This window comes from Xenia sp. Carnegie-2017, unplaced genomic scaffold (assembly GCF_021976095.1).
Source record: "Xenia sp. Carnegie-2017 unplaced genomic scaffold, XeniaSp_v1 HiC_scaffold_13, whole genome shotgun sequence".
NCBI lineage: Eukaryota > Metazoa > Cnidaria > Anthozoa > Malacalcyonacea > Xeniidae > Xenia > Xenia sp. Carnegie-2017.
Genome location: NW_025813436.1, coordinates 5,939,262 through 7,020,023, shown reverse-complemented (window position 1 = coordinate 7,020,023; position 1,080,762 = coordinate 5,939,262). Strand labels below are relative to the sequence as shown.

Below are 1,080,762 nucleotides of genomic sequence, written 5' to 3'. Positions count from 1 at the left end.
AAATGTAGACATAAAGGTAGACATAAAGGTAGACATAAAGGCATAAAGGTAGGCATAAAGGTGGACATAAAGGTAGACATAAAGGTAGACATAAAGGTAGTCATAAGGGTAGACATAAAGGTAAACATAAAGGTAGACTTGAAGGTAAACATTGATTTTCACATTTTTTCACACAAAAAATATAATTCATGCATTTTCACAAATTGTCACTTTTTTTTCACATAAAGACTAAACTTCATGCATTTTCAGAATGGTACGCATAAACATAGACGTAGACATAAAGAAGACAGAAAGATTGATATAAACGATTCTACATTTTCATACAAAGACTAGAATTCACGCATTTTTACACATTTTTAAACATTTTCACACAAAAAACATAATTTATGCATTTTAACAAATTTTCACACTTTTTCACGCTAAGACAATAATTCATTAATTTTCACAAATTTTACAAAAAGACTATAATTCACGCATTTTCATACATTTTCTCACTTTTTCACTGAAGAAAGAAAAGAAAAAATTCTTTTGTTTTCTCCAAACCTCTGGAGAAAAGGCATTGCTTCGTTTTACTAACCAATGTCGTTAGTTAAGTTAAAACCAGGCTTAATTCCTTTTGTCTTTCTCTGCATATATTTTCATGCAATCAATGAATTTAATCCCTTTTTATCATGGTTTGAACAAAATTGACGTCAAAACAAATGAACTAATAAATTAATTCATGTGATATATGAAAGTTATCAGAATAAAAACTACTGTCTTTCACTTCGATAAACCTATTTGACAGAACTATTCGTCTGCTGAAGGTTGTCCGTGACAGTCAAAGACAGCCTTTAAGAAATACAAGTACCTGCTGCAAAATTCACCTTGAAACCAGATGGTACAAATATTTGAGCAGTTTAGAATAGCAAAAGACTAAGAGAACAACGAAGGCTGTAATGCGAGTAATACCACAAGAACTCTTATCAATGGAAAAGACGAGCAACTGAAGACATGACACATGACACGGCCAACAAAGTTCAAAGATCTTTTACCTATGTTTGAAAGCACCGGATTAAATAAAGAAACATCGTTGAACCTATAAAGATAGTCTACGATCGATGAATTAACATGTATAACCCAATTGTGATTGGCATTCGCGATACAGCATACTCAAAGCATCGTTAAGAATCCTATTTGTTCAAATGAATGATAAATTTTGTTGGTTTCTTGGTATTTCTATGTTTCGATCTTCGACCACAAAGTTGTCGTCAAGATACAGGTATATATTGAAGTGAAAACACGGAACTGCCAAAATTTTCCCACTATTCTTGACATCAATGATTGGACCTTCATCAATACATGTTCGGAAACTATTTTAATTTTGCATTTATCGTTATCATTCACATAAGGTGATGATTTTGCATTTTGCCTATTTCTAAGAACTGGCCAATGTTAGAAATAGCAATTTCGATCTTTTAGCCTTTGTGACCGAAGAATATAATATTGTAGATAACTTGTATGTCTCCTTAAAGCGCGATCTCCATAATTGCTTGCTATGGTATTAATTCAACAGTTGTTGTTGCAGTTTAGTAGACATGTCGGGCTCACTGACAGTGAAAAAAAGAACCCTAACAGTGGTATGTGCTTATAATTTTTTGTTTCCATCAAACAAATAACTTCTTCTGTAATTTTTTTCATACAAGGAACGATGTGATGTTTTTTTTATGTCATAATCTTAACTTGTTTTATAGATGTTTCGTTTATATGAGGAGGATGCTGATGAGAAGACGAGGAAGATGCAGATGAAGAGACGAGGAGTTCAAATGTATTACCTCAAATATTTATTATAGAATATACAAGATATTGCAACATGGAGGCAGAATGTTGCAAAATCTTCAAACTCGATGGTCTTTTATAAACCTTCCTACCTTACCGTAATGATGGAGGGACGAGTAGGAAGCTGATGGAGGCACGAGGAGAATTCTGATGGAGAGACGAGGGGATGCTGATGGAGGCACGAGTAGGATGTTGATGGAGGCACGAGGAGGATGTTGATGGAGGCACGAGGAGGATAGTGATGGAGAGACGAGAAGGATGCTGATGGAGACATGACGAGGATGCTGATGGAGGCACGAGGATGATGCTGATGGAGGCACAAGGAGGATGCTGATGGAGAGACGTGGAGGATGCTGATTGATGCACGAGTAGGATGTTGATGGACATGAGGGGGATGCTGATGGAGAGACGAGTAGGATGCTGATTGAGGCACGAGGACGATGCTGATGGGGGGACGAGGAGGACTTTGATGAGAGACGAGGTCTTTGATGGAGAGACGAAGAGGATCTGATGGAGAATTAGGAGGAATGGATGGAGGCAATGATGAGATTGTTGATGGAGGGATCAGTAGGGATCTGGATGGAGGTAATGAGGAGGGATGCTGGATTTAGGAATGGATGGATGGAGATAATGAGGGAGAATGGATGGAGGTAATGGAGAAAGGATGAGGTGGATAAAGGGGAATGCGGATGGAGGTAATGGAATGCTGGATGGAGGGGGATGGATGGAGGTAATGGATGTTGGATGGAGGTAATGAGGGAGGATGGATGGATGGATGGAATGAGGAATGGATGAGAGGATAAAGGATAGAGTGCACAAGGATGATGGAGGATCTGGATGGAGGTGAACAAGCAGGATGCTGATGGAGATACAGGGGATGCTACGGAGAGACGAGTAGGATTTTGATTGAAGCAATGAGGAAGATTTTGATGGGGGGAACGAGGAGGATGCTGATGGAGGCAATGAGGAGGATGCTGATTTAGGCACAAGGAGGATGCTGATGGAGAAATGGAGGATGTTGGATGGAGGGATAAATGGATGGAAGTAATGAGGGATGATGATGGAGGCATGAGGGAGGAGCTGATGGAGGGGTAATGAGGATCTGATGTGGATGGAGTAATGGGATTCATTGAATTTCAGGCATGGATTTAAAAGGCAGATGTTTGGAATGTAAAAGAAATATAGATATGGAAGTAATCGAATATGGAAAGAAATGGAATTTTGAATTGCAAAGACTATAGTTCACGAATTTTCACCAAAAGACTAAAGTTCACAAATTTTCATGTAAAAGACTATAGTTCACGAATTTTTACCAAAAGACTATAGTTCATGAATTTTCATGCAAAAGTCTTTTGCTTTTCACACACTTTTACGCAAAAGATTATGGTCTTTGCATTTTTACACACTTTTTACACAAAAGACTATAGTCTTTGCATTTTTACACACTTTTACGCAAAAGACTATAGTCTTTTGCATTTTTACACACTTTTATGCAAAAGACTATAGTCTTTGCATTTTTACACTTTTTTATGATAAAGACTATAGTCTTTGCATTTTTACACACTTTCACGCAAAAGATTATAGTCTTTGCATTTTTACACACTTAAACTCAAAAGACTATAGTCTTTGCATTTTTACACACTTTTACGCAAAAGATTATAGTCTTTGCATTTTTACACTTTTTTACGCAAAAGACTATAGTCTTTGCATTTTTACACACTTTTACGTTAAAGACTATAGTCTTTGCATTTTAAATGATCTCTTTTACGCAAAGACTATAGTCTTTGCATTTTTACACACTTTACTTCTGGAAAAGACTATAGTTTTTGCATTTTTACACTTTTATGCAAAAGACTAGTCTTTTTGCATTTTATTATCTCTTTAACGCAAAAGACTATAGTCTTTGCATTTTATTACCCTTTACGCAAAAGACTATAGTCTTTGCATTTTTATTACTTTTACGCAAAAGACTATAGTCTTTATTTTTATTATTCTTTTTATGCAAAGACTTTCATAGTTTTGCATTTTACATCCCTTTACGAAAGACTATAGTCTTTGCATTTTTTAAACTTTAACTGCAAGACTATAGTCTTTGCATTTTTACATCCTTTTTACGCAAAAGACTAGTTCTGCATTTTTTCATTATTCATCACGCAAAGACTATAGTCTTTGTGATTTTTAAACTTTTACAAACGATATAGTCTTTGCATTTTTACACTCTTTTATGCAAAAGACTATAGTCTTTTGCATTTTATTATCTTTACGCAAAGACTTAATTGCATTTTTACACTTTTTTTACACAGAATATTATAGTCTTTGCATTTTTACACACTTAAACTCAAAAGACTATAGTCTTTGCATTTTTACACATTTTTACGCAAAAGACTATAGTCTTTGTGATTACATCTCTTTACGCAAAAGACTATAGTCTTTGCATTTTATTATCTTTATGCAAAAAGACTATAGTCTTTGCATTTTTTACAATCTTTACGCGAAAGACTATAGTCTTTGCATTTTTACACTTTTTTACACAAAAGACTATAGTCTTTGCATTTCTACACACTTTTACGCAAAAGACTATAGTCTTTGTATTTTTACACTTTTTTACACAGAATATTATAGTCTTTGCATTTTTACAAACTTTAACTCAAAAGACTATAGTCTTTGCATTTTTACACTTTTTTTACGCAAAAGACTAGTCTTTGCATTTTTTACACACCTTTACGCGAAAGACTATAGTCTTTGCATTTTTACACTTTTTTACACAAAAGACTATAGTCTTTCCATTTTTACACACTTTTACGCAAAAGACTATAGTCTTTGTATTTTTACACTTTTTTTACACAAAGATTATAGTCTTTGCATTTTTACAAACTTTAACTCAAAAGACTATAGTCTTTGCATTTTTACACTTTTTTTACGCAAAAGACTAGTCTTTGCATTTTTTCACACTATCACGCAAAGACTATAGTTTTTGCATTTTTAAACTTTTTTACACAAACGACTAGAATCTTCGCATTTTTACACACTTTTACGCAAAAGACTATAGTCTTTGCATTTTTACACACTTTTACGCAAAAGACTATAGTCTTTGCATTTTTACAAACTTTTACGCCAAAGACTGTAGTCTTTGCATTTTTACACTTTTTTTACACAAAATATTATAGTCTTTGCATTTTTACACACTTAAACTCAAAAGACGATAGTCTTTGCATTTTTACACACTTTTATGCAAAAGAATATAATCTTTGCATTTTTAAACACTTTTACGCAAAAGACTATAGTGTTTGCATTTTTACACTTTTTATGAAAAAGACTATAGTCTTTGCATTTTTACACTTTTTTATGATAAAGACTATAGTCTTTGCATTTTTACACACTATTACGCAAAAGACTATAATCTTTGCATTTTTACACACTTTTACAAAAAAAGACTATAGTCTTTGCATTTTTACACACTTTACGCAAAAGACTATAGTCTTTTGCATTTTACACACTTTATGCAAAAAGACTATAGTCTTTGCATTTTACACACTTTTACGCAAAAGACTATAGTCTTTGCATTTTTATTAACACTTTTATAAAAGACTATAGTCTTTGCATTTTACACTTTTACGCAAAAGACTATAGTCTTTGCATTTTACACACTTTTACGCAAAAGACTATAGTCTTTGATTTTTTACACACTTTTACAAAAAAGACTATAGTCTTTGCATTTTATTATCTCTTTTATGCAAAAGACTATAGTCTTTGCATTACACTTTTACGCAAAAGACTATAGTCTTTGCATTTTACACTTTTTATGAAAAAAGACTATAGTCTTTGCATTTTTATTACACTTTTACGCAAAAGACTATAGTCTGCATTTTTACACACTTTACGCAAAAGACTATAGTCTTTGCATTTTACACACTTTACGCAAAAGACTATATCTTTATTTTTATCTTTTACGCAAAAGACTATAGTCTTTGATTTTACACACTTTTACGCAAAAAGACTATAGTCTTTGCATTTTACACACTTTTACGTAAAAGACTATAGTTTTTGCATTTTACACACTCTTTTATGCAAAAAGACTATAGTCTTTGCATTTTACACTTTTTTATAAAAGACTATAGTCTTTTGATTTTTATTAATTTTACGCAAAAGACTATAGTCTTTGCATTTTTACACTTAAACGCAAAAGACTATAGTCTTTGCATTTTTATCTTTTATGCAAAAGACTATAGTCTTTGTTTTTAACACTTTACGCAAAAGACTATAGTCTTTGCATTTTTACAAACTTTTACTCAAAAGACTATAGTCTTTGCATTTTTATTACTTTTTATTTAAAAGACTATAGTCTTTGCATTTTTACACACTATTACGCAAAGACTATAGTTTTGCATTTTTAAACTTTTTTTACAAAAAGACTATAGTCTTGCATTTTACACACTTTTACGCAAAAGACTATAGTCTTTGCATTTTTATTATTTTTTACGCAAAAGACTATAGCCTTTGCATTTTACACTTTTTTTACACAAAGACTATAGTCTTTGCATTTTTACACTTACAAAAAGACTATAGTCTTTGCATTTTTATTACACTTTTACAAAAAGACTATAGTCTTTGATTTTTATACACTTTTATGCAAAAGACTATAGTCTTTTGCATTTTTACACACTTTTTATGCAAAAAGACTATAGTCTTTGCATTTTTATTAACACTTTTACGCAAAAGACTATAGTCTTTGCATTTTTACATCTTTTACGCAAAAAGACTATAGTCTTTCTATATTTATCTCTTTACGCAAAGACTATAGTCTTTGTATTTTTACACTTTTTTACACAAAAGACTATAGTCTTGTGATTTTTTATTACACTTTACTCAAAAGACTATAGTCTTTGATTTTACACTTTTTATGCAAAAAGACTAGTCTTTGCATTTTACACACTTTACGAAAGACTATAGTCTTTGCATTTTACACTTTTTACAAAAAGACTATAGTCTTGCATTTTACACACTTTTACGCAAAAGACTATAGTCTTTGCATTTTACACACTTTTTTACAAAAGACTATAGTCTTTGCATTTTTACACACTTTTACGCAAAAGACTATAGTCTTGCATTTTTACACACTTTTAAGCAAAAGACTATAGTCTTTGCATTTTTTCATTACTTCACGCAAAAGACTATAGTCTTTTGCATTTTAAACTTTTACACAAAGACTATAGTCTTTGCATTTTATTACTTACAAAGACTATAGTCTTTGCATTTTTTTAATACACTTTATTTTAGCAAAAGACTATAGTCTTGCATTTTACAACTTTTACGCAAAAGACTATAGTCTTTGCATTTTACATCTTTTTACGCAAAAGACTATAGTCTTTGCATTTTACACCTTTAAACGCAAAAGATAGTCTTTGCATTTTTATTACACTTTTATGCAAAAGACTATAGTCTTTGCATTTTACACACTTTTACGCAAAGACTATAGTCTTTGATTTTTACATCTCTTTTATGCAAAAGACTATAGTCTTTGCATTTTAACACTTTTTATGAAAAGACTATAGTCTTTGCATTTTTATTACACTTTTACGCAAAAGACTATATCTTCTTTGTTATTTTATTTTATGCAAAAAGACTATAGTCTTGTGATTTTATTACACTTTACGCAAAAGACTATAGTCTTTGTGATTTACACTTTTACGCAAAAGACTATAGTCTTTGTGATTTTTAAATTATCTCTTTATGAAAAAAAAGACTATAGTCTTTGCATTTTTACACATCTTTTATGCAAAAGACTATAGTCTTTGCATTTTACATCACTTTTTATGATAAAGACTATAGTCTCTTTGCATTTTTATTACACTTTTATGCAAAAGACTATAGTCTTTGCATTTTACACACTTAACTAAAAGACTATAGTCTTTGCATTTTATTACACTTTTATGCAAAAGACTATAGTCTTTGCATTTTACACACTTTTACGCAAAAGACTATAGTGTTTTGTGATTTTATTACTTTTACGCAAAAGACTATAGTCTTTGCATTTTACATCTTTACGCAAAAGACTATAGTCTTTGCATTTTTATTATCTACTTTACGCAAAAAGACTAGTCTTTGCATTTTATACACCTTTTACGCAAAAGACTATAGTCTTTGCATTTTTACACTTTTTTACGCAAAAGACTATAGTTTTGCATTTTTACACTTTTATGCAAAAGACTATATATTTTTGCATTTTTACACACTTTTATGCAAAAGACTATAATCTTTACATTTTTACGCACTTCTTTGCAAAAGACCATAGTCATTGCATTTTTACACACTTTTACGCAAAAGACTATAGTCTTGCATTTTTACACACTTTTATGCAAAAGACTATAGTCTTTGCATTTTACACACTTTTTTATAAAAGACTATAGTCTTTGCATTTTTACACACTTTTTTGCAAAAGACTATAGTCTTTGCATTTTACACACTTTACAAAAGACTATAGTCTTTGCATTTTTACACTTTTTTATGCAAAAGACTATAGTCTTTGTATTTTTACACTTTTTTACGCAAAAGACTATTGTCTTTGCATTTTTACACTTTTTTATGCAAAAGACTATATCTTGTATTTTACACTTTTACGCAAAGACTATAGTCTTTGCATTTTACACACTTTTACGCAAAAGACTATAGTCTTTGCATTTTTACACACCTTTACGCAAAAGACTATAGTCTTTGCATTTTTACACACTTTTACGCAAAAGACTATAGTCTTTGCATTTTTACACTCTTTTACGCAAAAGACTATAGTCTTTGCATTTTTACACTTTTTTACGCAAAAGACTATATCTTTGCATTTTTAGACTTTTTTACGCAAAAGACTATAGTCTTTCAATTTTTACAACTTTTTACGCAAAAGACTATAGTCTTTGCATTTTTACACTTTTTTACGCAAAAGACTATAGTCTTTGAATTATTACAACTTTTTACGCAAAAGACTATAGTCTTTGTGATTTTACACACTTTATGCAAAAGACTATAGTCTTTGCATTTTACACACTTTTACGCAAAGACTATAGTCTTTGATTTTTATTACATCTTTATGCAAAAGACTATAGTCTTTGCATTTTACACACTTTTACATAAAAAGACTATAGTCTTTGATTTTACACTTTACATCAAAAAGACTATAGTCTTTGCATTTTTTTACACACTTTTATGCAAAGACTATAGTCTTTGATTTTACACACTTACATAAAAGACTATAGTCTTTGCATTTTACACTCTTTACACAAAAGACTATAGTCTTTATGTTTTACACTTTTATGCAAAAGACTATAGTCTCTTTGCATTTTTACACACTTTTCCAATAAAAGACTATAGTCTTTGCATTTTACACATTTTATGCAAAGACTATAGTCTTTGCATTTTTACACACTTTTACGCAAAAGACTATAGTCTTTGCATTTTTACACACTTTTTTGCAAAAGACTATAGTCTTTGCATTTTTACACACTTTTATGCAAAAGACTATAGTCTTTGCATTTTTTTACACTTTTACGCAAAAGACTATAGTCTTTGCATTTTCACACCCTTTTTTAAAAAGACTATAGTCTTTGCATTTTTACACACTTTTACGCAAAAGACTATAGTATTTGCATTTTTACACACTTTTACACAAAAGACTATAGTTTTGCAGTTTTACACACTTTTATGCAACAGACTATAGTCTTTGCATTTTTACTTACTTTTACGCAAAAGACTATAGTCTTTGCATTTTTACACACTTTTTTGCAAAAGACAATAGTCTTTGCATTTTCACACACTTTTACTCAAAAGACTATAGTCTTTGCATTTTTACACACTTTTACGCAAAAGACTATAGTCTTTGCATTTTACACACTTTTATGCAAAAGACTATAGTCTTTGATTTACACACTTTTACACAAAAAGACTATAGTCTTTGCATTTTTACACTTTTTTAATAAAAGACTATAGTCTTTGCTTTTTACCAACTCTTTTATGCAAAAGACTATAGTCTTTGCATTTTTACACACATTTTTGCAAAAGACTATAGTCTTGTGCATTTTATTACATTTTACGCAAAAGACTATAGTCTTTGCATTTTTACACACTTTTTACGCAAAAGACTATAGTCTTTGCATTTTATTACACTTTACGCAAAGACTATAGTCTTTGCATTTTACACACTTTTGCTGCAAAAAGACTAAGATATTTTGCATTTTTATTAATATCTCTTTTATTACTTTAAAAAGACTATAGTCTTTGCATTTTATTACACACTTTTAATAAAAAGACTATAGTCTTTGCCATTTTTACACACTTTTACGCGAAAAAGACTATAGGATTTTGCATTTTTACACACTTTTCACAAAAAGACAAGAGTCTTTGCATTTTTATTACACTTTTATGCAAAAAGACTATAGTCTTTGCATTTTACATCTTTTTACAAAAGACTATCATTTTGCATTTTTACACACTTTTATGCAAAAGACTATAGTCTTTGCCTTTTTACACACTTTTACGCAAAAGACTATAGTCTGCATTTTTACACTTTTTACGCAAAGACTATAGTCTTTGTGATTTTTACACTTTTTTACGCAAAAGACTATAGTTCTTTGCATTTTTACACTTTTTATGCAAAAGACTATAGTCTTTGCATTTTACACTTTTACGCAAAGACTATAGTCTTTGCATTTTTATTCACTTTACGCAAAAAGACTATAGTCTTTGCATTTTTTATCATCTTTTATGCAAAAGACTATAGTCTTTTGCATTTTATTATCTTTTACGCAAAAGACTATGTCTTTGTGATTTTTACACTTTCACGCAAAAGACTATAGTCTTTAGATTTTTACACACTTTTACACAAAAGACAAGAGTATTTGCATTTTTACACACTTTTACACAAAAGACTATAGTCTTTGCATTTTTACACACTTTTACACAAAAGACAAGAGTCTTTGCATTTTTACACACTTTTACGCAAAAGACTATAGTCTTTGCATTTTTACACTTTTTTATGCAAGACTATAGTCTTTGCATTTTGAAATTTGTTTACGCAAAAGACTAAAGTCTTTGCTTTTTTACACTTTTTTATGCAAAAGACTATAGTCTTTGCATTTTACACACTTTTATGCAAAAAGACAAGAGCATTTGCATTTTTACACTTTACATGAAAAAGACTATAGTCTTTATTTTCATTACACAAAAGACAAAGAGTCTTTGTTTTTATATTACGAATTTTATGCAAAAGACTATAGTCTTTGAATTTTTACACTTTTTATGCAAAAGACTATAGTCTTTGATTTTATCTTTTATGCAAAAGACTATAGTCTTTTGCATTTTTACACATTTTCACGCAAAAGACTATAGTCTTTACATTTTACACTTTTATGCAAAAGACTATAGTTCACGCATTTTCACACAATTTTTTTCATGCAAAAGACTATAGTCTCATACAATTTTCATGCAAAGACTATAGTTCACGAATTTTCATGCAAAGACTATAGTTCATGAATTTTCATGCAAAAGACTATAGTTCACGAATTTTCATGCAAAAGACTATAGTTCACGAATTTTCATGCAAAGACTATAGTTCACGAATTTCATGCAAAAGACTATATTTCACGAATTTTCATGAAAAGACTATAGTTCACGAATTTTCATGCAAAAGACTATAATTCACGAATTTTCATGCAAAAGACTATAGTTCATGCATTTTCACTAAAAGACTATAATTTACCCATTTTCATGCAAAAGACTATTATATTTCACGTATTTTCACCAAACGACTATCGTTCACGAATTTTCATGCAAAAGACTATAGTTCACGTATTTTCACCAAAAGACTATAGTTCACGAATTTTCATGTAAAAGACTATAGTTCACGTATTTTCACCAAAAGACTATAGTTCACGAATTTTCATGTAAAAGACCATAATTCACGCATTTTCACCAAAAGACTATAATTCACGAATTTTCATGCAAAAGACTATAGTTCACGAATTTTCACCAAAAGACTATAGTTCACGAATTTTCATGCAAAAGACTATAGTTCACGAATTTTTATGTAAAAGACTATGGTTCACGAATTTTCATGTAAAAGATTATAGTCCACGCATTTTCACTAAAAGACTATAGTTCACGAATTTTCGACATTCAGTAGTCAGAGAGGATACAATATACGCAAAATTCCAAATGTAGATGAACCCCAGAAGGAAAAAGCCCAGCTTGCTGGAGTGATGTCAAGAACATATGTGTCTGAGACGTTTTCAACGAAGTGGTCGAACGGTATATCACCCAAGCCAGCTAAGATGTTCAATATTAGTTTAAGGAAGAAACTTCCCAACGCCAGTAATGATAGTATGACCGAGCTCGCTTTAGTATTACGCATATTTCTGCAATGGCAAAAGTATATTTCTTGTGATTAGTTGATTATGTTCTGTAAAAACTAATGGCGCAATACCCTTGAATCATCATGTGACTTCCTACGCAAACAAAGAGTGAGATAATTTGGCAATATCGACAGTTTCGAGTCATTTCAACTACCATATTAAGCCCAACCACATAAAACCTGCAGTCAACACATAGAAAATGGTGTGTGGAATAACTGGAATTCTAGGCTTAGGTAGTGTTTGGCTCAGTATCTAATGAATAACTAGGTGGATATGATAAAGAAATCCTGTAAGTTTTAAAGTCTGTTAAGAAAAAATACAGACAATACTCAAAAAAATGAACATTGAATGTTTATTTATTACAAGGTGTCATACATCTGGTTATATATACTATAATTTTTTATGATATTTCTACATACATATGCAATGATATTAATCAGCGGTCTCACTTTTAATCATGTTGTTCAAGTCATACATCATCAGTTAATACGAGAGCAAAGATTTTCATGTATCAAATTTTCTTTTGTCAAATTTTCATTTGTCAAAAAGTTTATATCAAATTTAGGATTTACATTGAGGTGTACGATCGTTTACGGTTGCGATAAATCTGCAATGAAATACGTACAACAAATGCGACAGCTGTAATTATGAGCAATGCAAGAGAAAACTTTGAACTTGTTAGAGAACTGTCAAAATTTTTCACAAGACTAGCTGTTAGTGCCCACAGTACTACAGGCCAGTCGGTGTAGGTGAAGTTCAAGACGCTCTGCAACTTGCTGAAGTTCTCCACAGAAAACCAAATCAGCAACTCCACCAATAAAATCGCAAGAACAATATTGCACGACAATGATAAATCTACGTTGCATTTATAATGCATTACAATAGCAACGTTCAATAATGACGCAATAGTTACCCAAGTTGCATTCATCATTGCTCCTAAAAAGTAACACAGGTCAAATCATCATAAAAGAGATAGAACATTGAACGTAATTTGTTTCTTAAAAAGAGAGAAATAGTCAAATGAAAGAGCTTCTTTTCTCTTTAGCACTATTAGTGAGCGTAATTTACATAAATTGATAGACTCACCATTTTCTGCAAGAATGCGAATGGCCCAAGCATCTTTACTGAATCGTACTTCGATTTCTTTTTTATGCGATTGATAGTTGACATAAACGACGGTTAGTACTGCATATAATCCGAGTGAGTACAAGATAATCGCAGCACAACTCAACCATACTTTTAGGTATGCAAAGAAGAACAACCAAGCAATGTTAAATGCATCGCTCAAGATACAAAAGAGAAAGAATTTCGTGGTGTAGATGGCAGGAAAATCGCGAAACAACGTTGACAAGGCATGGATAATGTATGCACCATTTAGTGTGTATATGATACCCCAGATTGAGAAAGCCCAACCAGCAGGTGTGATTTCAAGATAAAATATCTCGGAGACGTTACGATTGCTCCTTGGAAATGGATCTTTACCAGCTCCGCTCAAATAATTCAAGATTAACTTTACTATGAAGACAATAAGTGCGACAATGCCACTGGCGATGTTCAATCTTGAGGCTTGAGCCATTCTTGCGTTGGTTTTGCGTTGAGAAATGACGTTCTTTATGTACGCATGGTTGAATGCGCTGATGTTTTATACTCTCGGCCAAGCGTGTTACATAATACTGTATGTATGTATCATAAACGCTCGTGATCTTGCGCGTGAATAAAGTGCTTGCTCATGAAAAGAAAATATTGCTTCATCATTTACATATGGTCAACAATTATATCATCCAAACAAAAAACTTGAGGTTCAGTCGTTGTTTTTTTTACGGATATGAACACGACACAGATGCAGTATATTCAAATGTTCGCGAGGCATTTATGTGTCAGGCCTGGCCAAGAATGTCAAGAAATGTTTATCAACTCTTTCGTAACTTCCCGTGATGACAAGCGCGTGACTTTGTCCTGTCACCATACAAGGACGCGTGAGTTGGGTTGAAAACACGAGGATACTGTGTGTGCATATGTTTTGCACATTAATAGATAATGACACTGCACGACTAAACATATCAGCGTTATATGAAACCTCTCTTACGTCAAAGTTTTCCTTTGTCAATATTTCGTTACGTTGTTTTATATTTTTTTGGCGGAGGCTTTTGATAAGTCTTGATAAGTCTTCTTTTCCCTTTTGGAATTAAAGCAATATAGTTCCTTCACATTGTTATCCTCTCACTAAGCCTTTTTGGTAAAGGACACTTTGGGCCTATATTATTTTTAAAATCCGTAGCAGTAATATCGCCTATAGCAATAATATTATGATCCATAGAACCGCAGATGCATTGGTATTAGGTCCATATGAGGAATCGTATCTCGCGTTACTCATACAATAAAAATAAACAATATTAGACATTAGTACATAAGGATACTTGTAACTGACAAATTTGATACAAATGTGTTCGTGGACTGACGTAATAATAATCAATTCTTACCTAAAGGTCTCAGACATGGCTAACTTTTTTCTTCTTGTTTTTGATAAATTTTAAAATAAAACTCAGTATTAAGGGAAAACCGGCAAACTGTCGGTAAAGATTTTCGTTTGATGCCCAATACTTGATCAACTTGTCTATTTTTACAAGAAATCTTTACAAAAATGACTCTTACATTAAATATATTTACAAAATGATTTGGTGGTAGCATGCATCCTTGGAAAAATTGTTGTTTTTTGCAAATACCAAATGTGCCAAGTGTACCGCAATTTACGTAAAACGTAGCTTCCAACCGAGTACCAACATGCTGCCATACAGTTCGCCTTTTTCTTTTAATTCATAACGTGCGTTCTGAGATTTGCGATTGTGATGCGTAAATGGAGTTGTTACACATCGAGCTTTTATTTAAGCATTTCGATTTTTAATGTTTAGTAACGTTTTCTACTTTTTAACGTTATATTTCAATAATTCGTGAAAGAGAAACCCCTGATTTCTTCCTTCCAAGGACGCCAGGGCCAAGGTGGCTGGGGAAGGTAGAATCCCCAGTCCCCACAACAATTTCATCCAAAAGGTTGTTTAATTATTACGGTAAGGTTCGAAGGCTTATAAAAGACCATCGAGTTTGAAGATTTTTCAACATTTTGCCCGTATGTTGCAATATCTTGTATATTCTATAATAAATATTTGAGGTAATACTTTTGAACTCCTCGTCTCTTCATCTGCATCTTCCTCGTCTTCCCATCAGCATCCTCCTCATATAAACGAAACATCTATGAAACAAGTTAAGATTATGACATGAAAAAACATCACATCGTCCCTTGTATGAAAAAAAACTGAAGAAGAATTTATTTGTTTGATGGAAAGAAAAAATTATAAGCACATACCACTGTTAGGGTTCTTCTTTTTTCACTGTCAGTGAGCCTGACATGTCTACTAAACTGCAACAACAATTGTTGAATTAATACCATAGCAAGCAATTATGGAGATCGTGCTTTAAGGAGACATACAAGTTATCTACAATATTATATTCTTCGGTCACAAAGGCTAAAGGATCGAAATTGCTATTTCTAACATTAGCCAGCTGTTAGAAATAGGAAATATACAAAATGTAAAATTAAAGTAGTTTCTTGACATGTATTGATAGAGGTCGAATCATTGATGTCAAGAATAGTGGGAAAATTTTGGCAGTTCTGTGTTTTCACTTCAATATATACCTGGATCTTGACGACAACTTTGTGGTCAAAGAGCGAAACATAGAAATACCAAGAAACCAACGAAATTGATCATTCTTTTGAACAAATAGGATTCTTTACGATGCTTTGAATATGCTGTATCGTGAATGCCCATCACAATTGGGTTGGTTATACATGTTAATTCATCGATCGTAGACTATCTTTATGTGTTCAAAGATGTTTCTGTATTTAATCTGGTGCTTTCAAACATAGGTAAAATATCTTTGAACTTTGTTGGCCGTGTCATGTGTCATATAACTCAATGGACATAAAGTTGAACTTATATAAAGTCTTGATATAACTCAATGGATATAAAGTTCAACTTATATAAAGTCTTGATATAACTCAATGGACATAAACTTGAACTTATATAAAGTCTTGATATAACTCAATGGATATAAAGTTGAACTTATATAAAGTCTTGATATAACTCAATGGACATAAAGTTGAACTTATATAAAGTCTTGATATAACTCAATGGACATAAAGTTGACTTATATAAAGTCTTGATATAATTCAATGGACATAAAGTTGAACTTATATAAAGTCTTGATATAACTCAATGGACATAAAGTTGACTTATATAAAGTCTTGATATAACTCAATGGATATAAAGTTGAACTTACATAAAGTCTTGATATAACTCAATGGACATAAAGTTGAACTTACATAAAGTCTTGATATAACTCAATGGACATAAAGTTGAACTTATATAAAGTCTTGATATAACTCAATGGACATAAAGTTGACTTATATAAAGTCTTGATATAACTCAATGGATATAAAGTTGAACTTACATAAAGTCTTGATATAACTCAATGGACATAAAGTTGAACTTACATAAAGTCTTGATATAACTCAATGGACATAAAGTTGAACTTATATAAAGTCTTGATACAACTCAATGGACATAAAGTTGACTTATATAAAGTCTTGATATAACTCAATGGATATAAAGTTGAACTTACATAAAGTCTTGATATAACTCAATGGACATAAAGTTGAACTTACATAAAGTCTTGATATAACTCAATGGACATAAAGTTGAACTTATATAAAGTCTTGATATAACTCAATGGACATAAAGTTGACTTATATAAAGTCTTGATATAACTCAATGGATATAAAGTTGAACTTACATAAAGTCTTGATATAACTCAATGGACATAAAGTTGAACTTACATAAAGTCTTGATAAAACTCAATGGACATAAAGTTGAACTTATATAAAGTCTTGATATAACTCAATGGACAAAACACGACACACAATTTCCATTAAGTATTTCAAGCCATTTACGAATATTCGTACAATTCACGTCAGTTAGGATATAATCTATGATATCCACGACATTCCACATTAACCATAATGTAATTCCCAACATTCATAACATAATCCATGATACCAACAATCTTTCCATAATTTCGTAAGTGCACAATAGTCATTAAACATTTAAAATAGACGACAAATTTCTTTGAAGCAAACATGTTTCGGCAGACTTTATGCCATCTTCAGTGTGATGTGAATCAATAGGATGTTTACATTTACTTCGCACTGAAGATGGCGTAAAGCATGGCGAAACATGTTTGCTTTGAAGAAATTTGTCATCTATTTTAAATGTTTAATACCAACTATGCCAATTTCAACCAAGCTTTTATCTAGATATTCCAAAACGTTTAAGAAAGGAAGAAATAATGCAACATTGTAAAACAATTAACCAAAACATTTGCAATGTGAAATAATACAATAAAATTAAGCTTTCTAAAGTCTGTCAAAATAAGAAAACAGGTTCGGGACATTTTGATCACAAAAAGGTTTGAAAGTAAACAGAAGCAGCAAATAATTATTTAGGCAATCACATGTAATGTTGCCAATTTCTTACAAATTGTCAGGTAAATTACTTATTACCACACTACATATGGTAAGCAAGCAGATAATTTTATTTTAAAGATATCAACTATATAAAAACATGCTTAATGTCGATTGAAATACCTTGGATCCTGTACTACATTTAAACTTCTATTTGAATGAAGTAAATAGTGAATACAAGGTTTTAGAGATGAATATGAAGTGACAATGTATACAATTTATTTCTACCTACACTTACATATTAATTTAACCTAACTCCAAAGTTTCCAGAAGTTTTCTTAGCTATTCTTGCAGCATCCCGTTCTTCCTTCCTCTTCTGTTGTTCCAAAGCTCTTCTCTCTCTCTCAGCTTGTCTAGTTTCCTTCAAGACATTTTGTGTTTCCCATTCTATCTCATCATCTCCTACCTCTTCCCAAGCATCACAATCCTCAGTCCAAGTTCCCAATTCAGTCTAATTAATAAATAAAACACCAATAGCATTTTGCTATGATAATATTACATATTCTTTTGAAAGAGATACACACCCCAGGAATTGCTGTTGATGAGTCAAACTTCAACCTGTCTGATGACTGCTTCACTGATATGTTTTCTTCTGGAGAGCTTCTTTTCAGTCTTATCTGCACCATCAACCAATAAACACACATACAAACCATACTGCGTTTAGTAATGGAGAAGTCTCGAGAAAAAAATATTTTCAAAATGAATAAACCTTTTTAGGTTTCTGAAATATGGGCTGCATGTCACCAAACAAATCAACTTCGTTTTCTTTTTGTTCTTGTTGTGCATCCTTGCCATTTACAGCCTCTACTTTGACACTCACAAGTTCATTATCATTTTTACCCCAGTCATCCCAAGATGTTAAATCGTCATCCTAAATAAAATAACATTAGAAATTGTCATTGTAGTACTTTAATTATTCAAAAAAAAACAGCATTAAACATATAGCCAGCGACCAACTTTGCTTGGAGTCATATATGGTTGTTTTGAAACGCTTCTCGTGCTATTTTCATTGTTTAGTTGCTTTCTTCCACAAATACAACGCTGTATGAACTTAATAAACGCAAAAATCCAGGAGAAAAGCGTTGAAATTTTCATTGTCGTTCAGCCATATTTATATTTCATTAAATTTGAATATTGAGCATTCGTACTTCCATTGAAAGAAAGATTTTTCAAAAAATTCATTTCACATAGCTCTTCGTTTAGTTTCGCGTCTTATCAAAAAGAAAGTACAGAATAATTGTAATACTTGAAAAAATACAATGCCTTAAAAACTAAAATACGTGTTTGATTATCAAAAGATCACAGTGACAGTATAAAACTCTGTAGGCTATCAAGTACATTTTAGTTTTTACCAACACGAAACAGGTAGTGGTGCAGTGGAGCTATCCACTTACCAAGTTCAATTTGCAACAATTTCTGTAAAAATGACAATTCAAATCAGAATTCATAACTTTGGAAGAAACACACACTAACTTTTTTAATAACTGTACATTTTTAAGCTTTTCACCAAGTTTGGAGTAAAATGCACCATAAAACTTATTCTTTTCGAAAATTTTTTTTCATTTTAAGGGTAGAAGCCAAGCATGGTCAAAAGTATTTTATTGTAACCGCAGTAACTCAAATGACCAAAAATTATTTATAGGGCTGTTCATAAGTCAACAATTCATAGGTGTGAGTAATTTACAGAAAACAATTGGGCAAAAGAAAACTTAACATGGCATAACATTCATGTAAGAAAATATGAAGCACGCCCTCAACTATAATTAACTTTCATATGGGGATTTAAGCTACGAAATGTGTATTGTTATTTATGCAGAACAATTTATCTACGTATTTGGCAATCAAGATTAATTGTAAGTCAACCACTTATCTTGAATGAGGATTTTATAAGTCAACTGTAATTAACTTCATCAATTTGATTGCCAATTCTCATTGCGGGCATGTTAAAAGTTATAAGCTATTTGTCAACTGACTCATAACTTACAACACAAAAGATAACACGGTAGAGCATATCCTCCCTTTACAATACAACTCATGAAACACAACATTTCCTTTAATTAATACTGAAAAGAAGGCATTCCAAAGATTTATTAATTCCTTTCTAGTACCACCAATAATGGGAGCTGGAAAAGTCTTTAATCAAACAAACCAAAACCCATATCATCATCACTCTCTTCTTCTTCCTCCTCTTCTTTCTTCTCCTCAGTTTTTGTTTCCTCTGTAGCATTATCACCACTAGCAGCAACTGGAGCAGCAGACACAAATGCAGATGGATCAGCCAAGTAAGCTTTCAATTGCTCCACTTCTGGGAAGGTAATATCTGTCTCCAAAGCAACTGCAAGCACATTCTATAAAATATAGAATAGAAAATTATACAATTGATACACACATCTTCAAAACGTTACTTCACTAATCAACAATTTACAAAGCTGCAATTCATCTCTTTCAATAGGGTGTTTGCATGTGACGTCAAAGCGGCCATATTGGAGGCCTATATCAAAGTACTGATGCTCAACAAAGCATGAAATTAACATAAATTCCTTTCACTATATGGGATTTTCCTCCAACATGACGACCGATGCAAACACTATACATTGTAATATCAAGAGCTGACACATATTTTAAGACCTTACAACTTTTTTGGCTCAATCAATTTAGAAATGAAAAAAAAATGCAATTATTAACAATACTTTTTGTGATTTTTTTCTTCAAAATTAAATAAAAATACCATAGCTTCCACAAACTATCACCTAATCTACTAACCTTAAATCCATTTACAATTGAATGAGGCACAGATGCAACTGTTGGATAACCAATAGCCAAGGAGACACTAGCTACATTGGCAATACCCTGGACAAAAATATTAATTTCTTGGTTCAAAAATATTAATATAAAGACTAAAGTTCAGTAAAAAAAAGAGCTGTTTTCCATTACCTCCATGAATTTTGCCATCAAATCATCTTCAGTTATGTCAAGCACATCAGGTGAAAAAACACTACCAGCTTCATACACTAAAGACAAAATGATAATGATACATAAGATATCCCTTATAACTTTCTACAATATTTACAAAAACTATTCATGAGCAACAAAAGCAAATTACCTTGTTCAATTTGCAAGCCATAAGAAAATGGAAAGATCTTCAACATCTGTAATAAAGTTGCTTCAGATGCTCCAACTTTTTCATCTTTGTGAATGAGATGAACCTCACTCTGAAGGATTAACAACAGTTAACTATTTAAACAACTTTGTTTCATATGAAATGTTGAAATTTGTATCTGAACTCAAATGCTTATTTCATATTGTAATGACTACATGAAACAGTAAAAGAAAACACTACCAAAATTTCAATTGTCCCCCTAGTGATCTTGGTGGGAATGGCCAATGCTTGAAAGAAAGATGTCTTCTCAGGCCCAAGTCCAGTGTTAACTGCTGAAATTTTAACATCAATGGGTGCAATTGCACCAGCTTTAGCAGGAGCTGCCACTTTGTTGCTTTTGATAACATCCCGAACCTCATTCAAATCCTCTTTGGTGAACACAAAGCCAACATTCCCTTTAATGTGAGGGAGAAGCCTAAAAACAACAAGCTTTAGATTGATTATTAATACATGATAAACATCATTCACAACAATTTAGATAAAAGAAGACAGGACATTTCCATATCACACAAATATCTTACTTTTCAAGATGTGGATTATTTTCAAGATGGCCACGGATTGCCTTTCTCATCATTGTGTTTTTACCCATAAGCAATTCCGCCTTTCCACGTAGAGAAATTCGTATTTTCTGCATTTGTTTAGAGCCAACATTATCTGCCCCAACAATAAATACTTTAGGATATTCATCAAGACATTGCTATATAAAAATTGACAAAATTTGCCTGTTGGAAATTGTTGGTCATATACTTTTGGTGGAGAGGATAAAGACACACTAAATGTGAAAAAATTTATTCAATTGTTGTAACCATTGGCTATATTAGTTCAAAATGATCCCTTTCACTTCATTTAAGGTATATTCAAAATGTGACTTCACTATTTCTCAAAGTGCCCAAGGCTCTCTATGTTAACTTACAATTATCTTGGTGAAATAGTTAGACTTCCATGTCGTCTTATCTTCCCTGACCATTTTGGATTAGTAAAGGATTGCGTATAAAACGTTTAAAGAATCACTGAAGGAAAGAAATAAGCCCGCCATTACATATTATATATTTTCATTAAAAGATAACTGCATGAAGACTTTTAGTGAAAGAATGTCAAAAAAACCCCACTAAGAATAAAATAAAATGTTTCACAGCGCCATATAAAGTGAAATTAGGCAATAAACTCTTTTTCGAGGTGCAAAATTATAATGGTCCCTTACTTCAAGACAACGTGGAAACAAGAGAATATACGAATATTTTATATACCCAAAATGCATTACGATCCGCCATTAGAACCCAGTCGCCCAGTTCCTCAAACATACAGCATTTTCATTCCTGATCATTCCTTTCTTTTCAGGGATACTTGTGTTTTTTCTTGAGGAAACAGTTCATGTTTAAGAAGTTTTGTGCTACGGTTTAATCACAAACAACACAAATAAGTGTCGGTGCGTGATTGTTGAGCACCAACTACAACCGTCCTCCCCCCTCATGACACTAGAGTAGGAAAAGCTAAAACAATATGCTATATAAAAGAATCTTTTCTTTCAGTTTCTTCGTGGATTGTGGGCGATGACATTTCTGCAAAAGCTACAAGAAAATACATGAAAGTTTTCAACAACCATGAACAAACTTCTACCATTAATTTTTGTCTAGTGTGCACTGTTTACAAAACAAATTGCAGACAATATAGAATGACTTTTAAATGTGGTCTATTTAAACGCTTCCGTCCAATTATACTAATGTACACTAATGAAAGAATATTATTTGCTTCTGAACCACTTGAGCAAATAAGTTTTTTACAATTTGCGACCATAATGCCTTTACCAGACGATATTACCTTTTAGGGGGGCACAGCCAAATCCTTTCACACCAATAATATGCAACAAATTGCATAAAAATACGTAATAAATTATTACTCGGTATGAGAAAAATGTCGACAAAAGAGTAAAACGAAAGACAAGTTAAATGAACAACTCATTAAAGCAATACAAAACAGGATTACTCCCATTTCATTGAAACACTACCATCATCAAAACGCACAATGTAAAACTTCCATTCAATGTTCATTTTTATTCAGAATTTACACGAAGGCAATTTTCCATTTGCGTGTATTCACAACTAAATTATATAATATGCTCAATTTGTGCTTTCTTTCACCTAATTATCATTTCTATATGTAATAAGCGTTTATCTTCACTGAAACCAGAAAAGGTTATCCATAAAGATCATAAATAATTGACTTTCATGTCGTCCGAGACGCCACATCAGACAAGCTGTAGATTTGTTTTGTATGAATGAAAATTATCTTTCCGTCAGAATATTGTGCAAAAAATATTGGTTTTTCTTTCACACTACGATCCCACTAAGTGGAAGTGATAATGCACCATTTAACTATTCGTATAGGTTATTTACTTCCAGACTTGAATCTAAGACCTTAGCTGCAGCACTTTTAGATGGAGGCTCTTCTCCGCCCATACATAGTCCTATAAGTTGTAAAAGTTATCTCATCTTCGAAATGACACAGCAGGTCGGAGACATAATCTGAATCAGTCGCCTGTAACGCATCGTTCGTGGAGATAAGGTTGCAGTTCTCAAAATTTGCATACGCATCGGGAAGCAAACGTTCTTTGGGTTTTGAAGTTTTATTACGAATCTCCATCATGCGTAATACAAGCAGGTTTAAGAATGAAGAAGCGATAGTCAAACCGAGAAAAATAAACATCATCGAAAGACTGATATAAAACACACTGAACCTATCGTTGTCACTTTCTTGTAAGGCGACAAAATCACCAAAACCAATAGTTGTCACCGTGATAAAACAGTAATAAAATGATTCAAAGTACGACCAGTTTTCGTAATAACTAAATAGCGCAGCACCAAAAGACACGGTCAAGGCAAGACTAACTAAGCCCACGACAGCCAAGCCGTTTGTGCTTATTTCATGTTTCTTTTTGAGTTTACTCATGACTAAACGGTAAATGTACTTTACAAGGGCATTAAATCTTTCTCCAATCGACTGAAGTGATGTGATGGCCAAAGGTACTCCTATTGTTGCGTAGATTATACAAAATAACTTTCCTAAATTAGTCTTTGGCACAGTATGACCATAGCCTAAAGTTAGGAAAAAAAAGATTAAGTGCTTGATAAGAAGAGGAATGTGCGAAGATTATCATTGACGAAAAAGTGGAGAGACATTAACATAACAAAACTGGAAACATAGCAACACTGAACAAACACTTAAAGGTACATGCAGTCAAATTGCGTCATGGTGAAAATGACACGCAAGGGAACTTAGCAATCTTGTCATGCAACTAAACAATCAAAAATATTTTTTGGGAAACTGTTTTAGTAGTTATCTCTACAAATTAAAGGACGACATTGTGATGGCGTTCTCAGCATGAGAAATTCTTTCTATTTCTTAGCCAAGATGGTTTTGCGAGAAAGTAGTAATATGTTACTATTGATTGTCTAATCTAGTATAAATAATTCATGCTAGTATAGTGTAATTTGTGTCTCAACGTACTCACGCTGTAAATTAAGATTTCTATTCTTCTAGACTTTTCTTATGTATACCGAACTGTTTTAGAGGAGAATGACCACACATATTATGCATGCTTTATGGTCTTCCCACACATTTATTAACTTTTCTTTTTGTTTGCAAATGCTTCCACACAAACATTTTACATAAACATGCTCAAGAGCTATGTTAACAATGTCCTTTAGGGCATCAGACTTAGCTAGGAGTTTTCCTTATTGAAACTGTACTTAATCATTCCAACAAAAACGTAGAATTAACATCGTGGAGACTGATGCATTCCACAACAATAAAATTATATAATTCCTCCATTTATCGTTACCTAAAACCATATATCTTATATAATTTGTTTAAACAACGTAATTTTTGGTCAACAAACGCGACATTTGGCCGTTTAAGAACAACACACTTATATTGACGTTCGCACTTAAACATGAAATAGAAATTGTTGAGTCGTTACAGTCAGTACGTTCACAGTCCCAATCTATGAAAATAACGTTCGATTCCTTTCCTGTACGTTGAGTTCCTTTCAATGCTCTTTCCAACGAAGAATAACAAAGCAAATCAGAACAAAGTACATGTCGCTAGTGCTAGACTGTATACATAAAATATTATGAAATCATATCTTCCTTATATTTACCTGAATCAATGGAAACATGTCGAGCATAAAACCAATTTCATTCAAAGATAAACAAACATTGATTTTATTATAAGGCATTTCTGTCCTTATCATGCAATATTGCATTAAAGAATTTCTCCGTGAATTTCGTCATCGTTCAAAACAATGATACTTAATTTAAGCAAAGCTTACCTATTGTAGTGATAACAGTTGTCGCAAAGTAAACTGAACCGGCAAAACTCCACGATTCCACGTTAACTTTTGTCGCCTTTTGACTTTGCATAAACTCTGCCCATTTCCCGAAATCTTCAGCAGTCACATTATACTTGCTTCGAAATTCAACAATATCTTTCTCCATTTTCACTCGTCTCTTTTGATACTCATCATACTCCAAGGCACTGAAGACAGCGGCCCCAACAAGTAAATAACTTATTGAACATATAATCAACAGCAATGTCCGAGTTCCATTCGCAGTAACACAAAACTTAACCATTACCTTATATCACAATCCCACATAATATAAACGTGATAATGAAACTCGTTGAAATGAGCACTAAGAACTTTATTATGTTATCTCATGTGTCATATGTACGCCGCCGTTGTTGCTTTTAAAAAGTCAAATATGCGACTCAAAACTACGTAGCGGGAGGCTGCATGAAGCTGTGTTGTGATTGGCTGGCTTCAACACGATAGGTTATGCAGCAATTAATGATCGTCATAGCATTTATTTTTCGATATATCATCGATTCGTGCAAAATTTACACGACAGCTGCATACATAAGGACATGAACACAAAAATTATCATAAAAAAAGGATAATTGCACAGGACACAAGTAAAATACAAACACACAAAAAACGGACTAAATTGTTTCAAGGTGTACGTTGCCGTCACGATGGAGTGTGCTCTATCTCTTTCTATATGTAATTAGAGTGTAAGGCATTTCATTATGTGATTGTTGACGTGGCCATTTACTTTGCATAACCTGTCTGAGAATGTTTTAAAAGAACGATTATCTCAAACTATCGCAAAAAGACATTTTTTTCTTCTCACAGGCTACTTTAGTATAACAGGTCACAAGTTTCAGTCCAACCTGCTGAATTGCGCATTTTAATGCGTGCAAAAATGACTCATTGTGCATTATGATTGTTAACACTATTTTAGCTTTGATAAAGTAGCTAACGTGACAATTGACAACTGCACGATTCTTTAAAATTTTCACGTAGTACATATGATAAGCACATTTGTTTTAAATAGTCTACGTGATAATTTGAGAAAATTACATTAAAAATAAATTACAAAGGAATTGCATACAATGTCTATTGTAAGCAATATGAAAACCATGGCAAACTCGAAATGCTACTAATGAAATTGGCGGGACAATATCAATTTTCTCAGAATAAATGAGATATACATTTTCTCAAATGACAGCACAACTTAAAAATTTATGAAGTTTAAGTTTTTGGCATTGATGTAACATGTTTAGCGACGTATAGCTAAACACTTGGGAAACACCAGGAGAAACCTCCAAAACAAAAGCAAGACAAGTTGCAAGAAGACATAATATATGACCTGCAATGCAATAAATAATCATTGCTAAACGTAGAACTGACATATACTTTGTGTAATACTTGATGCAACTTGTCTCGCAAAAAACTTTGACCGCTGCGATGTATCAAGAAAAAGCAAACGGCGTAACAGCACGTTTATGGATGCACATATTATCTTTTGCAGAACTATTGAAATTTTTCCGGGTTAACATTTAGAAAAACTGATAGAGAAACTAGCAAAAGAGAAATCGCAAATTTACAGTTATCATTGAAGATAAAAGTCAGTTAAATATAATAACGTTTATGAAGTATGTTCAAGCTTATCCATATGTATTCTCTTGCGTACTTTGTCTTGTAGTTCAACATATTGCCTAAAAAATGAGTGGTTTTATCACCACGATATTATCAATATTGACACAATTATAACCAGACATAGTGAGATGTATAACATCATAAGTAAATACGCCAATGAATAACACAAAAATTTCTAATTAAAAGAGCATTTTTAAACTTGACAAGCATCTTACAACATCACGCATGTGTACACTTACTTCTCCGAATGGAAAAGTTTACGAACATGCTATAGAGATAAAATCTTTGAGTTTTTTTTATGAATAAACCTACGTCTTAGCGACGACATTCTGATAGCTATACATGCACCTTTATGAAGTTTCTAAAATATCTTAGAAATTTAAGGCTACGAAATATACGTCTTAACATTATGAAGAAAATATTTATAATTAATTTCTTTATATTTAAACACAGTGCAGGAATAACGTATTGCCCCGAGAGCCATTCATGAGATAATCCTGCCTCATGAAAGGCCAATCACATAGCAATATTTGTTATGACGTCATTATTATTATTACACCACAAATAAAGCCGTTTGCAGTTATGGGGGAGAAACCTAACCAAAATTTTGCTTATTTCCTAACAATTTCATTCCAAATCTTTCTGTTTTGTGAATACAATAATTCTGGACTTTCAAAAAAAAATTCATGTAAAAAACACTTGATAATGCAATACATTTAAATTAAACGCATTGTAAAGTTGTCCATGGGCATTAAAAGTTAATGATATTATGATGTATAGCAATGAAAACAAAGTGTTTCCTTGTAGCTATTCAAAATCGTAAAATTCTTGACTTTTCAACAGGTTAGTAAAAACTTTAAGATTTCGATTTAACGAGATTCACTAAGAATTAGATTTTTCAATAAAATTTACTATGAATCATCACAGAAGTGAGTGTTTTTATAGCTAAATACCATTTTTTTTTGATCACAAACACCAACAACAATGTTCTGTGATAAGAAATTATGACCTCCAACCGGCTCGCAATCAAACATAACAACGACATAAACGAGAATGATGCAAAAAATAGTATTCCATACATTTATATTCATATATCTATAGCTACGTGCGCTTTATTGCATCCATCCTAAACCACCCGTTAGCTTCACAGTAGGATAAATGGAATATGAAAGGCCACTACTTTAAGTAAAGTTTTAGCAGGTTCCTGTCATATCACGTAAATATGGAGGTCAGGATAGGTCTAAAAACGTTTTGACAGGTAAAATGCGTGCGCATCCATCGAGCTATGCTGAAACGCAATAAGAGAAGTATAAGGAGCACTTACCGTCTCAGATCGAAAGCTTTCATTTTTAATTCTTTATTTTTCATTTCAATTTTCCTCGCACTTTTCCAAACCTCTTCATCGATCATGGGGTCAACATGACCACGTAGAAAAATCCCAGACCAAACACTCTGATGTAAAGAAAATGATAAAAAATCAGAAAAAAAGCACTAAAGTAGTATTTCTTCGCTTCAATATAGTTAAGAAGTAGCATGAAAAATCGTTACTTTTCCATTTCAAACATTTACAACATAAAAACCCCATTAAAAATACATACTAAAGTTTGGCAGGCAGATGAAGGTTTAAGTACTGAAGGGTTTTCTTCGTATACTGGATTCAAATATGGCGTTAAAACATCTGGATGATTCAAATGATTCCTAAAGAGAGAAAGCATACATTTTTTATCGTTGATTACAGGCATATGCACTTCACTTGTATGCACTCAATGGCATACAGTTCTTTATGAACGATTACAGAATGGTAAACGTGTATTGAAGATTAGTTATGACAGCATACAAATGACAATGCAATCATTGACAAGAAGATCATTCTGCCATGGCTAATGACAATATGACATGAATAAATCAATGAATGATTAAGGACTACCATACACTTCTCTATGACTGATTAAATGAGATCTCTGCTTTTGAGTACAGAAAATCATTCAACTCTGCAATTGATTATAGAATAGCATACACTTGCTGATTATTGAAATGTAGTAAAAAAGACTGTTTTATTGGCAAAACTAAATATTATGTTGATCGAAATGTTTACCGAAACCCTGGCTTTTTTCCTGACAGAAGAGACTGCACATTGTTTTTTTTTTACAAATAACCAATGGTAAACGATTCCATACGTATCTACTGAACACAAGATAAAAGCCGTGATCTAAATCCAAATTCAAATCCTAATCCATTGAATTATTTACATACAACACAAAGAAAGTGTTGTATGTAAATAATTGTTTCAATAAATATTATTGGTTTACCACAAACTGATTGTCTTTAAGCGAACTTTATGTTTTTCTCTCTCTTGTTCACAATTACCCAAGAAAGTCCCTAAATCATTATATAAAACAATGTGTAACAGGCAAAGGAGCAAACGCCATTTGACATGTTTTGCCAGAACATTTTGTATTAAGAGCTTGTTAGGACATCAATGTGATTATGTTTATTCATACCAAAGTTGGAGCTGTATGCATTTTCAAAGATAACCTGAAGGAACTTATCATTGAATTCAAAGGAACATTGGTACTGCAGCATGACCTAAATGACAATAAAAGAATCACTTTGAGAATATAAACAAGATACCTCACTATGATAACTGCTACTGTAAAGATCAAATGACCAACCACACTAGTTTAAATAGAGATACCTCACTATGACAAATACTACGATAAAAGATCAACTGATGAATTACACTACTCTAAGTAGAGATGGGTACCTCACTATGATAACTGCTACTGTAAACGACCAACTCACCAATCACACTAGTTTAAATAGAGATACCTCGCTATGGCAAGTGCTACTGTAAAAGACCAACAGATCAAGCTTCTTTTAGGCCAATCAAATGTTTCAACTTTCAGTTAGTTCAAAAATAGTGGTGGAGGAATTGAAAGTTACATTCATATCAATAATGGTAACACGACAACCATACAATAATGTCGTATTACGTTCAGGAAAATCACGCAATATATCGACCGTCTAGTTACTTTAAATAAATAAATAATTTAAAACCTGATGAACTGCATCGAGAAACATGAGGAATGTTGGTGCTTGTCCGTTATAGCGAGCACTTGATGTCCCCAGTTTAATACAACGATCTTTGAAAGGGTGCCCTGATGTTATCCATTCACGAACAATTAAACTTTCAAATCTAAGAATGAAGATTTCCTTACAGGCAAATGATTTCACGTTATGCAATGTCAGGCCTTTGTTCGAGAACTTTTGTTTGTGGGCAAAAAACACTAAATGGTTGTAGCAAAAGATGTGGTTTTTCCACATAATATTTGTGAAAACCACATAAAAACGATGCATAAACCTCTACGTATTAGATCACATTGTTTCTATAACCTCACCCTTGAATGGTCCGACAGCGAGGATCGAGCAAAACTTGCGCAAATGAACTGACGATAAGAGTTGTATCCTTACCACTGCCGCCATGAACAAGAACAGTTGAGCCTGAAGATAAACAATATTATTGCAATTACACAACTTATTAATCTTTAATCTGATGGCAAAATTTTAACTTCAAGGACAGCCTAGAGAATAGGGCTCAGGATTCATAAAGTTCTAACAATTCCTTTCCCTTACAGATCATTTTAAATGTTCGAGCCTCAGTCATCTATTTGTAAAGAATACTATCATTTTGTTTTATATTACCTTTTTGCAAGTTCCCAGCTACGACATTACCAGCATTTATGATGAGTTCAAGTTGTTTGAACCAGCCACAAGCCTCTAGACGCGTCAACCAAGTGCTCATCGAACATTGACGATCCTTACAAGCTGAAAATATAAAGATGAAGTGAGTCATTGTCAAAAAGGAAGAAAACAGATAGAGAATACATTCAAAAAAAAAGAGTATGAACATATGAACACTATATTGTTGAACAGGAGGTAAACAGTGTTGATCAACAAAAACTGAAGAATTTTAAAAACGATTTATGTGACAGTTAAAGCACGAAAGGTTGGTGGCACCAGGAAGCAGTTGACTCAACAGCCCACCCTGCCAATCACGTGAATGTATGTAATCAAGGTTATATAAATATTTAGCATTATGTTAAATAATGAGCTAAGTTAGATTCTTACCCTCTACGTATTTACGAAACATGTCCGTGAACTCTTTATGCCTTGCTAGATTCCCATATGCTTTTGTCCATTGTTGATAATGTGAATCAGGTTCAATACCATAACCTAGGCATGTGTAGAACATTCCTTATAAAAGTACCAAAAACAGCATGTAATTTTGAAATTATAACTTGCCTTTACTTCGACTGTTGTAAATTGCTGACATATTCCTTGTGTCAAATATTAAACCTTTTGTTCCGGTGCTCAGAGTTTCATTTAACAGTTTCTCGTCATCCTTACATCGTCTGGTTGTTATCCCAGTCGCAGGTTGTGCACTTCTCAATAATGAACTCTAGCATAAAGAAAAGATGAGATTTCTCTAGCAAATCAAGAAATGTAAAAATAATGGCATTATGTGAGCACTATCAAATAACAGCAAACAATATTGTACATTAAGTATTTCCAAAAAGATGCACTTGACATATTCTCAAAACCTCCAAACAAAAACAATCCTCTCTTACCATTTTTGTTTTGAAAAAATAGCAAAGAACAGGAAAGCGTCCATGTTGGCGAAATGAAGCCGACTTCTTGAGGATGTCATCGGAGATTTTCCTTGGTACAATTACCATTGAAGGATATGTATTGCACACCTCATATGAGTTAAAAATAATGTAAGTACATAAATTTATATGCTACACAGATATAAGAGAGAAAAGAGTACTGAAAAGTAGAAAGGAATGTAGAAAAATGAATAGAAAACTAAGAGTTAAAATAACAGATAATCTGTAAATAAAGCTAAGAAATGGAAAGAGAAAAACGTCATTAAAACAAATGTGGGCTGAATACATAATACATGTTTACATGTTACTTAACCTCTTTGAAACAGTGCAGGGTTAACAAGAGGTTATTTTTAAGTGTAAACGTTTGGAAGTTAGGTTTTGGCTCTTTGTACCTGATAATGACTGTTAACATTTGAAATTCTCCATTGTTCTGTATCTTGATACATGCTCAAGAAAAAAGTCTCAATACCAAACCGGTCCCAACCATTCTCAGTGGCGGCCTCAGTGGCATTTGCTTGATGGTAGAAAGGATATGTAACACTAAGAGTGTCTACAAATAAATAATGAAACTTGAAAAAATATTTGTTTCTTCACTGAAATCTTACTTGATACTCAAGTTTATTTCAGGATTCATATCAATTCAAAAACAAAAAATATACAGTTTTAAAAATTGCCACATCCTCACATTGTTGTTCAAAAAATATACAGATCTATAAACTCCCACCAGATATTTTTGCTTGTCCATTTTTGAAACATTGACAATATGAGTTCAAGCATGAGCTTAACACAGAATGAATCTGATAAAACTTTCACGCTTCAGAAAAAAGTTTCTTTGCATTGCTATTTAGCTGTGTTGCAGTCTATTGGCTCAAATTATTAACAGATGCTTACCAACAATTGATAATGGTTCAATAGATGCCTGCACCTTCTGAGCAAGCTCCATATTTGGGAAGATAAGCTGGAAGCGATTGAAATCTTTGCAAGTTATGCTAAGGACTGCACCCTGATCTGATAACCTCTTATCAACATTTTCGATGTTACGATGTAAAAGCTACATTATAAATTAAGAAATTAGATATGAGCACGATCGAAAAACTCATCAATTCTTTGAACATCCTTAGCATCTTCAATAACACCTCAATTCACAAACAACTGTGGATAACAAAAAAGAAATACCCACTGACAAGTGACAAGCTACAGTTGATTTCAGTTGGGTAAATTAATATTGGAAGACAATTCATACTTATAGTGATTGAAAATAATTTAATAGCAATATCATTATATACAAGATATCCATCTCACCATAAGTTCCTCAGAAGCTTGTATACGAGACGAGAACATTAAATGATGACCTGTGATACATAACGTACCATCTAACCGTGAATATCCAGGTCGAACCAATGTAACCTTGTGTACGACGGGAACTTTAATGAACTCAGCAAATTCCATCTAAATTTCGCCTTTGTAAATTTTTGAAAACTAACTTGGAAATTTGCTACTTTTCTCGGCTGAAAGCGTGAAAAACCCGAAAAACCTCAAACTTATTCCAATTTGTATTTGTTTCGTTCTCCATATTGAACTCACGCAATTTGTGCGTGAGGCACGCGCGTGGAATTACCTTATATACTTGATGGTGATGTTACGTATCATTTTCTCGTTCAATATTTTCGTCTTTATGTACCATCAAATTACCCGAAAAATATACTATTTTCTCCCAAACAATTCATGATACTGGCGAATTTGACGTGTATTGCGTTTTTCTAAAATAACTGCTAAAAGCTATCGACAATTGGATACAGTAGTTTTTAAAAGACATAAATTCAAGATGGCGTCCAGAAAATCGGCGTCACAAGCAACCCAAATATATCAGAGATTTCTGCAAATTTGCGAACAATGGCCAATAGACACGAGCAGGCAAGGGCGAGACCTCGGTTCTCACATAAAAGAGAACTTAAAAACACAATTTCAAGACCGAAAAATCGAGGTACAAAGCGTATTTTGAGAGAAACCACCTCCTCCATGACGAAGGAAGCAGTTGTATGATGTATCTTCTGCAACCATGTCATGTACACACTAACTAATATTGTATTTAGGAAAAAGAAGCATCAAGAATGCTAGATAGTTTAATAAAAATAAGCTCTAATTATTACAAGGAAAAGGTAATCTTTTTTCTCCTAAAAATTCAAAATGAGACGAATTACATTTAACAAACAAAATGGATTTTTTTGACAGTATCCAAGACGTTGCGAGATAGCGTTTACACAAGAAGCTCAAAAATCAGGCGCATATGACTTCATTCTTAGCACAGGTAAATAATATATCTTTATCATTTGATATTTTTAGTCTGAATCTCGTAACATCAACCTTTGCTTCATTACAACAGAAACAGCAAAAATATTCTTACACGTTTTTTTTGACAGATTTTCAAAAGCAAGTAAAAGAAAAACGACCTGGATTTTTTGCCAGATTGGCTGGAAAGAAGGAATGATCAACAAACATGAAGCTTGTCTCAGTCTCCATTTTGGCGAATCTTTGATAGTTTGTTTCCTTTTTCAATTTTTCCTTAATAGCATTGTAAAAGTAAATGTATTACGGCAATATATCTAGCGGGAGACTACAAAAGAAATAGTTTTCTTAAGTATCTTATAATTTTAAAAGACCTTTGTAAATGTAACTTGCTGAAACGTTCTGTAATGTGTTGACGTGAAGATATATTCAGCAGTACCAATTACGCATGCGTGATAGGTTTTCTCATATACCTTTCCCAGATAATTTTTTTGTTGTGTGGCATTTCATATAACATCGCTAACTTATTGATAAAAAATTAAACTAAAATAAATGGTTTGAACCCGGGAGTATCGTTATGGACTGTTTTGACTCTGAAGATGACTACCGCTAAGGTTGTCTAAACGTCAGTCAAAATCAACAAAAACAGTCCTTCTCAGGACTATACCAACCTGAACGATCTACATTTACAAACATGTGAAAATTAAACTGTTGAAGAGGAAAAAAGACCTTCAAACGTCAATGTAATTTATATAAGTTTGAATGGGTGAATATTATAATCATCGTGACGAATTATTTTTTATTGTCCTTAACTTGGCTTTTTGCCATTACAACAATACACTTTTTCCTTATCAATAAAGCGGAGGGAATTCTAGACACGCCATACACATTTTCGTGTAATGAAACGAGAATGTTCTGTTACGTTATTGAAAACAACACTTTATAATTCACAAACATTAGGAGTCGATTAGTCAACAGCAAAAATAATGTAGCTATGTTTGTCAATAAAGAAAAAGAATGGCTCGACAACTGTTCAAAGACTTTTCGCATTGTACCGTTCAGGCAAACGTATTTTCTACGATATCTTAACAGTAATATAATCGTAGGATGAAATTGATTACGAATAATTATTAACTGCGCTGTTGTATTGAATTTGCATTTTGTCATAACGAGACGTTAAACAAGTAATTTCCAATTTTCCATGTTCGCAACCAAATAATAGACCCTTCTGGTTAAAGAACGAAAGTTAAGCTTAATGAATATACTGTTTGCAAATGTTGTTCTTTATAACGTTGTTCTTTCTTTCTAAAAAATGACCATGGCTTGTGGCGTTGTTAAAGAGCAAAAGGTTTAGTTGATTGTTAAATATCCCACGCCTTTTTTTTTGGTAAACAACTCTCAAGACATCTCGAATCACAATAGTCCAGGAAATGAGTTTTTCTTTCAAATACGAAGAAAGCATTCGGAAACGAAAAACTCGTTTCTCTCCCACGCTTAAAATCAACTTCTTTTACACGAACGTCAAGAGGCCAATACCGAGTTTGCGCAAACGTCGATATAAGTACGTTTAAAAAGGCTGGTCGATCATTGTTCCTCATTTTCAATGATAAACATGGCAAGGTGTTTCTTGTTGGTTCTGCTGTATGCAGGTTTTGTCCTGGCTAATTTTAACTTGGATTCAGGTATTTGTGACAAAGATTTAAGCAATTTAAAAGGAATGTATCTCCTTACTACAAATTTTCGGTATAATTTACAAAAATTGATAAAGCTGCAAGTCAGTTCTGTATTGACATCCGGCATGGTTGAAATATCAAATTGTAACTAACCCTATCTTGCCGGAAGAAATTTTAACAACTTTCTTTGAAGATTGAACCATGAAATAAATTGTTTACATTTTAGTTTTAATGGTTTCAAAAGCTAAATACCAATTGTGTTTTATTTTGCCCTCAGATGAACAACTTTCATATGACAATTTTTTGCACGAAGTCAAAAAGAGATCAATTCAAACACCAAGAAAGACATTCACTCGCTTGAAGTCCTCATTTGCACGCTTTGCTAGCAAGAAAAGACGACGTAGACCAGGCGTACGAGGTCCTAAAGGTAACACAGAAATTTTGTAATACCATTGACATTAATGAAAATTAATATGAACATAACACAAAATGTTAAAAATATACTTACCATTTTCTGAGTGCACACGAAGAGGTTTAAAAGAACGTAAGAGTAGGTGGGCACCAAGAGTTTTTAATGAATATTTGTCTCACCAAACAAACTTAATAAATCACAAGTACAGGAATGATGTTATTCCGGTCATTTATGTTCAATGCTACGCAACCAAATACTTAGTGGAAAAATGTGCATTACCCATAGTTAGAACAATCGCGTGAATTTCGTAAACATTACATAGTTTATTGTTAGTATTGGTTCTGGAAAACTTTCTTTTTAGAATAACCTATATTTCCTTTCACCTTTAGGTTCATCGAAAATTGATCTTGTGTTCGTGTTGGATAAGTCAGGGAGCATTGGAAGCTCTAACTTTAATCTGGAGAAACGTTTCGTGAAAGCACTTGTTGAATATTACCCAATCTTCCCCTCCAAAACACGCGTTGCAATAGTGACTTACTCCACTGCAGTTCATCTTGAGTTCAATTTCAATCGTCATCCATATAAGAGATGCTTGAGACCAGCTGTAGGAAAGATACGGTAGGAAACATAAACAACCTAGGGTAGCCTATAACATCCCGTGAATTAAGTTTGTCCAAGCATTTACATCAAAAAGCAAGCAATAACTGGGTGAATTTGCATTGACATTTTAATAAACGGTTATCATTCTATGGAAAGTCTGTCTTAAAATTAATTTCTTTTAATAGCTACACTGCTGGATGGACTGCCACGGGTAAAGCTCTGGACTACGTACGGACAAATCTTATCTTTAATCCGACCGCTGGAGCAAGGACTGGTGCCAAGAAGTTGATCTTCATTTTAACGGACGGACGGTCGAACCGTGGAGTAAGACCATCAATACCGGCAGGATTGTTGAAAAGAGCTGGCGTGACAATTTTTGCGTTTGGAATAACGCGAAGTATTCGCGAGGCAGAGCTAAAATCAATAGCTTCATCAAAGAAACACGTGTTCCATATCGCCAATTATAAAGCTTTAAATCGAGTTACGAAATTAATTAACGTTGGTAAGTTATTAGCTATAACCATAGCATCTTCAGGTTACCGATATCTCTAAGGTAAAGCAATTCTTTAGAGAAAATATTTGTCATTTCCTAAAAATGATAAATGCATGAAAAAGTTGAGTGAGAAAAGATACACTTTTCAACAACGCCATTTTCATACAAATTCCATTACCTTTCAGATATTTCACGAAAATGTAGAAATGGGAGAATAGTTTACGACGAATGTGGCAGAAAATGCCGCTGTGTGAACGGTAAACTTATGTCCTGTTGTCGTCAACGTAAAGAATTTACAGACATGAGTTACAGTGAACGCGTCCGTTATATCAACACTGTTAAGATTGCTTCAACAAACCCAGCTTATAAAACGCAATATGAGAGCCTTCTCACACTGCATAGAACAATATTCTCTACACCAATACATGACAGAGATTACTTTCTTCCTTGGCATCGATGGTTCATCCTTCAATATGAAAATTTGCTACGTCAGATAGATTGCCGCATCACTGTGCCTTACTGGGACTGGAGTCTGGTCGGGGGGAGCCCTTTTACTAGTTCTGTTTGGAGCGCTGGCCCGGGTGGATTGGGAGGAAATGGAGTACCAGGGGGGAGTTGTGTTAACACAGGACCATTTCGTAGTCAAGTGTGGTCGCTTCCAGGTTCTAATGGTTGTTTGAGGAGAAATTTTGCAGGCACAGCTCCTGATGAGATCGCTGTTCAGAATCTTTTGTCAACAAGTTCTTCAAACTTCGTGGATTTTGAATATATGTTACGAGTGCAATTTCATGATTTGGTACATTGTATCATCGATGGTACAATGTGTACAAGAAACTCGGCCTATGCTCCTGAGTTTTTTCTGCATCATGGTTTTATTGATAAGATATGGTGGGATTGGCAAAAACAAAGCAATGCTCACAAATTCAATACATACTTCTTAACTCAACAAGGCCTGATGACTGCAACACCACTTCGCTCTCGAGACATGCTCGACCTCAACAGACAACCTGGTTGTGTGTGTGCTGAATATGTGGATCCAAATAAATGGGAATATAGATCCATTAAAGGTTTGACTCACTATTGTTTATGTAAATGTTAACCATACATTCTGTGACACTAGTGATTTAGTAAGCAATCACAATCCTTTAATGCCATAGTTTGGGATTGAAAAAGTTTATTACCGAAATTCTTTTTATGTAGCTATGTCTGTCAAGGAACGACAGAAAATACCTCGTTTACGTCTGCCCCGGTTATCAAGGAAAGCGGCAAAACTTTTTAGAACAAAACTCTCAGTATTAAAACGCATTGGCATACTACGCAGAAAACTTCAACCAATCAAGATTATTAACAAGAGCAGTTTAAAAGGAGCTAGTGCCAAACATGGTTTTGTATTGCGACGACCAGGTAATACACGATATGTCATACGTGTAGATTATAGCATAGTGGGGATCAATGTAGCACTGACACTTACAATCATAAATCAAAACTTACCATGTTCGCTAATGACGCAAAAGAAACCATTATTGACGAGAAACTCTGCACACCTATTCACCTTTATTTTTTCAGGAACTCGTAAAGGCAAAAGATCCTCCGGCTTTTTAGAAGAGCAAGGACAGCCTTGATTAAACCTTGGATGAAACAAAACAGCTCTTTAACCACTTCTTTGTAGCATAAAGTAGTCAATAGTGTGATAAATAAGAAAAAAAGTCGATTAAAAAGTGTTCAAGATTGAATTCTTAGTAAAACTAAAGTCACAACTGTAATTGAATAAATTATAATTATTTTGAATAGTTAACATAAATTAGAATATGTTTAATTTTTGAGTTTTTGAGTACGTGCAGCAAGCAATTGTTTTCCTCCAATTATTTCTATTTCCGAGTAAATTGAAAACATCCGTCTTAAAAATGTCAAACTTTCCTGGGAATTATGGTCAACAAGGTTATAACTCTGGCCCTTATGGTAGGATTTAAAAGTTTTTACCGTTTTCTACGTTAAATCTTTTATAACATACACTTACATTTGAATTGCTTTGTATTTGAGAGGCTTACTTCATTGCAAATGTTGCTTAGGTCAAAATTTTCAAGCAAGGCCAGGCTACCAAGGTATGCATGGATATCACGTACCACCTGGGCAGCCACAAAATCCTGGTTACGGACAGGGTTACCCTGGACAACAACCCATTACATTCTGCAAGTATGGGAGGTTATCCCTCAGCACCACCACATGGCATTGCTCCACCACCTGGGGCAGACCCCACTTTATGGAACTGGTTTATCACAGTTGATAATGATAAGTCTGGACAAATTACATCTAATGAGTTGAAACAAGCATTAGTGAATGGCAATTGGACACACTTCAATGATGAGACTTGTCGCTTGATGATTAGTATGTAGTTTTGTTTAACTTGCATTATGAAACAAAAATTACAAATAACATTATAACCTTTCTGTAATGTCTGTCAAGGTATGTTTGACAAAGACCAATCAGGAACAATTAATTTCCAAGAATTCTGCAATCTTTGGACTTATATCCAACAATGGAAAGGAGTTTTTGATCGTTATGATATGGACCATTCTGGTGCTATAGAGACACATGAACTTCAAACTGCTCTCAATGATATGGGCTACAGACTCTCACCAATTTTTACCAATATCTTGATTACACGGTACGATAAAACACTTACTGTGTTTGCCAAGTAAAAGTGTTGTGAATGCACCATCATTTTTACTGTAGAACAATTTCATTATTTAGGTTTGATACAGTTGCCCGTCGCAGTATGAAGTTAGACAGCTTTATTCAATGTTGTGTGATGCTTCGACTTCTCACCGATGCATTCCGTTTGCGAGACACTAACTTAACTGGGATTATTAATGTCAGCTATGAAGACTTCATGTGCATGGTTATTGAAAATAAGTCTTGAAAATCGATTACATGTGAGAACACTTTTTGTGACATCTTTGATGAACAATGAGTGTGACCAAGTGTAATGTGAAAGCAAGATTCACACTCCACATTAGAGTATCGATTTCGTGTTGTATGTACTTGTTGTTCTACAATAAAATATTTCTAAATTATTTCATTGATGTGACATACAAAGAAAACTATAACAGTGAATAAGGTTATTTACATAAATGTGCAATAGAGTAAGATTCAATAAACAGTGCTGATTTGTTCTTCACAATTTAATGATACAGTAATTGTGAGGATATCCGAAGCTCGTATTAATGCTTCAGGATATACTCCCATTGGCGTCTCTAAATTTGAAACTTGAAAGGTCGTCGTCTCGATATCCGATGAACGTAGGGTGGCGTTGATTTCTGTTTTTTCGTACATCCGTAAAGAGCAAGGTTTGTTGGCTACAGCAAACAATGCACGGAGATAACGCTCACGCAGAAGAGCACGGTTTTTTTGTATTTCTTGCAAATCCTCAGCATTTCCCCCGCCAGCATCCGTATTTCGATTATCTGAGTCTGGCACATTGTGTAGTAGGGCAGTACTATCCACTACATAATTTGAAAGTATTACGGTGATTCCTCAATTTTAAGAATTGAGTGTAATCAAAGTTTGATAAAAATCACGTACCTTGTAAGCTCATGTCAAATATGTGTTAATTCGCTGCACTCCTCTGATAAAATATACTCAAAACCTTGTTTTTCAAGAAAAAATTGAGTTATCCAATAAATGAAAATGAAATTTATAATTCACGTTACTCTTAAATGGAAACACATGCACGTTCCACAATCCAAAATGGCGGAAAAAAACGAAATAGAAGGCAAACTCGTTAGTTTGCCTTTAGCTCGAATTAAAACGATAATGAAAAGTTCTCCCGAGTCAATCACCGCTGGACAAGAATCCATATTCACAGTTGCGAGAGCTACGGTAAGTCGGTTTAAATATATAACATTTTATTCCCATTATAAGTTCTTGGACTTAGGTCTGTAAAACTTCTTTTAAAACAGGAACTGTTCATTGCATATCTTGCAAAAGAAGCTCAAAAAATGGAGGGAAAAAAACCCGAAGTTACTTATAAATCACTAGGTATGAGCATCTTAATATATCGCTAGTTGGCTGAGTGCAATAAATAAACGAAATTATTTTCCTTGTTTTGCCAGCTGAAGCTGTTGCTGAACAAGATAGTTTGGATTTCCTAGCTGGTTGGTTTAAAATATTGGTAGAGTCTCTCGTTAATGCTTGAAGAAAAAGCAATAAAATGATTTTGTTCTTTGTTAAGACATCATTCCACCGAAAGTCTTGGCCAAGGACTATCTGGCTGCCTTAAAAAGCAAACAAGGAAAAAATGCCAAAAGAATTGAAATTGATTAAATGTTGGATGCATTCAATGTGGATAGAATCCTCAAGAACTTTCAAACTGATCTTGCTTTGGTTGGTGTTTGTTGGACCAAAAAAATTACTGTGTAAATGTGGCATTTTTATACAATAATGCAGACGGACATTCAAGAAATATTTCTCATTGAGAATGGTTATTTTAAAACTTATTTTTTCAAATGAAAGGTGACATGTTGGCAGAAATGACAACATGCATATTTAGCCTGGTCTACAATCTCTTACATATCTTCATCATTCAAGTTTAAATCATCCAGCATTTCATCGAGGCTCACTTCTGGCACATCTTCAGCATTTGATGTCACGCCATATTTGTGCTTATCTAAAAAGAGAATTTAAAGTGGCCATGAATAAAAGATACAAACTTTGTGAATGATAAAGTTTCAACTTCCTTGAGGCCCATTTTTTCATAGAAAAGTGACTCTAATATTATACTAAAGCCTTTAAATACCAATTAAATTACCTTTGTAAATATTAACGTTATGACGATATACTTGATCCTCCTCTAAATCTTCTAAGAAATCATCAAACTCTCTATGAAATGAAACAATAAAAACCATACATGTTCTCTGAAAATCCCAAACCAAGGAAACAAAGAACTACAAAGTATCAAATTGAAAAAAAAAAACTAAAGTTGGGTGGACTTGAGCTGAGCCCAATATATCCAATTAAACAATTAATCTGCATGAAACGGAACAACATGCAATGACCGCTTCACCAAAATAAAAATTATAAAATGCACAAAAAACTTTAAATAAAATTGCTAAACAGAATTGACAGAGAGCACATTATTGCTTATAAGCAGGTGACTTAAACTGGCTTGTCTGCATTAAACAAAAAGGAAGTTTACTTTTCAATGCTTTCAGGATTCTCTCCCACAATATCTTTCTCTAATGTTTTCAACTTCCACTTTCTTGCCTTCTTTCTTTCTTTCTTATCACCATAAATCTTCTTCACCAAAATCTAATGTTAATTAAAATTTTACAAGCTTCATCAAATAAAGACAACATTTGGAGTATTCTCATTCACTATTGTATAATTTTAAAAGTATGTAACAAATATTCAAATAGATTTAATGAACTAATACTCCCATTTAATGCTGACTGCATGGTTTCCTAGGGTGCTTTTGACGATTAGAAATAACAATGTACAAAATGAAGTAAACGTTCTTACCACGTCCGGTAATTTATCTGGAGTGAACTTGTTTAAATTGACATCATTTATGTTTGATGTAGTGAAATCAATTCTGAAAGACATGAATGCTAGTGTTGTTATATAAATAAAAAGTGGAGATTTTCTGTAGTTGTAGTAGTGAAAAAAACACATAGTAGTAGTAGTGAAACTTGTAGTAGTAGTGAAAAAATGGATTTTACCCAAGGACTAAATCTCCGACTTTTAAAAGATTACCCAAGTGGCTACGACAATGATACTGGTTGTCACTGAGTCCAATGTCAGACGTTCTTGTCACCCAAACATCCGCAAGACAATACTAATCAAAACAACGTACATAAAAGATAAAAGGGTGTAGTTGAGGTATAGATGGTGAGGAGTTGAACATCTAACCTGTGAAATAACAGAGGAGTTGTGTGTTGAGTGATCAACTGGTTCACATTGTAGAACCATAAATTCTGCCAATTGTTTATAACTTAATAAGCTTTGAAATGGTGTTCGCCAGTACACATTTGTTGATATTTCAGCAGCTAGGAATGAAAATTAAATTGTATAGCTACTAGCTAGGGATTCTTGCAGCTCCATAAATTTGACATATAACATTAGATACTGACATATGCAATGGAAATTACTAGTAAAATAAATTAAAATTATATCCAAAGATTTAAAACCATGATGTTTACAAGGTAGGTATTTAATGAAGTGAATGCCGATCAATTACTATAATGATGATGTGCTAATGATGTATGACACAATCATGTTAAATTAAAAACAATGAAGAAGAAATCTCTTACTTTTGAGTGTTGTTGGATCAAGAACTCGAATGGCTGTTGTAACACGGGTACATATTACAAGTTGTCTATAAATACAAACAACCATAGGATGTGGAATTATTTTAATGAAAACCATGGGATGTGAAATTATTTTAATGACAAACATATGTGGAATTAGTTCAATGACCATCTATTATAATGACAAAGTTATATTAGTTACCCAATAGTCCCTAAGGATCGTGCAAGTTTTATAGGAAGACAAACAACATCATCCTAAAGTACAAAACAGGAAAACAAGCTCATTCAATAAATCACAACATTTGCCATAAAACTTGTTTCTGGATATTTGTAAAAATTACCTTACAAACAGGAATAAGTTCAACAGAATGTGTATTGGTATAGTTATAGCTGCTTGTGTGAACATCATGAGAGATGAGTCTTTGAGAAAGTTTGTTCCTAAATGATGATTTATAAACAACACATCAACACGACATTTCAAGATAATGAAGCCATTTTTTATTGGTGTATTTAGCAAGGTTTCAATAAATATATGCTAAGACAGAAAAAATTTATGCGGTACCTGCAAGGTACAACTGATTGTAGAAATGAAACAAACTTCTTGGCATCTTGTGGTGTCGCAAAAAAGAAATCCAGACCATCTACAAAAATTTACAATCAATAACTGAATGAATCTAGTTTGCACGATCAATAAAGATGATACACATTACATTTTTACACATCATCTTAAACTTCCAAATCATAAAATACATATCTCATAAAATGATTAATATAAATTTATCAGCAATAGTAAAGCTACATGCTAGCCTAATTTTAGTACAAAAATTGCTACCATGATGTCTTAACTGACCTGATTGTTGTTTTACTCTCAACGTATTTTGATGAGCTTGATGCTTTATGATGACTTGTTCCAAATAAAAAAATGTCTTCTTATGACTTGTCTGCAATATGACAATATAAAATAATGTTAAGAAGCCTTCTCAAGTCAACTTTCTTGAGGATATTACAGTTTCTCTTACTTTCTGCCTTATTTGAACAAGAGCTTTCCAGTAATCCTTTGCTTCTCGTCGATGACAATCTCCACACATTTGACTTTGAACAACATACTCAACAACAAAGACTTGTTGTAATATTGTTGCATTCAAAACCTAAAGACAACAAAAGTATTTAAATTTATCATCAGAGTTCAAAAATGTCACATAATGAAATTGAAAGATTTTAGTGGCTGGGTATTAATTCAACTTGTGTAAATGTATGAATATAGCATAATATAAAAGTAAAATTAGACATAGTCTATCTGAACCTTTTGAAAAATTTCAAAAAATAAATTGTGTAAATCAAACATTAGTACCTCTTTCTGAATTGTCAATTTAACTTTAATTCTTTTTGAATGAGGCTCAGTCCATACAAATCCAGCATCAATGAGTCGAACCTGAGGGCAAATTGGAAATGCAATACTTGAAATGTTTTACACATATCTACAGACATTCAATGAACATTGTAAAAGCAACATGTTTATCGTGAGGGGTGCAATGTCACAAGTCATGAAAAAGGAGTACAGATTTGTGTTAACTGTTTTATCAGCAATAAGTATTGTAAAGCAAGCGAAGTGCATGGTGATGGAAATAAATCATTGCAATTTTATCCATAAATGGTATATCACCATTAAAAATGAACATTTGTCATTCACTCGTACCGTTGAAAGACCTTTCAGTTTCTTAAGACATAGAGCCAATAGATCTCGTGATTCCAAAGCACAGCTAACCCAAGTGTTGGGAGGCTGAAGATACCTTTTAAGGAAAGAATCAAAGTTTGCTATCATTGTAATATATGACTTCCCAGCTCTTCCTTGGTGGGCTTACCTTTCACAAGCTTTACAGAAGTTTAAATGAACCTGTTTTGGTATTCCCTCTGTTATATCAACCTGGTTACGAAGACAGGCCACACACATGTTTGATGGATTAGGTTGTGTGATTGTGCCACATTGACAACACAAGCTTAAAAGCAAATTATACATTCAAGACACTTTTCTTTGTTTCGAATGACATTAAAGAGTAAACTAAACACAGGTTATTACATGTAAAATTATTCGTAACATTCTTTAACTTTATGGTCGTAAAAATATAAACATGAGAAATGCCTTTTTGAAAATTACTTTTTTTTGAGACGCTCATAGGACTTAATTTGGCGCAAACATATTCAAATATTAAATACTTACATTGTGCGTGGACCAGTTGCAAGAAAATCAACATATTCCATGGCAAATGTTGAAACTCCAAAGTATAAAATTAGTTTAATTACCAGTACCTTGCATCATGGCTTGCATTTCAAATTTTAACTTCCAACATGGCAGCATACTATCGGGTATTATTACCCTGTATTTTTATCCGACAACCTTAAATGTTCTGGAAAACTAGGGGAAAAACTGTGTATTTAGGACTAATGTGGGTATTCAATGGAAGAATCCCGAACTACACAAAAAACTCATGAAAACATGAATTGATATTGGACTACAAAAACTTTTTTTGTTCATTTAGGAAAGCAGTTCTTTTCGAATTTCGTACTATTTCGGAACTAAAAAGTCCGGGTGGTATTAAATTCCGGTTGTTGCGTTTTCTGGTAAACTCAAACAGTTCGATACATTTACAACCATTCGTCTTGGAAAGAAACATGCCTCCGACAATAACAAACAGGTATAATATTCAATTTACAAACATATGAAATGTTTAAAAGTAAAAAATTTTCAAAAATACAATATTTGTATTTCAACGTTTCAGGGAATTAAAAAATAAAGCAACTGGTATTGATATCATTGTACCAGAATATCAAGTTATTCCAGGAAAGATTGTCAATACAGTATTGTATCACATTATTGTCATAACTCGATTGTTCTACTTTAAAACAAGACAACACAAAGAATCTGATTTGGTGCAGTTTGCTGTATGTTGGTTTTAATTGCTTTTAAAATCTTTACTAACATATCTTATGAAATTTATATATTGTCACTGTAAGTTTAGCAAAGTTTGTTGGAAGTGTTTGACATAGAATGCTTATGTGTGCTATTTATATAATCTTTGGAGGGAAATTTATCATAGCTTGTAATTTAGTATTGAAGTATTGTAATGTGAGCACATCACTCAAAGAGTAAGTTATTTTTGAAAGATTAATTATTAAAATATTGGTCTCCTTATAGGTTGCTAAGAGGTATGAGGATGTGGAGGAGCTACACTCTAAATTGGTTGCAAAATTTCCAAGTGTAAATTTTCAACCTTTACCAAAACTTTCTCTTATTATAACTGAAAAAACCCTGAATGAACGCAAAAAGTTCTTGGAAGAATTGCTTGGTCTTGTGGCTAAGACACCAAAACTCTGCTCAAGTTCTCCAGTCTTGAGTTTTCTTGATGTAAACAAGATTACTATAAAACAGAATAAGCTTCAAAAACCAGAAATGACAGAAAAACCAACGGTTTGCACTCCATTGACAAAGTGAAAAATTTTAGGCATATAAGAATAAAAATCTTAATATGTATTCGTTTCTGTTGCAGGAGACTGCAGAAGTGTCTTTGGAAGATAAGGAAATAGATCGCGATATCTTTGGTGTTACAGAACTAGAAGAGTCAGATGAAGATGATATGTCAAGCAGTGATGATACAAAAATTGAGGATGTAAAACAACCAAATGATCCACTTTCCAAAACTGAAAAATTTCACATGAGCATAGAGTCATCAGTAGTTGATGATGAAAAAGCTGACATTTTTATAAAATCTAGTGGAAAGTTTTCATTTGGTAACCATGAAGAAAAAGAGACAGATATTAGTGATTTGTTTATTCCCGAAGAAGCCAAGAAATTTGATAAAGTTGATCTCTTTCTCAGTGATGATGAACCAGATTTATTCAAGTATGACATAGTCTTTAATTTTAGATTGCTGTTGATATAAAAAAAACAGATGAAATAACAATTGATATAAACGACACAAGTATCTCATGAGTATACCAGTGTTACCACTTGCTCTTAAATATCACTTCCACCCACCATTCCTTAATTTTGCTCACAATGCCATGAGGACCAGTGTTACCACTTGCTTAAATATCACTTCCACCCAACATTCCTTAATTTTGCTCACAATGCATTTTTTACATTCCTAGAATTGAAGATGATCTAAACTTATTGTTGAATGTTTCTACAAAGCATAAATCTAAATCAGATTTCAAATCGCACCCTGCACCAAAACCAGATCTCAAATCGCACCCTGCACCCAAACCAAATCTCAAGCCTCGACTTACACCCAAACCAAATCTCAAGCCTCGACTTACACCCAAACCAGATCTCAAGCCTCGACCTACTTCCAGACCAGATCTTAAACCTCGTCCTACTCCCAAACCAAGGTTTGTGGGTTCAGATGCTGATGTAGACTTCTTGGCCCAGTCAGATAAATCAGCCAAACCAGTCAAGTCAAATAAGTCAACAGATGATGTGGATAAATTGTCAAAAGCTACAGATGAAAGAAACAAGTCTGAGTTAGAAGGAACTCGACCAAAACCAAAACCTAGAACAAGATCTAAGAATGTTGACATTCAGGTGAAAACTGACCAGAATACAACAGATGGTTCTAAATCGAAAATATCAGAGTAAGCAAACAATTTGTATTTAGCGGTGATATTTTTAGCATGCCTCTTTTAAACTAAAGCCTTTTTTCCAACGACATCATCCATAAAATACCGTTTCCTTAAATTCATCAGTTTAGTGGTACTCTTTTTCGTTGTACCGTGGTACCCATTCTTCTAAGTACCCATTTTGTACCGTGGTACCCATTCTTCTAAGTACCCATTTTGTACCGTGGTACCCATTCTTCTAAGGTACCCATTTTGTACCGTGGTTGCATTCTTGTAACGTGGTAGCATTCTTGTACTGTGGGACCCTTCTTGTACCTTTGAACCATTCTTGTGCGGTTTGTACTCAACTTACCAAATTTACATTTTAGATCGAAATCCGAGACACTGGATGATATATTTGGAAAACCTTCAACAAAGGATTTTTTAAGTGGTTTAGATGACGACGATGATGATTTATTTAAATCGTTGGACGACTCAGAAGATATCACAAAATATATTAAGAAAAACATTGCGCTAAACGATGATGTCAACTTGTTCTCATGACGCAAGGAAGCTAGGAGAATGACAAATAATTGAGTATAGATTTGGACTCGTGCGATTTGGAAATTGTATTTGTTTGTAGACGAATTTATGAAAAAATGTAATTGAATACTGAAATTAGAGAATATTTTTTTACACTGAGTGTGTTTTGTCGTTTCTCAGACATCTCGATGGTAATTATTTCTTATTTATTTAAAGCCAAATCAACACAAATTTTTTCCAACGCCTCGTTCCGATCTCTTATTTTCACTCGCAAAACTCACGATCACCTACAACAGGAGGAATTTAAACAGTCTCACATTATCCATTAGTTCCAGTAATCCTTTAGTACGTTATAACAATAAGAAAAAGTATTTTAATGATAATCGTAATATCGGATGAACAAATGTCACAAAAAGCAAACATCGTGAAATACAACTAAGTCTCCTACAAAGCTGGGGGTAATCACAGATGTTAGCTTGCTGGCGTTAATTACTGTTTTATTGATGCCTAGCGATGGAGTGTTATGAAAAACATTTAACACATTTTCATTTAGGCATTTAAAACAGACGACTGGTCATAAAATATCTGTTTAATTTAAGGTAATTAAGAGCGTTTCAGGCTGGAATGAAAAAGAAACCATCCAGTTCTTTCCTATGTACTGCACTAAAAGAACCAACTCAAAGTAAAAATGAAAAAGCATAGTAATGTAACATACCAGTCTGCTTGTTCATTTTAACTATCATCATTACAAGTACTCAAAACGAACTACCACATGTGACATATGATCATTGAAGGAATGTCGACAATGATGGAAAAAAAACTCAAATAGCGACATTGCACGAAATTAACACGTGTTTACAAAACCCAAAGCTCGGTAACTCAACATCTATTGGACGACTAGATGACACAAGAGGATAAAAGATTACCCTTCAAACTGATATTAACCGGACATTTCTAAAAACGTGTTGACGTCACGTTTTTAAGGTTCAAACAAGTGAAACCTTTGGTGCAGTTTGAGAGAAGACAATGACAAGGTATCAATGGTATGTCTCGTTCATGTTGGAATTATCGGCTTTCATACGCAGTTGACAGCAGTTTCATCAATTCTCAAGGAATGTAAACGATTCTCGCCATAATTACACCCGCCGTGGATAAATAGAGATTTTCTTTCACAAAGGGTTGCGTGCGTTCCATTTATTGAGAGATCCCGGCGTTTACAGTTTTTACCAATCGTTCAAGTCTATCTTCCTCATAGTCATAGACACAAGTTGAAAGTAAGTTCTCGCTGTTTATTTAGATCTATTGTGGACATTATTTAAACTCTGGTGTTATCTCAAAGCTATAAACACATCATGTCAGCTGGAGGCAATGTAGCTACTTTACTAACACAACCGATATGTTCGGATGACAATGCAGACTTAGGGAATGTCTTGACAAGAAAAGGAATCGCTAAGGATACAAAAATGATATCCCTACATAAGGCTTTCAAAGGCCTGCCTTCAACATATGAAAACAATCGAGTGTTTCAGGGACGAAAGGCGCAGATAAAGACACCGACAGATGCACGTATAAATAGCACCTCCGAATTTCATAAAGCAGAACTACCGCCGATTTGTCAGAGAAATCAGAGGAATAACGAACAACAAACCAGACCGTTAACCCCTTTGATACTGAATTCAACATCATCAAAGCAATGCAATCTTCCAAAAAAGTACCGACTGATCAATCTTGATCTGGTGCCTTTAGTTGAAATTGGAAATGGAGTTGGTAACGTTATGATAAATCGAAGACCTTCCACGTCCATGACTGACAGCAGTTATTCCGGAATTTCAAGGAGTTCAAGAAATTCAAAAGTAAAAAATTGCAACGAGAGGCAGATTATAGACAATGGCTTTAGACCGAAGGGATTAAAAGAGAAATGCTTGACAAATACTAACTTGACAGCACAAAACAGGAATTTAATAACAGAAAAAAATGTAGATAAAAAAATCGATAGCGGAAGAAATAGTCTACAAAAGAGAACGCTACCGTTAGAAAGTGATAGCAAAACTACACAGAACATCACGTGCAACTTGGAAAATATTTCAAGACCATTGGAGAGGTCTGTTGTGAGAAGAGGTAGCCTGGAGTCTTCTGATGAAACAGACAGTGAGGAGGAAAGTCTTAATGATAGTAAAAACATTATGATTCTTCATTGGTTGCAAACGGTGGAAAAATCAAAAGACATTTCTTCACAAGGTGATTTATTACCTTGTATTACTGAAGGAAAATTAGCTTAATGCTCAATACATACACCTCCCTATAGTAATGGGCTAAAGTTAATTGCGCAAGGTGATTACGACACGAGAGCGTCATTAAAATTGGCAAATTATTTTATTTTCCAGCAATGACATTCCGTCCAAGTGTAACGCATGAAAGATAAAATATAAATATAAAAAACACGGACAGTGTTTGATTGCGTTATAATGAAATTGCTATTATATTTAAAATAAAGTGTCCTGTTTCTGTTCTCACATCTCAATGGCGTGAAATGACCTTGTATATTTTCTAAGTGTTTGCCTTGTCATGCCTGGATGGTATGTGGCAATATGCAGCGGGGGACGGAAGTTCAAAGTCTTCAATCCCGCCAGAACATTCAAGAGTTGATTAAAATATAGGAGTAGCTGCGTCATACGACGAGTAACTGTCAGATGATAACGAAAAACTCATGTCATAGGGCACGAATTTCGTGCATGAAATGTTGCTTTAATATATGATTTACGTCATTTAAAAATATTTACAAAAAATGCGTCTGGAGTAATGACTAATAACACGATACAAAAATCATCAATATGTCTACTTTCCATTGTCGTTAGTATTACCACCAACAAAGTCGTGATGTATAACATGACTTGTCAACATATCTCTTTTCTATCGTAAATTTCGTCTCATATTGTACACGTATGAGAAGATCAATATTCTGACATCTTTTGTGTTTTTAATATTTCACTAAAACTCATGACAACTGACACGAGTTTTAATCATTGGTTTTAATGGTATTAATTTGTCCTGATCAATCAAAGGCTGCTATTGTTGAAAGACGCTAACGCATGCGCGCATAAAACAGAACGACGTACTTTGCCCTCGAACATCTGGATGGGTAATTTTACGCTAATGGTGAAGTAGTCGGTGACAATTGACGAATCAATTTTGACATTATTTTATTTGGTTACGTTTAATTTTATTAAAAAGAACGAATATCTTGCTTTTAAACGTTATTTATTCCAAATGTTGTTACCTGGGGCCGGTTGCACTAAGCCTGGATATAGCGTTATCTATTGTTGGTAACTTTTTTGAACGATAAACTTGTGAAAAAAGTGTTAATTGATATTCTATTAGCAATAATAAATGTATTTCTAGAACCAACATTGTATTCTATTGTTTGTTCATTTCAAATCGTACATTTCCTCCTCAAAAGCACATTAGAAGCGCTAAAATATTGCTATCCAGACTAATCCAGTAGACAACTCTATTTGGCCTTTGTGCAACCGATCCCTGGATTGTAACTTGCTTTTGAATTGAAAAAATTCATTTGAAACGTTCAATAAATGCTTAAAAATTTCACCATCTAACTTGATTTTTATTGATTTTCTTATCTTATCAAAAATTCTGCATATGTGTGTAGAAGCTTCGATTTCAATTCAGTTTTCAAAAGCAAATTGAAGACTACAGTAAAATGACTAAAAACTCTAAAATAACATAAAAATGACATTACTTCCCCATGCTATATTTCATTGAAACCTTAAAGTTTACCAATCAGTGACTGTCACAAGCCAATCTTTTTGTGATTTATTCAAAACATTTTCAATCGCGTTAATGCAATTCTCGCCTGCACAACCTTTGCATTGATCGATGGATTCTTGCCTCAACCATTCACAATAATCTGGCTTGGGATCAGGAGATTTAATTAACCAATCACTTGCATTCGTCTCATGTCCATCACCAAACTCCTGCTGCTCAACAACTTTATGAGACGTAACTGACTTTATCAGCCAATCAGAATCAAGCTTCTTAGGCTTTGTCCCAGCATCAACTGTGACACCCTTCAGTGTAGCACTTCCTTGTAACCAGGATTCCTCATCGGACTTCTTGCCAATATTACAATTTTGAAATGAGATGCCTACATCATTGATTTTTTTATCTTCAATAATGGAGCTTTGACTTTTATTTGATTTTACAAGCCAATCATTAATATCCCCAGAAGGAAGATCAATGATGACTTGTGGATTATCTAACACACCTTTAGATTCCTCCACGTTTGTTGGTTTTAACAACCACTCAGCACTTGGAGAAGTTTTATTTTGCTCAAAGAATTTGTTCACTTCAGTGATTTTCTTTTCAGTGGGCTATAGATGACAATTTGAGAAATTTAGACAAAACAAACACCATTAAATCATAATGATTAAAATTCATTTACAACAAATGTAATTCTGAAATTATGCCTACTAAATTGAGTGAGTTTACAATAAGAAACGCTAGAATGAAGTGTCTGAGATCTGTATAGCTGACAGAGAAGTTGAAAATCAACATAAAACTACCTGAGAACTATCACAATAAAGCCATTCTTCATGTTTTGAAGTTTTAAGCTCTTCAAATGTTTTCCACTGAAAAACAGAAACACCATCAGCGACATTAGTTTCCAAATTCTTGCACTTTACTAACCATTCATTCAATGGAAAACTTTCTATGTATTCAAAACTTCTGTGAAGGCTATTCTTCTCAGAATGACAACACTTTCTTGGCAACAGCTTCTTTTCTCCTGTTACTGCTACACTTTGAGAAGACGTGCAATGTTTACTTGCTTCAACAGTACCATACATCCTCAATGCCGCAGCTAGTGCAAAGTTATCAGCAACAAAGCATATTTTAAAGGCATCATCCATTAGCAATGATTCCGGACCAAGATTTGCAAGAAAATCCTCAACATGATGAAGCACTTCTACATTTTTATCATCAGTAGAACTCTGCAAAATCTCGTCAAAAACTTGCAACTTTGACTGCAAAGTGGAAATTTTATCAAGATAACCTTGAATGATCTTTTCTCGCATCTGAGCGTGAATCTCAACTTGCTCCAACAGCCACACCTCTCGGTTGCGGAGCAAATCCAAATGAATCCCTATATCATCCCTAATCTGGTTTTTAGCAATCAAAACATTTTTACAAAACAATTTCTTCTGAGATTTGGCCAGACTAAGAGCAGTGTTGGTTGATTCTATAACCTGTTGCAGTCTCTCGGTGATATTTGATTCCATTTTGATGTCATCCATTGTGAAACCTTTGTGAGATGCGGTTTACATTTCAGTATTAAATTAAATGCTATCATTGCTATGCGAAGAATATCAACTTGAACTAGATTTTAAAACATTCCCGTCTTTCATATAAGTAAAAAAACAGAAGTAATTCAACGACATCATCAAACTATTCTCTATTCAAATGGTTATGAAAAAACTTCTTTTCTGTTCAAGATTCTTTACAGGTTATAGTAAACACCGGTATACAAGTGATGTTATGTAATTAAAAATTTAAATTTCATGAGGCAGCCAAGTAAAACCCAAGCCGCAAATATTTTTCATTTTTTTCAGCAGCTTGTAAAACATTAAATGCCCCAAAATATTTCAACATAAACACATGCACTAGCACAATTCATAACCTCTAGCAATAAAAACGACCGTTGTCTAGAATGGACACACAAAGCAACTTATGAACCAGACTTAAACAGTCATATACAGATTATAAATACTTACATCGGTGATGTGTGAAACTTTAGGGGCATAAAACCGAAAATTTCAGCATAATAAGCGAGGACTTGAGTACATGGATGATAAAATATCTTACCTTCGCAACTCCACAAGGAATATGATCATACCAAGGCACCCCACACCAATTTATTTGATAGGACGACTGGAATGACTCCACAATGGCGGATAACAATGCGGCCGACGGGTATGATGAAATTAATTTTGTCTTAGGGGAGGGGAATGGTGGGATTATGGGTGGCATGATCGGATCTGGGTCAGTGATCTGGGTCGGATAAAACAACTCTTCTGATTGGTTGGAATTTATAATAATCATAAATGGCATAAGACTAGTTATATTTATTTAATACTAGGAGTTACTATCGCAAGGGAAGTGCTGCCCCTCTACCAAGTAAGGTAAAACAGTTTGGAAACTGCTATTGCGTGTTTTCCATCATTTATCATCTGCCATAAACAATACAATAATGAATGGTAAAAATAAAAATACAGCAAGAAACCACTCGTATACTTTGTCATTGCATAAAGACAAGCTAATTGTGTCATCTTTTATTTTCAAATTGTCATATAAATCAATTTATAGAAGTAGATGCAAGAAATAACACTGTATGTATGTATAATTATGCTAATTTCAAAATGGAATAATTGGATGAACAGTTTCAAAGCTCATTTTACAAAATTTGCATATTGTCATTTAGAACTCGCCAATAACAATTAAATCATGTTAACTGGAGCTTAAATGAAATTTCAGAATTTCATTCACTTAATACCAACAGCACAAGATCAACACATCCATCAATACAAATCGCTATATGGTGTCATATATGTATCTCTTAAGTCTCCTGTGCTTCTTTGTTAGTATATCATGTGTTTTCACCTGATTCATGTTACTCAGTTGTTTTAGCGAGGAATCACTTTTATACAATACAAACTTGAATGGTACAGTCGCTGCAGTCATTATTCATAGCATTTCCATTATTGAAATAAATCAAGTATTTTGAAAGTCTGTTCTTAATTCTTCAATTAATAACCCAGATGTAGAAATCTACAAAAAAGATAATATTTAAAACTGTTGCATTATCATAAAAGGGGAATATGAGAAGGCAATGTAATAAGCCTGAAAAATAACTTACCTTTATCGTATTTGCTGATGATCTTATTTACATACATTATACATACAGTGATTATGGCCATGAAATTGATTTATAGGACTGATTATTATATTAAATAAAGTAGCTGTAAATTTGTTCATTAAAAGCACTGCTATAAGAAGTCAAGCTAAACTATCTAAGCGGTTTTCCTCTTCAATCCTGTATTGTAAATTGGCTGATGATTTCACTTTTAATCGCTCGTAAGTCATTGGTTCAATGACACAAGATTATACATTCATTTTGACTCTGAAGATGACTACCGCTAAGGTTGTCGAAACGTCAGTCAACAACAAAAACAGTCCGTCTCAGGACTATACGTAACAGTGCAACTCTATTTAATTCAAATATATATAATGTACATTTATTTCATGTAGCACGTTTTGAAAGCATTATTTATACGTTGTTTATTTAATCGCTTTCATAAATATGTATTTCTAGGTGAAAGTGTTTCAAAAGCGCTCAAATACTGGCAAATCGCATCGACAAAATATCTATAACAAATTCAAAAAACATACAAATGAATGTAGTATAAAGTAAAATACCTTTCAGCATTTAAATCCATCAAATGGTTGCCCCAAAGTCCACACAAATACAAGGGAAAATAAACGCAAATATCAATGTATTGAAGAAATTGTGTTGTTTCTCATTTGTTGACCAGAAAATAGTCGTATGTCACTCGTATGTACTGTATGTTACTCGTATGTACTTTATGTTACTGTATGTACTCGTAAATCACTGTATGTACTGTATGTTACTCGTGTATGTACTCGTGTGGTGTTTTAGTCACGATCATTGAGTTCTATAATAACTGGAGCGGCTAAGTGGACTGGGAACTGTTGTAAAAAACATGGCGGCCAACGGACGTATTTCCGCTGAAATGATCGCTTTGCAGAAAAATAATATTCTCGACCTCCCCCTGGTGTCTATAGTAAATTATAAAGAATTTTTCAAAAACAAACACGATATCACAGTATATGGATATCGTTAGTTCCATATTCTGTGACGATATTTTTTTTGGCATTTCTTTTATAATGCCAACACTTCAATCGTTCAATTGTTGGATGTCGTAGTTTCCACAAAAAGGAACATATCGCTTCTCACAGGTGAGATAGTTGCTTGTTTTGTTAGTCCGTCAACGATTGAAAAGCAATTATACATGCACTTGAAAAGCCATAAAATACATATTAAAGATCGTATTTTTTAAGACTGACTTGAACGCCAAATATACTGATGTTTTCCTGTTTATAAAACTCTGTATACTTGTACAATTCTTATAAAATTCTGTATACTTTTCTGTCATTTGTTAATGCATGAAATCGTAAATTTACCCATCTATTTGCAAAATAGTTTCCCTAAAGCAAAAGACACTGCACACATTTTGCTCTGTATCAAAATGTGATCTGGTATCAAAAGAAATGATCAGCCCTAACGGTACCCATGATTTGGAGCAGAGCTTGTTATGTTCTATTTGCTGACAACATGCAGGAAGATCAAGGAGTAAAGATGACTGGAAGATGTTATTGATTGTGGTCAAATTCTATGGATGGAGACAATGGATTCACTAAGGATGCCTTGAATGCTTTGAAGTTAAAGTTCATGATCCAAAGAAAGATGGCAAGAAGGTTGTGTGTGTTTTGATGCTTAATGAAATGTCAATTCACAAACATGTAAAATGGAAGGCCATAAAGTTTGTGTCTATGTAAACATTTGTACTGAGATTGATGATGACTCGATGCAGATGTGAAGCTTCAAACTGTATAAGCCATTGGGTTTTATGTAACTTAATGTTTAAATCATGTCATATCTTTGTCAAAATATTTTAGTTGAGTGTTGTTTGAATGTTACTAATATCTAATGCACTATACTGAAGCATTAAAGATTCAGTGATGAAACCTTTAAAGTTACTGTACTGTATATTTCTTATATATTTCTTATATTTCTTCAAGAAAAATTTGAGCTTATTTACCTATTAGAGTACAGAATGGAGATTTATCATATGCATTATTGCTGCTTTTTAAAGAAAAGTTTTCACTTTTCAAAGCTTTTCAACAAATTTTTGCTTCTTATTTCTTATCATGAGATTGATGATATAGAGGTAATATAATCCAATAACTTTCTAATTTCTAAAAGCTTTTAAGCTTCTAGCATAAAAGTACACTATAGGAATGTAATTCATTTGGTTATATTGCCTTGCTATGACATATCTACTTGCACTTCATCATTCTTGTATGAACAAAACACCAGATGTGGATACTCAGAGAACAAAATGCACTACCAACTGCTTATGAAATTTATTATTGAGGTGAAGACTGTGTTAATCATTCAAATTATAGTGCACTTATATTGCAAATATAGGAAAAACAAAACAAAGTGAAAAGAAAGGTAGAAGTATTAAAACTACAAATGAATTATAAACACCATTGGAAGCATAAGTGTTTTGATGATTATTTGTATTTTGCCCAATTCATATATCAATACAACAAAATCAAAATGTGCTACAACTTCACAAGTATTTGATGCAGTTGCACTTCAGAACATCACAAAAAGGTTACTTAAAGTAATTTCTACACAATATTGTTTGTTTTTATTTACCAAACCTATGCAGACTTGAGTCTTTTTGAAATTTCATATGAAACTCAATTACAGAAAATCCGTAAATATCCAGAGATTTAATATTTACTTTTTTAAAGAAACAAGTAAAAATCTTACAATTGTGGCGAAAAAAGCCATTGCCTTTCCACGAAAAGAAGCAAAATAGCAATGATAACAAATAAGCTAACTTCTCTCTCGTGAACCGTGGAGATGAACTATGATATGCTTTTTTGTATAGACTAAAGAGTTTAATCGATCAAACATGTTTGACGCTGGTAAGAAAACGACGCACATCTGCATTCATACATGTGTAGCCGATATATAGGTCTTTCGTCGATAGTTATAAATGCATCCTCGTAGCAGCAGATAACTGACAACCACAGTTGACTCGCTGTTATGAATTTAAGGTTTTTACCTTGATTTGCAACAAAAAATTGCTTGCCGAATCCCAAATACACACATACATTTTCCTCACTCTTGCCTCAGGAGGGAGTGGGAAATTGTGAAATTTTCGGAAAAGCGGTCAATTTCGGTAAATCTCAGCGGCAACGGACGAAATCCGCCATGTTTTTTACAACATCAGATATCTAAGGCCGCGCTTGAGATAGCCGCTCCAGTTATTATAGAACTCAATGGTCACGATCGTTTAATCATAGCATTCCAATTTCTATCCAATCGGCATGCACAAACGACGCACAGTTCACCTTATATGGAGGTGAGTGCTTCAATGCTCAATCGATTCTCGTCAGTCATACGTTTTCATCATAAAATTAAAAGATAAATTCCTTGCCATTTTGAATGAAAACATTTTTTTGATTCTTTTAAATGTCTTGATTGTTTTGATTCTTTTGAGTCTTTAAAATGCTTTTTGATTAAAAGTATGATACGTTGTTTACTCAACCGAACAATCGTCCGCATGTTTACAAACGTAGAAACGGACTATATTATAAAACTGTAGTTTTGTTTCCATTATTTCCTTTATAACATTTTGATAGAACCTTTTTTCCGATGATTCTGTGCGACTGCGATAAAATGATGTATAGTTATCGCAAAGAGCAAACGTTTCATCATATTCATAATTCATATTTCATGGTTGAACTCGCACCATGCGTTTAAATTATTTTGACGTTTTGTTAAATCCACACCGATATTTCAAGTAATAATAAAAGCTCGAACGAAAATAAATACATGCTTACACTATATTTTGCTCACCGTCTGACCATAGAGCGCAAGATAAAAATGTGAACCGAGCTGGCTAAATACGGCACGGTGAATCGATTTCATGTGTTTTCGCCAAACGAGATATGTGTAATTGATGTCGGTAATCACTCGACTTTGGTATCTACTGTATAACGTTGTTTAGGCCGCATATCTATTCGGATTCCAGACATTTAAAATCAAAGAGAAACTGACAGGAGTTCCGAAAGGTTCTACCTTATTGTGATTGTTCTTCCCCCCTCATTCCGTAAAAATCCCCCCCGGAAATGTTAACAGACAGACAGACAGACACAAATCGAGATTTTACCTCTATATAGGTCGAGTAGGGGAATGGGCCGAGACATGTCAAGATTAGTGTGCTGCCACGCTGATGCGTGGCAGCAATAAAATATATAATAACACAATGGTATAATTTAATTTGACAACATAAAATTTACTGAAAAATATAATTTTTTAAATTGATTGCATCCCAACATCATTTGATGCAATTGATATTTGTTCTTCTTGGGCAGAAATCATCCAACTTTTGATTACTGGTACTAGCAAGCCACCAATTAGAATTTGTGTAGGATGATACATGAGCAGCGGTATAGAAATGATGGATAGAAAAGGATAACCAGCATAAATGATCTTTAACATGGGAATACCAAGGGTTAATGATTTATGTGTTGAGCAAAACATGATTGCAACCGTTTCCGCAGGTGTGAAATCAAGATAGGACATTTGAGATAGATTGAATGTAAGGTAGAGCAAAAGTAATTGCAGGAAAACAATAATTATTGCCAATTTTATCAGACTTTGTCCATCGATGTCCAATGAAGATTGACTGAAGGTGTCGCAAAACGTGGTATAAATAACAAGCAATAGAGTGCAGCTACTTATAGTTCCAAAAGGAGGTTTATTTTTTTCTAACCAATCTTTAATGTACATACGAAACCATTGACCAATCATGAGAGGTATAACAACTGTCAATGAGAGTTGAATGAACACGCTTGAAAATGGTACTGTAGATGATGAACCAATTATTACGTACAACAGAAACGGAGTAACTGCAATTCCAAGAAAACTTCCAAATGCAGAGTTGAAAATGGCAGCTGCGTCATTTCCGCCAACTGCCTTCGTCAAGATAACTGCTGAAGATACTGGAGGAGGCATACAGCCTACAACTTGTAAACCTTGAATCAACCAATGATTCAGCGCCGTGCGGCTTAAAATCGACGCAAGTATATTAATGATTATTGGCACAAATAACAATGTAAAACATTGTACAAAAGAATGTAACTTAACACGTGTCATTGCTTTAGTCAATTCTTCACTGCGGAGAGAAAGCCCGCTATTGAAAAATATCAACGAAACTGCAAAGTATTTGACTGAATACTCAGGTTTAAGCAATCCACCTTTTCCTCCAAGCGAAGGATTCCATTTAGCCACCATTATGGACAAAACAATACCAATCAAAAACCAATGTTTTCTCAAACTTGAAATCTCCATATTTGAAAATAACATAAGCAGCCAAGTCACTGAACTACACTGAACCAAGCCTTAATAATTTTTCATTGGGTACCCGCTGACCATAATCCAATGAGTACAATTATTTGAGCCAGTGAGTGAGTTCACTTTTAATCTTTTAATCAATTAGGACGATGACAAAAAAGCATCAAACATAATTGAATTTGCACTCATTCGACTGTGTACACCGCGCTGCTTAGAAATCCATTCTGATTAGAATGATCAGCACCAATGAAGTACAGTTCTTGCAAGGCTCCTAAAAAACTTTATTTGGCGATAAACTACATTTGAAAGATCATGAACAGATCCATAAGGGATGCAGAGCCTCAAAGGGCGGGCATTCCTCCTTGACCTCAGTTATTTCAAAAGCTGTAAATTATAATGTTATGGTATTACAAGACTTTGGCAAATTATGTACATTCTCTGAATGAAATCCTGGATCTGCTCTAAGATGCTAATTACAGACTATGCTATACAATATTTACAAATAATTTTATAAATAGAAATATATAACAATCTTTTCTCCAATTGGGCTTAACATAAAAATAAACTCAATTTAAGGCGTGAATCTTCTTTATCGCGGCGCCAACGACAAATACCGAGTTGAAAAATTGCTCATTTGAAATCGAGTACACGCTTTTTTCCATTTACATTGGGTACACCAAAGGTGTCTGTTGTCAATACCATACACTTTTCTGCATTTCTTCATATTATCCCTACGTCTTCTCTTCCCACCGCCAATGTCCTTTTTATCTGTCCATTTTAATTGATCTGGTTTCATTTCAACAAGCGCCGTTGTTTCGTAAGGATTGCAGAAGAACAAGGGCGGAGGTTGACTTGAAGGTGTTGTGGGGGATGTTAAGCATGTAGGTTGAAGACCTGGTCGAACGTTGTGTGAGGAGGAGAGAGGAGGGCTCTTGTTGCTTTCACTGAAATTCAAGAAAAAAATATAAATATTTGTCCATGTTAGAACCAAGCAAATAGTACTATAAAGTATTCATTTACAATAAAAGGTCGATAGGGTCAAGTGATAAACTCAAAAACAACGAAATTTACTTTGAAACAAAAAACGACATGAACCTTTGTTCAATCAGGCAATATATTTGCCAATGACATTTGATTTTGCATACCTGTTGTTTGGCCAACTGTCTGTCCTTTCATTTGACGAGTGGCCATTCTTTGACGTTTCAACACATAAAGCCTTTTTGTTCAGTCGCAAAACGCTTGACCTTGTCGGAGTCGTATGAAACTTCCCTTTTTGTTCACCTGTCTCGCCAAAACAGGCCACGTTCTGTGTATAGCGAAGACAATGCTTACAATAACACGACTGCTCATTATTATAGCGCAGTATTTGTTTCTGCCGTTCTAAAGGAGTGTTCGCGAAAAAATTCAATAATTCTGCTTCGTGTGTCGACGACATCTTATCTACGCCTTCCTTCTCAATTTTAATTTCACCGGGTTGCTTCGGTGGAAACCCTAAGGGAAAATCAGTGGGGGATTTTGGCCACGGATGCGAAGGCAAGCTGTAGAAACCGAGCCAAATGATATCCTTTTCATTGACACAACCTCTTGTATAATCAGGAAAGACGACGTTGTAACTGCTTTCATTTTTCTTGTCTTCAATCCATGCACAATAAAACGAATCGTCGTCTTTCTTCGCATATAGGTAAGGAAGATAAGGAGAGATCACTAGATTTCGACTTATCTCCATCACAAACAATCACGACTAAAAATAGAGAAGAGGAATAATTTACAAAAGAAACAACTAGTTAAAATCTTCATCTCCGTAAAAACAGGTGATCGTATTGACAAAACTAATGAACTTATTCAAATGATTACATTTCGCTTCCAAATTTAGCTGAAAGCATATTTTACAGCTGGTTGACATGCGTGACACCAAGCACATAATAATGACCAGCTTTTAGTTTCATTTTTTTTAAAAATCTATAGAACGTGCTGTTACTCTTTTCTAAAGAAAAACGTGTTTTTGCTATCTCTCATTTAAAAGCATATTTTTCGTAAAATAATCTCACTCGGAGGAAAACTTTTCCTTCTAGAAAAGTATAAGAGACTAATTCAGCTTAGAAAGGCGCTGCAATCTTCAAGTATATTAATAAAAGCTATATCGGTATCACTGTCACATAGCATTAAATAAAGCTTATAGTAGCTACTCTAGTACTTAATACAATCCATGTCCAACGCCTAGCACTTAAATTTCGAAAAACGTTTGCATACCGTAAAGTAATATATTATAGATACAACATATTTGAATGACTATAATATGGCATTTAAAAAACCTCGCAATTGATCGTGCAATGCTGGCTAATTTGTATTTCGTAAACGTCGCGTGACAATAAACGTACAAATGAGAAAGTGATGAAAGTCGAAACAAAGCAACAATATTGATTAAAAGTAGTGAGAAAAGTATACATGTCCAAAAAATAATGAAGAGAATGATTTGCGTCCACTGTATCTCAGAGTATATCTTCAAGCCTTTCGATAGGGACAGAAGAGTAAAATCTAAAGGAAGAAAAAATGTATAGTTTCAATACCTGGCAAGATGTTTATTCAATTTGCTGAAATTTTCAAAGACGCACAGATTATTTTGCAATCAGCGTATTTTTGCCGTCTATATATCTCATTACGGCAGAGCATGACCACATCGAAGTAAATACATTGAAGTGATCATCTCCGCCTACTAAAACAGTACGATACCCCCAAGCGTGAAGACGGAAATACGACAGTAAAACTGGACTCATTATCATCAATCCGCTATGGATTTTTGTAGTAAGTGTTATTCGTTCACAGATATTTTGTTGTCATTTCTCGACTCATAGTTCACTTTCCTCAACATATTTTAACTTTTCACTTTACTCAATTGGTTAAATCTCTCATCAACTTTCCTTCGTCTCACGTTGTTCTTATTTATGTTCCAGCATTTTTCATATTCTCGCTTACCTCCACCACATAAAACCTCTCATCTCTTCATTCCATGATTACAATGAATGACATCTCTTACGAAGACTTTTCTTTTTACCTCATTATGATTCACAACACTTTTAAAATGTTCATTCACATCGTGACATTTTAACAATGCAGGCCGACAGAGTCCGGTATTGTAAACCGCCAACCAAGGTTTTTATGCGTCTTAAATTCGAATCATTATTGCCTCGAACATCTTGTCTATTGACGTCATAATGACGTCATTACATTACAAGCGTGATAGAAATAGGATTTTAATAATTTGAGGAATGTTGTTTACAGGTTGTTGGCTTTTCTAGTGCTGGATGACGAAGGACAAGTTCAAAACGTGCATGTTGTCAGTGTGCTTTACATTAATCATTCACAGGTACGGGATGCAGTAATAAAATTCCGACCAATAATTATCGTAAATATGTCTTCTCGAAGGAAATTAGCACAGAACGGAACCCGAAGCCAAGTGATAAGGCTGTAAACGTTTAAAAAATCGTATTACAATTATAGACAACGGGTCCGGAAATCGGTGACATGAAGCTAGGCAACAAACCCGGCTATATTTGCGCCAAGTGATGGGGGCACAACATTGCCAACGGGTGTACTTACGTACACGACTGAATCCTTACAATATCAAGAAAGATGCCGAAAATCAAGAAATTGAAATCAAAAATTGGGCAGTTGCATGTAAAGTATACGACTAGAAGGACTTAGATTTATCTCTTCAAATTAAAAAATTTACCCCTTAAAAAACACCACCCACACAATGTAAGAAGATAAAATTAACAATGTTCATATCATATATACTTTTTAAGGTTTTCGCATTTTAATCAACAAACGTCGTATCTTTGGAACATATTTATACTTCATTATAAAAAACTTTCGTATGTAACATTCGCGAAAAATACACACGTTAAAGGACATCAATTATGATACATTCCATTTTATAAATTTAACAACAAAAAACACACACACACTTAGAGTTATATCTTTATAAGGTAACTCTATCCCATCACAACAAGAACGACCAGAAATAGAAGCACACATTGTATTTGTGACAAGAAATAACAATGTTAAAAAACATAAAGAGCTAGGGGGAACTCTTTGGGATCGGTGCATGACAGACACAAGGAGAGGGGGAACTCCTTGGGATCGGTGCATAACAGACACAAGGAGAGAGGGAACTCTTTGGGATCGGTGTATAGTAGACACAGAACGAAGGTGAATTCCTGTGATCAGTTTTAGTAAACAGTTCACTGGTACAATCGTCTGTACAAATATCAAAACCAATAAACTTGCAAATATTTCGACGACACAGTAAGACAGTCCAAGTTCTCCAACAATTTGTGCCTATGTTTTTTTCGATACGACATTAAAATGAATACGTATGTCATGTTTTTAGTGTGAAACCATAACAACGACCACTTATTCATGCTCATTCCTATTTTACACTCTAAACGGGACAATGCATGGCATCATGGCCCGTGATGTACATCATGGAAGGATCAGTTTTATCATTCGTAGCGAAACGACTACAAGCTTTCTTCCATTTACATTGTGTGCACCAAATGTCTCTGTTTTCAATACCATACACCTTTCGACATTTCTTATTTTCAGAACGTTTTTTTGGTCGTGACTCGACTCTGAAACTCTTAGGAACGGCATTCACGCGAGTGTCTGGGCACGTTGAAATATGAAACGCTTCACCGTATTTTTGATAAATTTGGGCTAAATAAGGGCTTATATGCTCAAATTTTTCATTTTTGACGAAGTATTCCGGAGAGGCCTTTCTTTTCCTCGTTATCGTTTCTTCTTTTAATGGAGGCGATCTCTTGATGGCTATGAAAGATTTAAGACAATGATTTATTGGCGAATCGACGAAATCCATGCTCTACTAATCCGAATCATTAGTGGATTTCTAACAGCCTAATCCACAATGGCACATTGAAAATGTTTGATATATTCAAATTAACAAAACAATAATTGCTCTTTCTTCCAATAAAGGATATATTATTTCACTTCAAAATAACACTCAGATATTATTTTCTCATACCATAACAGTAAACAATGGACAAAAACAACAAACATCTCAGGAAGAGGTTCTTTCTCTAACTGCGTGCATGCTTCACTTGACTAATTTTGTACACTCACAGATGTCTTGATGTTTGTAAACTATGCACGCACAATACATTGTGAGAAGGAATGTTTTACTTAAGATGTAGTGAAGAAATCGCAACGAATAATTCTCTCATATCTTGAACTGCATATTGATTGTTGCATGCACGCGACTTGTGTAGGGAAAGTTCAAATTTCATACCAAACACAACGTTGACAGAACAAAGTCTATGCACCCTAAGAAATTTGCAAATGACTGCAATCCAAGAGAAGAAAGACATTGATGATAACGTCAATATTACTGTGAACAATCGTCACAAAACAAAAGACACACTAACACTTTGTCAGGGAACAGGGAATAGGTAGTAATAACGAATGGCCTGAATGTATTAAACTTGATAATACAAATGTGTCTTTGCCCATATGAGCTCTTTTAAATTTTGCACACATTGCAAACGTAACTGCCATGAGAGAAAGGATACCAATATTAATCATAAAGAAATAATGTCCTTAAGTTACCTGAAGGACCATGATCTGTTTCAACATCATTACGATTCTCCTGTTTCTTAACCACCAAGTCTTTCTTGCTTTTGTCCACATGACAAATTCTTAAAACACTCAATCTATAATTACAAATAAATGTACGTGAATTGAGTTTATAAACAAAAAACAAAAATCTCAAGTAACGAAAGAAAGATACACAGATTTGAGCATAATATTTACTCTTCGTTATATGGATCAACAGAAGTGCTTGACAACAAATCTTATTAACGAGAAAGAGAGAGAAAAAGAAAGCTGTATTACAATAACATGGATGTAGCAACAGCGACACATGGCTGTATGGGGGAACGGGTGTTCACAATGTAAAACCATGTGATTTATATAAACAAAACAAAGGCAAGGAGCGCCATATAAATAGTATTTCATACAATGCTTTTTTGTACATGTAAGGTTTGCGATAAAATCAATGCAAAAGGAGTTTGAAAAGATCTTAATATGCAACTTGTATTTATTCATTAACAAAAAAATCAACTAAGAAATACACGACTTGACGATTTTTACGGTTTAGTTCACCTTAATGGAAACACAGAAAGTTATGCATAAGCCAAAAATTATTGTCGATTTTATCATATGGACGGTGATATACAAGAATTCTATGAATGGCTAAGAGAAAGACTACAATTTGAGAGGCAAGTGACTAGACGGATTTACGCGATTCCTGCATAAAAATATGTTTAACATGCATCATAGAAAATAGCGTTGATTGACTCTTATAGATTTAGACACATGAAGATTCGCATATGAATGACAAAAACTCAGAACGTGACTCACAAGGTAATAAACATCTTTACCTTTTTGATTCGCAGAGAGATTATCCGGTAATATACGTGGAGTGTCGTGTTTTATGGATTTTTTTAAAAAAATGGCACTGTCGATCTTTGATACGTCCGTCTTTCTCGTATGATCGACAACACAACGTAAATCATTCGCTTTTTCATTCACCGTGTTGAAATGAGTTTCTGCTCGGTAACTTGCCGTATGGGTATTTCCTATCGTTTTTATAAGACCGGGACAACTGTCTGAAATGCTTTTTCCTGTTGCATGATCCTGTGTCGTAGCAGAATCAACTTCGTTAAGATGTCCAGCAATATTAACGATAGGTCGCGTGGGCCAGCTTGACGGAGGCAGTCCCCAAAATCCCAGCCATGTTATATTTCTTTCAGGCACCTTCTCACAAGAGCCATCAGTGAAATGCACCATAAATCGTCCATCGGGAAGTTTAGTCTCGACGGAACCCGAGTGAAACGTGCCGTCTTGCTGCCGTTTCGCGTAAACAGCACGGCTTAGAACCAACAAGGACGGTTGGACGGTGCGCTCGTTCACATTGCACGTCATACTTGACAAGTCACTTGCCTTACTGGTCTGTAATTAATGGAAAAGCATTTTACTCTTAGTAGGTACTGCATTTGCAATTCGAGCTAAAATAGGAACGCTCCACCTTTATGTAATCAGTGAAAACGTGAAAAGCTTTATACTCGTGCGGCCAAACTAACACGCGCAAGATAGTACGTTATAAAATCAATAATGCAATGCTGAAGAATGGAACTTTTAGTAGGTGATAGAAAGTAAGTGCCAACAAAGATGAAAAACATATTGAAAATTTAGACTTTCATCTATTGATAATTATATTAAATAACTTACGCTTATGGACTGAACCTTGACAAAAGAATATTGAACGATCAGTGAAATGTCGAATTGGCAAATTTTGCAGTTTCGTTGTGCTCGCGTAGTACCACTTTAGTCTTCTACAAGCTCCTTTCGTGAGGAAAGAGAATGATCGACGTTCAAGCACACAAAGACGACGCTCAGTTTCACAAACAACTCGAGCACAGACCTACTGAAGCGATTTTCTTACGTCAATGCACACTCAAGTGACAAAAATAACCACAGTTCACACATTGAATCAATATTACACACAGACAATGTGGATAAAGCATCGACTTATGTGAAAACCACCAACCTTGGAATATGTTAGTATTGTAAATATCTTAACTTTATATTATCAGATATAGTACTGGTAAGCCACATATTGACGGCAAAGTCTACGAGTAAAATCTCAATGAACATATGTTTGTTTTTTCAGTGCTTCGGCAAAGCTGTCGACACTGCGGGGGCGACCGAAACTTCGATGCGGTCTGTACTGCCGGTCAACACCGGCTTATGTTCGGCAAATTAGGCATTTCACCGAATTCTCACGATAAAGCTAGTAAAATTATTTAATTACGAAATCATTCCTCAATGAATGCAGCAGGATTGTAAAATAATCGCACAAGATATTGTAACATTCAATGTTTTATATTTAAAAAGATCAAATAGCAATTTTATGCATAATTCACGCTGTTCAACGTCTGTCAATCGTAGGTGCGCTTATGACATGAGCATATTGCCCTCGCCAATTCTGGTATTTTCTTATGATACACAAAAATATAATGCTGCCCCTGGTTTTCAGTGTTGTGAAACTTTGCTGAAACATGCAAGCCTTTGAAACTATAAAAAAAACACTGAAAATAAAATAGAACTTTTGTTGCCGATTTTCATCCAAACTCAGTAGGATGGATATCACGAGACTCAAAATCCCTTGAATAAATCGATCATTGACTAAACTTTGTACCTAAATGTGAAACTTGTTGTTATGGCGTTAATTCTATCATTACACATGCTGTGCATCACAAGTTCAACCGTAAATGATCCGAAAAAGAAATTCCTCGCATAGGAATGAGATCACGGGACTGCTTATCAATTGTCACTTGCAATAAACAACACAATATGTAATCCGATCAAAAGTACCTTGCAGCAAATGCCGACATAAAAATGCGACCTTCACTGCACTTGAAATGCAAACAACTATTAGTTACAAAAATATTCTTGTCTCCACAATCATAGGTTACATATAGATACTGCTCGTTAAGATGCTGCTCGTGGTCTTTAATAAATGCTGTGATTTCATCGAATGTTCAAAATACGGCAGAACATGGAAGAAACATGTTGGAACAACAATTCGTGTATTTCCGAATAAAATTGTACGAGTGTAAAAAAATCATTGACTAGTATCTCAGTAATGTGCATGGCAAGAAACTGGTCAAAACAAAAATTGCTCTACAATGCTCTCTATTTCTTAGGATATTCATGTTCTCTATTTCCTAGGATATTCATGTTCTCTATTTCCTAGGATATTCATGTTCTCTGTTTCCTAGGATATTCATGTTCTCTATTTCCTAGGATATTCATGTTCTCTATTTCTTAAGATATTCATGTTCTCTATTTCCTAGGATATTCATGTTCTCTATTTCTTAGGATATTCATGTTCTCTATTTCTTAAGATATTCATGCTCTCTATTTCCTAAGATATTTATGCTCTCTACTTCCTACGGTATTCATGTTCTCTATTTCCAAGGATATTCATGTTCATTATTTCCAAGGATATTCATGTTCTCTATTTCTTAAGATATTCATGTTCTCTGTTTCCTAAGATATTTATGCTCTCTATTTCCTAAGGTACTCATGTTCTCTATTTCCAAGGATATTCATGTTCAATGTTTCCTAAGATATTCATACTCTCTATTTCTAAGGATATTCATGTTGAATGTTTCCTAAGATATCCACGCTCTCTGTTTCATAAGGTATTCATGTTCTCTATTTCCTAGGATATTCATGTTCAATGTTTCCTAAGATATTCATACTCTCTATTTCTAAGGATATTCATGTTGAATGTTTCCTAAGATATCCACGCTCTCTGTTTCATAAGGTATTCATGTTCTCTATTTCCTAGGATATTCATGTTCTCTATTTCCTAAGATATTCATGTTCTCTATTTCTTAAGATATTCATGCTCTCTATTTCCTAGGATATTCATGTTCAATGTTTCCTAAGATATCCATGTTCAATGTTTCCTAAGATATCCACGCTCTCTGTTTCATGAGGTATTCATGTTCTCTGTTTCCTAGGATATTCATGTTCTCTTTTTCTTAAGATATTCATGCTCTCTATTTCCTAGGATATTCATGTTCTCTTTTTCTTAAGATATTCATGTTCTCTATTTCCTAGGATATTCATGTTCTCTATTTCCTAAGATATTTATGTTCTCTATTTTATAAGACATTCAGGTGTTTCCAAGATATTTATGCTTGCTAAATCGGTAGCGTTTTGTGAGATAAAAACCACAAGAGGTAACCAAAATAATAGTTGAAATAACAAGAGCACAATCGACGTCGCAGAGTAAAAAATAATCACGTCAAGCTATGTTGTACAGAGATCTAGTGTTTCAAAGCAATTCCTGATAATATCTATAAGTTTAAAATTTCTTTTGATGACTGTTGTAACGAAACGTGACCTTTTTCACTGGCATTAAATTATCAGCATTATACTATACCCTTTAAACAAGAATGATAATGAACACAAGTTCCGTCTTGTGAATCAAATTTATGGAGTTACAAAATAGGATGTAACGATTGGCAAATGATTGTCTAGGTGAAATAGGGATCCGAGATTTTTGATATTTAGAAACACAATTTTCGAGAAATTCGTATATATACTTGATATTTAATTTAGCAAATTTAAAAATATGAATATAGGGAATGATTTTCTGTAAATTTTGAGAAACTAAAAAAACAGCATTGTCAGATCGACTTTCTAAAATTTTACAGTGTATGTATGTATTTGTAAAATATTTTTTTTTTCCATAACATTACAGCAGAAACGTATGAAGAAACCAGCACAAAAAAGTATTTACGTAACTATTAAAATGCTTCATTTAAGTGAAAGGAAAATTTTCTGTGCTCACAAGAAATTTAGTTTTTATTAGAACTTAATACACAAACGTTCCCATTTTTTGATTTATACAAATATCTTCACTCGAAGCAACGCAAAGCATTACTTTGCTGAAAACTCAATCTTTAACAGCAAAGTAATCGTGCACGTCACGCGCGACACACGATCACACGTGTTTTTACACGACTACACGTGTTTTTTCACGATTGCCATTTTCATGGAGGAAGAAACAGAGAGTATACAGTGAACGTTCACACGCAACTTAATGCAATTATTTACACACACAGCAATGACGTTAAAAATTCGTGCGCGATAACTTTATTGCAAACAAGATTATAAAGTGTTTTAAGTATTAAACCTACTGCATGCTTTTTTCCATCGACACTGTGTGCACCATAATTTCTTGTTATTAATACCATAAACCTTACGGCATTTACGAGTCTGTTCTCGTTTAGGACGTTTCCGCGAAACTACTTCGTCGAATGACTCTGTGTTCTCAAGGGAACTGGATGAAATAGTAGAAAGAGTCTCAGTAAATAATGACTCGGAAGGCTTTACATCCAATGATTCTTTGCTCTCTTCAGGGGTGGTTGGGGGCGAGAGTAGTGACACGTTGATATCAAAAGAGTCCTCCAATGGATTCCAATCCCCTGGGTTCCACGCAGTCAAAAGATTTGGACTTGAATATATAAAAGAATTACTAAATATAAATATGCAAGTCTGTGAAAAACAAAAATAAACTCAACAACAAAAACAAACGAAAAGCAATGAATACGCTAATGTATTTCTCTGAATGATAATTTTATGATAATTACGGGGGGAAAGATGGCTAAATACCTCGTGAAATCTGGGAATGTGTCCAATGCTAAATCTGAATCATCAAACAACTTTAGAAAATCTTTATCGAACTAAACGTGAAATATTCAAACATCAGTATCGCAAAATTGTTATAATATTTAATTTGGCAAGCATACTCACTGGCTACACTACAAACTAGCAATTGACACAAACGTACCAGATTGGTGTAATTTGTTGGTGTAGTGACGTCATTAAGTAGTGTTGTTGAGCTCACAGAGCTAATATTATCTTGACCATTGTCCTCAACTTGATAAGTTTTTGCACGAGTTTTCATGCTCGCGAGTGATTTCAACAGTTTTTCATGCAGCAAAGCATCTTCTAAGACAGAGAATTGAAAAAGAAATATTAACTATTTCGGAGAAATTAAAGCTTCATGTAATTAATCATTAAGTAAATATATACAGTATATAATCAATGTAACGCATAGTGAAATACCAAATAAAGAATATGAAATACAAAATTTGAAACTGAATTAGAACGAAAATTTGAATAGGCATGCGAAGAAAAATAGCTAGATTTTTGCAATGGATAACACGAAATGTTCGCAAAGACAGCAGTCTTATATCTTTCAAACAAACACAGCGATAATGTAATTCTTGACCCTCTCGTCATTAAAACAAACACACTTCTCTAAACATACGAATTATTCATAGAACAGATGAAGCAAACAACCACAAATAAAGACACAAATTAAAATTCGCCAATGCTTCGTATAATAATGTAAGCAAATCCGACGGCGGAAGTTCTACGAGACATTTCTCTGCCGACAAGAAAAGAATTCATGTATAAATATATCAAAAACAATCTCAATAAAATACTAGAAACCGAGTAACAATCGCTGTTAAAATCAAAACATACCCTAGCCAAAAAAGAGATCCACGTACTCCACAGAAAACGATAAAACAGATACAATATCCCTGGCAGAATTTCACGACGTTCGAACACACGCAAGTTCGCGTGCAAAGTTCAATATAATTTTGCATGTGCAAATGAATGTGTGTTAATCACTATGCATATAATGTTGCGTAATTAAACGTAATGAGCATAAGTCACGGTATAAATACGCAATATTGGATGAATATACAGCTGAAGAAAATACAAAATGCATAGCAATGCGATTTTTTGAACGTTTTTGGGTTTAGAATTTGATGACGAGAAAAACAATCAAAATTTCGTTGAAATAAAATGACAAAGAGAATGGAGTGACGCTTCGTTGCATAAGAACGTGATCTTAGAAGTGACGAGAAGAACATGTGCAAAGTGTGTGTCAATCACGTTACTGTCATTAAATGCCGGAGGGTTGGTAAATTTCCGAGCAATGGTAGCTTTCCAGCTCATGGCAAACATCGTCGTATATCTTTTTATGAAAAAAACAATTTAATCTTTTTAGATGTCTAGTAACGTTCACCACAAGCTTTCGCGTATAGGATTATGAAAAGTTTCCAGCGTTTGAAAGATACCAAAGTTGTGCTGCTCCCTCATGAGGTAAGATTACGTGCATCGTAAAAAAGGCATGATATGCCTTTGTAAGATGAGTCTACGTCTTTTTTTACGCCTTTTCACGACATTTTAGACGGCACGTCGTGTTTTCTAATTTTCCTTTATTATTAAGGCAAACAAGTTCTCGTGTGAAAAAAAAAAATAACACGGAATATTTCTTACGTACTTTTCACAAACTCCCCGTTTTGTGCTTTTTTTTAATCTGTAAGAAATCAAAAAACTATTGAAATATTGACTTTAGTAAAAGCATAAATAAATGGATGAAAATATTTAAGCGCACAAACCTCATTTAAAAAAAAATCTTCAAAGGAGAAAATTTTCATACGTGATATCAATGATAGATAAATACGCCATATTTATCCACGCCAGTGCATGGAGTCAGTTTTTGACAACAGTCCATTGAATTAATCTAATATTTTTACTGAAGGATTTATAATACATTCTCTACTGCGTTGTTGAAGACAATGTACAAACAACCTTTCAATGAAATACTTAAATATATATCAATTTTAAATATTTAGATTTTTTCATACTGTTTTATCATTTATTATTAACAAAATAAACCATATCAAATTTTCTCTACTGTCGACAACTTTACTATCGATATAATGTTTCGAAGATTACACGACCTGTGATGATTGGGTAGTATTAATAAGATTTTACGCAACTCAGCAAAAAGATATCTCACACCTTATTGGTTGCTTGTCTCACCCTCCACCACTGATGACGATTGCTCATAAGATTCAAAATCCTCCACATTGCTCAGCGGAGTTCTCCAATATGTAAATGAGCTAAATTGATCTGACGCCACGAGGCTTGTAGCCTCAAGGTAATGAGGAAAGATTTGATCAACGAGATGTTGTAACTCAGTATAGCTATAAGACAGAGGAAACCTTTAATGTTGCCCGTCATCACATCATTCGAGTTTTCTAATCAAAACTGGTCAAGACTAAGACTACTGAATTTACTAAAGTCTTAAACTGCTTCATTCAATCTATCAGCGTCTCTCGTAAATTACCTCAGTTTTTGCTGTTGGCACAAGAAATCGTTTAACTCAACCAAGAAAATTTAATAGAGGTGGAAATAAAACAAATTAAAAATAACAAAAATGTACTTACGACGATTGAAAAGCGTTGGTGAATTCATTCTTCACTTCACCCTAAACAATGTCAGATTTTCCTTAGAACTAGTGCATTTTTTAAAGTTAAAACTAAAGCACAACTAAACGACTTACCTTATGATTTACCGTGAAGATTCTTTGAAGAGGAATACCAACAGCACGATACGACAAAACATCCTAAATTCAAACAATGAAAAATCTCACTTGTAATCTTCCGCTTTAGATTTAATTTACATAAAAATTATATTATCAAGAAACAGTTTTAACTTGATCGCAACTAAACAGAAGCCACCTCCTCCCCCTCCCCTTAATACATTCAGAATTGAACACAGAAGATTATAAGAAAATCCTAACCAGGAGGGATTCGTCTCTGTTTCGAAAATCTCTTATGCTCTGTGTGTTAGTACTTGGTGCAAGAACTCTCACGCACTTTTCAAGATATAAACTTTACATGTTTGAAATAAATTGCTTAACTGAAAATTGTTTAACTTACGTTCATTCTATTGCCAAAGCCAGCAAAAAAAGGCTCTCTAGTGGATGGAAACAGTTTACGAATATTCCTAAGACATGGTATCTTAAAATCTTGAGGTCTTTTCTCTATTACCTCTCTGTGGAAAAAGCAAGAGACAATTACGGTTTATTGACATAATGATGAACAGAGATAAAAGGATTTATAACCTGTGAAAAGCTTTGATCAAAGAACTTGGAGACAAAAAGAGTGGACCATTGGGTAAACTAAGATTCTCCTGTACAACATTTTTCAAATGCTGTCGCGTTAATTCAGCCTAAATTTTGAGAGAAAAGTGGCACGCTCAATATTTTAATGAACAACTATACATTTCCACGAATTAAACAACACACAGCATCGAGAGTTCCGGAAAACCTGACCAGTGAGATGAAGTGTTTATTAACGTACCTGGCCAATGGGACGCGCCGATAAATACATAAACTTATAACCGTTCTTTTGAATGAAACTGAAAAGCTTTGCCTAAAAGACAAAAACCCTTCAATGTCGTTGTTCTTGTTCTATTTAAACAGTAAAACAATCAACCAATCAATCAACCAATCAATCCACCAATCAACCCACCAATCAACCAATCAATCCACCAATCAACTAATCAATCCACCAATCAACCAATCAGTTTTATACACGCACTTACCACACCAGACTGCGCCCAATAGCTTGCCGGTAAAATATGTCCCAAAACATCAGACCTGTATGATTGGAATGCAATGGCCAAATAAATCATGCATTAACAAAAAGGGCATCATTGAAAAGGCAAGAAAGTAATTCTCAAACTTCATTCCTCACTTCGTTATAGTACCATCAATGTCCGAGATAATTATCTTGTCTTTATAATCATAGAGAAAAATTGATGCCGTGCATTTCGCCGTGCCCTGCACGATGAAACAAAAAATATTATTCTCGTTTACTTTCGTCAACATACTAAAACATGAAGACATGAAGTATATACCTGATATTTGGTTGTCACAGAAAACGTCACTTCGTTAGCTCCGTCTTTAAGATTTAAACTCGCCTAGGAAATAGTACAATGTCGTTTCAATGATCATTCCATTCTGCAGCTATTGATTATCTTTTCTTACTTATATAACTCACCAGCTGTTCTGAGGAGAGCTCTAACACTTTTTTATAAGTCTCTGTTGCCGTAGTTTCTAAATTTAAATCTGTTTCTCCACCACTCTCCAATTGGTCATGTGACGAAAGTTCTACAGCTTCCGTGTGTGAAATATTTTCGGTTTCAGCTATCTTATTGTCTCTGCTATATACATTTCTTTCGGATTCTTCATCTGTACTGTCGTTCTTAACACACAATGAAAACGATCTTTCAACTCCACTCATCAAATTAAACCTAATCCTTGATTATTGCTAATTGCATAAATTGTATCAATTTTACGGTAGAACTTTTATGTAGTATAGTAGACAGTGATGTAATTTTCTCGATAATGAGGAAGGTAGGGGAGGGAAGGCAACTGAAGGGGAAGGGAAGTGAAGGGGAGGGAAAATACTCATAAATATACGTCATGTTATATTCCACTAAAATGATTTAAAAGAAACCTTAATACGTCATAACATGCATACGTATGAATATTTCTGTCCTCCCAACAACTGCATAGCTGATAACAACAATGATTGTATTGCGTTGAATGTCACATAAATATTATATAGATGATAATCTCTAACTTATAATATAACAAAAATATAACAATGAAATTGCTAAGTTTCCCCCCGTGCTACGTTAAATTAAAAACAACTTGAATATAATAAGCTTACATGTTCCGGAGGGGAGCGCCACGAAAACCACGAAGAATATCCCCGTCGTTTGGTTTTCTTTGGCATATGTTCCTTCTCAAGAGAGTCGATGCAAATCTGTGGACGAAACATCAATAAGCAAGACTTTTGTACTTAAATTGAAGGTTTTGTTTACAATAAAAACTATGGATGCAGATCACTAAGCCATAAACTTGATCATCCGAGTATAATATACCTTTACTTTATATTTTGTTAATCTTTCGTATGGTAAATGTGAAGGTGTTAAGGTATTGCTGATAATTGCCTGACCGCAGGTTATCAGAGTTTAAGACTAGAATTCATCTATACCGTTATACAATCGTGCAAACAAAAGCTAAACGATTAATCGGAGCTTGAGAAGTTCTCTCTCACTGTCGATTTTCCATACCTTTGGTAAACGTCGTTGGTACACAATTGAACTTATCAATAACGGAACAGCAACACTGGCATTGTAATATCTACAGAAAAAGTTCTTTCAAGACGATGTATTCCTGAATATTCAAAAAATACTCATCTACCTGTCATTGATACGTATTACAAGTTTAGGATTGGAAAGAATTTGTGTTGGTTCTTTTGAAAAGTCTTCAAAACTTACAAAAGATGCCATAAAACGTTCTAAAAGGAAAACAACAAATTGGAAATGACGAAAGCAACAAGAACTTTTCAATGGAAAACAAGTTGTTCATGCGATGAAGATAAATACATATTTGAGAATGAGATCTTATCTACACAGACACATGTTATCTTTGTATAGCTAGTATAAAGTAGTATAAAGACTGTTCTCGTTCGCTGTTGTTCATTCATCACTACCTATACTGACACACGTTATCTTGGTTTATATTTTAGATAGTATAAAGACTGTTCTCATTCTCTGTTGTTCATTCATCACTACCTACACTGACACACGTTATCTTGGTTTATATTTTAGATAGTATAAAGACTGTTCTCATTCTCTGTTGTTCATTCATCACTACCTACACACTGACACACGTTATCTTAGTTTATATTTTAGGTAGTATAAAGACTGTTCTCATTCTCTGTTGTTCATTCATCACTACCTATACTGACACACGTTATCTTAGTTTATATTTTAGGTAGTGTAAAGACTGTTCTCATTCTCTGTTGTTCATTCATCACTACCTATACTGACACACGTTATCTTAGTTTATATTTTAGGTAGTGTAAAGACTGTTCTCATTCTCTGTTGTTCATTCATCACTACCTATACTGACACACGTTATCTTAGTTTATATTTTAGGTAGTGTAAAGACTGTTCTCGTTCTCTGTTGTTCATTCATCACTACCTATACTGACACACGTTATCTTAGTTTATATTTTAGGTAGTGTAAAGACTGTTCTCGTTCTCTGTTGTTCATTCATCACTACCTATACTGACACACGTTATCTTAGTTTATATTTTAGGTAGTGTAAAGACTGTTCTCATTCTCTGTTGTTCATTCATCACTACCTATACTGACACACGTTATCTTAGTTTATATTTTAGGTAGTGTAAAGACTGTTCTCATTCTCTGTTGTTCATTCATCACTACCTATACTGACACACGTTATCTTAGTTTATATTTTAGGTAATATAAAGACTGTTCTCATTCTCTGTTGTTCATTCAACACTACCTATACTGACACACGTTATCTTAGTTTATATTTTAGGTAGTATAAAGACTGTTCTCATTCTCTGTTGTTCATTCATCACTACCTATACTGACACAAGTTATCTTAGCTTTATATTTTAGATAGTGTAAAGACTGTTCTCGTTCTTTTTTGTTCATTCATCACTATATACACAGCCTTCACTACCTTTTTAATTGTTCATACATATTTGTCGCTTATTCAAACGCATTAACTCACCAAGAGAAACTTTTCCTCGTTTCAATTCACCACACAAAGAAAAAGCAATGTTCGTGTATTCACTATCCTCGCTCTTCTCATCACAAGGTGAGGTTGATGAGCCAACACCAGAGTCAGCATCACTTTTACAACCATCCATGTCACTCTTGACATCCTCCATAGTATTGCTTTTAATGGGAGATTCCAGTTCGGAAGATTTTTCAAGACGAGTGCAGAGTTCTGAGTCACTCTTTATGTTATCAATGGTGGAATTAATATTTTTAAACATAGTCATATTATGAACTTTATCCATTTGAGCCAGATGCGTGTCGCTTTTCGAAGTTGGAAGCGATCTATTTTTGTTCGTCTTTCTTCTATGTGTATGCGAACTTTTTTTCTCGCGGTGTCTGTTCGAAAAGGATAGATATTATTTGAAATGCATGAAATTTGAATAATGTAAGTAATATATGTTTTCGAACTTTTTAAAAAGGTGGCCAGCACTCACCTTGTGTTTCGTTGAAGATAACGACTAGTTATTTCCTCGTCAGCACTTAATAAATCTTGTAAATAAATTCCATGATGTTGATCCTAAATGAAGAAATTCCAGAGATTTTCAAAGCAGCTAAATCACAATGTGTACAGATGTGTAAACTTACACAGACCTGGTACTTCTTGTGTGGCAGTTTCCCTTGAACTTTTTTCACTTCTTTCTTCAGTTCTTGCAGGAAAGAAAAAATGGCATTATATTTATTTTAGCAAGCATATCAGTGTTACAGATTGATAGTTACCGGGAATTGACTTTCTCTCCCATGGCAAGTCATTCAAGCCCTAAGAACATACCAGCATAAGGTCGTAAAAAAAACTTTATAATGACATAGTTCATTTGCATAACTTTCATCAGCAGAAAATAAAGCATATAAATCATGCTAGTCAATAAATCAAACAATGAATCAAAAAAATTAAACAATAATAGTAATAGATAACAGAAAATCTACTAAATCCTACCTCTGGCAATCGACCCCAGTTCCATGTTGCCTTAAAATTTGTCTCTTGGTGTTCAGCATTGTAATCAACTTCTGTGTCACTTGAATATCTTGGTGTGTACAATACACCTTCATTTTTTGACGGACTACATATAAATAAAACTTTCATTTTGCTGCTATGGTATAAATCTTTTATATTTCAATAAGAAAATGCAATACAAATACCTTTGATTTTTTGGTGTGTTGATGGGGGTATCATGGTCAGACAATGGATAAAAATCATCCAATGCTTGATGAAAATGCTTAAATTGACAAGAAGCAATTAGTTTAGTTGTAAAACATGTCATTGCTCATATACAAAGGCTTCTCCATACTGGTTTTAATTTCTTGTTGGGAATAGCAATAACTTTAGACCTATTCATAAAAGTGGATTCGCTGTGATTCTGTAAAATAGAGACAATAATCATATTCAAAAGTTGTAGCAAGGAAACATATTTACAACAAACAAACAATACCTTGTTAATGTTGTTCACAATATCAACATTATCATTATCATGATCACAATCAATTTGTGGTTCTTCATTATCTTTGTCCTGAGATAATATGGTATCCTTAAAATTCTCCTGCTCCTCATTTTCCTTTAAGAAAAAAGTTCAACTGAAATCTATATCTTCCAATCATTTGCTAAAATAAAGCTTTGCAAACCTTTATTTGTTTCTTCATTTTTGCTAACCCATCACTAATGAGACTATCTGTGTCCGGAATGGGGGATGTACAGAGATATTGGGGGACATCCTCAGCTTCACATGTCTTAACAAAGAAAGCCTCACCACCATCTCCCAGTTTCATGTGTAAATCCATAACAGGTTCATCATTAATACTGATGTCAACCTTAATAATACCTTTTACTTTTAGTCAAAGTATATTTTATCGATTTAGTAATAATAAAGCACTTTACAATAGGTTAACTTTTCCTCTAAAGAGAGTTATCAAACTATCAAAAGACGAAATAGCAACATTAAACTTTTGATAATGTTGAAAAGCATCATGGACGTCAATAATTAAGACCTCATGGTAATTTTCAAGGTAAGATTTATACAAATACATAATACATAAAGACAAGTAGATAAAACAAAATTTTACAAAGCATTATGTTATCACAACTTACAACTTTTTCTCGGCTGCGAAGAACACCAAGTTTTCCAAAACGAACATGAAAAGGAGATCCAACAAAAGAACCGTCCGATTGTCGTACGACAATTACGTCAATTGCACCAGTTAACGTTGCAGAATTTATTTCGCTGTAATAACCGCGAATTCCGTTCACAAGACGTCCAAAATAATTCATAGTTACTTCGTTACAAGAATGTAAAATTTAAGCTTTTATTCAAGATATAAAGCAAGTCCAGTCCCAGCATCGAACATCTTCAAAACGCAAAACTTGGGGTAGCCATGTTCGTTTTCATCTATAGAACACGTGAATAACATGCAGACAGGGCATGATCATGAAATGGTGCCAGCATGGCACATTAAGAATAAGATACCGCTAAAACACAAGCAAATTTGATAAGGGTATAAGAATATAAGGCCATTCAATGGGTAAGAATAGGACATCATTATCAATTTCCATGACTTAAACACAACAGCATTTTTTCTGACAAACAATGCTAAACAGTTAAGTTTTGTCAATCCCCAAAATGCATAGATGTATGAAATTAATGGTGAAAACTTCTGTGAGTGAAAAACATTCGAAAAAAAAGTTTACTGATCACATATAAATTGTCAATTTTATCCTCATTGATGAATAAAATCATACAAATAATGGCCAAGATCAAACTCAAGTTGCCTAGCAATGGTTTTTATGAACTCTAAGGAGACCATGCATTTGAATTTAGGTGAATCAAGGACATCATTTGATGAAATTTTGGTAAGAAAACACAGAGTTACAAGAGAGGAAAGCTGTGTTAATATAACTGCAGAGATTGGAACTTTCTCATCCACTATACTATAGAATATTGCCATTAGACGATCCAAGATGAATGGATGAGGACCTAACAAATTTAATCAAACATTACAATTCAAAATCAATAATCATTCAATGACAGGTTGATTTTTGCTAAAGTACCTTTTAAATGACAACTCTTTTTTACAAATGTTTTTGCCGCCACTTTAGCTTGCTTTGTAAGTTTTCTTCCAGTCTTACAGAAAAACTGTCTATCTGTTTTAGCAGGATTGTATGATGCAAGATAAGAAGCAATAAGTAGATACTTAGAATAATATGGCAGCTCAACAGATGAACAACTAGAAAGACCTTGAAGAACATACAGAAAATACAATAGTAAAAGACACAAAAAAACTAGAAAACTGAATGACTGCTATCATACCTTTGACACCGTAACTGCCATCTTGGATTTGTTCCCATTGTACACTAGATACTTCATGCAGAAAAACAGTACTCATGGCTTTTCTGAAGCATGGTTCTATATTCCTCCAAAGCTTTCTTACATCTGAGTGGTTGGCTTCTCCATGGACAATTGGTTCACAATATTTTGGGAAATTTAGTTGAGCCTAAAGAAGCATAAAGACCTTCAATGTCCATATTCATCATCAAAATTTAAAATGGTATAAACATGTCCAATACCAAATGCCGTAGTTCCTTCAGATCTCGGCAGACATTATAAAACACACTCAACAGTAATTTGCAATAGTTATGATAAAATTCTTTGGGATGATCATCTGGAGCATCCAATGTCATAATTTCTAGAAGTTCTTTCTTGGAATAGTCGGGAAAATGAACCTTGTAAGGTTCTCGTAAGCCAGTTCCTTGACGAAACTTGTCAAAAATAATCTCGCTGATGAATACAACTGATATTTTGCATCTTGTCAATTCCTTGAGTCGCATAAATGCTGGCAAAAGGTTCTCATCTATGTCATGAAGCCTCTCACATCTATCCATTACAATGAAGAATGTCTTGTTGCCAAACTTTTCAAACGTCATTAGTTTCTTGACAACATGCACAAAGTCATTGATATTGTCACATTTTAAAGAGTCTTTACATTTGTCTTTTTGGAAAGATTGAATTGTGCAAATAACTTTCTCAAACATTAGTCGTGAAGTAAAAGATTCAACGCAGTTGACCACTACATATTGTAACTACAATAAAATGATAAATTGTAGATAAACTTTAGGAAGGTTAACAAGTGTAAGAAGTAATAACAATTACATTGTTAAATTCTAGAAGAGGGCTCAACTTGGTTCAAAGTGCCTTGCTAGAACTATAGGAAGTTTAAAAATGGCAAATCTTACGCGCAATTCTTCAAATATAGTTTCTAGGACAAAGTTCTTTCCCGTTGCTGTATGACCATAGATAAATATACTTGGATAGGCGCGAAAGTCTTGAATATTGAACAGATTGTACAACGTTGTAATTTGCTTTGTTCTGTGTAAAACCTTACTTTCTATACGAGCTTTTATCTCTTCGTTTGATTCCATCGCAAAATCAGCCACTTGCTAGTATTTAGAATTCGATATACTACAAAAACTTTAACATTTTACAACAAATATCATCGTCCATTGGAGTATTGCTGCCCCTGGCTGGTGAGGTACGAGACGAGGTCATAGAATAGATTCGTATATATTCTGTGACGAGATCTTCTCGGGTCTTTAGTCTTCTGCCGACGGCCGACCGTCTGGAGGTGAGCGAGAGAGAGTGGGACGAACGAAGTAGCTGCCTAATTTAGCTTTCACAGGTGACTTAACAAGAAATTCTTTTCCTTTGCTACCTGTCACGCACGAAGAAATGAAATTGTTAGTTGGAATCGTATCGAGTATTTTGGTGTTAATAGTTGCAATAATCTTGGGATTCCGCAGTCTCACAAATTTCCATTCATCTTTGGTAGTCAAGGATGAGTGGTGGGGAAAATCTATAGATGCACCTTTACACTTACCAAATATTAGTGATATAAAAATTGAAAGAATGCCGTCAATAAGTTTCGGAGAAGACGCACTTGAAGACTTGAAGCAGCGTATAAGAAACACAAGATATTTTCACTCCTTGGAAAATGCTAACTGGCAATATGGTAGTAACATTGCCGATTTGAAAGAATTTGTCAAGTGAGTAAGATGATCATGAAAAACGTGACCTCATGCATTAGGCTAATTGTTTTTTTTATATAAGTTATTGGCTTGAGGAATATCATTGGAAAGATCATGAAGAAGCATTGAATACACTCAATCATTATCATGCAACTATTGATGGCATCAAAATCCACTATGTCCATGAGAAATCTATCAAGAATACTGGTCAATTGGTTCCAATTATGCTACTACATGGCTGGCCTGGTTCATTCTATGAGTACATAAAAGTGATAAAGATTCTCATGACAAATGCAAATAGTGATTTAGCTTTGGATATCATTTGTCCGTCACTTCCTGGTTTTATTTTTTCAGAAGCACCCCACAAGCCTGGACTTGACCTGCTGCAAATATCAATCCTTTTTAAAAAGCTTATGGCTCGTCTTAACTACACTAGTTACTATATTCAAGGTGGAGACTGGGGTACAGTTATCGCTAGATTGTTAGCAAACATTGATTCAAGGTAATATTATTCATCAATATTGAAGTGTTTGGCAAAGAAATGTTTTATAGACTTAGTTTACAAAATATTCATTATAGTCATGTCAAAGGCATTCATCTAAACTCATATCTATCATGGCCTCCATATGGTCCTTTTTCACTGTTCTCAGCACAAGTCTTTCCTACGTGGAGTCTTGGTAATGACGGCAGCAAGTTTCTTCCACTGACCAAACTATTCCTTAAAATGGTGTGGGAAATTGGATACTTCTATCTTCAAGGTGGATGAAAAATAAACTGATCTGAAACAAATTAAATTCCCTTTGTCATTACTTCTTGTCCTTCAACTCAACCTAAAAATGTATCTTCCGAAATTAGAGAAATTAGTGGTGTAGAAAATTTCAATATTTCACAAGTTTCTCTTAATCACACTGTTTTCTTCCCAGCCACAAAGCCAGAAAGCATTGCAGTTGCAATTAATGATTCTCCTGTTGGTCTTGCAAACTACATTCTTGAGAAATTCTTCACTTGGTCAGGATGTCAATCAGACAAAAACATGACGTGTTTGGAGTCAAGATTTAACAAAGATGAAATCATCACAAACATTATGCTATACTGGTTCACTGGGAGTATGCCTTCTGCAATGCGAATATACCATGAAAATAAATTTTCGCATTTTGTGTATGTAAACCAAACTCTTAAGGTGTATTCTTGGTGTATTCTTCCAATATTTTGTCCTGCAATTGTAATTTCATTGTTTTGCAGACTACCTGTAATTGTTCCTACAGCTGTTATCAATTTTGCTGAAGACATTTTTGTATCACCACCTACTTGGGCTAAAAATACATTCCCAAACATCGTTCAACTCACTGATTTTCCTCGAGGAGGTCATTTTGGTGCTTTACAAGAGCCAGAAGTCTTTGCTGACGACATTTGGACATTCATAAAAAAAGTTGAAACAAACAAAAACGAAAAAAAAATGAAATGATTATACATTAGAGTATGCACATCACTGCAAGATATCGTATTTGTAAATGAATTTCAAATATTGAAATTCTATGATTGGGGAACAAGTATTTGTGTGATATTGGCTCTCCTTTATGAATTTCTATTGAAATCAAATGTGATTACATTACATGACATATCACTATATAAATATGACCCCTCCCCCTTCTTATCAATCTTCAAGCATCCCTCTTTAATTAAGAATTACAAAACTCTATATGGCAATTTAGTATACATATAAAAGACATTTTAGTACAATATTACTACAAATGCACACAATTTATGTACATTTTATAATATTTGTCGCAAATTTATTGCAACATTCAAGGACTATAATATTGGAAACTAAGTTTCTTAACACCTTAAATGAATGCAGTTGTTACTTAAGTATTTTTACCATCGATTTTATCGCGCAGTTACTACTTTGTAACCGAGTTGTTGCTCAGTGTAACATCAAATTAAGACTGGGGACAAGTTGTAGGTTGGAGTTGGATAGTGGTGTTGCATTTCAGATGAAAGAACACAACGATCACATAAAATCTTTCAATTGAACTTTCCTCTGATTATGGTTTTACTTTAATCACCCATTCAGCATGAGGATTGAGCCTTGAAAGCTGTAGTAGATTGGTTTCCATGTCCAAGCATCTTTCCCCTAAAACACGACATTTTAATCTGAGAAAGTACTTGTTATTCCATGAAGAGGATCTTCGAGAATAATTGTACTGTTGTGATCCCTAGAATGAAATGTATCCCTTAACGTACCTATATTACCACCAACTTCATGGAGGAAATAGTTGCCCTTAGTACAGCAGTTGTCCCTATCATCAATGTTCTCATTTTCTTGATTCTTGGGTGTCCTTGTTACTTTGTTTTTGCTACTTGCTTCACAAAATTTCTCGACGACATCTTTAGCTGTAGTATTCTTGCAAAGTTGAATGGCCATGCCTGATTTGTTTAACAATGGTGCTTTCACACGAATGATATGGTTCTCGTACTTATAAAAAAATAAGAATTGTGGACTTTTCCATCAAATACAAACACCATAAAAGTCCAGTGGTAGTGGTGGGGGTGCGTCCCTAACTATAAATAGTGAAGAATGAAGAGCAGGGGGGTGTGAACAGTTTTTATGAACTACAATTAACATTCTGATGAATTTACATACAAAACACACCTCAATTCTGTCCAAATCTTCCAGAGACATGGATTTTTTTATAAGTTTAAGTTGATTGGCTGTAAGATCCCCTGCTCCTCGCTTACCTTTCCGTTTTTTCACCTGTAAGTAAGTGACATAGAAAAGTGTGAACTAATTAGTTTTCAGAAAATCAATAAGGATGCTTTGTGCTTAAGAGTATCTACACAATTACTTTACAACAGTAAGAACAAATGTTATATGAATCACTTTCAAATGCTATTATAACAGTCGAAAGTGAATAGAAAGTTTCTATAAAACTGTACGTGTATGGGAAGTGTGAATAAAATGAGACATTTCACATCAAAAATTTAAGGAGAAATACCCAGTCCTGCCATGAGCTACTTCTTGCCAACAGTAAAAACAATACTTATCAATAAACTATTCCCACAATATGCAATTTTCTCTTTCTCAAAACATACCTTAATCTCCTTAGACTTGACAGATAAATCCTTCTCGTACAAATAACGAACTTGTTGTACCATAAACGATGGAACCTTATAAAAAAAGACAGGAGAAGTAAAAAAAGAATAGAGAAATAATACGACGGCTTCGGCAAAACCATTGACAACATACCGTCCAAAGTATGACGTGATATTTAATTAGCATTCTGACAATGTTTATGGTGCCCTTAGCCAACTCAACTTCTCTTATAGAGGCACTGGATTTCTTGCCATTGTTTAAAAATAAATTTGGCGCCATGATCATCGCGACATTGTTTAAATCCATCTTGTTCTGTTTGTGGTTTGCAACAATGTTACACAAGAATACTAACAAAAGCTGAAAGAAAAAGTATTTAGTAATGATGACTTCAATTAGCAGAGTGATGACTTCAATTACTATTTGTCAAAACTTAGATTGTCAAAAATTATGATATTTTACGAAAAAGTTTTAAAAAATTGAAATTATAATTTCGTTACAAGCTTATGAATACATTGGATTTGGTTTATTTCATTTACATTTTTTGATCATCCGAACGCATTATTTCGAGAAAAGAGAACAAATTTGAATGGTAGCCACTCTTGCCACCCACTTTTGGCAATATCAAATAGCTGGTTCAAAATTAACATGTCTATCGACCGACCGTAGAGAAAAATCGATCCATAAAGAAAGTAATGAAATAGTAACAAATTAGGATATCGCAATAGGTTATAGGGAGTAAAAGAGTTTACAATAAACTTATTCTTGAGGTGTCGCGATGGGTTCTAGGGAGTAAAAGAGTTTACAATAAACTTACGCTTGGGGTATCGCGATGGGTTATAGGGAGTAAAAAAGTTTACAAACAACTCAACCTCAAGTATCGCGATAGGTTGTAGTAAATAAAAAAGTTTACAAACAACTTACCCTCAAGGTATCGCGATGTGTTATTGGGAGTAAAAGAACCAAAAGATTCAACGCCTGAAGTTGTTGAACTTGGTCTGGAATTTCTACAAAAGTATTTAAAAGTGAATATAAACAACACAAAAAATTTAAAGTCGTTGACTACATCTTTATACAAATACTAGACTATAGTGAAACAATCACAGTTCCCTCCCTCGTACAAAAGCCATTAAAACAAAACAAAAAAAGAGTGTGCAAACCTTCAACTGATGCAAATGTCGGTTGGTATTCATACGTGAGAAGAGGAAACGGCAGCTCTCTAAAAACAGCAAAATTACACAGAAAAAAAAGGCAAATGTGATTTATCCTAACATTATACAGAGCTAACCACATCAATAAGATATACGTAAAAAAACAGTAGATGCGAAGTGAACATTCAACAAATCAGAAAAGATTTCTCCAAGTAGCTATAATTTTTGAGCTTTAAAAGGAAGTGAACAACCAATCGTACCTGAGAAATTGCTTTAGTAGCGCCGCAACATCATGAGGTTTGCGTTTACTCCATGAAAAACACTTGTCCATGTATGTCTCTTCTAACTCTTCGCGCATGCACTTAAAATAAACAGACGAATATGAGAAAGTTGAATACAGAGTACCTTAACATCAGTTCGTGACGTGTCAGGCAATTTTCAATAGTCAAAATTAATGAACAACAGTAACAAAATACACACTGACCCGTACTCTAGCAGCCGAACCAGGCACGCGAAGAATACCTTCCTCTTTAACTCCTAATCTCGAAAGCAATGATAATCCAATTAAAAATAAAAAAAACAACTTCGATTTATCATACGTCACGTACCGCTATTTTCTAAAAAACCAATCATCTACAATGAAAGGAAAAATTGGTTGAACACAACAGTGAAATGTCATTAAGAATACGTATTTGGAAGATGTTCAATATATCAAGAATAGAGTGTGCTCCTCGAGTTCTTTCCCACTTATGAAGACATGACATAAGTCCATTGGATATTCAACAAAATTTCACATGAACTATCAGTATTGTTGTATAAAAATAGTAATAAAAAGCCATAAATACCTGTTCTAAAATAACAGGAGTGTTGTATCTCGGGTTTTCACCACGATCACGCTGTACAAGTAGTAATAAAGGAACACCAAATACACCATATTCTGAAAATATTCATACAATAATTCTTGAAACACAAGACATTATATCAAATGACATTCATGCATAAGCCAGTAAATAACGATGGTCTTATGATGGTGATCTGCTATAGTGTATTTTCTCATACAAGAAAGTCGACTGATGATACAAAATATCACTTCATATACAAACCTTTCGTTTTTCTTTTCGTTTGTTTACGTCGACGAAAGACCATATTGTATTGCTCAAAGAGCGCAGTCAACTCGATGAGAGCAAGAGATCGCACTTTCTCCATGTCTTTAGGGGATAAATCTTCAATACGTGTTATTCCATATTCATCACGTGATAATTTGAAATTCTATAAGTACACGGTACAATATCCAAATAAGATACAGATCTAACTTGGAGAAACCAACATCTGTAAAACCACGTGATCATTAGGTGAAGTCAAGTTTGAAACTTGTACGTAAAGCATGGGAGCTGGTTGGTTACTGAGCGTTACGTAAATGACAGCAATCATTTTGAAATAGGTTTTTTCACAAACCAATAGAGAATGAAAAACATGCAAACAAACCGGAAGTTTAGGGAACTTTGGTGGTCCTTCGTAATCTGTGCTCTTTTGAACATCCTACAGTGGATTGTCATAATGTCAATTATACGCAATAATCGATGTAATGATATACATAGCTGATAGCTTGTAGAAAAAATAAAAAACTTACAACTGCCGGCTTTTCATGGTGTATCGTCAACTCCTTGCACAAATCTTCCCCGTTGTCATTGCTGAATTCACCCGTATCTGATGTATTATTCATTTCTTGCTTTGACAGTGTGGTTTTTGATGTGTATTTTGTCAATAATGGATCCTTTTTTGACAAAACATGATGATTATCAAAAATTGATAGTTCATTCATCTTTGTTGTTGGCAATGATATCTCGGATGATGTTGGACTGTTATTGTTGACAGCTGTTATGTAAAATAAAGATCCAGCAAATTGACGATTTTTCTCATGGCTTGGTGACCCTACAGGTGAACTACCTGAAAAAAAAAAGGATGATTATACAACAGCAAATGAAGAAATGTAAAAATGTTTATCATGGAGAAAAGTAAACCCTACCATGACTTAATCTGCCTGTCAATTGAAGTGAATTTTCCATTGTTCGACGTCTTAATATTGGAGACTTATTTCCTTGAGACAACTGAACAGGACGACTAACAGGTTTTGAAGATACATTAGTACCTGAAGTTATCCCCCTGACACGATCAGAAAATGACTTAGCATAGTTTAGATTATCCTGAGATTTTGAAGTAGAATTGTCTGAATAACTCAATTCCTGCAAAGCAAAATTAATCCAGTAAAATTCTTACTATCATTTAAGCTAGAATAGAGAAAACTATATCAAAAGATCCAACACTGAATTGAATTTTTTTATGAGCATGAAATTTGACCATTTAATCTTCATCGTCTCTCCTATGAAGTATACTCTTGATGTACACTATGTAATACACACTGGACAACATTTACCTCTGAACAAAAAAGTGGAAGACCTTCGCTATAGGAATGTCGACTACGTATATTTTTTTTCTTAGTGCCTGTCTCTGATGTCATATCTGGCCGTTGCTTTGAATTATGGGTATTAATACTGCGAATATCAGGCACTGCAAGGCGTTGTGGACCTTCTGATGTTTCCTGCAAACTCAGTCTCTCCTTGGTGTTGGCATTAAGTTTGTTGATACGTCTTTTCACAGCTTCAGCTTGCTTCCTTGTTAATGATGATGTCATATTCTTGAAATCAAAGTCATCTGCATTTATTTCATTGCTTTCTAATGGTGAATATAAATACAATAAAAATTGATAGAATTCAAACTGAATATTCTCTAAATAAAAGAAAAGTTTAATATGACCTTACTTCGATAATTTTTCACCATGTCATTAAATCCTGCTTCTTGTAACCATTGAACATCTTGCTCCACATCTAAAAATCCAAAATTAATATGTACAACATTTGATGAGCTCTAGGCTAAACAATTGTATGCATATATTTAAATACCATTTACTGAATCTTCATCATCCTCAACTGCATCATTTACTTGGGGTTGAATTGATTCATATTCCTGCCAGAACATGTCAAGATGACGCATTCTTTGCATCTGACTATCCATGTTTCTAATGGGCTTCTCCATCATGGAAAATGTTTCTTCCAGCAGATCAAACTACAACATCTTGAAATATGTGTTTGAATTTCAAAGATATCAACGAACTTATCGTGAACACCATAAAATCATATCAAAATTCATATATATTTAAACATTAATATTCATTTAAACAGCATTCGTTTTGTTTTGTTCTACAGTATCAAAAGCCTGACTGCTTCATTCAGGCATGCACAAATTACTCTCTGTTGAAAGACGCGGTTTATAATGGCAAGCAAACATTGTTGAAGACGTCAACGAGCCTTAGATAATGTACAGAGCCGTAGGGTACAACACTTAACGTGCTAGTAAACCTTCATTTCACGTCTTCGTTCTTTTAAAATATTGAAGTGTTGTTAATACGTCAATTAAAAGTGATCATATCAACAAAATCTTTACAATTCATCGATACTTCTAGAGTATTCTTTTTAACGCATAAATGATAAACGCAAGTGAGAGATTTCACGGTAGACTAACTTAACAATTGATCATTCTTCTGTCACAATTAACCATTTCACTCTGAGACATAACGACAATATACTATATACTACAATTTTATTTGTAAATCATGTTTTTTTTCAGTAAAGATACTTACATGAAAGTGAAGGTAATTCAATCGGATAACTGTTCTGTTTTGACTGAACTGACATCGTGTAACATATTTGACTAGAAATTTCAATCCCAAACACACATGAAATGTTTCAAACTACAAACAACATCAGAAGTATATTACATTCCTGGTTTAGTCATTCATATTCCAAAAGAAAGAACAGCTAAATTTCCAAAAGTTATCTAAAAGGCAACCTTTCTCGACGTATCAATTACTCACGGTTTATAATGTAAATAATGCCGAAAAAAATGACCGGTAAATTTTGTCATCCTGAATGCCTCCGATGAGCCCCACGACTAAACTAATGTCAAAAAATGAGAAAAATAACCAAAAAATAGTTACCGTATGAATATCCAAAATATCTCTTCAATAACCTAGGACTAGTTAGACGAGATTTATGGTTAGTTTAGATGTATAGTTGAAGGCCAAGTTTTTTGGCTTAGGAAATTGACTATTTACGAATTAAATAAGTAGTCGTGAGAGCAAAGACTGCTAAGTTGACTAATTCCTCGTAAAAAAACGAAGAGTCGTCCATTTGTTTTCTACACACCCGGTATATCTTTTTTCAATTGCAAAAAGTATTTGCGATGCGGACAATGGTTGGCTGTATGCAAACATTTCAGTTCGTATGTATCAATGCAAACTTATTATGTGAATCCCTTATACTGATGAGCGATGACGTCTATAGCTGTATTAAAAGTTGTATGTTTGGCAATTGTCTTTATCCTAAGATTTCCTCATTTTTCTCATGTGGCTAATATTTCAGTTGCAGTGAACAATATTAAATTATACACTAAACAAGAACAAACATAAATGAGAAATTTCTGCATTTCTGCAATTTCTGCAAGCACTTCTTTGAATCTTTTTCAATGGTTGCTCATTGATAAGTGATAAAAATATTATTGATTACAAACAAGTTGAATGCATTCTTTCACATACTTATAAAATTTAAATACGTCCATAAATGAATTATAGATTGGAGCTGCAGCGACTCGAATTACGTTTGGCTTACGTTCGTCCACCTGTTAAGAGAAAAAAATCGCCAGAAAATGAAACACGGTTTCGTACCCAAAAAGGCAAAAATTTCAGTTAGTGTGTGCAAACACTGAGATTAAAATCTTTGAAAAAGAAAGCGAAAATCATTTTTACGTTTGCAAAAGCCTTCTTAGTAAGTTCTTACCACAACCCCTCTCCTTTTTAGTTCAAGAAAGATTTGTTGAGTGTCATATGGGAACATAATGGACAATTGAGCACCACGTTCACAAGGATTTTTCGGTGTTATAATTTGAAAATATTGTGCAGCAGACGTTGAGTTAACCTTATCTTCCTCAATTATACTCATTAACAAATACTCCATGTATCCTAAAAAAATGACACATTGATGATCGATGATGTAATATTTCTTTTATATTGTAGACTCTTTTTGTACGCTATTACGTCATAAATTTATAGAGATTCATGTAATATCATTTAATATTTATTCGTGTTTTTGTTGATTGAATATTGGGAATAAACAATTCTGTTTTCGATAAATATTCACTTTCAAATAGATAACATACTAAGTACAGTATATCTTGATACTTTTTCGTTTGGTGTTTACATCTCTTTCAATAATTTTCAATTAAAAATACTGTCAATTTTTTATTACCTGTCAAAAGTTGAGATTTTTTACGAAGACTTTTCATCGTCGCTTTAGTATGAAGCTAAAAATACAGAATGCGATGCCTTCGGTATTAGCAAGCACTTGCATTGTTGACAGAAACACACTGTCAGCGATATGGTGGTTTACCTCCAAAGCTGAGAGCAATGACACTGTTTGTAATACAGGAGGATTCGAAATTTGAAAGCCAGCTGCACCAGTTCGAGGAAGAAACTCTACACAAAGATACGTTGTAATAGAAAGATTTCTAAATAAAGTTCTCCTGTAAAACTCACTGTGATCCATTTGAAATCTTGATTCCTTTTCGTGACCCCACCAACCTTCCAATCTAAGAAAAAAAATAATAAAAAAATGAAAGCTGTTCCTCGAATCAAATATCGAATCAAATATCGAATATGGTAATCGTTTAGAAATAGGTTTTACATATCTATGCAAATTAGGCTTTAATGATCCAAAGATGTCAATTTGTCTTTACTAAATAAGGTCCTTTTAGGCTTTTATAATCATGCATTTCACTCATAAGCTGTAAACACTAAACAGAAATATATTCAACACACGCACAAACGAGCAGGTCTAGAAAAAATATGCGAACGAGTAAAGTTTTGGTGGTACACTATTAGCTTTTCAACAAGGAATAATCATCAGTATGTGTCTAGAAGTTCAGTAAACGAGTGAAAAAAAAACTAGTACGTTGTGTGAAGAAAGAATGTTGATTGACTGGCGGACATTTATTAGTTGCACGAAGTCATTACGTCAAGATCATGAGAATGCACAGATAGAATTCTTGCATTTCTAAATGTCTTGAACTGTTATATAAAATCTACCTTGGTAAATCAAAATTTTTCGCATGCCTTTCATGAATAAATACAGCTGACAAAGCGCCAGGTCCAGAATTCAAATACTAAAAAATCAATTTTACGTGACGTGAGAATACAAAGTAAGATGTATGGATTTATGAGACACAATATTTCTTACTTTATATGAGCACCAACATGCAAAATCTACTCCCCAATCATGCAGCGACAACTCTACATTACCAACAGCGTGTGCCAAATCAAAACCAACAATGCAACCCTTACGAAAAGGAAATACGTTGGTTCATGTTGTCATTTCGAAATGTACATACTAAAGTACATAGTTAACTGGTTCTTTGTTATGTACATTATTGTTTTCAGTAATTAATACAGGTTCTTTGTAAATTACATATACTTTTTTAATCTACATATACATATTGATTTTTTGCTAATGAATATATTTGTTCCTTAAATAATAGTAATACTTGTTATTTATAATACACCACAACATCACTCTGTTCAACAAGTAATTTTTACCTTTTTATGACCAGCTTCTGTGATACATTTCATATCAAATAGTTGCCCAGTATAATACTGGAGACCTAAAATAAACCACACAACATTAGCCATGAAAGTAAGTACATATGAAAAGCATACATAATCAAGCTACCTCCAAACCAAATCAATGCTATACTTTCTCCTTCTTCCTCAATTGTTTTAATAATATCCTCAGTTCGTAGGAACGTTTCACCCTTTAATAAGAAAATACAAGTCTTCTTATCTCATCATTTGAGTTTCAATAACATTCAATCTCACTTGTCGAGAATTAACTTCCACCAATGATGTGGCAGGGTCATACCCATGCAATTTCAAATGAGATTCAAGTGCAAACTGCAACACAAACAATGCAACATAATTATAGCATTGCATTGATGAATAATTAAGAAAATCATGACTTGGGAGTTAATTAAGACCTGGGAAAACCACTCTACATAAATGTTTAGAAGACTGAAACATGTACAAAAAAATTATACATAATCTGAGGGAAAGCTCTTTCCTTCAACGAGAATCTTGTGTCTATTCACGGTAGGGCGGTAAAATGGAACCTTTAAAAGAGAAAATTCAGATGTGATAAAAACCAATAAAAAATGTGTATTTAAATAAATACACATCCTACCAATAGTAAATGAATGTTCACTGTTAATCCATTCATTGCAACTACTTCAAGCTCTTTAGCACCTGCAAAAATCACATCAGAACTCAAAAACAGATAAGAACTGTCATTATTCAATTGAGTGAATCGACACCATTCAAGGCCATTTTAACTTCAATGTCCATCAAGAAAAACCCTGAAACCTACCAACAATTTGAGCACAAAGTCCATTAACAAATTCGTCAATAATCCACCATGGTTTGTCATCAACATTTACATGACCACAAACTCCTCTAAACAAAAAATCACTACCAGTGCTAAAACACTAAATTATGCATGGCAACAACAACCAAGAGTGGGGCAAGTAGGGCCTCTGAGGACAATTTAAAAAATTCAAAATGATACTGCAAGAATATTGGGTGGGGGTTTTGTCCCCAGCCTTTAGTCAAAGTTAATACAATCTTTGGTTTGATTTGACACATACTTTGTAGCCCATTTTTCTAGTTCTTTATTGACATATTCTTTGGTAGATTTTGGCTGGAGACCAAGAGAATGACCACAAAGATAAACACATGTCTCCTGAAGGTCCACTAATTTTGAATCAACTGCAAAAACGTATCAATTACAACTTAATCAAAACCAAGTTTTGGGATGTTAACATTTCAGAAAAACTTACACTCACCAAATGGAATATCGGAATTCTTTGGAATAAGAAAGTGATTTCGAAATTCTTTCAACGGATCGCATTCATCCATATACTTGGCAAAATCTTCTCGTAGTATATTCAAACGACATGTTTCGCTACATTTCAGTAACTCTAAAGTGGGTGCATACATCTTTGTTAGTGGCTGAGATAACCAATCCTTAATTATAATAATCATAAAAAATTACAACTGTTCGTACTAATGGCTCGGGCCAGTGGTTCTGGCCCAGATACGGGCTAGTGGTTTTGAAGTACCATTGATATAATGATATTCTTTGATATTCTCAAATTCAAGTGCAGAATCTAACTGGAATACCTAAAAGGCAGTAGGTGCTGCCTGTGTGATTGAGGAGAGGGGCTCATATTGATATATGGACGAGATGCAGTACCAAGTTCCTTTGAAATGCATTGTTTTCAACAGAATAGAAAATACACATGTCAATATGAACCCCCCTCCTCGCAATTATCAATCTTCCTACGCCCATTGTATTGTCGTTGGGCAGCAGCTAAAAGTTCATGAGAATAGATTGGCGAAAGATAAAAGTTTATGTATCTAACCATATATATACATATGTAATAACATAATAATCATAAAATACATACGCAATTAATTGTTTATAGTTGTAAAACAAAGCAATTGAGCATTATAAAATCGTGAGAAAACTGTGTCATGTCGCGAGACAGTGAGAAATGTGCATAAAACTTGTGACATACGGTGAAATCGTTAGAATCAGAGTTGGTAGGTCTATTTACATGTAAATTACCGCATCGAAACAGAAAGAAAAAAAATCAAGTAAAATTGAAAGCCTGTAATAGATTTGTGTTATAAAAAAGTTTCTCAAAATGGTAAAAATATGTTTCAAATTGCTATTTTGTTGAAAATCGTACTCGAAACGCATCAGTATCAAGTATGTTATGTAAACACGTAAACAGACGAATCAGTTGAGTAGTCAAAAACTGAATATGATGAACTTTTCTCATAACTTTCATGGTGGAAGTCTTGTTAAGAATTTTTTCAAACTTACTTTAGTTAGTGAATATACTCCGGACAGATTCAACATATATTCTGATTTCACCGTTTACACGAATTATAAAGGGAAATGAAAAGACAGGAGAATAGATAATACACAGAAACGATGTTGATAGAAGGAATCAAATGACAGTAAAAAGGCATGAATTTGCGTTATAAATGTATTAAAGTAATATAGGTAGGCATTTTAGTAGATAATGCATCTTCCAGAATTTTAGATTGTTGTATTCTATGCATGGAAATCAAAGGTAGATTCAACAAAGAGCATATGGAGTTTTTAGTTACTGGCATAAAAACATAGCTGTTTATTTTCATCCATGACATTTTTGACAAAATCCATTTGTGCAAACTTTTAGCAGCACGGAAGAGAACACGAGCTTCAAATACCAGAAAAAAAGGTCGTAAAAATGCGTTATAAGACTTTTAAAATTCATTTCGTAATGCATTTCAAATTTCGCCAGCAGTAAGTAAAAAGAACCTTCATCCTGGCTAAACGCAACCCCATAAACTCAACCCGCATTGGTTGGTTACATGTAAACTCGATGGAGACACTATTGAACCAAACAAAGAACGACACAAATCAACTGAGAGAATAAATACAAATTTGCAAATATTTATTCACATTAGCACACAGTGCTAAAAAACATAATTAGATAGTGCAATTTACTTTAAAATTCCGAATGAATCAATTTCCCATGTCGGAAAACAGTAATTAAAAGAATTACATACATTACTAACTTCTCATAGAGATTACTTCATTTCATATTTAAGAATTGCTGTTCTTTTGATATATTACCCCCATAAAACTGTTCTTGGTTTAAAATCATCAAAATACGTTGATGATTTTACGTTGATTGCTATTTACAGTATTAAAGAAACGCAATTTACAACCGATTATAAAACATATGAACGCTGAAATTGGAGAATAGGAAAAATTCAGTAGTGCAAGACATAAAATACCAACATCGTGACACTAAGAATCCCCTAATTTCCCTTCTAGTTTCATAAACGCCAATCTTCGAACATAAGCGTTTCCATGAAGGCAAGTCAATGCATCTTATTCAAAATTTTAGTCGCCAATGTATTGGCATCTGTTTCGTTAGGAAACATCCTCATAACTTCCTGAATAAGATTTTCATGTTTGGGAAACAACGCCTGAAGACTATTGTACATTTGCAGTCTATTGTACATTTGTGCTCTATTTTCTTCTCTTTCTGGATGATAATATTTACAACGATTACCATACGTGCATCTACGACCGTAAGGACATACTCTTCGATGAAATGCCGTTCCCTTTTGTAGAAACTCATCTAATGTGGGTCCATGGCGACCAAGAGGATCATCTGGTGGCATAAACATGTCATTTACAAAAGAATACATTAAGAGTCTCCGTTCTATGACATCCCGCCATTTTGGATTCTCGGCAGCAAGATCTTTAAAATTATCATTGGAAACAATGATGCCGTCCGTACGATCCGCAAGCCTGACAATAAAACGATCATCATAGCAGACAATACGCCTCCCATTAACCTTTCTCGATGGCGTGAACGTCAGACAATTTTTATCCTCGAGTTGTTTAAGGATTTGTTGATCCATAATTGGATTATCCATCTTTGCCGATTCCTTTCTCCAAGAGGGCACGAAAACGGTGATCTGAGTATGACCACGTTGACGGAACCAATTGACACACAGTAAAATACCACGACATGAAAATACTTTGTTGTTACCATGACTAAATTGAGAAAATTAGCGTTCGTTAACATCGGATGACGACAAACATTAACGTATTGAAATAATTTCAAAAAAATGTAAGTCGAGTGTGTGGCAACGAAATAATGAATATTTTTATGCGACAACAATTAAAAGGAGTGCGCACAGTTGATTTCCTTCCCTAACTTAAACATAAAATCTGCTTTAGAGATATAGAAATTACATCGACCCAGTCCCACAAACGTTTGATGACGAATATAAGGTTGTGAGCACTTAGATCATACGTCAGTGACATAAGTTATCGACCCATCAAAGTTTAATAATAAGATAAAACAATATTACGCCTAGATACGTCTATGATGAACATTTAGCATAGGAATATCAAAACTTTGTGAATCAACAAATGTTTTAATGTAAAAGGTATTTCGCAAAGCTAAACTCCGTGTCACTGAGTTCGCAGACAAGTAAATGCAGATGTTTAAAAGTTAATCAAGGCCACGTGACAGGATGCTTAACTCGAACGAGGAAATCATAAGACGAGTCGATGTGTAGGTCAATTTCTTTATCTCAAGCAGGAAGTTCAAACAGCGTTAAACAATACATACGCACATGTCAATATTTATTCATATGAAAATAGCACAGTTTCAACTGACGCTGTTAAAAGAATATCTGGAAATGATTTTTGATCATTTACAGCTACAACTGAAGGATTTTAGTCAAATGAAAGTTACAATATATAGTTAGAATAAAGGTTAGGATTTGAAAGTTTGTAAGACAAAGAACACAATACTTCTTTGAGCTACAGGAAACGCAATAGAAATAGAAAGCAATAAAGACAAATCCTCACAACAATTTATATGAAATGGGAACACATATATTCCAAGAGAAGTGAACTTAATCAGTAAAATACCACACAAGGTGACTGTGCAAATAATTTAAAACAACTTGTAAACATGAAACTCACCTCATAGCAACATTACTGCCATCAATAACAACATGACGTAAATTACTTTGTGGTAGTTGCTGACATCTAGAGGCAACCTGATCCACTAATTGATCAACATGTTGGTTATCATAAGAACCATTCATCAAATTAGGAAGTGATGCAGTAATGCAACTGTTATCCCTAGTACTTTGAGACATGGTTAAACCTCTCGAAATTATGTTTGATGAACTGGGATTATTAAGTGAGGGGGATGTACTTTGAGGAATGAAGCTGGGGGTGGTTCTTGGTGTTGGAGAAATTCGATGAACAGAATCAACTTGGGCTGGAAAACCTTCCAAACTATGAGGATACACATTTAATCCATCAATAGTTGGATTATAAGGTTGGTTAGCATAATGTTGTAGAGTGTTGGCTGTAGATGTTCGTCGTACAGCACTTCGGCAATTCACGCCAGTATCATTATGATACAAGTGATTGTTCATATAAACTTGTGGTTGAACTTGTCGTGGTACAGGTCTACAGGGTGGTTCAGCTGTCCTTGTGCTTGCCCCGGACACATTGATGAGTTCATTTAAAAATGTGTTCTTATCACTATCATGTCCTAAGTTTTCAAACACCATATTTATCTGACTTTGTTCATAGCCAAGTTTGAGAGCAAAATCTTCAAGAGCTCGGTTTTTATCAGATTTAAATGTTTTAACTTCAGTTGGTTGAGTTTGAGAGTTAGCACGGTGGTTTAAAATGAGATTCTCTAATCTGGATACTGCCAAGATTGTCACTTCAATTGTATCACCCGAAATGATAGCTTTATTGGGTGTTGGAAACTCAACATACACTCCATATTCAGATTCCAGTTGAATATGTTCCTTGCTTTGAGGTGCAAAGATATTTACTAGAGAAGCTGGTATTGCAATTTCCTGACGTTTTTCTGGATTGGTTAAAGCTTTAACATAGCTCTAAAATAAATAACATAATTATAAAGGAGGCAAAGCAAAAAAGGAATTTTTCGCCTCAACTATGCAGTTAAATTCATGAAATTACAGGATTGACTCATCTATCTTTCCCAATGAATGTTTAATACACAAATGAAGGCCCTAGTAAAGAAGTACTAGCCAACAGACCAACCATATGTCACATATCAATCTTATGGGTGAACTTTATTCCAGAGGTCGTGTCTGGAACAATTTCTTTCATAAAAATAAGCGCTTAAGTATGCGAGTTATGACTTCCTTCCACAATACGAAGACCACAGATCATTCGCAATAATAGCATGTATATAGAAACTGAGTATTTTTTTCGATTGTTTTGTACCAAAGTCGATTTTCCAATATTAAATAAGACAAAATCTTTGAAATATTTCACAGAATACTTAAATAATACAATGCACCGTTTTAACAGCCACAATGCCGACAGGTTTCGTTGCAATATGAAAACATAAATTTGGCACAAATTCAAGTTTGCCAAATTTATCCATCAACTTTGTGACTGATTTCGTAATCTTTTATGCTTAACAGTCTTGGAAAACGGCTAAACTAAACAAACCAAAGCTTGCTGTTTTGCAGAGAAACGTATATCACATTTTGCCCAACACTTGTCGGTCTCAGTTTACTTTTATATATTAAAGGTTTCTGTCATGAACCATAAAATTAAGATTCATTCTCACAAAAATATGGTACATACCCTAGCCTTGTCTACATGTTCTCCTAACAAAGTAATCCAGATTTTATTCCCGGTACCATTTGCCAAGGAAAGGTTGACATTAAATCTTTCTTGGATGATTAATCTAAACTTCTCAACAATATCGCGTTTTTCTTGTTCAATCACAAACTCCATTTTGTATCGCGTAGTGAGAATATATGTATTTATCTATGATCTGTAGCGAGCATTTCACGCCACAGCAACTACTACAAGATATAAAATTGTTTTAAAACTGAAGAGGAAGACGTGTTCGAGCTGTTTATAATGTATGAAACGGGAAGTTGTTTAGCATTTTACCAGTGGGGGTGGGGAGAAATAAAATAATTAGTTGTATTTGGTTAAAAACTAAATAAACCTTCATAACATTGAAATGACATGAGCACAGAATTATTTACTTTCAGATAATAATTTGTAAGAGCAAGTTACATTTCATATATAGAAACTATTTTAAAACAATCTGTTCGCAGCCCTCTCCTCCCTAAAAACATTTGTATGACGTAGGCATTTACGTAAGCGTTTAAAATCATGATTTAAATCAGACACGCGCTTTTTTGAGAGGGCACGTCAAATTATGACAAATGTAGTCTGTTGCCTACAAATAAACGCTTTTTCAAATTAGTTGAAATTCTGCTAAATCAGAATAATTTTTAGCAACAAATTTTTCATCAAGGAAAGAGGATGACATTTTTTTATTTTCGTTTTGTTTAAAAGAGTTCAATTCTCGGTAATACACAAAAAGAAAATTATAAAGAAACATTGTGAAATTATAACTATACAAATGATAATAACGACTTAAAATAATAAGAATCTAATTGCTCAGTATTTTTGAATTCCTTCAGAAAAGGCAATATTCCAAAATTATAACTTCAGGTCAGCAGGACATATTAGTGCTAAAGGTTTTTAGTTTTCTTTGATCAAAGTCATATCCCATTGATTAAGATGAAAATATGCAATGTCATCTATAACTGCAACTATATATTTGGCTATCATAACCATTATCTATACCCACATTATATTCATGTCTCATTATGTTGGTTGATTTCCTTCCCATTTTTGGATTCTACAAATGCATATTATATGCTCTGAGACCAGTTTGATATTGACGTATATATAGCCATGGCGTAAAAATAGGCTTGTCCACAAATCTTATTTCTAATATAATAGATCATACTTTATCTGGTATACATACGGAGTGAAGATGATGGTTAAATCGTGGTCATCGTGTAATTAAAAACGTTCTTTTCACTTTTTATTTGTAATTTAAAAACAATTGTGTTTAATTAACTATTTAACTTATTTCGTTGCCCAACAATTGCATATTTTTAGTAACAATTGTAAAAAGTAGCAACTAAACTATTGATTGCGTGTAAGCCATGGTGATATTTCAATACGAATCAATAATATAAAACACAAAACTTTAAGAAAGTGAATGAATAAACAGCAAAATACATTGAATGATGCATAAGAAAGCCATAAATACGTTTTGCATTTGAGAAATGTTCTATGCCAGTTCTAAATAGCAAAGAATTGAAGACACAACAAATTTTGGCCAGCAGCGCTGTATAATAATATTATTAAGCGATCCACAAGAAACCTATAATATGTTTCTCAGATATGTGTTTAATCTGTACGAGTTTCTCAAAAAGGGTGTGTCGAAGTACTTTCACGACTTTAACAAGGAAACGTCTGGAAAAATAATTTCAAACAGTCTGAAAGATATGTTCACCAGAAACTATCTAGTACATTCTCGGCAAAGATAGAACACAAATGAATCGTCGTCCGCCATTTTGCATCGCCATCATTACTATGACAACAAGAGTGTATGACCTTATATGGTGTCCACTGACTACTCATAATGCTTCCATTACGTAATGATGTAGGAGCAGTTCACTGTGTAGGAGTGTATAGAAATGATGTAAGTTTTATCGGCACCTCCCCAAAAAAAACAACGTTATATCCGAATACAATATTTGAAAAATAATAATTGACAAACTTCAACATGTGTCGTTTAATAAATAATTGATCGCTGTGCTACAACTAATATTGTTTTTATTTTAAAATCTGACTTTTTAAGAGAGGTTTGAGCACTAAATTCATATTTACTCTAAGAACAATCGATCAAAGCAACTTTCATGTTTATCCACGTTAGGTACACGTTTCTAAATCATTTACATCTTGCATTTCAGTGGTGTTAGAATTCTTACTAGTAAGACTTTCATGAGATACGTTGAATGATGTTGTGTAAGGACCAGAACTCTAATTCCTAACTTTATTGCCAGAGCCCTCAACATTGGAAGTGTATTGAAGGTTTTGCCAATTGGCAGACTTTACCTGGTCGTGTTTATTTGCCTCAGTAGAGAGCGCACGACGTTGGCATTTAGATGATTCAATCACATAACCCTTCACTGGTGTAATTAAGTTCCGTGGAGCCTTTCCTGTTGTTTTCTTACAAATGGATGGTCGATTGGTTACATACATAGACATTGTCCAACGTTCTTTCTTTTGTTTGAAAGCAGATTGTATCTAAGGGAAAAAATTTTGCCTCAACTGATTATTTGGCCTTCGTGTCAATTAACACATTCTGAGTATCGAAAAATTATAAATATAAACGCTCACTGAAATATTCTGTCATAGAGTCAGATTTAAGTTGAAGTAGCTTTATTTTCACACCGTCCGGCATTTAATTTTTTAACATTTTCCTTGGGAGACGTAATGTTAAGCAAGGCAAAAAAAGAATGTATAGCTTCCTCAATTGACAAAACTGATGTAGTAACTACTTTGTCGTTTTTCAGAAAAGATTGCATCTCTCTAGGCTAAATGATTACCAATTCACAATAATCTTAGTTGCTTACCTCACTGCTTCTCAACACATAAAACAAAAATATGAAAAATCCCTATATAATTTAAAAAATGATATTGCTTATCTGAACAGATTGCTTTAAGACTTCAATGAACCTTACCTGAAATGTGTTCAGAATGGTAAAGATGTACTCCACAGCTAGGGAATGTTTGATGATCACTAGGACCCCAAATACCCAAGTGAATCCAAGAATGGGAGATATATATAGACAAGCTTTTAGTGACTTTCTAAACATGAAACGTCGAGTTAATATGAAAATATCTTTAAATTTATATAATATTTACTAAAGTAATCTTTAAATCTTTTATTAAAGTGTAATACAACTAACTACTGCCTAAAAGACTTCGAAAGGTCCGTGAATTACCTGAACTGTACAGAAATTTTAACTGTATGTTTCTTATTCATACGGTACATTTCGCGCAGTACTAAAGACGCCATGATAATGTTGATCTGAACAAATAAAGAAAACAGGAAAGTGACAAGAAAAAGTAAAATCGATTCGTTAGCGACCGTAACATTGAATGAAAAAGGAAAACGGCATTATAATGTAAAGATGAATGAAAGTTTTATGGCAATCAGTGATGCACAACTTACCAAACATATGAGCAAAGCAGGAGCAATGAAAAACCAAATGAAATTGTTTTCATATGAAATCCAACAACTGCAAAAATATCTAATATGTAACTGGACAGTTATTTATGTTATTCGTGAAGAAATATTTAAAGCAGTTTCATATTAAAAAAAACAACAAACAAAAACATAGTCATAACGTACAAGTTGCCATCGGAGAGGTAGCCATAAATACCAAATGAAGCTTCCGCAGAAATGAGTGAAGATATAACAACGATTAACGGTGTTACTATTGAAAGTTTAGAATAAACAAATGAAGATCGTATATCGTAAGACTCGCCATAGAAAAATTTGTACGGAAAAAAATATTTATTTGAACTAACGTACCCCAGGAGAAGATGTAGTAAAATTTGACCTTGCTTTTGTCGTTGAAGACTTTAACGATCATAAGATAAAGATGATATCCTTCAAAAAACATCCAACAAAAGGTAACAAGGTAGAAATAATGAATGAGAGATGCCACGATGAGACAAAAGATCTGAAAATGACAAAACAATTTATAGTAACATAATACGTGAAAGCAATTACTGAAAAGAAAGGGGTTAAGAAAGAGGTAAGGGAGAGGTAGGGAAAAGGAGGGATGGGGAAGGGAAGGTAAAGTAGAAAAAGGCAAAGGAGAGGGAAAATAAAGGAGGGAAGGGTTAGGGAGAGGGAAGGGAGAGGAGGGAAGGCTAAGGGAGAGGGAATATGAAGGAGGGAAAGGTAAGGGAGAGGGAAAAATAAATGAGGGAAGGGTTAGGGAGAGGAAAGGTCAAGGAAAGAAGGGTAAGGGAGAGAGAAGGTAGAGGTGGAAAAAGTAAAGGAGAGGGAAAGTAGAGGTGGAAAAAGTAAGGGAGAGAAAAGGTAAAGGAGGGAAGAATAAGGAAAAGACAAAGAAGAGGGAAAGTAAAGGAAGGAAGAGTAAGTCGAGGTAACATGGAATACGTCCTCAATACACAATTATTGTACGAGTATATTTACTCAATGGTAAATATAAACTATGCAAATAAGTTGTCTATCCAATAGAAACAGTAGGCAGAAGAAGTTATTTATACAAAAAAACTATAGAAACAAGGGTGAATCCTTTCGTCGCACAATACATTTCTACACGTTCACGTGGAAATATATCATTTATATGAGAACGTTGTAAAGCAGAGCAAAACAAAAATTGTATGATGAAAAAAAACTAATAAGAAATGTTACTCGAATGCTTATTCTAACGCGACTTCTTTTTCTGAAAACATAGTGTTATACACATTGTACTTTCGTTTGTATTATGTTTACTTCATTGCCTAGAAATGATTTAGGTTGTTTCTGAACCTCTGCTGATAATCACATGATATACAAACCTCGTTGCCGTTCGAGCTAATTCCTACGATAAAGAAAGTCTGAGCGAGAGCCAAGGAGAACGCCAGGTTTATGTGAAGATGTGATTGCTCAGATTTCAATCCGATAAGTATAACATAACTCAAGACAGTCAACACATCTCCAAGCAAGGAGAAAGTCAAACCAACGTATGTGATGATTGTGAGGGCTTTGCGGTGTTTGGATTGTACCTATGTTGATGTTTAGGAGTAAAATTAGTAAGCGAATTTATCACTAGAAAGAGAGAGAGAGAGAGAGTGGTTGAATGAGAATTGGGTGCAATGAGTTGATGCTGTGTTGCAAACGGTTGTACTTTGGTTTTGTCTTTATTGAAAATTTTTTGTGTGCAATGTTCATTTATTGTCCAGGTAAATTCCTAATAAAATATTTTGCGAGCGATGATCGATGGTGACCTCGTTTAAACATCAATACCCTTACCATTTTGTCATCGTTGTTTTTACTATTACGTCAAAATATCTCATGTGATTTGCACGTGCACTTTAGTTGAGTTATTAAAATAAAAAATGACATAACATCTTTCCCCCAGAAAAAGGAAATTTTTAAATTGATACGCTTACCATTTCGTCATCTTCGTTTTTTACGATTACACCAAAGCTTGTCATGTGATTGCACGTGCATTCGGTCGAATCATTCGAATAAGAAATGACGTAACATCCTTCCGTTGAGAAAGACGTGTCACTAGACGTATTAAGGAAGGCACAAAATGGTTTCTTTGTATGTTTTTCTGTATGTAGTTTATAACTGATGTTAAATGTCACCGTTGGTTTAGGCACCAATTTGGCTGATATTATGTTTGATTTCAACATCTGATCTGTGAAGTTCGCTGAGCTTTTAATAGACAAATAAATATTATTTTACCAGATCTCTTTAAAAAAAGTTTTAAATCGATAAAGCGCTAGCAAAGAATTAAATTCTAATTATAGCTAAATTAGCTTATAATTAAATTGTAATTATGGTTAAACTGGCAAACATTAAATAATCAAAGTTGAAATCGAAAATAGGAAATTCGTCGTTGGCTACTATAAATAAAAACAAACGTTGAAGTGCAAATGCAAATGTAAGAAAAAATTCATGAAATATGTCTGGAGACTGATTGAGCTATCCAAAACAAATAAGGTTAGGTTGGTACAAATTTCCTTTGTACTAACATCGACTATTCAAGCATGAAAATAATCGACTCTATTTAGACATTCTTCACTGTTAACATTATATTAGCAATAGATGTTCCGGACATCTTCGTATAGAGTATAGTGTACAAACAGCATAGAGATAAAAACAGTTTTGAGATAAAAAAAAGATTCAAGTAAAAAAATTATCTAAATAAATAACAACTATCGTTCTATCTATAACTACGTATTACCTCGATTGATTGCCAAAATTATGATACAGAACGCCAACAAAAAAGGGAGCAACAGTGTCAAACAAGCTCAATGGAATACTTATAGAATCCATAAGATTTTCATGTTGCATTCCGTTCAGCTCCACATTAGGAAAGTTGAAAAATTTTTCTTTTATTGACACGTTTGACGACAAGTGCACAATGGAAACAACTAAATAAAGTCAATATAATACATAAGTAAACAAAGTATAAGTTTATTAATTCATTACGAGGTTCTATCATCATAAAACAAAGATTATATTTTATCATATACGTTTCACGATGTGATCGCTAAACACATTTTATCTTATTTTGTCATTAGAGGAGTAAAAATTGCTCTCGTTCTATCACTTCTCTGTTTTCCATTCGTTATCACTACCTACACTGAAACACGTTATCTTATTATATATTTTTGGTAGTGTAAAGATTGTTCTCATTTTCTGTTCTTCATTCATCACTACCTACACTGACTCACGTTATCTTAGTTTATATTTTAGGTAGTGTAAAAACTATTCATGTCCTCTGTTCTTCATTCATCACTACCTACACCGACACACGTTATCTTAGTTAATATTTTTGGTAGTGTAAAGACTGTTCTCATTCTCTGTTCTTCATTCATCACTACCTACACTGACACATGTGTTATCTTAGTTTATATTTTACGTAGAGTGTATAACGACTTTTCTCATTTTCTATTGTTTATTCATCACTACCTTTACAATGACTAACGTTAATCTTTATAGTTTAAGTAAGATTTAAAACAAACACATTACCAAATTCTTTTTCATTTCTTGTCATAGATCTGTGAGGAAAACTTTGGTTTGCAACAGAAATTAACTCTACCAGTTTGTCTTCAAATATGGTGGGAAGGTGCAATATTAATTCTGCATCCAACGGGTTTTCTCGAAGAAATTCGTTGACTAAACTCGAAATCATCTGCAAGAGCAAGACAATATGCATATTTTAAAAAACTTTTGATTAAGGCAAGCCTACAGTTTTTGCTTTTTGAATATACCTCAAATGCTTTAGGACGGCTTAAAGTAATGTTTTTCAAATCTTTCTTCAAGTAGTTGAGCTAAGACAAAGAATCATTATAAATTCGTGAACGTGGTATGAATACTAGAAAACATCAAGTAGTTGAGCTAAGACAAAGAATCATTATAAATTCGTCAAACGTTGTATGAATACTAGAAAACATCAACATCCATAAACGCAATTAGAAATTATAAAGTAAAAAATGGTCAAAAATGTCACTGTAAAAATCGTTCTAGCATCGGTCTAAATTATGAGCCTAAAGTGAGTAGTTTTACTAAGAATCATAATTATATAACATAAACATGAGAGGAAAAGTAATAAAGATATAGAGTTGACCCACCTACCTTCTCACGTGGAGAGCGTGTCTCTAAAAAGTTGAATGCAAAATAAACATTTTACATGCATGATGAAAACATTTTACATGCATGATGAAAACATGTTACATGCATGATGAAAACATGTTACATGCACGATAAAAACATTTTACATGCATGATTAAAACATGTTACATGCACGATAAAAACATTTTACATGCATGATGAAAACATGTTACATGCACGATGAAAACATTTTAAATGCATGATGAAAACATGTTACATGCACGATGAAAACATTTTACATGCATGATGAAAACATGTTACATGCACGATGAAAACATTTTAAATGCATGATGAAAACATGTTACATGCACGATGAAAACATTTTACATGCATGATGAAAACATGTTACATGCACGATGAAAACATGTTACATGCATGATGAAAACATGTTGCATGCATGATGAAAACATTTTACATGCATGATGAAAACATTTTACATGCATGATGAAAACATGTTACATGCACGATGAAAACATTTTACATGCATGATGAAAACATGTTGCATGCATGATGAAAACATGTTACATGCACGATGAAAACATTTTAAATGCATGATGAAAACATGTTACATGCACGATGAAAACATTTTACATGCATGATGAAAACATGTTACATGCATGATAAAACATGTTACATGCATGATGAAACATGTTACATGCACGATGAAAACATTTTACATGCATGATGAAAACATTTTACATGCATGATGAAAACATGTTACATGCATGATGAAAACATTTTACATGCACGATGAAAACATGTTACATGCACGATGAAAACATTTTACATGCATGATGAAAACATTTTACATGCATGATGAAAACATGTTACATGCATGATGAAAACACGATGTTTTACATGCATGATGAAAACATTTTACATGCATGATGAAAACATGATGAAACATGTTACATGCACGATGAAAACATTTACATGCATGATGAAAACATTTTACATGCATGATGAAAACATTTTACATGCATGATGAAAACATGTTACATGCATGATGAAAACATTTTACATGCATGATGAAAACATGTTACATGCATGAACTCATTAAATGAATACTTTGGGCTCCATTGTAACCTGTATACAATAGCAGAAAGAAGGCCTTTTCATCTTTTCAATCCTATGGTCGATACATCGTAGAGATGTGGTTATTATCATATCTTTAAATATGTAATTAAATAATACCTTTGGTTGTGAGGGTTGATAAAGTTGTAGACGGTTTTACTTTGCTTGTCGCTACAACAAAGATGAAATTTAACAAAAAATTAGACGTAAATAATATTCTACTTTAAAAAATCCTTGTCTGGTCACCTTTACTTGTAGCTAAAGTTGATAAATTCATTAAACTTTTTATTTCACTTGCTATGGTAGGAGTTATGATTGTACTTGTTCCAAAACTTTTTGATGACGATGAATAAGTTGACGATGGAGAAAAATCTAAAAAAGAATGATCTAAAACATTTACGTCTTACATCATATATTCATGAAAACATGTTACATGCATGATGAAAACATGTTACATGCACGATAAAAACATTTTACATGCATGATGAAAACATGTTACATGCACGATGAAAACATTTTACATGCATGATGAAAACATGTTACATGCACGATGAAAACATTTTAAATGCATGATGAAAACATGTTACATGCACGATGAAAAAATTTTAAATGCATGATGAAAACATGTTACATGCACGATGAAAACATTTTAAATGCATGATGAAAACATGTTACATGCATGATGAAAACATTTTAAATGCATGATGAAAACATGTTACATGCACGATGAAAACATTTTACATGCATGATGAAAACATGTTACATGCATGATGAAAACATGTTACATGCATGATGAAAACATGTTACATGCACGATGAAAACATTTTACATGATGAAAAACATTTTACATGCATGATGAAAACATGTTACATGCATGATGAAAACATTTTACATGCATGATGAAAACATGTTACATGCACGATGAAAACATTTTACATGCATGATGAAAACATTTTACATGCATGATGAAAACATGTTACATGCATGATGAAAACATGTTACATGCACGATGAAAACATTTTACATGCATGATGAAAACATTTTACATGCATGATGAAAACATGTTACATGCATGATGAAAACATGTTACATGCACGATGAAAACATTTTACATGCATGATGAAAACATGTTACATGCATGATGAAAACATGTTGCATGCATGATGAAAACATGTTACATGCACGATGAAAACATTTTACATGCATGATGAAAACATTTTACATGCATGATGAAAACATGCATTTTACATGCATGATGAAAACATGTTACATGCACGATGAAAACATTTTACATGCATGATGAAAACATTTTACATGCATGATGAAAACATGTTACATGCATGATGAAAACATGTTACATGCACGATGAAAACATTTTACATGCATGATGAAAACATTTTACATGCATGATGAAAACATGTTACATGCATGATGAAAACATGTTACATGCACGATGAAAACATTTTACATGCATGATGAAAACATTTTACATGCATGATGAAAACATTTTACATGCATGATGAAAACATTTTACATGCATAATGAAAACATTTTACATGCATGATGAAAACATGTTACATGCATGAACTCGTTAAATGAATACTTTGGGCTCCATTGTAACCTGTATACAATAGCAGAAAGAAGGCCTTTTCATCTTTTCAATCCTATGGTCGATACATCGTAGAGATGTGGTTATTATCATATCTTTAAATATGTAATTAAATAATACCTTTGGTTGTGAGGGTTGATAAAGTTGTAGACGGTTTTACTTTGCTTGTCGCTACAACAAAGATGAAATTTAACAAAAAATTAGACGTAAATAATATTCTACTTTAAAAAATCCTTGTCTGGTCACCTTTACTTGTAGCTAAAGTTGATAAATTCATTAAACTTTTTATTTCACTTGCTATGGTAGGAGTTATGATTGTACTTGTTCCAAAACTTTTTGATGACGATGAATAAGTTGACGATGGAGAAAAATCTAAAAAAGAATGATCTAAAACATTTACGTCTTACATCATATATTCATGAAAACATGTTACATGCATGATGAAAACATGTTACATGCACGATAAAACATTTTACATGCATGATGAAAACATGTTACATGCACGATGAAAACATTTTACATGCATGATGAAACATGTTACATGCACGATGAAAACATTTTAAATGCATGATGAAAACATGTTACATGCACGATGAAAATTTTAAATGCATGATGAAAACATGTTACATGCACGATGAAAACATTTTAAATGCATGATGAAAACATGTTACATGCATGATGAAAACATTTTACATGCATGATGAAAACATGTTGCATGCATGATAAAAACATTTTACATGCATGATGAAAACATGTTACATGCACGATGAAAAACATTTTACATGCATGATGAAAACATGTTACATGCACGATGAAAACATTTTAAATGCATGATGAAAACATGTTACATGCACGATGAAAAAATTTTAAATGCATGATGAAAACATGTTACATGCATGATGAAAACATTTTACATGCATGATGAAAACATTTTAAATGCATGATGAAAACATGTTACATGCACGATGAAAACATTTTAAATGCATGATGAAAACATGTTACATGCACGATGAAAACATTTTAAATGCATGATGAAAACATGTTACATGCACGATGAAAACATTTTAAATGCATGAAAACATTTTACATGCACGATGAAAACATTTTACATGCACGATAAAAACATTTTACATGCATCATGAAAACATGTTACATGCATGAACTCGTTAAATGAATACTTTGGGCTCCATTGTAACCTGTATACAATAGCAGAAAGAAGGCCTTTTCATCTTTTCAATCCTATGGTCGATACATCGTAGAGATGTGGTTATTATCATATCTTTAAATATGTAATTAAATAATACCTTTGGTTGTGAGGGTTGATAAAGTTGTAGACGGTTTTACTTTGCTTGTCGCTACAACAAAGATGAAATTCAACAAAAAATTAGACGTAAATAAAATTCTACTTTAAAAATCCTTGTCTGGTCACCTTTACTTGTAGCTAAAGTTGATAAATTCATTGAACTTTTTATTTCAGTTGCTGTGGTAGGAGTTATGATTGTACTTGTTCCAAAACTTTTTGATGACGGTGAATAAGTTGACGATGGAGAAAAATCTAAAAAAGAATGATCTAAAACATTTACGTCTTCAACATAATCATTTTAGAAATGTAATGCCACAAAAAGATATAGAAGTAGCAATAGATTGAAAGTGTACTCGAACTTTAGCAATTTAAATACTAGTAATAAAAAAATGCAAAAACGACTATAATAATTTTTTTCAATATAAATTTTGCTTTCAAAGCAAATTTTCATATTTGAAAGGAGTTGCTTGCATTTATAAAGTTGCTTGCATTTATAAAGTTGCTTGCATTTATTGGGGTTAAGGAAGTAATTTTTCCTCCCATTGCTGCGTGCTTGAGTTTTACAACTGTATCAGTTTTAAATCTCTATTAGTGATCGCTCGTTTCCACACTTTTAACTGTAGATCTCAGTCATTGTGTCATTGAACATTTGAAGTCTACAACATTTCCAGCGACGAATCTGTAACAACTCCTTAATGGAGTAATGTTAAGATACAATATAAGTCAGAAACGTTATCTGCTTCTTATTTCTTTTTTATTTTCAAGAAATAATAATGTCATCCGAAGTTTACCAGTCCCTTTCGTTAATGCTTTTTGCCAAGAATCAAGACTTTTCAGATCAATTCTTCAAGTGCATTCTTTTTTAAGGCCACTGGGCTGTGCATTACAATATGGTTTTTCCGCGATATCTTCTTCTTTCAATGAAGAGCAACTTTTACCGATGTTCTTCGTCCTGCCAACTGATTTCCCCGATACAGAACTGTTGTACGTTTCACTCATTAAACTTTATTGTAGTTTAAGAACTTTTAGGTTTCCATATAGATCTATCTGACTTTGTCGATGTCCTCTCTCTGCGCTTAATATATATAGTTTACACCTTTTATCCCTGTTAGACATTACATAGTGACGTATGCCCAAACTAACACAACTTTCCATAATTTATCATCGGTAATACTTCCATTTTTCGTGGTATGTTATCGTATCACCATGCAAGTTTGGGAAGTCACATGTTTCTTTATCTGTGTATTGCCAACGACAATTAAGAAACATATACGGCACCATGCATTATCGATAGTTATACCAGCTGTATATTACCTGAAACAAAATATGAACGGTTCATTAACAGTTTTGAGGACCTCTGTTTTAAAAGTTGTTTATAATGTATGTTTCAAAAACATAAAGATGAGCTGTTTTTGACCAGTTGATGCGTTTATTTAACGATTTAGAGAGAAATCATGAACCAACATTGAAATAAATATCATAATTATCACTTTCTATAAAACACGGTAGTAAAACATGAATAAGTTTTTCGTGGTACGAGCAAGCAAATTTTTGTTTTGAGTAAGCACATCTTATACATTGAATTGTCAAATCAAGTGAAGGGGTGAAAAGTTGGTTAAAACAACATTTTCAGATCCAATACATCAACGAAACGAACAAAATTGTATTTTAAACATATTTTAAAATGCATATGGTTTTCCTACCTTAATTTAACGCCATTCGCGAGGTACAACTTCAGGTTTTATATAGTGCAATAATACAATGTAGCTCCTTAGCACAATTTTTGATAATTCATTTGTGTGATCTTTTCAAGTCATAACAATCCTCATTTTATCGTCAACATACACTTAAACATTGTTGCATAAATATGCAATATTACAATTGCTACAAAAAAATTGATCTTTGTAGCTGATATAGTATAATTCTTTGTGACAAATGTTCATAAAACACATCTTTCTTTCTCTCGACAAACGATATATTATCACGATAAAATTTTTAAGATATATTTTGTGTTGGGAGCATCTGCAAAATCCAAGCAAAAACATAAAAAAGACACCGAATATCATGATACATAAGTTCACGAATACATGAAATAAGAATAATAAAAAAAGGCTACCATGCAAATGGCATTTTTATAGAGTGAAATAACTCGTAAAAGTATAAAACAATTATAAGCTTGCAATGAAAAATATTTCGTAAGTTGAAAAACTTTAAAAACATCTCATCAGGATGGTTCGCCACCTGCATAAAATTTTTTAAATACTTATTAAATTTGGTTCTAGAACAAAAATAAATTTTATGGAATTTGTGGCAAAGTATTCGTGGCCTTAGCAGTAGTAGAACTTACCATCAAGTGATTCATGAATGACAAACCTATAGTGAAAAACGCGCATTCCATGGCATGGCTCGATTAGAAATGTCGCATTTCTGCAATGAAACATCGCACACGAACCATAGTTCGTATTGTGACTTTCCTGCTGAGATTTGTTTGGGAAAAATTTGTAAATACAACTGCACGCATTGGTTTGCGCACTAGATAATTTGCAAGTTTGGTTGTATCCTGCCGCGTGGTCGCTCAAAGTCCCATTGAACTTGTTGCAACAATTTGAGAACTTTTCCTTGATTTTTCTGAGGTTTTTAAACCTACAAACAACAGTTAATCATTTCAGTTTCTACTCTATGCATCGCAATTTCTTGTTCTTGTTGTTTAAATATCACAAACGTTATTTAAAATTTAAACACATTTTTTGTGCAAACTGAATAAGCAAAATAAAATACTTACATGGTTGACATGAACAATCGTGTACAAAAGAAAAACACGATAAAACAAAAAAGACATTCATCTTCGTCATCGTTTTTTCCCTTAAAGTGTGTTACATCCATCTGCATCTTCCTGCATGCGTGTGAAGCATTACTCTCACGATTTACATATCTATAGCCTAAAATATGTCAGAACAACTCACATTAAGTTCAGACATTCATCAAGCAAGCAAATAACATTAAGAATTAATATTAATAGCCATCTGTCTCACGCTATGAATAGAAAATATTTTTATCACCTAATATATTATGTAGTGAAATGCTTTAACTTTCTTTAACTATTGTTTTTCTTCTTTTGTATGTAGCTGTACAAAAAGAAGGTGAGCATTGCGTTGTGTGTGGTACTCTTCTCTACAATGATTCAATGCAAGCACATGCAAGTTATTGCTTTAAGTGTATTCTGTTTTTAATTTATAAGGATGTATCGTTGCTATAGAGTGTTAAAGAGGTTGCTATAGAGGTTAAAAGATATGACGAATGCAACGACAACATTTATAAATAAAATTGATCAGGGAAAAAAATGGTGTTCAAGAATTAATACTTACACTTCGCTCAATGATTCAGTGAATTTGACGCAAAGTATGCTTTTTTGACATTTCCTCCACGATTCAAAAAAACTGAGGACGAACTACCCAACAAAGTAATACAAGATGTCGCTATATAAATATTGCATTTATGTTGAGTAAAAAAGTCAACACACACGCAAACAGTAATTAAAGATCAATTTAACTTCATTAGAGATGATGCTTTTAATTCTTACCTTCAAATCTAAAGTGAAGACCAGATAATTCTATTCAGGCGAGTTATTCTCTTGAAAATTACAGCCATGACATACCATTTATAATGTGAAGCATATGTTAAATGTATAGAATTCTATCTCATGAAGTTCGACTTAACTATCTTGACAAGTCTGCACGAACAAATTGCAACTCAAATACTTGCTATCACTATACTACAAAGTATAGAAATTTTTTGAGAAATTTCTATTATAAAAGGTACGAAAATTTTAGGTTATTTTCAATTGAAAATCACCCAAATTTTCTTTATCCGCATATGCAACCGTAACATACAATAAAATGAATAATTAATCAACATTTATAAGGAAAGGCAACCATATATATACACATTATTTATAACCGTACATCCTGTGTCCCAATTGCAGGAGTCACCATTTTACTATGGTGATTGCCGGGAGGGCACATTGTAATACACTTTGTACATTATTTATAATACGTACATTGTGTATTATTCAATGCATGAGCACAGCAGTTGTCGTGAAATATCTGATAAGTTTGCTTTTACGTTTTTTGTGGCTTTATTCATGCCATTAATATAACCATTACTACATCAAACAGGTCGTAGACATTGACAACGCAGCACGCACTTAATATTTGCAGCTTCTGACAAGCTAATTCTCCTTAATATTGCGAGCACATACGCAGAAGTATGTGATCGTGAAAATGACTTTTGCTTTTTGTTCCTTAAATTATATTTACTTTCTGTTTTTTTGGTCAGGATGTTTTCTTTGCGCCCTAAGGTATTCATGCTCTCTATTTCCTAAGATATTCATGCTCTCTTCTTCCTAAGATATTCATGTTCTCTATATCCTAAGGTATTCATGTTCTCTTTTTCCTAAGATATTTATGTTCTCTATTTTCTAAGGTATTCATGTTTGTCTGTTTCTTAAGATATTCATCTTCTCTATTTTCTAGTGTGGAGCAAATGTTAAATGTATAGAATTCTATCTAATGAAGTTTCACTTAACAATCTTGACAAGTCTGCATAAACAAATGGCAAACTCAAATATTTGCTTTCGCTATACTACAAAGTAAAGAAATTTTATGAGAAATCTCTTTTTCCTAAGATATTCATGTTCTCTATTTCCTAAGGTATTCATGTTCTCTTTTTCCTAAGAAATTCGTGTTCTCTGTTTTCTAAGATATTTATGTTTTCTGTATCATAAGATCTTCATGTTCTCTGTTTCATAAAATATTCATGTTTTCTATTTTCTGAGAAATTCATGTTCGCTGTTTCCTAAGATATTTATGTTTTCTGTTTCCTAAGGTATTCATGCTCAATGTTTCCAAAGACATTTATGTTTTCTGTATCATAAGATATTCATGTTTTCTATTTTCTAAGAAATTTATGTTCTCTGTTTTCTAAGATATTCATGTTTTCTGTATCATAAGATATTCATATTGTTTGTATCATAAGATATTCATTTTTTCTATTTCCTAAGAAATTTATGTTCTCTGTTTTCTAAGATATTTATGTTTTCTGTATCATAAGATGTTCGTGTTTTCTATTTTCTAAGAAATTTATGTTCTCTGTTTTCTAAGATATTTATGTTTTCTGTATCATAAGTTATTCATATTGTTTGTATCATAAGATATTCATGTTTTCTATTTCCTAAGAAATTTATGTTCTCTGTTTTCTAAGACATTTATGTTTTCTGTATCATAAGATATTCATGTTTTCTATTTTCTAAGAAATTTATGTTCTCTGTTTTCTAAGATATTTATGTTTTCTGTATCATAAGATATACATATTGTTTGTATCATAAGATATTCATGTTTTCTATTTCCTAAGAAATTCATGTTCTCTGTTTCCTAAGATATTTATGTTTTCTGTTTCCTAAGATATTCATGCTCAATGTTTCCAAAGAAATTCATGTTCTCTGTTTTCTAAGATATTCATGTTTTGTATTTCCTAAGAAATTTATGTTCTCTATTTTCTAAGATATTTATGTTTTCTGTATCATAAGATATTCATGTTTTCTATTTCCTAAGATATTTATGTTTTCTGCGTATCTATATCTACGACGTGTAAAATAGCGTTTCCGTCTGAGAAACAGATGTTTTAATTTGATCATGTTTTAAATATTTTGTCTTAGTGATTTGATTTAAACAAATACATAAACAAGTCATAGATGATACCTTCATTTAAAAAACTGGTCGTTTTCCAATCTTTACTTGTGGTCAAAGACAATAAAGTTGTCGCTATGGTAATAATAAAATTTGATGAGAATTTAGATGTTGATAAAATTTTACTCAAAAATCGTTGTTTGTTCACCTTTAATTGTAGCTAAAGTTGACGAATCCTTGGAACGTTTTATTTCTGTGGTTATGGTAGGAGTTCTCGTTCTTGTTGACTGAAAAGTTTTTGATGACGGTGATAGAGTTGACGATGGAAAAGAATCTGGAAAAGAAATATAAATTTTTGTTAACGAAAGTTTTCCATATTCTCTCCCCCATATTGCAGCAGCTCTGTAATACAGATATCAAAAAAGACAAAGATAAATAAAATACATAAGAACAGCAGCTAACTCCAAATAACGTAAGCATTTTGATTTAACGTTTCAACTTTATTTAAAAATCATCAGGAATGATTTTATTACATGTATGTGCAGTACCAAAGCAGGTTCCTTAAAGCTTCTGGAGCAATTTATTTTGCAACTTATTAGCTACATTAAAACTTCACATTGGCAGAACTGTCCTTTCATCTCATGATGAAAGTTCTTATGTGGTGAGCCCACTTACAACTTTAAAATTTGCAAAACTTTTCTTTCGGAAATACACGACTGACGCAAACTTTTCTTTCTGAAAAACACGACTGACGCACTTTTCTTATTTAAGGTTCGAAGGAAATCGTTATTAATCACAACGATGATAACATTGAAAAATTCGCTTTCGGATTTGAAGAAGAATGAACTCTCTGTTCGTCGTCGGAAAAATCATCATATCAAAAAATCATTTTTAAAAACCTTATATTATGTTAACAAACATCGTTTCACTGGGCAACAACAAGTACTGCTGGATCTTTTCCTCAGAAACTCAGATTAAAACTTTCAAATTAAGAACTCATTCGCTAAATTTGAAACTACAGTAAAATACGGGTTATCAATAAATTTTGCGCATGTACACAATTTTGATGTCTCTGTTGTCCTTCTATTTTAGTTAAATTCACCCGTGAAATAAGGAAAACAACGCCATATATATAGTTATGGAAAGATTTGCACTTTAAATCAATGTGCAATATGTGTGTGTTCGTTCAATCTATGGTGCTTATATCAGTTTGAAACTAAAAAAACGACCGCATAGCGTTGATAGCAACACGAAAAATACATAATTAATTAAACCAATTAAAGCCAATCCACTCTTTGAGTTAAACTGAGTTGAACCTTTATGACAAGAACACCATTTCAATACGTCCAGCCGTCTTGCTAATGCTGAAAAATTTACAAGCACAAAAACAAAATAGTTATAAGAAAGAATTGATTATACAGTAAAAATAAGAAAATAATGAAACTGATACTTGCCAACGTGCAAATAGCTATAGCTATGCTACATGTCATGTATCACTTTTATTGTCGTTATAATTTGTATATGCATGAAAAGCAAATACTCAACAGAATATTTAGCAGAACATTTTAGAGATATTTTCAAATATATATGATACTATACTGCAGTAATAAAATAGTTTTCTAAAAAGAGTTTCTACCTGTACACCTTTTGAAGGCCGATACGGTTGCCGATCTGCTTTTGCAATGGTCTTCACAAAATTTTTCAGAACGTTCATAATTATTAAAGTTCCCTTTTGCAAATTTACAGCATACTCTGGCTCTGCCATGATCACAATCTTAAAAAAACCATAGAAACACAACTGCTATGAAAAAGAATTAATCATAGTAAATATAAATAAATGCAGAAACAAGAAAATTTAATTAACTATTGTCATCATGCATAGTTATTTTGCAAGTCATGTATCAGTTTCACTGTCAACTGGACAATGGTAATATACAAATATTGCAATCATTCAAAAGACCCACCTTCGTCTTCCGTCCAACCTCTGAAAGTAGCACAGCATTGTTGGATATTTACATCACCGTTATCTTAAACATAAGTATAGAGATAGAATCTTTGCAAGAAAGAAATTAATACAGTTAATGTAAATAAAAGCAAAACATAATTAAACAAGTATTTGTAATACTGCATAGTTATGCTTCATGTCATGTATCAATTTTGTCTTTACTGGACAGTGATAATATAAAAAAATGCAATCTGGTGATGTATAATTTTCTGCAACATTATTCGTATAGTAGAAATAAACAATTAATTATAGTAAATATATATAAACAACGCTGCATTTTTATAAGAAACAACGAACTGTCATGCATGCATAGCTATATTTCATGTCAACTATCCGTTACTCCGTGCATGTAATATTAAATACAGAAATGTCAATCCTACTGGAATTAATGCTTATCAACTACTGAACTTTTCTGTACTTTAAAAATCGAGAAATTTTCAACAAACTTTTTCTACCTGCACATATTTCTGCATCTTTGAAAAAAACAGACAAAACAAACAGAAGATACACCAAAAAATTCATGATAAAGCTTCGACAAAACAGCGTCAATCAACAGTCACTATATAAATTTAAAAAGGCCAGTATCAAGAGGAGAATGAACAATTAATATCAGTTGTAAATGTAGCATGTATAACATAAAAATAAAACTGCATCAAAAGTGCTAAAACTTTCTTTTGTGACATGTTTGTACGTGAAATTAAAGTCTGTACGTGAATTAGGAGACTTTTCATTTACTATAGCTACAAATTAAACTTTCGTGTCATCAGTACTTAGCTACATGTGAAAATATGCTACTTTAAACAACTTTACATAAAATGACAAGTATTAGCTAGAATACGGATAAAATAGCACGCAAAATATATTAAAATATTACCGTAGCAATACTCATGACCTAAGTGGCATTAGGAGTAAATCATTAAGTGTTTGACAGATGCATGGAATATTGTATGGATGTTGTCTTAAAGGAACCCTTTTATGACTTGGATATTGCACGCATTAATAAAAATCCTCGGAAGTGATGAACTCATTGTAGCTTCTTTTCGTTAAAACGAAAAAATAATTCAAAAGAAACACGTTTTCAATAAAGAGAATAATCGAAGTAAAATACTTACGCAAACTAATATGTATAGATATAGGAAAAGAAAGATAAAAGAAAAATATTCTTATCTTCTTCAAAATTTTGACTTTCTTTGCAACAGTCATGCACATCTGGAGTGTTTATGCGTACATGAAGCCACTTACATAGTTTCATCAAACTTTCATGACGTTAAAATATTTACCATATATAGAAAGCCACCTGGTTAATTGACACATTTAGATATTATTCTTATCAAGTGTTATTTAGTCGATCACGACATCTACTTTAGACTTTTCTCGAAGCAAAAAAAGCAAAAAACTAAAAAAGAGCATAAGAGAACATATAGGGATTTTGCATGTATTTTCAATTTAAAAAGAATCAATATAAACAAGAAAAAATTTGAGTAATTTTTATTCATGGCGTTTTTACCTTACGCTCACCTTACGCTTACGTACGCCAGAAAAAATTTTGACGATTGCTATGAATATAAGCAAAGTACATGCATGAAAAGTGTGAATATAAGTAAGAATATTAATCAGGGAAAAACGCTCAACGAATACTTCAATCCAGTCAAAAATAAAGGAGGATTGCTTTATTGTTTAAAATATACGATGTCGATAGTAGAAAAAATGCCAAGTGTTAATGTAATGAGCTTTCCCATTAATTGACTTCAAAATATAAAAGACGCAAATCACATTAATATTGATGCAAAAAAATGAAAAAAAACAAACACACTAGCTCTAACTGTTGCCACTTGGCAATTTGTGTCAATTCAACTCTATGCTTTTCATCGAAAACAATGATCATATTCTTACCTTTAAAACAAGAAAGAAAACCAGATAGTTAAATAAAGAAAAAATATTCACTTGGCCCAAAAAAACGTGAAACGCTGCATGAAACTGGATCTTGATAAAACGTAAAATTGAAGAATGTAAAATGAGCAACGTTGATGTTATAAATGTATAACGTCTGTATATGAAAAGCAATAAAAAATACAAATAAAAACGTACCTTTCATATGGAATATGTGATGAAAAACATAAGAAACAGAAACAGAATAAAAGCCACTGGATGCCAATAAATAACGACAGCCATCATGTAATGATCAATTATCATTAACTATATATTTATCATTTTGTTAACATCTTGTACTTCAAACAAACATAAACTAATAAACATTTTCCTTCTTTCACGAAAGCCTGATCTTATGTGCAAATGGACAGAAAAATACAATAGTAAGAAATTTTTAAGGGCAGTAAAAATGGTCAAAACTTTTTTATGATAAAAACCATGATTTAGTTCGTTTCTTGAGGCAAACGTTTATTATAATTGATGATCTAGTAGCTGTATGTTTTCGTAATGCAATCCCTAAGTACTCGTGTTGTCTAAGAAATTCGTGTTTTATACATGTTTTCTTTTACCTAAAATATTTATGTTCTCTACTTCCTAAGATATCCATGTTCAGTGTTTCCTAAGATATTCAGGTTCTCCGTTTTCAAAGATATTCATGTTTTTTGCTTCATATTATATTCATGTTCTCTGTTTCCTAAGATATTCATGTTCTCTGTTTTCTAAGATATTCATGTTCTCTGTTTTCTAAGATATTCATGTTCTCTATTTCCTAAGATATTCAAGTTCTCTGTTACCTAAAATATTTATGTTCTCTACTTCCTAAGATATTCATTTTCAGTGTTTCCTAAGATATTCAGGTTCTCCGTTTTCAAAGATATTCATGTTTTTTGATTCATACTATATTCATGTTCTCTGTTTCCTAAGATATTCATGTTCTCTGTTTCCTAAGATATTCATGTTCTCTGTTTTTAAGATATTCATGTTCTCTGTTTTCTAAGATATTCATGTTCTCTATTTCCTAAGATATTCAAGTTCTCTGTTACCTAAAATATTTATGTTCTCTACTTCCTAAGATATTCATGTTCAGTGTTTCCTAAGATATTCAGGTTCTCCGTTTTCAAAGATATTCATGTTTTTTGCTTCATACTATATTCATGTTCTCTGTTTCCTAAGATATTCATGTTCTCTGTTTCCTAAGATATTCATGTTCTCTGTTTCCTAAGATATTCATGTTCTCTGTTTTCTAAGATATTCATGTTCTCTGTTTTCTAAGATATTCATGTTCTCTATTTCCTAAGATATTCAAGTTCTCTGTTACCTAAAATATTTATGTTCTCTACTTCCTAAGATATTCATGTTCAGTGTTTCCTAAGATATTCAGGTTCTCCGTTTTCAAAGATATTCATGTTTTTTGCTTCATACTATATTCATGTTCTCTGTTTCCTAAGATATTCATGTTCTCTGTTTCCTAAGATATTCATGTTCTCTGTTTTCTAAGATATTCATGTTCTCTATTTCCTAAGATATTCATGTTCTCTGTTTCCTAAGATATTCATGTTCTCTATTTCTTAAGATATTCATGTTTTCTGTTTCCTAAGATATTCAGGTTCTCTGTTTTTTTTAAGGTATTCGTTTTCTACGTTTCTTAAGTTAGTGGATTTCTCTAGACTACAACCTGCACGTAAGATACTTATAACTACTGCAATAATTGCAGGCACGTGACAAATGTCTTCGCGAACGCATTGTCCATCCAGTGTAAAGTTGGATTGACGACTAATTAATCACAGTAGATGCACGCAAGTAGATTTTTTTACAAAAAATTTAGCTTTCTTTGCAAGTAAAGAGCAAATTAATCAATATATGGGAAAGCTGTCAATGACATCTTAGTCAAATAAACCCGCTCTTTCAGTTCTAAAATTCACCTCATTATTACGGAAGACAGAATGTATAGATTATAGTTTATAATCTTTTGCTGCACACGTTTCCAGAGTTTAGGAGTGACGTGTGCTCCGATGACGTATTTTTTGATCTAAGGTTTTAGCTACATGTAGTTGACACAAGCTAATCATTAAATCGGAATTTACAAAGGAGACATGAGGTTAGTGAGAAACATCATTCTAAATTTATTTCTTTAATCTTACCGATAGCAAGACTTGGCGAGTAAACAGAAAAACCAGAATGATTTCCAGTTTGACATATGAAAGGTCTACGAGCCAAACAAGACGTAAGAGTCAAGACACCGTAACCATTGATCACCACACAACGATTTAAGAGAAGATTTTTTGTAACAAAGCTCTTCGTCTTTGAAATCGCAAATGTTGAATCACTTCCATCACTAAATACCCACAAATTAATGTACTTAAGTCCAGTCCAATAAGAGCGATCTTTGTCAGGCATTGTTTTAATCATCTCTTCAACATCTTCCTGACTTGAGAAACTAGCAAGATCACCAGTAGTATGGGACTGTCGACAGTACATTCTCGCACTCCATCGTATCTTTATGTCTCTGTAGGTGTGATAGCGATCACCTATGAGGAGATGAAATTATAACACCTGGCAAGTATCAACTTTGCCGACAACTGAACACAAAACATGAATTTAATCGTAGATATTTTAGTATACTTTACTTCATAAGACAAAGAAGAGAAATGTTTTTAGAGCTATGAAGACTTTTTTCAGTCAAACGAAGTTAAACAGATAAAGAATACTAAGACAACGTCCACTGTTCTTGTTATCTCAATCCATTTGTTTGTTGAGTCCTCGATATCGCATATAATGTTATATCCACCCATTGAGTGTTCTCCACTTGATTATTTTCATCACCGAGTATTTGCCATTTGAGTATAATCACTATATCAACCATGGTGAAATATTTATGGACCTTAATCTACTGTTTCTTACACTTGAGCTCAATCAACATAATACTGTTGTTTAGAATTATAATATTGCTGAATGGTAATTAGGCCAGCCAAAAATTTTATTTAGGTCAAACTGTCCTTCAAAAATGCTTGCTAGAAAAAGAATCCGGCTAAACTGTTTAATTTAATTAGATGACCCAGTACATTACGATGAAATTGACACGAGTCACACGACCCAAGGCAACCTGCTGTACAAGTGAAACACTCCAAGAACGCTGCTATATTAATTAGGTACTACTAGCACATAGGTGTTAAAGTCACATGACCATTCTTTCTTGCTGTATAAGTGTAAATTGCATTACAAGTTTGAAATCCTGTTAAACACAAGACCTCGGTGTACTTCTGGCACATATGAGATTAAGCAGTAAGCAGTAGAACTTTACAAATACATTTCAGTAGGCTGTACTTTTACAAAACTTACTTGTCACAAGTTTGCTCCGAACAAGCATCAAAATAATGATTTTTTCTAAAACATTTGTTCGTTTTAGACTGGAAACGATAGACCTTTCAAAGAAAAAACGAGTAAATAATAGTAAATAGGACAAAGAAATGCGTCCAAAAGAAAACCGAACAAAGTTTTTGAAAACCTCACACGATCTATTAAATGAAAACGAAAACAGGCATAGAGCGATTGCAGCTCATTTCATGTTATATAATGTCATTAACAACGATTGAAAGCGCATACGCAACAGATAAGATAAATTAAGACAGATGTTTTCAATGACAAAACATAAATCATCTTTTAGAAACGTTTACCAGATAAAATGCGAGAAACATTGCTTTCTAATAGGGTTAAAACGTTAAACATTGAGACGAGAGCTTTACATACTAGCCAATCACCAAATACATGTTAGAGAATGGCCATCAAAAATATTTTCACTTTGCAAGAATATATAAGGGAATATTATATTTTCGAATTTACTGAAATGCTGTCAAGGATAATCAGAAGCTTCATTCAACAAGATAGTTTACGAGAGTGAAAGACTTAGTAATTTTCGTGTTTTCCCATCTTAATGAGATACAAAAAAATGAGCTATTAAGGTGATGACACATATAGTGAATGAAAAAGACCTCACCGTACAAATTGTGAGTAGTACATATCCAACGTCCAGTACATGGTTAACACTTCACTCAAACATAACCGTCACCAGAATAGCATGTGCTAGTTGTATCATTAAATATTTAAATAAAGGCGATATGTATCGGGAACCCTTTTAAGTTGTCGGCAAATGAAAAATTTATCATAATTTTTAAAAATGTTGCTATGCTTTTGTACAATTTACATATATATTAACAGAGATGAATGCTCGATAGGATTTCAACAAAAGAAATAATCTTTAAGTATATTGTGCAAGTCTTCCACCGCTGTATCATTTCCCATACAATATTGTGACATAAAGTTAAAAGAGATTTTACCTAATTCATAAAAGTCAACCACGTCTATCTTTAATTAAATACGATTGTAAAAAATATCAATTAAACAGTTTGAAAAGCTCACAATTAGACAATAAAAAATAACTTACATTTTTGGGAAAAGCATTGGCGGAATTTGATAAATTCTAGGGCTAGGAGTCAGCTCGGGGCTGAGCATCAACATCTTCAGGCGAATCAAGAGCATGCCTCTTCCCCCCTGAATCGCAATTGCAGCATTTTGAAGGCATTTTGTTGGAGTGTGTTGAAAATGCTAAGCACAAAACCGTGCAATGCAGACAGTGAATATGAAGAAAATGCTAAACATAAAACCGTGCTATTCAGACTGTGAAGATGAAGAGTTATTTAATCTTTGGCAATTATCGATGGCAGCGCAAAGCGAAACATTTTTAAAACATCGCATTCAATTCATGAATATATTCACTTTTGAAAATAGTCAAAATACTATCTAAAACAAAAACTTTTCCGAGTAAATTTTAATATTTGGAAATGCATTACTAACAGCATTAAGGTGATTTTAGCTATTTTCAATTAAGCCACTATAAATCATTTTGACGTCGAACATGCTCCTAAATGACGGCATAAGTGCGCTAATGCAACGTTTTTGTGGCAATTCACACGCAATTCTGCATGTCTTCCAAATAAGGAGATGTAAAGTCTGATAAAATTGAAAATTATAAGTTTATGCAGTCAATTATCAAACAACCAGTGTGCGAATTAACGGTGTGCAATGTGCAATTTGCACATCGTTTTAGCTAAAATGAAAACGATTGCACATCACTTTTTCAAACGATGTGCAAAAATTAACGGTTCTAACGAAAAACACTGTCGTAAATCATATGAATTTGTTCACGTTTAAAAATATTAATTTAGCAATTAGCGCTGTGTAATAAGTAACGTAATATCGATTTGATTATACCTCTAAAGAAACACTTTTGTAAAAAAAATTGCACATCGTTTTTTCTGAACTAATTCGCACACTGCAAACAACCAACTTAATATGAATTTTTGTTCAAGTAACAGGGAGGCAGAAGATGGATAATTGAGGGGGAACGCATTTATATTGCACAATCATTATCGCAATTGTTTCAAGTGAAACTAATCAAGTAGAACATCCTTATAAGAATATTGCCTCCCCTCCCCACCTTCTCAATATTCAATTTTCTGCAGCTGCCAATTCCATAAAAATGCCAAACGGCTGAGAAATGTCAGGGGTAGCAGTTCAGTCTTTGTTGTAAATGCTCTGATTAATGTCAACATAACATTGTTGAGAAAATAAAACAACAAACAGATTTTTTCAAAACTTCTTTCTCACATTTTTCAAGTAAAAACATTGTCTTGGCAATTAGTGATCGGAGATGATTCAACCAATTTCACACAAAGGAACTTATTATGAAAACCATGTAACTACCTTTATTTTTATATCTGTAATTTTTCCTGTAGCAATGCAAGGGCAGTTTCTAGCACCATAACTCTTGCATTTAACTTTGAATTCAAAACAACCAATTCTTCAATGCGATCATTTTTGTATTTTGCATCTTCTTCAAGTGATTTTAATTGCTTTGCTTGCATTCTCATAGTATCAACAATTTCTTGGTCTTTATTTACTTCATACAAACATGTCTTGGTTCTTGAATCATTCTGATAATCATTTGCGATAGTGTAATGATATTTTGAATCTTGTGTGAAGACCGGATCACTTGCTTTTGCATTTTTGGCATGTCTTGTGAATGATTCTAAACTGTTGTTGATCGTTTGATCAATAACTGAATTAGGACAAACATTTTCTTTCATCATAAGACTAGTATTTTCACCATGTTCAGAGGAAGGTTTGCTCTTGGGAGATTCTAAGCTTTCACCAAGCTTCTGGAAAGGTTTTGGGACATGCTTCAAATGCTTTGATTCATTGGTGTCAATATCTGTTTTGGCAACAAGTCTTTCCATTTTTTCAAATCCCTTGCAATTCCCAGAGAATCCTCCAGGACTCCTTTCTACCTGAACTAAAATGTGTTTGTCAGGTTTGATGTCATCAGATTTATGAAAGCCACAAGGTTTATTATATTTCATACCTGTAACAATAATGATTTTCTTTCATCTATTGCTCTGATACTTAGTTCTAACCTCACAAATCAGTTCACCAATTTAACCATCATTCATTGATTTTAAAAAGTAAAAACAACTAAAAACATTGAGAAATTCAAACCTGCACTTGCTAGTTGCAAGTTTCTTCTTCTTTTTGGTTTTAAGTCATCATTCTTCTTTCGACAAATCACAATAACTGTCGTGAGTAGTTGCAGCTTGCGTTCCGCAAATCCGACAGAGAAAAACTGCTCTTTATTTAAAGGCAGTTTGGTGTTGAATTCATCCCGAATTATTTTATAAACAATAGACATAAAGTTTTTATCGCTTTTTGCAAGCAGTTCGTAGTCTTTGGCGAATAAATATTGTGTCAATTCGTTAGAAAACTCCGTCAAGATGAAGTGCAAAATAGGTAGGAAAGCAGAAGGTCTACCGATACTCAAACCCTCAATATCTAAAGTATTTTTATAGTTTATTTGCCTCAATTCCAAATGAAGTTTCCTGAGATTGTTCTTTAAGTCTCCAGTGGTCATTTTTACCTTTATAACGAGATATTTTGATTTTAACTAAAATAATTTTTAATTCTCAAAAATTTTCCGCCATTTTTCAAATACTGTACTCGTGGCAAGCCGCAAAAAACCGTAGTTTGTCGACCAATCAAATCTCATGGTGGCGGTACAATATGTAAATAGTTTCTTTATTGCATAAAAGTAAGTGTTTAATATAATCATCCAATAATCATTTTTTTATGGAAATATTATTCATGAACCATTTCAACGATGAAAAAACGTTAAACACTTTAAATACCAGAGAAAAAAATAATGGAACGTAATGTTAGAAATAAGAATAACAATGATGAAAAGGAGCAATTTAAAAAAAAGTGTGACTGTCATAAACCGAAGGGTCTCCATCATTTTAAATGCGTTCCACAACACTTGCAATTCAATAAATACGTACTCGAAGGCTACCGTATGAATCTCAGCACATGGGAGTGTATAAAGAGTTTGTTTTATTGGCACAACGAAACATTCAATATCTATTCGCATGGTGGGTGGCACATTATGTACGGAGAACTGCTTGTTATTAATTTTTAGGCCAGGAACGTGTTAGAAGTCGCTAATTTATTGCAAATTGCTACTCACAAAACGACACAAAAACCAACAAAATTTTCCATATTCATCAAAGACTCAGAAACCAAAGACAATTAAAATTTAATCTAAGATTTAATTCAATTTACGATTTTTTGTTTAAACACGTAAGAGATATTTATTATTTCTTCTTTCGTTACAGGTCTTGCTGCCTTAACTTTGTTGCTGATTAGTCCATATGTTTACAGTAAAGTTGCAATGTTACAATCTGATCCATATTTGTACCCAATTCACCATGTCACATGCATATCATGTTTCCTGCTTAGTGCTGTCTACCATCTTATGATGTGTCACAAGGGTGGACAGAAGGCTTACACTTGCTTCATCTTGCTCGATTATGTTGGTATATGGCTTGTCACTGCTTTATGTTGTATAACATTTGTGAAAGCAACATTCTTTTGTTTTCATCTTCTCCAATGGCCTTTTGTAGTCGCATATTTAACCATGACAATTGTCAGTTTTGTTTTAATAACAAAAGGATCCGATGCAAAATCCAGATTGAAGCCTCTCATAATGTTAGGAATGATTCGGTTATTCTGCTTGTATCCAATTCGATTGTTAATGGTATTTTTAGGGTATAAGACAGGCCCATTGACGACGCTTTATTACATGCTAGCCAATGAAATGGTTGGTCTAGTTGGGGCTCTTTTAAATGTGTCTCGTTTACCAGAAAAATACATTCAAGGGCGTTTTGACTACTGTTTTAACAGCCACAACATTATGCATCTAATAGTTTTGATTGCACCACCTATTTTGCATCTTGCTACCATTTTGGATTTGGAATGGATGCTGGAAACTGAGTGCGCACTTTGAACACGTTCAAAATTTTTGTAACTCAGCTATTAGATAAAACTTATATTGCTTAAAATCATTGTATACATATAGACTAACTTTTCTATTCATTATTCTGTAAAAAAATATTCTCATACAATTTGATATTTTTATGAATCATCTTCACTGTAGTCTGGTTTGATTTTCTTCCACCGAAACTGTCTCTTTCCACGATATTTCATTGGCAGCTTTATTCCTCTTTTTATTCTTTTTATGGAAAACATCGCAACGTTTTTACCGCAATCTCCCTGGTTACCATGATTTTCGCGTAAATCAATGTTGTCGCGCACAACTGTCGCTCCAATGTAAGCCCCAGCAATAATATTAGCCATTTCTTTGCAAACACTGTATTGCAGAAAAAATCATCAATGTGCGTCTCGCTTTAGCTGAATCGCGATGTTCTTTTGGCCTGCATTTTAGAACTTTTTTTTCCTTTTAATCTAAGCAGCCTTGCGGTCGTATTTACATCACGTACGATATTCGATATTCAATGTAAAAAACATTTAAGCCATGACGCACAAATAAGATTCGCAAATTTCGCATAAAACGAAAATTATCGTGTTATCTGCAAACTTAAACGTGGACAGCAACAACACGGCTCAAACCCGTCGTAAATTTTGTCAAGGTTCGTGTTACTGTGAAATAATTGAACCATTTATTTTATTTTAAAATGATATTTGATGAGTGTCAGTGCGCTGAATGGTGAGTCATACTATGACGTATATATGGCATTTACCAAAGGTCCAGAAAAATACTGTTTTATCAGTGGGTCGTTCAGTACAAGTGGTTAGTGAGAACCAGTTTGTAAAAAGGATTAATAGTTGTAAAGTATTACGATTAAAAAAACTATATGTTTTTTTAATTAAATATTTTAGCAGAGACAGACCTAAATAGGAAGTCATTTTTGAGGTTCTTAACTCAACTCTCTCACTTGATTCTACTCCAATTCCTTTCATCTTTATTCGTTATTTGTTTGTTCAACATTTTGGTTTTAGAGCACGACTTTGATTGATGCACTTTTCATGTTTCTCATTTGTCATGTTTCAAATGTGAAAGATATCGCTTCTTTCCCTACAAAATGCGAAAAACTTCAAACCCAGGCCAACCTTCAAATCCTACAAGGTAGATACATATAATTGCAATGACTGATATAAATTGATACAGGATAAACTAAATACTTGAAAACAAGCAAAGAGCTTTAGCAACGTTAAATTTTTCTAAGGAAGACATTGTTTGACCGTACAACCCGGAATAGCAAAGCAAATTTTTGCTTGCACTCAACAAAATTTCAATATCTTTTGAAGTTTGTAAAAAAACTTTAATTTGAAAAGTAAAGCTGGCCAGCGTTGCTTTATTTTTGCTCTCCACCATTTTCGATATTTTCGCTCAAAGCCTCAAAGGTACAGTGAGCTTTTCATAAAGAGAAAACAGCTCAAGAAAAAGACATGCCTTGTCTCTTCTAGCAATATTTCTATATCCTGTAGGTTTTCACTCAAAATTATTTAATATTTTGCTCTGAAAAGCGAAACGAAGTCAGTCGAAGGAAGTCCTCGTTGTAAAGATATTGACTTAAACATATGAGTTAAACTTTATTAGAGCTTTACGATGAGCTAAAGATCATCGCCGTAACCCTAGTAGTTTAGGAGTAGCACTGCGCATGCGCAAGCCAATTTCAGTGAGTGCGGTGAATGTAGTGACTCACTGAAAGCTATCATTTAAGTTCCTTTCAGAACTTTTTCTTGAAAAAAAATAGCAGTTCACGAATGAAAAACGTCTTTCTTTTCAAATCACAAATAGGTTAAGTAGTATCTGAATAAATAATGTGACATATTTTTTGATATTTTAAAAAAATTTCCTCACATTTGCAAAGATTTTGCAATTGTAGATGCACAAATGCTTTTCGAAAGTCATCTAATGTGGTTAACATCACTTCTTTATTTTTTCGCCGACCATGAACAATATAAACCTTGGACACCATGAATGGTTGTAAATATTCTAATCAGTGAACTGAACCTTCCTTGGTTTGCGAGACATTTAATCAATAATATCTCTGCGTGCGAGATATTGTGTTAACTTATGCATGTGTTAACTTACAAAAACAACATGCAAATCGTAAGTAAAGTTTTAATAATAGTAAGTCTCAGTTCATTTAACCATAGAAGAATTGGTTAAATTTTTCTCTTTATTTTTTAAATTGTTACGAATGATATTAGAAGACACTATTGGGTTGCGTCACTCAGCCCGCGTAGTTGTTCCAAGGTGAATAGTAGTTTGTGCAACATTGAGATGGACATTGAGTTGCGCATTGAGATTGACAAGTTGGTGGACAGTATACATCAACAGCTGGAGGTTGAGGAATCGTTGGAGGCGAAAAAGTTGTTGACGGTAGAGGAGTGGTTGGGAATGGAGTTGTTGTAAGAGGTGAGGAAGTGGTTGATGTGCAGCAGGTTGTCGGACATGTTGGGTCACAAGATGAAGGATTGCATTCACTGGGACAGGATTCAGAAGGAGCTGACGATGAAAACCGATTTAAAATATTTTTAGTTTTGATTTGTGTTAAAGCATTTTTATGGTTGATTCTGATTATAAATCGTTTATTATTAACATCATTTGTTACGTTTTTGTTAAGTTTAATAATTTTAATAATTAGATAAAAAAAGACAAATTCAGCTCAACACTACCACACAGAAAGAAAAATACAAATACAATACATGAGAATGTGGAATGTAAAATCTCCATCATACCTGCACAATGTTCTCCATTAAAGAAATGACCAGGAATACAGACACAAATTCCGTAAACGCATTTTGAATTCGAAGGACAGTCTGAACAGCCAGTAGCTGGATGAACAAGAAGATTAAGTATTAAGTTCCTTAATTTTAATATATAAATAAACCTTTTAACATTCCATGTAAATTGACTGAAGATGACGGTTCTTGCCCAATAAATGTGAATATAAAAGCTACGCAGCCTTAGGTTAGTGATATCTTTAGGATGTTATTCATCATGAAATGCTGGGAATTGTATTTTCTAAAGTTGCCTCAATTTTCATACATAAATTCCTGAAACTCTAATCCAAATCAAACCGTTAAGCCATCGATTGGTTGTCGGGTAATTTGATTTAGGAACCTGTTAAGCTGCTACGTAACACAGAATGAAAACGTGAGAGCAGAAGGCATTTCAAAGGGTTTTGGCGCGTACATGTAAGTCTCTGGCGATAAAGATAAAAAAAGACAAAAAATACTTAAGTTGAACGAGTATATTTTTCATTTCTTTCGCCATGGTGCTGTGAAGGTTATGGCTGAGATAAAGTGAACAGCTTAGGAGGATAAATTCAATAATATAAATCCTAAAATGTATCCAAGATCAAGATCGTGAACCCAAACTATCCATGATAAAACAAGTTAGGACCCATCCGTTCCAACGTGGAAACAAAATGACTTACACATATAAATTTTGCCGCCGTTAATGTTAACCGAGATTCACACACATTGGTTTGTTTTAAATTTAGTGTGCTACTACATCAATTGGATTGTGAAAGAAATGATACGCAATTTTGAAATATTGCATGCGAAAACAACACAAGCATAATAAACATTCATGACATTGACACTTGTACATTGGTAACCATCAGCAATTTAATTAACATACATGACATTAACTTTTGTACATTGATATCCATAAGCAATTTAATTAACATACATGACATTACCTTTTGTACATTGATATCCATCACCATTGTAACCAGCACGACATTCACATTTTCCATTATTACAAAGAGCCGAGAGATCACAGCGATCGCAATCATCCACTGTTGATAAAGAAAGATAACACAAATACTTCATGTTACTTGTGTCATGATTAAAATCCCAAATCGTATTTTATAGAAGTTTTTTTGTGCAAATACAAACTGCATCTATAAGTGTCCAATACCTTGACAGTTGATACCATGAAAATGACCAACACAGGTACATTTATATCCATCAACAACCTCAGTGCATAAACCACCATTCAAACAAGGACTAGGATGACAATAGCTTTTGGCATTCTCCGAACATAACTTGCCTGTAAATTGCTTCGGACACTGACAAAGAAAGCCTACAGTTGCAATGGGAACACATACCGCAGAATTTTGACACGGGTTGGGGTTGCACTTGTTTGGTTGTGACTCGATATTGGTGGTAGGAGTAGGTGTTGGTGTTACTAAATAATAGAAAAATATATACAAACTGGAGGACTATACCTTTGTTTCCGTATGTCCTAACATATAGACCTTTACAAGCAGTCTTTGCAACCTACCTTGACATGTTGGACCCATAAAGCCATCAGCACAAATACATTGGAATTCAGACGCACGATCTTGACAAACACCTCCATTGTAGCAAGGATTAGGATGACAGTGACTAGCAACTGAACAATCAAAAAAATGAAATCCATACGAACGTCAATGATGCATGTTCACACGATTCTTTTATGCACTAAGATAATTGATAACTCATAATCCTGATTTGCTCAGCCATTTCGCTAAAATACAACTTTCATGTAAACTAAAGATTCGAGTAAAAAACAACTTTCATGTAAACTAAAGATTCGAGTAAAAAACAACTTTCATGTAAACTAAAGATTCGAGCAAAATACAACTTTCATGTAAACTAAAGATTCGAGTAAAATACAACTTTCATGTAAACTAAAGATTCGAGTAAAATACAACTTTCATGTAAACTAAAGATTCGAGTAAAAAACAACTTTCATGTAAACTAAAGATTCGAGTAAAAAACAACTTTCATGTAAACTAAAGATTCGAGTAAAATACAACTTTCATGTAAACTAAAGATTCGAGTAAAATAGCAAAAGACAAAGCTTAAAGCAATATTTCGACTTTCAAGATGATGTTTCTTGTAGTGCGTTTTGTCATTTATTTTTTCGAATTGTCGGCTGAAGAAGGGTTTTTTTTAGAACTTTCATGTACATCATAAAAGAAATGTTAAACTTTTCAACCTTCGCAGAAAAATCCGTTGCCTTGGTACCCTTTGATACATTCACATTTTCCATTGCTGCACGTGGCATACTCGTGACATGAGTTACAAACAGGTTGTGCTTCCACTAGAACGGGAGAAAATCATGGTAATAATATTTTCAGTAAAAGATCAGCGATCAAGACTATTTTTGTCTCGTCAAAACAAAAAGATTAAAAAGATTAAAAAGATAAATTTTTATCAACCTACCCTCACAATGTGTTCCTGAGAAATCATGAGGACATTGACATTTATATTCACCATAATCACCATAATCAAGAGGAAAACATGTGCCACCATTTTCACACGGATTGTCACTACATGGCGTGTGAATATGTACTAAAAATGACAAAAAACGGTACTTTATTAAAATACAACAAAAACATGTAAAACAAAAAGTGCTTCATAATTCTTACCATCACAATGTCTTCCTTTCCAGCGCTCTGTGCAGTGGCAAACATATCGGTCGACATCTTCAACACAAGTTCCTCCATTGTGGCAAGGATCCAAATCACATGGCGAGATCTTTTCTGTAAGTATTTATAACTCCCAATCATTTTAATAATCAACATAAATGAAGCGAGCAACAGGAAACAGGTATATCATTCGTGAATATAGCTATTTTACATCACGTTTGATGATTCTCACCTTCACAAGTTACCCCGCGATATCTATGATTGCACTTGCATATAAATTGTCCACCCTTGATTCTGTTACATGTTCCTCCGTTTTCACAAGGGTTCTTTAAGCATATGTCAAAATCTAAAAATAAAATAGCATCACATATAGATCACGATAACATGTTATTATGAAACTCTGACGTAGTATTACCTCGGCAATCGTGGCCAATATAGCCATGTGCACATTTACACTCGTATCCAGTCTCTCCATTGGTACATTGTCCTCCGTTCATACATGGATTTTTACCACAGTAATTATCAACTAGGAAAGACAACCACGTGCAACATAGAACAATGAAAGAAATGAAAACACCTAACATTCGGTTATAGATAGGTTACCTTCGCAGTAAACACCATTGAAATCCACTGGGCATTCACATTGATAGCTCTCCCCAGTCTCCACGCAAGTCCCACCATTTCTGCATGGATTAGGTAAGCACTTACTGAGCTCTTCAAAAGAAATATAAAAAAATGATATTTCTTTGGCCTCTGGAAATACTATAGTGAAAGTATTCTATTTTGATGAAATGCGGACCTTACGTCCCAGATCATTTAATGGTGTCAGAAACTTGAAACGAACGACTTTTGATTTGATCAGTACATGAAAAAATGAAAAACCTCATATCTTATAATTTTGATAAGGACACACATAAAAAAGTAGGAAGACGTATTGCTAAATAGAAACATATACTGATAAGCAGACAGACCTTCACAGTTATACCCTGTGTATCCACTGATACATGTGCATTTATAATTGTCTCCTTCATCATAACAATTTCCGCCGTTTTTACAAGGATTAGGAACGCACTGGTTTTGTTCTGTGGAAAGGAAAAGATTAAGTTCATATAAAGAAACGTCTTCGTAAAGAGAAACATGTATTCTTACAATATCAAATGCTCAAAAAACATATCAAAAATATGAAAACATTTTGACAAACGTATTGAGAAAACATCACACTCACCCACACGCATATTCTATAGTCAACCTATTCTATCTTCTTTATCACCGAGAGTCTTTACCTTCACAATTTGGTCCTTTGAAGCCAGCTGGACAAGAACATTCGTATCTTTTCGAAAATGCAGTGCAACTACCTCCATTCTGACATGGATTGGGGAAACACTTGGCTTGCGCGAAAACTATAGAACATACGATAAAAATTGAGGGCAAAATATTGTGACCTAATTTTTAATTATAAATTAAAGAAATAATTTGACTACATAATGTTTAATGTGCTCATGACATGTTTTCAGAAATGCTATGCCATGCAATTCAATGCTGAATGATTTTTTCTGAAATTGAAACAATCACATAAAAACAATTTTTCCATATAGACAAGGTTTTACTCAATTAAAGACAGTCTTAATGCTTGCTTACATCATTTTAAAAATTGCTGCAGAATGATTTACTTAGACAAAACCGTATCCTTGAAAAGTGGGATCAAATAAATAGGTCGTAAAGAGTTTTTTCTCAAAATTGAGCAAACACTTTATCATTGAGCAAACAAAATTGTTTGAACCTTTTCTATGTCCAAAATGATGGATTATGGGATGATTTGGATACACAACATATGGATAAGGAAAATAACCAGCCATGTTAAATTGTGGTGACGAAAATGCCGGCAAATCTCCTTGTAAAGGTCCACCAACAAGTTGAGCGGGTAAAGAAATCGGGGGAGCTCTACCCTGGAACAGAGGGACAGTCTCCTGCTGCATCATGCGGATATTGTTCACGCCAGGAAAAAGAAAATGTCTACCTTGAAGTGGTTTTATTCCTGGCAGCGGTCGCAATGAAGTTTGTCGAATTAGATGTGTGTTGGGTTGTAAAGAGGGATTCAAAGATTGACCGTTGGACTTAGAAAGAGCCGTTAAGAACGTTTTGAATGGTACAGATCCATATATATGAATGGGCTTAAACGTCGATGAATGAAGCATAGCGAGGCGAGAACGAGCTGTAGACGATGCAGTTTTCAAACGAAGCGGCTTCAAATTATGAAGTGCAAAATTTGCTCCATTATTAACCACTCCATTATTCATAGTTCGTTTCAGCAAAATATCACTTGAATTATGTGAGGTATTTTTTGCACCATTTCGCACAACGGATTCATTTATGAAAACTGGACGAAAATCCAACTTGTCTTTAAATGGAACTGTCTTTTTCACGAGGTCACGATGAGATAATATCGACGTAAAATTCTTACCGAATCTTACTTGTTTACTCCATACAGTGGATAGAATAACACAAGTTATAAAAATTGTGATGGTCATTGGGTCAGATAACGGTTACTAAATAGCTATAAAATCTTCACATCAAATCTTCAATTTCATCGCCCAACTAAAGAAAAAAAAATATGTCATATTCAATCGACTTTCTGTGCTATCGTTTTGTAAAAATTCCAATGGACTGGATGCGATTTTCTTCGCTGGTAAAAACAATAAAGTCGCTTTACACGAAAGAAATTGCGTTACAAAATAAAACTGGAATGCTAAAGGCCACCTGTAATTTATGAATGCAACCAGTAAAATAAACATACATATGTGAATTTTTTAGCTCAAATTTTAACATAAATATGTCATGTTTATACAACAAATAATTATCGAATTTGCCAACTAACCTAACATTTTAAAAAAGAAATACCTCCGACAGAATATACTTTGAAATAATTTTTTTATAAATTGGTACGTAATACATTTAATCATTCTAATTTTATTCATGTAAATATAGAATAGCTACAGTTTAAGATAGTTTATAGATCTGAAAAGCATGTTATGGGTGATCTTATTAAAGTCATAAGGATAATAATGATAATTTCAAACAACAAAATCAGAGTTTTGGATGTATGATAAAAAGAGTGAGCCAAAACTTCTCACGACAATGTAAATATGATTAAGTTTTATTAGAGCTCTCTTTTAACTAATTACTGTCGTTTAAAGTGAACAAATTATCTTATTTGACATGCATATTGTGTATATTTGAATTAATTGTCCCAATAAAATTTTAGCGTTTTTATTTAATAAGCGAAGATCGTTTCATGGAAGATTTCTACATTATCAAGGTTTGTGCATGAGTGTCAGAGCTTTCTTTGTGAATATACAACCTGTTCATTTAATGTAACACATTTTGTCATAACCAAGTGGACATAAAAGCTGTCGGTGCCATAACCGCTGCTCATTTGACTGGAGATTCACTTTCCATAGTTCACATACGTATTTCACTCCAACGTTCTAATGAATTGTCACCCAACTCCTAGCATATAGGGACAATATTTAAAGCAAATATATTTAATGTTAGTTTCATGCACTGAATGTAAACAGAAGTTATTCATAACATTTAAACACAATGAAATGTAGGCACATGGTATACAAACCTATTGTGAGAATAAGTCCGACCAAAAAATTATGTAAAATCATTATCACATTATTACCTTAATAAAACGTATTACTTTCACAATGTCGGCCTATGTAAACCTTTGGACATGCGCAGTTGTAAGTATTCCCGACCACTACACATTTACCATTGTTGGCGCAAGGATTTGGATGACATAGAATAACTAAACGTAAAAAAACATGAAAGTGCGTGAGCATCACAAATTTTAACTGCCTAAGGTATCGAGATCAAACCTTCGCAATTCCTTCCAGCAAAACCTTTTAGGCATGCGCACTTGTAGCCAGTAGTAATATCAATACAGGTTCCGCCATTGGTACATGGGGACAGTCTACATTCACTGATAACTGTTAATAGATAATGCTCGTTTTTTAAGTAAAGCATTACACACCTGATGAAATTCAAAGAACAACACACACCTTCACACAGTTTGCAGTAAAGTAACATACACGTCATTAAATTCAACAACAACACACACCTTCACACAGTTTGCAGTAAAGTAATATACACGTCATTAAATTCAACAACAACACACACCTTCACACAGTTTGCAGTAAAGTAATATACACGTCATTAAAATCAACAACAACACACACCTTCACACAGTTTGCAGTAAAGTAATATACACGTCATTAAATTCAACAACAACACACACCTTCACACAGTTTGCAGTAAAGTAATATACACGTCATTAAAATCAACAACAACACACACCTTCACACAGCTCGCCTTTGAATCCTAAAGCACATGAACATTCACGAGTCTTCTTGTCTCTGTCAATACATGTTGCACCGTTCTTGCAGGGGTTAGGGTAACAAACAGCTTTCTCTGAAACAAACAAGACATTGGCAAGGATAATGATGACAAATCAGCCAGATTTCTCTTACTTTGACAGCGGTCGCCTTTGTAGCCCAATTTACAAGTGCAATGATGCCCATCATCCATTTCGGTACAGATCCCATCATTTTCACATGGATTTGGATCACAAAAATTTTTTACTGAAATAAAAACATACAAATAAAGTAACAACAAATGTCATCTGTCTGACGTCGCTGCATAAAAATAGGTATTATTCCAAAAATAAATAAAAAAAATACCTACATTCACATGCTTTGCCTTTAAATCCTACAGCGCATGTGCAAGAGAATCCCCCTTTACCAAGTTCCGTACACGAGCCAGCATTCTTACAAGGGTTTTCCCAGCAAGCACGTTTAACTAAAAAGAGTCCAGAAATTCAACGACGTTCATTCTTAATGTGTCTAAACGTGTAAGACATCATTCTATAAAACAAGGTCCTTTAAACAACCTGTCTCGAAAAAGCTAAAAAGCCCAAAGTTTACATTAAATCGTAAATAAAACCAATCCAAAGTCAAGATCTCCCGCGTAAACACGATGGACGACAGTCCTTTCTTTCACACTACAAATTACTCAGTAAAAAGTCTATGAACAGTGCAACTTACATTGACAATGTTGTCCAAGGTACGGCAGAGGACAATCACAATAGAATCCATGTTTTGTCCTCATACAAACACCACCATGATAACATATATGATGTAGACATACGCCTGAAGTTAAACGTATGAAGATAAGATGTAGTCAACATGAGACTATTTATATACATATTTGATAAGATATTTATTAGATATATCCTATTTTGAATGGGAAAACTCAGACACAGATACTTGATGCAAAATGCTGCATATTCTTTTACAACTCAGTAAGTTTCGTGTCTAAAGAAACATGAGGTAATAAATTATTATTGAATGGCACTTAAACAAGTTGCAAAAGATTTGCAGCATTTTGAGGATTTATTCACACAAACACACAAAATAAAATGTATAAAAAATAACAAAGTGCTGAAAATCAAATTAGATAGAGCAATATAACTTTAAATTATAGTTGAACAATATTTTGATATAATTCACTACACAGTGTTTCACGTCCAACGACGAGCGTCGTTGTTCAACTACAATTTAAAGTTATATGTGTATTCATTAAATGATTGTTATTTATTTTACATATATATTTACATATGTATTATACAAGATCACAGATCATTGAACAACCTCTATATAAGATAGGATTTTCTACAAAAACAAGAGGCTGGAATCCTGTAGATTGCACCATCTGGTATGGTAAAGGATAAACAAATTGACGTTTGGTATTGCTCAGTGTTTTCCTGCTGACATCATTTTGTTTAAAAAAGTTTTTACGCGTACGTTGCTGCGAAATAGTTTCTCCAAGAAGACTCTCGTTTTTAACATTGTTTTTGCTTGATATACTTGGAATTAAATGTTTTCTTTTAAGCCCAATGAATGCATTGTCAAAATTCTCGTTTAATTTTACATCAGTCTCCACTTGACCGTCTCCTATCTTGAGAGAATCTGGTTTGGACTTTAACTTACGAATTGCAAATACTTCGTCAGTAAAAATAACAAAGGCAACTATAATGGTAAAAGCACAGCTTGGAAAGACCATGACTTACATTATGGTGTAATTCTGTAAATACGATGTTATGATAACATGGAATAAGAGCAATTGAAGATAAAATTCAAAATTTACGAAATCAATGTAGCGTACAATTAAACACCTGTATCACCGCAAGTGAAGAAATAAAACAAATAATAGAGTGCTAAAGAAGAAGAAGATACAACTAAGACCAATTCTTCAAACAATGACAAAAACTAACTACACTAGAAAATTTGACCTCATGTTCTCATATATTAAGCTGGTTGATTAAATTAAAACCAACCTCTATCAAAACAGCAGCAAGCACATGTGAAACAACTGTCATAGAAATACTAATTTTATTACCATCATTTCCTTTAATCCTTAAACATTTCTTGTAACATACTGGTTATACTTTATTTATAACAATTTTAAAATAAGTTTATTTGCATTCATGTGTGTCCTTTCTTCATCACACGCTCTGATGAGCATTTATCATAACAGCAACTGGTTGTTACATAAAGAATGGCGATTAAAACATATCAAATTTTGAATGGCGATTAAAACATATCAAATTTTGGGTGGTAATTGAAACATATCATAAAATATGCGAAAAGTTAACATTTCATTAAAATTAGCATTTGGCGCGTCGTAAACAATATCCGGGAAAAAGTCGACCAGAAATGACAATTGAGGAAACCTAAGAAATGTTTGGAATGCATTCACGGATATTTTGGATGTCATTTTTTTTGGTTTTCAAACCAACCGAAGGATCGAAAGGCAACAGCAATAAAGATTTCATAAAAGCAACATTTATAGGAAGAAACAATTTTAGAAATTTAAGTGGAACAAAAAAAGACAACGTCAATCCAGGCAATTTTAGAAATCAACGACATAAGATTATGAATAGGACAAAACAACTTACATTCCCTGTACTAAAGAGTGAAGGTAACTCAACCATAAATAAAAACTTGAACGATAATAAGATTACACAAATGAAAGTGTTGAATGCTGTAAAATCAAGGAAGAGACAAAATGTACTTGTTGGTTATTCAAAATACCAAAGATCGATTCGCATCGACGAAAGTGGGAAGTTACAAAGACACGAAGTGGGACCTGAAGAGTACGTAACACCAGAAGGGAAAACAGAAATATTCAGTTACGATAAACCAATAAAAATAGATCGTCTAACTCAAAGAAAGATGATCTCTTTAGGACATATGGTCCCTTTATCTCTTGTGTCTGAAACAAATGCCAAAACAATATCTTCCATACCCACGGCATTTACGGATAAAAGTTCACTCTCTTCTTCAAAGACATCGAGAAGATACTCTTTTTATAACCAGGTAATTATGTTCAATGAAGGAAACGCAACTTAGTTACCGATGTACATCAATCGTTAATTTTACTTAACTTAAGTAGCAAAAGGTGTAGCAGTATATAACCATAATAAAGAATGAAATTTACAGAACCTTTAACTCGTTCAGGTCCCAGTCATGCTACACAAACCATATCAACTTCCTCAATTAGTGCCAGTCCCTCCACCAGCACCAGTTTTTCTACCAATACCAGTAGCACAAAGGGTAACGTATGCTGGCACGAGTCCTATAACCTCAGGTAGGCTTGTTTCTAATCAAAATGTTATTGCTTTGAAACTCCATAAACAGCACAAGAATCAAAGAACAAGACATCAAAACCTTAAGTGACACAACTTTTCCTTTCTTTTCAGTTCCTGTACAATTAACCGAATGTGACATTAATCCATGTCAAAATGGCGCTTCCTGTTTCTTAGTGGACAACATAGAATCTTACAAATGTCATTGTCGTACAGGTTTTAAAGGGAGACATTGTGAAGGTAAACTCAACAAGACAAGCGATAGTTGAAGTGTTTTATTCAATAGTGTAGGTTTGGTCGTGCTGTTGAAATTTCACGACCATTAAATTTCACGAATAAATGTGTGATTTTCGTGAAAAGAGAACGGAGAATGTCCATTCTACTATAACGAAAAGCTAGAATAAAAATGTACGATAAGAATGTTGGAAATGCAAAATGAAAAGCTTTCCTTTTTAGACGCAAGCAAATGTTATCCAAATCCTTGTGAGAATCTAGGTGACTGTACCGTTGTGCCTAATGGTTATGAATGCAGTTGTAGAAGAGGATTCAGGGGATCACGATGTGAGAGTAAGGGATGATTTGTACATTACTGAGTCAAAAGATCTAGTCTTTATGATTAAGTAAAAAGCAACAACAATCAGCTGTTCATGTTCAATACAACGTCATTGATATTATTGAGACGTTGTTCGCATTTTTAGTGCGTGATGAATGTGAGCCAAATCCGTGTAGAAATGGAGGAAGTTGCAGTTCAGTTGATAATAAATATTATTGTAGTTGTATCTTTGGTTACATCGGAAAGAATTGCCAAGGTAAAAATATTTCATTACGCAATCAATGCACAGTGAGAAAAATGCACTACAATAACGTTTGTAGTAACCTTATCATTACCTCACCTGTTTTATCCAGTTCAGTCCAAGTGCTTTCCCCTCAATCCATGTCGTCACGGGGGCACATGTCATGAAGATGTTGCAAGGTATATTTGTACCTGTTCGCGGGGATGGTCAGGATTGAGCTGTGAAAGTAAGGAAAACATATCAAATAGCAAAGGAATTTTTCGATTATTCAACTAACATTTAGGAGAGAGAATAAGATAAAACTCAAAACTAACGTTGAATTATACATACCTAAACTTAAAAATGCGCCCACAGACAGACAACGGTCTTAATATTTCACAGTATGAACGAAAAGTTTCATTTTGTTGATGAGAAAACAGTAGAGTTAGATCAAGGAAAAATGAAATAGATTGTTCTATTCATGAAGTTTTGTCAATTTCTCAAAACAACTAGTACCATCCTATCTTTCTACGACTGGAGATGGACCGATATATGTCCTCTAAAAAGTGTATGGACAAAAGCAGATGATGAAGATAGCAAGAATATCCACAGGGGAAAAAGTTCTAATTAGACGAAAATTATATATAACTAAAGAAAATACCTAGTATGGACAAAAGCAGATGATGAAGATAACAAGAATATCCACAGGGGAAAAAAGTTCTAATTAGACGAAAATTATATAAACCTAAAGAAAATACCAATATTCTTTCTTTTGCATCGTAATGTACATAGATTAAATAAAACATTTATATAGGTTAAATAAATCATAGAATGCTTTTATATTCCAAAATAACTGCTTCGTTTGACATTCGCAAAACGCGCACAGCTTTTGAACGTCAACAACATGTTTTCTCGACCGTTGAAACAGCATTTTTCAAAAGAACAGGTACCAAATCAGCTTTACAATGATAACAAAAGAAAACATTGATAACAAAACGTGTCCAAATTTGATGAAAACAATATTCTCGTCCATGAAAGTTTAAACAAAACTCGACAAAAGAAAGCCTGCCTGCTTATTTTTTTCTTCGTTTCCAAGAAAGAGCGTTTACAAAAAGGTGAAGAAGACATGCCATATGTAAAATTGGGGTGAGAGAACATAAAAATTCTTAAACACCAATTATATAGTTTATTATTATAAGAGGCGAAATATGACGAAAAATGGTGTGTTATTGATAGTGGCTACTTATTGTGTTTATCTCTCTTTTCATTTGAACCACAACGCTGTAACTGGTGCATTAAATAAGGATAGCTTAGCGCCAAAATTTACAAAAGATTTCAACACGAAACTATTAAATGAAAACAAAGCTAGGTCGAAACAGGAACAGAGTTCTAAAGAAGGTTTAACAAAGATTTCAATGAACAAAACAAACACAAAAACAAAAGAGACGATTTTAGCAGAAGATTACTTAAATAACATGAGGTCACCGCAGCTGATGAAGACAACATTAGAAAGAAACATAGGAAGGAAAACGGAGAGTAAGACCTACGCTGACAACACTAAAACAAAGACCACAAGCTCACAAACGAAACATGAAGAATCGACAATTGCAGGATCCAAACCTGAATCCAAATTGCTGGATGAAAACAAAATTTCACTCGTGCAAACCAATGATCATGACAAGCCGTCAAAAGTTACCGAAGGGATGAAAGGTGGAAAGCCAGTATTAAAAGGTTTGGTTGACGACCAATTATCTACAGTTGAAAATTCTAACAAAGGTACAAGTGCATCATATGTGTCAGATCGTGATCTAAATGTACTTCCAAAGATAGGCGGACACGCAAAAATAAGCATGTTTAACCAACTACCACCAAAAATTCAACCTCTCTTTATACATAAACCTCGCCTTCGCAACACAGGTAAATAAACGGCTTCAGTTAAACAAATAATTGCGTAACTCCATTCAATATTATTTATCATAAATTATGAAATAGCAGAGAATTCAAATCCTTGTACGACGACGAATCCTTGCAAAAACAACGCTGTTTGCAGCACCGTTGAACATCGTCCATTGTGCATATGTAAACCAGGATTTCGTGGCAAATTTTGCGAATGTAAGTAAACCTAAATTTGTATTTTTGTTGCCAATGATTTTGAAGCAATAGAGGATAGTACAGGTACGAACGTCTGTGTTTGCAAAGAATCTTATGAACTAAATACTCCTTATAAACACCAATATATGAAATATCCCCTCCTCCCCACATTGATCCTTACATATCATATATCCTCCTCCCCACATTGATCCTTACATATAAAATATCCTCCTCCCCACATTGATCCTTACATATCATAAATCCTCCTCACATTGATCCTTATATAAAATATCCTCTACATTGATCCTTACATATAAAATATCCTCTTCCCCACATTGATCCTTACATATCATATATCCTCCTCCCCACATTGATCCTTATATATAAAATATCCTCCTCCCCACATTGATCCTTACATATCATATATCCTCCTCCACACATTGATCCTTATATATAAAATATCCTCTCTTCACATTGATCCTTACATATAAAATATCCTCTCCCCATATTGATCCTCACATATGAAATATCCACCATGTTAACCCCCCCCCCCTTATGTTTTATAAAGTGATAAACAAGTGCTATCCCAACCCGTGTCACAATTATGGATCGTGTAGCGAAATGGAGAGCGATTTTCAATGTTCCTGTAAGCATGGTTTTCGTGGAAAGAGATGCGAAAGTAAGACATTCAAGTATGATCTCTTCTGTTTTGAGACTCAACTAACCAAACGTGATATAATAAACACGACAAAAGATGCATTTAAGCCTTTTTCTTGAACATATATTTTATAAGATCTGTTTTACATGCAGTTGCCAACAAATGTGAGCCTAACCCGTGTTTAAATGGGGCGACCTGTTCAGAGATTGAAGACGACTACATATGTACATGTCGACAAGGATTTATGGGTCATAGTTGTGAAAGTAAGAAATAAAAATCTTAATATTCGATTCTTCTTCGTCGTGATCATTTTATCTGAAATAATGGCCTCCAAAATCCGTGCAGAAAAGCCTCATTCTCATTTTTTAAATTCAAGTTGAGTCAAAATGCAATCCCATCAACCCTTGCAAAAACGGAGGCACATGTAGAGAGGAGCATGATATGTACAATTGTTTATGCAGAGATGAATTTCGAGGAAAAAACTGCGAAGGTAATAGATAAAAACGCAAAAGCAATGTATACTTATTTAGTCAACTTAAGCTCGCTTTTACACAATATCTTTTCACCGATTCCGTGTCGAAATGGCAGCTTTCGAACAGGAAACTATACAAGTAAGTATGCATGAGGTTGGAGAAAAAGCAAGAGTGCAAGCTAGCAAATTGATCTCATTAAAGAAGCCGTACATACAGTCATATAAAAAGAAATTACAATAAAAAAAATTTTTGAAGTGGAAAGCTTAGAAAATGCGCTACGAGGCCAATTAAAATCGAGTAAAAATTTATCTTTAAGAAAAAGTCAACACATGGGAAAACAATGTTCGACCATCTTTATGTGAGTCAGTCAATCCTTGTATGTTTGGAGGAAAATGTACGCCAGTCAGTAACTATGACTACACCTGCACATGCCTGCCGGGACGAAGGAGGAAGTAACTGTGAAGGTAAGATAACAGGAAAATTTCAATCCCATTAAGAAACGTATTATGCTGGACATTAAAAACAACAGCAAAACTACAATCCACGACTGTCCCAATACATACATACATGCACTGCATTATTCACCAGTTACACAAATTTGATTTATCTTGTCCTTAGAGGATCTAAGTCAAACAAAAGCCTTGAGCAGTTGTAGTCATTGTCATGCATATGCAAGGTGTCTTAATGGTCATTGCGTTTGTAAACGTGGATATATTGGCAACGGTCACAGTTGTGAGCCTGGTAAAGACATATTGAGATAATAAATAACAATATATTTAAAGATAGTGTCAATGGTATTTTCGGATTACTACTTTTGTTTTTCATAGCTCAACAATTTTGCCATCCAAACCCTTGTTTCAACGGAGGCACTTGTCATCAATCAACCAATCAGAAGCGAACATTCAATAGCGGGAAACAATGGTGGTGTGAGTGTATGACTGGTTACATGGGACCAAATTGTCGAGGTAGCAGTCATATAAATTGACAATCTCGTATTTAATACATTATAACAACGTATCATAAATAAACACAGAGTTTGAATATCAATAGTTAGAAAGAAAGAAAGATCTCTCGTTTAGAAATGGATTTTTGTCTAATGCGACTATGTAAAAATGGAGGAACCTGCTTGAGTGAAAACAAACAAAGAAAATGTATCTGTCCACCGGGATACCGTGGAAAATATTGTCAAGGTAAAATACAATAGCAAAATTGGGATCAGATTACTCTTTAAAGCAACCTTTCCAACAGATTACTCTTTAAAGCAACCTTTCCAACTTTCTCATTAAGAAATTAGAGAGAGCAGTTTGTACATGACGATCATTATATGCTGATAAAATGGGTTATTTCATGAATTAAAAAATATGACAGTATTTCAAACTTGATTCAATATCTTTAGAGAAGAGCATTTGTTATATTAATCCGTGTAAGAATGGCGGGACATGTAAAGAGGGTAAAGATTTTGCTCAATGTCAATGTCGAGATGAATACGAAGGAGAACACTGTGAACGTAAGTAGTTATCTATGTTGTTAAAACAATCGTTTTTTTCAATAACATACATCTTGTGTCTTTTCACACATTCCAAATGTGCTCGATGTGACCAACTTGCTGACTGTGTTAAAGGAAAATGTATTTGTAAATCTGGGTATACAGGTAGTGGCGTGATTTGTCGCAAGGATATACCCAGCGAGTGAAACTATATATGTATTCATTTACACCACAATAAAATTCTTCAACAACGTGATCCGCAACCGCAACCATCTTTCAAAGATCTATAAGACTCATGTCAGAAATAACATGCTAAACAGTCACTATTTTGCTAACTTAAGTTTTCCTTGAATTTCTCAGGTAATCTACAAACAGCCTCAGCTGAACCATCACCTGTTACTGGTCTACCACCACCACCACTACCACCACGACAAACAACAACACTACCACCACTACCAACAACAACAACAACACTTCCACCACCACCATCACCATCACCATCAACACCATCACCATCACCACCACCACCACCCGTACATGGGTTTTGTTATTCAAACCCGTGCTCCAGTGGTTCCACTTGCCTCGAGTCCCTGGATTCATACTTCTGTCAATGTCCTGAATATCGTTACGGAAGAAAGTGCGATCAAACCCCAGAGACGCTAGGTAAGTGTGTGTTATTAAACAACAACGCACAGTAAAATACTTCTCATCGATGTTTGAAAGAAATTTAAGAAAAGACTCAGTTAAACACGACTGGATAGCGTTATCAATTGGATAGCAAATTTTTTCAAACGGTTAAAAACTTCTCAAAAAGGAAGAATATAAGGTTTGAACTGAGTAATCACTGAAATAAAATATTGCTTCTAAGATTATTTGTTGTAAAGAAAATATACACACCTAAGAAAAAAAAATCATATGACATTGAACCGTAAAGTTCTGATAAACTTTAGTTGCTTTTATATTCGGAATAAAAAACTTGATGATCTACTGTCTTTTAAAACGACAACACTTTATGCCGACATCAACAGCAAAATAATATATACGCATGCTCTAGTTACTAGAAGTCGCTATGATTCGTCAAATTCAGCACATAAATAAAATTTAAAAATCCTAACCTTTTTTATACAGGAGTTTCCATTGTTGGTGCGACCAAAAACCGATCACCGATTGGCCAATGGAATGGTAAGTAACCACGTATCCATACGTATCCATCAATGTCCACATAAGTTAATTTTTCATCAGAGCCTGGAGGTAAAATGTCAAAGCTATCCATTAAAAGAATCACTTATAAATACTTTAAATTATATTAAACATTTTTTGCGTAAAGCTAGCTGTTTATAAGCCCAAAAAGGAATTAAAAGGAAATAACAAATGGAATCGACATTCCATGATAGGAAAACGATAAATTTGCTGAAACAGTAGAAAAAAAACTTAAGTGTGCCACAACACACAATAGTAAAGACTCTTTATGAAAATGTTTACAGAAAAATTTGAAGTCAACGATAATAGAATCTATTGTTATTGCGTTATTGTTTAGACAACAATGTTGGCATGCAATATGAAAGCCTGGGTTGTTGGGCAGATACAGAACAATGGAGAAATCCAAGCATGCGAGCCATCCAATCTATGGAAGGTTTTCATCCTTCTCTTAATGACGACTACAAGAGAAGGATCTATCCCATAATGAAATGCGCGAATGCAGCAAGCGCTTATGGATACAAGATATTTGCCATACAAAATGGCGGACAATGTTTTGCCGACCCTTATGCAGGATTGACATACACAACATATGGACCTTCAACTCAATGTCGTTATGGAATAGGTGCTTCACTGGCCAACGATGTCTATAGACTGCCTTAATTTAACTCAATGTCGTTATGGAGTGGGTGCTTCACTGGCCAACGATGTCTACAGACTGCCTTAATTTAACTCAATGTCGTTATGCAGTGGGTGCTTCACTGGCCAACGATGTCTACAGACTGCCTTAATTTTAACTCAATGTCGTTATGGAGTGGGTGCTTCACTAGTCAACGATGTCTACAGACAGCCTTAATTTTATTTTCTTGTGTGATTTTCACTAAATTAACAATTTCTTTAATGTTGGAGACTTTGTTTTCCTAAATAATCAATCATCTTAAATGAGTTTTTTGTCTGAAAGAATTATTTCTCGATCTCTATTATTTTTAACTAAAACAAGGTGAAAAACAGATGTTCCTTGCAATTTGCAGTTTTTAATCGCGTATATATGGTAGATTTAATGCTGTAGAAGTGGGGTGGACGCTCGGGGAGGAGCCCCCTTCTATCTTTAAAATGAGTAATTTTTCATAATTTCACGGCTTCAGCTTCGTCAAGAGAGCCCCCCATCTGATAAATTTATTTCTACAGCACTGGGTAGATTATGTGTCTGTAGACTAATCTTAACTTTACAATTTCGATACTGTAAACCGTCACATAAATACTCGATAATTTTTTCGTTGGCTGGAGTGTACTGGAGACATATACCTGACGAAAATGAAAAGTGGAAGTCTTTAAAGTCCCCAGGAAAATACTAAGTCTGTATCGCATAATAAAAAAACATGGCGGCACCTTCGTTACTCTATGATTGGTTCACCGGGGGCACCTTCCGTTACTCTATGATTGGTTCACCGGGGGGGGGACAAGCAAATCAAAGCCTGCTGAATAATTTCAAACGCTGTTTGTAGACAACAAACTTAGTAGAAACTACCTATATCATCAAAACCATTTTATCTGAAGCTTTAAATTGACTTAGAATAATCTCACTATATCTGAATATGAAAATATTATTAGAAAGGCAAGCACTTGCATGCTTGATAACGGGTCATGCTTGTCGCATGAGTTAATCCACGAACGATAAAAGAAGAGAAAGATATTTGAACGAAGTATCTATGTTTTAACCTAATGACCATTAAATAATACAATAATGAAACACCTAACTTTCACAGTTGTTTCCTTTATACTATGTTTAACGTTAGTAGCCGCTAATCCACGAAAGAGCAGGAAGCAACAGGAAAAGGAAGCAACGAACAATGGTAACAAAAAACGATACACAGTAAAACAAGAGAAAGATAGACAAGAAATAACTAAAGTTCCAAGATATGTAACATCAAAGAAAAGAAATCGTCATAAAGTTTATAAAAAGTTTAACATGATTGCTGTTCCAACTTTCGCTCTTGAAAACAGTGCAACAAGACAAGGAGCAGTTCAACAGCTGTTGTTGCCTGCAAGTACATCACAATTCGCACAAAACACGTTGGCCACAAATCCCGAGCTGATGTCGGACTTTAGTACACAGAACACATTGGGAAAACAGGTATGTCGACCATGAATAAAAAAGGTGATTTCAAAAAATGTACGAAGGAAGGTAGTTATGAATGAATAAAACATAAATTGCGTTCGTATATCAACGCATTGAATGTGTAAAAAACTGACTTCTCTTTAGTTCATAACACAACAAAGTTCTTCAGAACAAGAAGCAGCAGAAGTCCCCCAAACACTGCGACCTCAATACGTTCAATATCAAACATCAACAGGTACATCAAACGAAGACACGACTATACAGGATAACGGAGCAACACAAAGTTCTCCACTATATGTCAACACAGCCAATGAACTTGATGCAGGCTCACAGGGTATTCAGATGTTCTCACAATCTAGTGGTGATAATGGAGTAAAAGATGAGACGAAGAGCCTCAATAATGGGCTGCTACCAGAGAGTACACAGAGTAAACAACAGGCTGAAGGCATTTCATCGCAAGAAGTAAAAATAGTGAATTTAGGCGATGAGGAGAAGACAGGCAGCTTTCAAAAAGGTAAAAACAAATCATCAAAAAAACTGACCATGTTTTGAACCCAGCACAAGTAGTTTTAATTGTGAATGATTTTTCAATAGCTGGACTCACGTCGTACATATGTAGTTCAGGTAAGATTTTCATGCTTAATTTGGTGCAAGTTGTAACACGCTCGACATTCTCGTTAAGATAACGCGTGTGGAGGTTGCCCTTCAGGAGCAAACTGCATCAACGGACAATGTCAGATTGAGGAGCAAGATTCCCAGGTTGAAGGTTTAACAACAGGTAGAAGAAAATTTCTTATGCAATCAAACAAATAAACAAAAACCAAATGATAATATGTAAGATTAGAAAAAACAAATGTTAACTCTTCAAACTTAAAGAAATTGAAGTAAAATAGCAGTAGTGGAAAATTAAGAATAACATCATCACTGCATATTCCAACTGAAACAGGAAAGGTACAAGGGAATAAGCCAACAACTATTGATGATATACGCAACTTGGAAACACAAGAAATTGCGTCCCTTATTAAGGAGGCAGACGCACCATCCACATCAGTTCCTCACAGTCCTTACACGTCCCATGACCAATCATCAAGCAAAGCACAAGTAAACACAAATAAAGCAACAGTAAGGCAGGAAAAACCAGTGAAACAACCTCAATACACAGGCGGAGATTTTAAGGAGTTGCGGGAGTTTGCACGTATGTACAAAATGTACCAATTTATTCGCAAAATGGAAGAAAGAGTTAATGATCCAGATTGCGCACCAGTTTGCCGCAAAACATGCAAAAAATTTTGTCCCGTAAAATGTTGTCATGGTCCGAAGGTCAACAATAGCGTCGTTTCAAGCTTGATGCATATCGCCCATAAAATCCAAAGTACTGAGGCCGAGAGTAGAAGCACAAAAGAATTAACAGGGAAAAAGGCCAACACAGAAGATAGTGATAGAAATAAGACTGACAATGAATCAAAGGAAAAGAAACATATTTTAACAAGGATTGTCAAAAACAATAAATTAATAAAACCACGAAGATAGAACAATGAATCTTTACAGTTTTATAAAACGATCGACAAACGCCTCCAGAGTTGTTCGACAGCGCAACTTGCATTATGTGTAAATATTTAAATACAATATAAAAATTATACAACTGACTTACATGTTACATTATGGATGTAATACAGTATAAAAACTATACAACTGGTTCAGGTATGTGTCTTTAGTAAGAAGAACATAACGACAATGGCCTTGATAAGAAAAATATTATCATGAAATAAATATGAGTCTTTCTACGGCTGAAAACCTTCCATCTAATTGTGATAAATCAAGAAAAAAAAATTGTCGTTGTTTGTTTTCGTTCAAAATGGCGAGTGAAAAGGGTCTAGGATGAAAATTGTTGCACAAACATGGGATAAATGGATAAATACTACTTATGTCAGTTTAAATGATGTAAAGTGTTTTGCATACAGACAACAAATCAATTTCAATGGTTAAATACGACCATTCAGATAGAACTTTCCACACGTTCCAGATAAAATCGTGAAAAAAAGCTTGCAATTGTTGTAAATTAGAAGTATGATATCTTTCTTTAACTTGCCAATATTTTGTCCATAGAAACCAACGGAGCGAGAGAAAATTAACTGATTACTGCTTGTTATAGTTGTGTATTTACGCTATGGAGCGATTCAAAAATTCAATGAAGTCTGAAAATAATCGCTATCTCGTATTCTTAGAGCACGTCATTTACAGTGATTTATAATATATTAGCTTGTCTATTACATGGAACGCGATGCCTCTCAGCTAAAAATAAGGTTTCATAAAGATATATATCGTGAAGCATTCATTACAAATATCTACTTTGAAAGTTAGAAGACTAAGTTCCTTAAATACGCAATTTTAACACACATGTATTATGCAAGTATGCATCACAGTTGATATCTAAAATCACGAATGAATGTCACCACCATGAAAACGACCAAACTTGTAATTATTTGAAAAAACATATCTATCACTTAAATTATGAACTATATAAAATAGTCTCCACGATAACACTAAGTTTTTCAAAATAATCGATTCTATTACGAAACTAAAAAACATTTTGGCAAGAAATTAGACCATAAATATTTCTGAAATAACTCTTGTTTACCCGCAGCGCTGACATCATAAATGGAGCATGTCGACGAAATGAGGATTAGATCATCGAAAGGGAAGGAATACGGACCTATGTATAATGTCCTCCTTCAAAATGAAGGAATTAATAAAAAAAATATGAAGAAGTTTTAAGACAGATGTACGATCGAATATGACACAAGATTGAAACAAAATGCCAAAGACCAAAAATATAAGATGTTGTATGAAAAAATACAATAAAATCGAAAGGAGATGTCACTATTAATGGCGTCTCCGTCATTCCAAAGACTGGATAATTTAAGTATTCGTATACTGCTAGTATTGATTTGCATATTATGCGGGAAATCAGGAACAGGAATACCAACGGATCATGACTTTAAACATCAGAAAAATACATCATGGACTAAACGATTAAAGGAAAAATATCCAAGGTCAGCTCAATACGGGAATGTTTTTCTACCGCGATTTTATGAAAGACACAGTGTAGCTCCAAGACTGAACATGTTAGCACAATATCGTATGCCAATAGCAACAAGACGAATATCACACGCGGAACCATTTATCCATTTTTCTGGATTGCCAAGGACTTATGTTCCAGTACTGACAAGTATTCCATCTTTACAGTATCCAGTAATTCAAGCTAATAGATATGTTCTGCCTGCGTATTCCCTGAAAATACCTGCACAAACGACAGCAACACGTCTGTCTACAGTGCCACAAATAAACGAAGATTTAGGTGAACAGTACAATGAGAAATACACCACATTACCGCCAAATTTAAGCCAAAACATGCTGCAACAAAATGAATTACTCGTGCCTCGAAAAACGGAGAGCAAGAACGTCGATGTTGGTGACGAGTTCGACAACTTTTTGCAAAGTTTAGGTGATGAAAACATTCTCATATTTTTAGTGAGCTTGGCTAAAAGAAAGGAGTCACATCAAAAGTATCTCTCTCCCCTCAAAGTAAACAATTTATCTAAAGGAATGAAAACTTTACTTGCCTAGCTCTCTTCATTTGATAAGCATATAGTACATATATAACGGAAAATATATCACCATTGCAATATGGTGATAGCATGGAGAGCACATTGTTATACTCTGAGTACACCACATGAGTATATACATATATATACTCATATGTACATTGAGTGTACACCACATGAGTATATACATATATATACTCATATGTACATTGAGTGTACACCACATGAGTATATACATATATATACTCATATGTACATTGAGTGTACACCACATGAGTATATACATATATATACTCATATGTACATTGAGTATACACCACATGAGTATATACATATATATACTCGCGTGGTAAGAATATCCATCGAGATAACATTTAACAATCTCTCGTCTTCATTACCTTTACATAGATGGTCCTTGTTCCCAGAATCCTTGTAGAAATGGCGCAAAATGTCGCATAACATCAGATGGAACATCGTATCGTTGTATCTGCAAGAGAGGATATAAAGGGAAGACATGTGAAGGTAGAGGACATAAATGGATAACTTCAATAATACATTATTTGTTGTTTATCTGTGTTATGCTTGTATTCTGCACAGAAAAAAACGGGTGCTTTCCCAACCCGTGTCAAAATAACGGAGAATGTACGCTGACAAATGACGGATTTGAGTGCTCGTGTTCTAAAGGGTTCAAGGGAATGAAATGCGAACGTAAGTGAACAGCATCCCCCCCCCCTACTACCAACACTATCATCACCTACCACCTACACACACTCCATTACCAACACCACCACAAGTACCACCACCAATAAAATGAAATAAAACAAGCCTTATATTTTATTTTTTAGAAAAGAACACATGCGAACCCAACCCGTGCCAGCATGGTGGGGTATGCACAGAACTAAATAATGGTGCCTTTGAATGTACATGCAAGAAAGGAGACTTTGGCGACAGATGTCAAGGTAAAATTGAGTCAGTCGACACTAAAAATCCTCAGCCGTAATACCATAACTTTAGATTTAGGTAAAGGACTTCGTACATTAATGACCACGAGATGCAATGACATGACTTTAGTTTTCGATATTTTCAGTTAGCAAACAAGCATGCGATCCTAACCCTTGCCGAAATGGCGGCCACTGTACTTCAATGGATAATGGTGATTATCAATGTCACTGTACCGAAGGATACAAAGGGACGTTGTGTGATGGTAAGTAAAGGAAATGAATATTAACGGTGTAGATATACTAGAGATATTAAAATATGATAATTTAATGATACTGTGAACAGAACTAGATAACAAGTGTTTAACGAGCCCGTGTAAAAATGGAGGGTCGTGTATTAAAGCTATGACAAGCTTGGGATACGAATGCGCATGTGCAAGAGAATTCAAAGGAACAAATTGCGAAGGTAAGGAGGGAGCCAGTTGATCAAACATTATCTATGGTAATAGATTACATGTAAAAATGCGAAGTTGTACAGAAATACCAGGTGGACTTGAATCACTGACAACAAGTAAGATCAATTTTGATGACGCGTATTTTTTATGGTTGATTCCTTATGTTTTTTTATTTTTTAGTACGTCACCAATCCATCCATGTGTATTTATAGATGATGCAATATTATGATCTTGTAGAACGTGCCGGTTGCGACATAAATACGTGCCAAAATGGAGGAACGTGTTATGAGACCGAGTTTGGCGTTCGATGTATTTGTCAGAATGGTTACTTGGGAGATAAGTGTCAAAGTAAGACCAGATTTACAAAGCCAAATAGATATGATTTAAGGAAGAACCAGGGCCGTTCATAGATATTAAGGAGTCTGGGGCACAATCAAACTTCGGGAACCTTTCTCTGCGACACATGTACACAATTTACAACGTTCCACTGTCTTTACTTGCTTCCTTTTTTCATTTGATGGTCTTATAAAGCCGGAGGCCCGCGGAAAATTACCGCCTCTCCTCTTTGAGCGCATCTGAGGATGAGAAATATTGACAATGTTTGAAATTGTGCTTGAAATGCTTACGTTGAATAACATAACCATACAAATTACGTTTATCATGTGACGTTTCTCTAAAGAGAAATTTTTCTCGTATAGTTCGCAAACTCTGTGAGCCTGACACATGTCAAAACGAGGGGAAATGTATAGAACATGCCAGAGGATATCGCTGCGTTTGTCCAGAAGGATACAAGGGGAAAATATGTGATGGTAAAGGATCAATATATAGAAACAAAAGGATGCAGCAGTGAATAGAGTGGTGTAGAGCCAGTTGTCATAAAATTAATAGACCTATTCACTTTAAAGTTTAGAAATTTTTCAAGCAAGGTTGAAAGCATGATTTATCTACTTGATCTATTGATTGTTCAGTTCAAATTGTAAATAATGAAACAATCAAAACAATTTGTATCCAGTAGGAATCACTATCCAGGTTTTCAACAGCCATCTACTATGATTGTATGGTAACATCTCCCCTATTCCTTTCTAGAAATTGACCGATGTCGTCCGAACCCATGTCAACATGGCGGGCAGTGTAAGCAATCCGACAGCAGTTACTTCTGCAAATGTTCCACACAATATCAAGGCCAAAACTGTGAAAGTAATCAAAATGCAAAGTTTAACGAATAAAGCATCCTTTATGTTGCCTAATTTGCACGAAACTTTTCATTTCCTAGTTACCAATCCCTGCAAAAGCCGTCCATGTAAAAATGGTGGGAAGTGCTCCAGCAGCTTAAATGGTCAGCGGTTTTATTGTGAGTGCCCCAATGCTTTCTTCGGTACCACGTGTCAAGGTAAGCGATCGCGTTTCACTTTATAAGTTTTTTTCATCACATTTCTCGTTATGACAGATCAACTAAACAAGCTTTTTCCAACTTGTCCACTTTTGTTTTCTTGTTTCTTTTTTACAAAAGGCACAGTCACAATATTTTAAATAAGTTTATCAAGACACACTTAACACAGGGTAATAGATAACTAAACGGTAATTCGATTTCTTAAGAGCGGAATGCTTGCGTACCGAACCCTTGTGAAAATGAAGGAGTTTGTCGAAACACTGGTTCCGACTTTTCCTGTGAATGTCAAAATGGATTTCAAGGAAAAACTTGTGCAGGTAAAAGTACAACAGCGAGAGATATTCATGTCATTAACTTATCATTACAAGAAACGATTCAATGCACTTTTCAGAAAAAGATCCATGCGATAGTAAACCATGTTTAAACAACGGTGTCTGTTTGAGAACTAGCATCAATGACTACACATGTTCTTGCGGTGATGGATATAAAGGAAAATCCTGTGAAGGTACATGGATATAAAAACGAAACAAAAATGATATGTCGACAAAATGACACACAAACACCAACAAATAAACGGTTTTGTTCTTTAACAGTCAAACGTTACTGCTTTTCAAACCCGTGTTTTAACGGAGGTATATGTGAGGAGACTGGAGATGACTTTATATGTTCTTGTGTACAAGGCTTTCGTGGACCAACATGTCAAGGTGAGTAGTAGACGAGCAAGGTTTGAAATATACAATCAAAGAAATAGCGGTAGTTGTTTATGTTGATGTCTAATCATAGAACGTGATCAATGTTTTCCCAATCCATGCCAAAACTCTGGACGTTGTGTCATCATGGAGCAAAGAGGGAATAACAAAGCTTTTGTCTGCGAATGTCCACGTGGTTTCCATGGTGATACGTGCGAAGGTAAGCAACAAAGAAAGGATGTGACCGTTCGAGCATTAGGTGAGATATTCCCTCGATGATCAATTAAAAATCTCCACACTTAAAGTAATGCTAAGAGTCACGATGCAAGAACGTTAAAATCTATATCTTTTCAGCACTTACTTACTTAAGGTAAAATCAAGCACTGATTGCTTTCACGTGATGTAATCACAGCTCAGTTTTCCCATGTACTTTCTATAAACATAGGAAAGAATCCGTGTGAGCCTAACCCGTGCGCCAACCAAGGAAAATGCACAAAGATCAATGGTGGCTTTACTTGTGAATGCCAACCAGGTTATAAAGGAGACAGATGCTATGGTAAGGAAAAAAACATAAAATAAAAGGCTTCAATGAACTGTTATTATCAATCTTGTACTGTACATGCCTCATCATTTTCGACAGAGATCGACAAGTGCAACCCAAATCCTTGCCAACATGAAGGTACCTGTGATGAAGTTATAGGAGGCTTGGGATATGCTTGTAAATGTCCCAGTGGATACAATGGACAAGATTGTGAACGTAAGCACTGCTAAATCATTACCATTAAATTCCAGTATCGTGTACCGTACTCTCATTCAATAGTTTTATCGTTCATCTAAGAGATAGATTTAAAAGTCAACCAATGAATGCCTCGTTTCTTACGAACGTAAGACACTTTTCAAAATGATAATGATCTTTGAAATTCTATTGAACCAGAGAAAGATTACTGTCATCCTAACCCATGTGATCATGATGGTCAATGTTTACCCATGAGTAACAATGTTGGTTACAGATGTAAATGTACCGCGCAATACATGGGTCAGCGGTGTACGGGTAAGATGTCTCTAAATATACCCATCGATTCCAGTTACTACAGACATTTGAAAACTTGTTTTGGACATAAGTTTCATAGCGAAGCCAAATGTACACACAACCTTCTTACTCAATTCAGCCCGATAACAATATCTTTCGGAAATATCCTTTCACTCCTAGATCCCAATCCATGCGAACCTAATCCGTGTCTTCATAACAGTCAGTGTTTGATGTTACTCGGCTTTGGAAAGAACTACGAGTGTAACTGCTCGTTAGGATGGTACGGAGATGCATGTGAAAGTAAGTACTTAAAACAGTGATCAATCTTTATCACGATTTAAAGAAGGCATACTAAATGAAGTCAATTGTTTTAAAAAGAACGCGACATGTGTAAACCAAACCCATGTCAGTATGGGACAAAATGCGTTGGGATTGGACAAGATAGTTACAGCTGCATCAAGTCATTATGCAAGCCTAATCCTTGCCAGAACTACGGCAAGTGCATCGATATTAATCAAAACGACTTTCAATGCGTATGCCCATCCGAATATGGCGGGAAAACATGCAATGGTAAGACATGAAAGAATAAATTGTTGAACTTTTTTAGTGGTTTGAAAAGTCATCTTGTTAAAAAGACCGTATAGTTTCAAACGACGATTCCTAACTTCCGAATCGGTTGAAAAACATGTTTTCAGTTCTTTAGCTGCTTCAAGAACTAATGAAAACTTAAAACTCTATCAACAGACAACAATAGTGACCTTCATGACATGATGAGTAAGAACAAGCAAGCTTCAATAAATCAACACACGATGACAACGAACGACGATTCATCTGCAACTAACGTTGATGCATTGCAAAAGCTGATAGAGGAAGCTTTAGTAGCGTACAAACTAAAACACGAGAAAAAACAAACTAATGAAGATAAGGTTAAAATGATCTCAAACAGTGTATTTACCAAAGAAACAACTAAACCAATGACAAGACTTCATGATGACTATACGGAGAACAACGAAGAACGTACGATTAATCCCTACAACAAACGGAAAACCTCGACAGAAAACCGACAAAAATATAAAGATGATATAAAATCGAACGAAGAAATAATCAACTTGCTTCAGACGGCAGGTGAAGTCATTTTTAATAAATTAAAAACTATAACAAAGCAGAAAAATATTGATGAGAACAGTCAAATAGGATGGAAGAACGACGCTTTAATAAATGGCAATAAACTGAACACAAAAGATGACTTAACTGAAAACGCACCAACTCACAAGAAAAACGCACTAACTGATAAGAAAACGTTTACAGGACTGACAGGAACAAAAAATGACCTAGAAAACGGAAATATACAATTATCGAATTCACTGATGAACTACATACAACGAAACTCGCACTCAAACATCATTAAGTCAATCAATCGAATGGGAGAAATTACAGACGATAATTCACGACAAAAGACAATGAAAGATAATCAAATAAAATACAGTTCAGGAATAGATGACAACAACTTACTGAACGATTTAATGAGAGACACAAACTCCAACATAGACAAAATAGATCAGAAAACTGTTGATCAAAAGGAAAATGCTTTAACTAAAAGTGTAAACTCAGCAGGGAATGTGGTGATGAATATAAATAGTGAAGGTAACGGAATGACAACCCCCTTATCACAATTGAGACATTTAGAAAGTGAGATGAGCATAGAGTTGACGTAATTGAGATAATTTACAAATTTAATCAGAGATAGAACATTTTCTGTAGCTCCTCGAAGACCTTTACCATTGTCAAAGATTCCTATTGTGTCACAATATGCCATACAATCACCAGGCCTAACACGAAGTGTGCAGCAATCGAGGCAAAGTTTCAGTCCAATACTCACGGGCAAACCACCGCACATTCCAATGTCACGTAAGAGCTTTAATTTATACTATGAAGAGGAAAGTTGAAAGTTCTAGCCTGCAGTTGCAACATAATTATTCATTAATATCATTAACTATACATCTGTAGTATGTATAGCAGCCCACTATGAATTCAAATTGACTTTTTCAAATTCTATTGTCTTATTACAGTAATTGCAAAATGTTCTCCAAATTTATGTCAAAATGGTGGAGTTTGTGTACATGAGCCGGGAAGACCAATACGATGTCAATGTCCAGCAAAATACACGGGTGATACATGTGAAATTGATAAGTGTAAAAACAACCCGTGTAAAAATAGCGGTACTTGTTTATCCATCGAAAGAGAGCCGGGTTTTGTTTGCAAATGTAAAGATGGACTAACTGGACCATTTTGTTCTCGTGAGTAGAGATATATCGAGAGACTTGCTAACACTAACAAAATCAAATGAAGATATGATCTTCGCACTTTGCTGGACAATTTAAGCAATTGTCTCATGAACCTGAAAAATTCCGGTGACTCAACGGGATCCCAGCAAAGTGCGAAGATCATATCTTCATTTAATTTCAAACACCGCACTGCGTAAAACATTCTTTCACTAACAAAATCGTCATAGCATATAAGTAGCATTTTATCGTCTTTCTTTTGTTTTTCTCTAGACAAACCCTGCGAGCCTAACCCTTGTCTTAATAATGGCGAATGTGTGATGTTTTATAGTATACATCTTTGCAAGTGCAAGCATGGATTCACAGGAAAATTATGCGAAGGTAATGAACGGTGTTCTGCAGATATATATAAATACAATATGATAGCTATGGATAAAGATGCATAGATATAGATACCTCTTGGGAGTAACAGAGTGGCTTAGGGATATTGATTGATTGCTGTGATTCGCGAAAGAAGAAGTTTAAGATTGAGCACCAATAATAAAGCATGGTTAGAAATCTGTTCCATTTAAAGGAACGTGAAACTTGAATGACAAAAAGTTTTTACAACAGTCACATCGTGCAAAATAGAAAACTATAACGGTTACAACAACATTTCCCAACAAATTCAAAGACAACAAAAAGACACAAATGGAAATGTGAACGACTTGCAACCAATGAATATACAAAATGCACTGGTCATATACTACAGCACTGTGTCTTAGTTTTTCAAACAATACCGACGCAGCAAGATAAATAATTTCTAGGATTAAGCATTGAATGAAAGGATCTCAAAAGAAAGATAAATAAACCATTAAAATAAATATGTTGTAAGAAAAACTTCCGTTGAATCTTTAGTATCCACCTATGGTCAAAATATAGAGCAGACAGCAACACCAAAACCACAAACATCCCTTCTTTTGAAGACGAGTAAAGGTAAACAGATAATAAAGATAACGTGACAAAACCAATCTTCACATGACTATCGAATCTGTTTCTCACAATTTGTAAAAAATTATTATTTTTAGCGGTATCAGCATGTCGTCCTAACCCTTGTAAAAACAACGCTCCCTGTTTTGTGACTTTCGATGGCGAGTTTGAGTGTATTTGTTCCAATGACTTCTCGGGTCCACGTTGTGAAGGTATAGCAATATCAGTGCTTTTACCATACACACTCGGTCTATATATGTCAGAGTGATCCTATTGTAGATTTCACAACTCTAAAATTATTTTCATTGTTTACAGCCCATGGGAAATACACATACTCATCTGCAAGCAAATTCTTTCCAGCACCAAACGGTAAAATGATACGCCTAGATGTTACATGAATTGTTCTCAATCATAGGGCAACCTAGGGCAGAACGTAGGGCAGAACAACCTAAGGCAGAACAACCTAGGGCAGAACAACCTAGGGCAGAACAGAACAACCTAGGGCAGAACAACCTAGGCAGAACAACCTAGGGCAGAACAACCTAGGGCAGAACAACCTAAGGCAGAACAACCTAGGGCAGAACAACCTAGGCAGAACAACCTAGGGCAGAACAACCTAGGCAGAACAACCTAGGGCAACTTTCAACACCAAATTCAATGTGCATCCACATGGAACACAGGAGATACTAGGGCAACATCTAACACCAAATCAAGTGTACATTCACATGAGATACGATAGTAAATTGTAGCTTGAGTCCAGATATCTCCATGAATATATTTTCAGAGGAATGCAAGCACTGTGACAAGAATGCTCGATGTGTTAATGGACACTGCATATGTAAGAACAAATTTGTTGGAGATGGATTGGAGTGTTGGAGTAAGTTCAGACGATACATTGAACTGATAAAGAACTTATCATGATTACTGTACTTTCAAAATTCAACTTAATTCCAATATCTTTAGAACGCACTCTGAAAGACGAAAAGTGGACATGTCAAAAAAGCCCATGTAAAAATGGCGGGACCTGTAAGAGAGGTATTTCTCGTTGCATCTGCCGGCTTGGTTACTCGGGAGATTACTGTCAAGGTAAACTGATTTTTGCAATTAGCTCAAACTACCAGCCACACTGCATCATACATGGATATTTCAATAAAATATCCTTCAACTCTTATTTGAAGAAGACAATTTTAAGAAACATTAGGTGGTAGAGCCTAAAGTTATATCTGCCCATCCTATACGTGAAAATAGTCGACACATTTCATTATAGCGTTATTATAATCATATTTATAAAAGTTCAAGCTCATCTACTTGTCTTTTAAGAGTCCAGTCTTCCAGTTGTACATTTAACGTTTGATCGACTGGAAGATGAAACTAAAGTTCCAGACACGAGTGGTAATGATAATGACGCGTACATTAGTAATGGCTTTGAAATTCTCCCAAGACAAGGAAAATGCGCAGGCGCTGGAAATGTCCAAAGTAAGTGGTTAGTTAAGACAGTGCAACGAGCGTTAGGAATGGAAAATTGTAGAAAGTAAATGCTTGATGGAAAAACTCGTAGAAAAAGAATTTGATCGAGAAAAACTCATAAATGTAACATTATATGACATATATATTACACAAATGGTGACAAATCCTCTTCAATACCATTGTGCCTTTGTAGCTACATCATCACGTTGTTGTTAGGAAAGAATCAATAAACATAAAATCGTTAAAAACAAAGACAATGTTCATTTTAGATGGAGATATCCAGTTTGATGGAGAGAATTTTAAGAATATACCTAGACGAGCTATAACAATAGCAATTTGGATCAAACTTGTAACAGCTTTAGGAATTCAATCGATATTTGACACAATCGGTTCACATTCAAAGCACAAAGATGGTCAATATCATTTTGAAATCGACAACGGTCGATTGAGATGGTTTCATCGCGATGAGAACCGAGATACCGTGTTCAGCGTTGTCACAGATGAAGTAGCTGTTCGCGAAGGGAACTGGAACCTAATTGTGGGATCATACAGTATGGACAAGAACAGAGCAAGAGTAAGTTATAATTATTAAGCCTTGCTAAAGGAGTGAGGCGAGTAAAGTTTCATCAAGCATTTGTGTTGGATTCCTTCATTAAGAAAGAGAGAATTTATTTACAGTACTTGATACAAGGAAGATTTATAGAAGCTTTACAAAAACTTCTAAAATACTTTTCCTAGATTTACGTCAATGGAGACAAGGTTAAGGAGGAGACAGGCCATAACAAGTCACTGTCAGGAGATTGGGGCTATAAAGCAGGAATAGGTAAGATAAATGCATGTTGGAAACACATATAAAGCTCCCATTTGTTGAGTAGTTTAACTTGCTAATATCGAAATAATGTCATAAACAACAGCGACATTGCCTACAGAACAAGATTACGTAACAAGAGATATCATTACTCCCATGAAAAACGACAAAATGAACGGACAACTTTACTTGACCGACCGTGACAAACTCGCATACATTTTGTCGCAAACAAAGAAAAACAACAATGTTTTGAAACGAGAATTTCTGGACAACAACAACGAGTTTATTGAACAAATTTTGAACAAAGACAAAGAAAACCTAAGTGCTAAAAACATCGACGAACGTAAGTTTAAGCAAAGCAAAAGCAGTTTTGAACTTAAACATGATAAAGATAACATGTTCAGAGAGAAAGATGAAAACGCTGCGTGCATTTTAACTCATCTATAATACTTGAATTTTACCCAATAGTGGAATAGACAAAAAACATACATCAAAAATCACCATTTGTGTTAAAAACATTTTATATGGCTCGTTATTGCTCTTAAACTCTACGCAACTTTTTAGGCAAACATGAACACCCATATGGCGCAAGACGTTTAATGGGATTGGTGGACGAATTTTCGATCTTCCCTTCTGAGTTATCAAGATTGCAAATTCTTGTTCTCATGAAGCACTGTAAAATTTACTATCGTAAGTACAAAACAAAAGATCTTTCTTAACAATGCTCACAACTGAACAATAGTGAAACAAAAAATTTCTTTCAAAACAACTAACGCATGTAAGAAAATTTTGTTAACAGATCAAAATAAGCTCAAAGCTTCTGCAAAAGAGAGTTTTTCGAAAATCAAACAAAACAAGGTGTCTCAAAAGCAGTATGGTGTTCCAGCATACCGACAATCATACCACAATGCTCACTACGCAACACCAAATACTCCTTTAAAGCCCGTCAACCCAAAAATATACCTTTGACTAACTACTACGAATCTAATTACGGTTATCAAAGAGCAAAGGAATACGAAAACTCTGCGGGCTTCCTAAACTCTGCGGGTTACCTAAACTCTGCAGGCCACTCGAACTCTGCGGGTTACCCAAACTCTGCGGGATACCCAAACTCTGCGGGCTACCTAACTCTGCAGGCTACTCGAACTCTGCTGGCTACCAAAACTCTGCAAGATACCCAAACTCTGCGGGCTACCAAAACTCTGCAAGATACCCAAACTCTGCAAGATACCCAAACTCTGCGGGCTACCAAAACTCTGCAAGATACCAAAACTCTGCGAGATACCCAAATTCTGCAGGGTATCCAAACTCTGCGGGGTATCTAAGCTCTGCGAGATACCCCAATTTTGCGGGGAATCCAAACTCTGCGGGGTATCCAAACTCTGCGAGATACCCAAATTCTGCGGGGTATCCAAACTCTGCGGGTATCCAAACTCTGCGAGATACCCAAACTCTGCAGGGTATCCAAACTCTGCGGGGTATCCAAACTCTGCGAGATACCCAAACTCTGCGGGGTATCCAAACTATGCGCGATACCCAAACTCTGCGGGATACCCAAATTCTGCGGGCTATCCAAGCTCTGCGGGCTACAATGCATTCTGGACACAACAAACTCTACCAGTGTCCTCAAATCAACCAGCTTTACCTCAAACATATGCACCTGTTCAAAAAACCAGCTCATACATAGGAAATAAAGAAAATTTAGACTTTTACCAATATAACCCTGCATTTTACCAAAGACCGCAGCAGGATAACACAGGCTTTAAAAAACAATCAACCAAACTATATCCTATGGCATCACAGTGGTCTGGATTGAGAGGAGATGAAAGAAGTTACTCGGAAAGCGAAACTCGTAACATCAACAAATATCCTATACACGTCCCTGACAGAACTCAAGACTACAATGGATACGCCAAAATGCAAAACGCCAACACGAGAAGTTATTATTCAAGCAATAATTTATGGGAAGTAAACCAAGCTCAACAACCTAGTAATCGTCAAGGTTACACAAGATCCAGCGTCAATCCATCAGCTCCATGGGATACTTCATATAATAGTCAGTCGTACCAGCTTACCCCAGAAATTACAGCCCCACAAGATGACAGACATTCTAACATTCCAAAAATATCTGTGTATAATCAATATGGATCTATAGCAGCCGCCAGTGGACTGAGTGACGGTCAACAGACACAGCCATACAACCAAGACTCTCAACCGGAAGGAATGAAAAGCAACGTTGCACAACCAGATTACAAAAGCAGGCAACAAACACAATCAGTTGGTTATTACAACATGAATGTTATGACGCCAGATAATGATGTCATAAACACACCACATACCTACGATTTACAAAGTCGTCGATATCAAAATGGATTTAATACAGAACTCCAAGCAAGACAAAGTATGCCGAGGATGTCCATTACACAGCAATATGACACATATAATACCGCATCAGGATACATACCTAGTTACGCGAGCACAAATATTTATTCATTGCGTGGAAATGTACCACGTCCTTCAGTACCGCAGAGAGATCAAATATCACGTGCTATGAAGAAGAAGAGTAAGAAAACAAGTAGTCAAAACTCGCGCGCAAAACAAGTTTTGATTCAAGGACCTTCACAAAAACAATATAAGCTTTCCAAAGTAAACAAACTTGATGAAAACGGGCAATACCCTTCGGATGTTAAAAGATACACAATGCTCGCTAGAAAACGGGTAACGAGGAAAAAATTAAGATACCTCAAAACTCAAACTCATTTTCCTCAAATTATAAAGGTTTTAAACAACCTGCATACGTGAGCAACAGAAACCGCGGGTCAACGAGATTACAAACGCCTTTAACGTTGACATCCGGGGAAAGCTACGACAGGTGGTCAGCAGTCATGCAAGAACAAACGCCTTCAGTACAAATGAGTTCTGCAATGGCTAAAAATAAGGTACATGAGACGGTATAGTATGACGCAACTACTATGACGTCAAAAAAGGTAGATGCGACGGTATAGTATGACGCAACGACTATGACGTCACAATAACCCAAAAAATATCTGAAGTATAAATATAACGAAGAAGATACACCACACATAGCATTAACAAAACACTAACGGAATTTTTCTATGGGGAATATAATACATAAGAAAAACAAATAGAACTAACCATTATTAATGTTTCAAAGAAATATTAAGTGGCAAGGAAAAACATATTGTTACAAGAACAGACAAAACATAATCTGTAACATTTTAAAAGGATTTTTTACCCTTACTATGTAAGAAAAGATGTAAACGAAACAGTTTCCTTTAACCTGTTTAGCTTAGATAGACTAACAAATCAAATAATATTTTGATACATGTTTGTAAAATATAGCAATAGGTTCAATGGTTGATTGAAACTTTACAGAAAGAGACTTTTCTAAGATTAATAACATGTAACATTAAAATAGAATTAAAAATAAGGGACATACATAATAATGCCAAAAAGTACCACTAATTAAAGCAATTTTTGGGTCAGGAGTGACTTGCAATTCAATCTGTCGCAATTTTTGCTACCTCTCGAACAAAAACACCAAACAAAAAAAAGTTTCAAAGACAACAAAAAATAAATTTACACAAACTTTGGACAAACATATTTCACATCAACAATAACAAAGTACAAAAACAACCTGATTACTGAAACAAAGGAATTCACCATTGACCTGAAATACCAACACAAGACATGACAAAAGACAAGCAAACCATTTTGATAACTGGTAAGCAACATTTCACTCATATTTCAATTAAGTAGATGACTGAAATACAAGAAGAACTATATTAGAGAGCCTTAATCATGAAACAACTAATAAACACAACAAGCTATTCGATTGCAGTAATATCAAGTATAACTCACTTACTAGCTCTGAGATATTTTGAAAGGTTTGCAGGCTCAATGATTTTATTGCTAATGTATACTTTCTAGTCTTTTATTCAGGTACACCCACCACCACCAACAAATGTAGCAATGAAAAATGTTCAACAAAGACCAACTGAAACATACAAAACAGAAAACAGCATGAATATTGCTCAAAAAACAGTAAAAAACCTCAGGTTAGTCAGCTCTGGGTTTAAATTAAGAAATAGAAAGAGTTTAGGAAGGGACAGAAAAAGTGTTCTCCTCCGGAACAGTTCCAAATTCCTCACAGACAATAAATGCCTTACAAAAACATGTGCATATGAAATCTAGAGTTCCAGATTTATTCGGAGGCACCCATCATCAAAACACCAATCCTCTTCAAGCAACTGCAAACAACCTAGCTACCTTGGATTCCAGAACTTACAAGCGGGCAAGAATCACCCAAAAGAACTGAGATTACCAAAAAGCAAGAGGGTATGTGCAGCAAAAATGTTTAACTCACAACTCACATTTAAATTTATGCTGAAAATAAAATCCTAATAACATAAAATCGACCTTCTTTTTTTGGTACAACGAAGCCTGGAAAAATGGACTGTGCTCCTTTACTTAATAACATACCAACAGAATCTCATCATTTATCAAGTTTCATTAGGTCTACCTTGAACGAACTGCTGATGTTGGGAATAGCCAAAGGAAATCCAAAAATCTCATGGAAACGAAGCTGGCACCGTTCACGTCATGTGACCATTGACAATAATTTTTAAAACGAATTTTTCCAAGGGAAACAAAGCAATTTAATACATTTCATATACAAAAAGAAAACTTGAATGCGAAAATTTTCCACTACCTCAGGGTAAATTTTCAGGAGCATAATGTAATTTATCGTTTTCTGGAAGTTATATAAACGTTCATATTTTACAATGTAAAATTTAGTGTGAAATAAATGATAAAATAAGCTATAAACATACCTTACTCGTCATATTTATAATTTCCAGAGCTGAAGTTGTTTTACCACTTTCGATAAACAAAATTCCAATAACAAAGGTGTTGTCAGTAATATTTTCGTAATACTTTCTCGCCAATTTGAAATTTTGAAACCTTTTTAAAACCCATTTTGAAAGCCCGCCACGTTTTTTACCAAACGTTTTCCCATACACCAAAATAGCTTCAATGCTCATCGGATACGCATCGGATTGAACTCCAAAAATTAGCACCATCTGTTTCTTACATTTCAGATTTTATTTGAGATTTTAAACTTACCACAAATGCTCGTTCCAACACCACTTCCGAATATACTTAACGCTTCCCGTTTAAGCACCACACCTATTCACATATGTTCTTGTTTAGTGACATCCTCGTTGACACTGTATACTGTTGTTAACTTTTCAGATTTTTAGGCAATAAAAATATTTTGGGTGAACCGTCAGTAAAAAATTATTTAAGAACGCGCTCTTGGTTTAGCAACACCAGTTTTCTTCCGTTGTGGAAGAAAACGTCCAGACCGTATTGCACTTTTTCTTGGATTTGACAAAAGCATACAGAAGATTGACATGCACAAAACGTCGTAAGGTGAAGCTTCATTTTATTGCTCACACTAATTTTTTTGCCTGTAATAATATTTCTCGTATTAAACAAGTAGGTGTGAATTAAGTTGGTCGAACTTAACTCACACTTTACGGTACGATGACCTTGACAATAGACGAATGATGCCGTCTCTCCCTGTTGGAAAAATCGGAATTCTCTTCTGTCACCTGATACAACTCAATGTCATAAGGAATTTGAGCATCAAACTTCACGATTTGATGCTGATTGGGTGATCGTCTAAAACAAAAGTCACGTGATCTTTTTACAAACTGTGTGCATCAAAAAGATCTGTATAATATAAACTTTTGCGAAGCGTTAATACCTAAACACTGCGAAATATAATCCGGCAATTGTTTGGATTTCAAAGGTATAACAAGTTATTGACTTATAAAATTGACAACTTTTATTGCAAGAACGCCTTGCTTTAAAACCTGAAACTAATGTTAAAGGATAAACAAGATATGGGAGAACACTTTCCGCTAAATAACTACACGTTTCAAGTGCAAGTACGGTAGAACTCTAAGAATTCTGTAAACAAAACTTTTTACAGAATTTTACACCTTACCTTGTCAACCTGTCCCATAAAGACTGCAACCATTTTGCGAAGTTGAAATCATACGCTATACCTTAATAATAAAGAACACTAGCATTATACAAAAAGGCCAAAACTGCTTTCAAGTTTCAACTGCAGATTAAATGAATTCGCTGTAGTACACGACATAAGTCTTCACTGTAATACAAAATCCTAATAATTTTTTGAAGCCGTGATTTTACCCCAGACACGCGTGTGTAGTCAATCAATTATTACTCCGCGAGAGAACCTCGAAACACAAAATACGCGTGTCTGGGGTAAAATCTCGCGTGTCTGGCGTAAGATATGGCATCAATTATTTGCTTGAGGTAGCGTTCCATGTATTTTAGTTCAATGGTGTTCACCAAACTTTCGGGTAGTACAACGCATGCGCATCAAAAGTGCTTGCAAAAACACCGCAAGCCATAATGAAATGACTGCTTATATATAGAGAAACAACACCATCATCCTTACAGTAACGAAAACGATTTATTCTTTTAAATTTCTCCTGAACCAGGTGGCTGGCCTGCAAAGGCTGGCTGCCCCCATTCCTATGAAGAAATGTGTAAAATGTAAATACGTACATACCTTTAGTAACACCAGGATTAGTCTGACCGATATATATATAAATAATTAATGCAGCAGAAATATTAGCCAAAGCATAACCCCAATGGATTAAAAACATTATTAAAACGCTTGCTACAGCCTACAAAATATAAAGATCAAAAAGATCAACAAGAGATTTCAAAGAAGACAAGTTACATGGCATATGGTGTAAATTTACTTACTCCCGCCAGCGAGATCCATCTATTTGCAAGTTGAGAATAATCTGTAATTCTTTTTTGTTCAATTTCAACGGTAAAATGAGATTTGGGATAACATAATTTACGTTTAACATTACCTGAAGGGAAAAAATCACGAAATGAACCACCATTTAAATTTTTACAGTGAATACAAAGAACATACCACCATTTTTCTCCTCAGCAACAGAAACTTTGCTGTACAACTCTGTTTCTTCTTTATCATGAAGCTCGCAATAATTATCATCTGTATACATTTCTCCCTCGTTTTTATGTTCTTGATGATTCCTATCATCATCAGCAATTTTCTGACTGTTGTTATGTCTGACAAAGCCTAGATTATTGTCCTTTAAATTATCCTTATCTTTATCTAAATAACCTAAGTTTGTTCCCACATTATCAACATTTGTTCCTTTGTATCTAGCATAAATCCCCTTATTTTCCTCTAGAGTACTCTTCCTATCAAGAATCTCATTGTCATAAATGTCACATTTTTCTGTACCATCCAACAAAGCATTATCACCACTCGTTCCATAATCTTTTGCATTCTTACCATCCGTCATGTCAGTCTTTGAAACTAAATGCGATTCTTCCGTCTTGTCCTTCTTGGATGAATTTTCAATAAGAAGACCTTCTTCCAAGAGTTTTCGTCGTTTATGCAGCTCTTTACACATAATAAGTTTGAAGTAGGCATAGTTGACAGCTGCGTATGTCATGAGAAAGGGCATGGTAACGACTGGTGCGAGAGAGTTTACATTGCCAATTAAAATTAGAATGATGGCGATGAAACCCACAAACAGAGAGGCAACATATGGTTCCTGGTTTGCACCACGCTAAACAGAGAAAAAATTAAACCTCAATGTAAATAATCATTATAATGAACAAGGGACTCGATAAAGAAACACGTCATCACTCGTTCGACCAAGAACAGAAACAAGTCAAATGCACAAAGTTTTCTTTACAAAATATGAATGACAATTCACCCCTTTTCCAAGAGCTTTGATGAGAGGAATGACATTATCTCTTCCAATACACTGTATAATCCTTGGTGCTGCGTACTGTGCCCCAAGACAAGAAGATAGAGAAGAAATGTAAAGACCAAAGAGAAATAAAACACCAACAAAAGCAACCTAAAATAGCAGAGAGAAAACAGTAAAAAACTAAGGAGTAAAAACAGGAAAAAAACAAACAGGATTGAAATGGACAAACCTTTGATGCGATCATGTAATCATTGAGCAAAGCCTCTCGTGTACACACGGCACCCAGAAGTAACGCAAACAACATATATAGAATACCGCTGTCCACATAAAAATGACAACACAGAGAGTTTGATAAGTTATAAATTATCCGAAGATGTTGAACAATATACATTATAAAATGCACTGATCTGCTCTCGAGTTCTCCCAAAGGTCTCCTCGGTTTGCATAAGCCCGTGCAAACACAGTATACATCTGTTATTTCTTAAATGTTCAACATATACAATGAGGCCACTTTATCGCCTCCATAAAAACAAGTAATTTTTCAATGTAGTTTAGAGTAAAATAAAACTCATTAGTATGTTATTTTAAATTTAGGATATAGTGTGATTATAATGCAAAATTATTTCTTAATCTTTTGCGAATTCATAATGAATGCAAATTCATTCTCTCCATCATTTGAATATGGAATTTACGAAAGGTCACACTTTCAACAACAGCTAAACTTTAACTCATTCTGTATAGAAAGACTGGGTACAATATCCGCTCAATTATATTCATACTAATACATTTACCTGACACCAAGAGCAGCTAATGTTCCGGTGGGAATATTTTCCCCAGGATTCTTCAAGTCACCGCTCATGTTAATTCCAGCCATTATGCCGGTGGCCGTCGAGAAAAAAACGCCAAAAATGCTGAAAAACGTTTGATCAGCGGAGAACTTTGGATTTATATTATTCATCATGTTGCCTTCTTTATAACCAGTAAAACCATTGGCTAAATAAATGAAACAATATAGATCTAAGGTCGAACCAAATGAAAACATAACACCCTTATACATGTGTGTAAATTTACCTATATCAGTATGAGCAAAAGTACCAATGACAAAATCCAACACAGAAATTGCCAGCACGGCAAGAAGCAAGAGTTGTAGTTTCACAACCCATTTCACCCCAGTTAAAATAATTGTAAGTATCACGAGAGTCGCAATAAGAGCTATGGTCCTTGCAGCCCAGTGGTTATCCCAGTGGGTCGTCTGAGCCAAGGATTCGCCAAAACCAGATGAAAAGAGGGATATACTGGCAGCCTAAACGAAGAAAATTAACAGGGAATATAAGAGCAATGAAAATTTCTTGTTGCTAAAAAGTCATTTTTCAAACACGTAACAGTGGCTCATTTTGTATGAGAACGATTGTTAAAGGGGAACATCGGGAAGACGAGAGGCTTAAAGGCAAGATATAAGTCTCTCTCAAAAACTTTTAAAAATCATGTATAAATACAAAAGATACAGACCTGGCCAAAACAATAGAGTATGGCAACAGTCGCCCCAATTCTCGCACCAAGAATGTGTGTAAGAACAAAGTAGATTCCTCCACTTTCAATATGATCAATATGATCAATAATCCCAATAGAAGATAACACAGGCACCAATGAAATCAATAAAGTCAGAAAGACAATGAACATTGTCAATGCAATGCCAGCATTACCCTAAAGAGAAATATGAAAAATTCAATTTTTTAACACCCGAATGACTTTCTCTATATCCATATTAATCAATTGATATCCTTATGCTTGGGCATGTTCAAATATCGTAATCGTGAAGGCATTTTTTATGAGAAAAGAAAGCTAAATCATAATTACCACTGTCCATCCAGTGCGAAGAAATATAACAACACCAAAAATATTCAACATACAAGACGTGAACACACCTTAACAAATAAAGTTTCAATAAAATGTGCGTTGATAAAATATTTATCTGATAAAAAAAAAAACATGAAATGGTCGTTTTCCTTACCATCCCATGTTCCAAAAAGTACAGGTTCCGTCACGAAAAAGTTTGCTTTCCACCATGGTTTCTGTTCACTCAAATCACCCTTAACGTTACAAACAATTTTATTGACATAAAAAAGAGAAGAAATGAGCCGTAGCGACTTTTCTCACTGAGTGCTAGACCGACTACAAATTTCAAAAGAATTGAACAATGGTAATGCTTTAATATTTACAGAGGGGGAGTAAATCTTCATGCGGACTATGCTACTGGATGAGTATTTGACGAAGAATTTGTGTTTAGTAAAGGAAAAGTTGTTTTTTTTTATCAGAAAAATGTCATTCAAAATTGAAGGGTCCTTAAAGTACTAGCTTTTTTATTTTCTTGTTCGTCTTCTTCTTCTTCTAGAGACAACAATTTCGAACACGTTCAACTTAGTTCGTTTTTCTTCTTCTAGAGACAACAATTTCGAACACGTTCAACTTAGTTCGTCTTCTTCTTCTTCTAGAGACAACAATTCGAAAATTTCAGTTTAGTTCGTCTTTTTCATATCTTCAATCTCAAGAGTCTTGTTTCTTCGGAATTTGTTTTATATTATACTTTTTTAAATTGTCGGCTGGTCATGGTTTTTTCGTTTTCTTCGCGGTTAATCGCTGTTATTATCTTTATCCTTTTTCTCATTGCCATTCTTTCATTTCTCTTTCTTGTACATAAAAAGGCCTTTTTTTGTTTGGGCGTGAATAAGGAAACAACTCTGAAGTTAGCAAATTCAAGTAATATAGCAGTATGTTTTCCTTAACATCTCTTTCTACCGTTTCCTATTTTTCAATATGAAACCTTAAGAGACTTTCTCTTTCTTCCACACTATTGAAGCGTTTTTCTCCGATAAGGTTTTTTCCACACTAAGTTGTGGCAATGAATAAATAATGTACAGTGTTAAACGTTAATAAATAATAAAGCGTCGCGAACGGAATAAAGAAATCGAGAATGGAATATAGAAATCTGTGATATGCCAATAGTAACTAACACAACAGTTTCAATTAGCTATGTAAAGGTGCTTAGAGTTCTGTGAATTCTGTCATTACTATACATAAGCAGACATATGGCAGTCAAAACAATTATTATCACACATCTTTAAGCATTATCTTAAAGACCTTAAAGCACATAATACCAGTAATATTATTGGCAACTCAACACAACACCATTACCTAATGGAAATTTTGTTATGACAAATTCATCCAAGACTTTGCCGAGGTGACAAATCCTGAATATTCCATCGCAAAAGCGTATTTGTCATGGTGAATAACAACTATGACCAAATAAAAAATTCAATGCAAATTACGTTCTAGAGGTTAAACATATTGTAAACAATTTTACTTTTTCATAAATGCTGAAACAAAACAAAATAGTCATTCTAAAAATACAAAATGAAGTACACCATAAAAACACATCGCGACAAGAGGGATTTTCTGTGCCACAGTCTGATGTGTAGATGAATCATAAATCTTTCAAGTGCAACATACTATTTAAATTGAGCCGATCAATCAAACTGACACAGAGAATGAATCGTCTGAATCCTAAAAATATGCCACTATTCACAAATTTTCTTTGCAACTGAAACGTTCAATTAACATTAAATTTTACTAAATCGACGATTAACCACGATAAATCATCCTACCTCTTCATCGAATATCTCTCGGACGTGTTTTGTATGATTTTGTTCGTTGCCGTTTTCGTTCTTCGTCGTACGATTAACGTACAGCATCGAGTGTTCAACGTTGTCTGCCAAACCGAAGCGAGACCAGTCCACATTCTCTGCTTGTGCACTTCCATTGTTATCAGACATCGTAAATACTGTACAACGGCTTTACGCCATTCTTCAATACGAATGATTGCATCGCGTTGTCCAGATTTATACATAATTCATTTCATTAGAGAACGATAAAATATATATATATAGAACTTAGCATTTCCTTCCGCCATATTGTCTGATCACGTACAGGAAAATGTATGTGACGTTTTTATACAACGCAAATCGTTCAAAAAAGCTGTCGTCGCATTATTTTTTTTTGCAATCTATCAAAGATAACTACACGAGCTACTTCTTGTTGAAACTATTTACAACTTACAAATAATGGAGAGATTCAGAAATCACGCAAATTATCACAACTATTGGCCTTTAGAGAATCAATAAATAATTAGAGACTTAGCTATCTATTTCAAATATATTTTTCGTTCACTTCAGTATTTTATAATGTAAAACAATCTCCCCACTATTTTTCCAAAGATAATGCTTTACTGTCCTTAAATCCATCGTAGGGTCTAGAAGCTGCAAAATTACAGTAAGAAGATTAGTAAAAATTAAAAACAGAGCAGAGCAAAACATTCGTTAATACAGACTCGTCTACAGTGAGAGAGACGTTTGAGCCGATCATATTGTGACTTTCCAAAAAGGGGAAAAAACTTAATGTTTAAAACCTGAATGGGGAAAAAACCTCCCAAATAAGAAACTAGCTTGCTGTTCATCAATTAAAATGCAAGTAAAATAATTGCTATAAAATAATTGCAATATAAAATAGGAATTCGTCTTTCTTTTGTATCGCCAAACCCAATAAATTTTTTTATCACAAAATTTCAACCCACCTGATCATTGCAATACAATTCAATTTTTGAATGTGCAATCTGGGACATATCTTCACTGTCTACAGTGCTTGGTTCTCGTTCGTTACCAGGAGTACTGTTGCCACCATCCGTTCCGATAAATTTCTCGTAAACATGTTCCATAACTTTCTTCATTTGAATCATGTCACTCGCACACAGACGGTCTCTGTGCCAAAAAATTATTTCATTATTATAAAATACTGTACTGTGCTGCGATGAAAAAGTTTACCTCTTCTGCGATTTCAAACTTGACGAATGTGGCAACAAAAAAAAAGCGAGTTTGTTTGACTTTGGGTTTATTTTCTTCATCGAAAATGAAAAAATATATATTTCAGGTTCTCATTTAAGTCATGTTGACCAAGTAGTTCACATGACAGTTAATTTTACCTTGACAACGACGTCATAAATCCAGGGGGGTGTAATCTCTGATAGCAAACATTGTTCAGTCTCCCCTGATGCATCAACAGCAAGAAAACGTAGCAATGTTCTTCCCGTACCAAAACTTTCACTCATAATAACAGGCGTATGAATGGGAATGCTGAAGCAACCATTACCGGGAATTATTTGCTGAAAAAACATAGTTACTTGTTCAAACGAGTAAAATAAGCACGAACTACAAGACGTTTTGCTAATTGAGGTTCACAAAGACAAAAACATCGGAAATAATACTTGTAACGATTACAGCATTGTTTGTATCGACATTATTTGCATTATTCAAGTCTACTTCACTGGTTTTACATGAAAGAAATATAAAAGATCAAACAAGGACAGTGAATGAAGAATGTGAAATAATAATTGACATAATCACAAGTATAAGGAAAAGAGTTAAGTATAAGATGCTGAAAGAAGAACAAAAGAAGGTTTTAAATATACTTACAGCAGGCGGTTCCACGTTAATGTCTACATCGCTAGCACTCGCGTCAGCTTCTTTCACTGAAAAAAACACCACATCAATAACATTCATACATGAACGTGAAATTTTATCTCATGTAGTAAAACAGGAACATAAAAAATCCTAGTATTTAGTCTCTATTCTAATAAATTAAACTTGACCAGTGCCCCTTCAGACAGGACGGGATTGTAATTGTATTATCTACGTTACATAACGTCCAAGAAATGGTATTTTTTTTTCTGGCTGGATAAAGTGCCAGAGATAAGCTGCAGTAATTTCTTAAAACAGGAAGATCGAAATTCCTGAGTACTTATTCGATGATTGGAAATCCACGTGGACAGGATAAAGGCATTTGTTCAATGTGAACAGATTGCTAAAAGCATTTAGAGAAAAGGAAAGAAAATGACAAAATAGTAAATTGTCGTATGCACGACGGGGCGTAATCCTAAAATTAGCACATTAATCCTAAAGTGGAAAGATGTCGGACAGCATTGTTAATACAATGGTCACTCTTTTCATGCGTTTTATATCAAAGAACTTAAATTAAATGCGAATAGTTTTATAGATGTAGCTTTGCGATACATTACAGTACAAACAAATGTGAATGATTGGAAAAAAATATAAAATAAACTATTGTTATCCTCTGTGTCATGTCACGACGAAAAACTTTTAAAATTAAATCCAAAAATTAGAGCAACGAATAGGGGAGGAAGCTTGGTTAATATCTATATGGCAAAACCTCGCCCCTGTAAAGGATTAAAAAGATAAGCATTAAGCTGTAAAAGGTAAGAAAATATTACATTGCAATGAATTTTGATAATGAATCAGAAATTAAAAACAAAAAATTGTGCCCAAACAAAGTATATATATTTATAAATATGAGTTTCAAAAGTAAAGATAGATACAACAAGTGTTCTATAACACGTATGATTGGTAAAAAGTTACGAGGAAGTCAAAAATGACGTCACTGTTACAAAGGCGTCACTGGTAAAAAATCAGATGATAAGCACATGCTTCCACAGGCGTTGTATGGAAGTTGATGATTGTTAAAACAGAGAGCTTAAATTGAATCGTGATTTATCAAACTTTCTTTAAACACATATTATAATTGCAAAATACGTCCTTGCAAAAAGTAAATATTATATTAAAACCACGGATTAGAGTAAATTAGATAAATGATAGGAAACAGATCTTCACCACATACTATTTAGCCTAAAGGGAACTTCTTTTGCTAAAGCGAACTTCTCTCGCCAAATTGTCTGCCGTGAAATCACTTAAAGATTAGAATCAACAACCCACAAAGTCCTCATGTACTAATTCTATGTTCTAGCAATCCTCGTCTTTAAATACTATGAGAAAAAGTGAATTTCTATAACCAATTTTAGATTCTTCTTTAAAACATATGATTCTAGACAGTGTAAACGTCAGTACGAAAGTAGTCCTTTTTTCCTCCTACAATGTAAATATTTTTACTGCAAAAATTTGCATGGTATGAGTAAACTTCGCCAACGGTAAATAAATCGAATCCAAATCGATAAATTTAAACTTTCAATGGAAAACTAAACAATGAGAATCGCATGAGCAACACATCGAAAGTGCATGACAAAGATAGATGTCTGGACATCTTCAGTCGCAGCAAATATTTACAACCAAAGGAGTGGGTTGTGTAGGAGCGTCACCCATAAATCATTGCACGAATAACTTGTGGATAATGAGGAACTTCTAAATTTTGGTTGTTTCAGATGATGTGAAGACTTTGCTTTCATCATTCACTATGCTTGTATTGAGACACGCTATCAGTAAATATTTTAGATAGTGTAAACATCGTTTTCGTTCTCTGTTGTTCGTTCATCACTATCTACACTGACACATGTTACCTTATTTTATATTTTAAGTAATGTAAAGACTGTTCTCGTTCTCTATTGTTCATTCATCACCACCTACACTGACACACGTTATCTTGTTTATATTTTTCGTAGTGTAAAAACTGTTCTCGTTCCCTGTTGTTTATTCATCACAATCTATACTGAGAAGGGTTATTTTAGTTAATATTTTAGGTAGTGTAAAGACTGTTCTCGTTCACTGTTGTTTATTCATCACAATCTACACTGACAAGGGTCATTTTAGTTCATATTTTAGGTAGTGTAAAGACTGTTCTCGTTCCCTGTTGTTTATTCATCACAATCTACACTGACAAGGGTTATCTCAAGGTTTATCACTCGATGAATGTAATCAAAGTTCATCACACTCTATTTGTTCATTGTTATTACGTACACAGACACAAGTGCTATTGAGGGCTATCTATACTGTACCGCTGTGAAACACAAAATGTTCTAGAAATTTTGAAACGATTTGTTACTTTAGCCGGGCATAAAAAGCTAAACAATTCATAAAACTTCTTACTCGACTTCTAATTAAGTGCTTATTAATTGACACAAGCTTCCTAATGCTACTTTGTACAATATATGCATGTTAAACTCTATTAGATGATGATAGTGTCATGGTGATGATGTGAAGAAATTCACCAGATGATACATGCTGATAAAAACATATTACTCGATCGATCCATGAGGCCATAACAAACCATATATAGTTATATATATTTCAAATTGTTCGAATTTCCAAAAATTGTTAACGCGTCATTCAATCCCTGCCAAACGGAATCATTTAATCATCCTGCAGACCTTATCATTTCATTTTGCATGTCATTTAACCAGTAAGCATTTAGTATTAACCAAACAGGATATCGAACGTTCATAGAGATCTCATTTTACACCTATGTTCACGCCCATAGGATCAATCGACACATCACTTTACGCAGACTGCAACAAATCATTGATGGTAAACACCGCCTACAAGTTTCCCGTTTTGCATAGATAAAAGATCAGCAGAGCGGAGGAATTTCAGTAGAACGAAAAACATCAAAAAAGGAGGGTCAAAGCACTGAAAGGAAAGATTCGTGAAAAAGTTTTTCAAGGACGAAAGATACAATGAACAAGATTTTAAATAGCATTGTATTTCTAATGGCCATTGTGGTAAAAATGATGGAGTCATCTGGTGAAAACACTGCAAAATTTCCCATAAAAAATCAGGTATTTCTTGATCATTTTCACAATGAAAAATATAATGTAGGTTTCATTACATCTAGAAAAGCACTTGTCGACGCATGCAGTTAAGTGCGCCAACAGTCTGAAGGTCTCGAAACCAAAAATCTGTTATATGATCTCATCGTCCAAATCATTGAGAGAACATATAAAAAATGGTAGAATAACAAAGTGGCCAGATTATAAAAGTCGTATCACTTGTCTAATTCATGGTATTACTTATTAATGAGTCTCGAATGGATTACATCCTTGAAAAGTGCGATTACTATTTATATCTTGCTTGAAAAGCAGGATATTTAAATCCTCGGAAAATGCTATTTTTCAATCAAACGAAGAGAATGTCATTCATGAATATGTTGACATTTCACTTCTTTATACTTGAAAATAATAAAGCAATCGACCATTCTTTTGAAACATCTAAGTATATCCAACGTTTTACTAGAATGTTTATTAATTTGTACAATACAGGTCAAGTGTGTATTAATGAAAAAGTGACGATGCCAGACGATTACGTGTTGATAACATTAATATTTGTGATGATTGCAATTCATATAGCTTCTTGGTTTATGTGATATTGATGACACAAATATCGCTTGGTGTGAATGGAAACGGTTTATGAAAGAAAGCTATGATCACCAGAAACAACGAAAGACAAAAGAAGAGCTTGCTGGCCTGGGTTGGGTAGACCGTGTGAGGATTTACGAAATCGAAACGTCCGCGATATTGAAATGAAAAAGCAAGATGACGATTATCCAGTGACAGGAAAAGGCGAAAGCTGGAAAACTGATGTGGATAAAAGCCATCAACAAAAACCTCCATTTAATAAGCTTGACTGGAAAAAAGCCAACACTAAATTGCATTCCAAAGACATCATCGGAAGTGAAAATAGAGATCTTATCAAAGGTACAACGAAATGTCCACCAGGAATGCTGAACTGTCAACGATCCAAAAATAGAAGATTGAAAGATATGGCTGAGATCAAACGTGCAATGAAATGTCGTCCAGGAATGGTGAATTGTCGAAGACGCAAGAATGGTAAAAGAGGATTGAAAGGTATAACTAAACAAAAACACTGTCCACAAGGATGGATATTCTGCGTTTACAAAAACAACATTTAAACGGTTAACTGTAAAAATACACCTCATTCATACATAGTTATAGTCTTAGGTTCTATGCATATCATCTGGATATAAGTATTTAATAATATTATTTAAAGCAACAATAAAGAAGTCTAAAAAAAGGTCATGTTGCACTCTTCGTCGAATATTATTGAATTATAAACAAGTTCTATGCAAGATTGATGCGCATATTACTCGATATCATTTTGATATTTTATAATCAGTTATGTTTATTTATTAACTTTTATAACAAGTTGGAATGTTATTAGAAAAGATTGTAAAAGGTACAACCACCAGTGCCAAATATACGAGCATTTCCTTTGCTCGGTAAATCAGATGGCAATTTTGTTTTTCAACGTTTGTTTTTATTAAGAACGTTCAAAAAACTTTTGAAACATGACTTCACAGAGCAAAGACTTATATGAAATACGAATAACTGGCTGCGCAAGCGAAACGTATATGAGTGAGATTGAGATTTAAATTCGTACAGCTCATGCTAACTTTAAATTAATAACCACAAAACTTTGAAAATTATATGTTATAAAAATAGGGATCAAAGGATAGTGGAAAGTTTAAAAAAAACCACCGCTTTTTAACTCGTAAGTTGTATCAACCATAAAATGCTTCGTATATTTATTTCATTTCTCCATTAACACCCATTTAATTTTGATTCTTGATTCATGCCTATGTTTGTGGCGGAAAGCCAAAGCCATACGACTTTTTTTCAAATCAAAGGAAACATTGTATACTATCATATTTACTCACTTTATTTGAGAATAAATTTCATATTTCAGTCTTACCTGAGTGACATTCTTTATCGGCGACCTCCGGCAGGCAATGAGTTTCGGGCCAAAACTCAAACAAAGCTTGTAACAACAACATACCGTAATTTACTGCAACAATAATACACACAACAATCAAGTAGTTATAACAATGTTATACCATTACACTGCATGTGAATAGATCTCTTATTCATAACATCACAAAAAATCTACGTATGTATAAAATGACCGTCAAATTTTCAGATATTTCAACAATAAAACAAGGACACGTTATACAATTGAGGTGTGCTCTCAATGAAATACAAAGTTTGGGAGCAAAAAGCGTTCATAACGATATGAAATTTCTAGTAGAGATGTATAAACTAAGTACACTCAAGAAAAAAAGTTTTCTGAAATAAGACACGCGAGGGAATAAACGAAAATCCATAACGTTCAACGACTGACACAGATGGCAATGATTTTTTAAAAAACGCACATTTTTGCTGGTAAGAGAACTTATATTTAAAGTCGTTCAAAATTGTTCTTGCGCACAAAAATCAATACGGACTGTGATGCACAAGTACTATGAGATCTTTTAGAGATGTTAAGCTTTTTTGATTATGACGCGCGCGTCTTATATCAGGAGAGCCTTTTTCGTGAGCATGTAAATGAAACCATGTTTCCATGACGCGCGCGTCTTATAATAGGAGAGCCTTTTCCGTGAGCATGTAAATGAACCCATGTTTCCATGACGCGCGCGTCTTACATTAAAGAGCCTTTTCCGTGGGCATGTAAATGAACCCACGTTTCCATAAATCCTGTAAAAGGATTGCGAAAAAAATAATAAAACGAAAAATAATAAAAATGAAGCCTTACCATAATTCGTGATGTTCAAAGCAGCTATAAGTTTGACAAAAAAAAAGAAGATTGCTTTTTTTTCATTTTACTATTTTTAATGTATCATCACACACTTACGTTTTCCATCTATAACCTTTGGTGTTACGTCAGAGACATCGCAGGAAGAGAGCCAAGCGCTAAAACAATCGCTTTCCTCAAGATGGATCATTAAAAGCTGTCAATTTCAAGAAACAAAATGAGAACCTTGGCAGTTTAAATTATTTTAGAATTAAGTTTTCAGTCGGACTAACAAATTGAACATACAACAAACAATAAAAGTGAGCAAAACATACAAACCCCAATCTTTATATCAACTGTAAACCAATGTGGGACAAATATCTTCTCAAATCTTTTTTGTATTTCTGTATCAAAATCAACAAATCCCAAGGTCTCTTTAAGACAAACCTACAGATAATATTAATTAGCGCCAGACAAAGTTGTTGAAAAAAAATCAGGAAAGCGCACATCACTGAACCTTTAAAACATCCCAAAGTTTGACAAGGCCATTGGAATCTTTCGTCAATATGTGTCGCCGGTCGTTTAAGACGTGAAAATTTGTAATACTTGCCGCACCTTAATAGAAAAAAGTCAAGATGGATCCTTCAACACTAATAAATACATCAAACATTCTTGACACACACACCTTTGATGACATCAATAGGTTGCTCACACGAAGGACTGGGCTCTACTTCGTCGAAGCGTATTGTCCCGTTACTATTTTTTGTTACTATTGGCTAAGAGGAAAACGAAAAAAAATGATGTTCAAAAAAATTACCCGGCAATGCTAATATGCAGTTATTGATTTACCCATTGTTTGAAATCAGAATCAGAAGTTGATACCCACATTGTTCGTTCATCAGCAGAAAGTTCCATCTGGATGTAAGAAAATGAAAAGTGTTCAGGGGAAGTAACAGCACAGATCTTTCTAACTGGAGAAGAAGAAAAGATAACTCACTGCCAATACAGGTGCTTCCTCAATAAATAACAAGGTAGAACAGTCATCTTCTCTTATACCAGTCAGGATCACTCTCTGATCTCTTCCACTGGAGTAAAACCTTGTAAAGCCTTCATTAGGTAAAACAGTCCATACTCCTTGTTCATGTACCCTAAATGTTGCAATACAGCGTTGCTGCCCAAGTGACCACAAACGAACTGTACCATCTGAACTACCAGAGAGACACTGTAAAATCAGTACACAAAGTAAAATGTAGGAAAATGTAGGAAAAATTTTAGTGGTGTAGACATTAACCTGTGTGCCTTCAGCATTGAGTAGGACACTTTTCACATTGTCCATATGACCACGTAACTTCATCATTTTTTCACATGTTCTAGGATCCCAGACACGTAATGCCTACATTGAAACAATGTTAACTTAACAAAGTCAATTTCGAAAGTAATATCACACTGTGTTTGAATACCTTTTCCGTAGATCCTGAGATAAGAACAGTTCCAGCATTATTCATTGCAAGACTATAAATAGAGTCTTTCTGACCACTTAAAGAAGATGCTATAAAAAAGAAAAGCATCATCTCCATAAAACAAAACAAGATTTGTAACCTTGTGCTAATGAACAAAACACTGTTTGCTCTTTGAGCTCACTTGTCACAGTGTTGTTTGTTGCAGTCAGAGCTGTTAGAGTGTTTACATCCCAAAGATAAATCTGTTTGTCCAAACCGCCTGATGCTACAAGCTCTTTGTCCCTAGCATATGCCAAAGCTTTGACATAATCCTTATGTGTTCGTAGTGTTGACATACAGAACCCTTTTACAGCATCCCATACCTTGACTGTAGCATCAGATGAAGCGGAGATTACTAAAATGAATAGATAAAATTACTTGAAACAAACATGCTGTTAAATATGCTGTTTTTTCTTGACATTACATAAAACATTATCTATCAAGAAAGATTGTGCTCTTATATTACATGTCTTTCCATTGCGACACAGCACAATGTCGTTCACCCAATCATTGTGGTGTTCTAACGAAGACACATAGTGCTTGGCCTACAAATAGAATTCATAAATCAGTAAATGTAATATTATAGATATTGACTGAAGGAGCGCAGCCGTTGAACTGATAAATATATAATTGAACAATTGCTGGGTTTTTTTTGCATGTAATATTAACTTTTCGAACATACAATTGAACGCCGTTTCACATATTTAACTCAACTATCAATGAAAGCTCACCGAGTTTCGAGATTCAACATTCCAGCACCGAATAACCGAATCTCTTCCCGCAGTAAACAATCTTCCAGTGGCCCTGTCCAGTTGAAGGGCATTTACACCACCACGATGCTGCGTTTCTACTTCATCTCTGATTACAAACGAAACAGTTTTCTTTCTTTTAGCTGTGTTTTGGACGGGACGAGTGCCCGCCATCTTGGTATTTTGGAGCAATGTAACCGCGTCTTAAAGGATGAAGCCGTGCCACCGTGCCTTCTCTTCAATGTTCTTCACGCGATACGCACGTAATTTCTCTTTTTTAGGATTCACACTTTTCACACACGATAGGTATTTCAATACACGATATACAATATTTTCACACACGACAAATACTTCGAACACACGTTACACACTTTTCACACCACGCACACATTTTTTACAGAAATACAAATCAAATACATTTTTCAATTTCATTTTTTTATCGAAAATAGTTCTTTATTCACAATATTGTACAATTATATCATCACCAAGTTTGTTGGTATGTTTGTTCAACATATACTGTCGACAAAATTGTTTTTCGCATTGGAACATTAAGTCACCAAAAATGACCAATAATAGAATTCCATATTTGGTCAATAAACTTGTATTCCATGGCTAGTGTTTATTCTGAATAAACACTTCCAAATAAAGTTCACTGACGAATCTCTTGCTGTCCATAAGCATGAGTCGGGTGTCTACTTGTGCGAGTACCTTCCTGTCCCTAAGAAATATTCAGGAGCATGGTCCTTCGTAGTCACGTCACAAGCGGCTCGGGTTTTACCAGTTCCAAACTTGCTTGACCACGTAACTCAACATTTGCTGACGTGATCGTCTCGACACCACTCCCTTGTGTCGCGTTCCCTCCTTCCTCAATTTCAGACCCATCTTGAGGACCCGAATTACCTGCCACGAAGCGAATGCATTTCTTTTTTCTCCTGTCAAAAAATGAATTCATTATTTCTTGATTACAAACAAATGATTGAAATTTTGATTAAAATCATTATTATAATTCAAAACATGTAATTGCCATTGCTTTCCTCCCCACCTACGCTCTGAACCAACAACGCACAGCACCAGTAAGTTTCATAGGGCAAACCTTTTTTGCCACAGATTATTACAAAGCCAACGTTCAAATAACAATGAAAATCAAATATATTATAAAAAACAAAACAATTAATTGCCACTAACCGATAGCCACTTGAATAAACAACAATATATAGGTAAATAATGAATTAGAATGTAAAAATACCTGCAAGGTTTGCACCATTCCTGTTGTCGATCTAAGCCATACCTCGCGCGACACTTCTTCGGGTTATTCACTTCTACAAGAAAAATGGAAAAAATTATAATCAGGAAAACATGCTAGAACAAAACAAGAAGCCAAGGTAGTAAAACATGTTTTCTGAAATTAGTTTCGTGCCCTCTCCCCCATATAAAACATAACTTTATGCCAAAGGTTGAAAAAAAGTATACTTCTCAAATAAGAAAGAAAACCAAACACAGCATATATATGCATTGCAACATATGCAGGTATTAATGTAGTATAATTTTGAGTTTCACAATCATTACCTGAACTGTCACCTTGTGATTTGTCGCGTTTTCTCTTCTTCTTTCGACCTTGTTGAGCGTAATTCTCGCGAGCACTCCACCCGGGATACAACTGCATGTGCAAGGCACGTTCACGCCTCGCCTGATCGTAATATTTTGCTTGTTCTGTACGATCTAACTGATGCCACTGCAGGATAGAAGAAATAGAGCACATGTCAACACTCGTATTTTTGATGTGCCGAAATCATCAAAGGGATATAAGATAATAAGTAAATCCTTTAGTATGCCACTTATTACACGATAATTTGATGTTACGCTCGTTAACGTAAACAGAATCAAATGAACATTAAAAATAACTTTACACTTCATCGTATGAAAAACAAGGGACGGTTTTTTTATAACAGTCGGTACGTTTTGACTTGATCTTCAATGTGCCGATTTTTCAAAAGGAAAACTCGTACAAACTTAGCTATAGTGCATTGCGATGTCACGAGAAATTGATTGCAAAAATAATATAATATCGATCCTACGTCACTCTAATGTTATATTAACACAAACTCTTGTTATTTAATATCCACTATTTCGATAATCTTTCGATATTTCATTGCTATTTCAATAAAATTGAAAATTACTCACTGAAGAAACTATAAACTGAATACTAACATGAGAAAGAGGTTTCTATAAAGCAGGAAGAGAACGGTGTAATACATGAGAATAGAAAACATTCACAAAATCATCATGCTTTCCTTTCAACCAATCACGCGTCTTATAAAAAGGTCAAACACGTCGGCAGAATAGAGATTCCATTTTAAAGAGATGTACAGATCATTTATACGCATGCGTGCTATGTCTGACGTCTTTGCAGTCAATCACGGCAAATTTTCCCATACAACTAAGACAAGTATAGGAAAAGTGCTTAAAGATATCATATAGAAAGAGATGTATCGGAGACATAACGCTTCATGCTCAAAATTAAAACAAAACAGCCAGAACTTATGATACTAATCCCTTAAACATCACAATTTCATTCAAAGGAAAGCTAATATAGACAATATGCAATGTCCCAAGATACTTTACTATAATTTTTTTCTCAAAGGTCATGAATATATTTGCCTGGAACCTCTTTTTACTAGAGGTTACATCATTAATAGTTTGTAAAATTAATGAAATAACTCAGAATAGGTGTAGCGAGTTGCTGTAGTACAATGATTATGAATGCAACACTTTAAGAATGTCTGCAGGTCAAGTTACTGAGCAAAATCTTCTCAACGAAAGAGATGTAGCATTTTCCTGAGACTTACCCTTTTGCCGAGAATCTGGTTAATGGCCGCACTCTCCTTAAGGGTACATTCTGAAATCACCTTACTACGCATCTCCTTCATATACAACATAAATGCATTCAGTGGCTTCTTCACATGTACCTTCTTAAGGGTGTTCCCATTCTCATGACCAATGGTCCCTTGGCTACAAAATCAAGTGAGTAAAACATCTCACTGAAAATTTTTTACAACACATTGTTTTCTAATTCATAAAATCATTACTCTAGTAATGAATACAGAAAATACATGCAAAAAATCACAGAACAACAATACTAGCAAAGCCTTAGCTAAAAAATAGATATTTTTAAGTACCTATGACCTGCCATTGGGGTCTGACATATCACTGATGTTTTCATTGGAGGGGCAACCATATGGGCATGTCTTTGCTCATCTGTAATGATTCCAGGTGGACGATGCAAGGATGCATCCACACTGCTCACTGGTATGCCATTGGGATAATGTGGCGGGTGATACTGTGGCCCAGGGTACATAAGATGCGCCCTGGTTGGGTGCCTGGAAGCAGAAAATAAAATAAATGTCGAAAAGTTAAATGTGCTAATGTTAATAGAACATACCATATTCTTCCACTGTAGTAGGGATTTTCATGTGTAGCATACGGTGAGTGTGGCCCAGTCATAATTGGTCGAAATATCTCACTTGATTGTGGCCCCCCAGACAGATTGGATGCAAACGTCTGAAAAATTGGTCGACCATCTCGTTTGCCCTGAAATATATGAGTAAAACACTGAATTCTGTGATAAAATTGTTTGACTGCAAACCATGGAATAACCAGTAATTCTATTATAAAAATTTTTCAACTAAACGAAGACATTTGTGCTGTATACTATGACTGTACAAAAGATGTAAATTCAGCATATATTTTACTTCTTTCCTTAACGTAGAAATGCACAAAAAGGACAATCATCAGCAATTATTTTTTACATTTTTATTTACATTTGATTATTTTATGCCATGTATCAAATTTACGACAATTTAGTTTGTTTCAAGTTCAACTGGTGTCAACAAAATGTAACTAATAAAAGCAAACCTATAAGATATTATGATTTGGCTAAGTTCAAGGCAATAGTTTTGTCATATGTCAATATAGAACAATAGGCTAGAGTGTATTTTTGCTGTACTGTAAGTACTGTAAATTACACATGAAAATACCGTGGAAAATTGCATAAATACAACGCAAAAGGTACTGTGGCAAGGTCTCTCAACAAAAAGCCATTTTGAAGGTTGGCGGAAATTAACACACAAAACACCATTATAGGAGAAATACTTGGCTGATTTCCACTAGAAATGTGGCACGCAAAAACAAACTTAAATTTCACATTAATAACAAGAAATTAAAAAAAAACAATGTCATCCAACGAATGACGAATTCAAGTCAAAACGTTGAACGCTGATCGAAATCGAAAATATACAATCAAATATTCTTCAAACTGCGCTTTAAATTAGACAACAACTTGTTGGCAAATCCAATCTATGGATCTTCGAGAAAATAATATTCCACAAAATGGCATATTTTAAGTCAAAATCTTACGAATCTCGCGAGATTGCAAACAATTCTAATTACACTTTACATCACGATATTTTCAAACAAGATTCATTATGTTGTTTGAAAGTAAACCTACAAACAAGGGGTCTATCTTTACACACATGCAAACCAGACATTATCAATGAACTACTGCCGACAACTAAAAAGGAATATACACAAAAAGCCGCACAAGGGGGCAACCTTCGACCTTTTGTATTTAGCTTTTTGGATACCGCCACTGGAATTACACAAAAAAATCACAAACAGTACCAGTGTCATTACTGCTCGCATACAACCAAGAAAAATCGCCTAGGTGAAGGCAAGTTAATGTCATATAAAATAAACCATTTACCATACATGCGATTCAATTCTCTTTTCAATTCATTAACCGCCGGTTTATTAAATAGCGTCCCAAATCATTGCAGCACTCGCCAGGACTTCTTAGGCCCTTTGAAGTCATGCTCTTGCCGAAATACGAGAGCCAGACTTACAGACGAACGCATTTCACAGCTCTATGCTCACAAAAGCGTGATTTCCACAAAGATCTGTTCAAAATCGTATAATTTACCTCAGATTCATGGCGTTCAGCGTCTTTTTTAATAAGGTCTGTTTTTATGTCATTGACTAAGTCGACATTCGTTTCGTTCACAGCATTCTCGTCTTCATATTCATTCGCGAACTTCTTTACTTCGTCATCAGCGCCATATTCTTCCGTCGTTGTATTTCTCATTTGAGGCATAATGCCTCGACAATACACCGTCAAAATACTCCCTTTTGGTCGCGTTAAACTTCACGAAATAATCTAACGATACAATTCAATCTCTCTCCAATACGTCTCGCACTATTATGTTATTTATTGCATCTTGCCGACTTTGTCTTTGATACGCCGCCTTCGATATATCAAAGGAAGCCGCTGCATTTGATTGACGGATTTTAATCACCTGATTATAGCATAGAAACCAATAGTATAACGCTGTCGTAAGGTAATTAATCGCGCACGGGTAATTATGGTAATTATACATTTGCGCCGCAAAGCAGAGCTGGATTTTGCCTTAGAAGTCGCAGGTCAAAAATTTCCATCCAAAATGATTTAAAATATATACAAGGGGAAACTTTGCATTTCAATGGCGGGGAAGCTGAGGCACACCAACCAATACGGGACAATTTTCTTGCCTTCTTTACAACACAGTTGAGTGACGGTGCATTTCAAGTTTTTATTGGTTAATCTGGAAGCAAACACAAATGAAAATTGAATTATAATTGGATGATAGCACACCAATCACCTTCGCGTGGGCATATTTAAAATTACGTTTCCATCACGCAGGAACAATAAACGACTGAGTGCGTGGTTGGAATGCTCATTTTGTTATTTGGATGACCGTACGTCCAACAGGTCTTACCGTCAACGTCTAAGTACCATTTGGACCATACCATTACCAACACTTTTTGTTAAATGCATAAAATTATTTATGATTACTTTAATTCAAAGAGTTGTGACATGAGTACACTCAATCTGACAGACAAACAGTTTTCGGTCCTTAAATTTAAAGTATAAACGGAAACGTTGAAGTAAAATTGACCTCTACTTTTGCAAGTTTCTAAGTGATATATATATTCTTTAATGGCATGTTGTGGCTCACTATAGAGTAAATAAAATACCATAACCAGGAGTATCATGTGACCACATGTTGCCGACATGCTCTTTCAAATTTCAATCAACTTATTAATTAAATTGATTAACTTATTAATCATAAATCAGAACAATAGAGAGCTTGCAATAAAGATGTAAAATGTTTCAAAGATGACACTTCTCTCGCAAAAGAATAAGACCAAACAATGCTTGGTAAACGTGACCTTCTTCCATAGAAAAAACGAGGAAAGAAACTTGTATCTCAAAATGTAGAATAGAAGAATGAAGATTAGAACGAGAACAGTCTCTATTGCGTGGTAAGAAGTGGCTTCAGTTAGTTAAAGACCGAACCATCGACAAACCAAACCTGCAAAAGACCGAACCACCGAAAGAACCAAACTTGCAAAAGACCGAACCATCGACATTCGACAAACCAAACCTGCAAAAAACCGAACCACCGAAAAACCAAACCTGCCAAAGACCGAACCACGGAAAAACCAAACTCACTGAGAATTGATCAAACCCACTGAAAAGTTAAGATTGGCTCCGATGTCTACAATAGTTTGACTTCTTGGAAGAGATAAATTATGTTTCACCAACTTCATGTTTTATCATCGACTTTCAAAAGTATTTTAATCTACTTACTTAATCATAAAGACCAAGATCTCTAACTCCTTCGATTCTTTTCCAACTTAAGCACTCCTCGTTATCAAAGTAATATACGATTGAACAGTGGTCTATAATGTATTTATCTTAACAAGTGTAAATACTCTTCTTATTTTCTATAGTCTATTCACTTACAGCGTGCAAAGTTAATTAATGTACTTTATCAAATACAGTCTGCTATTGCTTTCTGTTTGCCAAGGATAAATATTTTATATAAAGAAAAAAAAACAACTTTTCGTTCTAAGTTTTGCCATAATTCGTGAATTACAATGGCGAAAATCTACCATTAAAAAAGACGGTTGTATCTCATATACACATATACGCACTCATGTATGTCATTTTATGATGTGCCAGTACGTTGCCTCTTTCAAAATGTAACAAAACCAAAAAGTTTAGTGAACAGCCATATAAATGACAAAACTAATCGCACCAATTATGATCAGACATATGACTGCCATAATGATTTTATTTTGCACAATTCTAGAAAAATAAAAAATTTATGAAACTAAAAAAGAACTATATAAAATAGAAGTTTACCTACGTAAATGTTTGTCTATGAAAAAAAGTCCTGAAACTGACGCTTGCTATTGCAAATGAAAGTACATTCAACTTTTTTTTTGCCTATTCTGACTATTTACCTCCTCATCATTCCAGTTAAAATTCTTGAACTTTTTCCAAGATTTTGATCCGTGTTTCGAAGCTAGGATATGATGAAAAACATTTAAGCAAAATGGCATTTTCATTTATTTTATAATTTAAACAATAAATTGTATATAGGATTTATGTATTTAGTTGGCAATAGGATTTAATTTATGATAAACTAGTTTGAAATGCAGTTAGATAAATTCTGATAGTTAGGAGAATTTTGCTCACCCTTTCTCGAGTTCTCATCATCACTTCACGATCTCTCTGCAAATTATCCATTATGACTGTGCCCATCTCCTCTGTTTCAATACACATTCTATAGCCATCATCAAGTTGGTTTGAGCTTCTCTCCAATCGCTCTGTATTATTCAATAACCGAGTTCTCTGAAATATCAAAAAGATAAATCAAATAAAGAATTTTCAAGCAACTAAGCTCTTCTTTCATACACAGACTGGGAGTCCTACCTGATCCTCAGAACTGGATGTAAAATCCGAATTTAACAACTCGTTTCTGTCAGCTTCATAGTCACCAAATTTTACTTGGGCTTTTTTCTACATAATGCAAAAATTGATAATCTTAAGAAACTACAGTTACATACAATTACTTCTCAGGCCTTAGAGCTGGTTTTACTGGGAGATACACAATTTTTTGCAAGGTCTCCCCCAATCTACCAATAAATAAAAACATTTTATGCAAAACAAATTTATGAAAATATAAAGAATTGAATAGAAATCATATGACATTTTTCATTTTATCCTTTAGTGGTTTGAAATCGAACATTTTCTCCACAAAATGAATGTGCATAAAGCCACAGACTCATAAATAATTAAACATATATCTTCATACCATATAAAATACCGTAAATGCTCACTTGAACACTGCTCCTGCTTAAGTGATGCACTCAGAATGGGAAGAAATATTGAGTTATTAAACTTTATAATTTACATCAATCTCATCCTGCAAATCTGTGACATTATTTATGTTAAGTTATATTATATAATATCATGTAAATAGATTTTGTCTACTTGTTATTTTCTTGGGGCAATAAAGTTATTTTCTTTAGTAAAAAAATGATTAATATATGCCATACATGCATTAGTGCCACATTCAAAAATCAGAATGATTAAATAAGCACTGTGGAGCTAAAGCGAGCATTTGCGGTACACTAAGAATAATAATAAAAATTTTATACTATGATAAAACATTCATTTTTCAAACTTTTCCAATTGAAGTCTGTTGTTTTTTTGGGGGTTTTGGAGTTATCATGTCAAAATCCCCAAATTGGCTTTTTTCACTTCTAACATAAGCATTAAATATTTGAAGCAAGTGTAATAAGAAACAATTCTACCAATATAACGGTGAATAAACACACAAATATACATTTACCAGTTCCTGCTCAAGTTTTTGGACCTCTTTTTCATATGTTTTCACACGATTGCATAATTTTGTCTTATCAGGAGCTGGCTGTTCACGAGCCTCCAAGTCCATTTGCTCCAACTAATCAAGTAATGTGACACAAATAAACCAGCATATATCAATAATATATGTCATAATTATTTGATGTCAAGAACTTATTTATTTCAATGCTTCCTTCTGTTTGGCAAAGGTCCTTATGATTGGCAAAAGCAGTAAGACAATCAAATCCACATTTATGAAACGTTGAAATAAACAAATAAATAGTTTATACATAAATAGTTTTGAGTTTTTCCAAAAAAGATAATTTGAATGTTGTTGTCATTTTAATATGTCAATATATTTTCTTACTAATTCCTTGACTTCATCAAATAGTTTCTCAACGTTCTTGACTTCATTTTTCTTACTCCCTTAACGAGATAGCACATAAAGGACACTCTTTAGTATTAATTCCATACAGTTATATCTACTTCAATAAATTTACACATCGACAACGACGACGACAAATTAGTAAAATAAAAATTGCTTTTAGATTTTCACCTGATTCTAGGCTAGGAATACGGCCAATTTTTGATGTAATTTCGGCTGTTAACGTGCCAAAAGTATGTTCGTAACTTCCAAAGAGATCGCCCATATTTCTTAACAGTTAAATATGCCAGAAGTTAAAGAAATAGACGACAAAACACAATTCAAAACCTTCCCTATTGATAACACCATTTTGATAACAGTTAAATCCGAAAATGACGCAATAATTTGTACAAATCCAACCTGATCCAACACGAATTCGAATCACATCATTCCAATCCAATCCATCCAATTCCATTCGAAAATTGAGGACTAGGTGCGAGGTGATAGACGTCCATCAGCAAGCTCCAAACGTCATCTGATAGTAACTTTTAAGTTTATTACTGTGGTAATTTCTTACCCAGATCAGAAGAATAAACATTTGAATCGGAATTATGGATCCTTGACATTTCTAATGTTTGATTCCTGCAGATCAACTCACTAAAATGTTTCGTTTCGAACAAAGCAATATAGAATGTTAACAAATATATGGTGAACGAAAATCAAATGCATCGTGGTCTTTGTCAAATAACAAACTCGGACTGACAATTCACAATTAAAACTTCTCATCTATTAGTGCAAAAATTTCACAAAATTTATGTAATAACCTGTATGAAAGTTGTATGTCACGTTGTACCTTAACTCATTGGACATGAAGAACGCACACAAGAATATTGGTCAACGTCATGCCAAGTGACTATCGTATTTAAAGGATATTTTATTTTATTCCTGTGTTTCAGCTAAGCTGATCCTAACATTAAAGAGATAACAATATTTACATACGAAATTTCTCGCCATTGTACGATTTTATCGAAATCTCTAGAAATCGGCTACTTATGTACAAAATTTGATATTTTCTATACGACATAACTCTTCACTAAGTATATAAACGCAACACATCAGTATTGATCCGTATTTATAGTGAGATTCGTTAGCTTGTTGTTATCCATGGAATTTCATCCAATTCAGCAACTGAAATAAGGCGAAAAGGTGTTAGTATATTAAATGTACATCTAGATTGCAATGAGTTGCAAACGGTTATAAAATAATTAATATAAACAATATAAATATTATATTATATTAATTATTAATATTAATATTATATTAATATTATATTATTAATATGAATTCGTTAATCACAATTCATATAAACATTTAGTAAGATCTTTTGAAAGGCAAACAATATTGAAACAAAATTTACATGCGCATGCAGACAAAGCGCTTATGGTAGAACACTCCAATATTTGAAATTCACAGAGAAATTTTGTTCTAGAAACCACAAACTTACTCAGAAATTTTCAAGTCGCCAGGAGGCTTTCCACGTCTTCCATGCTTTTGCCATTTCTGATACTCTTTTAATTTCCGTACTCCACGTTTCTGATCGGGTTTCTTAATAGGATCACTTAAACTTTTTTCATGCTTTCCTTCAAGCAATTCCTCCTTGGAAGAGGACCTATCACAGGCAGAATTTGATTTGCCAAGAGGCTTCACATGAGAGGTAGTCCCCTCATTTAATTCATGTCTTAATATAACGTTTTCAATTTTCCGAGATTCTTCATTATCCTCTATAATCCCTTCTTTCTTCACATTCTCATTGACAGTACACGCAGCTTGTCCACAACCATCCTCTACATGTAGAACATCCTCACTTGGCGTTCCATCAACTGTAGAGTTGTTCATCAAGATCTCGATACTTGTAGTAAACAAACGAGATCTACCAACCGATTGAAGAGACGACTTTTCCATTAAATTTTCACCTGGAGAAGAAGAAGAAGATTGAAAAATAGATCATACTTATGTAAAACAGAAAAATTAAAAGTAGCAGACCAATCAATTTTATCCAAATTTAGTTTTCAAATCTTTCCGTAGATAAAATAGATGAACAAATAGACACGAAACAAAAAATATACAGCAATGGCAACATCTCTGTAGCACACAAACCTGTTGAAACATTGACAACACTATCAGGTGTAAAATTCCAGATGTCCTCTTTCTTGACAGACACTGGCGATTTGGCTCTAGTAGTCAAAATGCAACTATCACTTTTTGACATCTCCGTTTTCGACATGACTTTCTTCACTTCATGAGGAGGAAGATTGCCTCTTACTTCTCCCCATGCTTCCTCAGTTGAACTCACCATAAAATCTTGACTGGAGTGAAAAGCTGAACTAAAATCGCTCGTGGAACTGTCAAGAGATTCCCTGTCCCTTGGTTGGAGAAGTGAGCTATCAATTCCTCTTGGAGATGTAAGCGAGATTTCTGACACAATGCTTTTGTCAAAGGTGTCTTCCTCAAGGGAGTTTGCCAGGCCACTCTCGAACGTTGCCCATTTCTTAGAAAGTGGTTGAAGAGCAGATCCATTTTCTTCGCCAAGAACCTCTAAAACAGAGTCAGCATTGCTCAAGCGAGTATCGGAAACATGGAAATTGCTATATTCATCAGCGTCCAATATATCACAGAAATTTGTGGTCCTCGTGAGCTTTCCCAGACCCAAACCATTGTCGACCTCATTAAAATCTTCAAAATCCTCGAGACTATGAGTGGCATTAGAATGGGAAAAGTCTTTGCCACGACCATCACGTTTTATACTCCCACTAAAGGTGCGCAGTGGATGTCTGTGAGCATGTGAAATGGGACCTTTATTCACAATCCATTCAGCAGACATGCTCAGCATTTGTCTCAACGATAAATTTTCATTTCTTTCATTTACAGTCCCATTATGGTTTCTGTTGCAATAAAGTGCTTGGGAAGATATCTGTTTATTTTGAAAGTCATCTTGAAAATGAGTGTGATCAATGTCTTCATTTTGGATATGACTTTCATTGGGATTATTTAAGTCCAACTCCAAGATCAATTGATCACGCTCTGCCTGCAATGTAGCAACTGTTGCCTCTAGATTCATAATTTGCCACTCCATAAGTGAGACATGCTTGTCTTTCTCTGCCAAAGTTAGTTCTAAACAGCGCACCTATAAATGTAAGAAATTCACATTCTGCAGAGTATGATACATAGAAAAGTTTTTGCAGAGCTTTTTTCATCTGACATGGCAGCTTATCCTAGATTAGCCAAAACTATGATGGAGTGTTGAGAATTGTGAATATCCATGAGGAAAAGTAGGCTTACCTTTGATGTCAAATCTTGTATTCTTGCCTCAGCACTTTCAGCATCAATTGCACACTTGAGTACAGCCACAGAAAAATTACCTCTCTTTTCTTCATGAGACAAATGAAAAACCCCATTTAATTGATTGATATAACAATAAATTTTCAACAAACTCATAAATATTGATATGAATGAACATTCCTGTGGTGTTCGGAGATGAACTATAATATTAGCACATGATTTGAAAATGAAAGTGAAATATAAGACGAAGAACATGTGTTTTATTATATTGCTAATGCTTTCTTTGAAATATTTTCCATTATAAGTAATGATAAATAAACATTCCTGATAGTTACATCGTATCTGGAGGTGAACTAGAAGATTAGTCTTTGATATAAAAATGAAATTTGAAATATATGACCAAGGACATGTGTATAATTATATTGCTAATACTTTCTTCAAAATTATTTGCAAATATATTATATGCATACCTGGAGAAGCCACTTTGTTAGACATCAACTCTATGTTGGCATTTCTCAACAGATTCATTTCTTCTTCACGCTTAGCAAGTTCCTGGTTATGTTTCTTTTTCTCTTCAATAAGTTCCTCTTTGGCTTTCATTCTACTCTGGTTTACTTGTTCACAATATGCTTGAAGTTGCTCAATTTTCCCTTTAAAGTGCTCAAGTGATTCCATTACCTCCTCAACTTGCTCATCAGAGAAAATTTCCAACTCTCTAGGACCATCATGTTCCCCCTCTTTCAATGCCATTACTTATACCAGCCAAATGTTAGTCAAACAGCAGCATCAACATTAAACTTGCTCTACAATTCAACTGTCAATACAAATGGGCCATTTCTTTAACTTACCCAAAAACATGTTGTTTAACAATTAGTAAACATTTTACCTTAAAGATTTAGTACATTTGAGAAATATTTGCAGAATTTTAAATAACAACACGTAGGTCTTATTGCAGTAACGTTATACCTAAGCATAAACATATGGTCAAAACCATTAAATCTTCGTTAGCAGCAAATAGTTTGTTGCACTTTAAACCTAAATACATTTTTTTCCTTTAGTGGGAATCAACAACACGATCATATAGAGAAACTCAACAACAATCATTTTTTACATATATCTGTATTCCACCGAATATCGAGTCCTAGCTCGGAAAATAACAACATATGTTTGGCACACAAATATACCACTTGAGAATGTTTCGTTTTCTATTTTACCAAACGAATTAAAGCAAGTTCAGCATTAGCAATTTACTTTTGCTATGAGGCTTCAAGAACGTAGCAATCAATACAATTTACTTTCATACTTCTGGCTTATCAGATCACGAATTCTTAACAGCGAAGCTGCAACGTATGCAGTAGTTGTGAATGTAAAATGGCATTTTCTCTACGCAAAATCAACAGGCCAAAACATGTGCTTAGAAATGACAACCAAAAAAAAAGTAACTTGCTTACCTAGGAACAAAATTTTCCCTTCTTTAATTATGCATTACCGACAATTTTTTACAAAATTTTACAACAAACTCATTTGACATCTCCATCTTTGTAACTCCTACTGAAAGACCATTGAGATAACCGTCAGATTTTAGATAAAATTGACGGAACTTCCGAGAAATCGCGAAGAAAATGTCGGATTGCATTCAAAAAGATTAACTTTACACAAACAAGCAAAATTTACCATTCTAGATGGCTTATTCTTCGTTCAACGATTACAAAATACGGGAATGGAGTTTATAAAAACTTGTGAAAATGCTATTCGTCTTTTGACTTGTCTTGGTTAGTTATATCTCCATCATGGTCATCCAGTCTGATAGCACAATTTCTTGGAAACCATCCTTTTTGAGGGTCTTTTGCTGAAAAATAGGAAATAGTGTTAGAATAACATAAAAATTCAGTTTTAAGAGCCACTTCGTAATGCATATCCAGGTCAAAGTAGCCAAACGTTATAGGAAACAAATAACAAGCTCAGACAACATCACAGGTTGGTAAATGGGGGAGAGGGGGGGGGGGCACAAATGTGAGACTAAAATACATGAGTAATGCACATGCAGCAAATGAGCCCCCCTGGTTACATGCCTGTATCAGAGCACTGATGGTCGGAATCTTGGAGTTCAAAAACTCTATTTACAGATCTTAAAATTTCAGGAGAAGAAATGCATTAAAACAGCAACTTCAAAGTTGAAAACAAAATTTGTTTGATTGTAAACTATTTAGTAGTGTTCAAAAGCAGGAGATGTCACAGACGTAATCAGGTAATTCTGTAATTAGAGGGAAAGAGAGAATAAAGAATGAGTAACTAATGATTAAGATTTACCTAAATTCTTTTTCTCGTTTTCCACTTTCATAGCATAGAGCCAATGTCTAAAAAATGAAAACCTGATTAAATTTATGTATGAAGTTGTCAAGAAGATTGTTGATCGTCAGCGCTTGGTTTATCTTTTTATTCTTATCATACCAGAGTGTACCTATATGACGATAGTGTTGTTTTAAAGAAAAGTATTTTAATGGACATTTTATAAGCTAAATATCAGTAACTTATTCACTACAATACAATATGACAAACATACTTTCTCCAGCGTGTTACCACAAGAATTTCATCTTTTTCAAAACGTAATCGTCCTTCCACAGAACAAGGGAAAGTAAGGCAAGTTTTTAAACCATTTCGCCAACCACAGAAACTGCCATTAAAAGTCACAGTGCTTTTAAACTCCACCTTAAAAAATAGCTTCATCTTTATAAAGAATGAAAATCATGAAATTGATGCCATGAATTAGCTATGGTTGTTCTAGAGCTCTAGACATAAATAAATAAAGCAAACAAATAAACAAAAAAGAAAGAAAGAAAGGAATAAAGGAAGTAGGGATCAAATAAGCAATTTTTCAAATTAAAGTGTGAGTGTATTTATTGAAAAAATTAGATGGCTACTTTACATGTAATGCTTAAAATGCACTCTTAAGAACTTAAGAACTTACTCTATAAGAACTTACTGAATAATGTCTTTTAACTTGTTTTTGCCTCAATTGCTCAACCTATAAAGTAAGACAGAGAACACAAAACAAATTATTTTCATGTTTTAAGATTCAACAAAAAAAATGCATGTCATGGTTGAATATTTACAGTGAGAGAATACTGATTACAACTCTCCACCACTGGCCAGTGTATTCCATCACCAATATAATCACCATTGAAATGAAGCACCTAAGCAATTTATAATAAAGCAAGATTAAAAAACAATTATCTCCAGTTGATAGAAACCATCCAAAATTCTGCTAAAATCTCTCCAATACTTTATCTCACTTGCTTGATATTCTCCCAACGACCAAGATTATATGGGTAGATAAACTTTACATCATTCTTGGACCGGTGTGCTGCCTAAAAATGCAAGCATTATGATTAAGTGCTACATAAAAGAACTTTAAAAAACATTGATGTACAACGTGGATTATTCCTTAACTTCCCAAGCTTTTTGTCATTAGATTTTGGATTATTTTGTTGTTGTTGCCATTTGGCAACAGTGGGAAAGAAAGGGTTAAGATCTTGAGATGAGTCAAGAATTTGACCTTTTCAACAATCCATGCCTCTATTGCTGATTCATTGCGAACAATATCTTTAATCTATAAGTAAAGGAATAATAATCATTTATATTCAAATAAATGAGTAAGAAAGTCGATTCTATTCAATAAAAACCTGATAAAATAACAGCAAGGCAACTGCAATTGTAACACCAATATCCAAGCCAATGCAAAATACTATACCAAGTAGATGATAAAATTCAAATGGAACTAATTGCGCATACAAAAATCGTCTATAGGCCATTGGATTCACCTACAAAGAATAAGCCTTTTGTTAAAATTTCTGTCAATCAGAAATCTTTGCCTGTACAACTTATGCATATCATAAACAAATTACAGAGAATTGGTCATTAAATAATGTAATACTTACCATAGTAAAGACATAATAAATACAACCAATCAAAGGTACTGCAGCATACGAGCAACCAATAACAACAAAGAATAGAAATAATGTAAATCGCTTGTGATTTTTGTGTCCAACACAGTTATTTATCCAAGGACAATGATGATCCATTTTCATGACACATCTAGTACATAGCATAAGTATTAGTTTTGTTTGTTTGCCACAGAATTTTGTGGTGAATTACTCATTAATGGATAGTGAAGTCTGATGGTGACTGGTGAGGGAATTGACAAAGGAAAAAAACATGTTTTTATAAAAGTGTAGGGAATCCAAGAGGTAATCAATAATGTTTAACATGTAAAGCACACACCTGTTACATTGCCTACAATGATGAGACCTTGGAGCTTTGTATCCCTCGCATATCTGACAGAATTGCATAAATTTTTCGTCCGTAGTCTTTTCCTAGACGCAAATTAGATTCATTGAATTTTACAATCTAAATTCCCAAAAGCCTCTTGAAATATGATAAGGTATGATTCGACTCACCGGTTTCCATCGTAATGGAACATATCCAGGGCCAATCCGAGAAGCTTTAATAAAATTATACAATATACAGACGAGGAAGACAACTAGTAAAGCAATATTTATCAGTCCTGCAACATTTAATGGACTCCACCAAACCAAAGATGAGTATACGCTTGCAATGAAGAGAGTAAATATAATTGTTAGTGCCGTAAGAGGACCCCAGTGAAGTAAACGACCTAAAGCCATAAATACCAACAACTTAAAAGAGTATTGTGAACCATTATCCGAAATTCAACTTATCTTTTCTGATTTCTCGTATTAATAATAAGTATTGGTTTCCATCAGCTGCAAATATTTATGACGTCATTAAATATTTACTATCGATTGCTAATGATTGTTATCGATTGTTATCGATTGCAAAATTTTGATATTCATGATGTATTCTGCATTCTTTACAAAGCATGCAGAAGATTCAAATGGCTCCTGCATTTCTTTCTTTTTATTGAAACTTGTGAAATTATTCATGCACTAATTCACAGTTCACAAATATTAGAGAAAAGGATTTCCAGACGACTTTGACATCAACAAGTTGCGTTGGGTTTGTTCATCCAGTGCTGAAACTCCTTTCTGCTTTTTACTTGTTTGATCCGTCACGATTGTCACCTGAAAATGGGAAAAAACACAGTTGAATATAGCATTAAAATAAGTATTTGTTAAAACTGTATGCATTTTTCGATGTTGGAAGATTTTAAAAAAAAACCAGTTAAAATTACTCGTTTTACCTTGTTAAATACACCACGACCAAAATAATCAGCAACAACTGAAAATCCATCATTTGCTCTTTCAAGCTAAAACATAGAAAGAAAAACTCTCAGCTGATATTAAAAAAAAACAACAATAAGACTCCAGTGAGCAAACCTGATTGTGGAACTGATCATGAAGATCTTTCATTTCTTCTTGAGCACGAATTATATCAAGGACTTTTCTTAAAATAACGTTTAACATAAAAATATAGATTTCAAAAACTTAACTTGTACATGTTTACTAAGGCATAGCATGTTTGAAGGTAGGCATAAAGTCAAAAAATCTTTATACCTATTTTCTGGAGCACATATTGGGCATTCATCATCTTTTTCAGCGTAGCCTTCGAAACAACTGCATGAAAACAACACCATAGCGGGGTAATATCAGTGAAACACAGATGTACAGAGGAGGCCAACATAAACATTTTAACTTACGCAGTATGAAAAGAGTGTTGACAAAAGAAATGGATTACAGGTAACTCAAGAGGTCTGGAACATAGACTGCATTTTGCAGATTGAAATATTATGGCACTACAAAAACAAGAAAAAATGACGTTACTGTAATTCAAACAAAAGTCCATTTTCGACCACATTAATGCTGAAGGCATTGCATACAGAGAGATACGGTCAATATTCGCACGAAAAAGCTTTATTCTGCTGCCACCTTGTTTTTAATTCTTTAATCTGATTTCGCATTTTTTCTGTTTCTTCTCTATATTGACGTATGAGCCTTTCGTCCTATGGAAGAAAAGTATGATTGGAAAATACAATGAATATACAGTCAAATTCACAGCCAATCACGTCGCAAGCCTGGGTTGGCTACGTCGCCAAAATAAGAAAAGAAAATTTATGATTGGATTGATTTCCATAGTTGTCATAATAAAATTCTAACGTAAATTTTCTAGGACAAACCTCTGCTATTTGTTCGTCTTCTTGTTGAAGACGTTTGATGATATAATCCTGAATAAAAGATGATAATGACCATTAAAATATCATGTTACGAAATCACCTAAAGTCACCCATCTCCCTCTACGTATGAGAGGAAAATTTGAAGACTTCAAATACACACAATGTACGTAACAACCTTAACAACTGAAAGTGTTGCAGTGGAACTATGAGCAAGAGTCTGAAGCACAAGTAAAGGTGGCAGTAAATTATGACGATCAATGTCTATAAAAGTTTGTTAAGAAAGCTAAGTAAAAAATGGACAACCAAGGGACTCCGACGTTTGGAGACGAACAGGTGAAAACGATTTTTTAGCAAGCCTGGAGGTGACAAGAACTGAACAAGAACTTAACTTTTTCACATACTAAAACACTCAACTACTGTAAAACTTTACAAAGGATACAATTTAACACTTCCATTATATATTTTCGACAGTCGTTCTCTTTACTGGCGAAATAAGACAGAGCTTGAACCCATAAATTCGAGTCTTGCGAACTAAACAGAAAGAATTGATAAAATTTTCGTTAATCTTTTACCGAACACATATGTATAAAAATCAACCGAAAGTTAGAAACAACTCTAGACAAACATGCCAAAATGAGCTATGTCTTACAATTTTAGCTTTGTCCCAAATGTTTTTTTATTAAGTGGGTATATATGGTCTGCACACGTTATGTCGTTGCAAATATGTAGAAATACGATTCATCATTAGCACAAAATGACTCCTACCCATATTTTCGACATGTCTCCATAACATTAACATGTTCATCGTGCTCCATATGATAACGTAGGATTTGATGGAACCTAATGGATAGCAATGTGCATAAGTACATCAACGTGTGTGAGAATTATAGAAATAATAGACATAGAATGCTAAATGATGCACAAACACACACACTCACATCCCTACTGATAATTAACTGTATGAAGTCAACATTTTGATTACTTACAACTTTGATTTTTCGTAGAGGAGTAGAATTCCAGCTTTGAAGTTATGCATTTGAGAAAGAACCATAGCGTGGTCGTTATCAATTTCGTACTTTCCCTAAATAAAAGTTTGTTTAATTATTATTCATTATGCCATGAAACAATTCCATATAAATGAAGAGGAAACTGTCTGGTATAATTAGTTCAACTACAAGAAACGAATTAGTAATCACTGGTGATTCAAAAATAGAGCATAGTTTCTTTCAGATATTAGAAGACAAACGCTAACAGATCCCCGACAAAATAAGAAGTTGAATGGTTTATTTTCGTATCGAATAAGGCTTAGCTATAGATGTAATATAAAATATGTTCACGCTGGTGTTTGGTTGTCCGGGTGTCCATACAAAGCCGGGACAACATCAGAGCCGTTGCTCAATGAGTATGCATGGGCAATGTCTATTTGATTTGCTGTTGCAACAGCTTTATGAGTTGTGACAATTGAAGAAAGGTTAGTTGTGACAATTGAAGAAAGGTTTACAGAAAAACTAAAGGTTGACGCAGAAAGTAGCTACTCCAGCTTACCTCGAAATTTTGCAACAGGCTTAGAGCTTTTGCCTCCGGTTCAACTTGATCCTAGCAATGATTCAAATTTTGAATATAATTTAAAATAAGCAAAGAGGTATAAGAATATAATAATTCAACTTATTATTGCTAAGCCAGAAAGCCTAGAGCTTAATTAATAAAGAAACTTGATCGACATGTTTCAAGCAAGCACATATATAGTCAAGGATAATATGATGTAATGCAGAACATCAACAAAGCTACTATATTTGCCATATATATTAACGAAAAATAAAATATTTAGTGATGAAAGTTTACCATTTTCGTTTTACAATGTTTTGCTTTGTTTAAGTAAAGCTCCAACAAAGTCATGCATACCATGGTCGATGATTTTTTGCGTACCTAAAAACAATTTGAATTTATTGAAGTGAGTTTTAGGGAGTGTGGCTCTGTTTCGACTGTGAAAATGGAGAGTGGGGTTTGGCAATGGAGTGGAGTTCTATTTCGACTAGCATCATGAAAGCTTTATAGTCTTGAATTAATTAATTGGTTCAAAGTTAAATGAGACAATGTATTGTGAGCAGGTAATCCTTGTTTGTTGTTTGAACCTTGCAGTATCCTTGGATGTTCTAGTTTCTTTTATGAGAAATTCTTGTAAAGAAAAAAGATAAATTTTCAAAACAAAAATCACGTTTTCGGTCCATGCCTCCCCATACCCCGAGAGAGTTGAGCACTAGAGCGTGGCATCTTAATGTTTCGGTTGGAGATTTCAGCTCCTCCAGGCTTTTCTACTTTTTGATGTAAATAGCAAGCCTCCGCCCATCAGACCCCGAGATCGCACAAATGCGCAGATGAGTTGGTCGTTACCACGACTATGAACTTGGACAGTGGTCAAATTGATGCTCAAATATGCAACTAATTGAGCCAGTTACACCAAAAGCAATGCAAGTTCACCCACAATTGGTTCTTGCCATGACTATGAACTCGATCATTGATTGAGAGGACTGTGAATGCACGAGCGTACTGCGCATGCTTTCTCAAACAAATTGCGACTAGTCGAGCTATTTACTCCAAATATGGTACAAGTAGCATATTGGTACATGTGACAGTTTTTAGCTTACCCTCGTCATGTGCTCCAGAAACTCAATAAGTTTGTTCTTTTTATGGACAAAAATGTGAATGAAGGTTTCCGGCTCAGCCCGTTCAACTCTTCTCGTATTTCCTACATGTAAAATGTATATATAAATACAGGATGGAAAAAGTTCGTGACTCACAATAGCCAATTGTACGGTGAAATTCTTCGAAAAGAGAAACCTGTTTGTGTTTGACCTCTATACAAGAGAATATTTCAGCAAAATTTCATTCACCATACATAACATACCTGCCAACTCTTCATCTTTTAGAAGGGGACCTAAAAACAGCATTGACAGCGTATTTCAAATTCAATTGCAACAATATGAAAGCTTACTGGTCGTACCGTATTTGTATACTAAGAAAAGCAGATCTTATGAAAACGAGCAAACACGCTTTTTGATAAAAATTGAATGCACGCGTTGGGTCAATGAATAAGATCATATAGATGTAGAGTAAAAGTCTTGTAACTTGATATAAAGTGTTGTGGATGGATGGTCAATGTTGGGTAACTTTGAATAAGATCGTGTAGAAAACATGATAAGATTTTTTCAAAATTCTGCTCTTCAAAAGCTTTCTAAAGAAGGTAATCTTTTTATTTGAATTAAAATTTAAAATTTAGTATTTCCACTTAACATTTCTATTTCTACAACTTGACAATGCAGCGAGCGCATTTGAATGACAAAATCATGCGCATGATGCAACTAAAAGAAAGAGATCATACTTTCACTTGATCGATAGTCAGTACAAAGCAACTTCAATAACTCCGTTGTTTTATCTGGTTCAGCTTCCATCAGTGTTTTACCATATTTCTTTAAATTATCTTTTGCCTTGAAAATGACGTAAAAGATGATGCCAAATGTATTACAACCTCGAAAATACATAGGGATGAACGAATGACTTATCACTTACGTCTTGAAAATTCAGTTTTCCTATATAGTTCAGTGCTTTCTGATATTTCTTCGTATCCTCCAACTGTATCTTGAGATACCAGTCGTTGTGTTCATACTTTTCCGCCAGATACAACGCATGATTAAAATATGCTGCTTGTCGACAAACCTACATCAAATTAAGGTGAATGCAGTAAATAAAACGTTGTTTCTTTCCACAAGCCGTTCATTACAACGACCCTTCACTAGTTAGTAGATGTTAATCGTCCAAATTAGTAAGTAATCCTGCTGGTTTTTATTGGTATCTAAAAATGACCACTGTTAAAGAATTTTCAACATCAGATCATCATCACAACACCATTACCTACTTTCCTCCTCGGGAGTCGAATTTAGGCAATCTACAAATACCCCATAATCTGCAGGGACATTCTCCGCCATTTTTAATTATTTAATAACATCATAGAGCAAATGGACTGTAGAGTGGCCCGTCAGCCAGCCCGTCAATTTAGTCCTGCAATGCAAAATTCTCAATGCCTTACTGACTGTAAAAACAATACATTTGACATTCGTAAAGAAATGAATAACGATTACGTTTTGAAATTCACATTGCACGGAACTAGAGCTTGCTGGCTGGCTAGGCTATATTGTCAAATAGCAAGCTTGGCGTCTCACTTTAATAGCTGTTTCCACATCGAAATTAAATTCTTTGTCAGTCTACGAATAAAAACGAAAATGACAAATTTTTCTAACGGTTCGTCTACAAATTTACTGTCAACGAAAAAATCTTGTCATTTATTTCAACTTGCCATAATGAACTCGTCCAACTTGGACACATCTTTGAGTTTTGTGTAACAATTGAGTAGAAGGGTTGTGTGATCAGCATTTGCGAGATTTTTTTCGTGCAGAGCCTATAAGTAAAAACAAAAGAGCTATCACACAAAAAATATAAAACTTGTAAATGATCTTAATTTACAAAATCTACAGCACCTGAAGATACGCAGTGAGGTTGTGAATTCGCTGAGCGTCTAAAAACTGAAATCAAAAGGCAAAGCACTGCATGAGTGGTAAAGAAATTGTTAAGAACATGCTTTCTTTTGTTGGCTATCCTGCAATCAGTCAAAAAGAACATGCTGTCTTGTAATCTGCAATGAAAAAGTGTTTGCTGTCCTGTAATCTGCCAAAGAGAAACGTAAACCAGAGATAAATGCACGCTGTCTATAAACTGCACTAAAGAAGTGCGTGCTATCAATTTACCAACCAGTAAAAAGCATTTGCCTATAGAAATATTTATACCTTTCTAATGACGTAAGACGGTTCAAGATATCCAATAGTCTTTATATACTGTTTTATTGCACCATCATGGTCGCCCTTACTGGAATGGTACACATCACAATTATAAAAACAAAAACCTTTAACACAGAAAAGCAAAAATGTTTTGCTTAAAAGCAAAGCAAAATTAATTTATATCAACGCTTACCTATATAAATGGTCTCCATATTGGGTAAAGATAGCAATCAAACCATCTGAATACTGAAGACTTCGAGCTAAACTAATTCAAAATGACATTTTGATTATTGACGAATTGTTAGCCAACTATTTTGCCGTTAGGCGAAATAGTTAACAATCTCACACATTTAACTGTGGCACTCTGAGGACTGGTATACAACATTAAACTATGGCACTTTGACGACTGGTACACAATATTTAACTATGGAACTTTGAGGACTGGTACACAACATTAAACTATGGCACTTTGACGACTGGTACACAATATTTAACTATGGCACTTTGAGGACTGGTACACAACATTAAACTATGGCACTTTGACGACTGGTACACAATATTTAACTATGGCACTCTGAGGACTGGTACACAACATTAAACTATGGCACTTTGACGACTGGTACACAATATTTAACTATGGCACTTTGAGGACTGGTACACAATATCAAACTATGGCACTCTGAGGACTGGTACACAACATTAAACTATGGCACTTTGAAGACTGGTACACAATATCAAACTATGGCACTTTGAGGACTGGTACACAATATTTAACTATGGCACTTTGAGGACTGGTACACAATATCAAACTATGGCACTCTGAGGACTGGTACACAACATTAAACTATGGCACTTTGAAGACTGGTACACAATATCAAACTATGGCACTTTGAGGACTGGTACACAATATTTAACTATGGTACTCTGAGGACTGTTATACAACATTAAACTATGTCACTTTGAGGACTGGTACACAATATTTAACTATGGTACTTTGAGGACTGGTACACAATATCACTTATGGTACTTCAAGGACTGGTACACAATATTTAACTATGGCACTTTGAGGACTGGTACACAATATTTAACTATGGTACTTTGAGGACTGGTACACAATATTTAATTATGGTACTTCAAGGACTGGTACACAATATTTAACTATGGTACTTTGAGGACTGGTACACAATATTTAACTATGGTACTTTGAGGACTGGTACACAATATTTAAACTATGGCACTTTGAGGACTGGTACACAACATTTAACTATGGTACTTCAAGGACTGGTACACAACATTAAACTATGGCACTTTGAGGACTGGTACACAATATTTAACTATGGTACTTTGAGGACTGGTACACATTTAACTTATGGTACTTCAAGGACTGGTACACAATATTTAACTATGGTACTTTGAGGACTGGTACACAATATTTAACTATGGCACTTCAAGGACTGGTACACAATATTTAACTATGGTACTTTGAGGACTGGTGCACAATATTTAACTTTGGTACTTCAAGGACTGGTACACAATATATAACTATGGTACTTTGAGGACTGGTACACAATATATAACTATGGTACTGTGAGGACTGGTACACAATATTAAACTACGATACTTTGAGGACTGAAACCAATGACTGAAACGCAGTATTGAAATACGCTACTTTGTGGTCTGGGATACTAGGATGGGATGCTAAACACGGGATGCTGAGATGAAAATTTTGCTTGCTTAATGAAATTACTTACTCGATAGCAACAGCGTAAAGATTTTTTTTGAATAGGATTTCCAACTTTGTCTGCGTGTCTTTTTCTTGAAACTGATAAATCTAAAAGTTAAAATTTCCTCTCAATACATGAAAAAGTCAACAGCCGATCCTTCTAAAATTTTCTCAATCTCTTTTTTCCAAATATATTCATCAAACAAGGCCCATCTCTTTTATGTTTTTTATAATTTGCAGAAATGTAATCTTGTCAACAACAGAATACAAAATGATCATCGCAATTGACGCTTAGACGAAAAAAGAAACTAACAAAATTTCATTTTTTTAAAAAAAAGCATCATTACACCTACAGTGTTGTCTGATGTAAGGACATAAAGACATCCCCATTCGCTTAAAACATCAAAGACACTGGGAAGAGGACCAGAAAATGCTGAAACAGAAATAGACAATAGTTTTAATTTCTGCGTAACACAAAACTGATGATCAATTATTTTGTCCTTAATTATTTATGAAATAATACATGAGTTTCATTGTACGTAAAGTTCCCCCATTTAACGGTAACGGTACGTTTCATTGTACGTAAAGTTCCCCCATTTAACGGTAACGGTACAAATTCATCCATCAGAGTTATGGCAATTACTAAAGGGAAAACTGGCAAATTATTCATAAGTTTAATCGCAAGCACGCTTTAAAGTGGAAACGATAAAAAAGTTCTGTCTTTTGCCACTGAAAGTCACGATAGAACTGTGAAGGTTATGCAGTGCCGTGGTATTTAGAGTCGTTCATACCAATACTGCAGTGAGCTCACTATACATATATATGAAAATATTCTGCTTGCCCCACCAATGAGGTAGAAAGCAAATTAAAAAGTAATGAACAATGGATTTAATGACAAAACATACCAATAAATTTGTTTTGAATGTCGTATATTGTGACCAAACTCATGGGACGTGTAGAACTTTGTCTAAAGGCAATAAGGACACATATTTGGTAATAAAATTGTAGACGCAAATAATCGATTGTATTTTGATAAAAAAAATGTTATTTAAAATGACATAAATTAGATACCCACCCAGGTATTGTTCTCATATCATTGCTGACAACGACCAAATAACCACGATGCCAAGAAATCAACGATTTTTCACCTTTAAAACAAGTGACAACGTTACCAATGACATTACTTATGAGAACCACATGACTAACAAACCTTCAAATGGCAACACAGCTCCTCGACAGTCCGGTTGATAAAAGTACAAAGCCTATGGATATATGAGTGACCTAGCATTAATAACAGAACATTGTAAATTTTGCAAGAACTACTTATAAGTGTTCATTCAGTTAAAGAACACTTAATTAATTCCTGAAAAAATAGTCCTCCATTCAAGGTTAGAAATACCTAATGACCTGGCTAGATGGGTTGTAGAGAAACTATGAGAAATACAGGAACTTTAACAAGAGTTATAAAAATGGTAATAATATATATGTTGGTGAATGTAGATCATCCAGGTTAGTAGAGTCCTGAGAAAGACTGTTGTTGTTGATGTTGAATGATGTTTCGACATCCTTAGTGGTAGTCATCTTCAAAGTCAAGCAAGGAGTAAACATAAGGTTATCCCTATTTGTTATCTGGTTCTACATCATCATATTGTGAGAACAGGAAAGGTGTGGGTGTACAAGAATCAGATAACAAATACAGCTAACCTGATGTTTACTCCTCACTTGACTCTGAAGATGAGTACCGCTAAGGATGTCGAAACGTCATTCAACATCAACAACAACAGTCCTTCTCAGGACTCTACTAATCTGGATGATCTACATCCACAAACATGTAACAATACTCTCGGGTTATACAGACCTCTTTCCTTGCAACAACAAAAACAAATTGACTCTCTTGAGACATATCTGATAAAACTGAACATCGTGGATTACAACCATGCATGTCTAAAACTTCCTGCAAAAAAAACAAACAAAGCTTCCTATGAATCTCACTTGCCTCAGTATAAATGATTTAAAATGAGCCCAGTAAAAATATTTCTTGCTTACAAAAACAATATAGAATTTGCCAACTATTTCCAACAAAAGCATGGGTAATTATATAAATATATCCTGAACTAAAAACAAACTCAAAGCTTGTTTTGACCAACAATTAAGCATGGTCGTGCATTCTCAATTTATTTCACATACTCTTTGATCTTTTGCCGAAGTGTTGTATGAGATAACTGAGTCAACTGTAGTGACAAACAATATGATATGGCTTTTCACTTGCTTGTATGACAGACCTTGGAAACAATCAAAAATGGTTAACCAGGACCTAGGTATTAAAGCATAACATTTATTTCCTGACGTAGTCACACATACTTGTTATAGGAAGGTTGTCTTGATGAATGACATGTGATTTACTATGTCTATTAAGGAATGAAATCAAATAAACACCAAGCAATTCAAGCAAATGAATAATTGAAAGAAACATAAATCATACCTATCTTTTGTAACATCACCTTTGTATACAACAACACTCCCATCTTCAAAACCCACAGCCATTTGAGTAAGATTTTCATACACAGACAAACATGTCACCTGTTGAAAGATATTAAGATGATAATTCTTACAGTTATATTACACAATCATCAAGTTAATATTTTGCTTACTGCCACAGGCTTGTTCCCAGGAAGAGCTCTTGTGATTCTCATGCATAAAGGATTTCCTAACTTGTCTGTCTAATAATTAAAAAGACAAAAAGAGATTTGTCAACAAATATGTCTATGATTAAAACTAAAATTTATGAACAATCACCTTATCTAAATTCCAAACTTTGATTAGAGGATTAATGCCAACTTCATCTTCCTGTTAAAGAAGTTCCAACAAGCTGAAATCTTGGTGTACAGTAATGATAAAATGATACGATTCATTCTATTCCAAAGATGGTGTAAACTTTGTAAAATATCAAACCAGCAATGGATAAAAGTCAATGGTAGAACACAACGGGAATAGAGTAAAAACATTACAAACATACCCCAATAGAGACAAGTATATTGTATTGCCTAAGTTGGCATAGGTGCGACACTCGAATTTCAAATGCTTTGATACTTGTGATGTTTAAATTACGATCCAGAAAGTATATATTTCCTTCGATATCTGATTAACAAAATTATTGGAATATCTTAATAATTATAAGAGCAAAACATTGTTGGTCAATTTAATATGAGAACTTAAAGCAAATAAGAAATAATTACCTCCAGCAATAAGCTGCCCACGGCCACTTGTTGTTGCAACTATATTTACGTCCTGTGGAATAGAAATACATTTCTCAATGAAGTACAGCTAAAATGACAAATGCTCAATCAGTTTAACTTTTAAGTGGAGTATAATTTAGAGTGCAATAGTGCATCTTTAAATTGTTTATTAAGTTATAGCGATTGGAATGACACAAGTGTACAATATGTATCAAAGACCACCACAGACATGCTACAAAATACAACATAATGCAATTATAAAAACTATAAACAATAGAACTTAAAAACTCAGTTTATTACACGACCTTCAATAAATTCCAAGGTTGTTTTGTTTCAACATTTTTAGCGACGTCTTTCTCGAAGAAATTGAAACGTCGCCACTGCAATTCAACAATTAAAAACATCTTTAACAAGAACCAAGCAACATATGAACACAACAAATTATACATAAATACATCTCTTCGAGCTTCTCACCTGCAACATCGCCATATTGTCGTCATTACCAGCATGTAACCACTCTTCCCTTTCAATCCTTCCAGTTCAATATTTGAAAAATTGAAACTGAAAATATTTTAGACAACTAACTCAAGTTACTTCGAACGGTATCAAAAAAATTTGAAAAAAAAAATAAACCTTTTTTAACTCTACTCTATAGTTGAATCACACATCTGACATCCACGATCCAAATTTTTCAAACAAAGAAAATGCTGAACATCAACAACATGATTAATTTTAAACATGTTGTACACAGATAAGAACTTATTGAAGCAACTGCATTTGCATGTTTGTGGAGGTTTTTTGATTTTTCAATTTAATTTGGACGTAATTAAGAATAGCACATTCTTAATCAAGTTAAATTTTCTACTATAATTAAATGATGAAACTTCCAATACGTCCACACAAACCAAGTCTTGTTAAGAAGCTAAATGGTTAACTATACAAATCACATACACTATTACACAAGTATATTTTGCACAGTTGACATCAACAACAATCATATTAATTCAAGTCCATACAATGAAACACAAGAAGAAAGCAATTCATGGAGCTTGGACACCCACAAGCTTCTTGCCCTAAAAATAAAAAAATAATGAGAATTCATACAAAGGAGTATTTTATAAAATCTCATCAAAACATTAAAAAAATAGCTACATGAATAATTATGCATAACAAAAGGGGTTTGGCTTCAAAACATTTCGGACAACAAAACATTTCATTTCCTTTCAGATAATATGTATAGTGACAACAAATTTATATTCATGAAGTTTTAAACCAATATAGACATTTCAAGGCAATAAACAAAGTCACCTACAAGATTTATTTCCTAATCTTAATGTTCACCAACCTTAGACTTGATTTCATCTTCTTGTCGCTTCTCATAATGGCCAAAATCATCAAAAATAGAAGTCTGGTTCTTGTAAGAATGAATTATCTTGACAACCTGAATTCCTTTGTCGACTGGAACTTCCTGAGTATCACGTGAATTTGTCACTGGCTTATTATCATTATTTTCCAAACGAATATGCCTCAATGCATTGTTAGGTACATCCTTAACATAATGCCACTTTACTGCAAACTTTCCTTTCCACTTTTCTTGAGACCAAATGCCAGTTTCAATGTCGTACTCAACTTCAGATTTCATTTCAGCAATTCCACAAAAATGGCCACTACCATTCACACTGAACAACAAGTACATGGGACCTCTCTTTTGTTGTTCTTTAAATGCATCATTCAACCTCCTATTACCATGTTCAGTACTTGTCCAAACGCTGTATTTTATCGAACGGTGAATATCATCTTCACTGTAACTCTTAATGATAAAAAAACGAACATCCTTCAACCGTAAATTTATTTCCTTTGGATTATATTCATTGGCAGACTTAAGTCTAGCAAGAACTGGGACTACAGGCTGATTGGGAGCGGAAATGTTAGACAATCCAGTATTTCCACCACCAGACCGGTTTTTTTGTTGACCTTGTCGTGCTCCACCTTTAGCAACAGACTTTACAGAAGTGTTTGTACCATTCCATGAAGAAGAATCCCGATTTGCTACTGGAGCAGAGGGCTTCACCTTAGGAGCAGGAGGCTTCGGTTTGGCTGGTTGGCTAGCAATTGCTGCCCATGATTTTGGCTTTTGAAGTCCACTACTAGATTGTGGAGAAGTGTTTGATTCCCCATTATGAGCACTTTCACCATTTATTTTCGCTTCATCAACTTGCAAAGTTAGTGCACTCAGAGTCCGTTCAACTCCTCTATTCTCTGCAACAGTCTCTTGTCCACTATTTTCAAGAGCTGCTGTTGGTTGATGATAAAAGTCCCCAAGAATTGATGCAGATGAACCTTGCGGTTGTCCACCCCAAGAGAGATCTGTGGTGTTGCCAGGGAAAAACAATGCTTGCGGATTTAAATATGCAATGTTATTAGGCAGGCCTGTGTTTTGTAAATGATCTAATCCATTCAAATAACCATTTGCTATCCCTGGATTAGTCTGCATCATTTGATCAGGAACTGCAGAAAAAGCACCATTCGAGTTGTGAAATAAAGAAGTCCCATTGGTTGACCATGTGTCACCCATACCAGTACCAATGTACTGAAAAGGCATGGATGATAAAGCTGAGTTCGCAGATGATGGTGCATAAAATGTTGGTAAGTAAGTTTCTGACACAGGGTTACTGGGATTTGGTTGTTCACCGTGATTTCCAGTGTTCTTTAATTTATAAATAGTTTATCAAACATCCATAAAACATTCAGGAAGAGAAAGTCATCAGCCAAGGTCACGATGATATTAATGGTAAAGGAAAAAAAGAAAAGCAATTTAGACAGGGCATTATTAAAAAAAATACAAAAGTTTAAATTGACACTGCGACGCTTACTCAATATGTAATTGTGTGAATAAAGAATCAATGAGTAAAACCGTGTTGTGTTGTGTACCTGATCATCATTTGCTCGCAAATACTGTTCAAAATTGCCATCAGATACCATTCCTGAATCAGATTCGTGCCCTGTTTAGTGCGAAGAAAAAGCATATCGTAATCAAATTTCATCGAAATACATTATAGAGCGTTTTGTCTTTTCAATATCCTGCTCGCGCAGTGTTGGAAATTTTACAAATACAGCTTATATTTATATAAACAAATTTGGTATATCTTTGTTACCTTTGCCGGGGCCATCCTTATGACGCTAAAATCCAACAAAAAGAGATATACACGATTGAGAATAATATAATGGGGAAATCATAAAACATATTCGCTTGTAATGAGCTTTCGTATTCCTTGTATAAAAATGGCAAACATTGACCAAAATTTTGCCTTACCTGATCAGCTTGAGTGGACATTACAGGCATCCAGAGAGTTTTAAACTTAGGAGAACACAAATTAGAGTAAATCTTCTGAAGAGTGTACGTGTTAGTACGGTTATTTATGAGAATATATAATCGAAATGAATAGGTTTTTACGACGCCCGATTTCCATGTGTGTTCGAGATTGCGTGTTAGCAGCATTCCGGACTTGACGTGACGTCATTCACGTCAATCATGTGTTCACAGGTACGATAAACAGGTAATGATTGGTTCACATCACAAGGACATTGGGCAATCAAAATGCATGGCACATTTTTATAAAAAGAGGCACAGAAAAGCTAGTTCTGACCAGAGGGGTTCCGACTCTTGTACTGGTCGACTAATACTTAAATGTAAGTCGGGGAGGGGGGGGGGAGGATAGCATATTTTGTCGACCAAGTAAAATTCGATCCGGCTAAAATTGTGAGCTTTCCTATTAAACAAGGAGCCAGCAAAAGTCGGTCCTAGAACATAGAATCCCCTCCGTTTTTTGAGATGTGCACCACTGCACACATGACCATTTTTTACGCACGGATGAAATTCATTGTCTTTAACAACGACACAGAAAATTTGGATAGTATTATTCTATGATTATGGTTGCAAAAAATACTAAGTCTTTCGTGTCTAACAAAAAATATATGTAAATCTCTGTTCCTATTCACTATCGTCGGTTTCTTTCTCAAACGGTTCTTGCTCATTTTCGTACATATGGTCAACTTCAGGTTGAGACTCTGAACAATATTCAGGATATTCATCCAGTTGCATATCAGCCAGTCGTCCAATTTCCGCAACCTGAATATAAATAAATACCTAAATACACATCTTATATTGAATTTTTTTATTCAAAAGGTAAAGTCGAAATCAGTTAGCGGACGGTTATCTATTTTAATGATGAAAAACAAATGTCAGAGGCAGGATACTAGGGATGTTATGGGATATGGGTGGAGTCCTTTTTCGTTGCATTTCTACTAAACCAAGATATCTTGCTCCAATATCGTTAAATCCATCGAAAACAGCAGTGTAAAGACAAAGTGACGCACAAGGCAGAATAAGCACATTTCATCAAGTTATTGATGAAAATTGACTGAAAAATAAGTTTTGAAACACATCCTAACTTTAGATACATATTAATAGAATCTTTATTTAAAAAGCTCTACTTTAAAAGCTCCATAAACGTAAATGTTTAAGAAAAACATTGACACAAGTGTTCATAAATACAAAAATAGTTATTTCATCAATGTACCTCATGTTGTACTTTTTGAGTCTTAAGGTCGAATGTCTTCAGTTCGTTGTAACAATTCTGAATGATAATCTCAATTTTTGCAACGTCACGTTCCCCCATGTCTGCTCGTTCGTCCATCTCACGCAACTGATCTTCCAAAAACTGGAGAATAGAGAGAGTGATTTTATAAAACTGCTAACCTCGAATGTGTGATTATGGAGCCATGAAAACAGACTGAAATTTCTCGTGCATTCTGACAAAGATTAAGAATGTTTGATTTTAGCCAGTTTGAAGCATAGGCCATCTGGGACAAGAATTAGAACTACTCATTGAAAAGATTAGGATGGTAATGATCTCTCGTCATTTGAAAGTGAGTTTACTATAAAAAATTAAGAATTATATGGAAAACCTTTAACTTCTCTTCTGTAAGCTCCTCTCGTTCGGCAGCATCATTATCCCGATCCTCCAGAGTCCGTATCTCCACAGCCATGTCGTTCACCTTTGACTTGAGTGCAGTTACACGCTCTTCTGCAATACGAATACGCTCATCCGTACGTTGAACCTCTTCTTCCAGGACAGCTTGCTTCCTTTCCCCGTCCACAAGGACATTGTGTGCCTCGTTTTTCAGCCTTTTCGCTGTCTCACATTGCTGGCGAGAAAATGATTTATTAAATGAAAGTGAAACGTCAATAAACTAAATTTCTGGAGATCATGGAATACTCATGGAGAAATTCATTCTACGTATGTTCCATGAAGAAAAAGCTTAAACTAAACGATTTATATTTGATACCAGGTGGCTCAGTCATTTTTTTACAATTTTGCCTGGATAATTTACATGAAAATTTACTATTCTCCAACAAGCATTTTCTCTTATTTCTTAAAAGACAAGTACCTCCTCTAGCGTTGCAAGCACTTCATCTCGTTCTAGTTCAGTAATTTCAAACTCTTGTCTCAGTTCATCGTCGCCGCCATGCCTACCCTCAGCATGATTTAACTTTGCTTTCGATATTTCAATCCGTTCATTCACTTTATCCAAATCATCTTTCACCAAGACCAAACGTCTTTTGTGAGCAAGTACCTCGTTACGAGTCTTCTCTAACCGTTCCACTGCCTGCAGTAAGTCATTTTTCGCCTGTATTTCCTTCTCTTCAGCAAGATCAATCTCTTCTTTAAACTTTGATAAACGATCCTTTACTCGTTGTAGAGAGACAGCCATTATCAAAGAATCTTAAAGGGAAATGTACGTAAGTTGGTTGATGGCGAGAAAAAAATTATGAAGATTTTGCTTTTTTGAAAACAGCAATATGTCCATAACATGATTTTAATCAAAACCCATTTTTAAAAAGACGTGCATTTTTATCTACCGCTTAACAAGTTTCATTTGGCGGTAACACCTCCGATTAAGATATGTCCTATAATTCATTCGTCAGGATAGATTCTTTAACTTTGTACGTCATGGATATTACATAAATTTTTTAAACTCAAAAAAAATTACCTTTATTTCAAGCAAAAGTTTTGATCGCTTTCGACAGAAGCCACGATAATGAAACACCACAGCAACAGTACACCGCAAATGACACCTACACTTGTTTTTCTAGCAAAAGATATCTAAGTAGAAAATCTGAACTGCGCAGGGGACCACAAACTGCGAGGAGTTCTCATGCTGAAAAAAGCAACACATATTTTATCTCAAGTGGATTGAAAAGTAGAGGAGTATTTGTACGTGTTTCACTTGAAGAAATATTTTTTAAGTGCTTCAGAGGTGAATTTCGTTAGTTGCTGAGCATGACAGAGGAATAATATTTTCGTCATTGATCTCAAATGATAGACGTTCACTCAAGATCATTAACAAAATTTTTAACACTCATTTTGGGCGCATCTGTCGCACAATATGCAAATCATGTCGACGAAATTTCAGCAAATATATGGTTGATTGAATTGGCGATTTAGTTGAGAGAATAAGAAAACATATTTCTGATAAAAAAATTTTGAAATTTCATCAATACAAAGTAACAGATAAGAGTGAAAGTACAAGATGGACAAATGACAGAAGGGAAACATCTGGATGCCAATTAAAAGAAACAATCTTGTTGACAGAATTATCATTTGGTATCAAATTACATGTGAAAGACTAGTTACAGACATAAGTATTTATTTTGTGCGGAAATCTATGACATTCACATATGATGGAAGTTCTCTTTACAAAAATAGATTGTGAAGTTTAGACATAAAATTTGCCCTTCAGATCCATCTCTCCAACTTTTAACATCAATATCCTTGATTTTGGAAGAAACCATTGATATAAAAGTCCATGCTTATTTCTTTATTGGTAAATGTTCACCAAAACTGTTATCTCAAACCTCATAAGGAGTTTTATTCCTTCCATCGATGGCCACATTCACAGCATTTATAAAATGTTGTCATGGGTTCATCTGCAGATCGTGTTTGCATCTGCATGAAGTAAGCTCGATCATGTTCACATTTTGGACAACGCTCTGCAAATAAAATAGCAAGGTAGACCAGTTTGATGCATGCATATGTAAGAGTTTAATATTGAGAACACATGCAAAGATTGAACGTAACCTTGTGTAGAATCAACATTTTCCCATGCTGCCTTTCCACCAAGAACATCATCTACTTCTTTTAATTTAGGATACATTTTACTGCCAACCTGTATCAAACCGACACAATAGTATGTTTTCATACATTTACATCCTTTTTTAAATACTAGCATGGAGCAGACCTTGACTACTCTTACCTTTTTCTTGATATTATAAACATATGGACACGTGGGGCAGGAAAATCTATACAACGTTACACCAGTTGCTTCCTCAACAGACAGTACATTTGAACAAGTAGGACAAAACAGCAACATCTTTCTCCAACTCACAAGTTAACTTCGTATGTTATATCTCAAAAAAATTCAACTCAATAGGCACTGTCCTTCCCCAGATATTTTCCACATAGAAATAGATATCTCTCGTGAATCGTTCAGTCGTAGCAAGCACATTAGGCTACAACATTACTCCATTCTTTGCAAATTTGTAGGATTGATGTGCGGGCACCGATCAGCGGTCAAGCAGTGTTTCCACAACAACTTTTTTACATTTCTTTGATTTCGCTAAATTTCTTCACTTTAAAATAGATGTAATTTCCTAGACATTTCCTAGATGCCTAGATTTACCAGATGTATTTGACTGTGGTATTTACCATTGTAATACAAGTACTTTATGAAATGTTGACTCCTAAATAAGGATAGACAAAAATGTATACGGAAAGATAAACTCAAAGAAGACTCGAAGGCTCGAAGCACCGAGTCGAAAGCTCAATAAAATCATTTTAAACAATCCGGAGAAACTTTTATTTTTATACATTAAATATGCCTGGATTACCAATCTTTAAACTTAGAAAGATAAACATAAATGCAGACATAAAGGTAGACAGTCATAAAACGATAGACACAAAAGTACACACAAAGGTAGACTAAAAGGCAGACATAAAGGCAAACACAAAGGTAGATATCAACGTAGACCAAAAGGTTAACAAAAAAGGTAGAGACAAACATTGATCAAAAAGTAGACAAAAACGGTAGACACAAAAGTAGATAAAAACGTAGACATAAAGGTAGACGCAAAGGTAAACCAACAGCAAAAGGTACACAAACAAGGCAGAGACGATGGTAGACAAAAAGATAGACCTAAAAGGTAGACCAAAAGGTAGACATAACTACAATTATCCCATTGCAACAACACACCTCTATAAAATATCAATTGTTAAGATACATTAGCTTCATCAATAACATCTTTTGACTGAACGATCGTCCAATTCGAACAAACTTTGTCCTGCTAAAGTGCTACATCAATCCTAAAGCCTATTTCAAATTAAACTGATTTTGTACTTGTATGTGCAAGTGGTCCATTATTCATTAATGTCTAAAATAATAACTATCTTGATATTAAGAAAATGGGGAAAAGTTTAAGTTAAAACCATGGAAAATCAAGAAAGATCTTCTGGTCAAAATAACCGTCTCTTAAGTGTTGCTCTGATTTTCGTTCTTCTGAGTCGCGTACATTTTGTTTAAACGATTAAAATTTGTCTTGAGTGTGGGTGCAGGGATGCAATATACGATCACAATACCCGTCACTGCAGCTATTGTCGTCATAAATTTACCCAGGGCGCTTTTCGGCACTGCATCACCGTAGCCCACGGCGCACATTGTAATTACAGTGAAATACATAACTTCGGGAATGTTTGAAAATTGAGGATTATCCACGTCACTTTCGACGTAGTATAAGATACTGGAAAAAAATACGATATGCATAAACATAAGAACGAACCATACAGGAAAGTCTGCTGCACTTGATAGGAGCGAACCCAAAAGGATTCGAAAGGAAGTACTATATCGATTTGCTTTAAATAGCCTAAAAACACGCAAAAATCTTATTATGTCAAGTTGTGGGGCCAGCGACTTGCCACCAAAAACTTGTTCAAGAACTTGGATATAATAAGGCAATATTGTGATAATGTCAATAAATCCCATTAATGATGCGATGTACGAGGTTAACTTTGGTTCACAAATGATGTGAATGACGTAGTCCAGAGTGAACCATATCACAAATACAGTATCTAACACGAACCACGTGACATTTTTCCATCCCATGAATCCCTCGGAATTTGAAGCAACTTTCGTTTCCAGGCATAAGATGAGCAGCCAAACAAATACAAGAAAGAGGTTGAACTTTGCAAACATGTTGGCAAACCTTGTCTGGGGATATTCGAGAAAGTTCCAAATACAATTTCTCACTGAATTATCAATTGTGACGGTCTTATTTTCGGAATGAGCGACGGAAGAGTTCTCATGGCTGTACATTGCAATGTCAAAAAAATTGATTTCCTCTAGAAAAACATCCAGTGGGATATCTTCGGGACGCGAGAGTATTTTAGCTTGGTAGAAAAACAATATGGCGTTGAACACATTCTTGTTCCGTTTTGGAAATTTCAATTCGTCTTTTCGTGCATCATAAAAATGTTTCCTGCGTTGGGGCGAACCGAGTAAGGAATCTGGGTAACGGCCTAAAGTGTTTTCGTATGTTTGAAATCGTTCACCACCAACATTGATCGTAATACGTCTTTCGGTGGAAGGCAATGCTGGACTCATAAGATTCTTCATGGTCACGCTGGTCGACGAGCGCCTGCAGGAAAATGCAACAGCGGTCGCGGAGTTCACAGCGTAATTCATAACGGAGGAATATGGACAAAATTAACGCCAAAGATCCAATGACAGGTGTTTTTTAAAAAACAGCAGTGAGCACTTTAAGTGTAGATTGTTAATGGAACCACGTACACTGAGGTTTTAAGGTTCACAAAAACAGGAAACTCTTTTCTCTTTGTTTTGAGGAACTTTCCTTGATGCACGATCAAAGCTGTTGAAAAACAGAAAAACTTTAATAAAAATACTGTATATTGCGCAGTGAGTTGAATGATTGTTGTGACAGTCATGACGTGCGTTTGAAGTGAACTAACATCAACGCTATTATAAATGATTCATTAAAATAAGTATCAAGCGCATCTGTTGCTGACAATTTCACAGCAACAAGCACAAGACGATTAGTGTGAAATCGACAAAAGAATGACTTCCAACCTAACTATATGCGCAATCTATAACACCTTAAAGGAAATTCATGATGTTCTATTGCTAAAGATATCATGTGTTTTCAAATGAACAAAGTTATCAGTTCATCAACAAAAAATAAAATGATGATGTGACAACAGTGCCCGAACACTACTGCAGTTCTAGACTATTTTCCTAACGTTAGAAGTCATGATCCATACCATGTTTAATTTCTATACACATACAGAGCATAACACGTTAATATAGTTTCAAACTTCGCTGAAAAAGTTTAATGTCGAAAAGTTTAATAACAAAACGTCGAAACTTCCCTATCTTTACTAGATATATAACGGTTAAAACAAATAAGAATATTACTAAAGTTCTCAGTTTAAAGTAAGTAAAAATTTAGGCCACTGTCCAGTTTTCATGAACAGAAAATTTATACATTTTCTTCGCAATTTTAGATCAGCTAAATGTTCAAAACTAGATAGGTCAAACTACACAAGCTTTGTATTACATAAAAAAGACAAATGACGGAGATACAGAAGTCGTCGAAATTTGTTTTCCAGTCAATAATTTACAATAGTGCTACCTTACCAAGGCTTTACACCATGCATACATAAATTTACCGCGTTCTAAACTCTTTGCGCTCCTTTTTGTGTCGTCTTCACCTTAATTTTTCTTTTAATATGAAATAAACGTTAACTTGATTGCTTTTGGCGAATATTTAAAATTATAACCAAGCATTACGCCGTTCAGGTCAGTAATCCTCCATCGCATATGTGACGAAGAACTGCCGTTTATTCATAAAATTTATTGGCTATAAACGCAGGTGGTTTGAACGTAATATATTTAGCCAATAACACACGTTTGAATTTAGTTGTCTAACAATATACACCAGATAATCGCATTAAACATTTTTATCATTTAAATGATTCATAGAATAAAATGCAAGTCCTTTTTCACACAGAGAAGCAAAAACGTATATAGTATCAAAAACTAAAAAGAAAAATACAAGTTTGTGAGGTATAAGACGAGCCGATGCTATTCCCGACTGCAATATTTCACAATTGTTTACAATTTTACCGCTTTGGTACAAAATACATCCAATACATGTGTATGACATTAGGAATGATACGATGCAGTTCTCATACCTAAATCAGTGGAATGGCCTCTCTAAGTTGTCTTCAACTGCCTTGTTCCGTTTTTGATCGCGTCGACAGGTGCCATCTGTCCACAAGCTGTTCAAAGAAAGAGAGAGACGCGAAGTTAACATCAAGGTACACTCGTCTTTCAAGAACAATGTTTTTTGTTTTGACTACATAAAATTACAACGATCTTTCTTTCATTATTCACATACCACAATTTAACGAATAGGAGACTGTCGCTGATTAACAATCTCATGCTAGTCGAGTAAGAATGGAATCAACACAATAGTTTATATAACTGATAAAGCAAACAAAGAATGGACAATGAATTCTCTCTAGGAAAAGCAGTATTGAAACCAGGCAACTATAGTATAAATAAAAATTAATGGTTTATTTCATGTTTTCACCTAAACAAGACAATTGAATCGGTAGTTTATTTATCATTTTCTTGGATATCTAGGACGATAGAACTGACAAAAGTTTTGTAATTTTGCCCGAACTTGATTTCTAGACACAATTTAGGAAGGACTAATAGAGCAATGTAGAGTTAAGTTAGATTTCCTGAAAACTTGTCCTTTATATTAATTTACAACAGATTTTATATACATTCTCCTTTCTAACTATTAATTACATGGAACGTTCTCTGTCATGCACAGTTTCCCTTTTGATGCATCTCTATACACACTAGTTGAAATGAAAAATCGTGAATATTTTTCATCTGACTTAACATACAAGCACATGTTACTTGTACTGTAATACAACTGGTATCAAACGTTAATTATTAATACCTTCTAACTTATTGTTCGGTCTTGAATAAGAGTTTTATTTTTATCATATAGATACATAAACCATACGATAAAGACATGAAGCCAGGGTGGTTTAAACAAGTTATGCTAATCACAATTACGACTTACACAATTACGAGTGGATCAAGGCACGACACATACTGGGGAGAAAAAGGTTTGTTTTTTGTGTTGTCATATAAGATTAGAAGATTCTATATTTCATAGTGATACTACTAAACACTGCACAAAAAGAAAGTTCTTCCCCAAGGTAAATTATATATTAGGGCTGCACATAAATGGATCCCAATTGCAATCGCCAAGTTCTGATACGACAATCTGGGTAATCTTTAAGCTGCTTAACACAGATGACGTTTCCCAACGAATAATGTAGCTGAATAGCGAGATACTACTTTTCTATATTCATTTGAAAATTGGGTGTTTTTGAGCGCAAAAGACGATACCAAATTTTTCAAACCACAAATGACCCCATTCTTCAGATGGCAATTAGATAAATAGCTTAAATATAAGTAGAGCTGTGTTCACTTATCCGGGATTCATTCATTTAGAATTTATAACAATATATCTCGGCAGGAAATAATTTCTTTTTGTGTTGTATTTACACAGTGGTAAAAAATTACGAACTACACAACCGTATTCTTCTATAGCACCGAAGGGTTGTATCCCTTGCCCAAAAAACAGAGAAGGATTATTCGATACGCCAATATGTGGAACGAACAAAGTTGCTTACAAAAACCACTGCTATTTACGGTTAAGAAATTGTATCGCTAAATTACTCCGAAAACCTTTCGTCCAAGCCTCGAGAAAACCAGCTCTTTGTGGGTAAGAATTTTAAATATTTTCAACTGAATTATATTTCAAGTTCAACTAGCTCGATTTTAATTACCTAAACTGACTTTCCACATCATGCATGTTTATTTGATTTTGCTCTTGGCTAGATCAAATTATAGTGATATCTCGTGAGTATTTTACTTTGCCTATTGGTATAAAATACCCGACTCGACGAGACATTGGAATTTCTAATTTTGTTGAGTAAAATATACCAATTCCTGTACTCAATCATGGTAATGTCTCAACAACACCACGTCATACTAATTTTTATTTAAGTTTGAGAATGCAGATGTTTGACACGTGAAAACAACACCACGTCATACTAATTTTATTTAAGTTTGAGAATGCAGATGTTTGACACGTGGAAGACAAGCTGGATGTGATGAAGTTGGTCAAATAGAAGACAAATGATGGCGTCCAACAAATATAGAAAAAAATTTTCAGTTTCCTTACCTATGATGAAAGCGAGAAGATATCTTTAAATTCTCCAGAATATTGACTTCTTCATGCATGATATATTTTTACTAAGAAAAAAGAGAAAATTCTTTAGGGTTTATTCAGTATTCGATATGGTCCACCCACCTAATGGTCGCTTGCAACAAGACGTTTGGATTGAGTGTCCTATATGTACAATTGTGATCATATAATAAACGTGTTTCAGCAAACATGAGAAAGAAGACAATAGTAAAAAAAACCTAAAATGGAGTCGATAGAGTGTTAGCCATAAATGACACACATATAGAATGATGACACCTTCGTCTATGAGTTCAATTTCTGTAAATAAATTCAGCATTATCTTTGAATTCTAACTTCAGATATATTTTCAAAAGCTTAACCATACTGTCACATAAGGTAAAGAGACAATCCATACTGCGGTAGTTGTGTTCACATAAGGTAAAGAGACACTCCATACTGCCATAGTTGTGTTCACATAAGGTAAAGAGACACTCCATACGGCGGTAGTTGTGTTCACATAAGGTAAAGAAACATTCTATACTGCGGTAATTGTGATCACATAAGGTAAAGAGACACTCCATACTGCGGTAGTTGTGTTCACATAAGGTAAAGAGACACTCCATACTGTCATAGTTGTGGTCACATAAGGTAAAGAGACACCTCATACTGTCATAGTTGTGTTTACTCAAGGAGAGAAGATACCGCTTACCTTTTTAAGGGCGTCCATCCGAGGGAATGAATTATTCATGGCATTACAACTGTCTTCCCCTGATGGGTGGAAATCTATTCATTTCACATCCGTTTTTCCATAACCTTATCTTGTTAACTTGGCACGAAATCTAGGAGACACTAATCTAAATTCTCGTGAAATTTTCAACGCTGCTAGAACGCAATATCACTGCTTCTGTTCTACATTTACAAAAATAATTGTCATCTTTTCACCAACTAAAATTATAAATATATCAAAAAATTCATCCACAACACGATGTTGAACACAAAGGGAGGAAATCTTATACATTTAAATGGTAATGACATTATGATTTAATTTATTATGTTTGTTTGAAAAAGTTTTCACGTGCAGTTCAAGATTTTTTTGTTTAGTTTCTTGCCCATAGATTACAAAAACCGTCAAATTACGAAGCGCGGTGGAATCATAATCTGTGGGCAAAAAAACAAAACAAAACGAAAACATCTTTCGTCTACATAGTATGTTTATAAGGTCTACAATTTACTGCAATGTTGAGAAGACATTTCAAAAATATGTTTGTCATTGACTACGTAAAACACCCATTATCACATGTAGTTCAATTTATACATGTCAATGATTTCTGTTTTCCTTACTCCACCTTTAAAGCTGGCTTTAATAACGTGCACTATCTATATTCATCATCACCCTAAACATCGCGTATGTCCGACACTTTCTCGACACTTCCCGAATCTTCAACGATGTCCATTTTCGAAGAATGCATATTAACACTGTTGGAAATCTCAGGTTCGTTTTCCATTGACATGGGAAGAATGGTGTGTGGACTGGGAGCGAGAATGATGGGCATCGATGAAAGTGGGGTTTGTGCAACATCGGATAAAGATCCCTTTTGCGTGGGTGATGAATTCCGACTACCAGCTAACGAAGGAAGAGGAGGTTGTAGCACCACGCATACATGAGAGGGAGATTCATCGCTATTTTTCAAGAGAGGTGAGCTTGCACGTGGCATGATGATGCTAGAAGGATCTGCACAAGAGTAATAAACATGGTTGAACAATTAGAACCTTAAATGATAAAACAATGCCCACTTGTTCATAGAAGTAAAACTTCTAAATTAGAATTATGCATAATGCGCAAATTGAATTAACACATAATTTCACAAAAGTAAATTATGGATGGGCAATACACTTTAACAAGTTAACCTTAGATGGCCTACACATTCTCAATCTAACAAGCTAACCTTGTATTGTCTGTACATTCTCGATGTCGTCCGACACAACGTCCTCCACACTTTTCGCAGGACTTGCTTGGATTAATTCTTCTCCGTCAGAAGGCTTCCGTCGTAGATTAGAAGTCGTTGGAGAATGTCCATGAGTTCTGTTGAGGAACAAATCTCGCTTCAAATTTGGCAGAAAACAATCAATTCGTTCCCAGGTCACTTGCCACAGCGCAGTATAGTTACGGTCAGCGGTTGTTACACTCGACTCGGAATCGTCGGTGTGGAAAATACCAGCGGTCGACATCACCAAAAGCATATTTTTAAGAGACTCGGGAATTGCTTCAGACTGCGGAAAAGACGTAAATTAGTAAATTACACGAAAAAAAAACAACAAAACAATGCATCTACTATGTATAGAACTGAATTTAACTCAGCTTCTTTTACGGTAGATATCTTCTTTTCACAAACCTTTATAAAACTTACCAAAATATCACTTTCGTCCGCATTCATATACTTGTCCATGAAATCGAGAATTGTCAGCCATAAGGCAGTAAATGTCGAGAGTGTCAACAAAATATTCAAATGTTGCAAGAAAACCTGAAAGTAAAAACAAGTTTTTCCAGGTGATTAATGAGATGCTTACTATTAAAATACATTACATGCCATTTGATAAAAAATCCAACCAATCACCTTGCTCAATAATGTTGCTGCTCGCATTCTTGTCTCCTCCAAGCCAATAGCATCGCTTTGATTGTTCACATTGAGTAGTTTGGAGAGCATTGGAAATAACACCTAAAGAATGAAGAGATGCATATTGACTCTTTTTAATCTGGTTTTATAAAACTGAATGACGCTATGTATGGAGCATAGAGATTCTTTGGAATAAACACAATGATTTTAAACTGTAAACTCTAATAAAGTACACTCTAAACTCATAGGTGACTATAATAAAGTACATAAACATAACACCCAACGAAAAGCAAAATCCAAACTCTACACAATTCTATACTTATAAAGTTCACGCTCACTCTCATTTACTTCTAAAGACACCATTGACATCAGTAAGTGTCACAAAACATTTATGGTATGTGATACTTAATATTTCACCACACAATAAATGTACCTCGTTACCCTGATGTATTCACCAGTGATTGCAAATGAACATTAAATAACAAACCTTATTGAAACATCCTTCCCACTCCAAAGCACCTAACGTGTGTAGATCGGGAATCAGTAATGCTCTCTGGAGATAAGTCAACGCAGACATGCGCACTTCTCGTCTGACGTCACAGCAAAGTTGCGCAATCCCTTGAAGGAGTGGGCACCAACACTTCGTCCATAGCAAACATGCTTCAAGAACATCATCACCCTGATTTGCACGAGTGGTCTTTTCAGGGAAATATTTGGATGCATAGGTATGTAATGAATAGATAAGTTCTATTAATTGCAATGACATAGCGTCATATGTTTGATTTATTGTCTCATATCTTTCCACTTCATCTTCGCTGACGCACGAATTTTGTGACTTAATACCTTTGCCGCGGTTTTTACTGCCACTACCTGTCACTTTTTTCTGCTTCCCATTAGCTCGTTTAGTTTGTTTCGACGAACTACCTCGACGTTCTTCAGTCGCAACACGTTCCACAATTCTTTTCCCAAGTCCACCGTCGACAAGGGCTTCGCCAAAAACACGCACAGCGTGAACACAACGTATAAAGTTTTCGTTTGAAACATGTTTGCCTTCCCGCAATATGAATGCCAAACTCTGACATGATTTCACAAAGGAGCGACTGTCATGTTTACCTAAAGTCTCGTTCATAGTTAAATTATATTGATTTTTTGAGGACACTTCAGTACCATCTTTGCCTATCAATAGCCACGAGTCACCATTATTGATATTTGCTACACTCTCGCTACTAGTGGACAAAACTTTACTTGTATTTCCATCAGAAGTTTCGCTCTCCTTCAACTCCTCTTCGACTCCCTCGTTGTTCACAGCAACAAAAGATGAAGAGGGACCTGGGGTGATTGTCGGTGGGCATACTCCAGCCCCAACACACTCCAACAACGTAAATATTGTTGTCCAATCATCGGCTGTTCGAATGCTTGCAGCGTTAGTTCGAAGTAACTCGTGTAGGCCGTATGAAATATGACGTCCGCATGCCTGAAGTAATGTCAGCGGCATCATAAGTAAGACGCGCAGCGCCCCAAGTACTTGGCAAGAGATGTCTTCCTTACGTAAAAGACGGACTGCCAAACGTAAAAGACCAACAACTGCTCTCTCCAGGATGAAACTAAGAAAAAAGTAGCACTGTGAATCATGAACAAAGCAATCAAAGAAGATAATCATATTTTATCGAAACAACTATATATCGTGCAGTTCTCACCTGTATTTGGTCGTATTTATAATTATACTGGAGAGATGGTCCCGTACATTCACCCAAAGTAGTGAAACACGATCTCTAAAATGATACAAGAATTGCAAAATGTTTTTATGATGGAAGTTTCAAACACATTAAAGACATGAATCACAAGCAAACTTGCCGCACAAAATTTATTGATATATACATATAAGTTGAAAATTTACCTATTCTGCAAAGTCAAACTGACTAACTGTTCAAGGAAAAAAACATTCGAATCTTCGTCAAACACAGAGTTCATGTTGTCTCGTTTCTCGGGTCCTTGTGATGCATATATCAAAGCCTTAAAAAGCACAAAAAACCATTCTTAGAATTCGGAAACACAAAATTAACGAACTCCTTTATTTCGTGTGAAATACAATAAATGGTTATCAGCAAAAATCAACTGTACCTTTACTAGTTCATGCAATGAATCAGAGCGAAGAAATTTGCTTTCGACAATAAGTAACTCGGGACGACACTCCTAAACAATATTACATAATGTAAGAAAAGAATTAGAAAGATAAAACACAAACCAAAGTCATATTTTATTATAGTGTAATAACCTTGATACAAGCAATTGCCTTCTCCTCTGTTTCTTTGTGTTCACTGCTTTGATTTTTGCCGTTTGATTGTTCAGAGTTCATTTGAAACAATTGATAAAATGATGAGAAAATAGATGAATCTTGCCTTGAGGAGAAAAATACTTGCATTCAACGATTAACCCCAACAGTCACAACTAATTGTATTACATAAGTAGTGTATTGCTTCTAGTGGTAGAAAAACATTTCACCTTGCTACTGGCAGCTCCTCCCGTATTAAACATATCTTTCCACTTTGATCAACAAAATCTTCAACCTCCACCATTGACGCAGGCAACATTTTGGCTCTGAATAACTGTAATATACATTCCAAGATGTTTTTCCAGCCTTCACGCAGAATATCACCATGACGATACGCGAGAGAAAACATGGTACGAGCAGCAAGCTGAGCCTTCAGATTCATACCAAAGGAAAGCAGAAGATTTTCTCCAGCCTATTGTATTTGAAATAAAAAGAAATAGTTTCATAAACAGTTAATAACAGGAAGCCCTAAAAGGAAAGAACATGATATAATTTATACCTCCGGGGCATTCAGAAGCGTCGTAAATTTACAGAGTGATATCACAAGATTATCAAAGACATCACAGAAGCAAAAGTGTGCTGATATCAGTGCACATTTCCTAGAATGAATTCAAAAATCTATCATGAGAAATAAGAAGCAAACAAACATGGCTGGCACATTGTAAAAGTAAAGAAAATTCAAGCAATACGAAGATCACAAGCATGGCTGGCACATTGCAAAAGTAAAGGAAATTTAAGCAATAAGAAGAACACAAACCTGAAACCATTGATTGCTTTTTGTACGACACTTTTCTCGAGACAGTTATCATAAACTGAGGAAAGTGCAGCAACTGTTGGTCCCCAGGTTATTGAAAATAAATCTTGATCAAATGTACTGCCAGATACAAGCAAATATTTCCCCTCTGGTTTCGCACTTCGACGTAGTAAAACCTAGGAAATATGGAAGATAGAATCACAATCGCGATGGACAATTTCCAAAATCCAAAAAAAAACATACTTTCCAATCATAGTCTTCCTTGATTCGACCAGATCGTTCAGAAGGCATTACAATTTCTTCATTCCTTATAACAGAATTAAAGACAGCAAAAATATTTTACACAACCGAAGTTTTAAGATGTTTTCATGCATGCACGATGAAATGTAACAAGAAAATTCAAAACACCTTATGGCTTGATAAATTTCATCCAACAATTCAGCAGGATAGTCTCCTTTACCATTGCAACGTCTTAAATTCTTCTTAAACTCCTGAACACAAACAAATTTCGAATAATTAAAATTTCAATCTGTTTCCATGATTTACGATATGATGAAAAACATAAAAACATCTGTTCCTAAGCAAAAAAGTAAGTGTTCATTACCTCAGCAATCATTGGTTTCTGTTGTTTCATATTGGCATTATGTTGATCAACGTTCAACATAATTATGGCGTAAGCAAGAGTAAATGCTGCATCAGCATTAGCAAATACATCAGAATGTGACGCCTGAAACAGAGAAGTAAGTTTATCTTGAAGTCATGGTCATACGCTTATATCACAATAATAAATTAAACTTTATTAAATTTAGACAACTCTGTCAGTTATTCCAATTTCGAGACAAAAGTATCTTTATTCTGCCAGATAGCTTTGTATAGTCTACGTTGTTATACGAAAATATGAATGAAATCCTCAACAACTCAAACAATCTTCACGTAATTCAATATAAAATACTCCATTTTACATAACAATCAATGCACGTACATAATAGCCTTCACTGAATTGCTCTAAAATGTGCTGAATAACTGGAGCTTCGCCAGGTAGACGGAATGTCTCGAGAAAACTTCGTAAAGCCTCGTCAATTCTGAGTTCGGTAAACTGAAAAGAGCTGATAAAACAGGAAAACTTCAGAAAACAAAATATTTACCAAAAACATTATCTGCAATCATCACCTTACCATACAAACGCCTCCAGAACCTTTTTGTTCTTTTTATCCCCAATGTAGTCACCGATTGCTTTTTTATCTAATCTAATATTTTCTCGAAGATGATTGGCTAATTGAACCGGATCAATTGGTCTTGTGAGAAAGCCGTGTTCCTGGAGAAACTCGATACCTTTCTTGGCTTTAGTATTAAACTGCTCCGAACCAGTTTGTAGAAGCTGTAACAAATAGAAAATTCATGATCGGCTGTTGTACGCTGTTATAAAGGTTTGTTCACATGAGAGATTTTTTTAGGCATTTTGTTTTATTTGTTTCAAAAGTTGATCGAGCCTTGAAAAAAAGTAAACAACACATCAACGGTGGATAAAAATATTTTCATATCGCTTCTTCATATTATTCAAGAGAAAAAGCTTCAAAGATTTTCATTCTCTCACTAATCATAGATTGTATCGTTGCAAGAAAACTAAATAAAATCTTCCTAGCCCCAAATCTTTCTGGTTGATTGCGAATACTGGCAGAAATATTCAATATTTACAGTAGTATAGCATATATACGAACCATCAACTAACTAATATACTGTTTTACGAATGTACTAAGAGAAAAATTTGCTCTTTATAAAACATAAGTCTATGATGAAACAAATCCCTTGTGTTAACGAACTCAAAACAAATGACTTTCTCAAATATACCTTTTTCTTCTTCTTAAGTTTTTGAAGATCATCTGGAGTAGGAATGGACGATGCAAACATTACAGCAAGAGCAGAGGAGTGCGATAGATTGTCATCAAGACCCATGTTATCACCATCCGTACCAAAGGCGGTGGTTATGGGGTCCATACTACACCCAATCTTCATCTTTTTTGCCATAAGAAAACCAGAGGAAGGCGGTGGCGTGGGTGAGAAGGGGGGAGTGTCACTGTTTTCATCCGTACCAGAGTCGTCATCACCTATGTTTGAAAATACGCAAATGTTAGGTGAAAAGATTATCGAGCTGCTATGTTGATAGATTAGTTTAGATATACGTACCTGCTTTGCTGCTTGTCTTAGATTTTATAGATTTCGGTGATGAATGTAGGGGTAATGTAGGATAACAATGAGCCTCGATGACGTTTACAACTTGTAGTAAAGCGTCAAGGGCGGGAACATTCACTGTAGTCAGACTACCTGCTGGAAATGCATTCTGAAATACCATAAAGTAAAGTTAGATCGTAGCCATAGAAACCACTCTTTTTTGCAAATAATTTTTTCTTCAACAAACAACCTGATAAATGTTGATAGAAACACATTCATGACTAACTTTTCTTATAAAAAATCCCGCTTTTATCGCATTTGGTTTAAAAATATCAACGTCAATAAAGGAAATATGAAAAATCACCTTAGATAGAGATTTACAGAGATCTTCAAATATATTATCGCAGTAAAGATCACAATCAAAGTTGACATAAAGTTCGGAGACGAGGTTAGGAATGTGAAATAGTTGATTGATATTGTCCAAGATTAATTCTCTCTTCTCATATGGTAAATTTTGATGATCAAGCGATAGAACTTCCAACAAACGTGTGAAATAAGACTAGATTAAAAAATTGAATGCATCCATGTTGGTAACGACGAATCAATTAAAGTAAATGAATACAATCCTAACACTACATAAAGTATAAGCTAATGTAACGTGTGTCACTGTTCGTGGTGATGATTCAATACCATACCAAAACAGTCCTAACAGTAGCTAAAGTATTAACTAAATCAAGATAAGGTAAAGTGTTTCAGTGAAAAAAGATGACGAAAAAAGACATGCACCACTAACTAAGATTAGTGTGTCCAAGTGTAAGCATGTCCCCAGGTTAAGCTAAATTAAATAATTTCTAAAGTTACCTCAAGTTGTAATTTTAAATGTCCTCTCAATGCTTCAAACAATAAGAAACATACTCTCAAAGCCATTGCAAATAATGAATGAACCTCGCATTGTAAAAGCTGAAATAAAAGAAGAATTTGTAAAGGAAATGAACAATACGATCTAAGCAGGTCAGGTCAGAAGAAAAAAAATATTTAATGTCCTTACCATGAAGACATTCTTACACAACTCATCAGAAGCCAAGTTCATAAGTGATGGAAACACGCCAATATGTGCTGCGCCTGACTCCAGAGCAACTGTCAGTAGAGATAGACCAATATGGACCATAGTTTCTGAGTTATGTCTGAGAAAAAAATTTAAAATATTTGAGCATCTATAATTTTTGTCACTAGCTAAATGTATATTGATCAAAGAACGCATCTTTGTATAAAAACTTAAGTTCAACTACCCCAAAAAAACAGTCTACGTTTTTCAACAAGAATCAAACCAATGCCTGGTGACAGTCGGTTAAGTCACTATAGAAAATAGATGTTTTTACACTTTGCAGACATAGCATACTTTTTGAAAAGATGGTTAACAAACTGTTAATGTCAGAGTTTAATATTGGAAGTCTAAAAATGACCTGTTGTGATTTGTGATGTGAAATTAAACTATGTTTGGACGTGGTTTTGATTACTGTTGAGTATTACAGGTACAGTGAAGATCATATGACTACAGCATATGATAATACCAATTAGACATGGTTTTGATTACTGTTGAGTACTACAGGTACAGTGAAGATCATATGACTACAGCATATGATGATACTGATTAGACATGGTTTTGATTACTGTTGAGTACTACAGGTACAGTGAAGATCATATGACTACAGCATATGATAATAATGATTGGACATGGTTTTGATTACTGTTGAGTACTACATGCACAGTGAAGATCATATGACTACAGCATATGATAATATATACCTGTCGAAAGGATTCACTAAAGAAATGAGAAATCGCAGCAATTCACGTACACAGGGAAGACCATACGGCACAAGAGGACCATGTTCTGTTATGACAAAACAAAATAAGCATAAAATGAACATCATATGAAAATATCCTTAGCAAAAACAAGCATTTCACCACCTTCTTTATGTACATCTGGAGGAGTAAATCTCACGCCTTTCGAGCTGATATATTCTTCGCGTGTTGCTATCGTCTGTGTATCATTACTTTCGTTTACTGGTTCTTCCTGATCTATAGTTTCACTGGATGTAGCATGCTCTAGTGGACACTCCTCTTCTGTAGCAACATCGCTAGCACATCGTTCCTGACGAGGAAATAAAAAAATACACAATAAAAATGATAAAACAACTTCAAGGAATAGCGACAATAGTTATCGTAGTCGAAAGTAACTTGTGCTGCATGTATAACTTCGTGAAGTGGTACATTTCTTGCTCAAGTCAAACCTTATCGTCTTCATTTCCTATTTCTCCTTCCAGTGGATCTGTCATGACGTGAGAGGCAACCGAATCACATGTCGGAGTTGATGCATCATCTTTAATAGGTTTCGAACGGTCATGGCCTTCTTTATCCCTAACATTCATAAAAAAGAGTCACTTTAAGATGTTTAAGCATCAGTAAGCATGGCGTCATAGCTTTCTGTATCCCTAACATTCATACAAAAGAGTCAGCTTTAAGATGTTTATGTATCAGTAAGCATGGCGTCATAACTTTCTGTATCCCTAACATTCAAACAAAAGAGTCAGCTTTAAGATGTTTATGTATCAGTAAGCATAGCTTACATACTTTTCAAGGTCATTGGGAGTATTTGAAACATTTAAGTCAAGGGTCATTTCTTCACGAGGTGGAGTTACTTTTTCAGATGATGGCGGTATGTTGCTTTCAGGAAGAGTTAATTCCTTGACGCGTTTGGTAGTAGAAATATCATTGGTTTGTGCTGATGGAGATTCTACAGTCTGATTGGTGGAAGCTGTTGAGCTAGAATCTGATGTCGGTATATCAACGGCAGGCGAGGATACTACATTAGCTCGTTTTGGTCGTGGCGATCTCTTGGTACGTTTTGATATCCCCCCTGAACGCTTAAATACCTTCAAAAAGAAAAAAAAATTAAATTTTTTTTATTGCTACAAAACAGCGCTTAAACATAACTTAAACAGACATTACAAGTCATATGTATCAACGATCAAATAAAGTAACAATTCAAGTGATCAAAAAATTCTCACTCTTCTAATATTTGGTAAATTGTTTCCCGATTTCTCTTCTTCTTCTTTCAACTGGGGCAGCCTATAGCAGAGGTCAAAAATAAAATAATAAGGCAACTGACGCGCTTATACAGAATTGAAAGTGGTTTAAGAGCTGCTGGAACTACCATTTTGAAAGGGAGCTAAATTATTAATATCACTCAATTGCAAAAAGCGATACAACCCAAAAATTGACTTTTGTTTCATTAACCTTCAAAGAAAATGTAGAGCATTTTTCAGAAATAATGCATCTCACGTAAATTTAATTGAGACAAAGGATTGATAATCTGAAAGCATAAATATGCATGGCACCTTTGCACTAAAAATGAAGCAACCACGATATTATGAAGCTTAAGCAATTTTACCTTGAAGCCAATAGTTGCACCATATCCATTAATGTTTGCTCTGCTGTCTTTCTCAACAGTTCTATAAAAAAACAGCATTGTCAATGAAAGATCACAACACATATATACCACTCATTACCATCATCCAGACAAACATATATACCACTCACTACCATCATCCAGACAAACATATATACCACTCACTACCATCATACAGACAAACATATATACCACTCATTACCATCACACAGACAAACATACATACCACTCACTACCATCATCCAGACAAACATATATACCACTCACTACCATCATCCAGACAAACATATATACCACACACTACCATCATACAGACAAACATATATACCACTCATTACCATCACACAGACAAACATATATACCACACACTACCATCATCCAGACAAACATATATACCACTCAATACCATCACACAGACAAACATATATACCACACACTACCATCATACAGACAAACATATATACCACTCATTACCATCACACAGACAAACATATATACCACTCATTACCATCACACAGACAAACATACATACCACTCACTACCATCACACAGACAAACATATATACCACTCACTACCATCTCAAGACAAACATCTACACCCCATAATACCATCACACAGACAAACATATATACCACACACTACAATCACACAGACAAACATCTATACCCCATAATACCATCACACAGACAAACATATATACCACTCACTACCATCTCAAGACAAACATCTATACCCCATATTACCATCACACAGACAAACATATATACCACTCACTACCATCACACAGACAAACATGCATACCACTCATTACCATCACATAGACAAACATATATACCACACACTACCATCATCCAGACAAACATACATACCACTCACTACCATCACACAGACAAACATATATACCACTCACTACCATCTCAAGACAAACATCTATACCCCATAATACCATCACACAGACAAACATCTATACCCCATAATACCATCACACAGACAAACATATATACCACACACTACCATCATACAAACATATATACCACTCATTACCATCACACAGACAAACATACATACCACTCACTACCATCATCCAGAAAAACATACATACCACTCACTACCATCACACAGACAAACATATATACCACTCACTACCATCTCAAGACAAACATCTATACCCCATAATACCATCACACAGACAAACATATATACCACACACTACCATCACACAGACACACATGTATACCCCATAATACCATCACACAGACAAACATATATACCACTCACTACCATCATACAGACACACATGTATACCCCATAATACCATCATACAGACAAACATACATACCACTTACTACCATCATACAGACAAACATACATACCACTCACTACCATCATCCAGACAAACATATATACCACTCACTACCATCATACAGACAAACATACATACCACTAACTACTATCACACAGACAAACATGCATACCACTCACTACCATCATACAGACAAACATATATACCACTCACTACCATCATACAGACAAACATACATACCACTAACTACTATCACACAGACATGCATGCATCCACTCACTACCATCATACAGACAAACATATATACCACTCACTACCATCATACAGACAAACATACATACCACTAACTACTATCACACAGACAAACATGCATACCACTCACTACCATCGTACAGATAAACATATATACCACTCACTACCATCTCAAGACAAACATATATACCACTCACTACCATCACACAGACAAACATATATACCATTCACTACCATGATACAGACAAACATGCATACCACTCACTACCATCGTACAGATAAACATATATAATTCACTACAATCACACAGACAAACATACATATCACTTACGACCATCACACAGATAAACATATATACTTTTCACTACTATCACATAGACAAACAGCACATGACACTATTTTATGTTATAGTTAAGAACAAGTTAGCAAATATTCCAGATCTACTGCGTGTATCTTTAATACCATAGTCTGAGCCAGCATTCTAATTAAAAATCTTTGACTAGCAAAAAGACAGTCATATAATGGAGTCCTATTTACATATTATCAAGTTTTTGCAAAGGAGTATTTTGTCTGGGGCTTATGTTTTATATTACTTTTAACAGTAATGCTCATAAGTATAATTTCTATCCTATGAAAAGAAAGGAGCAAGTAAATATCTGGTAGTTAGAAATCAAGTAAAATGTAAAATGCTTTTATCTATTTTTTTTGGTAGGACATGTTTGATACATGATTGTAATAAAAATACTTTGTTACATTAAGTATTTTCATATTTCTCCATCGTAAAAATACCATACATACCACTCAGTCTGAGTTCAAAGCAAATCCTGAAGCAAGATTGCATTATTTCACACACAGACTCATTAGTGAGATGTGCTCCAACAGGTGTAAGTAAAAGTGTTCGCAAAACTTGTAAGATCTTCATCAATACCACTTCATCACTGCTAGGATCAGTTCCAACAAATCGTGCATGTGTCACTGCATCTGCAAGACTTTCAATACCTGAAGGCGTACTATCTGAGGTCGGATCTATAAAAGGCAAATTTGAAACTCAAGTGAGAAAACCTGTTATTTAAATTGCAACAACTAAAAAGACAAAGACAAAGTCTAATCTCATAGAGAAATTTCAGAATAGACTATTTACTAACAAACCTGAAGATTGGTTCAATTTTTTAATGCCAATTTTGCACTGAAAATTTGCCATTATATTACAAAACAATTATCATATGACTACAATTAACTGTTGTGAAAATATGTTTCACTCAAACAGGCATGACCTTAGTTTGAAAGAATAAGATTTTAGACATTTTAATTGGAAATGTCAGGAATGTTTCTCCATGCAATCATTAAACAAAAGATCCTACCAATAAGTCCATAACACAAGAATTTGTTGACTGCTGATAAGGCAAAGCCTGTTATTGGTCCTGTAGTATCTTCCGATCTAATGACATCAAGAAATGGTCCCAAAATGGCAATGACATCAACATCTTGAAGATCTAAACATCATGTGTTAAGAAGTTTCAGGTAAACATTTTCCTTGTTAATGTTAATCCATCTACTTGCTTCACCTTTGACATTGCCGAGGAGTTCTTTTAACTGTGAAAAACTGTGGAGCAATGGATCTTGCTCTTCGTCCTACATATTCAATAAAATGTGCCATGAATGCTGTTTTTACACAATACAAGCAATCCATTGAAATTTCACCATGTTTATCAAGTAAAATGCTGTGGGTGACATTGAAAATGAACATGAGTTGCTTCTCAATTACTATGCAAATACAGGCACAAGAGATGAAATATTTCTCTCACATCTCTTACCAGAGATAAATATTCTTATATTACAATCATTAAAAATACTTGGCCATCATTAATGCTGGAATAGCAACAAGTGAAAACCAAGTTTAACTTCAGACAAAACCATGTTGCTTCATACTTCAATTGACCTTTTTAGAGGTCATAGGACTAAAATCATCAAAAATCCATATGATTTATATTTAATATGTGAAACCTTAAACATGATATTTTCAACGCGTTGACTTAACATACATGGATATATTCTCATGCCAATAACTAACATGAATAACAAAATGATTTGTCCTAGTGACGAGAATTTAAACTATACGTATACAAACCAATCTAATATTAATATTTACAAATAGAATGAGCTAAGACAAAAAACATATATTGTTCGTTTTTCGATATTAAATGACCAACATTACTTTGAAATATATCTTTAATTGAAATAATGAATTACCTGATGGCTATGTGACGACCAGCGAGCATTTCTTCGCATTGCCGACACCACAAGAGACATTTCACCTTGTACAATATTGATTCCATTTCTAGACTGTTCCTGGCTCATTTTATAAAGCTACAGTAACTGGAAGTAACCTTCTTACTCCTAAAAACTATATCAAGCTATCCAAGTTCAACCTTTTTCCCCACCACAACCTGAAATATTTCATTTTTTGTAGCAATATTTTGAAGAAACATGCAAATTACAAACTTTGACCAGCTTTTCTCAGTCGACGTCATGTATATGTAATGAGCATGCGCGCGTGTGACACGCGTCACACACACGCAAGACAAGCACCTGAACTCTGAACCATAAAACCATTCATTAAACTTGGACATATGTTACGAAATTGTCCCAAAAACTTCATTAATCTGAGTAGACATACATTGCAAATACGGCTGAATCGTTTTTATTTATTTTAAAAATTATAAAACACTGCATCTCCAACTGTTAACATCTGTTTTCAGGTGTTGATATTTTTTTATTGGGATAACAACATGAATTAAAAAAAACACTCATGTATTGCACGAAGGATAATCTTCGAAAGTCGGAGATTGAAACAGTTTCCGAGTTTGCCTCCTTTTGATGGACGTTTCTTCCCGTATACTCGCCTTGACACTGATATTGTAATTGTATTGTTCGCTCAATTCTAAGAGATCGGAACTGTGATTGGATCATGTTGTTTGATTCAAAGTTGTGATTTTATCTCAAAAATTATTCCTCCTAACGTATCTAAGTGAGAAGTAAAATTAAAAAATTAATGGATGACGTGTACAGTATTTAAAACACTGATTTAAAATCATCACATAATTCAACACGAAGAACTCTATTGAACCTGGACCACTTGCCTAAAATACTTTTGCTTGAAATAAGTCTTTAAGAAGTTTTCGATAGATTTTGACGCATTTTGACATTTCTGACAGTAGACAAAATAACGAAATAGCTCACATAAAACAGAGTGCTATTTGCGTTCAATACAACGACAAATCCACATCCTGTTTTATCTAAAGATAAACTCATATCTCCAAAAACATGATTTAGGCGTTTGTATGTTCTATTTCAAAACTAATCTGGTTAAAATCACTCAACTAATTTATTAACTATCTAAAACCTGTTTTTCTCTAACTGAGGTGCTTAAATGACTTGTTTACAAATTGTAAATTCCTTTTTCTTTAAGAACCAATCAAATAGTAGAAACAAAAAATAGCCATCCAATCATAGTAAGGCCAAAAAGTTAATGTGCCCTGTACACACCCCCAGCGCTAAATGGTTCAAATAACAAGTGATCATAACAAGCATGCGATTTTACACAAAAGTAGAGGATAATATAGAAGATAGTTTGTACTTAGTTGCATCTGATTGAAAAACGACAGTTTTATGTGTTGTTAAACGTTGACCTCTTTCGATTAAATGCGAAAAACAGGTAAAAAAAATGAACTTTAGCGGACCTCTAATGACCGGCTCCAATCGATACTTCTCCACCGGCGAACAAGTTTGGAGAACATCTCCAGAGAAATTATGGATAAGAATGAATGAAGATAAAATGGACAGAATGCCTGGAAAAATAAACGACGACTATTGTAAACATAAACACAATGTTTTCGTTGATTTTGGCAACCGGCATTCAAGTTATAAAAGCGTGCAGAAAATCACTCCTCAATATGAGACAGAAGCTTGTTTACCAGAACAACCAAGAATTGCGCTCCATGAAGGCATACCTACGAACAATTCGCCGTATATTCATTCAAAGCCCCAGAATGAAGACAGATGTGAAAGTTATTCCGAAACCGTCCCTCTTACTATCGACATATCCAACTATACGTATGTAGTAACCACTAATGTACTAAATTTTATTCCTCGGAAATTCATTGCCAAAGAGTACCATTGCAATGAGCAATAGACAATAGTTTGAAGTATTTAGAATCCGTAATTTGTTACATTCTGCAACATTCCGTGAGAAAATAACATGATTCAATTCTCACGGTAAACGTACAAAATTTTAGTTCAGGAGAAAAATACAATTGGTATGTTAGTCATATTGCTAAATATTGTTGTACAAGTTCTATATGACATAAAAAGCAGGTTGTTTACGTTGCCTTACATCATACATTTTTAAGAGCAGTATGATGTCTAGTCTCCTGTTTCTTTTCCTTGCAGGAATGGACAAAATGAAGTGGGTGATACCGAAGAAGAAATGGCCGCAGCAGTTCTAACATCTATGTCTTTATCGCCAGCCTTAAGAGGTTTCCATCGGGAACGAGGTGAGGGGGAACTTTATACTTGTGAAATTCCAAATAAGCAAGATTATGCGAGAAAAACGTTTTCAAAACATACAATGAGCTGCATTTCTAGTTATATTTTACCTATCAAAACCGACCTGGCAGCGACCCTAAAATTGAAAACTTTTACTTGACAGTCAGCAAACGCCACTTGGCATTTTGGCAAGATATATTCTCTAACAATACTGCCCCCATTGACCTTATCAAAGTTTTTTTTACTACATTCTTGATTTATTTCCATTTTACTCGCGACATTACATCAAAATACTTTTCGTTACTTTGTACACAAGAGTTAATTTATTTAACTTGTACTTTGTCCTTGTTGTTCACGCAGAATAAAAGCAATGGGCTTTAAAATCTTCAAAAAGCTTATGCAAACACACGGATGTAATAAACTAGAAAATATACTGATACAAAGAGCCAGAAGTGAGCGCAGCTAGTTAGCAATAAAGATGAAATAGTTTGCTACTAAATTTAGAGACCTGTGCACTCTTTCAATCATTGAACTTTTTGGCAAATGCTCCGATACTTTTTGTAAACAACAGTGTTTACAGACAGCAGATCATATCATAAAAAGTCCTCACAATCTATCTTGCAAAGTAGCTCGAAAACGTAAATATGCGCCTACTCAATGAAATCCCACACCTTATATTCCTAACACTTTATTTTGTTTGAAAAAGAAAGGAAAGAAAGCCTTGTTTTTGCATTGATATCTTACTGGAATTTTGCCAAATACTTCAATAGAGATTTGACGTCATTTATAAGAGGAGAAAATACAATAGCGTAGGCTGTCTTGTGACACCAAAAAAATGTATTGCAGTAGTGTGGACAGACGTACTGCCTGAAAGAACACAGAGATGTTCGAATGAGAATGCCATCATTGCTAGGTCGGAAAGCTAACGTGTGAACCAATCTTCCATCGTTATTTTCTGGTAAAATGCAACTAATCTATCCCGAGAATTTGAACGAATTTCTCTTCTTCCTGTTTTGAAGAACAAACTATTTGAATTAAGCGACGACTTTCTTTCATAATTTTTCACGCTTAAACATGTAATGTTAACGTTTGACGACATTTCTAGATGAAATATTTGAAAATGCGATGCCAATCAAAAGTGGCGACGAACCTCTTACGCCATACGAGGAAAATAAACAGAACAAGGTTCAAGTGAGGCGAAGCAAGGTAAAAGAAGAAAGGTTGCATGGGAAGTATTTATGATCGAAAGGGAATATGACGTGTGCTTTGTTACATTCTAGCACTCGAGTACTTTATTCCAATGTAAATGGCCAAAATGTAAGAAGATATTATCGTCTTCCTCTGCCATTACTCGACATGTTCGATGTACTCATTTGGGGTATGTAAAATTATCTATTACGTTGAAAGATATAAAATACTACATAGAACTTTTAAATTGACATCATACATGAATTGCACTTAATAATCATGTTAGGCCCAAACACAACAACGACGAAGCCAACAGTGATGGGGAAGAGGAATTTTACTTCATTGAAGTGGAAGCTAGTGAAGACGTCCCAACTGAGCAGTCCTCAGAAGAGTTATCACACGTTACGCGCATAACGTCGCGACGCTGTCGATCATACAGTGATCCCTCTGTACCAACAGAGCCCCCTGTGTCCTCGACCTCACAGCGTCACCTTGACGATAACTTTATATGGCCACTCCGTCATTCCGAGGGGAGACGCGGGAAACTAAGACGACATTACAACCTGAAGAAATCTAGGGGGGATGGCAAGAAATGCAGGAAAGTATTTGGAATGGAAAACAAACACCTCTGGTGTACACAATGTAGATGGAAAAAAGCTTGCGTGAAATTTGTGGACTGAGGTCACATGAAGAAGAATCTTATTCCAATCCTTATCATAGGTTATGACGTCATAAGTTATGGCGTATGTCCTATCAAGACGTCAAATCATATAACCGTAATAAGTTTACCAAGAGAGGCTTAAGTTGCCAACATTTTGCTACTTCAAAAGTAGCCAAAAGGTACGCTTTTGATGTAAAGATGAAAAACTGCTGTAACATAGAAAACCGATGACAAGTTACACGGACATATATCAAACTATGTTGAATATTTCAAGACTAATTCCTGAACATATTCAGTGATTTGGTTACTTTCCCAGTAACGGTTGAAGCGAGATAGAAATATATTGTATAATAATAAAGCCACGGTTCACACTTGAGGGGAAATCATAAGAAATATAAACGATTTTTACGTTCATAGACCTACACGATTGTGTAACATGTGACCATCGAGTAAATCACAACTAAATTCTTTGTACTCTATGCGTTCCCCGATATCAAGAGACCACCACCAAATTCTTTCACGCTTGACGCAAACAGAAATCATTGATTCTAACGACTTTTAAGACAAGTGTGAACCAGGCTTAAAGAAAGACATTTATAGGTAGTACACGAAACGTTTTATCTTAGTTAAGAATAACTATGTTCTTCACGTTGATATTCTTTGAACAATAATAGCAAAACTTATTTTGATCATTATGAAGGAACATACGCTTCATGATTTTCATGCCTAGAATTTTCCATTAATGTGTAATGTAGGTAGAAAAGACTTTCAGCGATTCACAATCAATCTATTTACTCTAATGAAAATATTTTCCTTGACAAAGTAATCAATGATGATATTATTCTTGAAATTGCTTGTAATAAAATAGTTGATGGAGTTCTCTTTGACCATTTGTTCAAATAGACCTGACATAACTTTGGAAAGTGTGAAAAACTTTGACAAACACAACGTTTTGTCCAATTTACCTTTTTTTTTATAAGTAATTTTTGATATTGGAATTCACACTCGTATACTTAATGCTAAATATCTCTATATAGCAAACAATTTCGGTCGTGCTCAATCTATTTTGTTTAAACTCACAAACCTTTACGAAATCATAACTCGTCTTCAGCTTCTCTTTTGTATATATGTTGATGTTTTGCCATAATTCGCAGCAATTGTTGAAGTTGAAGCCACCATTGTTTCTTCGGAAGACGATGACTAAAAAAAACAGGAAATATCATTCCACCATTTATCTGTTGTTTAAATCCCCGAACAATTGTAACAAACATGATTGGTGCAGTTTTCGGTCATTTCGATTAACCGTTACATTTATACCACAAAATAAATAAATTTTATTTTCCATGCATTTTCTTTGTAATTTTGCAAGACCTTGCGACAATTTAGTTAAAAAAAGAATTCGATAAGCCCACAATGAAGTAATTCAGTAGTGTATCATAGTAATTGGCAAGATGGAGATGATAGTACTAACGGAAAATCAGTGTCTTCTTTCAAATCCTTCAATGATATGAATGTGTACTGTTTCTTCTGTAAACCGATAAGACAGGCCGTGTTATGACCCTGAGCATCAACGTCGCCTAAATTGAAATCAAACAGGTTAAAAAAGCAAAAGTACTGAATGTTGACAAAATGGGTTGTTGAATGAAAACTTTATTCACCGGTCGCGGTAAGATTTTCTTTGATCTTTGTCAATATGAATTCAATGGCGAATGTTGCAAGACGAATCCCCAGCATTCTATCAAAAGGCGACGGCGCTCCTCCCTACAAATACAGACATAAACATTGATAGTGAATCTTCCTCGCTTGAATGAGATCAGAGAGAATATAATGTGGTGTGAAGTGAGGTTTATAGGAACATCCAACAAATTCTTTAGTTCATTCATGTTCACAAGAAACCATAATAATCACCTGTTGTATGTGGCCAAGAACACAATTTCTGGCGGTGAACATTTTCTTACTTTCTGCTTGATACAACGATGTAAGAAAATCCGTTCCAAAGTAATCACTGCTCTTTTCATTTCTGCAAAAATAAACGAAAAGTAGGAAAGAAAGTAAAACCTTTGATCTTATGTTGAAGTGTTTGTTTCTAAGAAATTTCGAGTCTTACGCTGACAGGAAATGTCATTGCCGGCGGAGGAAAAATAATCAAGTTTCGTCAAGGTTATAAAATATTTTAAGGTACACTTCGATAAATTTATACCGGAGGATAATGCCGCGTTTAACACCGGAATAAGTAATTTTGTTCGCCAAATGTTTGCAGTCCTCCTAAACAAACAAGAAAATTACAAAGACATTTTATTCGGCATAAAAATTATTGTAATTATTCTCACCAAGATTGACTCAATGGAGCTCGGCTCTTCGTAAATATAGGCAGCATCAGCTCCACTCGCAAGCCCACCAAGTGTAGCTAGGTATCCACAATAACCCCCCATTGTTTCGATGACAAAAACACGCTTAGTGGCACTGCTAGCTGATTGTTTCAGTTGATCCACACTCTACAATATCAAATGGAGAGGTAAATTAAAAGAATGTATTTAATGTAATCTAGAAACTCTCCATATTATCGCCGAAACTCGTGGTTGGCAAATCTTACTCTTATTTATTCATTAATACTATTACCATCTTCATAGAAAAATGAGAGCAAATATCTCTAGGCTAAGATCACTCCATACCTCGACGATCACATTGAGTGCAGTGTCAGCACCAAGACTAAACTCGGTCCCAGGAATGTTGTTACTTATTGTAGCGGGAATAACAACAATGGGAATACGGAAAGACTGAAATCTTTCACGATTATCCATTAACTCGATACCACTTTGATATGCCTAGGTATGAAAAAATAGTGCTAAATTCATAACCATGAATCAAAAAGCAGTTTTCTACTGAACCTGTCAAGAATGCAACGTAGTCAAGTGCCACTTAAAAAGACCCTAAGGAAAAGACTAGAGGGAAAGATCCTAGGGAAAAGACCTAGGGAAAAGACCCTAGGGAAACGACCCTATGGAAAAGACCCTCGGGAAACGATCCTAGGGAAAAGATCCTAGGGAAAAGACACTAAAGAAAAGAAGAAGAGAACCAAGCGAGAAAGTATTTGAACAACGTGAGACGTCGGAAAGGATTATGCGTTGAAGAAAAGACGGTGGAACATGCTGAGAAACCGATAACATTAAAGAAATAATAGAAAGGTGGATATTGAATTGGTAAGATTTTATTACCGACGGTAAAGCCGTCTTTTATATGCGTAGATAATGGAATGTATAAAGTTTTAATACCGCTATTCCATCCATCCCATGAAAATAAATAAGAAAGAAAAAATTAGCTTTTCCTTGGGTCATTTCCTCGTGGATTTTTTCCTTAGGGTCTTTTCTTTAACCTATTATTTTTATTTCTAATTTATTGTCGTAATGGATTATAAAAAGTCTTATGTTGGGATACTATGTTTATAATAAGCATTACTGAAAATATATTTCCATTATAAAATACTTTGGAGCAAATCCTATTGGGAGCATTTTAGTCCTAAATTATCTTTTGAATTTTCAACCACCAGCGTTGTTAAAAAAGTCTTTTGAATTTAAAATGAGCCTCCATAATCTATTTTGACCTACCCTACATCCGCCACTGGTATATATATTTTCATAAATCGATTGCATAAAAAACTTAAACAGATTGGTTGGCCGCCTATGATGTTTTTCTATCTTCTCTGTTTGTCTATGCATGCACAATATTACAATATTTAACTAGTAAAATACCTCAAATCCACCAATGATAATTAAGCCCTGTATACGATGTTGTCTCAATTTTCTTGCAACAAGTTCAATACCCAAATCACTAGGTAAAGTTCTAAAATCACAAAAAACAAATCACCCAAATGGAATTTAATAGCGGAAGGTGCTAGGATCTCGGGGGTGGTGGTTCAAGGATCACAGGGTCACAGCTACGCCCCTGCAAAAACAGAGAAGTATATGCTTACCGTTTTGTTCCAAGTTTTGATCCTCCCAAACTATCCCAATCGGTCACGTCTTGCCAAGAAATTATTTTTACCTAAAGGATGAGAAAAGACTAATTATCAAAAAAGTGGCAACAAAAAGATTGACATAGTCACAAGAGGAGAAAAAAACGAAGGATTTTAAACGTGAAGGACGAAGCCACGAATATTCACATACAAGAACTCAAGCAAGTCAGTAAATGAAGACTAAAGTATACAAGTTCCACGAGCTTCACACGTGAGAACTTGAGCACGTGAGTATATGAATTATGAAGACACAGGTTGCACAAGAAAAAGGAAACATACACGATCATTTACGAGGCCATCAAAACCATCTTTAATTCCCATCATTGTGTGTCCTTCATATTGTGCGAGCCTGACAGCTGCACGGCCAGCGGAGTTGATACCACCAGCAGGTGCTCCAACATTGATCAGACCTAACGTATAACCCTATGAAATATACGATGTAAACAATGTTATACCAATTAATAACAAACTACATCATCACATACAATGTTCATTACTTCACATTTGCCAGAAAGAGAACAATGACTGTCCACTGGGGGAGCAACCAATCGCAACTTACGAAACACTTTCAATGTGCTCTGAAACGAACTGAAACATAAAAATATAGAGAATTGATGCCGATGAACTTGTTGTTGACATTACGTCATATGCAGTGATGACATCATTACTTACCTGCCTCGCAAAGTAGCTGCCTCGTCAAATCGTTTTTCTTTCATCACTTTTTGAATTCTAGACGTCTATATAATTTATAAGTTGCATCCAACTTAGATTGTCTGTATTCACTTAAAGGCCAGTTTAAACATCTCTTCACATTGGCGAAGTTTTTTTAATTACTTGACGTCAATAAGTTGTTTTTCATTCACTGAAAAAATAGCTAAACATATCCTTTTGGAAAAATTAAAGTTGTTCAGCTAAAAAATATAACAGCAGGATGAAAAATGGCGGAGGAATGGTGGAGGGAGCGAACTTAAACGAGATGAACGTGGAGGAACGGGTTGTGCCGTTGTTTGCATATCAACTTACTTTCTCTACACATTCCATGAGTGGTTTCTTCACGATCTGATTGCCATCAATACAAATGACACATGGAGGAGAATGCTCATCAGCATCTAGGACAGCAAGTGTTGCTTCAGCACCCATACGTGAAGCCTGGTGAAAAATAAACAACAAATATTCACAAAAACAATAGTTTCTAAAAAGACTACACAGAGAGTGGTTATGTCGAAATACTTAATTGATAATGTAGAACTTAAAAATTCTCACCAAGACGCGATCAAAGGCGGATGGAACGCCGCCTCGTTGGACGTGACCAAGAACAGTGGTTCGTGTGTCGTATTGTAGACGTTGCTTAATCAACTAAAAATGATATCGACATCTTTGTACATGATGATGATAAAGATGTACCATATAAAATTGAACGTTTTTAACAGCAATTGTAAAAACAAACCTCAGTAACTTGTTGTGCTGAAATCTCGTTTCCGTGAACATCTCTCGCACCTTCGGCAACAATGATTATGTTTAATCGTTTACCTGCCTCGCGGGTCTAAAATATCACCAATAAAACTCAAACATAAAGCATTTTATGTTGCAAAATTCAATTTCAACTAACTCCTTTGAGAAAATTACAAAATTCATCTTCCCAACCATCTTTAACTGGATCCTCTGGGAGAAAAACCTGTTAAAGAGCAAACAGAAGATTGTTAATGTAATGATGTAATAAAGTCAAGTTAATTGTGGTCATGAAGGACAGCAAATTGCACTGCTCAATTTTATTAAAGTAGAGCCTAATGGTTAGTTTTTAGATACCCAATCTGCTCCAGCACCAAGACCACTAATCAGGGCCAGATATCTAAAATGTATTGAATGACAATCTTTCAGTTCAACAGCATGCTAATTAAGTCAGAATGCAATATTTCAAAGATGACTTTATGCAACATTGCATTTCAATAAAAAATATAGGGAGGGATATTTCTATGATGTCAACTTTGGCAACATTTTTACAAATTGTGAAGAGTCCTTTAATTGGCAATAAGTATCTTCTTACCCACAATGACGTCCCATAACTTCCAACACAAATGCCCTTTGATGACTAAAAATAAAAACTCAGTTAAAAATTAGTTAATATGTCAATATAATACTGTCTCCTAACAATAGTTGACATTTTACCTTGATGCTGTTGTACTTATTGCATCAACTGCCTCAATAATTCTATGTAATGCTGAATCAGCACCTATAGTCATGTCCGTACCACAGAAATCATTGTCAATAGAGCCAACCTAAAAAGTTAAAAAACCACAAACTTGTTCTTAGTACAAAATGTACAATTTTATGTACAAATGATCCACTTGCTCACCATTCCAACAATGTTCAGAAAGCCACATGCTTGAGCGCTGCTTTCAGAGATTTTTCCTAAAATATTTGACATGTTGCTCAAAACATACAATGAAAACATCCAAACACTTATATATTACCGATACCTTCTTCCAACAATTCAGTGACAAAATCTTTCCATTCTTGACGAAAAATATTAGCTCCAGTCAAGCTGCCATCACCTCCAATTACAATCTATAAAAATAGGTTCTTAGCATGCACATGCGGAAAGCTAATGAAAATGCATTAACATACCACATATGTGATCATAAAATGAAGTGGATCAATGAGCACATTTTATACAATACAATACAAACAATGTCATAAACATCAAATTTAGTTATTCTGTGAGCAGATATCCCCCAAAAAAACTTCAGTAGTCAATTTTCAACAATAATCATCGATAAATTAACAATGAAATACCAAATTAGAAATTCCACGAGTTATCATGTTATATGCTGCTTTTTTTCTCCCCTCCTGCGTACGAAACTCCTTGGAACGAGCACTTCCTATGACAGTACCTCCCTTTAAAGCATCAAACATGAAGTATCAGAAAAACTTAACAGGGAATGCACAAGTACGATGGCAGTGTTCCACCTTATTGATAATTCCAGATACAGCTTGCCATGTTAGTTCTTTAATAAAATCTCCACCACTCAACATGCCTTCATAACCCTGGCAACAAGGATAGGATTTATACAATTCAGGGATGGATCTAGGATGATTGTTTAGTAGGGTGAATATTTAACTGAGAAGGTAAAGTGAATACTCATATTTAGCTCAGCCCATCTTATTTCTTATGAACTGCCTCCCAATTAGCATTCTAGTTTCACTCTTGATTCTGGGTGTGCCTTGTTAGACAGAGGCAACAAAGATGGATAATTGGGAGAAATATATACATATTGCAGAATCTGTAATCACAATTCATTTTATTAAAATCTAATAAAGCAGAGCATGCAGAAAATGAATATATTCCTGCTCAATCATCAATCATCCGTTGCCCCTCATGCCTGACATTTTTTGTTAAATTGGTACCTTAACTGAAAGACATTTTTGGAAGTGTGCTTCATTGTTTAATACCAATTATATTCAATTAAACTAAGAGAAAATAATGTAGAGCTGTGAGAGTATTGGCTTACCTCCCATACAGCATAAACTTTTGCTCCATAGTAAAGTCCCATTCTGGCCACGGCACGTATAGCTGGATTCATTCCTACATGCATCGTGAACTTAACTTGTTGGTGAAAATTGAATATAGGTAAAATAATTAAGCTTCACCATACCTTGTGCATCTCCTCCACTGGTAAGAACAGCAATGCTTTGTCGAAATTCACTTCCAATTATCGTCGAAGGCTTCAATCGGGAGCCTCGTTTTTTGGAACCATCAACCTGATGATCTTCAAAAAATTCTTCGGTGCTGTCATCTCTACGTCTTTTATTAGCACTTGTTGTATTTTCTATTGCACTGCCAGTAAATCTAGCCGGCACAAAGCGCTTATAGAGCGCAGAGAATATGTTGAACAAATAATGCAAGCCTGCTAACATTGCCACAGCTGATGCAAAGCTTCCCTCCCAGGAAAGATAAAATCAACGTTTAACTGAAGCAACTAGTATGTTATAATTCGTGGTGCATATGCACGTAGCGTTAGGGAAAAAACGAAGAACAATTCCGCACTAGAACGTTGTTTGTAAAAATTTCCGTAAGAAAAAAAAACACACTGAAAAAACATACATAAAAATATTTAGAGCCGGTGGAGTAGAATGTGACTTTCTGCACACTTCTATGTGGTTTATCTATCGGAAATTAAAATTAAGGAAATACCAGGAAAATAAAGTCACTAATGGCACTACTTAAGATCTCGAGAAATTTTTCTTTCCTAGTATTAAGGAATACGAAATTAGGAAAAATATCGTTCTTTCATTCATGATACACCAAATGTCACTAATACATAGAGATGAACGAGGAGGAATATTTATCTGCTTTAGAGAAAGCTAAAGACCTTTTTCTTGAAAAATGTAACGGTATGTTCAAATGCAAGTTATTTGTCATTGTATATTCTATATTAAAAGGACAATATAGTACAGGAGCAAATGGGAAAGTTTATACTATATGTACATTATAACGTTCTTTAGCTGTGAAAAAACTGAAAGAGGAGAATGAAAAAATTGCCACAAAATACAGACAGCTGGAAACTGTAAAGAATGACCTTCTGATTGAAAATGAAAGGTTTCTGCGTTGTTTGTTTTATTCGTATTTAAATTTCAATATTTATTTAAAAACATTACATGCTTTTTCATTTCTTGTACGACACTATGCAGACTGCTTGAGAGGTCAAAAAAAGCTGTTGAAAATCTCGATAAAGCTACAGAAGAGATAAAAAGGCAATTTTTTCAGAATAAAATATTTTTCACATGTTCAGGATATCACTGATACATAATTTACAAATCATAATGTAGATTAACTGAAAAACTAAGAACAACAAAGAGATTTGTTAAGTTCTATCTAACAGAGCAGCTGAAGAGAATGAAAGGTAAATATTCAGTCTGTTTAAATGTTGATGTGTTATGCATGTAACTTTTATTCTTAATCTTTAAGAAATCGAAATGAAGGGAAAGTACAATTTGGACAGTTTTTCCTATCTTGTTGGGGATATTGGAATGTGAGTTTATTGTTTGCAAGCTACATTTTGTTGAGAAAAGTTTAAAATTTGGACATTTTTCATCTTCTACAGGAGTTTTTGTGATGCAATAATGAATGAAAGCAACAATAATCACAATGAGACATGCAACAAGCAAACTTTCAGGAAGTTAACCTGTGATAAAGAAACAAAATTACTGTACAATAACAATGCTGATGTGGATAAGACAACATTTGAAGGAATGAAAAATAACTCAAATGATGAATGGGATAAAATAACTATCGAAAATCAGACAACATTCAACAAAAACTTAGAAACAAAAACTTCAAAGACTCCAAAAGATCCAGATGTAACCTTTTACGATCCCCTGAGTTCCCCATCTCAATCAAACACACAGCGTGAGCCTTATAAAAAGACATCAGGGCAAAGGACTTTAACAAAGAATGAAATAGTCAGTCATAACCAAAATACTAGCTCCATCTCAAATCTCAGCTTGAACATATCTTCACCAATTGGTCCACCATCCAAGACCAGTACACCTCAACACTGCTTAATATCACCCCTCAATTCACCACCATCCTCTCCGTCAATATTAAGGCAGTTAGATAATGAAGGAACGGAATGCAAACTCTCAACTTCGTCACCAGACCATTTATCACAACAAACCCATTCCCCTTCAACAAATTTTACAAATGTGATTTCAACTGCAACTCATTGTATGACTAAAGCAGATGTTGTACCTTTGATGTCATCTGATGAGAGAATAGCCAAGAGAAAGCGAAACGACTCTCTATTCGGTTCGTTACTGACTTCATGTCATTTGGAAACATCAACTAATGAAACGGGGAATTCTAAATCGATTGAATCAAAAACGAAGCAATTGAAAATGGAAGTCACTGAAAATGTGAGGGAAATACGAGCGAGAACCAGGGTCGTACCGAGCGGGTTGATTTTAAAGAGTGTCCATCCATTGGGTGGGTGACACTCTACCCTTTCCCCATATTTTGTAAAGTGGTCGTTAAATTTATACAAGATAGGTTGTCGTCGGTTTATTGAACAAAAACAGTGAATGATTATTAATTTGTTAGTGAAATAATTAAAAAACACACCACAAATCTGAATGCCCTCGGTATGCCTTTGGCAAGAAGTGTTTTCTCATTGATATCAAATGAAGATCATATAGCATCGTTCTTTTAGCGTCCGATTGTAAATAGTTCGTTGGAGGTTATTGTCGTGGATGAAATCGACTTCCTTGAACCCACGGACGTAACAGAAAAGGCTAGCATTTGTTCTGCGACCGAGAAAAAGACAAGTTTCAACTCAAGTAGTCTTCTCTTCCCATCACCACAGCCAAATCCCAGTCCAGGTAGATATAGCTGACTTAAATACGTAGACTTCTGATTTCTTCGCCACAGTTTAATCCCAATCCAGGTAAAGGTGGCTGGATTAAATGGTTTTCCGTTTACTTCGCCGTATAATCTCAGTCTGAGCAGAAATAAGCTAAATTAAGCGGTTTTGTATTCATATTAAAACAGTTAAACCTAATCTGGGATAAACCATAATTTAGGTTGAGATAAGCATGAATGTTGTGATGAAAGATTTCGTTTGCTCTTTTATTTTAACACATTCGTTCAAACTTTTTATGTTTTTATGATTATTTAATTGTTGTATCTTTCTTCTGTCGTAAAACCCAATTCAGTAGCGACTATTGACATTTGTAATGAAGATGATGAAGAACGAAATGAAATAACTGAGGTATTGTAGCCGAATTTGATTTCATAAAAGACAAAACAAGTTTCCGATCGCCAGGGTTTTTATACTTCTCTTTTTTTTCTATCTTGAAAAAGCCGAAGATTGCTTTGAATTTTAATCTTGGTTTGAGTGAAAACGTAGAGACGAATGCCCTGAAAAGGTGATATAGAGTATAATTCACTATCGAAATTCATCAAATGAGATTCAGTCTACAAGTTTGCCATTTTCCTCATTGTACTATAGTGGATCAAATGCGAATGTTGCACAATTCAAACATAAAGAAGTTGTAAGAGGTAAAGATAAGAGAGCGAAGCTGAATGGTTACTTCTGCGAAGATTGTGAGAAGGTAATTGTAATATTGATAGATATGTTAACGATAAAATACATCGCATATTGCCTCCATTTTATCTTACAGTACTACGGTAGTCTGAAGTTGAGTGAATCAGAGATGCAGGAGAGACTAAACGCCTGCTCAAGACATCGTGCTCGCTTCTCCCCGGGACCAAGCACGCCCGAACATTTTTGGGATGTTGACTTCATGAATACCCACGAATATGTGGAGCGAGGTTTCATGAGGACTGGTGCAGACCTTCCGCCTGAGAAACGACAACTTAACAGTCGCAGATTAAAGTTGGGAAAGCAGCACTAGACAATAAAATAGATAATTTGCAGAGATTTACAATCAGCCGTTCCAAAGTTTACACAAAGTTTGATGATGGTCATATTTTACGACAGAATAATCTCCATACTCCTTCGTAAGCAAAATATGTCTTTCCTCGGTTGAACGTGGGACATTCATGTATCCGTCACAGTACAACACCTGACTGATATTCCCTGAAAATGTCTTTGCGCATGTCCATACATCTATGTTAACGCCTTCCGCATCTCTAGCTTGCAAGCCAAGTTTTTCCATATCAATAGGTATATACCAATGATTTGTTTCGTAATGAATCGCTTTCGGTTTAAAAAATGTCTCACGTGATTCAAGGGCTTCCTTGAAACGTAGGACTTCCTCCGGAGTAATGCAAATATCAATGTCATGTTCCCAGGCCATGGGCATTGTGTGGCCGCGCTGAATAGCTAGCATATCACCCAAAGTAAGCCACCAAGATTCGATGTTCTCGTCAGCCGCGAATGATGCAAATTTTCTCAACTTTGCGCACATTGCCTTTGTGACGCTTGGGTGTTGCGCACACCATAATCCATTGAAAGATAAATAGAGTAAAACAGTTGTAGCTACCATGATTATAGTGAAGACAGCCAAAAGTAACTGAGGAACTTTCCTTTGACAGCTGTGCATGGCCAAAAAAACAATTCCTACGGATATAATTATCACAATATTGAAGCCATGAGCATCAAATCCGTACTTCCCATGAAGCCAGCGATGCACGAGGAGCGGAATGCCAATCAAAAACAAGAAAAGCAAAATAACTGCTGCAAGAGTTAAAATGATAAACTTCTTCCCTTTCATCATTTTTGAAATAACTATAATTAAAAAACGGAGTTGACTTTTTCATTTAATAATAGAATTTTCATATAACAACGCCAATTTTTTCCCAATGTGATAAGTTCTTAGTGGCCCGCTTTCGCAGGCTTGTGAAATTGAAGGACTGGGGAGAGCAAAGTTGATTTGTGATAAAAACATATTCTTCAAAAATCGTCATGTCTTATATATTACTTTCATAAGCAAGGAATGTAGAAGGATTGCCAAGCGGAATGTGTAAGGAACACTTAAAAAAAGTAAAAATATTGTAAAAAATATTGTCAGAAGTGGGATTCGAACCCACGCCCACATTCGTGGACTAGAACGCCCGTTGTTACCCAGCAAATGCTGGAAGGTGTCTACCTTGAGTCTAGCGCCTTAGACCGCTCGGCCATCCTGACAACTGAAGGTATGAGGCAATCTATTCGTATATATTTTATCATCTGACTCTCACGAACCGTAATTCTCTCAAACGATCAAAGTGTTCCTAATGGTCATTCCGGTGTTAAACAAAATGGACAAATAGAAGGATCAAGTTGCTATAAAGCACAATAAGTACTTTCGCCTGAAAGAATTTTGTAAATTATCTTAGAAGTCTAAGACTGTGGTATAATTACGCAGCAAACGGTCGAAACAAAAGTCCAAACAAAATTGTTGTATTCATGAAGACTTTTTTGCTCTCGAATACACTCATCGTCGGATATTTTTAGCGTCTCCGAGAAAAATTACATAATTAACTCGAGATTTTACGTTGGCAATAATTGCCTTTAACATTGAAATGAACGAGGCCACGAAGTTTTATTTGCGATGCAAGGAGCTCCATATTAAAAATAAAAATTTGAAAACATCATACCGTGTTATATTCAAGAAAAGTGAGGACAATTTCCATCAACCAAACGCCAGCAATCACGTTTGTGTAATCCAGTTATATCCACAATGGAGTTACTACTTGCTCCGTCAATTACATCTCTCCAAGTCTTTCACAATTCGCTTTTTCTCTTGGATTTTGATTAAGACCTTAAAAAGTGGGAAAGGTAGGTTGTGTAACTAGTAACCACTGCTAGTAAGTTAAGCGGGAAGCCGTGACGTATTCAAACGTGCGTTGCAAGGTAATGGTATAAACTGAGGCCCAAACTTATAAAATAGATAATCCGGATAAAAACTGCCTGCACAGTACATATGACGAAAGATTATGTTTATCATTTATCATAACCCAACAGCCAAAATTACTCAAAAGTCAAAATAGGAAGAGTTAATCAAATTAAATAATTCATACAAACATTCTTTTCTAATTAATAACTTTTATTATAGAGAACAATAAATATGATACACAACTCATGATATTATGTGAACACTGTCAGATTTCAATCACGAAGACCAGTACTCAACGCAGACCTGCGTGGGTCAGTGTACAGTTGGAGTCAACATGGGAGATGTTACATACTTTGGAACCAGATATAAGTTGGTCTGTTTTTCATTTTATTAGGTTAAATGTCATGACATGTGACTGTTACTACCATTGTAATTAATACTATTCAGGTCAGTAAGAGTACTCCAACAAACGAAGGAACAATTACAACTGGAAGCAGCATTTGCTTGGTTGTCAACTCTTGGTGGAGCTCATTCTGCACTTGGCAACTATTTTCATAAAAATGTAATTTGACACCATCCTATTCTGAACTGAAATGTTATTAGAAAATAATTTCAATCTTTTATTTTTGTATAGGCTAAGGTTGCATGTGAACTATCAATGAAACAGTTATATATCGCAACAAAGATTGGGAGTCCTATACTGGCAACACATTGTAAACTTTACTTTGCTATGAGTTTAATGCAGCAAGGACAGTATAAAAGGGCATCGAAGATTATCAGGTGCAATTATCAATTACATAATGTTTGGTTATATATGACAATTTTACTTTTGTATGTAGTTCAGTTTGGAGAAACATAATGAATGATAAAGGACTACAAGAAAAAAAGGTAAACAGCATTGGTTTTACATGTGTCAAACAAAATGCAACAAGTCTTCTCTTGTGAAACAAGATACATGGTCTTATGCCAACATTTTTTTAGCTCATCAACTGCTACAAGGCATCCAAAGTGAGATTAAAACATTTACAAATTAACAAACACAGAATAAGACATGGAGATTATGGAAAAGGTAACATAAAAGGATAATGTACTGAATAATGTTCATCACAAACAGCAAGTTCAATTATTTACATTGACATACGACAGCTTATTCATCGACATACATGTATGATGTCATTTCAGTCACCAAACCTATAACCACAGTTTTCATAGTTTTTCATAGATTAAAACATTCACTACATCCTATTGGCTAGCTTGAAATCAGGAACCTGGTACTTTTTAGTAGGCAAAAATTTGCCAGAAGAGAGATGTTACAATTTTAATCATTTTTTAGATTGACGTAGATGTACTTAATAAAGTGGAGAGAGACAAAAAATGAAACAGTCCCTAACATGAGGAAGAATATATAACAAATGAGGATTGTCCAACCTAGAAATTGTGTTGTCTGAACAGCACCTGACATGCTTGAACGTTTCATGAAATAAAACATGGAATAAAAGAACACAAATAGGCCAGTTGACCTGGAAAAAAAGCAAAAAATATTATTAATGGAGAAGTACTTACTTCAGTATGTTTTGCAAAATTTGAATGACTGAAATTTTTATTGTGCTCTTATTGAAATAAAGAAATGTATAATTAGTCAACACAAACATTGATCTTTCCAAACCTATGATCCGCTATGCACATATATTTTGTTGACTTATGGATATGACATGTTTAACATACCCTGAACTGAACACAGATCTCCACCACCATCGATAATCTTCACTAGAGAGTTGGAAGTATGTAAGTGCAATAGAGATACATGCAGTAACACTAAGCAGGATAAGGAAGACAATCAATAATATGCCATAAAGAGTGTAGTGATCATGACCCCAGATAGTTGAGAATATGTAATACAGTTCCACCGAGATAGCACTGCAAATATAGAAAAAATACACATAAAACCTTTTAAGTTAGATGGTAAACAAGTTGGACTATAAAGAATTCAAAAAACTTACAGATTAAATGAAATGAAATCATTATTGTACAAATAAGTTTTTTTGTATCATCATTACCTGAATGGCAAGAACCCTCCAACAATCATGTGAACAAAATGTGAACGATACCTTAAAACGAAAAAAGCTTTCCATATAATTGCATGTATCAAACAAGCTAATGCTTCGTCACTCGAAGCTAGCTTGTGTCTATAATATAACTTTTTACCTATTGATAGTATGGAAGAATTGTCATTACACAAACTCTAAACACATAGACAGGTTTTAAAATTCTTACCACACTGGCTGGGGTATTTCCCTAGGGATGTTTTTTGTACGACAAGGTGCTCCAAATGGTGATGACCAATTTTTACCAAATATTCCACCAATAACTGTCAAGGGGAATCCAACTACAAAAAGGGGGAATGACAACTTACTTATTTAAATGGTGGTAAGTAATCAAAGGACACAATTCGAAAACATACCTATTAACCAAATAAGCATAAGTAGTACTATTGTTGTAAATGGTAATGCTTGAGTAGAATTATTGTACCATGCTACAGAGTTCATGATGCTCCAGATGACAAAGAATGGAACTAGATTTTATATAATAATAAACACTCAATTGTAAACAACACATAGTTTGAACCACCAGTGCAAAAAGATTATCACCAGTGCAAAACTTAAAGTATATTAAATACACTATTAATACTATACTAAAGTAGTGGAGTTTCACCAATATATGTATTAGATGTTGACAGTTACTACCTGCAAACAAGGTTGCTGTGAGCACAATATTCCAAGCCCAGTTAATGCCTCCTATTTTCTTATACATGGAACTTGCAACATAACCAGATACACCTAACAATAAACACAAACTGATGATGTTTATTGAGCATAATTTAAATAACTCATCACATAAGCATGTATTTAGAATCATTTGATATCAACGAATGCAACTGGCAAAATAAAACAACTTACAACAAGTGAGAGCATATATTAGAACAGAAGCTGTATTCATTGAACCATGTCTAGGCGAGTAAAATTCAATAATAAAACATTTACACTATATAATTAAGAGAAGCAATTAATGACAGTAATATTGTGAAGTACCTATGAACACTAAACATGCCAAATATTGCCATCAAGATGATACCAAAACATATCGTAAGAAACTGAGATCCATTACCTAACAAATTACAAAAATTTAATGAACATATATAAGGTATAATTGGAACAGCGAGAATATTGATACTAGAAAATTTTTTAGCAAAAAATAATTTCAATAAAGTGAGACAGATCAATTATAAAAAGATGTTATTGTACAAGAAATCAATAACAAGTAGCATCTTTCTAACTTACCCAAAATTGCACAAAGCCAACTTTTATAATTTGGAAACCTAAATACGTCTGTATTTATAATCTTCCAACCATAATCATCTTGCTCTATAAAGATATCACAATGAAACCATTCAAAATTTCCAAGTATCCTAATCCATTTACAACTAAGTAATGTACAATCTTCTAGTAAACATGGATACCACAATAGGGCACCATGGTATCCATAGAGAATGAATTCACTCTTCGTGCTGTACAATAACCCAAAGCAAATAAAACTGCTAAGAATCAATTCGAACACGGAATTTATTTACCATTTGATGAGTTCAAACAAAGTCGTATATTTCTATTGCAAATTAAGCAAGTAAAGCTTAATTAAAAACCTTGTCCTCCTTCAAGATCATTTTCATCAACATTATAACGAGCAAAATCATTCTTCAACACTCGCATCTGCAATGAACAATTTTTGCAAAACTTCAAAATACTTAAATAGGAATAGCAAAATGACATCCAAAAAATCTCTCACCAAAATAATGATGACAAAACCAATAAGAAGAAACACAAGAACCGCTGAATTAATAATTGACAACCAATGAATCTAAAATGGATCAAAACCATTCAAACTTCATCAAGACAGCATTAATGTTTTAGGAATAAGAAACTATCACCTCTAGACTCTGTGGAAAAAAGTCCCCATCTGTATTCCTAACTCTTTTTGTCTCCCTAAACAATTAAGTTAATAATCAATGTTGCATCTATAAATGCAATAAACTATGAACAACATTTCACATACTTTGTTTTAACAAACTCAACACCATAAGTAAATTGTACATTTTTCATTTCTCCAGTTTCAGGTAGGTCAACTGGTGCTCCAGTGGATACATTTGCAGATATTATCTGATATCACAAAAAAAAACACACCTCTTTTATTATATTTTGGAGATTATGATAAATAAAATAGGGAAGACCATACTTGATTGCCATTATATGTAATAATGAAATGCAAATGAGTGAATAGTTGAACACTCTGGGTGTGAGGCAAAAGATGACCTTCACTGAAATGACCAATAAATCCATGAAGGCGGATGTCATCTTAAATGAAAAAAAATTATTTAGATCAAATTTTGAACCATAAATAATGGTCACAACATTAATCAATTTACCTAAAACAAATTCAAAATAATAGTGATCTTCAATAGCATTTCGTAATTGCCGAAGATCAGCAGATGAAAGTCGTCTCGAGCAAACTTGCTTGTTTGAAAAAGATTCTAGAGAAGTGAAAGAAAACAGTGTGCATACATAGGGTATTTTAGAAAAATTGTTAATTTCTTGATTTTACTTTTGAAATGGATTTCATAAATAGATTCTGCCATCCTGTCTCCTTTAAGAACTTCACCAAGTGTCAAACTTCTCTGCTCAATCTAAGAGTAAATATATATTAAATGTAAGTGTTTTGAAACAATTCAACACCACAAGACAACATAAACTGACCTTTTCTGGAGCACAAACAGGCAACGAATAGTAGTGATACGTTTCGTGAGGGTTGAAATAAGGACCAACTTTATTAACATACAGAAGAATCTATAAACGAGAAGACATGTTGCAATTTTTGATTAAATAACTTCTTTGAATGCAAAGAAAAACAATTTTTGTGACTCAATAGATATTTGATGCCCATTTGACGATAGTTAATATTATCTGTTCGTTTAACTTGCGTGCTAACGTACTTCACAGCTGAACGTGAAGTGTTTAGAATATTATCTATTTCAAAACATAGAACACGTTTGTAATAAATAAGAGTGTATTTGGACACCTTTTTGCCATCTTCAATGTTTCCAGCATACACTGTGTTTATAAGAAAGACCAAAATGAAACAAGTTCCCGTTGAACTTAATTTAACTTTCATCGTGTCGGCAGCCATTTTGCACGAAGTAACTGCAAGAAAGACTGAGTGACGTGTTGGTGACGTGTCAACCGTCAACGTCCAACTTTGAAAAACTATGTGCGCTGGTGGAACAAGGCACAAAGAAATATAAAACAAGAAACAAGGCACAAAGACATATATTTAGCGTGTGCAGCCCCTTCAAACTGTTAGGTAGACTACTCCAGTCGAGCAATATTCACTGGATAGTTGGGAAAAATAGATCAATGAAGATTGAAAACGGCCTCTAAAAAAATATGATAGTAAGTACGCTTGTAACAAGCACGTATTTAGTGGCGTAGCTGGCCAGCAAATATGGTCCTGTTATTAAATTTCTCTGGGCTGCCTCACTGCAAAAACAATTGATTTTTGTTGAGATGAATAAAGAGAAATATGTCCTGAAATTGACATAACATGACCAAAAGTTTGGGTGTGGCAACGTCATTGACGGTATGGTATAAAATGAATTAACTATTATAGAAACTCTCTGTATATATTTCCCCTTCCAAAAAGATGTGCACTAACTATTTTTCAATACAATTTTTCCTATCTGAAATTATACTTATATTAATATTATTAAATAACAGGAATTCTAAATACAAAAATATATTGGCCTGTACAGTTATTCAATAATTGAAAAGTCCACAATAATTTATACAGCGCACATTTTCACATAAAGAAAATTGGTAGGAATGGAAACACAATAACTTTTGATTTGATCCAGTGTCAGTAATTTGCGACCATAAACTGTTCTCCGTCATCACATCAGACACATATCCAGCTATCTGTAAGGATATCGACTCATATCAGAAAGTGTCATGTACGTGCATGGTAAAGCTGACATAAATGTCATATATGATAGTATCCAAAAAAGCCTTCTTCTAGCTAGCTAGGTGAAGGTTCTTTTTTATATTAATACGAATAGCAGTCAAACTAAACTACTTATGACCGAATTTCCCTGGAAGAAGATACAAAGGACTGTAGTCTATAGGTTGATATACGTAGCTATATTCCACTGACCTTTGTTCTTGAGAAGACAATGGAAGTCTTGAGATTGCCTGGGGGGAATGGACGCCGATAATACTCATGATGAGCGACAAATCAGCGTCACCGTAACTAGAAAATGATAAAAAAAAATAAATCAAGTTGTTTTTTAAAAAGATGAATAACATGAGTAATATGATGCACTGCTACCTAAATGTGTTTACAAGATCCCTCATGGTGACGTATTTATGAGTGAGTAAAAACTCGGACACCACCTATAACAATAAATACGTTTCTCTATAACAACTATACAGCCTAACAAGTAGCTACTTTCCCTGGAAACGACAACACAATTAAAAAGTAATAAATAAATTTTTAGTAAACAAATGACGTAAAAAATACCTTACTACGAAGATACAATTCCTTAAGTTTGTCCTCAAGATGCATCAAGCACTAAAACAATAAAGACAATAAAGAAAATTTAATGAGAAAACTCCTGTAGTGTCATTCATTCCGTTGCTTAACGAAACACAATGGAGAAAATGACATACAAAACTGGCTGGCATGTTCAGTTCCCATAAATCACAGAATGAACAAAGGAAATCATGAACGAGAGTTGAACGTTCCGCTTTCTTCGAACGAAGTCCGTTAGATTGACTCCTGAAAGGAAAAATGAGGTTATTACATCATTAAATTAAATCGTTATCTTATCGAGCGATGAATATGTTCTTTGACTTTCTGAGCAAGTAACAACACCTATTGTTACTTGCTCAATATATCAATTCATCCTGAGACAATAGAAAACTATCTTTACCCAACACTTCGTCTTTGTCTAGGTAAAGTTTTTATAGTACATTCCCTAGAAATGAAATAAAATAAACAATCTGTAATTTTGGACATTATCAGACAGGTCACACAATATACAACAACACAAAAACAACTTATCATTCCACGTACCATTTGTCAACATCACCAGAAATAATGACAGATTCAGATATAGGACTGTCTACAACTGGTTGCTAAAAATTTAAAAACACACGAGTTACACTACCATTTAGTTGGTACAAACATGTTACGAGATGACGCACACTGACCTCTAAAGATATTTGTAAGCTTTTCTTCGCCTGTTCATCTGTTAAACGATCAGTACCATGAAGAACGAAGTCTGGAACATACTGATCACAATATCTGATGAAAGAAAAAAACAATGATGCATAAAAGTAAGAAAATACTTCTACCATCTGATCAAGTTAACTTACCCAGCCATAAGAGAACGTCCAAAACTAAATAATTGACAATCTTGCGAGCTGCAATTGTCAAAAAAATAAAGTTTGTAAAAATTTCAACTCATTTCTAATACAGCAATAGCATTTTGGCTAAAATTTCTAGAATTCATTATAACATTAAGCCACGCACTTTTTGTTTAATAAGTCATTTTCTGTGATGTCTTTATCAAGTCTAAAAAGCAATCATAAACGTTGAAAAAACCCCAGGTGATAAAATAAAATTGTTCAAATCTAATTGTAATTCGCTCAAAACTAATTCTCGTGATACGTGTCAACCTTGCTCGTACCTAGTGTCCGGCAGTGACAGCATAAACGCATCGGGTTCGTTTAAACACTCCTCATTCACGTTGTCCATTGTGTGAGAGCATTGTTCATTTAATCCAGAGTCGATTGATACACTACTCATGGATCCTTTTTCTACTTCATAAGAATGTATTGAACCGCTAAAATAACCGTCTGAGTTTATGGTGGTCGTAGACGCACAACGTTCATTTTTTGATAAAACGTTGTCAATAACCTTACAAGAGCAGCTCTTTATTTTACCACAATTTTTGCATAAACACGCTTTGGTGTTGTCAGCGAGAACCTTTGTTTCTTTGATAAAATGTAAGCTATTAAGCTGCCCATTACAAAGAGGACAAAAAGGATATGTGTTGAAAAATAAGTCTGTGATCTTCTGTTGGTCCATTGACACAATCGTCCCATCGTTGTCAACGTAAAGTTTCCTAGAAGCTCGAACATAATCCGACGTTTTCTTTGAGCTACATGCTCGATATAAATTACAACCAGAACCAATGTCCTCTTCTGACATCTTCCTTGAGAAGTATCGTCCATTTAAGCTACGAGTGTTCTTGTTGTAAAAAGATGTTTTCAAAAAGTTGTTCCAAAGTTCATGTTCTTTATTGTCCCTATGCATTACGTCATGTTCTTTATTGTCCCAATGCATTACGTCATTACATGCACAAATGTTTGCGTTGGTTTCACATGTTATATTATCGATGCTAGATTGACAGTTAGATTCATTTACAGTATCTTTCCGTAGTTTTTCATCTGAATGATTATGACTAACAGTCAATGTTAGATCTTCTTCATTTTCTTCTGTCGCTTTATGCTTTAAACAATCATGGCAATTTTTCAAACATTTTTCCCAACTTTCACAGTCCACGACGTGGCTCATCTCCAAATCAAACGATGAAGAATTCCTGTTTACGAAATTGCTCACACTATTCTTCATGTTTGGCAAAAAATCTTTTTCATCTTTCAAAACTTTAGAAATATTTATACCATTAGAATGAGAGTTCTCTTTTTCACTTTTCTCACTAATCCCAGGGTTGGCTTCATCATTAAAATTCTCGGATTTTTGAGCGTTGGTGTTAGCATCACAATTTTCCAAATCAGAATGCCGTTGTCCGGCTACGTTGCCTTGGCGGACCTCGGTCTTGACCAATTCAACAGAGCTTTCTAAATCCGTAGAACATATGCCAGAGTCTTCACCACATGAGTCAATATAATCTGCATTACAGTTGTTCGTAGAAGGCTTCCCACAATCAGAGACATTTTCACCGAAACATTTTTTATGGCAAGCTAACTTAGCATCCCGCCAAAAGCTTTTTGAGTTTTGAGATAGTGGTTCAGTACAGTTTCTTTGATTTCCTTCCCTCTCTTTTGAAGATAATGAACGCTCCATTATTGGCTCCTGAGATTTTTCATTAATCTCAGCGCACTTCGCTGGAATATCTTTCTCAATGTCCTTTGAGCTACTTGCTTTTTCTGAACTTTCTAGATACGGTGAAAGACCGCAAGGAGATTGCTCCAAAGGTTTCTCGAACACCTCGCTACAGCGAATGAAGTAAGAAAGAACATGCAAGATAATTGTAACAACGTCGTGATCTTCCCCAATGATAACAGTTCTCGTCATTTTTGTTGGCTCACCACAGGCACCATAAAGTTCGCTAGGAAAGGAATATTAAAGTTTATAAAAAATAAAAAGAAAATAGGCAACTAAATTTTACTGCTCTAAAAAACAATAATCTGTCTTAGATTCATAAAAACCAATTATAAGCTGTGGTGTAGCGGTTGAGGATGGAGTCTTTGGTGCAGAAGACCAGCGTTGTTTGTTACGATGAATTGACTGAAGTACTGACTGGAGTCCTGACCTCGTTTTTACATCAACTCTTGTTTTCAAAAACATTACAATAAAAAAACTGATGAAAATTGTTACCTCAACTGAGCCCACAGTGGATTGTACGGATGAGATTCACTAAGGATGTTGAGCTGAAAGAATAAAAATTAAAAGATAAATGAAGAATACTAAGATTGATCATAATCATATAACTTACAGTGTTAGAGGAATGTTTATCAAGATATGCTCTTCTTGCTACGTCACATGATGGCGTGACAGTTGTTACCCAAGCCACGTGATATGTCAGCACAGCAGTCAACAGGGAACCAAAGAAACTATATTTGTTGTAAAATAAAGACAAAATGAACGTTTTTGAACTATGTAGCTGGACTCAAAACTAAAGTCAGCAACGTGTCCACTTACTAGTTCGTCTGCTTCGTATTGTATGTTTGAATAACGTTGACAATTTGAGGGACAAGATCTTCACAGATTGTATTACATTGCTCTGGTTGCGACAGCATTGTCAACCATACTGGATTCTGATGGTAAAATGAGGGATTAGATGGAGGAAGAAAACATGACATGGCATATTTTGCAAATTCATGTCCCTATTACAATTCATCCCCTGCGATCCACTGTATCCATATAAGTTTCTGTGGGAGCCATTAGCTTTCTTTTGCTACTTACTTTAATTCGTGGTGCGTAATAAAGATCTAGGATGTTTGCAGCAAACGTATTGGCAGCCTTAACAAAGATTGAAAATCATATTTAGATACGCAATATGTCCAAAACGTGTGCTCATTATGCAAGAACGATAAGTCAAGTTCATAAAGACAAAAAATTGAAAATGGCAGCCGGCTCCCCCTGCTCGGCTGACCATGGTTATATAAGGAACATGGTCCGACAGTTTAGGACAACCTTTGATGTCGCTGTAATAGGACAACACATGCACAGTTTTAATGATGAATTGAGAATAGCTTACACAAATAAAAAGTCTTACATGCAACATCCTTTCTTGAAAACATTTTCCTGTCATTTGTACTGACGATAATAACACTTTCTCCACCATTCGTTTTAACCGATGAATGTGAGACTCAAAAAGAGCGAAATGAGAGAAAACGAAGTTTCTGAACAATCTACAAAATAAACATTCCTTGGCTATCGCATAATCAATGAAATTAGTTCATATTTTTCGTATATGTTCAGCAATTGGTGTAATATAATGCAAAATCGTGCTTTATTTATCAGTCGTTAAATGTCGAAGCCTAAATCTTGTAAACAGCTTCAAATCTACGATTACATCTAAACTAAAACTTAACGTAAAGGAACTTTTTAAAGTCAATCATTGTACTACGTATATAATTAATCAAATGATAAGTTAAAGTCAGTTTAAACTAGTCAAAATGCCTTGATAGCGTTATAAACAAATGCTTGCGTAGTAAGCTTACCACCAACACCAAATGATATCCATATAATATCTAATGATATCCATATAATACCTAATGATATCCATATCATACTTAATGATATCTATATAATACCTAATGATGTGCATATAATACCTAATGATATACACAAAATACATAACAATATCCATATAATACCAAATGATAATCATATAATACCTACTGATATCCATATAATACCTAATGATATCCATAAAATACCTAATGATATCCATATAATACCTGTTATTATCATTAGAAGAACCATTGTTCTCCCAAAGTGAGAAGAGAACACCAATACCAATCTTAGGTCGTCTTCGTAGTCGCATTGATATCTACAGTTTACAATGAAGATATTTAAATAGATCCTGATGATGGAATGTTTGATAATATTTCAGTGGTGAAATTAAAACGCATTTTTACTTTGTTTGACTTCTAGAAAACGTAGGTTATTAAAAAAATATGAGACCCACGACACTTAAATTGAAGATTAATTTACCGTTCATCAAAAGGAGTAGCCAACAAGCTATCTCCTTATCGATTATTTATTTACAAACAAAAAAAAACAGAGAAGAAATTTCACCTCTTCATTAAAATAATCATTTCTCTTCATGCAGCCATAATCCATTCTTGTCACCTGACTTCGCCACCAACGTCGTTGGTAACTACTTGATGCCGCCCGCGGGAATGTCAGTGATCGACCAGCGCCTTCTGAACGATGAAATCACATAAGGACTTTAAGATTTTAAAATACTTATATGATAGCGTTCTAAACATGATGTGGTGTTTTGCTATCTGCAATTATTACAAGATGAACACAATTTCTAGCTTCTTATTCCGAGCAGTCATAAAACTAGAGCTTCTGCTGATATTTGTTTAGTTTCAAGATCCTGTAAAAAGCTATCGTCTACAACGTTAAATAACTACGTAATTTTCAACTTATCTTCATTGGTTGCTATCGCACAATTTAACCACACAAGCATCTGACCATAAAGTGTCACGTTATTTACGAAATTCTTTTCATGAATATTCTTACAAAACCAGCGGTTTTAAAATGATGCCCAAAGAAACAAATAAGAATGTTTACCTGACATGGAGCCTGAAAATCCTTCAGCAATGTTTTGTAGTTTAAACGACTGTCGTGCCATCATCATATTGCATGAGACTGGAAGCGAGTTGCCATACCCTGAGCTTTCTTCATTATCTAGAGCATACATCATGACAACATAAGCTAACAATATGTAAAAGAATGGTTATTTATTTTCTGTTATTACCTGAGCTTGTGATGGGTGATGTTACTGACGAGACACTTGATACAGACTCACTGAACCTGACACTTGAGCTCAGTTCAGATGAAGAATTGGAGTGATGTGAAGAATGACTAAGACTGAAGAGTGACAAGTTTTGAATGATTCACAAGATTCATCAATACTCAAAAATAAGATACTTTACCTGCCATTGTGAGCACGTGGAGGTTTTAATGCAAACACTTTGGTCAGCAGCAATTGTGGCGGTGTTCTTCATAACAAGATTTATAACATACAATGACTAAATCTGAAGGTGCAAATGGTTTGCATTTAAGATACTTGCCTACCTTATAGAATGAGCCTTGACAGTTGGTCCTTTGTATGTCATTTCAACAGATCCAAATATCATTTCCCCAATCAGTTGTGAATCAGAGCTAATTCGCTTTCGTGGCAATTGACTTCCCTCTTTATTCTGATTAAAAAGAAAGTGCTTGATGATGTAAAAATCTTGTGACATTCATCGTCATAAGAGCTATTGCTTCAAAAATTAAAAACTTCAAAATTCAAATATATACCTGTGATTTTTCATCCTGGACAACTGTCTTGGAGTCAAATAAAACCAACTTATCTCCTCTCTTATCATGGTCTTTGTAAACCAAAAGACGAATCTGAGATTGTTCAAGGCATGGTAACCCCCTGGGAGGATCAAAATTCACATAGACCCTCATTTTTTAAAGTATTTAGAAAAAATATGACAATATTTTTTGTTAACTATTCGATATTGCTTCAGTTCTATGCATCACCACACAGCTAGTAGTGTGTGTAGGTACAATGAATGGCACGATAGTTCTCTCATGATCACAACACAAGATAGTCAGCATTTTGACTTTTGTTCTGATGCAATGCAAAGCAATGAAAGTCCACAACTCCTGTAATCACATGGAATTCTGCACTTCATAAAAGCACATGACACAGTAGTGATTGTGGCAGAACAAATATTGATATGATGAATAGTCAATCTAGTTGTACCGAAACTTTGTGTAAAAGATGTGCCAAAATAACCAACTAACAGTGGATCATTTAATAGAATCAACTTCAAAGAGAACGATCACATTGTATAAGTTAAAGTGAACGTAAACGGCTGAACGCCTGTGGTGCAATGCAATGCCAAGTCAGCTGAGAAAGGTATTTTATCACTCAGCTATTTTACCATGTAAACAAAACAAATTGTGACAAGTCGTTACACCTGTGATGAAGTTTATTCTATAAGTTTATGGCATCGATGTAAAGTAGGGGAAAAACTTTTACAGTTGAAACTAACGGATTATTCTCAGTTTGCATTCTATTGAGTCATCCAGATTCCATCTCAGGTATGGGTGGTAAGCAGATAGAAACGTTCAAGAATGTCAATAGAATATAATCAGTAACATCGATGCATGTCGAATGAAAAGAAACACAAGTACAACAGACCTTTCTTCAAATTGAAAATTCTCCAGCCAATTGTAATCATCACTACAAAAACAACAAACCCATACATACGCACGAAAGTTAAACATCGTGTAAAACGTAACAAATACATTCAAAATGCAGACATATAATGTAAATGACACTGCTCCTTCTTACCTGTCTGTGATAAGAGCTTTTTTCTGCTGTTTCTTTTGTCCAAAACGAAAAATCCGTGAGAACATTGTCTCTACCGCTACGTCTACATGACCTAGAGTTAGCCATTACAACCTAGCATGTTGTCACGTGTGACTAATACTATGATATGATTGGTTGAGAATGAACGCGGGAAAAAAATTAAGTTAAAGTCCAATTACAACGTTGATCAATATCATACGCTTATCTTAGGTTTTTTACGTCCTATTGCAGGTCGTATGGCCTTATGTCCAAATTATCAATGATATACCTTTAATTTTCAAACATTTTCTGACTTAGAAAGTACATAAAATATTGTTGTTGATCAGTTGATGTATTTGGTTATGTGATAATTTGTGAGGCGATATTCTCGACCAATCATATCGCAGAAGTATGACAACAATGCGACAAAGAAAGTTTTCGTTTATACGGTAAGTGTGTCTCATGACTGTCTTGTGATGCGGAAATTCCACAAGTAGCGATTATTTTTGAGTTTCCTCAATATTGAAATTCTTTCAGCTTAAATCAATTCGGTACAAAAACAAAATATTTTGCCATAGCAATTCAGAAGTATCGAATTCAACCACTCCAAAACAGTAATTGCAACATTTGACTGTGCTACTATGGCCACTATCTTATGTTGTCTCTAAATTTTGAGGAAATAGAAGCGCGTACGCAGTGCGCACTACTGACTTTTTCTAATTGGTCTTGCTAGTTGGCTTGCCAAATGTCTTCCATCAGTTCCATGTATGGATATGATTTACTCAAGGGTGCAAAAGAGAAACAATTCTTTTTTTTTTCATAGTTTAGATATTTTTTCGTATCAGTGAAAATACATAAGAATCCTAATTAATAGTTATCTCATATAATGTCTTGTCTTCGCCACGCAATAAAATATCGAAAGTAAAATCTTGACTTTATAGCCAAAATTTGCATTTGTTTTCGTTTTATTGTTATTGAAAGATTTATAGTTACGAAAATGCAACAGGCTAACGATATCTTCGAAATCTTGGTTTTGAGGCATCCCGTCTATTTATCTGAGCATGTTGCCTCATGTCACTTCTCTGATTTGGATTACGCAATATCCACATCGTCTCGAACGTTCGAAAGTACTTCTCGCACGATCCTTCAACAAATATTTCCGTAGGAGCACGCTCTGGTTTGTCGATTTCCGACGCGATACGGATGGAGCCGATAGAGACGGGGTAGTCGAACTCAAATGCAATCCATTGCATTCCTGGGGGAGCTTGACCGTTAGATACCCAAATAGTTTCTGGGTTGTTATCGAATGCATTACTAGGATTGTAGCCTAAATAAAAGAACGATACAGGATGATTTCTAGTTAACAACATAGTGCTTTGAACTAACGTTCTAATTTGGGATAACAAATAAAATAAACAGTTAATACACAACACTAGGCTACTAGCCTGGACCAAAGTAGCTGCTGGCATAGGCTTTAGTTGGATTTTCCACAAGATTTTTGTTACTCGATGATGAAGTAAACATTTGGATACTGGACACAGTCCACACAAGATGAACGTCGGCAGCATTACGTAATCTCCAGAATGGATAGCTTCCATTAGTGTACGGACACTTGTCGTCACAAAAACCAGTAGGAGAATCACATTCGTGTTGACCTGGCGATAAAAATTAATAGTTTAGAGATGATAGAAGCTGTACGAATTAAGGCATTTTAGTTTAGGCTGTCTTTTGAAGAATGACTGTGGGTCGATCATAAGTTGTTCATAATAGACAAACCTTCTGATAGTTCTTTACAAAGAGCAATTCTTTGATCTCGATACTTGGGGTCTGTGTGCCATTCCCAACTCTCACAGTAGCCAAGTTTAAAAGGTCGACTCCAAGGTGGAATGACGAGATGAGCGTAAATCTTGTGATCTCTTGATAAACCAAACTCTTTCAATTTCTCAAAAGGAATAAACGCTTCTTTATTCTCGCTACCCATGAAGAAAGCGTTACTAGCAAGAGCAGTAAGTAACAACACTATAGGTTGTAACAACGAGAGGAGCGGAGCCATCTTTAATGCCTAGCAGGTCAAACTTTGAATGAGTATCAGAGCAAAGTTGGCAGAATTTATGCACCTGATGATAAGAAATTGATGACTTGGATTCATCCACGTCACACAAGCATTTTAGTACCAAGCGACCAAGTTTCTTTTCAAAGGAATTTGCATCGTGTTCAATGGAAACAATGCGAACAACATCTATTGTCTTTCTTACTAACAAAATGCGCTCGGCAACGATTTATTCATTTGTAGATGTGTCGAGTATCGTTCTCATTCGTTATATTTGCAATGTATTATGTTGCACTTTATACGTATCTTTTGATCATCAACATGAATAGAACTGGAGCGTTATTTCATTTTGCAATGGAAATTAAGGTGCATTGCCAGCTAGGTTCAGTTTTTCTGTAGTTCTCTAAAATACGCTAAATTTACTTCTTAAAACTTTTTTTTTAATTTTAACAATTTCAATGAAAAATATTTTAAAGTATTAATTTAAATTTATAAACAGTATTATTTAAATCTCCGAAAAATATTCACGTTCTTTACATTGCAGGTTTCGGAAAGAAATTTACATGGAAAAAGACCATACAATATTACTTTTAAAAGTGATAATGAATATTCCTGTATACTTTGTTTACATCTGCTGACCAAAATCTATTAGAAGTACAAAAATGCAATCATCTGTTGCACTTGTATGTTTGCCATTATTATTAATAAACATGTATATGGCCACAAATCAAATGTTTTCAAAAATATTCTGATAGTTTGAGCTGCACCTGTTATTGCATTTTCTTTCTGGAGATGTAAAATAAATCTCGAATGAAAATCTTATATATTAGTGAGTTGATGATCATCCCATCGGAATAGTCGACGATGAGTTAACAATCGAATAATTCTCAACGGGGCATCTTGTTTCTCTTAGATCCTCACTGGATATCAGGGATGCAAAAATTGACGGATTCTTAATTACATCATCAGAAATTGGCTCAAACACAGAACTGATTTGCCTAACCACCTTCCTCTTTAAACGGCGTACCTGAACTTTGAGATGACTCAGAGATCGTATGGCCCAAGAAAACAATATGTCACGCATGTCTATGGAACATTAAAGAGAATAATGTTTTCTTGAAAAAGCAAGAAGCCAACCATTTTTTTCATGTTTGTTACATTTTCAAGTTTTCCTTTGCTGGCTAACTTTCATTTGTTGTATTTGTTTGAATCAAGATAGTTCAAAAATGCGTTAATTGGCTTCCTTCCTTTTTCTGGTACACATCTTACACGTCATACAAATCAAATCTCTAGGGTCACAGAAGAAAGATGTATCTTTTTATGAATTGACTGTCTTTGAGATTCGTTCTCTAATCGAGTTATTTAACAGAAAGTGAATTTTTTTGATGTTGGCAGAGAAACGCTTATTTTTTTAATTTGATGTCGACAAAGCAATTTCAGGATCGTGACTAAAACACCACACGAGTACATACGAGTACATACGAGTACATACGAGTACATACGAGTACATACAAGTACATACGACTGACATACGAGTACATACGAGTGACATACGACTATATAGGGTTAGGGTTAGGGTTAGGGTTAGATATATATATATAACCCTAACCCTAACCCTATATAGTCGTATGTCACTCGTATGTACTTGTATGTCAGTCGTATGTACTTGTATGTACTCGTATGTTACTCGTATGTACTCGTGTGGTGTTTTAGTCACGATCCAATTTCAGTCCTTAAAAACGTTGATTTTACTTATTTTAGCAGCGAGCGTTTAAATTCCTCCATATTTTATGGAGTTCACAAAGTTTAATGCTGGTAAACCGGGTAACACAAACAAATAGTGCAGATGTGAATGATCATAAAGACTGGAACACAAATATCGTTTCTTATTCCCATTCCCATCTTTATAATTAGGAAATAGTAATGTTTAGTTCATCACTGTCATCAAATCATTATTCACATAAAACGAATTTTTCGCATTTTTGCTCAAGAAAACACAGGGCTTGCCCATTGATCTTTTTCGGTAATACTGGAGTATTAAGGCGCCAAGCTTGGAAAAATGAAAACGAATGTTATCAAAACAAATGTCTTTGAAATTTCAGCTATTAATAGAATATGCATTTTGTACGAATCATTGTTTCCAGTTTTGTATCAGACTTTATATTGTGTCAGTTGATTTGCCACAATATTTACCATAAAATGCTAAGAGAGACTATCGAGCCAGGCAGCCAATTTGCGGTTCGTGCTTCCATTCTTCTTCATGCAAATTCATTATCATAAGAAATAATTAAACAAATCAAGCATTTAAATGATAATAAAACATTTTTGTCGACACAATCATGTATTTTATAGGTTTTGTCTTGTTATAAAACAGACGACTTGCTTCATGGAGTCTCACAGCAATGGAATTAAGCCAGCTTTCGTACATTTTCACAGCGGAAGAAATATTTTAAGCTACATTAACTACGGCATCACAACATCACTATAACATGGAGGTATTTATTGACGTATTTGTTATTGACAACCTCAGATTTCATAGTTACGTTAAATATTCTTCAATGTTAATGCAAAGTATTTGCACGAACGAACATTGTTACCATGAACTTAAAGTCATGATGAATAGCTGCTTCCAAAAGTTGTGTGATATATTTTGCGAGTGTAGAATAATGAAAGCGAAAGTCTGGAAGATGAACTATCATCGTTCCGGCTTCAATGGCAACAAGAGTTACAGCAGAACAGATGTACATCATCACAAAATATAACATCAAGATCAGCTGCTAGTTCTACGGAAGAGGAAAGCCTAGAAAACAGGGTACATAACGTAACCATGACGTAATGACAATGGCTAGGGGCAAGCTATCATACCCAATTATGGAGAGTGGGCCTGAGTGGCATAGCTAGCACTTTTATTTAGTACAAGACAAATTTTTTGAGTTAACTTGTCTTTCTTTATTGTACTTTAAACAGTTTAATCATGATGCTAACCATAGTAAGAAACTGCAGAAATTTGGGCATTTATTCATTTGACAAAATCTCTGAAAGTTTACCTTGCAACTCACAAGCTTGTGCTATTTTGTCATTTATTTTAATAGATCTTGAAAACTTATAGGAATGCATTTTCACTTCTAAGATATTCAATTTTCCTGTTTACCATTGCATGTAGGCCAAGATGCTTTTCCTTAATGGAGTTGCATTGGAGAGAGAAAGAAAGCTTCCTGAAGGTAGTAAACATTGATATTTAAAATGCAATGTGCGTTTCAAACAACTCTGCACTTGATTTTTATTCAAGCTATTAGGTATTACCGCCAAGCTATCCAGCTTGTCCCTGATATTGAATCAAGGATATCGGAGTTTATTGAGGAGGAAGACAATGGTAAGGATCACATTTACTGAAAGTTTGCATGTTGTCACTAAATTGTACTTACTAAATTGTACTTACTAAATGGTAAATCAATACTCTTCTACTTTATAATGTAATTATCTTATGTATATCTGGTGTAGGTTCATCACAACAGGATGAACTCATGCGAGAGTTGAATGAAAACAAAGATGAGACACTTGAAGAGACTGGGTTCAACTTGTGTTTGTACAGGTGTCTTTAATATATGCGTTATGCAAAAAAAGAACCTGAAAAAATAAAGCATTTTTTTGTCAGGTCAAAAGAGTTGGAAGATGTTGTGAAGGAATTTGACAAAATGAGAGTGACTGGAATTTGTGAACCAAAATTCCCTAGTTCTGTATGAAGATCTGTTTCATTTAATCATTGTTGAGCATAATGATATTAAGCATGAATTTATCCTATTTGATGTTATAGCAAACCCACATTTCAGCTTTGCCTGCAGAGTTATTGATGTATATTTTCAAATGGGTTGTTTCCGTCCATCTAGATCTTAGATCTTTGGAAAAGCTTTCCCAGGTAATGGTCACATAACTTTACACATCCATAGTCAGTTTATTTTTTTTCCCACTTTTTCTGCATTTTTCGATTATCTTTCTGCTTTTCTTTTCATTTGTTAGGTGTGCAAGGGGTTTTATGCTTTGGCACGAGATCCTGAAATCTGGCGTTTGTCTTGTGTTAGGTTGTAATACTCGCGTGCAAAAGAACGATGGTCGCTCCGAAAGTAATACTTGTGATTTTCTTAGGATATGGGGTGTAAATCTTGGATCAGTAATTTCGTGGAATGGATCATGGAGAGAGATGTTCCTGAAGAGAGCCCATTTATCGTATAATGGTACCAGCATTATTATAGTTAGAATCTTATAGTCAATCTGGCAAATTTAAATGGAACTGTATATGATTCAATATTTAGGAGTTTACATCAGTAGGATCAGCTATACTCGACCAAGTGAGCCAACATTTGAACAACAATACACACCTTATCAGCTTATCATTTATTACCGTTATCTCAGGTTTTTTACTGATGGTAAGTTCTTAGAATTGTCATGTAAGCCGGCGTTTTCTTCTGGGAAACTAACGTAACGTTGCAATGATCTTATCATGTGTTCCGTAGGAACTGTTTTGTTTCTAACTAGCTCTGATGAACCTCAAGTTTCCGTCTCCAAACTGTTATTGAGGCCAGATGGAAATAACGTGTGGAATGGAAACTATAGATTGGTTGGAAACAAAGTAAGATGATCCGGGAACGCCGCTATCTTTAACGATATGACTTATACTGAAGAAAAGCAATATTATGCAATTCTTTTTCAGATGTTTCCACCCGCGAGATTTTTGGATTTGATCTACTTATACGTAATCGTCAGTATTGACGATCACTTCCACGAAAAACTTCTCGCTTTCCAATTGCTGAATCGATCGCCTTTTCATCTACTTTAGGTTCTGTTGTTGATTCAGAAAGTCGATAGCTATGGTCAAAGCTCGTCACGGAGAAGAGGAAAAAGACAAGTTCAACCGGGAGGGATTGAGCGGGTCTTTCATATGGTATGTTTCCAAGATTGACGTTACCTGTTTGGATCGAAGATAATATATTTTGGAGTGTTTTCTTTCAAAGGAGATGGAGCTACAAAACACGAAAAAAAGACGTAACAGTAAACTATCCTGGGTTCAGTACACATGTCAGACATTCTGCAGGTATTTACAACCCCTCATTGTCAAGTATCCTAACCTGTTGGTGTTGATGTTTACTGGCGTTTTGACAACCTTAGCTGTAGTCATCTTCAGAGACATAAAAGGTTGTCGAAACGTCAGTCAACACCAGCAACAACTTTCCTTCTCAACACTCCACTGACCTGGACGATCTGTGATGTAACAATACTCCCGGGTTTCAACCACTCACATGTCCCAATCTTATGTTGAATGACGTCACATGTCCTAAGTTTAATGACGTAGACATTTTTTCATTTATGTGTAGAATCAGTGGCAGTACGACTACATCTCATTTTGACTTGAACAACGAGCAGTTTTGTCCTTTTTACTTCTCACGTGTCAAGAGCTATGAATCTTCCGTTTGTCCACTCTTCTAATACATAGATGACAATTTCCTTGGCGAAATCACGTCCGTTTAATTTGTGCCAGAGGAATGCATGTTATTTATAGATAAAGTTCTTCTACTCAAACTATCATTAGGCAATATACCATATACATTCTTGTGTTAACATTAATGTTTTTGCTTTTGTTTTACCTATGTTCTATGTTGGACGTATATGCAATTTATTTTCCTAGGGTAGAAATGATAATATCAGTTAAAAAGCAATATACAATTCATAACTGAAAATGAATATGGACAATATATTTTGTGTATGAACGAATATAATATGTATAATACAATATGTATAAAAATTGGTTAAACACGCGCTTTGGTCTTTCCCAAGATACCACACTCCATTGGAGGATAAAAAATTATTCTGGAATTCTAACCACACGAATTGTTTATCATTAAACACACAAGAATGCACAAACCAAAATCACAGACATGTGTGTTTTCCTCACGCCTTTATTCACGCATTTTACCCAATCACGTCGCAGCATCTTCGGAAGTAGCCGAGCTTGGACGTGACTGAACTCTCTCATCCAGAATACTTTTAATTTCATCTACAATACTCGGTTTAATTGAGTTCTTCGGCATTAATCTTAGATCCAAAATATTCTTGTTTTCTCGCAAGACATCAAGCAACAATAGAGCACCTTCGTCTTCGATACGGTTAGCTTCAAGATCCACAGAACGTAAGCTCGTACAATGTTGGAATCCCTGAGCAAGTACCGCTAAATCTTCGTTAGTAATTTTATTATAGTCCAAACTCAAAGAGCGAAGTTTTTTGTTACTTTTCAATGCTTTTCCAAACGCAACCCAACCATCATTAGTAATATTATTGGCACTTATGTTCAAATCTGTGATATTACCGCTATCAAGCAATCGCGCTATTTGTCTAGCGCCTTCATTGGCGAGCCCACAGTCACCTACGTCGAGCGTCGACAGGGATGAAATCTTGTTTTCAAGAATAGCATCAACTATTAACGTAACCCCTTTATCACCCAATGGGTTGCCATGGAGTCTACGAAAGACAACAAGCTTTAAAAATTTCACTTCTAGCACATTTGATACACAATATTGTGGAATTGCACTAACAAATCATTGTTCTGGGTTATAACTTCCTAAGTAAAAGCTCGTGATGAAAAACCATCAAAGAAGTTTGCCTTGGACGACCCTCACATGCAAAACAATCCTTTGCTGTACTTACAGTAAGATCTTGATGGCCCGGTTATCCCTTATAACATCAGCAATATGGCGGGCACCCTCTTCTCCGATGTTATTAACATTAAGATTTAACATCTAAAAACATCAAAAAAAACTTCATCAAAACTAGATCGTGGAGTTGTTGATCATTACATGGTTGAATGTATGTGAAAGAGGGTTAAAAAATATATCTATATATCCCACTCAATGAAATACTACCTTGATAGAAGAACAGGACTTTAAAACATCCGTCAACTGTTCTATTCCATCATTACCCAGTGAGACATTGCGTAAAGTCAGCGAAGCAACATCAGGATTCTTTTCAACTATCTTGGCCACTTCTTCCACCTTTACAGTTTCAACACATACATAATTAACAATTTTTCACTGATCTTCGTAAAATGATGAACTGCTTTTAAATGATGAACTGCTTGTAAAAATAGTTAGGAGGTTTTAATTGCAAGTGTTTGTGAGAACGACAAAAGAAAACACTTCTCATCTACGACTAACGGCAGAAAAAAAAACGATGCTGATAAAAACATCTCCTAACCTGATGATAATTCATTGCGACATTCGCAAGTTCTAAATCATTCTCGTTGTTACTGTTAATCAATTCTTTTATTGAACCGTCATGTTTCACACTAGGCTTTAATCCCACCGTCTTCAAAGCCCGCTCCGTTATGGCTTCCTCATTTTTATGGAAATGAAAGTCGTTTCCAGGGTTCAGGTCATGATTCAAGTCTATTGACAGACAAATAGAACTAATAAATATTCTATAATAACTCAGGCGGCCGTTGTGAATTGTTCAAAAACGAGGTAACAATTAGGCGTAATTTATGATAAAAAAATTCAATAACATTTATAATTAAAAAAACAGGAAATCTTATACCTTTGTGTATATTGGTGAGCTCAGTCTCATTTAATGAAGCATTACTACCATTGGCATCGTTGATGGATAATAGCATTGCAGCAGAGTGCTCTGTCGTACCATTCTCATGTTCCTGCTTGTTGTCATTTGATTCAAATCCATTCTTATCTTCATTACTATTCATATACTTCTCTACAGAACTTTCTCGTTGATCATGACCTTCTTTCAAATTGTTATTGCTACTAGTTTCTTCCGCCTTCAAAATGTCTTCTTCAGTATCATCATCTTCCTTCATGTCTCCCACGCCAATAGGTCTTCCCACCTTTACGTTTTCCTCTCCGCTAGACTTATGTTCATCCAGAACATCTTCTCTATTCTGACCTTCTTTCTTCATGGTGTCCTCTCCAATCGGTCCTCCATTCCTTTGGACATCTTCCCTCGACTCTCCTTTCTTCATGTTGCCCTCTTCAGTTGTTTTTTCTTTTATAACGTTTTCCTCACTTTGAGTTCCTGCATTCAAGTTCCCCTTTTCATTATGTTCCTCTTCCGTCAGGGCATTGTCTATGGTATGACTTTTCTCGCCCGCGTCTTTCTGTCTACTACGTTCAACTTCCTTTAAAACGACTTCTCCATCAAGACCTTCTTCTTTCAAGTTCTCTTTTTCAGTAAAATCTGCTAAATGCAGTTTGTCTACTGGTCTTCTGTCCACAGTTACTGGGATTTGACATAAAAATATCATAGATATGCAGTAAAACATCATAAAATTGTATTTTTTAATTATAAAATGAAAAGTCTTTCATACAGCAATCCCTGGTTTGTAGAACAGTATGCTAAACTCTACTTTGTAATGCTTTACATTATTATATTACAACATAAATCTTGCCCAGTTTCATCTTAACGATTATTATCAGTGCTTTCAAATTTAAACTCACCGTCTTTATCACGGTCATGTTCTCCCAAGCCATTATTTCCCTCGTCAATAACATCTCCAGCATACACTTTCACATCTTTGTTGAACGAAACTGTCTTCTTTGGTCGGCTATCATCATCAAGTATGCTGTCCAAAGTCTAGTGTATACAATCAGAATTAGTAAGAAAAACCATAGAGTCATTTATTGCATTAAAACACCATTCATACTTAAAGCCATTTCTTGTTGTTATCATGAAGTGTATCATAAAGATGAAAAAATACTTAATATATTTTGGTCATTTTCCCACATAATTATACCTTGAATCCGTCGTATAGTTTAATTAATCAAATAAAATCAGTAATAAACTTTTTATGACTGGAGGTGGTAATATACGATTCCTTATTAATATTTATTTTAAGATTTAATTTCAACATATATACATGCACTGTAAAGATCGCCTAATGTCCTTTAAGATCCGTTTTCAAACTATCTAATAAAAATTCAAATTGATCACACACGATATGGATAGCTTTCTTTATTATACATATTCCAAGTAACACATCATGTATCGTATCTATACCTTATTGCTACCCCTTAAAATACCACTGCCAGCAGATCCAGGTCGTTTCTCACCACCATTGTTTCTCCTCATTGATCCCACGATATCCCGTTCAACAGCATCTTCATTTGACCCCTGGAGGACCTTGTTGTCTATCTTAGAATCAGAGCTACTATTGGATTCATTCTCAACAATATTCGGATTTTTCTCATCAGAATCATTGCTGATACTAGAGAAAGAATTTGAGTTGGAATCATTGTCCGACTCGCTTTCAAAGTTTGGTGTTCCTTCTTTTTCTAAGACCGACGTCTTTTCTTCGTTGACATTGGATTTGTCGTCGAGTTTATCCTCATTCTCTGATTCATGCTTTGAGTTTGACGCACCAAAAACATCGCGCTGAAAATTGAATTTCTCACGAGTTTCATCAGGTATTTGTTGTTCTCCACTTTGATCATTTTCCAAAACCTCAACTTCGTTCGACGAAGGTTTTTTAGACTCTTTAATTTTTATAGAATCAAGCATATTTTCAGAATTGCGATCAGAATTTTCACTATCGCCATCAGACTTGCTTTTATCCTGTTCTTTTTGATGGGCTTTACCATTGTCAATAGAAGACCTGACAATTTCCTCATTATTTATAACACTTTCTAAACCGTCCATCGCTGTATTTTTTTCAGAATCTACGACGTTTTGCAGCTCAGACTCCGAGATTTTCCGGAAATCAACTTCCTGAAATAAAAATGTAAATAATTGTTTGACAAACGGATATTTTGAGGATTTTTTTTCTTTTATAAAAAAAAATAAGCGAAGCAATTCAATATTCAAATACTGTACACTCCTTACATCTTTTTTAGTATCATTACGAGATATCTCATCCCCAGACTCCTCGACATCACTGGAGCTTGAAGTACTTCCTAATTTATCTTCGTCCTTATCATTCCGTTCAACCTCTTCTTTATCGCTGTCTTCTTCACTCGAAAACTCATGTTCACTTTTCTGGCTTTCTTCATCAGACATCTCATGAGCTTCATCTTCCACAACTTCCACATGAAAATCATTTTGAAGCTATTTAAGAAGGAAAACCGATAACAAAACAGTAGAACATAAATGTTAAGATGGGGTGCTCTTAAGACCCCATGTATTCATTTAACGGTTAAACAACGAAATAGGAACTATACGTTTCGTAATAAAATGGGCCGAAAAAACGCACTAAACAAAAACTAATGGGATTCTAACCTCTTGCTCTGTTTCGTCTTTGTCTTCAGTTGCATCTTTCTCTCTTGTATCTGCTTGGGTTTCCTTTTTATCGACTTCTTCATTTTCACGTTGTGCTTTACGTAAAGTTTCTTCCTGGTCTATGAGCAAAGATATCAATAGTAGTAAATATGAACTGAACCTTGGAACCGCTTCTCATTGCATACAAGATATACCATAATCCCCTGCGTAAACATTTCTATTACTTATAAGGTCATCATAGACTTGAGTAGTTCTATAACTTATAACGTTATAATCATCTCCTGAATACACAATTTCTCACCTATGACGTCATCGTGGCCCTGAAACACAGATCTCTTACCTATCAGGTCATCATCGAAATCTTCTTCCTCGAAGTCGTCATCGTCGTAACTCTCATCGTATGCATGTTCATCTTGAATTATTCCCGAATCTTTAGTACTCTCAGCAGGCTCAACTACCTCTTTGGCTTCCTCGACATTTTTCAACTCATCGTCCTCGTTTCCTTTACTTTCAACAACTTCATTATCACGTGGCGTCTGCGTGGTCGTATCTACCATGATGGCTGAGTCTAAATATAAACAAAAAGGGCAAATTACTTTTCTTTGGTTCTGTAGTTCTCCACGACAACATCATTTCGAATTATCAATAAAAACTAACCCCCATCACGTGGATTCATTGCAGTGATGGTCACTTCAAATCTTTCAGCCACGTCATTCATTTCATCTAGATCTTTCTCTTGTTCTTGATTAGTAGATGTCAACAGCGCTTGAGAAGACGTTCGTTCGTGCAAGCAATTATTGGTTGATTTCTTATGTCTGTCATTCTGCAGCCGTCGTTGCTGCTTTACAGAAAACGCTATCTGACAGCTGCATATACATAAAAAAGACATTCCAATTTAGTCAAATGGGACATAAATTCCATTTACATAAATGAAATATTACCGATAACATGGTGCAGCTCCCTCGACATTTACAAAATGAAAATGTCCATTCTTTCCACCGAGAATATGACCTGGTTTATGCTTGTATTCACAACAAGAGCTGAGACGTATGTCTTGTATAGTGTCTACGTACATTGTGAGACCAAATGGTGAGCCACGATGACGTCGTGAAATGAACGTAAAAATTGCTGAAATACAAAGAAAAAGTAAGCTTCTTTTAAAGTTAAAGTAAAAGAAAATTTTTGTATCTTCTTACTATGGGAAAGCAATATGGTAGGTTTCAATTTACTGGCATATGTGGCATGAAAATAGATTGCTTCATTTAAATTAAGAAAATCATGAATGCCATTCAAAAAAGCACAATAGTAATTGCTTTGCTTTTACGCGTGCTGGGAGCATGCCAGGCAGGTAGCTCAGCAGCATTCATTAAGATGACAAGATAGAAAATGCATTTGATGAAACAAGCTGTAGAAAACAAACAGCATGCCAATATAATAATGCGAAAACTTGCGTTGTCCTGTCAACTTGCGTTGTCCTTCTTTATTAGTACATAATGTACAACAAAATATTGGTTTGAATTCATGATGACTGTGAGTTTAAGGACCAACTGCATCTACTTGAACCAATTTAAGAGTAAATAGCGCGATTGGTCACAATCTATTAAAGGCGTATGAGCATGCGCAGTGTGCTCGTGTATGCACAGTTCTCTCGATCAATTGGTCGAGTTCGTAGTCATGTCAACGACCAACTGGATCTACTAGCACCAATTTTGAAGTAAATAGCACGCTTAGTCACAAATTTTCAGATAAAACCTCTGCGAAACGTTAACATGCGGCGTTCTAGTGCCTTACATATACGATGGTATCAGGAAGCATGGACCGAAAACGGGTTTTTTTGCTTTCGAATTTTATCTTTTTGTTTACAAGAGTTCTTTTATGGATACGGCAAGGTTCAAACAACAAACAAGGATACGGCAAGGTTCAAACAACAAACGAATGGATACGGCAAGGTTCAAACAACAAACGAATTTTATCTTTTTGTTTACAAGAGTTCTTTTATGGATACGGCAAGGTTCAAACAACAAACAAGGATTATCTGCTTACAATAAATTATCTCATTAAACGTTAAATTGAATAATTGAGTTCAAGACTATAAAGCCTTCATGATGTTAGTCTAAATAGAAACCCAACTCCATGGTCATATAGAGCGCTACTCTCCCTTTTCACAGCCTAAATAGAGCCCTACTCCCTAAAACTCACTTACATAAATTCAATAAACTATTAACTGCAGCTTATCAACTACAGACTTGGAATTTAATTCATGATAGAGAAAAGAGCAATAATTATTATGAAACAAAATATCAGTTTTATCTTGCATTAAAACTAGCATTAAACGACTGTGTGACTGTGGTTATTTCACTTTCATTGGAAAGTATTTACTTAAGTTTACCATTTTAATCAAACGTTTTTTAAGGAAACAAAGCGTTTCACGTTAATTTAATCCAGACGGTGATGTACACGTTATAAACATCACGTCCATTATTATACAAATGCTTAATAGCTTGACATTTTATTTAATGAATTCCCATTGCGCAGACGCAGAAGATTGAAATTTGCAAGCACACAGGTATGCAGACAACACAAATTTTCAGATAGCTACATCGAAAATGTCCACAACCCGGCAAAAAGGTCTGAAATGTATCCTTCTCATACTAATCGCTCTACACATAATATTACTGCCTAGCAAGTTTGCGCTATTTTTTTTAGCGACTCTGTGAACCGAAAAAGTCAGACTTTGCAATTTGCATAAACGTTTTTTAAATGTATCTAATTCATAAATCGCAAATCTTTACAAGCAACACACAACACAAAGATAACGAATGAGAGTAGAGATGAAATATTGACATTTTCAAAAACTCACTGTTTGGCGGTAGAAGTTCACGAAACACACACAATGTGCTTCCACCACAATGCTGTTGTAATACCATAACTTCGCTAAGTCTTTCGTCACAAAATACATCGTTTTTTAAATGAAGTTTTGGACCAAGAAACTTCATTGTGACTTCAGCCATGGACTGTAACTAATAAAAAGATAGTGCCAAACATAAGTAAACTAAGGAATCTTTAAATTAAGATAAAAAATCAATGACTAAGATAAACAATTGATGACCAAGATAAACGATCAATGACTAGAGGAACAATTGAAAACTAAGATAAAAGATTGTCGAGTAAAATAATGAGAGCCAACCTGAACTTTATGAGCAACAGCAGGTTCGGACCGAGCAAGATAAGTGTACTGAAAAGACAGGAAAAAAAACAGTAGGTAAACCATAGAGAAAGCATGACGTATGAAATGTAGATAAAACAGAGTGCAACATATCTCAGCAAATTGACTTTTTTCCAATTACTTGCAACTACTTAGATCGAAAAATATATTTCGAAGTCATACACACTCACAACGGGGGCTAACAACTTTCAGCCAGCATATTCATACCCTATGAAGTTTTAATTTGTTCTTTTTAGGACAAGCGTTCGCAGCAGATTTAGACCGTGATCCTTCGCGAGGTGTACGCGATGGCGGAGGTGCGGGCATAGGATATGTTGCAGGTGGGTAAGGCTTATAATATTGGTTGTATCCACTACCAGATATCAGCGAGTTCATCTCGTCTCCAGTACTCGTATCCGAAGGAAAGACCTAGAACCACAAAATGATGTTATTTGACAATCATCACAAATACATCATGATAAAACAAACTAAAGCTATAATTAAAATATGAAGATCTTACGTTATAAAAAAGTCTTCCTCGTTCTTCATCATAACCTATTTCAGATGGAACGAGAACATGTGATGGAGCATGGGGACGATGTCGGCTTGATCTCTTACGAACTCGTTCACGCGGAGTGAGCAAAGTCATTACATCTTCATCTCCTTTTTTCTCACGTTCATTTCGAACTCGTTTTACCAACTCAACTTTATAAATATCATCCAATCTCTTGCGCAGCTCATGCTGACGTGATCTCTATGATAAAAATAAATTATCACAGTTTACATACTGCCGTGTTGGATCAACACCCTCGGAAACAAACCACGAAAGTTTTGATGAGCAAAGACATGGTTCTCATACCTCCATATCCAATGCTTTGTGAACAATAGCTGTTGCTAGAAGATCTCTCACGTGATCTTTGTGTTCCTTTCTTGCCATCTGCAATCTGTACGTTTTTTCGCTTACAATCTTTCCAGATTTTGTCACCTGTTGTGAAAATGATTGCTTAGTTGCTAGTATCACGAAAGAAGGTTGTTGAAGAAGGGCAGAAATCTTTATGAGGAAAGTTAATGCATATTTGAGTAAAACCTGTTCATTGAAACAAAACAGTATCTTCAATATGTGTTAGATAAGCTAAACCATCTCAGCATATCTTACTAACCAGGCCAGATTTCTCAAGATGTTTTTTCATTCTCGTATTAGCAAAGAATCCACCAAGATGAGGATCCATAAGACTGTTGTATGAAGCAAGAGGTCTATAATTGAAATAATGTTGGGATCAATTATTCCTAATGACATGACACCATCCTTCAACTTGAAGGTTGGATGTGAACTGCATGCAATACAATCAGACTAAACGTTTTCTAAGCAAATTGTTTACTTTTCTATTTTCAGACTTCCAAGACTCTTCAAGAGGCTTTCAAAGTTATGAACAAGTATTTGTTTGACAAAAACTTAAGAATTTGCAAAAATTAAAGAATAACACAAACCCTGGATCAGCGTGGCTCATGCTTTTAACCAATGACAACGATATTTTAAAGTCTCGTTCCGTCAGTATCAGAAGGTATCAGCTTGTTTTCCGACGTGTATTCTTTAAACTTGACTAAACAAGTCTTGCTTTTATTTCAAAAGCAAAAACTTTGAACCAAAAAATGCGTGACGCTTCTAGCCTTTTTAAAATACTTTTTACCAGTCAATATTGGGAATTGTTGTTGGATGAAACTGCGATTTACATCGATTTCTTCGAAGTTTTTCTGTTACCATGACGGCCATGTTTCCGTTGCTAAGAGAACACCTGCGCTCCCACAATGCATTTCGAGAGATATTTTGCAACGTCATTATCATGGCCACTATAAGTCATACATCCACTGATCTCACTGATCTCCCATGCAATCAAAATCTTTTCCCTATATCAATAAGAACATAAGTTAAAGGAATTGCAATCACAGAATTTAATAGTGTGTTTAAAAACTCGTGTGCAACACACTCACATACATTTCAAGCGTGGAACTTAGGTATGAGACTGTATTATTGCGTTAAAATGACTTGTTTATTCGTTTAAAGTGAGATAAATGCATAATTCCATTGCTGCAGGCTATCAAAATAAAATGATAACTTCAGCTTTGTGAAAAACAAATAATTAGAAACAGATGTTAGCTCAGAGTATTCTATATAGTATAGAAATGTCATTAAAGTATAACTATTCTTTGATTCTATCCAAAATAATGAAATCGAAAACTGTCTCTTTTTTTTTTGCGGGCAAAATTTCGATTATGACACTTTTTTGGATACAAAACAAGCTATATTGCTAAGGACTCGCCATTCGTTGACTCAATAGAATATTATAGATATCAATACTAAATTTTGTAGGCAAGTCATCAAGTGAGAATAGGAGATCAATGCCATAAATGGCGTTTCCGTTTCCAGTAATAAATGATAGAGGTGTCAATAGAGTACAGCTGTTTCATTCGAGGTCAGTGCGTGAATGGTGTCTGGTTTTCAACATATCATTCAAGGCCAAGGTGATAGCACATTGTAAAAAAATGTGTGACATCATGATATACTATTGACGTAAATTAGATTTTTGAAGCATCGAGATAAGTGGAGGTATAATATTTATGTTTGTTCAATCGATTTGAGACTAAAATCAAATGATATATATTAACTATTTCGCGTAGTTTTCTGTCATTTAACTTGCAATCAATCACAATGTGATAAATGCAATGGGAATTTGCCGAGTAAGCATAATATTTGGGCAAGATTTATCCGGGCTGTGCACGCAAATAAAATGAATGTTATCTAACCAATAGAAAAGAAGAAAAACATTAATATTCATATATTGATTTATTATGTAGATTACGAATATGCAAAACAGTCAAGGAGAATATTGCAGCCGATCACTAAATGAGTGTTAAACGTAGAAAACTTGCTTTGCTGGGATTGAAAGGTACAGAATGAAGATGCATAGCGCTGCCGTCTGATTTATAAAAAAGCGAGTCATTTTAACTGAACAGGTTTCGCGAGAAGCGTTGTTGAGAATATTCGACTTTGTGACGTCACGATCTCTGGAAGTTGCAAAGGAATTGGCCAATAGCAAGCAAACCTTTTAAATGCAAATATCAGAAAAAGAACAATTTACCAATACACGACTGCTTTCCAAGGGTTTCCTCAGACGCATCCCATCGCCAAGCTTCAGAATTCAACACACGAAAAGTGTACTATCACAGGTACAATGAATGTTGTTGTAACTATATCTCTTGTTCTTCATCTAATATGGCTGGCTCAAGGAACAATCATATACTCTGCTCAATGCCGATCAAGATGTCATTCCTTGGTGAGAATATATGACCTACTGTCTTCTTCATCATCAATAGGACAACTACTTTACTTAATTAATTTAAAAGAGATTGCAGATTGAAGATACATTCCTCATTCTTTCTACATAACCAAGCACATACGTTTCCTTCGTTCTTAGTTTAATCCACGAAGAGAAGAGCGCAAGTTGAAGCAGGTAAAATAAAAATATAACACTATGACATATTGTGTACAGTTATAAAGCAGTTCATCGCAACAGAATAGCATGATTGACCCGACAGACGTTATCATACATCGGCTTGCAAGCTACGGTCTAATATCGAGCGTATTACAGAAAATAGTTAAAGTGAAAGACTACAACAATGCACTTTTACTAGTCAGTTTTCGTCCGTAATGGTCTTAGTGATTGATTTTACATTGTATGATTGTGTTCAAAGTTTCTATCTTTTAAGCTTAATGAAATTTTATGGTAAAATTTTCAAATTTTTAGACGTACAATTTAATCAATACAACAACAATAGATATTAGGCAAGTGAAGAATTCAATCACCCGATATCACATGTGTTAATGAATAATTGTTGAAATTATCGTAGAACCCACATAATTATATCGTTATGCCCAAATGCAACATTCATTCATCCTTTCAAACAAGCCATGATGCAACATAATTTTGCCGTTATTATGATGTTTTCGTCATATGACATAATAAAGATGGCCGACCGATGTCAACCGTTGTGAACTTTAAGCTTATAATTTATATTTTTCACCAGCAGTTGATCACTGTATAATAGCGATAGCATTATAAACAAAAAAGCATTTTATACATGTTAAGTAAAAATTTACATGCAACGGTGTAATTTATAAGGCAACGTTTCTATACAAAGACGTGTTGTACACACAATTGGCAAATCTCAAACACACAAGCAATACACTGGCACTTAGAAATCTCAAAGTTTACTTAAAAAGCGACCGAAATGAAACCATTTATGGTTATTATCATTTGAGGAAATCTATTTTAAACTAAGCAGTCATCGATAGGTTTACTCTAACACTTATTTCCTTTTCCACCAATCACGGATGGCGTTGAGCATGCCAAAAGTATTTACTTGTGCGTCTGGCCAACTTCAGCTGTCTGTCGGGTGTTTGTAAATTACTTTGCCTTTATCTTTTCATTATTTGCACCGCCATCATGCTCTTATTTATTTTTATGTCCGTTTTACATCACGTGCACATTTTAATTTTTAATCTATATGAAATTGTGTTTTACAAAATGTAACACCAATGTGCACGATACATATGCAATATTTTACGTAGATCATATAACACATTGTAATAATGCTATCATTTCGATAATAATATATTTATTTTTTTTACCGACAATAACATCGATAATTGCATTAGAGGTGGTAACTTTCATAAGTGGCGGACAAAGGCGACAAGTAAACATCCGATGGCTGCATATCTCATCCAATTTTACTTGAAAACAATTACACGATTTTTATATAACAGGACTCTACGAGACATCTAATCTCCTTACACTTATTTTCTATCTAGTGCGATAGTTGTCCTAAACGTTTTTTCTTCTTCACCTGATTTACCATTGATTAAATTTTATTTAATTTTATACAACATGTGTGTTCTACTATATTCCAGTGTATATCTCCATGCGATAAAGACGACCAAACTCTAAGCAACTGTAGGAACTTTTGTGTAAGTATTGTTTTATCTTTATTATTTTTTCGTCTTCATTCGCTATCTAAAGTTTCAATATCGAGAAACTGGGCTCTCATTCAGTGCATGTGCAATGATATTCGCTTTGCCTGCTCATGAGTGAAATCCATCGTGTTTGAATACAATAGGAAATAAAATAACGACTTCTTCTGAATCTATGTGAAAGATACACTGTATTTTTTGAAGTTCTTTTATAAGTTTTTTATTCTTTGTCAAACCGTTAGCGCGCATCAAGTACGCTCAAGTTGAATTGTACTTGTACGTATTAAAAATTTATTCATATGGTGTTTCCTGATTATCACAAAATAGAGAATTCTAGAATTTAATGAACATGATATAAGGACATTTTTTTCCCAATCATGAAAATTTTGCGGGATGAAAATATCTTAAAACCTTTTAGATGTGCATGGAAGGTCACAGACAAAGAAAAATTTTATGTCCATTGAAAATTGCCGCGATTTGAAATTGTCAAGAAGCTTTGTATTTAGCAACCCGCAGAGCAAAAACACTTTAATGATTTATTTGCAGGAAAAGCAGTGGACCTCCGACATTGCACCGTGTCATTATTCATGTAAAAATTTGAAAAGTCTTCAAAGATATGGTAATGAATTACAGCTTATTTTATCTTATACATTATACATTTTATGTACGCAAAATTTCTCTGATCATTTATAACTTCGGAGTTCAGACTAAATGCATGAAAACTATGTCTGGCAGATAACTAAATTATTCTAGCCTATTTCACGCTCAATACTAAAATTTACTTCACAGACTATGGGACAGGTTCATGTTCTTTGAGAAAACAAAAATCATTCGACAATTACTGCGATAGAATTCAGAAATGCCAAGGACTCAAAAAATGTTGTTCAAGAACGAATACATGCGAGAATATTATCGTTAATGGTGAAGGTAGGTAAATACATTTTCCCCAATTATTTTTCCAATTTAAAACGCCATACAAAAAGAGGAAGTTTCTTTTTAGAAGTTGAGATTAAAGTTGAAGCAGTGACAAAGTCATCAGTGGTGATAAAATGGCAGAAAAGCAACATAACAAATGCAGTGTATATCATACAACTACGAGAGCTCAATAGTAGAACAATATACTACAAAGAAAAAGATTGGTTTGCTTGGGAGCAAATCCTACAGGTGAACTACATATGAAAATCCACAAAAATAATTATTTCATTTAAGATGAACTCAAAAAGGATCTCTTGCACATTTGTAAATGCCAATTATTGCTTTATACTTAGACTACTAAAGTAAATGGAATTAAGGTTACCAATCTACCTTATGGAATACGTCTGCAGTTCAGAATAGCTGTTGTGAATATCAGTGGATTGCAAAGTGTTGGACCACCCACACCTGTCATAAGGACTCTGTATAATGCAAGTAAGCCCAGTGGACCACAGCAGATATGGGTGATAAAAAAGACATATTTTAAAGGATCTGTAAGCATTACCTTAAATTGGAAACCACCAGCAATACTAGGTATGTAAGTTTAATCACAGCTGTTGCTATGTGGATAAATGTGGATACCAGTGATCATTTAAGAAGTGTGATATTTTGTAGATGTCCCAGTTCATAGTTATCGAATCTATTGGAAAAAAATTGCTCAAGTGACCACTGATCTTGCTGTTACAACTAAGAAGAGGACTCGTGTCAAAGGCTTGCAATATAATTATACAATACATAATCTTCAACCTGACTCTCGATATCACATTGAAATTCAAGCAGTTTGTCTTTGGAAAAAAAATCGTCTGAAAAGCCCCAAAGTTGCCTTAAATGTTTCCACTGGCCACATTAAAGGTAGATGTCACAGACTTTAGGAAATAATTGTACAAGTCAAATAATATGAACGTTTGATTGTGCTCTAGATGATGGGCATGGTGTAGTTGATGTCTATATCATGAAAGAAACAAAAAAAGATAAAGACAACCATTCACCAATATATTTTGGTAAGTTGTCTTCAATGCCACCCCTAAAAATGGCTGCCATGTTACTTTATTTTTGTTGTACTTCGTTTTATAGACCAAAACAACAAAGATGTAAAAGTTTTAACAAACGAAAAAGTTGGTAAGTTTACGACTTTCGTTGTCGTTTGTTTTGGTTATAAGTAGTATATATTTTATTCTTGTTTATTTCCAGTTACTACAGTTTTATCGCCGTCAAAAAAAGACCGAAAAGAACACTCAGACAATTCTTCAACACGAAGGTGTTCATTCATATGGTTAATTACGATGTGGATAACTTGTTTTCGTGTAACAACGGACGCTGTTTAACAATTCAAAACAAGCGACCATGGATGGAAATAGCTTCGCTTAAGATGCAAAGTGTGCACTATCTAATGTAGTGGAACAAAACCAATATGCTTCAAAAGAAACAAATAGAACTTACCATAATGGTGCATCGAAACCAGTTCCTTCATATCAGAATGACGGCATGTGGGTCTGTTCGTGAATTGTTTTGCACCACAAGGAACTGTGTTTGTCGACTTTAATATTATGTGCACGTGTTTTAAACTTTAAAGCATAAATTACGAAGGTAGAAATCGGACTTTTTCATAAAAGAACGTTGAAGTGCTGTGATATCGTGATTATTCGTTCTTTGGACGAGGAAAAGAGGACTAGACAGAGGAAATAGATATTCTAAGAAAACTTCATCGCCATCGTAAATCGTATTTCCGGTTGGAAAATTTCTGCAACTTTACTACTTGATGTTTTCTTGAAAAATTTAGGTAATACTAGAGCAAAATGTAGTGGTTCAGAACTAGGTTGAACTAAAAATGTTTGTTTTACAAGTTTGTTAGGAACGAATTTTAAGAATGCGTTTACTTCTGAAGAAAGAGCATGCGCACTTACATACTCTGCGTTGTAAGAGAGAAGATTGTATATAAATGTTGTTTCATGTAAATTGTTAATTTATAACACTTCTGTTTCACTGACATGTGTAAATGCAGGAGATGTATAAGTTTGACGTTCACCCATCGCTTAAAAGTTATTGTTAAGAAATAATGAAACTTTCATCCCACACAATGAAATTTATTTGTTGTTGTTTTGTGAGAGATGTTTTAATTAAAAACCAGATAACTATCTGTATTCATACTAGTCAACTCGATCAGTTGACTTTTCATTGCTTACATGCAGTTGGAATCATTGATCCAGTGTATCTACATGGAGGAGGAAAAACATATCCACACAAAGCAGTGCTGCCACTCTGTGTATGAACATTTCACCTACCAAAACTTTGTTTTCCCCCTACCTTCCCCTACGATGATTTTCCTTGTTTCCCCCTACTCAGCAACATATCTCTCTATTATATACCTACGTCGGGTCGGACCATTGAATTTTTTAATCTGTTTTTAAAAATGCATTGAAAAAAAGACTTTTTGAAAACTAAGAAAGAACATCTAGACGACAAAGTTAGTAATTTCGCGTAGGAAGTAATGACATGCAGGTGGCACAAATGACACACTGAGTTTTGCTAAGTTGCTGATCTATTGCCATATATTGTCACAAAATGTGCCAAAAGGAAGATTCTGTTACAATCACTTGCTAAATTGTGAGAACACAGGGAGAAAAGAGTATTTTGGGCCGTTATGAGGCTCATTTTTAAACAATTTTCTCTTCTCCCTACAATCCCCTATAATTTATAGTTTTCCCCGTAGGTTTCCTCTACCACCCATAAATCACTATATCCCCTACTTTCACCGTAGGTTTCCTCTACCACCCACAAACCACTATATCCCCTACTGTAGGGGATTTCCCCAACGAGTGGCAGCATTGACACAAAGCCTCTGAGAGTAGATTTATTAAAAAATGTGATTGTTTTAGTCTTTAATAAACAAACAGTTGCGAGTCAAATTACTACTGCAAAAAATTTAAAGTGAATTCTAAACCCGTGCAAACTATGTCATTAGCCAACTGTCTACAATACTTTGTAATAAAGGTCACTACCTTGTGTTCGTACAAGCCTTATCCAAGGAAACAATCGATCTGCGAGGAATTTTTCTCCCAGGGTAAATATTACAACCGCTGGCATGACGACAGCTGACCATATATTCCAGTTTGTTGTGCAACTGCATGTGGAATTCTTTTGAAATGGTTGTAATCGAGTTGGTGAGCTAAAAACAAGTTTCAATGAAAATCTGCAGTCGATTGATATAATGTCACATCCTAACCGTAAACACCCACCACCCTCACTTCTCCAATCAAACCGAAATCCTTGACTAAATATGCAAGTTTCATACATGAATTGGCAGATAAAATAGTTCCAAATAAAATATCCTTTTTTATAAAAGCAATGTAGTTCGATAACCATAAGTATCTTTTAGCATCTCTTACCTGATAAGGATCCTTGTTTAAGTCGTAAAATTCACAAAATGATGTGACAAACTCGCAGTAAATGTAATTCTCCTTCGTAGTTTTTGTTCTAATACACCAGTAACTATTGTTGGATGACGTTGGACAAAAGCAAAAACTTCCATCTAAAAGGTAGAAAAAAAATGAAGGATCGTTATGTTTCAAAAGGCAAACATTGTGATGAGTAATTATTTTCCATGGTAAGTTTGAATAAAACTGACAATAGATATGGTGGCAAAATTTGTATGTCTACACAATTTAACACTACGTACTTTTCCATAACGGTTCAGTCTTCCAATGATTATTCGTGTGAAGAAAACAATTCAAACCAGGCGTATAACAGCTGCTGTGCTTCCTCCATTTTTGTGATTTTCTTCGTTTCTTTTTATTTCGTCGACGTTTTGACGTACCCATTTTCACTCTTTGGTAATATTTCCATTTACCATTACAGCGACATGCAATTCTTCCCTAAAGTATCGGCAATTATCATTATTTGCTTTAAAATCTCGATATTCAGTGACAAAGTGAAGGTGATTATTGCGGGTGATTAAAACAGAGGGAAAACTGAAAAACCTGTTTAAGAAATTTCACCTCTTTGAAAGATTCCCATAAAATTAATACCTCGGAAGCTTTCAACAAAATTTTCCTTTTCGACTTCAGTTTTGCAAGTTTATCTCGAGATGCTTGAATTCTCTTATTCAATCTCCTCAATTTGGATTGGATTGACTTTACCTTGGTCTTAACGTTATGTCTCGACGATAATTCTTTAAAAAATTGACGCTGATATTCAAGTCTTCTCTTCTCTTTATCTCCAAACGAAAACTTTTTCTTCAAACGATAATTGAGATGTGATCTCCATCCAAGAGCTCGTCTACTAAGACGACGACCACTAACTCCTGCAAATGAAATATGTTATTACTAGACTTTCCATCTATCCAACACCATCCCTACTAGTACACAATGCCCCCGATATACCTGTCTCTTTCCTCATACAAAGGCAACGCTTTGAATTGTATAGTTTTCGACTTTGTTCCATCCTGACACTTCTAGTCTTTCTTCTGCATTTACGAAATCTAAGTTGATTGTTCACCATGGTGCATCTCCATTCTTCCCCTTCTGTACATCCTGTGGAGTAGTTTAGAAGACGACATTTCTCACGGATCATGGCCATTTTAGTACGAGCCAACTTCTTATGAGATGAGGCATACAATTTTTTACTGAAAAATGAATTATCTGAACGTTAACAACAATATAATTATTAAAGCAGCATATCCACAGGTAAAACAAACTGTGTTGTGCTACTTACGATTTTTCGACGAGAAAAGTCTCCCGCCACTTCACATCGTTATTTTTTCTCGAGTAAGATTCGATCAGCTTCAAAACGGACTTTCCATCCATTGCTCCTGGGATTCTTGCATTTGCAATGTCGAGAAACGTCGGTGCAAGGTCAATGTTCAAAACAATTTCTTTGATTCTATTACGAGAAAGTTAGAGGATTTTCTAGAAATATAACATGAAATTTATAAAAATAAAGCCACACCCCAATAGATTTGTATTTTTTATTTCAAAACACTAAACTTAACAGAACATTCCCAACAAACCAATGGCCTTGCACTTACTCCCTTCCTTTCGGTACTCCAGGACCTAGGACATAAAAAGGTATCCGAATGTCAGTCTCGTAAGGCTGTGACTTTCCCTTAGCCATACCAAACTGTCCCAAATGATATCCGTGATCTGAACTGAGAAATATATACGTGTTCTCCATAATGCCGTTCTTCTTCAAACTGGCATACAATCTTGCAATGGCATCATCCGCGGACAGTAATGTCAATAAGCGACGTCGATGCAGATGATCTGAAAAAGCAATCTTTTGTTTGTCCATGGGCTTAGTGTGTCGTATTATCCAATGTTTGTCGACGGAATGAACGTTAAAATTAGGATGTCTACAAAATTTAAATAACTGTAATGTAAACATTTATAAAGTATATATGTATCTTAATTTCATCGTGTTTTTATAAGGCTTTGATAAGCACGATGATCTAGTATTACGATACGAAGGAAATCTTTAGTTTACTCAGTGTAAGTCACTGCTGAATGGCTTTCTTATGGATTCAAGAAGTCATGTTACTGGCCACTTTTGAAGTGAAAAAAACTCAACTGAACCAACTTTATTTACTGAGTGAGTATAGATCTGTCACTTCTGTTCATACGGAAGTAAACGAATGATATATGAATGGGGTTTCATACGTAAAATATCAAATGTTACCTTGGAGCTGTAACATTATCAAACAAATCTTTATGTTGCGGTGCAGGATCTTCTGGACCATGAGGAGCAGCCATTCCCAACACCATCATAACTGGTCTATTCGGATGTCTATTTTTTGATCGTAGAAAAAAATTTATGCTATGATTTGTTACAACGTCAGTGAAGTAGTCTTTCGCGTAATCGTATCCGTGTCTTTCAGAGCCTGTGTTCTTCCTTAGTGTATAGTTGTAAAACCTACTGTTTTTCAACAACACCGTCCATTTGTCCCAACCTTTTGGTACCCAATTTCCATTGTAGTTGTTCAAATACTTTCCAAAATAACCTGTTATAGATTAAAGTAAAATTTAAATAGACAAACGGCACATGATAATGAAAAGTAGTTGACCATTTTTTTATCTCATATTTTGGCAATTAATCAGGTGAAAATGATTCACATCCAGCGAATCAATGAAACACTTAAACTTTAATTTACGCCAGCAGCGAAAACTTAGAGAAAACTAAAACTACTGTATCAAAACACGTGCATTAATACTCATTCTTAATACATGGATACATTTGATTTTCTCTCAATTTCAAGAAGCTGTTTGAGCTATTTATGTTTTTTTCTCTGTTTACGAGTGTTTGGTTGAGTTTGGTTTTCTTTCACGAACATTTGTCCTTCTTGAATCTCTTGTTTTAGTTTTTCAGGTGCCTCAGCGATGGCAGATTGCGTAGCAAAATGCTGCATTAAATCATTAATTTGTTCCCGTAACTCAGTCACTTCAGCAGTTCGTCGTGTTTCTGCTTCTTTCAAAGATGTTTCAAGCATAGTAACTTTTTCCTGCCAAATTTTTGGTTTTCCCTTAAACTCTTGTTCATTTGACGTTCATCTGTCAGTTCTCTTTCCAATTTTACAAGTCTAGTTGACAACTGGACATTTTTCTTCTCTAAGACCTTGCGTTCTTTCTCAGATTTGGAAAAAAGACATTCGTATTTCTCACATTCCTCCAAAGTTTTCTTTGACTTTTCAATGACAGCCTGAATTTGCTGAAAAGCATCATTCTCCACAAAAGCAATTTTCTCTTCAAAATAAAGACGCTGTGCATCCAATTGGCTAGTCAAAAGATATGTATACTCCAAATTGATAGAGTCTAGTTTATCATCATTCGCACTATCTCCTAAAGGTGTTCCTAACTCAACAAGCTTCCCATCAGATTTATTCTGCACCAAACGGTGAACATAATTGTCACCAGTGTAATCCCAGACTCGCTGTGATTGAAGCTCCATTGCAAATGTGTGTTCTGTTGCACGAAAATGATGGTAAGCATGACCACCATTATACCTTTGCAAAAGAAAAGAAGCATATGTGTTGTTAAAAATGAAATGTTTAAAACAAACCTTTCCAACACAAATGTATAAAATCATATTACAAGCTAAAACTTACTTGAATCGTCCCCTCCCCCGATAGTGTTATCAAGATTATAGTATGTACAACAAATGAATAAAAAATATAAGTCGATATAATATGTAAAAGGAATTTGGAGGAGGGGGGTTAATCACTTCCAAATAAAGCTTCCTTTGAGAGCACTGTTGCTGAAGGCATAATTATCTTTCATCGGGACTATCTACTGTTACTCATTCTACTTCCATAAAAAAAAGCAATTACCTTCCACAACCAATGTTCCCACAGATGAGGCAAATCCATAAATTCTCTTTAGCATCACATGAAGAGCATTTATTATCCTGTGAAATCTCCGTAGTCTGAAGACACCTGCAAACAGGGCAAGTAGAATCCTGCCACTTGACAAGACAACTGCTATGAAATGAATGATTACATAAAACAGTGAGAATTCCTTCCACAGACTCATCCATACGCTCCAAGCAAATATGACATGTCGGTAGCTCTGTTGCACCTTCAAGAGGCAAGTTTGACACTCCACCTTTTATAGATTCCACTTTAGAAACATACACAAGGTGACACACTTCAGGTTCAATACCATTAAATGGTGTACCATTGAACATATTAAAAAATTCATGGGCATTTTCAATGCTTTCAAACTTCAATAAGGTCATATAAATGTTTGGTGTTGGATCTCTGATAATTCGAATATGTTGGATATGATTGCGGTAGGGAGAGATAAAGTTTAGCAAGTCCGTTGAGGACATTTTTGCCGGCACTAATAACATACACAAAAGGTCTGATTTTGGTGATGTTTGGGTTTCATTTACTTTGTACAAATGAAGAATTCCTTCCGTCGTTTCGACAGCTGGATTGCCAGAAAAATATGGCTTTTGCTCCGTTTCCTCTGAACTAGTGTCTTTGTCAGAAATATCTGCCATGAAAGTAGTAATCGTAAACTTGACGAACTGCCGTTGTTCTATAGAATGATTCTCCTTTCCAGCACTCGCTAGCACTTTCGGTTTAAAATCACTTATTTCAAGACCTTCTGCCAAATAATGAAGATTGAAAGATACCGGATAGTTTTCACTAACCTCCAAACAAATGATTATTGGTGAAAGAACCATTAAGATGGCAAAATAATCGGAAAACTATGAAATTTTGAAGCCGTATACATTGCAGAAAGTTGAAACCATTGAGTTCTATATACCTGGAGCGGCTAACTTTACTGGGGCGAGGACGCCAAAAAAATGGCGGCCAAAGGACGTATTTCCGCTGAAATGATCGCTTTGCAGAAAAATAATATTCTCGACCTCCCCCTGATTGATGTTATTGATTTTCCCGCCTTCAGTTGAAATTTCAAATGCAATTGCGAGCTGTAAGATAAATAAACAATATTTTTCAAGGCCAAAACAATATTTTTTTCAAAAATGCCTAATCGATGTTCAATCGTAGAATGTCGTAATGTTGACAACACGAAGCACATCGCTTTTCATAGGTGAGTTATTCGCTTATCTTGTTTGTTCCTGAAAGATTGAATCGGCATTTATACAATTGAAAGCCCCAAAATCTGTTAGGCCTTATGAAAAAACATTGTCTTAAATACTGCATACACTGATGTTTTCCTGTGTGTTTTTTTAAAAAATTCAACAAATTTTTTTATTTATTTGTTGAATCAACGCATGAAACAATAAATTTACTAATCTATTTCAAATAGTTTTCCTGACGAAGAAAAAAACCCTGCACTTTTTTCGGAATGGGTAAATAGTATAAAGAAATGGTCGCCTCTCACAGTTCTAACTAAGTGGAGCAAAGTTTGTTCAGATCATTTTTCCGATAGCATGAAGAGAATATCAGGTAACAAAGTGTGTCTAGAAGATAGTGCCGTGCCCACATTATTTCAACAGGTGCAGGATGTTGAATGTACGGAGAGCACTGAAAAGGTGAGTGGTCATTTTTCTATTCATGATCACTCATATTGTCTTAAGTCTCCCAGGAGACTGAAAAGACAATTGGAAGATGTTATAGACCGGGCAGAGTCTTATAGAAAGAGGTTAAAAGTGTCTAATAAGGAAAAATGTAGACTGAAAAAGAAGGTAAATGATTTATTGTCAATCATTGATTGCCTTAAAGATGATAAGATGATCAGCTCTGATCAAGCTGAACTTCTTAATGCTTCACTATCTGGGGTTCCTGAAGATATTTTGAGTCGTTTAATGGCAAACACTCAGGGTAAAAAAGGTGCTCAATACCCCCCAGAATTGCAAGCTTTTGCACTAACTTTGAAATTTTACTCGCCTAAGGCTTATGATTATGTTCGTGAGAAGTTTAATTTAGCCTTACCTCATCCAAGAGTAATTCGATCTTGGTATAATTCCATGGATGGTGACCCTGGTTTCACCAAGGATGCCTTGAATGCTTTGAAAGTGAAGGTTCAAGAATCAAAGAAAGATGGCAAGGAAGTCATATGTGCATTGATGCTGGATGAAATGTCAATCCGCAAACACGTAGAATGGGATGGTCAAAAAGTTTGTGGTTATGTTGACCTTGGTACTGGGATTGACGATGATTCACTCCCTGAAGCAACAGAAGTTTTGGTATACATGGCTGTTGCTCTAGATTCATCTTGGAAAGTACCAGTTGGTTACTTCTTGGTAGATGGCCTCACTGCAGAAGTAAAAGCAAATTTAACCAAGGAGTGTTTGATGCAGTTGCATGATGTTGGTGTTAAAGTTGGAAGTTTAACATGTGATGGTCCATCCACACATCTTGCAATGATGAAGTTGCTTGGAGTGAAACTTTCACTTAATGATTTCCAAGCATATTTTTTACATCCATCTGATTTAATGTTGAAAATTCATGCATTTTTAGATCCTTGTCATATGATCAAGCTTGTCAGAGGAGCGATTTCTGAATTGAGAACTCTGAAGGATGAAAAAGATGGTTTGGTAAGATGGCAATACTTAGTTGAGCTAGAAAAACTGCAAGCCTCAGAAGGCTTGCGACTTGCCAACAAACTAAAGAAAGCTCACATAAACTGGAAGCCACAGAAAATGAAGGTAAATTTAGCAGTGCAAGCACTCAGCTCGAGTGTTGCAGATGCTTTAGAGTTCTGTGAAGGTAAGCTCAAACTTCCACAGTTTAAAGGGTGTGATAAAACAGTCAAATTCATTCGAGTATTTGATCGCTTGTTCGACGTTTTGAATTCCAGGAATCCAATTGCTAAAAATTTCAAAGCACCAATGAGGAAAGCGAATTACAAGCTGATAAAAACCTTCTTAGATGAAGCAAGGCAATACATCTTAAATCTGAAGGGTGCTGATGGAAAGTCGATTTTTTCCCATAAGAGGAAAACAGGATTCTTGGGGTTTCTGTTGTGCATTGAAGCAGTGCAAGGGCTTGCTGAGGATCTTGTTATAAGTGAAAATTCTCCCCTTAAATATTTGCTTACTTATAAGACAAGTCAAGATCATTTAGAATTGTTTTTTTCAGCTGTGCGAGCGTCAGGAGGTTGGAACAACAACCCGACATCTCGACAGTTCAAAGCAGCGTACAAGCAGCTGTTGATGCGACATAACATTAAAGGAGGTCATGGAAATTGTGTTGCTCAGGATGGTACCGAAATTCTAAGTAGACTAGAAGATCGGTGTGAGAGTGAACAAATGTCGGCAGATATTTCCGATGTAAATACTGCAAGAAGATACGATCTAGAACTGCGTGGGCCAGAACAAACTGACCACGATTACAGCGACACCTCAAACTACATTCAGCTTTCAGACTACAGGAGGCAGCAATATCGTATATTGCTGGCTATGTCGCAAAATGGTGAAAAGGAAGATCCATTGTGATGATTGTATGGATGCTCTGACATCATCTAAAGAAAGAGCACCAGAACTATTTGTGGCATGGAAGAGCAACGGTGGTTTAAAAATACCAACTGACGATCTTCTGAAAGTGTGTCAGGAAACAGAGAAATGTGTAATGAGGATGGTAAATTCCTGCCATGGTGGCTTGCCACATGCAGCAAACATATCGAGTGCAATTGCTGCGACGGTATTATCTGTGTGTGTAGAGAAAAAAGTTTTTAGCATGTTAGATGAGCATGTGTTAGAGTCGACAGTTACAGATAATCATGCTTATAAACTGATAAAGTGTTGTGCTGAGGCATTTGTGAAAATAAGAATGCATCACTTGACCAAAACGCAAAACGATAAGTTGCATAGTCAGAAAATTCGTAAAAGCTGTCTGCTTGTGTTGTTCAATCATCAGTAGATTGAACGTTGCCTGAACACTATTGTGTTTTCGAGGCTTTGCCTGTGCCTAGAAATGGAATTTTCATTTGACTATTCCATTTTTGAGGCTGTAGGCGTCCTGGCACATAGCAATATGTGTTTCGAGGAGAAATTTAATGGTGCCTGCACATTTGTGTTCGAGGCTTAAAATGTAACATGAAATTATAACCTAGTTTACGTAACTAAACAATTAAAAGAATGAGAAGTAATTCGAAATGCAAGTCTTCTATGTGAGTATTCCTCTACAACATAGTAGAACATAGAACCACAATAGCACAATATTCATTTTGAACTATTTTTTTTACAGAAAAATACTCAACAAAACAGCCCAATTGGACGACATAAGAAAACTATTTTGTGGTCCTAACATTGATAGCACTTTCAATCAGATCGAGCGTTGTAGTAAGTGCTTTTTCAAAATTAAACCAGTCTGTCAATTGATAAATGAATTGTTAACGTTCTTTTAAAATAAACGTTACTCAATATTAAACGCACGTGTTTAACTTACAGGTGACATTATGAATATTGCCGGGATGATCTGAATGCGGAAGTCCTTGAACAACGTTCATGATGCGTAACATTTTATCTTTAACATTTTTTGTACCTTATAGTTCAATGAGTTCACATTGTTTATATAGTTTCTTGACTTGTAAAAGCCAATGGTTAAACTTCGAATAACTTGAAAAAAATTTAGAAGAATGTTACTTGAATGCAGGGGTGTGACTTGAGTCCCGAGAATGGAGAGGGAAACGTTGCAGAATTTGATTTGCCCAACAAAACGTAGTGTAATTTTGTATGTTAATACCAGCAAAATCGCTTTTACTTAGTTATGAGTTGATCCAAACGTCATCGTTAATATTTGCCGTTTTAATTTCCGCAAAATTACATGCTTTGCTCGACAAAACTGCTAACTTTTGAAAGGGAGGCTGAGCCACCACATATCAATCCCCTCTCCAGGATTTACACCCCTGTTTCAACGTTACTGATACAGCAATTAACGATTTGTGCACGCTAAATTTACATGTATATTATCATGGGAATCATCTCTTACAAACTATAAAAAACTTTAAAATTCAATGCAATATTTAGTTCTTCATAGTTAAAAAAAAGTTTGATTTGTTAACCAATCAGAATACAGCATTGGCGTTTGTCATTTGCATTTTTTCCCTTTTTTTTAAATACTATAAATATTTTAAAACTTGTCTGAATTTTCCTTTGCTTATTTCTTGTTTTATTGTATTTGCCAACTTTCTATTGTGGTCCATGGATGAAAAGAGGTTAGTACAGATCAATAATTTAATAATTTCTGATCTGAAAAGCTTTATATGAAGCTTTCAGCATGGAAGTAAACAAAAGTGATTCATTTACATGGTTTAAATCCTTCTTGCAAAATATCTATTTACACTTTATCGTTTTTGCATACAAAACACCAGATGCTAGATTATACAGATGAGAAAAAGCAATGGACACTGGTATCAAATATGTATAAAATTTGTTTTGTTTTGAAAACTGAAAATCACTCAAATAGTTCAATTGCATTCAAAACAGGTCAGGAAACTGAAGAGGAATATAACAAAATGCAAGTGTGTATTTAGCCAAAATGGTTATACTGTTTAATGATTGTTTTTGCTTTATTACACAATACAACAATGCATCAAAATGTGCTAAAATCTACTACTATTTGAGGTGGCTCCAATTCTGAAAACCAAAAAAATAAAGAAGGTAAACAGTGCTTTGTATACAATACTGTTCTCATTCATATATGATATATGCCCATCAGCTCTCTCATGATACTTTTGTCTTTTCACCTGAACCTTTTCACCTGAGCCTTTTCACCTGAGCCTTTTCACCAAGAGTCTTTTCACCAAGAGTCTTTTAACCTGAAATTTAATCATACACATAACAAATCAAACAGCACCTAACAAATGATTTGTTTATGTAGAAAGCAATGTCGAAGCAAAAAGTTCATTTAAAGGTGTGGTATAGTGTATACATGTACTAATTGCCTTTGATGCCTGGCTGATAATTGCCATTGCTTTTTTTAATGAAGGAAGATGCTATAATTGTGGCCACAAAGGCCACAAAATGAATGAATGCAAGAAAAGTAATGACAAAAAATGAAGTAACATTTCTTTCATGACCATTGTAATTGACAATTATATACTTTTTTTTGTATAGAGTTTAATCGTATGAGAAGAAGTAAGTTTGATTGACCTAGTGATAAAACATCAGCTTGATTAGATGGTTGAAAACTTCAAGTTGCATGCATTATTGTTAACAGAAATAAGCTAATGACACAAACAAATAAAAAGTGTCATGAACTACAACTTCCTTATGAATATTTAACAGGACGACGTTGCTACATATGCAAAAGATTGGGCCATGTTGCCAAGCAGTGTAGGGAAGGAAACCTACCAGTCAAAAACGTGCTGAACAATTGCAGCAACTGCACAATAAACCTTACAAGGAAATAAATTTTAAATATTTTTTTTGTCATTTAGTCATCTTTAGCAGAAATACAAAAGATTATATATTGTTTTTTCTCAAAACTTCATTAAAAGAAAATTCTTATTGCAAATATGTTGTGTAACTTAGTCTGATTGCACTAACATACATTACCACATTGACATAAATATGACTATAGAGTACTCTTTAAGAGTTAAGTAAAGAACAAATTCTGAAGAAACAAGACATCTTGAGATGTAAAATGTGAATCAAAACAAGACGTGAACTGTAAATTTTCGATTTATTTCAAAGTCATCCACAGACAGAATGATAATCCAAACCATGCATACACATATATTAAGAAATGGTTTGTTAACACGGGACTTAAGGCTAGCAAAGAATTACAACTCTTCTCTTAAATTACAATACACTCATTCCACCAGTCTGGTCTCTTGTTTCAATTCATCCTTTTAAAATATGACAGCTCTTCCAACTCCGCTTTCGTAAATATCAAACTATTTAATTTCTATTGCTTGACTTTCGTTACTTAATTCATGCATTGTAAATATATATGTGTATGCATGGTTTGGATTATCATTCTGTCTGAGGATGACTTTGAAATAAATCGAAATTTTACAGTTCACTTTGCGTTTTGTTTTCATTCACATTTTTTCATCTCGAGATATCTCGTTTCTTCAGAATTTGTTTTTTACTATCTTTTTTAAATTGTCGGCTGGACATGGCTTTAAGACTTTCTCCTTACCTTGAAAAGAGACCACATCGTCCACATGTACATTAGACACGACTTTTAAAAACGTTCAAACGCAGCCAACAGTTCTTTCGTACATAGTTTATAGTTAATAGCTTTCCTCGTAGGAGCCGATAAGTGGAAAGCTAGGTTGACTCGCTGTTACGAATAGTAGGTTTTTATCGTGATTTTCATCAAAAAATTGCTTGCCGAATCCTAAATCCACACATACATTTTCCTCACTCTTTCATCAGGAGGGAGTGGGAAATTGTGAAATTTTCGGAAAAGCGGTCAATTTCGGTAAATCTCAGCGGCAAAGGACGAAATCCGCCATTTTTTTGGCGTCATCAGATATCTAAGGCCGCGCTTGAGATAGCCGCTCTAGTTATTATAGAACTCAATGGTTGAAACTTGAAGAGATCCTTTTTATTGACGAGTATCGACAAACGTTCGTGTTTTTTGTCGCAAGTAAAAATAAAAGCTGATACGCTACGCGGCCCACGTAAAACATAATTGACTATAAGTACTGACCTGTTTTATATCCACTTTCCTTGAGATAATGACCGAAGTTTCGCTTTTCTGGACCTCTTCTCCATGCTATTGAAGCGCAATTTACAGTGTTGCTGAGGCAGCCGTGATTGTGCGCATACATCCCAGTCAATATAGAAGATCGCGAGGGGCAGCAAATGGGACTAGTAACAAAAGCGTTTGTAAACTTGACACCATGCTTCGCAAAAATGGTACTAGTCTTTGTCATCACTTGCATTGACCCAAGCTGTACATCAAGGTCATCCATGAGGATGAAGATAATGTTAGGTCTAACAAATTTTCTCTTGCCATATCCGCCATTATGACATAAAATCATCACAATCAAATACGCGATTGAAAGTAACAACTTCATCTTACTGAAAAACGAAACACAAAAAATCTACTTTAAATATTTCAGTTTTCTGTTGCTACAAGGTAGTGATTTTTTTAATTTCTTAGGTCGGTTATTGAACAAGATTGTGAAAATTTAAGCAAAAGTTACCTGTCGTCTCACGTTTCAGCATCAAAACACAACTTGATTTGACAACACTCGACTCCTAAATAATAAATTTGCGAAAAAAAGTCTTTTCCGATGCGGCAATTCACACACGTCTGTACTAACATAAATATATCCGGAAATCTGATTGTTAAGAGAAAGGGAAATTGATTGCGGAACATGGGAGTGGAGTCTGACAATCTAAAGCCATTTATTACGCCGAAGCAAACATCTGTTTTTTGGATGTCACGATGATCCTTTTATCAGCCGACAATTATTAGAAATGGGGGATAGAAACCTACTAGAAACAGTATAATCTTGCAAAGTCAAGATTAGAGTAAAATAAGAAACGGAAATTCCAAAGCATTATGTCAAATTTTTGCTTTACAAGATGATGCTGTACTTGAAGAAGACGTTTCATTCAATGTGAGATAATCAATCATGTAAGAGTTGAAGCAAAGCTTGTAAAGCTTATATCTTTAATTTTATCAGTTTTAAAGATACCAGTTTTTTTATCAGAGAATAATTTCTTTTTGGCAATAAGGCTAAGTACCAAATGCAAGATTTATAAACAAAGCTACTCCCCTTTTTCGAAAAACGTGTTTAATATTTATAACTTATGTTATATTTTTCACATTATAAATTTGTTATAGGGAAATTTTTTAATGTTCAAAAAGTTTGCCCTTTCTTCGCTACATTTGGCTTCATTCAGACAAGCCATATCTATGAGTCGTAAGATACAGCAGTTTGCACATATTTTCTCTGATTAAAAATAAATCATCACCCGACGAATGAAGAAAACTCCTTATGTCTTACAACATGCAACCAACCGTATGAGATGAAATTGGATGTAAAGTATTCAGGAAGTGCTTATGTACCTGGTATATCATTTTTTTAAGAAAATATTTTGAAGACGTGGGAAGTGTTATTAAAAGAGGATCGAGATAAAATGTAATTCGACAACGTAAACATTCCCACATGATTTAAGTGTACTTTTCAGCATTAAGTATTATTTTCAGAGGGAGTGTCTAAATGTTGCACGGCCATGTGTCAACATGAGGTTTTGGAACGGTGGGAAAATACGAAAATATTTATGCATTCCCAAACTTTTAGCAATTCAATTACATCTGACACGTGACCTAATTGGATGAAAGGCTGTTAATTTTCACAATTTGGTTCGCATGGCCTTTTTTCAAAAAAGGATCGCAGTAGTTATTACAAATGACGTAAGTAGGAGCTTTAATTTCGTGAGAAAATGCGCAGTTATATGATAGATTTTGCGAAATACCGTAAATCCATAATCAACAAAACCTTAATCACAAACTATGCAAGAAATCCTTAACACATTTGAAGTGTTTTACGACAACTTTGTATAACATTTATCAATATTTATTCAATCTCACCATCAAAGTACCGCAGTAAGGAAAATATCTCGGCAATCATAATAAAGAGTTAGACAAGAAATCAATACACTGGCTAACTAAATGACAATTAATATCACGTTCACACTACAACACGACAAGTATACATTAAATCAAGTATATCCTTACAACAAAAAACACTATAGTGTTATAATTCATTGTGTGACCAACACAATATTATCCCAAAGTAATGAAAGATGCAAGAAATGACGAAAGATGTTAAATATTTTTGAAATAATGTCACCGTTGAGACGAATTATCGCGGTGAGAAACACAAGAAAACATTTATGATTGATAAGATGAAAAACAGATGTCGAATTTACCGTTAAACTAAACATTTAAAAATTAAAATAATAGGGAAGCACAAACAGATTTGTGAATCCTAATTGAAAAATGCACGCGTCTACGAATTTATCTCTGTTTGTCAATTAGCAAGAATGAAACAGGTCTTCGCCATTCGGTGAAAACGTTACAAAACGTAGCGCGCGTGTATCAGACAGCACAAAAATTTAACTCATTGCGAATTGGATGTTTAATTGCATTGGATTATCACAAGAAAAGATTTGGATAAAATAAGTAATGGTGTGTTTTATTTTCACGATATGAATATAAAATAAGATCGAGAAAACCACGTTTAAACACTATTTATTTTATTTCCTCAAAGGTAATGAATTAAAAGTAAAGTTTGAACAAGCACACATGCATGAAGTGATCAATGATCATGGTGATTAAAATATCCCGAAACAAACCTCGCAGACATCAAAGAAAAGTGAATTTCAGAAAAAAAATAAAGGACCAAACGTCCAACCAATTGGCCATCGTTAATGAAAGAAAAAGATAAAATACTTTATATACATAATATAACAATGCGATTAAATATTACATGAAAAAAATTCAACGAAATTTCATAATGTCTAGCATCAGGGCAAAACAGCAAAAAAAAACAGGACAACCAAAAATTTTCGTTGAAATAAATGAAACGGACGAGCCATTCGTATAAAAGCACAAGTAACGCTACGTGACGAGCAAACATTAAACGATCAACAGAAATAAAATAATATTTTTCTCATTAACACAAATGATGTTATCCATATCAAATGGCCTCCTACAAGACAAAGCGTGTGCCATACAATAGTCAAAACATACCTGTGATGGGTATGATCCGCGTTGACAAAAGAGCGTCGCTTGTAAAAACTATGTTTTATATGCTCTTCGAAAGAACATTGGTAACGTTTGTGGCTTTTGTGAGGCTCAAACATTTAGACTTTAATCTATATAAGGGGTGCCAATTACATTAACTGCCATATCATATTTATAATTATAATTTGAACTTTTAGGGTCATAATCTTCCATGCAAAGGTTTGGAAAAGAATCAACTTTTATTATTTTTATCTTAAACATACCTCACAAAGCCCCAGTCTTTACTTTCTTAAAGAATTGCAGTGTACATCATTAATGTCAATAGGAACTGCTTCCCACGTCGCCCAAGATTGTATTCTACTTTGTGTGAAGCATTCTGAATTAAGTGACGGAGACACGGCCAAAGAACCTTGAACTGAATACCAGGCGGCCATTAAACCGCATTTTACGCAAATTTCCGTAGACATGCCTGATAGGGCACTGGACACGAATCCACCAGAAAAGCTAAACAAATTATAAAAATCAATTATAGATAAACCGAAATTTTGCTTATATCCAAACAACACATACCTATCACCAGCTCCAGTGACTGAAACAACTTCCACTTCATTCCTGTCATTTTTACAAGGGGGGAAATAAGCAGCGTAAAAAAGATCATCTCTACTTTTTTTCCTTACACCGAGAAATTTTCCATCATGCATCAACGGCAAATTCAAAGGTACATCACGACATACAAATACCCCCAGTTCACCCATTGTGACCACAACCATTGGAATATGTCTCATCAGCGGTTTACATAATTGAATGCATTCCTTAAGAACTTCGTCTATGGATCTTTCATTGACTTGAACTGAATTAATGTCACCTTTTGAAGGGTCACCTTGAGCAAATAAAGTCTGTTGATTGCCGTTTGCAGCAAGGGCACTCATTGTTCGTAATTCATCGATATTTGGAGTGGTCAAGGTAAGCTGTTGCCAACTGTCATCTTTGAAAGGTTTTGCCGCTTTCATCACACAGGTCGGTTCAAACACAACTGAAAAACGAAACACAAAAGTTTTGAATTGAAAAATGTTGATTGATGAATATTCTTACCTGGAGTCGAATGTTGTGAACAAATTTCAATGCAATGCTTGATGACATTTTCCTCAAGATTCCCGTCAATTATGACAACGGGAGCGTTTCTTATCGTTTCTTCAAAATTATCAATCTACAGTCAAAAAAGAACAAAATATAAAAAATGACGTTCATTGACGTCAAAAAACTGCTGTGCTTATGTAATGATATTTTCTTGAGTTTTTTTCATACCAAAGATGTTGTTATAGATTTGTGTATGTCCATATCTCCTATGCCAATGATCACCTCGCCTTTCGAGTTGAGGACAACCGAATATGTAGCTGTACTTCTTTTCTTGTTCACTTGAACACCAAATGTCGACTAAAGTACAAAATTGAAAAGGAGGAACATACAAACAGTACGATTGTAATATAGTGATTTTAATAAACTATTTAATCTTACCACGCCAACATCACTTAAATGTTTCAACAACATTTCACCCAAATCATCAGCACCCACACACGTTATTAAAACTGGTTGAAACTGTCCAATACGAGCTATACATTCTGCACAAAAATTGCAAAGATCCCAAATCGTATCTTATCTTGCAAAATCAGCAATAATACATCATCTTATAACTACCTGCTATATTTCGCGCAACTCCACCAAAGGATTGACGAATTTCTCCAGAATTTGTCACATTCCCAAACTATACATATAGAAAAACTTTTCAAACAAAAGGCGTTGTCTAAAATGCCCAACGGATTTTTAAATCCAATTCAACTTGCCATAATATCCTTGCTTGTCTTAGCAGCGAAATCAACGTTTGAGCCACCAATGACAACCTGGATAATAGTACACGTCATTTCAATCTTTGCTTCTTATTTTCAAGACTAGAGTTGCTCAAAAAGAAAATTAATGCAAAAGCATCATTGTACCGGTCGATATTTGGAAGACTTTATATTTGAATCTTCGTTAGTTCGGGAAAACTATAGTTATAAGTAATGAAATTGTGATCAACATTTATCAAAAGAATTCTTGGCAATGAGAACAAAATTAATAAAAAATTATATGTTAATCACCATCTGTCGTCTTGATTCGCGCAATTTACATAGTTCAATGGCTATTTCACTCCCAACGAGGGCATTATTTTGAACAAGAGCAATATCTGTTGTCAAATTGAATAAAGTATATATATAACATTACGGTTGTGGTGGGGTAGTGATTGTCTGGGGTGGTGGTGGTTGATGGTGTTGGGGTGGTGAAGGTCTGGGGTGAAGGTCTGGGGTGATGGTCTGGGTTGATGGGGGATATAAATACCACTATAATCTGCAAGGATACTTGCTTCGACAGATTTTCCTTCCGTAAGATGATCAATTTGCTTCAAAACAAATGGAGTTATATCTTTGCCAACAATATTTTTCTTTCTACAGTTGAAATAAGAAAACACTATCTCTTAAATTGACCTAGGCAAACATGAGCTAATTTACCTCGAAAAAAAATCAAGTTATGTTTTATGTAACTTTACAGAACTTATCTCAAAACCAAATTTGACTTAAAATCTTAAAGAACAATTTTCATACAGTCAAACAACTCAATCAATTGAAAGAGAATCCAGGAACGTTTTAACCATTATTCAAATGAAACATTCTTTAAGATATGTTCAAACAACCATAATGACAAGAACTTTAACAACATACTTGGCCTCCAGTAAAGCAGTTTGAATAGTGACATTGATCTTGGCTCCCATCAAGGAATGAGATTGTGGTATTGGTACACCAAAAACCATTCCACACTTCATTTCCATTTCAAGACTGCAGTCTGAAGTTATATCATTAGTAATTAAGTGTTAAACCCTTATATGAAGTTCCCTTAGTTTTCAGACAGATAAAAACATTTATGACAAACATCAATACACAACCATTGAACACATACCAATCATCATGGCAGCTTCTTTTGCTGTCCTAACATTGTAAGGAGCCTAAAATGAACAACATACATAAGTGCAAACATGGTAGATATTCCACTTAATTAAAATCAATGCATTCAAAAAAATGAAGTCCTACTTTAAATCCACTGTCTGATGTAAAAAAAGCAGGAAATTGTAATGTGTCACCAACAGTTGCAACTGTTACACCACATGTTTCCTATAGAAAAATAATGTTTCTTGAATATAATTTTATAGAAGCCAAGGATTTATAGAATCAGTCTAATTTCCATCACCAGATACTCCAGTGTTGATCCAATATCTAGGATAGACTTAACACCAGCACAAACAACAGCAACTGGAGTTCTTCCCAATTCAGTCAGATCTGCACTCACATCAAATGCTAGGAAGTAATTTACATAAATTGCAGCTTAAAAACAATTGCTAGAAAAAATTTTGTCAAGATATCTTAGATCATTTTCTGATAAATGCTTATGATAATGAAACAGAGCACATGCAGAATTGTGGTGACCATTTAAGACTATGTAATGTAGATAGTTTGTGCTTACATTTGTCTGCACCATGATGAACACCACCAATGCCACCTGTCACAAAGATAGATATACCAGCCAACGCTGCCGCAACCATTGTGCCAGATACTGTTGTTGCACCAACTAGATTCTTAATTGACATGTGCAATTTGTAAGATATGGATATCATTAACAATTGTATTGGTGTGTTGTAAATAAAGTCATTGCTACCTTACTTAATACAGCAGGTATATCCCTGCGTGATGTTTTAACAGCCGACAGACCAATGTTTGCAAGGTTCTCCAATTTACTTTCTGTCAAACCTGATGTCCAATACAAGGTGTATATCGTTCAATACTAATTGTGACAACTAGCACATTAATTTTATTGACATACCAACATGTATTCTACCATTAAGTATTGCCACAGTAGCTGGAACAACTCCTTTGCTACGAATGATCTTATTCAGAGACTTTACAGCCCTAACAAAACAACGGTACGCAGTAGCATTCAAAACAATGACAACAGTGTCCTTCATGCAAAATAAGTTGCAAGGGCAGAAAGTTTTAATTTCAAAACTGATCACAAATCACCACGTCCGCGCTGCATTGCCATATTTCATCAAACTTTGGCATTCAAACTTACTTTAAATTTTGTGGAAAAGGCATTCCATGTGTTATGATCGTCGATTCCAATGCTACTACAGGTTTATTATTGTGGAGAGCCTCCAACACTTCGCTGTGGATGGTCAACTTCGACCTCAATGAATGATTAGAGTTGGATGATTTTGTTGGCAAAGAAACAAACTGATGTTGACACCGCTTCAAACCATTAGTAATAACACTAAGCAAATAATACCGCAACATTTTCGAGAAAAACAGTTCGACGTGAGCAGAGTAGGCCATGTAACTATCATCAACAGAGTAGGTACGGGGATGCGTACGAGCCCTATCAGTAAATTTCATTTGGTCAACTTGAATTATGGCATGTGACATTTACCTCAACGTAGCTTTTTTTAACGCAGAAAAAGGCTATTGCATTCAAGGGTAGAACACAGTGGTGCGATAAAAGTTTATTAGGGCAGGGGAGACAACGAAAAATGGCACTTATACATACTATGATTCGTTAATTGTAGAAATGAAGATTACACTCCTCAAAATGTTGTTAGGGGAAGGGAGGGTGAAAATGACCACAAATTCTTCATTTGTAACCAACATGATATTTACAAAACAATGTCGCTCACATGTGACGGCTGGTATCCACACTTGACTAGTACTACATCCACATTTCTTTCATAAAATCAATATGAATGATGCCCAAGTAAAGAAAAATAGTATGAACAATATGAATGATGCACAAGTAAAGAAAAATAGTATGATCAATATGAATGATGCACAAGTAAAGAAAAATAGTATGAACAATATGAATGATGCACAAGTAAAAAAAATAGTATGATCAATATGAATGATGCACAAGTAAAGAAAAATAGTATGATCAATATGAATGATGCACAAGTAAAGAAAAATAGTATGATCAATATGAATGATGCACAAGTAAAGAAAAATAGTATGATCAATATGAATGATACACAAGTAAAGAAAAATAGTATGATCAATATGAATGATGCAAGTAAAGAAAAATAGTATGATCAATATGAATGATGCACAAGTAAAGAAAAATAGTATGATCAATATGAATGATGAGCAAGTAAATAGTATGATCAATATGAATGATGAGCAAGTAAAGAAAAATAGTATGATCAATATGAATGATGCACAAGTAAAGAAAAATAGTATGATCAATACGAATGATGCGCTAGGAAAGAAAAATAGTATGATCAATATGAATGATGCTCAAGTAAAGAAAAATAGTATGATCAATATGAATGATGCGCAAGTAAAGAAAAATAGTATGAAAAATCTTTGGTTTTTAAAACGTTTTTATAAAAATGATAGCCAAATGTTTTGTGAGTATCCCCCCAAATAATTTTAAAGAAATCACTAAATTATATAGTAAGTCTTCAACATGATTTCTTGCTTTGTGTGATGTTAATGAAATGTTTACCTCAAGTTTAATTAGGTTAGTCACTATATAATTTATATGTGCAGCAAGTGTTAGTTGAACGCACACCTCCGTAAGACTCATTAAAATATTAAAAAAAGTCAGATAAATTATCACAATAATAAAGTTTGAGATTCATCCCGAAATATTAACACAATGCATTGAAATTATATCCTTTGTTGTATCATATGTAAACAATACCGAAGGATAACAGGATGACATATTAAACCATCATTTTACATTGAACAGTGTTCATCTGTTGTATAGTGTCACCTATTACGAAGCCGATCTAGTTCATCGCAAGATTCCATTGACATCTTTTGTGCACGATAGTAAAGATTTTCATCATTCCAAAATCTTGCTCGTGCTAGTAATTCCTCACCTTAAAAAATACATATTTAAAGACATAATTAAAAACGTTTTGTAATAACAACATGAATGCAGGATGCGATGATAAAGAAATCATTGAGTTGATAAAATATCTCACTGTCCCATCTTATGGATGATATTAAATGATTTTACAAAAATCCTAAAGTGCCAAGGTAGTAAATAGTTTGTTCATACGTGTTTGCTGTTGTCTATAACAAGCAGACCGAATCCTTCCAACATACTCCTTCTCTATTTTGTACTCTAGTTCAGCTAACGACTTTCCATGATAATTATTAGTAAAGTCCCTCTAAATGAACCAAATTGTTAGATCAAGAAACAATACAGAATTTGAGAAATTGAATGTACAAAACACTCTTTCACCTGGACATAATATGAAATTTTATATTTACTGGTGACTCGATGTAGTCGATATGGCCTGTTAAAAAAAAATGGCACACAAAAAACTTAGCAATGTAAGCATTTGCATCTTTATTGCATTATACTGGAAGTGCTGGAATTTTCTAACCCCGAAATGCTAAAACTGTACGGAGGATCTTGGATCAACAATGATGTTATTAATGACAAACCAAGAAATATTAAGATTGGAATGAGATGAAAAATGCTACCAATTCCACTCTAAAAATCAATATAATAAACAAGTCATAAATCAATGCAACAAACAGGTCTAAAAAGTAGTGCAATAAATAGGTCTGGAAGTAAGTGAATAACATAGGGAGAAAATATTTGTACTGAACATCAATTTAAACCTCATGATGTCCATCTTCTTCGTCATGGTGATGCTGCCGCCTACGGTGATGTCTTCTGTGTATAAACACTTGATCTTAAATTGAAAAAAAAACTTGACTCATAAGTTGTTAGGACAAATGTAGAAAAAATGTGACTGGTTTTTAATATATCAGTCAATACTTTGATACAGTTCAGTAGATGTTGTATTTATAGCAAATATCAAATTAGGATAAGTACATGCATTGTATAGAGATTACTTCATCAGTAGAACAAACTAAAAATATTAAAACACCAACAAAAATCAAAAGATAACAATTAGTAATGCAAATACATAGAAAACATCTTACTTCCAGCCATTCCTCCAAAAAACATATTGAAAAGGTCCTCTGGAGTGATATCAGCTATAGAAACAAAATCATAAATTAAAATTTTTCTTCATGACTAAAAAAATTCATTAATTCAAAATCTACCTTCAAATTCATTGTGATGAAAATGATTGTTGTGATTACGATTGTTTACAAGAGATTCTGGACCGTACAAATCATATTTTTTACGTTTTTCTGGGTCGCTCAAGATTGCAAATGAATTTCCAATAGCTAAACAATGAAAAAATCATATGAAGTAAATAAGACAAGCATTGTCATGTGGGGACTATATACATTACCTTTAAATGCTTCAGTACTTCCTGGTGCTTTATTCTTGTCTGGATGAAATTGTAATGCTAACTTCTTATATGCTTTTCGTAGCTCTCCATCACTCGCATCTTTTGTAACACCAAGTATTTCATAATAATCTTTAAGTTTACTAATCCTGTAAAAATCAAAAAATCAGCTAAGCTATATCACATAAAAAAGTAAAACATATTTAAGGTACATCATATCAATGAATATTTTGCCAAACTCTGAAATTTATTGATAGGACTTTTACAATCACTTTCACTATTGCAATTAATCGAGCAAGAGTTCATTTAGAAAAAAAAATCAAATATTGATGTATCTTTTGATAGAATAAGGGAAAATAGGCAAGTTTTAATCTTTACTTTACCAAATCCGCACAAAAATATAAAATCATTTATCAATAACATCTATTTTATTATAAAAACACATTATCAACACATCATAAGCCAAGCACATTGTATTCCAACATCACCTACCATCAATAAAATACACAAAGCACATTCACCACAGTACAAACCTTTTAACATCAGCCAGTTGCTCAGGGGTGTATTCAGCCTTCTTTTTCTCCTCACTTGGTGGATTAGCTTTTGCTTTGGGACATGGCATTGATTTATTCATTTGACTATCTGTTCCACTATCTTCTTCCTCCAATTCTTTAATTAATACTGAAAACAAACATTGTTAAAATCATTACAACATACACAGAAACTCTGTTGAGATGTTAAAACAGACCTTATTATTGCCAAACAAAACACTTTTTCAAAATCATAACACACTTACAAATTTGTCAAGGCATGTTCAAGGAAAAAACCGGTATCCATACATAAACAGAAATAAAACCTAACGCATTTATTACTAACGGGATTTCATCGCTCAACAGAAAACAATAAACAACTTTCAGTTGTGATATTTTTATGCGCAAACGATAAAAAAGCAGGTATTAAATATTTTATCAAAACAAAAATGTGTTTATGAAATCATGTTAAAATAATAAATATGTTCATGAGTTGAAATAAAGTTTTGGTGTTTACTTTCGGTTTCTTTGAAGGGAAAAAGTTTCAAGCTCTTCTTCAGGAACTTTTTGGCTTTTTCTTTGTCTCCTTCGGCTTTTGATCGCCGAGCTATTTCGAGACATTTTTTTGCTTCGTCTTTGTTGCCTTCCATTTTGTTACACTCATCGCGCATAAATTATTATTTCCTCGCGCGTCATCCCGCGTGTGGGCGAACTGTAGAGTGAATATTTAATTTTATTTGTGATGGAAAACAGAAAACCTTTTCTTTTTACCTATCTTCATTTCAAAGAAAAACATGGTAAAAAAAGCACAGAGTAAAAAAGCACACAGCTAGGATAACCTATTACATATTTTAGCCAATAAGAGCAGAACTCAAAAAAATGTAACCCATAACAATGTTAGAAACTCATCGAAAAAGGTGAAAGGTAGGTTTGTCAAAATATTTATTATGTATTTAAAAGTACTTCAAATGTCAGTACTTCAAACCAGGTTACAAGATCCTGAGTTCAAAGAAATAAGCATGGGTTTCTTTGAGTTTTGGATGTTTTAGGATGTGTGTATTATAATGTTCATAATTTGCGTAACTAAACATTAAAAATCTAAACATGCATGACATAAAGGGCGACCTTTCCCACAATTGCACGAAAAAGCAAAAAAATTCCGGTACGAAATATCGTACCGGAATCTACCAATAAAATTAGTGATTTGCATCATCAAGAGGAATATGCAACATGAACTGACTTTTTGGTCTGATAAACAGCGCGAAACAGAATAGGTGCATTACTTTTGCTAAATAGCTGTCAAAATTAATTTTATGAAAGTGGCATGTCCGAGTTAAATGACTTGCTGTTATTTATCTTGAAGAAAAATAAGTCAGAGCAGGAAGATAGTTTAATTTTTTACGATGTGTTGGGTTTGCTTGTCAAGTCTAACATCTTCATCTATATTATGCATGGAAGATGATTTGAGACACAAATTAATCAGATGCATTTAGTGGAGTTCTAGGTAGGAATAATCGTAAACGGTGCCATCATGGTACCTAGGTGGTCATGTGTTGGACACAAGGATTGGTTGGCACCCCGTTTGGTAAAGTATAAGGGCCCAGGGAGGTGGTTCCCTATCCATTAAGTTTCCTTTCGGCTCGGGTACTAACGTTGCTTTACAGGTGTCTCATCGTTCAAAGGTTTATTTTAATCATTTTTGTTTAGCACAGTTCGTAGGTAGATGTTCAAGTTCAAGTCGGGTATTTCATCATGGCACTGATCAACAGGGTTAGCCAAGAATACACATAGGCAAAATGAAACGGCGCCGCTGATAGCGGCTAAAATGGAGAATATTAAGTTTCGGTCTTTACAAAGATGTACATTGCCTAACTCATCTCTTTCAACAACATTGTATAGATAAAGGCAGTCTAAGGGGCTGATTACATGAGACCGGATAGCCGGGATTCAGCCAAGCGTTGAATGATTTTGGCAAATGGAAACGATTCAATACTCGTCATCAGATAAATCTACCCGAGAAATTTCACAATATTCTGATTTAATAACTACGCATAACATTTAAAATTACAATAACCAATTTGACTTAATTTATGAATTTCAGCAGGGATGACTTGTTGCGCTTAGCAAACAGTTGTAATTTTTACGCTTAAAGTTTTGCCTTTTTTTAATGCCTCCAAATCATTTCACGCCTCACTGAATCCCGGTTAGCCGGGATCATGTATACAACCCTAGTAAATTTTGTAAACATAAATATGATCCAAGTAATGTGCATCCATCGACTGGTTTTCATAGCTTGCTTGATCTCTGAGGATTTTCCTCCAGCGATACGCCGGTTTCCCTCATCTTTAGAGAATCTCTCTAAAGAATAACAAAAAAAGGTGGCCATGTCTGGGACCAGCAGTAAGGATTGTATGGTTATCTGGTTGGATTCCCGATCCACGCGAAGAGACAAGAGTAAAGATTGTTGGATTTTCTATCACAAGATTGTAATATAAAGAACAACCGTTACAACATTGTTATATATAGAATCATCATCACAACATTGTCAAATACCACTATAGAAATACAAGAGCAACAACATCGTAGTTACACCTTAATGAAACTTGTATCCATACGTTACCGATCTGTCACATTCATGAAAAGTGATATTCAAGAAAAGTAATAAGTCATATCAACTTCGTTCATGCCATTGATATTTGGTTTGTACTGTCGCTCTTCATAATGTTGTATCAACAATTGTGAATGAATATTTCTTGCCCTTGGGTGATTTTCAACTGTATGTGAATGACGACCGTTTACAATGACGAATCGTAGTCAAAAATTTTCAAGTAAATCATATCTTCATACACGGACGGCGACCCTATTTAACAGGTCTTATGCATGATATTACGGACTTGTTCCATAGGATTGTTTTACACACATTATTGGTACTTGAACCTATTACCTAATATTTACCACTTTTGAACGTTGAAAAGCAGTGATTCTAGACAAAGGAAACGTGTTCTGCATTAATTTCAAAGAACAATTGACCATTGTTATAAGTAGTATTATTCAAATAAATCAGCAATGAATTTTTATCCAGCATTTAAAATTAAGCAATTATTATCTTTTTATAGAGTTAGAGCAATATGAGCAAAACACTTACTTTTTTAATGCGAACATTTGTGCAGCAGACCTCTTCCTTCCTCCGTGCATTTGAGAGCAAACTTTTTTCTGCAAATCTTACGGGGACGCCGGAACGTCGCCAGTTGGGGTGAGGCGGCAAATAATTAATATGTTCATAGTCACAGTTCGTAAAAAACAATTGATTTCAAAAGAAGGTGATCAGGAAGAACACGCATATATGATATTTCCTCCCCTCCCAATTTGTCGACATTCCAGCGTCCCTGGAAATATATATGTTGCAATAGTCGCATTTCACTCAGAAAAACTACCAAGAGAGTTTTCCATTAACACACAATGTGATTTAGCCGTGAGATTTATTTTCAAGTTTGATGTCGAAGCAAGTACGTATTTAACATATTTTACAATGGTTTACTTGTTCAGATTTCTTTTAGCAACTGTAATCAATGAAGTAGACTATTGCTTAAAAATTGGTGCGCTATGCGTACACATGAGTAGCCCAGCAAATTTTGTAGGTGATATTTACACTTAGGTTTGCACTGCAAAACTACAAACTTTATAGATATGCTACTTGCTATACAATAAAATGAGTCAAAACGTAAATCATAACGAAAATAACCATAACTAACAAAATAGGTACCGTATCAAACTACAGTTACTATAAAATTTAATATCATCTACAACCACCCAACCTCTAAGAATGAACCAAAAGTAGAAAAATTTACATTACTTTAACGAACTTAATGTTTTCAATGCAGTCCTAACTAAACTGAAGCACGCTTTATATATAATATGCAAGATATTATTTCAATTGCAAAAATTGCTAAGATTATCAAGTATGCACTGCGTGGAATTTTGTGCAAAAATATTCCAAAATAGATGGCAGAAGTCTATTTTGGACTACATCGACTATTTGCAGAACTTCTTTTCTAAATCAGAGAGCGAGGGAACTCTCTAATTTAGTTAGAATATTGCAAATACAAATGTATGTGAATATTTTAGTGTTAGTATGTTCTGGATATTTATACTTGATCTTCTACAAACACCGATCAAAGAATTGAAGACAAAGACTTTGTCTTTCTAAATAATGTTTAAACATTACCTTATGAAATGGCCATCATGAAAGGCTTGGCTGTGACCATGGTAGGCTAGGTTGGACCATGGTAGGCTTGGCTGTGACCATGGTAGGCTAGGTTGTGACCAAGGTGGGCTTGGCTCTGACCATGGTAGGCTTGGCTATGACCATAGCAGGCTAGGTTGTAACCGCGGTAGGCTACGTCGTCCTAACAGAAACACAAGCAACAAATTGTTCGATTAGATGGACAAAAACACACTTACAACCCTGACTTCCTTCTTCCTTTATCTTCTCGTCCTCCGCATCTAAAAAATACTGAACAACAAGTTAGTGGTATGACAAAACAAATAAAAGTAAAAGTAAAGAGCGAAACAGAAACATACCGCAGGCACAGTCCGCATCTGCTGCCGTGTGTAACTGTAGGAATAATTGTAAAATACAATCATGTGAAACTGTTGAAGTTCAAATATTTAGTAAAACCAGTGTTTGCAGAAGATCTTGTTAAAATTTCTGTCGAAACTCGTACTTCACGATAATTAGCAGAAGGCTTACAGCTGCATACATTTACAGAGAAGGCTTACTTCGATGTTGACACGAAATTGCTGTCAGATATTTCAAAAAACTTTCTCAAAAAATGTTTGTGTTCACTATGTTTAAACTGTGATAAAGACAATGTTATAACATCCCTCAATGTTATAACAGTGTTAACGTTGAAAACTTGTTTGACTGATACGGCAATCACTTCAAGTTCAAATAGACCAAATATAACTTAAAGATGATGCAATACTCTGCCAGCATATTGCAATTTCCTTCTGTAACTTTAATAAATGAACTGTAAATTAAATCTCATTTTAATGTTACATGCAAGATCCTAACATTTGAACGTTCACAAGAAGCACCTCCATATTAACATGTCAACAAGCATGTTAACTGATTTGTGCAAAATTCTATATCATTACTCAATGGGATGGAAGAGCTCTATGCAGGCAACACATCCCTTAAATCCCAAATCTTCCAATTATTGCTAACATCGATAGCAGGATATACAAATCGACCTAGAAATATGAAATAAAAGCATTATTTCAAAGAGGTGTGATTCTCTGCTGGTCAGTCCGTAAAAATTGATATCGAGGGCGAGGAAGGATGTTTTGTGTCAAAGGATAATCTAGTTCTTGTTTTGCAACATCTTGACATGGACTTTATAGTCTAGAAATATAGAATGGAGATATCATCGTATTAACGACTAAATATGTTCGTTATAAATGCATTAACAATTTGTATTTCCTACAGATATTCTTGGTACTTTAATATGCCCTTTTGAACGAATATTTCAGTATGAATGTTAAAAGTCATGGTTTTTGTTTTATTGATCCGTTCTTAATTTAAGAGTTTTGTGTAATATAACTCATTTCGCTGCCCTCTTTCTTCTTTACCGTCTGTGATTCTCAACAGTTCATGTCTTCTCCTTCGTCTTGCAAACGCTTATGGTAATACCACAGTAAAAAATACTTAAGTTCAAAAATTGAAATAAAGACTCAGCAAAGTGACGAAAGTTAATTAAACAAAGACATTTAACAAAGCATGGATGATTAGCATTGACGTAGACACATGCATTGGCAAGACTAAGCATAAACCGAATAATCAACAAATGGAAATTTCGTTTTGTCTGTCTGTTAGGTCTCACGAGAACGAAAAAAACGCGGTTTCTTACTCAACTTATCACTACAACTGAACATTTCCCACTTACGTTACTGCTAAAACTTGAGGTTTTCCACTTATGTATTTTACTTGTGGAAACCAGGCATTGATGACCCTAGTTTTTAACTGTAGACCAATAGGCATTACAGTTTACAAATACCAACTTTTTAAAACAATGCTACAACGTTAACCTTTCCATCACATCTTTAAAATCGTAATTTAGGTATTACCCCCACTAAGATCTTCCGATCAATTATCATTACCATCTTCTTTTGGAATTGACATAGAATTTCTCTTCAACCAAACTAACAACTGTGGAATAATTTCATCCATCTTACAGCCCATCTCTTCAAAATACACTGAGTGCATCATTTGACCTAACGTCATTACCAAGAGCTCCCCCCAACTTTTTATCAACACAGCGAAAGTTTTGACTTCGACAGCTAGACATCTTCTCGCGACGAATATCAATCAGAAAACAGCGTGCAGGCAAGCTGTTCAAAAATATTTATTTCCTATCCACCTACATGATCAGAGTATTTGATTGGTTCAAAGTGCAATGAAAAACAATACACTACAAAACTGATAAACCAATAGAGCGAAAGATATTGTTTCATAAACCAAATTTTAACACACATTCTTGTAGGTGGTGTGCGACCATTCCCCAGGGAGTAAGAGAACAATGATAAAGAAAATGCAAGTGAATCATCTAACAGAGTGGTCATGACGCAAATTACACACCAAAGGCTTTAATTGGTTAATCTCGAGATATTTATTGAGAATTACACGTGCAAATGAAAGATCTTTGATTATTTCGAAATTTACAGTACATTGTTCATGCTACATCCAGTCCAGAAAGCTCAAAGACAATTCGATTACATTACTTGCGTAAGCTTTTTGTTATTTTCATTAGCAAAACACATAATGGTTTTAACATAGTGGTTACCACAAAACACATAACGGTTTTAACATAGTGGTTACCACAAAACACATTACGGTTTTAACATAGTGGTTACCACAAAACACATAACGGTTTTAACATAGTGGTTACCACAAAACACATTGCGGTTTTAACATAGTGGTTACCACAAAACACATTACGATTTTAACATAGTGGTTACCACAAAACACATTGCGGTTTTAACATAGTGGTTACCACAAAACACATTACGGTTTTAACATAGTGATTACCACAAAACACATTACGGTTTTAACATAGTGATTACCACAAAACACATTACGGTTTTAACATAGTGGTTACCACAGAACACATTGCGGTTTTAACATAGTGGTTACCACAAAACACATTACGGTTTTAACATAGTTGTTACCACAAAACACATTACGGTTTTAACATAGTGGTTACCACAAAACACATAACGGTTTTAACATAGTGGTTACCACAAAACACATTACGGTTTTAACATAGTTGTTACCACAAAACACATTACGGTTTTAACATAGTGGTTACCACAAAACACATTGCGGTTTTAACATAGTGGTTACCACAAAACACATTACGGTTTTAACATAGTGGTTACCACAAAACACATTACGGTTTTAACATAGTGGTTACCACAAAACATTACGGTTTTAACATAGTGGTTACCACAAAACACATTACGGTTTTAACATAGTGGTTACCACAAAACACATTACGGTTTTAACATAGTGATTACCACAAAACACATTACGGTTTTAACATAGTGGTTACCACAAAACACATTGCGGTTTTAACATAGTGGTTACCACAAAACACATTACGGTTTTAACATAGTGGTTACCACAAAACACATTGCGGTTTTAACATAGTGGTTACCACAAAACACATTACGGTTTTAACATAGTGGTTACCACAAAACACATTGCGGTTTTAACATAGTGGTTACCACAAAACACATTACGGTTTTAACATAGTGGTTACCACAAAACACATTACGGTTTTAACATAGTGGTTACCACAAAACACATTACGGTTTTAACATAGTGATTACCACAAAACACATTACGGTTTTAACATAGTGGTTACCACAAAACACATTACGGTTTTAACATAGTGGTTACCACAAAACACATAACGGTTTTAACATAGTGATTACCACAAAACACATTGCGGTTTTAACATAGTGGTTACCACAAAACACATTACGGTTTTAACATAGTGGTTACCACAAAACACATTACGATTTTAACATAGTGGTTACCACAAAACACATTGCGGTTTTAACATAGTGGTTACCACAAAACACATTACGGTTTTAACATAGTGGTTACCACAAAACACATTACGGTTTTAACATAGTGGTTACCACAAAACACATAACGGTTTTAACATAGTGGTTACCACAAAACACATTACGGTTTTAACATAGTGATTACCACAAAACACATTACGGTTTTAACATAGTGGTTACCACAAAACACATTACGGTTTTAACATAGTGGTTACCACAAAACACATTACGGTTTTAACATAGTTGTTACCACAAAACACATTACGGTTTTAACATAGTGGTTACCACAAAACACATTACGGTTTTAACATAGTGATTACCACAAAACACATTACGGTTTTAACATAGTTGTTACCACAAAACACATTACGGTTTTAACATAGTGGTTACCACAAAACACATTACGGTTTTAACATAGTTGTTACCACAAAACACATTACGGTTTTAACATAGTGATTACCACAAAACACATTACGGTTTTAACATAGTGGTTACCACAAAACACATTACGGTTTTAACATAGTGGTTACCACAAAACACATTACGGTTTTAACATAGTTGTTACCACAAAACACATTACGGTTTTAACATAGTGATTACCACAAAACACATTACGGTTTTAACATAGTGGTTACCACAAAACACATTACGGTTTTAACATAGTTGTTACCACAAAACACATTACGGTTTTAACATAGTGATTACCACAAAACACATTACGGTTTTAACATAGTGATTACCACAAAACACATTACGGTTTTAACATAGTGGTTACCACAAAACACATTACGGTTTTAACATAGTGGTTACCACAAAACACATTACGGTTTTAACATAGTGATTACCACAAAACACATTACGGTTTTAACATAGTGATTACCACAAAACACATTACGGTTTTAACATAGTTAACATAGTGGTTACCACAAAACACATTACGGTTTTAACATAGTGATTACCACAAAACACATTACGGTTTTAACATAGTTGTTACCACAAAACACATTACGGTTTTAACATAGTGATTACCACAAAACACATTACGGTTTTAACATAGTTGTTACCACAAAACACATTACGGTTTTAACATAGTGATTACCACAAAACACATTACGGTTTTAACATATTTAACATAGTGGTTACCACAAAACACATTACGGTTTTAACATATTTAACATAGTGGTTACCACAAAACACATTACGGTTTTAACATATTTAACATAGTGGTTACCACAAAACACATTACGGTTTTAACATATTTAACATAGTGGTTACCACAAAACACATTACAGTTTTAACATATTTAACATAGTGGTTACCACAAAACACAATAAAATATCAAAAACTTCTTCCCCAATATACTCAAAATTCGATACCATACAATCTTCAAATCAAAATATTTTAATACATCATGAATACATGGTGAAGATGAGCCGATTGATTTGAAATGTACTGATTAAAAATAGTATTTTATCAAATGGTGAGTTTATTCAAAATGGCTTCAATTTTCCATAATTGTGCTGGAACTATCAGAGGGTAAGGGATTCTGATAAAGTATTTCCAAGGTTCGACTTTGTATTCACACAATGACGCCAACCCATAAGAATCCAAAACATGACAGTGAAATCAAGGATAATATATGACGGTATTAGGAATGGAGATAACATATGACATGACGTCATATAAAACAAAGTTAATGATGTCCTGAATAACATGCATAATGCATAACCTCAGCCGCCTTCATCTCTATCAACTTAAGTTTCGGCAGTGTACGCCGTCTTGTTTACTGATTGAGTATCCTTGATCTCTATGTCGGTATTTCTATCTACTTCATTGGAAGTCGATTTATGATCCTCTGAAATGCCAATGGAACCAGTGACGGAGTCAGATGCTCTAAAACATAGCACTTGTCATTGGTACATAACAGAATTGTTCCTGCCCGTTAAAATCATTATGAAAGACGATCTCCAACTTACTTCAGCTCACTATCAACCGAAGGATTTGAAATCACAAACATATCTTCTCTGCGTACAACCTCGCTGACGCCTTGTTCTAAAATTAAAATAAAATGTTGATAATAGTTTCAAAGCAGGAAGATGAATAATAAAGAAATTAGTATGAATCATGTTCCACAATGGAAATGTTCCCATACCAATTTACCTTCAGTTTCGGTGTTTTCAGAATCGCTGTTTTCAGAATCACTGTTTTCAGTATTCCTGGTTTCAGCATCATCTGTTTCTTTGTTTTTCTTCGTCATTATCGGTGAAGCCTGCACTACCTTAATCTCCGGTAACTGAACAGGCATAATTTTGGGTGCAGTTTCGTTGCCATCAACCGAAGAGAATGCTGCTTCAGACAAAACTTCAGTTGCAGGAACAGATGCAGTGATTTTCGATGTGACATCGTTGTCAGTAGAGTCATGCGTTTGCTTACGATTTCCTACATCCATTAAGCACTAGAGATCAGACATGATTAACATTTGACTACTATATGTTTTGAGATGAATAATCAGTATGACGTTTGTTGCCCACTGTAAGGTACGAAATGTCAAGACTGGTATTTTTCAAAAATGGTAAAGTTTTTAATTCTTAACTTAAAATATAAATGTAATATAGCGAATGGTTTGAGCCCGGAGTATCTCGTGAATGTAGATCGCCCAGGTTGGTGGAGTGCTTACATAAAAGACTGTTGGTGTTGACTGACGTTTCTACAACCTTAACGGTAGTCATCTTCAAAGTGATGATCAGAACTCCACTAGCCTGGAAGATCTACGTCTAAAAACATGATGATGAAAATGCAAACAAGCGCCACCTTTCAAGACTCTTTCCGAAAATCTCTTGCTTGAGACACGATTAAATGGTTGTACATTCGTAGTTACTTGTTCTTTCATGATTTCACATTCAGTTTTACCCCTGAAAAAAGAATATACTCTGCACTGTGGACTTGTACATGTGACATAATACGTAATACATACATAACATTTACAGTGTACAGATGTATAAATACCTGTAACTAAATCTCGATCCAAACTTCATTAGGGACTTTTTATCATCATTAACATTTATGTTTTCCAATCTAAATGAAGAAAACCGGTAAAAATATTTTGCCTCTACAAATTTATCTCTATTTGCCTCAACAACAATGTTAAATTCACCTGAAGAAAGTATGGTGTTCAACACAAATTTTCCAAAGACGTTTCGCCGCCACGCGACTAGCTAGTTTGAAACCAACGCTTGTTTTACAAAAGTCATCGTCCTAGATATTCCAGATTTCATGAGTTACGAACATTCGTTGATTTTTCAGTTGACTCAACTAGAAAGATTTGCGTACCAACCTCATCAACAGGTTTAATCTTGATGTAAAATTTTCTCGTTTTAAAACCAATACTGAGAATCTGTGGCCTACAATAAAACAGAAAGATTTCGTCTTTTATAATAAGTCTCACACAAGAAAGAAAGGTATATATTAAAAGTCTATACAAAGTGTATAACAATGTGCCCTCCCGGCTATCACCATAGTAAAATGGTGACTCCTGCCTATATGTACATAAATGTCTATAAATGTCATAAATTTCTATATGTACATAAAAATACAATGTGAAGTCTGATACGTACAACTCACCAAACAAAAGTAGACATAAGCTGATTTTCACGGTAAACAGTTAGACCAACATTAGAAACACCGATATAAACTTTCTCACTGTTTACATCAAGAGCAAGATGACGATGAACACCGTACATTGGTAATTTACGAATATTATCAAGAAAGTTCAACTCTGCTTGCTCTGGATTCATTCCTCTACATAAGTGTTAACGAAATTATTAACTGGTAATGATGACAATTATGCTTAACGACATGGAGAGAGATGACAATCTTTGGTGTAGTTGGTGATGATAGTTATGCTTAAAGACATGGAGAGAGATGACAATCTTTGGTGTAGTTGGTGATGATAGTTATGTTTAAAGACATGGAAAGAAATGACAATCTTTGGTTTATTTGGTAATGATTAGAGTCAAGCTTGAAGACATGAGGAGAGATGAAAATTTCCATGCATCAACTGGAGACAGAGAAATGAACACAGTACTTAATTTTATAAAACTAGTACTAAAACTGACTTGTGACTTTGATGATAATCTCGTATTTTCTTCTTCAACTCTACAGACTGAAACGAAATATATTTAACTAAATTCAGTATTTAATATGGCATTCTTTTTCTTCCGTGGGGTACTGAGATCATACACATCCAGTGTAGCCATACATGAATAATTTTACTATCAAAGATGCGTTGATCTGTGCTAAATGCTTTCCCCTGTTCCCAAATGTTGCAATTATCAAATCAGATTGTGGCTGCCTAAACTCACCAGAACTTGGTAATAAAAATTAACAAGTCTGGTCACACTGTACACATCGTCATTTTAGCCATTTCAAATTATTTTTTTAAACGTTTCCATAAAATGTCGCGAGAATCACGGAGTTATCACTACACGCAAATATCCAACTATGCACATGGTTTTTAATACTAAACCTCCCCAAGATTTGGGCTTTTCTTTACAATTGCATTGTTCCAGTGTGCGAATTAGTTCAGAAAAAACGATGTGCAATTTTTTTGACAAAAGTGTTTCTTTAGAGGCATAATCAAATCGATATTACGTTAATTATTATATAGCGCTAATTGCTAAATTAATATTTTTAAACGTGAACAAATTCATATGATTTACGACAGTGTTTTTCGTTAAAACCGCTGATTTTTGCACATCGTTTGAAAAAGTGATGTGCAATTGTTTTCATTTTAGCTAAAACGATGTGCAAATTGCACAAAGCACACCGTTAATTCGCACACTGCATTGTTCAAAATATTACAATACACAAAAACAACATTTCAAAGAGCTTCACTTCTATTGCAATGACTGAAAAGTACACTATAAAAGAATATGCATGACAATTGCTTCTCGTTACCTGATTTGGGCAAATTTCGAAGTCATCCAGATATCTTTCAGTAATGTCTGGTGAATCAGCGTCACCAAATTCTGCTACAGTTGAAAAATGATTTGAACCAGCAGTATTGTTACAATAAGTAGTCCAAGTGCACTTACTATAAACATGTAGGTTACAAGAGTATTACCAATACCTTGTGCAATAAATGATCCTAGTAACGCAGCAATTGGCATGGAGCACTCCAGCCTAAATAAGTAATTAAGAAGAATTAAATGATTTAAAAAAATTTCTTTAAAACAATGAAACTCACCTTCCGTTGAGAAGTGACTCTCGCAACTGAAGGACAAACTGATAACTACAATAAATTATGCACATGAGTAATAGCATCATATTTTGGGAACAGCATGATATTTTTATTTGTAAATGGTGTCTTTGGGATAATATTTGATTGAAATACAGCTTTGAACTTCTTGACAACAAAACTCCTCAAAACAGTCTGGCAGTCAAAAGCTTTTCTTTCAATAATAAGCGAATCAGATGGCATTGATGAAGTACAATTATGAAGGGCAAAGTGGTTTCAATGCTAACATATACTAAAGTCAAGCAGTAACATTATTCATAATTTACGATTTACAATACATTGTAAATTACCGTGTCAGATCACTTTTGATGTTTGTGGGATTAAAAGGGAAAAATTTGACAGCAAAATGAAGATAACAGTTTAAATTATCATTAGCGTCTAAAAAATAACACAAACTATTGTTAGGATGAATTGTAAATAAATTTAAACAAGATAATTAACAGCATAATTAAAAGGTTTTTATAGTATTTACAAATAAACACACTAGTGTGCATAATTGGAATGAAAATCTTTCATTGCATGCTTGTATATTAAACATACAGCATTGTATCGCATATTGACATGAAAGTAGCAATCAGCAACTTTTGAATCATAATTACGGTAATTGTATATACATGCTTTAGTTAAATATTGGACACTTTTTATTCATACTAAACAACATTATAATTGAACCTAGCTAAACTGATAATTTATATATTTACAGTGAAATAAGTATTTTACAACCCTACTTAGTTTCTTTGAAACTAATTTAGGAGGTAATGCTCTTTATAAGGTACCACATACAATAAATATTTATGAAGTGAATACATTATGCAATTGGATGCTAACCATCTTAAGAGACAGTGATTATGTTAAAGTTCTAGTGTTCAAATATTATTATATTACCTTTAGCAATCTGAGACTTTAGAGTTCGTTCATTGTCAATCCATTCAAACTGAAATCATACAAAAAAAGAGCAATGAACTATACACGACTTTAAAGGATTTCAAAACTTAGTAACATATACCTCTCCATCTTTCTTGTTCACAGACCGAAGTCCAAAATACTCCACCTCATCCACTAAACCAACTTCCTTACAAGCACTTTTAAAAATATCTTTGCCTAAAGTTTGCTTCTAAAACAATAATAAAATTTGTCATTTATGTAAAAATATATAAACTGCACAAGACGTTTTTGATTTGGATATTTATTTCCGAAAGATTTTTATATAGCAACAAAGAAAACGCAATGTCCTGTTTGATCGTTCAAGTAACGAGGGCAATAAAATATTAATTTCTTTTTGCCTCATTAAATATTCCCATGATTGTTATTCTCAATGAAAGTTTGTGGTTAAAATGTGCTAATAATAATATTTCTGCACATATATTTTCCACACCTAAGATATTGAAAACAACTATGACCATTTAAAATACATCTGTTTTTCAATGTTTCACATTAAAAAGCAAACCAAAGATGATTCTATATCAACATTAAAGAAGAAATTCGTCACACTACAGTATAAATTGCAGTGACCTTCGTAGTAAAAAAAGAAGCAAAGCTTTGATAGGCAATAAACAGGGAGAATGTTTAACTCAAACAATTCAGTTTCGAATATATTTTTGTTCAAGCAGTCGTTTGGAAAATTAACAATAGCCTAAGACTAAAGAACAACAGATATAAAGTAGCAAAGCTAAAGTACATCTCTCATTTCAAATTTTCTTCAAGCAATGCTGACTACAAATGCAAACGCCAAAAATATTAATCATATACATATCTTTAATTATTTAACAAGAAACGATTGACCCGTTTCAAGTCTTCTTTTTTTATGCAATGCAAACGCTTACTTACTCGCAAATTCTGCACTTGAAATTGCCCTCCATCAAGAAGTATGACAACGATATTCATACTGATATATTGAAAGAAATTTGCAGCAGATAATAACGAAGGATTAAAACTCTTGTTTGTAAAACACTTCTTCAAACTGGCGACATTATCACACAAACTTTTACAAACCAAAACACGAACTCAGTCCCCAGGAAAAGACGCACAATCTGCACTTCTTCGTGTGATCCAATTTTTTCAATATCTTAGTCATTGTTTGAGTTTCTATCATATATTTATGCAATTATATAAACTCTAATAAAAATAATATGTACGAGCTAAATATTATTTACGAACAATATTTCACATTTCAGGTGGTATTATGATAAACTTTAGTCTTTTTCCACCAATCATCAAGACCAAATACATCAATAGCTTCGTAGAACATTTGCCACCATAATGAGATGGTATCCTCACGTCTAGAAATAAGAGACAAGCTCAATGCTTTACTTACGTTGAAGTGAAGTGGATGAAACAGAATAAATTTTACAGCCAATCCAAAGATAACAAATACGTATTTGTTAATCTAGTAAATGCTTTTTACAAGTGTCCACAAGTGGCTTAAAGGCAGAGTCAATTTTTTTAAAGACGTGCCTTGCGTATTGTGTTGAAATTCACAAAACAGCACGCAGTAATACTTACACAGTATTTTAAATTGACATGGGATTATTTTTAATTTGTCCTTATATTGCAAAATATTTAAGTTCAAAATACGCAATCTTTTGGCGTGTGAATTATTTTTGAAAAAATGCTGACATATTTGAGCAAATAGTGCCATGGCAAATACAGTCCCATTAGTTTTTCTTGTAATTTGGAAGTAACGTGCAGTCGAAGAAGTGCTTCATTCTGTTGATAACAAATACTTGAAGCGAACGCAAACATCGAGGTGGATGGACACAAAGTCATGACAATGAATCTAAACACCAGTCTACTTTATTTCGTGTCCGTGTATTTACCAGGATAACCAAATGTACGCATTCATATCATTTTTTCTACTTATTATGAGTAATTCAGCTTTGAAATCCAGAGAAATTTGCCATCTATATCACGAGAACACTGACATTTTTCATTAAAGTGAATTCGGGAAAAAATATTGATAATTTACTCACTTTAAAAGGGGTCCTGAAAACATCGCCGCTTCTTTTCTTGATGGTCGCTTCTTAACTTCCCACGGCTTGCGTATTACACCAAATCCAGCAAAATGATACGCTGTACAAACAAAAAGTCGTCCATCACAACTATTAATAATAAATGATTACGTCATTTTGACAAACCTTTCATTGGATAGTATAAGCTTTCATCGACTTTGTAGGATCGAACAAGAGGACTCCAAATGCCCTTCAAAGGATAGAAAGAAAGTCGCCAAACATTGTAGGCATAAGGTAGCGGATTCCATCGTCCTAGGAAGAAATTCTTATTTCAGAATGTATCTGCGAAAAAATTCAAACATCAGCTGATTCAAGCGACTCTTTGCATTTAAGCATTTAAGCGACTCTTTGCATCGGCAGCAAAAACTGAATTTTATATTCACGTTGTTTCGAAGGCAACGTTTTGTAAGAAAGCAACTTTTTATGCACGAACCACAAAGCAACAAATAGCAACAAAAGAACACGGCCCGTTTGCCCAGTAAAAATGTTAACGTCGTTTCTAAGCAACATCAAAACAAGTCATGTACGTGTTTGATTTGTTGGTCTAGTTAACGGTATCTGATACAGACATACGCACCATAAAATTGAAAGGAAAGTTGTTGACGATGTAGTATTAAATATGTTTTATTTAAACTATGTTCATCAATCCTCTTTATTTCATGTATTTACCATGCTCCCTCATGTACGCATCGCGTGCCAACCTTTTTACCTTGAAAAGCAAAATAATACCACAACACTCTCTGATCGTGAGGACACCCGATGGCATCAGTCATCTCCTGGAAACATTGAACCGATAGATTTGCATTGGTGGATAAAAAGGTACAAAGGTGGATAAAACAGCACAGACTTAGGTCATGCTAGCGTGTACCTTCCACGTTTTGATGATTTCTTTGTACACTTTCTTTGATGGTCTATTTGTATGAAAAGAACACAAGCGTTGTTGTTAATGATACAAATTTGTCGTTACAAACTTGTTCATATAATGCAATACCTGAAAACAAGAATTCCTGCATTGAAACAAGTATCGAAAATTCCCTGGATAAAACAGATTTCAACGGTTAGAAAATTTCATAATCTTCATGAAACACGTGTTTCGTAACCGTACAGGTTGTCGATGATACACTGCCGAAAACTCCGATGGGATGTCAAAGAGCTGTAAAATAAATATCGACAAAAAAGTTCGATTAAAAAAAAGAAAAATAAAACGTCATGCTTCGTTTTACATACTTCATCAATGCTCACTAGAGGTAAAAAATCTGTGTCCACATAAATAATCTATAAAAATAAAAAATAAAGACTGTTTGAACTTTACTTGTGTTTATTCGATTGAATTGTCTATCTGATATCTGCTCAATATTATTTAAGTCGAGCAAAATATTGTTTCATGTAAAATTTAATGGCTGCGACTACCTACTTAATCTATAAGAGAATAATCATATAGGGGGTGGGGTGGTGTTGAGGGGGTGAGAATAGAAAATACTCTTTTATGTAATGGTCAGCTTCATATTGACATGAGAAGTGAGAAGCGACCCTTACTACAAAAGCTTTCAAAATCTTTAAATTCTTTGCTACCAGAAGATTAAAACAAACATGAAACGATATGGAATCACCTTTTCATATTGCTCCATTTTCCAGGCGTGAAAGCGAGTATGTGTACCAGGTATACCTATTATTCACACAATATAATTTAAGCCTTTTTTTTTACTAAAACCAACCGCAGAAATTAAATTTAAGGATAGTAATCAACCTGTGTTTTTTGGAGGAATTCCTCTCATTTGATCCATCCAGTTACAATCGAGACCTTGAACATCGACAATGTTATAACCAACCTGCATAACACATGGTGTTTGTCAATCATTTTATAACCGTGGCTACAGTTTTTTTCTGAGAAAGTCGAACAGACCTTCGCCAGAACATTCCGGGTTTTCCTTGAGAGATCTTTTGTCACAAGTGCTGTAAGCTTTCTATCAACAAAAAAAAACAAGATCATTTTTGTACGTTTACCGTTTGGATTACATGGAATAAATCTAGTGACGTAACCATAATGCAAAAATACACAAATTGTTGATTTTGAATAAACCTTGAACATACTTTATGTGTACATTGGTCAATACTTACCTAAACACAACTTTGCCTGTTTAGACCTTTTCCTATGGTTAAACTTTTCATTTTTGGTTTGTACGAAATAACTAGAGACTCGTTGGCCATTTAAGAAAGATAAATTCCCATTTAATAAAAAAATATAATATTTTCCAATCTTCAATGTCGGGAAATCAGCCCCAATTGATTGATTTGTTTATTAATTACAGATACTACCGTTAACCACGAATTCAAAACAATATTTAAAAGTATGTTAATCAATCAGTGAACTTCGAAAAAAAAATGAAATCATGACTGCGGTTTACGCGGCCTGATGTGGTCACTAACGTGAATTTTTGTATAAAATTTCTGCCAAGATCAAATAAGTATTCTCGTTCAAACCTTTGACATGAAAATCTCCGTAATATATAGCCAAGTGTAACAGCACCAGTAGCCAGATCGTCGTTGTTCTACAAAGAGAAATACCAGTGGGAAGCTATATTGCAAAGAATATCACAAAAGACAATTCTCACTAACCAACGTGATCAGCCAAGTGACATTATTTCTGCTGGGAACGTCCTAAGTAAAAGATTTTACGACGATCATTCAAGAGTTGTCCTACAAAATATAAAAATTATATTCTCAAACACACCTGGCACCACTGAGACATGTACTTCTTTTGAAAAACGTGCAAATTCCAAAGGGTCTAGGAAAGAAAAAGTACGTAAGATTTTAACGTATTTCCTTCTAAGCAACATTAAATCTCGACATGAAGTTTGAAAGAAGTTTAATTTTATAAAATATTTGAAGCGTAGGGAGGGATACTTTACATGAGCTTCTTGCAACATAATGTCGTAATAATGTTGATTATCTTGCTTCAATAGAAACAAGATGATTTTCATGTACGCGATGCCATAGTTAAACACTTCAAAAACACGTAAATAACGAAGAACGACGAAGAGGAAAATGACGAAAACGAAGTAGAAAAACACACGTTTATAGGAATAAGTTTTGCTCGGTAACCATCTAAGAAAGAGAGAATGATGATAAATTGATTAATTCGACGAATAGTTATTAATGTAAACTCCTAAATAGAAGAACACAAAAAATACTACACCTATCAAGTCTTTTTTGTAGTCCATGTCGTATTGATGGCTGTAATGTCAGCATAACTAGACGATTACAATGAACTTTTGGTTAAATCTAAATGATGGCTTATAAAAATAGTGGCAACTTAGCATTATCGACATTAAATGTTAAGCGAGAACATGTGGTTAACCATCATAACCACGGCAGCTGGCACATTAAAAATGATGGATTTAATTTACGAAGACTTTCTGTCTCATATGGAATTCTATGAAAATGCCACATGAGCAGCCTGACGGAAGTCCGCCGACATTGAAATGGAGCAATATATACACGTCACAAATATGATACAACACGTTCAAACAATTTTCCGACTTAGGCAAAAACGCATGACTATTGTTACAAAAACAATAATAAAAGCAACGTTGTTCAAATTATTGTGGATAAATTGAACATACTAACTACAAAACAATTTAGATCGTGGCAAAGCTTGTATCATATTCCAAGTGAAGTTGATTTTGCTTCACAAGATATCTCCTTGTGTATGCTTGTTTAGACATTCCATTGATCTTATTGTACAGCTGCTTACAATAAATATTCACAAGATGATCTTGAGTATAAACTGATGGCATATCTTTTGTTTTTGTATTCATCGATTGCGGATGAAGTAAAAGCAATAGTCGGCTATTGTTATAAGCCAATAACTTGAATACCTCTTTAACATTCCGGCGATCAACCGTCCAAATTCTTTCTTGTTTTGTTCGGTGCACCAAGTGTAAAGTATCTAAAACAATAGCTCAGAACAAATGATCATGGAGGAGTGAGGAGGAGCACTCGAGTCGACAAAAAAACACGAACTAACACAAAACACGCAAACAGCTTGAGATTACCGTCATTTGTAAGCGGATACCTAATATAAACAAAATGAAGGTTTAATATTAAATAACACAAATTATCGTTTAAATAACAGAGAACGACATGGGAAACTCAGAAATTAAAACATTTTTGTAGTTCTGTTTAAACTATTACTTTTAATACTATAGAAGTCAATAAGTCTTTGAGAAACTATATATAGCAGGGCAATAATCTGTGTATTGAATGGCAGCAATATAATCTCGTGGAAAAAAGTTTCATTGTCATTTATGGTATGCGAATTTAATTGTCATATCGAGGAAACTTCATTTAAGCTGCCAGGCACAATTCTTAAGTGACGTAATGTCATCACAACTTGACACAACAACATAACACTTGCGTTCTGTGTATTCAATCGTAGACTACTCAGCTGATCTCCATGGCATCTGAACTGCTCGCTCCAGAATCTTTTTTTATCATTTCCAACATAGCAGATGTCTCTGAGTTGGAACGAAGTTGTGATATAAACTCGTTCAAAAGAGGGCTCGTTTCTAGAGTGAACACGTGATCATATAGTAAAGTGATATTATTATATTGTTTCGAGCACGCCATATATTGGATTTCGTATATAAGAATATAATTCGGCAAAGGAAGAAACTTACTGCTGTCAGGAATGTTCAGTAAAGCTACAGTTGCTCTTAAAGCTGATCTTTTGAGTTCATCTTGTTTTTCAAACTCTTGTTTCACGGAGTTTGCTTTCACTTTGAGCTGTATTGTATTTCTCAACGGTTCAATAAGCGAGCTGAGATCTTGCGAAATGGAAACATTGAATGTTTATTAGCGAAATGGAAACATTGAATGTTTATTAGCGAAATGGAAACATTGAATGTTCATTAGCGAAATGTAAACATTGAATGTTCATTAGCGAAATGTAAACATTGAATGTTTATTAGCGAAATGGAAACATTGAATGTTTATTAGCGAAATGGAAACATTGAATATTTATTAGCGAAATGGAAACATTGAATGTTTATTAAATGTTTGTGAGTGTTGTTGTGTGATTTTAACCAAAGCCACAAGGGTGCGATGTGTGCATACCTCTAGCTATGGTTAGAATCATATAACAACATCCACAAACAAGACACCAAAATCAAACCAAACTAGACTGACATCTTGTAAAAACTAGAGCACTCCACCCCTCCCCCCAATAAATTATTCTGGATCTATCCCTGAGAAGACTTACGTTGCAACACCGCATTTGGACATAGCTTGGCAAGTCGAACCAGCATTAAATAGGTCAACATCTAAAATCAATTGAATAAATTTTGAATTCAATGCGACATGGCGAATACTCGCAAAATATAACGAAAATACAAACCTTGATGTCATAATGGTCTTTCAAACCATCTTCAACATGAGTTAGGAATTCAAATATATCAATTTTATCAAGACAGGTTTCAAGTAATGTGTACATACACTCGAATGCAGCCTGTAAAAATGTCAAGAAAAGAATGAGTTGAAAATACTAAGATAGCGCTAATGCGACTTCACAGTCCCATCTATCGTTGGTTTTCTAAATCGCACACCCGCAATTAGGATGCGGAGGACACAAGTTGACATTGAAAACCTGTTTGAAAGCCTTTTTGCAAAAATACTTTCCAAAACTAAATTATGAAGTGTAAATCAATAATGCGCTTGTTTTTGATGCACTTGAAAATACTAAATAGTTAATGCAGAAAAAAGCATTAGCCTAACGTCTTTGAGCCTTAACGTATACAAAGTATGACAAACAAGGACCTTTCTTATATCGAGGCCATCATCAACCGTGTGTCTGAAAGGTCCCATCTCAACTTCACGAACAAGTTCTTTCTTTAGAAGCAAAATATAGACAGTATATTAACAAAGTTTAATAGATAAGCATCTAAGAATGTAAAAAAAAGCCGTTCTTACTCTGACTTTTGTTTCACTATAAAGTTGAGGAAGTATGGCCTCTAGAAGATCTCGGATCAAAGAAGGTTTATTATGGGCAGCAGAATTGAATGTAACCAAGGCAACGCGACGCACATTCTTAAAAATGAGCAATGTATCAAGCAACGTATCTTTTAACAATGTAGTCAAATTGGTAAAGGTTGTCGTTTGCAACATGGATGTGTAACTCTACCATATTGACCAGTAAAGGTCATTTGAAATGTTGCAATCAATAACAGAAAAGCTCATACCATCCAGAAATGAAAACTAGAAAAGTTTATGATGTACTATACTTACCAAGTCTTCGTCCTGCACAGTTTTTAAAAAATCTCCAATACAAATTTTCAATAACGGATCGATTGGCTGTGGCTGAAACACGAAGTACAAAATTAACTATGATCACAAGTAAAAAAAAAATTAAAAGTATGAGTAAACAATAATTCTCATAACACAATGCCAGATTTACTTGATCAGAAATTGTAAATTTGATGGCAGTAACTACGGTACTCCTGGATTGCGGCGACGACGATGAAAGGTAAGACTATACAATAAAAGAAGATTTTGAAAAACTCCATTATACGCTTAAGTTACAAAAAGAAAGTTACCCGAAGTTGATCAAGCAGCGTTGCAGGATCTATTAAGGTTAGTTTCCCAAGGCATTCGGCGACGACATTTCTTGTCCCTTCTTCCTTACTCTCACAATGATTAAATAATACAGTCCTAAAGAGAACGAGGACTTCAATACATGAAATATTTAGGTAAGAGATCTTCAAAGAGTCGCGAAGTGATGTTAAAAAGATTGGGAAGAGACTTTGAGATGATCATGAAGAGATCTTGAAATGAAAGTGAAGTGATCTAGAGCTGATTTTAAAAACTTCCTGAAATGATCGTGATGATATCATGATCATAAAAAAACTTTGAGATGAATGTAGTTGACGTTATAAGAAACTTTTCCACGAGTCCTAGTTTAATAAGTAATAACTTCTGTTTTTTGACTTACAATTTACGCAAACCTTAAACATATTTTATACATTTTCCATCCATTCAATTCATAACTTTCACAATACAACTCTCTCATTTACTTTTGCTTAGTGAATCATTAGCTGAGCAGGCATTGCCACTCATAAGATAGTGCAAAGTTTCTACGAAATATCGTAATAAAAAAGATAAAGAATAATGACTAAACATACATTAACAAAGTCCTTACCAAATTGTATTAATATATGGTTTTAGTGCTTTAACATGTTTCGAAGTCATTGATTGACAACTGATCACCTAAACAACATTCACAATAACTAATATTAATCTTGAATGCAACGTATTTCAAAATAAATGAAACACAACAAAAGGGTGTAAGAACTCCCCACGTCAGCCATTACTTTAGTCAGTTGTAGGGAGGTCAACAACTAAAATGACATGACGCATATTTCTTAAGTCTAAATATTCTCGGGTTTCCATTAGAACGAGCCTGAATCAAATGGCGGGAACAACTGCAACCAATATACAGGAGGGAAATAACCATCAGACATGAATGGCACTTCTGTATAATCATTATACTGTGAAAATAGTGATGCAGACCTCTTTTAAAGAATGAAGTAAAAGATACTGCTTTTTCGGTGAAGCCTCGATCTCGTTGAGTAAGAAAGGCATGTACTTGTCAAGTTTTCCCGATGCAATACTTCCTACAAAACAAAGGTAACAAATTAAAAAAAATTAGACACGTGGCTGAACGAGTGAGTAAACTGCTATACATACCAAGCGCAAATGCAGCAGCAGATTTCACTTCATTAGATGGAGACATGAAACAATTGAGAATTGAGCATTCCAGATCTGTTTGCTCGCTCAGATCTCTGATAAATACAAGGTTATCAAAGATGATCATTGTGAATTATTATCAAAAGACATGCAACGATATCCCTTATTTAGCTACTTACACATGTTTTCCAACCTCTCCAAGAGCCAATAAGGAAAATATTCGAACTGAATTTGCTGGTTTCGTGGACTTAAATAAAAAAATTATCGTAAAGCAAAGATAAAGAAATTTACAGGATTCAATAAAAGATCGTTACATTGATATCTTTAACGAAGCGACCAATGAGAAAATGGCCTTCACTGATACAGGCGACAATCAGAGCTGAAACACATTTCGCGATGGAATGAAGAGCCTAAATATTAATAACACAAAGTAGGTTATAGCCTGTTCATACAGTGACGAATTTCATTATCATACCTGTTTATGCACTGTAGCATCAGGATTCTCGTTATAGATTGGTGTCACCATCATCTATAGAAATAACAAAGAATAGATGAATTTCGGCATCGATAAGAACGTTTGTGATCGTCATAAAGTTCATAGTTCAGTTATGTACGTAGTTCAGTTCTCACAACCGTTCTATTCCATGTAAAAGATCAAACAGTATAACGATAATGATTACAAGTACGCGAATCACTAACCTGAAAAAGATCATTAAACCCAACACGAAAAACTCTCGATTGGACGATTTCCGCGAGTAAATTTAACATTGCAGTAAGAGCACCCCCTAAAGACGATATGTATAGATGTTGAATAATTAATTCAGCAGCAAGTATAATATGCAAAAAACCATCAACGTCCCCGTTTCAAAAGGAGAAAACGCAACGAAATACCTTGTAAGAGCGGAGAGCGAACAAGATTCACAACGCTGGGTACAATACGGTCATGAACCTATACATGATAAACATAAAGAGTTTCGTTCGAAGAAATAAAAAAACCCAGCATAAACGGTTCCCTTGTGATTTCCACGTCGAAAATTACATTAAAAAGACAATGAAAAAGATAAGAACAAGAAAAGTACAACGGACCTGTACAAGATTCTGTCGATGAAGTTTAGCCACTGATGTCAAGAGTAAAAGCGCTCTCTATAAAAGAATGAATTGTTGTAAATTAATCAGGAATGACATGCAGTGCCTATTACGAGCAATGATACCTGAGAAATATGAAGATCGGTTTCGTTGATTAAAGGTGGAATTTCGGCAAGTACGCCATTGATATCAACAGAATCAATATTAAATCCTTTAAGAATATTAAAACTGGTAAAAATCAATAATAAAAGAAAATAGGTGCATAAATATTTTCGTACCATAGCTCGTTATGAGAACATCCAATGCATTGAGTGTCGTTAACTTTAAAGCACGATTGTTCTTTCTTAGGAACGATGCCAATACGGGCATGGTCTCAGGCTACATGTGAGAGATGAAATATAGTTACTACAACAAACACAACAGGAGGATTCAAGATACATACACATACATATGACTAACACTCACCAATATTATTGAAAGATCAATATTCAAAGGAGACCTATGAATTATAGCAGTTGATGATTACTAAATACATATAAAAAAATAATAAAATCACCATAAAATCAACTGCCTACCGAGAAATTAAGGTAAGCGCTTTAACGGCAGTAAGTCTGGTGATTTCATTACGCAATCGCTCTAGTAAAATGGGCAAACACGTGTGCAATTCTGACGAAAGTTCATCACCAAAACTGTGTAGTATCTGTCCCCTAAAAGAAAGAAAAACCACAGTTGCATAACTTTCATCGCGCGGCCAATTGCACATCAGATCTCCAGAAATATATTTTGACATGTGTGCATAATCAACAGTCTTAGAACAGTTTAATGGCACGGTAAAGTTAACATACATGCACGATATGGCTCTTTCTTTGACTTCCTGGTCAATGTCAGCAGCCTTCAGACGTTGCAAAGTACAAAAATATATTTCTTTAACATATGGTTTGTATTCAAAGCTTGTCTCGTCATTAAATGGTCTGATAACAACAACAAGTTCTTGGAGAACAAGCAATGCCTCAGACGTAATCTTGTAAAATGAATCGCCAACAGCATCAATGACAGGCTGCAATGAACAAGGATACATTTAAAGCCTCTTCACCGGAAAATCGTGTCCTCCCCCCCCCGAGGAAAAAATACTCACAGGAAGCAACACGGCGATATGTGGATGAAACACGGAGGGTGAGTGTTGAGATACGATAACACTTAAAAATGTCAGCGTGTCAATCTTCATGTTTGATGTCGAGTTTTTGTCCCTGAAACCAACAATAACGAACTAGTGGTAACATACGCTTTGTTAAAGTACCAACACATCCCACAAAGTATCTACTTGTACACTTATACATCGTACAAATAACCAAGCAACATAAACAAGAAGAAAAGTACTGCGGAACATAAACATCTCACACGGTAATGACGAGTTGGAAAGGTGTTGGTGAGCTTCTTGAACACAAAGTGGTACACTATCTAATTTTAAAAATCTGAAACGGTTTAAAATCTTTTTTGTAATATCAAACAGCTAAGCATATTGTAAATGAATAGCTCAGTACAGAAGTCAACAAACATCCATTAATGTACCCGGACTACTATCAATTTGAAAAAGTAATATACCCTAGTGAATACTGAATTCCAGGAACAATAGCAGAGATATGATTAGATAACGCTCCAGGTAATACGTTGACAAGCTCAGTGAGAAGGGCGAAACAGCCCTAAGAAAAAAGTAGTACGTAAGGTTAGTGAAGAGGGAAGATTTCAAGAAAGAGAGATGTGAATAAAATAAGACAGTAAAGTATGACTAAAAACTACAGACTGCAAAGAAAAGGAGAGAACAAAAGTTTAGGTAAAACAGGAATGAATCACACAGCGACACAAAGTAGGTAGCACTATAAAATGTTAGACAACACCTGTCTCGTTTTAAAACTTTTCTCTCGTAGCTGCCGATGAATTGCTTTAACTATCGCAGGAATCTGAGCCTGCAGGAGGGTAAGCGGTCTACAAAAAATAGCACGACAATTTCTCAGCAAGAAGGAAAACAACAAACGTTTATAGAGATCGCTACCTGTTTTCTTCCTCCATTGCATCAGAGTCATACGTCGTTGTAGTGATAGGTCTAGTCTGACGTAATAAAGCTCTGTAAGCATTGAATACATCACACTTTACACTGTCCTCTCTCTCTACAAAGTCAACGTTAAATGTCATTAACATGTGTATGTCACTCTCTCCTCCCCTCGTGACAGAGGAAAAATCTCCCTAGTATATTGGCTGTAGAATGTTTCCTATCGTTTAAATCATTAATCATAAACCGTAATAACATCACTACCACCCTTTCTTACCATGAAGATACATACATATCCTCGTGTATGCTGACAATAGAAAATTGGCTATCGTTCAAATTATCAATAAAAACTCTAAGCTATTTGAATTTCTACAATTTTCAAACGAGGACAAGTCTCGATATCAAAGACAATGCCCACCTTTGAAGCGTCCAATGAGAGCAGGAGAAATGGTTTTATAAAACTCGGCAAGAAGTTCTGGTCGGGATCCTAAGACAGCAGCTAGACATTTCGCTGAAGCACGACGTACCTAAACATTTCAAACAAGAACACGAAATTAGGGAAAGTGGAAATGAGTAAAACTATAGGAACATAACAATAATGAGACTAGCACCTTCCAACTCATATCATCATCGTCACTATATTCCTCATCATCAGAACTAGAAAGCATATAGATGAATAATTCATATATTTTACGGAGATTGTTGAACAAAATGATGACTCTGTAATCTTTCATTACCCATCATCATCTTCGATGTCATCTGTATCCATACTGTCTTCATCTTCATCGTCACTACCATAGTTGTAGTTAGGGTCAAAACATATAAACTCCAAGCATAATTCACTGATCTACATTCAAAAAACAATATTTTGTTGAGTCAAAAGAAATCTAAGTAAGCTGCAGTTCATTAAATATGTATTACCTTTGAAACGTGTGACGTCACTTCTTTAGGACAACGTGTAACAAACGATTCAAAAGCCTAATTAATGTTGAACACATATATGTGAATAAAGGCTTTATACAAACATGCAACAACACAAAAAATCAAAGCAAATTCGTGAGATTTCAGGCAAATGTCCGTCGAGACAATTAAATCTGCAAACTACATAACACAACTGTACATTGAGCTCTTTTACGCTTTCACAAATCAATTGAAAACACCTAACCTGAATACAATATTCTCGAAGCTCGTCATCACCATCAATCTTTGCATATTTCACAATCAATGGGATAATTTTTTCTAAATGTTCTCCAAACCTGTGTCCAGCTTGACGACTAAAACATCGTAATATAAAGTCAGATGCACAATGAGATAATTGCAATCAAATGTGACAATTGGAAAAACACCAACTCACCACAGGGAGCCCAAGCATTGAATATATGTTCTTGTTGTTGATGGTGATTCATTTTTGTTGAGTTGTTTCATCAATGAATCAATCAATTCAACAAATAAATTATTGTTTGCACTAGTGACAAGATATCCTAAAACAAAAATAAATTATTGTTTGCACTAGTGACAAGATATCCTAAAACTAAAATAAATTATTGTTTGTACTAGTGACAAGATATCCTAAAACAAAAATAAATCCTTTACTGACAACAATACACATATGCATAAAACTATTGATAAATATACAAGTAAATTGTCACCTAAAGCTATGATGGATCTTTTTCTAACCGCAAGTCTTGCACTCTTTAGTTGTGTGAATAACGACTGTTCAATGGACTGATGAAAAGACACCAGCAATCCTGGTAATGTGCAGAAAAATAAGGCACAACAAAAAATGTAATGATATTAAGGTGATCAATTACTTTCATCTTTACCTCCATATTTACTAAGCAAATCTCCAAGTATGTCCAATGCCTCCAACAGCACAGAAACATCTGAACTCTGAAACAAAGACAACAAACAAGCCTTTTGACTTATGAAACATGCACAATGTTTTTTGAGGGCTTCAAAACAAGTGCTAAAATGAGGAAAATATAGAAATTTTGTGTGGCTATGAAGTCTATGTATTTTGTTTAAGTAGAATTAAGATACAGTATCCATTAATTTTTAATCATTCTTAAATCTTAATGATTGGTTGCAAACTAGATGTGAATATGGGAGAATATATACAGTTCAAATGACAATACTGTTACTTTTGCCATGGTATCACAGGCAAGTACAGAAGGTTAATGACAAGAATAATTGACTTCGCTTCTATTAAAGTTTATGTATTTGGTGGAAAACATCCAACAATAACAAGTACATAATAATCAGGAATGGATTAAGGGCAGGGGTGTAGGAAGGGTGTTGATTTCCCTACAAAATACTAATGCATCAAACAATTTCGCAAAAGCAACTGTGACTTGTGTTTCTTGGAGCTCCCAAAAATCCCCTTGCAATCATTTTCTCTATGCCTTGTTGCAGTGGTTTCCATACTACCTGTGTGCATTAGTGTCTTGACTGGAACTTGGTAGGTGTCCAGTTGAGAATGATGTATGGAAAAACTGAGCCTGACACCAAAGTAAACATTGTATATTACCTTCAAAACTGATACAGTAAGTCTCCCAGTTATTCGCTTTGCTATATTTGAAGCAAGAGGTGACGACGATGCAGTAGGAAGTTCACAAATCACTGTTTTCAAGCCTGCAAACAAATAAAAATGAAACCAAGAAACCAGACATATGCACTTGAAGGCACAAAGGTAACAGTAGCTGAAACAATCTTCTAAACATTACCAATGCTAGATATATCTCTGAGTTGTTCATTTGTTGACATCATATTTGAACACAATTTATCAACAATAGTTTCAACATGATATTCTTTAATTTTACCAACAAGTGGGCCAAGACTGGTGGAAATTATATGGTTAAATGTTAGTTCATTGTTGACAAAAACACCAGCAGTTATCAAACATCATATAAACATACCATTTAACCGTAAGATTTTGAACTTCTCCATTTTTATCTTCCAATAGTTTCAATAACATGTTTACCACCTTTTAAAGAACTCTCATCACTGAGGGCATTGATAATAATCAAGAAGGCATTTCAACATACAGTATATAATACCTTGCGCTCGCTGTCATCATCAAGTTTGATTGAATCTTTTTGCAGTTCAGCCATCAAATCATTAATGGCCATAAAACGAAAATCTTTGTCATTAGACGTCATCTTGTAAAGAAACACATCAACCTCAATAATTACAGTTGCAGGCATGCAGCTATGTAGGACAAATTGTCAAAATGCTAAACAATGAATTGTTTTGATTTTCATTTGCTGGTTGGTGTTTTAACTGTACTGAAAAGCAGAATAAAATACTGAAGGTACAATCATAGCATAGACAAAAAAAATGGCAATACTTTCATAGTTGTTAAAACATTGAAAAATTGTATTATTGTTATAATGTCAAAATGTACACTCATTTTTACTGTTTAAACATTTTAACAATTGGGACTGCCTATACCTTGTCCAACAAAGACGAAATATGGTAGGGAGATGCTGCCATTTCGCTTTCCAAAGGATTTTCTTTTTAACAAGTTTGCAAGGTGACAGTCAAAAATCCAACAGACGATAAGAATGATAAGATGACTGCATTGGATGACTGCAACACGACTGGGCGCACATGTGTAGACTGGGTCAAAGTAAAACACAAATGTTTGCCACTGCCGCAACGGAGCTACGATGTTAGTGGATCTTAGCAAGAGTCAGTATATAAGTGTTTTAGGATATACACGTTGCTGTCCCTAGTTCGACTTAAATAAGTATCAGTTCTACTTAAAAAGTTTCCACATGAAGATACATGTGAATATACTGGGTTGATAACTTTTGTCGATTTGAGTTGAAGTAAGATCATTCAACGATGACTCGTTGATCACAAAGAAATACGCAATGATAGATTTCTTGACGAATTGAGAGAAATGATATTGTAAGACGAGAAAGTGAATGTTACAGTACGAAGATGTTCTGGCTTCAGACATTTGAGACGTCGAATCGAGGTGTGAATGTAAACAACGTTGAATGGCGGGTAAAGCAAACGGCAGTGTAATGAATACTATGTATTGTTTGTATTTTATGCAACGACGTAAATAAAACATTCAATCGCTGCTTTTAAAATTCCCACCTCTGCAGGCAATCATAAATACTTTGTGTAAATTCAAGAAGACTTTTTTATGGCGTTCAATCATGGCATTCACTGAACACGAAATAATTTATTCAATTGAAATTACTAATTTCATTTATTTGCTGATATTAATTATATTACTCTATGTTTTCTTGACATAGTGCCATTCATCAGCTAAAAAGAAAAAAATTGTTTAAGTCTATATTAATAAATCAAAAATGGAAAATATAGTTTAAGTCATACCAGTAGGGCTGACTGTTCCTGGGTTGCCAGTAGCAGGCACCTATGGTAAAGTAGAATTAATGAATTAATTATGATTACAGTTAAGCTTATACATACAGTATATCACTACCGTTTCAGCAATTTTCTGTGCATCTGTATTGGAGACACTGCTTCCATTATTAAGGGATGTATTCAACCTAAAAAGTCGTAAATTCATAGCAAATATCAACATTATAAAACATCAATATGCAGCTTGTTTTACTCCAAACCTGCTGATATTTACAGGCTGTTGTGAGCTTGTCATCATTTTTAACCAGTGTTTGTTACACTCTTCAATTATCTTCAAAGCAAATGCCTGCCATAAAAACAAACATTTGTCAAAACTGACGCATTACACCACTACATGTTTGTAAAAGTAGATGGTCCAGGTTAGCAGAGTCCTGAGTAGGACTGTTGATGTTGACTGAAATTTTGACAGCCTTGGTTGTAGTCATCTTCAGAGTAAAGTTGACTACTGCTAAGGATGTCCAAAGTCAGCCACCATAAACACCAACATTCCCTCTTAGGACTCAACTAACCTGAACAATGTACATCTACAAACATACAAGGTACTCCCTGGTTCAAACTATTCACTACATTGGACCATGTGAACATTTTCACTGCACATACTTTGTCTTTTGCTTGGCCATCAAATGCAAATGTATTCTCTGGTTTTCCTGCTGGAACTTTATAAATCTTTAACCATTCATGGGTTGCCTACATTGGAATACATAAGTAGGAAGTTGAAAAAGCTTTCAAGTTTGATATAGTTAAAATCAATCATAAAAGTCAAACCTTAAGTAATCCAGGCATATGAGTTTCAACATCACTGATATCTAGGATATTTAACATATTACACAATATATCCATGAACATTTATATCAAAATTACATTTTAGAAAGTTGTTAACACTAACCATTCATCTTAGATGACAAAGGATCATTGACATCAATTGCAAGGACTTTCCAATCTGTCTCACCTTCATCAATCATTGCCATTACACCTAGAACTTTTACTTGCTTAACATCACCACGTTTTGCCACCTATAAAAAGATTAGTAGCAAAGTAAAAATGAAAACATTTTCACAAAAGTATGTGAGACATTAACAAGCTAACACATACCATAGTTCCAATTTCACAAACATCTATTGGATCACCATCACCTTTGTAGCTAGTATGTGCATCAACTGCACTAGGATCTTCCCATGTCTAAAAATGATTTAATTTTTCATAATTTTCAAAGGTAGGAGCTGAGAAACAAAAATTCTTGCACTTACTTGTGGTAAAGCACCATAGTTCCATATATAGCCATGATATGGAAATACATTGTTCACATATCTTAACTTTTCCTTCTTTATATCCTGCTTAATTGGGTTTAATTCCTTTGCTAGGTTGATCTGCAAAAATGATCAGATTACATATACCAATAGAATAGTCATCTTAGCAGAAGATGAACCCTTGAAATACCTCCATTTTCGCATTTGTCCACCTAGGTATCTCAACAACCATGTTGAAGATCTTGTTCTGCTCAAAAATAATCGACAACAAATTTTTATCATGAAAATGATTAGTGATATCACTCATAACTTGTTTATAAAACCTAGAAACACACCTGAGAATCAGAATATAGTGGAATGTCATGCATCGGAGACACATAGCCATTTTTATCACCTGAAAAATGTTTCAAAAACACATTGGGTAAAAACCATGACCAGCCGACAATTTGAAGAAGTATAATGTAAAACAAATTCCGAAGAAGCAAGACATCTTGAGATTGCAAAATATGAATCAAAACAAGACGAGAAGTAAACTGTAAATTTTCGACTTTATTTCAAAGTCATCCTCAGACAGAATGTTTTGATTCATATTTTGCAATCTCAAGATGTCTTGCTTCTTCGGAATCTGTTTTATATTATACATTGGGTAATGTCACAATCATCTGCAATGTGTATACAAAGCGAAAGCACTTTGGTAAATCACAAGCTACTACAAAACAATCAAAAAACGATATATTCATACGGAAAAATCCTGAATATTCTTTAGTGTTTTTTCCTCCTCGTTCCTCGTATGTATACATAGTTCTCAAGAAGCTGTTATGCAGGAAAAAGAGCTGATGAAATGCACCAAAGTTGAAATGATATTTAAAGAATGTGGTGTAACGTGGAAAGAACATTAGGAAACACGCTCAAGAATAGTTATATTACACCAAAAGCTACCAGTTGCGAGGTTTCTTGAAGGCTCATAAAACGTTTTTATTTTATTACATGAAGTTTCATAAATAAGCATATGAATCAAGCTTGTCATGTTGCCAACAGGTCCAAAAAAAACGTTTACAGGTTTCTTATTTTGTGCCATCTGAGTTCTCATATTGATAGGGTTGCCACAGCAAATAATCTTTCATTCAGTTCTGTCTTCCTTTTATTTAAATCACTTCACTTCATTTCCTCTTTCAGTGGTTCCATATACCTCCTTTTTGGTCTTCATCTAGGCCTTTTAATTGGCAGTTGCAAACTTGACATTCTACTTATACCTTTATGTCTACCTTTATATCTATCTTTATGTCTACCTTTATGTCTACTTATGTATGTACCCTTATGTCTACTTTCGCGTTTGCCTTTGTATCTACCTTTAACTATTATCGTTTTGTCTGCTTTGTGTATTTTTATATCTACCTTTTTCTACATTTATGTCTACCATTTTAAATGTCGTTTATGTCGTCTTTTCGAAATGTAGTTCATGTCGTCTGTTTTCAATGTCCTTCATGTCATTTTTTTTAAATGCCGTTCACCTTTATGTCTACCTTATTGTTTAATTTTATGTCTATTTCTGTGTGTTACTTTTTAACTACCTTTGTCTACCTTTAAATGAATTTTTGTCGACCTTTATGTCTACTATTGTGTGTACCTTTATGTCTATCTTTATATCAATCTTTGTTCCTACCTTTATGCCTACCTTTGTGTCTATCTTTATTTCTACCTTCGTGCCTACCTTTAAGTCTTATACATTTGTATCTACGCTGTTACGTTTTTATTTGTATCTACTATTATATCTAGATTAATGTTTACCTTTATGTTTTCCTATCAGCCTACCTGTACACAAATATATTTATGTCTACTTACGTGTTTTGCACTCTCGCCGCAACATTTATAATGGTACTAATCTACTTATTCAAGTATGAATATTTTTCATTCGGTACTCTAAGTTTTCCCATATTTCAATACTCGGTAATGTCCCAGGTGTCAAATACATATTTAATGAATTTACAAATGTTTACGATGGTACAATGAGTGAATTAGTAATATATGTTTCTTTGATATCTATATTCTTGTATCATGTGCAATCCCTATGCTATCCCATAGTGGCACATACTTTAATCGAAATCTTTATTCTAGAATGTATCACAAAAAATAACTTGTAATCTCATTATTAGTTTATGATAGATTTGCAATCGCCTTTTTTCAAACGTCAGAGATTATTATAACAATGTTATTACGTCATTTTGCAAACTGTAATTGTTATGACGAAACAACGTTGCACATCAAATGTTTAGACAACAACGGAATCTTCACGTGACTTATGTCCACTTGCAGTTCCATTGAGTCGTGTACTGGAGGACTCGGCACTAGCTCCCTCTAGCGCGTAATTTCGAACGTCAAACACCTATATAAAAGGGAAAGTTTTATCAGTTGATATTTTGAAGGTTGGCTTGTTGAGGACAAGCATTTCATACCTCCTGAATAGCATTTCTAAAGCACAAGAAATTATAGTCAATTAAACCGCGTTTGTCGAAATTCTCCTCTCGCAGAATGCAGACAAGAGCCAGGAATCTGTACAGAAACAAGAGATTTAAAAACGAGCTAAACTGAATTTCTAAGGCAGGAAAGACATCCCTCGGCTTTGGTTTAACGTACCCAAACTATTACAAGTGGTCCTAGATCAAAAACCTTGCATAAAATTTGAAAGCAAGTCCAAACAACCTCTCTTCGAACTATGATTCATAAGCACAGTATAATACTCAACTATCATTAAAAAAGACAGTTCTTGAACAATGGGTCTATCCTACAGAAGCTGGTAACTGGAGAAAACTCCTTCAGTTGTATAAACATTCAAAAAAAACTAATCCAAGTTGAGTGAGTGAAAGTGTGAACGCAAATGGACAGAGTAAACGAAGTAGCTCACTTGTTGACTTCTCGTAAATATAAGACGGTCGTGTTGTTCATCCTTATAGTAGATAAAGTTTCTTGGTCATATGCGCTTCCTTCGCCGTCCTCCTGAAGTCTTGAAAACAAAAACAAAAATAATCAAATGTCATTACATTCTGAGAATTGTGAGAGTTAAAAAAAATTATTACCCATATATACAGGAAATATCGATAACAACATCAATCATATCACAACATAATTCGTAAGACTGCATGTCCACTGGCGAGCTAAATAAAATTAGTAGAATAATCAATAAAACTAATATAGCACGTAGCTTGCTGTCACAGTCTTTGTGTCCAGCAATCTTTTGTACAATACCTATATTTAGCAGATAATCTGAAATACTATAACTTTCCCTTCAATTTAGCTAAATGTCCATTCAATATCAAGTACTACCATTCACACGATAAGTGACCAAAATAGAAAAATCTACCGCAAAACACGTTTGCACTAGTTTCGCGTTATATTTCTAGAATTGTATTTTGGAAAACGTTTATTTCCGAGTCCAATCGGGTTGGAAGTCACGATGACTTAATTTCATTGTATAAAATCACAAGAAGACCTCTTAAAGTGAATGATTTGGACTCGATAGTATTGCTACATGTTTGTAAAAGTTGATTGATCGTCCATGTTAGAAAAGTTCAAAACATTTATTCATAAATCAAGAACGCATGGTTTACTTTTTACTTGACTCTGAAAATGACAACCTCTATGAATGTGTAAACATCAGTCAGCACTAACATCAACACCAACAATCCTTTTCAAGACTGCACTAACATCAACACCAACAATCCTTTTCAAGACTGCACTAACATCAACACCAACAATCCTTTTCAAGACTGCACTAACATCAACACCAACAATCCTTTTCAAGACTGCACTAACATCAACACCAACAATCCTTTTCAAGACTGCACTAACCTGGATAATCTACATATATGTACAGTGAAAGAATGTTATATGCAGTGCGGTGTTTGAAATTAAATGAAGATATGATCTTCGCACTTTGCTGGACAATTTAAGCAATTGTCTCATGAACCTGAAAAATTCAGGTGACTCAACGGGATTCGAACCCATGACCTCTGCGGTGCGGATTTAATTTCAAACACCGCACTGCATAAAACATTCTTTCATATGACATTCCTTTCACGAGAAAACATGCGCCCAACAAAATTGACCTGCTCACCACTGTGTGACTTCATAGCTCAGTTGGTCAGAGCACTGCACCGGCACCGCAGAGGTCATGGGTTCGAATCCCGTTGAGTCACCTGAATTTTTCAGGTTCATGAGACAATTTAGTCCAGCAAAGTGCGAAGATCATATCTTCATTTAATATATGTACAGTGGCGGATCAAGGGTACGTCAAAATAAATTACTGCAGCACATTTTGGCAGATATTTACATTTCTACATACATTAGAGGCAAATCCATTGGTAAAATTATATTCCTTAGATTTTCAAAACCAAAAGCGTTTTTCTGAAAGTACTTTGAATTTAAAATTGAGGAGCAATAATTTATTTTGACGAAAGTTGGCTCCGCTACAATCGTGGAATTAAACTTTCTCGCGATTATTGCAAATTAATAATCTGTATCAAACAAAAACACCTGTCTGTGGCGATGTATATCTTACTGACGACATCAAAAAGAAATGCCTTTTCTATACCAGATCTCTAAAATGTAAGACACATAAAAAAAATTTGTCAGATCACAATTATTCAAATGAAATTCATATTTAGTTTTGATAACTCGTACATAGACAAACCGTGATTAAGATGTCAAGTAGATTTTCCAGTGTTGGTAATTGAGGAATTAGTTTCTGAACAACCTTGCTAAAGGCCTGGTCATTAAAACAAACATCACAAGTATTTACGAAGGACAGAAATGTTTAATTCCGTTTAAAAAGTTTTACCTCAAATATTGAATGATCATAAATGCTGGTAAGATAGAAACTATAGAATATGAAAAAAATGATGCACTTCATAGTAAAGTCCCATCATTCATTGGTGCTGTGAAACAGTTACCTCAGATATAAACCATCTAATCCAGCATCAGCCAATTCATCATTAGCTCTTTGATGAATGTCTCTTTGAATGTCTGCAATGTTCATAATAAAGATAATGTTTAGAACTTAAATATGACACAGTTCAGATGTGATTTGGAATGGAACTTTAAAGGTGACATGAAGCCAACTTTTTATTGATATTTTTACTTTGAATCGTGTCAACCTAGAAGCAAATTTAGATGAAAAGTTCAAAAAAATTGTCCAAAAACAAAAATTATAGCTTTTTATTAACTCGAATCTCAGTCAATAGCATGGTTCAATTACCTTGCGGTCAATCTAGCGTTTATGACGTCATTTTGTTTGCACTTTGCAAGAAATAGCTAGTAACAAAATGAAAACTAACAAACCAACACGATGAGGTGGCAGATATTGTGTTGCAGGAACACTTAATAAGGTTAGCTGTAAATACACGATATTAAACAGCGATAAACAAAGCTTGAATGCAAACAAATTGACATCAAGCCATTGTGCAAGCTCTAAAACTCATCCCCAACTTCCGAGCCAAATAAAGTAATTTATTGCAGAGTAGCTTTGAGTGATTGTCATTAAACAAAAAAATCAAATGACACGTTATTTTTTAACTAAGAAGATAATCATCTTCCAATATTAAAAAAGAAAAAATTGTCTTCATTTCACCTTTAACATATATTTTAAAACAGCCTGTCAGTAAAGATCTCATGTTCCAGCACTGTCTGGTTGAAAATTACTGTGTTGAGTGACTGCCTACCTAACAAAAGCTTTAAACCATAAATTTTACATGTCTAGTGATTGACCACATACATTTCAACTCAATGCTATCGCTCAATTACTTTTTTAAAGACAAAGTTGTTGCTATATTCAAAACTTTTGTCTGGTAAATGATGTCAATTAATAACCTGACTTAATGAGCACTGGCCTTTGGCATTTACATGACATTTGGAAGTGGAGGTACTACAAAATTCAGGATTCACTATAGTGTGTTACCTACCTATTTTGTGATCATCAGAAATTCCATCAACTTTATGAATGAACACCTCAAACTTGATATCTGGATTCACCTAGCCCAAGATTTCACAAAAAATAAAATGAAAGTTTGTTTTATGTTTACTTTGTATGGCTACATGATAAACAAACCCAACATTCCAGTTCTTCAAATACAACCAACAAAAAAATGATTGTGCACAAAAAGCCCTCAGTATCACTCAATAGACTTCAATTCTTATTTTGAGATCCTAAATTCAGAATCAAAGAGCAGGATATTTTACCTTATAGGCTCTAGTTACTGTCGAGTGTAATTTCTTCAATGCTTCTGTATACTCATCCTATTTATAGAAAAAAACCCCAGAAAACATCAGTGTTTCTTGAAGTCAATCACTTCAGCTGTTTGCCATTTGACAGTTAATGACTTAATCAATGTAATTGATGTTTCATAATCGTATAGACATATTTCATATTTTTTAGAGTGTAATCTACAATCAACTTTCTCTTCTAAGTACAAGTATTTTGTATAAAAGATGTGAGTATATGACATACTTGCGCATCTATCACAAACACAAGAGCACCACAATTTCCAAAAATTAACTCTGAATCAAATGCTGGGTCAAAGAAGTCAATTTGTCCAGGAAAATCCCAAATCTACAAAAAGAAGAAATAGTTTGAGATTTGCATTCAAAATACTTTAACTAAATAATTATTATATCTTACCTGGAACTGAACAAATGAACTATTTGAAATATCTTTTTTTAAATTAAGGTGAAGATAACAAAAATGTATTGAAAGCAATCTCAAAAATAGAACTTTTTACTTTCAATGATTGCTACACATCAAAAGATACCATCTTTTACAACTTTTGCTGTGCTTTCTAAAAACAGTGTTTCATTTGGAGACATTTTGTGAAAAACGACCTTTTGTATTGACGACTTCCCACTTCTAAAGCAAAACAGAAATACAACTAGTCAAGAATAAATCTGATGATTGGAAAACCATTAACTGAATACTAAAGACTGCTACCTTCTTAAACCCATGAGCAATATTCTTGGTTTTTCATCACTAGATGAAGTGCTGTAATCTTCATTATCACCAGGTTCATAACTGAACATCCAATCATTAAATTATAAAAATAATTTGGTCTAAATGTTTCCAAAGGGTGAAGAGCTTACCAAAAGTCTTTCGGAAATGAGCCCACCATGCTATAACTGCCGAAATTATCCTCTTCGTCAAAAGACTTGGGGAGAAACAACAAAATTACATTAATATTATAAGGTGTGATAAACATTCAGTAAGATGATTCATAAGTAACAATAACATTCCAGAAAATATGCATACAAACAAATGCATGCTTTAAATATACTTACATCAGTCATTACCAAAAAATCTAGAAATAAAGAATTTTTAGACACACAATTATCCTTTCTGTACTGTTTGACTTCAAAATCATGTGACGATCAGTATAAACAGTGTTACACAAAGTAAAGCAATAAATACTAATTGCAGTGCGCAGGCGCATTATGGTTTCCGTATCTTTCGATTGACATCGATGATATCGATGAAGTCATAAATAAATCTAATAGATAAACCACCTTCGACTAATATTGGTAACCACCGTGCCCTCATTTCTGTGTAAAAATTATCTGAGCACATCCACGTTTGTTTTAAACATTATTCATGGTCTATTCAACATTATTCATAGTTCATTTATTACATTGTCTTTATTACTACATGCAACTCTAGAGAATACGTATAATAGATATGAATTGTTTAACTGCATTACAACTAATAAGGCGGTATATAACTATGACCAAACCAATATGAATGTTTGATTTGAACAGGTTTTCAAAGGTTTTACAAAGGATACCTCAACTACCTGTACATTGTAAAATCAACATTGTTTAATTTCAATAGCACCAGCAATTTTCACAAAAAAAATAAACAGAAAAAGGCGGAAAGTTTCAGTTTCGACTTTATTTAATATTTACTAAGCCTTGCACGCATTTCGGTGGCAAATATTAAATCAGTCGATCAAAATGGAAATGACCACTTCTGAAATGGCAAGTACTGATTCTCTAACTGTCGAAGTCGATATAACAGGACAAGACAGTGAGGTTAACCACGTAGTTAACCACAAAGATAGCTTACTGAAGATTATGACAACCAACGAAGAAGACATTCGAATGAACAAAGAAGAGTATCGCGAAGACTTGCACCAAAAAACGATAACTTATAGGAAATTTTTATCGAACGGAAATTGTATTACAGACAAAATTCAAGAAAAAAATATAGAGGGTGATTTGGAATCAAACTTATCAAAAAAAGATCAAGATTTATGCAAGTCTTCACTTGACAATGACAACGAACGAACGACGGAAGAAATCAATCTGACGGAGAAGTCCAACAGTCAAACAGAAGAACACAAGCAGAAAACAAAGAATGGAGATATACACGATAACAAAGAAGAACTTGTAAAGAAATCAATGTTTACTATAGCTCAAGATGAGGATATTTACGACGATAGTTCATCAGAAATGATTCATCTATTACGTGGCACCATTTGTGAACTGGAACGAGCATTGAGGGATTCAAGAGAATTGATAAAAACCAGAGATGAAGAGATTGCAAGACTTCGTAGAGAGTTGGTAAAAGGTACGAAAAACTTGTCCAAACATTCGTTCATTTCAAATGCATTGTGTCAAAGAAAATACGTTTGTTTTAGGTAGAGAACAGATCCATAAAGAGCAAGTGAAATTTCTAAAAAAGAGCAAGATGTTGGAGGAGAACGCACTGGAGATTCAAGAGCTATCTACGAAATTACAAAAGTCAGAGAAAGACAGAGAAGAGCTCTTGGAAAGAATTAAAGAACTCGAATCTCCACCTGACGATACTGTTTCATGTTGTTCATCTATGGAAGAAGTTCTTCAGCTGAAAATGGAGTTGATGGAGAAGAATGACTTTATCAAAGAAATTAAAAAAAATAATCATCCGGAAATTTTGGACAATGCAATAGTTTCAGCTACAAACTGGAAAAGAAAAGAACAAGATCAACACTATCATCTCAAGTTAAAATTCTTGCGAGATGCTTTCTTTTATTTCATGATAGATTTTCACAGTGAAGAACAAATGAAAGCCATCTTGGCAGTGCTTGCATATGGAGACCAAAGAGAGGATGTCATTCAACAGGCTTTTAACATGAGACAAAGAGGGAAGAAGTTTACAGTTAAAGAAGTCTCTTCACGAGGACTTGCATTTCTCCACGAGGAGACCTGAAATTATGACTTTGCTCATCTTTCGCAATTACTATTGAGAGGTTTCCAGTTGAACAATCAAGTCGAGATCTTGTATCAAAGCTCGCAATTTCTGGATTAAAACTTTGATTTTCTCATTTCTTGTTTCAACTTCCTGAAAACATTCAGATAATTTTAATAATATCGACTGCAGTTTTAACTTGTAGATCACTTAACAATCACCTTTATTAAACATTCACGCTCATTGTCTTGAAGATCCATGCCAGCTATTTGGCTGGGCTCGTTTTCTAGTGGTAGCAAATGCTAAGGTAAAAAAATAGTGAGAAATTACGTAGTGTGGATTGTTATTGGTAAATATGTAAAATAAAGTACATTCTTTAAGATCATACCTCGATGTTTCCATTAGTAAGAACGTTGTGAATATCCGGCATTCGTCGTCGAGTTTCTTCGTACGTATTTCTTAATTTACCCATCAGCTCTTTTAGACTCTCTAAGGTCTCCTGGGTCTTTTCTGACATTTGCTGTTGTTTTTCAACGCTGCCAGCCTTTTCTAAGTTCAAAACTTCAGCGCTTTGTAATGATTTGAACAGAGCACTCGCTCTTTCAACTATCTCTTTCACAAGCATTTGTCCCTCGATAGCAATGGCTATGTTTGTTTTAGAAGTGTCAATAGAAAGCACCTCGGTCATTTCGACTTCAATAGTCGGTGGGAACGTCATTTCATCGTTTTGAAATGAAAGATTTGTTATTTGATGTTGATGCTCCATTTTTATACAGTTGGTTATATTATGCCTTTGCCTTTCGCCCCCCTGGAAAGAAAAACGTAATTATAAATACTATTATGAACCAACAACATTCGGGGGGGGGCTAGTTTGACAACCATAAAATAACTCCACTTCGCGGGAAACATGGCTGGATGCCTGCAATATAGTTCCGTGGATAATGCAGTGGCAAAGCTGTCAAAAATACAGGAATATCTTGATTTAGGTTATTCAACTACTCTAGACGTTGCACTTGATGTAGAAGAAAGTAATTTTACGGGCGAAGCTTCACCTCATGTCGAAAAATTAAAGGAAATTACTATGTTGTACACTGGAATGGAGCAAGAACTTAAACGATACCTCAAGGCTTCTGAGCTGACCAAAATAGCGTTCAAAAAAGATTATGAAAAACTTACTGAGTAAGCTGTTGATGTTTTTTTCAATGTAGAAACTTACGTTCAATTCATAATTTTGCCAAAAATATTATATTTCAGTGGTAGTGTGCCAGATATTGAAGAAATTTTCAAAAAAAAGTTAGAAGAGACAGAGCCTGATGTTGAAGATCTAAATGAACACGCGCAACTAAAGGAGTTTGTCAAGCAAATATGGTATGTTCACCATAATGGAGAACCTTTGCCGTCTGATGCTGTTGAAAATGATGATGCAGACATTATTGTTGCTCAGGTGACAACCTTTCAACTATTAATGATATTTTGGATCACATGTCTAATTGTGTTTGTCAATACATTGTTTCAGGCATCAGAGGAATCAGTCATCTGTCCTTTAACACAACAACAGATGGTAGAACCTGTGCGTAGTAAACAATGTCACCATAATTATGAAAGGATGGCCATTTTGCAACACCTTAAATCAAGAAACAAAAGAGTGCGGTGTCCCATTGCTGGCTGTAGCCATTACGTAGTGGAGGGAGATCTTGAAGCAAACCATAATCTTGCTTTCAGAATCAAACGATTACAAAGAAAACCATAACTTTAGTATACACTTCTGTTTTACAGTTACATTTTGTTAAATACTGATCTATTATATTTCTAAGTATTTATCACAAATATATACAGAAACAAAATGATAACAACTTAATTTAGAAGGCAAACATGTTGCATTTACATTATGGTGATCATATGAATTAAGGTGCTTGGTCTACTAAGCGCTTTGGATTGGCATCAATCACAATAGAGTTTGCAACAAAATCATAAGGAGTACGATAGTTTTGAAGAAACATTGTTGTAAATATGACAGGAAAGAAAAATGTTATCATAAAGTTCTTCAACGTTGACCGAGCACAAGATCTAAAAAATTAATTTGTTTCAATTAATTTGCTTATTATTTCAATGGCCAAATATTTCAGAATTTAATGTTAACTTACTGCCACAGTGAAATTCTATCAGCATTACCAGTAAACTGACGCAGGTTTTGTCCTTCAATTGGTGTCATACTTGAATAAAGAACAACTGTTATTCCCATCATATACTTTCCTAAACTTGCTCCTCCTATTTTACATGGAAATGCCATGGCAAGAAAGAGGGTCTATGGGGCAACAAAAGAAGTCATCAATAAGTGAGTTCATAATGAATAATTTACAATAGCATTTGCAAGATTTAGGTGCTACCTCATAAAGAAAGACAATAAATCGATAAATCAAGGCTTGCAATATGACATCTTCAAGATCCTTAATACTGGTATTATCATCGATTATAAGGATGTATTGAAACTGAGAATTGATTCGATCTGGATACTTGCTAAAAATAAATTCAAAAATGAACTTATAATCTGAATATTTTAGATTAAAATATCAGAAATAGTGAAGCCACTTACTAGAAGAGCAAACAAAGAACATATTTCAGGAAATATAGGAAAACAAAATCAATGAATTCTGCAATAACCCTTTTTCCAACTGGAGCTATTTTGTACTCAAATCCTAAATAAAAATAAATAATTTTGGATTATATTTTGGAAAAGGTATGATTATTGATACTTTTTTGTCAACATCATGATATTGTGAAATGTTATTAAGTGTCTGTGTTGATTGTTAACAAGTCGAGGTTTTAGGTTTATAATATTCAAGAATGACATTGACAGCTTTGACACGTACGTTCATTTGGTTGGTTTACATTTCTTCCAACAGGAATATTATTTAGAGGATTTGCTTGATCAACGGTTGAACCATTTAAAGAACTGCTGCCAGTGCCAACATTGCGATTTAGCAAAAGAGGATTTTGCAAAGTTGTTTGATTTTGACACAATGCCATATAATAATAATTTGTATAGTGATACATGTACGAGGAATAATAATACTCCCAATATTGCATCCATGCTTGATAATTCAAATCGTGAGAGGCGTTCCTGTTTGGATTCTCGTTGTTTGGTCTTGCAGTTGAATTAACAGCTTCCCGTTCGTCCGCCATCTTGTTTTGAAAAGTTACCATCAAACAGTGATTGCGTCATCCAACTGCAATTGGTCCGAGAGCTCTGTGATTGGTCAACGTGTCAAATGACCAAAAATTTTTTGATTTTGCCAAAAAACGGACAACAATTCACTTTCTTGTTCAGTCCCTGTTTTACTTGACAAATAGAAGTAAAAGTCTATGGGGGATTAAGACCCATAGTCTATCCCCTCCTCGGCTCCATTGTTCACATAGACTGTATGATCAGCCTTAATGGCACGTGCAACGGGAAATCATTTATCAAATGATTTATTTACAAAAGGATGTAACATCGACACGTTTGGTATATTGTCTGTTTTTTTAAGGTTCATGTAGCCTGCTTTTCAAAAATCAAAATATTTAGGTCTTCCTCGAGACCTAGTCGAACAGGATTCATGTGCTCTGTTACTCGTAGTTAGCGTTTGGCCTATAGTTTACATGTTCTCTATATTTGCTGAGGTAATGATGGTCAGTGATTCTTAATGTTCTCTGTTACAGATACTATACATATATGTCTGCTTCCTACACTTTATCGTTCTGTACATGCCGTATTAATTATTAAACGAATTAGTAAACAACGGGGTGCAAAATATGAGATTTCATTTATCACAGTAAGCACGATAAATTTCAATGAAACGTAATTACACAAATACCACTTCGCTTTCCTTGTCAAAATTGCTTTTCGTTGTGAAAAAGCGCTAAGGAAATGCTTAGGGCAAAATATAATAAGATAAAGCGGATATTTAGGCAAAGGAGGTCTCCTTTCGTCGGTATATTTACCGTATTAAGTTGCAATCGGAGACAAGCTTGAACAACATTTGAGGTGCCTTGCTTTATTCTGATTGGTTGCGCATTAAATTAGGTGAATTCGACATGACTGACAAAATTTACTGCTGCAGCATAGTTTAGTCAAAAAACGTGGGAACGCTACCTTATAAATCTGTTGAGAGCCCTGTCATGACCGTTTGAGAGAAATTTGAAAATTTCGGACTGCGTTTTAACAATTCGCTATCATAACCAGGGCATATAGTTACGTGCGCAAGGATAACTTGGTTTACTCACAAGAGCAGTTATGGTTGATAAACTCCATTTTATTGTTTTTTTTCTATTTTTATTCCTGGCTCTTTCGAATGAGAAGGCAACAAAGAAGCAAAAAAATAAAGTTGATTCTTTGAGCGCAATTTTACCTCATTTAATGGAAAACGAAAGATCGCGGATCATAAATTTAACCAATAGACATTCAGCTGGGCGCTATATGATGAATTTGTACCAGAATATCGACGTTAACAATGATAATTTGCAAGGTTTTAACGTCTCCAACGTTACAACAACCAAACAAGTTGAAAATGCAGATACTATAATGGGAATACTCAATGATGGTAAGTTTTGACTACATGTTCATTGTTTATATTTACAGTCAGGATAAAATCCAAATAAACACAAGCGTTTGAGAATATTATCGCGTATTTTTTTTTTCATTACTCCGATGATAAAATTAACGTGTCTTGTGTAAGACTTGCACAAGTTGCTAGATTTTATTACAAGTTATAAGTTCATAGACTTTTTTAGATCTTGTTGACTGTTGAATGAACATTTTGCGCAATTTAAACAAGCATTTGAGTGAGTTACATGATGCTGTATACATTTAGAATCAGAAAATGTATAGATATTTTCGTCATTCATTTGAAACCGATAGCCTTGTGTCCGAACACGCGGCTATTGAGAGATGTGATATCATAAAAATGCTGCTGCTATAGATACCAGGCAAATTCTATCATCATGTTCTTTCGAAGATGACGATTTCACAAGTTTAAGTCCTTTTTCAGTCAATGACCTTGTTTGAGGTGTTCGTTTTACTTCAATTTGTTGGATAATTTTAACTAATACCTTTTAAAGCGAGATCAGAGGAATTCTTACAAAACTTGGTTATTCCAATCGATGCTTACTAGATCTATACCCCCTTAAATTGTTGAGAAGGGTGAAGGGTCTTTTTTCAATTATATAATCGTATTTGAGGAGCGTAGTATTTATAAATTTGAGAACTTTAATTTTGTTCCGTTTTCTCAGTCAGTGGTGGTATGCAAACGATTAAATGATATTAGTAACACAGGAAACATGCAATCAACATTTTCGTATGACAACAAAGCATTGAAGAAGCAGTTCATAAATCATACAGAAACAACACTAGATGGTTTCCGATTTTTTCGCAGTTTAATAGCCGCCATTTGTCGCCATTCGCAGCAAATATTCATTAGTGGGGAACAAATATGGGGCAACAGTTAAAGATTTAAATTAATTTTTAACTGTTGCATGAAAAAAAAACAGAGCAAAAATGATTGTATATAAAAAAAAACAAAAAAAAATCATTGAGTATTTTAACAAGATGTATGCAGCGCCTTTAATTGTGTTAAAATTTCTTGAATTCAGCAGATTACCATTTAGTACATGATACATTAACTGTCATTATGTAAGGGAAGAATTGTGTTGATTTTGTTTCATCATTATAAGAAGATTAAAATTATCATGAGCGGAATAGATGAACAGATAATGGTCAAATTTCGCACATTTCATTCATAATGAAGTATAAAAAGATAACACAAATAGGAGCAAAATATACAAGGACCCAAGCGTTGTTAAACAATCGTGCTAAGGTGGGGGTCTTAAATTAAAATATAAAAACATGAAATTAATCGAAATTTAATTGTTTGAAAATATTTTAAGCATTTATTGGTTACACGTTTAGATTTTTATGTAATATTTATAATTACACAACAAAATTAGTTTGTAAATTAAAACGACGTTCAGTTTGCAAATTTAAGACTTTCATTAAACTCTCACTAAACTCTACCTATGTCCAAATCGATTTATTCTGAAAACATGATTACGCTACGACTCAGAGTATTTTTTTTTTACTTTAAAAACAGATAGTGACGCAAAACCAGTCAATTCTAAAATGAGAATTAAGTTCAACTTCACAGCAAAAATTCGCAGAGATGAAAGCGCAGTAGAGGTGGCCGAACTACATGTATACAAAGACCAGCATAAACGCCCTTGGATGGCCAACGTAACATTTCTGGTTGAGTTGTCTGTTATCACAAGATCTGGAAACGCAGTCAAACTGAGCAGCAATCCAGCTAATTACAGCATCCAAGGTTGGGAAACACGTTGGATAGTTTTTGATGTCACAGACACCGTGGACAAGTGGATCGTTTCTCCGGGCAACAATTTCGGATTGGAACTGTTGGTAACAATGCAACGTGAAAAGCTTCCCGTACCTCTAAATCCAGCAGAAATTGGTTTTATCGACTTTAAAGGTCCACTTGAAAAGAGACCATTCATCGCCAGCTTCTTCAAAGGTGATCCAACTGACAGAAAAGTGATAATACACGCTACAAGTAGAAAACGACGGTCTGTATTTAGTCAGGCAAATTTGAAATATGGCAACCGAAACATTCGCAGCCAATGCAAGAAAAGATTTCTTTACGTTGATTTTAGTGACCTGCGTTGGCAGAACTGGATCATAGCTCCAGCAGGATATGAGACGTCTTACTGCGCAGGAGCATGTACGTATGGTTCGTACGACGAAGTTAATGCCACCAATCATGCAATAATTCAGTCAGTCGTTAATATATTCAACGCAGACTCTGCCCCAGCTCCTTGCTGTGCTCCTACACAGTTGAAAGCAATTTCAGTTCTTTACATCGACGACAAGGAAAACATTGTACTGAAAAAGTATCAAAACATGGCGGTCAAATCATGCGGCTGTCACTAAGAAATATTTACGGTTACATTAAGATTACAAAATATGAATGAATTGATGCAGAGATGCTTTAGTTCTCGTGGTTTGACAAAAGTTATAAAGAAAAGAGTGTATTACAAAAATTTTCTTATGCAGTTTTATGAAACATTTATTAATAGAATTTGGTAGTCGAGTTATATAAAGAAGTAAAAACAAGCAATGTATACATCTATATATGCATATAGTTATATTTCTCTTTGAATACTAATATTCCCATTGTTCACATGTTGATATCATTGAAAGGCTTAATTACCACAGATTCTTAATTGTGCCATCTTTACACGATTGATGAAGAAATTCCTCTCAGTAACTACATAATGACGAAGACACTTTATTTACAGAAACACCAATGGAACTCATCGTAATGAGAGTGGCGTATTTCTGGTAAAATAACTTTCATGCAAAGATCTAATTACACACGCATGACGCAGCGACCATGTTAGGATGTCTTTTCATTACAATATTGCCGTCATCGTCATAAAACAAAAGATTGACTGCTTTTAGAATTTCGGGTACACAACATGGCTCATCCACTGTATTATCAAAAGCACGATAAACACTCTGGACTATTGCATGATTTGTCGTTTTGTTTGGATCCAATGGATCTAAACAGTGACCATGGCAGAAATGCATGTCGTATGAATTGGGAGCGATGATGGTACGATGAAGGCCAACTTCTTTAAAATTCACTGTGAACTTCTTCAGTCCACAAACCTCAGCATTATTCCCATACTTAAACATTTTGGCCGCACGTCGCTGTCTCGAAGGAACAAGGAGACCAGGCGCAAATACAGGAGAATCGCTCGTGGTGCTGACAAAGCCTACCAGGTACGGCCTCTTCTCAAGATTTCCACGCGTTCCCACCAACCCAAAGGCCTGTGGGCTCAATTTCTGACCATTGTGATGTACAACAATTTCGAATCCATAATTCGTCAATGGATACTGAGCCCACAATTTCATTGCAGCAGTCACATTAAAAGTTTGCCATCCAGCCTTCCAAGCGTCAACCTCTCGTGTATCAATCATTTTGGATAAGGAATTTTGACGTTGTATGAGATAAACACAGACAGAACATTTACCATGAACCATGCTGCCATTTCTTGGCAGTCTTTTAAAAACTTTCAACTCACTTCCCTGAATGACTTCATGACGGGGGTCGAACCTTGCTTTAAATTTTATCCTGAAGTCGCTCCTGGAATTTTTTTTCCAGCTTCGATCATGATCTACAACAACAAAAAAATGTTTTGTCTCTTTAAAAGAAATACGAGAGTACATATCTTAAATGAAACTTTAGCATTTCCTTCTGTTAAGGAAATTAAGCAGCTGTTTAGATTGATAAGAAGAAATAATTGCATATAGTAGTATTTTTGTCTAACGACTATACGTATCAAATGAACAGCTTTTGGCCTTTTACCTTTACAATGTAAAAATATTTGACTATTGCTTAGCATGCAAAGAAATTGTATTCAACGATCGTGGACACCCACTTCATTTTTGTAATTCTTTTCAAATCTCAGGAAATTTTAATCGGCTTAAACAAGATCAAGCAATTGTACTTTTCAAAATTAACATCTTACAAAAAAACAATTGCTTATAATAATTTAATGAATAAATTGTTTTAACAAATCACGTATGAAATATTCTCATATTATATTAGAGTTCACATCCTGTTTTAAGGCATAAAATCTATTTGAATTGTTTTATATTGTTTGTGTACCTCATGACAACAAAGAATCATTTTAAAAGAACAATAATTGGTAAAATGAAAAATGTTGATGGCAACAACTGGATTCGTCGCCTTCAGTGAAGTATTTGCATATCATGACACAGCAACTGTTCAATATTAACTTGGCCACAAATATTGGTCATGTACATTTGTAAACGAAGTCACTATAAAGTCATACACCCTAATACATAGGATCGTTTAATGACTAATCTTAAATAACTCAGTTATCAGTACATTGGTACGTATCAGTACAATGTGTCGCTAAAAGAACAAATTTAGTGACTCATAGATAAAGTATTCATCTTACTTACCATATTTAAAGAAGCTAATGACTGTATCCACTGAACTATCATTCAGGTATTTTGTCTCAAAATCAGTTTGTTGCTTATGATTAGACATTTCTCCGTTCACTTCCTTAAAAAGTTTCAACATAAATTTTGGTGCGGAGTACCGTCGTAAGAAGAAGTCATTCCTCCAAAGTTTCGATCGAGACTCACTTCTTACACCCAATGATTTTAAAATGGCTCTTTTGGTAGCGTTTATTTCTGCCAAATCTTCATCATCGTTGAATGTGAACGAACAGATCTGATTCACTTGGAAAAACACAAATACAAAAAAATCGACAGTTTTGAAGCTAATCCACATAATGATAATACCATAGGAATGTATAGCATGAATGTTATGACCCGTAACAAACACTGAAAGGCATTAAAGTCCTTCACTTATATTGATTTTAAATTTCAACACTTGATATGTTATGATTTAGCGGATGCCAATAGTATAAGTTCTTGAAAGAGGAATTCATTACGCCATTATAACGTTCCGGAACAAAGACCCTCCCCATACGTGTGTTCTGGTGATAGCTAGTTCGATGACGCTAAGATAATAGAGAATGTAAAAGGTTCTATACAATAATTGTCTTGATTTTTTATCCAGATTTGATTTGCATATAAAGACATCTATGCTCATATTTTTGGACAATTTTTCTTACAGATCTGATTTGCGTATCGTCTTTTCGATTCATTTTTCGAACAATTTTTCAATAGATTAGTGTGACAGCGTGTACTTATTCATATAGATCGCCAAAATACAATGAAACTGATCTTACCATAAAAGACCAAGGAATTTTTAACGGAAATGCAAGGTCAACTGTGAAATTGCAACGAGAAAACTTCAATTCAATAATATCAATGATTTCTAGCGAGCGTCGTTAATCTTTATTGTTCTTGTTAAAATTTTTGAAAACTTCCTATTGCGACAAAGTAGAATGTTTGTTATTTCTACACAAACAGGCGATAAATCTATTGAAAGAAAATATCATTAAGAATATTAAATTATACTGACAATAAAGTGAAACCGAAGATGGACACGTCACATTTGAAAGAAATTAACAGGATCAACATTGAAGTGAAGACAATCATCTTTGACCTTGGTGGTAAATCGTTATACCACACCGCACAAATGCATGAGCGTAGTTGTTTCATTGTTGTTACTTCTATCTACTGATTTTAAACTAGTTTTAGCAAAAGGTAAAGCCTTGAATATTGAAAAATAAAAGTTTTTCCGGATTTTTTTATAAATAATTTTAAGAAGTTATTATTATATTTTCTTTATTCTGAAGAAGTCTCGAAGCACCGAGTCGAAAGCTCAATAAAATTATTTATTTCAACAATAATGCGTGGATTTCAATCTTCAAGATAATATACATAATAAATATATACAATGTATAACAATACTAAATCATAAGGTGAATGAAAAACTATAACATTAAATCTAACGGAACGTTAAATCATGACGTTGTCAGCTCAGCTTTACGCGCATTATTCAAATTAATGGCTGTTGAATAGACGTAGGGGATTGTCATTTTACACATGTAGTCATGGCAATGTTGCCGCGCCACTCGCGTACATAAATTTATGCTAATAGTAAACTGATTAACTAATCAGTAAACTAATTATCATTATTCGTTTCCCACAAAAATTTTACCATTATCAAAAGGGAGCACTTTTTGTTGTAGTACTTCAGAAACTATCGAATGCCAGAACCATGTTCGAAGGGAAAAGCTTTGTAATAGTTACAGGGTCTAGCAAAGGTTTTGGCAAAGCTGTTACAAAATTGCTAGCCAGTGAGTTTTCTCAGAACGAAAATGCAAAAAAATCAGTGTTTGTGCTAGTGGCTCGGTCTAAGCAAGAATTAGAAGAAACAAAAAATACTGTGCTTGAAATGTCGAGTTGTGCAACTGGTAATACACTTTCATGTTTATTACTTTGAAATTAATGAAAACAAATATTTTCCTACCTAAATGGTAGTAAGTAATCTCAACCTCACATGGGATGTTTTTGTTTAACTTCTAGTTCATGTAGTTGTGGCCAACCTGGCTGACTTGAACAGCTTGGATAATGTGATCTCGTGCATACTCTCTTTGGTATAAATAACCACATTGATCAAGTATTTTACGGCCAATATAACCTATTGTAGTATGTTGCTTATCTATTTCGTGTTTCAATTTTAGAGCAATAACCCAAGTGATTATTCTTGTGCTATGTTATTAAACAATGCAGCTTGTGTTGGTGACAAACTCATGTCCATTTCTGGTGAAAACAATCTTTCTGACATTCGAGAATATATGGATTTTAATATCACATCCAGTGTATATTTGACGTAAGCAAGAATTTTACATGGAAAACCTCCAATTCATAATTTTACAATGTTCTATTTTATTTAGTTTCACATATTATATTTCCTTTATTTTAAGGTAACTATTCCTTATTCCATTTTAGTTCATGTTTTATCAAGCATTTTTCTTCAATCAAGACCTATGTCATTAATATATCATCATTATGTGCTATTCAAGCAATGCCTTCTTTATCTCTTTATTGTACTGGAAAAGCTGCTCGGGACATGTTTCATCAAGTCTTAGCTAAAGAATCGGTAAAGGTGTATTTAATACAACTATACTTAAGGATTATATCATTTCAGCCTTCTCTATTCAGAGTGACATTCGTGTTTTGAATTATGCACCTGGACCTATGGATACTGCAATGTATGACAAGATAATTAAGGATTCTGACAGTGAACATATAAGAAATTCTTTTTGTCAGCTAAAATCTGAGGTTGGTTTTTTGCGGTAATAAACTGATGAACATTTTTATTCAAGTCTTGTAATTTTTTTGCAGAAAAAAATTTTAAAACCAGAAACTTCAGCCAAGAAACTTGTCCTTATATTAAAAGAAGATCGTTATCAGTCTGGCAGGCACATTGACTACTTTGACGACATGCCTTAGAAAAATTCTATAAAACCTAAGTGTGTAGAATAGTGTTACCACTTTCACTTGTGCATGAAAGTTATTTCATTTTCTGATCAATAACAACCAAAACAAAGAATATCTCATCAATTTATTGTAGAGGATAACCTTGTATTAAACTGAGTATCTATCTAGTATATGAATAACATGATGTAATGAAATTTACCTCTTGACTGCATGATATTTGAAATGAAATGATGATATGGCTACAATTCAATTAAATTTATGTCTAAAAACATTGCCTGTATATTTAAAATAAAATATTTGACCTCCTATTAATTTCCTTCTTATTCACATTCTCTGTATGTTGTTCATCTTCTCGTTGCCTTTGATTACCATTACTTTTAGAAGGGTGGAAATTCTAGATGATTTCATGGAGACATTACTATCGCTTGTAAAGGAATTTGATGACTTATTTTGCAAGTCAAACTTATCCAAGCGGACAAAAGTTCCATGTTTAGGTTTACAAGAAAAATATTGTTTGCCATTGACATTACCATCATGGTCACCTACAAAGACAAAGATTTAAGAGCAAGTTGCGACGACAATAGTTGGATAGTTGACATACAAAAATAATTTCCTGTCACACATTTGCAAGTTACATAAAATGCATTGAAAAAAATTTGTGGAGCATACTGTCAAGAAGATGATACATACCTATAGGAAGATCTAATTCTACTCCAACCCACTTCCCTGAAGCAAAGTCTGTTGTACCAATGTAACGAATATATCCTATCTTAGAATCATCCAATGATATCATCTGACCAATTTTCAAGTCCTCCACAGTGTAAATCTCTGTTTTAGTAATCTTTGATGCCCTAGTACTATCCAAGATATGTTGAGAAACTGTATCACGACTATCCAATAGTCTATCTGTACTCTGATGTAGGCCAGAGTCAACAGAACCTGACAAAGAGCTCCCATCATGCACAAGTTTTGTACTTGACTCTTTTTCTAGCTTACTGACGCGAAGCGTTCATCTTTTTCATGACAGTTTTCTGGATCTTCCAGATTGATGGGCAATTCAACAAAATTTGTTCTGACATTGGTATCATTTAATTTATTGTGAAAATTGTTATTGGCCTTTGATTCACGTTCCAGGAGGCGCCCAGCGCTTGTTTCATTGGCCTCATACGGAAAAGCGGTTTCAGTAACAGGCTGCGGTGACGAAGGAGAGCTTTGTTCGTGAACAGTCTCGAGAATTATCGTTGGAACATTGCCTTCAGCAGCGCTTGTGTTCAAAAGGCTGGTATCCTGAGCGATGGGTTTATCCCAGTCATCGAAAGAAACCGTCACATGACGAATTGGCTGAACTACTGAACCTCTTCGTGCGGTCCTAATCATAGATAACAAATTCATGCGGGAACACTTGGAGAACATCACGTGGAAAATTTAGGGATTTTCATGCAGAAAAATTAGCGAACGGTAGAAAAAATCTAAAAGTAATAGTGACATATTCCACACAATAGATGAAACCTTACCAAACCGTAATCAACATCAATTGAATCGTTTTTTCCACCAACGGACGAAAGATCAAAACTCTGAACACAGAAGAAACATCAAAAAGAATCAAAACTCGTGCTATAATTGACATTTACCAACAAAAACTTAACTCACCCCTTGCAGTAGATTTGGAGTGCTGGAAAATTTCCTTAATGGTTTTCCACTGGCTGCCAGTTTTTCTTTTACTACAACTTCCTACATTATAAGAATTACGATTGCTCAGATTTAAACTAAATCGATATTCTCAAATTAAGGTGGATATTAAAGTACAACATAGGGTAAAGCGACACCTGGCGTAATTTATCCAGTTTTAATAAACCCTCAACGTGTGATATTCCTCGATGATACTTCTCTAAAACAATCTCATGTTCTTCATCATTTTTGCTAACTGCTGCTGCGGCTTGTTCCGCAAGATTTCCCCTTTCCTCAGTTTCCTCGCCCGGTTGCTAAAACGAGCAAAGTATGCAAGCCTCAAAGGTATATTTAACAACGTATCAAATTGAATTTGATTGCACGATGCGACGTAAAGACGATATGAGAAACTGTTGTTAGATTATGCCATGGAAGCCAAGACAACGACTCTTTGTAACAAAATCATTTAAACTATTTTGCCTATTTACTTAGCCATTTGTTTTAAAAATTGTAGCGAATTTTTGAGGCTATTGAGGAGTAAAATGGTTTGTAAATTGGTAGAAGAGCAACCACATGACTACACTATATTCATGTCGTCTTTGACAGCGCGTCGTTAAATCTAAATCTATAATTACAATAACAACATTGACTGTTTCCTAACCCTTGGTATGTGAGAAACAAGTTCGTATGTGACACAGCAACGAGTTCTGGAATCCTAAAACACAACAAACCCGTACACATAGACTAAATAATCATGTTCGAAAGATGGTGAAAATACAATGAAAAAGATGAAGTAAGAACTTTACCTTCCAAATCCTCTTCATCAAAGTGTCTTTAAGACTTTGCCTTTTGTAAATACGGACAGAGATTCTCTTACGAAGAACAACATCCATAGTGAGAGGACTACTGAGGCGGACACGAGCCTTAAAGAAAATTAATCTTTGAGTTATATTGATAAGCATCACCCATCAACAATTATTTTATTTAATGATGAAAATATACAAAATATACAAGATGGATGGAAGCCATCCAAAAAGATAATTTCCTAATTAACTTTAAATTTTGAACATCGATTGGGACGTGGAGATGGGCAGAACGAAACAACTAGTTGAACTTCAGCATCGCTTTCAACAACACCTACCTTCACAATTAAATAAACTCTCTCCGAATTCAGGGTTGTACGATTGAGGTAAGGTGAATCATGAACGGATGAGTCCCATGAAACTGTAATACAAACCTAGACAAAAAACAAGGCAATTCAAGAACATTCATCGATTAAATAGTATTGTAGCAATGGCATATATACTGTAGTATCTAAAAATGTCCTAGATGAATTACGACGAACTGTAACCATGCAGATAGTGCTACAAACTAACTTACATTCTTTTGATCGTATTTAATAACGGGTAGCTGTTTCATTTTCTCGTCCTCTTCGAACGACAGGCGACAATCCAAACCAGCCACGCTGTTCTCATCAAACGATAAATTATGGATTCCCTCAGCTAGCGAGAAGAAATTGAATAATTAACAAATGGCAGTGCGGAGAATAGCGAATTCCTTGTTCTACAAACTATAGATATCATTATAACATGAATTGAAAAAGTCGATTGACAATTTATAGCTTACCATTCAAATCAAGGAATACAACAGGAGTTTGCCTCTCCATCCCCGGTTGTTCCCTTCTAAAAACAAATTTAAAATAAAAAAAAACCAACAAAATTTAGAATAATGGAGTAAGTCACTGGAGATGTTTACATAGATCCACATTCCCTTCTAACCTGCTAGATGGTGAACCAGGGACACTGCTTCCTGCTTCAGGATGAAGTACAAAGTTCTTTTCTTCAGTTAAGTTTACCCATTGATCAACTAACCATGTTTCACGATCCTTATCCTCGCCTGTTTTCTCTGAAAAAAATATCATGACTAAAGAGTTCCGATACAAGTATTTCTTATCTTATTCAGCAACGTCTGGCTCATGCGATCAATGACGTACGCACCTTTCTTTTCATTCAATAACTGCAGTTGTTCATCTAAATATTCCTGCTTTTTTTTCAATGATTTTGCTAACCTTTCACGTAACCTAAAATGAGATAAAATTATCATCAATAATTTAGTAACACTCTTAGGGAAAGGCACTCCATTGAAAATGAAAGACATTACAAATGTTTCAAAAATAGGCATTTGTTGTGGTGCATATTAGTAAAAACAGTCTTTCTTACACAGATAAATCTTTCTCCTGATAAGAATCCAATGAATCGTCCATTTTTTCTCGTTTACACACACTGCCTGCCTCAACAGACGAGATCGCCTCAATCACGACCGGGAGCGAACCACTCTTCGGTAATGGTCGTACGCCAACAACGATCCTGCGACTTTGACCGTGACGTAACTGGAATATACCTCCAGTGGAGTTATCATTACGACTGCTGATCTCTACAGGAGCAAATACTCCTTGATCATTTAGTTCATGAATTTCTGTCCAGAGATCCACCTTACGTTTTAAGGCATTCCAACTGAAACAAAAAGGAATAAGCAAATTTATATCACAACAAGAACACAGATATGGCTTTAAAATGGTCTCAATTAATATGCCAAAGATAGTGTTAATAAGAGACTTGAAACATAGTCATTCGTCAAAGTTGAACTGTGTTTTCAACACGGACAAACTAAAATAAGGTTATGCTTATCTAGATTACGTCTTTACAACTAACCCTTCTTCAGAGTTGCTTATCACTGGCTCAATAGTTGGCATCCATGATGTATGACTATATCCTTTACTTCTGTTGCCCCAAATCTCAATAGAGAGGGCGCCTTCTGATATATACTCAAGAAAATCTTCAGAAGTTTCGACCTGAAAGATCTAGAAATTGGATTTAAGATTCTTTATATAAAAAAGTTCTTCTCGACAAACAAAGACAAGTACATCTAATAAAACGGGGAAAATATAGCTGAAAAGATTGTAAAAAAGGTTTTACTAATGTTCTGCATAAAAAAATTCTGTTCACACCTGTTCTTCAGAGAAGACCACCGAGTTATTTTTGGAGCCTGGTGATGAGAGTTGCACGACATTGGGTTGATTCCAGAACTCGTACTGACAAAAGACGTAGTTACAGAAGGCAAGAGGAAGATCGTAGGCTTCGAGGATTTTCACCTACAGAAAAGGCAACAAAGCATTAATGAATCACAACTCTTGTTTTATGCAACCATCAGACATTCCATTTGCTTACAGTAACCGTATCTATAAACCTCGTGATGTATTATCTGCAAGACATATCACCTTCACTGAAACAGTCTGACCAACTGAAAGCTCTTCATCTTCATTAGATACCCCCGATGCTTCATCTTGTTCTTGGTTTTCATCGTCATTTGTCGACCCTGCATCAGCTTCTTTACCATCATCCTCCAAGGCACGCGTGATTTCAACTTTAAGCCGACCACATACCTTTTTATTAAATAAACACCATGAAACGGGTGCGCTGATTGGTCTAGAGCCGTGTTTGTATTAGCTTGTGCAACACACATTTGAGCTCAACCAATCAAATCAATCAAAACAATCAATCAATCAAAGAGAATTTGCAAATCGATCATGAATACATTTTAGAGGAAAAATAAAAACGTTTGTCTTTTTTTCGCATTATTTTATTTTATAAAAGAAATAAAAGATGTTTTTCATGTTTGCACTGGCTTATGCAAACCTCGAGGCCGTTCGTGAGAACTCTCGAGCAGGTGCAACCCTCGACCTTCGGTCTCGCGCTTGCACTGATCTGCTCTCGAGTTCTCCCAAAGGTCTCCTCGGTTTGCATAAGCCAGTGCAAACACAGTAAACATCTTTTATTTCTTAAATAGTGAATATTTACTTTTAGATTATAAAAATATAGAAAAATTCTCAGTTATAGTCATAATAATTTGCTATGTTAAACTACCTCTCCTTGTTGACTAATAATCGGAGCGGCATAATCCAGTGGGACATCGAGAAAGATGCACTCAAGATAAACATTAGCAACGCCAATCAATGTATGACATTCGAATTCGAAGAACAAATCATCTTCGACATCAATCTTGAAAGAGGAGAAAGAAATAAAACACGTCCGAACGAAAACTACAACAAAATAGACATTTCCATTAAGTCTATATATAATTTAATTTTTTAATAAAGCCCTAACACCATAAGTGGTTGTAACTATTATAACTATTATAATATGTTGGTGCAAGTGTGTGCTTAGATATATTTAAAAATTTATTGTGCTTTTAATGATTGTAGGATGCAGGAACGAGGACCTCACTGAAAAAAACACGTAAGTGATACTGTCATCCTGAATAAACAAAATTAAAAGGACATAGATAACATCCTAATGCTTTACCTTTGTATGTCCTTCTTCAATCTGATTATAAGCGTCTCTCATGTCATAAATTTTGTTAGAAAGCTTATCTAATGACCAAACTAAAAAAATAACATTGATATTAGTGAAAAGCTTTCTAAAGAACAAAAATCAACACTACACAGTAGGCTTACATTGAGTTCCTTTATTTTTCCTTTTGACAACAATGGCCACCTCACTAGCAGCAGTAGTACGACTTCTGTTTAAACTGAGTCCAGATGTCGGAATCTATGAAATATAAAGTGCAGAGTGAAAAAAATTGCAAGGAATTGCAAACACAATCAATTCACTGGCCGTACCTGTAGAGTAACAGCAAACACCGTATCCCGTTTCATTTCTTCGCTCAATTGGTTCGCCTCTCTGATAAGACATAAATCCTCCATTCTTATTTAATCGTTACATGACCTATGTGTAATCTTGTAACTACTTTTTTTTCATCCAATAATCCATTAATATAACATCATCTCAAACCTCACTAAAGCGTTGGCCTGTATAACTTCTTCTTTTAGATTTTCCAAACATCGTTCCTGCTCCATATTATCTAGGTCATCGTTTACAGACAGCCGAGAGGAGCTTATTCCCGATGATCCAAAAGATCCGAGACTGACGGTCCTTTCTGGGCGAAATGCTGGATTCATTTCAAAACGCATTCTTTCAATTTTTTCCTCATACATTTGTTTCTGTTTCACGAGAGCCTCTGCAACATTAAGAAATATTCAGCTTTTTGTTTAACGAGATTACAATACATTAATTAAACGTGGTTCATTGAAATGTACTGAGTAATCTAAGTGTAATTGTAAAATATTTCCAAGAATGTACCTTCCTTGTCAATCTTATGTTTTTCCTCAAGAAGCGCTAAAGCGTTATCACTTATGTCTACAGATGAGTATAATGAAGAGAAAATGATATAGTAAGGGGATCACATTACTGGGGGGACGTCTTATGTATACAAATAAGTATTACAAGGAGTATATGATATAATTAGGGAATCACTATATATAATCATAATGAGGAGTAAATCATATAGTTAGGGGATCACATTAGTGGTGGTATCCAAACTATACCTGACGTCTTATCATTTATACAAATCTCTCTTTGCGCAAACTCATAATCTACCAGCTGTTCAGGTTCAACCACTACACAAACAAGGTTAAGAAAGTTATTCATGATATCTACTCTAAAAATTCCCAATTATATCGGGAAGAATTCAAACTGACCAGATCCAGGAGGACGGGGACAATTAATGCGGAAAAGGTGATTATTCCCCCACAATACCCGGTCACCATGATGTAGTAGAGTTTTCTCGGTGATCACAACCCCATTACGATAAGTCCTGAAATTAATATCATCATTGGTTATAGCTAGATTATCAACACACACACACACACACACACACACACACACACACACACACACACACACACACACACACACACACACACACACACAATTGCCCTTGGCAACATTTCATTCTTTCTTCATCTAATACCTCGCATTCTCAAACGGCGTGATATATACTTCGTTTGAAACAATTTCAAGTGTGCAATGTTCTGGTAAAATACCAAGACCTTGCAGCTGAATATCCTATAAAATTTAATTACGTCGTTGTCATACAAAACACGCATCCCATCACAATGATGATGCGTACGCATGCTTTACGTTCATTTAATGATGTCTGAAATACAAGAAAAAATTCTTACAGTATGATTAGCAGCGTCATGTCTTCCGACCACAGTCCGCTCCTTCAAATAGTAGACAAGGAGTTCGTTAAGAGAAGGATCGGCGTTCAAATTCACAAGATAAAACTTGTTCTTTTCAACAGCAATACCAGAAGATTGAATGGATATCCCCATTTCCTCCAAGGCTTTATGACGTTCCTGAAAACAATAATCGTCTCCTATGAAGTACACGGACGATATTCATTAAAAAAATCTTTCTAGGTCTTGGAAACTTTAACAAGGTGCATTTTAGAAATAAGCAAGCACAAAACTTGATTACTGTTTTAATTACGTATGTTGATCATCATCTCCATCCAGTCGTCTTACGATCTGTATTTCACTGCCAACCTTGTAAGCCTACCAACCTGTTTAATGATCTCGGTATTTTTTTGTTTTTGTTCCCAGGACATGGTAAATTCCTCCATGAGATGTTCGCTCTCAGTCAACTTTTCTTTAATCTCATCCTTCGAATCAGAAAATCCTTTTATTTTAAGGATTTGTTTCAAACGTTCCACTTCCTCACGAAGCTCACGGATAATCTGCAACAGAATGTTAAAGAGAATGGTTACAAACAAGGAGTATCGTTACATGTTTGCAGATGTTAATCGTCTTGAGAAGGAACATTGGTGTTGGTGGTGTTGATCGACCCTTGCTAAGGATAACGAAACGTCAGTCAACACCAGCAATCCTTCCAAGAACTTGCATCTGAGAAACTAGCCTGAGTCATCAACATGTGAATAAAGTGTAAGAAAAAGCAAGTGTCACTTCTGTGCATGGTAAATGACATTGTAAAAATTCAACCATTTTCCCAGCATTTTTTAAAGACGAAATGAAATAACTCTACGTGTATGTCAAAACACGATAAATAATTTTGATACCTTAGCATTTGGATCTTCATTTACAATAGCGTGATTCACGATTCTCTTTGCTCTGTCAGCATATCGTAGTGTTGACATTGTCTCTTCATAGTTATCCGCCGCTGGACTGATGGTGGCCACCATTACAGTTTTACTGTTACCACCAAGGTTATCCTTAAAAATTTCACATCATTACACCCACCATAAACTAACAGTAAAAGCCACATGCCCGACAATGAGAAAGTAAAAACACTCATGGTAGTAAATATTTATATTTTGATCTGCAAATAAAATCAACATAAATTTGTTTCTAATGGGAGCAACAAGATTTCTGATACTTACATTCGTTCACATTACGTAAGCACTATTTTAAAAATTTTAATTCCCTGTTACCTTAAGCAACCATGTCAATACTGAATCTCTGTAAGGGACGAATAGCGACTTCTTTGCTTTTCCCAAGGACTACAATGTTGAACATAAACAAGACAGTGAAAATTTGACAAGAATCTTGAATGAAAGTATGTATAAAAATTTGCTTACCTGATCAGCTAGGGCAGATATGACTAAGCCTAAAGTATGAAGAGACCTAAAACAAAAAAGTTTTTTTTACATTGACATGAGCAAAACAGTCAAAAGTTGCATGTGAACTTCTTCATACTTGTTGATGTTACTTCCTTCTCGTAGTCGGTCACCAGTAGTTCCAGTTTTACTTGCCCTCTCACTACCAGCTAAATCAACTAGACTTAGTTTGCTTGCCTTCTCTCCTGTTGTCTAAAAGTTATGAAGTTTTTTGTTTAAAAAACAAACAATCATCGAAAACAAGAGGGGAACCTTGGTATACATGTAAAGCATATACCTGAGTTTCTTGATCAAATTCAGCCTGAGTAAGGACAATGTTAAACACGGCATGTGAACGACTACTCTCTGAATTCATGTTTGTTGCTGCAACAGTCCGAGATTTATTTCCTTCTACCATCAATGAATCAATGTCCTAGAGAGAAAAAAACAATTTAGCGCCAAGCTCTTAGATTGAGAAGAATGACAAGCTACCTTGACATGAGTCAGGGTTAGTATGGGAGAGTTGATAGACAATTGTAGTTATAATTTGTTACAGATAGTTGAAAAGATGATGCTGGTTCGGGTGATTTAAAAATTTCGTCACCTGAAACGATGACACAACAAGCTTGGTAAGACCATCAACATAAGGTCCTGTAACTTTATGTTCTCTAACTTTCAGAGTTTGTTTTCCTCTAAATCAAAAACATTGAAATCTATTTTTAAAAGTTCTTAAAAAAATCTACAAACTGAAACATTTATTGAACAGAAAAATTTATCAATAAATATCATCAAAGAGCAGACCAGTGGGGCACATATCAAAGAATAAGGATGTACTATATTCCCAGAGAACACTTTCTTGTCCACATGCAATTTATGGACCAACTTTTTCGACATATTTCACAAAAGATAGAGAGTGCCACACACCCTACCCCACTGCCAAATTTTTCTTTACAGAATGAGAAACTTACCCTCGAGGATTAAGTAAATCTCTGACTTTCTCATTATAAATTTCTATGTATGAGACTTCCACTTTGAAGGAAAAGTTATCATCCTTGTTCTGTAGAAAATCACAGGAAACATTTGGTTAATTGGAAGAATGACTGAATGTTATTGAATATTGTTATTCTATGATTTACATTAGATATTCTCTCAAAAAGATCGTCACAGAGACGAGGGATAATTCCTGTCTGTGTTGAAGATCCCATCATTGTGTATGACTTGCCAGAGCCTATAAATGTTCATTATGTTAGATTATAATCAATGTCAAAACTTTCAAAAAAAAAACATACATATTTCATGTGAATTGCAGTACTTACCAGTTTGACCATAAGCAAACAAGCAAGCATTATATCCATTGAAAGCATTGGATAACACATCTGTTCCTAAACACTTATAGACTTTTTCTTGACCTGGAACAATAAAATGTTGATTATTCATAAAAAACACAAAATATATGAGAGCATGCCTCCAACTTACTAGCAAATTTTGGATCTTTCTCATCCATTGACCAAAAACAGTGGTCATATGTGAATGTCTAGAAAACAAGCAAATAAATTTAATGTCATTTAACAAAATGTACAACATTGTACACAAGATCACCACACAATATTTATAGCAAACCTTTGTATTTTCTTTCCTGAAATAGAAGATGTGATATATTGTTAAGAAAAAAACCCACATGAGTTTATTAACTAACATGCTTGTCACAAGATTTCAGCCACTATTTATCCCCTTTATCTATTTCATAGTAAGGCATTTGTTTTAGAAACTAGAAATATCCCAACAAGAATGAAATAGCAGGAGATTAAATACTAAGAGTCTGAAGACAATAGCTGTAGTTCTGTCATAATGAAAAAAAAAACAATCTGAGGTGCAAAACATTATACGCTGAATCAACGAGAACATGTCAAACAATCAACTTCTCACTTCAAATATTGGACAAGACTGTATTCTACTTGAAAAAGGGCATCAAGGTCATTATTTCATGATATATTTGTAAACTGTTTATTTGACGAATGTTTATTATTTAAGTTTAATGAAAACGCTTTGTTGCAATGTTATCATTCCAGATCGGTAATTTTGTCATCGGAAAAAGCATTGTTTCCCTTAATTATATTAAACAAGTTTTGATTTTCAAGTGCAATAGTAAATGTCAACACATCTTTACTCTATAGCTCATAAAAAAATTTTAAAAGTGAAAAAGTCCAATCTACTAAACCCTATAAACAGTCATGAACATGTACATCAATAACATTGCAGTAATACAAAAACTTTTTGACAAGAGCCGGTGTATAATTAGATCTTTCTTTAATCTTCCACGTAGAAAAGATAGAAAAACAATGATTGACTTCTATGTTGTACAAAATAAGTAGAAGAAACTAAACATAGCAAGCAAAACAATCTCTAAGTTGAAAGACTTCTAAAATCATAGTTGTTCTATAGACGAGGAAGTTTTAAGCACGATTAATATGAAATTAAAATGTATACTTGTCTTTTGCTGTAGGATGTCTTAGCCACGTTTGCGTATCGTCCATTTCGATGATAATTTTAGTGCCCAAATCAATTTCTGGGACAAACAGAAATTCAAGCATCAATTTACAACAAGCTAACAAGGTCACATAATAAAAACTATACGATGTATACCTCGAGTATTGAAAGGGCGAACTCGAACAGCCACTTTAACTTTGTCTGACATCTTCAACTACTTGGAAATATTCGGTTTTAAAATACTTTCAGAGCACGCATCGATTTACTTATGTCTTTAAACGACTTTTAAACCGTTCACTTTTATATAACAAGTGGCCAGTAAAGACAATTTATTTTCTTACATCAATAACATTATATTCGAACTATTATTCGAACATTCTATTGCCAACTTTATCTCCGATGAACTTGGGGTATAATCACCGGACGGAATAAAAGGTACGTGTACCATTGAACTAAAATGGATCTGGAACGATAACTCAAAAATCCGTAGCTAAGTTTTGTTACAATACTCATTGACTTGCTGTAAATTATAAACGTAATATTGGTATTATCTGTTAATTTGGACACTCATGCATCGTAAAAAATACTCTGATTGTCTGTCATTTTGAGTTTCCTATAAATACAAGACGTAATTTGGATTGTGTTTTTTCACCAATTCAGTAAATATTGTAAACTATTACGATAAAAAATAAAACAACCATTTATTTTTGAAACATTAAACAAACTACGCCAAAAATAGTTGCGCAGAGACAGACTTTAATTGCAAGTCATTTATATTATTGTCATTTTGAGATTCTTACCCACTTTATTATGTTCCAATTCTTTTCATGTTCATTCGTTGTTTGTTTCACCTGGCTGTGTGAAAACTGAAAAGTGATTGATGTGAACTAAGATCATTTGCTGGAATAATTTCATCGGTTATTTCGATGGAGTTTCAAGCATTTTATTGCATGTCTTTTTAAGAGCTCTAATTGGATAAAACTTGAAAACATTGAGATTGATCCCAAATGAGTGAAAGCTCTCATTTGTGTTTCTTTATCACATTTTTCTTTGAAAAAAAAGTAATTAAAAATGAAAAACATCTTTTTACTTTTATGACAAGCCAGTAAAAGAGTAATTGATTAAGAAGTGACAATTTTTTTAAATAATGGTTTCATATAAATCCTCTTTTGTTTGCTCAGATTTTGCAACCGTAGATACACAAATCGTACATAAAGGTTGATACTTGAAAGCCGAACAATGGCTAATGCATGAGGTGTTTATAGTAAGCAATAGACCAAGAGGATTAAATTTATTTCTTAATGGAGAAAAGGCGAAATCTTGCTAAATTCAACAAACAGCTAAATAGCCTGGTCAATATATCATCACATTGCCCTAGAAAGTTACTTGAACTTTCCAACAAACTAGTTAAAACAATTTTCTTTCAGTGAATTCAAGGCTTTCTTCACCAAATATCGATTTAAAAGTAAATGTACCTATTGACTTATTCTGCTATAGAGTTTTGTTTATATTTCAATGACGTCCTAACAACAGTGTGCCCCAGTTCTCTTTGTCCTCAATCGAGTCCATTACCCGCAACGCTTTGCGTGTCGAAAACACGTTCTGAAATCAAAGTTTGTTATTCAAAGTCAGCGAACAAAATACGAAAATAATTTCAAATTACAGAGAACAGAAGGGCTTTACTCTACGGAGGGCCTAAAATGCCACAAAAAGCGTTCAGTTCTGGTGCGAATGCCGTTCCTATGGGAAAACTCCATCCGGTTTTAGCAGCGAAGAGACAAGACTCTACTCAAGATGGTGGACAAAGGCCCCCCTTGCCCTCTTCTGGTTATAAATCCCCAGGGCCCTTTTTACCACTTCCTCCTCCCCCTAGCGACACTCAGGAAAGGCCTCCCCTTCCAATTCAAGCTTACCCTGATGGAAATAAACGTATTGGAAAGACTCCTGGTAAATACTTAATTATTTTTCAAAGATCTAGATTAAGTATAATTGACATAGTTGGAGTTTATCCATCATGAAAAAGAAGTTATTAATATTTTAGTTGATCAAAGTTAGTCAGGGTATACTTTAGATAATTGCATACATGCTAAACAGCAGGGGGGGTTTGTTCATAGATTTTCCAGAAAAGAAGAGGAAAAAGCGAAGCCGATGGCAGAGCGAAGAAAAGAAAATGATTATACCTGGAATGCCAATGTGTTTACCAACTGGCATGACTGACGAACAAAGAACAACATATATAAGTATGATGATTGTATGAAATATGGAATTTTGTCTTGTTTATTCTTATAAATGTATATTTTATAGCTCACCTTAGGATAGAAGAAATAAGTAGACGATTGCGGACTGGTGATTTAGGAATTCCTGATAATCCCGAAGATAGGTTTGAGGAATATTGGGTTATTAATCTTGAATATGTACTCTTGGCATCATGTCTCTGTACAAAATATTTTTAAGATCTCCATCGCCTGAACCGATCTATAATTCTGAGGGAAAGCGCCTGAACACAAGGGAGTTTAGAGTTCGTAAAAAGCTGGAAGAGGAACGGCATACTTTAGTTCAAGAGGCAATGACAGCAAATTCCGATTATAAACCTCCTGGAGATTATAAGTAAATGATTCAGAGTTCCTAAAATTGAAATGTTTTGAAAAATATAATGGAGAGTCTATTGTTAAATTGTTGAATTTTTAGTATTAACCTGATCTTTTCAGATATTTACTTTTTTGTTAAAGGTTGTGTTAGTGCTCTTGAATAAAATATTTTATTCTAGGCCTCCAGCTACTCGTATACAAGAGAAAATCTTCATTCCTCAAGATAACCATCCCCATGTTAACTTTATTGGTTTGTTGATTGGACCAAGGTATTGTACCCATTAACTGCTTTTAACTTAATACACTACTCTATTGTAATATTTATAATCTACATTTTTTTCTAGAGGTAACACTTTGAAAAAGACAGAAAAAGAAGTTAGTTGAATTGTTAAAATGATTGTTATGTAATCTGAACTTACTTGAGGATTGTCATTGTCATTGTTAAACAATATGTTGTTGTATGTTCTTGCATTTAGACAAACTGTAAAATAATGATTCGTGGTAAAGGTTCAGTTAAGGAAGGGAAGGTTTGTGAGTCTTGTTTTGTTGAGTGAGTGGCTATATGTTGCTTAGTGATAGGTTATGAAAGATTATTAATAATGAAATGTAATAATTAGGGACGAAAAGATGGTCAACTGTTACCTGGTGAAGATGAAGAACTTCATGCTCTTGTTACTGGACAAAATCATGAGTCAGTGAAAAAATGTGTTGATTTGGTATGGTAAAAAGATTTAAATGATTTGAATTCTTTGCTTCAACATGAATTGTTGATCCTTGCTAATCATAGATCAAGAAAATCATCAAGCAAGGTGTTGATGCGCCAGAAGGTGAAAACAGTTTGAAAAAGCTACAGCTTCGTGAGCTTGCTGCATTAAACGGTACACTTCGAGATGAGGACATAATCAGATGTAGAAATTGCGGATCAGTTGAACACAAACACTGGGAGTGCCCAGAGCAACCAAATTTTACTGCTACTTTAACATGTACCAAGTGCGGAGCGAGTGGTCATATTGCAGTGGATTGTATTGTCACTCAAAAAGAGTAAGTACAATAACATATTATGTTATAACATCTAAATAAGCACGACTTTCCTCAAATATTTGTTGCTTGCATCCTGTTATAAAATGAGATCTTATCTTTCCTCAGGCTAACTAACATTTTATCTGCACCACCACTACAGGATAGTGCGAAGATGGATAGTGAGGTATGACCAGGGATGCTAAATACCCTCTACAGCCCCTCAAAAACATGTAATGGATCAAAAGGAAGACATATACCAGCTGTCATTATTGTTTTATTTAATTTTCACTTTTTTATTGCAGTATATGTCATTGATGGCTGAACTAGGTGAAGGACCAGAGGGAGGTGGACCCCCTGCAGTGCAGTCCCCTCCACAACCCCCTCAACAAGTGGTAGTTCCAGCACCACCACAACCAATTCCAAGACCCTTACGTACACAAGTTCCAGGACCCATTGGAGTTGGAAATATAAGACCAGGTCCTGGAGGAAAAAGTCCCACCATGGGACGACAAGTAAGATAACTATGACTTATATTTGATATAAATAACATCAAATATGTAATGACATCTTCAAATATAGCTTGGGAATAACTTGCCCCCATGGAATTCGACCCGACCACGTGCTCCTAAACCTCTGATGAGCTCACCTGTACCTCCACCTCCTAACTTGAGCAGAGGTCCACCACCAATTCCTGGAAGTTATCCATGGAACGCATCATCTCCTGGCAACCAGGGAATGTCCGGTGGTCCACAACCATATGGAGTACCTGGTAATTTTGGTGATAATCAAAGTTATGTGTACATGTATATTATACAGTTGACTTGTTTTAATATGTAAATTGTCTTTTTCCCTTGTTTAATTGTAGCCCCTCCAGGAATTTCCAATCATCTACCTCCTCCACCTGGACAACAGAACTCTTGTCCTCCACCTCCACCTCCACCAGGTCAAAGTAACCCACCACCACCATGGCAAAGTCAATCAAGTATGCTCATGGTAAAATATAAAGGTTCATATTACATATTCATAATGTACATTGCTTTATCATTTAGATCCGTGGCAGTCATATGGATATACACCTAGTTACCCTTCATATCCTACTCAACCTCAACCTCCACCTCCACCACCCCCATCTTCTGATTCTTTACCCGCACCACCTCCATGGGTAAGTGTTTTTCAATTCAAAACATCTTTATGATGAGGCACTCCATTATTTTGCTAAATGCTTATCATTGTTTTTAGGCCCAGGCCTTAATGGCAGCATCACAGCCTCCGCCTCCACCTCCACCCAGTTAAAGGCTGACTGACAACATAAGAAATGTAATAATGTTTTAATTCCTTAAAGAAAATGTCATTGTTTGTGGTCTGTCATTTAAATTGGGCTTGTCATTTGAACTGTGATGTCCAAGCTATAATATTATCTCTATTAACTGCTTTTTAATGTCGCACAAGAGTTGTTGATAATATGGATGATAAAGTTTAGTTTCATACGTATTTATAATAAAATAGAGAATTTGCTTTGGCAAAATTTGAAGTGCCTGTAAACCACGTGATTTAGCTTACCGTGAATTGCACATATGATGAATTTTTATGCTAAAATCTGTTTTTAATCGTGGAGTAGTTTCATTCGTTTTGTGGTAGTTATTGAGGCAGAGAAAGGAAAACAGACTCTAGCTATTTTTGGTAAGCTAAATCCAAATGAGACAATTCACAATAAATGTCAAGTCTTTTACATAGTGTTGTTATTTTTTTCAAAGGGCGTGAAGCAACATTGCAATTGATTTATCTTTGTTAAGTGTTTATCCCCTATAAAGAAATATATAGCGTGAAAAACGTTGTGGTCTCCTTCAAAGATATGTCACTGAGGGGGTTGGGGGAAATGGTTTCTGAAAGACTTAGAATCCTGCATTATAACTTGCTAGGTGGTACACGAAGTCATAAGGTTAAAAATATAATTTAATTATAAGGTTAAAAATATAATTAAATATAAAATAAAGGAATCCTACAATCAACTGAATCCAAACAATCAAAATGATACCCCGTGGTAACCAATTGTTATTGGAAAAACAAATGGAAAATATAACCATTTTCCTTACAGTAAACAGGTTCCCAAATTCAAAATATCAACCCTCTCAAATGACGATAATTTTGAAAACCCTGCAAATTTTGCTGCTTAGGAGAGGTACAATCTCCAGTCTCCACCTAACGCATTCATTCTCTATTTTTTACTGATCATTACCCTGTTGCATATCGACAGTAATTACAAACTCATAAGCATAATTGACGTTTTAAAGTGAAGCAAGAACAAGCATTGTCCATTTGCATTCTTCACTAGATTTTGCCAATCACTTGCATTCAAAGGAGTAATCTGATTCATCTAGATTCCACTTCTTTCGTCACCATTTGGTGTATCTACTCTTAGTCAACAATGACCAAAACTGTGTCATATGTCAATTAATTTATTTCATATCCGGTATTGAAGTGATTCACGTCTGCTCATCTCATCAAACGTTGACAGCTTGCTATTGATAACTGCCGAAGGGAATCTGACAGTAATATGTCGGTGGAAAGTGACACCGGAGTTACGCCTTGTCGTCTTTCGGATAACTGGAAACTGCGCTTAAAACGCCTGTGTTCTCAATGCCAGGTAACGTAGTCCTTGTCACTCTTACTTTCTAAATGTAGTGTCTACACTATTTAAATTGCCAAGAAAATATTCTGAAATTGCCACATATTTCCCGTATCTTTAAGCAGCATGCTATGGGACATCGATAATACAAATGCATATGATTTCACCGTCACACGACTGTCACCATTAATATTAATATTGATACACTATCAATGGATCGTTGTCAACGATTTTGCAATTTTTATGTCAGTCTGAATAGTTTTGGCACGTTAAATTACTAGCCAGCTAACGTTTTTCCCGTTTTGTTTGTTTAAATCTTTGTTCATGGCTGCCTTATCGTTTTGAATGATATTTTAAAGAACTAAAGTAGATTTTCTCCTCGTGTCTTCTTTGAGAGCCATTACTGTTTGCATGAGCTTTGCGAAATTGTTCCGCTTTTCATGTGGTGTAACTCTTCATTTTTCTATAAGGTTTTGAAAGGAAGAATGTCAATATGATGGACAAGTAGGAGATATTTATGAATATTAAATTTTAATGCTCCTTTCAAAGATATCTGTATGGCACAGTTAGTGGATGGAGATAATTCCACTATTGAAACTTCCCTTGATGATGTGCTTGTTACTGCATTACGTGAGAATTATGAGATCAAAAGCGGTTGCCATGTAGACCGCAATGAAATACTTCAATTCCTGCGCTCTGTCATTGGAAATCATCCTAAGCTAGGATTTGTGCTTCAGTATCGAGACACAAAACTGTCAAGTCGAGTTTATAAAGCTTTTCCAAAAGTGACTACAAAGAGAATTGCTGTATCAAATATCCGTGGCAAGAAAATATATCCTTTTAATTGTTGTGTTAATGTTTTACTGCTTTAATAAAAATATATCTAGAGCTAACTTATTTTCTATAGTTATATCATTGCATCTCCCAGTGGAATAGTGATTGGTTGATTCTTTAACAGAAACCTAGATGGACTTACACCAATTTACAAAGAATAAGAGGGCAAGATTGCCAAGAACCAAATGATGCTAAATTGCCTGAAACAAAGTTTACTGACTTTGATAAAATGGGCACTCCATCAACAAACCAGAAACAAGGAAAGACATTGTCTAAGAGAAAGAAGAATTTTCACTTTGCTTCCATGGTTGAGCGAGAATTGTTGTTTGATCAATATCCAAAGAAATTTGAACGAATTGAGAAGACAAAAGGAAAGAATGATTCACCATCTCAGTATTCATTCCTTGGACGCTTTCATGAGATGTCGAAATGGTACATTTTATATTTTATTGATCCCGTAAACAGTACTTTAAATGAATTTCAACTCTTTGTATTTCTAGGATAAAAGATCATTTTATCATGGAAAGAAATTCTTCTGTTCAAGTCAAACATGTTGTGGAAAGAATTAGAACAGAGTTTAAGATTAACATTACCTATAAACAGTCACATAAACTGATATTTTCAGTTTTTCCAGGGGTTTCAAGTTATGTACAGCATCCGGTTAAAATTGAAACTCATGGTGATTGTTATTTGTATGAAGGTATCTGTCCAAAACCAGAAAATGGATCACCCAATTCCAATGAAAGTGGACAAAATATAAACATGATACATGCCAGAGACATGTTGGATATGATGAGTAGTTCTGATGAGAGCACTGTTGACAATAAAAAACGAGTGTTTCGCACTCGTAAAAGGTTCATTGAGGCATGTGCAGTACTGAAGCCTGCTGAGGATGCCATAATTTCATCAAAACAACTTCCCAGCACAGCATCTACTCATATGCCAAAGGTGGTCACCGAATCATCATCTGAGTCAAACACTTATGAAGATGGTAGTGAAACTTTTAAGGACTTGCCGAAGAATTCAGATGTCTTGTCAAGGTCAGAAGTGAGCACTATAGATACATCAGAACCATATGGAATGTCAGAGTTTAATAATGTGGAAAGGTGTGATTGGCCAAGGCTGTATGAGGAAATGAAACAGGATAGAGATCAGGCAATTTTGGAAAGAAATCAAGCTATGATTTCCTTGATGGAAATTGAAATCCCACCGCAACATCAGATGAACTGGGCATACAATCAGTGTTCTAAATGGCCACAGAGGTCAAGCAGATCATTAAGAAATCATGACTTTGATGAATACTGTCTTGGGCTGGTAAATGTTTTTTACATTTATAACAACGAAATCCACAATGTCAGTTTGTTGGTTGCCATTGCAGCTGTTAGTGAGAGTGTTTTCAACAGCAATATATTAATCTGCCACTGTCATATATCTTCTAACTGTTTTCAGAACAACCGTTACTGCTCTGGACAAGGTTCCTCTGGTCAATCCATGAAAATGGATCGTTTCGAACGAATGAAATGGGAACGTGATGCACTGTGGAAAACTTGGACTGACAGAATAACAGCAGAGAAAGATGGTGTTATTCAGCAACTTAAGTTGGATAAAATGGAGGTGGTAATCAGTGCTCTCACAATCAAATTTCTTAGTTCCTTAGAAAATGCCTAAAAATTTCTCAAATTTCCATTAAATTCCTTAAATTTGTAAACATTACTGCAAGGCGTGATCACATAGGCTCAAAAAGTGTTTTTTCAATGGTTTTTCTTCCTTTTTTGCTGTTTTCAAGTTTGTTAACGTTGTATTTGTAAAGAAACATTAAATATTACTAAGTGTATGTTAATTTAAAGTATAAAAACATCCTTAAAAATATCCTTAAAACCTTTAGAAAATGCTATTTTTAAGGATAATTCCTCAAAAATGAGAGCACTAGTGGTAATTGTTGTTGTTCAAATGATGAGAAGTTATGTATTGGAAGTTTTAACAGCTAATAAAAGGATCTGTATTTTCCTTTTAGGTGATTCAACGAATGGAATTAGAGAAAAGTGATGCAGTCGAGTGTGTGGAAGAGAAACTGACGAATCAGATTACGATTCTAACGCGAGAAATGAGGGAACTTAAAGAACTATTGAACCACACAATGAACGAGAGAGAAGCTGTTATTGAATACGCTTATAAATTAAAAGTAAGTTTAGCATGTGTTTTGATTAAATTTCAAAGTTTCAATTCCATCCCAATCTTCCGCAATTTATTTTTAGACACTCTTCCTTATTGAAAGCAAGAAGTGTATAATTAATTATGCTAGGATGAAGTGTATAATTAATTATGCTAAGATTCGTTTTTTACGTCACGTGTCTTTATATATACACTTCACGAGCCCATCATTGTCATTTGATTTTTTTAGAAACTATTGGATGAGGATAAATTAAAAACAGAAGGCTTAGAGACGTTTCCTCTTGAGGCAACCGTCGACAATGTGATTAAGTTACGACGTCAGGTATCAAGAAAAGTCGTTTTCTTCTCTGAAACGTTAAGTTTAGCGTGCTTCGTATTTATTTATAGAAAGAAGTTGGTGGTGTTGAGTCTAGCGTCAAATCCATTTCGTCCAACGTTAAAAATAACAAAAGGTTCGTGTGCCATTCATTCCATAACAATTCATTTCACCTTTTGTGTCATAATTGAAATTTCTTTATGCTTATAGCTTCTCTTTATGTGTTTTCCAGGAAACAGACAATTCCAGCTAAACTGAAGAAATCATTCCGACGTACTAATTATTTTTATGAAAACGCTTCAGTTTGCGATCAATCTTTGAGTGCCAGATCTACTCGTATTATCGATAATGAAGAGCTGTACAATAAGAACAACAAAGTTATTTCAAATATTGACAATGTAACACAAGATAGTTGTAGCCGTGATGCTATCGATGAAGATGAATGTTCGAATATACTTGATAAAAATGTTACCAATTCAACGAATGATTTGAATTCTGACGATATAATTGAAGAAGGTTTGGATGATGTGAACGTAGTCAGTATGGCTCTTGATGATGTTAATGACGAAAAAGCTCGTGTTGATAAAATGGAGATCACCGTCTCGTCTTCAAGCACTCAATCTTCTCTACTTCCTTTACAAAAAACTTCAATTGATGAAGTTGAAGATGGTAAAAACAGGATAAGCGATGTAGGATCAATCCAAAATAATCCATTTCAAACGGAGGATCCTGATGTGCTGAATAAAAAACAGTTGTTTGGCGAAAAAGCCTTTCAAGGAATCCAGAAATCAATCACAAATATTAACGGTGATTCTGAAAACTCTGTGTGCTTGGTAACAGCGTCCTCGAAAAATGAGAACACACGAAGTTTCGAGGAATCTATGAAGTCCACGTTTATGAAATATTTGCCAGAAATTTCTGACAATTCCCACGGTTCGTCAAATCACCCACAATCCAGTGATTCTCCGAAATATTTTCAACATTCCAGAAATCTCTTTCACGACAATGATGAAATGCCTTCACAGGAAAACAAAGTATCATCCATTCATTTTTTGACATCAATGGTCGATAATATTGGAAAGCCAAATGTGTCCTAACGGATTCATTTCCCGTGGAAATGTTGACTAGTAAATATTCAAAATGCTGCCGGTTTACATCTCCGTTTATGGTGAAATCGGATTTGATACGCAGGAAAAGTTTTAAAGCAATTTATAAATGACCTTTTTAAAAACACGGGCGCTGATTGGTTGAATACTCAAAGTATTAATACCAATAAGTTTATCTTTTAGTGTCGTTTTTAAAAGGCTATTTTTATAAAGTAAATAGAAAACACTTTATTTGTTTTCTCTTTCTCCAAAATTTTTTCGCATCTTTCTAAAACTCAAAAAAAAAGATTTTTTTTGCAAGATTTTATTTTGGAGGGCAAAACACCTCCAACGTGTTACTTACATATATAAAAGAACCATGGTATGGAAGATTTGTATGTGTGAGTTTTCAACGTCAATAGAACGAGCATAGCATGAAAAACATAATAGAAAGTTAAATTAAAAGGACATTAGAAAATCAAAATATTAATCTTTGGCTTAAAACTATCATTTGTATAAAAATGTATTGGTCAACATGAATGTAGTGTAAACTTTATTAAACTGTTAAGGAACATAGTGTGGAAAAAAGTATTATAAAATAACATAAGCAAAACTCGTGCTCTGATTGGTCGATGCCCGTGTAAATTGAAATTGCTGTCGTCAGTATGCTGTCTTAAAAAATTTCAACATGCCTGAAAACGAAGACGAAGACTTAAATCGAGATTGGTGGTTTTTCCAACTTTAATAAAGTCAATAACCTTGCTGTAATTCTGCGTTTTCTTGGTTTGAACTTTCCTTTATTTAGTGAAAATTGATTTTCCTCAAAAATGGCCCCTTTTGTCCTTGCTAAGGACTCATTTTCAATTATGTGTTGTGTGAGGTTCAGGCTTTAAACACAGCCAGCTGCTGCACGTAGCTTGCTCTTTGGAACGGTCTGTCTCAAGTTCAAGGTCCTTAATGCTCACCCACATTTGAATCGTAGAGCATTTGTTTTTTGACAGTCGCTTTCAAATGAATATCACAATCAACTATCAACGTACTGCTATTTTCACATGTTTGGTTGTGATAATTATGATCGAAATTAAAAAAAATATTATATCAATAACGAAGAAATAACTAACTTCCCTTATACTGCGATGCAATTTTTTCACACAAACCTTTGAGCCTTCATTTTATCCCATACGTATCGTTTTCATTTCTTTATCTTTAGATCAATTTGAGGACACTGGTTGTTGGAAAGACTAAAGTGTTCCTATAAAGTTTAAATATTTTTTTATCTAAATAAATTGGGCTAAAACGACGTATTTTAAACATCAGAAACAAACACTGTACATAATTGATGAACTAAAGTTGACAGAAGTGACAAAAAATTATCTGAATTATGTCTACTATGGGGGATAAGTTGACTAGTTTTTTTTTTAATATTTTGTCAAACGTACAATTGTTTTGTCAGCTGCTTTCATAATCTGGTTTCAAAGATGGATCTTCATTGCGAATGGTACTATTTTGAGCTTCGATAGTGCTATTTGTTTTTATATCCTTTCGGTTTTTGTATTCTAGTTTTCCTAATTTTATCATATACCTAAAAATGAGTTTGAAGAATATAGAAATTCCGTTTAATTGCTAAGTTCGAGGCTAGGTTAATACGGTGTGCTGTACTGCTTGGCTTTAGCCACTGTTTTTGTCCATACACCTGGTTTTTAATTGACTAAAAATATTTTTTTCTTACTTGTATATTTATATAACTGCATGATTACCACGTTATTAGTGTAGTAACTGTACAGCGGAATGGTCTTCCATATTGTATTAATGCAAACCGTGAAACACGCATACAAAATAATGTATGTATCACTTATGACGACATTTTATGTCATGTGAAGCGAGTTGTCAGTTGACAGTTGTCACGGCGAGCTGTGTTGAATGAAGCACATAAGATGGAAGTGTGTTTAATGTTCTCATTATCTTTCCATTATATTCAGTTTTCACTCAGCTGCCTAAACAACTCATTTCTTTCAAGAAATCTTTTTGTCTTTCCAGTCAATAAAAATTTCCATCATTAGCATAGCATGACTAGCAAAAATATGTACGCGTAGCGTACATGCTTTCACTCTTTCACTGACGAGTTGATGTTTCGAATCGGAAGCAAAGTGGAGGAGAAAGAATTCATGATATATTTTATACATTGCACTTAATAATGCAAAGATTGTCAAATTAAAACAAATTTATTTAGACTAAACCACTGTAGTAAATAAACCCAATTTCATGGTATGCTCTGCGGTCTATGGGTTTGTTGGATCCTAGTTTGGATTCATCAGAAAGATTCATGGCTGCTGTTCATGCCACTTCATTGGCTACAATGCCTTCGGGATAGCTGTGACGTCACTCACTCTGTTCCCATAACAGCAGCAGCGATTCCTTGCAAAGTGCAATTTTCTTTTAGGTCATTTACAAATTATTTCAAAGAGACGAAAAAATGGCGAACATTTCTTGTTTTATATCCCAGCGATGGCAAAACAATTCATCTCTTTAGAATATCAGCATATCCATTGGTGAATGAATTCCCGGGCATAATTCATTAGTCTTTGAACTTGTGGTCGAGGAAGATATTTCTATAGAGTGCTTTTGTTTGTATCGACGGATGGTGTAAATGTAGCAAATTGTATCGCGTTGGCTAGAAAATGTCGGTGTTCTTATGATGAGACGCTGGTAATAGGAGAAAACTATCCTGTAGTCTACCTAATGGGATGTGCTCCTAGTATTCACGTTTCACAATCAGGAATTGTTTATTGTCGTGAAGATATAGGCGATCGGAGTTCAGGAGCAAGGGCTTCATCTTTAAGTGAAGTAATCAACCATATTCATTCGGAACAGACATCAGGACTTTCCACATCAGTTCGTAAAACACGCATTTCAAGTTTGGATAAGGGATTACCTTCTGTAGACCTACGCAATAAGATGGACGCCGCTAAGGTTAGCGTTGCCTTTAGTGTGTATTAAATTGTTCTCGAATCCAATCGGACATTAAATTTAATATCGTTGCGACTTGCAACATTTGAATAATGGTTTTATCCTATTCTCTTACTCTTCGTCATCTACAGGAGGAAAAAAACACTATTACTTTTGGTCCGATGAAAATATTTCAACACCAAATGTCGGTAAGAATGTTACGTTACCGGCTTGTATTCAAGTAATGTCTGCCAATGTGGAAGTGTATACTATGTTTTCATCTGTTTTTCTATTTCCTTATTGCCAAGCTCATCAAATACTAATATGGTAGAAGACAAACAGCCTTTGCCTCAAATTCATTGTTTTTATAGTTGACAATTTCCATCCGTTGCAAATGATACTTTTTCAATTTTGAAGTCTTGATATGGGATGCATGAACAAGAGTTGTTAGTGAACATTTCACATTTTACTATACAGAGTTTTAATGCATATTTTTTCATATATTATTTTTATTTATGCCTGTCAGTTCATTGATAAGTATAATATGATCAACCTGAAACTTACTACTGCATCTTATATGAATACTAGAGAAGCAACAACAAACAAGCTTTTCCCACCTTGTTCTCTACTGCTTCATTGTTGTAGGCAATTGTAGCATATTGAAATCAGCTTTAATACATGAAGCAATGAACCAGTGCCTTTGCTTTAATCATATAATTACAGTATGCTTATTTTTAAGATACTACTGGTATTTCCACATGAAGATCCTCAATGTAGTGCTTTGCTTTTGGCGGCTCATCGTGGATCCTATCCTAGCAAGTTGTGTACAACAGTGGAGAGTGCCTTAGAGTATTTTAATCATTATCATCCTCAGGTATGATGGCAACTAGGCCTATTCATAAGGCAATGGTCATTTTTTTCATTGTCCTCTCTGTTTCTAGCTTGTCATCATTGATTTAAGATCTCCTCGAAGCATAAATGGAAAAGAATTATGCAGGTTTCTATGATCATGTGATTGCCATACAAGATATTATATAGTTTATTGAACCAATATAATAATCTTATAGAAACATTTGTGAAATCGGACAAGTTGAAAATGCTGTTTTAGTTGGTATTGTTAAACCAAGGTGTGCATGTTTTTATTCACATTAATCCAGGTTTTCCCACTAACATTGCCATCACATTTTTAAGCATTGGTGAAGATGTACCATCTGTCTTGCCATGGCTTGAGATAGGATTTAATCGAGTAAGAGATGTTTCAATCAAAGAGAAAATTAGTTATTTCATTCAAACGATTTGCCTTTCTATTTATGCAGGTATTTAATGAAAGTCACAATGTGGGTCAATGTTTTAATGAGTTATTGATGTTAGAACATGGAGAGATAAAGTTGTTGACCAAAAAAAGGTATTCATCTCATATTGTAAATGATTGCTTTGACTATGAGAAAAAATTTGTTGGTGTCTTTTTTTACAGGGCTGCAGCATGTCTTCTTATTGCTGCAGAAAACTGCAGTGATTCTATCGAAATAGCTAGTTTTGATACCGAAAGAGGAGATTGTGTTTTACAGGTCTCAAATCAACATTTATATTTGTTGAATTTGTTCATGAATGTTGTGGTCAAGTGTTTTATTGTTTGCAGTATGCCAATCATGCATTTGAAAGAAATACTGGTTATTCACGAAAGGAAATGATTGGCAGGGCAACTAGACTAGGGCCTTATCCTAGTAATTGTAAAGATCCTAGTTCTGTGAGTTTCTTTAATCAAACCTCTGACTTGAGATCTGTTTTAATCCTGAGAATTGTTTTAATCTTTTAATCTGTTTATAATATATTCAGGGTTTAGATGAGCAAAGCCGTATACAGCTAGAAAATGGAAAGAGCAAGGTTGTGGTAAAAAATTAAGAAAGAGCATGTGTATATTTAAATGTAATGTTATATTATATACCATTTTTAGGAATGGAAGGAGTATATTAGCCATAAAAAGAATGGAGAAGCATTTAAGCAAAATTTAAAAATCATTCCTATTCTTGGTCAAGAAGGGTATTGTTTTTCTTTCTCTGTCTGAAGTAGTCATTTGAAAGTATTTCAAATAGTGTTTGATTTTGACAATTTAGAAAAATTACAAACCTTGTGGCTGTTAAACAGGAGGTGAAAGGAAATACAATTAATAATAATATGAACAAGGTTTCTTTGAATCATAAAATTCAGCATCGTATATCTTGATTAAAAGAACAAGAACCTCATGTTTTTTTTTAGAATCGAGAAAGTCGAGTTGACAAAGATGGCATTATCTTCAGTATGTTTATCTATACTATTATTATATAATTTTTATTTATGAGGATTGCTTAACCAAAATGTCTTTGTGATTGAAATTTTTTTTATCTCAGACTCATCTCCTCGACCATCTATTTCATCTACCAAACTGGAACCATATATGACTATAGTATGTCATGACTTATACCATTATTCTTAGTTTGGTGAAAGCTAAATTTGAAAATTTCCTTTCTAGGTGATTAATATGATTAATTCTGCAAAAGAAGGCAGTTTACCTAATGTTGCAGCAAAATTATCCAGAGCTATTGTATGTAGTTTAAAGGAACAGTTGTAATTTTTTTTTACCACTAGCAACATTTGTTAAATACTACTTTTTCTTATCCAGGAAATACTGCAGACAAAAGAACTCTATTCAATTGGAAATGAGACACTAGATGATGATGTATCACCTTATGAAGGCTTAGTTGTAAGTTAAAATAACTTACTGAGGCTATATATTTATGATATCTTTATATTGTACACTTATTATACATTCCATCTTAGGCAAATCGCAGACCCTCTGGTGGGGCACTGGTCACAGGTAATCATTTTATTTTAATACTTGAAAAAATACCATTGAATCTCACCTAGACATATTTTATTCAGGCCATCGGTCTGATTCAGCACATTTTCCTGGTCATAACACTTTACTTCATCTCACGGAAGCTCCGGCCGAGATTCTTGAAGCTCTTGAAGGAGAGTCGTTATGGGACTACAACATTATTGAGCTGGAACGATTAACAAACCAAAAGTTAGTACCATTCATTATTCGTGACAGATTTACTTTTATTATTTAATGCAATGCAAACGTGTTTGGTACAATGCGCATATTTATTATTTAATATAGACCATTATTCTATTTGGGAATGGTGATATTCAGTCGTTTTAATGCTCAACAATTCCTGCAAATATCGAAAGATTGTCTAATGAATTGGCTCCGTGTATGTGAAATTTATGTCGGACTTTTCTTCTGCAAGATTTGAGATTTTTAATATATGTGGTGTGTGTGTGTATGTTTTCAGATGATTGAGTCGAACTACCATGAACGTAATACATATCATAATTCAACACATGCTGCTGATGTCCTTCATTCAACGGCCTATTTCTTAATGAAGGAAAGAGTCAAGGTATTGTAAATGATACAACATGAAAGTAACTGCAAAGAGTAATAGCATCATACCTATTTTAGAACACTCTCGAGCCAATGGACGAAATAGCTGCATTAATTGCTGCGACAGTTCACGATATAGATCATCCTGGTTTTACAAACTCCTTTCTATGTAACGCTTCAGACCGTTTGGCTGTCTTGTATAACGATATCGCGGTGTTAGAAAGTCACCACGCGGCTCTGTCGTTTCAAAAAACTAGAGAATATGACTCATCGAACATTTTTCGAGGACTGAGACCGTACGTTACATTTGAAAACTGTTCGTCACTGCTATTCATGTTGTCATTGGTTACCTATACGTCATTGATGGTACGATAGCTTGCGTTGTATTTCTAGGGATGATTATCGTGCTTTGCGCCAGAGTATTATTGATATGGTAATGGCCACCGAGATGACACGACATTTTGAACATCTCTCAAAGTTTGTAAACAGTATTAATAAAAGAAGAACGTCTAGTATTGGAGAAGTGACACCAGTGGTAAGAGTGAACTGTGATCGTGATAAGGTATTCAATCTCTATATCCACGTTTTTATTTGCAGGGTGGCCGGGCAACACCAGAATCTTCGTCATCTTCACTGCAAACTCCTGAAAACAGAACATTAATAAAAAGAATGTTGATTAAATGCGCTGATATATCTAACCCTGCACGTCCGCGTCCCCTATGCGAGACCTGGGCACGACGGATAGCTGAGGAATACTTTCATCAAGTAAATTATGTTGGATTACTAATTGATATTTCGATGATTTTGACTAATAGGGTGTTATATTATAAATTAATGTAGACAGAGGAAGAAAAAAAGCTTGGATTACCAGTTGTAATGCCAGTCTTTGATCGCCTTAGTTGTAATGTACCAAGATCTCAAGTAAGTTATAGTGATCAACTTTTTCACTTTTCTTTCAATCATTGAGTTTCATTCGTTATTCGACTGTTCAGGTTTGGTTCATCGACTATTTCGTCAGTGATCTATACGATGCTTGGGATGGTATGTAGTCGTGCCATGCAAAACAAATAATCTCCGTAATCTTTTAAATCTTTCTCCTGATTCTGTCATTTCAGCCTTTGCGCATGTGCCAGAGACCATACGTCACCTGACAAATAATTATGAATATTGGAAGCAAAAGGCGGAGGAGCAGGTTATTGCCAGTCTCTTCCATCTTCGTATATGTAATAATATAATATCAAATGTTGTTATATTACATGTTCGTTCCCCATTTAGGATGATCTAGTGCGTCAAAACAAGATTACATTTCCTGCTTCTCAATGAAACAATGTTTTTTAGAATTGTCATTCTAGAATAAATAAATAAATACAAATGTACATACTGTTTGGCCTCGCCTCCCTTACTAGCAATAGTAAAGAGTATAAATATATGTTAAATATCATATATATAAATATAAATATGGAAATATATATAAAGTGCTCTTCTTTTTGAAATCATGAAAACTAATAAATTAAACGAGCTTCTGAATGTCATCTCTTATCACATCACGGGAATTAGTGCTACGCGCATCAGGGCCGATACAGAACAGTTTGAACATTGCAGCAAAATAAAATGTATTAAAAACAATTTCACTTGAAGAATAAGAACATGAATAACCTTTATAAGGCGATGTCGCTTTTAACAATTCTAACTCGAAATAAACCTAAAAAACCGAGCAAATTACAGTCGAAACAAGCGACTGATGACTGACTATAATGACAACTAATCAATAATAGTTTTTTAGGCCTTAAAGCAATATCCGTTGTCTTAGTCAACCAAGACGACTATTTCGGTATCTTACACTTCAATAGCTGCCGATTCTCAACTCTACGTACAGCAACGACAATATAGTTACCGATAATATCTGGAGTAAAGACATACAGTAAATGATCCAAGAAACGCTTCCCTAGGAAGTGGCAGTTTTTTACTAGAAGTTTCTATAATCCCATTCCATTATAATGTAATAAAATAGTGTGTTATCGATTGTGGCAATCAGTATCGTAGCTTTTTGTTCGTTTATATAAAGATGATAGAAATGATATAAACGCCTTTCTATAAAACTCGTCGTATCTATTAAACGCCCCTGCCTAGAAATGAAAGAACTTATGTAACGCCCTGGGCGTATGTTACTTCATTTGCTGATGTATATTCAAAGACATACTTGTTGTCAAAACTATCATTTTTGTCGAAGCTACAACACAGCATTGTCTGTAATCCTACTCAACTTTTGCGGTCACAGAACTAGACACTCGTACAAAGCAAAATCTAAAAAAATGAATAAAATATTCTCAATTTTACTAATGACCATCACTTTGTTGTCTGCATCGACAAATCACGGGAGATTTAATTTTGGGATCAAACATTCACAAACATATTTCCAAGACAAAAAAATTAAACTGTCTGTCGTGGTTAACCTTTGATAAGTTTTAATATAGCAACCACTCATTGCCATGTGTATGGTAGATCATACGACCATTGTATTTAAAATAAGTTAGCATATATTTCCTATAATTCATTCAAAATGCCATATTACTCAATGGAATGATATAATTTTGCAGTATATTCATGCATAAGCGCTCATCAGGCGGATCCTGTATCGATGAAAAGAGATTTTGCGTAAAACACTGTAGCAATACATGGCAAAATTATATTATTTGTATATATAAAGTATGAATAGTTATATACCTGGTAAAATTAATCTGTCATTTCATTTGCATGGCAAACTCGAACTAGACCTGATTTTCCTCCAGCGGCCAACCAAAAAAAGCAACTAGAGTTGGGATTCCATCGGACCTTAGAGGAAAAAACCAAAACAACCAACATATTTAAACATAAAAAACAATTTATAATATTCTGAATATATTTACTTTATGAAATGCAACATGCGGGACTTGACTTGGTGGAACATTTGCTGTCTCACAAAACACTTTGTCTTTTATAAAATTTATAATATTCTGATTATATTTACTTTATGAAATGCAACATGCGGGACTTGACTTGGTGGAACATTTGCTGTCTCACAAAACACTTTTTCTTCTTCTATTGACATTTTATTCAGCTGAAAAAATAAATGAAATTAGCGACGGTGAAGCAATCAGAGCCAGTGTACAGCTAAAATATAATGAAACTTAGCTACCGGATAAAAGTCTTTGAATATAATCTTGTAATTTTCTTCATCAACGCTGCTTCCATCGTCAGAAGGTTCAATACATGCGCGGAATATCGTCTAGAATATGTTTAGAATTTCTTTAAGAACACTACAGCAATAACCCAGCAATAAAGTGCAAAGCTAAACTTACTGTTTTCGTTTTGTTAGTGCGTTTATTGAAGGCTTCTGGCAAGAAATTTATGGACATAACCCCAGCAGCATCAACACTAGCTACATGGTTCGACCAATGAGAGAAGTCGTTGTCCTAGAAATACACATTTCAATAATAGCGTTCATGAGACCAATAAGAACAGCATGTTTTCATATACTGCCTTAACGCCATTCCTAAAAGTACATCACTTACCCAGACAGTTGCATTATGACTGACTAAACATGTGGAGGAGTGACCTAGAGTTCGATCATTCTTTGAACCATGATAGTAATCGACTACACGTGTACCCCGAATGCGAGATAAGACCTCTGTATTATAGATCAATAGCCCCCAATGAAGTGGCCAACTAAGACTGTAGCTCAATGCTATCATAAAAAAACAATGTTTTAGCGTGATGATTAAAGACTATACTGCTAAACTGAAAGAAGAGTCATCCCAATAGAAGAGCCACGTGAGACTATAGCTGAATGGTGTCATAAAGTTTTAAGAAAGTCTACGGATGCAATAATAGTATAAGTCTTAAGTGATGTAAAATGTGCATAAGGGTATTCTTATGTAACGGATTAATAACAGGAAATACAAGGAATGTATTTTGCATTGAAAAAAACAACAACCTGGTTTGATACAACAGATACTGACCGTGTATCAGCTGAAGAACCGGCTGATATGGACGACGGAGATCCCAGATGTAAATTATGCGATCATAGCCACCTCAAAAAAGCCAGAATGCTTATTAGAACAACCAAACCAAACCAACAACGAATTAAACGGTATTTACAATGCAACCGGTTAAAAAGAACGTTAACATTCCTATAGTGAACTAAACGAATTAAAACAAATACTAGTTAGTAAGGACTATAAGTAGAGCATAATTTTACTGATCTTTAAAAAGAACGTTAACATTCCTATAGTGAACTAAACGAATTAAAACAAATACTAGTTAGTAAGGACTATAAGTAGAGCATAATTTTACTGATCTTTGTCTCATATACTGATCGTCCAAACACAAACATTTTCTCATAAAGCACAACTAACCTGTTGCGATGTAATTGTCGTCAGTCGGACACCAGGCGAGGGATCGTATAACGGAATTGTGAGCTTGAAAATGAGATATAGGATAAAGATCTAAAAAATGAGGAAATCCGTTTAAGCAATGTAGAGAGTATAGTTTGTTGCAACGTAAGTCCTTTCTTACACTCGGTAAGAGCATCTGACGACGTGGACTTCAAAATACGACTCTTTGTCTTGAGATTCCATACAGCCACTGTACCTAAAGATGAACTAATTAATGAAGATATTTTTTTTTTCATGACAAATAAATCATCATTGATTTCGTGTAATAAAACAATACAAACCATCTGCAAAAGAGGCAATTATCTTTTTGTGATCTGAATAAGGTTGCCATGCCAGAGACCAGGTTGGCCCACATTCTCCACGATAAGGCCGGCAAACAGAGCCTGGGGAGAGTACCAAGTGTGGGATAGCGCGGTACATTACTGGATAAAGAAATGGAAGTCACAAAAACAGCCAGATGGAAAAAATTAATTTGATAACGTCGATAGTGCATGATGAACTAACATTTTTCTGGAGAAGACTCGCAGGTATTACTATCTTTGACAAGAGAGCAAGGATGTGGCACACTAAATAAAAAGAGTTGATGAACCACAACAGAAAAAAACTTCAATGTTAAAATACAATAAGAGACCTGAATATTCGTACTTTTCCATCAGCACAAGCACATGCAAGCATTCCTAGGCGACTTAATTCACCACTCTAAACATAAAAAATCCTTGAAAAATATTAAATTTTGTTCCACTTTTCTATGTTTTCACAACTTTACGTATCACTGTGTTTACCGTGGTTGATTCCCATACGCCAGATGGACACCAGCGCATTTCCCAGAGAGGACCACACTCGTGAAGTATACCCAAAGAAAATACCGCTGAATCAATGGGCCTGCGCACACAATACAGTGACGTAATGATTACATACGTTTGGATCAGGTTTTTGGTGGTGATTTCAAGTAATGTACCTTTCTCCATTTTTCAATTTCAAAAACTTCCAAATTTGTATAAGACCTTTCTCGGAGTATCTCTTCGACAATAAATGGGTCTAAATACAAAAGCAACAGGGAATTAAATTGGTAAAAAAGATTATGAAATAGGTTACTAATGATGTCATTATACTCTAGATACCTCATCAGGATTGTTGTGACAAGAGATTGCAAGATATTGATCACTATCTTCATTTACTGTGAGAACAAGATAAACAATCATTTTATTTCAAACGTACAATATTGTAGAGAAAATCGTAACTTACATGGTAAAGGTACCCAATCCATAGCCCACACTGATCCACCAACATTTATTATGATATTACACAAACCACCGTCTAAATCAATTTATATTATTATGATGATAAATGTCTACATAATCCATTAATGTTCACAATAGACCCCACCTGAATTGACGGGTGTTGAAGCAAACAATGGCAACTGATAATCTTTCGGTTTACCGTTGCCCTTAATGTCCTCAATGCCAAATACTTTCGATGTTTTTATCAAGGGTACGTAACCGGAGATCTCACTAAATCACAATTACATTTGTTGTTTCACGATTACATTTGCCATTAAACTTTCACAATGATGATATGACAATTAACAACCTTAATGGTACAGTTTTCCAATGTTTCAAACTAGGTCGCCATGATTGCACAGCATCATGGGTATAAAACGTTTGTTGCCTATAATTGACAATATAAAATACGTCTTAGATTTGATGATAGACTTCAAACCATGCACAAAAAGGAACGTGTTAAACCAACCACTTTTCAGTAGGCTCTTCGTATCTGACTTTCTTTTTTTTGGATATTCTTACTACTTTCGCTTTTGTTTGCTTTACGGGAGTATTTTCTGTCCCTGAAAACTCGCTTTCTTCATCATTTTCACTATCGTGTTCCTTCTACATTGAACCGAGATTGAAACTTCCTCAAAGACAATAACCATCAACAGTTGAAAACGAAATCAATGAAGAAGAGATGAAAATAGTGAGACAAAAAATTATTCCCTCGGTAAAGAAGAAATCCTGTCAGTTACTATCCACACAACTTTTTTACTCATAAAACACCCGTTATTCTCAGTTTTCTTCAATTGAAATACTTTATCTCAATCGTATGCCAAAATGTAGAAAAATCAGAAAGTAAAAGGTTCTTTATGCTAACCTTACGATGTTTTGTAATAAGATGATATTTAATTCCATGCCTAGTGGTCAATATTTTACCGCAAAGTTTACAGCGATGGTTGCTCTGGTTTTTAACACATTTCTTGATATGATCATAAGCGTTTGCCGCCTTTCGAAAAGTACGTCCACACTATAACGAGATTTGAGAAATGATATTCAATAACAAATTATCTTTAAAGGAACTATTGACATGCCCACATTTTTTGGACATTTCATTGAAGATCTGTGTTTGAATGCTTCAGTAAGCGATGACAGATTCGAATAGAGGTCAGAGTTAGGAAAATCCTCAGGTGGAACTGGTACTTCTTCGTAATGCTTCCACCAGCCATGACTACTGTATTGACCATCTTCTTCAGCTGACACATCATCATCTATGCTATAACACAGTTGATATGAATAAGTTAACTTGTTTTAACCACTATGACTTATGAATCATGAAAGTTTAATCCTCACTTTCCACCATTTTGGTTTTGCTCTGATGCGTTCTTTCTCACTCTAGTTGACCTTCGTCGCGGTGTTTTCTTTTGATAAAGAATAACAGTATGAATTAACACGTAGTGTTTGTTATGAAATATTTGTGAATCGCATGTGACATAGCAAATTATTGGAAACATTTATTTGTTTTTGTGTAAGAGATGAGGCATGCATCATAAATTTTTAGTTCAACATCAGGATTATTAAAAGTGTCATCCCTCTACAACACGCGATGAAACATCTTCTTCATTGAAACTGAAAATGTTTAATCTTTATATATTTCAACACTACAAGTTGGAAACTTTATGTCTGTAGATTATATAGAATCCTCACAGATTCCCATTAGTATGCAGTGACAAAGCCTACCAGCCAGTTTTTTTTTCCTAAATGCAAATATTTTCATGTTCTTTGATTAGAAAAACAACGAAATGAATTGATTTCTTAGTTAAAGAAATTGATAATAATTTTGCTGAAAATTTTGTTGGGTTAGTAGTAGTAAAAGTGTTAGTTGGATTTACGCCAACATTTGTAAAAAATGAGTTCTGGAAAAAATTTCCCATGACCATAAATTATACAAACCTTCTGTTTTGAAGAACAAGTTGAGCTTTGTGAATCATCTCTTTGTTTATTGTTTTTGATATACTTCAAAGGAATGCCACATCGCACGACATGATACTCAAATGCACTCACACTTTTGCAGGGCTTTCCACAATTATTTCGTGGGCAAATCACTACTTTATTGGACTTTAAAATGTTTCGTAGTTTCTGTCTAACTTCCTAAAACAGGCATGTATTTCCTTAAATAGTTAAAATGAAGGGTCATTGTTGAGTAGTTTAACTATCACTCTTAATTTCCCCCTGCACCAAACACGTACATATACACCCTCTCTTTGACACCTCTGTAACCAAGGAGATATATATATATATTTATACTCCCTAGCATTACTGACTTCTATTAAAATTAGGACAAATGACAAATATTGAGATGTTAGGAACATTTAGCCAGTTGTCGATGATCATGTGCTGGTGGAACAAACAATGGTAAACAACCAATAAAGTAAGGAAAGTAGCAAGGTGGCCTGAAGTCGGTAATGGCCGAACAATGAGGGAGTCTATTCCCTTTTTGTTTACAGCTAGACAAGGGAGATCTATGCTGAGGTGGAGCGCCACACCTACTCTCAGCTCCCTGCACCTTTACCGCACAGATCTGATTACCCAATTTGCGCTACTCATACGCTGAGTTGGCGAGGGCAGGTATCGAACGTGGGATGTTGCGATCACCAGGCGAACGCTCTACCAACTAAGTAATTCTGCCATCCTAAGTAATTCCGCGATCCTGAGCTATCCCACCAACCAATAAGTAGAGGTTTAAATCCAACTAGTCCCTCATATTTTACTTACTTTAGAGAGCTTTGTTTCTCCTGCTTCAGGCAACATTCTTAGAAGCTCATAATGGTCATTGCCTTCACCAATCATTGACAAAGCTGATATACAAGAAGCATCTCCATTTAATTCATCAACATTCATGTCTCCATGATCCTCAGAGAAAACTGCTTTGTTGCCATGAATGTTAATGTCTTTGTTGACAAATACATTTGATAAATCATTATTTGACATGCTGTCTTGATTTGCATGTGTAAATCTTGATATTTCAACATTAAAATTCTCTGTATCATCTTGCTCATTCACGGCAGTTTTAAAATCCATTTCCACAGTAGTATCCAATGTTTTTTGACACGTGTCATCAATACTCAAGTCATCATTGGACATATTTGAGTTAAGGCCAGCCATAGCCACTAATTCCTCCTAAAATCATCAAATATTGCACCCATAACATCATAATAACATGATACTGTCAAAAGTACCAGGCATGCAGAAGGGTCAAATAATTCTCTGTGGAGATGACTTTTACTGTTGTGCAAGTCTTGTTTCTGACATGTAACTTTCTATTTTAGATTCTTTTGTAATTTTTCTACGTAAAGTTTAATTGTGTCTATTGTGAGATTGATAAAAACAAGTGCATAGCATGTGTTTATAATTTATAGAAATAGCTAAGAAAGGTCCATTAAGTGCAACCTCAACACTCAACCAATCAGAACCTATACTGCATCGTTCCTTTTTACTGAACTATACGCATGTTTTATTGTTTGTTCACAAATTATGGTAATCACTATTTTTCATCGTGTTTTCAAAACGTGGGAAAAGACATCTTGCTGAATCATTATATTAAAAAAGCTCTACATTCATTATTCATTATGTCATACTTACATAAAGTTTGCCAACCACCACACACGAAGTTCAAGAACGTGACTTATTTTTTCTTCATCTTTTTACTTTTTGTTTCTCTTTATCAAGATTTTCCAACTCCATACGAAACTATCAACCGTGATACTACTGTAGAATTGGCCACTTTCTCAAAGAATAACCTGAAGAAGAACTGTGGTTATAAAAACATAAAACAACATTTTTGAAACAAATAATTGTAATGAGCCTGCGTTCTTGCACAGTGTGTTTGCGCTTACTTTAAGTAATGCAGTTGTAGCGGTTAAAGTAAACAAAAGCAAACATTAAAAGCAGAAATTATTCATCATGAAGCGTGTGGCAAATAAAAAAACCAAAACATGTTGATGAACGTAAAGATTACATTCCTTGTCGTGCAGGAAAACAGTCATGGATCGCAGAGCGAGGAGAGGGGAGGGGGGCAGGATGGGAACTTTTCCACTTAAAAAATTAACATTGGATTTATCTTAAAAGTTTTATATTGCATTTCTTCAATGTTCTTTTACCTCTACTCAAAGAAAGACTTGAATTTTCAGTATTTTTTTGAAATTCTTCAATGCATAATGTTTCTTATTCAATCAATTATAATTCCAATGTCTACTACCCTCCCACATTGTCTTTGTTCTTGTGGTATCGTGGCCTCTATTAAAAAACTTGGCGCTCTCTGCATGAATGCAATTATAAGCAATCAGAGCAACAGTTTACAAAGAAGATATAAAATGAAGCTACAATTAAAGTCGGTCATTTCTCGCAATATAATAGCAAAGATATTACAATGACGGAACGGAAAGAATTACTTTCATCGGGTACAATAAATAGAACATCATCTGCCTTTTCTTTTGTCGAAGACAAACTATAGTCTTTTGCAAACCTTCTTTCCTTTAAGACGACTTATAATTAGAAGATCCACAATGGCTAACAATTATTTTCACGAAAAGGAAAAACTTACGGATGAAGTTTAAAAGTTATGGACAGATTATATGAAGATAATTATTTAGTTAACGGAAAATAAACAATATCAAAAAACATATGTAAACACTCAGAATTAGTGATGTGGTGATGTTTTTGCATGGTTGGTTGTATCAATCCAGACAATAATCTTTAGTTGTAATCGTTTTCACAAATGAAGACAATCCAAGCTTTGCCAATGCAAAAGAAAACACCCAAACAATCCTTAAATATAGTGTTTGATTCATTTGTGCAACATCATTTTATTCAAAATATTCAAACAACCAAAACTGGAAATAAACAGTTTCTTCTAAACAATATGACAGAAAAGGAATTTGATTGAGAAAAGACTTGCCTTTATTTAGCTTATACACTCAACAGAAACAAATAAAACAAACAAATCGTAGACTTTAATTAAATTTTTTGAAGTCCTGTGGATTGACCTACAAGGAGAACGGAAATAACGGAATTCCTTTGCAACCCGACGCATCATCTCATTGTTCAACATTTCAATCTGCTGTCGTAGTTAACATATAAAAATTACATCTGGCAAAGGGATCTAAAGAAACACACAAATAAAACATGGCTAAATCATTGCATTGTATGATTATGTTAGGCAAGAGGATGAAGAGGGGAGTTAAATATGAAAATGAATCATGAATCATGAGAGAGCTCCAGTCAAGCAAAAGAATGTCTAATTCTCTGTTAAAGAAAAGACCGCACATTCTATATACAGGAAACCTGGAGAGAGTACGGGTGCTTATATGGTAACAGTAAAATAATGGAAAGCGGCATGTTGGTAGAAGCAACAAAACTTGCCATGTCATTTGACAGTGCAAAATTTTCTTGCTTCTTCTACCGTTCCACAGCAACGGCACAATCAAGTGAAAATGGCCTGCTAATTTCATACAGAAAGCAAGTCTCAATTGATCAAACGAATGGCGAAAAGCTCGCGTCTTTAAATTAAAACGAGAAGTCTTAAAATCCAGAAAGGTGTGCATGGAACAAAAACAACGTATTGAATCATGTCATAGCTCACACTGACTTTAATTTCAATGGCGTCACTCATCTTCAGACAATACGCAATGCATCACTATATCATCACCTGTTCCACACCTTGACTATTCTCACTTTTCTACTTAAACAGTATCAACAAGACGTCAATTCATAAAACATCGAAGAGGTTTGCGTTAATCACAGGGAACGCCTTCAAAACGTCTTTTTGTAGAACAAATTAATAGTTTCTATATTGATCATTATAGCAATGCAGACATATTATCAGGCTATTATTGATGAAATGATGCTTCTGAATACGAGTTTGTATTCCCTGCATATGACATAATATCAATAGTATTATTCATGACAACAAGATAAAGAATTGAACCTATAATTACCAATATTGGTCGTGTACATGTAATTGTGAGGAACAATGAGTATAAAGTTCAATATTTGCAACTTTGCAAGTTGCAAGCACTTAAAATTTGTAACTGATTGTAAGGCATTGTACATCCTGGACACATTTGCTGAGTAATTGAACAGCCAGAAGAGGACGACATTTACACCTTTCAATAAAATCCTAAGACGAAGAAGAAAGATGTTTTGTGAACAATTTTTAAACTTTTAATTTAAGTATTCTTGACATGAAAAAAGACTTTGATATCTATCCCTGGGTTTATAAAGGATCGAGGAAATCCGTTCAACTTTACTAGAATAAAATTTTCTAAATTGCAAGATTTTTATGAAACCGGTTTGTAAAAGAAGCCAAGAGCATGAAGTTTTAACAAAGCAAGCTTAGTAATAATTCATAAAGTTCTTGTCCAGATGAAAACATATGAACACGTACTTTTCTTTACTGTTGATTAAAATAGTGTTGTAAAAACCTGAAGATCACAAGATGTTCATGAGCACACGTTGTGAATAAAGAATAATCGCGACATGAAGAATGAGTGTAATTATCGAAAAATTATCAAGAAAACAAAATTGTCTGAAAATGTTAACTCCGCGTACAATACAATTTGGATCATAAAAAATAATTATAATTGTTTTTTTTTTTACTTACTAGCATGCTGCTTAAAAGCTAATGAGTATACACACATTGTAATGTAAAGCGAAATCAGTTATTGTTTAACAAGTTTGAGATTAGTCTAGTGAGATGAAAATAAAAAGTATGATTGTATTGATAAGAGAGCATGTACTGTAGTTGATTTATCACTGACATGTCTCCCAGTTTTATATTGAACGTGTTCAAACGAATAGAGAACGCCGCTACAATGGAAACAGAAAAGACATTCGGAGAAAGACGGAATAAAACGGAAATTGATCTTTAGAAATGCGAGACAAAAGATAGTGGATAAAGATTCTTGCTACTTGTTTTCTTATCAATATCATAAACTAACTTTATTTTATAAAGCAAACACACATGTAGACAAAGTATCTTTCATAAATTTGTTTTCTTTGCTTATGAAGTTTTTTCCTAAAGATTTATGTTAAAGCATAAAATAATGCATGAAAGAAAAACAAGTTGATTCATGAATGCAAACGATTCAATGCAAGAGAATTGAAACATGTAAAAACTGAAATTGAAAATTATTTTAACTTTCTTTCCTGAAATAATCTAATTCACTTTTGGGCAATGTTCTATGAAACTAAATGCTCATAAATGCCGAAGGAAAGAGAGAAACAAGCTCATGGTGCTATGTTAAATAAAATGCTCAATATTTTGCCAACGACATTTGTATGTAAAAGGACGTTTTCATTCAGAAAAAATAAAACTGTTGAAATTAGTTAAAAGAATGCCAGTGTTGATGGTTTTCTCTTGGTTGGGGAGAACACTGCTGCGAAAGTTTATTCCCAGCTGAAAACATAAGCTTTTCAAAAAAGATCTATCTACACTCAAAAACACGAGAAAACAAAAACCATGCAGTATATAAAGTTCTTTTATTCACAATAAATTATTCGAAGACTAAATTCATATTCTAACACTTTTGATATTTACAAACTCCATGCACCCCGTTTATATCATGTAATACAGTTGTGTTTGATAATTTCAACACGGATTTACTCCAATGCATTAACAAATTATATCATTTGAAAACTGTAGTTTTTTCGTCTTTAAACAATATATACAATGTACTATTTTCTTGTTTTAACATCATTCAATAGATGAATAGTGGTTGACAGGCTATAATATAATGTTAAGTCAAAACTCTCATATTTAGTTTGATAGTCTTAAATAAAGATTCTTTGAGGATTCGCAAACGCTACATGAGCATGGGTTACAAGGAGAGCTCAAATGATTATAATACGATGGTAGAAATGATGAATAGGATTTTGGCCATTGAAGAGTGCTTTCTCGCGGCGGTGTCGGCGATGATAAGTACGGAGATGGCCATGGAAGATAAGGATTTGACATTGGAGTCGATATCTTCGGAGTATCAACGTAGTTGAAGGCGGAGCAATTTGGCAAGACGAAGTTGCTTCTAATGTTTAAATCATTGTACAATAAGCTCGGGTTTGAACCATAACCTGAAGTATCTCTTAAACAAGACTTGTTGACATGCTCTGAGGAATCTCTTACGCGGTCGTTTCGCTTAAAACGCGTCTTTCGTCTCAAGAAACTCCCGTTTTCAAACATGTTATAACTCTCTGGATCGAGCGTCCAATAATTCCCTTTTAACGGTTCGTCACTCTTTATTCCCGTCTTAACAAAGCAGTCGTTTAATGAGAGGTTGTTACGGATACAGATCTTCCATGATGGATACGTTTCTCTGTAGAAGGGGAATTTATCTCGAATGAACTTGCAGATACCGTCCAAAGTGAGTCTTTTCTCGGAGGATTGTTGAATAGCCATGGTGATCAAGGCAATGTAGGAATAAGGAGGTCGGCGACGTGATTTCTTTTGAGGGTTTTTACTTTTGCCAGCATCGCCATGATCTTGAAGTGTGTTCGTCTGCACTGTGCTGTAATTTGACGTTGAACTGCTATTGTAAGACGAAGCTACCATTTCAGATAACCTAGCTTCGTAATCTTTTTCGTTACTTTTATATTTGAAAGTGGATTGTCCAATGAGGGAATGAACGTCAAATTGTGTACATTCTCTGGTTGCAGGAGGAATAGAGAAAGCCATTGCTGATCAAAAAAGAGATGTGTCCACTAGGATGTCGACAGTCGTATAAAACCAAGCCAGCAACGAGGACGAGTGTTTTAATGTTTTGCCTCGTGCTGTGCTCAAAATCTACACTCAGAATAGCATGTGCACAAACAATTATGGCTATTTTGCACTCCAGGTGTAAACGAGCTAGCCGTCGTTAATCAATTTCGCAGGCAAAGCTTTTTGTCTCAACGAGTCATGCAACACTACAGCACACAATGGAATTAGTCATTTGTAGTATAAGCTCCTCCCTATGCACTTGAAATTAGGAACAAATTCAACGAAACTATATTACATTCATCTTGCTAGAAGACAATCCTACGCTACAAACTTTCTGAATTATTAACAAACAGACATAGTTTCTGTTCGAAAACGCGAAGCTTAAACGTCATTGAATGAAGCAAAGAAGCCCCGTGACGAAACTGTCTCAATTTATAATTATGTAGTAGGCCGCCCCCCCAAGGTAGTTGGCACTCAATTATATGATGTATTGCTTGCTAAATACGTTTTTGTTTGCTCATCAACAGGGAGAGGAAACTGCTATTGTTTCCCATCAAATGATTATCGTTAGCATTTTCATCAAAGAATTAAAAAATTCTCAGCACAATTATTACTTGTCCTCCCATAAATTCATATGCTATTCAAAACACTAATGTGTGAAATGAGAAGTTTTTAATCCATGCGACTGTTGACAAATAAACGAAAAAGAACTTGGACATTAGTCGAAACAATCTCCATAATTCATCACTGTTTTATAAAGTCTGTGGTTGTTCAGTATTCATGAGACTTCTAACTACATAGTAATGATAAAGGTTTAGAACAATCAACAAAGATATCAACCAAAAGTCAATATGACCAAACAGTAAATGCAAGTGACACCGTGCAGTTATTAAAAGAACAATGTTTTGTATATGCTATCGCTCAGCCATGTTTTCAATCGTAAAGTTTGCTTCATACGACGGTAACATTTGCAAATACTTCATTCACCCTTGGAGTTAGCTTTCTTCATACATTTACTATCAAACTTTTTGCTTGAGAAAAGGCAGCAACAAACTTTCATTTTCCACATGTAAAGAACAAAAAATATGTTGAACGTGACCAACGAAAGAGAGAAGAGACTTTATCAGGGAAAAGAGTTAAGCTACATTTGAAATAATTGTTGTTTTTAATCAAATTTTGAAGATTTGTTTTGTCTTGCATTCAGCATGAGACTCAATGGGAGAGCATGACTTATAGGTATTGATGTGAAACAAACAAAAAAAAAGGATGAGTAAATGAGAATCAGTTAAGACCAAGGTGTACCTATAAGAAATACGATCATAATCATAGATTTTCTCGGCTACCAGGTGCGGGTTTATTTCTCGATCATTTCTTCGGAAGACAGGGAGAAATTATATTCTATTAATATAATCATCTATTCATCATCCTGCTGTTATCGTTTCCTTTTTAAAACACTATAGTATGAAATTCAATGTCCACAACATGCTGTTCTCTTTCGGTAGTTAAACTATTGCGAAGTAGAAAGAAACAAACACATGATCGGAGCCCCTTGCTATGTCCATTAGAGCCCCTTGCTATGTCCACCTAGTGATGTACGACAATAGAAAAGGAAGGCGATTTGATAGAGTGAATAATGTTGAAGTACGTTCTTTACACCCTCTCGAGGCTTTGAGAAACCACAGCACAGCTTGATCATCACATACTTCGTCTAGTTTTTTTTTCATCAATAAACCATCAAAACTTGTAATGTATAACCTTGAACTTAACAAAAATGATTTCGTTGCTACAGCAACTGCCATGACCGTAACAGAAAGGTGCAATATCTTGAAAAGAGAAAAACTTAACGACGCATTGTTTTGTAAACATCAGAAAAGAAATTATGAAAATCGTTCGATCATTTGTTCCCAGGTCCATGTTGATGGAGCATCGTCTTATGTCACAAATAAAACTTTTTACTGACAATAATACAATGCTTTGTACAAACCCACCCAATGTTAGTAAAATAAAGACAATATTATCATATCATTGTGAATAACTACTCCATATACATAAATCATATCTTATTTGTCAATATTTGCTTGAGTAACACATTACTTTTAAAAAGAAAGGCAGAGACGTGGGTCCTTTGACGACATAGAAGATTTTTTCTCTTTACTTCTCATAATATTATTAATTCAAGTGTGCGTCGCTGAACGTTATACATCAACAAATGACAACAACTCAGAAACATCATAAACATCAGAAGTCATGTAGACCAGATACATGGATGTAAAATCCATTAACTATATTCCAGAGTGAATGATCAATGTAGTGACAAGAGAGAAATATTGGTAACAGAAAAATGATTAAAATTAATCATTAAAATGCAAATTATATATTGAAGTTATCACCGATCATTGAAAGCTAAATCAACTCAATAGTGAAGTAATAGCAACAAGCATACAGAGACAATCATTGATATTGTATTTACTTGTAATCAGTGTGATATTTCCATGTTATGTTTTATGGAAACCAGAAGACACACCATATTTGCGTCTTTGCCCACAACTCTTAGTTCGTATTTTTCTCTGATCAAAGCTAGGAAGTAGGGATAAGCATTGAGCACCATTGAGTCAATGATGAGATAGGATAGACACCATTTTTTTAGTTCAAATGATGACAGATTAACGTAGAGATATCTATCAAACAATCAAATGATTGGATGAAGATAGCTGAGACGATTGATGAGCACGAACAGCGAATAGTTAAAAAATAGAATGGATAAATAGAATGGATAGAATAGTTAAAAATAGATAAAAAATAGAATGTGGTTAGAATTATGATCAATCAAGTGAATCAAGTGAATCAAGTGAATCAAGTGAATCAACCGAATCCTTTGATCCCTCGGCGTTTCATATTGGGGTTAACATGGGTTAACATTACGTATTCCATAATATCCTTAAACATAACTGTAAATCCCTCGAACAAGTACTGTTGTTGTCTACCCCTACCCTCGCTGGTTGTTATTTGTTACTTGTTTTCTCGGAACGAGATGGCGTCTTTGATAAAGTTCGGAGTTTATAAATCCTTTTTTCAATCGCATTTGGTGGCTTTTAGATCAAAAATATCGTCAACCATTATAAATTCAATTGCAGCAAAATCTCCAAGCAACAGATTTTGTACGTGTTTTGGTACTTCATTTGGTTTCATGTGAATATCGCACTGTAGGCATCGAATTTATCAATTATCGCCTCGTGCGTTTTACTAGATTCTGACGGCGGAAAGTTAAAAGTTGATGGATCTGTTGTCGAGTTGGATGGTGATGAAATGACACGAATAATATGGGAAAAAATAAAAGAAAAGGTTTTAATCAAGTGTCTAATTGACCTTTGTGAATGCTAACTAAAGTTGCAATTACGGCCTACAAAAATTAACATTTATAAATAATAACTACAGTACAATTCCGTTAAAGTGTACTTTTACTCTTTATTTAAAGTGTGCTTTTATATATACACTTATTTTCAACTAGTTATTAAAATAGGCATAATGAAGGCGTTTCAAGGGCTTAACATGTTGAGTTGACTTGTCATTAGCACTGTACACCTTACAGAGTAAAATTACTAAGGCAGTTTACCTCTTGGCTAAATACATAAACTTGTCTTGGATATTCCAGTTAATACATCCGTATCTTGATGTGGACATTAAATATTATGATCTTGGACTACCATATCGTGAAGAGACTCGTGATCAAGTCACCATTGATGCAGCTGAAGCAATCAAGAAATATAATGTTGGCATCAAGTGTGCAACTATCACTCCTGATGAAGCCAGAGTCAAAGGTAGCTAAACTTTTGATGATAAACCATTGCCTTACAAGGTATGACAAGAAACTACATGTATCTTAACATACATAGAGTTCCAATTGAAGAAGATGTGGAAGAGTCCCAATGGAACCATTCGAAACATTTTAGGCGGAACTGTATTTCGTGAGCCCATAATTTGTAAAACCATACCACGTCTTGTTCCAGGCTGGGAGAAACCTATTGTCATAGGTCGACATGCTTTTGGTGATCAGGTACTTTTTAACTGAGCAAAGCATTGAATTATTATGTGTTTATACAATTTTGTGATTGAGTACATGGTAAAAACGTTCATTCCATCACTATGTTTTCTACATGTTATAAAGCATGATTTGAAATGTTGAAGCTTAACTCTTACTATCAGAAATGTTGCTCCTGTAATGCGAGATTCTAGCACCTAGCACCACCTGGTACAATAGCAAATAATAAGTGGCATTTGGTGTTATATCAAAGAATGCAAAAAACCTCAAAGTCTGCTGGCGCAAACTTATGTAGATGGCAAATTTTTTATATTCAGTTTTCAATTTTTTTGTGGTAGTACAAAGCAACTGACTATGTTGTCCGAGGTCCAGGAAAATTTACCATTTCATTTGAACCAGAGAATGGAGAGAAAAAGACTACTGTTGTGTATGACTTTAAAGGTGATGGAGGAGTCATGATGGGCATGTATAATACAGATGAGGTTAGTTATTTTCATCTTTTTGGTACTGCGTTTATTATCAGTTCAGTAATGATCAATGTTATTATTTTTCTTAAGGCAATTAGAGACTTTGCAAATAGCTGTTTCCAATATGCCCTGTTGAAGAAGTGGCCTCTATATATGAGTACAAAAAACACTATCTTGAAGCGTTACGATGGACGTTTTAAAGATATCTTTGAAGAAATTTATGAAGAGTAGGCTTCTGTTAAATTTTTTATGACCACAAAGTAAATCGTCTGAAAAAAAGCAAATGCAAGACATAACACTTAATGATCAATCTACTATTAGGATGAATATAAACAGTATCTTTACAAGGATTATTGACCTTTTCTTCAAAGTGTTGCTTCTTTTCTTTTGATTATCAGAGAATATAAAGGAAAGTTTGAGACTGCTAATATCTGGTATGAGCATAGGCTAATTGATGATATGGTGAGTGTGTTTGAATGACATCACATATTAAAATTATGCAACATCATTATTCCATCTGTCATATTCTGTTACAGGTTGCCTACGCAATGAAATCTCCCGGAGGATTTGTTTGGGCAGCCAAAAATTATGATGGTGATGTACAGTCGGATACTCTAGCACAAGGTGACACTACATTCTAACTTCTGTTTTCTTGTAAATTTTGAACAACATTTGATTACTTTTCTATTGTTTGTTATGGACATGTTTCTTTAGGTTATGGTTCTCTTGGACTAATGACTAGTGTCTTAGTATGTGCTGATGGTAAAACCATTGAGGCTGAAGCTGCTCATGGTACAGTAACTAGACATTACAGGGAACATCAAAAGGTCAATTTTCCTTATTGTATTACAATAACGCCAAAGTTTCAGCAATTTTGAGTGCATTTTTTCATGATTCTGATTTTTCAGGGGAATGAAACTAGTACAAACCCCATTGCTAGTATTTATGCATGGACACAAGGTTTAGCACACAGGGGTAAACTTGATGGAAATAATGAACTTGAAAGGTACGTAGGATTTTTAATCGTTTTTTTATTACTCAGACGACTGAGAATAGTTCAACGATCTTTTGTAATGTAGGTTCAGTGTATTGTTGGAAAAAGCGTGCGTTGATTGTGTGGACAATGGTCAAATGACGAAAGACTTGGCTGCATGTATTTACGGACTTTCAAAGTAGATAAGAACATTTCCCTTCTTTCAATACAAGCGAGTTATTCATTTCTATAAATGTTTTATGATTTTAGTGTTAAAAGGGAACATTACCTGAATACCGAAGACTTCCTGGACGCTGTTAAAGATCGTTTCTTATCTCAATGGCAGTCTACATAGAAAGCTTTGATAGTAGAGTAGAACAGCACTAAGTTATGAATCATATTTTTTTAAAATAATTAGTGATTTAAAAATCTTAATCTATAGTTCACGTTACTTTCTCACCTTCTCTTGAATTACATTAAATGTTCTCAAAGGATGTGTATATAAGTGTGTCAATAAAATAAAACGAAAAAACTATGAAATCGTTTCCATACCATATCTTGTTTTGAATAATAACAGAAAGGCTCTTTCTGACTGCAATAACTGCGTGGCGCGAGCTTTGTTCAAGCAATCAACGACGTCATAGATAATGGAAGGTGAAAGCCTAAGGGAAGAAACGGAACATAATTATGCTAACACAATTACGACATATATCAGATGGTAACTACAATACAGTGTTTGTTAAAAACAAGGAGCACAAATTTAATTTGGACAAAGAAATCTACGACTTGGAATGTTGGAAAAAATCAAGAAATCACGTTTATCGCAAGGAAGAAAGAGAATTATTGGATCATCTTCATAAGCTAAAGGAACAACAAGCCTACCTTCATAATCTAGATGAAGATAGAGGAGGTCATGTCAGGGAAAGTCAACAGACATCTCCACAAAGGTTAAATGCGACTAAAACTAGTCAAATCAACCCTGTCAGTATTCTGTCGACTTCTGATGGAAAGGAAATTGGAGGTTGGAATGAAATGGGAACTTTTTCCATACTGATAAGCAGCTTTTAAGAAATTTGTTTTATTCATAGAAATTTCTGCTCATAACGAACACAACATTGGATCAAAGAAGTCAGTTCGTAATCAAAATCTTAACACAGCAATAATGCCCGCAAACTCAGCAACAGATAAAAGAATCCTACATAGAGCTGAAGCTGGAACTAATATTGGTGTAATAAGCCATCTCCCTCATGCATTATGGGGTAAACAACACCACGAACATGTCTTCAGTTGCAGAGAAAATAACAAATCAAAAAGATCCACTACAGAACAAGAACACAACACAGCTCACGCGGTGCCATCAGTTCAAATTGGCCAGAGGCGCCATAGCCTAATGATGCAACGACTGTATGATACAGAACATCACACGCATCACGCCCATCATCAAAGAAACACAGGTATAAAGGGAGAAGGGGGACAGGTGAAAGTAAGCATGAAAGGAAAGAACGTTTCTTTTGTTTTGAAATTACTTTACAGGAGGAACACTTCAACACCACAGTCACATCAATAATAAACACCGTGTACCTCGTCCAGTGCAAATAAATAATGACGACCATCAGCATGTACATCGTCACGTGCACAACCATGTCAAAATGCATCACCATCATGCACATCGCTATCACTCTGGTTATCATTCAGAAGCTGGTAAAAGTGACGCAAAACATAATTCTGCATATGAACTAAATTTAAACAAAATCCAAAACGACATGCACCATGGCAACGTACACCGCCATCATACACATCATTATGGCCACCATAGATTTAATTCAGCACGTGAACATGAGCACGAGAGCCATTCTACAAGTGGATATCTTGATCATCACAACTTTGACAATGTTCATACACACGGTCATATTGGATCAAGAATCTCACGGCAATCCATCTCCCACCATGATCCCAACTCGCACCTTCACGGTTCAAATCATGGGATGTATCGAAGACGCAATACAATTGCAGCAAGCTTAGGCGTTAATGTCCAAGATTTTGACACACGAACACGTGATCACGAGCTTCACTGGGACCGACATCAGGTTTGCAAGCTGAAAGGAATGATCACGGACCCACACTATAAGGAAAAGCTGGAAGATGACAATGGAAGGCATTATCCTTGGTCAGGACTTTATCCTGCTAAAAATAAGACGAGTGTGGAAGACATTGAAAATTTGAAAAGTTGCCGTTATTTGAGATTTTCGAAACTCAACTTGATGAGCATGAAGGGCAATCCCGATGAAGAGGTGAACGTATTTGAAAGACGGTCGTCCGCTTTTTAAGGAATGAAGCAAGTTTAAACATCCACTGAGTTTCACTGTAATTAACTTAATTTTGCAAGCTTTTCATGAAAATATTTTCATTGAAAAATATTTCAAGCTTTTGCTGTTGGTGTTCATGGCTATCAACAGAAATCATTTTTGCTGACTAATACGACCTTGTAATCATTATATGAGCAATCATGAAGCTCATTGTCAATTGTGACACCACAATCTAGGATTAAAAGATCCTAGCAGCAATACAAGATCATACAAATTTCTGTTGTCATTGTTGTACCTTGTATTTCTCTATTGTTATATATTGAGCAAAAACTCTTGTTTGTGCAATGTCAAGTGAAATAGCAAGACTTTTTGAGTGTGTTTGCAAATGTTGTTTTTGCACTAGTCGCCTTCTCATGTTTTCGTTCATCAAAAAAGACATCAACCAGCCTCTTCATTGTAAGCCCACTGCACACAGTCACAACTTTGAACTTGTGGTTCTCTGAATAAGGTTCATTATACCTCACATTAGATACAAAAGAATTCGTACAATGGAGGTCTCATATTCGATTATCAATTGCATTTATCAGCGCCCCCATTTCCTCCTGGCCTTCTTCGAGTCACTCAGATCAAGTGAAATGAATCGGATTCAATAAAATCATGACATGTGCATGAAATTAAATCACGATTCCAAATTTGATCAATCCATTGATGTACCTAAGCCATTCCTCTGCATCTTTTTCTATTCCAAGCAATCAAGGCAACATTTTCGAGAGAAACAGACCGATCAACATAATAAACGAGACAAGTGTCCAGATCATGTTTATTCAGGTAGGACAAACGACCAACATCTAGAAGACGTTTACTTTGACGTCCTATATGTTCGCTTTCGCTCTTACTCAGACCCAATGATCTAAAAAAAATGTAAAATTTCCTTTCATAAAGGGAAATAATAAAAGAAAACATTAAAAAGCTAAGACATTTTTCTATACTTGTGTTCGTCCATCTTATGAATGATAAATAAAAAAAATGAATGAAAACATCATACTTCAAACAGCTAACGTTCTCTTTATCTTGTAATGCTTTGCTATCACCATTTGTTTTATTATTTAAAGTTTCAGCATTATTCACGGTTAAAGTGTCTTCACCGTTTGTCTTTTTCTCTCTAACATTGTGCCTAGAGCCGCAGGTTGCCCAACTAGTCAGACCACAAACGATGTTAAAATAATATTCATTAAATCCGTGAAACTCAAGAAATTCTCTGGCAACATATGTATCCCAAGAACAACAGTGATGGCAACACAACGCAAACGCAAGACCGTTCACACGACTATCTTCAAGTTTCATTCTTTTACATACTCTAAATGAAACACACGTTTTAGCAAATGAAACACGCGTTGTAGCAAATGAAACACACGTTGTAGCAAATGAAACACATGTTGTAGCAAATGAAACACACGTTGTAGCAAATGAAACACACGTTGTAGCAAATAAAACACACATGGTAGCAAATGAAACACACGTTGTAGCAAATGAAACACACATTGTAGCAAATAAAACACACATTGTAGCAAATGAAACACACGTTGTAGCAAATAAAACACACATTGTAGCAAATGAAAAACACGTTGTAGCAAATAAAACATTCATTGTAGCAAATGAAATACACGTTATAGCAAATGAAACACACGTTGAAGCAAATGAAATATTCATTGAAGCAAATGAAACACGATGCAAAAAAAAAATAATTATAAATACTGCTACGTATACAAAGACAATTTCTACCTTTCATCTGCTCGTTTCTGAGTTAAAATGACAGAACGACTGCTTTCAGATGTGTTCATTAAACATCGCAATGCAAGATCTACGTATAAACACACTCATAATCACTAAGTTCACCAGATATTATGCTTACTTATATACCAGATACCTGTAGCTGCCCCACAAAGGTGTTTGCTCACTCCAGTTAGATATTGATCACTATTAGATATTAGAGGAACATTCTCTAAATAAATATTGTATTCAAAATATAACTGCTGAGTGCTGACACAAAATACATAAGTATAATTACATGCTAAAGCTTGATAAGATAAAAACAACTTTGTTATTCAATTGAATTATTTTTTTAGACACAAAAAATGCAAATAAATAATGAAGTAGAGACGGTTGGTTATCATAAAAACAGTCCATACATTTGTTGCAATACTACTCTACAATTGCTTACTAAGATTCAAATGTTGAATGTCAATTTGGATGCGATTGAATGTTGGTCCTTGATCAATTCTTCGATGATAAGAGTCAGCCTACACAAATAGTAACATGTCTAGATGACATTATGTATAGTCTGCAAGATAAGTTTGCTTGCTCACCTTATAACGACAGCTGGCCCTGTCAACGAGCAAAAAGTCAATGTTCTCTATGTCTTTCATTGATTTCTGGACCCAATGTGATAACATTCCTTGAAAATAGATAAGATTCCTACATAGAAATTTGGTGAGGAATTTTTAAGAAATTTTTGACAAATTGGGAGAAACCTCGTCCTGCTCCAAACTCAACATATATTGAATTGGATGCCAGAAGATCTGCAGCTCTCATATTACCAATTAAAGAAGACTACAATCGCCAAGGAATGATATGGTTTTAGCCAGAAAAAATCACAACATTAAAATAACAAGATTCTTTCATAACCTGCTGTTGTAGATGTTTGCCTAATACAGGACTTGTTTCGTCTATTTCATCATCAACATTCTTTTGAGATAAATATGATTCTTTAATAACCAATGGAATTTCTGCATGAGAAACATACATAACTGTTGATGAAGATAAAAATAAAGAATGGGAAATTGCAGAAAATGAAATTGATAATAGAATGATTACCTTTAAAAAAAGATCTTATTTTTTCTATGCATAACTGTATGTCTTCTTTAGGAATATTTTTTAAGGGTTGCTATTCATACGATAACAATATGTTGAAAATATCAGTTACCACATTTTGAAAAATAAATACAGTCAGATGTATCCTAACATTAATTGCTCTACATATAACAATACTGCTAGGTTGGCTAGAAACTTTGGTGGACTAAAAATTACTGAAATCTCACCTTTTTCAACTGGTGATTTGTATCTGTTAACAATTGACCATTGTTTATATTCTTCTCGTAGTATTCCTACAACCATAAGTCATTAAATAGCATTGTTTATACTATTATTATCATATAAGGTCCATGTGATAACATGTCTTTACTTACAACTTGTCTCTTTTTAGTCACGTTGCATTTTTTCAAATGTTTTTCCAATTGATCTTCAAAGACTGTGCTAAAAATTGAAACACAGTTGTCAAATGCATTGTATTTTGTTTCCTTGAATTTTAATATAAACTTATGCTATCAGCTCCATGCGAGGAAAATGTCATATCATCTTTAAAGTTAAAAATTTCATTTGATGCATTAAATCCATTGATAATGTTTTATGCGGAAAATAACTTAAGCTGCCAAACGTTAAATCAACGCATAATGAAATCTTAACCCATTCATATCCACAGATAAACCTAGCTATCATTAACTTCTTCATGAAAAGGTGATTTCACAATGGTGAAGAAAATTTTGCTAGTACTTACGACGAGTTGACGATTTAGTACTCACTGGTTTTCGTCTAATGGGCAATTAATGCGTTTTCTTTTAGCGGAAACCTAAAATTTGTTAACACATCATAATGAATATACAAAAAAATGCAATTTATATCATAAAATCCCCTCACTCAGGCAGCTAAGTCAAAAAAAGTTACATTCATTTAAAACCTCATTTTGTCCTAGTTCAAGATAAGAGTGCTCTCCACAAAACTTTTTGCCTTTTCCCGGAATCATTTTGCAATATCTGTTTTTGCGCTTTAAAAAGAATGAGCATTTATTTTGGAAAGAAATTGCCAATGGCATTTCAAAATCCGCCATTTTGAACTTATTATTGCGCACGCGCTCTGGCTGGGTCACTGGAGATTTGAGATGACGTCGACGAAGGAGCAATGGCTGATCATGGCCATATTATGGATATATGAAACTATACATTGTGTATATTGACATACAGTATAGAAATATTTTTCAGAGAATAACTCTGAGCTGCAACTCAACCATAGTCAATATGAAATTTGTATTTCGTATTTATCCTCGGATATACGATTTTTGCCAAGGTCCAAGAAATCATCAGCCAACATTTTCAGGAAGATACTTCAGGAAACCTGAATATCAAAAGATCACTTGCAGTTACTAAAAAAAAATACAAAAAAGTGAGCTCATCTTTTACCCTTTAAATGCAAGAAAATATTAATAAGAAAACAGTAGTAGTATCTGCATGTATCATCTTTATGCCAGGAATGAAATGTTATTCGAGTCATGATAACGAGACTGCTTCAGTTATAATTCAGGTTTCTGTATATACTTGGTCAATTAACAAGGGCAAAATTATTGATTTATTGAAATTTATTCATAAGAAAAACAAACAAGCTTGACAGCTATATGCCCATTGTATTGTGTGTAACGAAATCTTCAGGGTATAAGCTACTGTTATGGTCAGTGATAAAAAACACAGTTGAAAGTGTGGTGAAAACTTAAAGTTACATGGAACACTTTCATTAAATAAGGATCCGTTTCATATGTGTTAAATTTATATAAGTTATGGGCAATGGAGATAGATGCTGACGCAACAATTTAAACGAGTTTTTTGTCAAAAGGGCTATGAACTATTAAAAATGGATTAGTGAATCTTTTTCAATTTGCTTGACTCTTTAATTTTAAATTGAAAATTGCAAAATCACAGTCAGATAGTGATCATTTGCCAAATGAGGTCGTGCAAAAGAATTGATAAAATCTTGGCAAAATGAAAACCAATTCAAACTTTAGCAACAGCTTGCAATAAATAGTCGATGCATAATTTGCGATCTTTTTGTGGCTTTTTGAAGAACGTTAGTTTCTTTCTGGAGTTGAAATTATTTCTGGCTCAAACCAGCAGTAGAACCTATATAAACTAAAGGAAAAATACAGGTACAACAGCTTGAAATTTCGATCGTGTCGCTTTTTAAATGGACAAATCTTGCGAGAGATGTATACGAAAACGAAACGCAAAAAAGGAAAGAGAACTCAATTTAATTTTATAGTTACAAAATGCAATTTCAATGCTTAAAACTTAAATGAATAATTTTGTTTCACGTTGTTTGCGTGGGGTCAATATGCACGTAGCCTTAAAAGATAATTTTTTATTTAGACTTCAAATTTTAATGAAGTGTGTCTGAAGATACACCTGCATGCAGTGTGTTTAAGTGCCTGTGTTTAACAATGAATCTTATTCTCTTTTATTAAAGAAAGTTCACTTAAAAGAACAAAGCGTTGTATTTCAAAAGTTAGTTTCATTAGAAAAGCAAGAGGATAATACAGTTAAGGCAGCAATACGTAAAAATTAAACACATTCAATAAAGCTTCCTCGAATCTCTGATTTATACGACATTGTAAGCATGATAGCTGGAAAGAAAAATCAAAAAGCAAATGTTGAAGAAGCTAACATGAAGAAGAGATGGGTAGATTAAAATTGAAATAATGCAAATATAAGATTGCTGAGGTTAAACTATATTTATGTTTAAAGTATTTGTTACCCAAAACTCTGAATGTATTACACGGAAATGTTGAAGTTTGGTAGTTTTAAATGGTTTTAAGTAATGTTTTTCACCTATGGGATTTATCCAAAAAATTTAGTGAAGAACTGATTAAATAAACCACTTTTGAGTGTGTTGAGTTGACTCTGGAACTATTTCATGTGACGATTGACGAAGCAGTCAAAATATCACAAATATAAGTGAGGATAAGTTTTAAATGAACAATATCCGTAAATTATTTATGTTTCTTGGTGATTAAACAGCAAAACGTTAAACTATGCAGAGTTGACAGCTTTCTTCACCACATTTCACTTTAACATTTCACAGCATTCGACATATGTTCGCACCTGAAGTGTACTTCATGCAACAAATCGCTTCCCATTTTTTCAGGTAACATCAGTATAATGAAGGAAAGAAATGTGTCTACATGGAATTTGTTAAAACGCGGAGCTGTTGCTTTAATAGCAATAATAACAGGTTTGTTACCTTTCATCTATTTTAAGATAGTTTCATCAAAAAACAATGTGGAACTATAGTTTAGTTAAATTAACCAAAAACATGATATTTGAGGAGTGTTTCGATCCTCACCTCATCAAGTGGGAAGAGATATATATGACACAGAAAATTCTCCAAGACAGGAAAAGCTGTTATTTGATCCAGAAATGTTTCATCTTCATATTTAAGTTCTGACAGTTTTTCATGCATAACACAAAACGACCAACAACGCTAAGATATTGATGAAACAATTGGTAAAACTATGGCAATTTCAATATACTATCCATATTTTCTATTACTTTTCCATGGAGGTAAGAACAGTACATTAGTTTATCTTTAACCTATCCACGTGGGAACACTGTCTGTGATGTTTAAAAGAATTCTTACATGAGAACATATCTTCAAAAATTATGGATTTATGTTTTTAAATATGCTATCATATAGTTCATAAGGACTTTATTTACTCATGTGGCCATATTATCGGTATTTTATTTCTATCTGACGTACAGTTTGTGACGCAAGTTGTTTCGAGAAAAATTGTTAAGAGATTTATTCTTCGACTACGACAAAGACACAAGACCTGTCTTGAATGATAGTCACACAGTTACAGTGACAATTGGTCTATCACTTCATCAAATAATGGATGTTGTAAGTCCTTTGGTTGTGAAACATTTGTTGAACATAATAAGTGTAGTTAAACAGTTATAAAATAATTTGTACAATCCTTACGTCATTGTAGGATGAGAAAAATCAAATAATGACTACGAGCGTTTGGGCAAGACAAGTAAGCGTGCAAATTAACATAGCTACTAAAAATAATATTGAGGACCAAATGTGTGATTCTCTTTTATCTCTAAATAGAAATGGTACAATCCATATATGAAATGGAATAGATCTGCTTATGGCAACATAGCAACCATTAACGTACCCAGCAAACGCATCTGGATCCCAGATATCGTTCTTTACAACAAGTGCGTCACGCAAGAAAAATGAAATTAATTTTCTTTTTCATCGTATTAACACTCGCGTTGAGCTTTTCTTAACGTAAAATATAGCAGCAAATAAAATAGTTTTAACACAAAAATCGGTATTAATCGACAGAAATGTATTCTATTTCTCACTTATTATTATAGTGCTGATGAAAATGTAGATTTTCGCGGCTATCTTGATCGCCTGTCGACAAGAGTTCAGATCAATCACGATGGATTGAACACGTGGCTCTCGCCAGTAATGTTGAAAACCAAGTGTAAAATTAATGTTGAATACTTTCCATTCGACTCTCAGAGGTGTATTCTCAAGTTTGGATCATGGACATACGATGGCTTTCGACTGGATGTGCAAAATGAAAGCACTTCCATCGACACAGGAATGTACAGTCCTTCCGCTGAATGGCATTTATCTTCAGTTCCTGTACAAAGAAATGTTGTTAAATATTTCTGTTGCCCCGAACCTTACCCTGATGTCACATTTGTCGTGAATATTCAGAGAAGATCTTTGTTTTATCTTATTAATTTGATTTTACCGTTGGTTGTCATCTCTGTTTTGATAACATTTGTCTTCACATTGCCACCGGAATCGGGTAAGGCGCCTATAGCTTCAAACACATGTCTGAAAAACTGAGATTGAGACACGCAATTCTTTAAAAACGAAATATATTTATTACATGAATTTTGAAGTAAACAATAGTGAGCACTGTTTTCAGTCCATGGACCTGGGCTCGAAGTTTGCTCATGGGAATAGTTTGATTGGGTTGTGCTGTCTTAGTTATAATTCAAACTCTTTTTTGTAGGAGAACGAATCTCTTTATCGATCACTATCCTCCTCGCAATGACCGTCTTCATGTTGTTGGTCACGGAGACAATTCCTCCAACATCAGAAGTCGTTCCTCTTATAGCCAAGTTCTATATGGCTGCCATGTGTGAAATAGCTTTTGCCTTGATAGTTACGTGTTATATATTGCGTTGCTATCATAGTGGAGCGAACGAGGTGCCATCTTGGATGAAGAGAATTCTCGTGGGAACTATGGCAAACTTCTTTGGAGTGAAGAAGTCAAAAGCTTTGCTGAAAATGGAGAAAGAAGAAGAGATGTTCGAGCAGTTTGCTTCGCGAAAAGGCTTCTTGGGAAAAATGATCAAGAAATTAACTCAAGAAGATTCCGAAGAAGATTTGATTCAATGTTGTGTCTCGAGTACTGTTAAAGAAGACATTGACGTAGCTGTCAGTAACCTACAGCTTCCACAGCTTTTCAAAACTCCACTTAAAGTTGGTGAAAAAGATAAGACGAATGATGTTAAGGAAGCCGGAAATAGGTGTAGCGATAGATTCTCCTCGAAGATCTTAGACAAGCTGGACATCATAACCACTAATATCAAGTCAAAGGAAAAAGTAGAGATTGTGAAAGAGCAATGGCATATTATCTCTGTGGTGTGTGATCGCATATCAATGTGGACGTTTGCTTTAGCAATCATAGTAACAATGACAATGATATTCTATCAAGCGCCTGGTTATATTTCTTGATCTTTACATACATTAAAACGCATATTAACATGTATTAGACATTAGAACACCAAAAACAGCTTTTAGCATTATACTATAAAAGAAAAATGCTATCTAGAGGATTAGTTTGATGAGGCAATAATAAATAAATTTAATAAAAAAGATACTGCTTTTCGGTTTATTTAATATCTTTTAATTCAATGAGATCTTAAATCCAAATACTCACTAAATATGACGAAGATATAATCATTAACGATGTTTATGAATAAAATGAAAGATGTTCACTTTGAAAAGCATGAGTCTGCATGACTATTTGCTTTACGTAATAGTGAATGCATTTATTTGTGTACAGTACAAAGTCAAACAGCGAGTTTAGTCTAATTTAAGAACTTTATCATAACTTGTTTTAGTAGATCAATTGATTTCGCAGTAGTTGAACGTATGTGGCAGAAGTAAATAGGCCAGCTGACCACTCCTACGTATATTACACCAACAGATGCTCTAAAGCTGCGTTAATTAGCTAAATATTCTATCATAATTTTAAGTTGCTGTAAATATGAAGGTATGTGGCAGTGGTACCTGTAAGTGTTGATTTTGATCGAACGTAACTGAGCGAATATATTTTAAACATTTCTATCCTCTCACTTGCGATTCCTTTTAAATTGAATTCGACTTTGTTGAAATCGAGTTCAATTTTCATTAAACCCCTTTTTGAAGGAGATTTCTTACGCCAAGTCAAAGTAATGTGAAACTCAATTGTTTACTCGTAAGAGTTTTGGTAACGATGCATTTTTAATGATTGTATAAACATAGAGCAAAGATTATTAAAACTACAGCTATAATGAGAAATACGTTTAGCTCAAACTTAAATAAAAGAAACGCGAAGAGAGTGGTAACGAGTATTGATGATGACGTTATAAAAAGTTTTGTGATGTTACTTGCATGTTTCATCACAATAGATACAATAAGACCACAGCAGATCTGTAAATGAAGACACGAAATTCAACAAATGTCGTATGTAATAAAAAGGAATTTATAATATTGTGAATACCTCAGAGCAGATAATCACTTTCACCCAAGGATTATAATGATGAAATATGTTGTTAATTTTGTGTGAAAGATTCTCATTGCCTGCAAAATACAACGTTTGAGAGGTGGGAAAAAAGGTGACAACAAGAAAGCTTTGATTGATCTCCGATATTTGACAACATACCACCTGTTGAAAAAGATGGACTGTCAACAATAAGAAAGCCGACGATGTTTAATAATACACCAAAGAAATACAACATGACATTTTGTTGATGGAGTGACAGATCATATTGACGTTTCACCATCACCTCTAAATAAATAAATAAATCGCAAAGGAATAATGTATTACTTATAAGTAAAGAACAAAGCAACATGACGTTGGTACAAAATGGATAAATAATATTCATACCAGTCCAAATACCGGCCAATCCACTCACAACACAAGAAACAAGCATTATGAAAAGACCAGTTAACGTGACATGAACGTCATTTATGTGATCATGAAGCTTTTCTTCCGATACAAGATTTCCAAGACTATCAATAAAAATAAATGTATTCTCCAAACGTGTTCTCCAGTTAATTTTTATATCGTCTGTTTAGTCTCAGAATAACGAGTTTAGACTTACGAATTTAAAGTTCCTGCAGCAGTCAAAAGAAAAATAGCAAACCATTTGCGAAAAGAAAGACGTCTAAATGATAAAAATTACGTCAAGAAATAACAGGAACTACCGCATTGCCATTATGTATCATAATACAAACCTCATTATTATGAGACGATAGAGGAAAGCCGTGATAGGGATCTTCAAATTACTCATTATCTAAACATAAAAACATTTTAACATGAAAAATAACGTGCAATATAACTTATATTACAATAATTTAAATTTACAGAAGATTTAATGAAAATTTCAATTATGGCTTTAATTATATTTATTTCAAATTACAACCACATCATTCAGTTTATGGAAGAGTTTCGGCTATTTCTGTCAATTTTTAGTCAATTTATGGCTTTCCCAAGATAAACCACCATTTCGTTGTGTACTCGTCTGCCAATCACTTTTATACACTCCTCTTTCGGGATGGCTCTTATTTTGCTGTGATGTCAGTTTTAAGTTCTTCAAAATAAGAGCCATCCCGCCACACATCTTGGAAACTAAGTGCCATAAACTGAATGATTCTTAATTGAGCATCTACACAGGTAACGTAAATGATCAAATAAACGCCCCCCCCCCCAGCATGCTAAAATAACAAGAGTGGCTTGTTGAAAGTGGGCTCAGAAACGGCAAATTAAGCCATAGTTTTGTCTTAATTTCTTCACAGCACTTCTCTCTATTAAACGCCGTGTATTTATTGCACACACCCCTTCCACACCGGAATCGCTAGAATACAGTAAACGCCCGGGCGCTTCTTAAATCATTTACGGTGCTAGGCACAGTTAACAAGTTGTGTACCACGTAGCTTGCAGGATCTAGGTACTGCTGAACCAAGATTGAAACGTTGTTGTTAAAACAATAAAGAATGGCCGGAACAGAAAATGAAATCCAAACGATCAAAGGTTGTCTCTTTAGTTCCCCGCGCTTCCATAATGGATAAAGATTGATGAAGGAGAAAACAAACTGAAAGAGTTCACGTTTTTATAAGATACACATACAACTTTCTTTAAAGAACTGTTTTCAAAATATGCAATGCTATCTGGAGTAAATACCTTTCCTAACTCAATAAACATGACGACTGATGTTGTGTTGTATTTAATCTTGTTGTCAATTTTGCTCAGTTTAACAGACAGCGGATAACTTCCGTAAATAAAAACTCTAAATTAAAATAAAGAAAATAAAGTAAAGCGAACAACATGTTATCATTGAAATCGTTTAAAGATTATTTAATTCACTAACGGAGAATAATCAATTAACTCACTCCAGAACAAGAATCGTATACCACAAAAGTCTAGGAAAAGGAGTAATTTCCTGAAATTCTGAAAGTTGTGACGTCGAAATCTTTAACTAAATGATAAAATAGTTACTTTCCAGACAAGATTTGAATATGAATCAAAATGCAAATTAAATTTTAATTTCAAAATGCTATCAATAGGAATTCATGTTGAGTTCATCGTTAGTTGATCCTTGGAAAAACCCTTTACGCCGTCTAATGATGACGTCGTAATTTCGTTTACGTTGCAACAAGCTAATAATTTTATAGATGATCCAGTTTACAAACATCAAAAATTTTGACAAGCTTAGAATACAACATAGAAATTCTTACGTTGGACCAATTTCTACTTCCTTTCGAGTTCTTCATCGTATTGTAGTGGTCTTTATCTACTGAAATAGAACTAAACGATTTCCGAACAACTTATTTGAAACAATTACGACATTTGCTCTCACATGACACGAGATGAAAAGATGTTCAATAGTGTTATGGTAAAGGTAGCAGTTGATCATGTCTTAGTTCCAAACATGTGAAAACTCGCGAACATTGATCAACGGGTGGCATTATTTTATTGAAAGACTCGAGCATTAAAAACAGTTTTATCACATAACAGGTTTCAGCCTTAGTGTTTAGCTTCGTTCATCCATTTCAATAGCTAAGCAACCACGGACGAAGTTTAAAATTTTTTCCGTAAGTATTGTTAATATTGTAGGGGGTGATGATAAAAACTTTAAGAGGGTGAATAAGCTGGTGAAGAAATGACGTAAGACAATGCAAGACAAAATAAAGGAGTAAGATTCACTTTTTAAAACAGTCATGAAAACAAAAACTACAGTTATGCATTTTGTGCCCGAAACAAAACAACACAATCGAAAATATGATAAAATAAGAATGGATCTGATTATATATTAACATTAATGTTTTTGTATAATAGCGGTAATAATGGTGATAATAACAGTGCATACAGTAGTTGTAAGCATAGTATAAGATCTGAAAAATATATTTAGTCGTATAGATGAGATATGCCTTTAGCTTGATCCTAACATAATGCCAGTTGTAACTGCCACCAGAAGTTTATTTTAGTTTGTCTAAGATAAAGAGTCTAATAAAGTAAATGGTTTGAACCCGGGAGTATCGTTACATGTTTGTAAATGTAGATCGTCCATGCTGGTATAGTCCTGAGAAGGACTGTTTTTGTTGTTGTTGACTGACGTTTCGACAACCTTAGCGGTAGTCATCTTCAGAGTCAAATGACTCTGCCTCTGACTCTTTTGACTCTGAAGATGACTACCGCTAAGGTTGTCGAAACGTCAGTCAACAACAACAAAAACAGTCCTTCTCAGGACTATACCAACCTGGACAATCTACATCTACAAACATGCAATAAAGAGTCCACTAACAAATAAGACTAGTGCTACATTATACATATTATAATTAGGATGATTGCAATTTTTTATGACTTAAAACTTCCCTTCTTTGAACTGCGACCTGAACGCGTTCTGAACACAATTGGAACGCGTTTTTTGTCGAGTTATTTCTAAGCAGTACTGTATGACCGTATACATTATAAATAATATAAAGGTTTTGTCAAGTTATTTCTAAGCAGTACTGTATGACCGTATACATTATAAATAATATAAAGGGTAATTTGTTTATGTAACTTGTCATATTTTCATACGACTTCACTGAAAATTGAGCCATCAACATCACAAAGTTGGTACAAAAGTTCACGGAATACCACAATATATTGAAGACTGCAATAGCGTTTTGACCAGCTACTAAAGATCATAGTCCTCACTTTGTCACGTGACACAAGCAAAGGCCAATAAAGAATAAGTATATATGGGCAGGATAAGATTGTCAATTTGGGTGGTAAATGCTTCCAGTAAGGATGATAGTATTACCGTTAGTGCCAGTGAGTGTAGCTTTATGCCTAGGTGAATACATCCATTGGTTACAAAACTATAAATTATAATAAGAAGATGAATGAAGAGATACCATATGGTTTCAAGAGAACCAGGAGAAAAAACTGTGATAGACAAGATGCTAAGGTTCCTTCAACAGTTTTAGACAACCCTATAGTAAAAGAAAGATGATTTCTTCAAAGTACCAAAACACCATACCTACGTGATCAATTGTCAATGTAGGTACCTTTCCATTTTGTCTTTCCAAATTTCACTCCAATTACGGATGCAGTAGCATCTCCCACTCCAATTGACAGAACACCAGCATAAAGTAACACATTACAACCTATTGACAATACATTACAATGAAAGTCATTAGCAGAGAAAAAATGTTATTTGCAATGAAAAAACTACCATACAGACAAAGATAGTACGCTATTTGGTTGGGATTATACCATGTTGATAAAGATGGTGATAGTTCATTGGAAACATCCATAATGGTAAAGCACATCCAACAAGAAGATAAACATGTGTTAGTATGAGAGGGCCGGAATCTTTATCATCTGTCAAACAACAGAGATGATCGTGAAATAGTTCTCCAAATGGCTTAATATGACCAATACGAATATACTAAACAACAGAAAAATAAGGACATATACTCACAAGTATGCAACAACATGATCATCATTTGTACCATGACACAAATTTACTGCTTTATTTATGAAAAGCATTAAAAGCAATTGCTTTCTATCTTTCATTTCTAATAGAAAAGAACTTTTTAAGTGAGCATACAAAACATACCTCCACAAAAATAAAAAGCGATATTGCCAAAGTAGAACAAAGGTGAAGTAATGCAGGATCATAGATGATTCCAGGGACAAAAATGGCTACAGCTAGGACATGAAAGATCTTTCTTACAATGATATTGGAAGGAGTAAGGCTAGGGTAAGAATATCTCCATGAGACAACAAACAATGAGAACAAGGCAATAATGGTCCAATAAAACAGGAGAAAAACCTAGATGAAATCATTAAAAATGATAATGTGAAATTAATGAAGTGTAAAAGATATAATAAAGTTGTTTGTTGTGCAGACAACCTTACCCTGTTATGATTTAAAGAAATAAACTCGATGAACCATATGAAAGGATTGATGCCACCAAGATTTAGATAGAGTGATGGAAGAAATATTGCAATAAATGATAAAAAACATATGATATAGAAGCAGAAATATCCAATCCACAAATCCAATGTTTCACTGAAATATGAAAAAGAAAAAATGCAGCAAACTTCTTGATTGTCATGAAAATCATACGTATATGCGATAAAATTTACCTAAAGTGGCATAAACTTGCATGAATTGCAGTTAAAATTAAATGACAAACATGTAGACAAATTGTAAATTGTGAAGCTACTTTTACCAAACAATATGGAGATAATAGAAGACAGGAAGAAGGAGCAATCCAGTCAACAACATTCCCACAATAAAGCTCTGGGAAAACAAAGGAGAGCTTCACCATTTTTAAAATATAAAAGGTAAAGAAAGCCTTAACTATTACTTACTTGAAGTATAAAAGTAATTTCCGTTCTCGTAAAAGGTAGTTGGTCAACTTTAGTTGTGCCATTTACAATGGAAGGAAAGACAAAACGAAGCTGAAAATAAAGGATTAACCATATGAATATAGATGCAATCAAGTGTAACCTGACTTGGTAATTTTTATTATGTTTTGGTGAGCTTAGATAGCCCCACCTGATTAAATAAGTTGAACATTTGGAACAGGGGGACATTCTGCATGGATCAACACATTTTTGATGGTAAAGTATTCAATGTATGGTCACACTAATGCTATCATTGTAGTAGGGAATTTTCCCCAAAAAAGTTCACTAACCCGGGAATAAATGCTGATTGCAAAATCAATACACAAAATGGAAAGAACTTGTGACACAATCATAAGTTCGCCAAGAGTAAAGGACTGAGGAAGCAATGCAAGAATAAGAAATGATATTGTGAAAAAGACAAGTAGACTGGTGGCCAGGTACATCTCCATTGTTGCTAAAAAATACAAAAGTCACTTAAATTATTGATAACAATTAACAAGAATAGGGAGAAGACTTTTAAAAAAGATCAATAGAATATTCACCTCCTTTCCATTGCAATTGAGCAGTTTTAAGAATAGCTATGCAAATAAGGGAACAAGTGATAAAGTTGTGAGGTTACGGGTTCCTTTGAACAATACTAACAATAACACAGTACATAGTGACATCATTACAACTGCATTGTAATATATTTGCCATTGACCTAAACAATAGATAGATAATGCTTTACTTAATACACAATTTGACATTCTCTATATTTCAAAGAACATATGATAACCTGTATATATGTACTTACCATGCAATATAAATGGATGCCATTTTCCAAAGCTAAGTTGACTGAGTATAACAAGTGGCACTAAGAAACCACATTCAATACCACTGTCTCCACCAGGCCTGTTTCATAGCAAAGAGGAAAATACCAGGAAGGAACAATTAATGCTTCCCCTGACTAGTGTCATGCATGACACACTGAAATTTCTAGAGTTACAGCCATTTTGGCCATTTGCAAAATGCTTTTCAAAAAAATAATCTTTTATTTCCACCTGAACGGTATTATATTTCTCGCATCTGTATACATCTTTTCAAAGCATACCCACGGCATGGATTCGGCAAATAACACTAAAATCAACACTCGTGATAAAGGCTTTCCTAGTATTGTGAACAAGTAAGAACAGAGCTGAGAGCAGAAAAGATAGCAAAATACTTACACGTAAAATGAAAGATGAAAACTCCTGGATGCTCTTTTATCTTTAAATGAGAAAAACAAAAATACAAACTAGAAAACAAAATAATAGCTTTACAAGGCGACATTATCATCTTCGTGGCCTCTGTTGACAACAGTGTTATGTGAAAAACAAGGTTAAATTTCACGGAGGGGGTGCGTCCAGCACGGGAAAATCAGAGAAAATTATCTGATGATGAAACAAGTTTTTTACAATTCATATTTGAAGCTTGAAAACAAATTTATCATCGTTTTGTTCATTTTATGTTAAGGATTTTCCATGAAAATAAGATTGAAAAATAATCTTGGATTAATGGAGGTGATAAAATTATGTCACTTGAAAAGTTGACTTCCCTCCCCGGTGACAGTTCGTGACGAAACACCTTTTACTTCCGCCAGCGCCAGCGGCCTGACTTTAATTGTGAGCAAGTTGAAGTACTGAAAGGTGTGTGTTGAAAAATGAAGAAAGTTTTTGGATTGAAAAATAAAAAGAAAACTGACGAATCTGATGAAGATAATCCAAGCTATACAGATCCGAGTTTACTTCACGCCACTGACCCTTCACCAAGGATATCTAGAGGCATTACTCATCCTGTCTATCCGCCACCGAGGCCATGTCATAGCGGAGGAAATTCGCCCAATCCACGGCGAAAATATCAGGATCCAAATGTTCCGCCAAGCGATAGAAAAGGTTCTATAAATGAAAGCAACAGGAATAGTCTTCTAAATCCCCCTACTGGCGAACCAATGCACGCTCTACAAAGAACAAATACTTCAGTTATAGTAAGTGTACGAAACTCATTCAACATCGGTGTTCACAAAATTTTGACGTTTTCCGTTTTAGTTAGAAATACAACTGTATGTAAAGAATAATGGATTTTAGTGAACTAAACAAGTATAAGTGTTCTGATGCTATTATCAAGAAATAAAATGTTTTGATAAATAATGATCAAATTAATATGACTTGTATTTATACCTGCTTTTCTTTACAGGTTATTGTCTAAAACTTTTTGAAATCAAACTTTAGTTTGAATTGTATTTTTAATATTTCATGATGGAAATCTATGCAAAGCGAAGTCAATCAGATTTTACTTTTGTGTGTTCAATGCTTTTTGCATCATGATAAAATGTTGCAGTATATATAATTTGATTTTAATATTTATGAAACACACCTTCTGATTAGAATAAGTTGCAAATTTATGCGTGATTGTTCTTTCTATTTTGCCATATATTATCTGTACCTTAATTCTTTTGCAATTGTGCATTTTTTTTTTAATAAATAGTGTTTGAAGAACCTGTTTCAATCATATATGGAAATTGATTACAGGACATGATCTGTCCATACATTACAAAGTTTGCTTATGTATGTATTTGAATTTGAAGATTTCAGATGAAAATGACTATGCCGACCCCATTGATGCACAACGAAGAGATGAACTCATTCATGACATCAAAAATAAATCACTTAGAGATGACTATTGTGAACCATGGGACTCCACAATGAGAACCGATGCTGCAAATGTGATAGTAAAACAAACTATGAACAATGATAATCATAGCGATTATGTTGATCCATATGATACAGGGAAAGACATAATTATTGATAAAAGGTTAAGCAGAGGAATAGACCCAAGACGAAGTGGAGCTGACATTGATTCCAGGAATCCATTGAGGTGACAAAATAAATGCATGTAGTTGTACCTTAATCTTGATTTTGGTCAATATAGTCAACAAATTGTTAATTCTTCATAGCACTGTGTCAGGTAATGACTATGATACTCCTTGGGACTGGGTACCAAAGAATACAGTGATCAAAAGTTCCATACCATCACAGCAATCAAATGCCAATGTGGGCAACCAAACTAACAAAGGAGACGCGGATGATTATGATGAACCTTGGGAAAAGATGCAGAGCTACCTTTTTAAGACACAAGTCCCAGGACCTGGAGGGAAACCACGTTCCCCTGTGCCACTACCTAGACAGTCACATGCTAGTGGCAGTAGAATCTTTGAGTCATCTAGGGATGCAAGTAAGTTTGCAGGCCCACCAGTTCAAGTTGATAGAGTTTATGATGCTCCATGGGATGGAACTATTGGAAAAACAAGTAATGAGTATTTTTTTGTTATCACCAATATTAATCAGTGGCAGAATTATAAATAATATTGTACAACCTTTAGCAAACTCTGCTGATGACTACGATATGCCATGGGAATACAAGAATAAGCTCCCCATCATGGGAAAACCTGCCCCCTTCCATCCAGTGAACATTGTACCAAAGGAAATTGATCCAAACACACCACTTGACCAACAAAGGTATTGAAGATTGTTTTTGAAGATTAAGATTGTCACTTTTATAAACATGTTGTATCATGTGTGATTGATTTGTTCATTTTAGTTGGTATCATGGTCGATTAACGCGACAACAAGCTGAGGAATTACTTAGCGAGGCACCTGACTGTAGTTATCTTGTTAGGGACAGTGAAAGCAGTAAGAAAGATTTTTCTCTGTCAATGAAGTAAGTGAAATTATTTTTCCAAATCATATTCAGGAATATTGCAGAAAAATCTTTTGGCGCTTAAGCACCGCGATAAAATTCCAACGTTCTCTTTCTTAGGAACAGCGAAAATTTCCTTCATTTGAAGATTGTACGTCAATTAAATGGGGAATTTATTCTTGGTCAATTTAGCAAACCTTTTCCAGACATTCCTAAGGTCATTTATCACTACTCCAAAAACAAACTGAATATTCGCGGTGCAGAACACAAGTATTTACAGCATCCTATAAGTTCTCAACCTGAGTATCATACAATCGAACCAGATGATGATGAAAATGACGTTGCTTTGTAAAGAAAGGTTCTGTTGTAATTGTATTTAGTAATTCATCACGTCCACGTTGCTACAAAGAGAATATCAAAAAAATTCTTCAATGAATGAATACCCAATTCATGCATGCATTTAAACTGTAACGCTCCAGATTAACTGTTTAACAACTACTCGCAGTCTAAATATTATGTTGGAGCTTTAACTGTACTTAATGTTAACGTGAAATGAAGTTAAAGTTTACATCGACGTGAAAATGGTTACAAGATACAATACGAAACGCTCGATATAAAATGAAGATTTATGACTGAGTGAAATATTTCCAAATGCTTACATTCCTATGATTCATATTAAATATAACAAAAAAAAAATAAATATTCAATTTAATCCAGTTCACATCCTAAATTTGCGTCATGGAATTATACGTGCATTTAAATAACGGAAGATCGATGGACTAACCAGACAACTATTGATTGCGTTTACTAATCTGACCAATCATCATCGTCGTCATCATCCCATTCGTCATCATCATCAGAATCTTCGTCTCCTGTGGATATAAACACGTGCGTTAGTCACAATGTGAATATTTGATTTTTTTACTCAGTAATGCTTACAATAGATAGCTCTTCTAAAACGTTTCAACTTTCATGCCTAATCCATTGGAAACTTATGGTTACTATAGATAGCTCTTCTAAAACGTTTCAACTTTCATGCCTAATCCATTGGCAACTTATGGTTACAATAGATAGCTCTTCTAAAACGTTTCAACTTTCATGCCTAATCCACTGGCAACTTATGGTTACTATAGATAGCTCTTCTAAAACGTTTTAACTTTCATGCCTAATCCACTGGAAACTTTGGTTACTTTAGATAGCTCTTCTAAAACGTTTCAACTTTCATGCCTAATCCATTGGCAACTTATGGTTACTATAGATAGCTCTTCTAAAACGTTTCAACTTTCATGCCTAATCCACTGGCAACTTGTAGCATTTAATTACTATACATAAACTTACCTAGGACTTTAGCTCGGTTGTCTAAAGCTCGTGCCAGTGCTCCGCGCATGCTGTTACTTTCCACTTTAGGAATAGGTGCTCGAGACTCGGTGACCTTTAGGTGATAAAGGAGTTAGTTTTGTTGTTATGAGCAAATGCGAGGCATGTTATTATTGTAGTTAAAACAATATAGCGGACATTTCATACTTTTAAGAAGGAACGAACTATTAAGCATAAGAAAGAACGATAGTAGAGTAAACGTGCCACGTTTATGTAAATTGACGTGCTTGACGGCATTTGCGCTATAATAATTATTAATGTTACTTCTTTCGTGAACCTTTTTCAACTTTGTGCCAGCTTGAATACTCTGCAACAGTCCCCCGCGGTCACCACTTCCAGTTGCTTTGATGCCGGGTAAATTTCCTTTTTCTAAACTGTTGATGTGTGTAGGCAACGAGGGAGCACAAGGAGGTGGCGGTGGAGGTGGAATATTAGCTTGAATAGGTGGTGGTTGTGGCGATGATGGAGGTTGTGGTACAGCCATTCCCGTGGAGGTTGAAGCTACAGTTCCCGTATTTATAGGTGGAACACCAACAACATATTCTTGAGGATGCGCTTGTAAATTACTGTGTGTTTGATATGATCCTCCAACATTGGAGAATGGATGTTTTGGCTCTACAATAAGAAAAAATGAAAAATAAAATAATTCATCGATAGCCATTTTCACGTTTCAATCCAAACTTACGATGTTGTTGTTGACTTTGGTAAGAAGTTGAGTTACACGGGTAAGCCTGTTTTACATGAGGAGCACGCACTAGCAGGTGAAATGTATCAAAAATTTTAACAATGAACGAGTTTTACAAAGACAAATAAAGTTCTCTTACATACTTAACATAGCCGATGAATATCCTGGGGACATTGCGGGCATAGATCCACCAAACTTTAGGTTATCCAAAAGACTTGCCGTGTTTCTGGTGGCATGCTATTGAACATTGCTTGCATTTGATTGGCTGCGACAAGAGGGGCTCTCATCTTCATCATCATCATACTTTGCATATTTGGCATAAAGAACGAGTTTTGTAACGCTTGCATTTGATAATTTAATTGTTGTTGTTGTTGATAAGCAAGAAGTTTCTTTTGACGAGCCACTGGTAAATGGAAACAAAAGTAAATTTTGCGAGAAAGAAGAATTGTAAAATAAAAATGCGTAGAAATCATTGATTGATGATAACACTCCGAGTAAATTAGGTAAGCAAACACTGCACCTTCTCTTTTCTTTTTAAATATATTAACTCTCTCCATTACCGCAGCACGAAAAGTAGCAGCTTCGTCAGCGCTAGAAAAATTAATTCCAGCACGACAATCCTGCAAAATATAACAATAAGAAATAAGTCACAGAAACTTTTGCATCAATTTCACGAGATATCAAACACTTACATGAGCGAAAAATGTTTGAAAGTATTTTGATACTGCCCTATACTTGAACTGTTTGTATAGTTCTTGTTCCCACACGAGAACTTTTTCCTGTGAAATGAATTTGAAAGTGATTGAAAACAGTTTCTTTTACATATAACCATCCATTTATACCTTAATGTCAAAAAATCGGATGAAAAATGATTTCACTTGCTTATCTTTCACGAGACAAACGACACCCGTTCCTAATTTCGTCCATTGAGTTCGATCAGACGGCAAAGCAAGGAATATTTGAGCAACACCCGTCGCTAATGACTGAAAATGCGATGATAACGTAAGTTGGACATGTAAAAACAAAACTTTGAACATCTTTTAAAAATTCGGATGAAAATTATCGATAAAATTTCCTTTCTTTTTTTAATCTAATACAATGTTATATTAAGGTCAAACATTCGTTGAAACCTTTCTTCCTTTTCCCAATATTTGAGTGACAACTTTATTTTCTCTGGACGACAGCAATAGAGATTCAACACTCTCCATTATTACTCGCGCCAAGAGTCACTTCAATCTAATCGTGTTAATCCGTCTGTTGTGATGACAACAGATAATTACCTAATTGAGCTCCTTAATCATAATGACGTCATCAACGTAAATTAAATGTTTCATTTTTTGGCGCAATATTTTTACTTCTCAAAGTAATAAGAAATGAAATTAAATGAATGGTGACAAAATTTAGTGCCTGGAAAGGCTGTCGATTGACTTCTCAAAGATACAGGAATGAGGAATCCATGAATTAGAAAAACAGCTTTTGTAATAGATCAAATGAATAGTGATTATTTTTCAAACATATTTAAAAACAGTAAAGCAAGTAATATGCACTTACATAGAGTACTTAATTGAACCATATGGTACCTACATAGAGAACATGAAAGAAAGTAATGGAGAAGACCAAAAGCATTTGTTTGGAGATATTTGATTTCATTTATCAAAAGACTTGGGAAAGTTAGAAAAGATTGCTGTGAAGTGGACCAAATCCAGTCACCTCAGCTTATGGAGATAAACTCCAATAAAAATTAGTTGTTTGGTAGTTTTATTTAGCAAAGTTTTTTTTTGTGAATATGTTAGTGCAAACATTACATAAGTACTATTACTTCATCGTTTCAGAAAACTATCAAAAAATATTAAATTGCACTTTTGTGATTTTTAAATGTTAAAAGTAGAGATCCTCGAGTTATGCACAAACTTAACTGGAAATATCAAATGAAAAAACTTTCCTAAGTAATTTGCTTTTTGTGACAAAACTCCACATGAAAGAACTCACCCATGGCATACATACATGCATGTATGGTAAAATTTTAGCTTAGTATATTGTACACTATAGTATTTTTGTCCTATTTTTATTTGAGACTTGGGAGACATTCATACCTTATAGACTTGCTTGACATTCCTAGCTTATAATGTAAACCAAGTGACGTTTCAAATTGTGTTGGAAAGTTAATCTTCTTCGTAAAATGTGGAAAGGAATAGCTTCAATAACAAAAGCAATACATCCTTTGAGCTAAAAAGTTAAAGATACACTAACATTGAAAATGTTTGGAGGTTCACAGTTGACTGACAATTTTATTGCTCTTTCTCTTAAAGTAAACCTGTAATAAATTAACATCAGAGATAGGTATGGCGGTTAATTTCTAAAGTTAATTTCTAAGGTTTATCTTCGTGTTAGCCATGAAGACAATCCACCTTTCGTTATCAAGAATCAAGAACAAGAAGACAAACTCTTCTCCATCTTCCGTTGTGAGCCAATCAGATTACAGAATGTCCCATATCCAGCACATTATACATTCTGAAATGCTTCATTGAATGTACGAATCTTGTTGTTATGAATAAATTGAATATGGGTTCGACTAGATTTGTTATGAGTGATTTGACAGGTATACGTCCTGATTTTGCGAAATGCGATCAACATTTAGAAAATGAAATTATCTTGTAGGTGATACAAGTTTCAAAGAAGACAAGTAGCTGGAATTAAAAGTTGCCAACGCCTATTTTCTGATGTTGGTTTGTGAATCGATCGTCATCACATTCTTTATTATTTGATATTTTCGATTATTGTTGTATTAGAATTATGTCTTCTCTTGGTTGCGCACCGAAATTTTACAAAACGAATGAGGACTCTTCCGAGGGTAGGTGTGATCTTAAATCGAATGTGCTAGGTAGTATAATCGAAACTCTTAGTGCGTGACTTTTGTTGTAACGGATTTCAAGTTTTACCATCGAACTTCAATTGAAAACGATACAAAGGTTTTACAAGTGGTATGAGATTTGAAGATTCTAATCTATTGTAGTGGTTGACAAAAATTCCTATAGATTTAATAATTGTTGAAATTATTGCATCTTATCAGGGTCATGAAATTATTTATGTCAATTAAATAGCAAAGAAGAGCGGATTTTTTATTGCTTACGCATTTCAACCGAGTTCAATTATGCACTGACAAAGTTTTTTGTTTAATCAATCCATATGTGATCATATACAATAAAGAACATTAAAAGTGAATGTTTTATATGATTTTTCATTTTCTGTTTGTATTTTTCCAGAAGTCAACAGAACTATAAAGTGTAATGACACTGAATTTTCAGAAACGCAACGTTATGCTGTATGTAGTATTTATAATAATTAATATAAATGACAATCATTGTGACTGGAGTGGTGATTGTTGTGTTCTACCATTTTAGGATAATTATATTTGCACTTCAAAGTACACTTTGATCTCTTTTCTTCCAAAGAATTTATTTGAACAGTTTCATCGTCTTGCGAATCTTTATTTCTTAGGTCAAATAATTATTATGGTGAGTGCATGGTATAGAGTCAGATTAAATATAATGAATTGAAATTTTATTACCAGTTTGTTTCAACATTTCATTGTAGTCAATACCGGAGCTTACAGCTCTACAACCTGAATCAACCGCAATTCCTTTATTCTTTGTGTTGCTGGCAACTGCTGTAAAGGATGGCTATGATGATGTGGTACTTAAGACTTTCATATGATATTATCTCAAATATACTTGTTACTAATGTGTATTATTTTTAGAAACGACATTTGAGTGACAATTCAGTTAATGGTAGAAAAGCAAATGTTTTGCACAATGGAAAGTTAGAAATTGTAGATTGGTTATCTTTGAAAGTTGGGGAAATTGTTCGTTTGGCTATCAATGAACAAGTTCCAGTAAGTGTACCTTTAAATTAGATTTTAATTTTGTGTTACTGTAATGTTAAAATGAGTTTTTTTGTTCAGGCAGACCTATTGGTTATTTCAACTAGTGAAGATAGTGGTCTTTGTTATATTGAGACAGCTGAACTTGATGGAGAGACAAATTTGAAATGTCGACAACCACTTGTTGAAACCGCTGAATTGGGGGATGATGAAAGGGGCTTGGGGATGTTTAATGGTATGATGTACCATTTTAATACCCAACTTTTTTGCAAATTTCCTGTAATCATTGAACTTTTTTGTTGTATAGGTCAAATAACATGCGAGTTGCCAAATAATACTTTAGATAAATTTCAAGGCACTTTGAATTGGGAAGACAAGAAATACAGTTTGAATAATGATAACATTATTTTACGCGTAAGAAAAATGCAATACACTTTTATATGTATGATGGACCTATTGAACATATAATATAAAAAAACAAAGCGATTTTTTTACAAAAAAATGACAAGTCAATACATGTGACAATTCTTGTACATGAGATCTTAACTGGTATTTTTTTAATTTCAGGGTTGTGTGATACGAAATACTCAATGGATCTATGGTGTTGTAATATTTGCTGGAGCTGATACCAAGCTTATGATGAATACAGGTTAGTTGTACTTAGATAAAATTCTTAATTTTTAAGTAATGTTTGCTTTGCCACAATATATTTACTATTTATAATCTCTAGGTAAAGCAAGATTTAAAAAAACATCACTTGATAGATTGCTCAACAGACTTGTTGGTGGGGTGAGTGCATAAGGTTTTCATGTCTCTTGTACATTCTAAATTTATGTGTTTGAACAATAATATTTAATAAAAGGTGTTTTCAGTGTTTGTAAGAGAAGTAGAGAAGATTCTAACTCTAGAGAATTAACATATTAACTGTAAAAAAGATTCTCAATACAAGGTTTTCTTAAGCTCTACAAATATAGAAAACATCCCTTTTATTATTCTTATAAAGCATATTATCATACAGATAAATGACTTACTTTATTTTCAGGCATATAAAACCTGCATGGTGTAAAACCCTTTTTTTGATGTTGTTGTACAACTTATGGATGTAACCTGTGCTGAAACAAAATTGTCAGAATAAACAGACAACCCATTGGATATATCATATGTATTGTTATTTTATCTATTAGATTGCTATATTACTTGCTACAATCTGTGTATTTTGCTCTATCATGTCAGGAGTATGGGAGAATGATACTGGCCGGGTATGTTCAGTCAACAATACAAATTGCATATGCTACAATGTTTTAAAAGATTGCCCTATATGAGTCATATAATCCTCATTAAATGTCTCTTAATGGTACAATGTTTAGCATTTCCAACAGTATCTTCCCTGGGAATCATTTTATAATGACTCTCCTGCTTTAATTGGTCTTCTCCATTGGCCTGGCTATATCATGGTTCTGAATACTCTCATTCCTATATCACTGTATATAAGGTGAATGTGATAAAAACATAATCTTGTCTTATTAATTTGTTACAATAGCCGTGATTTTCTTATTCCAGTGTTGAGGTGATTCGTTTGGGTCAGAGTTTGTTTATAAATTGGGATTCAAAGATGTATTACGAACCAAAGAATACTCCTGCTAGGGCAAGGTATTGGTTTAATTTATCATTAATGGTCAACCATTTCTTTATTCAAATCTATCTTTGTCTTTCGTATCTTTAGGACGACGACATTAACGGAAGAGCTTGGTCAAATAGAATACATATTTTCAGATAAAGTACTTTTTTTTTGCTTTTCGTGACAATGTAGGTCCTTTCTATAATATAAACCTCTTTACAATTTATAGACAGGCACTTTGACCCAAAATATCATGACGTTTAAACAATGCTCAATAAATGGCACGTTATATGGTAAGAAATCATATCATAGATGATCAAATACATTTCCAAATAGTGAAGTGCAGTAATACGTGGCTTGTTACTAAGTAACCCAAAAATATATGTTTGTTGACGTAGATCGTTCTGGTTAGTGAAGTTTTGACAAGGACTGTTGGTATTGATATTGACTGACGTTTCGACATTATTAGCGGTCGTCATCTTCAGAGTCAAGTGAGGAATTAACATTTCGAACATGTCTAAACGTCCGTCACACCACCAACAATACCAACTGTCCTTCTCAGGACTTCACTAACTTGGACGATCTACATCCACAAACAGGTAACGATACTCCCGGGTTTAAACCTTTCAATGTATAACGTAAAATTAGTAACGAACTTGGTGATAGTTCTCACAATGTATCATCATCTACAGCAGAAACTATGTTGATATCATCTTTAGATATGAATATTAAAGTATGTCTCTTTTTTTCTCACTTTGCTAGGTGATATAAAAGGCCCAGAGATTAGCTTACAAAGCGGTGCTTCAATGAGATCAAGGGTAATAGTATTTTTAAACAAGCTTTTGGCTGTGTCTGTTTTCAGCCATCTGTCGTGGTTGGGAGCCGATAGTTCGTTTTACAAAGCATACTGTCTCTCGCATTTCTAGAAATCCGTTGATTTTTCTGGAAATAAAATGGCTGATGAGGATTTTCATTTCTATGATCAAAATTTAATGAACGCTATCAAAGGAAACGACGAGGTTAGGTTTGCAAAATAAATATTTCTCTTATGTTGACTGCAGTAAGTTTAATAATTAGAATATTCTTTTACAGAAAACTCATGATTTCTTTCGTCTGATTGCATTATGTCATTCTGTCGTTTCTGAGGAAGTCGATGGTATGTATATCGTTGAACAAAATAAACTTATCATCATAATTATCATATACATGGCAGAAGTAAATTACTTTTTTACTGTGTATTTTGATTTAGGTGATCTGGAGTATCAAGCACAATCACCAGACGAGGCAGCTCTCGTTACTGCTGCTCGAAATTTTGGATTTGTTTTTCTTGTAAGAGCAAATCACTCAACAATTCGTGAATAAACACATAGTTTATTGTTTTTATAATCTCTCGCAACTCAGCATTAAAAAATTTGGAGACCGCTCATTCTCGTTTTATTACGTTTTAGCGTCGTTCACCAACCGTCATGACTTTACAGTGTCTAGGAACCGAGGTATTATCAAGCGTTATCATTCATGAATCGTAACCCATAAGTTCTGGCATCCATTACAATCAAGCATTATCATTCATGAATCGTAACCCATATGTTCTGATATCCATTACAATCAAGCATTATCATTCATTAATCGCAACCCATAGGTTCCAATATCCATTATAATCAAGCATTATCATTCATGAATCGCAACCCATAAGTTGCAATATCCATTATTATCAAGCATTATCATTAATGAATCGTAACCCGTATGTTCTGATATCCATTACAATCAAACATTGTCATTCATGAATCGTAACCCATATGTTCTGATATCCATTATAATCAAGACTATCATTCATGAATCGCAACCCATAAGTTCTAATATACATTGTAATCAAGCATCATCATTCATGAATCATTATCCATGGCTTATGCTATTCATGATTTTTCATGATGTTTGATCATATTTTTTATCATTATCAATTTTTCGTTTTCATCATTACCGTTTTTGGTAATTTTTTAAGGAAATCTTGGAACTCCTATGCACACTTGACTTTGACAACGTTAGAAAAAGATGTCGGTAATCTGATACGTACTATCCACGAACATCTGAAGCTGCAACATCAGATCTTTTTTTTCATCAACGTAGACATTTAACTATATTTGCTCCATTTTAGGTAATTGTAAAAAGAGATGATAAGATAAAGCTGTACTGCAAAGGAGCAGGTTAGACTTTACTGTCCGTTGTCTTGTAGTTAAAAATGTCACCAATAATATCGTGATGTATTTTTTCATTTTAATTGTACAAGTATTTTTATTCTTTAAGCAGAACTCGTACAAAACTTGAATGTCTTTGAATTTAAATTGAAACATTCAAGGCATTAAAAGTACTTGAATTTATTAAGATGTGCAAAAAAGTAATTCGTGTGCTGACGTTGAACCTTTGAAGTAACCTAGCAACATAGCAGCTTATATTTGAATAACCTCGTGCTATAGTTGTCATTTAACGTAGAATTAATTTACACTTTTTAAGATACTATTATATTTGAGCGACTTCATGCCAGTTCTCAAGAATTAATGAACACGACTAATGAACATTTAAACGTGAGTTAAGAGGCACCATTGTTGAGGTTATTATTGGACAATCGTTCGTGGGTTCTATCTTCTCATTTTGTTGTCGTTTCTTCTATAAGACGTTTGCAAAAGATGGTTTGCGAACGCTCGTGTTAGCTGAGAAAGATATCTCTCCGGAGAATTTGAAAAAGGGGATGGTTCGTTATCACGAAGCAAGGTAATTACTCCTTGTAATCTAAATACTTTACTGGAAAAAGATCTTTTAATAAATTGTATTGTATATTCAGTACTGCCACGGAGGATCGAGACGAGAAGATTAATGAGGTTTGTTGTACAGTATGTATAGATTTCCAACTTTATTTATAAAGGTGTTCAATTTGAACTTATAATACTTCATAGGCCTATGAAGAAATAGAAAAGGATCTGAATTTGTTGGGAGCAACGGCAATTGAAGATAAGTTACAAGATGGTGTACCAAATACAATTGCCCACCTAGCTGAGGTATTTTCATGAATGTCGTGTCTGTATAAAGATTGATTGATTTCATGTGCAGAACACAGGTGCAGACGTTGGTCTACAACAGTTCTGTTTTATTCATATGTAGGCTGATATCAAGATTTGGGTTTTGACTGGCGACAAGCAAGGTATTAAAAATAAAGCAAAAGTATGACGTTGTTGAATTGTTAGTTGATTTGTTTCATGTTGTGATAGAAACTGCCATCAACATTGGTTACTCCTGTCGACTTCTGACAAATGAAATGGAGGAAGTATTTACGATAAACGACGAAGAGGAAGAAAAAGTTCGAGCTTCGATAAAAGAAGCAATGAATAGAATTAAGTCATCACCAATGATCAGTAACTCTGTCGAGAACAGTTTTGGTGCTGACAGTTTGACCGTTAATATTTTGCCCAACACGCCCAACACCAGTCGTATTGAAGACACGAGAACGCAGGCCGTAACAGAAAATGGCCAGGTATAATATCAAGCCATTAAACAGAATATCGTTGTTCTGGGTGTTAATTTTTTTGTCTTTGATAGGAAAAGACCGTATCTAAACGAAGTGAATTTGCTTTGGTAATCACTGGAAAAAGCTTAGTAAGTGACCTTATGTTAATGACGTTCATTACAAAAAACAATATCTATTTGTGTTTTGTTTGTTTTTTTAAGGTATTTGCTCTTGATAATTCCATGGAAATGGACTTTCTCGAGTTAGCTAAACATTGTAAAGCTGTGATATGTTGTCGAGTCACTCCACTACAAAAGGTAGTATGAAAACCTTTTAGTATGTTATCCAAGATAAATGATAATGTGAAACGTTCTCATTTTTCTAGGCCCTGGTTGTGGAGTTAGTCAAGCGCCATGTGAAAGCAGTCACTCTAGCAATAGGTGATGGTGCAAACGATGTTAGCATGATTAAATGTAAGCGACAGAGAAGAGAATTTGCGAAAAATTTTTGCCAGCTTAACAATTTTATTTTCATTAACAGCGGCTCATATAGGTGTTGGTATAAGCGGACAAGAAGGAATGCAAGCTGTTTTGGCAAGTGACTACTCTTTTGCGCAATTTCGATATCCTTTTTAGTGAAAATGCGGAATTATATAAAAATGTTTCATGACTGGTTTCTCGAAGTATTTTCTTAACTATTTTTTGTACGTTTCTGGAACGTTTGTTGTTGGTTCATGGTCGTTGGTCCTACTTGAGAATGGCGAAATTTTTAAGCTACTTTTTTTACAAGAATTTTGCGTTCACTTTATGTCAGCTTTGGTTCGCTTTCTTTGTTGGTTTCTCTGCGCAGGTAATGTATTGAAATGCTCAACACGTTTAAAATTATAAATCATTCATGATCTACGCCTTTTTTGAACTTAGCTATATTTTTTTCTTTTCAGACGTTGTATGATGCTTGGTTCATATCTTTTTATAATGTCTTTTTCACTTCATTGCCTGTCGTTGTTATGGGCATTTTTGATCAAGTAATAAAATCTTTCTTCACTGATTTTTTAGTGCAATAGCATTTGTTCATGTGTTCGATCTTTTACCTATAGGATCTTCCTGATAATATTTCTTTGAAATTCCCTAAATTATATGTTCCTGGCCAAAAGAATATTCTATTCAATTGGAGAGTATTTGTTTTCAGTCTTCTTCACGGCGTCCTTGTTTCCCTTATCCTATTTTTCGTTCCTTATGGCATTTATCATGATTACATAAACAGTAGCGGTTACGTGGAGTCGGGCCTTCAATTCTTCGGGACAGTAGTTGCAGCAACACTTGTTATTACAATGAACTTACAGGTTTGTTGATGGGCTACATGAATTTTGACTAAGCAGTGTCAACATAGTCTACGTGAAGTCATTCTTTCTCTTTTCCTTGCAGCTTGCATTAAACTTACATTCTTGGACAATTCTCAATCACATTTCCGTTTGGGGAAGTATCATCTTCTATTTTATCTTTTATCTTATCTATTATTCATCATTTGTCCTCAAACTGACACCACAAAATTCATATCATGGTGTACAATATGCTACATACGGGGGAGGCTCCTTTTGGCTCTGTGCATTAATAACTCCTGCAGTAGGTATATTGCCTGTCTTTGTTTATCGCACTATGAGTCTGGAACTTATGCCGACTATTTCTGATCGCGTTCGTCTGTTATGGAAGAGTGGCCAGTTAGAAGAACCTGCAAAATTACTGAGAATCAGACCGAGATCTAGTACGAGAATGTCTCTGAGAAGAGGTGGATATGCTTTTGCACAGGAAGAGAAACTGAGTAGAAGAATACATGCAAATCATTCAAAACGATCAACATTTCGGGAAAGTGTTAAAGGCAATAAGTAATAGTTTCTTATATATATACTTTAGTATTGTATTTATTCAACTATGTAGGTGAATGAATTGACGCAGTTTACATTATGCGTGACATTAGTAGCTATAGAGATCTAGACCATGTAGTAATTAATAAAAATTCATAATCGTATTTAAGTCATGTTATTGTTGACACTACTAATTACCTAATAATATCAACTGCATACATATAACATTTGTAATCCGAGTAGACTATCATTGAAAATTGTGGTGTTTGTCTGAAGGTGCTATTGAATCCGTCTGCAATTGTGCTCAATATATGGCAAAAAGAGCGTACAAAAGAACTAAGATGTCTGAGAAAAAGCAGATAATATCAGGGCAGTATTCGTTTGACTATATCAAGGTTCGTTTATGCAGTAATAAGGAGATTACGTCGATATCAAGTCGTCAAGATTACAAACCATCATTTGCTGATACTAATGACTACCGCTATGATTTTAAAAGAAAATTACAATTTGCTGTTGCAAATGAAAGCATTCAGCAAAAACTAGAGAGAATTGAAATATCTCAACTGAGCTCGCTCATCTGTTGTGATAGGCTTTCTGAAAAGAGAAGTGAACCCGATGTACGTCGACGTTGCTTTTGTGATTCTTTGGGTCCAAAATACTGCGATACTTGTCGAAGAAAAGTGAAGTGTGGTTTGATCGATGTAGTACCAAAAATAATGGAAGATTTGAGACCATTACCTTCTGTAGAAACAGCGGAACGAAAGCATTTGATGCATTTAAAACGAGCATCAATGTTTTATGATAAGAAAGGTTATGAAGATACAAAAGTAGAAACCGATCTCACTAACTGCCAACATCTTTCGTCATCAAGAACATCTAGTTTCTCATCAATCATACAAGAAATAACACCCCCAATTTTTTCATCTAATATAGAAGAAACGCGATGTACTTCGGTTGATTCAGATGATCCAAAACCTCTAACTTTACCAGCCATATCTCGGAGCTCTATTATCCCTTATTTACCGCAACATTCACCCTCAATCTCTAGTAGTGAAGAAGATGATTCCACTCGACCCGATATCTTTCATACAACGCAGCAGTTGCGAAGCATAAAAGAGTTAAGAGAAGGAATGAACGAGCGAAATAACGAGACAACAAGGTCAAATGTGAAAACATCTGAAGAAAATTGTACTATACGTAGTTTTTCGAGTGGAAAAAATTCAAATTTACTAGAAGATTATAAAAAGAGGAATGGAAAAGGTCAAAATACTGTTGGCAAACTATCCCATCCAATAGAACCAGTTTTGCTAGACCTGAAATACATCAACTTCAGTATTTATGACTATGCATAATGTAACATTTAATACAACACACGTGACTTCAACGTATCTGCTCAACTGGGTTGATCGTTTGAAAGACTTGCAACATTTGAAAGGACGCTTCTCAATACGTTGTCCCATGTGAATTATAACTTTGAGCGTTGGTTAATAGCTGAATTTCGCTGTAGCCAGATTTGAACGGCTTGTCACTGGCCATAATTCATCACTTTGCCAGAATTTACCTTTCCTTGACATCACACAAAGCAAACTCTAAAAAGGAAAGGAAATTGCATCGATTAGAAAATGGCGATGATTAAGATCTTACAGAAGATGAGAGTTATAAATGGAATTTTGGAAAATCAATTGCATGCAAAGATCCATATTATATGAATATCATGTCTAATATCACACTAAAAACTCGACAATTTGCTGAAACAAATCCTTATGCTGATGAAATGTCCAAATTCTGTTCTCCTCTTTCTGAGCTCATCCAATTTCTGAATTTCGTTTCATTTCCGCCGACATAATGACTTAAAGTTTATCATCTTTGTAGATTTTAGAAGTATGTCATTCTAGTCAACAGTAAGTTCATTTTCAAATATTTTACCCTCCCGCATGACCAGCCGACTTTGTAAGAGGTTTCGCATGTGTCAAATTTTGAATACAACTCAGTAAGAGATTCGGAATTCTTCCCAAAATCTTCGAGGAACCGTTTTAGGATGAAATTGAGGAGTCCAATGATTTTCTTGCAGCAGATAGACGTCTTCTCTGCAAAGTATGCCTAAGTATAAAGTTATTTTAAATCAAAGTTAATCGGTGAGAAATCTGCTATTCAAAATCTTCTAGAACACTTTGTTGATTGAAATAAAAACAGCCACTACATATCAGAAATGTCTTTTTTTGGGAAAAAAATTGAGAAAATTGTATTGATGGCATTTTTATTTTAGAAATCATTTATACAAATAATTCAAGTAAATGGAAAAGTTTTATATCCAAGGAGAGTGTACAACGGTGTTAGACATGTTTCGAACACAGCAAACTTAGTCGTGCTAGTAGAGTTGAGTGTTTATCAAATGAAAATCTCTTCTCAATTTTACCTCTTTCTAAGCTTTTTTGACGCAAACGTCAGACATAGTACATTTTTAACCTTTGATTGAAAACAGAAAATGTTTAATCGACGTTTTATGAATAAATAAAGTACGTTAAAATAACAAATAAGAATCGATGATTCCAGAGACTGGCTCCTTTAAAATCCCATTACGAATAATTCACGATTAAAAAAGCGTATTGAAAATCAAATGACTTTTTAAGTTAAGACAAAATACACACGAGACTGATTTTTTTCATTTTCTACGAATCAATTATCATGACTTGGTTCAGGCTGCCCAGCAGATTTGGAGCTCAGACTATCTTCTTGTTCCCTGGTAGCGAAGAGTGGATTTGCAAACGACGGGCCGCGTTTTGTTATTGGTGTTTCAATACCACGTGATACACCATACAGTGGATTTGGAACCATAACAGATTCATCTTCGTCCAAGCCATAAATTGGATTTGATTCTCCGCCAATGGTCGAAATATGATGACGAAGCATGACGTCACGATAATGTTCTTCAGGTTGTCTCACGTGATCAAATTGTTGTCCATTACGTAGCGCTTTTTGAAGGTTCTGTTTATGTGAACTATGAGCGTAATGGGCGAACCAGAGAACAAAGAGAAACAAAATAGCCCCAACCGTTGCAAGCAAATAAATAGACCACCGTTGTAAGCCCCCTTTCTTAGAGCCCTTTCCTGTAAGTCCATCAAGAGTTTCCTCGCGTGTCTGACAATGTAACTTCTTCACATCTTCATCGCTGACACACATGAAGTCCATATAGCTAAAGTCTTTGGAGGTATAGGACGTGTATCCAGCTCTTTCCGTGCAGTTGAGTAATTGATGAAGAGAGCACAAAATAGCGGTTTGTGAGAGAGCTTTCATACCAACTCTAGCAATAATAGGTAGTGAAATATTTTCTGAATTTACAATAGGATTCAATACACTCACATCGCTGACATTGAAGTATCCATCTTTAGTATAATGGTTTGTATAAGAGAAGTAAACAAGAAGCCGTTTTTTGATCCAATCTTCCACTTCGATCTTAATTGCAGAAGAAAATGCTTCGTAGTTTTCAAAAGAAACACCGTACATTTCGAGCAACGTTTTATTCAGGTGTAACATGGTGATATTTTGACCAGAAAAGCAAACGTTTTCATTTCTTTTCTTGTCGGAGTCTTTAGAATCTTCGTCTTCACTGTGATCGGTACGATATGGTATATATGTCTGATCTTTAAGGCATTCGTGTTTTCCAGCTTGACGTTCACATCTAGAACCCATGTAGCCTTTCTCGCAACGACACTCGTAGAATCCTGTAGAGAAAGGAAAGAAGATATTAAAAACAAGAATAAAAATATACATATTTACTGCTTAACATATTCCTTGTTTGTTCTCGAGAGAGTTAAAGCCGTACCTATATGATCAGTGCAAGGATGTTGGCCACAAGGTTCCCCAATACAATCATCAATATCAGTTTGACAGAGCCAGCCATCGTAACCACGGTGACAGTTACACGTGATGTTATTAATATGATCAATGCATAAGCCATGATCTTTATGACAACTATAAGGGAATTTATTTCTGGGATCACATTCATCAATATTATGATTGCATTGAGCGCCATTGTATCCAGGAAGACAGGTGCAGTTGAAGGTCTTCAATTGATCATGACATTTTCCATTGTGTTTACATGGAAGACACGGATATTCTTGAACTTCATCACAATAGTCAAAGGATGGTTGACAGTCATCAATGTCAGTGCAGTTATAACCATCACCAGTATAACCATCCATACAACGACAGTTGTAATTAAAGCCATCTTGTCTGTGACAGACTGCATTCTCTCTGCATCTGTTCGTTGGAGCACATGGATCAACTCTCGATACGTTAATGTAGATACTATCATTGAACGATTTCACGGGGTGACCGTTATCTTTCACTTCAACAAGAAGATCATAACTTGAACGAGCATCGAAGTTCATCAAGTGTTTTTTCAGGAACAAATATGATCTAAACAATTCAAATCTTGCTTGTTTTTTTCCTATTGCGTTTAATATAGGCGGTTCATACGTCACGTTATAAGGGACTTTAACGATTATAAAAAACGTGGCAGCATCCGAGAGTATCGTGTATTCTAAAGTCTGCCATCTCTCCGGGTTATTGCATAAAACTTCACTGATATTAGTGTTAATTTCTGTCGTTTCTCTCAACGTAACATCGCCTGCTTTTAGATAAATCTTGTTAGCTCCTTCATTAATCTCGTTGACAGTAATTTTAAGTTGCTTCAACATTGACTGTACAGGAACACCGTCATCATTTGCCTGAATCGTCACCATTATATAAGGATGAGGCAATTTCTCGTAGTCCAGTTCCACATTAGAGATCACTGTTAAAAGATTTGTACCATGGATGACCTAAAATGTATATAAAATATTTTACTTCTTTCGAGCGATTTCTGCGAGAATGGTTACTAATTCAAACCCCGATAAGATCAATAATTTAAGACTATTTTATTATTCACATTACACCCTATTCTCGAAACTTAAAACATAATTACAAAGTTTCATTTTGGCGAAGAAACTCTATATAGGACTAACTCGTTCCAGGAATTTCAATTAATGTAATCTGAAATGAACCCTGTACTTACACGGAACGTGTTACTGTATTGGCCAACAACAAGAAATGAACATGTCTGATTTCGATCGAAATCTTTGCAAATCAAATTCCCCAAAGAATAATTCACGTATGCGATTTCATCGACTTCATAAGACCCATTTAATGATATATCGACAGGAGGTTCGTTTACATCTTCAATGTTGATATTGAACGACGCTGAGCTGCTAAGAGGTGGACTGCCATTATCCGTGCAAGTCACATTAACTGAAGGAAAATAGAACTAGTTAAAGGATTTGAATCATATAAGTGGAAACATAAAGACTGAAAGCGATGGCCATACTTGCAGTAATTGGGTTTTTTTCAAAGTCAACTACAGCTCCATATTTAACGCGAAGTATAAACTCGCCAGCCCAGTTGTTTATCTCAAAATGTTAGAATTATAAATATAACAACGATGAGATTGATTATAATCTTGATCGAAAACTTCAAAAACAACTGAAGTATCGTTTTGACTGTTCTCTTTGACTGATAACGATCCAGTATTTCTTATGGCATACGGTCTTTCATTTACATCAATCACATTTATGATGACGTCATTCTGCATAAGGAATATATTGATGTTAAGAAATATAGCAAAGTTTGAGGAATTTGAAAAGTTGTTCTACGTTTTAGTCACGTTTTGTTTTACCTGATGCGACAATGATGGAATTCCATTGTCAGTAGTTTCTACAAGTACTCTCATTTCTGCAGCACTTTCGTAATCCAGACGATTCGTTTCTTTCACTAATATTTCGTTACCAACAATAAAAAAGGTGGCTAGAATTCAGAAAACAACAAGAAGAAAAACATAGTTTTAGTAAGAGAGATGAAATGATAAAAATAAAGATAAATTTGCTAATTTCGGCTTACAGTTCAGATTAAGAAGAGAGTAAAAGTGCGTTTGATTTACGTCTTGATCATGAGTCTTCAACCTTCCGACAATTGTTCCCACTATAGCATCCTCTCTAATACCAGACGAATTCAATATGATGTGGCTTGGCTCATCATTTGAGTCAATAATCTGTAATTAAAAAACGTTATTTTTATCCTCATGCTGTAAAAAAAACCCAAATAAAACAGACTTTCACAAAATTGCCTGCCTTGATGACAAATTCTTTGGTTTCGTTAACACTTGGTATCCCGTCATCTTTCGCAACTACATTTATGACGTAGCTATCTTGTTGCTCGTAATCTAAAACCGCCCTCGTCATTAATGTGCTTTCTTTGATTGAAAACTTGAAAGAATCAGATGTTCCTTCAGCAAATGTAAACATCACCTGCAAAATCGTAAAAATTTAGGAATATTATACTTTACGACAGCACACTATTACATTAAGTAAGCAAAGATCTAGTCAATGTATGTAAAAGAAGAAAGTTAGTCACGCTATTATATTTAGGTGCAACACTTTTACACTAAAACGTTCTCTAGACAAAGTAATTGTTCTTAGTTGTCCTAATTTGATCATAATGAAAATTACTCGCTTACATTGTTCTGATCTGGATCAAGAGCAGACAAACTTCCAATTCTTGTATTTGGAGGTAGATTTTCCATAACAGAAGAGCCATTTAAAACGAGATTGAAAGGCGCTTCGTTTACATCAGTTATTTGAACAGAAAACGATTTAGAAATAGAAAAGCTTGGGTTCGTCAGTTCACTGCAATTGATCTATAAATAAAGAGGTACAATAAGTGATAGTAATGACAACAATAATGAATGATTTACATGTATACCTTGACAGTATAATCTGCAATATTTTCATAATCCAAAACATCTCTAGCTACGATGAGATGCATTTGAGTGACATTGAAAGGAACATCATTCAGAACTTGACAAGAATAGAATTGTTTCTCTTCGATAATGTTATCCGGATCCGTTACGTTAAGAATTCCCACCAAAGATCCTTCATCACTATTCTCAGATATCTGCAAAAACACACACAATGCAGCTGGTATGATAGATTACTATAAAGCAACATTCATTGCAATCAAGATACCTGATTATTCGACAGTTTCAAATCACTCGGTGGTTCGTTGATATCGACAACATTCACGACAAAATCCTTTTTAAATGACAAAGAAGGATATCCATTATCTCGAGTCTCTATTCCCAAGTAAATCTTTGTCATCGACTCGTAGTTTATATGAGAGTCCACAGTCAGTTTCCCAGAAGTTGGATTTAAAAGCAACGCATTCTGATAACTATAGATCCTGAAGGTGAAAGTCAACAGGTATAAAAACTGAATTATTTTATTTTGTGCAACGGTAGATTCTTTACCTTGTCATATCATGTCGAAAGGCTGTGACATTTGTAATGAAGAAGCGATGAGTTTGACCAGCGTCCTCATCATCAGCATAAAACACTGTGATAACAGAGCCCACGTTACTGTTCTCATTTACAAACAGCGGTTGTCTGGATGAAATATTTCTAGGTGGGTCATTCACATCCTCCACAAATATCGTTACAGCTTGCGAGAAATTCAGACCTTGGAATGAAAGAACGTGAGCACTATTGTACATTTCTACGATTATTGATCGTACGAATTTCTATTTTTTGACGAGGTTTTAATATATTTACCTCCTTGATCAACAGTTTCCATTCTTATGTTCCATGTACGTCTTTTCTCGTAGTCTAAGTTAACTTTAGTCCAAAGCTGGGTACCGTTTACATAAAAGCTATCTTGTGCACCAACAGAAAGCAAGATATAGCTGAACGATTGGTTTCTATCTTGGTCTAATGTACTTAACACCCTACAAGCAAGGAGCCTGCATTTTCCGGTACTCTAGCATTAGAAAGTATTATCTTCTGTGGTCTTTCATTCACGTCAACGACTTCAATATCAAACGACTTCTGGATGCGCAATGGTTTTCGAGCAGAGTCACGACATTCGACGATAATGGTGTGAAGAGTAGATGTTTCGTAATTTAAATCACCTGATGAAACAACGAGAGTGTTCATATTATTCAAAATTCTAAAACGATCTTGGGCGGAGTCAATTAGAAAACAGTTGTGAGTTTGCCAGATCCCTTTAGGACCATGATTATCGGGATCGTCAACGGATATGTTAGCAACAAATGTCCCCTGCTCACTGTTCTCTTTCACAGTTGAAGCACTCAGGCTTATATTGCTTGGAGTTTCATTCACATCGTCGATCTGAAAATAAAGAAATTATGAGAGGTGAAAATACTTTTAAAGAAGAAAATATCGCACTTCACAAAATAGAAAGAAAAAATATTTTACTTACAATGATAGTTATATTTTGTTTAACATGTTTTGAAGGTATGCCATTATCCCTTGAAATTACAACTATATCAACCGTCTGAAGTTTTTCAAAGTCAATATTTGCCTCTGCTGACGTAAACAGTTTATTTCCTCGAAGAATAAACTTTTCACTTCCTTTGAGAGTGTACACATGTGATTGGGTTATGTCTTCGTCACTTGTGATTAGTTCCCCGATAAGCTCTGTGTTTCTATTTTCTTTTACTCGACCCCAGGCTAATCCCTGTATGGTTACTTTCTCCGGAGGGTCATTTTCATCATCAACTATTATAGTAAAGTTAGCTACAAGAGTGTGAATACCATCGGACACTTCAACAAAAACGTTGTGAGATTTTGATGATTCGTAGTTTAGATTACCCACGGCAAGTAAATAAGTGGAACAGATTGTATTGACATTAGCAACAGAAGTTAAATTGTGACAACTTGTCAAGTTACCGATGGAAAATCGACCACCTTAAAAGATAAAAATAAGTCTTAGTCATTGTTGCAACAGACAGTGATCTTTCTAAGGAAAAGTAGCATGCACAACGATAAATGTTTTACCTGCGCTGTCAACCAGTGAAAATGACAAAAATTGATCAACATCTTGATCATATGAAACTAGAGTTCCCACGATTGCTCCATATTGTGAGTTTTCATTTATTCTTGCATGATTCATGGGATACGATTTCTGTCCATGAGTTGAGGTCAAAGTAATGTTGAATGGCGCCTCCTGTGAATCCCTGATGATAATCGTAAATTCTTGCTGTATCTAAAATTGACAGTAACTTTTACAATGAGTCAAAAAGTAGTTTAAATAGCAAGCCTTATTTCTATTATTTTACACACACTTACCGACAAATTTCCCGAGTCCACCACTTGCACCATTACATGTTCAATTTCGTGCACTTCATGATTGGTGCTCTTGTTGACAGACAGACGTCCATTTGCATCAACTTTAAAATAACCATAAGTGGAATTGATTAAACTAAAACGAAGAATATCTCGGGTATCTTCATCATTCACATTAAAATAACCAACTGTCTCGTTCAAGGGTGCATTCTCCATGATCCAGCTCTTTGACAACGTCATGTCACGTGGACGATCGTTAACGTCATCAAGTGTAATGTTAATATTCATAGTAAGTTCCAACGGAGGTATCCCATCATCTATAGCACGTACGGAAATCACTCGAGTACTTTGAGCTTCATAATTCAGTAAACAGTATTTTCCACCAAATAGAAGACAGTTTGTGTTTGAGATGGCGACTCTTATTTCAGAAGAGTTGAAGACAAAATGAAATCTTCCCGAATCACTGTCCACTAGTTTGAACGTGTGTGTCTGATTCTCATCTTCATCAGCAGCGGAGAGTTTTCCAATTAGTCGCCATTCTTCTGGATTTTCATTCACATTGCTTGGAGAAAGAGTGATTATTCTTGGAGCTTCATTCACGTCTTAATGAACAAAAAACAAAGACAATCATGTAAAATCACGATGGACGAAATACTTAACTTTGATTTTCATTATATACATTAATAATTTACGAAAGTTTCGCCAACTTACCCTGAACATTAATGATGAAGCTTCGTTGAATTGTAAGAGGTGGAACTCCACTGTCTCGAGATTCAACTGTGATGTTCCATGTAGATGATTGCTCGTAGTTCAAGGATTGCCTCGTCCTTATTTTACCATCTTCAATATGAAATGGAAGATCTTTTAAAGTGGAGACAAATCGGTAAGTGAAACTTTGTCGAGTATTATTCAGTTCATTGTCTGGATCAACCGTTGAGATGTTTGCTGGAAAAAATATAAGAAAAAAGACACAATTAAATGATAAGCTAACTGAAGAGGATACAAACATTTAACAATGACATATTTCATATGACTGCATTTTGTTCTATAAAGAAACACTCACCAAAAACATAACGTTCGTTTTCACGTACAACAAGACTTGATAAAATAATGTCAGTTGGTTTTTCGTTAACATCATTTATAAAGATAGTAAAATGTTGTGTAATGTACAATCTTGGTCTTCCAGAATCAACACATTGCACAGAGATGTTCACATAAGGTATTCTTTCATAATTAAACCTCAAGTTGCTCAACAATAGGCCAGCACGAATCCTGAACTTATCTTGACCAACAACAACACGACAAGAGTGACTTTGTCGGTCATTGTTCACGTTGTCGGGATCATCGACTGTTAATGCTGATGCTTCACTTCCTGAAACTATCGTCTCATTGATGACATGCTTTGATAAATGTATCTGAGTAGGCGCCTCGTTAATGTCCACAACGGAGATTGTAAAGTTTCGAGAGACAACAAAAGATGGTTGTCCATTGTCTCTTGATATCACAGTCAAGATGAATTCAGATTTATTTTCGTAGTTAAGCGAGGAATTTTCATTCAGAAAAATATTATATTCATCACCGATAACCCTGACATTAAACAGGTTATAATCTTCAAGCAAATGGTAACTCCACGTTTGTGATGTATCTTCGTCAGTTGTTCTTAGTACTCCAACAAGTGCTCCGGCGGAATTTTCCATAATTAACGCCGACACACCACCATTCAAACTAATGCTCGTGGGCGCATCGTTACAATCAATGACTTCTATAGTGAAAGTTCTAACAAGTGATGATCCACGTATGTCTGTTACACGAATCGATACAGATCGTCGTTTATTTCTCTCGTAATTTAGAGACTTGACAAGAAACAACTTGATTGAGCATTTTGTTCCATTTGCTAGTGACGAGAAATTGTCACATTTCTTACTTGAACCATTTAGTCGAAATTCCCCATATGAATTATCATCTAATGTAAACACGAAATCTTGTTTGCCATTACTGTCAGAGACAAACACAGTTCCAACTTCACTTGGGACCGACACATTCTCAAACAGTGAAGAGACAATGGAGTCAGTAAAATTGAAAGCAATTGGAACTTCGTCGACTTTTAAAACTCTAATGGTGAAATTACGGATAGTCTAAAACGAAAAAAAAAGAAATGAAGTGTCAACGAAATAGAAAACTTACATGAGCACTTTTTGTGGAACATAAAATACAGATTTGAAGTTTGTATGTTCTAATACTAAAAACATTTCTATAAAAATTAAATGCCTTACCTTTAAAGCATTATAACCATTATCAGTGACTGCAACAGAAATAACGCGATTCTGATCTGTTTCATTATTCAAGAACTTAGCAGTAACCAACTTTTCTCCATTTAACGCAAATCTCCCTCCGTCATCATCGACCAACGAATAAATTAAACTCTGACCGCTATCTTCATCGCGCGCACTTAAAAAACCAATCAGCGTGCCGACAGTGGCGTTTGCTGAAACTTCCCAATTGTTCAAGTTGAGGTCACGAGGTCTATCGTTATCATCATTCAGATAAATAGTAAATAATTGATCATGACTCGCAAGAGGAATGCCTTTATCCGTTACTCTAATGCTGATGTTGTAAGACTGATGGAGTTCATAGTTAAGACGACACAAAGAAGAACCGTATTGAAGACATAACGTATTTGACAGTGATGTCTACAACAACAAAAAAAAACAAATTGGCTTCACTGTTAAAACTTGGCCGTCATTATCATTGAAGTTTTATAGCACATTGTGGCAGATCTGTACCAATAACAAATGAAACTCAATTCACAAACACAAGAAAGTGGACAATGAAGGAAAAAAACACAGAAAAGAAAAACATAAAAGCAACAGCATAAAAGCACAAAAAAAAACAACATAAAAGTAACAGTATAAAAGCACAGAAAACAAACGAATTACATTCAAAACCAAAAGTTAAGATTACGGCTATGTTTAAAATAGTGCAACACAAAAGAGAAATGTGCAAAAATGCAACAACCAAGTATGTTACTACCTTCACTTGATTGTTGACAATCTTGAATCGTCCACCAGCAGTATCGAGAAGTTTATAAATATGACTTTGTCCAACGTCTTCGTCAATTGCAACGAGGTTACCAACAACTGTATCAACATCACTGTTCTCCATTATTTCATTGTTGGATAGCTGAAAGAAAAGAAAAAGAAACCATTATAAGAGAACGATAAAAAAATAAAATAAGTGTTATACATATTGCAAAAGATGAAGGTCTAAAAGAACTAAATGGACTAAATCTCAACATTTTTCGTTTTATTGAACACAATTACAAATCTTCAAAGTAAAAATGCCTTATTAATAATAAAACATCGTACCTGTATAGCATATGGTTTGTCATTAACATCCACTACTGATATAACAATATATTCATCAAGATAGAGCGAGGGTACACCGTTATCTTGAGCGCGTATCTGAATATTCCATGACCTGACGCTCTCGTAATTTAAACTAGCGTTAATACTCAGTTCACGACCAATCAAAACGAAAGGACTAGGGATATTGGATATCAAGGAATAATGTATGATCTGTCTTGATGCGTTGTTAAGGTTATCCGGGTCTTGTGTAGTCAATATACCAACAACCGCTGGCCCACTATTTTCACGTATATGAGTATTTGAAAGTTTTACGAAGACGGGACGTTCATTTACATCCGTTACATGAATAACAAAATCGCTTTGTTTATATAAACCATAGGGGTCTCGGCAACGTACGGTGATTGTCATAGATGGTGTCTGTTCATAATCCAAAAGTTGAGCAGCTTGAATAAGAATATTTTTGCCATTTTTATACAATATTTCAACCTTTCCCATAGCAGAATCAATGAGCCGACAAACATGTAATTGACGAGACAAATTGTAATTGTCAGGGTCTGTTATGATAAATAATCCAATTTCTGTCCCTGAATTACTATTCTCAGTTATCTTATTGTAAGTAAGATCAATCCTACTTGGAGCTTCGTTTCTGTTGATCACGTGAACAATCAGGGATTGAGGTAATGACGTCAGAGGCGGTTGACCATTATCTGTAGATTGGATTTTAATAATGTATTGGCTTTTATTCTCGAAGTCCAGAAACGTGTCATTGTGAAGAAACAAGAAATCGTCTCGTATTTCAAACACATCGCTGTTGTTGAGCAGACGATAACTGTGTGTCTGAGAAAGGTCCTGGTCACTAGTCAACAGTTCTCCAACCAACGCTCCTTGAATGTTTTCAACGATATTCGTCTCCATTCCTCCAGCAATAGTAATGTCATAGGGTCGATCATTACAGTCCTCTATCGATACGTTGAACGTGGTGATGATGGATCTATTTTGATTATCCTTCACGCGGACATAAATTTGGAAACCTTGTGTTATTTCGCGATCTAGTTTCTTTTGTAGGACAAGTTTAGTTTCACATTTCGTACGATTTCCATCAGTACAATTTGATGATGACAGTGAAAACGCTTGAAATGGATTTACATCTAAATGAATGGACAGTTCCTGTGACGTTTCGTTGTCTGTTACTTCAAAATGTCCTACGACGCTGGATATACTGGCATTTTCTTTCACTGAAATACTCTGTGAGTGCTGATTGTTCATGTCGACGAATTTCAAATTCACTACAGGATCGTTTACCTTCAATATTTGAATTGTGAATGATTTCACTATCTAAAATAGAAAAAAAATTAATATATTTAAAAAACAAATCGTATTATTATCATACAAATTATGACGGTGACAAAGTATTTTCCATGCGGGAAAAGTTATCTTATTATAAATATCAAAGCCCAGCTTATAGCAAGTAAACGAATCGTTATTATAAAGATAAAACATAATAATAAAGTGTACTTTTACTTTCTAGAAGTTGGGCTTTGATTTTTAACATGACAATTTCTCCAACATAGAATCTAACCATTTTTACTGGGACTCCATTATCCTTTGCGACAGCCGTTATATTACGTAATGTGTCCTGTTCAAAATTAGCTGACAATGCCAATGATAGATATCCTCGTTGATCGACAGTAAATCTTCCTTTGTCATCATCATTGAGAAAATAAGACAAAGTCTGTGCACTATCCTCATCTTCAGCTGAGAACTTTCCAATAACTTCACCCACAGTTGCATTTTCCGAAACTTTGTTATTACTCAGAACTAGACCTCGCGGTTGGTCGTTTACATCAGTCAGATTGATTGTGAGATTAACATCATGAGATAGAGAAGGATTTCCATTGTCTGTACTTCGGAGTGTAACTTGATGACTGCGAGATACTTCGAAATTCAATGAACAGAAATAGCCACCAAATTTGAAACAATGTCTGTTACTATATGCAACCTAGAATGAAACAAGTATGAAAGCTATCATATCTATTAAACTATTTTCACCAAAATATACTATTTGATTTTAGTTTGTTCCACCTTAAGAATATTGCCTTTAACTTTAAATCTTCCAGATGCAGAATTGATCAAAGTAAAAGAATGAGTCTGGCTATTATCCGGGTCAATGGTAGACAATATCCCCACGATTGTGTCGACGTCGGAGTTCTCAGAGATATAGTGATTTGATAACTGGAATTAGAAATGAAGAAGCATAAACTGGTGAAAAGATCTCACATCCATAAAGTTTAAAAAATTTTAATATTTAAAGAGAACTTTCGATATTTAACAACGTACTTGAACAGACGTCGGCCTTTCGTTGACATCGTCAATAACTACTGGGATTATTTTTTCCATCGACATTGGAGGATTCCCGTTGTCTGTACTACGGATTCTTAGGTCATATCTATGGAAACACAAAAAGACATTTCCTGCGTCAAGTTTCATAAAGACAGATCAATGAGTTAACTACGTCAGTACCTTGTAGTCATTGTCTCGTAGTCGAAAACAAAATCCGTGTACAATTCATCATCGAAAAGGACAAACTTTCCTTCACCTCCGGATATCAAGCTATAGTTGTGTAAATCCCGGGGGTTTGTATCTACTGACGAAAGTCTTCCAACAAGAGTGCGTTTAATGCTATTCTCAGGAACACTGTGAGACCCAGACAAAATAATCTGAAAACAAATATGCATAGTTTAACAAAGATATTTAGCAGGGCACACGAAACGAAAGTACGAATAACCTGAGAAGGAGGGTCGTTGATCCTTCGACAGTAAGTCCCAACAGTTGTTGACCATGTACCAGCCGCTGTACATGTAATACTGTTGGCTCCTTTTTGAGCGTAATAGCTTGGGCAGAGTATTGAGCAAAAAGTCGAGAAGATAGTCTGGTTGTTAGGACACGAAACAACAGGGTGTTCACATGTTGTTCCATGATTCGTACCTTCACAATAATGACAAAATCAACCACATGTAACGTATATATGTAAACATACAAATATAGTATTCATCAACTAGTAAGACGTAATTCACTTGGCATTGTAAGATAAAAATACTAATATCTACTATCTACTTTATTAATTAGTTTAGACATATTACATATCTAAAAAATCACACACGTCACTACGAAATACCTGAAGGACAATAAGACAATTCAAGTTTCCCACAATCCTTTGCAGTACAATTCTTGGTGCCGATCAAATTATATCCGGCACTACAAGAACAAACACCATTGTTGCATTTGTGTTGGCAACCGTTGTTAGGTAAACCACATTGCATGGATTCCTAGAATCAAAAACAGTATGACTGAAATGAATTGAGAAAAAAGAAACTTCGCGTATACACAGATATACCTTGAGATGAGGACAAGATCTTCCTTGACATTGGAAGTTCGATGTGATCCTTCTATTTCTAACTTTATTCCCAATGGCACACAGTTGGTCACATTTACTCCACGATGACCATTCGCCAACCTGAATACAGAAATTAAAGTTAAGTATATAAAGACTACAGTTTAAGTGAAATACATAGAATGAAGATTTCAGTTTTCATTCTTAAACAAAACTACCTCACAATCACGGCTATTTCTGTAGCTAGTACAATTTCTTGATTCCTCGATTGACCCACATTTTTGTCCCCGACAAACACTTTGATGAGTTATCTTACGATATCTGCGTTGTGTTCCGTGACCACAGCCATTATCACAGGCAGACCACGAGCTCCATAAGTCCATGACACAATCTTTATCGTTGTATTTAATACAGTCCTTACTCTCACTCAAGATACTACAATTCCGACCACCACAACTTGGTTGAATGCGCACACTACGAGTACGATCTGACTTGCCTAAAGATATACAGGAAAACGACGCCTTATTGCTGCGAAATATATATAAAAAAAGTTTTCTCTTGGTGACAATTTAAAGAAATACAAGATAAAAATTGCTCCAAACAGCGTCATCTCGAAAACTCAAAATTCCAGTTGATGAATCGATAACTCAGGATTCGAGAATCAATTGATAATGATTTTGAATCACTTTATTTCATTTGCTTTAAAAATCTTTTTTCGAGTCTTGAGTTTACAACATGCTTGCTATTTGGAGTATGTTTTTTCTCTAATACACGACGTTACAAAAAGATTTTAAGATAACCTTTTCCGCATGTAGAAGAACACGAAGACCATGTCGTCCATTGGCTTAATTGACAATTGACAGGGCAACAACTATGAACACAACTTCGACTCTCATTAATCTGTGGACACGGTGAACTACAATAACTTTGTTGTGTAATGTTACGTGAACGATGTTGATTCCCTTGTCCACATCTGCCATTGCTTGGAACACATGCTTGCCACAAACTCCATGAGCTAACCTGGACATTGATGTATTATAAATATACAGTTTTACGCATGGATATCAAAGTCTCCTATTTTTTCATCCGGAGCATGTAATAAAATTAATTTCATTCACAGATCGACTCCAATATTCACTTACTTGACATGAAATAGGAATAGGAGTACATTTTTGAGTATCTGATGTAGCTAGACCACATGTGCCACCACATGACGCCTTGGTCATTAACCTTCGAGTCCTTTTTCTAGTGCCACTATTTACAGCGCAGCCACCTAAAAATACAATGATCGTGAAAATTTAATAAGTATTTTTTAATGATTATGAAAATTCCTTCTTAGGGAGACACGAAATATAGTACCAGGGATTAGTACGTCAAAATCACTTACCAGACGAGCATTTGCTCCAGGTAGACCAGGATGACATGACACAATCACGTGGACAGCATGGGCCGCTGCATGACTTAGTATCTGTAAGACTTGGACAAGATGTCCCCCCACAAGAAGCCTGTCTTGATACTTGACGATTTCTTTTGCGGGTACCAGTTTTCTCGCAAGTAGCATTACATGACCCCCAAGATCCCCAACTTCCCACTGCACAGTTAACAGGGCAACATCTTATGAAAGGAAATACATAAAGAATACGGCCAATGATCACAATAAGGGGGGGGGGGAGGGAGGGGTGTAGAACTTAATAGTAATAATCAATTTGAAAAAATAGATATGTTTTAGAAAATAAAAGGAGAATATACTCATTAAAATACCAACAAAAGAAACCCATAAAAAATTTTATCAGCCATAAAAAAAGAGGAAAATAAACTTAATTCCTATTTGAAGCGAGCAAGTACGATCTTTAAGCACAAATTACGTTTAAATTAAGAGCATTTGTTGAGAAACGAGAGCATTACAAAATGAAAAGATTACTACTGTGAAATAAAGGATAGGAAATATCTTTCATGTGTGAAATATGAGATAAGAAAGATCTTTAATGTTTCCGAAATATGGTTCAACAGATTTCTATGAAATACTGTATGGACTGGAATACATATCGAACACGGCAAACAAAGACATAATGGTATTACTAATTCAAATCTCACTTGCGGTGAAGAACAGTTTTAAGCGGTATCTGCCGAAGGCGGGTTTAGCACCACTTAAAATCACTTATTAAAATAAGCTTTCCCGTGTCGCAGGAAGACATTGACAACACAAAGCACCGTCCATCCCCACATTTCTGAACCTCCGTTCTCCTAGTAGGACATGATCTACCACCACAACTTTGCGATGCAATTATCTTTATCGTGCGCAGGCGCGTACCATAACCACACGACACACCGCAAGAGTATCAAGTACTCCAAGTATAACGACAATTTAAAGGGCAACAAGTGTGAGGACAAGAGGTCCTTTGCTTAAGTTTACTGGAGTCGCAAGAACTTCCACCACACGTTCCATGGGTTCTTATTGATCTAGTACGTTCTTTTAGCCCATTACTGCCACATCTAGCCGTGCAAGCACTCCAACCCCCCCAACTCGTATAGGAACAGTCTCTTCTAGTGCATGATGGTGGTGATGGTGGTGATCGTCGACAGGCAAAATCCAAATCAAGACAGAAGCAAAGCAACGTAAGAATAAAAATCACTTGCTTCATTGTTGAACTTGCGTCAATGCTGCAAGTTTCCCTTTTTGCAAAAAATATTTTCGTATAGTGTAGTATGGTAAGTTCTTAATTGTAACCATATAAGCCTGATGTGCTTTATGGCGAGTTAAATTACCTTACTACTTAACTTTCTTACGCGTGCAATTTATATGGGATGCTGTCCAACATTAAGATAAAAACAAACAAACAGTATATTAACAAGGAACTCTTGAGAACTTAATTAAATTTTCTAACACATTTTATGAAAACGTCACCGACATTAAGATTGTTCATGTTGTAAAACAGGTTTGTGCTCATTTTTAGGAATGATCGATGTCGCGGTTACATGAAAGAACGTCTTAATAGATCTAGTCAATATTTTCTGATATAATATATTAGTAAAATAAATTTTGCAATTCATATTCGAACTTGCAAAGATAAGAACAAACAATGAATGAAAAAAAGCATTAGGACTACACAACACAAGGTTTCAACTAGCCTCCTTTGAGAACAGGAAAACCTTTAACGTAAGGATGACGAAAATATGGGGGAGTTTGAGTGAGTAATGTCATGACTTGGGGATGCATTCACATTACAGCGGTAGAAAATTCAACTAAAGGGAAAGAAGGGGAGCTTGATTGACGTCATGACTTGGGAATGCTACCACATTAGAGCGGCAGCAAATTGATGAAAACATTATAAATGGCCTGGGTTCAATTTACCTTTAACATACGAAGTTAAAGAGCATAAAATAGCTTTCGTCATTAAAGAGTGGAAAGCAGTAATTTGAAGTTAGCGTGATATCCCTTCTCCAGCAGGAAGAAATCCTTTCAAAAACACTTGTGCACGTAAAGCGTTACGTATCAGGACATGTTCTTGAGATAATAAGATGAAGTATTAATTCCTTCTGCATTCAGAAGTCATCTAATATGCCCGATAATAAAACAATTGACATATAGATTGCTGCATTTTGCCCCCACACAAAAGCACATACTAAATCGTTGACAATTTGAGATGAACGCATCAGTGAATGAAACCATATGATTATTATGTATCGAGTTAATATTCGCAACGAAACTGCTCATTCATTCTCTTTCAATAATAAGGAACATAAAATCAGCACTTTGCTCGCAAGTCTCGCCAAAGAATGTGGTTCCAAGATCATCAATAAGAATGGAAAAATCCGAAGCAGTAGCATCCATTAAAATAAAAACCCAATAAAAGAAGAACGTTAACCGGCTCTATAACAGCGGGCGATATGCAGTTTATGAAATCACAACAAAATGATGAAGATGCGTGACATACAGCGGGGATAAAAAATACAAACACAAATAAGCAATGAATTGCTAAATATCAACAAAAACAACTTGGGCATTTTACAAATAAATAATTTGTTTCTACCTTCCAGTCCCACATTTTTGAGACTGGCTACTGGAAGGACAAGCTCTTCCACCACAACTGGGATTTCTCCAAACTCGAATATTGCGTGTTCGCGTGCCGTATTGACATGTTTTTGAACATGAGCCCCAAGCCGTCCAGGAGTACGAACAATGTGCAGGACAACAAGTCCCAGGGCAAGATACGCTTTGGTAGGTTTGATAGTTACAACTGCCACCACAAGACGCATATCTTGTAATATAACGAGTTCGATATTTTGTGCCAGAGGATCCACAAGTAGCCGTGCAAGAAGAATACGAAGACCATGAAGAAAAAGCACAATTCCGAGGATAACATCTCCACCAATAACGTCTGCGTCGTCGTCTTCGCCAACCATGACAGAGATGATTGAAGATAATTAGAAGAAGAACACAAACTAGAACATATCGATTGACAATCATAGTTCACACTAAAATGATGATGTCGACTTTGAAGATATCCAAAAGGTTATGAGGACTTGTTGTCCGGTATATTGTATATAACCATCACCATAATGACGTCATTAACAACAATGCATTGCAATAGTGACGTAATGACAAAGCTTCTGACACCAAGTTGGCGTGACGTCTTCACACTCTTTACCACCATGGAAGAAATTGAAGAAGCAAAGACAATAGCTGTCACCGAGTGGGTTTCATTGTATACAAGCAAAAGCATATTTTCAGTAATATTTGCCGATGCCTGTTTATTAATTTTACCAACACCAATATCCGTTCCCATATTTACTATTACCATTAAACCAATGCTACGTGTGTCGCACTATATAATCTACTTAACTTAACTTGTCAAAAACTTGGCTTTCAGCAAAAAATATTTTGGTAGTTGACTGACAGTGTTTGTTCATTCATGTTTGTGGATGTAGATCGTCTATGTTAGTAAAGTCCTGAGAAGAACTGTTGTTGTTGATGTTGACTGTGAAGATGACTACTGCTAAGGTTGTCGAAGCGTCAGTAAACGTCAACAACAACAGTCCTTCTCAGTACTCTACTAACCCGGACGATCTACATCCACAAACAGGTAACAATACTCCCGGGTTTAAACCTTTCAATGTATAGCGTAAAATTAGTAACGAACTCGGTGATAGTTCTCACCATGTATCATCATCTACAGCAGAAACTATGTTGATATCATCTTTAGATATGAATATTAAAGTATGTCTCTTTTTTCTCACTTTGCCAGGTGATATAAAAGGCCCAGAGATTAGCTTAGAAAGCGGTGCTTCAATGAGATCAAGGGTATTAGTATTTTTAAACAAGCTTTTGGCTGTGTCTGTTTTCAGCCATCTGTCGTGGTTGAAAACCGTATGGGAGCCGATAGTTCGTTTTACAAAGCATACTGTTTCTCGCATTTCTAGAAATCTGTTGATTTTTCTGGAAATAAAATGGCTGATGAGGATTTTCATTTCTATGATCAAAATTTAATGAACGCTATCAAAGGAAACGTCGAGGTTAGGTTTGCAAAATAAATATTTCTCTCATGCTGACTGCAGTAAGCTTAATAATTAAAATATTCTCTTACAGAAAACTCCTGATTTCTTTCGTCTAATTGCATCATGTCATTCTGTCGTTTCTGAGGAAATCGGCGGTATGTATATCGTTAAACAAAATAAATTGATCATCATGATAATCATATACATGGCAGAATCTGTGATTTATAAAAACATGTTTAAATACAACAAAAACGTATCTATGAATTAGGCTAAAAATTGCTGATCGTGCAGCTTTGTAAGTAAATTACTTTTTTACTGTGTATTTTGATTTAGGTGATCTGGAGTATCAAGCACAATCACCCGACGAGGCAGCTCTCGTTACTGCTGCTCGAAATTTTAAAATGTTTTTCTTTACAGCAAATCACTCAACAATTCGTGAATAAACACATAGTTTATTGTTTTTATAATCTCTCGCAACTCAGCATTAAAAAATTTGGAGACCGTTCATTCTCGATTTATTACGTTTTAGCGTCGTTCACCAACCGTCATGACTTTACAGTGTCTAGGAACTGAGGTATTATCAAGCATTATCATTCATGAATCGTAACCCATAAGTTCTGGCATCCATCACAATCAAGCATTATCATTCATGAATCGTAACCCATAAGTTCTGATATCCATTACAATCAAGCATTATCATTCATGAATCGTAACCCATAAGTTCTGGCATCCATTACAATCTAGCATTATCATTCATGAATCGTAACCCATAAGTTCTGGCATCCATCACAATCTAGCATTATCATTCATGAATCGTAACCCATAAGTTCTGATTTCCATTACAATCTAGCATTATCATTCATGAATCGTAACCCATAAGTTCTAATATACATTATAATCAAGCATTATCATTCATGAATTGTAACCAATAAGTTCTGGCATCCATCACAATCTAGCATTATCATTCATGAATCGTAACCCATAAGTTCTAATATACATTATAATCAAGCATTATCATTCATGAATCATTATCCATGGCTTATGCTAATCATGATTTTTCATGATGTTTGATCATATTTTTTATCATTATCAATTTTTTGTTTTCATCATTATCATTTTTGGTAATTTTTCAAGGAAATCTGGGAACTCCTATGCACACTTGACTTTGACAACGTTAGAAAAAGGATGTCGGTAATCTGATACACACTATCCACGAACATCTTAGGCTGCAACATCAGATCTTTCTTTTTTTTCATCAACGTAGACATTTAACTATATTTGCTCCATTTTAGGTAATTGTAAAAAGAGATGATAAGATAAAGCTGTACTGCAAAGGAGCAGGTTAGACTTTACTGTCCGTTGATATGTAGTTAAAAATTGTCACCAATAATATCGTGATGTATTTTTTCATTTTAATTGTACAAGTATTTCTATTCTTTAAGCAGAGCTCGTACAAAACGTTCAAGAAAAGTACTTGAATTTATTAAGATGTGCAAAAAAGTAATTCGTGTGCTGACGTTGAACCTTCGAAGGAACCTAGCAACATAGCAGCTTACAAGCTTATATTTGAATAACCTCGTGCTATAGTTGTCATTCAACGTACAATTAATTTACACTTTTTAAGATACTATTATATTTGAGCGACTTCATGCCAGTTCTCAAGAATTAATGAACACGACTAATGAACATTTAAACGTGAGTTAAGAGGCACCATTGTTGAGGTTATTATTGGACAATCGTTCTTGGGTTCTATCTTCTCATTTTGTTGTCTTTTCTTCTATAAGACGTTTGCAAAAGATGGTTTGCGAACGCTCGTGTTGACTGAGAAAGATATCTCTCCGGAGAATTTGAAAGAGTGGATTGTTCGTTATCACGAAGCAAGGTAATTACTCCTTGTAATCTAAATACTTTACTGGAAAAAGATCTTTTAATAAATTGTATTGTATGTTCAGTACTGCCACGGAGGATCGAGACGAGAAGGTTAACGAGGTTTGTTGTACTGTATGTATAGAATTCCAACTTAATTTATAAAGGTGTTCAATTTGAACTTATAATACTTCATAGGCCTATGAAGAAATAGAAAAGGATCTGAATTTGTTGGGTGCAACGGCAATTGAAGATAAGTTACAAGATGGTGTACCAAATACAATTGGCCACCTAGCTGAGGTATTTTCATGAATGTCGTGTCTGTATAAAGATTGATTTATTTCATGTGCAGAACACAGGTGCAGACGTTGGTCTACAACAGTTCTATTTTATTCATATGTAGGCTGATATCAAGATTTGGGTTTTGACTGGCGACAAGCAAGGTATTAAAAATAAAGCAAAAGTATGACGTTGTTGAATTGTTAGTTGATTTGTTTCATGTTGTCATAGAAACTGCCATCAACATTGGTTACTCCTGTCGACTTCTGACAAATGAAATGGAGGAAGTATTTACGATAAACGACGAAGAGGAAGAAAAAGTTCGAGCTTCGATAAAAGAAGCAATGAATAGAATTAGGTCATCACCAATGATCAGTAACTCTGTCGAGAACAGTTTCGGTGCTGACAGTTTGACCGTTAATATTTTGCCCAACACCAGTCGTATTGAAGACACGAGAACGCAGGCCGTAACAGAAAATGGCCAGGTATAATATCAAGCCATCAAACAGAATATCGTTGTTCTGGGTGTTAATTTTTTTGTCTTTGATAGGAAAAGACCGTATCTAAACAAAGTGAATTTGCTTTGGTAATCACTGGAAAAAGCTTAGTAAGTGACCTTATGTTAATGACGTTCATTACAAAAAACAATATCTATTTGTGTTTTGTTTGTTTTTTTAAGGTATTTGCTCTCGATAATTCCATGGAAATGGAATTTCTCGAGTTAGCTAAACATTGTAAAGCTGTGATATGTTGTCGAGTCACTCCACTACAAAAGGTAGTATGAAAACCTTTTAGTATGTTATCCAAGATAAATGATAACGTGAAACGTTCTCATTTTTCTAGGCCCTGGTTGTGGAGTTAGTCAAGCGCCATGTGAAAGCAGTCACTCTAGCAATAGGTGATGGTGCAAACGATGTTAGCATGATTAAATGTAAGCGACAGAGAAGAGAATTTGCGAGAATTTTTTGCCAGCTTAACAGTTTTATTTTCATTAACAGCGGCTCATATAGGTGTTGGTATAAGCGGACAAGAAGGAATGCAAGCTGTTTTGGCAAGTGACTACTCTTTTGCGCAATTTCGATATCCTTTTAGTGAAAATGCGGAATATATAAAATGTTTCATGACTGGTTTCTCGAAGTATTTTCTTAACTATTTTTTGTACGTTTCTGGAACGTTTGTTGTTGGTTCATGGTCGTTGGTCCTACTTGAGAATGGCGAAATTTTTAAGCTACTTTTTTTACAAGAATTTTGCGTTCACTTTATGTCAGCTTTGGTTCGCTTTCTTTGTTGGTTTCTCTGCGCAGGTAATGTATTGAAATGCTCAACACGTTTAAAATTATAAATCATTCATGATCTACGCCTTTTTTGAACTTAGCTATATTTTTTTCTTTTCAGACGTTGTATGATGCTTGGTTCATATCTTTTTATAATGTCTTTTTCACTTCATTGCCTGTCGTTGTTATGGGCATTTTTGATCAAGTAATAAAATCTTTCTTCACTGATTTTTTAGTGCAATAGCATTTGTTCATGTGTTTGATCTTTTACCTATAGGATCTTCCTGATAATATTTCTTTGAAATTCCCTAAATTATATGTTCCTGGCCAAAAGAATATTCTATTCAATTGGAGAGTATTTGTTTTCAGTCTTCTTCACGGCGTCCTTGTTTCCCTTATCCTATTTTTCGTTCCTTATGGCATTTATCATGATTACATAAACAGCAGCGGTTACGTGGAGTCGGGCCTTCAATTCTTCGGGACAGTAGTTGCAGCAACACTTGTTATTACAATGAACTTACAGGTTTGTTGATGGGCTACATGAATTTTGACTAAGCAGTGTCAACATAGTCTACGTGAAGTCATTCTTTCTCTTTTCCTTGCAGCTTGCATTAAACTTACATTCTTGGACAATTCTCAATCACATTTCCGTTTGGGGAAGTATCATCTTCTATTTTATCTTATCTATTATTCATCATTTGTCCTCAAACTGACACCACAAAATTCATATCATGGTGTACAATATGCTACCTACGGGGGAGGCTCCTTTTGGCTCTGTGCATTAATAACTCCTGCAGTAGGTATATTGCCTGTCTTTGTTTATCGCACTATGAGTCTGGAACTTATGCCGACTATTTCTGATCGCGTTCGTCTGTTATGGAAGAGTGGCCAGTTAGAAGAACCTGCAAAATTACTGAGAATCAGACCGAGATCTAGTACGAGAATGTCTCTGAGAAGAGGTGGATATGCTTTTGCACAGGAAGAGAAACTGAGTAGAAGAATACATGCAAATCATTCAAAACGATCAACATTTCGAGAAAGTATTAAAGGCAATAAGTAATAGTTTCTTATATATATATACTTTAGTATTGTATTTATTGAACTATGTAGGTGAATGAATTGACGCAGTTTACATTATGCGTGACATTAGTAGCTATAGAGATCTAGACCATGTAGTAATTAATAAAAATTCATAATCGTATTTAAGTCATGTTATTGTTGACACTACTAATTACCTAATAATATCAACTGCATACATATTACATTTGTAATCCGAGTAGACTATCATTGAAAATTGTGGTGTTTGTCTGAAGGTGCTATTGAATCCGTCTGCAATTGTGCTCAATATATGGCAAAAAGAGCGTACAAAAGAACTAAGATGTCTGAGAAAAAGCAGATAATATCAGGGCAGTATTCGTTTGACTATATCAAGGTTCGTTTATGCAGTAATAAGGAGATTACGTCGATATCAAGTCGTCAAGATTACAAACCATCATTTGCGGATACTAATGACTACCGCTATGATTTTAAAAGAAAATTACAATTTGCTGTTGCAAATGAAAGCATTCAGCCTAGATCGAAATATCTCAACTGAGCTCGCTCATCTGTTGTGATAGGCTTTCTGAAAAGAGAAGTGAACCCGATGTATCGACGTTGCTTTTGTGATTCTTTGGGTCCAAAATGATACTTGTTGAAGTGTGGTTTGATCGATGTAGTACCAAAAATAATGGAAGATTTGAGACCATTACCTTCTGTAGAAACAGCGGAACGAAAGCATTTGATGCATTTAAAACGAGCATCAATGTTTTATGATAAGAAAGGTTATGAAGATACAAAAGTAGAAACCGATCTCACTAACTGCCAACATCTTTCGTCATCAAGAACATCTAGTTTCTCATCAATCATACAAGAAATAACACCCCCAATTTTTTCATCTAATATAGAAGAAACGCGATGTACTTCGGTTTCAGATGATCCAAAACCTCTAACTTTACCAGCCATATCTCGGAGCTCTATTATCCCTTATTTACCGCAACATTCACCCTCAATCTGAAGTATGAAGAACTGATATCGCTCATATGTTGCGATAGCAGCAGTTGCGAGCAAAAAGAGAAGTGAACGAGCGAAATAAAGAAAAAGGTCTGAAAACATTGTTGTACTTACGTTCGAGTGGAAAAATTCAAATTTACTAGAAGATTATAAAAAGAGGAATGGAAAAGGTCAAAATACTGTTGGCAAACTATCCCATCCAATAGAACCAGTTTTGCTAGACCTGAAATACATCAACTTCAGTATTTATGACTATGCATGATGTAACATTTAATACAACACACGTGACTTCAACGTATCTGCTCAACTGGGTTGATCGTTTGAAAGACTTGCAACATTTGAAAGGACGCTTCTCAATACGTTGTCCCATGTGAATTATAACTTTGAGCGTTGGTTAATAGAAGATGTAGCCAGATTTGAACGGCTTGTCACTGATTCATCACTTTGCCAGAATTTACCTTTCCTTGGCATCACACAAAGCAAACTCTAAAAAGGAAAAGAAATTGCATCGATTAGAAAATGGCAATGATTAAGATCTTACCAAAGATGAGAGTTATAAATGGAATTTTGGAAAATCAATTGTATGCAAAGATCCATATTATATGAATATCATGTCTAATATCACACTAAAAACTCGACAATTTGCTGAAACAAATCCTTATGCTGATGAAATGTCCAAATTCTGTTCTCCTCTTTCTGAGCTCATCCAATTTCTGAATTTCGTTTCATTTCCGCCGACATAATGACTTAAAGTTTATCATCTTTGTAGATTTTAGAAGTATGTCAATCTAGTCAACAGTAAGTTCATTTTCAAGTATTTTACCCTCCCGCATGACCAGCCGACTTTGTAAGAGGTTTCGCATGTGTCAAATTTTGAATACAACTCAGTAAGAGATTCGGAATTCTTCCCAAAATCTTCGAGGAATCGTTTTAGGATGAAATTGAGGAGTCCAATGATTTTCTTGCAGCAGATAGACGTCTTCTCTGCAAAGTATGCCTAAGTATAAAGTTATTTTAAATCAAAGTTAATCGGTGAGAAATCTGCTATTCAAAATCTTCTAGAACACTTTGTTGATTGAAATAAAAACAGCCACTACATATCAGAAATGTCTTTTTTTGGGAAAAAAATTGAGAAAATTGTATTGATGGCATTTTTTATTTTAGAAATCATTTATACAAATAATTCAAGTAAATGGAAAAAGTTTTATATCCAAGGAGAGTGTACAACGGTGTTAGACATGTTTCGAACACAGCAAACTTAGTCGTGCTAGTAGAGTTGAGTGTTTATCAAATGAAAATCTCTTCTCAATTTTACCTCTTTCTAAGCTTTTTGACGCAAACGTCAGACATAGTACATTTTTAACCTTTGATTGAAAACAGAAAATGTTTAATCGACGTTTTATGAATAAATAAAGTACGTTAAAATAACAAATAAGAATCGATGATTCCAGAGACTGGCTCCTTTAAAATCCCATTACGAATAATTCACGATTAAAAAAGCGTATTGAAAATCAAATGACTTTTTAAGTTAAGACAAAATACACACGAGACTGATTTTTTTCATTTTCTACGAATCAATTATCATGACTTGGTTCAGGCTGCCCAGCAGATTTGGAGCTCAGACTATCTTCTTGTTCCCTGGTAGCGAAGAGTGGATTTGCAAACGACGGGCCGCGTTTTGTTATTGGTGTTTCAATACCACGTGATACACCATACAGTGGATTTGGAACCATAACAGATTCATCTTCGTCCAAGCCATAAATTGGATTTGATTCTCCGCCAATGGTCGAAATATGATGACGAAACATGACGTCACGATAATGTTCTTCTTCCTCGTCAGGTAGTCTCACGTGATCAAACTGTTGTCGATTACGCAGTGCTTTTTGAAGGTTCTGTTTATGTGAACTAAGAGCGTAATGGGCGAACCAGAGAACAAAGAGAAACAAAATAGCCCCAACCGTTGCAAGCAAATAAATAGACCACCGTTGTAAGCCCCCTTTCTTAGAGCCCTTTCCTGTAAGTCCACCCAGAGTTTCCTCGCGTGTCTGACAATGTAACTTCTTCACATCTTCATCGCTGACACACATGAAGTCCATATAGCTAAAGTCTTTGGAGGTATAGGACGTGTATCCAGCTCTTTGCGTGCAGTTGAGTAATTGATGAAGAGAGCACAAAATAGCGGTTTGTGAGAGAGCTTTCACACCAACTCTAGCAATAATAGGTAGTGAAATATTTTCTGAATTTACAATAGGATTCAATACACTCACATCGCTGACATTGAAGTATCCATCTTTAGTATAATGGTTTGTATAAGAGAAGTAAACAAGAAGCCGTTTTTTGATCCAATCTTCCACTTCGATCTTAATTGCAGAAGAAAATGCTTCGTAGTTTTCAAAAGAAACACCGTACATTTCGAGCAACGTTTTATTCAGGTGTAACATGGTGATATTTTGACCAGAAAAGCAAACGTTTTCATTTCTTTTCTTGTCGGAGTCTTTAGAATCTTCGTCTTCACTGTGATCGGTACGATATGGTATGTATGTCTGATCTTTAAGACATTCGTGTTTTCCAACTTGACGTTCACATCTAGAACCCATGTAGCCCTTCTCGCAACGACACTCGTAGAATCCTGTAGAGAAAGGAAAGAAGATATTAAAAACAAGAATAAAAATATACATATTTACTGCTTAACATATTCCTTGTTTGTTCTCGAGAGAGTTAAAGCCGTACCTATATGATCAGTGCAAGGATGTTGGCCACAAGGTTCCCCAATACAATCATCAATATCAGTTTGACAGAGCCAGCCATCGTAACCACGGTGACAGTTACACGTGATGTTATTAATATGATCAATGCATAAGCCATGATCTTTATGACAACTATAAGGGAATTTATTTCTGGGATCACATTCATCAATATTATGATTGCATTGAGCGCCATTGTATCCAGGAAGACAGGTGCAGTTGAAGGTCTTCAATTGATCATGACATTTTCCATTGTGTTTACATGGAAGACACGGATATTCTTGAACTTCATCACAATAGTCAAAGGATGGTTGACAGTCATCAATGTCAGTGCAGTTATAACCATCACCAGTATAACCATCCATACAACGACAGTTGTAATTAAAGCCATCTTGTCTGTGACAGACTGCATTCTCTCTGCATCTGTTCGTTGGAGCACATGGATCAACTCTCGATACGTTAATGTAGATACTATCATTGAACGATTTCACGGGGTGACCGTTATCTTTCACTTCAACAAGAAGATCATAACTTGAACGAGCATCGAAGTTCATCAAGTGTTTTTTCAGGAACAAATATGATCTAAACAATTCAAATCTTGCTTGTTTTTTTCCTATTGCGTTTAATATAGGCGGTTCATACGTCACGTTATAAGGGACTTTAACGATTATAAAAAACGTGGCAGCATCCGAGAGTATCGTGTATTCTAAAGTCTGCCATCTCTCCGGGTTATTGCATAAAACTTCACTGATATTAGTGTTAATTTCTGTCGTTTCTCTCAACGTAACATCGCCTGCTTTTAGATAAATCTTGTTAGCTCCTTCATTAATCTCGTTGACAGTAATTTTAAGTTGCTTCAACATTGACTGTACAGGAACACCGTCATCATTTGCCTGAATCGTCACCATTATATAAGGATGAGGCAATTTCTCGTAGTCCAGTTCCACATTAGAGATCACTGTTAAAAGATTTGTACCATGGATGACCTAAAATGTATATAAAATATTTTACTTCTTTCGAGGGATTTCTGCGAGAATGGTTACAAATTCAAACCCCGATAAGATCAATAATTTAAGACTATTTTATTATTCACATTACACCCTATTCTCGAAACTTAAAACATAATTACAAAGTTTCATTTTGGCGAAGAAACTCTATATAGGACAAACTCGTTCCAGGAATTTCAATTAATGTAATCTGAAATGAACCCTGTACTTACACGGAACGTGTTACTGTATTGGCCAACAACAAGAAATGAACATGTCTGATTTCGATCGAAATCTTTGCAAATCAAATTCCCCAAAGAATAATTCACGTATGCGATTTCATCGACTTCATAAGACCCATTTAATGATATATCGACAGGAGGTTCGTTTACATCTTCAATGTTGATATTGAACGACGCTGAGCTGCTAAGAGGTGGACTGCCATTATCCGTGCAAGTCACATTAACTGAAGGAAAATAGAACTAGTTAAAGGATTTGAATCATATAAGTGGAAACATAAAGACTGAAAGCGATGGCCATACTTGCAGTAATTGGGTTTTTTTCAAAGTCAACTACAGCTCCATATTTAACGCGAAGTATAAACTCGCCAGCCCAGTTGTTTATCTCAAAAATGTTAGAATTATAAATATAACAACGATGAGATTGATTATAATCTTGATCGAAAACTTCAAAAACAACTGAAGTATCGTTTTGACTGTTCTCTTTGACTGATAACGATCCAGTATTTCTTATGGCATACGGTCTTTCATTTACATCAATCACATTTATGATGACGTCATTCTGCATAAGGAATATATTGATGTTAAGAAATATAGCAAAGTTTGAGGAATTTGAAAAGTTGTTCTACGTTTTAGTCACGTTTTGTTTTACCTGATGCGACAATGATGGAATTCCATTGTCAGTAGTTTCTACAAGTACTCTCATTTCTGCAGCACTTTCGTAATCCAGACGATTCGTTTCTTTCACTAATATTTCGTTACCAACAATAAAAAAGGTGGCTAGAATTCAGAAAACAACAAGAAGAAAAACATAGTTTTAGTAAGAGAGATGAAATGAGAAAAATAAAAATAAAATCCTAATTTCGTCTTACAGTTCAGATTAAGAAGAGAGTAAAAGTGCGTTTGATTTACGTCTTGATCATGAGTCTTCAACCTTCCGACAATTGTTCCAACTATAGCATCCTCTCTAATACCAGACGAATTCAATATGATGTGGCTTGGCTCATCATTTGAGTCAATAATCTGCAATTAAAAAAACGTTATTTTTATCCTCATGCTGTAAAAAACCCCCAAATAAAACAGTCTTTCGCAAAATTTCCTGCCTTGATGACAAATTCTTTGGTTTCGTTAACACTTGGTATCCCGTCATCCTTCGCAACTACATTTATGACGTAGCTATCTTGTTGCTCGTAATCAAAAACCGCCCTCGTCATTAATGTGCTTTCCTTGATTGAAAACTTTAAAGAATCAGATGTTCCTTCAGCAAATGTAAACATCACCTGCAAAATCGTAAAAATTTAGGAATATTATACTTTACGACAGCACACTATTACATTAAGTAAGCAAAGATCTAGTCAATGTATGTAAAAGAAGAAAGTTAGTCACGCTATTATATTTAGGTGCAACACTTTTACACTAAAACGTTCTCTAGACAAAGTAATTGTTCTTAGTTGTCCTAATTTGATCATAATGAAAATTACTCGCTTACATTGTTCTGATCTGGATCAAGAGCAGACAAACTTCCAATTCTTGTATTTGGAGGTAGATTTTCCATAACAGAAGAGCCATTTAAAACGAGATTGAAAGGCGCTTCGTTTACATCAGTTATTTGAACAGAAAACGATTTAGAAATAGAAAAGCTTGGGTTCGTCAGTTCACTGCAATTGATCTATAAATAAAGAGGTACAATAAGTGATAGTAATGACAACAAGAAGGTACAATAAGTGATAGTAATGACAACAAGAAGGTACAATAAGTGATAGTAATGACAACAACAATGAATGATTTACATGTATACCTTGACAGTATAATCTGCAATATTTTCATAATCCAAAACATCTCTAGCTACGATGAGATGCATTTGAGTGACATTGAAAGGAACATCATTCAGAACTTGACAAGAATAGAATTGTTTCTCTTCGATAATGTTATCCGGATCCGTTACGTTAAGAATTCCCACCAAAGATCCTTCATCACTATTCTCAGATATCTGCAAAAACACACACAATGCAGCTGGTATGATAGATTACTATAAAGCAACATTCATTGCAATCAAGATACCTGATTATTCGACAGTTTCAAATCACTCGGTGGTTCGTTGATATCGACAACATTCACGACAAAATCCTTTTTAAATGACAAAGAAGGATATCCATTATCTCGAGTCTCTATTCCCAAGTAAATCTTTGTCATCGACTCGTAGTTTATATGAGAGTCCACAGTCAGTTTCCCAGAAGTTGGATTTAAAAGCAACGCATTCTGATAACTATAGATCCTGAAGGTGAAAGTCAACAGGTATAAAACTGAATTATTTTATTTTGTGCAACGGTAGATTCTTTACCTTGTCATATCATGTCGAAAGGCTGTGACATTTGTAATGAAGAAGCGATGAGTTTGACCAGCGTCCTCGTCATCAGCATAAAACACTGTGATAACAGAGCCCACGTTACTGTTCTCATTTACAAACAGCGGTTGTCTGGATGAAATATTTCTAGGTGGGTCATTCACATCCTCCACAAATATCGTTACAGCTTGCGAGAAATTCAGACCTTGGAATGAAAGAACGTGAGCACTATTGTACATTTCTACGATTATTGATCGTACGAATTTCTATTTTTTGACGAGGTTTTAATATATTTACCTCCTTGATCAACAGTTTCCATTCTTATATTCCATGTACGTCTTTTCTCGTAGTCTAAGTTAACTTTAGTCCAAAGCTGGGTACCGTTTACATAAAAGCTATCTTGTGCACCAACAGAAAGCAAGATATAGCTGAACGATTGGTTTCTATCTTGGTCTAATGTACTTAACACCCCTACAAGCAAGGAGCCTGCATTTTCCGGTACTCTAGCATTAGAAAGTATTATCTTCTGTGGTCTTTCATTCACGTCAACGACTTCAATATCAAACGACTTCTGGATGCGCAATGGTTTTCGAGCAGAGTCACGACATTCGACGATAATGGTGTGAAGAGTAGATGTTTCGTAATTTAAATCACCTGATGAAACAACGAGAGTGTTCATATTATTCAAAATTCTAAAACGATCTTGGGCGGAGTCAATTAGAAAACAGTTGTGAGTTTGCCAGATCCCTTTAGGACCATGATTATCGGGATCGTCAACGGATATGTTAGCAACAAATGTCCCCTGCTCACTGTTCTCTTTCACAGTTGAAGCACTCAGGCTTATATTGCTTGGAGTTTCATTCACATCGTCGATCTGAAAATAAAGAAATTATGAGAGGTGAAAATACTTTTAAAGAAGAAAATATCGCACTTCACAAAATAGAAAGAAAAAAAATATTTTACTTACAATGATAGTTATATTTTGTTTAACATGTTTTGAAGGTATGCCATTATCCCTTGAAATTACAACTATATCAACCGTCTGAAGTTTTTCAAAGTCAATATTTGCCTCTGCTGACGTAAACAGTTTATTTCCTCGAAGAATAAACTTTTCACTTCCTTTGAGAGTGTACACATGTGATTGGGTTATGTCTTCGTCACTTGTGATTAGTTCCCCGATAAGCTCTGTGTTTCTATTTTCTTTTACTCGACCCCAGGCTAATCCCTGTATGGTTACTTTCTCCGGAGGGTCATTTTCATCATCAACTATTATAGTAAAGTTAGCTACAAGAGTGTGAATACCATCGGACACTTCAACAAAAACGTTGTGAGATTTTGATGATTCGTAGTTTAGATTACCCACGGCAAGTAAATAAGTGGAACAGATTGTATTGACATTAGCAACAGAAGTTAAATTGTGACAACTTGTCAAGTTATTGATAGAAAATCGACCACCTTAAAAGATAAAAATAAGTCTTAGTCATTGTTGCAACAGACAGTGATCTTTCTAAGGAAAAGTAGCATGCACAACGATAAATGTTTTACCTGCGCTGTCAACCAGTGAAAATGACAAAAATTGATCAACATCTTGATCATATGAAACTAGAGTTCCCACGATTGCTCCATATTGTGAGTTTTCATTTATTCTTGCATGATTCATGGGATACGATTTCTGTCCATGAGTTGAGGTCAAAGTAATGTTGAATGGCGTCTCCTGTGAATCCCTGATGATAATCGTAAATTCTTGCTGTATCTAAAATTGACAGTAACTTTTACAATGAGTCAAAAAGTAGTTTAAATAGCAAGCCTTATTTCTATTATTTTACACACACTTACCGACAAATTTCCCGAGTCCACCACTTGCACCATTACATGTTCAATTTCGTGCACTTCATGATTGGTGCTCTTATTGACAGACAGACGTCCATTTGCATCAACTTTAAAATAACCATAAGTGGAATTGATTAAACTAAAACGAAGAATATCTCGGGTATCTTCATCATTCACATTAAAATAACCAACTGTCTCGTTCAAGGGTGCATTCTCCATGATCCAGCTCTTTGACAACGTCATGTCACGTGGACGATCGTTAACGTCATCAAGTGTAATGTTAATATTCATAGTAAGTTCCAACGGAGGTATCCCATCATCTATAGCACGTACGGAAATCACTCGAGTACTTTGAGCTTCATAATTCAGTAAACAGTATTTTCCACCAAATAGAAGACAGTTTGTGTTTGAGATGGCGACTCTTATTTCAGAAGAGTTGAAGACAAGATGAAATCTTCCCGAATCACTGTCCACTAGTGTGAACGTGTGTGTCTGATTCTCATCTTCATCAGCAGCGGAGAGTTTTCCAATTAGTCGCCATTCTTCTGGATTTTCATTCACATTGCTTGGAGAAAGAGTGATTATTCTTGGAGCTTCATTCACGTCTTAATGAACAAAAAACAAAGACAATCATGTAAATTTCACGACGGACGAAATACTTAACTTTTTTTCATTATATACATTAATAATTTACGAAAGTTTCGCCAACTTACCCTGAACATTAATGATGAAACTTCGTTGAATTTTAAGAGGTGGAACTCCACTGTCTCGAGATTCAACTGTGATGTTCCATGTAGATGATTTCTCGTAGTTCAAGGCTTGCCTCGTCCTTATTTTACCATCTTCAATATGAAATGGAAGATCTTTCAAAGTGGAGACTAATCGGTAAGTGAAACTTTGTCGACTATTATTCAGTTCATTGTCTGGATCAACCGTTGAGATGTTTGCTGGAAAAGATACAAGAAAATAGACCTTATTAATTGATAAGCTAACTGAAGAGGATACAAACATTTAACAATGACATATTTCATATCACTGCATTTTGTTCTATAAAGAAACACTCACCAAAAACATAACTCTCGTTTTCACGTACAACAAGACTTGATAAAATAATGTCAGTTGGTTCTTCGTTAACATCATTTATAAAGATAGTAAAATGTTGTGTAATGTACAATCTTGGTCTTCCAGAATCAACACATTGCACAGAGATGTTCACGTAAGGTATTCTTTCATAATTAAACCTCACGTTGCTCAACAATAGGCCAGCACGAATCCTGAACTTATCTTGACCAACAACAACACGACAAGAGTGACTTTGTCCGTCATTGTTCACGTTGTCGGGATCATCGACTGTTAATGCTGATGCTTCACTTCCTAAAACTATCGTCTCATTGATGACATGCTTTGATAAATGTATCTGAGTAGGCGCCTCGTTAATGTCCACAACGAAGATTGTAAAGTTTCGAGAGACAACAAAGATGGTTGTCCATTGTCTCTTGATATCACAGTCAAGTTGAATTCAGATTTATTTTCGTAGTTAAGCGAGGAATTTTCATTCAGAAAAATATTATATTCATCACCGATAACCCTGACATTAAACAGGTTGTAATCTTCAAGCAAATGGTAACTCCACAATTGTGATGTATCTTCGTCAGTTGTTCTCAGTACTCCAACAAGTGCTCCGGCGGAATTTTCCATAATTAACGCTGACACACCACCATTCAAACTAATGCTCGTGGGCGCATCGTTACAATCAATGACTTCTATAGTGAAAGTTCTAACAAGTGATGATCCACGTATGTCTGTTACACGAATCGATACAGATCGTCGTTTATTTCTCTCGTAATTTAGAGACTTAACGAGAAACAACTTGATTGAGCATTTTGTTCCATTTGCTAGTGACGAGAAATTGTCACATTTCTTACTTGAACCATTTAGTCGAAATTCCCCATTTGAATTATCATCTAATGTAAACACGAAATCTTGTTTGCCATTACTGTCAGAGACAAACACAGTTCCAACTTCACTTGGGACCGACACATTCTCAAACAGTGAAGAGACAATGGAGTCAGTAAAATTGAAAGCAATTGGAACTTCGTCGACTTTTAAAACTCTAATGGTGAAATTACGGATAGTCTAAAACGAAAAAAAAAGAAATGAAGTGTCAACGAAATAGAAAACTTACATGAGCACTTTTTGTGGAACATAAAATACAGATTTGAAGTTTGTATGTTCTAATACTAAAAACATTTCTATAAAAATTAAATGCCTTACCTTTAAAGCATTATAACCATTATCAGTGACTGCAACAGAAATAACGCGATTCTGATCTGTTTCATTATTCAAGAACTTAGCAGTAACCAACTTTTCTCCATTTAACGCAAATCTCCCTCCGTCATCATCGACCAACGAATAAATTAAACTCTGACCGCTATCTTCATCGCGCGCACTTAAAACCAATCAGCGTGCCGACAGTGGCGTTTGCTGAAACTTCCCGATTGTTCAAGTTGAGGTCACGAGGTCTATCGTTATCATCATTCAGATAAATAGTAAATAATTGATCATGACTCGCAAGAGGAATGCCTTTATCCGTTACTCTAATGCTGATGTTGTAAGACTGCTGGAGTTCATAGTTAAGATGACACAAAGAAGAACCGTATTGAAGACATAACGTATTTGACAGTGATGTCTACAACAACAAAAAAAAAACAAATTGGCTTCACTGTTTTATAGCACATTGTGGCAGATCTGTACCAATAACAAATGAAACTCAATTCACAAACACAAGAAAGTGGACAATGAAGGAAAAAAACACAGAAAAGAAAAACATAAAAGCAACAGCATAAAAGCACAAAAAAAACAACATAAAAGTAACAGTATAAAAGCACAGAAAACAAACGAATTACATTCAAAACCAAAAGTTAAGATTACGGCTATGTTTAAAATAGTGCAACACAAAAGAGAATGTGCAAAAATGCAACAACCAAGTATGTTACTACCTTAACTTGATTGTTGACAATCTTGAATCGTCCACCAGCAGTATCGAGAAGTTTATAAATATGACTTTGTCCAACGTCTTCGTCAATTGCAACGAGGTTACCAACAACTGTATCAACATCACTGTTCTCCATTATTTCATTGTTGGATAGCTGAAAGAAAAGAAAAAGAAACCATTATAAGAGAACGATAAAAAAATAAAATAAGTGTTATACATATTGCAAAAGATGAAGGTCTAAAGGAACTAAATGGACTAAATCTCAACATTTTTCGTTTTATTGAACACAATTACAAATCTTCAAAGTAAAAATGCCTTATTTATAATAAAACATCGTACCTGTATAGCATATGGTTTGTCATTAACATCCAGTACTGATATAACAATATATTCATCAAGATAGAGCGAGGGTACACCGTTATCTTGAGCGCGTATCTGAATATTCCATGACCTGACGCTCTCGTAATTTAAACTAGCGTTAATACTCAGTTCACGACCAATCAAAACGAAAGGACTAGGGATATTGGATATCAAGGAATAATGTATGATCTGTCTTGATGCGTTGTTAAGGTTATCCGGGTCTTGTGCAGTCAATATACCAACAACCGCTGGCCCACTATTTTCACGTATATGAGTATTTGAAAGTTTTACGAAGACGGGACGTTCATTTACATCCGTTACATGAATAACAAAATCGCTTTGTTTATATAAACCATAGGGGTCTCGACAACGTACGGTGATTGTCATAGATGGTGTCTGTTCATAATCCAAAAGTTGAGCAGCTTGAATAAGAATATTTTTGCCATTTTTATACAATATTTCAACCTTTCCCATAGCAGAATCAATGAGCCGACAAACATGTAATTGACGAGACAAATTGTAATTGTCAGGGTCTGTTATGATAAATAATCCAATTTCTGTCCCTGAATTACTATTTTCAGTTATCTTATTGTAAGTAAGATCAATCCTACTTGGAGCTTCGTTTCTGTTGATCACGTGAACAATCAGGGATTGAGGTAATGACGTCAGAGGCGGTTGACCATTATCTGTAGATTGGATTTTAATAATGTATTGGCTTTTATTCTCGAAGTCCAGAAACGTGTCATTGTGAAGAAACAAGAAATCGTCTCGTATTTCAAACACATCGCTGTTGTTGAGCAGACGATAACTGTGTGTCTGAGAAAGGTCCTGGTCACTACTCAACAATTCTCCAGCCAACGCTCCTTGAATATTTTCAACGATATTCGTCTCCATTCCTCCAGCAATAGTAATGTCATAGGGTCGATCATTACAGTCCTCTATCGATACGTTGAACGTGGTGATGATGGATCTATTTTGATTATCCTTCACGCGGACATAAATTTGGAAACCTTGTGTTATTTCGCGATCTAGTTTCTTTTGTAGGACAAGTTTAGTTTCACATTTCGTACGATTTCTATCAGTACAATTTGATGATGACAGTGAAAACGCTTGAAATGGATTTACATCTAAATGAATGGACAGTTCCTGTGACGTTTCGTTGTCTGATACTTCAAAATGTCCTATGACGCTGGATATACTGGCATTTTCTTTCACTGAAATACTCTGTGAGTGCTGATTGTTCATGTCGATGAATTTCAAATTCACTACAGGATCGTTTACCTTCAATATTTGAATTGTGAATGATTTCACTATCTAAAATAGAAAAAAAATTAATATATTTAAAAAACAAATCGTATTATTATCATACAAATTATGACGGTGACAAAGTATTTTCCATGCGGGAAAAGTTATCTTATTATAAATATCAAAGCTCAGCTTATAGCAAGTAAACGAATCTTTATTATAAAGATAAAACATAATAATAAAATGTACTTTTACTTTCTAGAAGTTGGGCTTTGATTTTTAACATGACAATTTCTCCAACATAGAATCTAACCATTTTTACTGGGACTCCATTATCCTTTGCGACAGCCGTTATATTACGTAATGTGTCCTGTTCAAAATTAGCTGACAATGCCAATGATAGATATCCTCGTTGATCGACAGTAAATCTTCCTTTGTCATCATCATTGAGAAAATAAGACAAAGTCTGTGCACTATCCTCATCTTCAGCTGAGAACTTTCCAATAACTTCACTCACAGTTGCATTTTCCGAAACTTTGTTATTACTTAGAACTAGACCTCGCGGTTGGTCGTTTACATCAGTCAGATTGATTGTGAGATTAACATCGTGAGATAAAGAGGGATTTCCATTGTCTGTACTTCGGAGTGTAACTTGATGACTGCGAGATACTTCGAAATTCAATGAACAGAAATAGCCACCAAATTTGAAACAATGTCTGTTACTAAATGCAACCTAGAATGAAACAAGTATGAAAGCTATCATATCTATTAAACTATTTTCAACAAAATATACTATTTGATTTTAGTTTGTTCCACCTTAAGAATATTGCCTTTAACTTTAAATCTTCCAGATGCAGAATTGATCAAAGTATAAGAATGAGTCTGGCTATTATCCGGGTCAATGGTAGACAATATCCCCACGATTGTGTCGACGTCGGAGTTCTCAGAGATATAGTGGTTTGATAACTGGAATTAGAAATGAAGAAGCATAAACTGGTGAAAAGATCTCACATCCATAAAGTTTAAAAAATTTTAATATTTAAAGAGAACTTTCGATATTTAACAACGTACTTGAACAGACGTCGGCCTTTCGTTGACATCGTCAATAACTACTGGGATTATTTTTTCCATCGACATTGGAGGATTCCCGTTGTCTGTACTACGGATTCTTAGGTCATATCTATGGAAACACAAAAAGACATTTCCTGCGTCAAGTTTCATAAAGACAGATCAATGAGTTAACTACGTCAGTACCTTGTAGTCATTGTCTCGTAGTCGAAAACAAAATCCGTGTACAATTCATCATCGAAAAGGACAAACTTTCCTTCACCTCCGGATATCAAGCTATAGTTGTGTAAATCCCGGGGGTTTGTATCTACTGACGAAAGTCTTCCAACAAGAGTACGTTTAATATTCTCAGGAACACTGTGAGACCCAGACAAAATAATCTGAAAAACAAACATGCATAGTTTAACAAAGATATTTAGCAGGGCACATGAAACGAAAGTACGAATAACCTGAGAAGGAGGGTCGTTGATCCTTCGACAGTAAGTCCCAACAGTTGTTGACCATGTACCAGCCGCTGTACATGTAATACTGTTGGCTCCTTTTTGAGCGTAATAGCTTGGGCAGAGTATTGAGCAAAAAGTCGAGAAGATAGTCTGGTTGTTAGGACACGAAACAACAGGGTGTTCACATGTTGTTCCATGATTCGTACCTTCACAATAATGACAAAATCAACCACATGTAACGTATATATGTAAACATACAAATATAGTATTCATCAACTAGTAAGACGTAATTCAGTTGGCATTGTAAGATAAAAATACTAATATCTACTATCTACTTTATTAAGTAGTTTAGACATATTACATATCTAAAAAATCACACACGTCACTACGAAATACCTGAAGGACAATAAGACAATTCAAGTTTCCCACAATCCTTTGCAGTACAATTCTTGGTGCCGATCAAATTATATCCGGCACTACAAGAACAAACACCATTGTTGCATTTGTGTTGGCAACCGTTGTTAGGTAAACCACATTGCATGGATTCCTAGAATCAAAAACAGTATGACTGAAATGAATTGAGAAAAAAGAAACTTCGCGTATACACAGATATACCTTGAGATGAGGACAAGATCTTCCTTGACATTGGAAGTTCGATGTGATCCTTCTATTTCTAACTTTATTCCCAATGGCACACAGTTGGTCACATTTACTCCACGATGACCATTCGCCAACCTGAATACAGAAATTAAAGTTAAGTATATAAAGACTACAGTTTAAGTGAAATACATAGAATGAAGATTTCAGTTTTCATTCTTAAACAAAACTACCTCACAATCACGGCTATTTCTGTAGCTAGTACAATTTCTTGATTCCTCGATTGACCCACATTTTGTCCCCGACAAACACTTTGATGAGTTATCTTACGATATCTGCGTTGTGTTCCGTGACCACAGCCATTATCACAGGCAGACCACGAGCTCCATAAGTCCATGACACAATCTTTATCGTTGTATTTAATACAGTCCTTACTCTCACTCAAGATACTACAATTCCGACCACCACAACTTGGTTGAATGCGCACACTACGAGTACGATCTGACTTGCCTAAAGATATACAGGAAAACGACGCCTTATTGCTGCGAAATATATATAAAAAAAAAGTTTTCTCTTGGTGACAATTTAAAGAAATACAAGATAAAAATTGCTCCAAACAGCGTCATCTCGAAAACTCAAAATTCCAGTTGATGAATCGATAACTCAGGATTCGAGAATCAATTGATAATGATTTTGAATCACTTTATTTCATTTGCTTTGAAAATCTTTTTTCGAGTCTTGAGTTTACAACATGCTTGCTATTTGGAGTATGTTTTTTCTCTAATACACGACGTTACAAAAAGATTTTAAGATAACCTTTTCCGCATGTAGAAGAACACGAAGACCATGTCGTCCATTGGCTTAATTGACAATTGACAGGACAACAACTATGAACACAACTTCGACTCTCATTAATCTGTGGACATGGTGAACTACAATAACTTTGTTGAGTAATGTTACGTGAACGATGTTGATTCCCTTGTCCACATCTGCCATTGCTTGGAACACATGCTTGCCACAAACTCCATGAGCTAATCTGGACATTGATGTATTATAAATATACAGTTTTACGCATGGATATCAAAGTCTCCTATTTTTTCATCCGGAGCATGTAATAAAATTAATTTCATTCACAGATCGACTCCAATATTCACTTACTTGACATGAAATAGGAATAGGAGTACATTTTTGAGTATCTGATGTAGCTAGACCACATGTGCCACCACATGACGCCTTGGTCATTAACCTTCGAGTCCTTTTTCTAGTGCCACTATTTACAGCGCAGCCACCTAAAAATACAATGATCGTGAAAATTTAATAAGTATTTTTTAATGATTATGAAAATTCCTCTTAGGGAGACACGAAATATAGTACCAGGGATTAGTACGTCAAAATCACTTACCAGACGAGCAATTGATCCAGGTAGACCAGTATGACATGAAACAATAGGTGGACAGCATGGGCCGCTGCATGACTTAGTATCTGTAAGACTTGGACAAGATGAACAAGAAGCTGTCTTGATACTTCGATTTCTTTGTACCAGTTTTCTTGAGTAGCATTACATTGACCCAAGATGCTTCTCCCACTGCAAGTTAACAGGGCAACATGTTATGAAAGGAAATAATAAAGAATACGGCCAATGATCAGAATAAGAGGTGTAGAACTTAATAGTAATAATCAATTTGAAAAAATAGATATGTTTTAGAAAATAAAAGGAGAATATATCATTAAAATACCAACAAAAGAAACCCATAAAAATTTTATCAGCCATAAAAAAGAGGAAAATAAACTTAATTTTATTTGAAGCGAGCAAGTGATCTTTAAGCACAAATTACGTTTAAATTAAGAGCATTTGTTGAGAAACGAGAGCATTACAAAATGAAAAGATTACTACTGTGAAATAAAGGATGGAAATATCTTTCATGTGTGAAATATGATAAGAAAGATCTTTAATGTTTCGAATATGGTTGAACAGATTTCTATGAAATACTGTATGGACTGGAATACATTCGAAATGGCAAACAAAGACATAATGGTATTACTAATTCAAATCTCACTTGCGTAAGAACAGTTTTAAGCGGTATCTGCCGAAGGTTTTAGCACCACTTAAAATCACTTATTAAAATAAGCTCCCGTGTCGCAGGAAGACATTGACAACACAAAGCACCGTATCCCACATTTCTGAACCTCCGTTCTCCTAGTAGGCATGATCTACCACCACAACTTTGCGATGCAATTATCTTTATCGTGCAGGCGCGTACCATAACCACACGACACACCGCAAGAGTACCAAGTACTCCAAGTATAACGACAATTTAAAGGGCAACAAGTGTGAGGACAAGAGGTCCTTTGCTTAAGTTTACTGGAGTCGCAAGAACTTCCACCACACGTTCCATGGGTTCTTATTGATCTAGTACGTACTTTTAGCCCATTACTGCCACATCTAAGCACTCCAACCCCCAACTCGTATAGGAACAGTCTCTTCTAGGCATGATGGTGGTGATCGTCGACAGGCAAAATCCAAATCAAGACAGAAACAAAGCAACGTAAGAATAAAAATCACTTGTTTCATTGTTGAACTTGCGTCAATGCTGCAAGTTTTTTGCAAAAATATTTTCGTATAGTGTAGTATGGTAAGTTCTTAATTGTAACCATATAAGCCTGATGTGCTTTATGGCGAGTTAAATTACCTTACTACTTAACTTTCTTACGCGTGCAATTTATATGGGATGCTGTCCAACATTAAGATAAAAACAAACAAACAGTATATTAACAAGGAACTCTTGAGAACTTAATTAAATTTTCTAACACATTTTATGAAAACGTCACCGACATTAAGATTGTTCATGTTGTAAAACAGGTTTGTGCTCATTTTTAGGAATGATCGATGTCGCGGTTACATGAAAGAACGTCTTAATAGATCTAGTCAATATTTTCTGATATAATATATTAGTAAAATAAATTTTGCAATTCATATTCGAACTTGCAAAGATAAGAACAAACAACGTAAGGATGACGAAAATATGGGGGAGTTTGAGTGAGTAATGTCATGACTTGGGGATGCATTCACATTACTGCGGTAGAAAATTCAACTAAAGGGAAAGAAGGGGGGGGGCTTGATTAACGTCATGACTTGGGAATGCTACCACATTAGAGCGGCAGCAAATTGATGAAAACATTATAAATGGCCTGGGTTCAATTTACCTTTAACATACGAAGTTATAGAGCATAAAATAGCTTTCACCATTAAAGAGTGGAAAGCAGTAATTTGAAGTTAGCGTGATATCCCTTCTCCAGCAGGAAGAAATCCTTTCAAAAACACTTGTGCACGTAAAGCGTTACGTATCAGGACATGTTCTTGAGATAATAAGATGAAGTATTAATTCCTTCTGCATTCAGAAGTCATCTAATATGCCCGATAATAAAACAATTGACATATAGATTGCTGCATTTTGCCCCCACACAAAAGCACATACTAAATCGTTGACAATTTGAGATGAACGCATCAGTGAATGAAACCATATGATTATTATGTATCGAGTTAATATTCGCAACGAAACTGCTCATTCATTCTCTTTCAATAATAAGGAACATAAAATCAGCACTTTGCTCGCAAGTCTCGCCAAAGAATGTGGTTCCAAGATCATCAATAAGAATGGAAAAATCCGAAGCAGTAGCATCCATTAAAATAAAAACCCAATAAAAGAAGAACGTTAACCGGCTCTATAACAGCGGGCGATATGCAGTTTATGAAATCACAACAAAATGATGAAGATGCGTGACATACAGCGGGGATAAAAAATACAAACACAAATAAGCAATGAATTGCTAAATATCAACAAAAACAACTTGGGCATTTTACAAATAAATAATTTGTTTCTACCTTCCAGTCCCACATTTTTGAGACTGGCTACTGGAAGGACAAGCTCTTCCACCACAACTGGGATTTCTCCAAACTCGAATATTGCGTGTTCGCGTGCCGTATTGACATGTTTTTGAACATGAGCCCCAAGCCGTCCAGGAGTACGAACAATGTGCAGGACAACAAGTCCCAGGGCAAGATACGCTTTGGTAGGTTTGATAGTTACAACTGCCACCACAAGACGCATATCTTGTAATATAACGAGTTCGATATTTTGTGCCAGAGGATCCACAAGTAGCCGTGCAAGAAGAATACGAAGACCATGAAGAAAAAGCACAATTCCGAGGATACATCTCCACGTCTGCGTCGTCGTCTTCGCCAACCATGACAGAGATGATTGAAGATAATTAGAAGAAGAACACAAACTAGAACATATCGATTGACAATCATAGTTCACACTAAAATGATGATGTCGACTTTGAAGATATCCAAAAGGTTATGAGGACTTGTTGTCCGGTATATTGTATATAACCATCACCATAATGACGTCATTAACAACAATGCATTGCAAAAGTGACGTAATGACAAAGCTTCTGACACCAAGTTGGCGTGACGTCTTCACACTCTTTACCACCATGGAAGAAATTGAAGAAGCAAAGACAATAGCTGTCACTGAGTGGGTTTCATTGTATACAAGCAAAAGCATATTTTCAGTAATATTTGCCGATGCCTGTTTATTAATTATACTAACACCAATATCCGTTCCCATATTTACTATTACCATTAAACCAATGCTACGTGTGTCGCACTATATAATCTACTTAACTTTACTTGTCAAAAACTTGGCTTTCAGCAAAAAATATTTTGGTAGTTGACTGACAGTGTTTGTTCATTCATGTTTGTGGATGTAGATCGTCCATGTTAGTAAAGTCCTGAGAAGAACTGTTGTTGTTGATGTTGACTGTGAAGATGACTACTGCTAAGGTTGTCGAAGCGTCAGTAAACGTCAACAACAACAGTCCTTCTCAGTACTCTACTAACCTGGACGATCTACATCCACAAACAGGTAACAATACTCCCGGGTTTAAACCTTTCAATGTATATTGTTCTCACAATGTATCATCATCTACAGCAGAAACTATGTTGATATCATCTTTAGATATGAATATTAAAGTATGTCTCTTTTTTCTCACTTTGCTAGGTGATATAAAAGGCCCAGAGATTAGCTTAGAAAGCGGTGCTTCAATGAGATCAAGGGTATTAGTATATTTTAAACAAGCTTATTGTGTCTGTTTTCAGCCATCTGTCGTGGTTGAAAACCGTATGGGAGCCGATAGTTCGTTTTACAAAGCATACTGCTCGCATTTCTAGAAATCTGTTGATTTTCTGGAAATAAAATGGCTGATGAGGATTTTCATTTCTATGATCAAAATTTAATGAACGCTATCAAAGGAAACGTCGAGGTTAGGTTTGCAAAATAAATATTTCTCTCATGCTGACTGCAGTAAGCTTAATAATTAAAATATTCTCTTACAGAAAACTCCTGATTTCTTTCGTCTAATTGCATTATGTCATTCTGTCGTTTCTGAGGAAATCGGCGGTATGTATATCGTTAAACAAAAAAATTGATCATCATGATAATCATATACATGGCAGAATCTGTGATTTATAAAAACATGTTTAAATACAACAAAAACGTATCTATGAATTAGGCTAAAAATTGCTGATCGTGCAGCTTTGTAAGTAAATTACTTTTTTACTGTGTATTTTGATTTAGGTGATCTGGAGTATCAAGCACAATCACCCGACGAGGCAGCTCTCGTTACTGCTGCTCGAAATTTTAAAATATTCTTTTACAGAAAACTCATGATTTCTTTCGTCTGATTGCATTATGTCATTCTGTCGTTTCTGAGGAAGTCGATGGTATGTATATCGTTGAACAAAATAAACTGATCATCATAATTATCATATACATGGCAGAAGTAAATTACTTTTTTACTGTGTACTTTGATTTAGGTTATCTGGATATCAAGCACAATCAGGAGGCAGCTTTACTGCTGCTCGAAATATTTGCTAAGAGCAAATCACTAACAATGTGAATAAACACATAGTTTATTGATAATCTCAACTCAGCATTAAAAATTTGGAGACCGCTCATTCTCGATTTATTACGTTTTATCGTTCACCAACCGTCATGACTTTTACAGTGTCTAGAACTGAGGTATTATCAAGCATTATCATTCATGAATCGTAACCCATAAGTTCTGATATCCATCACAATCTAGCATTATCATTCATGAATCGTAACCCATAAGTTCTGATATCCATTACAAGCATTATCATTCATGAATCGTAACCCATAAGTTCTAATATACATTATAATCAAGCATTATCATTCATGAATTGTAACCAATAAGTTCATCCATCACAATCAAGCATTATCATTCATGAATCGTAACCCATAAGTTCTAATATACATTATAATCAAGCATTATCATTCATGAATCATTATCCATGGCTTATGCTAATCATGATTTTTCATGATGTTTGATCATATTTTTTATCATTATCAATTTTTTGTTTTCATCATTATCATTTTTGGTAATTTTTCAAGGAAATCTGGGAACTCCTATGCACACTTGACTTTGACAACGTTAGAAAAAGGATGTCGGTAATCTGATAAACACTATCCACGAACATCTTAGGCTGCAACATCAGATCTTTCTTTTTTTCATCAACGTAGACATTTAACTATATTTGCTCCATTTTAGGTAATTGTAAAAAGAGATGATAAGATAAAGCTGTACTGCAAAGGAGCAGGTTAGACTTTACTGTCCGTTGATATGTAGTTAAAAATTGTCACCAATAATATCGTGATGTATTTTTTCATTTTAATTGTACAAGTATTTCTATTCTTTAAGCAGAGCTCGTACAAAACGTGAATGTTTTTGAATTTAAGTTGAAACGTTCAAGGCGTTAAAAGTACTTGAATTTATTAAGATGTGCAAAAAAGTAATTCGTGTGCTGACGTTGAACCTTCGAATTAACCTAGCAACATAGCAGCTTACAAGCTTATATTTGAATAACCTCGTGAAATAATTGTCATTTAACGTACAATTAATTTACACTTTTTAAGATACTATTATATTTGAGCGACTTCATGCCAGTTCTCAAGAATTAATGAACACGACTAATGAACATTTAAACGTGAGTTAAGAGGCACCATTGTTGAAATTATTATTGGACAATCGTTCTTGGGTTCTATCTTCTTATTTGGTTGTCGTTTCTTCTATAAGACGTTTGCAAAAGATGGTTTGCGAACGCTCGTGTTGGCTGAGAAAGATATCTCTCCGGAGAATTTGAAAGAGTGGATGGTTCGTTATCACGAAGCAAGGTAATTACTCCTTGTAATCTAAATACTTTACTGGAAAAAGATCTTTTAATAAATTGTATTGTATATTCAGTACTGCCACGGAGGGTCGAGACGAGAAGATTAATGAGGTTTGTTGTACTGTGTGTAGAGAATTCCAACTTAATTTATAAAGGTGTTCAATTTGAACTTATAATACTTCATAGGCCTATGAAGAAATAAAAAAGGATCTGAATTTGTTGGGGGCAACGGCAATTGAAGATAAGTTACAAGATGGTGTACCAAATACAATTGCCCACCTAGCTAAGCTATTTTCATGAATGTCGTGTCTGTATAAAGATTGATTGATTTCAGGTGAAGAACACAGATGCAGACGTTGGTCTACAACATTTCTATTTTATTCATATGTAGGCTGATATCAAGATTTGGGTTTTGACTGGCGACAAGCAAGGTATTAAAAATAAAGCAAAAGTATGACGTTGTTGAATTGTTAGTTGATTTGTTTCATGTTGTGATAGAAACTGCCATCAACGTTGGTTACTCCTGTCAACTTCTGACAAATGAAATGGAGGAAGTATTTACGATAAACGACGAAGAGGAAGAAAAAGTTCGAGCTTCGATAAAAGAAGCAATGAATAGAATTAGGTCATCACCAATGATCAGTAACTCTGTCGAGAACAGTTTTGGTGCTGACAGTTTGACCGTTAATATGTTGCCCAACACCAGTCGTATTGAAGACACGAGAACGCAGGCCGTAACAGAAAATGGCCAGGTATAATATCAAGCCATCAAACAGAATATCGTTGTTCTGGGTGTTAATTTTTTTGTCTTTGATAGGAAAAGACCGTATCTAAACAAAGTGAATTTGCTTTGGTAATCACTGGAAAAAGCTTAGTAAGTGACCTTATGTTAATGACGTTCATTACAAAAAACAATATCTATTTGTGTTTTGTTTGTTTTTTTAAGGTATTTGCTCTCGATAATTCCATGGAAATGGAATTTCTCGAGTTAGCTAAACATTGTAAAGCTGTGATATGTTGTCGAGTCACTCCATTACAAAAGGTAGTATGAAAACCTTTTAGTATGTTATCCAAGATAAATGATGACGTGAAACGTTCTCATTTTTCTAGGCCCTGGTTGTGGAGTTAGTCAAGCGCCATGTGAAAGCAGTCACTCTAGCAATAGGTGATGGTGCAAACGATGTTAGCATGATTAAATGTAAGCGACAGAGAAGAGAATTTGCGAGAATTTTTTGCCAGCTTAACAGTTTTATTTTCATTAACAGCGGCTCATATAGGTGTTGGTATAAGCGGACAAGAAGGAATGCAAGCTGTTTTGGCAAGTGACTACTCTTTTGCGCAATTTCGATATCCTTTTTAGTGAAAATACGGAATATTATAAAAATGTTTCATGACTGGTTTCTCGAAGTATTTTCTTAACTATTTTTTGTACGTTTCTGGAACGTTTGTTGTTGGTTCATGGTCGTTGGTCCTACTTGAGAATGGCGAAATTTTTAAGCTACTTTTTTTACAAGAATTTTGCGTTCACTTTATGTCAGCTTTGGTTCGCTTTCTTTGTTGGTTTCTCTGCGCAGGTAATGTATTGAAATGCTCAACACGTTTAAAATTATAAATCATTCATGATCTACGCCTTTTTTGAACTTAGCTATATTTTTTTCTTTTCAGACGTTGTATGATGCTTGGTTCATATCTTTTTATAATGTCTTTTTCACTTCATTGCCTGTCGTTGTTATGGGCATTTTTGATCAAGTAATAAAATCTTTCTTCACTGATTTTTTAGTGCAATAGCATTTGTTCATGTGTTTGATCTTTTACCTATAGGATCTTCCTGATAATATTTCTTTGAAATTCCCTAAATTATATGTTCCTGGCCAAAAGAATATTCTATTCAATTGGAGAGTATTTGTTTTCAGTCTTCTTCACGGCGTCCTTGTTTCCCTTATCCTATTTTTCGTTCCTTATGGCATTTATCATGATTACATAAACAGTAGCGGTTACGTGGAGTCGGGCCTTCAATTCTTCGGGACAGTAGTTGCAGCAACACTTGTTATTACAATGAACTTACAGGTTTGTTGATGGGCTACATGAATTTTGACTAAGCAGTGTCTACGTGAAGTCATTCTTTCTCTTTTCCTTGCAGCTTGCATTAAACTTACATTCTTGGACAATTCTCAATCACATTTCCGTTTGGGGAAGTATCATCTTCTATTTTATCTTATCTATTATTCATCATTTGTCCTCAAACTGACACCACAAAATTCATATCATGGTGTACAATATGCTACCTACGGGGGAGGCTCCTTTTGGCTCTGTGCATTAATAACTCCTGCAGTAGGTATATTGCCTGTCTTTGTTTATCGCACTATGAGTCTGGAACTTATGCCGACTATTTCTGATCGCGTTCGTCTGTTATGGAAGAGTGGCCAGTTAGAAGAACCTGCAAAATTACTGAGAATCAGACCGAGATCTAGTACGAGAATGTCTCTGAGAAGAGGTGGATATGCTTTTGCACAGGAAGAGAAACTGAGTAGAAGAATACATGCAAATCATTCAAAACGATCAACATTTCGAGAAAGTATTAAAGGCAATAAGTAATAGTTTCTTATATATATACTTTAGTATTGTATTTATTGAACTATGTAGGTGAATGAATTGACGCAGTTTACATTATGCGTGACATTAGTAGCTATAGAGATCTAGACCATGTAGTAATTAATAAAAATTCATAATCGTATTTAAGTCATGTTATTGTTGACACTACTAATTACCTAATAATATCAACTGCATACATATTACATTTGTAATCCGAGTAGACTATCATTGAAAATTGTGGTGTTTGTCTGAAGGTGCTATTGAATCCGTCTGCAATTGTGCTCAATATATGGCAAAAAGAGCGTACAAAAGAACTAAGATGTCTGAGAAAAAGCAGATAATATCAGGGCAGTATTCGTTTGACTATATCAAGGTTCGTTTATGCAGTAATAAGGAGATTACGTCGATATCAAGTCGTCAAGATTACAAACCATCATTTGCGGATACTAATGACTACCGCTATGATTTTAAAAGAAAATTACAATTTGTTGCTGCAAATGAAAGCATTCAGCAAAACTAGAGAGAATTGAAATATCTCAACTGAGCTCGCTCATCTGTTGTGATAGGCTTTCTGAAAAGAGAAGTGAACCCGATGTACGTCGACGTTGCTTTGTGATTCTTTGGGTCCAAAATACTGCGATACTTGTCGAAGAAAAGTGAAGTGTGGTTTGATCGATGTAGTACCAAAAATAATGGAAGATTTGAGACCATTACCTTCTGTAGAAACAGCGGAACGAAAGCATTTGATGCATTTAAAACGAGCATCAATGTTTTATGATAAGAAAGGTTATGAAGATACAAAAGTAGAAACCGATCTCACTAACTGCCAACATCTTTCGTCATCAAGAACATCTAGTTTCTCATCAATCATACAAGAAATAACACCCCCAATTTTTTCATCTAATATAGAAGAAACGCGATGTACTTCGGTAGATTCAGATGATCCAAAACCTCTAACTTTACCAGCCATCTCTCGGAGCTCTATTATCCCTTATTTACCGCAACATTCACCCTCAATCTCTAGTAGTGAAGAAGATGATTCCACTCGACCCGATATCTTTCATACAACGCAGCAGTTGCGAAGCATAAAAGAGTTAAGAGGAGGAATGAACGAGCGAAATAACGAGACAACAAGGTCAAATGTGAAAACATCTGAAGAAAATTGTACTATACGTAGTTTTTCGAGTGGAAAAAATTCAAATTTACTAGAAGATTATAAAAAGAGGAATGGAAAAGGTCAAAATACTGTTGGCAAACTATCCCATCCAATAGAACCAGTTTTGCTAGACCTGAAATACATCAACTTCAGTATTTATGACTATGCATAATGTAACATTTAATACAACACACGTGACTTCACGTATCTGCTCAGCTCGGTTGATCGTTTGAAAGACTTGCAACATTTGAAAGGACGCTTCTCAATACGTTGTCCCATGTGAATTATAACTTTGAGCGTTGGTTAATAGATGAATTTCGCTGTAGCCAGATTTGAACGGCTTGTCACTGGCCATGATTCATCACTTGGCCAGAATTTACCTTTCCTTGGCATCACACAAAGCAAACTCTAAAAAGGAAAAGAAATTGCATCGATTAGAAAATGGCGATGATTAAGATCTTACCGAAGATGAGAGTTATAAATGGAATTTTGGAAAATCAATTGCATGCAAAGACCCATATTATATGAATATCATGTCTAATATCACACTAAAAACTCGACAATTTGCTGAAACAAATCCTTATGCTAATAAAGTGTCCAAATTCTGTTCTCTTCCTGAGCTCATCCAATTTCTGAATTTCGTTTCATTTCCGCCGACATAATGACATAATCTTTGTAGATTTTAGAAGTATGTCATTCTAGTCAACAGTAAGTTCATTTTCAAATATTTTACCCTCCCGCATGACCAGCCGACTTTGTAAGAGGTTTCGCATGTGTCAAATTTTTAATACAACTCAGTAAGAGATTCGGAATTCTTCCCAAAATCTTCGAGGAATCGTTTTAGGATGAAATTGAGGAGTCCAATGATTTTCTTGCAGCAGATAGACGTCTTCTCTGCAAAGTATGCCTAAGTATAAAGTTATTTTAAATCAAAGTTAATCGGTGAGAAATCTGCTATTCAAAATCTTCTAGAACACTTTGTTGATTGAAATAAAAACAGCCACTACATATCAGAAATGTCTTTTTTTGGGAAAAAAATTGAGAAAATTGTATTGATGGCATTTTTTATTTTAGAAATCATTTATACAAATAATTCAAGTAAATGGAAAAAGTTTTATATCCAAGGAGAGTGTACAACGGTGTTAGACATGTTTCGAACACAGCAAACTTAGTCGTGCTAGTAGAGTTGAGTGTTTATCAAATGAAAATCTCTTCTCAATTTTTACCTCTTTCTAAGCTTTTTTGACGCAAACGTCAGACATAGTACATTTTTAACCTTTGATTGAAAACAGAAAATGTTTAATCGACGTTTTATGAATAAATAAAGTACGTTAAAATAACAAATAAGAATCGATGATTCCAGAGACTGGCTCCTTTAAAATCCCATTACGAATAATTCACGATTAAAAAAGCGTATTGAAAATCAAATGACTTTTTAAGTTAAGACAAAATACACACGAGACTGATTTTTTTCATTTTCTACGAATCAATTATCATGACTTGGTTGAGGCTGCCCAGCAGATTTGGAGCTCAGACTATCTTCTTGTTCCCTGGTAGCGAAGAGTGGATTTGCAAACGACGGGCCGCGTTTTGTTATTGGTGTTTCAATACCACGTGATACACCATACAGTGGATTTGGAACCATAACAGATTCATCTTCGTCCAAGCCATAAATTGGATTTGATTCTCCGCCAATGGTCGAAATATGATGACGAAACATGACGTCACGATAATGTTCTTCTTCCTCGTCAGGTAGTCTCACGTGATCAAACTGTTGTCGATTACGCAGTGCTTTTTGAAGGTTCTGTTTATGTGAACTAAGAGCGTAATGGGCGAACCAGAGAACAAAGAGAAACAAAATAGCCCCAACCGTTGCAAGCAAATAAATAGACCACCGTTGTAAGCCCCCTTTCTTAGAGCCCTTTCCTGTAAGTCCACCCAGAGTTTCCTCGCGTGTCTGACAATGTAACTTCTTCACATCTTCATCGCTGACACACATGAAGTCCATATAGCTAAAGTCCTTGGAGGTATAGGACGTGTATCCAGCTCTTTGCGTGCAGTTGAGTAATTGATGAAGAGAGCACAAAATAGCGGTTTGTGAGAGAGCTTTCACACCAACTCTAGCAATAATAGGTAGTGAAATATTTTCTGAATTTACAATAGGATTCAATACACTCACATCGCTGACATTGAAGTATCCATCTTTAGTAAAATGGTTTATATAAGAGAAGTAAACAAGAAGCCGTTTTTTGATCCAATCTTCCACTTCGATCTTAATTGCAGAAGAAAATGCTTCGTAGTTTTCAAAAGAAACACCGTACATTTCGAGCAACGTTTTATTCAGGTGTAACATGGTGATATTTTGACCAGAAAAGCAAACGTTTTCATTTCTTTTCTTGTCGGAGTCTTTAGAATCTTCGTCTTCACTGTGATCGGTACGATATGGTATGTATGTCTGATCTTTAAGGCATTCGTGTTTTCCAACTTGACGTTCACATCTAGAACCCATGTAGCCCTTCTCGCAATGACACTCGTAGAATCCTGTAGAGAAAGGAAAGAAGATATTAAAAACAAGAATAAAAATATACATATTTACTACTTAACATATTCCTTGTTTGTTTTCGAGAGAGTTAAAGCCGTACCTATATGATCAGTGCAAGGATGTTGGCCACAAGGTTCCCCAATACAATCATCAATATCAGTTTGACAGAGCCAGCCATCGTAACCACGGTGACAGTTACACGTGATGTTATTAATATGATCAATGCACAAGCCATGATCTTTATGACAACTATAAGGGAATTTATTTCTGGGATCACATTCATCAATATTATGATTGCATTGAGCGCCATTGTATCCAGGAAGACAGGTGCAGTTGAAGGTCTTCAATTGATCATGACATTTTCCATTGTGTTTACATGGAAGACACGGATATTCTTGAACTTCATCACAATAGTCAAAGGATGGTTGACAGTCATCAATGTCAGTGCAGTTATAACCATCACCAGTATAACCATCCATACAACGACAGTTGTAATTAAAGCCATCTTGTCTGTGACAGACTGCATTCTCACTGCATCTGTTCGTTGGAGCACATGGATCAACTCTCGATACGTTAATGTAGATAACACCAATGAACGATTTCACGGGGTGACCGTTATCTTTCACTTCAACAAGAAGATCATAACTTGAACGAGCATCGAAGTTCATCAAGTGTTTTTTCAGGAACAAATATGATCTAAACAATTCAAATCTTGCTTGTTTTTTTCCTATTGCGTTTAATATAGGCGGTGCATACGTGACGTTATAAGGGACTTTAACGATTATAAAAAACGTGGCAGCATCCGAGAGTATCGTGTATTCTAAAGTCTGCCATCTCTCCGGGTTATTGCATAAAACTTCACTGATATTAGTGTTAATTTCTGTCGTTTCTCTCAACGTAACATCGCCTGCTTTTAGATAAATCTTGTTAGCTCCTTCATTAATATCGTTGACAGTAATGTTAAGTTGCTTCAACATTGACTGTACAGGAACACCGTCATCAATTGCCTGAATCGTCACCATTATATAAGGATGAGGCAATTTCTCGTAGTCCAGTTCCACATTAGAGATCACTGTTAAAAGATTTGTACCATGGATGACCTAAAAGTATATAAAATATATTACTTCTTTCGAATGAATTCTGCAAAAATGGTTACAAATTCAAACCCCGATAAGATCAATAATTTAAGACTTTTTATTATTCACATTACACCCTATTCTCGAAACTTAAAACATAAAAAGACTTTCATTAAAATAAATGATGTAAAACATAATTACAAAGTTTCATTTTGGCGAAGAAACTCTATATAGGACTAACTCGTTCCAGGAATTTCAATTAATGTAATCTGAAATGAACCCTATACTTACACGGAACGTGTTATTGTATTGGCCAACAACAAGAAATGAACATGTCTGATTTCGATCGAAATCTTTGCAAATCAAATTCCCCAAAGAATAATTCACGTATGCGATTTCATCGACTTCATAAGACCCATTTAATGATATATCGACAGGAGGTTCGTTTACATCTTCAATGTTGATATTGAACGACGCTGAGCTGCTAAGAGGTGGACTGCCATTATCCGTGCAAGTCACATTAACTGAAGGAAAATAGATCTAATTGAAGGATTTGAATCATTTAAGTGGAAACATAAAGACTGAAAGCGATGGTCATACCTGCAGTAATTGGGTTTTTTTCAAAGTCGACTACAGCTCCATATTTAACGCGAAGTATAAACTCGCCAGCCGAGTTGTTTATCTCAAAAATGTTAGAATTATAAATATAACAACGATGAGATTGATTATAATCTTGATCGAAAACTTCAAAAACAACTGAAGTATCGTTTTGACTGTTCTCTTTGACTGATAACGATCCAGTATTTCTTATGGCATACGGTCTTTCATTTACATCAATCACATTTATGATGACGTCATTCTGCATAAGGAATATATTGATGTTAGAAATATGGCAAAGTTTCAGGAATTTGAAAAGTTGTTCTACGTTTTAGTCACGTTTTGTTTTACCTGATGCGACAATGATGGAATCCCATTGTCAGTAGTTTCTACAAGTACTCTCATTTCTGCAGCACTTTCGTAATCCAGACGATTCGTTTCTTTCACTAATATTTCGTTACCAACAATAAAAAAGGTGGCTAGAATTCAGAAAACAACAAGAAGAAAAACATAGTTTTAGTAAGAGAGATGAAATGAGAAAAATAAAAATAAAATCCTAATTTCGTCTTACAGTTCAGATTAAGAAGAGAGTAAAAGTGCGTTTGATTTACGTCTTGATCATGAGTCTTCAACCTTCCGACAATTGTTCCAACTATAGCATCCTCTCTAATACCAGACGAATTCAATATGATGTGGCTTGGCTCATCATTTGAGTCAATAATCTGCAATTAAAAAACGTTATTTTTATCCTCATGCTGTAAAAAACCCCCAAATAAAACAGACTTTCGCAAAATTTCCTGCCTTGATGACAAATTCTTTGGTTTCGTTAACACTTGGTATCCCGTCATCCTTCGCAACTACATTTATGACGTAGCTATCTTGTTGCTCGTAATCAAAAACCGCCCTCGTCATTAATGTGCTTTCTTTGATTGAAAACTTGAAAGAATCAGATGTTCCTTCAGCAAATGTAAATATCACCTGCAAAATCGTAAAAATTTAGGAATATTATACTTTACGACAGCACACTATTACATTAAGTAAGCAAAGATCCAGTCAATGTATGTAAAAGAAGAAAGTTAGTCACGCTATTATATTTAGGTGCAACACTTTTACACTAAAACGTTCTCTAGACAAAGTAATTGTTCTTAGTTGTCCTAATTTGATCATAATGAAAATTACTCGCTTACATTGTTCTGATCTGGATCAAGAGCAGACAAACTTCCAATTCTTGTATTTGGAGGTAGATTTTCCATAACAGAAGAGCCATTTAAAACGAGATTGAAAGGCGCTTCGTTTACATCAGTTATTTGAACAGAAAACGATTTAGAAATAGAAAAGCTTGGGTTCGTCAGTACTGCAATTGATCTATAAATAAAGAGGTACAATAAGTGATAGTAATGACAACAAGAAGGTACAATAAGTGATAGTAATGACAACAAGAAGGTACAATAAGTGATAGTAATGACAACAAGAAGGTACAATAAGTGATAGTAATGACAACATACAATAAGTGATAGTAATGACAACAATGAATGATTTACATGTATACCTTGACAGTATAATCTGCAATATTTTCATAATCCAAAACATCTCTAGCTACGATGAGATGCATTTGAGTGACATTGAAAGGAACATCATTCAGAACTTGACAAGAATAGAATTGTTTCTCTTCGATAATGTTATCCGGATCCGTTACGTTAAGAATTCCCACCAAAGATCCTTCATCACTATTCTCAGATATCTGCAAAAACACACACAATGCAGCTGGTATGATAGATTACTATAAAGCAACATTCATTGCAATCAAGATACCTGATTATTCGACAGTTTCAAATCACTCGGTGGTTCGTTGATATCGACAACATTCACGACAAAATCCTTTTTAAATGACAAAGAAGGATATCCATTATCTCGAGTCTCTATTCCCAAGTAAATCTTTGTCATCGACTCGTAGTTTATATGAGAGTCCACAGTCAGTTTCCCAGAAGTTGGATTTAAAAGCAACGCATTCTGATAACTATAGATCCTGAAGGTGAAAGTCAACAGGTATAAAAACTGAATTATTTTATTTTGTGCAACGGTAGATTCTTTACCTTGTCATATCATGTCGAAAGGCTGTGACATTTGTAATGAAGAAGCGATGAGTTTGACCAGCGTCCTCGTCATCAGCATAAAAAACTGTGATAACAGAGCCCACGTTACTGTTCTCATTTACAAACAGCGGTTGCATGGATGAAATATTTCTAGGTGGGTCATTCACATCCTCCACAAATATCGTTACAGCTTGCGAGAAATTCAGACCTTGGAATGAAAGAACGTGAGCACTATTGTACATTTCTACGATTATTGATCGTACGAATTTCTATTTTTTGACGAGGTTTTAATATATTTACCTCCTTGATCAACAGTTTCCATTCTTATATTCCATGTACTTCTTTTCTCGTAGTCTAAGTTAACTTTAGTCCAAAGCTGGGTACCGTTTACATAAAAGCTATCTTGTGCACCAACAGAAAGCAAGATATAGCTGAACGATTGGTTTCTATCTTGGTCTAATGTACTTAACACCCCTACAAGCAAGGAGCCTGCATTTTCCGGTACTCTAGCATTAGAAAGTATTATCTTCTGTGGTCTTTCATTCACGTCAACGACTTCAATATCAAACGACTTCTGGATGCGCAATGGTTTTCGAGCAGAGTCACGACATTCGACGATAATGGTGTGAAGAGTAGATGTTTCGTAATTTAAATCACCTGATGAAACAACGAGAGTGTTCATATTATTCAAAATTCTAAAACGATCTTGGGCGGAGTCAATTAGAAAACAGTTGTGAGTTTGCCAGATCCCTTTAGGACCATGATTATCGGGATCGTCAACGGATATGTTAGCAACAAATGTCCCCTGCTCACTGTTCTCTTTCACAGTTGAAGCACTCAGGCTTATATTGCTTGGAGTTTCATTCACATCGTCGATCTGAAAATAAAGAAATTATGAGAGGTGAAAATACTTTTAAAGAAGAAAATATCGCACTTCACAAAATAGAAAGAAAAAAAATATTTTACTTACAATGATAGTTATATTTTGTTTAACATGTTTTGAAGGTATGCCATTATCCCTTGAAATTACAACTATATCAACCGTCTGAAGTTTTTCAAAGTCAATATTTGCCTCTGCTGACGTAAACAGTTTATTTCCTCGAAGAATAAACTTTTCACTTCCTTTGAGAGTGTACACATGTGATTGGGTTATGTCTTCGTCACTTGTGATTAATTCCCCGATAAGCTCTGTGTTTCTATTTTCTTTTACTCGACCCCAGGCTAATCCCTGTATGGTTACTTTCTCCGGAGGGTCATTTTCATCATCAACTATTATAGTAAAGTTAGCTACAAGAGTGTGAATACCATCGGACACTTCAACAAAAACGTTGTGAGATTTTGATGATTCGTAGTTTAGATTACCCACCGCAAGTAAATAAGTGGAACAGATTGTATTGACATTAGCAACAGAAGTTAAATTGTGACAACTTGTCAAGTTATTGATAGAAAATCGACCACCTTAAAAGATAAAAATAAGTCTTAGTCATTGTTGCAACAGACAGTGATCTTTCTCAGGAAAAGTAGCATGCACAACGATAAATGTTTTACCTGCGCTGTCAACCAGTGAAAATGACAAAAATTGATCAACATCTTGATCATATGAAACTAGAGTTCCAACGATTGCTCCATATTGCGAGTTTTCATTTATTCTTGCATGATTCATGGGATACGATTTCTGTCCATGAGTTGAGGTCAAAGTAATGTTGAATGGCGTCTCCTGTGAATCCCTGATGATAATCGTAAATTCTTGCTGTATCTAAAATTGACAGTATCTTTTACAATGAGTCAAAAAGTAGTTTAAATAGCAAGCCTTATTTCTATTATTTTACACACACTTACCGACAAATTTCCCGAGTCCACCACTTGCACCATTACATGTTCAATTTCGTGCACTTCATGATTGGTGCTCTTATTGACAGACAGACGTCCATTTGCATCAACTTTAAAATAACCGTAAGTGGAATTGATTAAACTGAAACGAAGAATATCTCGGGTATCTTCATCATTCACATTAAAATAACCAACTGTCTCGTTCAAGGGTGCATTCTCCATGATCCAGCTCTTTGACAACGTCATGTCACGTGGACGATCGTTAACGTCATCAAGTGTAATGTTAATATTCATAGTAAGTTCCAACGGAGGTATCCCATCATCTATAGCACGTACGGAAATCACTCGAGTACTTTGAGCTTCATAATTCAGTAAACAGTATTTTCCACCAAATAGAAGACAGTTTGTGTTTGAGATGGCGACTCAGAAGAGTTGAAGACATGAAATCTTCCCGAATCACTGTCAGTGTGAACGTGTGTGTCTGATTCTCGTCTTCATCAGTAGCGGAGAGTTTTCCAATTAGTCGCCATTCTTCTGGATTTTCATTCACATTGCTTGGAGAAAGAGTGATTATTCTTGGAGCTTCATTCACGTCTTAATGAACAAAAAACAAAGACAATCATGTAAATTTCTTGGAGCTTCGTTCACGTCTTAATGTCATGTAAATTTCTTGGAGCTTCGTTCACGTCTTAATGTCATGTAAATTTCGGAGACGTCTTTCAAAAACAATCATGTAAATTTCTAGGAGCTTCGTTCACGTCAATTCATGTCTGGAGCTTCGTTCACGTTTAATGAACAAAACAAAGACAATTGTAAATTTCTTGAGCTTGTTCACGTCTTAATGAACAAAACACAAAGACAATCATGTAAATTTCTTGGAGCTTCGTTCACGTCTTAATGAACAAAAAACAAAGACAATCATGTAAAGCTTCGTTCACGTCTTAATGAACATCATGTAATTTCTAGAGCTTCGTTCACGTCTTAATGAACAAAACAAAGACAATCATGTAAATTTCTTCGTTCACGTCTTAATGAACTCAAAATTTCGGAGCTTCGTTCACGTCTTAATGAACAAAAAACAAAGACAATCATGTAAATTTCTTGGAGCTTCGTTCACGTCTTAATGAACAAAAAACAAAGACAATCATGTAAATTTCTTGAGCTTCGTTCACGTCTTAATGAACAAAAACAAAGACAATCATGTAAATTTCTTGAGCTTCGTTCACGTCTTAATGAACAAAACACAAAGACAATCATGTAAATTTCTTGGAGCTTCGTTCACGTCTTAATGAACAAAAAACAAAGACAATCATGTAAGTTTCTTGGAGCTTCGTTCACGTCTTAATGAACAAAAAACAAAGACAATCATGTAAATTTCTTGGAGCTTCGTTCACGTCTTAATGAACAAAAAACAAAGACAATCATGTAAGTTTCTTGGAGCTTCGTTCACGTCTTAATGAACAAAAAACAAAGACAATCATGTAAAATCACGACGGACGAAATACTGAACTTTGGTTTTCATTATATACATTAATAATTTACGAAAGTTTCGCCAACTTACCCTGAACATTAATGATGAAACTTCGTTGAATTTTAAGAGGTGGAACTCCACTGTCTCGAGATTCAACTGTGATGTTCCATGTAGATGATTTCTCGTAGTTCAAGGCTTGCCTCGTCCTTATTTTACCATCTTCAATATGAAATGGAAGATCTTTCAAAGTGGAGACTAATCGGTAAGTGAAACTTTGTCGACTATTATTCAGTTCATTGTCTGGATCAACCGTTGAGATGTTTGCTGGAAAAGATACAAGAAAATAGACCTTATTAATTGATAAGCTAACTGAAGAGGATACAAACATTTAACAATGACATATTTCATATCACTGCATTTTGTTCTATAAAGAAACACTCACCAAAAACATAACTCTCGTTTTCACGTACAACAAGACTTGATAAAATAATGTCAGTTGGTTCTTCGTTAACATCATTTATAAAGATAGTAAAATGTTGTGTAATGTACAATCTTGGTCTTCCAGAATCAACACATTGCACAGAGATGTTCACGTAAGGTATTCTTTCATAATTAAACCTCACGTTGCTCAACAATAGGCCAGCACGAATCCTGAACTTATCTTGACCAACAACAACACGACAAGAGTGACTTTGTCCGTCATTGTTCACGTTGTCGGGATCATCGACTGTTAATGCTGATGCTTCACTTCCTAAAACTATCGTCTCATTGATGACATGCTTTGATAAATGTATCTGAGTAGGCGCCTCGTTAATGTCCACAACGAAGATTGTAAAGTTTCGAGAGACAACAAAAGATGGTTGTCCATTGTCTCTTGATATCACAGTCAAGTTGAATTCAGATTTATTTTCGTAGTTAAGCGAGGAATTTTCATTCAGAAAAATATTATATTCATCACCGCTAACCCTGACATTAAACAGGTTGTAATCTTCAAGCAAATGGTAACTCCACAATTGTGATGTATCTTCGTCAGTTGTTCTCAGTACTCCAACAAGTGCTCCGGCGGAATTTTCCATAATTAACGCCGACACACCACCATTCAAACTAATGCTCGTGGGCGCATCGTTACAATCAATGACTTCTATAGTGAAAGTTCTAACAAGTGATGATCCACGTATGTCTGTTACACGAATCGATACAGATCGTCGTTTATTTCTCTCGTAATTTAGAGACTTAACGAGAAACAACTTGATTGAGCATTTTGTTCCATTTGCTAGTGACGAGAAATTGTCACATTTCTTACTTGAACCATTTAGTCGAAATTCCCCATTTGAATTATCATCTAATGTAAACACGAAATCTTGTTTGCCATTACTGTCAGAGACAAACACAGTTCCAACTTCACTTGGGACCGACACATTCTCAAACAGTGAAGAGACAATGGATTCAGTAAAATTGAAAGCAATTGGAACTTCGTTAACTTTTAAAACTCTAATGGTGAAATTACGGATAGTCTAAAACGAAAAAAAAAAGAAATGAAGTATCAACGAAATAGAAAAATTACCCAAGCACTTTTTGTGGAACATAAAATACACATTTGAAGTTTGTATGTTCTAATACTAAAAACATTTCTATAAAAATTAAATGCCTTACCTTTAAAGCATTATAACCGTTATCAGTGACTGCAACAGAAATAACGCGATTCTGATCTGTTTCATTATTCAAGAACTTGGCAGTAACCAACTTTTCTCCATTTAACGCAAATCTCCCTCCGTCATCATCGACCAACGAATAAATTAAACTCTGACCGCTATCTTCATCGCGCGCACTTAAAAAACCAATCAGCGTGCCGACAGTGGCGTTTGCTGAAACTTCCCAATTGTTCAAGTTGAGGTCACGAGGTCTATCGTTATCATCATTCAGATAAATAGTAAATAATTGAACATGACTCGCAAGAGGAATGCCGTTATCCGTTACTCTAATGCTGATGTTATAAGACTGCTGGAGTTCATAGTTAAGATGACACAAAGAAGAACCGTATTGAAGACATAACGTATTTGACAGTGATGTCTACAACAACAAAAAAAAACAAATTGGCTTCACTGTTTTATAGCACATTGTGGCAGATCTGTACCAATAACAAATGAAACTCAATTCACAAACACAAGAAAGTGGACAATGAAGGAAAAAAACACAGAAAAGAAAAACATAAAAGTAACAGTATAAAAGCACAGAAAAAAAACAACATAAAAGTAACAGTATAAAAGCACAGAAAACAAACGAATTACATTCAAAACCAAAAGTTAAGATTACGGCTATGTTTAAAATAGTGCAACACAAAAGAGAATGTGCAAAAATGCAACAACGAAGTATGTTACTACCTTAACTTGATTGTTGACAATCTTGAATCGTCCACCAGCAGTATCGAGAAGTTTATAAATATGACTTTGTCCAACGTCTTCGTCAATTGCAACGAGGTTACCAACAACTGTATCAACATCACTGTTCTCCATTATTTCATTGTTGGATAGCTGAAAGAAAAGAAAAAGAAACCATTATAAGAGAGCGATAAAAAAATAAAATAAGTGTTATACATATTGCAAAAGATGAAGGTCTAAAGGAACTAAATGGACTAAATCTCAACATTTTTCGTTTTATTGAACACAATTACAAATCTTCAAAGTAAAAATGCCTTATTTATAATAAAACATCGTACCTGTATAGCATATGGTTTGTCATTAACATCCAGTACTGATATAACAATATATTCATCAAGATAGAGCGAGGGTACACCGTTATCTTGAGCGCGTATCTGAATATTCCATGACCTGACGCTCTCGTAATTTAAACTAGCGTTAATACTCAGTTCACGACCAATCAAAACGAAAGGACTAGGGATATTGGATATCAAGGAATAATGTATGATCTGTCTTGATGCGTTGTTAAGGTTATCCGGGTCTTGTGTAGTCAATATACCAACAACCGCTGGCCCACTATTTTCACGTATATGAGTATTTGAAAGTTTTACGAAGACGGGACGTTCATTTACATCCGTTACATGAATAACAAAATCGCTTTGTTTATATAAACCATAGGGGTCTCGACAACGTACCGTGATTGTCATAGATGGTGTCTGTTCATAATCCAAAAGTTGAGCAGCTTGAATAAGAATATTTTTGCCATTTTTATACAATATTTCAACCTTTCCCATAGCAGAATCAATGAGCCGACAAACATGTAATTGACGAGACAAATTGTAATTGTCAGGGTCTGTTATGATAAATAATCCAATTTCTGTCCCTGAATTACTATTCTCAGTTATCTTATTGTAAGTAAGATCAATCCTAATTGGAGCTTCGTTTCTGTTGATCACGTGAACAATCAGGGATTGAGGTAATGACGTCAGAGGCGGTTGACCATTATCTGTAGATTGGATTTTAATAATGTATTGGCTTTTATTCTCGAAGTCCAGAAACGTGTCATTGTGAAGAAACAAGAAATCGTCTCGTATTTCAAACACATCGCTGTTGTTGAGCAGACGATAACTGTGTGTCTGAGAAAGGTCCTGGTCACTACTCAACAATTCTCCAGCCAACGCTCCTTGAATATTTTCAACGATATTCGTCTCCATTCCTCCAGCAATAGTAATGTCATAGGGTCGATCATTACAGTCCTCTATCGATACGTTGAACGTGGTGATGATGGATCTATTTTGATTATCCTTCACGCGGACATAAATTTGGAAACCTTGTGTTATTTCGCGATCTAGTTTCTTTTGTAGGACAAGTTTAGTTTCACATTTCGTACGATTTCTATCAGTACAATTTGATGATGACAGTGAAAACGCTTGAAATGGATTTACATCTAAATGAATGGACAGTTCCTGTGACGTTTCGTTGTCTGATACTTCAAAATGTCCTATGACGCTGGATATACTGGCATTTTCTTTCACTGAAATACTCTGTGAGTGCTGATTGTTCATGTCGATGAATTTCAAATTCACTACAGGATCGTTTACCTTCAATATTTGAATTGTGAATGATTTCACTATCTAAAATAGAAAAACAATTAATATATATTTAAAAAACAATTCGTATTATTATCATACAAATTATGACGGTGACAAAGTATTTTCCATGCGGGAAAAGTTATCTTATTATAAATATCAAAGCCCAGCTTATAGCAAGTAAACGAATCTTTATTATAAAGATAAAACATAATAATAAAGTGTACTTTTACTTTCTAGAAGTTGGGCTTTGATTTTTAACATGACAATTTCTCCAACATAGAATCTAACCATTTTTACTGGGACTCCATTATCCTTTGCGACAGCCGTTATATTACGTAATGTGTCCTGTTCAAAATTAGCTGACAATGCCAATGATAGATATCCTCGTTGATCGACAGTAAATCTTCCTTTGTCATCATCATTGAGAAAATAAGACAAAGTCTGTGCACTATCCTCATCTTCAGCCGAGAACTTTCCAATAACTTCACTCACAGTTGCATTTTCCGAAACTTTGTTATTACTTAGAACTAGACCTCGCGGTTGGTCGTTTACATCAGTCAGATTGATTGTGAGATTAACATCATGAGATAGAGAAGGATTTCCATTGTCTGTACTTCGGAGTGTAACTTGATGACTGCGAGATACTTCGAAATTCAATGAACAGAAATAGCCACCAAATTTGAAACAATGTCTGTTACTAAATGCAACCTAGAATGAAACAAGTATGAAAGCTATCATATCTATTAGCATATTTTCACCAAAATATACTATTTGATTTTAGTTTGTTCCACCTTAAGAATATTGCCTTTAACTTTAAATCTTCCAGATGCAGAATTGATCAAAGTATAAGAATGAGTCTGGCTATTATCCGGGTCAATGGTAGACAATATCCCCACGATTGTGTCGACGTCGGAGTTCTCAGAGATATAGTGGTTTGATAACTGGAATTAGAAATGAAGAAGCATAAACTGGTGAAAAGATCTCACATCCATAAAGTTTAAAAAATTTTAATATTTAAAGAGAACTTTCGATATTTAACAACGTACTTGAACAGACGTCGGCCTTTCGTTGACATCGTCAATAACTACTGGGATTATTTTTCCATCGACATTGGAGGATTCCCGTTGTCTGTACTACGGATTCTTAGGTCATATCTATGGAAACACAAAAAGACATTTCCTGCGTCAAGTTTCATAAAGACAGATCAATGAGTTAACTACGTCAGTACCTTGTAGTCATTGTCTCGTAGTCGAAAACAAAATCCGTGTACAATTCATCATCGAAAAGGACAAACTTTCCTTCACCTCCGGATATCAAGCTATAGTTGTGTAAATCCCGGGGGTTTGTATCTACTGACGAAAGTCTTCCAACAAGAGTACGTAGAATACTATTCTCAGGAACACTCTGAGACCCAGACAAAATAATCTGAAAAACAAACATGCATAGTTTAACAAAGATATTTAGCAGGGCACATGAAACGAAAGTACGAATAACCTGAGAAGGAGGGTCGTTGATCCTTCGACAGTAAGTCCCAACAGTTGTTGACCATGTACCGGCCGCTGTACATGTAATACTGTTGGCACCTTTTTGAGCGTAATAGCTTGGGCAGAGTATTGAGCAAAAAGTCGAGAAGATAGTCTGGTTGTTAGGACACGAAACAACAGGGTGTTCACATGTTGTTCCATGATTCGTACCTTCACAATAATGACAAAATCAACCACATGTAACGTATATATGTAAACATACAAATATAGTATTCATCAACTAGTAAGACGTAATTCAGTTGGCATTGTAAGATAAAAATACTAATATCTACTATCTACTTTATTAAGTAGTTTAGACATATTACATATCTAAAAAATCACACACGTCACTACGAAATACCTGAAGGACAATAAGACAATTCAAGTTTCCCACAATCCTTTGCAGTACAATTCTTGGTGCCGATCAAATTATATCCGGCACTACAAGAACAAACACCATTGTTGCATTTGTGTTGGCAACCGTTGTTAGGTAAACCACATTGCATGGATTCCTAGAATCAAAAACAGTATGACTGAAATGAATTGAGAAAAAAGAAACTTCGCGTATACACAGATATACCTTGAGATGAGGACAAGATCTTCCTTGACATTGGAAGTTCGATGTGATCCTTCTATTTCTAACTTTATTCCCAATGGCACACAGTTGGTCACATTTACTCCACGATGACCATTCGCCAACCTGAATACAGAAATTAAAGTTAAGTATATAAAGACTACAGTTTGAGTGAAATATATAGAATGAAGATTTCAGTTTTCATTCTTAAACAAAACTACCTCACAATCACGGCTATTTCTGTAGCTAGTACAATTTCTTGATTCCTCGATTGACCCACATTTTTGTCCCCGACAAACACTTTGATGAGTTATCTTACGATATCTGCGTTGTGTTCCGTGACCACAGCCATTATCACAGACAGACCATGAACTCCATAAGCCCATGACACAATCTTTATCGTTGTATTTAATACAGTCCTTACTCTCACTCAAGATACTACAATTCCGACCACCACAACTTGGTTGAATGCGCACACTACGAGTACGATCTGACTTGCCTAAAGATATACCGGAAAACGACGCCTTATTACTGCGAAATATATATAAAAAAAGTTTTCTCTTGGTGAAAATTTAAAGAAATACGAGATAAAAATTGCTCCAAACAGCGTCATCTCGAAAACTCAAAATTCCAGTTGATTAGTCGATAACTCAGGATTCAAGAATCAATTGATAATGATTTTGAATCATTTTATTTCATTTGCTTTGAAAATCTTTTTTCGAGTCTTGAGTTTACAACATGCTTGCTATTTGGAGTATGTTTTTTCTCTAATACACGACGTTACAAAAAGATTTTAAGATAACCTTTTCCGCATGTAGAAGAACACGAAGACCATGTCGTCCATTGGCTTAATTGACAATTGACAGGGCAACAACTATGAACACAACTTCGACTCTCATTAATCTGTGGACACGGTGAACTACAATAACTTTGTTGTGTAATGTTACGTGAACGATGTTGATTCCCTTGTCCACATCTGCCATTGCTTGGAACACATGCTTGCCACAAACTCCATGAGCTAACCTGGACATTGATGTATTATAAATATACAGTTTCACGCATGGATATCAAAGTCTCCTATTTTTCATCCGGAGCATGTAATAAAATAATTTCATTCACAGATCGACTCCAATATTCACTTACTTGACATGAAATAGGAATAGGAGTACATTTTTGAGTATCTGATGTAGCTAGACCACATGTGCCACCACATGACGCCTTGGTCATTAACCTTCGAGTCCTTTTTCTAGTGCCACTATTTACAGCGCAGCCACCTAAAAATACAATGATCGTGAAAATTTAATAAGTATTTTTAATTTTTCATAATTTCGTAAAAGCACTATTGCCAATACACATTTAATATAAACGACAACTTTTTTGAAAATAGACAGATGAATCCAGATTCAGGAATGAAATAATAGATACATTTATATAAAAGTTTAGGATACATGAATTATTGAATAAAAGGATAATAAGATAAAATAAAGGAGCGTGGCATTATTACTAAATAGTTGTTTTCACATTGAGGTCAGTTAGTTGTTAATGTGAAGTGAATCTTTGATTTTAGTGAATCAGAGTCGTCGATCATGATTTTGAAACAAGTTTGAATGTTGGTTTGCATGGTGGATAAGAAGCTGTCGGGATGTGAGCCGTCTGTTGTGGTATGTTCCCATTCTGGTGGATAAATGGCGCAAGTTTCGCCAAGTATCGGGAATTTCATGAAGCGAATTCAAACCACCGCCAGAAGTTGAATCAGGGATTGGGTTTTAAAAGAAAAGCGTATTAAGATGTGAACAAGAAATGGCAATTGACAGAAACGAATTCATAGTTTGTAAGTGCCGCGTTGTCGTAATTAAGTTCATGTTGGTAAAACAAAAATAGAGCCGAGGTTAATGTCATTTGTGTTGTTGTGACGTTTGTCATTTTCGGAATTGTTGAAAATTATAGTCAAAACGTTCGTCGGTTCTGTTTCCGCAGGTGAGAGTTTCGTAAATGAAGATGTAGTTTTTAGTAAGCCATTGTTCGATTCTTAAGTTTGTATGCTCTGTCGATTAGTGTGCGATAAGTCCGGTTGTATGAAGTGGTGTGAGAACTAAAATAGTTCGTTGAGTGATGGCTTGTGTAAGTTGAGCGTGAGGGTTGAGAACCTCATTGATATCTTCCCCAGATGTTCTCAACCCTCACGCTTCTATGGCTTACCGAAACTTCACAAGAAACGATAACCAGAACAATCGCCTCCACTACGACCTATAGTTTCATCAATCAACGCATACAATTATAATTTAGCTAAGTATCTTAGTTCTCTACTAACACCACTCATACCAGATGACCACCCACTAAAGATTCTCACTTTCCTCGACGACTTCATCTTTTCAACTCATCAACTTTGTCACAAATTCTTCATCTCCTACGACGTTGAAAGCCTATTTACTAACATACCACTTACTGAAACCATCAACCTAGCAATCGACTTAATATTCACTCACAACCCCACGTTCAGTATAAACAGATCAGACCTCACACAACTGTTTTTAATAGCAACAGCACAGACGCATTTTTTATTTAATGGAAAATTTTATGACCAGACGGACGGTGTTGCGATGGCCTCCTTAGCACCCATACTTGCTAACATTTTCATGGGCTCACATGAACGAAACTGGCTAAACAACTACAACGACACTAAACCACTATTTTACCGCAGACACGTTGACGATATTTTTTGTGTTTTTACTAACGAAACTGAGGCCATGAAGTTTTATAATTACATTAACACACAGCACGCAAACATTAGATTTTCTTTGAAACTGAACAACAAGATCAACTGCCATTTCTTGACATTTTACTAACAAAATCTCACGACAGCTGTACAACATCTACATACCACAAACCAACGTACACAGGACTTCTGACGAACTATTTTAGTTTCACACTTTCATACAAAACCGGACGTATACGCACACTAATCGACAGAGCATACAAACTTAAGAATACGAACAATGGCTTTCAACGAGACATAAACATCACATCCACTCTTTACGAAACTCTTTCCCACTTCACTTTATTAACAGAACCGTAAACGATATTCGACAACAAACATAGCAACAACCTCAACCTAGACACCGAAACTCCTGACACGACGATCACAACCAACACAAATGAAAATTCCAAAATAACAACTCTATACCAAACTACCATACATCGGACATTACTCACGACACACAACGCAGACTTTACAAACATTATGAAACGCTTCTGTACAGATATTGACATTCGACTAATTTTCACATCATTCAAAATCAAAACCCTTTTCTCATTTAAAGACCCAATCCCTGATTCAATTAAATCTATGGTGGTATATGAATTCAATTGCGCGGGATGTAACTCCCGATACATTGGCGAAACTTCGCGCCATTTATCCACCAGAAAAAGGGAACATACCACAACAGACAAAAACTCTCACATCTACCGACACCTTCTTAAATCTCACTCATGCAAAACCAACTATTCACCCTCTTGTTTCAAAATCATCGACACTGCCGACACCTCATTCACCCTTAAAATCAAAGAAGCACTCCACATTAACAAAACTAACCCTGACCTCAATGTTCAAGTTTTTAAATTCAATACAATATTTAGTTTATAATACGCTCGGACGCTCCTTATTATTTTATCTTATTTCCTTTTTATTGTTCTAATTTATGTATCCTATTACTTTTATATAAACCCTGTATCACCTATTATTTCATTCATACTGAAGATGGCATCATGAGATGTCGAAACATGTCTATTTTCAAAAAAGTTGTCGTTTATATTAAATGTGTATTTTTTAATGATTATGAAAATTCCTTCTTAGGGAGACACGAAATATAGTCCCAGGGATTAGTACGTCAAAATCACTCACTAGATGAGCATTTGCTCCAGGTAGACCAGGATGACATGACACAATCACGTGGACAGCATGGGCCGCTGCATGACTTAGTATCTGTAAGACTTGGACAAGATGTCCCCCCACAAGAAGCCTGTCTTGTTACTTGACGATTTCGTTTGCGGGTACCAGTTTTCTCGCAAGCAGCATTACATGACCCCCAAGATCCCCAACTTCCCACTGCACAGTTAACAGGGCAACATCTTATGAAAGTAAATACATAATGAGTACGGCCAATGATCACAATGGGAGGGGGGGGGGAGTGGTGTAGAACTTAATAGTAATAATCAATCTGAAAAAAATAGATATGTTTTAGAAAATAAAAGGAGAATATACTCTTAAAAATACCAACAAAAGAAACCCATAAAAATTTTTATCAGCCATAAAAAAAAGAGGAAAATAAATTTAATTCCTATTTGAAGCGAGCAAGTACGATCTTTAAGCACAAATTACGTTTAAATTAAGAGCATTTGTTGAGAAACGAGAGCATTACAAAATGAAAAGATTACTACTGTGAAATAAAGGATAGGAAAGACCTTTCATGTGTGAAATATGAGATAAGAAAGATCTTTAGTGTTTCCGAAATATGGTTCAACAGAAGTCGATGAAATACTGTATGGACTGGAATACATATCGAACACGGCAAACAAAGACATAATGGTATTACTAGTTCAAATCTCACTTGCGATGAAGAACAGTTTTAAGCGGCATTTGCCGAAGGCGGGTTTAACACCACTTAAAATCACTGATTAAAATAAGCTTTCCCGTGTCGCAGGAAGACATTGACAACAAAAAGCACGCGCCTACCGTCCATCTCCACATTTCTGAACCTCCGCTCTCCTACTAGGACATGATCTACCACCACAACTTTGCGATGCAATTATCTTTATCGTGCGCAGGCGCGTACCATAACCACACGACACACCGCAAGAGGACCAAGTACTCCATGTATAACGACAATTTAAAGGGCAACAAGTGTGAGGACAAGAGGTCCTTTGCTTAAGTTTACTGGAGTCGCAAGAACTTCCACCACACGTTCCATGGGTTCTTATTGATCTAGTACGTACTTTTAGCCCATTACTGCCACAACTAGCCGTGCAAGCACTCCAACTCCCCCAACTCGTATAGGAACAGTCTCTTCTACGGCATGATGGTGGTGATCGTCGACAGGCAAAATCCAAATCGAGACAGAAACAAAGCAACGTAAGAATAAAAATCACTTGTTTCATTGTTGAACTTGCGTCAATGCTGCAAGTTTCCCTTTTGCAAAAAATATTTTCGTATAGTGTAGTATGGTAAGTTCTTAATTGTAACCATATAATCCTGATGTGTTATATGGCGAGTTTAATTACCTTACTACTTAACTTTCTTACGCGTGTAATTTATATGGGATGCTGTCCAACATTAAGATAAAAAAACAAACAGTATATTAACAAGGAACTCTTGAGAACTTAATTAAATTTTCTAACACATTTTATGAAAACGTCACCGACATTAAGATTGTTCATGTTGTAAAACAGGTTTGTGCTCATTTTTAGGAATGATCGATGTCGCGGTTACATGAAAGAACGTCTTAATAGATCTAGTCAATATTTTCTGGTGTAATATATTAGTAAAATAAATTTTGCAATTCATATTCGAACTTGCAAAGATAAGAACAAACAATGAATGAAAAGAAGCATTAGGATAACACAACACAAGGTTTCAACTAGCGTCCTTTGAAAACAGGAAAACCTTTAACGTAAGGATGACGAAAATATGGGGGTTTAAGTGAGTAATGTCATGACCTGGGGATGCAATCACATTACTGCGGTAGAAAATTCAACTAAAGGGAAAGATGGGGAGTTTGAGTGACGTCATGACTTGGGAATGCTATCACATTAGAGCGGCAGCATATTGATGAAAACATTATAAATGGCCTGGGTTCAATTTACCTTTAACATACGAAGTTAAAGAGTATAAAATAGCTTTCGTCATTAAAGAGTGGAAAGCAGTAATTTGAAGTTAGCGTGATATCCCTTCTCCAGCAGGAAGAAATCCTTTCATTTGAAGTTAGCGTGATATCCCTTCTCCAGCAGGAAGAAATCCTTTCAAAAACACTTGTGCACGTAAAGCGTTACGTGTCAGGACATGTTCTTGAGATAATAAGATGAAGTATTAATTCCTTCTGTATTCAGAAGTCATTTAATATGCCCGATAATAAAACAATTGACATATAGATTGCTGCATTTTGCCCCCACACAAAAGCACATACTAAATCGTTGACAATTTCAGATGAACGCATCAGTGAATGAAACCATATGATTATTACGTATCGAGTTAATATGCGCAACGAAACTGCTCATTCATTCTCTTTCAATAATAAGGCACACAAAATCAGCACTTTGCTCGCAAGTCTCGCCAAAGAATGTGGTTCAAAGATCATCAATAAGAATGGAAAAATCCGAAGCAATAGCATCCATTAAAGTAAAAACCCAATAAAAGAAGAGCGTTAACCGCTTCTATAACAGCGGGGGGTAAAAAATACAAACACAAATAAGCAATGAATTGCTAAATATCAACAAAAACAACTTGGGCATTTTACAAATAAATAAGTTGTTTCTACCTCCCAGTCCCACATTTTTGAGACTGGCTACTGGAAGGACAAGCTCTTCCACCACAACTGGGATTTCTCCAAACTCGAATACTGCGTGTTCGCGTGCCGTATTGACATGTTTTTGAACATGAACCCCAAGCCGTCCAGGAGTACGAACAATGTGCAGGACAACAAGTCCCAGGGCAAGATACGCTTTGGTAGGTTCGATAGTTACATCTGCCACCACAATACGCATATCTTGTAATATAACGAGTTCGATATTTTGTGCCCGAGGATCCACAAGTAGCCGTGCAAGAAGAAAACGAAGACCATGAAGATACAACACAATCCCGAGGATAACATCTCCAACGACGTCTGCGTCGTCGTCTTCGCCAACCATGACAGAGATGATTGAAGATAATTAGAAGAAGAACACAAACTAGAACATATCGATTGACAATCATAGTTCACACTAAAATGATGATGTCGACTTTGAAGATATCCAAAAGATTGTATATAACCATCACCATAAGAACGTCATTAACAACAATGCATTGCAACAGTGACGTAATAACAAAAAGCTTCTGACACCAAGTTGGCGTGACGTCATCACACTTGTTACCACCATGGTAGAAATTGAAGAAGCAAAGACAATAGCTGTCACTGAGTGGGTTTCATTGTATACAAGCAAAAGCATATTTTCCGTAAAATTTGCAGATGCCTGTTTATTAATTATACTAACACCAATATCCGTTCCCATATTTACTATTACCATTAAACCAATGCTACGTATGTCGCACTATATAATCTACTTAACTTTACTTGTCAAAAACTTGGCTTTCAACAGAAAATATTTTGGTAGTTGACTGACAGTGTTTGTTCATTCATGTTTGTGGATGTAGATCGTCCAGGTTAGTAGAGTCCTGAGAAGAACTGTTGTTGTTGTTGACTGTGAAGATGACTACCGCTAAGGTTCTCGCAGCGTCAGTAAATGTCAACAACAACAGTCCTTCTCAGAACTCTACTTACCTGGACGATCTACATCCACAAACATGTAACGATACTCCCAGGTTTAAACCATTCACCTTAGTGTTTGTCTATACAAGAATCCTAACGGTAACCCAATACGAAGTTTCTAAAATCGCTTAGAGAGAAACAAGTACGAGTAAAATATCCTCGAGAAAGGAAAGTGTGATTCAGAAATAAAAAAACGTTCACTGACTTCTTTCTTATCGTAGTTAATATCCACACTGTAAATTTTTGCAAGACGATTTTTCTAATAAGTACGCCAATAATTTTCGCACAGCATTACGTTCTACACAAGAAATAAAAAATGTAATAACAACATACCCTCCATCACCACATTGCTCCGTCTTTCTTGTTTTATTAGGACAAGGTGATCCTCCACAAAGAGGATACCTGATTATTTTAAGTTTAAACTGTTTTGTCCCGTTCCCGCATGTCGTAGAGCAAGATGACTCCATGGTCCACCGATAAACACATGGTATCGGACAACAACTTCCAGGACATGACACGCTCTCCGTTAAATTACCTTGACATTTTTTTCCATCACAATCAGGATGTCGGAGCTAGCAGGAATAAAAAGCAAACTGAAAAAGGGCATTCTCATAAATTACAACGTAGCAAAGGGGTTGTTTTCTCGTGAAAAACACAAACAACGGTCATCCGAGGTCATCGTTACCATTTATGGCGTTGCATGGTACAACGTTGATATAAACGTTACCTGTTGCATTTGATATTCAAAGAATTATTCGTGTTTCTTAAAGGCAAGTCAAGGTCATTAGCAGACGAAAGACGAACAATACAATTGTGTGCCAAAGCTAACATACAAGAAAAAAGCATGCAAATTTGACGTTTAAACGAGTATTTTTGCGCAAAAGATCAAGCCACATCTCTACGATTCTCAGTTGCTGTAAAGGCGTTTAGTTGTCATGGTGGTAAAGATAGAATTTTTGCACAAAAGAGTGTTTACCTCTCTACGCGATCTTTCTTTCACACCAGAGTTTCCACACTTTACGGTACAATTACTCCATGAAGACCACTCACTTAGTTCACAATCAATTGGCACACAACTAAGAGAAGGTGTGCAAGCAAATACCTTGCATGGCATCATACAGAAAATATAAAAAATAGCAAAAAACGATGCAAAATGAACCCAACTAAGTTTCATGGCTGCCTTTCATCAACACATTATCCACGATGTAGCTTAGCTGAAGAACCAGTAAAATGATCGATGGTTGTTTTCTGATAATCTTCTAATATTCAAAATAATCATGTAACATGAGCATATGATGCGTATCAAAAAGCCTGATTGGCGTCTACAATAAGACGTATTATAACTGACAATAAATCGTCGAGGTTACATAAGAGGAGAACGAAGATCTTTTCGTTTGACGCAATCAACGAATAAATAAAAACATCAACCCTCTATACAGAAATATTAGCGTACTGAACAAACAGAAAATAAGTTCCAAACACCTCCAGAATCTCATTCAGAGCGTCATGTCCAGAGTGTGCCAAAAAACAAGGATCCTCTCAAATAACAAACGACACACGTAAAAAAGTACCTCCTCAATAAGCAACGAGTTCTTTGATAAGTACACCAAGAACACAACGCAATATATTTCACATAAAAACTTTACGTCTGCGCAGATAACCCGCCCACATCACGCCATCCACCAAACTAATACGAACAGTCGTTATTCTATTTCTATAATTTCATTCTCTAGTGACCTTTCACCTCATTCACAATTATTAAAAGCATTGATTTCACATTTTTTAAGCATGAATGCTTAAATATCAAAGGAAATTATACTCAGCTGGAGTGGCACAGTTGTCTATAAGCAAAAGACACTGTGGGATAATGAAGCCAGTCAAGGGCACGAGTTCAGTTAGCTAAGAAAATGGTTGCATAATTAATGAAAGCAGTTGAAAAATTAGACAAGACATCATTGGTATAACTCAAGATTTCATGTTTAGAAATCAAAGAAAAGGGAAGTAGATGAGTTTATTACAGCATTTCCCATAATGTATCTATGTTTAGCAAAATGTACCAATGACATTGATGCTGATATCAGAGGTTTAAAGGGAAAGCAAACCAGTATTCCTTGCAGGGGATACAACAATGTTCAATGTATTATGTTTGAAGTTAAGCACAGCATATTCTCAAGTCATGTCTTGACATGTCTTGACTTATCAGAATAAATTTAAATAAAATATTTGAAAGAGCTCAATATGAATTTGCAAATGTCTCTATCATACAGTAACAATTGTTCTCCTGCCATGAAGTACACGTCCAATTCTACGACTTCAACGCCCTAATATTGGCAGGTAACTTGCGGTTGCAGGTATAAAGACAGCATTAAATTACATTATTACAGAGGGCTGAAAATTGGCTTAAAATTTCACGGTTAAAAGGTTAAAATGAAAGTTTTTATATTCATTTAAAATATACCTTGAAACCTTAAATCGAGCAATTTAGGGTAGAAAAGTCTTCCAGTTTCTTCAATACTTTGTACCTCAGCCTCCTGTAAAAAAATTTAAAAAGTTAACAAATCACGATTACAATGAACTCGAAGATTAAATGAATACAAATGGTCAAATGTGTTAGTTCTATAAAATAAAACATAAAGGATAATGTACTGAGAAATTTAAAAATGAATAAAGACAGAAAATGAATTTAACAAGATGAAAAAAATACCTGCATTTTCCCCATTCAAAATTGAAATTGATAGAATAAGGCTAGATGCAGCGCTCAGAGCTTTCAAAGTATAAGCAGCTGTCGTAGAATGAACGAAGATACAAAGTTCACGTTTATTTCAGAGAAATTTGATACAGAAGGCGAGAAATTTGACATTGGAGAACACATTTTGCACATCACCAGTTTCACGTTTCACTTTCGTGATTCGTCACTTCTCGGCCCGCGCACATTGTCATCGCCAGGAGACTGGGGCAAAAAAGACAAATGTTCAAAACATTTTTAATGGCAAAAATTTTAAAATTTCGTTATTTTCTTGCGAAACTTTGAATTTTCCAGCAAAATTTGTTTACAACAACAACAGGTAGAGTTCGAACAGCTTTGTAATTTGTTCAATCATTTTTTCATTCGAAGTTGCATGCAAAATTTAATAAACTCGTCATGTAGTCTGTCTTGGTAGTGGGTACTTGGTATTGTAGAAACGTCATGAAACATAAATCTGCAAAACCTCTCAAATCAACCCAGTGTGTGTGATTTTGATCTATGTGAAATGACGTCTTTTTAGATGACAACCATGCAGTTTTATAAAGCATCATCTTCCATAAAATTGACAGAGATCATTTACAAAAGGTACCCTAATTTTCATCTAGAAAGAGCTCATAGATTTCCCAAAAAAGAAATTGGTGTTTTATTTGTTTAGATTTTTGCAAGTCACTTGCATTCGCAATCATTATAGTAAAAAGATTTCCGTGGGTGATCATAATAACAGGTAAGATACTACACATAACATGCAAGATGCAACTTCAGCATAAATTTTGCTATTGTTAATCATTTTCAAAGAATCATACCTTATGAAGCAAGACGAAATGCTGTAACAGTTCCTGCAAAAAAACAAGGGCGTCTAAATAATGCAGCTGGTAAGCACATATATCAATATCCATAACAATATCAGAAGCTTGGTACAGTAAAGACAACAACACAATAAACAGACATATCGACATACCCACCATATACTCACAACTAAAGAAAAAAGACAAAAAACTACAAACAACACCAAAACTACAACATTACACTCTAATAATATTAACACCGATCGTAGTCACAATACATCAAAACCCATGGCAATGCATTTTACCCCATACAATCACATTAATCCACCTGCTAATCCAATTAGACGCTCTAAGCGTCTACAAGCTAAAAGCAAGTGTAAGTAGATAATTTCTTCTTTCTGATGAAGGCTCGAAGCATTAAGTCGAAAGCTCAATAAAATTATTTATAAAATCCAGAGAAACTTTTATTTTTAAACAATAATATCAGTACACTGTTTCATATTATTTTATCACTATTTATATTTTTTATTTATTTAGATTATGTTGTAGCAAAGATTGATGATTTAGTTAACTGGGGAAGAAGAGTAAGCCATCTTGTGTCTAAATATTTAATCAAAATTGTTGCTCCTATGCACTCAAAGAAAATGTGATTTCAAAACTAACATAGAGACCAATTGTTAAAATTGTTTCTCAAAAAATATGTCTATTGAACTTGATTTTGGCAAGAAATAAAACAATCCTTATTTATGATAATTGCAAATTAATCTAAACTTGAGTTACTACATGTTTAGAGCTCAATGTGGCCAATGACTTTTGGATTGGCATGTTGTGCTGTTGAAATGATGCATTTTGCTGGGCCCAGGTAATGCTTAAAGTACTTTGTTATAAAACCATATAGACATCAGTTTATCGGAAATGACCAGTCTTACAATTAAGACATTGAATTTTTCAAGTTGTGACAAGAAACTGTTTTTATTTTTGTACATTGTTTAGATATGATATGGACAGATTTGGTGTAGTTTTCAGAGCCAGCCCTGTAAGTATGTACCTGGAGAGATATTTTCTCTACTGTAATATTTTTATCAGTTTTTACTTCATTTAGCGTCAAGCTGATGTGATGATTGTTGCAGGAACATTGACGAATAAAATGGCCCCTGCACTGCGAAAGGTATTTATTAGTTACCAGTAATGTTTTGAGATTGTCTTAAAAACCTACATTGTTGTTTGATTTCTGAATAGGTCTATGATCAAATGCCAGAACCTCGCTGGGTACTCTCAATGGGAAGGTAAGAATAAGATTTCCAGCTTTAGGTTTCAATTCCTTCTGAATTATTATAAAATCCTTCATTATAATGCTTTTGATTTCATAAAGCTGTGCAAATGGTGGTGGTTATTATCATTACTCATATTCAGTTGTGAGAGGCTGTGATCGTATTGTTCCAGTTGATATCTATGTTCCTGGATGTCCACCATCTGCTGAAGCCCTCCTGTATGGCATACTTCAGCTCCAGAAGAAAGTTCGAAGACAAAAACCAATTGCCATGTGGTACAGAAAATAAACTTACACTGTTGTATTTATCTTATGTAACTTTTGTCAACTGGAAAACATCTTGTATTAATCTTAAAGTATATTGAAATACATCATCAGTATTGTAATAATAATAAGGTTGAACTGGTATGCTAGAATTTTAATGATGTAAGTGTATCCAATATTATCAATGTCATTCTGCCAGCTACATATTTACGTTCACAAATTCAGTCCTTTAAATCATTGACCTAGTTTAGGCAAATGACATTTAGTTATTACTGTAAATGATCTAATAACCCTCAGGCATTTAATAAGTTTTAGTGGCTCTAGGGGGAGTGTATAAAAGGTGCAAGGTGTTTAATAGAGAGGTGTGTTTATGTTGTTTCTATCATTGCAGTGTGAAAAACTGAAAACAAAACTAAGACTAACCATAAGGTTTTAGACTTTCAGTTATTTTAACTCGACTGTGTGTGTCATTTAGAAAACGAGGCGCTTATTAAAGAGGCAGCTATTACCTTGCGCTTCGAGGGATTACAAAGCGTTTATTTGATATGGGGCGTTTATTGGATCATAACGTTATATTTATTTTGTGGTGTCCATGGTGTTACTTCATACACGTCACGTCACGGTTAATACCGGACTAAACCGAAGGCTAGCCGGGTAGCGCATAGGCAAGTCAAAAAGTTATGATTTGGTAAACACTGCCTAAAATATATATTTGATACAAAATGGATTAGTACAAAAACCTAAAATTTTAATCAACAAGATGGTATAGTACCTATAAATGTTTATGGATGAAAGAAAACGTTCTGGCTTACAATTTAATCGAAATTGCATCTGCAATCGTGTTATGCTAACATCAAACTCCTCACCATAAAACAAACGTAATTCGAGGGCCGTATGCTATGGCTAAACATCAAGGTATCGAATTTTATGTTTTTTTTAAGTATTCTTAATTTTGTCATAATTGGATAGTTTTCCATTTTTTGATCTATGTCTTTTATTTAACTTGTTATTTCGAAGAAAATAATCGCTCTCACAGGAAATGTAGCCTTCGTGATCGGCTTTTTCGCTTGGCACTTTAAAACTTATTTTACCTTGAAAGTCCATGATTTACGTTTCCATATACTTTCATAACTTTATTCAGTGCTTGTAGTATATCAGAAGAATTGCTTAGAATTAATAAAAATAGACGAGGGCAATAACTTTCCCGTGATCAATAGTGGTAAATTGTCTTTGACAGGACAACCCAAGCTATGTTTGTACTTCGTACAATTAAAATTCTAAACGTTCGTGGTGTTCCTTGGTGTTACCCTATTCCATCATTTCCTGCGTCATATTCGTTTATCGTGACAATTTTAACAATCTGCCATTTACCCTAACATTAATATTTTTGGGGGGAGGAGATATATTGTTTTGTTTGACTTTATTGGAAGACGGTTTAATTTCATTTGGCAATAGCTTGTAAACAGTAAAAAGATACGATATATCATACTAATAGCCAATTTCTTTTCACGTTTTCCTTTTAAAAAACTATTGCGTTGGACTGTGATCATCGACAGTTATGTATTGCCTGTTTAGTACTTGCGAAATTATTTGCATAAAATATACCTGTAGTTTGTGTCAACGAACAAGATTGTTATGATAAATCATGCTCGTTTTATACGATTTTAGTTTCGTGGACACCAGCACTTGAGCCCCAGAAAGCTGCCACTTATGTAAGTAAATGCGTTTTTACAAAACGAATGACTTCCTTTTAATGACGAGAATGAAATTCTTTACTTTGTCAAATTGTACGACATAAGTGAACCTCACTAGATTTTGAAAATACGTATTGAAGCCAGAATGATTAAACCAGAAAATGTTTAAATCATATCCTATCTTGTTTTGTTTGTATCCACCAACTGATTTTTCATGATGACAAAATTGCTACATTCCACACAATAATTAAGAGTAAGTAAGCATTATAATACGTAAAATTGAGAAAACGACATATTTTTTCTATTTTGATGTTGTCTATGGCATTTCTCATATATAAATATGATCAGAACAATGTCTTAAGTTAAGTTTTTGAAATTTTCTATCAACTAGTTTTATCTATCAGATTGGCAATAAGTAGGAATTTGAATGGAAAAGTTAACATTCCAGTTGTTTCTTATAACAATATTTATCTAACTTTGTATAATGTGACAGGGCAATCAAGGAATGATTATTACTTCTCCAACGGAATTGCACAATCTGAATGTTAATTATGCCGTGGTGTTTGAGGGATCAAAGAAATATCATATTGCTATTGCTGACATAGTTAATCCTTACACTCTTCATGTAATCATTCCAGGTTAGATTTTAACCATGTCTTGGTGTTGGATATAAGAATAAGTTGTTGAATAATTTTGCTAAGCACTTAAGCTATTTTTAGAACATGATACTGCTGAAGAAGTTGCTGTAAAAGTTTATTCGTACCAAGAGGAAAAGCAGCATCCAATACTGAACCTCAAGTTCACATATACCTCGCAGATTGAGCATGAAATAGCTAAGTTTTTGGCACAAAGTACTTTAGATGAGAATGATATATTGGATGCAAATTGGATGGTTAGTCTCATAAAGGATAATTCCAGTTTGTGGGATAGAAGATTGGCAAAAGCTTTTGCTCAGTTGTACCTCCCAATTGAATGGACTTTAGTTGGTGACTTCAGTAAAAATGGTATTAATATTTGTACTTTGTAGAGATTTTTTTCATAGTATTGTCGAATGTGTGGATATGCTTGCATTTTTAGAAAATAAACCAAAAGAAACTTTACTACATTTTGCTGCTCAGTATGGACTCAAAGATTTTATAAATGTGCTTCTTAATTTACCTGGAGCAAATCAAGCTTTATCTACGTGCAACATATCAGGTTTACTACCAAGAGATGTTGCACGTGAGAGTGGAAGAATCGAACTTGTTGAGATTTTAGATGCAGAAAGGTTAGTATGAAAATTTTTGCTATTGTTTGAAGATTAGTTTGGCTATGATGAAGAATGTTATTGATTTTAACTTTATTTGTTAGTAGTAAAGATAATCATAGAAATGGAACATTGACAAGTGATACTCGTAAACGAAAAGTGAAACATAATATTGAGAAGGGTACAGCAACTATAAGCAACATTAAAGGTCAAAACATTGAAGAAGATATATCTGTTTTGATGGAATTGAGTAAGCTGAATGGAAAGGTAATTTTTTTAAAAAAGGTTGGATAGAAGTTGTTATTTATACATTGCTAATGTTTTGACTTTGTGTAATTTCTCATTTTTAGGGAGCTTTGCCTCTTTCAAGGCATTCATGGCCTGTGAATATGCATTCAAAAAATGAGGAAACCTATCAAAATAATCATGGTGAATTAACTATTCTAAGTTAATACCTAATCCCATTTTTTGATATTCATTTTGTCTTTCAACATACATTTTTATGTGTTTTAGATGAGAATTTGTTTCACTTAAGCGATATCCAAGAAGAGCCACATGGATTGCATAGTCGAGCAGATAAGGAGGAGGTTAGAGTGTGAAATTAAATCCATGATATCTATAGAAATTAATTGATTTGGTACCATTGTAGAGCGGATTGACAGTTGATCATGAGCAAAAACAAGATACTTCCACTTTAGAAGATACAAAGCCACAATCACCAGGTATACATTCATGTTTGAAATCAGTTACTCACACAATTGCAGTTGATAAACTATAGTTTTTGCAGGGACAAACAATTTTTAAACGTTGATGGAATTCTAAACTTAACTAGCAGTTACTTTGATTTCCTTTCTTCTTTGTTTTCAGAAATTGCATTCCCTGTTTTGGAAGACAAACACCACGATGACGAAGTTGAACCTTTTATAGCGCCACCAAGTCACACGCTTGCAGCCTCACCTATTCCTGACGCATCTTTCTCATTTGCAAAAGATTCTGAATTGGAAACACGACCTACTGGACGAAAGGGGCGGCCGAGTACTTGGTATGGTGGCCCACAAGTTTTGCCTTTTTCTGAAAATGAAGAAGAATTGAGGCAATCTAACAGTCTCGAGGATTTTGCCAAAGCGCTTGCAGACTTAAGTGATGATGAATCACTTGCTTCGGCCTCTTCAGAAAGTGTATTAAAAGACGGCTTGCTTCAGACAGCAAGCTTTTCAGTTGAAAATGAAAATCGTACTGAGAGTTTTGTGTCATCGGCTAGAGATTTTAGCGCTGGCAAAGACAGTGATACGGAGAACGATCATGAGGACAATTGTCGCGATCAATCTGATGGAAAAGTAGTAAAATTTACCGAAGTCGCTGTTGGGAGTATGATGGAGCCTAAGGATGTTAAAATTGATCATGTCGAAGATACTGGTGTAGACTTAGAACATCGCACTTACGACGATGAACATACCCTTGCTAATGACAGAGTTGAAAATGGATCTAAAAGTGATGATTTGAAAATGTTGGTAGATGTTGATGATGACATTGCCTTAGAAGAGGAACATGAAGGTATTGAAATGAATGATGATTGCAATGCAATTCAAGGTGAAAATACTGCAGCCAGCAACGAAGAGGTAAATGATCAGGTCAATTTCCCGAAGTCTTATCACAGGGAGCTAGAGCTCAATGATGCAATGGAAGGGTTTTCAGCTAAGATAAATGAGCGAGACGAGACAACAGACGAAAGAGGGAATATGCAAAACGCAAGTGGAAGGACTGAGGATGATGATTTTTGCAATGTCAATTCTAAGGAAACTGAAATAGAATCAAACACCGTAACTATGAATTATGAAAATATTGATGAAAAATCTTGGAATGAGAAAAATTCATACGCCAATGATAATCCAGAAAACACGCTGAATGAACACCAAAAAATCGATGAAAATCAACCCGATGAAGAGGATGGGAAAATTAGTCCTGTTTTAGTTACAGGCGAAAAATATTTCAAAGATGAAACTAAAGCATTCTCCACGTTTAACGATGTGGAAGAGATTCTTCCTTTGAAAGCAGGCGATGGGAACAGGAATGAATTGTTTGATAAGGAATCTGTGCGCAATGAAAATGAGTCAGATATTGACAGTTTTGAAATTACCAATGTAGATGAAGGAAAGTCAAGTGAAAATCAGGATGATTACGAAGAAAAACTAGCTTTAGTTGGTGAGGATGGTTTGGGAAATAGTTCTGGTGATTTGTTTCAGAAAGAAGAGTTATCCCTAAGCAATACCCAATCTTCTCTGAACAGTCAATCAGATAAAGGTGAATCACTTGCTGAACATGAAGATCAATCTCGTGATCAAATTGTGAGCGCACAAAATTCATTCGTGTACGAAGACTCTTCGAAGAGCAAAGAAACTTCTGCTTTCTCAAGGGTTGGCAAAGATGTTACTGAGGTTTTTGATGATGGTTGGAAATTGAGACCAGAAGGCAAAGACTATTCATCTGATTTTGTAACGTCTGGTAAAAGAGATAATGAATTGAATGTTAATGATGATGATGTAGGAGATGATAATGAGGATAAGTCAGAATTAGCCGAAGATGTGTATGGTACAAAGATAAAATTTGAAAATCTGAAGGATGTAGAATGTGAAGTGAAAGATTTTTGTCTTCCTGGAGTCAATATTGATCGAAACGAACAATTATTTCGTGTACTGGCAACGGATGATACAGAGTCAAGTAATGATCTCTATACAAAAAAGCGAATTAGATTTGAAGATGATTGCTCTTCAATCACTGATGACGACTTTTCACCTATTTGTGAAGATTCCTCTCCTATCGCTGAAGATTCATCTTCACTTTCACTGTCGGATTCATTAACTAGCTCTTCCTTCAGACAACGTTCATCACCCCTTCTCGGAGTCAAAACTCACGTCACACGAAGTGGAAGTAACATATCTGTGACCTCATTGCAAGATGTGAAGTCTGATGACAGTGCAACCATTCGCGATGAAAATCCAACTGGTGTTCTCAACCCTTCGAGAAAAGCCAAATCGTATGGGGATATAAGAAACCTAACCGAAAGTCTTATGAAAGAAGACGAAAATGAATCAGAGAATGAACGGAAACGCATTAATGAAGATCATGCGGTAAGTTGTTTAAATATTATCTTTCCTGTCACAATTATCTTTGTTAGCTTGGTTTGCACGCCAATCGTGGACACAGGTACTTGCTCACTTGGTTAAATAGAGTTCTTTTATCTATGTATCTATTTATTTTTATATTTGTATGTCTATGGTGGATAATACAACCATAAATTTTTGTTATAAAGGTTCTACGACGCACAAAGAAATCTGACCTACCATCGAGATATTCCAGTAGTGACCATTTAAATCAGATCTCACATTCAAGAATTCTTAATGACATAGAGGCCAAGGAAACTGGTCAAAGACGTTGGAGTAACTTCTTTATACCAAAAAATTCGAAGACGACGAAGAAACCTGGTCGCACTCCAACTTTTCGCCGAGACACGCTACGGTCTTCCATGATTAGTCTCGGAAAGGGATCAAAGCCCGCGGCAAAAAATGTAGGGGAATCGTTAACTTATGTTGCGCAACAATCAAATTTATGGGCGAAACCGACTTCGGCTGGGGCCATGACAAACAGCAGTCGGCAAAAATCGTTTACAAGGGACTCTCCTGGAACATCTCGCAAATCTTCAACATTAAATTTGCTAGATCAAGATGAGAAGAAACCGGACTCTCCGGAAGAAATGGACGTTGCAAGTGATGACATAATCTTTGATGTTGATCCTGATTTGGAGAATTTCGACATTGAACCAGAAGCTTGGAGCGTGACCGTTGAGAAGAAAGTGTTAAAAAAGATGAGCAGACATGAAATAAAACGACAAGATGTTATTATGGAGCTGATTCAGACAGAGAAACACCACGTGCGGACTTTAAAAATCATGCAACAAGTGTTTTATCGCGGGCTCAGCAATTTAGGGAGCATTCCATCAGATCGCTTGAATGAACTCTTTCCAAGAATAAACGACTTGGTGGAAATAAGCTCACGCTTTCATAGAAACCTTAGATGTCGTCAAGACGAAAATACCGTGGTGCAGAATATAGGTGATGTGATTGTAAAACAGTTCAGTGGTGATAATGGCAATCAGATGAAGCAAATTTATGGAGAGTTTGTCAGTAAACACCCTGAAGCCGTGGCACTTTATAAGGTAACAAAGTCCATAACCTTAGATTTATGCAATGAAACTTATAGTTGACATTATTTTTATCGTTTTTTTACGCAGCATTACTTTAAAACAGACAAAAAGTTCTCTAGTTTTATTAATGTGAGTAACGGATATTTCTTTGAATGGTAGTGTATCTGAAGGACGATGATGTGAGTTTCTTTGTTTTTTAGAAATACCAAAGTCACAGGGTCGTTCGTCGTTTATCCATCCCAGAATGTTTCACGTTGGTAACACAAAGAATGACAAAATACCCACTGCTGATAGAGGCCATCCTCAAGGCCACCAAGTGTACGTTTTTTCCACCATAATAAAGACATTAATGACAAACATTAAAATGTTTTTCACGTATTTGTATAGCATCCAATACGGATTATAAAGAATTACAAACAGCCCTTATTCTTGTTAAGGTTTGTAATTTGCAGATTATAACAAGTTGTATAGAAGGTACACTACGATTCTAATGCTTCATTTACGATTCTAATGCTTTATATAAGAATGCTACGACAGCAATAGACAATGCCATCAAGGACTACGAAAAGCAATCAGTAAGATACCTTAACATTATTAGATATTGATCATCTTTTGTAGGTAAATACCAATTTTATTTTGTTTGTCATAGCAATTAAAGGACATTAAAGCCAGAATGGAAAAGGGTGGGGTTGTATTAAAGAACGGTGTGAAACTAAAGGTAATTATATTTTAAGAATTGACAGAACAGCCGTTCATGTGTACAGATTCTAAACGTTGATTTGTCTCTTACACTTATTGTACGTTCTGTGATACTTAGAACAGTCGCTTTGTTGAGTACAATAGCAAGATGATTCATCATGGAAATTTGCTATGGAAGAACGCGAGAGGAAAACTTACAGGTTGAACAATTAGCTGCTTTTATCAACATTCTCTCATTCTACATCAACGCTGACTTCAGTTTGCATTATGGCACTCCATCATAGGGACTTGTTGTAAAATAATTTGCATTCATTTTATAGAAACACACGTTGTGTTACTTGAAAGTATGGTAGCATTCTTACTGGAAAACGATAAGAAATTCAGTCTTCTTTCTATAGATGGCAAGGTACGTTTTTTGTCATTAGCTACATGCATGACAAAAGAAAATGACTTCAATTAGTATTCGCGTTGATTTAATGCGCTATTTTTTTGCAGTCTCCTTGTATTGCTTTGAAAACATTGATGGTGCGAGAAGTTGCTACAGGTAAGCTTATGTCATGAGCGTTAACAAATTCTACCTTGCATGATAAGGATTTCTGCTATTCAAGCATAAGTAGACGTGACATATATGTTCGATGACTTTTATAGATAAATGTTCATTGTATTTTGTGAGTACAAGCAAGGAAAGACCGGATATGTATGAGTTTGTGTGCAGCAGCCAAAAAGAGAAGAAACAGTAAGTGTGTGACTAACTAGCCATTCTTTGTCACTGTGAATTTAGAGCGTGCAAAATACAAAATGATCACGATGGATTTTTTTCTTCATCTAGATGGTGTCAAATTATTAATGAGGCTATTTTAAAGGCGCCTGAAGATACTGGTTAGTTAAATTATGGAATTAGTGTGTAGTTTGATTTACGAAAAGTGCTTTGATTTCTATTTCAATATTTCAGGTGAACTGTTTTATTCGCAAGAAGAAGAAAAAAGATTAGCAGAAGAACGCGTGAAACGGCGAAATGATTTGTTAGGTTAGAAAGTGTAAAATGTTGACTAACATGCGCAAAAATCATCATGAAGGGACTGGTGATATTTCTATTTTTCAGAAATCATGAAAGGAAAGGATAATGAGCTCTCTCAATTAGTCGACGAAAAAAATAAGCTGGTGAACGATATGAAGGTATCTTTTTGATTTTCCATACGTGATAGCATCACGTTTTAAGCAATTTTATTCGATTCTGTTTGACTAATAAGGTGGTTTAAAATTTGTCTTTTCAACAGAATTTATGGCCTGAAGGCAACGGAAAGGTAGTAAAAGTATTGTTTTGATTGGTAGCTACTTTCCTGCGACTGCATGTCTGTGCAAAATGATTACAACTTTTTTCTATAATTAGGTAAAGGAAAATGAAAGAATAACAAGTATCGAGAAAGCAAAGTAAGATTAAGTAATTTCATGTGTTTGCTTTATAAAAAATAAGTGCTTTAATAGTTAAATAATTTATAGGTCATTTCTTCTAACCGTAATCCATCGCACAACTCAATTAACTGCTGACTCAGCATTGATTCACGAGTCCCATTCCGACTCCGAAATTGCAGCGGCCACGTACGAGAAGAGAATCAACTCGCCCAAACGAGCCGAAACGTTCGGTGGTTTTGATCGTCGACCAAGTCAGAAATCATTACGATGGGAAACGGCGACAATACCCGAAGGCAAGCCGGAGGAAAACAATGTCCAAAGACGAGACAGTGGACTCAGTTTAGCTAGTAAGATGTGTAACAGTGATTCTGCTAGTAGAATAACGTATTACTTGATGTTTGGTCGGTTGAAAAACTCTTTAGGTCCATCATGATGAAGAGAATGCAATGGTTTAAACGAAAAATCAATGTACATTTAAATTTTTCAGGTGAATCCGTCATGGCTCTCAACAGCCTCGCCCAATCACAACCGGAAGTTGTATGTAAAAAACTACGAACCACATATTGAATACTTTTAATTGACGGGGGTTTTAAATTGTCGTTTTTTACCTTTACCTATAGGGCGGAAGTACGTCATTCCAAATACTTGATGCTTTACAATGGATTCTAGTAAGTAAATAATTTGCTTCGAAAAATACTTGCGATGTACCAATATAAATATTTCCGTGAAAATTGTTTATATTACTAGGTGCAGTTTTCTCGTCAAGAAACTGTGTTGGAAACGTGAGATCCTTTTTGATATTTTTAGACTTTTGAAAATTGCATTTTTTTATTAACTCTGTTCTCTTCACGTTAGCTTTCGTATGGAGATGCAAGCAACCACAGAAGAGATGAAAAAAGTTCGTTTACAAAAAACGGAGAACGACAAAAGACACATGTTGATGAAAGAAGAGCATCAGGCTGAATTAACTCGACAGAAGAAAGATTATGAGGACTTAGAAAAAACATTTAATAATCAAGTCGCTGAACTAAAGTTAAAACTGAATTCCCAGCAAGAGAAACACAATGCTCTATTGAAAAATTTTGAACAACTTAAGGGTTATCTCTCAAACAGTAAATGATCTTGAATGAATCGTCCATCAAGTAAAAGGTATTTGAAAGTTTCCACAACATTACTTATATATATTCTACCTGTGTTGTTTTTTTATGTAATAAATTCGTTTTTATCTGGGAATCACTATTCCCTGTACTATTTCTACCTTTCTATAGTTTTACGTTACTTATTTTTACGTTACTTATGTATTTAAACATAGTTTTATACATTTAGTTGTTTTGTATTTATTGCAGACGATGTGCATTTAGTTCAACGCAAGTTTTTCCATCGTGTGTATATAGAGAGAGAACGAGAAGCCATGAAATTCCTATGGAACACATATGTTATGAAATTTTTATCGTAGAAACCAATCCTAGAAAATATTGTGAAATAGCTCGTACTTTTTCATAAAATCACGTTCTTAAATAGTCTGTACTGATTCTCACTGTCGAATGCCAATGCTGTATGATAAATAGTTTTGCATGTTGTTTTTTTTTGCAAGTATTCAAAACTTTCGAGGAAAGTATTTAACTGTGTAAACTCTTGCATATGAAAGGAGTTGTTTTCAAGACGAAGTATAGGATTGTTTTCTAGTATGTTATAGAAACTGACAGGAGATGTGCTGCGTTGAAAGTAGCTGTCTGTTTTTTTTTCTATCTCGATATGATCGGGATTTGTTATTTAAGATTTTACTAAATCCTTACAATATAGTCTCTTCAATTTTAATTTTAACTTGTGTAAAAGATGAACAAAAAAAGTTGATGTCTAAAAAGAGACATTCAGATAAAATCCAATGAAGATTCACATGTGTATTAATTCCCACTCGGCCCACTGACTTATTTTGATTCCCACACTCTGCCCATTTTCTCTTATGGTAGTCGACTAAGTCGAGTACCGTTAATGCAAAGACAACACAAAAAGAAAATCAGCCACGAGATTTAATTTTTTTTAAATGAATGAATTCTAGATAATTATAACTAATGCTAACTGCAATGTGAACTTTGAACTAGCGATGCAAGGATTGAGAAGGATAGTGCAAAGTTAAAAGAAACACTGCCTTACCATTCGTTGTGTGAATCAACCATGAAGTGTTTCATATCTATCACAAACTATAGTCTACATAACTACTTGTTGTCCACGGTTTTTGTTGGGGGTTTGCAAACCCGCACTGTTTGCCAACATTTGTTGGTTACCGCTATCTTTTGTTGTAAAATTGTATAGATTTCTCATGTTATCGTGTCAAAACAAGACAATCGCAGTGGGCCTTTTTGAGACTGACTGGCTTGGGATGTATTCCTTCAGCACTTGAGAGGAGCTTTTTGTGTGTGGTTTGATGGGGGAAACAGATGCAAGACTGCAAAAATTGGCAAGCCATCAACGGCGTATTAAGTTATCAATTTGAAGGCATATGGTGCTTATTAAGTCTGTTATCCAGTGTTTCAATTGAGATTATTACTTAAGTATTTTGTACCGCCCGTGTAAAAAATTCAGCAAAAGATCTTCACCTGCGAGACTGCATTCTTATTAATCAGATAGGAAAACGTGCACATTACATGCGGACTTGTGAAAAGAATTGCAAAGAATTTTGGACTTTGCTCACGCGGACAAGAAACAGGAAAATAGATCATGACATTCGAAGGGGATTATACCTAAAAATGACGTTTTTGCATGAAAATAGTATCAGGGTGATAAGCCTCGTGATGTTGCATGAATGCGTCTGCCATACGATTGGTAGATGAACGTTTCTATTGGCCTATTGACCAATCGGAGTGTCGTCGTCGACCTCATTGACGTTCAAAGTCCAAACCACTTTCGTAATTAAAAACAAAACGATTTTGTAACGTAACACAATTGACGCTTATATCGCCGTTTATTCGTTGTCTAATACCAATTGCAGAATGGCAGAAGTTGCTTTAGAGACAGTTCAAATTGATGAGAAGATTGATGTTGGTTTCTACGAGCGTTTTAAGTCGTTGCCTTTGATCACTCAAGCGCTCAGCCAGACTGGCACGATATACAACAAAGTGAAAGAAAGCAATGGACTCACCCAATACGCTTGTAATGCAGGCGAAAATGTGGTGAAAACTGTTGCTACAAAAGCTTATAATGTCGGCACACCTATTGCAGGAATGGCTTTGAGAATTGCTGAGCCTTACGTAGGCAATCCAGGTCTGTTTGGCAAGATGAATTGTTCATTTCTAGGATTAAAATATGAAATTGTGATTTTTGTATTTGTACAGTCCATATTGTTTTTGGTTAACATCTGATTACAATGCTATTGCCAAACTTTTACGGTTGATTTTTAGTTTCTGAAATTGGATGACCAAAAATACTATTATAAATCTATCGTTTCTATGTATTGCTAATTTTGCTGAGAATTGTCTTTAAAATTAAATTAAATTTTTGGAACTGGATTGGACAGTTTGGACTTTCTACATAACTATAAATTTTCGATTTCAGTTACTACCTTGGACAATGCAGCTGGAAAAACATTAGCAAAGTTTCAAGAAACCTTTCCCATAATTGGCAAAGATCCACTAGATGTAATTACATTGTTATTTCTTGATAGTAGAAACGTGCTTTTATTTCATCACAACGTATTTTAAATAGATTGTGAACACAACTGTGGATACAATCAAAACTAAAGCTGGGAACTGCTGTGATGTTGTAAACAACACCACTGTTGTACAGTTTACTTATGCAAGAGTACATGAAGCAATAACCCTTTCAGAACTGGCTTTTGAAGTTCTCTTACCATCCAGCCCTGACAGCCCAGAAGACATTGAAGAGGTGGAACAGGAATCAAAAGAACTGAAGAATGAAGAAAGCAAAGGAAGTGCTGAGCGCATTATTGCTCTTGGGAAAAAAATTAAAAGACGTGGTGGTGAACGGTTGAAGTCTCTAAAACCTGTAAAGTTTACCTATGATCATGTAAGTGTTAAGATTATTTTGAGGTGACTGTTTTTGATTGCAACATGGCCATACAGATTAACTTAAATCTCTAACTCGTTTCCTGTAGATGATAGCCTTTCAAGATAACATGACATCGTTGATTCACCGTTCTCGGGATGCAAGCAAGTATATGCAAGGAGCTATACTTTACATTCCAAGTCTTGCTCTCCAGTTATCTGGTGAAGCCATCGAGAACACCAAGGAGTTTGTTATTAATTTCAAGAATGTGAGTTCACTCTAACAAGATTATTTTTATAACACAAGAATAATCATAGTTATCACTATGTTATTGTAGGCTCATTCACTTCAAGACTTACCTGGAACTGTTGCAACTGCAAGCAATCAAATCATACAACCAGTACGAAGTGCAACTGGTCGACTCATGGGACAAATTCTACTTCCTCCAAAAATGGTCGCTGAGTTTATTTTGTCTTCAAAACCAATCCAATGTCTTGTTCCCAATGTTGTTGTGTTTGAAGCAATTTCCAAAATTGAGATAATGATGGATGAACTTGTTGGAGATGAAAGCGAAGAAGACATTGACAAAGTAATTGAAGAGGTTCAAGCCAATGTTGATGGCGCTGAAGAATAAGTATTTATTACTAACCAGTTTTATCACGAACAACTTTATTATTGTGTTAAATGTTTAATGGACAATGTCATTTTACTGTAATGTGGGATAAATATATACTCAAATACAAGTTATTAGTGATTGAAAATAAGAAATTTATATAGTTTTGTTTGAAAATGTAATATTGCAGCATATATCAGCCTCTCAGTAGTTTGAATATGAGAGCACACTTGTCTTGTCTAAGTTACAAATTGTGTTAAAACCACGCCTGCGTGTAGGAAAGCTTTCTCGTTTTCACATTATAACAATAGTTGATATAAAGTTTTAAAAAGCGAGCAAAAACTTTCAAAAGCGAAATTTTTCGACGAAAACTATTCCTTGAAGTGGCTTTGTCTTTGTATAGTTTCCTGACAGACTTAGCTGCGAGCAAAAAGTTTTAAAAGCGGGATTTTCCGAAGGAAATTCCCCCTATAATTAAAAGTGGCTTTATGTCTGTTTAGTTTCCTGGCAGAATTAGCTGTTTTACATGAAATGAATATTGTATTTTTTACGTGGGTTTGTTTTAACATATGTCGCATATGTTTATCTTATGAATTAATAACAAGCTTCAGCACCAGAGCAGGTGTAAATGAGACCCATTTTGAATCAAACGAAAGATCAAAAACTATAGAAGTAATAATTTTTGAGCACTAATGACTAAAGATTTCATTTGAAAACACCAACCAAATACCAAAGAAGATATGGTTACTTTGCTTCGACACAGATACAACATTCGGGTTTTATTTATTTTTGTGTTGATTCATATGTCCTCAAGTTTCAACAAACGGCCAGGAGATCGTGATTTTGACGAAGTTTTGTTGAAATATTCCAAGATCTTCAGGGAAAGCGAAAAATTCGAAAATTCAATCGATAATTTTAAAGATGAATTAGAAATAGTTGATATCAGAATGTCAGACGTGTCACCCCAAAAGGTAATCGGTGTTATAACTTATAAATGACTTGCTTATGTACGTTCGGCTGGCAGGCAGATTTGGCCGAGTGCTTTTGGACAACATTAACAACAATGGTTAACCTCTCTTGGCATTACTTTGCCTGCCAGTAAAACGTAAACAAGGCAAGTCATCTATACAAAAAAGTTATTCAAATATATTTTAGTCTTTTCAAGTTAATAGTCCCTTTTTTCCACTTATCTCTTTGCAATATTTATCCACATATTTCTTTACAGCCAGACAGTTACTTGTGCACTTCAAGAAAAATGCCCGATGATGATGTGTATATAGGTAAAATTTAGTACATGGCGTTTGGTTCTTGTATTTCTGAAGTGATGTTATAAATGATAAAGAATAAAACATTGTTCACAGTTGGTTATCAACCTCATGCAAAGATGAAGACGGCTCATCATATGTTGATGTTTGGTTGTGATGAAGTTTTCAATGAAGGTTTGAAAGGATACTGGTGAGAGAAAAGTACCTTGTACATATCAATGTTTTTGCACAATTGAGTGCAATGTGCATATTCCTAGAAGTTTTTAAATAGAGCTAGTGCTGGCTTGTTCTTAAGGAATTGTGGTGAAATGGGAGGAACATGTAAAGGAATAGTGAACCAGATTATGTATGCTTGGGCAAAGGATGCTCCTGCTCTAAGTCTTCCCAAAGGTATTGATATTTTGAAACAAGTCAACTGAAGACACTTTTTAATATTCCTTTATTAAACTAGATGTTGGATTTCATGTTGGTGGAAAAAGTCAAATAAAGTTTATTGTTCTACAAGTGCATTATGCCAATGTTGATAAGTTCAAGGGTAAGCTATTTAACTGTCAGGATTTTCATTCTGTTTTCTATTCTTTTTTCCTATGCTATTGTTAATATTCTCCTTTTTCTAGTTCACCATGAAACTGACCACTCAGGTGTTTCTCTACATCTTCAATCACAAAAGTAAGTTAGTTCATGGCAACACATTTGGCAGAGACTTAATTCCTCTTTTTAAACATTCAGGCCAAAACATTTTGCTGGGATATATCTTGTGGCAGCTGGTGGCCCTCCTATTCCACCAAAAGAAGAAGGCAAGAAATATTTTGAATTATGATTCCTTTTTGACAGTTGATACTAAAATTTTTTTTATAATCTCAGTGTTTGACATGAATATGGCATGCCATTATGGCATGGGTCCTGAAATGCACCCATTTGCCTTTCGAGTTCACACCCACAAGTTGGGATTTGTTGTGACTGGTTACAGAGTACGAAATAACAAATGGCATCTTATCGGTAAAGGAGACCCACAACAACCACAGGTACAACAATGATAGGCTGGTTGCACTAATTTTAGGTCATTTATTCATGGTCATTTTTAATCGATGCCTTTCAGGCATTCCACCGCATTCATGGAGAGGAATCCATTCAACCTGGTGATGATGTGGTGAGTACAATATCTTTGTTCAAAAAACGGAATTTGATCTAGTAAGAGAATTATTTTAGAAATTAATCTACTTAACTCAATTTAGGCTGCAAGATGCACTTATAATTCCATGAAACGAGACACCACAACATACATTGGGTAGATATGGTTTGACTGACCAATATATTTGATTTATCTTTGGCATACACCACCTCTGTCTGATAATGACTTATTTATGTTCAGTGCAACAGGTGCTGATGAGATGTGCAATTTCTACATTATGTACTGGTATGATCCTGCTATGGGACAACCTACAGATGCTTGTACTTATGTTCAATACCAATCATCTGATTATCCATCGGACACAGATGAACCTTTCTTACCTAAGACCAAAAGGGACATGAAACTAACAAAAAGTAAGCTACTTGTTTTTTACTCAATTTGCAACTACACCATTTATGTCAGGACCATATGCATTCTATTGACTTATTGCTCCATTCATTACAATGCTATATGAAATCGAACGATATAAACGCCTTGAACTTCGTCTTTATAATTTATTGAACTTTTGATTTTGATCCCTATGCAGATGAAGGAGAAATTCTATTTGCTTCATTAAACAAGGAAAACTGAAAGTAAAGAACAGAAAGCAGAAGCACTTAACAGAAACGCTATCTGACACTTAATGCAAAATAATATATTCAATATAAGTTACTGTAATGAAAAATGACGTGATAGATAAAATAAAAATTACATCATTTTTGGTGTGTACAATGTCTAGAGGTCGATTTGCTAAATGGCTCATTTTTCTAAATTTCTAAAATTTGCTAAAGAGGTGTTATTAAAAGAAAGAGAGTGGCCAAAGACAAGCCTAGAACATGAAGGTGTCAAGGCAGGTCAGATTTCTGGTGTAGCAATAGATAGCTCTGGAAATGTGGTCATCTTTCATCGCAGTGATCGTAAATGGGAAGACAAGTACGTACTAGTAAAAGATTACTACACCAGCTAAGGCTGCCATTTGAAATGAAAGTTTCCGTCTAGTTTGTATAAGATATTGATTCATTGACATGAACGATTAATAATTGAATGTTTTCTTTTTATACAGAACATTTGATATGAGCAATGTATTGAATGCAAAATTACGCGAGGAGCCAATCGCCAGCGATGTTGTCTGGTATTTGTACAATAAGTCAGGAAAAGTGTTTAAAACATGGGGAAAGAAGAGGTACTAATAAGAGAACTTAAAGAGATTAAATGTAAAATAGTTGATTTTTGACAGTTTAAAAGATAAAAGTCGTTGATTTGTGACAACTTAATGATGAAAGTAGTTTTTGACAATAATTTCTTATAATGTTATTTAATGGTTAACTTTTTTCGAGAAATAGCTATTTCATTTTCAGGCTGAAAGAAATCGGTTTTTTGGTTACTTTACTTAAGGCTTACTCACTTCTGTTCATGAGATATATTATGGATACCACGTGTTTACGAGTAATTTTTCACTAGCTGCATTATCTGACGAATATAGCAATGACTGAGATTCGTTTAAATTTCGTCATTACTTGATCCACACTCCTGCGTACAGGTTGGATTTTCTTTATTCCAGATTTTACTTCCCGCATGGAATCACTATTGATTACGAAGATAACATGTGGTTTACAGACGTTGGAATGCATCAGGTGATTTTGTGTCTTATTTCAATCAGACATTGCCAAAATTTTGACAAATATTTGACTTATTTTAAGGTTTTTAAATTCAGTAACAATGGTAAAAAAGAACTAGAGCTGGGTGAAAAGTTCGTTCCAGGGAATGATCTTAAACATTTTTGTAAACCAACTGATGTTGCTGTGATGGCGGATGGTTCTTTCTTTGTCTCTGATGGGTAAGGCTTAACTCTTTTTCTTGTTATATTAGATTCACAACTCAAAGAATGATACTTTTAGGTATTGCAATAGTCGTATTGTGAAGTTCTCTTCGTCTGGAAAAGTTATGATAATCATTGATGATCATCTATTAAGCACAGCACGTAAGCATACTAAGCATTAATAAAAATAAGATTGTACACAGGCAGTTAAAAAACCCCCTGCTTAGTCTATGTCTAGACTAGTAACGCTAGATAGTGATGATTACTATCCACACCAAAGCTTGATTACCTTAATAGACAGCATTTCTAACAGATAAAAAGCTAGATTTAAAGCAACAGAAGGATCATCTAGTTAGTATACCAATATTTTTTTGTTTTTTGGCACTTTGTCCCAATGTTAAAATATATAAATCAATTTTTTCCCGATGAGCAGTTCTTTTGACTGCCTACTACCATGCTCAATTTAATTACATTTTCCTACTTGAATTGAAAGAGATAATATCGAATAAAGTGGGTGAAACGTATTCAGTCCTCGATATATTCAGCAATATAGAAGTGTTGAATGACAACGATTTTGTTGACTTTGTCACTTTCTTCTAGCTGGATCACCCATGCCCAAATCTTTCAGTCTACCTCACAGTGTAGCACTTGACCAACAAGAGCTTATCGTGTACGTTGCTGACAGAGAAAATGGTCGAGTGCTTGCATTTGAGACAGAGACTGGAAAATACAAGAACAATTATGCTGGATTTGGAGACAAAGTCTTTGCTATAACCTATTCGCCTTTGCGTGGTACGTTCAAACAGGATGACATAGAACTTCATCTTCATGCAATTAATTTCATTAATAATGCTTATGTCGTTTTGTATCACTTACAACAGGTGGATTATTACACGTTATTAATGGTCAATCCTTTCAAAACCCCCATATTTTTGGATCTTCACTTGAATTAAAAACTGGTAAAATCATTCAACGATGGGAACCCGAAAAGGTAGATAAATTACAAAAAATACTATCTGTCCAGTTGGGAATTTATTTTTTTGCGAATCAAAATCCTTACGTGCTTGTCTTAGTATGGGGAAGATGTGGTATAGAAAATGCAGGAACGAAAAATTTTAATAAATCATCATGTGCTGATTGATAAAAGAAGTATGTGTTTGTGTTGAGCTTAAAATACAATTTTCTGTTATTTTCTTATCAGGGTTTTATATCCACATGACGTAGTTTGTAATAGTAATGGACAATCAATTTATGTGTCAGAAATCACTTCGCCAGGACGACTTTGGAACTTCCAAGAAGAATAGTTATTGTAAATATTATAAGTGATATGAATACAGAAGAAAAATACAAATGATTCAAAATCTTAAGCCCTTCAAACTTTTATTCTCTATTTTGAGTAATGACTCTGTACTAAATTATATTAATCGTTTTCTATTCATGATGCAATCTTTTTTCTCCATTGTCATGGAACGGTCCTGCCGCCAATATATTTTCGAATTGTCCAAATTTTACACGTACACTCATGACTCACAAGTCCGTACTCCCTCGTACCCAAAAACAGTGATTTGATAGTCATGCCAGATCAATAAGATAATCTGGCGTTACTTTGAAACACAGACGTCTGTTAACAAGAACTTCCAGTATAAAATCATGGAGCTCACATTACTTCTTGGGGTGTACTTCCTACCATAGGACATTCTCCTGGGGTTCTGACGTGCCGACTAAGCTGTGTTGCAGTCTCAAAAGTACGCCCGCATTTGCTACAGAGAAACGCTCGATTACCTGTATGGGTACGCATGTGATTGTACAGAGTATTTGCCCCTCCAAACGAACGACTACAGATACCGCATTTAAATGGTTTGTCATTTGCATGCGTGACAACGTGAGAAGATAGCTCTGAAGGCAAAGCAAAAGAGCTTGAGCAATGTCCACATTGATATGGCTTTTCGCTAGTTGCGAGACTGCCCTTTACAATCGAATCTGATGGACTAAGATTATTAGGTATGCCTACTAGCCGGTTCGTGTAACCCACGCTGTTTCCCTCGTGCGGAAGGGCTTCAAACGAGGGGGAAACCGACGTATATGATGAAGAGGAGAGCCTAGAAGAAAACGAAAAACCTTTGCCATTCATATCACTGTAATGTGAAACTTGATGACGTATTTGGTTGCTTTTATCAGATGACAAGCCATAAATTGGTGGTAAAGTTGGCTTGCACTCCGAGTTACAGTAGGTAACATTGGTTGTTGGTGTTTTCTGAGGACTATATTGCTTATGAAATATCTTTAGATCTGTATCATTCTCATCAGTATTCTTCTCCTTCAACACAGGCTTGACTTCCGCTTGAGGCACTGGGTTACCCTGCAAAAAATATCAATGTCATAAATAAAAAATATGAAACCAACATAATCTATGTCTTATCTTGTAATGCGTGTACAATTCCGATAAACTTACTGATTGTGCTGTGATCTTTTCCTGTCCATTCTTGCCACCTGGAACATTCCTAAGGCCCAGTGGTACTCCAAGAAATTGGGTGTAATTGTTATTGTACCAAACTAGCAACTCGCAGCCAGATGGAATATCTCGCACAGCTCTATAGTAAATATTCGTTCCATATTGGAACACAACCATGTTTTGCTCATCTTTGTGACGAGCGCAGCGGATGAATCTCATCCAGCTGGAGCATTTTTCGTCACTTCCATCAAGATAGTGAGAGAAACTTCCATCCTCGTAGATCTAAAAGACAATGTTAATCGGAGTTATTAACCACGTCTTCAGATGAATCACATTGTCTCGCAATCATATTATGTTCGGCCATAAGCTTTGACTATCACTTTTTTCTCGGGGAACATATGAAAACGACAGGTTTCGTGTGCCTTAACTATTGCAAAGAAATATATCAAGTACCTATTTTGTACATAATCATACTAGTTGTAATTACATTAGACGATTTCAAATATTTTTATCTCTACAACAAGATATGAAATTTACATCATGAAGTAATCTTATTTAACTCTGCAAACATTTTAATACATATTCGCACATTGAATACATATGTATCGACGAGATATCTAAATTAATCTTCTTGTCAAAGAGAAATGTGTGGTCGGCTAGCTTGAACGTAACAATTGAAACGTGCTCAAAGTCTTGTTTTTCTCTAAAACGGCGTGTTTTTTTCCAAATTAGTCAGCCCACTCAAGGGCGTTTCTCATTCATATTTCATATGCAGGGCAAAAAAAAAACACCCGGATTTAAAACAGTATACAGTACAACATAATTGTGTGAAACTATGTTTCTCTTTGACTGCGTTTACACAGATTCGCTTGAATTCTGCAACAGTTTCACGAGTGTTTACACATGTCTCTTGCTGTCAAAATTCATTTTGGTTGTGAGAGATGGCGCCATTTCTTATTTGCATATTGCTAGATGTTTATATCGCTAGCCACAGGTCATAAAAAAACAATGATTTGTAATAATTACAACGGATTCAGTCATTAAAAAACGTAGTCTTAGTCAATCTTTGAAAATATTATGTTATTGTCAATCTAATGCATATCATCAACTGTACCTCCCACATGTATCTGGATTGATTATTGTCTGACATCTCACTTGGCTTTACTCGTTGTCCTTCGTAAGGACCTATCCAAGTACCAACAGGAAAAGGGAGCTTGGCACACACTCCATATTGATGACCAGGGATACTGGAGGTACACAATTGAACCTCATTAGGAAATGATAGAACAGCATACGTCAACTTAATATCGTATATAGCAGGGCCCAAAATCCGGCGTACAGACTTTCCTGCTTCTATTGTTTGACTTGGTATGTCGTGAGACTGATGAGACGAAGAGGACCCTAAAATATTTCAGAGAGTTATCCGATATCTTTTCTCAATAATAATATGATTCCTTCTAAATGGACGACTTGCAATGAGATAACTTATTAAATTTTTGAAGCAGACATACTAAAATCTTTTATATATTTTTCCGAGCAATGTCAAGTACTATCAGAACGTTAAAGTCTTATAGATTTGTCATGAGCACAAGAGCACGCTCTGCTGCCTTTATGACGAGCAAGCGATGGTTTCCGTGACGCCCACGATATATTGTAAGTGGATAAAGGAGTTTAATTATGGATAGTATGTACGATGTAGAACTACTTAACACATGCTGCATACAAAAAAAACATGAACATACAATATATAAAGAACATAGACAGACATATTGCGTGGAGTTGCATGTAACAGCTTTCCCCTATCAGACAGCATATGTTGTACATCACTACAACATTTATTCACACGTCACACTAACAAACCACGTGAAAGAAATGAACTTTTTCTAAAAGAGTTGACAGATAGTGAAAGACAGATAACTTTTCAGATTTTGATCGTGTAGTTTGTATCTCAAAAACACACGGATTCTGAGTGTTAAACAGCAATAGGCTCTTCTATCGATTTAAGCGATCACGCAGCTCAAAATTTGAAATCTTGTTATTGATCGTCGAAACCTGTTATTATTACTCAATTGTTGCTAGGCATTACAACAGAGTAAAATTTAAGCAATTGTCATTCAAATTGCAATTAAGGAAAAACCTACCCGAAACCTATCACTAGTTATTTGATATATCGAAATTGTACATAGAAATTTGTGGAAAATAGACCATCAAGCGGAGGGGGAAGGCTAAGATATTAAAGTTTTGAAGTCTGCCCACTGAACCGTTCCCGTCTTGGATCATTGATCTCGTTGAATAGAATTCCAAGCAACTCTTGTAAAATATTTATTTTACATCATTGACGTGCTTCAACTCACCAAATGTTATGAGATGGCGCATTTTAAGTCAATTTAAAGAAATATTAACTAGCAACAAACATAACAAAACTGCATTGGCAAGATGTGGAAAGATCTCACGACTCCGAGAAATTATACGTTAAGTCCAAAGATTGAACATGTTGAGGACTCGTCGCTTCGTGTTAGTTATTTTAAAATAAAAGAGATTAATGAGGTTGGTGGTCCTTTGTTTGACAATCATGAGAGCAGAACAAGTGTCAACATAAAACATTTTCCATCATATTTAACTCACATTTCACTTGCTTTGGGTATTTTCCGTCACCAGTCTTCTGCCGTTTTGCATTTTCTAGGTCAATGCCCTGAATTTTACGTTTACCATAAAGGAAGATTTCCAGTAATTGTGACGTTATCATGATATTTCTACCACCACAGGTGTCATTTTGCTCTGACACTTCTTGTCTTGACATATTTGATGTTTGGCTTATCCTTTTAGTGACCTTCGATAGTCAGTCTAATATTCTAAAGAACGTAATCAACTTTACATGCAAATTGTATCAGCAATCTACTAAACCCTTTATTGTGTTCTCTGTGTTCCGCTTAGTCGTTGTGCTTCGCTGATGATAAAAATTTGTATATTAAATTTCACGAGTGTGCGTTGAATACTAAATCACTGAAAATTTATCGTATATTGACCATATTTTGATCTCTTTTTTTGCAATGTTCACTCTTACTATGCCATCAATCATCATTAAGAGCTTTAAACTTTCCTTTATAGTAACGTTTATGTATGACAAGGAACAGTACACTCGAACTGACTTCTAAATGACATCACACAATTTCGTTTTTTGTCGTCTTCACAAGGTGTAATGATTAGCGCGGGTACGTAGCCATCAACTCAAAATATATTGCTCACAATTTTGTTTACCGAACGTGATAGTTTAATTATTCCTATTTTATAACTTTGATGGTTATCAACGTGTTTAATTGTCAACAATGCAGTACAGAGTATGTACGTGTCTAGCATTGAGGAATGGTAAAAATGATGTTCCTCATCATCTTATAAGAAAATGTACGAGTATGTTATTCATCTGTCATCGAAGACAATTTGACATTAAAGTCTGTGAGAAAAGTATCAATAATGACGTCTTACCTTACATGAGAAATTACTCTCAACTATCTGCTCTAGTGCTGTGGAGTATTTGTCAACCTTTCTTTGGACGCAACTCATTTAACATGATTTGAATATGGGTATAACGCGTCGCTCTATTTTACACGCTGGTACGCTCTACTGCTTCTGTCATTCATATTAATATGTGTCAGCCAATGTCGTGCAACTATGCGTGCGTTGACCAATCAGCATTAAATAGAAAAGCATACAGATTTACTGTTCTCTTATAACATTTACATACGAGTTTATTGATTTTAGTACAGAAATTCGTTCTTGTCCAATAAGAAGAAACTAATATTTAAACGAGTATTATATCAGGAATATATAAAGGCACATACTTACTTATGACATTATAGTATGTTTATAATAAAAATGTTCTGATTGACGTCATTGTCTCCTAAAAAACAGTTTTTAACCAAACAGGTATTTTCAATAAGATGTCTAACATACTGTTAAATTTACTTTCTGTGAATAGATTTTTCTAATTGCTAGTGTTCTTTTTATCTTCATAGAAAATTTAAAGAGATTTAATGTAACAATTAACGTGATCACGAACTCTGTTCCAAAAGCACTAAATGCATCCAGCGAAGCATGAAATATTTTCAGTGAAATCATTAAGTTCTTAGTAACTTGTCGCAAAACAAAAAGCCCACTTCTCAGATAAAGAAAACTTGTCTTTGTCCTTTTGAGATGCAAATACATATCACATAGGTAAATCGTCCAGTGAAAATGCAAAGTTGTATAATTATTTATTTAGCTTAATCTTGGCATTCCATTTTTACACTATGCGAAAATTGATTTTATTACCATCAGCAGATTTAACGTAAACATCTAAACAACGAGTCTCGTTTGAAGAATCAAAATTTTCCTGCAAGATGGGCATTTAATTACTATAAATTTTAGAAGAAATCGAGATAACAAGCACAGATAATTTCATGAGCTCTTTACTCTTGTAGGAGGTACAATTGATAACATGCGTTGTATTAAAAATGAAAACCACATCATATTTTTCAAGATCGACTAAGAATAATCAAACAATGCTTTATTTGCCATTCTTGAAGCAATATATGCAAACGATGAAGACGTTCAGTATAAATAGAACCACGAAATCTCACAAGAGTGATATTCCACTTTATCGTGCCATCAGAACGAATAGAGAGACTTAATTTGAGAGACTTAATCAAGTCTCAAAATATGCATTTACAAATAGCATATCCTATAAAGTGCTGTTTTTTTTGCTGTTTATGAAGCAAATTAGTTAGCCAGGACTCAGTGAAGTATGAAATGATTTTGAAGAGACAAAAGAAGTTGCTACATAAATACTTGAAAAGGGCCATTAGTGTTCCTGTTTTTTAAATAAATGCAAATTAGCTATAGTCATTTAATTTAGAGAAATTAGTAAAATGTTGGTTATAATCCATGTTCTACAATACGAAATTGATCCTTAAATCCAAGGTGTTAGTCATAGCATATTTTTATAAGATTAAGGGTTAAAGTTAGAGATCAATTTTGCTTTTAAAACATGAAATAATTATCAAAATGATGAAGGGAATCTGTCGCATAACAAATATTGAATTGCTTATATTCGGTTTAATCCAGTTCCGTTGCAAAATCATTGAACGCCCACCGAATCCAGGTTAGCCGGGCTCATTGCTGCCACGCGTGGCAGCACACTAATCTTGACATGGATTCGACCCAGTCCTTCCGGCCGATTTATATAGAGGTGAAATCTCGATTTTTGGATGTCTGTCGGTATCATCATCCGAGGGGTATTTTTACGGTTTAAGGGAGAGCGCACAATCACAACAAAGTAGAACCTTTGGAACATCAATTTTATCTCGTTTGACAAATAACACGACACTTGATTCACCGTTGCCGTATTTAGCCAGATGCTTATTCGCATTTTTCATCCGCTCTTGTCATAGTGCTCGGGTGAGGAAAATATGAAATTGGTATGGTTTAACAAAACGTCAAATACGTGGCGCGAGCCTAACCAAGGCATGGACAGAGATACAATGAAATATTTGCTGTATGCGATGACGGAAGTTGGCCGTCGGCTTTCCAAGTGTATGACTTAGATTGAAGAAAGCGGTATACATGGAAAAGCGGTAAACCTTTTATAACGCAATCATAACGCACGAGGTTCACCAGATTAGTCTTGAAGTATTTTATCCAAGTTAATTTGCAACTTATGCTAGAACACGGAACACTTTAATATGCTGTACACGAAGTTGTGGATCTAAGGGTGTCCGATTATACATGGCATTTTTACTGACAAAGGGGTGGGGGCAGCACTTCCCCTTTCGATAGTAACTTCTAGTATAAACAGCTTTATTCATAGGCCAAAACTTGAAAGACACCAGTTATCTTTAACTTGATATATTTTAACACCAAGACTTAGAAAAAGCTGAGGGGATTTAAGAAGAGACAATAGAAAAGAAACCTGATGACTTAGCAAAGGAGGATTTAGCGTAAGAGAAAACAAATAATGATGTTTTTTGATATATTTATATATCATGATTTTAATATACCTACTGTAATTTTAATTAAAATTTGAGCTACTTTATTTACTTTTACTAACGCCGAGTCTGCCGCAGAAAAACGTGACACAATAATGTAAACGAGTGATAACAAAACATACAAATTGCGAGCAATAAACGGTTATTTTACAACTCAGCTAATATTTCGGTGGTTTTCCTGTTGACGTACATTATACGAACTTCAAAACAATATAAATGAATAAAGGGAGGGAATGGGGGTTAGGGGAAGAGTTGAGATAGTATTGCGTGAATGAAAGGCACACGCACAGTTGGACCGTATCTCCACAGACTACAGCCTATTCTGGTTCAAACCAAGAGTCTACATCATAAGAGGGCATCGCAAGAACCAACACTCCTAATTTATCTACTGATTATGTACGAACTGGTTCACAAGAAATCAAAACGGAAGAAAAATATCGAATGTCCTCGCCATCAAATAATATTACTACGTGAAACTACATATGAGATAGGAGCACAGGACACCAAGAAATAGATGTTTAATGCTATTGACGTTCATCTGAAATTTACAAAGAACCTAGGCTGGCTATTCCACTAATAGTAATACCAGGCACAAGTACTTAATCAAACAGGAAGATGACAAACTACGGATATAATTACGAACAATTTATGATCATTATTGCCACATCAGAAGCGCCACTCATGTCCCCTACTAAACCCATCTTATGCGCATATTACTAGCCAGATAAACTGGCCAGAATGTATATAGATTAATATTATGAAGAGTTGTTTTCGAAAATTTGACGAATTTAAATTCACTTATGGACAAAATTTTTAATGCCATCGGATAGGATACCAAGCATATGAGGTGAGAAACAGTTTTGTTGTAAATACGTTCTTCAAATATAATTTTACGGGTTTTATAGTTTCTTGCCTTGAATTGTATGCGAGATCCATGTTTAGAACGTCTCTTATATTGAACGGCAGTGCCCTAAGAATTTATAATTTAGGACAAAGTAATAAATATATTTAGTGTGATTCCATTTCTGTATTTTCTAGTAAAGAGTTTCCTATTAGAATGGTAACGGATTTGATAGAAGCGATAAAGACCTACTGTGCGTAAAGAACGTTCTTCAGATGAAGACGTTATTAGTATAAAATTTGGACTAAACTAATTTATATTTGATTCTTGAATCACTTTTATTTGCAATGTAGCTTGTCTGCTAATGTAATTGATTGTTTTATTTGTAATTGTATATTGAGTTGTGGCTATCATGTATCAAATTTGTATTAACTTACAAATAAAGATGTTTTGTTGTCTTATTTTTAATAAACAATATATGAAATTACAATTTGCAAGAATGAAGTTATTGATAAATTGTTTACAATTAAATTAACAACACCATTATGTCAAACATATTGTCAACTGGTTAAACTTCACTTGTGAGTTGTGATATGTGAAAAATGATTAGAATTATGTTTGATTCAGCATTGATCAACCAGCAGAGAAAAGTATTGCAAAAAGGGCCAAAATTTAATTTTTGCAAAATCCGCCAACTTCATTCAGTAAATTAAAATTTTATTGTAAGTAATCATGTCACAAACAGAACTTATTCTGACAAAACCAGTTATAGTTACTCTTAATGCAATCGTAATACTTTACACAGTAAAATGTTTACCAAAAGGTGAAACACAGATACACCAGAAAACTTTTTAAAACATTTGACAGGGGGAAACTGTGCCAAACCAACACCAATCCAATTCACAAAAGCATTCAGGAAGCTTTTTTATGTTCACTTCTCACATCATCAATAAGCATCCATGTCAAATATATAAATAATCTCCTGATTGAGTTTAAAAAGGCAGAAATAACAAAGTTAAGTCATGTGGACCATATGACCAAATTGCTATTCAAGCACTTTATTGGTGGAGGCCAACATGCTGCCTTATGTTCCAACTTGCTCAAAAGTCATTCAAGCTTCACAAGTCACAACTGTGATGAATACAAAATATTTTGGCATCAGATGACTTTCATAGTGGCCATGCAGCATCTTCTGATAGTTTAAAACACCTGGGTAGACAATTTTGGTGATTCTGTCCTGCCAAACGTTGTTTGAAATATAAACTAACTGGAGGATAATTTGATTTGTCACTTGTTTCAGCCACGACCGAGATTTCAAATGTTAGAACAAATGTCTTCAAGATTGTCTGCAGAATTCTTATATGATAAAATTAAATCTGACGACAAACCATATACCGAGTACGCATCTCGTCAGATATATATCTACTTTGTAAATATTCCGAATAAACCCTCATTTATCAAAACGGACGTCGAATTAATGATAAATTGTTGAGAGCTTGATGTGTTAACTGTATCCACACAAAAAAATATTAAAAAAATTACCAATCTATAGAAATATTTGGGTTTATTTGCCAAAACCCATCCGTAGAACTATATATTATATTGCGATCTGGCTGCATTTATCTGGCTGGAAACATGGCTGCCGTGTAAAGTTCCCCGGATGCTGCGGACACGAACATCAAAGGTTCCGACATCGAGTGGCGCTTCTGTATATATCTATTCTGTGGTATTGCTTTTATTATATCTGCTAACCTGAATTGAAATTAATGTAGATCGTGAGGACCCGGCAAAGAAGTGAGTTTATGTATTTACGTTTGGTATACTGTTAAACAGAGCACATTTGTTATTTATACTATATCATTATTTACTAGATCGAATAAAAATTATTTACTTATAATCTATACGATTCCGTCTCACGTATCTATCGGACTGCTAACCTGAGAATCCATAAAGAGTGGGTTTTACAAAGTGGGCTTTATCAAGCATTCAACAAACCAAGATAATGCCTCCCCTCTATGTGCGCATGTTTATAAAAATGTTCTATTTGCATAATAAGGAAACTAAGTCATCTTAACTTGTCGACAAGTGAACCAGGAATCTAACCTAATAACGACAAAGGTCAGTGTATTCATTGAAAATCAAATTATTCATCCTGATAAATTTTATGTCAGTTTGTGAATCAATAAAAACTAATGTTTTATTTTACTTGATAATTGCAAAGAAAAGGGTGCATAGAATTGGGACATAGATAGCTTAAAACGTTGATTTTCCTCTCATAATTTCATTTCACATTATATCAAATTAACATTATTTTACAAAACAATGAATAATTTGTTTTCAGCAAAACAACCAACCTATGCAGTTCCAAACATGGTCACTCTTTTTTGTTGTGTTTGACGCAAACAAATTGCTTATGTTTACGTCAACGAGGGAAACCGGTCCTGCCGGAGGAAAACCCTCGAACTCCAAAGGAACAGAAGCCCCATGAAGTCTTTAAATGCTCGTGACTTAGGTAACCATTTAACTACAATGTATCAATTATCTTTACATTTTTATTAAGTAGACTGGATATTTAAGCCTTAAATATGTTTACAGATAGAAGTTATTAAGCTGCTGTTATTTTACAAGATTTTGACAGGTAATAGCTAGGTTACCAAGTACGGCGCATTTAGCAAAAAAGTCAAAAAAAAATCTCGCCATTTTTTGGAATAAAAATCTTGCCTTATTTTTGAATAAAAATCTCGCCATTTTCTTAAATAAAAATCTCGCCATTTTTGAATAAAAATCTTGCCATTTTTTTGAATAAAAATCTTGCCATTTTTTTAAATAAAAATCTCGCCATTTTTTTGAATAAAAATCTTGCTATTTTCTTAAATAGAAATCTCGCCATTCATTTTTAGTAGTTCCGTGTTTGAGTTTTTGATTTGAAGGCATTTTTTATATTCCTGATAAATGGTGGAAGACATCTAAATACAAACTGCGCTGCAAACAAAATTATGAAAGTACGTACCGTGATGAACGATGAGACACCTGCAAAGCAACGTTAGTACCCGAGCCGAAAGGGAACTTAATGAATAGGGATCCGCCTCCCTGGGCCCTTATACTTTACCAAACGGCGTGCCAACCAATCCTTCTTGTGTCCAACACACGATAACCTAGGTGCCAACTTGGCACCGTTTACAATTATGCATAATTAACACTACGCTGGTGCATTAGATCAGTTCTTCTGACTTCAAAATCAGTCGAGAAGAGCAAACCTTGTGCACATTAAACTACCTGTATTCCAGTAAGATGAATAACAAAAAATTAGTCATCTCGGAACTTCCACCATTTCCCATCATCTTTCAGATTCATTTTGAAAGAAGATGCCAGGATTGTCATGCTCTTATTTTTCTTTGCCTAATAGGCTTTTCGTGGAAAACATTGTCTGAGGACCTTTGATTCGTATAGCGTTAAATGTTGTTTAAACAACTGTTTAATTGATACAAAAGTAAACTTAACATTTCAATACAAAATTCAGAAAAAATTTTTTACTTGATCCTCCGGGAAAAAAATCAAACCATTTTAACGTATTACACAAGATTCAAAGCCCCAACAGACAATGTATAAATATTCTTGTTTGTGATTCTATCAACACTGACAGAAAAAATAAACAAAAAAGTGTTTTTTTAATTTTAAATAATTGGCATGGTAGAAATGTATGTATAATAAAAAGTGTTGAAATTATCATTTAACAAGAATATACGAGTTTTGTTTTTGAAATAAATGGGTGATTTGTATGAAGTGCACCGGTCATGCGTACTTGCTGCACTATGATTCTTTACTCAAGCAAACTTGCTTTCCTCATCGAAACCGATATCACCGACGTTTTTGCATCATCGACATCGCAGTTGTTACGAATAAACGCTGCGCATGCGCATATCAACACCGGCTTTCTCGAAATTTTTACTTTTTGATACATCGAAATTTGCACTTTTTGACACATCGAAATTTGCACTTTTGACACATCGAAATTTGCATTTTTTTCTTTTCTCGCTTTTCGGCAACTATTTTTATTCATGCACATACACTTTATTTTAGAAAGAGTAAAAACCGCATGCATTGAAAGACTACGTGTGTAATTTATACAACCCAAGTTCAAAGAAACCCATGCCAATTTCTTGGAACTTAAGATCGTATACATCAAAATATGTGTTGCACGTAAACTATAAACCTTGGCACCTGAAACGTCGTATAATCACCAGTTCCACAAAGTATATCCACAAAACCATGTATATATCCACATAATTGACAGGGTATATCCACAAAACCATGATGTATAAATCCACATAATTGACAGGGTGTATCCACAAAACCACGACGTACACAAATCCACATAGTTGACCGATTAAAAACCATTAAACCAAGATGTGCAATCCATTTAAACAGATAGGGTCTATCCACCACCATGGGAGTATGCATGGCATTTTATATGTGCACAATTTCACATAAATCGAAAATTACTTTTAGAAATGACAGCTGTCGTATAGATAGCCGATTATATATTTTACACTTCGTCAAATATACTTTACTATTATACACAATGTAAAGCAGTTTTAGTGCTCCTATCCAAGTGTCTTATCTAGACAAACCATAAATATATTTCCGTGCATTATTATGATTTAAATGTATTAAATCCAAGTTTCTTATAGTGTAAACCACAAAATTTTCCATTTATTATACACAAAACATTCATCCAGGTGCCTTATAGACAACCAATATAATTTTGCATGCATTACAATATACATAACAGGGCAGTTTCAATGATTATAAACCTTCCAGGTATATAATGAATCCAGTATTCATGTGTTGTATACAATGAACCCAGCATTCATCCGTTTAGGTGCCTTACAGACAAACCGTAAAGGTTTCTGTGCATAATTACATATACGAAACAAGGAATGTTTTAACATATCCTTCCTGATGCTCATTTGACCAACTGGCTTATATAAAATTTGCGTGTATGTGTCTCATAGACAAGGCACGAAGTTTCCAAGTATCATATACAAAACACTAGTTTTACAGCATCTTTCGAGTGTCTTATTGACTAATCATAACTGAACTTTACATGCGTAACATGCAAATTTAGTTGTGCACATAAAAAACATCACATACTTAGAACGCTACAATGAGAAAAACATTTCGTCTTTAATTTTTGTAGCATTTATTGCAAAAATATTTCAAGAATTGCCATTGTCAAAAGTTTATGTAACCTGAACGTGAGCAAAAGTGATTGCAAAATTTAGCTTGAAATGACTAGCGTATTCTTATGACCATGCGAGTGCACGAAATGTTGATGATTTTGAGGACTAATTGCGATGGAATAATTCCTGGTTAGATCTTTATCACTTGCATTTCACATGTGCGTGTGAGTTATGATGTAAACGCTTACCCGTAGCATCCTAATACAAAGCAACCCGCAGTATTGGTAGACCACAGTAAACGTAACGTTGACGTCGCTCATAGTTTCTGAACATTCCATCGGGTCTTTCCTGCGATATAAAATAATCAGAATGCAATTTTTTTTGCCACTGAACACATCTTAATTTTAAAATATTTCACTAGCAAAACAAGCGCCAGCTAATATGCAGCAAGAGATGGAATCGTACCCAAATTACGTTTGCCTCTCCAAAACGACTGGCAGTTTCAATGTGGTTACTCCTCTCTGAAGTTTTAACTTTCAGCTGACACCGTCCTTTTCATTTGACTTATAACGTGTGGAAACCATGTGACATACTTGTTCGTGATGTCCATAATTTGCGGCATCGTACAAATTTTTGGTACTTCACAAAGTTCTTATTCAACGTTCAATTTCAGCAATCAGATAACTTTCACGGTAACATTTGGCACAACGACGAGCTTGTGACGATTTTTGTAAACACACTTTAGTCGCAAAAATTATATTCAGGTGTTCGTCAATAATTTTGGAAAAGCTTTTCATTTCTACGATGGTTAGTATTACCTTATTTAATTGTACCAGTTACTGTATACTGGATCTTTAATAGTATGAAAGATCTATTAGATACACATATAGATCATTATTCGTTTCTATGATTAGTTCGAATTTGGGTTGTCTTTGATTATGGTTACTGTTTAGGAAACCGAAACGTCACTTACATCAGACTGATACATATATGTTTTTCGTTAATGTAAAAAATCTATAAGATATACGAATAAAATGAATATGAATCACCCCTCATATACTTTTGGAGCATTGTTGTCGTATAGACAGCTGTTTGCATCACTCAACCATTGCTCAAAACATGAGCAATATTTAAGAAAAATCTGCTAAATATGTATTGGCAGACACTTACTAGTTATTACTGATAATATATATGTAATTATTAAACACGTGCATTATGTTTGAATAGGGCGATGAAGTGCAAGATAGCTAAGATAGGTGATAGAAGCATTAAAATTTATAAAGCATCACTGATATTTACAAATTTGGTCTTCTTTTTGCATCTCTCAAGCATGAGTTCCAGTGTCTCCCTCTCTTTACATGAGGTAGGATAGGTAAGGAAGGATGGATAGGGTTAGGGAGGTTGGGTAGATTAGGAAGTTGGATGGTATGGAAAGTGGAGGCTTGGTAAGGATTGCGTAGGAATAAATAAAGGGGAATGGATAGGTTGATAGATAAGGGTTGATAAGAGTCATAGGGTCGTCATGGGAGGTCGATCAGGTGAGAAAGGTCGATCATCGGTCGATCATCGGTCGAAGGATGGTCATCAGGGTCGAAATCATAGATGGATCAAGTCCGATGGATAGGGGTCGATGGATCAGGGAATCGATAGGTCGAATAAGGTCGATATCGGAAAAGATGGATCAGGTCGGGTCAATCCGTCGATCATCCAAGTCGATCAATCGCGTCGATCATCAGCGGTCGATCAATCCGGGAATCGTCGATCATCAGATCGATCAGGGTCGAAATCAGATAATCCGGAAGTCTGAATCAATAAAGCGTCGATCAGGATCGAAAGTCGTCAAGGAAAGATCGATCAAGTCAGGTCATCGGTCGTCAAGGATCGATCATCAAGGATCGATCAATAAAGTCGATCAGGTAAAGGTCGATCAATCCGGTCGATCAAGGAGATCGATCATCCGGTCGATAGGTAAGGAATCGATCAATAAAGATCGATAAGTAAGGAAGGTTGGATAGGTAAGGAAGGATGGATAGGTAAGGAAGGATGGATAGGGTTAGGGAGGTTGGATAGGTAAGGAAGGATGGATAGGTAAGGAAGGATGGATAGGTAAGGAAGGTTGGATAGGTAAGGAAGGATGGATAGGTAATGGAGGTTGGATAGGTAAGGAAAGGTGGCAGGGTTAAGGAGGTTGGGTAGGTAAGGAAGGTTGGATAGGTAAAGAAGGTTGGATAGGTAATGGAGTATCCAGTATTTTCATCCTTCTTGGCTCTTCCATCCTTGTTTCCAAAGGCTTCTCCCAAAGGCTCATCCATCTTTCCAAAGGCTTTTCATCCTTCTTGGCTCTTCCATCCGGCTTTGCTTGTTTCTTCCATTTGTTAGTAACATCTGTACTATTCTTCCTTTACTTTTTTCGGATTTTAATTTAATTACAAAAGATTTACACACAAAGACATATAAACATATTCTTAAAATAAAGATTATAAGATTACTATCATCCTAAAGGATGTGGAGACAGACAATTAAATTCATTCAACCACTCATGAAATGTTGTTATATGACTAAACTATTCTATATCTAGCGTATGGAAGTTAACCACTTAACTTTAAGAATTAACAGCAAGTGTTAAGTATGATTGTTATAATTGAAAAGCTTTTCTTTTATGCTAAGGCTTATGAGCAAAAAATAGGATGTGTGCATACAAAAATCACATAAAGGCAAGTCTTTGTGTTTTGTTCCTATCAAATTGAAGTATATATTTCAGTGGCATATAGCATACAGCAGTTTGCAGTTCAAAAATTTAAAGCTTTTTGGTGCCACGTTCCTCTTATACTGAGCAGTCCGAGCCTGAGCTAAAAACTCAAAATTGTTGTCTTATGTTGCGAAAAAATTTCTTAAACATCGTCAAAACAGATAAACATTGAAACCAGTGTCAAAATATGGCAGGCAAAAGCGTCGAATACACGACAAGTTGATCTTTTACATAATAGAAACAAAAAGTCCCAGTCAAGGTAAAAAACCTCACCTTTCTTTACTTCTCTGCCAAGTTTCTTGGAGACAAGCCTTGCATTACTTTTGCGTGTGAGCTGAGAGCAATTCACATTTGTCTTCTGACACGTGTTTGTCACCGAGCGCATTTGGCATGTTCTATGAAATTAAATAACGAAAATGACACTTTAACCTCACTTTGAAGGATTTCAAAACTAAAACTAGCCGATAATTTAATGTCAATGTTCGAGAAAATAATGCATATAACTTTTACAATAATGCATAAACCTTTTACAATTGAAAACCACAAGGATGCGGTCGGATTGACTTGCCTACAGAAATATAACGCGAGCGAAAGTACACAAAATCAGATTTTATTCATTCAAAAATCGTTAATTACATTACCATTTGTACAGGTATTTGTTTGCTTAATGTTTTTCGAGAATTCGAGCAAACAAATTGATAAAAAAGCTTTTTAAGCCTTGAACCTTGTATTCAACCACATCTTTCACGATTATGAATATAACAAATTTACTTTGTCGTGCTTAGTTTGCTATTTCTCAACGCGGACACGAAGGAGGCGGGAAAATCTTAACCGTACAGTTTATGCCTTGAAAATTATGAAAGACCTACCAAGTCTTTTCTTAGTTTGAAATTACGGAAAAAAACACCCTCAACTTAAATGAAATATCTTGTTGGGATACCTCAGCATAAGAAACGAAATATTCTTGCATCGTCCGTTATGTTTTCTGGTTAATTCTTGTGTTGGTCCGTTTCATGTCCATGCGGTCCGTTGGCGTTCGGCAGCCGCTTGAATGTCGTTCGAGTTGCCATACACGTCTTTGACAAGTTTCACACACCTAAAACACACAAAATTCGATGAAAATTAGTTTTAAAACATTGCAGGCATGTTCAAAAATGAAATTTTTTCAGTATTTCATGCTCAAGAACGGTCGAAAGACCGGCAAAAAATATGAAGCACTTTACAACCCACATTTTGAAAAAAATTTTGAAAAAAAAAACGAACATATCCGTATCCAAAACTCTACCTCAGCTTGAGCAGCTGCTTTGGCAACGATATATCGCGCATTCTTCTACCAAATGTCACCATTTTTGCGTGAAAATTTCCAAAAAATCTGCAAACAATCTCTTGTGTCATTTGAAAAAAATGCTAATTTTCGTCCTTGCCGCACCCGTTGTTTTATATGCACAGCCCCTGAAACTATGTAATGGGGGTGACCATCTTCAATATTATTGGATGAAATATATGGTCGGACGTCTACGAAGACATGTTTACTGAACGAATCAAATTACAGGAAAAAATGATCCTCTTCTAAGTTAAGCTCGTACAAATTCATGTTTTCGATCCTTTTTTATTGTTAATTCGCATTAATTCGAAAAAATGAAGAGCTTGAAGATTCAATTTCCGGCAAACAATTCAACGAAACAATCTCACAAACTACTTACTCTCTGAAGCTTTTGTTTCTGAATGATGAAAGGGACATAAAGGCAATTAAACAACAAAGCAAAATGAAGATTATATATAAAATTGTTTTTCTGTTTATACACGTGCGAGGTAAGTCCGTTAAAATTTAGCCTTCTATTTATATACATCATTGTTTTTTTTTACATTTAGCAATAAAATGTTAAAAGTTAGAATGAAAAATACAATATATGGAGCAATAATAGTGCGTGCATACACTTGTCACAATAAATTAAATACCCATGTATGCTCTGCCAGATAGACTCATAAATAATAAAACCCACTTCAAACAAAAATCATCTTGTAAACTCAAAATCCGAATTATAACAGCAAGAGACAAAATTGAAAGCAATATTTCGACTTAACTTGATAATGACTTTGAAATAAAGTCGAAATATTGCTTTCAATCTTGCCTCTCGCTGTTATAACTCGAATCTTGAGTTTACAAGATGATTTTTGTTTGAAGTGGGTTTTATCATTTATAGCACATAGCTGTGGTAATATTTTGTTTAGGCTTATCTATAAATAACCAAAATATAAAATATTTGCATCATACACTTTACTGTTCTGCTGAAATACAATTATCTTCATTGCATTTATTTGTGTGTTTTTGCTTGAAGCCACACTCTCCAGGTGGTTTGAGGTGCCTGCTAAGCTGTGTGGCTATGGCAAATGTCTGTCCGCAAATTTTACACTCATAAGGTCGCTGACCAGTATGGGTTCTCATGTGGTTTCCAAGTGTTGTTGCACCGGCAAAAGATCGTCCACAAAACCCACATTTGAATGGTCTCTCATTGCTGTGGGAAACTACGTGTTCGCGTAATTCAGACGATGTTGAGAAAGTGCTAGAGCAATGTCCACAGTGAAAGGGCTCACTTGGTGCTTTTGAACAAACATGCATTCTTAGTGACACTTGCTGAGCAAACATTTCCCCACATTGACCGCATGTCCATGCCACATCTTGTTCTCTTGCAGGCTGTATTGTAGATAATGGTTGATCTTGCTTTTTGTCCACTACATCTGTGATGTGCTGTTGATTGTGGATTGATGGTGTGAGATTCTTAAATGGGGTTGTTTTTGATTGGTTTTTGTTGTTTTTTAAGTAATGATCTGAGGGAAAATAAGAGCATGTGTTATAACAAAAAGATTTAGCCAAAGACAAAGTCAAACAAATAGTGATGAAATTATACCATTTATTTCATCGTGTCTTTCTCCCATTAATGGCATGTTTTCTTTGACATCCCTGTTCGTAATTGCTTGTGGTTTGAGATATCCTGGCTGTTCCCTTAGTGGTGTCTGTTGATCTGTTAAGGTTGGCACATGGGGATCACCAGATGTTTCAGGGCTTGCTAGTGATGCAAAGGATTTTTGTACAGGTGATACAAGATTAATTGGCACACTTGCATGCCTGTCTAACTTTGATGGAGTTTGTAGAAACACTGCATATTGTCTTCCTTCAATTGTTGTTGATTGATGAGGTTGGATACCTGTGAATTTATTGTGATATTTATGGTAATGTGGGTAGAGGTATTGTGATGTTCCAAGTTGATTGTAATGTAAAGGCATAGTGTTTTGATGTTGATGGTTTTTACTTGGTACCATATATGAATTAGGCACACATCCTTTGGTTGTTTCTGTTTCTGATTGCTGTAAACTGTTGATTGAATGTTGAAAATTAGGCAAATTTGTCTGTGCTTGGATGTAAAATCCATAATGTGGTGAGGACAGTGAACAATTCTTTTTTATTGTTTGTTCATATTTTTGAAATTTTCTTGATTCATTATCACCGGACAAGTTCGACTTGGATTGATTTGTGCTCATATTCACTGGTGGTATCATATGAACAGGGATCGGTGGACCTGATAAATACAGAAATAATTTCAACAAGATTAAGTTTTAATCTACATTAAAATGCAGGATTGCAAAACTTCAAAATATCCATAAAAAGTGAACTGGCTATGTTTTTCTAAAATGTGCAGGAATAAAGAACAATCTGCATTATACAAAACCCAATCCTTTTTTTGTTTTTTTTTGCATATGTTAGTTTTTATGTACTCCATTTCACACTTAAGCAGAGGTTTCATACTTACCATTTCTTTCATTAGTTTCCTGTTGCAATGCAATAGGTATTCCCCAAAACTGATTATAACTTTCATGGTACCAGACTAACATTTCTTCACCCTCATTAATATCCTTTATTGTATGGTAATAGATGTTTTTTCCATATTGTATAGCTGACATATTTTGCTCTTGTTTGTGTCTAGCACATCGTATGAATCTCATCCAACTCGAATTGTTCTCGTCACTTCCATCAAGAAAATGGGAGAATTTACCATTCTCGTAAATCTAATGCAGCATTAAAGATTAAAGTGAGTAAAAGTAATTTATCCTCATCTTAATCTGGCTTCAGTTCATATTTTCTTCTTGCGCTTGCTACTTACAGAAATTTATTGAAGCAATCAAATCCACAATCATTATCTTCAATCTAGATTATCCTGTTCTACAACTTAGCATTGGGATAATCTCTGTACTGTATTCATGTTCAGCAAACTTTCACTAGCAAATTATTTGATTTTGTCGTGTTCTCTTGAACTTTCGTTAAGTTGCAAAAAAAACCTTACCTCCCAGATAAATGAGTTTTCTTGGTCTTGGGCCAGCTGCGTCGAATATACTCTTTTTCCTTCGTAAGGACCAATCCAGGTGCCTCTTGGCATATATCGTGCAGCGCATGCACCATAATCGTATTCTGGGATACTTGATGTGCATAGACGTACTTCTGGTGGAAATGAGCCCACAGCATATGTCACCTTGGGTTGCGGTACGAATGAGTGCTTTTGACCTTCTCCCGGCATAGATCCACGCCCTGCAATAACGTAAACGGAAATAGGCTTAAGCAACAAATTGAAAATGTTTCTATATAAAAGAATTTCTTATATGAACTATTACTGGCATGTAGGCGAGATTTTTTATGGAAGTGTGACACTATCACGTAGCGTTGACATGTGCTTTATTTATGTTTGTCATATGAATAGTTTGAACGTGGCAGTATCGTTAGATGTTTGTAGATGTAGATCGTCCAGGTTAGTTGAGTCATGAGAAGAACTGTTGATGTTGGCTGTGGTTTCGACAACCTTAGCGGTAGTTATCTTCAGAGTCATGATAGTCAGGTTGTCAAAATGTCAGTCAATATGAACACAAACAGTCTTTCTCAGGACTCTACTAACCTGGACAATCTACATCTAAAAACATTTACTTTTGTCATAGTCATCACTATTTCCTTTTATCGTCTCAGTGTACGTGTTTAGTTACAACAACTTATGTGATATTGGCTTTCGATCTCTGTGTATATTTCGATATATTGGCTCCGTCGTGTGACTTTTTGTCTTAGTTAAAGAAACAATTTATTTTTAAAAAGAACGAAATAGCTAATGTTGAATTTTGGAATCCCGGAAAAATTTACTGCCGTAGACAAAAATGCCGTGAATATTTTCATTCGATACAGCTGAGGTTTATTGTTTAAAGATTTCTTAGTGGCGGCATTTTAATTATAACTACACAAAAACGCGAGATAAGATATTTTTTGTAAAGAATGTTTTGTATGATTTCTAGCTAATGGTTGATTTTGTTTTACAAAGCAATTTTTCTTCTTCTCAGCTTGTGGTGTTTTGCTTATTTAATAAATTAGCCATGTATTGTTCTCTATTGTGATGTCTGAGCCAATAGAATTAAGCCATGTTTTAAACCGCTTAGATTTGTGAAGCAACGCCACGAACTGTTTTATAGCATTCTTCTCGTCTTGTCATATTTCAACTTCAAATTCAGTTCTTTGTTGTTATAAAAAAAAACATTTAATTTTTTGTGACTGATTGAAAGTGCTAAATGCATTTAAGCCCCAGAATTAGACCTCTTTCTTTTTGAATGCAAATTTGAGGCAACAGACCGATACTAGTCTTGTGAAAACGTGTTAAGAATGTGATTATACTGTCTAATTACTTCACAATCAGAATATAGTAAAACAACTGTTGTTCAGTTTCAGTGCTCGTAAATAGAAAAAACATACCCGAATATTTCAGTTTATCTGGAATATCATTCTTTACATCAGCCAATTTTCTTTTTCTTCTTTCCATAACATAAATATCCACAATCGTCGTCTTTTTCTTTCCGTAAAGGAATTCTTGTAGTGTTTCTTGACTAAAACCATGCTGTGTAATTGTTGTGTTTCTTTCTCCTGATTGCTGCTTTTTCTTAATAAAATTTGCATTGATTATCAAATTATATAATGTCGCAGCTTTAGAATTTCCCATACCATTTCTGCTCAGATAAAATCAAGAGGCCGCTATTGATTCTATGTACAAGTTAATGAAAGCATTTGACTTGACGTATGACTTGCCTTGAATTCAGTTCTACTTAATGTTTGTCTAGAGTTCTTTGAAAATGTTAAAAAGTTTGCATAAGTATGCGTTTAATGTACTTTCTATATTTACACATTTTTACTGAAGAGGAACTGAACATTGTCAAGATATACATGATGATAAGCATCTCACGTTTGCAACTCGTGCTTTTCATTTTTCTTCTTTACATTTGAGATGCTCAATTTCCATTCAATTTCTCGTTGAAATTCCTTTATTACCAATGTAAGCGTTACCAAATCCTTGGTAACCTATATTAATAATAGCTACGTATTCTCCCATATTTGTACACCTCATGCTACCATGCATGTATTTCCTAATGTAATGCTGTCATTTCCTAATTACGCGCCTTTACTGATGAGTCTAATTTAATTTTTTTCATTACATCAACATGTTTGTTGTGTATAACGTTTTAACTTTATAAATGTTACTAATTAAGAAGAGTATATTCGCTAAACTATGCGAAAGTCGCAAACAACAGTCTTGTCTACTAACTGACACAACTCACTTCGTACCTCTGACATGGTGGAATGACGACTCCTCCTCAATGAGTTTTATCCTTTGCCATTAAATAATAACGAGAAACATATGTGACAATGTTATCGTGCTCTTAGCACCTAAACGTTTTCTGGCGGGCAAATGATGTTTGAAATATATTCGTAATATATAAGTGCCTCCCACGTAACAACGAAATTTTTCTATAACGATTCAGTCGTTCCGTCTCATACATTGTTTGTCAAAAACTATTTTGACAAGCATTTTGATTGGTTAATCACAAATGTATGAAGTCGTAAGTTGACTCGAACACAAAGCGGCCACATGAGATACCGATTATTATAATGTTTAATCACAGTATAATTAAGTTAACTTATTATAGTATTAGCAATAATGTGTGTCTATTCCTTCGTATTTTTCCAATTAATTAATTTTGATTAATTCGTAATTTGTAATTTAGCCAGGGCCTCCCGCGACAACTGAAAAACTTGTTCATTGTGATTGATATGTGACATAATTTAACGATATTCTCAGTTTAATCATCTACTGTTTTACAAACAGCAACACGTTTTTATTTTTTTTTTATTTATTTATTTAGGACCCATGTTGAATGTTCGTGTCTATCCATCGCAGGCTCAGACGGTATGTTTTGTTTGCGGGATCGTGCTTGCGATAATAATCAGTTTTCATTTTTTGCTTTTGCTGCCATCGCTGCTTTTGCTTTTATTTCAAATTTTACGCAAAAAATGCTGCCTTCATAGTTTCTTTCATTCGCTAATGAATTATTTCCATGTTTGATGTGGTGAAAACAAGGAAGATTTGTGGTAAATTAATCATGTCCGTGAGCGCATTTTGCCACCTCAATCAATGATGCGTTTGTCATCTTCTGCCGCATTCTATAATATCGAAGAATGTGGAATTTTTTAGCTTGATTCCTATAGATTACGTCATGTTTGTTTATGACCACGATTGTTGTCTTTAAGATCACTATTGAACGTTCGTTTAAAATAAATCATTAACCGTTAAAAGCCGTTTAAATCGTTTAAAAGAAATTGAAACGGTTTTTTTTTGGTATTGCATGTTCTGATCATTTCATGAATCGTGATGTGGCGGTGCATCGTCAATCAAAAGCTTGGAATTTTATCATATTCATCAAAACTAAAGAAATACATTGTTTAACAATTTCTGTCATGCATACTATTTGTACATTCACTATAGCGAACATTATCCTATCGCACATGCATTATCTCTACATTTGATAGCTTGTAAAACCATTTGTGACGGTAGACCATAAAATGTACAATTTTCGCGATTTCTTTCACTGTCATTATGTAAATATTTACATCTTCCTTATGGTGTCCGCCAGCCAGAAGATGAAATCTTTGTTTGGGAGATTTTATCTCGTCACGTGACGTTAAGGATGAGTGAGATTGATGAAAAAAGTTCATTTGTTTAAAATTCATGGCGATACGAAGTGAGCGAATATCTTATAAACAAATAATAATTTCGGTAGAGGAAATGGCATGTAATCTTGATGAGCGACCCACCAGTTCTGGTAACAGTTAACCACTGGCTTGATTGTGAGTTGTCGAGAAACTATTGTGTTATTATTAAAATACAAGACTTTGTACCTAGTCGCTGTAATTTAGACATAGATATTTTTGTTTACATCCGAAACAGTTTTCTCCAGGAACGATTCTACTTTTCTTGGCCGTCTCATTTAATACTGTTTGTCTTGATTGGCATAAACAACATAAGCTTTATTGAATGAGCTTTTTGATAGAAAGTTTCTTCATTCGACGATTAAATGATAACGAAGTTTTTACCATCAAAAATATAAGGTTGATTCAAAGGACGAAAATGCTGTCCAGAGAATCGTAGCCTATGTTTGATGTTTGCGTATGTATACTAATGCAACAGCTTTTTCAATTTTTCATTACATACATTCGCGCTAAAATATTTCTTTATCAAATAGTATGTCGATGACATAGCACAATGCCGTATATCAAAACAACTATCACTATATAAACTTGTAAAGATGGAAAGATCCGCTGATAGCAAGAATATTATTCCAACGGCCATTTTAAATTATTACTTGTATGGAAAAAATGTCGTCAATTCAGTTGACATGCGCTATATTCATGAAAAAGAGAAGAGCAGTATAGAGCAGATTGACAACAATGAGGAACTAACTTCTGTTTCAACAGGTATGATAATTTTTGTTGTCGTTATCAATATTGTTGTGATTCATGTTTGCCGGTCCAAAAACAATCTGCTAAAACTACATATTTCATTTCTTAAGCATGTGTCGTCTCACAGAGGCAATATGCCACCCTTACTCCTCTGCAATCACTGCAAAAGTTAGTAAACCCAAAAAGAAATGAGGACAGTCTTAAGATGACATATGCTATGACGTCATTTCCTGACGAAGTAGAACTTTGTACATCCAGTATTCCTGGATGTTTGTATGGAGTAGCTGCCAAACGTCCTTTGCCTCGTGGAACAGTTGTTGGACCATATGAAGGGCGACGAACTTTTCACTTACATGAAGGAGAGAAAAATCATGAATACGTATGGGAGGTAGAGGCTGTTTTTTCAACGTTTGTATCAGCATGCATGCACGACTGATCAGATGGAATGTTCACAAACGATAATTGTATATCATTAAATTTATCAGTGCTGACAAAGTACTTTTTTTGTATCATTTTAACTACAGTCCATTCTTGTTTCTAGCAGATTTACGCAGATGGTAAGTTGTCCTATTTCATTGATGGAAGCGACGAAAACTGCTCCAGTTGGATGAGATTCATCCGATTTGCTCGCAGTGTGAATGAACAGAACATGACAGCGTATCAACATGGTGAAAGTATTTATTATCAAGCATTTTGTGACATTAATATTGGTGAAGAGTTATTGGTCTGGTACAGTGATTGTTATGACAAATACTTAGAAATTCCTGTGAATTTGAAAAGAGTGGAAGGTATTATTTCTTTGAAAAGGCTAGATGAAGTCTTTGATTGTTGCAGCCCTCATTATTTATGTATCTGTTAACAAAAGCATTCGTCATTTGTAGTAGCTGTTTGCATGTGAGTCCGGTATTCAGCATAAATTGATGACTCTATAAATTTTGAAAGATTTCTCACGTCAACTCAATTTTGCTAGGACTTGCTGGCAAGACTTGCTTATTTTCTGTAGTCAACGTATCTCATTCGAACGATCGTACTTCAGACATTCAAGAAAAACCCCTCTCATCTGGGACAAGTTTGTTTCAGAATTCCGTTCGGCATGACAAAATTCAGCCATCAAGTGAAAAAGGTTTTTCCCAGTTGATGTTAAGAAATGAAGGAGATCGTAATATCTTGCTCTTTAATAAAGGAAATACAAATGACGTTGTTGAAGCACAACAGAAGAACGATTATCCATCCGACGAAAGTCTTTCGTTAAAATGCAAACAGTGTAATGGTGTTTTTGCCCAAAGGATTCAACTTCAAATACACGTCTGTCCAAAACAGCCGTACAAACCTTATGTATGTGGACATTGTTCAGAGAGCTTTGACGAACCACTAGAGCTTCGCAATCATGTCGTTATACATACAAGTGAACGACCATTCAAATGCGGTTTCTGTGGACGAACATACGCTGGTGCTACGACTTTGAATAATCACGTGAGAATGCATACGGGTGAGAAACCGTTTGTGTGTAGGGCTTGCGGGAAAATGTTCGCGATTGCCACGCAACTTGCCAGACACACGCGCGTTCCAGGAGAGTGTCCTAGTAATTTGCCTACCACTCAACGATGACTTCCAAGAGGATCGTTCTAGAACATTGATTAGTTGGCCAACTAATAATAGGAAATGAAATAAAAATTGTTTTTATTCTGTTTGTATTTTATTTTACCTAGTTTACATTTACTGATTTCACCATATTGTTCTGTTCTATTTTTCTACTTCACTAGGGTTAAACACCCTAGATTTGTAACTGACTACCACTAGCATAGTTGTTGATTATATCTTCATTTTGTGTTAACAACTCTATAGACAGTATTTAAGTTCCTTTCTAAGTTTATAGTACGTTGATTTCACTTTTCAAACTTCCTTTACATCATTGACATTCTTCAGAGAGCCGTTGATGACGGCTCATTTGAGAGGCTTGAGAGAAACTCTTGCCACACTTGTCACACGTGAAAGGCTTCTGTCCTGTATGGGTGCGCACGTGATTGTTGAGGGTTGTCGCACCAGCAAACGTGCGTGAACAGAATCCACACTTAAAAGGTCTTTCGTTGTTATGGGTGACCACATGAGCCCGTAGTTTTGTTGGGTCAGCAAAAGAGAGATTACAGTGGCCACAATGAAAAGGATTATTTGCTGCACTTGCACATACATGAAGTCGGAGGGCTGAGCGTTGAGTGAACCGTTGTTCACATTGACCACATTTCCACACTCCTATGTCTTTTTCTTCTTCGATATTCACTGGAGAATTGTTGTCCATTGGAGAACCGTTTGGAGATATCGAGGGCATCGATAAATCGGTAGAGTTCTGTCTTTCCCAATCATTGTAATGGATTGACGACGTTAAGGCTTGCCCGACTGTTGTGAATGGGAAGTGATGTGGCACGACATCATCATGCTTCTTTTTATGAACTGGTGACATCTGCTGTATGTGTAATTTCTCAGATTGTTTTTTCTGCGGTACACCTGAAACTAAAGATGTTGAATAACATATAGATTATTTTCGTATTACGAATGCAAGAAACATTTCCATATCTATGAGTTTTGAAGACGTCAACTCGTACAACACATCTTTTTCTGCTCGTATTCATTCCTTGGGGAAGTTGTATATTTTCTAACTGTGCATGCTTGGGAACATATCTCAACTTACCGCGATTAATGGCTAAATTTGTTGGTTTTTTCCCAAAACTGGATAGTTTAATGAACATGGGGATTCCGAAATATTGTTCGTATTGACTTTCGTACCACACTAGCAACTCCTCTCCAGGCATAATATCTTTGAACGAGTGGTAGTAAATATTTGGTCCATACTGCACCATGTTCATGTTTTGCTCGAAACGATTTCGTGCGCATCTTATATAGCGCATCCAACTGGATGAGTTGCCATCGGAACCATCTAAGAAATGGTCCAACTTGCCATCTTTGTAAATCTTAAAATCATGTGACGTAGAATGTTAAGCCTGTGAAGCTATTGTTGGTTAAACGATGCTACATTCTGATGTTTCCCAAAGTATAAAAACGTTTGGAAGCAATATTTGTGACAAAAGTCACTCAGGAAAACATGAAGTATTTAGAAGAACGATAGAATACAGTGTCAATGAGGCAAAGTTTGTTTCGTTACAATGTTTCCACGGGTCAGCAGGAAGAGAAGCAGAGAGGAAATCAACAAGTGTTTTCGCAATTGATATCGAATTTTCAATAATGTTTATTGAATACATCTCTCAAATTTCATTGTTACTCACCTCCCAACAAAAGGTAGAATCGCGTTTCTCTCTTGTTAATTGTCCTTCGGCAACTCGTTTCCCTTCGTATGGACCGATCCATGTGCCGACAGGCATGAAGTCTTTTGCACACACCCCAAGTTTTTGTCCAGGAATACTCGACAAACAAAGTTGAACGTCATTGGGAAAAGACATAATGGAATATGTCATTTCAATATCATCGAGCTCTTCATCTTCAGTAAGGATTCCTGCCACAGATTTTTATGAGTTAATGGTTGAACTTTCTTGTGTCAATGCATGATATTCAAAGATATTGTTATGGGATTAAAATACATGAGGTCAGATCATCCGGAAAAAAGAATTACTCATCTGTATAAACGCAGAGTAACTTAAGAATTCCTCTGGTCCGTTTGTAATATTGAATCTACTCTTTGTCAATTATTCGATTTCTTTATTTCTATGTATCTGCAATCATGAGGGAGTTTGTCTTGAAAAAAAAAGAAAATTGCAATTACATACTGCTTTTTTTGTATGAAGGATGGTCGTTATCCAACAGTTCTCTCTTTCTTGCTATTTCTTCAACATCAATAGGTTTCACTCTTTTTCTTCCATAAAGTTGTCTGTCCAGATCATCCGTGGTGAAGTCAAACGTATTTTCTCTGAGTGAAGATGGAATTGAGCAAATTTTGTTCATTGCCGTTCGTCCTACTTGAGTAAACGACGTGGGTGTCCGCGTGATGACATCGTTTTCCTAAAGATATTGGTTAGGTATACTTAGCATGATTTGATTGCGTTGCACGCGCAGATCTATGTAATCCCATTTCATTGTGAAGAATATCTTTGAAAGAATATTGATAATCTGGAGTTTCTCAGAGACAGTGCTTTCCTACTACTTTCCATTTCTCAAAGTCAATAAACACTCTAGCATATCTCTTCAGAGCAGTCAGTGAACCGTTACAAAATATCAATGGTCAAAATGTAAGCTATATGTTTTTTAGTGAATGTTGCCGGCACTTTTGTCGGTCTGTCCCCATGAACAAGGAAATTAAGATCATTGGGAAGCATTTGTTGTATGGGTGACTACGAATTTTCTTTACTCTTTATGGTACTTCTTTGTATTTATCCTTGACGTCAGACGCCAGATATGTTTGACATTACTATGATTGTGTATTAGAATGTTCCACAATTTCCTTTTTCATTGCCTCTATGGACACGAACAATAAAGTGCGGTGTCAGGATGCACTAGAATTGCACATAGTATGTTCTGGCTTTTTAATATGAAATACCATCAAGTTCGGTTTCAGAAAAATCGCAAACGTTTCGACACTAAACGCATCATTAAGAAATCCTTGGAGCGTTTAAAGTGTTTAGTACACCTTTTACATAGCGTTTTAAAACAGCACATTTTTGCCTCTACTGTTCATTTGACTGCTTTTTTATCAGTTGAGAAGGAAAATCTGCTCAAGTGCACCCGCTCTTCTATTTTCCCGCTTGCAATCTGTTAACCCCTGGATATTTTGCTCAACCCTTTATGATCATGAACATTAGCACTTACAAAGGTCATTATGACAAACCGAAACGCCGTTGATAACGACGCTGCATATTCGTATTTTTGAATTTTGAATTTGTTTGATATGGAAAGAAACACACCTTCACAACCTTCCCCATATATTTATTAAGACAATGCCATGCACAACAATGCAAATGTTTTAGTATTACTATTGTACAATTTGCATACGATGCTTTTTACTCAAATTAGGCGCCAAACCAGATACACGAATATTGAAGATTTCATCAATGAAACATTATGTTTAGTGAGATCGTTCATGCGATACTGCCTATCATTTTATAATACTGTGTATTTGTAAATTGACAGTTCATTTCAATGCCCACTTGATCAAATTTACTCACGATTTATAAAGGTCGCGTCTATGCTTTGTGTATACGCTACGACTCGCCAAATGCGCGAAGAATATTGAAACTGACCTTTTTATTAGCTGACATCTGGACGAGCAAAGGTACATGCTTTTCTACCGTGATTGCCATCTTCTCTAATACGATTCAGTTGGAGGTGTTTTTGTCTTGGGCGTGCGCACTGTTTGTATCGGTATGAGACACGCTCATATCACTTAGTACCGCAAACCACTCAACCTTTTCGTACACATTAAAGAAGCAGAATAAATTAGTTCTTTGTAATCGTTAACTCTTAAGAGTCCTATTGTGAACACCTTTATTCCATCGTAGTATCCTCATTAATTCTTGTGGCAATTGCTGCTTCGAAGTCTTCTTTCTTAATGGCTATTCGTCATTGCCTGTCGTTTTTATGTCAGGAATGTTTTCTTGTCTTATCCTAACAGAGTTAGTAGAGCGTTGGAAAGTACAAAATTTGTTAACATCCCAAAGCAAAACAATAGTTTGGATATTTTTTGGCATGTACGTATCTTCGAAGTACAATTTTCTTTCCAGTTTGCCGTGTTTGTCTAGACTGTCATAATTAAAATTCTTATATTCAACTGTTAGAAACCAACACCAGCCTCTTTTGGGCATCAAAACAAGTTTATTATCTAGTGACTTCATGTCATGTGTCTTTTCATTTTGTCTCATTCTTTTAAAGATAGGGGAAATATTTTTTCAACATAAAACCAGCTATCTTGTGCAAGCATTCTAACAAAATGTTGAGGCTGTCAAACTTGTTCTTAATTGAAAAAATAATTAGTTCACATCATAGTCCTTCCCATCCGTCTAGAAGAAAAACCGTGTTTACTTGCTGGGCATATTCCGTGATTAATTAACTATCCAATTTCGGCCTGTTCCTTCGCACAGCAGTGCATCTAACGAATCAGATTTATCTGTACTCTGTAATTGTTTTCAACGGATCTAATTAAATATGCAAAAAATATTTACTCCAAATGAACGTGAGGTGTTTACAGAGTTTGTTGATTTATTCCAAACCAAATTACACAAATAAAAATGCAAACGAAGCAATAATAAACTATTTTAAAAACAACTAGAAATTGGTTTAACACGTGCATTATTCATTCAAAAAATACAAAAATAACTTTTACAATGTGATATTGAGCGTCGACTAAGCAGGAGTAAATGCATGACATCACACAAGAGCATGATTCACCGTTAGTGGAAATAAATCATAGCAGGAATCATAGCGTTTTAAAGTCGAATTCATAACAATGTTAGTTATATGAATTATGAAATAATTACATTTTCCGTTAATATACCAAACAAAACAATCAGTAGATAATAGAGTTTTTTATACTTATCCTTTGTATTCGTCACTGGGATGATTGGATTGTATGTCTTCAAATGTATTTTTATAAGTGTTTTTTTTGCATTTGTTTCATTTTAGTTTTTATCATATTCTTCCTCAATTTTAAAACATCGCATGGAAACATCTTGAAAGTTTTTGACTTCATAAAGTCCAATATCTTTTGTGTGTCATAATTGGCACGATTGAATTAGTGATATTGGTCATGTTGGTAATTTCTGTAAATTCTATCATTTTTTAGGCTTTAGAGGAAATAAGTCATAAAGTTAAGGCACCTTATCCCTTGGTGTTTGACGTAACTCAAATTAGTAAAAAAATTTTTGGCCAGAACAGGTCGTCAACAAACTTATTGAAAATTTATCCAACCGTGCTCAACACTTGTCTGACAGACATGTTGGCTTCGTCCATGGTCATGCTTCATTTCTCTATTGTTTTGTTAAGAAGCTTGAAACCTGGGTAATGATATTTTAATGAACAACTTCAGCAAAATTGGAACTTGAAATGACTCTTCCATGGGTTCCCTTTAATGTTCAAGGTTTTTTGTCAATGTATGGACAACATCTGAAAATCGTTCGTTTTTGATGTAGTTATAAGTTTTATAAAATAATCGATTATATTTTAAGGTTAACAGGTTTTGGTTATTTCAACTATTTGTCCCTATTCTCTTCCCATCCTGAATTCTCTACATTGATGAAAAAGCTTTTTCTAAAGATATTGCCTGTGTTTGGAATAATTGATGTCATTATCCAACGTTTCACCTTTTTTATGGTCAGAATAATTGAGTGGCTATTGAATTCGGTGTGTTTGTGCGATATCATGATTGCGCTTTTAATTTGAAATTTAAATATAGGTTATTTTGTGGTAGTTCATCTCTAAATTAGTCTCTAAGTATTGATCTTATTCTACCGGCATTCATCGCTGACGCTGACGCAAGCGAGTTTTTCACCTTATTTGTCACGTGATTTTTATAGGATTACATCAACGACCTGCGTCCACAACACCATATTTGCTTGCGTGCTTTTTGACGTGATGTCATGATTCGCTTGCGTAAGTGAAACAAAGAGCTATGTGTCGTATAAAAAGGGTTTTTTTAGTAAAGTTGGAACACGCGTGTCCTTTTAATATTTATTTCTTTGCACTTGCATGGCAATGATTGCATTTTTTGGATCATTAAAGTCGTGTGTCCATATCAGCACTTCGTATAGGGTTGGTCCCAATCTCATTGCTACACTTCCTTGTCTAAAGGACACGTCATTATTCTGTGAAATGATAAATGAACATCTTGAATGTAGAGGTTAACTATAATGCTTCACATTCATTCTGTATTTGTAATGAAAAGACATTACAGACGTATATATTAGCTTTACTTGTGTATTTGTGTTTTTAAGCTTGCTGCCCATAACTGTTTAGCGATATTTATGTCGGCTATGTGTTGGATATAGTAATTGGAATTCCCATGTATTCTTCGGTTACACTGGGGAGACCACCCGCCACCTTTCCTCACCGATTAAAGAACACACAACCACGAACAAAAACTCACACGTATTCAGACACTCTCGTCACCATGCACATGCACTTGTCTTACGGTTATGTTAAGTGTTATATATTCCTGTTGGAAATACAAGTCAATGTCAGTGCGTCCAAATCAAATGCTTTTTTAAGAAGGCTTCAAAATTTTTCATTTAAGACTAAAGTATTTTTTGAACATTTATTTTGATAATGCAAATTACTGAAAAATGCACGATTGACCTGCAGGTGGTTTCTGGTTTTTCTATTAAGTGCCCCTAATACTATAGAAACGCCATCTTGTGTGTCAGTGTGTCTGTTTATTTTGCCCCCGCTCTTACATACACATTTTCTCTGATAACATTATGTGACATCAGGTTAATGAAGCTTCCTGTCCTTCAAATTTATTCTGCTATTATTCATTATGTCTACAAAAACACTTGTGCAAATACTTCATTTTCATTTGAACCTCGTGTGACATCATCAAGACACCGTATACCAAATGACGTGCTGGTACTAGGTCAATATATATTTTTTTGATGACTTACAGATGTCACAGGGTATCGTTAGTGCTCTGCTATTGTGTCACGTCTTCTTGTTTCCGTTGTAATATTGAAATTGCTGTTCTGATTTAGAATGTGTTAAAGTACAATATATAATCAGTGCACTTTTGAAAATTTTGTTATAAAGTATTTTTATTTTGTATACAAATGGCCAGGTTTATACGATAATGCATCGTTTCATGATGAATTCGATGATGTAGATTTGTCAGCTTTCCGCAACTCTCTTTATTTTTAAGATTTACACTTTTTAAAAAAAAATCGTGTGCATTTAGTTTGTTATCCAAACCACTACTCAATTGCTATCTCTTTCTCTCATTCGTTCTCTCTTTATTCCTCTCTCCATTTCAGTCCCGAGACTCCATTGACCATGATTCATGATTGTCAGTTTGTGCCATAAGTGAAACTATTTGGTTCGTAATACCAGCAGATCAAGACACCTACCTTTATGTCATTTCAACCTGTGGCCTCTAATCTTTGCCAAATCGTCTTGTTGGTATCGTACTACGCATGTTTGCTCTGTACAAAGTCAATGAATGACGAGGTCTTATGCCTAGAGAGGCCTATGTAGATCAGTGGATTCTTACCTTGCAAGTCATTGTGACAACGTCACGAGTCACAACCGAAAATCACTTATGAAATTATTCATCGACATATTTTGATAGACCACGATACTATCTAATACCTTGTGTTTTCAACAATTACTGTTTTCCTTGACATTTTACGTTTCTTATTGTTCGTCTAGATGTACACTAAAGTATTTCTGCCCAGATATGCTATCGCCATTCGTGTGTGCAAGCTATGTATCTACGACTTGAAACACTTGAGATTTAAATGCTCCTCGAACCTAAAACGTGAGTATCATCGTCAAACTGAAGACTGCCAGAAACGTGTTTGTTTTCGCTGCAGGGTATTTTATTACCTTGCGCTGGATTGTTACACATTTAAATGTCTTTTTTGATTATTTCACAGATCTTAAAATGAAATGACTTTAGCTGAATTTGTTAAGCCTAGTTCTCAACTCAAATTTGACTAAATGCCGTTGCTGCAATATAGGAAAACTTTTTCGGGCAATTTTAGAAGAAAGCTATGACCGTTGACGCTATTATATGTTTGCCGGTCATATTCAAATCATTGAACGACTTATTTCCTGTTTTATGATGACTTTGGACAGTACACGCGTGTGTAGGTTCATACGTCTTGCCAACACCACATTTCAAAAGGTACCCAAAATTATTGGCCCTTACATATTATACATTAATGAATATTTTTGTACAAACGAAGACTATAGTCTTAAACAAATTATTAGGGGAGGTGTTGTCTATTTACATAAAAAGGTTTGTCAAAGGACAAAGACAGCTGTGTTACTTTAGTGGGAGAATGTCAACAGACAATGTGGACACGTCCAGAAACGTTTTTCACTTTTCTATTGTTACTTTCGTCTGATTCAGGAAACCTCTCCAAATCATTTCTTTTGGTTTCACTTACGTTCTCTGTAAATTTATTATACTGGCGATTATTCATTGGGAACGATTGGTTTTGGTAAGTCTCGGTAAAATGATTATACTGGTGGTTATTTATTGGGAACGATTGGTTTAGGTAAGCTTCGGTTTTGGTAAGCTTCGGTCCATTTTGAAATAAAGATTCAACAACTTGAATTTCTTCATTTTCTTTCGACAATTGACTTTTCTCTATTGGTATTGAGTGTGCTAGTAAAATAAGTATATAGAGTTCATTCTTTTTACTACAACGTACAACATAGTTTTCGTATTGAGTATATATTGGTATAGATATTGGTCATGGATTGTGCTACTGAAATAAATATATGAAGTTCAACCTTTTTACTACAACGCCTGTTATGTTGTTGGTTGACATGTTCTGAAGTTTTTCGATTACTCGAGGAAGATGAATACCTGATGATGTGTTGTTCTTGTTTTTTCCCAACTTTCTAACGCCAATTGGTATACCATAGTACTGTTCGTAATAATCAGCATACCATACTAGAATTTCCTCTCCATGTTTGATTGGTTTAAATGTCTGGAAATAAATTTCCGCTCCAAACTGAAATACAACTGCATTTTGCTCGCGTGGATTCCTCGCACATTGAATGTATTTCATCCAGCAGTTAGCAGACCCATTCTTAACATCACTGCCATCAATCCCATAAACCAATGCTCCATTCTTGTAAACCTAACACACATATTAACATACATATCATTGCTGGGTAATAAGAAAAAATACTTTCTTTGCTCATTACACTCTACGTTTCTACGTGATCAGTCAGTCATATGTCAATCGTTTGGCCGATGTTTCGTTCTATATCTAAGTGTATGGTTTATTCACTGTCACAATTGATTTTTTGTGTTGATTAGCGACCGATTATAAAATATTAAAACCCTCTAAGGCCATCTCGTGATGGTGTACTAGGCTAAAAAGAAGAAAAAAAAACAAATAGTTTTCGAGCAGGGATGCAAAGCACATCTTTACATTAAAATAAAGGGGGAAATTCGGTTACTAGTAATTCAAACTAATTGTGCGATGTATACTTGACTTCTTTGGCAAGATGATAATCTGGGATGATTTAATGAAATGGTGCATAATCAGAAACACTTGTTTCCATTTTGAAATTTCTTCTCATTGACTTTGGTAGTAACTATGTCTTATGCCTACTGCTGATATATCAAGGATTTATGTTTAATCAGGACTGAACTTATTTCACAAAGTAATTGTCTTTCTTTTAGAGATACTAAGTCTGTTCAACTGGGCTTAACTTTTCCATGTAATCAATTTGAAATTGTTTTGCATGACACTGTCTTGAATGACTAGGTAAGCCTAACCTCTCACTAACCTACCCATTTAATAGCTCACCTCCCAAATGTAACGTGTATCTGTCGCCCTACTAATCTCTTCTACTGAAATGCGTTTGCCTTCATACGGACCAATCCAAGTACCAGATGGTATGAGTTCAGTGGCGATGATCCCAAATCCTGCTCCAGGCAAACTGGAGTAACACAAGTGAAGTTGAGGTGGAATGTGTTTGATAACGGTCAAGAATTGCCTATAATCCTCTCTTGAAAAAAATTCTTTCTTCACTCCCGGCTGGTGGCGTAGTTGAAGAATGCTGACGTTTTTCTGCCCTGATAATAATAAAAATAAAATATTCCTAGAAGCTCTCACGCATTAACGTAGGGCCATCCTTTGTACAAATCCATCTCCCTTATATTATTGATAAGAACATGATTTTAAAGAGTTTACATAGAGTAAAAAAAACAATTAAATTTGAGCTCCTACTCAATGTGTTGAGGGTCCATTGGCTTCTATACACGAACGTATACGTTCATCGTCAAATTTTTATAGCTACCTTTATTTATCAATGTCGTGTTTTCATTTTGTCTCATCGAATCTTCAGTTGCCTGGTCTATTTTAACTTGCAAGGCTTCCCTTTTTCCATGGAGGTAGTCGTTTAGTTCTTGTCTTGTGAACATACTACGTCGGCTATACATGACGTTATCGCTTTGTTTTTATTTACCTCTAAAACTCTTTCTTATCTACTAAAAATAGAAGATTTGTCTTGCATTACATATCATAGTTTCACTATCCGTCTTGATCAGCTGAACTTGTATTACGCTGCTTTTTTCTGTCGGTCTTCGTTAGTGATATTAATGTTGATGTCTCTGCGCTTCCACCGTGTCAAATGTGTCTCACTTGAACGGTCATGCATTGAAAATTAGTTTCTACGACGTCGAATGCTATCAATATGTTAAAACTATAGCAGCTAGTAAGATAATTTTGTGATTATAACTCCATCTAGTTATATATACTTCTATATACATTAACGTGTAGAGAATAAAATCAAGGTATTCTTTCTATATAATTGAAAGTTAAACATAAAGAGATGCAGATAAAGTTCTTTTACGTGCAAGATGTAAGGTTTTTTGCCAGAAAAAAGTTTCTTTCATTAAAAATCCGTGACATAGTTATTTTCCTCGTGAGAAGCAATTGAGTGAATATTTCTTAGATGCATGTTTTCACCTACGTCTTCAAGAACACAGTTTTGGCATCTTACTTTTGAAAACAGTGCGTGTTCATTCATAATTGTTGTCATGTTCGGCTATAATATTTAGTGTTGAAATAAATAAACTAAGATATGATAAAACATTCGAAGCATTGTAAAAAATTGATGTGCCTGATATCGCATGAAAAATATTCATACCAGACATGTATTGTCAGGAGCGTGTGGTGCTTTCATCTATAGAACGATGTCTGCTGTGAAAGAATTTTGAAACAGATACCCACATTTTCATCTCATATAAAGATTTGGATTCTTAGAGATATTGCATTCTGGGTTGTATATATATGGTTGTATTGCCTGTTGCAAATCGGTTTTGAATATGCACAACAGTTAAGTTATTTAGTTATGACCAGTATGCTATATGGCCCTACACGTATCATGCAATTATACTTAACGCTTTGGATGAGGCATTGTACACTTATAGACGCTTAATATCCTACCCCATCCTCAACTAGAGTCAAAAAAAGACAATTGTCACTATTTTTAATGGTACGTTCAATAAACGTATCATGATGTGCTTAATTTCAACAATTAGTGGAATGAAGGAAATTTGGAACTAAAACAATTGGTGTTTAAGAATCCAATAAACTGTGTTTAATTATGGAAGAAACGTTCATGGCAGCGGTGTTGATATCTTTACGAGTGAAGTTTTTAGTAATTTCGAATGTTATTTTTCACCAAGAGGCAAATCACCTTAAAAGATATCTCGGAATTTGTAAACTTAACTGCGTTTTCTACTTAAACATTCCCCCGTTCAACATTATTCAAAATTTTGCCCTCGTTTGGACGTTTCGTGTGACGGAATCGTTTTGAGTGATACTACATCAATTTCTTACCTGCTCATCTCTCTAACAATTCCCTTGACCAAATATTAAAATGTTAACTTTGTTTCCTATGTTTCAGGTTGAGTTTGTATTTGTAAAGACGCATTGATGACAATGAGTGGATGCACATGAAAGCCACGCGGTAAGCGTACTGACTTAAATGCATGACCAGTCTTTCTATTAAAACATGCAGTGAAGCAAAACATAGTGTTTGTGTAATATAGCCACAGTGGTTCAATTCAGGAAAAGATAAAGAATTATAATTTTTGAAAAAACAGATCATTTCATGTATAGTGTAAGCTCTTACTTAGTTCCGTCAGCTATTAGCTGGAACATTCTATATAAAGTATATTTTGCTCTTTTTAAATCCATCATTCCTTTCTGCAGAACTTTAGTTTATATCACACAGTCAATGAACACTGTTATATTTGGACAGTAGAAGTTAAATGTTGGCTAGCTAAGCCATTGAATATTATAAAAGTAGATGACCACTGATAAAGAAATTACTATTGTATATCTAACTTACCAACACAATATAATATAGAATCATTGTTTAGTAATGTAATTAATCATGTAAAGTTATTTAATTGATGGAGTTAGGGAATTACATGAAACATGCTAATTTACAAATATAGGCTTCAAATTTTCCATTGCTATGTGCAATTTATTTATCTTTTGGCAATTCAACCTCTGCTGTGTTTTTCACAGCATCTGTGTTAATGCTGTCATTTTTCTCCTCTGTTTCTGTCAATATCGATCCGTTCTAGTCAAAGAGATAAGATGGTTTGACTAAACTTCTAAGGAGTATTGTTGAGTCATTGTAAAACATGTGTAGTATAAACTAATGATTAGCCACAGTCATTATAGTGCGGGAAGCATTTTTCACAATAGCAAAAATGGAAATAGTTTGCCTTGACAACATTATGTGTTTGGCAAAAATCATCATGCAAATATGCATTTCTAGATTCAAAATAAATCTGGTGTCCTTTGTGTAGACAGAAAAACATGGCATGGAAATGGTTCAATGATGTATATTCTTAAAGAATATAAAGCCAATGTTTATGTAATGGTGGAATATGAAAATATTAAGTATCCCTGTTGGAGTTCATTTTGTAGGAGACCAGTAAACATCTTTGACAAAACTAACTAGTGGAGATCATAAGAATAGTGGGTATGCATGCACACGTGATGATGATTATGATAGAAAATGAAAATCACAATTCAACCACAATGAAAATCACAATTCAACCACAAACAAAATAAATGACAATTCAACCACAAACACCTTTTCAGTCTATATACATATATTCTTGTGATGAAAAGGTGAAGAAAGGAAAAACAAATAAAGAAAGTTAAAGGTCTGGGTAACATTACTGACTTTGAGATTGATTAATTGGCGAGTTCATCTTAATGTAGCCATATTCAGAGAACACATTTCAAATGTTTCCTTCTGAAAATTTTTTCACACACTAACCTTTTGCGCTATTTATAAAGAAATGCTGGATTTCGCGTAAAAATTTAAAATATAAGAAAATACACACGAATTTCCAACTTTCCTTACTGATTTTCGTCTGCCATGTCAATCCCATCATTCAAAGCGCAGTAATAAACTTTAGCCATGAGTCAGAAGGCTAAAATCTTATACATCAATTTCGTGAATATTATAAGAAGAAACTATTTCATACGTGAATGATCTTATAAAGACGAAGAAGTATACTAGTAAAATTTTAAGCATAATACCTTTTCATTTGATTTTACGTCAGTCGTTGCTGCGTTGTTGGTGATCGGTTTTTTACCTCTCCAAAGATCGATTATCGGCTGTATGAACTTGTGCCAAATGAAGAGCGCAATTGGCAGAAGAAAACACGATACACACACCATTGTTAATCTTTAGGATATAGTTAATTTGCTTTTCAATTCTGTAAGAAAAAGTTCGAATTCTTCGAGCAAAATCTACGTAGCCATAGCAGTCGCAACGAGAACAACACTATATTAAATGTATATAGTACGCAACATTTGATTGGATATTGCTTTCATGATACTGACCAATCAGAACGGTTTACACTTCCTACTGATTAAGGTTTGAGCGGCAAGAATGGTTTCTCGTCTCTTTTTTTCTCATTCAAATGTTTTTTTTAGCAGTATTTCAACTTAAAACCAAACAAACATAAACAACGTTTAGTCCATGCTTAAACTAAGTATTAAATTGAAAAGATAGTAGAAAAAAGAGACCTACTGAAGAATGAAAACACAAAGTACAATGAAGAAGTGAAAATGATTTAAGCATTTCAAGTATTAACGACTATTCGGTGTGTATTTCATCCATAAATAAGCACGCAAAATAAAATTTTACTATCACATTTATTTAAATACTTATTTATAATACATCTGAGTAAGTATCTACCCAATGTTCAATTAACTGTCTTGCAATAGCTTGCCTTGGAGGAAACCATAGCGATGGTGGGTTTGAAATATCAATTTTTTTATAGCAAGCTTGTCTCACACTGTCTAGATTGAACCATTGTATATCATCCAGTTCTTCCTTATCAATAACAATATGACTAGTGTTTGCATGCGCTATACAGCCAATCATAAGCTGAGCAGGATAAGGCCAAAACTGAGATGAGTGATATTTAACTGGACCAACACTGATACCGCTTTCCTCCATGACCTCTCGTCTTACTGCATCTTCTATACTTTCTCCAGGCTCCATAAAGCCTGCAAGACAAGAATACATTCCCACAGGAAAGCTTGCTTTACGACCAAGCAAACATTGTGTGCCATCATGAGAGACAACAAGCATAATTCCCACTGGATCTGTACGAGGATAACTCACATTGAGAATTTCTAGAAAAAGACAAAAGGAAGGTATTATTGCTAATGCACTATTTAATTTCTTTTCAGATCAATAAGTAACAGGTCTGCTTTATCCATGGAACCATATTCAGTTATACTTCATGACATCATTAATGGGTATGTACTTTAGTTGATTAATTTGTTTGAATACCATTTACACATTTTAAATCATTTTTACAGCCAATGCCATCATCACTATTTGTACATGATATAGAATTAAAGATGCAACAGCTGTTAAATTTTCCACTTACTGTTTTTGGTAGCACATTGTTCATTAGAACAACTCTGCTTGTATCCTGCCTCTTCAATTGACACTTTGCTTCCACATCTTGAACAGAACTTGTTGAACTGATGCCATTCCAGAATTGGACGTGCTTGTGCTAGTATTGTTGCATCTTTTGCATTGACTTGCAAAAATCCAGGACGTGGTGATAAATATTCTGTATTTGGATTTTCCTTTAAGAATTTATCTGAAGCATCACTGATATCACCGACATCAACAGCAAACCATGAAATATTACAATCTATTGCCTTATTCAAACTAGTTTCTTTGCAAGAATTTGTGTAAGTCTCTTCTACACCTAAAAAAACAACATTCTTTATCTCCTCAGCTTGCTTTCCAAGTATTTCTGATAACTGTCTGAAGTTAACCTTTACCAGACAAAAAGTCTTTTTTGAAGCTACTTTTCTTGCTAGAGGTTTTAGTTGGTTAAATATAACATACATTGATTTAGGATTTTTCATTTGTTGATCCAGCCATACTTTATCCTTACGTTTTTCTGCCATTCGGTTCAAAGGGACATGACTAAAGTAGTTCACAGATGGATAACCCACTGACGCGAATTGTCTGTAGTGTTTCAATACATTTAATGTAGCTATTGATCCGTTATTTTTAGCAATATCAGTAGCTGTTAGTCCTTTTCTATCCCTCATATCCACAGTAGCTCTACATAAGCAATTGAAAATTAGCGGTAATGGAAAAACATTTATAATTATGATTTATGAAACATTGTTTACACATAATCATCACAATCAATGATGGTAATTGTAACCTGGCATAATAAGATACAGCCCTAATAAAATAAGGACAGTACTAATATAACAGTAACAGAATTAACAATAAATACTGGTAATTATAAAAACAACAGTGGCAACAATGAAAAACAACCCTAGGCTTATAAATTCATACTTGGCTTAACTACAATACAGAACAAATGCATAATTGCTTCACTGCAACATGTGAACAAAAAAAAATTTATATGCCTGTTATCTTACCTTATTCTAGCAAATAATTGTTTTTTTATTTTTGATAACCTTTGGACTTGGGATAATTTTGACGTGGTCACAGGATTTAAAGCTTTTATCATCATAAATAAAATATGATCAAATGAGAACTATGATTGCCAAGTATTGTAAAACTGTTTCCTACGCGTAATACTAAACAATTTCCTTTGTTTTTCATGGGAAAATTTGTTGGAATTTTCGTTGAACCCATTGTCCATGATCATGATGTTATTATTGATGTTTGTAGTCCTTTGTTTACGTAATTAATAATTAATGCGCATGTCCAAAATATATAGGACAACCGACAAGTTATTATTTGTGAAAAATACTTGAATTAATGTTAGGAATTCCAAAATACTCTCTCACCCTTAGAACAAGGCACTATTTAAATGGTGTTGTACGTCTTGATTATCTCTCTATTTTTACCTGTGTCGCATGAGAATTTGTGCTATCTCAACATTGTTATGTTTAGCTGCTAACATTAATGGTGTAAGTCCATCAATAACCATTTCATTTATACATCGTGAAACATTGTCGTGTTGCGTATGTAATATATAACGAACTTGCTCGATGTTGTCCTCTTGTATTGATCTCGACAAATCTATAGAAACATCATTTTTATCCATATCCATATTCTATTGAGATAAATTAACAATGATTAACATAATAAATTCAATAATTCATCCCCAGGCTCTAGATGCGCGTTTACAGCTAAATTAATCAATCCCCACCAGTTATTAGGAAACAATTGAATTGTTTGATATACCAAGGCGTGGTTTAACATATAGACTCTGGGGACATCTCTCAAATATAATTCAAGCTTACCCAGTCGAAATTTCCCTCCCCCTCTCCAGTATAAGTTCTGCATTGACGATCCCATTATAGATAAATTTTATCAGATTTATGGCTTCATCTACCAGCTTAACGATTATAATTTTCTAAAACATACTTGTCTAGTTAAAACTTACATATATTTTATGATATTTGCATGCATTAGTAGGTACTACTCGACTTTTCATGTCGTCCTAAAGGCACGTCACGCTACCAATTAACGTTCTAGTTTCTCCTCTGCCCTCATACTGCCCCACTCAGTTACATAAATTATAAGTAGTACATATAATATGGGCACCATAACAAGCTGTGATGATAAGGAATAAGATGGTATTCCACGTCATGTTTTTGTTCACACCATTGTGTACATAAACTTTATCCAGAGAATATATCTTTGCACTTTCATCGTCAGGCAAACCTGCACACAGTTGATGTGCTTTCATAATGAGATTGGTATCATCACTCTTGTTAACGCTGAAACATAAGCATAGTCATACCCTCATTGTTTCTTTTGCATTGTCAATTTTCATGAGTTATATCTTACCATGAAACGATTTCGTGGCATTCCTGCTTGTTTAGTAAAAAAATAATTTTGGTGCGATCCAATGAACATGCTGGTAGCACTGACTTACATACAACTTGTGCAATCTCCATCTTGCAATTCTCGTCGCTGATGTTGGCTGTCTTAAAATATTTGTGCTGTGTGTTGATGGTATTGGTTGCTTCAGTAAAATTTAATATTGGGCTGGTTGGGACCTAGAAAGGTATTGAGATGGTTTGATGATTTTTCTACTCGTATGGGCCTTAGAATAAAACCACAATTTAATAAATCATTGTGGAGAGGTTTAGGAATTGTGCTAAAAAGAAATACATAAAGTGGAGCTTTACCGAGTAATTATTTTGGCAAGAAAAGAGTTTTTTTTGTTGTAGTTCAGGAAAACGACTACATTTCGCTTTAAGTAGTAGCTTTTTGCTGTAAGTCTTATTAATATACAAACAGCGGAAATATTCATCCAGTAAGTTTTCTTGTATTTTGGAGCAATCACGTCTTGCATGCTCGCAGGATGTAAAAATTTCCTCAATATTTGCGTAGATTTCATCTTCGTTACAACGGTAAGCATATCCCAGTTGACATGCATAATCCTTCGCAGAGATCTTACACTTCTTGCTGGCATTATCCGTTACTCTCGTCATCTTCTTTAACTGTGTCATAAACGTGGTATGGTTCAGTAAAAATTCTGGGACCTGGTCATGTCTTCTTAATTTTACCATGTACGGAAATTGATAGTTTATCGTTGAACAATATTGGTTTACTTGAACACTCGTACACTCGACGTTTGGAAAACTTTTTGTGATATAACCAAAGTTTTTGCTGTTATGCACAGTTCCGTTTGCTGATAATGTATTCTGGTACAAGTACAGAATAAAAGAAAGGTTTTTGACTACGAAAAAATAATTCATTTTCTTAAATAATAGTTTCTATCACATGCCAACGAGTAAAGAAGTTAATTAACATTTTTCGTCGTTTTATGCCACTCGGTGGTGGTCAGAACTCAATTATTAATTTGCTTGAGGTCACGATTTTTTTTCACTAAAAACCACTTAAACGATCTATTAATTATAATTCTTTGAGCAGTTTATCTTGATGGATGTGTTAAGCTTACAAAACAACATCGTAACGACAATTAAGTATAGCTTTTCTCAATTTCATTTCACTTTTTGACAAATTTCGTCCAAAATTTACCTAAGAAAATAAATGGCAAATACATTCATCATTATGTTTAGAGTCAGCGCTTATACTGAAATATTAATCAGTTTACTGTTCCTTCTCTTATAATTTCAAGGGCTTTGGTTTTTAATGACAATATTCGTGTTAAGATGATAAGTGGTGCGTGTATAAGAAACTAATTGCGTGATAGATACATGGTGCATAAGATATCCATAGATATCACATGGTTCGTCTTTTTGAATATGTCTTCTTTGATATAACTCTCTCTATAGAGTAATGTTTGACGACTACTTATTTAAGGATGGCAGATGTTTTTCAATGTTATTTCCTTTATCGCAGCATTTCTCTGCTGGAGATGAACGTAAATCCTCATTAGTGGTTCCATTATCAAACTTTGAGTTGGAAAAAAAAAGTTTTCGTTTGTTATATGGGAAAGCAGCCAATGAGCCAAACCTTTTGTTTCGTCTGATTCATTCTTGTTATAAAATCTTTCATACTTTTTACTAGTTCAAAGATGTGAATATTCACAACTATTGATGGTATTTAAAGCGTGTATTGTTCATGATGAGCGAGGGAATAAAGAAATGAATAAAGCTATTTAATTGTGAATTTTGTTATTGAATTGGTTCAGTGATTATGAGTAAGAATTTGCTTTGCAAATACATTTGGTAGTTTAAACACTGTTTAAGGTCTTGATGGTTGATCACCAGTTTTTATATGTAAGTGACAAGGAAGTTGCGGATGAGAGGGAACGACGATTTCTATGACCAGTCGACAATAATAATGGTGGAGCAGAAATGAGTTGAGGCTTGTAATAACATATTCCAGGATTTTGAACAAAAGGCCAAAGATTTATTTGTGTTTCAAGTATCGAAGATCTAACAGTCGAACAAGAGGATCCAAAAAGTTGACTTTTGGCTTTGTAAACTTGCTCTCGAAGTAGTATGGTTTCAATGGACTTGTGGAAGACATCTTGCCATTAATCTTTTTCATTCATCACAGTTGAAAATTATTAAGGTGTGGAAAAGTCAAGAAGCAAGCAGAAGCAATTTCTACAGGAAACGAGAAGGAAATGTAGAAAAATGGCGTACTTATTTTGATGTTGATGAGGGGGTATTTTGTCTTAACATTGATAAGGGATATTTAGAACTAAATATGTTTCGTTCCTGTATTTTGAGGAAATACGTCGGTATGTGTCCCTTTTATAACAACTAAATAACATCAACAGCAATAAAAAAATCAAGAGCATCAACGAAACAAGCCGCATTAAAGGGGAAAATGTAGTTTGGTATTATGAACGTAAACGGTATTCTTAAACAATACAGCTCAACATCCAAACGACGAAGCAGCCAACCAAACTGATGACATCCACGTGAAGATGCTCCTTCCGTTCATCTCGTTCGTCAACCATTAAGGCTCTTAGCTACCTAAAACGACCCCAATATTCAACATTGTTTGAGTGACCAAAAGACGAAAAGAAAATCCACCAGTGCCATTTGTAATAATTCACCAACAACTTTTGATAACAGCTGCTGAAAGAAATATGAAAACGGAAAACCATTGTGAAATATGCTACAGAAGTACTTGCTTCGATATCATGCGTAAAAAAAGATCTCAAGTTTCGATTTATCTCTAATGTTCTTCTTAAAATGTCAATGGTTTAAAAGTTGATGTTAGGAATATATATTTACTTAATACTAATTATATTTTTTTAGTACTTTAATTAATACACTGTCTTAAAATGACTAAACTTGCCATCTTTCTCCAACTCACTCACTGGTCGAGTGGGTAGGTAGAGGTTTCTCAGGTTGTGGTGTGTGGTTCGAATCTTCGAGGGTCAGTCAGTTGTTGTTGGGCTTGGTGTGTTGAACATAAGACTTGCAATAACCGAGTACCGTGAATGTCAAGAGCACAGCAAGGGCAGATAATAGTGTACACGAGCTGTACAAATGGCAATTCTATTGTTGGTTTTTAAAGAATGGAATGCGACACTTAGTATATTTTCAGAAAAAAATCCCAAATAAAAAAAAGAAAAGGGGATCTGTTGCAAAAATTTTGCCCTAAAAAAACTAAGTCTTTTGATCAAATTTTTCTATGACTTCCGAAGGAAGTCATTTTTTAATAGTCAGGAAACAGAGGGCAAACCGAACGCCCTTTCACATCCCCTCCTAACCTCAACCTTGCACTCAATCCTCAATCTACAACCCGAATTGACGACGACACCGGGACGAACCAAGGACCTCGTGCATTGGAGGTCAGACAGAGCCTGTCAAGCCAGAAGCTCAACAACGAATGCTAACAGTTTCTTGGCATATTTGCCCATTTTTTTTTAACTTTGAAGTAGAAATATACAATATACAAGGTGGTCTTGAACCTTAGAACGTGCAACTACATTAGTCATGACTTTACCTTAGTTATTTACGTATTATTGAACTCTAAAAAGCTAAAGAGAACGAAGCGGTCTCGAACCCGAGAAGGAGTGATCATCAAACCGTCATCTGTACCACTCAGGCATGCGAGAGAGATGTGACGTCGATGAAAACATATCAAGTGTTTCAACAGAACAGCATTTATTGCCTTTCATTACATAAGGCTTTAGTTTATAACCTGTTTTGAAAATATGCCTTCGACGGCATCATAGCAATAGTAGAACTCTAAAGGCAAGGGCTTCCTCTTCGCACTCTAAGCAATAAATACTTTACTATGAAGAAACAAGAGGAACAAAGTAAGTCCAATTGCATCCATTGACATGTGGTGCATTCGGGTCATGACGCGCATGTCCTTAATCAATTTTGTCCATTCAGGAATATCGTGAAAAGACTATTTCCATAGATATTTTTTCTTGCCTTTCCCGTCGTCAATTTTAATGATCGTCATTTCAAATTTTTGTGTCTAACTTTGTGTCTACCTTAATGTGATTGCCTACCTATGTTTGTATCTTTATGTCTACCTTCTTGTCTGCCTTTGTTTCTACCTTTTTATATATCTTTGTTGATACCTTTTCATAGCACAAAGTTCTCGTTTTGTTGAACACCACGACATTTTAAAAATTAGTCATTTAATAGTCGAAAGTAGTCAATGTAATCAAATTAATGGAATGTAGAAAGGGAAAACATTTAAAAAAGCTGTCATTGCATAGAACACGACATCATAAAAAGGCGTTATTAAACCCTTGACTGAGTGCAACCAACACCAACAGTCAAAAATTATGGTTGGTGCGTTTGATGATGATAAAATTTGGCATTTTGTAACGTTTGTTACCGTCTGTGGGCATTTGTGTAACGATCAAAGGGCACTTTCGTAACCAAAGCAGGCATTTCTTTACCGTCAGCCGTTAATTTGTTAACGATCATAGGGCACTAAGTCGTCATTTCATAGGAGGAATCGTAATCGAATATAGTCAATGTCCTCAAATAGAATAGACGTCTTTTCAGAAGTTGTGTCATCTGTTTCGTCTTACCTTTTTATGGGAGACAACATTTGAAAAAGTTGTCGTTGCATAAAAGACGATATCATAAAAAGACGTCATTTCATAGGTTTCTTCGTCCTTGTTTGGAATTATTAAACTCTTGTCTGTGCGCAACCAACACTAACGGTCAAAAAAATATGGTTGGTGCGTATGATGATAAAATATAGCTGTGTTAGTTCAAACATAAAGTCAAATGATCTCGACGCCATTACATCGGAAAAAAAACGACCAAAACATGCTCGTCACTGCCCTGATTTAACACATGGCAATGCGTGAATTGACTACCTTCGATTACTTCGATTCCATTGACTACTTTCAACTATGAAAAGACTAATTTTTCAAATGTCGTTTTCAACAAAGTGAAAACTTTGTCCTTTGAAAACGTAGACACAAAGGTAGACAATCACATTAAGGTAGACAAGAAGGTACAAACATAGGTAGGCAATCACATTAAGGTAGACACAAAGTTAGACACAAAGGTTTGAAATGACGATCATTAAAATTGACGATGGGAAAAGACAAGAAAAAATATCTATTGAAATAGTCTTTTTACGATACTCTTGAATGGACAAAATTGATTAAGGACATGCGCGTCATGACCCGAATGCACCACATGTCAATGGATGCCTTTGAACTTACTTTGTTCCTCTTGTTTCTTCATAGTAAAGATTTATTGCTTAGAGTTCGATCAGGAAGCCCTTGCCTTTAGAGTTCTACTATTGCTATGATGCCGTCGAAGGCATATTTTCAAAACAGGTTATAAACTAAAGCCTTATGTAATGAAAGGCAATAAATGCTGTTCTGTTGAAACACTTGATATGTTTTCATCGACGTCACATCTCTCTCGCATGCCTGAGTGGTACAGATGACGATTTGATGATCACTCCTTCTCGGGTTCGAGACCGCTTCGTTCTCTTTAGCTTTTTAGAGTTCAATAATACGTAAATAACTAAGGTAAAGTCATGACTAATGTAGTTGCACGTTCTAAGGTTCAAGACCACCTTGTATATTGTATATTTCTACTTCAAAGTTAAAAAAAAGGGGCAAATATGCCAAGAAACTGTTAGTATTCGTTGTTGAGCTTCTGGCTTGACAGGCTCTGTCTGACCTCCAATGCACGAGGTCCTTGGTTCGTCCCGGTGTCGTCGTCAGTTCGGGTTGTAGATTTAGGATTGAGTGCAAGGTTGAGGTTAGGAGGGGATGTGAAAGGGCGTTCGGTTTGCCCTCTGTTTCCTGACTATTAAAAAATGACTTCCTTCGGGAAGTCATAGAAAAATTTGATCAAAAGACTTAGTTTTTTTAGGGCAAAATTTTTGCAACAGATCCCCTTTTCTTTTTTTTATTTGGGATTTTTTTCTGAAAATATGCAAGTGTCGCATTCCATTGTTTAAAAACCAACAATAGAATTGCCATTTGTACAGCTCGTGTACACTATTATCTGCCCTTGCTGTGCTCTTGACATTCACGGTACTCGGTTATTGCAAGTCTTATGTTCAACACACCAAGCCCAACAACAACTGATAGACCCTCAAAGATTCGAACCTCACACCACAACCTGAGAACCTCTACCTACCCACTCGACCAGTGAGTGAGTTGGAGAAAGATGGCAAGTTTAGTCATTTTAAGACAGTGTATTAATTAAAGTACTAAAAAAAATATAATTAGTATTAAGTAAATATATATTCTTAACATCAACTTTTAAACCATTGTCATTTTAAGAAGAACATTAGAGATAAATCGAAACTTGAGATCTTTTTTTACGCATGATATCGAAGCAAGTACTTCTGTAGCATATTTCACAATGGTTTTCCGTTTTCATATTTCTTTCAGCAGCTGTTATCAAAAGTTGTTGGTGAATTATTACAAATGGCACTTGTGGATTTTCTTTTCGTCTTTTGGTCACTCAAACAATGTTGAATATTGGTGTTGTTTTAGGTAGCTAAGAGCCTTAATGGTTGACGAACGAGATGAACGGAAGGAGCATCTTCACGTGGATGTCATCAGTTTGGTTGGCTGCTTCGTCGTTTGGATGTTGAGCTGTATTGTTTAAGAATACCGTTTACGTTCATAATACCAAACTAAATTTTCCCCTTTAATGCGGCTTGTTTCGTTGATGCTCTTGATTTTTTATTGCTGTTGATGTTATTTAGTTGTTATAAAAGGGACACATACCGACGTATTTCCTCAAAATACAGGAACGAAACATATTTAGTTCTAAATATCCCTCATCGATGTTAAGACAAAATACCCCTCATCAACATCAAAATAAGTATGCCATGTTTCTGCATTTCCTTCTCGTTTCATGTAGAAATTGTTTCTGCTTGCTTCTTGACTTTTCCACACCTTAATAATTTTCAACTGTGATGAATGAAAAAGATTAATGGCAAGATGTCTTCCACAAGTCCATTGAAACCATACTACTTCGAGAGCAAGTTTACAAAGCCAAAAGTCAACTTTTTGGATCCTCTTGTTCGACTGTTAGATCTTCGATACTTGAAACACAAATAAATCTTTGGCCTTTTGTTCAAAATCCTGGAATATGTTATTACAAGCCTCAACTCATTTCTGCTCCACCATTATTTGTGTCGACTGGTCATAGAAATCGTCTTTCCTTCTCATCCGCAACTTCCTTGTCACTTACATATAAAAACTGGTGATCAACCATCAAGACCTTAAACAGTATTTAAACTACCAAATGTATTTGCAAAGCAAATTCTTACGCATATTCACTGAACCAATTCAATGACAAAATTTACAATTACATAGCTTGATTCATTTCTTTATTCCCTCGCTGACCATGAACAACACAAGCTTTGAACACCATTAATAGTTGTCAATATTCAAATCTTTGAATTAGTTTGATGAATATTGCCAAACTGGAGAGTTCAACGCACTTATTATATCCTCTGCAACCATGTAAACACATAGTGTTAGGGATATCAGTGATTAAATGTACCCTTAAACCTCGTAAAATTTATCAAACTACTTCCACTCCCTCGGTTGGCAGGGACATCCAATCACTAACATCCCTGAAAGCATTTACTAATAAATATAACGCTGGCACTGCATGAGATAACTTCAAAAAACCCTTTCAAAGATAGTGTGCAGTTTTTGTTGAGAATTACTACAAAGCTTGACTTTGTTCCTCCTTTGTGTCTACCTTTATATCTACCTTTTTGCGTAAACCGAATGTTCGGCTTTTCAGTAGAATAATTTGCCGTGAAAACATAGACCAAATACACATTTTGCTTGATTTTATAACTGGCAGAAGCGCACGCACCCAAAACACTATGAGGGGAGGGAACACTACGTTCTGGGACAGTGCTCTTTCATTGAGAAAACAAAAAAAATGAGTCCTAATCACTAATCAAAGCAAAGTGGAAGATAAGTCTACCTTTTTGTGTATCTTTTTGTGTATCTTTATGTCTATCTTTATGTCTACCTTTATGTCTACTATTGTGTCTACCTTTTGTCTACCTTAAGGTCTACCTTTGTGTCTATCTTTGTGTCTACTTTTGAGTCTACCTTTATGTTTATCTTCAAGTACACTTTTGTGTCTATCTTTGTGGCCTACTTTCGTGTCTACCTCTATGTTCTATCTTTATGTCTACTTTTGTGTTTACCTTTATGTTTATCTTTTTGTCTACCTCTTAAGCTTTTCTGTAGAAGCACTTGTCATGAAAAGAAAAACCCAGACAAAATACACATTTTGCTTGCTTTTGTAACTAGCAGAGCCCCCCCCCAAAAAAAACCTGTGTGGGGGGACCATTACGTTTTGGGAGCGTGCCCTTTCTTTCATGGAAAAGACAAAGTTAAACAATCGACGAATCTGAGATGCATGCAAAATGATCATTAACCAGGGATTAACGTGGAATTGTGTTGCTATCTGAAATATTTAACTATTGAACTGAAAGATTGGAATAAAAAATTTGATAATCATTATGCAAATCATTATAATGTATTTCTTAACTTAAATATGATGTTAAATGTTATCGATATTGAATATATGTGTTTATAATGGCGGTTCTGTCTAAAGAAGAAATTAACTTAAGAAGATTGCTTTCGTGTTGCGAAGCCTTGGCAAATAATATTAAATTAAAAGATGGAAAAATAAATTGGAGACTCGAAAAGGTTTCGCGTTTTTGGCTTGAAATAAATGAAAGCCGTCATCAAATACTAATTTATCAATTTTCTTTCGTATAGTACGTTATTGCGCTTCAAAAGCAAATAGTGGAGTTAGGGAAAGTAGACAGGTAAACTCGTGAAGACTGCAAAATTTTTTACGATGATTATACACTAACAAAACTCTATTATAAAAATATGTCAATGGTTGCGCATAATGATGATTTCATATTTCTAAAGTCATATCTCCTACCTCTAGCAAACCTTCAAAAGATACAATGAAAGAATATACCAAAAGAATTGAGTTCTTAAAACATACCATTGATACAGAGAAAATGGTATTTTATAAAACTATCAGTAGTTGTAAAATCACAAATTTACTTATCATAAGCCTTATCATTAATTGCCATTTAGACTTGTCCTTACAAGAAAACTGTGGCAAGCCAACAAATTGTCCCTCCTGATATAATTTCAGATAGGACATATGCCACAACAATTAAAGTTAGAGAGATTCACCACAAAGCTAAAACACGACACCAAAATGAAGCAAGAAAGGAATTACTTGCTGGGCCCAATTTAAAAAGCCGGAAGTCTTCAAGGTGATTTTTATAAAAACTACTGTTTAATTTTTATTATAATAATTTTTCTATTTTTTTGACATGGTAGTCACATGGTAAATTCTGAAGAAGGTTTTGATGAGATTATGCAACACCATCAAAATATGCAAGAAAAAATTGCAGAGGAAATGATTGAAATGGCTCAGAACCTTAAACATAACTCACTGGTTGCAAATGACATTTTGAAAAAAGACAATAAGGTTTACAATATATGTCTTTGAGGATTAGTGCATGAGAAGCAATTTTCATTATTTTATTCATATGTTAATAGGTTCTAGACAATGCAACAAGATTAGCTGATTCAAGCTATAAAAAGCTCAAACATGAAAGTGAAAGATTGGAAGAGATAACTAACAGGCCATGTTCGCTATGGCTATGGATAATGTTAACTTGTGTATGTATGGTGTTCATTAGCATGATCATATTTATACGATTTTTCCCAAAGATATAAGCATATAATACATAACTATGTAAATATACAATTATATTCTTCAATTGAACTTTTGTCACTATGCAAAAGAAATAATGATTGGAGTTTAATAAGACAAAAAAATTCAAGAAAAATATTCTATCTGCATTTTGCACATATAAATTATAATATAGCATCTTCCCTAACATTGTGTTACTTATGGTTCATAGAATACCCCACCTTATGTCATTTCAACATGTTTAAATATTTACATTTTTTCTGTCCATCTTTAGCATTAGAGTCTGTATTTTTTGCATTTTCTTGAGTTTTCTTCCAGAAAAAAGTGGCCGATTGTGCAATGTTAACAATTTACCCAGGGTGTTATCTGGTTGATATTTGCAAAGAAAATTAACACCATGAATGTAGTCAGTGAAAGCTAAATTTCTTGGTTTCTTTATTGTTTGTGTGATTGTGGGTTTTTTCTCTTGATTTGATTTGGCGAATGAATCCATTTGCTTCATATTTAATGTAGCAAGACTTGCATCTTTATTGCATTTGGTAGCTTCATCAAATGGAATTTGATTTGGGGTTTGGCCAGATTCAGATTTTAATTGGACAGTCTTTAGAAGTTCTTTGAAAGGGTTGAAGATTTTCATTATATGACAGTTTTGTTTGTTAGTTATACCTGCAAAATTTGCATCATGGATCCTTCTTGTTTCCTGTCTCTGATAAATGGAATTAGGCATGGCATCAATTTCTTGAGATGGTAATATTTTTAGCAGCTCATGTGGTTGATTTTTCTTCACAATATGATCAACGTAATTTAAACTTAAAGATGATACACGTGACTGCTTTGCCGAACTTACATGTTGAGCATTCCTATTGCCATCACTGCTTCTAGGGCTTTTTTGTAATTCTTTTCCCATCATCAATTCACTATGACTTTCAGTTTCTAATGGCAATAAACACTTCACATTTTTCTTCTGATCACGATGTTTTACGAAGACTGTCACGTGATTACCACACAAGAAATCTCTTTTGTCGCAATTACCTTGATTAACATTGACTGTTTCAATGCTTGACAAAACATTGACGGTTTTCTGCTTTATTGCTGTCATCTTTTCACATCTAGAAACCTGATTTGATTTGGCACGATTATAGCAATCACTTCCATTGAAATTGTCGGCCACACGACAGTCTTTATCAAGTAAAAAAGTAAATAATAATGAAAATCATTTTTAATAGCGTATATGTCTACCCTTTATGTTTACCTTTATGTCTACCTTTAAGTTTACCTTTATGTCTACCTTTAAGTTTACCTTTATGTCTACCTTTGTGTCTACCTTTTTGTCTACCTTTATGTTCACCTTTATGTTTACCTTTGTGTCCTCATTTATGTCTACCTTTATGTTTACCTTTATCGTTACTATCTTGTATACTATGCTTATTATCTTCTTCAAACAAATCCTCTTCTTTGACATTTGTTTCCGCACTTTTCCCATCTACTATACCATCGTCTGTCTGGTTTTCATGATGTTGAGCCGTGTCAGCATCACTATATTCCTCAACATGTGAAATTTGTACTTCCTTTTCATCATTACCACTATCTTCTTGAATGTCAATTATTACATCGCTGGCAGAAGCCAATTTATGTCGCTGAAACATTTTAATTTTCTTATCTTTAACTCGTTGATGCGGTGAATCATCGTTCATTAGTTTTCCGTGCATCTTTGGCGTATCTGAATCATCTTTAAACATGTTTAATGCATTAGAATAAAGAAATTTTGCATCATGGCTTTTTAAACATTTAGAGGCAGAACTAATTTCCTGGTCAGGAGTTGCACATTCATTATTGCGCGCTCTTTTATCGTCATCTATTCTCCAGCGTTTTTTGAAGTATTTCCAGGGTTCAAAATTGGAATAATCTACTTCGTTCAACGATTTATCAAATCGTGAGTCTGCTAGTCTCTTGTCTCTCAGATATACCTTCTCCAAATATTGTTGTTCTTTCCTAAGTGTATCACCAGCATAGGTCACGTTCATTTTCTTTTCTTTTAACCTTTCCACTTGTGCTCTGCGATGCCATGACAAGACTTTCATGCGTTTAAGCTCTTTTCGAATATCAGCGAATGCTTTTTTTAATTTATAATTTTCCAGCGACAGGTGCCAGTAAGCTTCCCGAATGCCTGGTTGCAAGTTTTTTAGGAAAATGTTATGTGAGCGATTATTTTTAACTCTTTTCATAAATTTCCATTGCTCAATTTTCTCTTCCAGTAGGACAACTTCTTTTTGCAACGAAGACACAAACGCATTTCGTGAAAATTCACTAGAAACATTCAGCTCAGGTAGTTTAGCCTTGAGGTTTGTCCTCATGATGGCCACACCTTAAAAGAAAACACGTCAAACAGTAACGTTAACTCAGATCACATTATTGTCGTAAATATATAAACTTACCCTGTCCTAAAACAAATCCAAGAACAAGAGCAAAACAAAACAGCGCTACGCCCGTTGATAGCTCAAATGAATATTCTTGTCCAGAGAGTTTAGTATGTATGAGTTTTTTTTCGCTATCAGTCTTTTTATCTTTTGCCATATCTGGGTCGCTTTCAGCCATAATTTCATCCGTGTCATGGTTAATTACATGGAAACTGCAGGTGGATGACGCATCCGAATGTGATTCAAGTTTAAGGAGTTCCTCATGATTTATCTTAATAATCCTAGACTCATCCCGAGTAAGACAACATCCTACAGCTCTTTCTCTGTCAGATCGTACTAATGGACTGTCAGACACATCGGGTCGATTAGACTTGTTGTCTTTCAACGACTGTTGCAACGTGGAAATAACCGTTGACTTGATTAGGCGTCCATTTATTAAAGCATCATTTTTCTTTTTGTTAGCATTGAATTGCTCTCTAACCTACATGTTAACATTATTCAACATTATTCAATAACACGATTTAAAGTAAAAACTTACAACATAATATGCGATTGCCAGGTACTTACATCCACAAAGTTTTCATTATCCACGATTGTCCACTCTTCTTCATCCACTGAAAAAGACATTAGGCTGGGACGCTCGACAATCCACAGGTTGTCTCGACTGGCACTATTGTTTTTTTTCGAGTTAAAACTTGTAGCGTCATTTACATTCAAACAACTCCTATATTCTCAGCCAATAAAATACTAGACATGAAATGTTTTAACACCTGCTTCCTGTGCAGTTAAAAACGCATTAGCTTGTAGATTTATAGCATAATCAGAATCATACAACCAGTTGAAAAAGCAAGCTATTTGACTGTCGTATAGGAGTGAACAACAGCGAAAGCAAGTTTGAGCTACTAATCTTTAATTGTCATTTTAATAACGTCGTGCTCGTATTATGTCATTTTAAACAAGTGGTAATTTTTCTGTGCCGTGTCAAACACGTGGTACTTTTGCCATGCCGAACAGCAGTTGTATGATGAACACTTGAGTTCAAATTCAAGCATTGCATCATTAACATGAAGTGCATGAGGCTGGAATAAGTTTCACGCAAGAATTAAACATTAGTAAACATGATCAAATAATTATTTCATGCAATTGAAGTTAAGCCAAGATAACTTGGTTGCAAGGTTTATTGAATTGACATTTTCATACAAAGTAACGCTTTCCTAGTTTCTACGGTCACATTACGACCCGACCACAGTACTATGACAATGATGTTATTTTTCTTGTTCTTTACTATCATATTCAAACCAATTGTGTTACTTTGTCACGTGTTCCAAATGCCATTTACAGAATAATTATAAAGAATGCAGCTGTTCTCTATTCATCATTTGTAATTTCTTATATGTACAGTCACTTCACTATCATTTATATAAAGTCTTTTTCATTTCAATCGGCATATGAAACACGTGTACTTACATATACACTTTGATTTTATTTGAAACATTTTCTGTTGCTATGAGAAGGCTCTGTAGATTAGGCTATAAGAATACAAAACATAAATAATGGTGATAAACATAAATGATGTATAAAACAATGTAATAACAGCTATTTGCAGCCACGACTTACAGAATCCTGGGCGAGTTCTTTGATCGCTGACGAATGAATGACGCATTTGTCATGAAGAAACGCCAAATTACGAGCCAAATCAGATGAAACCTGCTCAGTCGCAGATGGACAGAAAGCAATATTCTAAAAACATTTACATCAACTTGTTTTCAACGATTTGCAACGCATACACTCGAAAAGAATATTCATATTTGTCATACGACCGTTCAATAAATTCTGCAAATCAATATGTGAATGACTGACAAGCTACGAAAAAGTTATCGGTGGCCATCTATTAATAAAAGAATCCTACCGAAAGGTCATCGATGAACTTTATCAATCTTGGCTTGTTCTTTTGTATAAATGGATTAAGAGGAATCATATATGGTTCCTAAAAAGTGAATAAAACTAGTGAAGTCATATCGCACAACAAAAATAATAAATCATGACGTAATTACTTTGGCCCCAAATTCTATTAAATTGGCCAAATTCTGTAAACACTTGGCAACCATCGTTAAAGTCCGGCTGGCCATGGGCGAAGGTGTATCTACAAACGTAGTTAAAAAGTATCAAAAGAAATCCATCAAATGAAATATGGAAATGAATACGTCACCTACCTGACATCATATTACATATTCTTGGATTCATGATGGCCGGGCAGAAACAACGTAAAAATAAAAACGCACTGTAAATGAAACAAGATACTTACGTAACTTAACTTTGTCACTCTTACTTTTTGCACAATTCACCAACCTGACAACTCTTGTTTTTAATGTTTCATGTTCTGGCCATTTTTCAAGCACGGTTCGTTGTAAACATCCAAAAAGATAACGTAATAACCTGTTAAAAAGAAGATATTGAACGCCATAAATAAAAAATTTATCATCTAGCAAAATATACATCACTTACATTGGACATTTATCTGTTGAGTTTATGATCGAATCTAAAGCTTCGTCAAGAAATTCTATCAACGATGTCAAATTTCCAACCGCATTCTCGTCTTTCCCAAGTCTGGCCGGATTGATCTTTATGTAATATAATTATATAGCATCATACATAAATAAATATAATATAATTATATTGATCTTAATTATATAGTATACATAATAAATATAATAATTGCATGATGATACAAAGTAAAAAAATAAATTATATAGCATCGTACATAGTAACTATAATATAATAAAAATACTAAATACCACTTAGTTGGCGATAAAATTCATTTCATGACTACAAAACTGTAGGGATTCAAGGATGACGCAAAGTTTAAAAAAACACTGCCTTTTAACTCATTTAATTTCTCCAACAACTACCATTTAATTTTGGCGAAACATCCATTAACTTAAAGGCGAAACATCCATTAACTTAAAGGCGAAACATCCATTAACTTAAAGGCGAAACATCCATTAACTTAAAGGCGAAACATCCATTAACTTAAAGGCGAACATCCGTTGACTTAATGGCAGACAGAAAAATTTTAATAAAACCTATCTAAAGTTATGGTCTACATAAACACTTGTTGTCCAGGGTTTTAGTAAGGAATTTTCATTTCGTAAAATCTATAGTTGGCTACTTTGCTTTTACGTATGATGGAAGACACGCCATGCCAATAACAGTCATTGATTTAATGATTTTGAAAATATATTTGCGGAAAAACGCTGAAGAAGACAACAATATACCTATAAGGTATGACTGTATACTTGCGCAGCCCACTCGACAAAACGAGTACACACCAATCAACTGGATTTCCATGCACCGCAACGATTAGCAATTTTAAATTAACTAGCTTGCTCAGTCTTAAATTACTAGCATAGTGTTCACTAATACGTTTGTGTTGCCCTGGTGTTAATACAAAGCCAAGAAAAAATCAGACCCTTTACTGCGAGACATATACAGCTAGTACAATGTCGATTTAGTAAAGCGTATTCTAACAAACGAGGCTTTTATGGTGTTCAATAAGAGGAAAGACGGCAAAAAATAAAAAATCTCTAAAATGCACATGCTTCTGGATAATACGTCAAGTGTTCATCGATTTGTATCTCTCAACATTAATAAAATGTAAAACATGCATTTTGTACTCCCCCTCCTTGTAAAGTTTATACTATTTGACATCCCTTGAATTACTGTCCTTACTCACAATACAGGAAACTAAACGAGGTTGTCATTTCAATAGATGAATTACCTCACAAGAATGTTTACACTCCATGATTCTGACGACAACATCTCTTAATGTTGACTGAACATATGGCACGGCAACCATCTTCATGTATTGATCCATTAGACTAGTGGCAGCTGACGTACCACGGAATAATGTCGCTACGTTATCTAATGATAATAATGTACGAGAATACATTACACTATACTACTATTTCACTCAATAGGTAAAATAAGCAAGATTACCTATATCATGATTCTGGATTTCTTTATCCGTGAGTCGTCTTAGTAAATTGTGATGCTGTTCCTGATGACGAAAGACATTGAGTATTCTTGATGCAAGCGTGTCTCTATCTTTACAAACTTCCATTAAAGACGTCACACAAAGCACGTCCTCTTTCATTAAAATCTATATCATGTAAATGATACAAAACTTCAACACGTACAAATCACTGGAAAATTAAACAGCTCAGATTAATAAATACCTCTTTAAGACCAAAATATTCCTCCACTGGCATTATCATTTCATGCTGCAAAAACATTTTAAAACAATATACAATTAGTACGTAAATGATATGACAAAAACAACTGTTATGTAAACCAACCATGTATCTAGCTTTAATTCGTATCGTTCCTGCTTCAGTTCGTGAATGTGATGCTCTGAGTTGAAACCAGTCGTCCACAACCTCACCTTTAGTTAAGATCTGTAGAGCGACCGTTACAGTTGCTAAAAGACAATGTATTAAAACGAACGGTAAAAGTAATTCATCATCAACAATTTACTAAACAAAAACTCACCAATGTCTTGATCTTTAGATCGTTTGTTTCGATTAAAAATTGCAACCGTAAAAGAGACAATATCCTCGGGAATATCGCTATATAGGGGAAAATGGAACCAATATTACTTGACTTTTTAACTTGAATACAAAGTAGTATTTGACTTACTTGAATTTAAACTGTTCATTCCATACGGGATTTTCTCCCTCGATAACAGGCGTTCTACATATTCGAACTTCATTCAGTGATACAACACAATAAGGATGGTACGATTTATTTCCTGGTAGATTGTGTGCTTCTATGATAGTCAGTTCCAGGCCTCGTAACTGTTTAACGTCCGAGCTAGCCATGACTTGAGTCGCCGTCCACCGAGATTTGCAGCAAAACTTTCTGATGGCTTGCATCCAGTCCTAAAGGAATATCTTCTTGCAGAAAATTCGAAGAAATAACGTCATTATGAACATATTAAATATTTAATGCTCACGTTCGCTTCATCATAGGTGTCGGCGCACAAATAAAACATCTGAGTATCACCAAAGCGGACTGCTATCTGAAAACAATTTGGCCTGACGCGAAGTGCAAAGAAATAAGTTAGTTGAAAATTGAAATAATTTGATATAATTATTATATACCTTCCAAAGAGACTTTCGTGAACCTCATAAACAGTTGAATATGTAAGATCAATCATTCCTTTTGGTCTTGTTCTCTAAAAATACGAAATTATAAAGAATCATGAGAATCGTTACATTAACTGAAACTTTAATTTAACACTCACCGATTGATGTTCGAAAAATAGCAACTTTTCATCTTCACCATTCAGAACAAAATACATGCTTTTCCATTTCTTACCAGTACCTAAAAAGGTATTGATGATTCTTAAACAAAAAAGAAAAAATAATATCTTCTTTATCAATAAGAGGGAGGGCGTGGAGTAGAGTTGGTAATGACAGTAACCACCTGCACAAGTTGCACCTATACAAGAGGAAGAGGGGTGGAGTTGAGTTGGTAGTGACAGTAGCCACCTGCACAAGTTGCACCTATACAAGAGGGAGTGGGGTGGAGTAGAGTTAGTTGGGACAGTAGCCACCTGCAAAATTTGCACCTATACAAGTTGGAGAGGGGTGGAGTAAAGTTGGTAGTGACAGTAGCCACATGCACAAGTTGCACCTATACAAGAGGGAGAGGGGTGGAGTAGAGTTGGTTGTGACAGTAGCCACCTGCAAAATTTGCACCTATACAAGTGGGAGAGGGGTGGAGTAGAGTTGGTAGTGACAGTAGCCACCTGCACAAGTTGCACCTCTAAGATTCTTTCATGTAAACAAAAGTTAATACCTTCTTTATCCGTAAACCATTACAGAGGGGGAGGGATGGGGGGTGTGTGACAATAGCCCTGTCAAAACTGCACGATAAACAAAGCAAGTCAGATGATTAAAAAGAGATACTTCCGTGGAAGTTAGAAAAATTGCTGACAGCCACTTCGGCACCCTGAACAATAAACACTGGTACCTTTTTTAACCAAAAACCCTGATTTCACAGACTTTCCAACTTTGGATTCAAATGTAGACTCATAAATAGGAGTGACAGGAGTGTCCTCGTGGATATTTAGATCACGTAAACCACTTATCAATGTAGGTGTAGAAGGTGGGGTTTGGTCTTTCTATAATGGACAAGTAATTTAAATAGATTACATACTTGTACAGCTTTATACTTCATGACAAACTTACGCTTGTAACTGGATTTCCAAGAGATAATCCTTGTTCAATAAACTCTTTCTTGTATCGATCAATAATACTGTCCAAACTGTAATTATACAAGCTCAACAATCACTAAAATTTAGAAGGTAAAGGTATAGAACAAAAATACTAGTACATACTCTTCAAACAATCTTCCACCAAACAAATACTGAAGACCTTGTTTTCTGATTAAAAATCGTGACACACCATTATCATCTCTAAAAATGAAAAATTGTGATTGTAATAGATTCAACACAAGAGCTTCGGTTCTTCCAGTTTCCGGATTTCAGATATTAGGGCTGACCTAACACAAAGTGAAAAATCACCAACTCTTGCAGAACTAGGTCGAATCAGAAAACTGCCAACAACACCTTCTACAAGAAAAATATAACTTTATTGCACTTTACATGTTTGTAAATGTAGATCGTCCAGGTTGGTATAGTCCTGAGAAGGATTGTTTTTGTTGTTGTTCTGTAATCACATTTGAATGAACAATGTTTAAACTTATCATCATTATTTCTTGTGATGGGTGGTATTCATTACTATTTATGTATTCAAAATATGTCCACAGAAGTTATTATAATATTGATAAAAAAGGATGAATGATATGACTTAAATAAACATTGTCATTATACCATTCATCAGCAGTTCATTAGCCTCCTCCTTTGAAAGTTTATCAAAAAACCATCTAATAAATATAAAAAGACCATTGAACTTCGAAAAAGGAAACCAACAGTAAAATTGAAAAAATCATGAATAACATACGCCCTGCCAGCATGAGGACTAAGGTTTTCAGGCTGAATAAAAAGATGGTAAGAATATTGGAACAAAATATTCATATCATAAAAACAATTGAAAATCAAGCACACACTGCATCAATGGTGTACATCTTTGGAATCATCCCTCTTTCGTTGGTCCGCAGCAATCGTCCCCAAAACCAAGACTCATTCACATTGTCTTCAATCACAAAAACATCACCAGGCACAAAACTGCAAGTAATGCAAGCAAGGAAGAGCTTAATTGTGTGACATTTTCATAAGATCTTTCTTAAATTGTTACCTGAGTGCCTCAGTTCCAAGTGTTTTGTTAAATGCATACTTGGCAACCATACGAGTGGACAGTGAAACAGGTTCTGGTGGTTGTACAGGATGTTCCAACCTTTCATCCTTCAATAAGCTGGAACATTTAGTGTAGTAACCAATTAAATCTCTTAATGACTCAAATTGTCGACCACCAATGTAATAGTCTCCAAAAAGAGCGGTGATGCTAAAGTGACTAATGCCATTCAATCCAAGATAGGAAAGAGAATACTGTCCATGTTTTCTTTCACTCTTTCGTACAAGGTAGCTACCTGGTGTACCTTGTTTTTTGAGACGATCTTCTGAGGTTTTTCGATCAAGTTTGCCATGATACCAACTAAAAACAGAACAAGATTTCATCAGGAAGCAATAAGATAAAGTAAAATAAGATCATTAATCTTAAGCTAAGAAAATTGGCCCTTGAGACGAATAAAGATTAACAGATCTATAAAGATTACGAGGACTGTTTTTCATTAAAAGTTACCATTTCTTTTTGGGGGGTGACTCAGAAAATTATAAGAATGGGGTCTGCTACAGTTTGCATCATAAAATGTCACTGTCATTCTACCCAATGTCCCAAACTTAATTGCATCAATGAAGCTTCAGTATATAAACTTTATAGACTTGGCGTTGAGTTTTGTATGTATTCTGACCTAACAGAAACAAAAATATTTCAACCAGTAATAGGATAATTCCTGTAGAGTAAAGTAAAGAAAACTTCTCAAAATTTTTCCATAGGTGTTCGTGCTTTGGCATGAATGTAAACAATTGACGGAGCAACACCCTTCAAATTAAACTTTATGTTTAATATATTAAGAAAGGTACATTTTTCCATAAAAATAATTGGTAATTCATTACTTTCAACATAAATTACCAAGCGATGTGTACTATTATATTAAATGAACCATTCGACTAATACAAAACCTCTCAATAAAGTTCAACGCCCAAAAACTCGTGTAACAAGTTAAAATGACAACCTATGTCAAAAAAACGTTAATGGCTTCCCCTTCGTAAAGCAAGAAACAATTTTCAACTAGACAACTTATTTTTTATTAAGTAATATAAAATTAATAAAATTGAAACGCCTTATAATTGATAACATAACAAAAGTTCTCTTTTATTTCACACGCGGTGAAATTGAAATATTTAGAAGTAGTAAGGTCGGAAATGTCGTAGGCTAATAACACAGCCATGGTGGATTTCCTAAGATTAGTCTGTAGTAAAAATAAAGTTAAGCATTTGAAAATAGAGATTTATTTCAGAGATTTTAGAGATTTATTTCAATGCGAAACACCTTGACAATATCGAGAATTTAAGACAAAGTACTGAAAGGAAAGTTATCATACCACTCGTCAGTTGGTGCAAAAGATGAAAGGTCTAAAATGACTTCTTCTTCAATGTCCAATTCATCGTCGTAACCGTCAGTTTCCTCACATTCTACATACACATGGATACTCTCGCGCTCGTTATTTGAGTCCCATATTTCGTCGTTTTTACCCGCCATAACAATACAGTCTGTCTTCCATGACACGAACTCTCGACTCACAACAACAAAACTACATCAAGTATTGACCTTTTGTAACGATTACCCAAGACAATACATCTTATATTATCATTGAAGTTTTGATATCTCACAAAAAAGTGTTATCAAAACCAGTGTAAATCAATATTCTGCATTCAATTCTTAAATAAAAACGATAAACGAACTGCATGTAATATTAGCGATTAATCAATTTCAACCAATCAAGTACAAGGACATCAGACTATTTGAATGATATTCTGCCCAAACCTGAATGACCATTACATCACAAAGTATAAATAGAAGACAATAATATTTTAATGGTCAACCTTCATTAATAAGACCTTGACTTAGAAAATATTGACTATGAGGCAATCTGGGTTGTAAAGTCGGAGGTTTAAACGTTCGTCTACAGCAAATTGCACGTGAAGGTAGTGATCGATCATCTCTGTTTGTATAATACGATCGATTGCTTGCGTTCCCATGTAGAGAGCGATAAATACGCTTGTACTCGTTGTCAAATGCTTCTGCAATACACGAGTATATTGATATTAACAGGATGAGAAAAAAATTCAATAATAATCAGTTAACGATAAAGTAAATACAGTTGTGAAAATCAAATCACAAAACATACCAATATCAATGTTGTCCGTACCACAAGCCATTAATGATAGAAATAACATTTCTCTATAAATGCTCCTATATTTTAGAAATGGGTGAATTAGCAATAGGTGAGTCATATAAACGAGAAGGGCGTTTGTCATGTTATATCAACGTATTCCAGTAGTAAAGTGAATGTATGCAGATGTACGTAGATCGTCCGGGTTAGCACAGTCTTGAGAAAGATTGTTGGTGTTGATGTTTGCAATCATAGACGTTTTGACATCCTTCGCGGTAGTCACTTCCCTATCCTGGACAACAGTCATCTTCAAAGTCTAGTGACTTCAAAATCCTGGACAACAGTCATCTTCAAAGTCCAGTGACTTCAAAATCCTGGACAACAGTCATCTTCAAAGTCCAGTGACTTCAAAATCCTGGACAACAGCCATCTTCAAAGTCCAGTCATTTCCCTATCCTAAACAACTGTCATCTTTAAAGTCCAGTGACTTCCTTATCCTGGACAACAGTCATCTTCAAAGTCCAGTTGACTTCAAAATCCTGGACAACAGTCATCTTCAGAGTCCAGTGACTTCAAAATCCTGGACAACAGTCATCTTCAAAGTCCAGTGACTTCAAAATCCTGGACAACAGTCATCTTCAAAGTCCAGTTGACTTCAAAATCCTGGACAACAGTCATCTTCAGAGTCCTGTGACTTCAAAATCCTGGACAACAGGCATCTTCAAAGTCCAGTGACTTCAAAATCCTGGACAACAGTCATCTTCAAAGTCCAGTGACTTCAAAATCCTGGACAACAGTCATCCTCAAAGTCCAGTGACTTCAAAATCCTGGACAACAGTCATCTTCAAAGTCCAGTCACTTCTTTATCCAGGACAACAGTCATCTTCAAAGTCCAGTGACTTCAAAATCCTGGACAACAGTCATCTTCAAAGTCAGTTGACTTCAAAATCCTGGACAATAGTCATCTTCAAAGTCCGGTTGACTTCAAAATCCTGGACAACAGTCATTTTCAAAGTCCAGTGACTTCAAAATCCTGGACAACAGTCATCTTCAAAGTCCAGTCACTTCCCTATCCTGGACAACAGTCATCTTCAAAGTCCAGTCACTTCCTTATCCTGGACAACAGTCCTCTTCAAAGTCCAGTTGACTGCAAAATCCATGACAATAGTCATCTTCAAAGTCCAATTGACTTCAAAATCCTGGACAGCAGTCATCTTCAAAGTCCAGTTGACTTCAAAATCCTGGACAACAGTCATCTTCAAAGTCCAGTGACTTCAAAATTCTGGACAATAGTCATCTTCAAAGTCCAGTTGACTTCAAAATCCTGGACAATAGTCATCTTCAAAGTCCAGTTGACTTCAAAATCCTGGACAACAGTCATCTTCAAAGTCCAGTTGACTTCAAAATCCTGGACAATAGTCATCTTCAAAGTCCAGTTGACTTCAAAATCCTGGACAACAGTCATCTTCAAAGTCCAGTTGACTTCAAAATCCTGGACAATAGTCATCTTCAAAGTCCAGTGACTTCAAAATCCTGGACAACAGTCATCTTCAAAGTCCAGTTGACTTCAAAATCCTGGACAATAGTCATCTTCAAAGTCCAGTTGACTTCAAAATCCTGGACAACAGTCATCTTCAAAGTCCAGTTGACTTCAAAATCCTGGACAATAGTCATCTTCAAAGTCCAGTTGACTTCAAAATCCTGGACAACAGTCATCTTCAAAGTCCAGTTGACTTCAAAATCCTGGACAATAGTCATCTTCAAAGTCCAGTGACTTCAAAATCCTGGACAACAGTCATCTTCAAAGTCCAGTGACTTCAAAATCCTGGACAACAGTCATCTTCAAAGTCCAGTTGACTTCAAAATCCTGGACAATAGTCATCTTCAAAGTCCAGTGACTTTGCTTTTCTGAACAATAGTCATCTTCAGAGACAAGAGACTGCATTAACCAGGACGATCTACATTTACAAACATGTACTTCAATAGTTTGAGAATACACTCCACTCACCATTGTATGTTAGGGTTTATAAGTTTCTGACGATTTCTTTCTTCAAAAAGACAATCAAATGGACTGGCAATGTCGCTCTTCTTTATATGAGCAACAACAGATTGTACAACACTGCAAACAGAGAAAAACAAAACAAAATGTGCAAGGATGTCAGGAATATTAACTATAAACGAAAAATTATAATAACCAGACAACTTACCTTCTAGGTGTCCATGATTTTTCGTCGACAGTCGGATTTTGATGCTCTTGAGCTGAAACAGAACGAGCGCAAAACAGTTAAATATAATTATTTCAACCATGGAAAGATTGCTGAACATATTACGGAAGAGATGAATAAACGCTAAATTATTAAATTATTTACCTGGGACATTCCATAAGACATACAAAGGTATATGATCATCGTTAGCAGGTCTTTCTGCATCCCATGATGTAGATACAATTATCTGACTATCAATATCCTACGAAATACACGAAATCAAATTACAATATTGCAGTTTGTACAAGAGAAGCTCAAAATTAATCGTTTATATACAAAACGCACCTTTGAACGATCTAAGGGATCATCTTCAGCATAATTACCGTAAATATGACCATTTAAATGAGTTGGTAAATTAAGTCGTCGAAAATACCACACCTACAATAAACAAAAATAATACATATACTACATTATTAGGATGCATATAACGATAGTGACCTCACCATATTCCAAAATATTACGGGCTTCTCCTTAATCATAGCAGGGGATTCTAAAGCATCAACACCCTCATTATCCATGAGATTCTCCAATTCTTTCCTCAACACTAGAGGACTGACATAGTTCACTGATATCACATCCCTTTCTTCTGGCATTGCTGAAAAAAGTAATACCAATATCATGGACAATTCACTTTAAATTACATCAAAAGCGAAACTTTACCAAATAAACTGTTTTGACTGCCTATGCCAGGTATACTGTTAGAACGTGAAATTGACAAACGATTTCGTGGTTTGGGACTACCTTGAAGTAGACCTGATCCAGGACTGTTGTTAGCACTACATGGTGCGCTGAGAGGATAACGATTCTTATTTTTCTTGCCAATGCTCACCGGAAGTGTAATGCCAGGGGGAGAAAATGACCTTATCAAACCAGGTGAATCGCCCCCGTGCACAGCTCGTTTGGCGATTTCATGGGTTGGGATAGCGAGGCAAGGATTGGACGTGGTGTGAATACCACTTATGGATAAATACTCGCTGCTATTGAAACTTGAAGAAGTGGAAGAGAGATTACTTCCTTCTCTTGAAAAACAGTCCCTGTAATCCTAGAAAGAAAAATGAAGAAAATTGAGCACAGCTAATCGAAAGCAGCACAAGTTTCATCAAGATTTTACTTTAATTTTGATGATCAGCGAAACAGCTTGGGTTGTTGAACAGTATGGACAGCTACAAAAAAATAAAAATAATTAGTTAATACACAACCAATAGACGTCTAATACAAGGAGCAAAACACACCTTGTGTTTAAGTTGGAATCATCAGAAACCCAGCCCGCCATAATTTCCTCGTCATAAATGTATCGCTCGCAGTCCTTACATGGATTACAACTGCAGATCAGTGCTTCAAACGAAATATCACGTGGTACCATGCCACAATGACTTCGCCAATCGACATAATCTATACCTGACGTTGTATCCTGGAAAAATAAGTTCATGGTGATATGGTGCAACAGGGTGCAACAACAGAAACTCATGAAGTATTTAGATATTGAAAACATCAGTTCAAAGAACCTTTAAAATAAATTGAATGGTTCAAAACCGAGACTATCGTTACATGTTTGTAGATGTACGTAAATCATCCTGGTTGGTAGAGTCTTGAGAAGAAGTGTTGATGTTGATGTTGACTGAAGATGATTACAGTTAAATTGTCGAAACGTCAGTCAACATCAACACAAACGGTCCTTCTCGAGACTTTAACCTTGAAAAATCTAGATTAACAAACATGAACGTAACATTCAATATAAAAGCTAAACACTATGTGCAACATAATCCCGCAGTACCTGGTATCCTTCGCCGTTAGATTGATTATCCGTGTCACTTGTGACAAAAAGCTGACATTGTGATGAATTACTGAGGTCTGACGAAGCAGTACTACATGTTCGTCCTAGATTTATTTTTGGAAAACCATCAGTAAGATCAATCTGCGACAAAGACTGCGAAATTCGATTGCGACCTTTCGATTGCGCTCTAGATGAGCTAAAAGGATCAATGTCATCAATACCACTGTCGTGAGAGTTTGAAACCTCAAATACAGAGTTATGAGCCTCTCCTTCTTCGCCGAATAAATACGTTTTTGTTTCAGTTTGACGTTTGCGTTCGTGAATTTTCAAAAGGTAATTGACAGAGGAGATGAAATGAAACATGCGACGCCATCTATGAAAGCTGGTCGACGTTGATGGCCATTTGCCTTCAAAAACAGCCTGAAATTGAAAAACTATATTTAATGAACAGAACATGTAAGGAATAAACTTTTTGGGCAGATCTTCATCAACAAAACCTTATTGTAGTATCCATAGGTGACAGCATTTGGCTCGATGCCTTGTCTTTTCATTTCACAGTATGCCTTTGAAAAAGACATTTTGTTAAAGCAAACACACTCTATTATGTGAAAAACAAGCGAGTGCAGCTAATAAAACAAACACCTTGACAGCCAAAGCTGGATGATCGTATTGACCACATAACTGCATCAATATACGATAACACACCTAAAATATTGAAAGAAAATCTGATTCATGGATGATTCGCATACTACATATATAGATGAAATTTGTAAGAGTTATGAAGATTACCTCATCTGGAAGTTGAACTTTCTCTTTCTGCATTTTACAAAGCACCTGTAGATGAAAATAAAACTCATGCTTTAAATTTCAAACTTTTCTTTCTCGAATTGTGAGATCAATAAAACTAACTAACTTCGTATGCATCAAGAAGAGCTTTGGCTTTGTTATGGTATGATCTCACATACGCAGGAAGATGAATAAACCAAATACTGTAGCAATATGCCAGAAGGCAACTACATAGAAAAATGACAGAATTTAACATGTCATATATATTGTAGCTTTGTATTCTTGCTTTACGATCGACAAACCTTGCCCATAACACTGGTGACTTTTGAAACTTTTTTATGCTCTATAAGAAAGGATGGATATTATATTCAGCAAGAACAATGGGAAACCATAATTAAATACCTGAACAGATTGATGTCGCTCTTTAGGGGTACGTCTGCCATAAGCAGGTGATGGAGTCGATACAGCTAAAGGGACAGGCTGTGCGTTCTCCATTGACAGTAGTTCATCTTGCAAAGCAGGAAATGTTGGATAGCTGAAAGTAAAGAATTTATTTTTACTAATCTATTGTGCCCCCTCAGAATATCTTACACATAAAGTCATTAAAATGACTGCACATAACATCCTTCAATGATCTTACGTACCTATACATTTTGTTCTCGTTCTTTTCACTGGCAGCCAAAGGAGTAACAACGTAAGTTCGATTACTGAAAAACCATGAAAAAATAGAGTTTACTCCTTAGAGTTATTACGCCAAGATGTGATAGGAAAAAATCACGATGAAGGAAGATATTTTTACTTGCTCATGTAATTATCAATTTCAATGAGAGTTTTATCAGTTTCGGCCTAGGGCAAGAAAAAGGATTGATTATAGAACAATAGCCTCCGATTTTTGTTGTGATTTATTGATCGACAGCATATCACTAGAGAGATACTAAGAGACAGGACGATAGATAAAATTACGCAAAGACTGGAAAATAACAAGAAAACAATGGCTCTATCACTTGAAGAACTCACCTCCAGACCTTTTTAATAAATTTTTCGATATACAAATAAACTAGCTTGTAAGAAACTGTTGTCGGTCGAATTTTACGTTCTATCAACAAAATATTATATTTTTAACCACAATTTTACTCTCAGAGTACCTTTTCACAGCATTCATCGTAAAACTGTAAGTATGGGTCTTGAGATGAAACAAAAGATCGCTGCTCAATGAACCTAGAAAACAGCTAAAAAATCACCATAACATAGCATGATCAGTATATTACAAAGATCATTATTGATATAGATCATGATTGATATAATTTGATCAACCTGAGTCTTCGTAAGGATTTGAAAAAACTTATGAAATGAGCTTGGTCTTGTCTTTAAAAAACCTAAAATATAAACCATATTGCTCAGAATGCACCAAAACACAATGTTGTCAAATTTTGTTGATAGAAGCCACCTTGCAAATTAAACAGCGAGTCTTGGCTAAGATCTGCCATATTTTTTGGCGCTTCAACGATAGGCTTTAAAAAAGTTCTAAAGAAAACAAATAGAGATCGCTTATCAAACAGCAATAACTTAAAGTCACGAAATCGTCTATCGTATTTCACCTGTATCCTTTTAAAACAGTGATGTTGAATCGAAGAAATGCTTCTTGAATGGCCACCTCGATATTCAACTAAAACATACAACGATGGTTCAAGTAACACGCACATAAAATAGAAGATGAAATTATCCCATCTTACTCTCTTCTTTGCGTAAGACGAATCGTGTTCCAAAGGAGCCAACTCTATCGCATTTTCGGAAATAGCACCAGAATCGCCTAAAGAAACTTAATCATCAATCACTTAACTCAAAGAAAAGCAAAACTTTCTAAGAGTCAAAACCAATGGAAAACAAAAACACGTTGGCGACACCTCAAATGATACGTAGCAAAGTAAAACGTGCAAATTACCACGGCAAAGTTGGTGCAGTTTTGAGTATTGCGTTTGAAGTTTTTCCAGCAAAGCCTTTCCTGGTTTCTGTGAAACAAAAAATCTCCATGCTTAAAAATGGTGACGACGAATAAAGATACGTTGGAGAATAACTAAACCTTTGGAAATGTTTTCCAAGAAAAAGGATTCACGTCATGGATGCTACGTAAAAGAAAATGAATAAATTTTTCTATAAGCTGTCAAGATAACTTGTTCATAATGCACAACATACGGTGATATCATGTTTGTATCCAAATCAACACATATTACTTCATCAGGTGGAACTGGAGCATTGAGCACATCAGACAATGCAACAGGACAGAGAGGTATATAAGGACATTGCCAGGAGAATGGGAAGATGACCTGAAGACAAAATACATAAAATGGCAAAAAAGTTTAACGAACGATTGAAACCGCATAAAAGTAGGTAATTCTTCGCATCAAGATGTGAGAAATGATTCTGTAAAGTATTAGCTACAACGCGTGCATGAAATTTTATGCGCATTTTCATAATTCATATATTTATTATATATTGCATAAACTTACACTAACTAAAGCTTCTGCAACACTCGTCAGTAAGGCAGCACGAAGTGAATGAATAAGTAGTTTATGTTCCGTTAAAACATAATAAAATAACTTGATTGAATTCTCAGGACCAAGCCAACGTAACAAGGCTGAGAATGACGCTCCACTGAAATTTTCAAAATGAAGATCAGCCGAGGAATTGACGACATCATAAAGTTAAATACTAATTCATGATATACTTAAAATAATTAAGACTATTGTAAAACGTTTTGTGAAAATTGGAGCGAAGAATGTAAATTACAAATGAATAAAACAAAGAAATCAATAAGATATCTTGTGAAAATTTAGACGTTAATATTTAATTTTTATTTTTAATTATATAGAACTTCCAGTGCTCTTACTTGATTGGTAAACTTGTTGAGTATGGCTGACATATTTCAAATGGTTCATAGAGGTTCATCTAAGTATAAAATAGAAAATAAAGAAAATATCAAAATTCTGGTAAAATATCTTGGTAAGAATAAGATATTGTAAGATTCTACATAATCTGTCTAAGAAAGGTGTAGGATTCCTGCGTAAGTTGCTGTAGTATCTCACATAATCGTGTACTATCCTAGCTTAGAATCATCTAAGATCAATTAATAATACCACACTCGCTATTCATAAATATCAGGTTGATAATAAGTTGACTCAGCTTATTGCAAGTAATGTTTTGAGTCAAACACCTCAGTCATGTTTTTCATTTCTCAATTTAATAAGAATATCATATAAATCAATATCTGTAAACCTTCCACTCACTGTCCTCCTTACTGTCATGAGCAGCAAATGTCAAAGAGAATCACAGAGTCCCAGGCTTGTGACTGGTATCCAATAAATGTGATCAAAATTATCAGCTATCGGATAATTATAATCAAAATTATCAGCTATTGGATAATTATAATCAAAATTATCAGAGCCAATTTACAGATATTGATTTATTTGATATGCTTATTAAGTTGAGAAACGAAAAACATAATTTAGGTGTTTCACTAAAAACATTACTCGCAATAAGCTGAGTCAACTCATCTAAGATCCTACAAAATCCTACCAGAATCCCAGAGGATTCTGTAAGATCCTATCAAAGGATCCTGCATAATTTTACAGGGTACTTCCACTATAATGACAAAAAAACAAACCTGAACAAGAATTCTTGGTCTTTGTGGTGAAGGAAATGGAACATTAAGCATAAAATGTGAAATATATCTATAAAAACAAACATAGTCAGAGTATTTTGGTTATTTAATGTTGAACATGAATATTAATCATAAGGTCTACTTACCTTTCTAAAGGAATAGGTTGAGTTGATACAGAAATTCTGTATAATGATGACAGAAACTTCTTGAAGGCTTCAAAAAAAGGCCAATGTGACAGAACACAGATAGATTTATTAGAATGGACAATTTGTCTTAAATCTCCTAAATCCTGAAACATACAAACAATTAAAATGACAAACACATAACAAAAGTCCATTGCCTCAATGTAAATCGTGTCTGACTTTGTCATGAGTTGAAATCTTTAAATCATTCATCATTTCCTGGGTAACGTCTTCTTCAGGGAGCTCTTCAAAAAATGTCACAACAGCTCCATAGATCTAAAAAAAATCCACTTTCAACAAACAATGTCAGGTGAGATAAGTAGAATACTAGAAAACATGAAAAATATTAATATAACCCAAATACATATGCACTTGTATATCCACCTTTTGTCCTTTACTACCAGTTAATATAAAAATAGAAAATATGGGCAAAGGATGTGGTGACTTTCTTGGCCAACATTCAACAATGGCACCCATAGGTAAGCAGAATTGTGGAACCTGATCTGGCAAAGGAAATCCAGCAACATCACTTTTGGGATATCGACTCAATGTCTCTAAATAACAATGTTGCAATTGAAGTAAAACATAATTTGAAAAATGCTGGATGCACTTGATTTTTACAAATGTTATTAAACTCACTAGCTTCAAAGGTGATGCAATGTGGTCTGGCAAGAGATTTTCTGTAGCAGAGAAATACATCAGAGCTCATCTAAAAATGACGATTTAGAAAATTAGACTATCCAAAAAATGGCATTTTATGAAAACTTGACATACCATTCCTTTATTAAGATTTTTTTGTATCAGGCAAAAGGCATGTGGCGTTTTTTCACCCTGGAAATGTTTGACAAAAGTTTAGAATAAAGTTTTGTATAGGGATAGAAATATAAGATGCAGACCTTGCTTGCTATAATGACATTAATGTGAGTGACTGCCAATGATGTGTGGGTAAGTTTAGCTGATGATCTTCTATATGTGATGAATATTCTGTTGTTGATACTATCACTAATGTTAGCAGAATGTCCTTGTGGAGTTGTATCAAGGATATCACAGCCTTCAATTAGTCTTTCTTTCCCCTCATACAAAACACTAAAAAACGTAAACAAAATATTTAAGGTTCGAGAATTTGGATCAAAATAATTTCATTATTACACACCCAATGTCAACTATTGGTGGCTTATCTCTTCCTCTACGATAGCAAAGAAAACATGATTCACCACGAATGGCTCCTGAGTTCAGGTCAGCGGGGAGCCCTCCAGGTGTTGTTTCAATGCAGGTAAATCCATCAGGTGCAGTTTCCCCTTTACTCTTAAATATCACAGTTACATCAGTTATAGGATCAACAACTGTTCCTTCTTTTTCCAAAATTCTCTTGGCATTCTTTCCCAAACCAGCAACAACAAAGTAATCAACTACTCTTTGTGGTATCTCATTATCCTCCATTGTAAATTTTTACATGGCTAGCACTAACACTGGCTCTTTCATGGAGGCGGGAGCAATAATCTCGTTGCCATTTAAATTTCTTTGAATACCTCTAGACTGTGTTCAAAATAAGAATTCACGTAGAGAAATTGCCAAAATCTTTCAATATTCAAAATGAAAATAAAAGCAATGTACAGCTTTTCGTAATAATAAGAGAAACTACAGAATTCAAGATAATTTTCAAAGCGTGTGTGAATTATGATATATCAGTAATATCACTGAAGGCAAATAATCTTATACAGTAAAGTACAGGATGAAAGAAAAAAGCTCCCAAAAAATGCAAGTTATTAATAATGTCCCGTTTACCTACATGCAGCAGACACCTCCTGTCCAGGACAAAAGAATTAAATACGTAATGCGCAAGACACAAATTTCCAACACAAAATATTAAAAATGCACCAAGTGACAACCTTTAGTGCTCGAGTCAATCACAATAATAATCTCAATAATCGAAATCAATAAAAGCCCGCACGAGCGTGTGCACCTGCTATTCTAGTACAATATAAAGTGGACTATGTCTCGTTTTGCCTATAGAAATATATGTATCAAGTTTATATTGACCAGTGGAGAAATAAAAGAATAGTCGACTCTTTAATATCAATTTTCTTTTTAGAATTTTTCAAAAAATAAACTAATGCACGAGCCACGAAACATGATTGCCATTGTTATACAATACACTATAGATTATAACTGCAACGTTCATTGGTCAAAATTTAGTCGTTGTCTAAGCCGATTTCCTATTGGGTATTAGGCTAGTTAGCCAAGAACCATATGAGACATTACATCAAGCAGTAAATTCAAGGTTTTGGATTTTGAAAAAAATTTGTGATCTCTAAAAAGATCTATGTTCAAATGAAAGCATTATACTTTCGTTAAAAGTTCCGAAGAAAGCCGCTCAATATCTATATCTGAAAAGAATTCCTTTTTACAGACTTCCTTCGACTAAAGCTGCAATTTATTCGATGTGAATTAGCCTAGTGTCGAGAAAGTACTTGTTAAACGACATCGTGGGTCTTGAAGATTTTTACTGAAGATAATTATAAAATAATCCTTCGATTATCACACTATTCCTTACGCGATGGCCGAATCAGTGACAGGTTTGCAAAGACTCATCAACATTACTCATTTTCCTAATACCGAGTTTGTCAACAAGTCGAAAACACGAAGATGACATCACAAAAATATTCAATATTGCTTAACTTTTTTCTCCAAAGATTTGTATTTTTTGCTTCTTCATATTTATATGTTAACTTTAGCTGCGGATGCTTCAGCGGTCACCACAACGAAAAGTGGTCGTGTGGTGACTAAACGAAAACAGGAGCTTGTCGTGAAAGAGTAAGTGTCAACAAGCAGTAATTACAATATTTTACTTAGATATTACGATATGTTTACCCGTTGAAAAACTTGGCGGATTTGTCAAATTCAATTTGGCATATCTTAGGAGTTATGTTTTGTTTTACCCATATGTCACTAATTAAATCATAACTTTCAGAACTTAGTCAGGATAGATATACAACTTTGGTATGTTTACAGAAAAGTGACATTGATTTTTTGTATTTGTTAAGGGAATACTCAGATGGCGAGGATGATAGACAAATTGCTTCACATGTTGTAACAGGAAAAAAGTCCAAGTATTTAATATAAAGTTTACATAATTTCATTGTGTGATTTCATAGTTATATTATGACTGTTATATTATGTCACGGTATTTATGAAACCAGCTGAAAATATTTTTTCTATATCTAATATTTTCTACAACTAATATTTTTATTACTTTAAAAAGGAGTGATGATCCAGAAAGTTCAAGGGAAAAATTTGCTAGGTTGGTCAAAACATTGAATATGCCTACACCACTATGTAATGTTTAATGCATTCAAGTGTTTTATGTAAATTTTACCAGGGAAAATCACAGTGAGATAGAAAGAAGACGAAGAAATAAAATGAACTCTTACATCAACGAGCTATCAGAAATGGTGCCAACTTGTAATGAAAATCCAAAAAAACCTGATAAATTGACTGTCTTGCGCATGGCAGTTGATCATATCAAACATTTAAGAGGTGATTATTAGTGGTCATCATTTTTGAAGTAGAAAGAGAATACAAAGAAAATTATTTTTATTTTCACACTATAATAGCAGAGCCATCTTACCAACCACAAGGAACAAACACCAAAACTTCATCGTTCCTATCAGAGCGTGAACTTAAACTGTTAGTGTTGGAGGTAGGCTGGTGATACAATGATATCATTTAATTAATCATTTTCTTAGTAGTTCTTATTATTTTATATGTACAGGCTGCAGGAGGTTTCCTCTTTGTGGTAAACTGTATCACGGGTAGATTGCTATATGTGTCAGATTCAATTACACCTGTACTTAGACAAGCTCAGGTAAGAAATCTAAGCGTAGATTTCTACAAAATCAATTTCTTTGCAACATGGTGTAATTATTTGTTGCCAGTCTGATTGGGAAAACAAATCCATCTACCAACTTATTCATCCTGATGATAAAAAGAAAGTTCAAGATCAACTTTGTGTGGATCCAGCTGACTCTGGACGGATCTTAGATTTGAAAAGTAAGAGAAAGAAGCAAAGAAAATTCTTATGTGTTTTTACTATGATTTTAATTATTTCTTGAATTTTGTTGCATTTAGCTGGAAGTGTGCGTAAAGAAGCCGGCCCAGGTAATTGTTTGACCAACAATAAAACCAAGATTTAACAGAACAAGGACTTTGCTGCTGTGATTACAAATCATTTAAAATTCATAGTGCTGTGTACATTATATTAATGACAGATGCCTCAAGACTATACACTAGCTCTCGAAGAAATTTTATATGTCGCATGAAAAAGGGTCATTATGAAGAAAGCTCTGCTCTCAATGTGAACACTGGTGTTGATGAGGATTATGCTATTATCCATTGCACTGGATTTTTAAGGGTATTATACCTTATTTCTTAAATATTAAAGAGAATGTTGAATTTTTTGCTAAAACTTTGCTACAAATGTTTTTTAACAGTCATGTACAGATGGACATGTTGGCAATCTTGTCCCAATCACAGAAGGCAGTGACCGCACCACTTTCTGTGTTGTTGCTATTGGTCGGCTGCAACCAACATGCTCCCCTGTGGGTAATGATGTACCCAGTCAAAAGCAAGTAACAGAGTTCATCTCAAGAATAGCTATTGATGGGAAGTTCACATTTCTTGACCAAAAGTGAGTGAAATGTTTTCATGTCATTTGGAACATTTACAGCAGTGTGCGAATTAGTTCAGAAAAAACGATATGCAATTTTTTTGACAAAAGTGTTTCTTTAGAGGCATAATCAAATCGATATTACCTTAATTATTAAAAAGCGCTAATTGCTAAATTAATGTTTTTAAATGTGAACAAATTCATATGATTTACAACAGTGTTTTTCGCTACAACCGCTGATTTTTGCACATCGTTTGAAAAAGTGATGTGCAATTGTTTTCATTTTAGCTAAAACAATGTGCAAATTGCACATTGCACACCATTAATTCGCACACTGATTTACAGTAAACATAAGATGATATAGTAAAATATATACAAAAGCCGATTTCAACCATCTGGTTATGCACTATATGATCACAGTGTTCAAGATGTGTTGGGGTATTTACCAAAGGATCTTCTTGGTAAAAGCTGTTATGACTTTGTTCACAAGGATGATAAAGAAACAATGATGGAGAGTTATGATCGAGGTTCCTGTTGTTTATTCAATTAATGTTTTTACTATGTTCATGCACTGACCAGTATATATCAATTTCAGTGGTGAAAACCAAGGGACAACAGAATCTGTCAGTGGATATCCGTTTCCTTAACAAAAATGGAAACTATGTGAAGTTGAGAACATTATGTTGTAGTTTTCAAAATCCATTCACAGATGAAGCTGAGTATATTGTATGCAAGAATATGATTGCAAGGCAAGTAAAGTTTTTTTTAATTAATAACTGGCACATACATAGAACACATTTTTCCTTACTGTGAAAACCTTTCAATATTACCTTTTTGTATCATTGCCAGGAACTCACAAATGGAAACTGAATATCATAACCCAAACAATGGTTGGTTTTCATCACAAGCTAATTCAGTTTCAACTGACAGAAATTTCCCTCCCAATCCTTTGTTCTTTGATGCTCGTTCACCAGCGTTAACAAAAAGATATCCTGGTAGGAGATAGATAAATTTGATCTTTTCCAATTTTCTTACTCTAAAAATTTTTTTTTCTTTTAGAACTACCTCAGCAAGTATATATGGTAGGTTTTGAGCTGCATTCAGCCAGTCATTTTTCAGAAATGAATTACGCTCGTAATTTTGCAATCTATATTTCTCAGGGCTCAAATCCAATTCAGTCATTTCCTCTTGTGAATATTCCTGTGCAGGAAGATCGATCTGGCCAAGTGAGGATTCCTAACATGGAGGCAAATAATTGTAGGTCTTGATACTTGATGATGATTCTTGACTGTTGCTGCTTTGATATTCAAGTGATGTCTTCCCATATAGATGATTTTGAAGTGCAAAAGATGGAAATGCTTCCAAAAGAAAAAGCAGTTGGTAACAGATTTAGTTCACCAAACGCAACTGCATATGACAAACCACAATTTGTACCTGAGGAGCGTAGACTAATTCAAAATTCAATTCATTTTCCTTCAACACAGTCCTCGGAAGAGTTTTCATCAGAAATTGTGCCAACAGGCTCTTACCTCAATGGTAATGTTGCTGTGAACATTTTTGATAGGCAATTGGATGATAAAGCACCACTTCAACATATGAGTATGTTTGATGGACAAATATCATCAGCAAACACAATGATGGGACTGAATCCTTCATTGATTGCATCATCTATGGCAGGGAACCATGTTTATCCTGGTTACACTAATTGTCACATTTAATTTTTCTGGAATGTGAATAATTTATGTAACATTCCAAGACTATGATCATTGTAATATTTCTAAAAAGTTTCACACTATTGCACTACATTGCTAAAGGAACATCTGTATAGATATTAATAGCATTTGAATTCATAGGTCCAGCACAAAATAGATAGATGCAAAATGCAATAAAATATCTTTGTGTTTTGAACAGGAATATAATAACCTTTCATGATGAAAATGTTAAGATGCACTGATTTGCATTGTTTTTGTGGCAAGATTTATATTCAAACAATGAAGAAGTATTGTATTTCAATTTATTGTTAGTGTAGTTGTGAATGGTGATTAAATACTGTAAAGCCCAGCTGCAAATCACAATAGTATCTTGAGTTGCATCTTAACTAGGTGACTACATACGTATCTTCATACATTATTAATTTCCATGCCTCCTTTCCTCTTCAATCTGTGTACCACAAAGTGAAGTAATTTTTATCTACAGTCTAGATCTTCAATTTCATCATCATCACCACCTATTGCTTTCCAAAATGCTACAGCAACCTTAAAATGTGCCAGAAAGCATCACTTTTGATATGACATATTCCAATAAATTAAAATATTCACTTCCCTTAAGCTCAAAACAATTTGAAGTCATTACCTGCTCAGCATAAGCTTTGCGCTGTAAGTGCGGAAGTTTTTCAGCTTTTTCTATAAAATTCAAATGAAAGCATTTCTCAATTCAATGACTTCAGGAAAGAATTAATCAATGAAGTTTTTACCTTTCATAATTTTCATTTGTGAGAATAATTTATCAAATGGAATATCACTATCAAGATTCACATCATCTTCAATACCATCAAGAATGCCACAAAAAGAATTTAATTCTTCGTGTGAGGTAGTGTTGCTAATTTCATTTATTTCCTTGTTTTCGCCATCTTTTGTCTCTTGTTTGTTCGTTGCTACTTGTTTTTTACAAGTCATTCCTTAAAAATAATCTAGATGATGTCAATACTCATGACTGTAATACATACGAAACATTCTCTATTCAGTAAAACATACCTTTTATATGAAGATTTGGCCAATCGGTTGCCTCTAGAGCCTGGGAAATGCGTGCAATTCCAATAGTATCAGGAAAATCATCCTCTGATGTTCACAAAAAACAATTTATTTCAGTTTAAGAACTAACAACATACAATTCCATTCAAAGTGAACCCAATACCTTCTTCACTGACTTCCTCATTTAAATCAATGAATTCAAAAGAACATTTCACAGAAAGTTTCAGGATGTTAGTTAACAATGCTAAAACAATTCAATGGAAATTATTTGACTACATCTATGGAATATGACTTTTTAATCAAATGCCTCACATGAATCTTTCTCGTGTTCAGATTTTGAGCCAATCAAAAGCAAGACAGAAACTTCCAATGCATCTAAACCAGGTAGTAATTTCTTCACAGTCTCAAATGAATCCTATATTTAAATATATATATTAATAGTAAAAATAAAATATGTGAGAAATTAATTTAACTTTACACAAACTCATATTCAGATACTTTTCACAAACCGGAATTATATCAAATATAATGAGGATGGCTGCAATTTGAAACTTTTTGAAGTAGGAAAAACTATCTTCATGTGCTTCTGCCACAATGAAATTAATATTGGCATCATAATACTTGTTGTCAATCGTCCAGGAATAGCAAATTACGTCATGGTTTTGCTTCAAAATTTTGAAATGGTCTTTTGTTATTTCTAATAAATATATGAGTTTTTGCCATTGTGTGTTTGTGTTTACTAGAACAGGGGAGTGTTAGATAAACACCCGTGAAAATCTGCAGACAAATTTAATAAATAGGCCAAGAGTAAAGATGTAACCATTTACCCCTTACTTACTTCCAGTTCAAGAAACATACATTTACTGACACTGCGACTCACACTGACAGGGCACTCAATGAGAACTGTGTTATTACTCAAGTTTCGGTCCAAAGCTAAATATTATTTTTTATAATTGAAGACCAAAGTTTAAAATCTACTTACGAGCTATCAGACTATTAGGAGATAAACATTTACTACAGTTAATCACCAATGCATAATTGTCGATTTCACTATTTCCTGCACATCTTTCCGCCATATTTGATATGTAAGTCAGTGAGCTCAATATACATATAAATGCTGGAGCGTGAAGAACAGACGTCAAGAACATGGTTAAGACAAGAATCTATAACCACCTATAACACATAACGACACCATAATTTTTCGAATAAGCATAAAAAAATTCAATTTATATTTCTAAGTAAGTAAAGTTACATTTAAATTTAGCTGTTACTTAATATCATATGGTCGTTAAAAGTAGCTATCTATATTTTGATTTCTCTTTTTGCAATAATCTGATAATTTCTTACCTAACTATCGCAAGAGACTTTAAATAAACTAAAAAGATACTTGACGTAAATATATTTTGACAGTCTTGATACATAATTAATCTAAACAAGCGGCACGTCATACCTAGTAACGACATGCTCCTGCATTGACATGTAGACCAGCAACATGTCATTTCTTCCAATTGTTTCTTCTGGTTCAAATAATGCTCCCTAAATTGAAATTCTCCAAAAACTTTTATATCCCTTCCTGCTCACTTTGCTTTGAAAAAGTGATCTTGTTCCCCAAAATAGTATGGGAAGAGTAGCGAGGAAGAACTGTCAGAGTAAACAAAACTTCTTCTCTTCTACTTTGATCTTAAATATGAATCAGTTGCACCACCAACCAATTGAAAAAGCGAACAAATCATCAGCATAGACTATGATCTGAATGTGGTCTTCCAACTTCTCCATTGGAAATTTGTTTTATTTCAATGGACCCATGTTTGGATCCACTGTTGGAAATATCATCGCTTTCATTTGTAGACATCTTTTTGGCATTTTTACTTTCTTTCGTTCATCTTTTTTCAGTAGTTTACATTCGCTTTCCCTCACCTTTTCTGAACGCGACATCACGTCCATGGCAACTTCTTCGTCGGAAGATGAAGACTCCTTCGTATTTTTCCGTTGTATTTGGTAGAGCGCACAGCGATAATAACCCCGAGCACCACAAAAACAACCAAGAAATAAAAGGAGAAGTGCGGTGACGCATAGTAAAACGATCAATAGCCACAGCGGGACACCGGATGAGGACGAATGCATATATACTAAAAAAGAAATCACAAGATCGTAAGATTTCATCATTCAACAAACAAATTTTGTGAACAGTACCTGTTTTGGTCCCTACTGCTTCAATATGTAAAGTTGAATTGTATGTGGGTACATTTGTGGATGGTAGAGTAGATGTGACTGGGCTCCGTGAGCTAGTTGTTTCAGAAGTAACTGTTTGGGGTCTTGAAGGAGCATGCGTACTTTGCTGATCTGTAAATCATAAAAGAAATCCATATGTAGCGTATTGTGAATAACAGAGCATTATCTTGACAATAAAAACGCGTTCTTGTCCGTCATGACATGAACTTGAAATAACGGGGGTTTTTTCTTTTATGAAAAACAGATCAGTCAAAGTATTTAACTAAATATAAGTAACTAACTCTATTGCATTGATATTGATTTATGTTATAATAAAGAAATGTTTTTCTTACATAATGTTCCATTTAATGCTGCGTCAGAAGGACCTATGAGTAAGTCACCAAGTCTTCCTTTGTTCTTAATAACCATATCAAGGAGACTCTTTAAATTCCTTTCATCTGAGTCAGGTGTAATTAAACCACTTAGCACTACAGTTGCTATGACACTGCCCTCACTATGACAAAAACATAGCTCAAATATACGTTACATAAACAATTCAAGACCATCTGAACGAAAAAGACACACCTGAAAGTAGCACTTGCGTCTTGAAAGAGAGGAAAACGCTTATAAAGTTCCCGAATCTGAAGTATAGATATCGGAAATTTTAAAATCACAAAATATAGCCGACTTAATAAACTGTAGTAAAAATTAAAACAAAAAGTAAGAGACGAATCTGAAGCCATGGTTATAAAATGGTATCAATACAGTTCTCAGTGAAACAGAAATTACCACAATGATTTTTTCCACCAACGATGTTTTTCCCAGTCAAAACTTACAGAGCTCTGAGCTCACGATGAAAATAACTTACTCCTTGCAAGACCTTAATGTTCAGGTCAATGAATCTTTTACTGCTGGATTTCTTGAGATCATCATGCCATTTTTCTTCAACTAAATTGAACTTTAAAGTCGTTGAAATAACTATAAAACAATAGACACGAGTAAGCTTCATTTAGCTTAAACAGATGATTATTACACTAAGAAAACCGAAGATGAAAACATACTTTTGTATACACCAGTAACATCATCACCAAAAGCATTGTAGGCTATGAAACTATACTCGATATTTTCTTTCATTTCTATTTCTGACATCATATGGAGTATTTCATGGCGTTCTCCAGACTTAAGTAAAATAAACGTGGGTAGAGGATAACCAGTGACATTACAGGATAAGTTGAAGTTGCCTTTTACATTATCCCATTTACAATGTACTTTTGGAAGCGAGCCTTAAAAGAAGTAATTCCTTTGAGCTCAGTCTCACAACAAAAAATCTTGACAATACAACAATTTAACCATACCAAAGAGCGTCAATGAACAGTTGTATGACGTCACATCATTAGTCACTTGACACATATACTTTCCAGAGCTCTTCAATGAGTAGCTTTTTATCGTGAGCATTTGATCATTCACCGTAACCGTATTATTATCAACCACAGTTTCATCTTTGAACCACGATGAGATTTTTGGTGTAGGTAGTCCAGATAAGGAACAACGTAAGATTACCTCTTCATTTACCACGATCTTGCTTTCTAAGCTCACAACACAGGAAACTGGAACTATAACACGTAACAACAAATACTTTACTGCCATGAAACACGGGGTATGATAATCAGTCGAAACACATCATATTTACTTTGCGGGCATATTTTAGAATAGTCGCCATTTTCAAGGTCCTGGAGATAAGGCCTAAAACAGATCAACGAATAACTTTGAACAAATGTCACTTTGTAAAATATTAGTCTTTTTGAAAAGCACCTTTTAGAAGTAGAATTAAGTTGAATACAAGTTCCACTGTGCCACGCACAGTACGGATTCGTGACGGATATACATTCCCTACAAAACAAAAAATCAAACGAATCATCAGACTATCGACGTATGTTCCACGGCTATAAAGAAGGAATAAACTAACCGACATGTTTTTAACGATGTACAAGATGCAATCGGGACAAATACTAGCTTTTTCTCTGTTGCAACAACAATCGTTTCCTTTAACCAACAAAAAAGCACATTTAATTAATTCTATGTTATTCCTCCACAAACCTCCCTCCCCCCTCCAAATCAGCTCTCAGAGAACATTCATCATAGATTTCTTTTACATTGTCATTTTGAGTTCAATCCAGTTCATTATGTTGCAGCTAACAACTCAGGAGTTGAGCTCAACATCTGCAGTCATTAAACATACTATACATTCATTACTAAAGAAGTAAATTGAACAACAAGATTGGATCTCGAGAAAAGTGACGATTATTGGTAATTTATTGTTTGAAAGTGCTTCTCTTAATTACAAAGACCGCGATGGATTGATTCACCGTTGTACATGTGTTTAGATATAATCCATGTTGACGACTATAAATTACTCTTTTACCAACTTCAACAAGATTACCGTTACTAACCCGCGACGTGAACATTTCCTGTGAGTCTGTAGATGTTCTTTCTACCACTGTTGTATGAGTTGAAGTCAGGTTTAAGTTGGATCGCTCTGACTCACGTTTCTCAATTGTCGAATTCAATTTAGTGACTGACGTGTTTGTATTCAATGTTAGATTACTGCTTACTGTTGATGTTTTATTAGCTGGAATGATAGTAGTTGGGGGCTGTGAAGAAGACAGAGTTGTTGGTGTTGTCGGTGTTGCAGATGTTGTTGGTGCTGTAGGTATTGTCGTTGTTGCAGATGTTGTTCGTGTTGTAGGTATTGTCGCTGTTGCAGATGTTGTTGGTGTAGTAGGTATTGTCGTTGTTGCAGATATTGTTGGTGTTGCAGGTGGTGTGACAACTCTTGAAGAGCTCTGGTTGTACTGCATAAAAGAAATACGAGACTTGCTCAAACTTGATTAATGAGTGGCAATGAATGACGAGTATAAAAAACTTTACCTTTATTAACTTTATATCTTTAATAATAAGATGATCCTAGATGAATTGAACAATACGACATCTTAGAGGGGGTTTATCAAATGATAATCATTGCAAAACATCGCGATGAGAATCGACATGAAATCTTACCTTATTAATTTTTCTGGCAGATATCGAAACAACACCAGTGGAATTTACAAAAATTTCAAACAAGAGGTTGGAATCTAAGTTTAACACAAAAATGAAAATAAATCTACATGTTCTATAGTTCACTATTATCGTAACACAAAGAACATATTTAATCTTACCAAATAGTCGTAACACATGATAAGATACGTCAGCAATAACCACTGATTCAGCAAGAAGTGTAAAGAATCTAAAACACAATATAAATAGTGAAACCTGTTCTCCTCATTCAGCTAGAATACAAATAAAGAGAGCAGAAAAACTAAAGCTCACCTCCTATGGCGACGTAATATCAGAGCTTCTTCGTCAACAGGACGAATGACTGATGCATGAATTAAACGCATTCTGTAGTCTTTATATTCTTGCGCGGTAAGTTTAGGTTCTACAAGTGAACTATCACACTAGAAGAAAGAATATTATATAAATTTAAATGTTAAACATCAATAAAGTGACTAACTCGATTAAGTACCGTCAAATGTCTGTAATCACGCTTGTCTGCCACAACAAATTCGAACTTCTTATAATGCACCTTAGGATCAATGTTATAGTACACTTTACTGTCGAACGCTTTGTCTATGTCCGAAAGTAAATAGCGACACAACACAAACTCATCAGAATTTCTAAAAAATCAGAAAACTAAAAACTTAGCTTTCCCGTTTTTAATAGAAGATAAAAAACTTATCATTGATCACATGACCATGAATAGAACGAACACTTTGTTGGCAAATAGACGTAACATTGAACTAATAAATACAAATGAAACACAATTACATACATGCGAGCTCGAAATAAACCGTAGATATAGGTCTTTCTGTCATCATGTATTACAGCGGTCATTTCTAAAATTATAGTGTCAAGCATTAATTCCCATTTTTTTTCGGTATCGTTTTTTTTTGCATTGGGTATTGCTAAAAGGTCGAAAAAAACAATCTATATCAGGGGAGTTGACGAAACTTTCTTGAGGATATTAATTTGAGTAGCTAAAATGAACATATTTTTGGCATCGAAATTAAAGAAATTTCAAAAAACTACACAAGTATTACAAGTCCAAGTTTAATTTAGATAATAAAGTAAGATGAAATAATTCTTTTCGGGGACACCACCCCTCGAAAAAATCATAAGATCGCATAAATTAAAGTTAGCTCTCTCGAATTAAGTGAAAAGAAAGGGCTAAAGACTAGTCTTACCCAAGATATTGTATAGATCGTGAAAACCATCTGCACGAGGTACAGGACACAACAATCTAACTTTAGAGAAGGTAAGAAGTATGGAGCGTGCCGCACCACCACCACCTGGGTCATGCTTAAATATAGAACAACACAACATCAAGTTTATAAAGTCGCAGTTTAAATACCATGTAATTTCTTCAAACCCCAAACTGGCAACCGTGTGAACGAGGTTTCAAAGGCACGACACACTACATAAGGCGTTTTTCATAACGCAAAGCGAACACGACTATTTAACAAAATATTTGCTTGGAAAACCAGAAAACCAGAAAACAAGAAGAGCTAGAGAAGATAACTAAATTGTCAAACCTTTCATTTCGCAAAAAATACAGGTAGTGAGGAATAGTTATACAGTTAACTGAAAACGACTCAGGCGATCAATACGACGTTTGATTCAAATGAGTGACATTGTTTAATAAAACGTATGATTGTAAGAAAGTCATATACCCCAAAAAAAAACATAAAAAAATCTTCACTTTTGAACTAATAAACATCGATGAACAAGTGTACATAATGTTACCTTGCAAATACGTGCAACACGAGATACCGTCTCCTGTAGAGTAAATAACATCATTATATAAACTTATAAAACCAACCAAAAATATAAAACTACTTTCTCCACATACTTTTGTTAGTTCATCAATATTTTCTTCGGACGTCTCGTGGAAGAAAAAATAAACATAATTGCCAATTTCATACAAAGAAACAATTTCTGCATCTACATAGATGAATACAATAAGGTGGAATTCTATAAGGTGATTCATTCTTTATAAAGTTAGTATCCATTTATTTTCTATGATATATAAGTCATAACATCCAAATGTATGTGTTGAAACATGTCAGTTTTAATATGCATAGTAGTGATGGACTCATTGATGGTTCAACAAGCATCCTACCTGTATTCCTAAGCATCCTACCTGTGTTCCTAAGTACAAGCTCCTTTGGACGAGTTTCGTGTAAACCATCTTTGGTAAAGACCCACGTTTGGGTAAATGTTGTTCGGTGAAGGTTTTTTACCGAGTACGCTTGATATATATACGGATCTGTATGATAACAGTAAGAATTAGGGAAGTTGAACTTAGTAGATATAGTGAGCTCAATATTGAAATTTATAAAATAAATACAATGAAGCACGTGCGCTGATTGGTCTAGAGCTGTGTTTGCATTAGCTTGTGTCAAACACATCTGAGCTCAACCAATCAAATCAATCATAACAATCAATCAGTCAAAGAGAATTTGAAAATCGATCATGAATACATTTTAGAGGAAAAATTAAAATGTTTGTCTGTTTTGCATTATATTATTTTATAAAAGAAATAAAAGATGTTTTTCGTGTTTGAACTGGCTTATGCAAACCTCGGAGACATTTGTGAGAACTCTCGAGCAAGTGCAACCCTTGACCTTCGGTCTCGGGCTTGCACTGATTTGCTCTTGAGTTCTCCCGAAGGTCTCCTCGGTTTGCATAAGCCTGTGCAAACACAGTAAACATCTTTTATTTTTTAAATATAGAAGAGTAATTTGTTTTCATTGACAAGCATTGGTTTTTGGGATAACATGGAGTCCCGGAAGTAGCCATTTGGTAGCCTGGAATACTTTCAAAACCAGGGCCCTCACAGGGCATACACTTTAGGGAGAGAGGCAGGCTTAGATTTGAGCAGCTATTTTCAGCATCAGTTGACTCTAGAGGTTAACTCTTTATCCACGCTGTCGAAACAGATATTTTTTAAAGCTTTTAAAGTTGTGTACGGTTGTGGTTGTGTTGACACATGAGCATTATACTTATATGTAAATGTTGTAAAGCCTTTAAAAGTTCTAAAAAGAATCATTTCCTTTAGCAATTCTTAGTAAGTGATAAAAACAGGCAGTTACTTTCAGAGGGAGGCTACTTTCGAGACTCCATGGTTGCATTTAAAATTCATAGTGGCTGTTTGAGAGTTTGTATTCAGTAAAGTGGGATTGACATATGCACCATCCACAAGACTAGGATCTAGGACTTTTATTATTGTTTCAGTGTTCTTTGGCTTATGCCTTACTCCCAGCTATCATACCTGAAATGACATATTTTCTCAGGGGAATTTTAAAGAAAGAATAGCTTGAAGACGTGCTCCCAACTTTTGTCCCCTAAGAAAGATTAATTTAGAGTTGAAAATCAACTTTCCTCCACAACACCAAGATTCATTCAAAATTGTCATTCAACATCTTGCTTTTAGAGTTTCATAGCTTGAAAAAATAATTATGAATCTAATTTTTTTATTTAAAGCAAAGATTTATTAACTTACATTAAGTTTCCAGCATATTTGGCTCCTGCGTGAGTTTGTCCCGCAAACAAGAATTAAATCAAAATGTAAAATAGGATATATTGCACTAATCATGTTCCCACATGGTGGCTAAAAGCAACATAAAAACATAAACAATAAAACTTTACAGAAATGAGAAAAACCATATCAAACAAAACATACTGGCCAATTGCCCAATTCGACATTTCGTTGACAAATGTAATGATCGTATGGAATACTTGGAATGGAAATAAAATGCATGAGTTGTGCATCCAATGTTACGTTGAGCACACCATCTCTAGACATAAAAAGAGAACATATCATTACCAAAGGTACACACAAGGGGGAAAGGAGGAGAACGTTATATGCCATTACTATGCCACTGTATAGTCATTTAGCCATGACTTAATGAGCTAAAATCTTTTGAATTTCACTTATCAAAATTTGAAATCATTATTTGATTCATTTTGCCACTTTGCCACTTTGACCATCTCCTCAATAATTTACTAAGTGCCCCTTGTGATCCTTGCTACAAATTAAAAATTCCCGCCTGAATGATGTTAATTTGAAGCAAGTGCATACCTGACTCCAATTAAAACAAATGGTGTGTTTCCCTCATCATATATGGTATTAAAATATGAGTAGTTTGTATTGCCATCTTGAAATTCTTTACAATCTACAATAAAAATAAATAAGTTAATCTTTTCACCCTGAACTATATTCGGTCTCCTTTATCAGTAAACATTTAATGCATGTTCAATAAAACTAACCTGAACATGAAAAGATCATTGAATTTTCAGTGAGGAGTAATGTGGAAGAAACCAGCAAAGGTATGATGAATGTCAGGTAACACAGACCAAGAAAAAAGTTCATGGTAGAAAAAACCTTAAAACAAAATGCAAATATGCATTGCAGGTGCTGCTAAAGTCAACACAATTCAATGAACTCAAACATACTACATTGAAGATTAAACCACATGGTGATAAGATCTCAACAATCCTTTCAATTTTACAATCTCTTAATGAAGGAAGTGCATCAGACACATTTACTATGTACAAGCCACAAACAAATATATTATATCCACTAGCATTAACTTTACAAACATTCCGACAGATGGGAAACCAAGTGATCTCTACAAATGAAAGTGCTATCAAAAAGACGACAATATTCATATATTCTTCAATATTGCAAATAGGCTTTACACAGGCATGCCCAGAAACCTACTTTGAATATACTTCAACAAATAGTTTAAAAAACAAAATGAGACTATCACCGATACAGAAAAAGAATCAATAGGGTTTTGAACTTCTTATTAATAAATCTAAAATATGATAAATTAGTTCTAATGTTAACAAGAGTCGAGGGAATGATAAATAATTACACACATGCAACAAAACAATAAACTTTGAAGAAACGTTTTGATACTATACATACGATACTACGTTACGTATGTATAAAAACTTCCCACTATTATTATCTCACAAAACAAACTAAATTTAGGTGAAATTACAATGGCTAGACAGTCAAGATGTATTTCTATGCGCATTGTACAACTTCTATACAAAAATTAACATCAAACGTAAAAAACGACGATATATTTCTTGAAAATTAGTAATTTCAAAAATTTGGTAAACAAACGTTCAAGTATCGCGAAGTTAAAAGTAAAACGTAATGTGTTCACGTAACTTAACCGAAGTAATATTTTCAGGTGTGCTTATTGAACTTACACAGCAATATGAGCTTGAGGCCAATATTCCAATGAAGTGATGAATGTTGTATAGAATAGAATACCTGGTCTCAAAAATTCGTATTTTTTCTTCGAATATCAGTCTCCGGAAGTGGCCGCCTTGAATCGAAAACGCCCGGTCACAAACGTCCGGAAAATCAACTTTTCAAACCAAATAGAAAATAAACAATTCTTTCCAGGAAAATTTTCTGTCTCACGTTTTGATATGAAAAGGCACAGTGAGAGCTATAATCGACGACGGAATAGTTTAAATGGGCAAAACCAAGCAAACATATTTTATTTATGTCAAAATATGTTAATTTTAGGCAGCAACTGTTATACTTATAAGCTATCATCAGCATCATGGTGAGCATCACAAATAAATATTAGGACTAATAGCTAATTTAGCATTAGAATGTAGGTTTTATTTTATGGTATTCTCAACTATATAGACCTGCACAACAGGGCGTATAAAAGCAAACAAAGTAATTTCACTCCAATGAAAAAGCACAAGCAAATTAAACAACAAAAAAAGAGATAAATTGTACCCAACCCAGGAAATAGCTTTTATCGTTGACCCGTTTTCATTCCCCAGTTGGGCAATATGGCGGCTTTCCCAGATTAGATAAGTCAACAAAAAGATAAAGTTTCGTCGTTCTAAAATCTCTACTTCACCAGCAAGCGCACCGTATTTTGTATCCCTATTTTTTGCATTGTTGATGAATGCATTTTTACAGAAATAACCGATTTAGTGAAATTATTCATTTTGCAACATGAAAATTGCAAAACTGATCTTTTGAAACAGATTATAAAACATTTTTACAATATGTCCCAAATGTATCCTTAAAAGGCTTTTCATTAAATAAATATACAATGATCTCACATGACTAGTGGCAGAAATGCATGAAAACTATGGTAGTAATAACATAATTTAGCCTTTTATGTAACAGCAGGTTCGGTCATTTACCTTTTCAGTTTCACTTTAACTTTGTGACCTCCAGTAGCTGGCAATTTGCATCTAGCGAATTTCCATGTTCCCTGTCGCGTGATCGTAAAGCTACCTGCAATTATGTCGTTCTACCGTCAGTGAGTCTCTTTTGACGCAAAGAAATATTAATATTAAAATACTTGAAAGTTAACGCTTAAGTGAAAACAACAATGACTATTTACGGCAAATTTGGCCAAGTACATGCAACTTGTGAGTTGTGGTCCACCCAAAAATTCGAGGTCAAGTTTATTTTTCTAATTGCGAACTTGACAAAATACTGACAAATTTACTTTTAAGTTCAGTACAACCCTTTTAAAGAGTGTAGTGTTTCAAGCAAGATGATCTCCATTGTACATTTACATAATTCAAGCTATCAAATTACATCACTAATAACTCTCGACATCAAGTTGTACAGGTAATACCTAATTTTAGTGTATAGTGACAAAATAAAAATCAATAGGTCTACGCACCTCTTGTTACTCTGTTTTTGACACTGGACACAATGGCGGACCCTTCGACAGCCAATAATGACAGAATGTACAAAAAATATTCGGCATTAACTAATATTTCATAATAATTCAGAAAAGCAAAACGCCTTTTAATTGGATAATTGTACCAACCAATCAACATGTTCTTCTTTATTTAATAACCAATCACAGAAAAGCGAAGTATATTCAAAATTGGCGTGAAGTCATTATAACGACAGACTCGAATCTTCGTGCGAACTGCGATAAAGGAGGCAAAGTCTCAACTTTCAACTTCAAGATGTCAGTAAATGATATATATTACTCAAAGAAGTACCAAGATGATTATTACGAATACAGGTTTGAGACGTTTACGCATACTTTTAAGCTGTATATAGCAGGCTGTTAATGGTTGTTTCACGGTATGTCCGCCATTTTTTAAACAAAAGTACTATATATAGTTTTTAGTTGGACAATTAAAACTCAATACTCAATAGTAAATTTGCGAGAAAGCTTACTTATTTATCTTCATTTTTCCTAGACATGTCATTCTTCCAAAGGAGTTTGGTAAACGAGTGCCGAATACACTTATGACCGAACATGAATGGCGGTCAATGGGTGTTCAACAATCCCTTGGCTGGGAGCATTACATGATACACAAGCCAGGTTTGTGAAACGAAACACGAAGAACTTGTATATGAAGTTGCCAGAATCTAGAAATAGTATTCATTTCATTTACTTGCTAATTAATCAAATATTGTTTCTCAATTTCAGAGAGACATGTGTTGTGTTTCAGACGACCCCTTCCTGGAGTTGACGTTGGATCAATACCCAACTGAACTATTTTGCAACGTGGTTCTTTTGACTTATATGATCTCGTGGGATTATGGTGTTTGTAAATAATTTACAGAGATAATTGAGTAATGCTTTCATATAAATACTAGTTAACCAATATCTTAGGCATTTTGGTAGTGCAATTTCGTTTCAAATCCAAATGCAGCAACATTTGATTTGCTCAGAGTAGATTCATGAAATTCACACAGATTGCATAAGAATAATATGGCTACAGATTATCAAAGTAGTTCCTTGGCAACTGATTTGAAAAGAAGTCACATGAAAGAACATAAATAGAAATTAATGCTCCTTTACTTCTGAACACAAAAAAATTATTTATACATAAATATTATTTCAGTGGTTGATGTATTGCTTATATTACAAAATTTATAATTTCTTTTTACACATAAACAGAATTGATCTTCCTAATCTTCCTGATGGTAAGTGACTATAGAAATATTCTCCACACTGAAAGAAAAGGATTGAATTTAATTGATGTGATAAAATTCTTGAATTTATCCATTAAAGTGCTATTTCATTGCAATACCTTGGTGTAAAAATGCTTTGACAAGAAAGTTTCAATTTTCTAAATAAAAGTAAACCATTATTACTAAGTAGACAATCATACTTTCATTGCACAAATATTTGTTTACTTTGAATAAAACATCAAATAAAAGAATGTTAGATGGTGTTTGATCTTCACTATAATTTTCATCCAACCACATCTGTGGGTTTTCATAAAATAAATCTGCTTCATCAACATATCCAGGTTTTGAATTTGGGCTACAGTCCAGAAATCTCATTTCAATATTTTGGTGTATATAACTGGAAAGAAAATCAGCAATTTCATCAAATAAACTCTACCTTCAAATAACATTTCAACTTAATACCTATAGAATGGTGTTGAGTGACAAGGCATGAGAAATAATACACTTGTACTTGCATTATACTTGACATTTTCTTGAATAGCCCTCATTACATCTATTGAGCCACGTTGATGAATAAGGCTCATATAAAGGGCAAAAGGAACATTAGTCAATATTAAGAACACAACAAGGATTTTCATGTTGACGGGAGATGTTTTTCTTGAAAGGGTTTTGTGGTCTTTGTTTGATTTGGAACTTGATAAATAATATAAACCTTGGCCACATATGATCATCGCAATAGGCAGAATAGGAAAAATAAATCTGAATTCTTTATGACCAAGGCAACTGCAACAGAGAATTTAGTAAAACTAAAATTGATCAAATCCAATGAACACATTAATGATTTTTCTTTTTATTTACCTATAAACAGCAACAACAAAGATGATAACTACAAGCCATTTCCAAATAGCCTTTCTTTGATAGTAAACACCAATACCAAATGGTATCAAATGAGTTAATAACACCACTGGTAAGCCTTGAGAGAGATACCTAAAACATTAAGAATACCTGCTAATCACCAGAAAAACTGTCAGCTCAAGATTAAAATCACATTGGAAACTTACCAATGCCAAGAATGACTTCCATAAAATTCAGCAAAATTGTGCATTATGTTAAACTTCAAAAAATTATACTGCACTAGAACAATTTTACCATAGAAATAACTGTCAGCCAACAAGGAAAATGACAAAGAAAATAAGGCAATTGGAGGGGCATATTTAACTATCAGCTCAATTACAGACTTTCTTGTGAGTGCTAAAAACACCACAGGAACCCACAGAATAACAGCAGTAGGTCGAACAAGGCATGAAAGGGAAGCCAACGAAAGCGCTTTGCACATTGCAGAAACAACTTTTTCTTTGCTGGTATTTTGCTGCAATGACAATTCCCAATAATACAATCCAATAGAAAATAAGGATGCTTCCATTGAGTTGGTCAAAGTACGAGTGCAACAATAAAACATGAACCAGGAAGTCAGATGACAGAAAAGAACCCAACATGCAACCTGGTAACCATACAAAAATCGAGCAAGTTTGTAAATGTAGAACTCTCCAATAGCTGCAAGAATGGCTTGTATTATTCTTGGTAAATATATTATAAAATTGAGGTAGTCTATTTTCAAGACATAGAGAACCTTGTATATTGAGCTAAACACAAGAGGGTAAAAGTAACCGCGGATGCCTTCGCGCCATTCCCAAGTCATATAACCATAACTAAAGACAAGTTTGTGGGCAACCTCGGGACCCTGCCAGAATTCATCAGGAACAAACCAAGTTTGTACGAGAAAAACGTTGCAGATGCGATACACAATCAAGCCAAATATTAAACTTTTACTGTTTTCATTTTTTGAAGCGTCTTCGAGAGAAATATGTTGTTCTGTTTCAAACTTTTTTGAGACTTGGTGTCTTCGTCGCAAAACATCGGCCATATTGGATTCATTGCTAGGGGTTCAAGATAAATATCGGCCTAATGGACTTTGAAATATACGAGAAGTCAGCACAAAAATGACCTTTCATGTAGTTTGACAGGAAAATGTTATCATACGGTCACAGCTGGGCGTCAACAGTTGTTCCCTAATTTAGTTAAGCTATTCATTTATGGCAGGCGTGCACAGACCACTGGCACTGAGTTTTGAAGTCATAACATATCGTCTCTCGAGATAAGATCTGTCGTACGTGGTCGTAATTGCAGCTAATTCCTTTTCATACAAACTGCATCCGTTCATTCCAACACATTTGACACATAACCAAACATATATCGGTAGTTCAAACTTTTGGTGTTGCCATATAGTAAAATCCAACGTAAAAATTCCTTGCAACCATTTTACCATTATCTTTTCCCTCATCTTCCCATATAAGTCAAAGCTCGCGCCCGAGCTAAAATCTCAAGTCAGTAAATGTTTAACAAAGAAACTTTTACAGCATACCAGTGAACTTATTATCAACAAAGTTTGGCAAGAGAATGCCATTAATAAGAAAATTGTCATAAAAGGATTTGCTATTAATTTCCGTCATTTAGTAATTATAAGTAGTTCAAATCTACACACCAGCATTACTCCAACGCAAACGTCTTTGTAAGGAAATGATAGCAAGCGTGGGAAAAAAAATGAATGACCTTCAGAAAAGTGATACAAAACCTTCTTACAAGATGACAGTAGAAGATTTTGTGGATTTTGAAGAGAACCAAAACGTAATCTCAAACAGACGAGTCGACCCAGGTTGGTTATCTACAAACTCAGAGATCAGTCCTTTCAGCCTTTCACGACAACATAATTTCCTGGGAATTATCGATTTCCGGTACGGATCAACCAATAAAAAACAATCCCGTGATGGGGAACGTGTGGGGACTTCAAATAGCCACAGTGTCAAGAGTTGTGTCATAACTCATTAAGTGATAGGGAGTCTTGCTGAAGACAAAATCAGAGCGTGTCCGGTCTCAAGGAAAGGAACGATCACATTGAGTTAAAATGACATCAATTTTTAAAAGGACAAGACGTATGCGTATACGTATTCGCAGTAAGAGCTCCAAAAACGGCAGTGTTGAAAGTGTGGGACGTAGCAGCAGCAATTCAGACGACGGCAGAGCATCTTTATCTGAGCATAATTCCACAATGGTCGAGGAAGACGCGAGGATAGAAAAATTTCTATACAAACTGCGAGAAGCATACACATGGAGAGAACGCTATGGTTCAAATAGTGAAGAACTTCATGATTCAGTACAGAATATCATAGAACATTCAACACATTTACAATCACAGCTAGCTTCTGATGGCCGCTATGATGACGCAGAGAGGGTTGCAAAGTATATCAACGACATACAGCACATCTGGGGGAAAGAATTACTGCAACAATTAAACCTCAAACAATTTAACCGTGAAATAATAGAACTGCCACCGTTGAGGATAATTTCATCGCAATATTTTCAACCAGAGATCGCCTGCAAAAACAATCAGAAATTAAAGATATTCACATTCACAATCACAGAACTATCTACGGGGAATTTAGGATTCAAATACTATCTTGTGTATAACAGACATGATACTGAGTACTACATGTTGGAACTGATGACGAGCAAAGGAGTTTATCCCATAAAAATGTATGGAGTTATAAGTCCCAGTTATTGGTCTGTAAGAGAGGACGTGCTGTACGATATTTCACGACAAACAGGGGGATATTTAGGCAAGAATCTTATTGCTAAGTTACCAACCAGAGTTTAAGGGAAAATTTCAAGTTTTCTAATTATGTAAATACTCTAAATATATTTATATGAAATAAACGTCTAGGTTTTGCGTCTTAACGTACATATTGGTATAATATACTAAGGTTTATTTAAAAATAAAGTTAGATAGAACGATAACGATCGTCTATAGAAAAAAATTTTTGGGCATGAAGGCAAGATTATTTCTCGTGTGAATCCACATATTTTCTAATTATTACTTACATAATTTAAGAAGTAGAAAAGTATCACAAATCAACATGAGGTATGAAATACAGACATCAATACAAATTAACAAAGTCGTTCATAAATTTTATGACAAACTCCATAGCGTTGGAGTTAAGTGTTTTGCCCCGAGGGTATGAAATGTGTATAAATTTTCTGTCAAAGCGAGCGTTAAATTTTTTTTACAAGACACTCTTTCAAAAAAAAATAATAAATAGCTAAGTTTGGTGAGAAAATTTTGGGTACGAATGACACCAAACTCTTTTCTTACAAATATATTAGTATTGAAGAATGTAAAATTAAATAGTTTCAGCAGATTTCCGCATTAAAATAAATGTGATCAGCCCCAACGTAGAGCAAATAGTCACATCTTAGTGTTGAAGTCCCACTAATCTGCAATATAAATCAAAAGTTATTAATTGTACGAGCATAGATTTTGAACTAAAATGTCTTCAAGATTGATATTACCACCATGCTTATACTTAAAAATAATATCCTATCTTAAACAGATTGGCTTTAATGGATTAAACTTACAGTAGTACAGCGTTTTAGTATGTGAAAATCCTCGAAAGTATGTAATTTTATGAGACAGTATGTATTTTAAATATTATAAGTCCCTAAACACTAATAACGTAGAGTTATAAATAAAACATATCAAGAAACATTCTCGTCAGAGAAAATTCCAGAGAAAGTTGAAAACCTCTACTGACGTTTGTTGTGATGTAATCACATATTGATAAACGCCAGATGGAAATCTGTTTATGGGTAAATTTATATTATATGTAAAAATATAATGGAGGTTCTATTGAATATCAGCATAAACACACTACATCTGGCGATTTATCTTTCCCTAGATATAGATCATTTGGAATATCACTCCATCAATAACTTGTTGTTTTTTCATTCTCGCGTACATAAATTCTTGTGAAAGTCATTCGCACTGCGCATGATGAAGCATAAGTTAATTTTTTTATATGTTTAGATAAACTATTTTAACCGTTCATTTATTATTTCCATAATTCGCCAACTATACAATTTCCCTTCATTCCAAAAAACAACTTTGTATTATTTCATGTTTTTTTTTTATGTTGTTCCCTTGGATCACAAAAAATTAAGGTGAAGATTGGGAAGTCTTTCCTTATCAAAATTTTCCTGTTAAGTGATAAGACGACGCAATTTAGAGTTCTATTTTGGCACACGTCAATGTAAAAACATCTTTGGTAAAAATCTAATCCTTCTTGAAAGTTAATGTTTATACAATATGAGACACAACAGGATGCAACAGGATAAGTGATTCGTTGTATTCTATAAAACGATTTCAGTACAGAATCTAAAAAACTGAACTTTGCAAATTTCGCATCCAGTGGGAATTTTACATTAATAATACCTCGTTATGTTGAAGAATGAGTAATATAGATTGCGAAACAAAAACGTGACTTAATTTGATCCTCGAACACCTGCAGTGGATCGATCAAACATTTAAAAAAATACGCTTTAGACTTCTTACATATATAAAATAATTCCGGACATCTACAGTCTAGTACTACATAAATCTCCACACTCTCACACACAAACAGTTTAAATTTCATTGCAATCCTCTTAACACCTTGACTTACTTCACCCCCGCCCACCTACATATTGTATACCATTGTATTTGACAAGCTTTGATAAGAACTATGTGTAATAATCACGAAGTTAACGTCTCAGTTCTGCTTCCTACCCAAAATGCTTCGTCCCACAAATTTTATACCCACGTCGAAAACTAAAAATGGGAGAATCGTGATTTATTACTATAATTACTGTATGAAAGTAAAAGATCAATATACGTAAATAAATATGTTTGAAAAAAGTAGGATGAATAAAATTTAAACTGTTCCAAATGTCACATGCAATTGAGATTTTCAATTCCAAAATATCGATGAATATTATTTAATTAAACGAATTATAAAAATTGTTATTACTAAATTGAAAATAAATTATTACGTCAAACAAACTTTAGATGATCATTCAAAGTTAGTTTAAGTTAGTTGTAGAAAATATAACGATTGAGCTTCAAAACAAAAAAAAAAACACGCAGCAAACGAGGTTTATTGTGAATTCAAAATGGAAGGAACGATCGATTTATTACGCAAAAATAAAGCTAATTTGAGTTGAAAAAAATTTTCAGTCGTTTCGTTTATTAGTCTGTCTTATATTCAATTGTTTTACACACTTCCGTGGTTTAATTAACAAAATCACTCGAAGTTATAAACTCTTTTGCTCGATTTTCTACGCTACGCATACAAACTTGGCGATTTCTCAGGCAATTTCTTTGGCTTCGGGCAAATAACCTTCCCAATGTTTCAAAATCTACAAGGAAAAGACAAAATTTTGGTTAACGACAACGAGACAGTTAAGAAAAAATATGATTTAAATTTATTCAGCGTTAATGTAAAGACAAACTTCTTCTTGATTTTCCAATAACGCTTCCAGATACTTAATGATGGCGTCACGGAAATCCTTTCTGCGATTCCGCTAAACAGAAAACAACTAGTCAATGTATGACAGGCAACACCATACATGTCATAACTAACGATCTCACCTCAAATCTCACAAACTCCTTTTTTATAACATTCGATATTTCCTTAAACTCATCTTGACACCTTTCCAGCTTTTTCTCACACTAAAAAATAAAAATAAAAAACACAAATGTAGCAAACTCAGGGAAATGAACTGATGTAACGCGAGAATTTGCAGATTTGCTTTTGATTAACCATATTAAAGAGAGGCTTTTTGATTTATAAGGGATTTTTGAAACAACCAAAAAAATTGTAATCCAATGAATAACACTATGAAGGAAAGAACACATCGTGGAAGAGGTCTCTTCGCTTCGATACTTGAGACAAACCTCATTTACTTCATCTTTGAATTGACTGACGCGATCCGACTTTGACGCAAGTTCAGCTTTTACAAGCGCTTCGCGCTTTTTTGTCAACGTTTGTTGCGCAGTTTGAAGGTTCGTAAAAACACGAAGACGTTGATGAAAGCACATCTGGAAAATATCACATGAGCAGTCAAGGATCTTGAACAATTCGAAAAATACTTAATCAAAGATTTACCTTCACAGAATTAACCAAGCCTAAATAGTCTTTAAGAAGCTCAACAAGAATGAAAAAGTCTGAATCCATCTAGGTTTTTAAGAAAACCAATTTAAATCATGTATAAATTAACAATTTCATGCTAAACACCGTTACCTGGTTTTGAATGACTTTGTCAACTTTTTCCTCTACTTCAGCCAGGATAGACAACGCCCTTTTCAAACCATTATTCTGGTCACTATCACCTATAAGTTTGAAGGAATAACTAATAATTTCCCTAGGATCTCGTTTATTACAGATACAAGATGAAGGACTTACTCAAAATAGCCAGACCATTGGAGCATACAGCTATGGAAGTACTTAACTCTATAGATGAAGACAATTATAAGCTCATTCCTGAAGTCAGCACTATATCAAAAAAAATGTTTTTAACTTACCTTTTCTATTATGAACTAAACTCTCCAAAGACTGGTAAAGTTTCTTCAGTTGAGTTTCGAGATCATCAATTTTGTTATGTTTGTCTTCAAACCACTGTAAGAAAATTATGCATCTTAATAATTATTGATGTCAATAAATAACGATTAGAATGGAAAGCTTTCTTTTGTGTCAGTAATAATGTCAGTTTTACTAACTTGATCAGCCTCCTCAATCTTATTGGTCAAGGTAAATACTGTGTCACCCATATTCTTTACTAAACGTTTTAATCCACCACCACTAAAGGCAGAGGTACCACTTGCTTTAGGAAGCTAGAAAAATAAAGGCATACAAATAAATGAATGTAAACAAGGCTTGAGATGATGTGCAATCACATACACTCTCCATTTCCAGAAACTGTCTAAATTCTGCATCTTCTCGCAATGTCGGATGTGAAGCTGTTCTGTTCAAATATCTATATAATAGATTATTACATTAGAAAACACACATACACCCAAGGCAAATTTCTGTGCAAGCAATAATTTGCAAACATTGGCATTTCTAACACATAAGAAGACCAAGATAGTTTGAATTGTACCATTCAAAGTCATTTTAAACCTTGCTGTCACTGTCTTGTCATACTTCTATTCCCATGAATGATTTATTTTAAGCATAATGATTAAAAGTGCAAAATTATTTATCCAAAAAGAATTTATTGCAAAAGCATTTAAACTTATGATGATTATAGAGAGTTTCAACCTTTCTAATGAAGCTCTACGACGTTCCACAAAGTCAGCTGAAGCTGATTCCTCTTTTCCTAACTTCACCTTTGTCATTCCTAAAGCAACATACCATTAACTTGGTTGAAATCACTGCTTTTTAATGCAAGTGTATGTATGTAGTAATTTACTCCTAAAATAACATAATAATTGCAACAATATCTTTATCTGTAAAACCACTGGTCGATTTGTGACAACTAAGACTTGACTTTTAAAACTAACCAACAACTGACTTTTCTGGAGCAGGAGGAACAATCATTCCCTTTGCCAAATACTTGGCATTCAGTCTTTCATGAAGACCAAGAAAATCACTAAAACGCCGTGATACTACCATCTTAGGGTGTTTAAACTTTGGAAGACTGGTCTGAAATGCAACAATAAAAATGCAACAATAGAAAGGAAATAAAGGTTGATAAAGCCAAGAGTTAAAGGTAGAAGATAAAGGTCAATTCCTGGTTAGTGAAAAGTTAAACATGTTGCTTGAACAAAATGTACTATTTCAATGAACAGTGAATACACACAAGAGCTTCACATTATTTTAGCAAGTAAATAGCTCATTGAAAAAAACAATGAATTATTTATTGTAAAACAATTGTTGCATCCGAAAATAACAGCAAGATTGATGATCATGACAAAACTACAGAGGAAAAATACACACCATAGTGGTAACTTTGTACTGCATAAATGCCCCCATACCATCACCTAAATAATGATAAGTTATAGCTAATATTACAACATAATGGTAGTCACATTTTCTATAAACAAAATTTCTCTCTCAAATTTCTGTCCAACAAATTTCAAGCCCATTCCTAAAATATTGCTAGCACGGAGCCAATCAATTGAAGTACAGTGTTAAGAAACACATGACTAACCAACTTTCTCAGGGTCAGAAACTTTGATTTTAATGTCAAATTCATCAGTTTCTTCAAGTTCTAAATCTTCCTCTTCATTCTTTTCATCCTCATCATCCTATATTAATTTCTTTAGTCAGTTTCATTAGAATTTTCACGTAGAAAGCATTAGAAAAAGTAGTGCATAAAGTCATTTTTCCTCATCATTAGAGATTAATATGGTCTCATTATTGTGCATAGTTACATTACCTCAGCAGTATCAAATGTAACTTTGGAAACTCTGGGCTAAAATATGCATTAAAATGTATTAATGTTCATGATTATCATAAATTCTGAAAATATTTTACTTCAAGACATGCAAGAACATATTTTTAAAAACATAAAATTATATGTTTGTAAATGTAGATTGTCCAGGTTGGTATAGTCCTGAGAAGGACTATTTTTGTTGTTGTTGACTGACGTTTCGACATCCTTAGCGGTAGTCATCTTCAGAGTCAAATGAGGAGTAAATGTCAGGTTAGCCGTATTTGTTATCTGGTTCTTACGCCATTGTATTGTGTGTATAGGAAATGTGTGGGTGTCAATTGTGTATTGTCAATTGTGTGGGTGTCAATTGTGTATTGTGAACAAGATGTAGTTTACAAAATAAACTGCTCCGACTGCCCCGCCTCCTATATCGAGGAAACTGGCAGGAACTTAAACATAAGACTTACTGAAAACAAATGAGCTACTAAGAAACAAGACAAAACTAATTACATTGCCAAACATCACCGAATCACAAAGCACAACATTGACTGGGACTCAGCAAAATGCATTACTTACAGTACTGACTACAGACAACAGCTTACATTAGAAAGTTGGTATACCAACTTGGAACAAACCCCCTGAACAGATCACAGCAATTACCGGCACCTTACAAACGACTTATTCACAATACAAACAAACGATCAACTAAAAACATCACACATAAATCACACATCACAACTAAAAATATTTCACTTCACACTAATTCATAATGACAATACACAATTGACACCCACACATTTCCTGTACACACAATACAATGACGTAAGAACCAGATAACAAATACGGCTAACCTGACATTTACTCCTCATTTGACTCTGAAGATGACTACCGCTAAGGTTGTAGAAACATCAGTCAACAACAACAAAAACAGTCCTTCTCAAGACTATACCAACCTGGATGATCTACATTTACAAACATGTAACGATACTCCCGGGTTCAAACCATTTACTTTATAAAGTTATATGTAAGAAGTTGTTACCATAAGCCCAAATTTTGCATGATTACACAATTGGCAGAAAATGGCCATATAACTACTTGTAAAAGTATTTGACTAGTTATTTGCAATTGTGATAATCCTTGAAAGCCTCTATTTGTTTTAATTTTACATTTTATTTTAAATAAAACTTGACCCAAGTAGTTGGTAGTACAACACCCAGAATGGTTGCAATTAAATCTATTCATTGTCCCGTTTCTTCTTCCACTATACTTACCATAAAACCATTGCCCGGATATGCTTAAAACAAGCTAAAAACCTTACCACTAAGAAAATAGCCACTTTTAAAGCTGTATTAATAGAAATGGGTGAATGAGACAAAACCTGAATTTTTTTGTGAATTATAGTAATTCCATAGTTACAGGGGCTTTTCAACACTTTTCTTAAAAAATGTGTACATTTAATTGCTCACTTATTAACAAACTGTTCGTGTAATTGCAGATTTTCATTTTTATGTCTATATGTCTTTGTCGTGCGAAAGTAACGAACGTAAATCTATACAAGAATTGGTTCTCAGTAGACTCAGTTGTTTTCTGTAACATTAACTTGAGATGCATAACATTTTCAAACTTCGCTAAGTGATGTGAACATGAATTTTTAGTTTTGTTTACTTAAATAATTTCTTCCTTACAAATTACAATTGTTACTGAAGTTAGTACAAACTGACTTTCAACTGAACGTAACCGTGGCAACTTAATTACCTTATCTTTTTCCTTTTCCTTAAGTTCACTATCTTCTTCTTCGAGTTGGCTCTCATTTTCCGACGGTTTTTCCGCCTCATTTTCAGCATTGTCCTCTGAAAGATTTTCATTATCGACGACCGCTTCAATGTTTGTCGTGTCATCATTCTCTTCTTTAGGGCTCTCCTCCTTCAAATTAACCTCAACAGTCTCCTCAACACTATTAACACTTGTGTCTTCTGGAGATTTACTTTTAACAAGTGCTTCATCATCAGAAATTTTTCCGTCTTCTTCAAATAAATCAGGAGGAGGTTCGCGGTTTTCCGCCATGTTGCTCAAGCCACTTGATATGAGAGGAGCAGTCCAGTTTCGTACACAGCTCAATGAGCTCACAATTCAATGACATAGTTCGTGCTGAAAAACGACATTTGGGGGTTGGGGGTGATCTGTTTCATTGGGAGAGCAAGGCTTGCAAGTAATTTTAAAAATACATTTTACAAACTTCTTTATGGTCATTTGAAAAATAAAAATATATGACTTCAAAATAGGAAATGTAATAATTGATACATGTACAAGTATTAGTTGAAATACAATAACGCTTTTCTAAGTCTCATTTAATTTCATTCACTATAATTTACAAAAATTAGACATCCGTCAAGTTGATGCAATTCAATAAAACATTGCAAACAATAGCTGAATTGTAGTTAAAGAACGACTAATTACATTTAAACACAAATGAATTTTGTCAAGTATCATTGAACATTGATGGCGATAAGAAGATGAAACTTTCGAGCTTCAGAAAGGCCATTAATTTCATTCAAAGATATTTCAGATCGCTGTGAGTTTATTACCTTCTCCTTGACGTCTCCTTTACCATCAAAATCAATGTGGCTCTGACTAGCAAATACAGAAGACATTCCTGCATTTCTAAGCTTTCCTTTAAGATAGAGACGATAACGACCAACCCTCAAAGTCTTCTTTGCAAAAACGAAGCTTAATCCATTTTCAATTTTCACAGCAAACAAACTACGATTACCACGAACAATTTCATAATGAAACTTCTTCTGCAAGCTCTCCAAAACTGGTGTTAAGACGAGCAGGTTTTGGAGAGCAGTCGCGTTTTGCTGAATGTCTATATTCAACTTGTGTACAAAGTGAGATGCGCGTCTTCTTCTTCGTCCAGATGACGAAGAGCTGTAAGAATATGTGTAACGATACGGATCTGATTTAGTATATCTTGTTTGAGTGCGACGATATCCCCATTGTGATTTGAACGGAGTTTGTGAGGTATCTTTGTAGTATCTAGATGGGGTAACTTCACGTTGAGTCTTCGGTTTCTCACCAAACTTGTATTTGTTTTGCGTCACAACGCCTTTTAGTCTTTGCTGAGCGTACCTCGCTATACAATGACTACGAGCATAGAAAAAGAAGTAGTTACTGAATGACAATAAGTATGGTTAACAAAAGCAAAATTTCAACTGAAAATTACCCTCCGCCAACGGCATAAAATCCTGTTGGGCAAGAGCATTGGAAACCACCCCGAATGTTGTGACAACCTGCTGTTGAGCAAGGATTGCGGACACATTCATTCTTATCTGTAAAAATATATATTATGAGATCAATTTGAAAGTTAGAAGATGAACACGAAAAAAAGAAACGATTACAAACCAATGCAGGTCATGCTAGATTGATCCAGTAGATATCCACGCGGACAATAACATCGATATCCACCTTGAATGTTGAAACATTTTGTACGACCGCATTTATTTGCACCTGTAGTACATTCATTCACATCTAACGATAGAAAGTTTCATTGTCAGAAAACGTCAAAATCCACACATTTTAGCGTTGTTCTTCAATCTAAACAACTTTACCGATGCACTGATTCCAGTATAATTGTCTTACAAAGCCACTGGGACATCCACACCTGTATCCACCATTGATGTTCACACATGTACCTTGACAACTTCGGACGTTGCACTCGTTAAGATCTGCGTAAATGAAGTTTTCTCGTCATGAAATCATTGAAGAGCAAGTATTTTACAAAAAAAAACCCACAAAAACAAAAACAACACCGAACAGCAACATACCAACACAGGTCTTAGTCTGAGAGTTATATCTATAACCATGTCGACATAAACATGTATACGATCCATCTTGATTGACACAAGAACCGAAACGACAGACATTTCGGCGATCACATTCGTTTATGTCTAGAAAAAATATAATATTAACTTAAAACCTCCGGGTCTCTTTGATTGGGAGTTATTGCAAGTAACCTCACCTACACATGACGTCCCCTGCCATTGATATCCCTGTCGACATGAACATCTGTAACTTCCCAAGGTGTTAACACATTGTTGAGGACAAACAGAAGAGTTTCGACACTCGTTTATGTCTAAAGGAACATTTCATAAAATTATAGATAAAGTGAAGAGAGACTGGGAATGAAGCGCAATGAGACCTTGACATCTGCCAGATATTTCTTCATAACCAGAAGGACATTTACATCTATAACTTCCAGGTGTGTTTATGCATTCAGTACGACATGGTTTCGGTATTCTATGACATTCATTGATGTCTGAAAGAAATTGAAATCATGACAGCAAATTATTTGAATGGTTTTTCAAGGATAAAACTTGACGTTAACACTCACCTACACAACTTTTTCCATCTCGCCTAAGCTTGTATCCCTGGTGACACATACAACGATACGAGTCGGCAGTGTTGATGCATTTCCCATTGGGACACAACCCGAATATCATTTTGCATTCGTCCATCGCTTAAAACCAATCAAAAAAGACAAGTAAGTAAGATATTTGGAGCTAAGAAAAAGACGAAAGTTATCGACGAAAACTTACTTTTCTGAAACGGAACACACAGTCTCCTGTGTTCAACTAAAGTAGAAAAAAAAGAGCGTTCATATCTCCTTTTTAAACTCGACCTGTGAGTGCATAGTTTATTTTGAACTGACCTGTATTTTTTCGAGGACATATTGTACACTGACTACCCCAAGCTATTCCTGCAGTACAACAGCAATCACTCTTTGTCACTAGTATCATTATCTTTGTTGATGCCTTGCATAATCCGTTATCAACTTGAGCAAAACATAAGCCACGAGTAAGATCTACAAAAACAGAATTACAATTACAGCAAATACTAGTCGGGCGTCATATTACAAACGGTTGAAAGTTTACCCTCGCAACTTCTGCCATCAGATGTCCGCTTATATCCTTCATTGCAGTCGCAGATATAACTACCGGGGGTATTGCGACAATTGCCATCACGACAACGACTCGAGCCTTCTCTACATTCATTGATGTCTTAAACATATTCACCAAAATGTCAAACCTAAGTATCTACTTACAGTAAACGTTTACAACACTTACCAATGCAACTTCCGCCAGCAGAACGCCGGAAACCCTCGGGACAAATGCATTTAAAACCACCATGGAAATTTTTACAAACATAACGGCAGTTGTGTGTTCCGGTTTTGCACTCGTCCACGTCTAAAAAAATTTTCTCCATACATAACAGTATTCAAATAAAATTATATGAAATAACAGTGGAAAACTTTGATGCTTTTAAAACAACTATGGTTAAATTTCTTACGCGTACGTCTAGGTGACAAAAAAGAACTAAACTTGACAATACCTATACAATGTCTCTTGTTTGTATGAAGTTTGTATCCTCGAGGACAGATGCATTGATATGAGCCAGCATTATTAACACAACGGAATGCACAGAGGTTTCTTGTCTCAGAACATTCATCAATATCTTTAAACCAAAAATAAAACAAAGCCAAAGAGTTAAGCATTCACAAAGTTAAAACACATTTTGAAAAAATGCGAATATAATACCTTCACATGTGGGTGAGAAACGACCACGTTTGAATCCAGAAGCGCAATCACAAGAATAACTGCCAAGCTGGTTGTTACATGTACCATTACCACAGATCCCTGGTTTCGCACATTCATCAATGTCTAAATATGAAATGTCGTCAATAGGGTGTCAATAATACTGTCATGATTCATCTTTATCATAGAAACCTTCACAATTTCTTCCAAATTCATCGAGCTGATAGCCGGCAAAACATTCACAGCGGAAGCTGCCATCGTTGTTAACGCAACGACCATTAGCACACAGACGATCGTATTCGCATTCGTTGACATCTAAAAAAACATTGGGGGGGTTGGGGGTTGGAGAGAGTTAAAAATCAATACAAAGGAAAGAGATGACATGTACTCACCATCGACTGTATTGTTCTTTACGGCATATCCATGACCTTTACTACAAAGTAAACTGAATGCCTCTAAAAAGAACAATTATTACATGATGAAGGAGACAAAATGCCGTAAAGTTAAGAAATGGAAGCGAAACTTATCAAACCTGTTTGTTCGACAGGGCATATGTCACATGGATCACCCCAACCTGCTCCACGTGTACAGCAACAAACTTGCTTTGTTGACAAAATCATCCTGGGATTGCTACAACCACGGTCGTCGTAATCATTAAAACAATACCCTTTGCGCATGTCTACAATTGAAATTATTGTGAGGTAAACGTAGGTAAAAATCATCAACATCAAAAACAGGAGCTTAATAAGATATTACTGACCAACACACATTTTGCCATAGTTAGCCACTTCATAACCAACAGGACAAACACACTCGAAGCTTCCAGCCGTATTCACGCAATTACCATCCATTTGACAAAGATTGGGGTCATCATCACATTCGTTGATGTCTGAGAGGAAGATGTCGAGATAGTTCAGTGAAAAAACGTCCAACTTTTTAATGTCAACTTAGGCAGGGATGCATCCGGGATGATTTTTTTGAGTGGGTCGTATTCAGGTTTTGTTCTAGTATCAACAAACATACCAATACAAGAATCTCCAGAGGGATTCAAAGAAAATCCATCCCGACATTCACATATTGAGCCGCCAAGAGTGTTGGTACAGGTGCCGTTCAAACAAAAATTTTCTATCTCCAGACATTCATTCCTATCTTAAAATAGAAGAAAACAAAGAATAAATCAATATTCCGTAAATTAATTTTATCTGATTACAAACAGTCTATATGTTATAAATGAAAAGTTTTCTTGCAAATACCTCGACAGTGTTTTTCTGTTGCGTTTAACACGTATCCAACATTGCAAAGACAAGTGAAACCACCAAATTCATTCTTACACACTCCATTTCGACAAATCTGAGTTCCTGATTCAGCACACTCATCGATATCTATGAAAGAATATATCTATATGAAGTAAAATGATGTAATATATCAGCGTTGATAAGCCTTCCTGCACTGACCTTGGCAGGCATGTCTGGAGTCTTCCCGAAATCCTTCATCACACTGACAGGAATATGAACCAGGAGTATTCACGCATGTGCCATTCTGACATTTACTTATGCCATTAAAGCACTCGTCAACATCTAAATAAGAAATAATTCTTTGGAAGACGACAATTAAACATAAAATAACAATATCCCCTTGTACATGTTTTTGTTAACTACAATCAAAAACAAGCAAATCAATACCTGCACAAGCTTTGCCTGTTCTGATTGGCTGATAACCCTGGTCGCATTCACATCTGTAACCACCATCTTCATTGATACAATTACCATTGACGCAAGTATCGTTAAGATGACATTCATTGTGGTCTATAGACAGCGTTGTATAATTAAAAAACTCAGAAGAGAAGATTTTGCAAAAAATGAACTTCGTGGCTCACCAACACAGTTGACACCTGTTTCATCAACTACATAACCCACTTCACAACTACACATGAAACTGCCAAAGGTATTCTTACACTCCCCACCAAAACAAGGATTGAGTAAACATTCGTTTTGATCTAGAAAGAAAGAAAATACAATTGCTATATGTTACACAACAAAACAATAACGAGCTCGTGCGAAATTACGGAACAAAATTTTGACCTTCACATCGGGGATTTCCATTCTTGACAGCGAAACCTTTTTCACAGTCACATTCATATGAAGCATAAGTATTGCGACATGTTCCCATACCACAAGGATTTCTAAGAAATGAACATTCATCCACGTCTACAAGCAAAATATTGTCCATGAAATAGAGCAGCAAATAAAACAGATGAATTAAGGAAGTAAATGTCGTTACCAGTGATGGGAATCACCCCTGGAGTTCCACCAGGAGGAAAAGCAGTGCCACCAATACCTCTAATTGGTGTAGGAGTAGGTCTTACAATGGCGCACAATGCATAGTATTCATCTAAAGAATAAAGGGATAGAAAATACTTCCATTAAAAAATAAGTAAAATAACAAATCGGTAATAATTTCTTACCAGTAAGAGGTAATGGACAGAGTTTGCACATATCAGGAGGACCGTAAGCTGTTCCCTTGCTACAGCAACATTCTGTTCGTGTAATAGGACGATATGTTATTGATTCATTACACGAAGGACCTGGAAACAAACTTTCCACGTTGCTCAAGTCTTGTTTGTCTCCGAAACAAAGCTGTGGACGCTCATCTACGAAAAGAAAAAGACGCGATGATTAATGGCGATAGCAAAAAAAATGACAAACGAAGGTTTTAAAAGAGCGATAGCGGACGAAGAAGATAAACACAACACAAAAAGAAAGTTCCTCCAATGGTAAATTATTATATTTTCATACGATAATCAGAGCAATCCTTAGACTGCTTTACACTATGACTTTTACCAACGAATAATGTAGCTGAATAGTCAGTGAAACTGTTGATATCATATTTTAATGCTAATTTGAAAATTACGTGCTTTTGAATTCAACAGACGAAACCGCTTTTTTCACATGACATTTGGAAAGTTACCTAAAGTCTTAGAAATGCTAATTATATTATCTACTATTCCCTAATTGAAAATTTATAACAATTAATATATCTATGGAGGAACTTTCTTTTCTTTGATGTGTTTGGCTCTAGACCAACGCAATCGCTAAAAAATTGTCAAATAAAATCACTCGTAGCTCATAAACTGACTTCAGTGATGTAAACAAACTTAATGAAACCATAATTCAAAGCAGAAAGAAAGACAACCGTAGAAAGAACGAATGAGAAAATGATGTGATCAAGATGTATCGTAATTTCATAGAACATTCTAAATTTTACCAATGCAAACAGTTCCAATCATTGCTTCTCCTGGAGGACATTGACATTCGTAACTTCCTTCGTTGTTTATACATACTCCAGTAAAGCCACATATGAATCTGTCAATCTCACATTCATTAATATCTACATGAAACCAAAGGATAAATCAAAATAAAACTAGAAATTCAAGGATACCTTAAAAAACCTTGCCTTTAGATTCGTAAACTGAATCAACCATAAAATATTTCATACATATCTCCATTAACTATTAAGACACATTTAATTTTGATTCATGTATCATGAGGCAAACATCCATTGATTCAATGGCAAAAAAATTTCAACAAAATCTTAGTGTCTATAGTTTAGGCGAAAGAATTTTTTTCTTTCTGTTCACGGTGTAATGTCTATATACTTTGCTTTTACGCATGGTGGCCTGGTGTTGCAAAAACCCGCTGTAAATTACGTTCAAATGACGGTAATAGTCATCAAAAGACTTTTGTGTACAGTATCACATTCGTTAACTATGCGTTTCAAATCAACTTAGCAATTTTACAAACGATACGATGTTCGTGTATAAAGGAATGCGTATCTGAAAGCATGCGTATGCACGGAGAACACAAATTTCAGATATCTCGAAAATGTCCACACTTGACCCCAAAAAATTTAATGCCGTCTGATGTATAGTTGTCATATTAGTCACTCAACATATAATAAATTAACAATACTTCAAAACTAAGAGCAAGCCTCATATAAAGATATGCCTGGAATTAAAAACATATTGTTATAAATGGTACTCCTGTATACCTTCACAAACGCCAATTTCATGGTTGTATTCAAAACCTTTTGAACAAGTGCACATGAAACTTCCTAGCGTGTTGGTGCACGTCCCATCAACGCAAATTCTCGGGAACTTGCACTCATCAATATCAATGAGCGATGTTGTGTTAGGATCGACAATATATCCGCCAACACTAGGACAGAGATGCCTGTATTCATCTAGAAGTTATCAAGTTATCATTAATTTTCGTGACTACTTCCTGACACAGTACTAAATATATGAATCAGCGAAGAATGACAATGAAATCAGAATAGATATCATAATTTGTTCAATAGCGTACCAGTGCCATTTTTTGGACATTCTTCACAATCATTCCATGTTGTACCAACAGAACAACAACAAATGCTGCGTAAAACGCTGTCTGTGATAAGATAACTGCAAGAATCGGTTTCGCTATCTTTCACCAAGTGACAATTTCCTTTCCGAGTATCTATAACAAACAATACCAAAATTAATGCAAAAATAGGGGTGCCTGAAAGGGCGTGACGACCACGATGTGAGTGGGAGTGGGGGGCAGCACTATGTATCCTTGGTAAAAAATGCTAAAAATGTAAGTTAAATTTTGTCAAATGATTTCATATTATAAATGGACAAACATTTTTTAATAGTCATTTATCCAAGTCGTTTATTGCAAATAGCTCTGGGTTCTCTGTATCTAAATACTGGGCAAAAGTTGGTCAATATCATTGTAACCACTCATTCTCATACCCCCAATTGACTGTCCTTTGCCACGCCACTAGCAACCCTACAAGGACGTTTGCTGTCTTTTGATAGGTTAATACATATTTTGTGACTCCGAGTATCGAAAGTTTGTTCCACAAATAAGAACTCACCGATGCAAGCCGTGTTCGTGGGATTTGGCACAAAATCTTCATCGCACTCGCAACGGTATTTTCCCATTTCGTTAACACATCGACCATTGAGGCACATTCCGGACTCTTGGCATTCGTTAGTGTCTGAATATAATTGAAAGAATATCTTAAGACTAATGTGAAAAAACACAAACTTAACAAAAACGAGTGAATAGGAGAAAGAATAAAACGTTCAACCTGTGCAATTATTATTGTAGCGATTTAATTGAAATCCTTTATCACAAATACATTGAAATGATCCTGGGATATTTTCACACCGTCCATGATGACAGAATTCTTTCATCACTTCACATTCATCCAGATCTAGATAAGAAATGATAGCATATTGCTGTCTGTAAAGTAGTAAAAACTCAAAAAAAAATTCTTGGTTTTCAACAGTTCTCTTAAGAAACTACTCAATTGTCATTCACAATGACGAGCACGCTGTTCAGAGCAATATTCAAGTTTGTTACCACAACTAAATCATATTTTTTTTTCACAATTTTCTTTTTACTTGCCTTCACATCCTTTTTCATTAAAAGTTTGCAAATACCCAAAATCACAATCGCATTGATAGGATCCAGGAAGGTTGAGACATTTCCCATTCGCGCAAACATTGTCAAGAATACGACATTCATCGACATCTTTACACGCGCCATCACTGGCCAGAAAATATCCCTGACGACATTCACATGAGTAACTGCCATCGGTGTTTCGACATTGCGAATTATTACCGCAAATATTTCGTAGTTCTGACTCACGACATTCGTCCACGTCTGGGGAAAGAAATGCTTTTTTAAGACCGAAGCAAATCAAATAAAAAAGAAAAGTTGAAGAGAACGTGACATACCACGACAAATGTTTGCTATTTTTCTAAAGCCATTGAGACAAGAGCAGCTGTAAGATCCAATCGTGTTCATACAAAACGAGTTTCTTCCACAATCGTTTATCTCATCACTCTCGCACTCGTTTACATCTGTACGTATTATAGAGAGCAAAACAAGGAGTTTTTCTTCATAAACAATAATGTTTGCATCAGTATGAAAGATTGCACGGTTGAAATATTGTTCTTTAGATGGAATGTATGTAAAAAAATTCCACTAACCAGAACAAACAGCGACAGAAGTAGTTTCATCAATGAAAAATCCCCGAGGACAAATACATTGATAAGATCCGAGTAAATTTTGACATTGCCCATTGCGACATAAATTCGGGTCCGTTATGCATTCATCGATATCTATGACGTCAAAGAAGAAATTTTTTTACATAGAGTAGAACTCGGAAGAAAACTATCATTGTGCAATATCATCCTACCAATACAAGATTTGCGGTCTTCAGACAAAGCGTAAGCATCTGAACAAATGCACTCGTGTCCAGCATGAACATTCTGACATTTGTTACCAATACCACAAATATTTGGAGTTTCAACACATTCATCGATATCTACGAAGGGAAGAGAGGTACAGTTCAACAACAACAGAGAATATTTATAAGAGAAGATGCAGGATTACCGCCACAAGTTCGTTCATCGAGTCGTAATCTCATTCCTGGGGGACACGAACAACGATAACTTCCAATTGTGTTCTCGCACGTTGCTTCACATTGTCCATTTTCTGTTTCACACTCATTCACATCTACAGGAAAAAAGTAATTCCTCATTCAAGGATCAAAAACGTGGACGTAAGAAACCTAATGGTAACGTACCTATACAACTTTTCATATCATCACTCGAGACGAATCCAGGAAAACATGCACATTGATAGCCACCCATAAAGTTTTGGCAGTTGCCGTTCGGACAAATGAATGAATTCTCAGCACATTCATTAATATCTGACAGTTAACGGCAATAGAATACGTAATCAGTTTGGAGTTCAAGAGTTTTAGATTTGAAGGTATAAAAACTATGCCTTGCAACACTACCTTGACACATCAATCCACTAGAGTCCATTCGCTTTCCTGTAGGACACTCGCACTTGAAGCTACCAATAGTATTTACACAAGTACCCCCTTGACAAGGGTTCGGTAAATCATCACATTCATTCACATCTAAATGAAAGTGGCAGTAATTACAGCTTTATATGAATGAAACAGCCCTGTTCATCCTGTTTGAAGAGAGCCAATTTACAAATAAATGTAAGAACTAGAAAAATCTTATAGATGAATGGTGTTAATAGGCAAATTTTAAATGTATCAGCATTTTTTTAATTAATATTCTCGGGAAGGTTATTGTACTTCAAGAGCAAAATATAAACCTTGCGCTCTCTAAATTTACTTAAGATAATCGCAATGGATGATCATTGATCTCGTTTTCCTTAATTGACTTAGATTATAGAATAAACAGATGTTTACATAAATAGTATTCGTTTGTAGCTTCGGACCTTTTTTTAGCAAACTCTCACTAACATAAAACTCTGACTCATTGGATGACGTCATTAATATCCACACGTGCATCGTTTCATGTCATCACTCTTGAAAGATCATTTATATTTTTTTACTAACCAATACAGACTTCCATCATCATCGGTGCATTCTTGAATCCTTCTCGACAATTACATCGGAATCCACCAGCCGTGTTAATGCATGTTCCATTACCGCATAAATCCGGAGTAATCTGACATTCGTTGATATCTAGTAAAGTTAACAAGGTTGATCATAACGTAAGTACACGAAGTACCTATATGTACCTGGGAAAATATCCAAGTACCTGTGCAATTTTTGCCGGTTTGATCAAGAGCAAAACCTGATCGACATTCACATAGGAAACTGCCACTTGTATCAATGCATTCACCGTTTATACAAATATCAGGAAATACAGTGCACTCGTCAAACACTAAAAAGGTTACACACATTTATAAATACAGAAATATTATGATGTGATGACTTCCACTTTACCTGTGAGAGTAGTTTGCCGACACAGTTCGTTGAACTCCCCTAAAAGACGAAAACTACAATAAATGCTCATTATACATCGGTTCACTGACAACAAAAAATCAACTTACTGCTATTTCTTAGAGGACATTCTTGACAGGGTCTGCCCCAGGCTGCACCAACTGAGCAACAGCAGATATCTTTCTTGTATAACCCACTGACCGGTTGAGTACATTGATCACGTGTCACGGCTTGATAGCACACGCCATCTCGCAGATCTAAATACATATTCAAAATGCGTTGTGATATTTTACAAACTTTGTGAATGATGCAATTCTATTCAATTACGGAGACTAATGGTGAAATTACTGTTGATGAAACATCATGTCACGATGGGATTAGTGAGAAGTACGTACCAAGACAGACACTTTTACTTTCATCCAAAGTCAATCCTTCAGAGCAAACACATTGATAGCTTCCAGGAGTGTTTAAACATCGTCCATTGCGGCATATACCTGGGAACGCTTGACATTCGTCAATATCTGCATAATAATGAAGTACAATTTAAACAAAAAAAAACAACCTTAATCACTATACTCGACATAAAAAGACGACTTACCGACACAAGTAAAATTGTCATATAAAAACCCACTACGACATCTTTTACCTATATAATCCATGACTATACATTAATGTAGTTCAGAGAAAAATGAAATATACTGAAGTTAATAGGACAATGAAGAAAATCATACCAGTATATTTATAAGTAAGGAAAATAACTAATGATCCATGCACGTCGTATTGAACCATGCATGTCCTATTGATCGATGCACGTCTTATGAATCGGTGCACGTCTTACTCATCCATGCACGTCCTATTGAACCATGCATGTCCTATTGATCGATACACGTCATACTCATCCATGCACGTCCTATTGAACCTGGCATGTCCAATTGATCCATGCACGTCTTATGAATCGGTGCACGTCCTACTGATCCATGCACGTCCTATTGATCCATACACGTCCTAATGATTCATGGACGTCCAATGGATCCATGCACGTCCTACTAATCCATGCTCGTCCTATGGATCCATAAACGTCCTATTGATCATACAAGTCCTATAAAACGGTGCACGTCCTATTGATCAATGCACATCTTCAAAAGTAGGATTATTTTACCGATGGTGTCACATTTCTGACAAGGACTACCCCAGCCTTTTCCAAGGGTTTGACAACACACTTCGCGAGTAACATCACCATTAACATTGTCTTCACAGACATTAGTGTCACTTATGAATCTCCAACATTTTCCCTTACGTAAATCTAAGAAACGATTTAATGAATTCATTATTTTACCTTAAATTGTTTTGCAAGAAAATACAGCGGCTACTTTTGCCGTACATACCATGCTGGACTTTTATTGCTAAATTCTGTTACTTTTTTAATATGATTCTAACCCAAAATGGTTAATATTTACTGTTATGTCTTCTGCTTTTATAAATAATCGTTCTGAATAACTAGAACCAGATTAACAAATGCCCAATAATTCGAAAGCATCTCCTAAACATTTTATTGCCACTATTCTACATAAACAATACAATGTCCGACCATTTGATTGTCCGAATTTTGTAATTTCATGTCGCATTTTTGACACGTGTGTGTGTACCGTCGGAAAGGTGGATTGTTTAATATATTAGTATTTAGTATTGGTTTATCACAACTGTTGCCAATGAGGAGCAAGGCAGAAAACAGATTGTCAATTTTAATATTAAAGCCAAAAAGATAGTTTTCAAAAAAGCCACAAGCGCGGTTTGCTTTCACAATGTATATTAAGCGAGTGACGTTTCGTCTTGATTCAAGTAGGAAAAATGACACCCTCCTGCACACCATCTAGCCATAAATTAGGATGCACATAAATCGGCACCTCTTCCCTAAATCAATACCTAGATTTGAATAATCCCTACCTCGACAATAGCGACCATTGGAATCCAAAGTGAATCCTTGTGGACAACGACAAAGGAAGCTACCGATCGTGTTCACACAAGTGCCATCAACACATTGTCCCTTGTTGCTGCATTCGTTCACGTCTAACGATGAAACATAACAAGAAGACAGTGCTCATGAAACACATATATAAAAAGTTATATCATAACAAAGTATACTATTAAAAATATGATGTAAAAACTTGTCATCATTTTTATCCACCTTCGCATCCTCTGGTTCTTGAATCAAATACAAAACCTGCAGGACATACACAACGATAGCTACCAGGTGAATTTTCACATCGGCCACGATTGCAAAGTGACGGATTTTCACGACATTCGTTAATCTCTTCATAAAAATGAAAAACAGTATGTTTAAATTAATGCAAACAACGTTACTGTTCAATCTTCTCTAACACGCGTGAGAAAGTCATTCATAAAAAATTCACGCACTCACCATTACATGTCTTGCTGTCAGTTGTTCTTCTGTAGCCGACGTTACAATCACAAGAATAATCCCCGTTTGTGTTCCGACATTGTCCATTTTCACACAACACCGTTTGTGAGCCGACATTATTTGAACATTCATCAACATCTACAACAATTAAACAAGATATATGGAGGAGAAACAATGGCAGTCTTCTTGCACGTTGTCGTAGTCCGTACCTTTTCCACCACTATCTTTACCGGCACCATTTACGCATACCTTTGTGTACTCATCTATGAAAGACAAATTACTATGACAAAAAGAACGAAAATGCAAATATACAGCTGAGGCTGACTTGAAAGCATTTTCTATTGGATGGTAAACTTTAAAAGTGTATGAAAGCAGTTTTGTTCGTCATAGCCAAATTATTCATCTTTGAATTAACGTTTTGTTATGTATGTATATATACTGTTCAGTTCAAACCTAACTATATTGCTTTTTAAAATATTTTTATAAAAATTGAAAAAATGTAATATTCTAAGGCAAACGCTACTTAGGCTTCGAGCAACCGACCCAAGAATATATTGCTGGGGAGGGTTGCACAAATTGTGGATAGAGTTATCCATTGGATAGCATATTTTTTAAACGGTCAAAAAACTCACTAAAAACGAAGAATATCAGGTTTGAACTGCGCAATCGTTGAAATAAAGCATTGGTTCTAAGATTACAAAATTTCTCTGTGGTAACGAAAACACAAGCACCTTTTTTACAAGTTTGAAAATTTTACCATCCAATGGATTACGCTATCGAAGCTTCGTGCAACAGGCCCCTGGTGAATAAAATCATACCAGTGTCAGGTACGGGACAAGCCATACAGGGACTTCCCCATGCCCGGCGGCTCTCGCCAGTATTATCTTTACCACAACAGCATTGAGAGATGGTTAATGATCTAAATAACGCCTGACTACAAACATTGTTATCATATTTTGCGTAGCACATCGATACCATAGTATCTACAAAAAAAATGATGAAAAATATTATAGTTGGACAAAACTCGTAGTTGAAAAGTAAATTTTTACATTTGTTTTGAATAATTGACAAATATACCTAGACACATGTGTTTATCTGTAGATGTAGTGTAGCCAGTATTACATCTACATTCATAGTCGCCAGCAGTATTGATACAGCGGCCATTCATGCAAACGTCAGCAATAGTGGTGCATTCGTCATTGTCTACAAAACAAAAACACGTCTACTTAATGAAGTTTTGTCGGGAAATTTTGTCGCAATGCGAAGCATCTTTTCTATGTAAACAAAAGATTAGGTGGCAGTATCAGTACTTATTCAAAAATGGGCGTGTTTGTTTATGCTTGACATAAAATCACTTATGAAAATATGGATAAAAATTTTCCCATGAGTTTAGGTCGATACAACAACAAGCATTAAAGCCACCCTGGGAAAACAGTTAAAATCCATACGAAAACAACCATTAAAGCCACCCTGGAAAACAGTTAAAATCCATACGAAAACAACCATTAAAGCCACCCTTGGAAAACATTTAAGTCCATACAACAACAACCACTAATTGCCATCAAGTTCTTGTAAACAAAATGCATTCATAGCCCCTCCTAAAAATTTTTAGAGAAATCTTTCATATACGTACCAATACAAGATTTTTTATCGTCACTCAAAGTAAATCCTTGATTACAAGTACAACGCCATGCACCCTTTGTGTTTATGCAACGACCGTTGGAACATTTCGATGATTCTTCACATTCATTACGGTCTGAAATTGAGAAGAAATAAACTAATTTCCTGTGAAGAGTATCCAAATTCTTTTATAATAATATTATCATAAACAACACTGTCAAGACGAACGACTATACTAACCAACACAGCTTTTCTTATCGCTGGATGTAATGTAGCCCGCAGCACATTGACAGCGGTATCCTCCAATCTCGTTGATACACATACCATTCTCACAAACATTGCTGTCCTCTTGACACTCATCAACGTCTAAAAGAGCGACCACACATTTTCATAAAAGTTCTACAACTTATTATGAAATATTGTATTGTCCTTACCCTCACATTTCCCCGTTGTATCATTAAAGCCACTAACACAGCGACACTTGATGACACCATCTACCCTAACACATTCACCATTATCACATCGCTGACCGACACGAGAGCACACACCTACAAAAATCACGAGATTTGTCATCTTCCGAGCAACCTGAAAGCAAAGAGAAAGTGACGTACCAGATGGTGTAGAGGACACTGGAGGAGAAGGTGTTGGAGAGTCAGGATTGGTTAGTCCCAAAGGAGGGGTACTGATACGGACACTAGTACGGGTGCATCTCAATCTGTCAAACGGGTCGGGAACAAAACCTAGTTTGCAATCACACCTGAAGCTACCAGGTGTGTTATAACATAAAGCGTTTGTGCAGATCAAGCCGCCACCATCACATTCATCTACATCTAGAATATCGACAGGATGTTTATGATCATTACATTTCTTTCAGTTTTCACTTAAAAAAAAAAATATAATCAAGCATCGTACCAACACAAAGTTTCTGGTCAGGATCATAGTTATAACCAATAGCACAAACACAGGTAAGACCAGATTCTGTCGTCCTACATTCACCGATATTCCCACCACAAACATCGCCTTCAAAACTACACTCGCCTGTAAATGGTTAAGGAAACCGTAAAATAATGCCAAAATTCAGTTTTTCTATACTGCTTGGCTTAACTAATAATGAGCATTAAAATTATGATAATAGTTTCAACACAGTGTAGATTGAAATTCCTCAGTACAACGTAATGTAAAGAAAACATTACCCAAATTTCCACACAAAGTATCATATTCACCTATAAGAGAATAACGAGTAAACAATGATCAAGCTATAAAAATGATGACCATGCTTATGCAAACGAATTTCTGTTATAAAATCACAAATCCTTACTGGAATCTTGTAAAGGGCAGGTTAAACAATTGGAGCTCCAACCAGCACCAGCAACTTCACCACAACAACACGAGGACTTTGTAAGATTGTTCGACAACGGTAAAATACAATTGTCGCTAAGAATTTGCCTGAAGCACAAGTCTTTACGAACAGCGGGGGTTACAGTAGGTTCTGTAAGTGAATGATGCAAGGAAATTTCGTTAAACCGTAGCATCCATAAAATCCTTTACTTAAACGACTGTTTGAGAAACACACATCGAAACATCCCCCGAACATACATCATCTTGGGAAATCTGGATTAAATTATTTTAGTTTACACCCAATTTTCAAGAGTTCAGGTGATCATTAATCTACTTACTAACACATCTCTTTAGTTGATCATTAAACGTGAATCCAGAAGCGCATTTTCCACAGCGATAACTACCAACAGTGTTTATACATTTTACATTAGCTGGACAGACGCCAGGTACTGCTTTACATTCATCAATATCTATAAGATCATCACATAACGCTAGAACAACACTACGAAAAATATATCACGTTTGTTCCTAATGTATTCCCTTTACCTAAACATTCTCGTGTGGCGAAATTAGGTACATATCCGATAGCACAGGGAGCTAGATAAATGTAGAATGAATTACTTTGACTATGCGCAGTTAATCTGGAAAATCCAGTAATACAGATTGAAACAGATCGTTTAATCACCTGGTTTATCCGGGCATGCTTCACATGGTTGTCCCCAGGCTTTTCCAACAGTTGCGCAACACATCTCCTTCGTGCAGAGCAGGGTCGTTATTTGCCCACTGCATTTCGAATCTTTAATTTCTTTGAAACAAGGTCCTTGACGTAAATCTAAAATATGTCACAAAAGCATGTTGATGCATTACTTCATCATGAGCTATATACGACAACTGACGAAGAAAAAACTCACCGGACTGACATTCCGGACCAGCAAAACCAGGAGGACAAGCACAAGTATTTGGACGAATACATTCGCCTCCATTTAGACAAGGTTTATCACAGGTAGCTGTAAATTTAAAATATGCCTATGCAGTTTACTCTTTTTTTAGTGTTCTTTAAAAAAGAAACAATGAGACGCACGATTTTCACAAAATCTTCCTTCATATCCTTGAACACAGATACATTTATCATCCTTACAGGTACCACCATTCAAACAAAAGGCTTTACATCCTATATATATATACATATATGTATAAAACTTTGTTTTGAGACACAAGTAAAGGGCTGTGAAGCAACAAAAAACAACCTATGACGTATTGTCATCACTAATACCTGTCTGAGTGCATTGAGATGCAGTCTGTCCATCCTCACATAGACAAAGATTTGGACTAACACAGATTCCTGTACCACAATTCACGTTACAGATCGCTATGAAATGACAAAGAATAAAAGCGAGTTAAAATCCACGTAGAAGATCGATAATCACACATTTGAAAGTATTGAAATTAAAAAGAAACAATTTGAATGCCGAAGATACAAACAACAAATCTGTCGACACAATGATGTATTCACTAGATAACTGTCAACAGTCAATTTGTCGAGAGATATTCCAGATGGCTCATTAGAAATTAAACTTCTGTATATTTTGGCAAAAAGAGAGTATAACAGCTTCATGGGCTATAGAGGTTAAGCCAAACTGGCCTCAGACTGTTCGAAATGAGAATTTTTTCTCTGACTGCAGAGTTAAGTCATGAAATATTGAGAATGCTGAATGATGTCTCGCTGAGTTGATCGTTCAAATTATGTGATGAATGCAGTAAACCATTGAGCTTGCGGTCAATTAACTTGGAAAAACGTCGCAAGCGTCTACCGAGCCCTTAAAATGATGTTTTCATAATTTCTAAAAAAAACTTAAGTAAACGTCACTTAAAAGTTTGCTCTTGGTGGAGTATGTCAAACGCATTAATATTGATGATGACGTGTTTAGGAATGACCGCCATATAAACACTGATGATCATTGGGTGCAAATCAATGTAACAATTAATACAATACATGAATAGAGAAACACATGTGTCCAATGTAATACTATCTCATACCTAGCCTGAGCACATCTTATACAAATACAACATACATACAGATACTTTAACATTCAAGGTCACCACAAACTTACGTAAAATACAGAGTCCTTGGCCAGAGCGACCGCGTTGTGCTGACTGCCATCCCGAGCAACACTGCGAGCCACACACATTTGGACTAAGAGATTAAAAATACATACATCCGTTCATCAATCAGTCAAAAAAATAAATACTACGACATTTTTTTAAAGGATCTAGTCGAGAAGAGAAGATAAATTTGAACAAAATAACAATGAATATTATACCTATGTGGGATAATGGATGGGTTGATTACTTTAGAGGGTTAGAGTCTAAGATTCTTTAGAAAATCGCATGCTTTGAAACTGGGAAAATCCTGCATGATAGATAAAAATCTTAAGTTTTATTTATCTTATTAGAAAATCTCACTCCCACAGAGGGTCGCTTATTCTACTTCAATCACACGAAATCTTTAGTGATATAGGAAATGAATGCACCCAAAGTTTACCATAAGTTGCATAGGTTAAATTACAATGGAGACTCACAAAAAGAAAGCTATTTTTCGCAGTTCTATTTGAATTGAAAATATAGCGTTATCACACATTCTTCGCTCAATTTAATCATTTCCAGCATCAACTCCTGCTGTGTGGCATGTATGAGAATAAAGTAATCTGTTATATACATACTCGTCTTACTTAAGAAATGAAGTGTTACTGTACGATGGTGTATCTTTTGGAATGATTACTGTGTCAAGCTAAAGATTGTTAACTTACCCAGAACGTCGTATCCTGTGCGCCTTTTTAGTCGATATAGCAGGGATGACAGAGACACTTAATATCAGCAGTATAAATAGACGCAACACCTTTGCGCAAACCATTTTCAAACTCCCCGCGCTTCGCTGCACAAAGAAAGAAATCTTCTAGGCGAGAAATATGGCGCTAAGCTCTGAAAATCTTTTCTAGGGATGATATTTTGCAACCTCTGTCTGGAACAGCTTGTTCAGAACCAAAACGTTTTTGTGTCTTTGATGAGTCAATGCATTCAATGCGCCTTTGAACCTGCGCAAATAAAATGAATGATATATGATAACTTGGTCGTCTCTAGATTTTGGTGCTCTTCACGATCTATAATACAAGCAACAAGAAAATTCACGGATGGAGCTTAAAGTTCGTTCCTCAACTGAACAAGGTAATCATCTACTGATTATAACTATGTAGTAGTTTAACCATTATGAAATATGACACGTGATTAAAGGAAATGCTTGTCTCATTTAAACATCTGGTTTATACAAATATAAGGATGAGATTACGCTTCTGAGATATTGCGATACACATCTTAAGAATAAGAATAAGGTATTGTTCTTTTAAAGCTATCACAAAAATCCATGGACTACATTCAAAAAACACAACAGTGTACATTATATGTACTTCACATGTTCATTATACTCAATTAGCACTCTGAAGCATTTTAATGAAGAGAGAACACTTTCAACGCATTCCTGGTGTATTTTAAGTCTAGATGAATAGCTTAAGCTGTTGAAATATACAGAGCTGTGAAAATAATACCAATTTATACAAAACTTGATGTAAGCATGCTAAATAAAATCTACTCATATTTTTTTTCATATAGTTTAAAAAATGGTGTATTCATATCCTCTTAAATATGCAGAGGAAATTTACAGTATGGCAATTACCCGATAATTAAGTACGGATATATTTAGGTTCTTTGAATTTATTCAGTGAGTGACATGATGGTTTATCTCCAAAGAAGCTGAAGATTATTTTCCAAATTGCTTATCCAAAGCAACACACAATTGTTATTCTTCAGATAACTTTCACTAAATTTTATATTCCAAAATTGTAAATTCATGATCATGATCAAAAGTTCCTAACAAATTCTAAAACCAGTGAATTGATAAACGAAGCCTTTTATTGGTTACAAACAAATAAATTATTTAGTTGCTGGGGTAAATTTTCAAATTCAGTGTATACCATTGAGCTTTGTGACATAAAAAAATATTTATAAAGATCTTGATGAAACAATATTCACAACTGACCATAAGATAACCACCTACAGCAATCAACAGATATTTCAATCAAATCAAGGGGGGTGAAGTCCACTCATTTCGCATGTAGAGAAAGTGGCTTCCATATGAAACTTACATATAGTATATTTACTTTTAGCTGCTCATCGACAAAATGATTTGGTCGTTGGTTCAAACTGTTGTTTATATAAAAATGTCTGCTACAGAATAGGAAATTCATTCTAAAGTGACGTCTCTGTTGAAAAGAGAATGATATTCAAAGTACTACATCAAAAATTTAAGATAAGCATAGTATATCCATTGTCACATTATTTCCTATCTCTCTTGATTCGGCATGATCAATTTCTATTCGTTTCCTTCCTTATTTTGTCTTTCATCTTTTTGAACATTGTCCTTTACATCCCTGGCTTCGTCGTCATTTTTTTTTGAATATTCAATAATTCCAGGAGCAAATATATAAAAACCACTAAAGATTCCCAAAGTACCAGCGACCAAAATTTGCTGAACAGGAATACGCGAAAATATTAAACCCATGCTTCTCGTTACTTCGCCAGTTCGCCTTGATGGTCACCATTTGTATGACGTCATGTTTTACCCAAAACAAGAGTAATGATTGGCCGTTTTAAAAGGAATGTTGCGAAAGCAAATACATTCTACTCTTTGCCTTTAATCTTGCATGTTAAAAAACATTTTTACACAGAAAAACGTGATTTAATCATCTCTGAAACGGGGATCGAGCTACAATACTTTTGATGAAAGTAATCAAGTATAAGAAGAAATCATAATTTGCAGTTACGTGTAACATGGTGGCGTAGTTCAAGTAGTTAAAAGTCAATCCGGTTGGGATCTTCTTTACGAGAATAACGTTAATGAAAACGTACTGGTTTCCTTTACTGATGATAAGACTGGCTGTTATATTTTTCTGCTAAAACACTTGGAATGCATGTTCGTATTCTAATATTTTGTTGTAATTCATGATACGCACATGTATGATAAAAATACATGGAGTGTGAAGATTCACAGGGTTGTCAAGATGATAGAAAAAAATCCATATCAGAAAAACGGAGAGCGAGTTATTCAGCATTTAATGCTCTTCAACTGAGAAAAGAGTCACAAGTGATGACATTCCCAACAAAAGAAATGGTGTACTATGCCAGTCGCAAGTTACCTTTGGTCTTGCAACCTAAAGACTTTGATCTGGGAAGAATTGACAAAATATTTGCCTCTCAATGGCTTGACGAGAGGAATGTTGTTTTTGGTACCAAGTGCAACAATGTATGTTCCTTTATTGTAAATTATGATTGACACCCATTTGTGCTCTAAAATGTCACTGTTTTCGTTTTTAGTTAAAAATTTTGAACACTTTTTCTGGAGAATACATTACCATACCAATGATACAAGGTCAGACACCATCTTCAGATATGACTCAAAACAGTTGTGGCATCCATAGCATAGAGATAAATCCATCAGGGACCTTGTTGGCAACAGGCGGTCAATGTACCCATGACCTAGCTATTTATAAATTGCCAGAGTTTGATCCTTTATGTTTGGGTGAGGTAGGACAAGGAAAATTGCAATTGTGTTTGTTAAATACATCATTTAGCTATATTGCATGTACATGTTACTTACAGATGCATACCGACTGGATTTTTGGTATAGTGTGGTTGAATGATAAGATAGTTGCCACTGGTAAGTCAGTGCTACTGCATATGTGAAATGCTTTCATTGTAAAATATGCAGTTCATTTTTTTGCAGGCTCTCGAGATGGTTGTCTAGGGATTTGGGATGTGAGTCATGCTGTAAACCTTGAAAAATCATGCAATAATGATATAGAACGGGAAAGGCCAATTGCTTGGCTAAATAGAAAAAAATTAGATAAGCGGTACAGAGCAGTTCAATATAATCCCCAACTAAATGTAAGTAATACAACCTTTGTCTGAAGTCACTTCTTGTTATTTCTTGATTCTAAGCAAGTATGCCAGTAATAAAATTTCTTTGAAACAAGGAGCTGGCCAGTTTATCAACTGAAGCTGTTCTTCATATATGGGATCCATTTAAATTAAAGACAGTAAGTTTAATAAGTATGTCATGATGATGGTATTTCAATTGAATGAATCTTATTTCAACTTTTAAGATCCGCTCTGTGAAATTGCCATATCAGCTAGAAAATGTCTGTTTATCACTTGAACCCCAGCATTGCCTATATGCAGTTGGTTCACAATCACATGTTACCATGCTGGATGGAAGAAGTCCTTCCAATCATCTGTTTTCAGTTGAGTCCATTGATAAGGATGCCGGTATTATATTACAATTCAATGATTTATTCTATTTTCAATGTTCTAAACGTGCCATTTATTTGTATTTTAGGAATTCGCTCTCTATCTTTCCACAATGAATTAGTAACAATTGGTACAGGGTTTGGATCATGCTCATTTCTTGACCTCAAAACTAAACGATTTATACAAACTCAAGAAAAGAATGTTTGCCAACTTAAAGCTAAAGAAGGATTTCGGGTATGTGGCTGTAGATTTCACTTTGGTTTCAATCTCTTAAATTCACTGCTATCATACATGTTTTAGCGTCATGACGAAGTTTACCACACCTTGTTTGGTGAGATGTGTCTTCCAACATCAATTTACACGCATTGTTATGATCAATCTGGTAGTAAACTGTTTACTGGAGGTGGACCTTTAGCTGTAGGTCTCTATGGGAACTATGCTGCCTTGTGGCAATAGTTGCTCCAAGTGTCTTATGAGTCTTAATATGAAGTCATTGAAATATATTTAGTTAAATTTAGCTGAACCAAATCATGTATGAAAAATTCAGAATTGATCAGTCGTGATAGCACTGTTATTTTTCTGGAAAATTAGACTATTTAATATAACAATTAAAAAACACAACTAGTATTCAAGAAATTTTAATAAAATTTATTGAATTGCTTTATCTTTGCCCAAATCCACCAGGACGGAAACCTTGTGTAGCTGTGATTGGTTGTGTTACTTGAAGATTTGCAATGTTTCCAAAGTCCTATTAGCATTTGGAACATGTTTAGTAAACTGGTCAGAGTAAATTATCCTAAAGTGAACTAAACTCACCAAAACCTTCAACATTTCCTTTGTCTCTGGGTCAACCTCAATAATATCTTGCTCAATTGCTGAAACCTCGGGGACATAATTATCTCTTCTTTCTCTCTCTTCCTCTTGAAGTTTGATAGATATTCCTCTCACAGGTCCTCCCTGAATTCTCTTCATTAAATGTGTGACAAACCTAGGATAGTTTTATAATAGGCCATGGAGATTTATTCAACATGTTAGTCTTTAACTTTTGCATGTTTGTTCACTAGTTTGTAAAATTACATTTCACTGGGTTTGTGTTGACAGTTGTGTAGCCTAGGAATAGGTTTGTGTTGACTAGTTGTGTAGTTTGGGTTTGTGTTGACAGTTGTGTAGTTGGTTTGTTGTAGGAGGGAAGAAAGTGCTGAAATTCGTAGAACGTTGCATATGAATGTTGATGGAGTCCGCAAACAAGGTAGACCGAGAAAGAGATGGATGGGATGCTGTGAACAGTGATATGAAGGCGATGGATATAACGAGAGATATGGCGAGAGATAGAGACGTTTGGCGTAGAAAAATTCATGGACCGGTCAACCCCCCTGGCAGGGATTAATACTGGCCGGTATACAAATGTTGTTTGTTGTTGTGTAGCCTAGTGGTAAGTGCGGGGTGTGTATGGCCAACATGCTGGATACAAGTTTGAAACCAACCCCTGCATGTCAGATTTTGTCAAAATGTTTTTGTTGTTCTTAAAAAATAAATATAACAATAACCTTCTATTGGGTTAGGGTTTGGGTCTAGTATACATTTAGTTTAAATAAATTATTAAAATTTTTAAGACATAGATAGCTTTATTGGATGAACAACGTTTGAACAGTTCTGATTTTGGATGAGTATACATGGCCTTTATAATACTTGCACTGAAAAATTGACCACCACATTTCTATCAATCGTTACTCCTTACCCAGCAATTTGATTCCTTAGCCTCTTGCTAGGAATAATAGCGATCTCTTCACATACCCGTTTATTGGTATGGAAGTCCAACGTCAGACGTGTATAGTACTTCTCGATAATCACACGAGCAGCCTTCTTCACTGTTTTCGTCCTAACACGACCCTGGGAAAAGTGCAAGAACTTTTTTTATAGCTAAAACGCTGTAAAATTTAACCATTTACCACTATGTCCCAATAACATTTTTTATATCATTTGAGCAATTCGTTAGTGTCTATCGTAGACAGTAAAATCTTTTGACAACGACATAAAATGTAGTGAATAAATTTTCAATAGACATAAACTCATAGTCATGTTGTGTGAACTTGAGACTCGAACGGACGTGCATATTTCTACTCCTCGTTGATAAATTCTTTCGATTTTGTTAGTCATGAATAAAAATGAAACCATGCAACATACTAGATGAAGATGTTACAGTTCAGATGGGAAATTACAGAAAGGATTGAAATAATATATTTTTAGGGTAAAGAACCTACCATTTTGCTAATCGAAAGAGAACCTTCCCACAATTCAGCGAGACTTTATTGCAAAATTGAGCCAACACGCAAAAGATGTTAGCCAGCGGTTGCATATGTTGCAATCGGTATTTACTTTATCTGACCCTTCCTAAAGTGTATCAATATGATGTTATAAACACATTACAGACGCAGGTCACCTTAGGCTATGATTATTGCTTAGTTATACTTTGACCACGTTAGACATACTTGATTTAAATTTTCAGGCTATCTTTCTAAAATGATAACATCTTATTGTATAAAAGATATTGATGCATATTGACTATATTTTGGTTGGATGTAACAAACTTTGCGAATAATTCCTGATAACAAATTCCATGTTTCAAAGAACAAGATAATCATTTCATAATGTAAAATCACTTTAATAAAATGACATACAGGGAAAACGTATTCTCTGGATATTTACAACATAAAGTATGAGAAACAGGATCAGAACTTTTTTCCAGAATATTCACGAACACTGAAAAATATTGATTTAATAAAATATATAAAACATCTGACAATGCAACCAGCAATTTTTCATGATCTACGATAATAAACTCAATGTATACAAACCATTTTTGCATTAAGTATTGTGCATGATTGATCTGATCTTGATTGCCACTGATAGTTATAATTCGATCATTTGAACCAACCATTGGTTCATCAATCTTAACATTTGCTCCAGTGTCACGTCTTAAAGTAAAAAATAACTTCACAAATAACATGACACACAGAAAAGTACATGTTTTATGTCAACCTTATCCTGTTTATTCTGTTTCCACCGGGACCAATAATAGATCCAGCTAACTAAAATGAAATTACAAAGAGAACAATTCTTCATAAAATGATGAAATATTCCATGTACATAACTACATAGGCTAGCTAACTGTTGAAGAACAATATTTAACTAATATTCAAGTCAAAACTTACATCTTTAGGTATAGTCACTTGTGTAGTTGTAGTGCTTTGATCAAAAGGCGGCACCTGTCCACCACCAGCACTCATATTGAAGTTATCAGCAGAGAACTCACCACCACCCTAGAACAAGTTAAATAATCACTACTAAAGCAAGCCTTTGAATTCTATAAAAATTATCAAGTTTTTTAAGTATCAACACACACCAAAATAGATCTCTTACCCTTACCATTGAGTTGCCACCTCCAAAGATGTTTGGAACACCACCCCCATCCATAGGACCATGTCCAAAGTTAGGACCCCCACCACTACTCATATTTCCCCCACGACCACCAAAACCCCGTCCTCTACCTCTGCTACCCCCTCTACCTCCACGGTTACGATTCCCACGTCCACCAAAACCAAGGGTACCATGGAATGATCTCATTTGACCCGGATCATACAACATGATTTGTCCTTTAGTAGGTGTCTAAATATGAAAAACAAGTTTCATTTATTACTGAAACTTACAGACTTTTCAAAAGTCATTAAAGTACCTCGTTTAAAGTTTCACAAATGCTTTGAACACACTCAATAATATTATCAGGATTGCCTACACAAACATTATGTAATTCAAATTGAGCTTTCAAAAATCAGCCATTTTTCCATGTTTTTATGCAATTTCTGCTAATTTGCCAACTTGCCTTGAATGGCGACGATTCTTTCTGATGAATCAGGGAGGCAATCAGGAAAGACCTAAAGAAGTGTTGATGCAAGAGGAAATCACACAGTTTACAGTTTCAAACAAGGTAATGTGTACTTTCAGCTATAAATACCTTTACGTTTGTCTTTGTCACCTACATAAAATGTTGGAAAATTTTAGTTCACATTATCAACAAATTCATGCATACATCAAAGACAACTGACTTCACGTAGATTTTTGATCTTCGCTCCACCACGACCAATTATACTGCCTGCCTGACTTTGCTGGACCAAGAACTGTATCTCTGGATCATCACGAGGATTATTTCTAAGTTGTGACTAACACATGACTTTAATCAGTATCTCATACCATGAAATCATTTCTGATGAGTGATTTTCTCACCTCACAAATCTTTGGTATACATTCATGTAGAATGGTTAAAGCTGATCCCAAAACTGAGTTAATACTAAGAATGCTAAACAATCAAGATAATAAAATGAGGACTAAAGGTAATGTCAAACTAAAGATCTCTTAAGCCGATTCATGATATTCAACAATAATTGGTGAGTTCAAACATTCATATCATTGACAGTCGTCAAGATACTTGAATAGATAACAAGAGATCTTGGGAAGGTGGGACATACCGCTCTGGGCAACTTGTATCAGGGATATTGACTGTAGCTTTGTACTGTGGGTACACAGTGTTACAAACGGGAACAGATAGGGACGGCATCCATGGGTACACAGTGTTAGAAACGAGAACAGATAGGGACGGCATCCAGGGTTGTCATTCATTCATCCAATTGGTTCAAACAAAGCAAAAATCGCAAGACAGGGCATTAAAGAGAAACAAATTCATTAAGCATAGTGAAATAAAAATTGAAAGTTAAGAACCCATAACAGACATGTAAATGGTAAAAGGTGTACATAAGGGCAAATGAAAAAACAGACCTGTTCTCTTAACCTTTTGATATTCGAGCCACCCTGTGTAAATAAAAATTAAGTAGTTCCATTGCATAGTTTATAAAAAACCAAAAATATCGAAGTATTTACCTTTCCAATGATACCCCCTGCATCCTTGCTATTCACAAGAATGCGAATCATTGTATTTGGTCCATCACCAGCTTCCATGCGTCTTTTTTTTGTAGGTTGCTCATAGGGGTCAGTTTCTTCAACAGAACGCTTTTTTGAAAATCCATCATCATAAGGTTCTTCTGTAAAGCAACACAATATGTCATGTTAAATTACTGTGATAACCAAAAGCAATGCAAAATTTTCTACCTTTTATATTAATCTGGTTTGAATGAACATCAAAGGAGTTGTTGAGTGATGTCTCATTTGCTGCCATGATTAGAAATGCTGCAGCAGAATGGATAGACAAAGATTAGACTCCGAATACTTTATTTTGAACTGCATCTGCTAAAATTACTCTGAAAAAATTTCTTAGTAATTTATGCCATTGTCTACATAAATCGACACTTCCTCGCTCTCGAGGGAGAACACTTTCTACTTGCTAAGCAATTATTACTTAAATTTTTTCCATCAAGTTTTGTTGAAAGCAACTTTAAAAATATTCTCCTCGGAAGACACGACGCCATCACTAGCATCATGCTAGTTACTAGCTACGAATCGTCAAAGCTGGATAAGCCCTGAAACTACGCATAGTTGTTATATTCATAAACTTAAGAGTGTAAATACGATGTACATTGAGGGAATTACCAGGTCAAGAGCCAAGATAGTAATTTTATAAAGAAAATTCTTGCGATATCTTTCTTCTTGGGGAAATTTATTTTATCAGTATTGTAATGCACTCTGGGATACATCTTCAAAATGCATTTTGGGACTGATTGTTCAAATATGATATGGGGTAGGATTAGATTACATAATCCGCTTGGCTTGAGTAATCAAGCAAATTTTCGTAAAATAGTAGCGGATCTAGGGTTAGGCAAAATCAGTTGCTGCCCGCTAAATCTAAATCAGAAATACCTCCATGACTATGCTATTGTAATTCACTTTGCCTAACGCTGGATCTGCCCCTGAATCTAACTACATCGACAAATGAAATCACTTAACAAATCTTTACATTCTTTTATTATTTCATTCTTCCAGAGAAGAGCATGATCGCAGTATTCCTTACATAAAGTCACGTCTTTTCATTTCACTAGAGAGTCTAACGATAACAAAACTATACGTCACAATATCACACACAAACACACTGACTTTCGACTCAAATAACTTTAACTATCGCCAACCTTTTAGTTACTTTGAAAACAAATGTTGAATTTACATCAATACATATTTTACACATCCATTCTACCCATCTAGTTGTCTTTTTCATCAAAGACAGTGAAACGATTAAGATGTGGAGACGAAAACATTTCAAACCACACAAGTAATCTTCAATTCGACTACACGAGGCACACATGGATACCGAAGAGCAAGGAAAGAGTTTCAATTATTTGTGCCAGACCAAAATGGCGTAGGATATATCGAATGACCATGATGAGATTTGTTCTGTGGAACTTTTCCCTGGTTCTGCGTGCCACGGTTTTGATTCAAGTTGTCCAGTTGTTGATGAGATATTGGGTGACTTTGAAATAAAGACGGGGGAGGCTGTGTCGGTGCTAACACGGGCATCAACGGAAATCCAGCGGGATGAGGTTGATGGGCCTGACCAGGTAGTGAGATGTTTAATGGAGGAGTTCCACTCAAATATCCTTTGTCAGTAAACTTAACATGAAAAACAACAACAAAAGTTACGTCTAGATTTATGTAATCATACAAAGATAATTGAGAATTCAATCGACTAACTTGTGTCTTGTAAGGTGAGGATAAATCAGTACCGCTGTTACTCACAGTGTTGCCACTCACTATAAAAATAATAGTCTTTGCATTCCACTATTAAAAAAACCGTAGACTGTCTTTAAATTGTACCTGCATTGGCTTTGCTGGCCGAATGTTGATATCCTTGTTTATTGAATTCGGGAGCATTAGTCAAACCATCGTAACCTTGAGAAATAAACTGTTAGTATGAAAACATTTAATGCGCAAACAGGATTATTCCTTTTGAATGAAAAAGACGCTATCTGTTTTTCAAACTGTTTTAATTTTAAGAGCCTTCGGTTGTCAGTCAGCAATTACAACAATTTAAAAAATTTTTTTCATTCAAAACTGTTAGTACGTAGCTGGGGGTGGAAAAAAGTACAAGAAATCTTTCTAAAAGTTTTCACCTGAAGTGTAATGTGGACCCAACTGACTGGCAAAATTCTGTTGAAATTGTGTCGTTACGCCTGGAGCTTTGGTAGGAAGCTACGGTTAAAGTAAATATTCCACGTTACTTAACCATGTATGTTAGTCACTTGCTTCAGAGAATTGAAAAACATACCTGATACATCTGCGTCGTGTAAGGTGCGGGAGCAAAACCACCAATCATGCCACCACCATGATAGAAAGCCAGGTTACCAGCGTAGCCAAACGGATGAAGCTGAGCATGCGTGTTAATAAATGGACCCTGTTGTCCATGTGGCGTAGGTGTCAGAGAAGAAGGAACTGGTGACGAGGTATCGCTACGGTTATACTTGACATCGGTACCTAAAAAACAACCTTCAAAGTTGGTCTCCTTTTAAAGTGCATTTATTGTCAAAAAAGGTCTATTACACGATAATTGAGCAATGTTGCTTGCAAGTGCTCATACTTTTCATGTCTGTCTAGTGAATTCAGTTCAATTATTTTAAACTGAATTCACTTATTATAAGTGATCTTTTCACTTACTATTCACGTACTTCAATTAATGTAGGTGGGGCAGATTATATTGCATGCCAGCTTTTTGCTAAGGGATAAAGTATTGCCATTGGGCACTTACACCCAAGATATAAATACTGCGTTTCTCAGTATTGTCATCAGTTAAATGTAAAGACGACCTCCAAGCAAATAGTGAAGTTTTAAATACAGTTAAATCAAACTCGTGTTTAAAATCCGTACACGTTTAACAACATCAAAAGTCATTTATTACCTGTGTAGGAATTTTGAACACTGTCACGAGCAGATACGGGAAACTGTTGCATATCATAATAAGGTGGTTGCGGCTAAACGTAAAGATGTTTCACACCGTTATACACATCAAATTTTGGTTGACTTTTAAGAAATAAAAGATGTTTGCTGTGTTTGAGAGCAGATCAGTGCAAGCCCGAGACCGAAGGTCGTGGGTTGCACATGCTCGAGAGTTCTCACAAACGTCTCCGAGGTTTGCATAAGCCTGTGCAAACATGAAAAACATCTTTTATTTCTTTTATAAAATAACAATAATGCGAAACAGACAAATTTAAAGTGAACGTTTAAAAATTTTCCTCTAAAATGTATTCATGATCGATTTGATTGGTTGAGCTCGGATGTGTTTTGCACAGGCTAATGCAAACATAGTTCTAGACCAATCAGCGCACGCGTTTCATTGTGTTTGTTTTATAATATCACATCATACATAAAAACAATTACTTGTATCGTCATCCGCTGTAACATTTGCAAATCATCCGTTAAAGGAAATGCTGCCAAAGGCTGGAATGAAACGAATAAAACATAAGTGACGTGTAATGAACAAAGTTTTCTATTTTTGTGAAATCTTACCGAAAATCCAGGGAATCCCGCGGGTTGCATGCCATACAAAGGCATGACGCCCGGTGGTAAACTGGCTGGTTTTGCTGGGGGAAAATACATAAAAAACGTGATGATGAAAAAATCAAGTACAAAATGTCACACAACATGATTTCCACGATTTTCACACAGGTGCAATGCACGCACACTTTATGCAACACGCTTTAGCCATATAATAAACACACGTTTGACACATATTTTGTGTGAACAGTTATTACACATTTCACACGTACAACTACCTGTAAAGATGCCCCACCGTTTCCATAGTGCAATGCACATATACTTTAACCACCACGCTTTAGCCATATAAAAAGCACACGTTTAACACACGCCTTGTGCACCCATTTACTACATATTTTACACGCACAACTACCTGTAAAGATGTCCCAATATGGCGGCTCAAAACAGTAGTCTGTATAACGAAATGACTTACTGCTGCCGTGGGCAGTAGCACGATTAACATTACTACTGCTGGTTGTTTTTGCTGTTGTTGAAGGTTGAATACCAGAGATTATACCAGGTGGAGGGCCTCCAGATGTCGAAGGACCTGGAGGAGTACCATTATTCAGGTTGACACCTGCAGGAGTTCCGTTTGCCTTGCCTCCATTTGCCTTGCTTCCATTTGACATACCGACACCATATGGCCGAGAACGCAAAGTATTTTGGTCAGAATGATGTAGAATGGGCGCAGGCTACGATGGAGATGAAGATTATCAAGTTACAGCTTTCGTAAGTAAATAATTATGAACAACTGAGAATACGTACTGCTTGTTGGTGAGCCCTGTCATCAAGAGGATTATCCGAGGTAGCAATTGCTTCAATCTGTGATGACAAGGACGTCACACGACTACCGACATCTTCTGTACTGCTCTTGGCAATTGATGACGTCATTGTCGCAGTCATAGGCATCGGAGATGTGGATACATCAACTTTTTTTGTTAATGGAGGCGTCTTGGGCAGCTCTAACTTCTCTTTTTGAGGACTGGTATCCGGAGTCATCTAAATGCACAAATACTTGCTGCAAACAGAAGGAAAAAGATGGATCTCTAAAACATACCCCAGTGAGTTTCGCACCTGAGTCATAGCAGATTTCGTGTTGGGTTGTGCGTAATGTTGTCGGGGTGACATCTCTTCATAGGAACCCGCCATAGAGCTATCTAACGTCAGAGACGTAGTCACCATACTAACCGAATTGGACATCGAAGCTTGTACAGCAGGCGGTGGATGTGCTGTAGGTTCATTTTTATGGCTGCAGATAAAGATGTTCAAAAAAAGCGTGGGATGTAAAGTCGTAAAGTTTTAATAATGAAACTTGAATTTACTTTAAAGACAAGAAATGCACGAAGTCTCAATATAAACACATCTACGGGGAATAAAAGTTTCAAAAATGCCTGCTTTCTTGGCCAAAATGGAACCTTGTCACCTTTCAATTGACGCTTGATTCTATTGACTAACGATTTGAATCACAGCTTTTTGCCTTATCCGAGATTTTTCTCGAAAACCATGGAAAAATTATTACTGAGTGGACAGAATTGTATAGTATTCGTGCAACCGGGGCCCAGACTTCTTTAATAATTTACAGTAAGTGAGTTATTAAAAATAGTTGCAACTTGTCACACCACAAAATAAAAATATAACAGTCATATAAAAAAATTCATTCATTTACCTTAGTTGAGACAGGATAATGCTTTCCTATAAATAAGAGTAGAGTATGGTATTACGAATTAAAAAAAATGAATGCATTCTTCATCATGGTTATACCTCTTGTTGTTTTGTTTGTATTTCATCAGATGGCCTTAAGTTAATTGAGTCACTTGAGGCAAAATCAAGATTTCCAAACTGAAAATTGATAAGCACAATCTTCATATTGATTAAATAGAAGTCAAACAATAAGACTGTTCATCACTAAAAATATTATGTTGAGAGCTATCATTCTTAGTAAGATTGTTGAATAATTAGAAGCATCTTTAAAACAAATCAAATCTTCATTTAACCTGAACATCAATGGCATCTATCTCTGCGTTGTTTCCAGGCATTTCAACAGCTTGTTTAGGAACCTACATTCATTTATAATCAAAGTTTATTACAATAGATAATACAAATTATTTGTTGTAATTAATTCAAAGATTTAAGTTCACAAACAACAAACACATTTCCTTCCAACAATGAAAGTATCAGCGAATGAGAAAGTACAACAGAAATATAATTCAGATTAACTCTTACTTTACCTGTCCTTTAGGAATTCGTTTCAAACGAGTTTTCTGCTGACGTTGAGGCTGCTGCTGATCGGAGTTAGGAAGACTGTGAGCTAGGGTCACCTGCCCAGATGATGAATGTACTCTTGCTTCATTTGTTCCTTGCAAACGATGATTGATTTTTGAAAGACCAGCAGATGCCATAGAGGTTATATTATCATCTCTGGATGAGGTTGTCGAAATATTTGAAGAAAGAGGGAATGAGCTTGATGAATCATGTGTGTAAGGATGGGAAGATACATTTGCAGGGGTAGATATCCGCATCTCTTCAAGATTCCGACTGGTTGATGAAGACTGTGAAGCAAGCTTAGAGCTTAAGATTGCTTCATCGTCACTACACAAAAATAAATTTACAACAGAGGTAAACAACCCATTTATACATCTTCACATGAACAATAATTATAGATCTACCATTCAGGTAAATGATTAACATGATTTGATAAGTTCTCCTTTGACATGTTTTCGTTCTCCCAGGTATCTTTCTCATTATCTGTTGCTGCCCAAGACGGCATGTTTGAACTATCATCAAGTTTCTAGGAGGTAATTACAAAGGCACTTTAAACAAAAACTTGGCCAACACAATATGGGACAAAAATTGGGAAAATATTTCATATGGTTTTTTCCTCAAATGATTTGCACTCTGAAGATGGATTATCTTACCTCATTAACCCAGTCTTCAGCACCCCAATCTTCAGTTGCTCCAACTGGCTCAGATAAACCCCAATCTATGTGAAAATCAATGATGATTCAATGATCATTCATCAATTTACAAAAAATGTGAAAGTGATATACCTAGGTCTTCTTTTGGAGGAGAAGAGTCCCAATCTTGGGTGGATTTCAAGTCTAAAAAGAATACAAATCAAATCAATCCATAGGATCTTGAGATTGACTTTGGGGTGAGAAAATGAAAGAGAAATATTTTTCCATAATATTTTCATGTAAATTTTTTTCTCACCAGAATTCTTAGTCTGTCCATTTATTCGATCAGACCTTGCTTGATTATTGTTGTATCGATCTCCACGGAATGACCCTCTAATACAGAAATTAATTTTTCAAAGCTTCCTCCACAGCAAAGAATAAACAGCCTACTCTCACCTTCCCCCTCGGTTACCCCTAGTTGTGCCTCCACGTCTACCAAAGCCACCTAAAGGTAATAGGAAAAATAAAAATATTGGTATGAGGCTGCTATCCACACTTTGGCACTCAGTTTGATGTAATGAAAGTAACAAAAATGATAACCCCCTACCACGACCAAATCTACGATCACCACGCTCATTTTCTTGATCATTATTGTTCCATCTTTCCCTTTTCTGATCTTGTCTTTCCATACCGTCTACCAAACGATCCAAACGTCCACCTCGTCCACCACGACCATTGCGATTACTACGACCTCTAAAATCATTACGACTTCTTCTATCATCTTGCTGATCACTTCGACGATTTTCTCCTTCTCCCCTTCTATTGCTATTTCTTTGATCAAATGCTTTGTCATTATCACGTTCGCCTTGCCGTTCATCATGCTCATCCCTATTCCTATTTCTTTTGCCACCAACAGGTCTTGGATTCAAAGGTCCATTTTGTCGAACATTGTTACCATCTTGGATTCTATCTGATTGATTTTTGTCTATATGAATGAAAATTTCACATATTTGTGAAGGAGAACAATCAAATCTAATTCTGAGAGAAACTTATTTACTTCGTCGATTGTTGAACTCAGAAGACTCTCTGTTGTCTCTTCTGTCATCCTTTGATGGTGGTTTTTCTTTAATATTCACAGGCGATATTGTATCGGTAGTAAGTACTTTCTTCTTTCGATTATTCAAGGTTATCCATTCACCCTACCGCAAATATCAGACATATTATTTTGCACTGTTTTTATCATAAATACAAAGGTAAAATTCATATGATAAATGAAAAATACCTGGTCATACTTTCCTTCAAGAAGATTGAGAACTGCAGTATCTATATTGTTGTCACAATCATGAAGAGCAATTGCAACTTCGTCATGTGGTTTCTGAGTCAACGCATGAACCTAAAACAGAAAGAATTATTACCACAAATTCCTTTGAAATCATGTCTCTACAAAATAAATTTTACTCGTACCTGCTCAATGCAATCTGTCAACCATTTTGGTTCATCTTGATTCAACAACTTACTAAATCTTACTTGTTCAGCTGTTGGCTACATTCATACAAATTATTAAGCAGTTAGTTTGTCAAATATGATCATATGTATTGCTTTCTTGCTATACAACCTGAAATTTCCCATGAGGCACTTGTTTATCTGTCTTTGATGTTGTATGTTGTCCCCTGTTATTACTAGATGTCCCACCTTTCATCGCAACATATACAGTATAATTACAAACTATATACAAAGTCTCTAAAAAAAAGAAATTATTACAGCAAAAATTGATTGAATCCCACTTGTCCATTAATTGTACATCAGAAAAGTGTTGAAAGGACAAGTGGCCTTTCTCAAGTCAAAACTTCTAAAGCTTTTTTTTCATAATTCAATTGAGTAATGGGTTCCGAGAAATATACTAAAACTACGAAATTATTTTTAACCAGATTCCGTAACGATCAATCAGTTGGTTTCGATGATTTTTGTAAATACAAAATACTAAATTGAAGAATATGTTAAGGATTTCAGGACACAATCCACCTTTTATGAACATAATATCGACGTTTAGAAATCCCCTGTATGAAATTAAGGAATGGGCTTATGTCTATTTTTGTTCGTGAAAAGAAACAATATTACATAGCGTTGATTCCAAATCGAAACAAATATTAAATCATGCTTCCTAGTGTTGGCCAAATATAACAAATAGTTTTGCCATTACAAACGGCAGAGAGCTTATCTTGAAATGATACAGTCATAAATTTACTTATTAAGGATCTAAAAAGTTTTTTAGCAAGATTCCCTTAAAGTAAAAGGCGTAATAATGTAAAGTAAAAGCATAAACATGAAATAATTTGCGGCATGCGTGATTGTGTTAACTTCAGAAGACAATCAAACTTTTTTAGGTCAGCTAGAGAAAAATTTACAGCTAATGCTGACTTTTACTTTTATGAAGAAACGCCTAAGCATGTCATACTTACCTAAAAAACAAAGAGTGGATAGAAAATCCAAAAAAATCAACCCTTTTTGACGAACACCATCAAGTAAAATATGTCGAGAAGACAAAATTGTTTATCACGTGGTTGTAGTCGCGCGGTTAGTTTTAAAAAGCCTGGGAACACAAAACAACAAAATATGCGCATGCGCGTACTTACTAATAGTGGCAGAAATTATTCTGATGAATAATTCATCATGATATTTATTCGTGTTTTTAATTTCAACCTGCAAAAACACAAAGAGGATAAAGTTAAACTGCTTGTATTTCCTATCCCGTAGACAATTTTTTACTGCTGGAATTGAAGAGAAATAAATATAATATATTTATAAATGAGATAAATCAGCTTTTCGTTAAAACATCTTTTAAAGAAAAAAAAAGAAAACGTTAAGGTTGGTAATAAACAATCTGAAATGATCATTGAAATGAACGGTAGCCCAAGTTTATTTAAGCAGCATTTATTTGTGAAAGTTAATCGCAGAAACATTAATCAGAGTATGTTGCCGAGAGAATCAAATCAAACCATACTGAAATATTTTTTTCATTTTACTAGCGCATTTTCTTTCGGTACAACTACAGAGTCATAACGCCATGAAAGTGTTAGCAATTACGCTGATAATGCTAATGATGCTCTCTCAATTTGACGAAATAACTGCAATTCATAATATAACAGAGGCCCTAGAAGCGTTGGCGCCGGTCCCTATCGAAAATTCCGTGGATGATAAACCATCGAAAGATGTCAGTTTTTCTTTAAAGAATCAAGCAAGGATATTGGACATGAAAAAATGGTTTATTGAAGTCATTTTGATATTTCAATATTTTTTAACCAAATGCGAACAGATATCGTAAATATAATGACATGTTTCATATAAAAATTTCTGTAGAATTTGCACCGATAATTTTTCTTGGAAACAAAATGCAACATGAAATCGCAAATTATATACTAAGCTTGATAGAAAATTCATTCAAATACATCAAGGCCAAAGGATGACCTTGAAACCTTAATAAAAGGAAAAGTTTTGGACGTTGGGGCATCATTTTATACCACCTTATAAGGTTGTATTGAACACTTGTAGCGCTACTATCTGGAGTCATTCCCACATGTTGTATCAATGTAGCCGGATAAGTTTTTAAAGGATGTTAAGTTTGGTTTAATTGTCTGGTTGAAAGAGATGAGCTGAAGTTGAATACAGTGCAATTATTGTAACTGTTGTATGTGTCATACAATAAATAAAAATATCTTGATTCGACTTTATGCTTGTTCTGCACGATTCGACTCAATGACTTGTTGCCTGATGCTATATTTTTTTTCTAGAAAAGTTTATGAATAATATAGGTGATCAACAACTTTACTTTATCGCATCATCTTAGTGAGTAATTACATAAAGTATAACATTTGATTGACCGTGGGCTCGCTCGTACGGTAAATTTTAAGATGGCGAACTTTTACAAAATAAGAATTTCTTTATCGTTTTTCCCAAATATCACTCTCCGAAACTCTTTTGAGAGAATTTCAAGGCCATTCTTTCTCAGTTTCAATACTGCAGTGGACACTGACAATGAAAAAAGCGCTAATAAGGAGGTTGAAGTCGTTTCAAAGGTGAAACAAGTAAGTAAAAAGACGATCTTCATCCTTTTATTCCTATATTATTAATCCATTTACGTAGATCTTTTCTCAACCAACAACAAAATTGTGTATTTTCAGAGTGAGTTAGCGACGCTTGCAGGTGTTCCAATGGAGCAATTAAAGACGAGGAAGGTAACAATATTTTCTCCTGCCCAAAATGCTATGCAATCTGGGACATTTAATTCAAAAAATTGGAGGCTTGAGTTTAACACGCAAGAACGCTGGGAGAACCCATTGATGGGTTGGACGTCATCGTAAGTGATTTTCAGAAGAAGAGAGGTATTATTTGTTCAATATGAGTTACTTTAATAATAGTTTGATCATGCCTTTTAAGGGCCGACCCATTGTCCAACATGGTTGTGAATTTTTCCTCAAAACAAGCTGCAATCAACTACATTGAAGCTCAAGGTATGAATCCTGTTTGAAATGGTGAATATTTTATTATTATGCTACAGCTGGTCAATTTTTAACAGGAAATTTTTCTTTGCTGAGTTTTTTATTTTATACATGGCATTTTTCAGGTTGGGATTATGAGGTTGAAGACAAACAGGAAGTGAAAACCATCGCAAAATCCTACGGGAAAAACTTTTCGTGGGCCAAACGTACAAGAGTTTCCACAAAATAAACATTTGAATTACTGTAATTTTTTCAAGCAATATAATATAGTATTGCTGTTTTATCAGAAATGATATAGTTAAATTCATGATCTGTGGCTTTGAAAGTTAGATAATTGGGGGTAGGGGAGTCAATATTTGTATTGATCTCAAACGAACTTATATATGGTAACTTTGATGATCATCCCCAACCCTCTTAATTATCAGGCTGGCAATGTCACTGCAAACAGTGTTTAAAAACAGCTCATTTTTGTATAAATTTTCAAAACTGTGTATTGACTGATTTGCCAAAATTGTAATGTGTAAATTTTGCAAACATTGTTGTTATGCTATATTTGAATGAACCAAAATTTTCTACGGACAGTTTCTCCTACAATCTTGCGCGTTCAATTTCGCTGAAGTTCAATGTTAGTCTCCTTTACAGCGATTTCTTGGTCGAACATGAAAATCTTTTCTATATCGTACGCGATTTTACGAAGGCATGCATACAAACCTCTCGTTTAATTGTGCGAGATTCTATAAGAAATTAACGTAGTCCATTTAAAATAAAAGTAAAACGTACTTAACATATCGCAAAAAAATGTGCAAGGGTAACTAAAATGGTGAAATATCGCTAGTTCACTACAATTTGATACATTTAATTCATTTTAAAAAAATCGCAATACGATATTCTAAAAGGCGAAAATTAATTTACTTGAGTGATGAATATATGTCAGTTACAATTCCAAAATTCCAATAAAATCAATTAAAAAAAATATACATGTACAATAAAAAAATGTTAGGCCCAGCTCAATTGAAACCATTATTAATATTAACATTATTCAAAGACCATGCTTCTAAATTCTACTGATAAAACAGCATAAGCTTCCCAGATGATGTTCGTCAATGTAGTGTCGGCAATCAACGATGAGTGGCTTGAGCAAGATACATTAAACTATGTCACGTCGAACACGTTTTAGCAGACATACGTTTGAAGAATTAGATGTTTTGTAATTCAATGGCATAAAGGCACTAAAGACGTTAAAAGCTCAGCAGAACTAACGACGCAAAATGTTAACGATGCAAAATATTTTCTGTACTTCTAACACTGCACTGGTACTAATACCGTACTTCTAACTTTGTAAAGTTTGAACTCGACGCAACGGTGGTTTAGAAGGTTCTCCAATTCCTGAAAACACATAAAGGACATGTTTGCTACAAACACCAAAACAAGCAATTATTTGAGTTTGAGTCTTCCTTTACACATTTGAGTCTTCCTTTATACATTTGCTAATTGGCAGGTTTTGACGAAGGCAAGGAGTTGTTTTTTAAGGTAATAAAGTAGATGAAAGTCATGAAACTACTTATATTTTTTAATTATATTATCACTTGTATTCCTTCCATCGCCCCACAACAGACAAACAAATAATGCAAACAGCTGCATACCTGCATTGTCTCTCTCCTGCGAGTCACTTCTTGGTGGTACTTTTGGGGGTATATCAATATACAACAAATCAGAATGGATTTCTATACAATATTGTTGCAGGTAAATTAAAAGCAAGAAGGTAAATGGTTTCCAGTTTAACAACTGTACATCTATCATATATCAAACAATATACGTTTTACTGAAACCTGATTAGTAAATACGAGAGCTGTTTACTATCACAGGATATTTACATTCTCCAGAATAAGTTGTGTGAGCGCTGTGCGTAGTTAACACGTAAGCCGGGGGGGAGGCCACTACTCGTTTGGATGAAATCAAAATGGGGGGCAGATCATGTAAAGAAAACTAATCAATGGAGACGACCGTCAATATATTATTCTGTAGTGGAAGCTATTTTACTAAATACACCCTTGCGTATTACTAGTCTTACCTATACTAAAACGAACTGTTTAAAATTGCTCACATTTTTTCGTGTACTCACATGCCTTGGTAAAACTCAATACTTCCTGTAACGCATTATGCGAAAATATTTGCACGAACTTACCAGGATCACAGCTCGTAACATTACTGTTGGCATCTAATGTTACACAAATATACAATGAAATAACTTTTTTTAATGAAACACTCAGAGTTGATATGTACATACCACGTTGGACATTATCACTGGAATACGTAGGGACATTGATGTATTCTGAATGATTCGATGGAGCAGGACCTGACGGGGATATTACTACAAAATGATAAATAAAGATTGGATTTCATGAAAACAGAGAAACCGAAATAACCAAAACTCTGATTTATTTAAAGTTAATTGCTGACTTCATTAACCCAAGCCAAGACAGTTAATGCAAGAAAAAGAAAATGCTTTAAATTATAAAAAAAAAGAAATTCCCATACCATAATCAGTGGAAGTTGTATCTTTACACGTTGGTGCTAAAGTTAAAAAAATTGTATAGATTTATCTATTAAATGTGTATTGAATACCAAAAACATGAATATGAACAAGCATGACAAAACTTTGCACTTACATTTCATATCAATATAACAAACTTCTGTTTCTTCTAAAAAATTGAAGATGTTGCAAACGCTACTTAGTAAATGCTGTAAAACAAGACAGTTTAAAAATGGAAGAGTTACCATCCCGATCATGAATATTGGGAAGAGCTCGAGGACGTCCTAAATGAACACAACAACGAAACTGAAATTTAAAAAATCAAAAAGCGAGATGTGAATCACTTTTTCAAGATAAAAAAAATAAGAACAAACCTTTCATATTCAGATATTGTGGATCTTCATCTTTAAAAAAGGAATTTTTTTAAAATAATATGCACTGCATGAAAGTCAAATGAATTTCAGGCAAAATAAAATTGTGGGCTGGAAAGCCACTGATTTGCCGTAAAATGATTTTTCATCCACAAATACAGGAAATATTCTTATAAAATTGCGATTTTGCACGTTTATTTGAAGCCTCAAAAATGACCATGACGGATGGAATATTATTCATACAGAACTTTGTGTTGTCAGAATGGTAAATAAATTTTGAAAATGTTCAATCAGCGATGCCCACAGGACTTGGTACATGCTACTATTCAATTAGTTGCTATTCAACAAACTTTTCAACTTCAAAATAGTTTTACCAAAAATTCTCACCTGGAATTTGTGGAAGTCCAGGAAGCCCACCATCGTATGATCCTCTATGGTCTAAAAATAATAAAACAATCAAAGTAGCTGGGTCAAATTAGAGCAAAAGTCGATGTTTACACTTGTTGAAAGAATGACATTGTATTTTCACTCACTCATGTTAGAAGGAGGATGTATTAACGGACCTTGAACAGACTGTGACCGACCTACCATTAATAGATATGATTTTTAATATAGAAAGTTTCAAATAGAAACCATTACATTCTAAATGATAAATCAGTCCAAACCTGATGGTCTTATGGGAGCTCTTCTCGGCAGGACCTTAGAAAGGCAGAATATATAAAAATAGCAAATTCAGTATTTTAGAATTTCACTTATTATTGCAAAGATGTGTTGACTTCATGGTTTTTTTGGAATGGAACCCAAAAACTGCTTAGGTTATTTACACTAAATGATAATTTCAACTGTACATAAGAAGATTATATGTAGTCCTGAATTATTATATTTATTAAATATTTGAGAGGTTATTGCCGCCTCTTGCTGGTACCACTGTTGACTCCTATATTTGTTAAGTTTTTTGTGACAAGTTTAACTAAAGAAGCAACAGCAGCAATACAAAAGGTTTTTCATTATTTGAATAAAAATTATGCAAACCCACCTGATTTGGGTGGTTCAAATGGGATCAAAGCAATAGTTTTCTTTTGCGAGGCAATGAAAAAACTAAGAAGATGATGTAGATTGTTGAAGGTTTTCCCCTAGAAATGAAACAAGCCATGTACATTTGAGACATACAAGACGGAGGTAATTTTTAATAAACAGCATTACATCATATCCACTTATAGCAAGGCCTTGATTGCTATTTTTTGTAATTTTGTGGTGACGAATTTTCCCGTTGTGATCTCTAAATACACAAAAAATTGGGAAAAATATTCCTGTGCACAGTAGCGCAATTTAATCAAAATTATCTGTGATTCTATGCACTGTAACTCACTTTAGTGAAATAACATATCCATAAAGATTCCTTTCACACTGTCATAGTAATCTCTAACAATGAAAACACCACTTCTTTCATCAGGTAGAATTCTCTCAACATCCTCACGACGTAGCTCTGGTTGATACCATCTATAAATAAATAACAACAAATAATGAGAATAGTCCAGCACAAAAACTTATAATAGTTTCAATCATTACATATTTGAATTTATTTAAAGTAATCTTAATATCTGGCAGAACATCAAGATTGTCCACAAAAAACCTTTTTTCTCCATCAAAAAGCAATTCTTGTACTCTTTTTTCATCTTCAGACAGAGAGGAGTTATTACAAGTTGCTCGAGAAAAGTTTCGCAAATCTTGTAACTGAAATAATTCATACAAGATATTGGTGTGACCATGTTAAGTACTTTTTAGACATATCTCCATACAAAAAATAAAAACCTCTTTTTCTTGCAGTTTGTAGTCACTGCTGGAGCGATGAGGGTATGCTAAGAAAAGACAATTCCAACAAACTGTTTAGGTTTGGTTTTAAAGTAATAGAGAAAAAATATAATCAACACACTTCTAGATGGTGAATGTGCAGGTCCACTGCCACGTAAAACATTATCTGCTCTTGAAGGCATTTTCCCCTGAAATTATCAACAACAACAATAAATGTAGTACACAAATATGTACATTATGAAATGCAATATTAATGTATATAGCTGACTATACCCTAATTGATTGTTGAAATGCATCGATCCACTGTTCTTTAAGAGCAAGGTTATCAGTCTATAATATTTTACTTATTTAGTATATGTTACATAGTCAGAGTTTTTACAGAACTAATTTTCAAAAGAAATTATTTGAAGCATACTTTCAAATTCAACTTTCCATTTTCTTTAACCAACTTCCATTTTGTATTATCTCTCTTTGATTCAATGTTCGTCCCACTTTCCAGAACGAAACAGCCCACATACTAAAATGAAAATTATGAATATTTCAATTTCCTTAACAATTTGAATAAATATATGTCGATAGATTTTCTTAAGTACTCACATGCTCCTTAATTTGAGTGTTAACATTGTTGAAGAAATGAAGATTCTTTTCTTAAGTTCGCACCAATACTTGATCCACTAAATGATTAATAAAATGAATCATGAACATGTGTAAGCATAAAAACAGTATAAATACTACTTATAAACAATTACGAAGTATGTATGAAATTATTCAAACTATTTGATTTATTTCGACGCACTATCAAAATTCTGCATTAAGCTTTAGTTTTCGAGCAATTTAATAGTGTATGTTGACACATGTAAGAGGTTTTAAATTAATAACTAAACAACTTGAGCATTTTCCTTCCTAAGACTTCAAAACATTGAATTAAAGTGCGAACTTCCGCATCAATATAATAACATAATTCAAGCAATTTAAGCAGTTCCATAAAAGTCTACAAAAAATCAACAAATATAAGACTAGTTAACTACCCGAATGCTTGTGCAATACGTTGCAATTGTGTGCGAGAAAAAAAAATCGCGAAATAATGATTGGAAGATGGTAAAGTTTGCGTCAAGTTGTGCGCAAAATTATTTTGAAATAATACATGATACCAACCTTCTTTTTCCTTAATTTCAATGTAACCGTCTATGTACTTCTCGTTTTCGCCGCCGTCGGATTTGTACAGTTTTTCATAAACACCATCAAAGTACAATAATGCCATATTTACGACACTTCACCACTACACGACACGCAGTCCACAGATTATGAATAAACAATAGCCCAGAATAAAAGATCACTGTTGCAGTCGAGTGCCCCTGACCAAGCTAATCATTTTGATATACACAATGCCAAAATTCCTCCATTTCCAGGTGCTGGTTGGAGGGCCGGATAATCACTGACAATCTTCAAACGTGTGTAAAATTAATAAAGAAAGGAGAAAAAAAATCAACCAATTTACCAGAAGAGTTAATGGTCTTACGATACACCATTGTGATTGCCAAAAGCTAAGAAATGGTTGTTAGTTTGATAGTTTTTTTTAATAATTATTGGTTTCATAAACAGAACGTATATTTTGTAACCATAATTTACGCTCTGTTTATATTATTTTTTAAAAAGGAATAGAGAACTGTTCAAAGTCAGCAAATAAAATTTTCCTTTACAGGAAACAGCACAGATGAAGTGATGTAATGTATATTATCCAAGAGACAAGATTGCTCAGATCTAGCACAAATACTCATTGGCCTATTTCACAACGTCAGATTTTGATTGTTGAAACACAGAAACAGATATGAAAAATTTCGCCCGTGTAACAATAAATGGCAGTGGTAAGTCCATGTCACTAGTCAAAACAATTAAAAATTATACAATTTAATATTAAGAGCAATTATTATAATTTATATGTCAAATAGTTACATGTTTGACATCGTACAATTTACATGGTCAAATGATGCTGGTCCGTAATGTATTGCAATAAATTGTGGTGTGGTGCACAGACAGCATGATGTGATACTAAAAATAATCTGCAGTGCAATAGTGCCATTAGTTTTTTTCATTAAAAACTTGCGAGTTGATCTTTCATAAAGACATTAATTATTTGAGAAAAATTTCCACTTAATTATTTATTAAGATGAATACACAACGACTGCAGGTGAACAAGTGGTTATTTCCTGACTATTATAGGTAGTGAAAACAATTTCACCTGCGTATAAATATATATTTACCCCGCCATAAAAATTAAAGATTATCTATCATTAAGGCAATTTGAAAAATACTAACTGTCGAAATAATATCTGACTGGTGGAGCGGGTAGATCGTTGTCTTCTTCAGAACTGCCGTCCAATGAAAACGAGACAATGAGATCGACGTATTTCTTACCAGGTTCTGGATTCACAAGTTTCAACATTCTGCATTCAAAACAAAACAGCATGGACATGTTGGTGGTTGGGAATCAAGCGACCATTAATGAACATGAACTAAACACAGTAAGCACTTACGTCTGTTTAAGACGTTTGATATGTCCAGGTAATATAGGAATGTACAATACTTTTACACCTACAGATACTAGAGTGACATTAACATTATGTTTGTCCTAGAAAATAAAGCATCATAAATTAATACCAGCATTAATTTATTGGATCTTAGTCAAACGATGAACATATTTTTTAGTGTACCTTGAAATATTTGATGAAATCACGAAGAGTAAGTTGCCGTCCCATGTACTTCCCATCGATCCCAAAGAGTAAAGACAAACCATCCCTATGGAAACAGTCAAGCATTGACGACATAATTGAATGAGCTGTGATAGCATATTTACCACATCATACAAGCTAATAGACAATGCTAAATAGCGAAATCCAATATTACTATGAAAATTTTTCTATGTCCGATTGATTCTTTATATCGTTATTTTTACTTATATGTACATTTTTTGACTCTGAAGATGACTACCGCTAAGGTTGTCGAAACGTCAGTCAACAACAACAAAAACAGTCCTTCTCAGGACTATACCAACCTGGACGATCTACATCTACAAACATGTAACAATACTCCCAGGTTCAAACCATTTACTTTATTATACGTATATGTTATCTTTATACTTATAATTTATTGTAAATCCACACTGCAACATCTTAACCCACCAATCAACGTCCCAAGACATAGGGAAAAATTTTTTTCACGTCATTAAACTCCAATATAGAGTGCTTTTAGGAAATGCTGCAATGCAACGTAGTACGTAGTAGTAACACTTACAAAATGACAGTTTTCACAGCAGGCGCTGGTTGGGAGAAAACAAAAACTGGCAATGCAAGATTAAGAAAGCAATTTCTGTAGTCATCGAAAATACTACGCTTGATAACTTTTATCAGCTCGATTGTCACCTTAATTAAAGAGATTTTACCATACCATTAGCAAAACAGCACTTGAGATAGTAAAGAATCAAGAATCTTGCAGGATACCTACCAAACCTGACACGGCTGCTGTTGTTGTAGCAATAGCCGGCACTATCTTACCAGCAACTTTCTTTGTTATAAAACGATCGGCAGTCTCAATATCATACATGGTCGCACGGAGATTCTACAATACACGACATTAACCAAGTTATCTTGATCATTTATGAAGACCACCACCATCACTTCGTCTTACAGTTCACTGATACTTTATCAATATCATTTTAAAATCATATATATTCACTTACCGAGCAAGAAGTAATATAATCAATATGCCCATTGCTGTCCTCGTCTTTTTCAAACTCTAACGGTGATAAGGTCGCTGAAATAGGGAGAAACAGGCTTTAAAAGTAGAGGGATGTAATAAAATGTGAAGGATAGTATGGATAATTTTGATCAGGTATGCACGATATCACCCAAATCGTACCCAAATGTTTCTATAAAGAATCATATTTTATCTCAGGGAGTATCTTACCATGGTCAAGACCAGGCGCAGAGAGATAATCGACTAAAAATCTGCACGCCTCGAGAACAGCGTCCTCGTCTTCATCTTTCGACTCGTCTGTTTCGTTTTCATTCACTTCAATTGACTATGAATATTACAAAAAATTGCTAAACTCCATCTTAGTGCTGCTCGTACAGCAATCTTCAAGAGATAACGCACTTTGTCAGATGGAATGAATTGAGGAACTTTAACTGTCTCGAGTATCTCGACAATCTTCTCTTTACTTAATTCCTAGGAAAATAACAAAAATAATTACACACTAAACAACAGAATCAAGAAGTTCTACAGTGTTACTGGGTCTTAATCAGGGGTATAAATTTTACAAATTTTAAAGCCACACGCCGTTGTGATGTGAGTGAAATAAAGTTAAAGGAAACAAACAGTAGTGCTCCACCATTCAAAAATTTGTCTGACGTATATCTTCTCACTAGTGTGCTTAACATAAAGAAAGCCAATCAATTACATTTCTTGACCAAAAGTTTGTTTTGTACGACTTTGACACACTTTCGGTGAAATTTAAAGGCTTATTATGTACCTGAGAAGAGTAAGAAATACGATGAACGTCAGCATGAAGTCTAGCTGCACTTGTCACAAACGAGTAATGTCTAAAAATAATTTTTAAGTTTTTGTTGTAAATTTTCTAAAGTAACAATAATTGACACACACATGCAGCAATTAACCCTTAATTATAAAGTTTCCCACTACCCACTCCTCCCTAATTGCCACAAGAAGACCTACAATTCATTGTTGACATCAAAGACAATGGCGGACGGAGGACGTTTGGGAAGTTGCCAAAACAAAGCTAAAGAAACATAAATGTAAAAAAATATCGTTCATCTAAATTAAAAAGAAAGGGGAAAAGAATTAACAAAGAAAAACGTACTGCCATCATTTAATTTTGTATCCTTGGGAAATGCATGCAATAATTGTTTTGCCTGAAAATATATCAAATATATGAATCAAACAGATCCTTTTAATGCAAAAAACGAACGTCTATTTCAACCTTATGATTGTAGTATTTTTCAAACTGTAATCGAGCCTTGCTGACACAATCCTTCCAATGTTGAGGCCACGATTTCAATGTTTTTGCAACCAATATGACGTTGTCCGGTTTATCTCCATCTTTTAGTGACTGGCAAAAAATAAAAGGTTGAAGTTAAAATAAAGATCGTTTAATTTTTCCTCTTCTCTTGTAGGCTTGCATAATCACATAATCCTTGCCTGTAAAAGACTCGAAACTGGGTCATTGTTGGTCCAGAACTTGTTAAACAATTGAGGTTTATGAGAATATCGGCTTTCAAACTGAATAAAGAGAGCCATATCAATTCTCATATAATTTTATCATAAAATTGAAATGCCAGTCAGTGGCGTAGACAGTAAGCAAATTTAGTCTTAAATAAATTCCATTATTTTCCACAAAGTTAGAATATATGTAATGTTTTTGTGTCAGTAAACACGCAAAGCAAAGCATGACCAAATAAACGATCTAGCCACGTCAATGATCTTTGCGAGTTTTTCACAACCTTATTTCTTGCCCATTGAATCGTATGATCAATAACAGCAGGAAAGGATTTTAAGGTACAATAGGGACATCGTGATCTTCCGGATCCCGCTGAAATAAAAAGCAAAATAAAATGTGAACAAAAAAAAACATGAATAAAAAATTGTCATACCTGACTGGAATATGATTCTGTGAGATGAGGCACAACGCACTATAAAAAAACAACGAACTTTATGCGTATAACAAAAACTGGGATATTCTCTAATTTGAGGGAGGCATTCCTTGATTAACATCTTTATAGTTTATACATGACTATATAACCTGTATATGACCTTTAGGACCCATGGTACCAGACTCCAGAAGAGGAATTTGATTTGTCACGCACCGACTACAATATAGATGGGAGAGATGTTATAAATATGCAAGTATTGTAGCAATAAAATAGGGCTGTGCCGAGTCTAGTTTTTCAGCTCTGGCTCCGGCCTCTTGTCAAATCTGAACTCCGGTATCAAACTCCGGCTCTGGCTATTTTATAACTCGAATATCTATTGGGGCTGCTTGATTTTGCAAGTCACTATTTTGCTAAACAGTTTAGGGTGTATTATTAGTAAAATTTGTATATGCAAAGTTAAATTTACGCACAAATTTAAGCATAAAATGTTTTATTTCCATTCAAGTTTTCAATTTTAGCCGATACTTCTCGTTCGTTGATAGAAAAATGTTTTGATGAAATCCTTTTACTGAAGTCTGACAGTATTTTGCAGCACAAACAACTGCTGCAGGAGTTTTGCCGGAAATGAGCAAACTCCGGCTCCGGCAGGCAACAATAGCCGGAGCTCCGTCCTAGCTCCAACCTCCGGTACTCCGGTGCACAGCACTAGAGCATGCGTAGTAAAATAAACCCACTTTTCAAGATCATGGTCATAGCAACGACCAACTGTATGTACTAGCAACGATCATGGAGTAATTACCTCGCTCAGTCACAAATTTTTAGATAAATCATCTGCGCATGCGCAGTTTTCTTGGGCATGCGCACTTGACTAGCTACCCAAGTTCATTGTCATAGCATTGACCAACTGCATTTAATAGCACCAATTTTGAAGTAAATAGCATGCTTAGTAACAGTTTATAAGAGAAATCATCTGCGCATGCGCCTGAGCTTGCGACGCTCTAGTGCTCAACTATCTCGGGATATCGGGTTGCATGAACCAAAAACGGGATTTTTTCTTTTCAAAATTTCTCTTTCTTTAAAAGAATTCTGAATAAAACATATTACAATTGTTACTCCTCACCTGTCAACGTAGCGCCGCGCTTCCACGTTATCCAAAGCATTAACAACAACATCTTTATTTCCGAAAACTCGTCAGTGTAAATTAGCTCTTCAGTTTCTGGTGATACTACGACAAAGAACCGAAACATTATTTCTCCTCCTATAATAAGACATGAATTACATCACATGATCATCAAACCTTTATGTTGATGAGCGTCTATTCTCATCTCAGGATTAATTTCCAGAATGGCTTTCGATGCAGTAAGAGACTTCGATTTCTATAAACAATGCTGTGTGTTAATTACAGTGCTCACAGCAGAGCAGGTGCCCCGATAAACTGCACAAATCAAAATACTGCAAAAGTTAAGGATCGTCTAGGGTACGAAAACATCATACAAGCAATGACAATGACATTTATTTTTCCTGAAAAATCTGCAGATCTTATATCCTTTTCACTTGTGGCTGTCATGAAAATGCATTTTTATGGTACACTTTCCTTTCATATGCTTTATACCTGAATATCACGAGGTCTGAATAGAAACTGACGATTTAAATTGGACTTTTCAATCAAATCATTGTCCGTGATGGTTACCTAGTTAACAATAAAATATTACATATAAAACTATTGCTAAGAATATATACGTCATAATTCCATAATACTAATGTATGTAAATGACGCAGGGTAACAAGGAGTACGAGAGTACAAAATTAGTACAAAATAGTACAAAATTACACAAAAAACCAAGATTAATAAAAGACAAAATGCATAATCATATAAAGAACTCACATTGCCTTTCTTACTTGTTCCTACTCCGATCATTGCGTAATTTTTCAACATTTCACAACCGATCGCCCCACAACCAACCTAAGGAAACAAAATGCCAAAAACGAATGAGGAATGTCAATCTTTCCTTACTTTAAGAAACGTGTCGTGAATCGATGAAACATACCATAAATAGTCGTACGTCTTTGAGATTCTGGAACAGTTTCTCGCCAATACATATTCGTAGTGGATCGTACCTATCTTGTCTGAACAAAGCAGCATAGAGTTAGTTCATACGTGTGTATTTGTAACTTCAAGTCTTTACGGCAGTTACACATTGTTCATCCAAGCCACATAAAGAATAAAATAAGTATATCAAAAGATAAACTAAGTACATCGTAAGATAATCAAGGTACATAGTGGTGTACATAGAAATAAGACCATCTTGTTCACTTACTGAGGATGAAACGCTTCCAAGTGGTCTGTCGCCAGTTCTATGGCGTCCAAATACAGCTGTATAAAAAATGTTTTCAATACAGCGTTAACTTTGCAATCCAAAATAGACAGGAATACTCGTATCTTACCCATTGTTGAAGAGGGGTGAATTTTCCAGTGAGAGATTTTAATACTTCCTGAGCAACAATACCACCTACAGCAGCAGCTAGAGGTGGTAGAAAACCTTGACTGCAGTATGAAATCTTCGTAAAAAGCTTTCTGTCGATCTCGTTGACCTGCGAAAGAAGAAAATTTAACAATAAAACGATTTCACCAGTTCAAAAATATCATCTTATCACCTTTGATTTCATCTGTTTCTCATTTATATCCAATGCAATGTTGATTAATTCCTCTAAATCTTTCTCATCTCTAGAAATATCCATTCATTTTAAAGTTTAGAAAAGAAAAAAAATTACAGATAAACAGCTTGTTTTAATTAAGACATACCTAACACAAGGATATCTTCCTTTCTTTTTCTTCAACGTCTAAGGCTATCATGGCAAGGTGTAATTGAAATGCAGCCTATTGACAAAATCACAAACATAAATAATATAGATTCAAACATCAATTTTCTGTGACCAACACACACATCGCAGTTTTCACCTCCATACCTCCATCTTACAGAGATCTACAAGTAAAATACTAGGTTCTGCAAGCTGATCCTCCAAAGACATCTGAAGAAAAAGCACAAAATCTAGTTTTGCATAGAACATTTGGCTATAATGAGCAATAAAAACCAGGTATATTTACAAAATGATTTGTTTTAGATGTTTTCACTTGTTTGGCAATGCCTCCATGTTGATAACTTTGATGAGAAGATGTGTCACAGATGCTCACTGCATAAGGAGACACAACTAAAATAAAAAGGAAATTCTAAAACTTCATATGAAACAATCAGACTGAAGTTATGGTTCATAAGTTAATAATTGCTTGATGATAGGGTTCAGCTATAGAAATAATTAAATAAAAAATAATTCTACTCTAAATTCTTCAAAGAAAGTTTAAAAGAACCTTTCACAGTTTGAGTTGTATCATTTAAAGATGTCATTCCCACAATTTCTTTCAGTTTAATTTTATCTCCATCTTCCAGTCCATGCATTTCATTATCAATGGTCACTACAACTCCTGGATTTGCCTGATGAAAGGTCAAGGCAATTTAAAATTAAGCTACGGCATTTCAACCTGCAAAAATGTAGTCAACCTTTGCCAGGTTAAGTCACCTTAGATATGTCTGATATAAAGAATTCCTTTGGTTCTTCTCCATTGGTGTCCAAAACTTCAAACTCATCACCAAAATCACAGAAAACATAGGAGAATAACCCCAAAACGTCTGTTGTTATAAACTAAGGAAGTGCAACAAGAATAGTAGAAAATTTTTTAGAAAAACTTAAGATGTTTGATAAATCTATATACTTTGATGGACGGCTCTTGTGAGCGACAAAACTTGTCCAACATCAATGAATTGTCAAGTGATGCTTCGGTGAGGACAATACACTGAGAAAAAAAACAAATTTATGAATGAAATCTTTTTATTATATATATAGTGACATAAATTTTACCTGAAACCGCTTAAGATAATCTAAATTTTCTTCCAATGGCTTTGTATAGACCTTCACTTCGACATATGGGTTGAGTTCAGCAAGTTTGTCACAACTAGCTTCAGCTCTGGCAACAAAAATTTTCATCAAAATTGATCATATGACTATATTTTACAAACAAATGTATGAATATAAAATATCACCCACCTATTCCTAAGTTGCTTGATATCATCTTCTTGTAAGTAAAACTGACTTCCCAAATCAAATGTTGTTGCACTTTTCGTATCATGCAAAGTTATGCTCTATGAGAAGCAAAAATTAGGATTGCACATATAGTTATCTTAATAAAAAATCATCGTATTTTAATTTTTTGACACACCTTCACACCAGCAAGCACAACATTTTTTGCTTAAAAATTTTAAGGATCGTTAATAAAAACACGCATCCTCCTATAGTAAGCTAACAAAACTAAAATACCTATTTCAACTCCTAATCCACCCAAACCACTAACCAAGACGTTGGAAATAGCCATTTTTTCCATGGCTCCATCACCAAGAACATATCGTTGACGGCTTAAAAAGTATCATAAAATAAGGCTGTTAATCACACATTGAATTTCTAGAATAATGTCAATTTATATTAGTCAAAGGAGAGAGTAAAATTATCAATGAAATATCTAGTAAACGTGTACGTACAAATGTACAAATAAATACCTGTACAAAGCATCATCGATCTTAATTTCACCTTTTGAAGTCATTGCATTACTTTGTAAACTGATCGCTTCACGATAAAATTCCAGCGTTGAAGAGGTGAATAAAAAAAATTTGCATTGAACGAAAAGTGCAGGAAGTTAATCTTATCTGCTCATTTCAAAGATAATAGTTCCACTCCACCTACTTATTCCAACCTTCGGTTCCAACTATTCCACACTTTCACTTCATCCCCCGGAAGATGGAAAATACTTAAAATCAATATGGCGGACACACTGAACAATTCGTTGGATTTAGAGCGTTTTAGTCATTTTGCGAGAAACCGGCTTATTGATATTCTTAACAGTGTGAGTTAATACCAATGAAGAGCACTGACGATATATGAAAGAAATTCATCTTTTCCATGTCTTTGTTACCTTATAAAACAACGTGTGATGTTATTGTTATCGAATATTGACAAAAGTATTGATCATAAATCTTCTTGTTTACCTTATATGATAGAATGCTCAGAAACAAGATCTCATCATTGATCAGTCGTTGATGAAACCTCTAGACAGAATAGCAGGCGCAACGTTACTTAAGGTTATAAATCAAAGCATTAAGGAGAAACTGTAGCCAACTGCCGTCTATCTACTCGCCAATCATGATAAGTTTCTGATTATATTTTAGGAAAATGGAGTTGATAAGATTTTCAAACTAGAACGTACAAAACCACCACTTTGCGGTGACAGGTTTAAATTATTTTTAAACTTCATTTTTTTCAAATCTTCAGTGTGTATTTTAAAAATGTAACCGTTTTCACGTAGCCAAATATACCTCGTCCGTCCAACTCTGACGCAAACCAAATATATTGCAGGTTCGTTCACTATTATGAGGCTATTCTTACTGAAAATATTAAAGTCTGACGTTAGGTTTTGTTTTTTAAGATCACATAAATGCGGACAAGAATAGTGGATTATTGCGCAAGTATAAGGTGGTCTACGTTCCCAAAAAGGTTTGTGAAAATATATCTTTTATGATTGTGTTGTTGTGTATTAGATGACTGCTTTTGCTGAATTGATCTACTCATAAAATCCTGTTGATTTATCCAGTTTCATATGTGTGAAATGATCATTGAACAAGAAGGAGTTCATGGAGGTTAAACACGTTTTGCTAGTCGTGATTTTATTTTATGACGACGATGATGAACTACTCTCTTTCTAACAGATGTAGCAATAGAAGAACTGACTGTCGACTTTGTACCTCTTGATAGTGACGTGATATCCATGGAAATTCCAGACTTTTTTAGAGCTTATTTTTTGGTATTTTGAGTAGTGATGAAAATATTGATAGCTAGGTTACTAATATCAACACGTCTAACATACATATTCAAAATGTGCTCAATATAGGATGGTGATCAACATTGGTTAGGAACAATAACTCATGCCATCGTGACGTTGCAGAAACAATATGGAACAATTCCAAATATCTTTGGCATTGGAAACTTTGCTAAGGTACATTGTCAATGGTTGATATATTTCAGTCGTCCTTATTATCTATGGTTCATTTCTTTTCCTTTTAAGTTCTCCTACCTTTTTTATTTCAATCCTTCAACCTGTCTGTGTCTTCATATTTGTTGACGTCCTTCAACCTACCTTTGGTATCATTTCTTTTGACGTTCTCCAACCTGCCTTCGGCTTCATTTTTGTTAACGTTCTCCAATCTGTATTTCATTTTGACTCCATTCCATTCTTACAAACTAATTCTTGTATTTGTTGTCGTTTGTATTTGTTCTAAAAACTCGTTTCTCTTCCATTACACACTTCTTTTCTGTCCTAACTTTCAATATTATACTTTGATTGTACAGTTGGTAAAAAACATGTTGGGTGCATTGACAAAGAAAGGAGAGGACACACCGACAGAAGGTCCTGGCATCGATACTTTAGTTTTGATCGACAGAGGTACACATGTAACTATTTTCTTGATTTAACAACGTGAACTTTATGTGTGCTAACTTCCTTGAATTTTTATTGTTTAATAGATGTTGATTACGTTACGCCCTTGTGTTCTCAAGTGACTTACGAAGGCTTAATTGATGACACCTTTGAAATTAATTCTGGTAAACAATCCACTTCTTAATATGAATTTCGAAATTATGAAGTTACTTTAGCAATCGTTATTGTAATCTTCTTCAATGTAGGCATGGTAACATTTGATAAGACTGTCACAGGAACCGAGAAAACGTTGACAATGCTACTGAACTCAAATGACATGGTTAGACGGTTGATGAAGATAATGACATCATTTATCCTATCGATAGAATCATACATGTATACTTTCCTTAGGTGTATAAAGAGATACGAGATCGCCATTTTACAAATGTGTTTCCATTTTTAAGTTTAAAAGCCAAACAGCTACAAGTTGGATATGACGTAAGACAATGTCTTTATTAGGACTGCGGGAGCAAATATAGCTGCTTCGTATTATTTTGGACTGGGATATTTTCCTGTATATAGAAACGTAATCATCTGTCTTCAGTGGGTGATATGAAACAGTTTGTGTCTAAAGATCTTCGCCAGCTGCAACAACAACACAAGTCCCTTCAAACACGTACGATAAACAGTTGATGAAATGTTTCTTCTCCTTAAGTGTAGGCATTTGATTATTCCGGTTTTTTCATACATAGACATTGGAGCCTGTGAGTCGATTCTCAAACAAAAGAATCTTGAAAAATTCGAAAACCAACTTAGCACAGAGCGAGGTACGAAAGTAGCTACGTTTTGATGAAGAGATCTTGTGTATGTATAGCTACGTTTTGATGAAGAGATCTTGTGTATGTATAGCTACGTTTTGATGAAGAGATCTTGTGTATGTATAGCTACGTTTTGATGAAGAGATCTTGTGTATGTATAGCTACGTTTTGATAAAGAGATCTTGTGTATGTATAGCTACGTTTTGATGAAGAGATCTTGTGTATGTATAGCTACGTTTTGATAAAGAGATCTTGTGTATGTATAGCTACGTTTTGATGAAGAGATCTTGTGTATGTATAGCTACGTTTTGATGAAGAGATCTTGTGTATGTACTTTGGATCTTGTGCAAACACAAGCAGATCGATTACGTAGCATGCGGTTTCTCGATGACTCTTTCAATCAATTGCCTTCTTTTGAAATATTGAGAATAAGCTATTTGCTGCATGGAAATGTTGCTCGTTATTTATTGATGAAATTACCTTTTTTGAGAGTAGATATATTGGAAGGTGTGAATGACAAAGATACCGTAGCGTTCATTGAAGAACTCATTATGAAACAAGTAAACTACGTTCATATGTATCTTAGACATTCTTAGTATAGCCATTAGCATTTTCTGTTTTTCTTCTTTAGCTACCTTTGTATAGAAGTTTACAACTTATGTGTTTAATGTCAGTTACAAGAAGCGGTATGTTAATGGAAAGAACAAAAACTTGCTCGTTACTCCTTGAGTTTAGTCCTCATTCGTTACGTTTCACATTCTAGGACTGGACAGTAAAGTCTATAAATCGTTAAGGCAACAGTTGCTACAGGTACGTATAATAACTTAACGACTTTACAATTTTTAAATTTTTAACGAATCTTATACATTGTTCATGTTATACAGACTTACGGTTATCAGCATCTTGTGAATCTATTTAATCTTAAGAAGCTACGCATATTCACCGAGTACGACGTAAGAAAAGAAAAGTTTTTCAATAGTTGGAAAGTAATTTTTTGATAAACGCGTATGTTCTTGCATGTAGAAACGAAACAACTTCAAGAACCTTTGCAAGAAACTTAATTTGGTGAGTCTCTGTGCAACTCTCATAAATATAAAATGTGTATAGCATATCTTTTATTTATTAAATGTAGATTCCGAAGGTTGTTGAACCTGTTGATCTTAACATTCCTACAGATATGTCTTATGTTTTTGGTGGATCATATGCACCATTAAGTTGTAAACTGGTTGAACAGGTTAGCGTAGATTGTAAATTTGTAGATAATACAGGCGCTAATACTCCTGTTATGACTTATAGGTCTGCAGTCGCGGAGGTTTTCAGGGTCTGGAGGAAATCACCAGAATGATTGGAGAAACATTTCACACAACACAGCGTACTTCTAACCAAGGTAAGATTTGGAAAGAGAACTGACTCGTCCTCTCTATTATTTCTTGTATTTTGTTATTGATTGCAATTCTACGTTAAATCTTTTACCTTGAATCATATCTTTGTCAATGAGGATTACTTTTTGTAGAATCAACTGTGGTGCACAACAAGCAAAGAGTCATTTTAGTATTTTTTATTGGTGGCTGTACCAGCACAGAAATTACATCGCTGAGATTCCTGGCTAAACAAAGAGGTTACTTAAAATTAACCACATGTTTAAATTCAACATGGTTGTATTGCAATGTAAGTATTTTTCATCCCTTAGGCTGGAAAATTATTGTAGCGACAACATCAGTAATGAACTCAAAACGAATGTTGGAGTCGTTAATGGACGTCATGTGATCTCCCTGTTTTGCTCGAGGACTTTTCCATAAACAGACAATCAAAATCAATATACTATAGTTGTAATTAATGTTTCATGTGTAAATGGCAATCATTCATTGAAAGGAATAGAATTTAATAATCATTGAATTATGTGTCTCTTTCTGATGGTCTGTCGTTATCTTTGTAATGAGTCAGAGTCGGTAGTATCCTTCAAGATATGATCACTGAAATCATTACTTAAGCTATTGTCATAGGCATTAGGCTTCTTCTTAAACTTTAAACCAGGTCCCAGGTATGCAACTGGTCCTGGTCCTTCAACTCCCATGTTACTTGGTGGTTTCTTTGAAAAAATCTTTCTTCGGTCAATGGTTAAAGCAAAGTTGTAATTGGTCTCTGTTTTCAACACTTCCTCAATTTTCTCTTCCAAATTATCCATTGTAACGAAGGATTTGCTTTCTTCCTGAAATATCAGTAAAAAGAAAAAAATTACTTAGATTACAATATTATCTGTTTAGTCTTGATATTTGTCTTATACGTACAATAGTTTGAGAACCAACTGTCTGTTTTTCTCCAATTGTTTGGCATCATTTTCTGCTTTTTGCTTCTTATAATAAGTTTCCATCTTTTGCCTCATTTTATCTTGTCTGCCTTTTCTTATAAACCAAAGAAAAGGGTGCATGAGAAAAATACATATTTTGGCTTTGACACATTTATACTCCATAGATTCATGTACCTTGCACTTTCTCGGCCATATTGTACTTTGTGATATTTTCGAAAGCCTTTTTCTGTTGCTCTATGGGAGAAAACTTCCTTTGTTCAAATCATCAATTCTCTGCTTTTCTTTTGTCGTTTTCTCTATCGTATTCTGCGCGAAATGCACTCAGTGTATTCTGGAACTGTTCACGATACTGTTGATATGTTAAAATTTTTTCAACATTCTTTTCTTTTTTTCTCTCTCCTTTGACTGGTTTTTCAACATTCTTATTCACTTGCGCTGAAGCAATACAAAAATTTCTTTGCATGGAACTGAATAACAACTTTGCATTAAGAAATTGTCGACGCCTTATGCTCAACGTTGTTGCCGCCATGTTGTTTGAAATAAACTGGATAATTTTTTCACGAAAAATGATTTTGTCGCGAGAAAATAGACGGTATTGAGCTGTGATGTAAAGTATGGTGAGTTGACAAGAAAACTAGTTTTTGGAAACTGTACACTGCTTTCCCCATGAATAATTGTAAGAGTTGAGGTAAAGACGCATGGGCTATAGAGTAAAGGCAAAATAACACAACTCATGTACAAAATATACACACAACAATAAATGAGACAGCAATGTGGGACTAGCTGTATCTTTACAACAGGAGTACTACATCAAAGTACTAATATGTAGTACTCCTGTTATGAGTATTGGAGGGCGCCGTCAATGAATTAATAGAGTCCACTTTTATTTGAAGATAAATATCGATTGAAATCAATCCGCAGCAGGAACTGTGCCAAATGTGGGCTTGCCTGATGACTCCTTACGCCTGAAAATAACTTCAGAAGCAAAGATGACGTGCGAGCGTAATTCTAAAACACACCAGTAGAAAAATGCCTGAATAAAATATAAGTTCAATAAAACATCTGATTTTTCATACTGTAAACACAACGTACGTACCTTCTTGATGATCTCGATCTGATTATGTTCTCTTTCTGACATCACAGTGGTCACGTGTGAAATGAGCACGGCACAAAACGACTGACAAAGTTCCAGAATCTCGTTCAAACATTGATAAACCTAAAATTACGTCAATGATAGTTCCTAGAAATATTTCCTTCTTTCGAAATCCATCTCAAGAAACGAGAGTTACACCTGTCTTAAAAGTAGGAAAGACTGAGCTTGTAATGTCGTAATGAAGTTATCGTGAGCGATACGCAAAATCTCGAAATTTTTCTCGCTGTTTATCTTCTCAAATAAAATTGAATATTGCGCCTCCAAAACATCAACCTAAACCAAGACAAAACAAAACATGCAACAAACAAAATATTCTCAATTTCCCATGATACCATTAGACGCAGAAAGAGTGCAGACAACAGAGGATGTAGAAGAGAAATAAATTTATGAAACAGTGATAGGGAAAAACAAAAATTGCACCTTAGACTAAGTTTATTCCAATGGCATTTAGAAAGTTAACGTAACCTGAAGGTAATATTGTAGATTGTCGACGAGAAGGTCATTTCCATCCTCAGTAGCCATATATCCTTTGATATCCCTCTTTCTACAGCACGACGTCCCTTGAACATTGTCCATACATTCTGAAGTTCCATCTGCGTTCTCCGTATATTAACCAAAAATAAACAAACCATTGAACCTGAAGAGACATCATAGTAAAATAATTAAACACAGCTTTCGCAAGTTGAAAAAGATTTATACAAGTAAGCTTTTCAAAACATACTAAATAAGTATGCGTGGCCTGAAAGTCTATACGAAACTTTCCAAAACGTGAAACAATATTTGATGAAATGGAAGTACACGTACTTTTCTAGGAAACTAGACGTAAAGACAACGTGCAATGGCCATTGTACGTCATAATGTAATTTTAAGGAATGCCATCCTGTTATCAGGCTACTTTCTATATCAGGTAGAAATCATGGAAAAAATCAAATGAGATGTTTAGTTGTGATAAAGTGCATAATACATTCGTAAGTCATGATACAGTTTTTTTTATCAAGTCTCAATGAAGAATAAGCTAAGTTAATGATTATATAACCTTCTTCTTTTGTCGTTTTGACTCTGGTACTTTAACAGAAAGTGAGAAGAATGAAGTGTCATTCTCTTCATCAGGAAGTATCTTAAATAAAACAATCGCGATCATTCATTGAGTATCCCAAAATGGACTACAGTAAAAATGCTAAGATTACAAACAGTTGTAAGTCTAAATCAATGTACCTTGCGCACGATTTCATCAAAGATTGTTTTGATATCTTCATACAAAAATAAATATCATAGTGAATATAATGATTAAATTTGCACAAATAAAAAGGAAGAAACAGCAAGAGATCTCAATGGATACCAACACTTACTTAGCGCGGTAGTTGACGTCGGTGGCACTTTGAGTAAATCTTTGGATTTCTCTATCAAAGAACGAAACAACTCCCCACGACCAAGAAGATAGAAATCCTTCAACAGCTATAATGAAACGAGAATTTTGCTCATGTCATGTAATCTAAAACTGGTATCAGTCCCCCTGAAACTTCTCCTACCTTAAGATGCTTCAATAACTCCCCTTCTTCGACAACAAGTGACCAAAGATGCTGAAAAAACCAAAGCTCAAAATCATCAACTCCATAACATTCCAGTACTGATCAAAATACCTGGGCAATACTCGATTTAATCCGATCAATCTCTTTTTCAAACGATGGTAGATGAAAGAGAGGCTCTCGTTGTAATTTATTTAAAGATCTCCCGAACTCAATTTCATTTTTCTTCATAACTTCGTCTAGAGAAATGATGGTTTTTTTTAGTAAGTTTTGAAAGTAAAATTGTAAATGTGTCGGACATTTATTGCAGAAATATGATGTAAACTCTAACCACGACGATTATCGAGATTTAGATATCATTGCACTTTCCAGCATTTTCACAGATTCCCCAACAAACAGAATCTAGAGAGAAGCAAATGAATAAAAAAGAAAATCCATTCTGAGCAGTGACGAAACTGCAGTAAATAAAAAACCTTTTCAGCGACGATCGTTGAAATATAATTGGGCAACATTTCTGCATTCAGCATGAAACGATTTTGCGCGGTTTTATCAGGTAGGCCTGGTTTCTCCTAAAGAAATATCAACAGAAGTAGGAGATGGTGAATGACTGGTGTTAAAACTTAAATTCAATTTGTGAACTCAATGCAGCAATCAAAAGCAAGTAAAAGTCGAAGCTGGGATTGTAATTAAACCTATCCAAGATGAACTGGATCAAGATTCATCTTTAAGTACATGATGTGATTTTTCAATTATGGTCAATAATTAACACATGTGATGCGTAAAATACACCTGTGGACAATGTTATATTTACAAAACATTTGATGAAATATTTACATACATCATGTGAAATCTTTTGATCATCTGTTTCAATTTCATCAGCCATCGAATACATGGGAATGACAGATGAAGACTTCATAATGAAAAACTCATCGTAATAATCCAAGAGAAGGCCATGAAGTAGCCATGCACTAAGTTGTTTATACATCACACCATGACACACAAACAACATCCTGAATCAGTAAAAAAAATTGCCTCAGTCACAAGCCTCAAACCTTTCAAAGTGTATGCAGTATTAGTACATATGCTATCAATATATACGAAGAGAGTCAATGGATTATGGACATGTGGTTAACCCTCCCCCCTGTATGGAAATATAATCTTCAAACATTTCATATTCTCTTAAAGTCACATAGCTAATGGGTAAAAATGAAAACCTTTCATAAGCTTCTTTGACAAAAGAATGCCGTTGGCTGAATGGGAATATAAGACAGTCAATATGGCACATCCTTTGGCCTAAAGATGAAAAGGCTTTATTTAATGTCCCATGGTATATATTGTTTTTTAAATTCTAATTTTTTCATGTTAAAAGAAAAACAAATGCACAACCTTTTTCTCTTTAATCTCATCAAGAGTGTTTGTTAGTGCAGGGAATAACAACTGATACTAAGGATAAGAAAAAAACTCAAATTCATTACAAAGGTAAAATTTCAAAATTTTTAATCCAATAATGTCTTGAAATGATGGTACCTTCTCCAGTTTATACTGCAGAAATGTTAATGGAATGTTTCCTTCATTTAAAATCTAAAATAATAGAATTCTAGTTCGGAAAGATTAAGGTGAACACTTTGAGTAATAATTTAGCATACTTCCTGCTCAAGTTCCAATAGTACTTGTCGATAAGGCTTCAATACTTCATTCAAACCACTGCTTAATGCTTGCAAATACAACCCACACACATCATTTCCTTCGTCTGAATATAAAATACAACAGAATTCAATCAAAATGGCTTTCATTTTAACATCTAATTCATTATAGCTCAAAATTAAACAAACCTGATTTAACTCCTGGCAATAAAACATTATGATGCTTAATGAACCTTTCAAATTGCTGAAAATGCCATCCCAACTTGCACAAGTTATTCAATATTTCATTTTCACTAGGGTGCAGGAATGGCAAGTCTTTCACCACCTAAACATCATATTAATAGCAGAAAACTTGAAATGGATTATGAACAAACAGTTCATTCATTAACACGCTAAAACATTTAGAAAAAAATAAATATAACATATTGGCAATGAGTACAACACATCTACATACTTCAAAACTTGAATCATTGTTATCCACAAATATACCACCACTTACACCCGATAATGCAAAGAGTAGCTCATGTAACATGACTTTATGGTTTCAAAGCGACATTTTTCGAATGAATAACAAAATTATCATCACTTTTGTTGAAGTAGACAATTTTCAACTGGCGTCCACCATTTTTAATATGTTAATTGCGCATGTGCGAATTATAGAAAGAAAGTATCCCATAATTGTATGCGAGCGTTTCTTAGGTCTTTCTTCCTTATGTCGGTACTACGTTAGGTTTCATTTGATTCCGGTGACAAAATGAAGGTAATTTTACCTGTTAGAAATTTACTTTTTGTTAAACGATTTTTGAATTTCATATTGTATACGAATTCATATTATATGAAATGAAAAAATCATTCGATGTGTCTTTTGATCTTGATTTTGATGGATTATAACTTTGCACTGCTACTGTTGTTATCATCACTCAGGACAATCGAGTAATTTTTATTCTCATGTTTGTGTTAGAAAGTCTTCAAGCTTACCAAAACTAATATCTCATGTGCACAGGTTTTAGTGAAAAATCCCCAATGTCTTGATATTCATTTACCTTGAAAATCAGCACCTGAAATGCACATCACACAACTGTGTATCTCTTGTCTTTTAGTTGAACATCGCCTATCCTGCTACAGGAGCTCAGAAAATTATTGAAGTTGATGATGACATTAAATTGTAAGAACTTACATCAGTTCATATGTCAGCGTAACACAAATAGTTCATTTAACTGTACAAATGACATTACATAATATAGCCATCGACTGATGTTGGCAAGGAGTGAAACATGTCCTGCATGTGAAATTTTTAACATCAAAGGACAATTCCCTGAGAGAGCAAAGCATTATGTCTTCTATTTAAAGGCCGGCTCACTCGATCCGATTTTTCGGGTCTGACTGGTTTGGTTTTGACGTTTTATTGCTTTTTCAGATGGTCTGATAGTTTTATTGACATTTATGTTTGTTTAGGTATTTATAGTCTTGAGAGCAGCCATTTGTGTTATCCAGTACATTTATTGATGTATTTTCATATTCTTATACTTGTTTTCAAGTCTTTTTCGAATCTAATTTCTCACAACAGCTCAAATTTGGGAAGTATAGATGAAAAAAAGCTTGAGAATTCCATCTGATTTTTGAGACTGATGGATTCGACTGTCAGAGGCTCACTTTCTACATGTTCACACAGTCTTTTTTTGGGATCCGACAAAATCAGATCTGACAAATCGGACTGTGTGAACGGGTAATAATACAAATAGTAAGGTTAAGATGCATAAGGTCAATGTCACATGATCAAAAAAATGTGTTGACTGCTAAGACTGGCCAGACTGCAACGTTTGCATAGTGCCTCCACGATCTTGGATGTACAATTTTGAGGAAAATAGGAATTTCTGTGAGAAAATTTGAAATCTCATTTGTGCAAATTACAGACTTTCCAGTCTGGCAGACTGGCACTGTAGTATGTCAGAATTTAAGCTTGCAATCATTAAAGTACAAAATTTGTTTATTTTTCAGGCGAAACTTCTATGAAAAGCGTATGGCTCAGGAAGTGAATGCCGAGTGCTTAGGAGATGAATGGAAGGTAGCTCAAAGATTATTGAAAATATTTGAAACTTTTTCTGACAAGTTTTTCTGTAGGGTTATGTTGTTCGTATCAGCGGAGGAAATGATAAGCAAGGTTTCCCCATGAAGCAAGGTGTAATGACCAATGGCAGGGTGCGTCTTCTTTTGTCTAAAGGCCAGTCATGTTATAGGCCAAGGAAAACTGGTGAGCGAAAAAGGAAATCTGTACGTGGCTGTATTGTGGATTCCCAGTTGAGTGTGCTCAATCTAGTGATTGTCAAAAAAGGCGAGCAAGAAATTCCAGGTGTGACTGATCGTGTTGTGCCAAGGAGATTGGGTCCTAAACGAGCCAACAAGATCAGAAAGTTGTTCAATCTGAGTAAAGAAGATGATGTCCGACAGTATGTGATCCGTCGACCACTTCCTGTTAAAGAAGGAAAGAAGCAACAGTCAAAGGCACCAAAGATACAGAGATTGGTGACACCGCAGAGATTGCAACGGCGAAGACGTTTGATGGCGGATAAACGAAAGCGTGCCCAGAAAAATAGAGAGGAACAAGCTGAATATCATAAGTTGTTAGCTAAACGGGCCAAGGAATCACGAGAGAAGCGCCAAGAATTGCTGGCCAAGAGACGACAATCTAGTGTAAGGGAATCTAAGAGTGAAAAATAATCTGTAGATCGCATATATATATTTGTGAATAAAACACAGATTAAACAACTTATTTGTGTTGCATTGTGTTTGGTTGGGTTTTTGCGAATTTGTTCGAACAAAAAAGTACCTTGTCATCAAAGTTACGTAATCTGTTCGAGTTTGTAATATTTTCATGCACAATTGCACTGTAAACCTCACAACATTGTCGGAAACCTTGAACGACTGACAATCGTTCAGCTGTCACGTGTCAAAGAAACTAGGAGAGTTCAGTTATGCTAAGAAATGATTGATCAAAAATGGAAGCTTATTTAAAATATTTCAATTTTGATCGCTTGGTATCTTATGGTAACAACGGTACCGGCAGCTTTATAGCTAACATGGTCCTGCAATACCACATTCATGACTTTGTCACAGACGAAATCTATAAAAGTTTCATTTTGTGATTTTATGACTTTAATTCAGCTTGATAATGCTTCGTAATCTACACATGTGTCTTGTGTAACGATTTTTAAGAAAAATAAAGCTCGCAATGCATGTAACAGAGCTGTGAAAATCACATTCCGTATTGTCCTTCGATATAACTTTCATATGAAAATTCAATCACTGTGATCATAACGTCAAGGGTAAAGAGTGAGGTGTATACAATGTATTGTTGTCTCCACCCACATTGATAATTTATCGATAGGAATGATATAGACGGTTGGAAAAATTGTAGGGACACTTAGAGCAAGCCATGCAAGGTATACAATTTTTGTCTGAACAGATATTTCGTGCTGATTAGAAGATCATAGAGATAAAGCGATAGGGACAGATCACTGCTCCTGCGTCATTGGTCCAAGTGATGACGTCAATAAATTTTTTAAATGTAAGGGATGATTCCTAATACATAAGACGAAAGATTCCAGGTTAGTGAATTTCGTTTAACCACGAATCTACCACGACTGTATTTCACGGTTTGCCTATATGGTGAGGTTTCTGTAGTATATGGGGAGAACGATGTGCCATATCGCCAATAATCTTGGGGCGATGTGGGCGATAGGAATGTTTGTCATTTATGGTTCATATAAAGAGCCTTTAATAGGTTCTTATCAGAAAATAACTACCTATGTTTGTACTTGGAATACGGCTAAATATCACGATATCAGTCATCAAAACATTGTTCATCATTATTTGAAATAAGCCATGTGAATATGAAATATTATTTCATAATGAATCAAAGAGGAAGACAAAGAGAAGCTGGTATTAGATCATTTACATTCATTTGATTCCTCTGCCTTCTGTATCTGGAACATTTTCAATTCGATACGGTTTGCTTATTAGGTGCTTTGTTCAGTGCGTATTAGTGAAGTGAAAGGATAATGCTCATTTGAATGGACCAACCTGGCGCCCTGCAGCTACGTTCGCATGAGAACTGAGTACAACCACGTCACCCGTGTAACAAGATTAAATTAAGTTGATTATCAAAGGTGCTCAACAAAACTGAAGTGCTCTGCATAGGCACAACTAATCTCAGCTGCACATTTATTAATTCTGCAATCTTCACGACAGAATGGAGCGATTTCCAGCAATAGCAGGTACATTACATACATCTTTTTATAATATCACATTAATAAGTGAATAATAATAGCAACATCGCATGACACGTTTGGTCAAACAGAGTAGCGAGCGTAATGAAAGTCATCGACTGTTTCATCAACGGCACATATTTTTCTAATTCTTCATTGTCTTGGGTGAAAACTGATGTGAAACAGTGATGAAAGCCAAATGATCTTGTAAATTAGAACACTTTTATAGATGTGTTACGTGAATAACTATTTTTGTGTTTCAAAAGTACTAAACCGCGGGATTGATCTATTTTTAAAATCTTCCGAAATAATTCCTACTTGATAGAGTTACAACTGGACTCGGTTAGCAAAAAAACGGTTAAATAAGTGCTCACGCTTTATTCACGTGCATAGTCTGGTAGTTTCCAGGGCGCTCGATCTTGCACCTTTCGTGACAAATTAAATTTACCCTGAAAGAACTTTTTAATGTTAGGTTATTAAACCATTTAATCTCGTAATTATATCTGATTGGATATAATTAATAAGAGCATTATGTTGAGCTTTAGTTCGCTTGAACACCCATCATCTGATGCAAAACTAAAATTTTTTTAGAGAACATTCTAGTCAGAGTAAGGTTGCTTGCTCTCTTCAAATTTTCTCGACATGAAATGCTATGATCACAATTTCAAGCTGTTTTTATAGTAAAACATTCTATTTATCGTTGCCAGCATCGTGCGATCACTCACGCCAATGACGCCATTACGACTGGCTATTCAAGTCAGACAAGACAACAATTGTTTGAACAATTTCAACTACACTTGTCACAAACGTTTCAGCTTAAATACATCCTAAATGCTAGTTTCCATAAGCCTCTAACCACGCAAAGCCTTCAGAGTTCCACAACATGAACTCTTAGTAAATAAATGTTGATTTGTTGACTTGAAAGAAATTGCTTTGAAAAAAATTCACTATCCCTTTCAATCAAAGACGCTCACTCTAACTAAAATCTTTGGAATTTTATTGTTATTTGAAAATGAAACTGCAATATATAATGCATGCTTTGGGGGAGTCACATATGATAATTGATAAACTTCATTTGTGGCAGAATGCCTTATTTTGAAAAAAAAATCGAAGGAACCAAACTTACTGGACATGCAGTATAATAAATGTATATTATATTTTAAATGCCATGTTTATCGTCTTTGTATATGGTGTATATATGTGAGACTAGTCAAAAACATTTATAAGCTGCCTTATGTTCATGAAAAAAACAAACCATACACACACAATATTTAAAGGCTCGCTGAAAAAATTCTAGATTACTCATATATATATATATACATTTATACTTTTCATCAAAGAATTTGGCGGACATAAAAGAATTCCATAGGGCAACTAATGAAATAGAGAAGGCACGATGCATGAAACAGGCTTCGATAAAAAAACCCTGCGGACACCTGCCGAAAGTAATATGATGGTATAAGGGTTAGATAAGATACAAGTCTGACTGGTAAACACCAAGTAATGTAAAGATGTTTAGCTTAAGAATGACTGTTTATTTTAAGCCTTTTTTGAGTCATCTATAATAAAGAACCTAAGGAGGGACTGGACTGTATTCGAGAGCGAGCAAAGACTATTGGGATAGAATGATTCGACGTTTTTATAAGACATGACCTAATAGAAACTCGTGCAAAATTACATCAATAAAAGCGTTTCTTGCAAAAGTGACTCTAGACTTACAGATGTTGAGTAATATAAAACCAAAACTCTTTGATGATTCACTTCACTGACTAAAATAACTCTTCAATACCTTAGAAATTATAAATTGATGAGTTGTTTATTGAGACAGGCAAACGAACGGAAACCTTTTTGGTAAAATTACACACAAATAGCGTGCATTATTCCGTGCAAAAATTCAAACTTTGCTGGGGAGAACTTTGAGTAAACTATACCTTTGTTTTGAAATTCCATTATCATACTAGCATCTTCGTTACGCCACTTGGTGAGGCGACAATTATAGAAAGAAAATTGTTCCAACACACGCAAGCACAGCGAGTTCGCTCATGAAATATGGGAACAAATGGTAGCGCTATGTCATTTTAGAACAAACTCTCTATTGACTTTGCCAAAAAATATTTAGAAAGTGAAATAAGAAGATAGATAGGGCGAATTCGTATGTTTAATTTGATTTACAAGGTTGTACATAAAAGTTAGAAAAAAACTCTGCTTGAAGCAAGCCTAAATTCAGCACTAGCCTGATTTCTCAGTTATTTTCGATTTCTTCGTTAGTAACAACTAACTAGCAATCAATGTAATTGTGGTACACACTACTAAAAAACTTCGTTTAATAGTCTCACATCATCCCCCGCATGTCAAACTTGCCGTGCATCTAATATTAAATACCGGAGGTTAAAATTATAAGGATTAGATACAGTTTCTGCAGTTAATATAAACTATTCCATATTATTCCAACTGTTGAAGTGTTTGCATGTGGGTGGGCAAGACGATACATGATCGATAATGTTTCCAATTTACTAAAATCGGACTACTTAAGTTATATAAACAGTAGTATTGTAGTCAGAATTATAAATTTCTGTAGGTTCTAAACATTTTAAAGGAAAGTATATAATTCTTTTATCCAGTTAGATTGTTATATAACTCACGACAACAAACGAATACATACCGACTGTATCACTATGAAATCATGCAATTATTTACCACCTCCACTAACTATAACATTGTGTTGTTTACAAACAAACAAAGTTTAATATTTCCGTACTCATTTACCTATCATGATGGTATCATGCAGTTCCCAATATGGTAAACGTTTACCTTAAATCCCTAATACCATTGCTTCTTGTTACATTGTTCTGCCATGACAACAACAAATTATTTTTTATTGTCTTAAAATATTCACATGTTGCCGTACTGTTGCCGTTTAAAGCGTTTCACTATTAATCTAAGTTTCAAAAGAGATGTATGATGGTAAAAATATTTAACTCAGGCCCCGTTCACACGACATAAAAGTGTGTCTTAGTCCATAACTCTAATGCAGGTATGATGAGGTCAAGAATATCTACTAAGTACAAAAGTTTGAAAGATATTGAGATCGTAAAAGAACCATAGTTGATGAACTGGATCATATGCTAGAACATGATAAACTTTACACGTATTTTCAACCTTTTGAGAAAAGGAATAAGACAGTATGCCTGCCATGCTATGTTAGTCTTTGGAAAGTTAGAGTTTTTTGCCCTTGGCTGAACTTTATAAGGTGTGACAAACGACAGGACTAGAACCACTTGTATTAAATGTAACATTGTTATGACATCTTCATGATATTCAACATCTGTCGCTAGTTGGAAGCATTTAATCTTGTTTATCATGCAAAGGTCAATTGATTAGAAATATACTTGCAAATTTGTAAATTCAATTATAAGTTCAGTCATTTTTTACTAGTATCTGAGAAAGTTCTACACAATACGACTGACTAAAGAATTTTTTGACTTTTTTTTTGTCAGAGAACGTCATGATTAGGTAAAAAAAAAGGTGAAAACCTTTCCGATAACATCTTGTAATACCAAGCATTAAAATACCTGTTTAAAGTTGTCACGATTAAATTACGTACAAACATAGTGCATTTAACAAATAATAATCAATCCAACAGAACACGATACAATGAACTACATATTCGTCACTTTGTGGTGAAATTTTTTTTGAAAATGAATGGTCTTCAAGCCATCCATTTAATCTACTTGGCCAAAAGTAATTAGTTCAAAAACCATCATCATTTCACTAATAGAGGTTTAATCATTTTTTTAACACTGTATTTGTTTCAAATATAAGCAGGAGATAAATGAGTTATAATAAATGTCATTGAACGGATTGAAACATTGTCGAACAATAGTAATTCAATATATTTAAGATCCAGTTATTATCATTGCGTGACAGGAAAATAATGTACCCGTTACGTGTACTGATTTATCGTCAAGCATTTATTTAGGTATTTAAATAACAAAGATTTCAGACGGTAATATTGAAAGCGTGTCATAACAATCTGTTAGGGGGGCACATGTGACGTCATCAATGTCCTTAGCGCATTAAACGTCATTTACAGAGCCACTTGAATGTTTGAAGTTCGTCCTTATTTGTCTAAATATAGCGTAAGTAAATACAAGTCCTTGTTCATTTCATTACACGTTGTGACTGTACTAAATCACATAGATTAAAACGATAAATTAATGATACAGAAATCGTCATTTTATCTTTAGTTGATTTTAACTTTACTGCTCTTTCCAGTAAAACAATTTATTTCTGACATCAACTGTATGAAAATGTTGGGTATTTTGATTTCATCAATGTAAAATACTTAAACAATGGTCCATAAATGGAATACCAACTACCTTAGAAGGTTATTGGACTATGTTCAAGCATTAGAGCTGAAAGAGAACTATTAAAAGTTAAGATGAAAGTTATATTCGCTCAACTACACCGAACTACTCAGGACTTGCCGCTAATCGATGTTTTACTACAAATGCTGAGGAAAGTGTGTAATTTGATTCACATATACATCCGTTACTATGTATCTCCGCTCTTCATGTCGTGACAAAACAAAGTGGTTTCCACCCTTTCAATTGTCAATCAAAGTTGCCGACGCTTAAGCGCAACACTGCTAATTTCTTTTATATAATAAACAATAAACTAGAGCTGTGATTGGCTAAAGGAGATATAAGGGTAGAGTACATATAGGCAAACTGCCATAGTTATTCGTGTCATAGCTGATTTGTAAAACCAAGGGAACAGGTGCCAAAATTATTCTCCACGCATTGAGCATAGAAAGCAAGCAAATATGAAACGCAAAATGGCAACTGGTATGTGCAACGTTAAGAAAAGTTAACTAAAAACCACGATCACTAAATGTTTGTGTTACATAATTGTCATTAACACCTTCGTGCAAAATCTCTAAAAACTATTTGTTGACATTTTCAAACACAAACGATGTAAAGAAATAGTGGCATTAACTGTACAAACCATGGTTGTATTGTTAACCAAGAGTAATGTTGACATAGTTATACCATTTGTTTATTAATTATAGACACTTTGTAATGATTGCAGTGATATCGTATATTACGGCAAAGTTTTACATGATAGCATTAAAAACAAATATAACAAATTGCTGTAGGCGTCATCTTGTAATACGTCAAACTGTGATATAATTAACCTCGTAAGGAAGACTACTATAGAAATGGTATAATCGTTGATGTCCGTTTTATTCGGGAGTCAATAAGCAAGACGAGCCATGTATGACCTTTTTGTTTTTTCAAAGTATGTCTTTCTACCGGATACAAAAATATTTGTATTAGAGAATCGTGAGATTTTGGCAGCATTTCTCTTACATGGCACAAAAATATTACTGGCTTTGGAAATTCTGTGTGTTATAAATTAAAAGATGCGACAAAAGGTCTCTAAGAGGTCTTTAAACAACAGGAATTTGAAAATGTCGCATAAAAACCTTTTGTCATGGTAGGCTATGAAAACAGTAAATAAGAAATATTGTTATCGTTGCTAACATGTCCTTCACAATAGAAAAGGAAGAAATTCAAAACTACATTTAGATCACTGAAATCTAGGCCAAATAACCAATATGGAAAATCAGAGAACAAAAGCAATTATATCACTTAACACATTGTTCATTGCTTTTCACAGGTCAAGGTAAAATCAACCAGCTTGGTGGGGTGTTTATTAACGGGCGCCCGTTACCCAACACCACAAGATTACGTATTATTGAACTAGCACACATGGGTGTACGTCCCTGTGACATAAGTCGACAGCTTCGTGTCTCTCATGGTTGTGTAAGCAAAATCTTATCACGCTACCAAGAAACTGGTTCAATTCAACCAGGAACGAGTGGAAGCCCAAAACCACGAGTTATCACAAAGGACATAGAGATGAAGATAGATGAGTACCGGACAATGTATCCCGGAATGTTTTCTTGGGAAATACGCGAGCGATTGTTGTTGGATAAGTACTGCAGCCGGGAAACCCTTCCATCTCTGAGCTCCATAAGTCGTATGATGAAGAGCAAATTAAGATCAGAGAGCTTAGACAGCGGGATGCATTCTTACAGTGAGAACGAAGAGGAGGAAAGAGAACATAAGGTGGTAGAAGAGGAACATGAGGGACATCGCAGCGAAGATAGAGAGAGCGTGTCTTCGGAGCAATATGATCCGCAAATCAAAAGAGAGAAGATGGAAGATTCAGAATATATAGATGAAGGAAATGATTCAGGTATGAATAAGGAGAGAATACTATTTAAGGAGAGAAAATAATATCAATCTCCTCTTGTAATATAGTCTAAATTAAGTAATATTTACCATCAATGTCCCACCCCGTTGAAGCGAAAATAGATAGCAAATCATATTTGAGAGACGTCTAAAGAGACTGAAAGAACTCGTTCAAACTTTGCGTGACAAGTACTTTGCATTCACTGAGTGCTACCTCTCATACAGAGACGTCAATATCACATTAGACTTAAGTGACTTATAGCCTTTATGATTACGTTAATGTTCTTCAAGGTGAGCAAAGCAAAGACAAAACGTTGTCCTTGGTGATATGTTCACGAAGTTGATTAAAAAAATTATTTGTACTCATACCTGTGACTGTATGTAGATGAATAAAAATCAGCTCACAAACCTCCAGCATTCTCATTTAAGATGCGAGAGAAAAAATGATTGCGTGAAATCAGTACTTAACCCACTGTTTTAAGTTACCCAAAATAATCTTTAAACTGTAATTACCACACCTTCCTATTTGGCAATTATTTCCGTTTGTCATACATGGCAAGTGTCTTTCACGATGAATAGAACTTCAAATGAAAACCGCCTTCTCAAGGCAAGGAAAAGTATCTCTTTGATCACCATGACGACCTTTCACCACATAATGTTTAAAGAGAATCATAGGAAGGTCACGACTCTGATCGGCCTTTCGATATTCAATTAGTCACTCGCTATTTTAGCATTTTTCTAGAAAAGAAAAAGGGTGTTCAAAAAACTTTCTGTGAGGGCCTTTTTCTTCATCAACTGATGTTGACTATCCCCTCACGGAACATCACATATTAAGTATTAATTTGCTGTTAAAGGAAATTTTCCGAATATTTTTTCACTTTATGTCTGCCGTCATTACTATAGGCTACACATAACGTTCAAATGACATTACCTAATACATTTTGTTTTCGCTCTTAGATTCCAGTTACTACGGTGAAGGTAATTTGGGCATTTCATTCCATCCTGAGCATCTTATCTTGAAGCAAAAACAACGTCGATCCAGAACTAAGTTTACGTCCAATCAACTTGACGAGTTGGAGAAAGCTTTTCAGAAAACGCATTATCCTGACGTGTACACGAGAGAAGAGTTGGCACAAAGAATCAACCTTTCTGAAGCCAGAATACAGGTATATCAAGAGTTTTATCAATGTTTAAAATGGCAACCAAAAAACGTTTTCGTGTCGTGAAACAAAAACGGATCTTAAATTATTTTGTTCTATCCTCTGCCAATCGGCTAACGTGTTCCTCAATTATTTTTCAACTAGGTGTGGTTTTCCAACAGACGTGCTAGATTAAGAAAACAAGAGCTTCCGAAGAGTTCTCAAGTTCCTCCAACATCAACAATTATCCCTTCCAGACCGATACCCTTTCCTACGTTCTACTATTATTCCTATCCATCTATACCACCATATCCTATTCCCTCCTATCCACGTGGAGCCATGTGCAACTGTGGTTATCCCTGCAGTAGCAGCACTGCTCATGGTGAAACAGCCAAGTGAGTTTCCATTGTAGCTATGCAACGTAACAATGATTCATTGCAGTAAAATGTTTAGCAAGGAAGTTCTGTGAATGTCGTGGCTTCCCCATTATCAGTGATGACGAACATCAACCTTTTGCAATATTGATGGATTACTGTCCAAAAAGACTTCATTGATTAATTTGTAACATAAATAATTGTAAATAACATTTGGAGCTGGCTCTCTCTAAGGCAAATGGAATGAGATTTAAATTATTACTAATTTACATTATTGGAGTTCTAACTTCATCCATCATCGCATTCATTAACATGAAATTTTGGTAGTTCATTATAACTACGTTATGTACCATTTGAACTGTTCGTTTTTCAAACAGAAGAAAAATTTTCAAACAAAATGCAAATAAATTGCAATTGTGAAGAACTTGTAGGCGTTAAAATGCATATGTAATCATATGTATCTTTGTACATAATCAATTAATAAAAACTTTACAGCCTAAATGTACAACATTTTTATGAGGAATGATTAAATGTGGGTTGCATTACTGTAGTCTATGGGTAAAGTCATTCTATTGATATTTGTACAACCCATAATTATAGCCTTGTGAAATCAATGAATGTTTACAGAATTTTGATAGAGAATAAATCCTAGGACATGAAACTATTTAATTGTGCATCTAATAATAAGCTTGCTTTTGAATTGCTCATGTTCATGAAATATTGATCATGATTGTTGACAATAGTATGTCAGTTTTGGAAGGTACAAGATGAAGAATGCTTAGCATTTGCCAACAAGAACTCTCCAGACTTGCTAATTTTACATTCCTCAGAAAGTAAAACAGGATTGAAAATTGTGTATAGTTATTGGATTTGTCTTAACATGCACCATCCAATCCAGGTTCACTTTGATTTGCTATTAACTGATCAGATTTTGTTGAAACATCGCGACAGAGGAATTGCCTAATGAGTTCGTTCACCCTCTGGCTACATTCTAGCATTACCATGTGTCCTACATCATCCAAAACTTCCAGGGTTGAGCCATAAATAGTCTGAAATGTTTCATGAATAAGTCTACAGCTTATTGTGAATGGCCCAAACTCACAAAATAATGCTCTTAACCTGATTCATATGCATCTCCTCTTCCATGGTAACTAGCTTGTCATTGTTTCCATAGATCAATAAAGTGGGCACCATTATATCTGAGTGAAGTTGTTCATCCCCTTCATTCCATCTCTAAATTAAAAAAAAAGAATGCATGATCTTGAAAGTAAATTATCAAGATTAAAATTCATTTGAATGTGTCTAAGTTCCTTGGAACAAAACTAGATTATTTCATTATCCTGAATATGCACTTTCTTGAGACATGATTCTTACCTGACCAACCATTATGGCACGTAAAACATGAGTAGGAGCTTTAAAAGCTTGATATAAATGAATTTTATCTTGAGATGAACGACCATGAAAACTCATTCTAAAACAAATTATGTGATATTTATTCACAATCCGAGGCAAAATTAAGTTTACAGCCAAAGGCTAACACATAATTATGATGAATAAGATAAATTAAAAAAAGACATTGATAACTACCTTTGAAATCTCCATATTACACATGATTTAAGACATGCAAGGATTATTGAAGGTAGACAGAAGAAGTGGCATGGTGGTGGATTCAATGGTATTGGTCCACCACCACTGATTAGGATCATTTTGAAACTTGGCGTGGCTTGAAGCAATCTTTGCACAAAATGAGCAGCTGGAAGATCAAAGATTCCCATAACATTACCTTTTTAGAAAATGGAAATAACAGATTAGCATATACACTCACCCATATGAATGTCCAACAAGGATGTTCTTCTTTTCATTTCGAAAGCGATCAAATACAGCAAACATATCATAGGAGAGTTCGGTGAATGTATAGAAGGCTGAGTTCTGTGGAGTTGCACTGCCACCATGTCCTAATATATCAGGGGCAACAACCCTATATCCCAAGTTTGAAAAATACTCCACTTGTTCATTCCATATAGCAGAACTTCCACCAACACCATGAATGAAAAACACCACAAGGTGGCAAGTCCTTTCGTTTGACAATTGATAACCATTAACTTGGGATGTCGGAAGGTTTTCACGACCACAACCTTCAGACACAATACACAATTTTGGATTGCGGACAACGACATGTAACCATCGCCCTCGCGGACCTCAATGTTCTGGTTTACAGTTTCAGCATGCACACGGTTTGCCTTAGGCCAAGAGCAACACATTTGGCTTTTCCGAGCTAATACACACTTCTCATTCTTTGTCATAAATGTTCGGATATACGCGTTTAATTTGATTCACTTGAAAGTGACACAGACCAAAGCATAATTTTAGAAAAATGTTCGATTTTTTTTGTGCCATAACGAATTCTTCCAAACACAAACATTGTTATTATGTGGTATCTAAGCGACATCAATCATAAATATTATAATTTATGTTAACGCATTTGTCGCATCAAATTTATTTTACTAATTCTCTTGATTATTACATTTCGGAGTGGATGGAGTCTGGATGGAGTGGATAGGGAATTCAACCCCAAAATCATACATTCCTTGCTGCAAGTCCCAGACAAGGCCACCCTTTTTTTTTGATGAAGGAAACCGGCGTATTGAGCAATTTTTCAATATTTCACCGGAGGGAAGTCCTCAGAAATCAAATAAGCTATAGGAAAGCCTGTCGGAAGTCTCTTTGGATGCTCATTACTTGTTCCGATCACCTTATCTATATTTACCAGTTATTTTACAAAAATGATATTAACTCATTACAGGCCTTATTTATGTTTACAGAATAATTTAGACTGTGTTTGTTTTAACAAGATTGTCGAAATAGGTGATCAAAGTGCATCTCTATTGAAGAGCAAAAAATTTTGAATCGCCATTTTTAAGTCGCTTGCAGCCGCTGCGTATTTCCCTTTCTAACGAGCTAAACAATCGTTTTAAACGATTGTACGAACCAAATAGGTACAGACTGAAGACATGGGACTTGATTTCCGGAGACGAACAAAGCTGAACGAATTATTCCACATTGGTCCTGATGAAGAAAGCCAGAGCCATTAGATACACACGACTTTCATCAATACCCCTTTCCTATCGTTCTTCCATCGCCACTGGAGTAAGGTTAATTTTATCTAAAGTATTAAAATTTTCTCAAGGGCATACACAATTTTCTTATCCACAAACGAGACATTGTATTCTATATGAAAAATTACATATATTGCTCAATAACATATCCATGGACATAAAGATATCATTGTATGCACCTTAGAAACTAAAAGTTAAAATAACAGAACAGACCACAAAGTTGTTTTAAGTTCATTATATTTCAGCAAACACAAAAGTGCTCTCACTCGTTCAAGAGAACACTTATATGATTGTGTTGAAATGCATCATGGTAATCTTTTTCTTGTTGTTCTCGTTTGTATCGTCATTTTTTTTTTCAATCACACTCCCATTATTCATCCACTAAGAAGTCGTTCCACTGCCGCATTCACATCTCCTCCACTGGCAATTAAAGCTGAGGAAGAGAAGAATGGTTAAATTCGTCGAATCACTCGAACTGACAGTCTGAAGCTAAACATGTAAGTATTAATTATGAACATGTAGGTATTAATTATAAACATGTAGGTATTAATTATAAACATGTAGGTATTAATTATAAACATGTAAGTATTAATTATAAACATGTAGGTATTAATTATAAACATGTAGGTATTAATTATAAACATGCAGGTATTAATTATAAACATGTAGGTATTAATAAAAGCAAGAGGAATTCTATACTACCTTGGAGATTTCTCTCGTGATCAGAAAATCCCATTGACGTGAGTTGTTCCAATTGTGCACGAAATCTTTGTTCTGGGGAGGTGCTTGTCTATAACACAGACATTTTCAATCATCTTTAAGAAAAATGTCTCGGGGGAAAAGTCAAAAAACAAGGATGTGAATCAATTTCAAGGATGAATTTGGGGAGGGGGGAGGGGTGCGGAATAATGACAATTTTCCAACGAAATCTAATTGACCAAACAATTAACCAAAAGTATTTGTGATTAGCGTTTGCAAAGCAAACCTCGAAAAAACTCCTCGTCAAAATAAACAGGTTAAAGAATTTAACAAAAAAATCTGACACGGTACGACAACAAGAAGGCAGCGAAATCTTCTCACTCGTACCAAGCCCTCGTGGATCTATCCCTGCTCCATTTACGTACCTGGCCCATTGTGGAAAGAAATTGATTCATTAATTGATTCATAACTGCATCTGAACCGGCTACAAATCAATGAGAAATAACGTTCAATTTAGGTAGCAAGACAACAAGACAAGCATCATCAAAATGCAGTATAACAAAGCTAGCTCATTTTTTACTTCTACAATATTTTTGGGCTCATTCAAAGCAGAAAAAGATCAGAAATAATTTTGTAAATAAATGAATGATTATACAGAAAAATTTGCATTGTAGGAGTAAACGTTCGGGGACAACCAAATACTAAAATACAGAGGTTATTCATACAGGGTGTTTGTGCATTTCCTGAAGTATTAGTAGTTGTTGTTGTTGAAGGAGTCGTAGGATTTGTCGTTGAGGACGTTCCAGTGTTGACACCAGGTGTAGGAACTGTTCCAGAAAACAATCCTGGAGCTTCTGTTTGAAGACTCTGCATTCCTTGCTGTACTTGCATCATGGCCTGGAGAGCGCGAGGATTGGACATGAGCTGCTGAAATCTCGGATCTTGCATCTGCTGCATCATCATTGGAAGATTGGATGTAACCTATATAAATGAACAAATTTAACGTGATTAAATTAAAAAGATAACAACGTTGAAATGCGTGATCACTTGCCTGCTGTTGTAGTTGAGGATTTCCTGCAAACATTGGGTTGGTACGAAGCATCTAAATATAAAAAACGTCCATGAGATTTTGACACATCCTTAGATAAAAATTTCAAAACTAGAAGTCAATTCTACACCAGTAGAAGATTCGTACTGAGCTTATAAGTTCTGGATTTTGTGCCATTTGATTCATCATATTCTGGAAATAAGGTGACGACATCATATTCTGCATTAATTCAGGATTTTGTGTCATCTGATCCAGAACACTCTGCATTCCTGGAGTTTGAAACATTAATGCAGCTGGTGATGCATTAGCACTAGAAAGTATAATTACACGCATATTTTCATAATTGTTACCATGAATACAATGGATGAAAAACAACAGTGAAAATATTGACATAACATGTACATGGTATGTATATCTACGTACCTTGTTGTAGTGGTTGAGCCTGCAGTTGTAGAGCCAGTAGTAGTTGTGGTGGCTGTAAATGGTCGAGGAGAAGAACGACTGCCAGCAGATGATTGCCATGGATTTGGTAAAGGAGCTGTATTTTCTGTTCCTGCCTGCGGATCGCTATTTGGTGTTTCAGCAGCGTTCCCTTGTCTACCATTGGTGGTTGCCCCTCCCAACAAAGCTGAGAAAGGGTTGTTTTGGGCATTTTGAAACTAAATAGGATAAGAAAATTGAAAAAATGACTAAGTAAATGTGGTTTTGTTTCACTTTTTTGAAGTAAATGACATCTCGATAATCCATGAATAAAACGCTCTAGTACGCATCACATGAAATTTGTATACTTGTTTATTACCTGCTCTGTAGCTGCATTCATCATGGGCTCTTGAATATCAGTGTACATTCGCCTTAATGCATTGAATCCTCCAGGCAAACTCTGGTAAGTGAAATATCCAATGTTATAAACGATTTACAGTAATTAAATGTTCTTTGTTGCATTCTCACTAACTTCTAAATTACTCAAAGCTCTGTCTTGATTTCTCATCATTTCTTGCATTACTGCGGGGTTCCTTGCCATTTCTAGAGTCTAAATCATTCATAAAATGAATGCATTGCACAATGGGAGCTTCTCTCGAAGTTCTCTTACCTGTCTCATTAAATCTGGGTTATTCAAAACGTGTGAAATTTCAGGACTTCTCTGAAAAAGACATTAGTCGTACTTAGAAATAAAAACTAACATATACAATGCTTATATTCTCCTTTTTGTCACCTATCAATTGCCATCAAGTGCCTAGCACGTAAGCTGTTTGAAATAAAGACTTAAAAATCACAGAGTTGATAAAAATGTTACATGAAATGATTCATTGAAAAGTACAGCAGAAAAAGCAAAATAATTTATACATCACTCTCAAAATAATTTATACAGCACCCTCTGTATATCAGGCTCTTAGACACGCACAACAAAAGAACTTTAATATGATAAAATTATCATATACCTCTACAAGTTGCTGCATTTGTGGATTACTCATTATCATCTGTTGAATCAATTCTGGGTTAGACATCATGCTCTATAAAATTGTTGACATTATCAAAAGTTAAAGGTAAACACTTCGCCGTAAGTGCTCAAACAAAACACATTTGTGCTTTACTTGAAACAATGGGCTCTCCATCATTTGCTGCATCATTTCTGGATTGTTCATTAACTTAAATGGAAAATAAATATAAAATGAAAAAAATATAAACTGATAGTTACATTCAGAAGGTTTATAACAAAGAATATATTTGCTACAAGACTACCAGATACAATAAAAAAAAACTTCAAACACAATGAGAAAAACAAACCTGTTGCTGCATTTGATTCATATCACCTGAAAAACAATTCCTAACAATCAGCAAACATAAATTGCATATGTTATTAATTGATGATATATAATTCACAATTGTACCTAGACCAGATGGTAAGCCACCAAACAAAGGTGGAATGGTTGTAGAACTATTTGAGGATTGTCTTCCTGTAGTGTTTTGAGGCGAGGACTGTGTTGGCTAAAGAAACATGACAAAATTAAAGAAGAACAGTTCATACTGTCACTATATTCCCTAATGTTGTGAGTTTAAATGTAGAAGAATGATATTTTTAGGGCTACCAAAACACATAGTCATTGAAATTTTGTTAATGTAACTAATATTTAAAAAAAAATAGGAAAATTAGAGAATAGACAAGGCAAATTTGTTTATTACCCACTAGGCTTAAACAGACTTGATAGAAACCATAATCATTAGACATGTACAAGTTGTGGAAAACCTAACACATACATGTGTGTTGATTTGATTGTAATCAAATTTACAGCAGCAAACACACCATTTCTATCAGTTTGGCTTTTAACGTTACTGGGGTTAACAAGTTACATTTCAAACACCAAAACATTTTTGAACACCTAAGATACAAGTTCAAAGTCCACAAACAACATGGAATTTTTTGCTGTCTCGATGATTTCACAAACAAACATGTTTAATTAGTGCCAATAGCAATAAACCCAAAATCCCTCCCTCAAGTTGTTTTTGCATCGGCCTCATCCCCCTTCTATGACATGAAAGAAATGTATTAATGACCATATGAGTCATACATACAGTGTTATAAAGAAAAAATAGCTCATTTTCCTTAGTTCATAAATAAACATTGATAAAGACCTGTCTAGTAGCATGTTCAGCAGCTTGTTGTTGAGCCTAAAATGAAAAAAGTTTTCTTGATGTACACGTTTAACGAGGGTTGTCATGTTGAATAAATCTATCATTGTTTAAAATTTATATTTCATTCAACATGCTCTGTGCCTTTCAAAAATCAAAAAAACATTGTGTGCAACCTACATGAAAAACTGTGTTTACTTATCAATATTTTGGAGAACATACTCTGTTTGCCGACTTTATTACCAAGTGTACAGTTAGGCCATCTTTAATCCCTAAAAAGCATTAATTTTTTCTTTGGCTCCAATACTTTTCAAAAAATCACATGACTAGCACCTGAGTCTCAGGGGTTAAATGAATGTGGGGAAAAAACTACAACATACAATGAAGGAGAATAAATAAGTGAAAAACAGCAAGTTTCATTTTGAACAAATAATTTCACTTCAGTTTTGAGAAAAGATAAAATAAAATTTTTCATCAATTTAAAATCATCTTTACACAAATATGAAATGAAAATACCCTCCTTAACACTTTTTTGTTTATGATATTTAGGAGATCAGCGGCATTATTAAAGATGTACCCTAAAAGCTCTCAAAAACCATCTATGATTTCATTTTGTACTTTTAAAATACAAAAAAACGCTTGGGCTGTTAGCAGAGCTTATATTAGGAAACAAAACAAGCGATAGTGTCAAAATTATTTGTTACCATAACTTTCGAGATTTTCTTCATCTTTTAGAATCTTTCCAGCAAATATAAGACATAACTGTGCAATCGGCGTGTCATTGAATTTCGGGGAAATTTTTTCTTTGAACTAATCAAAAATACGGGTAGATTCTTTAATCTTCTGAACATTTATTTCATAAAATTGAAGTACAATATCATTTATACCTCTCCAATAGTAGCATTTGGCTCGATTTCTATTGTTTCCTTAGTATTTGTTGTTTTTACAACTATTTTTATTTGATTCTCTTCGTCCGCCATCTTCTTTTCGTAATGTTGAATAGAATTATCTTGCCGTATCTTGCCGTATCATGCCGTATCATGCCGTAATTTACCGTGAGACTATCACCCGATTGGTTATATAAATAACGCCATACCCTATCCGGACATTTTATAGCAAACACAGCTAGTAATCTAGTATGGTTATAAACCATAAAATTATTTAATGGAATTACTGTCTTATTTTGCAATTCTGCTTGAATGTTAACTACGACAATTTTTTTCTACCAGGTATTACCATGTTCTGCAGGATAAATATGGACAAATACCACAAATACTAAGCCTTGACCCGGGGGGGTATGAAAATTTTTTTATTTGAATTAACGTTAAGTTAATTCAAATAAAATTAAGACGTTAAGAATAATTAACGTCCTAAACAAATGAAAAGAATTTCAGGTGAAATATGACTTAATTGCATCGATGGATGAATGAATTTGGGAAGGTTCAACCATCAACTATGTAAAGCTGTTTTTATAATCACGGTGAAAATATGTCGAGAAGGTCTCCGCCTGTAGTTACCGGAATAAGTCCAAAGGAAGGCAAACCAGGAACGAAGGTTGTTATAAGAGGAGAAAATTTTGGAAGCAAGCCTGCAGATCTTACAGGTATAGAGTCAAGAAGTTGTTATTGATTTTCGTTCATAGCTTTGCATTGAATTTTAAGATATTGCAGCCCCCCCGTTCACTATTTTATTTGTTAACAATTTGACATGTACAACATAAGAGTCTGAGACAAACACTTCCTTTTCTTATTCTAAAGTCTAATAATGAGTGCTTCTTCTAAACAATAAATTTTAGCCTTAGTACATTCAACTTCTATTTTATGATGAATATAAACTGTTGATAGATAAGTTTCACCCACACTTTGCAGGGCTAACAATATGCGGTGTGAACTGTTTGTTATCTGCTGAATGGAAATCTCCAAGTAAAGTAATAGCACGAACTGGACAAGGTGATGGAAAAGGAGATGTGATAATCACAACAAAAACTGGTGGAGTTGGAAGCTGTACTGTACGGTTTAATGCTATCCCTTTTAATCCAGGTATGAATGTAATCTAGAATCTTATCACCATCATAAGCAATTTGCTCTGTTACAATATTGTTATGGTAAGTATACCACAACCATCATAACAATTTGAAGCTTCTATAGCCCAGCTCAAATTTTCATTTGGAAGAAACCAGATGACCAAACAAAGGATCCATAACTTACCAATAATAAAATACTTTTGTAACATTTGCAAGTAACTTTTTACTTGCTGTGTTTGATTCGTCATTTTGTACAACAAGGCAAAGTATTCGACAATTGCCCAAAGTATACAAATTTTCTGTTTCTGATATATTGCAGATTGTTTTTGACGTGTGTTTTAGGTCCACTTGAAGAATCTGCCATTTGGATTGATGAAATTCCTCTTGAAGAAATGCATAGAGCAAATCATGGTCATTCAATCACACAAATTTCTGGTTATCAAGATCCATTGGGCATTACAAAAGATATCAGGTAGTTAAACCTCAATGAGTTAATTGATTTGTATTTGTCTTTGACTATAGAGACACATTGTAATGTTCTTTTATGTATAGAAAAAGGCAGGTAGAAGATAGTATTGATGAATTTTATCCTGAAGGTAATTTATTTATTTAATTTAATAGACCTTGAAATATTCATTTGAGTGAATATATTGAAATATCAGCAATGAGATAAAATCTAAATTCTTAGGTTCAGAAGATACATTGAGTGTTGATTTTATACCAGCAGCATTTTTGATCAGAAAACACTGTGATGTGAGGTATAAAGTTTTACACACCACCGTGCAAATTTCACATGTTGCTTTTCAACAGCATTCAAATACAAATACTAGATTTGAACAACTCAAAGATGGCCTTCAGCATCTAAAGAAGGAAGAATCAAGACGAGCTACAGGACCTTTAGCATTCGTAAAGGACAACATAACCACATTTATGGATGCTGAGGAAACGCTTACCGGTACTTCAACATTTTGGTGGTTTCATGATATGACTGTTTTTCACTATTCTTATGAACACCCGTTGTAGCTGTTCAAAGAGAAATGCTGAAAGATCAAAGTGGAAGCAAAGGTGGCTCTCTTGCTGAGGCATTGGGATCTTGCCTGCAAAGTAAGTACAGTACTATGGTCATTTTTTCACTTTAACATTGTAAATCAATTTTTTTAATTGTTTTTTTTTGAATAGATGCCAGTACTCATGCTGATGCTTTATTCCAAGATGTCTTGAGACGTAAAGATGATGCTGATACAATGAGAAATGCATTGAGTGTTTTACATCGTTTTAGATCTATATTCAGTTTACCTCAGATCATTGAGAAAAATATCAGCCAGGTTGTTTGTGTTTGGATATTGAACTCGAGAATATGTAGTGAATCTTACATAAATATTTAACTTTCAAGGGTGACTATGAGATGGTTGTGAATGATTATTCAAAGGCCAAATCACTTGTGTCAGATAATGCTCCACTTGTATTTAAAAAAGGTAATAAAACACACAGCTAAATATATTTAATAATTTCATTTATTTCATTCTCGTCTTTTTTTCTTGCCTTAAGTATTGAATGAAGTTGAGAGCAAAGTCGAGAAATTTCGCAATCAGTTGCGCACTCAACTGTCAAATCTTCCAATAGCTCTTAAAGACATGAGACGATACATCAAGTATGAACTGTTTGAAACGTATTTGCCACGGTGTGCTGTTATACGTTTTTACCATTTTCAATTCATATATATTTTAGGTACGTTATTGGATTGGATTCACCTGGTGATATAGCTTGGGAATGCTTAGAAAATCAACATAAATGGTTGTTAGGATTACTTGATAATTGTCGTGAAGATCATCTTCGTAAAAGTAAGAAATTGTTTTCATACCAGTACCGCGGAGCATGAGAGCTTCGAAGCTATAGCCCCCCCCCCCTCCCAATAATTTTGCTGCCCTTTTGAATTTTAAAAATTTTTCCCATATCCCCCTTAGTTATTTTCACGTGACAGTGGCTGATAGCTCGCCCCATTCTCCGCAATTCCGGTGTACTTGATTGGTTATTTTAATTTCTGCCGCTCGATAAATTCATGAAAATTATTTTGTGTTAAGAATCACGTGGTTCAGGTGCATTGTCATTAACATCATATTATAGTCCAAGACGGGAGTCGTTGGAAAACTATCTAGGTGAGCATATTTCCTTCATTCATTCAGATGTTTATCAGTCCTTGGTTTCACAAACTTCTTAAAACGATGTTTATTTTAAAGTTCGTTTTACAGATTTACTCGAGATTAATTTGAATGTTTGAGACGATAAGAGATATATCTGAAATCGCTCATCTGTGGCCGGTTGAAGCCTTGATAGCGCTATCCATTGGATAGTGAAATTTTCAAACGTATGAAAAGGGTGTTTTTCTTACGATAATGAAACTTTGTAATCGTGGGAACAATATTTTATTTCAGTGATTGCTCTCTTCAAATCGTATATTTTTTCCTTTTAAGAGATTTTTTAAACGTTCGAAAACGTTTGCTATCTTTTGGATAGCGCTATCTAGCCTTCGTACAAGTCGTCTATATATGTAATTTGAAATTTGTTTAGGTTGGGGGACTAGAGCCCACGCTCCTCCTCGTGCAGTTATCTATGTGGACGAGCTTTCTGATATATTGAGTGAAAGCTTACCTGATCTTTGGAAACTCGGCAATGAGTACTTGAATGGTAGTCTGTTTAAAAAGGTGAGAGTGAATGTAAATGCTTTTTCGACGATAGGGATGTGTTTTTTTAGATCCTGTTTTCTTCTTTAGGAGAACACAGATACTGATAAGCCATCATTTGTTCCGGCTGCTGAGCGAAATCATGAATTTCAAGTGTGACTTGATGAATTACTCTTTCTTCGAAATAATCTTTTATATCGTTCTATATATACGTACATTAATGACATTTCATTGTTTCTTTTTCTTTAAGGGGATGGTTCGTGACATAACGAAACGATATTCGACATTTCTTGAGGAAGTATTTGTTGGAGTTTATAAACCTGACCACGATAAGAACACGGAATGGAAATCTCGTAGGGACGAGATCACTCCTTGGTTACCGAAATGTGTAAAATTTGTTCGGTAAGACGATAGATTTGTTGCAGATGTTGTAGCTACTTATTAAAATTTTTATGGAGACTCAGCTATCGATGCTTAAGAATTCTCGCCATGTAAACTTTTCATATAGACGTTGTTACTCCACATTGAAAACGCAATGTGGTAAAAGTTCCTTCGAAGCACTCAAGTTAGTCCAGTCATCTTTAGAAGATCTTCAGTTCTTGTCAACTCGATGTCTCATGGAGAATTCTGTGGAAGGTGAAGATCTTTACTCTTGATGTCGTGTACATTTATTGCGATCAAATAAATCTGTTGATAGCAACGATGTTTCTCTGTCCATATCTCATTTATCTTAGAAATAAGAAATCTCTATAAGAATGAAGATTGGACTAAAGAGGCTATAAGCAATGGCTGTGTTATAACGATTTTGGTCGGTTCATTGAATTTCTCGTTTGTGGTACCTTTATTCGCCACGTAATCAATTTTTCTTCTTTTGCAGCCCATCACATTTGAAACTATTGCAATTGATATGCTGCATGTGTTGAAAGATGTTATTGGGGAGGCGACATTTGGCGGAGAGAAGGGTGATGAGATTCAGAAAGAAATTAACGAATTATTTTATAAAATGCTCCAGGTCTCTGTGCTATCACGATAGCAAATTCATTTACTCGGCTCTTTGTTATCAAGAAAATATGCCGATTTTATTATATTTACTCGATTTTCAGGCAGCAATTGAAAGTCTTGAGCATCTTGGTTTCCCATCAGACGAAGAACTTGATAAAATATCAGTGTATGTTCGGAGAATACCACGGAAATTTTTGATTGCCTTACTTCCACTTTGTATTCAGTATCTTTTCATTCTTTTCTTTTGTCTTCAGATCAAGTCGTCATCATTATGGAAGTTTTGATTCCCATGAAGATGTCAACTCGGTTTCTTCAATCAATTCTCCCGCAAGGGTAAAAATTTATTAAATATTGAAGAATTACGACGGCTATTTTATGCAATGGAAGCTTGATTTGATATAAACTACTGAAATGTTGCAGGATGAACGATTCCTGATTGTTCTCAGTTGTTGTTCGTATCTACGGGATAATGTTTTACCCAAAATTGTGTCTAATTATCAAAGCAATGGTCATGCAGGACTAGAAAATTTACTTCCGGTAAGCTATGTTTCCAGGAATTTCCATGATTGAATTCCAACTACTTGATATTAGTGCAAAGTGTCCATGGAAACTTTACTGCATTGTGATGAGTGGTGAAAATTACAATAATGCATACATAATGTAAAGTTTTCGTGGAGGGGGGGGGGGGGGGTGAATGTAATTTATAAAGTGAATGGTTTGAGCCCGGGAGTATCGTTTCTTGTTTGTAAATGTAGATCGTCCATGTTTGTTAGTAAAGTCCTGAGAAGGACTGTTGGTGTTGATGTTGACTGACGTTTTGAATTGAATTATATTGTGAGGGTGCTGTTGATAAGCTAGTAGTTTCATAAATTTATTTTCAATTCAGTGTTCTATCCAAAATGAATTAAAATTGCATAAGAGGTTTGTAAGGTTTGTTAGAGGTTTTCAAGGCTAAGTTAAAACTTGCGCTCAATTACATATTTCAATATTTAACAAGACAATGAAAGCAGATATTTTGACATGAAATTGACATGAATGTTTTGTTCGTGATAACTTTGTTCATCGACAGTGTTTTTTTGAAACTTTGCACTGTACATGTCCTCTCCATTTTTTTTTTTGTAGTCATTTAAATGTGAAATTATGAAACTTGAAGATAGGATATTTAATGCTTATGTCGAATTAAAAAGTGAACCGCTGGTCAGTAGAATAAAGACCGGAATGTTTGCTGGGGACTTCAATTGGGGTCGCTGTAAAAAGCCGGATGACGTAAGAGATTACGTAAAGGTTGTTATTCTCGAGTTGATTGTTATACATGCCCAGGTTCGTGTCAATTTTACTATTGGTTCTCAAAAAGTAAAATAAGTCATACCCATCTCCTGTATGCATTTTCTAGGTTTTTTCAAGCTCTGCTTCGTTCGTGCCCAGGGTACTTTCGCGATTGACCGAGATACTAACGGAGACTGTGTATAAGTTGTTCAAGAACGCCAAAGGCAAATATTCTACTAATGGTATCATCCAGGTAAGTTTGGTACAATATTTAGAACAAACATTAGCGTCACTGCAATGAGATTTTTTGTGTATTGCATGTATGTGATTAAGTAATCGTAGTCAGCCAAATGCATTTAGTTGACCAATACTATTTCTCATGAGGTGGCTCATCGCAGCTTTTAATCTGAAATACATCATCAAGTTGTACAGCTTATTATTCCTGCTATTTATGTCTTGTACTGCGGTCTGCTAAGGCTAGCGTCGACATTATATTTTTTATCTTAGGCACGTTTGGAGCTCACTTCATTGAGAGAAGCGTTGCAAAACTGGTTAACAGACAAATCAAGGTAACATTGATTAAAACAGATAAATCAGGATAACATTAATTTAACATAGATGAGTCAGCGTCAAGTGCAAAATAAAATTATTATTAGTGTAGATTGATTCGTCACTGCTAGAAACATTCCTTTTACTACATGGACCACGCAGTGAGGGTGAGGGGACTGCTTTCAACACGAGCAAGCAATTTATAGCGTAAAATTTTAGGTCGTTGCATGTAGAGTACGTTCTCGTTCTATTCTGAACCCCAAAGTTTTGAACAGTTTCCGCGATCACTGCATTAGCCTCAATTTAGTAACGTTTGTCGCTATTCTCCTTTTTAATGTTGAATTTTGTCGTCCATTGTGTCGCAGATCGTTTTTAGAAAATACTTACAAATGTATTCCAGCTATAAGTAAAGAAGATCATCAAAGGTATTGTTGAATTTTCTTTAATATGTGTATTTTTCTTAAGGCAATATTTCTTCTAGAGCTCACTCTTGTTTTTTATCGACATTTTAGAGAAATCGAAAAACTTTTGAAAGAGTTCAAAGCTAGAAGTAATTTTCAGTTGCTCTGTTTTGATGAGAGTGGCAGTGTTGAAACGAAATCTTGACTTCACGAAATCTGTCCTGATTTTTCGCCCATTTCATTTGCAAATTGTACTAGATTCATTTTTCAAATTGTGTAGATAAGTTATTTGTGAGAATATTTTTGTACTTCATAGATACAAACAAACAAAATGAATTAATATTTTACTCAAAATGAACTAAATTATCAGTGATGTATATAATAATTCAATTAATGTTAGTCTCTTTCGTATTAATTACATGAAAAAGAGGCCTTGACCGCAGAATATGCAGATTCATAATAATCATAAGGAATTTTTGCAACTAAACAAAAATGTTTGGAAACTAATCTTAGTGTAGTCATTTTTGGCAAATAATGCCTTCAATCGTTCGTTTTCCTCCATATGTGATTGTTGTCGCTTTAGGTTTTACGATAACTTTGTTTCTTGTGTACAATAGTCGACAAAGAAACGATTATCTTGAAAGAAAAGTTGGACTTCTTCAGGTTAGAAAATGTAAATAGTTTATTGTTTCTGTCAGACATATGTAAATGAAAAAGAGGGAAATTGAACTTGATGCGTGCATGGCAAGAAAACTATTAAAAATTATGTTTTGCTCATGCTTAACGTGATTGTTGACTTTTTGTTAAAGTTATCTTTATCTGAAAGTAAAGAAAAGAACAACGTGAAAGTAAAGGATGCAATTGAGAAGATAAAGAAGAAGGAGTTGGAAATGAAGAAATTGCAGCAGGAAAGTGCCAGGAAACTTGGTGAATTGCGAGCCAAAATACGTTTACTGTTAAAAGCAAATGTAAAAGAGATAAAAAATCTTCATGAGTCAAGTGTGAGTGTTACATGGTCAACATCAGTCAACCACATGCAGTGCCCTTATACTGTTTAGTGATAGTAGACTTTTTAATCAACTTGTATTGTCATGTAGGATAGTAGCAAAGCAGAAATATCAAAACTTGCCATCTTAGTAGAGCAATCAAGGGGTAGATTTGGCAAATTATCAGGTATATTCTTTTGAAACTGTTTATCTCTTTATTTGTATTGACTCTTCGATTTGTTGTGTTTCAGAAAAAGCTGATCGTCTAATATTGGAGCATACAAAACTAAAAAATGAAAAAACTAATTTGCAGGAAATGATTGAAAAACTGCAAAATGAAGTGTATGTTTTTTCAATTTGTCAAGAAATAAGTGCATACTGTTCATACAGTAGATTTGCACGTTTTTAGGGGGGAAAAGCAGGCTGAAAAAGAAGAAATCAATGAGCAACTGGCAAGTGCTAGGAAGGAAAATATAAATCTTTTGAGCAAAGTGAATGACTTGAAAAAAAAGAATGATATTATACAACAAGCAATAAAACAAAAGATAAAAGGTAGACTTAAGTTCTGTTTTTGTTTTTTTTTCATATTTCTGTTGATAGGCATTGGCAAATTGATGTTTATAGTAGGTAGCATTTTTTTTCTAACATTGGCAAATTGACTTTAGAAAGTTATGAGAAAAACAGGTTGATGAAGTCAGTACCAATAAAAGAAAATCGTAATAGGACATTGATATTTACAAATACATGGCAAGAATCTACTAAGGGTATTCAACTGCATGATGGGAACACAATTGATCGCGTAACCTGATTTCAATACATTGAACAAAAATATTTATTTAAAATGAAAGTATTTATGTTCTTCCTGATGGTGCACATAGAAATCTATGTGATATGGTTGTGAAGGAGTCTCAAATGTCTGATGGGTCAAAAAAAAAATATTGGGAATACATGGAGTACATTAAAACCTCAAATCAGGTTTGCCTATATTTGGGCATTGATAGAGAAGATTTATGATCAAATAAAAAGTAGGCAGTAGGTAAAGAAAAAGCATTGGCATCAATATACAACAACAAAATGTACAATTTCTAGTCAAATCAAATCAGAGAGTAGGGAAATAAGCAATTATTACAAGCTCAACAGATTTAGAATACTGAAAACATGTTGAAGTTTTTTAACTTGAAGCTGTGAAAATAGTAAATAAATTATAATTGAAAATGTTACAGAAGAATGTGTGTGTGCAACTTTCTAGTGGGAAAAATTCACTATTACAAACTACTGTCTAAAACATATTACAACAATGTTACCCAACATTTGCTATCTACTTTGTCTCTTGAACAGCTTTAATTTGTTGTTATTAATAATTACATAACATCTTTATCTTGTTCTGTCCTGGAGTGCAATGGCGAAAGGACTGTATTCCTTGTCATTGATCTGTTGAATATGTTGGACATAGAGTTTGTTTGAGAAGGTGTACTACTATCCATCTATAAAAACAAAAGCAATCCATTTCAATAAACAACCTTGTATGTATATGAGAACATCAAGTCAAACTTGAAAGCATAAACATGCCATCATTACCTTGATTAAGCCTTGTGAATTTTCTAAGTGTGAGAGACTTTCTTCGCCGGTTGGGAAACTGACGATGGTGGAAAGGTGTATTGTACGCTATCAAATTTATTCGTTTCCTTTATATGATCTCTTGTTTGAAAGTTTTGACCTGGTTTAGATATATATGGGCCTGAATTATCATTTGGGGGTGTCAATTTTGATAGCTCCCTCTGACCATTCAGCTGATCATGAAGGTTTTTCAGTCGATGATAGATATATAATTAGTCTTTAGAATATAATTAATGTTATATTCAAATAAAATCCTTCTGATTATGATAGATATATCTTTAGAATATAATTAATGTTATATTCAAATAAAATCAGTCATCTGAAATACCCCTTGCTCTATTTGTGATTTATCATCCTTACATTGTTGTCTAGCACATTGAAAGAAAGTCAGCTTACATACATTCTGATACTAAATTCATGTAAATACATACAATTGTTCCATCAATCCTTCAACTTTCTCTTTAAACTGGATATTTTCTTCTTTATTCTTGTTACAAACAACTAGGGTCTTGTTAACCTTCCCTGATACAATATTTTATAAGTGGTTCATTTTCATGCACAAAGAGCAAAGCAAATCATGGTTATATAGGTACCTTGCACAGTTCTGACAGAAGAAATTGCAGAATCATAATTGGCTTTAAGCTTAGACAACTGCTTTTCATCTTCATCCTAAAATGCAACATTTGGAAGTTGATCTTTCAATCTCAAGTGATTGTTAGAGCCTAAATCTGTATCAAGGAATTTACTTACGGCGGATTTCTGTAAACTATGCAATTCCATTTCTTTTTTATCGAACGATCGCTGCAACTCATCATAATCCTTCGATAATTTTTCGTGCTTTTCAGTTTTATCTTCAAGATCGCTATTTAACTTCATTTTCTCTTTGCGTACGTTGCTATACTTCGCTTCACTTTTTTCTCCATCAACATAACATTGGTTCAATTTTTTGTACAGAAAGGCTTTTCTTCTCACAAGATCTTTCTTTAATTTGTTTTCTTTATAGAGCTGGTAGGATAGGACTACAATAACTGCTAACAGAACAATGATAATATATTTTGTTCTTTTATTATCAGGCATTTTAGTATGAACATTGGGATCCATTTCTATAGAAGGTGATCAAGTAGAGTTTACATCAAACGTCATTTAACATGTGTCGACGTGGAAGGAAGTGTATGTCGCTCATGTCGCTCTGCAAAAGTGCAAAAGAATGAGACCTAACTTGCACCCCTAACATCTTGAATTATTAATTATGTATATATATGTAAATAGATGCAATTAGAAAAACGTTAAGTTAGTTGTCACACAGTCTAAGGGAAATAAAACGAGTTGAAATCGTTGAACAGATATTAATATGTATATGTAGCTTGATCAGCATCGATGTGTTAATTAGATTTGACGTGAGAAGTATCAAAATGCAAGAGAGAGGTCAAACATAGTTACAACACTTCGAAAAGTCTGCCAGCAATTTGTTACTCAGCTGTCCAGTTTCTCCTGAAATAATCAAGATTGAATACTATTACATATCCTTTCTTTCCAGTTGTGGATGATGTTTCAATTATGAAAATTAATTTTTGCTTAAATGTTTTCATCAAAAACCTTCCAACATCTTTCTTATCGATTAAGTACACTGTCCGCCTTGTACGTGAAAATGGATAGTGGAATGGTATGCGCTTCGAGTTCTTACCTGAAATAAGTATATAAAATGAACGTGTCACAATTTCAAAGCGAGGAAGGGTTTATTTTAACGTGTGACACATGCTTAAAAGCATTGGATTTCACAGATTCACAATTCTCACAGATTCACAACGCCTATGGCTCAGTTTACTCATACAATCCTTCACATGAAGAAAAGAACAATGCTTTTTGCAAAAAGCATGACCACACTTCAATGTTTTATTATTTGCTGTGACAAAGCAAAAGAAATTTGTATTCTTTTCTACAACTTTTCTGTTTGCATATTCATACTGCTAACTTTTACTGCTAATAAAACTTATTGACTTTGTTGCTGTAAGAGCTGGGAACTTCGCCTATTGTGAAATGTTTTTTCATTATTCATTTAATTGATTACTATATTTTGGAAAAATGCAGCTATGACCTATTGTTGGATGTATCAAAATCGTGGAAAATAAAAACAAGTTGCTCTGTTGTGCAAGTTACAAGTGTATAAGATACTGCCAAGTGTCTGTTTTTGAGCGAGAGCACAATCATTTGAAAAGTAATGATTATCAATTTTCGGTAACTTGACTAGATTTCTACAACTGAATTTTCTGATATTTCGGAGTTATTTATTGCCTCCTGGAAAGCAGGCACCCATTGATCGAGAAGCTCCAGATGTCTTGGTGTTGTCGTTAGTTGAATTTGTGCTTCTCTGTTGTGCAACATTATTTTCACACGATGAAGCTAAGTTGTTTTTGCAGCAATGATTTGCAGTATCTTCGAGGGTGCCTGTTTTTTCAGTACGTTCATTATCTTTAGTGTTTTTTGTTGTATTTGAAACTTCTCCATCATTTGAATCCGAAGTGTTGTTCTCTTTTTCACGATTGGGGACCAAAGAAGGTGTTGACGATCGGTGCGATTCGTGATGATTTATCCCTTCGGAGCTCTCGTCTTCACTTGTGACAGGAGGCACACGATCATTTTTGTTGCCCTTGTTGCTAGGTTTATTATCCTTTGATGTCAATTTACATTCTCTCTCAGAATCTTTACACTTTTTTTCCATGGAAATTCCGAGTTGCTAATTGATCTTTGATGAATTTTGAAATTAAACCTGCTGTTGATTCACCTTTGCGACCTGCGATGAAAAATTCGCGGCCTTTGATATGAATGTCAAATAAAAATTTTGGATTAATGTGAAGATCACTCCAGTCATTGGGTGATTTTGCCAGTGATATTAAGGAACATGTTTTCAACAGTAATTGTTTGAATTAATTCAATTCGTGATGAATGAGAAATCGACAAAACTTTAAGCGACTGAAGTGCAGTTGTCTTAAAAAATAAATATGAACATTTTAATAACTCTCTTGTTTAACAAATCTCTGCAGTCATCATCCTTCTATTTCGGTTCATAATTTTATTTAATTCATCAAATTTAATGTCATATAGTTTCACTGTTAACGTTTTCCCTTCCATTTTGTGTGACTGGCTTGCAGCACTAGCTGCAACTGAAAAAGAAATTTTGCATTAGTGAAAGTGCTTCATATTTAAGTTCAATGACTCAAATTCGAATTTATTTTTATGCATGTTTATCAAGAAAAGCGTCAACTTTCCATCGTCGTCGTTTTACGTCTTGTTTTTGTGGTACACATTTGATTGGGTTATTTTTACAAAATTTTGCATCTTTGCGTACCATGAATGGAAAAAGCAAAACTTTTTGCGAATTTGATTTTATTTGGTCTGCGATGTAGTCGGTTGGCGTTGAAACGTGATTTCGTTTTTGCTTAAGAAAATGACAGACTTCATTACGATGTTCACATAATGATGCTGACAAACCTCCATTTTCTTTAAAAATTACGGTTGCTTCGTTCTTTGCAGGTCCTAGCCTAACCTCTTCTATTTCACCTCCTCCATTTCTCTTCTTTTGAAAATGTATGGCTATTGTATATTCTGTTACTCCATCTGGAAGTCCTTCTACCTTTACTACACAGCCTGGTTTTTCGTCTATTATAAGATTGACTTGAAGTTGTTTTCCCTGAAATTGTCGCTTTTTGTTGGCAAACTTTTGAGCGACTAAAACAAGAAAGTTGTGAGAAGAATGAGTAAAAACTGTTATTCATTAGATATGGTATAATTATCGCGTTAGAAAAGATTAATAATGTTCACCTCATTCTTTTGTACAATCGAAACTTCAAAATACGTGCAAAGCAATTTTATTGGTAAGATTGCATACTGTTTGAAAATGATTAATAATAGCATTGCAATGAATGTATTTTTATTACCCTAAATATGCGGATGCCATAAGCAGGTTTAAGAAATTATTGATCTTTCTCAGTCCTATATACTGAATTAAGATGGTATTATACCTTGAACATCCTCAAACACAACAAAAGCTTTTCCTCCCTCCAAATTAACTTGTTCAACCTTTCCTCCATCATTTCTCTTCTTTTGACAGTAAATGTAAACCGTATTTATTTTGATTTCTTTATGAAAGCCAGATATTAAAACTTTTCGACTCATATTTAACTTTTTCTGAAGTTCATCTAAGTCCTGTGCAGAAACGCGTTCAACTTTCAAACACTTATCCTTTGTTTCTTTCTCTTTGTTCAGGATTCGATCTATTGCTAATCAAGAAGGAATGCATAAATATATTTACTGACATGATTAGGGCTACTTCTGCATGCAATTTTGTTCGCATGATAGTTGTAGTTCCGAAACATCTTTTAGTAGAAATAATAAAATGCGCTTATGATCCAGGGACTAAACTATGCACCACAAACCATCTGTATTTTTTAAAAGAATCATCCCCTTGTCTCGTGATAATAATGTCACTTTCTCAATTTCTTCGCCACCATGTTTTCCTCTCTTAAAGATATGACGCACTTTATCTTCGTCAAAGTCGTCAGAAAGATGAGACACAATTAGCGTTCGTTCATACTACCAATAGACAAGCAAATTTATTAGATTTATTGCCCCAATTGCACTTTCTACTTTCAGCTTCGTTTTTTATTACTTTCATAATTTCCTTGATTATTTAATTGTAACAACATTGCTACGTACCTCTTCAGCCTTTTCAACATTCATCGTTTCAGTGTTATAGGCCGTATTCTATGGTGGATTATTGTTCAGGTTGAGATGCAGAAATTCATGACTAAGTAAAAACAACATAGATGTACTGATATGTACTCACTGTCTATCTTAGTTAGAATGGTCGTTTTCTATCAAAAATACTAACATGTGTTACCTCAAAATGAACGTATTACAGCGCACCGAATGACCTCAGATATTCATATAATCAAAATAAAGCTTACTTTTCGGTGCTTCAAGTGAAAGTGATAATATCATAGGTATTTTCATATGCATTGTTTGTTTTGTTAATTAAGATGTTTGATTATGTTAATCTATATTTAAGTTGAGTTTAATGTCGGAAGTGAAAATGAAATCTTGTATATATTACCAGGTCATTTCAATGCGGAAATTAAATTATCGCTTTATTTACTTTTCGTTGGAATCAAAGTGTATGCAGTTTCATAATCGAAATCGAGAGAGATATCTCTGTTGATGTACGAGAAGTTCTTCAGTTTCCTTAAGTGTGCTGTATATTTCAATTCAAGAAATCATGTATCATGGTGCCGTACAATTTTGATGAAAAGAAAACGCTAAGAATCTCTGGTGTTTCAGAGCTCTTGCATGATGAGATTGTTAAGGCATTACAGGGGACAAACTCAACTGGGTTTACTGGCGATGTTGAGAAAACGTTTGTCCTGAAGGAGAAGACTACGTTCTTGTTGAATTTTTGAAAATATTCAAGGTTATTTCACGAAAATTTTGTTTTGTATTTTAGTAATGCGCACCAAATGTGATAATATATCTTTGCATTTGCATTCTGTAGTTTCTGACGTCAATGCTCCTCAAAGTAACCATACTTCTCTCACTGTCGAAAAATTGAAATCCAAATCAGTAAGTGATTACTTCTTTTTCACTGATATATATATAGTTCATATGCATTCCACAAACGTAAAGATGGGAAGGTGACATGCACATCACTGGAGTCATATTGTAAATCAATCCATGTTTTCATAGCTTTATTACATTTTTAATAGGACGATAACTCTCCCAGCAGTGTTTCAAAAGTTTTGCATGTAGACAATGACAACTTGGGCTCTCCAGAAAAAGGTCTGGTTGAATCTTTCACAGTAAACTCGTTATTCTTACCTGTTTGTAAATGTAAATCGTCCAGGTTGGTATATCCAGAAGGACTGTTTTTGATGTTGTTGACTGATGTTTCGACAACCTAGCGGTAGTCATCTTCAGAGTCAAATGGACGATCTACATTTACAAACATGTAACATTCACCAGGTTCAAACCATTTACTATTAAATATCGTTGATTACTTACGTTACATTATAATGTACCACCATGACATTTGTGTATTTCAGTAATGACAACTTGGGCTCCCAAAAAAGGTCTTGTTAAATCTTGAAACTCGTTAATATATCCACTATGAAATTTGTGTATTTCAGTAATGTGCACCAAATGTGATAATATATCTTTGCGTTTGCATTCTGCAGTTTCTGACGTCAATGCTCCTCAAAGTAACCATACTTCTCCCACTGTCGATAAATTGAAATCCAAATCAGTAAGTGATTACTTTTTTTCACTGATATATATATAGTTTATATGCATTCTACAAACGTAAATATGAGAAGATGGCATGCACATCGCTGGAGTCATATTCTAAATCAATCCATGTTTTCATAGCTTTATTATTTTTTTTAATAGGACGATAACTCTCCCAGCACTGTTTCAGAAGTTTTGCATGTAGGCAATGACAACTTGGGCTCTCAAGAAAAAGGTCTTGTTGAATCTTTCACTGTAACTTCGTTTTTCTTACGTTACATTATGATGTACCACTATGACTACATCCAAAATCTTGAAAATGTATCGAAAAAGATCGAATATAAAGTAAAACCACAAAATGAGAAACTCATGAAGATTATTCCATTAGAAAATATTGATGAACAAAAATATCTATCGGCCATAAATAATTTTATCGATTTCTATCAAAAAAATCACGAAAAGATGATGCATTTAGAAATTGATAAGAAGGACTTTGCGAATGAAATTCGACTGAAGCAATTTTTGATTATTGATTCTTTTCCTGATAAAACAGTTCTCTTTGGAAGAGAAAAACATATCAAAGAAGCAGAAGAATTTTTGAAAAGGCAGAACAAAAGTTCAACATCTCGAAATCAAGATACGCCAAATGTTTACCCTTCTACTCCCAGTAGTTCACCTTGCCCATCAAGTTCTAAAGTGAACCAAAAATCTCAAGCTGACGTCCATTATGTTGTCGTTTACAAAAACGCAAAAATTTCTGTTTATCAAAACGACATCACAAAAGAAGTCGTTGATGTCATCGTAAATCCAGCAAACGAGGATTTAAATCACAACGGAGGTGCAGCAAAAGCAATTGTAGATGCTGGAGGATTGATTATCCAAATGGAAAGTACTGAAATCATGAAAAAGCGTAGATCCCGTTTGAAACCAGGCGATGTTGAAATAACAGAATCTGGAAAGTTGCCCTGTACTAGTATTATTCACGCCGTAGGTCCAAGATGGCACAATTTCAATGATAAAAACAAAGCCAAGCATTATTTGAGTGTTGCCATTGAAAAATGTTTAATATCTGCAAATAATCGAGGTTTAAGCAGTATTACCATACCAGCCATAAGTTCAGGTATATTTGGTGTTCCTGTGAAAATATGTGCTGAGGTACTTTTTGACGCCGTGATAAATTTTTTAAATACATCTTCACCTGGTCTTCTTAAAGATATCCGTTTTGTAAATATTGACGAGATGACTACAAGTGTGTTTATGGAAGAATTGAAAAAACGGTTTTCTAGAGCAGTAGAACGTAAAGAGGTTTTTTTTCATAAAAGTATGTCCGGGTCAAATGAAATGTCAAAGGAGCTTGAGCTGTTTACTCAAAGTTATAATTCAAATGGAAAATTTCAACATTCGAAAAATGGCAAAAGAACTGAATATCAAGGAGGTCACGACTCACGTGTTGTTACAAAAGGTATCTAATTAAGACGTTGATTAAGTATACATTGTAAAACTTATTATTATTTCAAAAATGCTCTATCGATTTAATGTTTTGATTTTGCAAATACTATTTTTTCTTACAGGAAATGGAATTCTGGAATCAAATCTTGATCCAAATGCTCAGTCGTTTAGTCCTCCAAAAGGCAATAGTTGCAGAATATCTCATGTCAATAATTCTAAAGTTGTGAAGGCAAATGCTCTGACAAGCAAGATACACAATGGTATGTTTCTTTTCTCAGAGTGCGATGGAATATTCCTAATCATTTATCATAATTTATTTCAAACACATGAATTAGATTTATGGAAAGTTAATTTTCTCCACTTGTAGGTGAAAGTACAGTCCATGATCCTTTATGTGTTCAACAACACAAATCTTCTTCAGAAGATGAAAAAAACCATATGTCTGTCGAGATTGAAGAAAGAAGACACTTGAAAAATGTGGTCATTCATTTTGTGCGAGTTGCATTGAAGAGGCATTTAAACATGACAAAAAATGTCCCATTTGCTTCTATGTGTACGGTGTTATCATTGGTGATCAACCTGAAGGAAAAATGACTTACAGTTTTTCCAATAAATCTTTGCCTGGTTACCCTTCTTGTGGGATTATTTATATAAAATATAGTTTTCCACAAGGTACTCAAGGTAAAGACCATCCTAATCCAGGCAAGCCATATCAAGGAACAACACGACATGCATATCTTCCTGACAATGAAGAAGGAAACAAAGTACTTAGATTACTTCAAAAAGCTTTCAAGCAAAAACTGACCTTTACCATTGGACGGTCGTCAACAACTGGTGCAGAAGGTGTTATAACTTGGAATGACATTCATCATAAAACTAACGTGAATGGAGGCTCATCAGCGTAAGTGAAGATTGAAATATTCGTTCCCATCGACATGAAATTAAAATCCATAATTGTCTTGTTGTGAACAATGTTGACTTTTTATCTCATATTTAGATATGGTTACCCTGATCCAACATATCTTAGACGAGTCCAGGAAGAATTGGCTGCCAAAGGAATTGTTTAAGATTTTGGAAAATTGTTGATGAGTAGTGGTTCAGAGATTTATAATACTTAAAATAGTATTGAAACAAAAATCAAAATTTGTTAAATTTTCTGCTTAGATTATTTAACTTTTGCTTAGAAACAAATGTTTACTAAGAAAGATACGTCTGTTGTTAATATCGTTTTATTTTAATCCAATAAGTTTTTATTCATAGTTTCTAAACATTTGTACAATTCGTTACCATGTAAAATCAGATTTTGTGTTATGATATTATAAATTTGGAAATTGTCGATTCATGGATTTAGTCATTTTAGTACATATTAACTCTTGTTTCAAGATCAATGTCTCGTGACATTATTTTGTTATAAGGTGAAATAACTTTGGAAGTTAAATTGAAACATGCTTCAATGTACAGAGAATAGTCATGATATTTTATAATTCAGACTTGCTGTTCTTTCGTTTTGTTTGCTGAAAAAGCCTCGAAAAACAGTTTAAGTGCTAGGATGCCTTAGCTTTATCACTGACTACATCTTTGAGTTGCATTTAAAAATTCTAGTGAATTTTAGCAATGTTTAAATCTCTGAAGTAAAAATATTAACAATGTTTTGTGATCAAACCTTCTGTTTTATGTTGAAGAATTATATCGGACTTGTTTCTACGTCCATATTTGTTATTAAGGCAACAATGTCAACGTAAACTTTGCTTCAGGAAAGTGAAACAGCTATACGTCAATTCCAATATTCTTTTCACTGTATTGTCAATTTATCGCGAGCTTAACGTAGTTATGCTATTAGTGTATGGATTTGAATGTTAACGAGCTTGTACTTCTTTAGATTTGAAAGGTTATTGGCCCGTCCACGCATATCTAATCAAATCTGAAGGTTGCAGAATAGTTTTTCAGACCATTCAATAAAACCGTGTTAACTTGTGCGACTACTGAATTACCTAATAAACCTATATACATATAATTGATATAAGTAAATATAGTGCCGGTCGAACTAGTGTCAATTAATGTGAATGGAGCTCATAGTGATCTTGATTTAATTAAAGGCGAAAATGCTTTCATCGCTTTGTAGTTTGTGAAAATTTAAAAAAATTTGACATGAGTTGATTATTTAATTTTGTAGTGAAAGCTGTTTTAAAGTCGATTCACCACTTTTGTTTCTCAATATCAAAATGTAATTGTAAAAGATGTGTCTGGACTTCCTGAGTATTACTTTTAAATATGTATATTTACGACAAATTGAACTTTTTTCAATATGTACTTAGATACTTTTTAGCAAGTCAAATGGTCCATCACAGCAAATGAAAGGAATCACTTTGACTGTCGAACTTTCCTTGTTTAAGACACCGTGCTGTTGTGCTTTTCCTAAAAGAAAACAGATTTTACTTTCAAAGTGAAAATGAAAGGAAATTCTATTTTCATATAGCATGGCTTTGATTAATTTTGATAAAAATAAATGCTTGATTGCCCACAACTTTTCTGGTGTATTTTTTGCAAAGCAGTGGCTTGTGAAAACACGAATGAGAAAGCTTGAGCTAAGGATATTTTCAACAGGAAACCAACTCTACTGGGTTCAGGCTGTTAAAATTCACTTTCAAAAGAAACAATGTTGAGCAGAATCTTTGTGTGTCCTGGAGGAAAGAGATGCAACCCATGTACCATCTGTCTAGTTGAGTTTATATCAGAAAATATTTGAACCGAGGTTATTACGAAATTTTATTATTATTATTGATTTTACTTATTGAGCGATGAAACATAACATCATGCATATCTTGTTACGTTTGCATTCTGCAATGGCAAGTTGTGCGATACATGCTTCAAATTAATGAAATACTACTCTCAGATCTATTCAAAAATCACTTTGAAATCGACGTAAAAGTCGATTTTATTCATCGGATTTGTCACTGAAATGTATAAGGTCGGAATTTGTTTCAGCACATGCTGGTGCAGTAAATTGTTCAAGGAGCAAAGTAGCAGATGGTTAGTACGAGAAATCAACTAGCATCGTGAAATATCGTTCATCTGTAGTTCTGATGTGTGCAATGATGGTGTAGGATGTTAGTTTATTTTTCTGCTTTAATATTTGAAAAGTGACTAATTTCCATGGAAAATTTTGCACTGTTTCAAAACTTTGGTGACACTTTCGTTGATGTTTCTACCCTAAGAAAATTGATTAACGTTCTTCACTTATTTTTTTAGATTTGAAAATCAGTAAATGTTTCAAAATTTCATAGACAATGTCTTCATTCAAGGAATGTATCATATTCGATGAAAAGAAACGGTATCTCTTTCATAGGCTGATGTGAATTGAAATCAATAATGTTTACTGGCAAGAGAATTTAGTAACAATATTTCAAAGGAAAAGGTTTTTCATTTTCTGATCGCAAACTTCAAGCAGCATGGTAACTTACTGTGCAACAGAAGGAAACAATATATATACTGTTCATTTATTGCGAAATGGCAATATGAACAATCATTGTTTCGACCAACTCAAATTATCGCATGGAACAATCTAGTCAATTATAAACTCGTCAACTTGAGTTCTTATCAAAAGATTTTGGTAAATCTTTCACTGTAAGCTCATCATTTTACATGGTGATATTATTTGATTATCGTGCAAATTATACAGTTTAAGTTATTGCACTTTATTGTTTGAAAATCATGATTACTCTTTTCGTTTTGTACAAATTTCAACTTATGTGTTTTGATCTGTAGTTTTATAATATATTTTACTAGGAAATCTGATGAAAATTCTAGTCACTAGTTCAAAAATATTGGCAGGAATGACATCATTTGCGTTATTGTGAATTTTCATTTGCATCAAGTTGCTACCCTAAGACAAACTTCTTTCACTACGTTCTTAAATTTCATATTTCCATCAAATATATCATATTTTTAGAACGATTATGAAAATCCCAGTCATATTGTAAATTCCAGTTTTACTGTTTCGGAAAGTTTTGCATGTAGACAATGACAACTTGGGCTCTCTAGAAAAAGATCTTGTTGAGTATTTCACAGTAAACTCGTTATTCTTACGTTACATTATGATGTACCACTATGACATGATCCAAAATCTTGAAAATGTATCGAAAAAGATCGAATACAAAGTCAAACCACAAAATGAGAAACTCATGAAGATTATTCCATTAGAAAATGTTGATGAACAAAAATACCAATCAGCCATAAATGATTTCGTCTCTTTCTATCAAAGAATACACGAAAAGATGAGGCATTTCGAAATTGATAAAAACGAATTTGTGAATGAAATTCCAATGAAGCATTTTTTGATTGTTGATTCATTTCCTGATAAAACAATTCTTTATGGAAGAGAAACTGATATCAAAGAAGCAGAAGAATTTTTGAAAAGGCCGAACAAAAGTTTGACATCTCAAAATCAAGACACGCCAAATGTTTACCCTTCTACTCCTAGTAAGTTAGCTTGCCCATCAAGTCCTAAAGTGAACCAAAAATCTCAAGCTGACGTCCATTCTGTTGTCGTTTACCAAAACGCAAAAATTTCTGTTTATCAAAACGACATCACAAAAGAGGTGGTTGATGTCATCGTAAATCCAGCAAACGAGGATTTAAATCACAACGAAGGTGCAGCAAAAGCAATTGTAGATGCTGGAGGATTGATTATCCAAATGGAAAGTATTAGAATCATGAATAAACGTGGATCAAGTTTGAAACCAGGCGATATTGAAATAACAGGATCTGGGAAGTTGACTTGTAAATATATTATTCACGCTGTGGGTCCAAGATGGCACAATTTTAATGATAAAAATAAAGCCAAACGTTATTTGAGTGTTGCCGTTGAAAAATGTTTAATAACTGCAAATAATCGAGGCTTAAGAAGTATCGCCATACCAGTCATAACTTCAGGTACATTTGGTGTTCCTGTGACAATATGTGCTGAGGTACTTTTTGACGCCGTGATAAATTTTTTGAAAAAATCTTCATCTGGTGGTCCTCTTAAAGATATCCGTTTTGTAAATATTGACGACATGACTACAAGTGTGTTTGTGAAAGAATTGAAAAAACGGTTTTCTGGAGCAGTAGAACGTAAAGAGGTTTTTTTTCATAAAAGTATGTCCGGGTCAAATGAAATGTCAAAGGAGCTTGAGCTGTTTACTCAAAGTTTAAATTCCAATGGAAAATTTCAATATTCGAAAAATGGCAAAAGAACTGAATATCAAGGAGGTCACAACTCACGTGTTGTTACAAAAGGTATCTAATTAAGACGTTGAATTAGTAAACATTGTGAAACTTATTATTATTTCAAAAATGCTCTATCGATTTAATGTTTTAATTTTGCAAATGCTATTTTTTCTTACAGGAAATGGAATTCTGGTGTCAAATCTTGATCCAAATGCTCAGTCTTATAGTCCTCCCAAATCCAATAGTTGCAGAATATCTCATGTCAATAATTCTAAAGTTGTGAAAGCAAATGCTCCGAGAAGCAAGATACACGATGGTATGTTTCTTTTCTCAGAGCGCGATGGAATATTCCTAATTCATTTATCATCATTTATTTCAAACACATGAATTATATTTATGGAAAGTAAATTTTCTTCACTTGTAGGTGAAAGTACAGTCCTTGATCCTTTATATGTTCAACAACACAAATCTTCTTATAAGAAGGAAGAAAAATGTACAATATGTCTGTCGGAGATTAGAAAAATAAAGACACTTGAAAAATGTGGTCATTCATTTTGTACAAGCTGCATTGAAGAGGCATTTAAACATAACAAAAAATGTCCATTTGCTCCTATGTGTACGGTGTTATCATTGGTGATCAACCTGAAGGAACGATGACTTCCAGTGTTTTAACAAAATCTTTGCCTGGTTACCCTTCTTGTGGGACCATTTATATAAAATATAGTTTTCCACAAGGTATTCAAGGTAAAGAACATCCTAATCCAGGCAAGCCATATCAAGGAACAACACGACATGCATATCTTCCCTGCAATGACGAAGGAAAAAAAGTACTTAAATTACTTCAAAAAGCTTTCAAGCAAAAACTGACCTTTACTATTGGACGGTCGTCAACAACTGGTGTAGAAGATGTTATAACTTGGAATGACATTCATCATAAAAGTAACATGAATGGAGGCCCATCAGCGTAAGTATTGATTGAAATATTTGTTCTCATCGACATGAAATTAAAATCTATAATTGTCTTGTTGTGAACAATGTTGACTTCAATTTCTATTTAGAAATGGTTACCCTGATCCAACATATCTTAAACGAGTCCAGGAAGAATTGGCTTCCAAAGGAATTTTTGAATAAAAGATATTGGAGAAATTGTTAATGAGTTGTGGTTCTGGAATTTGAGATTCACATTTTCTGCTTTTACACAGATTTTTGTTGTGATTTAACTTTTCCTTTAGAAAAAAATGAGTGTTTTCTTAAAATGTTTATGAACAGTACATATAAAGATTTGTTGTTAATATCGTTTTATTTTTGTTTTTTTTTCAGTCATCCGTTTTTATAAATAATACAACAGATTTATTCATAGTTTCTAAACTTTCTGTATTGTACGAATTCGTTACATGCATGTATCATTTAATCAGTTATTTTGCTGTTATGTCGCCATATTATAAATAAAGTTGGAAATTGTCGATTTGTTATTGATTTCATCACGGATTTAGTCATTTTTAGTAACATATTAACTCTTGTTTCAAGTCATCAATGTCTCGTGACATTATTTTGTTATAAGAAACAAGTGAAATAACTTGTGGAAGTTGAACATTGTGAAACGTTGTAAAATAATTTTGGATGTTTATGCCAAATTATCGTTTTGTTAAGTCTTCAACAAGCTTCTAATGTTGTTTTTTGATAGTCATGATCCATCTTATAACTAAGACTTGCTGTTTTTTTCGTTTTGTTTGCTGAAAAACCTTCTTAGAAAAGACAGGATTAAGGTGCTAGGGATACGCCTTAGCTTTGCAAAGGATCAAATCAGAGATAACAAAATGTATACTATTCAGAGCTGTATGTTAACCTGTCATGGATGAACTTGGTGTTGAGACTTTAGAAAGCTTGAGGTTGCTGTTGCTTTATATTTTGAGTATGGAAATTTATATTTTTACCTTAGAGTAGAAATATGCACAAATGCTTGTTTTAATGGCTGCCGTTTTATATTTTTTCACCTTTGACTTACAGGACTCAAATGTGATCACTGACTTTACATCTTTTTCTTTGAGTTGTATTAATGAAAATTCTAGTGAATTTTCAGCAATGTTTAAATCGTCTGACAAATGTATTGGTGAGACAAATGGTCTGACAAATGTTTAAATCGTCTGACAAATGTTTAAATCGTTTGACAACTGTTTAAATCGTCTGACAAATGTATAAATGTAATCGTGTATCGTAAGTAAACTCAGTCAATACAAGCTTCAGTATTGAAAGTGAAACAGCATAGTTAATTTACGTCAATTCCAAGAAAATCACAGCAGGTTGCCTGAAATATGTTTCACTTACTTTCACTATAACTTGTCAACAAAACCTTTATCGCGAGTTTAACGTAGTTGAGCTGATTTTAATGTATTGATGGATGGAGAGAATTGAATGTTAACGAAACATTTGCTTGTATCTTCCTACAACATATTCATTTGGAAAATATCCACTTTTTGAAAGGTACTGTGCACTGTGGCCCGTCCACGCATATCTAATTACAAAACAAGCTCTGAAGATCTGCGGTAGGCACCAGATTTTATCTGTTTTACATTTTAAAACGAAGCTTTTCTAAGTAGATTTTGCAGACCATTTCGTTTTAAAATCAAAACCGTGGACTTTAACAAGTCGTGTAAAGAACCCGACTACAAATAGAAATGAATGATCAGGTATTAAATAAAACCTATAGCTTTCGATTTTGGTAAATATCATGAATGAGCATTGTAAACGAATAATGTTCCTAGATGTCTGCATTGTCTTTAAAGAATGAAAGAACAATTTTGGTGTCTGGTTTACCTGATAGTGCGACAAGCAAACGGGTGACGATGCACTTTCAAAAGACAAAAAATGGTGGGGGAGATATTAAGGAAGTGAAGATGCTTGGTCAGGGGAATGCAAGAGTTACTTTTGTGGATCGTACAGGTAATTTGTGAAAATATTCTTTGGAGTATTTATGCTAAAATTTGAGATGTGTTAATTGATATCCTTACTGTTCATATTTTGTAGTGGCAAAGCGTGTTTTAGAAGTCGAACAAATCTTTGAAGCTACCATTTTGAATGTACAATTGGAAGAAAATGAATTATTTCAAAATGTGGAAATTGGCAAAAGAAAGGTTCTTGTGTCTGGCCTTCCTGAGGATATTACAGAAAATGCTGTTAAAATTCACTTTCAAAAGAAAAGAAACAGTGGTGGAGATGTCGAAAAAGTGAATTTACTGAAAGATGGTTTTGCTGAAATTGTTTTCGAAAAAGCTGAAGGTGAGAGAAATTTTCACAGATGCATCTCGAGGAGTTGAGGTAGTAGCGTATTAAGTTTCTCTCGCGTCTATAGTTGCCAGTCAAGTGGTCCGTACACAGCAAATAATGAAGAGAATCACTTTGACTGTCGAACTTATAAAAAATGAAACATTCCAAAAAGAAAAAATTGATGTTTTCAGAGATACATCTTGAGACAGTAGTGTACCATATTTTTCTCACGTCTAGTTGCCAGTCAGGTGGTTCATACTCAGCAAATAATGAAAGGAAAGATTTTGAACGTCGAACTTATGGAAAATGAAACATTTGAAAGGGAAGAAAATGATGTTTACGAGGAAACGTCAGACAAGATTTCTCGTTCAGTTGTTGTGTCTTCTCTTCCTGAAGGAGTTAAAAAAAACAATCTCCATATTCATTTTCAGAAGAAAAAAAATGGAGGAGGGGATATTTCTGAAGTTCAAATTTTTCCTGATAAAAATCAAGCCCTTGTTGTGTTTGATGATATTCAAGGTTTGTTTTGCAAACAATAATCCAATAAATAAATGCTTTGATTGCCTCACAACTTTACATAAAAACATGAACGTTGTATGTTTTTGCATTTTATATATTCTTGCAGTGGCAAGGAGGGTTGTGAAAACTGAGCAAACAATTTGTGGAAAGGTTCTAAAGCTTGAGCTTCAAAGTGATATTTTATCCAAAACAAATGCAGAAACCTCGGAAGAAAATGTGGAAGAAAGGGTTCTTGTATCTGGCCTTCCGGAGGATGTTACAGAAAATGCTGTTAAAATTCACTTTCAAAAGAAAAAAAATGGTGGTGGTGACATTAAAGAAGTGAATTTGCTTAAAAATGGTTTTGCTGAAATTGTTTTCGAAAAAGCTGAAGGTGAGAGAAATTTTCAGAGATGCCATCTTGGGTACAGTAATGTGCCATATGAATGTACCATATTTTTCTCACGTCTAGTTGCCAGTCAGGTGGTTCATACTCAGCAAATAATGAAAGGAAAGATTTTGAACGTCGAACTTATGGAAAATGAAACATTTGAAAGGGAAGAAAATGATGTTTACGAGGAAACGTCAGACAAGATTTCTCGTTCAGTTGTTGTGTCTTCTCTTCCTGTCGGAGTTAAAAAAAACAATCTCCATATTCATTTTCAGAAGAAAAAAAATGGAGGAGGGGGTATTTCTGAGGTTCATATTTTTCCTGATAAAAATCAAGCCCTTGTTGTGTTTGATGATATTCAAGGTTTGTTTTGCAAACAATAATCCAATAAGTAAATGCTTTGATTGCCCCACAACTTTACATAAAAACATGAACGTTGTATATTTTTGCATTTTATATATTCTTGCAGTGGCAAGGAGGGTTGTGAAAACTGAGCAAACAATTTCTGGAAAGGTTCTAAAGCTTGAGCTTCAAAGTGATATTTTATCCAAAACAAATGCAGAAACCTCGGAAGAAAATGTGGAAGAAAGGGTTCTTGTATCTGGCCTTCCGGAGGATGTTACAGTAAATGCTGTTAAAATTCACTTTCAAAAGAAACGAAATGGTGGTGGTGACATTAAAGAGTGAATTTGCTTAAAATGGTTTTGCTGAAATTGTTTTGAGAAAGCTGAAGGTGAGAGAAATTTTCAGAGATGCATCTTGGGACAGTAGTGTGCCATATAATGTACCATATTTTTCTCACGTCTAGTTGCCAGTCAGGTGGTTCATACTCAGCAAATAATGAAAGGAAAGACTTTGAACGTCGAACTTATGGAAAATGAAACATTTGAAAGGGAAAAAATGATGTTTACGAGGAAACGTGTGACAAGAATTCTCGTTCAGTTGTTGTGTCTTCTCTTCCTGAAGGACTTAAGGAACACGAGCTTCATATTCACTTTCAGAAGCAAAAAAACGGTGGTGGTGATATTTCTGAAGTTCATATTTTTCCTGATAAAAATCAAGCATTTGTTGTGTTTGATGATATTCAAGGTTTGTTTTGCAAAAAGAAATAAATATTTTGAGTCGCTAAAAACTTTCATAAATCATGAATGTTAATCATGACTTATGCATTTTATATATTCTTGCAGTGGCAAGAAGAGTTGTGAAAACCGAACAAAGAATACATGGAAATATTCTTAATCTCGAACTCCAAAATGATTTTTTATCAAAAACAAATGAAATAACTACAAAAGAAAGAACGATCATTATCTCAGATCTACCAAACGATTTCACTGAAAATGATGTAAAATTTCACTTTGAAAAGAAACAACATGTCGACGAAGACCTGGGAAGGAAAGTCGAAGTTTTATTTATCGGAAGCACGGCATTAGTTGTATTTGAAAATGGTGAAGGTGCGTTGTTTGTTAGATAAAAAGAAGTAGCGAATATATTATCTTTACTGGTTGCACTATTTTTCCTGAATTTGTTTCAGTCTTTTTAATTTATAACAGAGGCCAAAAAAGCTGCTGAAACTGCACAAATCGTGAGAGGGGAGACGCTTGACGTAAATCTGTTCAAGGAGCAAAATTTAGCAGATGAGTTGATTAAAAAATATGATCAGAATAGCCATGAAACGATGACATCAACACATAGCATTGAAAAAGAAACAAAAAGTGAAATATCTTATGATTCATCTGGGGATCACTTAAATAACGAAAAAGAAGCTGAGAATTTGAATGGTGCTAAATACTGGAAGAGTGGTGTAACAAATAATGTTAGTTTATTTTTCTGTTTTAATATTTGATGGATAATTTATGAGTTGTATTTTTCTGTGTTTTAGATAAATCCAGTATTTTCCGAAGTTTGTGCCACAATTCGTCCCGACTTGCTACACACTGCTTCACAAGAATATTGGAGGAAATTCTTTGAAGTGATTCAAAAATCGTCCTCAATAACATGGTCTCATGGAGTGTTTGGTGTTTATTTAAAGGGAAGTCTTGATGATGTCGTAAAGGCAGGAGAGTTGCTTTTATTACATTGGCAGAAGAAGTTTGAAAATGGTACTAATGACAATACTGACGTTCCACAAGAAACAGTCGTCAGCGTTGACAACAAAAGCCAAAGAAATCAAGACGAACTTCAAACAAGGTCTAATTTCTCAATACATCAGAAAGAGTTGAAATATGAAAAGGAAACTCCGCAACAAATGCAATCTCTTCCAGGAACTTATTCTGAAAATTCAACTTTCCATCACCCCCAAAGAATTCTAAACTCTGGAAATCCTTTTTTTCTTGGCATGAGTGGTTTTCAGAACTTCCCACCTATAGTTACCCCTAACAAACTTGTCTCAATGGATAAAAAGAATGAAGCACTACACTCCAAGGTAGATGAAGACAACAAGAATACAGCTGGCTCATATGGCGAAACAAAATATGAGGAGGGAAGCAGAAAAATATCTAATGCATCGATTGCAAACACTGAAGAGCGTCTTTCTAATTTTACAAAACATTCTGAGTCTTCAAACACATCGAGCAATCACACTAAACAATCTAAATCATTTGGCATACAAAGTAATATTCCATCGACAGTCCAGGTAGACGCTAAACCTCATACAGATTGTGTTGAAGAAAATTCAACCACTTCTTCTGAAAGCGAATCAGATTTCGGAAGTGATCCATCATCTACAAATGAAATTTCATTAAAGAGTCAAGAAAAGGAAAATTTTAGTTCATGCGAGAGTCTTCAGGATTCGATGCAAAATAGCAATAATTCTTCCAAGGAGCATGCCTCTTCCTTGTCACCTGAAACATCTGTTGTTGCTCCAGAAAATCGAAAAATAGCTGCTAATTTTTTGCATTCTAAGAATACTCAGTAAAAGGAATCAATTGAGAAACGCTGTCTGTCGAGTAAATTAAACCTTTACTCATAAAATTTGATGATAAAGACGATTGGAAGATCCAACGATGAAGTGAAATATCATTCGATATTTTGCAAATGAACATCAGAAAAATCATGTGTTTGTTTATATAAAGTTTTTTTTTGAGTTTGAGTCAGGCGTGTGCAATTTTTAGATTCCTGCAGTTTCGCCCTTTCCATGATTCCCACCAAAGAATAATTGCAATAAAGGCCTTAGATCTCGATAAGTATTTTTTTACCATAGTGTGAAAAATCAATGCTTTAATATGATAGAGCAAAGAAAAAATAAGCATGTAGTATAAGCAGATATGAGTTTGAAACTTAAGTCTCCTCTCCCCCATTTCCCTTGTTCCCTTATTTTGCATGATCATTTATCCTTTTCTTCGTATAATCATGCAACGTATATTCTCAATATATTAGCTTTCATTTGTAAGTAAATTAGCATTACCGTAGGACAGGGGTCTCCAAACTACGGCCCGCGGGCCAGATGCGGCCCGTCGGGCCTCTCAATCCGGCCCACAGAGGCACTTAAGAAAAAAATATAAACAAAATAAACTTTTTGCAGAAAGTTCACGTTATGATGCAAGCCAACTTGCAAGAGTGGCTTACGTCAATTTTTGTCCCAACTTCCTACTTCTGTTTCAAGCACATTGCGAAATTTAAAAAGCTGAAGGATAACGTGGATTAATGTTTTAAATATAATTATTTAAAACATGATAATGCAACTTGGTCAAGTTCTGCGTGCGACTGATAAAATCTTCAGTATTTGCATATGTATCATTTTGTTTTATTATTTGAAGTATGTAAATATTATTCATATTTAGTTGAATTAAATATCAAAAGTGAAATTGGCAACAGATCAATATTTAATCTTGTCCTACATATATATGATAATTTGGTATCTCTGAAAATGATCTATATATAAAAAAATGTTTTAATGTAAGTTTAAATAGTTTTTTCAGCAAATGAAAAATTGCTGTATTTATGTTTTCCTTGAAGACACATGCTGAGCTTTTCTTAGAATCAATTTGCAGTTTCATAATTGAAATCGATAGAGAAACGTATATTGACGTTAGTGGTTCTAAGTATTCTTAAGTTTGATGTATACATTTTAATTTAACAAATCATATAGCATGGCGTCGTACGATTTTAATGAAAAGAAAGCACCGAGAGTCTTCGACTTTTCAAACCATTGACTAACTCCATTGGGTTTTATGGTAATGTTGACGAATTTATGTTTGTCTTTGTTTTTTCAATCTAAAATAGAAATTCAAAACGGTAAATTAATTTGTCAATTGCTTTGTGAATTGAGTACTTATAGTCGATCAATCATCAAACGTAGAGATGCAAATGTATGTCATCATTGGAGTTAGTAATTGTGAATCTTAGTAAGTTAAGGTTGACATTTATATTGGAGAAAATCGGTGAAAGGGGTTTCACCATTTTTATTTGTACTTATTAATATCTTATTCATGTTCTCATCACAGTTTTATCATCTCTTACAAGGTTTATGAAAACTCAAGCAAAATTTGAAAAATTTGGAAGATGGACAACTCAAAATTCCTTACGCTTTTTTATTAACAGAACCTCAGTCAAATCGTAATAATATGGGGCTTTCCATTGGTAAAACTTATTTCAAAATGAAAGGGACTTTGAAATTTGTGTTTTCAAATTTGTGGACAATATTTTATTGCTGTTTCCTTGTGTGCCATGATCGCCTACTACATACTTATCAACTGTACAGTCCGGTCAACTTGAAATCCGATGAAAAAGATCTTGGTGAAACCATTACTATAAGTTGGTTATACTTACGTTATATTATGACTTATCACTATGAGATCATTCAAAATCTTGAAAATGTATCGAAAGAGATTACATTTGAAGTCAAATCACCCAGTGAACGATTCATGACGATTATTCCATTAGACAATGTTGATCAGCCAGAATTCCAAAACGCCATCAAAGTTTTTGTCTCTTTCTATCAAAAAAACCACGAGGATATGAAGCAGTATGAAATTGATAAAAAGGATTTTATGCATGAAATTCCTACAAAGTTTTTCTTGATTGTCGATTCACTGCCTGATAAAATAATTCTTTTTGGAAAGAATGCTGATATTGAAAACGCTGCTAAATTTTTAAAAAGTAGAAATAAAAGTTTGAATTTTGAAAATCCAGCCACATCCAATAATTGTTTTTCTACTTCCAGTAGATCCTTCAATTCAGCTAATACTACTTTCTACAGAAAGAACGAAAAATCTCGCGACCGTTCTGTTTTCTGTTATCAGAAGACAAAAATTTCTGTTTATCAAAACGACATCACAAAAGAAGTGGTTGATGTCATCGTAAATCCAGCAAACGAGTATTTAGATCATAGTGGAGGTGCAGCAAAAGCAATTGTAGATGCTGGAGGTTGGATTATCCAAACGGAAAGTAATTATATCATGGAAAATCGTCAGTCAAGTTTGAAACCAGGAGATGTTGAAATGACAGGATCTGGAAATTTGCCCTGTCATTATATTATTCACGCTGTAGGTCCACGATGGCTGGATTTCAATGATAAAAATGAAGCCAAACATTTTTTGAGTGTTGCTATTGATAAATGTTTGACAACAGCAAATAATCAAGGCTTAACAAGCATCGCCATACCAGCCATAAGTTCAGGTATTTTTGGTGTTCCTGTAACTGTATGTGCTGAGGTACTTTTTGACTCTGTGATAAAATTTGTAAAAAACTCTCCAGCTAGTGGTGCACTTAAAGATATCCGTTTCGTAAATATTGACGAGACAACGTCAAGTGTGTTTTTGAAAGAACTGAATAAGCGATTTCCTCGAGGGAATGTTGACAGTGATATGTTTCCTTGTACACCTGAAGGTAAAGTTGATAACTTCACTACAAACATACAGTATTTTTAAAGAATTTTAATTTTTTGTCGTTTTAATAGGAAAGAGCAGCGACTCTGTAAATGTTTTACCCATATCTTCTTCCATGAAAGACGAGCAATGCACCATTTGTCTGTCGGAGTTTGAAGAAAAGAAGACACTTGAAATATGTGGTCATTCATTTTGTACAAGCTGCATTGAAGAGGCATTTAAACATAACAAAAAATGTCCCGTGTGCTCCTATGTGTACGGTGTTATCATCGGTGATCAACCAGAAGGAACGATATCTTTCACTCTTTTCTCTCAACCTTTGCCTGGTTACCCTTCATGTAAAACCATTTGTATAAAATATAGTTTTCCACAAGGTATTCAGGGTAAAGAACATCCTAATCCAGGCAAGCCATATCAAGGAACAACACGACATGCGTATCTTCCTGACAATAAAGACGGAAACAAAGTGCTTAGATTACTCCAAAAAGCTTTCGAGCAAAAACTGACCTTTACTATTGGACGGTCGTCAACAACTGGTGCAGAAGGTGTTATAACTTGGAATGACATTCATCATAAAACTAACATGAATGGAGGCCCATCAGCGTAAGTGAATATTGAAATATTCATTTCACTCCAATTAATCATTAATATTTTTCTAATTGCCTTGTTCAATCGTCTGACTTTTCACTTCATATTTAGATATGGTTACCCTGATCCAACATACCTTAAACGGGTCCAGGAAGAATTGGCTTCCAAAGGAATTGTTGAATAATATACGGACAATGTTTCAAGAATTTTATAGCCTTTATTTGGTTAGCCTTTGTGAAGAACATCGTTACATTTTCCATTTAGTTTTATGTACACACATTCAATGTTTGTACAGATTTTTTGTAATCAACTGTTGCTTCGGGGGGGGGGTTGGGGGACCGAGCACTTTAATCCAATGAAATAGCTTCAATGTAATAAGAATGGTTGTTAGTATTGTTTCTTTAATGCGTTTAATCTTTTTAATTTATCATGTCATAGCTACTGAAAAACATATTTTTATCTTGGCTTATTAACACGTGACAATGTAGACATTTGTTGTAATTAAATCAGTGATCATATGTCACTATGTTTTAAATGTATATGGAAATTGCCAATTTGTTTTTGATTCACATTTTTGTATTTCTTGCGCAATTGTCTTTTGGTGTCTTCGATTGAGCTTTCTCTAAATTTAAACCAAAGCGGCTTTGCTGTTTGTCGTTATAAAGACTGTTTTTTAAATGCCTTGCAGTTACTCAATCTTAGTATACTTTGAAGTAGATAATTTCTTATCTACAATTACTGAATATAGCTACAACATTAGTATACGTATATACCTCTTTAGATGTAGTTGTTAAAATACATATCGTTTCAATGCTTTCAAATTCTATTCCAGCATTATCTATAATCCGTGTTAGACATTTTTTGGAGATTAAAGGTTCGCTTGTGCAACTACAAAATTAATATATGTTAATAATAAAGTGTCGAGCTTTCTTCATGAAGGTGGATCTTATAATATCTTTTGCATTTGCATATTTATCAATTATTTATTGTTTAAAATGCTTGAATAGCATTTAATTCAATCTACAAGTACTCACATTTTGTCTCTCAGTATGTAATTAAGTCGATATCTTTAAAAGTATTCTGTTCATTTACAACAAAGAACTTTTTAATACGTAAATACTTTTTATCGCTGCCTTTGTGACTTTTCCTTGAAGACACATGCTGGGCTTTTCCTAAAATCAGAGTTAATTACATTGGAGTGAAAATGAAAGAAAGTCCTTAGACTAACTTCTGCTAGCTTAAACAAAGTTTGTATTCAATCTTACTCTACTTATCGTATATATTGCATGGCGTCGTTTACTTTTGATGAAAATAAAACGCTGATAATCTCTGGTGTTTCACAGCTCTTGCATGATGAAATTAAGACATTACAAGTGACTAACTCCAATGGGTCTCATGGCGATATTGAACGAGTTTATGTTTGTCCAGAAGGAAAAGACCATATTCTTGTTGAGTTTGATGAAAATATTTCAGGTTATCACGGAATTTTATTATTTTCTTTGTATTGATTTCAGCATTGAGAACAACATAATATCATATCTTGACGTTCGCATTATGTAGATTCTGACGTTCACAATAAGCTTCAAATTAATGGTACTTCTCTCGCTGTTCAAAAATGGAAATCTAAATCGGTAAGCACATTTTTGATTGCTTTTCCTGAGTTATATATATAGTTCATGCATTTTTCAAACGTAGAAAAACGATACATGTAAAAAACAATTAAATAACTGCAGTTAGTGTGAATTTGTGCAAACTATTTAAAAATTCATGTTTCCTTTAGTTCTTTCACATTTTTCAGACTAAAGAAAATTCTAGCACTGTTTCAAAAGTTTGGAAGGTAGGCGACGAGACTTCTTTCGATCCGTCAAATGTTAGGAAAATGTCACCTTTCTTTGAGGAAACGAAAGTAAAAGTTAAAAAGGCTTATGTTAAAAAAAATAAAGGCTGCCATGAATTTGATAAAATTTTTAAAGAAGAAGATGTCGAATTTTCCAAAAAAGGCAATATTAAAGGGGCTTGGAATTCTGTTTATACAGCAATGAAGAAGATTTGCAACTATCAACATTGTGTTGACCAATCAAATAATCCCATGGAGCAAGCTGACCAATCCGATAATCTCGTCAACTTGAGTTCCAATGAAAAAGATTTTGGTAAATCTTTCACTGTAAGCTCATCATTTTTATATGGTGATATTATTTGAGTTGTTGAAAATCGATGATATTTTTTCATATATATTTTTTGTACAAATTTAAGTTTCCTTTTTAATCAGTTTTATATACATATCATTTTTTACTAGGCTAATAAAAATTCTAGCACTGTTTCAAACGTGTTGAACGTAGATGACGAGACCTTTGATCCTTCAAATGATGCAAAAATGGCACCTTTCTTTGGGTACACGAAGGTCAAGGTTGAACAGTTTTATGTAGAAAAAATCGAAACATGCAAGATGTTTGTTAAATTTTTTAAACAAAAAAATGTTGAATTTTCCAAAAAAAAACTTAGAGGATCTTTGACTTCTGTTTATGCAGCGATGAAGAAAATATACATGTACTTTCAGAAGCGCGAAAGCCGCGATGAAAAACCTAGTTCTGACCAATCAAAAGATTCCATGACACGAACTAGCCAGTCAACTAATCTTGGTGAAACTATTACTATAAGTTGGTTATACTTACGTTACATTATGACTTATAACTATGAGATAATCAAAAGTCTTGAAAATGTATCGAAAGAGATTACATTTAAAGTCAAATCACCCAGTGAGCGATTCATGACGATTATTTCATCAGACAAAGTTGATCAGCCAGAATTCCAAAACGCCATCAATTCTTTTGCCTCTTTCTATCAAAAAAACCACGAGAATATGAAGCAGTATGAAATTGATAAAAAGGATTTTATGCATGAAATTCCTATGAAGTTTTTCTTGATTGTCGACTCACTGCCTGATAAAATAATTCTTTTTGGAAAGAAGGCTGATATTGAGAACGCTGTCAAATTTTTAAAAATGAAAAATGAAAGCTCAAAATTAGAAAACTTTGCACTTTCTGCTCCCAGTAATTTACGCAGCCAATCAAGTCCAAGAGTAAAGCGAAAATCCCACATTGACGTTTGTTCTGCAGTTGTTTATCAAAAGACAAAAATTTCTGTTTATCAAAACGACATCACAAAAGAAGTCGTTGATGTCATCGTAAATCCAGCAAACGAGTATCTAGATCATAGCGGAGGAGCAGCAAAAGCAATTGTAAATGCTGGAGGATGGATTATACAAAATGAAAGTAATTATATCATGAAACAACGTGGATCATGTTTGAAACCAGGAGATGTTATAATGACAGGATATGGGAAGTTGACCTGTAAATATATTATTCACGCTGTAGGTCCAAGATGGCTCAATTTCAATGATAAAAATGAAGCCGGCCATTATTTGTATGCTGCTATTTATAAGTGTTTAACAGCTGCAAATAATCAAGGGTCAAGAAGTATCGCCATACCAGCCATAAGTGCAGGTATATTTGGTGTTCCTGTGACTGTATGTGCTGAGGTACTTTTTGATGCTGTGATAAATTTTTTGAAAAAATCTCCACATGGTGGTCCTCTTAAAGATATCCGTTTTGTAAATATTGACGAGGTGACTTCAAACGTGTTTGTAAGGGAACTGAAAAGACAGTTCCCTGGAGCAGTTGAACGGAACGAGGTTTACTTTCATGGGACTGTTTGCAAGTTCGATAAAACATCAAATGATGTTAACAGAAAAGATTTTGAAGCATTTAATCAAAGCATTAATTCAAATGCAAAACACCAGCAATCTAAAGGCTTGACTCGTTCGCGTGTTCAACATATTGGAAATGGAAGTTACAGCTCGCCCAATGTTGTTCATAAAGGTGTGTGTTTAAAATTTTGAAGTAATAACCTTTTGATTTTGCTGTTACAACATATTTTCACAAAATATATTTACATTCGTAAAATACTATCTTTTCTTACAGGGAGTGAAAGTCATAAATCGAAACGTAAAGTTGATGCTGAAATCACCGAAAATGTTCAATTTCCATCTAAAAATTTTGAGACATCGCAAATCAACAATTTTAAAGCTTTAAAAGAGAATGGTGACAGAAGTAAGAAATACGATGGTAGCTATGTTTCTTTGTAACAGATATCTTCATTCATAATCGCATGCACACTTATCTAAAAAATTTATTTTTCATCAAATTAGAAAAGAACAGCGACCCTGTAAATGTTCAACGCACATCTTCTTTCACGAAGGATGAAAAATGAACCATTTGTCTGTCTGTGTTTAAAAAAAAGAAGACACTTGAAAAATGTGGTCATTCATTTTGTACAAGTTGCATTGAAGAGGCATTTAAACATAACAAAAAATGTCCCGTGTGCTCCTATGTGTACGGTGTTATCATTGGTGATCAACCAGACGGAACAATGACTTACAGTTTTTCAAATAAATCTTTGCCTGGTTACCCTTCTTGTGGGACCATTTCTATAAAATATAGTTTTCCACACGGTATTCAAGGTAAAGAACATCCTAATCCAGGCAAGCCATATGAAGGAACAACACGACGTGCATATCTTCCTGACAATGAAGAAGGAAACAAAGTGCTTACATTACTTCAAAAAGCTTTCGAGCAAAAACTGACCTTTACTATTGGACGGTCGTCAACAACTGGTGTAGAAGGTGTTATAACTTGGAATGACATTCATCATAAAACTAACATGAATGGAGGCCCATCAGCGTAAGTATTGATTGAAATATTCGTTCCCATCGACATGAAATTAAAATCCATAATTGTCGTGTTGTGAACAATGTTGTCTTTTCACTTTCTATTTAGATATGGTTACCCTGATCCAACATATCTTATACGAGTCCAGGAAGAATTAGCTTCCAAAGGAATTATTGAAGAAACAGGCGAAATGGTTTAAGAATCAAGAATTAAAGTCCTTAGTTGGTCAGAAGCATATGTAAAGAAAGTCGTCTACATTTTAATCAATTTAGTTTTCGCTAACATTCAATCTTCCATATAGATTTTTGTTGAAATGAATTGTTGCTTCTGGGGTACTTCTGGGTAGAGGGGGACCGGTGAGCACTTTAATTAAATGAAACAGCTTCAATGTACAGGGAATAGTTGCTAGTTTCTTTTTCTTTTAGTTCGTTTATGCTGCATGTCTTTCTTCAATATCAATTTATCTAATCTTATTAAACTGAAGAAAACATTGCTGTTTCAGTTTTAAAGACTGCGTTATTTTAGTCCGAGTTTTTTAATACTTTGAAGTGGCTATACCATAATTTCTTTTCTATACATGTATTGAATAGCTAAAACATTAGTGTATATCAGCACTTCTTTAGATTTGATTATTATAATCTATATAGGTTAGAATAGTTTTTTCTCAATAAAAGTTAACTTGTGCAACTGCTGAATTACCTATTGAGCCTGGTACATTTGACTGATATAAGTAAATATAGTGCCGGTCGAGCTGGTGTCAATTAATGTGAATAGAGCTCATAATATCTTGATTTAATTGGCGTTTTATCGCTTTACTTTGTGATTTACAAATACATGATTATTATTTAATTTAAATGAAACTGAATATTCACATTTTGGGTCTCAATATCTGTAATTATAAAGGATGTAGATATTTTTAAATATGTATATTTACGACAAAGAGCTTTTTTTAACACGTACTTAGATACTTTTTAGCAAGTCAAATATCGCTGCCTTCACTTTTCCTTGAAGACACCTGCTGGGCTTTTCCTAAAATCAGATTTTGAAAGTGAAAATGAAAGGAAAACCTTAAATTATTCTATTATCACATAATATGGCTTCGTTAATTTTTGATAAAAGTAAAACGTTGATAGTTTCTGGTGTTTCAAAGCTCTTGCACAATGAGATTGCTAAGGCATTACAACAGGCCAACTCTACTGGGTTCAGGGGCAATGTTGAGAGAATCTTTGTGTGTCCTGGAGGAAAAGACCATGCTCTGGTTGAGTTTAATGAAAATATTCCAGGTTATGACGAAATTTTATTATTATTTTATTGATTTTATTATTGAGCGATAAACATAACATCATGCATATCTTGACGTTTGCATTCCGTAGATTCTGACATTGGCGATACGCTTCAAATTAATGCTACTACTCTCACTATTCAAAAATCGAAATCGGTAAGCGATCATATTTGTCACTGAAATGTATAAGGTCGGCGCACATGCTGGGCAGTAAATTCCTGTAGCACGGTTAGTACGAGAAATCACTTCGTGCGTGTAGTTCATGTGCAATGATGAGGCTCTTGAAAAGTGACTAATTTCCATGGCAGAGGTGACACTTTCGTTGATGTTGAAAATTGATGAACGTTCTTCACTTTTTCTAGATTTTCAAAAATTAAAATTTCATAATTCCATCTGTTTATAATATTTTTTCTAGGCTGATGTGAAGAAAAATAATGTTAGCAAGGAATTCAGTAAAATATTTCAAAAGGAAAAGGTTTCATTTTCTGATCGCAAACTTCAAGATGCATGGAATTCTGTTCATGCAACGATGGAGAAAATTTATTGTCATTTATTGCGCAATGGCAATCGTCAACAACATTGTTTCGACCAATCAAATTATCGCATGGAACAATCTAGCCAATCCTATAACCTCGTCAACTTGAGTTCTTATCAAAAAGATTTTGGTAAATCTTTCACTGTAAGCTCATCATTTTTACATGGTGATATTATTTGAGTTATCGTGCAAATTATACAGTTTAAGTTGTTGACTTTATTGTTGAAAATCGATGATACTCTTTCGTTTTTTGTAGAAATTTCAACTTCGTGTTTTTATCAGTTCTATTTATAACATTTTTTACCAGGCTGATGAAAATTCTTGCACTGTTTCAAAACTTTGGAGGAATGACATCATTTGCGTTATTGTGAATTTTCATTTTCTTAAGTTTCTACCCTAAGACGAACTTCTTTCACTGTGTCATTAAATTTCATATTTCCATTAGCTCTATTAATTTTTAGAACGATTATGAAAATTCCAGTATTGTTTCCAGTACTGTTTCGAAAGTTTGGCATGTAGACAATGACAACTTGGGCTCTCCAGAAAAAGGTCTTGTTGAATCTTTCACTGTAAACTCGTTATTCTTACGTTACATTATGACGTATCACTATGAGATTATTCAAAATCTTGAAAGTGTATCGAAAAAGATCGAATATCAAGTCAAACCACAAAATGAGACACTCATGAAGATTATTCTATTAGAAAATGTTGATGAACGAAAATATATATCGGCCATAAATGATTTTATCGATTTCTATCAAAAACATCACGAAAAGATGGTGCATTTTGAAATTGATAAAAAGGACTTTGTGAATGAAATTCCACTGAAGCACTTTTTGATTGTTGATTCACTTCCTGATAAGACAGTTCTTTTTGGAAAAGAAACTGATATCAAAGAAGCAGAAGAATTTTTGAAAAGGCAGAACAAAAGTTTCAAATCTCAAAATCAAGACACGCCAAATGTTTACCCTTCCACTCCTAGTAAGTTACCTTGCCCATCAAGTCCTAAAGTAAACCAAAAATCTCAGGCTGAAGTACAATCTGTTGTCGTCTACCAAAACGCAAAAATTTCTGTTTATCAAAACAACATCACAAAAGAGCTGGTTGATGTCATCGTAAATCCAGCAAACGAGGATTTAAATCACTACGGAGGTGCAGCAAAAGCAATTGTAGATGCTGGAGGATTCATTATTCAAATAGAAAGTGATGAAATCATTAGAAAACGTGGATCAAGTTTGAAACCAGGAGACGTTAAAATAACAGGACCAGGAAAGTTGCACTGTAATTATATTTTCACGCTGTAGGTCCAAGATGGGTGAATTTCAATGACAAAGTAAAGCCAAACATTTTTTGACTATTGCTATTGATAAATGTTTGATAACTGCAAACAATAACGGCTTAACAAGCATCGCCATACCAGCCATAAGTTCAGGTATTTTTGGTGTTCCTGTGACTGTATGTGCTGAGGTACTTTTTGACTCTGTGATAAAATTTGTAAAAAACTCTCCAGCTAGTGGTGCACTTAAAGATATCCGTTTTGTAAATATTGACGAGATGACTACAAGTGTGTTTGTGGAAGAACTGAAAAAACGGTTTTCTGGAGCAGTAGAACGTAAAAAAGTTTTTTTTCATAAAAGTATGTCCGAGTCAAATGAATTGTCAAAGGAGCTTGAGCTGTTTACTCAAAGTTATAATTCCAATGGAAAATTTCAACGTTCGAAAAATGTCAAAAGAACTGAATATCAAGAAGGTCACGACTCACGTGTTGTTACAAAAGGTATCTAATTAAGACATTGAATAAGTAAACATTGTAAAACTTATTATTATTTCAAAAATGCTCTATCGATTTAATGTTTTAATTTTACAAATGCTATTTTTTCTTACAGGAAATGGAATTCTGGTATCAAATCTTGATACAAATCCTCAGTCGTTTAGTCCTCCCAAATCCAATAGTTGCAGAATACCTCATGTCAATAATTCTAAAGTTGTGAAAGCAAATGCTCTGCGAAGCAAGATACACGATGGTATGTTTCTCTTCTCATAGTGCGATGGAATATTCTAATTCATTTATCATAATTTATTTCAAACACATGAATTATATTTATGCAAAGTTAATTTTTTCCACTTGTAGGTGAAAGTACAGTCCTTGATCCTTTATGTGTTCAACAACACAAATCTTCTGATGAGAAGGATGAAATATGTACAATATGTCTGTCGGAGATTGGAGAAAAGAAGACACTTGAAAAATGTGGTCATTCCTTTTGTGCAAGTTGCATTGAAGAGGCATTTAAACATATCAAAAAATGTCCCAATTGCTCCTATGTGTACGGTGTTATCATTGGTGATCAACCTGAAGGAAAAATGACTTTCAGTGTTTCCAATAAATCTTTGCCTGGTTACCCTTCTTGTGGGATTATTTATATAAAATATAGTTTTCCACAAGGTATTCAAGGTAAAGAACATCCTAATCCAGGCAAGCCATATCAAGGAACAACACGACATGCATATCTTCCTGACAATGAAGAAGGAAACAAAGTGCTTAGATTACTCCAAAAAGCTTTCAAGCAAAAACTTACCTTTACCATTGGACGGTCGTCAACAACTGGTGCAGAAGATGTTATAACTTGGAATGACATTCATCATAAAACTAACGTGAATGGAGGCCCATCAGCGTAAGTATTGATTGAAATATTCGTTCCCATCGACATGAAATTAAAATCCATAATTGTCTTGATGTGAACAATGTTGACTTTTCACTTTCTATTTAGAAACGGTTACCCTGATCCAACATATCTTAAACGAGTCCAGGAAGAATTGGCTTCCAAAGGAATTGTTGAATAAAAGATATTGAAGAAATTGTTGATGAGTTGTTGTTCTGGAATTTGAGATTTACATTTTCTGCTTTTACACAGACTTTTGTTGTGATTTAACTTTTGCTTTAGAAAAAATGAGCGTTTTCTTAAAATGTTTATGAACAGTACATATAAAGATCAGTTGTTAATATCGTTTTATTTTTGTTTTTTTTTCAGTCATCCATTTTTATAAATAATACATCACATTTATTCATCGTTTCTAAACTTTTGATTTTGTACGAATTCGTTACCTGCATGTATCATTTAATCAGTTATTTTGCTGTTATGTCGTCATATTTTAAAAAAAGTTGGAAATTGTCGATTTGTTATTGATTTCATCATAGATTTAGTCATTTTTAGGAACATTTCAACTCTTGTTTCAAGTCATCAATGTCTCATCACATTAGTTTGTTATAGGAAGCAAGTGAAATAATTTGTGGAAGTTGAACATTGTGAAGCATTGTAAAATAATTTTAGAAGTTTATGCCAAATTATCGTTTTGTTAAGTCATCAACAAGCTTATATTAATGTTTTTTGATAGTCATAATCCATCTTATAATTCAGACTTCCTGTTTTTTTCGTTTTGTTTGCTGAAAAACCTTCTTAGAAAAGACAGGATTAAGGTGCTAGGGATACGCCTTAGCTTTGCAAAGGATCAAATCAGAGATAACAAAATGTATACTATTCAAAGCTGTATGTTAACCTGTCATGGATGAGCTTGGTGTTGAGACTTTAGAAATCTTGAGTTTGCTATTGCTTTATATTTTGAGTATGGAAATTTATATTTTTACCTTATAGTAGTAATATGCACAATTGCTTGTTTTAATGGCTGCCGTTTTATATTTTTTTCACCTTTGACTTGCAGGACTCAATTATGATCACTGACTTTACATCTTTTTCTTTGAGTTGCAATAATAAAAATTCTAGTGAATTTTCAGCAATGTTTAAATCGTCTGACAAATGTATTGGTGACAAATATGGATCACAATGATGAACAAATTTGTGATCAAATTTTCTGTTTCTTTCTTTATGTTGAAAGAATTATATCGGACTTGTTTCTACGCAATTTTTTCCATATTTGCTAATATTAAGGCAACAATGTCATCGTAAGTAAACTCAGTCAATACAAGCTTCCGTATTGAAAGCGAAACAGCATAGTTAATTTACGTCAATTCCAAGAAGATCACAGCAGATTGTCTGAAATATGTTTCACTTTCTTTCACTATAACCTGTCAACAAAACCTTTATCGCGAGTCTAACGTAGTCTATGCTGACTTTAATGTATTGATCGATAGAGAGAATTGAATGTTAACGAAACATTTGCTTGTATCTTCCCACAACATATTCATTTGGAAAATATCCAATTTTTGAAAGGTACTGTGCACTGTGGCCCGTCCACGCATATCTAATTACAAAACAAGCTCTGAAGATTTGCGGTGGGCATCAGATTTTATCTGTTTTACTTTTAAAACAAAGCTTTTCTAAGTAGATTTTGCAGACCATTCCGTTTTGAAAGAAAAACCGTGGACTTCAACAAGTCGTGTAAAGAACCCGACTACAAACAGAAATGAATGATCAGGTATTAAATACAACCTATAGCTTTCGATCTTGGTAAATATCATGAATGAGCATTGTAAACGAATAATTTTCTTAGATGTCTGCATTGTCTTTACAGAATGAAGGATCAATTTTGGTGTCTGGTTTACCTGATAGTGCGACAAGCAACCGGGTGACGATGCATTTTCAAAAGAGAAAAAATGGTGGGGGAGATATTAAGGAAGTGAAGATGCTTGGTCAGGGGAATGCAAGAGTTACTTTTGAGGATCGTACAGGCAATTTGTGAAAATATTCTTTGGAGTAATTATGCTAAAATTTGAGATGTGTTAATTGATATCCTTACTGTTCATATTTTGTAGTGGCAAAGCGTGTTTTAGAAGTCAAACAAATCTTTGAATCTACCACTTTGAATGTACAATTGGAAGAAAATGAATTATTTCAGAATTTGGAAATAGGCAAAAGAAAGGTTTTTGTGTATGGACTTCCTGAGGATATTACAGAAAATGCTGTTAAAATTCACTTTCAAAAGAAAAGAAATGGTGGGGGTGACATTAAAGAAGTGAATTTGCTTAAAAATGGTTTTGCTGAAATTGTTTTCGAAAAAGCTGAAGGTGAGAGAAATTTTTACAGATGCGTCTCGAGGAGTTGAGGTAGTAGCGTATTAAGTTTCTCTTGCGTCTATAGTTGCCAGTCAAGTGGTCCATACACAGCAAATAATGAAGAGAATCACTTTGACTGTCGAACTTATAAAAAATGAAACATTCCAAAAAGAAAAATTGATGTTTTCAGAGACACATCTTGAGACAGTAGTGTACCATATTTTTCTCACGTCTAGTTGCCAGTCAGGTGGTTCATACTCAGCAAATAATGAAAGGAAAGACTTTGAACGTCAAACGTATGGAAAATGAAACATTTGAAAGGGAAGAAAATGATGTTTACGAGGAAACGTCAGACAAGATTTCTCGTTCAGTTGTTGTGTCTTCTCTTCCTGTCGGAGTTAAAAAAAACAATCTCCATATTCACTTTCAGAAGAAAAAAAATGGAGGAGGGGGTGTTTCTGAAGTGCAAATTTTTCCTGATAAAAATCAAGCCCTTGTTGTGTTTGATGATATTCAAGGTTTGTTTTGCAAACAACAATCCAAGAAATAAATGCTTTGATTGCCCCACAACTTTACATAAAACATGAACATTGTATATTTTGCATTTTATATATTCTTGCAGTGGCAAGGAGGGTTGTGAAAACTGAGCAAACAATTTGTGGAAAGGTTCTAAAGCTTGAGCTTCAAAGTGATATTTTATCCAAAACAAATGCAGAAACCTCGGAAGAAAATGTGGGAAAAAAGGTTCTCGTGTCTTGCCTTCCGGAGGATGTTACAGAAAATGCTGTTAAAATTCACTTTCAAAAGAAACGAAATGGTGGTGGTGACATTAAAGAAGCGAATATGCTTAAAAATGGTTTTGCTGAAATTGTATTTGAGAAAGCTGAAGGTGAGAGAAATTTTCAGAGATGCATCTTGGGACAGTAGTGTGCCATATAATGTACCATATTTTTCTCACGTCTAGTTGCCAGTCAGGTGGTTCATACTCAGCAAATAATGAAAGGAAAGATTTTGAACGTCGAACTTATGGAAAATGAAACATTTGAAAGGGAAGAAAATGATGTTTACGAGGAAACGTCAGACAAGATTTCTCGTTCAGTTGTTGTGTCTTCTCTTCCTGTCGGAGTTAAAAAAAACAATCTCTATATTCATTTTCAGAAGAAAAAAAATGGAGGAGGGGATATTTCTGAAGTTCATATTTTTCCTGATAAAAATCAAGCCCTTGTTGTGTTTGATGATATTCAAGGTTTGTTTTGCAAACAATAATCCAAGAAATAAATGCTTTGATTGCCACACGACTTTACATAAAAACATGAACGTTGTATATTTTTGCATTTTATATATTCTTGCAGTGGCAAGGAGGGTTGTGAAAACTGAGCAAACAATTTGTGGAAAGGTTCTAAAGCTTGAGCTTCAAAGGGATATTTTATCCAAAACAAATGCAGAAACCTCGGAAGAAAATGTGGAAGAAAGGGTTCTTGTATCTGGCCTTCCGGAGGATGTTACAGTAAATGCTGTTAAAATTCACTTTCAAAAGAAACGAAATGGTGGTGGTGACATTAAAGAAGTGAATTTGCTTAAAAATGGTTTTGCTGAAATTGTTTTTGAGAAAGCTGAAGGTGAGAGAACTTTTCAGAGATGCATCTTGGGACAGTAGTGTGCCATATAATGTACCATATTTTTCTCACGTCTAGTTGCCAGTCAGGTGGTTCATACTCAGCAAATAATGAAAGGAAAGACTTTGAACGTCGAACTTATGGAAAATGAAACATTTGAAAGGGAAGAAAATGATGTTTACGAGGAAACGTGTGACAAGAATTCTCGTTCAGTTGTTGTGTCTTCTCTTCCTGAAGGACTTAAGGAACACGAGCTTCATATTCACTTTCAGAAGCAAAAAAACGGCGGTGGTGATATTTCTGAAGTTCATATTTTTCCTGATAAAAATCAAGCATTTGTTGTGTTTGATGATATTCAAGGTTTGTTTTGCAAAAAAGAAATAAATATTTTGAGTCGCTAAAAACTTTCATAAATCATGAATGTTAATCATGACTTATGCATTTTATATATTCTTGCAGTGGCAAGAAGGGTTGTGAAAACCGAACAAAGAATACATGGAAATATTCTTAATCTCGAACTCCAAAATGATTTTTTATCAAAAACAAATGAAATAACTACAAAAGAAAGAACGATCATTATCTCAGATCTACCAAACGATTTCACCGAAAATGATGTAAAATTTCACTTTGAGAAAAAACAACATGTCGACGAAGACCTGGGAAGGAAAGTCGAAGTTTTATTATCGGAAGCACGGCATTAGTTGTATTTGAAAATGGTGAAGGTGCGTTGTTTGTTAGATAAAAAGAAGTAGCGAATATATTATCTTTACTAGTTGCACTATTTTTCCTGAATTTGTTTCAGTCTTTTTAATTTATAACAGACGCCAAAAAAGCTGCTGAAACTCCACAAATCGTGAGAGGGGAGACGCTTGACGTAAATCTGTTCAAGGAGCAAAATTTAGCAGATGAATTGATTAAAAAATATGATCAGAATAGCCATGAAACGATGACATCAACACATAGCATTGAAAAAGAAAAAAAAAGTGAAATATCTTATGATTCATCTGGGGATCACTTAAATAACGAAAAAGATTCTGAGAATTTGAATGGTGCTAAATATTGGAAGAGTGGTGTAACAAATAATGTTAGTTTATTTTTCTGTTTTAATATTTGATGGATAATTCATGAGTTGTATTTTTCTGTGTTGTAGATAAATCCTGTATTTTCCGAAGTTTGTGCCACAATTTGTCCCGACTTGCTACACACCGCTTCACAAAAATACTGGGGGGAAGTCTTTGAAGTGATTCAAAAATCGTCTTCAATAACATGGTCTCATGGAATGTTTGGTGTTTATTTAAAGGGAAGTCTTGATGATGTCGTAAAAGCAGGAGAGTTGCTTTTATTACATTGGCAGAAGAAGTTTGAAAATGTTACTAGTGACAATACTGACGTTCCGCAAGAAACAGTCGTCAGCGTTGACAACAAAAGCCAAGGAAATGAAGACGAACTTCAAGCAAGGTCTAATTTCTCAATACATCAGAAAGAGTTGAAAGATGAAAAAGAAGTTCCGCAGCAACAGCAATCTGTTCCAGGAACTTATTCTGAAAATTCAACTTTCCATCACCCCCAAAGAGTTCCTAACTCTGAAAATCCATTTTTTCTTAAGATGAGTGGTTTTCAGAACTTCCCACCTATAGTTACCACTAACAAACTTGTCTCAACGGATAAAAAGAATGAAGCACTACACTCCAAGGTAGATGAAGACAACAAGAATACAGGTGGCTCACATGACGAAACAAAATATGAGGAGGGAAGTCGAAAAATATCTAATGCATCGATTGCAAACACTGAAGATCATCTTTCTAATGATACAAAACATTCTGAGTCTTCAAACAAATCGAGCAATCACACTAAACAATCTAAATCATTTTGCATACAAAGTAATCTTTCATCGGCAGTCCAGGTAGACGCAAAACCTGAGACAGATTGTGTTGAAGAAAATTCAACCCCTTCTTCTGAAAGTGAATCAAATTTCCGAAGTGATCCATCATCTATAGATGAAGTTCCATCAAAGAGTCAAAAAAAGGAAATATTTATTTCAAGCGAGAGTCTTCAGGATTCGATGCAAAATAGCAATAATTCTTCCAAGGAGCATGCCTCTTCCTTGTCACCTGAAACATCTGTTGTTGCTCCAGAAAATCGAAAAATAGCTGCTACTTTTTTGCATTCTAAGAATACTCAGTAAAAGGAATCAATTGAGAAACGCTGTCTATCGAGTAAATTAAACCTTTACTCATAAAATTTGATGATAAAGACGATTGGAAGATCCAACGATGAAGTGAAATATCATTCGATATTTTGCAAATGAACATCAGAAAAATCATGTGTTTGTTTATATAAAGCTTTTTTTTTGTGTTTGAGTCAGGCGTATGCAGTTTTTAGATTCCTGTAGTTTCGCCTTTTCCATGATTCCCACCAAAGAATAATTGCAATAAAGGCCTTAGATCTCGATAAGTATTTTTTTACCATAGTGTGAAAAATCAATGCTTTAATATGATAGAGCAAAGAAAAAATAAGCATGTAGTATAAGCAGATATGAGTTTGAAACTTAAGTCTCCTCTCCCCCATTTCCCTTATTCCCTTATTTTGCATGATCATTTATCCTTTTCTTCGTATAATCATGCAACGTATATTCTCAATATATTAGCTTTCATTTGTAAGTAAATTAGCATTACCGTAGGACAATCTTACTCTCCTAACATGGCACACAACTATAAAATATCAATAGAAAATATTTGTCACCATATATTATAAGAAAACTAGAAATAAACAAGTTTTGCTTAATCGAAAGTTGATGTTGATAACAAGTCGTTTCATCCTATTTTTGGTTCATCCCTCGCCAGTCTTATATACATCTTCAACAAATTTATAGCTACTTTTTAAAGCCGTTATTGCAATAGTTTTTAATTGTGACAAACTTAGGCTTTAAAGCATCTTTTGCTTTGCTTCTCTGATTTTCAGTGTTTTACTTCAGTCTTTAATTTCTGACTATTTCTTCATCTGGGAACATTGTACAAAATATGGTATCTGATCCATTCACATCTAATGTGTGGAACTGTTTATGTTTTGTGGAACATTAACTGCAATATTTTATTTCTACATTATCAAATAACTACAACAATATACTTCGTATCTTTTTAGTTTTGATTGTTTTTGCAATTTCATTTTATAGTGCCTTGAATTTCAATTACGGCACAATTTGACAAGATTATAAAATGACATTAGTCTTTTATACCGAGAATTTGCTATATGTGCATGACCTCAAAATTAATGTTTTAAATATAATTATTTAAAACATGATAATGCAACTTGGTCAAGTTCTGCGTGCGACTGATAAAATCTTCAGTATTTGCATATGTGTCATTTTGTTTTATTATTTGAAGTATGTAAATATTATTCATATTTAGTTGAATTAAATATCAAAAGTGAAATTGGCAACAGATCAATATTTAATCTTGTCCTACATATATATGATAATTTGGTATCTCTGAAAATGATCTATATATAAAAAAATGTTTTAATGTAAGTTTAAATAGTTTTTTCAGCAAGTGAAAAATTGCTGTATTTATGTTTTCCTTGAAGACACATGCTGAGCTTTTCTTAGAATCAATTTGCAGTTTCATAATTGAAATCGATAGAGAAACGTATATTGACGTTAGTGGCTCTAAGTATTCTTAAGTTTGATGTATATTTTAATTTAACAAATCATATAGCATGGCGTCCTACAATTTTAATGGAAAGAAAGCACCGAGAGTCTTCGACTTTTCAAACCATTGACTAACTCCATTGGGTTTTATGGTAATGTTGACGAATTTATGTTTGTCTTTGTTTTTTCAATCTAAAATAGAAATTCAAAACGGTAAATTAATTTGTCAATTGCTTTGTGAATTGAGTACTTATAGTCGATCAAACGTAGAGATGCAAATGTATGTCATCATTGGAGTTAGTAGTTGGGAATCTTAGTAAGTTAAGGTTGACATTTTATTGGGAAAATCGGTGAATTAAGGGCTTTCACCATTTTTATTTCTACTTATTAATATCTTATTCATATTCCCATCAGTTTTATCATCTTTACCAGGCTTATGAAAACTCCAGCAAAATTTGAAAAATTTGGAAGGTGAACAACTCGAAATTCTTTACGCTCAGTAAAATTGTAATAAAATGGGGCTTTCCTTTGCTAAAACTATATTTCACGAGACACCTTTTCGTTACTATTTACTTGTGTGCCATGATCAACTACCACCAGCTGATCAACTGTACAGTCCCGTCAACTTGAAATCCGATGAAAAAGTTCTAAGTGAAACTTACACGATAAGCTCGTTATTCTTACGTTACATTATGACGTATCACTATGAGATTATTCAAAATCTTGAAAGTGTATCGAAAGAGATTACATATGAAGTCAAATCACCCAGTGAGCGGCTCATGAAGATTATTTCATTAGACAAAGTTGATGGGCAAGAATTCTACAAGGCCATCGACGTTTTTGTGTCTTTCTATCAAGTAAACTACGATCAAATGACGAAACACGAAATACTCGGTCCATTACTGAATGATAAAGAAGATTACGTGTATGAAATTGCTATGAAATTTTTCTTGATTGTCGATTCACTGTCTGACAAAAAAATTCTTTTTGGAAAGAAAACTGATATTGAGAACGCTGCTAAACTTTTAAAAAGGAGAAATATAAGTTTGAATTTTGACAATCCAGCCACATCAAATGATTGTTTTTCTACTTCCAGTAAATCCTCCAATTCAGCTAATACCACTTTCTACAGAAAGAACGAAAAATCTCGGTACCGTTCTGTTGTCTATCATCAAAGGACAAAAATTTCTGTTTATCAAAACGACATCACAAAAGAAGTCGTTGATGTCATCGTAAATCCAGCAAACGAGTATTTAGATCATAGTGGAGGTGCAGCAAAAGCAATTGTAGATGCTGGAGGTTGGATTATCCAAACGGAAAGTAATTATATCATGGAAAATCGTCAGTCAAGTTTGAAACCAGGAGATGTTGAAATGACAGGATCTGGAAATTTGCCCTGTGATTATATTATTCACGCTGTAGGTCCAAGATGGCTGAATTTCAATGATAAAAATGAAGCCAAACATTTTTTGAGTGTTGCTATTGATAAATGTTTGACAACAGCAAATAATCAAGGCTTAACAAGCATCGCCATACCAGCCATAAGTTCAGGTATTTTTGGTGTTCCTGTAACTGTATGTGCTGAGGTACTTTTTGATGCTGTGATAAAATTTGTAAAAAACTCTCCAGCTAGTGGTGCACTTAAAGATATCCGTCTCGTAAATATTGACGAGGCAACCTCAAGTGTGTTTTTGAAAGAACTGAATAAGCGATTTCCTGGAGGGAATGTTGACAGTGATATGTTTCCTTGTACACCTGAAGGTAAAGTTGATAACTTCACTACAAACATATAGTATTTTTAAAGAATGGTAATTTTTTGTCGCTTTAATAGGAAAGAGCAGCGACCCTGTAAATGTTTTACCTATATCTTCTTCCATGAGAGACGAGCAATGCACCATTTGTCTGTCGGAGTTTGAAGAAAGAAGACACTTGAAAAATGTGGTCATTCATTTTGTACAAGCTGCATTGAAGAGGCATTTAAACATAATAAAAATGTCCCGTTTGCTCCTATGTGTACGGTGTTATCATTGGTGATCAACCAGAAGGAACGATGTCTTTCACTCTTTTCTCTCAACCTTTGCCTGGTTACCCTTCATGTAAAACCATTTGTATAACATATAGTTTTCCACAAGGTATTCAAGGTAAAGAACATCCTAATCCAGGCAAACCATACCAAGGAACAACACGACGTGCATATCTTCCTGACAATAATGAAGGAAACAAAGTGCTTAGATTACTTAAAAAAGCTTTCCATCAAAAACTTACCTTTACTATTGGACGGTCGTCAACAACTGGAGTAGAAGATGTTATAACTTGGAATGACATTCATCATAAAACTAACATGAATGGAGGCCCATCAGCGTAAGTGAATATTGAAATATTCATTTCTCTCGATTAATCATTAATATTTTTCTAATTGCCTTGTTCAATCGTATGACTTTTCACTTCATATTTAGATATGGTTACCCTGATCCAACATACCTTAAACGGGTCCAGGAAGAATTGGCTGCCAAAGGAATTGTTGAATAATATACGGACAATGTTTCAAGAATTTTATAGTCTTTATTTGGTTAGCCTTTGTGATAAACATCGTTACATTTTCCATTTAGTTTTATGTACACACATTTAATGTTTATACAGATTTTTTTGTAATCAACTGTTGCTTCAAGGGGGTTGGGGGATCGAGCACTTTAATCCAATGAAATAGCTTCAATGTAATAAGAATGGTTGTTAGTATTGTTTCTTTAATGCGTTTAATATTTTTAATTTATTATGTCATAGCTACTGAAAAACATATTTTTTATCTTGGCTCATTAACATGTGACAATGTAAACATTTGTTGTAATATTAAATCAGTGATCATATGTCACTATGTTTTAAATGTATATGGAAATTACCAATTTGTTATTGATTCACATTTTTGTATTTCTTGCGCAATTGTCTTTAGGTGTCTTCGATTAAGCTTTCTCTAAATTTAAACCAAAGCGGCTTTGATGTTTGTTGTTATAAATACTGTTTTTTAAATCCCTTGCAGTTACTCCATCTTAGTATACTTTGAGGTAGATAATTTCTTATCTACAATTACTGAATATAGTTACAACATTAGTATACGTATATACCTCTTTAGATGTAGTTGTTAAAATACATATCGTTTCAATGCTTTCAAATTCTATTCCAGCATTGTCTATAATCCGTGTTAGACATTTTTTGGAGATTAAAGGTTCACTTGTGCAACTACAAAATTAATATATGCGAATAATAAAGTGTCGAGCTTTCTTTATGAAGGTGGATCTTATAATATCTTTTGCATTTGCATATTTATCAATTATTTGTTGTTTAAAATGCTTGAATATCATTTAATTCAATCTACAAGTACTCACATTTTGTCTCTCAGTATGTAATTAAGTCGATATCTTTAAAAGTATTCTGTTCATTTACAACAAAGAACTTTTTAATACGTAAATACTTTTTATCGCTGCCTTTGTGACTTTTCCTTGAAGACACATGCTGGGCTTTTCCTAAAATCAGAGTTAATTACATTGGAGTGAAAATGAAAGAAAAACCTTAGATTAACTTCTGCTAGCTTAAACAAAGTTTGTATTCAATCTTATTCTACTTATCGTATATATTGCATGGCGTCGTTTACTTTTGATGAGAATAAAACGCTGATAATCTCTGGTGTTTCAAAGCTCTTGTATGATGAAGTTGTTAAGGCATTACAAGTGACTAACTCCAATGGGTTTCATGGCGATATTGAACGAGTTTATGTTTGTCCAGAAGGAAAAGACCATATTCTTGTTGAGTTTGATGAAAATATTTCAGGTTATCACGGAATTTTATTATTTTCTTTGTATTGATTTCAGCATTAAGAACAACATAATATCATATCTTGACGTTTGCATTATGTAGATTCTGACGTTCACAATAAGCTTCAAATTAATGGTACTTCTCTCGCTGTTCAAAAATGGAAATCTAAATCGGTAAGCACATTTTTTGATTGCTTTTCCCTGAGTTATATATATAGTTCATGCATTTTTCAAACGTAGAAAAACGATACATGTAAAAAACAATTAAATAACTGCAGTTAGTGTGAATTTGTGCAAACTATTTAAAAATTCATGTTTCCTTTAGTTCTTTCACATTTTTCAGGGTAATGAAAATTCTAGCACTGTTTCAAAAGTTTGGAAGGTAGGCGACGAGACTTCTTTCGATCCGTCAAATGTTAGGAAAATGTCACCTTTCTTTGAGGAAACGAAAGTAAAAGTTAAAAAGGCTTATGTTAAAGAAAATAAAGGCTGCCATGAATTTGATAAAATTTTTAAAGAAGAAGATGTTGAATTTTCCAAAAAAGGCAATATTAAAGGGGCTTGGAATTCTGTTTATACAGCAATGAAGAAGATTTGCAACTATCAACATTGTGTTGACCAATCAAATAATCCCATGGAGCAAGCTGACCAATCCGATAATCTCGTCAACTTGAGTTCCAATGACAAAGATTTTGGTAAATCTTTCACTGTAAGCTCATCATTTTTATATGGTGATATTATTTGAGTTGTTCAAAATCGATGATATTTTTTCATATATATTTTTTGTACAAATTTAAGTTTCCTTTTTAATCAGTTTTATATACATATCATTTTTTACTAGGCTAATAAAAATTCTAGCATTGTTTCAAACGTGTTGAACGTAGATGACGAGACCTTTGATCCTTCAAATGATGTAAAAATGGCACCTTTCTTTGGGTACACGAAGGTCAAGGTTGAACAGTTTTATGTAGAAAAAATCGAAACATGCAAGATGTTTGTTAAATTTTTTAAAGAAAAAAATGTTGAATTTTCAAAAAAAAAACTTAGAGGATCTTTGACTTCTGTTTATGCAGCGATGAAGAAAATATACATGTACTTTCAGAAGCGTGAAAGCCGCGATGAACAACCTAGTTATGACCAATCAAAAGATTCCATGACACGAACTAGCCAGTCAACTAATCTTGGTGAAACTATTACTATAAGTTGGTTATACTTACGTTACATTATGACTTATAACTATGAGATAATCAAAAGTCTTGAAAATGTATCGGAAGAAATTACATTTAAAGTCAAATCACCCAGTGAGCGATTGATGACGATTATTTCATCAGACAAAGTTGATCAGCCAGAATTCCAAAACGCCATCAATTTTTTTGCCTCTTTCTATCAAAAAAACCACGAGAATATGAAGCAGTATGAAATTGATAAAAAGGATTTTATGCATGAAATTCCTATGAAGTTTTTCTTGATTGTCGACTCACTGCCTGATAAAATAATTCTTTACGGAAAGAAGGCTGATATTGAGAACGCTGTCAAATTTTTGAAAATGAAAAATGGAAGTTCAAAATCAGAAAACTTTGCATTTTCTGCTCCCAGTAATTTACGCAGCCAATCAAGTCCAAGAGTAAAGCGAAAATCCCACGTTGACGTTTATTCTGCAGTTGTTTATCAAAAGACAAAAATTTCTGTTTATCAAAACGACATCACAAAAGAAGTCGTTGATGTCATCGTAAATCCAGCAAACGAGTATCTAGATCATAGTGGAGGAGCAGCAAAAGCAATTGTAAATGCCGGAGGATGGATTATACAAAATGAAAGTAATTATATCATGAAACAACGTGGATCATGTTTGAAACCAGGAGATGTTATAATGACAGGATCTGGGAAGTTGACCTGTAAATATATTATTCACGCTGTAGGTCCAAGATGGCTCAATTTCAATGATAAAAATGAAGCCGGCCATTATTTGTATGCTGCTATTTATAAGTGTTTAACAGCTGCAAATAATCAAGGCTCAAGAAGTATCGCCATACCAGCCATAAGTGCAGGTATATTTGGTGTTCCTGTGACTGTATGTGCTAACGTACTTTTTGATGCTGTGATAAATTTTTTGAAAAAATCTCCACATGGTGGTCCTCTTAAAGATATCCGTTTTGTAAATATTGACGAGGTGACTTCAAACGTGTTCGTGAGGGAACTGAAAAGACAGTTCCCTGGAGCAGTTGAACGGAACGAGGTTTACTTTGATGGAACTGTTTCTAAGTTCGATAAAACATCAAATGATGTTAACAGAAAAGACTTTGGACCATTTAATCAAAGGTTTAATTCAAATGCAAGACACCAGCAAGCGGAAGGCTCGAATCGTTCGCGTGTTCAACATATTGGAAATGGAAGTTACAGCTCGCCCAACGTTGCTCATAAAGGTGTGTGTTTAAAATTTTGAAGTAATAAACTTTTGATTTTGCTGTTACAATATATTTTCACAGAATATATTTACATTCGTAAAATACTATCTTTTTATACAGGGAGTGAAAGTCATAAATCGAAACGTAAAGTTGATGCTGAAATTACCGAAAATGTTCAATTTCCATGTAAAAATTCTGAGACATCGCAAATGAACAATTTTAAAGCTTTAAAAGGGAATGGGGACAGAAGTAAGAAATATGATGGTAGCCATGTTACTTTGTAACAGATATCTTCATTCACAATCGCATGCAAACTTATCTAAAAATTCATTTTTCATTAAATTAGAAAAAAGCAGCGACCCTGTAAGTGTTCAACGCACATCTTCTTTCACGAAGGATGAAAAATGCACCATTTGTCTGTCGGAGTTTAAAAAAAAGAAGACACTTGAAAAATGTGGTCATTCATTTTGTACAAGCTGCATTGAAGAGGCATTTAAACATAACAAAAAATGTCCCGTGTGCTCTTATGTGTACGGTGTTATCATTGGTGATCAACCTGAAGGAAAAATGACTTACAGTTTTTCAAATAAATCTTTGCCAGGTTACCCTTCTTGTGGGACCATTTCTATAAAATATAATTTTCCACAAGGTATTCAAGGTAAAGAACATCCTAATCCAGGCAAGCCATATCAAGGAACAACACGACGTGCATATCTTCCTGAAAGTAAAGAAGGAAACAAAGTGCTTAGATTACTCCAAAAAGCTTTCCAGCAAAAACTGATTTTTACTATTGGACGGTCGTCAACAACTGGTGCAGAAGATGTTATAACTTGGAATGACATTCATCATAAAACTAACGTGAATGGAGGCCCATCAGCGTAAGTGAAGATCGAAATATTCGTTCCCATCGACATGAAATTAAAATCCATAATTGTCTTGTTGTGAACAATGTTGACTTTTCACTTTATATTTAGATATGGTTATCCTGATCCAACATATCTTCAACGAGTCCAGGAAGAATTGGCTTCCAAAGGAATTGTTGAATAATGACAGTTGATAAAACACTGGAAATGGTTCAACAACTGTAGAATTAAAGTCTTTTCTTTGTTAGAAGCGCGTACCGAAAAAGTAGTTTAAATTAATTTTACATTTTTTCATTATTCTAATTTAAGCAATTCTATGTACACACGTACGATTCAGAAATTGAAATGGTTTCTGTTGTGAATATTTGTTACTTCTGGGAGAAAATGAGACACTTTTATAAGTGAAATAGGTGAACACTACCTAGCTAACATCGTGTTGTAAATTGTTATTTTTGTTATTTTTCATTCAATATTTATCTTTCAGTATTCCAAAAAATGTGTGATTATAGCTAATTGTTACTCAATATATGAGTAGCTTGAACCAATGGAACTTTTAAGTTGGCATTACTCGTTGTGGACTAATTTTATACTCATGTTCTTGAATACTCGCTAGTCAAATTTCTTATTTTATCTAAAATAACTTTTGGAGTTAAAATAATGAATTATCGTTTTGTTAAATCTGCAACGAGCCGTTCATGTTGTTTTCGGATCATCTTGAGTTCAGCCATAAAAACTCTGTTCATTACATCCATCTTATCATCAAAGTGTTGTTTCTTAAAAGCAAAACAAAAAAAATGTGATGTTGAAGTGAAAACAATTCTATAAAAATATTTTTTTACCTCATCACAAGAATCAAACACTAAACCAGTTCTAGAAATGAAATAATGTGGACTGGAACACAAAATTGTAGATCCTTCCTCAAAAATGTCAATTTTCCTGCTATTCTTACGGGAACATGCCAAATATTCGTAAGCAAAATCGTCTCTTTTTTTAACTTCTTCACGTTGATCTGATTTCTTTATTCCAAGAGATTTTAGAAACAGACGATTTATCAACATTTTGTTCCATCTGACTTTTGGCGTAGACTCCTGCCAGTACTTTATATCTTTCAAACTGTTTGCAACATTTTTCATGGACGCATTTCCATCGCAGGAGCTTATTTCATTATTTGATACTTCAGTTTTATAAAGCGTTGCATATTTATGATCATTAATGCTATTTAAATCAGTGTTGATCCATTTCGTTTGAATTACGTTTTGACAGAATTGTTGGGATAACTTGCTTTGAAAAGGTTCTCTCTTCGTTTTGCAGGCCAAAAAACTTTCTTTCGTATCATGTTCTCCTTGGTAGGCACAAAATGGAGTCCATTCTTCCTGAAGCAGAAAAAAGAGTGGATACGCCGATGGATTGTGGATACGGTGCTTAGCTTTAAGTATTTATAAAATCTCCATGATAACAAAAAAAATCCTTTGTTTCTTTAACAAGTACAAAATTTTATTGAAGATATTTAACCTGCTGCAGCGCTCCTATTTCGAAAGATGACAGAACGGAAAAAAAGAATTTTTCATACAAGAAGATACTTCAGCGAAAATTTTACTACTTTGCTTCTACCCATAGGAAGGAGAACGACATTATTCAGAATCTCCTGAATGAATGAATATATTCATAGACACAACTATTATTCACATGCTGTTGATACTTTTAAAATATTTTAACAGAGCTTGTGTCATGTTAATACCTGAGTTACTTGATTGAATTGTTGTTGCTTCGAGAAGCTGATCATTTCAAATAATTTTGAGTAAATATAAAATTGCTTTGTAACATGACAAATGACGAAAAAATAATTGTACTTGCAATTAAAATTTCATTTATTCATGTTTAGGGAATAATTTTTGATATTGATCGGGTGAAAGTCAAACTTTCCACCAATAACAAAGTCGATTGTTAACAACTCACACTCCAGTTCATAGTAATAATTCAAAGGTCAGTTTAAATCAATTGGGCAGCCATATTGACATATTTCATTAAAAATTTGTGAAGTTATTTGGTTCTGCAGAAGAACATGTTTCTCTCAAACGTATGTCGTGTGGCACCACTCCTTCGTAAAATAAGGATTGTATCAGGTATGTTGTTAAATTACTGTAAACATCGAGTAAAAGATTATGTTTTATGTTTTGACGTAAGCATTTAATCAAGTTAAAGTGGTTATGTGAATGTTTTATGTTGTCATGTTGAAAGGCACAACTTCAAGATTGATGTCAAGCAAGCCTGTAGAATCTGCTGAAGCATTTGATGCAAGATGGGAAGCTTACTTTAACAGGTTTGCGTACAATATAATGGAGTATTTTACTGAATGCAATTCAATTTCAATTCATCGGTTGAACAACTGGATTTTCTTTTTTGTAAAGGAACGACATTGATGATTGGGAAATTCGCAAAGGTGTCAACGAGCTCTATGGGCATGATCTTGTTCCTGAGCCCAGAATTGTCAATGCTATGTTAAGAGCTTGTCGTAGATTGGATGATTTTGGTATGGCTGTACGTGTTCTGGAGATCATTAAGCTAAAATGTGACCAAAGTGGTGATAAAGAAGTTTATGATTACATTATTCAGAGCTGTAAGCCTGTCATGGATGAGCTTGGTGTCGAGACAGTTGAAAACTTGGGTTTGACAAAAAGTTAAACATTGATATATTTGGAGTATGTAAATGTAAATTTTTACTTCAAAAGTATTCACAAATGCTAGAATTAATTGTTGTTACAACCTTTACAGTTATACGACTCAATTGTAATTTTACATTGTTTTGTTTGAAATACATGAATAAAGTTCTAATTGATCTTGAGCTGTGTGTTGATAATCTTTTGAAAAAAATGGCAACAAAATGATAACAAAATGTATGGCATAAGTACTGAGTCAGGTGAATCAAAAAGTGATGAATTTTTTTCTATTTTTCTTCTATTAATGAATACAATCCAATAAAAAGGTGGAAGGAGAGAGAGAGAGAGAGAGTAGAATCATGAGTGTGTTGATGGGGGAGAGGGCTCATTGCCTTGTTGAAAGTCTTGTCTAAATGTGCAGTTTTGGAACTTTTCTTGTGGTAATGTAAATCAGAGTGGCCCTTATCAAAATTATGGCAATACTTTCTTAATGTTGATAGAATTAAAAATATTTAAAAAACAAATCACTTGTAATGAAGACGAAGAATTACTAATCTTGTGATTATTTTCTCCGGTAATTCTCATGGTCGACTAATTTTCGTAAAACTTGATGTATATTGTATAAGGTATATCCAATATGGCGGCTCAAATGTTCAATTTGACCACAAGGTTAAGTATTAGTTCTGTACATGTTTGTCTTATCCTAGGATATGGCTTTTTATTCTCATTGTTTGTTTATAAGTTTGAGTGCACACGTAGGTGAATATAATAATGCATTCGTAAAATTTAGCTCTATTTAGGTTGCATTGCTTGCATGTTAATCATGTATGTATGAGAAAAATGATGAACTTTAGATACTAGAAAAAATTAGAAAGAACTTTATATTGCTTTTATAAACGAGAATTGATTCAAATTTTAAATAATTCTAAAAGATTAAAAAATGGTGTGAGCCTTATCAATGATTTGGATGCAGCAAGATTTCCATTGCTACTTTCTCGGATCATTGGAAAATTTACAACAAAGGTAATATAGTATGATGCAAGATCTATGTGTTGTTATTTTTGGATTATGGATAAGGTTTCATTATGTTTCTGTCTTACAGGGCGAGAAAATATTTTCTGAGGATGAACACACAAAACTTTGCAATGCATTCAAGGTTGACAGCAATAATTTGCAGAGTATTTTGGATACGTCAGTATTTATTCTAGAACAAGCGGCCTATCACACTGCAAAACCAGCCAACCTTGCACAACAGTTAAAGAACATCCAGCTCGTGGATGACAAGGCAAACAGACCTGTTTATTTACGATTTTTTTATAGAAGGTAATTAGATAATGATTGTTAATGAAATAATATGGTCTTGCAGGTGGAGATGTTTGTTAATGTTTGGAAAAATCATGGTAAGAATGTCAATGAAGAACTAAAACAGAGAAGTATTGCACCCAAACAGGTGATTTTTAATGGTGGTTATTGATCTGAATTTTTTAAAGTGCTACAACCAAACCAATATCTTTTAGTTAGAGAGTGTTAAATGGAGATTGAACTTGCAGATGGCTGAAGCATCACGAGTAAATTGAAACAACCCAGTGCTGTTGTACAATTGGGTTTGAAGGAAATCAGGTATTATCTTGTAATCTGAAACAAATTTTAGTTGCATTTCATGTGAAACAATTTATTCTGTATTTTTGTGTAGGAGTCAGACAATCTTTTGTTAGAATTCACTCATGAGGAGCTCTACTCATTTTATGATCAGCTTGAACAGATCAAGAGTCAATTAGATGCTTTAAGATAGCATGAAATGATTAAGACAACTTTTTTGAACTGAGTTTCCTTTATTGGGAATTCACAGGAGAAAATAAATAATTGATTTAGTAAATTAGATTATCAATAGTTTTATCATGAGATAATCAAATTCTATTTTGTATAAAGTTTCTGATTTTTGCTGTTGCTATGACAGTTGCTGTCTGTTGCTATGGATATCAAATATGGCGGAAAAGGTGATTTATGACAAAAAATAAAAGATGAACTCTATAACGGGACCTCATGATGACCCGATAGAAGTGGGGAGACTTCTTGTGAAAGTGCGTTTTGCATCCTCCTTTAAATAGTCGAAATAATGCTTAATTATGAATTTTGTTGGTTGTTATTTTACAGTTTATATTTTTTGACTTTTCTGTTATAGTATGCATTGTATGCTATATAATCGTTTTTCATGTTTTTGTCTAGGTGCAAGATGAATTACGGCATGTTCGTGAGCAAATAAACAATGCTGTGGAGGGCAAGAGTATAGAAAAATTAGACTTGAAGAATATTGAAAAAGCAATTGAAAGAACTGAGCTTGGGATCAAGGTACATTTTGCCATGGACAAATACGCTCGTCTGTACTTTTATATGTTTTTGTAAATGTGTCTGGCTTGCTTCCTCAAATGTAGAGCAAAGCATCAAAACTGGTACAAGTATCCAACAATCAAGTTCTTACTCTACCATCCCTGGAACAAACCATTACAAAGAAGAAAGTTGAAGAAAATCACGATGAAAAACCCAGTGCCTGCCTGAAGAAGCCTAATGAAATACAAACAAAGCTCAGGTTCCGCTTTTTCTTTTGCAATAACTGTGACAATACTATCATCAATCTAATGAAACATGCATTTTTCAGCCCAAACAACGGTCTTCTTCAGCCAATCATTGTTGCAAAAAGTGGAGGGAAACCAGCACCAAATGTACCATCTCCTGGGCAACAGGTTGATGATAGCCTTTAACTGAAGCTTACTTTTCAAATGCATTAACAAACTCAATGATTTAGATCAAAGATTTGCGAACACTCCAGATGCTCACAAGGCCAGAACACCCAATATCAAGAGATATCTTGAAAGACAAGTATGGTGTAGCCCTGCCACAGATCCATGAAAAGTCAGAAACTGGTGTGGTAAAGCAAAAAATTGTTACTGGTTGTACAGTTGAACCATTGGCTTCATTGCCTCGCTCTAATAGAATAGATCCTTCAGTAAGTCAGTTTTTCACGTTATACAATTGTTTGATGACTTTTAGTTCTTTTGAATTTTTGTTTAATTGAACACAATATATTTTTCAGCGTACACCACCGCCTGTGTCCGAGGATGATGCAAAAAAAGGAATTTTGAGTTTGCTAGAGCGAGGTCTTATACCCGTATGTACTTGTGATTGTGATTGTTTGACATTCACATTTTGAATTATTTCAATGGATGATATTAATGACAGATGCTGTTTTTAATTATTTAGCCTGCAGCAGAGCTTTCACTTGAACCTTCTCCTGTACGGCATCATCAAGCAGTGGTAAGGGGTGATAGACAAGGATAATTTATATCACAATCATAAATGGAGCTATCAGCATGAATGATTTTGTGTTGATTACAGTTACATGACCCTAAAGATCAGTTTAAGAAAAGATTTACTGGATTACATGATGAATATTATGGTGAAAATTGATTTAATTTTACATTCAGCCTATAATCTTGAATTAATTTGCACACATACTCTGTTCATTTATATTTTATTTGTTGTAGTTGGAGGATATAACATTGCTGCTGTAAAGGTGAGATGCTTAATAAAACAAAAAGAGTACTACCCCCTGTCAAAGATGATATGGTTATTACAAAGAACAGCAGCATACCCCCTGTCATAGATGATATGGTTACTACAAAGAACAGCAGCTACTTTTCAACTTGCTACTTTATATGCTTAGATAGACAACGATAATGCTTTGATTGCGAAGGAAACATCTCTTGCGGAAAAGAAGAAAAAGAAAATCGACCAATTTCAAAATGTTCACCAGGTTTTGATTTGCATAAAGTTGTCAGACTCTGTCATGATATTTACACATGCTACATAAGTGAATTTATAATGTATTTACACAGGGTTCTACTGATCACTCTTTGCTGCCGACATCAGTCAGAGATATCGACCTCATTTTTCCAGTAAGATCCATAAGACACGCGCAAAGTCCGTGTGGATGATTAGGTCGTGGAATTATTATATATTTATAAAATTTATTTTTCAAGCATTCTGTCCCTCTTCCCTCACCTTCAAACGAGGTGAAAAGTGCACATAAATTTGTAATCCAAAATGGAAAAGTGCGATCAACTTCTCAGGTACTTCTTTTACAACACAGAATGTCCGCTGATCCTTATCTGATTCATCCACGTGGTCTTTTCTTTGTAGGATTTTATGGATTTTAAACGTCATTATTGTCTATCTTGGGGCAGGTAAAAGATATCACCAAGCATGGGCTTAGGAAGATCGATAAATAAGGGGGGGAGGGTACTTATTAAATTCATTGCTCTTAACGGATTATACCATGTGTATGTGAACATGAGCCCCCCCTCCCTAATTATAGATCTTCCTACGCCCATACTGCCATGTGAACGAAGCATTGCAACTCACATCATCTTTCTTTTTATATCTTTAGTATTGTAACCTTAATAGTGAAGCTTGAAGGATCATGCGTGATTATTCTATACCGTTAGCGATTATCGATGCTGATAGGTTTGTGGTTTGTGGCTTCCAGACAAAATTTATTATTTACTTTAAAATCTTTTGTTATCAGGTTAGCTGATCTGGCATTGGTGTTTGAACTGGAGGAAAGACCTCAGTTAAGCGTATGTAGCTAGTATTTTGTATCGTGTTTTAATGCCTTGCGTAGTGTGAACCTTTGTGATCATTCGTTGTTTCGATATATTTCAGCATTTTCTGACGTGCATTTATAATTGTGAAGATGTTGAAAGGGCAATAAGAACACCTGTAAGAATGCGACATCTTGTATCTCATAGAGAAAACCTTTCCGTAACAGTGGCATGCATAAATCTTGTGTAGGGTCGTCGTTATTTTGCACAGGATGGTGAAAAAATGGCTGCTATAAAAATCCAGGTGACATTTATCCTTTGTTACTCTGTCTTGCAGCTACACCATTGAACTACTTAACACCCTCACAATCTTTTAGTCTTCTTGGCGACGTTTTCGTGATCGTAAGGCTTACCTAGAATATCGCAGGAAACAGTGGGCGGCTGGTGTCATTGCCATATCGTGGATCATGAACTGTAAACTGTCCATGATAAGGAAACAGTTGAAACATCTTCGACAAACTCAAGTGGAGAAATTCAAACTGAGATCAAGAGTACGCCATCTATATTGATTTATCATTTTTTTTAAACGTGTTTTAGTCGTGCAAGCAACTTTTTCATGTTCTAGATTTTTCGTTCAAGATGGAGTAAAATCAAGGAATCCAGAAGAGTTGTTGTCCACATTCCTTCATTAGGTACTTTACACATGTCGTTGAATGCCGAAAAGAATCAAAACGAAACTTTGAAATTTTATTTTTAGGATACCCGCAACATATTCGAAATAATCTAACAGATCTACCAATGTTACAAAACTTGCAAATGGCAAGGCTGTGTGATATTTCAGGTAATAGTTGCTTTCGGTGAATTTTTTATAAAGGGTTTTCGATTTAGTCAAATCATGTATTTGCGCTGCAGATGCTAGGCAAGATGTGATCTATGTTAGTCCCGTTGAAATTACCGAAGACGTTCATCAGTATTACTCCAAACTTCTTGCAATGAAAGCCAAAAGTGATGATGATCCTCAAGATGAAAATATTGCTAACAGATATAAGATCGTTGTGCCTGAAACTTTGGACCGATTTCCCGTTCGTATACAATATCGATTGAGCATCACAATCTTCCTCAATTGCACCTTTTAAAATCGTTTTTATTATTCTGTAGAACCACAACATGTGTCTCGCCTCTTTACTTAAATACAGCCCCAAAACAATTCAAAGGTAGGTCGTTTTTCACTTGTAATAATCTTTGCTAAAAATTGTCAGTCTGTGAATTGTTTCGTTCATACATATCGTTTTCTGTATAATATATTTTGCTCAGAATCAAAGCATTAATCAAAGGACGAGATGCTTACATTGTTCCGGGTGTTCTCCATCAGGATGATCTCTATATTTCCGATCTCTTAGGTAATGTGCGGTTTCTTGAGATGATTGATGACAATAATTTGAAGAGAAGATCCATTTTCTCTTTGTACTTCTTAACCAATATTATTTATTACTGTTAGAAATTACGTACCTCGCATTCTGTCTTATTTAGATCTACCTATCCTAAGCCCAGATCCTGAGATAGCTCATCTTTACTCATCGAAGTCAGGCACAAAAAGAATATTCATCGCTGCAAATGCGGATTTTCCACCTAGTGAATTTGATATTTACAGTTTACCTCAGGTCTGTTTATAACAGCGTTCGAATGTAATTTGTTTTTTATTGTACAATTTCAAACTCGTCGGCATTATCCTATTTATGTAGTTAAAAACAATAGTTTGTATTCAAATTATATGCTAGAAAATTGTATTGTAAGAGAAGTGATAATTTATTTCATGATAATTGTGACGTTTTACTCAACATTTAATTACATAGTGTCTACTAGTTTATTCAATTTATTAAAGTCAGTTTTCTATGTTAAACTCGTATAACCTAATTGGTGGAAGTGGGGTTTAATTTAGGCTGTAGAAATGGTTTGAATAATTAATTGTTATGATTGTAGAAACTTTATTCAATTTCTATTTAGCTTCACGAATGTTTGGCTCAGTTAGTAACAGAGAATCTGCATATAAAAAGATGGCTTTTCAAAATGGATGACGAATTCGCAGCACGGGGAACAGGTAAATTTAACTATCAACTATTTTATCACATACTGACGTCACACCATTTATACGTTGAAAAATCGCTTGTGTTTCCATATTTCTTCTTCACTTTTTTAAGCTTATTGCGACGTCACACCGCACTTAAGTTGTTACGTTGCTGCAATCAAAGAAAGCCAGCGGTACGGTGAGAAGTGGGGCAAGAAATGGGCCCACGAGCCAACGATGGTTAAGATCATTTCTGAGATTCCTAAAATACTCTCACAGCATGCTTCGCCCGTTATCAAAGATGGGTACGCTAATTGGGAGAAGTTTTTAGAAGTTTTTCTCCAAACAGGTGACACACAAGGACGTTGTGAATTTGCTACATGTAACAGACTGCTGTATTCTAATTGCTTTATACATAGGCGGTATTATCGAAGCTTGTCCACCAAGTGACAGTGTAACTGCTTTGACTACAGATTTGTTGATAGAACCAGATGGAAACATGTCCGTATTAAGTACCAGTGATCAAGTATGAAAATTTCTTCTTTATATACATTTCATTGCTTTCATGTTGCTGTCTGTTCTTACAAAGTTTTATGATGTTCAAGATCCACGCTACTTCTGCTTATCAATGTTGGGGTAACTCTTTTCCCCAAGCGTCAGTTGATCCTCGTGTGCTCATGGAGAAAGCCATTGCAATAGCTAATGTGTGTCGTCAACGAGATATCATTGGTTATATTTCTATAGACTTTGTTACCTTCATTGACCCTGATACGGTAGAACTTGCCTACTTGATAAATCGTTTGTTTGTGAATAATTCGATTTTCTGAAGGATTTATGTTTCTAGATGGAGCAGATATTGTGGGTTGTGGATCTCAACTTAACTCACAGTGATAGCTTAGCGCAAATGAAACTTATAAAATATGTGACAAACGGTAGTTTTGATTGTGAACGGAGTACGTTTCAAGTACCTGTAAAGGTGAAGAAATCTGAATCTGCGCTTGCAGTTTCACGAAAACGTAAAAGTATTGCACCGGTTGAGGTTTGGAAAAGCAATCTGATAGCTGTTGTTTTTAATGGTAAAATCAAGACATTTATTATTGTATTTATGTCTGTCTTACAGCCTCCTCCAAATCCTTACCGTTACGCGATATTCAGTTCACGACTTAAGCACAGCAACCTGAGTGTTATACATTACAGTGTCTTCTTTCAAATGTGCCGTGCTCATGGTATTGGCTTTGATATGAAGGTATTAAATGTCATTTTTCTTTTTGCATGTCATGGATTATCATTTTATTTTCGAGGTATTGTGGGAGGCATTTTGGGGAGCAGCTATGTTTTATGTCCTTGTAGGAAAAAGCAGGCACGATATTTTGTTTGGTTGATAGTAAAAAGAAAGAGTTTTTTACTATGATGTAAGTAAGCATGTAGCTACACAACATAATGTGAAGTTTTGTTTCAAACTTTCGATGGTTCTCTACTTTCTTACTATTTCGGTTTATTTCAGGGTAATAAGTGATGAACTTCAAGGATCACTTTCCACATTCGCACGAAATCTCTCCGTGATACACCAAGAAATATCCTCACCAAATATGCAAGGAAGAAGTAACTTCCAAGTTAGTCGTTGAATCATCGTAGAGATGAGTTGATTTTGATAAAGCTGATGTATTTTTATCGTTAAATCGTAATGGATCTTGCTCAGATGAAAAAGTTTCCGATAATAATACGTAGTTTTGCTTTCTAGTTATCAATTTATACGTGAATAAATTATGTAGGAGGCGGTTGATGATATTGAGGAGATTTTAGCAACAACAGAAGAGAACGTGAAGCTAAATCGTACTGGAAAGACGCCTCAACTTCAAGCTCCTAGACCAAAAGAATTACAAAAAATTTTGACGAAGCATCAAAACAGTGTAGCTAAAGCGTTAAACGCTGTGGGTAATGAGGCAACAGAAAAAGGAAGCACATATTCGACTGATGAAATTAATCAAAGGTCAGTTATGTTTGTCGTGTTTTTTTTAAAACACTTTGCATTGCCATGTTATTCTTGATTCATGGAAATCTTTTAGCATGTGTTGTGCAGCACCACAATCGCAATTGCAACAGCTCTCGTCCACTTCCATTGACATCAATCCACCTCCACCTTCTCCTGGAAGTAATTGCAATCACACAAACTTGGAAAAGAATAACGACGACACTTTGTCCTGATTTAGTTAGTCAAATCTCGTCGGTATGAATAATAGGGTGATGTTGCTGATGTGGCGTTACTTTCTTTTTGTCATGTCTATTTGCTTCTCTATTATAAAGAAACTACCACCAAAAAGTTGGTATTTTACTTTTATGAAGACTAGCAATCGAATCGTGCCCAATAAACTTCTTACTATTATCACGCTCTTGAATCAATAGCAGACAACTTTTACGTTATAGGACAAAATCTTTTAAGATCTTGACAAGATCTTGCCATATTTTGCAAGATATAGCATGAGTAAAATCTTGCAAGATCTTGACAAGATCTTACCTAAAATCTTTCAAGATCTGAGTAAAGTCTAAATACAATTGTCGATCCATGCCTCCCGATGCCCCGAGATATTTGAGCACTAGAGCGTTTCATGTTTGTTAGGGAACCAGATAATCCTGTCGGCCATAAAGCCCATAGATGGTTTGCTTGTGATACATGAGAAACAGTAAATGAGAGAGTTAAATCAGAAAGATATGAACCAATAAAAATAGTATAAATCATAAGTGTCAGAAAAAGAAGAGAGTTAATTGAAACATTCCTTAGTTTATTTTATAAACAAAAAGATAAAATTCGAAAGCAAAAAAACCCCGTTTTCGGGCCATGCTTCCCGATACCTTGTTAATCTTAAGGCACTAGAACGCCGCATGTTAACGTTTCGGTAGGAGATTTCGCCCCCTCCACGCTATCCTACTTGGGAGATGCAATAGCAAGCTTCCGCCCATCAGACCCCGAGATCACCTGCGATAGGCTTTGCCCGGGGTACGCAGGGAGAGTGTGGTCGCCACCGAAGTGTGGGCCCCTAAGCCCACATAATACTATATCGCACCCAGCTTCCACTGCTAGTTGACATCTACTATATGAAGTTTTAGCTTTATATATATATACAAAAAGTCAAAGGCTTACGAAAGTTGTGGTATTATTAAAGTCACTACTGCGCATGCTCAGATTATTTCTTTGATAATTTGCGACTAAGTTAGTTGTTGCCATGACTATGAACAATTAGTCGAGTTTACTGCGCATCCTTGAGCGCATGTGCAGATGATATTTCAGTTAAATTGCCAGTAAGCATGCTATTTACTTCAAAATTGGTGCTAGTGAATGCAGTTGGTCGTTGCCATGACTATTAACTTGGACAGCTAGTCAATTCGACTGTGCATGCTCAAGGACATTGCGCATGCGCTGATGATTTCTCTATTTAATTGTTACTAGGCATGCTATTTACATACTATTTACAACAGTAAAGTCTTGCATAAAATCTTTCACGATCTTGCAAAAATAAAATCTTGCCAGATTTTGCCATGACATGGTAACTTCTTGCACGGTCTTAGGACGATCTTTGTAGGATCATGGTAAGAAATATAAAGATCATAAAAATTTTTTATCAGATTTAGGCTAATTTATTTTCACTTTTCCCGCTATTGTCGAATTGTTCTTTTTTTGTGCTATTTCCTGTCGACGCCACACCCGATTCGTGTAAATGGCTGTCAATTATATAAACTAAATTAAAATTGGCGAAATAATAACAACTAAAACAACCTTTTGGGCCAAATACCCATATGAAACAATAAAATAATAAAGAAAATGGACGAAAGCAAGGAGTGTGATAAGACTATTTATTCACTTCAACAAAGTTGGTAAAAATGGAAGAAAACAAGAAGTATGACGAAGTCGTTCTTTCGAAAATCAGAAAAGACCCAGTTGCATTTGATTTACAAATCAGCTTATTTATGTCTGCTTTGAAGAATTATCGCCATGATAGTCTTCTTAGACCGTTTCCTTCTAGCTTCATTAAGGAAAATCAAGAAAAAGATGTCAATGAGTTGGTGAGTTCTGCTCGTACAAAGAAATATGCGATTACGTGTTATGTATACACACTGTTACAATAACAAATAATTATAACATTTTTCTTTTGCTCTTTTTAGAGAAATGTGGCGAATGAAATACCAGCTATTAAAGTATTAAGTGAAAATAAGAATAATATTTGTAATGATGTTTGGCAGCTGCTTGATTGGATAACTAACAGCAGAAATTTTATAATTCAACAGGTTCCTATGGAAAGCAAGGTTTAGTAAATTTTTCTAGGTAATTTGCAAAAACCTCAAGCTAGACGTGTAAAATTTTTGTCATAATCAGGGATTTAGGTTTTGAAACATAAATGTTTATTAATGTTTTGTGTTAGATTTAATTGTGAAGTAATGAATGTTAAACTGCTTTAGTTTCAAGAGATAACAAACAAGACAGAAAATTCCAAAACCTTTCATAAACCTTCACATATATTTGAAGTGATGTATGAGGAAAGTGCCAATAGAAAGTTTCATGAAATTGCTGGAAACATGGAAGTACTTTATGGTTATCATGGAAGTCGAGTGGAAAATTTCCATTCCATTTTGCATAACGGACTTCATGCTCATTTGAATAAGGTTTATAGATAACAAAATCCTTTTAATGCAAGCATGGTTTTGCGGCAGTATGTTTTGTATTTTTTAGGTATCACTCTTTGGAGAAGGAACTTACCTCTCAAGTGATCTTAATGTTAGCATACTCTATAGTAAATTTGGGGAAGGCTGGAGGCATAGTTTATTGGGAAAAAAGATAAGCTGCATTGCAGTTTGTGAATTTGTTGATCATCCAGATGTGAAGAGATCAGTTCAAAGTCCAGGTCACAGTGTCAATCTAGAGTCCCAAATAGTTTAAGTGGTGATGTTCCAGAAAAGTATTTTGTTGTCACAAATAATCAGTTAGTTCGAGTGAAGTACTTAATGGTTTATCGCTCCAGCTATGGACAGTGAGTTCAATTACAAATTTCTTTCGTATTGTAACTTGTGTTATTCACTAAAAAAACTATAAAATTTCTTAGTCTCTATAAATGTTGTTTTAAACTGTGTTAACATCATTCAGGAGCATCTGTCATTCATTTTGGATATTCCAACATCCTCTTGCATCATTGGTCATCATCTACATCTTGTGCCTTCTTTTTTTGGGCCTCTCAAGATCAAATATATTTGAAAATTTTTATAAACATTTGAGAAAGTCTTAACTACACCTAAGAGGTTAAGGTGAGGTGTATTTAAGAATGTGAATTTTTTTTGAAATTCTTCATCTGATTTTAGTTGAATTTATTTAGTGAGAATGAGGTGGATGGATTCCTCTGTACAAAGAATAAACAATTGCAGATTAAGATGTGAAATTTGGGATCATTGTACCTGGTCCATGGATGAATATCAATGAACACTTGTCATGTAAAACATCCCATGGAGCATCCATCAGAATTCCATCATTCATTGCACTTTTTTAAAACATGATAAAAAAACAATGCACTCTGTATATAGCATTATGTGAAAATCTACACAATTTGCCGTTTGTTCATGGAATCATGGAAATATTGACGGCAAGATTATGGATTTTGAAAATTGTAATATATACCCGAAATTTGCATTTGTCATTTTGACGTATGTTTTTCTATGACCCACAAAAATATCCATACCCCTCTGATATCACCCAACTGTAACAACTTTGAATCCTGTTCCAAAAAAAAGCACAATTTATTGATTTTTCTCTTTATTTATTTGTGCTGCTCTGTTTTTTTGTTGGAAGAAAGATACATTATATTTGTGACATGAAGGTCCAAGTTCTGGTAGCGCTATTGCACGTTAGTATTTCGTTTGCCTCAAAGAAAATTACAACATCGACGACGTCCAATGCCCCAACGAATGCCGGCAAAAATTTAACGCCTTCTAGTACGAAACCTAGAACAGAAGAGCCATCAGGCAAGTCGATAAACAATGCTACTGACTCAACGACTCAGCCAAACACATCGAAACCTACATCAGCTATTTCATCAACTTCGCAATCGACGAAAACAAAACAATCTCCATCGACAAGTACGAGCGAAACGAATAAAACATCTGCAAAACCTGCAATGCCGTGTGAAAATAGAAATCAGTCCTGTTCAATGTGCATTAAAGGCGATGATTGTGTCTACTGCAGCTCGGATAAGTCATGTTATAAGAAACAAAAGCTTATTCCCACTGGATGTAAAAGCAATAAATGGTATTGGGGTCAATGTACAATCCCTGGTACGTGACTTCAGTTTGATGAGTTTAGGCCAGTTTCAAACGTCGAATTTTACATGAGCCGAATAGATTTAAAGCAAAAGATAATAAGGAATTTTATCTCATTTTCTATTGTCTTTAATGCATTCGACTCGTGTAAAATGCGACGTTTGAAACGGGCCTTAGATTTTAAATGATATATTCTCATGTTTTGTCCTCACTTTGTGTAGGTAACGTTTTGATAATTGTTTTCCCTGTTGTTGGTGGAGTGTTGATCATCATGCTTTCCTGTTGTGTTTATTGTTGCTGTTGTAAACGTTGCTCTCGCAAGAAAGTTACACGCGAGGAGAGTAAGAGCAAACAGCGACGATTGGATCGTGAAAATAGGAGTGCTCAAAGAAAAATGAACAGAAGTGAACGTCATAATGCTATACGCATGAAGTATGGTCTTCTACAAAATGTTAACGATGACGAAGACACCATTGCTTAACAGTTCTAAGTAAATTAGGATTTACCAATTAAAAACTGAAAGATGAATAGTTTATATTGAATTAACGCTTGATAATATGATAATGTTGTGTTTTTGTTTTAAAAGCTTCAGCGCAGATAATTATGCGCGAGTTTAACAACATCCTCTGTAGCTTTCAAAGACCCTCTTGTCATAAAGGCTTTTTGTAATTGACTAAATTATGCATCGTTTCTGTGATTATATGTTCGACTGCTATCTTTCTTTTTTTGTCAACCAAAGATCATACCTTGTGATCGTGAGATATAGTAAGGTCATTAAATGATTTTGGTTTGTCTGGATTTATCACTTATGGGTATCGTATGAATGTGATCTGCGTTTGCTGTGTGTACATATACTTATATATTTATGAGTCTTCACCACAAGTAATGAAATATCGCTTCCAGCGTCTGTTCTGTCGGTAATGTTCCAATGATTCATTTTATTCTTTTTGAAGTATATTATGTAAAAACAATTTATGTATCTTGGTATCGTTAACTATGTCATTTCCTTCTAGGAAGACGCCTTTCCTTTTCTTGGTTGTGGTCTTAATTTATTTAAAGACCTTGTCTGTATTACTTACAAAGCCTCCAGTTAAAGAAGAACATCTCACTCAATTTTTTTTCCAAAAATTACCAGACTCACTACTGACGAAGGAGACTTTAAATAAGGCAAGAGGGAAAGTCTTAAGCATTAAATATAAGGTTATAAATTCCACAGCCTCTGGTAAAATCGCTTTGAACTTGACGTTAAATATAGACAAAGCTTATTATCCGAAATCGGTTCAACTAGTTACCACTCCATCCCCGTATTACGAGCATCATCCAAAAAGATTTGCGTATGTCATTGGAAGGTATTGGGAACAGATGTCACAGAGCATGCGCGCATTTTTGTCCTTAGTCTTACAGGCCTCCGGTCGGAGTGTTGTCGCACCTATGGTGAAGGATTCTCGATTTCAAGCGAATGGCTTACCACTTGGGTACTATTTTGATAGGAAATATATACGTGATATCTTGAATTCATATGGATATAATGATCTGTCAGATAAAGATACATTCCAAGTGGAATGCTCTCCAAATGATCTCAACTACACCACGGTACATTTTTTGTACGAACAAAAGAAAGCAGCGACCTATACTAAAAATCTTTTTCAACTTGACGACGCCACGTATGCTAAAATGAGCGTTGATGCTGGTAGAACAGGCTGGACAAGTTGTCCTTTCATACAACGTTTAACTAAACAAAATCCAAACTCCAAGATGTATTGTGTCAACACCTCGATAATAACGGACTGGTCCGTATTTGAAACTGATGTCATTAGATCAGCAAAATGTCTCAGTATCGTTGTTTGGCGAGGAATCGGCGACTCTTTTCGCTCTCGTTTCAAGGAAACTGGCTTTCGACTACGGTCTAGCAATTTCTTTCACTCCTTAAAACCCAGCCCGTTGGTCATTGAAACCGTGAAGAACTTTCGCCGTCTGTATCTAGGAAGTAGATATCTTGCGGTGCATATACGTGGTGAGCACATAGCAATAGCGCATGGTATTGCCCCCTTGAAGCAATGTATTCATTTCATGGGGTATGTTTTAAAGAGAATGAAAACTTTTACGATATCCATAAAGTGTTCGTTGCAACTGACATGTCAAAATATGGTTCGAAATCATGGAAATCTGATGTAAAACTTGATGTTGTCACTGAAGAAACATTAAAGGCGTTGCAGGAGCTAGCCTTAAATACAACAAATGGAATCTCTTTTGACATGTACGCTGATAAAGAAGGGTCGGTGGATCGTGGGCTCGTTGCCTTGATTGAGGTGAATTTAGTAGCGCAAGCCCAAGGACTACTTACGATAGGTTATTCTTCATTTCATCATTGGTTATCTACGAAGTTTTTGGACTTCCATCGCAATGATCCAGAAAGAGATTGGTCCTTTCTTAAGATTTGCTTCAATGACTATTGAAAGTCCTGTACAAAGAGCTGCATGGCACTTCAAAAACTCTGTTTATGTCTTTTCACATTTTACCAAGAAGTAAAAGATATATTTAATCTTTTCATGTCTTTTGGATCAGCTTTATTCATTTCAATGTGTATGAAGGCAGTCACCTGTCGGTGCCAAAACATTTTCAGAAAGTTAGACGAGTGTGGTTAATCTTAATTCGCCTGTTATAAAGCTGATATTTCGTCAAGCAAGTGCCAATACCGATATGTTAAAACAAATAATCCAAAACTATAGTTCTTCACTGTACATGGCAATAGGGAACATTGTGGCAGACTTAGGGCCTGCTCTCTTATGGGGTAAATGCTCCAGTAGTTATATGTATTTAAAAAATGCAGTTCATTAATTTGACTTGTGTAGTTCATTAATTTCTAGTGACCTCTTACAGCCTTAGGCAAACAATCTATGTTCATACTTCTCATTTGTCATTGTGAATTTTTTTAATTTTATCTTCCCGTTGAAGTTTCCACCCTGTTTCAAACAGTGGTAAAACCAGTCAAATCTATTACTCCTACAATGCAGATTTTTCAGCAAAATTCATTTCTTTGGAAAATGAAATGATTCAGTCATTGAACACAAAAATATTTGGGTTGTTAGAGAAAAAACGGGCTGCCTTCGCTGTACTGCTTTGAAAATCCACGTTATAACGTGGGTTATTTTGAAATAACGACATAAAACCAGTCACGCTGAGATGCACTTCAACAGAGACTTCTTAATTTGAATTACCACGTATAAACATTGCTGAGATGAGTATATACTTAACTTGATGATTTACTTAAGAATTTGCCACGAACCGAATTTTACAACGTCATAGAATTATACATCATAATTCCAAATCATCATGTTTTGATAAAATGAGCCATTTGAATTTATGGAAATTGACCTAGGCATATATTATGATACATGTTAATGGTATTATATTTATCTCAAGAATTTGGACTTAGTAGTTGAGGCGACTTAGTAAATCTTGTATGGGCTGGACGTCCTCTCTTCTTCAAAACAGTAAGTGGCAAGATATTTCTTTTAATGTTTTACTTTTATTGTTGATGTATGTATAAACAAAATACTCTTACAATATGTCCATACACAAAGTTCAAGTTATGTATATCTTAATTACTAAGAAAGTTGTTTGAATTATCTTAGGTTCATTAAGTCGATCATCAAATGTTGAGATTCTATCCTTGTTAATGCCTCATGGTTAAAGAGCGAATGCCACGAATCCATCTACTAAGAAATGGCCAATTTAGGTGAGGAAGAAATTATATTAACCTGATTATATGATAAGTGCTGTGTCGTCAAAGTTGTTGTTTTTTGGGTTTTTTTGAGTAGTTGATAACTTTCATTCCTTGATCTAATCATGGCGCTTTGTGATATAGAACCGGCGTTGTTAAACAAAATTTAAAGCATGATCTTCTAGTCAAATGAATGAATTGCAGTTTCTAATACCATCAAGACTTTAATGTAGTAAAATATAAATACGATTTCTGTATCACAATGCATATTAATCACTTTGGTATACGTGGCGGGGCGTTTGCATCTTGCTCGATTATTGACTTTTTGAGGAGCATAAAGCTTAAATTTCGTTGAAGTAGAAATTATTATTATTTATTTCGTATTATTTCTCTCTCCTCATGAGAGATCTGCCTTCTTCAAGTTGTGTAACAATGATATTTTTACCATTACGATATCAGCATAACAATAGCTGCTAATCTCAATGGCAATGTAGAAAATAAAGAATTTATAACACGATGAGGCGGATTTTGGATCAAACTAGATTAAAGACTTTCTTCTAAGAGTGCAAATTTTCTATGATCAATAATATTTATGACGTACCAACATATTTTTTGGAAGTGCATAATTATTATATAAACGCATGGCGCTATTTCAGTAGGGGAAATCTAGCTCCTGAGCTGACCGTGTCATTGCGAGCCGCCACCAATGGCCGTCACTAGGAAGGTCTGGGTGCATGCTCTCTAAGAAAAGATACGATCTTTGACACGGTCAGCAACACTTATTTACCTTAAATGGTACAGGCTCATAATGGTAGTTAAACCAATCAAAATGCTGAAATGGTATCATCTGATACTGTTGTGCAATATTTCTGACGCGGTTGATCAATATGCATTGTGCAGTTTAGATACTTCGAGTCATGACCAGTCGTGACATATTAATTATGAAAATATATATATTACGGCGGGTAGTTCCATTTCTATCGGCGAACAAAGCGCCATAATGGTGTTAATGAATAAAAATAATTGAAATAAAGTTAATTGACGAAATCCTTATTGGTCATATTTCATCGAATGAAGCTCGATACAGCGTTCCTAAACGCTGAAGTGAGGTATATGGTATTTTATCAACTGAAATACATTTCATTTTTTTTTCACTTTGAAGAAATTTTTACCGTGTCAACTGAAACGGTGGACATGGTCTAGATCCGCAACTGAATTTATTCATTTCTACTTTCTATTCAGGTCATGGACACGATTTCGTTTGTGCATATTTATTCTTGTGGTGTTCTTTCTCACCAATATTGCATTTGGAATCATGTGGCTCTATCGTGAACCAGTCGTCCAAGAATCGCTGGCGAAGAAGAAAAATGACATTTACAAGAATGCCGTGGAGTCTCACCCTCCTCGTCTAGATATACTCACGGAATTCAAAGGGACATCAGAAGAGCTCTGTTCAAAGCTAAGAAGTGGTTACAGAGGTATAACATCGGTGGAATATTCAGATTCAGGAAACTCGGAAGAAGACACTATAGTATTTACTTATCTGAAGACATCATTTCCTAAAGAAATTGATTTTTCAAAACTGAAACCTAAGAATGAGGTTTTTACAAAAGGAAATGGCTATGTGGAGGTTTATGACCGTTACTGGGAACAATTAACGATGAATTTGCGTAGCTTTATAGCTTTGGCAGGTCAAGCAAAGATCGGAGGAAAAAGAGTTGTTGAACCCAAGGTGAAGAGTTCTGTATTTGGAGACAGAAATGGCATGCCTTTAGGGACCTATTTCTACATGAAGCACTTCAATGAGATATTAGCTGCCAGTAACTATGCAACCATAGCCACGCATGACGAATACCGGGCTGAATGTCCATCGGATGACCCTGAACACGTGAACATTCATTTTCTTTATTCACAGAAAGGTGAAAGCTTTACTAGAGCAAAACTGAAATTAAATGACAAGGAGTATGATGAAATAAGCGCAAAAGCGAGAAAAACAGGCTGGACGGTCTGTCCGAAGCTGAAGAATTTCATTCAAGACTATTCAAAGGGAAAGCAAATTTGTGTTAATACAGAGATGTATAAAAACTGGACAAAATTGGAGAAAGACGTCATTCGAGGTGCAAAATGTGTAACAATTGGTCATTGGCGGGGAATCGGTGGAAATTATCGCACACACTTTAGTGAACAGAATTTTAAGATAAAGGCTCGAGATATTCAGTATGCTTTAAAAGTACCTTCGAGTATCTTAAATGAGGCAAATGAATTTGAAAATAGTAAGATCCGTGGACAATATATCGCAGTTCAGGTACGCGGTGAACGTGTTGTTATTCCTCATGATCTTCCAAGACTTCGTAGCTGTTTGCGTCTTCTTTCTGAGACCGTAAATGCACTAAAAAAGTTGAATGATATTGATAAAGTCTTCGTTGCATCAGATATGTCCTCTTATGGATCAGGATCATGGGAAGATTCCCTCAAAAAAGAATTGCATAACGAGAACACCTTGAGTGATATTCATGACTTTCTCATATCAAGTATCGACGGCATTGAATACAAGCCGACACGGAAAAATTTGGATCAAGGTGTCGTAGCACTCACTGAAATGACTATTATATCTCGAGGACGGTATCTCTTGACGATAGGCAGCGGTTCTTTTCAAGAATGGACAAAAGCTAAATTTCTCGAGCATCATCGACATGACACGACTAACTGGTCTCTTATAACCATGTGTTCAAAATAAAATCAAAAACACAGGTAACAAAAATGTTTCTTGCAGATATATGGTTCAAGGATGTGTCGAATAAGTATATGATGTTAAGAGATATACATTGATAAAATATTTTTTATGTTATATAGTGGTTTAAATATTCAAGTTTTTTGCAATTACAGGTGTTGTAAAAATTTCATTAATCAAAAAATCATAATAATGTTTGAATTAAAATTATAATAATAATTGTTCTAATGTAGTGTGTCTTAGTGACGTTTATTTTTGCAGTTCAATTCAATCATTTATTGCATGCAACTGCGCATGAGCTGATGTATTTAAAAGAAATTTAATCAATTTGTCTGCGATGTAAGACTAAAACGTCAGATTATATTTGTCTATACTGACGTTAGACAAAAGCCATTCAAAAATAAAAAATTCACGTTTGGCAAATTAATTAATCCAATTTGCAAAGTTAGTAACGTGACTAGTCTAACTTTGATAATTAGCAACGTGACCTGTCTAATTTTGATAATTATCAATGTGACTAGTCTAACTTTGATAATTAGCAACGTGACTGGTCTAAATTTGATAATTAGCAACGTGACTGGTCTAACTTTGATAATAATTAAAAATGAAATCTGCTTGAAGGACCATCAGTTATTAACAACGCAAATAATTTCTCTAACTATGTCGTAGGGTATTCAATCGTCTATTGAATACGGGGTGTGTTGTGGATGGAGGTCTACCTAAATCTCGAAGAAGCTACAGTGTCTCCTTCATCTATGATAGTTCTTGGCAAAATTATGTACTGGTAGTCTGAAAGAAATACCTAAAATAACATAAGAATGTCATCGTGTGATAAGCCAAGCTCAAAATGGCGATTTGTAATGAAAATTTTTTTCAATGTAGTCTACTATTGAGTACACTACCTTAATTGTTTGCCGTTGACAAATATAAATAAATCATTCTTCAAAGTTTATAAATACAAAATTTGTATTAAAAAACATCTTGCAGAATAAATAGTATTGACAAAATTTGTTTTCTATATGTATTTTTTTATTTTCATGTAATCTACCAAAGATTCAGTGCTTGCCAATTGGGAAAGCGCAGAATTATGACAAGATTTTAACTTTACAGGATCCAAGTCTGGCGAGCAACTGGACTGATGATAAATATGAAGCAATCCTGGATCTGGTACTCTAAGAATGTCATATTTTCTAATTGTTAAAAACTTTTTGTATAAGAGAACATCTTCCATTCCCCAGCCTTTGATTTTTAAGTCAAAACCACCAATTGTGTTCATATCTTTACCATAGACGCACATTATGCCAAAACCATACTGTCTCCAAAAACCGTTGTTCCCTTTAAAATCATTGGGGTAGAAAATCTCATTCTCTTGTCTCTTTTTGAATCTTTCCTCCTGCTTACTCTTTGTTAACAAGTTTTGGTTAAACTGACTGAATACTATTGGATAAAAGACACGCTTTCCCAGAGCTGTGTTGAGTCGGCATCTTTGTAGGAATTCCTTATCAAAAGCGAGATCGACATCACAAAAGAATAGCAACGAGTCATCACTAAACTGCGCAACTCCAAGCTGCAGTGCCAGACCTCTTGAAAAGTTTCCGTCCACGGTTTTCCATTTGACTTCAAATCGAGGATACGTGTTGATATAACTTTGCAAAATTTGTTTGTGTTTTGTGGGGTTTCCTTTCTCATGAAAATATACGATTAAAAGTTTTACATTTTCGTTTGTAAGAAGAACCGTTCTTTCAAAATTAGCTAGATATCTTGTAAAGGCCTCCAGCCTTCCAGCAAGTGGCAAAATTATATTCACTGTTGGTAGATCTCTCGTGCTTGTGGGAAGTGACGTATAGATCATATTACCAAAGGGATTTTGTACATGTGCTTGATATTGCACGTTTATAGGTAGCTTGCGTTTGTTGAAGGCAATATGTTGATACGTTGCCATGCGCAAGTCGAATATGTATTGCAAGCCTTGAGTTGGTGATAGTCGAACGTAGCCTAGATTCATTTTAGAAAGAACTAATTCTCGATGAATTACATTTCTTGCTTCTAGGTTTATTTTAGCCAATGTTTGACGTAAAACTGAGTTAATGCTTTTTTTGATCGAATACGCAATTGGCATTTTTGAGCTGGATTCGATGCTGTATAAATTTTTCGGACTGAAAAGTTCCCATGTCAGTGTGCTGTTTAAACGCACATGTTGATTCAAATCTCTTTTGCTGCGTACCTTTACGATGCTTTTCTTTGCTAAACCATTTTCACGTAACGTATTTAGATTCTGTAAAGTGTTTATCTTCATAGCAGTGGTATGTTGAACTTCAAGCAATTTTTGTATTGAGAAGTGCAGGTGTATGCGGTACATGTACGCAGGGTTCTTCATAGGATGCAAGGTGATAGCGTTTTCTATTGCGTTCGTTTCCAGATCCCAATGGAATGCGTTTGTTTTGATCTGATTATGGTAAAATGTCCATTGCATCTGGAAGTAGTGGGTACAGGCTAAGTTGATGTTAATCATAATTAAAGTGTTAAAACATTACATTATTCTATTATTTATTAAATTGGTAGTACATCTCATTTTACATGCGCAGCGACCACTTATATTGTAAATTTTGTTCTGACAGAATTTTACATATTTTTTTCTAGATCAGTAAATGTAACTGAGTTTATTGCTCACCTCAAATGCCCATGTACAAGAAACACCGACATGTCTTTTAATGCATCTGCCAATTTCGACATCTTCATGATTCGACAACATGTTCTTCAAGCAATACTCCAAATGCGGACCCAGTTTTTTCAACAAACTCTTACTCATCACCATTCCTGGTCCACCCATACAGAAATTATCACTAGGCCCAAGGCCCAGGCGTCCTCGTTCCCTTGGCAAACCTTGACCTGCTTGTCCAATGTATAAATCCATCGAGCTGTCAAAACCACGCAACATTTTTTCTAACTTATTTGTTCGCACGTACACATCGTCGTCACATCGCATGAACCAATCATAGTCGTCGATAAAGTTATCATACATGTGTTTAAGCATCATGAATGATTTGCGTTGAGGTGGATAACTATCGTCTACATCCTTTAGGGCTACAACAGGTAGGGAACTCGGCGTTGTACTGCTATTGGTTTCATTCCCAGCAAAAAATGTCACTCTACCTGGAACGTTTTTACCCCAAGAATTATAAACAACTGTTGCTCTTGTGTCTAGAAACTTTTGCGCAGTCATAACACCGATATATATCAACTGTTTGGTAGTAAATTCATCAGCTAGCTGACGTGGCCGCTCAAACATTGCGTCTTCGTCAAACACAATCCGTTTGATTGTCACACACCGATTTACTGCCGTGCGATAATCAAATGAAATTTGCAGCCAATTTGATACATGAAATCCAGTCAAAGATCCAAGAGCAAATATTATAATTCTGCTACAAAATGCGCGATTGCTTGCCAGAAATCTTTTGATTCCCATGTTTACTTTCTTCAAACCGCGCATCGATGTATTCACAACTTTTGAAACGTATTAAATTTCAAGCGCATTTCTGTGACTCATCGCAAAGTGTCTTTGGCGTGTACACTTTTTCTTCGTCTTCATAATGTTGCGCGAAGCAAGATTTCATATAACTTATTGTGGGATTTTGATGGCTGCTTAATTTTAGCCTTGATGCTTTCCAAGTATGTCACAGCGTAAATGACAGATCGCAGGTGGTTCCTCATGTGTCCATTCTTGATCGCTACGGGTCAACCGTCAATATAGTGCTTGTTAGACTCGAGGCTAGACTATCTAGTTTCTTTTTCTTTTGACTGTATATTAACGATGAGCCGTTTGGCTTCGGGATAAACCACGCCTTTTTTATAGAACTAGTATTTGCAAGTTTTACATAAAGTTGATGTTAAAGCGAGTTGTGGAATTTTCATTTTAATATATTTTTGGAGACTTGAACTGGGTTTTGGCAATTAAGTGTTCCCATGGCATTATCTCGACAGAAAGAAGATGTTTGCCAAGGGAACGAATATTAATATTGCACTCTCGTTTTTTTTTCACAGTTCTGTAGAGATCTATATTAACGTTATGAACCAATCAATTTAATCATCAATTATATATATATTGTCAATTGTCAATAATTATTATTTAGATTTTTAACTTTTTCTGTCTTTATAAGAGAAGGTTTCAATCTCTTTATCATTTCTCGACAATATTAGTAGGTATACACTATAGCATAAAAGTTAAAATGAATGGCAATCTGTTTCGAAATTCCAACTGCATACCGTTCATATTGCATATAAATTTCTCTCTCCAAATAAATTAGTTCAATTCAGTAGATATCACCCAATATCACCCCATTATCACCCATATATCACACACATCACTGGTACAAATTTTATATTTTAGCGCGCAAAGCCTCAAGGTAAGGAGAATGATTGTGCCGCCATATTTAATTTTTTCTTTTTTCAAGAAAGCAAATTTTTAGTAAAATGACCGTGTTGCAAGGAGTAAAAGTCCTTGAATTTGCTGGTCTAGCTCCAGTTCCATATGCCGGAATGATCTTAGCAGATTTTGGTGCCTCAGTAACTCGTATTGATCGTCTACACTCAATTGGTCTCGAAACTTTTGACGCTCTCGGTCGTTCAAAGCGCTCTGTTTCTATTGACTTAAAACAAAAGAAAGGAATCGAAATAGTCAAAAGATTATCTTTGAATTCTGACGTCATCATTGAACCTTATCGACCGGGCGTAATGGAAAAATTGGGACTTGGACCAAACACTTTGATGAAGGACAATCCAAGACTAATATATGCAAGATTAACAGGTGATTACATCTTGCCCAACTACCCGTTGTTATTGTTCTAGTTAATTAACTTTCAATTTTTTTCAATAAAAACTTGTGCAGGTAGTATACAATTCAAACAACTGCTTTTGTCTTTTCTAGGTTTTGGTCAAAAGGGCCCATTTAGTTCAAGAGCTGGTCATGATATTAACTATTCTGGTTTATCTGGAATTCTTTCAATGCTTGGTCGCCATGGTGACAAACCTTTAGCACCATTAAACATTCTTGCAGATTTGGCTGGTGGAGGGTTGACCTGTTGCCTTGGAATTTTGTTGGCTTTATTTGAGCGAACCAAATCTGGGAAAGGTCAAATTATAGATTCATCCATGGTACTTAATAGTGTTATTAGTTCTATTTGAAAATAATTAATCCATAGGAAACAAGTTACTGAGTATAATATTTTAGGAAATATGGTTTTTAGGTCCATGGGTCTGCCTATTTGTCAACATTTTTTCATAAAACAGTCAATTTTGGTATATGGTCTGGGGAACGTGGTACGAACGTGCTTGATGGTGGTGCTCCATTTTATGATACTTATGAAACATCAGACGGTAAATATGTAGCTGTTGGGGCCTTGGAGCCACAGTTTTATCAGCTTCTTGTTAAAGGTATTACCCATTAAACTAGTTGGTGTTTTAGATGTTTATACAAATTCACAATTTAACGGACACTTCCTTGATTTTATTTTGAGGTTTGAATTTGGATAAAGAATTTCCAGATCAAATGGACACGAGTAGCTGGCAAAACATGAGATCAAGATTTACTGAAAAATTTTCATCCAAAACTCGTGATGAATGGTGTGAGATATTTGATGGTACGGATGCTTGTGTTTCTCCTGTACTAAGTCTATCTGAAGCACCAAAGCATCAACAAAATGTTGCAAATGATGTGTTCATTGCAAATTCTAATGGTATGTTGGAACCAAGTCCTGCACCTAAATTGTCAAGGACACCTGGTCATGTGGTGTCTTTAAAGCAACCAAGTCTTGGACAAGATACATGTGAAGCTCTCAAGGAGTGTGGTTATTCCTTGGAGGATATTGCTGAGCTGAAAAGAGAAGCTGTGATTCATTGTGGAGTTATGAAATCTTCATTATAATTGCTAAAGGTAAGTGAGTATTGTCAATACATGTATGTGATTCTTCGTAGTAAGTAGTCATGTTGAAAAAGCTTACTTAACATTCGAAATTTCCCTTCAATATAATGTAGAGGAAAGTTTCTTTCTTTGTTCCCTTCAATATAATGTAGAGGAAAATTTCTTTCTTTGTTATAAATTGGTTGCTATGCTTTTAATGAACAATGAAGTTAATGTATTCTTATTTTTGTTGACATATGAGTAGGATAGATTTCCCTGCCACATGAATACATCAGCTACAAGCAATGGCATCACCAGCTTGAAGTGTTTGGGGAGGAGGAGATAATATTCATATATGCATTTTATAATCCCCAATTTCAAAGGAACTTACGAGAGTGAAACATGTTTATATAAATATTGCCTCCCCCTCCAAGTATTGAACTGGCTATACCACCGGCTACGAGAAAACAAATATGTAAAATTTGTTAATCTACATCTTACTAGAATACTGAACTTAACCCTAATTCTAACCTGACATAATCTTATCATGATGCTGTTATGTATTTGCGCAGGTAACCACACAACCTGTGATTTTATAAAGTGTTGCCTTTTTTTATACACCCTGTATAACTGTGCCCAATATTGATTTGTGAATTGTAATAACAATGATATTTTCAAGTTATATTTTCTCTCAATGAAAACCAACAATCCTAAATTTACTAATTTACATAACTTTTACGCATTATTTCACACAAAGTCTTTGTTCCATCGTAGCGCTGTCAACGTCGTTTACACATTAAGTATGTATCAAAATGATGGATTTCACATTTGATGCCATGTCTTTTCATATTTTACCACATTATGACGCGTTTAAAGCCACCGCTTCGAAGTCCAAAGACATATTACATGGACGTATTCAAAGCTTTACTACTTGGTGTCCTTATTGGACTGATATTATCGTGCATGTTGCGAGAAATCATAGTTAATACCCCAAACAACGTTGTAAATTGTGAGACACACAGTCAAACACGGAAGACAAGATCCTTGTCGAAAGAACCAATGAAAAGACCTACGAACTTAGCGCTGGAATTGAAGAAACCGAAATATTTTTTACTTATTGGTATTATGACTGCTGAGCGTTATATCACGACTAGAGCCAAGACTATTATTGAATCATGGGGAAATATGAGTTCAGATTCGGTCAAAGTCCTATTTTTTTTAGGGGAAATGGGAAATAGTAGTTTAGATTTCGATGTAGTTCGTCTTTCAGGTGTTGATGATTCCTATCCACCGGTGAATAAATCTTTCATGATGTTGAAGTATATTTATGTGAATTATATCGGCGATTTTCATTGGTTCATACGTGCTGATGATGACGTCTACATGCGAAGCGATAAGCTGGTGGAACTACTTCACCAGTTTGACAGTTCACAGAATATATTGTTGGGTTACGCTGGCCAGGGAAAATTTGAAGAGAAAGGTAAACTCGGTTTGAAAGATGGTGAAAATTTCTGCATTGGTGGTGTTGGAGTTATCATGAGTGAAAGTGTTGTCAGGAATGTCGCACCATATTTGTCTATATGTTTAAATGAAACTGCAAGCGCACACGAGGATTCTGAATTAGAAAGATGTATACGTAAATATGTTGGTGTAATGTGTCCCTGGGCTAAAGAGGTGTGCTTGATTTTAAATAGAATAAGGCATTGCTTTATTGAATTTTTTCGCCGTCCGGATTGGTAATGATCCTATTGTTTTTCTATTGCAGAGTCAACATCTGTTTACTCAAATTTTTAAAAGACCGGAGAGGATTTTTGGGGATAGTTTGAGTAAAAGTCCCTTCAGGAATGCACTAAGTGTCCATCCAATCAAGGAGAGATCTTATATGCTTCATACACACCATTATTTTCTCACCAAATATCTTCTCGATGTTCAACATCGTGCTGCTGTTTTGAATCATAGATTCTCTAAGATCCGCAAAATCTCTCAATATCCCAGGAACAACACTGCATACCTTCGAAGGTCCAACTTTGACGGCTTGATGTTTGTCAATAATAGTTTGCCATGGGAATTTTCCGATTATATGCATGTTTATGGCTTAAGTGAGGAACCGCTAGCGTGGGTCAGTGGTCCATTACAGAGTGGCAGAAAAAATATCATTATTGGTGTGATGGAAACTATAAATGATATGGCTCGCCAATTGCAGGAATTGCCTGAAGATTTCAAGAAGGTTCACACTATGTGGCAACGTAATCATCCCACTTTTGGTTTACAATATACAATGGGTTTGGAAACATTATTGAGAAGCAGTGATGCCAGTAAAACTTTCCTTCCCCGTCGTACTCAGCGTAATATGCATTTTCAACAACGTTACGGACCGTTGTTAGCGAACATCTTGACTAAAAGTTCTGACTTGTCTTCTGAGGTTTTTCTACATTTCATTGTTCCGCTAGCTGGACGTTTCGATACTTTCATTCAATTTCTGAGCAGCTTTAAGAAATCATTCCTGAAGCCAAGACTCTCTGTTAGCCTTCTCGTCGTATATTTCCCTGACGTTTCTTCGCCAGCAAGACACAAAAGAATTTTTGCCGAATTTAAAGCCAGTCACGCGGGCTTTGATCTTTCTTGGTCTGAACTACGTGGTGATTTCTCCCGAGCACGAGCTTTGGAGTTTGGGGCGAGCTATTACCAGAATAATTCCCTTCTCTTTTTTGCGGACGTGGATCTGACATTTGATAAAGAATTCTTTTACCGTTGTCAAGCCGGTAGTATCCCTGGAAAGCGAGCGTACTTTCCCATGATGTTCAGTCAATTCAATCCTGATATTTTAAATTATAATTCATCTGTTCACCGCCGAATAAAGAGATCCCAGGTCGCATTTCCTTCTGGCTTTGCACGCCTACAAGGGGTGTGGCGAAAATACAGCTTTGGACCAGCATGTGTGTATTCAAAGGACTATTTCGCTGTTGGTGGGTTTAACACCTCTATACAAGGATGGGGCGTCGAGGATTTGGATTTCTTTGATAAATGCTTGCGTCACGATTTGGAGGTTTTACGCGCGCCCGACTTGGGTCTGGTACACACGTATCACGTGCAGTCGAATTGTAAGGATCCTAGAATGAACAGTGAGCAAGCGCAGATGTGCGAGATGTCGAAAAGACAGAATATAGCGTCAGAAGCTTCTTTGGTGGACTATATGTTAGATAAAGCTTATTTATAATAAACTATTCATTTTAAATAGTATTTGATAATAGTCAATTATATTTTATACAATATTGATCAACACAAACAGTTCTCTATGTTGTTAGTCTTGCTGTTTTACACTAAATTTGTTGATCTTGTGTTAGGTTCTCCCATTTAAGTACATCTTCGTTGACAGTACATTGATTAGGTTTTAGTTTCTTCCATTTAAGAACATCTTCGTTGACAGTACATTGATCAAGTGTAAGGTTCTCCCATTTAAGTACATCTTCGTTGACAATACATTGATCAGGTGTTAGGTTCTCCCATTTAAGTACATAATTGTGGACAACGAAGATGTACTTAATTGGGAGAACCTAACACCTGATCAATGTGTTGTCAACGAAGATGTACTTAACTTTGGAGAACCAAACGTCTGATCAATGTATTGTCATGCGAGGGATCAGTTTTCAGAATACGATAATTATTTTTATCATTACTTTTAAGTGGGTGACCATGGTAATGGTTTAAAATGGAGGAAATATGAACAAAGCTCAGTTAGATATAAAGACATAATGTAAAGCAATCGTTCACTAACATGACTGAAGACAACGAGAGTTAGATTGAAAGTGAAGCGAAGATGTTGCACACGGAAAGAACAATTCACTGAATTTGAATAGCAAACAGACTAGCTCAGGAACACAACGGCTGCCTGCTTAAAGTAGGAACTCCGAATTTCAAACAAATATGCACAACTTGTGCATGCTAAATATGTATGCTAAGTAATATGTTTTCACAATTAAAAACGCTCGTAAAAAATCAGTTCCTACCAGATATGAATGATTCAACGAGTTTCACGATTGGGTAAATCAGACAAATTGAGACAATATAGATGAATTGCCTTGTTTACGTTTTGCTGGCAGGCAGATTTTCGTCGAGTATTTTTAGACAAACCGAACAACAATGTTTAACCTCTCTTGGGATCAATCTGCCTGCCAGCAAAACGTAAACATGGGAAGTCATCTATACTATACAGGGTGTATCGAAAAAAGAAAGACTTGTAGAAATATCTACTTGTTAAAATTTCAAAGCCTGATCACTATGCTAATCCCACAAGAAAATGTGCGAAACGTTTCGTATTTTTCATTCATAGGATGAAGGGTACATTTTTCTCACTTTTTGTAAACTAGGTGCTAAATTATAACCATTTTTTTCTAAAGTTTACATTGCTCTTGCTCACATGTTTATGTTGGATATATGTTGGGTAATGCTGTAATAGATCATAAATATAGAAATTCAACTCGTCAATCCATGTATGAAGTCTGTTTCCTGACTTTGATGAGTAAGTCTTGATGGGAAGTTAATTCTAACTAATACATCTCCTATGAATATACTTATATCTTAGCATTTTATAACGCATATAACTCGCGAAAAGTTTTTTTATGTCATATGGTGTGACCTCTGTGTACTACACAAATTAAAAGAATTGTTTGATTGTGTCCACAAGACGTAAGACTTAATATATTCACTTAAATAAAGTATTGATTGACTCAGGGTCCCTGGTGGGGATTGAATCCAGTTGGACTCCCTGTGTCGTCATTTGCACTGGCAGCAGGAATGTGTGACGCGATTGCCATAAATGGTAATAGTATTTTAAGATAATGACACATGTTCAGACTTTTTACGTGGAATTTTTTCATTTTTTGAATTTCTTAAGAGTCAACACGACCCTCTCTTGTAATACTTCACTGTTTAGCTTTTTCGTGAGAATCCTCACTTTTCATTACATAGAACGTTTACCAAGCGTAAACAGACCACAATTCTTTATTAATATTCTTATCACTTTTTTGATGAAGATTCTATGGAATTAGTTGTTTACCATACATCACAATTTCTCATACGAGTAAATCCTCAGTTTCTTATTAACAAAAAAAGTTGTAGATATTGTGCTGGTATGTAGAAAAAAAGCAAACTAACACATATTTGAAATGACTGCTTAAAGATTCAAAGCGCAATCACTATCATCTTTAAACTCTTTAGCTGTGCTCTTTAGTCCACAAGGACAATTTTGCAGATCTTAAATAATTTCCGGTGTGTCTGGTTGCGCGATAATAGCTAGACAATGTGCTGATGCGTGCAGCGAATGACGCGTTTGATAACAATCACGCGGTAGATATTGGTGTAACCTAAATACCGTTCACTCCATTCAAATGCTTCATGCTACGAAGCATTCCAGCCCTGCAGGTACTCTGATAAAACATTGAAAACTAATGTAGTTCAATCATTAAATCGACAGAAATTTGCAGTCAGACTTCAGTAAAAAAAGAGGAGGTATGTTATTGTGCTTGGAGAAATAGTGTAGCGTTTTCTAAGTGTCGTATTATGATGTAAATATTGTTAGAAAGATTTAAAAAGTGGATGTCATTTTAACTATGTAGGCGACACTTAAATGCAAACTGTATTTATTCCTTGGAGAAGTTAGTGTTTGAATCCAATAGTACGTTTCACTGTCATGTAAACAGTCTTTCATCCATATTCCCGTTTAGATTTGGGCATGTGTAATAATGACGTCAGCATGCACGTTTTCACTCTTGTTTCTGACAATACAATTAGTTACCTGTTCTGTTTAGAATGACCAACTAACAAGTCTATACCAGTTTATACGTTTAAAATCTTTTCATAGTTGTAGTTAGCTTTGTTTAACCATTGTCCACACGAAGCACGAATAATGCTGGAGGGGAAATGTTCTAGCTTATCAAAAAGATATGCGTTATATCGTCCGAATAAATAATTTTTACTCGTAATGGAAATCCTAATCTCGTAAGCTCTTTTACTTATTAAAATAAAATCATCGTCAGCAACTAAATTTTTTTTCTATGACAAGATTTTTATGAAGAGTTTTGAAGACTGTCTTGTTTAAACATGAATCACATCCGTCAATTATTTTAAATGTTGTGTGTTTTTACTCGTGCCTAATATCGTGTGATAATGGCTGTTAACACAGCTTAAAATAGTTTATCGATAGGACTTGTTTGTCTGTCTATATTGCTTATAAGAAGGAATTATTTTTGAACTATGACGATTCAATTAAAAAAAAGTTTGGCTTAAATTCAGTTCTCTGTTTGCACAATGATAAGTGAAGTAAGTTCACAAGGAATTAAAGTGCGATTAAAAACATGAGCGAAGTAATCCACGAGTTCAGCTGATAAGCTAAGCATTAAAAAATATTAGCTACCAAAAAGTAATCAAGATTAAAATATCTCCTTGCATGACCATTTTTTGAACACAACTAATATGACAAGACAGTGATTTCATTTGACAAGGCGAGGAAATGTGTGTGTGCGAGTTGTTAAAGAATCTTTGTTCAGGAATGTTTACATAAGAAGTTTCTAGCTCATATGTGTAAGAAACTTTATCCTCGTTAGTAACGGTGTTTGACGAAATCAAGAGACGAAATCTGTATACTCCATTACTCTTTCCTTAGCTTATACACATATGATCTTATTCAAAGGTAATTGTCACTAATCAGAGCACACCATATGGAAAATATACATTTGGTTGAAGTCACATAGTTTTTCGAGCGTGAAAGAAACTGCATCTCTTTGTAATGTTACGAACGATAATATTTTCCTCATTGATTGATTTGACTAAGAAGTTCCATGTGTGTTGTCATGATGAATGGCGATTTTGATAGTTTATGTCACAGCTGAAGCACTTGCACAACATGTGGTTCGTCTCTATTGATAAGGTCACCATATTGTTCAATTATATTTAATTAGGACGTGCGTTCTTTCATACAGAGATCAACATGTCTGCTGTGCGTATGGATAGTTCTATCACGCTGACAACGTCCTTAAAGGGACCAATATCATCATCAAAATTAGCTGTTGGCTCTGAAATTTTACAAAATGTGAATTATAAAACTTGTAAGAACACCGTGTATCCTCTACCACATTGTATTGTGCTGCGGAGACTCGAGGTCACGGCGTCAAATACCTCAAATCTTCTCGAGTCTGCCCTCGTCAGTGAGGAGGCTATTGCTCTGATGGTGAAAGAACTTAATCTGGAAAGTCTAAAAGAGTTGCCGGAATTACGCATTGAGTTTGCAGATTGGGCTTCTGGTATATCTGCTTTGGGGAGTTGTTAAATTTGTGTTTGTATGCCATTAAATGCACGGTGTGAAAGATGATGAACTCAAAGTGAGTGGTACGATAGCGATGCCATCGTATGGTATGTATGTATACGAAACCATGTACGAAACCAACGTCAGCTGACCAAGCTGTAGTGCGCCCACGTTCCGGACTCAACCACTGTAATGAATACTATCCTTCATCAAAGTGATAGGTGCTTAACAGTTCAATGAAAATAGTTATCCATAAAAGAAATAATGTTAAATTAAAATTAATGTATCCCAATATGTGCTCGCAGTTCGCTTTTTTTTATTACCATTTTTTTCAATTCTTACATTCTTGTGAAACAGTAGCAAGAACTACGATAAAGGTTATGCTAATAGCCACGAGAAAGATTACAAACATAACACGATCGACTATCATTGCAGCTAACTTCCAGTGTTCAGTGGTCGTTTCAAATGTTTGTTGAAACGATGCTTCTCCACGTAATTTTCCCCAACCTATACGGCTTCTGCTTTCACGCTGCTCATTTTTACTGAACGGGACTTTTTCTGCTATTTCTTGGTGAATCAAATCAGATTTATGTCCGGGCGCCTTCGTGTTGATGCCCAGGAGCTTTCTTGCCAATTCAGTAACAAGCCATCTGACCCACGGGGACATTTTGTACCATTTGGGATCAGTGTAGTACAAGCTGAGGGTGTAGCAGACAGCTATGAGACCGAGGGTCTCCTCAATCATACATGCAAAATAAAATATTCCCAACAATGGAATGGAGTCTGAATTTGGTGGAACTTTGTCGGCGACAATAAACATAAAGACTGTCATTGCAAGGATGATGGTGATCGATAGTGATACACGTTCACCTGAAAGACAAATAAAATTTTGATTTTGATTGTAGAAAATCTGACAGATGTATTCAGATGTTATCATGATAACTCGTGTTCATCAAAGTTCGGAGAAATGTGGAATTTTATAGTTTTGTCAGTCACAATTCCAAAGTCATCATGTCTACATTGTCTGATTATAAAGTGAATGGTTTGAACACGGATACATCAAAATATTTTTGTAAATTTTCATACCCTTCAGGTTAGTGCAGCCCTCAATACTAACCTCACTACTGCTGTGGATGTTAAAGTGTCAGTCAAAATTAACATTAACATTCCTTCTCTGGACTGCACTAACCTGGACTATCAATATCTTCAAACATGCAGTTACCTGACTCTGGTGGTAGGCAAAACGATAATATTGTCAGAACTGTGATGCAAATACATGGCATAATTAAGTTGAACACATAGGACAGCGGTTTTCTCTCGATCCTAAGCGTGTAAGTGAGGTCAACATAAGGTTCTTCGCAGCATGCGTAGTAAAGTATGTTCTTCTTCACGGGAAACTCCATTACGCACCATTCAGCACTTGTCTTGAATGAACCTAATGAATGATTTAAAGTTAATTTTCTTATTGTTAGTTGCCTTTACTCATATAGATTACAGCCATGATGAATTCAAATTATCAACTTCAGTAACTTTAGAAAAATTCCTTTTGTCCTTCTACGGTTTTCATGCCACCGGGGACGTGACACTTTTGTCATTTTTAAAATTCAATCGACTTTTACCTAAATCGGCACTTGCTGCCTCTGGAATGATGTCCAGTCTTGTTCCATCATAGGTCCATGAACCAAGTTTTACGACACATGCTTGTTGATCGAAAGGAAAGTTGCGTACATCTATCTTGCAGTGACTCTCGAAATTGATCGGAGTGTACCATTGATGGTGGCCTGAAGAATTCACGATTATTCTTGTCTTAGCTTCATCTAGATGACCACCACTTTTTTCACTAGCGACACTAAAAAAGCAAATCAAGTTTGTGCAATGAAAACGCAAACAGGTACATTTTGTCAACACTTCTTGGCTGATTGAACAAAATGAAATTGGCTTGTTATATCGCAAGAAGATGGAGCAACTTTTTCGAAGCTTGACGACAACAATTTTCATCATCCTTGTCGGAACAAATTTTGACACTGAAGCTGCTGTAAGAAGATTGTAAAAAGTTGTTTCAAGTTGCATGTTTGTATGTTCATAGGTGTGTAAATACTTGAATGTGTATTTGCTGTGTGTGAAATGTACCATGCTGTTTGTGTTGCTTATTGCATTGAACATTAAATTCATTTTAATTTTGAACGAAAATTTTTTGGAAAAATGCAGATCAAATTACACGTCAGAAAATTGATTGTTGAAGGAATGTATGAGATGTGATATAGCGCCAGCATACATTAAAAAATTTGCCAGACAACGAACATTTCAACTATAAAAGTCTTAATCATTTAGATGTGTAGTTTTTATTGTTTCTTTCAGCTCAACAGTGCACGTTTTGTACATTTTTCAAATGAAGATAAAAATAACTCAAATAAATCTTTCATTAGCATTTCATGGTGGAAAAACATGGTATAGTTGACTTGTCAATGCTTAACCTGGCTGTAAAATTATGTTGATATTGTAATTGACATGGTTATAACAAGCTAGTTTAATATGGTGGTAATATTGTGGTACTTTGTAGTACCATGGTGGTGACATGGTGGTAACATTTTCTACACATCGTAGTTAACATAGTTATAACATGGTAGTTAACATTGTGGTAATATTGTAGTAACTTGATGGTACCATTGTCATAACACGATGGTAACATTGAAGTAACATGAACACATATTTTCTAATTTCATACATGACAAACCTGTCATACAAGACCACGTCTGGTTTCCACACACGCGAAGAATAAATATTTACATGTGTAATGTTCATGAATTGATTTGGATTCCATGAGAAACTTGGATTGTTCCAAGACTATGAACAAAAGACATACTCCTGCAAGAACTCGACAAGACATAGGAAAGAAACTCGACTTGAAAAGACCGACACTGTTACAAACCTGTCTGACAAACACACTGGTTGTTAATATTTGTTGTTTTTCGTTCTGAAAAAATACATTTCCTATATGTTAGAAGTAGAATAGTTGAACCATCAAAACATGTGAGATATTTGTCGATATTTCCACAAGAACTTTTCGTAAATATTTTCAGAATTTCATAATAGTCTTACCACGTCTATAATTTGATTTAATGTCAAACCAAACTTTACTTGAACAGGGCCGTTCACTCTGGGTAATACATCTGGATGTGGAGCTTTGTCAAGTAACATTTTCAACAATCGTTCTTCTTCGTTGTAAAATGCTTTTACGTATGCAATGACTAGGAAAACTGTTGAAAAATTCATCATTAAAAATATCTCTATGTATTTACATAGAAAACATCTTGCCAAAACAAAAAATTACCCAAATCGTAAGTATGATCACGACTAAATCCTTTATTTGTAGGATCGATGAAACAACTGCTTACCTTCAAAAATTTGTGTAAACCCGAATAATGAAAAGACATTCATCGTGAACGCAATAGAGAAGTATTTTAATGCAAGTCGAATGTTATTTCAGATTAAATCGTGCACACCTTGGTTATTGGCAGACAGGGTATTGACAAGAAGTGTTAAAAATAATATCCATTAGTTAATTGTGTTAAAATTCTATGATACGTGGGTCAGATTTATAATCCATTAGTATCTACATAATATTTTTTGTGTTTGCTTTTAGTACTGTTGCATATTCACATAAAAATAACACAAAAGCACATAGAAAAAGCAGCGTTAAAAAAACGATGGATTGGAAAGTCCCTTCTTGTTTTTGAAAGTCCCTTTTTAGTTTGACAGTGAGGTGGTATTTTTTGGAGAGTATACTGAACCGTTAATACGACATTCCCTGAAGCAAAAAACGTATAAAATTACCGTAAAAAGTAGATACGTGGATAGAAAATCACGGCAGGAAATTCCATGGTAAGACGAATGAGATATGGATGGAGAGAAGAAAAAGGGAAGTGGTTAATTATCGTTTTCAAAACTATCTGGCAATAGCTAATAATTTGAGTATAAACCCTTCAACAGGAAATTGAATCTTAGACCGATGTTGGTGGTTTTCATGTCCGCCATGCTGGAGGACTCCTATAACAAAAGAATATTTTATTGTTATCAACTGAGATGGTGGAACCTGAAGCAATTTAAACAACGATAAACCCTAACTGAGTTTCTGGAATCAAGGCTACCATAAACTCATCTAACTCAGGAGTAAGATAATACTTGCGTTATTTGAAAGGATGAACAAATTTTGATGGTGATTGATTTGCGTGGTACCATAAGACAATGACCAATTGTTATAAGAATTTAAGATAATAATTATGTATATTTAATGAAGAGAGAAAATAGCTCTTTTGTGGAATCACCGTCTGTTGTTTTCAGTAATTTGTTCAAGTACCAATAATGAATGTTAAAAAGTCAAGTGGAGCATATCCATGACATACACAAGAGCAGTTTAATTATCGTAGTAAAGATATTATTCACTTCAAGTTTTTTTAATAGTCTTATCAACTGCGAGGCGTCATTCCAAACAGCTGTCATTCACATACAGTTCAAGATCACACAAAGGCGACAAATGCAACTGCATTGAAAAGATTTGTGGTAAGGCAAAACAAAGTATACTTGATGGAATAGATTACGGTAGCTACATAACGTTAATTTTCTATTCATTTCCAAAATACGTCTTATCGGATTTCAGATCTATTAAATCGTGTTGATAAACAATCAAGATCGTCAACATCTGTTAATGTAACTGAAAAAACATCTATGACCTCGAGACGACTTGTTGAAAAACCTTCTCGCTTAGAACAGCTGAAGTCAATGTTTATTCTGGTGGTTCTCATTCATCATCAAGTCATCAAAGAAGTAAGAATTGACAATTTAAAATATTGTAAGCTATCGTGTTTTCATTGTTTAAGGAACTGGTATAGACAAACTAAAATCATAAATCTAGAATTTAATTGTTATTTCACTGTTAATACGTGTAAATTTAGCAATGAATGTTTTTAATGCTATGTAAGTCATCAACTAATTTGTGTCCTTTCACCTAAATGTGAACTTACTTATAAGAATAAAAACATCTACGTTAATCTAAAATGATCGAACAAGGTATGTTTTTTATTGCAGCCAACACTTATATAGCTATTAATGTGTAATAATGAAACTGCAGATGCCAGCTAAACTCATGACATCTACGTGAAGATGCTCCTTCTGTTCAGCTCGCTCATCAACCATCCAAAAAGACTCTTAGATGCCTAAACCAATACCAAGCAAGAAATTTTCCATTCTCAACTTCAATATTGTTTGAGTGACCGAAAGACGAAAAGAAAATCCACAAGTGCCATTTATGAAAATTTACCAACAACTTTTGATAACAGCTGCTGAAAGAAATGTGAAAAGCAAAACCATTGTGAAATATGCTACAGAAGTACTTGCTTCGATATCATGCGTAAAAAAAGATCTCAAGTCTAATGTACTCCTGTTGTGTGGTAAGACTACATACGATAAACGAATCTCTTTTGCAACTAAATGCGTTTTGATTTATCTCTAATGTTCTTCTTAAAATGTCAATGGTTTAAAAGTTGATGTTAACAATGTATATATACTTAATACGAATTATATTTTTTTAGTACTTTAATTAATACACTGTCGTAAAATGACTAAACTTGCCATCTTTCTCCAACTCACTTACTGGTCGAGTGGGTAGGTAGAGGCTTCTCAGGTTGTGGTGTGAGGTTCGAATCTTCGAGGGTCAATCAGTTGTTGTTGGGTTGGTGTGTTGAACATAAGACTTGCAATAACCGAGTACCGTGAATGTCAAGAGCACAGCAAGGGCAGATAATAGTGTACACGAGATGTACAAATGGCAATTCTATTGTTGGTTTTTAACGAATGGAATGCGACACTTAGTATATTTTCAGAAAAAAATCCCAAATAAAAAAAGAAACGGGGATCTGTTGCAAAAATTTTGCCCTAAAAAAACTAAGTCTTTTGATCAAATTTTTCTATGACTTCCCGAAGGAAGTCATTTTTTAATAGTCAGGAAACAGAGGGCAAACCGAACGCCCTTTCACATCCCCTCCTAACCTCAACCTTGCACTCAATCCTCAATCTACAACCCGAACTGACGACGACACCGGGACGAACCAAGGACCTCGTGCATTGGAGGTCAGACAGAGCCTGTCAAGCCAGAAGCTCAACAACGAATACTAACAGTTTCTTGGCATATTTGCCCCTTTTTTTAACTTTGAAGTAGAAATATACAATATACAAGGTGGTCTTGAACCTTAGAAGGTGCAATTACATTAGCCATGACTTTACCTCAGTTATTTACGTATTATTAAACTCTAAAAAGCTAAAGAGAACGGAGCGGTCTTGAACCCGAGAAGGAGTGATTACGAAATCGTCATCTGTACCGCTCAGCCAAGCGAGAGAGATGTGATGTCGATGAAAACATATCAAGTGTTTCAACAGAACAGCATTTATTGCCTTTCATTACATAAGGCTTTAGTTTATAACCTGTTTTGAAAATATGCCTTCGACGGCATCATAGCAATAGTAGAACTCTAAAGGCAAGGGCTTCCTCTTCGCACTCTAAGCAATAAATACTTTACTATGAACAAACAAGAGGAACAAAGTAAGTCCAATGGCATCCATTGACATGTGGTGCATTCGGGTCATGACGCGCATGTCCTTAATCAATTTTGTCCATTCAAGAGTATCGTGAAAAGACTATTTTCATAGATATTTTTTCTTGTCTTTCCCGTCGTCAATTTTAATGATCGTTATTTCAAACCTTGTGTCTATCTTTGTGTCTACCTTTCTTCGGTCTACCTTTCTGTCTACCTTAATGGGATTGTCTACCTTTGTGTCTACGTTTTCAAAGGACAAAGTTTTCATTTTGTTGAACACAACATTTGAAAAATTATTCATTTCATAGTTGAAAGTAGTCAATGTAATCGAAGGTAGTCAATTCACGCATTGCCATGTGGTAAATCAGGGCAGTGACGAGCATGTCTTTGGTCATTTTTCCCGATGTAATGGCGTCGAGTTAATTGGACTTTATGTTTGAACTAACTGAACTATATTTTATCATCGTACGCACCAACCATATTTTCTTTGACCGTTAGTGTTGGTCGCGCAAAGACAAGGGTTTAATAATTCCAAACAAGGACAAAGAAACCTATGAAATGACGTTTTTATGATATCGTCTTTTATGCAATGACAACTTTTTTTAAATGCTATTCCTCATAAAATGACAACTTTTTTAAATGTCGTCTCCCATAAAAAGGTAAGACGAAACAGATTTTGACCAGAACAGATGACACAACTTCTGAAAAGACGTCTATTCTATTTGAGGCCATTGACTATATTCGATTACGATTCCTCCTAGGAAATGACGACTTAGTGCCCTATGATCGTTACCAAATTAACTGCTGACGGTACAGAAATGCCTGCTTTGGTTACGAAAGTGCCCTTTGATCGTTACACAAATGCCCACAGACGGTAACAAACGTTACAAAATGCCAAATTTTATCATCATCAAACGCACCAACCATAATTTTTGACTGTTGGTGTTGGTTCCACACAGTCGAGAGTTTAATGACGCCTTTTTATGATATCGTCTTCTATGCAATGACAGCTTTTTAAAATTTTTTCCCTTTCTACATTCCATTACTTCGATTACATTGACTACTTTCGACTATTAAATGACTAATTTTTTCAAATGTCGTGGTGTTCAACAAAATGAGAAATTTGTCCTATGAAAAGGCATCCACAAAGATAGACAAGAAGGTAGGCACAAAGGTAGACTAGAAGAAGGTAGACACAAAGTTAGACAGAAAGGTTTGAAATGACGATCATTAAAATTGACGACGGGAAACCCAAGAAAAAATATCTATGAAAATAGTCTTTTCACGATACTCTTGAATGGAAAAAATTGATTAAGGACATGCGCGTCATGACCCGAATGCACCACATGTCAATGGATGCCATTGGACTTACTTTGTTCCTCTTGTTTCTTCATGGTAAAGATTTATTGCTTAGAGTTCGATCAGGAAGCCCTTGCCTTTAGAGTTCTACTATTGCTATGATGCCGTCGAAGGCATATTTTCAAAACAGGTTATAAACTAAGGCGCCTTATGTAATGAAAGGCAATAAATGCTGTTCTGTTGAAACACTTGATATGTTTTCATCGACGTCACATCTCTCTCGCATGCCTGAATGGTACAGATGACGGTTTGATGATCACTCCTTCTCGGGTTCGAGACCGCTTCGTTCTCTTTAGCTTTTTAGAGTTCAATAATACGTAAATAACTAAGGTAAAGTCATGACTAATGTAGTTGCACCTTCTAAGGTTCAAGACCACCTTGTATATTGTATATTTCTACTTCAAAGTTAAAAAAAAAGGGGGAAATATGCCAAGAAACTGTTAGTATTCGTTGTTGAGCTTCCGGCTTGACAGGCTCTGTCTGACCTCCAATGCACGAGGTCCTTGGTTCGTCCCGGTGTCGTCGTCAGTTAGGGTTGTAGATTGAGGATTAAGTGCAAGGTTGAGGTTAGAAGGGGATGTGAAAGGGCGTTCGGTTTGCCCTCTGTTTCCTGACTATTAAAAAATGACTTCCTTCGGGAAGTCATAGAGAAATTTGATCAAAAGACTTAGTTTTTTTAGGGCAAAATTTTTGCAACAAATCCCCTTTTCTTTTTTTTTATTTGGGATTTTTTTCTGAAAATATACTAAGTCTCGCATTCCATTCTTTAAAAACCAACAATAGAATTGCCATTTGTACAGCTCGTGTACACTATTATCTGCCCTTACTGTGCTCTTGACATTCACGGTACTCGGTTATTGAAAGTCTTATGTTCAACACACCAAGCCCAACAACAACTGATTGACCCTCGAAGATTCGAACCTCACACCACAACCTGAGAAACCTCTACCTACCCACTCGACCAGTAAGTGAGTTGGAGAAAGATGGCAAGTTTAGTCATTTTAAGACAGTGTATTAATTAAAGTACTAAAAAAATATAATTCGTATTAAGTAAATATACATTGTTAACATCAACTTTTAAACCATTGACATTTTAAGAAGAACATTAGAGATAAATCAAAACGCATTTAGTTGCAAAAGAGATTTGTTTATCGTATGTAGTCTTACCACACAACAGGAGTACATTAGACTTGAGATCTTTTTTTACGCATGATATCGAAGCAAGTACTTCTGTAGCATATTTCACAATGGTTTTGCTTTTCACATTTCTTTCAGCAGCTGTTATCAAAAGTTGTTGGTAAATTTTCATAAATGGCACTTGTGGATTTTCTTTTCGTCTTTCGGTCACTCAAACAATATTGAAGTTGAGAATGGAAAATTTCTTGCTTGGTATTGGTTTAGGCAGCTAAGAGTCTTTTTGGATGATTGATGAGCGAGCTGAACAGAAGGAGCATCTTCACGTAGATGTCACGAGTTTAGTTGGTATCTGTAATTTCATTATTACACATTAATAGCTATATGTTGGCTGCTTCGTTGTATGGATGTTGAGCTGTATTGTTCAAGAATACCGTAGATATTTCTTAAATGCATGATAACAAACTAAAACTGGAAAAGTGGTTAAGTGGACTGTGGCTGACTTTGTGTTTTTTCCCTTTCCGTACAGCTTGCTTTGTTGATTTTTGCTTTGTTTCATCGTTGTTCATGTTGTATAAACCTTGACTTGATCCCTCTCCTTCGCGTAGTCTGTCATCATCCGTAATTTCTCACATATATCGGTAATGTTTCAACTTGCTCTTAATTTGTTTATGCCAAATGATCGACTTTTACCAAGAGTCTCCAACGTGGATCACTGGAATAACCATTGACTTTAGCTGTTCTTAGTGAGAACATTTTTTGACAAGCTTTTTCGAAGTCGTAGATTCCTTTTTGTTTAGTTACATTCACAGATGTTGATAATCTTCACTGTTTATGGGAATACAATTTAATAGATCTACAATCAAATAAGAAGTATTTCGTTAATGAGCAGAAAATTTAACGTTGTATACAGTCATCTATTCCATCAGAAGAACCAAACTTACATTGCTCTGCACAACTATCCAAAACTCTTACTTTGTATTTGTCGCCTTGACAAATACAAAATGACTGTTTGCCATGACACCTAGTAGTTGATAAGTCAAAGCAGTTAAAATAAATCATAGTTTTGTTCACAGACCGAATTAAGCCGCTTTAAGCATGTTAATATTATGGATTATTTTCACCTGATTGTTTTACAGTCATTATTCATATTTATACAAATTACCGGATAACTATGCGTTTTTGGAATCCTCAAAACAAATGACGGTGATTCTACACAAATTGTTCTCCTTTCATAAATGCAATTTACAATTGACCATTGTTTCATAGTATGACGCAAATCAAATCACACACAAATTTGTTCAGCCAGTCAAATAATGCAAGTTTTCTTACTGCTTATTCCTGAGTTAGATGAGTTTATGGTTGCGTTTATGGCTTTATCCTTTTCAGGTATCATCCAAGAAAAAGGAAGACAAAAAAGTAGACACAAAGTTAGACATAAAGGTAGACATAAATGTAGACATAAAGGTAGACACAAATGTAGACATAAAGGTAGACACAAAGGTAGACAAAAAGGTAAACAAAAAGGTAGACACAAAGGTAGACACAAAGGTAGACAAAAAGGTAGACGAAAAGGTAGACACAAAGGTAGACAAAAAGGTAGACATAAAGGTAGACATAAAGGTATACGCAAATGTTGACACAAGTATAGACATAAAGGTAGACACAAAGCTGAATAAAAAGGGTTGACTCAAAGGTACAAAAAAAGTATTGACAAAGAACGTTAAAAAAGACACTCCTTGTATATGTTGCAATAAAAACAATAAACAGGTTGGAATTCTAAAAACCATTTGGTTACGAAAGTTTACGTAATTTAATAATATACACATATTACACAAAATATCTTGTAACATTTCCATTCAGCTTTGCACTAAAAACAACTCACTTCAACAGTTTAATAGCTTTCAGATACAAATGAACATTTAACAGTTTTATGTGACAATAAATTAAGTGTGCACATCATTGAAGCATCGTGTAGTTTCTATTTGCTGGGCAAACCGCAAACGTTCCTGGGAATGTTCTTGTTCCATTACTTCCAAAAGTGGGAAACGTAGCAGTATGAATCACAGTTGAGCAAATCACTGCTTCGCTGTCAGATTAAATCCAAAACCATGATGATGTTCGCTTTGATTATTTCTATTATGGCAGTGGACATACTTTTATCATATCTTTTAAGTCAACCTTGGACCTATAATACAGAGTCTCGTTTAAGTTAATGAAATTGATGTTTCAACCGGTGAATCATTTTGAAGAAACGCAACATAACTAACAGTAAAAGCCCGTGTTTATGAATCGAGATATCTTCAAGTTAGCCAGAACAGGTTTTTAATTCAATGGAGCTCATTGCCCTGTTAGACTAAATAGATTATTTTTATTTTAAAGAAAAAGTGAGTCATTTTCGGTGTGAATAATTACTTCTTAAGGATTTTCATAACTTTGTGAGGGTTTCGTTTCTTTGACATATACATATATTAGTTTCAACTCTTTAGAAGTGATAAAAATAAAATATTAACCAGTTTGAAATCATAGCCTAAACAAGTTCTCATACATAAAAAAAAGTTTTAAAAAATATTTTTCGCCTGACAGGTTCTCAAAATCTAAGTTCTTATACGGGGTTAACTGTATGTATAGCAATGAGTTCTTTTCTAAAACTGTCGGAAAACTTCACGTTACCTATTATGGGTCATGTGACTCTTCACCAGATGTCCTGCAGCTAAAGCACTTATTAACGATAATTCTCCAGCCATAACAGTTCCAGCAACAACTTTTGCCAACTGAGCCGCATTCTCGCCTGGTTTAGTTTTGTGAGCTCCAAGCAGACCTAACATCTAAATACATGAAAAATAAATCAGAACTGGAACAATGTTCATAAGAATAAAAAAGTAAATAAAATAATTGTGCCTATAAAATGCGAATAAAACGAAAATTTCGACGTTTCAATGAAAGTTTCAATGAAGAGATCTTTTCAAATGAAAATAAACTTCCTAAAACAGTTTATCTATCTCTCTTTTCATACTCAAAATATTAAGGTTTTTGTAATATTCAATTTGCACAACTAATAACGTTACAATACACAATGAAATTTGAATTTTCAGGTATATATGGTATTTTCAGGTGATCTGTTACTTCAATCTAGCACAGTTCCCTTCGTTGTTGGAAGCATTGATGGTATAAAATGCTGCGTAATCATTTCAAAAGAGTTATGTATAAATTGTTCCAAAATGTGTACTGTTCTTTTCAAAGCTCTACATAGAAAAATTTTCCTTTCTTAGGCACTTTAATTCTAGTAAAAAACATTAAACTTCTTAACCATGTACACAATTCAATTTACAAATAAAAACTTACCTCGAGACAAGCACCTTGTGGTTGTAAGACTGTTCCACCTCCCACTGTACCAACTTCTATCGATGGCATTGTACAGCTAAATATAAATTTATTAACAAAATTAACCAATACTGATACGAGGCAATAATGTGCTAATGTAAGAAAATCATTATGTTCAACTTGTACGGACAAACCTCATGTACAGGTCTTCTTGTCCAGGGCCACATCTCTCCATCAACGTCATACATTGACTGCTACCAACATTCTGGGCAGCATCCTTAACAAAAATATACACTAGTCAGCATTCAAAATTTCAACTTGAGATTTCTCGATGAAAACCTCGTCCAAGACATTAGCCCACCTGTCCAGTCGCGAGGAAAACAGCTGTCACAATGTTAGCTGCATGAGCATTGAAACCTCCCAATGAACCGGCGATTGCCGAACCAACAAGATTTTTGTTTGTATTTACGTCAACCAAAGCGGAAACTGATGTCTTTAAAACCTAAAAAGAAAATGATTTTTGCCGTATAGTTTTCATGCCCGTGTACAACATAAAATTCATTACAATACAACGTACTTTAGATACGACATTAGCAGGTATAATAGCCTCGCAAACAACAGATTTTCCCCTTCCTTCTATCCAGTTGACAGCTGCGGACTTTTTATCTGTACAATAATTTCCACTAATGCTGATAATTTCCATTTCTGGATTGCGATCTTGAAGATAAGCCAAAGCCCGCTCGGTGCCCTAGGAAAAGTAGAAGATAAAAAATCATTTAAGTTATGTATAGTAACTGGATGATTTACTAGTGACATATCATAAAGACAAGACGGTCTGTAACTACATACTTAAAAAGGATCAGTGATCAAGTCAAAAGTACATAAAAAAAACTAAATAAACTAATGCTACATTAATGTTAGTATCAATTAAGTATCAATTATGATGTAAGCATTACGAAACAGAAAAAAGAATTCGTTTTTTCGCCAAAATAACATTGTTGACGTATAGTACCTTCGATATCATATTCATTCCCATTGCGTCACCGGTGGTTGCCTTGAAACGAAGAAACAGCAAGCGCCCTGCAAGAGCACACTTTATGCTCTGTAGCTTTGCAAATCTATAGAAAATACAAGAAGGAATATTTCAGCACTGAGAGTCAGTGAATGATTTATTTCTATAAAAGAAATGCATGCATGTAATTTGGTTTATACGAACGTACGTAACATGCTCAATAGTTTACTTATGGTCTTACCGACTAGTGGAATCAAAGGCTTCTTTTACATCAGCAAAATTTTTTTCGTTGTTCAACCATTCCTTTACATCGCTAGACAAAGTAATGTAGACGTGTTGAAATATCCACAATGTAAAATCTAATGTAGCGACGTAAGTAATAATTTCATACCTCGCTTGTAATGCTGAAGGAAACCTAACAGCAGGTCCACGAGTCATACCGTCAGAAAGTAATCGACTCCGTACACCGTCACTAGACTGGCAAAAGAAATATTTGATTTCTTAAACAAACACTGACAACAACAGTTCATTAGAATAAGTTTAAGAACAAAATAAGATGTAAAAGTTATGATTTTCAACAAAATAAAATGGTAAGCTTACTGCCAATGCTCGACATCCTCTGTTTGTGCTAGCAACCAGACATCCTTCAACTGTTGCCATAGGAACATAATATACCTGACCATCCAATAACAATGGACCAGCCACACCAACTGGAATTGGCATGTATCCAACAACATTCTCACAACATGAGCCAATCACCTTCAAAAGACAAATTCAAAAGTTTGATTGCAATATTTGAGGAAGAAAACAACATCATTTATGATGATAGCAAGAAACAGAGTACTCACCTTTGAATAATCATAAGTTTCATAGGGTAAATTGGTTAGTTTACCATTGTTTGATAATTTTTTCTCGATAACAATTCTCCTAAAATAAAAGGATACTTGTTTAACTTATAAAGTACATCTAACAAAAAAAAAATCTATTTTTAAGTAAATCAATTTCTACCTATCCTGAGCAACAATGATAATATACCTTATGTTTACAGCTCGAGTCAAATCAGTCAACCTCTTCTCCAACTGATGCAGGGCAACTGACTTTGCATCAATTTTTCTTAATATTTCTTCATCTGTATCACCATCAAGATTTGACTAATGTTAATAAAACATATTTACAAGGTAAAAATTTAGAAGATGTTTACATTTTAGGTTGAAGTGGAAAAAGTGACTCTTACATTGTCTAAAGTGGCAGACTTTGCAGCCATAGTTGCAGAGCTGACCAAAGCAGAAACTTTTTCTTGTAATCCTTCACCGATTGTGAACAATGCTTTTCTTGCAATAGTCATACTGTCAGGATCGTTTTCCACTCTTGACAGATTGCCATTTAAATAATTAAAACTGCCTTTTTTAACAAGGCCATTCTTCAAAGTGCCATTTTTCAATGTACCATCAAACAATTCACCATTTTGGATTGTTTTTGTGGACGAACGTACATAGTCATTCTCAAATATGTACTTTGCAGCAAAAATAAGAGCCAGTGTCACAGTAATCACCTAATACAGAACATTATACATTTACATTTCAAGAATATTCTTGATTTCAAACATTTTAACCAAATTACCTGTTCAGTTGACATGTCACCAAGTCTGAAAAAAAGCAATGTTAATGATTATTTTGTCACATTGTGTAAAAAACAGCTTCAAAAACCTATCACTCACCCCCAAATATTATGTAAAGGCATGCTTCCCAAAGTTACACGGCTGTTTTCTCCCAATGATGACATGTACAGATGTATATGGACCATTCCTAGACCAATTGACTAAACAAAAGAAGTACAATAAAGTGTAAAAAGAACGGGTGAAATTGCCTGAGATTCATTTAGAATATGGAAAAATACAAACCATTATCATTTTAACTTGTTGCACAACTGGATTGGATATATAGTTAACATTTTCATCTGTTTTTTTCTCAGGTAGTTTTTTCCCTTCATTGTAACTGTCAACATGACTTAACTAGAGAATCACAAGGGTTCAATAGTGTCAACAATTCTACTCATAAGTTTCAACAAACCTAGTTAAGAGAAAAAAAATTTACCAACCTCAGCATAAAGTGATAGAGCAGCGGGTACAAAACTCACTGATACAAGATAATTTACAATAACTGCAACTACTACAAGAATGCACAGAATCTCGATTGATTTCACTCCTAAAAGCAAAAGAAATGTCATGGATTACATTTTGTGTTAAAAAAACAACAATGAGTAACGTGCATTCAACCTGAATATGTCCCAATCAAAATGACCAAAGCTTCAACAATGGTATTCAATGTAAGTGTTGGTCCAATCTTGCCAGAACCTTTGGATATTTTCAAATGGACATCCTCCTAAATTGAAAAAAGATGAATGTTACTCTGAATGAAGAACAAATATACGATGTAGAAATATTGAAATTTTTGAAAATAATTACCATAGATGTTGAAGACAAAACTAGTTTTTCAATCACATTCACTTTTTTAATATCGATCAAAAGAATACAAAATGGCAATGCCTCTCTATAAAGGAAATATTGATTTGTATCTTGACCAAAAATTACTTACTAAAATGAAAATGGTAAACTATAAGTCACCTGATATGTGTCCAATCTCTACCAAACAGAGCAAGCATTGTTGAAATAAATATCAATGATGACACAATTATATGCATGATGGTCATTCCTACAAAAATAAAGCAAATTTTATTCCACATTCATGCCTCTTATAAATAAATAAGTAAACATAGATAAACTATTCAGTTCTTAATTTGATACTTGTAACTTATGTAATATTATTATATTTGTAAATATCTATAATTTTATATCACTCCACTGTATTGAAAATGGCATTGGTATACCAAAACATTTATACTTTGAAATAATTATCTTCCACTTCAAATGTTTAAAAATAGATTAACAGATCAATAATTTATATAAAAATATAACTTTTGAAATTTTAAAAAACTACAAACCAACAAGAGCTCTTGATTCTTGGGTAACCAATTTTTTGCATCGATAATATAGATATGAAATCATCAAAACATAACTTGTTGTCCCAAATGCCCACGTCTTCAAATGATCCTCGGCCTTGGAAATAAATGTTAAACCAAACAGTTAAAGTTGGGAAGTTATAAACTTGCGTATGAAGCAAATAAAAAAGAAATTAGTTTCCTTACAAATTTTACAGGAAAACAAAACTACAAGTTTGGAATATGGACCCTGTGTAGACAATAGCATCAAGTTAAAAAATATTTACTTTTCGAGTCTTACCAAGTTTGAATCAAGATCTTTAAAATTAGGAATAAGAGAAAGTTCGTAAAGACCCAAGGTGAGAAAACAAGCAAATGTCGTCAGCCACACAACCAAGATTTCCACAGGTGAACGAGAGCAAAACAAACCAAACCATTGGAAAATTGTTGATAAAACCGCAACACAATCCCCCTTCGCAACAGCCATTGTACACGATGACACCTGGTACCAACAGAATTGGTTTAGGAAAGCCGTTCCTTCTTATTTAAAGATTCTTCTTAGAAATTTGATGCCAAATAACCTTTGCTCGTCCCTGGCACACGACTCGTTTACATCACTCACAATTTCCATTGTTGTGTAATATTGCGCACGTAATGCAAATTTTTAGGACTGTAAAACGAGCATCTAAAAAGAAAAACATGTTTTTTTCCATCAAAAAACGTAAAGTCCAATTGTTTTAAGCATTAGCTTTTTTTTAATACTGAATTTGCTAACACTTTTAACAAAATAGTTTATAACAGATCTAAATAGTGCGAAAGACAATTTATACTAAAAGGAAAAACCTATCTTTTCGACTAGAATTCTGTTGACTGTCACTCGTGGACAGAAAATACCAATTGAATAAAATTTTTAGCAAACGTTTTATGTATGGCAAAGAGTTAAGATTACGATAAGCAAACGTTGCACGCGTCAAGATCGTGAAAACATTTGCACGTGCACATATCACGTTGATGCAAAAGTTATAACACAAAAGTTAAACGTTTTTAAATTTGACAACAACTCTACTCCAACTCACACCAAGAGAACAGCAATGGCAAAAAAATCATTAACAAAAAAAAGCACTTTTCTGGACACAGTATTGTTATTTTTAAAGTAAATATAACACAATAACCATGGACAGCTATGTAATACCTTTCACAAATGCTGTTAGGTACAAGTCGGCAAAAGGTCGCTAAGTATCTGGTACAGGTTGACACAATCGAAGTATTAAACTTTTGTGCACGTGAATCTTTGAACAAATAAAGGCAAAAACGTGTCAATAATATCTTCACGCTGGGAAACCTCATTTTCCTCTCCTCCAAGTTTTCTGATGTAGGGGAAAGGTTATATTAGGAATCTTCGGTTATTGATACCTTGAATTTGCTATCAAATATCGATACACTGGGAAACAGGCATCATAAAGCAACAACCTGTGGCGTACGATAAAACTTTCTATGCCAAGTAAATGAATTAAACTTTCTACGTAATTTTTATGCGAAAATTTTTTTGCCAGCGCGTACTTCATCACAAAAGTCGTAAGTCATATTGACTGTAAAGGCGAAAAAAAATTGGTCACACAAGCTAATATTTCTATGGCAGATGTATCCGTTCAAAATCGTAAACTTTAGTTTAAAAATAGAAATTTTGCATGTACAGACGGGCAAACACAAGCTTTCACATCAAAATTAGTGAAAGAAGGCAAGCAAACTCATTCTCTGACACATAAAAATTATTTGAACGATTAGAATGTCAAAATTAATAATCTAATCATTACATTTGCATACACTTTATAAACAACGTAAGTAAAATACTATTCTTTCATTCAATGGCTGGTCGACACAATACATCACTTTCATGTTGCATTAATGTGTATAAATTATTGGTTCCTGTGAAATAGCACAATGTATAAAATGTGCAAATAAATACAATCTACTATCGATATGCTATCAAGTTAGCTCATTTTTCTCCATTTTATAGCTTTACTAGAAAGTGAATATGATTTAGTCATTGGTAAATATCTCCCAAATCTTCGCTATTTCCAATAAATAATGTCCTACAAATAACACACAACGGCATAACACACAACGGCATAACACTAATTGATCTTACTACAAGAGGCTGTCAACTGTATTTTGTCCCTAAAATCAGGAATCAGCATTGGTTGAATCATCAACAATTCCCAGGCCCACACTCGGACAGCCATTAGACTTTGCAAACGAATTAAAATCATGTACATTCTGGTCACCGCAATCATCTTCCGAACCATTCATGGACAGAATAAGATGCGAATCCAACTTTTCCTCGATCTCCACGTTGTTATTCTCAGTAATTTTAGCATCAGTACTCTTTTCTGACTTATGCTCAACAGCCCCCCAAGCTTCAGTAGATGGAAATGAGTCAATTTCGCGAGAAGTTTCACCTTCTGGAACTATAATTACATCGACACTCTCGTCAACATTCCCAGTGTGAGCCGGGCTCTCATATTTTGGTTCGTCCATCGTTTCAGATAAACTATTAGCATGTTCATGAATTTCAGACGAAGATTTGACGTTTGACGATCCAGCAGAAACGGGAATTGAACCTTCGAAGCGTTCCTCTACATTTGGGGAAACTACACCATCACATTCATCTTTTAATTGATCAGTAAAATCCTCTTTAATTTCCACGTGTGCAAGATGGTCAGTTTCGTGAGTATCTAAGCTGCTCTGGCTAACATTTCTGTATTCATTAATCGTGTTTATATCATCCTTGGTTGACGCTATTGTTTCATCAACATTCCCAAGCATTTCACCAGCTGAATCTGCCACTGATGAAGCTTCCAAACTAGCATCCTTTTTCAAAACTAAGTCAGTATGCTTTATCGCTACAGTCTCATCAGATTCCTGCCCAATATCTCCTGTCTCCTTTGAGATATCGTTAGGTTCCTGTGAAATATCTTTAAGTTCATATATTATGTTTTTAGGTTCCTGAGAGATCTCTTTAGGTTCTTGCGTTGTATTATTAGTTTTCTGTGAAAGATTATCTGCTTTCTGTACAACATCTTCAGCTTCACGTGTGATATATTCAGGTACATGTGAAGAATCTTTAGCTTCCTGTGTGACAACATCATGTTCTTTTGCAACATCCTCAAGTATCTCTGAGGTATCTTTAGTTTCTTGTGTTGTAAAATCTGGTTCTTTTGCATCATCCTCAGGTATCTGTGAGGTATTTTTAGTTTCTTGTGTTGTAAAATCTGGTTCCTTTTCATCATCCTCAGGTACCTGTGAAGTATCTTTAGTTTCTTGTTTAGTAACATCTAGTTCTTGCACATCATCTCCAGGTACCTGTGAGGTATCTTTAGCTTCTTGTGTGGTAATAACTGGTTCCTGTGCATCATCCTCAGGTACCTGTGAGGTATCTTTAGCTTCTTGTGTGGTAATAACTGGTTCCTGTGCATCATCCTCAGGTACCTGTGAGGTATCTTTAGTTTCTTGTTTAGTAACATCTAGTTCTTGCGCATCATCTCCAGGTACCTGTGAGGTATCTTTAGCTTCTTGTGTGGTAATAACTGGTTCCTGTGCATCATTCTCAGGTACCTGTGAGGTATCTTTAGTTTCTTGTTTAGTAACATCTAGTTCTTGTGCATCATCTCCAGGTACCTGTGAGGTATCTTTAGTTTCTTGTGTGGTAATAACTGGTTCCTGTGCATCATCCTCAGGTACCTGTGAGGTATCTTTAGTTTCTTGTTTAGTAACATCTAGTTCTTGCGCATCATCTCCAGGTACCTGTGAGGTATCTTTAGCTTCTTGTGTGGTAATAACTGGTTCCTGTGCATCATTCTCAGGTACCTGTGAGGTATCTTTAGTTTCTTGTTTAGTAACATCTAGTTCTTGTGAATCATCTCCAGGTACCTGTGAGGTACCTTTAGTTTCTTGTTTAGTAACATCTGGTTCTTGTGCATCATCCTCAGGTACCTGTGAGGTATTTTTAGTTTCTTGTGTGGTAATAACTGGTTCCTGTGCAACATCCTCAGGTACCTGTGAGGTATCTTTAGTTTCTTGTCTGGTAATAACTGGTTCCTGTGCATCATCCTCAGGTACCTGTGAGGTATCTTTAGTTTCTTGTCTGGTAATAACTGGTTCCTGTGCATCATCCTCAGGTATCTGTGAAGTATCTTTAGTTTCTTGTGTGATAACATCAGGTTCTTTTGCATCATCCTCAGGTACCTGTGAGGTATCTTCAGCTTCTTGTGTGGTAACCTTTGATTCCTGTGCATCATCCTCAGTTACCTGTGAGGCATCTTTAGTGTTTAGTGCCGTAACATCTGGTTCTTGTGCGTAATCTTCAGGTTGTTGTGAGTTATCTTTAGCTTCTTGTGTGATATTTTCAGGCTCCTGAGCGTGATCTACAGGTTTCTGTGTGTTACATTCAGGATTCTGAGAGGTATCTTGTGGTTCTTCTGGAACATCTTTCGATTGATGTGAGATACCACTTAGTCCAAGTGAAATATCTTCAGGTTCCTGTAAGTAACCAACTGGCTTCGGCAGAGAAGTCTCGGGTATTACGCTGTCTTTTCCTTCCAATGATATTTGAGCCTGCAAGCTTTCTGGAGGTTCAACAGATTTCAAAACCGGCAGTTTTTCCTCTGCAGATGCTTTCTTTTGTTCATTAAACTCTACTTTCTTTAAAGGTTTAGTAATACCCAATGCATTTGACAACTCTTTTACAGTTTTTCCCTTAGGAATTTCTTTAATCTTAGTCTTTACATGTTTGTTGCTGGCTGTTGCACTCGATGTAGTTTTCTTTCTGCTTGGTTTTTCGCTGTCAGTTTTTTCATTCAGTTTTGCCGCAGTCTTCGAAGTTCCTGTTTTGACATTTCCCGCACCGGTCTTGGAGAGCGTGGACAACTTTGCTGATTTTTTAGAACCAGTAACTGGCTCTGTTTTCTCAGTGGTCATACGAAGTGGTTTTCGACCGGTTGGGGTCAACTCCTTTACAGTGGTTTTCGTTGTTTTTTCCCCATTTGCCTCAGTTGTTGTGCGTGTAGTCTTCATCGTCTGAGATTTGATCTCTGGTTTACCATCCCCAACGCGCGTCGTCTTTGTTGTAGTTACCGTGCGTGTCTGCGTTTTACGAACAAGCGATTTTGCAGGAGATGTCGGTCTTTCTTTACTCACATCTTTCGCAGAATCTGTCGGTTTACTAGTCGGTCTGCCACTTTGTGGTCTGCTTGTTGTGCTCGACCAAGACTGTACCTTCGGAACTGTCGTCTTTACTTTTCCATTGGCTGTGGTCTTTCTTTCAGACGTCACAGGGGCAGGTCGGGATTTAGATGTGGGTTTCTTGGAAGAGACGGAAGACGCTGTTGAACCGAAAGCGACAGGTCGAGCAGATGAAGTTACTTTAGTAGATGCCTTTGACTCTGGTTTAGAAGTAACTGTTGTAGTACTGTGTGTGGATGAACTTTTACCACTCAGCCGACCGCCTGTTGTGGGTTTACCCGATACAGTAGCTGCAACACTGGATGCTTTGCTGCCAAGTTTAGTTTTTGAAGCGTTGCTTGTACTTGATTTTACAGTGGGTTTCTTGTTGCTCCGAGCCATAGTATTATCTGGCCTTGTCGATGCTTTCGCACTCTTTGGACGCAAGGTTGTTGAGCTGACAGGTTCTTTTTTCGTTTCGGACTTAGTGCTGCCGGGCTTTCTTGTTTTTGTTTTATCTGGCTTTTCTAAGTCAGCTTCTCTAGTAGGACTGGGAGATTTCGCGGGAGTTTGAGGAATTTCTGGAGTTGTGGATGAGCTGACGAACTCTTGTGCAGTATCCTCTGAAATGTCTTCACCAACAATTTCATTTGCATTTTTGTTTACTTCAGTAACATCAGGATTACTTTCGGATATCTGAGAATCCATTTTAGGATCAACGAATTCATTTTGTAAGTCTCTTGAAACTAAGTCACCATCTTTGGTTGGGAAATTGCTTTCAATTTTGTGATCAACGGACAAAACGGCAGGTGCATCGGTTGGATTTTGAATATGACTGTCGATCTCTTGGCTACGTTGCTCGTTTTCGCTCGTTATAAATTGCTCACAACCTTTTGATTTCATATCGCCACCAATGTTGACGACATCCTTTGAATTATCCGTAGCTTTAGCAAACGCAGAACCCTCAGTATTATCGTCCATGTGAAGTTCTTCTTTATTTTCAATGTTAATCATATTTTCCTCGTTATTCTCATCAGGAGTGACATGAAATACATCAACGTTGTTCCTGCTATCATTTTCTGCAGTGAACATCTCGCCAGTAATTTCGTTTTGTTGCTCTACACCATCCATATCTTTGCTACTCAGTGATTTAGACTTTGAGTTTTTTTCTGAGATACAAGTGTTATCCGGAGATAAAGTAATAATGGCTTGTTTTGTTGGAGATTTTTGCGGAGTTTCTTCGAGCAAATGTCTTGAATTCTTCCTTCTTGTGGCTATGTTTTGATTAACAGATAATTCAATCTTTCTAATAGCGTTTGTAATGTCTTTCTCGTCGTCCTCTTCGTCTGATTCGCTTCCGTTCACACCAGCTGGACGATAAGGTGATGGCGTGGCTGTCAGTGAAAGAAAATTTGATGTAATGAATAATTGAATGGTGACCTCACATGAAATATTGATTTGACGACACTTGACAAGGGATAATGGAGGCTGGAGGAATTCACAAGCCAAAATCATGTAATGCAACAGTAAAAAGTTATCCTACAGTGCAACATAATGTCGCAAAAAGAAATAGTGTTCACACATAGTTGTTAAAAAAATAATTAAAATATGCAGCTTGACATCAATAAGAAAACCACGTTGTTCACTTTTGAAAACACTAGAGAAAACGAAAGATGTGCCTTCAATAATCTAAGTGTTTTTTAATGATTCATTTCCTGTTTTTGAGTATAACTTGTTGTGAAGAGAGACCACCGTTAACCATGAAGCTAACCGATCATCAAAAACAACAAAAAAATACATAGCTTTTCTGAAATAAATCGGGTAAGTGTTAAAAATATCAATGCTGAACTTCACACATTGATTCCATTCATTCAAAGCAAACTAGCTTCATCATAATAAGTCATAATAGACGAACAATGGCATCATAAATAGCAGCAAACATAAATAATTCATGCCTTTTAATGGCGTAAAAAAATGGCAAAGATATTGCTGTTGTACAAAAACAAATGAAAGTAAATATTAATAAATGCATTGTAAAGCATAGCAAAGATTGGGGGACATTTCGTTGCTAAAGAAACAAACGTGAAACAATAAGCGAAGTTATTTCCAAAACAGTACCTCTTAATTGCTGCTCCTTTTTGGCTTTGTCTAAAATCTTTGTGAGTTGAGATTTCTGCGGAGTTTTTGACACAGAAGGTTCCACCGTTTCCGTAGCAGAATGACCGTTTTCAGATGCAGCTAAGGCAGGAAAATCATATATCAACATTCATGTGGTGCTGCATGTTAAGTTTATACTGTGATAAATATATATACTACAGATATCATGCAGTGTTTGTATGAATATTTTACGCGAGATCTTACGTACAGTCTGGTTTACAGTTATGCCAAAATAAGAAAAGAATCGGCAATTATTATTCGCGTCAACTACCCAGATATTCCATTGAGCATTTTTTTGTTTGTACTTATGCTTAGACATCTCCGATATTACGAGAAAGCATAGGGAAAATATTAATCGTTTCTGTAATAGGAATAGACTTGTTTATATCTTGGATTCACTAGCATACTTTTACTTCATGTTAACATTAAACGTAAAAGTATGGGAGCAAAAATTTGCTAATCTCATGATTTTAAGAAAAAATGCGGTACAACACATTACAATGCATTTATGGGTTAAGTCAAGTTTCATTTGCGCGTAATACAATCACAAATAATAAATTTCTCAGCGTAAGCAGTCAAAAAATTAGTTGTAAAACCGAGTTACGCATAAAGAGCACGTGATGGTTTGAGAGTATTGTGGTCGCCGTGGTCTCAAGATAAGACACGTCAATGATGTCATAGTACGCTACACCACAATTGGCAACTTTTTAACTTTTTCCGTGCATAGAAGTAAATAAACCGTTTTTCTGTCGGCGACAAAAAGTCATATGCGCTTTGCTTCGCATTGATTTATCGCATAGCCTATATTTAGTTGTTATCCGAAAATTTTAACTTCCAACACACAAGAGTGAAAGCACGAGTCAAAGACGACTTCTTGTTGAGCTCAACATATTTACTGTTCATTTCTTCCACAATATTAAACTATTGTCACGTGACGGATAAAATACGCCCGACACAATCAAATCCTTCATCTTGAGTGACGAGGATAAAAAGAAAGCAAGCAAACTATTGATTTGAGTTATATACATTTTCACCTGTGTAAGATGACACCGCTTTAATTTACATAAAAACATTTTAACCAAAACAGCTGTCGAAATATAGCAAAGCTCATGGGTATGAAGAAAAACCATTGTACGAGCAATGGTTCGGTAAAAAATCATGTTGACTTACATCACAAATAAAAAAAATGGAGTTGGAGAACGTAGGAAAATAATATGTTGCGCAGTGGACATCACAGACGTTCTGATCAAAATCATGAATTTTTTATGAGTTGTAATGTCAGATCACACCTAAAACTGGATATGTATCTATCTTGTGAGAAAAATAACGCACACATCGATTTTTAGAAAAGAAACAACACTACAGTTTAGAAGATTTGTCAAAGTAATTGTCAAGCATTCCGCTATGAAATTCTCAAGAAAAATTCTCAATAAAAGCAAAGACGTAAGTAGACAAGCAACAATTTATACTATGTAGATCAAGTTGGGAATACAGCCAGAAATAACTTATAAAACGAAAGAGAGCAAATTGGTTTTTACTAACTTACTTTTAAAATACAAATACCACTTCACAATATTTCAGCCCACTCTCAACACTTGAACCGGCTGTGCAGCTGAATCTCACTTTCCCCAAAACAGATTAATATGCTCAAAAACAATTACTTCGATCTTGCAATCGATTGACGCGCATACTACACTCTAGTTGACGCAAGAACGCTGGGACTGTTGACGCAAGCAACTTAGTAAACGTAAGCGCGTGCGCACAAAACCTTACCAAATTTAGGTAAATGTGTCAAGAGATAATGCTCCAGCGTATCCCATCCTCCACCGATACGAAGGAGAACATGCCCGTTTAACATCTGAATAAGAAGAGGAATTGTTCAAAGAAGGGAAAAACAGTGAAAAAACAAAACAAATCAATTCCCTACTCGAACGAAGATAATTTTCCCCAGTATCATGTATTTTCCTTCTTTGATTTTACGAATGTTGTAAAAGTTGAAATTGTCGATAATCTTCAACACCTAGAAAAGAGGATTAAGGCAATCTCGATAAGCCGGCCATTAAAACAAAAAATAAACACCGTTCCTATTTGTTCAAGAGCACTTTAGTACTTCTTCTCATATAGACAAGATAATGTAAAGATACTTGACATTTAATCATTTTAAACTAAACATTATTGATTGAGGTTAACGCACCTCTTTGTCAAGTTCACTCTTCGGTATGTGTCCTCGATTCTTTTCTTTCCCCCAACATCATCATCGACTGGTGAAGAACGATGGTTCTCTCCGTGCGAAGAGCCCGTGTCGGCATTGGGACCACCAAAATGTGGCTCCTCCTCAGAACTTGCGTAATCGACCTGATCAATTTCCTCTTTTTCTGCATCTTCTTGTTCCTCGATTTCTATTTCTTTTTCCAGTTGAATAAGTTTAGGAATTGGAGTAAACTTGAACATACCTGATGCTCTGCGTGCGATTTCCATGAGACATATCACAACTTCCCGACATCCCTCGCGACATTCATCCGCTTCCACAACATCGTTTGACTCGAATAAAATGGAATCGGAAATTCCGATTTGCCTGCACCACGTGAGAAATCCTTGTACGTTCTCACGGGACTTGAACAAGGCGAGTTGCTTGTTCTTTTTCGGTATGCTTGTGTGGAACTTGAATCGTTTTGACGGCACCTTCACTTTATTTTTCTTGCCATACTGCTCGGCGGATTGCTGAACCAAGTTTGCCAAGCGACAAAGGACAACGCCATCTTCAAGTGTGTAGAAAAATAACTCAGGTGTAATGACAATATCTGGAAATAGTTTTGCAAGCCATTCTGTTTCATCTTCGAGCATGGCCCAGAGTAGCTCATTCTCTTTTTCCCATCTTTGAAAGCCGCTAACACTGCTTGTTTTAAGGCGTTTTAGGTTCCCTTTATGTGCCGATTCTGGTCGACTATTACGGTCGATTTCATTACGGTCTATATGGCGAAACACCACGTTGTTTTCATCGGCCATGCTAGGATTCTGAGAGTCTATATTTAACAGAGAGAGATGAACGTTGTGACTTGTAAGTAGGAGAACACGATCACAGAGAAAGCTCGAGGAAACTACAGATGTACGTCTCAAAAACATGATTGATATACCTGGACTGACTGGACATAAAACACACATTGAATATGTAAACACTTTTACAACAGGTGGCAATCGAGAAGATGGTCACGCATAAAGTCTTATTTTAAACTCAGAAACAAGTGGTTTAGCAAGCTTATAAGACTTAAGCAATAATAGCGATTTTACAACACAAAATATATTCAAACAATACTTTAATTAATAGAAGTGAAAACGGATCACCGTTCGTGATCCTTTAATTCAATTTTTCTAATTTATTGAATTACAAGCACAATGAAGGTAAATTTGAACACAAAATTTCACAAATTAAATACAATCGGCATAAATCACACTTTTGTCAAGTAGCATTCACACTTTCTAATTTCAAGGAATGTCGCATTTATATATTGCAACGTTAAATTTACGTAATTTTTAAAGAAGCTTTTAAAAACACATCAAAAAAAACATTTCGAGTGTTCGATGTACTTGTCTCTTTTGAAAGGTTCTTTTCATTCACATAAAATTATTGATGATAAGCAGTTTTTTATAAAATTTGACATCAATACATGAGTTAACTTAACTGATCTAGAAAATTGAAGTATTTTGGCAGGAGAGTTACCAAGTTAAATGAATGAAAATTACTACAAGTGGCTGCTTCCAATAGCGATATTCAATCGTTTGAAATATGCCACGACACAACACATCATAAAAAATATTTTAAAGCCAAAAATGGCACTGAAAAAAGTAACGTAAGAGCAGGTTGTACAATAATCATTTACAATTTTACATGAGGTGATTTTCACTGATTTCTGAATGAACTTCATATTGTATTAACTTATCGAATACGTAAGATCCCTAAAGAACATAAACATTCAATTTCTCATTGTGTAAATCGTAAACAAAAGCACAATGTGTACAATGTGCCCAATTTGGAAAAGCTTGTATTTGCCAACCTGTATTTTGCTGAAGAAAATTTTGCCAACAATGTTTTGATGTGACGCATCATTCAAAAATACACACATGCAATGGGGCATGCCGTTAGATATTGCTCTTATGACGCTTATCCTGTGTTTCTTCACAAAGAAAGCACTCAAATTATATCTAAATTGTTTAAGAAGTTGGCTCACAACCCAATTCCAACTTGTTTAAAATACAAATATACTCGTCGACTCGTCGTTCGTTAATATCAAATAATTATTAATCATGTTTCTATTCAATGTTCAAATATATTAAGAATATGAAAATAGTATTTGAAACTCTCGAATAAATTCGGTCTGACTTTTATGTTCAAAGTAATATTATGCTTAACTACAACATGCCTATATTGTACATAGAAACACTTACACTAAATTCAGTTCAGTTCCTTTTAGGACTAAACAGCCATCGAGGACGAATTAACTTTGAACTATAATATCGTTTTCAGGTTATATATTCCACGACGGTAGAACTCCTTGGCTCGTGGACGGAAGAAATCGTTATATCTTTAAGATTAATACACAAGAGTAAGCGATGTTTACAAAATTCGATGTCTATTTGACAGTCTCTGTAACCTTCGTCGAATTTCGGTATCACATGTATATCATGGAGTGAGTCGTATTGACATATTTCATCGTCAAGAAACCTGAAACTGTACAGCTTTCGCCCACTTCATGATGTGCTTGAGTGAAAATTTGCTTCTACTACCGCTGAAAGGAAATAAAGAGCAAGATCATTCTATTTACATAAACAAAGCCTAAAACCGAAGGAATTGTAATTCAAATATTAAAATGAAGCCATTTTTAATATGCGAGCACGCAATGCTTGTGTCAGCAGTTTGTGAAAACATACTTTCCGTTTACTATGTTTTTTCAACCGTCTCTCGACTTACCAGGCCATGAAAATTCCTACCAGCACACCTAAAAACACGTACACTATTCGCCTGGAATAATGTAAAAACGGAAACTTTCATGTTCATGAAGTCAGCTATCCACTTTTTCTACAAGTTATGCAAGTTGTATACAGTCAAAATGGTTGATATGTTCTTTACAAATGCTTAAGACATGCAAAAATATATAAACATGCAAAACATCACCATCAAACTTTAAACAAAGTCTACACATTTTGTTCCCACTATTTTGCCTTCATGTAAGAGCAATATTAACAATTGAACAATTCTGATTGACTATATAAAAAACAGACATCCAATTGATAGTAATGTTCTAATATTAAGAAATCCTCGTTATTCTACTTGATGAAAGCAGAGACAACAGCCCACATAATTTCATTTGCATTTGGCTTTTGACTTTCAACTTCAGGATCCAAATCTAATAGTTCACGAACATGTTTCATTGCAACATCATAATCTTCATCGGACAATGGTGTAAATGCATTTTCCAATACATCAGAAGAATGAGCAAGATAAATGAGTGATAAAGTTTTTTTGTCAAATCTCTGAGGGTCATTCAACCAACGACTAAGAACAGAATCTTGAACTTTACGAATAACACGCTGCTTAACAGATGCATCAACAACAGGATGGGTGGTCATATCAAACAAAACATAGTTTTGTTTTTCTGTGGTGAGGACACCCTTCTCAACTAAATTTTTGGCAATTCGTTCACGGACATTTCTCATCTGGAAACCAAGTTTAAATGGATTCCATGTTTCGCCTACATCAATAAGAATAACAACAATTAAAAAAGTCAATGAAATAATAACCTACTTTCAAATTAAATTTTTTAAAACCAAGATTTGAAATGTCTTTCTGGTGCATGAACTTTCAAAACAAAGCAAACTTTAAAAAGTAAGATGTGATAGCCAGTACACCATCCTAAGACTGTAATAAGAGTGTAAAATGAATACATACCACTTAGCAACTCAATCCAGTTTTGAATGGTATCTAAAGGTTGTGTATCCTTAATATGCTTAAGTGCTTCATCTAATAAAACATCTCCCGTTGGTGTTGCACTTTTAAAAATAACTTTACGACTAAGCAAGCCTCTTCGCCTCATTCCAGTCTTCTCCAACTCAATTCTTCCACGAATGCCAAGCTCTATTAAAATACAGCCACGTAGGCCGGCCGAAATACAATCATTCCAAAAAGACGTGTAACCCTAATAACAAACAATAGGAATCATAAACATTTCGTGATTTCATAATTTAAAGTTCAAATTTCACCTCTCGATCTTTTAGACCCAGAAGAAGAATTTCTTCCATCAATGTAAGACGAGTTTCTTTGGTTTCCGATTCATCTGCGTCGACTTCAGGTATGTCAAAGGCTGGATCTACTTCGTTTGTATTACTTTCCACTGGCTTACTTCGTTGAACCAACTTTCCAGTTCGTCTAGTAGCCATCTTTTTCCGTCGGTTATCCTTTCATTTAGGCTAAAAATCTGTAAATTACTTTGAAATTATTGAATTTACTTCGAATTTTCTCTTCTCTTTTTACGGGAATCGATGCATGATGATAAATTAATGTGCAGTGATTAACTGCGCACATTAGTGCCCAGTTTCCCACATTAAGGAGATAGTTGAGAACTCAAAGGGTGTGCCAGGTGTTGGACCGGTTCAATAAAGCCTGGATAACGTTATCCATAGGACAGCGATTTTTTGATTGTAAAAATCTCTTAGGAGGCAAAAAGTGTACAACTTAAATAGAACAATCGATGAAACAAAACATTGATTCAAAATAAAAATTTCGTTATGATGAAGTAAACAAAACAAATTTTTAATAGGCTCGAATGTAATCATTCAATAAATAGCGTTACCTGAAACTCGTAAAACCGGACCTTAGGGACTTTCTGGCGACAAGCAACTTGCAACTACACATCATAATATTATAATATATATTGTGAATACTAATTATTTTTTATGGTTTTATATACCTTAGTTTACAATTGATAAAATACTCAATTTAATTGGGACATTTACAAAATTTATAAATCATCATTTTGGTTGAAAACATATATATTTCTGTTACGAAACCATGGTGCACATGTAAGAAACTCGCACTGCTAGTCACGCATGTGCACAGCACTGAAAATAGTGCCTAAAAACCTTGCAGTAATGAGGTTGTAAGACAACTATCTCCTGCGAACGCGAATACGAACTTCCCCTTTCGGCAAAGAATTGAGCAACTCAACTGCATCCGCGTTCGTCAATCGAGACATATCGTGACCATTAATCATCACAATCTCATCCCCGCTTTGCAGGTTTTGCAAGCCATCTTTGAGTGAACGCGAAAATACAGAATCGACAAAAAGCGATGAATCACCATATATAGAGTCTTGACCTCCTCGGACGCTAAAACCAACACCAGAGCACCCGTTGTGTACATCAATATCCAGTAACAAAGGTTCGTTGTCGTTCGGAGAGAAAAGATCTTTCATGCCTTTTCTTGGTGAAGTAGGCTTTGAATAACATTGCAAATCACTGAAAACAATAAAAGAATGTCTTTATACTACATAATTGAAAGCGAATAAAGAAAAGCATTCTCACCTGTCATCACTCAAATCAATCTCTCCGACGTCGATAGCAACATGCTTCTTAACTAAACCACCATGAAAACTACCGCTTATACTACCCCAAAGTCCTTTTCGTTGTTTTTCTTCTTTCACAGGCCAGGCCTTATCCTTTCTTTCAACATCTTCACTTACAGAGGGAGCCTCTACTTTTGGAGGAAGAAGAAAGTTAGGACGATGTGGTTTCTGTGAAACGGGGGGTGGACTACGAGAGCTCTTGCTACTTTTCCTAGGACGTGATAAAGTCAAGGTTACAGTATTTGGCGTTTGTTTTAAGAAGGCTAGAACTTGCGGACTGGTCATTCCTTTCAGAGATTGCCCGTTAACAGCAAGTAACTTATCACCAAGCTTCACGCGACCATCACGTGCAACTACGCTGATTGTAGCAACTTGACTAATCTACAAATGAAGACAGAAAGGACAGTTCAAATAAAAGTTGTAAACAATTAAAATAGGCAATTGCTAATACTTGATAGCAACAACATCATAGAAAACTGCCTCACCACGACATCCTCATTATCCATGTTTTCCCACCGGAAACTATAATCCCTAGACCCTTATATGGATCTTTGGTTAACGTCACGTTAAACTTTACATTTTCATTATCATTTCTATTCTCGGTCACACAAAGAGGTTCTTCCTCTCCACCAATAAAAGATACTGGAATATCAGATTCCGAACGTTCTCCTGTAGAACGCCTGTGCTGGCCACCAGTAGAGCGAATACCGCGCCGTGAGGACGGTAGTGTTTTCAGAAAAACACTAGATTGCTCTCGAGGTATCTTGCTGTTAACAATTGCTGCTTGAATGACGGTATCATTTCCTTTTGTCGGGGATGTTCTCTTAAGCTTGTTCTCATCAATGCGTAAGCTTTCTTCAGTTCTAAATCCAAACAGACTACGTTCATCGAATTACACGGTGGGATAAAAGATGTGACAATCAGATGGGATAAGGTGTTATGAAGGGGATAATCAGTTACTGTAATCTTAATTTGTTTCTTCATATGTTTGTATGTATTTTTCGCATCTTTCATGCAATCTCCATCTCACCTGATTGTCACATCTTTTATCCACCCATGTAATTCAATATGCTGCAAATACTCTTAATTAACTAATATATATATAAGATCTTATTTAATTCAAGCGAAATTATTACGGAATAAATTTAACAACACCCCTCCCCTCTCCATTATGATATAAGCATACATTGTTTAAGATTTTATCAAAAAATATATACATTACTTCAATAAAGTAGTCAATGCATCAATACAAAACCTGTCATTGCGTCTTGCTACAACCAGCTGAACGAGCGGAGGAGTTGTTTTCATAATCTTTAACGCCTCGTCGTGTGTCGCTCCAAGTAAGTTAACACCGTTCATTTGAACGATCTGATCTCCAACACGCAATCGACGAGAAAAGTCCGCAGGGCTACCTGGTTGTATCTCCTTAATGTAGAGCATTCCAAGAGGTGTGTCGATGCCTCCCGTAATGGTCAAGCCGAGTGATCGCTGTTGTTTCAATAACTACAACATATGAAAATTAATACGTTTAGCTGCAGGACCTAACTTGTTTAGTTGTCTTTTATAACAACGTACCTTGACTGTAAACACACCTTCGTCGTGACTGCCTTGAGCTAACATGGTCATTGGTCGTGATCTTTCAATATTGCTGAGAATGTTTGAAGGCGATGATCTACTTAACGTGTCATCCGGTAAAGACGATCTACGAGCATATATTCTGTTTTCTGGCTCAGGATAAAATACGTCGTCATTTCTCTGTGAACATTCATAATTGTCAGCTGCGTTTTCCCCAGGATTTTTGTTTATGGGAGCACCATCTGTACTATGCTTTTCAACTTTAATCTTATTTGAATTTATTTTAGGGGCAACAGGGGGTTTTGGGAGCAATGTTGGTTTGAAGGAGACGGTTGGTTTTGGAGGTATGAACGGTTTTGCCGATTTGGCACCAACCACCGAGTTGCGTGTGTGTCGTACATCTGAAGCAATAAATGGTGACATTACAGGATCACTAAGTGTTCGATTAGGATTCATAGACGACGATTTATCTCTTGTTAAAGAAACAGAGTTCCCGTTGGAGATGGACCTCGAACTTTCTGATACAGAAGGAGAAATAACACAAACATCTCGTGGGGCTGGTAAAGGATCGCTGAAGGTTCTTGACACACCTTCTTCACACAGACCTTCTTTTATGTCACGGGACACTGATGTAATCAAAACTGATGATTGGTGGCTACCTGAATTTCGCTGCTCTCTGCCATTATCTGTATGAGATGGATTTTTGGAAGAAAACTCGCATTGTAAGTTGTCATTCTTCTTTTGGTTGGTAATATACAGAGTATCATCGTGAAGTCGCATTTTTTCTTTAAAATCACTGAAATGCAAGACATTTTCCTCTGATATACTCCTTTCAACACACTCTTCATTTTGGTAGTATACATCGAAATTCTTTGACATTCGACGGGGTTTAGGAGGCGGCTTTATTTCATCATGCGTTTTATGATTATTGACTGGTTCGATGGAATAATGTGAGATTTCACGTGTTCCGAGATCATTTTCCTCTACAGGAGGAGGAGGAGGTGGTGGTGGAAGCTCGTAGAGTGATTTTCTTTTCCTTCGAACTTTTGCTCGAGATGAACTTCCATCTGGTCGAAAGGAATCATTTGAGCCCGTCTGACTACCAGACATTGGGTCAGTGGTGTCAACTGTGGGGACAGTAATGGCAACATTTTCTGTGCTTTCAAGAGACAAAGCTTCTACATTATTGACTTCTTTAGAAATGTCTGTATAGCTTATTTTTCTTTCATTGGAATCCTGGCTGGTTTCACCAGAATCTAACTGATCCAATGATTTTGATTTTTTCCACTTATCGTTTGGGCTCAGAGGAGAAGATAGTTTCACAGAACGTTTGTTTGATTTTCCTGGTTCTCTTCCGAAAACTCGACCCAATCTTGCTTTCACTGACGCTTTTTTCTTCATTTGCTTTTTAGACTCTTTTTCTATCAAATCGTTTTTCGTTTCAAGGACTTCGGAAAATGGCCTCCGTCTGGACAATTGTTTATCGTCGTCATACAAACGTTGCATTTCATTACCTGATTTATTACATGGCATTTCACCGAGTGTTTCACATTCCGGCCCAGTTTCATGGTATCCGGACACAGATGGACTATCGTACTTTTCACCTACGTCTTCGCTACCAATCCCTTTCCAACATATTTCCTTTACCGAATCTTCACAAGGTATTTTTCGACTAGCTCGAAGTTCTATGTTAGACTGAATATCATCAAACAAACCCGGACCCAGTAACTCGTTAGTAAGTCCCATCTTTTTCACCGCATCAGGAGACATAACAACTAACCTCACAACATCTTTTTTCACCATCTTAATGAGACTACGAGCTTCATCAACAGTGAGGCCTGATAAAGAAATATCGTTGATGGCAATCAAGGAATCATTCACCCTATAAACAAAAAAAAAGTTCATTTTGTTTTACATTAAATATCATTCAAGATAATTTGAAAGAACTCTTCTCACCTAACTCGCCCATCTTTCTTCAGGGCACCACCAGCCAGCAAATCTGCGATGATAATACGACCGTCCAAGGATGGACATACTTTTAATCCCAGTCCTTTGGATTTCCTGAGTTGAAGCTCGATCATAAACGGAACACTCTCACATCGCTGTCCAATTACCATATCCGATAGATATGAAGATTTATTGTTGGAGCCTTTGTCGTTTTGGGAAGTGATTCACGTGTCATTTCTTTCTTTTGTTCTTCTAAATTAGACGTTTCTGTGTTGAAAGCTTTTACTTCGTTTTCATCAGTATTTGCCAACGTCACATCCACGGATTTAGCATCCGATGAAGATGAACTGTAACCTGTTTCGGATTCCAAGATTTGATCAAGAAGACAAATAGCTGAATTTGAAGGGGATATCCTACCCATGCCTTTTGTCGTTTTTTCCTGTTGAGATGACAATATATTAAAAAAATTTTTGAGAAAGCTAACACAAACAAATTAATTGTTATTGGGGGTGCGTTCGATGTAAGAGTCATTTAGTAGTAACTCATTGTAAGTGCAAAGGAACTTCTTTGATTGTACACAAATCTTTGATCTATTGCTACAAAAAGAAAAAAAATTCATACACTCACAGAATCTTTGACAGTTGAACAGGAACTTGCTGATTTTATGAACTGCTTGGGAAGTGATTGGACAAAAGATGGAGGTGGTGGTATCACAATCTGTGGGGTCGACGTTCTAGGCATCATATTCTGTGTGTTTGCCATTGAAGGATTTTCGTTAGAAATTGACATGGAGTTTGAAAATGATCTAATTGGAAGGTCTTCAACTTGTGGCATAGGTGGTTCTATCAACTGAGAAATTTCTCCTGATTGTATTCCTGGAACAGAATAGTTCGGACTAAGAGATTCAAAATTGAGAGAATGGTGTGAACTAGGAATTGAAGACCCTGGTGGTTGAACCAGGAAAGTATTAACTCTTTCCGATGAACCAAAAACTTCAGTTTCACCAAGCATGGATGGGTGACCGGCTAGAGGAGGTGGCAACACTTTGTTTTGTTCAATAATCGACGAAACTGATTGAGCATCTTCCACCATTGGAGGCGGTTTTAAAATATACTTGCTGTAAGATGCCTGTCTTCGAAATTCTCCCAGCTCCTCTCCATCATCATAAACAAATGGTGGAGGCATTAGGTGATGGCGAGTGGCTTCATCATTGTATACAACGGTTGAGGTTTTGTTTTGCACGAGTATCTGAGAAGTGGTGTTTCCGTTTTCTGCAATATGTGATGAGAATTCGTTATTTTGTGACTGATCTATTTGGGAGGGAAAGAAGGAGGAATTTGCTTTCAATGAAGATTTCACTGGACTGTCGGGTGATAGGAACACAGAATCATGTTGCTGTTTCTCGTAATATAATGACTTCATATCTTGTTGCTTGTAAATGTGCTCTTCTTCAAACACAGGTGGGGATGACGATGTAGGCAATGGGGGAGAAACATCCGTTGATAAAGACGACGTTACAGACATTTTCAAAGATTGACTGCTCTTTTTTGAATCTGTAGAACTGTAATCTTTCTTACGCAAGAGAGTTAGCACCACATGTGTGGCAGGCTTTTTCAGTTCTTGCAAGACAGCCGAATGAGACATTCCTTTCAAATCTTCTCCATTTATTGCTATCAGACAATCGCCAACTAAGATAGTTGCATTTTTATCACAAACACCACCCAATACCAAACGTCTTACCTGAAAATACATTATATATATTAGTAAAAGCAATGGCTGTATTTTTCCAATTCTAAAACTTGCATCTCACTTTGAAGTACGACTTTAAATGATCAGTGCACGGTATGAGTGATACACCCAAAGAATCATTGAAGGCTTTATCGATGTGTACGACATGCAGATCAAACCCATCTTTAGATACTTGAGCAGTTTCATTTGTAAAATAGTTGCCGTTTGATATCACCGGGTTTGTTTCATTGTTATCAATACTCTCTTCACCATCTCCTTTACCGCGTGAATAAGAAAATACACCGTCTGGTGGAAATTTACTCCGACAAGGATCCACCAAACCATAGTTCACATCCATCGACACTGCTTCTTCAATTAAATTCGTAGAATAGAACGAGCCAGGCTACGAGATAAATAATATATGACGATTGAAAGCATTGTATGATGTTCTTCCAATGTAACTGCATGTACCTATCGGCAAGCGTGATTTACACTATACTAGTAACGTAAGGTTTTTCCTAAAAGACCACTTCTTCAACACATTAACCAATTTCTCCAAAAACGTTTCAGAAGTGTATAAGTTAACGTAACAATGCGACAGTATGTCTCACAATACTACCTCTCAATAGTTATGATTGCAAATTCCTTCCTTGGTGATAATTTTCTGATATTTTCTTGCCTTCAACAATATCGTGTGTTCAACATAAACAGGGCTTTTTTGTGATGTTTTACATTAAACATCTCCAGCAAAGTGAAGAAGTACGTGTATTGAGTATACGCTTCCATTTAGACTTTCGATATTTTTTAACCGAAATGTTAAAAATATCGATAGTCTAAATGGAAACGTATACTCGATACACGTTACAAAACAATGTTTTGCCTTAGACAATCAATATTACATATATTAGTTATTTCCATCAAAAAAAAGATGCCTGTTCTTAATGGCACTAACTAAGAAATATATAGAACACTCAAACGACTTAATTGCTTTTAACCTTTGTTATGTACAATGTCAGTAATGGACTAGCAAACTTTGATTAGCTAGTCCATTCCCTATGGCAAAATTCAAAGTTCCATTGGCTCTGACTTGATGTTATTCTCTTCATTTATACTAAGTCTACATATTGGACAAGAATCATACTAAAAAATGGCATACTTATTAGGTTCCATCATTTAAAGTCTAAATGGAAGCGTATACTCAATACACGCACTTCTTCACTTTGCTGGAGATGTTTAATGTAAAACAACACAAAAAAGTCCTGTTTATGTTGAACACACGATATTGTTGATGGCAAGAAAATATCAGCAAAATATATTTCTTAGTGTAGTGTCATTAAGAATTTAGTGTCATTAAGAACAGGTATCTTTATTTTGATGGAAATAACTAATATATGTAATATTGAATGTCTAAGGCAAAACATTGTTTTGGAACGTGTATTGAGTATACGCTTCCATATTTTTTAACATTTCGGTTTTCAAAAAATCGAATATCGAAAACAGATGGTTTTCAATTTTGATATAAGTGAATACTGCTATAAATCTGCAATTGATAAATCCAAATTATTACGAGAGTTGCAGAAATACTGGCTAATATAAGATCTCTATATTGACTGCTAAACATATGGAGCTACGTAGAGACTGATTTCCTTACTAGCGATAAATTCTTTCTTTTCCGTGAAGAAGTCGGAGAATCTGATGCTTCTGACCAACCATCGATACTCGATGCATCTTAAAATACACCAGAAATTGTGATATTTTAAAACATGCAGTAGAATGATTTTTTTATGAAAGGTATGAAGAGCTTAAAAAAAATTGTAGAAACTGAAACCAAGAATATATTTTATACCAATAGGATCACTGCTTTCATCTTCCAACAGAAGTAAAGATGGTTTGGCCCTGCGTCGTCTTATCACGATTGTAACTTTGCCATGATGAATATTTTCAAGAAATTCCACAGCGTCTCCGAATGGTTTCCGTGAAATGTCCTCCGAGTTGACGCTCAAAATTTCGTCTCCAACCCTGCAAATATTTTAAAATGAAAAAGAAACGAGCATTTGCACGAAAAAAACGAGGCAAGTTTGTTCTTACGTACTTTAGTTTATCTACAACTGGTGAACTGTCACTGATGTATTGAATATAAACTACATAATCATTTCTTTCCACGCAGCCAACACAGGAAATTGAAAATCCAAGGCTGGCATGTTTTTCTAACAAAATATGTTTATTAGTTGATGAAGAACAAGAAAGGGAGTGGATGATATTGCACAGGCAAGCAATAAGTCCTGAGCAGGATTTACAAAATCATGCCTCTAACCTTTACTGAATTCAACTTTCTTCATTTCCATTATTGGCGGCGAATACAACGTGTTCATGTTTTGTAAAGACGCAGTACGTCGTAAACTAGAGGATTTTGAAGATTTCGTAGGCTCACACGAGTTAGAGAATGGTCGTCGGACAACAAGATTCACGATACCCTGACCTAGACGCTTTAATAAACGATAAGAACAAAATTAAAACAAACTGCATAAAGAGAACACTTTCCATATCAAGTGTTTACCTTGAATTTTTTTACCGCTTCCTCGTGAGAGAAATCATTTAAGTTCACACTGTTTACAGACACAATTTCATCGCCTTGAATACAAGAATATTGATGACACACACAACTCAAAGAGATGAGCAAAGAGAAGCAAAAGAAATAATCAACCTTCTTTCAAACGACCATCACTCTCAGCTGCACCTCCGGGCAATATACTTTTCACATAAATTCCCATTTTGCCCCTTGGGGAATCTCGGCCACCAACAATAGTAAATCCCAATCCCTTACTCGGTCCTTTCACAAGGATAACAGTAAATGTTCTTTGAACTTGATGTTGAGGTTGGCCCAAAGTATTCTCTACATCATCACTTGTAAGCATAATGTTATCATCACTCACACTTCGTTTCGCGTAACGTTTCCTTGATGCATCAATCGATCCTTGCCTGAAAATCTTATTGTTATTTCCAACATTGAAGGGCATTGTAGGAGAAGCAATTGATTGTCTACCAAAATTTTTCTCTAAAGATGAAGTGGAAGACTGCGTATCAGCAACTTCATACATTCGATTTCTTGGCGCAAATGACTTGTCTTTGGTAGTTCTGCGGCGAATAAATTTCTTCAAACCAACATCTTCATTGTTTGGTGTCAATGGTTGTGAACACGACATTTCTTTAAATGTATCAAAATCTTCACCCTAGGACAATAAGTATGTATTAATCAGCAAATTCAATTCATAGTTTGATAAAATTAATGATAGTTTTTGATTTCAGACCTGGGAATTCACAATAAGTTGAACTAATTTTGATGAAGAACGAAGAAGATTAATTGCTTCGTGTTTTCCTAATCCAGACAGACTCCTGCCATTGACTGCAATAAGTTCATCACCTACACATATGCGACCATCTCTGCATATATGATGAGCACAAGTTGAAAATGATTGTCATCAGATAAAATTACAAATATTTCTCAAAAAGAAAAAGTGAAACCTGTAAACTACACCATGTTCAGATATCCCAGTAACAATTACTTTGTTTTTCCTAGCAACAATTTGTATTCCCAGACCTGTCCTGTCTTTCAATAAATGAATTTTCTTCAAAGAATTCTAGAATCAAAGAAATTAGCTATAATTCTTGGGCAAATGAAGAAAGTCATAACTAATAACTTTATTACTCAACTTACAATGCCACTATGTTCGGTTGCAAGAAGTGATTGATGTTCATTCTCTGTTTCTGATACAGTTAATTTAACAGCACCATAAAATATTGATTTTTCTAGGATATCCCTACAACATAAGCAAATATTTAGAATAGGTAGAATTTAAAATGAGTTACAATTAAACAAGAAATTCAAACTAGTCACAAATAGTAACAAATTAGCCACAAAGACCAAATATTTGCATAATGTGCGACATAAACAATGTAAATATTTCGCCATGCTTGAATAACGAATCTCAAGCGCATAAAATAAACATTTGCTATTGCTTGACAGGTCAAACAAGACATCATGCCATTTATTATACTTTGGCGTCTACGTACATTGCTCAACATGTTTTTTGCCGAATTTTATGTCAAACAAAGAATGATGAAATTAAAAAACGATACTTAAAGAAATTAAACGTAACTTGTAATATACGGTATTTATTTGTACCTCACTTCATTCACACAAAGCCCTATTACACTCCTGTCATTTATATTTAAAATGCAATCGCCAATTTTCAAGCGTCCATCAGCAAAAGAAAGTGAGTTTTCATCGATATTCGTTATTCGGACGAGGTTATTTAACTTGTCATCCAACACTCGTGTGGTTTTGAAGTCATGTAAATGTAGACCCAAATTATGATCTGATAGGCCAGAAAACTCTATCTCTTTCAACATGACACCATTGTTCAGCACCCTGCTTCCGCCATTTAGTAAGCTGATACCAAAATCAATTTCTCCATCATTATTATCAAAATTTTTTGATGAATTGGTCTTCGACAAAATTACATCTCCATGAAATACGACATTCTCACCATTAAGATTAGTTTCGTTCTTCATTTTGTTTTGTGTTAACTTCCACAGCCATATTTAAGTCATGGTCGTTCGAGTTTTAACATGCAGCCGTCGATATAAATATGTGTTGTACAAATATTTCACCTCCCTGATGTTGTCTGACATGTCTGCTGCTGTTAATGATCTCATGAAAAAGTATTAAATATCACACGGAGAGGACAATCTCCATCAATACAACTCCAGGCATATCTAAGCCAGAATACGCTCTACTAAGAATTCAGCATATTTACCAATGACTTTTCAACTGTGTTCAAGCAATCTAATTTTAAGAAATTACAATTTCGCTTTCCTCACCACAAGGACGCCATAGTTGCCAAGTGCCGTCGCCAGTAACAACCAGTGAACTCCACATATGTATATATCAAATGTCATATTATGTTAATATGTTATTCAAATGTCGAGTTCACTGGTAACAACGCGCGAGATGTGTGCGTTTAAAAATTAATTAACCCAAGTGTAGTCTCACTGCACTGTGCATCTTGGTGCTGTTTATTTAATAAGATTTCTGGCTGTGGCTAGCCATCTCTATCTTCCTATTAACCGAAAAAAGCTATTGACTGGCTGCCACAATGTTAATCACATGTGTAATAAGATATGAGCTACACAAAAAATTTCTACACAGTGGGACTACTGTTTGTTTCTATACTGTGCCAAAGCCCTCGCCTCTCCACCAACCCTTTAACCAATACATTAATGATAACAAAAAAATATTTCGTTGAAACAATTGAATGGAATGGACTGTGCAAAAATGAAGGATCAATGAATTATCAAGTCACAGAAACCAGATATATTATCTTCAAAATTGTCATTTATTTGTACAAGAGGTCTGATTTACATATCACGAGACTTCATTTTCTCCCTCTTTTCTTTTTTCTTGGAAACTTTCTTGACCTCCATCTCATCTTCTGCCTTAGGTACAATCTGTCCTTTTTCAGCCAGGATCATTTCCACATGACATGGAGAACTCATGTAGGCTATAGATTTTACAAAAAACAATGATTAACACTAATATCAAATGGAAACTGAAAAAAACCTTCCAAAATATAAACCAGATGCAAATCCTGAGATAAGCAAAAAAATTGCAGTTTCCAATTTTAAAATCAAACCACCATTAATCATTGGTTATATAATTCAAAACAATTAAATCTTATTAATTCTTATGAAATTAGACCATTGTTATTTATTTTGCCTAATAATGGACCTGCCAATGAATTGATCTCAAGAAAATTTCACTTCTTGAATACAGTTGGGCACATAATCAGCAATGCAATTCTTTATCTTAAACATCTTGGAATTAAATTAGCGGTTCCTTCTTAGTAGGCTAGTGTCATAAATTTAAATGTAATGATTTTTATACAAAACCCAACCCCCCCCCCAAAAAAAACAAAAAAGTACACTCCCTATAAATTTGTTCAGAAAACTATGCAATCCACCTTTCTGACAGTAAACATACAATACATGTTTGTAAATGTAGATCGTCCAGTCCAGGTTGGTATAGTCCTGAGAAGGACTGTTTTTGTTGTTGTTGACTGACATTTCAACAACCTTGGCGGTAGTCATCTTCAGAGTCAAATGAGGAGTAAATGTGTAAATGAGCAAACATACATGTCAAAAATATGAGATCAAATTACAAAATTTGATCAATCAAATGGTTGGACATAGTATTGTATTGATAGAATAGTGGCAATAAAATAAAAAGAAGATGCGCTTGGGGCATTTGCATATCTTATTTTAAAAATCCAGAACAACTAATTATAAAGGCAGAAGGTGTAAGAGTAAATAAAAATCATTTTCCCTAAAATCAAAAGAAAGCTTTAATATGATATGCTAGATGCAGATACAAAGTTATAAAGAAAAATAAAAACATTTCTATTGTTGTCACAAATAATAAGAGTAATGTAACAAAGTGTTGATGAGTTTGATGTATGCATTTGCCAAAACAAGTTTAAGAAGACAAAGAGCATGACAAAAATATATGATTGAAAACTTGCTAAGCAAGTTTAGGTATAGACTTCAAGCATATAAAAGAACCAATTTCAGAGCTTGCTCTGTCACAACTAATTGAGAATTAATCCCTCCAATGTCATGGTCATGGCAACAACCGTGAGTAATTTTAGAGTAATTGGCTGGCTACACACATTTTCAGATAAATCATCTGCGCATGTGCAGCTGACTTGACCAGATGCCCAAGTTCATGGTCATGGCAATGACCAACTGCATCTAATGGCAACGATTTAGAAGTAAATAGCATGCTTAGTAACAAATTTTCAGATATATCATCTGCGCATGCAGTTGACCTGACTAGCTGCTCAAGTTAATAGTCATGGCAACGACCAACTCCATTCACTAGGACCAATTTTGAAGTAAATAGCATGCTTACTGGTAATTTAACTGAAAAATCATCTGCGCATGCGCTCAAGGATGCGCAGTAAACTCGACTAATTGTTCATAGTCATGGCAATGACTAACTATTTGTACTTGCACTCCATTTGTGGCAATTAGATAACTTAGTCGCAAATTATCAAAGAAATAATCTGAGCATGCGCAGTAGTGACTTTAATAATACCACAACTTTCATAAGCCTTTGAATTTTTATATATATATATATAAAGCTAAAAATTCATATATTAGATGTCAACTAGCAGTGGAAGTTGGGTGCGATAAAGTATGCAGTGGCTTAGGGGCCCACACTTCGGGGGCAACCGCACTCTCCCTGCGTACCCCAAGCAAAGTCTATTGCAGGTGATCTCAGGGTCTGATGGGCAGAAACTTGCTATTGCATCTACCAAGTAGGAATAGCATGGAGCGGCCGAAATCTCCTACCGAAATGTTAACATGCGGCGTTCTAATGCCTTACATATAAGAAGGTATCGGAAAGCATGCACCGAAAATGGGGTTTTTTTGCTTTTGAATTTTATCTTTTGGTTTATAAAATAAACTAAGGAATGTTTCAATTAACTTCTTCTGACACTGTGCCTTTTATGACACTTATAATTAAAACCAACTCTTAACATGTTTATACGTTTTTTAGTTGTTGTCTTTTACAATGTAACTTTCTCATAACTCTCTCGTGATGAAAGAGAGCCTCCTTATACAATATAACTCTCTTTTCATGAACGAAAGCATCCATGTGCTTCATGGAAAAGGGTTGATCCACTTTTTTATGATAGTTTTTACGAGGAGAAAATTTAATAAGCCAAGCCATATGTATAGTCTAAATTGACCCCTTACGTATGTCATAAAATTTTGATTCGTTTTGTATAGTAGATTTCTTCTTACCTTACAATATTTTCATGATTCAATTTAGAAAATAACTTCACTTCTCGAGTAAATTTGCAATTAAACACATTTTTCGGATTCACAGGATTTCTTTTGATTGCATTGAGACAGCCGTCCAATTTTTAACGTACATGCATGTAGTATACATTTCATTGTAAGAAACCACTGAAGAACATCTAGATCCCATAGAAACATTTCCTAACTATTTTATTGCCACTACTCTACATAAACAATACTATGTCTGACCATTTGATTGTTTGAATTTTGTCATTTGATCTAGTATTTTTGACATTGGTAAAGTGGATTAAGATTGACTATTAAGTTGAGGTCAAAAGTGGTGGAAAACCTTAAAATATATTCAATACAGTAAGCAATTTGCCTACATAGAGAGAGGTGATTAAATCTAATATTTTGAATGGTCAAATGGAAGCTAGTGTTGCTGTCAAAATGCTTATGGCAGAGTTTATTAATAAAACAACTGTAGTTTAATGACCAAAACAATGTTAAAACGGATACAGAGATGAAAACTGTTCCCCTCAACAAAGAATTCATACATATTGCCACTTACGGTTGATTCGACCATGTGCTCTATAGGTTCTACGCCTCATTTTGGCAGCTTGATTAACTTGAATGTGCTCAACAACCAAAGAATCCACATCTAAGCCCTAGATAGGTCAAATTCTTTAAATACAAGCAAAGTATGCTTAAAAACACTTGTATTTTGCTACCTTTAATTCAGCATTGCTTTCAGCATTTTTAAGAAGTTGAAGCAAGATTTCGGCACTCTTTTTTGGCCAACGACCTTGCGATCCTGGAACATTAAAGTTTTTAGCCTAAAAAGAAAAAATCCAGATGGAAGTTGAAAGACGTAAGGCATTAATAACTTAATTTAATAGTATCATTTGGAATCAAACTAAGTCATAAAGTTCTTCATACTTGTGCCTTCCGTCCAACACCACCTTTAAATCTTCTAAATGGCACAATTTGCTTTTTAGCAACAACATCCTTCAGGTAACGGTTTGCCTTACGAATGTGCATGTGTTTAATGGCCTGAGCTGTTTCTCTCGTGTTTTTAAAATGTACGCGAAGGTTAGACCCCCTTGCTTTGCATGACTTGGTGGGGTTTTCTGCTTCAATGGAGTACCGACCCATCTAACAAAAAATTCGTAGTTTTAAAATTTTTATTTCCATAAGAAATCGATTCATAGCATCTTTTCCCTGAGCTATTATTGTGGTTTTGTGAATTATAAATAGTTGGGTAAGTTCTACATTCTGTAAGTGCGTTGAATTAGTACGGTTTATAATCAGTAATAATTCACAAAATTTTCAATAAAAATGTGTTATATTGTATTTGAATATATCCACTATTTGCTAAGTCAAACATATACGAGTGATGGAAAATTTGTTTTCGTAGATTTTAAAGGATTTTATTTGAGGTTCAAATCGACTTCGTACCTTTCGAAAACCAGAAAATGAAAAGGCTAGTTTCCAGGCCTTTGGGCAGGAACTGCGCTGGGTACAGTGATCTATGAAAACATGGAGTATGCATGGCTACAACCGATTAACCGTCAATACAGAGAAAAGAGACCTATAAAATATTGAAAAACTTTGGTTATTATTTATATCATTCACTGATATGTTTTGGGGTAAATCAGACATATTTAGACACATTAATATTTACTTTATTGCGTGGATTTGTTCTCATTGTTGTCAAATAGTGCTGTGTTTAATAAGACATTTTACTCTTTGAAGGTATCTCTTTGGAAGTTGGAAAAAAATATAGTCAAACTGTGGAAAAGTCTTTCCACATTTCTATGGCTGCTGTAAAGCCAATGAACCAAGGGAAAGGCCCTGTTACTGTTATGGTAGAGGTAGATAAAGCATGTTATCCATTGTGTACCTTACAACCTTCCAACATCCCTCAGCAAGCCTTGGATTACAAATTTACTGAAGGCGAAGAGGTGCTGTTTTACACAGAAGGAGACTTAGATGTACATTTAACAGGCAAGGAATCTTTTGAAGTATTCAACATTTTCATTGCACTATTATAAACTTAATATTATAAGATTTATGCCCCCAGTAATAATTTATATAATCATTCATAATCAGATGTCTCTCTTTAAATTATGACCTTCGGCATTATTTTTCATAATATGCAAAGCAAATTGTTATTTAATATATTCAGGTTATCTCATTGATGAGCCAAGTATGTTTGAGTACAACAGTGAAGGTGATGACAGCGATGTCTCTAAAACAAGTGCTGTTTGCTCAGACAACGAAAATAATGTTAAGAAAAAGAAGAAAAGGAAGAAATCCGGATCCTCTGAAGATTCACTTAAAGATCTGATTTCTGAAATTGAAGGCCTTAATGAAGAGATTAAGAATCCTGTTGATTTTTGGTTAGAACAGTCAGGAGAAGGTAAAAAGAGAAAAGTCAATCCTAAAAAGACTTCCGATGAACCTGTTGCAAATAAACTTGGGGTGTTACTTGATACATTGGATGTTGAAGAATCATCTGATGATGCCGACTGGGTTCCTGGATGTAAACTCAAGAAACAAGAAAATACAAAGAAAAGACAAACTACTAACACAAGCATGATTGATGAGAGCAATGACAACACCACCAGCTCAGCTAATCTTAGTTCTTCCAAATCCGAGCGTGGAAAGTTAAAGCAAAAAAAAGCTAAAAAATCCAAAGTGAATGCTAGAAAATCAGTGTCCAGCTCCAATAACGTTAATCTGTAATTTTCATAAAAACTTTGTATATAAAAAGTATTAGTTGCTTTTCAAATTAGTTGTGAGAAATAGAATAATGCAACTTCAGAGGAAAAATTAGCAGAGTCGTTTTGTTCAGCTAATTTTCCTATTATGATGAAACAGATATATTGAAATACCATATTTATACAACAAAGTAATTTTCTGCATGCTTGAGATCGCCAATATTTTTTTAAATTTTGAGATTTGAGGAAATTTGGGAGATTACAGTACGTATTCTTTTCAAGGCATTAAAGACTAAATTGAGGAATTGCTTAAACCATTGTTGAAATCCAGAACTTTATCATCTTTTATTCTTTTAATTGACGTTCTAATGCACAAGACGTTTGTAATACTCCCACAATTTGCCCTTCATTTGATACTTTACGTAAACTGTTCATTGAAGCCATTTTCTTCAAATCTCAGAACAGTATCTTGGCGCTAATACCAAAGCAACTTGCATCTCTATTTGTTTTAGAGTAATTTTCTTTTTATGAAATGTTTCCCTGTAATAATGCTTTGTGTATCTTCATTGGATAGAGTACGTTCTTCGTTGAATTTTTGCATGTTTAAGTTTTCATTCTTACAAAAACCTACATAAACTGTAATGACTAGTTGAAATCTCAGGAAATATATTTTTATCTGATTTCTTTCACTTTTTCGTGACGTTCAAACTTAAAAACAAACAAAATACTTTCACTTTCTACATTGCATGCGTGGGAACTGCTATTTAATAAGTATAAATGAACAGCATGAAACTAATTTTGGACATATCGATGAAAAATGGTTCAGTTCCAAAGTTGTAGAAATATGATGGTCCTAATTGACAACTTATAAGTTATTAGGCAGTTAACATTACTGTTTGGATTTCTCTTAAGTTAACAATCAACAAACATTTAAGAATACTAATGGTGCTTAAAACATGCGATGGTAACATGGAACACCATACACCCTGGACTGCTGACCATAACCACTATAACCCTAATACAATTTAAATGGTAAATTGAGCCCACACACAAAACCAAATCGGCAAATGTTTTTTGTTTGATTATGTTACTTTCAAACAGGTTCTGTTCATGCAATTTACACACAAATCATTTGCTCTTCTGTTGGACTATTCATTGCAAATTGTTTCGCTTTCGATCATCAGCCATTTCTTGATTAATCCTGCTGATTCCGATTCAGTTGATGTGTTGTCTCTATGACGTCAGTGGTTAGGAATTGGCAAAAAAATGGCTACTGCGGTCGAGAATTCCACACCAAATCAAAGGTATTACTGCCACCAATGTGACCGAAATATATCTCCCACTATTCCGGTAAGGAAACTTAAAGTATCTCGTCTTTTGTACAAGAGAACGTTAATTGTAAAAGTTACCAACCTCGTACCGAAATTTTGATTTCGATTTACCTTCAATGAACAGGAAAACACTGTTTTTTTGTTGAAGCAATGATCGTGTGTGAAATATGCGATATATTCCACAGTTTTCTACAATAAATTGAATTTTGATGACATTGCTTATTCAGTTTTATTTCAAAGTAGCAAAATTTGTTGTACTTGTACAACTTTTAAACCATTCCAAGAAAAACAACGCCAAACATATTTGTACTTTATCTAGGAATATAATTGTCCTGTGTGTAACTCAGGATTTATCGAAGAAGTCCCTGGAGAAAAGTATGTGTAAAATATGAAAGTAAACGCTTTGTGGTTGAACTGAAAAGCTTACTTGTTTAATGATGTTATAGTGACATTGATGATGATTTGGACAATAGAAACGATGCTGAGGTAGCTAAAAGCTTATGTAATTTTAAAAATATTTCTATGTAATCCAAAATGCTATGTTTTGTTTGGTTTATAGGTGTTTCATCACAATAACAGACGTTTTGAATATATAAGAAATGGTAAATATAATTATTAAGTATGCATTTTTCAAACAAATGTACTATGAAAACACTGTTTTTCACTTTATAATGACTTCTTGAATGCTGTATTTTCAGATACTCGAATTGGCAGACCAAGAAATAGAAGAGGTGTGAGGTCTATCAGACCAGGAAACTCACAGGAAAATGGGCATATGCCTCCTCTTTTTAATCAGTGAGTGGATTTGTCAAAAAAAGCTGTACAAGTATAGTTTTCTGTAACAGAAAAAATTACTTTCATTTAAAACTGTGATGTTTCCAGGTTATTCAGCCAATTTTTTAATCAAGGCGATGGATCTTGTAAGTAAAATACAGTTTGCAAGCTATTTATTTTTCTTATCTATATTGTACTTGGTCAATGTTTCATTTTCTTTTATTGTTATTTTCCAACTGATGTAGCTGGTGGAAATCCTGCATTTTTGTAAGTATAGCTTTGTGTGTTATTATAATTTTGAAACAATGAGAAATAAATATGCATGAACTTATTTTTGTAGAAATTTTTTTCAAATACATGGCAATTTTGGAGATTATGCTTGGGGTGGGCAAGGACTGGATTCAATCATCACAAGAGTGAGAGTTCTTCTGTTTTTTTCAAGTGATTTAAATATTTTCTCATAACTTTATATAAATTGACTTTATTCATATTAGTTACTGGATCAAATGGAAGGTTCTGGTCCCCCACCCGCAGACGAAAAACATATTCAATCGTTACCCACCGTAAAGATATCTCAAGAGGATGTTGGTAAGTGTAGAAAATGATGAACCTTACTTTGATGACAAGAATTTATTTTCCTGCAGTGCAATCTGTTAATTTCATCATTGTTTTGTTGAAGATGCCAGTCTAGAATGTCCAGTTTGTAAAGAGATGTTCATTTTGCATGAAGAAGTTAAGAAGTTACCTTGCAAACACTGCTATCACAAAGACTGTATCATCCCTTGGCTTAAAAAGGTAGGAAAATTCATGAAATTGTCTAGTGTATGATGATGGAACCTAATAAGTATGCCATTTTTTTTTAGCATAATTCTTGTCCAATATGTAGACTTAGTATAAATGAAGAGAATAACATCAAGTCAGAGCCAATGGAACTTTGAATTTTGCCATAGGGAATGTCATTGTTAATCAATGGTTGCTAGTCTATTACTGACGTTGTACATAGCAAGGGTTAAGCAGTTAAGTCATTTGAGTGTTTTATATATTTCTTAGTTTAGTGTCATTAAGAACACGCATCTTTATTTTGAAGGAAATAACTAATATATGTAATATTGAATGTTTAAGACAAAACATTGTTTTGGAAATATTACCTATATTAAGATCCCATTTTAAAAAAGCATTCAAACATTTCTTCTTCATAATTTAAAAATTTCTTTGTAAACAACATTCAAATATATATGTACATACATCTACATAAGTTTGTTTGTCCTAGAAGATAACTTATGTCATACTGTTTGTAATTCTCAAGAATACTTGTGCAAAACTAACACCTTCACTCTTCATTGAACACAATCGAAGGCAGTAGCCACTTGCTTTGATAAGTTTCAAGATGGTCACACATTTCAAGTCTTGCTCACTATTAATTATTAACTAACTACTTGTGCTAGAGAGATGATTCATGTTATACAATTCCAGAATATTGGAATGCACAAACCACTGCGCCTTAGAATTGGGTAATCTTAATTCTTTTCTTGCAATGTTGTTGATATTTTTTTCAACTTGCCGCTTAGAAATGGTACAATGCAATTCCCAGTTTTCTTCAGTGACTTCAGTGTTTGTCTTTGATTTCATTGTCCAACTTTTACGAAACAGTTGAATCATTCTTTTCAAACCAGCTTCATTACCATGAAGCATACTGATCAAAAATGGCATAGCTAAATTAAACAAATACATAAGTAATAGGGTTAAATGTTTCCTGGTTCAAGATTAAACTCTTGAAAATACAATAAAATTTACCTTCTTGTGGTACAGGCATAACTGTACTGCAATTAGTTGTTGGGGAACTGATGGACGATAAAGTCATGACAGGTTCAGTGTATTCCTTTTTCATTGGATCTATGCAATCTTGAGACGTCAAATAGCAAGCCTCAAGTTGTTTCAAAATATCAGAAAGACCTTCCTGCCATATACAACCAATTGCTATTGGTTTCTTAGGTACAAATTGGCATTTTAACTCAGCTTCCCATGTTTTCTGTTTGGCTAGATGTCTCTTAAACTTGTCTCTGTTATCAATTCCATCATCATCACCATCTCCCTCATCGTCACTGAGGTATCCATGAGGGACAAAGAACCCATCATGTTCCTCATCATCCTCATTCACACAGCCATCTTCCTCATCTTCACCCTACGAACAAAATAGAGGTTACAATGGACATTTAACAATTTGGCTAGAATATCCTAGTACATACCTCACTGGCTGACAAGCTTTCTCCTGGCTCTTCTTCCTCCCATTCATCATCACTGTCAACTTCATAATTCAAAATATTCTACAAATATAATGTAAGCTTTTGATTAAAGATTTGTCAAAATAAAGATAAAGTAATCAAAAATTGTCATCAACCTACTTCATCTTTTTCAAAAGGCCTCCTTGGCCTAATGGTTGCGCTTTTCTTTCTATAACTGCCAAAATACGCAGGTCGATAGTTGTCATGAAACTGAAAGAGCTTGACCTTAATCTTGTTTGAATTGGTAGCATGAATTTCTTCAATAATTATCACTTCATCAGGATCATTCACAACCATATCTTTCATTCTCTTCCGTTCACAAATCTCGAGTGCACATTCTCTCAAATGGCAAAACTCTTTCTTTATGTCAATCAAACACTTTATTGTCTAAATAAATTATCAATATTTTAATTGTCTAATTTGACAAATGTTGCCAGGGCCTGTGTTATGTACCTGCTGTTCTAAGATATCTCTAACAAGATTTTCTTTTTCAATAACTGACAAACATTTTCTGTAAGGCACATCTGCTAACTTCATGAAGGGTTTTAATTCAAAGGGTTGAAATTTGCCATCTTTGTCTGATTGATCCTTATAGCAAAAAGAAACATGTTAAATTGCATTTCATTATTTAAATACCCCCTCAAACGACAGTTTTAAATACCTTGGTAATACTTTTCACATCTGTTTTAATGAAAAAACTAGCAAAACTTGCTTTTGCCTTTTCCCTTTTTGATATCTAAGGCAAACATTGAAATAAAATTAATAGACAAATATTTTTAGTTAGTTTCTCAACATAATCAAATGTTTTACCTCTTCTTCTTCTCGTCTTTTTTTTTCTAACATCTTCAAACTGCAATGAAAAACCACTTAAGCAGATCATAGAAAAGATATTGACAGTTAAGATAGTGAATATATAATTACTAACAACAAAACAATACAGCTCTAATTGGTTAGCATTTGTCACTCTAATAATTCAAACACAAGTACAATTCACTTAAGATGCCACTTTTTACAAATAAGGAAAATATCATACTTTTTTTCATCTTCTTTTTTCCTGCGATCTTCCTCTTTTTTGTGCCTTTCTTCCTCTTTTTTACGTCTTTCTTCTTCCCTCTTTTCCATTCTTAACTTTTTTTCAATTTCATCATGAATTTTTTTTTCCTGCCTGTCTTTTTGTCGCTGTTTCTTAAGCTCAAGCTGTTTAAGTCTTTCTTGTTCCTTCTTCTGCTTGAATTCCATGCGTTCTTTCTTCTTCAACTCCTTATGTTTAAATTGTATTAAGATTAGGGGAAATGTACTATGCATCAAAAGCATAAACAGTTTGATCAACACATACTCTCTCTTTCTGCTTTTTCAACTTTTCTTCTTCACATTTCAGTCTTTTTTCAGAAACTTTTGCCTTTGGTGTCGCTGTTACCTAAAAATGCAAAGTTAATTGTTAATGATATCAAAAAGGTGTAATGTTGGGACCACAAAGTTCACAGATTATGGAATAAATACCTTGGAAATCGAGCTAGCAATTTGAGATACGCTATCTTCCAAGGTTTCCATGGGTTTCTCACATTTTGAAGGTGATTTTATTTCATTCTTTTGATCAGAATGCAATTGCAGCCCATCGTTTTGAAGTGATAATAAATTACTAGCCAGAATTTGACAAGGCTTCACAGCCTCTTCTGTTTTTAAGTTTACATTCTTAAAAAATGCATGAATAGTTACACCTCCCTTGCATGTAGAAGTTGATTCTGGCAGTGAGCTGTTTGTAATACCGTTGCAGTCCTTGGACTTGTTTGAGATATTTACATCATCAATTGTTGTGTAATATGATTTACCAGTATTGCCATATATCTTGTTCACTACATTTTGATCAGCAAAATGAAAACTTCCTGGTTTTACATCAGCCAAATTTTCACTGTTTCTATTTGTAACAACGTCTGAGAGTTCACAATAATCCTCGTTTTTTTGTTTACAATCCACATCTTCCTGGACAGAGCACTGAAAATCTGCAGTAGAAATGGAGGTTATAAATAAGTTCAAATACTGTACTGAAGATCATCATCTGTTAAAAAATGGTTGAATAATTTCAAAAGGAGAATTCCGAACCTTTCTTATGTTTCTTGCATGGTGGACTAGCACATGGATCTTTTTCGGTGTTAATAAATCCATCTATATCAAAATAAACATGCTCTCACTTCTGATCTAACAAAAACTCCAAAAACAAACGAGCGCAATTCAAAGGGTGAACATAGACATAAAATAAATTCCGAAAATGGATATTGTTTTATCAATATATTCGACAAGATAATAATACTTCGTACTTACCAACTTCGTGAATTCCGTTTGCTGCTATTACTGTGGCGAGCATTTTTAAGCAGCACCCAGTAGATATTGTAAAGATATGACAGAAATGCACACTTTATTTTTTAAAAAATATATAAAACCTATCAACATTTGTCTTAATACAAGGCAATCCGCCATCAGCCGCCATTCACTCAAATTAAGCGCGAAAAGTCGAGCGGAATGATGGGAATGTTTAATTTAAAAATTACTTTTTTGGTGACGTCATGTGGGACAGTGGACTGGGATAAGTACACTATAAAAATACAACATAAAGTTTGCATTGATACAGCATGGAAAGTGACCTTATAGTTATAAACACTGGTTGTAAACAAGCATTTTTGACTATTTTTGGTGACTTGTGTAGTCGTTAATTATTTATTTTTATGGGAAGAAGTTAAAGATGAATGCACCAGCAACTTTCGAAACGTTTTTGTTGCTCGATGGAGAAAAGAAGTAATTGTTAATCATCATAAAGTATCTCTAGCATACGAAATCATACGACATTGAGACCGACCATATTTTAATTGACAATTCGTTTGTGAATCTCTATTTAGAATAACCATTACCAAAGACACTAAAGTACCTAATGCTGCTCATTTTATGGTAAATAAAGAAGATCACACACTTGGGAATTTACTAAGGGCGTAAGTGTTTATGTTTTGAATGTCATGGTGTGGTAATGGTTTGGTTGCGAATAAAGTAAATGTCACATTTCTCTATCTTTACTAGGCAATTATTGAAAGATCCTCAAGTGTTGTTTGCTGGGTATAAAGTACCTCATCCCCTTGAATCCAAGTTCATTCTTCGTGTTCAAACGACATCAGATTCCAGTCCACAGGAAGCATTCACTAATGCTATCACAGATTTGATTAGCGAAGTTTCGTTGTTGGAAGAACGTTTCAAAGTATGATACTGTTTCAGGTTTCTATATCCTTAACAATATAGGCTCAACAATTTTTCTGTTTTTCTAAGGCAGCAATTCGAGAGAAGAAGGAAGGAATTGATTGATAATGTGGACTTTAAATGGAGGACTGCTTAACAATGATAAAGCAATCATGTTATGTGTACTGGAAAGATTTTTATTTTTTGTAAGAATTACTTTAGTTGAAGAAAGTGGATAATTTACTTTGATTTACTTTTAAAGTAAATCAGCAAAACAAAATGAGCTTGTAGATCTTGCACAACTACATATAGCATGATCAGTTACATTCTTACCCATAGGAGATGAGGCATTATCAAATAATTTTAAAAAATTTAATTCTTAAGCAAAATAAACAGTCACTACCATTACCAGGTGAATACATAAGATATTTGTTAAAAGATAATAAAAGAAAACTATTTTAACTTTTCTACATTTGATTACTTTACATTTTCCTAGCTGAGAATTTGCACAAACAAAAACTCCAATTGATTTTCACATTCTTTTCTCAACATAAAGGCTACATCTCATCCAACTCTTGAAGTGTCTGATCAAGTTCTGTCTTGGCTTTCTCATACTCAGACTTTGCATCCTCTAATTGAGCTATAAAATGTTAAGTATTGAGGTTTAATCAACAGGTTAACTAGTTTCAAATAAATCATTGAAAGTTTTTGTTCCTTAATTTTATCAACATAGAAGTTGTTTCATGACATTACTAATATGTGTTAACTAATAATAAACAAGTCGAGGAAATTAGAAAAGTAAATTCAACTTAAGGCAAATACAATAGAAATTCAACCTTCCAAATCATCAGTTTCCTCCTCTAGTTCCTTCACTCTTTTCTCAGCAGCTTCTGCTCTTTCATTTGCCTAAAAGATAACAAGTGAAGTACATGTGATAATTGATAAAAAAGTTTGGGCTCCATATAAACAAATTGGCATTCAAACTTGAACTTTACCATAGAATATTCTTGCTCTAATTGCCTAATCTTTTCCTCATAGCCACCTTCACGTTCCACAGCTTGGTCTTCACTGATTTGTAGACTTCTCAAGTTATTTCCAACAAGATTAACTTCTTCTTCTAAGGCCTTTGCACGACTAAATTGAATGAACAAAGTTAATGATTACATTTAATTCCTTGGGATTTCCATGGTCATAGAACTTACATTTCAGCATCCTGGGCCTGTTCTTCCTTTTCATCCAATTCTTGTTCTAGTTGATTAATATGTTCAGCAATCTGATGAACAAGAAAGGAAACATGAATGAATTATTATTATTATTATTATTGTTATTTTTTTTTGCTTTGCAATACTTAAACCAACTTCTTCATATTTTCTTTGTGATTCTTCAGCTAGTTCTTGATCTCTCCTTAACTGTTCTTGCAGTTGAGCCAACTAAGGACAACAAACACATGAGCAAAGTAAACAACAGCAACAAAACCACAAAATTATGCAAAACATCATATGTAAAAAATTCATACCCTTTCATCATCAGATTGACCTCTAGTCTCCAATACTTTTCTGGCCCTGAACCATAAAAATGTAACATTTACAACATCTCAAAATTTACAACAAAAGCTCTGTGTGTGTTTATGTGTAGTAAACATTTCTCTTGATTATTCAAAACAATAACATTTTAGGGATAGTGTCCATATGGCATGGATGTCAAAGGCCTGTTATATACCCAAGGCACAGTCAAATAAAGATTCCTCAATTAAGAATCACAGCAAGATACTTGTCAAGTCCCTAAGGAGATATTCTAATATATTAACTTCTAAATGCCATATAGCATGAAATAGTTCTCGTAATGATCGTAATTACTGGTCCACATTAACTACAATTCTCTCAGGTAAAAAGAAACATGATACTTTTACTTTAAAAGGAAATCTCAAACAGAAACGTTAGTTGTACAACAACACATACATCGTAATGAAAAACATTCCTAATAAGAGAGAGTATTTGGCTTAATACGCTACAGTTGTTCACACAAGAAAACAAACTACCATGGAGCGTAGCGTTCATGTAATAAATTGAACTAAGTCATGTAAAATCTAACACCGTGCATTTGCCAGACATACTCGAATAGGACATTAGAAATTGTTAATCTAATACAATGATCTTGACGTATTCAAAACTACTTAACAAAACATTTTCGATTGTAGTTGTTCAACTACAACGGACAATAAAAATCAAAGCAAACCGAGAAACTTCATTTATAAAAGACATAAAAATCAATAAGAAAAACTTCATCTATAAGTTTGACGTTATGACGAGTGTAAACTACATTTAATTCTTTGCCCGTCATACAGTGGTATCAATTGACTGATAATAAACAAATCAATACGGTTACAGAACAAAGTACTTGGACTTTAAATAATTCATAGCAACAAAAGTATGTTACCCTTTCAGCCGGTCATTTAGCAATATGTTTGAAACTGTTTCATCGCATGTCAAAGTTGATGATTTGAACTAACACCCTTACCGTTCACTCTCGTCCGCACTGGCTTCTGCCGTTGTCAACTGAGAATTCACTTCTGCTAAAGTTGATTCTGCAGCATCGAGTTCGTCTTCCAACTCTTCTAATTGTTTAGTAAGGCTTTCAACCTCACTTTCGGCCTAAATTGGCAATGTAAATTTAGATAATTTCGAACTACACCAGACAAAATTGCCTTGAAAAATGTGCGAAAATTAAAAATAAATTCCAGCTTTCTATAGCATTACAATAACTTCATACGAAAAAATAAGTGGGCAATGATTATTCTCCGTGGCAATTACGCTCAAAAAGCAAGAAAAGCACGAGAATAGTAAGACAGATAAATTTACCTCATCTGCCCTTTGGTTTGCCTCGTTCAACTCATCCTGTGCTTTGGAAGCCTTTCTCTCTGCTTCGTCCAGCTTTTCTTTTAAATTGTTCATCTTCTTTTTAACGGCTTCCATTGTTAAATCTTGTTATTTTAGTGACAGAAAAAAGTAAGATTGTGATTAGGGCGACAGACGGTTCTGGAGACAAAACTGCTTCTTGCAAAAGCGAAATGAAAATGTTTTATGTCTTGCATTAACATCACTACTTCCGGTTAACTCCCCCAATGAATGATTTCATTCGACCTCTCCGCCAATCACAATTCATTCCTAATATGGTAAAAGAATGCCACTTTAAATCGGCAAGTATTTCAGACATTTTATGAATATTTTCTTATTTATGAGAGCACAAAAATAAAACCAGTCTCATAATGAAATGCATCTACAAATAAAAAATTATTAACAATTAGAAAAAGTTATTAGAACAAAAAGTAAGTTATATAATCGGGAATAAATAGAAGGTAGAGTAAACAAAATGAAAAAAGACCAACAGGAAGAAAAAAAGAGGAAAAGAAAGGAATAACCAGAAAAAGAAAATTAAGATAGAAAAATAAGGAAGAAAAATTGATGTCGATATAATAATAGCACATGCAGTTGCTTTCCAAAGTCTTCCTCAAGTCACTCTCATGTTCTAATAACCATGCGATTTGCGCAAGTCCGAGGGGTCGCTATGCAACAGAAAAATTAAAAACATTTGATTTTTTGAGCTATGAAAACTATCAATTTTTTTCGTGAAGACGTTAAAATAACACAATAATCGTCAACCTGGATGGCTCCCTCACGATGAAAACCTTGGTCGATGTTGATATACAAAGACTTTAGGTTCATGTTTGTCTTGGTTACACAGGTATTTAGGAGTAATCTTTACATCATGACATATTTATGAAGGTAGAGAAAAGAATAAAACCTACAACACATCGTAGTAAAGAAATTTCAATATGATGGCAACACGTAATCCAAAGGTTTTCCCCTCAAAGAAGCACTCTCCAGCAAACTCATCTGAAGAAATTGAACTGAAAGATCAAGGTAATGAGGTCATTGGGCATCTTTCTTGTAGTAATATGCACACTCTATGTGTTGTATGTTGTTTTTAAATACAATTTAACTTTTTTTGTAGCATGGAGTGATTCTGACAGCCAGTCAGGAAGCGAACGGTTTAAAAGTAGTTTGATTTCAGTAAAAGAAGCTGAAAAAACATTTGATAACACCGATTTTGGTGGAACTTTTCCCAAAAGTAGTACATCTGATGTAAATTCTACGCATGGGACAGTTGTCAGCATAAGAAATGGCAATGATGAAAGTGAAACGAACTCAGAGAATTCACGTAAAGAAAAGATCAAAAGAAATACAGTTAGTCCTGTCAGTAGTGAGATCTTGGAAGGACGTCTTGGGACACCTGAAAGTCTATCAGCAAAAGGTGATGTCAGTCACATCAATATAAGATAATTGATGAAATATTCATTTGTTTAAAGTACTTTAAATAGTTGCCTGGGAAGAAGCACCCTCAGAGCAATCATCTCAAACTCAACTGATTAGTAAGGATCACAAAGAATCAAGAGGGAAAAACAAACATGGTGTCATTGATAGTCCAGCCAAAGATGTGGACGTTAACTCCTCAGTTTTCATGTATGTAGTATGGTAATACAATTCATAAAGAATTTTTATTGTAAGCATATTCTATATGAACATTTAGTGTATAATGTATTGACTATAATCAATCAATATAACTGTGTGTGATCTTTATGATTTATTCTTTGTTGTTGTAATATGTGTTTTCTAAACAATGTTTATATATAGAAATAAAGGCTATATGAATGACAACACTCAAGCTTCAGATATTGATGAGGAATTAAAAGCACCACTGGAAGTAGGATATCATTGTTGAAGAAGCCATTTGCAAAAAGTACAACTGTGAAACCCTTCATTTCTGAGGTATTTGTCGCAGTAAAGAAGACTTACTCAATTATAGCAAGAGGTTTTAACAAAATATTTTATTCTCATAACTCAGATGGAAGACTATAAAGATAACAATTCTGGCCATGTGGCAAGCTCTAGTGTTGATTACCATGGTTAGTTATGACAATTCAGCAATCATCACCAGATTGTTGAAAATAAGTATTGTTGTAATATTTTGACAGATAACAGTACAGTATCTTCAGAATCAAGTGGTATTTTGGCATTACCTGAGTCAGAAGGAGAGCAAAATGCATATATTCCATTGATTTATGCTAAGGACTGTCTTCAAAAGGTGTTCATCCAACAGGATTTCCCAACTTACATGCAGCAGTATTTGATCACTATGGTTGACACTAAAATTTTCTTTGATTATGAATAGGTCATAGATGACATGAAGCGAATGAAAGGGCGTCATTTAAAGATTGTTGGTCAGATAGAAGAGCAATATAAGTTAATAGAGAAGGACAGCCAAGGACAGTTTAATCAATTTGTGATCACAATTCGTGATCAATATAATTCAAAGATTGCAACATTTCGTCAAGTGATTGAGTTCTATCAAGCAGATTTGGAGAAGAAAGAGAACTTCTGGAAGAGAAGCTATGAGGTGCTGTACCAGAGATCTCAATTGTTGCTTTGCAACTTGATTCTAAAAAATGGAATATCTTATGAATTTGCATAGAGTTTGAAAGAAAGAAACAAGGCTCTTCTGGAAGAGAAGAGACAGCTTTTATTAAAGAACAAAGAAGATTTTTCACGTATTGAAATGGAGAAGGTATGATCTTACTTTTAATGGTAAATTTTTTTAATGTGTGGGACCTTCCAATTTCCTACTGATGTAATTCTATGAGCAGATTTTCATAATCAAGAATCTTACAAATACATTGGATAAGAAACAAGCAAAATATCTTGAAGGTAAATCATTAATTAAAACTGAGCTTTTCAACAAGTCAAATTTCATGCACCTTTTGGATTGAAGTTAAGGACCAACTGCATTCACGAATGGAAGAGAATCGCGAACTTCAAGAGGAGATTTCTAAATTACGTGAAATGTGCGACAAAAGCAGCAGGCAGCATGCTGAAGAAATGACAGAAATGAAAAAGGCGTCCGAAAATGAAATAATTAGTATCAAAGATGCTTACAATAAAGATATTTCAGAGTTGAAATGTCAAGTTGATTTGAATGAAACGGAAAAGAATAAAATGAGGGAAAGTTTAGCTAAAGAAAAGAAAGAGTTGGAGAGCAGAGTTGCAGAATTGCAATTAACAGAAATCGAGTCGATAAAACCTGAGCTGGCAAAAGTAAAAAAGCAGAATGAATACTTGAAAACAGAAGTGAAAAATGTTAAATCGTAAGATTATGCTCACATTTTACTTTTTTCCTGATGATGTTTTAACTATTTTGTTTTGTTCTTTTTGAAAACAAGGATGTCGGCCGTTAACACGATGGAAGTGGATGAACCAATTCAGACATCATCCGAGGAGAGAGATGATGATTTAAAGCTACCAATTGATGTCGCTGCCATTCCTTCTAAACAACAAATGAATCTGTCTGAAAAAGAAAAACTGAACAATTTAAAAGAGGAAATGGCAAAAAAGAATGAAAGTATTATTGCATTAGAAGATCAAATTAAAACATTGATGGCAGAGAAGGAAAAATACGAAGCAAAACTTTTTGTATTTAAGCAGGTAAGTGCGGGGCATTTCTTCATTGTGATGCGATAGTTTGGCAAGTAAGTGCAGTGGGATAATTTTGTAAGACTTGTTTCCGTTTCACATGTTCAGGACCTTACATTCTCCAGGCAGCGATCTGAAGCGCTGCGTATGCAGTTAGAAGGACTTTTGTCGGCAGTTTCGTCAAAGCAGGATGAAGAGCAAACGGAAAAAGATCTGAAAAAAGCTGTGGAGGAGAAAACTGGTCATCTTGATGAAATAGAGAAGTTAAGAACGGAGTTGGAGACTCTAAAAGAGAAACATAAAAAAGAGGGCGACGATGAGGAAGTCGGGTAAGATGGACAATGAAAAGCATTAAATCACCTGAGAAGTTTAGCTTTCGTCACATTTATTTTGTTGCTAATTGTTATTTTATATCAGTTACGTATATGAAGGAGAATTATTGCAGAAACTATACGTAGCTATCACTTTCTCTTCTTCTTAGCGAAGAGTACACACAGTTGCTTGATCAACTCGCTGAAGAAGAGGCAAAAGTGAATGAAACTGAAACAAAAATAGCTGTTATGACGATGCTAAAGAAGGGGACTGTGCCCGACACATTGCCCGGGCCAGGTACTGCTAATATTTATTGGTAACAATGTTAAAGCACGTTGCTTGTGGCAAGTCCATTTCTTCAAAACTTTTATTGGTTGAAATTAATATTAAAAAAAGAGTATATTGCATGAAAAATGTAGTTTAACCGATGCCTAGTTACTGTAGATAACTTTGTGCCACGAAAATATTTGAGTATCTTTACCTAGCTGGTGGGACAAGAAACGAAATTGAAGCATTAGAAGAAAAGCTAAGACTGACTGAAGAAGAACGAGACAAAATCAGCTTTGAACTTCGTAAAACATGTATCGAACATGAAGTCGCTCAATCAAAACTGAATGAATCCGATGACAAAGTTGAAGAGATGAAAATAGAAATGGACGGATTGAGACAAAGTTTATCTGAAATCACTCGTAGCTCATCAGAGGAAGTGCCATGTGAGGTTAGTAATCCAATGATTCAGTTAACTCAATTGCTTTGACAGTTGAATACATTAAACAGTACGTAACTCGGTTTTATTTTCAAGGAGTTGAACGCACGTATAGAAGAACTGAGAACTGCGTTAACGCAATCCCAAAAAGATAAAGACCTTGAAAAATCAAGAAACGGCGATCTTCTTGAGGAAATTGAAAAATTGAAGATCGTAAGCTTTGTTGGTTTTCAAATACTTTCTAAGGGTTTGCAAGAAAAGTTGTCTGGTTTCATTTAGGAGATAAGCAACATTCAAATTCGTTCCAACAACGAGATTGACGAACTTAAAGCAAAATTATCCTCAACCAAACAGACTTTAGAGGGAGAGTTAAATGTGCAAGAAGAGGTTGAAAAACGAATTAAATTCATATTTTTTATTACATTAATCATTGTTCCATTACTTTTTTCTAGCGATTGAAAAGCTCCAAAGAGAGAATTGCTGAGTTGGAAAAACAGTTGCTTGAGAATGTCCCTTTAGATGTTCGCAAAGAGCTTGAAAAACATCAAGCGAAAATAGTACGTGTTAAAATCTATGTTAAAATTGTCTCTACATGTATTTGTAGGCTTTTTTTTTTCTTTAAGAATGCTATCGAAGTTGAAAAGGTTGACATGGCTAAAAACGTATTGCTCCTGCAAGCCAATAATAAAGAGCTCAGTGCAAAAATAGATTCTTTGAACAACACCATCGATGCAACGAAACAGACGAACGAAGACCTACAGGTAATTGCCGTTTTCAGTTGATACATGGAACAAAAATTTTTTTGTATCTTGTTAAAATGTGTGAGAAAAATGATATTTGATCACGTGGTGCAGGAGCATAGCAAAAAAGTACGAAATGAAATGGAGGAGAGAATGAAGGATTTGTCGCATCAAACTGAAAGCAAGCACAAAAAGTTGGTTGAGGAACATAACAAAAAGCTGAAGAGTTTACAGTTAAAGGTAAGTGGATTACATGTAGTTTGCAACGCGATTATTCTTTTGAAAACGCGTGATTTTTAAAATTTTTGCCAGATCAAGGTCGCCGAGTCTGCTGCATCTCAAAAGGTGGTCACAACACCCATGCAGAGGAAGGCAAGAATTTTTTATTTTTCATGACGATTTTTGCTTTCGAAGATTATTCATTTTAATTTATAGGACGCACGTGAGGAAGAGAAAGTCCAAAGAGAGAAAGAAAAATTACATGGTCAAGTAGAGGCATTAAAAAAGTCTGCACAGGTATTCTATTGCTTTTAGATTTTTTGAGTAAGAATTGGTAGCTATTTGTATGTTTATCATTGTATTCTGTGCTGTACAGGAAGACAGCCAGAAAATTAAGGCATTGGAGAAAGATTTAAAAGAAGCCAGATCGAAGCAGGCTGCTGGAGGTGCTGAAGATGTAAGCTGAGACCATTTTACGAAAACCTTTACACTAAAAGATATCCATTTTTAATTGTTGTTTTTATATTGTAGAGAACAGCTGCAAAGAAGAACGAAAAGCAGTTGAAAGGTAATGTTACACATATATTTTATATGTTTATATACGTAGAATATATTTTACGGGTTCGTTTAAGCAGAGTTTTCTCTTTTGGATTAGATCTATCGAAACAATTTGAAATGGAGAAGAAAAAGAACGAAAAACATATTGAAAAGTTTAGCAAACTTGAGGAAGAACATGTAGAATTGAAGAAGGTGAAACAGAATGAGATATTTAATGATAATCACATGAACTATTTTTCGGTAAGGTATCGACTACTTTTTTCTTAGAGATTCGACTCTTTATCAGCCGAGAACAAAAGTGACAAAGCTGAACTATTGAAACTTGGAGTGGCTGCAAAGGTATACTATACAACCGGCGTTTCGAAGTGTTTTCTTAATAAGCGAGAGTGAAGTTTTATCATTATAGGAAGGACTTATTGCTCAAGAAAAGGTTCATGATTTAACAGGTGAAGTAAAGCGATTGCACGAAGAAAACAAAACTTTGTCTGAAAACTACAACAGCGAGCGTATTCTTCGCAAGAAGTACTACAACATGGTGGAGGATATGAAAGGAAAGATTCGTGTGTATTGTCGATCGAGACCACTTAGTCGTTCTGAACTTGAGAGGGTAAGATAAAATGATTCGCTTAAAATCATAATCCTCTTTCAAAATAACGTATACTTGCTGTTTCAGGGCAATCATTCTGTGATCAGATCGCCAGATGAGTACAGCATCTCCGTCGATACCGGCAGAGGCACAAAGGAATTTCAGTTCGATCAAGTTTTCACTGAGGAAAGCAGTCAAGAGAAAGTATTTGAAGACACTCATGTATGTGAACGTGTTTATCCAACTTCAAATGTTGAATACCGAGCAGATTTTGTTCTCAAGATTTTGTGTTGTTGTTTCCATAGAATCTTGTACAATCGGCTGTGGATGGCTACAATGTTTGCATTTTCGCTTATGGTCAAACAGGATCTGGGAAAACATATCCTTTTTAATAAAAATTTTTCTCCACAGAGAAGGCGCACGGAAAGGAAGTATGCATGTTTCCTTAATAAATCATACTTTCACAATGATAGGTGATAAAGAGCAGAAGTTTCCCGGTATCGCACCAAGAGCTATGGAAAGGATATTTCACGTTATTAATGAAAACAAGTGAATACCTTGCTTTTTGATATCTTCATCCTGTCTGGGCCAGAAAGACTGAAAGCATATCTACTACTTCTTATTATAGAGGAAAGTTCACTTTTAAGATTTCGGTCTACATGATGGAGTTGTACAACGATCGTCTGATTGATCTGCTGGCAGAAAGTCATACTTCAGACGTATCCTTTGAAAGTTGACGATTCAATTTAAAAATTCTTTTAGTGAGTCATATTGTAAATGAATCACACTGAATTTTGCTTCCTTGATAAAATACAGGTGAGATTGGACATTAAGAAAGACAAAAAGGTAATTTGAAATTTTTCCTTAAAATTTCAGACAGCCTACGTACGTCATCAGTGAGCAAAATCTTTTGATTTTTTTGTCAGGGTTTGGTATTTGTCCACGGAGCAAATGTTCTTGATGCAGGTGATGCAAAATCTCTGTACCAAATATTTGAGAAAGGTTCCGAGAATCGACATGTTGCATCAACAAGTAAGGTTAACACATCCATTTTTCAATGTGTTTTATAGTCACAACATAGACATTTAGGGAACTTAGATTGTTAGGAATTGTGAGCGTAGTAGCTATAATTGAATATCAAACCATTGTGTATGTTGTAGAAGCTCTCTAACATGAATCTAACCCAATTTTATAATCTGTTGTAGAAATGAATTCAGAAAGCTCAAGATCACATCTAATTTTGAGTATAATCATCGAAAGTACCAACAAAACGACTGGGTCAGTTCTTAAAGGCAAGGTAAATGCAAGCCACCAAAATTAAATAGAAAGTGAGAGTAAAAATGGGTGAATACTGGCGACCAATAAGTGGTTTAGAATATTGAACAATCATATCTTATACATATAGCTCAGCTTGGTGGATTTAGCAGGCTCCGAGAGAGCATCAAAGACACAAGCTAGTGCTGAACAGCTAAAGGTAACCATGTAAAATCATCAAACAACACGAAGCAATCATCTCAACAATCATTTCAACAATCATCATTGAGGAAAAAATATTTGATGCTTTCGAGGAAAGGGATAGCTACTTTTTATATCAATTTGTTTTGCATTAGGAAGCACAAAGTATCAACAAAAGTCTAAGCGCATTGGGAGATGTAATTTCTGCCTTGTCTAGCGAGCAATCATTCATACCTTACAGAAACAACAAGCTAACCATGTTGATGCAGGATTCGTTAGGTACAGTGTTTTAATAAGAAAGATAACTGTTGAAGACTTATACGAAAAAAATACTCTATTGTCTGTTTCAACAGGTGGAAATGCAAAAACCCTTATGTTTGTAAACATTTCGCCAGCAGATTATAATACAGATGAGACTGTGACCTCGCTCACGTTAGTAATTTGTGCTTTCAAGTACTTGCTTTGATATCTCAAATATATAGGTGAAATATATAGGCAACCTTCAGTGGCGTTGCCAGCCTACAAGTTTTAGTCAGGCTTTAAAAATTTCAGTTTGCTCTGTGAGTGAAAAAAGAAAAATAGCAGGACTTAATTAGAGTGCTGGCTCTGCTACTGGCAGCGTATAGTTGAATAAACTTCTTGTATATTTTGCTATGTTCACAGTTACGCCTCTCGAGTCAAATTGATTACAAACGATGCTTCTAAGAATGCTGAAAACAAGGAAATTGTTCGACTCAAAGGAGTAAGATTTCTCTTTTTCATCGGTGTTTATCGTTGTCGTTTTTCTCTTTTGTTGCAGGCGTTGTTTTTTTATTTCACATCAGCTTCAAATAATAATGTTTTATTTTTAACCGTTGCAGATCATTGCAAAATTGAAACAAGGTGAAAGCGTTGATGAGGAAGAGTAGTGGGAATTGTAACTTGAAATGCCACTTTATTTATACTCCTGCTTATCTGTGGCCTTGCCAAGGGGCGGCATGTGCTGTACTTCCCATAATTGGTTGTGATGCATGGGTCTCTCGCCTCAAGTGCTCCCTCCCCCAAGTTGAATTTTGAAAGAACAGTCTTAAAATGCAGAAATGGAAATAGAGCTGCTTTTACTACAGTTTAGCATTCCGCCACAGTATAGAAACATACAGTAGTCTCACTTCACTGTGTAACTTGGTGCTGTGTATTTAATTAGATTACTGGCTGCGGCTAGCCACCTCATCGCTCCAAAAAATACAAATTTACTGGATACCGCCACATGCGTTACACACAAAAATTTCTATTGAGTGGGACTACTGTTTGTTCCTATACTGTGATGCTGTGGTTAGGTGCTCACATACTTGCGACATGATCAATTTAAATTCCTGGTGCCAGTTGCACAAAGCCAGGATAGCGTTATCCATTGGATAGCAAAAAGTTTTAAACTTATAAAAAAGGTGTTTATATTTTTCATACGACAAAGAAATTTCGTAACCTTCGAAACAATATTTTATTTCAGTGGTTTCTCAATTCAAATCTTATATTTTTTGCTTGTTAAAAGGTTTTATAAAAGTTTTAAAAAAATTGCTATCGAATGGATAATGCTATCCAGGCTTCGTGTAACCGGCCCCTGGTAATAATGTAGTAATATTATAAATTTTGGGCATGTGTCTTCAATATTAATCATCATAATTAAATTATAAATTCAAAATTCAAATAATTTATAATAACCATGTGGCATATGCTGGAAACTTTTACAAAAACCAAAAGCGTTGGAATTTTATTTTCGAAAGGAAGACCATCATTGAAAGATATTAAAATTTCATAGCGTCCTTTTCACAATGCTTCCTGTTCTTCAAACACTTAGCATATTAATTTCATTTACATTTAGTGGGTTTGACACGTATAATTATTGTTTCAGAGTTTGAACAATGTAATTTTTGGAAGAAGGTAAGTGAATTCCTAACGATAAACTTGATGAAAAATGCACATTAACTATATATCACAATATGTTTTGGTGACACAATAAGTTATATAAACAATTTACAACTTTAGGTTTTGCTTATGAACCCAGTTCATTCGACAATTTGGCCATTCAGGGGATGACTTTGTTATAGATACTAGTTATATACTGAATTTTAGCAAACTTTACCTATATTTTAGATTTTTGAAGAGTTAGTGGCTATGTTCTTGTTTGGCTTTCTACTATTACATCTGCTGATTTCATCCAATAGTGGCGACGAAAATCTTAATGGACATTTAAAACCCCTTGGCTCACAAATTGCACCCATTGGTGATGTGTTGGCTATTGACGAGGTTCCGTCGCCCGAGGAGTTCTTCTATAAATATGTTCAACCTGGAAAACCAGTTTTATTCAAAGGTGCAGCATTAAATAGCCCAGCTTATGAAAAATGGACAGATGAATATATGAGGTACATGCTCAAAGCTTCTTGATACAGCAGTGCAGCCAGGCTATGAATTTTCCAATCTGTTTCTGCTATGCATTTTTTGTGTTCATTGTAATACATTTCTAATGAAATGGATAACGATATGATCTGAAATTTACATAGCAGGACCAAAACTTGTGGCCTTGCTCTGCTACTGACTGGACATATATTAAATTATTGTCTAGTCATAGTTTTAAAAACCTTCATTTTGCTGACCATTGTGTTAGAAAGAAGTTTGGAGGTTTGAAATTTGATGTGGAAGAAGGAAAAAAAGAGAATCGATCCAAAGAACTGTTCAACATGCCGCTTAGTGACTTTCTTAATTCCTATAAAAGCAAAGATATTTATATGGTTGCCTCTCTGCCCAAAGCAATGAGCGGTATGTTTTATGAGTGCTTGTAAATTGTTGCCTTGATTCCATTAAGAACTAACTAAATTTTGCACACACACTGTGCTCATAGCGATGGATTTTGTTAGGGGTTGGCAACCTAGCTGAGTATTTTGCATTTCCCAGTAAAAAGTTCCTATAGTCAGAACTGTCTACTGATTACTCTCATTGTCAATAGCATAGCAAGCCTGAGTTTTACTCCTGCTATGCAAATATGCTTGTGTTCACTGACCGTGATTGAGAATAATGGATTTCTAAAAAATGAGCTCAGATCTGCAGGCTGCTCACGCTACTTATGGTAATATCTGGCAAATCTAGCTTCAAATACATTGACTTAGAAATTCAAAGGGAGCATTGACCAAAATTTTGCCTAGAATTTTTGCCACCTACAGAGATAAATTTTAAATTTGTCTGTGTATGTGTTTCCTTGTAGAAGATGTCTATCTTTTAAAATGTCTCTTATGTGGAGGTTTCACAAATGAAATTCAGGACAGCGTAATGTGGTTTAGCAATGGTGGTACAAAATCAGTTCTGCACTTTGATGCAATTGATAATATAAATTGTTTAATGAGTGGCACTAAAGAATTGTTTATGGTAGATAAGGTAGAAAATATAAATTTTTATCATCATTGAAATTTTCATTTTGGCTTGTAACCTGCCATGGGCATCTTTTTAATCTTGATTAGAGAGAACACAAACACATATTGGTTGATAACCCAAGTGGATCATTCTCAAATGTTGATGTGGACAAGGTAGATCTGAAAAAATACTCAGGATTGGCAGATGTTCCTTGGTATAAAGCATTTATGAAGCCTGGAGACTGCTTGTACATTCCTTATAGGTAAAAACTTACAAAAAAGTGAAATGTGGCACAAGTTAATTTGTTGATGAATTAAGGAAAAAATGCCTTAAGCAATTTTCTTAGTGTAAAATGTGTTAGTGAGTAGCATAGTCATCTATAGAGAGCAATATTTGTATATTCATGGTATACTGTTGGTGTTAAGTTTCTTTGTAATCAATTGTGGGTTTTTGCAGATTATAACATGTATATGTAAATATTGCCCCCACAATCATCAATGGATATGTCATTCATTTTTTTATCTTCAAGGTGGTTTCATCAAGTGCGCTCATATGGACCTAGAAATTTAGCGATAAACATTTGGTTTGCCCATAGACTTAAATTTAATGCAACTGATTGCCAAAAAAAGGCCGCTGATGAATTTGCTTCTCTTTCACAATTTGAAGTCAATGAACTGATTGGACCTAACTTGAGGTATACATGAAGTGTGGGCTGTGTTTGTAATTTGTATATTGCCTAGTTTGACAATTGCAATACCTATTGATTTAGACTGCTTGTAATTGATGAAATGGAAGATAAGTCAGTGAATACACAACAATTTATACAGATTATGCAGGTTATTGTATGCATATTCTTTTTACCACAGTCAAATACAAATGAAAACAATTTTTTAGAATGATTCATATTACTGTCAGTATGATCTTTCTGCAACAATACATATTTATGAACAGCTATGGGGTGCCATTGCTTCCATATGTATAAAAAGCCAGCATTCTTCTAATTTCCATACATGGTTCTACTTGCTATTTTTCATGGTGATGAATTTATTGTAACCAGGGATTTTACCAAAATCTCATGATCTAACCGATAATTTCTCTCATTTAATAAATATTCCCCAACTTTTGGCTAACTATGTTTATGTATCAATAAGATGACCATAAAATATAATTTTCTTTTGCTTCACACCAACAATATGGCCTAAACATTAAATCCTACAATGCAAATTTTTCAACAAAATTATTAGTGATTTCTTTATAAATTGATTTCGATCATTGTTTTTCCAGTGAATTTACACAAAATATTTGAGCTGTGAAACAGAAATATGGTTGCTATTGATCATAGCAATGTCTTGTGTAATATATCCCAAAGTTGGCAACTGTGTTCATATTCATAACAAAGGGTACCTCCAAATACCGTAAGCATTTTCATTCAACGTTTCGACTTTATTTAGTCATCATCATCATGAAAGATTATATTACACGTGTATTCAATATGTATACACATGTAATAAGTAATTTAATGTAGTTAACAGAAGACAGGCCTCTCGAAGCTTTAGTGCTATGATTAAGTTCCGATTTTTTCCTACGAATGAAGAATGCTTCTAAAGCTTTGAGAGAACTAATCTGTCTTTTGTTGACTATATGTATATCAAATAATATCGAGTATATACGTACTGCATAGGCACGTAATATAGTCATTCTTGATGATGACTGAATAAAGTCAAAACGTTGAATGTAAATTCTCACGTTATGTAGAGGTGCCTGTTGTTACTCACTTTACTAAAATACTCAGTGGTTCCTGAACACATTTTTGTGTAGCATATGCATTTCTAAGACTGTGTGACGTATACATTGATTTTTTCCACTTTCTTTCTGATACAGAACGTGTGGCGAAGTGAAAAGATTGCACAGGAAGGACGTCAAGTGGTATTATCGTTTGTAAATTTTGCACTATTGCAAATGAAGTGTTTAAAAAAATGACTTGATTTTTTTTCAGCTAGAGAAAACGTTCACTGAGATGGACATCGATAAAGATTATCTTCTCTCTCCTAAAGAAGTAATGGATGCCCCTATGGAAGAAATTGAACAGAAATTGCTGAAATTGTTTCCCGTTGATGATGATGAAGAGGAAGATGAGGAAAGAAGGAATGAGGATGAAGATGATGAAAGAAGGAATGAGGATGAAGATGATGAAAGAAGGAACGAGGACGAAGACGGTGAAAGAAGGAACGAGGACGAAGACGGTGAAAGAAGGAACGAGGACGAAGATGATGAAAGAAGGAACGAGGACGAAGATGATGAAAGAAGGAACGAGGACGAAGATGATGAAAGAAGAAAAGAGAAGAAAAAAACTGGTGAAAACAACAAAGGGCACAGTGAAATTGACCAACGTAATGATGATAGTCAGGAAGCAAATGATAATGAAGACATTTCTGCTGCAAATGGAAATGAAAAGAGTTCAAGGATAAATATTAAGCACACAGATTTGTAGATGTGTTGTTATTGAATTGAATAAAATTTTCATTGATTCGCTGCAAACATCTGACCGAAACTATGAGCATTTAACCGACGTTAACTAATTTTGAAACTTCTATTCAAGCATTTTCTTCAATGCATGAATGTCGTAGATGCCCCAAGACTCGACAGTGGGACAGAGGTAAGTTTGTGAAATTTTAGTGAAATATTTGAAAAAAATCAAATGTCGATAAATTCGATGGCATAAGCCTTGTTGGATGCATGGTTACGTATTGTTTTTCGCTATCCCTCGTCAGTAACATTCCTTAGAGTACTCTTCTCACAATACTCCATCTGTAAATACAGAGTTTGCAGACTATACTTTGAATCTTCTTGCAAATCTCTTGTGGTGATTGTTTCCTCTTCACTTTCAAAATCAGATTTCTCGTCCTAAAGGAGAGACGCAAGAACGCTGTTTTTAATTTAAATTGTTCTTTAAACATAGTAAAAAATTGTTTACCGTACATTTACTTCGTATTAGTGAGTGTCTTTTCCATAAAACGCTAAAGCACATCTTTAAGGTTTGGGCATCCCGGTTTGTGTTTGTTGGTTGTTTTTGTATTGACTTTTGTACGCTTAATTAGAAACCAGATGCACCTCAGGAGGGAGTGAATGATACAAAATTATTTTTCAAGTGGAAGTTTTTCTTCCAAAATTTCCTTTTGTACGCAGGTTTGTTTTTTCACAATTTACATGACGTCATACATAAACATACATATATACATAAATTTATGTTAAACTAGAAATTTATTTTTCTTTATTTTTTAAAATAGTAACATGATTTTACTCTGGGCATTCAATACTTGGGATTACAAAAAGTCATCAACAATATGAGTCATTCTTATAGCTGTTATTTGAGCTTGAAAAGTCGTGGCAAGATTGGTCATTCTTATATTTGTAATTTGTGTACTAGTGAACCCAAGTTTTTAATTAATCTTCATAGAATGATATTTTCTTATAATCAAATAACCTAACATATTGATAATCACTAAACATCACAAAAGAATCTCTAAACAGGTGATCAGTGGACATGTTTTTGTTTGACAAATTATCATTATTTATTTCATTTAGAAATCAATTGTTTTCATTCACAAGTAATACATAAAAATAAGAATGCAGGATACTCAACTTTTGATCATAGTCAGAAGATCTGTTCTTGTCAGATATATCCTCTTATAGCATTTGTACATGGATCTTCTTGTTCATCGTCATGTCCAATGCAAATATACGGAAATTCTTATAAGCCCAATAAAAAACAATTATCTGTACTTAAACTTTCACTAGTATATTTGCTTATGATGAAAACAGAAAAATTTTTTTTCTTTTTAACTATCTTCATTTCAAAGAAAAATGTGAATAAAAAGCACAGAATACCATCTTCTCAAATGGGATCAAAATCTTGAATAAATTATTTCATACTTTAGCCAATCAGAGCTGAAAAAAACGTAACCAGTAACAACGTTGGAAGTTCATCGAAATAAGCCAATGAAATCAGGCCACCAAATGATCTTAATACACGTCAATCATTTTAGACAGCTAGATGCCCTCGAGACTCGAAAGTGAAAGGTACGTTTGTGAAATTTAATTCATTATTAAAAAAAGTATACTTTAAAGTTCAAATGTCCGGATAAATTCGATCACAAAAGCCTTGTTTGATGTATACATACGTTCTGCTTTACTTGTAAATCTTTTCGTCGGTTATTTTTGTGCTTTTCGCCGTTTGACTGCATGTCTTCGCCGACGTGTTTTCTTGTCAAAAGGACTTTGTCAGTATGAAAACGGCAAGTTTGTATGCTTCAAAATCTTTCTTTTCATTTTACTTAATAGTGTTGCTGACTGCTAGTGTTTTGAATACTTTGAAGTGAAGTTTTGTTGAATATTTTTGCTTTTAACGTGTATATTTGAATCGGATATTTTTTCAGCGACGAACTTGCGCCACGAACGTCTTTCTCCGTTTCAACACAAAAATATGAACAAATTTTTAGTGAAAAGTAATAATGTGGCAAAATGAACGACAAGGAGGGTACTTCTTGTTCCTTGGGTTGATTTTTCTAAATAAAGAGTGCTTTTTTGAGCGAAAATTTGAGATATTTTTGAAATATGAAAATCTAGGTTCATGTTGGACCTTGGACTTTCAATAAAATTGGCGCGAATTTTGTTCCGCGTGAAAATGAAGAGCACTGAGCACGAATTATGCAAAACTGACCAGCTTGACTATAAAAATCAAATTTTTCACTGTAAACACCTAAAAAAACTTCGGAAGAAGTGGGTTGAAGTCAAAACCTTTCATCTAGACTTTGGAATAACTTGATTAAAAGATGTAATGAAAGATAGTAATGTTTGCTTCTGTACTTGAGTACAGGTTATCATTGAAAAGCTGTGGATTATTTTTAGAGAAGAATGCAACCCAATTCTTATCCTAAAGTGAAAATTTGAAACAAGTATAAAGCGAATAATTATGGAAAGACATGTAAAAGAACCTGAAAGAAGTAAGGTAGGAAACTCAAAATTATCGTTAGAACTCTCATTGATTGCCCAAATTGTTTTATATGAAAATACTTTTATCTTATAACATTCTACAACGTCAAATGGGTGGAAACAAAAAATTAACTCGTTTCATTTAATTCAAATAAATAGGTTACATATTTGAAAAAGACGATCAGACTGAGATTATTTTTATAGATTTACTTGTGCACACATTGAAAAATATTCCGGCTTCTCTTTCAAAACTTTGCACGAACAAATTTGTCTTAATACTTTTAATATACAATCATTGTGTTCATGTTTACTGCAAGTATATATGAGTGCCATTTTAAAACAAAAAGCGGTTAAGTTTATTGTAGAAACAATTAGACCAGGGGTCTCCAAACTACGGCCCGCGGGCCAGATGCGGCCCGTTGGGCCTCTCAATCCGGCCCGCAGAGACACTTAAGAAAGCCAATTTCACCACTCACATTGACAAAACTGAACAGACTAATTGTGATTTTGTAATGATATTACTCTTCATTGAAATTTAACCTTTAAATTTTGAATAAATATTTTCTTAACTAATGAAGCTTGTGTAATGTACTTCGTTTTATTAAAATATTTGTTCTTTGACCAGCGGTATACGGTTCGTCGGCCCTCAACATGCTTGATGAAAGTTCATGTGGCCCTCTGGCTGTAAAGTTTGGAGACCCCTGAATTAGACAATAAATCAAACACTTGTTGTCAACGATCTATCGGAAATGACGTTCAATGGCAATCAAAGGAGTCTAAATGACTTCCTGCATTCGAAATGTGTAAGGGATCAAAGGAAACACTGATTCGTTTAAAAAAAGATGTTCGTGAAACAAAAGTGAATGTAGTGTACATGTTGTACTTGTCCATACTGCCAGCTTAAGTTTTCATTTGTCTACTATTTTGATAAGTTAGTCAAATCAATTGGTGTGAACGATCTATGAGAAATAGACGTTCGATGGCCTACAAAGAAGTCTATAACACTTCCTTCTATTGAAATGTATAAGATATAAAAAGAAGCCTTCATTTGAAGAAATCTATATTCATGAATGAAAAGTAAATGTTGAGGGCCACAAGTTTTTCACACTTGTTGTGTCACGTGTTACCCTCTTTTAATAAAGTTTAATCAATCAATCAATCAATCAAATGTTTTGTACATTTTAAAACAAAGTACTGTTGAGTTTAGGGTAAGGATTAAGCGACAATAAGTCAAAAGTGTTGCTGTGAACGATCGATATGAAATCGGCGTTTAAAAGAAAATGAAGAAGTCTAGACGACTCCATTCTTTCAAGAAATTTATTTATGAAACAAAAGTAAATATCATACTTAATCATACATCAGCAACTTGAAGTCTTCATTTGTCCACTATTCATTTAATAATTAATTAGAAATGTAAGTAAAAGTATTGTTGTAAAAGCTCTCTATTAAGAAAAAAGTTTAGTTTATTGAACTTTTTTCTTCATAGAGAGCTATAATTTCTTGAAGTTCAAGAAATTATATCTGCAAGAAATCCAGATCTGTAGCAAAAGCCCCACAAGTGTTACCATTATTTCGAAGATAAACCACTTCAAGCAAAGCAAATTCATTATTTGACAAGAAAAAGAGAATAAGTGAGATTAATGGAACGTTTATGAGCCTGTAATTACAGCACAGTTTCTTCTTTTGTTTGGAAAGTTTACCAATTCCTTCAAGGGCGCAGCCCATTTCGTTGTTTGGGACGTTTATCACATCTTAAGAGGGCAATGTCTTAGGTTGTTGAGGCACTTCATCGATTCTTGGAAAATCAGCGTCTTCCGTTGTCGAGGCACTTCATTCTTGCGAACGCAGCGTCTTCCGTTGTCGAGGCACTTCATTCTTGCGAACGCAGCGTTTTCCGTTGTCGAGGCACTTCAATCTTGCAAACGCGGCGTTTTCCGTTGTTGAGGCACTTCATTCTTGCGAACGCAGCGTCTTCCGTTGTCGAGGCACTTCAATCTTGCAAACGCGGCGTTTTCCGTTGTCGAGGCACTTCATTCTTGCGAACGCAGCGTCTTCCGTTGTCGAGAAACTTCATTCTTGCGAACGCGGCGTCTTCCGTTGTTGAGGTACTTCATTCGAGCGTTCCGTTCTAACGGATGATGACTGATTCTTGGAAGGTCAACTGTTTCCGTTGTTTGAGTTTTTTAGAGACTTCTGTCAAGTACAGCGTTTTTTCCTTTTTTTTTGACTGCTATGAATGCGTAAGGGTGTCAGATAGATTTAGATCATAAAGAAAACCATCCAAAAAGAGGAAGAAAAACGAAGAGTTCAAAGATTTAGATGTTAGAAATCTTGTGAAGAAAAATATGCTATAATGCGAAAAGATGACAGCAATCTTTGGAAAAAAGGAACAGCAATCTTAGAAAAAATAACAAGACGAACTGACGCAGGATAAAGATGTCACGAGCTCTACATTAATATTTGTAAATATGTTGCACGGCACTGAAGTACATGCATGACTTTTGAAGACTTCTGGTAGCAGGTGTAATCATTTTTTACATGTTGAATTCTGTTTGTGAGTTGCATTTTGTAAAGGAAATGACGTGACTTTATTGTCTTTTATAACTTATCTTAACTCAACAAGCTATTGACCAACGTAGTTTCGACTAACATGCATGAATAACCTAGCTTTGAAAAGTTGTCTTTGTCATTGTTTTCGACTGGCACGTGATTTTCGACTAAGTGTGCACAAGTATATCTGTAGAGATGCTGCAGTGGGCGAAAAATGAAGGATGGATGTCAGGTAAGATGAAAATTTATGATGCACGAATGCATTAAAGTTAACTTGATAGAGTGCTCTCTGCATTTCAGAAAAAGCATGCTTATGATATCACGAATTATGGTGCTTTGTCCAACTGTTATTTGTTATGCTACATGATGGAATTACAAAAGATGATCATGGTGATGATATTGTGTGAAAGTTTTAAATAAGAAGCCAGCGATGAGCTTCAAATTCACTATGGCTACAAATCATCCATTCACTTGACTACGCACATCACATTTATTTTTGTAAGTGATTATTGATACAAAGAAATCTGATAATCAGTAGGAAACAAATTATCGTTTCAGGTGGATGAATGTAGCTAATAATGTTTTAATAATTTTTGATTTCAGAAATTTTCCTTCAAAAACTTCACCACTGCTGAAAGTTTAGGAGAGGCAGTTGGATGCTTATGACTGCGAATATACAGGTATAATACAGGTATATACAGGTATATTTTCTTGCAAATATCTTTTATAGATGATCATTACGGTACATGTCGTTTATTTCCCCTTCAACCCTCATTCACCCCCTACCCTAATTTACATCTCACCCTCATCTACTCCCTTCCGTTATCTACCTCTAACCCTCATTTTCCCAAACACTTATTCATCCCCACCCTCATTCATCTCCCACCGTCATTTACCTTCAACTCTCATTCACCCCTATTTATCGCCAGCTCTAAATATAGCGAAACAATAAACCCTCACCCTCTATTTATTCCCCACTATCAGTGAATTAAAAATCACCGGGAGGTCAATCTCTTGATGAATTCATAACAAACTACACATGCAAATTAGGCTATCTTTGTTGATACAAACAAACAATTTATTTTTACATATATAAAAGTCAAAATAGTTACTTGCTTTGTGTCAGAACTTCAAACAAAATTATTCATCATATGTTTAAGCTTTTATTCAAACTTTCTTCCGAATTTGAACTGAAATTTATCTAGCCATGGCATCTTGTTAGCCCCACTTGATTAGTTGAAAAATAAAATAAACCTCTATTTGAGTGCTAAATAGAGGAAACATAGTGCTAGCACAAAAATTGTTTAAAATGTTGTTTCTTGATCATGTTTTTGATTTTGAATTTCAAAATACTGATTTTAAATTTTAAAGAAGTGTGCAGAAAACCTGTGGACAATGCTAATGCCTAAACGAAGTTTGCTTAGACGCTTTAGTACTAAAAATGACGTTCTTTTTTTGTCATTTTGAATGACCTTCATGCTACTTTAAGCCTTTCTTTGTTTTCTAGTAAAGGAATGTTTTAATGATGGTATTTTCTATCGATTAATTACATCATGGTTTTTGCGAGTTACATCATGGTTGTTGTGGATTACATCGTGGTTATCCTTGATTACAACGTGGTTGTTTTGGCTTGCATCGTGGCTTAGGTGGATTACATCGTGGTTGTCGTGGCTTACATCCTGGCTATGGTGGATTACATCGTTGTCGTGGATTACATCGTGAATCTACGAATGACGACTGAAAAGGACGTTTCAAAAGCAATGGTGTAATGTCCTGGTGATCAACTATAAAAATTGATTTTGCTGTAAAACAAAGTTGGCTAGTGTTCTTCACGTCAAAATCAATTTGAAAACACACGCTTTCATAAATTATGGTGGTATGTCTAATTACGAATCAGGACATCTGTAAAGCTGCATGACATGGGAGCGCTAAAGATATTCAATCACAGTACATCCAAATATTGCGCGGAAACTTCAACGCAGGTGTGAATTTTTTCAATTTCCCAACATTAAATTTCAGAAATTTCCACTTCGTAAACTAAACCACCTTCAAAACTGCTGAAAGTTTGAGGAAGCAGTTGGTTGCTTATGGTGACGAATCTACAGGTGATTCACGAGTATTTATTCTTATCGACCAATCGTTGCAGTTGCTTTGGCTTTCATTATGGACACACAACTATGCCGTAAATAGGGATTTTCCACGCTAAAAGCGAAATTTTCAAATAATTGCAATTAAGCAAAATTTTTTCAAAAATATTTTCTATCTAAAAATATCGTTAAAATGGTTTGGAGGATTGTTTGTTGTTATAAAATTGCATAGACCGTTACAAGTTTTCACAATAACGATGGACAGCATTAATTAAGTTTGATAAGAGGCTCTTTGATTAATTTGTATAACGGTTTTGTTTCCAAGTTTTTATCAATGATAACAGTATTTTTCGTAAGTTTGAAAACGTTAGTGCAAACTTGATTCTTTCATTTGTTTTATAGTAAGAAAGAACACGCATCATGTTTGTCGTTGATCACAATAACAGTCGTCGTTGATCACAATCATAGTCCATGTTGATCACATTTTGGTCATCGTAGATTAATTCGTGGCTGTCGTGGATTACATTATGGTTGTCGTGGATTTTATGGAACTAATATGGATTTATCATTTGGGGATTACGTTAATCTACGAATGAAGACCAAAGATGACGTTTAAGGTGACAGGTTTATAGTGTTTTAGTTAACATCCTGGTGATCTACACTAACAGGAAGATGATTGATCATTGGCTGAGTGTATAACAAAGTTAGTTGCTCTTTTGATTCTTGTTAGTTTTGTGCATGTGATGCAGTGCATTTTGCGGTTGAAACATTGTCTGGAAACGATGATGCATCTTATATTGTCGAAAACTTTTATCAAATCAAACTGTCGTATAATGTAAGATTATCATTGTACAAGGTAAAATATGTATGTCTTATGTCGGTTTTTATAAGTTTTTCGTTCTTTTGATCACCAGGATACACGATCCTAAGTTCAAGGAAATAAGCATGGGTTTCTTTGAGTTTTGGTCGTGTGTATTATCTCGTATATTATACTTCTTAAAACTGAATCATATGTATATTTAGTTATCAAACTAGAAAATTACGGTCCAAAAAATGGCGAAATCTGAATCACAGATTGCACGTTAAAATAGTAAAAAATTTCGGACCGAAACATGGCACAATCCGGCATGCAATCTGCATAGCGCAAAATTAAATTAATCGTAAGTTATAAACGCTTGAAATATTCTTGCTTGATGATGCTTTATAAATAATTTGTAAGTTTAGTTCGAATTGTTTAAATTTTGAACCATGCAAAATTTGAAATGTTCCCCAGACGCTTAAATGAAAATGAATAAAAACAAGTCAAAGTGCTTAAAAATATTTTTAGAAAAAAAATGATTGATTTGCATCATCAAGACGAATATGCAAAGTTGGTCTAATAAAAACGAAACAGAATAATAGGTGCATGAAACCCGGCATTGTTTTTGCTAAATAGCTGTCAAAATCAATGTTATGACAGTGGCATGTCCAAGTTAATTAACTCACTGTTATTTAACTTGAAGAAAATAATTCAGAGAAGGAATATAGTTTAATTATTCAGGATGTATTGGGTTAGCTCGTCTCGAAATCAAATCGAACATCTTCATCTATTTTATGCATGGAAGATGATTTGATAGACAGCAAGACACACTTATCCGATACATTTAATGTAGTTCCAGGTAGGAATAATCGTAAACGGTGCCATGATGGTACCTAGGTGATCGAGTGTTGGACACAAGAAGGATTGGTTGGCACGCCGTTTGGTAAAGTATAAGGGCCCAGGGTGGCGGTTCCCTATCCGTTAAGTTTTCTTTCCGCTCGGGTACTAACGTTGCTTTACAGGTGTCTCATCGTTCAAAGGTATGGTTTACTTATTCTTGTGCAGAATAGTTCGTAGGTAGATATTCAAATCGGTTATTTCATGCCACTGATCAACAGGGTTAGCTAGGAATGCGTTAAGGAAAAAATAGCGCAGCTAAAAGCGGTCAAAAAATGTCGTACGTCCTACAAATGACGTAAAAAAGGAGCCGGTTTCGGTTTTTTCCAAGTATGAAGGGTGCATATTGCCAATAGGACACCTCTGTCAACAACCTTGTAAAGATGGAGGCAGTATAATAAATTTTGTAAACATGAGAAAAAATAGTGCAACTAAAAGCGGTCAAAAAATGGCGTACGTCCTACAAATGACGTAAAAAAGGAGCCGGTTTCGGTTTTTTCCAAGTATGAAGGGTGCATATTGCCAATAGAACACGATGTAGGCAGTATAATAAATTTTGTAAACATGAGAAAAAAATAGTGCAGTTAAAAGCGGTTTAAAAAAGTGATCAAAAAATGGCGTACGTCCTACAAATGACGTAAAAAGGAGCCGGTTTCATTTTTTTCCAAGTATGAAGGGTGCATATTGCCAATACGACACCTCTGTCAACAACCTTATAAAGATAAAGACAGTATAAGAAATTTTGCAAACATAATTAAGGCCTTAAAAATGTAAACAATCTTTTTGTAAAGGTAACTATTAAAAATAGATAAGGTGATCCCAAGTAATGTGCATCCACCGACTGGCTTTTGTGGCTTGTTGGATCTCTGAGGGGTTTCCTCCGGCGATACGCCGGTTTCCCTCATCTTTAGAGAATCACTCTAAAGAATAACAAAAAAGGGTGGCCATGCCTGGGACCTGCAGTAAGGATTGTATGGTTATTGGGTTGGATTCCCGATCCATTTGAGGAAACACGAGTAGATTGAGACTGTTAGAATTTCTGTTCTTGTTTAATTTAGACATACCAATGTTAAGGTAAGGTGTGCCCAGATGTAGAGAACAAATACCCAAAGTAAAATCACGTTAGTAACAAGCAAAAACGGCTCTCTATATGTTGTGACATATGTGTATGGGGCGTCGTAATCATAAACTCTATTACATTACATTGACTATATTTGAAATGATGACACTAAAGACATGGCAAGATTTTAAAATGACAAAAGACTTGTCGACAACTCCTATGAATTAGTAAGTGATTCTGTTCTGTAGGAACCATATGCTTTTGTAGAAACCATTACAATATTATCATGCATGGTGGTAAAAAATATGTTATTTAACTTTGAACAGACAAGTTAGAAACTCCCAGCGCCATTAAATCGACTACGAACATGTGCATTGTTTTGATTCACCACATGGCAATGTCTGACAATGTGCATACTTTATTGGTCTTTCTCCTTTTTGTTATAACATTTATTTTCCAAACAATATTAGAGTTGGACAGCTAAAATGCGTTGCAAGTCCCTTTCTTCACCGTTGCAATGATGGCGACGAAGGACAAGTTAAACACAGTATAAAATATGAGTCTCAGAGAAAAGAAGGCAATGTTGTTTTGTCAGAAGCACTTGACATGTTTTAATGGTTTTGTCAATTCACCTGTCTGGCCGAGTGGTAAAGATGCTGGTGCAGTGATCTCACCTTCTCGGGTTCAAGACCTTCTAAGGTTGAAGACCTTTTCTTTCGCTTCACATTGAAGAAATTTAGCAAATACGCCAAAAAACATACAGTTTTCGATGATGAGCGCTTAGCTCAACTGGCCGATGTTGGGCGCTTAGTTCGACATCAATGACCTCCGGTGGACAAGATCCTTGGTTCGCCCCTCTGCCAACACACTTGGCAGGTGTACGCGGTGGATGTGGAAGACAGAAAGTCGAACTGAGGAACGAGTGCCTGGAGATAAGAAAGGGATGATTAGGGCGTTCTGTTTGCTCTTGGGTTTCCTGACTTTTCAAAATTTAAAAAAATAACTCCCTGATCACAGGGAGTCATAAAAAAATTTGAGCAAAAGACTTAGTTTTTTTAAGAGTGGTTTTTTGCATGGGATCCTATCTTTTTTTTTCTTCGCTCTCCTCCTTCCTCCTTCTCATCGGAGAGCGAATTTTTCTGAATTTATACTAAGTGTCGCATTCCATTCTTGAAAAGTTTAGTAATAGAAATCTCAGTTTTGTTCTATTAACCAGCACTATTTTCGCATCTTTCAGATCATCCTACAGCCTAACAACATCTTATCCTAGACAGGGTTCGAACCTCCACTCTCAACCTCGAAAGGTTGTGTCTATCCACTAGACCAGAGAGTTCGTTGAAGACACCTGATCATTTTAAATTGCCACTCCTACCTTAAAGTATTTAATGCAAAAAAAAAATAGACCATTGAAGGTCTCGAATCAAAATCATAGCAGAATACTTCTAACTAAAGATAAAGCAACAAACCAAAAATCATATTCGTAAAAATTACACGAAGAAGGAGTGTTGATAGAAAGAGTGAAAGAGTAGTACAAATAAATACATTTATATTAATGTTAGTTTGGTGATACATTAGCAAAACATCTATAGTTACTTATGTCTTCTGTTAAAAAATATAGAGACAAGTAAGTCTTTCAAAAGCAGCACGTTTCCTTTCGGCTAAGCAATGCATATTTTTTCAGCAGCTGCTGTCGATATTAGCTTTATTAACTCAATGGCACTTGTCGTAGTTAAATATGAGGATGACATATTTCTGGCTTGACGTTGGTAGAGGCTTTAAAGCAGCCGATAACTTGTCTTCTTTTAGCTTTTATATAATATACATAGGAAATGAATTTTCCTATCGTTCTGATTTTGAGGTGTATTCTCTAGGAATGTCGCTTTCACGAGTCATATCCTCCTTCATTTCAATTCTTGACTTGCAACCGTTGTCTTGAGATTTGCGAAACAATTTTGCTCGCCCACGTCGGCTGGTGCCAACGATAACTTTGATGAAATATTCTTTTGTATCAGGCCACCAACATGTCTGAATTGCAAGTGAAGAATGGTGTATGACACTTATAACATATCACCGAATATTTGACAACGCAGTCATATTATCTCTAAACATTGTGTTGAGGAAATTGGATGTTGTATAAGAAACCAATCTGCATAGTCTTCACGGCGCTCTTGTTTGTTGCGTTACGCTATCACTCAATTCCATAGCTTCGGTACAAACTGTATGCTTATCAAATGCTTAGATTTGGTCCGATATATCCATTGACATTTGGTTTGTCTAGTAGACGTCGTTAACTCGTGGTAATTCCGCTTTGATAGTTAATAACTTACGTTCAATTCACGTTGAGAATCCCTTCCAGTGACCGAATAATTCTCCCACAACATAAACGTTAACGTGGTCTCGCCCTTTTATCCTTGCCATTGCACTTGCTGCTGCCGTTTCTGTTCAAATTTAATCTCGGTAGATTTATAAGTGGAATTTATGTTCTTACATGCATTATTATGCATGCATAAACGAAAACAGATTAATCCTACACTACAAAATTTTCTGTCTTTATAACAATGATTATTCTTGCACCTGACTGAATTTTCATTTATTGCTATTGTTGTTATGAAGTTTGATCTTAATGGCTGAAAGTGTCAAGCTCCACGACATGCATAATTAACCTTATATTCACATCATCCCATCGAGAAATGCTTCAAAACTATCAACAGATTTAGAAATTTGATTCTATTCTATACCTTTAATGACTTTACCGCAATTTTCTAAATTATTTGGGTTCTCATCAGTTGCGAACGTCATGGAAATTCCTTCCTCCAGCGAATGAACATGATCGTTGCCTGATAGTTCAAACAAATGCAGAATTTCATCAACTGATAAATTGGAAGAACTCATAGTTTTTGCTGTATGAGCGTTCTTTTTTGGGGGCCGTATCGCACCCATTACTTTAGTTTCGCCAAAGTCATAAGATTGCTTGTCAGGAACAAATTTTGCCTTCGACCGAAAAAGTTACATAATATCAAAATATGCGAAGAAAAACAAAACCTTTGTTGTTCCTTCTTCGCATTATTCTTTGTCACATCTTTTTCGTCGTTTGACATTTTTCGCATTTTAGCATTCTTGAGTAAAAAAATAAATTAATGATACTTTTTGTACCCTCTGAACATAGCATTTGAACAAATTTTACGATGTACAAAACCCTTCACTCCAACCAAAATTTTTACCTTCAACATTTCTTTAGCAGTTCTAAAAAATTCTTCTTCACTCATACAATATAAAGTCTGATATCGTTGTTTCTTGGCAGCCTCCTTTACTTTGGCATTTCCACCTTTGAATTTCTTTTGCGTGTTGTTGATTGAGTTGTGCACGAAATTCTGTATAGTGGGAAAGACAAATTATAAATTCACTTCAGCTGCAATTATTTTATCATTGTAAATTGTACTACAGCTGTAACTATTTCATCATGAATTATATCAAAGCTATAGCTGTTTCATCAAACTACAACAAATATAAAAAAACAAACTAGATCGTTCACATTGTTCCTTTGACAATCTTTGTAGTTCGATAGTAAGCCAATGACATGTTTACAACTTCTAGTCTTTCCACCAACATCTGGACAAGGAGCATCAATTAAAAAGAAATCATTTCATAGAAATTTCTTTTTCTTGTGTACTTCCGTTTCTCACTCTCTCAGCGATTGCACTTGCTGCTGTATTAATTCACAAGTCTGAATTTAGCGGTACTTTTATAGGCTTTGATGTTAATTATTTAGACATAACCTTGTGCTTGGTTCACACGTGTCTGATCATAAGCTTGAACGATAACACTTTTATTTCTTTTACCTTAGAGGTTTACGAAGACAAAGAAATTGGGATTTTTATTTAAATCTTTTTTTGTTCTTTTTTTAAATCATGTACTGCTATTTTTCTTATACTTGCGCTTGTATAAATGACTATTTCATATTCTTCGCTGATTGCCTTTGTTTCATTTCTTGTTCTTAGTTTTTCTATTTCACTCGTGTGAACCAGGCTCAACACGTAAGACATGGGTGTAAATTTATGTCTACCTTTATGTCGACCTTTGTGTCTACTCTACCTTTATGTCCACCTTTGTGTCTACCTCTGTGTCAATCTTTATGTCTACCTTTGTGTCTACCATGATGTCTACCTTTTTGTCTACATTTGTATCTACCTTCGTGTCTACCTCTGCGTCAACTCAGAGAGAAAAAAAAAGGCATGAATACCAAAAACTACACAGAAAAGTAGGCACAAATGATTTTTGGCTGTGGTAATTAGTTGAATACTCGTCACTGAATTCGTCAGTACACTGTATACAACAGATATATTAATACCAGCTTCGTGCTAAGCTAGCATAATGTTTGCAGAATAAAAACACAAAAGAAGAAGCAAAAGCGGAGATGAAGGAGGCAAAAAAGTAAATACATTCATCGACAACAACACCACAAATGTAAATGTTTTAAAATTTACTATATCTCATATAATACAAAACAAACTTAAGTCAAGCTTTTCTAAATATTTCTATCGAAATAAGATAGTGTTTTATAAAGTTTTTCTTTGCATGGTCATCTATCTATCTCTTGGAATGAATTCATTCTTAATGTATCTGTTTCGATCTAAAAACATGAAAAAATGAATTTGAACTATACCGCCAAAGTGATAAAAAAAGATCCACTAGCACCTCTTAAAATGATCCGGATGGTCTTTTCGTGGCGTTCAAGATAGTTTTTAGCAACACATTTGTATAATCCTTCATCGCTTTTTGTTACATTTTGTAATACCAGTTTTGACTTATTAGGAACTTCTATTGTACGTCTTCTTTCGAGTCGATTATCTTTAAACCACTGAAAACGAACTTCGGGATAGCTTTTTTTGGCAATACATTCAAGAGTAACCGTAGATTGTACAGATAAATACGACTGTTCTTGCTGCAAAGATGAACGAATGTTGCCATTTGGAGGGGAAAGCTGAAAACTTTGAGACACTGATTTTTTTATAATTAGTTTGGCCTTGTATGGAGCTAGAGTAAAGAGCATATTCATCAATTCAAATGACAAAAAGAAAAATACAAAAATTAGGGGGATTTATTCATGTGAAGCAATTTCCCCCAATTTCAATATGACTGATACCAACCTAAAGATGTAAGTTCAGTTTTCCTTCTATCTTCACCTGCAGCATTAGATGCAATGCATGTATAGTTACCACTTTGTGACGGCAACAATCGTCGAAACACCAGTTTAGAACCTCCACGACTTACAACAACATTTTCATTATACTGCAATGGAAAGCCATTTTTCTCCCATGACACAACGGGAGGTGGAAAACCTCTGGCTCGGCAGTAGAGTGTGAGTTCTCTGTACGCCATAATGACCAAGTTGATTCCGACTCCGATGTGCAGTGGGGTGGGTTTGTCGTTGGCAAGGAATGGTTTGTAAAATTTTGTCACACTGATACGAGGTTTGGTTGGTACTGTTATAATAAATATATTCGAGAGTTGAATGCGTTTTTAGAAAGGATTATACTCTAAAATATTTCTGAACAGGCAACATACCCAATAACTTGACGAAAGTTGATCTCGTCACTGTACCAGCGCCGTTAGAAGCAGTGCACGAGTACCATCCTGTATCTGACATCATACTTCCACGCACCTCAACACGATTCTCGAAAAAATTGATTCTCTTGCTAGAGACCATCCGTAGATTTCCCTTTTTCCACGTGATCTTAGGTCTGGGAACACCTCTGAATTGACATTGCAATATAAAAGAGCATCCCACGATCGTTGTGATGCTTCCACCAATCATTTTTAGTATCGGAAATGACATATCATAAACGACTAAGTCTTCTGATGAGCTATTGATGTAGGGTATCATAGGTTCTACAGGGAACATGTGAAGGAGTAAAGAGAAGACTATAATGAATTTATTCTTTTACAAGCAATGTAATTATAACAATAAACCCACCAATCACTTCGACATGCGAGGAAACTGACGAGGCCCCAAAAGCATTGGTAGCTACACACGTGTAGTTTCCACTCTGATTCGACTGAATAGCTCTTTTATTTAATGGAAATTCATAACTGTTCATTTTCTGATTTGGCACACAGTGGATGCAAGGACGACCGTTGTAAAGCCAAGACAGCTTTGGCATAGGTTTACCTCTGGTTGAGCATCTGATTAAGACATCAGTTCCAGCTATAGTGGTTACGTCATCTCCAATTGTGAGCCCCACATTGTCTTCGCCATGAACCGCAGTTTTAATTTCTTTCGAGGCCAAAATATTTGGAGGAATGGGTTCTAAACAAATAAATTAATCTGTCAGTTATTCGTGTAAAAAATTAATCTCTCCTTTCAGCATGATAAAAAAACCAACCAACAAAACGTATATCAGACGTCAATTCAGCAAATCCAAAAGCATTTACAGCCTTGCAAATATATCTTCCAGATGAGGCAACATTACGAGGCAGCAAGAGGTTCTCTCCGCGGATGAATTTTCTCTCTATTTTGCCACCACTTTTACTCCACATGATGAAAGGTCGTGGATCACCACTTACATTGCAAACAATCTTCAACAGACATTTTCCATAAGCCGTTACATTACTACCAACTATCACGGGGAAAATCTTAAAGTCAGCCGTGAATATTAGACTCTTTGTATCACCATGAATTGTCGGAACACGAGGAGCTAAAGCACGAACGTAGACATTGATCATGATGGCGTGAAGAAAAAGAAACCGAGTTAATATTAGTTGCAATTATAGATAGAGAAAAAAACTTAAGAGGGATAAACATAATATATATTAATGGGAAACTAATGATTTTCATTATGTCGAGGAAGGAAACTGGTGAATACCAAGGGAAACTAATAACGTTATCGACTTAATTATTATCAAAACAAAAACTAATTCTTATAAGCTGGACATTGTCCTCACAATCGTGTAGCATTGGCAATTTAACTATTAATATAACAACGAATACATGATGTAAACATTTTGTTGTTTTTAAGCTGTGTAAATCGTCGAACGTCGGTAAAGCAGGTACTCCTTTATATTTACTAAGGCTTTACTTCTATATGATTACTACTACAACAAATTAATGATCTTCAATCGTACCTTTGTGTTTGATAAATGTGGTTGTACTAATGTTTGTATCATTCTTCTGACTAATGCAAGTGTACATCCCATCGCCACCGTCAAAGACATTTATAACGAGCCTACCATCTTCGCCACCAGCAAGTTTTTCACCCATGGAAAACCATGTGGTTAAATTTAGTTTTTTACCATTTACATTACAGTCAAGAATGACGGTCGCATTACAGTATACAGTCGCGTTCAAACCAGCTCTGAGAAACACTGGCTTAGAGCAATCAGTTATCTTGACAAATTCACCATCTTTTAAAGCAGATGAATTAACTTTATCTAAAATATACATAGAGACTAATTTCTCTGAAATTCGAAATTCTATTGATCTTTCAACTTGGTGCTTCAACTTGCAATGATGAAATTAATCAATTGAAACTTGAAAGTAGGACATACCTTTAAACTTAGTGTTTGTCATGGTGGTTACCTAACGAAAAACAGAAAGACCACATTAACGATGATTTTGGTTTTGTTTTTTTGTTGTTCGAACTTTGTGCGACATGTTGTGTGAGCGTAGCACATGTTTAACATGGTTAATCATTTAATGAAAGTCTTGATTTTAGTGTAAACATCATTCAAATGCGCTGTCTGTCAGTGGATAGTTAGAAATTTTAAATGAGCTTGGGACCCGCGAAGTATCAATCATTACTGAACGCTGTTAATGAGCCTAATCATCATCAAATAATGAAAGAATTATAAACTTCCGGTCAGGACAAAACTTTTCCGGAATCTCTAAATAGCAAAATAGAAGTTAAAAACCCACATTATTACCAATATGGTATTTTTGCGAGGAATATTTTTCATCAGCACTATCTAGAAGAATCTGCCAAGCAAACATGGCTCAGATTTCCACCCAAATGATGTTTATATAAAGCTATTTATCTCCATGCTTGTTTGTTTTGTTTGTCCAAGTATGGTAAAGGCTTACAAAAACAAGCAGCATATTAGCGCATTTTATGCTAAATCTGAGGCAACATAAACCAATCAACATAAAAACGCAACGATTTCAGCTATTTCAAACGTTTTCAAATAATTTTTTAGCGGACAACGAAAAACTTGAAAAGAAATGTCATGGGAAAAAACAAATTTCACATCAATATGTGCATGTTCCCAGCAGTCAAACCAAACCCACTTCCTTCTGCCTGTTCACCTAACACCAAGTACAACAGATATTGAAGAAAGAAAGCAATTTAAATTGACCGCGCGTTCGAGAATGCACTTCATAGTTCACAATCGAAAATAAAGAAAATCAATGTTATAAAACAAGTCATGATTGCCTCACATTCTTGATAGTTTAAGAAATAACTGCGGAGGCTGTAAAGATTCCTTAGTAATTTGTTTAGTCACACCAATCATGAAGATAGAAATAGTCTATATTTACCACAGGATGATGAAAGATTTGTGAGATAGACATAGACGTTGCTCATTTTTAATCATGTTATACAACGACTAACAATATTTCGTTATGTTGAATGTGGACGATTGAGTCACGATCTAACTTACTTCGCACGCTATTGCCAAATGCAAATAAAATGAAGAATTTATGATATTGAGTTCATATGGACATCCGAAAAGAGAAATCTAATGTCACCAATAATGACCGCGCATACATGCATATGACGAAATCACGACTTGACGCTGACTTTTAAATAGTCGACGAAACAGTGAACAGAAATCATGCAGTGAACTCCATGGCAATTCCTAGAGGGTTGCAACGCGAAGAAATCACATATAACCTTTCCGATGTGATATAACCTTTGATCACAGAGGTATGGCATCGTAGGAATTCAATTTTACCTGAAGAAACGCAGCGCACAGAAAAGTGACGACTTTGTCTTTCCATCTCATTTTCCCCTGTTGTTTAATCAATTGGAGAGTGTTAAACACACTAGGTTACATAAACAAAGATTACCAACGTGCTAATTATAACACTAGACGATGTAATGAAGGAGTCTTCACTTACAGCTTTTGTTTCAAAGCTCTGACGATATTCACAAACCAGTTACAAGTCTTTAATCATTAACATCGCGTGGTTGTTGCACGACTGTAAGAATGACTGTGTGACGAGAATGCACGAAGGTGGAGTTTTAAATGAAACCATTGCAACATGCTTTCATCGCGTCTTCATGTAATTTTACCTAGCCGGAAATGAGAGATTCATGAGGCGGCTTGGCCATTGAGCTTGACCCACTGTGGCTTGACCCCAATGCCAACGAGACTCAAATACAATCAGATAATAACGCCTATTGATATAACGCCCGATTCCTGGCAAAAATATGATGGAAAAGGGGGACAGATAATGAGAAAGAGTGGGTGGGTCAATTTCTCATGAAGATTTCGCAACAAAGATTGTAATAATCTTGCTCAAAGCTAATGTCCTGGAAATACCAACTAAATAATAGACATTTTATCAACTCGTCACTTACACGCTCGGTTTTTGTTTGTTTGAAACACAATAAATTGAAAAACATTTTAACGAAGGAAAAACGGAAAAGGAAATGTTTACATAATTTCTTAGGTTTTCTTATAATTGGCTTCTAGATCAACAAAAAAAACTTTGGCTTTTTTCAGATTATTGAACGACGTGATTCCAACGACGTCATTCAAACAGCGCTTTTTATTGGCTGAGAGCAATCAGAGCATCTTTAGCATAAAGCCAGATTCATGTTCTTCAATTAACTTTTCGACGAAGTAGTTTTTTTAACATTCAAATGTTTTTAGATAAGGTTATTATTGTTTATTGTTAATGGATAAAGGATTATGCTATTTTCTTATGTTGTATTCAATTGAGAAGAACAAGGAAGAACGCCTTTCAAAAAAAGATGGATGAAATTTAAATTTCTTTCTATCTTGACTAAAAACAAAACTTTTCGAACATGTTTGTAGCTACTATGCATTCAAAACATTGATAAAATAATTACGCAGCAAAAACTTCCTGTGGAAGAGAATCTGGTGTCTGATTATTCATCTCGTAAATTCTGTGACCTTCTTCGTTGACGTGGCTCAAAGCAAACAATTCTTTGTTACGTAGTAAAGCCTCTGTGGGACATTTAATCCGCTCTCCCTTAAAATGATCCTTATATAGCGTCGTATCCGTAAAACTAGCGGATGTTTTAAACAGGTGGCTGTCTTCCTTAAACTTCCTAACCGGGGGGACATCGTGCCTTTTGTATTTATCCAAAAATTCAGATGTTACGATGGCATCGTTCGAGGAGGTAGGAAATATTTCATTGCACTCGCGTGCATTTTGCTTCAAGTTCACAATCAGGGGGGACGTGGTATGTTTTTGGTATTCAGTCGAGTAGCTCGTAGTTGAATTGAATGGGAATTCTCGACCTCGCTGAATCTTGGTGCGAGGTCGAGCTGATCTTGCTGGAATTCCAGTTTCTCTGTGATCGGAATAATCACGTGAAACAGGCATGATAATCATCTCTCCCTCAGGCTTGACATATATGTCGGGGGCTTTTCGTTGCCTTGATGGTATTGGCCAGACCTTGTAAGAATCAGCCTGCGTTGTTTGCAATTGCATCAACTGTGGAGTTTGAAACAAATGGCTTTCTGGTTTGAATATACGAGCTGACTTGTTGGTTCTGTGATCGACGAAATCTGCTTTGAACACGGATTTTTTAGTGAAAGCAGACTTGGGAGGTAACTCCATTTCTTGACGCTGTTCTATGGGTCTCACAGGTGATACCTTAAATAATAGTACGATTAGAACATAGAAAATTTTAGTGTCTTGTAAACAGAGTTGAAAGCATATAGTAAAAAAATTCAAGAAAGTGACTAAGTTACAACTTATGCAAATAGAATTGATTTCATGTGTATTTAACTTGACCTCAATTATGTCTAAACATGTCTTAAAATTTCTACCAACGACAAAGACAAGTAGAAAGCAAGAACACGGCGTACAACAAGGACACAAGAATACAGAAAGGACAGAGCAGGGACACAAGGGTATAACGTGGACACAAAAAGAACAAGTTACTCGCTGTGTAAAAAATGTGATACTATCACCTTCAAAGGCTTATGGAAACTTTGCGTTGTAGTTTGAAAATCAGTTTTTTCTCCAAAATCAATTTTGTCCGGTGGCCTTGCACTAGGGTTTGGTGCTTGGTAAAACTGTTTGAAATCCTGTCGATGTAGAGAGGTTTCTTGAAACGGCTTGCTTGGTGGTCTGTAGGAATGCCCCCTATGAACTATCGCTGGACGCGCAGGTGTGGACCAAGCCTTGAAATCTTCTTGTTTCGTAGATATGTATTTTCCTTTAGTAGAAGGCTTACGAAATGTCGTTGATTTCAGATACGGAGGAATCTTAGCTGGAATACCATTCAACTCCCTGTAGTGGTCATGATGTTCGGAAATCGCATCAAAACGATACGGATTGGGTATAAACTTTTCAGGTTCTTTTGCTTTGGGAACTTTCACTTCGTGCGTGACGTAAGATTCTGCGTTGGTAGTTTGGGTACTAGTGGGACCATCGTAGCGTATTTTGTCGATTGGCTTTGGAAAGGGACCACGTCTAGTAGTGATTTGATTGTAACGTCCACGATATTCAGTTACATTGCATTTGTTTTTAGGATCTTTGTTGATTACTCTGTTCTCCTGACCAAGTGTATGTGGGCAACGATGACGCCTAATGACGAAAAATCAGAATCTATTTTTTACCATTGCAAATCACGAAATAAAAAATGTATGCATCGAATTACAGTAAAATGAGATGAACAAAGTCAAGAATGAGTTATCATATAAAGTTAAAACTGATGAATCATTAGTAGAGTACAAGTTAAATGTTTTTCAAATAATTTAGGTAGACAGACTAAGCGTGATTTGCAAAAGCAATCCTCTTATGAATTAGCTCTACGTTGTCTATGGGCATTATGTACACAGTACACAAATTTAAATGAACTTATATTTCATCTATTATGTATGCTGAGAAATCACAAATTTTGAATGAAGAATGCAATACACTCTTATATATCTAAGATTTAACACTTACCCACAAGAACAGAGTTGACAAATACACTTTCCCATGTAACATTGGATGAGAAATCGCTCAATTTCACCATTTACGTCTTAGATTCACACACTCAAACGATTATCACGTTTCCATGGTGCCAATATTGTGTATGTGTACTTTGTTAACACATTCCTTGGTGTAACCATGGCAGCACCTGACGTCATCCAGTTTTGTTTCTTCACAGAAGAGCTATGAATGAATAATCGAAGATTTTTGTAAAAGAGCCATACCTCAACCATAATTTTCCTTGAGGTGTAAATGCCAGAATACTCCGGATGTTAAAACGGACTTCGTAACTCAATCAGATGATTTTAAGTTCATCAACGACAGAACATGTCTCTTTAATGAGCAGATAGCACGGGGATTTCCAAGGCCCTGGGAACAAGCCTTTACAATTTTATGTTCCAACTCCAAAGAGTATTAAGTCATTAACATAGTCATACCAAATGATAAAGTAAACCTAGATAGAACGTCTAGAACCTCTAGATAATGAGTTAAGTTTTCTTTCCACATAAGGAGAATTTCATTATGCTGACCACATCGTCGAAAAACTATTCAGAAATCAAACATCCTAACTCCATAAGGATCAATGGATTAAAGTAACATGGCGCCAACATCATTGCATTAGTGTTAATAATAATATTCAATAAAATATTTCATCACAAAACTGTATATAGTTGATTAAAAAAAGTGCGTAAACCAGCTTTGGCTTGTGTATAGAAGCGTGCTCGTTTTGTCTAGATGTATGCAGTGATTGCAATCTGAAGATATTTGCAAATCAATATTGAATTGTTAGCTATATGTAAGTGTATTGTATGTGAGAGCTTGTATCCGTACAGACTAAAATATTGAAATCAATTTTTCAATTTGTTCAGTCCAGCAATCATCCAGTAAATGGTTTCTTGTCAGACATCATCAAGATATCTCAGGATTGATGCAGTAAGAAACAAGTGCATCTTCATAACCTGCTTAAACATGTAACTCAGTCAAAGCCCTGTATGAACTAGAAAGCTGTACATACATGTCTGAATAGCGTTGAGGTAAACGAAAAATTTGTTTTTAGAATGGAGCTCAATTAATTGTTTAATGTATAACAGTTGAGCCAGTTAGTTCAACTCGCACATACATGATAACAAGACGACTGTGATTCACAACCTCCGTTATGAAAAACTTAAGTCTTGAGAAAACACAGTGAAAAATTTCAGCATGATATTATTGATTAAAGCAATAAACAATGAAAGCATGCCGTGCATACGATTCTTGCTGTATGTGGATGGATTGGAGCGAAGTTAGACGCCGCCTCTCGCTGCGCTTTTCAATTCTGCATCATAAAATTAATTTGTCTATTATATATTGTCTATATAAAATACCTTGACTGCTGTTTTTTACTGCAAGTAGAGCAAGAACATCAAACTAAAGCGTATCGTTGTCGAAGTTCAATTGGAGTTATGACGTGCTTTTGCCTGTTCATTTCAAAATATTGATGTGATGTGTGTGAAAAATAAAGCTCAACTCGTGGCTATTCTCTGATATCTGTTTTATATAACTCAGTGGTTAGGAAAGGAAACAGGTATCGCATGGCATCAGTTTTAGATAGTAAACTCATGGTTTTATATGTGCTCCTGTATTGCACTAAATATTTCACCATGTCAACTGTAAAACATGATACTACATACAACTAAACACAATACAAAAAAGTCCCCCCTAGGTAAATTAATAGTGCTATATACATAAAATAGATCTCAGATACTCTCTTAAAGCTCAATTGCTATTTCCCTGTTTTGATACGATAATTTGGGCGAACTTTAAATTGCTTTACACGAAGAAAATTAGCTACCAATACATAATTTTGCTGAATATCGAGTAAAAATGATAGTAATAATGCTAATTTGAAAATTGGGTGTTTGAATTCAAGAGACGATGCCCACTTTTTTTAAAGCACAAATGATCCCATAACATATCTCTGAGGGAACTTTCTTTTTTTTGTTGTGTTTATAATACATCATGCAGTTTGCAGTGTCCACAACAATGCATGTCACTGCTTCGCGGTTTATTCATTCACAGAAGCTGCTTTTTAAAAATAAAACTTTCATTACCTTAATTGATGAAACTCATATCTCCACTTGTCATTCAATTCACTCCACACAGTTCGTTGATAGTCTAAAGGTAGGCAATTGATGTCGTTCATTCATTTAGCTATAGTCACTTTAATATATATATATATATATATCACATGCGTCTATACGTAAAAAAAAGGACCAAAAATAGTTTGTTCGCTTTACAGAAGAAACAAACCTTAAAACAGAAAACGGTTAGAACTTAGAAAGAATACTTTTTATAGTTTTTATTCCTCTTGATTTCAATTTAGGCTTATTTTAGATAACATCGATATTCACTTCATTCTACTGATCTGTTATTAGAAAATAATAATTGGAACATTATAAGGACTCTGGCATGCTAACATTTGAAATTTAAGAAGTTGAAAGCGAATCAGTAAACATAAAAAATGTATCGTAAGGTTAAGCCGGTATCAAGTTCAGGAATGCACAGTGTTCAGAAAGTGCTGATTGAATATTAATGCTAGCAATTATTAATAAGACACCTTCTCATGCAAATATCTATCTAATGAAAAGCATAGGGATTTGCTGAACTGCAACGGAATATCAGTCTTTACATAATACTGTAGCAGTATCATCAATGACAATGTCATCAGAGTGGTTAAGATGCACATTAGATGCCGTGGTCGTTGGCGTCAAGATAGTCTGTTGACACTTGGTAAGCCTCCTGTATACAAAATGGACTTTACAAAACAAAAGCAACATTACTCTGGAAATAGTGAAAATATTTTTCATAATTTAAGAATTTGTTGTTTTCAAAAGCATAAAGCCTGTAGGCGAGTAACGAGATGATAACAAGTCAGTTTCCTGCCTGCGATATAGGAATATGAGCTCGTCGATCGTTTTCTTTATTTTGTGTGATAAGGTACGTTTAATTAGGCCATTCAGGATAGAGTGAATTTACACAATCATAATTTCTTATGCGTTGTTAAAGTTTAAATGAGCATTGGACAAAAGTTCTGTTAGTTTCTCACGAAGTTTGGATATGAGGGTCGTAAAATCTTTAATATAAAAGATATAATATATATATATAGCTAGATCATTTGGTGATTTTGTTAAGTCAGTAAAACCAACAATGACCGTTTTAATTGCGAGTTGAAATAGGCAAATTAGGCAATGGTTCAACCGCTGGCTGGTGCTTCCTACCATAAATATGCTTGCGCGTGCCTAGTTTTAGCACAGAAGTTCGTGACCTCATCATATTTAAAAAAAGAAAATACGAGCAAGAAAAGTTCAACATAGGATTACACACTTTATAATAAGACTTCCCTCACTCATCACTCGCTAATAATCATTAAACGTATCATTCTTTAGCTACAACAAGCATTCTGTAACTGTGATGTATATTTTTATCTTAGATTTGTCGCTATATGCTCAAAATGTATTTAAAAAGATTTTTTTATGCCACCATGAATGATAGGTGACCATCGTTGAGCAACAACTATGATAATGATAACCATTCTTGAGATACAAAAACATCTATGGCCACATTAAAACTATCTCTTATTTTTATGATTAGATGGATTCTTACTTTAATGAAAACCTCGTTGAAAATCATTTATGCGTTTTTCTTTTCTGTCATTTTATTTTACAATTTGCTACGACTGAAAATATCGCTGGTTGTCTAACTCATAGATATGAAAACAGTTTTCTTTACAAAAAATCATATTTGGGTATAGATGCATGAAAATAGTATTCACTTTTATTTGTATCAGTGAACTGCATTGAAAAAAATGACTGCAGGTCATTCTAATGTAGTCTGCAGAGTCCATGTCTATGGCAAATGAGGTTAACTAGATCCACGAAACTAAATATATTAATTCAAACAGGAATCAAACTGACGAATAAATATGACTAATTTTATTTAAAGAATTTTTGCCTATAAGCCAAGTTCAGTGAGATCAATGACGGTTATATGTTGTATTTGAACTGGACTATGCATAAAAATCAATTCATGTCATCATCCCCTATAATATATGGACATCCCGTGAAACATCTCAGAAATATAAAAAGGCTATGGTCAGGTCATGTACTAAAATATAAAGGGGCAGATCCAGAGGGGTGCTGGGGCGTGCACCCTCTTCTGAGCTCGAATAATTCCTTCATAATGCATGATAGCTTGTTACTGAAAATTTTAAATGATGCCCCCCTCCCTGGATGAAATCCTTGACCCACGTCCTCTGACATCATTATTAGTTATAGATGCTACAGATTATTTTTAAACACCTAATGAAATTTAAATGTCTTGGGCAATTCCTGTCAATTTTTTGTCAATGTATCTTTATCAAAAAACATATCAAGAACAAATCTTGTTTTACAGTAATATCACCATTGCAGATAGCATGTATAGAATACAAGAAAACTAATCCGTAGTAAGATTGCACGTTGTTCAGTAACACTAGTGCCCAGGGCTTCGCAAAATAGGTTCCTGGATGCACCATATTGAAGTGAGGTCATGATGTTAGCGTACCCGTGGAAACCCCCGAGAGTTATTTGTCTCTCAACAGAAAAGAATCATTAAATACCATGAAAACATGATAAAATTAAATTATGTGAGTTAAAACAACCCAAGACTGCGCAAACAAGAATTTCCTACCTCTTATGATCAGCAGGATACTTGTTCGTCTTTGTGCAACGATCGGTTGGCATTGATTTCGGTAGTGCGCTTCACAGTTAACTATTTAATGAAAAATAAGAATTACTAAGCTCAAGATAAAAACACCTTTCACGACTTCTGATTGCAACTCCTAGCTCAATGTTGCTATGTATAACTGTGAATGGCCAATTGTAAATGTTGCATGCTTTGAGTAAAATGTTAACCACCGCAACACATAACACATGACGTGCAATTAAGATCAAAGTTATAAAAGATTTGCCATCATAACGACTAACAATCGTGATTTTGGAAAGCATGTAGAGAACATTATCGTTAATTGTAAGTTTATTATAGTTATTGAAGACAAAAAATCGAAACAGTGATGCAGCAACAAGAATATTTGCAAGGACACTTTTTTGTTTTCAACAAACGTACTAACTAAAAAGTTTCTGTTACAGGATTTAACCAATATTGTTGACAATGGCTAAAAAACACATAGTTAAGGGCAATTTCGAAGTCCATCAAAGTCACAATTAATGAAATATAATTTGAATGGAATAAATGGGTTGCAACTAGTTGTTAGTTTTCTGCACTTGATTTTAATTGTCATAGCAAAGTAACCGCATATAGCTATATCATTAAAATAACCTCATTTATAAATTAAATCTTCTTCATGAAGTCAAACAATAAGGAACATGAATACATGGCTGCTGGATACAAAGTGACTATAATACTTGGCTGAATACAGATGCCTAGTTTAATAAACCAAAACTTGTGCACACAATACCATTGAACAGATTTATAATGAGAACAAAATTCAAGAGCAAAGAATTCCTCATAAGTACTTAGAGTAATATCAGAGAGATACACGAGTCTGTTGTCAAAAGAGCCTTTCAACTTATAAACATATATTACTTGATTAACCCGCGGTGAGATGACTGTTTGTAAATTGGACAGCACCTTAACTATATAACGACCCACCACCAAGAATGCATTGAAGCATGTTTCCGTTGTTCCTAAGATATTGTAGATACATTGATATTACGGTGTTTTGTTTTGCAGTTTGGACATTGCTGAATGACAAGATGAGTTGGGGCCATATGTTGGTTGTATTCATGTCACTCTTAAACTGTGTAGCAAAAACACAGGTAAGTTTATCATACAAATACTCTTTGATTGTGTTCCCCGTCTAATGATACGATCATTATTAATAAGCAAAGGAGACTAAACATAAGATAGTATAACAGTACTATTAAACAGCAAGCCAAAAACATAAATGAGTGATTTACAAGTTTCAGAAAGAAAACGTTTTAAAAAGAATTTGTACGATATATCTTTTTGAAACACACAAACACACACACAATGCTTACTTTATGATCCAGATCTTAGTAAAAAATCGATAGACTATACTTATACAACATTATGATCTATCAATAGCGCTAATTCCGGATAATGTAACACTTTAATCACTCAGAGTACTTCTTATGAAAGCAAACTCATATGCTAGACAACCACATTTCACAGTTGCAAAAATTATCAACAGACAAATTAAACGCTGTAACTTCATAAAATATGAAAATCATAAGCACACAAGACGCACACACACACATATACACAAAACACGCAAAGTACGTTCACTACTACAGAAGAGCTCATTTCCTAGACAACTCAATATCACTATAAAGTAATGAATTAATAATGATAAATGAATATTTTTGTAGCTGAACGCTTTTTTGAGAGTGTCCATTGATCACAAAACTGAGTCAATGATCGAGAATTGTTTTGATTTGAAATTACGTTATTGCTTTAATTTGAACTAACAGTGTTGCGAACACTGAAATGTTTCTGAAAACACCACATCTTATCACTTATTTAAGTCCATTCCATCTACTAAAAAACTATCTCGCCACAGCAACAATTTATTTAATAAAATGAAAATGAGCTACGCGAGAGAAACATTATTAATGCCTAATTAAAAGTATCGGCAAATGCTGAATGTTTGTTTACCAACACGAGAACTATTTTTGCGAGTTGATTGATTGGATTTACGTTAATAACAGCCAATTATCACGGCAACGGCCTTTGAACACATTAATGAATATTGCGTTTGAAACAATTCTCGAACGTTCAGAACCATTTATGCATAGAGAGTATATAAAATATTAAGAGACCAAATCATTTTAGTGCATCAAGGCAAAACATATCTTTGTAAAAGTGATTATACGCGAACTTTCGCTTGAAGTATCTAAATGACAGCAGTTGTTGAACGAAACCTAATTAAAACAGCAATAACTTGTGCGATAGACACTGCTATACAATTTAGCTTGAACATTTTTACCAAAAATATGTCAGTAATCTAAGACAATCCTACCAATTTTCCGTATCACTGTTAAATTACCTTAAAGATGTGTTGAGACGTTCAAAAGCAGATGTTACCCTAGAAATAAATCCAAGAAACTACCAACTCTTTTAACAAGCCAATGAAATATCTCGTTGAGCAACGTAGCATGTCGACATTTTGTTCGTGAATTTTGTAAGCAGGTTTTGTAACCCAGACTCATAACTGCCGTATTTGGCAATGCCAAAAATTATGGAGCGATTTGCTAGTGGGAATATATATAGTTAGTTAGAAAAATATATCCTAAGATTGATGTAACCTGCGAATTGTTCTCATATAGTCAAATCATCGATTTTCAGACCTTCCGTCCACAATGAATTATTTTTATTAAAAATGTTTCCTTGTTCTTGTTGTCCTAGCCCAGAGCACAGCCTCGTATAGAATGCCTCTAACAAGCTGTGAACTGTCGCGAGTAATTTATATTTTAGGCTGGGAAAGCAGCAGCGTGTATTATGTGTACCTACGAATAATTAAACATTTCTGTTGCTCGAACAAGCAACATAACCTATTAAACTCTTTACGTAGATTATTATGGCTCTAAATTTCCCTCTATTCGTGTACCTTTTGTGTTAAAATTGTACAAAGAAAAAACGCGACAATGTTGCTTATTGTTGACACAGTGAAGACGAACATTGTCGGTGCATCATTCACACAAGCTCAATGTGACAGTTTGATTAAGCAATCATTCTGTTTTTAGAGTTTATTTACATTACCACCTACGAACGTCAGTTTCAATGCTAACCTTAGCTTTCAGATTATTAATTGTTAGTTTTCTAAAGTTTTACTAAATTATAATCATCATACATACCAAACACAATGCATCTCACGTGACAGACACTAACCTTGTTGACCTTGATCATTGATAAAGTCGAGGGGTTTGTTCCAGGCGGAGAACATGCACTAAATCTTTGAGATTGTTCTGTCAAAAAAATACGTAAAAAAATAATTGGTGTTAGGAGTAAATGGTTTTAGAAAAACTAGACAAGACTGATCAAGAATAAAATTTACTTTCAAACTAGAACATTTTTTTTCTTCAGAGATACAGATGGGGCGCCTGGCAAACGTGGTCAGAATGCAGCGAGCCTTGTGGTAAAGGTATTGAGACGAAAACTCGTCCATGTTATACAACAAGGTACATGCATTACATGCATTTCCCTGTCTTTTGATGAAAAATTTTCTTACTCAACCTCTTTTTTAATTTTACTACAACTAATTTAAGTAGTAGAGCAAACAAGATCGTTTCTTCAAGATGGTGTCGTGGACATTCATTTGAGTTTCGCTTTTGCTATAAAAAGGTAAAAACTTAAAACATATCCCACTTCAGGAATCTTGCTGGGTTTACCAATTGCTCAAATCAAATCCATCAGCACAATTTTTTTTGTGGTTTAAGTATATATTATTAGAACTGACGCTTTCATTAATGGCTCTATCTTAGCCGGATCGATTACCACTAATGTCTTTTTTCCTAACACGTACATGTGCATCAAACAGTGTCATGTCGGGCAAAAATTGTGCTTTCATTAGCTAAAGAAACCATGACTATATGCTAAACGTTTCTTGTAAAAAATAACTTCAAAAGATAAGGTCGATAACCATCATTTCGTATATCAGAGATGATAATATCACGATAATAAGCCTCGAGAATGCAACAACACATCACACATTGACACGCTTTGCTCAAATGCTAACCAACTTGAAGGATTATCATGTGAATATTTCAAGGTTGCATTAGGATGACCGGCGGTCGTGCTCCTAAAGCGTTTAACTATACGGCAGTTGACGAACTTTTCTGCCAACAATGGACAGAAGGCTTTGATTTTATAGTGAGATAATATCTAAAACATCAATGGCACGCCAAACTTGGATCTTGAATGCGCGTTTAAATTTGTACTTAATAAATGAAGTGATGACGAATGAATGAAATGAATAAGATCGGATTAGGATTATAGTAACCCTGCAGTTCTATTGACCATTTACTCATCGAGACTGCCAGTACTGTCTGGATAAAACAAATGTAAACGCGCATTAAAATCACGAAGATTTTGTGAAGTGCGTAACCCTTAGAATATCTAAAAGAGCTTTCATTTCCTAGAAAAATTCGAATGTTATTTGCGTTCTCTTGATTGTGTTTAAACAATACTATGTGTTTCTTGAAATACTTAAATAACTCGGTCATCTCCCATTGTCTTTGCACACCCCAAAAATCGTATTGAAACACATAAAAAGAATAATGGAGCCATGGAAACGGAAGCCCTGTAGGGACATTACATTCCAGAATTATACACCTATAAGTTCAGACTGAATACCACAGACTACGAAATTTCGACATGAATTCTATTTCTTTGGTTCAAATTGCCCATAAGATCATACATTTATACGTGAAAAAAGCCAGATAATACTTTGAAATGTTGAACCCCAAATGTTGTGTATGTCACTAGCGAGATGCGAAAAAAAGATATCAATGTTATGTTTAGTCTGCGTGAATGCCAGTCGGTCGTGTGGTGTATCGCATTGCAATATCTTATCCAAACATTTCGATGTATTTTCGCCATGCTGTATTTCATTATAAAGATAAGATAAACTGCTCTACCTCTTATCACTAAAAACACATTTCCGCGTATTAAAGATACAATTGAACCGCTATAAAAACATTGTGCTAACGAGGTTCAAACAGATCTTGTTGTTGAGCCATTTCTCGAGCACATCTCTGGAGCAATTATGGAGGTACTTTCCGGTAATGGACCATGCGTTAGCAAGCAACAAACAAATAACGTAAGACGATTACTTATCGTTATGGCTATCTTCTGCTGCATATCGGCGCAAGAATATCAAGATTCGGAGACGCAAAATATGCTAAACAATAAGATAAGTCAATTTAACAGCGCACAAAGATTTCGCCGATATGATAGCAAGGACGATATGTTTGGCATCAGGAGACGAAACTGTAAAACCTTTTTGGTGGGTACATGGATATTTTGAAGTCTCGTTGTTGGTATAACTGAGAGAAAAATTGTAATTTTCAAATTTGTTGACTGATTTTGCTCCTAATATATGACTGACATACAACCGTGCTTATGTAACATTAAAGTTATTTAAACACTAACACAGTTTTGCAAGGAGTACGAATCCGGTGGTCAAACTGTGCACACCTTTCTAAATCTACTAAAATAGAAGAAGGTATTATCTTAAACGTCACGAAACCGCAGCTTGATGCTTGATATGCATCTTTCATTTGAAGTAAGAACACCACTCGATAAAAGAAGCCTGTTTGCTCTCTAAAGTTCAAACATATGGAAACTAATTTTTTAATTAAAAGTATTTATTGATAGAAAAACTATTTATTTTCTGACTGTGACTATAATTGCATTAAATGAACAAAAAAAATAACAAATAGCAGAACTTCAAACATACCATGTGCTCTGGGGAAGAACACTGAGAACGAGATTACCATTTGTCATAAGAACTCTCGCCTTTATGCTGTTCTGTCGGAACTAATGGGGTATAAATCATAGTTATATTTAAGTAAAATGTAGATTAATCTATTAAAGTTCGATGTGCCATATAATACATTGTCTAAACAATATATGCTATTAAGGATTGCGAAGAAGAAAAAGCCTCTCCCAAAGTTACTTATCAAGATGCATACAGGACTCGAGCAGAGCAATGCACTGAATTCAACAGAAAAGCCTACAACGGTAGAAATATTAAATGGAAACCCTATTTAAACGGTAGGTAAACGCATTTAACAGATAAAAATAAACACAAAATGCTGTCTTTATTGATTAGGTTGGGTTGAACTTATATTACGGTTGTATATTATAATTTAATTACAATATTCAACAGCCCATGTTGCTCAACAGTATATCAGTGAACAGTTTATCTTGCGTATTGCTGTTAATGGACAAAACCCAATTAAGTTTTACACTGAGAATTTGCTGATGTCGGATTGAAACGATAAGCGATTCACAAACTATGCTTGTCGACAATCAATCATATTTAACAAGAAAGAAGAAAATCAACTTCAAAGTTTTGTAAATTCGCTTGAAAAATCGAAATATAGAAGCATGAAGTGTTTGCTACTTGAATACAACTCTTTTTCACGGTTTTATATAAAGTGTGAAAATAGCACTTCGTGTGGTGTTATATTGATAGCAATGTTGTTGTTATAATAATCCAGATTTAATTATTTTACATGAGACCTTTGTGCTGAGATAGCACTTGATTTAGGTTCTAAGATAACACTCGTAAGTAAAGTTTGCGGAGTGGCTTGAAGTCGAAAACAGCCGAACAATGAGGGAGTCTATTCGCTTTTCGTTTTAGCGCTAGACAAGTCAGATCTATGCTAAGGTGGAGCGCCACACCTACTCTCAGCTCCCTGCTACTTTACCGCGCAGATCAAATTACCCGATTTGCGCTACTCATACGCTGAGTTGGCGAGGGCGGGTATCAAAAATGGGACCTTGCGATCACCAGGCAAACGCTCTACCGACTGAGTTAGGAGCATTTTGAGGTCTTTACAAATGCAAAATTGCTAATCATTTGTAAATTATTTTTATTAAGTTTTACCAATAGCATTTAAGTGCTTTCTTTCGGTAAAACATTGACTACGATCAATCGTTATTGTAAATACTCGTGAAAATTTATTGTTTGTTTGCAATGTATGCTCGAATTTAAAACGTAAATTTTCTAAATTCTTTTAAAAAAAAGCAAGTGATAATCTGATTAGCCTTTCTATTCGCTGTGTGCGTCTGATTGGTCCAGTCCGTTCTTCTACATTTAGCGATAAGTTAGAGAGACTTGCATGGAGAAACCATAGCAATTAGCAAAATGCAACAGTATTACATGTTTAATGTAAAACCTACTGTAAACTAACCCATTGATTGATACGTCATATACTCATTGCAGATAACTTAGATGAGTGTAAACTGTTTTGTATGGCTGAAGAACACAAATTTTACGCACAACTAAGAAATTCAGTAAGAGATGGAACTCCCTGTGTAACAGATCACTCGAAAGTTTGCATAAAGGGAAAATGTCAGGTTATACATGACAACGAGTAATAAATTATATTTTTTGTATCATGCGAGGATTTTTATCTTTATTTTTTCTCTCTGAAATTCCAGGATAGACCATCAGGTTGTCCTACACTAGACGGGCCCTGTCTTAGTGGAAAAAAGAAAAAAATTCTCGGAGTTTTTAATACTACTATACTAAACACAGGTAATCAGCCACTGGTCGCACTGTGTTAAGAAATCTACCGTAGTGTTAGATTATGGATCTCAGCTCGTGGATTCCGTACTTGGTGAATACGGACTCCAAATCTTTATTTTAGGGTAATACAGATCTTATTTTGTGAATTTAGGATTCCACACTTATGGAATCCGGATTTCCTTACAAAGGGCGACTTTAATTAGCTACGTTTACAACATTTCATTTGCCTCTTCTTTTCTCTTTTTTATCTTTCTTATCATTGCATTATCAATCTTTAGGTTACAATTTAGCGACAACCATACCTAATGGTGCTACAAACATCACTGTCGAAGAACTGGAAAGATCACGAAATTATTTAGGTAATCATCACACAAAGATACGGTAGATTCAAATGATCGGCATTTCAAGGATGAAAAATATCAAATGTGTGTCATGATTATTGAAGAATACAGTTTTAACATTAATGCTTGTTCTCACTAGCTTTGAAATATCATGAGAGTGGTGAATATCTTCTCAATGGCCATTGGATGATAAGTTTATCTAAGACATTCCAAATACTTTCATCCAACGTAATTTACGACAGAAATGGTAACACTCGACGTGGAAGAGAGGTGGTCACAATCGATGGTCCTTTAGAAAAGGCTCTTGATATTATGGTATAGATTTATTATCGTTGTCGAGAAAACTGAACGAAAACTGGATTAATTGCTCAAACATCCTTCTTCTTTGTGATGTCTACTTTAGGTGCTCTATCGAAGAGACTTGACTGTTTTAAAGTATTCATACTTCGTCACAGAAAAAGAATATAATAAACTCAAAATGAAGCCTCTAAACAACGGCGAGCATCTATTTTTTCCCAAAGCTAAAACAACGTCTGTGCCTACATACCAACAACAAAAAAACGAAGGGGATGTCCTCGCCGAACAGGGAGAATCAATTACATTCAAAGCCGGAGAACGCGTCGTTGAAAATGTCGGTGAGCAAAGAGAAACCCAGCAGTCTAGTATCGATCATAGAGAAAGTGAATCTGTGCCTTTTCTATCTGCACGACGTGGAAGGCCGAGAAGTGAAAGAAGAGGTGACATCACTCTCCCAAATACAGGAGGACATGGTTTTAACTATCCTCAAGTTCAAACACGGAAACAAACAAGTTTGAATGAGGATGAAAACCATGGGGACAAACAGGTAATGATATAAACACATTAATGAATAGTAATATTTCAAATCTCGCTCAGACTGATTATAATAATTAGGCAACATTGTATGGTTCATCATGGGTCCAATTTGGAGGAGATCCCATACAGAGATCGAGACAAGCGTCTCCATCGGAAAGCCAACCTGCCGCGCGACCAGTTTTGAAGCAGCAAGTTTTCAAACCCAACAGATTTACAGGTCACGCTACGGGGCAAGTTGGCTACAGAGCTGAAAATAGATTTGACAAATCCGATGCAGTCAGTTATCAACGTGAACCGTGGGGACACCGGGGGTTTCGTACCGGTATCACACGTAATCAAAGACCGAGATGGCAAAACACCGACTCGAAGAAACAATTCTATGCGAGCAGCCAAGCTAAAGACGGCGTGTCACACAAATACTTGTGGAAGATCGTAGCATTTACACCTTGCTCGTCATCTTGTGCTGGAGGTAGGGATAATTGTGGATACTAATGGACATTTGTTTTGCATTAATATCATAATGTATGTAAGCTGAACTTGCTTTATAGGTGTGCAATCAGGGATAGTGAAATGTACCGAGGCTCTGACAGGTGCAACAGTTGCTGATAGTAAATGTAACTTGAACACTCGCATTCAACAAACTAGACGTGTGTGTAATCTACAACCGTGTCCAGCAACGTAAGTCCACGAAGCAGCTCTTTGAAGTAATGTCAGCCATTGTTAACCGTTTTGTGTTTTCAGATGGGAGCCACAAGAATGGAAAGCCTGCTCCAAAAGTTGTGGAGAAGGTCGACAAACCCGAGATCTTATGTGTAAACAAACAAAAAATGAAAACGGAGGAAAAGTGACAGTTATGGTGCCAGTTGTGGAATGTCCATCGCAACGGAGACCGGAGGTGATTAGAAACTGTTTCATTAAAGAATGCCCCGAACGAACTAGACCTAAATGGGTTGTGGGAGACTGGAAAAAGGTATGTTGACAATTGTAAGAAGTTAGCATCAGTAATTGCGTCAAAAACACCGTCTTTCTTACACACCAAATACATATATATATCTATATATTTCACTATAACAGTGTTCTGTTGAGTGTGGACATGGGGTGCAGAAACGTGACTTGGTTTGCAAAAACACTAGAAATGAGACGATGGATGAATCCCAGTGCGGCTGGATTAAAAAACCAACGTCAATGAAAGCATGTTATCAAGGTCTCTGTAGGGCCGACTGGTACGTTCGCACCGAGTGGTCACAGGTAATAAGAAAAGACAATAAGGAGTTAATGGGATAATAGGGAACATCAGAGGAATTAGTGCATAAACAAAGTACACTTGAATAATTATGCATGATAAATGTGCAAGTACATTTTTGGAGTGCAAGTGATTTAATTTATTATAAACTTGAGCTTATAAGCGGTAAAATCATAAAAATAATAGTATGAATAGTTGATGCACCCATATTTTTTCAGTGTTCGCGCTCATGTGAAAGTGGTACTCGCAGTCGCCCCGTCGTGTGTGCCAGAATTGAGGGCAATAAAATACAAGAGAAACATTGCAGAGATAAGTCTAAACCAGAACATGAACAGCAATGTAATGCTCAAAAATGCGCAGGAATGTGGATGACATCAGAATGGAGTCAATGTTCGGTGGACTGTGGTCAGGGTGTACAACAACGTCATGTGTTGTGTATGAAGAATGTTAACGGCAATTACAAGGAGACGTTTGACTCCGAGTGTTCGGTCGATAATAAACCCGCTGTACGAAAGGAATGCAGTAGAAATTGCGTCCCAAGTTGGTTTGCAACACCATGGTCACAGGTATGGTTGCTTGTGGTTATATAGGCAAACAGCAAAAGAAAAGGTTCATGGTTACGGTGTAGCCACAGTGACAAAGAAGCATGATACTTTGATAAGAGTGTAACTTTAAGACTACAACTTTTCTTGTATTTTAATGAAACCTGTTCTAGGTACCTTAATCCAACGTATGGGTTTTGTCTTTAGTTAATAGTGACGTACAAGATACGAGTGTGTAGCAGGCTATATGTGTAAAACTAAGTAATTTATATTTTGCTATAGTGTTCCCTGTCATGTGGGACTGGAGTTCAAACTCGTCACGTATCGTGCTTAGATGGTCAAGGAACAAGAGTTGGAGGATGTAAAGCTTGGGAACGACCTCCTTTGCGTCGTCAGTGCAAGTTGAAGAAGTGTCCTGGGTCTCAAACTGACACTACATTGTCAATTGAGTGTAGAGACAATCCACCACGCACATTTAAGCGTTACTGCCACATTATCAAGAGAATCAACTATTGTCGTATACCAAGTTATGGTAAGCGCTGTTGCGAGACCTGCTCAAGCAAGGGAAAAATTCTTGGGCATTTATGAATGATATAAGGGTTAGAAAAATGAAGAATGGATTCCAAGATTATGAAGGAATGCCACTCGAGGGAAGATAACCATTGGCATTGATAAAAGACTGACATATGTTCATCCTTTCTAAAACAGAACAACCTTTAAAGAACAATAAAAGATTCAGGTGTTTTTATTTCCATCTGATAGTTTTATCAAAAATAACAAGGATATATTAATATATCATTTTGTATTAGTGATTTATTCAGTATGTATACATATAATTGGCAATGACTAGATTTATTGTGTACGAACTTCTAAAAAAGATATTATCAAGTTCTGGCCCTCTTCTTATTAGCATTCCTGCATAGTGCACACCTCATGCCTAATTTCAATGTAATAAGCTTCAAATATATTATAATATCAGGATAATGTATTTGCAAAATTCGCAGTGTGTATTTAGATGTATTGAAGCAAAAATATTGTATTGCCAGTGGCACACAACAATTATGGCTACATTTGAATTTCACAAAATTTCATGGTTCAATAATGTAATGGAGAACATATTTCAAATCATATTTGATGCCACAACAAATATATTGAATGAAATTCATGCATTGTCTCATATAAAAACTGCTTTATTGCAAAATTTTCAAAAGTACAATGAATTATTGTCAGATCAGTTAATTTGTGCATAAGATATACCACGATTTGATTTACAGCATCTTTTCCTTATTTGCAAATACGTTCCTCCAAAGACAATGATGGCTATAGGTAGACCAAGACCAATGGATATGATCAGGATAACAAGAAATGACATTGTCTCAGTAGCTGGCTTACCATAACCGACTATACCACTCCTTTGTAAAAAATATACATAAAGTCAACCAAATGAAATTTTCCCACACAACTTAAGTTATAAAATAAACAGAATGAAATGTGTGTGCTGATTGGTCTAGAGCTGAGTTTGCATTAGCCTGTGCAAAACACATCTGAGATCAATCAATCAAATCAATTAAAACAATCAATTTGTGAGAATGTTCGAGCATGAGCAACCTTTGGTCTCGGGCTTGCACTGATCTGCTCTCAAGTTCTCCCAAAGGCCTCCTCAGTTTGCAGAAGCCAGTGCAAACACAGTAAACATCTTTCATTTCTTAAATGAAATTTTCTAACCATGATATCACATGTCTATGAAAAACATATCACAACAAACCATGTTAGATAATGATTCTTTTGGTAAAAACCATCTTTGGTTACACCAAATGACAAATTAACACCATACACTTGATGACTGCCAATCAAAGCATCACCAATATTCCATGATCTTTTGACAATCTTGAAACTTGAAGCTATTGCCTTTGTTTGAACCTTGCGTCCTAGCTCAGGATTGGTGTATGCAATTGGTTTCCATTGTGCATAAGCTGTACCATTCACACTAGAGACTTTGCCATACACAATCTCAAACACTCCTGGTGAATATTCATCATCAAAAAGCCTCTTTTTTGCCATGTCAGGCTTTTTATCTCCCTCATAAATGTAGTTTATCTCAACAGCAAACCTTGTATTGTTTGTCGCTACTTTCACATGGTCCATTGTAAGAGAGAATCTGCAACTATCTGCTGTATATTTTTCACAAGGAAGCTTTTTCTCACGACCTGGTGATGTTGAAGCTACAAACTTAAACAAAATTCTGGAAGTTAAAGAAGTACATAGTTCAGAAATATTGTGTAGATTCACTGAAATACAACACATAATAAACAAGAATCACAATGATCATCTATAGAACATGTTATATATCCGCATATCTAGTGTTAAGCAAGATTACAAAAGCCTACTGATTGGCATATTCTTTAGAAATACATAACCAATGGCATTACTATGGATTTTTTAAATTCAAATAATAATCAATTTTGCCAAACTATGAATCCACTGCTGATGGTACATATTGCGCACCCATGATGTCAAGTGTACAATTTTGAGAAAACTTTAAGCTCGAAAATGTTCAATCTTAGGTGCACAGTTTACAAACTCTCAAGTTTGGGTAATTTACTGGCAACTTACCACTAATATGATAGAATTATTTGCAGTTGTGAATTTTACTTTTCCTTTTGAATCATCTCTTTTCACTTTCCACTTTGTGCTCTTGGCAAATGCATGCTTCACCACATGCTTGTTACCTTGTATTACAGCCTTGTCATGAACATCATTATATTCATATATTATTGGGATGGAGAAACCAAAAGAATATTTCACAGGTGGCTCAAAGCGTAATGATGAATCTCGAGTGCTTGTATTAACCATTTTTTCCCAATTCAAATGCAATTTAACATCACGATGTGTTGTTGTATATGCCACAACAATCGTAGGAACTGGATAGGTTGTCCACAAATAATGAATGGTGGTATTGTCATCTGCTTTAGCTTTCACCCAAACCAGACTTGTCTCTTGACTACAATTTGATGGTGGACATTTGAATTCTTGGATTGATAACTGATGATAAGAAAAAATCGTTTTACAAATGGTTAATCAACGCTCAAGTTTTCATGATCCATTCACCACGGATATTAAAATACATCAATGGAACTAACCTTTCTGTTTATGGCATCACTAATTGACAACATAAGATGAAACTTCAAAAAGAAGATCCAACAGCGGCGTAGTGCTGCCATTATAAGTCAACCAGTATTTTATAGTTTACTTTTCATAGTTCGTTTACAAAGTAATTTTACCCAAAAATGAATTTCAAGGTGAATTTATAGTAAAAATTTGACAATTGACATTCCAGTCTTAGTCACATGATAAGATAACGTGTGACAATTATTTCAAGAGTTTCGCAACTATTTCAAGTTTCTAACATTCATTCTTATTGGCTAATAATAACAAACCACAGATCTTCATTGGTTAAAATTCAGAAGTCGTGAACTGTGAACATGCAAATTCAAGACATGCGCAAACTGTCTTCTTGTAAAAAAGTGGGAAAAAGTGAACTCGATCAGGTTTAAAATAAGTATTTAAAATTATACAATTATTAGTCTCAGTCATCGTCTATCTGTCTGAAAACAAACATGGCTGATGCTAAAAATCCAGAAGTGAAAAGCTCTGTTGAAGAAAAACCCAAGCAGGTATGAAAGGGATTTTAATTTGGAGATTCATTATCGACGGTTGTTTTATTTTTAATACTCGGTATAATCATCTTCAGTTTGTTTATGTAATTTCGGTTTAGCCATCGGAAGATGAGAAATTGAAGGCTAAGTACCCTGGAGGACTGAAGAAGAATTTTGCTCAAGCAAGGCTTCAACATCGTGGAGGGGTAAATATTTTAAAATTATTCTCCGTCTGTCATGTTATTGCTAATTATTTTAGTATATTGCGAAACGCATTTTTATTTAAATTCATTTGTTTGCTTCATTGTGATTGTGCACGTTTATGGCTTAAATTTAGGCTTGAGTCTCGCGTTAGACCCTTGTATTGGTCAATACACTGACTCTCAAGGTAGAGTGCGTATGTTATGTGCTTGTTGTAACAAGAGCAATTTTAATTCTTCTAGGTGAAGTACTTTGATTCAGGTGACTATCAAATGGCTAAAACGAGCAACAAAGGACCTCTTGCAGATCTTGGTGCTGCAATTCCTAAACCTGAAAATATTCCTCATAGAAAACAGTCTGTTCCTAGTAAATTAGCTAGTCCAACATCTGTCAGCGTGCAAGATTAAACTTCTGCCTGTGTATATTGCATTAATCTGCTGCTATGGGATAAAAATGGTGAAATGTTACATGGCAAGAATCTGTGTTCAAGTTCTACAAAGATGCACTCCTTATCAAAAGAAAAACAATTGTACATTTATAAATAAGAGAACACAGACAATTATTTGTGCATTTAGTGCATGTTGAGTTTAACATTAGATGTTAGCCTGAATATAGGACAGAGTAAATTAGCAATTATGACATGTTTTTTGTTATTTTATGAGAATTGTTTAGTAAGCTGCACTAAGAATTAAGTCAAAAATAGCAGTACTTCATTGAGAACATTTTGTTTGTGAAACTATGTTATAGTTTTAATTTTTTCTTGCTAACCTCTAACATTACCATTAATCTTTTTTTGTACTTTTTAATTTTCTTCTGGCACCTCTACCATATTTCTTTACTCTTAACCTCCACATGTGTCTAAGAAGGTACATACCACCTAGGAGAAAGGTTTTTGTTTATGACATCAAGAGTCACCAGTGCAAACTCACATAATAATATCAATCATCATTCAATGAAGCAGTTAAAAAAATGTATTTATTATTAACAAGTTATAGTGCTTTGATTTTAGAGATAATAGGTTCTCCACCAATACCAAGTAAAAATACCTAATTTCAACTGCTATAGCTACATGAACAAATGACTTAAAAGGCATTTATGGTGTGTGTTAACTAAAGATGCACGAAACATACCTATCACTAAGAAAATCATATACATTCTTAAAAAAAATGAAAAGGGAATAATGATATTCCCAGCCAATTTCAAGGACAGTGACCAACGTTTAGACACATCAAATAAGTTTGCAGCTTGGTAAATAAGAATTCCTTGAAAGAATAGAACCACTTTTCATACACAGGAATGAACAAGAACATCACAAGCTAAGCCATAACAACAAGCATACCTTCCATAATAAGACCAAGTGGATATAATGGGATCCACGCTGTATATCGCAACCAAAGTAACCACTTTGGACAATAACCAATGGTTTGAAAGAAATAAAAAGGATATCTAAAAATATCGAATTAAATGACAGCTAAATTGAAGATGAAAAAATTCAATATATCACATTCCATAGCTAGCTAAAATGACTTGCCTAACATTCTCACTAAGTGACCATGTAAGAAATAGCACAACAACCAAAACAGATTTTTGTAGTTCTTCGTGAGGAGTTATGGCCAGGAACAACACAAAAAAACGACCAACACTCTGAAATATTAGTACTTTATATGTGATAACAGTATCATCAATATATAGCATGTACATATTTATATTGTACCTGAGATAAAGGTGCAAAGAAACCTGTATGGACAAGTTTAAATGCCGCATTTATAAACTCAAGAAAGGAGACAATTTGACAAGTAGCCAACAAATCACTGACAGAATCATAAATAGTGGGAACAGCATCTAATAGATTGAAACTGATAAGTTTTAGACAAAAACATAAAACTAGAAAAATATTAAGCAAAGAAATAAAATTAAGCAAGAAGTAATTTAATTAAATAGTTCCTTCCTGACCTTTGCCACGATAGAAAAGTTTAATCACAACATAAAATGTGATATAAAAGAATGCAATGCCTTGGATGATGTTGTAGATTGATAAATAACCTTTGATGAGAAATTGCTTCACTAGAGTGAGGGTAAAGATTTCAACTTGAAATTGATTGACACAAAAAAATATATACATAAAGTAGATTTCTTTTAACCTTCTTCTTCTGCCTCTCTAACATGACTGTCAAGTTGACTTTCCATCTCCTTCTTTCGCTGTTCAACTGATATTTTCTGATTGGCAAATGTAAATTTATGTGTCTATGTTAATATAAATGGCAAAAAATATGATGAACATCTTACTGTAATCTCATTCATCATCTCCTCTTCCTCCGATTCATCTTCACCACGCCATCTATCAAAATCAATCTTTAACCATCCAGGTTTTTTCTTGTCCACAAGTAATCTATCCCAGTATTTTCCTGGGAAGAGATAAACATTTTATGTGTTGATAAACATAAAATATAATAGTATTCATAAGATATCAATACCTTCTTTCTTTTTCAATGCTATTGTAACACACCGGTCATTTGTTTTGTATTTGGTGAGCTACACCAAACAAAAAATTAAAAAAGTACAATGCATTGCTCAAGGATTTGTAACTTGTGAGTAGTCCCTGTTTGGTGGTCATGATACCTTTGGGTCAACCTCTTCATAAAACGAAAGATCAAGAGAATAAATGTTTTCCCCCTGGGCTCCAATACCACAAGCTAAAATTGAAAAAACATAAATCACAATCAAAGGAAGGTAGATATGCAATAAAACTATAAACTACTCCGAGAAAACGTGCATTAATAATTACCTAATACCTTCAAAATTTAAGCTTTTTTCCTGCACGTCTAAGACGTTCACTACTGCATTGCTCAGCTCAGCAGTAAGATAAACCGCATTGCGATCCTGTGCCCATTTCACAAAAGGATTTAGCACGATTGACATAATTTTAAAAATTAAATCACCGCTTTTTGTCAATGCTTGAGCGAATACCAGATGTCAGACTCGACATGGACTCGAACATGAAACCACGCAAAATTCCCTCACCCGCGTGTAAATATGTGATAACAACATTGACTGGATAGATAATATTTAATGCAATTTCTTCAACTAATAAATTATCGCCTTCGTGTACATAATTTGTAAATGAATACCGCATAGAATGGTAACGTGACGTTGAATTTTACATTAGAAAAATTATTTTAGATCTTTTTCAAAGATTGCTAGCTAACAAAAGAAATCTTATAGGCATAAGACACAAAAGGCGAAAGAATAAATCATATCATGACCGAGGAAAAAGACGTGACGAGGGATCTTGTTAAATGCGTTATAACATGATATCTTTCTCCTTAAAAACAGTCTGGCAAAACGTGCCAATCTTGCGAAGAAACTTGGGACATTCTCGTTTTGAAACAGCGCGAACAACGGAAGGTGGCGCCCAGCCACCAGGATTAACTAAACAGAAAAAAGTAAAATTCATTGTTTTGCTATAAGGATGACCATAACATCAGTAAACGTACGTAAGACATAGAGGAGAGCTATAGCTACATTGCATCGAATGTCATAAGTACGAATGGGTTGGATCAATAAAACAATTGCGAGATTTATCATCTCTATAATAGTATTTTTACTTTATTATATTTGGAACCAATGATACCAATCACAAAACCAGATCATCTAGGTATATACACACATCACAAGATAATGATTACAGCATACCTGTGCAACTATAGGTAATTTTACAAGAGACATGATCCCTCGTTAGTTCTTCCCCTTCACTCCTCGGAGAAATCATCGTTTGACAAAAGAAGGCAACATTACAAGTTGCGCGAACATATTTATTCACCTCGAAGAAAATACAAAATACCATGTTTCATAAAGGAAAAGGATTTAGGACTGAATATCGTAAATGATGCTAATGGATATAAAAAACGATATAATGCAATGGTTACCATTCATAATTGACAGAATGCCTTAAACTTACTGGGACAGCTGGGTGATCGATAGAATAGTTAATGGATAGCCAAGGATTACCAACTTCATTTTCTAAACGTTCTAATGTGACATCCGATGAGGGGATTTCGCGAAGGTGAGACATGAAGACAGTTTCCCTTTGTGAGGAAGGCCACACACGTTTGTAGACTTGGTGGAACAACATTGTGCTAGGTGAAAATATCTCTATCACTTTACAAACATCCAGTGTCGCTGAAAAAGAGAAACATCAAAGATTGGTGTTAAATCGAAGAAATTAAATCAAATCATACCCTAAAAAGCGAGTAACTAATTAAATCGTGAAAACCAGGCCTTTGAATTAGCAAAGTACGTATTAGGTCGACCTTTTTAAAAATAAAATAGACTTAAATAGGCTACATACAAAATTGCTCAAAATGGAGAAATCAAAAACAGTTTCGTAGTCAATAACAGTATATGTGTAAGCTTCTAATAAGGACTATGAATGTTATGTCATGATTTTTACACATTGTCAAAAGTTGGGTGATATATTCTGCTCTTGGTTGCTAACAACAAATGGAAACACAGTTATAGGATCGTGTTAAATATTCTACATTCACAATATCCACTATTGTCGCCTGTCTTCTTTCGTTAAGTCTGTTTCATGTCATTTTCGCTAAAACGTTGGTTGGGAATACGGATAGGATGATATAGCAAAATATTTTTATAGCAAATTCCTTGGAATATATATTACTGTGTATAAGAACATATCTTCATACAATAATTGTAATAAAATTTTCCGCACTCTTAATTTGAATTGAACAATTACAGGTCGGCAATTTTTCGGCGTCCTGACAACACGACAGGTGCTGATTGCCGACCTGGAAAATTAATACTAATTAAAAAAGAAGTGAGTTCATCAGTAATTATATCATGCACATAATGAACGTGAACAAAATAGGAAAACTGCAAGACATAACTTACTGTCCCAATCCATTCTCACGTCTTTATCAAAGAAATAGTATGTCATTTCTCTACCTGTAACTCCCTATACATAACATTAGCGATGAGTAAATCATTATGAAAACAAATATTGAAAAAAGGAAAGCGTAAGACATCCAAGAGAAACCTGTACAACATGGGTAGCCTTGAGAGGATCTAGGACGATTCCACCTTCCTCGTAGTCACGACGATGTACCTGATAAAATAAAGATAACATTATGATCTACGAAAACATGATATAAAATGAATCATTATGATATAAAGATTATTTCAAAGAACCTGCATCTCTCCATCCTCAAATACCAATGTCCAATTTTCGTCGACATCTTCTTGGATTACTTTCAAACTTTCCCTCACTTGAACATCAACCTTAAAGAGTGATCATTTTCATGCTGTTTTTTATGTAACTGATTGGTTACAAAAACAGTTGGCGTTTAAATCAGTAGAGCCAACCAATAAAAAAAAAGTTTTTATAAGAAAAATATGTTATTTGAAGATATGGTAAATCCGTATGCACTAAACCTTGTTCAGTAACATCAACTATAAAAACACACCTCATTTGAGTGTGGGTGGAATTTATCCGTGCATTCTGCAGGTGTTGTCATTTCACATCCATGAATATCCTAATGATTGCAAATGGACGGACAAAATTAATCTTTAATTAATGTTACCATGATTAATAAAAGATTATTGAAAAAAAATAAAGGTATTAGTAGTACAGTCTCATCACTCATCTCCTCTTCATCGTGTTTATCTAAGGCAGTTTCAACAGCATCGTAGAACTCCTCTTCATTTAACATCATATGAGGTCCTTCCTGCAGAAACGATAACAAAGCTCAAAAAAATTCAGCATACAAAGACAAGTAATATATATAGTAGGAATAAGTCATCAATACATACAACAAAATCTGGACCACTGACAAATGACTTCTTCTTAGCATTGACTAAAGCTTTCTTGTAATGTTCCTCTATCCTTTTACGTTTTTCAACCTCCTAAATTGTACCACAAGTACTTTTGAGAAAAACTTTAAAACTTACATTGTAAGCTTGTTTTCAACAGGCCTAATTTATTGTGATATTACATTGTAAAAAGATGAATGTAGTAAATCAACCTTCACTTAAATCTACACTAACCATCATTTGGTTGATGTTAGATGAAAGTTAATCAAGAACACAAAAGCATTTACTTTTGAGGATTTTTAGTACTGGCCAAAAAACACAACATTCACTAAAAAACCTTTTCATATTTTCGCTTCCAATGTTCTTCTTTCTTGGTCAAGAGATCAATGCAATGTGACATGGTTGCCAGTATTCCTGCTGTAGTTGCTTTAAATGTAATCGCTTCTCCCTTGAAGTCAATGGCACACCTATTTTGAGGTTTAGTTGAGCTGCCTACAGACATTGAGCGCTTTTTCATCAAACTGGATGGAGTTGGTGTTGAGGATAGTTCATCCATTTCATCATCAGCATCATGATCCACTTACATAAAAGGAAAAAAGTTGTCGATCAGGGTGTGAAATTTTGTTTTTTTTCAGTACATATGCTTTTAAAAGTTAATATCCCTCCCAATAATTCAGAATCTTATGCAATAATCTGGTATCCAAAACTCAGATACTTAGATGTAAGAGGATGACTTAATTAATAGAGATGAAATATACTCTTCATAAAGCATGTAGTGCATGAGTATATGGCCAGATCTACTATTGGTAATCCATTAAAGGAGTTGGCATCAAAACACATATTTTTAATGACATTGAATCCAATGAAACAACTTAAAACAAATTTACATTGTGAAAATTGGAAAACAAATAAAATTACAGTACCACATAATCAGGATAATGCATATTTCACACCATATTGAGCACCCTAAATCATCAATGCTATGTACCTAAATGAGCATCTTCAAACATGTCATCGTTCATGGTAAGGTCCGCATGATCATGAATTGAGCTTTCTCCCTCACTGGCTGCACAACTGTCAAAATATGTCTGCAAGGTATCAACTTGACGACATAAAATATCACGAAATGTTTCCATTTCCATTAACTTCTCTCGTAAACTATGTCCTTTCTGCTACAAAAATGACAAATGAGCATAAATATATTTCATGAGGTGAATTCACAGCCAAAAGTATTTCAACCTTAAATGACGATGATGAGGTTGATGATAGAGTTAAACTTGTCACTGAAGATAATGAAAGCATGGACGCATTCTTACGAAGATTTGTTTCTGATCCATAACCAGAATCCTGTAATGAAATAAGACATTCCAAGTGTTATCATGATAACAGATTAATAAAGATTCATTTTTTTCTTCCGAAAAAGAAATAGAAATACTAAAAATGTTCTCTCTCTTAAAATGTGCTAGCCACTCATTTATGTTCGAGGGGTTTGGTTGGCAAAATACGAGGATGTTGTCATATCCACCATCCATGAACTCTATAGTGGAAATTTTTATTTATCTGTGTAATGAAAACAAGAATAGCTGTGTTAGCTGTAAATCTAGAAAGTGATGTAGCTGCAGCAGCTCCCAATCGTGTGTGAGTATGAAATAGAATGTTTAATAAATGATAAACATGAATGATTTATACTTTAAACGCTTCCAACATATCGATCCAGGATTGGCGTTCATCAGGTTCTGCTGTGCGCAGGTAATATACAGAATCATTGACACGGACATCAAAACGACATTCATCAAATTTGTGAATCTATCAAAGTAAACATAAATAAAAAATGTTGGCCAATAGCATGTTACAAAGACTTGTATTGATAAACAGAATGAAATTAATTGTACATATGATCAAAGACTCTAATAAAAATTGCCTTTTTGAAACGGAAATACAAAGCTCAATAAATACTTTTGTTTTAAAGAATTCTACATGCCCAATATAGCATGATGGATATAATGACAACATTTTTATGATGCCTTGAGGTTAATATTGTTTGTGTATTTTTTGACAGAGTAATTTAACACTCTTCGTCGAAAACAAAAAGAATAAAGGTCAGTGAAATAGTGTTTGAGAATATTGACGGAAACGCCTCCCTTGAAACAACATTGTACAAATAAAAAATAAACACATTAGGAATGAAATAAGTAAGTTGAACATTCAATAATGAGAAAAGGAAACATAAAAATTAAATCAAGCGAGCGTGTACAAGTATTCACTTTTGAATGTTGTTGAATTGTTATGATACTTCACGCACCTCGATGACAGCCTTGCCAAGACTTAACGAACCTCTACAGCCCAATTCTCTGTCTGCTTTATTTTTGAAATATGCAATATTGCCATGCTGCAATACGACATATCTATCTTGCCATCCATGAATATAATTTGTCCATTTTGAAAGATATCCTTCTTTCTCAACTAGGCGCTCCTTTGCTAGGTTTCCAACTGTTTCATCATCATCTTCTTCAGAAATACTAAGGCTGTGCTCGTCCGACATAATTCTGCATTAAATCTATTCTTTCCCCTTTACTCTCACCCAAAGAGATAAGTACAATTAAAGATAGGGAAGACGGAAGCAGCCTAAATATTTCATGTAAACAACTTCGCACTCAAATGTCGATCGCCATCTTGGTGACGAACAGGTAGGTGGAAAATGAACGCGTATTTTAAGAAGAATGAGAACAAGTCTGAGAGATCACATGACAAGATTCTTTGACGCAACGACGCAGCCTTCACTTGGACTTTGCGCACTGATTAACATTGCGCGAACTTTATTATCTTTTTTGAAAGATACTGGATGAATGAAAAAATGGGAAACACGCTGTGCTGCTTATTTATTACAATGTATGCTGAAAACATAAATTTCAAAATGTTTCACGAAATATGTTTTATATTTGAATAAATTAAAATCTTTTACACGCCATCAAAATTCCATCTTTCGTAAGGCTTTAGATGATCCAGTTGTTGTTCGACAGGAGTGCTAAATGATGCATTTTTGCGAAATGGGGAGTCTTTTGTTTTAATCTGACTTACACCCTGCAAAAGAAAAGCGGTGGTATTAAGTTCTTTCTACATGCAAAATAATGAATGCTTGGTTCAAACTTACATGCACAACATTGACCTTTTCAGACCAATATGTCAGAGGTTGCTCTTTTACAACATCATGAGGCTGATAACAAATTGAATTTCAAGTTTGCTTAAACACAAGGTGAATTCTAAAGGCATTTAATTGTATTTTACAAACCATTTCTGGCACATGTTCAATTGGAGTAAATTCTGAAAGGCAATTTTAGAAATGTCTAAAAACAGTTTTGTAATAATGAAAAAGAACTTATGTTCAAACAATTCTAACCTTTCGAAAAAAAATCCTTTTTGGTCACTGATCTGTAATCAGGCAACTGGGGTGGAGGGTGAAACTCTTCTTGAACCTTGGAGCTAATATCATAAAAAAGAACAATAAATATCAATCAATCCATCCATTTTGTTTTTATCCATCATTTCATAAGCTGTCAGAGAAATCACCTTAACTTTTCAAAAAGCTGTTTCTCCAAGAGCTGCAGTTTTTTTCCTTTTGACTGAATGCCATTTCCAAAATGCTCGCGGTAACAATCTTGAGTCGTTGATAAGCTGTCAACACGTGAGCCAAAATTTGTAGTTAAGATACCCTGCAATTATGATGGCGTACTGATTACATAATTTATACTTATTATACAAATACATTTTTAAAAGCAAGCCTTTACCGACCTTATGACCATGTTTGTAAGGATAACATTGTTTTTTGTCATCTTCATCGTATCTCTTGCAAGCCCTCTATATATTGCAAAGAGAGCTGAGCTTATATAGTCAATTACTAACGCTAACCAAACGAGAATTTAAACCTAATTTACCTCTTCAACCCAATTTGCCAGCAGTGTTCTACCTCCAGAATTGTTTACTCGAATCGTATTAACACTGAAGTCTGTCATGATTTTAATCGTAGTTTAAAACAAAAAGACTGCTTCGAGTAATCGAATGATCAAAATAAATGACTTGTTGTCAAGGAAACGTGACACCCCTTACTTCGTTTTACTGTAAGTGTAATGAATCGAGGGCAAAAATGACGAATATTTGATAAACGACACATACTGTTATAACAATAAAATATACTTAGGACAACAGCATGATTACTGTTATAAAAATTGTTTACTGTATAACACAAACGGTTGATTTCGTTTTCTTAGTGTTTTTAGTTTGTAGAATGGTTTCCTGTTTCTTGTCCACTTTCTTACTCATTGAAGCAAGAACGCTGTCACGTGGTCCCGGCGGACAATTATGTAGATGTTGCCCCTCACTATTTATAGCATTTATGATGTCTTGTGGCTGTTCATATGTGTTATTTAGCTTATTTTTCTTCTCTTTCTGAAGTGACATTGATCCTGCTGGTATTTCATGTTGGCTAACTTTTTGAGCTCCATCATCTGCATCACTGGCATGCTCAAGAATGCTTGATGAATGACCAGAATAACTTGATATTGCATCAAATGGTGAGGTGGAAGCATCTAAGTGTTCATTACCTGAGAAAGTCTCATCAACATGAAGTCCCCTAGCAATAAACTTGTGGTTCTTTTCCCGTGGTCTCACATGACCAACTTTTGTGGATGACTGATTAGCATTACCATTGCTCAAAAGCTCACTATTATCTCTCATATTTTCATTGTAGTTTTTTCGATAGCCATTAGTATCTTTCAAAGGTTCACTTTTGGAAAATATTTGATCACTTAGGGCAATCTTTTCACTTCCTTGATGTCCTTTTATTGGATGAACATCAACATTTAAAATATTTTTTTCTTTCATCTTTAATTCTTTTTGTTGTAATCTTGGGGGATCACCCACTATCTCATCATGGTCATTGTTCACATGTTTATGCAATAGCTGAGCTTCTAAAGCATTTGATAACTTTTGCACTATTCTTTCATGCACATTTTCATTGTCTTCAACCCCACTGTAAGGAACAATTGTCAAGGCAGTTTTGAGGAGATCTACAGCCTTTTCATAGTTCTTTTGATGAAAGTTTATAGCTGAAAGACCTTCATACGCTTGCCATTGTCCTTTGTAATCCTGTGAATCTTTGGCAGCTTGAAGGGCATGGTTAAAATTCTCTTTAGATTTGCCAAATTCTCCTAATTGTCCATAAGCAAAACCTAGATTGCTGAATGAATGGCCTTGAGCATATCTCAGCAACAAAACACCTATAAAAGTGCACAGATGATTAAATGAGAAGATTAATTTGTACAACACAAATGCCAAATCTCTAGCTGTCTCCCAACATATAAGCTCAAATTGAGATCTCAAATATATACCATAGAGGTCAATGGCTTTTTCATGATATCCTATAGATTTCATATACTCTCCAATTTGATTATATACAGCACCAAGATTTTGATTCACAGAAGCCACAAGTTTGTGATCGCCAAGACCAATTGACTGCAGAAGTTGAAGAGAGTTTTCAAAATACTTGGCTGCACTATCATGTTGAGCAAATGAGGCATACAATAGGCCAATGTCACTGTAAACTTTAGCTAAAAAAACCCAATAGAATTACACTGTATGTAGATTGCTAGCCTCTATGTAGTTGTTAAAGTAAATTGAGTAATAAACCTTTAGTGATGTCTTCATCAAGTGAGTCAACTTTATGAACAAGATCTGTCAGCAAAGATTGACACATATCATCTTGGAGCTCAGCTAGTAGGGTTGCACGACTGCTTACTGCAAGTAATTCCTGTTTGTAATCTTTTAACTTATGAAACACTCTCTCTGCCTCCTGCAACACATCGACTGCTACCTTTGTGAGCCAACTGCAGCCAATGTGCCCCCCAGTTTGAGACAAGTCTCTCCCACCATGTCCAACTTGGAAAGCTCTCTGTAACCATTTAAAGCTGTTTGATAACATCCCTTTGCTTCGTAGGGATTACTTAATAAATCATAAGCTATACCCATGTTATAATTCAAGTCACTGAAGTTCAAAACACCATCGAAGTTTCTTTCTGCAGGAATGGCTCTAACTAAATATTGCAAGCCTTTGTGAGGCTCATTTCTTGCAACACAACACGCTCCAATATTGAAAAGACACGTTCTCAAGACAAATCCGTCATGGATCTCTTCAGCTAGACCTAATGCTTCCTTATATCTTGAATACGATGTGTTAAGGTCGCCATCTTGTAAGCACTCGTGTCCCTTTACTGTCAAGTTTTCTATCTGTGCAAACTTGTCCGTCACTATTTCTCCCATTTATATACAATCTACGGTTTTTAACATGAAATTCATTTTCTAACAGTAAAAACGAAATTTTTACAACACGAACGAATATTTCATACAGCTTGTCCTTAACAACGGAATGTTTACAATGACGTCAGGGCATTGAACTAAATACAACAGAGGGTTGATCAATGCGTCAGAGGGTAGTATCATATTTTTTAAATGTTTTCAATCAGTTGTATTTGCTGCAACAGCTTGCAGCAGAGTTTTTGCCTCATCGTATTCCTTACAATGTGAGAGCCCATTTTCAGTTTCTGCCTATAAGTAATTAAATTACAATGTATCAAAAAATGGCATGCAGTAGCTATGTCATCTGTGATAAAGAATTTTACCAATAAAGACTTGAGGTCGCCTATGGCTGTTTTCAATCTTTTGTTGGTATCTGGTATCATTATCTTTGATTCAGCCAAAACTTCTTTCTATAATTCAGGTACAATAGATAAAAACAATATTTCCTGACAAGTTTTCACTTTAAACATCATCCACATAAGTCATTGCATTTACAGCCTAAATTTTGTGAGATATGTGTGGATTTAAATTAGCATAACCGCAATAATATTTTATGTGTACACAAATGCATCATATGTATGAGGCCTAAATTCTAAATGACATGAATATTTGTAATATACAGAACTTTTAACCAGGCAACCTGTTTTCTGATATCATATTCATCCTTTTTTTCACTTTCCATTTTTTAACTTTTTCCTCAAGACTCTCCACCTCCTTCTCATACATTCTCATTTCTTTCTCAAGCCTACAAATTTCACAACAACATTAGGATTCTTTTTTATTAATGAAACTTGCCTGTGTGGTCTAGCTCACACAATAGAAATATCAGTAACAAATCAGTATGCAAATCTAGTACATTCACTTTTACTACTAGAGTAAAAAGGTGCTGTCAATGAGTGTATGTTACCACCTTTTAACAACATTTGTTTTAATTTTCATCTGTCTCAGTCGTGGATCAGAAGCCATGTTCTAGCGACCTGTTTTTGAGAGATTTCAAATTTCAAATATGAAGTTTTCAAAATTGGTAAAAAGCATTAAAAAAATGAACTCAATGAATAGTAATCATCGGAAGGCATAAGTATTAAACATGCAAATATATCTTTATGTTAGTTCCGGTCAGTGTAAATGACGTCACTATATAATGTTCTTGTGACCGAAGAACACCTTTCAACTTGTCGTCTTTCCAAATATCGCAAAATCTAAGCCAAATAGAGTTGATATTTCAGAGTTCTGGGTTTCAACACAAATTATGAATAAGAACCCATTCGAAGAAGACGAAAATCCGTTCGCAGTGAGTTTGCTGTTTGTGATTTCAAACCAAATTCTTTCTCATGCAAGGAAGCCAGTTCATTTAGTATAACATTGTATTTTGTTAGTTTCAGGTCACAATACTATACTTTTGCTTTTATAGTTTATATTTATTGATAGAGCAACGTTACGATAAATTTTTGTGACTGTTTACCTTACTAGGTACATTTTGATACATGAAAATTGATGTATCAGTTAGATAATTTTTCATATTTTATATTTGTGAAAGTATATCCAACAGATGTTGTGGTATTTTTCAAAAAGATGAACATGTAACAAAAACAGCCGTTTTTAAAACATCTTTGTTTCCGTGTTTGTGTTCATTTCTATTTCCATGAACACAATTTCATCTTGAATAGTAAGATGTCATTACATGACATACATATGTGTTTTTGTCATATCATGATACAATAGAATGCATCAAGAATTGCATTCCATATTATAACATTCTTCATTGGACATCACCATTTCCCTAGTACCTCTTACAAATCAGCTGTTGGGAATGTTTTTAAAAGTAAAAAATATGCAAAGGATTATGAACAATTCAACATTTTATAGGATCCATCTGTGACAAAGATCACTGGCACTCATGCAGGAGCAACTTCATCTGGGACTACTGGGTTTGAAGACTATAATCCATTTGCAGATGACAATGCAAGCAAAGTAAGTTGATTTGTCTTCTGTTAAGAAAAAGTTACTTTTTGGTTGAACAAAAGCATTTATGTTTTTTAGCCATCTGATTATTCTGATGTTACCATACCACCACCACAGCCATCAGAGCCAGCCGTCATTGATGCAAGACCTGAGCAATCAAATGCAGCATATAGTGCAGTTAGTGACAATGTAAAAATGGGCTATTTCTATCAAAAGGAATTAATTTCTTCAATCTTACCTTTTAGATTGCTGCTGAACAAGAAAATCTTGCAAAAAGACAAGAGGTTAGTGTTTATTCTTAATAAGTGCTCATGACATGTGGCGACTTTCAAATAATTCAATTATTAACATTTAGGACATGACCAAAGCATTTCAATTTTTTCTTCTTTTCAGGAACTGGAGAAAAGAGCAGTTGAACTTCAGAAGAAGGAAGAAGAATTGAAAACAATGAAATATCGAGGTAAATTGCTATTTTATTCCAAAATTTGGAAAATGTAAGCTAATATGAAATTCGTCATCTTGTTTTTAGACAGGAAGAACAACTTTCCTCCTTTTCCAAGTTTCTGTCCACTTCAGCCATGTTTTTTTCATGACATCAGTGTTGATATACCTCCTGACTTTCAGAGAACCAGTAAAATGCTTTTCTATGCATGGGAATGTAAGTCCAATAAAAATCGTAAATCCCAACTTTAATTTTAATAATTTCCAATATGTGTTAATGATATTATTATGTAGTTTCTGGAATGTGATTTTTTCATCTCATGTTTTGTTTTGCTTGATTTGAATTTAAGCATTTGCCTTTCTTTTGTAGTTTATTGTTTCACCATGCTGTACAATGTGATTTGTGCCCTTGCTTACCTCATTGAGGATGGTGGAGATGGATTAACTACATTCATAGTTGCATTGATATTCTTTCTGCTTTTTCTTCCTTGCTCATTTTGTTTATGGTATCGACCAAGTTATAATGCTTTCAAGTATGTTTCAAAGATTATATGGCACTCATAGTTTGTTTAGATTATGATTATTTCATACATTTTTTTCTAGGAATGACAGCTCCTTCAGCTTTATGGTGTTCTTCTTTATCTTATTCTTTCAAATTATTTTCAATGTTCTTGCTTGCTTGGGAATTGATAAGATAGGATCTTGGTAATTAATGTCATGCATCAGAGATATGTATGTTAGTGAGATTTTTTAATGGCATTTTGTTTTCTTGTTCAGTGGATTTATTAATGGATCAAAGTTAATGGAGAGGAAGACAGCGGGGGAAAAGTTGTGGGATTAATGATGATTGCCTGTGGTGTCCTTTTTATCATTAATGCATTGCTTGAGATATTCTTACTGAAAAGGGTACATCTTTTATTGACATATAACTCAGCTGCAGAGGTTAAATATTAATGCTTTGGTATTATCTTATTGTCAGGTTCACAGGATATATCGTTCTACTGGAGCTAGTATCCAAAAAGCTCAAGCTGAATTTGCTCAAGGTGCCATGTCAAATAAAACAGTTCGAAATGCTGCCATTTCTGGTGCAACTTCAGCTGTACAAAATTCTTACTAAAATTTGCACAAAAGTTTTACTTACAATATATGTGTTGTTAACATCATTGATGCTTGAAATGTGTCACCAGGAGTGTATGGCATGCTTTACAATAACTTTGTGATTGAAAGTAGCTCACAATGAATTTGAATTGTCATCTTATGTAAGGTAAAAGTGCACTCCAAAAAAATTAAAACTTCTATTAAGTCTCATTTAGTATTATTTATAATTATTATTATCATTTATTATTATTTAGTATCATACGTATCTAAATGAAACTTCAATGTAATTACATTAATATTTGTAGAATGTATTACATTAGTGTTTGGTGTTTTGTAGACCTTGCTCCTTTCCATACTCCGTCTGTAATGTTTGAAGATTTTTGTATTGAGTGTGATCAAGTTTATTTAAAAAATTTGGTAAATGGATGACACACCCACGATCATCATAATCACTGCAATAGTCAAGCATATATCTAATACAATTTAGGCTAATATCATTATCTGTCACATGACATTGCTTATAATGACATGGAGATAGTACATTAGCTCTATCAAAATCACAAGGCAATTGACTTATGGGTAATACTTCAAAAGGATTTTTTCCCTTTAACCTTGCTTTCTTTGTAACTTCCTCAAACAGTTTGAGATTTTCCTAATCCAAAAATGAGAAAATATGAATAATTTCAACTCTAGCTCATCATCAAACAACATTCACTGACCAATATTAAAATGAAGAGGCATTACCATAAAGCATATATGTTTCCAAGATACATACCTCCTTCAAGTCACCATCATCACCCATAGTCTTCTTTGCATTTGGGTCTTTATCGGTCTCAAAATCATAATTGCTCATTAACACTTGTTGCTCCTTACAAGTAATCATTGGCTGGTCGTCGCTAACATTTTGCACCCACCTTTCATAATCAGCCAAAATACCAGCAAATGAATCTTTCACATGCCCTAAACAATCATTGTCGTTTAACATTTTCCTGTTTAACCTTGATATTACGTTTGCTTACCTGTCTTGCCTTTATCCTGTAGAGGCATAGCAGTTCTATTACCATTCTTTGGGCAAGGTTTTGATTTCCACCATAATGCAACAGCTTGTTGTCTTCCTGGTCTTCAATAAAGGCAGAGATGAAAAGCAATAAAAATGAAACTACCATAAGAACAATAATTGATTGCATTACCTAGAATAGACATGATGCCACCACATCTGAGGTATATATACCATATCACCCTCATTAACATTTGCTTTCACATAGTGGATGTTTTTAACTCTTGGATATTTCTCCAAGTCCACTGCTGAGACATTTAAGTCCAATACACCTAGTACCCTGGAGTTATCTGCATATAAATCAGCAGAATACTCAGGCGAAACCATCAATACCTCTTTATGACCCTTGATAACACAAAGCAGATTTTCATCGGTATCCAAATGCATGGTGGATTTTGTGTTACCCTGACTGAACCAGAAGTAGGATACAAAGAAATATCTGTCCATCTCTTCGCACCTTAGACAGAGTGGTAACACAATCTCTTTTCTCATATCAGGTGTGACTTCATCGACTAAATATCTGTCTGCTTTTTGATATACTTTGAGAAAATCCTTCAGCTTCATTGCTTTTGGCAGATTGAACTTGTCGTCATCTTTTGTTTCCATATTAAACAACACATCACCATATGTGGAATTAAGGTAGTCATCAGACCAGAGTTTGTATGCTGGCCAGTCTTTTACTGCACCTGGATTTCATATGAAAAGTTAATGGTTTATGCATTAATAAGTCTCCAAGCAACAAGTACTTACCTTTAATTACAACTGGTCTATGTTTAATGACATACTTCATATAGAAGTCTTTTGGTGATATCATGAATGATAGTTCTTCCACAATGCTTTCTGGTGGTCGATGAGAGCCAAATGGTTTCAAGTGACCATTCTTAAACATTTCTTCGTCAGTTAAATCTTTTCTCACATATTTTGCTGTTTGCTCATTATTTAGATGGCACAAATTAGCATCATTTGTTGTACACGTTTCACCATTAGCACAAACACGTTGTATACAGAGACACAGTGTCAGAGTAATATACCACATCCTAGATTTTATTTCAAATGCCTCTCACAAGATCAAGCACTATATTATGTACACATTTATTTGCATTTGCACAGTTTGCTTTCTTAGAATTATAGTTAACTGCAAGTTTTGAATACAGTACACGGTGCAGTTATCCGCATTCAGCAGTAAGAAATGATGAAAATAATAGACTTCCTGTACACGTAATACGTACTAAATAAAGAATTACAACCCTTCACGAAAATCTATCTACATAACAATGCATAATAAATTCACTTTGTAACCCATACTATACTAGCCACATCATTTTGGGTTAGTTACTTCTTTTACTTCTATAATTACCATGTTCAAATTCACGAAGATTTACAGACTGCAAAGCAGCCATAGTTCAGTGACGTCATCAATAGAGGGCCAAGCAAGTGGCCAAAACTGGACAAGATGAAAGTTTTAGGTGAAGGTTAATGACTCCAGCCAGTTCAGGCAGATTGAACTGGGCTTTTTCCAGTGATCCACATCAATTTCATTCACAGAGAATGATACATGGCAAATGTTAGCAATTAAAAAAACAACTCTTTACATAAAGTCTATCCATCGAAGCACCAGCATTTCAGTAATAATATATACTTTTCAGCACCACCTGAGATTGTTGCCACCAGTATTTATCAGTCTATCATTATTATTGCTCTATTTTTGTGATGAAAGACAATGACAACTTTAAAACAAAGTCAAAAATGTACAATTTCAACTTATCATGTTTTTTTAAAACATACCTTTCTGATTTATCTTGTGTATTTGGAATTTGATTATTCAAATTGTCAGCTGTTCCTTATTTATTAAATGACATACATTACCCTTCCTCAACCCCATCTAATAAAATATGATGCAGACAAAGCCACATCTTCTTTCAAAAGAAAAGCTTCCAGAAGATGTGAATGAAAACTTTTGGATAGCTTGTTCAATTTTTGCAATTGTTTTTATTTAACAACACACCAGTGTCACTGCTGTTAGAGTTGGTGGAAGCTAATGCAAAAACAGTTCTGGTCAATAAAAGCCAGTTTTCCTTTCACTTGGGAGGTAATGTATACTAAAAGATGCCCTCTTCTTCCCCACTAAGTGTGTCAACTCAGCAATCGATTTGTTGTTAGGTTCAATTCATCTTCCAGTAACTCATCAACTCGTGAAAGCTAAAGTAAAAAACAAAGATTTGAAATGTTGATTATGTTCGTCATTTGTTGGTGTTATAATAATATGTTAATACCTCATCTTGGCCCAGTAAATCTCTTATCACTATATTTTCAGTATGAGGAGGTACAAGGCACTGTAATCGAACTGCTTTAATAGCTGAAGGCTGACATGCTATCAAATTGTTCATTTCTGAAGCCTATTCTTGTCAAAAGAGATCCCACATTAATCATGATGACTTTGTTGAACATGGTAAAGTCAGTATAGTTGGAATTTATACCTTGTTGTTGGTATAGCGAAGTCTCATCAATCTTATGCGATTACGAGCTTCTGCAGCTCTGACATTCATAATAAAAAGAAAATTAATCTATATGATTGTATTCAACTGTTTGTACATTCCTAGTTTACTTACTTCAACTGACCAATAAGTACTGCGTGTCTTTCTCTTTCGTCATCTTGTAAGTTGTTAAACGTTTCATATTTTCTGTAAAAGAAAAGCAAAAGAATACAAATCAAGTTCAATCACAGCCATCTGTCGCACAAAATCTTATTTAACTCACGGTTTATCTTTTTTCTTTTCATGAATCCTCCTGCGAGCCTCCATCATTGCCTGTGTTGCTTGCTTTGAAGCATCTTCATACTAAATGTAATTTCACGAAGAACTCAAAACAAATTCTGAAATAAAGGCTTGAGAGTGTCAGAGTGATGCTAAGACGACTTACTGCTAAATAGCGACTTCTTTGTACAGGATCCAACTTTTGCAGATCCTTTTTACTAAGTTGCTTCCAATTGCGTGCTTGAAAAGCTTCTGTGGAGCGAATTTTAGGCAACTAGATATATAAATAAACAGAGAATTTATACTTTCTATGTCAGTCGGAAATAAAGTTGAAATTTGTCTTCAATTGAATAATGAACAAAATTTGTTCACTTTACCTTAACATTGGACATAGCAGTTTATTTTTTGAGCAGTATTTTAAATATTTACATAAATAAATAGAGATTGATCATTTTTTACCTCGAGTCAAAATCACTGAAAACAATGTATTGCTTATTTTTGTTGTCATGGTAATGATCAGCTGATTCGGAGGATTCCAGATCACCGTTCCTGATATAAGATTTTTTGAAGTACTATGTTTATTCAACAGGACAGAAAATCTTTGCTCTTCGAGTGGATCGGGAATCCAACCCGATAACCATACAATGATTAAAATCCCTACTGCAGGTCCCAGGCATAGCCACCCTTTTTTGTTATTCTTTAGAACGATTCTCTAAAATGAGGGAAACCGGCGTATCGCCGGAGGAAAACCCTCAGAGATCAAACAAGCTAAGAAAACCAGTTGATGGATGCACATTATTTGGGATCACTTTATCTATTTTACTAGATATCTTTACAAGGATGTTTACATTGTTTAAGGCCTAAATTATGTTTACAAAATTTATTAGACTGCCTTTATTTTTACAAAGTTGTTGAAAGAGGTGATCATTAGGCAATATGCATCCTTTATAAAACCGAAACCTCGTGTACGCCATTTTTAGGCCGATATCATATCAGCTGCACCGTTTGTTTGTTTTTTTGTTGCCTATGCGTATTCTTAGTTAACCCTGTTGATCAGTGGCATGATGAAATAACCGACTTGAACTTGAACATCTACCTACGAACTGTGCTAAACAAAAATGATTAAAACAAACCTTTGAACGAAGAGACACCTGCAAAGCAACGTTAGTACTCGAGCCGAATGGGAACTTAATAGATTGGGAACCGCCTTCCTGGGCCTTTATACATTACCAAACGGCGTGCCAACCAATCCTTCTTGTGTCCAACACTCGATCACCTAGGTACCATCATGGCACCATTTACGATTATTTCTACCTGGAACTACATTAAATGTGTCGGACTAGTTCGTCTCTCAAATCTTCTTCCATGCATAAAATAAATGAAGATCAGTTTGACTTGAATTTGAGACGAGAAAACCCAATACATCATTAATAATTAAACTATCTTCCTGCTCTGACTTATTTTTCTTCAAGTTAAATGATAGCAAGTCATTTAACTTGGACATGCCACTGTCATATAGCACTGATTTTGTTAACTGTTTAGCAAAAGCAATGCCGGCTTTCATGCACCTATTCTGCTTTACTGTTCATTAAACCAAAAAGACAGTTTTGTTGCATATTCTTCCTGATGATGCAAATCACTCATCTTTTTTTCAAAAAGATTTGAACATGTTACCATATTTTTCTTCATTTTCTAGAGTTTGATGAACATTTCAAGAACGGGAAAAAGCGTGAAAATCGTTGATGAAGCATCATCAAGCAAGAATATTTCATGCATCTATGATTTTAAAGAAATTTTATTTGCGTTGCAATATGCAATTTAATTTAATTTGCGCTATGCTTGCATGCCGAATTGTGCGAGTTTTAACAAAATTTCTTTCTAATTTCGAATGCGATCTGTAATTCGGATTTCGCCATATTTTGTACTGAAATTTTCTGGTTCATTAGCATGCACTCCGTAGTTTAGTTGCAAACGTTGCCCTTTTATTCATGCATTTAGAATTTTTATGTTTAGTTATGGAATTATAAATATTAAAAGTAAATATACATAGTATAAAGAACTAATACACACGACCAAAACTCAAGGAAACCCATGCTTATTTCCTTGAACTTAGGGTCGTGTATCCTGATGATCAAAATAATAAAAAATTATGAAAGACAGTTTAAGACAAGTATACTGTTTTGATTGTTTTACGTTAAGCAATGATAATCTTACATTACACGACGACAGTTGTTAGATAAAAGCTTTCGGCAATGTAAGATGTATCATTATTTGCAGACAGACATTTTGACTGCAAAAAGCACCGCACAACGCACAAACTGTAAGAGAAAAACACTAATAGGAACTAAATGAACAACTTACTTTGTTTTATAACTCAGCCGATGTTCAATCATCTTCCTGTTAGTGCTGATCACCAGGATTTTAACTAAAATACTATAAACCTCAAACCTGAATCGTTGTCCTTTGCCCACACTTGTAGATTAACGCAGTCCTCTACTGATTAACCCAACGATGTAAATCCAGTTAATCCACGACAACCATAATACAGTACATGGAATTCAGGACAGACGTGAGTTAATCTACGATGGTTGTTAGTTGTGATCATCGACAACTATGATTCAATCAACGACAAAAAGGATGGGGTATATGAATCATAATGTGCCCCCATTGTATTCTTTCTTCACTACAAAACAAATTGAAAGGTTCTAGATCATACGAATGTCTTAAGAATTTTCGAAATGTGTACCATTATTTACAGAAACGTGACACAAAAACCCATATTAATGATAGACCTATAGTCCAAAAACACAATTTATTTGTTTTATTTTGAAAATTTTATTTTGAAAAATCATACATTCTGTGAAGTTTTATGCCAGTCAGTGTAAAGAAGTTCTTTGCAAGACTAAACCTTACCAACAAACAACATTCCAATTTCCAAACTATTCAGCTTATTTTTTGGTTAATCATAATAAATTGCTTTTTGCCTATCAAATTTCCATTTACGACATCGTCTGCTCGTAATGTAGCCAACTGTAAAGATTGGTCAATAAGCAAAGATAGTCATAAATTACCTATAGATTGGTTGTCCTAAGCAAACCACTGCTTCTTCTAAACTTCCAGCAGTGTTGTGAAAGGTGGTTTGCAAACTCAAGGTAAAATGTGGAAATTTCTGAAATTATAATATTAAAATATTATTATTTTATTGGAACAAAATTTCAATACCTCAGTTTCCAAATTGAATGAAATTTAAGTGTCAGATAATACTCACCTGGATTTGATTTTCCACGTCGCGTTAGGACTCACTCCATTGATTATTTTAGTGTTCCACGAAACAGCTTTAAACAAGTTTTCATACATATTCAGACAAACTATCAATTTATAAAACTAAGCGTGCGTTAGTCTTGTTAACTCATGTTCGTGTGGCACAATATCAAATTGATTTTGAATTCAAACAGCAAAGTTTTTTTAACAATATGCCCATGTTTGATAATTTTTTTAGTGTTGATCACAAGGACATAGGACCATTCCTAATGAAGTGTCGTCGTCAGTCTTCATTCGTAGATAAACGTAATCCTCGTCACAAGATTAAATTGACAAATCCAAGAAAACCAAGATGTATTCCACGACAGCCACGACGTAATCCACAACAGCCACGATAAAATCCACGACAACCAGAATGTAATCCACAATGTTGCAATTAACCTATATAGTACACGACCATTGTATCATTGCTTCGCTACACAACAATTAAGTTCAAAAGATTACAAATTACACTTTATTCAAATTGGCAAAAAATAGCGTCATCTTTGATAACAAGCCTCTTAACCTACCATTAACAATGTCGATTGGTTTTTTTAAGATTCTGTGTAATCCTATGTCAAATTATGTCTAGCTAAATACCTCAAGATAAAAACCACCCAGAAGAAATATTTCAAATTGTTTTCTAGAGTTTCTTAAAATTTAAATGTTGAGCAATCTCTACTCAGGATACGATTGTCTATTCATCATGGGACCAGCTTTGCACAAACTGTAAGTAATGATGAAGAATAATATTTACAAGAAAACCTGAATACCTGTTGATTCGTCGTCTTAGAGCAACCAACGGCCTTTTTCGAAATGTTCAATAATAGTGAAGGTGGTTCAGTTTTTGAAGTGAAATTTCTAAAATTAAGAAACGTTAAATTTATCCACCTAAAACGACTATTTGTTCCTTCATAACCAACAATAACCACTTACTCAATTATAAGTTGTGCTAAATGATACTTGGATAGATGATTTGTTTCGATTTTGAGTTTATACTTCACAATGGCTTTTACGCAATGTCATCACCATGATTATCTTTAATGTTTTCATCATGCAGCACATTAATCCATAGTTGGACAAAGCACCATAACTTGCATGCTTTTATCTAAAATTCAGGTGGCACAATATAAAGTAAGTTTTAATGCCAATGTATATCCGTGCATCATATAATTTTCATCTTACCTGATATCCATCCTTCATTTTGCGCCAACTGCAGCATTTATAAAGATTTACTTATGCACACTTGGTCGAAAATCACATGCAAGTCAATGGCTCGGTTATTTATATCTAAGTCTGAATTAGTTAGTTGGTCAGCTTATTGAATTAAGCTAAATTGTACGACACAATTACGTCATGTCATGCATTCACGCTAGACATTGCAAGTTATGTAAACCATAAACAGAAAACAACATGTAAAAAAGATTACATTTGTTACAAGAAGCCTTCGAACGTCATGCATGGGCTAAAGTGTTATGCAATGTATTTACAAATATAGTTATAGAGTTTATATGGCGTCAAGTCATCTTATGTTTTTCTTCATACGATTGCTTTGTCTTTTTGTCTTGTATTATTTCATCTTATTTTTATTCACAAGATTGCTGTCATTTTTTTTCTTCTCATATTAGATCATTTTGTTTTTCTTCATAAGATTGCGGTAATTTTTATCTCGTTTTAGCTCATCTTATTTTTGTTCATGAGATTGATGTCATTTTTTCTTGCATTAGTTCATCATATTTTTCTTCACAAGATTGCTCTGTTATTTTTTGTCTTGCACCAATACACCTTATTTTTCTACTCAATAGATAGCTGTCAACTTTCTCTTTGAGTTCCTCGCTTTACTTTTTTTCTATGGAAACTTTTCTATCTGATCTACACTGATCTATCTGACAACTGTATGCGTACGCATTCATGACACTCGCATAAAAAGAAAAAAGGTGTACTTGACAAGACTCCCAGCAGAACTTAAACAATGAAAATTTCTGACCTCTCAAGAATAGGTCATTGTCTGGTACAACAGAATACACTGCACTGTCAAGAACCGGTCATCAACCCATACAACGAAAGATACTTGCAAGAATCGATGAAGTGCCTCAACAATGATTGCAACAATCGATGAAGTGCCGCGAAAACGAAAGACGCTGCGCTCGCAAGAATGGCCTCAAATAAACGCTGCGCTTGTAAAATCGATGAAGTGCTTCAAAATTGAAAACGCTGCGCTTGCGCGAATCAATGAAATGCGTCAAAACGGAAAACGCTGCGCGTGCATGAATCGATGAAGTGCCTCAAAAATAGAAGACGCCGCAATTGCAAGAATAGATGAAGTGCCAGAAAAACGGAAGACGCTGCGTTAGGAAGATTCCATGAAGAGCCTCAACAACGGAAGACGCTGCATAAATCTCACTCTCACTAACTCTTTCAACACTCTCGCTTGTTATACCCAATTGATTAAACTGATATTATCGGATTCTCTTGTTCTTGTTGTACAGTTAACCTGTGCATGGCTTGAAGTGACATCTTCCAAATAATGCTAACACTTGTGAGGCTTTCGTTAATCGTTATTGTTCTGGACATCTTGCAGACATTTTATATAGCTAAATTCTTGAACTTTTTCTTTTATAGAGAACTTTTACTACAATATTTTTACATACTTGTATAATTAATAAAGGAATATAGCAAGCAAATGAAGAATTCAAGTTGCTGATATATGAATAAGTATGAAAATTACTTTTTGTTTCATAAATATATTTCTTTCAATTGTTTCTTCTTCATTCGTTCAATATTAAACGTCAGTTTCATTTATATTGATTATTCACAAAAATAGTTTTGACTTACTGTCTAATATAATCCTTTTTCTAAACCCAGCAGCATTTGTTTAAAATGCACGCTATTCATTTAGCTACTTTTTTTTCACGAGTAAATTTCTTCCAATGAATGTTTCTTTTGACTTTTATAGATTTCAAAAGAAGGAAGTCTTATAGACTTCTTTATATATGCCATTAAACATCCATTTTAGACAGACCGTTCACACAATTGTCATTGATGTATTAAATCAAAGTAGTAAGCAGATTAAAATCTCAAGTTACCGTTGTAGTACAACACTCACTTTTTGCCTCATGCATGAGTGCATTTTCAGTTACAACAAATGATTCTTTTAATGTTTTATAGATTTCAAAATATGGAAGTCTTATAGACTTCACTATTTGTCATAGATCGTCAGTTACAATACCTTTGACTTATTGTCCAATCATTCTTACCCAAACTGACGTACAAAGACCCTTTTTGTTTTAAAATAGCACTCATGTACTTGCAGCAAAAGATGAAAACAATGATTGTATTATAAAAATGATAAAATTATTCATGCAAAGTTTTAAGAAAAAAAATTTTTAATGTGTGCACAAGTAAATCCCTAAAAATACTCTCAGTCTTTTTGTTTTGTTTCATTTGAGTATCCTATCAATTCAAAATAAATGCTTTGAGTTTTGTTATCACCCATTTGAAACTGCACAATATTATGATAAAAATTTTCAAAAGCGTTTTCATTGTGTATAAGAATAAGAAATAAACAGCTCTAAAGCAAATTAGGCAAATAATGAAAGTTTTACGAAATATCATCATTACTTTTCTACCTTTTATTCTTTTTAGTTCTCTTGCAATTTTTTCCATAACTGTTCGTTTATGTTTGTTTCAAACTTCTATTTTAGGATACGAGTTCGGTTGTTGTATTCTTCATTATTGCTCATTGTCAAATTTCAAAAGAATATTAGCTTCGTTTCCTATAGAATATAAACACGTTTATTGGTAAATTGCTCTAAAAATAGTCAATAGCCTGTAGCCACCATTTATTCCAATGTTATGGGAAAAGTTTTTGCTAATACTCCACTCAACTCAAGTATTTTTAGGTGTCTTTGGTCAAAAGTTGACAAGCTGTTTAGTTTTCTTAATTTGTGCCCAGTTTGTTTGATTTTCACGCGGAACAAAAAAGGCGCCATTTTAATTGAAAGTTCAACGTCCAACGCGCGTCCAAAATGAACATTTTCACATTTTTCAAATATCTTCAAAAATTTCGTTTAAAAGAACACCTTTTACGGACAAAAACCAACCCAAGGCATAACAAACACCCTGCCTTTCTCTTATTTTGCCATACTGTAACTTTTCGCCTAAATTTTTCATATTTTGGCGTTGAAACGACGAAGATGTCGGTCGAGCAAGTTCTTCGTTGAAAATATATCGATTCACAAGAACACGCTAAAAGTGAAAATATTCAACAAAATCTCGCTTCGAACGATTCCCCATACCAGGAATAGGTTACAGACTAAAGTAAAATCGTAAGAAAGTCATGAAACATAGCAAACTTGTCGTTTTCATACTGACAAGGTATGTGCAAAGCAAACACACCGAAGAAGACACAGCGAATTGCACTAAAATTAAAAGCCGAATTGCAAAAAAATAACTCACGAAAAGATCAAGGAGTAAATTAATACATAACCATACATCAAATAAGCCTTTTGCCATCGAATTTATCGACATTTGAATTACTTTTTTAAATAATTTATAAAGATTTCACAAACTTACCTTTCACTGTCGAGTGTTGAGGCATCTACCGAGTGAAGAGATGATTGACGTGTAGTTACATCAATTGGTAACCTGATATTATTGGCTGATTTTGATGCGCTTTTAGGTTTGTTATTGGTTATATTTTTGCGATTTCTGCTCTGATTAGCTAAAATATGATGATGAGATGGTACTGTGTGCTTTCCCCCCGTCTTTCTTTGAGAAATAAAGATAGTTAAAAAGAAATGTTTACTGTTTTCATGACAAGCAAATGAACTATTTACAGATTAAGTACAGACAGCTGGGTTTTTTTTTGTTTATAAGAATTCCATTGTATTTGCTTTGAACATGATGATGAACAAGTTGCTTCTTATACAAGTGATGTACCTTTGTGGATATATCTCACACGAATGGAGCTTCTGACTACAACTAAAAGAGGAGTATTCTACCTTTTTATTTTTATGTACTCACTTATTGAAAAACAATAGGCTTCTAAAGAAATGACTAATGATAACGTATCGAAACAACAAAGCAGAACTAAAACTTTTCAACTGGTTGGTTGAAAATCACTTGTTTATTGATTATTTAGTGACGTTTAGTGAAGATCAATATTTTAGGTCATGTAAATAACAACGAAATAGCATTCTTTAAGATAAATTAAAAATTTCCCATCAATATTCTCTTTACTTTTACGCAAATATGAAAATGACTAATTTTGTTGGTGACTTTTTAATCCCAACCTTATAATGTTCTAATCATGCTCTATTAGTAGTTATAGGAATGATTCATAGTGTTCTTAATGACCTTTTGTAAACCCAAATATTGAATGCCCAGAGTGAAATCAATGCATTGCTTAGGTGGGGAGAAAAAATACCTGGAATAAAATCATGATAGCGGAAATCACTAGTATAAACTATAACATAAAGTTTGCATGTCTATATAATGTGTCTATTGATTTACGCTATACTAGTGCTTTTCCGCTTGTTGCTAACATAATTTCACTCCAAGCATTCCCAGGCTTTAGTAAGATTCAGTCATCCAGATTTGTGAAACGAAATAGACTTCATGTACACGTAGTAATAATTACGTTGGAAATCCCATTTGCAATCCTCACCATACTAACGACATCATTTTGGGTTAGTTACTTTATTCATTACACTAACTATGATGTTTAAATTCATTAAGATTTACAGCATGGCAGCCATAGTTTAGTGACGTCATTAATAGAGGGCCAAGGTGAAGGTTTTGGGTAACGGCTAATGACTCCAGGCATGGTGAACTGGACTTTTTCTGTGCTCCATATCAATATCAACTAAAGAGAATGATGTTAGCTATGAAAAAAATAACCTTTTATAAAACATCTACTCTCCAGCACCACTTTTTCAGTAATAATATATACTTTTCAACACCACCTGTGATAGTTGCTTCAAGTATTTATCAGTCAGTCATTATGGTTGTGCTTTATGCCATGTAATACAACGACGACTTTGAAACAGGATTGAAATTTACAATTTCAACTTGTCTTATTTTTTTTAAAAAAAATAGCTTTCAGATTTATCTTGTGTATTTAGAGTTTCAAATTGTCGGCTGTTCCTGATTTATTAAATGACATACATAACCCTTCCTCAACCCCATCTAACAAAATATGATGCTGACAAAGCCACATCTTTTTCCATGAATGAAGCTTCCTGCTTTTAACATCGACAAGGAAACAACAGTGGCATAAATAACATTACCTTTTATACGAATTTTTTGAAAAGTTTGTGCACGTTTCGTTTGTTAATTTTTGCCGATTGGCTACACTGCCAAGTAAAGGGTTAAATATTGTGTCTAAGACTCATAACTGTATCAAACGTTTGGAGAAATGACTTTGATGTTATCGTAAAGTAAGCACTTTGTGTGAAATATGTTTCAAAAAACAAACGTCATACACTACGTCATACCTCTGAATATTGACAAAAGACTGCAGTTCGTTCACTACTGAAATCTCAACGGTTGACATGTGAGCATGGAAGATCTCCTCACCAAATATTTGTTGACATTGTTGCAAACAGTTTCGTACGAATATTGGGAGTTTGATAGAGTACACAGGATCCTTAGCGTTCAGCTATATACATTTACACCACAATCTCTTGAACATGAAGTTTCGTAAAAATTTCATAAATGTTTTTTTTTGTCTAATATCAAACCTGCTTTCTTCTTCGATGTTCTTGTGTATCGTGATCTTCCCCATAATCTTCATCATCGGAATTCACAACGAAAGCACTAATAAAATGATGTACAATCAGGAGATGTTATACTATATTTTGGTCATTCTTAGAGCAACGTCAACTAATGCATGCACAGAGCTAAACTTGTTACTTAAAATTCACACCGCATAATGTTAATGCACAGTACATATTGTAGCTATATGATGACATTGATATTTATAAAATAAAAACAACAAAACGCGTGCGGTGATTGGTCTAGAGCCGTGTTTGCATTAGCCTGTGCAAAACATATCTGAGCTCAACCAATCAAATCAATCATAACAATCAATCAGTCAAAGAGAATTTGCAAATCGATTATGAATACATTTTAGAGGAAAAATTAAAATGTTTGTCTTTTTCGCATTATTGTTATTTTATAAAAGAAATAAAAGATGTTTTTCGTGTTTGCACTGACTTATGCAAACCTCGGAGACATTTGTGAGAAATCCTGAGCATGTGCAACCCACGACCTTCGGTCTCGGGCTTGCACTGATCTTCTCTCGAGTTCTCCCAAAGGTTTCCTTGGTTTGCATAAGCCCGTGCAAACACAGTAAACATCTTTTATTCCTTAAATGATATACGTAAAATTGATACTTGTAATATTAAACATTAAAATGTTATTATATAATAAAAAATCAACTTTTTCTTTATGATAATAACAAGGTTTTCTTTTCACTTACTCAGAAGAATACGGATCGTGAAAATTCCTTCAAAACGTCTAGAGTTACTTCGAGGATGACAGCCAAACGATTCAAAATAACTCTACAAATAAAAGAAACAAAAATGAACTTAAATCAATTCCATTAAGCATCGAAGAATGTCGATGAAAGGAATGCCAAGACCATCCAGCGTTGATCAATAAACTTACTCTCGTTTCATTAAAAGAAATGAACAGAAAGCCATGACCGTAAGCTTTCTTCTTTCATGTGTTGTAATGGAATCCATCTGAATTATAAGAAACGCAGGAACATCAACGAAAAATGTGAAAAATCAATATGAAGGACTGTCTCAAATTGAAATGTTCAATGCTTGCTTACGTACTTACCCTTTCGAGCCAAGAATCTATAAATCCTCCGAGCAACTCATCTACCTGAAACATAAAGAATCTAAGTTCAAAGTTGTCGATGATCATTATAAAATAGGAAGTCCAACCGGTTTCCCAGTCTGTCTTGAAATACTTTGAATAAAAGCATCCAAATATTCTCTACTGTTCAGGATTACAATTGAAAATAATGAGACGTAAACTGCCAACAGAGGACCATATTCCTAAAATATAAAAAAACAAACCGCGCAATAAATGGCGAGTATTGGATATTGTTTGATCTTAAGCGTTGTACACATAGGAGAAGGGTCGATGAACATCGTACCTGACCATCAATAATTGCAAAAAATATTTTTTGGAGAATCGGTTCGAATAAGTTCGGTCCATCAGCGGGGAACATTCGGAAAACCGTCTCAATTATCTAAAGAAATATCCACGAGGCTGTGGTGATTAAATGATTCGTCATTTACGAAGATATCTTAATTTTAGTACAAACCTTAGCTAAAATCATGTTTCCCTCGGGTCTATAATTTCCAAGATGATTACTGCAAGTGTCAACAAGAAGATGACCCCAGACCTGATACAGAAAGATTGGTAAAACATGCTACTTTAACATCGCTTTTTTTCTTTTTGGAAGAAGACGCTCATATGCAAACAATTTCCTGACCAAAATCAGTCTTGGGGATCTCTTGCTCTAGTTTTCCATTTTTTAATTTTTCGCATTGAGACGGTTCATTTTTGCACGTGATAAATGAAATAAATTAATTCGTTTGTATATTTGTGCATATGCATTCGCCATGTAATTTCTCAAAAGTTTCCTGAGGGGTCAAAAAATGTCCTGGCAGCATGCTGCTGTGATGGCGGATTTTCTCATGCCTTGATACTACTGTCAAAAAACAACCACTTTATGAAGAGAGAAACATAAAATTCACAAATAGTACACTGTGGACACCTGCAAAAACTCCATACGACCCAACAATACATAAGATTCGACTATAGAGAAGCTCGTCCTTAAATTCTCGGAGCTTAACTCTAGCAAAAAGAAAAATTGAAGGATTAAAGATACAAAAGCAATAAATCAATACCTAAGGGACGTGCTCGGAATATAAAGATACATCAACTAACCCAAGAGATGAGGGATGTTATTAAATAGATGCAGTAACTCTGGAGTCATGGTGGGAGCATTTCTTAAAACGTGTGACCTAAAAACGTAATAAGTAGAGATCAGAAATGGTTTTAACACAGATGGAGGGACAGAGGGATATCCCAAGAGAGGGGGAGGGGGGTAAAGAAGAAATACAGAACAGTTTTGTATTATACAAGAATACAACAACAATGATCAATTATACCAAAGCAGCAATCCATCTTCCAAAAGATACACATGTGCAGGCTAAGACAAATATCATACAAAAAACGTCACACAGAGACTAACAAAAATATCGTTGAATTATGTGTAATAGTTCCTCTACCTGGGTAACATCTGTACTTAGTTGGATAACTGGCGTGAGAAATGGATAAAGATGAATTGAATCCGCACCAAGTCCCTTAGCATAAAGAAAATCAAGCGAATTTAAACAGATGGAAATATTTAATCAACGACGAAGCAATTCTATCAAACCTTTACAATGAAACTGAGAGTGACAAGAATTGAGCATCGTAACATATTATGATCCTCTGACTCCACCCACAGTTTAGGAAGATAGCCAGCGAGCGAGGAGACGTATGGCTTAATCTGAAGAAGAAAAAATATCAACTTCCTTAACCATTCGATGTTTTTCAAAAATGATCACAAAATACTTGGGTGTAAAAGTTGTAGCTGATTCTTCCAATGACTTTGAAAAGGAATTACTACCTGTTGACCGACTCTTTCAACCAACGTTGACATAGAAAATAAAACACGCATCTACGGAGAGAAATAAAAACAATGATAGAAAAAATTTTACTGACGCTGCAAATTACAACAAGTTGATTTTATCAACGGCAACCCGACCTTAGTGTCGCATTCTTTAACATCACATAACAGTTTGAACAGCAACGCAACGCTATCCTCCAAAAACTGTAGAAACAAGCGAACTCAAAAAACGTTTAAGGCAAGGTAAAGCGATTAAATTCCGTCGTACATACCGGTAAATACTCTTGAGTTCGGAATTCAAAGTCACCGACAGCTATATAGAATTTTTGTTCAAGGAAATGTAAATTTTCAATAATAAATGAATGAGAAATCAAGAAAGTATGGATTGATAATAATCAAAGAGCAGTGGATACCGTATTGCAAGGTTCTTGATGCATTTAACCTGACCTAAACAAGATCATTAATTATGTTGAAAATTAGAAACTACAAGTTCCGAGTGACTAATATCCCTGAGAAAAAACTACCCCAAGTAATTAATGTAATCAATATCCTTGAAAAAAAACTGGTTCCGAATAACTATTTTTCTTGAAAAACAACTGGGTTATGAATAACTATTATGCCTGAAAAAACAACCGGCTCTGATTAACTAGTAATCCTGAAAAAACAAATGCATGGTTCTTTCTGAATAGCTACTATCTCTGAAAACAACTGTCACGCACTTGAAATGATTTGCTGATAATATATAACACAATACTAACCACTAGGTCATCAGTCTCTTTTAAAAGATCCAAAATTATTTCATAGACCATCGGACGATAAGGAGGAGATAGCTTTACATTTATCCAGTTTCCAATCAACCAAATAACTCGACGACGAATTATTTTGTAACTAAAATAAAAAAGTGCAGGTGTAAGTAACCTGTAAGATTTTTGTTGAAGAAAGTAGACGTGTAATCAGGGATGAATGTAAGGGTGCAGGGGGGCGCACACCCCCTAGCCTTGGCTGGAAGGGGTTCAGGGAGGTTTAAAAACTCTGACATGTGAACGACACAACAACACACAAATGGAGCCACCAAAATCTAATCTAAACTAGACTGACCGAACGACATCTTATAAAAACTAGAGCACCCCTACAAAAATCATTCTGGATCAATCCGCGTGTAATCCTTGTTGAATTATTATTGATGACATATAAATACAAGTCTAAACAATTACTTCACGCTTTTATTTTGCAACTCTTTAAGCAAGTCTTGAGTTAACCATTTTTCAAAGTCAATTTCTTCAAACAGATCATAGGAACAAAGACCAGCAACTTTATACACTAAGAAACAAACAAGATTCTTGTCATGCAAACATTCGGTAAAAATCAAGATGGAAGACCCGTATCCAGCACATTAAACATGGGGTTGGAGGAGTCCGTCCATGTATAAATTTTTACAGATAAAATGGCCGTGGTTTTTTGAAATGAGAGCGGCTTAACAGATTTCAGCTATCTTAACGTCAAGGGAAAAATAGTTAATGTTGAATGACTGGATGATAGCAAAGCAAATATAACGAAAGAAGGGAAAACGACGAAAATTAAGGAGAAAAACTTAAAACTTAAATCTTAAACAAAAAAATATGAAGCCGGATAAATAAATAAAATTGAAAAACGGCGGGAAAATATTTAACGACGTAAACAAATAATGATGACAGAAAAAAGCTGAAGTAGCATTCCGCTTGTACCTGCTTCTTTTTGTAACAATATTGAAAAATCTTCTGTATCAGGAAGACCTAAAACAAATCTCCTGTCATTTTCCTTATCACTTTTCAAAGTAGGACGATAATATTGACTTTTGAATTAAGATATTAATGATATAAACCTCGAACTGACGAAATAATATTCACAATCACGGGCGTCACTAAAGGACGAAATTCTTTGAACAAAATGAGCAAAAGCTTTTCGGTGCTTGGCTGAAACAACAAAACAAAGATGCACATAGTATGTACATGTACTACCGATAGAGCACTCCACCCCTCTCCTGACACACAATAAACACACACTATACCCGTAACTGATAGCGCCATGATTCGCCTACTTCTTCATTCTCTATAAAAGCGATGCAAAGAACATCGATCAAAGTTAAAACTGTATCGAGACTAACACGCAGTTTAAGCTTGAACATCTTACCAAACTCCTCAGGATCCGAATCCCAAAGAGCTATATCCTAACAAAATCAGCAATATTAATGCTGTATGAGAATAACCAAGGCCACTATGTGTACTTCTGTTCCCCCTATTACCACCCATTCAGATTGCAACAGATTACGATACATAATTCAATGTAATGAGTACCTCTTGAGTAAGTAAAAAGTAGTGAGATACCAATCCTTTTACTATTTCGTTTACAATTTCTTGTGTGAAGAATGATTTTTGGATCTGCAAAGTAATATCATGATGACGTCATGAGACTATCAAAAGTTGTTGTCCAATCAAAACTGAAACTAAGATTTTAATTTTACTTTATACATTGCTGTGTTAATTTAAACATTGAGCACAATATTTATAGCTAAAAATTGTTAAAAAATCAACATATAGTTCATTATATGTTTACCTTGTGGGCTTGTAGAATCACTTCGTCAATGGCACCTGATTAAATAAGGGAATCAATTTAGACTCTAAAGAGAACAATCTCATAATTCAGTAGAGTTCTTAGGAATTTAAATATTACGTTAATTCTAGCCGCACCAAAATCCCCAATAATGGATTTACTTTCAAATGCATTTCAAAATCAAGAAATCTATTCCCAAATGATTCAATCTGTTTTAAAACTGAAGTTAGTAAATCATCAAGAACATTCGACTAACCAGTCATCGAGTTTGGTAGTTTGTAAGATTCACATTTTACAATGTTCGACATGAGATTACAACAATGGACAGTGAACTTCTCAAAAATCAAATCACTGCCACGGTTTGAAAATACATAAAATGCACAGAATTGAAGAATGTCTTCCAGGAGAGAAACGCAGTATATAGCATGGTACTCGTGGACACTTAGGACCTACAAAGGGTATGATTTAGCGCTGTTGTGGCACAAAGGAAAGATGAACGAATTAAATCATTGCAAAAAGTTTGATACCATTTTAATGAGAGAAGTAATAAGTTTTTCCATCATATCAACTGCTGTTTGATTGCAAGTCAACATTTCCAAACCTAAAAATGATCAAAGTTAAACAATACGGCGTGAAACCAACATAGTTGAAAATCATCCATAAATGATCTAATAAACGCCTGGAGAGTTGAATAAATTCACGTAGTTCCAGGAAGGAGCGCGTTAAACAGATACAAGGCACTTAATAGAGAAAAGCAATTATATCATTTTCATAACCTTGAACTGAACATATGAAAATAAAACTACGACAAATATACGGTTTATGAACCCAAACGATAACGTAATAATATTATCATAATGACAGTATGGAGGGTGGAGGGTGTTGTAGACAACGCATGTTTTCATAGGGAGCGAATATAGAATCATTTAGGGTAACTTACGTCTACTTAAGATGTAAATAAACCATTACAAAGCGAAATTCATGTAAATACCATCGAAAAGGAAATTTTATGGAGTAGTAAAATAAAGAAATTCAACAGCTGCTGACAAAATGCAATCATGTATTAACTTAGCACGTAGTTTAAATGGGAAAGATTTTTCAATAACGTTAAATGAAATGCAAACTGTCTGTCAAAAAGACCTAGAAAACGTGGACACTTGATTTGTTATGTAGGTCATATATAACATATCTGGTATTTCTTCATGATGTATTTCAATAAGTAAGAAGATTAAAGTAAATAAAAAAGAAACATACGGAGAGACAATAACTGTCTTGCGACACCCAAGCATGTTCTTATAAATTCCTAATGAAAAGGTAATAAATAATTCTTTAGAAAATTATATGGTAATAAATGATTGAATGATATAATTCAGATACTGTGATAATTGTTTAGATGGAGAAATAATAGATGAAAGTTTAAACCGAGATTAAAGAATATAGTTTAAAGAGGATTGTCCCAGTAAAGAAAAGATTCCAGTTTAGACAGTGAATGGAAAGAATATTTAAAAGGAAAAATAATAGTCGTATTCAAAGAAGGTACAAAAGTACAGTTTAGATTGAGAATAGACAGTGTTATTTCAATGAAGTACATAGAATTTTATAAAAAATTATAAATACAAATAAAGATCAGTTTTTGCATAAATATTTTTGGGCACAACAAAGGCAAACAGAACAGAGCACAGTTAAATAGGGAATAGATGGTTTACTTTAAACAGGGAACCGCTGGAGTCCAGTTTAGAAATAAAGAGTACAGTATGGGGAAAATAGTGAGTTTGATTTAGTTCTTACCAAATGTGAGGAGTTTTCTTCATATTTTTTGAAACCATGTACCATAAAACTTTTCAAAACTGCAAATAAAACATCACAACCAATTAAACATGAAGTACTTGTCTGATAAAATATCAAAATGTTATACTTTTAGTTGACAACAAACAAGCTTCTTGAATGTCAAAAGAACTTTGATTCTAAAAAAATGTCAATTTCAGGTTACAGTTCTGAGTATTTATTGCAATGCCATGTTCACTACACCTGTTTTTGAATCAATGTGGTATAATGTCTCATGTAGTCATTCCACATGGACAACATGAAGTTAAATGTATTTGAAGCAAGCTAAAAAGATACATGTATTTGAAATACATTATTAGTCAACTGGAAATACAAACTAGTCAGATGTATGGAAATTACCTCACGAAATATCTCTTTATCAGAGAGAAGCTTTTTGAGGCAAGCATTTTCACCACATGTTGAAATATCAACAATGACCTTGACCTGTATCTCATGTCAGAACTCTGAAGACCCTGAAAAATTCTTTAATGTTACTAAAGGAAATAGGAGAGTAATGGCGGTAACATCATACACACACAGGTTTTGATAGATACATAAATATACAACAAGGAAATTTTAGTGACCTGAGAGAGTGCCTGTAGCAATTCAGGCCATGTTTTTGCTTCAAGTCTGGCTACTTTAGAAATCAAAACTGCCAATTGGACAGCTATCTTTAATGGAAAAGATAAGAAAAATATCAAAAATAGAAAAATTTTCCCAACTAAACTTACAGATGCAAATTTTCACCTTCAAGATGTCATCGAGAAAAAAAATGAGAAGTCATATGGCAAAAGTGTTTTATTGAAATGCTAGTAAGCATTTTTTTTGACACTTTTCAAGATATGCCAGTCAATTTAACCAGATTTAACCACATTGATACATGTTAAAGATGTTGAAATAGTACATATTTCTGTTCTTTTTTCATCAGACTCTGTAACTTCTCTAAATGACACTGTTTATTCTCTATCTATGATATATTACGCCTAGAACATAACTGTATTAAATTTGCTAAGAATGTTAAAAATTATTAATACATTACTTTGGACTCTGGCTCATTGAATGATATCAACAACTGATCTTTGATTTCTAATTTCTCTTCATCTGATAAAGCACTATATATGTAAATAGAAATGGCTCATGTTTAATCTTAAATAACCTGAATGGTAAAACAGTAATAATAATAATAAATTGATAATTGGATGAGGTCGAGCATGGGTTTTGGTGCTGGTTTACTTCTCAAATCTCTCCTCATTTTGCTTACATTTCTAAACTAGAAAGACATAGTAAAAGAGAGACTCACTTAGGTGCTGACTTCCTCCAGTATTTTTCAACACCATTCTTCAGACAGACAACAGCTAACCATCTCACATTCGGACTTACTTCATGATTGGTATAAATCAACTAAAGACAAAATTTTACAATTTCTTGGTTCTTCATGAGACAAATTACAATTTGTTTTTTGAAATGTCCGATGCATCTTCCAAAACCAAAGTTTAACACATGAACAATGATATATTTTTATGTGCATTGCATGAAAGTGAAGTAACCAGTCTGTCAAAGTTTAATGGATACTCATATTCAGATACTCATATTTTAAGCATTGGTTTTGTTGATAACAAACGACTGTACGTAAGCCTACCAATAAAAGTTTATAAAAACCAGGCTGAGTTTCCAGAATTTTTAGTTTTTCTTCAGCAGGCTTAAGCACATTCGGATCTTGGCTGCAAGCGTTTGTTAGAGCGATGAACACTGAATTTCCATCCATATTTAACTATTTATCAAGTTTTAACAGTCTTAGTTTACATTAACATTAACATTGAAAAAAACTTTCACCATATCTATTTCAACCAAGATTTTCTCATTAATTTCCGAACGTCATTACCACTTCATCTATCCCAAGTAACTAAAGAGTTTGAGTCATTTCAATGGATGGAAATAAGTTGTAGGATCCAAGATGGCTGGCCTTGTATTGATCGTAATAAGTTTGTCGTAAAGTTTTAGCTTCTTTCGTGTGTTTGTTGCCGATAATGGGTTGTGCTGAGATTTTCAAAATGGCAGTATGTTCTTCCAATAAAAAATCAATGATATTTTGTGTTGATTTAAAGGTATGCATTTATCTTTATTCACTGTATTTTATGCTGCAAGTTATTGATGTTTTCAATAGTTTTCTGCCTTATAAAAGTCGTGCTTTGCTATTAGATTATCTGAAAGCTTTCCCGATTATTTTTTATAGGTTATCCATTAAAATAAAACCTAGGTAAATGGAATTCCGAGTTCTACATCCATGTACTGATGTATTAATTTAGTATACGTATGTCAATGTTTTTGTCAGGTCTACCCATGCGCAGCACTATTGATATAAACCAAACATTTATTGAGAAGTTATTTTACTTATGGCACTTTGACAATGTACCCCAAATGTACCTCAACATGTGAAAAATAGCAAAGCTTGCAAAACAAGGGCGAATCAAGAACGCCAATTTGAGAGAGGAGAGTGTATATTCATATATTCAGCTTTGCACTACTGATTTCTTTTGAAATTAAAATTGCTTTAAAAACAAATCAGTTGTTCCGAGCTGAACATATGAATATTTTCCCCACCCCAATCGGCATTCTAGTTTTTCCCATGTTGCTAAATGTACCAAACTGAAAAATTTGTCTTGCACAAAGAGTTTCTACCTTGCCCACTTTGCATACTTTGCAAGGTAGAAATTATGATTTGTATGCTTTTTATTTTATAAATGCACAACTTTATGTTCATCTTTTTAACATTTTATGCATGTTCCCATCTTGCTTGTTTATGAAGTATTGAACTTTTAAAATGAAACTTGCATGGCCTCTTGTGAAAATACTTTTTGGTTCTAATATTGTGCTTTTTTTTACACCACTGACATGTTTTTGGGCAAAGAAAATCTTTTGTTTTCTTATTACTATTGCTAATTTTTAAGCATTGAATTAGACATGAAATGGGCATGGTGTTATTAAAAAAAATAAACTCATTCATTCAGTTTGATTTCCATATATAAATTATATAATGTCACTTTACTTTTTCATTAGAAGCCATAAATCTCATATGATAAGAGTGAATTCGAATATTCTTGATTTAGCAATGTGTTTTTATTGGCTAATATTTTTGTTTGAGATACCTGGATTTCTTTAGTATTTTTATATTTTTTACTTGAAATTCGTTTTTTTCCAAAAAATATTTCGTGCAATATGGCGAATCCCGACCAATCAAAATACTCGTTTCCTTTCTGGCTCAGGATGCAAACACTCGAAGGTCATTGTGTGGGTTGACTTCCGTTTCATTCCTTTATATAATGCGTCATGTCATTGTTCCAGTCGCTAAACTGCTCTCAAAACAATGAACAGTAAAACACAACCAATTCCTGTTGAGGGAAAACGCTCCAAACCTCCAGAAAAGGCAGCAAGTTTACCCGGAGGAAAGACGAAGCTGAGTAAGACAACGTCGTCACCTGTTTTCACCTCAAGTACGTCCAGCGTTGGTGCTGAACTACGTCGTCGCAGCGATTCATTGTTTCATTCCTGTGAACAGCTCCATAAAGACGAAGTCGATGGACGAAATCGTCGCTCAAACATAAGTCAATACTCGTCTGAAGATGAAGATGGAAGACGAAGTGGCATTTGGGCTTCACCAGTACAAAATAACATAGACGACTGGCTCAAATGGATGAAAAATCGACGTACTTCTATACCCAATGTTACTTATGGAAGCTCAACTGGTACTTCAGTGTGATACCGGCTATTTAATATATATCAATGAATAAACATCCTAGGATGCTTTTAAAAATGAAGAATTATGTCTCAAAAGAGTGTGGAAAAAAATCCATGAAAATGCGTATTTTTGTGAGATAAAGGAAACTATAACGAGAAGGAAATGGGTTAATTGCGTCTTGTTCATGAAGACTTTGAAATTGAATGGCAATGAAGTGATGTAACTATCGTCTTATCTCAATGATTGAATGCTATGTCTTTTGTGAGTTGATAACTTATTTTATAGTAAATAATATTTTGTATCTTATTCAAGAAAGACAAACTAGTGTATTGTTCAACAATGGCAGTTCCAATGTCTTGTTCGTTAAAAGCAATTATAATTCGTCTTTCCAGCTCTATTGAGTGAATTTGTTTTATATAAATATGGATATATTTGTCAAATTTGAAAACCTGAATGCCCTTTTGAACTGTGATAATTGCAGATTATGTTTAAAAAATTGTAAATACGATATTTTGCATCACAACAAACAATAAACTGTTTGTATTTATTATATATGGTATCGGTGTGTAATATTTCCTTTTGTAATCCAAATGTTTTAAAGTATTTTTGATACTATTCTACCTACGGCGAATGTACTTCTGTAGATCCTCTGAATATAAACATAAGTATGAGGTTAATCTATTTCTTTTTCCATCCATTCTCGTCTACGTCAGCAACTTCAATAGAGGAGAGCTATGTCCATCTCTCTCTCCGTCTTGTTCTTTGTCAAGTCTACATAGGTCATAGGTCAAATATTATAATGTCCGTGATTGGTTCAATACCCTAGTTGTTAAAATGTCTTAGGAGCACTTTATTATTAAACTGAAGTCTGTCTGTGTTTGACTGATCACCTCCACACATACATGCAACCTGGGGATTGTGCTGCAGTGGCATTATTCAGTCTTAGCGATGCGTACAATGAGCAATACTTGGATTGTGTAATGCGGTATATATATTTATAAGCCTCATTTCCTGTCATTGTGTTTGCTGTAGTGTTATTGTTAACTCGCTCAGGGAGAACGTCATACAAGACTACATGATCCTTATCCTTGACGACATTCTCATATTTGGCGTCATTTTTCGCCCATATTCTACGCCATTCAAGGTAAGATCAACGGTCTTTACGTGTTACTGTAAAATAAAAACGTTGTGTGTCTTGATGATGTTAACTATTGAAAAGTTTTTAAGAGAATTACGGAGACATCTCATTTCCCATCATTTCCCCTTCTACTGACTTGGTGTTCTTGATGTTTGTACTCTTGCATTTCTACTTACTTCTTCGACTTTTCTGTACATACTTATCCACATATAGTCCTCAACATATATATATGTATACATCGCAACGTCTTTATATCGTGTGCCTATGCCGTAAAACGTAAACGGTTTAGTTAAAATCACCCTTCTACAATTTGGCAAATTTGTGAAAGAGTAATAATATGAAGACGCGTTGCATCAACTACTCCTTCCCGATACACCGAGGCAATTTATGTTTTGAAGTGTATTTGTATTATCCCTACACTTTTCCGGCTCGCGGTAAAATATTTGCGGTCACTTAGGATAACACGGCACAATCATCCGCAAAATACATTTTTTTGGCGAACAAATTTTTTGCGAAACACTTTTTTACTGTTAACTACAGCAGGCCGAGGAGGTGTTATAGGGGAGGCTAAAACAGCTGTTAAAGTATGAACGAGATATCTGTGAATTTTAAAATTGCAATCCTTTGTTTCTAGAAATTATGTACTAAAGTCTATCCCTGCTTGCGCTGTTGAGGTTGCCTGAGATTTTTCATCAGAGTTGACAGTTTGTTTATTTGGAAGTTGTGAGAATGTACTTAACTCCCACAGCGAGGGATGTCGAGAATCTATCCCCATGACATTAGAAGCTCGATCTTTTTGCTTGCAATGAATCTGATAATATTTCATATCCCCTCGTTATTTTTTTCAATTATTCATGAATGCACAAATGGTTTGCATTTTCTATGTATTGCTGTCTGATAAGATGAAAACACATGGTCCAATTAATCTTGTTTATGGCTTAGTTTTTTATTTCCTTTGCAGTCAGTGTGCATGCGATGCACAATGATATGAGCTAAGTATCCTTTGCTACTCAACTTTCTTGTGTTCGAGGTCATGCTATATGCTTTTGGCCACTTGCAATTAACGTATTTTAGCTATAATAATGATTTTTCTCAAACCGACTTCAGCATTATTGATGAGCATATATATATATATCATCGGAGGGCACATTGTAATACACTTTATGTATATATATATGCAGCAGGATTGTATGATATATGCCTGTGGCTGGATTCACGTTGTAAATTTGACCCCGGCCTCGTGCAATTCTAACATTCCTTACTCTTTATTGTCTTTATAAAGCAAACCACAAAGTCATCATGTGCGTCATGCAATAATAACGTTCCATGTCCTTTATTGTCTACGTAAAAAAAGGCAACCCACTGAGTACATCATTTGACCACGTGAAAGCCTCACCCAAGCCACATTATGATATTCATGTGTTCGTTCACTTCGAACAAATAGTTTTCCTGAAAATACGCTTTCCCAATTTCATTTAAAAGCCCCGCTGTGTAATGAGTAGCTGGAAATTACTTGAAGAAAATCCCCGTGTTTCGATCTAGGGTTTCGATCAAGATCTCTTTGTTAATAAGTCTGTTGAAAGGACCTATGTAATATAACATTTGTTTTCATTTAATACGCTCTCCTTAGCTTTCCCACAACGTTTGTGGCAATGATATTAGTGAGTTAGAAATGGAGGTTTCTTCACTAATTTCTCCATCTCTCCCTTGGTGTATGCTGTTTTAGCACTTTTACGAGCAGCAAAATGTGGCGCGGTAAAATAACATACTTAAGTGGACCGTTTTCATTAACGTTGACCAGAAATGGAGACGAACTTTTTAATGTTTAATGGCTGATGTTGTTTTTAGAAATATTCGACCGCATTGTCGCGGTTCGATCATTTAATGGAAGATAATTTTGTCTCGTGATAATCTTTAAAACAACTTCGCGTCGTTTATTTGGCTTTTCGACTCCGCCCACGTGCTGTTAGTCTTGAGGTTAAGAAATGAGCATCATATGTTGACGCCATTGTTATACTATCAAGATTTATAAATAGCCTTAGGTCATAAAATCGTGTCATGTTAAAGCCGTGTAAAGATGCTCCACGACCTTTCTTCTATAGTTCATCATTAATACATGTCGTTTTGTTAGGATTGTTCTGTGTTCCTGTATTGTTTTACACGATCATCTTTTTTCTTCTTTATTTAGACGAGCACGAAGAACGTGATAAAGAATATTTTGCTCTAGACACAATTTGCTATGATCGTCCCCATTCAACAATCACAGCTTTCATTTTTGCTTTTTTTCGAACGCGACGAAGACATTGGCACTGTCGAAATCTTGCGCTGACAAAAACTAGATAAGACCAACTGGAATCACAACTGATTCCGAAAAGATAAAGCACATGGAGATTGGTTTTTCTAATCGCTTCGAGTCATTCTATGAAAGAGCATGCGTTTATATGAGGATTTCCAACGAAATATGTGGTAAGAAGGGATGCCCATGTAGAAGGAAGTCTTTCGCAGACCTTTTAAAGTCCACGATCTATTACTGTGCTGGAAATATCAAGAGTTCAAACATTTCCTCCAAGGATGAAGGCGGCGGTGATATTCGTGGATTGTCACGTTCATTTTTTACATTCTCTCGTGATTGGTTGATTAGATTCATTCATCGAAACAAAACCATATGTGGTAATTTGGATTATCAACCAATTATTCCAACACAATGGGAACTCATGTTTATTGCCACGATGTCACTCTACAATTATTATTATATTCGTCTACCGGATATTTGTACCTGTGCAGAAGGACTACAAGAGTTTGATACTCGGGTGAAAGTTGTGTTTGTTTTGTGTTGTATATCAATCGTGTTTGGACTACCAAACTCCGGGAAATATCGTACTGTGGGTCGTAGGAAAGAGAGCGAACACAAAGGGGGAAAGGACAGGAAGAATGATGATGGTGAAAAGTATGAGCGAAAGAATGGCAATGAACGAGGTAGGAGGACTAGCCAGGGGGGAAACGGTAGCTCAGGGTTGGAGGGGAGTGGTGAAGGTTCAGGAAATGGTGAGGACTCCAGTGATGATGACGACGAAGATGATGATGAGGATGGGGATGATGAAGATGAACTTCCTGAAGAAGAAGATGACGAGGAAGAAGGTGATGATGAAGAAGAAATGGACGATACTGATAATGTTTCAGCGATGGCTGAGGATGATGCTGAAGACACGTTAAATGGCGGGTCTGTCAATGAAGAACAGGTATAAAAATGGCATGCGACGCTTTGAATTTGTTATCTTCTCTTTGAATTCTTACATTTCTTTTTTTTGAGGATTTCATATGTGTGTTGTGAATATACGATCATCGTAAAGTTTTAATTTCAGCCTCATCCGGTAGCATCCACGACCTCAGAGATTCCCTCGACTGGTGTTTCAGACTGCAACGAGGAGGATCAGAGTTCTCTTGCATCAATAACACCTGTACAGCCGGGCGAGCCTGTCACGTTGGATGGAGTGATATGGAAGGCAGTGGGCGGTACGATGAATTTGCATTCTGTATAATAATGAAATAAACATTCTCTGGTTTTATATATTATTGATGCTTCACACGCTTTCGGCAAACTAACTGTGGCCTTTAACGTGTGCTGGGTGATTATTATGAATCATGATTTGACATACAATATTTTGAAACACTAATACACAGAATATAAAACCAGAGAATGTTTGTTATTTTGTTATTAAGAAACTATACCTGGTGAAACTTCATCATTTTCATTTTACTGTTAAAATGATCAGTTCCTAAAATGTCCTGCCTGAAGCATCATGGATGTCGTTTATTTCACGTATATATTACAGGTGTTTTGGTCGTCAATATAAACTATCGTAACAAGACGTATTGTGGCAGTTTAATTGACCGTTCACGTTATGAATGGGCGAATCCGAGGTAAAAATAACTTAGGTCGCTTCATCATTGTTACTTGTGTCAATGCATTCCTACTGAGTATGCCACATTGTATACTTCATGTTATCCATGGAATGTATGTTTTTAATGTAATTATGTAGACATTTGGATGAATCTCAAGACGAATGTCAACTTTCCAATTCCGCGCGAGGTGCCAAAGGAAAGAAAGGAAAACACAAGGAATCGGTTTATCTCTCACCAAAACTTGCCGGCAATGGAAAAAGACGTAAGAAACTGCTTTTAACGTGTAATTTTCTATCGATTGATTGAAAATCCTAACACATGCTACTCATTTCTTTCATCTCAGCCTCGAGATTTTATCGAAACAAGGGTAAGCATGGGAAAGAGACGTCCACGAGATCCAAAGGGATACGTGGTTCGGATACTGCAGAAGAAGGTGCGAGAACAAGACGACGAAGTTGTACCGTCAAAATACCTGTATCTCCCTGTCCTTCCCCAACTCAATACATTGAATGTCCTGAGAGAAACTGCGACAAACGATACAAGCATATCAATGGTCTGCGGTATCATCAAGCACATGCGCATCTCGACAATGCAGATGGTGGCGACGATAAGGTACATGATCCTTCAGTGAAGGTTATTATTGATCAGCACAAGTATAACTTTCATCCTTCTCCTAGGACTCGTATGACGAAGATGATGGTAAAGAACGACTGTCTGCTCACTCCAAATCATCGGGCTCTGATGATGTGAAACCTCTTAGCCACAGAAAGGCAAAGAATCAAAAATCACATTCAAAAGTGCACGTTCCTGTTGTTGAAGACAAGGATAATGAAAAGAACGGTGGTAAGGTGGTTGAACCTGAAGAGAATGTTGACGAACACGAGGAGATTGTTGATGTGAAGATGAGTGAAACGTCTGACGTGGTGGTCGAGGAGAAGACTGGTAATGAGTGTGACGTTGTAAATGTGAAGGACGAAGTCGTGGTGATGGAACATGAAGCTGACGCAAATATTCATGAGAAATTGTCAGAGGGGGACGAAAAGACTGACGACAAATACGGAGTAATTAAAATAGAGGCAGATTCTCTACTGATGGGAGAAGAACGAAGTGTCGGACGTGCCGTTAAATCTAATATTCTCGAAGAAGCCGCCAAGATCATTTTTGACGAGTCTGTGCTGAGTCAAGAATTGATGGTATCCACTGGAATTTTTAGTAGAATGGCGTCATCGCATGCGATGTTGGCAGCGCAAAATCAACCCGACTATAATAAATATGTGGAGTATGAACCCATGGATGATTATAACGAAAAGATCGAGACAACTGTTGACAATAAAGATCTTGATGTAACAATCAAAGGTGCAGCATTGTAATTATTCTTTGTATTGTTACGTGTTATTACCAAAATATAATTCTTATTATTATTCTTATATATTACTGTTACTTTTTTCATAATATGTTTACCTACTTTGTTATATCCAACCAGCCTACGTTACCTGAAGGTTTTAGTAACATTTTCACGGGAATTTTATTCTTTAGAAGAAGTTATTGATGAAGGTCACGCTGGCGAAGTAAAAATCCCCTGCGATAAAAAGTCAGAGGAAGCATTTAAATTGGACAACGCCGAGATGCGTCTCAACGAGGGGAACAAATCAGGCGAATTTGCTGTCGAAGAAACGCACAAAAGCGCGAAAGACGAAAAGTCAAAATTGTCCCCGGAAAAGACACCGAAGTCACGTAAGACTGATGGAACGAACGTTGCCAAGGAACAGATCAAAACGTCAGCAGCCGAGATTCGTGCTCTCTCTGAATATAGTCACTTTAAACTGACTACCAGCAACAACTCGGTCTCAAAATCAATAACAATAGATATGGGATTAGAATCCAAAGATATGCGAAAGTGTGGATCGGTAAAGGAGACACCCAGAGTAGAAAGGACTGGGGATAAAGCAGATGGAAATTTAATGACTTTGATGGTGCCATCTGTATCATCCGCCTCGTTCCAACTCTCGTGTCAGAGCAAAACGCGATCAGGTTATATAACTTCGTCTAGGAAACCTTCAGTTGTTACAGCTAGTACAACATGGGTTCCCGAAGTACATCATGCGTTGTTAAATAAAAGTCCTAGAAATGATGTCTCTGGTCAGGAGGTAATCTTGAATTAATTTATTATGATTTACTCATCTATGCTTATTCTATTGTATTTTATGTCAATAATGTTTGATAGTTTTTCAATTCTACACAAGGTATTACCGGACAAGCCTCTTGTTCGTACAGAAACTGCTGACACAACGTTAAAACTTACTCAAGATGAAGAGGATAAAGGGGAGGACGAGCGATCAAAAACGGCATACAGTGGTAAACCTGCTCGAGCTGTTGGTGTTGCACATCCTTTTAATGCTGAGAATAAGTCGGATAATGAATTTGCTTTGGGAATAGTCGGTAATATTACTTCTGGTGAGTATATTTCATTGTTTAGCTCTCTTTCATGCTGTGCACTCCAGTTAAGTTGTACTTAGACCGGTCAGAATTATGGACTTGTCGACATAAAACAATAATTCTCTCTTTAGTATACTTCAAGGTGATACATGTATTTTGTTTTTGTTTTTGCTTTTTTTTAGTATTAGACTGATCTGCACGGTTTTATGTAAGAAATATAAAATGTTTACTATGTTTGCACAGGTTTATGCAAACTGAGGAGACCTTTGGGAGAACTCGAGGTCAAGGTTTGCACCTGATCGAGAGTTCTCAACAACGTCATCTTTAATTTTTTTTTATAAAATAAAAATAATTCTTTAATTTTTATAAAATAAAAATAATTCTAAAAATACAAATGTAAATCAAACGTTTTAATTTTCCTTCTAAGATGTATTCATGATTGATTAGCAAATTGATCGGTTTGCACATTGATCCTATGCGTAAGATCGGCTTTCACAGGCTAATGCAAACACGGCTATAGACCAATCAGCGCACGCGTTTTGTTGTTTCTTATTTTATAATTATATTTCATATAAATTTAACGTATTCTTTACTATGTACCCCCAGATCCCGTACGTGTCCTTTACTCCAAGTCAAGTAGTCCCACTTTATCCTTGGATCACAGCCATCCAGACATGACCGAAGTGAAAAAAGTGAGGGTGGAGAAAACGTTAGAAGTTCCAATTGGTGAGGTAGTGCCCGTAACAAAAACAGGCAGACCAAGTATTTCTACTACTTCTAGATCATCTGTAATGGTTGGCAATGAAATCAGACAAGGATTTCCTGTCGCTACAGGTATGGAACTTTGCACTATTTTTGGATCTCTAGTTTGCTTTAATTTATTTGGAATGATGAAAGGCAAAGATTGCTTATACATCTAGATTTGTAACCGCTTAATAATGTTTTTATTTTTATTGCAGAAGAACGCGTACCTCAGATCATCACAACACGTTCTTCTCCTCCCAGGGACTCTCAACATCCCTACATACCATCTAACCGTTCATCGTCATGGTCACGTTCATCAAACCGTTCGCCTTTACGAGATCTTGGACCAAGAACTCGAACAGAAGCTGCTCAACGGTTTCCTCAATCAGAAACTTGCACATCACGTAATCCAATGCGGCGATCACCGGTGCCCGAACACCGCTCCTCTCCAGTGAGAGGTGGGTATCTTACAGTAGACGTTGACCGACGAACTCCTGAAAGAGATATAGCTCAACGTGGATTCGACCCACGACGGAATTCGAATTCTCGGGGATATGATGCACATAGGGGTTATGATTCTAAGCGAGAGTTTGATTCACCTAGGGGAATGGACCATCAGCGTGTTGTCGACAAACGAATACCTTTCCATAACATCGATGAGCGTTTGACTGCTCATAAGGATGTTACTCGTAACTCACCGGCAAAAGAAATGTCGGGTCGTTCACCGAGAAGAGAGACCCCTGGGACTTTTCATCCTAAACTGGGTGTTGGATATAGAGATTTGGAAACAGGTTCGCCATTCAGTGAAGGTATGTCTCGAAAACGAAACGACAAGTCTCCCACAGGTGATCGACGACATCCAGCTTCAGAGAGATCATTTCGGGAGACTAGGGAGACTAGTCCCAGTCAGATAAGGGAGAGAGCCACGAGCTCACCTTATAGAGAGCGAAGCGTAAATCGATCTGGTGCAGGTGAGTTGCAAAGAAGCGACACTGGGAGTCCTTTGTTGTCAGGCACAACGGATTCAGTGTCACGTGGATACCGCAATAAAACAGAAGTAATAGTTTCAAAGGATTCTGGCGATATGGGATCACAGGCAAGCATCTCTGATGTCTTAGTACTTTTTATTTCAAACTTTGTTTAATCCTTCGTTATGTTTTTGTTGATTTTCTACTAACAGTATCCAAGAATGTCCGAGCAAGAAGCGATGATGCGCAACTATGAAGCCATATATCAGTATCAGATGGCCGCTGCTGCAGCTGCGGGCTCACATGACGAGGCAGCAGCCCGAGAAGCAATGGAGAATTGCATGATGTATTTAAGAATGGGGGTAGATCCAAGACTAATTCAACCATATTCCACTATCTTTGCCGCTCATGGAATGCCATTCGTTATGGCGTCTGCCAAAGAAATGAACCAATCTAAGGTTAGATTTTCTTGTTTCACTAAACTTCTAAATATATAAAGCTAAGATTAAAATTTAATGTGCTCTATACCAGCAAAAAAATTTGTAGAGCAAAATTTCAGATACATATACCTCAGATTTTTCTCTCTGTAGGAGGAACGACCCAATGAAACACCAGATGAAATGAACAGAAAAGGAAGTATTTTAAAAACAGAATCAGTAAAAGGTAAATTGGAACTATCAGATGTCGACACGGCACCAGGCAAACGATACATGGAAAGAATGAGCACTTCACGAGAGAGAAGTGAGTTTGATTCGATACCGGTGAAAAGAAGCAAGCCAAATGAAATAAAAGATATTCACGAAATAATGGACGAACGTGATGGAGGCACCATGTACTGGAAGACCTTGGAAAACAGAGCATTACGTCAGCATGTACAACATAAAATGGATGCTTTTAAGTACGCATGCGTTATATGTACGGTACTTCAGAATATATCTTAAGTTTTGTATAAAGTGTTTTCATCACTCGCCATGTTGGGGGAAAGTGCCATATAGTGAAAAGAATTTATATTGATTTCATGTTTGGTTGTACGTTGGCACTTTGATGTACTCCCTCAACATTAGCCGCTTTATTCCAAAGCCATCATCAGAGAATACATATAATATATTAATCCTAACACGGTTTTAATATGCTTGCTAATATATGCATATTAAAACCGTGTTAGGATTAATATATTATATGTATTCTCTGATGATGGCTTTGGAATAAAGTCGAAACACGGTGCCATCCAGTAAACTGTTATAGTGGCGAGAATCTCTCGTCCATACGCAGTTTTAAGATATTTGACTCGTCTCCAATCCCTGTGGGCTTGGTAGCTCAACAGGTAGAGCGGCGGACTAGTGTCCCGAAGGTGCGAGTTCAAATCTCGTCCAAGTCACATGTTTTTCATGTGCATATTAAAACCGTGTTAGGATTAATATATTAGCCGCTTTGACGTCACACGCAAGCATTCATGACAGTATAGTGTTACGTACCGCAAGTTTTAAATTCTTCTTTTGCTTCGAAATCTGTTGTTTACACTGTGAATGAACGCAAAAACGTATGCATGGCAGAACTAAATAAACAAGAGTGCGACGTCTTTTCTCCGAGGAAAATTGTTGTTGTAAGAAATCTTGTTACGTGTTTTATCTTCTTATATATGACGGGAGTATCTTTTCTCATTTAGTCAACTTCAAACGGAGAGGAGTCTTAAAATGAAAGCAGAAGAAAAATCTATCAGGCTGAAACCATCGGCAAGTTCAAACTACAAATCGAAATCAACCGTTGTTAACGAATCTCGTTCTTTGTTGAAACGAGAGGTATGAATTACTGCATTGCGAGTAATCAGATTTGTTTTATTGTTGATTTGAACTGCTCTGTATAGCTTCTTCCTAGACGGGAGGGAAGTTGTAAATTATAAACTTTTCACCTCTACATTTTAGAATAAAAGTTTTAGTAAGGAGGACAAGAGACTTGCATCACCCGGGAGTACCACTGATAGATCACGAAACCCTGAGAGTAAATCTCCACTTTCTTCATCTTCCGCCACCTCTTACATTAGCTATGTACCTGGTCCCAATCTCCCAGCAAACCACGCATTGTCCAAGAGTTATGAACAAGCCATGGGCTTGCATGGTGGTGAGTTATTCAACGATGATATATCGTAGAAACAAAATGTTCACATTTTGTTTTCCATTCACTTTAGGATACCTTGTGTCTCCGTTCCCTCCTGGAATGATGATGGCTGGTCCGGCATTTCTCCCCGGAGCTCAACTTCATAATCCAGTCGCTGCTCGTGGGACAGATACAATGCGCGACTTGGCTCAAAGTTCTTCTTTGTCCGCAGAGCGAGCACGTGCGGGGAGTGAGGACTCACGTGAAACTGAGTCGAGAACCGAGACTCGTGGTTTTCATTTAAAAGATGATGTGGGTGCCACCCCTAGGATCAACCCGCCTTCCTCGTCTCCACCAAGTGAGAATAGTAAGGAGAAATCCGGGGGTGGCGCAGAGATACGTCTTCCCTACCAGAAACCCAATCCCTAACGGCAAACCTAGCGTTTCGCCGAGTCGACATGAGTGGCCCTTCCCAGTTTCCTCCGGGTTTCCCCGGATTTATGTATCCTGTAGGACAAGGAACCTTCAGACCACCGTATGATCATTCTTTTAGTAAGTAAACTGCTCTCTAATGCCTGATCGCATGCGTCTGTATCTGCATGAGTGATGATATCTCTTTCATTTTATGTAGTTCCTCATCAACGAAAGTAGCTGGCAACAAATGCATTCATTTGTTCTTGAGAAAACATGAAATGTTCATTGTAAACTATTTTTGATTTTTTCCTGGGTTTTTTCAACATTTTCTGTCAGAAAGTGTTGAACTTTTATTCTGTTGATAAAAAATATGTTACAAAATCATTGCGTCCGCGTTTTGTTTTATACAGTTAATGTTAAGAAAAGTTAGTGCATTGTTCAGTTTGTAAGTCGAGCATAAAGTGGCCTCTCTTTAAACTCGTACGCGACGGTCCTACTCAAAAGTTTGTCTTGGCTGTTTATGTATCTCACGTTGAACATCACCAACAATTTCCCCTAAAAACAAATAAGAATTAGTTGTGCTTTTCCCTGACTATAGTTCATTTCAGTCTTGCTATAGTGAAGGAAGAAACAAGGGAACACTACAAAACTAAGATAACGTATGTATGCAGTTAAGGTCGTGTTGAATTAACAACAAAGAACAAGAACAGTCTTTTAACAATTAACAACAAGAACACAACCTAAAGTGTATATAATATACAAAACTACATACGATAATGTGTGTCGGTGTAGGTAGTGATGAATGAACAACAGAGAACAAGAACGGTCTTTACACTACCTACGTAAAATATAAACTAAGATAATGTGTGTCAGTGTAGGTAGTGATGAATGAACAACAGAGAACAAGAACGGTCTTTACACTACCTACGTAAAATATAAACTAAGATAATGTGTGTCAGTGTAGGTAGTGTGAATGAACAACAGAACAAGAACAGTCTTTACACTACCTAAAATATAAACTAAGATAACATGTGTCAGTGTAGGTAGTGATGAATGAACAACAGAGAACAAGAACAGTCTTTACACTACCTAAAATATAAACTAAGATAACATGTGTCAGTGTAGGTAGTGATGAATAAACAACAGAGAACAAGAACAGTCTTTACACTACCTAAAATATAAACTAAGATAACATGTGTCAGTGTAGGTAGTGATGAATGAACAACAGAGAACAAGAACAGTCTTTACACTACCTAAAATATAAACTAAGATAACATGTGTCAGTGTAGGTAGTGATGAATGAACAACAGAGAACAAGAACAGTCTTTACACTACCTAAAATATAAACTAAGATAACATGTGTCAGTGTAGGTAGTGATGAATGAACAACAGAAAACAAGAACAGTCTTTACACTACCTAAAATATAAACTAAGATAACATGTGTCAGTATAGGTAGTGATGAATGAACAACAGAGAACAAGAACAGTCTTTACACTACCTAAAATATAAACTAAGATAACATGTGTCAGTGTAGGTAGTGATGAATGAACAACAGAGAACAAGAACAGTCTTTACACTACCTAAAATATAAACTAAGATAATGTGTGTCAGTGTAGGTAGTGATGAATGAACAACAGAGAACAAGAACAGTCTTTACACTACCTAAAATATAAACTAAGATAACGTGTGTCAGTGTAGGTCGTGATGAATGAACAGTAGAGAACGAGAACAGTCTTTACACTACCTACGTAAAATATAAACTAAGATAACGTGTGTCAATGTAGGTAGTGATGAATGAACAACAGAGAATGAGAACAGTCTTTACACTACCTAAAATATAAATTAAGATAACGTGTGTCAGTGTAGGTAGTGATGAATAAACAAAAGAGAACGAAAATATTCTTTTCTTCATTTTTAAACACCTTAAGTCGTTGTAGGTTTGTAATTTTAACAATAACTTCATCTTCAGCGTATTTTTCAGGGAACAATTCATCATCTTGATTCATTTCTTTTATTTGAACTCCGTCCTGTCAGGCAAACGAAGTATTAAAAAATTGCTTTGATCCTTCACATGTTATTAAAACGATTTTGTGTTTTACTCACCGTTCGTTCTCTGGCGTGTAGCTGAGGTGGATGTAAGATTACGTCATCATCATTAGTCTCGATGAGTGCACGAATAATCATGACATTGGAGAACTCTGCATCAAATCTTAATGTAAGGGTTACGTCATCTTGTTCATACACAACCGCTGGACCCCCAGGAAGTTCTTAATAGAACAATCGATGTAAAAATGAAGTTAAGGAAAAAAGGAATTTCAAAAATCACTATCTTACCATGACCTCTTTGCCATTCAAGTGCTTGAGGCGAATCGTTTTCGTTCGAAACTATTCGATCGGAAAGTGACCAATTCTCAGCCAAGCTGCTGTGACGATAGACCATTTGAATCTGACCAGTGAAACTGTCGTAAATTTGCTCCTTTCTCACACCTAATGAAGAAGCGTCTCCGTTATTCTTTGTTCTCATTAGTGATTAAGTCTAGCACCAGTGTGTACATTGTTTTGAGAGTATTTCGTTACTCAAGAATGTCCTTGGTCATAGTTAAGTGCTTCGTAACTATATATTTGGTACCGTAACGTGAAATGGTCTATGGTAGCTTGTTCCCTCACTAAAACTAATAATGAAAAGCAATTTTCTCTCTCCAGCTCTGGCATTATATAGTTACACCACAGAAATGATTCGCTTAAATAAACGCTACCTTTTGCAACTTCCAGTAGAACTTGCTCAACATTTTTTTCATGGTCACCTAAATGTTCTAAAAGGTGCATGGCAAAGTATCCATTCCTTCTTTGGCGATGCTCAAATACTCTTCCTTGAGAACAACTAGAGTAAACAAATTGTGAAAATGCGTCAAAAGTAAAATGTAGTTGAATAAGCCAATGGAACTTAGTACTCTTACTCACCATCCAAATGCAATAACGACATTTTCTTGCACTGCATTCAAACCGCCAGAATAAATCGGATCATGAAAACTGTGTGATCCTTTAGAACCAGGTCTATGACAGAACATTCGAACTTATAACATTACAGATATTGGTTCACTGTAATATACACTATATCGTGATATGTTGAAGCAAAGGTGGTAAAAAATAATCCGCTTAAAACACTTACGTGGTATTGGTCATACTTACGTTGTGCGGCAAGAATCAATTAAAAGAACCTTTAGTTTAGCTTCTCGTTCCTGCATAATTCTTAAGACGTCATTCGCTGGCAAATTCTCGGAACAAGAATATTTGTCATCAGCACTGGTTGACATTAGGTAACTCTTGCCGTCCACCTCAAAACCATGACCAGCAAAATAAAACAACGCATAGACACCTGAGTTGAGTAGTTGGGCAAACAACTTTAAAGCTTCTTGCATTTCATTCAGTCTGAGATTAACTAGAGATATAACCTAAAGACAAAATTTAGCATGTAAGAATGATGTAAACAAGTGCCCAGTAAATGGCAAGGTATATGATATCCATCTCTGTGATTGGTTCCTCTGTTCATTGTGTTCACAACCATCGCTGTGATTGGTTCCTCTTGATTGTATTTATGACCATTGCTGTGATTGGTTTTCTAGTTTCCCTTGATTGTATGTTTAAAGTATCCCTACCTTGAAACCAATACTTTGCAAAATGCCAGCGATGTCACGAACGTCATTGGTTGGATGGTACAATTTTCCCAACTTGTTACAATGGTCATAATCTTTGTTCCCAATAAGCAGCGCTACTTTGTCACACACTAAAAAAATACACACATGTTTTAGGCGATGAATTTACATCTTTTTTCCAGAAAAATTCCCACCTCCTTGTGTTTCTTCTGGAATATTCCTTGGTATTCTTTGCTCTATAAAAATAAATGAAATCGGGATTTCTTTCCTAGATCCCCTCTTCATGTGATCACTGTCATTGAACTCTAGTTACCTACTCCTCTATTCTTAGTTATGCGAACATTTGCTGAACGAGAGCTAACTGTTGCAACATTGTTGAACACACGACAAGTGTAAGTGCCTTCGTGGTCTTGTGACACTGGTGATATTACCAAATCACGATTGGTAGCCCCTGGTATCTCTTCTTGGTCTTTTAACCATTGAAAACTAGTATTAATCTCACAATCACAATCACATGAAAGAGAGAGCAGACTGCCATGATATACTGTGACCGATTGGGGATGTACTGTTACACATGGTCGCGACTCACCATTATCTAAGTACAAATTTGGTAGTTAATTGACCAATTTAAACAAAATAGTTGCAATATTTGGTATTTGATCTAGTGATCTTACATACTTTTCATTACAAACAATACTTTTAACAGATCAAAGTGCCTAAAGGCATTGAAATCTCTGTTCATTGCATGTGTGAATAAGTAGAGCTAACCTGATTGTATGGTGATACTTCTTTCATTTTCTTTAGCCCCATCAACTTTGTCATCGTCTTCATGAGGAGTGCTTTTAGCAGGTCGCTGTAATTCCACAACAGTTTCTGCTTTTTCCACAACCATTCTGATCCATCGTGAAAATTGATATCCTCGCACATTTGCGACCCGACAAATATACATTCCCTCATCCACAGGAGTGACTTTAGACAAACACAACTCTTTTGTATTTTGGGCCTTGAGTAGTTCCCCTTCTTTAAACCATTGATGTAAAATGGGTTGCTTTCCAACAGCCTCGCACCTGATTGTAACATCATCTCCAACATTGAGCTTTATTTCAGAAGGAGGTTCAGTCACAATTGAAGGTGGCTCTATATCATCAGTCATAAAGTTGTTGTAGTGAAATTTGCTCAAAATTCAACTTCAACTCTTAATGCTGTTGTAGACCTACCTCCCATAAATAGATCCAGGGCTTTATTGATGTTTTCATCTTTTTCCAAACTTTCAAGAATGTCGATAAACTGACACACCTTGACTTTTTTTTTGCCCAAATTTTCAATAAGTTTTAATGTGGGACTCCCCTCCTTCTTAAGTATTTCCAGTCTTAAAAATTCCTTTTCTCCTTTCATGAACGAATAGATGCTTTTTGGTGTTTTATCAACAAATGTCTTCCAGTTCGGCTCCTTTCTTCGATCAAGCAACTTGGCCAAGCTATACTTGATATCTTCGGGAATTAAGCTAATTATGACATTCATCTTAGATAAAAACAACCTGTAAGAAATCCTGGTTTAATAAGTTAATGAAACATTTTTAAGGTTTCATAGCAATATTGGTTTAAACGTATTATTGTCTCACCTCAACTATTAATCACATAAAAAATTAGAGGATTCACTATTGAAATGTTTACCAACTAAAAACAATTTAAAACTTTAGGAAATTCAAAGAAAATACAACGTCTGTTTAATGGAACGTGATCGCATGCTGTTATTGACAAATTAAATTCATGTTTTCAGCTGAAAATTATTTTGATGTAACAACGTCCGGTATATTCGAAGCAGGAAGTCGAAGATTTCACCTTCAAATTTTAAACACAACTAAAACGTCGCATTTTTTCCCGTGATTAAAGTAAGAAAAATACGTTTTAACGCCATTGGAAGGTATGAAAAGGCACTATTGTCATTCTGAGATTTTTGTTAAGAAAAGAGAAAATACAATTTAAACATTTAGAACATGTCGTAATGATATTTGTTGTTTGGTTGTTTCTTGTTTGGCTGAATTGTATTTCGTGGAAAAGGTTGTCAGTGAAAATTATTTTTAGAACCTTAAATACTGTTGAAGCGATTAGAACGAGCCGTTTTCATAGATGGGCTCTATTTGATAAATGTTCTTTTCTTTTGTGTATTTCCTTAGCGATGCCCACAGACATCAACATTCAGTTAAGAAAGATGCCATTTGGCAAATTGCAAAAACTTAACCTGTATCTGGAGCCCCCAAGTGATAAAGATTGGAAGGCTTTATCATCTGTCACAGGAAGATATGACATTCATCAAGTACGTATTCATTAGGTAGTGGTTTATGTGGATGGCAGTTTTGCATTGCAAAATTTACACCAAATTGCTAAAAGCTTATATAAAAAATTTTTAAAAGAATTCGTAGTTAGAGCAAAGAGAGAGAGGGAAGGAAGGGTTGGGGAGACTCAACCACAACAGCTATATGTTCTATGTACGTATATTGTGTATCAAATCTCTAGTTGTGAATAATTTCTATCAAGGTTGCATTGATTGAAAGAAATGGTACTTCGAGACCTGGTACTTCATGTACAGACATACTTATTCAAGACTTATGCCGACTGTGTGTAACAGTCAGGGAACTGGGAGCATATTTGAAAAAGATTAAAAACTACGAGGCCTTGCAAGCCTTGGACTGGCCCAATGGTATGTTTCAATATCATTCAATGTTTAGTATTGTTTCACATTAACCTCAAACAAAAATTGAATCTATTCACATGGCTACACTAGTAAAATTCTGCTGTAGTATCCTTGATAAAATAAAATTTAAGATAATCAATGGTAAAGACTTTATAGGATCCGAGTTGAGATCTTGTCAGGAACCTTACCAAGGTCCTGCATAGGATTTGCACCATGGAAGTTTAACAAGATGCTCATGTGAATGATTTGATCATGAAAAGTTTGAAATATGATGAAATATCTCTTTTCAGAGCCTGTTGTGATAAAGACACAACCAGAGTGTGCCATTGTGTATGAGGGCAGCAGTCTTAATCTCAAAGTAGAGGCCATTGGTTATCCACCTCCTGTTTACCAATGGTATAAAAATAATAAAGAGATTCCCGATGAAATCTTTCGTGAATTAAGTGTTCATAAAGTATCCATGGCTGATGATGGTGCTTACAGTTGCAAAGTTAGCAACATAGCCAACGAGGAATGGGCAAATGAGGTTACAGTGCGTGTCTTGAGAGGTTGGGGATATAATTTTAATTGTTGACTTGAAATTGGTGTTGCTGCAAGCTATGTACATGTTTTTCACGGTTCTCAAGATGTTTTATCCTTGAGAAGCTTTATACTATACTTGAATGAGACTTGGCTCTTTATGCTGTATACTATGTCAATTTTGAGCAGCATCTATTTTTTAATTATTGGAGCATAAATTACCAATAATTCTTTTTTACAATTGCAGCTGGAAATCCTTCTATGATGCCTCAAAGAACAGGTTTTTTTTGTTTTTATATGTTTCTCTAACATAGTTATTCAATTTCACTTAACTCAAGTGTTACATAAAATCTACATTCATTTATAGATGATAATAAGCCAGTGGTCATATTACAACCATTGTCTGCTCACGTGCTTCCTGGGGCACATCACAGGCTCCATTGTGAGGCAGCGGGGTCGTTACCATTGTCATATAAATGGTATCAAGGTGTTGAACCATTAATGGATTCCAACAGTCCTACATTAGTGTTTCCTTCATTCTCTGATGAAAACACTGGGCACTATTGTTGTCACGTTTCCAATTCTCATGGTGCCGTGGTAACGCAGATAGCAGAGCTTGCAATTGGTGCGTACGTGTATTTTATTCTTTATTGTGGTCACACTGGAACTAAATTAATTGGTTTTTTTTGGCAGATCACGTTGAGCCTGCGAGAAACACTGGTATGTTATTACTTGTTAGACATATCTTTTCTTAGTTTGTGATGTTGTTTTAGCAGAAGATGAATATACCACAATGCAATGGTCAACGTTGCAGCCAATGACAGACAGAAATGTTTAAACTCCTTCAAGGGGAGTAAAATAGAAACAATTAATTTATTTTGTTGCTGGTGTAAATGCCGTTTGTGTCGCATCTTTTTTAGCGACCGACAAAGTTGCCCTTCTTATTGGGAACAAAGACTACACGACTGAATTTCACGAAGCTCTGCAAGGAGGCGGTTTTCTGCAACATACGATTGCCGATACAAAGACTCTGGGCTCATTACTTCGTAAGGATGAGATGGGATTCAATGTTCTTTCCTTGGTAATCTCACACGAAACGAGATGATCCGTGGTATTGAGGAATATAGGAATCTGATGAGCGAGGGCTGCTATGCAATTTTTTACTATGCCGGTCACGGCTTTGAATTAAACGGGCGTCATTATCTCTTGCCCGTGGATGCTCCAGGTGAATGGAAGCAAGAAGACGCTATTTGCGTCCAGTGGATTCTTGAGATACTATGGAAAGTGCGACCAAAAATGATAGTGATAATCCTAGATATGTGTCGAGTGAGGTAGGACAACGATAAAGTAAAGTTGTGCCATGCTCAGTTTCGCGGTTAGTTAGGTTTCAAACGCATGCGTGGCGCTTAATAATTGCAGCATCTTTAGATTGATCATGCTTAATTTTTTAGACCTATTGGGAAGGCGAATTTCGAAGATTATGATTTTCCAACGGATCTTCCTAAAATTGTCTTTGGTTTTGCCACGTACGTACGTTTTTCGCTGTTGCTGAAAATGTACATACAGTATAACGAGATCAGAATCAGCTAAAATTTCTCTCGTACTGGTTAGTGGGTTGAAATACATTATTATTGATATGAATTTTCTCTTTATGCAAGGTGTTCGCAGTCGGAAGCTTACGAACGACTGAACGAGGAGAATGGAATCTACATGAAACATCTGAAGAAACACATTTGTCGTAATGAAAAGATCGAAGATATTTTTCATGCAGTCACAACAGGTTATGTTCATTTTCATAACATATTATTTTCGGCAGTCCTCTTGTTCTGTAACAGATCCACTGTTTGGCAAAATGAATCATTAGGAGCTTAATTCAAAATGCCAATAACACTGCTGTTCGTTTTAAATTTGCAATTTTTAAAATCGTACCGATCGAACTAATTTTGCAGTGTTTTGAAATGTATATAATAATTTCAAGAATGGGCGATTGTAATTTACTTTTTATACTTCTCAATACTGTTCTTGTCCATTGTGCATAATGGTTGATAGAGCAGTAACGAGAGAAACGCTAAACGATTATAAATGAATAAGCGTTTTACATTTGCCAGATGTCGAAAAAGATACTCTAAGCTCGGAGTATACTGATCGACAACGTCCCGAGTACGTTATCAAAGGTGGTGGTTATTACAGCTTGAGGGATCCAATTGAGGCTGACGGTAACCGAAGTGCCGAGAGGTGGCTAGAAGCACACAGTATGTTTTTTTGAAACGAACTACCGAAACTGAAGTATGAGAAAACTATATATGACATGCGCAATGCGCTTTAGCCGACTACTCGTTAGGTGTCTGACGTTAATATCCGACGAGTTTGTCCACCGAAATACCACGAAATTTTTCTAATGTCATATGTTCAGTTCATGATTGTTTTAATTGTTTTTTTCAACTAATATAGTGGCCATTGACCATGGCAAATACGCTCTTTAAAGAAAGTTAGAGATATATATTGTTAATTCCTCTTGTTCAGAGCTACCGGCTAAAAGTATCATTGAAAAAGATGGAATCAAACTTGAAGTGCGCTTTGAGCATTCGGATTGGTTAAGCAATTCGGTGAACATTATAGTTGGCGTGATCGATCGTGGAGCATACGATAACTGTAATGTTTACATAGCTGCTGTTACTCCCAATGTAAGTCGATGAACGTGTAAGATTGATTTATCTTGTGGTGTTTAATGAAACTTTCAATGATTTATTGTTGTTTTACAGGATGTGGTGATGCACGATGATGTCCAACGTCAAACTATGGTTAGTCATTTTATCTATTTATACATCTATCGTTCATGTTTAATCATATCATTTGGGATTTTTCATGCAATTGTGAGTTGGGGCAAAAGTTCAAGAGATGACAAATAGTTTAAACTTTATACTTGGGGAAGGGGGTTCAAAATGCATTGTTATGTTTTATCAATTTTGAGCGATACAAATCAATAAACACTTGAAATATCATCCAGAAGCACGTGCATTTTAGAGATTTGTATGATTTTCTGTCCAATAACAGGGTTGAAACATTGACTCAATGCATGTTTATTTCCGTGATGTGTTTGTATTTGAAATCACTGTTGCCAATACACATCGGAGGAAACGAAAATTTCTTACTAAAACAGTTGACAACAAGACAACTACTCGTTATGTAGACTATGGCTTGTGATAGGTTTTGTTAAAAATGTTTTTACGTGCCACGAAAACAACTGATTTTCGCATGATGATACGTGAATCAAAATTACATGGGAGTTAATGGATAAGTGAAATAAATGTTTGAAATATTTTACGGTAGATTCAAATCATACGAGTCGAAATACCGTGATTTTTTTAAATTTTGCACTATTCTTGAATCCTTAGTTTTGTTATTCTTGTATTTTTCACTCTTTGTGGCGAAACCTTCATTGTTTACATTTCTGTCGACATAAAGTGTTAAATGCCATGTCAGTTTACTTTGACAGTTTTTCTTCAAGAACTTTCATTTTGATGATTTCCATCATAACTTTAGCATTAATATTTCATTAGCCAAGAAGCGTTCCTGGCGCACACAGAGTTTCTGAAGGATCACGTGCTGAGAGAACGAGTAAAATGTTCCACTTGCAAAGACTTCATGTAAGTTGTAAGTTACATTGAAGTGGCAAGGCTCTACTCCAGCCATCTTTGAATGGTAAAAGATGCAGTTTAGTAAGAATCGAACCGAGTTCTTTATCGTTGCTTGTCGTAGATATAGAGCTCGTGGGAGATATGAGTAGCTATATCCCAGCAATAGCACATCAACTCTCAGTATGAAATGTTTATTCATTCAATAAATGTAATCCTTCGTTTCCCTTTAATAATTACCTCGAATGATGGCAAAGTTTTTAATTGATATTTTATTTTCAGGAAAATGTCACTTTGAGACTTCAACTGGAATGTTTTAGAAAGTATGAACGTGACGAAATACGAAGTACTAAATATCAAGTTGTCACATTTTCATTAAGAGACTTTGGACTGGCACAAGTATTTGGTGTTAATGGTTAAATGAACTTTGAATGTTAACATAGTGGTACGATGATAATCGTTGTTTTATCTTGTAGATAAGTATAATTAATAACTACATAATACCATAGTTACCTCAATTTCTATTCTAGTAAGACGAATTAATAACGTATTTATGCACAATCCCGAATTTTGAGCTTGTAGTAATAAAATCACCACAAAGTATTCCCAAAAACAAAACAAAAAACATTTAACTTGCACCATCGTTGACAGTGTGTGAAGCAGTGACTAAAACATATCTTCAATCGTAGTATTACAAAACAAAACCATTGTAGTGAGATTACTTAGTGTACTCAACCTCCATCGACTTTCGAGTGCATTTAAGCAATATGTAACCTCGCTACCACGGTTTTACTTATAATTATCCTATAATTATCCTATAGACTATGCTCTGTGAAAAAGATCAGTGACCGGTTGTAAGAAGCCTGGATAGCGTTATCCATTGGATAGCAAATTTTTGTGAACGTTCACAAAATCTCTTATAAGAGAAAAATACACAATTTGGACTGTGCAATCACTAAAATAAAATATTGTTTCGAAGATTACAAATTTCTTTGTCGTAGGAAAAATATAAGCACTTTTTTACAAGTTTTAAAATTTTTATTGTCCAATGGATAACGCTATCCAGGCTTTGTGCCTTTGGCACCTTAGCTGTATTTCTTTTCCATAAATAATGATATGATGATGCCGTATTGGTGGTTTCATTATTTATTTAGCTTATGTAAATGCGTGGAGGGCGTGAAGGTCGAAATACCTTCTTAAATTTACCACGCCAACTTAATGAATGTTCACCCTTAGTTTTGTGTAGCCCCCTTTTTTCATAACTTTCATAACTACAGAAGCAAACATGGCATTGTCCAAGATAATACAGATGGGTGAAAAATTTTCTTACAGTTGTGATTTCCAAGCTTTTAGGTAAGCATTACTAGTGTGACAATTCTTATTCTTATAATATGAAATATGCTTTTTGTGTGAGGAAACTACCTTTTCCTGATATAATTGAAACGTCTTTATTATTATTGTGTAGTTTCTTGCCATCAAAGAAAAATTGTTTGGTACTGTATCGAACGACCCGATTAATTGCATTGCAAAATCTTTTTTAAAAAACTATGTTCATATGACTTTTGTGTGCTGTTTTCATTAACTGTTGGATACTTCGCACAAGTTATGTCATCTTTTTAACAAAGATAAACATTACGTTGCGCTTCATTGGTTCATTTGATTGCAAAGAATGCGACTTCTATTTAATTTTCTATTGCGTTGCTATTGTCACGAAATTGTCTCTTTGTGTTTATGCATGTATATGTATTCATCGTATTCATAGTTGGAGATTTCCTGTCAACGTTTTGTTTTATAGCTAACTTTATAATATTTATCCTTCGCTTGTGTTTATTGTCTTCAATTCGGGTTATCAATCTCCGTGAAGGAAATTTGAGACGAATCGAGGTAAGTGTAATTCTATTCCTTGTTTATTTTAAGGGCAACGACGTAGAAGCATAAAACTTCAAATTCCTGTGTGTGTTTGTCTAACTTGATCTTGATTATGCCAGTTATTTGCCTGAGATCATGTATTGTAAATGCCGTTCAACTACAGCTCTTTATGATGGTATGTTTCCAGTTAATGTGTCTGTGTTCTAGAGTAATATATGTTTGTGATCTTGTTTCGTTCAACTAATTCGCACATTCACGCAGACAAGATCAATTTTACTCAAGAGGATAAGTTTGTCATATGTCTAAGCTTCGCACCTTCCAGTGCTTGACGTGATGTTATAGGAATGCTAACTTGAATTGTTGTTATTCTATGTTACATTAATTCTTCGTAATGCTCGTACCTGTCGTTGGATAGTATTGCACAAACTTAAGTAATTAAATAGACAAATTTACTATTAATTTTATAACGTGTTTTGAATGTTTTTGCGCAACATACGTACTTTTGAGCAACAGTTTGGAAGTATGTATTGCCTATAAGTTCGCTTATGAGAGGAGCTAGTCACTTGTGAAATAGATTCTATCGATGAATACGAATGTTTACTGATGTCAGTTTACTTGGTAACGTCTTTTGTCTGTTGAAAGCTGAACAGATTCATTTATTTTAGATTAGAATAAAAATTAAAACCCTCTTCCCTCTCAGCAAGGCTGATGTCTATACAAAAGACTAATGATAAGGGAAAATATTGACCGCCTGTATCGTACTGTACAACGATACTCTTATTGTACTGAAGAACTCTTATTTTAAAATTTTTCTTACAACACTAGTTATCAAAGAGTTTTGGTCGGAACTAACATGAACGCTTACACATTTCTGCTCTATTAATTTATGTGTTGTTATGTGAATTTTCACGTTGTGAACTTGTAAGATGTGTAGATTCATAAACATGTACAGAAACCTGTAGTTGACTTGTAAGCTAGGCTATGTAAATACGTATGTGCATTTATAATTTACTATCACTCACTGCATAACTTAAAGCATTCCAGTTGGCTCTCCTACTTTGCAAATATGTGGCACTCTTTGCTTTTCGTACTGTTGGTCAGTTGGGGCTATTTATAAGTGGTTTTGTGGTATGAACAGAGCAAATTAGCTACTTTATTTGAAAATGAATGCGGGAGTTAGTGAGTAAATGAACAACATTAAATGGGAAATACCCAGCATTAATTGCACTTATCAATTTATCAATGGAAGCCATGAAATAACAAGATTAATTCATAAAACTTTTTTATTAGGATAGTTGTACTGAAATAGTTATTCTCTCATTGTTCTCGGGCACTTGGCATTTGCTATAAAAGTCATAGACGATGAAATTGAGTGAACAACTTTACTCCTTTCTTAGCTTTGCATTCACATTAAAAATATTCCGTCTTTTTATTTTGGTGATCTCAAAGAGCGACGAACTTACAGGTTTATTTTTATTACAGGCTTAGTTTTATGAGTGATTTAAAAGATATAGTTCAATTACCACTATGCTCTATTAGTTTGTCCACGCGTTCTACACACTTCTTATCAAACATTTATGAATATATTTTTCTCCGCGTTTGTAGTTATGTCCGTACAAAGATCAAAATTCCAATCAGTGTTGAACTAGCAGATTGCGCCGCTCATCTTTGGGAGTTCTTAAGATTGGTCGATGATCATCCGTGGTTATATGAAGGATTGCACGTTCACAATGCTGTACGACGATACGAGCTGTTTTGGCTTCCAATGGTTGCCAAAGCTGACCCGCGCATTCCACTTGCACCTCCCCTCGACATTAAATGGATTTGGTATGTGCATATGATATCACCGTATGCCTACAATCGTGATTGCCTGCATAAATTTGGGAGGGTGATTCCACATCAGATATTGTCGACAAAGGAACGTAACATTGGGCTTAACCGCGCGAGAGAGATGTGGACCAGAGCGTTTCCTAATGAGCAGTTTAGTTTGGATCTTGCAGGACCACCCAACATCACCAACACCTTTGTATCCAAGTTCTCCTATGATCTCTTTTCAGCTGCATTGCGACAAAGGTTCTTCAACTATCAAGTGACTCTTAACCATTTCCGTGATTCCAAGTTCCTCGAGAAAGCTATAAAACGCTATCGTGAATTCCTCTGTGCCAAACTAGAAGAGCCTGGTTTGAATCTGAAAGAGTGCTACGATGTTCAACTAGTATGGCATTCTCATTTAGTGCATCCTATTCAATACAGGGACGACACTCGTAAAGTCTTCGGGAGATGCTCAGTCATTACGATACCCAACCCCAACAGACGATTGCTGGAGGACCACCCGTAGAAGATAGCAAAGTAAAAGCCCCGATCCCGGGGCAATGTACCGTGGAGAGTATGTCATTTGTACCCGAGAGCAGATATTGCTGACTCAACAATTGGAGAAGTTAATATTGAAAGTGAAATTAGCAAAGGAAAATTTTCTCGCTAATTTTTCAATTCCTCCTTATTGAAGTCACGTATCATGATGCTCGCTCCATGTTGGATGAAGCTTCCCTCCCTCTCATTGGTGTGTGGCAGTTACGTCAACAACGCAACGCAAGGAAAGGGTCTGAAAAGTATGACGTCAAGGTGGTGCATTCCTTGGCACCGATTCTGTCTGCTGTAGAAGTTTCGCATCCTAAAGGTTTTCTTGTTGCGACATCTCATACCATTGCTGGTAAACAGATCCCTATGAAAAACCAATTAAATGACTCCTCGGGCAACACATGCTCTTACTCACCAGAGGCTGGCGAACGTGCCATGCTCATTCACAGTCAGAAAGATTGGGGTGTAGTTGTTGGACGTTGGGTGGGTGACAGTGAAACAGGTGATTTGGAAATATCGTTCTTTAATGTGGAAAAAAGCTCTTGGCAAACGGTAAATCGATCAAGCAGCTCGCAGCCCGAGTTTGCCGAATATGAAATCACGATAACTGATGAAGAGAAATCAGTGTTTATAAATCTGGCCACATGCGAAGTGACAGTGCCCTACACTGACGTTGCAACGTTTCTACCAGAGATCGTGGCTCTGGCCTACTCCATTGGCGTGCTCTACATGTTATGCCGTAAACGCTCGCAAGAGTTCTATCCTGTTGATCCATTTCATTCTAGTAGCACGAAGTTGATACAGCCATGTCCGCTGAGCAAGGAAAATCGAGCATCTCGTGCAGAGAAGCGTGATGGCATTTTCACGAGCAGTTCCAGTGGCAAGAAATCCACGTGGCTCAACCGTGATCCTCATGTATCCAATATACTTCTCGCCACTGGTCGGAATTGCCCGTGGACTCCTAGCAACAGCTTTTTGAAATATTATCACGAGTTTGTGCCAGATGTGTATGATGACATTTTGAAAAACACAACAAACGATGATATCGCAATTGCTGATGCAAAACTTGAAACGAACTATCTTTTGAAGTACCTAGGGATAACTGGGATGAAGACAGGTGCTCAAGGAACAAAGAAAGAATCACGTAAGGATAGAGATGCACCCAAACAGGCAGAAGAAAAGCACCAACGTGAAACCAGCAATAGTCACAGTGAGGCAAATGGTGTAACAGCTCTTGAGGAGACACGTGATCCTTCATATGAAGAAATTGATCATAGAGATCATCATGACAAACACAAGGTTATTCGTGATGATGATAGTGTTAGTGTATTTATATGAACAATGACAGCAATATTTCTTGTACTTCATGTCTTTTTACGAATGAAATGTCACGCTATATGATATTGCTAGAGTGCTTTCACTGACGTCATGCCCACCCGCAAGAAGCTTCAATGATGACATTTTACTCTTATCGGGCCTTGAGTTTTTACTTAATTAATTAAACTCGTTTCTTTATTTAGTTCATACCAAAAGAAAATAAAGTTAGTATTTTTAGTTTTCAAAAAATCATACGTCTGCGATAATTTAAATACGTTCATTACACTAAGAATATCAAGAATGTAAATTTGAATAATACTAAACCTACAGTTCCTTCACAAGTATTGTCAATTTACATTAAATTATTGTCCTAGAAGCTTCTAATTCGTGTAATTAAAATCTGAATATTATCTTCTTGATCCATCGCCTTTCTCTCCCCATATTTATCGTTAAGTTCAGCGCTACCTTCCTTTAATATGTTTGATTATTAATCTACTTACGACAAGGAACTTTTCATATCTCATCTGATATCGTTGTTGGTCTACTACAATGGCTTTACGATTAATTGAAAAACGCTAGAGCATTTAATGATGCGTTTAGCTTATGAGAATGCTTTGTGAGGTTGTATGCAAATGAGCGTCAAAGAAATCTTTAATGAAAGCTTCCTACGCAGAACTTGTTGCTTTTTATTCGTAAACATAACTAAGAAAAGCAAGCAATGATTCGAGCAATGACTCGAAATTGAAGTTTCTCAAATCAATATCCACCATCTTAGCTATCTCTAGGTCTGTTCAGGAAACTTATCGTTACTTTCAAGAGTACTCTACGATACTGAAGGTAGACAGTAGAAATCTTTACTTTTAGGCTTTTTGGGCTTAATGTCTGTTACAGTGATACTATTTATTATGTCTGCTAAAGACAATCACAATACATTTCAATGTGTTTTGTCTATATGTTTTGATTATCGCATAGTTCTCTGTAAGTGCCATTCCAAGCATCCTTTGTATCCCAAATATAATAAACAATTCTATTTCATCGATACGATGACGCGATTTTCGTTTTAATTTAAAGTTACGACTGTTTATATGAACTTATGAAGTATTGACTTGTTCCGCGAGTACATTGGCTTATAAAGGTTTTCATGGCAAGTGTATGGAGTCGATATGGATTTTGAAATTTTTTAATATTTCTTTTATAAGCCAGACATAATTTCTTATTCGTATACACACGCGTAAATGAATTTCGTCGATTCATCTTCATTGATTTCGTTAGCGAATTGATGATAGTTTCCTTGTGATGCCATCCTGCTGAATGCATTGTAAAGGATTTGTTAATTTTCTTCCAAAACTACTCAATGAAGAGAACCAGCTGAAGTCTTCCTCGGCACTTCGCACATGTTAAAATTTAGAGGTTAGAAATTAAAAAACCTGGGTTGAACGCTCTTTAATAAAGCAATTAAATGGTATTGTTGGTCACGATTCACGAAATACAACAAATTACAAAACCTCAGCTTGGCTATGTAAAAACGTTTTTTCTAATTTTTAGACCAAGGCAATGTTCACATTAAGGAAATCATCCACGAACCTTGTAAACCTTGTTGAAGCCTCCATAGTCCATCTCGATTTTATGAAGAGTATTCATGATATGGAAAAACTTTATCGAGGTCAATTTCTTGCCAATGCTGTCAGACGTTATGAAAATCTTTGGCTACCTATGATAGCGAGTGTCGGTGAAGATTCTTCTCAAATGGCCGCCCCATTGGATATCGAGTGGGTTTGGTACCTACACATGCTCTCGCCCCATGCCTATGAGAACGACTGTCAGAGACTGGTGTCCAAGTTTATAGATCACAAGTGCCAGACAAATGAACAGAAAAAAATGGCACTAGAGAAATCGCGTTGCATCTGGGAAAGACTTTATCCCCAGGAGCCATTTATTGCTGACTCGGAAAAATTTTCCCAGGATTCAACTGTGCAGTCGTCAAAGCTTTCGTGTGATCTCTACCGAGAGGCAATGAATGAAAAAATGTTTTATTACCAGTTGTCTATGCCACATTACACCGATCAAAAATTTCTTTTAAACGCAGTAAAACGCTACCGGAAATTTTTAAACCTTCATTCAAGCGGTTCGAATGAATTTTTTTGCCCAACATGTGATATAAAACTGATTTGGCACGTGCATAAGGCGCACCCACGGATTTACCGTAAGGAATGTGGTAGCCTCGTTCTTTATCAGGATATTAAATCTCATGGTGAAAATGGACTGGTTGTCTCTACGGTAGCAATCACAGAGGAGCGCTGGTTCATGACATATGGAGATACGTACTTACTTGCAGGTATTTCTTTGTGTTTAGCTTTCTTTCCTATCAGAGATCAAGCTTTAAATAATCATTGAATATAGATGGCCTTGTTTATAGTTATAAGTGTTTCATATATTCCTTTTGCAGGCACCACGTATCGCCGGGAACCACCACAATCACAGGGTGCTCCGTGTGCAGGAGCTTGGAATGATCTTTCTGCGCCTATTTACTCTTTAAAACTGATTAAAGTTGCCGTTTGTAACTTCCTGAAGACATTACGTACATATTATCCATCAGTGAGAACTGCGATACAGTGGAGCACATTGTAACTACGGTAACTGGTACGTCATCAGAAGCACGTCATGATGGCTTCGTAACATTTGCACTGTCCGCTACAAGTGCAGAGGCTCCAATTGTGCTCAGTGTTAAACTGACTCTTGCTGATACAAAGCAATTCAAAACAATCCCTTTGTTATTTTTTCCGGATTCTTTAGAAGCTGTTCTAAAAGAAAAGGACGACACTCGTGCCAAGGTCTCTAGGCGCGACTTTGAAATTCTTCCTATTCATAGTGACACCCCTGGAAAAGTTTCACTGATCTTTCAAGTTTTACCACCCAACAGGACTGGTAGTTACAGTTTGCATGTGCACAAATACGAGCATGTACTTGAAGTAGCGGACATGGCCGCTGGTGTAACTTCTCCGCGGTCTGTAGCCTCAACGTTTAGGAAAATGGGACCTTGCTTCGTGACGTTGTATGGTATCAAATCATACAGCGCAAACGACGTGTTCCGATGCAGAGTAGTCGAGCCAACATCACCTTCACTGGTAACCGTAGAAATTTCCAATGTAGCTGGTGATGTAATTGCTTCTAGTCATTCCATGTTTCAAACCGAATTGCCAACAAAGAAACAGGTTGCCAAACGTCTAAAAGGATTTCCCTACACTAAGACGTATTATGACCTCAAACTTTTGATACGCGGTCGTAATGACTGGGCTATATGTTATGGTCGTGTTTCGGGAAACTCCAAGGTCAAGTTGTGGCTTTACCTTCTCAAGACTCGAAAACGAGTAGAGATCGAACAACCTTCGAAAACGTCGTATAAAATCAAGCTGTATAACGTCAAGGACTACATAGAAGTAGATACGTCGTCGAGGGATATAACTATCCCGAGAGATGTGGATGACGTACCAGAAATTTTAGCTTTGTGTTTCTCGCTTCGAACTCTCATACAATTCAAGTGTGAGGAGGAAGTTTCATATGTTATTGAGGCTTCTCGTCAGCGAAGACTTTCAAAATATTCAACTATCGGGAGATGATTGTTTAATTTGTTTCTGTTTCATTCCTTTCCAGTCTACTCGTGAACACAATTCATTTGATTGTATGAAAGTTTACTTATGTACCCATGTTACATGTGAAAATTAAGTTAATGTTAAAATTCAATTATAATCATGATACTACGGGCAATATAATAAGATAGGCTTTTCAGTCGCTAAAAATAAAATACTATTACAAAACTCAAATAATTTTAAAGTATGAGTCAGTTGACAAAAACTGACTCACATAACCGACGTCTTTCATGACTCAAACGACGATCAGCAACAACATTTTCGCCAGTGAAAGAGAGCTAAGGAGAGGAGAAAGACAATTGTCCGAGCTCTCAAGTTTCTATCATGGCTTCTTTGTTCAATTGTTCTGTCCTTTCCCTTTTCTAGCTATCAAAAGAGCTATTTTTACTCAGCCTAGCTCTGTCTTTTTCCGGAGAAATCTTATTTCTTATTAATGAATGCGGTATGGCAATCTGTATGTTACTAAATCTCGCTTGGATTTGAATTCTGTTGTCGGGAGATGGGTCATGGATCACACTGTCTTTGCAATGACAAAACAACACACATAGTCTGTACACCTCGAGGACGAAAAATAGTCCATTCTTGACAGTAAGAAAAACTATCATGTAACCAAATGTCTTATAATAAGATACAATAAACAATCTCATGGTAAGATAAGGCGCATCCTGCAGTACTAAGCCGACCATGATGCTAGCGAATTCACCGAAAGCAGGTTTGACGTTTTCGTCCGTGTCAAACTCTCTTTCGTAAATGTTCAAAGACATTCGTTTTACGATGTAAGATGGGAGTGAAGACAAACGGGCAAACGTCGGTTCCCGTTTTGGTTTTGGCTCTTCACCAGAGATAAGCTTATCGAAAGCAACCGTAGTATTTAACGGAAACTGTAGTAGACTCCAGGACCAAAGGCTGAGGACGATGGTGATCATCATTCGATCATAGCTTACGTCACTGATATTGATGATATCAAAGAATTCGATGATATCTGCTGCAGACGCCATATTGATCAGTAACAACTGGGAAAGTTCATCCCGGGTTAGTTTTCCCTTGGGCATCAACCATCGACCGAAGATCATCACCAACAAGATGGTTTGTTCCATCACATCAGTGATATTCTCGTACCAGATCTCATCTGAACGAACTGTGGTGCCCTGGAAGGAAAAACAAGTAAACTGAATTTTCAGCCATTGTATTCATGGGCTACACCACTTCTTTACTATATGCGATTACATGAAGTAAATTGTCACGACTGTCCTGGTTGCAAAATGAATTTGATGAAAGGATATTAAAATGTTTTCAATTTTAACTGTGCATTGTTTAATCCATGCGTCATTTCTTCATAAAATCAGCACTTCAATCTTACTTTTTTGTTTCTTGAGTGGATCCGCTTATCCAAGAGAGCATACTCCAAAATACATGTGCATGGAACTACTGTGACTAAATGTAAAAGTAAACTTGGACAGATCCTATAATAAATAAGAGAACGACATTATTGGACTGGACTGCTTCATTCATAAAATGTCGAGGGACACTGTAAGCAAATAGTTAAATATTTCTCTCTTCCTTGTTTCATAGAAAAGTTGGCAACTTAAATTTAACAAAAATATACCATTTGTATTCCTTGTTTTTGCGATAGCCTAGTGTAAATATAGATTCGAGGATCAAAGGCAACAACATGGCGACCAGCCACCAGTACGTTTTATTTTGTTTTATATCCACCACGAGATAAATAGCGAAGATTGCATGTCCTAGAAGGAATGCTCTAGCCAAGATAGATTTTACGAAAACAGCCAGAACCATTTTTTATCTAACATACGTAGGTACAATCAGAATGAAGACATGATTTGATGTATGTGAAATATTGTTCGTTAGATCAAAAACCTGATGTCTACACCAATTTTGTTTGTTTTCTTTGGAACTAGAAGTGTTATGGGTGCGTAGAATGAAGAAAAGCTTAATGAATCCTTATTTTAATTAAGAAATGAAAACATCTGCTTGGGAAAACTGTTTATTTTACTATGCACTTCCATTCAAAATCACTGTAACCTAAACCTTTTCAGGGCGTTTTTTCAAAGGTGCGTCCGCCGGTCGACTTCAAACTCTACTAGCCAAAAGAATCCTTGAATGTTTTTCCACAATTTTCAATTCAAGACATTTTATGCAAACTGACATTTTTGATGCGAAAAATTTGATGTCTAGTTATGCATTAAATGTTTACCGAGCGTGTTAAAACTAATATTGAGAAGTGCAAAAGGATATGAAAGAAATATAATGCATAATTACAATGTGACGTTATAATGTGTGTTCAAGGTTATTATTGTGTAGGAACCGTTAATGCTGTCACCGACACATCAAATTCATCAATTTGGCATATTTTATAAGCATTGAAACCATTCGATAAATAAATAAAAAGAGTTGTTATATTTTGTATAAACATATATAAAATTTCGCTCTACTTTTGAATTGAGCACTCTTTTTATTCACAGTTAACGATTTGAGAAAGAAGAAATTATATATATATATACATACAAACACGTGAAAATGATTAAAGCTGGTTTATAAAGATTTTTCTTCGAAGGTTTTAATAAATTAACCGTTAATGAATAACCACAAGAAGTGACAAGTTTAGTTTTATGAAATATTCATGAAATCTGACTACACGCAAAAAAAACACGGCAAACTTTTAACATATTGGAAAAATTACTGTCTTCACTTTAAAATTAAACGTAGAACATGAATGGAACATTATTATAGAACGTAGAACAGACATTGACATAACAAATGTTGTGTATGTAAGGCTATGCAGAGATTCTGTTTGCTTATTGTGTGTGAGATTAATGCAGGAAGGTGCCATCTTACACAAAATGTTAAACACATGAGCGCAGATTTGTTAAATTAATAATTTTACAACAAATAGTTAAAAATTGTCAATCCACGTTTTTAGTCAATCCTAACCCCAGACGATTCTTAGTTGTCGCAATCTCTACTTTTTTATCATACGAAACACTTAGCTAACAGTTTAATAAAAATACATCTTAGTTCAATTTTGCTTTCTATTCTTATAGAGAGCATTAAAGTGGTTTTCTTATAACTTCTCTGATAACTCAGGAACAGCCTATATAACATACGTGGGAAACTATAAGGAAGCACAAGACATTTGAAAGCAAAACTCGAAAGCTTCACTTTCATGTAACTTACCTTAAATAGATCTGCAACAAGTCCATAGTCGGAAACTGAAAGGCAAATGATAAAGTTTGATTCTTTATTTCTGGCGATCTACGATGCAAAACAATATAGTAAATGACTGGACAAAATGATTTTACCTTGAAAAATAGGCGCCTCTGGATCTTTGTTGATTGCTACAATAACCTAAAGTAAATGTTTACCAAAATGCTTAAGTACATTGTATTCGTACGCAGTTACAAAAGAAGTGAAAACTTGGCTTTATGAAATTTTAGTGTGTTTACCTTACTATAGTTTATGTAACTTACCATCTTTTATGTACCTCACTATCTTTTATGTACCTCACTATCTTTTATGTACCTTACTATTATGTACCCTACTATCTTTTACGTCTCGTTATATTTTTCATTATACACATAACTATCGTTCGTATACTTTACAAACGTTTATGTAAAATGGTTGCAAAAACCTGGGAAGACAAGATGTACCACCGTGAGAAAGGTTTTCATCTAACGAGGTTTGAGAGAAAAATTCAGAATTGAATTACATGCATGTACTGTACCAAAGCTACATGATTCATGCAGCTAATGTAAGAGAAGTGACGTCGTTTTTAAAAAACACGATACTATCTTTCATTTACCTTACTATCTTTCATTTACCTTACTATCTTTCATTTACCCCTTCTATTTACCTTATTGACATTTCATTATTATTATTTAATTATCTTTATTATCTTTCATTTATTTACATTCTTTCATTTATTTATTTATCTTTCTATCTTAATCTTTCATTTATCTTTCATTTACCTTACTATCTTCTTTCATTTCTTACTATCTTTCATTTATCTTCATTTTTACTATCTTTCATTTACCTTACTATCTTATTTATCTCTTCATTTATCTTTACTATCTTTCATTTACCTTATCTTTCATTTATCTTTACTATCTTTCATTTACCTTACTATCTTTCATTTACCTTACTATCTTTCATTTACCTTACTATCTTTCATTTACCTTACTATCTTTCATGCCAGCCAAATGTTGAATGGCACCAGATATTCCCACAGCAATATACAACTCCTATACAAAATAACAAAAAAACATTGCCTTTAAAATGGCATGGCCAAAAATAAATAAACACCAAAGATACGCATTTCTACACACAGGAGCAACCATTTTTCCAGTCTGTCCAATCTGCATGTCGTTTGGAACAAAGCCAGCATCAACAGCAGCACGAGAAGCACCAACTGAAACAAAGACTTCATGTTATCTGCACAAAGGCAATTAACAACACAATTCCAAACCAGTAACATTCTCACAACCTAGCAATGTTCTAATAGCAAGGTTGTAAAATACTGAAATTCCCACAATTATCAATAATTTTATTTCTTCTATGTACATAGTAATTTTCAAATATACCTGCAGCATTAAGTTTGTCCGCTAAGTCATAAAGAAGTTGAAAATTTTCACCATTTTTCATACCACGACCTGAAAAGTTTTCACATACAATGCTCACTTGCTATTGAATATGTAAACTATCTCATAAACTACACAAACTGTCATTCTGTGTAAGATGTACCTCCAGATATAACAACACCAGCACTTGTCAGCTCTGGTCTATCACTCTTACTAAGTTCTTGATTTATGAATTCAGAATGAGCATTCACTTTTTCTGCATCTGGAGCTAAATGTATGTATGTACCATAAAGTATGGGTAAAAGATGCACATCAATCAGGCTGGGAGCATATTATTCACAAGACCCACCATTCTCCTGTGCAGCACCACTGCCATCAAGAGATGCAGGCTCAAAAGCTGTAGCTCGAACAGTGAAAACTTTGACCTTGTCATTTGATTTAATTGTTGTCACAGCATTACCTGAAGGTATGACCAAGAAAAACATCACAATCCGATGCAAAAAGTGCTTAATGGTCAGTTGAAAACATTGAAAACTTATCCAACTGAAGTCAATATAAATGATAAAAATTGGTCAGGACACATTGTTTTGAAGAGTTTCTAAATATTTTTTTAATGTACCAGCATAAATCAATCTGACGAATGTGTCTTCGGAGTGTACAGCAGTGATATCGGAGATTGGTGAAACATCAAGCAGAGCAGCCACTCTTGGAAGGATATTCTTAACATGAAAAGCAAAGATGAGTCTACGAGCTATTATATTGTTGAGAAAACATTGATCTGACTGAAAAAGTAACAAAAAACATTATAATATTGACCTTTCCAAAGGCACTTGAAGCAGCAGCAATGTGTGTAAAACCAAACTGTTGTTGTGAAGCAAAAATCAAAGGAGCCATGACCTCTGATGAAAAGGTACATAAATAAATTATCTTCTTCGACATTGAAGATCAATTGTTTTCTATAACTGAATAACCAACCTGCGAGAAATCCTCCATAAGCTTCATCTTCTGCAACAAGTATTTTATTTATTCCACCAACTTTACCTAATTCTTGAATGGCCTGAATCAACCAATAGATTGATTTAGTAAAATGAAATGAATGATTCTGAATATTCATGTCTGAGGCAATATTCCATGCTTCAAAGTGCAGTCAAGAAAAATTTCAACCAAAGCAGTTACATACCGGTGCACATTTTGATCCAGCAACAAGGCAACTCACATCGTCTCCAACTTTTTTTGCTGCTGTAATAGCATTCAGAGTTGCAGGCAATAAAGACTCATTATTGTGTTCAGCAACAACCAAAGTGGAAGCATTTCTTGCTAGCTTAGCATGTCGTGTAAAAAATATACTCTAAAAAATCAAAACAAGCTGATTCACAACGAAAGCTGTCAGTTAATACTGCTAATATGAACAAATTGCACAATAAATTACATAATGGCAAAGGTACTGCTATAGAAGTAAAAAAATAGAAGTAAAAAAAAACTATGCCCTAACCCTTTGCCCGAAAGTTCTTGAGAGACGTTGTAAATTAATCATCTTCAAGAAGATCCTCAACTAAATACCAGGTTTTTAAATGTTTTTTAATCAACTTTTCACAGGATTTATTGTTATAGTGTATTTTCGTTGTCAAACGTCGACAAGATACGTCATAAGTGTAAAGGTTACATTTACTTACATGAAGTAGAGCATTTTATATAAAGTTGGGACGTCAATTGTCAATTTTTTTTCAAAATTTGAAGAGCTCAAAAATAATGTTCAGTCGTTTCATATGAGGTATTAACGTGTAAAGCCTAATTCGTTTGCTCATTACAAATATTAGCCAATAATTATTCGTAGAAGCAACGCTATCAAGTATCACTGTCACAAGAATAAATCTCCATTTTTTTGTTTTGTAAAACGAGAACTTAATTCTCTTTTTCTAAAAACTTCAAGAATGTGCTAGTGAACACAATGTGACAGGTTTGTTAGCATATTCAATTGAAAAGTATAATGAATCTGCAAATATCCGAGGGAAGGGATGTAGGCAAGGCTTTTTGGCAGCAAACGGTCCAGAAATGGAACTTTTCCTTTTCGTCTCCTTTTCGCTGCTTGCAGTAGAAACAAAAACGAGTGTCCAGTTTTTTTATGTTTTAATAGGAATATTATATTAATAACTCTGTTAATTTACAATATTGTTGATAAATATAAAAAAGCTCCAAATCCATAAATACTGTGGCATGATAGTTGCTCCAATTAATAGAGCAAAGATCAATTTCATGGATGGTTCATCAACCGATACTGGCATAGCCATACATACATATAGCCATGAATTTTAGCTTATATAGGTCTTAAGGCTATGCATCCAAAGTTGCATTGTGAGTTTACAGAACCGACAATTTTCCATTGGTTTTTCTTTTTATCATAAAACTCAATGGTGTTTACAACACGACCACCAACCACATATATATTATTGTTTACAACAGCTACTCCCAAACAACGCCGGCCTTCATTCATTGGTGTGACATTTTGTATCCACTTATCACGCAGTGGATCATATACCTCCACTGAATTGGCCCATAACTCCTTGGAATCTGAGCCACCGATAGCATATAGGAGATTATTTACAACAGCAACACCCAAACTCCATCTTTGCACACCCATACTTGAGATAAATTGCCATTGGTTGATCAAGGATCATATCTTTCAGCTGTGTTAAGAGGTGACCACAAATGGTCCAAACCACCAACAGCGTATATCTTGCCTCCCATAACGGCTACGCCAGGGTAGTATCTTGCACATTGCATTGACGGCAGGTCAGTCCATGAACAAATCTCGGGATTGAATACCTTAGCACACATGCTGCTGTGACCTCCTACAACATAAATTAAGCCATTATGCTGACATACACCAGCCCATTTACATTGAACATCAGGGCCATTGGCTATTGTCATCCAACAGTTTAATACTGGATCAAACTTTCCCACTTTATTTCGACTGACGGTAAAAATCTCCTCATCCACAACAACCACACGGAAATAATCCTCTTTTGCAACAGTTGCTATGGTCATTCCAGATACACTTGTCCATTGCAGTGTATTCACATTGAAGCATTGCACTGTGCTCATTTTCTGACCATTCGACCATCCACCAATCACATAAATATCCTCAGATGCCAGTCGTGGTCTGAGACGTGGGTTTTTATCATAAATTGGAGGTCTTGCAGTGGAATTGTAGCGTATGGCCTCTCTCACCAATTGCCTACAGAGAGTATAGTTCTGGCAGAATTCTTTCACTTGCACATTATGCATAATATCAGCAATGCTCATGAGGGGAAAGCGTATATGTTGAAGTATATCTGTTACAATGGTACAACGACTGGAGAAATCATACTTCAACCATTGCCAAACTGCATTCACTACTTCGCACTCATCCTTTACTTTTAGAAGATCATCACGAACTAACATCTCGAGCTCATCCGGTGGTAGCTTTAAGAATTCGTCTTCTTTTACAACACTGCCAAAATGCCAGAGAGTGAAGCGCCAAGCTTGCTTGTATAAGAAATTGAGAGAGTACGTCTGTGCGATTGTCTTTAATCCGAGACAGTTGCCTGGCGTTATATTTCGTCTGAGCAACTTTTCACATTCCTCAATGATATACTCCAAGTGAAGAAGACAAGCGATGTTCAAGATTGCTTCAACTTCTCCAAGCTCAATAGTCAATTCCGATGTGTAAAAAAAATCGATTATTTTCATTAATGCGAACGTGTCGACATCTCGCAGAATCACTCGTGGTTGAATTGCTTCAACAAACCCCGATAAAAACATAGCTCGGAAATAAGGTGAACAAGCGGCAAGGATAGCGCGATGTGTTGGGATCTCACAGCCATTCACAAGTAATATAATATCACATAGCTCTCTTTGCCGACGCATCTGGTTCAAGATTCGTAGCGTCTCTTTCGCCAAACTTTCCTCATTTATTAAAACGCTCGTTGTTTCCAATGACATATTAACCGAACGAATCTCTTCTATTCCTATTTCTCCTTAGCTAGTTCAAAATTGAGATATTTTGTGGCATGTCGCTGTCCTTTCCTGTTGCTTTTGCAGTTGTTGTTTTTATATATATTTAAATGTTTTCTGCTCCTGCGCAGAGCAACCTTTCTAATTGTTTTAATTTAACAACGAGTTCTTTTCCGGAAACAGCAATACGCACGTTTTTTAGTTTACACCTAGGAACACTCCTGTTCTTCCTCGTTTCAAAGAAGTTAGTTGATCCGCAAGACCTCCGCTGGCAAATGTCAACGCCGAGTTTTCATCTCAGAGGGAATCTTCTTTAGAACGCTTGAAATTGCCTTTATAAGGTAAAGGCATGGCGCACTCCATTTAGTACGAACTGATAACGAAAGTCCGTCTACATTATTTGAGGGAAATTGAACACTGACGCATGATGACAGACTTATTGCGTGAGACGCAACGTGTTGCGTGCTTTTTCCTGAAATCAAATATCAAGGAAGACAATTTCAATTGTGCCTGTCTTAACGTGTTTGACAATTTCCTCTCTTCTAGTGAAGTGTGAAATGAACAATAAAAAGCAAACAGCGAGGGTCATATTAACGTGATGATATCTTGCATGCATTCTTTGTCTATTAATGGGTGCTTGACCTCAGTAGGTTATTCATATCACTATCGCAACGTAATTATTTCCATGTAGCCATTTTTTCTATTGACCAATGGTTCCCACCGTGGAGGAAATGTAACTGCTAGTATTTATTACTCTAGTTGCCATTCATTTCATTATGAAACATGCTCAAGCGATTCTTTTTTAACAAGTGGAATAGTACATCAAAACTTGCCAAAGAGGTATAAAAGATACTCAAGTTTATTTATAGTTCCTTCCCTTGTGATCACATGTATGTCTCTACCTGTTCAGTCACGTTCTATTGTGTAACACGTGATTGTGATAAAGGGCATATGAAATATTTTATACATGTGTGAATAAGCTGTATTGCTGCATCGTAAACAGCTATGAGTGCTATGTTAAGAAGACTTGGTTCTATTTCTTTAACAAGTCTTAAAAATGTACTGCATTATTAACTTCAGGGAAATTTTATAGTTCCATTGCATAATATACAGTTTCACATGGAATACAAAATTCCAAAAACAGATTGTAAATTGCAATTTATTTTGGAACAAATATTTGTATAATGAGCCACAAGAAGGCCTTTGCCATAGGCTTTTTTCCAGTCATTCGCTCAATGTGTTCTTTCAATAACTCTTGCTTCCCTTCATTGTTTAGACAGATGCTCCTTTGATCGCCGATGATCAATCATTGAATCCTTTCAACGAGATTTGTATTCTTACTGGACATGAAGATATCATTAACATAATTAAAGTTATTGACGAGACCAGGTATTGCATGAGAAGATTGGTGTTTCCGTATTATTCAGAAAATGTGGACTTTTCTTGTTTCAACTTCAAAATGAAAGTAATTTTTGCATGAGCATTTTTGACCTTGTGTTGACACCTTGTGTTTGTGTATTTAATTTAGTATGTAGTGATTAGTTTCAGTTAATGCTTGTCAAATACTGTAATTGAGCTGTGTGGTGATTATTTTCCAATTCTGTATTAAATAGTCACTTGCATTTTCATTGGGTAATGAACCTATTTTGTGATTACATATTTTATATAGATATTGCTGCTCATTTAATGAATTTATCTTTTTTTGTTTATTAAGATTGGCATCATCTGCTGATGACAACTTGGTCATCATATGGGATTTTGAGGTAGGTAGTTATGTATGCAATAAGGCTTGTTGATTCAACTGACTTTGATGGTAGGCTTGTTGATTTAACTGACTTTGATGGTAGGCTTGTTGATTCAACTGACTTTAATGGTAGGCTTTATTAAAAATGTCTCTCTGGGTTTTAGAATGGAGATCTTCTACATAGACTTCATGGTCACACTAGACCTGTGACATCAATGTTGGTCCACCAGAGGAAAGAGTTGAATTCTCTAGAATCATCTTCGGTTTTGTATACGGCATCATCGGATAAATCAATTAGAATATCTTTGCAAAGTGTGTTTCAGTTTCTCTTTGTTATTGTAAGCATTGATTTATACTTGCATTTGCTTCTTAACTCATATACATATCTGGGATTCTAATGATGGGATATGTATGAATGTCATTGATGGGCTTTCTAGTGCAGTAAAGGTAAGTTGCAATTATTATATTTGCGAACAACTGTGATTCGTAATGTTCCTTGGACTTCCCTTGCAAAAATTATCCCAAACGTCCCCTAGACTCTCCCTTCTTCATGCACATAACGTATTTCTTACGTCAACCAAACTCTCCTGCCTTCATTGGCTAAACTATCTCTTACGTCAACCAATCTCTCCTGCCTTCATTGGCTAAACTATCTCTTACGTCAACCAGACTCTCCTGCCTTCATTGGCTAAACTATCTCTTACGTCAACCAATCTCTCCTGCCTTCATTGGCTAAACTATCTCTTACGTCAACCAGACTCTCCTGCCTTCATTGGCTAAACTATCTCTTACGTCAACCAATCTCTCCTGCCTTCATTGGCTAAACTATCTCTTACGTCAACCAGACTCTCCTGCCTTCATTGGCTAAACTATCTCTTACGTCAACCAGACTCTCCTGCCTTCATTGTCTAAACTATCTCTTACGTCAACCAGACTCTCCTGCCTTCATTGGCTAAATTATGCCAAACGTCCCCTGGACTCTCCCTCTTTGATTTACAAAAACTATCCCGACCGTCCCTTCGACTCTCCCTCGTTCATTAGCAAAAACTATCCTTACCCTACCCTAGACTCTCCTTTCTTCATAAACAAGCACTATCTGTAATGCCCCGTAGACTCTTGTATCCATTGTGATCCTTTTTATATACTTGGATATCATCACTGTGATTCTTGACGTGTGTTAATTTATTGATATTTTTAGTGCTTGGTGAGTTTAAATCGTGAGGAGTTTACGTTTTCTCTGGCGGAAGAGATATTTGTGCCTGGAATATTAAAGGCAAACTCTTATGCGAGGAAAAATTGCTTCAATATGATTGTAGGTTTCTGTTTTCATTTCTCATAATCTTGTGAACTGTTGTCCTTTTTTTTCTTAAATGATACGAAATGTAAATGGTTATTTTTAACATTCATAGCCGACATTCACGGCATTCTGCCTATAAAGAACAATAAACTTGTGCTGGCGTTCAATCATCCATCACTTGGTATGATGGTCGGAAGTTTTCGCCATGTTAAACCGTATTCCCTACGCTATAATCTAACATCTTCTCTATGTTTTAGTCGTGTACACTTTAACAGAGGTTTTGCGAACGAAATCTTTAAAGTTTCATTCGTTACTTCGACCTCATGAAAATGATGTAAGATGCCTTCGTGGTATTTCAGGTAATTAAGAAGCAAGAGTTTGCGTTATCTTTCTTTTTAGTTCATATATATAAGAGAAGTAAATGAAAGATTCTAAAATGCACCTTAGAAATACGTATTATAATGTCCAACGTTTTCTTGTAGTTCAGTCTAAAAACTTTCACGCTGTGATTTCATGTTGATATTTAAACTATCTTGTTTGTCTATTTAGACGACAGTTTTGTCTCTGGGTCGTTGGATGGAGAAATCATCGTATGGTCTAGTCTATCTCTGCAACCAATGAAGCGTGTCAATAACCAACGCGAGTTTAATTATTTGCAAAATTACGACATGGTGCAGCATTTGTTTGTTCTTGACTTGGTAAGTCGAAGATTTCTATTGATATGCAGTCGCGTTTACGAATACAAAATCCTTTTTCTTTTGAAAAACATTGCCTCGGTCCTTTCATTGTGATCTAGCGATTTGTCTTTGCTGCTATCGGATCGGGCTTTTTCGTATACGACGCCTTGTCAGGGAAATGTGTGGCTCAAAGACTAATGTGTCATCACTCTAAAATATCATATATTGAACTATTGAAGCCCAGGTAATCATTTTAAAACCATTCCCTTGATTGGGCTGGCTGAAAGAAATTCGTTTGGAAATTAATAACCTAAAACATTGTTCCAGAGATATTTTGAATTTAACTTTGAGTTTCTATAAAATATTTTGACGCACATTCGATCGATCACTGATTTCCACCAATCTCTGTGTATATTTCATCGATGATTTCGTACATTAGACACATGTTGGTCACGTGTTCTGAAGATGGTACCGTACGATTGTGGGGATCACAAGAAAAACGATTTCCTTCAGGTGTGTGCTCTTGTTAAATGTTCGTATTCGAGACCGGTTTATGTTTGTAAATGTAGATCGTCCAGGTTGGTATAGTCCTGAGAAGGACTGTTTTTGTTGTTGTTGACTGACGTTTCGACAACCTTAGCGGTAGTCATCTTCAGAGTCAAAATAGGATACTCCCGGCTCAAACCATTTACTTTATTAAGACCGGTTTATCTCGTTAATGTTTTGAAATAACCGTGACTGTTTTTGATGCTACGATTTATAATGGAATCTCGAACAAGGGCTTATGTAAGGAGTTTCTCTGAGATGAAATGAGATGATAAGGAAAAAATATTATCTAAACATTCTGGTCGAGTGAACTATGTAATTTTGAGGTGCAAGAGTATTTCAGAATTAAGATAAACTACCTATTTTTTTGTCAATTCACCCCCTGTTCAATTATAGACGATACAGTTGAAATTATCAGTGCGTATGTAGTTTGATGGAGACGGGAAATTCAAAGCCCATATATTGTAGGACGTCTTTAAACGTTTTTATGTTTATGTCTTTGTTGTTTCAATTCGTCGATATTTTCTATGAAACGAGAAACTCTTTCATGGAAATCATCTAGAAATGATTCATGAAATGTGACGTTATCTCTGACATTATCACAGAAACTTTGATGGTGTCAAAGTGTTAACAAAACAGCGATTGCACGGAAAGCCAGAAATATTTCATGACCGAAGATGTGTTTTTTTGTGCAGTTTAAAATAAAAACATTGAGACCTTTTTATTGCGTATTTTTAGACGAGTTTTCCTCCATTGAACATTTCCTCGGCAAAAGGTACGTAGCTATCACGCGGCATATTTTGGTATATTGATCCACGTATTTCGTTGATGTAGTTTTTTCAACATTTATATTGTGATCGTAAGTAATAATCTCATATTCTCTGGGATTATTTTTGCTTACATTGCAGTTTGAGCGAGATCACAAGCGTCATTACCGAACCTCAACTGTTGGGCGAGTGTCTTGGCCATTCTGGTGCCGTGAGGGTATGTCGTGTTTTTCATCACATTTTCATTACAACTCTTGCTCAACAATGATCTTGAGAAATGTGAAATGTTTCAATTCTTTATTTGCCATTTTCTCTACGGTAATGTAGGCGGATACTAAAATCGTGATAAATACAATAAAAAATGAGAAATTCATCGATAAGTTGCCTTAATAAAACGAGAAACTTATCCAGGTTCATCCACATAACCCCCCTCCCTTCTCACCACCACGACAACCACCACTACAACCAGCACCACGACAACCACCACCACAACCAGCGCCACGACAACCACCACGAGAACCACCACCACGACAACAACCACCACGACCACCACCACGACCACCACCACCACAACCACCACCACCACCATTGGCCCTAACTTGTTATGGAGGGTGTATGGCTCTCCATGAAAGTGGCATTAAATAAACAAAAATTGGCTAACTTTTTGGCTTTGCCAAAAAATATAAATTAATAACATTTGAATTTCTAAAGCTATATGATAAGAAAGAAAATTAACTTGAAGACTTCATTCAACTAACTTATAGATAGAAATGTGAAGCATGCCATGGCAAGCGTTCTTTCTTCTTCTAGCTTTTATTAACACATCATAACATTGGGTCACATTGTATATATATTATAGATGTTGGCAGATTTTGGAGTAGACGGTTTTGCGTCTTGTGCTAGTGATGGCAATATAATATTGTGGAAGGTACTGTAATTTAATTAACCATTATCAATTTGAATTCTTACGTACGCCGCAAAATTTTCCGTACCTTGTGAGATAGCCGTTTACACGTTTGGCGCAGTTTATATATCTCTGAGTTCCTAAATGACTCTGTTTTAAGTTACAATTAAAATTTAACACTGAATTTTTTGTCAGGATGGATGGCGTGAGCGTGAGAGAAGATTTGAGCTGGCTACCAGTCTCTTGTTTTCTTGAAGGAACACGGTACGCCATGATTAAGGTAGCACACATTCTTTTTTATTTTCAGAATGTAAATGGTTGTTTTGCACTAGGAAACGTTAAATTCCGATAAGGTCACGATTAAAATGTTTGAAACATTTTCAAGATTTTATTGATTAGTGGGAGAAACAATTTCGCACAATTTCCGCCGATTTTTAAATAGAAAAGTAATCATTACAGATAAATCATGATTGATGGTCAAAATTGACATATGAATGAACAAGTACTTTTCGGTAAACAAACATTGTAATGTTGAATTTGTATATATTTTTTGTTCAAATAGAGCAAAATTGAATTTACTTTAACACATAAATACTCTCAAAAGCTTCACGAGATGCGAAACAAACAAACACGTGTTTAGTAACTATTTACACGTTTTTTTATTACTAACACGCACGATCAAAACTTAAACCTCTAACATAAACTTATCCAACAAATCTGAGGAAACGACAAAAAGTTTTTTGTATCCATAAATAACGATGTCAAACATTGTGTAGTCCTCAGCTATAACGCGTTCAGTTAAGTATGTATGGAATTTGGAATCCAGCCAGGCTTGAGATAAGGGTACGTAAGATGACTTGCACTGTATCTCTTCTCGTTTCGTTCATCTATGATGTCTCTCACCCTGGTCATTAAGATGTGATGGTGTTTCTTTACAATTTCTCCTGCCTCTTTATCCAGCATTTGTGCTCCATAGTCGAGGAGTTGATCAAATCTCAGAGATCCTAAACCCATTGACACAACGGCTTGCACCTACATGAAGTAGTTAACAAACCACTAACATAACGAAACTTCTGAATATTTATTCAAGTAGCACTTACTGTGGACACGTTACTGTTAGGAAGTGTATTGAAAGAAAACTCGTTTGTTTTGCTTCGTGCATCATCGTAAAGCTTCGACGGCATGTTTGGTACGAAGGCACCGTAGTAGGCGATTGGATAATTGACGGCATTGTGTTGTACGGGTAGCCACAGGATGCGAGTTAATGTCTTAATTAGTTCATACTTAGATTGTAACATCGATGGGAAGCCTTTTAACTGTAAAACAGAACATTTTGAAGAGGTCGAATTACATCGATGTGTACCCTATACCACATAATAAGCTATGCATGTACACCATTTCTCATACTTATCCCGCCAAGCACTCTCCATGAGTGAATCATTTTGACCATTTTTTGAAAACTTACCTTTCCCATTCCCTTTTCGGACAACTCCGTTGTAAACGCTCTTAGTTCGAAATCTCTACGAACATCGTTGTTATTGTAATAATACCTATAGTCAAATACATCATTACAAAAATCTAAGTTAGCAACGGTAATTTTCTACGTGTGCTGTGCTTGCCTAATCCTCACTTACAGAGAAACATATTCTCGTACATAACTGTGAAGTTGTTTCCAAATAAGGTAACCATCATCTCTGTAAGGATAATATGGTAGCTTTACGGGATCATCTACACCACGGCTCTACAAACACATAAGAATGAAGTGCATAAATAATCTTACAATTTTATCTTTATGATGATGTGGTAGCTTATATCAATACCTCATAACAGACTCACCTTAATATTTTCCCAGAAATCATTATCTTTCCAAGAATAATTTTGATACGCTCTATTTAAGAGCTCAATGCTTCCCAGATGTCCCATGGAGAAGAGAGTATGCATATAGCCATGTGGTTGGATCAACTTTGCAAAGCCATTAGCATTAGTTGCGATTAGACCTCGACAGTGCCATTTTAGCATTTCGTTCAAAGGATGTTGTCGGGAGATGGTACGTTTGAGTATCACACAAATTGGCTGTAATATCGTGTGGGTTTTTAGTAAGTGTTCAACCATTTCTACGTATGAAAAGTCCGCTAGTTGAAAGAGATATTTGGCCAGTAACCATCGTTTGCCATCATGAGGTGTATACACGGGCGAATCTGTACAAGATTACGATAATCTAATGTATGGCATGGATTGTCTTCCTGATAGGTGATTTAGATCAATTGGAATTATATAATCGCATCGATTGTTATTGTTGAGTATATGTGAACATATATTCGTACCTGAATGGCAATCTGTTTGTATTGCTACCGGCTTTAGTTCATAAGAGTCCTTTCCAGGCCTCTTTACAGAAACAAAGATTGCAATTGGACTAGTGGCGTTCTTCAATCGTCTTCTTTCAGTTCTTTTCTCCGTGATGTCATCAACATTAGGTAAGTCGTCAAGATACGGATAGTGAATGGCAAACAACGACTTCTCACGTGCCATCTGAATGAAGGATGAACAAAAACTCGTCTTTTTGGCAACTTATATGTAAACGTCACGTCGTCTATCACTTATTACCTTATATAAAGTTGTTGGTCTTCCGACTACATTGGATACAGTACGATTCCAATTATAATTTCGATTTAGTCTTTCTGTCAACCTCAAGCCAACCCTTGGCAAAGCTGAGAAGTAATCTAAAACAGAAGTGTTACACGAGTTTTTCCTCCTATGCATTTTCCTATTGTACAAAGGTCCTATGGTTCTTATAAATCTCTGCGATGAAATATATTTAAGTGAGTTGTATAGTAAATAAATAAGTCAGTATATGATTAAGTAAAATGTGTATATCGCAGAATTTCATGGAAAAAGAAACCACTCTTGATCATCTTTTTGTTGCCAGGCGTTTATACTTGTCATATTTCTACCTATGTCAGCAGTGACGCGTTCTAAGGACATTGGATTAAGGGCTGCAAGTCTTTCTTCAACAAATACTTGGTCATCATGCCATGTTTGACAGCGTATGATATCTTTCCATTTTTCAACCAATGAAGGATAGCGAAAATAGTCCAAATATTTGCCATCTTTCTGTATAGGAAAGCGTGAGATGCATTCGTTAAATAAGATTCGCCACAACTTGCTATAGATAAGCATAGACTTAGGTGATGACCCTCGACTATTCTAACTATAATGGGTTGTTAAAGCAATCTTTTTCATCCATGCTTACCGTAAAGATTGTCCTCACAAGCTGTAATAAACGTTGAAAATCGTCTATTGATTTAAATTCCTTCACCAAAGAATTGCCTGGTTTCATTCTTTCTGCCAACATCTTCAAGGACTTTGTCTGAAGATAGGTATATATCACTAACCATGGATAATCCACTGGATCATTCCATGACAAAGCTGCTGCTTGCTTGAAAGTCATGTTGAGTAAAGGAAACAAGAACAAATTTTGAAGATCCCTGCCGAGATTGGGGTCACCTTGAGCAACGCTTGGAGGTATCTGAAGGCTGTATACATTCTTGTTCTTCTCCAGGCCTTTTTGTCGAGTTGCAACACATCTTGATGGTGTGTATAAAGGCAGAGAGAGGCATGGCGCTTCTTGAAAGGGAAAGTAAAGCTCTGCAAATGATGAAATGAATCTATGAACAAGGTCAATCATCGTGACTTACTAGTTAAGCAACCAAACACAGCGATGTAATCTTTCCATCCAGGACAACAGCCAATTTTGCTGACGCGTGTGATACAAGATACAGGGACGTAGGATATTTCAGTCTTGATTCTGAAGGGAAATTTTAGTTGAACAACAAATAGCGTCAAAGGATGCTCAACTTTATATACAATACAAGTAATTTATCTTTGTGAAAGACCTGGTCGCTACTCACATTTGTTTTTCGCACTTGATAAAGAGTCCTTGATCTATGCCACAATCTTTGACCAAAGTCTTTCTCGATTTTGATATATGACGTTGTAACTTTACGTGGGTTTTCTCAAATCCAACGATGCAAACATTTCGCCCTTTTTCTGGTGCTTTTCGCAAGATGTATACGCTAAAAACGGATGGAGAGGTACTACACAATGAAAAGTTATGCTCACTAAGTTTGGCATTCAACTTACCCTTTAGTCAGATGAATAAATACAAATGTTATTATTGTTCTCAGTACTTTCATCGTGACGTGCAAATAACTCACTTATCGAAAAGATAAGTGCTCGAATGACTTGATCGAGTGATTGTTCGTAGATCTATATGCGAAGCTGCCCACGTATGGTTATCTGTCATTAAACAGTCGAGTCGCTTTACTCCTAATGAAATATCTGCATGGATTATTTATATAAGACGTTGAATGTTCACTATGGCAATAATTTAACTTAAAAATGAGGATTAATAACGTTGATTGCTCATTGTATTGACACTGCAACATCAAACTGAATCGTTTTATCGAGAGTGATTGTAATTAGAACAAAAGAGATTAATAAAATTGCACGTAAAATATCACAAATATCAGCTGTTGCTTCTTAACTAGCCAAATTAGATCATCTCATTAAGGTTTTAAGTGTTTCCTCATCAACGTCAATGTGATTCAAGCCATCGTAGGAGATCACCCTTTTTATTTTATGGGTTTTTAGCATACCTTTCCTTTAAATCTTGGCAGATAGAAATCCTGACAATCAGTATTGATTCTATATAAACTTTAGATACATTTTCTGGCTGCAATTAATTTTTACTCTTTATTTTCGTAACACTTCACGAGAATGCCCGTTCATCAACCAGCTAGGCAAACATTTTTATTCATAGTTACATTTTTCGTCAAATCGTTCCTTATAAAACATTATGTTGAATTTATGGAGTAAAAAACGTGAAAACCGATGGAGGCACAAATTTGTTTAACGAAAGTACATGTAACCAAGGTAACCTTAAGCTCCACCAAATGTTTCACCATGAGTTGTAGCATTCAAATGAAATCATTTGAGGAAATCGAAGAACGCTGACTTGTCAGTTGGACGAACGGTGGTGACCTTATCAAACTTCACAGCGTCATTCACCTGAACAAATGTGTTTGTGTAAAAATAAACGAGAAAAGGTAAGCCTGATTGCTAACCTAAGACGGACTTTCTAGATCCATGTCACATGATCAGATAAAACTTTACATGTCACGTGCTGGAGTCAACGTGGACTCAAAAAACGTTTACTCATTTTTACATTGTTCCAATTGCGCTACCTGTTTGGTACTGAACGTTACAAATCCTAAGTCATCTTTAGTTTTCTCCTTGCGACGCCAAATTGCTATCTTGCCATCCTTCGAGCCAGGACCTGTTGCTACGTAACCACCATTTATGACGCAGATGGAGCGCACTGAATCGTCGTGGATTTTGAGCGTCTAGAATAAAGACACCGAAAGATTAAAAAAAGAAGCATTCAGTTTTCACCAAATTGGAGTTGATTTGTTGCAATGTGCGTACTGATCTTTACTAGCATACTTTTTTCACGCGAAGCTCTCGATCTTTCCCGAGTGTTTCCTTTCTGGTGAGATTGACAACGATAATAAGACCATTTTTGTTGCCGATCCAAATCTGCCATGAATTAAGTGCGAAACTTATTGCACAAGAAAATCATTTTACTGATTGAAAGAAATCACATTATGGTCAGATCAATCATAAATGAAGTACATTACAGCCAGAATAATCATAAAGGAGTCACAATATACAACCACTATACTCGTTAAGGAGTTACATTACATGATGAGATTAATTATTATCTATTCTACTTTCAATATGAACATAATAGCTCAACATAAGACTTTCAAAAAAGCCATCACAATTATAAAATAGAGAATGTGATGACTTTTTTAAAAGTCTTGTGTTGGGCTATTATGTTCATATTGAAAATTCCCTTTCCCCTGGCAAATCTCTGGCCACGATTTTAAATATTCTACTCTTCAATGTAATACTAACGAGGATAAAACGTCGACCTTACCTCGCTTCCCATTAACGCCATTTTAGTAAGAGCGACATCTTTCTCTTTGGTTTGGATTGGCAGTATAGTGTAGGTCAGCGTTTTTGTGTTGAATACAGCAATCTTGGCACGTTTACCACATCCACACCACACCTGTGAATTACAAAAGATAAAATGATTCCTCTAAAATAACAATTAAGAAGAAAAGGAGTGACGAATGACCGACCTCGTTGGACGAAACTGCTGTCATGCAATCTATAGATAAGACATTATTGCCATCTTTCAACTCAAGTACATGCTCTATATTTCGTTCAGTGTCTAACACCACGATCGAACTCTTCGTGTCTAGCGATAACAAACGATGAGGGTGAATGATGTCAATGATATGTTTTTCGAAAAATGAGCCATTGAATGAACTTACCACACCAGAATTGATTTCCGATCAACAAGAATGATACGCATGTTTTTGATTGGTAGTTTAGACGGATCTTGAAAAATAAAGACGTTTTCTCCTCAAGTTGAAGCAAATCTCAATAACTTTAGGTAGTCGAGACTAGAATGGAAGCGCACCCCCCCCCCCAAGTAAATGCATTCCTGCTTCTCAGTACAACAACGTACAAATATTATTCTTCAATCATTAATGAAATAATACATAATGAGTAACCACTTTCTACTAAAATTTATTAGTCGTTTACGTGAAGTAACAAAAAAATTACTCCAAATGTGAGTATTCACCTGTTTATAAATGGTCAGATTCTCAGCATCCCATCCAATGATGTGTCCATTCAGACTGGCACTCCATACAATTCTGCAAGGAAAAATACTTACATGTATGTATAATCCTTTAACATAAGTCCATAGCTACACTCAGGTTCTTAGCTTACTTCTCATTTTGTGGCTGTACAAAGATCGCAGAAATGATGTCGGAATGGGCGTCCAAGTGTTGGTTGGCTGTGAAAGTACGTTATGAATTATGGAAGATGGGATGCGGAAGTAAAAGAGAAACAAAAATTGAGATTACATCGTATTTTGCAACATGTACACCTAAAGGTTATTGCCCTAACCTTTATAAGTGAAGCGATCAAAAACATAAATAGTTGCGTCACAAGATCCGGCCCAAACTTGACTATCACCCACAGCCAAAAGACAACTCTACATGGAAAAAAATGCTTCAAAACGTTCAATCATTCTCGGCTGTCGCAAGCTTCCAAGTGACGCTTACAATTCTGTCGTTGGTGCAGAAGATTTGTGTTTCAAAATCCCATCTTTCGTCATCCATGGCACGCTTGAAAATGACGATGGAGCCAGAGGCCTGGTGACAAGTCACAAAACATGATTATAGCCTCAATTCACACAAAAAGATCATCGTGCAAACGTAACTGACATACCATTCCACACCATATCTGTTCGTAATATAGAGTACAACCTAAAAACAGTCAGATGTGATCTCTGTATCCACACCAATCACTTCAATCCCTGCCCTACTTCAAACAGAGACTAACCCGTATCAAATTTCGGTAGATAAGCTAATGCTTCGACTGTAGCAGTAGCTGTGTCCATCTGTGAGGGATTCAATCTCTGCACAAGAAACTGGAAACGAAAGCGATAAACATTTTCAGTTCTCACCATTACAAATTACTGATCAACTCCGTTACCTCGTCAGTTTCAGCAGAAATTTCCTTCGCTGGCTCGTTTGTTCTCGTGAAATAGCACATCGTCTATAAAAAGGATTGTTGGACAATCTTTTGAAGACGTACATCGCAATATCGATTGACATTAACGACGATAAAGTATGCGAGAAAGGAAGATAATACTGAGATACATAACTTACCAAAGCTTTGCTGTGTGGTACGCCACTGCAATTGAAAGGAAGCGACAATTCTCAAAGTAAAGCAATATTGGTTTTAACTATTTAAATGGCAAGTCAAAGTACGTCTGTTATCTTTACCTTTTTAATAACGCGTCAGCAAGCCTTACATTTTGAGCACCAAGACTGATGAACTGTGGGTCTCGGAGAGCTTGAATCGAAAACAAAGAGCATGAACTGATGAACATATTTTAAGATTGATTCAATAAAAAATCATTCAATGAAAAAGCCTTTGTTATTCATCCTTTATTACTTTCAGCTCTCTCGTGGCAATCCGCCATTTCTTCGAGATAAGCACACCACGTATCTCGTTCGGTTTTGAGGCAGGCAAAAAACGGCTTTAGAGTTTTATCTATATACACAAACGCACAAACAAATGAAATTATCGTGTGCCCCATGAAAACATCTCGTGACCCATATTGTACCTTTAACAACGACCCTTATTGCCGGTACTCCACGTGACAGTAAATAGTAATGTTGATACTTCTCAATATTGTAAATATTGAGTAATCTTGTCAACTGGCGACAGCTTGGCGTGCCCTCCGCCATGAACAGCAGTCTACAAACAGTTTAAGAGGTACGACTGGCTCATCGTTTATTACTTGATACAGGATATTCACAATGACGTAGCTACCTTAAATTGGTGAGAAGCAAGCGTCCAACGCCAAAATTTGTCGTACACAAAGAGGAAACTTTGATTGCATACTAAAAGAAAGCAGTGAACAGCGCACATATTGTCTTTTAACATTCAAGAAGGATGAGATTTTACGTATATGAGATACGTTGCTTAATTACCTCGCGTTCTTCTATAGTCACTCCTTCTACATCCATACTTTGAGCTTGTGTGTCTTCCTGAAAGGAGAATATGTTTTCAACTTTAAAACTGTATAACTTTAGACGCTACCATCAACAAAGTTGCTGACCTGATTTAGAGTATAGTAGAGATCTGAAAACGTGTTGGGGTGGATGGCTAAAACAGATATAATCATTGAAAGTTAGTAAATCAAGAAACGCACTTGTATTGAAAGGATACGCGTACTTTTTCCACCCAAGTAAGTTATCAATACACTGAACAATCTCTCTGCAGTCTTAGTGTTATCTGTGATCTGACACAACATCACACGCTCTATAAAGTCATCCTTTCCTAACGAGAAAGACCCACAACATTTTTTATTCAGGAAAATCGACAAAGCAACAGCATCATAACCTACTGCACTACAATATACTTACCCACAGGATACCTCGGTACACCCTCAAAGATAAGTTGCTTCCTAGAAGATATAATTGCATGGCAGGTTAGTATTAATCTCTTCAACATTGAGGTAGAGCATTCTCCACAAGTTGATTACCTTACTCGAAACGAGCCAGCAACTTTCTGAAATAAGAAATAGTGCGTGTTTAATTACTGTGGTATGATCTCCTTATTCAAAAACCCGGCATGATCCTACCTTATTCTTGCGCATCAGTAAATCTAGTTTACGAAAATAGCTTTTATTTTCAAATCTGCCCACAAAGTCAAGTCAAACGGACTAAGTATTTCAATGATTGAGCTGCAAGAAGCACACGTGCATTCAATATTTCAATGTGAATTTCTACATGTTTCAAGGAAGACCAATCTACTAACTTGGTGGGGAAAATCCTCACGCTTTTTGATGACAATGCGAAAAAGTCGTCAAGACCCTTGAATTGAAATTGGAGAAGATGTAAAGGAAATGGGAATTAAATGTCATGATCTATTGTTGTACATACCTCATAAATTTGTCCATTCGCTACATACATCATACCACGAAGATAAAGGTAGCACGCTTCGACAGAGGGACCTTTAACGTCTGATTTCTTACAGCACGTAATAAAAATAATTCACGCGTAACTAGTAAATGTTTCACACGCGTAACTATCAAATGTTTCACACGTGTAACTATCAAATGTTTCACACGTGTAACTATCAAATGTTTCACACTTGTAACTATCAAATGTTTCACACGTGTAACTATCAAATGTTTCACACTTGTAACTATCAAATGTTTCACACTTGTAACTATTAAATGTTTCACACGCGTAACTATCAAATGTTTCACACGTGTAACTATCAAATGTTTCACACGTGTAACTATTAAATGTTTCACACGCGTAACTATTAAATATGTCACACGTGTAACTATTAAACATGTCACACGTGTAACTATTAAACATGTCACACGTGTAACTATTAAATACGTCATACGTGTAACTATTAAATATGTCACACGTGTAACTATTAAACATGTCACACGTGTAACTATTAAATATGTCACACGTGTAACTATTAAATTTGTCATACGTGTAACTATTAAACATGTCACACGTGTAACTATTAAATATGTCACACGTGTAACTATTAAATTTGTCATACGTGTAACTATTAAACATGTCACACGTGTAACTATTAAATACGTCATACGTGTAACTATTAAATATGTCATACGTGTAACTATTAAATATGTCACACGTGTAACTATTAAATATGTCACACGTGTAACTATTAAATATGTCATACGTGTAACTATTAAATATGTCATACGTGTAACTATTAAATATGTCACACGTAACTATTAAATATGTCATACGTGTAACTATTAAACATGTCACACGTAACTATTAAATATGTCACACGTAACTATTAAATATGTCATACGTGTAACTATTAAACATGTCACACGTAACTATTAAACATGTCACACGTAACTATTAAATACGTCAAACGTGTAACTATTAAATATGTCATACGTGTAACTATTAAATATGTCACACGTGTAACTATTAAATATGTCACACGTGTAACTATTAAATATGTCATACGTGTAACTATTAAGCATGTCACACGTGTAACTATTAAATACGTCATACGTGTAACTATTAAATATGTCACACGTGTAACTATTAAACATGTCACACGTGTAACTATTAAATACGTCATACGTGTAACTATTAAATATGTCACACGTGTAACTATTAAATATGTCACATGTGTAACTATTGAATATGTCATACGTGTAACTATTAAACATGTCTTACATGTAACTATTAAATATGTCACACGTGTAACTATTAAAAAACTTAGTTATTGTAGGTGCACATTTACCTGAATTAAATTATTCAAATCTCTAATGCAATTCTCGTAGAAACGTCCTTATATAAACAAAGAAATTAATGAACCATCAATGATGAAAAGACGCAGCTATCTCATGTTGACAGTTTGTAACAATACCTGTATGTATTCCTTCTTCAACAAATGGCGTCAGCTTGAAGACCTCTTGAGTGTTCAAAAAGATTTTGCCATTCGATAAACTACTTGATGATCTACTATGACGTACTTCTAAACAGCTCGAACTTCTTTTATGGTGATTAGCACTATAGAAAGTTAGCGATCATTTTATGAGAATTTGTATACATTGTGTCGACTGAATTTATACTTGGATAATATGAAGAAATGAAGAAGAGTTAGGTATCATCATAGATGAGTCTTGAGCTTTCAAGAGGACGTTAAATTTTGAACAGTAACAAATATGTGTAGTGATGTCATTATTGAAATTTTTTATAAGTTCAATGAAGACAAAGATTGCATGCAAGAAAGAATTGAGTTCCTCAGTCTATTAATTGTGAGGAAATCGCGCTTTTTGTTGTGTCCTACATTATCTGTATCCTTATTTAAGGAAATGCTGATGTATATTTGGTCCTTAATGAGAGACTATACCTATTTTATTATAGGAAATGAGTTAAAATATAATCAGGACGTAAAAAAATGTCCGCAATAGAGGTATCTGTTAGAAGAGAGTTGACTGTAACACAAAACAAGTTAATTTGCAAATGACATGAATAAACTAGCGGAAGGTGTGAAAGATGATATGGTGGAAAAAGTGATCTACCTCAAACTACACGTGAGTGAAAATGGACGATATGCTGACATAGAACAAGATAAAGACGATCTGTTCAAATACTCACAAGTTGCCTTGTTCTGTTATCGCACTGGAAAAGAAGTCCTCTTCATTTTTTTCATAGCGCTCGCATAAATAAAAGCTGAAAGCTTGACTTGCGCACAGCTAAATTCAAAGAGACTTCATTGAAATCGAGGAACGCTCGTGCTGCTTACAATCAGATTAGTCAACACGTACTTGTCGGTAAAACTGTCGATCTTTTTCCGGTTTGCATTCAACAAAACCAACACGGTCAAAGAGTACTTGTTGACTCTTGTCCGAACCTTGTCCTTTGACGAAATATGTGAAGTCACTGGAAATTTTCATCAGAAACGTGAGTATTCATAAATATTCATATCTTACCGCTTGCAGGATGCATTTTTGTGTTTTAAATAGAAAACTTACTTCAAGGATGTCATTACCTGAATAAATTCAACATCAGATCCATGCAAACTAATAAGCGTTAAGAAAATCAAGTCAGTCGATCATTGTAGCCTCCATCATATGTTCTAATATTTTGTACAGAAGTAGTTTTTGTGCATGCATACCTTCCAAAATGCTTTTCGCACAATCTCTGTAAAATGTACGACGTCGTCTCCTCATTTCCTTTGCGTCAAGCAAAGAGATGCTAAAATTGAATATTCATTCACGTATATAGAATATGCAAACAATGTCAATAATTTTTTTAAATATGTAGAATGAAGCTATAGGGTACATACCTTGACACCTCCTCCAAATCGTAAAATAGTTTGATATCTTTGATCCTTAAATAATATATGTTGATCGAATTGTTAAAAAAATCTCACAAACTAAGTAGACACAAGAATTTTTGTTCTTCTCACTTGCATTTGAAGTCGTCTCGGTATAATTCAGGAATGAGATGAATTAATGTCTTCCCAGAGTCAACCTCCCCGTCGTCAATATTTGCGCATACTATACCTGATTCCTAAAAGATCAATGAAAAGACCCAAGCAATGACTCGTGTTGTAAGTTCTAGCCTTCGAAATTTTTGGAGCCGTCATACCTCGTCTTGAGCTTCGAGTAATCTTTTTACTTGCAAGATATGCTTGCTATCACAGCCCATTATGAAAGACCCAGGTGCGTCCAAAAGATCAATCAAATTACTATTGGAAACAAGTATTGGTTCATGATATATAGTAGTTAATTTTAGCAACAGTTCATGAGGGCCCAACATTAAACTTAAACACCCGCCATCACGATGTGAATAGATAATTCATATACCTTGGAAGAACAGGAACATAAGTCAAACTCCAAATCAACGGCTGGATATAACTTAGCAATGCCTTTGATAAAATTGAAGAAAATGCTCCAGCTTTATGTCACATTTCATTATACGAATGAATGTGGTTCTGACTACTGTGACAGTTCGTGATACCTACCTCTATTATAGGTGTTAGTAACGAATAATCAGAGGCAAGAAAGATGATTCTCTGTTGTGTCAAGATACAGCTAAGAAGCAGAAGTATGTTATCGACAGAAAAACAAAGAAATGGTAAATGGTAATCCATGTTGATGATGCGTTTTTCTGAAAAAATAAAAATTGACAGAGATAGTTTAAAACTCTTAATTGCCATTTTTTTCAGACTAAAACATCTACTCACTTGGCTCAGAGGCCGGTCTAATAATATGCTTCGTATTACACAACTCGAATTCCTAGAAAGTAGTGAAAATGTCATTTCCCCAAAAATTGAAGAAAACAAAAAAAAGGGCTGTCTAGAAAGATTACCACAGTCATTTGGAACTGCAATGAGGTAAACTGCTCAAGATAAAATACTTATGTCATCAGTACTGTGCAAACTCCGGGAGTTTCAACTAAAGTTACCCTTAAAACAAGTTTAAACTCCGGTAAAAAGTTCGGATTCTAAAAACTTAATGAAATTTTAAAAAATGTTTTGAGAAAATACCGGTAAAACATTATCTAAGCTTTCTTTTCATTAAACTAAATCAAGATTAGCTTTCCGATGTTTTCTGGTAGAGCACACCGCTTCTTAGTAATAACGTTGCATGTCCTAGAAAAACTTGACGTCATTGCTGACGCAAGGTCATGACATCTCGTAATACCAAACTTGAGGTTGTACTGTAGGCGGTGCCAGCAGACGTTTTTATTTTTTCATTGCCAACTATATTTTTGTCGTATTTTTGAGGAAGTTAGAATATTTACTTAAACAAATGTCCACTAAAATCTCATATTTTCGGAAACACAACTAGAGTTCTTGTATGGATCTGAACTCTGGCTCCAACCATCCCTCTCATATTTATTCTTGTGTTTTATCACTTACTATGGTAACCGTCCCTGCTGGTGGAATTGGCACTTGGCATAATTTGCATACAAGTTTCATCATTGCTTCCTTCATATCATTGCCATATGTTGAAAGGACAGGTAAAAAGCTATTGCGAGAAAGAAATTAATTTCTTGCCTTTGAGTTCATCCTCATTGATTGGCTCTTAATTTTACCTCGATAAACAATCCTTTGCAATGTGAAAGTATGGATATTTGGAAATGAGACAACAGCATGTTGGGACATAACAAATATGTGATTTCCCTGGAAGATTGAGAGCAGAAGAAATTCATAAATAATTCAAGAAAAAATGACAGGAAAAAAAAGAAACATCAGAAGATGAAAGGGAAGAATTGTTTTGTATGATCATTTGAAACAAAGAAAGTGAAAGAAAATTCTTGTATTTGATTCACCATTGCTCTTGTTGAAATCTTTACTTGATAAAAGGAAACGAACAGGATTATTCATTCCCTATAATAAATAACAATTAATTTCATAAGAAATATTCTTTGCTTATAATGCTGTATAAGTGAGTTCTCAGCTGTTTCTCACAAACATGTGTTTTACCTCCATGGCATAGTATGGTTTGTAAAAAGTTAGGCAGCTACAATAGCTCCTTCTCCTAAAACAATTAAAAGGAAGAAAAATAATTAAATAAGGAAAGCTTTACCTTGACAAATTTATGGAATCAACCTTCAATGTCAGTTAGCACTAATGTATAAATAGCATCATCTGGTTGACTGTCATAAACAAATGCTCCATCTACAATAAAATACACTAATTTTAGAAAAATTAAGCTTATCTTGTTATAATTAAAGTAATAATTTGAAAAAAAGATCAATGTTCTATTGCACCTGGCAAACAAAACTGAGGCAGACTGAATATCACATCAGACCCCAACGGTAGTTCAACATGTTTAGTAAATCTTAGTTTGCCACTTGTTGTTGGTGGAGTCAAGCTACTAGGAGTGTTGCATGCTATATGATCTTGCTTGTAGAATGGGTAACCTAAAATGATAAAAGGATATGTTTGTATGGGGTATTAACAAACTGATATTAACAAGCTTGCAAACTAATTTTCTCAGGAAAAAGTTCCTTAAGAAAAACTGCAATGTGCTTGCATCAATTGGTAGTGTTAAGTTATTCAGTTTCAAAGATATCGTACCATTTACATGTTCTTTTGACTGTGGAAATGAAATAAACTGCCCGGAAAGTACAGCCAAGATGGATGCTTCAAACTCCTTATTGAAGGCAACTTCTTCATCAAATGAGCTTGTGCTAGCTACACTACTTTTTCGTGACTGACATAAATGATAAAATTCAAAAATAAGAAACATTAACAAACGAAAGAATGGTCTAAAAATTGAAGGATAGATGGAGCAGAGATCATCCTAGTTGCTACATATATCAGGTACATCAAATGTATTTCAAAGAACAATGATTTGCAATCATCCCCATGCTTACCCTTCTTGGAGGCACCAATCCTGTGTCTTCATCCATTCCTACTATAACACATAGTTCAAAGAGACTCTGTAACAATGTGGTAGGCGGACGCAGTCTGCTTGCAGGATTAGCTGAATAAAAAACTGAACTTTCCATTCTATAACAACACTTCTTGTGAGCTCCTAAATTAAATCAAATACTATATGTACGAGCTTACAAAACATAGAAGTAGTTTGTTAGATTATTGGCAACAGTTCCAGCATTATGTGAAAACTTAATGCGTACAAAAATAAATTTGGGAGTTCGTAAAATTCAATTAAACTACTATGATATTAGTCCAACCGCTGGATCGACACTTACCCCAAAAAACAGCAAAGAAAAAACTTCTTGATTCAACGATCCATGGTCTTTGGAGCTCGGGGAAGAAACAAGAAGCTTCTTCCTAGAAGCGCTTTTCTATGTCTTTAAATAAACACGAATTTTCTTAATCGTAAATTTCTGTAAAAAAGGAAATACATCAATCGTTCTTCAGCTTCCGCAAAATTCAAAGGAAGAACAAATTACTGATGATCTCGCAGCTAGACGATCAACAATTTTCATGTATAAGTGCATACTAACGTCTCAGCACATATTTTTACCTGAAAGTATCGAGATGATGAAAAACCACGTGAAAAAAAATGTCATATTACCACATCTGCACGCATGTAACATATTTTGTAACAATTATCGTAAACGGAAATGAGATACTATACAAAGTGCTCAACAAGATAGCAGAATTAGCACAAGTAGAGTTTTTATTCACAGTGGCTTTGCAAAACCGCTATCGAACTGTGATACTCAAAGTAATTTTAAAATCAAATGTCTCACGCAAAGGTGAGCTAACATTTATTTAAACAGTTTTTTTTTCCTGATATTGAAGCAACTTGAAATTGAAATTAAATATATGTGTTGTACATATGTTAGTCCGAAAAGAGCTTGAAAAGACCATGTTAGTTAGACCACTAGACCATTTTTTCCTCTCAGTTCATTATTCCTACTTCATCGCACATATTGCAAACTGACATTTTCAAGTATCAAAAACATGCCATAAGGTAGTTTCAAATAATTGCTTTGTTTCGGAGTCATAGTTACAACAGCTTGTCACGCAAAACATTTATGCATTATTCACCATTCAACGGCTGTTATGAAAAAAAGATTAACAAAAATACGCCTGTGTACAATAATTGATATCTTATACTTTGACCGAGGTAATTTTTCTACAATTTAATTATTAGCAAGTTAATTTTAGAAACTTTTAATTTGACGACGTCACACCATATGAATTATTTTTTTATACCCCAGGTTCTTTCGTTGACGCTGCAAAATGGCGGCCAACCGTTTGGAAGAAGTGTCATTTGATTCGACTATATATGGCGTAAGCCTGGAAGCGGTTAGTCTCTTTTTCTATCAAGTCTTTAAACTTTATTAACTTGAAATAATAAATTATTCTGTGTGTAGAATGGCAGCGCCCTTGGAGTTATAGTAAATTTGTTTACTAAGTTATAGTAAATTTGTTTACTGATCAAATTTCAGGGTGGAACACGAAGTAGTTATCCCCTACGTATATTACATGTCGTTGTTTTACACGCGAAAACGTTAGCAAAAAAGGACGTATTTGGACTTAGGTAAACTTGTATAAATTATGGTGTTGGTATGCCAAATTGCAACAAATTAAGAGTCACAAATATATATATATTAATTGTTCTGTCATGGTGCTTTGGACTTTTTAGTTTGCTTTCAAGATGTAGTTGTAATTTTTTAATTTTGTAATGTGCAATTGCCAAAATAATAACATCTTCATTATCATTATCATTTTATGTTTATTTTTCCATCCAAATGCTTACCCCCATCTCACTGACCTAATTCATACTTCTTACTTGGATAAACAGTGTAAAATATTACTTTGTTGTTTTAGTGACCCTTATTGTAAAATAGTTGTGAAAAGTTATGTGAATGATGAAATTATTGATCAATTCAAAACATTAACCATTAAAAAGGTAATTGGCAAAAATCATACTACATTCAAACCTGTGTTGGTCTTTTTGTTTCATGTATGAATGATTTTTTTGTAAAGACTTTGTATTTGTTTCAGACACTGGATCCAAAATGGCAACAGGGTTTTAAAATTAGAGTGAGTAAGCCATCATTTGAAATTTTTTGTAATATTGTGTCTGAATATATATATTGCATTTTGTAGGTTAATCAACATCAACACAAATTGTTATTTGAAGTCTTTGATGAAAACAGACTGGTAATGAAAGTTACTCTCTTGAGTTGAACTTACAAAGAGCATTTTGCTTCACACTTTTTTATGATTTCAGACAAGGGATGATTTTCTTGGACAAATAGAAATGCCACTAACTAACATTCCGGTGACTTTTGTCAATGTTTTGTTCGCGATTCCATTATTGTCACTTTATTATATTTTTCATAACATTTAGACTCAACAAGAAAACATGGATATCATTCCCAAAGAATACAATTTGAACAGAAGAAGGTTTATTGTAAATTATTATGTTGATGTGGCTATTGGTGACTGTAAACTGAAAAGAGTGCTGTTTTAGTGAGCGATCACGGGTAAAAGGATCACTAGAATTGCTACTTTACTTTATGAGAGATTTGGATGGTTAGTGATGCAAGTTGCTTACTTTAACATCATCAGTTATCTTCTTTAATTCTTGAGGTGATTATTCATGTTTTAGAAGCAGAGCATGCAAGCCACATTGATGATATCAGTGATGTTTTTCATGACAACGACCAATCTTATCCCCAAATGTCAAGAACTAGTATACAGCGCCGTTTGGGCTCAATGCATCGTGTTACTGTAAACATGCCCGATGTTGAGGAGCCTTCAGCACCCATGCAGATGCCTGACCTCCCCACAGGCTGGGATGAAAGACAGGTGATATTATAATTTATACAATATTTATATGCTCTACTTTGAATAATCATACCTGTAATTATTAACTTTAGGATGCCAATGGAAGAACATATTACATCAACCATCGTTCACGAACAACATCATGGACAAGACCAACTATAACAGAAGATGACGAGTAAGTTGTTGAAGACACAAATTGCTATGTATTACCCTGTCATAGATAACAATGACTAAAATCTCTTTTGTAGAGAGCATACTATTTCAACAGCAATGCCAATACCATCGGCCTCTTCTCCTGAACAACCTCGTTTCACTCAAAATCAATTCTCACTGCGACGTCACATGAGTGTAGAGGATGCAGAGGATGCTCGACATGTACAAAGCGTGATTTATTTAATGTTTAGCCTTTTATAGTATATGTCACTAGTAAAATGCCCACATATGTCTCTTATGTGTTTTTGTTTTGCAGATTTGTAATCTGTCATAAGTCATGAGTATACATATTTTTCAGCAGGCTTTAGAGATTGAGCCACTCCCTCCTGGCTGGGCTATGCAGTATACTGCTTCAGGGAGGCCATTTTACATTGACCACAATACACAAACAACAACCTGGGTAAGCAGCAATTATTTCATTTATAATTAAAACAGTTGGTGATTTCCTTCTCAATCATTTTCAACTAATTAGCTCAATTTTTTGTCTCATCACACTAACATCTTTTAATCATGTATTCACTTTCATTTATCATTTCTTATTGAGTATTTATTTATTTTTTTCTCGTTGCAAATCACAGACTGATCCCAGGCTTTCCATGGACTTTCCATCCGGTCGCTCACCTGAGGCGCCAGCTCCCAAAGTGGATGCACCAGATCTTGGACCGTTACCTGTACGTTATAGTGAAGAACATCAAGCGTTATGTGGTGCTTTCAGGAATGTAGAAACATAAATTTGTATTCTTATTTTGTTAGGATGGCTGGGAAGAGCGTATGGATACGGAGGGAAAGAAATTCTACATAGATCATAGTAAGTGAATGCTTCAGAGCTTGGTGCTTGTCGGAGTTTATGGCTGTATTTGGGTTTTTTTTTTACATTTTGATGGACAATTATTATTGTATGGGTATATTGGCATTAATAGCCACGATAGAAATAGCACAAACTTTTACATATTGCATGTTTGTAGAAAGATCGTCCAGATAAGTGGAGTTTTGAGAAGATTGTTGGTGTTAGATTGTTAGTGCTTAGTTTTGACATGTTAAGCGGTAGTCATGAGGTCACTAAGTCGACATTCACACCAACAGTTGTTGTCAGAGCTGCAATAACCTTGACGACCGACATCTGATCTACGTACTTGTTTTGTTTCTTCCTTGTTGAAACCTTTGACCAACTGCTCTGTAGGTTTTCTTATCTGATTGACTTTATTTATATTACGGAATGAATGAATGAATGTTAGGCTGGTTCAATAGCCATATCAATGTTTTTGTTTTGTCTTAAGACACTCGCTCAACCCAATGGGAAGATCCAAGATTACTGAATGAAAATACTCCAACCGAGGTTCTGGATATCTCTGGCAATATATCTACAAGATGAATACGAATTTCAATTGAATTTCATGACGATGTATATTGATTGAACGTTTCGTGTTGTAGGCTGTACCTTATTCTCGAAGTTATAAGAAGAAATATGATCTTTTTCGATCTCAGCTTAAAAGACCTGTAAGTTGATATACGTAACGCTTTTTTCAATGAAATGCATCACAACCATTGATGTTGATTTGTGGAGATTGGAATGATTGACAGGGGCTCTAAATGGATAATTTTTGACGGATACGTAGTTCGGCGAAGGAGATCCAAAGGACTCCGTGTGAAAATAAATTGTTCTCTTTTTACATTTAGAAAAATATTCCAAATAAATATGACATCAACGTACGACGTGATCATGTCTTGGAAGATTCTTTCAGAGCTGTATACCACGCTCCAAATCCTGATTATCTGAAAACAAGACCTTGGGTGATCTTTGATCAGGAGGTCGGCCTGGATTATGGAGGGGTGCAGAGGTACACATGTTTTATGGTGATCTGTCCGTAGTTATGATCGAGGGTGATATGATTTTCACTCTCTTCTCTAGGGAATGGTTTTATTTATTGTCGAAAGAAGTATTCAATCCTTACTATGGCCTATTTGAATATTCGGCAAAGTATAACGAATTTGCTTTCGTATGGATGTGGCTGTGTTATTTATAAATGAATGTGTTGAATGATCTTTTTTATTTCAGTGATACATACACACTTCAAATCAACCCGAATTCTGGATTATGTAACGAAGAGCACCTGAAATATTTTAAATTCATTGGGAGGATAGCTGGAATGGCTGTATACCATGGGAAATTATTGGATGGTGGGTGATATTCGTGTATCAGTTGGAGATGGGGACTGCATCCTCCCTCCTTCACTTTTCCTCTCATTTTTTTTCTGATAAAGAGAAATTTGTAAATAAATAAGTGAGTGATAAATTCGTTTGTTTATGTTGATGGACAAATGAAAGGGCTTTCAAGAAAGAGGGAGTTCAAATATTGCAATGAGTGAGTCCGAATTTGATCTGTTTGCATGAAAGAGATACATTTATTTTGTTCTTAGCCTTTTCATCAGACCGTTTTATAAAATGATGTTGGGGAAGAAGATTGATTTAATTGACATGGAGAGCGTTGTAAGTAATGTGTTGAGATATTTATTATGATGGTATTGTTTATTGTTAGTGTGGTATTTTTTAATTGCTTTTTATTATTATTGCTTTTTTAATTTTTGTTATTTTTAGGATACGGAATACTACAACAGTTTACAGTGGATTTTAGACAATGATGCTGAAGTTCTTGATTTGACTTTCTCCGTTGATGAGGAAGTGCTCGGACATGTTAGTGAACACATATTTCATTGTCTTTTTGTAAAGTAGTTTCACTTCCATGATTATCCCATTGCAGTTAAATATTTTACTTTATGTTTACACGTATGAACGTTTAACAACTACGTATGAACGTTTAACAACTACGTATGAACTGATTATTTTTGTAATTGCATAGACACCTTTCAACTTTTAGGTTCAGGTTGTTGAACTAACGCATAATGGAGCCAACATAAAATTGACAAATTTGAATAAGATTGAATACATACGGTACATATATATTGATGGATGTATTAATGACTTCAACCCATATTTACTTAATTTATGCCTTTTGTCAGCTTAATCATAGCATGGAGATTTGTAAATCGAGTCGAGAAACAGATGAAGAAATTTATGGAGGTTTGTATTATGGCAGTTGTTGCACCGGTGTGAATGGTTGTAGTTGTTGTCAGTGGGGGTAGTTGTTACACTGTTGTGAATGGCGGTAGTTGTTGCACTGTCTTTTCATTTGCGACATTATCTCTAATTATTTTTATTTCCGTTAATCTGCAGGGCTTTAACGAATTGATTCCTCAAAATCAGATAAAGATGTTTGATGAAAGAGAACTGGAAGTATGATCAATAAGTCTGCTAATAATTCCTAATTGTTTTCCTTCGCCTATTCAATTTCTTGTAAAGGAATGCAACAACATCACCTGGACAAAACTATTTTCTGTAGTTGTCTTGCTTTGAGAAGCTACTCACATTCATTTTTATATGTTTTTATATAGTTGTTGATGTGTGGTGTTGCTATGGTAGATATAGAAGACTGGCGAAAGAACACGATATACCGGGGGGAGTATCATGATCAACATTCCATCATTCAGTGGTTTTGGAAGGTATTAAAAATCATACTTTAATGTCGAGTTTCCATGTGGTTGTTTGATTTAGCTTTCTTCGTGCATGTGTGTTCCATTTTACGAAATAATTTTGCCTGGATATCAATGCAATTATAAAGAGTACGACAGATATATAATATTTTTTGCAAAAAATTAAGCGAACGTCAGCTAATGCAGCCGTCTTCTGAATATTATTGGAAATTACAGCGGGAATGTCATCACAAAGATTACCAATCTGTGTTCATTCACTCTTGCTTTCCCTCACTTAATCGTGCATTCACTTATTTGCTCTTGCATTCACTCATTTACTCCAGCATTCACTCATTTACTGCATTCACACTTTACTCCTTCATCATTTACTCCTGCATTCACTCATTTACTCCTGCAGCATTCCATTTATCCCTTCACTCATTTACTCCCATTCATCATTACTCATTCATCACCATTCACTCAATTCACTCACATTCCACTTCACTCATTTATCCTGCATTCACTCATTCCATTCACTCATTCTCCGCATTCACTATACCTTGCATTCACTCATTTACCCTTCATCATACCTGCATTCCATTTATCCTGCATTCACATTTACCCTGCATTCCACTTACTTACATTCACATTTCCATTCACTCATTTACTCCTGCATTCACTCACACTCTTGCATTCACTCATTTACTCCTGCATTCACTCATTTACTCTTTTTCTTTTCAGGCAGTCCAGTCATTCAACATGGAAGACCGTACATGCCTGCTACAATTGTTACAGGCACCTCTCGTGTGCCAATGAATGGATTCGCCGAGCTCTATGGTAGCAATGGACCTCAGAAATTCACCATTGAACCTTGGGGAAAACCACATTCGCTGCCGCGAGCACATACATGGTATTACAATGTATATTTTTATTCTTACTTTGTTTGGTTTGTTGTTGTATGGTTTCGTCATAGTATACATGTGACTGACAGCATGAAACTTACCTCTTTTGAGTTGTTCGTGCATTACCGTGTGCTTTTTATATCAGTTTTGAATGCATTTTCAACATTTTTCATGTAGCTTTAACCGACTCGATCTACCAAAGTTTAGCAGCTATCATGAACTTAAAGAAAAATTAAAACTCGCCATCTATAACACCGAAGGATTTGATGGTGTTGACTGACAGCTTTTTTGGTAGTAAATAAAGCATTTCTACATTGTAATCATTACAGACGCATTCGCAAATTTAACGTCAATTCGACCAATTCATCTCATTATAGACGGATGGCTCGTATTTAGTATGCAACAGACCTCTACGCCATAGAGCTAGCTGTGTGTATTTTGCTTTCACTTTTTGCATTTATGCTTGTGCATCGTTTTTTCACAATGTGCAAATCAGGTTATGAAAATTTTGCTTGGACTGTAATTCACAGATAAAAATCCAATGCTAGTGACATTTGGTTTTACAAATATGAAACGAATTAGAAAAAATATTAGTGTATATGTATGTAAGTTAATTATTTGAGATTATCATGTTTCTTCAGACAAGAATAAATCGAGTGAGTTTGTATGAACATTTTATGGAGAACAGTTTATGATGATGTGTTATTCAGCAAAAATATTCGTTTTCTGTATAAAACAAAGTTAACAATATAACATACGTAGTGATTTTTGACGTTTATTAATTTGATACGTTATTATTTCTTCCATTTATTTCAATATACAACTATGGCATAGCCAAGCCTTTGTTATAGGGTAAATAGAAATCAGTAGGGAAACAGATGGGATTCGCTACCAAGATGGGATTCGCTATCGGGTCTGTCGAATGTTTCTTCGTTGTCGTCATCAAAAGTGAAGCGATCGCACATGTCCTTGAAAGCATTAAAACACACAAAAAAGATTAGTTCAGGAAGAGTAGAAAATTTTAGTGATGCATTCTAAGTCTAAAGATTACCATTTGACGCTTAAGTTTTTGTTCTTGTTGGAAATTTTTCATGTCAAATGTTGTTGAATTGTTCATGAATAATCCACAAGTATCGTTGGTTGGATACAATGATGGTGAATTATATTGCTCGATAAAGGTGTTGTTGGCACAAGTTGGATGTCCGCGTCTGTTGACTTGCTCTCTTGAGTATTACTGTGCTGACTGCATGGTAGATTCCTGGATTTTTTAAGAAAGCATTCTAGACTATTAGCAAAGTTCAAATGTACAAGTTTTCAAATAATTTATATCCTACCAGTTGAACTCGGCATGTTTTCGTCGTAGCTGCTCATAGTGTCTTTCCATGGCAATCATTGAGCGAGTTTTGTCATTTCTTCGTGATCCTTTCTTTTTTCGTTTAGTAGGGGGAAGTGGTGTTTCGTTCCTGGAAGTACGATGTTCCTTCTGAAATATGTCTTTCTGCAAATCTGCTTTCTAAATTAATGATTCATTCAACTGTAAGGATGAAAAATGTTGAAATTTCACACTGTATGCGTTAAGGAAAATATCATACCCTGGCTACAATGTCCATTTCGTCGTTGCACTTGTTGTAAGGCACATATTTGCCCTGTGTATTTCTACTAATGAAAGATGCAGTTAATGTATGGAAAAAAGTAGTTTGAAAAGAAGATGAACATACAGTTGTCGAGATGCATGACCAACAAACTCTAAAGGAAAGGATGGTGTGAGTCTTGGAGAACACACGTTTGTATGCTGATTGTGCTTGTCGTGATCTTGTCTTCTCTTCACAGTTTTGGATTGTCTGTAATGGAAGAATTTTCTAAGATAATTTTTGGAAAAAGGCCTCTGGCACTATGTCAATACCTTGCGTAGCGAATTGCTGATAAAAATGCCATTTTTCTAGACGTTTCTGCTTCTTTTGAGTATTCAACTGATTGTGTCCGTGTTGTCAAAAGCTGACTTTCCTCTGCAGAAAAATGACTAGGCTCATTTTCAATACAACGTCCAGCTGTCGAAACGTTCTGTGTTTGCCAGTTTCTGAGATGATTTTGGTCTTCACAATTGTTTGATACAAAAACTGGTTGCCATTCTGCTATATCGTGGCAAAGGAAGCCTATATCGTCTTGTTTGTGCCATGAAACGTTGTTTGAAAATGTTTTGTTTTCATCCATCTTGAAGTTTGCTCTTTAAATATTCCCGCCTTCACGAGTTGATAAGTGCCGCGTGTAGCCCACGACTCTCTCTTGTTCTTGAGTCAGGCATCGCGCGCATCGGCAAAAACACGAGTCAAAATGGCGGCTGCTCAACAGCGAAACAGGTGAAATCTTTTTATGGTTTTGTTAAATTAAATTCACCCAAGGCTCCTTTTGCTATGACATATATGTTAAAGTACTTTTATTTAACTATTTTTTTTACAAAATGTGTCATCGATTTTTTTGTAGTCGGAAGCGTGTTAGCAAGTGGGATAACCCACCAGAAAATGCCAGTTCACCAGCAGAAGCGGCACGAAAAGCTGCCAGAAAGCTTAATGAAATGTTGGCTGCAAAGGGGAAGCTGACCACGAATTCAACTCCACCATTATTGGTAAATCTAGAGTAATTTATATGTAATGCTGGTAATAATAGTTGGAGAATGAGCATTACTATTTCAAATATTTCACTTCTGCAAAGTGAAAACACTCTTTCTTTTATTTGTTGAAATAACTATGTAAAAGTTACTAGCCATTGTACTTATATGCTTGAAATATTGTATTAATTTTGACATGAGTTTTTGGTTGTTGGGCAACACCAAGAATTTAATATTGCATACAGAAAACTAGAGTGCCTGGCAACAATATCACTTTTGTAAATGATAATCTGGAAGAATTATCAAACATATATATTACTCTAGCATTATCTGCTGCCCTTAATTTTGTTATTAACTTTTATGTAAAATTTTTCAGCCTCCTAAGTCTACTGCTGGTGTGATAAAGCCGGTTAATTTAGCAAGTGTTGGAGATACAAGTAAAACAAATCCTCATAATCAAGCATCAAATATACCATCAGGGGTATTTACAGTTTTAAATACTAATGTAATAAAGAGTATTAAAATGTTTTTGTTATTTTTCCTTTCCAGATGTATTATGTTCAAGAAAAGGTTTTTGTTGGACTAGATGATGTAGATGCTCAATTTAACCTAAAAGAAAAAATTCTGGGACCAGGTGTAAGTCATAAATATGAAGTAGTTTGATAAGTTTATTACTTGATAATGACTAGCTCAGTTTTATTGTTCTTAGGAGAGTTATTTTCATCATATCACCAAAGAAACTGGAGCTAAGGTCAGGAATGAATAAATGTTTAACATTGGTTTTTGAAAAAAATTTAGTCTGTTTGAAAAGGCCAAGACAGCACATATTTGCTTGTAAATGTAGATCGTCCAGGTTGGTATAGTCCTGAGAAGGACTGTTTTTGTTGTTGTTGACTGACGTTTCTACAACCTTAGCGGTAGTCATCTTCAGAGTCAAAATACTCTTCTCAGGACTATACCAACCTGGACAATCTACATTTACAAAGATGTAACGATACTCCCGGGTTCAAACGATTTACAGCACATATTCTTGTATCCCTTGCAGGTTCAGCTTCGAGGAAGGGGCTCAGGCTTTATTGAACCTACATCGGGACAGGAGGCATTTGAAGCTCTCTATGTTTATATTAGGTTGATAGTTCTGTTTTGTTTCATGTTGATTACCAAACAGTGGCATCACCGTTACAACTGAATGTTCGATAGTTTTATGTTATAAAACAAACAATTGATAAAATTCAACTACGATTTGCTTGAAAACATGCCTTGATTTTCATTTGTAGTCATTCTAACTATTCTGGTCTTGGAGCTGCTAAAAAACTAGTTGATAATCTTATCCAAACCGTAAGTAGTTTCAAGAATTTTCTAGTTTTCTTTGAGAACATATTGTTCTGTCATTGGAGATTTAGAGAGTTGGGTGTTGTGTGGTGGTGGCCTTGTGTGTTTGCAGTCACACCCCAAATCGTTAGACAAACATTAGGCAATTTTTGATGGACATTAGTGTTAATGGATGTCATGCACTTCTGTGGCATAAAGATCTAGAGCAAATAATAATATTCTTACAATTTCAAGTTCATCTTTCAAGCTTTTGTAGATTGTATTTTGAGACAAATCTAATGTGAGTTTTTCTTTTTAGGTACACACTGCTTATCAACAGTATAAAAGTCAGCAAACCTTGTATCATCTAAATTCTAGAGGTAAAATCATAAATGAATGAATGAATGAAAATCTTTATTTTGATTCACTGGTCTTATCAATAACCAGTACAAGCAGACAATTTTAAATAGAATAAAATATAACAGATTCTGAATACAGACATCTCATTTTCTTGATATTCATTATCAACACAGGTTGATTTCCATGAGGGACATAAATTTTTACAAAACATTTAAATAAATCACAATAAGATAAAATAACTATAGAGGCAAAAGATAACTAACTACAGAGGTAAGGTATATAGAAAAATACTATATAGGTAAAATCGTGGAGATAACAAATAACTATGGAGGTAAAATTACCATGTTAGCCTTGATTTTCATTGAGTTGACTTGAAAATGAATTTGCCCGGAGGGTTAAGAAAGTGGAATGTGTGTAGTCAACAGTTCTGCTGATATTGCTCTCCAAGATTAATCAACAGTAGTAGATCAAGTCAGATCATTGAAGTAAATTTTTTGACCTACTACAACTACTCACATTTGGTTGTATCAGACTCCATAATTCAAAAACCCAATCTGTTTTACAAGTAGTTTAAGTATTATGTTTTTGGTTATATCCTTGTAGATTATCCGACACAAAATAAGGCTTCACCACAATCTTCATACGTGTGTAATATGGTTAGTCATATGTTGTAACTCAATCTATAGAAGCACCTAATTTTATGTTAGTACTACTTCTCTTTCTTTGTTTAGCCTCAAACATCACAATATGATCCGCCGCCACACTCTGGTCCACCTGTTCCCTCCTATCCATCATACCTGTATTCTCCTCATAATCCACACCCTCAACCTTATTATCAATCCCAGAAGGTGAGAAGAAAGTAAAATGAAATATGTCTTTTGCACATGAGCTATTGCATTGAAATACTTTTTTCTCTGTTTAGCCTCACTCAAACACAAATGTTGCCATTAATCAACAGATACCATCTTCTCCCATCATTTATCCTAGTTCACCTTATTTTAATGAAGGTAAAGTTGAATAGGATCAATTTTTTAAATTATCACTTCTTAGGATTCAGGTTAAAAACTCATAAGTGGTATGGTGGGATCTCCCCTCACTTCTTAGGAATATTTCTCTATGCAATAGAACTACTCTATTTCATCCTTTAATTTATCATTTAGAATTGTTGCTATTACGTATGTAATTGTTTTAGGTCCAAAAGCTCTAATGGATCAGTTTATACCTAAGCCCCAAAGTACACCATATACACCCGAATCACCTACACAAATCGATTCTCGTCCTTATTCCCAACAATCCAATGGTAGTTCTACATCAGAATCTGAAAAGTCTGATAACAGCAAGTATGAAACAAAACTTACAATGAAATTTTATAAATATTGTGTTAAAGGAGAGTAAGAAACAGGGCGGAGGTACTTTCACTTATCTACACTGACTGTACGTGATGTCATAGGTTGGAGAAAGTCGCTGTAAAACTCTCAGACTCTCAATACTATAACATTGTTATTTATCAGGGAAACTGTGAAAGCGTCAGATACATTTGAGATAAAACCAAGCGAAGAAGCACTTAAATCTGCAAAAAGACGATTTACCGAGGTAAGGCACGACATCGTCACACGCATTGCATTCTGCTTTTTTGTCTCTTATTTTTACACTAAGTCACGTTTATTGTGTTTATTTTTCAGTTTTTTCCGCAACATGTACTAATGCAATTTTGTTTGTTTTTGCGGCTTTTTTCTCCTTCTTCATCCAAAACAGGCACCAGCTAAGACATCTCGTTCATTTCCTGCATGTGAAACGTCACGTGATCACGACAAGGTTATTTCCAATATTGTACATCTCTGCTTGTTGAATCTTCTGTTCCAATAACTCCAGATGTACCTCGTTACTCAACGCATTCTTTATTTTATTTAACGCCCTACAGAGATCTGTGTCTAGTTTAGATCAACTCTCAACTAACTCTTTATCCTCTGGCACTGACGAAACGACGACTGCCTCTGGTACTGTGCATTCCCCAGTACTTTCGGCTAAACTGATAAAAACGAAAGATAATAGTGCTTCCAACGAAACTAATGATGAAAACATTGATTGCTTTAAAATGCCATCTTTACCAGTTCCCGCGGTAAAGCCAGGTGAGTTGTCAATCGTGTAGTAATTTAATTTTTAAGTATGGAGAAATTCCTTTTAATACTACCTGCATATCATTGTCTGGAGGGGTGCTCTTCTATAATTAGTGATTTTCCATGTAACTTTTCACTTTATGCAAAGTAAACCGTTTGTGCAAAGGCATGTTTACTGGTCAAATAATGTTCGAAATGAAAAGGAATTATTTGAAACATTGCCCAAATATTTTGGATTATATTCTTGTCTTAAACTTGTTTTATGAAGGTGACATGGGTGATGAAAAGAATATCTGCAGTGACTCGTGTATTTAGACAATTGAACATGATAAAAGTCATAAAACATTCTCTCAAGGAACGAGATCATCCATGATAGATAGATAGAAAGAAACTTTTCGTAATCAAGCAAGTGGCTGCCATACATAATTTAGCTTCTATATTTTCATTTTGGACAAATGCTTTTCTTCAGGTATCAGAAACAACTCTCCAGTTGTCATAGCGATATCATCTAAGCGTAAACGCGAGGATTCTAAGGACGATGTGACTGGAAAGAAATCAAATACAAAATCAACTGGTTTTGCTTTGCTTGGATCTTATGATGAAGACTCAGATGAAGATTAGTAAATCTTTTTTTATATAAGTATTTAAGAATGTAAGTTTTAGGAGTTGGGTTATGCCCCTGTGGATTTGAGTTTGCGTGTTGTTTTGTGTTTTAGTCGAGGTGGGGTGGTGTTTATACTTTCTAGAATCGTCGACTTAAATATTGATGTTCGAGGAGGCACGGTTTCTTTTCTATACTGATGCTTAATCATCATAATGGACCCGTGATATAAATGGCGTCTTTGACGTCTCGTCTTCACACTTCTCACAGACCTTCACGACAGCACTGTTCTGGATCTGATAGTTTTCTGCTGTGTATCAACAACAGACTTGCGACCATTCTCGATGTATTATTCGTGCTCGACAAAATATCTTTAATAAATGTTGTGAATTCACAAATGTAAATTTAAAAATCCAACATTGTTGAATTTTTTTGTCTCTGCGTGCATGACTAGCCACAGTGAATATTTTACCTTATAAAAGATACCATTGCGTCATGCAATTGAACAAGGATATTCTCGTGACGTTTGAATGTCATCTAGTATAGCTACATCATCTTTCTGTGAGTGGCTTCTCGTTGAGATTTGTGCGAATTCATGTTAAGCTTGTATGTAGTGACGTGGTGTTGTTTACAATGGTTTTCACTTTATGAGAATAAAGGATTCAAAATGAAAGATCATTAAGTTAAAATACAGTTGCTTTTGTTTTCTTTGTTTTTGAAATTGTGGTTGCAGCGTTCTTAGTGTGTTTACTTATACTATAGTGTGTCCTCCTCGTTTGTGGGGAATTGAAGGTGTAATTGTTCCAAATATTAAAGAACTATGGTTCCAAAGTTATTATTAGTATCTGTATCTGCGTGATATTTGCTCCCGTGGTGATACGGATGGAATAAATTTCGTGTTTCACTGGCTTCATGTAAACATACACACATTGCTAGGTTCAAGTGCATAAAATTCAACGCATGAAACGCAGTTTGGTTTTATTGGAAATTTGAAGACATGAATGTGCGAGAGGAATGGTGTTGTTGATGAAAAGTAAGTTAATGTTGACGTTCAATAATTGTTCTTTGAGGAATATATTGTTGTGTCGTTTAATCGGGAACTTCTTCTCAAAGTCGAAACTTCTATATTACGTTATAACGACGATTGCTCATCAAGATTTTGTTTTCTACAATGTTCAATGCATTCCATCACCTATTTCTATGTAGATTATGTAGACTTGCCTTTTTTTTTAGTGAAATCATGCAATATACTGTGACTGGTAACCACGGAAGTAAACCACTACATATGACGAGTTCCTGCTTCAAGAACGAATCATGCAAAACATATTCTTCTGTCTTGGTGTCGTAGTTAGCTTTCTCATGTCGATTGCTTTCATCAATCTATTCAATATCTACGCTTTTGCGACAGTCTGGCGTAACAAATGCTTTAACCCATCAAAGAATACGAAATATGACAGCATCGATTTGAATGTGGAGTTGGAAATGAAGATTAGAGATCTAGTGCTAGTCAGTATCATGACGCATTATGGGACAGTCAACTCAAGGGCAGTTGCAGTATACAATACCTGGGCTCAAATCATTCCTGGTAAGGTTCTTTTCTTTGTTGGAAACGATAGAGTGGAAGAGAAAGTGTCTGTTCCTGTTGTTGTTCTTCCTGTTGAAGATAGCGTTTATCCTCCTCAAGAAAAAGCAATGTTGATGCTCAAATATGTATGGCAAAATTATGGCAATCAGTTCCAATGGTTTATACGGGCCGATGACGATGTGTATATAAATGCTGAAAACTTAGGTGTCTTATTGAGAAGTGTAGCGTCAAGTGATGACGTTTTGCTAGGGCATCCGGGTACTGGCCTGGACGACGAAGAAGAAGCTGGGATTGGCATTGATAGTAACTTCTGTATTGGAGGTACAGGGATAATAATGAGTCAATCAGTATTAAAGAAAGTTCACTCTCATTTGGATGTATGCATAAATAACACGGTTACAGCGCACGAGGATAGTGAAATTGGCCGCTGTCTAAAGATGTTCGCAGGCGTGCAGTGTCCTTGGGGTTACGAGGTAACAATTGAAATTCCATTAAAGTAGTAGTTCTTTTTTCTGTGCGGCACTTTTCAATTTGAAAAAAAAACATTGCAAGGGGAGTTTAGCAATTGATTTTCAGTGAAATAGTTTTGTAAAACTGACTTCGATAATTCGTTGTATCTTTAGGCAAGTGAATATTTTCAACAAGATTACGGTGACGAAAAACTTGCTTATCATGGAGACCTTAACTTGATAGCAATGAACAAAGCTGTGAGCTTCCATCCAATTAAAGATCCTGCGTATCTTTATCGTCTACATTACCACTTTCTAAGTTTAAAACTACGAAAGCGTCTTAGCCGTATCGTGACTTTAGAAAAAAACACGGAATATATTAAGGAAATGGTTTGGTATAATGAAAATTCTGCTCCGATACCTTGCCTGCATTGTATAAGATGCGATGAGTTTCATCCCGCTGAAGGCAATCGCGACAGCATCTCAATTAGAACATGGGGTATGTTTCATGATAAATTTAGGTATAGTATGAACGAGTATGGCTCTTCACAGACAACTTCTACCACAAAAGCATGGGATCTTATCCTGAGTGAAGCAAAAGAAAGCATTATAAAGATGGAAAAACCTCAACTGCATCATGGATTTTATTTTGGTCAGTACAACGTAGGTTATATGAAGAAAAATCCCCTAAAGTGCAACGTTCATGTCGTGTATTTTACTGCTCGATTGAAGCGTGTTGTCAATGGTACGGTAAAGAGCTTTCATCATCTAAGACGTGTGTTTATTAAGAACTCCTTTGGAAAGTTACATGCACGTTTTCTGGCACCTAAAGACCGCGAACAAGTTATTAATATTGTTCTTTTGTGCCAAGATTGCCATGAACATCTGCAATCTCTTCTTCGTAACGTACAAGACAAACTTCAACAAGAGAACTTGCGTATTTTCTTCGTTACCTCTCGATATGATACGAAAATGTATAAAACGTACATAAAAGTTGGAAAGAGGCCGAGCAATACAAAAAAAAGGCAGTCTGGATCGAAACTCAGGAGGAATTGGACTCACTTACCGTGTTGAAAACTGTATTGAAAGTAATCCACGATAATGAATTGATATTGTTCACTCGTCTCGATTTCACAATAAACAAAGACTTCCTGGAAAGATGTCGATTGAATACTGAAAAGTCTGCGCCTTATTTTCCAACTATCATAAAAACTCCTAACGAAAATAACGTGTTTGATAGTGGTAATTGGCAATATGACGATTATTCCACGTTTTGTGCTTTTAGCGAAGATGTTAGATCGATGGTTAATGAAACGGTTGATGAAGACGAGATCTTCAGTAGTCGCTTATTGGTAGATAGGTTTTTATCACGTGAGCATCTCATATTTCGAGCAACCGATCCTGATGTTATTACCTCGGAAAAAGTATCATGTCTACAGGAGGATTGTGAGGAAGCAGTTAAATCCAGTAAAACTTTATTTGACTATATTTATGAGAAAAGATATCTTGATAGTTACTTGTAAAGTTTGCACAATGTCAGCATCACGCAGTGAGAATAGGTTAATTTATAAAAATTGTAATATAAAATGTTGGTGGCTTTATTTTTTAAACAAGTATGAAAGTAGGTATTCCATGAATATTTTTCACTGAACGTGAACAACACTGTGTTCTAAAGGCGACTGATGCCGAACCTTAACTTGTTGAAAGTTTGCACTGTTGTTGGACCAAACAAACTAATATATTCCTCTATAATGTTTATCAGATTAAAACTAAATGTCAGGATAGTGAAAGCAACGCAAAATAAACATGCTACTTATCTCAGTGTAGTGTTTTCTGGTTCTAGATTCGTTATGCTGTTTCTGAAAAATATTTGAGAGAAAGGATTATTTTTAGGACAGATGAAGTTCATTGACTCAAAGTTTAAAGACTAACATATCATCTGGCCAGAATGATATTCGGTTTTAGTTTATAAGTTCCACCGTCTTCCGAGAAAGAGCATCGTTGATCAAAATGGTGGTGGAATACATTCCTTTGATTGGTGCAAATTATTGAAATGTTACGAGATGCCTCTCTTTGTTATTAATCGATTTATTGATAAAGATTTTAGGAGCGTTTCAAACTTCAAAAGACTCTTTAGAAGACGTCAGACCACCAATCTACATCCATAATGTACTAAGTTTGTAGTCTCATCATGTTTTCTTCCTAAAGAAGCAGCTATAAAGTAATTTGAATTGAACGCTCCGTATATTATACAAGTCAGTGACAATTCTTCATTGGCGGATTGATGTTAGCGCCGGTGTGTCAACGTAATTTAATGAAGATGCCGACAATTTTGTTTAGGATTATGGCTATTTTGGAGCAAAACTGATTGTGTTCATCTGCTCTGTTGTAGAGGCAGTATTTTTGTTGTAAACTATGGCACTACATCGACCAGCGAAAAGTTGTTTGTTTGAGGATTGCCAGAAACAAAAAATTGGTCCGCCCTCTTTCGAAACATGGGCAGCTCCAGACGGTTACCAAGCCAAAGTTATAATAGATGGCTATCATTACGAGCAAAGTGCTGTTCACTCCAAAAAGAAAGATGCAGAACATGACGCTGCAAGAATATGTTTGTCTGCTATCGGTACATTTCATGGAGATCATGGTGGAGGAAAGATCAGGGACAAATATATTTTGGGTGCAAATGTAAACCAAAGTATTTCTAAGCCTAGTCTTAATTCAGGTTGTACTTCACCATGTTAAAAAGCTTTTTAGTTTAAAACTCTTTATCCTCACTGACAAAACGACGACTGCTTCTGGTACTGTGCAATCCCTAGTACTTTCGGCTAAACTGATAAAAACGAAAGATGTTGGCGCTTGCAACGAAACTAATGATGAAAACATCGATTGCTTTAAAATGCCATCTTTACCAGTTCTCGCGGTAAAGCCAGGTGAGTTGTCAATCGTGAAGTAATTTAATTATTAAGTATGGAGAAATTCCTTTAATACTACCTGCATATCATTGGCTGGCAGGGTGCTCTTCTATAATTAGTGATTTTCCATGTAACTTTTCACTTTATGCATAATAAACCGTTTGTGCAAAGGCATGTTTACTGGTCAAATAAAGTTTAAATGAAAAGGAGTTATTTGAAATAATTCCAAATATCTTTGAATTATGTTCTTGTCTTGAACTTGTTTGTATGAAGGTGACATGGGTAATTCAAAAAATATCTGTAGTGACTCGTGTATTTAGACAGTTGAACATGATAAAAGTCATCAGACATACTCTGAAAGAACGAGACCATCTATAATAGATAAATGAAAGAAACTTTTCGTAATCAAGCAAGTGACCGCTATACATTATTTAGCTTCTTTATTTTTATTTTGGAGAAATGCTTTTCATCAGGTGTCGGAAACAACTCTCCAGTTGTCATGGCGATATCATCTAAGCGTAAACGCGAGGATTCTAAGGATGATGCGACTGGGAAGAAATCAAATACAAAATCAACTGATTTTGCTTTGCTTGGATCTTATGATAACGACTCAGATGAAGATTAGTAAATCTTTTTATAAGTATTTGAGAAAGCAAGTTGTAGGAGTTAGGTTATGACCCTGTCGATTTGAGTTGGCGTCTTGTTTTGTGTTTTAGTCGAGGTGGGGGTGGTGCTTATACCTTCTAGAATCGTTGACTTAAATATTGATGCTAAAGGGAGGTTTGGTTTGTATGTATACTCTGCTTGATAGACCAGTGATACGGATAAAGAGGAGAAAGACGTCTTTGACGTGACGTGTGCACACTTTACAGACATTCACGACAGCACTTTACAAGGATCTCAGTAGTTTTCTGTTGAGTGAAAAATTCCAAGAACAGCTTGCGACCATTCTCGATGTGTTATTCGTGCTCTACAAAATATCTTCAATAAGTTTTGTGAATTCATCATTGTAAATTTAAAAGTCCAACATTGATGAAAGTTCTTTGTTTCTGCATGCCACTACCCTTCGTTTCTAGACTGTGGTATAGCTACTTCATCTTTCCATGAGTGGCTTTTCGTTGATATTTGTGTGAACAAGGAAAGTTATTGTCACGGTAAGCTTATATGTAATAAATTGGCGTTGTTTACATTGGTCTTCACTCTATGAGAATAAAGATTCAAAATCGAAGATCATTAAGATAAAATGCAGTTGCTCATTAACCATGACCAGCGGACAATTTAAAGAAATATAGCATCAAGCAAAGTCCGAAAGCTTGCTTTTCGGTATTTTCTTTATGCAGCTGCTCATTGTTTCTTTGTTTTTCAAATTTTGGTCACAGCGTTCTTAGTATGTTTACTTGTACTCGAATACGCAATTGAGGTTGTAATTAGATTTCAAATATTGGAGATATTTCTTCTTATCATATATATCTTATGTCTAAGGCTCCAACTGTTGTGTTTGTATCTGCATGATATCTTCTCTCGCAGTGAGACACGACTGGAATAAATTTCATGTTTTACTGACTTCAAGTGAACATACAGACATTGAAACGTTCTAGTTTGGCTTTATTAAATTTTGAATACATGAATGTACTAGAGGAATGGTTTTATGATGAAAAGAAAGTTAATTGTTCTTTGAGGTGTATATTGTTGTGTCGTTGAACAGGGAACTTCTTCTCAAAGTCGAAACATCAATATTACGTTGTAACGACGGTTGCTCAGCAAAATTTTGTTTTCTACAATGCTCAATGCATTTCATCATCTATTTCTATGTAGATAATGTAGGCTTTCCTTTTTAGTGAAATCATGCAATATACTGTGACTGGTAACCACGGAAGTAAACCGCTATAATTGACGAGTTCCTGCTTCAAGAACAAGTCATGCTAAATATTCTTGGTGTCGTAGTTAGCTTTCTCATGTCAATTGCGTTCATCAATCTATTCCATCTCTACGCTTTTACGACAATCTGGCGTAACAAATGCTTTCGCCCATCACAGAATTCAAGATATGACAGTATCGATTTGGAACTGAAGAGTAGAGATCTAGTGCTAGTCAGTATCATGACACATTGTGGGACAGTCAACTCAAGGGCAGTTGCAGTATACAATACCTGGGCTCAAATCATTCCTGGCAAGGTTCTTTTCTTTGTTGGCAACGATAGAGTGGTAGAGAAAGTGTCTGTTCCTATTGTTGTTCTTCCTGTTGAAGATGGCGTTTATCCTCCTCAAAAAAAAGCAATGTTCATGCTCAAACATGTATGGCAAAATTATGGCAATCAGTTCCAATGGTTTATACGGGCCGATGACGATGTGTATATAAATGCTGAAAACTTAAATGTCTTATTGAGAAGTGTAGCGTCCAGTGATGACGTATTGCTAGGGCATCCGGGTACTGGCACGGACGATGATGAAGGAAAACTGGGATTGGCCTCGGAGAGCAATTTCTGTATCGGAGGTCCTGGGATAATAATGAGTCGATCGGTATTGAAGAAAATTCACGCTCATATTGATGGATGTATAAATAACCCG

The 1,080,762-nt window shown here is 34.7% G+C and overlaps 186 protein-coding genes, 26 long non-coding RNA genes and 1 other non-coding gene across 311 annotated transcripts; 92 read left to right on the top strand and 121 right to left on the bottom strand.

Moving 5' to 3' along the window:
* Positions 1-12,550: 12,550 nt before the first annotated feature.
* LOC124459486 lies at positions 12,551-13,846 on the bottom strand. The gene is made up of 2 exons (XM_047008945.1): positions 13,299-13,846; positions 12,551-13,148 (listed from the first exon to the last, which is right to left on the bottom strand). Exons 1-2 carry the CDS (start codon positions 13,786-13,788, stop codon positions 12,781-12,783), a joined length of 858 nt encoding a protein of 285 aa, XP_046864901.1. The 5' UTR covers positions 13,789-13,846; the 3' UTR covers positions 12,551-12,780.
* A 914-nt stretch (positions 13,847-14,760) lies between these two features.
* Positions 14,761-16,099, bottom strand: LOC124459493. The gene is made up of 2 exons (XR_006953674.1): positions 15,904-16,099; positions 14,761-15,627 (listed from the first exon to the last, which is right to left on the bottom strand). It is a non-coding gene; the product is annotated as an uncharacterized LOC124459493 (long non-coding RNA).
* Positions 16,100-17,761: 1,662 nt separating this feature from the next.
* LOC124459488 (receptor-binding cancer antigen expressed on SiSo cells-like) lies at positions 17,762-18,928 on the bottom strand. Its single transcript, XM_047008948.1, has 4 exons — positions 18,745-18,928; positions 18,497-18,658; positions 18,312-18,404; positions 17,762-18,238 (listed from the first exon to the last, which is right to left on the bottom strand). The coding sequence occupies exons 1-4, from the start codon at positions 18,880-18,882 to the stop codon at positions 18,029-18,031; spliced, it is 603 nt and encodes a 200-aa protein (XP_046864904.1). The 5' UTR covers positions 18,883-18,928; the 3' UTR covers positions 17,762-18,028.
* An 894-nt stretch (positions 18,929-19,822) lies between these two features.
* LOC124459485 (60S acidic ribosomal protein P0-like) lies at positions 19,823-22,171 on the bottom strand. Its single transcript, XM_047008944.1, has 8 exons — positions 22,149-22,171; positions 21,861-21,957; positions 21,469-21,644; positions 21,128-21,362; positions 20,891-20,999; positions 20,722-20,798; positions 20,551-20,637; positions 19,823-20,135 (listed from the first exon to the last, which is right to left on the bottom strand). The coding sequence occupies exons 2-8, from the start codon at positions 21,912-21,914 to the stop codon at positions 19,923-19,925; spliced, it is 951 nt and encodes a 316-aa protein (XP_046864900.1). The 5' UTR covers positions 21,915-21,957; positions 22,149-22,171; the 3' UTR covers positions 19,823-19,922.
* An 807-nt stretch (positions 22,172-22,978) lies between these two features.
* Positions 22,979-25,982, bottom strand: LOC124459484 (potassium channel subfamily K member 9-like). The gene is made up of 2 exons (XM_047008943.1): positions 25,275-25,982; positions 22,979-24,039 (listed from the first exon to the last, which is right to left on the bottom strand). The coding sequence occupies exons 1-2, from the start codon at positions 25,573-25,575 to the stop codon at positions 23,378-23,380; spliced, it is 963 nt and encodes a 320-aa protein (XP_046864899.1). The 5' UTR covers positions 25,576-25,982; the 3' UTR covers positions 22,979-23,377.
* Positions 25,983-26,451: 469 nt separating this feature from the next.
* Positions 26,452-33,216, bottom strand: LOC124459482 (myotubularin-related protein 9-like). Its single transcript, XM_047008941.1, has 14 exons — positions 32,912-33,216; positions 32,501-32,660; positions 32,002-32,159; positions 31,571-31,699; positions 31,245-31,401; positions 31,071-31,175; positions 30,645-30,767; positions 30,341-30,443; positions 30,000-30,138; positions 29,444-29,528; positions 29,252-29,321; positions 28,541-28,640; positions 28,267-28,394; positions 26,452-27,001 (listed from the first exon to the last, which is right to left on the bottom strand). The coding sequence occupies exons 1-14, from the start codon at positions 33,056-33,058 to the stop codon at positions 26,932-26,934; spliced, it is 1,674 nt and encodes a 557-aa protein (XP_046864897.1). The 5' UTR covers positions 33,059-33,216; the 3' UTR covers positions 26,452-26,931.
* LOC124459492 lies at positions 30,761-31,748 on the top strand. The gene is made up of 2 exons (XR_006953673.1): positions 30,761-31,004; positions 31,593-31,748. It is a non-coding gene; the product is annotated as an uncharacterized LOC124459492 (long non-coding RNA).
* Positions 33,217-33,223: 7 nt separating the features above from the next.
* On the top strand, positions 33,224-34,464 carry LOC124459489 (ubiquinol-cytochrome-c reductase complex assembly factor 2-like). Its single transcript, XM_047008949.1, has 4 exons — positions 33,224-33,593; positions 33,703-33,768; positions 33,842-33,917; positions 34,030-34,464. The coding sequence occupies exons 1-4, from the start codon at positions 33,435-33,437 to the stop codon at positions 34,095-34,097; spliced, it is 369 nt and encodes a 122-aa protein (XP_046864905.1). The 5' UTR covers positions 33,224-33,434; the 3' UTR covers positions 34,098-34,464.
* Positions 34,465-35,207: 743 nt separating this feature from the next.
* On the top strand, positions 35,208-38,823 carry LOC124433328. The gene is made up of 6 exons (XM_046983089.1): positions 35,208-35,243; positions 36,342-36,598; positions 36,766-37,082; positions 37,259-38,140; positions 38,274-38,477; positions 38,640-38,823. Exons 1-6 carry the CDS (start codon positions 35,208-35,210, stop codon positions 38,693-38,695), a joined length of 1,752 nt encoding a protein of 583 aa, XP_046839045.1. The 3' UTR covers positions 38,696-38,823.
* A 65-nt stretch (positions 38,824-38,888) lies between these two features.
* LOC124459487 (peflin-like) lies at positions 38,889-40,147 on the top strand. Its single transcript, XM_047008947.1, has 4 exons — positions 38,889-39,032; positions 39,143-39,458; positions 39,537-39,738; positions 39,825-40,147. The coding sequence occupies exons 1-4, from the start codon at positions 39,000-39,002 to the stop codon at positions 39,991-39,993; spliced, it is 720 nt and encodes a 239-aa protein (XP_046864903.1). The 5' UTR covers positions 38,889-38,999; the 3' UTR covers positions 39,994-40,147.
* On the bottom strand, positions 40,087-40,806 carry LOC124459491. Its single transcript, XM_047008951.1, has 2 exons — positions 40,656-40,806; positions 40,087-40,576 (listed from the first exon to the last, which is right to left on the bottom strand). The coding sequence occupies exons 1-2, from the start codon at positions 40,666-40,668 to the stop codon at positions 40,224-40,226; spliced, it is 366 nt and encodes a 121-aa protein (XP_046864907.1). The 5' UTR covers positions 40,669-40,806; the 3' UTR covers positions 40,087-40,223.
* Positions 40,798-41,790, top strand: LOC124459490 (chromatin accessibility complex protein 1-like). Its single transcript, XM_047008950.1, has 4 exons — positions 40,798-40,952; positions 41,033-41,111; positions 41,186-41,227; positions 41,305-41,790. The coding sequence occupies exons 1-4, from the start codon at positions 40,800-40,802 to the stop codon at positions 41,394-41,396; spliced, it is 366 nt and encodes a 121-aa protein (XP_046864906.1). The 5' UTR covers positions 40,798-40,799; the 3' UTR covers positions 41,397-41,790.
* Positions 41,527-45,735, bottom strand: LOC124459483 (60S ribosomal export protein NMD3-like). The gene is made up of 16 exons (XM_047008942.1): positions 45,597-45,735; positions 45,241-45,375; positions 45,075-45,168; positions 44,730-44,810; positions 44,398-44,526; positions 44,229-44,319; positions 43,941-44,019; positions 43,720-43,816; positions 43,581-43,633; positions 43,382-43,446; positions 42,981-43,117; positions 42,791-42,906; positions 42,591-42,663; positions 42,268-42,380; positions 41,881-41,951; positions 41,527-41,739 (listed from the first exon to the last, which is right to left on the bottom strand). The coding sequence occupies exons 1-16, from the start codon at positions 45,635-45,637 to the stop codon at positions 41,639-41,641; spliced, it is 1,476 nt and encodes a 491-aa protein (XP_046864898.1). The 5' UTR covers positions 45,638-45,735; the 3' UTR covers positions 41,527-41,638.
* Positions 45,736-45,805: 70 nt separating this feature from the next.
* On the top strand, positions 45,806-48,667 carry LOC124459113 (HCLS1-binding protein 3-like). The gene is made up of 6 exons (XM_047008646.1): positions 45,806-46,071; positions 46,156-46,318; positions 46,572-46,844; positions 46,924-47,276; positions 47,525-48,007; positions 48,361-48,667. The coding sequence occupies exons 1-6, from the start codon at positions 46,049-46,051 to the stop codon at positions 48,533-48,535; spliced, it is 1,470 nt and encodes a 489-aa protein (XP_046864602.1). The 5' UTR covers positions 45,806-46,048; the 3' UTR covers positions 48,536-48,667.
* LOC124459324 lies at positions 48,586-49,409 on the bottom strand. Its single transcript, XR_006953563.1, has 2 exons — positions 49,230-49,409; positions 48,586-48,801 (listed from the first exon to the last, which is right to left on the bottom strand). It is a non-coding gene; the product is annotated as an uncharacterized LOC124459324 (long non-coding RNA).
* Positions 49,410-51,224: 1,815 nt separating this feature from the next.
* LOC124459178 (nuclear receptor coactivator 4-like) lies at positions 51,225-54,490 on the bottom strand. Of its 3 annotated transcripts, XM_047008714.1 has the most exons (4): positions 54,389-54,490; positions 53,092-53,828; positions 52,794-52,899; positions 51,225-52,673 (listed from the first exon to the last, which is right to left on the bottom strand). In XM_047008714.1, the coding sequence occupies exons 2-4, from the start codon at positions 53,818-53,820 to the stop codon at positions 52,303-52,305; spliced, it is 1,206 nt and encodes a 401-aa protein (XP_046864670.1). In that variant the 5' UTR covers positions 53,821-53,828; positions 54,389-54,490; the 3' UTR covers positions 51,225-52,302. The 3 variants fall into 3 exon arrangements, with proteins under 3 accessions (XP_046864670.1, XP_046864657.1, XP_046864664.1); XM_047008701.1 differs by having other exon boundaries at positions 51,225-52,899; XM_047008708.1 differs by having other exon boundaries at positions 51,225-52,899; positions 54,298-54,397.
* LOC124459344 lies at positions 54,412-54,894 on the top strand. The gene is made up of 2 exons (XR_006953577.1): positions 54,412-54,496; positions 54,663-54,894. It is a non-coding gene; the product is annotated as an uncharacterized LOC124459344 (long non-coding RNA).
* A 4,766-nt stretch (positions 54,895-59,660) lies between these two features.
* Positions 59,661-63,916, bottom strand: LOC124459248 (sodium/bile acid cotransporter 7-like). 5 transcript variants are annotated; one of them, XM_047008753.1, is made up of 4 exons: positions 63,735-63,916; positions 63,207-63,296; positions 61,907-62,502; positions 59,661-61,705 (listed from the first exon to the last, which is right to left on the bottom strand). In XM_047008753.1, exon 4 carries the CDS (start codon positions 60,771-60,773, stop codon positions 59,721-59,723), a length of 1,053 nt encoding a protein of 350 aa, XP_046864709.1. In that variant the 5' UTR covers positions 60,774-61,705; positions 61,907-62,502; positions 63,207-63,296; positions 63,735-63,916; the 3' UTR covers positions 59,661-59,720. The 5 variants fall into 5 exon arrangements, with proteins under 5 accessions (XP_046864709.1, XP_046864716.1, XP_046864723.1 ...); XM_047008760.1 differs by having other exon boundaries at positions 63,814-63,915; XM_047008768.1 differs by having other exon boundaries at positions 61,022-61,705; positions 63,250-63,296; positions 63,735-63,913.
* A 125-nt stretch (positions 63,917-64,041) lies between these two features.
* On the top strand, positions 64,042-64,676 carry LOC124459336. The gene is made up of 2 exons (XR_006953573.1): positions 64,042-64,125; positions 64,260-64,676. It is a non-coding gene; the product is annotated as an uncharacterized LOC124459336 (long non-coding RNA).
* Positions 64,554-68,641, bottom strand: LOC124459286. The gene is made up of 4 exons (XM_047008780.1): positions 68,067-68,641; positions 67,218-67,787; positions 66,384-66,489; positions 64,554-65,588 (listed from the first exon to the last, which is right to left on the bottom strand). The coding sequence occupies exons 2-4, from the start codon at positions 67,758-67,760 to the stop codon at positions 65,203-65,205; spliced, it is 1,035 nt and encodes a 344-aa protein (XP_046864736.1). The 5' UTR covers positions 67,761-67,787; positions 68,067-68,641; the 3' UTR covers positions 64,554-65,202.
* Positions 68,642-71,191: 2,550 nt separating this feature from the next.
* LOC124459307 (zinc finger protein 704-like) lies at positions 71,192-73,050 on the bottom strand. 2 transcript variants are annotated; one of them, XM_047008798.1, is made up of 4 exons: positions 72,909-73,050; positions 72,208-72,368; positions 72,030-72,100; positions 71,192-71,871 (listed from the first exon to the last, which is right to left on the bottom strand). In XM_047008798.1, the coding sequence occupies exons 2-4, from the start codon at positions 72,322-72,324 to the stop codon at positions 71,538-71,540; spliced, it is 522 nt and encodes a 173-aa protein (XP_046864754.1). In that variant the 5' UTR covers positions 72,325-72,368; positions 72,909-73,050; the 3' UTR covers positions 71,192-71,537. The 2 variants fall into 2 exon arrangements, with proteins under 2 accessions (XP_046864754.1, XP_046864761.1); XM_047008805.1 differs by having other exon boundaries at positions 72,208-72,365; positions 72,909-73,020.
* Positions 73,051-73,949: 899 nt separating this feature from the next.
* Positions 73,950-81,417, bottom strand: LOC124459060 (phosphatidate phosphatase LPIN3-like). 2 transcript variants are annotated; one of them, XM_047008634.1, is made up of 23 exons: positions 80,978-81,417; positions 80,515-80,700; positions 80,325-80,447; positions 80,184-80,252; positions 80,035-80,111; positions 79,832-79,955; positions 79,615-79,654; positions 79,483-79,544; positions 79,332-79,414; positions 78,848-79,233; positions 77,500-77,596; positions 77,370-77,439; positions 76,964-77,059; positions 76,289-76,492; positions 76,146-76,208; positions 75,983-76,068; positions 75,831-75,885; positions 75,587-75,658; positions 75,349-75,455; positions 75,164-75,278; positions 74,785-74,847; positions 74,669-74,709; positions 73,950-74,425 (listed from the first exon to the last, which is right to left on the bottom strand). In XM_047008634.1, the coding sequence occupies exons 1-23, from the start codon at positions 81,155-81,157 to the stop codon at positions 74,242-74,244; spliced, it is 2,583 nt and encodes an 860-aa protein (XP_046864590.1). In that variant the 5' UTR covers positions 81,158-81,417; the 3' UTR covers positions 73,950-74,241. The 2 variants fall into 2 exon arrangements, with proteins under 2 accessions (XP_046864590.1, XP_046864591.1); XM_047008635.1 differs by having other exon boundaries at positions 79,489-79,544.
* Positions 81,418-81,584: 167 nt separating this feature from the next.
* LOC124459217 (origin recognition complex subunit 5-like) lies at positions 81,585-83,388 on the bottom strand. 2 transcript variants are annotated; one of them, XM_047008734.1, is made up of 5 exons: positions 83,266-83,332; positions 82,451-82,963; positions 82,194-82,377; positions 81,935-82,120; positions 81,585-81,860 (listed from the first exon to the last, which is right to left on the bottom strand). In XM_047008734.1, exons 2-5 carry the CDS (start codon positions 82,913-82,915, stop codon positions 81,604-81,606), a joined length of 1,092 nt encoding a protein of 363 aa, XP_046864690.1. In that variant the 5' UTR covers positions 82,916-82,963; positions 83,266-83,332; the 3' UTR covers positions 81,585-81,603. The 2 variants fall into 2 exon arrangements, with proteins under 2 accessions (XP_046864690.1, XP_046864696.1); XM_047008740.1 differs by lacking the exon at positions 82,451-82,963 and having other exon boundaries at positions 83,117-83,388.
* A 221-nt stretch (positions 83,389-83,609) lies between these two features.
* Positions 83,610-85,504, top strand: LOC124459167 (epoxide hydrolase 1-like). Its single transcript, XM_047008691.1, has 5 exons — positions 83,610-83,923; positions 83,988-84,407; positions 84,485-84,663; positions 84,829-85,063; positions 85,148-85,504. Exons 1-5 carry the CDS (start codon positions 83,610-83,612, stop codon positions 85,368-85,370), a joined length of 1,371 nt encoding a protein of 456 aa, XP_046864647.1. The 3' UTR covers positions 85,371-85,504.
* LOC124459063 (rho GTPase-activating protein 18-like) lies at positions 85,475-92,149 on the bottom strand. The gene is made up of 19 exons (XM_047008637.1): positions 91,845-92,149; positions 91,108-91,279; positions 90,967-91,032; positions 90,582-90,880; positions 90,174-90,390; positions 89,778-90,094; positions 89,633-89,686; positions 89,251-89,416; positions 88,993-89,084; positions 88,756-88,780; positions 88,632-88,684; positions 88,408-88,508; positions 88,157-88,215; positions 87,921-88,003; positions 87,153-87,356; positions 86,999-87,073; positions 86,559-86,660; positions 86,150-86,381; positions 85,475-86,039 (listed from the first exon to the last, which is right to left on the bottom strand). Exons 2-19 carry the CDS (start codon positions 91,241-91,243, stop codon positions 85,951-85,953), a joined length of 2,370 nt encoding a protein of 789 aa, XP_046864593.1. The 5' UTR covers positions 91,244-91,279; positions 91,845-92,149; the 3' UTR covers positions 85,475-85,950.
* A 520-nt stretch (positions 92,150-92,669) lies between these two features.
* LOC124459143 (kynureninase-like) lies at positions 92,670-96,434 on the bottom strand. Of its 3 annotated transcripts, XM_047008684.1 has the most exons (16): positions 96,370-96,433; positions 96,143-96,283; positions 95,951-96,071; positions 95,674-95,759; positions 95,491-95,552; positions 95,348-95,419; positions 95,130-95,204; positions 94,984-95,065; positions 94,851-94,915; positions 94,495-94,593; positions 94,344-94,420; positions 93,795-93,847; positions 93,649-93,734; positions 93,508-93,562; positions 93,040-93,221; positions 92,670-92,881 (listed from the first exon to the last, which is right to left on the bottom strand). In XM_047008684.1, exons 2-16 carry the CDS (start codon positions 96,219-96,221, stop codon positions 92,759-92,761), a joined length of 1,317 nt encoding a protein of 438 aa, XP_046864640.1. In that variant the 5' UTR covers positions 96,222-96,283; positions 96,370-96,433; the 3' UTR covers positions 92,670-92,758. The 3 variants fall into 3 exon arrangements, with proteins under 3 accessions (XP_046864640.1, XP_046864626.1, XP_046864631.1); XM_047008670.1 differs by having other exon boundaries at positions 96,143-96,434; XM_047008675.1 differs by having other exon boundaries at positions 96,149-96,434.
* A 1,362-nt stretch (positions 96,435-97,796) lies between these two features.
* LOC124459098 lies at positions 97,797-101,856 on the bottom strand. The gene is made up of 3 exons (XM_047008640.1): positions 101,536-101,856; positions 99,874-100,811; positions 97,797-98,931 (listed from the first exon to the last, which is right to left on the bottom strand). Exons 1-3 carry the CDS (start codon positions 101,686-101,688, stop codon positions 98,247-98,249), a joined length of 1,776 nt encoding a protein of 591 aa, XP_046864596.1. The 5' UTR covers positions 101,689-101,856; the 3' UTR covers positions 97,797-98,246.
* A 1,690-nt stretch (positions 101,857-103,546) lies between these two features.
* LOC124433327 (adhesion G-protein coupled receptor D1-like) lies at positions 103,547-122,045 on the bottom strand. Its single transcript, XM_046983087.1, has 26 exons — positions 121,989-122,045; positions 121,332-121,435; positions 120,836-120,898; positions 120,508-120,645; positions 120,188-120,235; positions 119,080-119,205; positions 118,944-119,006; positions 113,314-113,439; positions 113,189-113,239; positions 112,131-112,256; positions 112,005-112,055; positions 110,522-110,647; positions 110,396-110,446; positions 109,166-109,188; positions 108,802-108,861; positions 108,560-108,722; positions 107,769-107,958; positions 106,966-107,236; positions 106,343-106,578; positions 105,371-105,570; positions 105,188-105,272; positions 105,008-105,074; positions 104,778-104,863; positions 104,514-104,640; positions 104,406-104,447; positions 103,547-104,076 (listed from the first exon to the last, which is right to left on the bottom strand). The coding sequence occupies exons 2-26, from the start codon at positions 121,396-121,398 to the stop codon at positions 103,810-103,812; spliced, it is 2,853 nt and encodes a 950-aa protein (XP_046839043.1). The 5' UTR covers positions 121,399-121,435; positions 121,989-122,045; the 3' UTR covers positions 103,547-103,809.
* Positions 122,046-124,917: 2,872 nt separating this feature from the next.
* LOC124433326 lies at positions 124,918-126,862 on the bottom strand. Its single transcript, XM_046983086.1, has 3 exons — positions 126,800-126,862; positions 126,145-126,227; positions 124,918-125,333 (listed from the first exon to the last, which is right to left on the bottom strand). Exons 1-3 carry the CDS (start codon positions 126,838-126,840, stop codon positions 124,918-124,920), a joined length of 540 nt encoding a protein of 179 aa, XP_046839042.1. The 5' UTR covers positions 126,841-126,862.
* A 1,559-nt stretch (positions 126,863-128,421) lies between these two features.
* Positions 128,422-129,901, bottom strand: LOC124459235 (centrosomal protein of 44 kDa-like). The gene is made up of 2 exons (XM_047008748.1): positions 129,358-129,901; positions 128,422-129,223 (listed from the first exon to the last, which is right to left on the bottom strand). The coding sequence occupies exons 1-2, from the start codon at positions 129,764-129,766 to the stop codon at positions 128,574-128,576; spliced, it is 1,059 nt and encodes a 352-aa protein (XP_046864704.1). The 5' UTR covers positions 129,767-129,901; the 3' UTR covers positions 128,422-128,573.
* Positions 129,902-130,000: 99 nt separating this feature from the next.
* On the top strand, positions 130,001-131,338 carry LOC124433325 (progestin and adipoQ receptor family member 4-like). The gene is made up of 2 exons (XM_046983085.1): positions 130,001-130,325; positions 130,524-131,338. The coding sequence occupies exons 1-2, from the start codon at positions 130,055-130,057 to the stop codon at positions 131,192-131,194; spliced, it is 942 nt and encodes a 313-aa protein (XP_046839041.1). The 5' UTR covers positions 130,001-130,054; the 3' UTR covers positions 131,195-131,338.
* A 1,892-nt stretch (positions 131,339-133,230) lies between these two features.
* On the bottom strand, positions 133,231-142,803 carry LOC124433323 (fibropellin-1-like). Its single transcript, XM_046983084.1, has 21 exons — positions 142,355-142,803; positions 141,749-141,853; positions 141,390-141,503; positions 141,176-141,286; positions 141,003-141,116; positions 140,525-140,635; positions 140,335-140,454; positions 138,424-139,182; positions 137,927-138,043; positions 137,615-137,725; positions 137,247-137,357; positions 137,059-137,169; positions 136,876-136,989; positions 136,644-136,757; positions 136,438-136,566; positions 136,211-136,315; positions 135,512-135,622; positions 135,146-135,415; positions 134,925-135,023; positions 133,957-134,052; positions 133,231-133,723 (listed from the first exon to the last, which is right to left on the bottom strand). Exons 1-21 carry the CDS (start codon positions 142,764-142,766, stop codon positions 133,449-133,451), a joined length of 3,609 nt encoding a protein of 1,202 aa, XP_046839040.1. The 5' UTR covers positions 142,767-142,803; the 3' UTR covers positions 133,231-133,448.
* Positions 142,804-143,264: 461 nt separating this feature from the next.
* Positions 143,265-171,633, top strand: LOC124433322. The gene is made up of 59 exons (XM_046983083.1): positions 143,265-144,082; positions 144,224-144,353; positions 144,466-144,591; positions 144,808-144,918; positions 145,050-145,160; positions 145,258-145,371; positions 146,283-147,041; positions 147,117-147,236; positions 147,784-147,894; positions 148,026-148,136; positions 148,250-148,371; positions 148,663-148,810; positions 148,965-149,087; positions 149,174-149,311; positions 149,426-149,536; positions 149,743-149,853; positions 150,193-150,495; positions 150,961-151,014; positions 151,370-151,691; positions 153,034-153,163; positions 153,293-153,662; positions 153,743-153,772; positions 153,831-153,926; positions 154,095-154,343; positions 156,012-156,653; positions 157,162-157,275; positions 157,351-157,461; positions 157,599-157,712; positions 157,841-157,957; positions 158,038-158,157; positions 158,384-158,494; positions 158,845-158,955; positions 159,233-159,343; positions 159,420-159,536; positions 159,743-159,853; positions 159,928-160,041; positions 160,130-160,240; positions 160,320-160,445; positions 160,671-160,781; positions 160,866-160,982; positions 161,160-161,276; positions 161,436-161,555; positions 161,634-161,825; positions 162,000-162,380; positions 163,017-163,163; positions 163,325-163,552; positions 163,811-163,918; positions 164,435-164,512; positions 164,605-164,718; positions 164,822-164,875; positions 165,291-165,383; positions 165,470-165,592; positions 165,827-165,982; positions 166,243-166,547; positions 166,712-166,796; positions 167,346-167,471; positions 167,581-170,860; positions 170,997-171,140; positions 171,310-171,633. Exons 1-57 carry the CDS (start codon positions 143,444-143,446, stop codon positions 167,748-167,750), a joined length of 9,594 nt encoding a protein of 3,197 aa, XP_046839039.1. The 5' UTR covers positions 143,265-143,443; the 3' UTR covers positions 167,751-170,860; positions 170,997-171,140; positions 171,310-171,633.
* Positions 152,496-154,942, top strand: LOC124459125. Of its 2 annotated transcripts, none has more exons than XM_047008663.1 (4): positions 152,496-153,163; positions 153,293-153,662; positions 153,831-153,926; positions 154,095-154,942. In XM_047008663.1, exons 1-4 carry the CDS (start codon positions 152,774-152,776, stop codon positions 154,676-154,678), a joined length of 1,440 nt encoding a protein of 479 aa, XP_046864619.1. In that variant the 5' UTR covers positions 152,496-152,773; the 3' UTR covers positions 154,679-154,942. The 2 variants fall into 2 exon arrangements, with proteins under 2 accessions (XP_046864619.1, XP_046864612.1); XM_047008656.1 differs by having other exon boundaries at positions 154,089-154,942.
* A 598-nt stretch (positions 171,634-172,231) lies between the features above and the next one.
* On the bottom strand, positions 172,232-178,517 carry LOC124459074 (solute carrier family 12 member 8-like). The gene is made up of 13 exons (XM_047008638.1): positions 178,264-178,517; positions 176,613-176,691; positions 176,459-176,526; positions 176,111-176,305; positions 175,673-175,904; positions 175,393-175,594; positions 174,831-174,918; positions 174,605-174,751; positions 173,788-174,454; positions 173,610-173,722; positions 173,410-173,527; positions 172,816-172,876; positions 172,232-172,487 (listed from the first exon to the last, which is right to left on the bottom strand). The coding sequence occupies exons 1-13, from the start codon at positions 178,429-178,431 to the stop codon at positions 172,340-172,342; spliced, it is 2,286 nt and encodes a 761-aa protein (XP_046864594.1). The 5' UTR covers positions 178,432-178,517; the 3' UTR covers positions 172,232-172,339.
* Positions 178,518-178,634: 117 nt separating this feature from the next.
* Positions 178,635-189,954, bottom strand: LOC124459084 (WD repeat-containing protein 48-like). The gene is made up of 19 exons (XM_047008639.1): positions 189,949-189,954; positions 188,207-188,427; positions 187,942-188,020; positions 187,618-187,830; positions 187,437-187,525; positions 187,268-187,369; positions 186,974-187,198; positions 186,826-186,891; positions 186,662-186,752; positions 186,494-186,591; positions 186,316-186,423; positions 186,097-186,193; positions 185,998-186,021; positions 185,161-185,253; positions 180,124-180,179; positions 179,634-179,813; positions 179,476-179,549; positions 179,229-179,412; positions 178,635-178,914 (listed from the first exon to the last, which is right to left on the bottom strand). The coding sequence occupies exons 2-19, from the start codon at positions 188,396-188,398 to the stop codon at positions 178,822-178,824; spliced, it is 2,064 nt and encodes a 687-aa protein (XP_046864595.1). The 5' UTR covers positions 188,399-188,427; positions 189,949-189,954; the 3' UTR covers positions 178,635-178,821.
* LOC124459330 lies at positions 182,934-185,159 on the top strand. The gene is made up of 2 exons (XR_006953565.1): positions 182,934-183,230; positions 183,798-185,159. It is a non-coding gene; the product is annotated as an uncharacterized LOC124459330 (long non-coding RNA).
* Positions 188,656-193,522, bottom strand: LOC124459201 (protein pangolin, isoforms A/H/I/S-like). Of its 2 annotated transcripts, none has more exons than XM_047008723.1 (7): positions 193,200-193,522; positions 191,664-191,812; positions 191,401-191,601; positions 191,071-191,233; positions 189,791-189,956; positions 189,471-189,543; positions 188,656-189,156 (listed from the first exon to the last, which is right to left on the bottom strand). In XM_047008723.1, the coding sequence occupies exons 1-7, from the start codon at positions 193,368-193,370 to the stop codon at positions 188,976-188,978; spliced, it is 1,104 nt and encodes a 367-aa protein (XP_046864679.1). In that variant the 5' UTR covers positions 193,371-193,522; the 3' UTR covers positions 188,656-188,975. The 2 variants fall into 2 exon arrangements, with proteins under 2 accessions (XP_046864679.1, XP_046864685.1); XM_047008729.1 differs by having other exon boundaries at positions 191,191-191,233.
* A 1,464-nt stretch (positions 193,523-194,986) lies between these two features.
* LOC124459297 (vesicle transport through interaction with t-SNAREs homolog 1A-like) lies at positions 194,987-197,725 on the bottom strand. The gene is made up of 7 exons (XM_047008788.1): positions 197,527-197,725; positions 197,338-197,396; positions 196,960-197,070; positions 196,038-196,124; positions 195,801-195,956; positions 195,566-195,627; positions 194,987-195,407 (listed from the first exon to the last, which is right to left on the bottom strand). The coding sequence occupies exons 1-7, from the start codon at positions 197,618-197,620 to the stop codon at positions 195,320-195,322; spliced, it is 657 nt and encodes a 218-aa protein (XP_046864744.1). The 5' UTR covers positions 197,621-197,725; the 3' UTR covers positions 194,987-195,319.
* Positions 197,726-198,248: 523 nt separating this feature from the next.
* Positions 198,249-202,250, bottom strand: LOC124449427. Of its 5 annotated transcripts, none has more exons than XM_047000359.1 (6): positions 202,125-202,250; positions 201,144-201,510; positions 200,674-200,762; positions 199,492-200,518; positions 198,839-199,307; positions 198,249-198,522 (listed from the first exon to the last, which is right to left on the bottom strand). In XM_047000359.1, the coding sequence occupies exons 2-6, from the start codon at positions 201,421-201,423 to the stop codon at positions 198,516-198,518; spliced, it is 1,872 nt and encodes a 623-aa protein (XP_046856315.1). In that variant the 5' UTR covers positions 201,424-201,510; positions 202,125-202,250; the 3' UTR covers positions 198,249-198,515. The 5 variants fall into 5 exon arrangements, with proteins under 5 accessions (XP_046856315.1, XP_046856307.1, XP_046856327.1 ...); XM_047000351.1 differs by having other exon boundaries at positions 201,144-201,487; XM_047000371.1 differs by lacking the exon at positions 202,125-202,250 and adding an exon at positions 201,640-202,112 and having other exon boundaries at positions 201,144-201,487.
* A 92-nt stretch (positions 202,251-202,342) lies between these two features.
* LOC124449474 (palmitoyltransferase ZDHHC6-like) lies at positions 202,343-205,416 on the bottom strand. The gene is made up of 11 exons (XM_047000394.1): positions 205,131-205,416; positions 204,955-205,046; positions 204,612-204,768; positions 204,357-204,494; positions 204,230-204,283; positions 203,967-204,041; positions 203,787-203,867; positions 203,657-203,698; positions 203,237-203,382; positions 202,984-203,030; positions 202,343-202,522 (listed from the first exon to the last, which is right to left on the bottom strand). The coding sequence occupies exons 1-11, from the start codon at positions 205,353-205,355 to the stop codon at positions 202,422-202,424; spliced, it is 1,158 nt and encodes a 385-aa protein (XP_046856350.1). The 5' UTR covers positions 205,356-205,416; the 3' UTR covers positions 202,343-202,421.
* On the bottom strand, positions 205,393-217,161 carry LOC124449416 (vacuolar protein sorting-associated protein 11 homolog). The gene is made up of 37 exons (XM_047000342.1): positions 217,084-217,161; positions 216,915-216,989; positions 216,610-216,661; positions 216,390-216,511; positions 216,170-216,220; positions 216,025-216,093; positions 215,856-215,953; positions 215,735-215,781; positions 215,561-215,655; positions 215,232-215,327; positions 214,584-214,635; positions 214,449-214,521; positions 214,279-214,340; positions 213,727-213,806; positions 213,402-213,481; positions 211,844-211,915; positions 211,660-211,738; positions 211,354-211,398; positions 211,173-211,274; positions 211,039-211,080; positions 210,389-210,535; positions 210,201-210,306; positions 209,727-209,756; positions 209,467-209,567; positions 208,664-208,747; positions 208,367-208,417; positions 207,808-207,902; positions 207,587-207,661; positions 207,261-207,352; positions 206,997-207,082; positions 206,825-206,872; positions 206,577-206,650; positions 206,348-206,443; positions 206,205-206,264; positions 206,028-206,094; positions 205,892-205,957; positions 205,393-205,772 (listed from the first exon to the last, which is right to left on the bottom strand). The coding sequence occupies exons 1-37, from the start codon at positions 217,096-217,098 to the stop codon at positions 205,659-205,661; spliced, it is 2,799 nt and encodes a 932-aa protein (XP_046856298.1). The 5' UTR covers positions 217,099-217,161; the 3' UTR covers positions 205,393-205,658.
* A 224-nt stretch (positions 217,162-217,385) lies between these two features.
* Positions 217,386-220,122, bottom strand: LOC124449462 (YTH domain-containing family protein 1-like). The gene is made up of 5 exons (XM_047000385.1): positions 219,923-220,122; positions 219,765-219,789; positions 219,541-219,611; positions 217,955-219,316; positions 217,386-217,682 (listed from the first exon to the last, which is right to left on the bottom strand). The coding sequence occupies exons 1-5, from the start codon at positions 220,106-220,108 to the stop codon at positions 217,650-217,652; spliced, it is 1,677 nt and encodes a 558-aa protein (XP_046856341.1). The 5' UTR covers positions 220,109-220,122; the 3' UTR covers positions 217,386-217,649.
* Positions 220,123-220,515: 393 nt separating this feature from the next.
* Positions 220,516-222,811, bottom strand: LOC124453096 (tropomyosin-like). 2 transcript variants are annotated; one of them, XM_047003851.1, is made up of 5 exons: positions 222,664-222,811; positions 222,061-222,395; positions 221,578-221,817; positions 221,190-221,330; positions 220,516-220,738 (listed from the first exon to the last, which is right to left on the bottom strand). In XM_047003851.1, exons 2-5 carry the CDS (start codon positions 222,382-222,384, stop codon positions 220,601-220,603), a joined length of 843 nt encoding a protein of 280 aa, XP_046859807.1. In that variant the 5' UTR covers positions 222,385-222,395; positions 222,664-222,811; the 3' UTR covers positions 220,516-220,600. The 2 variants fall into 2 exon arrangements, with proteins under 2 accessions (XP_046859807.1, XP_046859815.1); XM_047003859.1 differs by lacking the exon at positions 222,664-222,811 and having other exon boundaries at positions 222,061-222,569.
* Positions 222,812-223,234: 423 nt separating this feature from the next.
* LOC124458124 (DNA-directed RNA polymerase III subunit RPC10-like) lies at positions 223,235-224,222 on the bottom strand. 2 transcript variants are annotated; one of them, XM_047008216.1, is made up of 4 exons: positions 223,927-224,222; positions 223,752-223,839; positions 223,529-223,663; positions 223,235-223,444 (listed from the first exon to the last, which is right to left on the bottom strand). In XM_047008216.1, exons 1-3 carry the CDS (start codon positions 224,041-224,043, stop codon positions 223,542-223,544), a joined length of 327 nt encoding a protein of 108 aa, XP_046864172.1. In that variant the 5' UTR covers positions 224,044-224,222; the 3' UTR covers positions 223,235-223,444; positions 223,529-223,541. The 2 variants fall into 2 exon arrangements, with proteins under 2 accessions (XP_046864172.1, XP_046864168.1); XM_047008212.1 differs by having other exon boundaries at positions 223,235-223,663.
* Positions 224,223-224,903: 681 nt separating this feature from the next.
* LOC124458066 (potassium voltage-gated channel subfamily A member 4-like) lies at positions 224,904-230,706 on the bottom strand. Of its 2 annotated transcripts, XM_047008177.1 has the most exons (3): positions 230,015-230,706; positions 227,934-228,020; positions 224,904-226,591 (listed from the first exon to the last, which is right to left on the bottom strand). In XM_047008177.1, the coding sequence occupies exon 3, from the start codon at positions 226,405-226,407 to the stop codon at positions 225,199-225,201; it is 1,209 nt and encodes a 402-aa protein (XP_046864133.1). In that variant the 5' UTR covers positions 226,408-226,591; positions 227,934-228,020; positions 230,015-230,706; the 3' UTR covers positions 224,904-225,198. The 2 variants fall into 2 exon arrangements, with proteins under 2 accessions (XP_046864133.1, XP_046864134.1); XM_047008178.1 differs by lacking the exons at positions 227,934-228,020; positions 230,015-230,706 and adding an exon at positions 227,377-227,596.
* LOC124458143 lies at positions 227,790-229,847 on the top strand. The gene is made up of 4 exons (XR_006953033.1): positions 227,790-228,059; positions 228,767-228,887; positions 229,378-229,552; positions 229,838-229,847. It is a non-coding gene; the product is annotated as an uncharacterized LOC124458143 (long non-coding RNA).
* Positions 230,707-231,005: 299 nt separating the features above from the next.
* On the bottom strand, positions 231,006-245,449 carry LOC124458019 (Golgi-specific brefeldin A-resistance guanine nucleotide exchange factor 1-like). The gene is made up of 32 exons (XM_047008137.1): positions 245,163-245,449; positions 244,478-244,544; positions 244,274-244,405; positions 243,711-243,938; positions 241,339-241,399; positions 240,956-241,016; positions 240,519-240,820; positions 240,179-240,305; positions 239,856-240,039; positions 239,694-239,778; positions 238,936-239,071; positions 238,749-238,847; positions 238,252-238,446; positions 237,903-238,056; positions 237,567-237,823; positions 236,894-237,096; positions 236,701-236,824; positions 236,323-236,445; positions 236,127-236,209; positions 235,962-236,025; positions 235,722-235,894; positions 235,464-235,563; positions 235,135-235,376; positions 234,908-235,031; positions 234,754-234,825; positions 234,530-234,645; positions 234,330-234,404; positions 233,120-234,236; positions 232,633-232,734; positions 232,426-232,539; positions 231,964-232,288; positions 231,006-231,749 (listed from the first exon to the last, which is right to left on the bottom strand). Exons 1-32 carry the CDS (start codon positions 245,268-245,270, stop codon positions 231,412-231,414), a joined length of 5,691 nt encoding a protein of 1,896 aa, XP_046864093.1. The 5' UTR covers positions 245,271-245,449; the 3' UTR covers positions 231,006-231,411.
* Positions 245,450-245,597: 148 nt separating this feature from the next.
* On the bottom strand, positions 245,598-257,472 carry LOC124458031 (ATP-dependent 6-phosphofructokinase, liver type-like). 2 transcript variants are annotated; one of them, XM_047008152.1, is made up of 26 exons: positions 256,972-257,472; positions 256,828-256,901; positions 256,286-256,363; positions 256,112-256,213; positions 255,796-255,883; positions 255,672-255,727; positions 255,485-255,594; positions 255,363-255,407; positions 255,125-255,167; positions 254,928-254,993; positions 254,766-254,861; positions 254,582-254,674; positions 254,342-254,467; positions 253,991-254,055; positions 253,816-253,906; positions 253,598-253,741; positions 253,277-253,347; positions 253,056-253,146; positions 251,979-252,131; positions 251,637-251,801; positions 251,507-251,571; positions 251,215-251,326; positions 250,965-251,067; positions 250,778-250,883; positions 250,391-250,506; positions 245,598-245,936 (listed from the first exon to the last, which is right to left on the bottom strand). In XM_047008152.1, the coding sequence occupies exons 1-25, from the start codon at positions 257,231-257,233 to the stop codon at positions 250,401-250,403; spliced, it is 2,511 nt and encodes an 836-aa protein (XP_046864108.1). In that variant the 5' UTR covers positions 257,234-257,472; the 3' UTR covers positions 245,598-245,936; positions 250,391-250,400. The 2 variants fall into 2 exon arrangements, with proteins under 2 accessions (XP_046864108.1, XP_046864101.1); XM_047008145.1 differs by lacking the exon at positions 245,598-245,936 and having other exon boundaries at positions 250,073-250,506.
* LOC124458085 (zinc finger protein 704-like) lies at positions 246,484-250,254 on the top strand. The gene is made up of 5 exons (XM_047008183.1): positions 246,484-247,025; positions 247,362-247,465; positions 248,563-248,663; positions 248,738-248,835; positions 248,932-250,254. The coding sequence occupies exons 1-5, from the start codon at positions 246,637-246,639 to the stop codon at positions 249,323-249,325; spliced, it is 1,086 nt and encodes a 361-aa protein (XP_046864139.1). The 5' UTR covers positions 246,484-246,636; the 3' UTR covers positions 249,326-250,254.
* A 93-nt stretch (positions 257,473-257,565) lies between the features above and the next one.
* Positions 257,566-260,780, top strand: LOC124458048 (DNA endonuclease RBBP8-like). The gene is made up of 11 exons (XM_047008161.1): positions 257,566-257,710; positions 257,822-257,915; positions 258,008-258,070; positions 258,146-258,219; positions 258,285-258,348; positions 258,421-259,231; positions 259,525-259,693; positions 260,027-260,082; positions 260,175-260,239; positions 260,323-260,425; positions 260,495-260,780. The coding sequence occupies exons 1-11, from the start codon at positions 257,644-257,646 to the stop codon at positions 260,726-260,728; spliced, it is 1,800 nt and encodes a 599-aa protein (XP_046864117.1). The 5' UTR covers positions 257,566-257,643; the 3' UTR covers positions 260,729-260,780.
* LOC124458111 lies at positions 260,416-262,611 on the bottom strand. Its single transcript, XM_047008209.1, has 2 exons — positions 262,416-262,611; positions 260,416-261,564 (listed from the first exon to the last, which is right to left on the bottom strand). The coding sequence occupies exon 2, from the start codon at positions 261,551-261,553 to the stop codon at positions 260,762-260,764; it is 792 nt and encodes a 263-aa protein (XP_046864165.1). The 5' UTR covers positions 261,554-261,564; positions 262,416-262,611; the 3' UTR covers positions 260,416-260,761.
* On the bottom strand, positions 261,842-261,963 carry Trnal-caa. Its single transcript has 2 exons — positions 261,926-261,963; positions 261,842-261,887 (listed from the first exon to the last, which is right to left on the bottom strand). It is a non-coding gene; the product is annotated as a tRNA-Leu (tRNA).
* LOC124458095 lies at positions 262,003-264,323 on the top strand. 2 transcript variants are annotated; one of them, XM_047008197.1, is made up of 7 exons: positions 262,003-262,596; positions 262,874-263,027; positions 263,102-263,216; positions 263,289-263,434; positions 263,494-263,542; positions 263,636-263,723; positions 263,988-264,323. In XM_047008197.1, exons 1-7 carry the CDS (start codon positions 262,341-262,343, stop codon positions 263,990-263,992), a joined length of 813 nt encoding a protein of 270 aa, XP_046864153.1. In that variant the 5' UTR covers positions 262,003-262,340; the 3' UTR covers positions 263,993-264,323. The 2 variants fall into 2 exon arrangements, with proteins under 2 accessions (XP_046864153.1, XP_046864147.1); XM_047008191.1 differs by lacking the exon at positions 263,988-264,323 and having other exon boundaries at positions 262,029-262,596; positions 263,636-263,740.
* LOC124458058 (transmembrane 9 superfamily member 1-like) lies at positions 263,713-267,922 on the bottom strand. Its single transcript, XM_047008167.1, has 18 exons — positions 267,782-267,922; positions 267,460-267,549; positions 267,308-267,389; positions 267,132-267,236; positions 266,942-267,060; positions 266,762-266,865; positions 266,637-266,691; positions 266,495-266,566; positions 266,352-266,418; positions 265,993-266,076; positions 265,744-265,819; positions 265,612-265,661; positions 265,399-265,491; positions 265,116-265,226; positions 264,929-265,040; positions 264,712-264,762; positions 264,380-264,571; positions 263,713-264,174 (listed from the first exon to the last, which is right to left on the bottom strand). The coding sequence occupies exons 1-18, from the start codon at positions 267,887-267,889 to the stop codon at positions 263,973-263,975; spliced, it is 1,773 nt and encodes a 590-aa protein (XP_046864123.1). The 5' UTR covers positions 267,890-267,922; the 3' UTR covers positions 263,713-263,972.
* A 441-nt stretch (positions 267,923-268,363) lies between these two features.
* On the bottom strand, positions 268,364-276,776 carry LOC124453676 (folliculin-interacting protein 2-like). 3 transcript variants are annotated; one of them, XM_047004518.1, is made up of 26 exons: positions 276,597-276,776; positions 276,444-276,485; positions 275,549-275,669; positions 275,321-275,445; positions 275,179-275,244; positions 275,001-275,113; positions 274,814-274,930; positions 274,310-274,437; positions 273,970-274,061; positions 273,282-273,417; positions 272,969-273,025; positions 272,705-272,820; positions 272,499-272,616; positions 272,381-272,433; positions 271,084-272,111; positions 270,447-271,053; positions 270,290-270,331; positions 270,133-270,180; positions 269,968-270,061; positions 269,831-269,892; positions 269,688-269,732; positions 269,425-269,533; positions 269,276-269,326; positions 269,084-269,148; positions 268,910-269,005; positions 268,364-268,674 (listed from the first exon to the last, which is right to left on the bottom strand). In XM_047004518.1, the coding sequence occupies exons 1-26, from the start codon at positions 276,659-276,661 to the stop codon at positions 268,671-268,673; spliced, it is 3,600 nt and encodes a 1,199-aa protein (XP_046860474.1). In that variant the 5' UTR covers positions 276,662-276,776; the 3' UTR covers positions 268,364-268,670. The 3 variants fall into 3 exon arrangements, with proteins under 3 accessions (XP_046860474.1, XP_046860459.1, XP_046860467.1); XM_047004503.1 differs by having other exon boundaries at positions 270,447-272,111; XM_047004511.1 differs by having other exon boundaries at positions 270,447-272,111; positions 274,310-274,434.
* A 126-nt stretch (positions 276,777-276,902) lies between these two features.
* LOC124453703 lies at positions 276,903-279,878 on the top strand. The gene is made up of 2 exons (XR_006951165.1): positions 276,903-277,042; positions 279,557-279,878. It is a non-coding gene; the product is annotated as an uncharacterized LOC124453703 (long non-coding RNA).
* On the bottom strand, positions 277,541-278,679 carry LOC124453697. Its single transcript, XM_047004531.1, has 3 exons — positions 278,370-278,679; positions 278,039-278,248; positions 277,541-277,920 (listed from the first exon to the last, which is right to left on the bottom strand). Exons 1-3 carry the CDS (start codon positions 278,644-278,646, stop codon positions 277,601-277,603), a joined length of 807 nt encoding a protein of 268 aa, XP_046860487.1. The 5' UTR covers positions 278,647-278,679; the 3' UTR covers positions 277,541-277,600.
* Positions 279,879-280,901: 1,023 nt separating the features above from the next.
* LOC124459635 (F-box only protein 9-like) lies at positions 280,902-284,375 on the top strand. Its single transcript, XM_047009118.1, has 14 exons — positions 280,902-281,138; positions 281,306-281,455; positions 281,807-281,864; positions 281,933-282,016; positions 282,145-282,235; positions 282,299-282,380; positions 282,458-282,559; positions 282,661-282,722; positions 282,787-282,875; positions 282,954-283,067; positions 283,155-283,270; positions 283,478-283,582; positions 283,653-283,732; positions 284,013-284,375. Exons 1-14 carry the CDS (start codon positions 281,133-281,135, stop codon positions 284,122-284,124), a joined length of 1,251 nt encoding a protein of 416 aa, XP_046865074.1. The 5' UTR covers positions 280,902-281,132; the 3' UTR covers positions 284,125-284,375.
* Positions 284,357-293,990, bottom strand: LOC124459630 (glutamate-rich protein 3-like). 2 transcript variants are annotated; one of them, XM_047009108.1, is made up of 20 exons: positions 293,603-293,990; positions 293,275-293,368; positions 292,974-293,099; positions 292,635-292,868; positions 292,343-292,543; positions 292,097-292,144; positions 291,770-291,929; positions 289,851-290,037; positions 289,567-289,775; positions 289,250-289,477; positions 288,910-289,028; positions 288,517-288,738; positions 287,695-288,402; positions 287,136-287,271; positions 286,674-286,917; positions 286,225-286,610; positions 285,886-286,076; positions 285,555-285,683; positions 285,340-285,431; positions 284,357-285,153 (listed from the first exon to the last, which is right to left on the bottom strand). In XM_047009108.1, exons 1-20 carry the CDS (start codon positions 293,620-293,622, stop codon positions 284,616-284,618), a joined length of 4,272 nt encoding a protein of 1,423 aa, XP_046865064.1. In that variant the 5' UTR covers positions 293,623-293,990; the 3' UTR covers positions 284,357-284,615. The 2 variants fall into 2 exon arrangements, with proteins under 2 accessions (XP_046865064.1, XP_046865063.1); XM_047009107.1 differs by having other exon boundaries at positions 286,225-286,917.
* Positions 293,991-294,499: 509 nt separating this feature from the next.
* On the top strand, positions 294,500-300,294 carry LOC124459634 (anosmin-1-like). Of its 3 annotated transcripts, XM_047009116.1 has the most exons (13): positions 294,610-294,719; positions 294,968-295,059; positions 295,127-295,339; positions 295,588-295,623; positions 297,081-297,137; positions 297,687-297,759; positions 297,930-298,067; positions 298,141-298,304; positions 298,409-298,646; positions 298,728-298,964; positions 299,033-299,113; positions 299,187-299,231; positions 299,304-300,294. In XM_047009116.1, exons 3-13 carry the CDS (start codon positions 295,223-295,225, stop codon positions 299,435-299,437), a joined length of 1,320 nt encoding a protein of 439 aa, XP_046865072.1. In that variant the 5' UTR covers positions 294,610-294,719; positions 294,968-295,059; positions 295,127-295,222; the 3' UTR covers positions 299,438-300,294. The 3 variants fall into 3 exon arrangements, with proteins under 3 accessions (XP_046865071.1, XP_046865072.1, XP_046865073.1); XM_047009115.1 differs by lacking the exon at positions 294,610-294,719 and adding an exon at positions 294,500-294,585 and having other exon boundaries at positions 294,968-295,339; XM_047009117.1 differs by having other exon boundaries at positions 294,612-294,719; positions 294,968-295,446.
* A 668-nt stretch (positions 300,295-300,962) lies between these two features.
* On the bottom strand, positions 300,963-320,778 carry LOC124459631 (extracellular sulfatase Sulf-1-like). Of its 7 annotated transcripts, XR_006953713.1 has the most exons (20): positions 320,386-320,778; positions 320,137-320,222; positions 319,972-320,063; positions 319,780-319,891; positions 319,507-319,613; positions 319,350-319,430; positions 319,219-319,264; positions 318,984-319,104; positions 318,625-318,710; positions 318,366-318,451; positions 318,222-318,272; positions 318,072-318,128; positions 317,926-317,992; positions 317,746-317,849; positions 317,536-317,664; positions 317,323-317,437; positions 316,801-317,263; positions 316,494-316,734; positions 313,676-313,730; positions 313,468-313,550 (listed from the first exon to the last, which is right to left on the bottom strand). XR_006953713.1 is itself a non-coding variant. In XM_047009110.1 (19 exons), the coding sequence occupies exons 1-18, from the start codon at positions 320,733-320,735 to the stop codon at positions 316,512-316,514; spliced, it is 2,376 nt and encodes a 791-aa protein (XP_046865066.1). In that variant the 5' UTR covers positions 320,736-320,778; the 3' UTR covers positions 313,603-313,730; positions 316,494-316,511. The 7 variants fall into 7 exon arrangements, 5 of the variants coding, with proteins under 5 accessions (XP_046865068.1, XP_046865069.1, XP_046865066.1 ...); XR_006953712.1 differs by lacking the exon at positions 313,468-313,550 and having other exon boundaries at positions 313,603-313,730; positions 316,237-316,734; XM_047009110.1 differs by lacking the exon at positions 313,468-313,550 and having other exon boundaries at positions 313,603-313,730.
* LOC124459632 (BRCA1-associated protein-like) lies at positions 304,197-306,364 on the bottom strand. The gene is given in 3 exon segments (XM_047009114.1): positions 304,197-304,610; positions 304,613-305,103; positions 305,428-306,364. Coding segments are annotated over 3 exon segments (1,590 nt in total). The 5' UTR covers positions 306,288-306,364; the 3' UTR covers positions 304,197-304,371.
* Positions 311,398-311,931, top strand: LOC124459636. The gene is made up of 4 exons (XR_006953714.1): positions 311,398-311,427; positions 311,503-311,556; positions 311,631-311,651; positions 311,802-311,931. It is a non-coding gene; the product is annotated as an uncharacterized LOC124459636 (long non-coding RNA).
* Positions 320,779-321,769: 991 nt separating the features above from the next.
* On the bottom strand, positions 321,770-324,789 carry LOC124459352 (dnaJ homolog subfamily B member 14-like). The gene is made up of 10 exons (XM_047008835.1): positions 324,626-324,789; positions 324,112-324,259; positions 323,582-323,727; positions 323,388-323,513; positions 323,265-323,318; positions 322,938-323,011; positions 322,697-322,806; positions 322,552-322,606; positions 322,366-322,477; positions 321,770-322,183 (listed from the first exon to the last, which is right to left on the bottom strand). The coding sequence occupies exons 1-10, from the start codon at positions 324,777-324,779 to the stop codon at positions 322,071-322,073; spliced, it is 1,092 nt and encodes a 363-aa protein (XP_046864791.1). The 5' UTR covers positions 324,780-324,789; the 3' UTR covers positions 321,770-322,070.
* Positions 324,790-333,623: 8,834 nt separating this feature from the next.
* LOC124451332 (band 4.1-like protein 3) lies at positions 333,624-339,523 on the bottom strand. Its single transcript, XM_047001950.1, has 16 exons — positions 339,362-339,523; positions 338,541-338,648; positions 338,420-338,468; positions 337,825-337,912; positions 337,484-337,528; positions 337,367-337,419; positions 337,195-337,268; positions 336,354-336,400; positions 335,860-336,036; positions 335,573-335,639; positions 335,393-335,493; positions 335,245-335,313; positions 335,050-335,150; positions 334,399-334,677; positions 334,215-334,290; positions 333,624-334,131 (listed from the first exon to the last, which is right to left on the bottom strand). Exons 1-16 carry the CDS (start codon positions 339,416-339,418, stop codon positions 333,993-333,995), a joined length of 1,530 nt encoding a protein of 509 aa, XP_046857906.1. The 5' UTR covers positions 339,419-339,523; the 3' UTR covers positions 333,624-333,992.
* An 87-nt stretch (positions 339,524-339,610) lies between these two features.
* LOC124451342 (glycogenin-1-like) lies at positions 339,611-344,676 on the bottom strand. 3 transcript variants are annotated; one of them, XM_047001956.1, is made up of 17 exons: positions 344,421-344,618; positions 343,739-343,793; positions 343,452-343,647; positions 343,274-343,327; positions 343,159-343,200; positions 343,024-343,091; positions 342,446-342,506; positions 342,290-342,371; positions 342,153-342,208; positions 341,770-341,817; positions 341,648-341,695; positions 341,534-341,577; positions 341,411-341,453; positions 341,252-341,318; positions 340,669-340,794; positions 340,504-340,603; positions 339,611-339,813 (listed from the first exon to the last, which is right to left on the bottom strand). In XM_047001956.1, exons 2-17 carry the CDS (start codon positions 343,789-343,791, stop codon positions 339,705-339,707), a joined length of 1,197 nt encoding a protein of 398 aa, XP_046857912.1. In that variant the 5' UTR covers positions 343,792-343,793; positions 344,421-344,618; the 3' UTR covers positions 339,611-339,704. The 3 variants fall into 3 exon arrangements, with proteins under 3 accessions (XP_046857912.1, XP_046857927.1, XP_046857919.1); XM_047001971.1 differs by lacking the exon at positions 343,739-343,793 and having other exon boundaries at positions 344,421-344,676; XM_047001963.1 differs by lacking the exon at positions 344,421-344,618 and having other exon boundaries at positions 343,739-343,811.
* A 39-nt stretch (positions 344,677-344,715) lies between these two features.
* Positions 344,716-355,015, bottom strand: LOC124451323 (cullin-associated NEDD8-dissociated protein 1-like). The gene is made up of 40 exons (XM_047001940.1): positions 354,866-355,015; positions 354,472-354,573; positions 354,331-354,398; positions 354,139-354,251; positions 353,943-354,046; positions 353,239-353,305; positions 353,065-353,163; positions 352,770-352,896; positions 352,581-352,689; positions 352,337-352,393; positions 352,153-352,262; positions 352,027-352,072; positions 351,834-351,942; positions 351,419-351,533; positions 351,264-351,351; positions 350,971-351,068; positions 350,504-350,615; positions 350,214-350,425; positions 349,944-350,075; positions 349,834-349,867; positions 349,647-349,746; positions 349,494-349,579; positions 349,369-349,425; positions 349,174-349,231; positions 348,982-349,067; positions 348,758-348,811; positions 348,597-348,692; positions 348,462-348,529; positions 348,283-348,377; positions 348,106-348,209; positions 347,735-347,802; positions 347,133-347,247; positions 346,994-347,068; positions 346,825-346,896; positions 346,510-346,626; positions 346,357-346,428; positions 345,938-346,048; positions 345,803-345,863; positions 345,222-345,368; positions 344,716-345,110 (listed from the first exon to the last, which is right to left on the bottom strand). Exons 1-40 carry the CDS (start codon positions 354,905-354,907, stop codon positions 344,986-344,988), a joined length of 3,711 nt encoding a protein of 1,236 aa, XP_046857896.1. The 5' UTR covers positions 354,908-355,015; the 3' UTR covers positions 344,716-344,985.
* Positions 355,016-355,550: 535 nt separating this feature from the next.
* On the bottom strand, positions 355,551-357,965 carry LOC124457951 (inorganic pyrophosphatase-like). The gene is made up of 12 exons (XM_047008092.1): positions 357,803-357,965; positions 357,396-357,454; positions 357,251-357,307; positions 357,061-357,180; positions 356,906-356,992; positions 356,700-356,826; positions 356,579-356,619; positions 356,414-356,500; positions 356,014-356,099; positions 355,875-355,941; positions 355,766-355,805; positions 355,551-355,696 (listed from the first exon to the last, which is right to left on the bottom strand). Exons 1-12 carry the CDS (start codon positions 357,954-357,956, stop codon positions 355,665-355,667), a joined length of 957 nt encoding a protein of 318 aa, XP_046864048.1. The 5' UTR covers positions 357,957-357,965; the 3' UTR covers positions 355,551-355,664.
* Positions 357,966-359,013: 1,048 nt separating this feature from the next.
* Positions 359,014-364,463, bottom strand: LOC124458437 (ras-related GTP-binding protein C-like). The gene is made up of 16 exons (XM_047008464.1): positions 364,381-364,463; positions 364,186-364,250; positions 364,037-364,117; positions 363,861-363,955; positions 363,731-363,762; positions 363,560-363,661; positions 363,292-363,348; positions 363,015-363,084; positions 362,007-362,079; positions 361,895-361,934; positions 361,748-361,822; positions 361,591-361,655; positions 360,135-360,212; positions 359,963-360,061; positions 359,514-359,610; positions 359,014-359,443 (listed from the first exon to the last, which is right to left on the bottom strand). The coding sequence occupies exons 1-16, from the start codon at positions 364,387-364,389 to the stop codon at positions 359,330-359,332; spliced, it is 1,152 nt and encodes a 383-aa protein (XP_046864420.1). The 5' UTR covers positions 364,390-364,463; the 3' UTR covers positions 359,014-359,329.
* Positions 364,464-364,651: 188 nt separating this feature from the next.
* On the top strand, positions 364,652-366,652 carry LOC124433321 (cingulin-like protein 1). Its single transcript, XM_046983082.1, has 2 exons — positions 364,652-365,665; positions 365,736-366,652. The coding sequence occupies exons 1-2, from the start codon at positions 365,050-365,052 to the stop codon at positions 366,284-366,286; spliced, it is 1,167 nt and encodes a 388-aa protein (XP_046839038.1). The 5' UTR covers positions 364,652-365,049; the 3' UTR covers positions 366,287-366,652.
* LOC124458487 lies at positions 364,668-367,057 on the bottom strand. The gene is made up of 3 exons (XM_047008499.1): positions 366,654-367,057; positions 366,487-366,567; positions 364,668-366,418 (listed from the first exon to the last, which is right to left on the bottom strand). The coding sequence occupies exons 1-3, from the start codon at positions 367,029-367,031 to the stop codon at positions 366,317-366,319; spliced, it is 561 nt and encodes a 186-aa protein (XP_046864455.1). The 5' UTR covers positions 367,032-367,057; the 3' UTR covers positions 364,668-366,316.
* A 108-nt stretch (positions 367,058-367,165) lies between these two features.
* LOC124458476 (E3 SUMO-protein ligase NSE2-like) lies at positions 367,166-368,109 on the top strand. The gene is made up of 3 exons (XM_047008492.1): positions 367,166-367,444; positions 367,520-367,709; positions 367,782-368,109. The coding sequence occupies exons 1-3, from the start codon at positions 367,173-367,175 to the stop codon at positions 368,013-368,015; spliced, it is 696 nt and encodes a 231-aa protein (XP_046864448.1). The 5' UTR covers positions 367,166-367,172; the 3' UTR covers positions 368,016-368,109.
* On the bottom strand, positions 367,998-369,650 carry LOC124458456 (protein FAM8A1-like). Its single transcript, XM_047008478.1, has 5 exons — positions 369,136-369,650; positions 368,859-368,961; positions 368,653-368,782; positions 368,410-368,570; positions 367,998-368,332 (listed from the first exon to the last, which is right to left on the bottom strand). The coding sequence occupies exons 1-5, from the start codon at positions 369,467-369,469 to the stop codon at positions 368,170-368,172; spliced, it is 891 nt and encodes a 296-aa protein (XP_046864434.1). The 5' UTR covers positions 369,470-369,650; the 3' UTR covers positions 367,998-368,169.
* Positions 369,651-370,335: 685 nt separating this feature from the next.
* Positions 370,336-373,496, top strand: LOC124458435 (bone morphogenetic protein 6-like). Its single transcript, XM_047008453.1, has 2 exons — positions 370,336-370,845; positions 372,391-373,496. The coding sequence occupies exons 1-2, from the start codon at positions 370,539-370,541 to the stop codon at positions 373,236-373,238; spliced, it is 1,155 nt and encodes a 384-aa protein (XP_046864409.1). The 5' UTR covers positions 370,336-370,538; the 3' UTR covers positions 373,239-373,496.
* Positions 373,349-375,945, bottom strand: LOC124458446 (bone morphogenetic protein 6-like). Its single transcript, XM_047008472.1, has 2 exons — positions 375,303-375,945; positions 373,349-374,488 (listed from the first exon to the last, which is right to left on the bottom strand). The coding sequence occupies exons 1-2, from the start codon at positions 375,634-375,636 to the stop codon at positions 373,674-373,676; spliced, it is 1,149 nt and encodes a 382-aa protein (XP_046864428.1). The 5' UTR covers positions 375,637-375,945; the 3' UTR covers positions 373,349-373,673.
* On the top strand, positions 375,013-376,574 carry LOC124458499. The gene is made up of 2 exons (XR_006953227.1): positions 375,013-375,348; positions 375,928-376,574. It is a non-coding gene; the product is annotated as an uncharacterized LOC124458499 (long non-coding RNA).
* Positions 376,575-376,863: 289 nt separating this feature from the next.
* Positions 376,864-378,575, top strand: LOC124458467 (sepiapterin reductase-like). Its single transcript, XM_047008483.1, has 6 exons — positions 376,864-377,233; positions 377,346-377,416; positions 377,504-377,652; positions 377,772-377,922; positions 377,985-378,104; positions 378,168-378,575. Exons 1-6 carry the CDS (start codon positions 377,038-377,040, stop codon positions 378,273-378,275), a joined length of 795 nt encoding a protein of 264 aa, XP_046864439.1. The 5' UTR covers positions 376,864-377,037; the 3' UTR covers positions 378,276-378,575.
* LOC124458398 (kinesin-like protein KIF13A) lies at positions 378,373-392,758 on the bottom strand. Its single transcript, XM_047008422.1, has 41 exons — positions 392,747-392,758; positions 390,087-390,334; positions 389,931-390,009; positions 389,064-389,079; positions 388,920-388,977; positions 388,760-388,852; positions 388,580-388,671; positions 388,412-388,500; positions 388,048-388,135; positions 387,742-387,876; positions 387,544-387,656; positions 387,426-387,471; positions 387,279-387,347; positions 386,907-387,059; positions 386,394-386,567; positions 386,011-386,187; positions 385,800-385,894; positions 385,528-385,643; positions 385,375-385,446; positions 385,130-385,186; positions 384,782-385,007; positions 384,610-384,670; positions 384,445-384,538; positions 384,293-384,372; positions 383,855-383,989; positions 383,209-383,373; positions 382,939-383,082; positions 382,643-382,791; positions 382,151-382,444; positions 381,929-382,011; positions 381,710-381,836; positions 381,558-381,613; positions 381,312-381,433; positions 381,073-381,168; positions 380,738-380,854; positions 380,593-380,646; positions 380,090-380,245; positions 379,914-379,994; positions 379,778-379,837; positions 378,954-379,632; positions 378,373-378,805 (listed from the first exon to the last, which is right to left on the bottom strand). The coding sequence occupies exons 2-40, from the start codon at positions 390,136-390,138 to the stop codon at positions 379,573-379,575; spliced, it is 4,134 nt and encodes a 1,377-aa protein (XP_046864378.1). The 5' UTR covers positions 390,139-390,334; positions 392,747-392,758; the 3' UTR covers positions 378,373-378,805; positions 378,954-379,572.
* LOC124458425 (splicing factor 1-like) lies at positions 391,516-395,267 on the top strand. Its single transcript, XM_047008440.1, has 15 exons — positions 391,516-391,877; positions 392,045-392,170; positions 392,235-392,310; positions 392,385-392,537; positions 392,698-392,787; positions 392,863-392,893; positions 392,995-393,045; positions 393,136-393,234; positions 393,306-393,559; positions 393,665-393,722; positions 393,841-394,050; positions 394,118-394,307; positions 394,404-394,520; positions 394,588-394,700; positions 394,778-395,267. The coding sequence occupies exons 1-15, from the start codon at positions 391,631-391,633 to the stop codon at positions 394,829-394,831; spliced, it is 1,869 nt and encodes a 622-aa protein (XP_046864396.1). The 5' UTR covers positions 391,516-391,630; the 3' UTR covers positions 394,832-395,267.
* A 728-nt stretch (positions 395,268-395,995) lies between these two features.
* Positions 395,996-401,184, top strand: LOC124458410. Of its 2 annotated transcripts, none has more exons than XM_047008435.1 (9): positions 395,996-396,182; positions 396,635-396,996; positions 397,131-397,430; positions 397,499-398,312; positions 398,448-398,612; positions 399,013-399,180; positions 399,400-399,492; positions 399,558-399,622; positions 399,719-401,184. In XM_047008435.1, exons 2-9 carry the CDS (start codon positions 396,722-396,724, stop codon positions 400,581-400,583), a joined length of 2,745 nt encoding a protein of 914 aa, XP_046864391.1. In that variant the 5' UTR covers positions 395,996-396,182; positions 396,635-396,721; the 3' UTR covers positions 400,584-401,184. The 2 variants fall into 2 exon arrangements, with proteins under 2 accessions (XP_046864391.1, XP_046864383.1); XM_047008427.1 differs by having other exon boundaries at positions 395,998-396,182; positions 396,714-396,996.
* A 1,783-nt stretch (positions 401,185-402,967) lies between these two features.
* Positions 402,968-408,473, top strand: LOC124433419 (high affinity cAMP-specific and IBMX-insensitive 3',5'-cyclic phosphodiesterase 8A-like). 3 transcript variants are annotated; one of them, XM_046983185.1, is made up of 28 exons: positions 402,968-403,277; positions 403,369-403,541; positions 403,670-403,726; positions 404,257-404,391; positions 404,459-404,514; positions 404,585-404,644; positions 404,709-404,763; positions 404,834-404,922; positions 404,992-405,085; positions 405,157-405,264; positions 405,354-405,401; positions 405,472-405,557; positions 405,632-405,701; positions 405,774-405,813; positions 405,905-405,960; positions 406,027-406,098; positions 406,177-406,257; positions 406,335-406,371; positions 406,437-406,581; positions 406,678-406,771; positions 406,853-406,957; positions 407,020-407,237; positions 407,335-407,476; positions 407,539-407,706; positions 407,782-407,862; positions 407,934-407,982; positions 408,057-408,133; positions 408,217-408,473. In XM_046983185.1, the coding sequence occupies exons 2-28, from the start codon at positions 403,527-403,529 to the stop codon at positions 408,262-408,264; spliced, it is 2,286 nt and encodes a 761-aa protein (XP_046839141.1). In that variant the 5' UTR covers positions 402,968-403,277; positions 403,369-403,526; the 3' UTR covers positions 408,265-408,473. The 3 variants fall into 3 exon arrangements, with proteins under 3 accessions (XP_046839141.1, XP_046839140.1, XP_046839139.1); XM_046983184.1 differs by having other exon boundaries at positions 402,968-403,541; positions 405,632-405,665; XM_046983183.1 differs by having other exon boundaries at positions 402,968-403,541.
* LOC124433427 lies at positions 406,102-407,208 on the bottom strand. Its single transcript, XR_006944464.1, has 2 exons — positions 407,011-407,208; positions 406,102-406,558 (listed from the first exon to the last, which is right to left on the bottom strand). It is a non-coding gene; the product is annotated as an uncharacterized LOC124433427 (long non-coding RNA).
* Positions 408,474-408,872: 399 nt separating the features above from the next.
* Positions 408,873-417,394, bottom strand: LOC124433418 (general transcription factor 3C polypeptide 2-like). Of its 3 annotated transcripts, none has more exons than XM_046983182.1 (26): positions 416,800-417,394; positions 416,282-416,439; positions 415,415-415,819; positions 414,593-414,790; positions 413,993-414,060; positions 413,738-413,915; positions 413,520-413,669; positions 413,124-413,260; positions 412,965-413,042; positions 412,761-412,885; positions 412,620-412,691; positions 412,496-412,551; positions 412,333-412,412; positions 412,157-412,256; positions 412,006-412,073; positions 411,879-411,940; positions 411,656-411,796; positions 411,496-411,570; positions 411,336-411,425; positions 410,940-411,011; positions 410,493-410,665; positions 410,280-410,393; positions 410,117-410,206; positions 409,949-410,038; positions 409,666-409,773; positions 408,873-409,245 (listed from the first exon to the last, which is right to left on the bottom strand). In XM_046983182.1, exons 3-25 carry the CDS (start codon positions 415,802-415,804, stop codon positions 409,675-409,677), a joined length of 2,706 nt encoding a protein of 901 aa, XP_046839138.1. In that variant the 5' UTR covers positions 415,805-415,819; positions 416,282-416,439; positions 416,800-417,394; the 3' UTR covers positions 408,873-409,245; positions 409,666-409,674. The 3 variants fall into 3 exon arrangements, with proteins under 3 accessions (XP_046839138.1, XP_046839137.1, XP_046839135.1); XM_046983181.1 differs by lacking the exon at positions 416,800-417,394 and adding an exon at positions 409,848-409,888 and having other exon boundaries at positions 409,990-410,038; positions 416,282-416,765; XM_046983179.1 differs by lacking the exon at positions 416,800-417,394 and having other exon boundaries at positions 416,282-416,764.
* Positions 417,395-417,580: 186 nt separating this feature from the next.
* On the bottom strand, positions 417,581-418,432 carry LOC124433428. Its single transcript, XR_006944465.1, has 2 exons — positions 418,347-418,432; positions 417,581-417,800 (listed from the first exon to the last, which is right to left on the bottom strand). It is a non-coding gene; the product is annotated as an uncharacterized LOC124433428 (long non-coding RNA).
* Positions 418,433-420,159: 1,727 nt separating this feature from the next.
* Positions 420,160-421,455, bottom strand: LOC124433425 (forkhead box protein C1-like). The gene has a single exon (XM_046983192.1). It carries the CDS (start codon positions 421,365-421,367, stop codon positions 420,456-420,458), a length of 912 nt encoding a protein of 303 aa, XP_046839148.1. The 5' UTR covers positions 421,368-421,455; the 3' UTR covers positions 420,160-420,455.
* A 2,793-nt stretch (positions 421,456-424,248) lies between these two features.
* On the top strand, positions 424,249-427,410 carry LOC124433420 (isocitrate dehydrogenase [NADP]-like). Its single transcript, XM_046983186.1, has 12 exons — positions 424,249-424,549; positions 424,639-424,733; positions 425,044-425,209; positions 425,285-425,445; positions 425,769-425,912; positions 425,988-426,124; positions 426,296-426,359; positions 426,434-426,521; positions 426,612-426,724; positions 426,806-426,903; positions 426,977-427,069; positions 427,141-427,410. Exons 1-12 carry the CDS (start codon positions 424,423-424,425, stop codon positions 427,223-427,225), a joined length of 1,371 nt encoding a protein of 456 aa, XP_046839142.1. The 5' UTR covers positions 424,249-424,422; the 3' UTR covers positions 427,226-427,410.
* On the bottom strand, positions 424,832-433,490 carry LOC124433421 (tRNA:m(4)X modification enzyme TRM13 homolog). The gene is made up of 15 exons (XM_046983187.1): positions 433,469-433,490; positions 432,970-433,403; positions 432,815-432,861; positions 432,422-432,488; positions 432,275-432,340; positions 432,051-432,120; positions 431,862-431,962; positions 431,708-431,786; positions 431,543-431,631; positions 431,398-431,476; positions 431,104-431,178; positions 430,959-431,037; positions 430,222-430,533; positions 429,891-430,086; positions 424,832-427,532 (listed from the first exon to the last, which is right to left on the bottom strand). The coding sequence occupies exons 2-14, from the start codon at positions 433,117-433,119 to the stop codon at positions 429,891-429,893; spliced, it is 1,410 nt and encodes a 469-aa protein (XP_046839143.1). The 5' UTR covers positions 433,120-433,403; positions 433,469-433,490; the 3' UTR covers positions 424,832-427,532.
* A 2,358-nt stretch (positions 433,491-435,848) lies between these two features.
* On the top strand, positions 435,849-437,967 carry LOC124433422 (acetylcholine receptor subunit alpha-like 1). Its single transcript, XM_046983188.1, has 5 exons — positions 435,849-435,953; positions 436,045-436,089; positions 436,167-436,276; positions 436,439-436,884; positions 437,095-437,967. Exons 1-5 carry the CDS (start codon positions 435,945-435,947, stop codon positions 437,820-437,822), a joined length of 1,338 nt encoding a protein of 445 aa, XP_046839144.1. The 5' UTR covers positions 435,849-435,944; the 3' UTR covers positions 437,823-437,967.
* Positions 436,139-436,885, bottom strand: LOC124433426. Its single transcript, XR_006944463.1, has 2 exons — positions 436,828-436,885; positions 436,139-436,713 (listed from the first exon to the last, which is right to left on the bottom strand). It is a non-coding gene; the product is annotated as an uncharacterized LOC124433426 (long non-coding RNA).
* A 593-nt stretch (positions 437,968-438,560) lies between the features above and the next one.
* LOC124433424 (probable UDP-sugar transporter protein SLC35A4) lies at positions 438,561-441,929 on the bottom strand. Of its 3 annotated transcripts, none has more exons than XM_046983189.1 (10): positions 441,090-441,929; positions 440,745-440,830; positions 440,536-440,641; positions 440,282-440,446; positions 439,590-439,648; positions 439,457-439,519; positions 439,240-439,364; positions 439,015-439,140; positions 438,853-438,932; positions 438,561-438,782 (listed from the first exon to the last, which is right to left on the bottom strand). In XM_046983189.1, the coding sequence occupies exons 1-10, from the start codon at positions 441,123-441,125 to the stop codon at positions 438,594-438,596; spliced, it is 1,035 nt and encodes a 344-aa protein (XP_046839145.1). In that variant the 5' UTR covers positions 441,126-441,929; the 3' UTR covers positions 438,561-438,593. The 3 variants fall into 3 exon arrangements, with proteins under 3 accessions (XP_046839145.1, XP_046839146.1, XP_046839147.1); XM_046983190.1 differs by having other exon boundaries at positions 439,018-439,140; XM_046983191.1 differs by lacking the exon at positions 440,282-440,446.
* A 242-nt stretch (positions 441,930-442,171) lies between these two features.
* LOC124452113 (dolichol kinase-like) lies at positions 442,172-445,881 on the bottom strand. Its single transcript, XM_047002706.1, has 13 exons — positions 445,464-445,881; positions 445,299-445,374; positions 445,052-445,149; positions 444,801-444,958; positions 444,549-444,712; positions 444,223-444,312; positions 444,081-444,151; positions 443,764-443,917; positions 443,462-443,677; positions 443,116-443,290; positions 442,908-443,006; positions 442,755-442,832; positions 442,172-442,689 (listed from the first exon to the last, which is right to left on the bottom strand). The coding sequence occupies exons 5-13, from the start codon at positions 444,705-444,707 to the stop codon at positions 442,559-442,561; spliced, it is 1,173 nt and encodes a 390-aa protein (XP_046858662.1). The 5' UTR covers positions 444,708-444,712; positions 444,801-444,958; positions 445,052-445,149; positions 445,299-445,374; positions 445,464-445,881; the 3' UTR covers positions 442,172-442,558.
* On the top strand, positions 445,873-448,702 carry LOC124452104 (SH2 domain-containing adapter protein D-like). Its single transcript, XM_047002698.1, has 6 exons — positions 445,873-446,260; positions 446,861-447,150; positions 447,230-447,582; positions 447,656-447,791; positions 447,874-447,993; positions 448,093-448,702. Exons 1-6 carry the CDS (start codon positions 445,937-445,939, stop codon positions 448,322-448,324), a joined length of 1,455 nt encoding a protein of 484 aa, XP_046858654.1. The 5' UTR covers positions 445,873-445,936; the 3' UTR covers positions 448,325-448,702.
* Positions 448,703-448,779: 77 nt separating this feature from the next.
* LOC124433320 (neural Wiskott-Aldrich syndrome protein-like) lies at positions 448,780-450,208 on the bottom strand. Its single transcript, XM_046983081.1, has 4 exons — positions 450,178-450,208; positions 449,627-449,964; positions 449,311-449,404; positions 448,780-448,844 (listed from the first exon to the last, which is right to left on the bottom strand). The coding sequence occupies exons 1-4, from the start codon at positions 450,206-450,208 to the stop codon at positions 448,780-448,782; spliced, it is 528 nt and encodes a 175-aa protein (XP_046839037.1).
* Positions 449,724-451,242, bottom strand: LOC124433319 (wiskott-Aldrich syndrome protein-like). Its single transcript, XM_046983080.1, has 7 exons — positions 451,153-451,242; positions 450,877-451,017; positions 450,727-450,813; positions 450,555-450,654; positions 450,178-450,437; positions 450,035-450,103; positions 449,724-449,964 (listed from the first exon to the last, which is right to left on the bottom strand). Exons 1-5 carry the CDS (start codon positions 451,240-451,242, stop codon positions 450,232-450,234), a joined length of 624 nt encoding a protein of 207 aa, XP_046839036.1. The 3' UTR covers positions 449,724-449,964; positions 450,035-450,103; positions 450,178-450,231.
* A 1,302-nt stretch (positions 451,243-452,544) lies between these two features.
* LOC124452131 (probable phospholipid-transporting ATPase IM) lies at positions 452,545-486,933 on the top strand. The gene is given in 36 exon segments (XM_047002723.1): positions 452,545-452,885; positions 453,298-453,356; positions 453,436-453,549; positions 453,629-453,727; positions 453,792-453,926; positions 453,996-454,149; positions 454,222-454,328; positions 454,482-454,563; positions 454,645-454,703; positions 455,099-455,173; positions 455,282-455,406; positions 455,475-455,564; positions 455,638-455,692; positions 455,762-455,825; positions 456,295-456,350; positions 456,459-456,551; positions 456,625-456,688; positions 456,782-456,861; positions 456,981-457,025; positions 483,448-483,504; positions 483,606-483,654; positions 483,938-484,008; positions 484,098-484,195; positions 484,266-484,302; positions 484,378-484,479; positions 484,583-484,622; positions 484,690-484,943; positions 485,009-485,065; positions 485,138-485,233; positions 485,302-485,389; positions 485,457-485,538; positions 485,621-485,762; positions 485,854-485,937; positions 486,010-486,255; positions 486,338-486,494; positions 486,497-486,933. Coding segments are annotated over 36 exon segments (3,570 nt in total). The 5' UTR covers positions 452,545-452,827; the 3' UTR covers positions 486,793-486,933.
* On the top strand, positions 457,600-461,053 carry LOC124452085 (probable phospholipid-transporting ATPase IM). The gene is made up of 15 exons (XM_047002679.1): positions 457,600-457,733; positions 458,041-458,111; positions 458,201-458,298; positions 458,369-458,405; positions 458,481-458,582; positions 458,686-458,725; positions 458,793-459,055; positions 459,121-459,177; positions 459,250-459,345; positions 459,414-459,501; positions 459,569-459,650; positions 459,736-459,877; positions 459,969-460,052; positions 460,125-460,370; positions 460,453-461,053. The coding sequence occupies exons 2-15, from the start codon at positions 458,085-458,087 to the stop codon at positions 460,912-460,914; spliced, it is 1,824 nt and encodes a 607-aa protein (XP_046858635.1). The 5' UTR covers positions 457,600-457,733; positions 458,041-458,084; the 3' UTR covers positions 460,915-461,053.
* LOC124452140 lies at positions 475,312-475,671 on the top strand. The gene is made up of 2 exons (XR_006950754.1): positions 475,312-475,439; positions 475,544-475,671. It is a non-coding gene; the product is annotated as an uncharacterized LOC124452140 (long non-coding RNA).
* Positions 476,219-481,343, bottom strand: LOC124452095 (coadhesin-like). Its single transcript, XM_047002690.1, has 7 exons — positions 480,849-481,343; positions 478,205-478,431; positions 477,960-478,090; positions 477,618-477,837; positions 477,036-477,313; positions 476,602-476,940; positions 476,219-476,411 (listed from the first exon to the last, which is right to left on the bottom strand). The coding sequence occupies exons 1-6, from the start codon at positions 481,283-481,285 to the stop codon at positions 476,665-476,667; spliced, it is 1,569 nt and encodes a 522-aa protein (XP_046858646.1). The 5' UTR covers positions 481,286-481,343; the 3' UTR covers positions 476,219-476,411; positions 476,602-476,664.
* Positions 486,934-489,151: 2,218 nt separating the features above from the next.
* Positions 489,152-502,923, bottom strand: LOC124433318 (protocadherin Fat 4-like). The gene is made up of 30 exons (XM_046983079.1): positions 502,866-502,923; positions 502,651-502,770; positions 502,432-502,582; positions 502,042-502,241; positions 501,779-501,972; positions 501,596-501,704; positions 501,341-501,490; positions 500,838-501,257; positions 499,259-500,593; positions 498,924-499,073; positions 498,382-498,613; positions 498,199-498,254; positions 497,512-498,060; positions 496,990-497,419; positions 496,638-496,871; positions 495,931-496,529; positions 495,640-495,847; positions 495,062-495,549; positions 494,392-494,968; positions 494,092-494,299; positions 493,812-494,025; positions 493,549-493,740; positions 493,240-493,419; positions 492,854-493,030; positions 492,623-492,773; positions 492,403-492,530; positions 492,054-492,312; positions 491,745-491,977; positions 490,512-491,511; positions 489,152-490,410 (listed from the first exon to the last, which is right to left on the bottom strand). Exons 3-30 carry the CDS (start codon positions 502,574-502,576, stop codon positions 489,356-489,358), a joined length of 9,873 nt encoding a protein of 3,290 aa, XP_046839035.1. The 5' UTR covers positions 502,577-502,582; positions 502,651-502,770; positions 502,866-502,923; the 3' UTR covers positions 489,152-489,355.
* A 4-nt stretch (positions 502,924-502,927) lies between these two features.
* Positions 502,928-507,003, bottom strand: LOC124433317 (spondin-1-like; the record flags this gene model as incomplete). Its single annotated transcript, XM_046983078.1, is given in 6 exon segments — positions 502,928-503,142; positions 503,449-503,668; positions 503,791-503,921; positions 504,108-504,217; positions 506,516-506,841; positions 506,843-507,003. Coding segments are annotated over 6 exon segments (1,104 nt in total), but the record flags the coding sequence as incomplete, so codon positions are not given.
* Positions 507,004-509,099: 2,096 nt separating this feature from the next.
* Positions 509,100-512,618, top strand: LOC124433316 (phospholipid-transporting ATPase ID-like; the record flags this gene model as incomplete). Its single annotated transcript, XM_046983076.1, is given in 17 exon segments — positions 509,100-509,165; positions 509,266-509,314; positions 509,631-509,701; positions 509,791-509,888; positions 509,959-509,995; positions 510,071-510,166; positions 510,276-510,315; positions 510,383-510,636; positions 510,702-510,758; positions 510,831-510,926; positions 510,995-511,082; positions 511,150-511,231; positions 511,317-511,458; positions 511,550-511,633; positions 511,706-511,951; positions 512,025-512,094; positions 512,097-512,618. Coding segments are annotated over 17 exon segments (1,959 nt in total), but the record flags the coding sequence as incomplete, so codon positions are not given.
* A 2,064-nt stretch (positions 512,619-514,682) lies between these two features.
* On the bottom strand, positions 514,683-539,684 carry LOC124433315 (protocadherin Fat 4-like). The gene is given in 37 exon segments (XM_046983075.1): positions 514,683-516,173; positions 516,275-517,274; positions 517,542-517,774; positions 517,851-518,109; positions 518,199-518,326; positions 518,419-518,569; positions 518,649-518,825; positions 519,035-519,199; positions 519,201-519,212; positions 519,397-519,588; positions 519,660-519,873; positions 519,941-520,148; positions 520,241-520,817; positions 520,911-521,398; positions 521,489-521,696; positions 521,780-522,187; positions 522,231-522,364; positions 523,332-523,565; positions 523,684-524,755; positions 524,895-525,311; positions 525,623-525,772; positions 525,958-527,292; positions 527,539-527,958; positions 528,042-528,191; positions 528,297-528,346; positions 528,349-528,404; positions 528,479-528,675; positions 528,745-528,944; positions 529,135-529,285; positions 529,354-529,473; positions 529,569-529,846; positions 530,151-530,370; positions 530,491-530,621; positions 533,249-533,475; positions 537,198-537,436; positions 537,841-539,395; positions 539,569-539,684. Coding segments are annotated over 36 exon segments (11,394 nt in total). The 5' UTR covers positions 537,979-539,395; positions 539,569-539,684; the 3' UTR covers positions 514,683-515,118.
* A 195-nt stretch (positions 539,685-539,879) lies between these two features.
* Positions 539,880-542,057, top strand: LOC124452123 (NADH-quinone oxidoreductase subunit B 2-like). The gene is made up of 10 exons (XM_047002714.1): positions 539,880-539,929; positions 540,131-540,195; positions 540,266-540,334; positions 540,406-540,482; positions 540,933-540,979; positions 541,187-541,257; positions 541,389-541,431; positions 541,498-541,563; positions 541,635-541,681; positions 541,768-542,057. Exons 2-10 carry the CDS (start codon positions 540,131-540,133, stop codon positions 541,952-541,954), a joined length of 672 nt encoding a protein of 223 aa, XP_046858670.1. The 5' UTR covers positions 539,880-539,929; the 3' UTR covers positions 541,955-542,057.
* Positions 542,058-542,550: 493 nt separating this feature from the next.
* Positions 542,551-553,063, top strand: LOC124454603 (A-kinase anchor protein 13-like). 2 transcript variants are annotated; one of them, XM_047005392.1, is made up of 31 exons: positions 542,551-542,844; positions 543,598-543,641; positions 544,117-544,261; positions 544,343-544,627; positions 544,701-544,890; positions 544,977-545,136; positions 545,220-545,298; positions 545,383-545,456; positions 545,519-545,591; positions 545,737-547,997; positions 548,180-549,082; positions 549,158-549,199; positions 549,271-549,388; positions 549,458-549,507; positions 549,595-549,645; positions 549,720-549,788; positions 549,888-549,969; positions 550,090-550,175; positions 550,265-550,313; positions 550,418-550,505; positions 550,599-550,648; positions 550,722-550,796; positions 550,872-550,945; positions 551,047-551,073; positions 551,160-551,200; positions 551,270-551,529; positions 551,670-551,719; positions 551,803-551,850; positions 551,930-551,964; positions 552,038-552,331; positions 552,529-553,063. In XM_047005392.1, exons 1-30 carry the CDS (start codon positions 542,829-542,831, stop codon positions 552,300-552,302), a joined length of 5,790 nt encoding a protein of 1,929 aa, XP_046861348.1. In that variant the 5' UTR covers positions 542,551-542,828; the 3' UTR covers positions 552,303-552,331; positions 552,529-553,063. The 2 variants fall into 2 exon arrangements, with proteins under 2 accessions (XP_046861348.1, XP_046861339.1); XM_047005383.1 differs by having other exon boundaries at positions 544,974-545,136.
* Positions 553,064-554,163: 1,100 nt separating this feature from the next.
* On the top strand, positions 554,164-555,952 carry LOC124454868. Its single transcript, XM_047005624.1, has 5 exons — positions 554,164-554,443; positions 554,735-554,817; positions 554,885-555,205; positions 555,294-555,452; positions 555,522-555,952. The coding sequence occupies exons 1-5, from the start codon at positions 554,173-554,175 to the stop codon at positions 555,816-555,818; spliced, it is 1,131 nt and encodes a 376-aa protein (XP_046861580.1). The 5' UTR covers positions 554,164-554,172; the 3' UTR covers positions 555,819-555,952.
* Positions 555,953-556,052: 100 nt separating this feature from the next.
* On the top strand, positions 556,053-561,419 carry LOC124454721 (peptidyl-glycine alpha-amidating monooxygenase-like). Its single transcript, XM_047005497.1, has 19 exons — positions 556,053-556,768; positions 557,023-557,077; positions 557,159-557,252; positions 557,358-557,452; positions 557,514-557,597; positions 557,680-557,731; positions 557,792-557,859; positions 557,927-558,087; positions 558,162-558,212; positions 558,298-558,350; positions 558,435-558,607; positions 559,025-559,166; positions 559,297-559,416; positions 559,795-559,867; positions 559,934-560,070; positions 560,132-560,214; positions 560,653-560,844; positions 560,934-561,043; positions 561,254-561,419. Exons 1-19 carry the CDS (start codon positions 556,538-556,540, stop codon positions 561,269-561,271), a joined length of 1,992 nt encoding a protein of 663 aa, XP_046861453.1. The 5' UTR covers positions 556,053-556,537; the 3' UTR covers positions 561,272-561,419.
* LOC124454775 (putative histone-lysine N-methyltransferase PRDM6) lies at positions 561,416-566,114 on the bottom strand. 2 transcript variants are annotated; one of them, XM_047005538.1, is made up of 5 exons: positions 565,988-566,114; positions 565,130-565,348; positions 563,619-563,905; positions 562,505-562,786; positions 561,416-562,411 (listed from the first exon to the last, which is right to left on the bottom strand). In XM_047005538.1, exons 2-5 carry the CDS (start codon positions 565,302-565,304, stop codon positions 561,710-561,712), a joined length of 1,446 nt encoding a protein of 481 aa, XP_046861494.1. In that variant the 5' UTR covers positions 565,305-565,348; positions 565,988-566,114; the 3' UTR covers positions 561,416-561,709. The 2 variants fall into 2 exon arrangements, with proteins under 2 accessions (XP_046861494.1, XP_046861487.1); XM_047005531.1 differs by having other exon boundaries at positions 565,130-565,356; positions 565,988-566,080.
* LOC124454998 lies at positions 564,208-568,243 on the top strand. Its single transcript, XR_006951646.1, has 3 exons — positions 564,208-565,018; positions 565,613-565,716; positions 567,931-568,243. It is a non-coding gene; the product is annotated as an uncharacterized LOC124454998 (long non-coding RNA).
* Positions 568,244-579,575: 11,332 nt separating this feature from the next.
* On the bottom strand, positions 579,576-591,578 carry LOC124433314. The gene is made up of 10 exons (XM_046983074.1): positions 591,356-591,578; positions 589,889-590,120; positions 589,391-589,617; positions 588,799-589,078; positions 588,030-588,620; positions 583,077-583,340; positions 581,638-581,879; positions 581,107-581,362; positions 580,207-580,875; positions 579,576-580,126 (listed from the first exon to the last, which is right to left on the bottom strand). Exons 1-10 carry the CDS (start codon positions 591,413-591,415, stop codon positions 579,576-579,578), a joined length of 3,372 nt encoding a protein of 1,123 aa, XP_046839030.1. The 5' UTR covers positions 591,416-591,578.
* On the top strand, positions 584,519-587,811 carry LOC124454793 (putative histone-lysine N-methyltransferase PRDM6). 3 transcript variants are annotated; one of them, XM_047005548.1, is made up of 5 exons: positions 584,519-584,562; positions 585,896-586,127; positions 586,223-586,500; positions 586,657-586,900; positions 587,083-587,811. In XM_047005548.1, exons 1-5 carry the CDS (start codon positions 584,524-584,526, stop codon positions 587,718-587,720), a joined length of 1,431 nt encoding a protein of 476 aa, XP_046861504.1. In that variant the 5' UTR covers positions 584,519-584,523; the 3' UTR covers positions 587,721-587,811. The 3 variants fall into 3 exon arrangements, with proteins under 3 accessions (XP_046861504.1, XP_046861516.1, XP_046861509.1); XM_047005560.1 differs by lacking the exon at positions 584,519-584,562 and adding an exon at positions 584,573-585,500 and having other exon boundaries at positions 586,654-586,900; XM_047005553.1 differs by lacking the exon at positions 584,519-584,562 and adding an exon at positions 585,508-585,819 and having other exon boundaries at positions 586,654-586,900.
* Positions 591,579-592,292: 714 nt separating the features above from the next.
* Positions 592,293-595,246, bottom strand: LOC124454985. The gene is made up of 2 exons (XR_006951640.1): positions 595,163-595,246; positions 592,293-593,911 (listed from the first exon to the last, which is right to left on the bottom strand). It is a non-coding gene; the product is annotated as an uncharacterized LOC124454985 (long non-coding RNA).
* Positions 595,247-595,493: 247 nt separating this feature from the next.
* LOC124454981 lies at positions 595,494-601,007 on the top strand. The gene is made up of 3 exons (XR_006951633.1): positions 595,494-595,572; positions 599,694-599,756; positions 600,579-601,007. It is a non-coding gene; the product is annotated as an uncharacterized LOC124454981 (long non-coding RNA).
* On the bottom strand, positions 595,933-601,622 carry LOC124454879 (putative histone-lysine N-methyltransferase PRDM6). 3 transcript variants are annotated; one of them, XM_047005640.1, is made up of 6 exons: positions 601,355-601,622; positions 599,627-600,377; positions 598,080-598,269; positions 597,587-597,855; positions 596,632-596,908; positions 595,933-596,427 (listed from the first exon to the last, which is right to left on the bottom strand). In XM_047005640.1, the coding sequence occupies exons 3-6, from the start codon at positions 598,219-598,221 to the stop codon at positions 596,102-596,104; spliced, it is 1,014 nt and encodes a 337-aa protein (XP_046861596.1). In that variant the 5' UTR covers positions 598,222-598,269; positions 599,627-600,377; positions 601,355-601,622; the 3' UTR covers positions 595,933-596,101. The 3 variants fall into 3 exon arrangements, with proteins under 3 accessions (XP_046861596.1, XP_046861604.1, XP_046861589.1); XM_047005648.1 differs by having other exon boundaries at positions 598,080-598,266; XM_047005633.1 differs by lacking the exons at positions 599,627-600,377; positions 601,355-601,622 and having other exon boundaries at positions 598,080-598,850.
* Positions 601,623-601,956: 334 nt separating this feature from the next.
* On the bottom strand, positions 601,957-606,065 carry LOC124454815 (NAD-capped RNA hydrolase NUDT12-like). Of its 3 annotated transcripts, XM_047005569.1 has the most exons (5): positions 605,474-606,065; positions 605,130-605,341; positions 604,181-605,059; positions 602,722-603,416; positions 601,957-602,461 (listed from the first exon to the last, which is right to left on the bottom strand). In XM_047005569.1, exons 3-5 carry the CDS (start codon positions 604,384-604,386, stop codon positions 601,992-601,994), a joined length of 1,371 nt encoding a protein of 456 aa, XP_046861525.1. In that variant the 5' UTR covers positions 604,387-605,059; positions 605,130-605,341; positions 605,474-606,065; the 3' UTR covers positions 601,957-601,991. The 3 variants fall into 3 exon arrangements, with proteins under 3 accessions (XP_046861525.1, XP_046861542.1, XP_046861534.1); XM_047005586.1 differs by lacking the exons at positions 605,130-605,341; positions 605,474-606,065 and adding an exon at positions 603,746-603,827 and having other exon boundaries at positions 604,181-604,247; XM_047005578.1 differs by lacking the exons at positions 604,181-605,059; positions 605,130-605,341; positions 605,474-606,065 and adding an exon at positions 603,746-603,923.
* A 7,504-nt stretch (positions 606,066-613,569) lies between these two features.
* On the top strand, positions 613,570-615,088 carry LOC124454914 (vesicle transport protein USE1-like). Its single transcript, XM_047005670.1, has 6 exons — positions 613,570-613,914; positions 613,987-614,036; positions 614,165-614,243; positions 614,320-614,504; positions 614,572-614,722; positions 614,794-615,088. The coding sequence occupies exons 1-6, from the start codon at positions 613,801-613,803 to the stop codon at positions 614,971-614,973; spliced, it is 759 nt and encodes a 252-aa protein (XP_046861626.1). The 5' UTR covers positions 613,570-613,800; the 3' UTR covers positions 614,974-615,088.
* Positions 614,956-618,431, bottom strand: LOC124454687. Of its 4 annotated transcripts, XM_047005489.1 has the most exons (6): positions 617,935-618,431; positions 617,386-617,848; positions 616,347-617,315; positions 615,983-616,129; positions 615,798-615,883; positions 614,956-615,656 (listed from the first exon to the last, which is right to left on the bottom strand). In XM_047005489.1, exons 1-6 carry the CDS (start codon positions 617,992-617,994, stop codon positions 615,192-615,194), a joined length of 2,190 nt encoding a protein of 729 aa, XP_046861445.1. In that variant the 5' UTR covers positions 617,995-618,431; the 3' UTR covers positions 614,956-615,191. The 4 variants fall into 4 exon arrangements, with proteins under 4 accessions (XP_046861445.1, XP_046861438.1, XP_046861432.1 ...); XM_047005482.1 differs by having other exon boundaries at positions 615,798-616,129; XM_047005476.1 differs by having other exon boundaries at positions 614,956-615,883.
* A 96-nt stretch (positions 618,432-618,527) lies between these two features.
* LOC124454680 (ras GTPase-activating protein 1-like) lies at positions 618,528-626,320 on the bottom strand. The gene is made up of 25 exons (XM_047005457.1): positions 626,053-626,320; positions 624,687-625,043; positions 624,499-624,616; positions 624,393-624,424; positions 624,263-624,315; positions 623,932-624,001; positions 623,768-623,845; positions 623,619-623,694; positions 623,401-623,551; positions 622,670-622,749; positions 622,527-622,600; positions 622,379-622,460; positions 622,063-622,304; positions 621,916-621,992; positions 621,723-621,844; positions 621,603-621,647; positions 621,364-621,526; positions 621,146-621,288; positions 619,873-619,988; positions 619,717-619,803; positions 619,581-619,648; positions 619,422-619,510; positions 619,277-619,354; positions 618,985-619,107; positions 618,528-618,896 (listed from the first exon to the last, which is right to left on the bottom strand). The coding sequence occupies exons 1-25, from the start codon at positions 626,208-626,210 to the stop codon at positions 618,831-618,833; spliced, it is 2,748 nt and encodes a 915-aa protein (XP_046861413.1). The 5' UTR covers positions 626,211-626,320; the 3' UTR covers positions 618,528-618,830.
* Positions 626,321-626,413: 93 nt separating this feature from the next.
* Positions 626,414-637,633, bottom strand: LOC124454614 (C-myc promoter-binding protein-like). Of its 3 annotated transcripts, XM_047005408.1 has the most exons (39): positions 637,294-637,633; positions 636,662-637,044; positions 636,405-636,594; positions 636,283-636,339; positions 636,148-636,217; positions 635,893-636,062; positions 635,689-635,784; positions 635,473-635,615; positions 635,330-635,396; positions 634,556-634,614; positions 634,176-634,320; positions 633,862-633,992; positions 633,749-633,791; positions 633,611-633,677; positions 633,402-633,478; positions 633,267-633,334; positions 633,116-633,192; positions 632,983-633,044; positions 632,814-632,897; positions 632,468-632,514; positions 632,313-632,375; positions 632,071-632,203; positions 631,971-632,011; positions 631,796-631,895; positions 631,672-631,716; positions 631,525-631,587; positions 631,380-631,445; positions 631,056-631,302; positions 630,883-630,986; positions 630,341-630,519; positions 630,220-630,271; positions 629,769-630,150; positions 629,552-629,703; positions 629,394-629,486; positions 629,214-629,310; positions 629,052-629,103; positions 628,853-628,963; positions 626,860-626,924; positions 626,414-626,752 (listed from the first exon to the last, which is right to left on the bottom strand). In XM_047005408.1, the coding sequence occupies exons 2-39, from the start codon at positions 636,946-636,948 to the stop codon at positions 626,550-626,552; spliced, it is 4,188 nt and encodes a 1,395-aa protein (XP_046861364.1). In that variant the 5' UTR covers positions 636,949-637,044; positions 637,294-637,633; the 3' UTR covers positions 626,414-626,549. The 3 variants fall into 3 exon arrangements, with proteins under 3 accessions (XP_046861364.1, XP_046861354.1, XP_046861359.1); XM_047005398.1 differs by having other exon boundaries at positions 630,883-631,302; XM_047005403.1 differs by having other exon boundaries at positions 630,883-631,302; positions 637,298-637,633.
* A 110-nt stretch (positions 637,634-637,743) lies between these two features.
* On the top strand, positions 637,744-642,082 carry LOC124454732 (aryl hydrocarbon receptor nuclear translocator homolog). 2 transcript variants are annotated; one of them, XM_047005509.1, is made up of 17 exons: positions 637,744-638,084; positions 638,244-638,322; positions 638,553-638,618; positions 638,771-638,809; positions 638,888-639,045; positions 639,126-639,208; positions 639,281-639,373; positions 639,444-639,558; positions 639,637-639,666; positions 639,777-639,919; positions 639,999-640,195; positions 640,595-640,701; positions 640,770-640,923; positions 641,024-641,169; positions 641,234-641,256; positions 641,335-641,431; positions 641,504-642,082. In XM_047005509.1, exons 1-17 carry the CDS (start codon positions 638,066-638,068, stop codon positions 641,890-641,892), a joined length of 1,938 nt encoding a protein of 645 aa, XP_046861465.1. In that variant the 5' UTR covers positions 637,744-638,065; the 3' UTR covers positions 641,893-642,082. The 2 variants fall into 2 exon arrangements, with proteins under 2 accessions (XP_046861465.1, XP_046861461.1); XM_047005505.1 differs by having other exon boundaries at positions 639,123-639,208.
* A 92-nt stretch (positions 642,083-642,174) lies between these two features.
* On the bottom strand, positions 642,175-644,016 carry LOC124454903 (alpha- and gamma-adaptin-binding protein p34-like). Its single transcript, XM_047005659.1, has 8 exons — positions 643,907-644,016; positions 643,434-643,621; positions 643,237-643,339; positions 643,088-643,168; positions 642,928-643,011; positions 642,648-642,851; positions 642,527-642,576; positions 642,175-642,429 (listed from the first exon to the last, which is right to left on the bottom strand). The coding sequence occupies exons 1-8, from the start codon at positions 643,998-644,000 to the stop codon at positions 642,361-642,363; spliced, it is 873 nt and encodes a 290-aa protein (XP_046861615.1). The 5' UTR covers positions 644,001-644,016; the 3' UTR covers positions 642,175-642,360.
* Positions 644,017-644,121: 105 nt separating this feature from the next.
* On the bottom strand, positions 644,122-654,999 carry LOC124454642. 6 transcript variants are annotated; one of them, XM_047005429.1, is made up of 28 exons: positions 654,915-654,999; positions 654,424-654,517; positions 652,501-652,615; positions 652,313-652,406; positions 651,914-652,028; positions 651,734-651,841; positions 651,503-651,575; positions 650,372-650,497; positions 650,081-650,172; positions 649,975-650,007; positions 649,416-649,530; positions 649,004-649,067; positions 648,698-648,848; positions 648,502-648,629; positions 648,351-648,418; positions 648,193-648,266; positions 648,064-648,099; positions 647,586-647,987; positions 647,102-647,178; positions 646,948-647,025; positions 646,826-646,878; positions 646,491-646,748; positions 646,197-646,418; positions 646,004-646,113; positions 645,721-645,776; positions 645,489-645,649; positions 645,118-645,267; positions 644,122-645,053 (listed from the first exon to the last, which is right to left on the bottom strand). In XM_047005429.1, exons 3-28 carry the CDS (start codon positions 652,601-652,603, stop codon positions 644,713-644,715), a joined length of 3,288 nt encoding a protein of 1,095 aa, XP_046861385.1. In that variant the 5' UTR covers positions 652,604-652,615; positions 654,424-654,517; positions 654,915-654,999; the 3' UTR covers positions 644,122-644,712. The 6 variants fall into 6 exon arrangements, with proteins under 6 accessions (XP_046861385.1, XP_046861392.1, XP_046861371.1 ...); XM_047005436.1 differs by lacking the exon at positions 654,915-654,999 and adding an exon at positions 654,627-654,789; XM_047005415.1 differs by lacking the exon at positions 654,915-654,999 and having other exon boundaries at positions 654,424-654,575.
* Positions 655,000-655,124: 125 nt separating this feature from the next.
* On the top strand, positions 655,125-656,153 carry LOC124454972 (cyclin-dependent kinases regulatory subunit-like). The gene is made up of 3 exons (XM_047005732.1): positions 655,125-655,268; positions 655,450-655,574; positions 655,683-656,153. Exons 1-3 carry the CDS (start codon positions 655,210-655,212, stop codon positions 655,745-655,747), a joined length of 249 nt encoding a protein of 82 aa, XP_046861688.1. The 5' UTR covers positions 655,125-655,209; the 3' UTR covers positions 655,748-656,153.
* LOC124454751 (GPI mannosyltransferase 3-like) lies at positions 656,037-659,005 on the bottom strand. Its single transcript, XM_047005516.1, has 6 exons — positions 657,232-659,005; positions 657,029-657,157; positions 656,633-656,953; positions 656,396-656,567; positions 656,290-656,328; positions 656,037-656,210 (listed from the first exon to the last, which is right to left on the bottom strand). The coding sequence occupies exons 1-6, from the start codon at positions 658,092-658,094 to the stop codon at positions 656,130-656,132; spliced, it is 1,605 nt and encodes a 534-aa protein (XP_046861472.1). The 5' UTR covers positions 658,095-659,005; the 3' UTR covers positions 656,037-656,129.
* A 32-nt stretch (positions 659,006-659,037) lies between these two features.
* Positions 659,038-660,176, top strand: LOC124454925. Its single transcript, XM_047005681.1, has one exon. The coding sequence runs from the start codon at positions 659,133-659,135 to the stop codon at positions 659,880-659,882; it is 750 nt and encodes a 249-aa protein (XP_046861637.1). The 5' UTR covers positions 659,038-659,132; the 3' UTR covers positions 659,883-660,176.
* A 2,016-nt stretch (positions 660,177-662,192) lies between these two features.
* LOC124454762 (sorting nexin-2-like) lies at positions 662,193-667,579 on the bottom strand. The gene is made up of 16 exons (XM_047005522.1): positions 667,229-667,579; positions 665,477-665,512; positions 665,249-665,345; positions 665,035-665,078; positions 664,599-664,740; positions 664,357-664,435; positions 663,997-664,072; positions 663,816-663,929; positions 663,621-663,714; positions 663,502-663,549; positions 663,340-663,428; positions 663,205-663,273; positions 662,994-663,137; positions 662,688-662,768; positions 662,549-662,620; positions 662,193-662,455 (listed from the first exon to the last, which is right to left on the bottom strand). The coding sequence occupies exons 1-16, from the start codon at positions 667,535-667,537 to the stop codon at positions 662,405-662,407; spliced, it is 1,545 nt and encodes a 514-aa protein (XP_046861478.1). The 5' UTR covers positions 667,538-667,579; the 3' UTR covers positions 662,193-662,404.
* A 162-nt stretch (positions 667,580-667,741) lies between these two features.
* LOC124454589 (fibrillin-2-like) lies at positions 667,742-687,535 on the bottom strand. Of its 2 annotated transcripts, XM_047005363.1 has the most exons (66): positions 687,070-687,535; positions 686,374-686,456; positions 685,536-685,631; positions 685,344-685,433; positions 685,174-685,269; positions 684,948-685,094; positions 684,809-684,859; positions 684,601-684,732; positions 684,243-684,413; positions 684,118-684,147; positions 683,837-683,962; positions 683,536-683,754; positions 683,359-683,472; positions 683,165-683,290; positions 682,938-683,060; positions 682,382-682,507; positions 682,123-682,287; positions 681,514-681,567; positions 681,305-681,442; positions 681,071-681,196; positions 680,830-680,952; positions 680,045-680,188; positions 679,484-679,531; positions 679,281-679,406; positions 678,996-679,142; positions 678,889-678,927; positions 678,701-678,826; positions 678,496-678,624; positions 677,917-678,042; positions 677,701-677,826; positions 677,508-677,630; positions 677,311-677,439; positions 677,102-677,233; positions 676,847-676,972; positions 676,515-676,772; positions 676,195-676,320; positions 675,979-676,101; positions 675,426-675,575; positions 675,112-675,303; positions 674,329-674,451; positions 673,529-673,714; positions 673,345-673,455; positions 673,146-673,271; positions 672,941-673,060; positions 672,747-672,869; positions 672,519-672,641; positions 672,318-672,446; positions 672,088-672,213; positions 671,825-671,953; positions 671,597-671,743; positions 671,457-671,519; positions 671,257-671,379; positions 671,068-671,190; positions 670,862-670,984; positions 670,597-670,716; positions 670,405-670,530; positions 670,182-670,334; positions 670,069-670,104; positions 669,864-669,989; positions 669,672-669,788; positions 669,492-669,605; positions 669,298-669,420; positions 669,082-669,198; positions 668,876-669,001; positions 668,697-668,802; positions 667,742-668,617 (listed from the first exon to the last, which is right to left on the bottom strand). In XM_047005363.1, the coding sequence occupies exons 1-66, from the start codon at positions 687,171-687,173 to the stop codon at positions 667,960-667,962; spliced, it is 8,607 nt and encodes a 2,868-aa protein (XP_046861319.1). In that variant the 5' UTR covers positions 687,174-687,535; the 3' UTR covers positions 667,742-667,959. The 2 variants fall into 2 exon arrangements, with proteins under 2 accessions (XP_046861319.1, XP_046861328.1); XM_047005372.1 differs by lacking the exon at positions 685,344-685,433.
* Positions 687,536-688,967: 1,432 nt separating this feature from the next.
* LOC124454858 (DDB1- and CUL4-associated factor 12-like) lies at positions 688,968-691,251 on the top strand. The gene is made up of 8 exons (XM_047005616.1): positions 688,968-689,615; positions 689,687-689,896; positions 689,972-690,029; positions 690,096-690,256; positions 690,346-690,408; positions 690,475-690,637; positions 690,708-690,853; positions 690,920-691,251. The coding sequence occupies exons 1-8, from the start codon at positions 689,343-689,345 to the stop codon at positions 691,073-691,075; spliced, it is 1,230 nt and encodes a 409-aa protein (XP_046861572.1). The 5' UTR covers positions 688,968-689,342; the 3' UTR covers positions 691,076-691,251.
* LOC124454963 (40S ribosomal protein S17-like) lies at positions 691,247-692,915 on the bottom strand. Its single transcript, XM_047005719.1, has 4 exons — positions 692,881-692,915; positions 692,358-692,509; positions 691,436-691,607; positions 691,247-691,367 (listed from the first exon to the last, which is right to left on the bottom strand). Exons 1-4 carry the CDS (start codon positions 692,881-692,883, stop codon positions 691,281-691,283), a joined length of 414 nt encoding a protein of 137 aa, XP_046861675.1. The 5' UTR covers positions 692,884-692,915; the 3' UTR covers positions 691,247-691,280.
* Positions 692,916-693,260: 345 nt separating this feature from the next.
* On the bottom strand, positions 693,261-696,809 carry LOC124454837 (heterogeneous nuclear ribonucleoprotein K-like). 3 transcript variants are annotated; one of them, XM_047005603.1, is made up of 15 exons: positions 696,218-696,809; positions 695,780-695,857; positions 695,552-695,712; positions 695,450-695,482; positions 695,143-695,186; positions 694,901-694,973; positions 694,723-694,836; positions 694,632-694,652; positions 694,500-694,551; positions 694,353-694,408; positions 694,040-694,285; positions 693,832-693,939; positions 693,659-693,708; positions 693,475-693,594; positions 693,261-693,379 (listed from the first exon to the last, which is right to left on the bottom strand). In XM_047005603.1, the coding sequence occupies exons 2-15, from the start codon at positions 695,844-695,846 to the stop codon at positions 693,349-693,351; spliced, it is 1,176 nt and encodes a 391-aa protein (XP_046861559.1). In that variant the 5' UTR covers positions 695,847-695,857; positions 696,218-696,809; the 3' UTR covers positions 693,261-693,348. The 3 variants fall into 3 exon arrangements, with proteins under 3 accessions (XP_046861559.1, XP_046861546.1, XP_046861554.1); XM_047005590.1 differs by lacking the exon at positions 696,218-696,809 and adding an exon at positions 696,027-696,139; XM_047005598.1 differs by lacking the exon at positions 696,218-696,809 and adding an exon at positions 696,027-696,137 and having other exon boundaries at positions 694,046-694,285.
* On the bottom strand, positions 696,719-704,593 carry LOC124433312 (ubiquitin-associated protein 2-like). The gene is made up of 26 exons (XM_046983073.1): positions 704,499-704,593; positions 703,655-703,779; positions 703,504-703,581; positions 703,322-703,432; positions 703,097-703,238; positions 702,647-703,024; positions 702,496-702,544; positions 702,356-702,432; positions 702,193-702,243; positions 702,061-702,125; positions 701,812-701,933; positions 701,374-701,734; positions 701,140-701,202; positions 700,907-700,984; positions 700,812-700,837; positions 700,220-700,394; positions 699,911-700,144; positions 699,579-699,837; positions 699,119-699,192; positions 698,990-699,049; positions 698,511-698,583; positions 697,884-698,089; positions 697,729-697,807; positions 697,433-697,507; positions 697,310-697,368; positions 696,719-697,228 (listed from the first exon to the last, which is right to left on the bottom strand). Exons 2-26 carry the CDS (start codon positions 703,736-703,738, stop codon positions 696,950-696,952), a joined length of 3,258 nt encoding a protein of 1,085 aa, XP_046839029.1. The 5' UTR covers positions 703,739-703,779; positions 704,499-704,593; the 3' UTR covers positions 696,719-696,949.
* Positions 704,594-704,742: 149 nt separating this feature from the next.
* Positions 704,743-705,762, top strand: LOC124454993. Its single transcript, XR_006951642.1, has 2 exons — positions 704,743-704,904; positions 705,066-705,762. It is a non-coding gene; the product is annotated as an uncharacterized LOC124454993 (long non-coding RNA).
* Positions 705,763-705,928: 166 nt separating this feature from the next.
* Positions 705,929-707,087, top strand: LOC124454936 (NADH dehydrogenase [ubiquinone] iron-sulfur protein 4, mitochondrial-like). The gene is made up of 4 exons (XM_047005691.1): positions 705,929-706,121; positions 706,218-706,393; positions 706,474-706,547; positions 706,661-707,087. The coding sequence occupies exons 1-4, from the start codon at positions 705,948-705,950 to the stop codon at positions 706,762-706,764; spliced, it is 528 nt and encodes a 175-aa protein (XP_046861647.1). The 5' UTR covers positions 705,929-705,947; the 3' UTR covers positions 706,765-707,087.
* A 104-nt stretch (positions 707,088-707,191) lies between these two features.
* LOC124454947 lies at positions 707,192-710,939 on the bottom strand. 2 transcript variants are annotated; one of them, XM_047005709.1, is made up of 15 exons: positions 710,809-710,939; positions 710,643-710,718; positions 710,476-710,572; positions 710,105-710,138; positions 709,973-710,023; positions 709,827-709,877; positions 709,443-709,472; positions 709,314-709,352; positions 709,205-709,237; positions 709,074-709,109; positions 708,823-708,906; positions 708,721-708,753; positions 708,179-708,259; positions 707,864-707,921; positions 707,192-707,269 (listed from the first exon to the last, which is right to left on the bottom strand). In XM_047005709.1, the coding sequence occupies exons 5-14, from the start codon at positions 709,974-709,976 to the stop codon at positions 707,866-707,868; spliced, it is 447 nt and encodes a 148-aa protein (XP_046861665.1). In that variant the 5' UTR covers positions 709,977-710,023; positions 710,105-710,138; positions 710,476-710,572; positions 710,643-710,718; positions 710,809-710,939; the 3' UTR covers positions 707,192-707,269; positions 707,864-707,865. The 2 variants fall into 2 exon arrangements, with proteins under 2 accessions (XP_046861665.1, XP_046861658.1); XM_047005702.1 differs by lacking the exon at positions 707,192-707,269 and having other exon boundaries at positions 707,376-707,921.
* Positions 710,940-711,113: 174 nt separating this feature from the next.
* On the bottom strand, positions 711,114-712,718 carry LOC124450949. The gene is made up of 7 exons (XR_006950274.1): positions 712,407-712,718; positions 711,849-711,925; positions 711,667-711,768; positions 711,525-711,581; positions 711,373-711,439; positions 711,252-711,298; positions 711,114-711,173 (listed from the first exon to the last, which is right to left on the bottom strand). It is a non-coding gene; the product is annotated as an uncharacterized LOC124450949 (long non-coding RNA).
* Positions 712,719-713,143: 425 nt separating this feature from the next.
* Positions 713,144-721,765, bottom strand: LOC124433311 (ubiquitin-like modifier-activating enzyme 6). Its single transcript, XM_046983072.1, is given in 37 exon segments — positions 713,144-713,695; positions 713,786-713,880; positions 713,963-714,047; positions 714,543-714,670; positions 714,753-714,866; positions 714,988-715,061; positions 715,215-715,329; positions 715,404-715,475; positions 715,780-715,849; positions 715,983-716,046; positions 716,128-716,179; positions 716,248-716,376; positions 716,466-716,546; positions 716,768-716,829; positions 716,832-716,856; positions 716,918-716,956; positions 717,067-717,133; positions 718,038-718,095; positions 718,098-718,142; positions 718,215-718,293; positions 718,530-718,607; positions 718,803-718,880; positions 718,966-719,044; positions 719,236-719,291; positions 719,363-719,509; positions 719,573-719,640; positions 719,726-719,795; positions 719,885-719,947; positions 720,024-720,127; positions 720,285-720,408; positions 720,494-720,616; positions 720,687-720,767; positions 720,833-720,938; positions 721,019-721,113; positions 721,191-721,219; positions 721,289-721,383; positions 721,525-721,765. Coding segments are annotated over 37 exon segments (3,027 nt in total). The 5' UTR covers positions 721,569-721,765; the 3' UTR covers positions 713,144-713,562.
* LOC124450942 (vacuolar protein sorting-associated protein 33B-like) lies at positions 721,760-726,148 on the top strand. The gene is made up of 23 exons (XM_047001592.1): positions 721,760-721,868; positions 722,023-722,103; positions 722,191-722,252; positions 722,328-722,377; positions 722,448-722,515; positions 722,613-722,658; positions 722,728-722,822; positions 722,910-723,014; positions 723,368-723,461; positions 723,542-723,619; positions 723,701-723,774; positions 723,846-723,932; positions 724,017-724,110; positions 724,187-724,261; positions 724,748-724,812; positions 724,884-724,938; positions 725,016-725,062; positions 725,137-725,205; positions 725,276-725,317; positions 725,385-725,486; positions 725,549-725,639; positions 725,766-725,870; positions 725,943-726,148. The coding sequence occupies exons 1-23, from the start codon at positions 721,785-721,787 to the stop codon at positions 726,017-726,019; spliced, it is 1,746 nt and encodes a 581-aa protein (XP_046857548.1). The 5' UTR covers positions 721,760-721,784; the 3' UTR covers positions 726,020-726,148.
* A 1,123-nt stretch (positions 726,149-727,271) lies between these two features.
* Positions 727,272-731,525, bottom strand: LOC124433310 (gamma-tubulin complex component 4-like). The gene is given in 22 exon segments (XM_046983071.1): positions 727,272-727,568; positions 727,657-727,776; positions 727,852-727,986; positions 728,179-728,207; positions 728,210-728,334; positions 728,336-728,350; positions 728,518-728,624; positions 728,750-728,830; positions 728,929-728,963; positions 729,063-729,168; positions 729,243-729,293; positions 729,354-729,478; positions 729,605-729,641; positions 729,713-729,808; positions 730,078-730,249; positions 730,454-730,478; positions 730,481-730,532; positions 730,626-730,682; positions 730,767-730,820; positions 730,886-730,989; positions 731,072-731,207; positions 731,337-731,525. Coding segments are annotated over 22 exon segments (1,881 nt in total). The 5' UTR covers positions 731,415-731,525; the 3' UTR covers positions 727,272-727,427.
* Positions 731,526-731,573: 48 nt separating this feature from the next.
* On the top strand, positions 731,574-733,652 carry LOC124456870 (40S ribosomal protein S6-like). The gene is made up of 4 exons (XM_047007184.1): positions 731,574-731,642; positions 731,983-732,047; positions 732,881-732,947; positions 733,004-733,652. The coding sequence occupies exons 1-4, from the start codon at positions 731,637-731,639 to the stop codon at positions 733,598-733,600; spliced, it is 735 nt and encodes a 244-aa protein (XP_046863140.1). The 5' UTR covers positions 731,574-731,636; the 3' UTR covers positions 733,601-733,652.
* An 820-nt stretch (positions 733,653-734,472) lies between these two features.
* Positions 734,473-743,470, top strand: LOC124433572 (paired box protein Pax-3-like). 3 transcript variants are annotated; one of them, XM_046983363.1, is made up of 5 exons: positions 734,473-734,487; positions 734,903-735,156; positions 740,830-741,411; positions 742,365-742,573; positions 742,712-743,470. In XM_046983363.1, exons 2-5 carry the CDS (start codon positions 735,132-735,134, stop codon positions 742,943-742,945), a joined length of 1,050 nt encoding a protein of 349 aa, XP_046839319.1. In that variant the 5' UTR covers positions 734,473-734,487; positions 734,903-735,131; the 3' UTR covers positions 742,946-743,470. The 3 variants fall into 3 exon arrangements, with proteins under 3 accessions (XP_046839319.1, XP_046839318.1, XP_046839320.1); XM_046983362.1 differs by lacking the exon at positions 734,473-734,487 and adding an exon at positions 734,546-734,821; XM_046983364.1 differs by lacking the exons at positions 734,473-734,487; positions 734,903-735,156 and adding an exon at positions 739,888-739,994.
* On the bottom strand, positions 743,346-746,049 carry LOC124433574 (protein ABHD8-like). Its single transcript, XM_046983367.1, has 5 exons — positions 744,746-746,049; positions 744,508-744,673; positions 744,295-744,391; positions 744,040-744,153; positions 743,346-743,969 (listed from the first exon to the last, which is right to left on the bottom strand). The coding sequence occupies exons 1-5, from the start codon at positions 744,870-744,872 to the stop codon at positions 743,796-743,798; spliced, it is 678 nt and encodes a 225-aa protein (XP_046839323.1). The 5' UTR covers positions 744,873-746,049; the 3' UTR covers positions 743,346-743,795.
* A 69-nt stretch (positions 746,050-746,118) lies between these two features.
* Positions 746,119-751,441, bottom strand: LOC124433571 (ubiquilin-1-like). Its single transcript, XM_046983361.1, has 18 exons — positions 751,299-751,441; positions 751,116-751,221; positions 750,634-750,683; positions 750,415-750,450; positions 749,673-749,769; positions 749,569-749,594; positions 749,376-749,429; positions 749,223-749,294; positions 748,874-748,924; positions 748,736-748,813; positions 748,583-748,663; positions 748,207-748,442; positions 747,931-748,093; positions 747,787-747,837; positions 747,461-747,716; positions 747,161-747,219; positions 746,739-746,826; positions 746,119-746,469 (listed from the first exon to the last, which is right to left on the bottom strand). Exons 1-18 carry the CDS (start codon positions 751,389-751,391, stop codon positions 746,411-746,413), a joined length of 1,656 nt encoding a protein of 551 aa, XP_046839317.1. The 5' UTR covers positions 751,392-751,441; the 3' UTR covers positions 746,119-746,410.
* Positions 751,442-751,768: 327 nt separating this feature from the next.
* Positions 751,769-758,778, top strand: LOC124433570 (exocyst complex component 2-like). Of its 2 annotated transcripts, XM_046983359.1 has the most exons (26): positions 751,769-752,014; positions 752,280-752,450; positions 752,777-752,906; positions 752,987-753,030; positions 753,123-753,192; positions 753,265-753,389; positions 753,458-753,538; positions 753,614-753,759; positions 753,828-753,909; positions 753,983-754,085; positions 754,163-754,275; positions 754,516-754,590; positions 755,003-755,136; positions 755,206-755,268; positions 755,366-755,517; positions 755,624-755,751; positions 755,850-755,923; positions 755,993-756,127; positions 756,219-756,283; positions 756,372-756,450; positions 756,538-756,654; positions 757,240-757,437; positions 757,511-757,636; positions 757,891-757,952; positions 758,298-758,357; positions 758,445-758,778. In XM_046983359.1, the coding sequence occupies exons 1-26, from the start codon at positions 751,900-751,902 to the stop codon at positions 758,536-758,538; spliced, it is 2,742 nt and encodes a 913-aa protein (XP_046839315.1). In that variant the 5' UTR covers positions 751,769-751,899; the 3' UTR covers positions 758,539-758,778. The 2 variants fall into 2 exon arrangements, with proteins under 2 accessions (XP_046839315.1, XP_046839314.1); XM_046983358.1 differs by having other exon boundaries at positions 753,123-753,389.
* LOC124433577 lies at positions 752,903-754,247 on the bottom strand. Its single transcript, XR_006944507.1, has 3 exons — positions 754,186-754,247; positions 753,388-753,531; positions 752,903-753,295 (listed from the first exon to the last, which is right to left on the bottom strand). It is a non-coding gene; the product is annotated as an uncharacterized LOC124433577 (long non-coding RNA).
* A 37-nt stretch (positions 758,779-758,815) lies between the features above and the next one.
* On the top strand, positions 758,816-760,544 carry LOC124433573 (golgin subfamily B member 1-like). 2 transcript variants are annotated; one of them, XM_046983366.1, is made up of 6 exons: positions 758,816-758,996; positions 759,143-759,334; positions 759,431-759,506; positions 759,571-759,661; positions 759,729-759,871; positions 759,989-760,544. In XM_046983366.1, the coding sequence occupies exons 1-6, from the start codon at positions 758,868-758,870 to the stop codon at positions 760,006-760,008; spliced, it is 651 nt and encodes a 216-aa protein (XP_046839322.1). In that variant the 5' UTR covers positions 758,816-758,867; the 3' UTR covers positions 760,009-760,544. The 2 variants fall into 2 exon arrangements, with proteins under 2 accessions (XP_046839322.1, XP_046839321.1); XM_046983365.1 differs by having other exon boundaries at positions 759,985-760,544.
* On the bottom strand, positions 760,461-762,139 carry LOC124433575 (myosin-9-like). Of its 2 annotated transcripts, none has more exons than XM_046983368.1 (6): positions 761,687-762,139; positions 761,530-761,605; positions 761,368-761,458; positions 761,265-761,304; positions 760,898-761,153; positions 760,461-760,803 (listed from the first exon to the last, which is right to left on the bottom strand). In XM_046983368.1, exons 1-5 carry the CDS (start codon positions 762,035-762,037, stop codon positions 761,127-761,129), a joined length of 585 nt encoding a protein of 194 aa, XP_046839324.1. In that variant the 5' UTR covers positions 762,038-762,139; the 3' UTR covers positions 760,461-760,803; positions 760,898-761,126. The 2 variants fall into 2 exon arrangements, with proteins under 2 accessions (XP_046839324.1, XP_046839325.1); XM_046983369.1 differs by having other exon boundaries at positions 760,898-761,142; positions 761,267-761,304.
* Positions 762,140-763,960: 1,821 nt separating this feature from the next.
* LOC124433309 (interferon-induced 35 kDa protein homolog) lies at positions 763,961-765,971 on the bottom strand. The gene is made up of 6 exons (XM_046983070.1): positions 765,825-765,971; positions 765,650-765,740; positions 765,370-765,526; positions 764,956-765,213; positions 764,426-764,662; positions 763,961-764,097 (listed from the first exon to the last, which is right to left on the bottom strand). The coding sequence occupies exons 2-6, from the start codon at positions 765,671-765,673 to the stop codon at positions 763,961-763,963; spliced, it is 813 nt and encodes a 270-aa protein (XP_046839026.1). The 5' UTR covers positions 765,674-765,740; positions 765,825-765,971.
* Positions 765,972-766,649: 678 nt separating this feature from the next.
* On the bottom strand, positions 766,650-772,772 carry LOC124433546. Of its 2 annotated transcripts, none has more exons than XR_006944493.1 (2): positions 772,745-772,772; positions 766,650-766,804 (listed from the first exon to the last, which is right to left on the bottom strand). It is a non-coding gene; the product is annotated as an uncharacterized LOC124433546 (long non-coding RNA). The 2 variants fall into 2 exon arrangements; XR_006944494.1 differs by lacking the exon at positions 772,745-772,772 and adding an exon at positions 767,484-767,549.
* Positions 767,111-794,148, top strand: LOC124433538. Of its 4 annotated transcripts, XM_046983319.1 has the most exons (7): positions 767,111-767,228; positions 767,372-768,671; positions 768,781-768,891; positions 774,078-774,158; positions 792,899-793,000; positions 793,108-793,648; positions 793,745-794,148. In XM_046983319.1, the coding sequence occupies exons 1-7, from the start codon at positions 767,115-767,117 to the stop codon at positions 793,815-793,817; spliced, it is 2,322 nt and encodes a 773-aa protein (XP_046839275.1). In that variant the 5' UTR covers positions 767,111-767,114; the 3' UTR covers positions 793,818-794,148. The 4 variants fall into 4 exon arrangements, with proteins under 4 accessions (XP_046839275.1, XP_046839276.1, XP_046839278.1 ...); XM_046983320.1 differs by lacking the exon at positions 792,899-793,000 and having other exon boundaries at positions 774,078-774,182; XM_046983322.1 differs by lacking the exons at positions 767,111-767,228; positions 767,372-768,671; positions 768,781-768,891 and adding an exon at positions 772,656-773,935 and having other exon boundaries at positions 774,045-774,158.
* Positions 776,159-798,573, top strand: LOC124433536 (protein mono-ADP-ribosyltransferase PARP14-like). 3 transcript variants are annotated; one of them, XM_046983316.1, is made up of 12 exons: positions 776,159-776,553; positions 776,650-776,806; positions 776,891-777,142; positions 777,368-777,649; positions 777,756-778,022; positions 778,101-778,382; positions 796,607-796,873; positions 796,949-797,230; positions 797,337-797,603; positions 797,679-797,960; positions 798,060-798,322; positions 798,403-798,573. In XM_046983316.1, the coding sequence occupies exons 1-11, from the start codon at positions 776,542-776,544 to the stop codon at positions 798,299-798,301; spliced, it is 2,592 nt and encodes an 863-aa protein (XP_046839272.1). In that variant the 5' UTR covers positions 776,159-776,541; the 3' UTR covers positions 798,302-798,322; positions 798,403-798,573. The 3 variants fall into 3 exon arrangements, with proteins under 3 accessions (XP_046839272.1, XP_046839274.1, XP_046839273.1); XM_046983318.1 differs by lacking the exons at positions 777,756-778,022; positions 778,101-778,382; positions 796,607-796,873; ... (3 more) ...; positions 798,060-798,322; positions 798,403-798,573 and adding exons at positions 779,207-779,470; positions 779,570-779,832; positions 791,438-792,468 and having other exon boundaries at positions 776,354-776,806; XM_046983317.1 differs by lacking the exons at positions 777,756-778,022; positions 778,101-778,382; positions 796,607-796,873; ... (3 more) ...; positions 798,060-798,322; positions 798,403-798,573 and adding exons at positions 779,207-779,470; positions 779,570-779,832; positions 779,899-781,107 and having other exon boundaries at positions 776,354-776,806.
* Positions 783,805-784,986, top strand: LOC124433541 (probable E3 ubiquitin-protein ligase DTX3). The gene is made up of 3 exons (XM_046983327.1): positions 783,805-783,845; positions 783,916-784,447; positions 784,544-784,986. Exons 1-3 carry the CDS (start codon positions 783,824-783,826, stop codon positions 784,614-784,616), a joined length of 627 nt encoding a protein of 208 aa, XP_046839283.1. The 5' UTR covers positions 783,805-783,823; the 3' UTR covers positions 784,617-784,986.
* LOC124433545 (probable E3 ubiquitin-protein ligase DTX3) lies at positions 788,606-789,846 on the top strand. The gene is made up of 2 exons (XM_046983330.1): positions 788,606-789,171; positions 789,268-789,846. The coding sequence occupies exons 1-2, from the start codon at positions 788,861-788,863 to the stop codon at positions 789,356-789,358; spliced, it is 402 nt and encodes a 133-aa protein (XP_046839286.1). The 5' UTR covers positions 788,606-788,860; the 3' UTR covers positions 789,359-789,846.
* Positions 789,888-791,190, top strand: LOC124433542. Its single transcript, XM_046983328.1, has 3 exons — positions 789,888-790,442; positions 790,533-790,597; positions 790,857-791,190. The coding sequence occupies exons 1-3, from the start codon at positions 790,253-790,255 to the stop codon at positions 791,154-791,156; spliced, it is 555 nt and encodes a 184-aa protein (XP_046839284.1). The 5' UTR covers positions 789,888-790,252; the 3' UTR covers positions 791,157-791,190.
* LOC124433540 (N-myc-interactor-like) lies at positions 795,006-796,416 on the top strand. 2 transcript variants are annotated; one of them, XM_046983325.1, is made up of 4 exons: positions 795,006-795,407; positions 795,504-795,660; positions 795,745-795,996; positions 796,070-796,416. In XM_046983325.1, the coding sequence occupies exons 1-4, from the start codon at positions 795,396-795,398 to the stop codon at positions 796,291-796,293; spliced, it is 645 nt and encodes a 214-aa protein (XP_046839281.1). In that variant the 5' UTR covers positions 795,006-795,395; the 3' UTR covers positions 796,294-796,416. The 2 variants fall into 2 exon arrangements, with proteins under 2 accessions (XP_046839281.1, XP_046839282.1); XM_046983326.1 differs by having other exon boundaries at positions 796,077-796,155.
* LOC124433539 lies at positions 798,512-800,390 on the top strand. Its single transcript, XM_046983324.1, has 2 exons — positions 798,512-798,684; positions 798,751-800,390. Exons 1-2 carry the CDS (start codon positions 798,547-798,549, stop codon positions 799,783-799,785), a joined length of 1,173 nt encoding a protein of 390 aa, XP_046839280.1. The 5' UTR covers positions 798,512-798,546; the 3' UTR covers positions 799,786-800,390.
* A 1,794-nt stretch (positions 800,391-802,184) lies between these two features.
* Positions 802,185-804,146, top strand: LOC124433308 (protein mono-ADP-ribosyltransferase PARP14-like). Its single transcript, XM_046983069.1, is given in 5 exon segments — positions 802,185-803,007; positions 803,078-803,164; positions 803,167-803,235; positions 803,238-803,607; positions 803,703-804,146. Coding segments are annotated over 5 exon segments (1,422 nt in total). The 3' UTR covers positions 803,776-804,146.
* Positions 804,147-804,803: 657 nt separating this feature from the next.
* Positions 804,804-808,525, top strand: LOC124433535. Its single transcript, XM_046983315.1, has 7 exons — positions 804,804-805,068; positions 805,156-805,226; positions 805,396-805,761; positions 805,894-807,475; positions 807,578-807,706; positions 807,804-808,335; positions 808,432-808,525. Exons 1-7 carry the CDS (start codon positions 804,879-804,881, stop codon positions 808,502-808,504), a joined length of 2,943 nt encoding a protein of 980 aa, XP_046839271.1. The 5' UTR covers positions 804,804-804,878; the 3' UTR covers positions 808,505-808,525.
* Positions 808,526-810,313: 1,788 nt separating this feature from the next.
* Positions 810,314-811,162, top strand: LOC124433543 (cytochrome c oxidase subunit 5A, mitochondrial-like). The gene is made up of 3 exons (XM_046983329.1): positions 810,314-810,443; positions 810,559-810,640; positions 810,729-811,162. The coding sequence occupies exons 1-3, from the start codon at positions 810,383-810,385 to the stop codon at positions 811,000-811,002; spliced, it is 417 nt and encodes a 138-aa protein (XP_046839285.1). The 5' UTR covers positions 810,314-810,382; the 3' UTR covers positions 811,003-811,162.
* A 452-nt stretch (positions 811,163-811,614) lies between these two features.
* Positions 811,615-812,769, top strand: LOC124433307 (COMM domain-containing protein 10-like). Its single transcript, XM_046983068.1, has 6 exons — positions 811,615-811,646; positions 811,910-812,000; positions 812,080-812,262; positions 812,344-812,427; positions 812,495-812,545; positions 812,671-812,769. Exons 1-6 carry the CDS (start codon positions 811,615-811,617, stop codon positions 812,767-812,769), a joined length of 540 nt encoding a protein of 179 aa, XP_046839024.1.
* Positions 812,344-820,020, top strand: LOC124456855 (IQ domain-containing protein H-like). The gene is given in 37 exon segments (XM_047007177.1): positions 812,344-812,427; positions 812,495-812,597; positions 812,671-813,058; positions 813,204-813,326; positions 813,410-813,564; positions 813,634-813,718; positions 813,781-813,981; positions 814,069-814,143; positions 814,236-814,289; positions 814,371-814,431; positions 814,520-814,548; positions 814,699-814,788; positions 814,871-814,930; positions 815,015-815,104; positions 815,175-815,218; positions 815,422-815,447; positions 815,450-815,498; positions 815,560-815,611; positions 815,697-815,753; positions 815,826-815,879; positions 815,953-816,126; positions 816,201-816,267; positions 816,333-816,416; positions 816,488-816,657; positions 816,734-816,789; positions 816,890-816,975; positions 817,106-817,236; positions 817,580-817,673; positions 817,774-817,989; positions 818,060-818,166; positions 818,246-818,413; positions 818,485-818,679; positions 818,761-818,886; positions 818,991-819,052; positions 819,145-819,253; positions 819,413-819,630; positions 819,707-820,020. Coding segments are annotated over 35 exon segments (3,567 nt in total). The 5' UTR covers positions 812,344-812,427; positions 812,495-812,597; positions 812,671-812,998; the 3' UTR covers positions 819,846-820,020.
* Positions 820,021-820,909: 889 nt separating this feature from the next.
* Positions 820,910-823,318, top strand: LOC124459530 (protein mono-ADP-ribosyltransferase PARP16-like). Its single transcript, XM_047008983.1, is given in 7 exon segments — positions 820,910-821,699; positions 821,799-821,939; positions 822,093-822,296; positions 822,364-822,541; positions 822,544-822,661; positions 822,775-822,932; positions 823,001-823,318. Coding segments are annotated over 6 exon segments (963 nt in total). The 5' UTR covers positions 820,910-821,516; the 3' UTR covers positions 822,914-822,932; positions 823,001-823,318.
* Positions 823,319-823,492: 174 nt separating this feature from the next.
* LOC124459531 (pituitary tumor-transforming gene 1 protein-interacting protein-like) lies at positions 823,493-824,637 on the top strand. Its single transcript, XM_047008984.1, has 2 exons — positions 823,493-823,952; positions 824,159-824,637. The coding sequence occupies exons 1-2, from the start codon at positions 823,493-823,495 to the stop codon at positions 824,416-824,418; spliced, it is 720 nt and encodes a 239-aa protein (XP_046864940.1). The 3' UTR covers positions 824,419-824,637.
* Positions 824,633-826,850, top strand: LOC124459528. Its single transcript, XM_047008978.1, is given in 3 exon segments — positions 824,633-824,854; positions 824,951-826,035; positions 826,038-826,850. Coding segments are annotated over 3 exon segments (1,539 nt in total). The 5' UTR covers positions 824,633-824,756; the 3' UTR covers positions 826,394-826,850.
* A 290-nt stretch (positions 826,851-827,140) lies between these two features.
* Positions 827,141-830,620, top strand: LOC124459526. 2 transcript variants are annotated; one of them, XM_047008976.1, is made up of 3 exons: positions 827,141-827,431; positions 827,573-827,676; positions 828,904-830,620. In XM_047008976.1, the coding sequence occupies exons 2-3, from the start codon at positions 827,624-827,626 to the stop codon at positions 830,396-830,398; spliced, it is 1,548 nt and encodes a 515-aa protein (XP_046864932.1). In that variant the 5' UTR covers positions 827,141-827,431; positions 827,573-827,623; the 3' UTR covers positions 830,399-830,620. The 2 variants fall into 2 exon arrangements, with proteins under 2 accessions (XP_046864932.1, XP_046864933.1); XM_047008977.1 differs by lacking the exons at positions 827,141-827,431; positions 827,573-827,676 and adding an exon at positions 828,625-828,770.
* Positions 830,621-831,340: 720 nt separating this feature from the next.
* On the bottom strand, positions 831,341-834,223 carry LOC124459525 (chondroitin sulfate synthase 1-like). Its single transcript, XM_047008975.1, has 2 exons — positions 833,064-834,223; positions 831,341-832,865 (listed from the first exon to the last, which is right to left on the bottom strand). The coding sequence occupies exons 1-2, from the start codon at positions 833,880-833,882 to the stop codon at positions 831,408-831,410; spliced, it is 2,277 nt and encodes a 758-aa protein (XP_046864931.1). The 5' UTR covers positions 833,883-834,223; the 3' UTR covers positions 831,341-831,407.
* On the top strand, positions 833,432-847,211 carry LOC124459529 (alpha-methylacyl-CoA racemase-like). 3 transcript variants are annotated; one of them, XM_047008980.1, is made up of 6 exons: positions 833,432-833,485; positions 834,844-835,196; positions 835,317-835,543; positions 835,636-835,822; positions 835,906-836,321; positions 846,962-847,211. In XM_047008980.1, exons 2-5 carry the CDS (start codon positions 834,863-834,865, stop codon positions 836,310-836,312), a joined length of 1,155 nt encoding a protein of 384 aa, XP_046864936.1. In that variant the 5' UTR covers positions 833,432-833,485; positions 834,844-834,862; the 3' UTR covers positions 836,313-836,321; positions 846,962-847,211. The 3 variants fall into 3 exon arrangements, with proteins under 3 accessions (XP_046864936.1, XP_046864937.1, XP_046864935.1); XM_047008981.1 differs by lacking the exons at positions 833,432-833,485; positions 846,962-847,211 and adding an exon at positions 837,063-837,105 and having other exon boundaries at positions 834,762-835,196; XM_047008979.1 differs by lacking the exon at positions 833,432-833,485 and having other exon boundaries at positions 834,763-835,196.
* On the top strand, positions 837,120-839,574 carry LOC124459524 (chondroitin sulfate synthase 1-like). The gene is made up of 2 exons (XM_047008974.1): positions 837,120-837,962; positions 838,054-839,574. The coding sequence occupies exons 1-2, from the start codon at positions 837,120-837,122 to the stop codon at positions 839,503-839,505; spliced, it is 2,295 nt and encodes a 764-aa protein (XP_046864930.1). The 3' UTR covers positions 839,506-839,574.
* Positions 843,883-847,064, bottom strand: LOC124459532 (acetylcholine receptor subunit alpha-type acr-16-like). Its single transcript, XM_047008985.1, has 7 exons — positions 846,984-847,064; positions 846,688-846,845; positions 846,518-846,562; positions 846,323-846,432; positions 845,208-845,437; positions 844,811-845,023; positions 843,883-844,458 (listed from the first exon to the last, which is right to left on the bottom strand). The coding sequence occupies exons 1-7, from the start codon at positions 847,024-847,026 to the stop codon at positions 843,920-843,922; spliced, it is 1,338 nt and encodes a 445-aa protein (XP_046864941.1). The 5' UTR covers positions 847,027-847,064; the 3' UTR covers positions 843,883-843,919.
* A 5,322-nt stretch (positions 847,212-852,533) lies between the features above and the next one.
* Positions 852,534-854,173, bottom strand: LOC124459533. The gene is made up of 2 exons (XR_006953692.1): positions 853,616-854,173; positions 852,534-853,527 (listed from the first exon to the last, which is right to left on the bottom strand). It is a non-coding gene; the product is annotated as an uncharacterized LOC124459533 (long non-coding RNA).
* A 269-nt stretch (positions 854,174-854,442) lies between these two features.
* LOC124459523 (3-hydroxy-3-methylglutaryl-coenzyme A reductase-like) lies at positions 854,443-860,594 on the bottom strand. Its single transcript, XM_047008973.1, has 22 exons — positions 860,306-860,594; positions 860,008-860,122; positions 859,631-859,718; positions 859,472-859,556; positions 859,283-859,388; positions 859,105-859,211; positions 858,908-859,018; positions 858,725-858,825; positions 858,628-858,652; positions 858,242-858,559; positions 858,043-858,158; positions 857,856-857,934; positions 857,608-857,766; positions 857,399-857,484; positions 857,249-857,320; positions 857,008-857,113; positions 856,573-856,743; positions 856,357-856,497; positions 856,190-856,272; positions 856,017-856,092; positions 855,345-855,499; positions 854,443-854,859 (listed from the first exon to the last, which is right to left on the bottom strand). Exons 1-22 carry the CDS (start codon positions 860,489-860,491, stop codon positions 854,811-854,813), a joined length of 2,535 nt encoding a protein of 844 aa, XP_046864929.1. The 5' UTR covers positions 860,492-860,594; the 3' UTR covers positions 854,443-854,810.
* A 1,191-nt stretch (positions 860,595-861,785) lies between these two features.
* Positions 861,786-872,201, bottom strand: LOC124458612 (uncharacterized protein YFR016C-like). The gene is given in 7 exon segments (XM_047008541.1): positions 861,786-866,618; positions 867,343-867,462; positions 869,155-869,239; positions 869,309-869,401; positions 869,576-869,601; positions 869,604-870,404; positions 871,825-872,201. Coding segments are annotated over 6 exon segments (5,538 nt in total). The 5' UTR covers positions 870,388-870,404; positions 871,825-872,201; the 3' UTR covers positions 861,786-862,188.
* Positions 872,202-872,429: 228 nt separating this feature from the next.
* Positions 872,430-873,942, bottom strand: LOC124458628 (Golgi phosphoprotein 3-like). The gene is made up of 3 exons (XM_047008542.1): positions 873,637-873,942; positions 873,326-873,572; positions 872,430-873,128 (listed from the first exon to the last, which is right to left on the bottom strand). Exons 1-3 carry the CDS (start codon positions 873,811-873,813, stop codon positions 872,704-872,706), a joined length of 849 nt encoding a protein of 282 aa, XP_046864498.1. The 5' UTR covers positions 873,814-873,942; the 3' UTR covers positions 872,430-872,703.
* A 223-nt stretch (positions 873,943-874,165) lies between these two features.
* On the bottom strand, positions 874,166-885,601 carry LOC124433306. Its single transcript, XM_046983067.1, has 19 exons — positions 884,431-885,601; positions 883,963-884,065; positions 883,770-883,885; positions 883,556-883,688; positions 882,952-883,477; positions 882,805-882,878; positions 882,562-882,733; positions 882,340-882,454; positions 882,094-882,266; positions 881,899-881,975; positions 880,330-880,650; positions 879,147-880,259; positions 878,687-878,958; positions 878,529-878,633; positions 876,573-878,454; positions 876,253-876,500; positions 875,575-875,860; positions 874,957-875,378; positions 874,166-874,890 (listed from the first exon to the last, which is right to left on the bottom strand). Exons 1-19 carry the CDS (start codon positions 884,817-884,819, stop codon positions 874,542-874,544), a joined length of 6,876 nt encoding a protein of 2,291 aa, XP_046839023.1. The 5' UTR covers positions 884,820-885,601; the 3' UTR covers positions 874,166-874,541.
* Positions 885,602-885,624: 23 nt separating this feature from the next.
* Positions 885,625-889,596, bottom strand: LOC124458644 (60S ribosomal protein L17-like). Its single transcript, XM_047008543.1, has 5 exons — positions 889,569-889,596; positions 889,050-889,265; positions 888,842-888,946; positions 888,682-888,778; positions 885,625-885,808 (listed from the first exon to the last, which is right to left on the bottom strand). Exons 2-5 carry the CDS (start codon positions 889,263-889,265, stop codon positions 885,666-885,668), a joined length of 561 nt encoding a protein of 186 aa, XP_046864499.1. The 5' UTR covers positions 889,569-889,596; the 3' UTR covers positions 885,625-885,665.
* Positions 889,597-889,629: 33 nt separating this feature from the next.
* Positions 889,630-891,522, top strand: LOC124458596 (46 kDa FK506-binding nuclear protein-like). The gene is made up of 3 exons (XM_047008540.1): positions 889,630-889,759; positions 889,866-890,117; positions 890,299-891,522. Exons 1-3 carry the CDS (start codon positions 889,750-889,752, stop codon positions 890,856-890,858), a joined length of 822 nt encoding a protein of 273 aa, XP_046864496.1. The 5' UTR covers positions 889,630-889,749; the 3' UTR covers positions 890,859-891,522.
* A 386-nt stretch (positions 891,523-891,908) lies between these two features.
* Positions 891,909-894,263, top strand: LOC124450910 (E3 ubiquitin-protein ligase RNF126-like). Its single transcript, XM_047001565.1, has 11 exons — positions 891,909-892,183; positions 892,484-892,539; positions 892,611-892,650; positions 892,724-892,766; positions 892,863-892,959; positions 893,047-893,084; positions 893,184-893,205; positions 893,279-893,354; positions 893,433-893,526; positions 893,618-893,733; positions 893,802-894,263. Exons 1-11 carry the CDS (start codon positions 892,100-892,102, stop codon positions 893,874-893,876), a joined length of 741 nt encoding a protein of 246 aa, XP_046857521.1. The 5' UTR covers positions 891,909-892,099; the 3' UTR covers positions 893,877-894,263.
* LOC124450898 (chromatin assembly factor 1 subunit A-like) lies at positions 894,131-897,852 on the bottom strand. The gene is made up of 12 exons (XM_047001557.1): positions 897,540-897,852; positions 897,321-897,383; positions 896,721-897,220; positions 896,557-896,637; positions 896,254-896,480; positions 896,031-896,070; positions 895,882-895,956; positions 895,674-895,808; positions 895,341-895,607; positions 895,185-895,262; positions 894,733-895,120; positions 894,131-894,650 (listed from the first exon to the last, which is right to left on the bottom strand). Exons 1-12 carry the CDS (start codon positions 897,580-897,582, stop codon positions 894,367-894,369), a joined length of 2,181 nt encoding a protein of 726 aa, XP_046857513.1. The 5' UTR covers positions 897,583-897,852; the 3' UTR covers positions 894,131-894,366.
* Positions 897,842-898,909, top strand: LOC124450931 (DNA-directed RNA polymerase II subunit RPB11-a-like). Its single transcript, XM_047001585.1, has 4 exons — positions 897,842-898,010; positions 898,112-898,201; positions 898,287-898,461; positions 898,530-898,909. Exons 1-4 carry the CDS (start codon positions 897,958-897,960, stop codon positions 898,563-898,565), a joined length of 354 nt encoding a protein of 117 aa, XP_046857541.1. The 5' UTR covers positions 897,842-897,957; the 3' UTR covers positions 898,566-898,909.
* LOC124450920 (tropomyosin-like) lies at positions 898,798-901,537 on the bottom strand. The gene is made up of 8 exons (XM_047001574.1): positions 901,298-901,537; positions 900,957-901,090; positions 899,956-900,001; positions 899,798-899,869; positions 899,642-899,712; positions 899,435-899,573; positions 899,276-899,345; positions 898,798-899,079 (listed from the first exon to the last, which is right to left on the bottom strand). The coding sequence occupies exons 1-8, from the start codon at positions 901,409-901,411 to the stop codon at positions 898,997-898,999; spliced, it is 729 nt and encodes a 242-aa protein (XP_046857530.1). The 5' UTR covers positions 901,412-901,537; the 3' UTR covers positions 898,798-898,996.
* A 322-nt stretch (positions 901,538-901,859) lies between these two features.
* Positions 901,860-910,957, top strand: LOC124452380 (kinesin-like protein KIN-14D). The gene is made up of 38 exons (XM_047002909.1): positions 901,860-902,359; positions 902,451-902,750; positions 902,818-902,959; positions 903,131-903,265; positions 903,342-903,402; positions 903,472-903,581; positions 903,669-903,893; positions 903,969-904,061; positions 904,141-904,201; positions 904,266-904,638; positions 904,714-904,975; positions 905,072-905,292; positions 905,445-905,572; positions 905,761-905,993; positions 906,078-906,194; positions 906,261-906,368; positions 906,434-906,538; positions 906,605-906,742; positions 906,836-906,961; positions 907,034-907,093; positions 907,157-907,237; positions 907,317-907,397; positions 907,472-907,508; positions 907,596-907,690; positions 907,766-907,837; positions 907,905-908,105; positions 908,172-908,306; positions 908,390-908,463; positions 908,544-908,633; positions 908,713-908,803; positions 908,901-908,930; positions 909,011-909,116; positions 909,290-909,381; positions 909,490-909,558; positions 909,695-909,818; positions 909,893-909,971; positions 910,203-910,281; positions 910,400-910,957. Exons 5-38 carry the CDS (start codon positions 903,342-903,344, stop codon positions 910,445-910,447), a joined length of 4,005 nt encoding a protein of 1,334 aa, XP_046858865.1. The 5' UTR covers positions 901,860-902,359; positions 902,451-902,750; positions 902,818-902,959; positions 903,131-903,265; the 3' UTR covers positions 910,448-910,957.
* On the top strand, positions 902,216-915,458 carry LOC124452390. 2 transcript variants are annotated; one of them, XM_047002921.1, is made up of 9 exons: positions 902,216-902,221; positions 911,670-911,938; positions 912,181-912,332; positions 912,775-912,944; positions 913,028-913,182; positions 913,450-913,614; positions 913,690-913,756; positions 914,802-914,846; positions 914,917-915,458. In XM_047002921.1, exons 1-9 carry the CDS (start codon positions 902,216-902,218, stop codon positions 915,409-915,411), a joined length of 1,524 nt encoding a protein of 507 aa, XP_046858877.1. In that variant the 3' UTR covers positions 915,412-915,458. The 2 variants fall into 2 exon arrangements, with proteins under 2 accessions (XP_046858877.1, XP_046858882.1); XM_047002926.1 differs by lacking the exon at positions 902,216-902,221 and adding an exon at positions 911,368-911,456.
* Positions 915,459-922,435: 6,977 nt separating this feature from the next.
* Positions 922,436-937,449, top strand: LOC124447631. The gene is made up of 3 exons (XR_006948774.1): positions 922,436-922,446; positions 929,345-929,352; positions 937,187-937,449. It is a non-coding gene; the product is annotated as an uncharacterized LOC124447631 (long non-coding RNA).
* Positions 929,312-934,571, bottom strand: LOC124447572 (hemicentin-1-like). Of its 4 annotated transcripts, none has more exons than XM_046998565.1 (10): positions 934,418-934,571; positions 934,252-934,308; positions 932,851-932,881; positions 932,428-932,733; positions 931,689-932,000; positions 931,280-931,612; positions 930,871-931,194; positions 930,453-930,788; positions 930,001-930,339; positions 929,312-929,925 (listed from the first exon to the last, which is right to left on the bottom strand). In XM_046998565.1, the coding sequence occupies exons 2-10, from the start codon at positions 934,300-934,302 to the stop codon at positions 929,885-929,887; spliced, it is 2,073 nt and encodes a 690-aa protein (XP_046854521.1). In that variant the 5' UTR covers positions 934,303-934,308; positions 934,418-934,571; the 3' UTR covers positions 929,312-929,884. The 4 variants fall into 4 exon arrangements, with proteins under 4 accessions (XP_046854521.1, XP_046854503.1, XP_046854512.1 ...); XM_046998547.1 differs by having other exon boundaries at positions 929,312-929,935; positions 934,418-934,558; XM_046998556.1 differs by lacking the exon at positions 934,418-934,571 and having other exon boundaries at positions 929,312-929,935; positions 934,252-934,397.
* Positions 934,954-944,654, bottom strand: LOC124447598 (stabilizer of axonemal microtubules 1-like). Of its 2 annotated transcripts, XM_046998574.1 has the most exons (6): positions 944,583-944,654; positions 942,185-942,265; positions 939,568-939,631; positions 937,451-937,660; positions 936,469-937,087; positions 934,954-936,148 (listed from the first exon to the last, which is right to left on the bottom strand). In XM_046998574.1, the coding sequence occupies exons 4-6, from the start codon at positions 937,483-937,485 to the stop codon at positions 935,372-935,374; spliced, it is 1,431 nt and encodes a 476-aa protein (XP_046854530.1). In that variant the 5' UTR covers positions 937,486-937,660; positions 939,568-939,631; positions 942,185-942,265; positions 944,583-944,654; the 3' UTR covers positions 934,954-935,371. The 2 variants fall into 2 exon arrangements, with proteins under 2 accessions (XP_046854530.1, XP_046854531.1); XM_046998575.1 differs by lacking the exons at positions 939,568-939,631; positions 942,185-942,265; positions 944,583-944,654 and having other exon boundaries at positions 937,451-937,683.
* Positions 938,854-953,812, top strand: LOC124447535 (ADAMTS-like protein 2). Of its 6 annotated transcripts, XM_046998532.1 has the most exons (17): positions 940,196-940,246; positions 940,351-940,453; positions 943,247-943,332; positions 945,620-945,714; positions 945,802-945,877; positions 948,178-948,310; positions 949,488-949,621; positions 949,706-949,802; positions 950,072-950,152; positions 950,274-950,449; positions 950,538-950,978; positions 951,047-951,437; positions 951,517-951,646; positions 951,710-951,938; positions 952,043-952,216; positions 952,430-952,777; positions 953,036-953,812. In XM_046998532.1, exons 3-17 carry the CDS (start codon positions 943,270-943,272, stop codon positions 953,339-953,341), a joined length of 2,874 nt encoding a protein of 957 aa, XP_046854488.1. In that variant the 5' UTR covers positions 940,196-940,246; positions 940,351-940,453; positions 943,247-943,269; the 3' UTR covers positions 953,342-953,812. The 6 variants fall into 6 exon arrangements, with proteins under 6 accessions (XP_046854495.1, XP_046854480.1, XP_046854465.1 ...); XM_046998539.1 differs by lacking the exons at positions 940,196-940,246; positions 940,351-940,453 and adding an exon at positions 938,854-939,041 and having other exon boundaries at positions 945,805-945,877; XM_046998524.1 differs by lacking the exons at positions 940,196-940,246; positions 940,351-940,453 and adding an exon at positions 938,854-939,041.
* Positions 953,813-953,927: 115 nt separating this feature from the next.
* On the bottom strand, positions 953,928-956,097 carry LOC124447620 (glycosylated lysosomal membrane protein B-like). Its single transcript, XM_046998586.1, has 4 exons — positions 955,894-956,097; positions 955,367-955,795; positions 954,519-954,982; positions 953,928-954,165 (listed from the first exon to the last, which is right to left on the bottom strand). The coding sequence occupies exons 1-4, from the start codon at positions 955,972-955,974 to the stop codon at positions 953,985-953,987; spliced, it is 1,155 nt and encodes a 384-aa protein (XP_046854542.1). The 5' UTR covers positions 955,975-956,097; the 3' UTR covers positions 953,928-953,984.
* Positions 956,098-956,258: 161 nt separating this feature from the next.
* LOC124433568 (alpha-endosulfine-like) lies at positions 956,259-957,396 on the top strand. The gene is made up of 3 exons (XM_046983356.1): positions 956,259-956,427; positions 956,529-956,615; positions 956,853-957,396. Exons 1-3 carry the CDS (start codon positions 956,371-956,373, stop codon positions 957,015-957,017), a joined length of 309 nt encoding a protein of 102 aa, XP_046839312.1. The 5' UTR covers positions 956,259-956,370; the 3' UTR covers positions 957,018-957,396.
* On the bottom strand, positions 957,333-959,610 carry LOC124433562 (very-long-chain (3R)-3-hydroxyacyl-CoA dehydratase 3-like). Its single transcript, XM_046983350.1, has 11 exons — positions 959,403-959,610; positions 959,230-959,303; positions 959,085-959,142; positions 958,897-959,015; positions 958,752-958,827; positions 958,564-958,674; positions 958,325-958,452; positions 958,142-958,254; positions 957,950-958,056; positions 957,741-957,872; positions 957,333-957,487 (listed from the first exon to the last, which is right to left on the bottom strand). Exons 1-11 carry the CDS (start codon positions 959,527-959,529, stop codon positions 957,393-957,395), a joined length of 1,140 nt encoding a protein of 379 aa, XP_046839306.1. The 5' UTR covers positions 959,530-959,610; the 3' UTR covers positions 957,333-957,392.
* A 47-nt stretch (positions 959,611-959,657) lies between these two features.
* On the bottom strand, positions 959,658-965,140 carry LOC124433560 (ceramide transfer protein-like). 2 transcript variants are annotated; one of them, XM_046983346.1, is made up of 14 exons: positions 964,739-965,140; positions 964,126-964,242; positions 963,676-963,783; positions 963,425-963,608; positions 962,774-963,015; positions 962,437-962,529; positions 962,256-962,351; positions 962,091-962,159; positions 961,816-961,905; positions 961,664-961,732; positions 961,519-961,582; positions 960,569-960,789; positions 960,304-960,430; positions 959,658-960,039 (listed from the first exon to the last, which is right to left on the bottom strand). In XM_046983346.1, exons 1-14 carry the CDS (start codon positions 964,976-964,978, stop codon positions 959,912-959,914), a joined length of 1,848 nt encoding a protein of 615 aa, XP_046839302.1. In that variant the 5' UTR covers positions 964,979-965,140; the 3' UTR covers positions 959,658-959,911. The 2 variants fall into 2 exon arrangements, with proteins under 2 accessions (XP_046839302.1, XP_046839303.1); XM_046983347.1 differs by having other exon boundaries at positions 963,425-963,605.
* Positions 965,141-965,217: 77 nt separating this feature from the next.
* LOC124433564 (sperm-associated antigen 8-like) lies at positions 965,218-966,534 on the bottom strand. The gene is made up of 7 exons (XM_046983352.1): positions 966,369-966,534; positions 966,226-966,291; positions 966,004-966,146; positions 965,834-965,916; positions 965,726-965,757; positions 965,588-965,650; positions 965,218-965,517 (listed from the first exon to the last, which is right to left on the bottom strand). Exons 1-7 carry the CDS (start codon positions 966,444-966,446, stop codon positions 965,395-965,397), a joined length of 588 nt encoding a protein of 195 aa, XP_046839308.1. The 5' UTR covers positions 966,447-966,534; the 3' UTR covers positions 965,218-965,394.
* Positions 966,535-966,540: 6 nt separating this feature from the next.
* LOC124433569 (tetratricopeptide repeat protein 24-like) lies at positions 966,541-968,748 on the bottom strand. The gene is given in 4 exon segments (XM_046983357.1): positions 966,541-967,709; positions 967,821-968,039; positions 968,119-968,380; positions 968,383-968,748. Coding segments are annotated over 4 exon segments (1,893 nt in total). The 3' UTR covers positions 966,541-966,663.
* A 17-nt stretch (positions 968,749-968,765) lies between these two features.
* LOC124433566 (tubulin-specific chaperone A-like) lies at positions 968,766-969,875 on the bottom strand. Its single transcript, XM_046983355.1, is given in 5 exon segments — positions 968,766-969,033; positions 969,108-969,194; positions 969,425-969,471; positions 969,474-969,529; positions 969,695-969,875. Coding segments are annotated over 5 exon segments (336 nt in total). The 5' UTR covers positions 969,751-969,875; the 3' UTR covers positions 968,766-968,943.
* Positions 969,876-969,905: 30 nt separating this feature from the next.
* Positions 969,906-972,621, top strand: LOC124433563 (secretory carrier-associated membrane protein 1-like). The gene is made up of 10 exons (XM_046983351.1): positions 969,906-970,075; positions 970,651-970,755; positions 970,825-970,923; positions 970,992-971,030; positions 971,140-971,206; positions 971,276-971,404; positions 971,558-971,720; positions 971,791-971,892; positions 971,965-972,093; positions 972,167-972,621. Exons 1-9 carry the CDS (start codon positions 970,034-970,036, stop codon positions 972,026-972,028), a joined length of 810 nt encoding a protein of 269 aa, XP_046839307.1. The 5' UTR covers positions 969,906-970,033; the 3' UTR covers positions 972,029-972,093; positions 972,167-972,621.
* LOC124433561 lies at positions 972,491-974,383 on the bottom strand. Its single transcript, XM_046983349.1, has 5 exons — positions 974,093-974,383; positions 973,476-974,028; positions 973,305-973,405; positions 973,061-973,245; positions 972,491-972,937 (listed from the first exon to the last, which is right to left on the bottom strand). Exons 1-5 carry the CDS (start codon positions 974,376-974,378, stop codon positions 972,602-972,604), a joined length of 1,461 nt encoding a protein of 486 aa, XP_046839305.1. The 5' UTR covers positions 974,379-974,383; the 3' UTR covers positions 972,491-972,601.
* LOC124433565 (protein LKAAEAR1-like) lies at positions 974,371-976,567 on the bottom strand. 2 transcript variants are annotated; one of them, XM_046983353.1, is made up of 7 exons: positions 976,473-976,567; positions 976,262-976,369; positions 976,100-976,179; positions 975,952-976,023; positions 975,820-975,877; positions 975,616-975,738; positions 974,371-975,541 (listed from the first exon to the last, which is right to left on the bottom strand). In XM_046983353.1, exons 1-7 carry the CDS (start codon positions 976,485-976,487, stop codon positions 975,476-975,478), a joined length of 522 nt encoding a protein of 173 aa, XP_046839309.1. In that variant the 5' UTR covers positions 976,488-976,567; the 3' UTR covers positions 974,371-975,475. The 2 variants fall into 2 exon arrangements, with proteins under 2 accessions (XP_046839309.1, XP_046839310.1); XM_046983354.1 differs by lacking the exon at positions 974,371-975,541 and having other exon boundaries at positions 975,625-975,743.
* Positions 976,568-983,076: 6,509 nt separating this feature from the next.
* LOC124459575 lies at positions 983,077-984,137 on the bottom strand. The gene is made up of 2 exons (XR_006953700.1): positions 983,971-984,137; positions 983,077-983,171 (listed from the first exon to the last, which is right to left on the bottom strand). It is a non-coding gene; the product is annotated as an uncharacterized LOC124459575 (long non-coding RNA).
* Positions 984,138-984,487: 350 nt separating this feature from the next.
* LOC124433305 (importin-11-like) lies at positions 984,488-995,411 on the bottom strand. Its single transcript, XM_046983065.1, is given in 38 exon segments — positions 984,488-985,261; positions 985,893-986,056; positions 986,139-986,214; positions 986,883-986,960; positions 987,067-987,143; positions 987,244-987,288; positions 987,351-987,464; positions 987,566-987,661; positions 987,737-987,817; positions 988,193-988,272; positions 988,366-988,442; positions 988,590-988,630; positions 988,710-988,784; positions 988,859-988,972; positions 989,093-989,143; positions 989,231-989,296; positions 989,365-989,405; positions 989,506-989,539; positions 989,851-989,980; positions 990,307-990,412; positions 990,817-990,864; positions 990,954-991,044; positions 991,140-991,180; positions 991,262-991,298; positions 991,426-991,509; positions 991,685-991,719; positions 991,938-992,130; positions 992,209-992,282; positions 992,936-992,984; positions 993,470-993,528; positions 993,597-993,645; positions 993,710-993,790; positions 993,866-993,897; positions 993,900-993,978; positions 994,090-994,176; positions 994,545-994,617; positions 994,806-994,906; positions 995,145-995,411. Coding segments are annotated over 38 exon segments (2,889 nt in total). The 5' UTR covers positions 995,271-995,411; the 3' UTR covers positions 984,488-985,257.
* A 40-nt stretch (positions 995,412-995,451) lies between these two features.
* On the top strand, positions 995,452-1,009,322 carry LOC124459572. 4 transcript variants are annotated; one of them, XR_006953698.1, is made up of 18 exons: positions 995,452-995,610; positions 998,274-998,385; positions 1,000,568-1,001,618; positions 1,001,742-1,001,892; positions 1,002,213-1,002,300; positions 1,002,420-1,002,544; positions 1,002,626-1,002,894; positions 1,002,960-1,003,638; positions 1,003,819-1,004,429; positions 1,004,526-1,004,736; positions 1,005,325-1,005,552; positions 1,005,678-1,006,558; positions 1,006,643-1,006,888; positions 1,007,021-1,007,328; positions 1,008,097-1,008,229; positions 1,008,353-1,008,548; positions 1,008,616-1,009,076; positions 1,009,156-1,009,322. XR_006953698.1 is itself a non-coding variant. In XM_047009034.1 (16 exons), the coding sequence occupies exons 2-16, from the start codon at positions 1,000,764-1,000,766 to the stop codon at positions 1,008,951-1,008,953; spliced, it is 5,319 nt and encodes a 1,772-aa protein (XP_046864990.1). In that variant the 5' UTR covers positions 998,073-998,385; positions 1,000,568-1,000,763; the 3' UTR covers positions 1,008,954-1,009,167. The 4 variants fall into 4 exon arrangements, 1 of the variants encoding a protein (XP_046864990.1); XR_006953699.1 differs by lacking the exon at positions 995,452-995,610 and adding an exon at positions 998,085-998,226 and having other exon boundaries at positions 998,295-998,385; XR_006953697.1 differs by lacking the exon at positions 995,452-995,610 and having other exon boundaries at positions 998,085-998,385.
* On the bottom strand, positions 1,009,156-1,014,113 carry LOC124459574 (mucosa-associated lymphoid tissue lymphoma translocation protein 1 homolog). Its single transcript, XM_047009035.1, has 12 exons — positions 1,013,810-1,014,113; positions 1,013,361-1,013,729; positions 1,012,906-1,013,187; positions 1,012,787-1,012,828; positions 1,012,596-1,012,723; positions 1,012,129-1,012,391; positions 1,011,901-1,011,993; positions 1,011,696-1,011,820; positions 1,011,274-1,011,426; positions 1,011,043-1,011,206; positions 1,010,862-1,010,966; positions 1,009,156-1,009,493 (listed from the first exon to the last, which is right to left on the bottom strand). The coding sequence occupies exons 1-12, from the start codon at positions 1,014,111-1,014,113 to the stop codon at positions 1,009,377-1,009,379; spliced, it is 2,145 nt and encodes a 714-aa protein (XP_046864991.1). The 3' UTR covers positions 1,009,156-1,009,376.
* A 227-nt stretch (positions 1,014,114-1,014,340) lies between these two features.
* Positions 1,014,341-1,020,078, top strand: LOC124433304 (mucosa-associated lymphoid tissue lymphoma translocation protein 1-like). Its single transcript, XM_046983064.1, is given in 16 exon segments — positions 1,014,341-1,014,515; positions 1,014,769-1,014,908; positions 1,015,130-1,015,292; positions 1,015,577-1,015,834; positions 1,016,053-1,016,085; positions 1,016,173-1,016,430; positions 1,016,499-1,016,525; positions 1,016,726-1,016,884; positions 1,016,887-1,017,136; positions 1,017,257-1,017,331; positions 1,017,464-1,017,585; positions 1,017,914-1,018,057; positions 1,018,329-1,018,489; positions 1,018,568-1,018,606; positions 1,019,366-1,019,452; positions 1,019,723-1,020,078. Coding segments are annotated over 15 exon segments (2,052 nt in total). The 5' UTR covers positions 1,014,341-1,014,515; positions 1,014,769-1,014,770; the 3' UTR covers positions 1,019,861-1,020,078.
* A 2,723-nt stretch (positions 1,020,079-1,022,801) lies between these two features.
* Positions 1,022,802-1,025,394, top strand: LOC124433303. The gene is given in 3 exon segments (XM_046983063.1): positions 1,022,802-1,023,588; positions 1,023,591-1,023,727; positions 1,023,770-1,025,394. Coding segments are annotated over 3 exon segments (2,160 nt in total). The 3' UTR covers positions 1,025,006-1,025,394.
* Positions 1,025,395-1,025,634: 240 nt separating this feature from the next.
* On the top strand, positions 1,025,635-1,027,896 carry LOC124449289 (glycine-rich domain-containing protein 1-like). The gene is made up of 3 exons (XM_047000227.1): positions 1,025,635-1,025,821; positions 1,026,530-1,027,319; positions 1,027,431-1,027,896. Exons 2-3 carry the CDS (start codon positions 1,026,539-1,026,541, stop codon positions 1,027,610-1,027,612), a joined length of 963 nt encoding a protein of 320 aa, XP_046856183.1. The 5' UTR covers positions 1,025,635-1,025,821; positions 1,026,530-1,026,538; the 3' UTR covers positions 1,027,613-1,027,896.
* Positions 1,027,802-1,029,934, top strand: LOC124449300. Its single transcript, XM_047000237.1, has one exon. The coding sequence runs from the start codon at positions 1,027,963-1,027,965 to the stop codon at positions 1,028,599-1,028,601; it is 639 nt and encodes a 212-aa protein (XP_046856193.1). The 5' UTR covers positions 1,027,802-1,027,962; the 3' UTR covers positions 1,028,602-1,029,934.
* On the bottom strand, positions 1,028,994-1,030,117 carry LOC124433302 (transmembrane protein 26-like; the record flags this gene model as incomplete). Its single annotated transcript, XM_046983062.1, has 2 exons — positions 1,028,994-1,029,779; positions 1,029,992-1,030,117. Coding segments are annotated over 2 exons (912 nt in total), but the record flags the coding sequence as incomplete, so codon positions are not given.
* Positions 1,030,118-1,031,193: 1,076 nt separating this feature from the next.
* LOC124449280 (electron transfer flavoprotein subunit alpha, mitochondrial-like) lies at positions 1,031,194-1,035,124 on the bottom strand. The gene is made up of 13 exons (XM_047000216.1): positions 1,034,719-1,035,124; positions 1,034,407-1,034,574; positions 1,034,202-1,034,283; positions 1,034,043-1,034,125; positions 1,033,846-1,033,945; positions 1,033,576-1,033,686; positions 1,033,390-1,033,494; positions 1,033,230-1,033,298; positions 1,032,975-1,033,057; positions 1,032,825-1,032,890; positions 1,031,952-1,031,997; positions 1,031,827-1,031,861; positions 1,031,194-1,031,743 (listed from the first exon to the last, which is right to left on the bottom strand). Exons 1-13 carry the CDS (start codon positions 1,034,758-1,034,760, stop codon positions 1,031,714-1,031,716), a joined length of 1,020 nt encoding a protein of 339 aa, XP_046856172.1. The 5' UTR covers positions 1,034,761-1,035,124; the 3' UTR covers positions 1,031,194-1,031,713.
* A 212-nt stretch (positions 1,035,125-1,035,336) lies between these two features.
* LOC124433524 (kelch-like protein 20) lies at positions 1,035,337-1,037,400 on the bottom strand. Its single transcript, XM_046983304.1, is given in 2 exon segments — positions 1,035,337-1,035,893; positions 1,035,896-1,037,400. Coding segments are annotated over 2 exon segments (1,665 nt in total). The 5' UTR covers positions 1,037,208-1,037,400; the 3' UTR covers positions 1,035,337-1,035,540.
* Positions 1,037,401-1,037,448: 48 nt separating this feature from the next.
* LOC124433526 (WD repeat-containing protein 41-like) lies at positions 1,037,449-1,043,746 on the top strand. The gene is given in 17 exon segments (XM_046983306.1): positions 1,037,449-1,037,560; positions 1,037,979-1,038,059; positions 1,038,496-1,038,608; positions 1,038,934-1,038,982; positions 1,039,128-1,039,262; positions 1,039,348-1,039,410; positions 1,040,162-1,040,212; positions 1,040,215-1,040,275; positions 1,040,373-1,040,441; positions 1,040,518-1,040,619; positions 1,040,810-1,040,958; positions 1,041,057-1,041,181; positions 1,041,377-1,041,450; positions 1,042,222-1,042,258; positions 1,042,392-1,042,467; positions 1,043,110-1,043,178; positions 1,043,350-1,043,746. Coding segments are annotated over 16 exon segments (1,290 nt in total). The 5' UTR covers positions 1,037,449-1,037,560; positions 1,037,979-1,038,002; the 3' UTR covers positions 1,043,410-1,043,746.
* Positions 1,043,661-1,047,784, bottom strand: LOC124433523 (polyunsaturated fatty acid 5-lipoxygenase-like). 2 transcript variants are annotated; one of them, XM_046983303.1, is made up of 11 exons: positions 1,047,063-1,047,295; positions 1,046,850-1,046,959; positions 1,046,405-1,046,778; positions 1,046,106-1,046,265; positions 1,045,759-1,045,874; positions 1,045,479-1,045,683; positions 1,044,991-1,045,352; positions 1,044,789-1,044,895; positions 1,044,620-1,044,704; positions 1,044,255-1,044,470; positions 1,043,661-1,044,186 (listed from the first exon to the last, which is right to left on the bottom strand). In XM_046983303.1, the coding sequence occupies exons 3-11, from the start codon at positions 1,046,600-1,046,602 to the stop codon at positions 1,043,953-1,043,955; spliced, it is 1,683 nt and encodes a 560-aa protein (XP_046839259.1). In that variant the 5' UTR covers positions 1,046,603-1,046,778; positions 1,046,850-1,046,959; positions 1,047,063-1,047,295; the 3' UTR covers positions 1,043,661-1,043,952. The 2 variants fall into 2 exon arrangements, with proteins under 2 accessions (XP_046839259.1, XP_046839258.1); XM_046983302.1 differs by having other exon boundaries at positions 1,046,405-1,046,959; positions 1,047,063-1,047,784.
* Positions 1,047,785-1,047,878: 94 nt separating this feature from the next.
* On the bottom strand, positions 1,047,879-1,059,434 carry LOC124433522 (DENN domain-containing protein 3-like). Of its 2 annotated transcripts, XR_006944487.1 has the most exons (29): positions 1,059,332-1,059,434; positions 1,059,054-1,059,191; positions 1,058,715-1,058,875; positions 1,058,416-1,058,551; positions 1,058,106-1,058,258; positions 1,057,944-1,058,013; positions 1,057,819-1,057,873; positions 1,057,665-1,057,722; positions 1,057,428-1,057,515; positions 1,057,252-1,057,360; positions 1,056,574-1,056,625; positions 1,056,352-1,056,497; positions 1,056,194-1,056,255; positions 1,055,976-1,056,075; positions 1,055,794-1,055,897; positions 1,055,671-1,055,715; positions 1,055,500-1,055,579; positions 1,055,374-1,055,404; positions 1,055,150-1,055,264; positions 1,054,980-1,055,077; positions 1,054,246-1,054,388; positions 1,054,120-1,054,166; positions 1,052,748-1,052,834; positions 1,052,623-1,052,678; positions 1,052,447-1,052,548; positions 1,052,348-1,052,373; positions 1,052,229-1,052,269; positions 1,052,038-1,052,142; positions 1,051,922-1,051,968 (listed from the first exon to the last, which is right to left on the bottom strand). XR_006944487.1 is itself a non-coding variant. In XM_046983301.1 (26 exons), the coding sequence occupies exons 3-26, from the start codon at positions 1,052,459-1,052,461 to the stop codon at positions 1,048,141-1,048,143; spliced, it is 1,848 nt and encodes a 615-aa protein (XP_046839257.1). In that variant the 5' UTR covers positions 1,052,462-1,052,548; positions 1,052,623-1,052,678; positions 1,052,748-1,052,830; the 3' UTR covers positions 1,047,879-1,048,140. The 2 variants fall into 2 exon arrangements, 1 of the variants encoding a protein (XP_046839257.1); XM_046983301.1 differs by lacking the exons at positions 1,054,120-1,054,166; positions 1,054,246-1,054,388; positions 1,054,980-1,055,077; ... (17 more) ...; positions 1,059,054-1,059,191; positions 1,059,332-1,059,434 and adding exons at positions 1,047,879-1,048,221; positions 1,048,398-1,048,556; positions 1,048,657-1,048,749; ... (14 more) ...; positions 1,051,633-1,051,703; positions 1,051,794-1,051,850 and having other exon boundaries at positions 1,052,748-1,052,830.
* On the top strand, positions 1,051,696-1,053,007 carry LOC124433529. Its single transcript, XR_006944488.1, has 3 exons — positions 1,051,696-1,052,050; positions 1,052,177-1,052,293; positions 1,052,605-1,053,007. It is a non-coding gene; the product is annotated as an uncharacterized LOC124433529 (long non-coding RNA).
* LOC124433530 lies at positions 1,055,928-1,056,641 on the top strand. The gene is made up of 3 exons (XR_006944489.1): positions 1,055,928-1,056,049; positions 1,056,363-1,056,464; positions 1,056,556-1,056,641. It is a non-coding gene; the product is annotated as an uncharacterized LOC124433530 (long non-coding RNA).
* Positions 1,059,420-1,067,033, top strand: LOC124433525 (E3 ubiquitin-protein ligase NEDD4-like). Its single transcript, XM_046983305.1, is given in 29 exon segments — positions 1,059,420-1,059,566; positions 1,060,035-1,060,122; positions 1,060,266-1,060,357; positions 1,060,648-1,060,729; positions 1,060,825-1,060,863; positions 1,060,930-1,060,983; positions 1,061,054-1,061,104; positions 1,061,174-1,061,229; positions 1,061,297-1,061,358; positions 1,061,435-1,061,634; positions 1,061,706-1,061,788; positions 1,061,862-1,061,988; positions 1,062,125-1,062,226; positions 1,062,405-1,062,497; positions 1,062,580-1,062,634; positions 1,063,104-1,063,162; positions 1,063,258-1,063,323; positions 1,063,504-1,063,664; positions 1,063,736-1,063,804; positions 1,063,883-1,064,008; positions 1,064,244-1,064,313; positions 1,064,422-1,064,517; positions 1,064,702-1,064,775; positions 1,064,844-1,064,904; positions 1,065,058-1,065,117; positions 1,065,276-1,065,383; positions 1,066,095-1,066,137; positions 1,066,140-1,066,263; positions 1,066,433-1,067,033. Coding segments are annotated over 28 exon segments (2,382 nt in total). The 5' UTR covers positions 1,059,420-1,059,566; positions 1,060,035-1,060,056; the 3' UTR covers positions 1,066,536-1,067,033.
* Positions 1,067,034-1,068,565: 1,532 nt separating this feature from the next.
* Positions 1,068,566-1,078,686, top strand: LOC124433408 (KH homology domain-containing protein 4-like). Of its 2 annotated transcripts, XM_046983166.1 has the most exons (16): positions 1,068,566-1,068,612; positions 1,068,737-1,068,878; positions 1,069,237-1,069,341; positions 1,069,410-1,069,496; positions 1,069,570-1,069,611; positions 1,069,906-1,069,988; positions 1,070,138-1,070,198; positions 1,070,491-1,070,551; positions 1,071,135-1,071,187; positions 1,071,263-1,071,379; positions 1,071,454-1,071,538; positions 1,071,724-1,071,871; positions 1,072,043-1,072,124; positions 1,072,287-1,072,346; positions 1,072,453-1,072,660; positions 1,073,118-1,073,666. In XM_046983166.1, the coding sequence occupies exons 1-16, from the start codon at positions 1,068,587-1,068,589 to the stop codon at positions 1,073,267-1,073,269; spliced, it is 1,512 nt and encodes a 503-aa protein (XP_046839122.1). In that variant the 5' UTR covers positions 1,068,566-1,068,586; the 3' UTR covers positions 1,073,270-1,073,666. The 2 variants fall into 2 exon arrangements, 1 of the variants encoding a protein (XP_046839122.1); XR_006944460.1 differs by lacking the exon at positions 1,073,118-1,073,666 and adding an exon at positions 1,078,669-1,078,686 and having other exon boundaries at positions 1,072,287-1,072,660.
* The last annotated feature ends 2,076 nt before the right edge of the window (positions 1,078,687-1,080,762 follow it).

Excerpts from the sequence above, each read along its gene's own strand:
- LOC124459634 (XM_047009115.1), top strand. The coding sequence starts at position 295,223 with ATGCAAATATCAGAAAAAGAACAATTTACCAATACACGACTGCTTTCC. Across the intron at positions 295,340-295,587 it reads CGAAAAGTGTACTATCACAG|TTTAATCCACGAAGAGAAGA; the intron begins GTACAATGAATG and ends CTTCGTTCTTAG. Across the intron at positions 298,965-299,032 it reads TTCCACTGGCCACATTAAAG|ATGATGGGCATGGTGTAGTT; the intron begins GTAGATGTCACA and ends ATTGTGCTCTAG.
- LOC124454837 (XM_047005590.1), bottom strand. The coding sequence starts at position 696,108 with ATGATGCTAGTGATGGCGTCGTGTCTTCCGAGGAGAATATTTTTAAAG. Across the intron at positions 694,837-694,900 it reads GTATACCAAAGATTTGTGAG|TCACAACTTAGAAATAATCC; the intron begins GTGAGAAAATCA and ends GTCATGTGTTAG. Across the intron at positions 694,409-694,499 it reads AAGAATCGTCGCCATTCAAG|GCAATCCTGATAATATTATT; the intron begins GCAAGTTGGCAA and ends ATGTTTGTGTAG.
- LOC124454762 (XM_047005522.1), bottom strand. The coding sequence starts at position 667,537 with ATGGCGGAAAACCGCGAACCTCCTCCTGATTTATTTGAAGAAGACGGA. Across the intron at positions 664,436-664,598 it reads TCCAGAAAAGTCAGTTGTTG|GAATGACAAAGGTGAAGTTA; the intron begins GTTAGTTTTAAA and ends ATGTTGCTTTAG. Across the intron at positions 663,274-663,339 it reads ACAAAGTCATTCAAAACCAG|ATGGATTCAGACTTTTTCAT; the intron begins GTAACGGTGTTT and ends TTAAAAACCTAG.
- LOC124454793 (XM_047005548.1), top strand. The coding sequence starts at position 584,524 with ATGTTGAATGTTCGTGTCTATCCATCGCAGGCTCAGACG. Across the intron at positions 584,563-585,895 it reads ATCCATCGCAGGCTCAGACG|TATGTCGATGACATAGCACA; the intron begins GTATGTTTTGTT and ends TTTATCAAATAG. Across the intron at positions 586,501-586,656 it reads ATCATGAATACGTATGGGAG|ATTTACGCAGATGGTAAGTT; the intron begins GTAGAGGCTGTT and ends TGTTTCTAGCAG.
- LOC124459201 (XM_047008723.1), bottom strand. The coding sequence starts at position 193,370 with ATGCCTCAAATGAGAAATACAACGACGGAAGAATATGGCGCTGATGAC. Across the intron at positions 191,602-191,663 it reads TACTACAGTGGAAGAATATG|GCACCCAACCAGGGCGCATC; the intron begins GTATGTTCTATT and ends TTCTGCTTCCAG. Across the intron at positions 189,157-189,470 it reads GAATGGTGCAAACCTTGCAG|GAGAAAAAAGAAATGCATTC; the intron begins GTATTTTTACAT and ends ATTTTTTGACAG.
- LOC124459489 (XM_047008949.1), top strand. The coding sequence starts at position 33,435 with ATGGCGTCCAGAAAATCGGCGTCACAAGCAACCCAAATATATCAGAGA. Across the intron at positions 33,769-33,841 it reads CTAATTATTACAAGGAAAAG|TATCCAAGACGTTGCGAGAT; the intron begins GTAATCTTTTTT and ends TTTTTTTGACAG. Across the intron at positions 33,918-34,029 it reads TGACTTCATTCTTAGCACAG|ATTTTCAAAAGCAAGTAAAA; the intron begins GTAAATAATATA and ends TTTTTTTGACAG.
- LOC124433561 (XM_046983349.1), bottom strand. The coding sequence starts at position 974,378 with ATGTGGTATATTACTCTGACACTGTGTCTCTGTATACAACGTGTTTGT. Across the intron at positions 974,029-974,092 it reads TAGACCAGTTGTAATTAAAG|GTGCAGTAAAAGACTGGCCA; the intron begins GTAAGTACTTGT and ends TATGAAATCCAG. Across the intron at positions 972,938-973,060 it reads ATGATGGTGACTTGAAGGAG|GAAAATCTCAAACTGTTTGA; the intron begins GTATGTATCTTG and ends TTTTTGGATTAG.
- LOC124433420 (XM_046983186.1), top strand. The coding sequence starts at position 424,423 with ATGGCGTCTTTGATAAAGTTCGGAGTTTATAAATCCTTTTTTCAATCG. Across the intron at positions 425,210-425,284 it reads TGATGAAGCCAGAGTCAAAG|AGTTCCAATTGAAGAAGATG; the intron begins GTAGCTAAACTT and ends TAACATACATAG. Across the intron at positions 426,522-426,611 it reads GTCGGATACTCTAGCACAAG|GTTATGGTTCTCTTGGACTA; the intron begins GTGACACTACAT and ends ATGTTTCTTTAG.
- LOC124433541 (XM_046983327.1), top strand. The coding sequence starts at position 783,824 with ATGTTTCCTTGTACACCTGAAG. Across the intron at positions 783,846-783,915 it reads GTTTCCTTGTACACCTGAAG|GAAAGAGCAGCGACTCTGTA; the intron begins GTAAAGTTGATA and ends TCGTTTTAATAG. Across the intron at positions 784,448-784,543 it reads ATGAATGGAGGCCCATCAGC|ATATGGTTACCCTGATCCAA; the intron begins GTAAGTGAATAT and ends CTTCATATTTAG.
- LOC124454732 (XM_047005505.1), top strand. Across the intron at positions 641,170-641,233 it reads GTTAACAAAAAGATATCCTG|AACTACCTCAGCAAGTATAT; the intron begins GTAGGAGATAGA and ends TTTTTCTTTTAG. Across the intron at positions 641,257-641,334 it reads TACCTCAGCAAGTATATATG|GGCTCAAATCCAATTCAGTC; the intron begins GTAGGTTTTGAG and ends TATATTTCTCAG.
- LOC124454868 (XM_047005624.1), top strand. The coding sequence starts at position 554,173 with ATGGCAGAAGTTGCTTTAGAGACAGTTCAAATTGATGAGAAGATTGAT. Across the intron at positions 555,206-555,293 it reads TAAAGTTTACCTATGATCAT|ATGATAGCCTTTCAAGATAA; the intron begins GTAAGTGTTAAG and ends CGTTTCCTGTAG. Across the intron at positions 555,453-555,521 it reads TTGTTATTAATTTCAAGAAT|GCTCATTCACTTCAAGACTT; the intron begins GTGAGTTCACTC and ends ATGTTATTGTAG.
- LOC124433320 (XM_046983081.1), bottom strand. The coding sequence starts at position 450,208 with ATGTCCCCAGGATATTCATCGGCTATGTTAA. Across the intron at positions 449,965-450,177 it reads ATATTCATCGGCTATGTTAA|AGCCAAAACATCCATTCTCC; the intron begins GTATGTAAGAGA and ends TTCTTATTGTAG. Across the intron at positions 448,845-449,310 it reads CAACCGAGCTAAAGTCCTAG|GAGACGAAGATTCTGATGAT; the intron begins GTAAGTTTATGT and ends TTATATCCACAG.
- LOC124433542 (XM_046983328.1), top strand. The coding sequence starts at position 790,253 with ATGGCTTCGTTAATTTTTGATAAAAGTAAAACGTTGATAGTTTCTGGT. Across the intron at positions 790,443-790,532 it reads GTTTAATGAAAATATTCCAG|ATTCTGACATTGGCGATACG; the intron begins GTTATGACGAAA and ends TGCATTCCGTAG. Across the intron at positions 790,598-790,856 it reads CTATTCAAAAATCGAAATCG|GCTGATGTGAAGAAAAATAA; the intron begins GTAAGCGATCAT and ends TATTTTTTCTAG.
- LOC124459631 (XM_047009110.1), bottom strand. The coding sequence starts at position 320,735 with ATGTCACATGCCATAATTCAAGTTGACCAAATGAAATTTACTGATAGG. Across the intron at positions 318,452-318,624 it reads AGGAAAATCTGTCGAAGCAA|ATATTGCTCTTGTTCAAAAT; the intron begins GTATCCTTGCAG and ends ATTTGACAACAG. Across the intron at positions 318,273-318,365 it reads GCGAATCAAGACGACAGATG|TTTTCCCGAACTAACGAAGA; the intron begins GTGATTAACATA and ends TTATAACTATAG.
- LOC124433325 (XM_046983085.1), top strand. The coding sequence starts at position 130,055 with ATGGAACGTAATGTTAGAAATAAGAATAACAATGATGAAAAGGAGCAA. Across the intron at positions 130,326-130,523 it reads ACTGCTTGTTATTAATTTTT|GTCTTGCTGCCTTAACTTTG; the intron begins AGGCCAGGAACG and ends CTTTCGTTACAG.
- LOC124458031 (XM_047008152.1), bottom strand. The coding sequence starts at position 257,233 with ATGTTAGCAGGCTTGCATTATTTGTTCAACATATTCTCTGCGCTCTAT. Across the intron at positions 254,468-254,581 it reads CCGCCTTTGATCGCGTCTTG|GCTTCACGTATGGGTGCTGA; the intron begins GTGAGAATTTTT and ends ATTTTTCACCAG. Across the intron at positions 251,572-251,636 it reads GCTCCATTGAGTCAATCTTG|GAGGACTGCAAACATTTGGC; the intron begins GTGAGAATAATT and ends TTGTTTGTTTAG.
- LOC124433545 (XM_046983330.1), top strand. The coding sequence starts at position 788,861 with ATGACTTACAGTTTTTCAAATAAATCTTTGCCTGGTTACCCTTCTTGT. Across the intron at positions 789,172-789,267 it reads ATGAATGGAGGCCCATCAGC|ATATGGTTACCCTGATCCAA; the intron begins GTAAGTATTGAT and ends CTTTCTATTTAG.
- LOC124454642 (XM_047005429.1), bottom strand. The coding sequence starts at position 652,603 with ATGAACTTTTTTCTTGGTCTGTGTTACCTGACATTCATCATACCTTTG. Across the intron at positions 649,068-649,415 it reads CGATCTATACAATATCTTGG|AAATGACCGCTGTAATACAT; the intron begins GTAAGACTAGTC and ends CTATAATTTTAG. Across the intron at positions 645,268-645,488 it reads AGCATTAAATGGAACATTAT|ATCAGCAAAGTACGCATGCT; the intron begins GTAAGAAAAACA and ends TATGATTTACAG.
- LOC124459524 (XM_047008974.1), top strand. The coding sequence starts at position 837,120 with ATGCCATGTCTTTTCATATTTTACCACATTATGACGCGTTTAAAGCCA. Across the intron at positions 837,963-838,053 it reads TGTGTCCCTGGGCTAAAGAG|AGTCAACATCTGTTTACTCA; the intron begins GTGTGCTTGATT and ends TTTCTATTGCAG.
- LOC124449289 (XM_047000227.1), top strand. The coding sequence starts at position 1,026,539 with ATGTTCACATTAAGGAAATCATCCACGAACCTTGTAAACCTTGTTGAA. Across the intron at positions 1,027,320-1,027,430 it reads AGATACGTACTTACTTGCAG|GCACCACGTATCGCCGGGAA; the intron begins GTATTTCTTTGT and ends TTCCTTTTGCAG.
- LOC124458398 (XM_047008422.1), bottom strand. The coding sequence starts at position 390,138 with ATGTCAGACAAAGTTAAAGTGGCTGTTCGAGTTCGCCCTTTCAATACT. Across the intron at positions 388,136-388,411 it reads GATTTACTTAATCCTCGAGG|AGGAAAACAAACTCTGAAAG; the intron begins GTAAGTTTCTCA and ends TTTTTGATTTAG. Across the intron at positions 380,855-381,072 it reads GAGTTTATTTAATTGTGAAG|GCTCGTGTCCGCCTCAGTAG; the intron begins GTAGGTGTTGTT and ends ATTTTCTTTAAG.
- LOC124454680 (XM_047005457.1), bottom strand. The coding sequence starts at position 626,210 with ATGGCGGGTAAAAACGACGAAATATGGGACTCAAATAACGAGCGCGAG. Across the intron at positions 625,044-626,052 it reads TTTGCACCAACTGACGAGTG|TTGGTATCATGGCAAACTTG; the intron begins GTATGATAACTT and ends TTCTGTTTTTAG. Across the intron at positions 619,649-619,716 it reads TTAAAAACAAGAGTTGTCAG|TGCGTTTTTATTTTTACGTT; the intron begins GTTGGTGAATTG and ends TTTCATTTACAG.
- LOC124451342 (XM_047001956.1), bottom strand. The coding sequence starts at position 343,791 with ATGCTGACATTACAGCCATCAATACGACATGGACTACAAAAAAGACTT. Across the intron at positions 343,328-343,451 it reads TTATGTTGCAAGAAGCTCAT|ACCCTTTGGAATTTGCACGT; the intron begins GTAAAGTATCCC and ends TTTCTTTCCTAG. Across the intron at positions 341,696-341,769 it reads CTCTAGTGAGCATTGATGAA|CTCTTTGACATCCCATCGGA; the intron begins GTATGTAAAACG and ends TTTATTTTACAG.
- LOC124449427 (XM_047000359.1), bottom strand. The coding sequence starts at position 201,423 with ATGGCATTGAAAGAGGGGGAACATGATGGTCCTAGAGAGTTGGAAATT. Across the intron at positions 200,763-201,143 it reads TAACAAAGTGGCTTCTCCAG|AAAAGAGAGGTAATTTTTCT; the intron begins GTATGCATATAA and ends TGTCTCATGAAG. Across the intron at positions 199,308-199,491 it reads TGTTGTCAATGTTTCAACAG|GTGAAAATTTAATGGAAAAG; the intron begins GTTTGTGTGCTA and ends CTTCTTCTCCAG.
- LOC124459485 (XM_047008944.1), bottom strand. The coding sequence starts at position 21,914 with ATGGTCAGGGAAGATAAGACGACATGGAAGTCTAACTATTTCACCAAG. Across the intron at positions 21,645-21,860 it reads ACTATTTCACCAAGATAATT|CAATGTCTTGATGAATATCC; the intron begins GTAAGTTAACAT and ends ATTTTTATATAG. Across the intron at positions 20,136-20,550 it reads CAATTGTAAATGGATTTAAG|AATGTGCTTGCAGTTGCTTT; the intron begins GTTAGTAGATTA and ends TATATTTTATAG.
- LOC124452380 (XM_047002909.1), top strand. The coding sequence starts at position 903,342 with ATGGAAGACTATAAAGATAACAATTCTGGCCATGTGGCAAGCTCTAGT. Across the intron at positions 906,369-906,433 it reads AGTTAAATGTGCAAGAAGAG|CGATTGAAAAGCTCCAAAGA; the intron begins GTTGAAAAACGA and ends ACTTTTTTCTAG. Across the intron at positions 907,691-907,765 it reads AACATGTAGAATTGAAGAAG|AGATTCGACTCTTTATCAGC; the intron begins GTGAAACAGAAT and ends CTTTTTTCTTAG.
- LOC124459490 (XM_047008950.1), top strand. The coding sequence starts at position 40,800 with ATGCACGTTCCACAATCCAAAATGGCGGAAAAAAACGAAATAGAAGGC. Across the intron at positions 41,112-41,185 it reads AGTTACTTATAAATCACTAG|CTGAAGCTGTTGCTGAACAA; the intron begins GTATGAGCATCT and ends TTGTTTTGCCAG. Across the intron at positions 41,228-41,304 it reads TAGTTTGGATTTCCTAGCTG|ACATCATTCCACCGAAAGTC; the intron begins GTTGGTTTAAAA and ends TTCTTTGTTAAG.
- LOC124433418 (XM_046983182.1), bottom strand. The coding sequence starts at position 415,804 with ATGGCTGGCCTTAACTCAAATATGTCCAATGATGACTTGAGTATTGAT. Across the intron at positions 414,061-414,592 it reads CTTGTTCTTCAAAACAGAAG|AAAACACCGCGACGAAGGTC; the intron begins GTTTGTATAATT and ends CTTTATCAAAAG. Across the intron at positions 410,394-410,492 it reads GTCATAATGCAACTGTCTGG|GACAACGACTTCTCTCATTG; the intron begins GTAAGTGATGTA and ends GTGTATTTCTAG.
- LOC124433327 (XM_046983087.1), bottom strand. The coding sequence starts at position 121,398 with ATGAATTTTTTGGTGTATCTTCTGTTTGTTTTGTCTGTTTTTTTCAAA. Across the intron at positions 110,447-110,521 it reads AACTTTAGCTACAAGTAAAG|CGACAAGCAAAGTAAAACCG; the intron begins GTGACCAGACAA and ends TCTTTGTTGTAG. Across the intron at positions 104,448-104,513 it reads CCATTCTGAACACATTTCAG|GGATTTTTCATATTTTTGTT; the intron begins GTAAGGTTCATT and ends TAAATTATATAG.
- LOC124459532 (XM_047008985.1), bottom strand. The coding sequence starts at position 847,026 with ATGAATGTCTTTTCATTATTCGGGTTTACACAAATTTTTGAAG. Across the intron at positions 846,846-846,983 it reads GTTTACACAAATTTTTGAAG|TTTTCCTAGTCATTGCATAC; the intron begins GTAAGCAGTTGT and ends ATTTTTCAACAG. Across the intron at positions 845,438-846,322 it reads GACGTGGTCTTGTATGACAG|TGTCGCTAGTGAAAAAAGTG; the intron begins GTTTGTCATGTA and ends TTGCTTTTTTAG.
- LOC124452085 (XM_047002679.1), top strand. The coding sequence starts at position 458,085 with ATGAACACGACTAATGAACATTTAAAC. Across the intron at positions 458,406-458,480 it reads GAGACGAGAAGATTAATGAG|GCCTATGAAGAAATAGAAAA; the intron begins GTTTGTTGTACA and ends AATACTTCATAG. Across the intron at positions 459,346-459,413 it reads GAGTCACTCCACTACAAAAG|GCCCTGGTTGTGGAGTTAGT; the intron begins GTAGTATGAAAA and ends TCATTTTTCTAG.
- LOC124433424 (XM_046983189.1), bottom strand. The coding sequence starts at position 441,125 with ATGAAGAACTCGAAAGGAAGTAGAAATTGGTCCAAC. Across the intron at positions 440,447-440,535 it reads TGTTTATTGAGTTAGGAAAG|TTTGTTTTCTCCTTCATCAA; the intron begins GTATTTACTCCA and ends GAACTCTTTCAG. Across the intron at positions 439,649-440,281 it reads TAGATCCTGCAAGCTACGTG|ATAATGAGTAATTTGAAGAT; the intron begins GTACACAACTTG and ends TTTTATGTTTAG.
- LOC124458095 (XM_047008191.1), top strand. The coding sequence starts at position 262,341 with ATGAACGAGGCCACGAAGTTTTATTTGCGATGCAAGGAGCTCCATATT. Across the intron at positions 263,028-263,101 it reads TTGGAACCAGATATAAGTTG|GTCAGTAAGAGTACTCCAAC; the intron begins GTCTGTTTTTCA and ends AATACTATTCAG. Across the intron at positions 263,435-263,493 it reads AGGGCATCGAAGATTATCAG|TTCAGTTTGGAGAAACATAA; the intron begins GTGCAATTATCA and ends TTTTGTATGTAG.
- LOC124433421 (XM_046983187.1), bottom strand. The coding sequence starts at position 433,119 with ATGGCGGATTTTGAAATGCCATTGGCAATTTCTTTCCAAAATAAATGC. Across the intron at positions 432,341-432,421 it reads TGACTAAAAAGAGACAAGTT|GAATACTACGAGAAGAATAT; the intron begins GTAAGTAAAGAC and ends TTATGGTTGTAG. Across the intron at positions 431,477-431,542 it reads GGGCCAGCTGTCGTTATAAG|GCTGACTCTTATCATCGAAG; the intron begins GTGAGCAAGCAA and ends CTATTTGTGTAG.
- LOC124459630 (XM_047009107.1), bottom strand. The coding sequence starts at position 293,622 with ATGAGCCACGCTGATCCAGG. Across the intron at positions 293,369-293,602 it reads ATGAGCCACGCTGATCCAGG|ACCTCTTGCTTCATACAACA; the intron begins GTTTGTGTTATT and ends TTTCAATTATAG. Across the intron at positions 288,739-288,909 it reads AAGACGAAACAGAGCAAGAG|CTTCAAAATGATTTTCATGT; the intron begins GTTAGAATCCCA and ends CTTCTTAAATAG.
- LOC124454775 (XM_047005538.1), bottom strand. The coding sequence starts at position 565,304 with ATGTCAAGACAAGAAGTGTCAGAGCAAAATGACACCTGTGGTGGTAGA. Across the intron at positions 563,906-565,129 it reads ATACCCAAAGCAAGTGAAAT|GGTCCTCTTCGTCTCATCAG; the intron begins GTGAGTTAAATA and ends GAAATATTTTAG. Across the intron at positions 562,787-563,618 it reads AATCCAGATACATGTGGGAG|ATCTACGAGGATGGAAGTTT; the intron begins GTACAGTTGATG and ends ATTGTCTTTTAG.
- LOC124433571 (XM_046983361.1), bottom strand. The coding sequence starts at position 751,391 with ATGGCGGACGAAGAGAATCAAATAAAAATAGTTGTAAAAACAACAAAT. Across the intron at positions 749,595-749,672 it reads TGGCTTACCATCTGGTCTAG|GTGATATGAATCAAATGCAG; the intron begins GTACAATTGTGA and ends ATTGTTTTTCAG. Across the intron at positions 746,470-746,738 it reads TCACGAGAGAAATCTCCAAG|CTTTAATTGCCAGTGGAGGA; the intron begins GTAGTATAGAAT and ends TCTCTTCCTCAG.
- LOC124454614 (XM_047005398.1), bottom strand. The coding sequence starts at position 636,948 with ATGGAGGATAATGAGATACCACAAAGAGTAGTTGATTACTTTGTTGTT. Across the intron at positions 633,678-633,748 it reads CTTGGAAAACATTTCCAAAG|AAACCAGGAAAGGCTTTGCT; the intron begins GTTTAGTTATTC and ends TTTGTTTCACAG. Across the intron at positions 629,487-629,551 it reads CCGTAATATTTTGGAATATG|GTGTGGTATTTTCGACGACT; the intron begins GTGAGGTCACTA and ends TGTTTATTGTAG.
- LOC124454936 (XM_047005691.1), top strand. The coding sequence starts at position 705,948 with ATGGCGAACTTTTACAAAATAAGAATTTCTTTATCGTTTTTCCCAAAT. Across the intron at positions 706,122-706,217 it reads TCGTTTCAAAGGTGAAACAA|AGTGAGTTAGCGACGCTTGC; the intron begins GTAAGTAAAAAG and ends GTGTATTTTCAG. Across the intron at positions 706,394-706,473 it reads TTGATGGGTTGGACGTCATC|GGCCGACCCATTGTCCAACA; the intron begins GTAAGTGATTTT and ends ATGCCTTTTAAG.
- LOC124458628 (XM_047008542.1), bottom strand. The coding sequence starts at position 873,813 with ATGGCTACTAGACGAACTGGAAAGTTGGTTCAACGAAGTAAGCCAGTG. Across the intron at positions 873,573-873,636 it reads TGGGTCTAAAAGATCGAGAG|GGTTACACGTCTTTTTGGAA; the intron begins GTGAAATTTGAA and ends GTTTGTTATTAG. Across the intron at positions 873,129-873,325 it reads CTGGATTGAGTTGCTAAGTG|GCGAAACATGGAATCCATTT; the intron begins GTATGTATTCAT and ends TTATTGATGTAG.
- LOC124450920 (XM_047001574.1), bottom strand. The coding sequence starts at position 901,411 with ATGGAAGCCGTTAAAAAGAAGATGAACAATTTAAAAGAAAAGCTGGAC. Across the intron at positions 899,870-899,955 it reads GTCAATCTGATGATGAAAGG|TTGGCTCAACTGCAAGAACA; the intron begins GTATGAATTTTT and ends TGTTGTCCTTAG. Across the intron at positions 899,346-899,434 it reads TAGAGCAAGAATATTCTATG|GCAAATGAAAGAGCAGAAGC; the intron begins GTAAAGTTCAAG and ends GTTATCTTTTAG.
- LOC124458487 (XM_047008499.1), bottom strand. The coding sequence starts at position 367,031 with ATGGAGCATCAACATCAAATAACAAATCTTTCATTTCAAAACGATGAA. Across the intron at positions 366,568-366,653 it reads TTACTAATGGAAACATCGAG|CATTTGCTACCACTAGAAAA; the intron begins GTATGATCTTAA and ends TTTTTACCTTAG. Across the intron at positions 366,419-366,486 it reads AGCGTGAATGTTTAATAAAG|GAAGTTGAAACAAGAAATGA; the intron begins GTGATTGTTAAG and ends GAATGTTTTCAG.
- LOC124433540 (XM_046983325.1), top strand. Across the intron at positions 795,661-795,744 it reads TACTTTTGAGGATCGTACAG|TGGCAAAGCGTGTTTTAGAA; the intron begins GCAATTTGTGAA and ends CATATTTTGTAG. Across the intron at positions 795,997-796,069 it reads TGTTTTCGAAAAAGCTGAAG|TTGCCAGTCAAGTGGTCCAT; the intron begins GTGAGAGAAATT and ends TTGCGTCTATAG.
- LOC124458644 (XM_047008543.1), bottom strand. The coding sequence starts at position 889,265 with ATGGGTCGGTACTCCATTGAAGCAGAAAACCCCACCAAGTCATGCAAA. Across the intron at positions 888,947-889,049 it reads GTGTTGGACGGAAGGCACAA|GCTAAAAACTTTAATGTTCC; the intron begins GTATGAAGAACT and ends TTTTCTTTTTAG. Across the intron at positions 888,779-888,841 it reads AAAGCAATGCTGAATTAAAG|GGCTTAGATGTGGATTCTTT; the intron begins GTAGCAAAATAC and ends TGACCTATCTAG.
- LOC124454925 (XM_047005681.1), top strand. The coding sequence starts at position 659,133 with ATGACATCAATTTTTAAAAGGACAAGACGTATGCGTATACGTATTCGC.
- LOC124433309 (XM_046983070.1), bottom strand. The coding sequence starts at position 765,673 with ATGAATGTTGAAAAGGCTGAAGAG. Across the intron at positions 765,527-765,649 it reads ATGTTGAAAAGGCTGAAGAG|TATGAACGAACGCTAATTGT; the intron begins GTACGTAGCAAT and ends GTCTATTGGTAG. Across the intron at positions 764,098-764,425 it reads AATTTTTAAAGAAAATGGAG|TTGCAGCTAGTGCTGCAAGC; the intron begins GTTTGTCAGCAT and ends TTTCTTTTTCAG.
- LOC124459217 (XM_047008734.1), bottom strand. The coding sequence starts at position 82,915 with ATGTTTGAGAAAGTTATTTGCACAATTCAATCTTTCCAAAAAGACAAA. Across the intron at positions 82,378-82,450 it reads TGAAGGAACTACGGCATTTG|GCTCAACTAAATTTCCCAAA; the intron begins GTATTGGACATG and ends ATGCTTCTTTAG. Across the intron at positions 82,121-82,193 it reads TGGCAGTTACGGTGTCAAAG|GTCTTTCTAGTTGTTCATCT; the intron begins GTATGATAGCAG and ends ATGTTCTTCAAG.
- LOC124450898 (XM_047001557.1), bottom strand. The coding sequence starts at position 897,582 with ATGCTCGCCACAGTAATAGCAGCAAACGGAATTCACGAAGTTG. Across the intron at positions 895,608-895,673 it reads GAGATATCTTAGAACAGCAG|ACAATAAAGTGTTTGATTGA; the intron begins GTACATAACACA and ends TAATTTATTTAG. Across the intron at positions 895,121-895,184 it reads AAAGCTTGTCAGCCAGTGAG|GGTGAAGATGAGGAAGATGG; the intron begins GTATGTACTAGG and ends TTTTGTTCGTAG.
- LOC124433319 (XM_046983080.1), bottom strand. The coding sequence starts at position 451,242 with ATGGAGAGTGTTGAATCTCTATTGCTGTCGTCCAGAGAAAATAAAGTT. Across the intron at positions 450,814-450,876 it reads TCCGATTTTTTGACATTAAG|GAAAAAGTTCTCGTGTGGGA; the intron begins GTATAAATGGAT and ends TTCATTTCACAG. Across the intron at positions 450,655-450,726 it reads TTCAAACATTTTTCGCTCAT|GATTGTCGTGCTGGAATTAA; the intron begins GTAAGTGTTTGA and ends TATATTTTGCAG.
- LOC124459178 (XM_047008701.1), bottom strand. The coding sequence starts at position 53,820 with ATGGATGACATCAAAATGGAATCAAATATCACCGAGAGACTGCAACAG. Across the intron at positions 52,900-53,091 it reads TTTATTGTGATAGTTCTCAG|CCCACTGAAAAGAAAATCAC; the intron begins GTAGTTTTATGT and ends TGTCATCTATAG.
- LOC124459297 (XM_047008788.1), bottom strand. The coding sequence starts at position 197,620 with ATGGGCGATCTCTTTGGAAGTTACGAACATACTTTTGGCACGTTAACA. Across the intron at positions 195,957-196,037 it reads CATCCAGTTCTGAGGATCAG|AGAACTCGGTTATTGAATAA; the intron begins GTAGGACTCCCA and ends TTGATATTTCAG. Across the intron at positions 195,628-195,800 it reads TGATGAGAACTCGAGAAAGG|CTTCGAAACACGGATCAAAA; the intron begins GTGAGCAAAATT and ends ATCATATCCTAG.
- LOC124459531 (XM_047008984.1), top strand. The coding sequence starts at position 823,493 with ATGAAGGTCCAAGTTCTGGTAGCGCTATTGCACGTTAGTATTTCGTTT. Across the intron at positions 823,953-824,158 it reads GGGTCAATGTACAATCCCTG|GTAACGTTTTGATAATTGTT; the intron begins GTACGTGACTTC and ends CACTTTGTGTAG.
- LOC124459523 (XM_047008973.1), bottom strand. The coding sequence starts at position 860,491 with ATGGCTGTTGCGAAGGGGGATTGTGTTGCGGTTTTATCAACAATTTTC. Across the intron at positions 859,212-859,282 it reads TTTGATTGGGACATATTCAG|GAGTGAAATCAATCGAGATT; the intron begins GTTGAATGCACG and ends TTTTGCTTTTAG. Across the intron at positions 858,653-858,724 it reads CCTTTACATAATATTTGGGG|ACTTGGTGACATGTCAACTG; the intron begins GTGAGTGATAGG and ends GCTTTTTTTCAG.
- LOC124459525 (XM_047008975.1), bottom strand. The coding sequence starts at position 833,882 with ATGCGCGGTTTGAAGAAAGTAAACATGGGAATCAAAAGATTTCTGGCA. Across the intron at positions 832,866-833,063 it reads CTTGTACATGGGCATTTGAG|ATGCAATGGACATTTTACCA; the intron begins GTGAGCAATAAA and ends CACTACTTCCAG.
- LOC124447620 (XM_046998586.1), bottom strand. The coding sequence starts at position 955,974 with ATGGCAGCACTACGCCGCTGTTGGATCTTCTTTTTGAAGTTTCATCTT. Across the intron at positions 954,983-955,366 it reads ATAATTCTATCATATTAGTG|TTTGTAGCTTCAACATCACC; the intron begins GTAAGTTGCCAG and ends ATTTTGTTTAAG. Across the intron at positions 954,166-954,518 it reads AAGAATCATTATCTAACATG|GAGTGGTATAGTCGGTTATG; the intron begins GTTTGTTGTGAT and ends TTTTTTACAAAG.
- LOC124459483 (XM_047008942.1), bottom strand. The coding sequence starts at position 45,637 with ATGGAATATGTTGATTTTCTTGCAACTGGTCCACGCACAAT. Across the intron at positions 44,320-44,397 it reads TTGTTCAAATAAGGCAGAAA|ACAAGTCATAAGAAGACATT; the intron begins GTAAGAGAAACT and ends GTCATATTGCAG. Across the intron at positions 42,907-42,980 it reads ACTCCTCTGTTATTTCACAG|TATTGTCTTGCGGATGTTTG; the intron begins GTTAGATGTTCA and ends TGTTTTGATTAG.
- LOC124459125 (XM_047008656.1), top strand. The coding sequence starts at position 152,774 with ATGAAACACCTAACTTTCACAGTTGTTTCCTTTATACTATGTTTAACG. Across the intron at positions 153,164-153,292 it reads AGAACACATTGGGAAAACAG|TTCATAACACAACAAAGTTC; the intron begins GTATGTCGACCA and ends ACTTCTCTTTAG. Across the intron at positions 153,663-153,830 it reads GACAGGCAGCTTTCAAAAAG|ATAACGCGTGTGGAGGTTGC; the intron begins GTAAAAACAAAT and ends ATTCTCGTTAAG.
- LOC124433564 (XM_046983352.1), bottom strand. The coding sequence starts at position 966,446 with ATGACAGACTTCAGTGTTAATACGATTCGAGTAAACAATTCTGGAGGT. Across the intron at positions 965,917-966,003 it reads CAGCTTTTTGAAAAGTTAAG|CTCCAAGGTTCAAGAAGAGT; the intron begins GTGATTTCTCTG and ends TTATGATATTAG. Across the intron at positions 965,518-965,587 it reads AAAAGGTCAATGTTGTGCAT|GGTGTAAGTCAGATTAAAAC; the intron begins GTAAGTTTGAAC and ends TTTCTTTTGCAG.
- LOC124459063 (XM_047008637.1), bottom strand. The coding sequence starts at position 91,243 with ATGATGGAGAAGCCCATTAGAAACATGGATAGTCAGATGCAAAGAATG. Across the intron at positions 91,033-91,107 it reads TGATGAAGATTCAGTAAATG|ATGTGGAGCAAGATGTTCAA; the intron begins GTATTTAAATAT and ends TTGGATTTTTAG. Across the intron at positions 87,074-87,152 it reads ATCACGTCATACTTTGGACG|GTTCCATCGTTTATGGTACA; the intron begins GTATGTTGTCAA and ends TTTTTTTATAAG.
- LOC124456870 (XM_047007184.1), top strand. Across the intron at positions 732,048-732,880 it reads GTTGATGATGACATTAAATT|GCGAAACTTCTATGAAAAGC; the intron begins GTAAGAACTTAC and ends TTTATTTTTCAG. Across the intron at positions 732,948-733,003 it reads GCTTAGGAGATGAATGGAAG|GGTTATGTTGTTCGTATCAG; the intron begins GTAGCTCAAAGA and ends GTTTTTCTGTAG.
- LOC124459488 (XM_047008948.1), bottom strand. The coding sequence starts at position 18,882 with ATGAAAATTTCAACGCTTTTCTCCTGGATTTTTGCGTTTATTAAGTTC. Across the intron at positions 18,659-18,744 it reads CATATATGACTCCAAGCAAA|GATGACGATTTAACATCTTG; the intron begins GTTGGTCGCTGG and ends TATTTTATTTAG. Across the intron at positions 18,239-18,311 it reads CATCAACAGCAATTCCTGGG|ACTGAATTGGGAACTTGGAC; the intron begins GTGTGTATCTCT and ends TTTATTAATTAG.
- LOC124458456 (XM_047008478.1), bottom strand. The coding sequence starts at position 369,469 with ATGGTAACTTTTCAAAACAAGATGGCGGACGAACGGGAAGCTGTTAAT. Across the intron at positions 368,783-368,858 it reads GTTCTTTGTTTGCTCTTCTA|CAAGTATCCAGATCGAATCA; the intron begins GTAAGTGGCTTC and ends ATTTATTTTTAG. Across the intron at positions 368,333-368,409 it reads GATAGAATTTCACTGTGGCA|ATCTTGTGCTCGGTCAACGT; the intron begins GTAAGTTAACAT and ends TTAATTTTTTAG.
- LOC124458596 (XM_047008540.1), top strand. Across the intron at positions 890,118-890,298 it reads CTTAGATGTACATTTAACAG|GTTATCTCATTGATGAGCCA; the intron begins GCAAGGAATCTT and ends TAATATATTCAG.
- LOC124433425 (XM_046983192.1), bottom strand. The coding sequence starts at position 421,367 with ATGGCTTTCTCTATTCCTCCTGCAACCAGAGAATGTACACAATTTGAC.
- LOC124452123 (XM_047002714.1), top strand. The coding sequence starts at position 540,131 with ATGACAACCATGCAGTTTTATAAAGCATCATCTTCCATAAAATTGACA. Across the intron at positions 540,483-540,932 it reads GCGTCTAAATAATGCAGCTG|ATTATGTTGTAGCAAAGATT; the intron begins GTAAGCACATAT and ends TTATTTATTTAG. Across the intron at positions 541,564-541,634 it reads TGGCCCCTGCACTGCGAAAG|GTCTATGATCAAATGCCAGA; the intron begins GTATTTATTAGT and ends ATTTCTGAATAG.
- LOC124458058 (XM_047008167.1), bottom strand. The coding sequence starts at position 267,889 with ATGGCTGCCGACACGATGAAAGTTAAATTAAGTTCAACGGGAACTTGT. Across the intron at positions 266,419-266,494 it reads GTTTTGTCATCATTATTTTG|ATGCGAGTGTTGAAGAATGA; the intron begins GTGAGAGATTTT and ends TGTTCATTGCAG. Across the intron at positions 264,763-264,928 it reads GAAATACCCCAGCCAGTGTG|GTATCGTTCACATTTTGTTC; the intron begins GTAAGAATTTTA and ends TTTCGTTTTAAG.
- LOC124433560 (XM_046983346.1), bottom strand. The coding sequence starts at position 964,978 with ATGTCGGACGAGCACAGCCTTAGTATTTCTGAAGAAGATGATGATGAA. Across the intron at positions 963,609-963,675 it reads CCTCATCATCGTCATTTAAG|CAGAAAGGACATAGTTTACG; the intron begins GTTGAAATACTT and ends TCATTTTTGTAG. Across the intron at positions 960,040-960,303 it reads AATTACCTATAGTTGCACAG|TTAATCCTGGTGGCTGGGCG; the intron begins GTATGCTGTAAT and ends TTTTCTGTTTAG.
- LOC124433563 (XM_046983351.1), top strand. The coding sequence starts at position 970,034 with ATGAATAAGAACCCATTCGAAGAAGACGAAAATCCGTTCGCA. Across the intron at positions 970,756-970,824 it reads CAGATGACAATGCAAGCAAA|CCATCTGATTATTCTGATGT; the intron begins GTAAGTTGATTT and ends TATGTTTTTTAG. Across the intron at positions 971,893-971,964 it reads ATTGATAAGATAGGATCTTG|TGGATTTATTAATGGATCAA; the intron begins GTAATTAATGTC and ends TTTCTTGTTCAG.
- LOC124449416 (XM_047000342.1), bottom strand. Across the intron at positions 216,512-216,609 it reads TGGGCAGCTTATTGCTGGAG|ATATCGAAGGAAATATATAC; the intron begins GTAATTATTTCT and ends TTTGTTAATCAG. Across the intron at positions 205,773-205,891 it reads GTCGTGGTGTATTTAACAAG|GTGACAATCGTGACGGATCA; the intron begins GTAAAACGAGTA and ends TCCCATTTTCAG.
- LOC124454914 (XM_047005670.1), top strand. The coding sequence starts at position 613,801 with ATGGCGGTTCTGTCTAAAGAAGAAATTAACTTAAGAAGATTGCTTTCG. Across the intron at positions 613,915-613,986 it reads TAAATTGGAGACTCGAAAAG|TACGTTATTGCGCTTCAAAA; the intron begins GTTTCGCGTTTT and ends TCTTTCGTATAG. Across the intron at positions 614,723-614,793 it reads TTTTGAAAAAAGACAATAAG|GTTCTAGACAATGCAACAAG; the intron begins GTTTACAATATA and ends ATATGTTAATAG.
- LOC124433538 (XM_046983319.1), top strand. The coding sequence starts at position 767,115 with ATGTGCACCAAATGTGATAATATATCTTTGCGTTTGCATTCTGCAGTT. Across the intron at positions 768,672-768,780 it reads CTCACGTGTTGTTACAAAAG|GAAATGGAATTCTGGAATCA; the intron begins GTATCTAATTAA and ends TTTTTCTTACAG. Across the intron at positions 793,649-793,744 it reads GTGAATGGAGGCCCATCAGC|AAACGGTTACCCTGATCCAA; the intron begins GTAAGTATTGAT and ends CTTTCTATTTAG.
- LOC124449300 (XM_047000237.1), top strand. The coding sequence starts at position 1,027,963 with ATGGCCGCTGGTGTAACTTCTCCGCGGTCTGTAGCCTCAACGTTTAGG.
- LOC124450942 (XM_047001592.1), top strand. The coding sequence starts at position 721,785 with ATGGCGGACACACTGAACAATTCGTTGGATTTAGAGCGTTTTAGTCAT. Across the intron at positions 724,939-725,015 it reads AATGTCAGTTACAAGAAGCG|GACTGGACAGTAAAGTCTAT; the intron begins GTATGTTAATGG and ends TTCACATTCTAG. Across the intron at positions 725,487-725,548 it reads GTTGTAAACTGGTTGAACAG|GTCTGCAGTCGCGGAGGTTT; the intron begins GTTAGCGTAGAT and ends TATGACTTATAG.
- LOC124458437 (XM_047008464.1), bottom strand. Across the intron at positions 364,118-364,185 it reads TCATTTCCGAAAGACTTTTG|TTATGAACCTGGTGATAATG; the intron begins GTAAGCTCTTCA and ends TTGGATGTTCAG. Across the intron at positions 361,656-361,747 it reads TACTTGACATCTTAATCACG|AGATCTGGTATAGAAAAGGC; the intron begins GTTTGTCTATGT and ends CTTACATTTTAG.
- LOC124454858 (XM_047005616.1), top strand. The coding sequence starts at position 689,343 with ATGGAGTGTGAAGATTCACAGGGTTGTCAAGATGATAGAAAAAAATCC. Across the intron at positions 689,616-689,686 it reads TTGGTACCAAGTGCAACAAT|TTAAAAATTTTGAACACTTT; the intron begins GTATGTTCCTTT and ends TTTCGTTTTTAG. Across the intron at positions 690,030-690,095 it reads TGATAAGATAGTTGCCACTG|GCTCTCGAGATGGTTGTCTA; the intron begins GTAAGTCAGTGC and ends ATTTTTTTGCAG.
- LOC124447572 (XM_046998547.1), bottom strand. The coding sequence starts at position 934,302 with ATGAGATGGAAAGACAAAGTCGTCACTTTTCTGTGCGCTGCGTTTCTT. Across the intron at positions 930,789-930,870 it reads AACTTTCGTCAAGTTATTGG|TACCAACCAAACCTCGTATC; the intron begins GTATGTTGCCTG and ends TTATTATAACAG. Across the intron at positions 930,340-930,452 it reads AACTGAACTTACATCTTTAG|CTCCATACAAGGCCAAACTA; the intron begins GTTGGTATCAGT and ends TCTTTACTCTAG.
- LOC124459235 (XM_047008748.1), bottom strand. The coding sequence starts at position 129,766 with ATGACCACTGGAGACTTAAAGAACAATCTCAGGAAACTTCATTTGGAA. Across the intron at positions 129,224-129,357 it reads CTTGCAACTAGCAAGTGCAG|GTATGAAATATAATAAACCT; the intron begins GTTTGAATTTCT and ends TTATTGTTACAG.
- LOC124459098 (XM_047008640.1), bottom strand. The coding sequence starts at position 101,688 with ATGGAGTTTGTGATTGAACAAGAAAAACGCGATATTGTTGAGAAGTTT. Across the intron at positions 100,812-101,535 it reads AACATGTAGACAAGGCTAGG|AGCTATGTTAAAGCTTTAAC; the intron begins GTATGTACCATA and ends TATTTATTTTAG. Across the intron at positions 98,932-99,873 it reads GGCAGTAATGTTGCTATGAG|TCATGGTAACAACAAAGTAT; the intron begins GTGAGTTTCATG and ends TTCTCAATTTAG.
- LOC124454947 (XM_047005709.1), bottom strand. Across the intron at positions 709,110-709,204 it reads TTGTTATATTGATATGAAAT|CACCAACGTGTAAAGATACA; the intron begins GTAAGTGCAAAG and ends TTTTAACTTTAG. Across the intron at positions 707,922-708,178 it reads GCAGGAGAGAGACAATGCAG|GAATTGGAGAACCTTCTAAA; the intron begins GTATGCAGCTGT and ends ATGTGTTTTCAG.
- LOC124458066 (XM_047008177.1), bottom strand. The coding sequence starts at position 226,407 with ATGAATTACGCTGTGAACTCCGCGACCGCTGTTGCATTTTCCTGCAGG.
- LOC124451323 (XM_047001940.1), bottom strand. The coding sequence starts at position 354,907 with ATGGCAGCATCTCCCTACCATATTTCGTCTTTGTTGGACAAG. Across the intron at positions 351,943-352,026 it reads ATGATGATATGAGTTGGAAG|GTACGTCGTGCTTCAGCGAA; the intron begins GTGCTAGTCTCA and ends TGAAATGTTTAG. Across the intron at positions 350,076-350,213 it reads GAAAGAGCCATATCGTGCAT|GGGACAGATACTACACAGTT; the intron begins GTATGTTAACTT and ends TCTTTCTTTTAG.
- LOC124454603 (XM_047005383.1), top strand. Across the intron at positions 550,506-550,598 it reads AGCCAAAAAGAGAAGAAACA|ATGGTGTCAAATTATTAATG; the intron begins GTAAGTGTGTGA and ends TTCTTCATCTAG. Across the intron at positions 550,649-550,721 it reads AAAGGCGCCTGAAGATACTG|GTGAACTGTTTTATTCGCAA; the intron begins GTTAGTTAAATT and ends TCAATATTTCAG.
- LOC124452390 (XM_047002921.1), top strand. Across the intron at positions 911,939-912,180 it reads TGGACAGATGAATATATGAG|AAAGAAGTTTGGAGGTTTGA; the intron begins GTACATGCTCAA and ends CCATTGTGTTAG. Across the intron at positions 913,757-914,801 it reads AATTTATACAGATTATGCAG|AACGTGTGGCGAAGTGAAAA; the intron begins GTTATTGTATGC and ends TTTCTGATACAG.
- LOC124454879 (XM_047005640.1), bottom strand. The coding sequence starts at position 598,221 with ATGTATAGCCGACGTAGTATGTTCACAAGACAAGAACTAAACGACTAC. Across the intron at positions 597,856-598,079 it reads CACGACATTGATAAATAAAG|GGCAGAAAAACGTCAGCATT; the intron begins GTAGCTATAAAA and ends TATTATTATCAG. Across the intron at positions 596,428-596,631 it reads CAAGAACAACACATCATCAG|CACACTCAATACCAATAGAG; the intron begins GTATTCATCTTC and ends TTATTTTACTAG.
- LOC124433574 (XM_046983367.1), bottom strand. The coding sequence starts at position 744,872 with ATGGTGGCAGTGCAACTCCACAGAACTCAGCCTTCTATACATTCACCG. Across the intron at positions 744,154-744,294 it reads GTGCCATAATGGTTGGTCAG|AGATGGAATGAAGGGGATGA; the intron begins GTAAGAATCATG and ends TTTTTAATTTAG. Across the intron at positions 743,970-744,039 it reads AGGAGATGCATATGAATCAG|ACTATTTATGGCTCAACCCT; the intron begins GTTAAGAGCATT and ends GAAACATTTCAG.
- LOC124433570 (XM_046983358.1), top strand. The coding sequence starts at position 751,900 with ATGTCGAGAAGGTCTCCGCCTGTAGTTACCGGAATAAGTCCAAAGGAA. Across the intron at positions 755,137-755,205 it reads ATGGTAGTCTGTTTAAAAAG|GAGAACACAGATACTGATAA; the intron begins GTGAGAGTGAAT and ends TTTCTTCTTTAG. Across the intron at positions 756,128-756,218 it reads TATTTTATAAAATGCTCCAG|GCAGCAATTGAAAGTCTTGA; the intron begins GTCTCTGTGCTA and ends CTCGATTTTCAG.
- LOC124449462 (XM_047000385.1), bottom strand. The coding sequence starts at position 220,108 with ATGCTGCTAACACGCAATCTCGAACACACATGGAAATCGGGCGTCGTA. Across the intron at positions 219,790-219,922 it reads TGTCCACTCAAGCTGATCAG|CGTCATAAGGATGGCCCCGG; the intron begins GTAAGGCAAAAT and ends GTTGGATTTTAG. Across the intron at positions 219,612-219,764 it reads TAAGGATGGCCCCGGCAAAG|GGCACGAATCTGATTCAGGA; the intron begins GTAACAAAGATA and ends CGCACTAAACAG.
- LOC124433312 (XM_046983073.1), bottom strand. The coding sequence starts at position 703,738 with ATGAAAGGTGGGACATCTAGTAATAACAGGGGACAACATACAACATCA. Across the intron at positions 703,582-703,654 it reads TGCCTCATGGGAAATTTCAG|CCAACAGCTGAACAAGTAAG; the intron begins GTTGTATAGCAA and ends GTATGAATGTAG. Across the intron at positions 699,050-699,118 it reads CGGGATTCCCTGGATTTTCG|CCTTTGGCAGCATTTCCTTT; the intron begins GTAAGATTTCAC and ends GTTTCATTCCAG.
- LOC124433568 (XM_046983356.1), top strand. The coding sequence starts at position 956,371 with ATGGCTGATGCTAAAAATCCAGAAGTGAAAAGCTCTGTTGAAGAAAAA. Across the intron at positions 956,428-956,528 it reads TTGAAGAAAAACCCAAGCAG|CCATCGGAAGATGAGAAATT; the intron begins GTATGAAAGGGA and ends ATTTCGGTTTAG. Across the intron at positions 956,616-956,852 it reads GGCTTCAACATCGTGGAGGG|GTGAAGTACTTTGATTCAGG; the intron begins GTAAATATTTTA and ends TAATTCTTCTAG.
- LOC124450931 (XM_047001585.1), top strand. The coding sequence starts at position 897,958 with ATGAATGCACCAGCAACTTTCGAAACGTTTTTGTTGCTCGATGGAGAA. Across the intron at positions 898,011-898,111 it reads TTGCTCGATGGAGAAAAGAA|AATAACCATTACCAAAGACA; the intron begins GTAATTGTTAAT and ends ATCTCTATTTAG. Across the intron at positions 898,202-898,286 it reads CTTGGGAATTTACTAAGGGC|GCAATTATTGAAAGATCCTC; the intron begins GTAAGTGTTTAT and ends TATCTTTACTAG.
- LOC124433328 (XM_046983089.1), top strand. The coding sequence starts at position 35,208 with ATGACCATGGCTTGTGGCGTTGTTAAAGAGCAAAAG. Across the intron at positions 35,244-36,341 it reads GCGTTGTTAAAGAGCAAAAG|AATAACCTATATTTCCTTTC; the intron begins GTTTAGTTGATT and ends CTTTCTTTTTAG. Across the intron at positions 38,478-38,639 it reads TTTTGTATTGCGACGACCAG|GAACTCGTAAAGGCAAAAGA; the intron begins GTAATACACGAT and ends TTATTTTTTCAG.
- LOC124458410 (XM_047008427.1), top strand. Across the intron at positions 398,313-398,447 it reads ATGAATACTGTCTTGGGCTG|AACAACCGTTACTGCTCTGG; the intron begins GTAAATGTTTTT and ends AACTGTTTTCAG. Across the intron at positions 399,181-399,399 it reads AATACGCTTATAAATTAAAA|AAACTATTGGATGAGGATAA; the intron begins GTAAGTTTAGCA and ends TGATTTTTTTAG.
- LOC124453676 (XM_047004503.1), bottom strand. The coding sequence starts at position 276,661 with ATGTTCTCACGGATTTTTCGTTTTGGACAAAAGAAACAGCAGAAAAAA. Across the intron at positions 276,486-276,596 it reads AAAGCTCTTATCACAGACAG|TGATGATTACAATTGGCTGG; the intron begins GTAAGAAGGAGC and ends TTGTTTTTGTAG. Across the intron at positions 270,181-270,289 it reads AATGACTTATTAAACAAAAA|CTCGCAAGATTGTCAATTAT; the intron begins GTGCGTGGCTTA and ends TGACAATTGCAG.
- LOC124433419 (XM_046983183.1), top strand. The coding sequence starts at position 403,311 with ATGGGATGTGCTCCTAGTATTCACGTTTCACAATCAGGAATTGTTTAT. Across the intron at positions 404,515-404,584 it reads AATGGAAAAGAATTATGCAG|AAACATTTGTGAAATCGGAC; the intron begins GTTTCTATGATC and ends ATAATCTTATAG. Across the intron at positions 405,265-405,353 it reads ATTGTAAAGATCCTAGTTCT|GGTTTAGATGAGCAAAGCCG; the intron begins GTGAGTTTCTTT and ends TAATATATTCAG.
- LOC124433575 (XM_046983368.1), bottom strand. The coding sequence starts at position 762,037 with ATGGATCCCAATGTTCATACTAAAATGCCTGATAATAAAAGAACAAAA. Across the intron at positions 761,459-761,529 it reads TTCTGTCAGAACTGTGCAAG|GGAAGGTTAACAAGACCCTA; the intron begins GTACCTATATAA and ends ATATTGTATCAG. Across the intron at positions 761,154-761,264 it reads AATCACAAATAGAGCAAGGG|ACTAATTATATATCTATCAT; the intron begins GTATTTCAGATG and ends TATATTCTAAAG.
- LOC124433408 (XM_046983166.1), top strand. The coding sequence starts at position 1,068,587 with ATGGCGGCTGCTCAACAGCGAAACAG. Across the intron at positions 1,068,613-1,068,736 it reads GCTGCTCAACAGCGAAACAG|TCGGAAGCGTGTTAGCAAGT; the intron begins GTGAAATCTTTT and ends ATTTTTTTGTAG. Across the intron at positions 1,071,380-1,071,453 it reads CTTATTATCAATCCCAGAAG|CCTCACTCAAACACAAATGT; the intron begins GTGAGAAGAAAG and ends TTCTCTGTTTAG.
- LOC124459482 (XM_047008941.1), bottom strand. The coding sequence starts at position 33,058 with ATGGAATTTGCTGAGTTCATTAAAGTTCCCGTCGTACACAAGGTTACA. Across the intron at positions 31,402-31,570 it reads ATTTTTTCAAAACAAAAATG|AGTTCATTATTGAGAAGTGC; the intron begins GTAAGAGAGGAT and ends TCTTTATGCTAG. Across the intron at positions 30,768-31,070 it reads GTTTCGTAAATACGTAGAGG|CTTGTAAGGATCGTCAATGT; the intron begins GTAAGAATCTAA and ends TTATATTTTCAG.
- LOC124459486 (XM_047008945.1), bottom strand. The coding sequence starts at position 13,788 with ATGGCTCAAGCCTCAAGATTGAACATCGCCAGTGGCATTGTCGCACTT. Across the intron at positions 13,149-13,298 it reads TCGCATTCTTGCAGAAAATG|GAGCAATGATGAATGCAACT; the intron begins GTGAGTCTATCA and ends GTTACTTTTTAG.
- LOC124459074 (XM_047008638.1), bottom strand. The coding sequence starts at position 178,431 with ATGTCTGATAACAATGGAAGTGCACAAGCAGAGAATGTGGACTGGTCT. Across the intron at positions 175,595-175,672 it reads TTTTGCTCATACTGATATAG|CCAATGGTTTTACTGGTTAT; the intron begins GTAAATTTACAC and ends TCATTTATTTAG. Across the intron at positions 174,752-174,830 it reads ATTACATGATCGCATCAAAG|GTTGCTTTTGTTGGTGTTTT; the intron begins GTTTGTCCATTT and ends CTGCTATTTTAG.
- LOC124458476 (XM_047008492.1), top strand. The coding sequence starts at position 367,173 with ATGGCTGGATGCCTGCAATATAGTTCCGTGGATAATGCAGTGGCAAAG. Across the intron at positions 367,445-367,519 it reads GATTATGAAAAACTTACTGA|TGGTAGTGTGCCAGATATTG; the intron begins GTAAGCTGTTGA and ends ATTATATTTCAG. Across the intron at positions 367,710-367,781 it reads CAGACATTATTGTTGCTCAG|GCATCAGAGGAATCAGTCAT; the intron begins GTGACAACCTTT and ends ACATTGTTTCAG.
- LOC124458467 (XM_047008483.1), top strand. The coding sequence starts at position 377,038 with ATGTTCGAAGGGAAAAGCTTTGTAATAGTTACAGGGTCTAGCAAAGGT. Across the intron at positions 377,417-377,503 it reads TCTCGTGCATACTCTCTTTG|AGCAATAACCCAAGTGATTA; the intron begins GTATAAATAACC and ends TTTCAATTTTAG. Across the intron at positions 378,105-378,167 it reads TTTGTCAGCTAAAATCTGAG|AAAAAAATTTTAAAACCAGA; the intron begins GTTGGTTTTTTG and ends ATTTTTTTGCAG.
- LOC124459060 (XM_047008634.1), bottom strand. The coding sequence starts at position 81,157 with ATGAATTATTTTGGACGTCTTGTGAACGGAATTCGCGGTTATTACAGC. Across the intron at positions 77,597-78,847 it reads ACGAGGAAAAGTTTCTCTTG|AACGTTTTATGGCATCTTTT; the intron begins GTGAGTTAATGC and ends TTTTCCTTTTAG. Across the intron at positions 74,848-75,163 it reads GCTTTGGCAATAGAATGAAC|GATGTTTTGTCGTATCGTGC; the intron begins GTAAGTTAAACA and ends GTTTGAATTTAG.
- LOC124453697 (XM_047004531.1), bottom strand. The coding sequence starts at position 278,646 with ATGGCTCCGCTCCTCTCGTTGTTACAACCTATAGTGTTGTTACTTACT. Across the intron at positions 278,249-278,369 it reads TTGTAAAGAACTATCAGAAG|GTCAACACGAATGTGATTCT; the intron begins GTTTGTCTATTA and ends TTTTATCGCCAG. Across the intron at positions 277,921-278,038 it reads CAGCAGCTACTTTGGTCCAG|GCTACAATCCTAGTAATGCA; the intron begins GCTAGTAGCCTA and ends TCTTTTATTTAG.
- LOC124454721 (XM_047005497.1), top strand. The coding sequence starts at position 556,538 with ATGGTTACTTTGCTTCGACACAGATACAACATTCGGGTTTTATTTATT. Across the intron at positions 557,860-557,926 it reads TATTCCACCAAAAGAAGAAG|TGTTTGACATGAATATGGCA; the intron begins GCAAGAAATATT and ends TTATAATCTCAG. Across the intron at positions 558,213-558,297 it reads TTCAACCTGGTGATGATGTG|GCTGCAAGATGCACTTATAA; the intron begins GTGAGTACAATA and ends AACTCAATTTAG.
- LOC124433535 (XM_046983315.1), top strand. The coding sequence starts at position 804,879 with ATGGCGTCGTTTACTTTTGATGAGAATAAAACGCTGATAATCTCTGGT. Across the intron at positions 805,227-805,395 it reads AAAAATGGAAATCTAAATCG|GGTAATGAAAATTCTAGCAC; the intron begins GTAAGCACATTT and ends CACATTTTTCAG. Across the intron at positions 807,707-807,803 it reads AAAAGGGAATGGGGACAGAA|AAAAAAGCAGCGACCCTGTA; the intron begins GTAAGAAATATG and ends TCATTAAATTAG.
- LOC124459635 (XM_047009118.1), top strand. Across the intron at positions 281,456-281,806 it reads AGGAAAGCCTAGAAAACAGG|GCCAAGATGCTTTTCCTTAA; the intron begins GTACATAACGTA and ends CATTGCATGTAG. Across the intron at positions 282,236-282,298 it reads TTCAACTTGTGTTTGTACAG|GTCAAAAGAGTTGGAAGATG; the intron begins GTGTCTTTAATA and ends TTTTTTTGTCAG.
- LOC124433318 (XM_046983079.1), bottom strand. The coding sequence starts at position 502,576 with ATGCAATGTGGTTTACCTAACAACGGTTGCCAACACAAATGCAACAAT. Across the intron at positions 499,074-499,258 it reads ACAAACCATATGCTATACAG|CTATCCAACAATGAAATAAT; the intron begins GTACGATGTTTT and ends CTTTTCTTTCAG. Across the intron at positions 493,420-493,548 it reads TTGCAGATTATACTGTCAAG|ATCAATTGCAGTGAACTGAC; the intron begins GTATACATGTAA and ends CTTTATTTATAG.
- LOC124459113 (XM_047008646.1), top strand. The coding sequence starts at position 46,049 with ATGCCTCCGACAATAACAAACAG. Across the intron at positions 47,277-47,524 it reads GATGAACCAGATTTATTCAA|AATTGAAGATGATCTAAACT; the intron begins GTATGACATAGT and ends TTACATTCCTAG. Across the intron at positions 48,008-48,360 it reads TCTAAATCGAAAATATCAGA|ATCGAAATCCGAGACACTGG; the intron begins GTAAGCAAACAA and ends TTTACATTTTAG.
- LOC124452113 (XM_047002706.1), bottom strand. The coding sequence starts at position 444,707 with ATGGAGATGTACCTGGCCACCAGTCTACTTGTCTTTTTCACAATATCA. Across the intron at positions 444,313-444,548 it reads CAATCAGCATTTATTCCCGG|CTTCGTTTTGTCTTTCCTTC; the intron begins GTTAGTGAACTT and ends CTTTATTTTCAG. Across the intron at positions 443,007-443,115 it reads TCACCATCTTTATCAACATG|GTTGTAATGTGTTACTTTAT; the intron begins GTATAATCCCAA and ends TATTGTCAATAG.
- LOC124454751 (XM_047005516.1), bottom strand. The coding sequence starts at position 658,094 with ATGGCCGATGTTTTGCGACGAAGACACCAAGTCTCAAAAAAGTTTGAA. Across the intron at positions 656,568-656,632 it reads CACTCAACACCATTCTATAG|TTATATACACCAAAATATTG; the intron begins GTATTAAGTTGA and ends TTTTCTTTCCAG. Across the intron at positions 656,211-656,289 it reads CAAAGCATTTTTACACCAAG|TGTGGAGAATATTTCTATAG; the intron begins GTATTGCAATGA and ends CTTTTCTTTCAG.
- LOC124447598 (XM_046998574.1), bottom strand. The coding sequence starts at position 937,485 with ATGGGAAAGTGTATTTGTCAACTCTGTTCTTGTGG. Across the intron at positions 937,088-937,450 it reads TGTCAACTCTGTTCTTGTGG|GCGTCATCGTTGCCCACATA; the intron begins GTAAGTGTTAAA and ends TTTCGTCATTAG. Across the intron at positions 936,149-936,468 it reads GTTTCCATAAGCCTTTGAAG|GTATCACCTGTGAGACCCAT; the intron begins GTGATAGTATCA and ends CTATTATTTAAG.
- LOC124459143 (XM_047008670.1), bottom strand. The coding sequence starts at position 96,347 with ATGATTATTATAATTAAGGATTGGTTATCTCAGCCACTAACAAAGATG. Across the intron at positions 95,760-95,950 it reads CTAGAAAAATGGGCTACAAA|AGGAGTTTGTGGTCATGTAA; the intron begins GTATGTGTCAAA and ends TTTTTTGTTTAG. Across the intron at positions 92,882-93,039 it reads TAAAAAGGAGAGGGGTTGTG|GTGGACGAACGTAAGCCAAA; the intron begins GTAAGAACTTAC and ends TTCTCTTAACAG.
- LOC124454687 (XM_047005468.1), bottom strand. The coding sequence starts at position 617,994 with ATGTCTTTTTCAGTGGATGAAGAAGAGTGGACAATCGTGGATAATGAA. Across the intron at positions 617,849-617,934 it reads ATAATGAAAACTTTGTGGAT|GTTAGAGAGCAATTCAATGC; the intron begins GTAAGTACCTGG and ends GTTAACATGTAG. Across the intron at positions 616,130-616,346 it reads ACAAGATAGTAACGATAAAG|ACTGTCGTGTGGCCGACAAT; the intron begins GTAAACATAAAG and ends TACTTGATAAAG.
- LOC124452095 (XM_047002690.1), bottom strand. The coding sequence starts at position 481,285 with ATGATTGTCAATCGATATGTTCTAGTTTGTGTTCTTCTTCTAATTATC. Across the intron at positions 478,432-480,848 it reads CAAAAATGTGGGACTGGAAG|ATGTTGCCCTGTTAACTGTG; the intron begins GTAGAAACAAAT and ends TCCTTTCATAAG. Across the intron at positions 478,091-478,204 it reads CTGGAGCAAATGCTCGTCTG|GTGGCTGCGCTGTAAATAGT; the intron begins GTAAGTGATTTT and ends TTGTATTTTTAG.
- LOC124433422 (XM_046983188.1), top strand. Across the intron at positions 436,090-436,166 it reads CGAGCGTTTGGGCAAGACAA|AAATGGTACAATCCATATAT; the intron begins GTAAGCGTGCAA and ends ATCTCTAAATAG. Across the intron at positions 436,885-437,094 it reads CACATTGCCACCGGAATCGG|GAGAACGAATCTCTTTATCG; the intron begins GTAAGGCGCCTA and ends TCTTTTTTGTAG.
- LOC124459487 (XM_047008947.1), top strand. The coding sequence starts at position 39,000 with ATGGTCAACAAGGTTATAACTCTGGCCCTTATG. Across the intron at positions 39,033-39,142 it reads TTATAACTCTGGCCCTTATG|GTCAAAATTTTCAAGCAAGG; the intron begins GTAGGATTTAAA and ends AATGTTGCTTAG. Across the intron at positions 39,459-39,536 it reads GACTTGTCGCTTGATGATTA|GTATGTTTGACAAAGACCAA; the intron begins GTATGTAGTTTT and ends ATGTCTGTCAAG.
- LOC124433573 (XM_046983365.1), top strand. The coding sequence starts at position 758,868 with ATGCCTTCAATCGTTCGTTTTCCTCCATATGTGATTGTTGTCGCTTTA. Across the intron at positions 758,997-759,142 it reads GAAAAGTTGGACTTCTTCAG|TTATCTTTATCTGAAAGTAA; the intron begins GTTAGAAAATGT and ends TTTTTGTTAAAG. Across the intron at positions 759,335-759,430 it reads AAAATCTTCATGAGTCAAGT|GATAGTAGCAAAGCAGAAAT; the intron begins GTGAGTGTTACA and ends ATTGTCATGTAG.
- LOC124433522 (XM_046983301.1), bottom strand. Across the intron at positions 1,049,477-1,049,552 it reads CGGAAATCAATTCTGGTGTG|ACACGAAGAGTTCGATCGTG; the intron begins GTAAGTTCATTC and ends TGTTATCGCTAG. Across the intron at positions 1,049,285-1,049,357 it reads CAGCAGTTTCGTCCAACGAG|GTGTGGTGTGGATGTGGTAA; the intron begins GTCGGTCATTCG and ends TGTAATTCACAG.
- LOC124433539 (XM_046983324.1), top strand. The coding sequence starts at position 798,547 with ATGACATCAACACATAGCATTGAAAAAGAAAAAAAAAGTGAAATATCT. Across the intron at positions 798,685-798,750 it reads AGAGTGGTGTAACAAATAAT|ATAAATCCTGTATTTTCCGA; the intron begins GTTAGTTTATTT and ends TCTGTGTTGTAG.
- LOC124459248 (XM_047008753.1), bottom strand. The coding sequence starts at position 60,773 with ATGTTATTTTCAAATATGGAGATTTCAAGTTTGAGAAAACATTGGTTT.
- LOC124433307 (XM_046983068.1), top strand. The coding sequence starts at position 811,615 with ATGGCGGCTCAAATGTTCAATTTGACCACAAG. Across the intron at positions 811,647-811,909 it reads ATGTTCAATTTGACCACAAG|ATTAAAAAATGGTGTGAGCC; the intron begins GTTAAGTATTAG and ends TAATTCTAAAAG. Across the intron at positions 812,263-812,343 it reads TCCAGCTCGTGGATGACAAG|GTGGAGATGTTTGTTAATGT; the intron begins GCAAACAGACCT and ends ATGGTCTTGCAG.
- LOC124454972 (XM_047005732.1), top strand. The coding sequence starts at position 655,210 with ATGTCAGTAAATGATATATATTACTCAAAGAAGTACCAAGATGATTAT. Across the intron at positions 655,269-655,449 it reads GATGATTATTACGAATACAG|ACATGTCATTCTTCCAAAGG; the intron begins GTTTGAGACGTT and ends CATTTTTCCTAG. Across the intron at positions 655,575-655,682 it reads TTACATGATACACAAGCCAG|AGAGACATGTGTTGTGTTTC; the intron begins GTTTGTGAAACG and ends TCTCAATTTCAG.
- LOC124459352 (XM_047008835.1), bottom strand. The coding sequence starts at position 324,779 with ATGCGCGATGAGTGTAACAAAATGGAAGGCAACAAAGACGAAGCAAAA. Across the intron at positions 323,514-323,581 it reads AAGTACTGAAGCATTTAAAG|CTATTGGAAATTCATTTGCA; the intron begins GTAATGTATATA and ends TTCATTGTTTAG. Across the intron at positions 322,807-322,937 it reads AAGAAGATGGACATCATGAG|AGTGGAATTGGTAGCATTTT; the intron begins GTTTAAATTGAT and ends ATTGATTTTTAG.
- LOC124433314 (XM_046983074.1), bottom strand. The coding sequence starts at position 591,415 with ATGGCAATCACGGTAGAAAAGCATGTACCTTTGCTCGTCCAGATGTCA. Across the intron at positions 589,618-589,888 it reads TCCTTCATACAAAAAAAGCA|GAATCCTTACTGAAGATGAA; the intron begins GTATGTAATTGC and ends AATCTGTGGCAG. Across the intron at positions 581,363-581,637 it reads AAAACTCATTTATCTGGGAG|ATTTACGAGAATGGTAAATT; the intron begins GTAAGGTTTTTT and ends ATGCTGCATTAG.
- LOC124459307 (XM_047008798.1), bottom strand. The coding sequence starts at position 72,324 with ATGAAAACTCGTGCAAAAACTTATCAAGTTGAGGACAATGGTCAAGAT. Across the intron at positions 72,101-72,207 it reads CAACAAATTACACCAATCTG|TTCGATAAAGATTTTCTAAA; the intron begins GTACGTTTGTGT and ends TTTCACGTTTAG. Across the intron at positions 71,872-72,029 it reads ACATTCCCAGATTTCACGAG|TCCAAATCTTTTGACTGCGT; the intron begins GTATTTAGCCAT and ends TATATATTCAAG.
- LOC124457951 (XM_047008092.1), bottom strand. The coding sequence starts at position 357,956 with ATGTTCTTTCCACGTTACACCACATTCTTTAAATATCATTTCAACTTT. Across the intron at positions 357,455-357,802 it reads AGAATATTCAGGATTTTTCC|GTGATAAAAATGGCTATGTG; the intron begins GTATGAATATAT and ends AACATTTTTCAG. Across the intron at positions 356,501-356,578 it reads ATATGCCTGGATTACTTAAG|GCAACCCATGAATGGTTAAA; the intron begins GTTTGACTTTTA and ends ATTCCAATGTAG.
- LOC124459529 (XM_047008980.1), top strand. The coding sequence starts at position 834,863 with ATGACCGTGTTGCAAGGAGTAAAAGTCCTTGAATTTGCTGGTCTAGCT. Across the intron at positions 835,197-835,316 it reads AATATATGCAAGATTAACAG|GTTTTGGTCAAAAGGGCCCA; the intron begins GTGATTACATCT and ends TGTCTTTTCTAG. Across the intron at positions 835,823-835,905 it reads TTATCAGCTTCTTGTTAAAG|GTTTGAATTTGGATAAAGAA; the intron begins GTATTACCCATT and ends TTTTATTTTGAG.
- LOC124459572 (XM_047009034.1), top strand. The coding sequence starts at position 1,000,764 with ATGGAGATTGGTTTTTCTAATCGCTTCGAGTCATTCTATGAAAGAGCA. Across the intron at positions 1,002,895-1,002,959 it reads CAGATGGTGGCGACGATAAG|GACTCGTATGACGAAGATGA; the intron begins GTACATGATCCT and ends TCCTTCTCCTAG. Across the intron at positions 1,008,549-1,008,615 it reads AGCCATGGGCTTGCATGGTG|GATACCTTGTGTCTCCGTTC; the intron begins GTGAGTTATTCA and ends CATTCACTTTAG.
- LOC124454815 (XM_047005569.1), bottom strand. The coding sequence starts at position 604,386 with ATGGATATGGATAAAAATGATGTTTCTATAGATTTGTCGAGATCAATA. Across the intron at positions 603,417-604,180 it reads CAAATTCTCATGCGACACAG|AGCTACTGTGGATATGAGGG; the intron begins GTAAAAATAGAG and ends TTGCTTATGTAG. Across the intron at positions 602,462-602,721 it reads ACAATGTGCTACCAAAAACA|AAATTCTCAATGTGAGTTAT; the intron begins GTAAGTGGAAAA and ends GTCTTTTTCTAG.
- LOC124459084 (XM_047008639.1), bottom strand. The coding sequence starts at position 188,398 with ATGGCGGGCACTCGTCCCGTCCAAAACACAGCTAAAAGAAAGAAAACT. Across the intron at positions 185,254-185,997 it reads TTTGAACATCACGAATTATG|TAAATTACGGTATGTTGTTG; the intron begins GTAAGGCTTCAT and ends TTATTGTTGCAG. Across the intron at positions 179,550-179,633 it reads TTTATGACGTCGTTGTCAAG|AAAATAAACCCAAAGTCAAA; the intron begins GTAAAATTAACT and ends TTTTCGATGAAG.
- LOC124433562 (XM_046983350.1), bottom strand. The coding sequence starts at position 959,529 with ATGTCAATCGTGCTAAATCCTTTTGTGAAATGGGCACAGGATCGCAAT. Across the intron at positions 958,675-958,751 it reads TAGAGAGGCAGAAGAAGAAG|TGAAGCAATTTCTCATCAAA; the intron begins GTTAAAAGAAAT and ends CCCTCACTCTAG. Across the intron at positions 958,255-958,324 it reads TCTTTGCACCTTTATCTCAG|AGTGTTGGTCGTTTTTTTGT; the intron begins GTACAATATAAA and ends CTAATATTTCAG.
- LOC124433326 (XM_046983086.1), bottom strand. The coding sequence starts at position 126,840 with ATGTACTGGACGTTGGATATGTACTACTCACAATTTGTACG. Across the intron at positions 126,228-126,799 it reads TACTACTCACAATTTGTACG|GTCTATCGTTTCCAGTCTAA; the intron begins GTGAGGTCTTTT and ends TTTCTTTGAAAG. Across the intron at positions 125,334-126,144 it reads TCGGAGCAAACTTGTGACAA|GTGATCGCTATCACACCTAC; the intron begins GTAAGTTTTGTA and ends ATCTCCTCATAG.
- LOC124452104 (XM_047002698.1), top strand. The coding sequence starts at position 445,937 with ATGAAGAAAGTTTTTGGATTGAAAAATAAAAAGAAAACTGACGAATCT. Across the intron at positions 446,261-446,860 it reads GAACAAATACTTCAGTTATA|ATTTCAGATGAAAATGACTA; the intron begins GTAAGTGTACGA and ends TTGAATTTGAAG. Across the intron at positions 447,994-448,092 it reads GATTTTTCTCTGTCAATGAA|GAACAGCGAAAATTTCCTTC; the intron begins GTAAGTGAAATT and ends TCTCTTTCTTAG.
- LOC124433523 (XM_046983302.1), bottom strand. The coding sequence starts at position 1,046,839 with ATGATTGACCTTGTTCATAGATTCATTTCATCATTTGCAGAGCTTTAC. Across the intron at positions 1,044,896-1,044,990 it reads ATTTCTGGGAAAATATTAAG|AGCCGTGGTGTAGATGATCC; the intron begins GTGAGTCTGTTA and ends ATGTGTTTGTAG. Across the intron at positions 1,044,705-1,044,788 it reads GTACGAGAATATGTTTCTCT|GTATTATTACAATAACAACG; the intron begins GTAAGTGAGGAT and ends ATTTGACTATAG.
- LOC124458435 (XM_047008453.1), top strand. The coding sequence starts at position 370,539 with ATGGTTGATAAACTCCATTTTATTGTTTTTTTTCTATTTTTATTCCTG. Across the intron at positions 370,846-372,390 it reads AATGGGAATACTCAATGATG|ATAGTGACGCAAAACCAGTC; the intron begins GTAAGTTTTGAC and ends CTTTAAAAACAG.
- LOC124454963 (XM_047005719.1), bottom strand. Across the intron at positions 691,608-692,357 it reads CTAAGGAATCAAATTGCTGG|GTTTGTCACACATTTAATGA; the intron begins GTAAGGAGTAAC and ends AAACTATCCTAG. Across the intron at positions 691,368-691,435 it reads AGGAAATGTTGAAGGTTTTG|GACTTTGGAAACATTGCAAA; the intron begins GTGAGTTTAGTT and ends AAATGCTAATAG.
- LOC124433322 (XM_046983083.1), top strand. The coding sequence starts at position 143,444 with ATGTTTGGAATGCATTCACGGATATTTTGGATGTCATTTTTTTTGGTT. Across the intron at positions 150,496-150,960 it reads TCAAACCCCAGAGACGCTAG|GAGTTTCCATTGTTGGTGCG; the intron begins GTAAGTGTGTGT and ends TTTTTTATACAG. Across the intron at positions 166,797-167,345 it reads GGGCTATAAAGCAGGAATAG|GCAAACATGAACACCCATAT; the intron begins GTAAGATAAATG and ends GCAACTTTTTAG.
- LOC124454903 (XM_047005659.1), bottom strand. The coding sequence starts at position 644,000 with ATGGCGGAAAGATGTGCAGGAAATAGTGAAATCGACAATTATGCATTG. Across the intron at positions 643,012-643,087 it reads TGAGGAAGTCAGTGAAGAAG|AGGATGATTTTCCTGATACT; the intron begins GTATTGGGTTCA and ends TGTGAACATCAG. Across the intron at positions 642,852-642,927 it reads GCCAAATCTTCATATAAAAG|GAATGACTTGTAAAAAACAA; the intron begins GTATGTTTTACT and ends ATTATTTTTAAG.
- LOC124451332 (XM_047001950.1), bottom strand. The coding sequence starts at position 339,418 with ATGAATATCGTTGTCATACTTCTTGATGGAGGGCAATTTCAAGTGCAG. Across the intron at positions 335,494-335,572 it reads AGATTAAACCTGTTGATGAG|GACGATGACTTTTGTAAAAC; the intron begins GTTGGTACGCAA and ends TGGAATATCTAG. Across the intron at positions 334,678-335,049 it reads TTCGGAAAGAGTCTTGAAAG|GAAATCGTAAGCAAACGCAT; the intron begins GTGGCGCTTGTT and ends TAATGGATGTAG.
- LOC124458085 (XM_047008183.1), top strand. The coding sequence starts at position 246,637 with ATGAACTTTAGCGGACCTCTAATGACCGGCTCCAATCGATACTTCTCC. Across the intron at positions 248,664-248,737 it reads TTCAAGTGAGGCGAAGCAAG|CACTCGAGTACTTTATTCCA; the intron begins GTAAAAGAAGAA and ends GTTACATTCTAG. Across the intron at positions 248,836-248,931 it reads GTTCGATGTACTCATTTGGG|GCCCAAACACAACAACGACG; the intron begins GTATGTAAAATT and ends TAATCATGTTAG.
- LOC124459526 (XM_047008976.1), top strand. The coding sequence starts at position 827,624 with ATGGTTAAAGAGCGAATGCCACGAATCCATCTACTAAGAAATGGCCAA. Across the intron at positions 827,677-828,903 it reads CTAAGAAATGGCCAATTTAG|GTCATGGACACGATTTCGTT; the intron begins GTGAGGAAGAAA and ends CTTTCTATTCAG.
- LOC124454589 (XM_047005363.1), bottom strand. The coding sequence starts at position 687,173 with ATGGTTTGCGCAAAGGTGTTGCGTCTATTTATACTGCTGATATTAAGT. Across the intron at positions 683,061-683,164 it reads CGATAAGAAAAGCTGTGTTG|ACCGTAATGAATGTGAAGAA; the intron begins GTTAGTATAGTC and ends TCTCAATTTCAG. Across the intron at positions 672,214-672,317 it reads AACAGAAAAACACTGTCGAG|ATAGGAATGAATGTCTGGAG; the intron begins GTATTTGCAAGA and ends TTCTATTTTAAG.
- LOC124433321 (XM_046983082.1), top strand. The coding sequence starts at position 365,050 with ATGGAAATGACCACTTCTGAAATGGCAAGTACTGATTCTCTAACTGTC. Across the intron at positions 365,666-365,735 it reads TCGTAGAGAGTTGGTAAAAG|GTAGAGAACAGATCCATAAA; the intron begins GTACGAAAAACT and ends CGTTTGTTTTAG.
- LOC124458048 (XM_047008161.1), top strand. The coding sequence starts at position 257,644 with ATGAACGAGGAGGAATATTTATCTGCTTTAGAGAAAGCTAAAGACCTT. Across the intron at positions 258,071-258,145 it reads GCTACAGAAGAGATAAAAAG|ATTAACTGAAAAACTAAGAA; the intron begins GCAATTTTTTCA and ends ATCATAATGTAG. Across the intron at positions 259,694-260,026 it reads ACAGCCAAATCCCAGTCCAG|TAGCGACTATTGACATTTGT; the intron begins GTAGATATAGCT and ends AACCCAATTCAG.
- LOC124447535 (XM_046998500.1), top strand. The coding sequence starts at position 940,195 with ATGCACATTAGATGCCGTGGTCGTTGGCGTCAAGATAGTCTGTTGACA. Across the intron at positions 951,438-951,516 it reads CTCGTCATCTTGTGCTGGAG|GTGTGCAATCAGGGATAGTG; the intron begins GTAGGGATAATT and ends CTTGCTTTATAG. Across the intron at positions 952,778-953,035 it reads TTGCAACACCATGGTCACAG|TGTTCCCTGTCATGTGGGAC; the intron begins GTATGGTTGCTT and ends ATTTTGCTATAG.
- LOC124459167 (XM_047008691.1), top strand. The coding sequence starts at position 83,610 with ATGAAATTGTTAGTTGGAATCGTATCGAGTATTTTGGTGTTAATAGTT. Across the intron at positions 84,664-84,828 it reads TGGATACTTCTATCTTCAAG|CCACAAAGCCAGAAAGCATT; the intron begins GTGGATGAAAAA and ends TTTTCTTCCCAG. Across the intron at positions 85,064-85,147 it reads AATAAATTTTCGCATTTTGT|ACTACCTGTAATTGTTCCTA; the intron begins GTATGTAAACCA and ends ATTGTTTTGCAG.
- LOC124458019 (XM_047008137.1), bottom strand. The coding sequence starts at position 245,270 with ATGAGCCAGGAACAGTCTAGAAATGGAATCAATATTGTACAAGGTGAA. Across the intron at positions 239,072-239,693 it reads TTAGTGAATCCTTTCGACAG|ACATAACTCAGAAACTATGG; the intron begins GTATATATTATC and ends TTTTTTTCTCAG. Across the intron at positions 235,564-235,721 it reads AAAGCAATCAATGGTTTCAG|GAAATGTGCACTGATATCAG; the intron begins GTTTGTGTTCTT and ends AATTCATTCTAG.
- LOC124433543 (XM_046983329.1), top strand. The coding sequence starts at position 810,383 with ATGTTTCTCTCAAACGTATGTCGTGTGGCACCACTCCTTCGTAAAATA. Across the intron at positions 810,444-810,558 it reads TAAAATAAGGATTGTATCAG|GCACAACTTCAAGATTGATG; the intron begins GTATGTTGTTAA and ends TCATGTTGAAAG. Across the intron at positions 810,641-810,728 it reads TGGGAAGCTTACTTTAACAG|GAACGACATTGATGATTGGG; the intron begins GTTTGCGTACAA and ends TTTTTTGTAAAG.
- LOC124458111 (XM_047008209.1), bottom strand. The coding sequence starts at position 261,553 with ATGATGAAAGGGAAGAAGTTTATCATTTTAACTCTTGCAGCAGTTATT.
- LOC124450910 (XM_047001565.1), top strand. The coding sequence starts at position 892,100 with ATGGCTACTGCGGTCGAGAATTCCACACCAAATCAAAGGTATTACTGC. Across the intron at positions 892,651-892,723 it reads ACAATAGAAACGATGCTGAG|GTGTTTCATCACAATAACAG; the intron begins GTAGCTAAAAGC and ends TTTGGTTTATAG. Across the intron at positions 893,527-893,617 it reads GATATCTCAAGAGGATGTTG|ATGCCAGTCTAGAATGTCCA; the intron begins GTAAGTGTAGAA and ends GTTTTGTTGAAG.
- LOC124449280 (XM_047000216.1), bottom strand. The coding sequence starts at position 1,034,760 with ATGATTAATTTACAACGTCTCTCAAGAACTTTCGGGCAAAGG. Across the intron at positions 1,033,495-1,033,575 it reads TGGTGCTGCACAGGAGAATG|CTCCAGATGCAGAAAAAGTG; the intron begins GTGGGTCTTGTG and ends ACATACATTTAG. Across the intron at positions 1,033,058-1,033,229 it reads GGACAAACTTAATGCTGCAG|TTGGTGCTTCTCGTGCTGCT; the intron begins GTATATTTGAAA and ends TCTTTGTTTCAG.
- LOC124453096 (XM_047003851.1), bottom strand. The coding sequence starts at position 222,384 with ATGGCTGTCTCTCTACAACGAGTAAAGGATCGTTTATCAAAGTTTAAA. Across the intron at positions 221,818-222,060 it reads TGCTTGCAACGCTAGAGGAG|CAATGTGAGACAGCGAAAAG; the intron begins GTACTTGTCTTT and ends TTTTCTCGCCAG. Across the intron at positions 221,331-221,577 it reads TTACAGAAGAGAAGTTAAAG|TTTTTGGAAGATCAGTTGCG; the intron begins GTTTTCCATATA and ends TCTATTCTCCAG.
- LOC124433306 (XM_046983067.1), bottom strand. The coding sequence starts at position 884,819 with ATGAAGAACGAAACTAATCTTAATGGTGAGAATGTCGTATTTCATGGA. Across the intron at positions 883,886-883,962 it reads CAACCGAACATAGTGGCATT|AATTCTTTGAAGAAAATTCA; the intron begins GTAAGTTGAGTA and ends CTTTGATTCTAG. Across the intron at positions 878,455-878,528 it reads AAGAAAGATGGGCGAGTTAG|GGTGAATGATTCCTTGATTG; the intron begins GTGAGAAGAGTT and ends TTTTGTTTATAG.
- LOC124433323 (XM_046983084.1), bottom strand. The coding sequence starts at position 142,766 with ATGGTCTTTCCAAGCTGTGCTTTTACCATTATAGTTGCCTTTGTTATT. Across the intron at positions 141,117-141,175 it reads CAAAGGCGACCGCTGTCAAA|AGAAAGCTGTTTGTTACCCT; the intron begins GTAAGAGAAATC and ends TGTTTGTTTCAG. Across the intron at positions 135,024-135,145 it reads TCATGGTATCAACTGTCAAG|TGGATGATTGCGATCGCTGT; the intron begins GTATTGGACACT and ends CTTTATCAACAG.
- LOC124449474 (XM_047000394.1), bottom strand. The coding sequence starts at position 205,355 with ATGGCTTTAGGTCGTTTACTTCACTGGGGTCCTCTTACGGCACTAACA. Across the intron at positions 204,495-204,611 it reads TTTATTATGTCTTTACTATG|GTGAATCCAATGGCCTATAG; the intron begins GTAAGTATTACA and ends TATTCTTTGTAG. Across the intron at positions 202,523-202,983 it reads AAACGAGAAAAAGAATTTAG|CAAAAGACCCTCAAAAAGGA; the intron begins GTAAATCTTAAT and ends CCTATTTTTCAG.
- LOC124458124 (XM_047008212.1), bottom strand. The coding sequence starts at position 224,043 with ATGTTGCTGTTTTGTCCTACTTGTTCAAATGTACTGTCTGTTGAGGAA. Across the intron at positions 223,840-223,926 it reads TTTATAATATCAAGAAAAAG|GTTGGCAGTAAAATGTATCC; the intron begins GTAAGAGTAGTC and ends GGTTTGATACAG. Across the intron at positions 223,664-223,751 it reads AAATGTTGATTCTACACAAG|AGCGTTGTCCAAAATGTGAA; the intron begins GTTACGTTCAAT and ends TTTTATTTGCAG.
- LOC124433572 (XM_046983363.1), top strand. The coding sequence starts at position 735,132 with ATGGAGCGATTTCCAGCAATAGCAG. Across the intron at positions 735,157-740,829 it reads GCGATTTCCAGCAATAGCAG|GTCAAGGTAAAATCAACCAG; the intron begins GTACATTACATA and ends TGCTTTTCACAG. Across the intron at positions 742,574-742,711 it reads TTTCTGAAGCCAGAATACAG|GTGTGGTTTTCCAACAGACG; the intron begins GTATATCAAGAG and ends TTTTTCAACTAG.
- LOC124459484 (XM_047008943.1), bottom strand. The coding sequence starts at position 25,575 with ATGGTTAAGTTTTGTGTTACTGCGAATGGAACTCGGACATTGCTGTTG. Across the intron at positions 24,040-25,274 it reads AACTGTTATCACTACAATAG|GCTATGGTCATACTGTGCCA; the intron begins GTAAGCTTTGCT and ends TCCTAACTTTAG.
- LOC124459286 (XM_047008780.1), bottom strand. The coding sequence starts at position 67,760 with ATGACGTGCAATGTGAACGAGCGCACCGTCCAACCGTCCTTGTTGGTT. Across the intron at positions 66,490-67,217 it reads ATCTCTCTGCGAATCAAAAA|AGATTGAGTGTTTTAAGAAT; the intron begins GGTAAAGATGTT and ends ATTTGTAATTAT. Across the intron at positions 65,589-66,383 it reads AACAGATCATGGTCCTTCAG|CCATCAAGAGATCGCCTCCA; the intron begins GTAACTTAAGGA and ends AATCTTTCATAG.
- LOC124458446 (XM_047008472.1), bottom strand. The coding sequence starts at position 375,636 with ATGTGGATTAGCTTCAAAACTGTCGATTTTTTTGTATTTGTGTTTTTC. Across the intron at positions 374,489-375,302 it reads CATTAGCTTCTTTAAATATG|ATCATGATCGAAGCTGGAAA; the intron begins GTAAGTAAGATG and ends TTGTTGTTGTAG.
- LOC124459574 (XM_047009035.1), bottom strand. The coding sequence starts at position 1,014,113 with ATGAATGTCATAATTAGCTTAATTCCCGAAGATATCAAGTATAGCTTG. Across the intron at positions 1,012,724-1,012,786 it reads TCCAGAAGAAACACAAGGAG|TGTGTGACAAAGTAGCGCTG; the intron begins GTGGGAATTTTT and ends GTATTTTTTTAG. Across the intron at positions 1,011,427-1,011,695 it reads TCTACTGGAAGTTGCAAAAG|GTGTGAGAAAGGAGCAAATT; the intron begins GTAGCGTTTATT and ends CTTCTTCATTAG.
- LOC124458425 (XM_047008440.1), top strand. The coding sequence starts at position 391,631 with ATGCCACAAAAAGCGTTCAGTTCTGGTGCGAATGCCGTTCCTATGGGA. Across the intron at positions 392,788-392,862 it reads GGTTTGTTGATTGGACCAAG|AGGTAACACTTTGAAAAAGA; the intron begins GTATTGTACCCA and ends ATTTTTTTCTAG. Across the intron at positions 393,560-393,664 it reads TGTATTGTCACTCAAAAAGA|GCTAACTAACATTTTATCTG; the intron begins GTAAGTACAATA and ends ATCTTTCCTCAG.
- LOC124433565 (XM_046983353.1), bottom strand. Across the intron at positions 976,024-976,099 it reads GAAAAGAAAAAAGATAAACC|AAAATATGAAACGTTTAACA; the intron begins GTGAGTTAAATA and ends TTTCTTTTACAG. Across the intron at positions 975,542-975,615 it reads ATTTACTGGGCCAAGATGAG|CTTTCACGAGTTGATGAGTT; the intron begins GTATTAACATAT and ends TTTTTACTTTAG.
- LOC124433536 (XM_046983316.1), top strand. Across the intron at positions 778,023-778,100 it reads TGTTTTCGAAAAAGCTGAAG|TTGCCAGTCAGGTGGTTCAT; the intron begins GTGAGAGAAATT and ends TCTCACGTCTAG. Across the intron at positions 797,231-797,336 it reads TGTGTTTGATGATATTCAAG|TGGCAAGGAGGGTTGTGAAA; the intron begins GTTTGTTTTGCA and ends ATATTCTTGCAG.